Source organism: Mustelus asterias, chromosome 14, assembly GCF_964213995.1.
Source record: "Mustelus asterias chromosome 14, sMusAst1.hap1.1, whole genome shotgun sequence".
NCBI classification, from domain to species: domain Eukaryota; kingdom Metazoa; phylum Chordata; class Chondrichthyes; order Carcharhiniformes; family Triakidae; genus Mustelus; species Mustelus asterias.
Window position 1 is genome coordinate 44,674,673 of NC_135814.1, and position 1,153,433 is coordinate 45,828,105.

The 1,153,433-nt window shown below is 41.6% G+C and overlaps 9 protein-coding genes and 1 non-coding gene across 50 annotated transcripts in view; 7 read left to right on the plus strand and 3 right to left on the minus strand.

Annotated features, from left to right (window-relative positions):
- The first annotated feature begins 43,259 nt into the window (after positions 1 to 43,259).
- ly75 (lymphocyte antigen 75) lies at positions 43,260 to 177,448 on the plus strand. Its single transcript, XM_078228282.1, has 35 exons — positions 43,260 to 43,457; positions 46,329 to 46,706; positions 72,720 to 72,890; positions 84,145 to 84,309; positions 86,655 to 86,765; positions 89,774 to 89,920; positions 97,992 to 98,180; positions 99,173 to 99,330; positions 102,217 to 102,330; positions 103,048 to 103,139; positions 107,431 to 107,600; positions 108,900 to 109,096; positions 112,402 to 112,544; positions 116,667 to 116,748; positions 118,674 to 118,745; positions 125,935 to 126,052; positions 126,631 to 126,666; positions 129,757 to 129,932; positions 131,013 to 131,077; positions 132,436 to 132,530; positions 134,835 to 134,977; positions 138,031 to 138,136; positions 140,200 to 140,360; positions 146,139 to 146,262; positions 148,028 to 148,257; positions 151,763 to 151,931; positions 153,042 to 153,209; positions 153,502 to 153,618; positions 155,283 to 155,480; positions 157,536 to 157,753; positions 162,535 to 162,709; positions 168,612 to 168,776; positions 170,116 to 170,238; positions 172,248 to 172,421; positions 173,503 to 177,448. Exons 1-35 carry the CDS (start codon positions 43,370 to 43,372, stop codon positions 173,706 to 173,708), a joined length of 5,244 nt encoding a protein of 1,747 aa, XP_078084408.1. The 5' UTR covers positions 43,260 to 43,369; the 3' UTR covers positions 173,709 to 177,448.
- Positions 177,449 to 191,809: 14,361 nt separating this feature from the next.
- Positions 191,810 to 231,071, plus strand: LOC144503635 (CD302 antigen-like). Of its 4 annotated transcripts, none has more exons than XM_078228283.1 (6): positions 191,810 to 192,111; positions 201,352 to 201,471; positions 209,093 to 209,212; positions 216,463 to 216,645; positions 227,849 to 227,881; positions 230,214 to 231,071. In XM_078228283.1, exons 1-6 carry the CDS (start codon positions 192,027 to 192,029, stop codon positions 230,414 to 230,416), a joined length of 744 nt encoding a protein of 247 aa, XP_078084409.1. In that variant the 5' UTR covers positions 191,810 to 192,026; the 3' UTR covers positions 230,417 to 231,071. The 4 variants fall into 4 exon arrangements, with proteins under 4 accessions (XP_078084409.1, XP_078084411.1, XP_078084410.1 ...); XM_078228285.1 differs by having other exon boundaries at positions 209,093 to 209,191; XM_078228284.1 differs by having other exon boundaries at positions 191,858 to 192,111; positions 227,852 to 227,881.
- A 16,309-nt stretch (positions 231,072 to 247,380) lies between these two features.
- On the plus strand, positions 247,381 to 298,793 carry marchf7 (membrane-associated ring finger (C3HC4) 7). Of its 16 annotated transcripts, XR_013499528.1 has the most exons (14): positions 247,419 to 247,534; positions 257,144 to 257,323; positions 260,108 to 260,266; positions 260,374 to 260,560; positions 268,491 to 268,598; positions 269,632 to 270,844; positions 274,099 to 274,274; positions 275,125 to 275,234; positions 276,797 to 276,910; positions 277,478 to 277,526; positions 289,342 to 289,459; positions 292,013 to 292,242; positions 297,894 to 297,972; positions 298,214 to 298,793. XR_013499528.1 is itself a non-coding variant. In XM_078228309.1 (12 exons), the coding sequence occupies exons 2-11, from the start codon at positions 257,156 to 257,158 to the stop codon at positions 289,410 to 289,412; spliced, it is 2,355 nt and encodes a 784-aa protein (XP_078084435.1). In that variant the 5' UTR covers positions 247,381 to 247,483; positions 257,144 to 257,155; the 3' UTR covers positions 289,413 to 289,459; positions 298,214 to 298,793. The 16 variants fall into 16 exon arrangements, 9 of the variants coding, with proteins under 9 accessions (XP_078084435.1, XP_078084437.1, XP_078084440.1 ...); XR_013499527.1 differs by lacking the exon at positions 297,894 to 297,972 and having other exon boundaries at positions 247,381 to 247,483; XR_013499525.1 differs by lacking the exon at positions 292,013 to 292,242 and having other exon boundaries at positions 247,381 to 247,483.
- A 61,583-nt stretch (positions 298,794 to 360,376) lies between these two features.
- Positions 360,377 to 627,428, plus strand: baz2ba (bromodomain adjacent to zinc finger domain, 2Ba). 11 transcript variants are annotated; one of them, XM_078228288.1, is made up of 40 exons: positions 360,982 to 361,007; positions 401,046 to 401,255; positions 414,700 to 414,814; positions 453,558 to 453,672; positions 505,872 to 506,018; positions 511,841 to 512,032; positions 515,813 to 515,980; positions 517,465 to 517,649; positions 519,887 to 520,141; positions 523,518 to 523,913; positions 525,037 to 525,670; positions 535,597 to 535,869; positions 546,114 to 546,174; positions 552,031 to 552,139; positions 553,678 to 553,779; positions 555,732 to 555,942; positions 556,022 to 556,114; positions 556,231 to 556,292; positions 562,819 to 562,884; positions 571,641 to 571,706; positions 572,117 to 572,161; positions 572,428 to 572,460; positions 574,261 to 574,326; positions 576,348 to 576,488; positions 579,408 to 579,662; positions 581,629 to 581,843; positions 581,926 to 582,000; positions 582,368 to 582,611; positions 583,887 to 583,949; positions 590,279 to 590,423; positions 593,494 to 594,173; positions 600,311 to 600,563; positions 604,673 to 604,828; positions 605,003 to 605,166; positions 608,712 to 609,019; positions 609,407 to 609,542; positions 611,543 to 611,689; positions 618,893 to 619,164; positions 625,440 to 625,583; positions 625,702 to 627,428. In XM_078228288.1, exons 4-40 carry the CDS (start codon positions 453,621 to 453,623, stop codon positions 625,853 to 625,855), a joined length of 6,768 nt encoding a protein of 2,255 aa, XP_078084414.1. In that variant the 5' UTR covers positions 360,982 to 361,007; positions 401,046 to 401,255; positions 414,700 to 414,814; positions 453,558 to 453,620; the 3' UTR covers positions 625,856 to 627,428. The 11 variants fall into 11 exon arrangements, with proteins under 11 accessions (XP_078084415.1, XP_078084423.1, XP_078084416.1 ...); XM_078228289.1 differs by lacking the exon at positions 401,046 to 401,255 and having other exon boundaries at positions 360,377 to 361,007; positions 572,428 to 572,454; XM_078228297.1 differs by lacking the exon at positions 401,046 to 401,255 and having other exon boundaries at positions 360,377 to 361,007; positions 572,428 to 572,454; positions 608,712 to 608,914.
- Positions 627,429 to 639,975: 12,547 nt separating this feature from the next.
- wdsub1 (WD repeat, sterile alpha motif and U-box domain containing 1) lies at positions 639,976 to 704,604 on the plus strand. The gene is made up of 12 exons (XM_078228316.1): positions 639,976 to 640,062; positions 656,235 to 656,698; positions 668,511 to 668,698; positions 675,591 to 675,689; positions 679,166 to 679,259; positions 682,289 to 682,322; positions 682,744 to 682,784; positions 684,175 to 684,278; positions 684,745 to 684,924; positions 694,773 to 694,913; positions 696,415 to 696,617; positions 702,836 to 704,604. The coding sequence occupies exons 2-11, from the start codon at positions 656,301 to 656,303 to the stop codon at positions 696,600 to 696,602; spliced, it is 1,467 nt and encodes a 488-aa protein (XP_078084442.1). The 5' UTR covers positions 639,976 to 640,062; positions 656,235 to 656,300; the 3' UTR covers positions 696,603 to 696,617; positions 702,836 to 704,604.
- tanc1a (tetratricopeptide repeat, ankyrin repeat and coiled-coil containing 1a) lies at positions 697,018 to 853,611 on the minus strand. Of its 6 annotated transcripts, none has more exons than XM_078228303.1 (28): positions 853,476 to 853,572; positions 822,261 to 822,333; positions 819,044 to 819,131; positions 803,425 to 803,499; positions 799,210 to 799,395; positions 793,516 to 793,632; positions 787,354 to 787,484; positions 786,634 to 786,823; positions 772,703 to 772,963; positions 766,161 to 766,283; positions 759,359 to 759,640; positions 758,260 to 758,411; positions 751,738 to 751,969; positions 749,117 to 749,283; positions 741,114 to 741,721; positions 738,849 to 738,957; positions 735,359 to 735,481; positions 731,528 to 731,764; positions 727,858 to 728,043; positions 726,733 to 726,811; positions 724,962 to 725,095; positions 724,124 to 724,247; positions 723,861 to 724,036; positions 720,180 to 720,312; positions 712,337 to 712,428; positions 708,580 to 708,726; positions 699,303 to 699,403; positions 697,018 to 699,150 (listed from the first exon to the last, which is right to left on the minus strand). In XM_078228303.1, exons 3-28 carry the CDS (start codon positions 819,102 to 819,104, stop codon positions 697,833 to 697,835), a joined length of 5,544 nt encoding a protein of 1,847 aa, XP_078084429.1. In that variant the 5' UTR covers positions 819,105 to 819,131; positions 822,261 to 822,333; positions 853,476 to 853,572; the 3' UTR covers positions 697,018 to 697,832. The 6 variants fall into 6 exon arrangements, with proteins under 6 accessions (XP_078084429.1, XP_078084427.1, XP_078084428.1 ...); XM_078228301.1 differs by having other exon boundaries at positions 803,425 to 803,502; XM_078228302.1 differs by lacking the exon at positions 822,261 to 822,333 and having other exon boundaries at positions 853,476 to 853,611.
- LOC144504156 (U2 spliceosomal RNA) lies at positions 824,250 to 824,441 on the plus strand. The gene has a single exon (XR_013499582.1). It is a non-coding gene; the product is annotated as a U2 spliceosomal RNA (small nuclear RNA).
- A 6,811-nt stretch (positions 853,612 to 860,422) lies between the features above and the next one.
- On the minus strand, positions 860,423 to 886,546 carry LOC144504031 (death-associated protein-like 1.L). Of its 5 annotated transcripts, XM_078229189.1 has the most exons (5): positions 886,473 to 886,537; positions 885,837 to 886,034; positions 874,492 to 874,564; positions 864,948 to 865,002; positions 860,423 to 862,379 (listed from the first exon to the last, which is right to left on the minus strand). In XM_078229189.1, exons 3-5 carry the CDS (start codon positions 874,554 to 874,556, stop codon positions 862,269 to 862,271), a joined length of 231 nt encoding a protein of 76 aa, XP_078085315.1. In that variant the 5' UTR covers positions 874,557 to 874,564; positions 885,837 to 886,034; positions 886,473 to 886,537; the 3' UTR covers positions 860,423 to 862,268. The 5 variants fall into 5 exon arrangements, with proteins under 5 accessions (XP_078085315.1, XP_078085313.1, XP_078085310.1 ...); XM_078229187.1 differs by lacking the exon at positions 886,473 to 886,537 and having other exon boundaries at positions 885,837 to 886,374; XM_078229184.1 differs by lacking the exon at positions 885,837 to 886,034 and having other exon boundaries at positions 861,879 to 862,379; positions 886,473 to 886,546.
- An 11,874-nt stretch (positions 886,547 to 898,420) lies between these two features.
- Positions 898,421 to 1,051,928, minus strand: pkp4 (plakophilin 4). Of its 4 annotated transcripts, none has more exons than XM_078228320.1 (22): positions 1,051,750 to 1,051,928; positions 1,019,830 to 1,019,961; positions 1,006,541 to 1,006,653; positions 998,679 to 998,713; positions 980,053 to 980,178; positions 979,703 to 979,899; positions 976,732 to 977,296; positions 958,110 to 958,301; positions 950,899 to 951,115; positions 947,255 to 947,387; positions 940,397 to 940,610; positions 930,484 to 930,667; positions 929,978 to 930,095; positions 925,875 to 926,066; positions 924,430 to 924,603; positions 917,381 to 917,531; positions 915,365 to 915,560; positions 912,529 to 912,613; positions 912,318 to 912,444; positions 904,168 to 904,299; positions 902,860 to 902,933; positions 898,421 to 900,314 (listed from the first exon to the last, which is right to left on the minus strand). In XM_078228320.1, the coding sequence occupies exons 2-22, from the start codon at positions 1,019,878 to 1,019,880 to the stop codon at positions 900,066 to 900,068; spliced, it is 3,525 nt and encodes a 1,174-aa protein (XP_078084446.1). In that variant the 5' UTR covers positions 1,019,881 to 1,019,961; positions 1,051,750 to 1,051,928; the 3' UTR covers positions 898,421 to 900,065. The 4 variants fall into 4 exon arrangements, with proteins under 4 accessions (XP_078084446.1, XP_078084447.1, XP_078084443.1 ...); XM_078228321.1 differs by having other exon boundaries at positions 947,255 to 947,383; positions 950,895 to 951,115; XM_078228317.1 differs by having other exon boundaries at positions 980,047 to 980,178; positions 1,051,750 to 1,051,924.
- A 157-nt stretch (positions 1,051,929 to 1,052,085) lies between these two features.
- LOC144504032 (coiled-coil domain-containing protein 148-like) overlaps positions 1,052,086 to 1,153,433 on the plus strand; it is a 103,511-nt gene continuing 2,163 nt past the window's right edge. Inside the window, exons 1-14 of the mRNA XM_078229190.1 lie at positions 1,052,086 to 1,052,232; positions 1,056,417 to 1,056,476; positions 1,060,672 to 1,060,793; positions 1,081,114 to 1,081,217; positions 1,108,097 to 1,108,179; positions 1,119,192 to 1,119,355; positions 1,127,379 to 1,127,474; positions 1,129,829 to 1,129,992; positions 1,132,727 to 1,132,865; positions 1,134,422 to 1,134,628; positions 1,145,108 to 1,145,248; positions 1,149,673 to 1,149,791; positions 1,150,505 to 1,150,622; positions 1,153,272 to 1,153,412. Coding sequence (XP_078085316.1) covers positions 1,056,422 to 1,056,476; positions 1,060,672 to 1,060,793; positions 1,081,114 to 1,081,217; positions 1,108,097 to 1,108,179; positions 1,119,192 to 1,119,355; positions 1,127,379 to 1,127,474; positions 1,129,829 to 1,129,992; positions 1,132,727 to 1,132,865; positions 1,134,422 to 1,134,628; positions 1,145,108 to 1,145,248; positions 1,149,673 to 1,149,791; positions 1,150,505 to 1,150,622; positions 1,153,272 to 1,153,412 — 1,653 coding nt within the window. The 5' untranslated portion in view covers positions 1,052,086 to 1,052,232; positions 1,056,417 to 1,056,421. The remainder of the gene's footprint in view (positions 1,052,233 to 1,056,416; positions 1,056,477 to 1,060,671; positions 1,060,794 to 1,081,113; positions 1,081,218 to 1,108,096; positions 1,108,180 to 1,119,191; positions 1,119,356 to 1,127,378; positions 1,127,475 to 1,129,828; positions 1,129,993 to 1,132,726; positions 1,132,866 to 1,134,421; positions 1,134,629 to 1,145,107; positions 1,145,249 to 1,149,672; positions 1,149,792 to 1,150,504; positions 1,150,623 to 1,153,271; positions 1,153,413 to 1,153,433) is intronic.

Below are 1,153,433 nucleotides of genomic sequence, written 5' to 3' on the forward strand. Positions count from 1 at the left end.
CTACCTATGTAGGATGATGATCTGAATGTAGACAAGAGGCTCAGCATGGCAAGACAACAGTGAAGCTGCAGAGAACAAACTGTTAATCTGTTGTTTTGGTTATTTGACCATATTTTTAATAAAGACTCAAATTAGCAGCTAAGGAAGACTGAAGTTGCACAGTGTTCTGTAGCAGTCATCCTTTTACGTATGTTTATAATCATAGCTCAAGTAAATAAAGATTCATTTTAAAGCTATGCATAAATGAAGATGAACAAATCTTCCATCATCAATATACTGCGTCTCTTTATTTGAAAAGTATTTTATGTAATCTTTTCCAAGAGTTTTTCTGCAGTTTCTTACTCCTCTGGTTTTGACCTATATAATCATTAAGTGCAATTACCAGCGAAAATTGAATAGCTGGGTTCAAGACTAAATGCTTCTGTATCATTCCCTGAAACAGATTCCAACCTGTTGCTTCAGGCATTCTTAGTGTTAGACTTGGCATGTGGAACAGCAGCTAAATATGCTTGCTTTTCAAAATTCATGTATTTTTTTTTAAATGGTGAATATAATTCTGTTGTGCTGGAATTTCAACTTCCAAATTGATGTTGCTTCAGCTTGTGAATTGATAGTACCGGTGAAATATTGATGTTTCATAAGAACAAAAACTCATTGCAACAACCTTTCAGTTGAACAATTTATTCTGATTATGAATTATATGAAGAAAAACACTGATCACACAGGAAAGTTTCAATTGAGCCACTGAGACTTAATAGTTCAAATCCATCTTTACATTAGATCCTTCAAACCACACGAAAAGTGCTACAATATCTGTAAGAATTGTTACAAAGAGCGGTATTCAATGTAAGTCACAAGGATACCCCCCCGCCACCCCACCCTCCCCAGTGCTAGAGCACCAGCAAGAGCACTCCATTGGGGAAGGTATGCCAAATTATGTGCCAGTCAAGCATTTAACTGGTCAGCAGCGTGCTTTCTCCAGAATCAAGGACCCCCGAGGGCAGAAATTGTACTCCCCAAGAGCTGCCACTCAACACCCAGTGGGGAGGTAGTCGCTGCTGCCAGTAATGTTCTCACCCAAGGCCCAATGTTCCCACGCAGGCCACAGGCGATCAATGGCGAGATGCGGGTCACAGGGTAGAGGCCAGAGGTTTCAGTAACTTGGACCAGGGGGTGGCACTCAACAAGCCCCCTTCCTGATATCAGGTCCCTCAATCAGGCACTGGGTGCCTTTGAGCAAGCGACTCACCCTGAAAGTCCACAAGCAACCCTGATTGACTTTGCTTTTCTGGCTCCCCACATGACCAGTCTACTACTTGCCCCTTGGTGAATACCAGTGATGGCAGAATGAGATAAGATCTTGGCTGATCTGATTGTTGCCTCAACTCTACTTTCCTGCCTACCTCCTTGATCCCCTTGTAAATCATTGTCTTTCACTTAATGGAACAGCCATACAATTAAACAAAATATATATGAGAGAATATATTGTGTAAAAATATATATATTAGGTGTACCTTTGCACTAAGTTTCGCTAAATTGCTGATGTCATCAACATAAAGATAAAGTCCGTGGTTTCATTCTTTGTCTTGGAATAAGAGAAGCCATTTGATGTCTTGATCCTGTTCCGCCATTCTAATCGGTCATGGCTCATTTGTGCCCAACTCTATCTGCCGTTGTTCAAAATCCCTTGTTAATCTTGGCTAACAAAAACCTATCAATCTCAGTCTTTTCTGTTGACCCAGCAACCACAACTTTTTAGAGGAAGGAGTTCCAGATTTTTACTGCCTTCTTTACAGGGTAAAATTATTAAATCGCTGAAATCTTGCTGCCATTCATGCCGGAGTGATCTTACGGTCCTGCCGATGGCGCCCCCCCGCGCCCCCCCACCTTTGGATATCCCAGCAACGAGGGCTGTATTCAACGGGAAACCCCATTGACAACAGCGGGACCATAAGATCCCACCGCCAGCAAGCGGCATGCCAACTCCCGTCACCACCAAACATGCCGTGGAGAGGGAGAAAAAGCTGCCCCTTGTTTCATTCTTTATTGCTCCAGCTCACTTGTTAAGATTATGGATTCCCACCTCAAAGGAAATCATTGTACTGCACTAATCCTATTTGTAGTGATAGTAGGGTCTGTCTCCTTAAGACAGCACAGCAGAACTGTTTAGACGGACCAATGGGAACCGAGAGTGAATGATCACCCCAGAAGGTGCAGACCTCCCTCAGACAGCATACACCTGGAAGCCATCTAGTCGACATGTAAAAACTGGAGCAGCCAGGTGGACTGCCTAGGGCTGCAAACCTCTGTAGATAGTTTCACTTATTTAATAAATGCCTTTTGTCTCTAACAAAGCCCAAAGTGTCTTGATGATGCCTTGAGTGCCACTATATAACACTATTGAATTCCTTAAAAATGTTAAATACCTCAATTTGGTCATTCGTCAGCCTTCTAAACTCAAGGAAATACAAATAAAATTTAGGCAACCTGTCCCCACAGTTTAACCCTTGGAACGCAAAAATTAATTTTGATAAACCTGTACTGAAAATCCCCAAAAAGGCTATTATATATTTCCAAGTATCAGTGACCTCACCTAAAGGCAGTACTTTCAGATGGGCTCTGACCACAGCATCACTCCTTACTTTCAATTTTCAAATACTCTTAAGATAAAAGTCAATAATCCATTATCCTTTTGATTGCATTTTTAGCTAAGGATGAATGAAGGTATTGGAGGAGAAATTCATCTATGTAGTGTTGCTTGAAGAATGCTGCATAAACCTTGAAGGTAGCGGCCTGCAGCCTGTCCATAGGGGACCAATCGGCACTACATAAACTAATTTCTATCACAGTCTATGTAATGAAATGACCAATTGAGCAGACCAATCACAGTTGCTGTACAATCGCTGGGATTTACAGTAAAATAATAATATATGGAATGAACCATTGTAGCCTGATATATAATGTTTCCATTTTTGCGATGGTTTGTTGTATAGCACATTTTCTGAATTTTCATTTATATTTTCCATATGTGCAAAATATTTAGTCTCAATCATATAATAGTCATTAAAAAAACTTGCAGTGACCAGTTATCCTGCAGAGAAAGTGGTGAATCAAAATATTTAATGACGATTACAAATTGCAGTTAGTTTCTTTATTTGATTTACCTTATTCACACATTAAGTAGTTTCACTTTTTTTTACCAAGCTTCTGAAAACATGCTTCCTCAAATATGTTACAATTTTGTTTAGCTACATTTGCTTATACCCATTCACCAGTGGTGGTGATGTAGTTTACTTGTACTAACATCTATCCAGTGTGTGTGCGATGAACAATGAACATGTGATAAAAATTTAGGACAAGGTGAAACAGATTTTTTTAAAGTTATTCTGTTATTAACTAAATATAGCTAATGAACTTTTTCAAATGAGTGCTATTATCTAATGTTTATCTGGACTTATTTGGAATTATACCTGTTTGAAAAAGGAAAAATGTCTATGCATTTCTACAATGGACAATTTTATTGCTACTCTGTATGTGTAAAGTGCAAAATATCTCAATTTAAATCCCTGACATGGTTGTATATAACAGATGGCAAAATAATTCTGGCAAACATGTTACGTTTCACAGCAAGTGTTTTTAAACATTTTAAATACTGCACTGGTTGGGAACTAAATTGTGTGCTGGATCATTAGAATATGTTTCTGGTTTATTAATGAATAATGTAAGTCAGTTGCCTTTAATAAAGCATATTTCACACAAACGGATTTTCAATTTACTTGATTTTCACATGTAGAGGCCACGACAGCAGAAATCAGGAAGTCCAATGGAAGCAGAATTCTGAGCTGGACCCAAGGCTGCAGGATTCTCCACGTTGCAACTTGCTGGTGTCCAATTTTCACAGGGGACTGAAGAGGCTGAACTTCTGACCAGTGTAAATAGGGGTGGGGGTGTTTGCTAGTTATTATGCCAAGCATTTCCTCAGCATTAACCTCCATACTGCCAAGAGAGCAGAATGTTGGGATTAATCAAGTTTACAGGTCACCTCCTTGTTGCTGATGTGGCCCAATGGGGTGGTGGTGCGGTCGGGGCGGGGTGGTTCCAAGCCTGGCTGCAAACATTTCTCACTTCTACTTCTTTCCAACCTCCCATAAGGTAGGCGATTGCAACATTTTGTTTTTAAACCAGTTTGGCCAGTGGCGCTAATTATAGCAGTTGTGACTTGTCTGTGACACATTTCCTGCTCCCTCTACTTGTTTGTCTAAAGGGTAGATGGCAGGGAAAGGGAGGAACAGCTGGTGGTGTGGGGATGAATAAGGTTGGAGTAAAGCAAAACTTGCATTGATCATAGTACATTCAATGTTGTGTTTGAGTCTGGATAATTCTAGGATTTGTGTGTACTGTAAAAAAGTAGCCATTAACAAAATTATGAAAGAAGATAGAGGCCAGGGGATGAGAAAGCACTGATGGTCCACAAGCAATCTACCAATGAAAAGCAAATTAAATGAAAAATAAATAATTGCTTGAACAATGCACCATAAAACTCAGAATGCTGCACTTGCACAATGTAAAATATTGGTTTACGATAGTTTAAAGTACTGCATCCTATTTTGGTTTCTGTACATTAAAGGGTTTTCAAGACCCTAAAGAAGATGTAGCAAACAGAGGAGGTGTAGCCAAAAATGTGGATGATTGGATGCATTAATATTTCTGAGTATAAGATATTCAGGAAACAAATAGAAAATAAAAAAGAGGAGGGATAGCAATTTTGATTTAGGGAAATATTACAGTGCTAGAATGACCCTGAGAGATCAAGGACATAGAATCATAGAAATCATAGAAACCCTACAGTGCAGAAAGAGGCCATTTGGCCCATTGAGTCTGCACCGACCACAGTCCAACCCAGGCCCGACCCCCATATCCCTACATATTTACCCGCTAATCCCTCTAACCTACGCATCTCAGGACACTAAGGGGCAATTTTAGCATAGTCAATCAACCTAACCTGCACATCTTTGGACTGTGGGAGGAAACTGGAGCACCCGGAGGAAACCCACGCAGACACGTGGAGAATGTACAAACTCCACACTGACAGTGACCCAAGCTGGGAATCGAACCCAGGTCCCTGGAGCTGTGAAGCAGCAGTGCTAACCACTGTGCTACCGTGCCGCCCTTAAGACATAATCTTTTGGCTGGAATTAAGAAACAGTAGAGGAGCTATTATGCTACATGGTGTGTTTTATAGACCACTCGATATTGAAAAGGAGATAGGGGAACATATTCACAAGCAAATTACAAAGAGGTGCAGAAATGTTGTTCCAGGAACCAAACACACCCCTAAGGTTAGGTACTTCAGATTTGGTTAGTGGTCAGGGATAGGAGGCTATGATGACAAGTGAGGAATGTATGGGGATCCACAAGATAGCAAGGGGGGGGAGATTCCGCTCTTGGCACTCAGCCAAATCTGTGTTCACTGCAGCGAGACCAGAGAATCTCAGCTGCGAGCGAAGTTGAAGAATCCAGCCTGTTGTCTTTTATATTGTTCACGGCTGTCATTTTTTTGACAAGTAGCACTCTTGCCCAGGGCTTGGAAAGAAACCATGTGCCCTGGTGCTTCTATTCCTGGCCACTTAATTCACACCCTCTACCTCCGCATTCCACCCACCCTCACCCCAACCACCACCCACCCCTTTTACCCTTCCCCTCAATCATACATATTCAGTTTTTGAATTAATTTATATTTATGTTTGGCATCTTAACCTGAAGCAAATATATCCAGAAGGTAAGGTCATTAAGCCAATTTTGATAAGTTCAAGGATGTGCATTTTTAAACTACGACCAGTTTTACATGTCACTTATAGCACTCTGATGGAGCATATGTTGTCTGTTTCCTTAGAGACTTTATATCCTGAGGTGAGATATATTGGCATTCCACCTCCTTGACACCTTCCTGCATTTATTATTTTGATATGCTGATTAAATTCCAATATATTGTGATGAATATCTAATTCATTGCTCACATTAATGTTTTAGAAGTACTGTTTAGTTCTGGGAAGACTGTTGTTGTGAAGGTAACTAAAATGCTGGTGTTTAGAGATTGCCAGGAAACCTAGAAGAAAATGGCAGTTTAGAAACACATCTACATTAAACACATCTGCCCTTCACTCCCTCTGTCAGCATTCCGCAGAGACCGTGCCCTCCAGGATAACCTAGTCCACTCCTCCACCATATCCAACACCTCTCCCATCACCCATGGCACCTTCCCATGCAATCACAGAAGGTGTAACACCTGCCCCTTTACCTCTTCCATGCTTACCATCCAAGGTCCAAAACACTCATTCCAGGTTCAGCAGCGTTTCACTTGCACCTCTTTTAATTTGGTCTGCTGCTTTCGCTGCTCTCAATGTGATCTCCTCTATACCGGAGAGACCAAGCGTAGACTGGGTGATCGCTTTGCTGAGCACCTTCGGTCTGGGCGCAATCAGGAGCCTGACCTTCCAGTTGCTTGCCATCTTAACACATGATCCTGCTCCCATGCCCACATATTTGTCCTTGGCCTGCTGCAATGTTCCAGTGAAGCTCAATGCAAACTGGAGGAACAGAATCTCACCTTCTGGCTGGCTCATTACAACCTTCCGGTCTCAACATCGAATTCAAGAACTTCAGATGATTAGCTCGACCTCACCCAACCCCTTTGTTTTCATTTTATTTAATTTTTAACGGTTCTCTAAATTTTATTTCTTTATTGTCTTCCTTTATTTTTCTTCCCCCCCCCCACTCTTCCCCCTCATTTTGTCCACCCTTTTCTTACCTTTGTTTTCCTTTTTCCCCCTTTTTCTCGATTTTACCTCTCTCCCACACATCTCCCCCTCCCCCAACATCTTCATCTGTCACAGCTTAACCCTCTGATTTCAATTTCTCTGCCATTTGGCCGTTCACACCTTCTATTCTCTCTATGGACTGCCATTAGCAGCCTTTCCCCTTGTTTTTGTGGCTATGACTCATCGTTCGTTCCCTCACCCTCCAGTATAAATATCTCCCACTTTCTATGCCTTTTAGCTTTGACAAAGTGTCATCTGGATGTGAAATGTCAGCTCTTTCCTCTCCTTACAGATGCTGCCAGACCTGCTGAGATTTTCCAGCATTTTCTCTTTTGGTGGCACTTTAGAAGGTTACCTGTGGTTGCTTAATAGAATCAGAATAGAAGAGGTAGAGCTATAAAGCAGCAGATCATAGAATCATAGAATCCCTACAGTACAGAAAGAGGCCATTCGGCCCATCGAGTCTGCACCGACCACAATCCCACCCAGGCCCTACCCCCATATCCACCCATTAATCCCTCTAACCTACACATCTCAGGACACTAAGGGCAATTTTTTTTTTTAGCCTGGCCAATCAACCTAGCCCGCACATCTTTGGACTGTGGGAGGAAACCGGAGCACCCGGAGGAAACCCACGCAGAGACGAGGAGAATGTGCAAACTTCACACAGACAGTGACCCAAGCCGGGAATCGAACCCAGGTCCCTGGAGCTGTGAAGCAGCAGTGCTAACCACTGTGCTACCGTGCCGCCCAAGATGAGCTTACTTACCAGGAGAACTGAAGACATGATGGCGATGCTGCTTGCAAAGAAGAACAGTCCAGAGAGGTGTTTTAGGAGTTTGAGCTAAAATAGTTTAAAAGCATTCAGTGATCCCTGAAAGGCGGTGTTTGATTTGTGATTTGATTTGATTTGATTTATTATTGTCACATGTATTGGTATACAGTGAGAAGTATTGTTTCTTGCGCGCTATACAAACAAAACATGCCGTTCCTAGAGAAGGAAACGAGAGAGTGCAGAATGTAGTATCACTGTCATAGCTAGGATGTAGAGAAAGATCAACATAATGCGAGGTCGGTCCATTCAAAAGTCTGACAGCAGCAGGGAAGAAGCTGTTCTGAGTCAGTTGGTATGTGACCTCAGACTTTTTTATCTTTTTCCCGACGGAAGAAGGTGGAAGAGAGAATATCCGGGGTGCGTGGGGTCCTTAATTATGCTGGCTGCTTTGCCGAGGCAGCGGGAAGTGTAAACAGTGTCAATGGATGGAAGATTGGTTTGCATGATGAATTGGGCTACATTCACCACCTTTTGTAGTTTCTTGCGGTCTTGGGCAGAGCAGGAGCCATACCAAGCTGTGATACAACCAGAAAGAATGCTTTCTATGGTGCATCTGTAAAAGTTGGTGAGAGTCGTAGCGGACATGCCAAATTTCCTTATTCTTCTGAGAAAGTAGAGGCGTTGCTGGGTTTTCTTGACTACAGCATCGGCATAGAGAGACCAGGGACAGGTTCTTGGTGACCTGGACGATATCATTATGGAGATGGATGGGTCTTCAGAAGGTTCGCTGTTTTCAATTTATCTGTGCGTTTGCTGGGGTTGGGTGTAGTTTAGGTCTTGTGGTTTGTGGCTCACAGAGAAACCCTGGGTACTGTTAGCAGCCTCCAAGTTGTTAGGGCTTAGAGAAGTCCTGGGGAGCTGAGAAGGTAGTGAAATGTCACTAGTTCCATGTCAGACAGTCAGGCAAATCGACACATGTTGCCAAAACCCTTCATCTTTAATAATGGACTCTAAAATCTTGCCAATGACCGAAGTCAGGCTAACCGGCCTATAATTTCCCATCTGCTGCCTCCCTCACTTCTAAGACAGCGGTGTTACATTCGCTACTTTCCAGTCGTCTGGTACCCTCCCTGCCTCCAGTGATTCCTAAGAGATCACCCCAATTTGCCCCTCCAGTCTATAGGAAGTAAAATTGGCTCAGGATTTGCCCCTGATTTTTTTCTGGTGGAAAAATGTACGTGTGAACATCGTCTGGGATGATGTCAGAATATTAAGGTCGAGCTTGATTCATTAGTTTGGCAAAGAAAATGGATGAGGGAAAGACAGCTACTTCTTGGTTTCATTGATTTGCTGGACATTACTCCTTGAAAAATATGTCCAATATGAGAATGGTTGGAACCTAAAACATGAGAGTGCAAAGGCTGAGTTCACAATCTGAACCGGCAATATGTCCCCTGAAGGACAAATTCAGTTTAGTTTTACGGTTATCTCGCGAAGTGAGTGAAAAATAGCAAGGGTGGGAGTGATATTCTTATGGCCATTCAGTGGCCCATCTATGATGTCCAAACACTTTCTATGGGCTATGTATAAAGGATGTATATAGGGGATAGGAGGAAGAAATCAAGAAAAGGTAACATTACTTTGGAAATAGTACACAAGAGTTTTACTGGAATGGTTCCAGGGCTGAGAGATTATTATCACATGGACAGACTGGAGAAACTGGGAATGTTCCCCTTAGAGAAGGCTGAGGGGATTTTATAGAGGTGTTAACAAGGATTTCGATAGAGTAAATAAAGAGAAACTGTTTCCAATACTGCCGTTTAGTGCTGCTTAAAAATGTGTTGTGCTTTTAAAAAACAATGCACTTCTTTTGATGTTTACTTTTTAAAGAAAACAGCTAAGTCACAGACCTGCAGCAGATATGATTGATGTTGTACTTGCAAGCCAAAATACCACTTCAATTGACAACCACTAAATGGCAGTTGCTCTTAGAACTTTGCAGCTGTTGAACTGTAATAATAAAGATACACCAAAATTAAAATAAGTATTCTTTAGGGCAATAAACAATTTGATTGATATTAAGGAGGTTAAATGGTTAAATGTCAAAAGGTTAAAGCAACATATTACCTCTAATGCTTACAAAGCAATCAAATTGCAGATTATGTCATTGTGAATTTACAGTCTAAGGCAGTGGTTCCCAAAGGGTGTGGCGCGCCACACTGGTGAGGCGGGAGAGGATGGCAAGTGTGGCGGGAAGATTCAAGGACAATCAAAGAAACATTTAAACATGGTTTAAACAAGCATTGTTTTATACTTTCTGGATGTCCCATGATCATATTATAAAGTAGTTGTGTTCTATGTTATGAAACAAGCACTAGGAGTTGTTTTTTTTGCTTTTGAATGTATTTCTTATCAATAGAAAATTCGGTGTAGCGTGAGCAAATTTTTATTCCAAAAGTGCAGCCCAGTGAAAAAAGTTTGGGAACCACTGGTCTAAGGATTGAAGTTTCCCCTTTGAGCTCAATCAATAATCCAGGTGCAGGTCACACTCAAAGTTGCATTAGATTTCAGAAGCAATTCTTTTTCTTGCTCATTTTCATTCAAACTAAGTTGTCGTAAATAAAACTCTCCATGAACAATGCAATCAAGCATTGTTTGGGGTAATTCTCCCAGCCCACTGCGCTGTTTTAGCAGAGCTGAATAAATTATTTAAATCTTCATTTCCCTATCATTAGTGGGCCCGGGACTGAAACCTCCAGGCCCGCTAGCCTCTTCCCCTGCCAGGAGTGGTTCACTCCAGCGGGGTTTATAGCAGTTCCCCACTTGCGGGGAGCTGGCAGCCTGACTCAGCTGGAGTGAAGGGGGGCCATGGAGGCCCCCCAGGAGCTCAGAGGTAAGATAGGGGGTGCCCCCTGGGCACTACAAGCTTGATGTGGAGATGCCGGCGTTGGACTAAGCTTAGCTGTAAGTATTCGCATTCCAACCATTATTCGTGTAAATTGAGTCTCTGTCTTTATATGCCCTGTTTGTGAACAGAATTCCCACTCACCTGAAGAAGGGGCTTGGAGCTCCGAAAGCTTGTGTGGCTTTTGCTACCAAATAAACCTGTTGGACTTTAACCTGGTGTTGTTAAATTTCTCACTACAAGCTTGGCAGTGCCAGCCTGGCCCCTGGCACTGCCCAAGGGATAAAGTGGCAATGCCCAGGGGACACCTTGGCACTGCCCACCAGGAATCGGGCAGCACCAAGGGGGTGGAGCCTTAAGGGGGTTCGGCCCAGGGTTTAGGACTGCAGGTGGGGGGAGGGTCGGGACTGCGGGGTGGTGGAGTGGGAAGATGGGCTGTCGGTGGGCCAGTGGGGTGAGGATTGGGAGATCAGGACTTACTGGTGGAGGCCGGGTGGGGTGGGGAGGCCTGGCGATGCAGGGTTGCGGGGCTGACCAGCGATCGAGAGACAGTCAGTAGTGGGGCTACTGCGCATGCACCAATCTCAGCGCTGACAGATCGGTGCATACACAGTGGCCCACTCAGCACTATGCTGCCAGCCTGTCCAGCGGGAATAGGCCCGTTAATGAGATTCTCACAAACTGCACTCCACATTGCACAGAGTGTGGGAGATTCATTTTGAAAATCCCGCTGAGAAAACCAACAGGATTTACTCCAGTGTTTATACAAATTCGACACTTAGAATTTTTTTGGGAGAATCCCATCCATAGGATTTCACCATTTTTTTTCTAAGTGCTGGGCGGTAGCAGGGGTCTGACAGTCAAAGAGAGCTGTCAGGCCCTTGCTACTGCAGGCAGCCTGAAGCAGCCCCCCCCGCCCATGGCTCAAGATAAAGCCCCTGCCAACCCCCATGCTACCCAGACTGATCAGGGACCCCCTCCCCCACCAATCGCGGATCCGCCACCCTCCCCCCCCCCCCCCGATCGCTGCAGAATGGCAGCTGGCCTCCTCTCCCTCCCCCCCACCGATTCCTGCAGAGTGCCCCCTCCCTCTGTTAGCCCCTCCCCCACATTAGCCCCCCATTGGCCCTGCCCCACTGGGTCCCTTCTCATTAGCTCCACCCCTATTGTCCCTGCCCCCATTGGCCCCATCCCCAATACTGCCCAGTGAGCATTGCCCAGGTGCCAGGGTGCACTGCCAGCCTGGCACTGCCTAAGGGCACCCCCCCCTCCCCCATCCTCGGCTTCCCTGGGGGGCCTCAATGGCCTCCGGTTCCACTGGCGATGCCAAGTCAACTGCCCCCCCGTTCATGGGGAGCATGTCTATTCCTCGCCAGTGCGAACCTTTCCCGGTGATGTCATAAAGGGGGGAGCAGGCCTGGACGATTGAGTGCCGGGGAAACTAGAACAAAGAACAAAGAACAGTACAGCACAGGCCTTCGGCCCTCCAAGCCTGTGCCGCTCCTTGGTCCAACTAGACCAATCGTTTGTATCCTTCCATTCCCAGGCTGCTCATGTGACTATCCAGGTAAGTCTTAAACAATGTCAGCGTGTCTGCCTCCACCACCCTACTTGGCAGCACATTCCAAGCCCCCACCACCCTCTGTGTAAAAAACATCCCTCTAATATCTGAGTTATACTTCGCCCCTCTCACCTTGAGCCCGTGATCCATAGAACCATAGAACCATAGAAAATTACAGCTCAGAAACAGGCCTTTTGGCCCTTCTTGTCTGTGCCGAACCATTTTATGCCTAGTCCCACTGACCTGCACTTGGACCATATCCCTCCACACCCCCCTCATCCATGAACCCGTCCAAGTTTTTCTTAAATGTTAAAAGTGACCCTGCATTTACCACTTTATCCGGCAGCTCATTCCACACTCCCACCACTCTCTGCGTGAAGAAGTCCTCCCTAATATTCCCTTTAAACTTTTCTCCTTTCACCCTTAACCCATGCCCTCTGGTTTTTTTCTCCCCTAGCCTCAGCGGAAACAGCCTGCTTGCATTCACTCTATCTATACCCATCAAAATCTTATACACCTCTATCAAATCTCCCCTCAATCTTCTACGCTCCAGGGAATAAAGTCCCAACCTATTCAATCTCTCTCTGTAACTCAGCTTCTCAAGTCCCGGCAACATCCTTGTGAACCTTCTCTGCACTCTTTCAATCTTATTTACATCCTTCCTGTAACTAGGTGACCAAAACTGTACACAATACTCCAAATTTGGCCTCACCAATGCCTTATATAACCTTACCATAACACTCCAACTTTTATACTCGATACTCCGATTTATAAAGGCCAATGTACCAAAGGCACTCTTTACGACCCTATCCACCTGTGACGTCACTTTTAGGGAACTCTGTACCTGTATTCCCAGATCCCTCTGTTCAACTGCACTCTTCAGAGTCCTACCATTTACCCTGTACGTTCTTCTTTGGTTTGTCCTTCCAAAGTGCAATATCTCTCACTTGTCTGCGTTAAATTCCATTTGCCATTTTTCAGCCCATTTTTCTAGTTGGTCCAAATCCCTCTGCAAGCTTTGAAAACCTTCCTCACTGTCCACTACACCTCCAATCTTTGTATCATCAGCAAACTTGCTGATCCAATTTACCACATTATCATCCAGATCATTGATATAGATGACAAACAACAATGGACCCAACACCGATCCCTGCGGCACACCACTAGTCACAGGCCTCCACTCAGAGAAGCAATCCTCCACAACCACTCTCTGTCTTCTTCCATTGAACCAGTGTCTTATCCAATTTACTACCTCCCCATGTATACCCAGCGACTGAACCTTCCTAACTAACCTCCCATGAGGGACCTTGTCAAAGGGCTTGCTGAAATCCAGGTAGACAACATCCACCGCCTTCCCTTCATCCACTTTCCTGGTAACCTCCTCGAAAAACTCTAATAGATTGGTCAAACATGACCTACCACGCACAAAGCCATGTTGACTCTCCCTAATAAGTCCCTGTCTATCCAAATATTTGTAGGTCCTATCCCTTATCACACCTTCCAATAACTTGCCCACCACCGACGTCAAACTTACTGGCCGATAATTTCCCGGATTTCTTTTGGAACCTTTTTTAAACAACGGAACAACATGAGCCACCCTCCAATCATCCGGCACCTCCCCCGTGAATACTGACATTTTAAATATGTCTGCCAGGGCCCCTGCAAGTTCAACACTAGCTCCCTCAAGGTCCGTGGGAATACCCTGTCCGGTCCTGGGGATTTATCCACTCTGATTTGCCTCAAGGCAGCGAGCACCTCCTCCCCTTTAATCTGTAAAGGTTCCATGGCCTCCCTTGTGATCGTCACTTCCCACCGTTCACCCTATCTATCCCCTTCATAATCTTGTATACCTCTATTAGATCTCCCCTCATTCTCTGTCTTTCCAGGGAGAACAACCCCAGTTTACCCAATCTCTCCTCATAGCTAAGACCCTCCATACCAGGCAACATCCTGGTAAACCTTCTCTGCATTCTCTCTAACGCCTCCATGTCCTTCTGGTGGTGGGGCAACCAGAACTGGACACAGTACTCCAAATGTGGCCTAAACAGCGTTCTATACAGCTGCATCATCAGACTCCAGCATTTATATTCTATACCCCGTCCTATAAAGGCAAGCATACCATATGCCTACTTCACCACCTTCTCCACCTGTGTTGCCACCTTCAAGGATTTGTGAACTTGCACACCTAGGTCCCTCTGTGTTTCTATACTCTTGATGGCTCTGCCATTTATTGTATAACTCCTCCCTACATTATTTCTTCCAAAATGCATCACTTCGCATTTATCCGGATTAAATTCCATCTGCCACCTCTCCGCCCAATTTTCCAGCCTATCTATATCCTGCTGTATTGCCCGACGATGCTCATCGCTATCTGCAAGTCCAGCCATCTTCGTGTCATCCGCAAACTTGCTGATAACACCAGTTACACCTTCTTCCAAATCATTTATATATATATCACAAATAGCAGAGGTCCCAGTACAGAGCCCTGCGGAACACCACTGGTCACAGACCTCCAGCCAGAAAAAGACCCTTCGACCGCTACCCTCTGTCTCCTATGGCCAAGCCAGTTCTCCACCCATCTAGCCACTTCTCTTTGTATCCCATGAGCCTTAACTATCTTAACCAACCTGCCCTGTGGGACTTCGTCAAATGCCTTACTGAAATCCATATAGACGACATCCTCGGCCCTTCCTTCGTCAGATGTAAATTGCATTATCTTAAATTTCCATATATTAATCTGCCTCCTGCCCATTTCCGGTGAGAGGTTGACCACGCCGGACTTCCAGTGCTTTTAAAATAGCGCCGGTCATGTAAACTGGCACCAATCGCATGAAGCGCTTTACGCCCGACTTTACCACTGTGTCGTGCCCGAAAACAGACTCAACACGATGGTAAAATCACCCCCAGAGTTTTTTTTTAATATTTTGCTTCAAAAATATATTCCTTGATGAATATAAGAGTTGGTGGTGAGTTACACACCGCAGGATTTCTAGCTTCTGACCTGCTCTTGCAAACACTGTATTTATATGGCTGGCCCAATTGAGTTTCCAGGGCAATGGTAACCTCCAGAAGGTTGATCATCAAGGATTCAGCAATGGCAATGAAAGCGACAATGGTTAGATTCTCTCTTGTTGGAGATGGTCATTGCCTAGCACTTATGTGGCATGAATGTTCCTTACCATTTGTTTGCCCAAGCCTGGATATTGTCCAGATCTTGTCACATTTGGACATGAACTGTTTCAGTGTCTGAGGAGCTGCGAATGGTTCTGAACATTGTGCAGTCATCAGTGAACATCCCCACCTCTGACCTTATGATGGAAGGAAGGTCATCGATGAAGCAGCTGAATAGGGTTGAGCCTAGGACACTGCCCTGGGGAGCTCCTGCAGAGATGTATTCGGACTGAGATGGTTGACCTCCAACAACCACAACCATCTTCCTTTGTGCTAGTTTTGATTCCAACAAGTAGAGTTTCCTCCTGATTCCCATTGACTCCAGTTTTGCTAGGGCTCCTCTCAGTCAAATGCTGCCTTGATACCAAGGGCAGTCACCCTCACCTCAAGAGATGTTTGAACAAGGTTGTTATGAAGTCAGCAGTTGAGTGGTCCTGGCAGAAACCAAAATGTTAGCAGGTTTCAGCTAAGCAAATGTGGATAGCACTGTTGATAACCCCTTCCATCACTTTACTGATGATTGAGAATAGACTGATGGGGTAATTGGTAGAGTTGGATTTGTCCATTTTGTGTACAGGACATACCTGGACAATCTTCCACATTGCTGGGTAGATGCCTGTGTTGCAGCCATACTGGAACAGCTTGGCTAGGGCACAACAAGATCTGGAGCACAAGTCTTCAGTACTATTGCCAGAAAATTGTCAGAGCTCATACCCTTTTCAGTGTCCATTGCCTCGATATCCATGATAATCTTGATATCATGTGGAGTGAATCTAATTGGATGAAGACTGTGATGCTGGGGACTTCCAAAGGAGGCCAAGATGGATCATCCACTCGGCACTTCTGGCTGAAGGTTGTTGCAAATGTTTCTTTTGTATTGATGTGCTGAGCTCCCCCATCATTAAGGATGGGGATAATTGTAGAGCCTCTTCCTCCAGTTGTTTAATTGTCCACCACTATTCACGGCTGGGTGTGGCAGGATACCAGAGTTAATCCGTCAGTTATGGAATTACATTGCTCTATCGCTTGCTGCTGATGTTATTTGGCACGCAAGTAGTCCAATGTTGTAGCTTCACCAGGTTGCCATCTCATTTTTAGGTTTGCCTGGTGCTGCTCCAAGCATACCTTCCTGCACTCTTCACTGGACGAGGGTTGATTTCATCAGCTGAAAGGGACGATACGTGGTAATCAACAGGAGGTTTCCTTGCCCATTTTTGATCTGCTGCCATGAGATGTCATGGGGTCCAGGGTCAATGTTCAGGACTCCCTAAATATACACCACATCTGCTGGGTCTGTCCAGCCAGTGGGACAGATAAGTCTGGGAATAGTGATGGTGGTGTCTGGTATGATCCATGAGTATGACTATGTCAGGCTGTTGCTTGACTAGTGTGTGAAACAGCTGTCACAATTTTGCCACAATCCCTCAACTGGGCTAAGTTTGTCATTGTCATTTCTGGTGCCTAGGTCAATGCTGGTTGGGCAGTTTAATTAATGCAGCTGAAAATGGGTCTATTGTAAAAAGGAAGTTGTTTTACTTGGTGTGTCAAGTCCACTATCTGTGAGTAACCTGATAGTAAATAACTGAAAATAACTCTAAAGAACTATGCAGAATCTTTTACTGATTTCATTGCTGCACGATTGTCCGTTTCCTCGTAAATTAAGTATTGTTTAAAATTAATATATTTTTAAAAAATGAATATTGGTATCTTTGCACGTAAGAGAACCTTAGCTTTGTGCCCACAAATGGAAACAATTAGCGAAAACTGCAAATATGATTAATTCAACCTTGGCGCATTGTTTTGTGTGTGTGGCTGGATTCCAGCGTGATTTTTTTGTTTAAGCTTGTACAATAGATGCAGAAATTTGAGTTGCACTGGATGTAATTTGCACCTGGAATTCCTTGAGCTTTTGCCAATTTTGAATAAATGGCTCTGAAAAACCAGCACAATCTAGCAGAAATTCCAAGCATCTTATTTACAATTGGGCATACTGCACATGTAAAGTGAAACAAATGTAATTGTGTGGTTGGAAACAATAACAGCAGCCATAATATCGATGTTGTTATCATTGTTGATGACTAAAACTCTATAACACCTTTCCCTCTCAGGATTGATTGGGTCTCACGTAGAAACCTTTTGAGGTTTGAATGAATAGAGATTCAATGTAAGAATACTGAACTCGATTATATATTCTTCGGGAACTATTTTTCGTAAAGCTTTGGAAATGACTTCCAATCATCAGAATGTAATTTACAAAGAATCCAATGGCAAGGATTCTGAAGGAAGAAGATGGTTTTGCATAGCAAAATGGATTGCTTCCTGCAGAAGGTTAATTTTGCACTCTAATTGAACCTTCTGAGTCTATAATGGTGCCATTAGATTGAAGGTTTCATTTGTGAACATTCTCTGAAGCATCAAGTTATTATTCTGCTAAAGCCTTTATTGTATTGATTTCCAGATGAAAAACTACAGTTGGACTAATCAATAAGAGATGGGGGCACCGTGGCATAGTGGTTAGCACTGCTGCCTCACAGTGCCAGGGACCCGGGTTCAATTCCAGCCTTGGGTGACTGTCGGTGTGGAGTTTGCACGTTCTTCCCGTGTCTGCGTGGGTTTCTTCCAGCTTCGTCCCACGGTCCAAACACGTGCAGGTTAGGTTGATTGGCCATGGAAAATTGCCCCTTAGTGTCATGGGGACTAGCAGGGTAAATATGTGGGGTTATGGGGATAGGGTCTGGGTGGGAATGTGGTTGGTGCAGACTCAATGGGCCGAATGGCCTCCTTCTGCACTGTTGGGATTCTATGATAACACATGGTCCAAGGAATTATCATTACATCTGAACACCTTCTTGAATCCATGAATTGGGGGCTATGCTACTGTTGACCCCCTCCTGAAAGCTTACTGATACCTTTTTCCATGTTTGTTAACCAATTATTCACTTGAAATCTGAATTAAATGTCTCATTACCCTATTTTCCTTTCATTCTTCTCTCTCTTTCTCCCTGTCTTATTCTTTCTCTCTCCATTCCACACATCACTTTTATTTCCCCTGTTCATATTCCCTCTTTCTCTCTCACAGCTTTCTTACATTCCTTTCTTGGGATTCATCATTTCCCCATTCTTTTGTGATTCTTCTTTCTCTCTCCCTCTTATCCATTACCCTACTTCTTCCCCATCCCTTGTTCACTTCCTTCACAGTTACGAGTAGTGGTTCTTGGTTTCCTGGATATGTATCTTGGACTGATTTTTTTCATCCTCCATCATCCACACCAGACATTAAACAGTCAGTACAGTCTAAATCTGACACTCTTGTGCACGTTTAATGGGCCCATACCAGACACAACCATAACCAATTTAGCAACGGAGAAAGATGAGGAGTAGAACTTGGGCGCAAAATGGGAAAGTGGCTGGATCTGACTGAAAAGCGGCACGTTTCTCTCCAAAGAAACAAGCAGATTTTCTCTCCAGAGTTTATGGAACTTTGTCAAAAAAAGGAGGCATGTTTCACACCATCATTTTGAGAGATGGAGCCTAAAGACGTGGGCAAAGCCAGTTCCACAGAGCAAAAAGTAACCTTCCCTCCACCAGGGAGGTATCAGCCCCCCCTCAAACAGTCATCACCAGCATCTCCTTTTCTGCCTACCCCCCACACCCCCAACGATTATTGCCAGCATCTGCTCCCCCCAATCCCACCCAATCATTGCCAGCATCTCTCTCTCCCCTACCCTCCCCCGATCATCACTGGCATTTCCTTCCCCCTTCAGCGCAAATTCTCTCCCCACCCCTCTACCAATTACACTGTGCCAACCTGGCAGTGCCAACTTGTGCCGGGGCAATGCCCAAGCTTGTCCCTCTCCCCCTGGTGGATACTCATCTTTGTGTCCCAGAGGAATCCCCATGTCAGGCTCACATCTGGGCGAACCTGTTGTAAACCTCGCCAACATGACATCACGTCAGCAAGGTTTGAAAACACGAAAAATGGGGAAATATGGCGGATGGCCTGATAATTAAAGTTAACTTTATGTAAATACATTAAAATGAGGTTCTCGTCCATTGTGGGTGTGAACCTCATAATGCCACTGGCAAGCGGGGGGAAAATTGCAGAAAATCACGGAATGTGATCTCTTTGGAGGGGATTGTTATTCCTATTCTCTCTGGATTTTCAACCCACATTGCTGTTCTCTCTGATAGCGAACACGGGTTGAAAATCTCACCCCATGTTTCAAACCTCAGCTTTAACATTTCATTCAGCATTGTTGAAAAAAGAGATGTCGCCAAAACCTTTCACCTTACACTCATCAGAACAAACACAAGAATGCCAAATTTCAATCAATTACAAAAATTCATGCTGGAGGAAAAACGTTAGGCTGATTGGTTAGCAAGTTGACTCTGGCCAAGGCATTACCATGAAGAGCACAATAGGAAACTGTAGGTTTCCCATTCTGCTCGGTAATTCAAAAAAATCACGCCTGAAATCTGGGCCCGGTAAGATTGCAAGAAGTGAGAAATCAGGCGCAAACCTGATTTTTTACTTCTTGCGCAATCTTACCGGCTCACCCGCCCATCAACCGGTGGGATGAGCCGGTAAGATTGCCCCCACGCTGGTTTTCCTCACTGGAACCAAGACTCTGCCAAATTCTGGTAAGACACCCCCTTTGTATCATAAAATTTATTTTTGAATGTTCAAACCCATGGAATCCTGTGATTTTATGCGTATTCGATCTCAAACATTATTGATCCCTAACTGCATCTTACCAACAAATTGGGGATCTTGGATAGTAACACCATTTCTTACTATCACATGAAGTGAATCGAGTTGGCTGAAGATTGGCATCTATGATGATGAAGAAACCTCAGGAAGAAGCTAAGATGGACCATCCACTCAGCAATCCGGACTGAGGATGGTCGCAACTGCTTCAGCCTTGTCTTTTGCAGCGCTTTGATCTGATTGTTGATTGTGGAGTTGCTTAGCTCTATCTATTGCATGTTGCTTCTGCTATTTATCATGCGTGTAGTCCTGTGTTGCATCTTTACCAATGTGGCACCTCATTTTTAGGTATACCTGCTCTCATACACTCTTCAATGAAGTATTTAAAGGGAATCTGCACTCATAAGTCTCACAAGAATATTATGCATGCAGAAATATGGATGAAAATGTGTAACATTCTTTCAACTTTATATTCTCTTGTTGCAAAGGTAAATGTTTTTGCCTAATCAGCTGCAAAAATCTGCAACTGGTGAAAAATACCAAGCTTGAAAATGTTGGACGAAATCTTGTAGTTGCATTGAGTGTCCTGACAGCAGGACAGGAAGTCAGATATTCAGAGTTGAGGGACCAAGCCAATCCTGCAGCAGGCATAGGCAGGAGGCTAATGACCTCACTGTTACCACACGGATGTCAGAGGTCCAGATGCCATGGTTAAAAGACACCTTGACAGGTATACACTTCTTAAAAAAGCGTATACCTACCTCAGAAAAATCACATGAATCAAAAGAAAGGACATATTTTCCATAGAAAGGACACAGCGAAGGTTCACCAAACTGATTTCTGGGATGGCAGGATTGTTGTGTGAGGAAAGATTGGCTCAACTAGACCTGTATCCAATAGAGTTCAGAAGAACAAGAGGGGATCTCACTGAAACATATAAAATTCCAGCAGGGCTGGACATACTAGATGCAGGGATGTTGTTTCCTCTGGCTAAAGGATATAGTTTAAAGTTTATTTACTATTGTCACAAGTAGGCTTACATTAACATTGCAATGAAGTTACTGTGAAAAGGCTCTAGTCGCCACACTCCGGCACCTGTTCAGGTACACTGAGGGAGAATTTAGCATGGCCAATGCACCTAACCAGCACATGTTTCAGACTGTGGGAGGAAACCAGACACCCGGAGGAAACCCACGCAGACACGGGGAGAACATGCAAACTCCGCACAGACAGTAACCCAAGCCAGGAATCGAACCTGGGCCCCTGGCGCTGTGAGGCAGTAGTGCTAACCACTTGCCACCGTGCCACCCACACAAGGAGTCACAGTCTCAAGAAACAGGGTCTGGCTTTTTGGACTGAGATGAAGAGAAACTTCTGCACACGGACGGTGGAATTCTCTACCACAGAAGGCTTTAGAGACTAAGTCACTGAATATATTTATATTTAAGAAAGAAATAGATTTCTAGACTCTAAAGGCATGAAGGGGTCTGGGGAGAGTGTGGAGTATAGAGTTGAGATTCATAATCATATTGAAAGGTGGAGCAGGGACGAGAACCCAGATGATCTACTCCTGCTCCTATTTTCTATATTTTTTTGCAATCCAGCAGCAGCAGTCTGATTGTGTGAGTGGATGTTTTGAAAGTAAAACTGCTGATCTGATCACTCTCTCAGAAAAGTGAAACTGATGCTACAACCACGTACGGATCTCATACCACCCACTCCACACCCCTGTTCTCCCTGGAAAGCTGCATCTGAAACCACCTGCGGTTTCTGAATAATGTGGTCCCATGGTTTAGCAATGCCTCCCTGCAGGTTCTCCTCCAGGCCAGCTGAAAATGGCAGGAGGTCCTGTTTCTTTGTGCGGCAGCTGCAGGCTCTCCTGTCTGACTGAAGCAGCCTGGACAACGATCGCTGCAGAGGTTAGCAACCATGGGGCCAACAAGCGAAACTGGTCCCAATGCTGCAAAAGGTTCAAAGACCACCTGCAAGGATAAGTGACACAGTGTCGTCACTGCAAAGTGGCACTCTGAATGTAAATGTGCAAGTGGTAAGATATGCCTGGCAGGATTTTAGTTTCTGGGCCCCGATACCAGTTGCAATGTGTGCACTGCATGTGTGGGAGGCAGTTCATATCATGAAAGATGTACCAGTTACAGGAGAGTGTGTGTGTGTGTGTGTGAAACCCATACTGGAGAGGTGGCATTAGCTGTCATGGGCCTGTCTGTTCTTAAAAGGCTTTGCTATCCATTGAGATGACACTCAGTTCTTCTGTCTGCGTGCAGGACAAAAGAACACATAACTGCAAGCACTCAAAGACTGATGGCAGTGTCCCTGACCTCTGCTCAGGAGGAGGCAGTTGAACTGGTCAGCAGAGCAGGTTGGATGCTTAGTTGTGGACGGCAAGACCAGAGTATAAACATAAAAGAGCGACGATGTCTCCAACCTGGTATCAATAGCCAGTCATACAGGAGACATGCATGACACAGTGCTGGGAAAAGGGATTATACATAACCACAAGCTAATTTTTTCTGCTCTCTGCTACAGGACCTCACAGTCAGGATACACAGCCCACTGTCTGATGTAGGCCAGAACTCCACCTCTAAGGATGTTGACACAGACTTCTCACATCATTCTCCTGCACACTCCACCAATGCTAAGTCAGTCAACTCGCTGAGAACCCATTCACTGGGGGTCACAGTCTGGTGAACAGAGCACAGACACGTCGCAGCAGTTGTTGAAGGATGTGACAGTTGGAGGACTGCTGGAGGCCAGACCCATAATGAGCCCAATGCCGATGATGGGCCTCTGGGCGTGGCTGCAAGAAACGTACTGGAGATGCAGAGACTGACAGGGAACAAATGCAGAGGTGCCAGAGGCGACACATAGCTTCGAGTAAATGGTGGAGGAATCTATCTAAGTCGTAAATTCTTCCATGTCTCTGACAAATGAGCACATGGATTCCTCTGAAGGTCCTCTCCCAAACAGTCACAGAGCCATAGCCATTAGCTTATTGATGCCTACATACCAACCAAGAAAATGTGCAGTCACTGACCAGCAGTTTTAATGGAGCTGATACAGAACTTCAAGAAACTGACAACTCAAAACTGACTGTGGGTCTCAGCTGATGATATGAAAGCAAGTTGTTACACAAACTTTGTACTTAGCTGCAGGAATACCCAGCAGCCATTCAGGTCTGTGTGGAGGGCAATAAAGAAAAGTACAAAAAGGCCTATTAGTTTATGTGTGGCTGTATGCAGGAAACGCCCTTTGGAGAGGTGGATTGCCGCACTCAGCATGTTGAAACCTATGAATAGTTATTTTAACAGAGGTTTTCAAATGTAACTGTTGGTGCATGGGTTTCCAATGCTTCCTGGAATTCATCAGTGAAAGCAAGGCAGGCAGATAGCAGCAATTGGGAGAGTTAAAGAAATATCAAACAGAAAGTCTGATAAAAACTGAAACATCAGTAAAAGGCTTTTACTCACAGTACTGCTGCTGAGAGTGTGATTGCTCTACATTGGAAATGGCACTTCACATGTCTCATCTCCACTTTCCCATTCAACCTACATCTGATCAGCATGGGTGCCACTGCTGCTGCATCACCTTGACCTTCAGTTCAGGACCATATTCAGTAGAAGTAGGGACAGGGTAACCAACAGGGTGACCAACAGGGTGACCAGTCAGGCCATTTGGCATTAGGACAGGGAGAGGGTTGCCACTTGATGCCACTTGGTGCACATATGAGCAGCAGGGGCTGCCAGCGTGAGAGAAGGAGGGGAATTGATTGGAGGAGTTCTGGTGACCCTACGAGTAGGGGGAAGGGAGCTTTGTACGAACTTAAAACTTATCTTGTGGGGGTCACATCAAGGTCCCTCTATTGGCCAATTCACAGACCTTCTGCTCACATCACTCTTGAGATTCACAACTTAGTCTCCCATTGGCTGTCTCAGAAATAAGGGACAAAAGGCATGCCTTAGGGGACCTGGGACAAACTGCCAAAATAAGGAACAATCCCTTTCTTTATGGAACAGTTGGCCACCTTGACAGGGGGTCACTTCCAGACATATGCCATAGCGCCAGCAGGAAGGAGTAGCCCAGTCTTCTCCACACAGGCATGTCACTCCACAGGAGAGAGGCAATGATCACAGTGATGTAGGTTGCAAAAGGCAATACCCTCAACAAAGGCTATAGAGGCCATTATGTCTAAACAGCATTTTTTCTATACACTCCAGATATCAGGCTCACCCAGTAATGTAGGCATTGCTTCCTGAGCATGGTAAGTTGGTGGTATTGGACGGGGAGGGAAAAGGGAGCCCATGGGGGGATGGTAGGCAGGAGACAGTGATTTATGCAAAAATTCCAGGGGGTTGCCATGATTGATTCATCCTGTACCAGTCCACACACCCAGAGCTCTTTGGACCTCAGCTGTAGCCTTACAAGTTGTATCCTTGGGACAAAGGCTTGCTACTTAAAATCTGACTAAAGATTGGAGCTTGAAGAAGGCCAGTCTGATTTGTTTTAACTTTAATTGTGGATCCAGCAGGAATTGGGTCTTACAAGTAAAGTTTACAGTAAGAAGTCTCACACCAGGTTAAAGTTCAACAGGTTTATTTGGAATCACGAGCTTTCGGAGCGCCATTCCTTCATCAGGTAATCTGTAATTATCTTGCAATTGTGTCTTTGCCTATATATGCCGTGTTTGTGAACCTGCCTCCACTCATCTGATGAAGGAGCAGCACTCCAAAAGCTCGTGATTCCAAATAAACCTGTTGGACTTTAACCTGGTGTTCTGAGACTTCTTACTGTGCTTACCCCAGTCCAATGCCAGCATCTCCACATCAAGGAATGTTTAGGCCTCTCTACCATAGTTTTAATTTCTTTCCTGCTAGTTGCCCTGACAGTCAATCATGTCAGCTTTCTAATGCCTGGGTTGTACGACCTTCCATTGTTTACTGTCAACTTGTTACCAGGAACAGACTGGATTTGAATCTGGCCCAGGAGTTGAAATAGCCTGTCCTCAATTCTTGATTAACAGGTGAGTTTCTAACTCATGCCACAACTCATCTGCTCAGAGTTAAAATCAGGCCCATGTTACAGCTTTGTTCTAGATCTCATATATCAAGCAAAGAGAGGTCTATTATATGCCAAGGAGATCTGCACCATTTGATAGGGCAGAAACATTTAAAAAATAATAATCTATCAGAATTTGAGACCGATTAGTCATCTTGTGGAAACTTCTTCCCCTGACTTCTCTTCCCATTTACTACTCAAAAGGCAGCGCTAAAATTATGCAGAAGATTTGACACCATATGGCATGGTGCCAGTCTGTGTACCATGCCCATAGTCACGTTGATATTGCATAATTACATCTGATGAAAGTCAGGTGTGATCTTATTTGTGCAAACATACACAAAAATAACACGCTTGGAATTTTAGAACCGCCTCGCTTCAGTTGTAAGCTGGAGATTGTCCCTAAACCTACTCAAGCATTTAGAGGTTGTCATGTGAGAGCAATATTTGTTTCCATGCCTGGGAGTTAACTCAATTTAATATCCAATAGGTCAATTGGATCAAAATGAAGAAAGTATAAGGAAATTAAATTACTTCTGTAATGAGTACTTCACCCCCTGCTGTCAGAGACATTGCTGGAGGAAACACCAAACCTTTAAATTCTTAGCTTTGGTCTGACAGCTAAATGGATTTTTAAAAAGAAACTAAAGTTTGAGAAGATTATGCGTGACTAGATTATGCTTTTGTTTTACATGTTCACATGTCTATTTTTGTGCTCGTAATTTGACTAGCATTTGAATGACTGCTGTGATTTTGTTGATCATGGGAATAGAGTTTTTGCAGTATGTCAGGACTCATTTTAGACCCAGTGTGTAGAAAAAATCTAGTAATAGGAAGTAAACTCGGGCAGAGAAGAATGTGAGGCAAACTTTTTCCCAATGTGACCACATTTAATGCCTCATACTTTGTGTGATCTGAAGTGAAGATTTGGGCCGGGGGTGGGAGCGGTGCGGGGGGGGGGGGGGGGGGGAGGTTTGGAGTTGGGAGGTGGGTATGAGAGTTGTTGAGCAGGGCAGAGAAGGTAGTTTCAATTGTTAAGCAAGTGTACCCCATTCTCCGTCCTTCCCCTCCCTCATTTCCCCCTCCTTCCCCTATCCCATCTCCCTCAGGGAGAGGGGAGTTGACGAAAAGCCAGAGATTCTCCAAAAAAATCGAACACATACCTATTCACTATCTTTTTTCAGCAGAAGCCATCTGGCTTCAGCTAGCAAGCCATTAGGCCTCCAACAAAAAAAAAATCCCAGGATGCAAAGAGACCTCACTGCTCTTTGAACTCAGTCCATGATTCACGGCCTTGCAGCTCACCACCCACAAATCTCATCACAATGCCCAACTAGAGGCCCTGATCCACCGTTTGGGAAGCCCCGGTGCAGGAAAACATTTGAGCAACAGAATCAGAGCATAAAGGAGTTTAAAATAATGATTGAAAAGTCCCTGAGTGAGACAAGGACCAGACTAATAGATGGGCAAAAAAACACATTTTAAGGGGTTGAGAAGCTGAGAAGGTAAACAGAAAATAATTGACAAAGAGATAGAGCGGAAGTGGGAATTATTTAACAATGATCTGGAATTTAGTAGAAATACAATCCTCTGAAAACCAGTCAAGATTGAAACACCGTGGCCAGGATTTTACATTCTGGGATCAGGCATGCGATTGACCTCGCCAGACTTAAAATTTAATTTAACGAAGTTGGGTGTGTTTCCCAATTGCATCTGATTCACACCTACCCACTGACAATTAAAAGTCATTACCAGATCCATAACAATGTGGTCGACTCTTAAATTCCCTCAGGATGGGCAATAAATGTTTTCCCAGCCAGTGACACCCACATTCCATGATCGAATAAAAAAAAACATTTAAGACAGCAAGAGAGAAGAAAATTAATTAAGTTTGAAGGGCAGGATTTTGCAAGCAGTAGGGTTTCCTATCCCCTCATCATAAAACTTGCCCAACTCCAGCAGGCTGCCCCGCAGCCGTGTGACATTCTGATAATTGGCTTGAGAAGCACCTTCCAGTTGCATTTGGGGGGCAGGCCCCATCTTCAGGAGCCGCTAGTCAATCCAGAGGTGGAGGGGGGCGGGGATGTGCCTGACGTGAAAGGGACCCCTATAGGGAGACCTTCTCTGATTAAGTTCAAGGCCTGAGGAGGGTGAACTACTGGTCAACCCCTGCCCTGAGCCCCTCTGGCCAGCCTCAAAATCAAGGCTGGGTATGAAGTGGCTTTTAAGTGGCCAATAATTGTTCTCAAAAAGCTTCAATCGGGGAAAGGGTGAGTGGGCCTGCCCTAGGCCTTGCCCACCCAAGTAAAATTGCGTTCAAGTCAGGGTTGGATGGTAGGGAAGCGGGAAGGCTACCTGGAGATTTTTACAGGCCCGCCCATTTGCAAAATCACCAGCAGTTTATCATAAAACTCTATATTGGACTGCTGCGCCGAGTTCTAATCTCCATATTCTGGAAAGGATGTAGAGGCACTCGGGGAGGTGCAAACTTGATTCCCAAGGACGATACCAAAGATTATGTGAGTCCAGATGAGAGTTTATAGCAGTCAGGGTAAACTGAACAAGCCTCTAGGAAAGAGAAGGCTGGAGAAGACTTGATAGAGGTGTTGAGAAAACAAAAGGATTTGGTCGGGGTACTTGTACTCAGAATGCTGCTCCATGGGGGGAAGACCAAAACTAGAGGCCTTTAATATAATCTAGTCACTGATAGATCCAGTTGTAACCTTTAATATAATGAATAGATCCAGTCGTGATTTAATGCACCAAGGAATAGTAAGAATGTTGACAGCACTACCACAAGCAGTCCTTAGACAAATAGCATAGATGTATTTAAGGGAAAGCTAGGTAATTAATGAGAGTGATAAGGATAGAAGGGTATGTTGATAGGATTAGATGAGGGCATGGAAGGAGACTTATTTACCATATAAACATCATATAGCCAACTGGACAGAACAATTTGTTTATGTACCATCAACTCAATATAATATCCCATAAGATGCAATTTGTCAGATAAATTTATTTTTGTTCACCATTGTGGAAAATTGATAAATGCGATGTGAAATACTTCAATTATAACATAATAATTATATTTAATCGGGAACAAAAGCATTTCAAATTGACCGTTTGCTCTCCATAGGGTCATTTTTTAATGAAAGACAAAATACTTATTTGAGCAGCCATTAGAAAGGCAAGAATGCAAGTAATGTTATCAAGAAGTCTAAACAGACGTGCATTATTTGAATGAACAAAGTCAGCTTTGAATATTTAAATACAGTAAACAATAGGAGACACACAGCAAAAGCAACAAAATAGGGAATGTCACCAAATTACATTTCAACTTGATTGTTTAAAACTTTTTATCTACTATACGTTCCTTTTTGTAGCCATATTTCAATTCATCATCTGTCATTAAATTGTTCTTGATTGAACAAAGCAATCCCGTAGTCAGATCCAATCAAAGCTCTGGAGTCCAGCCACATCCAGTCATGAGTTGTGTTGAACAAATAAACAACTAACAAGAGGAGGCTCCATAAATATCCCCATCCTCAATGATGGGAGAGGCCAGCACATCAGTGCAAAAGACAAGGCTGAAGCATTGCAATCATCTTCAGCCTGGATTATCAAGCGGATGATTCATCTCAGCCTCCTCCTGAGGTCCCCAACATTCCAGTGCCAGTCTTTCAATCAATTCAATTCACTCAATGTGACATCAAGAAACAGCTGAAGGCACTGAATACAACAAAGGCTGAATTCAAGAGGTGAGGTGAAGTGAAAACCTTTGATTGACATCAAGGCAGCATTTGAAATCCAGCATTGAAACCAGAGCAAAATTGAAGTCAATGGGATTGGGCTGCAGTCATACCTAGCACAACGGAAATTGCTTGTAGTTGTTGCTGGCCAGTCAGCTCAGTCACCGGATATCACTGCAGGAGTTTCTCAGGTTTGTTTCTTCGGTCCAACCTGGTTCAGCTGCTAATCAATGACCTTCCCTCCATTATGAGAGCAGGAATGGAGATGTTTGCGAATGATTGCACAATGTTCAGCACCATTCACAACTCCTCAGATACTGAAGCTGTCTGTGTCCATATATCCAAGACCTAGACAGAATTACAGAATTGTTAGCGCGCACAAGAAGGTCATTTTGCCCATTGTGTCTGCATGGACTCACCAAACGAGCATCATAATTTAGTGCTATTCCTCTGTGTTTTCCCCATACTTCTCCGCATTGTTTCTATTCAAATAATCATCTAATGCCCTCTTGAATGCCTCAATTAAGGCTTGAGATGACAAGTGGCAAGTGACAATCATAATGACCATTTCCAACAAGAGAGAATCTTATCATCTCCCCTTGATATCAATGGCATTACCATCACTGAATTCTCCACCATCAACTTCCTTGGGGTTACTATTAACCAGAAACTGAACTGAACTAGCTATATTAATATCGTGGTTATAACAGCAGGTCAAAGGATGGAGTTCTGCAGAGGGTAACTCACCTTCTGGCTTCCCAAATCTTGTCCACCATCTACAAGGCACAAGTCAGGAGTGTGAGGAAATGCTCTCCACTTGCCTGGATGAATGTGGCTCCAACAGCACTCAAGATGCTCAACATCATCCAGGACAAAACAGCCCCCTTGATTAGTACCCCGTCCACCATCTTAAACATTTACTCCCTTAGCTACATGTAGTCTAAGTGAACGCGCGAAGGGTCTGGCAGATGGAGTACAATGTTGGAAAATGTGAAGTCATCCATTTTGGTAGGAATAACAGCAAAATGGACTATTATTTAACTGGTAAAAAATTGCAGCATGCTGCTGTGCAGAGGCACCTGGGCGTCCTTGTGCATGAATCACAAAAAGTTGGTTTGCAGATGCAGCAGGTAAGTAAGAAGATACATGGAATTTTGTCCTTCATTGCTAGAGGGATGGAGTTTAAAAACAGGGAGGTTATGTTGCAGCTGTATAAGGTGCTGGTGAGGCCACACCTGGAGTACTGTGTACAGTTTTGGTCTCCTTACTTGAGAAAGGATTTACTGGCACTGGGGGGGATGCATAGGAGATTCACTCGGTTGATTCCGGAGTTGAGAGGGTTGGCTTATGAGGAGGGACTGGGTAGACTGGGACTATACTCATTGGAATTCAGAAGAATGAGGGAAGATCTTATGGAAACATATAAGATTATGAAGGGAATAGATAAGATAGAAGCAAGGAGGTCGTTTCCACTGGTGGATGAAACTAGAACTAGGGAGCATGGCCTCAAAATAAGAGGGGGGGGGTAGATTTAGGACTGAGTTGAGGAGGAACTTCTTCACCCAAAGGGTTGTGAATCTGTGGAATTCCCTGCCCAGTGAAGCAGTTGAGGCTACCTCATTGAATATTTTTAAGGCAAGGATTGATAAATTTTTGAAAGTAAAGGAATTAAATTACCCCCTCCCAGTTGTAACCATATACACCACAAAGGATTCAGATTCCAGCATCCGCAGTATTTTGCTTTTACACCACACAGGATATAAATGAAAACACAACAGAGCAAACATTTCACATACATTATTTTCTCTTTTATTCCTTTTCTTTCACGTTCAGCCATTTTGTTGTACTTTTCTGTTTGTGACTCCACTGAATTTACTTTCTTCTCTGTTCATCCCTTATTATTTCTCACTTAATTTCTGTTTTATTTATTTGCATTTCGTAATTCCTATGGGTGAGATTTTCCATCATTTCCTGTTGTCAGGATCCTACAATCGTGTCGAAGGCGTCCCTCCCCACCCCCCCCCCCCCCCCCCCCCCCCGTGTCATGTTCCCTGGCAGTGGGACAGGTGAGCCACGCAAAACACTGTAGACATGGCAGGCCCAGAAGATCCCGCTGGTGGCCAATGGCAGGCCGCCTCTGCCACTGGAAAAGTCGCTGGAAAATCTCACCCGGAATTTCAGAACTGGAAGATATTGTAGATGAACTGTTTATAACATAAATATATCTGACAAATGACATCAATGTTTTGCCTAAGATTTTATTTCCTTTCCTGCCTGACCTGTTGAGCATTTCCTGCTCTTGTTTTAGATTTACAACATATCCAGTATTTATTTTTTGAATGAATAGGAAGTTAAATTTTCTATGTATTGATTATAAATATTTATTTTCTCTCCACATGACTATTAATGTCTCATCACGAATGTAGTTAACATGCATTTTGTCCACTTAAGACAATCACAAAAGCCAGCAGAGTGAGTATGGAAGGAAATTGTGGTGAACCATAGTTGGTTACCACTATGAGTGCTGAGCCATGGATGGTTAGTACTATGGGGTTTGTAGATATGTTACTGTAATTACTGTTGGTGTTAGGGTTGGGCTGTTCTACCTGTTGATATTGTTCTGTGGTACACTCCAGTTGGCTCCGCCTACCAGGGGAAGTATAAAGGTCACTGCACTGCCTGGAGACCCTTTAGTCTGGGATTGTATTGTATATAGTGTGCTCCATTCTTGTCAGTAATAAAAGCCTTTATTTCCCGGGTACAATCTAGCCTCCCGAGTGATTTAATCGCGCATCAATTTTATTACTGACAAAATTTTGAAAACCATGGAGCAAATGTTGAAACCCAATCGGCTTACACTAGATCCACGTGCGGCAGGAGCGTCGAACACTTTCGACCATTGGTTAAAGGGTTTTCAAGACTACATCGATGCCTCAACAGCCATTCAAAACGACGACGATAGACTGCGGGTCCTCCACGCAAGGGTAAGTGACACCGTATACTTAGCAATCCGCGATGCCCAAGACTACAAAGGGGCCATCGAACTACTTAAGAAGCAGTACAACAAACCGCCAAACGAGATCCATGCTCGACACCTTCTAGCCACTCGACGGCGGCAGCCCAGCAAAACGACAGAACAGTACCTGGGTGAACTCCAGCAGCTAGCCAGAGCCTGCAACTGCAAGCCAGTGTCGGTGGCCCAGTATACGAGCGACTTGATCCGCGATGCGTTCGTGGCGGGAATCGGCTCGTCGTACACTCGCCTCCGGCTGCTAGAGCAAGGTAATCTAGACCTCGCTAAGACAGTAGAATTGGCTGACGCTATGGAGACGGCCTCCAGAAGCCTAGAAACGTACCCCACCGACCACGTGGGAACATCGTGGCAAGTACAGCCACCGACTCTACTTTATTCAGCGGCTCCGGAAAACTGCGCGATTGTGTTCCCAACCTCGGACCTGACGACGGCGGCAGCTCCAGGAGGCCCGCGGTGTTACTTCTGTGGATTGGCAAAACACCCTCGGCAACGATGTCCAGCCAGAACGGTATTGTGCTCCGCGTGCGGAAAGAAAGGGCATTATGCCAAAGTCTGCAGGACCAAACCACCCTCCAAACATAGCAGTGCGGCGTGTGATTCTCCTGAGCCTGTCTCCTTGTCTCCAGCGTCTTCGAGGTCTTCCACCACATGCGATTCCAGAGCGCCGCCATTCCTGACAACGGAGACGCAAGACATGTGCGACCTGCAGGGGCCGCCACTTTTAGTGCCACCGACCACGTGCGATCCATGGGCGCAGCCATTTTGGTCGGCACCGATCGCGGACGACCAGCAGGGGTCATCATCATCAACCATCTCAGCTGCCTGCAGTGGTACCCAAGACCCAACGGTGGCGTCAATCATCCTGGACCAGGCCAAGCCTCACAGACTCGACAAGTCCATGATGGACATAGAGGTAAACGGACGCCAAATTCATTGTTTGGTAGACAGCGGGAGCACGGAGAGCTTCATTCACCCTGACACCGTGAAACGGTGCGGTCTCCGAGTACGGACTGTCAGACAAACAATTTCGATGGCGTCGAGGTCCCGGTCTGTTACCGTGCTAGGGAGCTGCGTGGTCAACCTGACGGTGCGGGGCACAGTTTACGAGAACTTCAGGCTCCTTGTGTTACCGCACCTTTGCACTCCGATGCTCCTGGGACTGGACTTTATGGTCCACCTGAGGAGTGTAACCCTGCAGTACGATGGGCCACTCCCTCCACTTTCAGTGGGAGCACAGCAGCCTCCAAATTGCCCCGCGCGCTCCACGTGTAGCCTCTCGACACTCAGAATCACCCCACCATCCTTATTCGAGAATCTAGTGCCAGGCTGCAAGCCCATCGCAACCAAGAGCAGGTGTTACAGCGCTGAGGATCGGATCTTTATTCGATCTGAAGTTCAGCGGCTCCTCAGGGAAGGGATCATCCAACCTAGCTCTAGTCCATGGAGAGCGCAAGTAGTGGTGGTTAAAACTGGACACAAACCCCGGATGGTCATAGACTATAGTCAGACCATTAATAGATACACGCAGCTGGATGCGTATCCTCTCCCGCGCATATCTGACATGGTCAACCAGATTGCGCAGTACCGGGTGTTCTCCACCATTGACTTGAAGTCAGCTTACCACCAGCTCCCCATTCGCCCAGAGGACCGAAAATACACGGCCTTTGAGGCGGATGGTCGTCTTTATCACTTTTTAAGGGTTCCCTTTGGCGTCACGAATGGGGTCTCGGTCTTCCAGCGTGCAATGGACCGAATGGTGGACCAAAACGGGCTGCGGGCTACCTTCCCGTACCTGGATAACGTCACTATCTGCGGCCATGACCAGCAGGACCACGATGCCAACCTCCTTAGATTTTTACGCACTGCGTCTCGCCTGAATCTGACCTACAACAGGGAGAAGTGCGTATTTCGCAAGCGCCGTTTAGCAATTCTCGGATACGTGGTGGAAAACGGGGTCCTTGGCCCTGATCCAGACCGTATGCATCCCCTCCTGGAACTTCCCCTGCCCACTAGCATCAAAGCACTGAGAAGATGCTTAGGCTTCTTCTCATACTATGCACAGTGGGTTCCCAATTATGCGGACAAAGCCCGTCCGCTCATCAAGTCTACCTCCTTTCTCCTAGCAACAGAGGCTTGCTTAGACTTTGAAGGGATAAAAGCCGACATCGCGAAAGCCACGATGCACGCTGTTGATGAGTCCATCCCCTTTCAGGTGGAGAGTGATGCATCGGATTTCGCCCTGGCAGCCACACTTAACCAGGCGGGCAGGCCCGTCGCCTTTTTCTCTCGCACCCTCCAAGGCCCCGAAATTCGACACTCTGCGGTGGAAAAGGAGGCCCAGGCCATTGTGGAGGCCATTCGGCATTGGCGCCATTACTTGGCGGGAAAACGATTCACCCTGCTCACAGACCAGCGGTCCGTGGCGTTCATGTTCAACAACACGTTACGGGGTAAGATCAAAAATGATAAAATCTTGAGGTGGAGAATCGAACTCTCCACCTACAATTATGATATCATGTACCGTCCAGGGAAGCTCAATGAGCCCTCAGACGCCCTGTCGCGTGGAACATGTGCAAGTGTGCAGGAGGATCGGTTACAGGCCCTCCACAATGATCTCTGCCATCCGGGGGTCACTCGGCTCTTCCATTTCGTAAAGGCCCGGAATCTACCCTACTCAGTGGAGGATGTCAGGTCCATAACCCGAAGCTGCCAGGTATGTGCTGAATGCAAACCGCACTTCTACCGACCTGACAGGGCACACCTCATTAAAGCCACTCGCCCTTTTGAAAGGCTGAGTGTGGACTTTAAGGGCCCCCTTCCCTCGATAGATCGGAACGTGTACTTCCTCAATGTGATTGACGAGTACTCACGATTCCCTTTTGTCATTCCCTGTTCTGATACGACCACTGCCACAGTCATTAAAGCATTACGGGATCTTTTTACCCTATTCGGTTACCCCAGCTATATCCACAGTGATAGGGGCTCGTCATTCATGAGTGACGACTTGAGGCAATACCTGCTCTCAAAAGGGATTGCCTCAAGTAGAACTACGAGTTACAACCCTAGGGGTAACGGACAGGTTGAATGAGAAAATGCTACAGTCTGGAAGGCTGTCTTACTGGCATTGAGGTCTAAAGGTCTTCCAGTCTCCCGTTGGCAAGAGGTACTCTCTGATGCGCTCCATTCTATCCGCTCACTCCTGTGTACGGCAACCAACGCTACTCCACATGAGAGGATGTTTTCCTTCCCTAGGAAGTCTTCCTCTGGGACCTCATTACCGTCTTGGTTGACGCACTCAGGACCTGTCCTCCTGCGGCGGCATGTTAGGACCCGCAAGTCCGACCCTTTTGTTGAACAGGTCCATCTCCTCCACGCCAACCCTCAATATGCCTATGTGGCATATCCTGACGGGCGAGAGGACACGGTCTCGATTAGAGATCTGGCGCCAGCAGGGGACTTGGACACCCCAGTCGCTCCCACACCCCAAGTTAGGGACCCCCCGACCATTATCTCCCCTCCTGACACGGCGCGGGCAGTATCGGGACCACCACTTAATCCTCTTACCCCCGTGTACAGCTTGCCTGAGTCCAGGAGATTGTCACCACCTCAAGGCGTGCTCGAGTCCAGCAGATTGTCGCCACCTCGTGGTCCACCTGTCTGTGAGGAACTGGAGGAGTCACTGGACACCGCCTTGGAGAGAAGGTCACCACGGTCACCAGAACCGGTGTTACCGCCAGTGTTGAGGAGGTCGCAGAGACGGTGCGGTCCTCCAATACGACTGAACTTGTGATTATATGAACAGTTGTTCTGCTTTTTTTTTGCCCCACCGGCCTTTGTTTTTAAAGGAGGGGTGAATGTGGTGAACCATAGTTGGTTACCACTATGAGTGCTGAGCCATGGATGGTCAGCACTATGGGGTTTGTAGATATGTTACTGTAATTACTGTTGGTGTTAGGGTTGGGCTGTTCTACCTGTTGATATTGTTCTGTGGTACACTCCAGTTGGCTCCGCCTACCAGGGGAAGTATAAAGGTCACTGCACTGCCTGGAGACCCTTTAGTCTGGGATTGTATTGTATATAGTGTGCTCCATTCTTGTCAGGAATAAAAGCCTTTATTTCCCGGGTACAATCTAGCCTCCCGAGTGATTTAATCGCGCATCAGAAATAAAAGGAATCCATGTTTTAACAGTACATGCAGTCCTGATTGTGAACACTGCTCCTTCTGAAGACTTTCACACTGCCTTGTCGGTGGCACAGTGGTTAGCACTGCTGCCTCACACCACCAGGGACCCGGGTTCAATTCCTGGCACGGACCACTGTCTGTGCAGAGTCTGCACGTTCTCCCTGTGTCTGTGTGGGTTTCCTCCGGGTGCTCCGGTTTTCTCCCACTGACTGAAAGACGTGTTGGTTAGGTGGATTGGCCATACTAAATTCTCCCTCAGTATACTCGAACAGACGCTGGAGTGTGGCAACTAGGGGATTTTCGCAGTAACTTCATTGCAGTGTTAATGTAAGCCTACTTGTGACAGTAATAAATAAACTTAGTCTGAACTAAGTAATCAGCTCATACCAATTCCCCAGATCCAGTCACAAGGGAAGAACAATATGAAATTTCTGAATTACCTCCATTCAGTGCAAAATTTAAAAAGATAATGGGTGGAATCTTCCCTTCCCACCTTAGGTTCTGGGTCAGAATTGTACGTAATTGTGCGCTCCACGCCTCATTAGTTATGCACATGCATGTTCTGCAATGGTTGTCATGGCAGGAGGCTGGGTGTCCTGCCATCATGCTTGGACACGCACACAGTATTCCAGATGTGGCCCCACCAAAACCCTGTGCAATTATAACACGACTTCTTGATTTCTATACTCCAATCCCTTTGCAATAAAGGTCAACATGCCATTTGCCTTCCCATGTAGCTGTGTACTTTTGTGTGAAAGGTTTATTAGATGCTAAATAGCATATGTATGACTTGAAAAAAAATTAACTCCCAGGATGTAATTTTAATCCTGTCAGGCCTAAGTATTAAATTGGCTTCAACCATCTTCTTGATCCTGTTGATTGGGCATTGCAAATTCAGTTCCCAACAGTGATAAAAGTTTTCAAACTATGGTTAACCTCACAATGTAAGGATGTACAAGGATTTCATAGAATCATAGAATTCCTACAGTACAGAAGGAGGCCATTTGGCCCATCAAGTCTGTACCACCCACAATCCCACCCAGGCCCTATTCCCGCAACCCCACGCATTTACCGTGCTAATCCCTGACACTAGGGTCAATTTAGTATGGCCAATCAACCTAACCCACACATCTTTGGACTGTGGGAGGAAACCAGAGCACCCGAAAAAACCCACGCAGACACGGGGAGAATGTGCAAACTCCACACAGACAGTGACCCAAGACTGGAATTGAACCTGGGACCCTGGCGCTGTGAGGCATCAATGGTAACCACTGTGCAACCGTGCTGCCCCACTTTGTTTATGGTTAGTCACCAATCTTTCCATAGTCAAGTCTCTCAGCTCTTTAACCATGGGAGGCATCACACCCACATAATCACATTAACTGGATAGCATTGTGCCTTCCCCGGGATCAAGGACACTTGGGTCCCACCTGTCCAGCGCTGTCGACCAATCAGGTAATCAGTTCTATTAAACTGAGCACAACAGGGGAGACAGTGGCTACTGCCACTGTGACACCCACCTGAGACTCAGTATTGTTTGTTGCTGGATTTAAGGTCATAGGTGAGTAATGACTGGAGGGGGTCGCAAGGTTGGGGTTGAGGGGAAGGGGAGGTGAGGATCAGCAGCAAAGGCAGGAGGTGGCTCTGAGCTGGTACCCGCTTCCTGAGGCCAGATCCCTCAATCAGGCACAGAGTGATTTTGAATGACGGACTCCACTGGGTAACCTGCAAGCAACCCCGCACTGGTTTAACAGGTTTGTTTGTCATGGTCCCTGCATAGAGAGTCTCCTCTTCTGCCACTGGGTTAATTTTGGTGGAGGACTAAGGTTCTTAATTGGGCAACAGTTGCTCACTTAAGGGGCTCAATTAGTGGTAGGCGGGCAGGCCTTCCTGCCTGATTAAATGATCCCCATCAAAACTGAAGTCCCTCCCACCTGAAGTGATTGCTGCCCAGTGGACCCCACTGTGCAGATCCATGCTCCACCCTTACCTCGGAGTTACATATAGTGCCATTCTCACAACCAGTGCCTACAACAGTGCTGTGCCTTTACCCTCACTATATTCCTCTTCTCTGGGGTCAGGGGTGTGGAAGTGAGGATCAGCTGGTATTCTTCCTCCACTTCCAGTTTCTCGGGGTCAGGGTGCAAGGCGGATCTTGCTGACAGCCTGCAATGATAAAGCTAGAAGGGATAGTGTGCAGTTTGTGTGCCACTTTGGGGGACGTGTGCCGACGCCAGAGTGTGCCACAAGCCCGTCTTTGCCTCTTTCAGGAAGGTTTGCCAAATGATCATTTAGGACTGAGATGAGGAGAAAGTATTTCACTCAAAGGGTAGTGAACCTTTGGAATTCTCTGCTTTCGTTCAAAATCAGCTCTCTTTCTCTTTCAGACGGATAACACAAAAAAGATAATAGCAGGACCTGATCAGGGGAAAGGAAGCATGACTCCATGAGAGCGGCACAGTGGCACAGTGGTTAGCACTGCTGCCTCATGGTGCCAGGGATCCAAGATTCAATTCTGGTCTCGGGTGACTATCTGTATGGAGTTTGCATGCTCTCCCCGTGTCTGCGTGGGTTTCCTCCGGGTGCTCCATTTTCCTCCCACACTCCAAAGATGTGCCATGATAAATTGCCCCTTAGTGTCAGAGGGACTAGCAGGATAGATATGTGGTGTTACGGGAATGGGGCCTGGGTGGGATTATTGTCGGTGCATGGCCTCCTTCTGCACTGTAGGGATTCTATGAGATCACTTCCCTTGAGGAGTTGTTGCTGGGGGTAATAAGGAGGGAAGTGACAGTTGGTGTGGTTAAGGCAGAGCAGGGAACATACCGTCTGGAAGTTTCTTTATTTTTTTTTATGGGATGTGGGCATCAATTGCAAATCCAACATTTGTTGCCCATCCCCAATTGCCCTCAAACTGAGTGGCATTTTAAGAGTCAGCCATGTTGCTGTGTGTCTGGAGTCACATGTAGGCCAGACCAGGTAAGGATGGCAGATTTCCTTCCCTAAAGAACTTTAGTGAACCCAATAGGTTTTTACAACAATCGACAATAATCATTATGAGGCTTTTAATTCCAGATTTTTAAGTATGCAGTCTTTTCAGATTCTTTACATATCCAGAACTATTCCTGAGTTCCATATCCCAAACATAGGGTGGAAGTTAATGCCCTCTCCATGGTGAGTTTGGTGGGGGGAGGGGTGCAGAGTGCATTTAATCAGACAAGAAGGCCTGCCTGCCTGCCATCAATTGAGGCCCTCAATTGATGCCCAATTAACGACCTTATCCCTCCACCAAGATTAATCCAGTGGCAGGAGGGAAGGCTCGCTATGCAGGTACCACAACAAACAAATTGGTGTGGGGCTTCTTGCAGGTTCCCCGGTGGAGTCTTTCATTCAAAGTCAGTGCCTGATCGAGGGATCTGGCATCAGGAAGGGGAGATCAGCTCACAGCCACTTCCTGCTGACTCTCACCTCTCTTCCCCCTCCAAACCCTTTTACCATGTCACCTTCTATTCTGCCCCAGCCCCTCTGTTCCTCTCTGCACAAGTGCTGTCATATCTACTGAGTTTTCTGTTTTTATATCAGGCGAAATATGTTCTTCAAGAAAAATCTTGCTAATCATTAAACCAGTTAATGCATGAGTAAAAAGATAAGGACAAAACAGAAATGAAAGCAAAAGTCAGACTCGCAGTACATAGTCAATAAAGGAGAGGTTGACAGAGGGAAGATGAAGGTCAAAAAGCAAAAATGGGAAAGCAGAGGAATTTCCAAACAAAATGATTAAGGAGGAACATAAATTACAAAAGAAAATCAGAATAAGATTTGGGGCACCAAGGACAAGTTTAACTCACAGCTAGTCCTCATTTGGCTCCTCTCTCGCAGCACTAGTATGTGACCTTTCCCTGGAAAGGTGCCACCTCTAGAGTCCCTCCCATCTAAAGTGGTTGTTGCCCAGTGTGTTCCATTTGGCAGGTCTGTGTTCCACCCAGGCCTCAGAAATACACATGGTACCATTCTCACAGCCAGTGCCTACGACAGTACTAACAATTGATGCTGTGTCTTTATTCTCGCTATCATCCTCTGGGGTCAGGTGTTGGGAGTGGTTGTGGTGGCGGTGGGGTGGAGGATCAGCCGGTTCTTCCTCATCCTCTTTCAGTTTCTTTGAGGTGGGGGAGTGGGGAGGTGGGTCTTGCAGTTTGTCTGCCACTTTGGAGATTTTAAAAAATTATTTTTAGGGGCCCAGCATTTATTGTCCATCCCTCTATTGCCCCCCCATTCCAGAAGGCATTTTAGCGTCAACCACATTGCTGTGGGTCTGGAGTCACATGTAGCCAAACCAGGTAAGGACGGCAGATTTCCTTCCTACAGGACATTTGTGAACCAGATGGGTTTTTATGACAAGCGACAATGATTTCATGGTCATCATTAGGCTTTTAATTGCAGATTATTATTGAATTCAAATTTCACCAATTGCCATGGTGGGATTTGAACCCCAGTGCCCAGATCTATCTCTGGGCCTCTGGATTACTACTCCAGTGACAACACCACTACATCACTGTCTCCCTTTAATGTGTGTGTGAGATGAGTCTATATGAGGCTTGTTAGCGATAGGTGCTGTTTAACGGAGGCAATGGTGATCTGGCCCACCAAGTAGAGACCTGGCAAGTGCCCTTCCGTGCCTCTTTGAGGAAGGTTTGCCAAATAAAGCATGCAGACATTTCACTGGATAGCGGCTTGCCTGCCCAGGGTCAAAGACACTGAGGTCAGAAATCCTCCTGCCCAGAGTTGCCGGCCAATCATTGAACCATAGAAATCATAGAATCCCTACAGTGCAGAAAGAGGCCATTTGGCCCATCAAGTCTGCACCGACCACAATCCCACCCAGGCCCTGTCCCAAAACGCTACATATTTACCCTGCTAATCCCTCTAACATACACACCTCGGGACACTAAAGAGCAATTTATCATGGCTAATCAATCTAACCTGTGTAGCGGGATCCCCATTTTAACTCCACTCGTGGGCTTATCTCAGGTTTGGTTCTCCGTTACCCAAACCCCACCAATGCCCGAGTGATTCTCTCTCTCGCCGATGGAACAACGGCCACCTTGCGCCTACTTCACTAGAGTAGCGCTCCCAAGAGAGAGAAAAGGAAACTGCTGCCTATCCACTACCTGGCAGCCTTTCCTGAGTGGGCGGTTTCGAAGCGCCCAGGGTACCCTCAGTTCTAGACTCCGGAATTATGGTAAGGGATATTTAATATTGTGACTTGGTCAGAGACCATTGGTGAGAAATTGAAAAGATCAAAACGGACTCCAATGGAAGTCAAAGATATATATATTTATTAAAACATCAAGGTCAATATCACCAAACACCAGGAAAACAACACACAATGCCTTATGCTCTATAAGACTATGGCTATGGAAGGAATATTAAAACGGACACAATGGAATGCTTACTTTACACAAGTTTACTAGTGCCTTAAACTATGAAAGGTGCATGCAAAAGGCCCCCCCTTTCCCCAAAGCCTCATCCACTATGATGATCTCGGGAACTTCGCGAATTACCGGAGGGTACTCACAATCCTAGTTTAAATTGCTCAGTGGGCTTCGGGCTACGTGCTGGAGACGAACGAGAGGCAGGAACAGGAGAAGAGAGTGGAGGGTGCTGCCATGCTGGTCCGAAGAGAAAAGAGAGAGACCAGAGCTTGCTTGTCCCTTTTTAAAACTTGAAGCTGTGATTCTCTCACACAAAACAGTTTCTGATCATTGATAGTTTCGATTGACTGGGACAAAAGGGCTGGAACTGTCGGGACCGCCCTTAATTGACATTTTAATGTCTTTTAAATGTTCTCTGAGTCATCCTGATTGGAATCCCATCAGCGAGCTGAGCCATTGATGTTGTCTGTGGATGGAATGATCTCTGTTTTCATTGTCTTGCTGCTGGGCTATTTACTTCTTGTCTGCTGGTCATGGTTTCTCCTTTGTTTCCTGTTGATTAGATTATCCCTGTCTCGACCTTCTCGTTATTCCCAGACTCTTGCATATTCATGTGGCCTGACAACCAGTCGGCCATTTTCCTTATCTCTGGGTTCTTTAATCATGGAGGATTTGCCCTAAAACTTACACCTGCACATTTTGGGAGGAAACCGGAGCACCCGGAGGAAACCCACGCAGACAATCAGAGGTCATCAGCTCTATAAAACTGAGCATGACAAGGGAGGCGATGGCTGATGCCACTTTGATACCCATCTGAGACCGAGTATTGTCTGTTGCTTAAAGTTTATTTATTAGTCACAAGTAGGCTTACATTAACACTGCAATGAAGTTACCATGAAAATCCCCTAGTCGCCACACTCTGGCGCCTGTTTGGGCACACTGAGGGAGAATTTAGCACGGCCAATGCACCTAACCAGCACATCTTTTGGATGGTGGGAGGAAACTGGAGTTCCCAGAGGAAACCCAGGCAACCACTGTGCCATCATGCTGGACCTCAAGTCAGAGGTGATTAATGACTGGAGGGGATTGCCAGGTTGGGGTTGGGAGGGAAATCATGTCGGAGGGTAGAGCAGTACTTCTTCAAGAAAGGCATTCTGGGAAGAGAAATGGCAGTGAATTAAACACTCAAATAAAAGCAAAATACTGGAAATCTGAACTAAAAACAGAAAATGTTGGATAAACTCAGCAGGTCTGGCAGCGTCTATGGAGAGAGGAACAGAGTTGCCCTTTCCATCAATTCTCCTGAACTCTTTGGATCACAGTTTAAACTATTGCTCAATGACCTTCTGTCAGAAAGATTGTGCTTTTGATTCTATCTGTTTATTTTTCAATCCGCCTGCCCTAGTTCCATTAACTTAATTTCTCGAGCATTTTAAATCTTCTTTGTTAGGATCGTTATTGTCTGGAATTAAAAAGCTGACACTGCGTGTATGTGAACAGACAGGACACCCACATCTGTTCCCAAAGAACACAGGAACTTAAGCATTCCCGGAAATCACTTGCTACGCGCACCATTCAAATATGATAGAACAAAATATAAAACAAAGATAGGAATCGCCCAAGCTAGGTCAGCTACCACATTTAATTGCCATGGAGGGGGAGGGGTAGGGGTAGAGGGGGGGATGTCAATTTATTTGTTCAAATAGACTGGTTTGATTTTCAAACCAACTGGGTTGCAAGAGCTTTCACTTTTGTTTCAATTCACTGTTGAGATATTGTGGGGAGCGGGAGCAGCCAATAAGAAATTGCTCACTGAAGGACCTTGTGCCTCCGCCAATCCGACTCTGCAGTTTGTGTCGAGCAGCAGCAGCAGCAGTGGGGGGAAGGACTGGCTCGCTTTATTTCACATTCTGTCGGCATCGCAGTGTGAGTACCCGACTCAGCCTGGAGAAACTGCGCAGGCATGAAGAGCTGGTGCAGCACACACATTCATCTCTGCTTCCTTCTGATCTTTGCCGAGTGCTGGGCAATAACATCTTCTCAGAGTACAGGTACGGCTAGGATTAGAACTGTATTAATATGTATGCGCATATATATATATATATACCTTTTAATAAGGATGTCGATATTTAATATTCTGTCAGTATGTTAATTGCCGTTCTTTTTTACACGAATTGTCGACTATCTATGAATAAGATGTCATTATATTGTTGGCTTTCATGAAAGAAAACAGTTGTTTCTGGAGTAAGGCTAGACAGTCGCTGGCTCAGCTCCAACTATCACTGGTGAAGAAGGAAGTCACCTGTTTGCTTATTTTGTTTTTGGGTCGGGGTGGACTGGTGATTTCAGCTAAAGACCGGGTTTCTAGAAAGACGTCCCTGTGTGTGTGTGTGTACTTTAAAGTCAGTTGAGAATAGAACCGTCCAATTTTCAACATCTCTCCCCCTCTCCCACCCAAATAAATCGCTTTCAGGATGCTCAGCCCACACGCAGCTGAGTGGGTCGGAACTCCAATCCTCCTCAGAATGGCTTGTCAGAAATGTTCACGGGATTGTGCAGAATACATTGGGAACTGGGCCATGTCACCCTCTGCAATGATACATTGGTATTTAGCATTCCATTGTGGCTTTCATTCCCACTGAGAACCTGCCCAATGTCAGCCGACACATTGGAGTTACAGGTGTCCTGTGGCTGAGTTAAGCTGCTGTTCAAAGTACAACATTCCAGAAACCTCTCTTTAGTTGATAAAATCAAATAGCATGGTGTCTGTCGCGGGGGCGGGCGGGCGGGTGGGGGTGCATTTAATCAGGGTTGCCATTTTCCTGAATTGATATAAATCTAGGTTTGTTTTCTTTATTCATGGGCTGTGGGTGTTGCTGGCTATACCAGCATTTATTGCCTATCCCTAATTGCTCTTGAGAAGGTGCTCCTTTTTTAAGTGTATCTTCACGCAGCTTTTTTCTGCAGTAGTAGCTATTGTTGTGCTGAATAGAAAATTCAGTTTAAAGTAATTTCATTGACAGGTGAAGAATAAAGCAGCAACCATAGTGTTCAAAAATGTACAATAGAATGAAGTACTGGATTATTAGTACAGAACCCACGTACATATAATTTGTATGCTTACCAATAACTTGAAAAACTAAATGACAGCATACTTTTTAAGTCAATATAGGCAAGGAAGCACTGACAAAATTACTTTTCCAAACACAGCACAAAGTAAGTTCATAGCAGCCTGTGTTCATATGCAGTATAGGAATACGCACGATGTTGTTAGGAAGGAGGTTCCAGAATCTTGATGCAATGCTGGTGAAGGAACAGCGATTATAGTTCCAAGGCATGGTGTGTAACTTGGAGAGGGAACTGGTGGTGTTCCCATGCAGCTGTTGCCCTTGTCTTTCTAGGTGGTAGAGGTTGCAAGTTTGGAAAGTGCTGTTGAAGTGTCCTGAGTGAGTTGCTGCAGTGGCTCTTGCTGCCATTGTGCATTGATGCTGGAGGGAATGAATGTTGAAGGTCATGGATCGGGTGCCAATCAAGTGGGCTGCTTTGTCCTGGATGGTGTTGAGCTTCTTGAGTGTTGCTGAAGTTTCACTCATTCAGGCACATGGAGAATATTCCATCACACTCCTGACTTGTGCCATGTAGATGGTGGACAAGCTTTGGGGAGTTGGTAGCTGAGTTACTCACCACAGAATTCCCAGCCTCTGACCTGCTCCTGCAGCCACTATATTTATATGGCTGGCCAGTTTGATTTTTGGTCAATGGCAACCTCCAGGATGTTGATAGTGGGGGATTCAGTGATGGTAATGCCATTGAATGTCAAAGGGAGATGGTTAGATTCTCTCCTGAAGATGATCAGTGCCTGGGACTTGTCTGGCATGAATGTTACTTATGATGTGGAGATGCCGGCATTGGAGGTCATGTCTTTCATATTACTTATATGAATGTTACTTGCCACTTGGCAGTCCAATCCTGAATGTTGCACAAATCCTTCATGCACAGGAATGTAGACTGCTATGAACCTGCTTTGTAATGTGTTAGGAAAAGTAATTTTGTCAGTGCTGCCTTACTTTATATTGGCTTAAAAAATAATTCTGTCGTTTAGTTTCTTTCATCAAATTATTGGTAAGCATACAAATCATGGTTACTGCTTTATTCTTCACTTGCAAAATGAAATTACTCTTCACTGACTTTTCCATTTAGCACAACAATAGCTTTTTATAAATCCTTTTGTATAACAACATGGTGTGAAATTTACTGATTCAGATAATTAATCTGAAACTATTTTTCACACTCCATGCTAATGGGAAATCACTTAAATGAAAACTCTTCAAATCGCCTGGCAACATTTTACTTTGTATTTTATGTCATTTGAATGTTGTGTTTTTTCTTTTACATAATCACAGTACTGCACCCATGACTCATCCATGAAAACTTTAATTTTAAAATTAGAGTTTCAGAATCGCTAAGGGGATTTTTAAGAGTGAAGTGCGTCATCTAGCAAAAAAGGGAAGTAAAATAGTGCCCTCCATGCTTGCAACACTTGGCATTAATTCTGAGGTTGGGGGGTGAGGTCTAACTAAATTTAATGGCCAGATATTAATCATCCTTTAGCATAACCCAGTGGTCAACAATGTAATGTAATGTTTAATTTGCTTGGTTTGTTCCTCCACTCCCATTACACTTTTTCTAATGTGCAATCCATCAATCTTAACTCATGAAAGACTGTATCAAGCACACCCTGCTGCGAATGAAAAACATATATTTAAAATTTGATCTTGTGGATGCCAGTTTGAAAGCTTGTGCCTTGGTCAGTTAGACTTTTGTATTAATTATTTGTATCTTTGCTCCTTGTGTATGAGGTGAGAAAGTGCTTAAATTATGTTGAGTTTCTCATGTCTTTTGTCCTTTATTTCATTCCTTAGGTGATGGCATCTTTGCCATCCAGCATCAAGCTACAAAGAAATGCCTCCAAGTAGGTTCTTCGAGAATGACTATGGAAAATTGCAATCCACAAGAACAATTTCAGCAATGGAAGTGGGTGTCTGCGCATCGGCTGTTCAATATTGGCAGTAAAACATGTCTTGGCCTTGATTCTTACAACAAGGAACAACCATTAAAAATGTTTGAGTGTGATGCAGAAGTTACAACTTTGTGGTGGCGCTGCAATAATAGCACACTGTATGGCTCCTCCTCCTATAAAGTGACTGTCAAAAATGGTTCTCCATCAGTGAGTATCAATGCAACTGATGCATGGAAACAAAGTGCTGGTGGCTATGATGTTTGTGAACAACCATTTCGTAGTAAGTAATATTTTGGTATACACTATAAATATTAATGTAGTTGTTGTAATGTATTGAACGTGTGCTTTGCTAAGCAAGTTATTTACATTGGGCATTAAACATGACATTACATTTCCTGGGGAAGTTTTGAACTAACCATATTTGGATATTTTTTAACGATAAATTAACTTGTTTTTCCAAAGTTGTTGAACATTTGACTTGTTCTTTTAAATGTTGTAAAATAAAAATGCATTGATGTATTTAGCAAGGAAGTGGCAGGATTGAGGTGCCCACATTTATCAAAACCATGTCATTGTTACAAGTTCAGGGACTTCCCTAAAAGGAAGGAGGTGAAATTTGAGAGGGAGTTTTTGCTTCAGTTAAGAAATTGTGCCAATGCCCTTGAATAAGTATCAAGGACAGTGTTGTTTGCAGTGGTGATGCCGTAGGAAACTTGGGGAATCGCCCTGGTTATGTTTCAGAATAATTCAGCAGCACTAGGAATGACATTAAAGCACTTGTGTGCACACTGAATTGATTCAAGTCTGACCATGAGGTTTTTGATTATCACGTAAAGGTCTGTTTGTGTCAGCAGTGAGCCATGTTGCTGGCCTGTACTCATCCCATTGTGTTGTATGTTCATATGCAGGTGGTAGACGTGAGTGGTGCTAATGGCAAAGCCAAACATGAGTAGGCGTTTGTTGCTGCTGTTGGTTGATTTGCATTACAGGGATACCTCAGGTGCTAAATTACCATAATAAAAGCTTCAGTGTTGCCCTTTTAAATGCTGAGATGAATGGAGAAATCTGTTACTAGCCCATCCGTACTGGGAGACTTGCACCTGTTCTGAGTTTTAATTTTATGGGATTTTTTAATGTTGGTTCAGAGCACTTTGTTTCAAGGACAGGAAAGGAGAGAGCAGAAATGATGCAATCTTGATTAAGTTAACTTTTTCCATGCTAAACACTTTTTTCTCCATCAAAGAGGTGGGAATAACTTCCTACAAAGCTTTTAGTGCAAAGCAGCAGGTCATAGAATCATAGAATCCCTACAGTGCGGCACGGTAGCACAGTGGTTAGCACTGCTGCTTCACAGCTCCAGGGTCCTGGGTTCGATTCCCGGCTCGGGTCACTGTCTGTGTGGAGTTTGCACATTCTCCTCGTGTCTGCGTGGGTTTCCTCGGGGTGCTCTGGTTTCCTCCCACAGTCCAAAGATGTGCGGGTTAGGTTGATTGGCCAGGTTAAAAATTGCCCCTTAGAGTCCTGAGATGCGTCGGTTAGAGGGATTAGCAGGTAAATATGTGGGGATAGGGCCTGGGTGGGATTGTGGTCGGTGCAGACACGATGGGCCGAATGGCCTCCTTCTGCACTCATAGAAATAGAAACCCTACAGAAGGAGGCCATTCGGCCCATCGTGTCTGCACTGCCCACAAACCACATGAAGGATCACATGCAGTAAAAAAAGATAATTTGGCTTGCGAGTTAATGAGTCTCCCAGCCTTTGTATTGGAAAGTACGCTATCTGTGCTGTTCATCCATTAGAATTTTCTCCTTGACTTCTCTTCCAGAAGGCAGGTCCAACCCACAGTGCCATGAGCTCCACCACTCTACAATGGGTAGGGCAAAGGAGAAGGTCTTGAATCCATCCCAGTTGGAATGTGGATTGAACCCCGTGCCACTGCCTCCCCCAACTTTCCTGCAGGAGTTCAAGTTGGCACATCCACCTTTATTGGAATGTTGCAATCCAGGGCTATGAATAGTGCTGGTAAAAGCTTAAATTTTCTTTTCATCACCGGCAGAATAGGAGCCTCTCCTGCTCTTACTGCCTGCCATTGTAGGTTAGAAGAATTTATAAGTTGAGTGTCGAATATGATGTTTGGCTATCAAGTCTTGGAATGAAACTTGAACCCATAGCTTCTGGCTCAGAGGCAGGAATGCTACCCACTGTACCACAAGACTTCCTATTTTCCAGATATTTCCATGCAATTGTGACCATCACTGAAATGAAATTTGGGATCTAAACAAGGATATTCTTAGGAGAAAAATTTACAAACATAATAATGTCTCATTTGGCCTATATATGAACATCCATACATCTGTGTAGAAAATCATGATGAGCTGTGTTTGCTGTCCTTTCATAACACATTTCTCCATCTGTTTCTTTCTCTGTTCTTGATGAGAATGTATGCTGTCGATCTCGGGTCCAATGTTAATCTCGTTGTGCCATTAGCAGCACACCTGCCCAGCACTTTGCAACACCCCCGGTTTTTTTGAACAGCCTGGACAAGAGGAGAAATATCTAATAAACTAGGCACACTCTGAGATGCCCTGCTCCAGCAAATTCTGGATACAATATTGATGCTGTATTCTGAAAGGGCGAGATCAAAGGGCCACGGGAAACTTTTCATGCCTAATCTATTGTTTTCAATTCCAGAAAGTGATTAGGGATGAAACCTTGATTTAATTACAACAAAATATCTTTATAGAATACAATGCAATTTTATGTCGGCCAGTGAACATTTAAATTTGTACTCGCCATTTGTGTTCAAAATATTTTCAAGTTTGAATATAAAGGCAAGGAGGAAGAGTACAGGCAAGATAATATAGAAACAGGAAGTCACAGTCTCTCTTGCATATATGAAATTTTCTAACAATCGTGAACTTCCTTATTTTGTGTTGGAAGAAATGCTGACTTTGATTCATGACAAGTTTAATTGATAATCCAAGTTGTTTCCACACTCTCTGCAAATCAACTTTGTCCCATGCCTCAGACTTAAATTTTGTACTGTCTGCTCTCTGTTCCCCATCAAAATATGTCTCTCTATGTTAACATCTAATGACCATTTGGTGAAAGAGGAGATCAGAAGTAAACCTTTACTCACTTTGTTATTTACAAAGTGAAATATTACAAGTGTAGGGCTCCTAATTCTACTCACTACCCAATGTCAATAAATGTCCCTTTATAGGTGCTCAAATACTGAAAGCCCTCCAGCTGTTTATCCTTGCTCTTAACTTATACAATTAGCAGATTTTAACAATTCATGCTTACAACAGTATTTTGAAGCTAATCAAAAAAAATAATTTTCATATTGTATGTACAGAAAGGATTCTTCTAGGATCCCCAATAGCCCCTTCATACAAACATTTTGATCAGATAATTGATGACTTTCACCAACCCATTTAACTTGGAGATTTCCTTCCTCACTAACATTTGTTTCACGCTAGTATGTCAATCTTTTCTATTCCTACTTTTTATAGCTTGTATGTTATCCATTAAGAACGATTATCTATTTAATGTTCAATGAGTAAAATGTTTTCAGTTTTAGAATTTTAGAATTTTCCCAAAAATATTCAACAAATTGAATCGCGTATCTACTGCTTTCACGAGTCAGTGTTTTAAAAAAAAATTTCTTAGCTTTCCAAGCTAAAGGGAAACATTTCCTGTTTTCATCCATCTAAAACTTTATGAAATCAGCTGCACTCATCAGGAAAATTGACATAAGGCATCACTAAAAATAATTTTTTTAAATCTTGTTGGGTGAACAAGGTTGGAACCTGTAAGTATGCATTTCTACACATGAAATTTTTTGATGTTTTATTTGCCCTTAAACATCTTATGGTGCTTCACCATAATGCTTGTTTCCAATATATCAAAACTATTATCCAGTCAGAGGGTGGCATAACGGTTAGCACTGCTGCCTCAGCACCAGGGATCCAGGTTCAATTTTGGTCTTGGGTGTGGAGTTTGCACATTCTCCCCTTGTCTAGGTGTGTTTCCTCTGGATGCTCCGGTTTCCTCCCACGGTTCAAAGATGTGCAGGTTAAGTGGATTAGTCATGGTAAAGGCATGGGGTTATGTGGAAGTCCTAGGTGGGTTGCTGTTTCAGAGAGTAGGTGCAGATTCAATCTTTTCTATACAAAACTATCTGTGCTTGAAAGCTGACTGCTCCTATCTGGTACTTAAGAATAAACTCCAAATTCCTTCTTACGATAAATTCCTTTTCCTTTTTTGTTTTGCCTCTTATCCGTTTGCATTCTGGTTTGTTGCCAGCCGCCAAAACGTCACAGTCATGAGCATTTCTGCATCTAGTCCTATCTCCAGACTATTCTATAGTCCTCCTTTTGTTGTGTAATCTATTCAGGTTGCAGCCGCTATTGGCACTACAGGACTACTACTGTAAGATCTTGCTTGTGTGTGATTGGAGACTTGCTCTAATACCTAATCATTTTCTATCACTTGTCGCTTTTAGACCCATTATTAGAATTCACGCTGTACTTTCTTAATTTCTATTCTTTTACCCCATTCTGCCAGTTCATGGACCTCACTTCTTGGCCATTATCTTGAACATTTAACCAATGTATAAACTTGAGTCGCTTTTCCTGCAAATCCCACAATGGTTGCAGCCCTTTATTCACTGAACCCTTTCTGGAACCCACGTCCTTCAGACAATTTGTCTTTGGATGTGATGGCCCTGTCCTGTGCATCATGTACACTCCACTTACCACCATCCAGCTGCTGATTTATTGTATTCCATTTCCCAGGCTATCGTTTGATTTGATTTATTATTGTCACATGTATTATCATACAGTGAAAAGTATTATTTCTTGCGTGCCATACAGACAAAACATACCGTTCAGAGAGAAGGAAACAAGAGAGTGCAGAATGTAGTACAATCATAGCTAGGGGTAGAGAAAGATCAAGGTAAGTCCATTCAAAAGTCTGACAGCAGCAGGGGAAGAAGCTGTTCTTGAGTCAGGTGGTACGTGATCTCAGACATTTGTATCTTTTGTATCTTTTTCTCGAAGGAAGAAGGTGGAAGAGAGAATGTCCAATGTGTGTGAGTCCTTAATTATGCTGGCTGGTAAAGGTGTTGGTGAGCTTTCTTAACTATAGTGTCAGCATGGGAGGACCAGGGGTGAACTAGACACCTAAAAACTTGAAGCTCTTGACCCTTTCTACTTCGTCCCCATTGATGTAGACAGGGGCATGTTCTTTACACTTCCTGAAGTCGATGACAATCTCCTTTGTTTTGTTGACATTGAGGGAGAGATTATTGTTGCCGCACCAGTTCACCAGATTCTCTCTCTCATTCCTGTACTCTGTCTTGTCATTGTTTGAGATCCGACCCACTACGGTGGTGTTGTCAGCAAATTTGAAAATCGAATTGGAGGGGAATTTGGCCACACAGTCATCGGTGTATAAAGAGTATAGTAGGCAGCTGAGAACACAGTTTTGTGGGGCACTGGTGTGGAGGATGATCATGGAGGAGGTGTTGTTGCCTATCCTTATTGACTGTGGTCTGTGAGTTAGGAAGTTCAGGATCCAGTCGCAGAGGGAGATGCTGAGGCCCAGGCCATGGAGTTTGGAGATGAGTTTCTTGGGAATAATAGTGTTGAAGGCTGAGCTGTAGTCAATAAATAGGAGTCTGACATAGGTGTCCTTGTTATCTAGGTGTTCCAGGGTTGAGTGCAGGGCCAGGGAAATGGTGACTGCCGTGGACCTGTTGCGGTGGTAGGCAAACTAGTGGATCCAGGTAGTCCGGGAGGCCGGAATTGATTTGTGCCATGACTAACCTTTCAAAGCACTTCATAATGATGGACGTCAGAACCACCGACTGATAGTCATTAAGGCACGCTGCTTGGTTTTTCTTGGGTACCGGGATGATGATTGTCTTCTTGAAGCAGATAGGGATCTCAGATTGTTGTAAAGAGAGGTTGAAGATGTCTGTGAATACCTCCGCCAGCTGATCCGCGCAGGATCTGAGTGCACATCCGGGTACTCCATCCAGGCCAGTTGCTTTCCGTGGGTTGACCTTCAAGAAAGCTGCTCTGACATCTGCAATGGAGACCCCAGATACAGGTTCTTCCAGGGCTTCCAGGATGGAGGGCATGCTCTCGCTGACCTCTTGCTCATAGAATGCATTGAGTTCATCAGGGAACGGTGTAATGGAGCCGGCGATTTTACATGCCTCCATCTTGTAGCCTGTTATGTCTTGCAGACCTTGCCATAATCGGTGGGGGTCGGTGTGGCTAGCCTGGGACTCTAGTTTGGTCCGGTATTGTCTACCCATTCATTGCAAAACACATTAGTATATGAGGTACAGGGAGCCTCATCGTGTTCCATCACCGCTCAAATCCTGAGAGTTTGTAATCAATCGCAATTAAACATGAAGAATGAACCAGGACCCCAACATGGATGTTAGTTTCTGGGATTTACTTGGGACCCTTGTTAATACTGGATCTCCTCAGAGCTGTGTACTTTTTGCTTTTAATCCTGTACACAAATGATTGTCAATCAGAATAGTCCTGAAGTATGCTGATTACTTGAGGAATAACAAAGGAAATTACAGGAACTCAGCAGAGAAGTTTGTAAAATAGTGTGATAATTCCCTGAAATTGATCAAAAACAAGATGAAAGAACTAGATATAGGCTTGCAAAAAAGCCAATTAATATTGTGCCTGTGAAGATTCATGATGTGGACATTGAAAATGCTACTAACTAATATCTAGGTATCAGAGTAGATAATATATTGATTGGGAGCAGGTGGGGAACACTGTACAGATGTGGTGGCCAAGGGATGTGTACGATTATACACCTTAAGAAAATGCAAATCCTTCTGAGTAGATCCCTAAATCATGAAAGTTTCCCATTCAGCTGTAGTGAGTGCTACCCTTTTTTTAAATGTCAATCCTGGGACTGTTGTTTTGGGAAAGTAGATTCTTCAAGGGTACCGAGATTATTGAACCAGGCTTGAAGGTTATCTGATGAGCAGATCTATCTTAATGAACTATGCTGTCAAAGAATTTTGAAAGTAAGTGTCATGTACAATGAGAATCACCCTTTGTTTCTGTATTACTACAGGATGTATCCGGGGAAAAGGGCAACAATCCTTTAGATGTAGGACAAATTAGTTGCTGAACTCACCTCCTCTCAAGAACTTTGTATATATGAAATATGCTCTTAAAGAGGGACTTGCTGATTTATTTTAATACACTAGGATAGTTTTTAATAGATACTTGTATTAAAGTTAGACCTCTGTGATAGGGCATTTTTCTTGTTATTCATTTGTAAGTAATATTTCAACAAATGAACAATGTACCCAAAATGAATTTCCATTTGGACAATAAAGTGAAATGCAATTAATAGTTTGATTATCATATTGATAATAACAGAAATCTTTGTCTCTTCACTGGACACAGGTGAGGTCCCAGAGGATTGGAGGATAGCAAATGTGGTCCCATTATTTAAGAAGGGTAGCAAGGATAACCCGGGTAATTATAGGCCGGTGAGCTTGACGTCCGTGGTAGGGAAATTGTTGGAGAAGATTCTTAGAGATAGGATATATGCGCATTAAGAACTGAATAATCTCATTAGCGATAGATAGCATGGTTTTGTACGAGAGAGGTCATGCCTCACAAATTTGGTTGAGTTTTTTGAGGAGGTGACAAAAACGACTGACGAGGGAAGGGCCATGGATGTCATCTATATGGATTTTAGTAAAGTGTTTGACAAGGTCCTTCATGGCAGGCTGGTGCAAAAGGTTAAATCTCACGGGATAAAAGGTGAACTAGCTAGATGGGTGGAGAACTGGCTTGGCCATAGAAGACAGAGGGTAGCAGTGGAGGGGTCTTTTTCTGGTTGGAGGTCTGTGACTAGTGGTGTTCCGCAGGGCTCTGTACTGGGACCTCTGCTGTTTGTGATAAATATAAATGATTTGGAGGAAGATGTAGCTGGTCTGATCAGTAAGTTTGCGGATGACACAAAGATTGCTGGAGTTGCGGATAGTGATGAACATTGTCAGAGAATACAGCAGGATGTTGATAGGCTGGAACATTGGGCGGAGAAATGGCAGATGGAATTTAATCCAGATAAATGCGAAGTGATGCATTTCGGTAGATCTAATGTAAGGGGGAGCTATACAATAAATGGCAGAACCATCAGGAGTATAGGCACACAGAGGGACCTGGGTGTACAAGTCCACAGATCGTTAAAGGTGGCAGCACAGGTGGAGAGGATGGTGAAGAAGGCATATGGCATGCTTGCCTTTATTGGACGGGGCATAGAATATAAAAGTTGGCATATGATGTTGCGGCTATATAGAACGTTGGTTAGGCCACATTTGGAATACTGCGACCAGTTCTGGTCGCCACACTACCAGAAGGACGTGGAGGCTTTGGAGAGAGTACAGAAAAGGTTTACCAGGATGTTGCCTGGTATGGAGAGTCTTAGCTATGAGGAGAGATTGGGTAAACTGGGGATGTTCTCCCTGGAAAGACGGAGGATGAGGGGCGACCTAATAGAGGTGTATAAAATTATGAAGGGCATAGATAGGGTGAACAGTGGGAAGCTTTTTCCCAGGTCGGAGGTGACGAACACAAGGGGTCACGGGTTCAAGGTGAGGGGGGGCAAGGTTCAACACAGATGTCAGGGGGACGTATTTTACACAGAGCGTGGTGGGGGCCTGGAATGCACTCCCAAGCAAGGTGATTGAGGCAGACACGCTGGGATCGTTTAAGACTTATCTTGATAGCCACATGAACAGACTGGGAATAGAGGGATACAAATGAATGGTCTAGTTTTGCACATGAGCGGCGCAGGCTTGGAGGGCCGAAGGGCCTGTTCCTGTGCTGTATTGTTCTTTGATAACCACTGTCTTGTATCACAGCCTATGACCTTATCAGACCTTTCTATTCCTTATTGTCCTCTCTTTTGCAACAGACTAACGTCCATCTTGGATGGACTCGAGGTGTCTGTTAGAGCTCTCTGCATTTTTCCTAGGTCTTGGTGAAAGCTCTTCTCCTTGCATATAAAGCATTCAGATGTTCAGAAAAGTGCAACTAATCATAGTCCCCTCTAGAGCAGGGACTGTTGCCTAAAACAGAAATATTTTGGGATTCTTCCCATAGAGCAATTGATGGGGGACTACACTCTCCAACTATCTGAAGTAGATTCTTTGCATAAACTACGTGTGCCAGTATAGTTCGTAGAATCGTAGGTTCTGCACTGTAGGGATTCTATCATTCAACCCATCAAGTTTGCACCGACTCTCCGAAAGGGCAGTTTCGTTGATCGTCTAAGATTTTATATCGCATTTCCTCTATTACCACGTGATTTCTTTCACAGGAAGAACTTGAATTGTGGTCAGGTCTCTAGACTCATCATTAGTAAATTCCTCTTCCTTTATTAGTTTGAAACTTAGCTGGTGCACCGGGTCTGGTTTTTATCCATTTCTCCACAACCTTGAAGTTGCATGTCAATGTAAGGCTTAGAAAAGGATGTAATGGTGCCCTCGCTTTTTACATCATTCATATTTTTCACAAATCTCTAAGCCTTGAATACTCATTATCAACCACACCTTCTTCCTTCAACAGGGTTTTTAATCTTTGACTAAAAAGAGTCAGCAAATTCTCTGTGCAGCTTTAAGACAATTTGCTTTTCTTATCATCTGATCCCATCAATACATTTTAACATTCTGATTTAAAACATCAGGTTTTGTTGAGGTGTACAATAATGCCCTGATTAGGTAAACTGTACATTAACTGACTTTCCAAAAACAATTGCTTTGTCATGCACCATGTCCAGTTTTGTTTGTGCTTTTTTCGTGGAAAGCTTAACCGTAAATGTTAAAATACATCTGTACTAATCAAGTGGCTTACTCCAGCTATTTTCCATGGACTCAACCCTGTTTGTGACCTCAGTGTTGTCATCCCTGAACCCTAAACAAGTAGAACTCTCATACTCCCTGACCTTGCCTCCTTGACCCTGATCCTCACTACTGAGTGAGTCTGGATAACATTTTAGCCAATCTGTTTCACAAACTCCACGTGTATAAGAACATAAGAAATAGGAGCAGGAGTAGGCCATCTAGCCCCTCGAGCCAGCCCCGCCATTCAATAAGATCATGGCTGATCTGAAGTGGATCAGGTCCACTTACCCTCCTGATCCCTATAACCCCTAATTCCCTTACCGATCAGGAATCCACCTATCCGTGATTTAAACACATTCAATGAGGTAGCCTCCACCACTTCAGTGGGCAGAGAATTCCAGAGATTCACCACCCTCTGAGAGAAGAAGTTCCTCCTCAACTCTGTCCTAAACTGACCCCCCTTTATTTTGAGGCTGTGCCCTCTAGTTCTAGCTTCCTTTCGAAGTGGAAAGAATCTCTCCACCTCTACCCTATCCAGCCCCTTCATTATCTTATAGGTCTCTATAAGATCCCCCCTCAGCCTTCTAAATTCCAACGAGTACAAACCCAATCTGCTCAGTTTCTCCTCATAATCAACACCCCTCATTTCTGGTATCAACCTGGTGAACCTTCTCTGCACTCCCTCCAAGGCCAATATATCCTTCCGCAAATAAGGGGACCAATACTGCACACAGTATTCCAGCTGCGGCCTCACCAATGCCCTGTACAGATGCAGCAAGACATCTCTGCTTTTATACTCTATCCCCCTTGCGATATAGGCCAACATCCCATTTGCCGCCTTGATCACCTGCAGACTGGGTTTTTGCGTCTCATGCACAAGGACCCCCAGGTCCCTTTGCACAGTAGCATGTTGTAATTTTTTTCCATTTAGATAATAATCCAATTTGCTATTATTTCCTCAAGTGAATAACCTCGCATTTGCCAGATCCTCGCCCACTCACTCAGCCTGTCCAAATCTCTCTGCAGACCTTCTACGCCCTCCACATGATTCACTTTTCCACTTATCTTTGTGTCGTCTGCAAACTTTGTTACCCTACACTCAGTCCCCTCCTCCAGATCGTCTATATAAATGGAAAATAGTTGAGGCCCCAGTACCGATCCCTGCGGCATGCCACTAGTTACCATCTGCCAACCAGAAAAGCACCCATTTATTCTGACTCTCTGCTTCATGTCGGATAGCCAATCCCCAATCCACACTAACACCCTACCCCCAACTCCGTGTGACCCAATCTTCTTCAGCAACCTTTTGTGAGGCACCTTATCAAATGCCTTTTGGAAATCCAAAAACACTGCATCCACCGGTTCCCCTCTGTCAACCGCACTAGTCACATCTTCATAAAAAATTCGTCAAGCACGGCTTTCCCCTCATGAATCCATGCTGCGTCTGCTTAATCGAACCATTCTTATCCAGATGGCCACCGTCAAACACCACACAGTTACACCAATCTGCGACTGATACATTCATCACTGACAAAAGCATCTTGCAACTCATACAATTCTTTTTTCTTCATCTTCAGCCTCCAAATACTGTGTCATGGTTCACTTAGGGAGCCTTACTTCTCAACCTTGAGCAGTCTCACATAATGATTCTGAGTCACACCTGAAGGAGCTGTAAAGTCTTCTCTGGACATTCCTGAGATTCATTTGCCTACTTCAATCATGTTGTCTGCTGTGGTATCCAGATCTGCTAAAAATGCTTTCATCTTCATGCCTTCTGTCTGTACTGGTGCCCAAGGCTAGTATCTAGACAATCACTGAGTGCCACAATCACTGAGTGCCCATCCTTTGTGACACCACAAAATGTCCCATTTGCGCCATCAAGGCTGCTGGAATTGACTACTCCCAACAGTTTTTTTAAAGGCAGCAGACACCTGCTCCAAAAGAAAATCCCTTCTAAGAACCAAACCCCAATTACTACCAGGAGCCTGCCCATGTGTGATCCTTAGCACAATTCAGAAACTTAAATGTGAGCACTGAACAAAGAGTCTCCAAATTGAATTCCTATAATCTTTTATATAGTCCGTTAAAGCCCATTATGGGTATTCCTCCTACAGAATGCTGTCTTTCGAAATCTGACTGTGTCTCAAATGTATCCAATAATTTATCTTTCTGGTAAACTACATTCATGACCCAAACCTTCCACTGTATCTAACTGGCATCCTGCTTCAGTTTTACCCAGGCCATACGTTGTGTCTTCTTTGGTAGGGGCGTAACCCATGTTCACGTATCCACATCATTCCTGCACTGGTAATAAGGTTTAGACTCTGAGGACATCAGGTAATCAAACCTTGTTAATTTACGCTTGCCTTCAGCTATTCTTTCACAAAAGCCACACAGATTGTAATCTTCCGCCTTTAAAAAAAAATCCTTGGTTTCAAGCTTTCATTTTTAGGCAACCATTCTCTACACTCATGTTAAACTTCTGACAATCATTTGGTGAAGGAGGAGACCAGAAATCAATACAAGTAGCTCTCAACTTTACTCAGCACACCAGTGTCAACTTATCTTTTATCTGTGGTCAAATAATGAATGCTCTCCATTTGCAATTAACATTTCATTCTCTCTGTCATACCTATGTAACTAACATTCTCTGTCTGTCCACAACTCCAACTTTGAATCCACTGGAATGAGTGCTCATTTATGTCTCATAGACTCATAGAGCCCCTACAGTGCAGCAGGAGGCCATTTGGACCATTGAGCCAGCACTGACAACAATTCCACCCAGTCCCTATCCCCATAACCGACGTATTTACCCTGCTAATCCACCTGACACTAATGGTCAATCAGCCCAACCTGCACATCTTTGGATTGTGGGAGGAAACCGGAGCACTCGGAGGAAACCCATGCAGACACTGGGAGAACATGCAGACTCCAGACAGACAGTCACCCGAGGCCAGAATTGAACCCGTGTCCTTGGTACAGTGAGGCAGCAGTGCTAACCACTGTGCCACCGTGCTGCCAATCTCTCTTCACATTCTCCAAAGAGACAATCAAGACATTTCACTCCATCTCTGAATTCACTGCTCTTCTACATTCTCTAAACTTCTCTCATACCCCTTTTCCTGGCTAACTCATTACCCTTTCCTTCAATGGCCCTCCTCTAGATCTCTGGAAAGATCTGCTGCATCCATTTCGTTGTATCCCTCTAAACCCCAAAACGCCTACCTTCATCCAACCTCACTTCCTTCTGTATTTGTCTCTGAAAGGGGAGGAGTGGGGAAACTCCCTCAAATCTATGCTTTCAAGCACAACTGCCTTTGACCTTCTATTTACCACAATTAGCCATCAATTCTCTTAACCACTTATAATGCCCTTTCACCCCCCCAGCCAAATCCACCATTTCCCATCTAAGTTCCCCCATCTTTGTTTCTTAAAGTCCAAGAGGCATAGACTTGAAAATATCTGCATAACTGACCTCACCATCCTTCGATCTAGTTGGATGAAATTAGTCCTAGTGACTCCACATGACCCCATAATCCTCTCCCAACATAAATGCTGCCATGCCTTCACTTCACCCCAGCTACGGCTGAAAGACTCATGAGCTATTCCAGTGCTCTCCTGGCCATCGTCCTTCTGTAAATTATAGTTCATTTAATAGTCTGCTCATGCCCGATCCCACATCAAGTTCTGATCCACTATCACCCCTGTCCTTGCTAAGATCCTGAGGGGTCTGGATAGGGTGAATGTAGAGAGGATGTTTCCTCTTGTGGGAGAATCTAGAGCCAGGAGTCACTGTTTAAAAATAAGAGGTCACCCATTTAAGACAGAAATGGGGAGTTTTTTTCCCTTGGGCGAGTGAGTCTTTGGCATTTCCTCAAAAAAACAATGAAAGTAGATTCTTTGAATTTTTTAAATGAGAACTGGAAAACGCTTGGTAAGCAAGGGGTGAAATATTATCGGAGAAGGTTGGAATGTAGAGTTGCAGAGCAGGCTCGAGAGGCCAAGTGGCTTACTCCTAGTCTTAAAATTTGTATGTATGTTCTGATTAGCACCGTGTCCTTTTAAGTCCAATAACTTAACATTTCTGATCTCATTCTAAAATGAATTAATTGCCTCACCTCTCCTAGCTCTGTAACCTCCTTCAGCCCAGCCATCTGAACATTCCTTTCCACTGTCTCTGACTTCGAGTATCACCTCCTTCCCTGAAGGCAAGGTGGGCCTTCAGCCATTTGAGTCTCCCACTAAGATTTGCTCTTTTTTAAGTCTAATATTAAAGCCCACTTCATTCCTTCTAATGTCCCCTACTTTGCCTGATGTCTATTTGATCTCCCCTCATTGTAGCAATTTGAGACTTATTTCAAGTTAAGGACATTGTATAAATGTTTGTTTCTGTAACTTACAATATGCTCTCAGAACCACTGATTTACGATGATTGTAATGAAACAGTATTTTGCGTATTCAATGTATTAGGGAAGTGTAAATGGTATTTTTAGATTGTTGTTAATTGAATGTGTCCATACATTGAGAGTAAATTGGTGATCTTGACGACAATTGTATGTTGAATCTTGTCCTTTTTGTATAATACTAGGGGAACAACCAGGAACTTGCTAGAACTTCTTTGAAGTTCTGGCTACACTCTTCATAAAAGCCAATTCCAGGACACAAGTGGGACAGCAGCAATTGGGGTTCTAAAGAGGAAATAACATGGATGCTTGCGGGTGGGGGTAGATGCAGTACAAGTGGGAGGAAGAGCAAAACCCATCAAAAATTCCCCTTATGAAGGAATTTTACTAAATATTTTCCATTTTTATGTTTAAAATGCAAGCTGTTTGAACTGGATTGGCATTTCCTCAGGAGGGGAATCCCAAAATTGTGTTCCTTGCCATGATCATGATTTGGAAAAAGTAAGTTTTTAAATATTTACTGGGTGACACGGTTGCACAGTGGTTAGCACTGCTGCCTCGCAGGGCCAGGGACCCGGGTTCGATTCCCAGTTTGGGTCACTGTCTGTGTGGAGTTTGCATGTTCTCCCTGTGTCTGCGTGGGTTTCCTCCAGGTTCTCCGGTTTCCTCCCACAATCTGAAAGACTTGCTGGTTAGGTGTATTGACCTGAACAAGCGCCGGAGTGTGACGACTCGGGGAATTTCACAGTAACTTCATTGCAGTGTTAATGTAAGCCTTATTCGTGACTAATAAATAAATTTTACCAATGAAAAAAAATGTAGATGCCAATTCCGAGGTACATTCCAGTGGGATTTCCTCAGCGTCATGTGGATAGGAAACAGGCAGGGCTTGGCGTGAGACAGGGGGTCTTAACAATCAATGGGGAAGACCCCCTTGGTGGAGTAGGGGAGGACAAGTCATTTCAAGATTAAAGCCAGCATGGGAATTATCAGTTCTGAAACTAGACCTGCCTAAAATTGTGCAGTGGAACCAACAAAATAGAAATTGCAGCTCCTCTCCAATAAGCCAACAGCAAATACCTTCCCCATGACTGGCCCAAAATGTTTTGATGCTATTCCTCTATTTTCTCCTCATTTCTTCCCGGCCTGTTCCTAATCTATGGGCCCCAGTGACTATGGGGATACTACAAAATATTTTTTCTCCTGCAAGTGTATCAGACTGGAATGCAACTGATGTTTCCGCAGTCGATCTACTCTTCCTGGCATTTTCATAGAATCCCTCTGGTGCAAAAGGAGGCCATTCAGCCCATCAAATGTCGAGCCTGCACCGCCAACACTCCCACCCAGGCCTCATCCCTGTAACCCCAGGCATTTACCCTGCTAATCTACTGACACTAAGGAACAATTTAGTATGGCCAGTACACCTAACCAGCGCGTCTTTCAGACTTTGGAAGGAAACCAAAGCACCCAGAGGAAACCGACACAGAGAACGAGCAAACTCCTCACAGTCACCCAAGGCTGGACTTGAACCTGGGTCGCTGGCATGTGAGGCAGTAGTGCTACCACTGTACCACCATGTCGCCCATTTTAAAAATGATTTTAAATCAGTCAGCCATAATGCTGCCTTTTTAGATTGGCTGAAGCTTTACTGGAATTGCCAGAAGTTTGATTCGTGTTTGCTAAAACCATAGCCTACTTACTGCTGCGTCTGTTGTGGTCTACACTCCAGGAGAGACAAACTTGCAATTGCAAAGCCAAGCATTCACCTTTAAATGCACTCGGCGTGTTCTGTTGATGGTCCTAATTAGTGACCTACAGTCCGGCTTTCCCAAAGCAACAATAAGAGGTACACCAGCTGTGAGCTCTTTCCCCACTTAGAATCAAAGTCTGAATGCTGCCAACTCTTCCACTGATTCACAGGCTCGGTTGTCAAAACACTGACCTCCATCTTACTGGATTAGTAACCTAGACTAATGCTTCAGAGTTATGGGCCTAAATTTTGCATTCCCACCTGGCGGTTCCTGCCCTCCCAAACTGGACATGATTTTACTGTAGGGTGTACAATACCTCGAATGTGAAGCCTACCCTTTCACCTATTAAGGCCCTTAGGCAGCCACTTAATGGCCACTTAAGGGCCTTTATAGCCCACCCTCAATTTTCAGCCTGGCAAGTGCCACCTAACTTTGAAGGTGGGAAACAGAAAAATTCACTAACTCAGGAGGGAAGAGGGAGGGGCTGCCTCCAATGGAAGCCCCATTCTGACTGGGATTGCGCTCCCTTGCACGTGACCCCTTGGGGCAGCCCCTACCACCTTGGGAACTCTTTCACTTACTGTCACACTGACTCCCTGCACTTAGTCCCAGGAAGAAGTCTCACAACACCAGGTTAAAGTCCAACAGGTTTATTTGGTAGCAAATACCATAAGCTTTCGGAGCAATGCTCCTTCACATCATTAGTCCCAGGCACAGCACTGCAATACCTTTTCCAGCCACTTCAGCACTATGCCTGGATGGTCTGGAGAGTTGTCAGACAATCTGGCCGTTAGTTTGGTCCCCAAGCCAGGACTTCCTTCCAAGCACAAACTGAAGTCCTGCTTGCTGCCAATCAATGCTCATTTGATTGAGCCCCCACCATCTAAAAAATTCAGGTCATGAGTTTAAAGCCCACAAATGGCAGCCGGGGCAATTTAAAATTTAATTAATACACTGGAATAAAAAGCTAGTCTCCATAGTGGTGATCATGAATCTACCATGTTGTTGTAAAAAGAAACCCATCTAGTTCACCAGTCTTTTTCACGGAAGGAAACCTGCTGCCTTACCCAGTCTGGCCTACAAGTGATTCCAAACCAGGGGTGGCACGGTGGCACCGTGGTTAGCACTGTTGCCTCACAGTGCCACAGACCTGGGTTCGATTCCCAGTTTGGGTCACTGTCTGAGTGGAGTTTGCGGGTTAGGTGGATTGGCCATGCTAAATTGTCCGTTAGTGTCAGAGGGATTAGCAGGGTAAATATGTGGGATTACGGGGATAGGGTCTGGGTGGGATCGTTGACGGTGCAGGCTCGATGGGCTGAATGGCCTCCTTCTGCACTGTAGATATTCTATGATTCTACAACAACATGATTGATGCTTATCTCCCCTAGAAATAACCGAGCAAGGTGCTCAATTGTATCAAATAACAACAGAAAGGTCAAGTTAGAATAAGACCAGATAAATTGCCTAAAATCGATAAAGGCACACCTTGTCCTCAACGCTATATAGAGATCTTTTCACTAATGCTTGGGGACTTGTACCAAAATTGGGAGTTCCACAAACTCGTCAAGTAACAGACTAACCTAATCATACTCGCGGAATCATAGACTGCTTCATCACCAGCCCTGGGAATGTCCTGCCCTATTGGCAGGACGGGACAACACGAGGTGTTGTTACAGTGGTATATAGTCAGGAGAGAGCTGCCCTGAGACACTTCAACATTGACTCCAGACCCTTTGATATCTCATGGCATTAGGTCAAACATGACCAAAAAGCATTTTGCTTTTTGCCGCCGCCTTCCTCCCCTCATTCAACTATGAATTAGTATTACTCCATATTGAACACCACTTGGAAGAAACACTTGCAGCAGGGGCAAAGAATGTACTCTGGGTGTGGGACTTCAATGTTCATCACAGAGTTGCTTGGTAGCGCCACTTTTTAAAATGTTTTATTCCATTCTTAAAGTTACAAAGCCAATGCTCAGAGTGGACCAGGCAAACCCGAATCCATTCCTTGCTTGCTCCAGAAGTTCAAATTCCAATTGAACCCAATTCATGGTCCCCACGAGAGACAAACAAGATCCAAACTGACAAGTTAAGGCAAGGCATCCCAAATTGGGCTTCACCTGACACTTGATCTTCACCAAAAGGCCGGTCACACAGCTATTGACTGAGCTCGCCCAAGTCCGAAAGGGCAAATCTGCCAGACTGCCTTTCCAGGCTATGTTAAATTAAAATATACACTCTGATCCAGTTCTACCAGCTTCAAGGATAGACTGGTTCAGTATGTTGATTAAAAACTGTTTCACAACTCATTGTTAATGATGTGTATGAGGCTTAATGATTGTTCAGGTAGGTGTTGTGAGTTCACCTGCCACATTGCAGCCGAAGCTTGTCGAATTTAGGTGGGGGACGTCAATTGGAAATAGAAAAACAGGAAATACTGGATACACTCAGCAAGTCAGGCAGCAACATGAAGAACACAAAAGCAGTCAACATGATGGGTGTGGGCTATTTGTGAAAATTGGAAAGAAGTGAACAGCATTTAACGTGGAACAAAGGGAAGAATGTGTGAAAAGACACATTCTTACTCCCATTTAATCGCACATAAAAATATTGAAGTGAAAAATAAGAAGTGGTTAAATGACATATATTAGGAATCAGACAATAGGAGGGATAAGGCTTTTCAGTAGGGAGTAATTGCATTTTCTTGTGTGATATTATATTGAATGTACAACATAAAAATAAGCCAGTCAACTCAACTATGTTATGCTTCATCCAAACTGTCTCCTTCCCTTAGATAAAAGCAAAATACTGTGGATGCTGGAATCTGAAATAAAAAGAGAAAATGCTGAAAAATCTCAGCAGGTCTGACAGCATCTGCGGGGAGAGAATAGAGCTAATGTTTCGAGTCGGGGTGATCCTTGGTCAGAGTTGGCTCTATTCTCTCTCCACAGATGTATCAGATCTGCTGAAATTTTCCAGCATTTTCTGTTTTTACCTCCTTCCCTTCATCATCTAGTCAACATTTATTCTTTTCTTCCTCGTGTTTTTCTAGCTTCTCCTTAATTGGGTCCATGCTATTCCTCTCAAAAAGGCACTTTGTATTCTAACCACAATCTGAATCAAGGAAAATTCTCCTGAATTTCCAAGTGACTATCTTTTATTTCAGGTTTTGGTCTCTCTCATGACACATTGCGCTGAGTAAAACGAATCATTTTTTTATTCCACTTACTTCCTGGTTTGACAGGAACATGATGTGGAGATGCCGGCGTTGGACTGGGGTGAACACAGTAAGAAGTCTCACAACACCAGGTTAAATTCCAACAGGTTTATTTGGTAGCAAATACCATAAGCTTTCGGAGCACTGCTCCTTCGTCAGATGGAGTGGAAATGTGCTCTGTGTCGATATGCGCGATCTTCTTGGAGATCCTGTCCGTTTCCATTTCCATTAAGATTAAAGCCAGCATGGGAATTATCAGTTCTGAAACTAGACCTGCCTAAAATTGTGCAGTGGAACCAACAAAATAGAAATTGCAGCTCCTCTCCAATAAGCCAACAGCAAATACCTTCCCCATGACTGGCCCAAAATGTTTTGATGCTATTCCTCTATTTTCTCCTCATTTCTTCCCGGCCTGTTCCTAATCTATGGGCCCCAGTGACTATGGGGATACTACAAAATATTTTTTCTCCTGCAAGTGTATCAGACTGGAATGCAACTGATGTTTCCGCAGTCGATCTACTCTTCCTGGCATTTTCATAGAATCCCTCTGGTGCAAAAGGAGGCCATTCAGCCCATCAAATGTCGAGCCTGCACCGCCAACACTCCCACCCAGGCCTCATCCCTGTAACCCCAGGCATTTACCCTGCTAATCTACTGACACTAAGGAACAATTTAGTATGGCCAGTACACCTAACCAGCGCGTCTTTCAGACTTTGGAAGGAAACCAAAGCACCCAGAGGAAACCGACACAGAGAACGAGCAAACTCCTCACAGTCACCCAAGGCTGGACTTGAACCTGGGTCGCTGGCATGTGAGGCAGTAGTGCTACCACTGTACCACCATGTCGCCCATTTTAAAAATGATTTTAAATCAGTCAGCCATAATGCTGCCTTTTTAGATTGGCTGAAGCTTTACTGGAATTGCCAGAAGTTTGATTCGTGTTTGCTAAAACCATAGCCTACTTACTGCTGCGTCTGTTGTGGTCTACACTCCAGGAGAGACAAACTTGCAATTGCAAAGCCAAGCATTCACCTTTAAATGCACTCGGCGTGTTCTGTTGATGGTCCTAATTAGTGACCTACAGTCCGGCTTTCCCAAAGCAACAATAAGAGGTACACCAGCTGTGAGCTCTTTCCCCACTTAGAATCAAAGTCTGAATGCTGCCAACTCTTCCACTGATTCACAGGCTCGGTTGTCAAAACACTGACCTCCATCTTACTGGATTAGTAACCTAGACTAATGCTTCAGAGTTATGGGCCTAAATTTTGCATTCCCACCTGGCGGTTCCTGCCCTCCCAAACTGGACATGATTTTACTGTAGGGTGTACAATACCTCGAATGTGAAGCCTACCCTTTCACCTATTAAGGCCCTTAGGCAGCCACTTAATGGCCACTTAAGGGCCTTTATAGCCCACCCTCAATTTTCAGCCTGGCAAGTGCCACCTAACTTTGAAGGTGGGAAACAGAAAAATTCACTAACTCAGGAGGGAAGAGGGAGGGGCTGCCTCCAATGGAAGCCCCATTCTGACTGGGATTGCACTCCCTTGCACGTGACCCCTTGGGGCAGCCCCTACCACCTTGGGAACTCTTTCACTTACTGTCACACTGACTCCCTGCACTTAGTCCCAGGAAGAAGTCTCACAACACCAGGTTAAAGTCCAACAGGTTTATTTGGTAGCAAATACCATAAGCTTTCGGAGCAATGCTCCTTCACATCATTAGTCCCAGGCACAGCACTGCAATACCTTTTCCAGCCACTTCAGCACTATGCCTGGATGGTCTGGAGAGTTGTCAGACAATCTGGCCGTTAGTTTGGTCCCCAAGCCAGGACTTCCTTCCAAGCACAAACTGAAGTCCTGCTTGCTGCCAATCAATGCTCATTTGATTGAGCCCCCACCATCTAAAAAATTCAGGTCATGAGTTTAAAGCCCACAAATGGCAGCCGGGGCAATTTAAAATTTAATTAATACACTGGAATAAAAAGCTAGTCTCCATAGTGGTGATCATGAATCTACCATGTTGTTGTAAAAAGAAACCCATCTAGTTCACCAGTCTTTTTCACGGAAGGAAACCTGCTGCCTTACCCAGTCTGGCCTACAAGTGATTCCAAACCAGGGGTGGCACGGTGGCACCGTGGTTAGCACTGTTGCCTCACAGTGCCACAGACCTGGGTTCGATTCCCAGTTTGGGTCACTGTCTGAGTGGAGTTTGCGGGTTAGGTGGATTGGCCATGCTAAATTGTCCGTTAGTGTCAGAGGGATTAGCAGGGTAAATATGTGGGATTACGGGGATAGGGTCTGGGTGGGATCGTTGACGGTGCAGGCTCGATGGGCTGAATGGCCTCCTTCTGCACTGTAGATATTCTATGATTCTACAACAACATGATTGATGCTTATCTCCCCTAGAAATAACCGAGCAAGGTGCTCAATTGTATCAAATAACAACAGAAAGGTCAAGTTAGAATAAGACCAGATAAATTGCCTAAAATCGATAAAGGCACACCTTGTCCTCAACGCTATATAGAGATCTTTTCACTAATGCTTGGGGACTTGTACCAAAATTGGGAGTTCCACAAACTCGTCAAGTAACAGACTAACCTAATCATACTCGCGGAATCATAGACTGCTTCATCACCAGCCCTGGGAATGTCCTGCCCTATTGGCAGGACGGGACAACACGAGGTGTTGTTACAGTGGTATATAGTCAGGAGAGAGCTGCCCTGAGACACTTCAACATTGACTCCAGACCCTTTGATATCTCATGGCATTAGGTCAAACATGACCAAAAAGCATTTTGCTTTTTGCCGCCGCCTTCCTCCCCTCATTCAACTATGAATTAGTATTACTCCATATTGAACACCACTTGGAAGAAACACTTGCAGCAGGGGCAAAGAATGTACTCTGGGTGTGGGACTTCAATGTTCATCACAGAGTTGCTTGGTAGCGCCACTTTTTAAAATGTTTTATTCCATTCTTAAAGTTACAAAGCCAATGCTCAGAGTGGACCAGGCAAACCCGAATCCATTCCTTGCTTGCTCCAGAAGTTCAAATTCCAATTGAACCCAATTCATGGTCCCCACGAGAGACAAACAAGATCCAAACTGACAAGTTAAGGCAAGGCATCCCAAATTGGGCTTCACCTGACACTTGATCTTCACCAAAAGGCCGGTCACACAGCTATTGACTGAGCTCGCCCAAGTCCGAAAGGGCAAATCTGCCAGACTGCCTTTCCAGGCTATGTTAAATTAAAATATACACTCTGATCCAGTTCTACCAGCTTCAAGGATAGACTGGTTCAGTATGTTGATTAAAAACTGTTTCACAACTCATTGTTAATGATGTGTATGAGGCTTAATGATTGTTCAGGTAGGTGTTGTGAGTTCACCTGCCACATTGCAGCCGAAGCTTGTCGAATTTAGGTGGGGGACGTCAATTGGAAATAGAAAAACAGGAAATACTGGATACACTCAGCAAGTCAGGCAGCAACATGAAGAACACAAAAGCAGTCAACATGATGGGTGTGGGCTATTTGTGAAAATTGGAAAGAAGTGAACAGCATTTAACGTGGAACAAAGGGAAGAATGTGTGAAAAGACACATTCTTACTCCCATTTAATCGCACATAAAAATATTGAAGTGAAAAATAAGAAGTGGTTAAATGACATATATTAGGAATCAGACAATAGGAGGGATAAGGCTTTTCAGTAGGGAGTAATTGCATTTTCTTGTGTGATATTATATTGAATGTACAACATAAAAATAAGCCAGTCAACTCAACTATGTTATGCTTCATCCAAACTGTCTCCTTCCCTTAGATAAAAGCAAAATACTGTGGATGCTGGAATCTGAAATAAAAAGAGAAAATGCTGAAAAATCTCAGCAGGTCTGACAGCATCTGCGGGGAGAGAATAGAGCTAATGTTTCGAGTCGGGGTGATCCTTGGTCAGAGTTGGCTCTATTCTCTCTCCACAGATGTATCAGATCTGCTGAAATTTTCCAGCATTTTCTGTTTTTACCTCCTTCCCTTCATCATCTAGTCAACATTTATTCTTTTCTTCCTCGTGTTTTTCTAGCTTCTCCTTAATTGGGTCCATGCTATTCCTCTCAAAAAGGCACTTTGTATTCTAACCACAATCTGAATCAAGGAAAATTCTCCTGAATTTCCAAGTGACTATCTTTTATTTCAGGTTTTGGTCTCTCTCATGACACATTGCGCTGAGTAAAACGAATCATTTTTTTATCCCACTTACTTCCTGGTTTGACAGGAACATGATGTGGAGATGCCGGCGTTGGACTGGGGTGAACACAGTAAGAAGTCTCACAACACCAGGTTAAATTCCAACAGGTTTATTTGGTAGCAAATACCATAAGCTTTCGGAGCACTGCTCCTTCGTCAGATGGAGTGGAAATGTGCTCTGTGTCGATATGCGCGATCTTCTTGGAGATCCTGTCCGTTTCCATTTCCACTCCGTCTGACGAAGGAGCAGTGCTCCGAAAGCTTATGGTATTTGCTACCAATTTAACCTGGTGTTGTGAGACTTCTTACTGTGTTGACAGGAACAGGCAGCCAAACTTCCCCAAAAATGTGGATTGGTAATTTACACACATTAATGGGGCAAGGAGACTCTGGCCTTTATATAGTTTGATTGTGGCTGACTGAGTTGTCAGGCCTTGGGGAAACTATCAGTTGATAGGATGGGAGGACAGCTTTGTGGTGGGGGAGGTGACTGTCTTTACAGCACTATCTGTGGCTCAGCAGGAGCAACTCCACATTCCAGCTTGCATCTTCTGCTCTGGCCTGCTGAATGTTTTTTACTTCCCCTTCATCGCCTAGCTTCCTGCCTAATCTCCTCTGCATTACCACATCTCAGTAAGAAGTCTCACAACACCAGGTTAAAGTCCAACAGGTTTATTTGGTAGCAAATACCATAAGCTTTCGGAGCACTGCTCCTTCGTCAGATGGAGTGGAAATGTGCGGAAATGTGTGGAAAATTACCACATCTCACCACTTCAAAAACCTGAGGAGTTGCGTGGGGGTACAATGTGTTTAGATAAAAACAAAATGCTTAAAAAACTGAACAGGTCTCGTTGCATCTGAATTAATGTTTTTGAGTCCAGTGTGTTCTGAAGAAGTGTCATATTAGGCTCAAAGTTAAATCCTTCTCTCTCCATAGAGGCTGCCTGACATGCTGGGCGGGATTTTCCGGCCAAGCTCACCCCAAAACCGGAAAATTCCACCTGAGGTCAACAGACCTTTGCATGGACCACCCATCCCTCCCTGCCCGCTATGATTCCCATGGCAGGTGGGACGGGAAAGTTCCCACCGCTGTGTTTTTCCAGCACTTTGTTTTAGATTCCCAGCATCAGCAGTATTTAAGGCAATGGGAGGGTTTATAAAGAAGGTTGACAATTTTTTTAAATCTGTGCGCTGAAGTGTCCCATTCTGCTACAGTCAAAGACCAAAAGCTCATCTCCAGCAAGTAGGTAGCAGTAGCAAAGCCTGGGCATCAAATTGCCCAGCCTCTCTGCTGGACATGGTATGTGGCAACAGAGAGAAAAGTTTTGCTGTTGTGTTTACAACAGATAAGATGTGGAAAAATAAATAAGGCAGGAATAAATGAATAGCTTTGTAATGTGAGTGAGCCTCCCTATTAGACATTGAATCTTCATTGGGGTACAGTTCCGCAGATGGACAGTACCTCTGCTGCATCCACTTCTGTATGTTGTTGGTCAGCGAGAAGGTTTCTTGGGATTGCAATTTTCAAAAGTGGCCACTTTTCATGCATGAGCCGAAAAGCAAATGTCAGTTAGCTATTCGACTACATGGGGCATTACAGATGAACTCATCTTTGTTGTCACTGAACATGCACATCAGCACCAGGAATCTGCTGAACAGCGACCGGGAGCAGAAAGCCTGCCAATTTTCCCTTCTCTCATCTAGGGGCACTGAGGCCAATAGTAACAGCCAGCACCATCTCCAGGATGATCAGCTAACTCGCTACAGACCAACGAACGAATCTGATGATGTATTTCCCTCCCCGTTTTGTTCACTTCCATTTTAAAATGCTGTTCATTTGTTCTCGCTTCCAATTCCGATGCAGGGCCCAGATCCGAAGCATTTTTGTTCTCTGGTCTGCTGGATGTTCCGCATCAACCTTTTTGTTTATGAAATAAAGGAGTCACTTTAAATAAATGGTAATAAGCAATTTGTGGTATGTAATGTTTATTATAATTTTAGGAATCATTGGAGTCATTTTAGTTATCTTAGCATTGGCTGAGGGTGAAATACCTTTAAGTTGGTGATCTGCTTTATGCAATTCTGATTTTTTAATCATGTCAAAATTGGGTCTTGTGATGGGCACATCAAGCAGCTGCTGCTTTCATTTTTAGAAGTTGCCACATGTCTTAACTAAGTTTCATGTCATGACAAAACAACGGAACACTTTGTTTGCTCAGTATTGGCAGTATTTTCAGCTTCCTGTGAGATTGAAGGGGTGTCCTGTCACTGCAGCTGCCGGTTAAAATAGGCAGTGCTGGGAATGGAGTTGCCATTCCTTTGTTTGAACGTATCCTGAGAAATTGGAAGGGCTTCTCTCAGGAGCTGTTCCTTGTTTTCTTTGTCTCTGCTGCATCCACTTCTGTATGTTGTTGGTCAGCGAGAAGGTTTCTTGGGATTGCAAAAACCTACGCTGCTGCTGCTTGTAAAAATGTGCAGTAAATTTTCAAGATTATTTTAGCAGCTGCTTAACACTAATTGTAGGAAAAGTGACATTTTGGAAATCGAAGTGACATTTTTGCCCCATCACGTACCGCAGCGAATTAATTGTTTTTATAGAATTTGGAGGTTTGCTGAAAACGTGAATCGCACTGTTGCAAAATGCAATGCAATTCCTTCATTTAAAAAGGCCTAAGCTATGAGCATTTTTGTAAAAAGCTCCTTTCAGCAAATGTATAACATGAAGATGATGCATTATAATACACTTCTGCCATTTATTCATTTAATGTTTCTTGCCGTAGACATTTACACAACCGATGGAAATGCGTTTGGAAAACCCTGTGTCTTTCCATTTAAGTACAGAAGAAAATGGTTTTATGAATGCACCACCGAGAGAAATGATGACCAGGAATGGTGTGCTACAACTGCTAACTACGAAAAAGACAGGAAGTGGGGGAATTGCTTAAAACCAGGCAAGTAAAGAAGTTTACGCCAGAGATTTAAAGAAATTAGATGGAAATGTTGTCACAATCTTATTAAAGAAATCACAGGAACAGATATAGGGCATTTAGTGCCTCAAGGCTATGACATAATTCATATACCCGACTTTGCCCTGTTTCTCCTTGCTATCTTTTAGATAGCAGAAACCTATCCATCTCGGTGTTAAAATTAAGAATTAATTCAACATCAATTGTTGTTTGCAGAACTTGCCTTCCTTTATATGTGGAAGCACTTCCTAATTTCAGTCCTTGAAAGGTTTAACTCTAACCTTTTTATGTCTTCGAGTCCTCGGCTCTCCAACCAGTGGAAATAGTTTCACTCAATTTGTTCTCTTTAATATCTGAAATTTCAATCAGATCTGTCATTAACTTTATAAATTCCAGGGACTAAAACCCAAGTTTGTGTCGTCTCTTTTTGTGATTCTACCCTCTGTTCAGCAATCACTCTGGTAAACCAACAGTGCACTCCTCCAAGGCCAACATATCTTAACTAAGGTGCTGAAAACCATTCCAAGTACTTCAGGTGATGTCGAACCTGGGCTTTCTGTAGTTGCAGCATGACTTCTACCCTCTTGTATTCTAGTCCTCTAGATATGAAGACCAGCGTTCAATTAGCCTTTTTGAGTTTTGCACATTCCTGTTTTTGACATGTTCTTGATGTACTTGACCATTCTACTGTTTCTAGCTTTCTGCTCTTTAGAAAATGCCATTGTCTATCCTTTAAGTCCACATTTCCTATATGGAAATCTATTTGCCACCATTTTGCCAATTCAATTAATCAGTCTATATCTCTTTGTAATTTTATACTTTCATCTACACTGTTTACCATCCTGCCTGTGCTACTGTCATAATTACATTTATAGTTTTCTATCCTGTCATCTAAGTTATTAATGAATATGGTGAATAGCTGAGGTTACAGTACAATCCCTGAGGGACACCCCTATTAACATCCTGCTAATAAGACTTACCCACTACTATTTTCCCTTTACTTTCTGTAGACATTTATAACTGAGTATATTCTGTTTCTCAACTTGTCACCATGTGTCATATCAAATGTGCCTTTATTTAATTTTAAAACCAATTTTCAAATTATATAAGTTTCTTTGCATTATGATATGTAATTCTATGTTTTATTCTGCAATTGCAGGGCCAAAATTGCAAACTAAATATGTAATAATAATTTTATTGTGTAACTTCTCACTATTAGGGAGGCTATTTAATGATTTGAATTATCCATGCAGAAATCTGTAGTACCTCATTAATTTCTTAAAGGATTCCATGACCTTTGTCTCGATTACACAATGTAATTGTTTATTCATTGTGCTCAACACATTGTCTGAACGAAGGTTTCCTGATAGTTTACCATCTTAAACCATGTTTCCTATGATTTTAAAGACTTAACTTAGTGCTGAGGACTATTTCCTGTGGTCACATGTTGGCATCCTGCCATCTGATTGTAACACCTGGCTGGCTGAGTCCTGACAACTTCCAGTATATTTTGGTTGGGAATTTTACCAGTGGCATGATAATGAGGCCCAACTATTAACATTGGCTGGACCTGAGCACTGGTGTTCCTTAATGGATCAGCTGCTCGCTAGGCCGTAATGTTGCTTGGGTTTAACTCAAAACACTGCGCTCCAGGTTTCAATGCCCAATTTCTTTAGCTCTTCCTTATAATTCAGACTCATCTCTTGCTCCCTCAATCCTGTTCCAGCCAAACTGTCGACCGCTCAATTTCGTTCTTGGATCCAATGTTAGCTAATCTTGCTGATGGCTGCCTTTCCTCTGGTGTTGTTTCCTCTCCCTCCTGCTTCAAATCTTCTGTCAACATCCTTCTCTTCAAACAAAACTACTCTTTATCATTACTGTAAACAATTATCCCATTCCTGACCTCCCTTTCCTTGGAAGTTCTTGAAAGTGTTGCCAAATCCTTCTCCATCTTGTCTGAATCCTTCCAATCATGTTTTCTGGCCAGAGACAATACTGAAATGATCCTTGTTAAAGTCACGAATTACATTCTTTGTGACTGATCATGATAAACTATTCCCTTTCATCTTTCTTGACCTGTCCATAGCTTTTGACAAAATTGACCACACTACCCTCCTCCAAGGTTGCTGCTCTGTCATCAAGTTGGGTGGAATTGCCTGAGCTTGGTCCCACTTTTATCTGTCTAATGGTAGCCAGACAATAACATGCAATTTCTCTTGACCCTTCAATTTTTCATCAATGTGCTAACCTTTGGTGTTGTTATCAAAAAATACATTTTTGCTTTTGATTTGATTTATTATTGTCATGTATTAACATACAGTGAAAAGTATTGTTTCTTGCGCGTCTTACAGACAAAACATACAGTTCATAGAGAAGGAAACAGAGTGCAGAATGTAGTGTTACAGTCACAGCTAGGATGTAGAGAAAGATCAACTTGATGAGAGGTAGGTCCATTCAAAAGTCTGACAGCAGCAGGGAAGAAGCTGTTCTTGAGTCGGTTGGTACGTGACCTCAGACTTTTGTATCTTTTTCCCGACGGAAGAAGGTGGAAGAGAGAATGTCCAGGATGCGTAGGGTCCTTAATTATGCTGGCTGCTTTGCCGAGGCAGCAGGAAGTGTAGACAGAGTCAGTGGATGGGAGGCTGGTTTGCGTGATGGATTGGGCTATGGTCATGACCTTTTGTAGTTCCTTGCGGTCTTGGGCAGAGCAGGACTCATACCAAGCTGTGATACAACCAGAAAGAATGCTTTCTATGATGCCCCCCCCCCCCCCCTTCGCCGTTAACAATCGCCTCTGTCCGGCCACCACCACCTTGAACCTCTCAACTGGTTTGGATTTGTTATGCTTACCTGTTCAACATCCAATATTGGACCAACAGAAATTTGCTACAATGAAATATTGAGAAGTTGTAGCTATTTTATTTGGTTCCTGTCCACTTTTTCCATCGTAAGAGTTTTAACAGCACCAGGTTAAAGTCCAACAGGTTTATTTGGTAGCAAATGCCATTAGCTTTCGGAGCGCTGCTCCTTCGTCAGATGGAGTGGATATCTGCTCTCAAACAGGGCATACAGAGACACAAAATCAAGTTACAGAATACTGATTAGAATGCGAATCTCTACAGCCAACCAGGTCTTAAAGATACAGACAATGTGAGTGGAGGGAGCATTAAGCACAGGTTAAAGAGATGTGTATTGTCTCCAGACAGGACAGCCAATGAGATTCTGCAAGTCCAGGAGGCAAGCTGTGGGGGTTACTGATAGTGTGACATAAACCCAACATCCCGGTTTAGGACGTCCTCATGTGTGCGGAAATTGGCTATCAGTTTCTGCTCAGCGACTCTGCGCTGTCGTGTGTCATGAAGGCCGCCTTGGAGAACGCTTACCCAAAGATCAGAGGCTGAATGCCCGTGACCGCTGAAGTGCTCCCCCACAGGAAGAGAACAGTCTTGCCTGGTGATTGTCGAGCGGTGTTCATTCATCTGTTGTCGTAGCGTCTGCATGGTTTCCCCAATGTACCATGCCTCGGGACATCCTTTCCTGCAGCGTATCAGGTAGACAACGTTGGCCGAGTTGCAAGAGTAGGTACCGTGTACCTGGTAGATGGTGTTCTCATGTGAGATGATGGCATCCGTGTCGATGATCCGGCACGTCTTCCAGAGGTTGCTGTGGCAGGGTTGTGTGGCGTCGTGGTCACTGTTCTCCTGAAGGCTGGGTAGTTTGTTGCGGACAATGGTCTGTTTGAGGTTGTGCGGTTGTTTGAAGGCAAGAAGTGGGGGTGTGGGGATGGCCTTGGCAAGATGTTCGTCTTCATCAATGACATGTTGAAGGCTCTGGAGGAGATGCCATAGCTTCTCCGCTCCGGGGAAGTACTGGACCACGAAGGTCACCTCAGCACCTCACTGTACCGCAAGCCCACGGATAACCTCATGATGCTCCATTTCTCCAGCTTCCACCCTAAACACGTTAAAGAAGCCATCCCCCACGGACAAGCCTCCGTATACACAGGATCTGCTCGGATGAGGAGGATCGCAACAAACGCCTCCAAACGCTGAAACTTGCCCTCATAAGAACAGGATATGGCGCTCGACTCATCGATCGACAGTTCTGATGCGCCACAGCGAAAAACCGCACCGACCTCCTCAGAAGACAAACACGGGACACGGTGGACAGAGTACCCTTCGTCGTCCAGTACTTCCCCGGAGCGGAGAAGCTACGGCATCTCCTCCAGAGACTTCAACATGTCATCGATGAAGACGAACATCTCACCAAGGCCATCCCCACACCCCCACTTCTTGCCTTCAAACAACCGCACAACCTCAGACCATTGTCCGCAACAAACTACCCAGCCTTCAGGAGAACAGTGACCACGACGCCACACAACCCTGCCACAGCAACCTCTGCAAGACATGCCGGATCATCGATACGGATGCCATCACCTCACGTGAGAACACCATCCACCAGGTACACGGTACCTACTCTTGCAACTCGGCCAACGTTGTCTACCTGATACGCTGCAGGAAAGGATGTCCTGAGGCATGGTACATTGAGGAGACCATGCAGACGCTACGACAACGGATGAATGAACACCGCTCGACAATCACCAGGCAAGACTGTTCTCTTCCTGTGAGAGAGCACTTCAGCGGTCACGGGCATTCAGCCTCTGATCTTTGGGTAAGCGTTCTCCAAAGTGGCCTTCGTGACACACGGCAGCGCAGAGTCGCTGAGCAGAAACTGATAGCCAAGTTCCGCACACATGAGGACGTCCTAAACCGGGATGTTGGGTTTATGTCACACTATCAGTAACCCCCACAGCTTGCCTCCTGGACTTGCAGAATCTCATTGGCTGTCCTGTCTGGAGACAATACACATCTCTTTAACCTGTGCTTAATGCTCCCTCCACTCACATTGTCTGTATCTTTAAGACCTGGTTGGCTGTAGAGATTCGCATTCTAATCAGTATTCTGTAACTTGATTTTGTCTCTGTATGCCCTGTTTGAGAGCAGATATCCACTCCATCTGACGAAGGAGCAGTGCTCCGAAAGCTAATGGCATTTGCTACCAAATAAACCTGTTGGACTTTAACCTGGTGTTGTTAAAACTCTTACTGTGTTTACCCCAGTCCAACGCCGGCATCTCCACATCATGACTTTTTCCATCCCCAGTGATTATCTTAAGCTGCATAAGACATCTTGCACTCTCAGTTGAGTTTCTGATCACAATCCCATTCCACCACCAAGACTATCTAGTTCCACCTCTTGCTCAACTCTGATCCTCCCTCAATTTGTCTACTGCTGAAACCGTCGTCTGTGCCTTCATTGTTTCTAGACCTGGCTATTCTGATGGTCTCTTGGCTGACTTCCCATTGTTCAGTTAACATAAACCTGTGCTTATCTAGAAATTATTAATTACGATCTAAAATCCATTATAGCGAAATGCCTGCTGGATGACATAGATTGGGACCTAAATATTGAAGGATATGTGACTCTTAGGAAGCTCGGAAAAGGTGGAAGGGTGGTTTTGTTTGTTAAAGACGATACTAGTAGAATAGAGGGGGATGAACCAAGTTTAGGAAACCAGAACAGTCCAAAGATATGCAGGTTAGGTGGATTGGCCATGCCAAATTGCCCCTTAGTGTCAGGGGAATTAGCTCGGGTAAATGGCATGGGGTTATAGGGATAGGGCCTGGGTGGGATTATATTCGGTGCAGACTTGATGGGTCAAATGGCTGCCTTCTGCACTGTAGCTTCTATGAATATAGAAGCAGTTTGGGTAGAGATGAGGAATGATACAGACTCTCTAACAGTAATCACACAGTAGGACAGCATATCAATGAAGAAATAGTGTGAGCTTTTCGGAAAGGTATGGCGGTTATCTTGGTGGCTTTTAATCTACATATAAACCAGAAAAATCTGATAGCAAAGGTAGAGTAGATGGCGGATTCAGATAATGTTTTTGGAATAGTTAATTAGATAAGCATGTTCTGGAGTGGATAGGCTAGATTAATCCAATCTCATATTGTGCAATGAAAAAGGATTAATTAATAACCCCATAGTGAAGGCGACCCTCGGTAGCAGTGATCAAAGTATGGTTGAATTTTACTCTGAGTTTGAGGCAGAGAAGAGTGACTTTAAGTATAGTATTTTAAATTTAAATTATGAGGGCTAGAAAATAGAGCGAGTGAAACTAGCAATTTAGGTTAAGGAATAGGTCAATGGAGATGCAGTGGCAGACATTTAAGGGGCTATTTTAGAATACGCAGAATAGATATGGCTCAAAGAGAAAGGAAAAATTCCAAGGGAGGACCCACCATCCATGGCTAACTTTAAAAAAAAAAGGTAAAGATGACTCTGGGAAATTAATACTAGAAAATAAGGAGGTGGCAGATGAATTGAATAGATATTTTGCATTGGTCTTCACCATAGAGGATATACGTAACATCCCAGAAATAGCTTAAATCAGGAATTCGAAGGGAGGGAGGAACTCAAGAAAATTACAGTCACCAGAGAAATGGTACCTGTCAACCCACAGTTCCAACTATTTGTTAAGTTCCCTGGTCCTGATGGACTTCATCCTCGGGTCTTAAAAGTAGTGACCAATGAGGTAGTTGATGCATTCGTTTCAATTTTCCAAAAATTCACGAGATTTGAGGAAGGTTCCATTAGATTGGAAAATAGCTGATGTAACTCCTTTATTCAAATTGGATGGAGGGTTGGAGATTCAAAGCAGGAAACTTCAGGCCAGTTAGCTTAACATCTGTCATCGGGAAAATGTTAGCTCTAAAGAGGTTATAACAGGGCACTTGGATAAATTCAAGCTAATCAGGCAGAGTCAGCATGGTTTTGTGAAAGAGAAATCCTGTTTAACAAATTTGATTGAGTTATTTGAAGAAGTAACAGTTGCTGTGGATAAAGGAGAACTGGTTGCTGTACTGTACTTGGATTTTCAGAAGGCATTTGAAAAGGTGCCACATCAAAGGTTATTGTGGAAAATAAAAGCTCATGGTGTTGGGAGGTAAAATATTGGCATGGATAGATTATCAGCTAAAAGGAAATAGAGTAGGCATAAAAGGGTAATTTTCTGTTTGTTAGCATGTGACAAGTAATTATCACCGGGATCAGTGCTGGGGCTGCATCCTTACAACTTGTGTAAATGCTTTGGATGAAGTGACAGATGGTCTGATTGCTAAATTTACTTATGACACACAAAAAAGGAAAGTAAATTGTGAAGAGGACGTGATTCTACAAAAGGATATAGGTAAGTTAGGAGAGTAGGCAAAGGTCTGGCAAATGGAGAATAATGTGGAAAAATGTGAAATTGTCCATTTTGGCAGGACAAATAAAAGAGAAGCATATTGTCTAAAGAGTGAGAGATTATGGAGCACTGAGATGCAGAAGGATCTGGGTGCTCTAATGCATGAATCACAAAAGGTTAGTTACAGGTGCAGCAAGTAATTAGCAAAGAATGTTATCATTTATTGCACGAGTAATTGAATATGAGACCAGGGAAGTTGTGCTTCAGTTATACAGGGCACATCTGGAGTACTATGTACACTATTCATCTCATTTAAGGAAAGATGGAAATGCATTGGAAGCAGTTCAGAGGTTTACTAGATTAAGACCTGCATTGGGTGGGTTGTCTTATGAGGAAATGTTGGACAGGCTAGATTTGTATTCACTGGAGTTTAGAAGAGTAAACGGTGTCTTGATTAAAATATATAACATCCTGAGGGGACTTGACAAGGTGGATGTGAAAAGAATGTTTCCTCTTGTGGGCGAATCTAGAACTCTGGGTCACTCTTTAACAATATGTGATTGCCCATTTAAGACAAATCAGTTTGAGACAAGAGTATTTTGAAGTCAGAACTGGACAGAACCTTTCACCCCCCTTGTTTATCAAGGCTAGGCATAAATGTGAAGTTGAAGTTAAAATTAGATCAACCATGATCTTATTGAATGACAGAGCAGGCTCAGGGGGCCTTGGCCTACTCCTGCTCTTAATTTATATGTTCATGTATAAAACGTCACTGTTATGTCTTGCTCCAACCTCATTCACTCACCTTGCTGACTTTTGCTGGTTCCCTGTCGATCAGCACCTTCATTTTAAAATCATCATGCTTCTTTTCAAATCCATCCATGAACTTATCCCTCCCTTTTTCCACAGCTTCCTCCACCCGTCCAAGCCTTTGATATCTCTGTGCTACTTTGGTTCTGGCCTTGTGTACTTCCCTGATTTTAGTTACCACGCCAATGGCAATCTTGCTTTCAGTTGCCATGGCCCTAAGCTCTGACGACCTCCTCAAAGCGTTGTACAGTGTAGAGAAAGGTCATTTTGAGCTTCAACAGCCCAATTATTCAACACTTCATGCCAAAGCACTTGTCCTGGATGTCTTGTAGATTGACGTACTGGACATCTCCAGCAATCCAACGCCACCCCACCCCACCCCCTGGCCTATCCACCAATAACCCAACTGCTCCCCTGGCAACCTCCCAAGGAGTCTCCTGCCCTTGCCTCTCTGCGCCCCCTGCCAATTACCTAGCCTCCATGTCCTGACACTTTGCCTCAAGCACAACATTGCAATGCCTTTTCTACCATGGCAGCACTGTGCCTGGGTGCGCTGGAGAGTTGCTGTCAGCCAGTCTGATTGGCCAACAGCTCTCCAAGATGGGACATCTGTCCAAATTGGAACAGTAGTCCTGCCTGCTGCCAATCAATGGGTTGAGCCCCCGCCATCCAAAAAATTCAAATTTGATGAGTGGGTGTGTATAATGTTGTGGCCCCATGGACACCAAATTTGAACACCTAGTGATTAACTGAAAGATCTGTGCCGTAAGACTTAACGTTCTTAAGCAATAACAAGCTTTACTGCATAGGAAGAGAAACCAAACAAAGCAAGCACCACCAAGCTATCACTAACTATATCTTCTAAAGATTTATGCTATAAACTCAATTCTACTTTTTACTTCCCCTTAAGCGTTGTTTTATTGTACAAAGTCTTAAAGGTTCAATCACTTTGCCTAGCACCATCCAAAAGATGCTGCATCCCTCTAAAATTCACTTTATTTTCTCCTTAGTACTGAACTATTCTTTTGAGGAATGAAATTTCCTCAAAACATCCTTCTATTGGCTTTTGGATATGTGATCCTCCAAATTCTGCAACACCTCACGACTGTGAACTTTTCAATTCAAACTTGGGTCGGAGAATGCAGTGAAGTCTTACTGTGGTTTTCACTGCGAGGGTTACTGTAGTTCTTGTAAGACAGATCCCCCCCCCCCCCCCCTCCCCACCCTACCCTACCCTCAAATTCTAAGCTCAAGCCCCCCACCCGCATTCTGCATGGTAAACGATAATTTAGTATCGTCCCACCCCCCACACACACAGCCACAGGATGAGCTACAGCCTACACAAGACCAAAACTGCAATTGTCTTCTCTGTGGAAAAATTAAAGAACTGTCTAAACTTCCACAGTGCATCTCCATGAAAATGTAACATATTTGAGGATTTTTCCAAACAAAACATTAATTAACTTTTAAAAAAACCCTTTGATTCTGTCACCCAAATGAATAATTTATGTTAATGGATATAATTGCCCCCTCTTTAGACTTGCTGACTCTATTAAGGAATTCCCTTGGTGACCAACTGCCTTTAGCATCTCTTCATCTGGGAACGACATAAACAATTTAGTCCTCTGGTTCCATTGCAAGTCCAGAGATGGACGATTCGTTGTTTGGGCTTTACACTTTTTTAACTCTGACCTTGTAAAATAAACATGGGTTAGCTTTTAACTGTAATTAACCCGAGTTTGTTTGATTTTCATGCACTTTAAGGTTGTTTGCGAGATTCTTAATTGAGGTTTCCATTTATCTTCCATTTAACACTTTAATCTCCAACCTAAAAGTTATATTCCTAAAATTAAAAGTTACACCTCTCAAATACATGAATTACAGAATCAGTTATGCACATTCCAGCAATGGAGCGTTACTATGAAAAAATAAGTGGTCTGTCTTCATTACTAACACTTGTTACTAATTTGTCTGTTAGGTGGATTGCACATGCTAAATTGACCCTTAATGTCTTGGGTTTAGTAGGGTAAATGCATGGGGTTAGGGGGATAGGATCTGGGTAGGATTGTTGTCGGTGCAGACTCAATGGGCTGAATGGCCTCCGTCTGCATTGTAGAGTTTCTAGGATTTCTATAATTCTACTTCTAACTTGTGGGGAAATTACAGTGTGTGATTTTTTTTTTACATTAGCACAGATGTGAATGTTTTATGTGGAAGAAGGTGAAAAGACTTTTCCCCAAAATTGGAACCGAATCTAACTTGGTACAGGCTTGCAATTTTCCACTCTGTGCAACCTAGCAATTTTTTTCCTTCTACGCTGCCTTTTCTTCCTCTTCCCATAACTCTCAGACATTTTAATAGATGGGAGTTACTGTATCAGTTGTGGCTCATTTGGTAGCAGACTCCTCTCTTGAGTCACAAACTTTTGGGCTCAAGTGCAGGGCTTGAGCATAAAAATCAAGGCTGACACTCCAGGGTAGTATTGAGGGAGAGTTGCTTAAACTCTCTGACCCATGGCACTATTTCAGAGAAGAACAGGGCAATTATTCCAGTTGTTCTAGTCAGTGTTTTATCTCTCAATCAATATCACAAGATTACCTGATCATTATCACTTTGCAGTTTGTGGATGTTTGTTGTGCTTAACTCGGCTGCCACATTCCCTCCATGGCAGCAGTGACTACATTTCAGAAGCACCTCACTGGCTCAAAAGGATTTTGATATGTCCGGTGGTGTGAAAAGTGCTCTATAATTGCTAGCCTTTTCTTTCTGCGAGTGAGTTGAGGAATGTAGTAACAGAAAATGCCAGCTTTCATTCCTGAGGCAATTTTCCATAATGCTGTCCATTACTTCAATCAAAAATGAGTTCTTCGTTCCTATATGGCTACTGTAATGTGGAACAAAATGTCCTCAGTCGCTGACAAGTTGGATGGGAAATTACTGGTAGTTTGTGAGACAGCCTACTGAGAAAGATGGTGCTTCGATTATCGTTATAGCTTTCTTTTTGGACTGAGCACAGCAGATCTGCAACTATTTTATTCTAACTGCATTTTAATAAATGATCAAGAATACAATTTTTTGCCTTTCCTTCCTCTTTCCCAAATTAACTATTAAACACTCATCACTATTTGCTGTATTTATTTAGCGCAGTAGAAGTGAATTTTGTTTCACTGTTTTACAGATACTGAATGCAAAACTTTCTGGGAAAAAGATAGCACAGAACAGACTTGCTACCAATTTAACTTTCAGTCTTTTCTCTCATGGAGTGATGCTCGTCTTTCCTGTCAGACTCAAGGAGGGGATTTACTGAGTATTGCTGATCTGAAAGAACAGAAGTACATTTCTGGTGAGTTAGTGTTTCTTATCCATGATGCACGTGAAATAATCTGTCAAAATACAAAAAGATTTCCTGTACTGTTCTGCCCATGACTTGGCCTCTATTAATACTGACAGCTTGTGAAAATATGGAACAAACTATGATTATAATGCTCCATAAAAATTGCCAAACTTATTCATAGAATCCCTACAGTGCAGAAGAGGCCTTCGGCCCATTGAGTCAACAACGAGTATCTTACCCAAGTCCTATGCCCCGCCCTGCCTATTTGGCCCCACACTGTTACCATGGTTAATCCAACTAACCTACACATCTTGGGGCACTAAGGGGCAATTTTTAGCATGCCCAATCCACATGGCCTGCACATCTTTGGAGTGTGGGAGGAAACTGGAGCATCCAGAGGAAACCCACACATAGGGAGAGTATGTAAACTCCACACACATAGTCACCCAAGGCCGGAATTGAACCCAGGTCCCTGGAGCTGTGAGGCAGCAGTGCTAACCACTGTGCCGCCCTGTGGTAAAGTGAAGTTAAGAATCTGCAGAATGTTTGGTCAGACTTTGCTGTAGAAGTCGATTATCCTGTAACTTATTTTTTTAAAAAGTTATGTTTTGTGTAAAGGCTGGCTAATATGAAAAAGGAGAGAAATTTGAAGGTTCACAAGACATTAAACGCAACACATCAAGTAGGATATGATGTAAAAAAAATGTTGAAATACTAGACTTTATGGCAAGAGGTACAAAACATGCAAGTAGAAATGCAAATATCAGTAATAAACTAGGCAGCGATGTACTTTTTTCCAGTGGTTCAAGAGTTTCTTTTAAAAGTGGAATACATAAAAGATTAAATTTGGGTCAGAGATCAGGATTTTTTTTCTTTTCACAGGGAAACCATGTCAATTTTTAAAAATGCATGACTAATGGTGCAATCGCAACAGAAACAACTTGGAGATAAGGAAATACAATGAACATATGAAATTAGGGCTACTGCTAATGTGTGTGAAAACACTAGCATTAATTTATTAGATTGAATAGCTTTTTTCCATGTGTAATTTCTACATAACTATCCTTGCCTGGATGAGTTCAGCTCCAACATTCAGGAAAAGTGACATCATCCAAGACAAAGCAGCCTCCCACTACCACTGACACTCAGTAGCAGCCGTGTGTACCATCTACAAGATGCATTGCAGGAACTCACCAAGGTCCCTTGGGCAACACCTTCCAAATCCACATCCACTACAATCTAGAGAAGGATAAGTGCAGCAGATACCTAGGAACACCGCCACCTGCAAGTTCCCATCCAAGTTACTCACCATGTTGACCTGTAAATACATAGCCACTGCTTCACCATCGTTATTCAGAATCCTTGAACACCCTTGCTAGCAGCACTGTGAGTGTACCTACACCACATGGACTGCAGCAGTTCAAGAAGGCAGCTCACCACCACCTCCTTAAGGGCAACTAGGGATGGGCAATAAATGGTGGCCTAGCCAGCAATGCCCACATCCTTTGAATGAATAAAAATAATTGCCTACTACGAAATGATTACACTGCAGCAGGAACTCTGACTCAGCAGGATCTTTTAAAATCTTTAGCTTTTGTATTGAAATATCATAAATAATTGATTTGTAACACTAGATGGCATCCAGACAACGGCAAATGGATTTTCCATACATAGGATAGTGGATGGCATTTATCTTTTTTAGCTCTTCCACTATAGTTCGGGCTACAGCCATGAATGTTAATTGGTCAACAAGCATTATCTAACTATAGGATCAGGCCAGTTCTCCTCTTGTCCTATGATGAATTGCTAGTTTACCCTGCAATTTGGAAGCTTATTTTAAATTTAACTGCTGCTAGTTGTACTTATCAGGACTTGGGGAAACCTGGCATATGAAAAGGAGTTGAGGGATGACGGCTCCGGAAAGCAAGAGCTTCCCTACCCCTTGAAAACCTTTGGTTTCTCGCTTTACCCCATCAGCCTGCCCAGACATCATTGCTACCCCAACTCCATCCTTCCAATTTACAAATCCCAAGGGCCTTGGCTGCCACCTCCTGCCACTGGAACTCTCAACTGGCAAACAGCCAGTAAAGATTATTATTGAGACCCTGCTGTTGAATTTGGGCAGGACCTCTGTATTCTCAGCCTTGACGGGTTTGCATCTTGCTAACTTACTCGCCTTGCACCTCCGGTCTGTCTGGTTTAAACTCCAACTTTAGGAGATTCTGTAACAGTTCCTCCAACATTAACCAAATCAACGTGATTGGCCTGAACAGTAGTTCCAAAGCTCTTTTAAATATTACCTGCATCAAATACTTCTACATGTTTCATTTAGAACTAATATGTTATTTTAATAGAGCAATCAAATGTTCCGAAGAAAATGTGGATTGGTCTGAATCAGCTGAACATGGCTGCTGGCTGGCAGTGGTCAGATGGAACACCTTTAGCGTTTGTTAATTGGGACGATGGTAAGTAAAAACCTTTCATTTCCAAGGCTGTGTTATCTTATTTTCAAACTGTGTGGTTAATAACCAAAAGCTACTGGAGATGAGATTTCAATGCAGATTGCAATAACTTGCAACTAAATTATGCTTTTGGATTTTTCTCGGTTTAGACGTAAAAATGGTTTTGGTAAGAAACAAAGAACAATACAGCACAGGAACAGGCCCTTCAGCCCTCCAAGCCTGCACCGATCATGTGTTCCTAACTAGACCATCCATTTGTATCCCTTTATTCCCAGTCTGTTCATGTGGCTATCTAGATAAGTCTTAAATGATCCTAGTGTGTCTGCCTCAACCACCTTGCTTGGTAGAGCATTCCAGGCCCCCACCACCCTCTGTGTAAAATACGTCCCCCGCATATCTGTATTGAACCTTGCCCCCCTTACCTTGAACTTGTGGCCCCTTGTGTTTGTCATTTCTGACCTGGGAAAGAGCTTCCAACTGTTCACCCTATCTATGCCCTTCATAATTTTGTAAACTTCTATTAGGTCACCCCTCAACCTCCGTCTTTCCAGGGAGAACAACCCTAGTTTACTCAATCTCTCCTCATAGCTAATACCCTCCATACCAGGCAACATCCTGGTAAACCTTTTCTGCGCTCTCTTCAAAGCCTCCACTTCCTTCTGGTAATGTGGCGACCAGAACTGGACGCGGTATTCCAAATGTGGCCTAACCAACGTTCTATATAACAGCAACATCATATGCCAACTTTTATACTCTGTGCCCCGTCCAATAAAGGCAAGCATGCCATATGCCTACTTCACCACCTTTTCCACCTGTGCTGCTACCTTTAAGGATCTGTGGACTTGGACACCCAGATTTCTCTGTGTGTCTATACTCCTGATGGTTCTGCCATTTATTGTATAGCTCCCCCCTGCATGAGATCTACCAAAATGCATCACTTCGCATTTATCTGGATTAAATTCCATCTGCCATTTCTCCGCCCAATTTTCTAGCCTATATATATGCTGCTTTATTCTCTGACAATGTTCATCACTATCCGCAACTCCTGCAATCTTTGTGTCGTCCGCAAACTTACTAATCAGGCCAGCTACATCTTCTTCCAAATCATTTATATATATCACAAACAATAGAGGTCCCAGTACAGAGCCCTGCAGAACACCACTAGTCACAGACCTCCAATCAGAAAAAGACCCCTCCACTGCTACCCTCTGTCTTCTATGGCCAAGCCAGTTCTGTACCCATCTAGCTAGTTCACCTCTGATCCCGTGAGATTCAACCTTTTGCACCAGCCTGCCATGAGGGAACTTGTCAAATGCTTTACTAAAATCCATGTAGACAACATCCACGGCCCTTCCCTCGTCAATCATTTTTGTCACCTCCTCAAAAAAGTCAACCAAATTCGTGAGGCATGACCTCCCTCGTACAAACCATGTTGTCTATCGCTAATGAGACTATTCAGTTCTAAATGTGTATAGATCCTATCTCTAAGAATCTTCTCCAACAATTTCCCTACCACGGACGTCAAGCTCACCGGCCTATAATTACCCAGGTTATCCTTGCTACCCTTCTTAAATAACGGGACCACATTTGCTATCCTCCAATCCTCTGGGACCTCACCTGTGTCCAATGAAGAAACAAAGATTTCTGCTAGAGGCCCAGCAATTCCATCTCTTGTCTCTCTCAGCAATCTAGGACAGATGCCATCTGGCCCTGGGTATTTGTCTACCTTAATGCTTCCTAAAACACCTAACACTTCCTCCCTTGTAATTGTGATTTGTTCTAACGGGCCTACACATCCCTCTGCGACACTACCAAACAACGTGTCCCTCTCCTTTGTGCATACTGATGCAAAGTATTCATTTAGGATCTCACCTACTTCCTTGGGTTCTAAGCATAATTCCCCTCCTTTTGTTCTTGAGAGGTCCGACTCTTTCTCTGACAACCCTCTTGTTCCTAACGTATGTATAAAATGCCTTGGGATTCTCCTTAATCCTGACAGCCAAGGACATTTTGTGACCCCTTTTTGCCCTTCTAACTCCCTGTTTGAGTTCTTTTGTACTTTCTCTGTATTCCTCCAGTGCTTCATCTGTTTTTAGCTGCCTGGACCTTATGTATGCCTCTTTTTTTTTTTCTTTTTGATTAGACCCACAATATCTCTGGTTATCCATAGCTCTCGAATCCTACCTTTCCTGTCCTTCCTATTTACAGGCACATGCCTATCCTGCACTCCTATCAACTGCTCCTTTAAAAGACTCCCACATGCCAGATGTGGATTTACCCTAGAACAGCCTCTCCCAATCAACAGCCACCAAATCTTGCCTAATCCGGCTGTAGTTAGCCTTCCCCCAATTCAGCACCTTACCCATAGGACAACACTCATCCTTTTCCATGACTATACAAAAGTTTACAGAATTGTGGTCACTGTTCGCCACATGTTCCCTCACTGAAACTTTGATGACCTGACCGGGCTCATTCCCCAGTACTAGGTCCAGTATAGCCCCCTCTCTAGTTGGACTATCAACATATTGTTCCAAAGAACCTTCCTGGACACATTTTACAAATTCCTCCCCGTCCAGACCCCCACTTCACATGATCACCGGTAGTGATCTCGTGGAGTCAACCAAAGCATTAGAGGAAGGGCCATTTCTCTTTTTTTTGGCTTTTCTCTTTTTGTTTCTTGTCTTGTCTTTTTTTTGTTCCTGCTCCTTCCTTGCTCTATCCCTCCATTTATTCAGATCATTCTGTTTCTGTTCTTCCTTCTGTTTATTGCTTTTCTTGATTGTGCTTTTCTCAGTAACTGGGGTCTTACTCTATCTCCATCATTCCTCTGAACTGCTTTTGTTTTGTTTTCTTCCCATCATCGTTTTATTTCTTTTCCAAACTGTCTGCTTCATTCAGTGCACGAAGCCGGTGGAATATTGCAGAATGTAATACGCACATTAACTTGCCTCGAGAGCCCCCTGAAGTTAAACCAACTACTCAACTGAAACTTTGCACTTTATTCCATTTAGGTAGATTTGGTTTATACCATCTTGAGGAATCTAGCTGTGCCGCGCTGAACTCTGATTCTGATGGTCGCTGGCAAACTGGCCCTTGTGAAGCTGCCCTACCATATGTGTGCAAGAAACCATTCAATCGGACAAGGACAGAGTCGAGTGGTGAGTGTAATTTTGATTTCCCTTTTTTTCTCCCCTCATGAAATCAATTCTTCCTGCTCTCTCACTGATTTTTGTTTTAAAAATGGTACTTCTTTCTCGAGAGTTAGAAAACCAATGCGTAGACTGGACAGGGCGTGCCCTTAATCCATTTCCTTGCTTGCTGCAAAAACCAATTCAAATTCAAATTGAGTTCAATTTATGATCCCCACAAAAGGGACATTCTAGATCCAAGCTGACAAGAAAGATCATTGCACCTAATGTCATGCTGGATCCTACGTTCAGTCATAACCAATCTCACTGATTCAACTCTTGCTCTTTATCAGTTGTTTCTTCTGTGGCTGGAGTACATTTGTTTGGATTATTTTAATCGCACTACCACTGTCAAAATGAAGACAAGACACGGAGGGTTGTTTAGACAGTAGAAAGATTTGAATTTATATAGCACCATTCACTCGCTACCTCAAGATGTCCCCAGGTACTTGCAGCCAGTGAGGCACTTTTGAAGCGTAGTCACAATTATAAACTGCTATAATGTATACCAAAATGCAAGCAGCTCAGTGGCCCCAGCTGCCAATTATACAATATAAATTAAACTGTCGTCGTCCTCAATAAAATGTGGCAAATGACTTCTTCTTGCATCCTATTTAGTAACGAATAATTAGGAAATCAATTGGAGCAGGAAAGTCAGGGAAGGGGAAAAATCCACTGTGAGGAGAAATTTGAGACTCCACAATCCGTTTAAGACACTCTGTGGCCCCTAAGCTCATTTCTGATTGATCTTTTGAGTGCATTATTCAACTGCATTGAGCAAAGGAACATCGCAGACAGCATGCTGATCAGGGCCCAGGAAGAAAAGTGACACCTTAAAATAGTATGCACACTGATCAGCTGTGTGGGGGAGTAGTGACGGTGGCAGAAAAAGCTAGCATTCACTGAAGGAAAATTATGGAGTTGAGCAGCGTGGTTCAATTTCAGAAAACATAGGAGGCACTTATTGTAACAATTTCCCTGTGATAATGTGCTGATTATACACTGGGCGCAGAATCCCCAGACTCCAGCCGAAATGTCAGGGCAAGTCCGCCTCCCATTTTGCAGGCTCGACCTGCTTTATTTTTCGGCTGACTACTCTTTAATTAGTACGAGGTGAGATTTCCATCCGTTTCCAGGGGAAATCCAGCCTCATAGAGCCAACCAGAGGCCAGCAACTCTGCAGCACACCAGGATCAATGGCCTTTGATAGTATTGCAGGAGGCATGGGAGGAAGAGGAACCATGGATGCCCCAAAATGCCAGTCTGTGATCTGGGTTGGTGGGCACTGGCAAGGGCGGGGGAGCATCATATTACAAACATACAAACATATGAAATCGGAGGAGAAGTTGGCCATTTGGCCCCTCGAGCCTGCTCCGCTATATGATAAGATTATGGCTGATCTGTCTGTTTGTGTTTCAAGTTCTATGTTCTCATCTCCCCTGATAACCTTTGATTCCCTTATCTAATCAGAATCTATCTACCTTTACAATATTCAGTGATCCCCACCTCCACTGCCTTCCGATGCAAAGTTCCAAAGTCACGCAACCTTCTCTTCATCTGTCTTAAAAAAATGTGATCCTTAATTTTAAAACAGTGCCCCCTAGTTCTGGACTCGCCTATGAGAGGAAATATCTTTTCCACATACACCTCAACACCATTCAGGATCTTGTATACATTAATCAAGTCACCCCTCACTCTTCTAAACCCCAGTGGAAACAAACCCAGTCTGTCTAACCTATTTTCATAAGATAACCCGCTCACTTCTGGTGTCCATCTAGTAAGCTTGGTCTGAACTCTCTCTCCAATGCATTTACATCCTTCCTTAAATAAGGAGACCAAAACTGAATGCAGTATCCAAGATGTGGTCTCACCAATGCCATGTTTAACATCCATAATTTTATGTTCAATTCCTCTTGGAATAAAGGATAGCATTCCATTAGTCTTCTTAATTACTCGCTATACCTGCATACTAAGTTTTTGTGACTGATGCACCAGAACACCTAGATCCCTCTGTGTCTCAGAATTCTGCAGCTGTTCACCATATAAACAATACTCTTTTGTTTTATACTTCCTGCCAAAGTGAACAACTTCACATTTTCCCAAATTATACTCCTTGTGCCAGATTTTTGCCTTCCTACTCTACCTATCTATATCCATCCGCAGCTTCCTCATGTCCACTTCATAACATACTTTCCTACCTATTGTGTCATCTGCAAATTTAGCGACCATGCCTTCATGCTCACATCAAAGTCATTGATACTAAATTGTAAAAATTTGAGGCCCAAACTTGTCATCAGAAAAGACCCATTTATGCAGATCCCCCTGTTTTCTGCCAGCCAGCCAGCCAATCTTCTATCCATGTTAATATCCACCCCTACACCATGAGCTTCACTTTCATAACCTTTGATGTGACATTTTATCAAATGTCTTCTGGAAATCCAAATGCAGTATGTTTACAGGTTCCCCTTCATCCAACATGCCTGTTACTCCTTCAGGTAAAACAAATAGATTGGTTAAGCTGCCTCTTCCTGATTATTGTGGAATTTCCAAGTGCAGTAAGAAGTCTCTCAACACCAGGTTAAAGTCCAACAGGTTTATTTGGCAGCACAAGCCACAAGCTTTTGGAGCACTGCCCCTTCATCAGGTGAGTGGGAATGATATTCACAAACAGGGCATATATAGACACAAACTCAATTTACAAGATAATGGTTGGAATGCGAGTCTTTACAGGTAATCAAGTCTTAAAGGTACAGACAATGTGAGTGGAGAGAGGGTTAAGCACAGATTAAAGAGATGTGTATTGTCTCCAGACAGGACAGTTAGTGAGATTTTGCAAGCTCAAGCAAGTCGTGGGGGTTACAGATAGTGTGACATGAACCCAGGATCCCGGTTGAGGCCGTCCTCGTGTGCGGAACTTGGCTATCGGTTTCTGCTGCAAAATCTCACTAACTGTTCTGTCTGGAGACGATACACATCTCTTTAACCTGTGCTTAACACTCTCTCCACTCACATTGTCTGTACCTTTAAGACTTGATTACCTATAAAGACTCGCATTCCAACCATTATCTTGTAAATTGAGTTTGTGTCTATATATGCCCTGTTTGTGAACACAAACTCCCACTCACCTGATGAAGAGGCAGTGCTCCGAAAGCTTGTGGCTTGTGCTACCAAATAAACCTGTTGGACTTTAACCTGGTGTTGAGACTTCTTACTGTGCTTACCCCAGTCCAACACTGGCATCTCCACATCAGAATTTACAAGTGCACAGCTATAGCCGCCTTAATGATCAATCCCAACATCTTCCCCATGACAGACATATTGCTAACTGGCCTATAGTTCCCTCTTTTCTGCTTCCCTTCCTCCTTGAATAGAGGGGTATATTTGTTACTTTCCAGTCTGATAGAACCTTTCCAGAATCCTGGGAATTCTTGGAAATTAACACCAACATATCTACTACCTCATTAGCCACTGACTCTAGGGTGAAGTCCATCAGGATGCAGAGACTTGTCAGTCCGCAGCTCCATTGGTTTACCCAGCACAGCTTCCCTAGTGATTGTGATTTCAGTAAGTTCCACTACCCTCCCCCCTCCTGATTTACAGCTATTACTGGAATATTTTTGTATCTTCCATAGTAAAGATAGAAGCAAAATATTTGTTCATTTCATCTGCCATTTCTTTTATTATGTACTATTAACATCCCATTCTCTCTCTCTCTCTCTCTAGAGGACTGACACTACTTTTTTTTACAATACCTGTAGAACTTTTGCCATCTGTCTTTACATTTCTAGCTAGCTTCCTCTCATACACTTAACCTTTTAGTTATTCTTTGCTGTTCTGAACCATCTGTGCCTCTCACCTTTGTGCAGTTGAATGCTTTTTCCTTAATTTGACAGTTTCCTTAACTCCTTTAGTTAACCATGGATAGTGGACCCTCCCCTTAAAACTTTTCTTTTCAATAGGAACATACTTATTCTGAAATATCCCCTTAAATGCCTGCCATTGCTTCTCAGTTGATGTGTCCCCTAGCCTAGTGTCCCAGTTCATGTCAGCTAGCTCAGCTTTCATGCTTACGTAGTTTCCCTTATTTAAGTTTAAAATACTAACTAGTCTTGGACCCATTATTTACCCTTTCAAGCTAGGTGTAAAATTCAGTCATACTGTGGTTGCTGCTACATAGGGGTGCCTTCACTCTGAGATCATTAATTATGTCACTTTGTCCCAGTTAAGACAGGAAGGAAAATAAATACATAGCTATGTCACACAGACGGCTCTGTAAAAGATATCATTTCTTTTCTTCAGTGGACAAGGCTTTACATGATTAGCCGTGAATCATAGCAGAGAAATTTAGAACTATCAGAGACTTAATTAGGGATGCTAATTGCCCTCTGTGACTGCTGATGTTAGAATTCCAGAGAAATACATCAAATGTTTTTACATTTCTAAGGCAGAATTCCAGCCCCAGAGACAGTGTACATGTCCCAGCCCAACTCCTACTATCCCAAGATAATGTTAATAGCCTAAACATTATCTGCTCCAAGACACAATGGGTTTCAACCAGGACCCTCATTTAGTCAACCTGAAACCAGTGTCACAAGTTACTCAGAGAGGATTGGAAAACACACCACCATTTTATAAAAGAGGGATATCAATTTTTAAAAAAAAACAAATCTTGCAAATGGATTATGCGAGTAGAAATTAGGGTTGTTTAAGTACAACCCTCTCCTGTTCATAACGGATTACACAATACCAACCTGCTCTCTGCTTGGTTCCAGAATATGCTGCTATAAGAAACTGTCTCAGAAGCATTCTATGAACTCCTCAACCAGGCTACTACTGGCAGTCTGATTTTTCCAGTTTAAACGTAGATTAAAATCATCCATGATTATTGCCATCCCTTTATCACAAGCACACAATATTTCTTCTTGTATAATTTGTCCTACATTGGTGAGCTGGACAGGCAGGGAGGGGGAGGGCAGATGTAGGGAGGCAAAACTGAGAGTGTGGGTGGGTTCTAGGTGACAGAGGAGACTCAGGATGGAAGCAAACTCCATCCCTCTCCCCATTCACAGACCAGCAGCCCGTAGGGCTAAACCTGCTGGGCTACACCTTGGGCGCAGGCCTCCACTGCTGCCTGTTAATATGATGGTGGGATGAGACCCCTAATTGGGAATTAGTTGCCCGCTTCAGCTGGAATTTTCCAGGCTACAATGGTGGATTTTCAACAGCGGAGCTGGCTTGCCATTGGCCGCCAGCAGGATTTTCCAGTTCCACCGAAGCCGATGGCAATTTGCAAGCCTCGTCTGTCCTGCCGCTGGGGAACCCACAGTGGGGCTCAACTTCAGCAGGACTGGAAGACCCTGCTACTGGGATGGGCCTGAACATCCCAACTGCCTGGTTTAAACATCTAGATAACAAAGACACCTATGTCAGACTCCTATTTATTGACTACAGCTCAGCCTTCAACACTATTATTCCCACGAAGCTCATCTCCAAACTCTGTTGCCTGGGCCTCGGCAGCTCCCTCTGCGACTGGATCCTGAACTTCCTAACTCACAGACCACAATCAGTAAAGATAGGCAACAACACCTCCTCGATACCAGTCCCCCACAAGGCTGTGCTCTCAGCCCTCTACACCTATAGCTTCCTATGCACCTATGACTTTGTGGCCAAATTCCCCTCCAATTCGATTTTCAAATTTGCTGACCACACCACCGTAGTGGGTCGGATCTCAAACAATGACGAGACGGAGTACAGGAATGAGATGGAGAATCTGGTGAACTGGTTCAGCAACAATAATCTCCCTCAATGTCAGCAAAATGAAGGAGATTGTCATCGACTTCAGGAAGCATAAAGGAGAACATACCCCTGTCTACATCAACGGGGACAAAGAAAGGGTTGAGAGCTTCAGGTTTTTAGGTGTCCAGATCACCAACAACCTGTCCTGGTCCCCCCCTATGCTGACACTATAGTTAAGAAAGCCCACCACCGCCTCTACTTTCTCAGAAGACTAAGGAAATTTGGCATGTCAGCTACGACTCTCACCAACTTTTACAGATGCACCATAGAAAGTATTCTTTCTGGTTGTATCACAGCTTGGTATGGCTCCTGCTCTGCCCAAGACCGTAAGGAACTACAAAAGGTTGTGAATGTAGCCCAATCCATCACGCAAACCGGCCTCCCATCCATTGACTCAGTCTACACTTCCTGCTGCCTTGGCAAAGCAGCCAGCATAATTAAGGACCCCACGCACCCTCGACATTCTCTCTTCCTCCTTCTTCCATCGTGAAAAAGATACAAAAGTCTGAGGTCACTTACCAACAGACTCAAGAACAGCTTCTTCCCTGCTGCTGTCAGAATTTTGAATGCACTTTCCTGGTATTAAGTTGATCTTTCTCTACACCCTAGCTATGATTGTAACACTACATTCTGCACTCTCTCGTTTCCTTCTCTATTTACAGTTTGCTTTGTATAGCGCGCAAGAAACAATACATTTCACTTGTGCCAATACATGTGACAATAATAAATCAAATCAAATAAACTGTGAAAATGTACTCTCTGGAAAAATGTAAGTTTGAAGCCACTCGAGAACATCTTGTCACAAATCCAGAGTTTTAACGTCAAATGACTTGCTCATTGTACGTATGGATGGATAAGTTATTTTAATTTATCAGTTATCTTGACAAATGTACATGTTAAAACTTCGTGGGTCAGCAGTCAGGAAATGATCTCTCATGTTTTCCAACCATCCAATTAATTGTGCACAATTGTTGCCACGGTAAATTGTTTTGCAATCTTTGCAAATGCTTTACTTTGACTTGGTACTTCTCCAAATGCTCCAGTGTTGGGTAATCTGCCTTGTGACACATCTCAAGTTGCAAAATCAGGTCAGCTGCTTCTGTGATGTTTCGACCAGCTGCATGACTGGCCTACTTTGTCACATGGTAATATCGATTCTTAATGATTCTTTGTTTAAGGGTTATGTCAAACCATGCACCACCAGTTACAGAATTATTTAAGAACAAAATGAAAAGACAGTAGGCTTTTAAAAATGCATTCTTTCATGGGATATGGATGTCACCTGGCAAGGCCAGCATTTGTTGCCCATCTTCAATTGCCCTTGAAATGAGTGGGTTGCTAGGCCATTTCAGAGGGCAATTAAGAGTCAACCACAATGCTCTGGAGCCACACGTAAGCCAGACCAGGTAGGGAAGGCAGATTTTCTTCCTCAAAGGGCATTCGTAAACTAGATGAGTTTTTGCAATATTAATGGTATTTGCCATGGTCATCATTACATGGAGACCTAAGGATCACAAAAAATTGGTCCTCAGGTCTTCGCTAAAATTCATGATGAGCTGTTTCAAGTAAATCCTCGGGGAGGGAAAGGACTACAGGAGAGGGGCTGATCACTGCTGCAGAAGCCAGTGAAATTATTCCAACTCCTGCTGGCTCTGAAGGTGTATATTTGCTCACTCCTTTTCAGTTGTGACCACTGGAAACTTGTGAAACAAATTCCCCCCTCCCCAAAGCCACAGGTGAGAGATGGTGGTAGGAGAGTCATGCGATTGAGGTCATGGGGGATTAGCAGTAAGGGCAGGCATGGTTTTCCCCCTTCCCAATGCCTGATCTCTTCTTCAAATGTTGGCAGGGTTAGAAAAGTCATCCGCAGGCCTTTGCGCCATGGATTTAATCAGAATAGAGGAGGCAAGTGGTGGGGTCCCCGCCTGCCAATGCCCCCCCAAAACGGGTTAAATGTCCCGCCACCTAGAAGACCACGGTGGAGGGTTTTAAATGCTGCCCTACATCCCAAATTAGCATATGCACAAAGCCAGACACACAGTGGACATCCAGGACATGCCTGAACCAATTTCAGGTAGGATATTTTCTGCATCCCAGAATTTATATCTGTAGCAACAGCTCTTCAAAAACAACAACTCTATGGTCTACTAATGCTGTGGGAAGGTAATATAAAAGGAGGAAATTGCAAAAAGAATGTGGAGGTTGCATGAAATTTACAAGCTGATTATGGCTGCTTTATTATCAGATCCTTGGAAGTACTTCAGTACAGAATGTGAAGCTGGCTGGTTGGAATTCAATGGCTTCTGCTTTTATATGAACACCAAAGAGTTGAAATGGGATGATGCAAACAATTCCTGTAAATCCAAAGAAAGTCAGCTCATCAGCATACATTCATTAGCAGATGTGGAGCTAATTGTCAGCAAGCTTCATGAAGGTAAGAGTCCATGTAAACTCTAATTTCTTTCTGAGCAGTGCAAATAGTGCAAGAGCCCTGGTTTAAATCTAAACAAACAAGTATAACCTTGGAAAACTATCAAAAGCTGGCCAACAGCATCACAAAAGCTGACAGTCCTCAAGGAACCGACCCCAATGAAATTTACCGGATTTACAAACCAAAGTTTGTGAAGATAATTACTGAGGTGGAAATTGCAGCACAAATTTTATTTGGGAAAATTATTCCGTTTCCAAAGGTACGGGCAGGTCCTTTGACCTCAGGCGGGATTTTACAGTTTCGGGATGAGCAAGACCGTAAAGTCCCGCCCGAAGTCAACAGACCTTCCCATGCTCCACCCCTCGCCAGCTCCGATTCCTGTGGCGGGAGGGCCGGTAAAATTCCAGCCACTGTTCTTTCCCCTTTCAAAACAAATCAAAATGCATCCATTTTCTGATCAGAGAACTCAGAAAGGAAGACCCCAATGTATGCAAGTTTTGAGGGTTAAGAATGTGGCATAGGTTCAGGAGAGAGAGAAACAATGCTAGAAAGGAAAGGCAGGAAACTACTAAGTGAGCATGGAAGGCAGATAAAAGGGTAGAAAATAAACAACAAAGGAGTTGTTTAGTGATCAGTGGGATATGGTTAAATGCAAGCAGCCCAGTGAATAAGGCCAAACATTGTCAGCAATGGGAGGATGAAATGCTGGAAGAGTAATTGAATGAAGAAATATGGGTTGAACTCAGGGATAAGAAAAGGAGTTATCGACGGCTGGGTGTATACTGTACACCCTGTTATGATCCCCGGACCCTAAATGGTGTTATAATATTTCTAGGTTTAAATCCTTGTAACTTCACCTGCCATCTGCAAATATCAAAATTCAATTATGCTATTTGTTGAACTGCCCTATAAATTATCCCAGGATTAATTTGGTAAATTTCTGTTGATCTCTTTTGATTTTCCTTAGCTATTGTTACTTAAGTTTTTTTTTCCAGATTACAGATCTGATATCTGGACTGGATTAAGAAGTAATCAGTTCCCAGCCTGGTTCAAGTGGTCAGATGGATCTTCCGTGACCTTCACTTACTGGGATCTGGCTCAACCTACTATTCCCCCTAACACTACAAAACACTGTGTATCCTATGCAGGCAAGGCAAGTCATGACTAATCCGTTATTTCTACATTCTCTCTTCTCGGAGTGTATTTCTTTAATTCATTAATAGACTTATTTTTAAAACTCTTGGTTGAAAATCAGACAACTGTCCTAACATTGGCTGCATGAAGCCTGGGATATTTGGACTCCCTCCCTGGTCCCTGCATGTCCATGGATGGTTTCTTGCCTGAGCCATCAAAAACAGTTTCTCTTCTTCCCTCCTCTGCTGCATTCCAAAGGGATTATTCTCTCCATGACAACCTAGCATAGACTCGGTTTGAGGCCTGGGTATAATAGATAGGGTAAATGTTATTTAGTTCAAGTTTCTTTCGTATGATTTGAGTCTATTTCTGCCCCCTCTTTATAAAAAAAAAAGAGGCATTTACACTGGAGCAACCCAATGCCCCTTCATCAGTCTACAGCAATAGAATAGTTCACACTTCCATTCTGCCCCAACACGCCCCCCCCCCCCCCCCCCCCCCCACCCCCAAACATTTGCTTCCCTTCCCTTTGCACATTCCCATGTTGGTGCAATGGATGTGACCAGATTGTGGGCCATTATGGCAACAGCTCATTTTCAACATCGAGGGGAGTAGCGCACACCCAATAATAGAGGAAACCTTGGCTGTTGCAGCCATCCTCTTATCAGGTGCTTATCCGAATCTGTGTTTAGCGATAGTTTCTTAGACTCAATGGGAGTTCAGCAGCGCTAATAAGCTGGACGAGAACAATTGTATTTATTTTGGTGCATTACCTTCCCAGGGGTTGTGCTTGCAGGTGGCAACATGGTTGGTTGTGTGTGGATATAATGTTCCTCTTTCTTTTCCAACTGTATCTAATCCCTTGTGGTTGAGTTTGTTATGGACAATACCAACCAGTTATTGCTCCATTTTTAGGGCTGGGACTTATTAAAGTTTATTTACTAGTCCAAGTAAGGCTTACATTAACACTGCAATGAAGTTATTGTGAAATTCCCCTAGTTGCCACAGTCCGGCGCCTATTCGGGTCAATGCACATAACCAGCACGTCTTTCAGACTGTGGCAGGAAACCAGAGCACCCAGAGGAAACCCGTGCAGACACGCGGAGAACGTACAAACTCCACACAGACAGTGACCCAAGCCAGGAATCGAACCCGGGTCCCTGGCGCTGTGAGGCAGCAGTGCTAACCACTGTGCTATTAGCATAACAATAGGCTGAAGTCCAAGTATGTTGAGGCATTCCCACAGCTCTCAACTGCCCCTTAGCGAGCAAAATGGATATTCTCCATGACACTGAGAAGGGCCCCAATGTCAGGGAAGGGAAAGTCACTAAGTGGCAATCTGGTTTCTGGTGCTTGGTGAAGAATTCCAGCTCCTCCTGGCCCTACAAAAGGAACTTGCCTTTGGGATTCTCTTCAGCCAGGCCGCCAACGAACACTGGTCAGAACATTCACAGTGCACGGTCCAACCAGTTCAGTCAAATGTCATAGGACCACAGTTAATATTTTAATTGAGCCGACTGTGACTCAAGGGGCCATCCAAGCCACCCGGGAGAAACTCCAAGAAATATTGCTGCGTTGGAATGATTGAGAAGTTGGTGGTTGATCCTTTGCCCAGTATTGTCGAGGCACCATTGTCCAATTCTGCTGGCTGGTCAGCCTGGAAATTCAACCTGTAGAATGTAAACAAAAATAATTAAGATGTGGCTAAAAAGTTTTAATTATGATAATGATGGTTATAAATGATTGATCAAGCTGTTCGTTATTTGACCTCCTTTTGCAAAAACTATGCTTATGCCACAGATGTTAATGCCACAGCCAGATTTAAGATACCCAGAAAAATTCCAGTCACTATGAACGCCCTCTAACTAATGTTTCAGTAGGCTGAGTGTAAAACAGACACAAAAAGGAACAGTATCGGAAATAGTTTTTGGTTGAAAACATCCAATGTCAAATTGAGTCACTGTTTATCAGGCATCCAGGTTGGACTACTTGTAAATGCTAATGAAGGCCTAACTGGTGGCTGACTGACTTACTGACTCTTTTAGGACCATCATCTTCTTTATTTGACCTCCCCAAAGTGTTAATACAACAATGAAAACCTTCAAAGGAAAATAACAAAAACAATTTAAGAACAATTCCTTCAAGTGTCAGACTTAATCCGTAATACCATAAATCTGTAAATTCTGAATTCTCACATGCTTCTTCTTCCTGAACATATTGCATCATTTTACTAGTTTAAGTTTTTAATATGAATTACTTTTTATGTTTTGTTGCTAATGTACTGGCTTTTAAGTCTGCCTGTTGAATGTGGCATCACTTGGAATTTCCACAACTGGCCATGGCACATTGGTTTCGAGTCAGACTCCAGATACTTGAACACAAGTGAGGGGAGTTTTCCCATCCTGCCCACCATGGCAATTGTAGCGGGTGGGTAGGCGGACCATGCAAAGGTCCGTTGACCACGGGTGGGATTTTCCAGTTTTGGAGCGAGCATGGCCGGAAAGTCCCGCCCCCCCCAAGGTCTACGCTAACACTCGAGTGCAGTATTAAGGGGAGTGCAGCACGTTAGGAAGTGCGGTCTCTTAGATGAACCATTAACATTTCGGGTGGATATAACATCTCCCATGACACCATTTGAAGATGACCACAGAAATTCTCCCTGGTGTCCTGGCCGATATTCATTCTTCAACAAACATCATTAGCAGCAATCATGATCACATGACTGTGGGACGTTGCTGTGGCTCCTACATTACAATAGCAACTATGAAGTATTTCATTGGCTGTAAAAAGTGATGTCCCGAAGTCATAAATATGTAATTGTAAGTTCTTCCTTTTATAAAGATTATTGTACTAGGAGAACGTGAACTTATTGGTGGTACAACTTGAAATTTTTCTTATCCCACAGTGGGGTCGGTGGAGCTTGGCAGACTGTGACCGCGAGCTACCATATGTATGTAAGAAACCAGGAAGAATTAGGAATGAAACAGGTCGGTCTGATGTAGGATGCCCTCAGAATGAGGTAATCTTTATGTTGTATGGTAACATGTGCACTGCATCGACTTGATTCTTTTAGGTTAGCCTTGAAATGTACAGGTTTCTGGTGGCTTTAAATATACACAGGCTAAATTGAAGTGAAGTATTTTTTCTGAAACACAACTGTAAGTATTATAAAGTTTGCTCATTGTAATTGTTATCTGAATTTAGTAACATTTCACCCAGGTATTATCAATTCATTTAAATATTAACTTGCCTTTATTTGAGTTTTAAGCCGTTCTTATTTCTCACGCTATTTAATTCCATGTATTTATGTACCAACATCCTATGTTATGGGCTGGCAAGACATTAATTTGTGCTTGTAACTCCATTCTTGTCAAACGTTTGATCTAATTTGAGATGTATTGTGTGAAGTCTTAGAACTCCCCATCGAGGGAGGTGAGTTACATTAATTTACTCTTACACAGGGCCTGGCAGATGGTTGCAGTGGAACATTGGCACAAGAATAGCAAGCAGATGAAGATGGGTCGGGGAGGGGGGGGGAGTTTACAAAAGTTGGAATTTTTTTTAGATTAATTTATTATAAATGTAAGGGTTCATAGTAAAAGTAATGTTTGCTAATGTATAGCATTTTCCTACATTATTCATCATAAATATAAACCAATAAGATAAAAAATAATTATTACATCCTTGGTTCTTGAAGTTTTAACACAACTCTAAATCTTACGTTTTCCCTTTTAAGCCCTGGGAAAGGCATGGAAATTACTGCTACAAGGTTGATTCATCAGCAACGGTGGAGTTTGAATCAAAATGTCATCTTACAATACAAAGCAGGTGCGTAAAATCTTATGATTTACTTTCTACTTTAGGAGATGGTGACAATTTAGAACCATTCTTGTTCAAACACTATTGCTGGAATTCTACCGCCTCGCCTGCCACGAAATCAGAGGAGGCAAGGAGTGGACAACAGAACTGTCCGTTGACCTCGGGCAGGAATTTCCAGTCTCGCTCAAGCAAGGCTGTAGAATCCCACCCAATGGGTGGGATTTTCTGGTTACTCCTGCCAAAGAGATTATCTGGTCCCGCTGACAGAGAGGCCCTACCGTAAGTTCTCCTGCATTGGAGGGGGCGAACTTCTGGTTCCGTTGCTGGTCTATGGCAGGCCGCCCTCGGCACTCAAAAGACACTTGTGTTTTTGGGGTAGTTGTGGGTGTGGGTGATCCCACCCAGTGCTTCTATATGCGAAAAGTGTGACTTTTATAACAACAGCATGAAATTGTTTTTCAGTTGGTAAATATCAAGGAATGCACTTTGTCATGATTCAGTTGCATTGTGACATCTCCCCCATGATTTTATATAAAAATCACGTTTTTTTTTCAAACATTAGCATGCAGTCTCCCTAGTTCTGCACTTCACCTTGTTGCACTAGCTGCAACGTAATTTGGGATGCTTTCAGATGCAGCTTTAGAGCAAACAAAAAAATTGTAGAAATGTAAAGTAGGGCATTGATTTTTCATTCTGTTTAGCTTTATTTTTTGTTTCCTAATGCAAAGTGAAGTCCAGTTCCATTGTTGTCAATTGAAAAGAGTCAGCATAATTACAGAATTTTAAAAACACGACATATTATTTCTACTCCTCTACCCCAACTACGAGCACAGGATGACATTGTCAAGTTCAACATGACCACTGGAACAGAGGATGGATCCCACTTCTGTCTGTCTATTAAATTAACATAATTAAAATTTCCTGCTGGCATCCAAGAGTGAAAGTTTTCTCCTATGGAATCAATATCCTTCCTCCACAAAAATGGAAAATTTTGCGCAGGAAGTTTTATGACATTTTAACAATTTATAGCAAAGTTTTTTTTATGTGCAGAAGGCATTGGAAAACCACTGCCGTCCTTTGCCACACATAATCATGGACCAATTGAATGAAAATCCATGGTCGCCAATGCTTCTTGGGACATGGTAACTGAAGGAGGAGCCCTGCTATTAGTTTCCCAGGCTTGCAAACTTGTGTGCCCAAAAAGATGCGGCAAATGCACTGCTGTGTGGGCACTGCCAATGCCAATGTTGGCCTTCTGCCAGAACATGGACAAGAGTAGACTGGTGAAATCTTCAAAATGCATAAAGACAAAGGATGGTGGTTTCTTTTTCTCTCTTTCCACACCATCTGTATGGAAAAGCCTGGTTAAGAAACTGATGATGTGGAGATGCCGGCATTGGACTGGGGTGAACACAGTAAGAAGTCTCACAACACCAGGTTAAAGTCCAACAGGTTTATTTGGTAGCAAATACCGAAAGCTTATGGTATTTGCTACCAAATAAACCTGTTGGACTTTAACCTGGTGTTGTGAGACCTCTTACTAAGAAACTGATGAGCAGCCCTCGTGCAAAGGGAAATCATAGAAGAAATCATAGAAACCCTACAGTGCAGAAGGAGGCCATTCGGCCCATCGAGTCCGCACCGACCACAATCCCACCCAGGCCCCACCCCCACATATTTTACCCACTAATCCCTCTAACCTACGCATCCCAGGACTCTAAGGGTCAATTTTTTTAACCTGGCCAATCAACCTAACCCGCACATCTTTGGACTGTGGGAGGAAACCGGAGCACCCAGAGGAAACCCACGCAGACACGAGGAGAATGTGCAAACTCCACACAGACAGTGACCCGAGCCGGGAATTGAACCCGGGACCCTGGAGCTGTGAAGCAGCAGTGCTAACCACTGTGCTACCGTGCCAGGGAAATAAAACAAGTCTAGGTTGAAAGATAAGGGGCGATTCTCCCAGCCAGCACAGCGGGCTAGGAGACTCAACTGGAGGCTGTGTAGCGGGCTTCCTGCTGGGCTCCACGCATCTCTGGCCGCCAGATTTCCGGTGCCATCAACTCCGTGCCAGAAATCAGCATGGAGCTGTTTAAAATATTCAAATGAAGATTTAAATCTCATTAACGGACCCGGGACTGAAGTCTCCAGGCTCGCTAGTCTCTCCACCTCTCCCACCCCACTCCTGCCCCCCCGACCAGGAATGTTTCACTCAAGCAGGGTTTACAACAGCTCCCCACTAATGGGCACTGATGGCCCAACCCTGCTGCAGTGAAAGGGGATCATGGAAGCCGCTCAGGAGGTGTGGTAAGAGAGGGTTCCCCCTGGGCATTGCTAGCATGGCATTGCCAGCCTGGCCCTCTAGCACTTTCCAAGGGACTAAGTGGCAATGCACAGGGGCAACCTTGACACTGCCCATCGGGCAACGGCAGTGCCGAGGGGGCGGGGGCTCTGGGGGAGGGGGACCTGCTGCCATTCTGCACGTGGGTTTGGTGACAGAAGGGGGGAGGCCAGCGATTGGGGCTGGTCATCGGGGTGGGTGGAAAGGGGGGGGGGGGGGGTCAGGGCTGCAGGGGGAGAATCGGGACTGCCAAGAGAGGGGATGCGGGGGGGGGGGGGGGGGGGTCAGGGCTGCAGGGGGAGAATCGGGACTGCCAAGGGGGGGGGGGGTGGAGGAGGGGGAGCGGGAGGTGGGTCAAGGCTGGCCTGGACATGTCCGGAAGGCCAGCGATCAGGGTGGGGGGTCGCATGGCCAGTGATCTGGGGGGATGGAGGTCACTGTGCTGGCCAGCGATCATGAGGCAGGCAGTGCAGAGCTACTGCCGATCTCCTGTTCTGGCAGATTGGCGCATGCACGGTGGCTCGCTCAGCACTATGCTGCTGGCCTCTCCAGCAGGAAAATGCTCTGCCCCTGATTTTTAATGAGATTCTCACTCGTGCACTCTGCAGTGCAGAGTGTGGGAGATTCATTTTGAAAATCCTGCTTGAAAAAAGCCAGTGGAATTTGTTCCAGTTTCTATGCGAATTCAGCACTTAGAATTGTTTTGAGAGAATCCCACCTAAACTGGTCTTATGATGCAAGATCTAAGCTGGAGATGGGGGTGAAAAATCTTAAACAATGGGTGACCCATCTCTGGATCTCTTAGTGGAATCAGGAAGTCTGGAGAGAGACCTATTATATCGAGGTGGCACGGTAGCACAGTGGTTAGCACTGTTGCTTCACAGCGCCAGGGATCTGGGTTCGATTCCTGGCTTGGGTGGAGCATACACGTTCTCCCCATGTCTGCCTGGGTTTCTGCTGGATGCTCTGGTTTCCCCCCACATTCTGAAAGACATGCTGGTTAGGTGAATTGGCCCGAACAGGCGCTGGACTGTGGTGACTAGGGGAATTTCACAGTAACTTCATTGCAATGTTACTGTTACATTAACATCGCAATGATGTTACTTGTGACTAATAAATAAACTTAACTTACTTACATCCATCAGAAATATTAATTATTCAGTTGGGTTACAGAATTAAAGAATTACGTTGAAGGAAAAATATTTTGTTTACATTTGAGATCGTCCCAAAAATATTGTGATCAAGGTGGGCTGTTGATCTCTGTTTAGTTTATCCGTCCATGTGTGTTTTCTGACAGAAACAAGTAGTTCATCCATCATCCTCGGGTATTGACTAAAAGTTTGAGTGTTGCCTAGTCAAAAGGCTTGTGGAAGAATCCCCATAAATTATCACCTCTGATAATAGCTGGAACATTGAGGAAAAATAAAGTGTATTGGGAGGGCTGTGGCGTTCTTTGGGTTGGCTGCCAATGAGGTGTATGAATCTTCAAGGTTGTTGTAAGGTATAAAGGAATTGGGGGGTAGTAAAAAGTAGAATTGAGCCTAGCATAAGTAATTCTAAACTGTAGTCTTTTAATAGTGCTTGCTTTTTTAATTCCTGCATACAGTCAAGTTTAGTTGTGAAATGGGAAATCCTGTGGCACAGAGTTCTGTCAGTCAATTGCTGGGTGTTCAGATTTTAAATGTTAATGGTCCTTAATTGGATCCTAACAAACTCCAGACTCTTGCCGGACCATTTCAAAGTGCAGCTAAGCCACTTAATTGTATTTCAAGAAGGTGACGCACCACCACCTTCTCAAAGGCAATTATGGACGAGCAATAAATGTTGGCCTTGTCCACAACTCCTGCATCCTGTGATGAATGAATTTAAAAAATCAACTTTGTGTGGCTTCTACTCAATAGAAAAGAGCTTTTGGTTTCATTTCTGAAAAGTAAATTAATATTTTCTCAACTGTAGGTTTGAGCAAGAATTTATTAATAGCCTGATTGCAAAACAGACCACAGAAAATGGCAAGTACTTCTGGACTAGCTTTCAGGATAAGAATGGAACTGGAGAGTATACATGGTTTACTACACACGAGGAGAAAGAGCCTGTGACGTATACAAACTGGAATGCATATCAGCCAGGTAGGTACTTAAGAGTAAATCTTATTTGTTGTCAAAACTAAAATTTCAGGTCCTTCCCATTAGCTCAGTTGGTGAACGCCCTGTCTAATTTAGAACTGAACCATGTAGATCAAGGAGATCCCAGGATTGATTTCCTGTAGGCAGTGAGTTAGATCATCTTAACTGGGAGTTGGGGAGTGTGGGGGGAGGTGGGAATGCATAGGGCTGCATTTAGCCTCGGCACCTTTCAAGCTATAATGGGTTAAAACCAGCTTTCGACCTCTGCTGTTTAACTTTCCAGATAATGGAAAATGTTGGCAAATGGTCATCAGACAAGGATACGATTGGATTTATTTACGATGCCAATGGAGTCAAAGAGCTTGATGGCAGCTACTGCCACAAACCCTTGTGATAGAAAGATGATGAACTTGATCTTGCACATGAATTAGATTTATGGGGAAGGAGATTTGCACGCGATCAGCCTCACTCTCTTGTCCTCACCTGTTTTGGTTCAGTAGCAAGGCGAGCCAAGACGAGATGGATCTGGGTGCCTTGGTTGACCAGGATCTTCTCTGTGTCTTGCCAAGCTCAATGTGATCCACAACACATTGCTAAACTGTCTTCAAGACTGTTGGACCACAAATTGGTCTCATCTCCTCACCCTGCTGGAATCGGTCTTCACATGCCAGTGTAGACAAATCCCAAAGTTGCAGAGTCAAAGTGGGCAGAGGATGGCCACTGTTGCATCATCACAGCTACTTGGAACCACAAGTGAGATCTGGGTGGTGATGAGGACCAATATAGGACAAAACCACTCCAAAGAGTACAGCAAGCCCACCTCCCATACACCCCTTGCATGTGACAACTTTGGTACAACCAGAATAAAATGGGATATGGCCTCCTTCAAAAGCAATTGCATATCAGGGGTGGAGAGAAAATGCAGGCAGAGGAAATCCCAAAAGAGAAACTTGCTTAGGACTCTATCCGCTCTGGTATCCAGTCCTAGTTTCAGCAGACCCTTTTGGTGACAGATCAGCCATAGCAGTCACTTGTGTACCCACCCAAACCCTAGCAAACACCCCAGATGATGGACATGGTCACCTTCACCTCAAAGGATGACTACACCCTTGGGAGCAATAGCAGCGAGAGTATGATTTAATCCATTCTAGGAAGAAGGCGATACCCCCTTTCTGCAATTATTGGGTAAATGGGAATGTATAAAGGCTTTGTTTTTAGACGGAGCTTTCAAAAGTGGCAATTTAAGTAAAACAGAAAACTACTGTGTCGAAACAAATGACTGAATTTCCTTGCTTGTTCCAGCGTCTCCGGGTGAATGTGTTGTTATGGCGACAGGAAAAGCTCTCGGACGGTGGGAGGTCAAAAACTGTAAAAGCTTCAAAGCAATGTCCATCTGTAAGAAGAGTATTGGCAATACCACAGAAACTGAGGAAACTCACCCAACAGGTTCTTGTCCTACTGGGTGGCAGACTAATGCAGACCTTGATCAATGCTACAAGGTGAGAGTAGCATCCATTTTATGTGATGTGTACATTTTCTTTTAAAGAACAATAATTTCATCTTCAGTTGTTGTTTTTCCCACATTTGAGCAGAATAAGGCAATATATTTGGTTTGTTGGTTAGTGAAATAGGCATATTTACCACCATTCTTCTAAGAGATCTGGCAGCATGTTCCTTTGGGGAAACTATCCCCACAGCAAAAAATTCTCAGGAACTGAGCATTGCATTTAGCATTGACCATTTTACCATATTTGAAGATAAAAAGTAGAACAGGAAAGTGAAAGTTGGATAGCATACAAAAATAATTGGATAACATCCATATTCCTGATTACTACTGGAAATATACATGGTGTGTGGACATGAGAAGCGGGCAGGATAAGGTTCAGTTGTGATAGCACCCACGGTCAAATAGTTTGCCAATAATTGCTGTCTGACACTTAGACATTCAAGAATATTATTGTCTATAGAATCGTACTCTTTCAGTAAAGGAAAGAAAGGGAGAATAGTGCTGGAAAGAGGGAGAAAACAAAGGGAGCATTTCGGGATATAAAGTTGGCTGAGCCCATGGCAATTGGGAGGACACTTTTTTCCCCTCTTGGGCATTGAGATGACTGGTAGTATCATTACTGTCCATATCACGATTTATTGTAGTGATACCTTGTTGCCATGTCTTAGAACTAATAAAGTTTATTTATTTATTAGTCACAAGTAGGCTTACATTAACACTGCAATGAAGTTACTATGAAAATCCCCTGGTTGCCACTCTCCGGCACCTGTTCGGGTACACTGAGGGAGAATTTAGCATGGCCAATGCACCCAACCTGGACTATGGGAGGAAACCGGAGCACCCGGAGGAAACCCACGCAGACATGGGGAGAACGTGCAAACTCCGCACAGACAATGACCAAAGCCGGGAATCGAACCCGATTCCTGGTGCTGTGAGGCAGCAGTGCCAGCCACTGTGCCACCATGCCACCCCATAGTTTAAGATTCTAACATTTAACCTGGCTGTGTAACCCAGGAATGCCAAGTCCCAAAGGCAGCCATTGCTTCCACTCCCAATAGTGACTTGAGTGCCATTAGCAGAAGACCTATGAATAGATGACATGAATAGTTGTCTGGGAACTCCATATTAATTTAAGTTCTTTCAAAACTGTTTGTATGACGCTTTATGTTTAGTACATCAATAGCGGCAACATGTTTGGGATTTGAACAGAGACTTGAATGTGCACTGTTCAGGTTGTCTCTGACATTCAGCCTCTGTTTGAGGTGCAGTGTGGCTACAAGTTAGGAAAGGTTTGAGATGGTGTGTTTAGAGGCCCAGGCTGTGTTGTTTGCAGGATATCATCCCTGGCCGTCTTCAGTGTGTGCCTCCTTCAGTTCTGAATCAATCAAAGTCAACGCACGGGCCTGATGGTGCCGCTGGTCTGACATTGATTTTTCACTGGCCTCAATTTTATAGATATAATGATCTGTCTCTGTGTCATAATATTCTGATTTATTTCTGTGCTTGGTGTTCAAATCCAACCCAGACTGCTGGCCATATTGTAGCTGTAAAATAATGAACAGCAATTGAAAACGAGTGAGGGTTGGAGGATATGGTAGTGGGAGTTTCTCACACAGTTCAGGGTAATAAGGGAACCAGCTTTGCTGTAAGTTGAGATAAGGGAGCAGAGTTTTTGATGACTCGGGCCAGAATTTTGAGGATCGGCCCTCGCCATCCAAGAGTCCCCATCGGCTCTGAGAGCCCACTGCCAATGAGTCGATTGGCTGTCGGCAGGACTCCACCCCTCATTCAGGAGGACGTCCTGCCTTGGAGAGCTGCCAGCCAATCTGATTGGCTGGTAGTTCTCCAGTCCTCCTAGAACAGTGCTGCAGTGGCTGGAACAAACACTGCAAGAAGCTTCCTGAGCCAGAGTCCAGGAAACCAAAGGAAAAAGCAAGTGTCAGGGGTCTCAGGGTGGAGAGGGAGGAAAGGTCTGGTGGGGTTGCCAGGGGAGTGATTGGCATTTTGGGGGTGGATGGGTTGAGAAATAGGCTAGATGGGGAGGGATGTCCACGAGTCACTGGGCCTTAAGGGGAGGGTGCTCCCAGGCAGAAGGGGGCTTCTGGTGGAGGCCCCCTTTCCTGGGCTGTATTTCATTCTCCAGGTAGGAAATGGCTCTTAAGTGGCCATTTACGATCCTTGATTGGGATGTGTTACCTATCCGAGTGCTTGCCCATCCCAGTGTAAAATCACTGAGATTGGGTTGGGCGGGAACCCAGAGGAATTCCCATCCACACAATTTCATGCTGCACCCACGTCAGAACCCAGCAAGGGGAAATGTAAAATTCAGGCCTTAAGGTGTACGTTGGATATAAGCCAAGTGTGTGTTGGAATAGTTGAATCTAGAGATACTGAAGGCATGAATGAGGCTTTCAGCAGCAAATGAGCTGAGATGGGTGAAGTTTAACGACATTAAGGAAGTTTTATTGATGGCACAAATACAAGGTCAGAAGTTCCTCTTGAGATCAGATTTGACACCAAGGTTATTAACAAACAGGCTCAATATTGACCTGTTGCCCGGGAGACAGATGGAGTTGATAGCTGGGAAACAAATTTGGAGTGGGGGCTGAAAACAATGGTTTCAGTCTTGTCAATATTTAATTGAGCAGAAATTTTCTCCAATCAAGACTGAATGCCAGATCAGCAGTTTCACAATTTAGCAAAAGTAGAAAGGTTGAGTGAAGTGGTGGTGGTGGTGAGGAAGAGCTGGGTGTCATAAGCATACATGTGAAAATTAAATCTGCACCGTCAGATGATGCTGCTGCTGAGGAGGAGCAGGTGGAGCCGGACTAGATCCTTGAGGTAAAAATTTGAGGGCAGGGAGTCATCGAGTCACAGAGTTATACAGTACAGGAAAAAGCCCTTCAGCCCGTTGTGTCTGTGCCATTCAAAGACAAACAACCTGACTATTCTAATCCCATTTTCCAACACTTGGCCCACGCCTTGTATGCCTTGGCAATGCAAGTACAGATCTAAATACTTCTTAAATGTTATGAGGGTCTCTGCCTCCACCACCCTTTCAGACAGCGAGTTCCAGATTCCGTTATTCCAGAAGCCATTGTAAATGATTCACTGGCTTTGATTAGATAAATAAGAATGGAACCATGTGAGAACAGCCCCACTGAGCTGGGTGACAATGGAGAGGTGTTGGAGGAGGAATGGTGTGGTGAACCAAGTTAAATGTTTTGTTCCATGTTGAACTATATATCAACTTATAAAGCATCAAAAGTACCATTGTTAACAAATTTACCCTTGTAGGTCTTTCATCATGAGAGAGTGGTACGAAAGAGAACATGGGAAGAGGCTGAACGATTCTGTGAGGCACTCGGAGCACACTTGCCAAGTTTCAGTCACAATGATGAGATATTATATCTTCATAACTTGCTGAGAAATACAATTAGGTAAGTAACGATGCAGAAAGAAATGCATGGTTTAACTTTATTGCTTCCATGCTTGGCTTTGTATAGTTTGCAAACTGTAATTTAATTCCTTGAATGCCAAATACTTAGTCTGTAGTTAAATGGTTTATTCTGTGTACATCCGAAGCTGTTTTGGGTTGTACAGAAGGTTGGATGTCAGCTGAAGACATTCAGCAGATCTTCATCATTTTTGCTTGCACATGACTTGGGGTGGCAAGCTCTTATTGAAAATGGGCAAGAATTTTATTTCAATATCATAATGCAAGTCAAATATTCAAAGTGCATTCATCTACTCCATGTAAAACAGACAATTTGGATTTCTTGATTTTTGTGTTAATGGAAAGTCGATGTTTAAAGGGAGAAAAAATGTATTATCTTGAATTTTTGGATGGAGAGGAATATTGTGTTTTTGCAGTATTTATTTTGGCCTGATTTAACATTGCTATTTTTAGGTATTGTTTCGTCCACTGATTTCCAGAGAGAACATACAATCTATTCCTGAATTCAGATCAGTTCAATTAAAATTATTTTTAGATGTTGAAATTTCAACTCTGACTGAAGCAAAATTATTCGATGCCTCGAACATTTTGTGGTGTAAAAGTTATGTCAAATTATCAGGGATAGGTTGTTCTTCAGAGAAAGCAGAGATGCAAAGGAACAGTAACAGACAGGTGAGGTGTAGCACCAAAGGCGGATACTTTGCACTCACTATTTGCCTGTAAAGCTGAGTTCTAAGATGAAGTGCATTTAACCTGGATTTTTCAAGAATTCCTGTCCTTGTGCACTGAAGACAGACTAGACAGTTGAACTAAATGTAGGAATGGCACAACCAGTGGTCATCAAGATTACCACAGCATTTTTCTGCATGAGATTCTTTGCAGGGCAAAGTTAACCTGCAGTCATTAGATGTGGCACACAGGTAGTGCTTTATTTGTCAGAGCAAGCAACTCAATTTCCCATGGACATCAGGCCATTGCATAAGACGTTATTGCTCCTTTTAAAATTGCTGGAAATCATTGGTTAAGGGCCACACAAAGCTGCCTAATACAAACTGCACTACAAACATGTTGGTGATGACCAGCACAGGATTATGCAGGTCAGTGCCTGTTTCCCAATCAGCAGCAGCATCATTACTTTAAGGCCCTCTTTCCCCCTGTCATTATTTAATGTGTAACGTGGAGCATGAAGCTGGCTCCTCAGAAATCAAAGCTACTCTTTTTGACCTTGGGTCATGATAGCTGTGTGAAAGCTTTGAAATGTTGTTGAGCATAAGCAAGATGAAGTGTGTGCAGCAAGGGGAATTGGTTTTGACCATGCCATTGATCATTTGGAATAGTGTTTCAGAATTTTGACCCATCTGGTGACAATGTACTGTACAGCTCATTCAAAAGTGCCAAGATGATCATCAGTCTGCTCTATGCTTTGTTTTCCATGCAATAATAAGATAGAATAATAATAGGCATAATAAAGTGTGTATAAAAAGAGGGCAATCATCTGGGAAAGAAGACGAAAAAGCGCCATACACAATCCGACAACCCTGATATTAAGGCTGCTAGAACCATACCTGGTTTCTATAGTAGCAATACATGCATGCAAAAGAGATGTCGTGTCTAGCCTGCCTCTGAGGGTCGGTGGGAGAATACTGCTGTGTATTATCCCGGGATTCCCAAATTTCTCCACTGTGATGCCATTATTAATTATTCTAGGAAGTGAATCTGAATAGTGTACTCCTTCATACTTGCCTTCATCTGTTGTAACCAGATTAACAATGTCTTGAATGAGTGGCATCAATATTCTGTATTCAAAGATAATTTTTCTTTCAAAACCTACATGTTTCATTACAGAATAAGGGAATGATTTTTTCAAGTGCATCATGATAGCTTTTCAATTTTAGCCAGTTTGACAATCCATCACATGTTATTGAGCTTAATTGTAAACTTTGATGCCAAATGCTGAGAGAGTCAGCATATAAATGAATTTGGTAAGAAAATGAGAAGCATTGTATGTTGCTTTGTGGAGAGACTTCTACTTCTGCATCCTTCACTTAAAGCCAAGGTTGTCAAATATTTGGAGAGTAGTTGATTCAAAATCTGTCTGTCCTTGGTAGTTTATGTGACACCACCTGCGTTTCTTCCCAACCATTATTTATCCTTTACAACCATGTATCCATATTAGCTAATTTTACATGTGCATATGATTCATAGTCACAAACTTACAGAATATTGAAAGGTCTGGATAGAGTGGACATGGGAAAGATGTTTCCATTAGAAGAAGAGATTAGGATCTGAGGGCACAGCCTCAGAGTAAAAGGATGACCTAGATGAGGAGGAATTTCTTCAGCCAGAGGATGATGAATCTGTGGAATTCATCGCTACAGAAGGCTGTGGAGGCCAAGTCATTGAGTGTATTTAAGACCGAAATAGATAGGTAAGACTATATAGACTGATAAGGGGGCAAAGGTTACGGGGAAAAGGCAGGAGAAACATATCAGCAATGACCGAATGACAAAGCAGACTCGATGGGCCGAATGGCCTAATTCTGCATCCTATATCTTATGATAAGAGTCCCATTAATGAATTGTATAGAATGACTTTACCTACAACACAAAAAATGGGAATTGGGCCCACCAGTGCATATGTTCACACAAGACTACTAATTGATTAGTGAGCGAAGGAGGGATGATACTGAAGATTCTTTCTCGCAGTTTCAAAAGCACTATCCTGCCACCTATGGCTATAAAGTATGTGTATGTATAGTGCTGAGATAGGACCCTCCTAAAACTTTATTGAAAAAGTATATTAAATTTAGAATAGTCACCTTTATTGGGTTCATTTTCAGCTGGTTATACAGCATAATATTGGTGTACTTTCAAGCTAGTATTGGAGTAACTTTGGGGTGCAAACGTACTTTAATTTTTAGAAACCTAGACATCGAGGGGAATTAGAGCATCAGTAGGCTGCAATAGGCATGAAATGCTGTCCTAGATGGTATAACAGCATATCAGGCAATGGTGTCTTTATGGAAAATGATTCATTGAAGCGTCTTGTTGACGTACATTCCTTATTTCTGCAATGGTACATACCCAGCTGTTTTAATGATCATGCCTTTTGTTCTGCTGAGTCGCTTATCTATTATACAAAGAAGCATTTTAAAAAATCAGATTGAACATTGTTTTGCCAAGTGGGAGCGTTACAATGGAGCTCTGTTGTTCTGTGTGGGATCTCTGCGCACATGTTCTCCTAAATTTCTTTGGCAGATCAGGTTAACACAAGTAAATACCACGTTTAATATGATTCATGATTCCTATTGTGCTGCAGTTTAAGAAAAATAAAGCCTGCAGACATCCTTTCAGGGTTTCTGCTTGTGGTTGGGAGGGAGAGCACGGCCGCATTGTGTAAAGGGGCCGGGTGCGCGTGATGCTAGGCTGCTCTTGCTGCGTTCTCTGTGCTTGCTGCAGTAGCATAACTGGTTTGTAATATGAATGGTTGATTGTACAGTATTTAAATGAAAGCAATGTAACTGTACCAGATAGAGTTCAATGTGGAGAAGTGTGACGTCATCAGCTTTGGATCTGAGAATGACAAATGATGAGGGACTAGGACCTTTGGAGGAGCAAAGCAGTTCAGGTATCCATGTACACATTTGTATAGTGGATAGTTACGAATGGTAACCAGAAATGCAAATTAACCAAGAGAATACCAAGGCATGAAGGATTCAAATACAAGGACAGGTTGCGTAAACCTGGTTTGTATTTTCCTGAATTTGGGTTTAAAATGATTAATTCAATAAGTTAGATACAAAGAACTATATCCTTGCATCTTAGCTTTAAAACTAGACCATTTGGAAATCAACTCAGGAAACATCATTTCACACAAGGGGTAGCCTGTCACTTGCTCCACATAAGATTGTGGTAGATGCTGGGTTAATTGACATTTTAAAGATGGAGGCTGAGAGATTTTTGTTAAATAACAATTTCGAGGCTTTTGGAACACAAGGGTGTAAATGTAGTTGAGGTACACATCAACCATGATCTGGACTTGTGGGGCTGAGTGGCCTAATCCTGTTTCCTAAACCTGTTGTTCTGTTAATTTTTCCCTTTTACAGTGATGAACGTTGGTTTTGGGTTGGATTGAACAAGAGAAATCCAGATTCCAAAGGCTCTTGGGAATGGAGTGACAGCAGGCCGGTAATTTTTTATTTTTCTTGCAGTTTAACAGATTTTGTTTATGTTAATAAAAGCTAATTAGAAGTCCAGTGTCGCACCAAATTTTCAGCTTCAGAGATTTCCCTTTGCAAATATGTTCTCGTGTTTTATTCCCATTGTGATTTGTTAAATTTGTCTTTGCATCCATCTCTCTCAAATTCAGAAGTATTTTTCAGTGTTGGTGTTACATTCAGACACCAAACTGGATGAAGTTAATCTCGCAATAGAGACCACAAATCATAGAATGATTGAATGTAACACCAACACCAACACACCATACATATCCACAATATTATGGACTGGTGCCCACATTGTAACAAAATAACTTCTGGTGTAAAATTACTACATTAGCAATGATGTTGATCATCCCAAAGCTGATTTTTTTAAATGCAGGGTATGCCTTGGGATATAAGGTTATAGAACAATAGAATCCCTGCAATGCAGAAGGAGGCCATTTGGCCCATCAGGTCTGCACCAACCACAATCCCACCCAGGCCCTCTCCCCGCATTTACCTCAGCTAGTCCCACTGACACTAAAGGGCAATTTAGCATGGCTATTCCACCTAACCCCCACATCTATGGACTGTGGAAGGAAACCCACACTGACACAGGGAGAATGTGCAAACTCCACACAGACAGCGACCCAAGCTGGGAATTGAACTCGTGTCCCTGGCGCTATGAGGCAGCAGTGCTAACCACTGTGCCACCATTGGATTAAGTCTTCAGCTCTTCTAAATTCCTTTTGTTGTCCAGTGTTCTTTTCTGGACTCAAACAGTTTATATCGAATTTGTACACTTCTGTTCTTCGTTGAATGGACATTTTGTTCATTTCTTTTAAAGATTTTTCATTAATTCACCATTTGATGCAAATGTCAATTTGTTCCAGTAGTTCACAACTTGAAATGTAAAATATACCACTGGTGTGCCTGTACATTGGTGTGCAGCATCTATATTAATGACTTAGATCATCTAAGTTTGCTGATGATATCAAGCTAGGTAGAAAGTTAAGCCATGGAGAGAACACAGGCTGCAAAGAGATATAGGCCACGATTCTCCAATGTCAAATGCCCCGAGAATGAGAATTTGGTGCTAAAGCAAAACTCCATTCACTGCAGTGGGACTGGAGAATCCCAGCCGTGGGCGAGGTCGGAGAATTCCAACCATAGACAGATTGGGTGAATGGGCAACAAGATATCAGATGGAGTATAATATAAGGAAGTGTGAAGTTCTTCACTTTGATCATAAGAATAAAAGAACAGAATACTTTTTTTAAAAAGGTGTGAAACTTAAGTGTTGATGTTCAAAGAGTCTTGGGTATGCTCATGTAAGGAGCACAAAGTTAGTATGCAGGTGCAGCAAGCAATTAGGAAAACAAATGGCATGTTGGCCGTCATTGCAAGAGGATTGGAGAAAAATAATAAATTGCTGTCATTGTACAGGGTTTTGGTGAGACCGCATCTGGAGTACTGTGTGCAGTTTTGGTCTCCTCATTTCAGAAGGGAGATTGGAGGCAGCACAGTGAAGGTTCACTAAATTGTCGTTTGATATTATAGAACTTGTATTGCTGACAAAACTCAAGATTACGAATCAGAGTCCACTTGCCAACCAATCAGCATTCTCTCTTCATGCAGTATAAATTGCCTTTCCCTTTACAATTTGCATTCTTGTGAACCTGTTCTGGCGAGTGCGCAATAAAATACTTCAACAGCATATCACTTTTTGCAGCAATTATTAACTATACTTAGTAGAGATCATTTGCAAATCCAACAGCAAGACACTCCCATGGTGAGCATGGATAATAGACTCTTGTCACTGATGTGGCCTGTGTATGATTGTTGATGCCCACTAAGAGCATATTATCTCAAACATTTATTGCCGGACATGTTCTAATCTTTTATTTTTGGTAGGTTTCCCTGGTGACGTTACCCTTTGACTTTAAAGAAGATGACTATGCTATCAGAGACTGCGGTGCATTTCAGGTGAGATTCTGATACTTTTTGGAACTAAATTGTTTAGTTTATTTGTTCAAGATGTATTGTGATGCCGGCAAAGCTACATTCGTTGCTCATCCCTGTTTGCGCTCAGAAAATGGTAGTGAGCCATTTGCTTCTATGAAATGGGCAGTACGGTGGCACAGTGGTTAGCACTGCGGCCTCACAGAGCCAGGGACCTGGGTTCAATTCCGGCCTCGGGTCACTGTCTGTGTGAAGCTTGTATATTCTCTTTGTGTCTGGGTTTCTTCCAGGTGCGGTTAGGTGGATTGGCCATGCTAAATTTCCTCTTAGTGTCAGGGAAATTAGCAGGGGTAAGGGGATAGGGCCTGGGCAGGTTTGTTGTCGGCGTAGGTGTGATCGGCCAAATGGCATTGTTCTGCACTGTAAGGATTCTATGATTCTACAAAATTCTCTTCCCCAGAAAGCAGTGGAGACTGGGGCACTCAGTATATTCAGGGTTGAGTTAGACAGATTTTGATAAACTAGAGAGTTGAGGGTTATGCTGGGCAGACAGGGAAGTGGAGTTGTGCCCACAATCCGATCAGCCATGATCTAATGAAATGGTGCAGCAGGCTTGAAGGATGAGGGGGCCACTCCCCCTGATTCTCATGTTTGCATGCTTCAACTGTTATACCCTTATGCTGCTGCTGACCCCATGATTATGTTAGGCAGGGAATTCCAGAGTTTTGACCAAGCAACAATGTAGGGACAGCATCTCCATTCACTTCAGCATGATGTGATTTGTGAGTAAATTTAGTTATGTTGACGTTCTTGTACACTTCTTGCTACTGTTCTGAAGATGCTCTTTAAGCTTGGTGGGTTGCTACAGTACATTCTGTAGTTAGTTCATTCTGTAGTAACCCTGGTTTCAGTGACAGGCACCAATCAAGCACACTGCTTTGTCCTTAATGGTGTTTTGTTTTTAAGCGTTGTTACAACTCATCCATCCGTTTTGAGTGGTGAATATTCCATTACACTCCTGACTTGATTATTTGAGGAGTCAGAAAGGTCAGGTTCGATATACTGATGATCACCCCACAATGACTGGCCCAATTCAACATCTGGTCAGCAGTGACCTCCTGGATATTTCTGAACAGTGTTTCAGCAATGACTGTGTCTTTTGACTGTCAGGAAGATGGGGCTAAGCCTTTGCTTGTTGGAGAAGATTATTGTCTGCTTCTGTGCAATGGAAAAATTACTGACTATTTTCAGCCCAAGCATGGTTGTTATCCAGATTTTGCTGGTAAAATAGTTTAGAGGAGTTGAAAATGTGTTGAATGTTGTAGAGCAGTTGACAAATAGCCCTATTTCTGACCTTAAGACAAAAGAAAGTCACTGAAGCTGCTGGAGATACTTCGGCCAAGAACACTGCAAAGGAGATTCCTGTAGAGATGTCATGGGTTCTGATAATTGTGACCATTTCCTGTGCTGCGTATTACTCCAGCCCCACAAATTATTCCTGTTGACCACAGATGACCTCAGTTTTGCTAGGGCTCTGTTACATCCTACCCGATTAAATGCTGACTTAATGTCTCTTGTTTTTGCCTTTTTGATTTCTTTTAGTTGCAATTTGAATGTTGTATTATTTCCTGCCGAATCTTTGCACTATGTTACATTTTTTCTCCACTCTTCACACAACAATCTTGCTGACAGCTACAGTGCGATGTGCGCAACAACAAATGCTGGCTGAAGTCCTTTGAGGGTTTTACTGACACACTGAATCAGAGGGAGAAATAAATGTGTGAAAAAAACAAAATATCAGCCAGAATGATTAGCATGTTGGTCTCTCTAACAACACATTTACAGAAGTTGCTAACCCAAGCCTTTTCCCAGTGGTTCTATACAAATGTGCATGGTATAGTGTCCCAATAATTATCAATGTCTCCATTGTCACATTTGATTTAACTTTGTGTATTTCTGCAAGCGAACTGTCACAGCAAGAAGTACGACCAATTTTGTTTTCCTTTTTGCTGTTTAGCCATTGTGGTACGATTGTTTTGCCTGCTTGTTAATTGTTACACCCCCAGCTTATTCCTGGCTAATATTACAACATCAGTTAATGTGCCGTCCAGACATGTTTCATACAGGTGACTGATGAATTAGTCATCATGACCAGCACTTCAATCATTTTCCCTAACAACAATATCATCTTACCCATTAACACACATTTAGAATTATGTAACACCTTTAGCACAGTAAAGCAAGGTTCTACATAGGCATACAGTTGTCGACAGGGCCTTCAACAGCATGCAGTCCATCTCCTGCACCACAACCCTCATCCTCTCCCCTCCCTCCCAGAACAAGGATAGAGTTCCCCTTGTTCTCACATTTCACCCCACCAGCCTCCGCATGCAAAGCATAATCCTCCGCCATTTTCGCCAACTCCGGCGTGATACCACCACCAAACACATCTTCCCTTCACTCCCTCTGTCAGCATTCCACAGAGACCATTCTCTCCAGGATAACCTAGTGCACTCCTCCACTATACCCAACACCTCTCCTGTCACTCATGGCACCTTCCTATGCAATCACAGAAGGTGTAACACCTGTCCCTTTACTTCTTCTATGCTCACCATCCAAGGTCCAAAACATTCATTCCAGGTTAAGCAGTGTTTCACTTGCACCTCTTTCAATTTGGTGCATTGCAATCGCTGCTCCCAATGTGGTCTCCTCTATATTGGAGAGACCAAGCACAGACTGGGTGATCGCTTTGCTGAGCACCTTCGGTCTGTGCGCAATCAGGACCCTGACCTTCCAGTTGCTTGCCATTTTAACACACGATCCTGCTCCCATGCCCACATGTCTGTCCTTGGCCTGCTGCAATGCAAGAAGTCTCACAACACCAGGTTAAAATCCAACAGGTTTACTTGGTAGCAAAAGCCACAAGCTTTCGGAGCGCTGCTCCTTCGTCAGGCTGCTCCTTCAAAGGAGCAGCGCTCCAAAGGCTAGTGGCTTTTGCTACCAAATAAACCTGTTGAACTTTAACCTGGTGTTGTGAGACTTCTTACTGTGTTTACCCCAGTCCAATGCCGGCATCTCCACATCATGACTGCTGCAATGTTCCAGTGAAGCTCAACGCAAACTGGAGGAACAACATCTCATCTTCCGGCTAGGCACTTTACAGCCTTCTGGCCTCAACATCGAATTCAACAACTTCAGATGATTTGCTCTACCTCACATCAACCCCTTTTGTTTTCATTCTATTTTATTTAATTTTTTTACTATTCTCTATCTTTTATTTCTTTATTGTCTGTCTTCATTTTTCTTCCCCCCCCCCCCCACTCTTTCCCCTTTCCCTTACCTTTTCTCCCCCTTTGCTTCCCCTTTTCTAAATTTTACCTCTGTCCCATCCATTTTCTCCCCCCCCCCCCCCCCCCCCACCTTCCTCCAACATCTTCATCTGTCACAGTTTAAACCTCTCATTTTAGCTTCTCTGCCGTTTGGTCATTCACATCCCTTATTCTCTCTCTGGACAGCTATTAGCAGTCTTTCCCCCTGGTATCTATGACTATGACTCATCTTTCATTCCCTCACCCTCCGGTATAAATATCTCCCACTTTCTATGCCTTTTAGCTTTGACAAAGGGTCATCTGGACTCGAAACGTCAGCTCTTTTCTCTCCTTACAGATGCTGCCAAACCTGCTGAGATTTTCCAGTATTTTCCCTTTTGGTTCTACATAGGCATATTGCCTAACAAAATGATGAGCTACTTAAGGAGGTATTAGGACATGTTCCCAAAAGCTTAGTCAGATAGGTTGGTTTTTAAGGAGCAACTTAAAGGGGATGAGGGAGGTAGAGAGACAGAGGTTGATGGAGGGATTGCAGAGCTTGGAGCTTTGGCAGCGAAAGGCACTGGTCCAGCAATGGCGTGATTTAAATTGGATGCACATGACATCAGAATTGGAGGAGCACAGATAGCATCTTAATGTGATGATACTGCTGCATTTTCCCAAGTGCAAAGTCATTAATGCCAGTTATCCAAACAACAACTTCCTGTCCATGTTTTCCATTAACAATTACCACTCTTCACCTGTGCACTGTGTCAAACAGTGCTCCGCACTCGAGGGTTAAACTCTCCAGGGTATGCTTTCCTGCATTAGTATTTGCAAACTTCAGTGAATGTAAGCGTGAGGGAGAATGTTGTGTGTTGTTGTCTTCCCCCTGAGGCACTGAACGTGATAGAATGCTGGCTGCAAGAAATATGAATGAGAAGGGAATGGAGAGCTATGATAGATTTAGATGAGGAAAGATGGGAGGGGGCTTAAGTTGAGCATAAATGCCAGCTGGACTGGTTGGGCCAAGTGGCCTGCTTCTGTGCTGTATAGCCTGTGTAAAAAAACTGTATTCATTTACTTGAAATGGCAACATGCTGCATATGAACCTTTTAATGTTATAGTGGTCCTGTATTGCTGTGTGGAGATGAGTGAGCAAAGAGATGACATCCAAGTAGGTTAGTATTAAGGCAAGATGTACTCTAGGTAGGTGCCTTGGAGATCCAAGCATTTGTCAGACTTTGTTTAGTTTAAAGTTTATTTATTAATGTCACAAGTAGGCTTACGTTAACACTGCAATGAAGTTACAGTGAAAATCCCCCAGTTGCCACACTCTGGCACCTGTTCGGGTACACTCGGGGAGAATTCAGCACAGCCAATCAACCTAACCTGCACGTCTTTCAGACTGTGGGAGGTAAACCGGAGCACTCGGAGGAAACCCAATCAGACATGGGCAGAAAGTGCAGACTCCACACAGACAGTGACCCAAGCCAGGAATCAAACCTGAGTCCCTGGCGCTGTGAGGCAGCAGTGCCAACCACTGTGCCACTCACAACGAATGCCCACAACGTGCAGCTTCACATTTGCTTTGTAAGCTATCAAACAGGAGTTTGATGCCGTGCCACTTGCCAGTGACAGCATTTCATGCATCCTTGTGAAGCTTTTTTCACATCAGTTTCTCACACACAAACACCAATATCCTTGTTAACAAAGACTGATAAATACTGAGAATGCAGTTGAACCTTTACACAGACTGAAACATTATTTGTTTCCTAAACCAGCTATTTGACTTGAAGTGACCACAAACCTTTAAATTTGAGATACTTGCTGCATTTTACATATTCTCATGAAGTTATCTTTCAGCTCAAGGTCAAAAGTAAAATGCTGAGCTAGCACTTCATGCAAATTGTTTAAATATTTGATGCTGGAAGACATGGGCTTTTTGTTAACTTTGTGCTAGCAACTGAGACATTTGCCAGGATTGCAAAATTTGCCCTTGATGTTTTGAGTGAGAAAATGGGTGCAAGTCAAAAATTTCCCCTGTATGAATTTGGTGGATTGGCCTTGCTGCCTGTCAGAAGAGAACATTTTGAGGCTGTTTTCAGATTTGGGTCCATTTAATGCAGCCAGGGAATTATAGGCACCCATGCTCTGCTGCAGCTTATCATAGAAATCATAGAAACCCTACAGTGCAGAAGGAGGCCATTCGGCCCATCGAGTCTGCACCGACCACAATCCCACCCAGGCCCTACCCCCACATATTATCCACTAATCCCTCTAACCTACGCATCCCAGGACTCTAAGGGGCAATTTTTGTAACCTGGCCAATTAACCTAACCCGCACATCTTTGGACTGTTCTTTGGAAATTTTTGACTTGCACCCATTTTCTCACTCAAAACATCAAGGGCAAATTTTGCAATCCTGGCAAATGTCTCAGTTGCTAGCACATCTTATGGTGAGTTCCAAACATTGCTCGGTTTTGACTCTGACCCGGTCATTAGCTTGGAACGTGGAAAATACACGGGGATGTCAGCAGCACATTGCAGTATTTTTCTACTTCTACGTTTGTGAAGCAGCTATGCTCTTACAGTTGTACTTCTAGATTGCAATCTGAACTCTACAAAGAATGGAGGACAATCTGCGTATCTAAACGGGTTTTCATTTGAAACTGATATGCTGTTAACATTTTTACATGCCAATCGAAAACTATACTTGGTGGAATCTAATGTCTTGGGACTGAGATCAGACAGAAGGGTGAAGGGTGGAGCTCCTGTCATCTTTCTGCCTCCTTCTGTCTAGGGCAGGAAGGCAGCCTTTCATCTCAGAGGCCAATTGAAATCCTTCAGTCGCCATTCAATCTGTGGCAGGCAGGCAGGATACTTCCATTATCCAGGGAGACCCAATTGTCCTCGGACTTTTTTGGGGGATGAGGAGGGGGTCTCATTCTCGTACAGTCTTCCAGATCAAGGAATCCAGCATTTGGAAGTAGGTGATCCTATTGGAAGCTGTCCTTGCAATCTCCATCCTGCTCATCTCTATCTGGAGATTCATGCATAAACCCCAGTGCAAAACAGCCACCTTGGGTCACTTTCTGTGTGGAGTTTGCACATTCTCCCTGTGTCTGCGTGGGTTTCCTCTGGGTGTTCCGGTTTCCTCCCACAGTCCAAAGATGTGCAGGTTAGGTTGATTGGCCATGCTAAATTGCCACTTATTGTCAGGGGGACTAGCAGGGTAAATATGTGGGGCTACGGAGATAGGGACTGGGTGGGATTGTGGTCGGTGCAGACTCGATGGCCGAATGGCCTCCTTCTGCACTGTAGGGATTCTATGAGCCTTTCCAGTGGGAGGCTAGACACTGTCCATGGAGTGTTTGATTGCCTCAGAATAGTGTTGGATCACCGGTGGAAAGGAGGTGCTGGGCTTCTTCAACTGGTGAGGTGGATCCATGTTACCACCGCTAAATTCTGTCATACATCAGCTGAGCCTTGGATATGCAGTGTCACCCTCAGCCCACCCCCATGCCAGCAGCTTCACCTGCAGGTGAAAAACAAGTGGGAATCAGTTAAAAATGTGGAAATGTTTGAAAATATTTGTTAAAAAGTTCATAATAATGGAAGTGGTGAGAGATTTTATAAATTAAATAACAAGAATATTTGCTTTGAAGGGCTATTGCAAGAATAAGCTGCAGTTGAGCAATAGCAAATTTAACTCCTTACTCGAGTAGGTTTACAAGCACAGACCTGCGAATGTTTAGTCAGCAGTTAAGTGCTCCAATTTTATAGCTCCTTTGTAGCTGAAATGTTCAGCTATTAATGGCATCCATTGGAAGCATTAAGTATGGAATGTAGGTATTTTGGATGATAAGCAGTGGGTTACCGATTTTTGTTTTGTACTTCCACAGACCCAGAGACCTCTTTGGCATCATTTTATGATGATTGACGTCAGAAAGAAATTTGACTATCACTTAATGCCCTTCCACTGTGATATTAAACTGGAGTGGGTGTGTCAAATACCTAAAGGTAAGTTGTTGTTTATTCAAATTAACTTCAATTGTTCATGGCGGGTTAGTCAACTTTGTTGCTGCAATTATCATTTGTTTAATTAAATATTTCATGTAGTGCCTTGGCATTGCTCAATTCATTACATTATCAGCGATGATGATGTTAGGAAATGGGCTCAGCTAGTAGCAGAAAGTTAACATGGAACAACTTTAAGATTTATTGTTCAATGATGCTTTGAACTTTTGGTTTGTTTGTTTATATATATATTTAACAAGAGCCTAAGTGGGGGGAAGTGAATCACAGCATGTTTGATTTGTGACTAGTAAAATAAGCTCGTTGTAGAAAAGCTGTGGGGAGAATTTCTACCGGTACCCTGTTTCTTGCTGTGACTTCAGGGAAGATGGGTGGAATCCCTGTAAAAACCGCACAAGTGTGCACTTGCGGCCATTTACACCATTTCTCTGGGATTGTAGTCGAGGTTACAAAAGGAGAGCAGGAGAGGTTCCATGGAAATTCCAGTTGACAATTCATTAGATGTTACTTTGTTGTTTTATCATTTGCCTGTAAATAATTATTTCACCCTTTGGATTTGGCAGGAGCTAAATTGAGGAGACCTGCCTGGTACATTCCTGGTAAGTCAATGCACAGAGACTAGCCTCCGCCTGAATTGCACTGAGGTTCAAGTGTCAAACATTATTTTAAAAAGTGTTGCATAGTATTTTGTTTCCCACGTTACTCCGAATAGGATAGATAAGTGCAGTGAGTCTACAAAATTGAACTATAGCCACCTGAGATCCTAAGAGCACATTGTTAATCTGTGTTCATGAAACACGGGCACCACACACTGCCAGAGCTTATCCATTTGAATCCATGCAGGAGCCTTGTCTGCTTCAGATAACTCCAATGCAGCATTACCCAAGAAGACTTTAATGTTCTGCAGTGCTGATACTTTATCAGCCCTGAGGGACCATTGGCAGTGACAGCAAGGTCAGAGCCCTCGGAAAGCTGGGGCAGGGAAAGGAAGCCAAATAGGTCAATTCTGGCCATGGAGCTTTTAATGAGTTGTCTCTGTATATAGTTGAGTTTGGAAAGCCTTGAAGATTTTGAAGCAATCCAGTCTAGAGATAATAAGAGTGGCTCAGGTGGAGTGGAAATGTGAAGTATTGCAGATGTGGAAGAACGCAGTTTATTGATGCTAACAGAAGGGCCAGGCGTTTCTGTTTAGCTACAATTGGTAATCCAAGCGCAAATTGTGGTAATTTTCTGTATTGAAGCTTTTGCTTAGCTTTCTGCTCAGGCTCATTTGCATATTATTGAAGATAAAATCATCCCCAAGTCAGCACAATCAGGCAGCATTTTAGAAGGATTTTAATTTGCATAAAAAACTTTCTGACTAACCTTGATACAGTTTCATTACTGTAACTGAAAATGGCTTTGGGACCAAAACAATACTGGTCAGTGCTTAGTCCACCACCTGCAAGTAACTGAGTTTTAAATAATTGAAAATTACATTATAAAAATATACAGGACTATTGTTCCATTTTTATATGGTAACCCGTTTGAGCAAATTACATTTTTAAAGCTTTTAGAGATACCTGTTAGTGTACTTGTGGCTTTAAAAGAAGTTTTACTTTAAGAATCACCTTCAAAGGCTCGCAAACAGATGTAACTTGTGGAAATTCTTCAAGGTGATTCATTCGATTTTTTTCTTTAGCCCTTTGAAAGCTTTTAAAACTAGCGCAAAAGATCATGGGACTTTAATTTGTGCTCGAAATGTTTGACCTTTTTATGCCAGTTTGGCCAATTTCAGGTGAACAGCAAAACTCTAAGCCACAGGTTTTGAAGTTCATTTCAATTTACCCAACGCAGTGCATTGAGTGATCAAATGGCAACCAAGGTGCTCCTCCCAGTGGCTATTCTGCACATTCCACAGGCAAATTAGTATGGACACACTTGCTGGCAAAGAAGTTATATTGTTTTTACTGCTTGCTATAAGGTGGCTGTCTGCATGAAATTTGAACTTGGTGCCAGGGTGCAGAGTAAGGAACTTAGTGTCAACAACCAGCAGAATCTCACTAGTACTGCTTATGAGTGCGCATAAATGTAGAATGAAGCAATTAATTTAAAGTTCTTGTTTTGTTATGGTGAATGAATGCTGTATCCCTCTTTGAATAAGTTAGCTGAGAGAGGAATCTATGAACATGTAAAGCATTTATCCACTAATGTTTCCAACAGCCGGTTCCAGAATGTGAAGGTTTAATTAGCTTGTAAAGCAGATTTGAGGAAGTGACAACCCAGACTAGTTGACAGATGTATCAATAGCCTTTTCAGTAAACAAAAATGTATTTTCAATTTGGGATGTATCAAGTGAGGAACAAAGTGCACTCCAATTTTAAAAGTTGCTTTTCTCCAGAGCTTCAGATATTCTGCTTTAACAAAATTAGGTGTTCACACTCTTCAAACCAACTTTGCCTGCAAGCTTGAAACAGAATCGGTATGTGAAATATCTTTGCTCTTCAAAGAATCTCTGATTTGATTAAGTTGGAATTAAATGTTACTACCTAGATACAGCATCTGCAGCAGCCAATGGAATTCTGAAAACAAGGGGTTAGACATCATCTTATGCTCACAATGACACTCGGGCAATGTACATTGAACAGAAATTATGGGGTGAAACTCAACTAGAATGGGAAAACAGTACAGTAGTTGTACATCAGTTATCCATTAAACACACACCTTACCTTCCTTATTGTTGTCTTTAGTTGAGAGGAAAATTGGGTAAAATGTACAGCGGACAGCTGATCCCCCTAATACCTGTTTTGTGACCTCAGTGAGGGTGAATTTGAGTCTCTGTGTCTAATGGGGCAAAATTCAACACTAAGCCATGGGCTTTGAAGTTCATTTCAACGTACCCAACGCAGTGCATTGAGTGATCAAACAGCAACCAAGGTGCTCCTCCCAGTGGCTATTCTGCACATTCCACAGGCAAATTAGTATGGACATTCTTGGTGTTGAAGTGTGAATGTTTGGGAAGAGGAAGGTGGGCAAACGTTCTGAAGAGAAGCCGCACCCCCCCCCCCACCCCCCCATCCCCGGGAATATATCTAGATTCCAACATTGTTAACACATTGACAAAGAAAAGTACATTTGATTATTTTCTTCATTAACATGCCAGTCTCAGCATCAACTATCTGCTCCAGAAGTTTGGGGTGGTTGGTGATAAATAGAACCATCCCCTGGCTGATGTCTCTTCCCTCACCGAATATCACTCAAAACTATGTGGCCAGGTCAGGCAAAATCTAGCTCACTGTCTCTCTTCACATTTAATTGTAATTTTTCAAGTTGTGTACAGCCAAATGGACCATGGCACAAACTGATGGAATCTAAATATATTCTCATACATATCCCCCCCTCTGTTGAGCTTCCAGTCGAAGCCAAGATGCACCAAAACTACACACTCTTGGATGGAGAGGAGACAAAAATCAATACATTATTCTCAACTTGCTTCTATTTGCATCCCTACAGGCAATTGAGAATGCCATTGGGAACATATCCAAGACTAAGCTCATGATAGATGGATCAAAGTTACCAGAAAAGAATTATTAGTTGAAAAATGCTCTTTTTCCACATCTTAGAAACTGTTAACTCTAATAACATTATGCACAAATTAACACACTTTCATTTTCTTAACTGTCAGCATTTTCCTGTGTACATTTCTTTAGATGGAGAGAGTATTCATGGGCCCACTGTTGTTATTGATGGCAGTGAGTATTGGTTTGTGAACAATACTTCACTAACATACCAAGAAGCTGAACTATATTGTACAAGGAATGAGAGCAAATTAGCTTCTATAACCTCCAGACCTGCAATAAAAATGATCAAAACTCATCTTCAAAAGGTGAGTCTTGTGTATCAGGTTGATGTAAAGTGTTTGTCTGTATGTTTGCAGTGTTAATGACTGAAGTATTTTTTCAGAGGATGCTCTGAGATAACATCAAGCGTATGCAGATAATTTAGTGACTTTGGGTGCACCCCATCAGCGGCACAATGTTCCCTTTCAAATTTGATTCTCAGTCGGGCAGTTTTTTTAACAATGCACAGCACCTTCAAATGTTTGTGTTGCCATGTATACATAGGTATCCAACACACGAGGCCTGCATGTTCCAGGCTGTTGCATACACTTCACAACCAAGAGCACAACAATCCAAGATCTCAGAGCATAAAGGAGAAAGGAAATGTCTTTCCCTTCCGCTTTCAGAGATACAATTAGGATAACATGTTTTATGAAGGATCTGCATGCAGGAACTTTCAAGCTCTATTAAAATATTGGCTATAAAACAGGTAGCCAAAGTCTTCGATCTTGCATGCGCAATACTGAGCCTTGAAGATGACATAAATTCTATATTTTGTGTTTCTTGAAACTCCCATCGATACCAACAGTCCTTGGTATTCTGATCCAGAATCTGCCTACCAATGACAGTGCTTTAAGAACATCTATTTTTAAGCCTCTAGAAAAGAAACCGTTCAAACAGTTCAAACTATTAAGCGCTAAAAAGATTTCATTTTCCAGATCTTGGGGGCTGTAGCTTGTACGCTGCTGATATAATAGTTAATGTTCAAAAAATATGTAGCCTAACTGCATCACCTGACAAGCCTGGAAAAACCACCCTCTCCAGACATTAGCACACAGGTTGTCCCTTGAGGTCACCAGGTTATAATGAATGACACAGAATTAAAGAAGGGGAACTTTTACATAACTCAACAATTACCCCAGCAACCAAGTCAGAGACAGTAATGATGATGACCAGAGATAGACCTGATCATCTAATCTGGAATTGGAGGAAGGCCTGAAGTTCTATTTGGCAGAGAGAACTAAAATTGGAAGATATTTAAAGTAACAGTTCACTAATTACATTTGAGCCTAATTTGAAACTGCATTTAATAAAAAATATAAATGGACTTTTCTTCCTCCTCACAGCAATTCCCTTCATCGCGTAAGTGGTGGGTAAAGGCGATCAATTACAATGTGCTGAGCAGTCCATTGTGAGTATAAAATATAATGGCGTAGAAGATATATTGTTCAAATTTTCTGATTAATTTCCCTTCATTCATTTTCTTGGTCTGCTTTCGCGATGTAATAGAAATTCAACAACGCTTGCCTTTGTAGTGCAGTCTTTTCCAAGCGTTTAGTGAAAACTTATTTTTATATAAATGCAGTTCATTTTTGTGCATATTCAATCCAAAAGCAATGCAAGTTATATTTCTTTGATTTTGTATTTGTATTAATTGTAGTAATATTATGTTCTACGAAATTTTGAACAGATGTGTGTGTGTGACCAACTTTCAGACAATGTCCTACTCAAATCTTTCCAGTTGTGTTTCTACCCCTCCTGCAGCACTGAAATTACTCCAACCAGTTACAAAATAAAATGTTTGGAATCTTGTGATGCATTATCTCTTCTTACCCTCCTCAACCTCTCTCCCAGTCTTTGACGCGATTGACCACGCCATTTTTATTCACAACTTCTTTGCTCGTGCACCCTTGCCCTTCCCAGCCTCTGACCTGTTCTTGTAGCCACAATATTAATTGGCCACTCCAGTTCAATTTCTGGACAATACATAACCCTAGGATGTTGATAGCGGGGAATTCACCGACGGTAATGCCACAAATATTAAGGGGAGGTGATTAACTTATCTCTTGTTGCAGATTATCATTGCCTGGCATTTGTGTGGCATGAAAGTTACTTGCCATTTATCAGTTCAAGCCTGAATGTTGCCAGGTCTTGCTGCATGTGGACACTGACTGTTTTAGCAGCTGGCATTCAACGTGGGTGAGGGGATACTTGCCTGCTAGATGGAGAACCAGTGGGAGCCCCATGTTGCTTTTTGCGAGGAAGCCTGATGCTATTCTGAGGTCATCAGGCACTTAGCTGGTCAGTACAAGGCCTCCTGTCAGATTAAGCTCACAGTTAGGTGAAAATCCTACCCCTGAGAACTGCCAGTCAACTGCACAATCTCCCCAAATGGCAAGTTGGAAAGCAAACGTGGCATTTGGTCTCTGGGCCAGAAGGCTTGCTGGTGGCCTTCCCTCTGTGAACTTAATGGGGGGGGGGAGGTTGGAGGTGGAGATCCCCACCCTGCACCCAATCTCACACCCACTTCCCTGCAATCCCCACCTATGGGGCTACGACAGGTATTAAATTCCACCCAGTATTCAAAGAATCGCAAATTGTGCTGAACATCTGGGTAATGATAAGCGACTGTCCCCACTTCTGTCTTTATGATGATGGGAATATTGTTGGGCTCAGGACACTAAGCTGAGGGTAAAGTTTAACTTCTGCTTAATTAAGCAATTGTATATTTGATTGCACTATGACTTGTGTTTATTTTTCCTTTTTTAGTTTTGGTTCCTCTTATCTTTATCCTCGATTTCACTTCTTCAATAACCGATATAGGGATTGTTGGTTTATAACTCCTTATTATGTCACATGGCGTGGTAAGTAACTTGAGTATTTGTAGATTTATTTTGTATTTCTATTGCAGATTCATTAATCTAATAGCTATAAAATTAATAAAACAGTGGCAGCATGGATACAAATTTGGCTAAGGAATAGTGAAATAGAGAATAACAGTTGATTTTCAGACTGAAGTGAGTAATATAGTGCTGTTCCCCAGGAGTCAATATTTGGACCACTGCTCTTTTTGATATATTAATGTCCCTGACATGGATATACCAGGCATAATTTCAAAGCTTGCTGATGATATGAAATTTGGGAATGTAATAAACAACGAGGAACATAGTTTCCGATGATTAAAAAATGCTATATAAATGGCAGATGATATTAAAGCAAATGTGACAATATGGATAAGATGTTAGCCGAAAGAGTGATGAGTGTTGACATGACAAGGAAGCTCTCCATCATTATGAAAATCTGGGCCAAATGTTTGTTTATTTTCCCTGTCATTTCCTTATTCTCCAATATAAATCCTCTCACCTCTGCCTGTAATGGGTCCACATTTGTCTCTCTAATCTTTTCCAGCATGGTTCCGGTGAAGACCATCTCAATGTTCCAGCTCCTACTTTCCCCAGCACTGATGCTAATGCTGCAGGAATCAAAACCCATTCCTCTTGCACCAATCCCTCAGCTTAGTGTCCTGAGCCAAGCATTTTAGTATAATCAGGTTTTCACTATGCTGAGTTGCTTGTCAATTAGGTAATGATCCAGAGATTATTACCTTTGTTGTTCCATTTTAAATTTAGCTCCTAGCTCTAATACTCCCTCAGCAGAACCTCTTTCTTAGTCCTGCATATCTACTTGGGCCACAACAACTGGATCTTCCTCCTCCTCCCACCCCCTGGTAAAATAGCCTTCTGGATTCTTGTTCTTGGCAATTGCAGTTTTAAAAATGTACAGACACCTAGCTAATCAATGTATTTGATTGAGTTCCAGCACATGTTATTTCCTACCCCCTAGAACTTGCGATCCTGCAGATGATGGGAGGGTCTAATAGTTACGTTTGTGAATAGAATCATTGATGAAAGGAATGACTTTTTATAATACAATGATATGTAGCCTTTTCTAGGGCAAATAAAAAATAGTTCTCATTTGACTTTCAGGATATCACAAAGCACTTCACAACCAACCTAATACATTAGAAGTTTAATCACTATGGAACTACAACAATAAATTGGACACCGCAGGATCCCACTAATCACAATGGCCGGAATTCTCCGGCCGCTCACGCCAGCGGAATTCTCCGGCCGCTCACGCCAGTGGGATTCTCCGGCCGCTCACGCCAGCGGGATTCTCCAGTCCCGCCAGCAGTGCACCCTCACCCGTGGGTTTTGCAGCAGCGTGGGGGTGACATCAATGGGAAATCCCATTGACAATGGCGGGACCAGAGAATTCCGCCACCAGCGAACAGCACACTGCCTTCCATCACCGGGAAGCACGTGGCTGGGAGGCCGGAGAATCTCGCCCAATAAGTATGTAATTTTTGGCAAGGTCTTAGGAAAATTCCTCTGTTCTTCTTTGAATTGAGTCATCTACTGGAGAGAACAGAAGGAATCTCAGTAACATCCCATGTAAACGACAGCACCTCCGACAACAGAGCACTGCACAGAAAATGTTGTTCTTGTGTCTGGAGTGGTGCTTCTGACTCCCGTAAGAGTTCTACCACTGATAAGTAATCAGTTTACAAAGTAATTTGTGTGTGGACATGCCATGTTATATTGCAGTTTCCATAATGTGTATGTTAGTGTGGCATGCTGCACTGGGGTGTGATGATTGTGAGCCTCAAAACTGGGAAACTCTGATTGCTTAACCTTAATGTGGGGCAAAGAGATGAAGTTCCTTTTTGATAAAAGTTAAACTAAAGTTTATTTATTAGTGTGACAAGTAGGCTTACATTAACATTGCATTGAAGTTACTGTGAAAATCCTCTAGTCACCACACTCCGACACCTGTTTGGGTACACTGAGGGAGAATTTAGCACGGTCAATGCACCTAACCAGCATGTCTCTTGGACTGTGGGAGGAAACCTGAGGAAACTCACGCAGAGACGGGGAGAAGGTGCAAACTCCGCACAGGCAGTGACCCAAGCCGGGAATCGAACCCGGGTCCCTGGGACTGTGAGGCAGCAGTGCTAACCACTGTGCCACCGAAGACAGCAGCATCGTATACAGGGCTGCGAATAAACGTAAATTAGACAACAAGCGGTGGTTGTCTAATTTTATAACGGTCATGATGCTCACCAATTTATGATGCCAGTGCTTCAATGTTTTATTTTTACCCCACAGAGTATAATGATCTTGTGGACTGCTCCAGATCTCTTCCCTTCATTTGTCAAAAGTTAAATATATCATCATTAGAAACATGGTCTCCAGAAACCAATGTGTCAAGTACCCCATGCACTGAGAGTTGGATCCCCTTTGGAGACAATGTAAGAATAAAGAAGCTTTCTATTTTTCTCTTTTATTTAAGAGCATAATAGATGCATAAGTTTTAGGAATATGATGTCAGCCATGGCATCACAGGGACAACAATAACAACTTGAATTTATTTAGCACCTTTAACATAAAACATCCATAGGTGCTCTGCAGGAAAGCTATAATGCAAAATATAACAAGTCACATGAGATATTAGGGCCAAAAGCTCAGTCATTGAGGTTTACAGCATGAAAACAGGCCCTTCATCCCATCTTGTCCTTGCCGCCCAGTTTTTAACCATTAAACTCGTCCCAATTGCCCGCGTTTGGCCCATATCCCTCTATACCAATCCTTAGCCATGTAACTGTCTAAATGCTTTTTAAAAGACAAAATTGTACCCGCCTCTATTACTACCTCTGGCAGCTTGTTCCAGACACTCACCACCCTCTGTTTGAAAAAATTGCCCCTCTGGATCCTTTTGTATCTCTCCCCTCTCAGCTTAAACCTATGGTCTCTAATTTCAGACTCCCTTACCTTTGGGAAAAGATATTGACTGTCTACCCTATTTATGCCCCTCATTTTTTTATACCCCTCTATAAGATCACCCCCAAAGTCTCCTACGCTCCAGGGAAAAAAATCCCAGTCTATCCAGCCTCTCCTTACAACTCAAACCATTAAGTCCTGGTAGCATCCTAATAAATCTTTTCTGCACTCTTTTTAGTTTAATAATACCCTTTCTATTATAGGGTAACCAGAACTGTACACAGTATTTCAAATCTGGCTGTACCAATGTCTTGGACAACTTCAACAAAGACGTCCCAATTCCTGTATTCAATGTTCTGACCAATGGAACTAAGCATGCCGAATGCCTTCTTCACCACCCTGTCCACCTGTGACTCCACTTTCAAGGTGCTATGAACCTGTACCCCTAGATCTTTGTTCTCCCCAATACCCTACCATTGACTGAATAAGTCCTGCCCTGTTTCGATCTACCAAAATGCATCACTTCACATTCATCTAAATTAAACTCCATCTGCCATTCATCAGCCCACTGGCCCAATTGATCAAGATCCCATTGCAATCCTAGATAACCTTCTTCACTGTCCAGTACGCCACCAATCTTGGTGTCATCTGCAAACTTACTAACCATGCCTCCTAAATTCTTGTCCAAATCATTAATATAAATGACAAATAACAGTGGACTCAGCACCGATCCCTGAATCAAAATGATAAAGTTTTAGTGAATGCCTTAAAGGCGGAAAGAGAGGTAGACTCAGACGCGGTATGGGTTAGGAAGGACATTCCAGAGCTTTGGGGCCTAGACAGCTGAAGACATGGTTACCAATGATAGGACAAAATCAAGGATACGCAAGAGGTCGGAGTTAGACCAGAACAGATATATTAGAGGGTTATAGGGCAGAAGGAGATTACAGAGATAGGGAGGGGTGAGGCCTTGGAAAAGCCATTGAAAATAATGATGAGAATTTTAAAATCGAGGACGATTCTCCCAAAAAAATTTTAAGTGTCAAGTTTGTGGGAAAACTGGAATAATTCGCGCTGGCTTTTTCAGTGTGAGTTCACACTAAAATTTCCCACACTCTGTGCAATGCGGAGGCCACCAGCGTGAATATCATTAAATTTCAGAAGGGCCTATTCTCCTCTGGGAGGCTGAAACCAGAGGGGCCTTTGCGCATGTGCAGCGGCCCCGATCTGACAACTTCCTGTTTACTGGCAGCTTGATCACTGGTCAGCCCGGGACCCTCGCTGTGCTATCCACCCCGCCCCCTGACTATCCCTTGGGCAGTGCCGGGGGGACAGGCTGGCACTGCCAGGGTGCACATATCAAGGGGGCAGCTTGATCACTGGTCAGCCCGGGACTCTCGCTGTGCTCTCCACCCCGCCCCCTGACTATTCCTGGGCATGGGCACTTTGCCCCTTGGGCAGTGCCGGGGGGACAGGCTGGCACTGCCAGGGTGCACATATCAAGGGGGCAACCCCCCCTGCCACCCAACCCCCTGGGGGACCCAGATTGCCCCTCCTCCCTCCATTGGGGTCATACTGATTGTTCCCCGAAAGTGGGGGCTTGCTGTAAATCCTGGTAGAGTGAAACACTCTGGCAGGATTGAAGAGGCTAGCTAGCAGGTCCAGAGAATTCAGTCTCGGGCCCACTAATCACATTGAAATTACATTAAAAATAGATGTAAGTTACTTGCTTGGTGTTCCTGCTGGTTTCCAGCGTGGATCTGATGGCATCAGAAATCCGGCGCTGGGAGATGCACGCATGGCAGGAACACATGTGCGAATCTCGCACATGCCTGGACACGAGATTCTCCCACCACGCCACGCTAGAAAACTAGTGCAGCGGCGTGAGAGAATCACCCCCAAAATGTTGCTTGACTGGGAGCAACTGATAGGTGATTGATGAATAGAACATGCTGTGATTAGGGACACAGACTTCAGCATTTCAGATGGCCTCAAGTTTACAGTGGGTTTGGCCCAATGGATTAGTGTAAGGGAGTGAAGCAGTGGGGGTTAATTGAATGGCCTTGATCTTAGTGACATGGAAGTCCACAAGCTTCTTGCACTTATTGTTGGAAGTCAGGGTGGAGGAGACTGAAGATTGATCTAGGAAGACTGTTTGCAGGAGCTTTCTTTGCAGAATGACATGTTAGGTTATACCTTGCCATCTTCAGGGGCCCAGTGTTCTTCCCTCTCGATGGTGAAAAATCTCTCCCATTGCGCTCTCAACAGGAAATCCGTATCCTTTCACAATTGAAAGGCATTTTATTATCCTATTAAATGTTGTTGTTTATATCTGCTTTACATCAATGAAATAAATGTTGCTTTAATCAAATTGCTCACAAATATTTATAATTTTATTAATTTTAAAGGTTTATTGTATAAAAGGACGATAGAATAAATGTTTCTTTTGTGAGCCAAGTCCTTTTCCAAAGCACAAACAACATTGAATTGGAATAAGAACTCCCTAAATGTGAAAAGGAACAGTTGCTATGTCAAGTATGGGTAGTAGAAAATGTAGTGACAAATCGTATTTCATCTGTTTTAGTGCTATAACTTTATAAAACCACAAGTTTCCACATTGGAAGCTGGAGCACGACTCTGTCAGAGCCTAGGTGGGAACTTGCCGTCTATCGCCAATTCTGTAGAACAAGGTATGTTGTTGGCTGAACCAGAGTGTACAATGAACGCAAACAAATGCCCTACTGTGTTTTGTGTGTTTAAGTTAATTGTTTTAATTTAAAGTCATTGTTTTGCCAGAATTTCCTAGAGATTCGATGACACCTATCCTTTTTTTTTGGCCGCTTAACAGACGTTTTGTTTCCAGTATAGTGGGCAGGAAGTGCACGTTGATCATGAGCCAGGAGTCTGCTGTGTGCCATATGTCTGAAACAGGTGTGAGATCCTTTGCGTATTCAGATAGGAAGCAGGGTGCCTGTTTGACGTCCTCTCCAAGATTGAGATGTCCTAAGCCAGTTCTAAATGCTGCCTAACGGGCGAGCAGCAAATTATACTTGCCCGAATGTAGCGCCAGGAAGGGCAAGAAATGCCCACTTGTGTCTGAAACCCACCAACTTGATGATGATGAGGAAGCTTAAGGCCTGACATTACATGCACCTTCGGCTTCTGCAGTTGGGTGCAAGGATTGCAAATTGCATACCAGTTTTTGGGCACATTTTGCATTTCTAGGCCTACATCTGTGGTTTCCCAAGACGTAATTAATATTAACACCGTTTTAATGCTCAATTAAATTTCCATTCAGCTTGCGCAGATTTGGGAGTGTGAGGTGGGTATGTTGTTACCATTTTAGCCAGACTAATGGCATGATGGACTCGTAGGGTCCACAGTGATCAAGTAAATGCAACTACATCCAGTTGGATTTGTCAAAAGTGAAAAAGTGTTCAACATCCTGTCATTAAAATCCCTCCTTTCAATCAATACTGAACATCCCCAGCAGGATGTTGGCATTCGGTATTTTCAAGTTAGTATAAAATAGGAAGTTTAGTACATTATGCTTGTTCTGCATAATGTTGTCAGCCTTGACTCAGTAGCAGCACTTTGTGAGGCTACTTCAAGGAAAGAACATGCTGAGAGGAGAAGCAGCAAGTGTTCAAATGGGGAAGTGCTGTGATCAGTGGCTGCAATTAGAAAAGACAGAAGTGAAAAGGCCTTCCAGTTGCAATCCAAATGAACCAGACTGCTGTTTACGACTTGTTGACTTGGAGGTGAGTTTGCAATTGTAACGAGAAGGAGAGCTGCATACGCTGACTCCTAATGAGTGTTGAAGAAATATACAGTAGATGTGTGGGGGATGGGAGGGGGAGAAGGAGAAAAGAAGGAGGCTTGCAGAGGGATATGGGGGAGGTTTTAAAAGAAATTGCTTTGGAAAGGTTGCAACTTTTACAAATGGAGACAGCGAGACATTTACCCTTGCTGTTCTAGTCTGGTCGTTAACTAAGCCTAAGTTAATGCTGTCAGCACTGACAGCCTTCTTTGAGACCTGCTGTTATGATTCCAAAAGCGAAAATGGTGCAAAATCTCAGCGGGGTCTGGCAGCATCTGTAAGGAGTGAAAAGAGCTGACATTTCGAGTCCAGATGACCCCCAAAGGGTCATCTGGACTCGAAAAATCAGCTCCTTTCTCTCCTTAAAGATGCTGCCAGACCTGCTGAGATTTTCCAGCATTTTCTCTTCTGGTTTCAGATTCCAGCATCCGCAGTAATTTGCTGTTATGATTGTTTGGCATCCTTATGCCATCTTCCTGTTTCAGTGCCTGTCCTATGGCATCACAATGTTCTGCATATACTACAAGCAATTGAAGAAACATTAGAAATTGCCCTTCACGGGACCACGGAACAAAAAGTTAATACCAAAAGAAATCTCACTTTTTTTTTAAAAAAGCAGAACTTGGAGGCCACTAAAATTATGATAGCAGGCAGAACTCTTGATAAGGTGCCTCATCACGTCTTAAGACATGTGTTGATCCTTTGTCAGCAAGTAATACTACCTCCTAGTTGGTGGGCTGTCGATCGATGATCCCAATGCCTGGACAATCTGTCAAATGCCATGTAAATAAGATTAAAATTCACCCCATTATTATCTTGATGAGAAATGGGTGGGACAAAGAAGGAAGAAAACTGCCAGTGCACATAATTATCTTGTTTCCATATAGATTTGAATTTTACTTCTTAAATCTGTTTGCACTTTCTGTTCAACAGATTTTATTGTATCCCATTTGTCATCGCTACCAGACAGAATTTGGCTTGGTATGCAGGCCTCGAGTAGAACTGGAACCAACAAATGGATAACCGGAAGACCGGTTAATTACACAAATTGGCAGCCGTCATTTGACTTGGATACGGGTATTCTAGATTTTGATGTAAGCTAAATGTTTATATGGTTCATTTTTAAATTGTGTAGAGTTAAACTGTTGTGTGTTTTATTGTTTTGCGTCCAGTTATGAGTACATGTGGATCACAAACCTTTGCCAATTCTTTATAAGTTGAGAGCTGTTTGACTTTTCCTCTAATATTCTATCTTTCTTGAGTAACTGAGTCTGATGGGTCCCAGAACCCATCTTTTAAGTCGAGACTGCGGATAGTTGGGAACCTGTCTCGGGGGCAGGGAATTCATATGGTGTTCATGGAAGTGGAAATGACTAGGGTTGGGAAGCATTTTCCGATCAGGGCCATTGTGATCTCCTGGACTCGTTTCGATCGCCTCAGGGGGTCGGAGAGGAATTTCCCAGATTTTTTTTTTCCCCATATTGGCCCTGGGGTTTTTCACTCTGGGTTTTCGCCTCTCCCTGGGGATCACATGGTCTGGAATAGGGGGGTGGGGGTGAGTTAATAGGTTGTAATGAACAAAGCATCGTAGCTGTGAGGGACAGCTCGGTGGATAGGATATTGGTATGTAGATAGGCTGGAAAATTGGGCGGGGATCCTGGATTCAGGATTCAATCCTGGACCGGGGAGCGGCGCGGGCTTGGAGGGCCGAAGGGCCTGTTCCTGTGCTGTATTGTTCTTTGTTCTTTGTTCTTTTGTACTGAGTTGATTGATCTTTTCCCCTTGGAAGCCTTTTGTCAAAAATCCTTCTACTTCTGATGTGCAATCATAACAATGTAGAAATTGGAGCAGGAATAGGTCCTCTGGCCCCTTAATGTTCTTCCATTCAGAAAGGCTGGATAGTTACATCAGTCTCCACCTTCCTGACCCATTACCAAATGCCAAGGTTCCGCAGTGTCTAAGTATCACTCTATCTTCAATATACTTATCAATTGAGTATATTCAGCCTCTGAGGTATCAAATTCCAAGTTTCACAACCTTTTGAGTGAAAATATTTCTCTTCATCTCAGTCTTAAATGGCTGATCCTTTATTCTGAGACTATGATGCCTAGTTATCGACTCTGGGCAGGGGTGACATCCTTTCAACATCTACCCTGTTAGGCCCCTTAAGAATGTTTTATGTGTCAATGATATTACTTCTCATTCTTCTAAACTCATAGGAATGCCCTATAAGGACCGAGTAACGACATAAAGTTGTTTTTGTAGTTTGGTTAGGGCGTCATGATCGGCACGGGCTTGGAGGGCCAAAGGGCCTGTTCCTGTGCTGTACTTTTCTTCTTTGTCCTTTTGAATGTAGACCCATTCCACTCGATCTCTCCTCATGAGTCAGACCACTGATCCCCATAATTAATCTAGTCAACATTTCTTAAATGCCCTCTAAGGGAAATGTAACCAACCTTCAGTATGGAGACCAAAACTATGCTCAGTAAACATAGACACTGCAACTTGGAGCAGAAGGAGGCCATTTGGCTCTTCAAGCCTGCTCCACCATTCAGTATGATCATGGCTGATCCTGTATCTCAATATCATACTCCTGTTTATCCCCATAACCCCTAGATACCATTAAAATCTAAAAATATATCTATCTCTTCACATTCAGTGACGTAACCTCCACAGCCTTCTGTGGTAAATAATTCCTCATCTCAGTCCTAAATAGTCTATCCCATATCCTGAGATTGTGTCCCCTGGTTCTGGATTCCCCAACTGGGGGGAAAGAAATCCTCCCTGCACCTAGTCTGTCCAGCCCTGTTAGCATTTTATACATTTCAATCTGATCTGTTCTCATCCTTCTAAATTCTAGTGAATACAAGCCCAGTTGAAACAATCTCTCCTCATTGGATAGTGTCACCAGTACAGGTAACTACCGAGTGAACCTCTGCTGCACTCCCTCTTTGGCAAGTATATCAATCCTTGGGTAGGGAGATCAAAACTGCACACACTACTCCAGATGTCTCATCAATGCCCTGTATAACTGCAGTAAGGCATCCCTATTTCTGAACTCAAATTCTCTAGCAATGAAAGCCAACATACCACATGCCTTATTAATTGCTTGCTGCACCTGCCTCTCCACTTTCACTGACTGGTTTCCAAGAACAGCCAGATCCCTTTGCACATCCACTTTTCCCAATATATCAGCATTTAAATAATACTCTTTTTTATACCTAAATCTATAACTTCCCACTTAGCCACGTTGTACTGCATCTGCCATGTGTTTACCCATCTCACTCAATTTGTCTAAATCACCTTGAAGCCTCTTTGCATCCTCCTCACAACACAGAATTCTGCCCAGTTTTGTGTTGTCAGCAAATTTGGAAATGTTACATTTGGTTCCTTCACCCAAGTACTAATCCCTGCGGTACCCCACTAGTCATTGCCTGTCACTTGGAAAATTACTCATTTATTCCCACTCGCTGTTTCCTGCCTTTCAACCAATTCTTGATCCATGCCAAAACATTACCTGCTATCCCATGTGCTTTAATTTTGCCCACTAACTTCTTATGATGTACTTTTTATTTTAAGCCTTCTGAAAGTCCTAATACATTACATCTACTGGTTTTCCCTTATCTATTCTAATAGTTACATACTCAAAAAACTCCAGTAGATTTGTTAAGCATGATTTGCCTTTCATAAAACCATGCTGACTTTGTCCAATCCCCTTAATGCTTTCCAAATGTTCTGTTATCACGTCTTTTATAACCGACTATAGCATCTTCCCCACTACTGATGTCAGGTTAACTGATCTGTAATTCTTCCTTTTTTCTCTCCCTTTCTTTTTAAATAGTGAGGTTATATTTACCACCTTCCAGTCTGTAGGGACTACTCTAGAGTCTATAGAAATTTGGAAGATGACCACCAATGTATCCAATATTTCCTCAGCTGCTTCCTTTAATACTCTGGGATATAGATTATCAGGCCTTAGTGATTTGTCAGCCTCTACCCCCATTAATTTCTCCAGCATCATTTTCTTATTAATACTGATTTCCTTCAATTCTGCCCTCTCACTGGCCCTTTTGTTCAGTAACATTTCTTGGAGGTGAGTTGTGTTCTCTGGTTTGTTCCCAATTATAACTTCCCTGGCTTCTGACTGTAAGGGACCTACATTTTGTCTTTACTAATCTTTCTCTCTTCACATATATTTACAGAAGCTTTTACAGTCAGTTTCTATGTCTCCTGCAATCTATTTTCCCTCAGGTTCTTGCCAAAATACCACATGAATCCAAGAGTTTCTTAGATGGCAATTGCTTGCAATAAAGGCTAGCATCTCAGGTATCTTCCTAATTGCTTGATGTGTCTCCATGTTATGTATAAGGATCCCAATACTTGTGTCTCACCTTTTTTTAAAACAAAGAAAATTCTACTTATTCTTCCACCCAGAGTAGGTAACTTCACATTTCCCCACGTTATACTCCATTGGCCACTTTCTTGCCTATTCACTCATTCATTGCCTATTCATCCAGCCTGGATCCTTTGCAGCCTCATTACATCTTCCTCCAGGTTTATTGTCTCACTTGGGTTTCATGATGTCACTCCATTACTTACACCCTGTTTTCTCAAAAATGATCCTTCTATTCTTAATCACTTTCTTTCCTTTAACCAATCCTCAATCTATGCTAATATATTACCCCTAATCCCATGCAATGCAGCTATAGTATATGGCAATCCTTGGTTTGCAGCAAGTTTTCTGGAAACTAGTAAAATGAATCTTTGGCAAAAAACATGATTCAACTCAAGTTCAACTCTGAATCGTTCAGGTTCTGCAACAGACCTCAGCAGCCCTGGGCTCGAGAGAGGGGAATATTGATGAGGGTTCCTGTTATTGGAAGAAAACAGGTGTAAATTTTGGTTGAAGAATAATGACTTTCTCAGTATTCCACTCTGAGTACCTGCTCCAGTTTGGCAAATCATGGATGAACTCAGTGACTGATGGTCAGCTGTCTGACTATAAGGATCTAAGCTCTAAGACCAACCCTGTCATCACCCAAGAAACACATGTACATTATAGCAGATGTTGCTGGATGACTCAAAAATGGAAAATACTACCTTCCTTTTTTTTAATGTAGCTTGGGGATAGTGAAACCACTTATAATGCTCCAAGTTTACTCCAACTAAAATATGCTAGTTCAGTACAGATAAGGTTCAAATCTGGGATTCTACTGGCCTGCTTTGTAGAGGGCCGTACAAGGATGGTGTCTATGTAACTAATCTTTAAAGTCGAAGAGGTAAATAGCAGAGGAACATCTGACTTTTAACATCGTACCCATTTTTCCCAGACAACACCGTTTCCTAGCTTGTGATTGGCAATAAAATAAGTGTTGCCACTGTTAGACAGCTGACAATTTTTATTTTAAATTTATCTATAAGTTATATCATAGATCTGGCATAAAGTTGTAGTGACCTACTTGAGCTGTGTCCAGTGTGGTACAATCTCCATTGCGCCCCACTTATAATATTGTAATAAGCATACAGGGGCACTGGAGAGGGTGAAGAGATTTAAAAGGATAACAACAGAAATATATTGGGAAAGGATTGATGTCTAGGTCTCTTCTCTCTCGGTGGGGACGGGAGTGGGGGGATGTGTGGAAGAGTGTGGTGGTGGGGCGGAAGGCTGAGGATTGATCTAATAGAGGTCTTCCCTCAGACCCTGCCTAATTTCAGAGTGGATTCAGGGTGATTTGTAAATATTGCATACACTGGACATTAATAAAAAGGAACCTGCTGGAAATGCATGGTTGTTCTTTTTATTCAGTGGCTGAGAAGAGAAAAGGCAGTTTAATGTCCTTATGTGGACACTTCATTTTTTCTTAAATCTCCAATTTCTACCATTTGTAATTCCCTTTTTATGCTGAATTTGCCAAAAAGCAGGTTTAAAAACATAAAGTTTATTTACTTGTCACAAGTAGGCTCACATTAATACTGCAATGAAGCCACTGTGAAAATCTCTTAGTTGCCACGCTCCGGCGCCTGCTTGAGCATACAGAGAGAAAATCTAGCGTGGCCAATGCACCTAACTTGCACATCTTTGGATTGTGGGAGGAAACCGGAGCACCCGGAGGAAGCCCACACAGACACAGGGATAATGTGCAAACTCCACACAAAAACAGTGACCCAAGCCGGCAATTGAACCCGGGTCCCTGGCACTGTAAGGCAGCAGTGCGAACCACTGGTTGTAAAAAGAATCCTGCGGGAGAATTCAAAAAGTCAAAGGGGCCGATCTTACCAAAACATTCAAGGTTCCAAACGAACGTGAAAATGGGAGAAATTCCTGCTGTTTTTTGGGGCAAGTTAAAAATTGAATCTTCTCTGTCAAAAAAATGAAGCCAAGCCTGTTTCGTGCCAGCAGGGGAAGGGAGCAGGGCCTAAACTCACCGAAAGCTGGTAGATAGCAGCAGATAGTGCAATTGTGCATGCTCAGGCAGAGATCTGAAAGTTACAGCCTCCTCCAGCTACTGTTGACCTCCACAGCTGATTTCTGATTTCCACCCCCCCCCCCGGCAACGATTCCGTCCCGGGCTCACTTGTAATATTTAAATTCTAATTTTAATACAATCTAAATATTGAGAACAGCCTTGCACCCTTTTTCGGTGTGAGGCTGAACTCGCCGGATATCTGATGCCGGTAAGCTCGCGAGAAGCGAGAAATTAGGCGCAAACCTGATTTCTCGGCGCGCTCACAATATTACCAGCTCGCCCCACCGATCGGCCGACAGGGTGAAAGGGTAAGAACGCGGTAAAATACTTTACAGCAAAAGATCGGAATTTGTATATTTCCCCAATAATGACGACTTACAATATTTTCCTGTTATCTATTTTTAGTTCTTTCATATAGAAAAACAGTGTGCTGTTCTGTTAAATGATCCAAGCACAGCATTTGTTGGAAAATGGGATATGACAGCATGTGATGATATGCAGCATGTTGCAGTGTGCCAGAAGCATCGAGGTAATACATTTTTATAAACTTTTATTTCTAATTTAGTTCCAACATTAATTATATATTAAACCTTATGGATTGTACTCTTATTCAACAGTGTGCTCTTCATTTCACTCAAAAAGACCCCACATGCAAATTTCCACTGATTCCTCCTAGTTTGTGGGTCAGTTGGGATTGATTTATTTCCAGATAAACTCAATGAGCATATTTAGGTACAGAGTTCTGAAAGGGCAAACAATGATTGGATACAAACTTGCTTAAATTTCTACATCTGTAATTCCTAGAATGATTATAGCACAGAAGAAGACTATTCAGCCCATCATACCCATGCCAGCTCTCTGCAAATACAATTCACCTAGATCCTCTGTGCCGCCTTTTCCCTGTAGCTCTGTAAATTTAGCTGCCATGCTTCCTACACACAATTTGGCTACACTTAAGGTACTTCATTGGCTGTATAGACTTTGAGACATCCTATAGTTGTGAAAAACACAGCATAAATGCAAATCTTTTTGTAAGTTATTTGAAATGCAGTTTTACCCATCAAAGTACTGGGAAGACTGGAGTCGTCATCATCAATCCCCACTACAGGTAGCATGCACTCATCACTGATATTATCCCTTCTCCTTAGCCACTCCAGGCTGCACCAGACTGTTTCCAATCTTGGACCTTTAGGACCACAAGCTGAATGTGTTTCCCCATATCCTCTCCAACACACACATTGTCTGCCTCTGCCCTTACCTCTGTCTTTCTGCCACTGAAACCTTCAGCCATATCTGTGTAACCTCCAATGCTTTCCAATCCAGTCCACCCATCTTCTATCCACTGCTAACTACAGATCATCCAAAACTCTGGCTGCATTCAATTCTGTGCCCACCCACATCTTTCCTTGCTAACGTGCATTGGCACCGTCTGCTGCCCCTCAGTTGCCTGAAATTACTTTCCCATCCCCATGTTCAAATCCCTCATTGTTCTTGCTCTCTGTAACCTCCCTCATGCCTGCTTTAAACCCACTCCTCCAGATTACCGCCCCAGACTGCTAAATTTCAATTGACACCATTGTCTCTTTTTTCAAAAAGTCAGATTCCAGACCTGAAAAGTAAATAGGAAAATGTAAATACTGGAAGAGCAGATCAGCATTTGTAAAGGTGATGATACAAAGCAATGGAGAGAGAGAATAAAGGATTGCGATTAGTTTTGGTTTGCTCTAGAAGAGTTGACATAGACACAATGGGTAAATGGCCTCTGCTGGAGAATTTTCTTCTTTTGTCCGAAATAATAGTGTATTCTGCTCATGAAGTACTCCTTTGTGTAAAGTGATGAGCCTCTTTAAGAACCAATTATTCTGTTTTTCTGCAGTTGAGAGGCTAATTTTCTTGATCAGATTTTAAACTGTTCAAAGCCAAAAAACCCACAGAAAATATCTTGTATGTTTTTAAAGGAAGATACCTAAAGATAAATTGAAAGATTTTATTCACTGAGGAAGTTTCTATATAAATTGGAAGCGATTGTCCAATTTTTCTTTCTTCATTTCAGAAAAGTATGACACAAAAATGTGGATGTTGCATCTTTATATTTGGTCAATATATCTTGAAACTATAATATCGATGAAGAAAGCCTCCAACTGGTGGAAATGATTGTTGAAATAGAATGCACCACCTTCAATATGTTGGAATTTATTTCTTCAGGGTCTAGGGCATAATATCTGAAAGCTAAAATGTATTAAATATTTATCTGAGCATTCACTTAACCGTTTTTTCCATTTTTTTTTCCTTAGAACATTCCATCCATGATAAGATCATGCCGCCTTTAAACGACACATTGAATTTTCTCAACCACACCTATACAATAATCAGGAAGAACCTAACCTGGGAAGAAGCACTCACTGAATGTCAGAAGAGTGGTTACCAGTTAGTTAGCGTCACTGAACCCTATCATCAGGCTTTCCTCACAGTTACTGTGAACACTCTGGGGTATCCAGTGTGGATCGGACTGTATAGTCAAGATGTATGTATATATGGTTTTTTTTAATGGGGAAGGTGGTTTATAGGAAGCCCTGTTTTAATAGAACTAATGATGAGTATAGCCAATGCTGTTCTGATCCCCGGAGGAACCATTAATATCCTGGGTATCACCTAAAAGAAATTACACCACAAGATTCCATGGTTTAAAACAAATGTATTTTACTATATGAGAAACAAGTAAAGCAAGCACTACTAAATAAACACTGACTTGGGTGAATAGTCAGGCTACTTTACATCAAAATGCACAATAAAACACTCACGTATACTTTAGATTAAAATTCTCAACCAGACTTCACCTTTTTCGTTATAACGTCCCACCGCCCAGAAAGTCTTTGGCTATTTGTTAAGTTCTTCCTTCACTTCCTGAGACCAAACCGAAGTGCCACAGCTCTCAGGAATTCATTTTGATTCTCCTCCATGTTCCTGCTATTCTCTATAAGTTTTCTTGGGGTCCTTCCACCTTCCTCCAGCTAAGTGACCCTTCACCGGCTCCTTAAGCATCTCACAATTCTGGATACACCAGTTGGACAATGGGCTTCACGGCACTCTGGCTTAGAACTTCCACCTCAGAAATTGGCTCTGATTTCTGATCTTTTTACTTAGAGCTGCTCTACAGTTCGTAGCCACCCTTCCACTGTTTCCAAGCTGAATTGCTTGTCTCTGTGTAAGCACAACATACAGATTAAAAAGAAAGGGACCTCCCTGATCTGTACAGCCCATCTCTGTGGCAAGATGACCTACTTGGGATGTTCCAAACAGCAATGTATATTAACTGTGTTTAGCCTTCTAAACAATCCCTTGTGATTCTGTGACCCACATGACTAATTTACTTGTTTAATGGATATAGTTGTCCTCTCCTGCAGACTTGCTGGCTCCACCATTCAATGCCTTATTTACAAAGGTGTTCTTAGCTTTTGACCCTGAGGTTTGCATGAATCATTGACCTCTCCCACAAAGACACAACAGAGCAGGTCAGGCACCCTGTTTCCAGCTTTCCAGCAAACCACCTGCCTTTCCTTTAGATTGCTCTCCCTTCTACTTTGTCTTCCTCTGACTTTCTTTTCCCCAAAACTAAAAATTACCTCAAAAATGTTAATATAAACCTGGAAACTGGATGATTGTGACACTCATTGCAATCTATTTCTTGTTGTATTGCTAAAGACCAAGGGGCTTAAAACCAATAGAGAAAAACAAACTTAATGCAGCAATAAATTTGTAATTGTAGCTGTGATGTCAGAACCACATTGCAAACCTAAAGTTACTCAAAATAGTATAGAATACACTTCTAAAGATATTTTTAGCTTTGCCGATATTAGAATACGTTGCTATATCTTGAAACATTTGGTTAGTTGTTTCTACATGTGTGTATAATTGACATCAGACCTGTTTGTATCCTAATAAAACATCCTTTTGCCATGATGCAGTACACACTGCCACTAATCACTGGAGCCCTTTACAACTAGCAGTGTTGTACAATCTGTAAGTAAGTAACAGGTGGCTGCATACAGCGTAAAATATGTCTTTTAATCCCCTTTGAAGATGTTAATAGGTGTATATAAAATGCAAGAAGTAATGCAATGTTATACATTGCAGTGTATCCAGTGTGGGAGGAGCATTGTTCATGCCTCCACATATCCACTCGTTTACAATTATTTTTAACACTGGCTGAAAGATATTAACCTAAAAGAAACATACATATTAACTTTTAATCTGTTAGCGCAAATGAAAGCATGATCAAAATGTAGTGGGGGGTGATTCTCCCAGCCCGCTGTGCTACAAAAGCAGTGCAGGGGCTGGGAGACTCAAGTGGAAGCCACTTTGTGGATTTCTCGTTGGGCGCCATGGCGTCTGCTCAAGTCTCCCGGCAGCTGGATTTCCGGCACCAATACTGTTCTGCCAGAAATCGGCGCGCAGCTGCATAATTAATTTAAATTCTAATTTCAATACAATTTAAATCCCATTGGCGGGTCTGGAACTGAAATCTCTGGGCCTGCAAGCATCTCCACTCCCCCACCGCCTCCTCCCCCGGCCAGAGTGATTTACTCCAGCAGGGTTTACTACAGCTCCCCACTTGTGGGGCGCTGACAGTGAAGGGGGGGGCTATCGAGGCCCTCCAGACACTGGGGGTGGGTGCCCCATAGGCATTGCCACCTTGGTAGTGCCAACCTGGGTCCCCTGGCACTGCCCAAGGGGCAAAGTGCCAATGCCCAGTGGACACCTTAGCACCCCCCACTGGGCATCAGACAGTGCCAAGGGGACGGGGTTGGGGGGGGGAGGCTGTGGGGGGGGGGGTGGATTGGAGCTGTGAGGTTGGGGGACGGAATTGGGGCTGCCAGTGCGGGGGAGGTGGAGATATATAAGTAGGCTGGGGGGGGAGCAGGAGGAGGTTGAGAGTGGGGGGAGCGGGAGGGGGTTGAGGCTGGGTGGGGGGAGTGGGAGGGGGTTGAGGCTGGGGGGGAGGGGCAGAGGGGAGCGGGAGGGGGTTAAGGCTGGGCGGAAATGTTTGGTGGGGGGCCAGTGATCGGGCCATGGGGGAGTCAGAGTGCCGGCCAGCGATCGGGAGGCTGGCAGTGCGGGGCCACTGTGCATGTCAGATCAGCGCGTGCGCAGTGGCCCACTCAGGGCTATGCTGCCGGCCTCTCCAGTGGGAATAGGCCCCGCCCACAGATTTTTCACGTGATTCACACTAGTGCACTCTGCAGTGCGAAGTGTGGGAGATTCATTTTGAAACTCCCACTGAAAAAAACAGCAGGATTTACTCCAGTTTTTACATGATTTCGACACCTTGAATTTTTTTGAGAGAATCCACTTGTAGTTTTTGATGCTAGCAAAATTTATTGCATGTCAATTATATGGCATGTGCAGTATGATTGAGGTTAATTGAATCCATTTAACCTACCACCCAGCTCAAAATAACTGGCTCGTTTTTTGTTGGAGTTTAACCTGGTGTTGCGAGACTTCTTATTGTTTTTTTTTAAAACACTTGAAGCTATTTAAAACAGATCTTCCCAATTCCCAAACCTCAACTGGATTGTTTGAGCAGATACCCAAAAGGCAAGCTCCTTGGTGAAATTGTGATGAAACTGAAGTATAGGTGAACCCCCAATACTTCGATACTGTATTCCCAGTTGAACATGGCAAACAGTTCCTGCTAAAACTGCAACAGCTGCCATCAAAGAGACGGTGTTTGGTTCTAAGGTGACAATGCTGTACCGCCAATTTTCCAATCCACATTCTGTTGAATTCAGGTGAAGGCCGAAGATTTGGTTAATCTATTCTGTACTGGTTAGTGAACTTTGAAGCCCAAATATTGATTTGCATTTCCAGGACTGAGGAAAATGACCAGCAAAATGCTGCTGATGTGTGAATTGTGTGTACATTCCTGATCTCTTTAGCTGTCTCTGGGTGCATGTGTAAACTGTGGACGTGTTTAATATCTGTGAGTTTGTGGTATGTAATGTAACATTTTGTTCTGCTTTCAAAATCAGGATGGGTTACACTTTCGGTGGTCAGATGGAAGACACACAATATTTAGTCACTGGAGCAGCGATGATTCTGCACCAACTGACAATTGTGTATACATGGATGTTGATGGGTTCTGGAGAACTTCGGACTGTGATTTAGTTTTAGGAGGAGCTATTTGCCATTCTCAACAAAGTAAGTATCTCATCTGATTCACAATATTTTCTATAATTGTATTTGATGGATTGCTAGAAGTCCTCGCTTTTTGATATGACATGAAACTTAATGCCCGGGTTATCCTCTTGGATGGATGCAAATGATTCTGTAACAGTAGAATCATAGAATCCTACCAATGCCGAAGGAGGCCATTCGGCCCATCGAGTTTGCACCAACCACAATCCCACCCAGGCCCTATCCTTGTAACCCCATGCATTTATCTAAGCTAGTCTCCCTGACACTAAGGGGCAATATAGCATGGCCAATCCACCCAACCGGCACATCTTTGGACTGTGGGAGGAAACTGGAGCACCCGGAGGAAACCCACACAGACACGGGGAGAGTGTGCAAACTCCACACAGACAGTGACCCAAGCTGGGAATCGAACCTGGGTCCCTGACACTGTGACGTACTGTGCCACCATGCCACCCTGTAGTCAAAGAATCGAAGGGGAGTTTTCATTCATAGCTAGGATTTATCCCCAAACAACATCCCTGAAATCGATTATCTGATCATTTCCTTCTAGGCTGTTTTGGGGATCTTACATATGCAGATAATGTCTGCCATTTGTCCTGACATTCCAACAATAAGTAGAGTACATTAGTGCTTAATAGTTCAAAGAACTTTGAAACAGCCTGAGGATATAAAGCTTGCTATATAGTTGTATGTTATTTTTCACTTTGATGGGACTAGCAACAATGAACAATTAACTGTCGCGAGACACATCACAATGTGGAAATAGACATTGAACAGAAAGTTAGGAAAGGTGACAAGGCCTCATCAAAAAGATTTTGAAGATGTAGACAAAAGTAATCGAGCAGGAGGATTTAGGGAGGGTGTTCCAGCCGGAATTTGAGATGTGTAGGAACCTGAATCAGAAGGTCAAAAGGCTTATGATGGGTCTTGGGGCTGCTGGAGGTTGCTGAAGTGGAAAGGTGGGGGAGGCTGCAGAAAGATTTGTAAAACAAGACAAGGATTTTGAATTCTGTGCTTGGGAGCAGCAGTATTTCTGCAATGATTGATTATGTTGTCTCTGCTTCTTGTCTGATCTAGATTGCATATTTTAAATTATATATTTCAATTTTTCAGAAGAATTAGCACCTGAACAGTCTGATGTTGAAACCGTGAGGTGCCCCCATAAGCTTCAAGGACCATTATGGATACCTTTCAGAAATAATTGTTATGCTTTTCTACTTAATTCTGAAAAGCCCAGATATTTTGAAGAGAGCACAGTCCACAGCATGTGCAAGAAATTGGGTGAGAAATATTCTGCATGTCTATTGCCAGTTTTAATTCTGTAGCTTACAAGTTCTAGCCGGTAAATTCGGCACACCGCACATATTTGAAGTAGTTCAGCATCTTCAAATCTTTTTTATGCCACATGCTTTAAAATATATTGGCGTATACAATTGCAGAGCTGAAAAATATAATGTAACCAGCTGTTTCTTTAATCCCTAGGTTTCCTTTTTAAATTTATTCAAATTGTGACATGCATGCATTTTAAACCAGGCGGAAAGTATAATTTATGTTTATATCTTTTGCCAAATAGACCCACGGTCCAATATTTTGACTATTAGAAATGAAGAAGAGAACAACTTTGTCACAGAACAACTTATAATTCGCAGTTATCTATATAAATGGGTGTGGCTAAGTGTTAGGCAGAATGGTAAGTGATGCATAATTTCTTACTCCTAGTTTATATAGTTTAACTTCCTTTCTTGGTGCCTGGAGTCATGTTATGGGTATGTTCCTCAAGATATCCTTGGACATGTAATATTGTCAATCTTTAGAAACATCAAAACATAGAAAATAGGAGTAGGCCATTCGGCCCTTCGAGCCTGCTCTGCCATGTATTATGATCATGTCTGATCAACCAACTCAGTATCCTATTCCCGCATTCCCCCCATATCCTTGGTCCCTTTAGCCCCAAGTGCTGTGTCTAATTACTTTTTGAAAACATGCAATGTTTTGGCCTCAACAGTTTTCTGTGGTAGAGAATTCCACAGGCTCACCACTCTGGGTGAAGAACTTCTCCTCGTGTCCATTCTAACTGATTTTCCCTGTATCCTCAGATTGTGGCCCCTGGTTCTGGACACCCTGCCATCAGGAACATACTTCCTGAATTTACCCTGTCTAGTCCTGTTACAATTTTATAGGTCTCTGAGATTCCACCCACTCCTCCCACTCCTCTAATTTGTCTAAACACCAGCGGATATAATCTTAACTGACTCCATCTCTCCTCATACACCAGACCCACCATCCCAGGAATCATACTGCGCATGCGCCGGGGGGGAAGGGGTGGGGTGGTGATGGGATAGTGGTTGGGTGGCAGTGACATAAAATGCAATTTGGGCCTCTGGCGAGATTTTTTGCTACCTTCACCAACCCGCCCAAGAAGAATGAGAGCAAAAAATCTTGGCCTTGGTTTCTCAGGGAATTAAGGGATGCAGAAGTGGGTGGGAAGATGGAATTGAGGCAGATCAGCCATGATTGTGTTGATCAACCGAGAGGCCGCCCAGTACTTCCCCCTCTGTTTTACGTTCTTTTATTTTGCATTGATTTTGCATTAGAAGATCAGAAGGACCTTGGGGTCCGGGTCCATAGGACTCTGAAATCGGCCCCGCAGGTGGAGGAGGTGGTTAAGAAGGCGTATGGAGTGCTGGCCTTTATCAGTCGAGGGATTGAGTTTAGGAGTCCGGGGATAATGATGCAGCTATATAAGACCCTCGTCAGACCCCACTTGGAGTACTGTGCTCAGTTCTGGTCGCCTCACTATAGGAAGGATATGGAACAGATTGAAAGGGTGCAGAGGAGATTTACAAAGATGTTGCCTGGATTGAGTGGCATGCCTTATGAGGATAGACTGAGGGAGCTCGGTCTTTTCTCCTTGGAGAGACGAAGGATGAGAGGAGACCTAATAGAGGTGTATAAGATGTTGAGAGGCATAGATCGGGTGGACTCTCAGAGGCTTTTTCCCAGGGTGGAAATGTCTGCTACGAGAGGACACAGGTTTAAGGTGCTGGGGGGTAGGTACAGGGGAGATGTTAGGGGTAAGTTTTTCACACAGAGGGTGGTGGGCGAGTGGAATCGGCTGCCGTCAGTGGTGGTGGAGGCGAACTCAATAGGGTCTTTTAAGAGACTGGGTGAGTACATGGAGCTTATTAGGATGGAGGGTTATAGGTAGGTCTACAAGGTAGGGATGTGTTCGGCACAACTTGTGGGCTGAAGGGCCTGTTTGTGCTGTAGTTTTTCTATGTTTCTACTGAAAACATTTTATAAATTTGCCATTTTTGTTATTCTAGAAACTATAATTTTTTTTCTTTGTTTTAGGTAATCACACAATGTGGTATGATGGGTCTTATGTGCAATATTCAAACTGGCACAGTGGAAGAGTCAAGTTACGGAATGGACGATATCATTTTCTAGCAGCTGGCCTTGATATGGGTGGTAATTGGCATCATTTTGACCATCCTTTGCAGCGGGTACAATTGATATTGCAAAGCATTTCTGCTTGTAAAATAGAAATGGGTAAGAAACCACCAAATTCTTTTTTGACCACAGTTAATTGTAGTTATTGCTAATATACACGACCAGATTGCAAAAGGCATTTTATTGAACGTGACGGTGTGACAATATTAGAGGCCCAGATCTTTTGGTCAGTAACGGGTGCAACTTAACTGTGTATGTACCATTTATGTTGGACCTTTGAATCTTCTGGCTCTGGCTCCAGTTTCAATCTGGCGATGAACAGAGTCAGGAGGCCAAGTGGCAAAGGGTAATCTCAGCAAAGCAATGCCCCTTTGAGTCATTAACTGAAGACGGGGCCTTTAAAATCCATCTTCAGTTCATTGACTTGCACAGCCTAATGGTCTCCAACCTCCTCAATCAAATGAGGAGCTTTTTGACTTAACTCTGCTCCCCTGCGCCAAAGTTTGGCCAGAATCTTCCAGGAACATAGCACAAATTATACACATCAAGATCAAATAATTATGGTTTATGCATCAGGATTTTAAAAAAAGATCAAAAGATGTGTAGCAGAAGAATTTGTGAAAACGCAGCCACTCACGTGCTTAAATCATATGACCCCCTTTAAATTTGATATTTATTTTTCATGGGTCGACAGCTTCCCAGTGACTGTCCCCCTGAGGAGGCACATTAGAAATACCCAGCTCACACTTTCCCTTTTCTCTGCTCCCACCCTCCCTGGCAGTGATTAGCCCTTCACAGAATGCATGCCATTAATTGACCAGTCAGTGTGATATTGCACTCCAGGACCATCCATGGCACTGAACATGTTTTGTGTCCACTTCCGGGTGCACACCCGATGGGCAAAAAAGCTAGGCCTATAATATGCAAGGTCTCTCTGGGATGTGCTATTTTAAGTCTCCTACAAATACTAAAGAATGGTTTCTGATAGTATTCGGAATTTGGTCGCTGTTAAAATGGATATTTTGTCATTTGAGGTATTAATGTCACCACTGCAAGCCCAAATAGTGATTTGCTTCTAGGGTTACACAAGCAGTGATTGCCGGTGTTATTGCATAGAAGAATATTCAACTGCAGAATCAGCCTGGCCGTCTGCTGTACGTGTTTAGAGACTTTGCAGGAATACACGTGTTTGATTCTCTACTAGCAGCGTTTTCATGGCAGGTTCTCTGAGATCATTCAAATGCTTTTCAGCTAAGAGCTGATATTTTAACCCCTCATTTCTGAGGCAATATGTGAGGCCTTGCACTCAAATTTGGTTTGTGCAGAATGACTCCTGGCATTTAAATTCCATTATTCCTGAACCTACTCCTTATGAGCAGAACCATCCAACAAATGTTATCGTTGCCAAGGTCAGAACAGTCAACGTTTTCCAAATCTTAAAGTGTCTTATTCAATTGTAAGTTTAAAATAATAAGTGTCAAGAAACAGCAAGCTTTGCCTGTCCCTTGGGCCAAAGAGAATAGTCTAGCTCTAATATAATCTTCTCTTTCAGACTCTTTTTCTTTTCATATTTGAGATTTCGTTGCTTCTGAGCATTCAAAAGAATCGAACCGAGCAAAGCCAATTCCATATTCTAGGCAGCAGAGCTTGCCGCTTACCCTCCAATAATGCCAACTCTAGGTTTGTGAGGGGTGGGTGGAGGGAGGTTCAAAAAATTGCAGCCAATTTTAGAACCACTTAAGAGAAACTGTATTAGGCAATTGAACAAGCTCCAAGGTTGCCTCTGAATTAACCTAATCTAAGCCCTACATAAATACTCTAACTTCTCTCTCACTCAGGAACTTATAAATTTCCTTATGAAAAATTTCCTTACGATTCCTTTGTGCCCATCCTTACCATGTCCTTGGGGAGCTTGTTCTAGAACTTCAACAATATAGAAGGGGAAAAAATCCAGGCATCTAACGTGACTTTTGACTATATTTTGTAACACTGCCTCACAGTCTGAACACAGTAAGTGAGAAGGGTTCTAGTTATCTTTAAAATGTTCCTGTTTATAAGTCCTATTCCAGTCATGTGAAGCTATTTTTAAATTAATATGCTTTGAATAGTGAATAAAGACTCATGCTTTAATCTTAACATCTTTTATATGTTTAGACCCGAACCCAAGTCATTTTGAGCCCCCGCCTACAGAATACGGAAACCACAAGTACATGGTAATTCAGAACCAAGTGAATTGGTATACAGCACTACAAAAATGTCAAATGTCTGGATACCAACTCGTCAGTGTCTATAATGAATCTCAGCATTTATTCCTGAAGAGCTTGGTGAAGTCGGATGGTTTTCCTCTTTGGATTGGCTTGTTCAGTCAAGATGTAAGTTTTTTTTTTAAAAGGCACATGACATCATCATAATATATTAATATCCTGCCCACAAGCAAAAATCAATTGCTGCTTAAAATTCTGTCAGGCCTATAAAGAGGTGTTGAATAGCTTTTGTTTCTGTTATTCTACGTCTTTGCTTGTATGATAACCCAGCAATAGGTCAAGTCTGAATTTTGAACTGGAAACCTGCACTGTCTCTCAAACAACAATCCTGCCCAGGCTCTATCCCCACCTATTTAAAATGCTAATCCCCTAACCTACACATCTTGGGAGCACTAAGGGGCAATTTAGCATGGTCAATCAACCTAGCTCGCACATCTTTGGAGCGTGGGAGGAAACCAGAGCACTCGGAGGAAACCCACGCAGACAGAGTAGAACATGCAAACTCCACACAGACAGTGACCCAAGGCCGGATTGAACCCGGGTCCCTGGTGCTGTGAGGCAGCAATGCTAACCACTGTGCTACCCATGATCATGATCATGGCCGATGAAACACTTCCATGCCTTTTGCACCTACTATCCCCATAATCCTTTACGTCATTGTTAATCAGAATTCTGTCAATCTCTGCTTTAAACATACACAAAAATAGAGTTTCCACAGCCCTCTGGGGTAGAGGATTCCAAAGTTTCACAACCCTCAAAGAAATTTCCTCTCATCTCAGTATTAAGTGGCATCCCCCTTATTTTGAAATTGCGCTCCCTGGTTCTAGATTCCCCAACCAAGGGAAGCATCTTACCTGTAGAAAGTATATAAGAGCAGTCTGGGAAAACTCAGTCTGATTAATTGTTTCCCCCTTGTGGAAAGTCCCTCAGTGTGGTCTGTCGGTTTGACATCCCACTTGGAGAAAGTCAAGTAGATCTTCACTTTGGGCAGTAATGTAAAATGGCAAGTCAGCAATCTGTTTTACATAGAAAGTGCGGCACAGTGATCAGGAAACATCATAAACTAAGTACTAAAGTCAGGAATTTGGTGCAAGTATACTAGTAAGTATTTCTCAAACTGTAATTCAAATAAACATTTTGAATTTGGCTTAGAAATTTAAAACTGCCAAAGTAACTGTAAGCTGGTTAAAATACATCGTTAACAAAAGATGACCATCAGTGATGGTTAACTGGACTCACCTGAGGAAGGAGCAGTGCTCCGAAAGCTCGTGATTCCAAATAAACCTGTTGGACTTTAACATGGTGTTGTGAGACTTCTTACTGTGCCTACCCCAGTCCAACGCCGGCATCTCCACATCATGGTTAACTGGCAATCAGCTGAAAGTGCTTACCTGAGTAAATATTACTGTAGCAGGAAGGTCATTTAGCAGGTGTAACATGGGTGAGAATATGTAAGTAGACAGTGTTTGCTACTAGCCAGAGTGCGGAGTGAGAGTGTGGTCAGGGAACAGAATGCTTTGTAAAGTGTGCGTTAAAGTGGAATTTGGTGCAGAGTAAAAGGTGGTGTCACTTTTTACTCATTTAATTTATTTTTGGTTTAGTTTTACCTCCAGCAGTTAGTGAGTGTTCCTCTTAGGACTGTAACCTGCTATTACTTTACTAAGCTAGTAATTGGTTAACCAATCAACTAAATAACTAATGATAGACAGATATGACAGGGCAGGTGGTCTTCTATGATTTCAGCAAGTGGGAGTTTGTGGAAAGCATTGCAATCCCAGACGATCATATCGGCAGTAACTTAAGCCCCCTTCAAGCTGAGTAACTTTGGTTTAAGAGTTGTTGAGCTGGAGTCTGAATTGCAAACTTTGCTGAGCATCAGGGAAGGGCGGGGAGTTGCCTTGATACTTTGTTTCATTACGTAGAACTTTAGAGCTAACCAGTGGTCAGGGATAGAAAGGTGTGATTGAGAGTCAGGCCAGTATGGGAGATCAGGGATGCAGTAATAGAGGAGCCGTAACCCCGGACTTTGACAACAGGTACAAGATACTTGTTACCTGTGTAGATGAGAACAGGGACCGCAGGGTGGATGGGAACACTGGCAATAGCACCGTCATACAGGAAGCCATTCATGTGGGGAAATTGAAAAGGAGAGCATGGTTAGGAGGATAGATACTGTTCTCTGCATGTATAAGTAGGATTTTCAGAAGTTGTGTTGTCTGCCCAGTGTCAGGGTTAGAGATCTCTCTCAGCTGGAGATGAACATGAAGTGGGCAAGAGTGAACTCTGTTGTTTTGGTCCATATAGGAATCAATGATGGGTAGAACTAGGAAGGATGTCCTACTGAGTATTTTGAGGACTTGAGAATTGATTTGAGGTCAAGCAGAATGGAGGATTAAACACCTGACTGAAAAGCATGGTGGGAAGAAGGGTGTTTTAAATAGTGATTCTTCCTTCAGCTTTTGGCTGAACAATCAGCCAAATTATCTTCAAAATCTCAATAAGAGGGGACTTCAACTTCCCCAATATTAATTGGGATAGGCAGAGTGTGAAAGGCATCTGGGAGAGCTTTTTTAGCCAGCATGTAGAAAGTCCTACAAAAGAGGGAGGCGGTACTTGACCTAATTTAAAAGAATAAAATCGGGCAGATGATAGAAGTGCATTTTGGTGTTGGTGAATTCTTGAAACAATACGCTCTTAAACATAGTGCCATTATCCGAAACAAACTAATCTGGATGTAGCTTCTCAGTTGTCATATGAGCTGTAATATTACTCATGATATGTGCTCTCAACCATTTTGAACGTGCATCTATGACAACCATAAACATGTGGTTCCTGAAAGGATCCACAAAGTCCATATACAATCTGGACTACGGCTTATCAGGCCACTCCCAAAGATGAATTGATGCTGATGGTGCCATCTCCTGGTTTATCTGACTGGCCAAACATGATTCCACCTTGTTCTCCAGGTCCAGATCCATATTAGGCACCTAAACATACGACCTGGCTGGATTTTAGATGCACCTGGATGAGCCTCATGAATTTCATCCATGACTTGTGAATGACCAGGGGGTAAAACAACCACTCTTAACTTCCCAAGGGATGCATCCATCCTGCATACTTATCCCTCGCTTCACATAAGGTTTCAACTCATCTTCTCTTAAAACTTGGCCATCCTTGCATCAGAAATCTTTTAACTTGCAACAGATTACGATCTCGGTCCATCCACTGCTTAATCTGCTTTGCACTTACTGGAGAATGTGCAAGTCTTTTAAGTAAGAAAATTCTTTTTAGCGTGGATCAGCATGCCGACTCTATCAGCCCTATTTGTCAGAGTGTGCAAACCACACCCACAAATTCTCTGAGCACAGAGTACCAGAAAATCTGGAGTGAAAACTCGGCTGTGCATCTGGAGAAATGCATGCAGGTTTTTAGTCTGAACCTGACACTCTGTCAGACTTTGGGAAAATACTGCCCATTAGCTTTTTTTTCTCTTGGGCAGTGCCAGGGGGCACTGATTTCCCCCCCCCCCTCTTCACTCCAGCGGGGGGGGGGGTCTCGATAATTCCCCGCAAGTGGGGTGCTACTCTTCAACCCCGCCGGAGTGAAATTGCACTGGCGGGGTGGGAGTTGCTATCGGGCCCGGAGAATTCAGTCCTGGGCCTGATAATGACATTTAAATTACATTACAAATGGATTAAAATCACTTACCTGGTCTTCCCGCCGGTTTCCTGCGTGGTCCTGGCTTTCCGGCAGTGGGAGACATGCATGCATCGGGAACGCATGCATCGGGAACACATGCAAATCCCACGAATCAGTACATGTGCGTATCTCCCATTCTGACCCACCAAAAAATTAGCGAGTCAGAATGGGAGAATCGCGCCCTAGATCTCCTATCCGCGTGTTTTATGAGCTGATCAATAAGGGGTAAGAACATGCACTCACTTGTTTCTAGCAGGCAATTCAGGAGGCTGCATTTCAGGAAGTGTCTAGCTTTTGCTGAATTAAATGCAGGCAGCAGGAAGAACAAGTGACTCAAAATGACACAATTATATTGATCAAGATCTAAAAATTTGATTGCCTTCTCGCTATCTGAAAGAATGCTTTGCAGAGGAATAAAAATATAAAATTAATTTAAAAATTGTGTTTTCCGTTTTTTAAAATAGTTGCAGCATAACCTAAGTTAGAACTGTATGAGAATACATTTCTCCCTCATCGGTAGCACAGTGGTTAGCACTGCTGCCTCACAGTGCCAGGGACTGTGGTTCAATTCCCGGCTTGGATGACTGTCTGTGTGGAGTTTGCACATTCTGCTCATTTCTGGGTGGGTTTCCACCGGGTGCTCCGGTTTCCTCCGGGTGCTCCAGTTTCCTCCCACCGTGCAGTGATGTGTGGATTGGCCATGCTAAATTGCCCCTTAGTGTCAGGGGGATTAACAGGGTAAATACATAGGGTTAAGGGGATATGATTTGGATGGGATTGTGGTCGGTGCAGGCTCAATAGCCGAATGGCTGCCTTCTGCACTGTAGGGATTCTATGATTAGAGAGGCTGTTTAGCACCGCTACTGTAACTCCTTGATGAATTTTCCAGAAATATTTATCAGATATTTTATCATGTGGTGGGATGTCCCATGGCCCTTTACAACCACTGGAAATGCAGCTACTTGTTGAGTAGGTCAACAGAGCTCACCAGTCCAAAAGGAGCAAATTAATGAATGGCCAATCAATTTAACTTTGTGGTTTTGGCCAGGTCCGAGGAGAATTTTTGGCACTTCTATAAATAATGCCATGAGATATTTTGCATCTTCTTCTGTTAAAAGCTCAGTTTAAGATCTCATTTTAGTGAGCTCACTGCAATTGACCCTTTATTTTAATTTACTTTTTTATTTTAGGGAGGATCAACATTTGAATGGGCAGATGGGAACAATCCAGAATACAAACCTTGGGAGTATGGACACCTTGATTCAATTGGCAGTTGTGTGTTTATGGACACAAAAGGCATCTGGAATCGTGCTAGTTGTTACAGCGCGAAAGAAGGAGCCATATGTTACGCTTCGCAGAATAAAAGTACGTATCAAAGTCCAACAAAATAATTTACTCCTTCCCAGAATCGTGGAAGCAAACTGTTTTCATCTAACAGAAAACTTATTCAGACCAACTTTTTAGTAAGTGTAACATAGCATTATTTATATTACATAAATATCAGAAAAGTAAGTAAAATTTCTAAAAGCAAGTCTCTTTCGTATTTGCTTACAATCCAGATTAATTCATTAAACAAGCAAAACGTCAATGAACTTAATTTGTCAAAACTAGTTGACAATTTTCAATTACTTTGAATTCATCATATTTTCACTGAAATATGTAGGGCTCATCAGCTTCAGTTCATTAATTTCATAATTAACATCACTGATGCCCTGACTACACAATGTAGTTCCCCGGTTCCACTGCAATTTGCGACTCGGAATGCTAAGCTTCCAGTTAACGATGAACACATTTTCCTGCTGTTTTATAACAAAATGGAGCACATTCTTGCAGACTGCTGGCGGTTGGTGTCTTGTGCTTAGATGATTGAAATTCCAATTATGATGGTATTCTCAACAGGGGCTTAAGAACATAGGACTTAGTAGCAGGAGTAGACCATTCAGCCCTTCGAGCCTCCTCTTCCATTTGAAAAGATCTTGGGTGATCTGATAAAAGCAAATTACTGTGGATGCTGGAATCTGAAACCAAAAGAGAAAACGCTGGAAAATCTCAGCAGATCTGACAGCATCTGCAAGGAGAGAAAAGAGATGACCTTTCCTGTATGCCCTCATAGCACTTGACTTGCTCGTCAATCATGAATCTATCTAACTCAGCCTTGAATAAATTCAATGACCCAGCTTCCACTGCTTTCTGTGGAAGAGAGTTCCACAGGCTAACTCATCTGAGGGAGAAAAAAAATCCTCATTTATATCTTGAAAGGGAGACTTGTTTTTAAATGATGTCACCTAGTTGTAGTCTCTGCCACAAGAGGAAATATGCCTTTTGTTAAGTCTCCTCAGGATCTTGTATGTTCTGATAAGATCATCTCTCACTCTTCTGAACTCAATTGAGCATAGGCCCAACCTTTCTTCGTACGATAAGCCTGACAGTTCAGGAAGGAGTCAAGCAAATCTTTGAACTACTCCAAATGCTATTATATCCTTTTTCAAATAGGGAATCCAAAGCTACGCACAGTACTCAAATGTGGTCTCACCAAAGCCCTATACAACTGTAGCAAAACTTCCCTACTTTTATATTCCATTCCCCTTGCAATAAACACCAACATTCCATTAGCCTTCTCAATACTTGCTGCACGAGTCCATTAACTTTTGTAATTCATGTATTTGGCCACCCAGCTCTCTCTGCACTACAGAGTTCTGCAATCTCTCCCCATTTAAATAGTATACTGCTTTTCTATTCTTCTTTCCAAAGTGAACAAGTTCACATTTACTGACATTTTATACATCTTCCAAATTTCTGTCCATTCACTTAACCTGTCTATATCCTTTGCAGACTCTTCACCTCCTTTTGACAACTTACTTTTTGTCCCTACTCTATTTCCTGTTGGTTAACCAGTCCTTTATCCATTCTAATATGTTCACCCCTGCACCATGAGCTCTTATTTTGTACAGTAACCTTTGTTGTGGCACCTCAACAATTCCTTTTGGAAATCCACATTAAAGTAAAAAAGTTTACACTGCAATGAAGTTACTGTGAAATTCCCGTAGTCGCCACACTCCAGTGCCTAGTTGGGTCAATGCACCTAACCAGCACATCTTTCAGATTGTGGGAGGAAACCAGAGCACCCGGAGGAAACCCATGCAGTCACGGGAAGAATGTGCAAATTCCACTCAGTGACCCAAGGCCAGAATTGAACCCGGGGCCCTGGCGCTGTGAGGCAGCAGTGCTAACCACTGTGCTGCCCAACTTTACTTAAACTGATCTATAGTGTCCTGTTTCCCTCCTTTCTTGAATAAAAGTGTTGCATTAGCTATTTTCCAATCTAAGGAATTTTGGAAGATTTTAATTAATGCCTCTACTATCTCAGCAACCGCCTTTTTCAGACTCGGATGTGTTTAAAAAATACCTTTTCTCTGGTGATGGTGGTTGTTTTTAAATTCCTTCCTTTCACTTACTGATTTTCAAGTGCCATTCAATGCGGAGCAGGCCCGAAGAGTCGAATAGCCTACTCCTGTTCCGAGTTTCTACGTTAAGACAGATGCAAAATACCTGTTCAATGCTTCCACCATTTCCTTGTTCTCCATTAATTCACCAGACTTTCTAAAGGACAAATTCTAGCTTTAGTTATTCTTTTCCTGTTTAAACACTTATAGAAACTCCAATGATCAGTTTTTATGGTTGCAATCCTCCCAAAAAAGTTCGAAGTGTCAAATTCAAAGAACAAAAAAAGCACAGGATTAGGCCTTTCGGCCCTCCAAACCTGTGCTGATCACGTTTACCTATCTAACCACTTATATCCCTCTATTCCCCGTTTGTTTATGTGCCTATCAAGATAAGTTTTAAATGTGGCTAAGTGCATTCCAGGTCCCCACCACCCTCTGTGTTAAAGAAACTTCCCCCGCACATCTCCACTGAACCTTTCCCCCCTGATGTTGAACTTGTGCCCCCTTGTAATTGTCATTTCTGCCCTGAGAAAAAGCTTCCAACTGTTCACCCTATCTATACCTCTCATAATTTTATAAACTTCTATCAGGTAGCCCCTCAGCCTCCGTCTTTCCAGGGAGAACAATCCCAGTTAATTCACTCTCTCTTCATAGCTAATACTCTCCATACCAGGCAACATCCTGATAAACTTTTTCTGCACTCTCTCTCCCTTCTGGGAGTGTGGTGACCAGATTTGGTCACAATATTCCAAATGTGGCTGAACCAACGTTTTATATAACTCTGATGTAATTTTCCAACTTGTATACTCGATGGCCCGTCCAATGAAGGCAAGCATGCCATATGCTTTCTTCACTACCTTTTCCACCTTTTCAGGATCTGTGGACCTCTACTCCCAGATCACCCTCTGTGTCTATGCTCCTGATTGTTCTGCCACTTATTTTATAGCTCCCACCTGAATTGGATTTACCAAAATGCATCACCTCGCATTTGTCCGGATTAAATTCCAACTGCCATTTCTCCACCCAATTTTCCAGCCTATCAATATCCTGCTGTATTCTCTGACAATCTTCATCGCTATCCACAACTCTGTCAATCTTAGTATTATCCTCAAACTTGCTAATCAGACCAGCTATGTTTTCTTCCAGGTCATTCATGTATATTACAAACAGCAGAAGTCCCAGCACTGATCCCTGTGGAACACCAGTAGTTACAGACCTCCATTCAGAAAAACACCCTTCTACCCTTACGCTCTGTCTTCTATGGCCAAGCCAGTTCTGAATCCATCTAACTAGTTCACCCCTGAGCCCATGAGATTTAATCTTTTGCACCAGCCTCCCATGACAGACCTTGTCGAATACCTTACTGAAGTCCATGTTGACAACATCCACAGCCTTTCCCTCATCAATCATTTTTGTTACCTCCTCAAAAATTAGTGAGACATGACTTTCCACGTACGAAACCATGCTGTCTCTCATTAACAAGACCATTCAGTTCCAAATGTGTATAGATCCTATTCCTAAGAATCTTCTCCAACAGTTCTCCTATCACTGACATCAAGCTCACTGGCCTATAATTACCCGGGTTATCCTTGCTACCCTTCTTAAATAACGGGATAACATTGGGATAGATGCCATCTGGCGCTGGGGATTTGTCTACCGTAATGTTTTTTAATTCGCTTAACACTTCTTCCCTCGTAATGATGACTTGTTCTAAAGGGTTTACACACCCCTCCAAGATACCATTAATCAACGTGTCCCTCTTCTTTGTGAATACCTTTGCAAAATAGTCATTAAGGATCTCACCCACTTTGGTTTTGCACATAATTTCCCTCCTTTGTCCTTCAGTGGACCAACTCCTTCTCTAATTTGTGAGTAAACTGGTGCAAATCACGCCAGTATTTTCAGTGCAACTTCACACTCAAATCTCCCACACTCTGTGCAATGCAGAGGTCAAAATCGTGAATATAATTAAAAGCTCCCGGGCGGTACTCATGCCGGAGGCTGACAGTTCCGGACTTCTGTGCATGCGCAATGGCCCCCATCTGTCATCCTCCTGATCGCTGGCCAGTTCAATCGCTGGCCAGTCCTGGACCCTTGCAGTGCTGCCCCTCTCAACACTCCCACAGCCCGATTGCGGCCCCCACGAGCAGTCCCAGATGGGAGAATCGCCATCTAGATAGCATTTTTTCGTACTCTAATTATCCTTTTTTTGTTTAGTCTTTACTAGTTCTTGAAATTTTCTGACCTACCACTACTCTTTGCAGATTTTTGTAGTGCTTTTTTTTCAACAATTTCTTTTGCTATTAATTTACAGGATATGGGCATCGCTGGCTAGGCCAGCATTTATTGCCCATTCCTATCTGCTCTTGAGAAAGTGGTGGTGAGTCGTTGCTTTGACCGCTGCAGTCCCTGTGTTCTAGGTACACCTACAATACTGTTCTGGCAGGGGTTCCCGGACTTTGACCCAGCGATACCGAAGGAACGGTGGTAAATTCCCAAGTCAGGATGGTGATTGACTTGGAGGGGAATCTCCAGATATTTTCAGGTGTCTGCCGCCCTTGTCCTAGATGGTAACAGTTGTGGGTTTGAAGGTGCAGCCATAGGAGACGTGGTGAGTTCCTGCAGTGCATCCTGTAAATGATACACACTGCTGCCACCTCAGTGGTGGAGAGAGTGAATGTTTGTGAAAGGTGTACCAATCAAGCAGGTCACTTTGTCCTAGATGATGTCAGTGTTGTTGGAGCTACATTTCTCTCAGCAAGTAAAGAACATTCCATCATGCTCCTGACTTGTGCCTTGTAGATGGTGGACAGACTTTGGGGGAGATCAGGAGGTGAGTTACTCACCGCAGGATTCCCAGCCTCTGATCTGCTCCTACAGTCACAGTATTTATGGCTAGTCCAGTTCAGTTTCTGGTCAATAGCAGCCCCCAGAATGTTGATAGTGGGGATTCTGTGCTGGTAATGGGAAGTACATATGGTGTACACTTGCAATTAGCAAATTCACACAATTGTGTCTTCAAAGATGTTTATATTTATGCTATTATATGTCATATAATGGGAGCATTTTGCATTCTGTGTTGGGAAAAATATTGGGTTTACTCTTAATTAGTCAAATTGGCTTGGGTGAGTGGATTTCAATTGAATTTCTCCCACAATGGCACAGTTCTGAATGTAATGAAAATATGATGTTGCCTAACTTAACTTTAATAGTTTAGTTTATTACTTCAATTGTTGTCTGTATAAATGTAGTCTTTTTTTGGGGGGTGAGGTGGTGACATTGCCACCATTGCCTTCAGTAGTTGGTCTCCAAGAGGTTCCAAAGCGTGACTTTGTTCTGTTATGTTTTTCCTTTTTCCAGGCTGGGAAATGCTATACTTGTTGAGCTCAGTGTGACTAACAGTGAGCACTGTTGCCATGCCCTGACACCCACATCCTTACAGGGAAGCTCATTTTCAGTCTATGGGTGGCATGGTGGCACAGTGGTTAGTACTGCTGCCTCACAACACCAGGGACCCAGGTTTGATTCCAGACTTGGGTGACTGTGCAGAGTTTGCACGTTCTCCCCGTGTCTGCGTGGGTTTCCTCCGGGTGCTCCGGTTTCCTCCCACAGTCTGAAAGACGTGCTGGCTAGGTGGATTGACCCAAACAGGCGCCGGAGTGTGGCGACTCGGGGAATTTCACAGTAACCTCATTGCAGTGTTAATGTAAGCCTTACTTGTGACTAATAAATAAGCTTTAAACTTTAAACTTATTACTAATCTAACTGGAGTCAACAAAAAGCATTTGTTCTAATCAATTAATGTACAAAATATATTTTTCCAGGAACATTACCTAAACAGCAGGAAAAAAGTTCAAGATTCTGCCCTCAGGAAAACGGAAAGTCACCGTGGATAAGATTCAGAGAACACTGCTATGCATTCGACATGGGTTTATATAACTGGTCTGTATTTACCATGGACGAGACCAAATCAGTTTGTCATAAGCTAGGTATGTTCTGCTTCTATGTTTGGTGCAACTTAGTGGAGCCCCTAGTAGTGCTGAAGAAAGCATTTGGGATGAGGCACTCTACACATTGTGTATTGGATTCACTATTAGTTTGAAACTATTGCTTTGACTTGTGCTATTTTTGCTGTATAATTTGGAATGTAATTCATTACTATTTCATATAGATCTATTCTTTAATCACCAAAATACCTGTTTATGGAGTCTAAAAGTAAAAGAAAATAAGTTAAGATGTTTAGAAATGAATTCAGTAAGATGTCTCATAACACCAGGTTAAAGTCCAACAGGTTTATTTGGAATCACAAGCTTTTCGGAGCGCTGCTCCTTCCTCAGGTGACCTGAGGAAGGAGCAGCACTCTGAAAGCTCGTGATTCCAAATAAACCTGTTGGACTTTAACGATGTTGTGAGACTTCTTACTGTGCCCACCCCTGACCCACGCCGGCATCTCCACATGCTAGAAATGAATTCTATATTGTATAACCCTTTTATTTACTGCCTGGGCATTATTATCTCACTTAAATCTTTAAGGGTCAAGAGTATAGCATTCAGATAGATTATGGATAATCTGTACCTCAACACCATTCATCTGCCTTTTCTCCATATCTCTTGCCTAACACAATTCTATCTATATTGTTGACCGTATCTGCAGCCTATTGAGAGGAGAAGTTGTCCAGATTTCTGCTGTCCTTTTTGAGGAAAAACACTTCCTGATTTTGCTTCTGCAAAAACTAGTCCTTATTTTAAGACGATGTCCCTGAGTTCTCAATTTGTTTTCAATTCCCCCCTTCCACCACCCCACCCCCAACTACAGGAATAATTACTTCATAACGACTCTATCAAATCATTTTTAATATTTTGAACACCTTGATTGGCTCACTTCTCGGTCTTCTATGCTGAAAAAAATACAGGTTTCTGCAACCTGTCCGCATATTTTAACCTTCTAAACCCTGGTATCATTCTGATGAACCTGGTGTTGTGAGACTTCTTACTGTGCCCCAGTCCAATGCCGGCGTCTCCACGTCATTCTGGTGAATCTGCATTGGACCCCCTCCCAGCCAATTTGTATTTTTCTGAGGTACAGTGAACAAAACCGAATGTAGTACTCCAGATGAGACTTGGCCAAGGTTTTGAACTTTAAAATGGAAGTATAAGTTTTTTATTTCTGTTCCACCTTCCCTAAAGGTCAACATTCCATTAAATGTTTAGATTGCTCTTTGTACCTATATGCAAACTTCCAAATGACTCTCACCTGTATGGTTCATGATATCTTAGGGACTTTCATTTTTATTGTTAATAGCAACTTATGAACTTTTTAATATCTAGATCCCTCTGCTACTACTTTGAGCATTAAAGACAGGGAAGAAAATGATTTTGTAACTAGACAAATACAAGAAGAGCATGGAATCACTGGACGGATCTGGCTGGGAATTGTTCAACATAGTAAAGGTAAGGGAACCTTTCTTCATGTAGATATCTATTTATAAACTGTTTATGTGTGTGAATAATGATTTTATTTTTTACATGTGACTCTGCATCTTCAAGTTATTTTCTTCCATTTTTCAACTGGAGCTTGAAACACCACCTCAGTGAAAGACAAATAGATTAGTGATCAGTTTTGTTCTGAGATTAGTTATTAAGGTGATGCTTCTCCCACTGTCTTTCTCCTTTACTTAACACCCATTCGCAAATCAGCTGAAGTTAACTGTTTAGTGGTGCAGGTGAAAATGGGTGCAAAGTACAACTTCCCACTAGGTGGCATTTTTAAACTGTTGCTCCAATATGCAATTGTACATTTAAAAAAACAAACACTTTTCATTTGTGCAGTTCATTATTATCTCCCTCAGAAATGTCCTGAAGCTGCTCTACATTGAATTAGCTTTTAAATTTTAATGTAAGCAAATTTGATCATTTTTCACAAAACACAAACAATAGGAAGAGTACAGCGCTGGATGTCAGCTTCAATTATATGCATGGGTTCGGAAGTAAGATATAAGCTATAAACATTTGATGAGATGGTGGGAATTCTACCAGCTGAGCAATGCTATTTTTATATAAGGCATATATAGGTGTAGGAGGAGAGAAAATAAAATAATTGTCAGGATGCTGGACATTGAGACTTCTGCCATATGCAATTTTAGAAAATGTGTGATTATTTACCTGTATTTTTCCAATCTTGGATGTGCTGAGCAGTTGTCAAGTGTGGGCCAGAGCCTTTAACTTATTTATAGAATCATAAAATCCCTCCAGTGCTGAAGGAGGCTATTTGGCCCATCAAGCCTACACCGACAACAATCCCACCCAGGCCCTAACTCCATAACCCCACGCATTTACCCTGCTAATCCCCCTGATGCTAAAGGGTAATTTAGCATGGCCAATCAACCTAACACACACATCTTTGGACTGAGAGGGGAAACCGGAGCATCTGGAGGAAACCCACAGAGACACGGGGAGAATGTGCAAACTCCACACAGAGTTACCCAAGGCCAGAATCAAACCCGGGTCCCTGGCGCTGTGAGGCAGCATTGTTAACCACTGTGCCACCAACATGGAGATGGTATTCACATTATACTTTCCCAATTTTAGTGCAACATTCTTATTGAATGGAAATCCACATTTTCATACTTAGTTAAATTTTACTTTTAATGACCAAGTAATTAAAATTCCCGCACTTCACATATGAAGTAAATATTAACAGACTTCTGCTGACTACTGATTCTTTTTCCCCATACAAAGTATTGCTTTTTGAGTTTTGCCAAAATTAATTTCCATGATTAATTCAAAGAAAGTTAAGATTACCCAGTAAACAAATAATGCATTTCTCAAGGAGCACCTTTTTTTGCATTGCCACATAAATTGCTCAGCATCAAAATTAAAGTGACAGTTTAACTCCAACAACTGATCACAATCTGAAACAGACAAATGTGAGAGTTTCACATTGGCTGTTTCAAATCAGCTGTGCTTGACACAATGTGTTGTGAGGCTGGTTTTAAAAAATGTTCAAGTAATATATTTTTTAAATGACTGTTGTGACAAACTGTGTTGCCATCTAACACCAGAAATGGAGCTCTGAATAGCTATCACTCTTGGTTGGTAGAATGAAATTTGCTGCAAGGGAAGCCCATAATATTATGAAGATGTTGCTGTCTGCAATTGCAATGTACTATAAATGATATTGCAATAAAGTTGCAATCCTCTCATCACAAATAGAGCTTCAAAGTCAAAGCACAGCACTGGAGTGCAGAAGGCTCAACTGAATTGCAAGAAAAATTCACGAACTGGCTCCTCTTGCTAATCTGCCATATCACCCACCTCACGCACATACACTTGCAAAGATGCTATAAAATACAAGTCTTTATAATCATAACCACACCCTTTTTAATCCTTTGTTAAAATGTAAATGTGCATGTTGCACTTGTTTGTTTTAATTTATTGAGCACTTTTGTCCTTGCATACAGATAAATCCTTACAGTGGTTGGATGGTTCAGACCTTACCTATGCTAACTGGATTAATAAAAATCTCTCCGTTCCAATTCATAATAAGTGTGCCATTATATCATCCAAAAATGGGACATGGATTCTGACCAGCTGTTCAAATAGTCATAGCAGACTTGTTTGCAAGGCTCCAATGCGTAAGTTTCACATGAATAGCCTCCAATGGTTCAACAATTCTTTTTTTTATTCTTGCCTTATATGTCAAACTAAATTTTACTGTATGTTTATTTTGGAGGAAAAGTGTTGTGAATTCAAAGGGGTGTCATGTTGATATAAAGTGCTAATTGACTGTCAGTCCATGTTTAGCAGTGATATATTACCACTCTTAAAAATAGATTCATGAACATGTGAGAAAGAAACGTATTTCAGTTTGTGACAACAAAAATCATGCAAAATTCTAAAGTTGGGCAGTTCAACCGTCCCTTGTTCCAAGTCAAGATTCATGTCATGGAATTCAGCAAATATGGAGATTTCCAAATAGTATTTTGGTGGTGAAATACACAGGTGTTTTCTAAATGACAACCTGACTGTATAGACATTTGGTGGGAAGGTTGTACTGGATATGAGAAGTAGAAGACTAAAGGACTAACATCAAGCAGCTGGCATGGCACAAATTCCTGGGCACAGTGAAGACACTGTGTCTTAGAAGGTTCGTGACTAAGTTGCAACATGCATTGTCATTGATCACGCAAATCCTCATGGAGCTTAACCTTTTTGTCGTAAGATTTTCTTGGTCTCCACAGAGAATGTCTAAAGTAATATATACTTGCTAAACTTTGGACAGCTGACCGTTTTGGACAGACGGTCAGTCTGCCAGCACATTTCCAATGACGTGGAACAGGGAGACACCAAAGGTGTACTCCAAGTGGTGCCTATGTTGAACTATAAACATGCAAAGTAGATGCCTTCACAATGTTTGAGGATAATTGGGTTATGCTACCAATACAACTGCGAGGATCACCAGCCATGGAATTTTAGGGCCTAGTTGTTCACATTCATTGTTGTCAAATAACTATTTCCAGCAGTTCAAATTTTCCATTTGTCAAACTGGTGAGTTATAGCCAAATTATAGAATTTGTACTCTTAAAACATTTTTGCATCATTTTATTATGATGCATTTTCATTTACTAGAAAAATACTTTTTCATTGATTTGTTTACATGTTTATGAAAAAAAACCTACAAACTTAAAAAAAAATTAAACATCTGTTGTTTTGCAGGATCCAGTCGCAAAGTTGCAGCTTTAGTGATAACAGTGATTTTGATCCTCCTGCTACTCGGTGGAATGGTGTGGTATTTGTACAAAAGGAATAAGTGGCGATGGGCTCATCCCTTTGGAACAGTGCACTATGAGCGTAGTTATAATGATCCCATAGATTCAGATAGTACGGTAATGATATCAGAACTTAAGGAATTCCGTGACTGAAGCTTACTGTTATCTCTGTTACCAAAATGCTGAAGTGGGATTTTCATAACATTGAGATCCTTGTCTTTAATTTGAAAGATTGCTAAATAATTTCACTTATAAATATTTCCTTACTTGCACTACTTACATTTTTGATGAACACTGCTACATAGTTACTACTCTAGCAGTTTACAGAGGTTGTGTTCTTTTGTGAAATATTTGCTTTAAAAACATATTTTTATACTATATTAAGTAAACATTCCAATGTTGCAAAGAATCATAATATATGCAATGTTTTAACTCCAAAAAAAAATTGTTGCCAATCATGTTGCGATATCATGCAGTTGCTTATGTGACAGACATTTAATGATGTCTCTGCATATCATAAAGCCATTGAAAATTTCACGTTAACAATGAAAAATCAAATGTGTGTGTATATTTTAAAGACATGTGTAGTGTAAGGTGTGTTAAAAGCCATAACATGTTTGGGTTTTAAATGACTTGTGTAAACTGGAGAAAATTGCTATTGTTTATGAAATCATTCTTTTTTTTAATGTCAGTGCCTTGTAACCTCACAGCGGAACCTCAAAGTTAAGAATTAGTTGTGAATTGATCTGTTATCCATAATATAAGTATTAATAAGTCACATTAAGGTACACATGATATGCTGCTTTACTATTTTTAAGGGTTGGGGTTATTAATTAATAGAAACTCAACTATTACGGCATGTTCAACAGATTGAAATTGCTGGTTATGGTAAAACCATCTCGAAAGCAAGGTTCATTTTAACTTGGAAAATCGGCATCTAATCTCTATGGATATTTTGGTAATCTCTAGTCTTGAGGTTCTGCTGTGCTTCTATTTGTGTGTATTTAGAGCTCGAACTGTTAGAAATTTAGGAGCAGAGATTAATTGTTGTACTGTTTTTAATTGGGGGATTTGACAGAAGCACTTCTAATTGATGAACATTCGTCTGCATATGACTACTACTGTTAATTTCAATTTAGTGAATACAACAATGGTCATGTTGTGTAAGGGAAGAGCAAAACTTATTGCTATGTACATATTTACAAAGTAGAAAGACCAAAAAGACATAGCATTACTGGTCTGTATTGCTAAATATCCTTATCTTGAATTATTTTTTTTAAATCATGTGAACCAAATTTAGTAATTGTAATATTGAAAATTAAATATCTGTAAATTAAATTTACATTTCATGCTTCTTTGAAATGTACATAAATTTCATTGCAAAAACTACCTAATAAAATCTCGACAGTTATCTGAGGTCAGAACAGCCAAATATTAAAATGTGAGTTAGGGAGAAGAGTGTGTGTTGAAATTTGATCAACTTGAACTGTTCATCTCTCTCAAATTAACTTGTAGAAATTGACAAAAATAATGAAAAGTATTCTCCTTCCTTGTGCAATATGAAGTGGTCTTTGTTTTTAAACTTAATTTTGATCGCACAAATCTTATAGCTTTAATGGGACAAAACAATTAGGTGACGACTTTGGAGCTATGCAATTGCACGTAAATGTTATTTTTCAGGGTTTTATTTTATATGCTAATATTATTGACATTCTTTTGATTTTAAAAAACTTTATGATATATAAGAGGTGGGGGCAGCTCAACATTAAATGCTTCATTCCTATTAAGTTGCTAGATTCTGATTCCTCCACGATTGGCTTGTTTCTGTGTATTTCATTTTTGGTGATCTTACTTCATTCTCAAGTTTGTGGTCCAGAAAAATGAATACAATGGATTAATGTACTATCTTTCATAGAAACATAGAAGATAGGAGCAGGAGGAGGCCATTTGGCCCTTCGAGCCTACTCCGCCATTCATTACGATCATGGCTGATCATCCAACTCGATAGCCGAATCCTGGTTTTTCCCCCATTACCTTTAATCCCATTCACCCCAAGTGCTATATATAGCCGCCTCTTGAATACATTCAATGTTTTGGCGTCAACTACTACCTGTGGTAATGAATTCCACAGGCTCACCACTCTTTGGGTGAAGAAATGTCTCCTCACCTCCGTCCTAAATGGTCTACCCTGAATCCTCAGACTGTGACCCCTGGTTCTGAACTCCCCCACCATTGGGAACATCCTCCCTGCACTCCCTTGAGAGAAAGAACATCATTCCTCAGAAAAGGAGACCAAAACTGCACACAATACTCTAGGTGTGGCCTCACCAAGGCCCTGTATAATTGCAACAACACATTCCTGCTCCTGTACTCAACCTCTCGCAATGGAGGCCAATATACCATTTGCCTTCTTTACCACCTGCTGCACCAGCATGCTTATCTTCAGTTACTGGTACACAAGGACACCCAGGTCCCACTGCACACTCCCCTCTCCCAATTTACAGCCATTCAGGTAGTAATCTGCCGCCTTGTTTTTGCTTCCAAAGTGAATAACCTCACATTTATCCAAATTATACTGCATCTGCCATTGATTTGCCCACTCGCTCAACTTGTCCAGATCATTGTGATGGACCTCTGCATCCACGTCACAGTTTACCCTCCCAGACAACTTGGTATCATCTGCAAACTTTGAGATGTTATATTTTGTTCCCTCATTCAAATCATTAATATATATTGTGAATAGCTGGGGTCCCAGCATCGATCCCTGTGGCACCCCACTAGTTACTGCCTGCCCATTTGAAAAGCACCCATTAATTCCTACTCTTTGTTTCCTCTCTGCCAACCAATTTCATTTCCAATAAAAGTCCCTTCTGCCCAGTAAGATTGTTATGCAAAATGGCTTTGGCTATTGTATCACAATTCCTGTAGTGAGTAGATGGAATAGCACAAAAATGCATTTCATTTGGTAATCTTACTGAGAGGCAGCAACAGTAGCTAGCAAACAAAATGTTAATCCACTACACAAGTGATTGCTCCTTTGAAATATGCATTGAGGTAAATTTATTATGCATTTGACCTGTGCTGCACATGAATGTGGAGTAGTAATAATGTCACTGGACTAGTAATCTGGAGGCCTAGGCCAATGTTGTGGAGTCCCAGCTGGCAGGTGGTGGAATTTAAATTCAATTAATAAAATCTGGAACTAAAAGCTGAGCTCAGTAATGGCGACCATGAAAACTTTGTCGATTGTTGTAAAAACCTGGTTCACTAATGTCCTTTTAGGGAAGAAAATCTGCTGTCCTTAACCAGTCTCGCCCATATTTGATTCCTAACTGTCCTCTGAAATGGCGTGATAAGCCATTCGGTTCAAAAGGCAATTAAGGATGGGCAATAAATGCTGGCCTTGGTAGTGATATCCAAATCCTGCAAAAAAAAATAAAAAACTAACACACTCGAGCACCAAGATTCGCCAAATAAGCTTTGCCCCTTGTACAGTGGTTGGGGAGCTGCATCACTGGTAATCATGGAAAAATCAGTGGTACAAATAATTCTACCTGTGTGGATTGGTGCACATACTGCACAAGGAGAAAATAGAGAACAAAGAGAAAATAAAGAACAAAATATGTCCTAAACTACGGATGGATGTAAATATAAATTTATCCTTGCTCTGCTAAGCAGACCTATTTGTCAATGGTGTTCTTGTAAAATATGTTTGTATGTATATATGGGTTCTAAATGTGCCTTTTGCTGTTTCTGGAAGCTGTGAAATTAACTGGGAGGAAAATAATCATTATTTGTGAAGATTATTTTAGTGTAAATTGCTCTGTTTCACATACTTATCATGTATGTTACTACAAACAAGAGTTATTAAAATCAGCACATGTTTAATTAATAGCATTCATCATGTCTTGCTTATCTTTTGTAATTAACTTAAGTAGCTGGGAATACTTGTCATTACTGATGATAAAATAGAGTGCAAAATGTTGTCATTACTATGCTTTGCACTTGGGTTGCTTAGATCAGGTGAGTTCCAGGTTTGACTACCAGATTGTATTCATGCATGCTTTCTTTAAATATCTGAAGTGGCAAAAATTAACGCTGCCCTTGCTTGGTTCATCAATGCCATTCCTCATGGGCACCACATGCCAACCGATATGAAATGCTATTCTGGATGAGGTATTGGTCAAGAAAATTACATATCACAAAATACCCACGTCCAGCAGCATTTCTACTGTGGAGGGAGGAAGAGTAGCTTGAGAGGGGAGAAGGAAGTGGGAGCAGAACGCAGCATGCTATTAATTGCCAGCATGCATCTGAGGAGAAGGGGAAGAGCCTGAAGCATGCCAGCATGAATTGCACAGGGCATAAATCATTGTGATCTGAGGTTGGGAAATTTTGGCACAAAGTCTTGGTTTGAGAGGGAGAAGGAAGCAATTTTAAAAGATGCAACAGAAGGAAGTGGATAAAAGGTGCCAGCATGAACATTGTGGGAAGATTGTCAATGAGGGGATGGAAAAAGATTAGAGGAAGATATTAGACACATTTTTGTTCAGCTAGAAAGGCAGAACCATAGGTGGGCGGACTGACAATTTCTTCCAAGTGGCTGACATGTTGGTGGGTTTGTTGGCCTGTTCCAGCCTCTGGGCCATTTTGGCGCAAGCTGATTCAGGAAATAGTTACCTGTCACTTGTGGGCAGCTACTTGCCCACAAGTGACAGGTAACTATTTCAGCCAATTGAAGGGCCTACAAAGGCCACTTTCCTGCAGGCGGGCCCCCTACTGGGGCAGTAACCCAGCAGATAAATGGAGACTGCCTCTTGGCAGCAGATTGAAGGGCCAGCACTCCATCATCAGTATTAAACCTAACCCCTGTCCTGCAGTCACTAACCATAGGACCACAGCTGCAGCCATAGTCTACCCTTTGGAGGGGTTCTTCCTCCACACTGATGGTCTGACAACTGTAGCAATGTATTTTAATATTTTAAAGGTTCTTCTGAAGGTCTCCTGTGCTAGAGGGCCTCCTATTGGCCCTGCAGCTGTTGTTGACTGAACGGAACTGCATTAATTGGACATCTTCAAAATTGTGTAAGGCACCCGCCTCAGTAGCAGGGTCAAGACTCGAAATGCCCAGACTTTGAGGTCTAAGCCAAAGCTGAAAATTCAGCCCATTGTCTCCAAAGGGGTGAGTGACCATTTCAATAGCTCTTGGGAAAGTTTTATGGCAAGGGTATCTATGTCAGCCTTAAACATACTCAGTGGTGGGGCATATATGAAACCAGAAACCAACCAAGCATCAACAAAACGTAATTCAAAAAAATCGTATGTCAACATCCCAGCTTTCCATCACCATGCTGTCCCATCCCAGTGGCAAGATAGACCCACTCAAGGCAGATGCTCTATGATGCAGGTGGGTCCATGGACCATGGAGCCTGTTCTGGATCCCGTCTATTGACACTACAACTGTCCTCAGAAATACAGAGGAGAATTTGTTCTGTAATCCCTGCTTGACCTGGATTTTCTTGTCCTGCCAACGGCGGGCACCCTCATGGGCAGGAACAGAAAATTTGGAAAGCGGTCTAGGCTGGTCTCTAAATTTTCACATCCCACCTGCGATGATGCCTGTCATTAGTGGGACTGGAAAATCATGGCCTAGGCGTGTGAATATATGGCCCTACAACCAAACAGCAGGCCAAAAATGCTCCTAAATTCAGCATGGCCGTTTGAGGCAGTTAACAATGAATTATACTCGAGCAAGACGTGAACACCTTTAGCAGAGCACAGGGGAGATTGACAAAAGGAACATCAATTTCCTGCATTTACATGTCTCATCGGCATCAAATTAAACTTTTGTACAATCAGACAATAAGTGGTGATGTAACAAGATTAATTATTTTTAATGCTGTGGCATTTTTTTAAAATCGCTAAATCTAGTGTAATTTGCTAACCTAGATTAATGATAACCTGCACTGAATGAGGAACTCTGTTTTTCTGGTGGGACGGGTCATTCCCGGGGATGGTGATGGAGGATTTCGGGGCACTGGCTGAAAGGTATGATTTGTGAATGTGATTACAGCAGGCTGTTGCTGGACTAGTCTGAGACGGCTCTCCCAGTTTTGGCACAAAGCCCAGATGAGGAGGACTTTGTAGGGTTGACTGGGCTGGATGCGCCTTTGTCTTTTTTGTTGCCTAATATGAATAATGCACCTATACACAAACACTGCAGTAGATTCGTTTGTTGTGTATTTTTGCATATTACAAAATAAGCAGCTAAAAACAAGAGACCTGGAAGATCTATTTTAACTGTGACCATAATTACTCTTGGAAAAGCAGATTTACATGGTTTCTCAAAATAAAGCCAAGATATAGAATGACAATTATGTAAATGATGCCCATGGTTGTTTATTAAACTGGAAAAGCACTGTTCACCCTAAAGGCACAATGCAATTATTTTCATGACACTTCATTAAAGCTTTTAAGTGAAATAAACCGCAGTAACCCATGCTCATTTCCCCAGACTCTTCTCCCACATCCTGGCAGACAGTTACAGATCATCACTGCCAGATCCCTGGGAGCATGCCACCTGTCACCAGTTCATCTGGTGAGTGATGTGTTTGTGGTCCAGGAAAATAAGAAAGAATGTAGCTGAAAAGCAAAATATGAGGGAAAGGAAATGTGTTTTTAAACTACAGTTCCCAAGCAAGGAAGAAACAAAGAACTTATCTTATTAACAAAGGAGAGCTAGGAACAGTAGAAACATGGTGCATATAGTTTATCCTTCCAAACCTCCCAAGTGGTTTATTGCCATAATTCTAGAACTCCTATCTCTCCAACCCCATTTTTTAAAAAAACCTACCCTAGTTTCCTGGTCTGCAGGTTTCACAATTCTGTAATTATGAAGAAATCAATTTCTAAATTTGCTATTTTCTTCCAATACCAATAATAGCTGTCGATTAAATTGAACTACATAGGAACAGGTGTAGGCCATTCAGTTTTTTTAAAGTCTGTCCACTATTCAATTAGATCATGTTTGATCTACACACTAATTGTACTTTCAAGCCTTTGGCCCATTTCCATGGATATCCTTAGCCAACACAAATCAACATTCTTAAGGTCCAGTACTCGTATTCTTATCGGAGAAAGTTTCAGACATTTGCAACTATTTGTGGGAAATGATATTTCCTTGTAAATGTCAGCTCATGTTCTTTTCTTCAGGATTCTGCCTGGTAAAGATCATCTGTATCTACCTTTCAGTGTGCAAAACTGAATACAGTGCTCAAATGGATTATGGATAAAGCCCTGTTTAATTGAAACATAACTTCCTCCCCTTTATGTTCCAGTCCCCTTGAGATTAGCACTTTTGATTACTTTTTGCATTTGTCTACTAATTTTTAGTAATTTGTGTTCATGGGCATTACTTTCCTCCTTTAAGATACTCCTAAAACCTACATCTTTGACCAAGCCTTTGGTCATCAGACCTAATATCAACTTATGTGACTTGGTGTCATATTTTGTTTTGTAACAAGAATTGCGAACTTCCCGATTAATGCGGGAACTATCCGATAATGCGGTTTAAATCACTAACTTCAGATGGTTCTGATGGCCTGATAGTTACTCTGAAAAAGTTAAAAAGGACAAAAACACTTGTAACTCCAGAGTAACTAATTTAAAGACCTATTCTGAGCCCTGCAGTGGACAACCTGCAAATCCATGACCCACCGGGGGCCTCTACCCACCGCCCCCCCTCCACCCACCCCCCTGCCCCAACCATCCACATTCATTTTACTTTCATCTTATCCTATTTCCTTTCACTTGTTCAAAATGCATTATATTTCTACCTTTCCTCAGTTCTGGTGAAGAGTAATCATCAACCCAAAACAGTAGCTCTGTTTCTACAAATACTGCCTGACCTTCAGATTATTACAGTAAGAAGTCTCACAGCACCAGGTTAAAGTCCAACAGGTTTATTTGGTAGCAAATACCATAAGCTTTCGGAGCACAGCTCCTTCGTCAGATGGAGTGGATATCCACAGATATCCACTCCATCTGACGAAGGAGCTGTGCTCCGAAAGCTTATGGTATTTGCTACCAAATAAACCTGTTGGACGTTAACCTGGTGTTGTGAGACTTCTTACTGTGCTTACCCCAGTCCAACGCCGGCATCTCCACTTCAGATTATTTCCAGCATTTTAATTTATTTAAAAACTAGGCTAGCTTCTATTTACTTTGGAGTTTATTGTATCAAAGGAAAATGCACACTTGCGTCATATTCTGTTATTCATTGAAAGTACCATCATACAAGGATGCATTATTTGATGCTGATTCCTTCAAATAGGTGTGATGTCGTGTTCAAAAATGGGTACTAGATTGAAGTTTCAGTCCACTATTTGAAAGGGAAGAGAAAGTTAGGCAAAGCTGATAAAGGTAGAAGAGAAGCATTCAATTACTTAAGTTACTAAGGAAATAAGGCACAGGAACAGGCTGTTTGGTCCAGCCAGTCCATGTTGACGCTTATGCTCCACTCAAGCCTCTCCCATCTTTCCTCATCTAAATCTATCATTGCAATTCTCCATTATAACCTCCCCCCCCTTCTTCATATGCCTGTCCTGTTTTTCTTTAAATGCATCTTTATTATTGACTTCAACCAGTCCCTGTGACAGAGAGTTCCACATTCTCACCATTCACTGGATAAAGAATTTCTTCTGAAAATCCACCTGAATTTATCTTTCAATAGCCTCTAGTTATGCTCCCCTCCTTAAAAAGAAACATTCTCACTGTATCCACTCTATCAAAATCTTCTCCAATTTTAAGGACCTCCATTAAATCACCCCTTGGCCATTTTTCAAGATAAGAGACCCAGCCTGTCAATCCTTTTCTGATATTTATGCCCATCCATTCTTAGTATTGCCCTTTTAAATCTTCTCTGCACCCTCCCTAGTGGCTCTGTATGTCCTTTTTATAATATGGCAGCCAGAACTGTACACAGTACTCTGTGTGGTCTAACCAAGGTTTGACACAGTCTTCCCTACTGGTCAGTTCTATCCATGTAGATATAAAACCTAGAGCTTGGTGTGCTATTTTATGGCTTTGCTAATCTGTGACACAACTTTTGGTGCATTTATATTCTTGAGATCTATATTCCGTGATCCCTTTGTTCCTCTACCTGCACCTTCCAAGTAATAAATAATCGCCATATTCTTCCTCCCAAAACATCCTTCCTCACATGTATCTGTGTTGAACTTCATTTTTCAATTATGTGCCCATTCTGCAGGATTATTAACGTCCTTCTGCAATTTGTTGCAGTTCTCCTCAGCATTGATTATACCCCCCCGCGCCCCCCCCAAGTTTGGTGTCATGTGCAAACATTGAAATTGTGTTTTTAATTTCAAAGCCCAAACCATTGATATAAATTGTGAACAATAGTAGTCCCAGCAGTGGTCATTGGAACACCACTCCCCCCACCCCATGCCATTCGAAATAATTACCATTTACTCTCATTATCTGCTTTGTCATAAAGCCAGTTAGCAATCCATTCTGTCTCCCAGCATTCTCTGACCTTATTCATGAATTTAAGGGGCACCTTTTCGAAAGTCATTGGAAAATCCCGATAAATTACATCTACTCCATTACCATTGTTTAATGTACCTATTATCTCCTCAAAAATTCAGTGAAATTGGTCAAGGAAAATTCCCTCAATTTTTGTTGAGTATTCATTAATCTATTTTATATTATATTATTCTGATAAAATATATTATCCTTTCTAGATGTTGCTCCTTTCAGGAGTCACTGAAGAATCCTAGATGACAGTTGTCCTGATAGTATTTTCTCTGTACATCTGACTCTCAAGGTTCAAGTTTTTAGTTTTCTGCATAAAACTGCCAGTTATGATGATATGGAGCAGACAATAGACCTACATATCCTGTGGAGGCTGTGGGGGCAGACTCCTTGTGAATATTTAAGGCTGATATAGATAGATTTTGGTCAGTAAGGGAATCAAGGGTTACGAGAAAAGTGCAGGAAAGTGGACGTGAGGAATGTTGGATCAGCCATGGTCCTATTGAATAACGGAGCAGGCTTGAGGGGCTGAGGGATCTACTGTTCCTATTTCTTATGGTCTTATGTTTAGTTATATGTTATTAACAAAGTTCATCATACAAGCCTTTAAACCTCTTCAGTGAGATAACATACAACATGATGGCAGCAGATGAAGGACCTCAAAACCACTAAGAATTAAGTAAAGAAACTGCATTCTGACCTGAGAGAAGTACACCTAACTTGAAGACCTCAAATACACAGCTGGAGATTACCTTAGAAGCTCCACTGCAGGTGTGGAGACTGAGGCCTGATTTTACCATCAAGTTGCGCCCATTTTCGGGTGTGAAAACTTGGTAAAGTCGGGCGTGAGGTGAGTAGCACGATCTGCGCCCGCCACTGCGCCAGTTCCCCCTTTACCAAGGCCCTAAAATCGCTGCAATCGGGACTGCGCCCAAAACAGGCATGCATTTAAATTGATTTAAAGGGATGCACACCCAACCTTACCGGTACTTCCCCCTTTACCACCACGTTTGCCCATCCAGAATCGGTGCGCAACAGACATGCTCTACAAAAGTCCGATTCGAGCGCTCCAGTTTGTGAGGAGGTAAGTGCCGAGATCGGCGGGGGCAGGGGTCAGACAGCTCTCTGCTCAAAATAACTGGGGTGGGGGGAAGGTGGGGTCTTCTGCCACTCTGCCTGAGATCAGTGAGGAGGAAGGGATGGTCTGCTGCCACTCTGCCTGAGATCATTGAGGGGAGGGGGTGGTCCACTGCTACTCTGCCTGAGATCAGTGAGAGGGTAAGGGGGGGGGGTCTCCTGCCACTCTGCCTGAGATCGGTGGGTGGGGGAATGTGGGGGAAGGGCCCATGATCGGTCTGGGTGGTGGAGGGGGTGGGGGGATAAGGAGGTCAGTAATGTTGTGGGGGTGGGGCAATGGCTGTAGGGGCCAGGGGGAGGCATTATTTGGCTCATAGTTGGAGGCACTGATCGGAGCTGCAGGGTTTCGGGTGAGTTAAGCCCCGTCCACAAGCTTCTGCAGCACGATTCAGAATTGCTGATATTTTTTCAGGCAAAGTGCATAAGGGGGCACCTGAGAACGGGTCTAAAAGTTGGATCTGAAACACTCCCAGTTTCAAGTCCGCCCAGCACTTAGAATCAAAATGGTAAAATGGCAGAAGAAAGATCCACTGTGCAGTGTAAGAGGATTCCACTAGTGTATATGTGGAGATCCATTGTGAGACCCAATTGAAAACAGAGTCCAAGGACCTAGCCTGAGTGAAAAATGGGTGAGCAAACACTTTTTTTTTAAAAGCTGAAATAAACTTTTTAAATTTGGTGCAATATTCAGGCAGTACTGCAAACTGATTGTTTTAATGAGGTTAGCTTGAAGGATCGGCATAACCCAGATACAGAATCAGTGCCATAATACATGACAAATGTGGGTATGCAAAAAGAGAAGCCAGAGCAAAAGATCAGCTTTGATTCTTCAACCTTAGGGAACCAAGTCACTGGCCAAAATAATTCCTTCAAATTATTTTTTTGAAAATCCTTTAAATTTAAAACAGTTCAGTAACCATGATGGGAGTTTGACAAATTAAGGAAGAGAAAAAATGATTACTGCAGTGTTATTTAGCAAAAGACTTAAAGCTGTATTTCCTTGAAAGCAGCCATGGATGATAAATCAACAGTTCCGGACCAATTAAGGCAGAGGGCAGAGCCAGACTAGGTGCAAAATTGGGCCATTATGGAGAAGATTTTTAACACCTGGCTTGAATAAGAAAACAGAGGCTGAATAAGTGAATACATTATTATATCCAGTAAGTCCAATAGTCCAATTGCCAGGCAAGGAATAAATGAATCTTATGGTAACTTTGAGAAATCATGAGTCCTTTGATATATACTGTAACCTCAGAAACAATAAAATTTTAGAGTGACCAAAACCTAAGAATCCAAAAGCCTGGAGAACCTGGAGATTCTCTCATAAATGAGATACACAAATTGGCTGGAGGCTCTGACTATAGTGACCTTGAGTCCGAGCTCATAAGAGACCAAATAGTAGTGTCAGTGGCTGGTGATACACTTTCAGGTGATCTATAGAAGATCTGACTTTGGAAAAAGCCATCAAAATTGTCAGACAATTGGAGGTCCACAGCAAAACCAAAAAACAATGGTGCAGAACAACCCCAGCATTCCAGCTAATAAAGCAACAAAAGATCGATGAGAGTCCAGAGCAAGGAAAGCAATACTCAATCAAAACACAAGATGGTGGGGGAGTCCAGAGTTAGGGGGTCATAGTTTGATGATAAGGGTAAACCTTTAAGAACTTAGGTGAGGAGAAATTTATTCACCCAGAGGGTGATGAATGTGTGAAATTCACTACCACAGAATGTAGTTGAGGCCAAAACATTGTCTGATTTCAAGAAGAAATTAGGTATAGCTGTAGAGACTAAAGGGATCAAAGGATTGGAGGAAGGGGAAATCAGGATATTGAATTTGATGATCAGCCACGATCAAAATGAATGGCGGAGTAGGCACAAAGGGCTGAATGGCCTATTCTTGCTTCTGGTTTCTATGTTTCAGTTCACATACATTCTCATAATAAAAATACAAATTGCTGTGATAACTTGACTATGTTTTCCTTTGGGATTTGGTCAGCCTGGCAATTACCATGACATTGGAATGAAGAAGAAATCTAACAATGCTTCTTGGGGAAAATTTAGGATCCAAGATTTACATTCTGGAATGCTGACATATCTGTAAATGGTCATCTCACAAATTTCAAATTAGACATAAGCACCAATGTGGCAGTCTTGTTGAATAAGGAACCCTGGCTCGTGAAGCAATGTTCCAACAACACAGTGACAAGGAAACCTCAAGCTCCAGGTCAAAGGTACATAGCAAGCAATGCTCTCATGTTATAAAAAATACAGTAATGTTATATGTGCTCCACAATTAAGAAATTTCTCTCCTGAATAGGAAAACCTGTGTCAACCTCAGCAACGCCAAAAGATTGATGAGATTAACCATGGTACTGGTTCCAATTTTTAAAAGGATTTTCCAAAACTATTTATAGGGCTGGGGTGACTGCCGACAGTCACTGTCTACAACATAACTCTGAGAAACAATGCCAATTGTGTGTGCTTGTTTACACCATGGAAAATACCACACCCGCTTATGAAGCAAACATTTGATGAGATGACCGGGGGGGGGGGGTTCCTCTCATCTATCACTCAGTTGACAGAATGACGTTCCAGGATGCTCCCAGTTACAAAGCCAAATAGATCCATCCACATCTGTGTTAACCTGACACAAGATAACAAAGCAGTGGGGAGAGAAGTCCATCTGATGTCCCCAGTGGAGGATAGTTTGATCAAACTCTTCCAAGGGCAGTATTCTCAAAACTTGAGAAAACCAGTTCTGTCAGACAAGAAATATAAATTGCTAACAACTTTTAGCACCCCATTTGGTAGATTCTGCTTCAATCATTTACCCTTCAGCATTTCCTTGGGACCTGAGATTTTTCAGTGCACAATTTTGGCCATCTTACAAGGCCTAAAAGGAGTCATCTGGCAAATAGATAATGTCCTTGTCCACAGTATGCCTATAGAGGAACATGAGAGTAGGCTCGTGGCTGTCTTGAAATGTTTGCAGGAAGCAGGATCGACGCTGAATAAGAAGTCCAAGTTCTCCTTTCCTTCTCTATGAACAGTATGCTTTGTCTGGATAGCGTGCAAGAAACAATACTTTTCACTGTATGTTAATACATGTGACAATGATAAATCAAATCAAAATCAAGTCAAATTCTCTCCAAGACCTCAGTTTGGTTCTTGGGTCATACTGTGAGCAGCAAAGGAATCAAAGAACAAAGAACAATACAGCACAGGAACAGGCCCTTCGGCCCTCCAAGCCCGTGCCGCTCTCTGGTCCAAACTAGACCATTCTTTTGTATCCCTCCATTCCCACTCCGTTCATATGGCTATCTAGATAAGTCTTAAACGTTCCCAGTGTGTCCGCCTCCACCACCTTGCCTGGCAGAGCATTCCAGGCCCCCACCACCCTCTGTGTAAAATATGTCCTTCTGATATCTGTGTTAAACCTCCCCCCCCCTTCACCTTGAACCTATGACCCCTTGTGAACGTCACCACCGATCTGGGAAAAAGCTTCCCACCGTTCACCCTATCAATGCCTTTCATAATTTTATACACCTCTATTAAGTCTCCCCTCATCCTCCGTCTTTCCAGGGAGAACAACCCCAGTTTACCCAATCTCTCCTCATAACTAAGCCCCTCCATACCAGGCAACATCCTGGTAAACCTCCTCTGTACTCTCAAAGCCTCCACGTCCTTCTGGTAGTGTGGCGACCAGAACTGGACACAGTATTCCAAATGCGGCCGAACCAACGTTCTATACATCTGCAACATCAGACCCCAACTTTTATACTCTATGCCCCGTCCTATAAAGGCAAGCATGCCATATGCCTTCTTCACCACCTTCTCCACCTGTGATGTCACCTTCAAGGATCTGTGGACTTGCACACCCAGGTCCCTCTGCGTATCTACACCCTTTATGGTTCTGCCATTTATCGTATAGCTCCTCCCTATATTATTTCTACCAAAATGCATCACTTCGCATTTATCAGGATTGAACTCCATCTGCCATTTCTTTGCCCAAATTTCCAGCCTATCTATATCCTTCTGTAGCCTCTGACAATGCTCCTCACTATCTGCAAGTCCTGCCAATTTTGTGTCGTCCGCAAACTTACTGATCACCCCAGTTACACCTTCTTCCAGATCGTTTATATAAATCACAAACAGCAGAGGTCCCAATACAGAGCCCTGCGGAACACCACTAGTCACAGGCCTCCAGCCGGAAAAAGACCCTTCCACTGCCACCCTCTGTCTTCTGTGACCAAGCCAGTTCTCCACCCATCTAGCCACCTCCCCCTTTATCCCATGAGATCCAACCTTTTTCACCAGCCTACCATGAGGAACTTTGTCAAACGCTTTACTAAAGTCCATATAGACGACATCCACGGCCCTTCCCTCGTCAACCATTCTGGTCACTTCTTCAAAAAACTCCACCAGGTTAGTGAGGCATGACCTCCCTCTCACAAAACCATGCTGACTATCGTTAATGAGTTTATTCCTTTCTAAATGCGCATACATCCTATCTCTAAGAATCTTCTCCAACAACTTCCCCACCACGGACGTCAAGCTCACCGACCTATAATTACCTGGGTTATCCTTCCTACCCTTCTTAAATAACGGGACCACATTCGCTATCCTCCAATCCTCTGGGACCTCGCCTGCGTCCAGTGACAAGACAAAGATTTGCGTCAGAGGCCCAGCGATTTAATCTCTCGTCTCCCTGAGCAGCCTTGGATAGATTCCATCAGGCCCTGGGGATTTGTCAGTCTTTATATTCTCTAACAAACCTAACACTTCCTCCTTTGTAATGGAGATTTTCTCCAACGGTTCAACACTCCCCTCTGAGACACTCCCAGTCAACACATCCCTCTCCTTTGTGAATACCGACGCAAAGTATTCATTTAGGATCTCCCCTACTTCTTTGGGCTCCAAGCATAATTGCCCACTTTTGTCCCTGAGAGGTCCGATTTTTTCCCTGACAACCCTTTTGTTCCTAACGTATGAATAAAATGCCTTGGGATTCTCCTTAATCCTGTCTGCCAAGGACATTTCGTGACCCCTCCATGGTGGACCCACATAAAGCAAGGGCAATTAGTGAGTTTCCAACACTGAAATCCATTTCTGCCCAACCTGGCGCAGGTCACAGAGCCTCTCCTCCTGAAAAAGGCTCAAGTGTGGTGTTTGAGATGCACACCAAGAGCAAGTATTCCATCAGATCATAGGCATGCTGCTCTCACGTGATATCCTGCCTCACTCTGACCCATCCCTGCCAAGTACAATGACAACAGATACCCCGTCAATAGGATTAGAGGCAGTTTTGTTCCAAAAGCAGCAGGATGAATTCCATTGACCAGTATATTGCACATCTAAGGGGTTGTCAGACACAGAGGTGCAATTTATTGAAAAGAGGCTCTCGCAGTGAGGTGAGCTTGTGAGAAGTTTTCTGCCTAATTGGTGGGCTGAAAGTAATCATCAAATAAGATCATGAACCATTGGTCTCACTGTTGGATGAGAAAGACCTCACCAGGATGCCCCTAGAATTCAGAGATTCTGCTTATGTCTCATGTGCTTTGCATCGAAAGGAAGCATCAAACAACTGTGGACATTTTGTCCAGCCTACAGTGCCCATCATGTGACACATGATATCAATCTGGTTGATGAGCTTGGGTTATGTTCCCAGTTCATGCCAACACAACTGTCAGCAAGCCCCAAAAAGCTTCAACATATATGCCAGGAACAGATGCAAGATGAAGAGCACATCCACATCCATCAGTACTGCCTACAAAGTTGTCTACTACAGTGTTCATGTAGCTATATTATGAAAAATTACTCTGAACTGCAGAAACACTTCACTGTTATTGATGACCTACTGATGCATGATGAGCGGTTGATCATTCCCATTCACTCTGGCTAGAGATCCTACAATGAATCCATCAAAGCCACATTGCATCGCAAAGTGCAGAGCATGAGCCCAGTATGCAGTGTGGTTGGCCAGGGATATCAAGAGCAATTTAAATGATGATTTTAAACTGCCAGGTGTACACGTTACACAAACCAGTTTTGAAGGAGCCCTTTATCTCACACACTTCCCTATCAGACCTTGGGAAAGTTTGGGAATGGATCTGTTCATATACAATGGCAAGTCTTTCCTCATCATTGTTGACTATTTCTCTTGGTGGATCCAAATGAAGGATACGCACAATGACCACAGAGTTGGTCATTAGGTCATTGAAAGAAATCTTTGTGATCCATGACATCCCGGACCAGGTAGTGTCCGACAAGGGGCCACAATTCACTAATGAATACTGCACTCATTTTGCGAGGAATTACTGATTTCAAAATCTCACCAGTTCCCCAAGATATCCACAATCTAACAGTGAGGCAGAAAGGGGTGTCCACGTTATTAAAACACTCTTGATGAAACATGATGACATTCCAACCGTGTTTTTGACATATAGGTTTACCATACTACAAAGTGGATTTGCCCCATCGGAGCTGCTGGTGGGCAGAAAACTTCACACTCAACTTCCCATGCTGCCAAAGAAATCAGTCAGTCCCTGACAACCGACCATGAGATAATTAGGAGGTTCAGGACCAAGGACAGTCCGATAGACAACGACAAGCTTCCACTTACAAGAAAGGTACAGTAGAAGAAATATGCCCAGGTTAAACAGAGGTAACGAGGTTTGGATCAGGGATCTTGACAGAGAAGGCATCATTGTCCTGAGGGATAAAAATCAACAAAGGCCTCACTTGATGCATACCCCAGAAGGCACCATCAGTGGGAACAGGAGAAGTCTGCTCCTCATTCCTTATGGCAAATCCTTATCATACATTTGAGTGAAGTGAATGTGGAAACACAAATAATTGCAACATTAAGTACTGCAGCTTCAACTCCAGACCAACAAAGTCTGCCAGAAACAGTTGAGACTGCCACTCCTTCAAAGTTGAAAAGAATCAGACTGGAAAGTCCTAAAGGCTCCAGATCTGGATCTGTAAAGTCAGAAATTTGGAGCAGAAGGGGTTGCAAGTAAATATGATTGTAAATATATTTGGGTAAAGACTTGGGGGCAGGTGTAGTATTAGGCTGTTCGGGACTATAAGGGTTAATGTGGGGTAGGGGAAACACTCCCACCCACATTATGATGTGGAGAGTCACATGGGAATAGTAGAGGTCGTGGTGAGTGCGGTGGAAGTAAGATTGAAGATAGCACCTGGTCAGGATTCTATCCTGTATATGGTTAGTTATGAATACAGTTATTCTTCAACCCTACAACATTCGAAACCTCTTCATGAGACATCATAAAGCACGGTGCATAGGATACTACATTGCAGAAGGAGGCCATTTGGCCCATTACATTTGTCACACAAGTTTATTTTTATGTAAACCCTTAATTTTGGAATATTTATATAAGGTTCGTTCCCATTTGCAACCAAATTTGGAGTGTTTCAGTTATTTTTTTTCTGGCGCTTGATAATCTGACAGCGCAGTGGTATAAAATCTCACCATTATTAGATGCCGTTAGACGGCATCTCCACATCATGTATAAAATTGAGGCAGGCTTTGTGTAGCTTGATAAGTGGATGTGTATTGAGGCGTGCTGGCTGTAGTTTGCATTGTCATGCGTCCACTTGCCGCTATCTGAGCTCGGCCGGCCGCTTCTGTTCTTGCCAGTTCGTTTTGCAACACAGCAACGCAAACATGACGCATTTGAAGTTCAAATGTTCACGAGGTTAGAGCTTATGGGCTCCTAACATCTGTTTTCAGACAGTGGGGGTGAGAGTTTTAAACATGGACGTTAGGAGAACTCGAGCTCTGTACTGTCTGTGTCTGGTCGCCTGCTGCCTTCCTCCGGTGTCTCCCTCAGCCCAAGCGGGTGAGTTTTAAACTGACTTTCTCCCCTTCGCTCGCTGTTTCTGATTTCTTCATAAAACTTCGGAAAGTTTCGAACTCGAAGCTTTCCCCCTCCTCCCCGTTAGACGGAAGAGTCAGAAAGTTAGGATGAAGCGATGTGTAAGTTTGGGGAGATATTCTCCAACAAATTCCCTTTACACTTCAATCCGGAGTTGCTCTGAACTGTTATCTTCTCAGAATCCCGGTAGGAAGCCTAGCACAGTTTTATTTCTTAGTGACTTCGCCAGATGGTCTTCACAGCCTCTTAAAAAGAACTAACACAAACATTTGTAATTTTTAAAAAAAACTTTAATGTAGGCAGGGCTATATTTGTCGCCCTCTAAAGGCCAAACAATTTTGCTTGGGGTAAGCATTTAATTCTCAACCAAGGATTGCATTGTATTGATTTAAATTTTGAAAGTTTTCCCAGATCCTGACAAGTCTTTTTAACCAAAATATTTTTGCATTCATTCACTATATTCAGAAGAATTTTGCCTTTTGCGAAAAGCGAAACAGAAACAACCAACGTCCCAGTTGCAAGTGCTGCTTTGTCAAAGTAACACTCTTATCTGTTCAGTATGTCGAAGGAAAAGCAGCTTATCTTCTATAGATAAAAATAATAAATTGTATTGCTTAGTAAGCCTGTGAAGTTGCTGATTGGCTGTGGTATATCACATGGTGACTATAAACCAATCAGTTCTTTACAAGAACAGAAAGGCAGCCATTTCTTTTTGATCTTGGCTTTTATTTAAATCACATCCCTTGTGTTTTTTTATTTATCCTGGTGCCAGTTTCCAACCCTCACCTCTGTTGTGCTTTAACCAATACTCTGTTCTCTCTTCCATCCAACCATGGCTACATGTCAAAATTAAAGTTGCCATCTCTGGTTGGAGGTATTCCTCAGAAATAGAGAGTAGTTAAGTGCCCTCGTTAGTGGTTTTGCACCAACAACTGTGGCGTGAGATGTTCTTCGAACTACAGGAAATCACCCCAAAACAGGCAATAATGCAGGAAACCAAGGCCGAGGAAGAGAGAATACTGAAGGAGAAGGTATCCCTTGCACTGTGTGTGGTCACGCTGCCAGTCACTGCTATTTTCAACAGGGCCCACCTCTCCCTGTATCTTTGGACTCTGAACTGAAGATGACATCCCAAAACTAGGAGCTTCACTCAGAGCAAGTCTGCATTTGGACTTGATGCATCAAAGCTGACTGGTACAGACTGTCCTGAACCAAAGAGAGAGATTGTGCAAAAGGTTCTGGGTACATTTCTGGGGAGGCAAAATTCTGCTCTGCATCAACATTTCTAAACCAGTAACTGGATTTGGTCATGGTAAAGGAGATTTTTCATGGCATGATATCACAGCCGTCATGCCTTTAACAATCTAAGCCTGTCTGCAAAAAATCATAAACATGTCTATGATGCATCTATCTCAGAAGGCAAATTTGGTATGTAACTAACTGCAATGATACTCCACCCACGGCCAATTCTCAAAGACATGTTGGGACAAACAGATTTCATGAGGATTCTGCAGACTACAAAGACCTTGCTTGATAATTCCATTGGGAAGAACCAAATTAGGAAACAAATTAGACTGACTCCCCAGTGTGTGAAGTTTAGAACAATTATAGTATTGTGTCTGACCCTAAGCTTTTCACTAAAGAGTTGTACAAGTGAAAATGATGGATGTTTGGCCCAAGGCGCAAGGTGACTGTGATTACAATATCTCATAAAGGGATGCATATCCTTTTACTGTTCCACATCTGTTCAATAAGGCTTTTAAACCACAACACCTGATTACCTTCTTTGTGAAACTGGCTGTCAAATTTATGCATCCCCACTTTGGTGATACTTTTGGATCTGGTCTGAACAACATAGCCAACTACTGTAATTTAGCATGATTTAGTAAGCTGGAATTCCTTATCCAAGATAGTGAAGAGGTTGTAGTTCTCTGTTTGGTATCTCTAAGGTCTCAGCTTTATTTTTCTGCCATGTAAATATAAAGATCTTCCTTGCCTGCCAGTTTGCTTTGAAGGCCTTGTGCTTGATTTTGTTTTAAAATGTGATTTATTATTGTCACATGTATTGGGATACAGTGAAAAGTATTGTTTCTTGATCACTATACAGAGAAAACATGTCGTTCACAGAGTACATAAGGGAGAAGAAAAGGAGAGGGTGCAGAATGTAGTGTTACAGTCATCGCTAGGGTATAGAGAAAGATCTATCTAATACGAGGTCGGTCCATTCAAGACTCTCATAGCAGCAGGGAAGAAGCTGTTCTTGAGTCAGTTGATGCGTGATTTCAGACTTTTATATCTTTTGCCCCGACGGAAGAAGTTGGAAGAGAGCATTTTTGGGGTGCGTGGGGTCCTTGATTATGCTGGCTGCTTTTCTGAGGCAGTGGGAAGTGTAGATGGAGTCAGTGGATGGGAGGCATGATGCACTGGCGTACGTTCACAATCCTTTGTAGTTTCTTGCAGTCTTGGTTAGAGCAGGAGCCATATCAAGCTGTGATACATCCAGAAGGGATGCTTTCTATGGTGCATCTGTAAAAGTTGGTGAGAGTCGTAGCAGACATGTCAAATTTCCTTAGCCTCCTGAGGTAGAGTCAGTCTCTGGCAATTATTTTTGTTTCAGAAAATAGATCAGAATTTACATCGTCAAATTAAGATTTTTTGACCCTTTTAATCAAATAGAAAATTAGGCCCCCCTGGGAAGATTTCCTTACTTTACAAACAGGTATACTGGAATATTGGAAAATTAGGCAGGTCAGAGAGTGTGCCTGTGAACAATCCATTTAATTTTCCTTCCTTACTGATTTAAGTCTGTCTTAAATCAGCTAAGAAAGTACATGCCCCTTCCTGATAGCCAAGTTACCTCTAAACATGAGCACAGAAATATGCTGCACACCTGCTTCCTCAAAGGCCAGCAGAATACCTGGAATCTGTTACTCTGAATTTAATAAAATTAATGAGTGTCAGTGCTGTGTTGAGACACCAAGAAGATCTGGTCCAATATCTTTTGCAGCAAATACCTTTTGGTGGAAAAAAAACAATGTTCATGAATTCATCCAATGTTTTGAAAATATTACCTACCCTTTGCTGTCTTGAGCTCTTTACAAAATAGAAGGTCCTCTACATTTTCCTTATACCACACATACTGAACATAGACAAGTGGTGCATCTTAGAAATCTTAGAATGGCTTCATCAAGTTGTGTAACAAAGCCATTGCCTCACAGTTGATCAATGCACAGCAAAACTGTCTTCTGACATTAAATCAATCCATCCTTTGACAATGTCATTTGACATTGTTTTTTTCCCCAGTTCCTTGGCCTTCTGATCTCCAAATGTTTTCCTTGCAATTTCAATGGCACACTATTATCAACCCCTTAGGAATGGTATGTGACTTTTTTTGTTTGCTTTAGCAATTTTCTGCACTGACATGCAGGATGAGACTGCAAGCTTTTATAAGCAATCATTGTGAATTTCATTGGGTCAAAAATGTTGCTTGTTTTTATTTATTACGGGGAGGGGGCGCCATCATTTGACTCACATGTATTAATATACAGTGAGAAGTATTGTTTCTTGGGTGCTATACAGACAACGCATACCGTTCATAGAGAAGGAAAGGAGAGAGTGCAGAATGTAGTGTTACAGTCATAGCTTGGGTATAGAGAAAGATCAACTGAATGCGAGGTAGGTCCATTCAAAAGTCTGGCAGCAGAGAAGAAGCTGTTCTTGAGTCGGTATGTGTCCTCAGACATTTGTATCTTTTTCTCAACAGAAGAAAGTGGAAGGGAGTATGTCCGGGATGTATGGGGTCCTTAGTTATGCTGCCTGCTTTTCCGAGGCAGTGGGAAGTGTAGTGGATGTCAATGGGTGGGAGGCTGGTTTGAATGATGGACTGGGCTTCGTTCACAGCTCTTTGTAGTTTCTTGTAGTCCTGGGCAGAGCAGGAGCCAAAGCAAGCTGTGATACAACCAGTGCATCTGTAAACGTTGGTGAGAGTCGTAGCGGACATGCCAAATTTCCTTTAGTTTTCTGAGAAAGTAGAGGCGTTGGTGGACTTTCTTAACTATAGTGTTGGCAAGGAGGTGGGACCAGGACAGGTTGTTGGTGATCTGGATACCTAAAAACTTGAAGCTCTCGACCATTTCAACTTTGTTCCCATTGATGTAGACGAGCATGTCCACCACTACGCTTCCTGAAGTCGATGACTATTTCCTTCCTTTTGTTGACATTGAGAGAGAGATTATTGTCGTTGCACCAGTTCACCAGATTCTCTCTCTCTCATTCCTGTACTCCGTCTCCTCATTGTTTGAGATCCGCCCCACTACGGTCATCAGCAAACTTGAAAATCGAGTTGGAGGGAATTTGGCCACACAATCATACCACACAAGGAGTATAGTAGGCGGCTGAGAACACAGCCCTGTGGGGCACCGATGTTGAGGATGATCGTGGAGGAGGTGTTGTTGCCTAGCCTTACTGATTGTGGCCTATGGGTTAGGAAGTTGTTCTTTGTTCTTTGTTCTGAAAAGTTCAGGATCCAGTCGCAGGGGGAGGAGCCGAGCCTCAGGCCATGGAGTTTGGAGATGAGTTTCATAGGAATATCAGTGTTGAAGGCTGAGCTTTAGTCGACATGGGTATCTTTGTTATCTAGGTGTTCCAGGGTTGAGTGCAGGGCCAGGGAGATGGTGTCGGCTGTGGATTTGTTGCGGCGGTAGTTCGTCCAGGCAATCTGGGAGGCCAGAATTGATTTGTGCCATGACTAACCTTTCGAAGCACTTCATAATGATGGATGTCAGAACCACCCCACCGGACAATAGTCATTAAGGCGTGCTGCTTGGCTTTTTTGTACCAAGATGATGGTCGTCTTCTTGAACCAGATTGAGACCTCAGATTGTTGTAAAGAGAGTTTGAAGGTGCCTGTGAATACCCCCGCCAGCTGGTCCGCGCAGGATCTGAGTGCTCGTCTGGGTACCCCATCCAGGCCAGTGGCTTTCCGTGGGTTGACCTTCGAGAAGGCTGCTCTGACATCTGAAATGGTGACCCCAGATACAGGTTCATCCAGGGTGGAGGGCGTGCTCTCATTGACCTCTTGGCAAAACAGGCATGTATTTATGATGTGCGTTTACAACAATTACCTTGGTGTTTTTGTCATTTTTCTTGCTCCTACTGAAGTAGCGCCATACATAATTTAATTTTAGGACTTAATACATTTTTATGTGCCTTTCACTGCCTAAGGTCTGCTCCACTCCACCAACCATTTGCTTACCAAAAAGTGAATCAGGAACAAAAAACACAGTGCTCACTCTGTCCCCTTTTATGTTGAACTGGACTAAAATTCCAAGTTCACATCCTCCATTTTGGAAACCGAACTTCTTTCTGAATTCTATCAAATCCCAACATGGCATAAAAGCCAGTGATTCAAATTAACCACATCAGAGAGAACCAGAAATAAATTAGACAGTGTGCCACCGTACTCGCCTAACATTGTCACCATCAATCTTTTCGTGACAAAGGCAGTTTTCCTCCTCTTGCTCCTTCACGAGTAGCCAGAGGTATCACTCGAAAAATATAGACAGCCAAACCACGTCCATCAGAGAAGAATGTGGCCATCAATATAAAGGTTGGAGTCTGGATATAAAGGAAACCCGTGATAATGCATTCTGCTATTGTATGAACGTAGACTGAAGACAAAGGAGAGAATCACACTATATCCTGACTGATTACTGCAGGATGTGGAGATGCCGGCGTTGGACTGGGGTAAACACAGTAAGAAGTTTAACAACACCAGGTTAAAGTCCAACAGGTTTATTTGGTAGCAAAAGCCACACAAGCTTTCGGACCCTTAAGCCCCTCCTTCAGGTGAGTGGGAATTCTGTTCACAAACAGGGCATATAAAGACACAGACTCAATTTACAGAATAATGGTTGGAATGCAAATACTTACAGTTAATCAAGTCTTTAAGATACAAAGTTTGTATCTTAAATTATATTATTCTGTAAATTGAGTCTGTGTCTTTATATGCCCTGTTTGTGAACAGAATTCCTACTCGCCTGAAGAAGGGGCTTAAGGGTCCGAAAGCTTGTGTGGCTTTTGCTACCAAATAAACCTGTTGGACTTTAACCTGGTGTTGTTAAACCTCTTGCTGTTATTACTGCAGGCCCAGAGACTGGTCAGTCTTTCTTTCCACGCCTTTTATTCCTGACTCATCTCAACCTCCCCCACCCCACCACCAACTAGGTCCCTTTTTCTCTGACCCTCCCCACTGAAGGTCACCTGGCACATGAGCGTGCCATTAATGGTGTCCCCTCCCCAACTCATCTGTCACTTAAATGTGGAAAAAGATCTCTCTTTTTCTAAATTAAGTAACTGACTTCAAACCTACATGGGCTGGTTCCTGTAAGAGAAGAAAGGAAAAAGGTTGAAAGGAAGCCTTGCTACCTTGGCTCCTGCAACACTAGACTATTCATTGATTTTCCTGCACTGAATTGTGGTTTCAAGAATCCCTAACTCCCACTGTTTTCTCTTATTAAAAGCAGCAAGTGGGCTGCAATGAATGTAGACATGTTCAAAAAAAGGTTGGCGAGATAAATCCATAGAAGCCAGTGCTACTTGTTGGAAGAACTTGTTCTGACCACATTGGAAATTACATCTAATGATGAGAGCTTACACATACACCGTTTTAGTATTGGACATTATTCTGATTGTCAATAGATAGGGGAGCACAGAAGACGACTGATGGGGAGAAACCAATTAGTGGGAGACTAATGGGACAAACCAACTTGAGAATCCTCTGAAATCTTCTCCCAATTCTCCCGATTGAGAACTCTGGTCTGGATTGACAATGCAGTTCAGCACCAAGTAAGCACTGTTCTGACAAAGGTGCCATCATATTGATGTCTGCCTACTTAAGTTGATGGAAAGGATTCCGTGGCACTTTCAGAAGAAAACTTAGAAGTTCTCCTTGTGCCGTAACCAAAAATCCTCCCTCAAGGAACATCAGCATAAACAGATCAGTTAGTCATTCTGTCACTCGTACTTTGTGGAACTTTTCAGTGCTCAAATTGACTGTCACTTAGCAGCGTCAGTGCATTTCAAATTGTGTAAACTAATTGGACATCTTTGGAGTGTGATGGTGGTTTTTAATTGCAATTCTTCTACATTGCAAAGTTAGAGTGAAATGCAAAAAGGCTTTAAATTAAAACTGCACAACTATGCTCAGAACACATCAGAACAATGATAAATCCATTCCCCCTCCCTCATCTGCACAGTGGTTAGCGCTGCTACCTCAGTGCCAGGAATGCAGGCTTGATTCTGATCATGTCTGCGTGGGTCTCCCCATGTCTGCGTGGGTTTCCTCTGCATGCTCCGGTTTCCTCCCACAGTCCGAAAAGACGTGCTGGTTAGGTGCATTGGCCATGCTAAATTCTTCCTCCGTGTACTCGAACAGGAATCTGAGTCTGGCAACTCGGGGATTTTCACAATAACTTCAGTGTTAATGTAAACCTACTTATGACACTAATAAATACATTTTAAAACATCTTGGGGGTTACCGTTAACCAGAAACAGAATTGGACCAGCACATACGTACTGTGGTTACAAGAGCAGGTCAAAGGCTGGGAATTCTGCAGTTAGTAACTCATTTCCAGACTCCCCATCTACAAGACAAAAGTCAAGAGTGTGATAGAATACTCTCCATTTGCCTGGATGGATATGGATCCAACAACATTTAAGAAGCTCAGTACAATCCAGGACAGAACAGCCCACTTGGTTGGCACTCCACCACCTTAAACATTCATTTCCCATCCAACAACGCATAGCGACAGCAATGTGTACTATCTACAAGATGCACTGCAGCAACACTCAGGGCCAGGAACCCAGGTTCAATTCCAACCTTGGGTGACTGTGTGGAGTTTGCACGTTCTCCCCGTGTCTGTGTGGATTTCCTCCTGTGTGCTCTGGTTTCCTCCCACAGTCCAAAGATGTGTATGTTAGGTAGATGAGCCATGGTAAATGTGCAGGGTTACAGGGATAGGACAGGGGTTTGGGCCTGGGTAAGATGTTTTTTCAGAGTCAGTGCAGTCCCAATGAGTTGAATGGCCTCCTGCACTGTAGGGATTCTGTGGTTCTAACTTAGCAATGCTCCTTCAATTGCACCTTCCAAACCCACAACCTATACACTGTGAAAGACAAGGGCTGCAGACACACATAGGAATAGCAATATCTGCAAGTTCCTCTCCAAGCCACACACCATCCTGATTTGAAATTATGCTGCCGTTCCTTCGTTGTCACTGGATCATAAACGTGGAACTCTCTAACCGCACCAGGAGTGTACCTACACCGGGGCATCTGTTCAAGAAGGCTGCTCACCACCACCTTGAGAGCAATTGGAAATGAGCAACAAAAATCTTGTCTTGCCAGTGTTACTCAGATCCCATGAAAGAAATAAAAAATAATCCATTAACGCTATTTATACTGTATGCACTTGCAGAATAGTTTTGTGCTGGCTATGTAGACAAATAGGAGGAATTCATATAATGGAGAGAGAGATGGTGTCCCTCCTAGGTGGGCACTCCATGCCCAGTGGAGGCACCTGCTGGTGAGGACACAAGGACCCAGACAGAGTAAGACACCCCTCCCATCCCAAACCTTCGAATCAATCCCCCCTCACCAGAAACACTCTGTCTGGCCCCAGCGAAGCCGCCACTCTCAGCTTACTCCTGGAGCACAATCATTGATCCTGTACTTAGTCATATTGTGACAAGAGGCATTGCTCCCAATGGCAGTGCCGGTGCTAAAAGCAGCCAGCTTCTGATTGACTGGCAGCTCTCTGTAATTGGGATATCTGCCCTGCAGTAGGATTTCTGGGAAGAAATTTCCTTCATAGGAGCTAGGAAATCCAAGAACGAACAGGTAAGTGCCTCCTGAAAATAGCTTGTCGCGGCCGGGGGGGGGGGGGGGGGGGGGGGTTGGATTCGGTTTTCCAGTCAGTGCATGGGACCCCCCACCACAATCATTAAATTCATCCCTGATGACCAATGGGGAGAAAATATGGAGTGGAAGATATAAGTAAGTTAGAATGAACACATCATGCAATCTTATAAAATTGGCTGATTGCTATCAAGTGTAGTGGGTTTCCTGAAACTATTGGGAATCTATGTTGAAAATCTGTGATTTTGAAAGCTGGATGTAACAAAGTTTTATTCCTTCTTTTGCAAGACTGTGATTTTGATTCTGGTGCCTCATGGATTCCATTTGAAAGCAAATGGTACACTTTCATTTCAACTCCTGGAAATGGCTACACAATGAACAAAGCTCAAGAAATATGCAAAGAAAGTGGTACTGTATCCCTTTTAAAATATTTCTTAAAATTGTTGAATGTACATTTCGTACAAGATACCATTGCAGCAAATGTTTCAGATTTGGTCACGGATAGGACAACTTGAATTTTTATAGCATCTTTAGCATAGAGCAACATTCCAACGCACTTCACAGAGGTATATGAAATCTATGAGTGACATTGTCAAAATGCATATCAAAGACATGAGTTTTGAGGATAGTATTGAAGGAAGTTGGGGAGTTAGAGAGGAGGAATGGTTAAGGGAGGGAATTGCGGAGGTTGGGACCTTGACACCTGAAGCGCATCCGCCTGTGGTAGGGTGAAGTGAGGAGTATTGCACAGAAGTCCAGAATCAAAGTTTAAGGGGGGGTTTTGAAAAGCAAGAGGAGGTTACAACAATAGGAAGGGATGAGGTTATGGAAGAATATCACACGAGGATGAGCAACTTAAATTGGAAACATTAGCATACTTGGTCAGTAAGGATAGGAGTGGTATACAAGTGAAATCTAATGTGAAATAGGTCATGGACAGCAGGTGAACTCAAACTTATAGAATGAGAAAGATGGAAAACTAACCAAGAAAGCAATGGAATGATCAAAGTTGGAAGTGATATAGGCATGGATGATGGTTTCAGCATCAGATGTGTTGACACAGGAATAGAGGTGTCAATGTTACAGAGGTAGAATCATACAATCTCTGCAGTGCAAGAGGCCATTTGACCCATCGAGCCTGCACCAATTCTCTAATAGAGCATCATACCCAGTCCCTATCCCCGTAACCCCACACGTTTACCCCACTAATCTCTCTAACCTGCACATCTTGGAACATTAAGGGGCAATTCAGCATGGTCAATCCGCCTAACCTACTCATCTTTAGACTGTGGGAGGAAACCGGAGCATCTGGAGGAAACCCACACAGATACGGGGAGAATGTGCAAACTCCATACAGACAGTCACCCAAAGCTGGAAATGAACCCTGGCACTGTGAGGCAGCAGTGCTAATGTAGAAATAGGTAATATTTGTTATGGAGAGTACATGGGGTGAGAAGCTAAACATGGACTCAAATAGCTGTCACAGTAGCTGGGGAGATGGTAGGATTGGCCCTGAGTATTGACGTCCATAGGGGCTGCAGATGACTTTTTCATTCTTCACATTGTTTGAATAGAGGAGACCATACCTTATTCAAGGCTGGGAATAGTGGAATTGCCAGGCTGATAACATAGAGACAGTGATCTGATTAAGCGAGATTTTGAAGAGATTGAGTTGTCTATTTATGGGTTTGTGTCTACGGATGATATTGCTAAAGGGCAGAAAGTAAATGAGGAAGAAGAGATGGGCAAGGAAAGATATTGGTGGATGCCAGAGGTATTGGTTTGGAAACACAGGGATCACTTTGCTGGAGAGACTGTGGCTATCATTGGATAAATAATGATGGAAACAAGCAAATGTTGCAGAGAGGTTAAAAGGGGGTAATACACTATTTTTACAGTCAGAGAAGATAACATTTGTGACTGTTGTTAGGACTGTTTTAATGATGTGGTATGGATGGAAACCTGAGTGGAAAGAGTCAAATATGAAATTGAGGGAAGAACAGGCACTGCAATTGAAAAGTAACAACATGTTCAAGAATTCTAGGTGAAAGGGAGAAGAATGAGGGGGTGTTTTTTAAGTATGTGGGAAATGAGGATATTGAAAAGAACAGGAAACATAGCAATTTGGTCAACAAGGGAAGAGGTGCGATAAAGTAGTCTAAGGAGTGAAGTACTAGAGTTGAGCAGTCAGTGAGAGACAGACAGAATGGTCTAAGGAGTGAAGTTGGCAAGCTGAGTGGTCAGAGAGACTCAGGTGGAGTGATGTCCAAGAATTGAGCAGTCAGAGTCGGGTGGAGTGGTCTAAGGAGTGAAATCTGATTGCGGAATGATTAGAGAGAGTCAGTGTGACCTTTAGTCAGTGAACTGATCGGGAGAAAATGTTTTTAAAAATATTGCACAATGATGTCTCAGCACAAGTCACATGGGGTAAGACTGCAATTAAATAATTTAATAAGCATCCGTGGTGAGCTAGATCAAATAATTGGCATAAAAAATGAAAATAAGACAATTTGATGAAATATATAAACTTATTCAAAGTCCAAATATTGTACATTTTATAATGTAGCTTAATTACAATCAGTGCTAAATTAATCAATCAGGTCGGGGATAAAGTTTGAATTAGGGGAATATAAATATTAACAAATGTTTCAGTAAATTAAAATCTGAGGTATATAGATAACTAAATAAAATATTTAAGTTAACCTATAAAAGTGTTACCTTGGCACAAGGGTAGGAGCTGACTAGTGAGGAGCTTGAGTGTTAAGTGTTAATTTAGTTAATAGTCTCATAAATCTTCATGAATCAATAAATTAATTTAGTTAATAGTCTCTGTGTGGAATTTGCATGTCCTCCCTATGTCTGCGTGGGTTTTCTCTCGGTGCTCTGGTTTCCTCCCACAGTCCAAAGATGTGCGAGTTAAGGTGGATTGGCCATACTAAATTGCCCCTTAGTGTCGGGGGGGGGGGATTAACGGTAAAATACATGGGGTTATGGGGATGGGGCCTGGTTGGGATTGTTTTTGGTGCAGTCTCGATGGGCTGAATGGCCTCCTTCTGTACTGTAGGGATTCTGTGAAATAGCTATGACAGGGAAGCTCCATGCCAAGCATTGCAAATCCTATCCTATGTGAGAATGCCAGGTACTTCCAGTCTCCTGGACAATGATGTGTGCAAGAAGTGTCGTCATTTGGAGAAGCTTGAACTTGGGTTTAAGCGGCAGCAGGAGTCACTGCAGTGCATCCATGAGACAAAGCTACATGGATAATATATTTCTCGAGGTGATCATGCTGTAGTTTAATGACGTGGAGGCAAAGAGGGAATGAGTGAATGCCAGATGGCAAAGGAATTCCCTTAGTGCAGCTCTTTGTCTGACCAGTATTCAGTTCTGATAACTGGTGAGAGTGATGGTTTCTCTGGTGAATGGGTGGCACAGCTATATGGGGAGGCAGAATAAAAATAGAGAAAATTTTTGAAAGGAGACTCTGTATATAAGGGACCAGGCAAATGCTTTTGTGGTTCCTGCCGTGATTCCAGGGTGAAATTTTGCCTCCATGGTGCCAGGGCGAAGAATGTCACTGAGCGGGTGCAAGAGCAGTCTGAGGGGGAGAGTGATGGATAGACGTTGTGAACCACATCAGTACCATTGACACAGCGAGAAAGAGGGATGAGATCTTGCAGGTAGATTTTAGGGAGTGAGGAAGGAGCTAAAAATCAGGACTTCAAAGATAATCTCTGGATTACTCCCGGTTACACGTGTGAGTGAGTATAGAAATAGGAGGACAGAGCAGATGAATGCATGGCTGGAGGGATGGTGCAGGAGGGAGAACCAGAAGATCCTGCCAGAGTTAACAGTTGGAAAATTCCGGCTCTGATTCCATAATGACCTGCCAGGGTGTACAGGGAGAGGAATTTCCCCCCCAAAAAAGTAAGTGCCCAACAGGTGGGAAAACAGGAGATTTTCCTGCCCATTTTTTGGGCGTACTTGTATGAATGAATCTCTGACACTGTGCATCACAGAGTGCTTCAGAGGGATTCACATCATTAACTGGGGTGGCAGTGGAGGGGGGGCCTCATCCTGCCCGAGAGGACAGCAGCATAGTGCTGAGCAGGCCACTGCACATGCACCGATCTGTCAGTGCGGAGATCAACTCATGCGCTCTGGCCCTGCCGTCGCCAGCCTCCTGATCACTGGCCCCGCTGTTGCCGACATCTTCCCAGGCTGCCAGATCCCCCACCATGGCCAGCCCCCCTCTTCCACCCCCCCCCCAAAATCCCATAGGCAGCGGGTCCCCTTCCCACCACTGATCGCCCTGCCCCACCACTGATCGCCCTGCCCCCCCTCTGGCCCCTCCCCCATCTGCACTGCCCTTGGGCAACCTCCCCCCTCACTTGCTCCCAACCTCCCGGAGTGGGCCTCAATGTCCTCTGGTGAGCATGCCTCTAAACCTTACTGGTGGGGATCTCTCCCCTGGGAGACTACTGTCCAGGCCTGCTAATCATATTGAAATTGTTTCTATTGGCTGGGGAATCTGAACCATGGGGGCACAGTCTCATGATAAGATATTGATCATTTAGGACTGAAATGAGGAGATATGTCATCAAAGAGTTGTGAATATTTGAAATGATCTGCCCCAGAGGGTTGAGGTGCTCCATTTTTGAGGCAAGGTGGACAAATTTTTGGTCTCTTAGTGAATCATGGGAGTGGACAGAAAAGTGCAGCTAAAGCCCAAGGTCAGCCATGATCATATTGAATGGCGGAGCAGGTTTGACAGGTGCATGGTCTGCTCCTGCCCCTACTTTCTGGTGTTCTTGACTTCCTGTGGAATATAAAATTGGCAGCAAAATTATAATGGAGCAGTGGTCTGCCTTCGAAGAGGAGATAGTGAAAGTACATCCCCATGAGGGTCAAAGATGAAGCAACCAAAGGCAGAGCTCCCTGGATGATGAAACAGAAAGAGGGCAAGATGAGGCAGTGAAAAGATGCAAATGATAATACAAGTGAGGAACAGGGTTAATGTAGAAAATTCAGAGAAGTGAGAAAAGAAATAATAGAGGCAAAGAGAGTGTATATGATTGATAGGTGACATAAAAGGGAATCCAAAAGTCTACTATCAATATATGAATAGAAAAAGGATAGTAAGAGGAGAGGTAGGGCCAAGTATGGACCAAAAAGGGGAACTACGCATGCAGGTGGAGGACATGGCTGATGAACTAAACATCTGTCTTTCTCGAGGAAGATGGTGTTGCCAAGCCCATAGTGTAAAAGGAAGTCGTTGCGATATTGGATAGGCAAAACATTGATTAACGGGAGATTTTCAAAAGGCTGGCTGTACTTAAAAGTTGATAAATCATCAGTTCTGGATGGGATGCAACTGAGGATGCTGAAGTAAATAAGGGTGAAATTTGCAGAGGCATTGACCATTATCTTCCTTAGATATATTGGCAGTGCCAGTGGACTGGCGTAGTGCAAACATTACATTCTTGTTTTAAAAAAGTTGTAAAGATAATCTCAGCAGTTAAAGGCCATTTGTTTAACCAGAGTGGTGGGAAATCCTTTAGAGATGATAATCCAGAACAAAATTAGCAGCCATTTGAACAAGTGTGGATTAACTAAGGAAGGCTATCTGTGTGGAGTTCGCACATTCTCCCTGTATCTTCGTGGGTTTCTTCCGGGTGCTCTGGTTTCCTCCCACACTACAATGAGGTTCGGTTGATTGGCCATGCTAAATTGCCCCTTAGTGTCAGGTGGACTAGCAGGGTAAATACATGGGGTTAAAGGGATAGGGCCTAGTACAGGCTCATGGGGCCAAATGATCTCTTTCTGCACTGTAGGGATTCTATGACTTCCAAAAGGCACTTTGATAAAGTTGAAGTCCATGGAATAAAAGGGACAGACGAAGACAAATTTCACTGAGTGATATAAAACAGAGTAATGATGAGCAGGGATTCTATGACTTCCAAAAGGCACTTTGATAAAGTTGAAGTCCATGGAATAAAAGGGACAGACGAAGACAAATTTCACTAAGTGATATAAAACAGAGTAATGATGAGCAATTGTATTTTAGATTGGGGGAAGACATATGATTGGCTTCCCAAACCAGGTGTACTGATTTTCTAATATATGTAATAGATTTGGGTGTGCAGGGCACAATTCCAAATTTTGTAGATGACTCAAAACTTTTAAGTATTGTGAACTTTGAGGAGAATAGTGAGATATGACAAGAGAAAATAGACAGGTTGATGGAATGGATGGATATGGGGCAGGTGGAATTTAATACAGAGAATTGATACATTTTGACAGGAAGAATAAGGTGCAATATTTAAAAAAATAATACAAGTCTAAAGAGGTACAGTAACAGTGTGATCTGGGGGCATATTGCACAAGTCATTGGAGTTGCAAGGATAAAGCATTCAGGATTCTGGGCTTTATAAATAAGAGCATAGAGTACAAAAGCAAGGAAGTTATGATAAACACTTATAAATACAGGTTCACCCTCAACTGGAGTATTGTGTCCAAATCTTGAGCATCACACTTTAGGAAGGATGTGAAAGGTTTAGAGGGGTGCAGAAAAGATTTGCAAGAATGGTCCCATGGTTCAAGGAACTAGGGATCAGTTACATGGACATTGGAAACCCTGGGATTTTTCTCTGAGAAAATAGAAGGGTGAGAGGAGATTTGATCGAGGTGTTGAAAGGCATGAGGGAACTAGACAGAGTAGATGGAAACAATCTGTTCCCCATTGAATAAGGGTCAAGAACCAGAGGGCACCAATTTAAGGTAATTGGCTAAAGAAGCAATGGTGACATGAGGGAAAACTTTTTTTCCCTGAAAATGTTAGAATCTGGAATGTGCTAGCTAAGGGTGTAGTGAAAGCAGATTCAATGGATACCCATGCCAGAAGGGAAGCAAATGGCCTGGATTTTGTTGTGGGCGACTTAACAACAGTGCTCACTGCTGACCTCAAAGAAAGCTGCCCACAAAGATCTAGCATTCTCTGTGGCATGGGCTTCTCTGAAGTTCACGTTAGCTTAAAAAAAAATTCCCATTGAGAGGGAGACCTCAACATTATACCTTCCAGAAAAGCAAGATAGAAACCTTAGCTTCTCTATTATTTGACACATGTGCAGTCCCAAAGTTGCTTTTGGCTTCAGTGGAATGTCAATGTCGAACGCTGATCATTTTGCCACCATTACCACCACAAAATCCTGCCCATCTTGTTTTTGCAGGACAGGCTATCAAGTGACTGAACTAACTCCTGGTAATGTGCTTCATATATGGTTCACATTTGGTCTGAAATTGTGCACTGAGAAACTTCAAATGCTATGCTGCCAGATCACTTCCTTTTGTAAAGACAAAATATTGCGGATGCTGATATCTGAAACAAAAGCAGAAAATGCTGAGGAAACTCAGCAGGTCTGACAGCATCTGTGGCGAGAGAATGGTTCTATTCTCTCTCCACAGATGCTGTCAGACCTGCTGAGTCTCCCCAGCATTTTCTGCTTTTGTTTCACTTCCTTTCGTGTTGTTTAAAATAATCTTGTCATGCTTTGCTGAAATGTTCTCAGATTTTTAATTGTTAAATCATTGCTTGTGCCAGAAAACTAACAAATGAAGAGATTTTACCGTTTCTATATTTTGGATGTTGTGTAGTATGCACATATTATTGAAGATAGCTGATGTCTTGAAGAATTAAAAAATACTGTATGCTGAATATTTTTAAACAGAAACACTACTTTAGTTAATATGTACTTGTTTTGAACCGTTAATTAACTTTTACAATACAGAATGTCATGAAACAAATATGGCTTTTCATATTTAACTTTTTAGTCTTAAGGTAATTTAACTACATGCATGATTCAAGTTAACAAACAAATTTACCATGATATTGAGGATTGCAGACAGCCTCATTCATTGCTCCCATTTTCAATATATGGGTTTGAAGGTATCTTTTGAAACAGTTAAATTTGCCAAATATTCAAACTTTAATTGTGATCCCTTCTTTTGTTTGTGACTATTACTTTTCCCTCAGCCCCAGGTGGTAATATTGTCAGCATTCTTAATGAACAGGAAAACCAGTTCATTGTTGACCAGTATAAAAGGACTGCACAATCTGGAACTATTTGGTTGGGTATGTTCTTTGACACAGATAGTAAGTATTAGCTGGTTTGTTCTATGCTGTGTAACACATTAAAAAGTAAAGTTGCAACAATTGTATTTTGCAAAGATTTTATTTCCATTTTAATTGTTCATATAATATGCTACAAGATATTTGGAATAACTGAATACTAAAAAGATAAAGTTGTCATATTCCTGATGACCAAATTGTTGCTTAAGAAAAATGCCCTTTCAGAGGGAAAGCTGACTGGTGTTGCTTTAACCCGAGGATCACCACACCTCAGGTGGGGGGGGCAAGGTTGAGAAGGCAGGCCTTTGTGAATAATAAAGTATAATCCTAGATTCATTCACCCAACTTAATGAATTATACCCTAAAATCTGTTGATTTGCTTGGATATTTTTGTATATTTAGCTCTTACTGTTTTTTTTGTGTAGGAAGCATATTATTTTAATGGCAGACACTTTAATATGATTTGTTTACATTGTCAAAGAAAGCATCTGATTGTTTCTGTATAAATTTAATAACTGAGGCATTTTTCACATCATCTCAAAATGCCATGCCAAAACTGATTATTTTTCCGTGTAACCTTTTTGGCATGTTCTGTTAAGTTATCATTCTGACAAGAAATTTGTAGGTTTGCCAACAATTTACCAAGTTAATTAATTTCCACGTGCTGATTGTTGTTGATTATCCAAGAATCCCTCAGGTTGATGTGTGGCAACTGCTGAATAGCACAGAGCAACGGAAACTAACTCATTGCATATTTTCAGAGCTAGACATTTTGATTAAAAATTCAACAAAGGTTTCATAGCCCAACATTAACAATGTGAAATACACTATTTACTAGAGTTTTGATTCAATAGAACTATAGATACCTACAGCACAGAAAGAGGTAATTAAAATCCATTGTGCTCGTGCTAGCTTTTAATTAACATAATCCAAAATGCATCCCACTGTCTAATGATGCACCTTCTGTGAGTTTTGAGATAGTGCTCAAAGTACAAATCATCTGCATGTACTGTGCTTAAAAGTGGATTCCGCATTGACTGGTAAAGTACATCATCCAATATACCAATGCCCATTTTCTTAAATGGCCAATGTTCCAGGGAGGACAAAATAAAAGTTTCATAAACACTCTTAAGCTCTTACTAAAGTGTGGCAGCATTGACATTAACGACTCAGTGAAGCTTGCTCCCAATCACTCAGAGTAGCGACAACTTGTCCATCAAGTTGCATCACAGTGTGAGTCATAACATCTTAATGATAAGGCAGACCAGAGGCAAGGGAAGGAAAGAAAAAATAAACAATTCTGGATCCCACTATCTCATGGGGTATCCTGCCGTAAGTGCCCAAAGATCTGTGGGTCAAGACCAAAGGTGGAAACTCACGACCCTGAGTAGATATCATCCTCGAAGCTAAGGACAGCTGACAATACCATGTTCAACCCATTTCTAAACCGAGCAACACTAATTTACCCTAACTCTTTATTTTCTATCTGTTAACATACTAATTTCCTCATACAATATATCTGAATTCTTCTAATGAGCCCTATGTGAGACAACTTATTGAGCACCTCCTGAACTCCATATGCACCTAATTTATTTTTCTTGTCCAATCAGTTAACTCAAGTTATGGATTTTAAAATGTGTTTACAATTGGCATTCGACTAACTTGTGTATAGATACTAGTTTATTCTTTACTTCTTGAACAATGGCATCACATTAGCTTTGAGCTAGTCCGGTGGCACAATTTCTACATAGTTGAGAATTGAAAATTTGAGCTCCTACTAAGAATAGTCTGTGGGGTAAGCCATGATACCATAACGTGCTTTATGCACCATGTATTTTACTAGCTTTGGCAGAATCAATTCCTTCTCTGCAGTTATCTCGGTAGTTTTTTGAGAAGGTGACAAAAATGATTGATGAGGAAAGGGCTGTGGATGTTGTCTACATGGACTTTAGTAAAACATTTGACAAGGTCCCTCATGGCAGGCTGGTGCTAGGACCTTTGCTGTTTGTAATATATATAAAAGACTTGGAAGAAAAAGTAGCTGGTCTGATCAGCAAGTTTGCGGATGATACTAAGATTGGTGGAATTGCGGATAGTGATGAAGATTGTCAGAGAATACACCAGGATATAGATAGGCTGGAAAATTGGGCGGAGAAATGGCAGATGGAATTTAATCCGGACAAATATGAGGTGATGCATTTTGGTAAATCCAATTCAGGTGAGAACTATAAAATAAATGGCAGAACCATTTGGAGCATAGACACACACAGAGACCTGGGAGTAAAGGTCCACAGATCCTTAAAAGTGGCAGCACAGGTAGAAAAGGTGGTGAAAAAAGCATATGGCATGCTTGCCTTCATCGAACGGGGCATCGATATAAAAGTTGGCAAATTATGTTACAGTTGTATAAAACGTTGGTTAGGCCACATTTGGAATACTGCATCCAATTCTGGTCACCACACTACCAGAAGGATGTGGAAGCTTTGGAGAAAGTACAGAAAAAGTTTACCAGGATGTTGCCTGGTATGGAGGGTATGAGCTATGAGGAGAGATTGAATAAACTGGGATTGTTCTCCCTGGAAAGATGGAGGCTGAGGGGCGACCTGATAGAAGTTTATAAAATTATGAGAGGGATGAGGTGAACAGTTGGAAGCTTTTTCCCAGGGCAGAAATGACCATTACAAGGGGGCACAAGTTCAGGATAAGGGGGGGGGAAGGTTCAGTGGAGATGTGCGGGAGAAGTTTATTACACAGAGGGTGGTGGGACCTGGAATGCACTGCCAAGTGAGGTGGTTGAAGCAGTTATGGTAGCCACATTTAAGACTTATCTCGATAGACATATGAACAAACGGGGAATAGAGGGATATAAGTGGTTGGTCTAGATAGGTAAACATGATCGGCACAGGCTTGGAGGGCCGAAGGGCCTGTTCCTGTGCTGTACTGTTCTTTGTTCTTGTTCTGCAATCTCACTCCTGCCATTATTTAAATAAACATTAGTAGCTCTGCCATAACCACATCCTCAAATTAGGCTCCACTCACCCTGACCAGTCCAAACTCTCATTAGGGATCCTGTCAGGCACTGTTAACATTAAAAAGAAACATCTGAACACCCAGTAACTAATGAACAGAACTAGGCCACATGATTTCTGAATTTTAAATAAAAACAAACCTCATTGTGTATATAAGGAAACTTTAACAAAGTAAGTACTACTAACATAACAGTATAGTTTATTAAGGACTTGAGCTATAAATTCAGTTCTACTATTTATTCCTCCCCCCTCGAGTTCCCTTATATGTTACAAATATTGGTATGTTCATTTCTTCTGGGACCAACGCAAAGGTATGCCACAGCCCTCCAGAATTTACTTTCATTCGCCTCAGTATTCCAGCTTTCTTCACAGTGCAAGTGTCCACTCTCCCCACCCTGGTCTGTTCGACATGCCCCCGTTCTCCTTGACGGGGCCTGTCAACCCAGCCCTGATGGAATCACAGACTTACCTGGATTTTGGGGTATGCATGGTTTCCTGTTCCTCCAAGGCCTCTACCAGCTCTGTGTCTTTTCAAACAATCGTTTTGAAGAATCCTGACTGAGACAGGCCGGAATGTTACCATCCCGCCTGCCGCAGGAATCCGAGCAGGCGAGGGGTGGAACATGGAAAGGTCCATTGACCTCGGGTGGGATTTTACAGTTCGGGATGAGCGAGGCTGTAAAGTCCCGCCTGAAAAGTCTAAACCAGGAAAAGTAAGATATTTAATTCAATGTAAATGCATTTTTCAAAAATAGATGGAAAGAAAAGTTCAAAATATTGTTTCCATTTTTATTTTTTATATAATCTCCAACAATAATTAAATCTATAGAAATGCTGAACAGCACTTATAAATTTTCAATGCAAGAGAGTTTGGCAGTAATTAGAAGTGTCAAACTGTTAAAAAATTCAGCCATGCTTGCATGAACAAACCCTCATCTTTTCTGTTTCAAGGTACAATAAAACTGCTCATATTGCTGGACAAATATTCATTATGGGACATGGGTGCCGCTGGCTGGCCAGCATTTATTGCCCATCCCTAGTTGCCCGAGGGCAGTTGAGAGTCAAGCACATTGCTGTGGCTCTGGAGTCACATGCAGGCCAGACCAGGTGAAGACGGCAGATTTCCTTCCCTAAAGGCCATTAGTGAACCAGATGGGTTTTTCCAACAATCGACAATAGTTTTATTGTCATCAGTAGATTCTTAATTCCAGATTTTTAAAATTGAATTCAAATTCCACCATCTGCCGTGGCAGGATTCAAACCCTTGTCCCCAGAATATTAGTTGAGTTTCTGGATTAATAGTCCCGTGATAAAACCACTAGGCCATCGCCTCCCATTTCCGACATGCTTTCAATATATTTTTCATCCATCTAGGGAAATAATCTGGGCCAAAAATCAATGACTTGAAGAACAAAGTACAGATTCTAATTTTGAGCCATTAATCTGCATTATAGTCAAAATTGAAATAGAAATTGATATTTTTTCCAGGTGATTTAAAACTGCTACATTTTTATAACTTGTTCTCTCAATCAGGGCACGCATTTGCAAGGTTGTATTTATTGCCTGCTCCTAGTTATCTGGAGAAGGTGGTGTTAAGTTATTAAATTGCAGGATATTGACTAACGATAAAGGAATGGCAATCCATCTCCAAAGCATGGCGTATAAATTGAATGGGAGCTTAAAGGCAGTGGTGTTGCTCTGCTACTGTTGTTCTTGTCTCTCTTGGTGACAGCTGAGGCTGCAGAATATGGAGGTGCTCCAATGCATTCTGTACACGATAAGACTACAAGTGTGCCAGTGGTGCAGGAAATGGATATTGAATTCAGTGGCAGGAGAAAGTCACCTACTCTGTGGTACTTGAGTGCTATTGCAGCTGCACCCTTCCATCATACTCTTAATTTGACTTATAGATGTTGGAAAGGTTTTGAAGCGCAAGCAGATTACAGCTTATCCCACTTCCGTCCCATTCTTGTTGGGTGTCTGACCATTTAAGCTTTTGGTAAATGGTGAGTGAAGGATTTGGCAATGATTGTGCCTTTGAAGGCCAATGGATGACGGCTGGCCTTTCTCCGCTTTGAGACTGTCATTGTGTGCCACTTATGTGATGTGACTGTTACCTGCCAGTTGTCAAACCCCCCCACCCCCCACCATTGATTACAGTTTTGCTCAGGTTTTTTGATGCACGTGCAAATAAAAACTGCAGGATATTTTCACTATATTAACAGCATAGGTTGAATTTGTTGATGCAAAAATAAATCTGCAGAATTTTATGATTGGAGTCTGTACATTATTCTCAGTCTCCGATTCAACCTAACAATATTTCTCGTTTAAGAAGGACCATTCAACAGTTTGGAAAACAAGAATAAATAGCACCCCTTAAATAGCAGACAAAACAGGTTCACTGTTTTTTGCCATATGGCATTGCTAGTGTTTAAACTTGCTTTTAACTCAAATCTCTAAATATGCATAATGAGAAGCTAATATGTGACACTGCTATCTTATCACTTTATCCACCCTCTCTGCAAGATTTTTAAAGTTTGCTAATCCATTGGCATTTCCACAATAAGCCAAAGTTAAATTTGCCACATCTAACAATGTATCATGAATAGTATAAAGTTAGATGCGTAACCTACTGATGTCGCAGTAAAGCTAGGTAATTTCATTCGCAAACAAATCTGTTCATGAAGTTGACAGTAACTTAGTAGCCCAAACCTAAAATAGTTGATCATCATCTAAATTAGGTTACTTAAAACTGGCCCTCCCCTCATACCAATGATCTAATGTCAAAGTCTACATTTTATCAGCAGCCTTTGAGATCATAGAAATCATAGAATCCCTACAGTGGGGAAGGAGGCCATTCGGCCCATAAGGTCTGCACTGACCACAATCCCACCCAGGCCCTATCCTCATAACCTCATGCATTTACCCTAGCTCGTCCCCCTGACACTAAGGGACAATTTAGCATGGCCAATCCACCTAACCTGCACATCTTGGACTGTGGGAGGAAACAGGAGCACCCAGAGGAAACCAATGCAGACACGGGGAGAACATGCAAACTCCGCACTGACAGTGACCCAAGCCGGGAATCGAACCCGGGTCCCTGGTGCTGTGAGGCAGCAGTGCTAACCACTATGCCAGTGTGCCGCCGAGATAAAATTGATCCACAACAACTGGCCCTTGAATTTAAAGTGCTGAAGTTTACTGCTGTTCACACAACTTGTGTTACAGTTAGTTACATGAAGCTTCTTGTCGGGAACTACATTGAAGGAAAAAGTCAGGAAAAAATTACTTGGTTTACTCATTCAACTTGCTCACACAATAGTATTTTGCAGTGGCCTTGGAGGAGCTTATGACTCTGAGTCTGCTCGCTACAGAGTCTGAGAAGTCAGGCTGTGAGATGAGAACAAGGGGAAGGAAGGAGAAAGCAATCTTATATCAGCATACAATTATTTAATTCTAATACTATTATAGCCCTTTTCTATACAAATCCCATCTAAACTAGTCAACCTGTGGCCACTGAAAATAATGAAGTATTGGCTTTTCATCTCCAGGACAGTGTTTTTGAATCCAGCCAACCAATAGGAAGATTATCTAGGATATACACCACAGAAACAGGTCATTTGGCCCAACCAGTCTGTGCTGGCATTTGTGCTCCACTTCAGTCTCCTCCCACTTTTTCTCATCTAAATCTATTATCATAATCATCTATTCTCTATTTTCATATCCCTCATATACTTGTCTGGCTTCCCCTTAGAGTGAAAGTTTCTGTCAACAAGTTGTAACAGTTCTATTCTAAGTTAATTTATGTGTTCTTAACTTATTTTCTAGTGATGGCAAAACCAGAGCATAAACCGTCTCCAAATTGACACTAATTGGCAGTAAATTTGCACTTTTACTCAACAAGAAGCCAAAAGGTTGCTGGCATGAGTAAAGGAAAATGTACGTCGCTTTAATACAGGTTACTCTTCTGAGGTTTGGTAGCCTGAAATAACCTTGAACTAACTAAGTGGAAATGATTTATTTCTATTCTCCATGCCAACAATCTTTTTTGGTCACTGTGTGAAAGTACAATTTAGCACTAGTTAGTGCTGATCGAGGTATATGCAGTACTTTATCTGGAGATCTTCACGCTAATGCTTTTTGGTGCTTAAAAACTGCATTGAAAATAGACTACTACTATTCCAATAGATCTCTATTCCATGAATTTCTTTGGTGCCCTATGAACTGACTTTAGTTGTTTTTCAGGCAATACCATGAAATGGTTTGATCAGTCTGAAATAAGTTACGCAAACTGGGCTCCAGGGGAACCATCTAGAGGGATACCTGATGCTGACGTATGTACTGTCATGGACGTAAAGTCAGGACAATGGAAAACAGTTAATTGTGATGAAGGCTTTGGAAGATCAGTTGCATGTGAAACAACAACAAGTGAGTTGATTTCAAGTTAATCTTTGCATAGTACCATGCTTTTGTTAACTATTGCCAAAAAGTTTAAGAAAGATTTCATTGAATTTATCATTTCAGTATATATTTGCATTCCTGAGAGATGCATCGTTAATTTCTGCTACATTCTGTTAACATCTCGTTCTATTCAATAGATAGTGAGATGCTTTATATAGATTCTTTTGTTGCCTTGTGTGTACTGATTCTAAATAGAACGATAAGTGATAGTATACTTAGAACTTTAATTGTTTGTCTGGATCATGGGTTGCAATAAATTCTGACATCGGTATGTATTGGCTACTTTCATTGTGACTTTGTTTTGAAAGCTGTTTCTATTTATAGTCTATATAGATTACTTAAATTGGAAATAAAATTTGATATTTTACGACTTCATGGAAAACTTTTAACTTGCAATGTAAGACCAGGATTTGATCCAAAAAGATGGAATGAATATAACCTGCTCTTTTTCTTTATAAGGTTGCAAAATGAGTTTGACTAATTTTAACAAAGTTCCCAATGATCACAAGGCTATCAGTCAAATTGATATTAATTTGCCCATCTCACTCTGATGCACATTTTACTTTGATAATTTTAGGGAAATAAACAACATTTGTAAACGGGAATAAAATTCTGTTAAGAAATGTTAATATACATTTCATCCTTCTCTTTTTTTTTGTCCTCTGCCAATATTTATTGTACATCCCCCATTGCACTTGAGAAGGTGGTGATGTGAAACCTCTTGAACTTTTGCAGTCCATGTGGTGTAGATACACCCGCAATGCTGTTGGCGAGGGAATGCCAGGAGTTTGACCCAGCAGCAGTGAAGTAGCAGCAATTTAGTTCTGAGTCAGGATGGTGGGTGGCTTGGAAGGGAATTAGCAAGTGGTGATGTTCCTTTGCATCTGCTGCCTTTATCCATCTAGGTGATAGATATCACAAGTTTGGAAGCTGCTGTCAAAGAAACCATGGTGAGTTGCTGCAGTGAATCCTGTAGATGGTACACATTGCTTCACCATAGCTCGAAATATGTTTTGAAAATTGACAATGTGAGGGAAACAGCAGATTTTTATTTGAGGGTCAACTATGCAGAAGAAAACTGAGAAGAGTTTTTTTAACTCCAAGTCAAACTGGATTTAATGAATTTGACAAAGACTGAAATTTCAGAATATAGACAACATGGCAGTAGCAGCCATTTCAGTACAGCCCCAGGAGAAAAGAGAAAACCGGGAGCATAGAGGGCAAAAGATGTGCCTGACTTGTAGGCCCTACATGAGTCAGTGGTAACCATCAGATGCTTGAGTATGGCAATGGATGTATAGGTTAAGGTTTAGCAGAAAGGGGTTTTCAGGTACAGTGCAGTTTATAGATGTTGATTCATTTTCAATTTCAGTTGCCATGAATCTTCTCAGTAGCTTCGATTTGTATGCCACAAGATATTTTGAATCACCCACAGGAAATATTTCTGGACTCTCGTCAAACACTGTTCTACTAAGGAAGTCCTCTATTGTAATGCATGTAGTTAGATAAACCTTTGCATTGGCAAGTAAGAGATATAAATAACATTTTGCCAAATTGACACCTTCCCTAAAGTTCAAGATATTACTGAATATATGTTAGCAGCTCTTTGTATATCCACCATTTGATCTAAGGATATATCTAATATCAAGGGTGTTATTACATGCAAATCATAAGCAACCCACACAAGAAAATATGACAACTAAGTATTTCACCTGGATGAAACTCTCTCCAACTAAATACCAAGTATTTATTTCCTTCACATTAGATGCAGTGATTGACACCTCTTCAGTAGAAATGTTCATATTAAGTGATGAACCACAAAAATATATCACCCTAGGCACTTACTTTCAGACATGAATTGAATATTCAATAATACTTCGCATGAAAAATATAAACTTATGCAGATTCTACATAAGAATTCATGAAATAGGAGCAGAAGTAGGCCACTCAGTTAATCAAGCCTGCTCTGCTCTTTAATAATGTCATGTTTGACCTCCTACCTCTGCTACATCTGTTCATTTAACTAATCTTAATATAAAACCACGTTGAATGCTTTTTGCACTACATCTGCAGTGGTTCCTCCTTATCCACCAAACTAACTACATCTACAAAAAGCTCTTTTAACAGTTTTGTCAAACATGACAATGTGTCGAAAATAATAGATTCTAGCATTTTCCCTGCGACTGATGTTAGACTAACTGTCTTCTCTTTCCTTCCATCCTTTCTTGAGCAGAGGAGTTAAATTTCCCACCTTCCATTGGTAGGGATTCTTCCTGAATTTCAGGAATTCTGGAAGATCCAAACCAATGTATCAATGCATCCAAAGTCATCACTTTTAAAACCATAGTACGTAGGCCATTGGGCCCAGGGAATCTTTTGACTTTTCGTCCCATTACTTTCTCTCGTTCGATTACGTAGGACAGGGTTACATGGGATATACAGCAATGACGGTCACATCAAGCACATAAAGATAATTGGGCAGTGGACTCTTTATTTTTAAAATGGAAGCAACATGGGAAAAATGGACACTGTACTTTCCCTAAATGGTTTCTGGAAAGTTTGGTCACTTCTGTTTGTGGGTTCTAGACAAAAAAAGACAAAATACAACTTTTTCTACAGTTTTTCTATTTGGGGGCAAATTGATTGCCCCCCATCATTTCAATAGAAGTGATTTAAAAGGCAATCGGTACTTTGAGGAATGTCAAATAAGGTCTTTCTGTGAGCTAATCACAACTGGTATGTGGAATGGACATCAATCATTCCACCCTCCACTCCCACCTCAATATGCATCAATCACCAATTACCTTGACCCCAACCCATTATGTGGATAATGGGACACGTCAAAACTGCCATCACATACTTAAAACTGACTGGAGAGGTGGTTGAGACCTTATTACATTTGAAGGGATCCAAGAAAGGTGATCTGGAGACTAGCAGGACAGTGAGACCATCAACCAGCAAGAAGGGAGAAAACCTATCTCAAACAGAAAAGTGCAAAGAGGGGCTTTTTTTTTTCAGCTGCAAGAATATATCTCCTCTCTGTAGAAACATGGCCACAGAGTTGCTTTGACAAAGGGTTTTCCAAACTTGAAAAGTTGGTCCTCTTCTCTCTCCACAAATGCTGAGATTTTCCGGCATTTTCTGCTTTTGTTTCAGATTCGAGCATCCGCAGTATTATGCCTTAACCACACAGTTAGTCATTTAGTCCGTCAGTAAGATCCCTCAAAGTGGAAGGAAAGTCTTTATGGGTGGATGGAATTCAAGGTCAGTGCAAGTGACCAACTAAAGATGGACCCTAATAATTGAGGCAACTGGATATCAAAGATGCTCATTTGTGTTCTCTTCTCCATGTTGATGCTGCATTGCAACAGGTTTGTCCGATTCATGGGCCTCATAACATCAAGTCCCTAGCAAGGTGTGGAGCTGCCATTCATTCTGTGCCATTTATCATTTGCTACTGTCAGAGGCAGGGATGAAGGGAGGGAGGAAGGTGGAATGCCTCCAAGGGCCAGGGCTGGTAAATGGTTGCCAACACACAGCTCCAAACCTCCAACATCCTGGGTAATGGTCGTGGCTGATAAGGGATCATGTGGTTAGTCTTTCTATGCTGCCAACAGAATTCCCTCTCTATATAGAGTTTCGAGGGTAGTGGAAAAGTATTGGCGTGAGTCATCTTACATATTCATCCCACTGGACAAAGAGCAATGACTCCATTCATGTAGGAACAGGAGGGACATCCATTTCTGAATGTCCTATACCTGGATGGGGATGCCATATCTAGACAGAGGCCAGAAAAATGGCTCAGCACTTGCCTGCTGGCTTTGAGATGGAAGGAAACCAGTGAAGGACAAGCTCACTTAATGTATCACTTCAATTCGTTCACACATCCACTGAGACGTCGATGATGCAGACCACAGACAACCCCGCTCTCATCCAAATTCAGAAAAGGATGGCCTGTTGCCAATTAGTACAGGGCCTTGAGGGGCAAGGGCCTGTGCAGCAAGAGGCAGCAGGAACTCTTTACAGTCAAGAGGCTAGAGAACATGGACCACTGACACAGTGAGCATAGGTCCAACCATGGGTGTATCACTGGTGGTTCTCTTACCTAGAGAATAGTGAAAGCCAATGCCTGAGGCACCCTCATATGTGGCTGTAAGGATTCTGGCAGAGTAACGCAGAGTTCCAGGACTGTATTGAGTGAATGTCAATCCAGGTGTCCTTCAAATATGGCAGCAGAACCTTCAACCCTATGAAGTAATGGTGGGGCAGGTGGCATTCTGCATGTCACGGTGCACAAGCTCCTTGCTGATACACAAGTTATCTAAAAGGAGGAAGATCATGCATATTCATTACCTTGCCACCTAGCATGAAGCAGACTAATTTTCCTTCCCGCCTCCAGACTCAGAACGGGATTCTCTGGCTTCCCCATGACATAGAGTCCATAGAATCCTACAGTGCAAAAGGAGGCCATTTGGCCCATTGAGTCTGCACCGATGACAATCCTATCCCCATAATCCCATGCATTTACCCTAGCTAGTCCTCCTGTCACTAAGGGGCAATTTAGTATGGCCAATCCACCTAACCCGCACATCTTTGGACTGTGGGGAGAACCCGGAGGAAACCCACGCAGACACGGAGAATGTGCAAACTCCACAAAGACAGTGACCCAAGCGGAAATCGAACCCGGGTCCCTGGTGCTGTGAGGCAGCAGTGCTAACGACTGTGCCACCATATAGCCCCATGTTTCTCTTATTCTCTTCAATCACTCCTTGTGGTAACAAATTCCACATTCTGACCACTCTTTGGCGAAACAAGTTTTCTGAATTCTCTATTGAATTTCTTGGTGGCTATCTTGTATTAATGACCTCGAGTTATATTCTTGCCCGCTTAAATCCCTAATTTTTGCTACATCCTTGGAGCCCTGTGACTTCTGGAATTTTTTTTCAGACAGATACAAATTGTTGATTTATGTCTCTACCATTTTCTTATTCCTGTCATAATTTCTCCTCTATCTTTGGTTCTAAAGAATCCACATTCGTGCTCTAATCTTTCCCTTTTTACACACCAATATAAATGTTTACAATCTGTTTTTGTGTCTATAGCTAGTTTACTCCTAGTTTCTCTTTCTTTGCCAGTTTCTTTGTCGTCTTTTGCTGAATCTTTAAATCCTCCCATTTTTCCAGCTTTACTACTGTTCTTGGCAACATTATAAACCTTTTCCTTTAATCTAATATTTTTAAACTTCACTTGTTAGTCACAGGAGAACCACTTTTTCTGATTTATTCTTTAAGAGAATGTATGCATGTTGCAAATTATGAATTCTTCAAATATTTGCCATTGCCTATCTTTGTGTATTTTAACCTAGTTTCCCCATCTACCTTAGTCACATTGCCCCTGAAACATATATTGTTAGTTGTCTTCTGATTTAAGATATGTGTTTCAGATTAACTAAATTCCTCTCAAACGCAACATCAAACTCTATTATACAATGATCACTCTCTGATGTAGCCTCCTTTACTGCAAGGTTATTAATTAACCATGCCTCATTGCACAAAACTACATCTAAAATAGTCTGTTCCCTTTTTGGTTCCTTGACATACTAATCTCAAAAACTATTTTGAATGTATTTCCTGAACTCGTGCTCTACACTGTTACAGCAAATTTTGTTTGCTCAGTCTATATGAATATGACAGTCCTCTATGATTACCATCTTACCCTTGTTATAAAGAACCTTTGATTTCCTGATTTATACTCTGTTAGACATAACTATTGTTAGGGGGCCTATAAACTGCTCCCCGTATTGTTTCTTTTGCCTCTTGCTGTTTCTTAGCTCCACCAACTGATTCCATATCCTAATATTTCAAGTTCTTTTCTTTCTACAGTCTTTACTTTATCCTTCATTGTCAGGGCAACCCCTCTTCCTTTTCTGGGCTCTGCCAATTCTGACCTGTTGAGCGTTCCCGATTTTAATTGCTCCATCCTTGGTAGTTATGTCTTCAGCTGCCAAGACTCTAAACTCATGAATTGCCTCCCTAAATTTCTCCACCTATCCACCTCCTTTTCCGCCTTCTTAAAACTTACCTCTTTGATCAAGCCTTTATCCATCTGCCCTAAATTTTCTTGGTCAGTGTCAAATTTAGTTTGATAACATTTGTAGAGCAGCTTGGGATGTTTAATTACAATAAAGGCACTATAGAAATGTAAATTGGTGTCATCATAATCAACAATATCACCCTAGTCACGAATGTCCCTTTATTAAGCGCTCTATCCCTTCCTGATCCATATTATTGTTATTTACACAAATTGCTACTCTGCTCTCCAGCCTTAACATTTCTCTTAGTGCCTATGAATTTACCCTTTCCTGAAACCTCTTGCCTATTGTCCCTTCATTATTTCAAAGTCCGAAGCAGCTACTTGATTTGCTGAGACATTAGTCCCAATTTGGTTTAGGTGCAGCCCATTAAAATGGACCAATTTCCTTTTTCTCCTGGTTCAGTTTCCTATGAATGAAAACCCAAGCCCCCCACACCACTCTTTCAGTAACATGTTTAACTTCCTAATCTGTTTATTCCTGTGCCAAATTATAGTGGCTCAGGTAATAATCCACAGATTGTTGTTACCTGTGAGGTTCTGCATTTTAATTTTGAGCCAGGATCCTCAAACTCTCTTAACAGAACCTCATTTCTAGTTCTGCTGATGTCATTTATTCCAATGTGGACCATGACAACTGGATCCTCTCTCCGCACCCCCCCCCCCCCCCCCCATTCCAAGTTCTTCTCTAGCCACAGAAGATGTCCTTAACCTTGGCACTGGATAGGCAATACAACCTTCAGAACACACGATCGCAGTTGCAGTGAACAATATCACCTCCAGGTCCCTCTGCACAAAAAGCATGTTGTAATTTTTCACCATTTAAATAATAGTCCATTTTACTATTATTCCTTCCAAAGTGGATAACCTCACACTTGTCAACATTATACTCCATCTGCCAGATGCTCGCCCACTCACTTAGCCTATCCAAATCTCTCTGCAGACTTTCCGCATCCCTGATGCAATTCGCTTTCCCACTCATCTTTGTATCATCCGCAAACTTTGTTAACCTACACTCGGTCCCCTCCTCCAGATCGTCTATGTATATGGTAAACAGTTGAGGCCCCAGCACCGATCCCTGCGGCACGCCACTAGTCACCAACTGCCAACCAGAAAAGCACCCATTTATTCCAACTCTCTGCTTCCTGTTAGATAGCCAATCCTCAATCCACGCTAACACTTTACCCCCAACTCCGTGTACCCTAATCTTCTGCAGCAACCTTTTGTGAGGCACCTTATCGAATGCCTTCTGGAAATCCAAAAACACCACATCCACCAGTTCCCCTCTGTCAACCGCACTCGTTACATCCTCATAAAAATCCAGTAAATTTGTCAAACACGACTTTCCCTTCATGAATCCATGCTGCGTCTGCTTGATCGAACCATTTTTTTCCAGGTGTCCTGCTATTTCTTCTTTAATGATGGATTCCAGCAATTTCCCAACTACGGACGTTAAGCTAACCGGCCTGTAGTTACCCGCCTTTTGTCTACCTCCTTTTTTAATTGTATAGGCATTTACTTTATCTATTGTCCTTTCCTGTTGTGGAAACATGTCATCATTGTACCTTACTGCAATAAGAGCCATATATTCCTCAATGATGATGCATTTCTGCATCACTGCATTTAAGCAACTTGCTGAAGATTTTAAGTAATGGAGCACTACAATCAAATCCTGAATCCACATTATTGGAAAGCTCTGGAACGCTTTGAAATTGAAATGCATCCAATACTGACTGTGTACCTACAGCGCAAGATTTAACTCAGAATTAAATCATCTGAGAAGGTTAAATATTTTGACAATTTAAGATCAGACTTTAAAGTCATTTTTGCTTGCTTTGTTTTTAGCTTTTGATGTAACCAAGAAAAAAGAAAAATTAATTTATAGTAACCTATTGAACGTAGACTAAGGAGATTTATGCACACTGATTTGTACAAAGGAAACATTGGATCATCAGATTATTAAAGGCAAATAAGAAAAATCTAATTTTGCAATAAGGTACTGTAAGTACTAGCCAACTTGGTAGTTGGCCTTTAATCAGTTTCTAGCTACCTTGAAGGAAAATTTTAGACAGGCAGCAAGAATTAAATTATTCCATCTGGATTTTGGTGTCCCTTTTCAGGTTATTCAAGAGACTAAAGTTCATACTAGGTGATGACTTTCAATAAAAGTATCATCCTAGCTCTTTGTTTCAAGACAAGCATACTTTGATTTGATTTATTATTGTCACATGTATTAGTACACAGTGAAAAGTATTGTTTCTTGCATGCAGACAAGGCATACCATTCATAGAGAAGGAAAGGAGGGAGTGCAGAATGTAGTGTTACAGTCTTAGCTAAGGTGTAGAGAAAGATCAACTTAGTGCGAGGTAAGTCCATTCAAAAGTCTGAAAGCAGCAGGGAAGAAGCTGTTCTTGAGTCGGTTGGTATGTGACCTCAGACTTTTGTATCTTTTTCCTGACGGAAGAAGATGGAAGAGAGAATGTCTGTCTGGGGTGCATAAGATCCTAAATTTGCTGGCTGTTTTTCTGAGGTAGCGGGAAGTGTAGACAGAGTCAGTGGATGGGAGGCTGGTTTGTGTGATGGATTGGGCTACATTCACGAAGTTCTGTAGTTTCTTGCAATCTTGGGCAGAGCAGGAGCCATACCAAGCTGTGATATAACCAGAAAGAATGCTTTCTATGGTGCATCTGTAAAGTTGGTGAGAGTCGTAGTTGATATGCCAAATTTCCTTAGTCTTTTGAGAAAGTAGAGGCATTGGTGGGCTTTCTTAACTATAGTGTTGGCATGGGGGGACCAGGACAGGTTGTTGGTGATCTGGACACCTAAAAACTTGAAGCTCTCGACCATTTCAACTTTGTTCCCATTGATGTAGACAGGGGCATGTTCTCCACTGTTTCCTGAAGTCGATGACAATCTCCTTCGTTTTGTTGACATTGAGGGAGAGATTATTGTCGTCGCACCAGTTCACCAGATTCTCTATTTCATTCCTGTACTCTGTCTCGTCATTGTTTGAGATCCGACCCATTACGGTGGTGTCGTCAGCAAACTTGAAAATTGAGTTGGAGGTGAATTTGGCCACACAGTCGTAGGTGTATGAAGAGAATACTAGGAGGCTGAGGACACAGCCTTGTGGGACACTGGTGTTGAGGATGATCGTGGATGAGATGTTGTTGCCTATCCTTAATGATTGTGGTATGTGGGTTAGGGAGTTCAGGATCCAGTCACAGAGGGAGGAGCCGAGACCTAGGGCATTGAGTTTGGAGATGCATTTTGTAGGAATAACGGTGTTGAAGGCTGAGCAGTAGTCAATAAATAGGAGTCTGACATAGATGTGTTTACATAACTAGGTGTTCCAGGGTTGAGTGCAGGACCAGGGAGATGGCGTCTGCTGTGGACCTGCTGCGGCAGTAGGTGAACTGTAGTGGGTCCAGGCAATCCGGGAAACTGGAATTGGTTTGAGCCATGACTAACCTTTCAAAGCACTTCACAATGATGGATGTCAGAGCCACCGGATGATAGTCATTAAGGCACGCTGCTTGGCTTTTCTTTGGTACCAGGATGATGGTCATCTTCTTGAAGCAGATAGGGACCTCAGATTGTTGTAAAGAGAGGTTGAAGATGTCTGCAAATACCCCCGTCAGCTGGTCCACGCAGGATCTGAGTGCTCATCCGGGTACCCCCATCCAGGCCAGTCACTTTCGGTGGGATGACCCTCGAGAAGGCTGCTCTGACATCTGCAATGGTGACCTCAGACACAGGTTCTTCCGGGGTGGAGGGCGTGCTCTTGCTGACTTCTTGCTCAAAATGGGCATAGAATCCATTGAGCTCATCAGGGAGGGGTGCGTTGGTGCTGACAATTTTAGATGGGGTCCGTGTGACTAGCCTGGGACTCTAGCTTGGTCTGGTACTGCCTTTTGGCATCTTTGAGGGATCTCCTTAGGGCATATCTGGCTTTTTTGTATAGGCCAGGGTCGCCTGACTTGAACACCTCAGACCTAGACTTCAGCAAGCAGTGGCTATCCCTGTTCATCCATGGTTTCCGGTTGGGAAACACGCTGATTTGCTTCTTTGGCAAATCAGCGTGTTTTCTACACACTTACTAATGAAGTCAGTTACTGTAGTGGCGTACTTGTTCAGGCTGGTCGCAGTTTTTAAATACTGATCAATCCACTGACTCTAAGCAGTCCCGCAGGACTGATTCTACTGATGGGGTGGGTGTGCTGATGTGCCTAGAGCAGAAGGAGGATGGAGATGCTGTAAAGCCTGAAAGTCAGTGTGGGGGAGCTGGTCAGTGAGAGAGTTGGAGGAGGGGAAATGGAGAGGGTGCTGATGTGCCTGTGAGAGTGGGGGTGAACTGCTGATGCATTTAAGCACAGAAATGGGGATGGGGCTCCTGACAGACCTGAAAGCTGGGGTGAGGCTCCTGGTGAGGGAGAGAGGGGGGGGTGGTGCCAAGTCTGAAATTGGGAGTGGTTGATTATGCTATTGAGCCTATAAGGGGTGCATGGGTGCTGGGGAGTCTGAGGGTGGGGTGGTTTTGGAGGTGGGGTGTCTTGTGGGGGGAGGGGGGGGATGCTGGGGGTGCTGGAGAGTCTTTGAATGTGGTGATAGGGTTGCTGGTAAGTCTGAGAGCAGAGGGTAGGCCTACTGGCAGGTTTGAGGGGGGAGGTAGAGTTAATATTGCTTCTAAGGGGGTGGGAGTGCCGGCGAGTGTGAGAGGCGGTGAGGGTGCCAGCGAAGGGGTGAGGGGCTGGTGAGTCTGAGAAAGTGTGGGAGAGGGTGAGCTCCAGGAGGAGAGTGCGTTTAAAAATAGAACTGTGCATGTGCGGAATTCGATAGCCAATAATATGGGACAAACAGTGCAATAAACCCGGGGCATGTGCCTCGAATTCGGACCTGTAAATTAGGGCACCAAGCCATCGGCAGCATGCCCCCCACCAGCCTGCACCATGACTTATTTCCCAGCTTTACAGGTTAGTTTGTGCCCATTGAGGGTCACTGATGAAAACTCAAAAATTACTGTACATCCAGCATGTAACTTTACTCTTTAAACTCATGTATGATTTTATATTTTTTCTAGTCGCTGTACCTGATGGAAAAAAATGCTCAAGAGGTGAGTATTTGAGCATTTTAAATCGCTACTAATTCGAAAATGTTCATTTTTCATGACACTTTAAAACAAATTAATTGTTGCTTTTTCCTCATGTCTAATATCAAAATACAAATGGGTGCAATGAGCCCCAATTTCAGGAACCACTCCCTTGAATGGATGGCAGGGCACATGTGTGAAATGAGGAATATTTTGATACATGAAGTATGTTTCATTCACATACCATCCATCCACCATAAGTGACAGCAGGGCTCCTCTTATACATCAGTTGTACTATTTTCATAGGAACAGAGAACAGTGGCATAAGAAATAAAGAATTTTTCACCTTCCACCATCCTAGGGAGGGGGGTTTACTGCATTGCTTTCTGAGATTAAAGTGTTAATCTATAAGGAGGGATAAGTAAAATGGGCCTACTCTTTCTGTGGGTTTAGGGGAATGAGAGGTGAAATCATTAAAACATATGGGATTTTGAGTGGGCTTGACCTGGTAGATGCTGAGAGGCTGTTATCCCATGCTGGGCATCTGGAACTAAGGGGCTACCCTCTGAGTAAAGATCCCAGTCTTAAACTAAGGAGCCAACCATCTAAGACAGATGTTTACTCTGAGGGTAGTGAATCTTTGCAATTCTCTACCCGAGAGGCCTATGGATGCTCAGTCCTTGGTCAATTCCAGGCTGAGATTGATAGATTTTTGGACTTTATATAAGGGAGCTGAGGGACATGGGAATTGGGTGGATCAGCCATGATTTTATTAAATGGTAGTTCAGGCTCGAGGGTCTGTATTCTATACTCCTATTCTTATGTTAAAATAATGGAATTGTTGACTAATCATAGCAACCATAGGGTAGAGGGGCACATGTCGAACTTGCTAATGAGATTAAAATCCAGTCAATCTCGTGCAAATCGGCCTTGTGCCCTTTCTGGGTGCAATCCGGTTCACGCCATTAGAAAAGGGCCGGGAGATTTGCAAATGGTTTGGCACCAGGTACAAAACCAGTTTTTAGGCCCACGCGCTATTCTCCGGGGATTGGCGCAATCTCCTTCAGGGGCAATGAGGTCGGAGAATCACCAATCCCCCATGTCTCCATTTACTTATGTGCTGTTTTGCAGTACATTATTGTTTGAAATAAAATCCATCAAACTGGCTTTTAAATGGGTCACCAGCTTCTGGTTGTCAATACAGCTTTGTACCCTGCACTTCAGCCATAATAGGTACACAGATGACAAGACTGACACAAAAATACAGGCAGCAACACGAATCATAGAATCCCTACAGTGCAGAAGGAGGCCACTCGGCCCATCGAGTCTGCACCGATCACATTCCCACCGAGGCTCTACTCCCATAACCCCACACATTTACCTGCTAATCTCCCTGACACTAGGGTCAATTTAGCATGGTCAATCCACCTAACCCGCACATCTTTGGACTGTGGGAGGAAACCGGAGCACCCGGAGGAAACCCACGCAGACACAGGGAAAACGTGCAAACTCCACACAGACAGTGACCTGAGGCCGGAATTGAACCCGAATCCCTGGTGCTGTGAGGCGGCAGTGCTAACCACTGTGCCACCCCACTACAAATACACTATTGAGTGAAGTGAAACTTCACAAGTTCATTGTACCTTTTCTGGGCCCCTAAAGTTGACTGACATGCCAGGATCACGAATCACCTCTTTGACAGGGTTCTCTCTGACATTCATTTCCAGCCCTGAGTGACACTGACAGGAAGTCATGATAACTTCATAAATCCAGTAATTTCACAATTGCCATTAAGTTCAATGCAGTTCATTTGATGTAAGTTCATTTCATGGTGCAAAGGGACTTTTTATTGCCTTCAGAAGTGCTAATGATGAAGCAGATCAAATGCATTCAGAGAAATGTGGAGAATCGGAAACATGTTTACTTTACAAATGCCTGGATTTTTTATGAATTGATCATGGTGACCATCATTATAATGAAGCAACTTCCCAGCAATTTCTGGCTCCATGTGATGTACTGTAAAATTGTGGTTTATCAGTACAGAACGCCCTGTTTTAGTATTAAAAACTTTTAATATTTAGTTTTTTATATTAAGGGTTTCTTGTTAGCTTACATCTAACCTTTGGCCCCTTTCAGAATATGGTTGCTTTCAGACTGGAAAGGCTGCCCATAGATAGAATACTACTCATAAGCGTATGTAAATAGCGCATCCATGTTATCAATGATACTTCATTACTTCAGATGATTAGTTAAGTGATCATACAATTTTGACCCCCGTGGGCCAGAAAGATTGTAATAATATATTGCTATATGAGGTCCAAACTATTTACAATGCGTTTCTTGTTTTTTTTTGCAGGCGGCAAAAATAACATATTACCAACAGCATTAATCATCACAGCTGCTGCAATTTTGGTGATACTATCAATAGTTACGTGGTATGCGTTCAAAAGAAAATGTCTCACTGCAAATGGATTTAATTCCATCCAGTATAATCCAACTGATCAAATTACGGATGACAGTGTTTTGGTAGAGAATGAAGAAAGGGAATATGTAGCATAGCCTTTTTAATCAGTACATGGTATTAAATGCGAATGTAATTGCACAATAAATGATGAAACAGAGCTACATTGCCATTTGCTATGTATAGTTTGACAGAATTTTTAATTTTGATTATATACAATCCATGTTTTTATTTTACAGTTACTAAAGGCAAAAGTTTAAAATGGACAAAAAAAGCACAGCTTGGAATGTAAAACCTGTTTTTTAAAAATATGTGTATATATATATATATATTATAAAACCAGTTGTGTAATCTGAATAATTTAGCAACCATCATCTTTTATCAAGATTTGATTTAAGTGAGTTCTTTAAGGTTACATACTTAAACGAAAACCTTCAGGAACAACTCCATACCAATTCAAAGGATTAAAACAACAGGAAAAAGAAAGCCTGTAAACTCATAATAGAGTTATCTATCTATCTCTTATTTTTGTGCATGAATAAGTTTCGCCTTTTCAGTCATTTCAATGGGTTTTGAAGAGAGGTTTTCTGTTTTTTTTACCAGTTTTGACCAGTGATTAACATTACAGGATTAAAATGTTTTGTCTTTTAAAATATGTAAATGTTGGAATAATTTTGCTTTTAATTGTATAAAGCAGCTCCTGTTACCATATATAGTATTTAACAGCTACATAAAGACAATGATTTGAATGTATTCATTGTTTATCACATATTCTTGTTGATGGAATGGCGGCAATAGTATTTCAGGCCTGCAAATTTGTTTGGGAGCAAATGATAGTGACTTCAGGCTCAAACTTCAAGATTTGCTCAGAAACCCTAAACCAATGTTCTTGCTTACCATTAAAAGTAAGTTTAGCAGTGTCGTCAATTTTATCTGTTAAGATTTTCAAAGCCAAAGATGCAGATGAAGATAGTTGGTCATTACCATTTGCTGCATTAAAAAACTTATTTCCACACATTTTCCCTGCACTTCTTCCCCAAAACCTTAAATCTGTGTCCCCTGACCTATATATCCTGTTACAGTAAATTTATATTATCTTCACTGTTTGCCATTCCTCCAAGTTTGATATCAATAGCAAATTTTTATTTTGCACTACATTCCATATTGATTCAAAAAAATGCACTGTCCCTTCGGGGAATACCACTATCTATCATCCGGCACTCTGAAAAAAACTATTTACCATGACTCACTGTTTTCTGTCCATAAGCCAATTTTTTATCCAAGCTGACATTGATCTTCCTGTTTCATGAGGCTCAATTTTGTCAACCGCCTTTTATGTGGTACTTTGTCACATGCTTTCTTAAGATCCATATCGACAACATCCATTCCATTTTTTCATTAACCTTCATGTGCTTTATTAAAAAAAAATTAGATTAGTCGCGCACAATCTGCCTTATACAAATCTGTGCTGATAAGCCTTAATTAACTAAAACTTTGCCATGTGCCTGTTGATTTATTTTTCCCCTGATCATTGTTTTAAAACTTTACCCATCATTGATGTTAAACTAACTATCCTATCGTTATGAAGACTGTCCTTGTAGATTTTCTTGAATAGAGGTGTCATATTTGCAATTCTCCAATCCTCTGGCTACCCTCTGTATCTAGGGAATATTAGAAGATCACCACAGTGCTTCTGCTATCTCCAGCCCCACTTCCTTTAGCAACCTGGGATGCAAGCTATTTGGATCAGGTGACTTAATCCACTGTAATCATAGCCAGCTGTCGAGTACACCTTGCCTCTCAATTTTCACCCCATCCATTATTGCATCTGCCATCTCAACTTTACTGATATTTTGTTACCTTTGGCGTAGTAAACAGCAATACAAAGTACTCATTAAATATTCCAGCCTTGAAGTTGCTGCTGGGTAGGCCACGTTTCTCGATTCTTCCTTTACTGCTTTCCAGTTTGTCTTACCTATGGAGTTGTTTGTTTTTTCTTTCTCTCCAGTTCAGCAAGCTGCTCGAGATTGCTCAGTGAAAATGATTTATGCGTCCATTGAATTAATCAGGCAGGAACTGACTGCATGCCCTTTAAGGTGAAAGTTCAAACCCTCCACCCCCTCCCCACTCTCCCAGTCTCTCTGACTCTCTTTTCCATCCTTTGAATTAAAATAGATATCTTTGAATTCCTGCTGCATCACAGTTCCCCACTGCTGCAACAGCCTACACTTCCAGTATCTTATTTGTAGTGTTTCTGTCATTTATAGATAAATCTTTTTGTTGTAGATTTGCCTCCTTTCACCCCCCCCCCCCCCCCCCCCCCCGGCAGTGTCTGACTACATCTGGTCTTCAATGCATGTATGTCTCTGAGTTGAAAGATGTTCGTTTTGTTACTCCCCTACCTTTCAACCACCTCCCTAATATAAATGATTTTCCGGTGTAGCTTCAATGTTCCTTTTAGGCGTATTGATTTAGTAATAGCTTGCCTCTCTTGTACCAGTCCTTTTTTATTCTGAAAACTTTCTTAGGGGTTAATGATGGTAGCCTTTTGTTTTGCCAGTGGTTTGCCAGCTACTCGCTTACATCTTCAATTAGATAAATGGTACCTGCTACCTTTAAATTTTATAACAATCCTCATGTTTGTGACGTCCAAGGCTTATATATTGATTTTTTTTTCAAATATTGCTTGCTTAGTAGCCTACCATCATTGGGCCTATCCTGTCCATATGAATATCTCTTCTCACTTTTCTTCGCTGTTTGCTGCTCCAGTTCTAGGCAGACAACCCATCATCCTGTGGAGCAGGTTTTTACCACATTCATGGCTCAATTTTGCTAAGCAAAGATTCCATTGCAACCATGTTCTCGATGAACTGCAAATTCTGTCCTTGTACAAACTGTCCGGTCGAGTGTAGTATTGCAGTTGACTTACTTTCAGGACATTTTATTCCTGATTTGTCCATGCGATCTGAGTATCAATGGCCAGATCATTTGTTGCCTTCCCCCTAATTGCCCTTGAGAAAGTGAGGTGAGCTGCTGCCTTGAATCACTGCAGTCCATGTGGTATTTGGAAGGGAATCCCAGGTTATTGACCTGACGACGGTGAAGTCGAGATTGACTTGGAGGAGAACTTAGGGTTTGTGGTGTGCCCATGTGATTGCTGTCCATGTCCTTCTAGGTAATAGACATCAAGTGTTTAGAAGGTGCTGTTGAAGGAGGCTTGGTGAGTTTCTGCAGTGCATCTTGCAGATGGGAGAACACATTGCTGCCATTTTCCACGCATGGTGGAGGTATGAATGTTTAAGATGGTGAATGGGTGCTGATCACTGCTTTGTTCTGGGTGGTATCGAACCTCTTGGGGTTGTTGGAGCTGCAGTCATCCAAGCAAATGGAAAGTATTCTGTCAGACTCCTGACTTGCATCTTGTAGATGGTGGACAAATTATTGGGCATCAGCAGGTGAAATAATTCTTGCAGAATTACCAGGAAGCAATTGGGAAGGCAAATGGAAGGTTGGACTTTGCTCATAAGGGAATTGGAATACAGGATAAGGAAGTCTTGCTACTGTTGAATAGGACTTTGGTGAGACCACACCTGGAATACTATGTACAGTATTAGTCTCTGTATCTCAGGAAGAATATCCTTGCCATGGAGGCAGAATAGTGAAGGTTCGCTAGATTAGTTCCTGGCATGAGAGGTCTCCAATGCTGAGAGGCTGAATGAATTATACTGTCTGACGTTTAGAAGAATGAGAAGTGATCTCCTTGAAACATATAAGATTCTGAAGGTGCTTGACAAGATAGATACTGAGAAATTGTTTCCTCTGGCTGGGGGATCTAGAACACAGGGACATAGTCTCAGGATAAGAGATCAATTATAGAGGACTGAGATGAAAATAATTTTCTTCCTTCAGAGGGTTGTGAATTTTTGAAATTCTCTATCCAGAGCAGTGTTTTTCTCCATTATTGAGGACATTTAGGTCTGAGGGGGACAGAATTTTAGTCCCTCAGGGAATCAGAGGATATGGTAAGTGGGCAGAAAAGTGGAGCTGAGGTGGTGGAGCAGGTATGAGAGGCTGGTTGGTCTACTATTTTGTGGGTTCAGTTTTGGATCTGCTCTTGCAGCTCCAATATTTGTATGGTTAGTCCAGTTAAGTTTCTGAACAACAGTAACCCCCAGGATTTTGATGGTGGGGGATTCAGCAATAGTAATGCTATTGAACATCAAGGAAAAATGATTAATTCTCTCGTCGGAGATATTCCTGACCATTTCTTGGCAGTTGTGTAACACAGATTTTACTTGCCACTTATTAACCCAAGGCTGAATGTTGTATTGGCCTTGTTGCATGTGGACTTGGGACTATTTCAGTACCTGAGGAGTTATGAATGGTTTTGGACACTGCTATTATCATTGTTGATCTTATGATGGAAGAAAGGCCATTGATGAAGCAGCTGAAGATGGTTGGGCCACTACCCTAAAAATTCCTGCAGAGGTGTCGTGGAATTAGATAATTAATCTCCAATTACCACAACCATCTTCCTTTGTGCTAGATATGACTCCAACCCATAATTCTCATTCACTTTTATTTCTTAATATAATCTCATGGTTAATTTTGCAAGTTTTTTTACTCTTCACTTTTGCAAATTTCAACCCATCCTGTATTCATTTGTTTTTAGTCAATACTTGCCTTCACATCATGGCTATATAGTCCCTAGTTATACTGATCTCCAGCTTTATTCTTAAATGATCTGCTCACAAGGTTCAAAGTTAATAAGGCTGTGTTATTGAGTTCTACACAGTAAGAAGTCTCACAACACCTCCTTCGTCAGGTAAGTGGGAGTTCTGTTCACAAACAGGGCATATAAAGACATAAACTCAATTTACAAAATAATGGTTGGAATGCGAGTCTTTACAGGTAATCAAGTCTTAAAGGTACAGACAATGTGAATGGAGAGAGCGTTAAGCACAGGTTAAAGAGATGTGTATTGTCTCCAGACAGAACAGTTTTTGAGATTTTGCAAGCCCAGGCAAGTCGTGGGGGTTACAGATAGTGTGACATGAACCCAAGATCCTGGTTGAGGCTGTCCTCGTGTGCGGAACTTGGCTATCAGTCTCGGCTCAGCGACTCTGTGTTGTCGTGTGTCGTGAAGGCTGCATTGGAGAATGCTTACCCAAAGATCAGCGGCTGAATGCCCGTGGCCACTGAAGTGTTCCCCAACAGGAAGAGAACACTCTTGCCTGGTGATTGTCGAGCGGTGTTCATTCATCCGTTGTTGTAGCGTCTGCATGGTCTCCCCACTGTACCATGCCTCGGGACATCCTTTCCTGCAGCGTATCAGGTAGACAACATTGGCCGAGTTGCAAGAGTATGTACCGTGTCTTTTGTAAATTGAGTTTGTGTCTTTATATGCCCTGTTTGTGAACAGAACTCCCACTTACCTGACGAAGGAGCAGCGCTTTGAAAGCTAGTGGCTTGTGCTACCATATAAACCTGTTGGACTTTAACCTGGTGTTGTGAGACTTCTTACTGTGTTTACCCCAGTCCAACGCCGGCATCTCCACATCATTACTGAGTTCTGACAGCTCATTTATCTAATACAGTCCAATTTCTTTCAAAATTTCCCCCACTTATGTCTACTTTTCTCCCTGTGGTCATAATTCTTCCTTTAAGCTTACTGGTTAGAGATATTACATCTCTTCATCCTTCTGTTGGAGATGGCAGTCTTGTGAACAACCGACAGTAAGCACTCTTGATAGCTTTCATAATTTTACATCTGTCAGATACTGCTGTTTAGTCGTCTTTCTCCTGTTTGCCCTCTTTTGGTTAATTTATTGTCTTCAGGGTTTTTTTTTAGTTTCACTGCTTTCTAGTGGTGATCTCATTGAATAATGTAAGATTCCAAAGGTGATTGACATGATAGATACTGAAAGATTGTTTCTCCTGGCTGGGGGATCTAGAACATGGGGATGGAGTCTCAGGATAAGGAGTCAATTAAATAGAACTGAGATTGAGAAATTTCTTCAGTCAGAGGAAGTGTACTCTCTTATGTTTTGCTTGTGTTTTTATTAAATATGTTTCCTTTTTTGATATTGGCTTGCTTCTTTGGCCCCTTTTTATTATTTGTTTCCTACGGTGAATGAAGGATTGCCAACCTCAGAAGTTCGAACCAACAAGTCCTCCCCCCCAACCCAACCCCACAGAAATCCCACCTCTACTAGTGTGATTGTGAGGTTTGCGGTAGACAATGTTTGTTGTTTTTTGCATTGCAGTCATCAAACATACATGTCTATCATAAACTTCTGCTATCTTCATTGTTGGCACTATCGTCCTCAAGTATGAGAGATACACAACTGCTATATTAGCACAAATTAAACTAAACTTTTGACTCTTAGATCCTTACAGCTCTGTTCAGCTCATCATTAAACCTCCATGCTGTTGCCTCAGTTTTACAGGGTGGAGATCTCTCATGCTTAAGTATGTAAATATTTTGCTGCAAATCTGGCTGAGTTCCTGGTCTAAAGCAGAGGGTTCCACACTGATGACCGGGTTGGGAATTCACTAAACTGGAAGTAAGCCTACTTTATGTGAATGAGAGACAGTGTAGCCCACTACCTTGCACTAACATAAGAATAGTCCAAGAGAAATAATGCCACAGAGAAGGAGGCCATTTGCATCTGTTCGCTGTTTGAAAGAACTATCAATTAAGGCTCTTTCCTCATAAAATGTGAAGGACAAGCTGGTATTGGTCTTGGCACTGAGAATGATAAAGGCAGAGTCCATTCTGCAAAGTCTTCCTTAAAAACACATAGGAACTTGTGCCAAAGGGAAAGTTCTCCCACAGACTAATCAAAGAAACAGCCTGACATGGTAATACTCTAAGAAGTTTAACAACACCAGGTTAAAGTCCAACAGGTTTATTTGGTAGCAAAAGCCACGCAAGCTTTCGGAGCTCCAAGCCCCTTCTTCAGGTGAGTGGGGTAATACTCTACAGGATTGTACCTTTCAGTCAATGTCCAGAGCCAAATAGCCATCCAGAAGATGGCAGCACAATGGGTACCGTCAAGAGTGACCCTGGTCCTCAATGTTGACTCCAGACACCCTGAAATATCATGACATTAGGTCAAATATGGCCAAAGAAACATGCATATTACCACCTATTGCCCTCCCTCAGCTGCTGAATCACCATGCTGAACATCATTTGGATAATGCACCAATGGTAGTATGGATGCAGAATATGTTGTGGGAGGGAGCCTTCAATGTCCGTCATAAAGAGTTGCTCGATAGCATCACTGATGACTGAGCTGACCAGGTTGTGAAGAACTTAGCTATCAAACAGTGGCAATGGCAGATGGTAAGGGGGCCGACATGAGGGGGCAGCATGGTGGCACAGTGGTTAGCACTGCTGCCTCACAGCGCCAGGGACCCGGGTTCAATTTCGGCCTCGGGTGACTGTGGAGTTTACACGTTCTCCCCTTGTTTGGGTGAGTTTCCTCCCACAGTCCAAAGATGTGCGGGTTAGGTTGATTGGCCATGATAAAATTGACCCTAGTGTCGGGGATTAAGAGGGTAAATTAATGGGGTTATGGGGATAGGACTTGGGTGGGATTGTTGTTGGTGCAGGCTCTTTGGGGTGAATGGCCTCCTTCTGTACTGTAGATTCTATGAGGGTAAAACTTATCTGACCCTGTCCTCACTAATCTATCTGTTGCCAATGCATCTATCCTTGAGAATATTGATAGATGTGATCACCATACAGTCCTTGTGGCCACAAAGACATTGGGTGGAATTTCATTGCCCTGTTGAGGCGGTGGCGGGTCCATGAAATGCAGTGAGTCATTCAAAGGTCCATTGACTTTGGCGGGACTGAAAAATGCTGCTGGCCCATTCTGTTATGTAGCACTGCCATCGTGCTAAATGGTTTGGATTCAGAACCGATCGAGCTGCTCAACAATGGTACCCCGTGAGGTTCTGTGGGCCATTAGCAGAAACAACTGTATTCCTCTGCAATCTAATCTCATGGTTGAGCATATCCCTCACTCGACCATTACCATCAAATCAGATTATCAACCCTGGTTCTTTGAGGAGTGTAAAAGAACAGTCCAGGAATATGCCTTATATTGCAACATAAGATTACATGCATGCTAAACGAGGGATGCCGCAAGTTATAGACAAAGCTAAGAACCAACCAAGCTGCCCCAGTCCCACAGTCAATAGGTCAGATGAAAACTCTGCAATCTTGTTGCATCCAACCTGGAATTGTGGTGGATGATTAAACAACTAACAGGAGGACAAGGTTCCATGAACATCCACATCCTCAATGATAGCAGAACAGCATAGGTGCCAAAGACAAGAGTTTGCAATTATCTTCAGCCAGAAGTGTTAAGTGAATGATGCATCTCAGCCTCTCCGTGAGATCCCCATTATCACGGACACCCATCTTCATCCAATTCAATTTGCTCCACAGATATTGAAACATTTGCATGCATTGGATACAACAAAGGCTTTGGGTCTTGACAATATCCCAACTGTAGTCCTGAAAACTTGTGCTCCAGAACCAACCAAGCTGCCCCAATAGAGATAAAACACTCGCATCTATCCAACCAAGTGAAAAATTGCCCCAGTGTGTCCTTTCCAAAATAAACAAGACAAATCCAAACTGGCCAATTACCACCACATTATTCTGCTTTCAATTAGCAGTAAAATTATGGAAGATGTCATTGATGGTGCTATCAAGTGGCATTTACCAACAAGTTCCCCTTCAATTTTGGTTCCACTAGGACTACTTGCCTCATTATAGTCTTAATCAAAACATGGACAAAAGAGCTGAATTCCAGAGATTAGGTGAGAGTGAATGCACTTGATATCAACGGTGGAATCAAGGAATCACAAAATTGAAGTCCGTGGGAATCAAGGAAAAGCTTCCACAGTCTGAAGTCATATTTACCACAAAAAAAGATAGTGCTATTTGTTGGAGACCACTTGTCTTATTCCCAGGACATCACTGCATATATTTCTCAGGGTATGTTCTTCCAATTATAAGATCAAAACTGGGAATGTTTGTTCATGATTGCATTGTTTAGGATGATTCACAACTCCTCAGGTAATGAAGCAGTCCATGCCCAAATGCAGCAAGACCAGGATAACATTCAGACTTGGGCTGCTAATTGGCAAATAATATTCACCCCACACAAGTGTTTTGCAATGACTGTCTCAAATAAAAGATAATTTAACCATCTGCACCATCTCTAAGGCTTTAACATCCTTCCTAAAGTGTGGTGCCATTGAACAGAGTATTCCAACTGGGGACTGAAGAATGTTTTAGGGAGAGTCTACCATCTTCATTGTTCCACAGGAGCAGGCTGAGGGTAAGGGAGCTTGTTTGTGCACTAATTTATTTAATTATTTTTCAGTTAAATTAGTGAAAAAAATCGGAGGTTTTTTTTCTAAACAGGAAATAGGCCCAGCAGCAGCCTGGGAAGATTTTGGAGGGTTTAAAAGTGCTTAACTTGGAGGTTTCAGCCTCATTGTTCCACAGGAGCAGGCTGAGGGTAAGGGAGCTTGTTTGTGCACTAATTTATTTAATTATTTTTCAGTTAAATTAGTGAAAAAAATCGGAGGTTTTTTTTTCTAAACAGGAAATAGGCCCAGCAGCAGCCTGGGAAGATTTTGGAGGGTTTAAAAGTAGGCTGCACCTTTGAGCGGGCAGCGCAGTGAGCAGGGGACAGAGTGAGAGCTAAAAGGGCTTTGGCTCACAGGGCTTTGGCGAGGAAGGTTGTTTGTTTGTTTTTCTTTGGTTACACCCCCTTTTTGTTTTATCCCCAAAACTAAAAAGGACATGGCTGGTATGAGTGGGAGGCCAGTATACTGCATTCGGTGTGGGATGTGGGAGTTCCTGGAGACAACTTGCCTCCCGGAAGTCCATATCTGTGCCAGATGTGTGGAACTGCATCTCCTGAAGGATCGTGTAAGGGAGCTGGAGCTGAGGCTCGATGAACTCAGTTTAGTTAGGGAAAATGAGAGAGTCATAGATAAAAGTTATAGTCAGGTAGTGACACCAGGGTCTCGGAAGGAAGACACGTGGGTCACGGTTAGGAGGGGTAATAGTCAGAAGGGTGATGTGCCAGAAAGCTCCCCAGTGGCAGTCTCCCATAAGAGAAAGGGATGGGCAACAGATGGGAGAAGGGAAGGGAGTGAGCAGTCTGTGGAGGGATCCCCTGTGGTTGTCCCCCTCCACAATAGGTATATTGTTTTGGATTCTGTGGAGGGGGATGACCCTCCAGGGGTAAGCCACGAGGACCAGATCGCCTCCACGGAGACAGGCTCAGGGGTCCGGAAGGGAAAGAAGGGGTTTAGGAGAGCGATACTTGTGGGGGACGCAATAGTTAGAGGCACGGACAGGCGCTTCTGTGGGACTGAACGAGAATCCAGGATGGTAGTCTGCCTCCCTGGTGCCGGGGTACTGGATGTCTCCGAGAGGGTAGGAAGCATATTTAAGAAGGAAGGTAGTCAAACGGATGTGATTGTACACATTGGGGGAAATGATGTAGGTAGGAAGAGCAGGGGGGTCATACGAGAGAAATTCAGGGAGTTGGGTGCTAGGCTAAAAAGTAAGACCTCCAGTGTAGCAATCTCTGGACTGCTCCCGGTGCCTAGTGCAAGTGAGGCTCGGAACAGGGAGATTCTACAGTTGAATGCGTGGCTAAAGGACTGGTGCAAGAGGGAGGGTTTTAAATTCATAGATAACTGGGAAATCTTCAAGTCAGGATGGCAACTGTACAGAAAGGATGGGTTACACCTTAACTGGAAGGGAGCAAATATCCTGGCTGGGAGTTTTGCTAGAGTGTTTCGGCAGGATTTAAACTAGTGTGGCAGGGGGGTGGGGAACAAAACAGGAGGTCAGTAAATACTGAGGCTGGGGTCGAGCTGGGGGCCAGGGCAAGGCTAGCTAAGAAGAGGAGCACTCTGGAGGAGGAGGACCTGACTGGGCCTGGAGGTCTGGAGTGCATCTGCTTCAATGCGAGGAGTGTAACGGGTAAAACAGACGAACTTAGGGCCTTAATGCTTGTGCGGAATTTGGATGTGGTTGCGGTGACGGAAACTTGGTTAAAAGAAGGACAGGACTGGCAGCTGAATATTCCGGGGTATCAGTGTTTTAGGCGAGACAGAGGAGGGGCTAAAAAAGGTGGGGGAGTAGCGATATTAGTTAAGGAGCATATTACCGCGGTGCAGAGGGTAGACAACTTAGAGGGGTCATGTACTGAGTCGCTGTGGGTGGAACTCAGAAACAGGAAGGGTGCAGTCACTATGCTGGGGGTGTACTACAGACCACCCAACAGCCCACGGGAAGTGGAGGAAAGGATATGTCAGGAGATTCTGGATAGGTGCAGAAAAAATAGGGTTGTTGTAGTGGGGGACTTTAATTTCCCTGGCACAGACTGGAAAGTGCTTAGAGCTGGGGGACCGGACGGGGAGGAATTTGTAAAATGCGTACTGGAAGGTTCTTTGGAACAGTATGTAGATAGCCCGACTAGAGAGGGGGCTATACTGGACCTAGTTCTGGGAAATGAGCCCAGTCAGGTCGTCAAAGTTTCGGTAGGGGAACATGTGGCAAATAGTGACCACAACTCTGTTAACTTTAGGATAGTAATGGACAAGGATGAGTGCTGTCCTACGGGCAGGGTGCTAAATTGGGGGAAGGCTGACTATAGCCGGATTAGGCAGGAATTGGTGGATGTTGATTGGGAGAGGATGTTCGAGGGTAAGTCCGCGTCTGGCATGTGGGAGTCTTTTAAGGAACTATTGATAAGGCGGCAAGATAGGCATGTGCCTGTAAAAAGGAAAGATAGGAAAGGTAGGATTCGAGAGCCGTGGATAACCAGGGAAATTGAGGATCTGATTAAAATGAAAAGGGAGGCGTACGTTAAGTCCAGGCAACTGAAAACAGATGGAGCTCTGGAGGAATACAGAGAGAGTAGGAAAGATCTCAAACGGGGAGTTAGAAGGGCAAAAAGAGGGCACGAGATGTTCTTGGCAGGCAGGATTAAGGAGAATCCTAAGGCATTCTATTCATACGTTAGGAACAAAAGAGTTGTCAGGGAGAAAATCGGACCTCTCAGGGACAAAGGAGGGGAATTATGCTTAGAACCCAAGGGAATAGGGGAGATCCTAAATGAATACTTTGCATCGGTATTCACGAAGGAGAGGGGCGTGTTAACCGGGAGTGTCTCGGAGGGAGGTGTTGACCCGTTAGAGAAAATCTCCATTACGAGAGAGGAAGTGTTAGGTTTTTTAGGGAACATTAAAACTGACAAAGCCCCAGGGCCTGATGGCATCTATCCTCGACTGCTCAGGGAGACGAGAGAGGAAATTGCTGGGCCTCTGACGGAAATCTTTGTCGCTTCTTTGGACACAGGTGAGGTCCCTGAGGATTGGAGGATAGCGAATGTGGTCCCGTTGTTTAAGAAGGGTAGCAGGGATAACCCAGGAAATTATAGGCCGGTGAGCTTGACGTCCGTGGTAGGGAAGTTGTTGGAGAGGATTCTTAGAGACAGGATGTATGTGCATTTAGAACGGAACAATCTCATTAGTGACAGACAGCATGGTTTTGTAAGAGGGAGGTCGTGCCTTACAAATTTGGTGGAGTTTTTTGAGGAAGTGACAAAAACGGTTGATGAAGGAAGGGCCGTGGATGTCGTCTATATGGATTTCAGTAAGGCATTTGACAAAGTCCCACATGGCAGGTTGGTTAAGAAGGTTAAGGCTCATGGGATACAAGGAGAAGTGGCTCGATGGGTGGAGAACTGGCTTGGCCATAGGAGACAGAGGGTAGTGGTCGAAGGGTCTTTTTCCGGCTGGAGGTCTGTGACCAGTGGTGTTCCGCAGGGCTCTGTACTGGGACCTCTGCTATTTGTGATATATATAAATGATTTGGAAGAAGGTGTAACTGGTGTAATCAGCAAGTTTGCGGATGACACAAAGATGGCTGGAATTGCGGATAGCGAAGAGCATTGTCGGGCAATACAGCAGGATATAGATAGGCTGGAAAATTGGGCGGAGAGGTGGCAGATGGAATTTAATCCGGATAAATGCGAAGTGATGCATTTTGGAAGAAATAATGTAGGGAGGAGTTATGCAATAAATGGCAGAGTCATCAGGAGTATAGAAACACAGAGGGACCTAGGTGTGCAAGTCCACAAATCCTTGAAGGTGGCAACACAGGTGGAGAAGGTGGTGAAGAAGGCATATGGTATGCTTGCCTTTATAGGACGGGGTATAGAGTATAAAAGCTGGAGTCTGATGATGCAGCTGTATAGAACGCTGGTTAGGCCGCATTTGGAGTACTGCGTCCAGTTCTGGTCGCCGCACTACCAGAAGGACGTGGAGGCATTGGAGAGAGTGCAGAGAAGGTTTACCAGGATGTTGCCTGGTATGGAGGGTCTTAGCTATGAGGAGAGATTGGGTAGACTGGGGTTGTTCTCCTTGGAAAGACGGAGAATGAGGGGAGATCTAATAGAGGTATACAAGATTATGAAGGGTATAGATAGGGTGAACAGTGGGAAGCTTTTTCCCAGGTCGGAGGTGACGATCACGAGGGGTCACGGGCTCAAGCTGAGAGGGGCGAAGTATAACTCAGACATCAGAGGGACGTTTTTTACACAGAGGGTGGTGGGGGCCTGGAATGCGCTGCCAAGTAGGGTGGTGGAGGCAGGCACGCTGACATCGTTTAAGACTTACCTGGATAGTCACATGAGCAGCCTGGGAATGGAGGGATACAAACCATTGGTCTAGTTGGACCAAGGAGCGGCACAGGCTTGGAGGGCCGAAGGGCCTGTTTCCTGTGCTGTACTGTTCTTTGTTCTTTGCTTATATTTCCTAGTTTAATGTCATCTGCAAATTTGGATATTATGCTCTGTAATCCAAGTCATAAATAAAAATATCAATCATTATGGGGGCAATATGGTGGTGTACTTGAAGATTAAATGTCCTGATATGAGATGTATTGTAGCTTGAACTGGCACCCAAGAAAGGCACTACAGCACAATCCATATTGTCCTCATGCTGAGTTTCCAATTGAGAGAGGTCTGCAATGGGAAATCATCAACGGTGACTTATATTTATTTATATGGCACTGTTAACATGATAAAATGTCCAAAGGCACTTCACAAGAGCGTTACACAACAAAGTGTGACACCCAGCCACATAAGGTATTAGATGAGATAACAAAGAGGTTTTAAGGAGTGGCTTAAAGGAAGAAAGCGAGGTAGGGAGGCAGAGAGGTTAGAGAAGGTAATTCCAGAACTTGGGTTAAAACAACTAAAGGTGTGGCCACCAATAGCAGGGATACCAACTGTTCTGTATCGTGGATTATGCTGTAATTTAGCTAATTATCCTGAATTATGTACTATTTCTTACGGAATTCCATTTATCCCATATTTCATTGACAGTAACGACAAGACTATTTTGGAGTCTCTTCATCACTGCCTTGGTATCGTTGGTGCTTGCACATGCAGTGTGCTGCTATGGCATCAGCCCACTTGGCCACCACCCAGGAGCGGCAGGGGTGGCTGGGGGCAGTCAGGGAGACTTGACTCTCGGGCAAGATATCAAGCAACCGAATCTCGGGAGGGAATCAGGCAGGCCTGACTCTCAGTCTGGGTGTCAAGCGGCCTGAATCTCAGGTGGGGATCAGGGAGACCTGAGTCTCAGGTGGATAGTCCAGCAGCAGCCCCAATAAAGGATTTAGTTAGAGGGCCTGTTGTGTGTTTTGGGGGGTTTGTGGAGAGGGGCGAATGAGTATGTGGGGAGAGCAGAGTTTGGAATAGGTACCTGTGCACTTGTATGGTGGGAGCAATGTATGGTGTGTCGTATGAAGCAGCTCATGGAGCATTGGGGTGTGGAGGATGTAATCTGGAATTGAAGAATATATGCAATGCCGTGAAGGGGTCTAAAAAAGACTTCAGCCATAGTCTGTGTCCTGCTTAACACTTGTTTATTAGTCCTACATCTCAGCAGGTTGGAGTAACCATATTCTTCCGAGGCATGATTCCAACCTCTATTGAGAAAATCTAATGACTGACTGATGTCAGTCGTACATCATAATTTACATCATATAAGAACATAAGAAATAGGAGCAGGAGTAGGCCATCTAGCCCCTCGAGCCTGCCCCGCCATTCAATAAGATCATGGCTGATCTGAAGTGGATCAGTTCCACTTACCTGCCTGATCCCTATAGCCCCTAATTCCCTTACCAATCAGGAATCCATCTATCCATGATTTAAACATATTCAACGAGGTAGCCTCCACCACTTCAGTGGGCAGAGAATTCCAGAGATTCACCACCCTCTGAGAGAAGAAGTTCCTCCTCAACTCTGTCCTAAACTGACCCCCCTTTATTTTGAGGCTGTGCCCTCTAGTTCTAGTTTCCTTTCTAAGTGGAAAGAATCTCTCCACCTCTACCCTATCCAGCCCCTTCATTATCTTATAGGTCTCTATAAGATCCCCCCTCAGCCTGCTAAATTCCAACGAGTACAAACCCAATCTGCTCAGTCTCTCCTCATAATCAACACCCCTCATCTCTGGTATCAACCTGGTGAACCTTCTCTGCACTCCCTCCAAGGCCAATATATCCTTCCACAAATAAGAGGACCAATACTGCACACAGTATTCCAGCTGCGACCTCACCAATGCCCTGTACAGATGCAGCAATGATGTGGAGATGCCGGCGTTGGACTGGGGTAAACACAGTAAGAAGTTTAACAACACCAGGTTAAAGTCCAACAGGTTTATTTGGTAGCAAAAGCCACACAAGCTTTCGGAGCTCTTAGCCCCTTCTTCAGGTGAGTGGGAATTCTGTTCACAAACAGAGCTTATAAAGACACACACTCAATTTACATGAATAACGTTATTCATGTAAATTGAGTCTGTGTCTTTATAAGCTCTGTTTGTGAACAGAATTCCCACTCACCTGAAGAAGGGGCTAAGAGCTCCGAAAGCTTGTGTGGCTTTTGCTACCAAATAAACCTGTTGGACTTTAACCTGGTGTTGTTAAACTTCTTACAGATGCAGCAAGACATCTCTGCTTTTATATTCTATCCCCCTTGCGATATAGGCCAACCTCCCATTTGCCTTCTTGATCACCTGTTACACCTGCAGACTTATCATATATTAGCATATTCCATCTGTTAACCCTTTATACTAGTCACCCTGACCAATGGTGGAGCAAGTATAATGAGGAGCAAGAGACCAGAATTATAGGAGCACAGATACCTTGGAGGGTTGTAGGAGATTAGAGACAGAGAGGAAGAAGGATATATGGAGGGAATTCAAAAAGGTGAGGGCTGGGATCCAATGTACGTCAGTGAGCACAGAGGGGATAAAATAACAGGATTTTGTGCAAATTAAGACAGGGACAGCAGAGTTTTGGAATGATAAAGGCAAAATACCGCGGATGCTGGAATCTGAAACAAAAACGACCAATGCTGGAGAAACTCAGCAGTCCTGACAGCATCTGTGGAGAGAGAATAGATGTGGAGATGCCGGCGTTGGACTGGGGTAAACACAGTAAGAAGTCTAACAACACCAGGTTAAAGTCCAACAGGTTTATTTGGTAGCAAAAGCCACTAGCTTTCAGAACAGGCTGTTCCTTCGTCAGCTGGGTGGGCCTGACAAAGGAACAGCCTGTTCCAAAAGCTGGTGGCTTTTGCTACCAAATGAACCTGTTGGACTTTAACCTGGTGTTGTTAGACTTCTTACAGAGAGAATAGAGCCAATGTTTCAAGTCTGGGTGACCTTTCCTCAGGGCCGAAGGGTTTTGGATGACCTCGGTGTGTGGGGGAGACTGACCAGGAGTTCAAAAATCACGGCTTTAAATATTGAATTGTGAAAATATGAATTTACCAACTTCTATGCTGCGACCCGAGAGTGTGAATAACACAAACCAGTGTTTGCTCAGGGCATCCAGGATGGAGACAGAAACATCTCAGATGCCCGGTCCGCCCTGAGAGCAATGACCCCGCCTCTCCAGGCCGCCCCACCTCCCGTGACCTCAGAATGGCCGCTGCCGGAACTGACGCGTGATCTGCTTCCTGTTGCACTGACCAGCCGCCCGCCCACATAAAGACGCCATTACAAGTGGTCGCTGCTATGTTCAGTTAGTGTTGAAAAAAAAGGTGAAAGAATCGTGTTCTCTTTAAACGTCCGTCCGTGCGCGTTCCGGTGGTGTAAGTGTCTGCTCAGTGGCTTGTGTTTCCTTTCAGAAGTGTTTGAACATTTTAAAAGTTTTTTTAAAGCACCTTTGGCGTTGTCGGATCCCAGACAGACAGAGAGAGAGATGCAATGTTGGGTTTGGGCCTACAGCAGGGTAGGAAGTAGCAGAGCAATAACTGCTGGGATGTTGTTCTATGAATTATACTAAAACAGGCTTGTGATTTATACAATGAAAACGTGAAGAGCTCTTATTTGATATTATACCTGCGGAACTACTTGCACTCGTAAGTTTCAACGATGTACAAATACATATAAACATTTTGATCTAATCTTAACTACCATTAGTAGTTTCGTAATAGTGCAATACGTCACAGCCGAAGTATGATTTTTTTTTTGAATTTGGAACAAATCTGACACTTAATGATTGATTTTACTGATCTGAGAGAAACTTGTTAATTCATGGTAACATTGACAAATAAGGACAATTAAGGCACAATCTGGTGCTTATGTTTTTGTTTGGGCTATTTCAGTTTAAAATGCTGATTATTAGTGGAAAAAGTCTGAGAAACTTGACGTCTGAGGGGTGGGGGAGGGGGCTGAATGCTATTGGTGTTAAAGCTCCAAAATGTCTGAGGCATATGTGCACGGTTGAAGTGAATTGTGCAGGATGCCATAGTGGTGGTGGTGGTTTTGTTGTGTAAGGTTTTTGCTGCAAGTATGCAAAGTAGGCAGATCATAGTGTGCAATACTAATTTGACATCAGTGGTGCCTTTTTGGAGATCATTGTCTCATCTAATACTATCTAAACCTAGCACGGCTGAATGTGGGTTATCTGACAGCAAGAGTCTCACCCCCATGCTCCCATTGACTAGTGTTACTTACAGGGACCATCAACTATTTGCAACATTGCTTCAAATTGTAAGTATTTACTTTCTCTAGTGGTTTAAAGTGAAGTCTACACGGAGTGATGTGTTATTGCTGAATTCAAGGCTTACACACGAGCAAGTTGCTCAGACATAAATGCATTAAATATGCACTGCCCTTGAAATATAGCATGACCATGCAGACAAGATGCTGAAAGAGGAAGGGGTGGGGGGGCACCTCATCAGGAGGCCATATCTGCCCAAAGTCCTCAAGGATCAATTCTCCATCCAAAACCTTGATGAAGAACAATGTACAAGATGCCTGAACTTCAATAAGGATGACTTCACTGGAATCTGCCACCTTGCTGTGGTGTCAACTGTAACCTCAGAGCAGGACAATGACTGTGGCAATGAACCTTTGTGTTGGCTCCTTCTAGGTTAGGCCTGGAGATATTGGCAACACTTTTGTAGTCTGCTGTTTGAGGGAGGTCACTGTTGCTCTCTTTGTTGAATAACTATATTTCATTCTCGAGAGAGAGAGAGAGAGGGGAACAAACACTTGGTGCAGGATGACATTGACTGCACCAGCATTGCTTCCCGGATGCCACATGTCATCTCTTCCTTACACCAGAAACAAAAAGAATTACACTCCTTCTTCATTCCACTTATGCAGGTCACTGCTCAGTACCCTGGCTATCTTCATTCTATTGTGTTGTGTTCTACTGTTGCATTTGAAGCATCATGGTGAACCAGAGGGTGGTTACTAGATGGCGAGAGCTAATTTCACCCAACATGGCAGATAACTTCAGTATACAACCCATGTACTTGTACATCGTACATACAAAGTAACTGAGCAAGCTATTGTGTGCTAGAGCAATACTTCAGTGGCTGGACCACTTTAGAAGGGCTCTGCAGTGTGGACGCCCAGTTTGTGGTAGTTTGCAATTATGAGGGAGCAGTGCCTGACATCAGCTACATGCTTAGCAGCTTTGGCATAGGAGTAAGAAGGGGGGGGGAAATCAGATAAGCTGGACAGTCCCTTTCTGGCAAACCACCCATGGAGGTCCCAGAGTCCATCCCCAGCTACACCAATTCCCCATTTACAAATGGCCTCACATTTTTTCTCTGCCACAGACCAACACTCTGTCTGCATGGCCACGGTGCAAAAATAAAAGCCATTTCAAGACGCACTTATAAATTTATGCCATATTGCAACTCACCTTTGTACATTCCCTTGATGCATGTCTTCCACAACACAAGGGCAGCAGTAGGTTATTTAGCCCCTCAAGCCTGCTTCACCCTTCAATAAGATCGTGGCTGATCCGATTGTAGCCTTAACTCCATTTTCCTGTTTGTCGCTAAAACCTTTGACTCCCTCATAATTTAACAATCTGTCTAACTGGGGCATGAATATATTGAATGATCTCACCACCACTACTCTTCAGGTAGTGACCTTAAAGAGATGAAATTCCTTCCCATCTCCATTTTAAATGGGAGATGCCTTACTTTGAAATTCTGCCCCTAGATTCCCCCATGAGGGGAAGTCATACACTCAATATCTATCCTGTCAAGCTCTCTCAGAAGCTCTCGTGTTTCAATTAGGAGACCAAAACCATATGCATTTGCACAGTGCTACCCCAGTGGCTAGTGGAAGACTTTCAGAAGACTGCAGATGGCCTTCAGGGATGACCTATCAGAGCAGCCCTGGGCCTAGAAGCTGTGAGTGAAACCATTTCTGCATGGATGGCAGCAGTCTGGATGGGCTGGGGCAGGTAACAGCAAAGGCACTGGTGGAGTAGCAGGAGTTTGAGAACAAATGCTGCCTTTGAAAAGATAACAGATTTGTGCTTTAAAGTGCTACTGCTACTCTTGAATCCTGGCATTTACTGTCTGCTTCAACTGCCTTTTGACTGTGTGCATAGTGCCTCCTAGCCCCAGATGAAACCAGAATATTTTTCTTCTATTTCCATCACCTCTGTCAAAGTTTTCAGTGCAGTGTCTGAAAACATTGGATCCTGCACTCTCCCATATAGTGCCATTCATCAGTGTTTTCCAGATCAGAAGCAGCATGATTGCCTGCACCTTCTGCAGCTATAGTGCATCTCCCCTGTAAGTGATGCTGGACATGCACTATATCCCCCCCATGCTCAATGTCTTACCTTTGTAATTGCCTTTATTTAAATTTATGAAGGCAGTTGGCTAAAGTGAACATGGAAAATAGATTAAAAAGCAAGATGGTAAGCTCCAAGTAGTAGCCATTTAAGGAGCTACTTCACAATTTTCAGCAAAGATCCTTTCTATTGAAAAAGGTTCTACCAGAAAGATGAGCCATTTGCAGTTAACTAAGGAAGTTAAGGATGGTAGCAAATTGAAACAAAATTCACAAATGAATGGTAAACTGGAAAATTTAGAAATCAAAGGATAACTAACAAAATAAGGAAGGAAAGAGAGTAAACCAGCAAAAAAACAAAACAGGCAACAAGGGTTTCTACAAGAATATTAACGAGGAAGAGAATGATTAAAGTAAATGTTGGTCTCTTACAGGATAAGACTAGGGAATTAATTATGAAAACAAATAACAGACTTTGAACAAATATTTTGTGCATCTTCATGGCAGAAGGCACTAAAAGCGTTCCAATAATAGAAAACTGAGTCAATAAAGAGGAACACATTATCACTAGAGAATGAAGCGCTAGGCAACTAATGCGACTAAAGGTTGACAAATTGCCTGGCCCTGATGGCTTGCATCCCACAGTCTTAAAATAAATGACTGGAGAGGTAGTGGAAGCATTGGTTGTAATCTTGCAAAATTCTTAGATGCTGGAAAGGATTGGAAAACCCCTTTTCCAGAAGGGAGGGAAGCAGGAAACTGTAGGCCTGATGGCCTATCATGTGAAATTGGAGAGAAAATGCTGCAATAAGGAAATAGGACATTTAGAAAATCTTAATAGTCAGGCTGATGAATCGTGGTAGCACAGTGGTTAGCACTGCTGCCTCATAGCACTATGGACCGGGGTTCAATTCCAGCCTCGGGTCACTATTTGTGTGGCGTTTGCATGTTTGCCCCATGTCTGCTTGGATTTCCTCCCACTTTCCAAAGATGTGCGAGTTAGGTTGATTGGCCATGCTAAATTGACCTTGAGTGTCAGGGGGTCTAGCTAGGGTAAATGCATGGGGTTATGGGGATGGGCCTGGATGGGGTTGTGGTTGGTGCAGACTCGATGGGCCAAATGGCCTCTTTCGGCACTAGGATTCTGTTTGACAAATTTGTTAGCATCTTTGGTGGATGTGATACATGAGTGAATAAAGGGGAACCAGTAGATATTATATATTTGGATTTCAAAAGACATTTAATACGATGCATATAAAAGGTTAGTGCACAAGTTTAAGAGCTCATGGTGATGTATTAACATGGATAGAGCATTGGCTAACTGACAGAAAACAGGTTTGGGATAAATGGATCATTCTCAGGATGACAAACTGTAACTATGGGAATGCCACAGGGAATATTACTGGGACTGTAACTATTTATAATCCATATTAATGACTTGGATGAAAAAACAGACTGTGCCATCAGCAAATTTGGCTACAAAACAGACTGGTGGGGCAGGTCAGTTGAGAACATTGAGTCTGCAGAAGGATGTCGCCAGGTCAAGTGAGTGGGAAAAATTTGGCAGATGGCATATAGTGGAAAATCTGAGGTAATCTACTTTTTGATTTGGAATAGCAAAATATTAAATTGGAAAGACTACAGAATGTTGTGGCACAGCTGTATCTTGGGGGTCCTTGTACATAAAACACACAATTGGTGTGCAGGTACAGCAAGTAACTTAGAAGGCAAAAGGAATGTTGGCCTTTATTGCAAGAGGTACGGGTATAAAAGTAAGGAAGTCTTGCTGGAACTATACAGGGCATTGGTGAGACACATCTGGAATACTGTACAATTTTGATCTCCTTGAATAAGGAAGTATATACTTGCCTTGGAAGCAGTTCACAGAAGGTTTGTTAGGTTGGTTCCTGCGATGATGGGCTTGGCGGTTGTACTCATTGGACTTTAGAAGAATGAGATGTCATCTTTTAGAAACATATATAAGATACTGAACAGGCTTGATGCTGAGAGGAAGTTTCCCCTTGCATGTGTGGTGGTGATGGGGAGAAGAAGAATCTAGAATTAAGGGCACAGTTTCTGAATAAGTGGTTATGACAAATGTTGAGAATTTTATTTTACCTGAGGGAGCTGTGGAAGATGAGATAGACAAGTTCTTGGAACTACACAGGAATTGAGAGGAACAGACAAGAAAGAAAAATGAGTAATCTTGGCATCGTCCGATTTGCAAACAGGAAGCTGGCTATTTGAACTTCTCAATTGAAGCAAGTTGTTTTTGTACACTTCCCTGGGCCTTTCATCACTTCCCTTCACATTTTATGCTGAGTTAAATTTCAGTTATCATCTTTAGATTAAACATCCATCATAGAGAGGAAAATTTAGGCAAGCAGCTTGCTTCCTGCTGCTAATGCTTGTCTTTTTTTCCCCCTGCCCCACTCTGCTTGTGGACAACACTTCTATTTTTCTAACCAATATATAAGTTAGACCAAAGAATAGTTGACCTGCCTATGTTTGCCCAACTGCAACCACTCGGAGAGAGTTCACAAACTTGAAGCATTTTTGAGACATCCTGAGGATGTGGTAATCAACTACATATTATAAATTTATTTGTTTACTGAATATTGAAAAGTGACCTGATGAGTAATCTAATTTGTCCATCTGTTCAGTGGTATACTGATAGATTAATTTTTCACTGTGGTTTCATAGCACATCTCATGAAGAGACATTGTCCCCATGATATGGGAACTTTTATACAATCTGCCCTTTAGCAATTTGTATAGAGTTAACAATCCCCTATTCCATATGCATCTAGTTCCAACAAAAATGATTTATTAGATTTTAAAACCAATACTTGTACTTTCATTTGTAATGAAGCTCATTGGTACGCATTTGCATTGGGGAATGTAAATACAAGTCTCACTTGCACGTACCCTTCAACTATGAATCTGAATCACCGTATAGCAATATCCAATAAACACTTTCATTTATTGATCACATTTAATATCGGAAAGTTCTGTATAGGAGTGTAATCAGACCCAAAATAGAGAAATTGGTGGTTAGAAGTAGATCTTAAGAGGGGCTGAAAGAGTGAGGTGGAGAGGCAGAGGTTTGTGGGAGGTCATTCCAGAGTTTTGAAGGATTTGAAGTACAAGGGGGAAAATTTTAAATTCTCCTGATTGGTGGACTGGGAGCACAGGGTTGAAGAATGATTAGGATGTGGTGCCACTTAAGATATGGAGAGCAGAATTTTCTTTAAGCACTAGCTCATAAGATAGGCTTTCCAGAAGAACACAGGGATAATTGAGTCTGGAAAGAACAAAAGCACAGATAAAGGTTTCAATAGCAGGTGGGTTGAAATAGACTCTTGGATGATGTTGGAGGTGGAAGGAGGCTTTTTTTTGTGATTGTGGGGGGTGGTGGATATTGACTCAGAAGTTCAGCTCACTGTTAAATAAGGCACTGAGGATTGCAAATAGCCTGGTTCAGTCTGAAATAAAAAAACAGAAGATGCTACACATGGCTAACAGGCCTGCCAGCATCTGTGGAGAGAAAAATAGAGTTAACATTTCACTTCAGTTAGCTTTCATCAGAACCTAATGAGGGAATAATAGTTTGTGGCTGTGCCCAAAAACAAAGGATTTCACTTTCTCTGTTTTAATTGTATGAAATTGTGGGTTATCCAGGACTGAGCTGTCTACCCAAACCAAGGCAGGCTAAGGTGAGGTGCGGCTGCATGTCATCAGTATACATATGGCACCCAATATCATATCTTTCAATGATGCTGCTGACTGGCAGTATGCAAGTAAGAAGTTGGTGGGGAGCGGGACAACAAGAAGATACCTTAAGGCAATGCTGTGAAGGGGTGGGAAGAAAAGCCATTGGAGGAGATTCAAATGTGGGGAAAGAAGTTGGGACTATCTTTGGTTTCCAGAATTGTATTCAAGCAGTTGGTACTTTTGGTAGAGGGCTGCGCTTGTGATCAAGCCAGATCTGGCAATGAATGGCTAAATTGCTGTATGTCACGTGTTCAAATCTACATCCCTTAGACTTGAGAGGGAAATGTTTGGGCAGTAAGGGGGAAATTCCATGTCCCGTTAAAGAGCCCCCCCCCATGGGGTTCATGCAGAAGGAAGTGAGTGGTGATCACAGATAATCTTGTCTGATAGGAGTATTCAAGCTACATGAGGTACAAGATCAAGGGTGGTGGCTATGAATATGGGTTGGGCAGTTTATGTAGCAAGGGAGGTGAGGGGAGTACATGAGACTAGTAAACTTGGAGGCAAAGTAATTTGAGACAGAAGTTAAAATAGCTAAGGTTTATCCAGTTTCTCCATGTAGAGTTGAGGGATGGAATAAGTGGACACTCTTTGTCTTGGTCACCGGGAGTCATCAGGTTGGCAGTGAGATGCTGACTGATCAGGGTCTTGAATGTCTGTGATATTCCTGTGGCATTATTTCTGTTGCAATTGCTGCTTTGGGGCTACAGTTGATGTAGATGAGATGGTCGTCCAGCAATCATCCACTCCTGTCATGGTACAGGTAATATGCACATCTTTGTGGTCTCTTGCTCGGATGTTAACATGGTCAAGCAGGTGCTGGTGTTTGGAGAGGGGGTGTTGCCCTGAGTACTTCTCACTCTGATGGAACAAGATGTTGGTTATGACAAGGCTGTGTTCTAGGCATTTGATCAGGGTATCATTGGTGTTGGATTTCCCTACCTACTCTCTGCCAATTACATCTCCCCAGGGGTCTCTGTCCTTTCCAACTCTGGCATCAAAGTCACCTGTTGAGACCCTGTCTAAGGATTGTTCAAGGTTGAAGTATAATCCCTCTTTGGACTCGTCTGTAGCTTCTGGTGTTGAGGTGTACAAACTGAGGACTGTAACACACTGGTTATGTACTCGGGTGAGCTGAAGGGTTTTGAGGCATTTGTTTATCCCATAAGGGAAGTCTGAGATGGCCAACTAGTTTATTTTTAATGGCAAAATGAAGGCGATCATCGTCTGGTTTATCTTTCCTGAAAAAGGTCCAACTGCCACTCTGTTCCTTGAGCTGACCTTTGCTGCCCTAAGTGCGACCAGGTGGGTAGCAATGTCCGTGTTAAAACACCTGAGCTTCCGGGCAATGATAGTAGTACGCCGTTTGGTCTGTTGCTGTTGGGATTGTCCATAAGTGTTAACGTTCCAGGTCCCAAGCTTAATTTTAAGGGGTGGAAGATACCTGTGCACGAGTTCTTTTAACATGGGGTGGCTGATACCCACCAGCTACTACATGGGCTTGACGGAGCAGGACCTTGGCCCAGTCACAAGGAGGTCCAAGATGACTGAAGATCAGATTCTGCTACATGGGCCTAGGACTTACAAGTGCACGCAACTCTCTCCTTTTTCTTAGGATATCTCTGCCTGGTATCCTTGTGTAGCAGCTTCATGAATACATTGGTGGCACTGGCCTCTCGCTGTGAATGGCCCCGCTGCTCCCCTCTCACTCTTCTAGGTGGTGGTTACTACCTCTGGCTTCTCTTCACCTGCTTGAAGTAATGGCTTGGATCTAGAGTGACAGCCAGAATGCTGATTAAGTAAATTCAGATTATTTAAGAGTAGGATAGACAGAATGCCCAGAATTTCAAGGCAGAATAGGGAGGTGACATTAAGACAAAATCTTAGTTAAAGCCAGTGGTGTAGTCAGTTTGTAGCTAGTTTGCTTATGACTGGATTTGGAGGCAGAAGTCTATATTTTGATTGCCACATTGGGTGAATTGTCTTAAGATTTGATCTTGCTTTATAAACTTAACCAAAGATACTATTTGAGCTTCAAATGTGAAATTGTGTGCTTTTGCGTAGATTTCTTTTAAGGTTTGCAATGAAGGGCCTGGCATGCTTGCAACCAGAGCTATCTGTTCATCGGTTGCTGATTTTTGTTTTTTTAGAAGGATATAGGGTGACATTATTTTAACTGCGTAACTTCCTTTTCAGCAATTGCTGAAATAGTGTATTTCTTAATTTCTCAGTGTAAATTATTTGTAGAGAAATGCATTGAGACAAGTGCATAAAATTCATCTTGAGGACTAAGCTTTTATTTAAGCCACTGAAGTCTATTGTTGTACATGATACCAGCTCAATGGCTGTCCACAGATGGAAACGAACACACTTGCATGTAGCTTTTTCACCATAAGTTATTTGAATGCTACACTGTTTGGTTTTCCTATTTTTGAATTTGCTTTGGTAGATAAACTATTCCGTTCTAATTGTTCATTGATTTAATACTGCTACATGATTTCACACAATGACTATGTCTGCTGCTGATATCACCAGTCTCAAGTTTACTTCTTTGTCCTGTTCTATTTTTTGTTGCTCCGATCTAACTGAGGAATATTTTTTCCATGGGTTTAAGTGTCATTAATGCCAAAAAAATGCCTCCTTGCAAGTGTTTTAACCAGAGTCAAGAAATCTATTTTGTGAAGCTTTTTTTTCTTGTGTTAATTAGTGACCTGTACTGGTCTATTGATCGTCAATATCCTGCTGGAAAGGAATTTTGTCATGTCACACCTGGGGACAATTTACACATTATTTGCTTTATCTACCTTTAACCAACCATGGTAATTAGTGAGCGATTAACAGTTGTGCAAATAACTTATCTAATTCTTTTTAATGCAGTGCCCTGTGGGGATGGAGCCCAAACCCTCAAGAATACCCACAAGATTGTCTGTTGAAGCACATAACGCTTTATCGACACCTTCATCAGGAACAAAGAAGTTGTATGAGGGTAGATCAAATGGCCTGGGTGACTCGTATGCAACAACAGAAACTCCAAAGAAAATGGAGAATGAAGTTCAGGTAATGGCTACTTCAATGGCAGTTATTGCTAAGAAATAAATGCTACAACTTGCAATTACCTTTTTAATGTCTAAAAATACTTAAAGTTGCTTTACAGGGTGAAGAAAGGATAACAGCTGTTGGAGATAGTTACTAGATCAAAAAGATGAATTTTATAAATGCTATTAAATATAAAAACAGAAGGAAAGAAATTTTGGAAATGGGAACCAAGGTGTTCTCTTTTTCACCAATGGTGAAATGCAGAGATGGTCAAAGTTGGAGGATTTAAGAATACAGGAGAGGGCACAGTTGGGTGAGGCTGCAGAGGTGCAAAGGCCATGATGGGATTTTAAAATGGACAGTTTTTACTTATATTCTAGAAGGCCAGTTGAAGGATAAGACCAGAACCAATCTTTAAGCATGAGTTATACATTACAAGTTTGCACCTTCTGCACTGTATGATTCTATGAACCCAACAGCTCGTTGTTTCAGTTGTGTCTATTTATAGAGGCACAAATGAATTTTCAGTTTCCATTACCTGCATGCAATTAATAGATTCCCTTCCCTCTGTACAATCAGTGTCAAAACAGAATTAATCAAGAGCTTTTATGTTCTGTGCAAAGCACAGGATACTGCAAAATATCTCTTCTCTAATCATTTCTTGTTATGTGTATTTCTTTGTAGAACAATTTGATAGTTGATGACTTGTATCTACGTATTTAATTCTGGAGATTTCCTTTTCTCTCCAGCTGTTTCATGCTGGTGATCTTTCTTCAGTTTTTGGGGAGTGCATATTATCTCTCAACTAAACATTCAATGAATATGCTCTTTTCAGTATGCCCATTGTGTAAAATTTCTCAAATTTGACAAGTTGTATCCCATATCCACTGTGGCTGCCAAAATACTGGCTCTTCCAGACAAAATACTTTTAACCTTTTTTTTATTTTCTTTGCCTCCCAAACTAAATGACGACATTTCTTATTTTCAACCATAATAATGAAACCTGCTACAGTAGAAAAACCATCAGGGAGATGTGTGAAACATGGCTAAAAATTATTAGTTTCGTGTTCATTGTGTAATTGAAACTATGCATTTCTCTGGAATTAATGTTTTATTTACTGTAAAACATTCTCAATTTTTAAGGTTTCAATGTAGTACTTAACAGTAACAGTAACCAGTGTCTGGTCTGCATATGCAATGTTCAGATCACAATTTGTTGAGGTGCATCATAATTTTCATCCTCTTCCTCAGAATCCTTTGTCAGGAGAGGACCCTACCTCTTCCACTATAGGCAGTTCACTGTTTAATGATACTTCAAGTCTGACCTGAAACACCCCCAGTAACTGTTCCTCGGGCATTCCTAGGATTCCTCCATCTTACAGTTGTTCCAATTCTGTCTTCTGCTGTAATAGCCAAATCTGCTAATGGTGTTTTCATTCTCATTTTCCTTGTCTTTGATGCTTCTGATGTCCGTGCCCAGCATTTGAACTAGTTTGAAATCCGGATGTCATAGAGTCTTCTCTTTGCATCATCATGGAATATGATATTTGTTCCATGAAGGCTGAAGGAAATGACTGTTTCCCAGGAATTACTTTCAAGGCAGCAGTCATGATCCAACAGGGTCCATGTCTACGAGAACCAAGTGCCAGTTAGAACCTGTCCACATGAGACACCTTGGTGCATCCAACAATTTAACCACTAGTACAGATTGAGGGATCTTCAAATTGAATTTTATTGATCTTTTTATACAACAGCTAAGTCCATGATATATTCCTCGATAGTCTGGCTGAACTGGTCTCATGTTCAACAACTTTTCTTTTAACTCCACACTTTCTCCAATTAAAAGGTGTTGCTATGGAAACCCACAATGCTCCCATTTTTATGCCTGCCTTTTTGTGGGACATGTAGAACATTTTTGTTCCAGTCCTTTCTTTCAATTTACTTTCTGGAATATAACATGGTAGCAGAGAACAGTATCCTTAAAGTCGGAAACTAGGACAAATTTCAAACAGAAAATTATAATGCCAATAACTATTGTGGAAAATAGTTGAAAGCAGGGATAGATTTTCAAGGCATGATTATGCTCGAGTAAGAACTATATGATCAGTGAAAAAACAAAATGGATGTGTTAAAATCTCCATCAAAAAGGAAGCAAATTTAGGTCTTGAGTTGTCACTTCCTACAGGTAGTAAAAATCAGAAGTATTTTGAGATGGATGCCAGTCATTTGGAATAGTGACAAAGGTTTGGACCTTCTACATGAGTTTTTCAATGAAACCTACATGAAAGATCTGTTAAATGCCTATACGCCATAGTCACTCCATCGAGGAATATATCATGGACTAAACTGTTCCTTGTGAATTAACAGCATTTCTAGGTGGTGTGGGTGGGAATTGGGAAGAAGTTCAAAGCTTTCAGACTGTCCTTATGGGAATAGAGGTGTGGATGGTTTGGATGTTTATGGTGAAAAGGAAACGGGGTTAGGAAACTGGAAAAACTCGACTTGCACTGGTATGTCAGGCCCTGCCATGGTTGAATATAGTCTGCTCAAGGAGTTTTTCTTTTCCCTTTAGTTGCCCAATGTCTGTTAGATCTATTAATGTGTTGGTCATGGGTCCAGGTAGCTCTGCTGCTTTTATGTACAGCGTGCAACCCTGCTGCACCTTTATTGGGTTGATTCTTTAGTCCAAGTTCTTTCTAATGCTGCTCTGTTTCCTTCTAGTCCTCATGGGATCATGGTTCTCCTTGTTCCTCTTCAGTCAACTCTTCCTATATATTGCCTTACATAGGCTATTATTTCTTGCAGGGATCTCGATTGCACCATATGTCCCGTAGAGACTTTCCTATATCTGAACCAGAGCACAATGAACATATGTTGAAATTATCGACCACTGTTTCAGGGCGCAGCTCACGAGGATGTGAAGGACCATGGTCTGTGGGTTTTTCGGGAAACAGAAATAGAATGGTATATTCAGTTTCAGATTCAGAAATTAACTTTAATTGTTACTTAACTGATTAAAGATGCATTAATTTTCCAACAGCATTAACACTTTTAAAACATTTTTCATACAGTTCTCCACATCTGAAGGATGCCACTTACCTGCGCCTTTGCAGTCAACGATATACAATGAAACAGAGAGACATCCAGGAGCAACTTCAAGATTTTTAACACAGACCCAGAACAGTGATTCCAAGAGGCCTAAACTAGCATCAACTTGTTCGCCTGGTAATAGTGCCAATTGCTTGAGCAACAATTCAGGTATTTTTCTGCTTGCTATCCCTTCCAACTGAGTTTCATTTATAATTAGCTCTTTGTGTAAGGTTTAGCGTGCTGCTCTGAGGCTTGTGCTATAATGGAATCAGAGTGACCAAAGAAACTCCTTGATACTGTTGTCTTCCTACTGTGGCACAGGGTTGCAACATGCATTGCTCTGACCTGACACTCAATTATATTGTCTAACTGAGCAGAAGTTTATACGAGGAATATCCAGTAGTAGCTTCACCATGTAATTGCATAATAGAAAGTTCTGCATGCGTAAGCAATGAAACATGAACTCTTAAGGCAACAGCTGATGTAACATCTGTAGCACAAAGCAATGGGAGGAACATTAAATGGTGATTTAGTGTAAATATTTGTTCAGGTTATGCTTGAATGCAATAAAATGGTGTGATATCAGTTTGTAGTGTATCTTGTTTGAAATATCAAACTGTCTTGACCTTTTTTATCCCTTGTGTACCTTGGCACTTGGAAAGCCAATTACTGTGTTTTAGACCATATTTACAGTGCAAGTACCAATGAAAACTGGTTTTGTTGTTGCAATAAATATGAATGCGAAGACCCATCTTTGTTTACCTATCCAGAAAAACCTTCATTTCTTCCATTTTCAACATCCAATTATTTTCTTCTTCACTGCTCTTCTGAAAGTGCATTCCATAGATTGATCACACTGAAGTTTTTTTGATTTATTTCATAAATTTGCCTTTCACTAGAATTACGACCCGGTCTTAGTCCAACATTTTTTTTAGCTTAAAAGTAATATTTGTCTTTTCCATTCCTTAACTATATTTGAAAGGTCACCACTCACAAGTCCTACTGTTCCAGACTGAAAGGCTCCATTTTCTCTAGTCTTTCCTGTTAACCTATGCCTCTGAATTTAGAATTCAGTTGTATGGCTCTTGTCTGCATTTCTTCCAGTGTTTGATGTCTCCCCTATGTTCTGCAGAACAACGTGAAGTCCAAGTTCATATCTGGCTCGACAGTTTTGTCACCACTTCTTTCTTGTGTGTTGCTGTTTTAGCGATGCAGTTCTCCATTTAAGATACTCCAGATTAGCTGACCTGTCAACATGAAGCCTCCATCCTTGATTATTTAGGCACATTAATTGACCTATGTTGCTTTTTTTCCCCCTTAAGCACAGTACTTAGCATTGTGTCACATTTCTTCTGCATAGCATATTTGCATTTTATTTCTATAAATTTGAGCTGCTTCCTCCAATTCCACTGTTCTTCCTAGTTTGATATCTACTGCAAATTTGACGACTTTTTTTTGAGTAAATGCATCCATTATTTATGTAAGGTAAAAGCAGAGTTGAAAACAACCCTCTCGGTTCTAACCGCTCACCTAAACAATGAATGTTAGTGGGCAGCTTAGTTTGGAGGGGAGGAGTGAGCAAGGGAAAAGGAAGCAGTTTGATCCTGTGCAGCTTGTGTATCTGCATGTATGCACAATGGTCAGCACAGTGGATACTGACTTTTCTTTTCCTTTTGGCATTACCTGAAAGCTTTGAGATGAATTCTTGAAGTTCAAATTGCTTCAGTTTGAGATTATTAAACACTCTGGAAATAAAGCTTTTTCACATCTTCCATGACACATTCAGATAGTCACTTAGGGAAAAGTCAGAATTCCATTTATTTTATGTCCTCTTAAATGTTTGTTATGATACAAATCGACATGAAAACCTAAAATGATTTTTCAAAGGTGTCTTTCAATTCTGGATTTGTTTTTTTTTTGTAAAGCTTAGTTGTATTGCCTTAGAGCCAGTGAAATGGTATGAGTGCTAAATCTGTTAGCTCCTAACTAATATTTGTAGTTGTCATGTCTCAGCATATAAAACCTCATTGCTGTCCCAACTTCTTTGTCATTTATATCTGTTTCCCTAGTTGAAATGCTGTCAACAAACTTAATTTGTCACTTTTTAAATGTAAAATGTACCCATTCATAATGGGCTTCCTATGTAATTGGTTGCAAATTATCAAGTAGTTACAGGCTTCCAATGACTTCACCATTTTATTTTGCGCGCTCTCTCTCTCATTGAGAATTTGGTTACAGGTTTTAATTTTTTCTGCTTCTGTCTCCACTCCTACATTGGCAATTGCACCCCATCATTATGGTTCACTGTTGGGCTGAGGCCAGCTACCTTCTTTTATGCTAGCTCAACACTTTTTCATTTTGCTTTCCATATACCATCCAACCCTAGGTCCGCTGTTGTGTCTTCATCTGACCTGTCTGTTGTTGTATATTAGCTTTATTGTGTGCTATATGGTCCCTTAAGGGTTTGGTTACTTGGTCTGTCCCATGATGTCATTAACTACTTTGTGGGCTTTGCAATCGAGATCCAACCACTGTGGAGTAAACCGGTTCTGTTACACCCAAAACCCACGTGCTATCGCTTTTTCTATTTTTATTCTGCAACAAGTTCTACAAGTATAACACTGGCATCCTGCTGGCTTCCTTGCTCCCACATTGCTCTTGGCCTCCTTTTTCTTCTTCTGCTGGTAAACCAGAACCATGGTTTGGAAAGCACATTGAGTGCTTGTATTCTACTCTTTGCAGGGGGTGCAGTTTTGGACAGAGCAGATAGTGAGGAATTGGCTCGAGAGTGGATGAGGGAATCATCCCTGTCACCCATGGAGAAAATAGATACGGCAGGTACATGGGAGTCATGGCCGTAACAGGTTAGAAAGTGTTTATAAATAAGAAAGACTGGTAGTGGGGGTGTTATTTTTAGTGCATTAGTATTACCTATTGAAAGCAGTTTTTATTTTAATGAGATGATAATGAATCCTAATAGTTTCTCAACTGTTTTGATATTGGATCAGTTTTAGAGAAATGTACTAATTTAGGCTTTCCTTAGAAAAGTGCAGTTTTTAACAACACTGGATGCTAAGAATGTAGAAATGGGTGAAGGAGGTAAATTAAATGCATTTAATTTGGTCCTCTTGTCTAGATATTCTTTATACATTAGTGTCCATATCAAATGTGGACACAAATTTTAAGTTTAGTTGCCTTCTCCATGATTTCAGGTGAAAGTTACTTGTATAAAATTATATATGGACTCTTGACTGTAATTTGGGGCAGACATGATGTTGTCCTAATGGTAATTTAAGGTTTTCATAAAAGCAAAAAGTTCAAAAGTTAATTTTTTTTTTAAGCACAAGAGTATTTCTAATCTTGTGTTCCATGTTTGAGGTAGGATTTGATTTTGGGATGGCCATCCAAGCACATCAAAGCAGTCAATGTTTTTAAATAGCACAACAAGTCAATGGGAATTTAAAAAGGACAAGATATGTTTATCTATCTTAAGCTTATAAATACGTGCATACAAATTAGGAATAGGTGTAGGCCACTTGCCCCATCTAGCCATTCAAATCGATTATGGTTAATCTGATTGTGACCTCGAACTCACATTTGTCTACCCCAATAACCTTTCACCCCCTTGTTTATCAAGAATCTATCTAGCTCTGCCTTAAAATGTTCAAAGACTCTGCTTCTGCCACCTTTTTGATAGTGAGTTCCAAAGACTCATGACTCTCAAAAAGATTATCCTCGTCTGTCTTCAATGTGTGACCCCTTATTTTAAACAGTGACCTTTAGTTCTAGATTCTCCCACAAGAGAAACCATCCTCTCCTCATCCTTCCTGTCAAAATTCCTCAGGATCTTATATGTTTCAATCAAGTTGCGTCTTATTCTTCTGAACTCCAATGGGCAAAAGCCCAACCTTTCCTCATCAGACAACCCACCCATTCCTGACATTATTCTAGTAAACCTTCTCTGACTTACTAATGCATTTATACCTTTCCTTAAATGAGACTGATACTAGACCCAGCACTCCAGATGCGGTCTCACCAGTACCATGTATAACTGAAGTCTAACCTCCTGTTTTTGTGATCCATTCCCCTGACAATCAATAGAATTCTATGAGCTTTCCTAATTACTTGTCCTACACATATACTAACCTTTTGTGATTCATGCATCAGGATATCCAGATCCGTCAAACTCATACCTATGCACTCTAAACCATTTGAATAATAAGTGTTATTTGCCCGCTCAATTTATCTATATCTCTTTGCGAAGAGGACCCAAGGAGGCAAGAATGTACTTTTGTACATATCTGTGCCATCAGCAAATTTAGCATCCATACCTTTGGTCCCTTCATCCAAGTCAAAGTCTGAGATTATCAGGTATTTGGTACGGTTGGAAAAATAGTAAAGGAAAAGGGAGGACTTGCACCTTTCACAACTTCCAGGATAGGCCAAAGCGGTTTACAGCCAATTGATTGATTGCTTTTTCAAGTGGCCCATTGTTGTGATGTTGAAAAGCAACATACATTTTGTGCAGGTCCCACAAACAGCTGTAACATAACCAGATTTTATTTTGGATGTTGGTTGAGACTTAATTATTGGTTGAGACTTAATTATTGGTCAAGGCACTGGGATAAATTTTCCCTGCAGCTTGCTCTTCAGATTAGGGATGTGGGATTTTTTACACTACCTGAGGGGGCAGGTGGGGTTTCTGTTTAATATCTCGTCTGAAAGGCAGTGTCTGTAACCATGCAGCACTTGCCCAGTAATGCACTGATGTGTCAGCCTAAATTTTGTGAAGTCTTGGAGTGGGACCTAAACGCACAACCTTCTAATTCAGAAGCAAGAGTATTACATAGGTATTTCAGCCAGAAAGGGAGTTTGTGTTTATTGACCTATCATTTGCTATTTTTTATCTGTAGAGTTAATACAGACATATGGAATGAACAAAAGTAGGGAAAAGAGTGGTAAAATGATGAGGCCCACATACAATGTGAATGCAACAGAAATTAAATGAAATGGAAAATGCAAATCTAAAAGTGTATCTACCAGTTGTAAGTAGACAAAGGAATGGTCCAGACCAAGAGCTTGGACTCTATTGTACTTTAATGAAAATCTGCGCCACATCGATTCACGTACGCACACCTAGCCTTCTGCCACAGGTGCATAAAACAAGAACTTGCTGCTTGGGAAAGAATCAAGGGTTTAGCTAAGACCTAATTGGCAAAGGTCCTTCGGAGGCTTTAAAAAAATATTTGTATGTATTTTGCAGGAGGTAAAATAGCAATGTTGATTCCTTGAACTAGGAAAAGGTTTGAAACTGGTGTACCTCTGAAAGCAGTATGGGGTTAACATTTTCAATCTTGAAATTTAGAAGCAGGAGGTTTTGCCTATAGTGAGTAGAGCTAGTAAAACAGCAGAGAAGTGGTAGATGCAACTTAATATTGATAAATGTGACTTAATACATTATAGGGTGGAAAAGCAAGGCATGGAAGTATACACTTACAGAAAACTACTGAATGATATGACTGCACTGAAAATTCTGGAGGTTTAATTGAATAGAAGTAGGTTAAGCCATAAAGTACAGTAGTGTTTGGGTTTTTATTAATAGAGACATGGAGCACATGATGAATTTATACAAATGGGAGTCTGTTCTTGGAGGATTGTTGGAGTGTAGAATGTTTTGCAACAGGGTGCCAGTTTTTCTTGCTGCAAAGAAAGATACAAGACTAAGGGAAAGAATGAAGGGTATTGCTCTAGCCAAGTGTCACGGATCTACATAGTAACAGCAGGAACAAGAATTTAACAAGAAATGATGGGATATGGTCTGCGCAGCAGCAGGTTAAAAACCTGCCAAGTGGCAGCAGTAGCCAGCATTCAAAGGGAATGATCCGATGTGACTTTTCCCAGTAACGGGATTAGCAGGCATCCAGACAGAATTGGGTGCAAATAGCCCTTTAACCAGGAAGCAGCTTAGCTAGACAACTGAGATCAGTGGAGGTATACAGATGTTAATTCTGAGAGTTGTGGAATGTGAGTGATGCAGACAGCCAAAATACACAGATGGGAGAATCAAAGAGGAATCAGGGTATAATTTCCAGCATCAACAGGCATCGTAACATCTAAGAGATGAGGCCAGTTTAATATCTGAAGTCTTAGAGCCTAGGTAGTGCAGAAGCCTTCGTAAAGGCAGTCTAAATATCTTCGCTGGACCAGGAAAAGACATTTCCTAGACTTGATGGTTCCCAGACTTGATCATCCACTTTGTATTTTGTGGTAAATATAAGCTGGATTTGACTTAGATTTATTTAATTTGAATGTTTGGGAACAGGAAAGTATTAAGGAGTTGAGGAATCTCAGATCTTGGAACAAGGGGTAATTTCCATATAAACTGAGTAATTCATGTTTAATTGTATATTGTAGTCCCTGTTCGTGTGCATTTGTCTTTAATAGTCTTTAGTAATTGTTGTACGATGACTGAGCTGGTTATTCTCTCCCTGAGGGTTGCATGTGACCGTCACAGCATTCCAAAAACAAAACGACTACACAAACCAATGTTTCAGGTTGAAGCGCCCTCAAAGATAACATCCATGTGGTTCATGACGAATCAACACAGGTGGTAGGTTAAACACTCCTTCAGGTGCCGTCTTCTTTCTGATCTGCAAACTGCCCTTTCATGTTGTGAAGTCAATTTTGACATGTGTACTGACCAGCTCTACCTCTCTGCCCTCTCTTCTTTGCCTCTATGCTAGCAGAATATTTGTACTGTAGCCAGTCTTGGAAAATTGAATGCATCATCTTCAGTCACCAGCACAAACTAAGTACTCTATCCCCTTGCATGGTTACTACCATACCGTTAAGAGTAGACACCAAGATTGCCGCCTTGTGCTGACTAACCCATTATTATCCATCACAAAAGCTGCCTATTTCCACCTGTAATATTGCCTGCCTCCTGCCATTGAACCACTTAACAATCGGAATAGGATTTGGTCATTTAGCCCCTTGAAGCAGTACTGCAGTTTAATGAGATCTGATCTGCCACCCAACACCTCACATTCCTTGTACAATATTCCTTTGTTTTTCATGCCAGGTTTAAAATGAACATTTAGGGCATTGGCAGTCATGTAGATAGGTAGAGAAGAAAGTCAAGATTTCAGTGAAATTCCAGACATAACTGAACGTCACCCACTTACAACACAAGCAGTGGCCACCAGTCTCGTGCAGAGCTGCTTTCCTCCAATTGACTGGCAGCTCAATGTGGAGGGACGTCTTTCTGGAGACAGATGGAGGTCCCCCCCAACTTACTAATTAGAGGCCTGTCACCTGAAAAAATTAAAGCAGTGTGAGTTGGCTAAGCGGAGGCAGGCTCACCCCCCTATATTTACCGTGGGGTGCAGGGAGCCTGCCCTCTGCATATAAGCCAACCCTAGGATGCTGCAGCAAAATGGGTGTTGCATGTTGCAAATCTATTGGCTTAAAAATTGCTGCACATCTATACATTTTTAATTTCCATAAAAGGAATGACAATTGAACTGAAAGTGGAGCCTTGAGTATTGCATTTTAACATAGATTGGAATAAAATTCAATGACCTTTCATTTCACTTTTTGAGCATTTTTCTAGTCTCTCTTTTCGATCTTGACTGCTCTATTATCCATTGGTCCTGAAGATCAAATACTGTGTAAGATGTGCATGAGTTTTGGTCAATCAAGTGGGTTGATTCATTGCTTTTCACGATGTTCCTTAATTTGAGTGGGTTGAATAACAACTGCTGAGAAGCTCTGTAGCCTGCATAGCCCAGTACACAGATGACTGTTTTCCACCACAAAGCCTATTGTGTCTACATATTAATTATTGCATTGCAGAAAACTGTCAGCTATTCATTGTAACTAAATATTTTTCATAGCTAAATCCATAACTTTGAGGTTGGGATAACAAGCACAAGTGTTTGTAGTTGGTATTCTTCTTCATTCCTTTAATTAGCAAATAGATTAGTTACTTGTGCGGTTCACCTTTAACTTTTAATATTCTTATAAGTAGTCTCATAACTTTTATTGGTTTGTATTTGTTTCAAAACTTGCTCATCAGACCACTTTTTTTGTTTCTCAGATTCGACGTGGAGGTATACTCAGTTTCCAAGGTCATCAGTGCAATTCAGTTCAACATCTAGAGCTGAAACTATCCTCGGTGAAACAGCAGAGTCCAATGCTGAAGAAGGTGACAACTGTTGTGATAGGAATATTAATTCATCGTGTATATACTCACTGCTTTTTACTCATTCAAAATATTTTTACATTTTTATTTTTGTGGTTGACCATTTCATGGCTATCCTAAACTTGGATGCGCAAGAGTCCAAAACTTACACAAAGATTAACAGTCAATGCAGTGGAATACCCACCTTGAAGTAGATAATATTTTCATTATAAAACGTTTGTACTTTTTAAACTTAAAGCAGTATATTATCTTGTACTCTTTCTTGCTTGCATAACCTTCAGAGTTCAATTATAATTCGCATCTAGATATTTTCTGTTACTGGTGAATTTGTTGCCAGGCTGCTGCCAGATTTAGCTCTACTAGAACAAATATTTTAAACAAAAATGAAATTCTCATTTTCAACTGAATCACATTTTGCACTAATAATGCAGGGATAAATGCGCCTATTACCTGCAAGTAGTAAAATGAGTGTGTGGTGCAAATTTGTAAGATTTGCTGAAGCAATACAGCAAATGTTTATGTATTTATCACTTGACTTGACGGCACATTTATTTCTCCATATAACTCATTCACATGGCTGGTATTTGTGTGTTGAGTATTGATGGTGAGTGTCAGCAACCCACATATTTCAATTCGGATTTTCTTCTCATCTGGTGTACATAAGTAGCCTCTTTCGAAGAATTTGTCTTTTACTCTGAATATTTTTTGTTTGTATTATAATGGGTAATCCAAAAGATTCCTGAACTCTAGAACAGGTCTTTATTTCAGAGACATAATACAGAGACAGAGCTTCGGATTTAAAAATACACATGGTGAGGTGCATGCTAGATGCACTTCACACGTGAAAATGCTTTATTTAACCCCACTAACAGTTGCTTTGCTACTGATGTATCTGGCATCGGTTGTCAACCAAATGAGTGTTCGTGGCTTATGTTACACAAAATCTGTTGCAAGGATCTAGTTAATATATGTAGAATATTGAGCAGATATTTTCAACTGAGGTTTATTTAACTAATATATATTTTTTCTACTTCAGATCTTGAAGATAGAGTTTTATCGTCTTATGCACAAGGTGCAAGACCGAGGGACAGATTACTTGGATCTTTGAGACGCACTACGTCAAACTTAACTCGAGCACTTTCCTTGCCTTCAGAGAGTCGACCTGTATTCACAAGAGATTCGAGCAGAAATTCATCCAGATCCTCTAACAGCAGTTCCTTTACAAACATTGCATCGATACCACAAAGAAATATAGATTGTGGTTTTATGCATAGTAGAACTGGATCAGGAACTTCAGAATCCATAACTTCAGAAAGGAGAAATATATCCGTGTTGCAACCAAGACCACTAAATGACTTTGCAGCAGAGTCTAGCAACAGGTGTAGACCTAGACAGCTGTTATCCCGTCTGGCATCCAGTATGTCTTCAACTTTCTCTGGCAACAGAAGATCCAACCAGGGGCATTCAAGTGTAAGGTCTTTTGGAACGACGCATTCCTTTGGGCATTCAGACAACATATCATTAGGTAGAAGACCCGAAAATTTTGTGCAGGCTAATAGCATGGGCAGACCCAATGCCGCTAATTTTTCAAACAATCAATCCTCGGAAGCATCTCAAGGATTTGGATTTTTGAGATGGAGGCGGCCAGGAGCACCAAACATTTCACAGTCTCAAAACATTAATGGAGGCGTAGAAAATTTGGTAAATTCAAGGCCAGGTTATTCCGAAAATAGAAATACTGCTTCATGGTTATCATCGTCATTACGAAACAGGTGCACCCCTCTCTTCAACAGAAGAAGACGAGAAGGAAGAGATGAAACTGCACGAATGGCTGCTGCATCTAACAGTACCTTAGATGAAGCTAGAATAGACCATTCACCAGTCCTCCAAAGAGAAGTTAGAACACATGAAAACTTGAGCAGGGAACAGCCACATGTTATCCAGGGTGCAACTGCAGCTTCTTCAGTGGCTTTGACCTCTACCACTCCAGGCAGCTCTACCTTTTGCACTCCAACATCTGTACCAGAGAGCCCTCGTGACAGTAGTAGTTCAGGAATTGCAGGGATGTTCCCTAATTCTGTCATACGCCTTACTATGCCATATGGCCTTGGGGATGAATACTCTGATGATATACTCATAGCAGTAGACTTTGCAAGTCCATCTAGAAGTCGTGTAGAAGCTCAAGAAAAGCAGAAAACTGAAAGTACATCTTCAAGGGATCCAGAAAAGCTCAGAAAATTACAAGAAAGGTATATTTTGTGCATTCTTCAAAAATCCCACGTCACCTTCTTAGCATCAATTTATTAAGCTACAGAAAACTTTCTTTGGGTGCAACTGATTTAGGTTTTCCTGCTTTGTGCTTGTGGAACAATCTAGATTTCCTACTGGAAGGGATGTTGTGTCTAACATGAGACTTTTTTTTCATGTAATGTTGATTTTATAGAGAAACGCTCCAGATTGCAACATCCAGCAGGAAAAGAAAATAATGAAAGAAATAAAATCACCTTTACATGTCATATACATGGATTTTAGTAAGGTGTTTGATAAGGTCCCCCATGGTCGGCTTATGATGAAAGTGAGGAAGTGTGGGATAGAAGGAAAGTTGGCCGATTGGATAGGTAACTGGCTGTCTGATCGAAGACAGAGGGTGGTGGTGGATGGAAAATTTTCGGATTGGAGGCAGGTTGCTAGCGGAGTGCCACAGGGATCGGTGCTTGGTCCTCTGCTCTTTGTGATTTTTATTAATGACTTAGAGGAGGGGGCTGAAGGGTGGATCAGTAAATTTGCTGATGACACCAAGATTGGTGGAGTAGTGGATGAGGTGGAGGGCTGCTGTAGGCTGCAAAGAGACATAGATAGGATGCAAAGCTGGGCTGAAAAATGGCAAATGGAGTTTAACCCTGATAAATGTGAGGTGATTCATTTTGGTAGGACTAATTTAAATGTGGATTACAGGGTCAAAGGTAGGGTTCTGAAGACTGTGGAGGAACAGAGAGATCTTGGGGTCCATATCCACAGATCTCTAAAGGTTGCCACTCAAGTGGATAGAGCTGTGAAGAAGGCCAATAGTGTGTTAGCTTTTATTGATGTGGAGATGCCGGCGTTGGACTGGGGTAAACACAGTAAGAAGTACTACTTACTTAGCTTTTATTAACAGGGGGTTGGAGTTTAAGAGCCGTGGGGTTATGCTGCAACTGTACAGGACCTTGGTGAGACCACATTTGGAATATTGTGTGCAGTTCTGGTCACCTCACTATAAGAAGGATGTGGAAGCGCTGGAAAGAGTGCAGAGGAGATTTACCAGGATGCTGCCTGGTTTGGAGGGTAGGTCTTATGAGGAAAGGTTGAGGGAGCTAGGGCTGTTCTCTCTGGAGCGGAGGAGGCTGAGGGGAGACTTAATAGAGGTGTATAAAATGATGAAGGGGATAGATAGAGTGAACGTTCAAAGACTATTTCCTCGGGTGGATGGAGCTATTACAAGGGGGCATAACTATAGGGTTCGTGGTGGGAGATATAGGAAGGCTATCAGAGGTAGGTTCTTTACGCAGAGAGTGGTTGGGGTGTGGAATGGACTGCCTGCAGTGATAGTGGAGTCAGACACTTTAGGAACATTTAAGCGGTTATTGGATAGGCACATGGAGCACACCAGGATGATAGGGATTGGGATAGCTTGATCTTGGTTTCAGATAAAGCTCGGCACAACATCATGGGCTGAAGGGCCTGTTCTGTGCTGTACTGTTCTATGTTCTTTATGGGATCTGGTTGAGTTTGGAGGGCGAGGGAAGAATAGAACTTGTTCTTCAGAAGATATCTGAACTTGAGTGGCTGGTTTGTTTTGGAAGCAAACAGCTTGAGGCTTGAATGACGACATGTGAGATGAGCAAGGGTTTTGTATGCATTTTTTTTGCCAATGTATTTTGCACATTGAAAAGATAAAATCATTCTAATGATTCAACAAAGTTTTTAAGGTCTTTTTTTTCCTCTTTTGCTGTAATGGATGTACAGTGATCATATAAAGTTGACTGTCCATTTGATATTCTGGTTGTCTATTGTGGACAGGTTCCCTTGGTTTGAAACACAAAAGGAAGTTCGTTCTTTTGCATCCTACAATAAATATTGGTCAGTTTTTGATCCTGTTTGCCTGCTTCGTGGCATTGAAACATGGACGAGAACTGTGTTTGATCATTACTTCTGACCACCTGAAATTGTTATTTTCCCAGCAATTTCATCAACTTTCCGAAACTTAAATGAGAGCTTTTTGGTGTGCGTTTGTTCATTTTCAAAGGAAATTAGCAGGTAGAGTTTTTAATATAGTTAATTGAATTGCCAAGGATCCACCTGCTGCTTTTCTTGTCACATGTTTGTAATTGGTGTTAATTTTGAGAAGAGCAACAAACCATTGTGTCCTTCAAATTGACCAAAAATCTTTCTCTTATGATTGCAGGCAATTTTAGGGGTGGTGGAAATATAACTTGTTAGATTGCTGGTATTTCTGGCTTCAGATTCTTTTTGTCTGTGCATTTAGGAGAGGAAGGGAATACACCTGATTATTGAAAACTTGAATCATTTTTGTTTATCTGTTGGATATGGAAGATAATTTACATTATCACAGCATGATGATTTTTCATCTTTTTTGCAACTCTTATGATTTATTCCAGTATTCTTGTATTGATCAATTCAGACTAAAGATAAAAGCAAGAGTTTCCTGCTGATGTGTGTATTTATTCCAAGTAAAGACTCCAAAGATAATGTGCTGTTCTTGCGATAGGATATTTTAGCCCAAGGATATCTATTCGGCAGGCATACCATGTTGTCTTAAGGTTCTACAGGTAAACTGCTGGAGTTCCTTAATTGTTTTTAGTTAAAAAGAAAACCTGCTTCATGGATTTTGAAGACTTATTTGATTTTTAAAGAAATCAAATATACTTTAGATGGGGTCATTTTTTCATGTGGAAGTCTAAAAGTAAGTGATGCTAGACTATTTGAAGACAAAAGCTGAACTCAGTCCCGTCCTTAATTAGATATCCACACATTTTCTACGCCAGCTAATTGGGTAAGCAATGGGATTTTGTGTGCATTTTGTTTCTCTAACCCAGGGATACTGATATTGGCACTCCAACTGAATCGGTGGAACTGCTTTTACAGTTCCCCTAGAGTGCTGCTGAGGAATCTCGGGAGGAGAGCAGGAACCCAAAATGGTGAACTTCCATTCAGTTCAAAGTACTATTTTCCCACCTTTATTCCTGAGCTTTCGTTCAATGCAGAATTAAAACCTACTTGCTCATTTATTTTTTCATAGTTACCTAAAAATTCTTAAAACCAGCCATGTTGTTTTCTGTAGGAAAAGTGTTTTTGAGCAGGAAATAAACTTCTGGCCAATGATGGTAATATGTCACTTGGATTCAAAATTCATTGCATTGCCACAGCAGCACTTCCTGTTTTTCATTGTTTCATGTTGCAACCATGCAAGATAATATACTTAATGTATGCTTGTTTATGACAGCCTACTTTTAGAGGATTCCGATGATGAAGATGATGATATCTGTCGGATTTGCCAAATAGGGGCTGGAGCTACAACCCCTCCAAATCCATTAATACAGCCATGTAATTGCACTGGTAGCTTGCAATATGTTCATCAGGAATGCATGAAGAAATGGTTGCAATCCAAAATAAATTCAGGTAATAGTGGCATATAGATAAGCGATGTGGTAGCCAGAATGATGCTTGGTTTTAATAATTTCTAGCTTTGAGTGGGACATGTTTAAGGTTTTGCATTGTATGCACTTTGTTTAATAACTTCAGTCCAAATTCATGATATTTGTCCGTAATTCCAAAAAGGTTTTTCTTGATCTTATTCTACGAGGGTTCGGGGTGTAACTACCCTTAAAAGTACATGTGTTCCCTGAGACGGAAGTTTCTGGGTCAAACAATGTTGGGATGTGGATTCTATGTAAGTCACAAGTTTGAAAAATTGCAGGGGAGCATCAGATTCTGACAGGAACTAAATCCTTCAGTTCAAGAAAGCATAATTGAAAAATCCCTATAGGTGATTTCAAATCTCAGTTGTATATTAAGGCCATAGAACATATTGCTTATCTGTCTGCCATTTCCCTAGATATGGTTTGGATTTGAACTTAGATTGACAATATAATGAAAAAATTTGATTTTTAACTTGTGCAAGAAAGGAAATTTTGATTTCTACTTAAGTCTATAAAATACCAAATATTGACTGTAAAGTTCTCATTTGATTTGGATGAACTGAATGAACTATGAGAACGGAATCAAAATTGGCATTCACCGCATGTTGATTTAGTCTTCTCTATGATTAAAAGTATGTAAACTTGTCCAGGATTGATTACTGGCCGACAGCATAAATGACCGGGGAGCAGCAGCATTAATTGACTTCATGCGAATACATGAATGAATAGGAAAGATGCGTGCAAGGCAGCCAATGATCTGGTATTAACAAACTAATAAATATATAACCAAACACACATTAAATAGATATTATGTACTAAACTTAATGCAGGTGCTGATTTGACTGCTGTAACCACCTGTGAATTGTGTAAGGAGAAGTTGCAGCTGGATTTTGAAGATTTTAATGTCCATGAATTGTATAGGACGCATGCAGATGAACAGGTGTGTATGGGTTTGTGAGCTTTTGTGATTGGTTGCCATATGTTTTTTTAAAAAAGTTAGTGTAAGTGTTACGTTAGACATTAATTTAAGTAATAATTTATCTTGGAAAAAATTCTTCAGGTTTCCACCAAATTTATGTTGCCATGTAATTCCAGAGACTTGTTTGTGAAAAACTTTACATTGCTCAATTGTTTGGAAGGATTGCTGGCACTCCATTTTAGGTATTATTTCCTGCCTAAAGACTGTTCTCTCTCCCACATTTGGTAGCATTTGTCTTTAGACCAATTTGCAATGAAATAGTAAAACTCTTTGCAGCTAAATAATGATGGCTGAAAGTTTTTAAACTATTGTTCTTTCACAGAAAATGGTAATATGTCTAAAATGCTGCAGTGGGATAGTGTTTTTTGTTACTTAGAGGGTGGGAGGAAAGAGGAGGAAAATATAATTGCTCAGCCACCACAGATGTTCTGATGACTCTTAAGTTTGTTCAGAGTATCTGAAGCATTGGGATCAAGTGTCCCAGGTTTGATGTTTGCTGAATTACATCATTTCTGCCAAAGTGAGGACATTACAGTAGATCTCCAAGCCCTTTTAGGATACTACAATTAATGGCAAATTAGGAAGGGGAAAATTGGCCCGAATTCCCATTTTTGTGTTCAGCAATTCCTGGAAAAGGCAGAATCGGGCTTTGTTGTGGCTTGCCATACTTGAATAGCCTGCTAACGTTCTTTGTAAAAGGCCATGCACCTAAGACCATTGCAAAAGGTTCTGGAGAGAAACCTTCATCCAACAAATAATGAATGGCATCAGCATTGAGCAAAGAAAATCAGAAGGAAGAACAGTGGTTTATTTTCATTTTGGCTTCCTATGACTTGATATTTGCAAACTTAATTGTGGCTCAGATTTTGTTGCCTTTTTTAAACAATGGTTAACTATTTTAATCTCCTGTGCAAAGAGGAACTCAGTGTAAATCGTGTACTTTTAATCTCACTTTCTTTGATTCATTTGTATCAGGGCAGTCAGGAAATCTACGATTCAGTTTGTCAGTGCAATTTTAAAAGAACCAAGTAAGATGTGGGCAGCAAAGTCACCTATTGCTGGAAAATTGTGTTCTTTCCATGTAACTTTAATCAGAGTTTTTGGGGGGGGTTTTTTCTCCATTGGAATGTGAGGATTATCTTGGATTTTTTTAAAAGTCTGATGTACCTTTCATGAACCTACTCTTATTTGAGTGACGTTCAGTTCATGCTGTTGTCTGGTTCATTACTGGTGTTAAATATTATAGAATGCACAGTAGTTAGTAGTTTACAGTAAGGACCGTATACCATCTCAATTCTAACTTGACATTTTTTTGTAACTGAAAAAACTTAAAATTGAACCTGCAGACTATAAAATCACTCCCATTCACAATGCAGGTTTACTGTATTGAAACATGCTTGTGCTATACAAGATCATTTAATTCACAACAGGTGGCGATTGTTGAACCACATAAATTGTATATTTATCAGTTTGTAGATCTTTTAATTTTTAGATTCTGTACCTAAATTTTTAACTTTCTTTAGGCACAATACGAATTCATCAGTTCTGGTCTGTACCTTGTTCTGTTACTTCATTTGTGCGAACAGAGATTTTCTGATATGATGGGTGGTACAAGTGAGACAAGGACTAGACTTCGGGTAAGCATATAATTAAAATGTGGAATACAAAAATAGCAGCTTGTAAACTAGATTATTAACATTATAGCACTTTTTTTAGCTTAACGCTTTTTCTACGTAAATTATTGCATAACTATTCTTAATTGTAAATAGAACATAAATAACCAAATCACTTCAATGCTTTATCACTGTAGCTAATAATGTTCTGAAATTGCCTGTAATGTTCGGAGGGCAGCTAGAACAAAATTTTATTTTAAGAACTGAGGGTTTCAAAAGTATGAATAAGGTGTTAATTGTGACTTGCAAATTCTTATTATCTTATTTATAAAGTTGTACGTTAGAGAATCAGTAACTTAGGCAAATTGTACCTCAAACCAGGATAATGAAAGAATAGATTACCTACATTTGATATTTATTCTATGATTGTATAGTTAGTTCAGTAATTCAGCACTGCAAAACAAGATTACCAGCTAGGTGGCATAATGTTTTGAGTTTACTGACTTTTCTTTCCTCCCCCCCCCCCCCCCCCCCGGTACATTGGGTGAAGCCAGATATGTTTTGATTGTTATCCACTTTTCTTGCTTTCAGTTCATCCACCTGGCAAGAACCCTTCAGCAGCACATACAAGATCTTGAAAGTAGGTTATTTGGATACCCTTTAGGGCCCTAAACTGTGGTTGAACCAATGGTCTTTGTTGCCCATTATGGGGACTACTGTATATTCAGTCTGTCTGTGAAAACTAAACATGTTGGCATGTTATTGTGGAAGTCCAAGCACAAGAAAATTTAAGTCATAATCCTGTATGCTGAAAATAGACACTAAATCATGTAAAGATGTATTTTTAAATCTAAGAGGTGTGTGCATCAGGACTCGACACCCAAGTTTTAAACTATTGGGCTATAAAACTAAATAATTCTCACTAAACATTTACATTTGCCCCCATCCCATTTCTGTTTTGCATTTATTGCATGAACTTTCATATGCCAGGAAAGTATGTTAGCATGACTCATGAGACATGTTAATACTTTCTCATATCTAAAGCATCAGGCAGTGATATTTAACAAGTAGGGGTTCATTAAAAAAATTGTTCTTATCACATGCAGTAACCATGGGGTCCCTGAAGATTACTAAGTCTATTGGTCTCTTTTTTGCCTCGAGATAATATCTCTTGTCCCCAAGATATTTGAGAATGCAGCCTTGTCTCGGGCAATGTTCAATCATAATGAAGTGGGTCAATCTTTTCCAGTGTCTACTATCCTGGTATGTCTTTTTAGTAATTACTTTGTTGCTTCATGCTGGTTTCAGTTCATGTTTTTTCTGCATTGAATGATCAAGCAAAGCTAATCTTTGTATGTCTGTGTGCTTCCAACATTGTTGAGATGTGCAATGGCCAACGGACTCTTCAAATCTTTCCATGGCCTTGCTCTTCTCTTCCTCCTTTAGCTATACAGTGCTCCGAGAACTCTGCATTTCGCCCATTTTTACCTTGTGTACATTCACCCCCCGCCCCCCACCAACTCTTGCATAAGCTGCACTCCTGTCTGACCATTTGAGGCCATGCATTCTAGAACCTAATTTCTAGATGTCTTTCTATAAACCTCTCCATCTCTCTCCTTTTTAAATTCCTCCTTAAAACCAACATTTTTGACCAAACTTTTGATTATATCTCCTTTGGAATGGTGTCCATTTGTCTAATATGGCTGTGAAGTACTTGGGATGTTTCCAACTTTAAAGATTGTTATATAAATGCAAATAGTGGTAGATGAATTGGATTCTTCAGTCAGTTCATTTTAGAATTGTCTTAATGCTTGCACATATTTGAGAAATGTCCCTTTTTGCAGGTGATTCTTTATATTGTTGTATACAGAAGTTCATCATGGATCCAAAAATAGGCAAGGCCTTTCCTTTCTGTAAAGTCATGTTGTGGCAGCCAAAATTGTTAGAATTGTTGGGAAATTTGAAAATGGCCTATTGTCATTCAGTGTGGTGATGGTTACTGGCTGATATACAGGAGAGCAATTAATGTCTGTGAACCTATACTCCAGAAAATAGTCAGTGCTTTCACAAGAAGGAAATTGAGTGAGTTAATTTGTAGGAAAGGTTGGAGGGGAAAGTCATAAACACGCAGCACACCAGTCCTTTAATATTTAAACAGGACTGAGTTCGTTTTTTTCAACATTCTAATTGTCACAATGCAGTTTTTATAAATGAGATATTTGACAGCAATAATAATGGCACGAATAATTTGTTCACCTGAAATTTAGCAACGAGTTTGATAGCACAATTGAATCCATCCTGTTGAGATCTACTAATCATTTTTGTAAATTGGGATTAATGCAACCTGCAGCAGCACTAATCAAACTCAGAAATTGAGATGACTCATTCCAGTGAACCACAGTCCACTGGTTCAATCTGTTAACCATGAGAGCTTGTGGCCAATAATCAAACAAAGAATAAGAGTAGTTACAGCACGGAGAAGGCCATTCAGTCCATTGTGTTGGCTGGCCCTCTGAAGGAGCAATTCACCGAGAGCCACTACCCTGCCTTTTCCCAGTAACCCAGCAAATTCACGCTTTTCTGATAGTAATCCAATTGAACCAACCTCCAGCACACTTAAGCAATGCATTCCAGATTCTAACCGTTTGTGTGAAAAGGTTTTTCCTCATGTTGCCATTGCTTATTTTGCCAATTAATTTAAATCCGTGCTCTCTTGTGCCTTCCACCAATCTGTCTATGTAACTGAAATTTCTCATCTCTGGAACTGTTGCTGCAAAACATTTCATAGTACAGCTCTGTTAAACCCGGAACCATTAACTTTCATTTATGATTTCCCTTTTAATGCCCCCATTCTCCTGAATACTGTTACTGTAATAATTTACGAACCCACAATAAATGGGGCATTTTCATTGCACGCCAACTTCCTATTCATGGGAATCGGTGCCTGGTTTGAGTGATTCGTGATTAAGCTTCAACCAAAGTCCTTCAATCAAACAAATACAAGAAGTTGGACAATAAGGAACTAGCTGGTGGCTTATCAATTTTAACTTTTTTTTTTCTACTGGAGAGCAACAAGTGCCTATGGACCTATATTCCAGCAAATGTCATATACCTGTAGTGAGTAAGAGGTCTAGTGGCATGGTCCCTTCCTCTGGGACCATGAGCTCAGAGTTCAAGTCCAACACCAGGACTTGTTGGTCAAGGGAAGGAGTGTTCATAATGCGGTTCAATGGGCTGATGATCAGCTCAGTAATACTTCTACCACTTCCCCACTATTCCCCAAAGGGAAAAAATGTGTGAAAATGCACTTTAGGAAACTGTTGGAGGCCAGAATCAAAAATGTTTTCTTGAGATTTTTAAGGGTGACTTTTTCGGGTGCTTTTTTTCCATTCTTGCTAGCTTTATTAGGTAGTGCAATTGCATGTAGATAACATTGTGTAGGGTGGGTGTACACATGGAATCTATAAGTAAGATGTTTTGATCAATTTTCAGTAAATCTCCCAAACTCTGAATCCAGAATAAAATACGTTGCCCATTTTGGTACTGACCTGGGGAGGATCACCCCACAATTGTTGAACTTTATAACAACACCAGGAACAATAAACAAGACCTTGTAATAAGAAAACCAAAAATGCTGGATAAACTCAGGAGGTCTGGCAGCATTTTGTGACGAGAGTTAATGTTTCGAGTACTCATGACTCCTCTTCAGAGCGCTCGGACTCTAGGTTAATTCTGTTTCTCTCTCTCTCCACAGATGGTATCAGACCTGTTGGGTTTTTCTAGCGCTTTTTTTTTCATTTCCGATTTCCAGCATCGGCAGCATTTTTGTTTATTGAGACCTTTCCTTTTGTTTATAAAATGTGAGCCTTAAATTGGAGGGAAATGAAGGAAAACTGCAAATTACAGTCAGTCAAGGATGGGGGTGCATTCATCAAAAGGACCTCAACTTCCCGAGACATTGCTCCCACAGCTAAGCTTTCCAGTTGATTATGGATTATAATTTTTTGCAAAAAAAAACTCCATCCTGGAAACTCAAGTGAGGGGAGATTAAAAATAAGATTAACTTCAAGCTGAGGTGAAGATAAAGTCAGCAGTATTCGTTAATATATGTATTTAAAAGTGGAATGGGAGAGGGGAACAAAGAAATTTGACTGTCTCGACAGTAAACATTGAGTGGAGGAGGCAGCCTGGAGAGGGGCGGACCATTCCCATCCTCAAGAGAGAGCATGGCACATCACACCAACCTGCAGGCGGTAGGGATGGTTTGACTGCTGATGAGACAAAAACACATCCTCTAATGTTGACCACTGCAGTTAGATAATTTGCATCATTCGGATTACTGCTCCTGTTTCAGTCAGACATTAGTGGTTTTACTTTTAATGTTGGTTTGGTGCTACACCCCACCCTTTCTGCACTGCAATGGGGAAATTGGTGTGCTCCAGTGGGTGGAGCAAAGGGAGTAGAGTGCCACAGCTATACTGGTGGTTAGGCTCATGCTGCTGCTACTCCTGCTCTATAGGATTGAGGTTGTCAGCAGCAAGCGTGGACGAGAATCTGCCTGTGATTTGAGGGGCAGCTTATCACATTCTATCACTTTCATGGATGGCAGTGACTTTCCTCCCATTGGTGATTGAATTTTTCCGCACATTTTGGGAGCTTTCCAGGGTGGGTTCACCTGCCACCATGTATTTTGAACCCTGGTTAGAGGAATCTGTTCTGGGAGATCCACCAAGTGCAATGGACATGTGGTAAGGGAAGCCTACGAAACAGCTCACTGGAGGACAAGCTTGCATCCTAAACTGCTGAGCAAAGCTATAGACAATTTGCTGCACACGCCTATAGCAGTACTACTTTGTGTAGATTCTGGACATTTGTAATATTAGGTTTAGCTTTCATGATCCTCTTGTCATGCCAGTAGGTGACAGTTTTGTTCTCGTGGATCCTTCAGAGGACAGTCTTGTTTGATCAACCCTTATTGGATTTTTTGAAGTGATAACAAAGTAGATATGGGTGATGCAGTAGGCATAAATATATCTAGATTTCTAAAAGGCCTTCAATAAGTTACCATTATAATAGACTAATAAATAAACTCAGCCTGTGGAGAAAGGGGGCAAGTAGCAGAATGGCTGGCTGAAAAGGAGTACAAGTAAACAATAGCTACACAGACTGGCAGCTGTTGTATAGTGCATTCCATAATGGAAATGAAGGAAAAATAAGCAAATTAGTGTCAGTCAAGGGGTGGGGCTGCATTCATTAAAAGGACTTCAACTGGTCAGCACTGAACACCATTTATGTTTGCGATTTAGACTTTAGGATTAAAAACGTTCTAAATTTGCAGATGACACCAAATCAGTTAACACTAAAGGATGTAACAAATTACAAGATGACATTAATGACATGGGAAATGATTTTCAACGTATATTTTGATAAGAAAAATGAGATGACTGAAGGAATTAATCTCAATGGGGTAAAGGAACAAAAGAAACGAAGTACAAATATGCAAATCACTTCTAATACAGGTCAAAAGACTATAACAAGCAAATCGGACAATAGGATTTTTTTGAAAGGATAGGATGAATTTAAGAAGGCAAAGTTATGCTAAACTTGCATTAAAGGGTGTAAAAATTGATTACAAGAAACCAGAATTGCAAGGTTATATCTTTCCGGAAAGGATGAACATGCTTGGTTTCTTTCCTCTGGAAAAGAGATGGCTGAAGGGTAACCCACGAGAGGTTTAAAAATATGACAAGTTTCAGTCTAATAAATGCAGAATGTGCATTTCTACATGTTTCTTACAAGTCCATCATTCTACATCATTTCTACAAGTCCAAAGATGTGCGGGTTAGGTTGATTGGCCATGCTAAATTTGCCCTTGGTGTCCTGAGATGTGTAGGTTAGAGGGATTAGTGGGTAAATATGTAGGGATATGGGGTAGGGCCTGGGTGGGATTGTGGCCGGTGCAGACTCGATGGGCCGAATGGCCTCTTTCTGTGCTGTAGGGTTTCTATGATTTCTATATTGGCAAGAGTGAATCTAGAGGTTATCAATACAAGGTCACCTAGAAAAAGTGGGGAATTTGAAGGACACTTAGTGATGAAAATGTGGAACTCTCCAATGCTGAATAGCTGAGTCAAGTAGAAGAGACGTTTACTGAACTTTCTCTTAAATGCACAAGGGAGAAGAGAGGGTTGTGCTGATAAAATTGGATCAAACCATTGATTGTACAGAACTTGAATATTACTGAAAAATGAGAAGTTGCTGAAGCTTTTCATCTTGCGCTCAAAAGGACAAATGCAAGAATACCAAATTTCAGGCCATCTCAATTTATACATTGAACTACATTGTTGATAATTCAAAACACAAGTTTATGATTAAATTTCTCCATAGTGTAAATTGTGACTCTTTGAAATTTGCAATACGTTTGTTTGTCATGATGAGTATAAGACCAGAAGCTTCAGCAACATTTTTTAAAAATCAGCAATATTGAAGTTAGATCAGGAATGATGAAGAGGTTCCGATGGAGCATAAACATCAAGTACTGATTAGACCAAATGGTTGCATTTTAAAGTTTTTTAATAATTGCCTTCCCTAACATCATGTTGCATTTGCACATGTTCTACCTCCTTACACACCTGGCTCAGTTAATTTTAGTAGCCTCTCCCAAATACTCTGGACCTGAGCCACTGTCCTGAAAATAAATTTAAACTCGAGGTCCACATGCCCACATTTTGCAGGCTGCCCCAAAATATGCCAAGCTCAGACCTGCTTCATTGATCTCCACCGCTGGATTTTTTTTGTTTTGCCACCAGTTTTAAATAAATGTTAATAAAATGCATCCCAACTGTTACCTGTTTCTTGATAAATTGCTCCAATCTGCATATCTAGGCGTTCGATTCCCAGGACCTGCATTTAATAAATAAATCACCCTGACAGCATCAAATAACGTTTGTATCTTTAATCTGCTCCAGCCTACCATGAACACCACTGTAGATATTCACTGGTTGCATAAATACATTGATGTATTTTATTCATTTTCCCTTCCATTTATTCACAAACCTCAATGATTAAGCAAACTTTACAATTCAAATACAATTTAATTTCTTCATTTATTAATTTTAACCAACATTCTCTTTATTCTGAGCATCTAGGCTATATCTACCCAGATTTGCATTTATTGACGCATTCAACATTCCCTGCCTTAATGAACAATACATCATGCACTTAATCAAAGAATTCAAACCTAAAATACATAAATTGAGATATAGCAATTAGGAACAGGATTTGTACATTTGCCGCTCAACTCTTCTCTGCCATTTGATAGATCATGGTTAATCTAATTGATCTGCTTTCCTGCCTACCCAAGGGAGTCAATCTAATGCAGCCTTAAAATATTCACTGCCCCTATCACCACTGTTCTCTGGGGAGGAGAATTCCCCAAACCAAAGACCCTCCGAGAAAAGATTCTCCATCTTCAATGGGAGACCTCTTACTCTTTGTTCTCAGTGCTCCAAATGTGGTCTATTGACAAGTGAACGCTGGTATTGCCATGGAGAATGAAGCACACTGACAGTTAAATGCCAAGGATTGTTTGAAATTTAATTCGGACAGCCTGACTCTGGTCAATGCACTTTTTAGCTGAAATGGGTAAAAAGTGTGTGTATGTTCTCTGTCTGCAAAGAATAGAGCCCTCTGTATTAATACATGTAGCTTCACAAATGTGCCATACTGTGGACCTAATTGACTATCTTAAATTGATTGTCCGTGTAATTCCTAACACAGGAATATCGTGGAATCACAATTAATAGTGGGTATGTTTGGAGTTTTGCAAGTATGGTCTGTACCTTGTCCATTACGAACAAATTGAATGTGTTATTTCATACAATCTGTTTGTCTTTAGGACATACGGCCTACATACTTAGCTTCACACTGACACTGAAATTCTTGTACCACATTATTCATTTGTGTAATGCGCCCACTTGCCAATCAATCTGCACTTCTCTCATACAGTATAAATGTTGTTGTTTTTCCTTGCATTGTATTCTTGCAAATTGTCCTGATGAGTGCAACAGAAAAGCTTGGACAAAATTTCTTTTTTCAGCAATGTAAATAGTTGTTTTCTAAACTGAAGTCTGCAGTGGTATCTCTGGGGTAGTTGTTGGGACGATTGCTGTTTTTTGATGTATATTAATGACCTGGATTTGGGAGCACAGGTCATAGATTCCAAGTTTGAAGATTACCCAAGACTGACAGAATAAACAGGACAAAGTAATAACAAGACTTCAGGAAACATTGACTGATGAAATGGGCAGAAATTTGCAAAGTGAAATTTAACACTGAGAAGTGAATTGATTTTTGGTAGCAAGGATGGGATGAAGTAAACTAAACTTGGGGACTGCAGGAACAGAGACCTGGGGGTGAATGTGCACAGGTATTTGAAGTTAGCAGGCATTGAGAAGGGTATCCTGGAATCCAAAATCCTTCTGTTTATTAACAGAAATATTATAGAAAAGCATAATTTCAAAGCTCTTAAGAACACAAATATGGTCCCTTGAACCTGCTCTGTCATTCAAAAAATCATGGATGATCTGTTTCAAATTCCACATTTCCACCTACCCTTGATTTAACCTTTGACTCCCTTGCCTCTAACAAGAATCAATCTACCTCTGCCTTAAGAATATTTAGTGACCTTGCCTCCACCTTCTGATGATGGGAGTTCCAAAGTTGCACAATCTTCAGAAAAATATTCCGATAATCTCTCCTATAAGGACAACAGCCTAAATTTTAAAATGGTACCCCTTAGTTCTGGACTCACCGACAAGAAGAAACATCCTTTCAATATCCACTTGCCAAGACTATTCAGGATCTTGTATACTTCAATCAAGTCACCCTTCACACACACACACTCCAATGGAAACGAGCCCAATCTGTCCAACCTTTCCTCATAAAACAATCCGTTCATTCCAGCTGTCAATCTAGTAAACCTCCTCTAACCCACCCCAAGACATTTCTACTATCCTTAAATAAGGCAACCAAAGCTGTGCACATCATTCGGGGTGTGGTCTCGCCAGAGCCCTGTATAATTGGTATGATAGGCATACCAATTTGAGTGTCCTGTCCCAGGCTGATATCTGCAGCATCAAAGTACTGGTCACACTCAACCAGCTGCAACACAAGACTCCCGAAACAAGTGCTCTGAGCTCCGCCGTGGCAAGCTGTCTCTCGGAGGGCAGAGGAAACACTGCAAGGACACTGAAAACCTCCCTAAATAAATGCAATATCCCCTTCGACGTGTGGAAATTACTTGCCTTAGAACACACAAACTGGAGTAGAAGCATCTGCGAAGGTGCCTATCACGAGGGTGGCATGGACAAGTTGGGCCGAAGGGCCTATTTCCATGCTGTAAACCTCTGACTCTATGACCAGTGTCACTGGGCGAAGGCCAAGCATAAATACCGAAAAGAGCACCAAATCCAGACCTGCCCACCATCAAACACCACCTGCCAAACCTGCAGCAGAGTCTGTGGCTCCAGAATTGGACTATTCAGCCACTGCAGAACCCACCTCCCCATAGTGGAAGCAAGTCATCCTTGACCCTGAGGGACTCCCGTAAAAGAAGTATAACTGAAGCTTAACATCCTTCCCTTTATGTTCAATTCCTCTTGATAATATTCCATTAGCTGCCTTAATTACTTGCTGTATCTGCAAACTAATTTTTGTGATTGCACATAGAATACCTAGATCCCTCGCACCTCGGATTTGTGCAGTCATTCTCAGTTCAAGTAATGCGCTGCTTCTTTATTTCTCCTGTCAAAGTGAGCAACTTTACATTTTCCCTACATTATATTCCATCTGCCAGATGTTTTCCCACTCAACCTATCTGTCCATCTGCAACCTCCTTTTGCCTCTTCACAACATAGTTTCTACCTACTTTTGTCATATGCAAATTTAACAACATGCCTTTTGCTTACTTCCTTGAAGTCATTGATATAAATTGTAAAAGGTTCAGGCCCCAGCACAGACCCCTTTGAGACTCCTCACTCATTGCATACCGCTAATCAGAAAACACCCATTTCTGCATACTCCTCTGTTTTCTGCCAGCCAATCTTCTATCCATGCTAATATGTTACCCCTGCCCCATGACCATAATAACTTCTGTGGCACCTTATCAAATATCTTCTGGGAATCCCTAAAACAGTGTTCACAGGCTTCCCTTTATCCATAGTGCATGTTACTCCTTCAAAGAACTCCAATAAATTGGTTAAACATGATTTCCCCTTTACAAAACCATGCTGCCTCTTCACAATTACCTTGATTTAGTACCTAGCTATAACTTCCTTCCTTAATGATTGATTTCCCCACAACAGACATCAGGTTAACTGGTTTGTAGTTTCCTGACTTCTGCTTCCCCTCTTAAATAGAGGGGTGATATTTGCTACATTCCACTCTGATGGAACCTTCTCAGAATCTAGCGAATTTTGGAACATTAACACCAACCCGTCTACTACACCTCATCAGCTATCTCTTTAAGACCCTAGCATGAAGTTCAGTTAGGACCTGGAGATTTGTCAGCCTGCAGCTCCCTCAGTTTGCTTAGTACCACTTCCCTCATGATTGTAATTTGACCAACTTCGCCTCTCCCTTGCACCTCTTCATTTACAGCTATTACTGGAATGTTTGTGTACCCTCTATAGTGAAGACAGAAGCAAAAGATTTCTTCATTTCATTCACCATTTCCTTTATTATCTGACTCCCCATTTGCACTCTCTAGAGGACGAAAACTCAGTACTTTTTTCCTTTTTAAATGCCTGTAGAAACTCTTGCCATCTGTTTTGCATTTCTAGCTAGCTTCCTCTTCTAATTTCTTTCTCCTGTTTAATCTTTTGGTCATTCTCTGTCATTCTTGAAACTCTCTGACCAATCATCTGACCAGCCACTCATCTTTGTGTAGTTATACACTTTGTCCTTGAGGGTGACACTTTCCTAACTTCAGTTAAACCATTGTGGGCCCTCCCCTTAGAATTTTTTTATTTAGGAAAATACTTATTCTAAGTAATCTGAAATATCTTAAATGTTTGCCACTGCTTCTCTATTCATCTATCCTCTATTCAGATATCCCAATTCACTTCAGTTAACTCTACTTTGATGCCCACATCATTGCCTTTAAGTTTTAAAATCATGATGGGCTGAATAGTCTCCTTATGTTTTGTATTCTATAATTCCGTGTAATAGTGGTATTAAGGTGATGAAACAGCTAGCCAAAGCCCCAGGTAACAGATCCCCTATGCTAGCACATGAATGTATTAACTGGGGTTCTAGAGCCAAAATTGCCAGATTGGTGCAAAACATGCTCCTTTTTTAGATTTTCCTGGTTTCTAACTAGTGATTTTAGAGGAACTGCTTGAAGCCACTGAAGAAATAAATTTCATAATTTTTAAACGTGCTTTGCTGGCACCAGGAGGAGCAACTCTTCCTGATTTGACACCATCATTGCCAGTTTATGACTGCACCATTCCTTCCACCAAAATCAGGATCTGGCCTGTGGATTGGCTTGGCATCTGAGCTAGCTTATTATATGAACAACATGACTAATGAACTGCATAAGGTCACCTAATTGATTCCTGCAGCTCACTGGCTTTATGGAAATGAGGCAGAACGGAGACTCAGTTGTGGATTACAATTTGACTTTAGTCCTGCGGCACAAAATGCAAACATGGGACAGTGGGGTGGCAAAGTGGTTAGCATTGCTGCCTCAAAACGTCAGAGACCCAGGTTAAATTCCGGCCTCGGATGACTGTGGAGTTTGTACATTCTCCCCATGACTGCGTGGTTTTCCTCCTGGTGCTCCGGTTTCCTCCCACAGTCCAAAGATGTGCTGGTTAGGTGAATTGGCCAAGCTAAATTGCCCCTTAGTGTCACAGGAATTAGTGGGTATGGGGATTCCTGGGTGGAATTGTCGTTGGTGCAGGCTCGATGGGCCAAATGGTCTCCTTCTGCACTGTAGAGATTCTATTTTATGAATTCTATGATTCAATGCCACCCACTACCAGGTGCCATTTCTCAGCCTTTGTATCTTTATTACTGAGGTCCATTTATTTTGCAGGGAACTAACATCATAAAACACCAACTTTATAGGCAAATGCAATGGGAGTGTAAACCTGCTTCAGCAATTTAGGAATTTTTGACATTTGTTTTCATCAGGTTGATTTGTTGCCTGCGCTGCAATGAGATTTGTGCCTTGACTTTTGGAATATTGAGGGATAAAAATATTTGCCATGTAGTTACTGCCTTGTCACAGCCACAGCATTGCAATGACTGTGACAAGCCTAGTCATCTTTTCATAGGCCATGGAGACCAGTATAACGTTTTAAATTTAGTACAACTAAAACTAGTTAATCTTAGCAGGCATTTGCAAGCGTTCTTAATTGAAAATTAATTTTTATATTAAATCTTCACAGCTACAGATGAAGATTCCGAAGATGAACAAGATAGCTTTGACAGGAGTAGAACATTGGGAGATTCTGCTTAATGGACTCGTGATGGGGCTTGTATAGCACAAATGGAATCAATGCAACAGTGAGAAAAGCCCCTGTAGTCTTTATTCAAATGGCGAAACATTGTATTCATATTTCGATTTGCATTTGCTAGAAATTGCTAGTGGAGCATCAAAGAATAATACTGAAACATTAGGTGCAGTCTCTCAGTTTTGTGACTACACTTAAAATGATAACATGCTTTATAATTTGATAAAATAACAATTAAGCAAAGCTTTTTATTTTATAAGTTAGCATTAGGAACTAAGCAGAAAGGCAACACATTGTATATGTGTATAATCTACTTCTCTCTTTAATATTTCTTGTCTTGGAGTGAATGTGGACGTCCACAGTTTTGCAGCAGATTACAAGTCTGACTTGGATGAAATTTGGGCCCAGAAACTCGACTCCAGAATTTGCAGGAGATGCAGGAATCACAGGTTATCGGATGTCATTAGAAACTTCTATATTTAAATGGCTAATTTTTGCCCAAGTTGTGTCTCCTTTCATGAGTACATAGAATCATACCTGTCAATAAGGCCTTTGCTGCAATTTTAAGACAAATTGATTGGGACTGAGTATTCCATTGACGAATGATGTTGAAATGCATTCAATCTTTTGAAATCCAGGTAAAATTGTCTGCCTTATCAAACATGGATGTGGTGATCAACGTAGTGGTTTTCTTTGTTCATAAAATTATTAAAGGCATTAAGTTTCAACAAAAAAAATTCTTGTTATGTTTTTGGCTTTTTACAACTGTTTTTGAGGAAGTGTAATCATAAATTGCTACTACATTTATAATCCAAATTATTTTACAGTAACATCCTAGTTCTCGGCCTTTTGGCCAAGATCAAGTGTAAGTGCTCAGGGTAGCCAGTGAGGTTAAACTGAGGCTTCACCTGATGCAATTTTTCAAAAGCTTCCTTGGCCCTTTGGCCAAGATGATGCTCAGATTGAGCCGGGGGGGGGGGGGGGGGGGAGTCCAAAGTGGGATGTATATCCTTGTCTTGTCAGCTTGGACCTGGTTTGTCCCTCGTGGGAACTCTGAATTTAATTGGCTTTTTAAATTTAAGAATAAAGTACCAAACGATACGTAATAACTTCAGCTCAATATCTTGTGCTCTGTTTCAAACAGTGCTTCAATATTTGAATTTATGAAGTAAGTGAGTTTTTTTTGGTGTGGAGAAGAATTTTTATTCATAGATAGCAAGATAATTATGGATGAAGAGAACCATTCAGCCCAGCTTGCTTCACCCAGGGGAAGAGTGAATTATTTGTGACTCTGGCCTCCTTTTTTAAAAATAATCTACGTTCATAAACGAATACAAAATTTCCTTAGGTACATGGTGTCAAAAGTAACATACAAGTACAAATGCAACTGTTTTACATTTTTGCTTTGTACTAGTTAGATGACTATAGTCTGTTGCTGGTTTACTGGGGGGGGGGATTCCAAGACTTTGGAAATCTGAAATACAAGGAGAAAATACTGGAAACTCCACAGGTCCAGCAGCACTAGTGCACAGAGCAAGGTGGTTTCTGACAACAGATCATTGACCTGAAGTGTTAGCCTTATTTTTTTCTCTTTATGGCTGTGAACAAACCTGCTGAGTGTTTCAAGTGTAGTCATTCTTCTCCTGTCTTGACTGAATTCAGTTTGGCATAAAATAAATCATTTCTACCTAGAGTATTTTTCATGGGATGATTTTCACCTTGATTTTTCAGGCATCGAAGCCCATTTCTCCATATCCCCCTCCCCCTCATGCTTACCAAATAAAGGCAGCAGGTGGGAGACAATGTCCAGGAAAGTCCCAAATTAACATGATGATTGCATTGCCCTTATCACCAACTTGGTCTCTCTTTATACCCTATTGTCATATTCAGTACCTTGCGCTTCTCCTTTTACATCCTTCTCCACCCCAAGGCATCCTCTCCCAGCCCATGGATTGAATGAATTAATCAAGGCTGAGAAGTTGGTCTCAATCTCAGATCCCCTTGTCCTGCTTTCTATCTGATATAGTTCTTCATGTTATCTGAAAGGAGGGGTTAATCATGTTGATCCCCTTTTCTTCCTTGCTATCTCCTTGTTCAGACATCCATCACCAAATCTTTCCAATAACAGTAAGTACCAGTGGATTTCAGTCTCCCTTGTCAGAACACCCATTATTCCAGGGATATCCTGGAAAGTAAAGGTGGGCTTAGATTCTTACCTCCACTATTGATAGTCTCCTTAATTCCTTTTCCTCTGTCCTCTCCAGCCACAATTTGGAGGAATCCATGGACTTGCTGATATTACCTTCCCTGTTCCAAGCATGTCAAAATATAATGACTGTTACGGGATAAACAATCCAGAGAGCGAGGGTTCAGATCTCATAACACTTTGATCATTTGCACTTTTTTATTTTATTCATTAATGGTGGATATCACAGACTAGGCCAGCATTTATTGCCCAACCCTTACTACCCTCCTTTCAGATTGCTGTGGATCTGGTGTCACGTGTAGGTCAGACCAAGTAAGGATATCAGATTCCATTAGTGAACCAGATGGGTTTTTCCAACAATCAACAATGGTTTCATGATTATTAGCCTTTTAATTCCAGATTTTTAAACTTCAAATTTCACCATCTGTCATTGCGGGATTTGAACCCAGGACTCCAGGTCCTGCAGTGGGTCTCCGGATTACAGATTTCTTGACATCATGGAGTGAATTAAATTGGTTGAAGTCTGACATCTGTGCTGCTGGGGACCTTAAGAGGAAGCTGAGATCATAGAATCCTACAGTGCAGAAGACAGCCATTCGGCCCATCGAGTCTGCACTAGCTCTCCGAAAGTGAGTCTTACCCACGACCTAACCTATCCCTGTAACTCCCATGTATTTACCCAACTAATCCACCTAACCTATACATCTTAGGACACCTAAGGGGCAATTTAGCATAGTCAATCCATCTAACCCGCAAATGTTTGGACTGTGGGAGGAAACCCACACAAACACCAGGAGAACATGCAAACTCCACACAGGCAGACACCCAAGGCCAGTATTGAACCTGGGTCCATGGCACTATGAGGCAGCAGTGCTCACCACCGTGCTGCCGTGATCATCCACTTGGCACTTCCAGGGAAAATGGCAGCAAATACATGTCTTTTGCAGTAATGTGCAGGGTTCACCCATCATTAAGGATGATACTTTTGTCGAGCCACTGCCTCTAGTTATTTGTCGAGAGCAGCAACCCTAGCGCACAACCTTGAGGAACACCATTGTCTTACAATGCTGCGGGGAGGCAGTGGGAAGATGTTACTGGATATTGGAATACAGAAATAAATTTACAAATGTGGCGATAACAGACTTGGAATGTCAAGCAATGAGGATGATGCAAATCAACTGCAACAGGACGTAGGCTAGACGAATGGAACTTGATATGTGGAAGTGTGAAGTAATGCATTGGCAGAACGGGTGTGGCAATATAGACTTCATGACGACATTCTGAAGTGTGTTCAGGAACAGTGAGATACAGGGTGCATGTGCATCGATCTTTGAAGGTGGCTGGATATACGTGTTTTGTTCACCACACTCTGGCTCTCTTGATGTGATCTTGGGTTTTATGTTGAGTGCAAAAACAGGGAAGCTATGCTGAGCCTTTCTAGAACCCTAGTTAGGCCACAGCTTGAGTATTCTGTCCAATTCTGATTGCCTCACTTTCGGAAGGGTTGCAAAGTCACATGGACCAGTATTTCTTACTATCCAAGAAAATGACATGATCCCTTTTACAGTCCTTTTCAAACACTCCTGAAAACAGTTACAGATTCCACAGATATTTAAAAGTAATTACAATTTTTCCTTTTACTCTTTCTGGTTCAAAGGTCATCATGCATTCAGTCCTTCTGTGGAGAAGTGAAGTGTTTATTGAAGGAAGTATAGTGGATGCTGTGTATATGTGGATTTTCAAAAGATGCATAAAGTGCCTGAGGAGGCTTCTTGATGAAATACGGGCAAAAATCATTAAAATAAATTTGTCAACATATATGTCAGTCAATTTCCAAGTCAAATAGAACTGGAAATACTGAAGAAAAAAAAATCAGAAGTGCATTTACATACTGGGCATCCACAATACTCTGAGGTAGAGAATGCTAAAGATTCAGAATCCTTAGAGTGACAACATTTCCCATCTTTGTGCCCCCCTGTATTTTAGGAGGGGAAACATCCTCTCAATCCTACTCTGTCAAACCCCTTCAATGTGATCACGTCTAATTTTTCTAAACTCCAGAGAGTATAGAACCAGTTTACTCAGCCTCTCATCCTAGGATAATCTTCTAATCTCGAACCATTGAGGTGGAAGGATTGTGAATCTTTGGAATTCTCTATTCCAGAAGGTTCTAGATGCTCTAGTGAAGTCTGTAATTAACAGATTTTGATGTCTTTGAATTGGGGAGCAGTCTACAAAATGCAGCTGAGGGTGAGGATCAGCCATGATTGCATTGAAAGATGGAGAGATCTGATGGGTCATAAGAACATAAGATATAGGAGTTGCTACAGTGCATCTTGGAGACTGTACTCGTTACAGCCATGATGTGCTGGTGATTGAGGGAATGAATGTTTAGGGTGTGGTAACAATCAAATGAGATGTATTTGTCTTGCATGGTGTCAATCTTCCAGACTGTTTTTGGTGCAATGGTCATCCAGGCAAATGGAAAGTATTCCAACAAAGTTGGACTTCTGCCATGTAAATGACGAAGCTTTGGAGAGTCAGTAGGTATTACTGCAGAATCGGGTCAGACTCTGACCTTCTCCTGTAACCACATTGTTTATATGCCTGGTCTAGTTAAGTCTCTGATCAATGGCGTCCACCTCCCTCAGGATGTTGAAGGTAAAGGGAGATCCAAAGACTCTCTTGTTGAAGATTATCATTACCTGGCATTAATGTTATTTCCGATTTATTGGCCAAAGTCTGAAAGTTGTCCAGGTCTTGCTGCATGCGAGCATGGATTGCTTTATCTGTGGAATTGTGAATAGAGCTGAATCATCATTCATCAATGAATATTCCCAACTCTGACCTTATGACAAAGTGAAAGGTCATTGGGGAATCTGAAAATGGTTGCGCCTAAGACACTACCCTGAATGCTCCTGCAGCAGTGTCCTAGGGCTGTGATAGCATCCCTACAGTTCAGAAGGAGGCCATTCAGCCCATCGAGTCTGCACTCCAACCACAATCATCATCTTTTGTGTTAGGTAGAATACCACCCAGTGGAGACTTCCCCTGATTCCCATTTGTTTCAAGTTTCCTAAGCTACTTACCATCTTTCTTGGTCAAATGTTACCTTGATGAGGGCAGTCCATTTCATCTCACCCCTGGAATTAAGATCCTTTGACCATGTTTGGCCCAAGACTGTGATTAGATCTGGGTCTGCGTGGTCCTGGCAGAACCCAACTGAGTATGAGTGAGCAGGTATTGGTAAGTGCCATTTGATGACACAAATGACAACACTTGATTTAGCTGATGGGGTGCAGTAACTGGGCTAATTGGATTTGTCCTGCATTTTTTGGGATGGATATACTTGGCTAATTTTCCACTTTGTCAGGTAGATGCTGGCGTTGTAACTAGCTAGTTCTGGAGCACAAAATTTCAGCAACGCAATCAGAATGTTATCAATGCTTTTGTTGTATCCAGCGTACGCATCCATTTCTTGATATCACGTGGAGTGAATCAAATTGGCTAAAATTAACATCTGTGAGGACCTTGGGAGAGGTCAAGGGCGACGCCACAAATGTCCCTGCTTCCCATCTCCTGCTTACTCGTGCAATGCACTTCACCTTATGCCACCCGTTCAATATTGAAGACCCATTGAGGTGAGCTTATCTGTGCTGTTGGAGGATGAACTTGAATGATGTGATGGTGCAGGCTCTGGTGCTTCATCTTTGCAGATAACAACCCTCCTGCAGCCATAGGCTCCGCCTCTACTGCTGGCCGTGTGGGAGATGGAGGAACAGTAGCGTGAGAACTTGCCTCCATCAGCAGATACTTTTGCAGTGCTGAATTGTGACATTATGGTTCATGTAATGGCATGGCATTGACAGGTTGAAGAATGCACACTCCACCTGCTTCCAGATGATATTTTGAGATCATTTCACTCTGCTTTTGATGAATTTAGATCTCCACCGTTCACTCCCTGATGCAATGTCATCCTCATCAAATCCAGTGCTGAGATGGTATGGGGTCAGGACCTGGAAGTTCACTCAACAATATGCAGCTTTACATACATTAATATGGATTCTTCACTGGTTAGAGATGTAGTTGCTTGGCCTGTTCGCACATGTTTTGGGTACCCTGTACAGGGCATTGTGTCAAAATGCATTTCTCATTGCCATAAGTTCCAGTGCAAAAGCTTATTTTTAAAAGTCCAGGAACAAGTGTAAGTGTAATGAATGGCTGACTTCATTCATTTGCCACTGACCACAAGATCCCACGCTATGTTGGCTTCCTGTATCATTCACAATTGTGGTTCAACATTATTTCCTCCATTCTACCCACAATTCTCCGATTTTTGAATGAATTTTATTTGGTGAATCACTCATCTTTGACTGACAAAATTCTCTCTATCTATAATTTCTCATTTTTAGAAATTAGTTCTTAATGCAAATTTTAGTTAAATTGCAATGGCAATATTTCGTATTTTCTCTATTGAAAGTTTGTATATTTGGTCGATTTCCCACCTGCAAACAAAACTTTGATCCACCCCCCGCCCCAGCAACCCCCATCAAAGTTTAACTCTTTTTAAGTAACACTTTTTTCAGCCTGCTAGCTAAGATCAAGCTTGGGATGCGATGCCTTTTGTCAGCTTGGATCTTCTCTTTTGTGGGGACCATGAATTGGATTCAATTTGAATTTATTTTTTGGAGCAAGCAAAGACGTGGATTCGGGCTTGCCCAGTCCACTGCACACTGGATTTGTAATTTTAAGAATTAAGTACATTTTTAAAAAATATTTTAGTACCTATTTAAGTTTGTGGTAAAATTGAGAAACTCCTATGTAGGCTATTATCACGTCCCACAATGCTCAAGCCTATTGCATCAGTTACCATAACATTTTTAGAGAATGCTGGGTTCAAGCCCTACCCCAGGACCTAAGCCCATAAAGTAAAACTAAGTGATCATTGTGGTATCTCTTGGATGAGACAAACATCCTGTACATATTTTAATGGATTGTAATGATCCTATGTCACCATTGAAAGAGGAGCAGGGATTTCTCCATTGTATTCAGGCAAAAGTTTTTCTTGTTAACCAACCTCACTCAAAGCAAATTACACAAGTGTTCATCTTGTGACTTCCTGTGCAAAAATGGGTGCCACATTTGCCTTCATAATGATATTTCAATGTAATTAATCGCATGTGGGAAAAAAATTATAATGTTTTTGAGATGTGATGCTGTAAAATACAGCAAACAAACGAAAGGCGACATGAGGATTTGTTTTAAACACTTGGACCTGGAATTCATAGCCTGTGTGTCTGATGGAGATGTATGCAATTATGACTTTCAAAAGGTATTGGATAATTATCTGAAGAAAAATATTGCAGGTCAACGAGGATAAGGCAGAAGAGTGGAACTTGCTGAGATGTTCTAGGAGAACCACCACAGACACAATGGGCTGAATGACTTCCATTTGTGCTGTTGCCATTCTATGTACACTGCCATCCCTTTCAACCTTTCCAGCTTCTAGTATTTTTGTAGTGTATAACACAAGCATAATTGTTGCCAGTAACAAGTTCCAGGACTTGAATCATAAGATATAAGCGATACAAACACAACCTTTTACTTAATCATGTTAAAACTAAGTTGTGCTATATCTTATGCCTATATGCTGTAAACAGTTCAAGGAATGAGTGATTCATGATCAACCTGTAGTAAATCATGTATTAAAGGGTACGAGCTTCTAGTATAGCTAGGTTACTTTTCCATTTCTGTCTCTGCTAATAATTTGCATTTGTGTGGTCCCTCCCCTCCCTCCCTCAATAAACATTACTCAGAACATGGTAAACTGGAAATGGGAAAATTATGGGGGAGGGAACCAAAAACGAGGAAATAGGAATATTTTTGAAAGAAGGAAGAGGGTATGTGGCAAAATGCTTTTGGAGAAGAACTTCAAGGAGCTGGGATATAGTACTAAAAGATTAATTTCCAGTTTTCTCAGAGTAAGCTAAAGGTTAAGAATTGGTTGATGTGAGTTGGAACTAATGGTTAGCATATCATTCAGACATCATGAGGCGATATGAAAATATTTGAAACCACTGGCTTGATGTACTAAGTAGCCTGGCGAAGATCATTGTGTTCGGGTTGGGGTGCATGATTTGCACAGGATATATGACACAGAATCAGGCCACTCAGCCCAACCAGTTCACATTTATGCCTCACTCGAGCCTCCTCCCATCTTTCTTCATGTAAATCTTTCATTGTAACCCTCTCTTCTCTTCCCTTCTTTATGCTTGTCCAGCTTCTCCTGAAATACATCTATACTATTTGCTTCAACCATTCCCTGTGGTAGCAAGTTCCACATTCTCGGCACTCTTTGGGTAAGTGGATTTCTTGGTAACTGTCTTACATTGGCCTTTAGTTTATGCACTTCCACACATAAGAAGAAACATTCTTTCTATCCACTCACTCAAAACCTTCAGTAATTTTTGAAACCTCCATTAGGTCACCCCTCCAATGCCTTTTTTCAAGAGAAAAGAGACATGGCCTGTTAATCCTTTCCTGATATTATCATGAGTGCTGAACCTTACCAGACTTGTGTTTTTAAATATCCTCTTTAAGGTGAAACAGAACGTGATCTGGTTGCCATGGGGAGAGGAACCAAAACAGAAATCCATTGAAGTGCTGGATGCCAGTTTGTACACCACCTTCACGATATCTCAGCAAAAGGACAGCTGCTGTGTGAGTTGCAGAGACAAATAAACTACTGCTGTGGGAAAGCAACTGGACTCTGTGTTACCACCCAAGCAGAATGCTGGTGAGAGTTGGTTCCTGCTTAGAAGAAAGGAAACTGAACATTTGGGGAATTGGGAGTCACTGAGACGTGCCTTGTTGGTGATGATCAGATTCAGAAAACTCGAACAAGGGAATGGAATAATTGTTAAAAGACACTGGAAGCTTTGACCTGGCAAGGAGGGGAGATGTGATCCTGCTGAGGCACTGAGAAAGACGAGGACAGTTCCTACAATGCTACATATCTACCAGCAGTGCAGCACATGGTGAAAGGGTTTCATAAGATATATTGAAGTTGTATTAGTTAATGCGAAAGTACCTTTTCTTTACTTAATAGGCAACTAATGCGTTGAATTAATGTTTGATTTGTGTTTACTTTAGTTTGTTCCAGTAAAAATCTTAAAATATGAAATCTTGTTCTTCAATTCATTTTCAACCACTGGGACATTTTTAAAAATCGTGTCTCTCCTGGGATCATAAATACATGTTTACCCATATATTTCTGATATCGCCCTCCAGCGCCTTGGTATCCTTTTGTAGTCACACACTACTTAAACGGGGGCCTGCAAAAGTGGGAAATATGATATGCAGGGTGACTGAAATAGACAGAATGCAAAATTAAATTTGCTGGCAGTGGATCGCGATACAGTTAAAATCTGTCAGGCTTCATGCTGACCTGCGGTGGGTTCATATTTGTAATATTGTTACATTCTATGGATACCCATTAGCATAAACCTTAAAAAAAAATGAAGTCCTATCTTCAAAATGAGATCAGCGCATGGGAATTTTGCCGCAACTGATTCACATTTGTTTCACGGTGTCAACAACTAGTTGACTTTATGCAGTTGTGTGTAATGTCAGCAATTTTCCTTGGCTCTACAACGCAAAGGGGTGGAGCAGGAGCTTTCAAGGAGGCATGGGACTGACGAGGATGAATCAGTAGGGGCAGCAGTTGTGTGGTCTGGGGCATGGAGTGAAATGGGAAAGGCCTGGTGGAGGGTGACGGGTTCAGTCTGTTGAAGTAAGAAAATGAGCGTGGTATCAGTATTGTCCAAATGTGAGCCCCTCTCTAGGTGGGTGGCAGAATCCCTGTGGGGCTTTGAGTTCATCTACAATGTTTTCATTATACCTGCTGCATGTAGTCTTCGACAATGTTCTTTGCAATGCATAGAAAGGATAGCCAGCTGAACTAGCAAGATCGGCCATGCCCCACAAAGCGGCAAGTAGAACATGAATATTCCATCAGAGTGAACAAAATAATAATACTATGTTTCTTCCATAATAAAGAAAATGTCCCGAACTCCCCTGTAATGAACAATGCATGCCACTCATGAGGCACGCCAGTAGATTTGGCTCTTATCTTGTCTCAAATAATGATGATGCGCACATGTACAAAGGCAACCACTGTAACATGAATTATGTGCAAGTGAAATTTGAATTGAAAAAAAAGTATCAGCTTTGTGCTCTCATTAAGGTCTATATTAATGGCAATGGAGTTGGGTGGGAAAGATTTTGGATTACGATGCAGAGCCTCCCTGTTTGACCAAAAGGATCTTTTGAAGCCTGCACACAGCTGCAGCATTGCCATTGATGACAGATTTCACCACTGAAAGCTTCCCCTGCCACAGAATCTCTCATGTCTCGCATACAGGAAAGATTTTAATTGGAATCACATGGGAAACAGGAGAATGGCAAACACTTCCGGTTCTATCCCAGGGAATGGCATGACACTGACAAAATTCTATCCAAAGTGTGATCTAAGCAAGGTTCGATACAGGTTTAGTATTAACTTTCCTACTTAACTTTATCTCTAGAAACACAACCTAGTGCTTGGTTTGCTTTATTTTAAAGGCCTGCTAAACTGTAGCACAATGTTTGGTCACTGGTGTATTTGTGCTCCAACACCTCTTTCTGTTCCTCTAACCATCGAGACTTGCACCTTCCAAGTAACCAGTCAACCTCATGTCTACACATTTTACTTACCAAAATGTACTACCTCAAATTTGTCCGTGGTGAATTCCATTTGCCAATTATTTGACAAATTTTGCAAGTTTATTCATGTCCTCCTGTAATCTTTGCAGTGCTCTTCAGTATTGACTATCCTTCACCAGCCTGACAAATTACATCTTCTGATTTACTATTATTTACGCTCTCTATTACCTCCTCAGAAAATGCAATAATTTGGTCAAACAAGATTTTCCCTTTGGAAAATGGTGCTGATGATTCCCTATTATATTTTTCACTTCCAAGTGTTCTACTCTTGGTAATAACTCCCTAATTTTCCAGTGGTGTTAAGCTAGCTGGTTTATAATTCCCTGGACATGTTCTGCCGCCTCCTTAAATATAGGAATTACATTAGCCATCCACCAGTCCTCTGGTGCTACACATTCTTCTAATTAATTGTTCAATATGTTTAGTAATGCATCTGTTTTTTTTCTAGATCCTATTTAAATATGTGGTGCAAACCATGGTTTGTATCTTCTTTTGAGTTTGATTAGTTTATTCATTATATCTTTGTTTAAATACATTTAGCAAATTGCTCACTTCATGTCATGTACCTGTTCTATCTCCCTGGTAAATACTGAAGCGAAATAATCATTTAATATTTCTGCCATCGTTCTAATGTTACCTGTGGCATTATCCTATCTATCCTGAACGGTGATATTCCTTCCTTCATTTAATGATTTGTCTGTAATGAGTTTACTATTTTGTTTTGTGACCTGATTTATTTTCATAGTTTTTCTTTGCCTTTCTAGTTTTATTTTTACTTCACTCCTAATCCTTTTGTATTTTTTCATTGTGCACTCCTCTGAGGTCTATATATTTAATGTATGCCTCTTTCCTGACCTTCAATTTTCCCTTTGTTGTTATTCTATGGCGTTCCACTAGGGTTTTGTTTGTTCTTTCCTCTTAGCAGAATGTATTGTTCCTGCACTCGGAACATGATTTTAACTTGTTTCCCATTACTCTACATCAATTTTTTATTAATATTGCTGCCCATTTTAGTTTCTCAAGTTTTATTGTCAGACCCCCTAAATCAGCTTCTCTCCAATCTATTGATTGTCAGCTTGTGTTCTTCTCTATCATCATCTTAAAGCAGATCACATTATTGTGATGGAATCTGTGGTTTTAAATCTTGTAGTTTTTGAGACAGACCCTCATCAAAAAAATAAACTAAGAAAGGAAAATAACACTTCCAGTTTCTAAGGAAAGTACGAATGAAATTGGAAACCAAAACTTCTTGGGGGATTGAAACTGGTTAAAAACCACAAAAGGGCACCGTGCCAACCAAGCACAAGAAACGATGCAGGTTGAAGAAGATGGAAGCTCGATCCAGAAGCTGAGGATGGGCAAATATATTGTTACTGCAACTGTTTTTGTTATTTTAAAGATAGCATTGGTGGATCTATGCCATCCAGACTGTTGTAAGTAGTGTTAGGAGATTCACCAGGTGCGTGCCATTTATGGTGAAGCCTGTGCCCATAGAATCAGAGTTGGTTGCGTGCTGTTGTCAGCTGCGGGTCAAGCTAAATCCTTCAAGAGTTCCAATTCTGCATCAAGAAGATGGTGTTGAAGGACTTTGACTGAGGTTGCTTTAAAAATACTGAGTGGACTGTCAAGCTAATTTGTAAATCTTAGCTGCCATTTAATGTGTGATATATTGCTTATAATTAATTGCAACTTTCCTGCCCATTCAAATTTAATTTATGCTGAATCTGGGTTTTTTTGCATAGGTGGTTACCTAAAATGATATTTAATGTTTGCTTTGTTTGACACTCTTCCAGTAATCTGTTTAAACCATGCAATTTTGTGACTTCATTCTTTCAGTAACTAACTGAGATTTCGGGGTTTTTTGACAAGTTACTAGTCTCAACATAGATCACAACAAAATTGGGGCACTTTGCAGGATTTTTTAAAAATATTCATTCGTGGGATGTGGTTTATTGCCCATACCTAACTGCCCTTGAACTGAAAGTCTTGCTTGGGCATTTAAGAGTCAATCGCATTGCTGTGGATCGAGTCACGTGTAGACCAGGCCAGGTGAAGATGGCAGATTTCAGTGATCCAGCTGGATTTTTGAGAATTGGCAATGGTTTCATGGTCATCATTAGACTTTAAGTCCAGATTTTATTGAATTCAAATTTCACCTTCTGCCATGGTGGAATTTGAACACGGGTCCCCAGAGAATTACCTTGGATCTCTGAATTACTAGCCCAGTGACAATATCAGTACCATGGGCAGCACAGTGTTTAGCACTGCTGCCTTACAGCGCCAGGGACCCGGGTTCGATTCCCGGCTTGGGTCACTGTCTGTGTGGAGCCTGCACGTTCTCCCCATGTCTGTGTGGGTTTCCTCTGGGTACTCCAGTTTTCTCCCACAGTCCAAAAAGATGTGCTGGTTAGGTGCGTTGGTCATGCTAAATTCTCCCTCTCTGTACCCGAACAGGTGCCGGAGTGTGGCGACTCGGGGATTTTCACAGTAACTTAATTGTAGTGTTAATGTAAGCCTACTTGTGACACTAATAAATAAACTTTAAAAACTTTAGACACCATCGCCTTTCCCAAGAAAGAGTGTGCTTAAAAAAAAATGCAGAAGCTTGAAACTGAATTCCAGAAAGAGAAGTTAACAAGAGAAGAAAGAGAATGAGGAAGGGTTTAAAAGCGGGAAAGAAATTATGCAGCATAAACTGAAAAAAGAACAGCTTAGGTTGTGTGTAGGAGGAACTAATAGTTTGGATAATGAGCCGTGCCACACTTCTGAGTTTTGATTTAGTTAGGAACATTAGCTGGGAAGGGGTGGCATGGTGGCACAGTGATTAGCACTACTGCCTCATGGTGCCAGGGACCCAAGTTCAAATCTAGCCTTGAGTAACTGTCTGTGTGAAGTTTGCACATTCTCCCCATGTCTGCGTAGGTTTCCTCCGGGTGCTTTGGTTTCCTCCCACACACCAAAAATGTGCAGGTTAGGTTGATTGGCCATGCTAAATTGCCCTTTCGTGTCCCAGATGTGTAAATTAGGGGATTAGTGGGGGAAATATGTAGTGTTATTGCCATCGTCACTGGACTTGTAATCCACCTTATCCCGAAAAAGTATAAATTAAAATTTTATACTATGAGGAAAAACAACGTAATTTGGACCATCTGCTCGGGGGAAAGAACTTCTGTTTGACCAATTGTTTTGATCTATGAAAATAGAAGAAACTCTTGAGAATATGAGGGAAATAATACTAATAGAATAATCTAAAAACTTTAGCTATTAGGTCTTTTGGAAATCTGTATGGTTTCAAAAATAAAGTAAGCTGCTATTCTAGCAAATGGGCATGATATACCACATATGCAGCTAGAGGCAGTAGAGCGTCATTTGTAACCCCGCAGGGAAACTGGAGGAAAAGAAAATTTAGGAATGGACAAGATTCTGGCTTTAGGGAAAAGATGGAAGCTCTTCCAGTCTGTAATAACAATAGTATTGATAAAAGCGATGAAAAGAAACTAGTATGTTTCACTGCCATAAGACAGGGCATGTAAAAGCAAACTGTTAGAAGCTGAAAATTAAATCTGGCAGTAATCAGGATGGCGAAGGAAGCTTTGGAAATGATTACACCACTGAAGGTAACAAAGTGATAAAACAGCGACAATAGTGCAATTGCAAAGTATTCCCACAGATCTGATTTATTGTGGTAGATTTGGCTCAGGATAGTCAAGGGGTTTCATCCCTGGGTACTGAAGGAGTGGAGTGCATCAGGTTACTGGAGATTAGAGGTTTTGGCTCTAAGGGAAATATTATTTTGTTCCTCCAACAAAACAAGTAACAAAATATTTTGAGAGGTATTGGTGCGGATGATTAGATTTGTCTTCCAGATAATTTGATTGAAAAAAAATATTGATTAGAGGGTATTCATGGAAGATAGGAACTTGTTTCCTTGTATAAAGTTAATTCACAAAGTGACTTAGTAAGCAGAGTTGTTGCTGTGGGAACTGTTAATTTACCTGTTGAAGAGGTAGATTTATACTGGGTAATGATTTGGCATGTTTGAGAACATTTGCATCTCCGAGAGTTTTGAGAGAACCGACTGACGTGTGAAATGGATTTTATAGGAAAATGTTCTGGATTGTTCCCAGATTGCTTGATTACTAGGGCTCAGGCTAAATGACAGACTGAAACAGAATCAATTAAGGAGGAGGATAATTCAGATGTTCACTTACAATTTTTGGGGGTGAATTTGAATCTGGTTAAAGCCCCTGAAAATAACTAGGCTGGATTATTTCACCAAGATTTCTGGATTTCAGCAGAAAGATCCTGGTTTGCGGGGACTACCTCAGACAACATATTCTGAGGAAGAATCAAAGTGTTCCTGAATATTATAACCTGAAAGATTGCATATTGATGGGGAAATGTAGAAAGCCTCAGAACAGCAGATGAGGAATTGGCAGTAGAAAAATCAAATTGCTGCCCCTCCTGGTTACTGCAGGAAATTTTATGGATTGCCCATGAGATTCTGATGGCAGGTCATCTAGAAATAAGAAAGACTCCGGCTCAGTTAATGAAGAACTTTTACTGGTTGGGATTGCAGGGAGATGCGGTTGAATTCTGCAAGACGTGTCAGCCAGGATTCTCCAAAAGCAAAACTAAGAGTCTAACGGGTGAGGAAATGGGAGAATGTTTTGGGTGTACTTACCTGAATGAATCTCTGACACACTGTGCAATGCAGAATGCCTTAGAGTGATTCACGCTGAAAAGTGGTGGGCGGGGCCTATTCCTGCCCAAGAGGCCGGCAGCATAGTGCCGAGCAGGCCACTGCGCATACGCTCATCTGTCAGTGCAGCGATTAGTTCCACTGGGGCAAGCTGAGAGGGAGTGATTGGAGGCAGCAGTGCTGGTGAGAGATTAATTGAATTGTTTATTTATTTAATTAGTCAGCTAGTGTGTGGTTTTTTTTTGGCCTTTACTTTTGTAGTAGTCTTTTAGGTTTAAAGTGAAAACTGGAAGTGGGCTGCTAAGGAGTCTGGGAAGGGTTTTTTAAGCACGTGAAGTATAAAAGGTAGGCTGCAATATACAGCGGGCAGTGTTGGGAGCGGGCAGTGGAGTGAGTGGGAAGCAGAGTGTGAGCTATAAGGCTTTGGCTTACAGGGTTTAGGCAGAAAGGGTGAGCAGGGGTGAGTTTAATTCATTTTTGCTGTTTCTACCTGGTACTGGCAAGGTATCTAGAGGGGATGGGTGTGCAGGCAGTGCTATGTTCCTCTTGCACTATGTTTGAGGTGAGGGACGACGACAGTGTCCCTGCTGATTACACCTGTGGGAAGTGCACCCATCTGCAGCTCCTCCAAAACCGTGTTAGGGAACTGGAGCTGGAGTTGGATGAACTTAGGATCATTAGGGACGCAGAGGTGGCCATAGACAGAAGCTTTAGGAATACAGTTACTCCGAGGAATGAAAACAGATGGGTGACGGTGAGAGGGGCTGGGAGGAAGCAGTCCGTGCAGGGATCCCCGGTGGTCGTTCCCCTTAGCAACAAGTATTCCGCTTTGGATACGGTTGAGGGGGATGACAGTGGTGAGCCGCAGTGAGAGGATCTCCAGCACTGTGTCCGTCTCTGTGGCTCGGGAGGGTAAGGGGCAGAGCGGGAGGGCAATAGTTATTGGGGACTCGTTAGTTAGAGGGATAGATAGGAGGTTCTGTGGCAGCAAAAGAGACTCACGGATGGTATGTTGCCTACCGGATGCCAAGGTCCGTGACGTCTCAGACCGTGTTTTCCGGATTCTGAAGGGGGAGGGGAAACAGTCGCAAGTCGTGGTACACATTGGTACCAATGACATAGGAAAGAGAAGGGACGGGGATTTAAAGCAGGAATTTCTGGAGCTGGGCTGGAAGCTGAGAGCCAAGACAAAACATGTGGTCATCTCTGGTACGTTGCCGGTGCCACGTGATAGCGAGTTGAGGAACAGGGAGAGAGTGCAGTTAAACATGTGGTTGCAGGGATGGTGTAGGAGGGAGGGTTTCAGATACGTGGATAATTGGAACACATTCTGGGGAAGGTGGGACCTGTACAAACAGGACGGGGTGCACCTGAACCAGAGGGGCATCAATATCCTGGGAGGGAAATTTGTTACGGCTCTTCAGGGGGGTTTAAACTAATTTGTCAGGGGAGTGGGAAAAGGAGTTGTAGTCCAGAAGTCAGTGAGGGTGGTGAGGTATTGGGGAAGGTATCAGGGTCAAGGGTGGGTACCGGTAGACAGGAAGGTGGGTTGAAGTGTGTCTACTTCAATGCAAGGAGCATCTGGAACAAGGTAGATGAACTTGGGGCGTGGATTGGTACTTGGGACTACGATGTTGTGGCCATTACGGAGATGTGGGTAGAACAAGGACAGGAATGGTTGTTGGACGTTCCGGGGTATAGATGTTTCACTAAGTGTAGGGAAGCTGGTAAAAGAGGTGGAGGAGTGGCATTGTTAATCAAGGATAGTTTAACGGCTGCGGAAAGGCACTTCGAGGGGGATCTGCACACTGAGGGAATATGGGCTGAGGTTAGAAATAGGAAAGGAGCAGTCACGTTGTTAGGAGTTTACTATAGGCCCCCAAATAGTAATAGAGATGTGGAGAAAGAAATTGCTAAGCAGATTATGGATCTGTGTGGGGGTCACAGGGTAGTTGTCATGGGGGACTTTAACTTTCCAAATATTGATTGGAGCCTTTGTAGGTCAAATAGTTCGGATGGGGCAGTTTTTGTGCAGTGTGCGCAGGAGGGTTTCCTGACACAATATGTGGATAGGCCGACAAGAGGTGAGGCCACATTGGATTTGGTACTGGGAAATGAACCGGGCCAAGTGTTAGATTTGGTTGTGGGAGAGCACTTTGGAGATGGTGACCACAATTCGGTGTCTTTTGTTATTGCAATGGAGAGGGATAGGGCCGTACGGCAGGGCAAGGTTTACAATTGGGGGAGAGGTAATTATGATGCGATTAGGCAAGAATTAGGGGGCATAAGTTGGGAACAGAAACTGTCAGAGAAAGGAACTAATGAAAAGTGGAACTTTTTCAAGGAACAAATACTGGATGTCCTTGATAGGTATATCCCTGTCAGGCAGGGAGGAAATGGCCGAGTGAGGGAACCATGGTTCACGAAAGAGGTGGAATGTCTTGTGAAAAGGAAGAGGGAAGCTTATGTAGGGATGAGGAAACAAGGTTCAGATGGCTTGATTGAGGGTTACAAGTTAGCAAGGAATGAGCTGAAAAAGGGGCTTAGGAGAACTAGGGGGGGACACGAGAAGTCCTTGGCGGGTCGGATCAAGGAAAACCCCAAGGCTTTTTACTCTTATGTGAGGAATAAAAGAATGACCAGGGTGAGGTTAGGGCTGGTCAAGGACAGTAGTGGGAACTTGTGTATGGAGTCAGTAGAGATAGGCGAGGTGATGAATGAATACTTTTCTTCAGTGTTCACCAAGGAGAGGGGCCATGTTTTTGAGGAAGAGAAGGTGTTACAGGCTAATAGGCTGGAGGAAATAGATGTTCGGTGGGAGGATGTCCTGGCAGTTTTGAATAAACTGAAGGTCGATAAGTCCCCTGGGCCTGATGAAATGTATCCTAGGATTCTTTGGGAGGCAAGGGATGAGATTGCAGAGCCTTTGGCTTTGATCTTTGGGTCCTCTCTGTCCACGGGGATGGTGCCAGAGGACTGGAGAATGGCGAATGTTGTTCCTCTGTTTAAGAAAGGGAATAGAAATGACCCTGGTAATTATAGACCGGTTAGTCTTACTTCGGTGGTTGGTAAATTGATGGAAAAGATCCTTCGAGATGGGATTTACAACCATTTAGAAAGATGCGGATTAATCCGGGATAGTCAGCACGGATTCGTGAAGGGCAAGTCGTGCCTCACAAATTTGATTGAATTTTTTGAGGAGGTAACTAAGTGTGTTGATGAAAGTAGGGCAGTTGATGTCATATACATGGATTTTAGTAAGGCGTTTGATAAGGTCTCCCATGGTCGGCTTATGATGAAAGTGAGGAGGTGTGGGATAGAGGGAAAGTTGGCCGATTGGATAGGTAACTGGCTGTCTGATCGAAGTCATGATGTGGAGATGCCGGCGTTGGACTGGGGTAAACACAGTAAGAAGTTTAACAACACCAGGTTAAAGTCCAACAGGTTTATTTGGTAGCAAAAGCCACACAAGCTTTCGGAGCTCTTAGCCCCTTCTTCAGGTGAGTGGGAATTCTGTTCACAAACAGAGCTTATAAAGACACAGACTCAATTTACATGAATAATGGTTGGAATGCGAATACTTACAACTAATCAAGTCTTTAAGAAACGAAACAATGTGAGTGGAGAGAGCATCAAGACAGGCTAAAAAGATGTGTATTGTCTCCAGACAAGACAGCCAGTGAAACTCTGCAGGTCCACGCAACTGTGGGAGTTACAAATAGTGTGACATGAACCCAATATCCCGGTTGAGGCCGTCCTCGTGTGTGTGGAACTTGGCTATCAGTTTCTGCTCAGCGACTCTGCGCTGTCGTGTGTCGCGAAGGCCGCCTTGGAGAACGCTTACCCGAATATCAGAGGCCGAATGCCTGTGACCGCTGAAGTGCTCCCCAACAGGAAGAGAACAGTCTTGCCTGGTGATTGTCGAGCGGTGTTCATTCATCCGTTGTCGCAGCGTCTGGTACCATCCACCAGGTACACGGTACATACTCTTGCAATTCGGCCAACGTTGTCTACCTGATACGCTGCAAGAAAGGATGTCCCGAGGCATGGTACATTGGGGAAACTATGCAGACGCTGCGACAACGGATGAATGAACACCGCTCGACAATCACCAGGCAAGACTGTTCTCTTCCTGTTGGGGAGCACTTCAGCGGTCACAGGCATTCGGCCTCTGATATTCGGGTAAGCGTTCTCCAAGGCGGCCTTCGCGACACACGACAGCGCAGAGTCGCTGAGCAGAAACTGATAGTCAAGTTCCACACACACGAGGACGGCCTCAACCGGGATATTGGGTTCATGTCACACTATTTGTAACTCCCACAGTTGCGTGGACCTGCAGAGTTTCACTGGCTGTCTTGTCTGGAGACAATACACATCTTTTTGGCCTGTCTTGATGCTCTCTCCACTCACATTGTTTCGTTTCTTAAAGACTTGATTAGTTGTAAGTATTCGCATTCCAACCATTATTCATGTAAATTGAGTCTGTGTCTTTATAAGCTCTGTTTGTGAACAGAATTCCCACTCACCTGAAGAAGGGGCTTAGAGCTCCGAAAGCTTGTGTGGCTTTTGCTACCAAATAAACCTGTTGGACTTTAACCTGGTGTTGTTAAACTTCTTACTGTCTGATCGAAGACAGAGGGTGGTGGTGGATGGAAAATTTTCGGATTGGAGGCAAGTTGCTAGCGGAGTGCCGCAGGGATCAGTGCTTGGTCCTCTGCTCTTTGTGATTTTTATTAATGACTTAGAGGAGGGGGCTGAAGGGTGGATCAGTAAATTTGCTGATGACACCAAGATTGGTGGAGTAGTGGATGAGGTGGAGGGCTGTTGTAGGCTGCAAAGAGACATAGATAGGATGCAAAGCTGGGCTGAAAAATGGCAAATGGAGTTTAACCCTGATAAATGTGAGGTGATTCATTTTGGTAGGACTAATTTAAATGTGGATTACAGGGTCAAAGGTAGGGTTCTGAAGACTGTGGAGGAACAGAGATCTTGGGGTTCATATCCACAGATCTCTAAAGGTTGCCACTCAAGTGGATAGAGCTGTGAAGAAGGCCAATAGCGTGTTAGCTTTTATTAACAGGGGGTTGGAGTTTAAGAGCCGTGGGGTTATGCTGCAACTGTACAGGACCTTGGTGAGACCACATTTGGAATATTGTGTGCAGTTCTGGTCACCTCACTATAAGAAGGATGTGGAAGCGCTGGAAAGAGTGCAGAGGAGATTTACCAGGATGCTGCCTGGTTTGGAGGGTAGGTCTTATGAGGAAAGGTTGAGGGAGCTAGGGCTGTTCTCTCTGGAGCAGAGGAGGCTGAGGGGAGACTTAATAGAGGTTTATAAAATGATGAAGGGGATAGATAGAGTGAACGTTCAAAGACTATTTCCTCGGGTGGATGGAGCTATTACAAGGGGGCATAACTATAGGGTTCGTGGTGGGAGATACAGGAAGGATATCAGAGGTAGGTTCTTTACGCAGAGAGTGGTTGGGGTGTGGAATGGACTGCCTGCAGTGATAGTGGAGTCAGACACTTCAGGAACATTTAAGCGGTTATTGGATAGGCACATGAAGCACACCAGGATGATAGGGAGTGGGATAGCTTGATCTTGGTTTCAGATAAAGCTCGGCACAACATCGTGGGCCGAAGGGCCTGTTCTGTGCTGTACTGTTCTATGTTCTATTAGCATATGTGCACTGGTCCCCCCCCGCCCCCCCCATCGCTGGCCTCTCAAACCCTAGCCTCCGATCGCTGGTCTTCCCTGGAACCCCCCTGATCGCTGGCCTTCCCGATTCCTCCCACTCCAAGTTATAATAATTCTTAATTGTTACATTTTCTTGCTTTTGCTTTCATTAAATTCTTATTATTTTGTAAATACATCATGTGTAATTGTGAAATATGAATGTATTACTTAAGACCATAAGACATAGGAGCAGAATTAGGCCACTCGGCCCATCGAGTCTGCTCCACCATTCAATCATGGCTGATTTTTTTTCTCATCCTCATTCTCCTGCCTTTTCCCCATAACCCCTGATCCCCTTATTAATCAAGAACCTATCTATCTATGTTTTAAAGACACTCAATGGCTAGGCCTCCACAGCCTTCTGTGGCAAAGACTTCCACAGATTCACCACTCTCTGGCTGAAGAAATTCCTCCTCATCTCTGTTTTAAAGGATCGTCCCTTTAGCCTGAGGTTGTGCCCTCTGGTTCTAGTTTTTCCTACTCGTGGAAACATCTTCACCACATCCACTCTATCCAGGCCTCGCAGTATCCTGTAAGCTTCAATAAAATCTTCCCCTCATCCTTCTAAACTCCAACAGGTACAGACCCAGAGTCCTCAATCGTTCCTCATATGGCAAGTTTTTCATTCCAGGGATCATTCTTGTGAACCACCTCTGGACCCTTTCCAAGGCCAGCACATCCTTCTTTAGATACGGGGCCCAAAACTGCTCACAATACTCCAAATGGGGTCTGACCAGAGTCTCATACAGCCTCCGAAGTACATCCCTGCTCTTGTATCCTAGTCCTCTCGATATGAATGCTAACATTGCATTTGCCTTCCTAACTGCCGACTGAACCTGCATGTTAACCTTAAGAGAATCTTGAACAATGACTCCCAAGTCCCTTTGTGTTTCTGATTTCCTAAGCATTTTCCCATTTAGAAAATAGTCTATGCCTCCATTCCTCCTTCCAAAGTGCATCACCCCACACTTTTCCACATTGTATTCCATCTGCCACTTCTTTGCCACTTTCCTAACCTTTCCAAGTCCTTCTGCAGCCCCCCCGGGTCCTCAATACTACCTGTCCCTCCACATATCTTTGTATCATCTGCAAACTTAGCAACAGTGCCTTCAGTTCCTTCCTCCAAATCGTTAATGTGTTACTTGGGAAGAGTGTACTCTGCAGACACCATCACTCTGAAGCAGTCTGGGAAGCAGTCCCTTAGTTCTGCAGGACTGGGAACCTTACTACAGCTGCAAGGTAAGAGGTTTTTTTTTACTTTTTAGAGTTTAGTCTGCTTGGTGACTGTTGTTAGTAGTTAGTAACTTTATAATTAGTAGTCAGTAATTCTGCTGGTTGGTGGGTAGAAAAGCTTCGGATTGGCGAGTACTGGTTACCTGACAATTAATTTTTCTTATCCTAACAGATTTAGAGGAGTGAGATTTTAGTTACAGTTAACCCTTTCATAGTCTTAGGGATACAGGGGTAGGAAGTCTCATAAATTAAGTCTACTAATTCTTGTCTAAGTCGTTAATTGTAAATTTAAGAGGTGTCAGGAGAGGCCAGCTGAGTGGAATGTGTAGATTGTGATGTGTGGGGTGTCCTGGATGCTGCTAGCGTCCTAGATGACCACATGTGCAGGAAGTGCTCCCAGCTGCTGAAGGTGGAGCTTCGAGTTTCAGAGCTTGAGCAGCGGCTGAAGACACTGGCGCATCCATGAGGCTGAGAGTTCCATGGATAGCATGTTTACAGAGATGGTCACACCGCAGCTCAAGGAACTAGAGGAAAGGAGGGAATGGGTGACTACTAGACAGTGCAGAAAGAACAGGCAGTCAGTGCAGGAGTCCCCTGCGGTCCTGCTAGCTAACCAGTATTCCATTTTGGAAGCTGATGAGGGCACTGGTACCTCAGAGGAGTGCAGTCGGAGCCAAGCTTCTGGCACCACAAGCGGCTTGACTGTACAGAGTGGGAGCAAGAAGAAAGGAAGAGCAATAGAAATAGGGGATTCTTTAGTCAGGGGTTTCTGTGCCTGAAGATGTGACTCCAAGGTGATATGTTGCCTCCTGAGTTTTCCCGGGAAGGGCACAAGCTGATTTTCACATGTAAATTCTTATTTTAATACAGTTAGTGAGTCCTGGACGCAATTGTCCGGGCTCACTTGCCTTGATGGCCTTGCCGGTTAAGGTCCTCACTGGAGAAGATCACAGCAATGGGGACCTGTCGCGATGGCCTCGTCAGTGGGACAGGTGATCATTGAGCCCCTCCAGGTGGTCACGGCAAGGGTGGGCAGTGCTCCTTGGGCAGTAGCAACGTGGCACTGCCAGCCTGGCATCCTGATAATGCCCAACAGGCACCAGGCAGTGCCATGGGGCATGGCCTAATGGGAGAGGGTGGGGCTCTCATGGGGGACAGGGCAATGACAGAGGCAGGAAGGTACTCCGCAATGGATATCAGGGCGGTAATCAGTGGGGATTATTGGGGAGGCCAGCGATTGGCCAGGGAGATCAGCAATGATTGTCTCCAGATGCCCTGTTTTATTATGGACACTGGGTGGATTCCTGTACAGACATTTTAATTCATTCTTTTTTATAGGAGTTCCTCTCAAATTATGTTTGACTATCTTTTTAGATTATGGTTCTGTAACTCCATTTATTCCCTTGCCACTAATATCTTTCCTTTATTCTTTACTATATTCTCCTTCCTTTGTTTACATTTAGGCTGTTTGCATTTCTTGCAGCACCCTCCCCCATCTTATTAATTTAAAGCCTTTGCCAGCTCCTTATTTAACTTTGCAATGAGGAATCATGCCCCATCCAGTGGAACCCATCCCATCAATACTGCCCATTCCTGTCCCAGAATCTGTATCTATAGTCCATGAAAAGGAACCAGCTCTTCAGCCACATGTTGCACTCTTGATCTGTCTCCTTCTATGGCAATTGGCATATAGTTTAGGTAATAATCCAGAGATTATTACTCTTGAAGTCTTGCTTTTTAATTTATAGCCTAACTCCTAGTACTCCATCAGCAGGACCTCCTCCCCATTCTTATTTCTGTTGTTTGTTCCAACATGGACCACAACAACTGACTTATCCCTTCCCAAGTTCCTCTCCGCCATTCTGCGATATCTTTACCCTGGCATCAGGTAGGCAACATGCCCTTCGGGATTCTTGTTCATGGCTGCAATGGAAGCTATCTATCCTCCCAATTATAGAGTCTGTCATTACTACTACATTTCTATTCTGCTCTTCCTCCTTTGGACAGCCTTCTGAGCCAGGGTGCCTAGGTCTACATTGTGGCTGTCCTCCCTGCAGTCTTTCTCTTTGTCCACACACATAGTGTGTATGTTGTGCCTGTTGGACTGTCACAGTAACTGTGCTACCTCTCTCAAAGTTTCCTTGAGTTGTCTAACTACAGCTTCAACAAATTCTCCAGAGAAGTTGTATTTTCTTGCCTTTGACAGCCCCATCAGTGTTGTGTAGTCAATTAAATCCCCATTGACTAGTTCACCATCAGTTACAGCTCCCTTTTCTGAATCAGTGAATTACTCTGGAGTTATGCCTGTATTGCCCAGAAATTCCTCCCCCTCCTTTGTGTTGGAGTCTTTCCAATTCATGCTCCTACTCAATAACACTGAGCCAGAAAAATTCAAGGTGGAGGCACCTCCAGCAGACATGTTTGCTCAGGACAGTCTCACCATCTATACTCCCAGACACACAAGCTGTTCTGCCATATTTTAGACTGGCCAAATTGTATTTAATCAATTCAACTCTTCACTCAACCATTATTTGTTTAGATTAAGTAATTTAACTAGCTAAGCTATAAATTTAATACTTACAAAAAAGTATAAAAGTATATCCTTTCCTGATTCTAGCTTAAACTACTGCCTGGTATAGAGAAAAATATATATAAACCTCCCTGCTTGCTTAATTAATGCCTCTGGACTTGCGCTCTTGGGTCTTGCTATCTCCTGTGTCCTTATTTGGATCACTCCGTGTCATATTAAACACTAGAATAGCACCTCTCTCCTCACTGTACTAAATTCCCTCACTCACCAAATTCCCTGAGTTAAGATAGGATAGGAATTGACTGCAGAATTTTGGTTTAACTGGAGTTCCTGAAGCATTAAAATGAGAAGGTCAGTAAGGAAAACATTAAAAATCAATTCATGAGGAATAAAAGTGGTATTATCAGGCCTTGGTAATTTCTAACAAGACAATATATTAAATAACAATCAACAATTTTATTGATGAATGTTTTGTGCTCATCCAGATGAGGAGTATTGGCACTGGAAAATAGAACTTTTCTGTTCCACACATTTGTTGTCAGCATCAAGCACAACTCGGCCAGATGCAGAGTAGAAGTGCTTTTATTTTTCCTCAAAAACATGTCTTAGCTCGTTTCCTTATGAACTTTCTGTGTGAGGGTTCTAATTAGCATCAATTTATACCGTGTGCCTACACCTGTTAATAACTATGCTGAGATCGTCAACATTTTTCATGTACAACCTTTATAATGAGCTAGCTCAAGAGACTTTAAACCCATTAGTCAGGATTGTATTCACACCCATGTCCCAGATTTGAAAGAAGATTGTGACACCTCAGCCCAGTTCAAAGATTTAAATGCTTTAATTGGTGTGTAAGATTTTAAGAAAGCATTTGATGCAATGGCTTACCTGAGATTGACATAAACATTTTTTCAGATATAATTTTATAAATTGGCTATAAATGACCAAAATAGTAGGAGAGAAAGGCTACCAATCAACAGCAGTTGTTAAGCTAGCAACCCTAAAGATTACTCAAAGACCTTTGTTCTTAATCCATAATAAAGATTTTGCAACTGCATCCATTCTCCTCTCCAAAACTTCACTGTTGTGATATTTTTATGTCAACTTTTTCCATTAGAAATTCTTTGTTCTTTTCATCCTTTCTCTTTCCAAGTGGGTAGTACATTAGGGAACATAATGGGCTGAATGTTATAGGGCATCATGGTTCCTGCCCCCCCCCCCCCCCCCCCCCCAGATTAAATGTTGGGGGGACCCCTGCCAAGATCCTAAGGGAGCCCTGGAAGCAAATAAACACTGAGAGCAGCATTCATTGCTTTAAGGTGCGACCCGCCTTAGAATGCTGCTGGTCTATCAGATTGGATGGCAGCTCTGTGGTCACAGCAACACTAGCCGGGAGCAATAGCCGCCATTGTGACTACAGGCAGTTTCCTGAGAAGCCTGGACTGACAGGTAATTCTGGGATTGAGGGTCTCAGTAAGGGGTTGAGTTGGATGATAGGAGCTGGCCGCTCGGTTCAAGAGGCCAGAGGGCAGAATGACCCTGTGGGGGTGCCTCCAGTGTGCTCAAGGAGGTCCTACCCTCCATAACTGGCAGAACACACAGCTAAAGCTGCTGGACTTCCTGTGTGGTTTGGGCCTCTCCCTATCACAAGTGAAATACTAGCGGTGGCAGGATGAGGCCCATGGCCACTTTAGGACCTCAACAGGCCGAAGGGTGAGCAGGTTGCTTAACAGGTCTCTTCCCCCATCCCCAATCACAGGTCAGGTGGTGGGGGCTACTGGAGTTTACATGCAACAGCCCGCCTTCATACCCACCAGCGGGGAATTGTAAAATCTGGCCTTACATCTTTTCCTCACTACCTTTTCGTCTCATAAGTTTTGGAAATTAGAATCTTTGTCTTGCTGATGCAAATAATCAGCATTGCCTTTCCCTAACTGTTAATACAGCACCGGTAAAACAATCAGTTGCCGTTAAAATTCAACTTGTGATTTTCTGTTAATTGATGTAATATTAAATGAAAAATGCAGCCTCTCCTTTATCCTCTAATTTTTCTCCGACTCCAATCCATGTATGTCTCTGATGTATAAGCAATAATTAGTCTTGACCTTTTCTAACTGTCAATGGAATATAATTAACTGCCCTTCAGCTTAATAGACTTTCTAAAGTTTACAGTACTCAAGTAAACAGCTATAACCAGTAGATATTCTATCTCATCTGGACAAATGCAGTTTCCTTGACTTTTTTTGAGCATAAATGTTATCTCATAGCTTTTAAAATTATTGTTGTTTTTATTATTTTTCATAAATTTACTGAGTTAAAAGGTGCTTGAAGAAAAAGCTTCTGAACTTATAATTGGCTATGGATACACCCTGCAGAATTAGGCACAGTGAACAGTTATAAATTACACAGTTCCAATTCTGCGCTCAATACTGGGCAAAAGAACATGTCAGCTTCAAACTCAGGAGAAATTGAAGTCTTCAAGTAAAACTTCATTAAAATATGCAAAGCCCCATCAATTGATTCATTTTATCTTGCTATTTGGAGTAATTTGCCAGATTTTTGTTAAGTGTATGTATTCATTCGGAGTGTGGCGATTGCTGGCTAGGTTAGCCTAATCCTAATTTCCCTTAGGGAAAGTGGTGGTGAGCCAACTTCTTGAACCATTGCAGCCTATGTGTTGTAGATATACCCACAGTGCTGTTAGGAACTGAGTTCAAGATTTGACCCAATGACCATGAAGGGATAGCAATATAGATCCAAGTTAGGAAATTGTGTGGCTTAAGAGGAGAACCGGTAGGTGTTGGTGTCCCCATACATCTGCTGCCTTTGTCCTTCTGGATGGTAGAGGTTTCAGGTTTGGAAGGTGCTATCAAGGGAACCTCAGAGTTGTTACAGTGCATCCTTTGGATGGTACACACTAATGCTACTGTGCATCGATGGTGGAGGGAGTGAAAGCTGGTGGCAGATGGGATGCCAATCAAGTGTCTTGCTTTGTTCTGAATTGTGTCAAGTGTCTTGAGTGTTGTTGGAGCTGCACTCATCCAGTTTAGTGGAAAATATTACTTCACGCTTCTGACTTCTGCTCTGGGCAAGCTTTGGGAAGTCAAGAAGTAAAATATCCGCCAGAGAATTCACAACTTCTGACTTACCCTTGTAGCCACAATATTAATATGGCAGGTCCAGTTCAGTTTTTGGACGATGGTAACTCCTATGATGTTGATAGTGGGGGATTCAGCACTGGTCATGCCATTGAATGACATGGGGCAATGCTTAGATTTTCTCCTGTTGGAGATCGTCAATGCCTGGCATTTATCAGCCCAAGCCTGAATATTATTCAAGTCTTGCTATATATGGATACAGGCTGCTTCAGAGTCTGAGGAGTCGTGAATGATGCTGAACATTGTGTGATCATCAGCAAACATCCCCACTCTGACCTTATGATGGAAGGCAGGTCATTGAAGAAGATGGTTGGTCCCAGAATACTACTTTGAGCAATTTCTTGGAGTTTGTCTTGGGGCTGGAATGACTGACCTCTAACAACCACAACCATCTTCCTTTGTGCTTGGTAGCGGAGAGTTTTCCCCTGATTCCCATTGATTCCAGTTTTGCTCGGGCTCCTTGATGCCATATTTTGTCAAATGCTGCCTTGATGTCAAGGCAGCACTCTCACTTCACGTCTTGAGTTCAGTTATTTTATTAATGTTTGGATCAATAACGTCAGGAGCTGAGTGGACCTGGCAAAACCCACACCGTCAGTGAAAAGACCAGCATAATGAGATGTGACCATCACTGGCAAGGCCCATGCCTAATTGCTCCTGAGAAGGTGGTGGTTACTCACTGCAGGATTCCTCGACCCTAACCTGCTCGGAAGCCAGGAAGAAGATTGCCAGTGTGAAAATTAAAAGTAGTTTAAGTGTTGAAGCATTGAAAGTGTTAAGACAGTGTAGTTGTGAAATAAAATATTACTGTGCACAAGTAGAACAAAGTTTTAGCTGAGATATAGTTTAAATAAATTAAATACATTAGTAAAAACAGAAAATTAAATGGATGTATTTAATAAGGTTAGAAATAAGCATGGAAGTTAATAAAATAGGTGTTAAAAAGACATTTTTAGGATAAAATATTTTAAGCCCAACATAATAGAATGTGAACATCACAGAGAAAAGCTTCAATATCCTAATGAAAGACCTTGATCAGATTAATATGTCAATATATTTTGATGGGAGCTTCCAATGCTCACCAAATCTTACAAGGAAATTGATTTTGACCCTGTTTACGTCTTTAAAGTCTTAACAATGATACATTTTGTTCCTATCGATCACCTAGGGCAGTAACTGAAGTCAGGCATTTGTTTCAAACAGAAAACAAGACTGAGTGCCACCTAGCTTAGGAATCCATTGAGTATATGACACACAAACAGACAATTGAAACCAGCCTGTCTATTCCGCTGTTCAGGTTCCACTGGAACCTCTTCCCATCCTTTCTTTATCTAAATCTACCATCATAGCCATCTATTCCTTTCTCCTGCAAATGCTTGTACAGCTTCCCCTTAAATGCACTCTTCATTATTCACTTCAATCATTCCCTATGGTCGCGAGTTCCACATTCTTGACCCGTTTCGAATAAAGAAGTTGCTGCTGAATTCCTTATTGGATTTCTTGGTGACTATTTTATATTGATGGCCTCTAGTTATGTTCTTTCCCATGAGAGGAAACATCCCCTCTATATGTACTCTGTCAAAATCTTTCAGAACTTTTAATTCATCTTTTAAGGCATCCCTGGTTTCCTTTTCTAAAGGGAAGAGAGGCCCAGCCTTTCAATCCTTTCCTTACACGTATACCCACATTTCTGGTTTCATCCTTAGAAAAAAGGACCCAGAGAAAATTTATATGTCCTTTAATGATATGGTGACCAGAATTGCACATAGCACTCCAAATGTGGTCTGACAAAGGTTTAATACTAGTTTAGCATAACTTCTGTATTTTTCAGTTCTGTCCCTCTAGAAATGAAGCCTAGTGCTTAGTGTGCTTTTGTATATGACCTTGCTGAACTGTGGCGCAATCTTTAGTGATTGGTGTATTTGTACTCTCTACCCTTGCACCAAGACTTGCACCTTCCATTCTTCCAACAAAGTATCCGACCTCACATTTATCAGTGTTGAACTTAATTTGCCAATTATTTGCCCATTCTGAAATGTTTTACACATCCCCTTGAAACTTGTTGTAGTCCATTTCAGTTTCGATTATCCGCCCCAATTTTGCATCATCTGCAAATTCAGAAATTGTGGGGAGCAAATTTGGCAAAGTATCATTTCTGGTGAGAAAACTGACATGAAATACTTCAGCTTCACTGGTCTGTTTTCTCTCCAGATCTTGACACATTAACATCTTTTTTAAAAAAGTGAATGGGCTTTGTGCTGTCACTCTGGCAGGGCAGAGCGTCTTAGAGCTGGGAACCGGTTCCTTAAAAAATGGTTCCCTGATCAAATGTAAATGGTGAACAGCAGTGGCTCCAGCACTGATCCTTGTGGAACATTACTTCCCACCTTCTGCCACCCTGAATAACTATCCTTTGTTCCCACTCTCTTGTTTTCTGTCTTGAAGTCAATTAGCAATCCATTCTGCCATTTGTCCTCTGAATCCGCATTCTTTAACTTTATTCATGAGTCAATGATGGGACCTTATCAAAGCCTTTAGAAAATTCAGGTAAATTATAGCTACTGCGTTACCATTGTCTACTCTGCTGTCGTCTCAAAATATTTAATAAGGTTGATCAAGCAAAAGTTTCCCTTTTGAAATCCATGCTGATTGTTCATTATTATATTCTCATTTCCAGATGTTCAGATATTCTTCTATTCTCTCCTTTAGTAGTGATCTCATTATTTTCCTACCACTGATGTTAAGTTGGCTGTTTTATTTTCTGTTCTGCCTCCTTAATTATAGGAATTACATTAGCTATTCTCCAATGCTTTGGCACTACACTTTTTTTTCTAACGAATTGTTAAATATATGTAGTAATGCCTCTTCATACTTCTGATCCTTTCAAAATATATGGATGCAATCCATCCAGAACAGGGTTTTCATCCTTTTTGCATTTTGTTAATTTAATTAATACATCCCCTATTTTATTTCAAATACATTTATCACATTGCTCATCTTCTCATTCGATATCATTTGTGTCTGCTCTGTCTCCCTGAAAAGTACCATAGTAAGATAATTATTTAATATTTCTGTCATCTCTCTATTGTTACACATGGTATTGTCATGTGTATCAGTTATCATAGCCTTCCTTCATTTATTTTATACTTTGTAACAGTGTGATACAACTGAATGAATTGTTAGGCTATTATGGAGGGCATTTAGGAGTAAATCACATTTCTGTGGGTCAGGAATCATGTAGGACAGACCAACTAAGTACAGCAGATTTCCTTCCCTAAGGAGCATGAGTGAAGCAGTTGGGTTTTTACAACAGTAGTTGTATAGTCACCATTACCGATGACTAATGTTTAATACCAGACTTTCAAAATTACTTGCATTTTAATTCCATCAGCCGCTGTGATGGGATTTAAGTCCTTGTCCCCAGTCTGGGCCTCTGGATTATTAGTCCAGTGACATTATCACTAACCACCCCCTCCCCCATACAAAACTGGAGTCAGCGAGAATCAGAGGAAACTCTCCACTGGTTGAAGTCATACCTACTGTAAAGGTTGTGGCTGTTGGAGGTCAGTCATCTCAGCCCTAGGACATCACTACAGGAGTTCCTCAGTGTCATGTCCTGGACCCAACCATCTTCAGCTGCTTCATCAATGACCTTCCCTCCATCATAAGGTCAGAGGTGGGATTTTCACTGATGACTCCACAGTTTTCAGCAACCTTCACTGTACCTCAGGTACTGAAGCAGTCCATGTCCATAAGGAGCAAGACCGAGACATCATTCAGGTTTGGACTGATAAGTGGCAAGTTACATTAATGCCACACAAATGGCGAACAATGACCATCTCCAATAAAAGAGGATCCAGCCACTTCCCTTTGACATTCAATGGCACTACCATTGCTGAATCCCCCATTATCAACATCCTAGGTGTTACCATTGACCAGAACCTGAACCGGACCAGCCATACAATTGCTGTGGCTACAAGCGCAGGTCAAAGACTGGGAATTCTGCAGTGAGTAACTCACCTCCTCACTCTCCAGAACCTGTCCTCCATCTACAAAGCTCAAGTCAGGAATGTGATGGAATAGTCTACACTTGCCAGGATGAGTGCAGCTCCAATAACACTCAAGAAGTTTGACAATAACCAGATCAACTTGATTGGCACCCTATCTACCACATTCACCATCCACTCCCCCCACCGCCATCGCACTTTGGCAGCAGTCTGTGCCATCTACAAGGAGCACTGTAACAACTCACCGAGGCTCCTTCAACAGAATGTTCCTCACTCAGAACCTATTCCACCTAGAAGAACAAGGGCAGCAAATACATGGAAACAGCACCATCCTGACTTGGAAATTTATCACTGTGTCTTCACTATCATTCCTGGAACACCCTTCCAAAAGGCACTGTGGGTGTACAGATACCACATGGATTGCAGCGGATCAAGAAAGCAGTTCACTACCACCATCACAAGGGTAATTAGGGATGGACAGTAAATGCTGGCCGAGCCAGCAATGCCCACATCCTATGAAATAATTTAAAACATTTATTGATGTACCTGTAAAAATGTTACTATTTTGTTTTATAAGATAATTTAATTTCATAGTTCCTTTATGCCTTCCTAATTTTTTTCTCTCCTAACACTTTGCATTTTCTCTCATCATGCACTCCCCTGCTCTCTATGTACTTAATGAATGCCTCTTTCCTAACCCTCAACCGTTTCTTTATGGTTTTATTCTGTCATGGAGTCCAAGAAGCAGTTAGTTTGTTCTTTCCTTTTAGTAGAATAGATTTTTCCTGCACTCTGCTGAACACTGTTTTAACTGTTTCCCATTGTTCCAAATTATTGTTTGCTTTTCTGGTTTTCCAAATTTGAGTCTTAGCTCCTCAATCAGCTTTTCTTTCCAATCTATTAAGTTGGTTTTCGGTATACATATCTCGTTCTCTGTCATAATCTTAATATGTTATGAACGCTATTGCCCAGATGTTCCCTACTTTTACTTCTCACATCTGCTCTGGTTCATTTACATTACAAGATCCAATAGTAAATATTTCCCTGTTGTGATTTCGCATAATAGGTTAGAAAGGAGACCTATACACCATGTAGAAACTCCCCCTTCTTGTCTGCATTATCCACGTCTTCTGTCCAATTAATGTCATCTTTTTGAGAGACTCATTCTATACCTGTTTATTACCTTGCCATTAATGTCCGGGGCGATTCTCCCAAAAAAAATTCTGTGTCGAATTTGCGTAAATACTGGAGTAAATCTCACTGTTTTTTCCAGCAGGAGTTTAAAAATGAATCTCCCACACTCTGTGCACTGCAGAGTGCACTAGCATGACTCTCTCAAAAAATCTGAGGGCAGGGCTTATTCCCGTTGGAGAGGACAGCAGCATAGCGCTGAGTGGGCCGTTGCGTATGCACCAATCTGTCAGCGCCGAGATCGGCACATGCACAATAGCCCTGCCCTGCACTGCTGGCCAGCATAGCAACCCCTGCCCCCATTAGGCCTCACCCCAATTAAGCACCTTGGCCCTTGCCTGATGCCCAGTGGTAGTGCCATGGTGCCCCTGGGCATTGCCACTTTGCCCCTTGGACAGTACTAGAGGGCCAGGCTGGCACTGCTAAGGTGGCAATGCCTAGGGGACACCCCTCCTTATCCCCGACCCTGGCCTGCTAATCCAATTAAATGGAGATGATGATCTGAACAAATTATGCAGTTCCACGTCAATTTCTGGTGCAGAGCTGACGGCACCAGAAATCCAGCGGCTGGAAACTCGCAGAGGCTGTGGAGCCCTGCAGGGAGCCCACTAAACAGCCTCTGCTCGAGTCTCCCGGCTGCTGTGCTGCCTGGGAGAATCGCCCCCGTCATCTTTGATTTATTCGTTCCTATGTTCTCTGATCCTGTTTTTGTTCACAATTGGACTGTTAATGTTTCATGTTGTTCCTTCCTAGTAATTTAAAGGTCTTCTTATTGACCCTTTTCACCAAGACAACTATTCCTTCCAAGTTCGGGTGGAGCCCATTCTAATGGTAAAGTTCCTTCTTGTCCCAGAGCTGGTACCCCCACGCTTCCACACCAGTCCTTTAGCATTAATTCCCCTGATCTGTCTACTCCTATTTAAGTTTGCAAGTGGTTCAGGCAATAATCTAGAGATTACTACCCTTGAGGTCTTGCTTTTTAATTCAGAGCTGGTACTCTTCACAGAATCGTTACAGCACAAAAGGAGGTCATTCAGTCTGCTGTATCTGTGCCAGTTCTTAGAGGAGCAATTTACCTAATACCACTACGTCACCTTCTGTCTGTCGTCCTGCATATTCTTCCTTTTCAGAAAGCAACTGATTCCCTCTTGAATGCTTTGAATTGAACCTGCCTCCACCACACTGTCAGCGCATTCCTGATCCAAACCACTCGCTGTGTGAAAAATATTTTCCTCATGTTGCCATTGTTTATTTTGCCAATTACCTTAAGTTTCAATCATAGAATCTCTACACAACAGAAGGAATCTGCAACAACTCTCTGACATCTTAACCAGGTACACTCCGCACCCTATCCCTGTAACCTCATGCATTTACTCCGCTAATCCCCCTAACCTACACATCTTTGGACACTAAGGGGCAATTTAGGTGGCCAATCCACCTAACCTGCATAGCTTTGGACTGTGGGAGGAAACTGGAGCACCCGGAGGAAACCTGCGCAGAGAGGAGGAGAATGTGCCTACTCCACACACAGTCACCCAAGGCTGGAATTGAACTTGGGTCTTGATGCGCGATTAAATCACTCGGGAGGCTGGATCGTACCCGGGAAATAAAGGCTTTTATTAGTAACAAGAATGGAGCATACTATATAACAATACAATCCCAGACTAAAGGGTCACCAGGCAGTGCAGTGACCTTTATACTCCTACAGGTAGGCGGAGCCAACCGGAGTGTACCACAGAACAATACCAACAGGTAGAACACCCCAACCCTAACCCCAACAGTGACAACAGTAACATATGTACAAGTACCCATAGTGCTAACCATCTATGGTTCAGTACCCATAGTGGTAACCATCTATGGTTCACCACATTCACCCCTCCTTTAAAAACAAAGGCCAGTGGGGCAAAAAAAACAGTACAAACTGTCCATATATTCACAAGTTCAGTCGTATCGGAGGGCCGCACCGTCTCTGCGACCTCCTCAACACTGGCGGTAGCGCCGGTTCTGGTGACCGTGATGACCCTCTCTCCAAGGCGGTGTCCAGTGACTCCTCCAGTTCCTCACGGACGGGTGGACCACGAGGTGGCGACAATCTCCTGGACTCAGGAACGCCCCGAGGTGGCGACAATCTCCCGGACTCAGGCAAGCTGTACACGGGAGTAAGAGGATTAAGTGGTGGTCCCGATACTGCCTGCGCCGTGTCAGGAGGGGAGATAAAGGTCAAGGGGTCCCTAACCAGGGGTGCGGGAGCGACGGGGGTTTCCAAGTCCCCTGCAGGCGCCAGATCTCGAATAGAGACCGTGTCCTCTCGCCCGTCAGGATATGCTACATAGGCATATTGAGGGTTGGCGTGGAGGAGATGGACCTGTTCAACCAAAGGGTCGGACTTGCGGGTCCTAACATGCCGCCGCAGGAGGACAGGTCCTGAGTACGTCAACCAAGACAGCAGTGAGGTCCCAGAGGAAGACTTCATTTTCCAGCCAAGTAATGGCGCCAATGCCAGACGGCCTCCACAATGGCCTGACCCTCTTTTTCCACAGTGGAGTGCCGAATTTCAGGGCCTTGGAGGGTGCGAGAGAAAAAGGCGACGGGCCTGCCCGCCTGGTTAAGTGTGGGGGCCAGGGCGAAATCAGATGCATCACTCTCCACCTGAAAGGGGATGGACTCATCGACAGCGTGAATCATGGCTTTCGCGATGTCAGCTTTTATCCCGTCAAAGGCTAAGCGAGCCTCTGCTGCCAGGGGAAAAGAGGTAGACTTTGAGCGGATGGGCTTTGTCCGCATAATTGGGAACCCACTGTGCGTAATACGAGAAGGAACCTAAGCATCTTCTCAGTGCTTTGATGCTAGTGGGTAGGGGAAGTTCAAGGAGGGGATGCATACGGTCTGGATCAGAGCCAAGGACCCCGTTTTCCACCACGTATCCGATAATTGCTAGGCGGCGCTTGCTAAATACACACTTCTCCCTGTTATAGGTCAGATTCAGGCGAGACGAAGTGCGTAAAAACTTTAGGAGATTGGCATCGTGGTCCTGCTGGTCATGGCCGCAGATAGTGACGTTGTCCAGGTACGGGAAGGTAGCCCGTAGCCCGTTTTGGTCCACCATTCGGTCCATTGCACGCTGGAAGACCGAGACCCCATTCGTGACGCCAAAGGGGACCCTTAAGAAGTGATAGAGACGACCATCCGCCTCAAAGGCCGTATATTTTCGGTCCTCTGTGCGAATGGGGAGCTGCTGATAAGCTGACTTCAAGTCGATGGTGGAGAACACCCGGTACTGCGCAATCTGGTTGACCATGTCAGATATGCGCGGGAGAGGGTACGCGTCCAGCTGCGTGTATCTATTAATGGTCAGACTATAGTCTATGACCATCCGGGGCTTGTCTCCAGTTTTAACCACCACGACTTGTGCTCTCCATGGGCTAGTGCTAGGTTGAATGATCCCTTCCCTGAGGAGCCGCTGAACCTCAGATCGAATAAAGATCCGATCCTCAGCGCTGTAACGCCTGCTCTTAGTTGCGATGGGCTTGCAGCCTGGCACGAGATTCTCGAATAAAGATGGTGGGGTGATTCTGAGTGTCGAGAGACTGCACGTGGAGCGCGCTGGGCAATTTGGAGGCTGCTGTTCTCCCACTGAAAGTGGAGGGAGTGGCCCATCGTACTGCAGGGTCACACTCCTCAGGTGGACCATAAAGTCTAGTCCCAGGAGTATCGGAGTGCAAAGGTGCGGTAACACGAGGAGCCTGAAGTTCTCATAAACTGTGCCCCGCACCGTTAGGTTTACCACGCAGCTCACAAGAACGGTAACAGATCGGGACCTCGACGTCATAGAAATTGTCTGTCTGACAGTCTGTACTCTGAGACCGCACCGTTTCACGGTGTCAGGATGAATGAAACTCTCCGTGCTCCCGCTGTCAAACAGACAATGTATCAGGCGTCCATTTACCTCTATGCCCATCATGGACTTGTCGAGTCTGTGAGGCTTGGCCTGGTCTAGGATGATTGATGCCACCGTTGAGTCTTGAGTGCAACTGCAGGCAGCTGAGATGGTTGATGATGATGACCCCTGCTGGTTGTCTGCGGTCGGTGCCGACCAAAATGGCTGCGCCCATGGATCGCACGTGGTCAATGGCGTTGAAAGTGGCGGCACTCGCAGGTCGCATGTGTCTTGCGTCGTCATCGTCAGGAATGGCGGCGCTCGTGAATCGCACGTGGTGGAAGACCTCGATGAAGCCGGAGACAAGGAGACAGATTCTGGAGAATCACACGCCGCACTGCTTGGCTTAGAGGGTGGTTTAGCTCTGCACACTTTGGCATAGTGCCCTTTCTTCCCACACGTGGAGCAAAATACCGTTCTGGCCGGACATCGCTGCCGAGGGTGTTTTGCCAATCCACAGAAACAGCACCGCGGGCCTCCTGGAGCTGCCGCCGTCGTCAGGTCCGAGGTTGAAAGCACGATCGCGCAGTTTCTCGGAGCTGCTGGGTAGAGTTGAGTCGGTGGCTGTACTTGCCACGATGTTCCCACGTGGTCGGTGGGGTAAGTTTCTAGACTTTTGGAGGCCGTTTCCATCGCATCAGCCAATTCCACCGTCTTAGCTAGGTCTAAGTTACCTTGCTCTAGCAGCCGCAGGCGAATATAGGATGAGCCGATTCCCGCCACGAACGCATCTCGGATCAAATCGTTAGTATACTGGGTCGCCGACACTGGCTTGCAATTGCAGGCTCTGGCTAGCTTCTGAACTTTGCGCAGGTACTGTCCCGTCGTTTCGCCGGGCTGCCGCCGTCGAGTGGCTAGTAGGTGTCGAGCATGAATCTCGTTTGGCGGTTTGTTGTACAGTTTCTTAAGTAGTTCGATGGCCCCTTTGTAGTCTTGGGCATCGCGGATTGTTGAATATACAGTGTCGCTTACCCTTGCGTGGAGGACCCGCAATCTATCCACGTCGTTTTGAATGGCTGTTGAGGCATCGATATAGTCTTGAAAACACTTCAACCAATGGTCGAAAGTGTTCGATGCTCCAGCTGCACACGGATCTAAGGTAAGTCGATCGGGTTTTAGCATTTGCTCCATGGATTTTTTTTTCAACCAAATTTGTTACTAATAAAATTGATGCGCGATTAAATCACTCGGGAGGCTGGATCGTACCCGGGAAATAAAGGCTTTTATTAGTAACAAGAATGAAGCATACTGCTTAACAATACAATCCCAGACTAAAGGGTCACCAGGCAGTGCAGTGACCTTTATACTCCTACAGGTAGGCAGAGCCAACCGGAGTGTACCACAGAACAATACCAACAGGTAGAACACCCCAACCCTAACCCCAACAGTGACAACAGTAACATATGTACAAGTACCCATAGTGCTAACCATCTATGGTTCAGTACCCATAGTGCTAACCATCTATGGTTCAGTACCCATAGTGGTAACCATCTATGGTTCACCACAGGTCTCTGGCGCTGTGAGACAGCCTAGCTAACCACTGTGCAATCGTGCCAGCCTGTCTGTGTCCTCTTGTTCTTGATCCTTCCACCAATGGGAATATTTTTCCCTTTTTACTTGACAGATCTCTCTTAATTATGAAGCCCTCTCAGATTCTCCTCTTAACTTTCTCACTCTAAAGAAAAAAGTTCCTAATTTTCCAATCAATCCATGTAACTGAAGTTCCTCATCTCTGAGGCCAATTCTCAGGAATCATTTCTAAACTCTGATTCCTTTATAACTTTCCTAAAGTGTGGCTCTTTGGTCTCTGGGAGGAAACCAAAGCATCCAGAGGAAACCCACACCTACATGGGTGGGTAAAACGTGCAAACTCCACACAGATAGTCATTGAAGGCCGGAATTGAACCCGAGTCCCTGGCGTTGTGAGGCAACAGTGCTAACTACTGTGCCGCCCAAATTATCTCCCCTTTCTACCGCCCAGCTCAGCATCTTGGTCCTTAGTAAAGAAAGAATCAAAGTATTCATTTTAATAGCTCAGCCATCCCCTGCCTCCCCACACAAATCCTTTTATCATCCCTAGTCAGCCCATTCCTCCATTTGCCACCCTTTTTGCTATTCATATGCAAACAGAACACTTTTATATTAGTTGATACTCTCTATACTTTTTCACTTCATCTCAGTACCTTCTACATTCAGCCTGTTTCTTAGTTGTATTGCCCATCTAACATCCGTCAGAGCGCATGTTTTCTTCTTCTTTATCTCTAGCTGTTTCGTCATCCAGAGAGACTGAGATTTATTTGCCTTGCCTTTCTATTCTGTAGGAACATACCTTGTCTGTGCCTATTTCTTCTCTAAAGGTAGCCCTTGTTCAGATGCTGTTTTGCCTTCCGCCATTTGATTCCACTTTATCTGGGCCAGATGCATTCTCATCCATTTGAACTTGGTATTCCCAACATTAATTAATCTTATGACAGATGTTGGGCTAACTGGCCTGTACTTTCCTGCTTTCTAGCTCCTCCTTCCTTGAAAAGAGGTGTTATATTTACGGTTATACGATGTGTTTGGACTTCTCCAGAAACTAGGGAATTTAGAAAAATTACAACCGATGCATTCACTTTATCTGCGGTCACTTCCTTTAAAACCCAGAGAACTTGTCAGCCTTCAGTCCCATTAGTTTCCCAAATACTTTTTTTCTCATAATCTTGATGGATTGTTTTAAGTTCTTCCCTCCCTTTTGCCCCCTGCTTTTTCTCTTATACTTAGCAGGACCTAATCCCTGTTCCTACTGCCATTGTTTATTCCAACATGAAGCACAACAATTGGATTTGCACTCTTTCCAAGTTCCTCTATAGCACTCGTGAGATATCCTTACCAGATGGGCAACACACCCTTCTGGATTCTTGTTCTTGGCTGCAGGGAATGCCATCTATCCTGTTAATCATAGATAATAACAGAAAATGCTGGAAAAATTCAGCAGGTGGACTCAAAATGTTGACTGTTTCTCTTCCACAGACGCTGCCAGTCCTGCTGAATCTTTTCAGCATTTTTGTTTTTAGATTTCCAGCATCCGCGGCACTTTTCTTTTATTTTCCTAATCAAAGAGTCTGCTACATCCACCACGTTTCTAGTCAGTTCGACCTTCCCTGGGGAGCCTTCTGAGCTATGGTGCCTTCGTATATATTGTGACTGTCCTCTTGCAGTCTTTCTCTTTGTCCTGTTGTACTTGTTTGACAGGAACAATGATTGAGGTACCTCCTTCTCAACTTCTCGTAAGTCCCCAGTGCCTGGTTTGTTATCAGTCATACACTCCCTCTCCTGATCCTGTGATTTCCCCTGGGGTGTGAATATCTGCTGGATAACTCGGGACAGAAATTTCTTACCCTCCCTTGTGCGTCGGAGTCTCATCAACTCACACTCCTGCTCAATGACTCTGAGCCCGAGAGATCTGAAGTGATGATACCTTCTGCAGACATGTTGCTCTGGATAGTCTTGCCATCTACAAGCTCCTACATTCAGTTGAGATACACAACCTGCTCTACCATAATTTAGCCTAGCCATATTTTATTTATTTAATTAAAGAATTCATTCAATTATTATTTGTAGCTACATCAACATTTTTAATTAACTCATTGCTTTTTGAATCTGTATATTTAATTTCCCTAGTAGTGCCCCTCTGTGATTTGCCTGTACAGTTACAGACTCGCAGGGTGCAGGGAGGTCAGCTCACTCAGTGAGTTATCCACTAGTTGGTCAACATCTATGCTCTTGCATAATCAATGACAAGCATGCACTTTTAAGGGGACAGCACGGTGGCACAGTGGTTAGCATTGCTGCCTCACAGCACCAGGGACCGGGTTCAATTCCGGCCTCAGGTCACTGTCTGTGCAGAGTTTGCATGTTCTCCCCTTGTCTGCGTGGGTTTCCTGTGGGTGCTCAGGTTTCCTCCCACAGTCCAACGATGTGCGGGTTAGGTGAATTGGTCATGCTAAATTTACCATTACTGACAAGGAGATTTGCAGGGTAAATATGTGGGGTTATGGGGAAAGGGCCTGGGTGGGATTGCGGTCTGTGCAGACTTGATGGGTTGAATGGCCTCCTTCTGCACTGTAGGGATTCTATGATTCTATGAAAATGATTAGTCCGCTTGGCAAGTTGACTCAAATCTGTGCCTTCCTGGTTAAGCAACCATATCCTTAAATCTTCTGAACCAGAAAATGATCACCTAACGGTAATTAATTAACAGTTCTTTATAAGTGGCTATATTTGCCTCTTCCAACTACAATTTCCATTCATCTTCCAGCTCTGTTGGCAATGCTTTCCTAGCTGGGTCTTTCCACAGCTTTTTAAATTTTTACCTGCAAGCTTCAAATAATATGTTGTGATATGTGTAAATTTTTTATACTGCACTGTCCACTAACCCACAAGTGAAAACATAGTAAATGGTGGCAAGATAATTTCTGTCCAAATTACTTAGTTCCTGAAGAATCCATCTATTTTATTCTTTCCTTTACAATTTGGTACAAGATTGAATTTAGTAAATTTATTCCACGCTCGGTTAGGCTAAGTGTGCTCTGTTACCTGACATTTTGTCATTAAATCTTCTGCTAGTTAAGTGCACATCAATGCTGCTGCTTTTTCTCTGCCTTGTGTTTGTGGTGTCTCTTTTTTGTTTGAACTTGCACTACTTTTTTTTTCCTCATGCTTGCACTGCCCATCCAATGTAGCCTGTAGTTTAAGCTGTTAATGTATAAAGGGCCTCTCCTGTCTTTTCAGTTTTTTTTCCCAATATGGAAAATTCCTTCATCCCTTTGCTGCATGTTGGCAGAGCTGGGGTTACAGGGGATAGAAGTTGTGGGGAGCAGTGTTTGGGATGCAGGAATGTTTTCATATTCCTGTTGATTTTGGGGGTTGTGCTATATTCCTGCTAGGAGCAGCTCCAAATAAGTTAACGCAAATTTTGGGGGTAAATGCAGGGCACTCAGCTACAAGTTTTCACGCTGACACGTCCCATTCAGGTGGAGCCCATTCAGGAGCACCCCAACTTTTGGGTTTGGAGGTACATATTCCAGAGGTTGTGGGAATAATAATAATAGGAAACAAAGCAATAGCAGAGGAACTGAATAGTTACTTTGCATCAGTCTTCTCAGTGGGATGTGCCAGAGCTCCAGGAGAGTCAGGGGGCACAGGTGAGTGTAGTGGCCATCACTAAGGAGAAGATTCTGGGGAAACTGAAAGGTCTGAAGGTGGATAAATCATCTGGACCAGAGGGACTACATCCCAGAATTCTAAAAGAGATAGCTGAGGAAATTGCGGAGGCATTGGTGGTGATCTTTCAGGAATCACTGGAGGCAGGGAGGATACCAGCAGACTGGAAAGTAGCTAATGTAACACCGCTGGTTAAAAAGGGAGGGAGGCAGCAGATTGGAAATTATAGGCCGATAAGCCTGACTTCGGTCATTGGCAAGATTTTAGAGCCCATTATTAAAGATGAGATAGAACATAGAACACAGAAAAGCTACAGCACAAACAGGCCCTTCGGCCCACAAGTTGCGCCGAACATGTCCCTACCTACTAGGCTTACCTATAACCCTCTATCTTACTAACTTCCATGAACTTATCCAAAAGTCTCTTAAAAGACCCTATCGAATCCGCCTCCACCACCACTACCGGCAGCCGACTCCACGCACCCACCAGCCTCTGAGTGAAAACTTACCCCTAACATCTCCTCTGTACCTACTCCCCAGCACCCTAAACCTGTGACCTCTTGTGGCACCATTTCAGCCCTGGGTAAAAGCCTCTGAGAATGCACTCTTATCAATACCTCTCAACATCTTATACACCTCTATCAGGTCACCTCTCATCCTTCGCCTCTCCAAGGAGAATGGACCTAGCCCTCTCAACCTATCCTCATAAGGCATGCCACCTAATCCAGGCAACATCCTTGTAAATCTCCTCTGCACCCTTTCTATGGCTTCCACATCCTTTCTGTAATGAGGCAACCAGAACTGGGCACAGTACTCCAGGTGGGGTCTGACCAGGGTCCTATACAACTGCAGCATTAACCTCCCGATTTCTAAACTCAATTCCTCTATTGATGAAGGCCAGTATTCCATACGCCTTCTTAACCACAGCCTCTACCTGCAACGCTGCTTTGAGCGTCCTATGAACCCGGACCCCAAGATCCTTCTGATCTTCCACACTGCCAAGCGTCTTACCCTTAATATTATATTCTTTCATCCTATTCGACCTGCCAAAATGAACCACCACACACTTATCTGGGTTGAAGTCCATCTGCCACTTCTCCGCCCAGTCTTGCATCTTATCTATGTCTCGTTGCAACTGCTGACATCCCTCTACACTATCCACAACCCCTCCAACCTTTGTGTCACCAGCAAACTTGCCAACCCATCCTTCCACTTCCTCATCCAGGTCATTTATAAAAATCACAAAGAGCAAGGGTCCCAGAACAGATCCCTGGGGCACTCCACTGGTGACCGACCTCCATGCTGAAAAAGACCCATCTGCAACCACTCTTTGCCTTCTCTGGGCAAGCCAGTTCTGAGTCCACAAAGCAATGTCCCCTTGTATCCCATGCCCCTTCACTTTATCAATAAGCCTTGCATGGGGCACCTTATCAAACGCCTTGCTGAAATCCATATAAACCACATCTTCTGCTCTTCCCTCATCTATGTGTCTAGTTACATCTTCAAAAAATTCAATTAGGCATGATCTGCCTTGGACAAAGCCGTGCTGGCTATTTCTGATCATACTATTCCTCTCCAGATGTTCATAAATCCTGCCTCTCAGGATCTTCTCCATCAACTTACCAACCACTGAGGTTAGACACACCAGTCTATAATTTCCCGGGCTATCTCTTCTCCCTTTCTTGAATAACGGAACCACATCCGCAATCCTCCAATCCTCCGGAACCTCTCCAGTCTCCATTGATGACGCAAAGATCATCGCCAGAGGCTCAGTAATCTCTTCCCTCACCTCCCACAGTAACCTGCGGTACATCCCATCTGGTCCCGGTGATTTATCTAACTTAATGCTTTTCAAAAGCTTCATAGAATCCTTCAGTGCAGAAAGAGGCCATTCGGCCCATCGAGTCTGCACCAACCACAATCCCACCCAGGCCCTCTCCACATATCCCTACATATTTACCCACTAACCCCTCTAACCTATGCATCCCGGGACACTAAGGGGCAATTTAGAATGGCCAATCAACCTAGCCCGCACATCTTTGGACTGTGGGAGAAAACCGGAGCACCCGGAGGAAACCCACGCAGACACGGGGAGAATGTGCAAACTCCACACAGACAGCGACCCGAGCCAGGATTCGAACCCAGGTCCCTGGAGCTGTAAGCAGCAGTGCTAACCACTGTGCTACCGTGCCGCCCATCCTCTTTCCTAATGTCCACATGCTCAATCTTCTCCGTCCACTGCAAGTCTGCACTGCAACTACCAAGATCCTTTTCCGCTGTGAATACTGAAGCAAAGTATTCATTGAGTACCTCTGCCATTTCTACCGGTTCTATACAGACTTTCCCACCGTCACATTTGATAGGTCCTACTCCTTCACATCTTATCCTCTTGCTCTTAACATACTTGTAGAATGCCTTGGAGTTCTCCTTTATCAAGGCCTTCTCATGACCCCTTCTTGCTCTTCTAATTTCCCTCTTAAGTTCCTTCCTACTAATCGTATACTCTTCTAGATTTCTAACTTTACCTAGCTCCCTGAACCTTTTGTAGGCTTTTCTTTTCTTCTTGACTAAATTCATTACAGCTTTCGTGCACCATGGTTCCTGTGACCTATCATAACTCCCCTGTCTCATTGGAACGTTGCTGTGTAGAGCTCCAGACAAATTTTCCTTGAAAATCTGCCACATTTCTTCTGTACATTTCCCTGAGAAAACCTCCTTCCAATTTATGCCTCTGATTTCCTGCCTAATAGCCTCATAATTGCCCTTACTCCAAATAAACACTTTCCTAGCTTGACTGATCCTATCTCTCTCCAATGCTAATGTAAAGGAGATAGAGTTATGATCACTATCCCCAAAATGCTCTCCCACTGAGAGATCGGACACCTGCCCAGGTTCATTCCCTAATACCATATCAGGTACAGGCTCTCCTCTTGTAGGGTTATCCACATACTGTGTCAGGAAGCCCTCCTGAACACGCCTAACAAACTACTCCCCATCTAAACCCCTTACCCTAGGGATATTCCAATCGATATTTGGGAAATTAAAATCTCCCATCACGACCACTCTGTTATTATCACATCTCTCCAGAATCTGCTTCCCAATCTGCTCCTCCACATCCCTGCCACTATTGGGCGGCCTATAGAAAACACCCAGTGAAGTTATTTACCCCTTCCTGTTGCAAACCTCCACCCACAGAGATTCCGTAGACATCCTCTGTGGCATCCATCTTTTCTACAGCCGTGACACTATCCCTGATCAACAGTGCCACTCCCCCACCTCTTTTGCCTCCTTCCCTGTCCCTCCTGAAACATCTGAAACCCGGTTTGTCGTGAAGGCCGCCTTCACGACAAACGACAAAGCAGAGTCGCTGAGCAGAGACTGATAGCCAAGTTCCGCACACATGAGGACTGCCTCAACCGGAATCTTGGGTTCATGTCACACTATCTGTAACCCCCCACGATTTGTCTGGACTTGCAAAATCTCACTAACTGTCCTGTCTGGAGACAATACACATCTCTTTAACCTGTGCTTAACGCTCTCTCCACTCACATTGTCTGTACCTTTAAGACTTGATTACCTGTAAAGACTTGCATTCCAACCATTATTTTGTAAATTGAGTTTGTGTCTTTATATGCCCTGTTTGTGAACAGAACTCCCATTTACCTGACTAAGGAGCAGTGCTCCAAAAGCTAATGGCTTTTGCTACCAAATAAACCTGTTGGACTTTAACCTGGTGTTGTGAGACTTCTTACTAGAATACAAGAGCAGGGATGTACTTCTGAGGCTGTATAAGGCTCTGGTCAGTTGGAGTATTGTGAGCAGGCCTTTTGGCTAAGATCAAGTGTGGTCTGCCAATGCTGCACTTGGTTGAGGTCATTGGGTTGCATTTAAGCTTCATTTTCATATGAAGCAATTTTTAAAAGCGGCATCTCGGCCTTTTGGCTAAGATGCAAATGAAATCAAGCCTTGGAGGTGGAGACGTCCGCCTACTCCAATCAGCTTGGCTCATGTAGATCAGACCCAAGACAGGGTAAAGGGTTGCATACCCTGTCTTGTCAGCTTGGATCGGAAATGTCTCAACTTGTTGAGACTCTGAATTGGACTTGATTTGATTGAATTGGAAAAGTGAAAAAAAAAAAATTGTGAGTAGTTTTGGGCCCCATATCTAAGGAAGGATGTGCTGGCCTTGAAAAGGGTCCAGAGAAGGTTCACAAGAATAATCACTGGAATGAAGACCTTGTCGTATGAGGAATGGTTGAGGACTCTGGTCTGTATTCGGAGTTTAGAAGAATGAGAGGGGATCTTATTGAAACTTACAGGATACTGCGAGGCCTGGATAGAGTGGACGTGGAGAGAATGTTTCCACTAGTAGGAAAAACTAGAACCAGAGGGCACAATCTCAGACTAAAGGGATGATCCTTTAAAACCGAGATGAGAACGAATTTCTTCAGCCAGAGAGTGGTGAATCTGTGGAACTCTTTGCCGCAGAAGGCTGTGGAAGCCAGGTCATTGAGCATCTTTAAGACGGAGATAGATAGGTTCTTAATTAATAAGGGGGTCAGGGGTTATAGGGAAAAGGCAGGAGAATGGGGATGAGAAAAATATCAGCCATGATTGAATGGCAGAGCAGACTCGATGGGCTGAGTGGCCTAATTCTGCTCCTATGTCTAATCGTCTTATTGTGTTGCTACCTTTAACAGTGGTAAACTTCTCAGCAATCACCACTATTGGGAGCACAAGGTCTGAGCCTAGACTTTGTATCATTTCAAAATTTTTAATGTAGGTCCACAGTGCTACTTTATCATACCTATCCTACCGTCAATTATTCGGACTGTTCAAACTCCATGTAAAATTTCTGATGCCCAATAGCAGTTAATTTCATCAGCAAACTCAGATTCCCTGGAAAGCAATATGTGAACTAATCCTGGATGGTGAGCTACTGGATGAACAATGAACTCTTATACTGATGAGGCAAACACTGCAAATAATATGATTACCACTACTCTTTATTTCTCAGACCAGTACTAATAGCACTCTGACCGATTAGAGAATGTGATATGTCCAAAGCCATAAAAATATCCATTTGGCATGTTTCATCATTCAAAACCGGATATATAGCTAATGTAATAACGATCATGTCAAGGTATTTAGAGGCGAATTCAGTTGATCTCTGATTCAGCATGGAATGCGAATTTAGTGTAAAAAGTGGAGGACAAATGGACAGATTGAATCCTGAAACTGAACTTACACAATGGAACAAGCAAAACATGCTGAATCATTTTCTTGTTACTGACTTTCTCGAGCCATATTGGTGAAGGTTTAACATGACCAATTGCACCCTCTTGATGTGGACGTTTTACTATTTAAGTTTCACTATGTAAATGGAAAATATTTTCTTCACTTTTTCTTTTCATTTTATTTGCTTTTCTACTTTTCTTTTCAAATCCCCACATCACACTCTGACTAACTATTTTTCGTTCATTCGTGGGACATGGCATCACTGGCTGACCATTTATTGCCCATCCCTATTCCTCTTTAGATGATGGTAGTGAGCTAGCGATTGATTGATCTGTACCCAAGCTGTTTTTGTGAGTCCTGCTCTGTAACTGGCTGTGGTCTGAAAAGTTATCCTGTGGTTGGTTTTCTCTGGTCTTTCTTCACTATCTTCGAAGAAGTAATTTTGTTTCTTTTCGGAACTGGCTGAAATATCCAATACTGTGAGTTAAATCCCCTTAGCTAAGACGTCACCGGCATAAACCATCCTATGACATGACGTCAACACGTTGTGCCAGCCCACAACCCAAGTGTTCATAACAGACAGGAAATGGTTAAATCACATGACACAATGGGCAGAATCAAGAGAAGCTCCCAAAAGTGAAAAACAAGGCACAACCGGGCGGCATAGTGACACAGTGGTTAGCACTGCTGCCTCACAGCACCAGGGCCTGGGTTCGATTCCCAGCTGGGGTCACTGTCTGTGTGGAGTTTGCACGTCCTCCCCGTGTCTTTGTGGGTTTCCTCCGGGTGCTCCGGTTCCCTCCCACAGTCTGAAAGACATGCTGGTTAGGTGCATTGACCCGAACAGACACCGGAGTGTGGCGACTCGGGGAATTTCACAGTAACTTCATTGCAGTGTTAATGTAAGCCTTACTTGTGACGAATAAATCGACTTTTTTTTAACTTAATTGTGCAGGAGGGGAAATATAGATTCCCAAAGGCAGGAGGAAAGTTGGGAAGTAAGTTGATGAAAGGCACGGATCGTGGTTCCCAATGGCAGGAACCTATTTTTAATGCATCAGCATACTCATTAACGCACATGGTTAAGCATATTAAGTTGTACCCTTGCAAGTCAGTCAGCAGCAAACATGTCTTCAGATTCCGAACTGGTTAAATGTGGCATGGAGCAGGTGAGATAGCCTTCCTGGTGGATTTGGAGTGTGTAGGAGCTGTTTCACTTGTGTGGGAATCTTTATGAGCCATGGGAGAGGAAGCTGAGCTGTTGCAATGAGCTTGGGTGGCAACTGTTGAGGGAGATTGGGGCATGGCTGTGTGAGGGAGGAAGGGTGGCTCGAGGGCATAGAGCAGGGCTAGGCTGATGGAGAGAGGGTTAGAGGTGATTGAGGGGAGGTCAAAAGTAAATGAGGGAGATTTCGGGTGATAGCTTAAATCTCGAGGGGTGAATTTTCCTGTTCCACTTGCCACAGGAATTGTAGCGGTGAGGGGCAGACCGCGGAAAGGTCTGTTGACCTCAGGCAGGATTTTCCAGTTTCAGCGCAAGCGTGACTGGGAAATCTGCCCTTAGTGTCAGAGTGGGAATGTCCAGGGAACAGCTGTGAGAGTTGGCTGAAGAGCAGGTCAAAGAAGGAGTTGGCTATGGTGAGGTGGATGGAGACCAGGGTGTGCAGGCCCAGTGCAAGAGTATACAGCATCCTAGGCAAACTCTCAGCTTTGCATCATCCCCATCCCACTCTTATAACTAACTTTCGAAAATGAATATTGTGTATTAGTGGGAATACAAATTCTGCATTTATAATTAGAGTTATTGTAAATGAAAAAGGGAACATTATAATATTGATTGTACTTCCTCATTGTACATTTTTGCAGGATATGTACTATAATGTGATTCAATTGTCGTAATACTGTGTTCCTGTAACAGTTACTAGATGATTTTATGCACAATTTACACAATCAATAACCGTTACAATAGAGTGGGCGAGACTAAATTACACTCTTTGATATTATTTGCTGGTTTGCGGTTTTGAAATAGCCAGGTAGATGTACAAGTTTGTAAACCTGTTGCATAAATAGAATGAGGGATACGGTATGAAATTTTGGGAAAGACAGCAATGTAAATACATAAAGTAAAATTTATTTATTAGTCGCAAGTAGTCTTGCATTCACACTGCAATGAAGTTACTGTGAAAATCCCTTAGTCGCCACACCCCGGCACCTGTTCGGGTACACTGAGGGAAAATTTAGCATGGCCAATTCACCTAACCTGCACATCTTTGGACTGTGGGAGGAAAGCGGAGCACCCGGAGGAAACACATGCAGACACAGGGAGAATGTACAGACTCCACACAGACAGTGGCCCAAGCTGGGAATCGAACCCAGGTCCCTGGTGCTGTGAGGCAGCAGTGTTAACCAAGGAAGGTAATTGCAGATGTTTCAGTCACACAAGTTCCAATCTAGACAAGGCCTGGTCATGAATTCTGCATATTCACTGCAAAATATGGAATGTCTCAGCTGCAGGTGCTGCTGAGACAACTTCAGAGGGGTGGTAATGTTCTGAGCAACATGTGTCAGCTTACCAACTCGGTTCCAATCCCCCATCATAGCAAAAGTTGATAACATATGCCAAGAGGTTCAGACAAGGCACCTTCACCTCCTGGCAGGTATCCTTTGGAGTAAGGGAGGTGCCATTGTGCACCAACAGGAAGGAGGGATGCCAGCAAACTACATTGGGGCATCATCTCATTTCAAGGTACTGGCCACACTCTAGTTTCTACTCCTTTCTTGCTGTGAAAGACCTCTGTTTTCTGCTTGCTTTATGTGGATGCTGACTCTACTTGTCCTCCTGAACTGCTTGGTTATCCTTCCTCAGGCTCCTATTTATTGAATCAAACTTTGAGTGCTCCTCACCTACAAATAGTTGTTCCTTAGATTTGCTTCTTCGGAACCTCAGAGTTTAACATTGGAATCTCTCATATTGTCTCCTATTTGTCTTGTGTTGACAACCAGCACAACTTTTTCCTAATCTTCACTCCATCTACGTAACATGAATTCTTTCTGTGTTTGTTGTCGTCATTTTGATAAGACATGAAAGAAATCATATAAACTGTTTAAATCAATCCTTACTTTCTGCTTATTTAAAAATGGACTTTGCTGGACCATAAACATGGCTGTTGCAGGTCATATGATTGAAAATTGGCTACAAATCTGGAAAACTCCAACAGTAATTACAGCACAAAGCTTAACCCTCATCTTGGTGGAATCTCACACCTATCTTTGTGTGGACCCATTACAATCAATGAAACAAGGGAGTCGCAGACAGTCTGTTTCCACAGCCTGGACTCATAATATAGAAAGTATAAAAATTCATTATACCTTCAGACGTGCTAATAGCCACTATCTATCTCCAAAGGAAAACAATGGATTTTGACCAGAGACATAGAAACTGATTGTTAATCTGAAACTGGTTCATCAATGGGCAACACCACAAGACCTAAGCTCCTTTGGCCTTGGAAAATTTCAATGTCAAATTCTTGGACTCCCAGGGCAGTCTGCTGTTAACATTTAGCCTGTCAACACCAATGCAGGACTCCAGACTAATAACAAAGCCTGCCTCAAGTCTAAACCTCCTCAGAACCTGATTTTCTGGAAGATTCCTACCATTATCTGTAAAGCAGTCCAAATTTCTGTATACCAACCTCATCTTGCTGCGTCATCACCAACTTTGTAAGAATTCAGCAACTCCTGCTTCCAGCACTTACTGGACTCTGACATTCTGGACTCTAATGTTTATGTAAACTAATATTCTTTTTATTTTGTTGTTCTAAGTTATTCCTAGTTGTAAAGTTATTTTCTTTCTTATCTCTCTCCTGTATGTGTATATGTAGTTGTGATGACCATCTCCCAGGTCTGAATGTATGAATAAACAATATTTCTGATTTAATCCTAAAGAGAGTTTGCTGCAAGCTACTTTAAAACTGACTTCACAAACAGTGGGGTTGGGGAAACATGCCATTGTTTATTTCAAAAATTAAGAAACATCTGCTTATGGAGAGATAGTGAAAAAGATATCGCTCAGTTTGCCTTTCTCTCCTGTCTGTAACAGTGTGCAAATGTTGCTGCCAACCTGGTCCTGAACCCGTTATTCCTACCTCCCTGTTTTCCCCTCTTGGACTTTCTTGGACCCTTCATGGCTTGTCCGTGCATTCTTATTGTCCAGTATTATCACCTTAAATATTGCAAATTTTTTCCCTCTTTGATACTTTTGATTTTTCATCCTCCCTTTATCCACAACTTATTATCCCAATCCATTCATTGCTACTCGATCTTTCTACTCTCCTACCACTGTCCCAGTCCTTGGATAAGACCACAACTCTCTAAATCCCTCTTCACCACCTTTATCCCTAGTAAGGTTTTTACTCCTTCCCATCCCAATCATACCCCTAGAATTAGTAAGTTGCATTTAGAGAGAGCCATGCTCAGCATTCTATGAGGTGCCCACCAAGGCCCCCATCTTTCTACTCTTAGGTCAGTTGACGTTGCTGCTCATATCTGTCTCTCATCAACTATCTTATTGAGTGTCCACATGAGAGCTGACCTTGCCGATCTCCTTCCTGTCCCTGTCCTGTCAACAAATCAACAATCACTGCCCCTCTCCATATATCCCTCCAGGATGTCAATTTCATCACAAGCAAGGCCCTTGGCATCCATGCGGATGATTGTATTGAAATAATGGCTTTGGTGAGAACTTACCTCACAGGTGATGACACAAAATGACAGAATCACAGAATTGTTGTAGTACAGAAGGAGGTCATTCAGCCCATTGTGTTTGCACTGGTTCTCAAAATAAGCAATTAACCTAAGGCCATTCCGCCACCGCCACCTTCTCCCTATTGCCCTGCATTCATCCTTTTCAGATAATAGTCTAATTCCTTTTTGAATACTTTGATTAAATCTGCCTCCACCATACTCTTAGACATTGCTTAAGTACTCACTGATTGCTTATAAACTCACGGCATGAAAAATATTTTTCTCAAGCACTGATTCTGTTGTGTGATACTATTCTAGCCAGTGAGACAGGCACCACGAGCCGACCACCACTGCAACTATATCTCAAAATGGGGGAATTCTGCCCAATGTGATTGCAGATGCTCTATCCAGAGTTTAACATCCACTTAGGAACAAGCCAACCAACATTTAAACAGAGCACAACCAACAGAGCCAAGGAGACATGTGTAGTCACTGGTAGCACAGAACTTGACTATTGCGGAACAAAGTGAAAAGCTTTGATATGTCCCTTTTTTAGCAAAACTGAAGATGTGAGTGTTGTGAATGTATGTGTATATATGGGCTGGAGTTCTCCAACGTCACCTGCGACTGGGATTCTCCGGTCCCGTTGCAGTGAATGGCGTTTTGGCTGAGTGCCAAATTCTCCGTTCTCGCTGGCAAACAAGATTGGAGAATCCTGGCCATGATTTTTAATTCTTGTAATGAAATGAGAGTGAATGTCATTTCATCCTGTGTGGTGTGGAGGTGTCAGGAGGATATGCCTTTTGAAGATATGGAGCTGAATCATCCAGGCCCACCTCAAATCAGAAGCTTAGCGTGTGTCAAACTGAATTTGGCAGGAGGCCAAAAATCAGTTTCCCAATGGTGAGATGAACCTTTGCAATTAAGCGCTTGGAAATTTAAAGCTCACTGATAGAGTTTCAGTAAGTAATTTTGCATGTATTTGCATATCATGCATACTCAATAAAAGGCCAGCTCACCAGAATTAAGTACACCTTCCAAATTAAGTTTTCCGCCAGTGAGAAATTTGTGCGTTCACGTTTATGACTGCATATAAGTAACATGATCCTGGACTTTGGAGTGAGCAATTGCTGCTTTGTCCATCTTGGGACTGCTGTGAATATCAGCATTTTGATCAAGGTCAGGTGTCAGAAGTCCAAGAGATGCAGGATCAGCAAGAAAGGACAAGAGGATATCTGGGGAGGGAAGCCAGATTGTCCAGAACTTGTTGGGAGTGTCGGGGGGAAGATAGCCAGACTGTCTGGAGCTTGTTGGATGGTGTCTGGGGAAGGATATCAGATTGTCTGGGTCTTGTTGGGAAGGTAAGCATGTCAATCTTGCCTTGGTCTCACTATAGGGTGGTGGATGGGCTCTCTGGCTCTCTGAACGTCATGGAAGGTCTAAAGAGCAGGATTGGTAATGTCCAGACTTTGGTCCTAAGGGTTTGAATGAGGGCACTGGGAGACAGTCAGAAGCAGCAATTGGATCAGGTAAGGTGGAAGCACTAGGGACATGGGCTGGTAGTGGATGGTCTCAGGGGGGTCACGGAGAGTCAGTGTACAGCTGGCCTCAAGAGCAGAAAGGGTCAGAGTCAGGAGGGGCATGGAAATGTCAACTGTTATGGGAACAGAGGAATGCCCATGTAGGTAATTAAAGGGTCGAGAATAATCCAGGGGTTCGGGAAGGTCAAAGAGTTACAGAAGGATGAGGAATGACAAGGTGATGATTGTGTAAGAGAATGAGGAAGGCAGATTGGTGAGTAACAGGGGAGGGTTAAAGGTGTTTGACTTGCTGTCAAATCTCACATGCACCATGCTGAAGCTGGCAAGATTATTGCACAGATCATAAGCTTGTATTCAATATGGGAGGAGTTTCTTTTTGGGTGGGATGAGTTGATGCTTTGTTTTTGGGCCAAGTAAAGGGGCACCCTATTAATTTTTAATCCATGGAGACCAAGCCCAGCTGAGATCTCCTCTCGAGGTTCCAAAATCCAATAAACCAGCATTGCTCCATGACTAATGCATCACATTCCAGAGAGAAGCCATCAAGGTCTGGAGCTGCCATATCACTATGTGCTGATTGGCATTTGCTGCTATCAGAGGCAGAGGGGGAAGGGAGTGGGCAAGGGAGGAAGGGAGATGGATGGCTCCAATTCCAAACCTCCATTCTCTCGAGTAAACGGTAATAGCTGATGGGCTTATATGGTAAGTCTTTCTCTGATGTTGAGACAATGGTGTCCCTATAGCATCTCAGGGACAATGGAGGAAAGCTGGAGAGTGTCTGAAAGTGGGTTCTCGCACATGGATGTAGTCACCCAGGTCAATGTGTAAAGTTTTTATGCACATTCTGGTATGAAAGAGAGAATTTTTCATCTATGGTCCTCCAGAATGTCCTTCACCATGAAGGGTGGGGTAGGGAGGCCATATCGAGATGGATGTCAGGCTTAGCATTGGTTGAAAGGCTCAGAACAGAGGAAAATCTACTAAGAATATGCTGACTAGATGGATTTCTGTCATTTGTTCACAGATAAACCAAGGCATATATGATGCTAGCTCCAGGCAACTCTGCTTGGCTCTGGTCCAGATAAAAAGGAACTGGCACAAATTACCTGAGGACCAGGAGGAGAAACAGGCAGAGCAAGGGGCAGCAGAGCCTCAAGAAGGTCAGGATACTGGTGCCCAGTGGCCTGAACTTGGGTATATCGCAGGAGGTGAAGCTACCTGCAGATGAGCTAAATGGTGAAGGTGTCTTAGGATGTTTCAGAATGTGGTTGCTCAAATATGCTCATTTCTCCATGAAGACCTGCATTCTTGGAGGCAATCCTGTGCCAGTGACATTAAAGGTGACATGGGAACATACAAATTGGGAACAGGAGTAGGATACTTGGCCCCTCAAGCCTGCTCTGCCATTCAATAAAGATCATGGCTGGTCTGACTGTAACCTTCATTCCTCATTCCTGCCTCCTTCCAAAAACCTTTCAGCCCCTTGTTAATCAATGATCTATTAGCTCTGCCTTAAAATATTTAGAAACTCTATTTCCAGCATCTTTTGAGTCAGAGTTCCAGAGACTCATGATGCTCGAAAAATAAAAATTCTCCTCATCTCTGTCTTAAACAAGAGACCTCTTTTATTTTTAAACCATGACCCCTGGTTCTAGATTTGCCCACAAGCAGAAGCATCCTCTCCACATCCACTTTGCTAAGATCCCTCAGGGTCTTAAATGTTTCAATCAAGCCGCCTCTTATTCTTCTAAACTCCAGTGGATACAAGCCTAACTTTTCCTCATAAGACAATCCAGCCATTCCTGGTATTAGTCTCGTAACATTCTATGAACTGTTTCTAATGCATTTACATCTTTCCCTGAATAAAGAAACCAATACTGTACACGTTACTCCATATATGGTCTCACCAGTGTCCTGTACAACTAAAGCATAACTCACAGACAACAATCAGTAAGGATAGGCAACAACACCTCCTCCACGATCATCCTCAACACGGGTGCCCCACAAGGCTGTGTTCTCAGCCTGACTGTGTGGTCAAATTCCCCTCCAATTCGATTTTCAAGTTTGCTGACGACACCACCGTAGTGGGTCAGATCTCAAACAATGACGAGACAGAGTACAGGAATGAGATAGAGAATCTGGAGAACTGGTGTGGCAACAATAATCTCTCCCTCAATGTCAACAAAATGAAGGAGATTGTCATCGACTTCAGGGAGTGTAAAGGAGAACATGCCCCTGTCTACATCAAAGGGGACAAAGTAGAAAGGGTCAAGAGCTTCAAGTTTTTAGATGTCCAGATCACCAACAACCTGTCCTGGTCCCCCCATGCCGACACTATAGTTAAGAAAGCCCACCAACGCCTCTACTTTCTCAAAAGACTAAGGAAATTTGGCATGTCAGCTATGGCTCTCACCAACTTTTACAGATGCACCATAGAAAGCATTCTTTCTGGTTGTATCACAGCTTGTTATGGCTCCTGCTCTGCCCAAGACTGCAAGGAACTACAAAAGGTCGTGAATGTAGTTCAATTCATCACGCAAACCAGCCTTCCAGCCATTGACTCTGTCTACACTTCCCGCTGCCTCGGCAAAGCAGTCAGCATAATTAAGGACCCCACGCACCCCAGACATTCTTCCACCTTCTTCCGTCGGGAAAAAGATACAAAAGTCTGAGTTCATGTACCAACCGACTCAAGAACAGCTTCTTCCCTGCTACTGTCAGACTTTTGAATGGACTTACTTTGCATTAAGTTGATCTTTCTCTACACCCTAGCTATGACATCCTAGCTACATTCTGCACTCTCTCGTTTCCTTCTCTATGAACGGTATGTTTTGTCTGTATAGTGCGCAAGAAACAATACTTTTCTTTGTATTAATATATGTGACAATAAATCAAATTTTAAAAAATTCAAATCAAATCAAAACAAAATAACCACGACTTTTGTTGTCAATTTACCTCAGAATGAGCGATAACATTCTATTAGCTTTCCTAGTTACTTGCTGTACCTGCATAATAGCCTTTTGTGATTCTTGCACTAGGATGCCCAGATCCCTTTGAATCTCAAAGCTCAGCAATCTCTCATTTAGATAATATGCTTTTTTATTCTTCTTGCCAAAATGGACAATGACACATTTGTCCACATTATACTCCAGTTATACTTCCACTTAGCCTATCTATGTCACTTTTTAGCCTCCATACGTCTTCTTCACAACTTATTTTCCTACCTATCTTTGTGTCAACCAAATTCAACAACCATACCATCTGTCCCTTCATCCAAGTCATTTATATAAATTGTAAAGAGCTGATGCCCCAGCACTGATCCCCGTGGCACAATACTTGTGATGTGGAGATGCCAGCGTTGGACTGGGGTAAACACAGTAAGAGTTTTAACAACATTTGTTGTTAAAACTTGTTGTTGTTGAGTTTTAACAATACTTGTGACATTCCACTAACTAGAAAAAGACCCATTTATGGCTACACTCTATTTCCTGTTAGTTAGCCAATCTTTTATCCATTACAATATGTATCCCCACTCCATGAGTTTTTATTTTCCACAATAGCCTTTGATGTGGCACTTTATCAAATTCTTCTGGAAATCTAAGTACAGTAAATCCACCATGTCCCCCTTTATCCACAGCACATTTGGCTCTTTCAAAGAACTCTAATAAATTTGTTAAACAAAACCATGTTGATTCTACCTGATTGCATTAAACTTTTCAAAGTGCCCTGCTATAACATCTGTAATAATAGCACCTAACATTTTCCCTAAGAGAGATGTTAGGCTAACTAACCTGTCATTTCCTGCTTTTTGTCTCCCTCAATTTTTGAACAAAAGAATTAGATTTGTTATTTTCCAATCTAATTAAACATTCCCCGAATCTAATGAATTTTGGAAAATTAGAACTAATACTTCAACTATTTCACTGGCCACTTCTTTCAAGACCCGAGGATGATGTCCATCAGGGCTCAAGGACTTGTCTGTTCGCAGTTCCAACAATTTGCTCAAACCACTTCTCTCATGATTGTAATTTTCCTGAGTTCCTCGCTCCTTCCATTTCCTGGTTTACAGCTATTTCTGGGATGATACTTGTATCCCCTTAAGTGAAGAGTGATGCAATATACCTGTTCAATTCATCTGAATTGAATTATTAATTCTCCAGACTCTCATTCCATAGAACCAACACCCACTTTGTTAACTCTTATTTAAAACTCTTATATTTCTTTATATTTCCAGGTACCTTTCTCTCATTCTGTAATTTTCCCCTCCTTATTAATCTTTTTGTCATTCTTTGGTGTTCTTTATATCCTGACCGATCCTTTGTCTTGCCACTCATTTTTGTGCAATTATATGCCTTTTCTTTAAGTTTGATACTGCTTTAAACTTCTTTAGATGGTGCATCCATCTTTTCATTTGAATGTATCTATTCTGTGCAATCTGAAATATCCCTTAAAAGTTTTTCACTGCATCTCTATGGATTTATCCCTTAATCTCATTTGCCAGTTCACTTTAGCTAGCTCTGCTTCCATGCCCTCATAATTGTTCTTACTTAAGTTTAAAATACGAGTCTTAAACACACTCTTCTCTTCCTCAAACTGAATGTAAAATAAAATCATATTAAGTTTGGCGTTACCTAGAGTACTTTCACTATGAGGTTATCAATTAATCCCATTATATTACACAGTACCAGGTCTAATATAGTCTGCTCTCTGGTTGGTTTCAGAACATGCCGTTCCAAGAAACTATTCCAAAAATGTTCTATGAACTCCTCAGCTATGTTACTTTGCACATCTGACTTTTGTTCGATCAATCTGTAGGTTAAAATCTCTCATGATTATTGCTGTACCCTTCTGACAACCTCCCATTATCTCTTCTTTTATATTCTGTTCCACTTTAGAGTTATAACTAGGGGGACCTGTACATCACTCCCACATTGTTTCTTATTTCAACCCAAACTGTTTCTACATTCTGGTTTCCTGATGTTAGGTTAATCTTCTCTAACGTGCTAATACTACAATTAATTAACAAAACCACCCATCCACCTTTTTCTAACTTCCTATCCTCTCTACATGTCACATACCCTTCAACATTTAGGTCCTAATCTATGTCATCCTGTAGCCATGTCTCTGTAATAGCTATCAGATTTATTTATTTCTATTTGTGTAATCAGTTTATCTGTTTGGTTTTAAATGGTGCGTGTATTTAGATATAGAGTCTTCAATTTTGCCCTTTTATTATTTTTGTAGGGTCTGGTTTTATCTGCTGATTTGCTCTTAGATTTCTACATTCTGGGTGGGATTTTATAGCCTCACTTGACCCGAGACCGAAAAATCCTGCCCGAGGTCATTGGACATTTGTATTGTCCTCCCCTTGCCCACTCTGATTCCATGGTGGCCGGGGCCTTAGAATTCCGGCATCTGTCTCTTCCTGTCTTGTTCTGTTTATCATTTCCCATATTACTACCTTTTCCTCTTGCCTTGTCTCTACTCTTTGGCTGACCACATCGTCCAAAATTTGATCCCTTGTCCCCAATATTTAGTTTAAAGCCCTCTTTACTTCCCCAGTTATACAGCTTGCTAGAACATCAGCTCCAGCATGGTTCAGATGTAAACCATCCCAATGGTACAGCCCCCACTATCCCCAGTACTGGTGCCAGTGCCCCACAAACCAGAACCTACTTTGACCAGACCAGTCTTCAAGCCATTTCTCTAATCTTATTTGCCTTCTGCCAATTTACACATGGCTGAGGTAATAATTTAGAGATGATTAGCTTTGAGGCTCTGTTTCTTAATTTAGTGCCCAGCTCCTCATACTGCCTATGCAGGACTTCCTTCCTCATCCCCTTCCACCCAAAATCTTTTTGTCAGTGGTTCCTTCCAGGGCTCTGCTGTGCAGCATTTCCCAGTCAGCAATGCACAAGTGTATCCGGAGGTGACAGATGCCCTCTTCAGGAGAGTGCACCAACTTGTCCAATTCTGCTTGGATCCCAAGAGCCAGGCTGTAAGAATGTTGAGTTTTGCAGCAATCACAGGATTCACGCAAGTGCATGGGGCAAATGGCTGCAAAAATATACCATTGAGGGCTCCCTGGGTTCAGTGAGTCACATACAGCAACAGGAAATGTTTTCACTCATTGAGCGCGCAGCTGTCGTGTGATCAGACAAATCCTGCATGTTTGTGCTCTGTTCCCAGTTCACTCTCACATTGCCTACATTCTAAAATACTCCCAGGTGCCACAGGTTTTTGAAGGACCATGGTGACCGCAGGCCTGGCTCCTTGGGGATGAGGGATACCCCCCCCCCCCCCCCCCCCCCGAAAACCTGAATGAGGATGCCAGTTCACTGTCGCAGAGTACCCCCGAGGAAAGGTGCAATATTGCACATGCCTCCACAAGATTTGAGTTTGATTTGATTTGATTTGATTTATTATTGTTGCATGTATTCGTATACAGTGAAAAGTATTGTTTCTTGCATGCTATACAGACAAAGCATATCATACTTAGAGAAGGAGAGAGTGCAGAATGTAGTGTTAAAGTCATAGCTAGGGTGTAGAGAAAGATCAACTTAATACGAGGTAGGTCCATTCAAAAGTCTGATGGCAGCAGGGAAGAAGCTATTCTTGAGTCAGTTGGTATGTGCCCTCAGACTTTTGTATCTTTTTCCTGACAGAAAAAGGTGGAAAAGAGTATGTCCAAGGTGCGTGGGGTCCTGAATTATGCTGGCTGCTTTTCCGAGGCAGCGGGAAGTGTAGCCAATGAGTGGGAGGCTGGTTTAAGTGATGGATTGGGCTTCGTTCATGACCCTTTGTAGTTTCTTGCGGTCTTGGACAGAGCAGGAGCCATACCAAGCTGTGATATAACCAGAAAGAATGCTTTCTATGGTGCATTGGTAAATGTTGGTGAGAGTCATAGTGGACATGCCAAATTTCCTTAGTTTTTTGAAAAAGTTGAGGCGTTGGTGGGCTTTCTTAACTAAAGTGTCAGCATGGAGGGACCAGGACAGGTTGTTGGTGATCTGGACACCTAAAAACTTGAAGCTCTCGACCATTTCTACTTCGTCCCCATTGATGTAGACAGTGGCATGTCCTCCACTATGCTTCCTGAGGTCGATCACTATCTCCTTCGTTTTGTTGACATTGAGGGAAAGATTATTGTTGTCATACCAGTTCACCAGATTCTCTAACATTTTCCTGTACTCTATCTTGTCATTGTTTGAGATCTGACCCACTACAGTGGTGTAATCAGCAAACTTGAAAATGAGTTGGAGGGGAATTTGACCACACAGTCATAGGTGTATAAGGACTATAGTAAGGGGCTGAGGACACAGCCTTGTGAGGCACTGGTGTTGAGGATGATCATTGGGGGGGGGGTGTATTACCTATCCTTACTGATTGCAGTCTGTGGGTTAGGAAGTTCAGGATCCAGTCGCAGAGGGAGGAGCCGAGCCCCAGGCCACGGAGTTTGGAGATGAGTTTTGGAGGAATAATGGTGTTGAAGGCTGAGCTATAGTTGTTAATAGGAGTCTGAGATAGGTGTCTTTGTTATCTAGGTGTTCCAGGGTTGAGTGCAGGGCCAGGGAGATGGCATCTGTTGTGGTAGTAGGCAAACTGTAGTGGATCCAGGCAATCTGGGAGGCCGGAATTGATTTGTGCCATGATTAACCTTTCGAGGCACTTCAGAATGATAGATGTCAGAACCACCGGACATAGTCATTAAGGCATGCTGCTTGATTTTTCTTTGGTACCGAGAGGATGGTCATCTTCTTGAAGCAGATAGGGATCTCAGATTATTGTAAAGAAAGGTTGAAAATGTCTGCAAATACACCCGCCAGTTGGTCAGCGCAGGACCTGAGTGCTCGTCCGGGTACCCCATCCGAGCCAGTTGCTTTCTGTGGGTTGACCTTCAAGAAGGCTGCTTTGACATCTGCAGTTGTGACGTCAGATACAGTTTGTTTGAGGCTCCCAGGGTGGAGGGCATGCTCTCGTGACCTCTTGCTCAAAACAGCATAGAATGCATTGAGCTAATCAGGCAAGGGTGCATTGGAGCCGGTGATTTTAGATGCCTTCATCTTGTAGCCTGTCTTGCAGATCTTGCCATAGTCAGTGGGGGTCCGTGTGGCTAGCCTGGGACAATAGCTTGGCCCAGTACTGGCTTTTGGCATCTTTGATGGATCTCCTTAGATCATACCTGGCTTTCTTATATAGGTTAGGGTCGCCTGACTTGAATGCCTCAGACCTGGACTTCAGCAAGCAGTGGATATCCCTGTTCAGCCATGGTTTCCGGTTGGGAAACACATGGATTTGCTTCTTTGGCATACAGTCTTTTACAGACTTACTAATGAAGTCAGTTACTATAGTGGTGTACTCATTCAGACTGGTTGCTAAGTTTTTAAATACTGACCAGTCTACTGACTCTAAGCAGTTCTGTAAGAGATCATCCGATTCCTCAGATCAACATTGCATGACTTTCTTTGGCGGATTCTCCCATTTCAGTTTTTGCTTGTAAGCCGGGAGCAAGAGCACAGCCTTGTGGTCTGATTTGCCAAAGTGTGAGCAGGTGATAGAGCGGTAGATATGTTTGTTACAAGGGACACCATTCAGGAGGCGATAGGTCTCCTAATGTTAAGATTTAGATGTTTGGACTGCTCAGATGGGGCATTCCAATATTCCACAGTGTCAGGATTGTTGTTGTCTGCTGCACCCTGCAGAGCCTTGTGCAACAAAGTAGGGATGCCTTTGCAGAGGGATCCATTGGGCAGAGGTTTCCTCTGACAATCAAGACGGGGAAGTGGATGGTGATGACAAAACGCAGGATGTTACAGAGACACATGCAGAGGCCATTGCAAGTGTATGATGTGGCAGACAGGCCCTTGACAATCTATCAGCTAAGAGATTCCAGGCAGAGTAAGCTGGCAATACTTCACTGTTACTATTTGGTTTTCAATCCTCTGTTGGCTGGCAGGTCAAAGTTCCTTATTTGCAACACACATTATAGCTTACTCTCATGTACCTTGTTTATGACAGTTGAATTAAATTGTATTACTTAGTGATAACCTTGCTGATGTTGTGATCCTTTGCATGCATATACAGACCACTTGCGACAAATGTATGCATCAGAACCAACACAATACTCCACTCTCCCACAACCTCAGGCACCTGCAAGTAGAAATTAAATTTTTCCTATGCGCTCATAAAGTCCATATGCATGGCACATTGAAAGCAATATGAGAAACTTAAATTATGAGAATAGATTGGAGAGTTCGGATTGTTCTCCTTAGAGAGAAGAAGGCTAAGAGGAGGTTTGATAAAGATGCTCAAAATCATGAGGGGGCTGGACAGAGTAGATAGGGAAAACTGTTCTCCCTCGGAAAAGGATCAAGAATGAATGGCACAAATTTAAAGTGATTTGCAAAAGAAGAAAATGTGGTGTCAGAAAAAACATTTGGACATGAGTGGTTCGGCTCTGGAATGCACTGCCTGGAAGTGTAGTGGAGGCATGTTCAATCAAGGCATTCAAAAGGGTACTAAATGATTACTTGAATAGAAACAATATGCAGGGAGACACGGGGTGCTTATATAGTTCTCAAATGCAATGAAGTAAATAAAATACTTTAGTATAGCATTATTGAAAAACCTAGAATTGAATGATGATGACCTAAATCATTGAGTGAATCATGCGTTCAATAGACTTGTAAAGTGAAGCAAACTTATTCAACTGACTATAATAAAAGCAAAATATTGCAGATGCTGTAAATCTGAAATAAGAACAGAAAATGCTGGAAAAACTCAGCAGGTCTGGCAACATCTGTTGAGAGAGAAACAGAATTAACATTTCAAGTCGGTATGACTCCTCTTCTGAGTTCTCTTAACTGATTGTTGTATCAACTTTGAATTCATTAAAAAAGACACACGACAACGCAGAATCGCCGAGCACTTCAAGATACACAACAAGGCAGAATCGCCGAGCAGAAACTGATAGCCAAGTTCCACACACATGAGGACGGCCTCAACCGGGATCTTGGGTTCATGTCACACTATCTGTAATCCCCACGACTGGCCTGGGCTTTCAAAATCCCACTAACTGTCCTGGCTGGAGACAATTCACATCTCTTTAACCTGTGCTTAACTCTTTCTCCACTCGCATTGTCTGCACCTGGAAAGACTTGATTACCTGTTAAGACTTGCATTCCAACCATTATCTTGTAATTGAGTTTGTGTCTTTATATGCCCTGTTTGTGAACCCAACTCTCCACTCACCTGATGAAGGGGCAGCACTCCGAAAACTCGTGCTACCAAATAAACCTGTTGGACTTTAACCTGGTGTTGTGAGACTTCTTACTGTGCCTACCCCAGTCCAACGCTGGCATCTCCACATCATTCAAAAAGGAACTCTTTAGGATAGACTCGGAAGCTAGTAATCCACAATAAGTTGTCCTGAACCAGCACAAATTATTTTTTCTAGAAGTGCAAATTCCAGGAAATAACTTGTGTTACATTTTAATTCTTCACAATTAGTGCCAATAGAGTACTGAAAAATAGCAAAAGTGCCTTTTCCAAACTCAATAAATCTGGAGATTGATGGCTGACTCCCAAAGGGGAAAAATTGTACTATAAAAAATAGTCATGTAGCTCAAGGGAAAGAAAGCAAGGCTTGGTGTAATTATTGGGATTTCACATGATCTCTTTTTTAGTTTATTTATTTGTCACAAGTAGGCTTATGTTAACACTGCAATGAAGTTATGGTGAAAATCCCCTAATTGCCACACTCTGGCGCCTGTTCAGGTACACTGATGGAGAATTTAGCATGGTTAATGCGCCTAAGCAGCATGTCTTTCAAACTGTGGGAAGAAACTGGAGCACCCGGAGGAAACTCACGCAGACATGAGGAGAATATTTAAACTCTGAACAGACAGTGACTCAAACCGGGAATTGAACCCGGGTCCTTGGTGCTGTGAGGCAGCAGTGCTAACCACTGTGCCGTTCCTGGAGTTTATAAAAAGAGAATATTTCTATAAAACATTAGCAAAGATGTATTGCTATGTAATAGATAAAACCATGATTGATAATAATCAAAATTAATTGAACTAAGTAACAGTATTATCCTTTTTCCAGTTCTCCCCTTCAAACACACATGCTTGCTGAAATGCATTCCAACAGTTGCTTGAATCCCTCCAGTACCTTGTGGTGAATGTTATCACAGATCACATCCAAATCTAATACTGTCCTTCTGTCTTCCAAACTGCAGACATTTTCTTGTCCTCTGAAACCCTGCATGCAGATGGACACTGAATAGCAAACATAGCTGCCTGATTTCTCTCTCCTCCTTAGCATCAAGGCAAGTTATATAGTCAAAGTAGTGTCCTGCCTGAGATCTGTTAGTACAATATAAGCTGGAATCCAAACTGAGATCTTTCCTTGAAAAGATATTAGGCATCTTTATGCTGAGTTACAAATCTAGGATTACAGAAAATCAGCACAGAAGTGAACCATTTGTCCAAACCAGTCTATGCCAGTTCACATTGCACACAAACTTCCTAACACTCTAATTGCCGCTTCCCAACATCCTGCTATATCCCACTATTCTATTTCCCTTTTCCTTATGTATGCACTACAAATACTTTAAACATGATTTACTCCAACCACTTCATCTGGCAGTGAGTTCCATGTATAAATACATTATGCCTAAAATCTTTACTTTATCTGTTAGTGGCTAACTTCATTTAAGTATCCTTGTCCTGGACTCCACCATATGGAAACAATTTCTCCACATTCACCTAATCAAACCCCCTCATAATTTTAAAGACTCCTATGAGTTCTCCTCTTAGGCTGTTTTTTTCCAGAAAAAATGAATGCAGCTTCCTCAATCTTTCCTGTTAGTAAAAACTGAATGATAGTTTCTAATCAGTAACTCTAACATTTCAGTATAATTTTTCTTTGAGGATATCTTACTTATTCTTTAGTGGCACTAATCATATTTTGTTACTTATGTCTCGATAGGATAGTTCACTATTTTTCAATTTTTAAAATATTTTCATTTCATATTTCCTCTTTGCCTACTTCCTTTCCCTTTTTTCACTTTCCATTTATTGTTTATTTATGTCTTTTTTTTAGATTCCATTTTATCACCCTTTTTAGTTATCCATGACATCTAATTTGTGACTTGTTTCTTCTTATTTTCAGTGGTTTATATTTTTCCTGCACTGCATCGATTTTACCCATTATTTTTCTACCTCTTTGTCAGTCAATATTTTTCTCCACTGTATCTTCCTTAACTCCATCCTCATTTCTACATTGAGCTTTTTAAACAAAATATTGCTTTGATATTTGTGCTATCTAGATCTCTTAGTCATTATATTGAACTTTATTATACTGTAAATACTACTCCCCAGATGTACTTCCACACTTACTGTCTTATCTCCTCCAGTTCATTTCCATTATTAGCTTTAGCAGTGTTTCTTCCCTTGCTGGGGTTCTTATGTATTGGATCAAATTGGAGTCTTGCACATGTTGCAAGAAATATGATCCCCTCCTCCCTTTTACTCCGTCGCTTGCCGTTTACTTGACAGGGAAGCAGGTTGGGAGTGGCAGATGGTTAAAATTCTGCATTTGTATGATTCTATTTTTTACTCATGTCATAGATTAGCCTCAATATTTCTCCCTTCCCTTCGTTTCCACTCTTTGGTGATGTGTTTTGCACACCTAATAGAGTGACCAAACCCCTCCTTGACTTTTATTTCCAACTATATGAAATTGATTTCTATCTTTTTAACTATGTCCTTTCTTGCTCCTGCCATGTTATTTCTGAGCAAAACAGCTATCCCACTATCCCTTCCTCCTTCCCAATTATTTCTATATTTAATACCCAACTATATTTAGTTGTCACTCTTTCCCTGTTTGGAGCCATATTTCTGTATTCCCTATTACATCTAATTACTTCCAGTTATTGCCTCCAATTTTCCTCTTTGTTGTTGGTGTTCTGTACATTACTGTGCGCACAATATAATATGTTCTTATTTTTAATTACTCTTGCTTTTTTCAACGGGCATTTTATTATTTATTAACCATTACTGTTCCCTAAGTATGTGTGCCTTTATTTCTTCAAGCATTCTGACAATTGTTGTCCCTTTTTTCTTAATCTTAGCTTATTATTATATTCATGGAATCATTGCCACCATAAGCAACCCCCCATTACTAATTTTGTATCACTTTTGCAGTCTATTTATTCTTTCCAATAGAGCATCTGTGTAAAAATGCTAAAATGCTGAATTTTGAAGCAGAAAATACAAAGGTGTATGAAACATGTACATGTCATCAGCAAAGGGAAAAAAGAACTCCAGTATGATTATTTACCATCAACATGAAGCTATTATCAATGGGGCTAATCAAATATGAGACTCTGTGGACTTTAACTCTGTATAACTCATTAGTAAATTTGCACTTAGAATATTGTCTACAATTTTAGGCATCTTATCATCAAAAGAAAATTGAAAATTGTTTGAGGAAGATTAAAGAGAGATTAAAGAGGGGCTTTTATTTTAAGTTTCGAAGAGTTGAACCTTGGCTTTCCTGGAGAAATAATTGAGGATAAGGGATGATGTATGCTTTTAAAATAAGAATATGGATAATGTAAATTTAAGCAGGTATTTAACATACTTTGACCCTAGGACAAAAGACCGCAAGTACAAGACTGGGATGGAGCAAATGCTGAACGGACCTCATGAAAAAAGTTAAGTCTGCATTAATTAAAAATTTTCAATGTACAAATTCAAATTTAAATTGAGGATTGAATGTTACAGTAAAGATGGGGCTGAAATTCTGCTCCAATGCACTTCTGGCGCAAATGCATACTGGGTAGAAAACTAGGTTCAAAGTCAATTTGATCTGATCTGTGCTTGCTTTAGATAAGATAGTGGGCATGCCCTGAAGACAATGGGGTCTGGCATTGCTCCATGCTGTAAGTCTTATTATAGCAATAATTTTGGGGCAAGTGTTTAGAGTGGGGCTTGGAAATTCTGATGACTTGTGCCTTTGACATGAGGCCAGGGCTGTATACCATTAAAGGTTGGAGCAAAACATCCCTCTGAAAATGAATTGTTACTGAAAATAGTTGGAAGACTGTCCAGAATGGCCTTTCAGTGACATTAGTCTTTTTTTGCTATTTTGGTTTCTTGGCAAAAAAATTATTGCTTGCTTCTTTAGATTTGATGTTTATTATTTGGTCCCAACTGTAGTGCAGTGTAGTGCATCCACCTCACAAAACATTTGCAATACAGAAAATATATTTCCTGTTAATTTCATCCTATCTTATTTCTAGTGCTGACACCTTGCTGGAATGTAGTTAATGGCCACCCGGCATCCTCATCCAAGAGGCCATTATTCAAGTGTGTATCTGTCAATGGGAAATCATGGTGCACTGATCCTGCTCTCCCATAACATCCATACGCATGCACTTCGACAAAGGGTTCCCTGGTCAATCTTTCTCACTGCATTGCAAGAGCATTGTTCACTGGATAAACTCAATGATGCATTGTGGGCGCCCAAGTTATATTTCCCTCCAACTTTGTATCAGATTATAATTTTTATGTACTCATTCAAAAACTGTAGAAAACCTACGTACATACAGAAGTTTGGAAAACAAGATATTATTATGATGACATACAATTAATAGTTGAATTGGGTGCTCTATTTTTCCTCTATTAGTGCCAGCCAAAAAAAATGTTACATGCTTCATTATATATTTTTGTTATATTAATTTGTAAACTTCAGCAAGCCAACAATAAGTAAAATATTAAGTAACTGAGTTTCTGAGGGATTGATCTGCGTTTCTAGGTTGAGTTAAACCATACAAAATTAAGTTGATATTTTCTATTTGTTATATTTTATGGGGTATAATAAAATAACCTTCACTTGATGAACACAAATTTGCTTTGGAATAAGACATCAATGATGTCCCAAAAAACTTGTACTCATTTATTTGAACTATAAATGCTACAACATTACTTATTTTTACAAAATAGAAATCTGCTATCTATGCTATAAATGAAATATATCATGGTTCTGGGTGATATCCAATAATTAAGATAAAGACTGAAAAGTTATATTGACTAAATCTTGCTATCAGATGAGCATATATTGTGATAATGCCAACCCAACACAATAAACTAACATTTTTTAAAAAGGTGATATCCATGATTTTTAAAGTTAAAATTCATTTGTAGTAAGTTTCATTCAATTCTGTTAACATTTATAAAATATGGCATTCCTTATTTATTTAAAGTTACATCCTGATTTGTGGAATTGTTGATTAATTCAAGCTACCGTCGCTGATTTCACTCCTAGTTTCCATGAGGGGACAATCTTCCATCTACATTGTTTCACTAACAAAAATAATTTTCCAACAAATATCTGAATCATCAAAATAAAAACTGGAGCAAACTATGTAATCAGTGTAACTCTGATATTTTCACTTAATGTAAATGAAAGGCATCCTTGGAAAGGATCAATATTATGGTAATAAGTCAAACTAGAGTGACAAACTATTGATTCTCACCTAAAGTATTGAGGGGAAAATATTGACTTATAGAATGGTTACGGCACACAGGGAGGCCATTCAGGCCATTGTGTCCGTGCCGGCTCCCTGCAAGAACAACTTCTTTTTCAGTACCAAATGAAGAGAAATTGTATCCCATTCAAATCAAATGTTTTTCAAAGTAGGCTTTTTTTTGCTTTATGATTTTAATGAAATTACTGAATTGTACGCTGAAGCGATCAAATTTGTATTCCCGGAATGTAGCAGTAAAAAATCAATAACTGCAAGCACAGCGCAGCTGTCTGATGTAGATCTTTGGGTCAGTTTATGATCAAAATAATTAATGCCATGTTACGAATTGAACACCGCTTATTTTACAGAACCGTCCGTCTTTGCTGCATCTTTGGGGGGTGGGGGAAGGAGCCCATGCACCTCAAAATGATTTCAGCACAAGATCTTTCCTTGTGAGAACGACTGACGGTTTGAATGGCTTAAAAACACTCCGCACCTTCCCCCTATAGATATGTATGTGCTTGGATTGCAATCATTGTACTTGCAGTTATTATGTTACAAATGACCGCGGCATAAAAAGGGGGGAGCTGACATTGCCAGATAGCGCAACAACAAAAAAGAAAGAAGGACGAGAAGCTTAAAAAATGAAATAATGAATTGCAATTCTCACGTGTCCGGATAGTTTATGATCCTTTTAAAAGAAAAATAGGGGAAGTTTATGTTTTAAAAGAAGAAAATCTCCAGTTGATTGTAGGGGAGAGGAGATGTATGTGTTTTTTGGGGGGGGGGGGGTGGAGTGAGGAGGGTGTGCTTTGGAGACTATAACCCAGTATGTTTTTCCCTGCCGCTGGATGATAAGCTGTTTAGTTTCATTTCGGTAAATGTTTCTTATGTTACAAATGACCACGGTTGTTAAAAGGGGGGAGCTGACATTGTCAGAGAGCGCAACAACAACAAAAAAGAGGGGCGAGAAGCTAAAAAATGAAATAATGAATTGCAATTCTCACGTGCCCGGATAGTTTATGATCCTTTTAAAAAAAAGAAAAAAAGGGAAGTTTATGTTTTAAAAGAAGAAAATCCCAGTTGATTGTAGGGGGGGGGGGGGGGAGAAAGGTGTATGTTGGGAAGGGGGAGTGAGAGGGGAGGAGGAGGGTGTGCTTTGGAGAGACTATAACCCAGTGTGTTTTTTCCCTGCCGCTAGATGATAAACTGGTTTCATTTAGGAAAATGTTTCATATGTTGCAAATGACCACGGTGTGTAAAAAAGGGGGAGAGGGGTGCTGACATTGCCAGAGAGCGCAACAGCAACAAAAATAATGAAAGAGGGCAGAGAAAAGATGAAATAATGAATTGCAATTCTCACGTACTCTGATAGTTTATGATCCTTTTTGAAAAGAAAAAAAATAGGAGAAGTTTGTGTTTTAAAAAGAAGAAAATCCCCAGTTGATGGTAGGGGGGGAGAGAGAAAGGTGTGTGTGTGCCGGGGGGGGGGGGGAAGAGGAGGGTGTGCTTTGGAGAGACTATAACCCAGTGTGTTTTTTCCCTGCCGCTAGATGATAAACTGTTTGGTTTCATTTAGGAAAATGTTTCTTGTAGCAGCAAGTTTCATTGTTTGAGCCTTGCCTGACGTCACCAGTTCGTGAACCACATGCATTGAGAAGCCGAAAAAAAGTCTCGGTCCCTATCTCTCTCCCCCCTCCCCTCCTCCTCCCCCCTTCACAGCTTCTGGCGAATTAACGAATTCTCCCCCTCTCTCCTCCCGCCTCAATTAAAAAAAAGTTTCGAAACGAAAACAAGAACGTTAAAAGATAATTCCACCATCTGTCCTCCAAACTCCCGACGTATCCGGAAGGGAAGTCGATGACATTTGCGAGCTAGGTGAGTTGCATTTTCTTTTTCGTGTGTTGATGGACATTTTCTTTTTTTTAAAAAAAGGATATTTATTATTTGGTGTGGTGATGGTTGGTGGGTGGGCGAGAGGAGGGAATGGTGGTTTGATGTAGGCGGCGAGAGGTTTGGGGGGGGGGGGCGGTTAGAGAGACAAATAATTGATAAATATGAGGAGTTGTTTGGGGGAGGAGGAGGAAGGAAAGCCAGAGAAAGAATTAGTAAAATATTTCTAGGGCCGGAGAAAGTGCTCGGTGAGGGTCCAGGCCGGTGAGGCTGAGTCTTATTTTCCTCCTTCACTTTGTGTCTCTAACCGTCTCTTGTCTTTTTACATGTCGCTTTGAATCGGATCCTTTTGTAGCAGAGAGCTCGGAGAGGGACTTTAAAAAAATAATCACCTCAACGGGCACATTGTGTGTGTTTTTGAGGGAGGGAGGGGGGCGCGGGGGAGAAAGTGATTTCCATTCGCACTAAAACTTGTGTTTTTTAGGTTTCTATTTTTTTCAAATTATTTTTTTCTGAGGGGAGTGTGTGTGTGAAGAGAGAGAGAGAAAAAAGACGCTTTTGTGTCCCGCTCGCAACCTCCTCTTGTTTACCATTTGATCCACTTTCTCTCCCTCTCTCGTAGTTTATTTTCAAAAAGACACAACAAACGGACGCAGCCTGAGGAAACGGCCCGCGGACGCGGGGGGGGGGGGGGGGGGCTGAGGGACAGAGATGTGTTGTTTAAATGTGGACAGGACTCTTGAGGCACGGGAGCCCCCGTGTCCCGTTGAGGGAGGTGGTGGTTTGTGGTGTGAAAGTGGGCCTCACACACCCCCCCCCCCCCCCCTGCCTCTCTCCTCTCCCTCCTTTTGACAGTCCGGCTGCCACAGGCTGGGCCGGGCCAGGCCAGGCCAGGCCGGCCTCAACAACACGGCCCCGGCGTCACCCGTCACATCTGCTGCGTCCCATCTCAATCCCTTCCCCGTCAGCACAAGAGACACCGACATGCTTCACTCAGATCAATTCTGCGATAACTCTTGTTTTTATTTTAAACCTCTCTCTCTCTCTTTCTATATATATATATATATATAAATCTGGTGACTCCCCAGGACTGTGTGAGGGGGTGCCCAGCCCGCTCTAGGTGCCTCCCCCTCTTCTTCCTCTCCATCCCTCTCCCTCCCCTCTTTGCTTTTGTATCTCCGCCGCTTCCTTATTCAAGCCGGCTGCAGGCGAGTTGTTGAAATTTATCCCTTTGTGTATATTACAATATCCTCCATTTTTCTTTTCTTCAAAACAACAACCCTTCGCCATCTTGGGTAATGTGTTTTATTTTGAAGCCTTTTGTTTAGAGGGCGGATTTGAACCCCCCCTCTCTCCTCCTGCTCCTCTGTAAGTTTAGGCATGGTTTCTGGGGACAGTGACGTCATGTAAAGTTTAGTCAGATTTTGCCCCTTCTTGGATTTATGGGCTTTTTTTGTATTCGTCCTGTTCTTGAAAGGACTTTGTTTCTTTCATCATCTGGTTGTTAGGTGCTTTAGTTGCAACAGTTTTTAAACATGAAAGAAATGAAACTATACAGGAACTTTAGATAAGCTTCATTGTGGGTTCAGAATGACTAATGCACTAATAAATTCCCAGTCGTAAAATTGAGCATTTTATTTAGAGCAAGACCACTGCTGTTTCTTTGTCGAGTAAAAATCTGTACATGTGTGCATTTTTTTTTTGAAAAAGGGAAATTGTTTCCATGTAGTACATTGTGAGATTGCTTAACATATGAAAATTTGCTTATGAAACAAACCATTGGTAACATTCCAGTGCTTCACAATGAATGTGCATTAATGTGGTTAATAAACTATGTATTCAATAATAATCTCAAAGTGTAGATAGTAGAATGGTAATAAATACAAAGCATGTTTTTGAAGAGATTTTCAAACTTCCATGATTAACACTTTTTCTAGAGGCTTTTTATGGTTCTTTCAAAAAGCAAGATCTTTTAGAAAAGACTTGCTTACAAAGTATACATGAAATGGTAAGCCCACAGCATATTTCCAGTGACATCTGCAGCTTTATGTATTATTTTTAAAAGACTAAACATATGCACTGCCTCATTTTAACTAAAGAGTTGATTTCAACTCGGCTGCATAACCATAGATGGCAATAAGAGCAAAGTTGTAAACATTCTAAGGTTTGAATTTGTTTAAATAAGATCCTTGTATTTCCTCTGGCTATATTCTCTTGTGTCAGATTAGTATGAATTTAAACAAAGTGGCACTGTTCAATTTTTATACCTGTGAACAATAGAATTCTCTTTTCATTGTGCAAAGTTCTGAATCCCTTGGCAGAAAATAATAAAAAGAAAATCAAGTTGGAATGCCAGGCAGAATCGGCCACATTTTAGCTTAAAAATATCATTCAAGCTTTTAAGTGGTTTTGTGGTTTTATGAGCTACCATATTTTTAAAAGTCTTTGTAGTGGGGAAATTTAAAGACATGTAGAAAAACTGCTTTGTCGTTTTTATATGTAACTACTATTTTCACAAGGGAATGCACTGTAACAGGATACTTGAATATTAGTAACAAACCCATTCTGTTAGTAACTCTGATCTTAAGTTTTTTTTTAAAATGTAAAAGCCCAAACAGCAGATGGCTTTAAATTATACATGCAACAAAAGCCTGCAAGATTTGGCAGATTAAGCAGGGGAAATAAGCAGATCAAAGGAACACAAAATATTGCTTGCATCGTAGTTGAATTTCTTAAGAGTTGCTTGAAATGCTGCATTTCATATTGTATATGGGTATTACTTTATGTTGGTGATAGTAAGTAAAGTAGGTCTTGGGATTGATGAATGGACTTTCTATAATTGTTTGATATAGTGTTTATGTGATGCAAGGATTTTCTTTATCAAGGTCAATTGATAAATAGTCTAAAGTTTCTAATTGTACTTGAATCAGAGCCACATTTTGAGAAAGAAACATATATGTATTTTTATTGCAAGTTAGATTAATAATTAGGTGAACTTTGCAGCTGAAATGTAATGTGTGCACTCTTTGCGACATCTCTGAGAAAAATATCAATAGCTCACCTTCCTTTCCACCAAGTAATACCAGTTAGTCAATCATCAGTTTAATGCAAGAATAAATATGGATTTTGAAATATTGCATCTTAAACTGAAAAAGAAAAAATATTTTGCTGGTGCCTGTAGTATTCACCCTTTATTATTTAAACCTGAGAATTCAAGTACAGTGTTTTAGTCACCCAGTATTACAGTTGAGACCTGATCTCATTTTCAGCAATAGCACACTATTAATATGCATTGAGGTTCTGTGAATATTTGTCCATAATAATTTTATGTTATCTATCAGAAATGTTTGTGTGAAAATTGCACACAGTATTAATAGTGATATAGGTAAATAATTGTTTTTTTTTGTTAAGGTGCTATGCTTCGTTTAAAAAAAGATACAAGGTATTTCTTTGTTTAGCTGTTTTTGTTTTGTCAGATGAAATGTGAAGGAGCAGATGTTTTGCCAAACATCCTGATGTGCTCGTTTCCTTATGGGAGTGTATGACTTTTTCTTCTGATGCATTGAGTTGACAGCTGCTTGATTTCATGGAGCTGCTAAGAACCCATTAGTGGTGTCATTGAATTGAAACAGAACAGTCACTCCCAGCTTGAATTGTAATTCCAAATGTCTTCAATTGTTCTATATTTGCAACATGAGATTTTAATATCATATATTGATGAAGTCTGTTCCCTACATACTTGTTTGCAGTAGAGATGGAAAGAATAAGTACAAGCTTATGTTTCAATTTGAAAATATTATAGAAATGTGGTTTTATGTAAATTGTACAGTGGCAAATGTCATTATGGAAAATAATCCTTGTGAAGCTAGTAATTCAGGTGTTAATAAGTCTCTTGCAGTTTATTAATCAAAGCATCCAAGCAGAGTGTCACTAGTATTCCTGTGTCTTTTATACCAGAAATAATTGCGTTTGTTCCTTTTACCAATTCCTACTTGTTCCTAATGGGGAAGATCTGCAGGCCAACTCATTATGATGGGTAACAGTTGATACTGTTTGATCAGAATGTAGGGTGTTTGGGTTGTATGCATGAGTGGGTCGCCAGTATATTTAAATTGTTTCAAAATTATCTGCATGCTTAATATCAGAAAATAGTTTCAACTTGGGATACTTTGAATATATTGGCAAAGCAGAACTAACTAAACTAAATCAGCAATTTTCTTGGTGGAATCCTTAAAGGTGTGTTCTCGGGTTAACAGATTGAAAGCAGCTGGCTGATGTTTCTTTTTAAATGTATTTGTTTTTTTTCAAAATCTTGATTTCAAAGTGCAATTTATGAAATATTTCTATGAACAAAAATGTGTTTCATGGTCTCTTGCCATTATTTATGCAACCAACTCAGTTGTTGTTTAAATATTTCTGCTTTCAAAAACATGAACCTGCTCTGGCATTCAAGAAATCACGACAGATCTGACTGTGGCCTTAATTCCACTTCCTGCTTGTCCCCCATAACCCTTAACTCCCATGTCAATCAAAAATCTGTAACTTGGCCTTGAATATATTCGGTGACCTAGCCTCCACTGCTCTCTTGTGGAAGAGAATTACAAAGACTAACAACCTTCTTGAGAGAAGAAATTTCTCCTCATCTTGGTCTTAGATGGGAGACTCCTTATTTTTAAACTGTGCCCCCTAGTTCTAGAACCCCCCACGAAAAGGAACACTGTCTCAGCATCTACCCTGTCAAACTCCCAGAACCTTGTGTTTTAATAAGATCGCCTCATTCTTTTAAACTCTAATGATTATAGGCCCAGGCTGTTTAATCTTTCCTCACAAGACAACCCCCATCCCAGGAATCAGCCTAGTGAACCTTTTCTGATCTGTTTTCAATGCAAGTATATCCTTTCTTAAATAAGGAGATCAAAGCTGTGCACGGTACTGCATGTGCTCTGTTTATGCACTCTGGAATTTGCCATGGACCTCAGACCTTTGCGTATTAGCATGCACACCCTGCCTTCCCGCTTACACTTTTTTCTGTCTCCTGCTATAGGTATATGAGATGATCATACTTTTTTAAAAAGTATGATTTCTGTGTTGCTTTGAGCAAGTTGCACTGATGTGTAGATTACATTTCATGGATGTACGATTTATTTATTTTACAGAAAAAAGTACATTTGCAGCTTGTTGAAAAGTTGGGATTAATCTTTTATGAGTTTCAGCCTGGGTGTCTGTTGCACATTTGGTTGTTGAGGTATTCTATCAGAATTAATTTAGTAAACAAGTTGATATTGGCTGAAAAAGAATAAAATATTGTCAAAATGAAAATGTGTTGTATCTTTTTGTTGGATCTAAATCAAAATATGTTTTTAAAAACTTTCCAGTTCAATTGCAAGAACTCCTCTAACAAAACTATAAATGTAGAATTATTAAAAATAACCAGAAACTGGTGAGTTTGTCTTGATTAGCCAAAATATGCACAATCTTTGGTATTCTTACTGTAGGCCATGTAATTTTACTTTGAGGAAGATTCTTGGGTTTATTTTTGATTGGGAGGTGTAAAGGGTAGATTAATTTGCTTTAGTTTAGTTTGAATGGCTGAATTTTAAAGCAAGATAGGGGTGGGATTTTCCGGCCACGCTCATCCAAAAAACGAAAAATCCCACCCGAGGTCAATGCACCTTTGCATGGTCCACTCCCGCCTGCTACAATTCCTGTGGCGAGCAGAATGGGAAAATTCCCCCCCCTCCTAGATTTTATTCTGTTGATAAACTACTGGTAAATAAATAAAATCAATGACTGAGAACCATTTGCTTACCTGCTGAAATGTGTTCCAAACTGGGAAAATCAGAGTTTGGTGGGATAGAGATAATCTTTACTTAATGTAGGCAATGGTTAATGTAGACACTGCTTCTCAGTAGGTAATAGCTTGAATAGCAGGCATCTTGTATATTGCGTTTGTCTCTTGCTACATATATTCAGTGGCCTGTAACTGTCCTTGGATCTTCTGCAGAGAAATGAAAAATCAAACAGGTCAGCAGTTCTTGTGGGTAGTTTCACTGATCAGAATTTTGAAACAAAAGAAGAAACAGCCTGAAAGCAGCTGCTGTAATAATGTACCAGTTTGATCACTGTCAGAACTGGCAAATGAAAAAGTGTATCTTCAGTGTGATTTTTCTAATGCTAAGCTTGAAATTGATACATAGCACAAAACATTGAGTTGTCCTGATTTGTGGGTGCTGGGAATGTGAAACTGCTTAGCTGCAGTGTAAAATGCTGATGAAAGAGTCCAATGTCTAGGACCAGTGTGCTGATCATAAATAGGACATCAAGTACATCACCCCTCAAGAGAGGCATCAGGTTAATTATTGCTGTGGCATTTTTGTGCAGGGGATAATTGTGTTTTTACCTTGTTTTTTTTGTTCTTACCTTTTCCACAAGCACATACTCATTAATCAAACAAGCATGACTCCTGCTGAGGGCAGAGAGGTTCATCAAATTGGCAGTTGGTTTGGTGTTAAAAACAGTGCTGAGGCTCTTAAAGGATGGGCATAAATAAATCTGAGGTCTTTGTATGCAAACCCTGGAGGTTAATACTGTATAATTCAATGTCCTTTCCCTGTTTTGTATGATTGATGTTTTTTTTAAGGATTTGAAACAAGATGCAAGTCTTCCAGTAGGTCATGAATGACACCTTCTGATTGGTCAAATTGCAAAGTAAAGGGGGGTGGGGGGAGGCCTTGGAATATTCTGCAGAGATTGCTGATTTTCCCTGAGATCATTGTCATATTGCCTGTGCTGTTATAAGAACATCTGAGTGATTGACGTCTCCTGCTGTGATAATGGGGCCTGGTGTTTCAAATGCCAGTAGTTTTGCCTGTTAGTGCTGCAGATTAATGCTGTTTGCACTCTTAACATAGCTAACATGTATTACATGAATAAACTACTGAGATTTTCCTACAAAAATAATATTGAGATTTGGCTGTGGGAGGAATGGTCTCTTAATAATTTAACAGCAGTTATGGAAAGTGTACTTCCATTTGCAGATTTCATAAAGGCTTGCACATCAAAACTGCATTGGGTAGCAATAGTTTTTATTGATCATCTTCATTTAAGAATCTGGTCACTTCTGTCACATAAGGCTTTCTTTTCTGCTGTGCTGGCAACATGACTTCAATTTTGAATTAGTAATGTAGATTAAATGCACAAGTAGCGAGACAAATTGAGGCGTATAGTGGAGCAGAGCACAATCTATTGTAGTTAGTGGTCTAAAAAAAATACAAAATTATGGTTATTTAAGAATTTCAGAATCTTTAATCTTCGGCTGGGTCAGTGGTTAAGAATTTCTCTGTCCCTTGTTCAATAATGCTTTTGTTACCTTTCTGCCTGAAGTTAGCTGATTTAATTTACATACATAAAAATAGACAAATTGTGCTGAGTGGTTCCATTTTATCAACAAGCAGGAAACGTTACTTTGACACCAATAGATTAATTAATTATTATTTATCAAATAGCTACTATGGATTGTGGTGTTTAAGTTGACCGTTGAAGCCTCCAAAAAGAGGAATCGACTGATATGCCGAGTGTAAAATGTGAGCCACTGGTGTGGGTGATTGTTATTTTGAAATGTGAAAAGAAAGCATAACATCAGTAATTCATATATCAGATTAATGTGGTGCGGTTTATTGAATTAATTAATTCTACAAAGATATATCTTTAACCACAGTCAGTGTTTTAAAACCCATCAAATTCATTGTCTTTGGTATCCACAAGAACACAAGAAAATAGGAACAGGAGCAGACTAGGGTGGCACAGTGGTTAGCACTGCTGCCTCACAGCGCCAGGGACCCGGGGTTTGATTCCCGGCTTGGGTCACTGTGTGTGTTGAGTTTGCACGTTCTCTTTGTGTCTGCGTGGGTTTCCTCTGAATGCTTTGGTTTCCTCCCATAGTCCGAAAGACATGCTGGTTAGGTGCAATGACCATGCTAAATTCTCCCTCGGTGTACCCAAACAGACGCCAGACTGTGGTGATTAGGGGATTTTCACAGTAGCTTCATTGCATTGTTAATGTATGCCTACTTGTGACACTAATACATTTTTAAAAACCATGTGGTGTGTCAGGCCTACTGTGCCATTCAGTATGATCGTGGCTGAAATTGGACTTGAATTCCATTTTCCTTCCAGCTTCCCATAACCCTTATTTGCTTGAGAGACCAAAAATCTGTCTATAGCAGCCTTAAATGTATTCAGAAATGGAGCATTCACAATCCTCTGGTGTAGAGAATTCCAAAGAGTCGCAACCTTTTGAGTGAAGTAATTTCTCCTCATCTGGGTCATAAATGATTGGTCCCTTATCTTGAGACTCTGCCCCTGTGTTTTAAGCTCCCTGACAAGTGGAAACAATCCCTAGATGTTGAACCTATCAAGCCCTTTCAGCGTTTTGTTGGTCTGAATGCAATTGTCTTTAATTCTTCTAAGATCTAGAAAATATGAGCCCAGTTTACTTAGCTGTCATCATAGGACAACTCCTGCATCCCATGGACCAATTTAGTGAAGCTATATATGAACATGCAGATGAGCTGGAAACAGAAGTAGTACACTTGGCCCTTTCAGCCTTTTCCGCCTTCCAATCAGATCATAGCTGATCTGACTGCAACCTCCCATCTACCCCTGGTAACCTTTCACCCCTTGTTTATTTACTTCTGCCTTGAAAACATTCAAAGACTCTGCTTATACTACCTTTTGAGAAAGGGAGTTCTAAAGATTTATTACCCTCTGAAAGGAAAATGTCTTAGATGGGCGACCCCTTATTTTTAAACAGTGACCCATGGTTCTAGATTCTCCCACCATAGGAATCATCCTCTCCATATCTACCTTGTTAGGATCTTATTCAGTCAAGTAGCTTTTTAATCTGAACTGGAGTGTGTGTAAGCCTACCCTGTTCAATTTTTCCTCATAAGATAACCTGTCCATTGCTGGTATTAATTTAATGAAATAAAATCAAAATACTGCAGATGCTGGAATTCTGAAATAAAAACAGAAACTGTTGGAAAGGTTCAGTAGATCTGGCAACATCTGTTGAGAGACAAACAGTCAACATTTCGTGTCTGTATGACTCTTCTTCAGAGCTCAAATTGTACGGTCTCAACGTTAACTCTGTTTCTCTCTCCAGAAATACTGCCAGACTTGCTGAGTCTTTGCAGCATTTTCTGTTTTTAGGTAAGTGTGGTAAATCTTCCCTGAATTGCTTCTAATGCATTTACTTTCTCCTTTAAATAAGGAGCCCAGTACTGTACACAATATTCCAGATGTGGTCTCACCAGTGTCTTTGTACAACTTGAGCATAACTTTACTTTTGTATTCAATTCGCCTCACAATAAACAATAACATTCTATTAGCTTTCCTAATTACTTGCTGTACCTGCGTACTAACCTTTTGTGATTCATGTACTCGGGCACCCAGATTCCACTGAATCTTGGAACTTTGCAATCTCTCACCATTTAGATCATATGCTTTTTTAAAATTCTTCCTGACAAAATGAACAATTTCACATTTTTTCACATCATAGTCCATTTGCCAGATCTTTGTATCCTCCTTATCCTCTTCGTAACTTACTTTCCTATCTATCTTTTTATCATCAGCAAATTTCACAACCATACCTTCAAATCCTTCATTCAAGTCATTTGTATAAATTGTAAAATGTAGAAGGCCTAGCGCTGATTCCTGTGGCACACCACTTTTACATCCTGCCAACCAAAAAAAATACCCATTTATGGTTACCCACTGTTTCCTGTTGGCTAGCCAATGTTCTATCCATTCCAATGTTACCCCCTATGTTATGGACTTTTATTTTCCGCAATAACCTTTGATGTTACACCATATCATATGTCCTGGGGAAATCTAAGTACAGGTCATCCACCAGATTCCCTTTATCCACAACACAGGTAAATCCTTCAAAGAACTCCAATAAACTGGTTAAACATGATTTGCTTTCACACAACCAAATTGACTCATAGATATCATCGTAGAATTCTAAAGTGCAGAAGGAGGCCATTTGACCCATTGAGTCTGCACCGACCACAATCCTACTTGGGCCCTATCCCCATAATCCCATGTATTTACCCTGCTAATCCTCCCGACACTAAGGAGCAATTTAGCATGGCCAATCCACCTAACCTGCACATCTTTGGACTGTGGGAGGAAACCGGAGCACCCGGAGGAAACCCACGCAGACACAAGGAGAATGTGCAAACTCCACACAGATAGTGACCCAAGCTGGGAATCGAACCCGGGTCCCTGGCACTGTGAGGCAGCAGTGCTTGCCACCGTGCCGCCCTTTATGCCTGCCTAATTATCTGGAGGTTTTCTAAGTGCCCTGCCATGACATATATTTAATAATAGCTTCTAACATTTGCCCTATGACAGAAGTGAGTTGCCCACTCCCAAATCAGTGGGTAAAGAAATCTGGAATCACAGCAGTCTGGAGAGTTTTGGCACTCCATTGTGCTGCAACACAGCATTTGGGAACCACTAGTATAAAGAATAGGAGAGAAGTAGTGTACGATGTGGCAGTTACATACATTAATTAAAAGTGGACAGGCTAATCCAGACTAACAGTACTGGTGAAGAACTCTGTCTATTTTTTGATGGAGATATCTGCCTAAATCTGCGTAATGTAGTTTTCCTGAAGTTGCAGCACTTCAATCAGTAATTCCTTTTGTTCAGGGCTCTGAGTTATTTCAGTACAAAAATGCATTGCATAATGCAACTTTAATGATATCCTCATCAAGTCTTGTCTAGGTACTATTGTGATCTATAAATTGTAGGAAAGTTTGAACAAAGGAAAGTTTGACCAAACTTTCTTTGTTATAGCAGACATGAAATAGTAGTCATATGAATTCATATTTCAATACTATTCCTTGGTGCCATGTTTAACAATTTGCCCAATCAGTTCCCTCTCTTTTAACATTGTTCCTTTTTCAGTTTTCCTTTTTCTACTGGAATGTTCAGATATTCTCCAGTGGGAATTTTAAAAACTCATTATTCATTCGGGTTGGACAGTGAATTTTATTCCTTGAAGTAGTTAAATACTGTAAACTTCATAGACTGTATAAAGGGACAATTTACACAAATTACATCCCATCATGAACATCATTGTTTTTTGCCAAGCTGTGGAAACACAGCTGAGGCTTGCTGATTAAATTGTTACTACATTTAGATGTCATTGAAATGGGAAATTCTTTTTTTCTTGGATCAGGATGTAAAAGTTACTATATTTACTGATTCATTTTTCTTTAACCACTTTGCTTTAAAAAGTACTAGAAACAGAATATATTGAGGAATTTCACTGAGGGCACAATGCATATCTGATCACAATATATCCGCTCTTCATTCTGATTGTGCCTTAACTCTAACACATGTAATGTGTGATATTTTTCAGCTCATGTTGTGGATATTGCCTAATAACATGTAACATTATTCAGCTACCTATTCAGCTAATTAAAAATAAGGTTAAATGGGACAATTGTGCCTTTTAAGTTAACTTAGTTTTGATTACCTGTGTATCTGCTCACACTCGCTCTTGTAGAATTTGATTTGTACGTAATGTTGACTAATTTGTTGATTCATTAGCATTTGAAAAAGTTACAGTTTTTCATAAGTAAATTCAGTTTCAGAAGTACTCCTCCAGCTTTACAACGGTGGGAACGTTATCTTGTTTGCCATTTCTTTGTGCCTGGATTAGGCCGATTGACATAGGGAAAAAGGAGAGGAATAATGGAAACAGTTCAGGAGTTTTATACTTTTTGAGTCATTTGATCTTGTTCCATTTTTGCATTGCAAACAAGTTACTACAGAACAGTCCTCAATTCCATGTTTTCCCTATTTAAAAGCATATTTCTGAACAAACTTTGTTTTCGTATCTTCTACCTTAAATTTGTAAGATTCAGCCATTGTTATTTCCATTTTGAAATGACAAAAAACACTGAGCAAGGATCAAATGTTTTGTGCTGCATATCCGCAAGGAGGTTTAAATCGTCCATCCTGGTATTTCTTTTCAGACACTTAGTGTTATCTAAAATATTTCTGTTTGCTATTGAAATGCACTTTTGATCAATGTGTTGTTTGCAACCATCTCCTTAGACTCAACAGCATTGAAAGACTGGAAAGTTATCTTTGAAGATTTGGCTCAATGTATTAATCTGTCTTTGAAATTGCCTGTAGTCCAAAATTTAAAGCGGAACTAGTGCTGTAGGTCACAGAACAACACATGCACGTGAAAAACAAACTTGCAGCCTATTAAGGCAGGTTCTATATCACTTTGTCTAAATTGAAGCTATAGTGTCAGCCTAGGCTTGATAGTAGTGCTTTTACCTCTTGAGTCAGATGACTGGGTTCACGTCCCATTATTCCAGGTGAGCACATAATCAAGGCTGGCGTTTCAGTGCAGTACCAAAAGAGTGATGCATTGCTGGGAGGTGCAATCTTTCAAATGTAATAATAACCAAGTCTTTGTTTTTTCTCTTTGGTACTCTGGGATCTTTTACGTGTATTTTTCATAGAAGTCGGGAGTTTTCCTGGCAGTCTGGCCAAAGGTTTACCCTAAAGCAGCACCATTAAAATAGATTGCCTGATCATTTCAAGCATGGCGGCACAGTGATTAGCACTGCTGCCTCAGCGCCAGGAACCCGGGTTCAATTCCTGACTTGGGTCACTGTCTGTGCGGAGTCTGCCCATTCTCCCCGTGTCTGCGTGGGTTTCCTCCGGGTGCTTTGATTTTCTCCCACAGTCCGAAAGGCATGCTGGTTAAGTGCACTGGCCATGCTAAATTCCCTCTCAGTGTACCCAAACAGGCACAGGAGTGTGGCGACGAAGTGATTTTCACTAACTTCATTACAGTGTTAATGTAAGCCTACTTGTGACACTAATAAATAAACTTTAAAAATTCTTGTCTCTGGGACAATGCTGTGTGCAAATTGACTTGTGTTTTTGAGCATTATAACACTGATTATATTTTAGAACGAATTAATGACTTTTGAAGTGCTACAAGATGATCTGAGGTTGTGAAAGGAAGGATACAAAGGCAAATTTGTAGTTCTTAGGCAGATATTGTTAGCCTTTTACTTTTTAAAAAAAAAAAATGTGGGAAGGATTACAGCTATTGTCACAGGCCACTTGAGCATTGTGCTAACCTACTGCAATATACAATAGAAAGCTGATGCAGAAAATCTGAAGTTTATAATTACAATTATAATTATGAACAGAATTTGTGTTTCCCTCCAGTTTGTAATTGATGTTTCTATATAAGGTGTGTATTTCCTACCCTCAGTGATATTTTCCAATTTAAAATAAATTCCAGTAGCAAGTTTTTTGGCAGTTTTAAAAATAAAGAAGGTTATTTGTTATCATGTGCTTGCCCTGGATGTCTCAATCACTTGTCTCACATTACCACACACACAGATTAGATACAGATGAAGTTAAGGCCATAATTATAAAAATAGAATTTATAACTCAGTCCTTATGTCAGTGCAGGCCTGATGTCATCTTAGTTGATTCTTAGTTGATGCTTAGTTGGTGCTTCAGATGGTGTGAAGGTTTTCTAGAAACAAAGGATTCTCATGAAACTGCTAAACCTCTTGTAGACGAAAGCCAGGCGATTGGTTCTTGGGTAGACTTGGAAGTTAGAACAAGTACAGCACTTTTGCTTCATTTGAAGACTTTTAGCTATGATGATTCAGCTGTTTCAGATATTTCTGGAGTTTTAGATGTTTCTCTGCAAGATTTGCTTTGTTCAGGATATTTTAAACTGCAGTCACTGAAAGTTAGTTTCAGTCACTACAAAGTTAACACTTCTGAGGTCCAGACAACCATGCTACGATAACAGTTGATATTGATCATTCACTGTTATCTCTGCCCCAACTTGAGCTCAAATATTCTCCTTTGATCAATATGTCTTTTGGAGACCAATCGTGTAGAGATCCCGTATTCCTCAAATGCTTGTTCATCATTGGACAACGAGATGTTTAAACTTCACAGCTGACTGCAGAGTACCCTTACTCAGGTCCATGTTCAACTAAATATTGACCACAGATTTGAATACTGTCCCAAGGTTTAAATGCCCATCGTCACATGCTAGGTTGCTATTTTAACAGGTTGTGTGGCTACTTCCGCGAGGTATAATCATACAATCCGAAAATCCGATACCCTCGTGCTTGTATTGAACGTGTCATGGAATATGACGTTTTTCCACGATTCTCTTGTGAAGCAATGAAAAAAAGCACACATTAATTCTGCACATTCACACAGGAATCTATCATTGTTACAAATTTCCCTATTGGTTGCATCCTCTGGGTAGCTTATGCTATGGATAGCGCATTAGCAACGGGGACAATCTTTAATTAAAAGACTAAGAGTAAATTCCATTGGAAGAATCTAGCACTGGTCACTTTAAATTTCTTAAGGATCTTCAAAGGGTTATGGTCCACGTATATAGGGTCTCTTGGTTTCCATTATTAATGTAGACCTCAAAATGCTGGCCAGTGAATGTTTCTTTCTTGACTAGAGTGCTGATATTTATTTAGATTTTTGAGGATTAGCCAATCAGGTGTTCAAGTCTATAGTCTTTTTCCTGGAATGGGACAGCTGAAATGTGGGAGAGCTAGCATGGGCTCGTTTGTGAAAATAGCTTTTGATTTCTCAAAAGCCTTTTGGAACATCTCTGTCCACACTACCTTTGTGATTTTCTATAGCAAATCTGTTATGGATGGCAAGGGGGGTTAAAGTTGGGATAAACATTTGGTAGAACCCATGCATGTTCAGAAATCACAGGATTTTTCTCCTTATTTTGGGAATAGGAAAGTTGACCTGGGTGTATATGTTTGTCGTTTTCTTTCTACCTTGATTAATCTGTCTTTCTAAATGAAGGTTTACGCTGTCCCTCAATTGTTTCCAATAATTTGCCCACAACTAAGTGGCCTATGGTTACTCCTTAACTGACCTATGCTTACTCTGATTACTCCTTTTTTAAACAATAGACATTGGCAGCCCTCCAAACCTATGATGGTCAGAGCTTCCACAATTTTCTCTCATGTTTTAACAAATTGGGATATATTTCACCTGAAACTAGTGGTTTATGTACTTTTAAGGATGTCAAACCCTTTAATACTTCCTCTTGCATGTTTTTCCAATCTAATATTTCACACTTCCTCCTTAACTATGATATTATCATTGGCTCCGTCTTTTGTGAAGATGCCCACAAAGTATTCATTAAGAACCTTATTCCACTTCCATACACACTTTTTTTGGTCCCGAATATGCCCTACTCTTTCTTTAGTTATCCTCTTGCTTTTTATATACTCATAAAACATCTTTGAATTTTCCTTGATTTTGCTTGCCTGTATTTTTTTTCATGCACTCTCTTTGCTTTCCTATTTTCTCTTTTAATTTCATCCCTACACTTCCTGTACTCTTCTAGGCTTTCTGCAGTATTTAGCTCTTGATGTTTGTCATCAGTTTCCCTTTTCTTTTGCCTCATTTTATGCCCCTGCACATCTTGTCACCCAGGGTCCTCTGCCCAGCTTTTTGTTGAACCCCCTAAATTTATTCTTAAATGTTTGCCATTGTTCTGATATTGATTTATCTTTAAGTAGCTATTTCTAGTCCAGTTTTGCTAAATCTCGTTTGAGCCAAGTAAAATTAGGTGTCCCTTAATTTAGAACCTTTTCTCCTATCTTATAGAAATCATAGAAACCCTACAGTGCAGAAAGAGGCCATTCGGCCCATCGAGTCTGCACCGACCACGATCCCACCCAGGCCCTATCCCCATATCCACCCGCTAATCCCTCTAACCTACGCATCCCGGGACACTAAGGGGCAATTTAGCATGGCCAATTAACCTACCCACACATCTTTGGACTGTGGGAAGAAACCGGAGCACCCGGAGGAAACCCACGCAGACACAGGAAGAATGTGCAAACTCCACACAGACAGTGACCCAAGCCGGGAATCAAACCCAGGTCCCTGGAGCTGTGAAGCAGCAGTGCTAACCACTGTGCTACCGTGCCGCCCTTAACCTTATGCTTATCTTAACCTTATGCTTTGCCATCACTAGGCTAAACCCAACTGAATATGATTACAACTCAACAAGTGTTTTCCCACTCATATTCGTTCCATATTCTCAGTTTTGTTCCCTAAAGCTAGATTTAGAATTGCACTCCTCCCCCGCCACCTCTGCCCCATGTTGGGTCTGCCACATACTGGCTAGTAAGGTTCTCAAGATTGCAATTTAGAAATTCTGTACTCTCTGTACCTTTGACAATTGTCCATTCATCACTTCAGTGGTCCATCACTAACTTGGGTTGTAGTAATAATAAGTAAATCTCATACTCTAGTAAGGTAAAGTTGCCATAGTCCCAGCTGACCTTCCCTTTGAGGGGGAGAGTTGACTGGTGGTGATTTTAACCTGAGGATCGCCAAATCCCAGGCAAGGGATCAAGTTGAGAAGACAGTCCTTCATGAATAACCTCAGCTGGTACTGGAATTGAACCTGCTCTGTTGGCATCGCGCTACATCACGAACCAGCTGTTCAGCCAACTGATTTGATTTGACCTAAGCCGATCCCCATATTCTAGTATACCAGGAAATCTCTCACCCCGACACTCCACATCATTGAACTAATAATATGCTAAAATACCACATACTGTTCAGTGAAAAACTTAGCTCAGAGATACAATAACTCAGAGATATCTGTGGTACAGAAGGAGGCCATCCGGCCCATTGACTCTTTGCTAGCTCCCTGTGAAACAGTCCAGTCAGTTCCACTCCCCAATTTCATCTCCATAGCACTGCAGATTTATTTCCATAGAAACCATAGAAAATTACAGCTCAGAAACAGGCTTTTTGGCCCTTCTTGTCTGTGCTGAACCATTTTTTGCCTAGTCCCACTGACCTGCACTTGGACCATATCCCTCCACACCCCTCTCATCCATGAACCCGTCCAAGTTTTTCTTAAATGTTAAAAGTTTTACCACTTTATCCGGCAGCTCATTCCACACTCCCACCACTCTCTGCGTGAAGAAGCCCCCCCTAATATTCCCTTTAAACTTTTCTCCTTTCACCCTTAACCCATGCTCTCTGGGTTTTTTTTCTCCCCTAGCCTCAGCGGAAAAAGCCTGCTTGCATTCACTCTATACCCATCAAAATCTTATACACCTCTATCAAATCTCCCCTCAATCTTCTACGCTCCAGGGAATAAAGTCCCAACCTATTCAATCTCTCTCTGTAACTCAGCTTCTCAAGTCCCGGCAACATCCTTGTGAACCTTCTCTGCACTCTTTCAACCTTATTTACATCCTTCCTGTAACTAGGTGACCAAAACTGTGCACAATACTCCAAATTCGGCCTCACCAAGGCCTTATATAACCTTACCATAACACTCCAACTTTTATACTCGATACTCCGATTTATAAAGGCCAATGTACCAAAGGCACTCTTTATGACCCTATCCACCTGTGACGTCACTATTAGGGAATTCTGTACCTGTATTCCCAGATCCCTCTGTTCAACTGCACTCTTCAGAGTCCTACCATTTACCTTGTACGTTCTACTTTGGTTTGTCCTTCCAATGTGCAATATCTCACACTTGTCTGCGTTAAATTCCATTTGCCATTTTTCAGCCCATTTTTCTAGTTGGTCCAAATCCCTCTGCAAGCTTTGAAAACCTTCCTCACTGTCCACTACACCTCCAATCTTTGTATCATCAGCAAACTTGCTGATCCAATTGACCACATTATCATCCAGATCATTGATATTTCCTTAGTGTGCATCCAATTTTCTTTTGAAATTATTGATTGTTTCCAATTCCATAATCCTTGTCGGGCAGCAGGTTCCAGATTGTTACCATTCACTCCATTTAAAAAAAGGTTCTACCTCGTATTCTCCCTTGAGATGGGCAGTCTTAAATCTGTGTCTGTGTGCCATCGACTACTCAGAAGAGTATTTCCTTGTCTACCTTATTTAGGTCTGTAATAACTTTGTACATTTCTATCAAATTTCCGCTCAATCTTTTTCAATCCAAGGAGAACAACCCCAGCCTTTCCAATCTAACCTTGTACGTAAAACTCTCCATCCATGGAACTATTCTGGTAAATCTCCTCGGCACTTTGTCAAGGACCTCCATATCTTCCCTGAAGTGAGGTGACCAGAATTTTGTGTAATACTCAGTTGGGACCTAATCACCGCTTTATAAAGGTTCAGCATAACTTGCCCGCTTTTGTACTTAATACTTCTATTTGTGAAGCTCCAGATCCCACATGCTTTGCCACTATCTCAGTATCTCCTGCCATCTTGAAAGATCGATTCCCATGTACCCCAAGTCCCTTTGTTCCTACATCCCCTTTAGAGTTGTGCCATTAAGTCTGTTGTCTCTTCCTATCCCTTTGGCGAAACTGCATCACCACACACTTCTTTGTATTGAATTTTATCAGCTACTTGTCTGCTCATTCCAGTAGCTTATCTATGTCCTGTTGATAGGTGATTCTTATTGACCTCATTGCTTGTCACTCCTCCAGGTTTGGGATCATAGGCCATTTTTGAGATTTTACTCATGTTCCAGGTTCCAAGTCATTTATTTACAGCAAAAGAAAACAATGGTCCTCGTACCGATCCTTGGTGAATGCTACTGTCTATTACCCGCCAATCTGAAAAACAATAATCTACCATGACTTGCTGCTTTCCATTCTTAAGACAGTTTTCTATTCAGTTAGATACTGACTCTTGAAGTGGTGTATCATGGGATCGCCCAGGCTTGTCCAAGATGCTGGTTTAAATTTTATGGAGTGGATGTAGTAGTGAATGTGACCTTTTGGTCAGGCAAGGAAGCTGATGATTGGCGTATGGGCCAGTCTATGATAAGCTAAGGAGTGTGACCTTGGGTCAGGATAGAATAAGTTGATGAATGATCAATGAGCTATACTGTAATAAACTGATTGCCTGACCTCAGCTAAAATATGCAGAGCCCACAAGGGTGGTAGAATTCCATTGTTTAAGGAGGGCAGCAGGGATAATCCAGGAAATTATAGGCTGATGAGCCTTACGTTAGTGGTAGGGAAATTATTGGAAAAGATTCTTAGGGACAGGATTTACTCACATTTGGAAACAAATGGACTTATTAGTGATAGACACCATGCTTTTGTGAAGGGGAGGTCGTGCCTCACTAACTTGATCGAGTTTTATGAGGAAGTGACAAAGATGATAGATGAAGGAAAGGCAGTGGATGTTGTATGCATGGACTTCAGTAAAGCCTTTGACAAGGTACCTTATGGTAGACTGGTACGAAAGATGAAGTCACATGGGATCAGAGGAGAGCTGGCAAGGTGGATACAGAAATGGCTTGGGCATAGAAGACAGAGGATAGCAGAAGAGGGGTGCTTTTCTGAATAGTAGGATGTGACCAGTGGTGTTCCTCAGGGATCAGTTCTGGAATCTTTGTAGTATAGATAAATGATATGGAGGAAAATGTAGCTAGTCTGATTAGTAAGTTCGCAGACGACACAAAAATTGGTGGAATTGCAAATAATGAAGAGGATTGTCAGAGGATATAGCAAGATATAGACTGGTTGGAGACTTGGGCAGAGAAATGGCAGATAGAGTTTAATGCGGACAAATGTGAGGTAATGCATTTTGGAAGGTCCAATGCATGTAGGAATTATACAGTAAATGGTAGAACCCTTGGGAGTATTGACAGGTAAAGAGTTCTGGGTTCACATGTCCACTGATCACTGAAAGTCACAATGCAGGTGGATAATGTAGTCAAGAAGGCATGCGGCATGCTTGCCTTCATCAGTCAGGGCATTGAGTATAAAAATTGGCAGATCATGCTGCAGTTGTACAGAACCTTAGTTAGGCCTCATTTGGAACTTTGTGTACAATTCTGGTCGCCACACTACCAGAAGGATGTGCATGCTCTGGAGAGGGTACAGAAGAGATTTACCAGGATGTTGCCTGGTCTGGAGGGTATTAGCTACGAGGAGAGTTTGGATAAACTCTGTTTGTTCTCACTGGAACGATGGAGGTTGAGGGGTAACCTGATAGAGGTTTACAAGATTGAGTGGCATGGACAGAGTGGGTAGAAAAGTCAAGTACTAGGGGACATATGTTTAAGGTGCGTGGAGAAAAGTTTGGAGGAGATGTGCGAGGCAAGGTTTTTACACAGAGGGTGGTGAATGTCTGGAACACGCTGCCTGGGAAGGTGGTGGTAGCAGGTACGATAATGGCATTTAAGGGGCATCTAGATTAATATATGAATAGGATGGGAATGGAAGGATACGGACTCTGTAACTGCGTACAGTTTTAGTTTAGGCAGGCAGGCATGATCGGCGCAGGCTTGAAGGGCCTGTTCTTGTGCTGTACTGTTCTTTATTCTTTGACTGAGCAAGGCAGTAAAGTATCTGGTTAGATAAGTTTGTGTTTTGGAATAAACTGTGGGCATTGTGTGTGCTAAAGCTCAGGTCATTTTGTGATTATTTTGTAAACTGATCTGTAATTGCGGATCTACCGAACTAGACGTACAAAAGCACTGTGGGTTCATAACCCTCCACTCTCCAAACCTCTGGCACCTACCTTACATCTGGAAAAGATTGTAAGATTTAAGGCAAGCCCTTCTGCGATCATCACTCTGACTTCCTTCAGTAACCTGTGATGCAAGCCATCTGGACCAGATGACTTTTCTATTGTTGATACTTCCTGTTTTCCACCCTCTCCACTTCCACCGCCATGTTTCCATCCTAACAAATCTATCCTCCCTTTTCCTGTAGCGGTTGACAGGTCCTTGGTATAACTCTGCAAGCCTTAGGAGCCTCTCAAATTTGCATAAGTTTCCGTTCTTCGTATCTGCAAGATTGTTTTGGGTGGAAAAGGGCATTGTAACTGAGTACAGTCTTGCATTCGCCCACGATTCATCTGCCGGAGACCCTGGAGAGTATTTGGGAGTGAGGATTTTTGGCCACTTTTTTTTCCTCTGTGACACAGAAACCTGAGACCAATTCTAGTACTTCTATAAATATCTCAGCTAGAATTGAGTAGTGAATTGTCTTCATGTGTGGTTCAGTGCTCCATTGTGATATTGGAAAGGGTAGTTTCTGACTAATGCCATTTTTAAATGACTGCAAGCAAAGTTGTATATTGCTTAAAAAAGAGACATGTTGTTGCAGCCTTTCATTTTGCACTGATCAGGACAAACACAAGTGTCAAATTTCAAACAATTGCAACAGTTTTATATTACAGGAGAAAAGGGTGCTGGTTGGTTTGCAAACACACTTTTCTCTAGTATAAATTGTTGTGATCATTTGAAATTTGGCATTGTTGTGTTTGGTCTGATGAATGCAAGATGTGAAACTTCCAACAATATGTTTCTTTTTTCAGCAATATTTAAGTTCTGTACTGCCCAGAAACAAAATTTGTAGAGTCTTTTCAACATTAAAATTGATATGTAGTCCTGTGATGCATCTATCATTTAAAATAGATTAGCTAGTATAATCACGTGAGAATGTTGTTTCATGGAATGTTACAGCATAGAAGCAGGCCATGGTGTTCCACATGAATCGCCTAATATCATCCCACTCCCTTGTCTATTTTTCAGTATTCCTCTTTTGCATGCATCTAATTTCCTTTTAATATTGTAGGATCTGTTGTGTTTTGTGGCAAATAATTGCATTTTCAGTGTTTCAAAACTTTTTTCTATTCTCTCCTCCTGATCCTTTTGAAAATTATTTTACATTTATCCCCTCTTATACTTCCTCTGTGAGCGATGGAAAAATCTATCAGTGCATTACTTGATCATAATCCCTCATATCTTGAGACACTCATTTGGCTTCCTATTTGTAGTACATTGTGCCATCACCAAGATTGCTTATTTCCACCTCTGTAACGTTGCCCGACTTCTCTTTGTCTCGGCTCATTTGCTGCTGAAATCCACATTTGTGCCTTGGTTACCTTCACACTTGATCATTCCAATACATTCCAGGCTGGTCTCCCACATTATATCCAATGGAAATTGAGGTAATCTAAAACTTTGTTATCTGTGTCTTAATCCGCACCAGTCAGGGCACTGTGGGCTTTGAAGTTAGGCTTTTATAAAGCGCTAGCTAAGCCAGAACTAGAGTATTGTGTCCTGTTTTGGTTACCATACTTTAAGAAGGATGTGAAGGCCCTTGAGGGTGCAGAGGAGATTAACGAGAATTGGTTCCAGGGATGAGGAAATTTAGATACACGGTTAGGTTGGAGATTCTGGATTTGTTCTCCTTGGAGCAAAGGAGGTTGAGTGGAGATCTGCTAGAGGTGCACAAGACTATGGTGGGTGTAGATAATGTAGACAAATAAAAGCTGTTCCCAACAACTGATGGTGCAAAGTCCCAGTGACATTGATTTAAGGTTAGCATAAGTGATTTGGGAGATGTGAGGTGGAACTTTCTTATGCAGCAAATGATAATGACCTGGAACTTTGAGGGTGTTGGAAATGCAGGTGATCAATGATTTCAAAAGGAAGTTGGATGAGCAACTTGAAGGAAATGAACCTGTAGAGCTATAGGGACAGAGCAGGGGAATAGGGTTGATTGGATTGGTCTGGCATGGACTTGATGGGAAAACTGGCTTCCTTCTCTGATTCTGACAAGGTTCTGTCCCTCTATCATAGAGTAATAGAGATTTACAGTATAGAAACAGGCGCTTTGGCCCAACTTGTCCATGCCGCCCAAATTTTATCACTATTCGGAGAAGAATAGCAAGTTAATTGGGTACCATTGTTTCTTCGATCAACAGTATAAAAAAAATTAACTAGTCATTCATCTGATTTCTATCCCTTTGGATGTTCAGGTCAATGACTAACAGCAAAAACTTGCAGTAATATAGCACCTCACATAGCAAAACATCCATAGGTGCTTCTCAGGAATTTGACCAAACTGAAATGGACACTGAACCACATCAGGATCCAGGAGTTCAGCCTCAAGTGTCTTAAAGTAGAAGCCAGAATGGTTTCGGGAGAAACCATTCTGTGTTCGCTGACCTACATTGGTTCAAGCAACATATTGATTTTAAAATTTTCATCCTTTTTAAATCCTCCAAGGCTTTGCCCCTCTGTAACCATCTTAAGCCTTTCAACTCTGAGTGATTGGCATTTACCTAATTCTGACCTCTTGTGTATCCCTGATTTTAATTGCTCCATATTCGGCTGAGCCTTAAATTATCTATGTACTCTGTCCTGGAATTTCCTCCCAACACCACCACCTTTAAGATGCTACTACCTCTTTGATCAAATTTTTGGTCATCTGACTTAATGGGTAGAATTTAGGCATGGTGGCACAATGGTTAGCACTGTCGCCTCACAGTGCCAGGGATCCGGGTTCGATTCCCAGCTTGAATCACTGTCTGTCGCGGAGTTTGCACGTTCTCTCCATGTCTGCGTGGATTTCCTCCGGGTGCTCCGGTTTCCTCCCACAGTCCTGGTTAGGTGCATTGGCCATGCTAAATTCTCCCTCCGTGTATGCAAGCAGGTGCCGTATTGTGGCAACTAGGGGATTTTCGCAGTAACTTCATTGCAGTGTTAATTTACTTGTGACTCTGATAAATAAACTTTAAAGATGCAGATGGAATGAGAGGAAAGTGGTGAGAAATATAAATACCAGCACCAACTAGTTGGGCTGAATGGCCTGTTTCTTTATATGGGCGGCACGGTAGCACAGTGGTTAGCACTGCTGCTTCACAGCTCCAGGGACCTGGGTTCGATTCCTGGCTTGGGTCACTGTCTGTGTGGAATTTTGCTACCAAATAAACCTGTTGGACTTTAACCTGGTGTTGTTAAACTTCTTACTGTGTTTACCCCAGTCCAACGCCGGCATCTCCACATCATGTGTGGAATTTGCACATTCTCCTCGTGTCTGCGTGGGTTTCCACCGGGTGCTCCGGCTTCCTCCCACAGTTCAAAGATGTGCGGGTTAGGTTGATTGGCCATACTAAAATTGCCCCTTTAGTCTCCTGAGATGCGTAGGTTAGAAGGATTAGCAGGGATATGGGAGTAGGGCGTGGGTGGGATTCTGGTCGGTGCAGCCTCGATGGGCCAGATGGCCTCTTTCTGCACTGTAGGGTTTCTATGATATGTCTTCTATTCTAATTTACCATAGTTGTCGCTGGTTCAGCCCACCAGTTGAAGATCTGGTGGGAAACCTGCATTGTTCCTGAGTGGGAGGCTTGACCAGTTAAATGACCGTACTGGCCAGCAACGCACCTTCCTTGGGATTCAGGGTATCAGGGGTGGAAATCCTGCTTTCTGAAAGCTGCCAACCAATTTGAGGCTGACAGTTTTTCATTCCATGTAGTGCCCTTGTCCTTCTAAATGGGTTTGGAAAGTGATGTTCAAGAAGCCTTGGTGAGTTCCTGCAGTGCATATTGTAGATGGTACACACAGCTGCTACTCATAGAAATCATAGAAACCCTACAGTACAGAAAGAGGCCATTCGGCCCATCGAGTCTGCACCGACCACAATCCCACCCAGGCCCTACCCCCATATCCCTACATATTCTACCCGCTAATCCCTCTAATCTACGCATCCCAGGACACTAAGGGGCAATTTTAACATGGCCAATCAACCTAGCCCGCACATTTTTGGACTGTGGGAGGAAACCGGAGCACCCGGAGGAAACCCACGCAGACACGAGGAGAATGTGCAAACTCCACACAGACAGTGACCCAAGCCGGGAATCGAACCCAGGTCCCTGGAGCTGTGAAGCAGCAGTGCTAACCACTGTGCTACCGTGCCGCCCCACTGTGTGCTGATGGTGAGGGGAGTTAATGATTGTGGAAACGTTGCCAATCAAGTGAGCTATATTGTCCCTGATGATGTCAAGCTTCTTTGTTAGAGCTTCATTCATCCGGGCAAATGGAGAGTAGTCCATCACACTCCTGACTTGTGCTTTGTAGATGGTGGACAGGCTTTGGGGAGTCAAGAGGTGAGTTACGTGCTGCTGAATTCCCAGCTTCTGACCTGCTCTTGTAGCCACAGTATTTATATGGCTAATCCAGTTCAGCGATGGCAATGCAATTGAATGTCAAGGGGCGATTGTTAGATTCTCTCTTGTTGGAGATGGTCATTGCCCAGCACTTATGTGACGTATATGTTACTTGCCACGGTCGGCTCGGTCTGAATTTCATCTATGTCTTGCTGCATTTGGACATGGATTGAAATCATAGAAACCCTACAGTGCAGAAAGAGGCCATCTGGCCCATCGAGTCTGCACCGACCACAATCTCACCCAGGCCCTACCCCCATATCCCTACATATTAACCCGCTAATCCACCTAGGAGTCTAAGGGGCAATTTTAGCATGGCCAATCAACCTAACCCGCACATCTTTGGACTGTGGGAGGAAACTGGAGCACCCGGAGGAAACCCACGCAGACACGAGGAGAATGTGCAAACTCCACACAGACAGTGACCCAAGCCGGGAATCGAACCCAGGTCCCTGGAGCTGTGAAGCAGCAGTGCTAACCACTCTGCTACCGTGCCGCTTCAGTATCTGCTTCAGTATCTGCGGAGTTGTGAATGGTGCAATCATCAGCAAACATCTCCACTTCTGACTTTGATGGAAGGAAGGTCATTGATGAAGCAGCTGAAGATAGTTGGGCTGAGGACACTACTCAGTGGAACTCCTGCATTGATGGTCCTGGAACTGAGATGATTGGCCAACCAATAGAGTGTTTTCCTCCTGATTCCCATGGATTCCAGTTTTGCTAGGATTCCTTGATGCCACCTTTTGTAAAATGTGGCCTTGATGTCAAGGGCAGTCATTCTAACCTCACCTTTCTGAGTTTGGCTCTTTTGTCCACATTTGAATCAGAGCTGTAATGAAGTCAGGAGCTGAGAGACTCTGGCGGAACTCAAACTGAATGTCAGTGAGCAGGTTATTGCTAAGCAAGTGCCGCTTGATCGTGCTGTTGATGACCCCTTCCATCACTATTGATGGGGCAGTAATTGGCCAGGTTGGATTTGTCCTGCCAACATATCATTCACCTTCCTTGCTGCCTGCTGCACCTGCATGTTTACCCTCAGCACACCTAGGTCTTGTTGCACATTCCCTTCTCTTAATTTAGAGCCACTTAGATAATTTGTCTTCCTGCTTTTGCTACTAAAGTGGATAACCTCACATTCATCCACATAATACTGCATCTGCCATGCATTTGCTCACTCACTCGGCTTGCCCAAATCACATTGAAACATCTCTGCATTCTTCTCGCAGCTCAGCCTCCCACCCAGCTTTGTGTTATCTGCAAATTTGAAGATATTATATTTAGTTCCCTCATCTAAATCATTAAGAAGTATTGTGAATAGCTGGGGTCCTAGCACCGACCCCTGTGGTACCCCACTCGTCACTGCCTGCCATTCGGAAAAAGACCCGTTTGTTCCTATTCTGTTTCTTGTCTACCAACCGTGGGACCCATATGGCCATTTGCTCATAACTCAGTTTGTACTCTGTCGTTGCCATCAACCAAAATAGTGGAATTGGTTTCTATATGCATGTTGATGACTCCCATCTCTACTTTTTTGATTCCATGTCTGTTACCATTTTGTATGGTTGAATTGCTGCTTTATACAGCTGAACATTAGCAAGACTGATCCTGTTAAGTTTCCTGTGAAATCTTAATGCTTGAGGTACCACTTTCTTCTACTCTGACTGCTTGTCCAGGTTAAAACTGCAGCATTGCAATTTTGTTATTATGGCTGACTGAGTTGAGTTTCGATACAAACATTCAGTTCATGCTAAAGGTGATGGTAATTTTCATTTATGTAGCACCTTTAATGTACAAGCTATCTCCATTCTTTGTTGATTTGTTCATGTGATGTGGGTGTTGCTGGCTTAGTGTGTGGCTTGGAAGGGATCTTGCAGGTGGTAGTGTTTCCATATTTCTTTTGCCATTGTCCTTCTTGGGAGTAGAGGTCACAGGTTGGGAAGGTGCTGTTGGAAGGAACCTTGGTGAATTGCTACAGTGCATCTTGTAGATGGTGCACACCTCTGCCACTGTACATCGATGTGGAGGGCATGAATGTTGATAGTGGTGGACGGGATGCCAATCAAGTGGGCTGCTTTGTCCTGATGGTGTCGAACTTCTTGAGTGTCATTGGAGCTACAGTCATTCAGGAAAATGTAGAATATTCCATCATACTCCTGTGGACACTGGGCAGGCTTTGGGGAGTCAAGAGATGAGTTACTCGCCATCAAATTTCTAGTCTCTGACCTGATATTCTAGGTGCGGTACTTATATTTGGCTAATCCAGTTTCTGGTCAGTGGTAACCCTCAGGATATTGACAGTAGGGATTCAGGGATGGTACTGCTATTGAATGTCTACATTAGATGGTTAGATTCTTTCTTGTTGGAGCTGTTCACTGCCCGGCATGTGTGGCATGCATGTTACTTGCGAGTTGTGCAGAGTGGTAGTAAGAGGAACAGGATGCCGAACCAAGGAGTTAAAAAAATTTATTATTTTGTGGGCTATGAGCGTCGCTGACAAGGCTAGCGTTTGTTGCCCATCCCTAACTTCCCATGAGCTGAGTGGCTCACTAGGCCATTTTAGAGGGCAATTAAGAGTCAACCGTGTTGGTTTGGGGTCGGGAATCGCGTGCATGATGGCAAATTTCCTTCCTTAAAGGACATTAGTGAACCAGATGTTTTTTTTCCCGATCATTAATTCCAGATTTTACTAATTGAATTTAAATTGCACCACCTGTCATGATGGGATTTGAACTCCTGTCCCCAGAGAATTAGTCTGGGCCTCTGGATTATTGCTCCAATGACAAAACCACTATGCCACCACCTCCCCTTAAGGAGAGTGGATTGATAGTTTGAGACCTCAGTTTAATAGAAAGTGAATAAGACGCCTCTTTACAGTGCTGTATTCCTTCAGTAGGTAATACATAGAAGTGTCAACTTATATGCTTAAGTCTCACAACCTTCAGACTCTGGTGGACGCACGCACAAGACATAATGCGGTACAGGATGTAGAGAGCTGCATTTTGGACAAGTTATAGTTTATGAAGTATGAATGAAGGCTAGCTAGCAGGCCAGTGGAATAATTGAGTCCAGAAGTGACTTGGATTTGATTTGATTTATTATTGTCACATGTATTTAACATGCAGTGAAAAGTATTTTTTCTTGTGCACTATATAGACAAAACACACCGTTCATAGAGAAGGAAATGAGAGAGTGCAGAATGTAGTGTTACAGTCATAGCTGGGTGTAGAGAAAGATCAACTTAATGCAAAGTAAGTCCATTCAAAAGTCTGATAGCAGCAGGGAAGAAGCTGTTCTTGGGTCAGTTGGTACATGACCTCAGACTTTTGTATCTTTTTCCCGAAGGAAGAAAGTGGAAGAGAGAATGTCTGGGGTGCGTGGGGTCCTTAATCATGCTCGCTGCTTTGCTGAGGTAGTGGGAAGTGTAGACAGAGTCAATGGATGGGAGGCTGGTTTGCGTGATGGATTGGGCTACATTTACGACCTTTTGTAGTTCCTTGCGGTCTTGGGCAGAGCAGGAGCCATACCAAGCTGTGATGCAACCAGAAAGAATGCTTTCTATGGTGCATCTGTAAAAGTTGGAGAGAATCGTAGTTGACATGCCAAATTTCCTTAGTTTTCTGAGAAAGTAGAGACGTTGGTGGGCTTTCTTAACTATCGTGTTGGCATGGTTGTTGGTGATCTGGACACCTAAAAACTTGAAATTCTCATCCCTTTCTACTTCGTCCTCGTTGATGGAGGCAGGGGCATTTACACTTCCTGAAGTCGATGACAATTTCCTTTGTTTTGTTGACATTGAGGGAGAGATTATTGTTGCCGCACCAGTTCACCAGATTCTCTATTTCATTCCTGTACTCTCTCTCCTCATTGTTTGATATCTGACCCACTACGGTGGTGTCGTCAGCAAACTTGAAAATCGAATTGGAGAGGAATTTGGCCGCACAGTCATAGGTGTATAAGGATTATAGTAGGGGGTTGAGAACACAGCCTTGTGGGGCACCGGTGTTGAGGATGATCGTGGAGGAGGTGTCGTTGCCTATCCCTACTGATTGTGGCCTGTGAGTTAGGAAATTCAGGATCCCAGTCACAGAGGGAGGTGCTGAGGCACAGGCATAGTTTGGAGATGAGTTTCGTGGGAATAATAGTGTTGAAGGCTGAGCTGTAGTCAATAAATAGGAGTCTGACATAGATGCTCTTGTTATCTAGGTGTTCCAGGGTTGAGTGCAGGGCTAGGGAAATGGTGTCTGCTGTGGACCTGTTGCGGCGGTAGGCAAACTATAGTGGATCCAGGTAGTTCGGGAGGCTGGAATTGATTCGTGCCATGACTAACCTTTCGAAGCACTTCATAATGATGGATGTCAGAGCCACCGGCCGACAGTCATTAAGGCACGCTCTTGGTTTTTCTTAGGTATGATGGTCGTCTTGTTGAAGCAGATAGGGACCTCAGATTGTTGTAAAGAGAGGTTGAAGATGTCTGAATACCCCTGCCAGCTGATCAGCGCAGGATCTGAGTGCACGTCCGGGTACCCCATCCGGGCCGTGGGTTGAAAGTGTTCCATTGTGCAGGGATGCAGGTGGACAGTATTACATATATTTAAATAAACAATGTGGTGTTTCAGCTTACTTCTGAGTTGAATAAAATGACAAGGTTGCAGACAGTGTCCTTCAGCCTCAATAAGAAGACATAGAGAGGGTTGAAATCTGTCAGTGAAACAGAATTTTTGGTGGGACCAGAGAATGATCAATTTGATAATGTTCAGTTGAAGGAAGTTTTGGTTCATCTAAGACTTGATGTCAGACAGGCAGTTTGAAAGCATGGTGGTAGTCGTGGTTCAAAAGAAGTTGTGGAGAGGTAGGGGTAGGTGTTGTCAGCAAATATATGGAAGGTGACCTTGTGCCCATAGATGATATCAGAGAGGGGGTGCATTTTAACAAGGACAGCTGAGATTGGATTCTTTGGGCATTCCTGATGTGTTGATGCTGGTTGAATTTTGAAAGGAATGAGTGGAATTGTAATTTGTGGGGAAGCTGGACACCTTTAACCATGCTAAATTCAACAAATAGATCAAGGATAATGAGCATGGTGAGTCACTTCATGATCACTGTTGTTCCATTTTGTCAATGGAACAACACACGCAGCTCAACACCATCCATAATTGATTGGCATCTCATGCACCCCATCCACCATCAGTGCATAGTGACTGTTGTATGTACCATCTCCAAGTCACATGGGTAATTTGCCAAGGTGTCTTCAACAGCACCTCTGACCTTTTATTGTCTGAAAGGACAAGGGCAAATAGTATATGGGAACATCACCATCTGCAAGTTTCCCTCCAAGCCACACTATCCAACTATAGCTCAGTTCCTTCATCAGCACTATGTCAAAATCCCAGAACTCCCTACTTAACAGTATGTACACTACATAGACTGTGGAGTTTCAAGAAGGAGGCTCCACCTTGAAGGCAATTAGGGATGGGCAATAAATGCTGACTTTGCCAGCAAGGCCCTCATTTCTATGTACAGAAAAAAAATTTCAATAGCAGTATGAGCGAGAGTGGATGATTGTAAGAGGGACTTTCTGGAGAGATGGACAAGTTGGGAGGTGACTAAAAATGTTAAAGGGGAAAGGAAAGTTTTCGAGGATGAGAGGATGGAAGCACCAGGGGTAGGTTTTTAGAGTGGAAGAGTGCTGGTGGTTGGTATGAAGGTGCTGTGGAAAGAGAACATTTAATGATCAGAAATTAAATGAGGTTAATCATGTGAAGGGGATGCCACATGGACACAAATTTGGAGCGAAGTGAAGAGAAAATTCAAAATGGGCAGGGATCGAGGCTGGAGGGATTTAAGATGGGAGGAAGTGGGAGATGTGGGACAGTGTGGAAGGAAATGGAGACAGGTGTCTGGGTGGCCTTACTCGTAGACAAAACATCCCAGAGCTCATTACATTATTGTATTGGGTGTGGGAGTGGAGGGAGATGGTGAAGGGTGTTTGATGGGGTTGTTAGCTGTGACAAACCAAAACTGAGTGTTGGCCTTCGTCTCCAGGATGATTTTGGATTAGTGTATGTTTTGCCTCCAGTGAATGAGCCATGGTAAAGCTTGATGTGATCAAACCAGAAATAGCAATTGAAGATCAAGCCAATTTGGACCCAGTTATGTTTAAATATATTTCCTTCTGAAATGAGACTGGGAAATGGTTGCATTACAAGGGTGTGTGACAGAAATGGGAGACCAATGGATTAACTTGCTGGAAACAACGGAATTGAAAGTAGAAGCGAGAGGACAGGTTAGTCAGCTGATATTAAAAGTGTTGCAATACAGAGGTAGTAATAGAATTAAAGGAAAGGGAGTTATGAGCTAGAGAGAAATATTGAGGCAGTTAGTGGAAAGCTTTTCCCATTGACAAGTAATAGAAACATAGAAAAACTACAGCACAAAACAGGCCCTTCGGCCCCACAAGTTGTGCCGAACATATCCCTACCTATTTTTAGGCCTACCTATAACCCTCCATCCTATTAAGTCCCATGTACTCATCCAGGAGTCTCTTAAAAGACCCTATTGAGTTTGCCTCCACCACCACTGACGGCAGCCGATTCCACTCTCCCACCACCCTTTGTGTGAAAAACTTCCCCCTAACATTTCCCTTGTACCTACCCCCCAGCACCTTAAACCTGTGTCCTCTCGTAGCAGCCATTTCCACCCTGGGAAAAAGCCTCTGAGAGTCCACCCGATCTATGCCTCTCAACATCTTATATACCTCTATTAGGTCTCCTCTCATCCTACGTCTCTCCAAGGAGAAAAGACCGAGCTCCCTCAGCCTATCCTCATAAGGCATGCCACTCAATCCAGGCAACATCCTTGTAAATCGCCTCTGCACCCTGGCCTGGACTTTGCAGCTATAATGACAGTGAACCACTTGGTGCTTGCTGTTATTATCATGTGAAACTGACAGCGACTTCTGGTGTCCACACATGCACAGTTAAACCAGGAAATTCCCACGTTACTATCGATGACTGCACTGCAGGCTGTGCTGATGAAGTCCTAGTAGTTGGCAATCTTTAGAAATCACAGAACTGTCAAGAACTTCCCATTTTGTAATGTTGCTGTTAAAAGCTCCTGAAAAGTTACACTTGTTTAATGAGGTGTATCGGGGATTTTAATTACATACTAAATCATAACTACTGCTGAACAACCTTCTTGGCCCTGGAAAACTAATTTTATATTTGTTTAATGCCAAATGTTTCCATTATGATAATTCCTTAGTTTTTAAATATAATTTTAGAAAATGATATTTCAGCCTCTAATGTGTACGTCTCAATCGTTTTTCACTCATAAGTTATTAAGAAGTGAAGTAAGATAATTATGGAAAAGTACAAAGATAAAACAGGAGTTTGGGCAAGGCCAATTTTACTAAGCTGAAGAGTGATTTATCAAAAGTGGACCGGAACGAACTACTTGAAGGTAAATCAGTGTCAGAGCAGTAGGAGGCATTCAAGGGTTTCTGAGTAAACATATTCTCACAAAGGAAAAGGGTGAATGGCCTAATCTAGAGCTCCCTGGATGTTAAGGAGCTCGGTAAGAAGTCTCACAACACCAGGTTAAAGTCCAACAGGTTTATTTGGTAGCAAATACCATAAGCTTTCGGAGCACTGCTCCTTTGTCAGATGGAGTGGAAATGTGCAGAATACTGATTAGTATACATACGATCAGTATTCTGCAACTTGATTTTGTCTGTTTGCACTGTTTGAGAGCACATTTCCACTCCATCTGACGAAGGAGCAGTGCTCCGAAAGCTTATGGTATTTGCTACCAAATAAACCTGTTGGACTTTAACCTGGTGTTGTGAGACTTCTTACCGTGTTCACCGCAGTCCAACGCCGGCATCTCCACATCATGACTGTTAAGGAGCTTACAGGGCAAAAATAAATCTTATGCCAAACAGAGAGCTCAATACTCAAAGCGGAGAGGGGTATAGGAAGAGAAGGTGAAATCAAAAAGAAAATTAGGAAAGCAAAGATGGGGCATGTAAGAAGAATATTGACAAGCAAATTAAAGGAGAACCCAAAGATGTTTTTATCAATATATTAAGAATAAGAGGGTAACTAAGCAAAGAGTAGAGCCCATAAAAGACCAAAAGGTAATCTACGTGTGGAAGCAGAAGATATGGATATGGTTCTTAAGGAGCATCTTGCATTTGTCTTCACAAAAGGTGGGGGACAATGCAAACATTGTAGTTAAGGAGGAGGAGTATGAAGTATTGGATGTGATACATATGGGTGGGTAGAAAAGAATTAATAAGGGGATTAGCATCCTTGAAAGTGGATAAATAACCAGGGCCAGATGAAATGTACCCCAGGCTGTTAAAAGAAGCCAGGGCAGAAATTAGGGAGGGTCCAACCATCATTTTCCATTCCTCGCTGGATACAGGTGAAGTGCCAGAGTTTAAAAAGGGCGTGAGGGATAGACCAAATAGTTAAAAGGCCAGTCAGTCTGACCTCGGACGTGGACAAATTATAGGAATTGATTCTGAGGGGTAGGGTAACCTGTCACTTAGAAAAGCACGGATTAAGCAAGGACAATCAGCATTTATTTGTTAAGAGAAGGTCATGTCTGACTAATTTGAATTTTTCAAGGCAGTAACCAGAAGAATTGATGAGGGTAGTGCAGTTGTCATGGTCTACATGAAGTAGAACAACGTTTCTGACAAGGTCTCATATGGTATACTGGTTAAAAAAATAAAAGCCCACGGGATCCAGGGGCATGTAACAAGCTGGATTCAAAATTGGCTCTGGCAGGAAACAAAGGGTAATTGTTGATGGATGTTTTTGTAACTGGAAGGCTGTTTCCAGTGGAGTTCTGCAGGGCTCAATACTAGGTGCCCTGTTTTTGTGGCATACATTAATGATTTGCTATAAATTAAGGACAAATAATCAAGAAGTTCGCAGACGACACAAAAATTAGCCTTGTGGTAGACAGTGAGGACGATTGCTGTAGACTGCAGGAAGATCTCAATGGACTGGTGAGGTGAGTAAAAATGGCAAATGTAATTCAACCCAGAGAAGTGTGAGATAATACGTTTTGGGGAGGTCAAATAAGGCAAAGGATTACACAATAAATGGGAGGATATTGAGAGGTGTAGAGGAAATGAGAATCCTTGGCATGAATGTCCACAGATTCCTGAAGATAGCAGGACAGGTTGATAAATTAGTTAAGAAGGCATATGGAATCCTTATATTTTATGCCTCGGCCAATAAATTAAAGAGTATGGAGGTTATGCTGGAACTCTATAGAACACTAGTTATGCCATAAATTGAGTAATGTGTGCAGCTGTGGTCACCTCCTTGCAGAGAGAGGATGTAATTGCATTGGAGAGTGTACAGAGAAGATTTACAAGGATTTTGCCTGGACAGGAAATTGCAGCTATGAAGAATGATTGGATGGGCTGAGGTTGTTCTCCTTGAAATAGAAGAGGCTGAGGGGAGATTTGATTAAAATGTACAAAATTGGAAAGAGTGGGTGGGAAGGCCCTATTTATTTTAGCAGCGAGGCCAGTGACAAGGGGGCATAGATTTAAAGTGATGTTTCACCTAAAGGGTTGTGGGGGACTGGACCTCACTGCCCAAAAGGATAGGAGAGGCAGAAAACTCATTTAAAATCTGTCTGGATATGTACCTCAAGTGCTATGGACTAAATGCTGGAAAGTGGGATTAGGCTAGGTGGCTTGTTTTTCAGTTGGCGCAGACATGATGGACCAAGTGGCCTCTTTCTTTGCCGTAAACTTTCTATGATTCTATGAAGGCTAATAAGTACAATTTGATGTCGTAAGAATTGTTTGTGATTGGATGCTTAGGCTGCTTGGTGACATCACTATTGCTGGAGGTCTAGGAAAAAAGCCCTGGAGCTTCATACTAGAATCACTTGTGGGCAGCGGTCTTTCAGGCGAGTAGCAAGCCCCGTTGTTTCGCTGCTGGGGAATGTGGGTGATCAGAGAAGAAAGCAGTCAAAGATTGTCATATTTGTGATTGGAACTTCGTTTTCAGAGAGGATACGAGCTGGTGATCGAGGGATGAGTTGATGAGTATCTAGAGAATAAAATGGAGGACAAGGGGGGAAAATAAATTGGAGGTGGGGTTCAGGTGAAGTGAGTAAAATGGGAAAGAGAAAGGTTGACTCCAAGTAAGCCTGATGGATGAGTTGGTTATGGAGTGAAAATGAAGCACTTGAAGCTGGTCTTCTGATTGTCAGCACTGTATCAAAGTGGGGTGCAATGGAGATACTGGGTGGAGGTGCAAAGAAAGACATGGACTCACGCATGAAAAACGTACTTGGACAGCAACAGGAGAGAATATAAGATGGAGAATAATTCCAGGTGGCATTGTGCTTGGGAAAGAAGAAGAGCATAATATCAGATGAAATTAAACTTAAAGGTAGAGACAGCCATGCACAGAGAAAATAGAAGATGGGAATCTTTGTTTGAAATGGCAACCAAAATCTGTAGGTGAGAGATGGAAAAGGAATTTAAATTATATGGCCCAATGGGAGAGTTCTAGGCACAGTAAGAAAAGGAGCTGATAAGAGATAAAGTAATTAGATCTTGTATAAGGGGAAAATAGGCTTCAGATAATATTGGAATGTTGCTTGGGAAAATGATGAAGGAGCAAGCTACGGTAGCAATGATGACAACGAGACATGTTGACCAGCTGAGGAGTAGTGGAATTAGGTTGATTAAACCCTAGTGAAGTTGGGGTTGATCTGGGAGATCAGTGAAACCCAGAAGCAGTTACAAACTAGATAGAGTGGTGCTGAGTACAGAGGACATAGAAAGAGACTCGGACTAGTGGCAAATACAGGGACTATCTTTGTTATCAGTGGGGGACATCATTCGCCTCGGAGTAAGGCCCAAACCAGTGAGTAGTGAAAGTAGACCAAAGAAACCAAGAGTCAACAGAGCAGCAAGCTTTAATCGGAGGCCAGAGCAATCGAAGTATGGATTATTTATAATTTCCATTTCCTCTTCATTTCTTTCCTTCTCTTTCCCCCTCTTTTCCTTTCCCTACCAGTGTAATGGGAGCTTCTTGTGGCAGAAATGTTGGAAGCTGCAGGGGTCTAGGTATGCTGGAAATCAACTGCTGGGGCCAAACAGCAAGTAACCAAGTTTCCACACAATAAATGCAAAAATGAGTGATCCATCTCTGTTTGTGGACAAATGGTATTCATGGAGTCATTCAAAATAAGTCGCAGGGGCTATCATATGTGATACTGATGTAAATCCACTTACCTCCCCTTCTGACATATTACCTGCACAACCCAACTCATATTCTATGTGTGGTTTAGAACCACACCATAGGGAGGCTATTGAGACAATAGAAAAGGTACACTGAAGATTTAGTAGGTTGTTGTCTGATATGAGGAAGTACAAAAATGAAGAAAGACTGGAATAGATGAAATTGCAGAGTGATTTAACAGAGTTATTTAACATTATTAGGGAATGGGACATAAGGTAGAAACAGATTGTTTTTAGTAGTTGAGGGGCTCAGAATGAATGAACGTAAAATGTAATATAAAGAGATTTACAGCAGCAGGAGACACTTCTCATTCCTCAGTAAGTTGTAAGGCTATAGGGAGATTGAAGACGAGAGCTTGTCATCTTTTAAGACTATCTTATCTGGGTGGTGGAAGGAAAGTGGGACAAAAGGACAACAGGAAGGCACATTGTACCACTGACAAAGAAGCACTGGGAAAAAAATACATGAACAATTTATAAGAATGGTACCAGAACTGAGAGAGTACTCCGGTTTGGGCATTTTCTTTAGAAAATTGAAGATGTTGAGGTGACCTGATAGATTTCCTTAAAAATCTAGATGGGTTGAACAAAGTAGACATGAAGAGAATGCTTCCACTTGTGAAAGAATCCAATGCAAAATAAGGGAGCATAAACACAAAATAGTTAAGAATTAATACAATAGAGAAATGAGGAGAGATTTCTTTACCGAAAGATTGGTTAGAATCTGGAACTTGATACTATAGGAAGTAGTTCAGGCAAATAGCTCAAATGCTTTCAAAATCTAACTGGATCAATACATGAGAAACGAAGGAAGTAGAAAGATGTCTTGAAAGGCTGAGTTGAGATGGATAGAATGGGAGGCGGTATGAACACCGGCATAGACTACTTGAGTCAAATGGCCTGTTTCTGTGCTGTTCAATTTGTCTAATGGACTGGCTGAACTGAATGGCTTGTTTGTGTTACAATTTCTGTTTAATTTTAATTAATTCCATGTTATGCACATCCTTCTTAATAAGTTTGGATGGTTCCCTGTTCTCTCATAGCACCAACCTCAAAATCATCATTTCATCTTCAATTCCCTATATAGCCTATCTCAATTTAACTTCCATCCTAATTTCCAGTCCCATGCCTTCTGCTTTAATGTGTTTTTTTCCCCTTTCCTTCTCTCTCAATGCTTAGCAAACAGCTGCACCACCTATGGCCATAATGCCCCATGCTATTATTCACTTTTTCTAAACTTTTATATTCTCCTATATCTCCCTCCTTCAAAAGCCTCTTCATAACATAACTCTGACTGCTTTTGTCCTTTGTGTTTGATCTACTACTGCTCTTTTAAAACATACGGGATATTTTATCACACAAAAGGTACCACATTAAAAGTAAAGTACTTCGAATGATTTTGAGTTGTCTATATCTTTTTACAGGGAAGACCTATTATTTCCTTTCTGGACACTTTGTTTACTATTTAAACCTATAAAATCGAGGGTTTGAGTACAGACCTATTGTTGCTACAGCAGACTGTGTTTCTATGTATGTTAATGGCTCTAGTAAATTAAATGCAATAAGAATTTTAAAATCAACTGGTTTTTTAAAACTTTGATTTGTTATTTTCTAGTAAATAACAGAATATCCCCGACAACTAAGGGAATAGATGCTGAGCTGAAATTTTGAATATCTGCAGGTTTTTCCCATCTTCATTTATATTATAAATCATTATTTTGCAATGTCCGAAAGCATTTCTCACCATGAATTTTGAAGCGCAGAGACCTGAAATGTAGAAACAAATTGTCTCATCAGGACCTTCCTTAACCAAATAAAGTAACTTTATGCATTCAAATATTAAATATGAAGTACAAAGTTATTGAGTCAATGTTATGGAATCCTGAAGTTAAATCCTAATTTTTGGAAAAGTGATATCAAACATTGCTCTTCAATATTTATATTTTTTGTTGTCCATGTAGTCCTGTGTGCACATGCTAAAGATGGCCTCTCTCATTTTCTATGTCTGCTCCTAAATATGCCTGTAAAACAACAAATAAATGTGTGCGCACACATTATTTGATTCTTTCCCTTGAGCTTTAAGAAAAAATCTGGAATGCAGGTTTGGAAGGGACACTGACCTGATGCCTTTATGCTGATGCATTGAATGATTACAACCAATTTGAAAGGCCGCCTTGGGAAGCAGTAGTTGTTGTTTATTGGACGGGAGGGAAATATACAGTATTGTCCCCTCGTAGTTGGTATTGGGGACCACTGCTCTTTTTGATGTGTACTAATGACCTGGACTTAGATACTGTGGGCATAATGTTTTCAGATGGCACAAAGCTTGAAGATTTAGATAAGTGAGGAGGATTGTAACGAGGGTATAGACATTGTGAAGTTTAAAAAAAATTGTTTCATAAGATGTGAACATCGCTGGCTAGGTAAGCATTTAGTGCCGATCCCTAATTGCCCTTGAGAAGGTGGTGGTGAACAGCCTTCTTGCACTGTTGCAGCCCCTGTGGTGTAGGTATACCCACAATGCTGTTAGGGAGGGAGTTCCAAGATTTTGACTCAGCCATAGTAAAGAAACGACAGGTCAGGATGACGTGTGGCCAATGTCAATGTTGCTGCCGGGTGATCCATCCGGTTTCATTGCTTTTTGTACTTCATTGCAGTTTTGATGCAACTGAATGTCCTATAGGCCATTTAAAAGGCAACCACATTGCTGTGGGTCTGGAGTCACATGTCACAGGTAAGGACAGCAGATCTCCTCCCCTCAAAGGACATTAGTGAACTAAGTGTGTTCTTACAGTAATCAATAATGGTTACTATTACCGAGACTAGCTGTTTTTAAATTCCAGATTTATTAACTGAATTTAAATTGCATCAGCTGCTGTGGTGGGGTCCTATGTCATGACCCCAGAGCATTAGCCTCTGGATTACTAGTCCAGTAAGAAGTCTCACAACACCAGGTTAAAGTCCAACAGGTTTATTTGGTAGCAAATACCATAAGCTTTCGGAGCGCTTGCTGCCCCTTCGTCAGATGGAGTGGAAATGTGCTCTCAAACAGTGCACAGAGACACAAAATCAAGTTACAGAATACTGATTAGAATGCGAAACCCTACAGCCAGCCAGGTCTTAAAGATACAGACAATGTGGGTGGGGGGAGCATTAAGCACAGGTTAAAGAGATGTGTATTGTCTCCAGACAGGACAGCCTGGATTCGCATTCTAATCAGTATTCTGTAACTTGATTTTGTGTCTCTGTGCACTGTTTGAGAGCACATTTCCACTCCATCTGACGAAGGGACAGCAAGCGCTCCGAAAGCTAATGGTATTTGCTACCAAATAAACCTGTTGGACTTTAACTTGGTGTTGTGAGACTTCTTACTGTGTTCACCCCAGTCCAACGCCGGCATCTCCACAGCATGGCTACTAGTCCAGTGACATTACCATTACACCACCCCTTTTCATTTTGGAAGGAAAAACAAGTGGCACTGTAAACTAAGTGAAAGAGAATAGAGCCAACGTTTCGAGCTGGATGACCCTTCGTCAGAGCTGAAAGCAAAGAAAATCAGACAAGATTTATACTATTGGTGTGTATGTGTGGTGGGCGGGGGGGAGGGCGGGAAGTTGGATGGGCTGCAATAGGACAAAGGAAATGTAAATGGTGATGATAAAGGCTGAGAACAGCATTTTCTGTTTTTGTTTCAGATTCTAGTATCTGCAGAATGTTGCCTTTATTTTAGAGATGTATAAAGATTGACAACCATTTGAATGAAGAAACTTCTCATCTTAGTCCTAAATGATCGGCCTTCTGAGATTGTGTCCCTGTGTTCTACATTTGTCAGTGAGGGAAATCAACCTTTCTGAGCCTACCCTTCAAAATCCTGTATATTTCAAAAGGATCAGCTCATTCATCAGGTACACAGTCTTTGAAGATGGCAGGAAAAGTTGTTAAGGCTGTTTTTAAAAAAAAAATCCATTTGCGATCCATGACTTCAAAAATTGAGTCACAGGGCTGAATTTCGTGGGTGTCAGACGTGTACGGTGGGCAGAAGCCCGTGAAACCCACTTTCGCCCAATGTTTCTGGAGAGAAACACATGTTGGAGTGCCAATTAAAGGCCACCCAGCATGGAAAGCACATGGTGTTAATACTTCAGCCTTTTGGCCATGAATGATCCTGACTGAAACCTTCACTGATTCAATGCTTTTGGATATAGTAGCTCTGAAACAAGTCTTGAAGATCTGCAGGTGCAGCATCTGCCACTGATTCAACTAAACTTTGTGGTGGCAGTGAGAGAGCTGTGGGTAGAGGGAGGGGGAAGAAATTGGGGAGGGCGTCCCGTCATCTACTCTCATCAGTGGAAAAGAAAAAATAATGAAAAAACATTTCTCCAGCAACTTTCGTGACTTCAGGATGTCCCAGATTGCCTCACTGCTTTTTGAAATGTGATCACTGCTATAATGTGGAAAATGTGCTGGCCACAGCAAGCTCACATAAACAGCAATTTGGGATCTTTTTTGCATCCATCTGAGGGTAGATGTGGGGCAGGATTCTCCAGCCCTTCACACCAGCAAGATTCTCCTGTCCCGCTGCAGTGAACGGAAGCTTGGCTGAGCATTAAATTCACTGTCTGCTCTGGCAGTGGTGGTGGGGCATGAACAGCTGGAGAATTCCAGTTGTGGTCTCATTAATATGTCACCTGAACACTGACATCACAGACTGTGCAGCACTCTCTCATGGCTGCCCTGGGATTGCCTGCCGAAGTGCTCAACTCTCTGGAATGGGATTTGGACCCAGAACTTACTGAACTCCAGAGAGCAGAAATGCCCCAATGTGGTAGACATCCATGCCATCAAGGGTGTATCTGGTCTACCTGCTATTGCAGCAGCTCTGCACTGCCAGAGTGTTGTCTAATTCTGGGTGTGACACCTTTTAGGAAGAATGCCCAGGCCTTTGAGAGGGGGCAGAGGACTTCACATATGTGGAGACTAGAGAAACTGGGATTGTTCTGAGAGGAGAGATGTTTAAGGAGAGATTAGCATGGTTGGTGTACCTATGCCACATAGGCTGCAGTAATTTAAAAAAAAACGGTTCACCACCACCTTCTCAAAGGTAATTGGGGGTGGGCAACTTCCCCAATCCCATGAACTAATGAAAGGTAATTAATAGAGGAATTCAAAATTGGGGAGTTTTGATAGAGTAGTTTGAGTAGCCAAGAGTATTGATAACCAGAAGACATAGATTTAAGCTAATGGGGCAAGAATTCAAAGGGGAAATTAGTTTTTTTTGGAACACATTTGAGTTGCTGCGATTGGGAATGCACAACCTGAAAGGTGATGGAGTTGGATTCAGTAGCAACTTTCAAAAGAAAATTGAATTTATACTTGAAAAGAAGAAATTTGCTAGGCAATGGGCAAACAGCATGGTAGTGGGGCTAATTCGATAGCTCTTTCAAGCATCTGACATGGACACAATAGGCCAAATGGGCTGCTTCTGTACTCTATAATTCTATATGATAGTCCAGAGAGCTGACATAGTGCAAGGTGCCAAATATCATCCTCTGTGCTGAATGGTTTTAATGCTCTACTTATAGATAGTGAAATTGTCATGAAGGAGAGGCGTAATTTGAATGATGAATGCTATCTGAAGGCTAGTTGACAAGCAGTGGGTTTCTTGTCGGGGTATAATCAAGGAAAGCAAAGTGATTTCTAGATGGGCAAAACAAAATTAGTGAAGGAACAGTTGAACAGCCTTTTGTAGACTGACATACAGCCTGCATGTTTCTGAGAAACTGTGCTTCCTGGATAATGGAAAATGCTTGAAGCTAAATAAATGTTTAATTCTGCAAGGTACAAAGGGTGGAAACCAGATGCTATTTTTAAGTCGGACTAGTTTGTTGAAGGCTGTACTTTGGACATCTGAAAGCAGGACTGTCTCAAGTTAGATATCCTGCCCTTGGGTGCTACAGCACTTAAAGTGCTAAAGTACGCTGTTGTTTGTAGCACTTTGAACCAAGTGAGCTATCCCCTATAGATTACAGTTGCATAAATTCTGCTGCAAGAGATTAAATATATATTAATTTTAAAACTTCTACTTCAGTGTCATTGGAAATGCAACTGCAGGCTGACTTGAGTAGCAGTTTTGCTGTACGTATTTGAAAACTGAATCCAGTTTTTATTAGGAATGTTTTCAATATGGTACTAGTTAGTTTCAGACAGACGTTGTAGATCATGTTCCTTGTCAAACAACAAAAACACATATTTTTGCATTTTGGACTGGACATGTGACAGTGTTATTGTAGTTTAATACAGTATAAGTACATTTCAGATGAATTTGTTGGCTTGACTAGATTTTTATGAATGTAAACATTAGAGGATGAAAGCATTGCAAAACTGATAATGCTGAAGCATCCATCATTCAATTGTTTAATGCTGGAAATTTGCATGAAGATCAGTGCAAGATGGATATGCTTATTCTAGAAGTTACCAGGTGCAATTTATGTCCTTTTGTAAGCTGTTTTCCAATATTTTATGTGAAAAACATTCCTTTATTTTCTAATTGACATATTTCTAGTAAGTGAAAATAACAGTTTAAGTCCGTTATCTATTGAGCAATTTTAAGTCAGTTTATATAATTGCCCTGGAACAGGCCAATCCGTGTTCTGCTTAAGTCTTCTCTTGCCATTCCTCATCTAACTCGATCACCATGACCCTCTAGATTTTCTTCTCCCTCATAAGCTTATCTTCAAGTGTATCGACACTATTCACTTAAACCACTGTGTTTACCTGATAAAAGCAAAATACTGCGGATGCTGGAATCGGAAACAAAAACAGAAAATGCTGGAAAATCTCAGCCTTCTGTATCCTCATTTATATTCCCTTTGTCCAACCCCCCTGCCCGTCCCAATAGTATACATCTCTGCTGATTCTCTTTGCTGTCAGCTCTGACAAAGGGTCATCTAGACTTGAAATGTTGGCTCTATTCTCTCCCCACAGATGCTGTCAGACCTGCTGAGATTTTCCAGCATTTTCTGTGTCTGTGTTTATATGACTTTTAAAGTACAATTTAAACTAATGAACGTCATTCTTCCTTATTTTTTTTCCGGGGTAAATAAGATAATAGCAAACAGAAGATTTATTGTATTTTGATGTGTCAAAAATAGCTCAATGGTACAAAATTCTGTAGTTTGGTTACAGTTTAGCAGTATGCAGATTACAGTATAATTAAGGTGAAATTGACTATTTACTGAATGCTCTTGATAGAATAGAAGTAGCCTTTCAATAATTCACCTCCAGAAAATGAAATCCTTTCAATGTATTAGTAAAATTCTGTGCCCATCAGAGACCTGGATATTGCAGAAATGCTTGCATTGACGTGCTTTTAGCTACTTTTATCCAAACTTACAATTAACATTCAAGTTGAGTTCTAGCCATCAGATATGATACAACATATTAGAAATGTGGAGCAAAGCTTTTTACTCTGCTAGAACCTCTGACATTTACCTGCTGATATCAACCATTCTGCTGTTTTGACATTTTAATTTTTTAATTTTAATTTGTTCTTGAGATGTGCACCAGCATTTATCGACCATTCCTCATTGCACTTGACCACCACTTTGAACCGTTGCAGTCCAGGTAGTATAGGTATAACCATAGTGCTATTATTTAGGGAGTTTCAGGAGTTCGATGCAGTGACATTGTTCCAAGTCAGGATGGTGTGTGACTAGGGAGGAGCTTGCAGATGATGTTGGTGCTTCTTTGTTACTGTAACCCTTGTCCTTCCAGATGGTAGAGGTTGTGGGTTTGTAAGGTACTCTTGAAGGAACCTTGGTGAGATGCTGCTTTGCATTTTGTACATGATGCATACTCTGCCATTGTCTGCTGGTGGTGGAGTGAATGTTTAAGATGGTGGATGGGGCGCCAGCCAACATTCCAACAGTGACCAGACTTCAAAAATACTTCATTTGCTATAAATCACTTTGTGACATCCTGAGGTCATAACAGTCGCAATACAAATGCAAGTCTTTCTTTATTGAAGCCAGTGAAAGGATGGTACATGAAAAGCAGAAAATGAACTGCTGCAGCATTAGTTGCTTTTCTGAGATTGGAGCTGATGCATGATTTGCAGACAGAATATAGAAAGTTTTATTTGGCATCTAGGGAGTGTGATATATAACTTGGGAGTGGCAGCCAATTTGAGAACACTTGTGAAAATGATCAGATCATCTGCTTTAGTAAAGTAAGCAAAATACTGTGGATGCTGGAATCTGAAACAACCAAGGATGCTGGAAAAATTGTCCTGGATGGTATCTTGCTTCTTCAGTGTTGTTGGAACTGCACTCATTCAGGCAGGTGGAGAGTATTCTGTCATCCCCAGAAAATGAAATCCTTTCAATGTGTTGATAGATTTTTGCCTTGTAGTTGGTGGGTAGGCTTTTGGGAGGCAGGTGGTGAGTTACTTGCTATAGAATTTGCAGTCTATCACCTGTCCTTGCAGTCACAAGAGCTGAAGCCATTTTTAATGCCCTTACTGCAACCTTGCAATACCTCGGTTATTAGCTCAGAGTGAACCTGGGAACTCCCTGGCTCCGATACTGAATAAATTTGAATTGCTTCTGGGGAGTACTTCCAATGACTGCCAAAGGAAAATCAGAAGTTCAATAAAACATGCAATTTTTTTTAAAGAAGTGATTGATGAAAAGATACTGGTCGCTGCTTGAGCAATTTTAATTTTAAACAATATTTTCTTTCAAATTTCTGTACTCATCGAGGTGAGGATATTAATGATGGAAAATAGAATGCTTCCCATATCAAGCATCTACTGTCTGCGTCAAGAACTCTCAAGTTATATATCACACTCCCTAGATGCCGAATAAAACTTCCTCTATTCTGTCTGCAAATCATGCGTCAGCTCCAATCTCAGAAAAGCAATTAATGCTGCAGCATTTTCCATTTTTCATGTACCATCCTTTCATTGGCTTCAATAAAGAAAGACTTGCATTTATATTGTGACTGTCATGACCTCAGGATGGCACAAAGTGTTTTATAGCGAATGAAGTACTTTTGAAGTCTGGTCACTGTTGGAATGTTGGAAATGTGGCAGCCAATTTGAGAAGACTTGTGATAATGATCAGATCGTCTGCTTAAGTAAAGTAAGCAAAATACTGTGGATACTGGAATCTGAAACAACCAAGGATGCTGGAAAAGCTCAGCAGGTCTGGCGGCATCTGTAAGAAGGGAAAACGGTTAACGTTTTGCTTGCATTTGGTTCTTCCTGTTGCTGCCATGTCTGTGCCATTTTGCTGTGTCCTTACACTGGCTCTTTTTGTAAGATTCAAAACATTTGAACTTTAGGTAGCCCAATTTGGAGGGGCAGAAATTGAAAAACCCTTAAAAACAATTACTGAGAACGAGAAGGGAATTGTTGACTTTGAGCAACAAATAGTGGTTTGTTGAACAGTGGCAGTTTTTTATGAAGCCATATAAACTTTGGGATAAATCTCATTGACACAAGAGAAAAGAAAGCTTGCTGCAAAAAAATGTTGTTCAACATCAGTAATTCGAGTTTCCACTGTTTCAAGCGATACATGTTTTTATTTTCCATCTACATGGACTGCACTGGCAGAGCTGCACTTGTTTCCATGAGAAGGCCCCTCAAGTCTGCTCCACAGTGGCACAATGGTTAGAACTGCTGCCTCACAGCACCAGGGACCTGTGTTCGATTCCCGACTTGAGTGACTGTCTCTGTGGAGTCTGCATGTTCTCTTCGTGTCTGCGTGGGTTTCCTCTGGGTGCTCTGGTTTCCTCCCACAGTCCGAAAGATGTGCTAGTTAGGTGCATTGGCCATAACTTCATTGCAGTGTTAATGTAAGCCTACTTTAACGTTTTTAACTTTAACTTTTTTTTCAATGAAAGCATGGCTGATCCATGACTTAATTCCACATACCTGCCTTTGCTCAATATCCCTTGGTATCTTTGGTTCACAAAAATATACCAATCTCTGATTTAAAATTAGCAATTGATCTAGCATTAATTGCTGTTTGTGGAAGAGAATTTCAAACTTCAATCACCCATTGTGTGTGTAGAAGTGTTTCCTAATTTCACTTCTTTAATTTTTGGACCAGCCCTAAACTCCTCAATCAGCAAAAATAGTTTCTCCTATTTCTATACTCGTTAGCACGTGGCACTGGGAGTAATCCAGAGATTACAATCACTGAGGTGCTGCTTTATAATCTACTGCCTCGCTCCCTGAATTCTTGATTAAAATACCTCATTCCTCACTTTGCCCATATCATTGGTACCAACATGTACCACTACCTCAAACGCATCACCATTTCAGGATGCCCTGGAGCCATTCAGTGACACCAGCGAGGTAACCCACCATCCTGGAGTCATGTCATGTCTTCGGCTGCAGAAACACCTGTCTGCTCCCCTGACTAAAGAATCCCTTATTTCTATTGCTCTTCCTTTCTTCTTGCTCCAACTCTGTACAGTCAAGCCGCTTGTGGTACCAGAAGCTTGGCTCTGACTGCACTCCTCTGAGGTACCAGTGCCCTCATCAGCTTCCAAAATGGAATATTGGTTAGCTAGCAGGACCCCAAGGGACTCCTGCACTGACTGCCTGTTCTTTCTGAACTGTCTGGTGATTATCATTTCCTTCTTTTCTCTAGCCTGGCACTTGTGTGGTGTGAATGTTACCTGCTACTTGTCAGCCCAAGTCTAGATATTGTCCAGGTCTTATTACATTTGGACATGGTTTGCTTCAGTATCTGAGGAGTTGCGAATGGTACTGGACATTATGCAATCATCAGAGAACGTCCCCACTTCAGACCTTATGATGGAAGGAAGGTCATGGATGAAGCAGCTGAAGATGGTTGGGCCTAGGACGCTACCCTGGAGGACTCTTGCAGCGATGCCCTGGAGCTGAGATGGTTGACCTCCAACCACCACAGCCATCTTCCTTTGTGCCAGGTATGACTCCAACCAGCAGAGGATTTGCCCCAATTCCCATTGACTCCCATTTTGCAAGGGCTCCTTGATGCCATAGTTAGTCAAATGCTGCCTTGATGTCAAGGGCAGTCACTCTCACCTCACCTATGGCATTCAGCTCTTTTGTCCATTTTTGAACCAAGGCTGTAATGAGGTCAGGAACCGAGTGACCGTGGCAGAACCTAAACTAAGCATCTGTGAGCAAGTTATTGCTAAGTGCCATTTGATAGCACTGTTGATTACCCCTTCCATCACTTCACAGATGATCATGAGTAGGGGGCAATTTTCCACACTGCTGGATGTATGCTAATATTGTAGCTGTATTGAAACAGCTTGGCTAGGGACGTGGCAAGTCTGGAACAAAGGTCTTCAGTATTGTCAGGGCCTGTCGTCTTTTCAGTATCCAGAGCCTTCAGCCATTTTTTGATATCACGTGGAGTGAATTGAATTGGCTGAAGACTGACATTTGTGAGGTTGGGGACCTCCGGAGGAGACTTAGATGGATCATCCACTCGGCACTTCTGGCTGAAGATTATTGCAAATGCTTCAGCTTTATCTTTTGCATTGATGTGCTGGACTCCTCCATCATTGAGAATGGGGATCTATGTGGAACCCCCTCCTCCAGTTAATTGTTTAATTGTCCACCATCATTCAGGGCTGGATGTGACCGGACTGCAGAGCTTAGATCTGATCCGTAGTTGTGGGATTGCTTGGCTCTATCTTACTTGTTGCTAATGCTGTTTGGCACTCAAGTAGTCCTATGTTGTAGCTTCATGAGGTTGATATCTCATTTTTAAAGTATGTCTTGTGTTACTACTGGCATGCCCTCCTGCATTCTTCATAGAACAAGAGTTGATCCCTGGCTTGGTGGTGATGATAGAGTGGGGGATATAATGGGCCATGAACTTACAGATTGTGGTTGAGTACAGTTCTGCTGCTGATGGTGGCCCACAGCGCTTCTTGGATGCCTAATTTTGTTTTGTTCGATCTGTTTGAAGTCTATACCATTTAGCACAATAGTAGTGCCAATGATATTGATGATGTTGTTCCAAGTCAGGATGGGGAATTTGCAGGTGATGGTGTTCATAAGCATCTGCTGACCTTGTCCTCCTAGATGATGAGGTCACGGGTTTGGAAAGTGCTGTTGGAGGAGTTTTAGCAAGTTGCTGCTGTGTATCTTGTTATGGTTCAGGTCAGAAACTCCAAAGTGTTTTATGGAGCCCAACTAGATCATAAGTTCTGCATCTTGAATATGGCTTAGGATATATTTCACTTCAGGTATGATTCAAATGGCCCTCTGGGGAGCTTTTATCAAACAAAGTTTATTTAAGGATGTAGTTAACATGTATGGAAAGAAAAGTAGCAATAACTTTTATTAATTACAAACAACAACAAAACCACAATAATATAAATCCTTAACAAATATATCGAAGATGTTCCAATCTATCTAAAACCTTCAAACAAGTTCAACACAGCAAAGTCTAATGCTCACGTGATACTGGAATTGAGTCCTTTGGTTGGAGAATTGAAAACTCAGTTTTATAAGTTCTAGTCATCCTCTTGACACACCCAGAACAGCTTAAAGTCAGAACAGCTTCCCAGAACCCCAGGTAAACTCTGGTCAAGCCACCAACAGCAGATTCTCCCCGTTAGAAAGGCAGGACCTTGTTTTCAGATAACCAGCAAAATTTCCAAATGAAACAGGGAGAGAGAAATACTACTTTTCAGCTTGCTGTCCCTTCTTGAACTGAACTCAGAACAGCAGCTCAAACTGAAAACAAAAGAGCTCCTGTCACCTGACCTGCAAACCAATTTTTCTCCTAATGCAGATTCATAAACATCTCAGTAAAAATGAACAAACCCACCTTTAAGCCACAATAAAAAGACTCCTCCAGACAAACCGGTGCCATAATGAGAAAACAACTGAAAGGCCTGCTTACAACTGCAGAAAATATGATTAAGAGAAAAAACTCTTAAAGGTACACTAATGTCACACTAGTAGATAGTAGACACTTGGTGTCACTGTGTGTCAGTGGTAGAAGGAATGAAAGTTTACGTTCGTGGTTGGGTGCTGATGAAGTGGGGTGCTTTGTCCTAGATGGTGTTGAGCTTCTGGAGTGGTGTTGGAGCCATGCTCATCTCCAGGCAAGTTGCTATTATGCATTTTGTATATGATGCACACTGAAGTCATGGTGAGCTGGTAGTGGAGGGAATGAATGATGACAATGATGGATAGGATGCCAGTAAAACAGGCTGCTCTGGCCTGGATGGCATTGATTATTGTTGGAGCTGCACTCATCCATAGAATCCCTACAGTGCAGAAGGAGACCATTTGGCCCATCGAGTCTGCACCAACTACAATCCCACCCAGGCTCTATCCCTATGACCCCATACATTTGACCTAGCTAATCCCCCTGACACTAAGGGGCAATTTAGCATGACCAATCCACCTAACCCGCACATCTTTGAACTGTGGGAGAAAACCAGAGCACCTGGAGCAAACCCACGCAGACATGGGGAGAATGTGCAAACTCCACATAGACAGTGGAACCCGGGTCCCTGGTGCTTTGAAGCAGCAGTGCTAACCACTGTGCCACCGTGCCGCCTCCAGGCAAGTGAGGAGCATTCCATTACACTCCTGGCTTGAGTGCCTTACAGAAATTGGGCAGGCTTTGGGAGGTCAGGTGGTGAGTTAGACCTAAGATGTAGGAACAGAAGTAGGCCATTCGGCCTAATACTCATCACAGAATTCATAGTCCCTGATCTGATCTGTGACTGGTCCAATTAAGTTTCTGGTCAATGGTAATCTCCAGGATTTTTATGGTGTGGAACTCAGCAATGTTAATGCCATTGAATGTAAAGGGGAGTGATTAGTTCCTTCCTGTTGTAGATGGTAATTGCCTAGCACTTGTGCAGCCTTAATGCTACTTGTCACTTATCAGCCCAAGCTTGAATGTTGTCCATCTCTTGCTGTGTATGGGCTGAAGAAGTGTGAATTTGAATTGGACACTACAATCAACAGCAACATGCCAACCTCCTGATATGATGAAGGAAAGGTAGCATATAAAACAGCTGAAGATGGCTGTGCCGAGGACACTGCACTGAGAATCGTCTGCAGCAATCCCCAAGGGTTGAGTTGAATTTATCTTCAAAGACCACACCTATCTTCCTTTGTGATAATGGATAGTTTTCCCCCTAAATCCCATTGATTTCATTTTTAATGCCACACTTGGTCAAATGCTGCCAAGAGCAGTCACTGTCACGTCGCCTACGGACCTAGACTATCATAAAATCAGAGCTGACAGAGCCCAAACTGGTAAGTTAATTGCTGCTTGATAGCACTGATGCTGACACTGTCGATCAATTTACTGATAATTGAGTGTAATCTGATGCAGTGGTTATTTGCAAGATCACGTTTGTCCTGCATTTTGTGGACAGAATATACCTGGGCAAGTTTACTCTTTGTTGGGTAGATGCCAGTGTTGTAGCTGTATTGGAAAACCTTGCTAAGAATGTGGCTAGTTCTGGAATACAAATCTTCAGCACTACAGCTGCAGTGTTGCCAGGCTCATATCCTTTGCAGTCTCCATTGCAATCAGTTGATATGACATTTGCTGCCAACTCCATGCATGCGCAGTTCCATTTCTCCAACTGTCTGCTTTCATTTCAATCCCAGTTTCTATTCCAGTCCCCCACAACCCCTCTCCCAGACATGTTGAGAATTTTACTAACACCTCTTCCTGCTGAGGAGAAAGTGTTCATGAAGCTTTATGCTGTCATTAGTTTAATTGTCCATCACAATTCACAACTGGATGTGGCAGGACTGCTGAGCTTTGATATGACCTGTTCATTGCAGGATCACTTGGCTCTGTCTATTGCATGCTGCTTTGGCTGTTGTAGTGTGAATGTATCTTCACCAGGTTGGCATCTTATTTTTAGGTGTGCCTGGTGCTGCTCCTGGCATGCTTTTCTACACTCACGATTGTATCAGGGGTCTTCCCTTTGCATGATGCTAATGCTAGAATGCGAAATATGCAGTGCCATGAGGTTACGGATTATGCTGGAATACAATTCTTCTACTGCTGATGACACATAGCATTTTATGGATGGCCAGCTTTGATTTGCTACTGCTCTGGATCTTTCCCACTTGGCATGGCTGCATGACATGATGGAGGATTTGATTTGACTGTAACACTATATTTACACCCTCGCCTTTCCTTCCTCCCAATGTATTCTATGAATTATATGTTTTGTCTGTACAACGTGCAAGAAACAATACCTTTCACTATCCCAATACATGTGACAATAATAAATCAAATCAAAAAGGATGTCCTCAGTCCAAATACAGGACTTTGTATGCACAAGGACTGTGTAGTGATCACTCGTTGTGATAGGTTGGTGAGGACAAGGTCAAGTAGATTTTCCCCCTGGCGTTAGTTCTCGCAATGTGCCTCGGGTATAATTTGGCAAATATGTTTTTCAGATCTGATCAGCAGTGGTGCTACTGAAACACTCTTGTAGCTTACCTTTCGCCTAGGTTCTGCAGTGTGTAAACCAGCTTCAGTTTTTGCTTGAGTTTTTCGTAACAATTTTGTACAGCTGAGTGGCTTACTTATACCATTTCACAGAGTCGAAAAAGCAGAGAATGCTGGAAAATGTCAACAGATCTGACAGCATCTGTGGAGAGAGAATAGAGCCAATGTTTTGAGTCTAGATGACCCTTCATCAGAGCTATGATGAAGGGTCGCACAGCTGTGTGCTCTGACAAAGGGTCATCCAGACTTGAAATGTTGGCTCTATTCTCTCTCCCCAGATACTGTCAGACCTCCTGAGATTTTCCAGCATTTTCTGTTTTCGTTTCAGATTCCAGCATCGCAGCTTTTATCTAAGAGTCGAGCATATTGCTGTGAGTTTGGAGTCACATGTAGGTCAGGATGTCAAGTTTCCTTCCTCAAGAATGTTAGTTAATGAGGTGAATTTTCATGCCAATCTTGTAGTTTCATGGTCACCTTTACTGAGGCTAGCCTTTTCCATATTCTACCTTTTTATTTACTTATTTGAATTCAAATTCCTCAATTGCTCAGGGTGGCATGGTGGCACAATGGTTAGCAGTGCTGCCTCACAGCACCAGGGACCCAGGTTCAATTCCGGCCTCGGTCACTGTCTGTGTGGAGTTTGCACATTCTCCCTGTGTCTGTGTGGGTTTCCTCCGGGTGCTCCCTTTTCCTCCCACAGTCTAGAGATGTGCGGATTAGGTTGATTGGCCATGCTAAATTGCCCCTAGTGTCAGGGGGATTAGTAGGGTAAATGTGCGGAAGTTACGGGAATAGGGCCCGGATGGGATTGTGGTTGGTACAGACTTGATGGGTCAAATGGCCTCCTTGTGTATTGTAGGAATTCTATGATTCTGTGCTGTGGTGGGATTCGAACTTGCATCTCCAAAGTCTTCGTGCAGATCTCTGGATTCCTAGTTGAGTAACACAACCCCTATGCTATCGTACCCTCTAACCAAGGTCACAGAAAACACTATTTCAAATAGATTTTCAGTCATTAACTGCTCCTTTTCATGCTTGTGTTGCTGTAAGTTATCTTGGATCTATCACACTGACACTTCAGTGCTGCGCTGGTCACATTTTGAAGGTATGCTTTGTAACTATTTGTAAAGATTTGCTTCAAAAAAGCCAAAACTGTCTGTACGTTTTGATAGCAGAACTATAGAATGGAAGTTGACAGTGCGCTCCTTTGATTTTAGTTCATTTCCAAGTGTGAAAGCTATTGGTCACATCATAATTATTGAGAAAGTTACCTATATCATATCTATCTATTGTATATAGAGCTAAATGTTTATAAAGGCCACTTTAATTTTTAGTGCCTCTGGCATCTTGCAGATTTCTGCTTCTGAAGTGCTTTTTTATGGGGGAAATGTCTTTATAGAACTTCCATTTTGCATTATGACATCTAGCTGTGTTTCAATGATGACAAAAATTAAGACGATTGTGAGTAACATTCCCAATTGTGTTGAACTTTATGAAGTGCAATTGTGTAGTGTTCGATGAAGTATCTGTTAGTCATTCTGAAACATGAAAGTTCAGCTATCTTCTTTTTATTTTGGGTTATGAGACTTTTCAGTTGAATATGCTAATTTAAGTTTTGTTGTGATTTTAGAAAATGGGCTTGATTATAGTAACACATTTTTATAGTGAATGTAAGCATATATGTGTTCCACTACACAAAGTGGATAGTTCATCTTCAAATCACACAAAGTAATTAGCAATTTTAAGGTAGTGTTTTTTTGTCTGGGAAGCAGACAATGTTTTAATTAATTGATTAAAAACAAGCATCAGTTGTTAATTATTTTTGGATTTCTTCTAGGTGAAGCCGCCACCTATAAGGTGACCATCCTGCAGTCCAAATGAGAGCTGACAATTCAATTGCGATTGGTATGATGTGTGTTATGCTGCACTGAGACTTTGCCCCTTGAAAAGTGGTGAGTTACTGAACTTTAAAACAATTCTTTCATGGGATCTGAGCATTGCCGGCACGACCAGCATTTGTTGCCCATCCTAATTGCCATTCAGAAGAAGGCAGTGGTCCATCTGGTTATAGGTATACCCGCAGTGTTCTTTGGAAGAGTGTTTCAGGGTTTTGACTCAGTGACAGTAAAGGAATGGCTAAGTCAGGATGATGTGTTGCAGGTGGTCGTGTTCCTATGTGTTAGCTTCTGTTGCTCTTCTAGGTAATTGAGAATGTGGGTTCGAAGATGTTGTCAAAGGAGGGTTGGCAAGTTTATGCTGTGCATTTTGTATATGGTACTACCATTGTGTGCCGGTGTTGGAGTGAGTGAATGTTTAAAGTAGTGGATGAGGTGCTGATCAAGCAGGGTGCTTTGCCCTGGATGGTGTTGAGCCGCTTGAGTGTTGTTTGAGCTGCGCTCGTTCAGGAAAATGGAGAGTATTTCATCATGCTCCTGATTTGTGCCTTATAGATGGTGGACAGGCTTTGGGGGAGTCAGGGGGTGAAGTTACTTGCTGCAGAATTTCCAGCCTCTGACTTGCTCTTGTAGTTATAGTACTTGTATAGCTGGCCCAATTCAGTTTCTGGTCAATGGTAACTCCTGGAATGTTGATAGTAGGGAATTCAATTATGGTACTGTCATTGAATATCAATGGGAGATGGTTGGATTCTCTCATTTTGAAGATGGCGATTGCCTGGCACTTGTATGGCATGAATATTAATTTTGACTTATCAACTGAAGCTCGAATGCTGTCCAGATCTTTCTGCAAGTGGACAGGGATTGCTCCAACATTTGAAGAGTTTCCAATGGTGTTTAACACAATGCAATCATCAGTGAACATTGCCATTTCTGACATCATGATGGAGGGAAGAAGATTGATGTAGCAGCTGAAGGTGGTTGGGCCTAGAACACTACCCAGGAACTCCTGAAGTGATGACCTATTTGGCTGCCAACAGCCATAACCATCTTTTTTTGTGCTAGGTATGATTCGAACCCGTGTAGAGTTTCTCCCAGTTACTCATAGATCTATTTTTGTTGGGGCTTCTTCACCATGCTTGGTCAAATGCTGCATTGATGTCTAGTGCAGTCACTCACCTCGCTGCTTGAATTCAGCTCTTTGTCCACATTTGGACCAAGGCTGCAATGGAGCCTGGAGTTGATTGGCTCTGACAGAACCCAAACTGAGTGTTGGTGAGCAGGTTATTGCAATGCAAGTGTCACTTGGTAGCACTGTTGATATCTTCCATCATTGTGCTGATCATTGAGAGTAGACTGGAGTGGGAATTGGCCAGATTAAATTTGTCTTAATTTTTGTGGACAGGACATATTGTACTAAAGTAACCTTGCTTAGGGGCATTCCAGCTCTGGAGCACAAGTCTTTAGTACTATCTCCTGATATTTTCCATGCCCATGGCCATTGCTACATACAGTCTTGTTATTCAGTGGAGTTAATCACGTAAACTTAAGTCTGGCATCTGTGACACTGGGAACCTTAGTCCGTGGGCCAAGATGGATCATCCACTTGACACTTCTGGCTGAAGATGGTTGCAAACGCTGTGTCTCTCTCTTTCTCTCTCTCTCTCTTCCACACACACACACACACACACACACACACACACACACACACACACACACACACACACACACCCCCCCCCCCCAGCTATGTTGCTGTGGAACTCTGTCGGCCAGACGGAAAGGGATGGCAGATTTACTTCCCTAAAGGGCATTAGTGAACCTGATGAGTTTGTATAATAATCTACAACAAAAACAAAAAATGCTGGAAAATCTCAGCAGGTCTGACAGCATCTGTGGGGAGAGAATAGAGCCAACATTTCGAGTCTAGATGACCCTTCGTCAGAGCTGCTTTTAATTTCTATAACAATCTGGTAGTTTCATTGTCACCATTACTGAGACTAGCTTTTAAGTTCAGATTTATTAATTAACTGAATTTAAATTCCATCTCCCCACGGTGTGATTTAAACTTGTGTTCCCAGAGCATTAGTAGTAGCACTTTGAATTGGTAGTCCAGTAATATTGCCACTATCCCATTAATGCAATGGCCCATTTGTGTTTTGTGTTTTATAATCCATGTCTCAGTTCAATTAAAGCCAATATCGTTTAATCGTTTAATGGTTTACCTGTTCAAATAGAAAGCTAGATTTTCAATTTTTTTCCCACCCAAAAGTGTTCAAAAGCTAAATTTTCATACTGAACTGAAATTATTCCAGAATTTTCACATTAAAATCTCATCATAGTTTTAACATTTTGAGAGTTTTCTTGATCCTTGGCTTGTATGATCATGAATCATATGGCGTGGGTGCTTGTCTTTTTTGAATGTAATGGAATGCTGTAAGTTGCTTCTTATATCTTTTGACACATTATTCATCTACTTTTGTTAATGACCTCGGTTATATTTTCACCATACGACCCAACCATCTTCTGTAATTAAAAAAAACAAGTTCAGCTGAGTCTTCGCTTGCAGCTTCAAAGTAATTTTTCCCTATGTATTCGTATCCTTCTGTGGGAAGGGGAACCAAAATTACATGTATGATAGCTCAATGGTTATAGACTAGTTCAAATATCATCATAGTAAAGTTGTAAAACAAATTTAGGAACTCTGGCGAGTATGAGCCAGCACCAGAAGATGGCCGTAAATGCTACAATATTTATTTTTCACTGGAAACCCAGCTGGTTTTACTAATGGAACTTGCCACCCATACCTGATCTGGCCTACACATGACTCAGACCCACACTACTTGTTTGACTATTGATGCCTTCAAGGCAACAAGGGAGGGGCATAAATACTGCTTTCCCAATGTTTACCCACATCCCTAGAACAAACATAAAACAAAATGTAAATGTGATCTTTCCGCCAATTCAGGCAAAGCTAGAGTTCTGTGCCTCGACATAGGTAAATGGCCTTAAGAACGTTTTAAATATGTGATGAATCTGCTTGACGACCATTTCATACTGACTTAAAAATTTAGAACAAATAATCAATAATCTTTGAATTCTTTTCACTTCTAAATTGACTAATTGACAATTGAATTTTGGATAACATCAATTTTGTATGCATTTCATTCTTGGTGTTGCAATATACATGGGCTTATATGTGTGTACACATTAAAATCTGTCTGCTCATCCTGAACATAAAAAGTAACTAATAAGGGAGTTTCTACTTTCATCAAAGGAATGTAAAGCTGCAGGAGAAATTAAGTGTGTAGTTGAGCACAGGAATTTCATTCAAAGGACCTTAATGTGAAATGCAAGCATGGCTGGGCAGATATTTGCTGCTTCAATTTCAAACCACTAGATGGAGCGCGCCTTAGTAGTAGTTGCAGTTAAGAAATGGTTCAGTAATATTTTGTCAGGATGGATGCACGCAGAATCATTTAAATTCACATTATTGGACCATCTGCACAACACTGGAAAACTATGTACCAAAACACGTACAGTAGTTTGCTACTTAATTTCTAGTTATAGAATCTTCTATGTTGCACAACTCATGTTCAAGAAGGTCAACCAGTGCAAAATCAGATCACTGATGTAACCTGAGCTACCAATATCCAAAAATATTGGCAGCTTTCTTTATACCAATGCAAACGGAACTGCTTTATCTGATAACGCCAGTGAAAATGAACTGGTTAAATGTTTCTTGGAGTCACGGGAAGAAGCAGTGCCTCCTGATTCATTTACTGCACAAGTCTGGATATCTTTCGACAGTCGCTGTAAAGTGAATAGCAAACAATACTTTCATGTTTTGATTTATTTGTAAATAGCTATGTGTTGAAGGTTAAAATTGCTACCAAAGGAGGAAAATTATTGGACTTAGTTTTTGAAATTTGGCATTTGATTGAAATAGAGGGAGTGCCTAAATTTTAGGCTCAAGTATAATAGCTATGTCTGAAAAGAGTTTAGATTTTCGCTACTTTGTGTGTAGTCTACCTGTGCCTTGAAAGCACTACCTTTGTATCTTTTGTCCAGGAAGATATTTTATGTTGTAATTCTGAAATTGTACTCAGTGGCGAGTAAGGTAGTGGTAAAATATCCCAAGTTTCAGATTTGTCTTCTAACACTAAATTGAATGCATAACATTCTCAGCCCTCACTTGTCTCTGTTCTTAAAATAAAAGTCTTGGGAGTAATATAGATGGGGAGCATGATATATGCCAATACTATCTAGAAATGTGACCTTGATTTCCATATTTTAAATTCATAATTTGTAATTTATTGAACAAACACTTTGAATTGCATGATTTGGCATCTGGTGTCAGACGTGGGTGGTTGTGTTGCTACTAAACTGGTAGTTGTTTATACACGTGGATGGTAAGCTAACCTTTTATACAAAATACCAATTAAGATTCAACATGCCTTCTTTTTATGGTATACGAATTACCAGAAATTCTGTCTCTTGCATGCAAAAAGTTGACCAGTAAGCAGTAAAGCACTGAACCGAGGTAGCTGGAGCATTAAATTTTGTGTTGTGTATGACTTGGCTCTTGGTATACCACACAATTTCTCCTGTTTTAGCGTTCCAAGTAACCATTAGGCTAAAATTCATGTGTTTGCCTCTTCCCCCTATTAAAAAGTCAAATGTACAAAAATAAATGTGAAGATGGATATTTTAATTCTGAGTGCAACATCGTGAATAGAAAATAAATGTAATTTTGCTTTGAACCTGTAGAGTGAATGCATTTCAGCTCACCTTGCATTTCAAATATCCATTTTAAAATGCTGAAATACTATGACATGACTTTGGTTTGAAATATGTAAAAGCATTATTAAAAAATATACATGGATGTCTTTTTAAAATCCGGGCTTAAATTGATTCAGGATATATATGATTGTGATTTCTGCCAAAGAATGGGTGCTAAGCATAAATTGGATGAGATTGTTGATCGAAGTTGTGCCAAAGAGGAAGTCAAGAAAAGAGTGCTGAAATTCCTTGATTATAAGGTGTGTTTGTTTTAATTTTGCCAAATGTGCTGGCTTGGGATGTTTAGAGAGATTCGTATTTATAAAAGCTACTATTATGTAAATCAAAACATTCTCAAAACAAATATTAGATTTTATCTATGGTGACTGTGGAACCTTCTGCTCTCAGCTACCTGCGTGATAAACTTGTTGAGCTATTAAAGGAGTTAGTTTTAACAGGTTTAAACAGGTAATGTTTATAAACAGTAAATGGGAAGACCAAGAAGCCAGAGGCCAGTTTTAGCATAATTTAAAATGAATCATTTGAAAACTAAGGAGAAGGAAAATCTTTGAAATTTGAAACCAAAATAATTTTACAGTTGGAAAGCATTTGAATGAGAAAGAAAAGTTAATGGATTTCAGCTGTAATGTCAACCTCTCTGTTTGAGATCCCGACCAGCTATGCATTTTCACTGATCTTTCTATTTCATATATCCAACATTGAAGGCGTTTTTGTTTTAAGTTTCCGTTTTCACAAAGATTGTTAATACAAATAAATACATTTTAAGCTAGTGCCTGGCTAAAATATTTGAATTTAGACTAAGACAAACGTTACCATGATTGAAGCTGATTTATTAAATACCCTCCACTCTTGGTACTGATGTTTTTCCCCCTGTGTCGAAGCAGTGCATTTTTTTCTTCATTAGTAAGAATGCCACAATCTCATTGTTTTCTATTGTCACGCTCCTGATCAATGATCTTATTTCATTTGTAAGCACCTTACTGTTGACCAATTTTAAGACAGTGAAGAGCTTGAAATAGAAACAAAGTTCTTGAAAAACATAGCAGGTTTGGCAGCATCTGTGGAGAGAGAAACAGTTAATGTTTCAAGTTCGTACAGTTTTTTGGAACTTCTTCGGAAGGGCTTTAAAAAACTGAAATTAAAGATTTAATTTTCTTATTAAGTACTGGCTCTCCAATGACATTGTTCATTTTCTTGGGGATAACAATTGCAGTCAAGTGGTGACTAAATAATGGAGTAGCCTTCAATATATTTAGAATGGAATTGAAAATGTCAAACATAACTCACAGTAAAGTGGATTGTGGTGGGGCTGGGAATTTGAATAGCCGGCCATTGCAGAAAATTCTAATCTCACCACTTTCTTATAATCTATGGATCGGCAGATAGAAAACAAATACAGGAATGGCTGTATGTAACAGGAAAACTGTGGGAATATTTTGGGAGCAAGAGCAAGGCAGTGTGTGATTATGGGACTGACTTCGAAGGGGTATATAGGAGCTTGCTTGGAATGGGTAAGTGAGTTGGGTGTACGATGATAGCAGGTAATATTTTGGTGTTGATATCCATTCTAAAAATATATTGATTTCAGTGTGTAATTTATACAAAATTAAATAGTTATTATTCCTATTTAACAGAGGGTTAGGATTTAGGTAACTATTATGGAAGTTGCTCAAAACATTTTGGTATTGCACAAATGAATCAATCAGAAATAACACGTCGGCACCAATTTGCTAAACCAGTCGCAAAGATCAGATATGAACAATAACAGAAATCACCTGCGTGGAACTTCAGATGGTTGGACAGAAGAAAATAACTGTACAAGTAAATTGATGAAAGGAAGGAGATGAACTAGACACCATGAAGTAGTTAGTCTCTTTTAGATGGTGTTTTTAGAAGATCATTTCTGATTCTTATCAGCATCTCTGATTTAACAATGTCTTGAACATGTATAAAGGGTGGCACAGTGGTTGGCACTGCTGCCAGGTTCGATTCTGGCCTTGGGTGACTGTCTGTGTTGAGTTTGCATGTTCTCCCTGTGTCTGCGTGGGTTTCCTCCGAGTGCTCCAGTTTCCTCCCACAGTCCAAAGATGTGTAGGTTAGGTGGATTAGCCATGGCAAATGCGCAGGGTTACGGGGATAGGGCAGGGAGGCAGGCTTGGGTAAGATGCTCTTTCTGGGAGTCAGTGCACACTCAAAGGGCCAAATGGCCGCCTTCTGCATTTTAAGGATTCTATGCTACTGTTAGAAATATATATATACTAGTTCTTTCTGAGGACTGAAAAACAAATTTGAAGTGAAAGAGAATTTCAGATGGATGACCGAAAATGTTGTCAAAGTGGTGGATTTTAAAGAAGAACTTGAAGGAGGAGAGAGCTACGCAGATGCATGAGAGTTTAGGCACAATATTGCAGAGCAAAGGACCTAGACAGTTGAATGTATTGCTACCATTGGTGAGACAAAGTGATTAAGGAAATGCACACGAGACAAGAATGGAAGGAATGAGTGGAGTTTGTAGGCCTTCACAAAGTTTAAAAAAAAAATGAGGGAGTAAAGGTCATTATTTAAATCCAAGGATAAATCACTTTTGAGCTGTTGTGGGATCAAGAATATGGCAATGATGGACTAATATGGCTTGTAGCAACTGTCTTGAATGGCAGAAGGTTATGGAGTCCAGCTATGATAGCATTGAAGTAATAGTTTAGAGGCAACAAAGGTATGGATGAAACATTTATTTGCAGATAGGCAGATACAAAGACAATATAATGTACATGGTTCTGTTAGAGGCAGGATAATGGCTCAGAGGCTCAGCTTTGGTCAAATAGGGGCTTTGAGATTGTAAATGGTCTAACGGCCTAAAGCAGTGGCTGGTGGGGGTGGGAGGATGGGCTTGGGAGATGAGGTGGTGAAGGGGAAAAGGGGAGGGTGGTGGATACTCCAAAGGATCCAGCTTTTGTCTGCTCCTTTCCCTCATCTACATGTTAGATGTCCTGGACCTAATCCCTAAAACTGCGTGAGATGTAAACTTGCCCAGGCGATAGTGTATGTAAAAGGCTTCCTTATATCCTTGAGAACCAACTGGGATTAGATAAAAAATAGACAAGGAAATAAAATGCAAAGAAGAACAAAGAAAAGTACAGCACAGGAACAGGTTTTCGGCCCTCCAAGCCCATGCGATCATGATGCCCTGACTAAACTTAAAAAAAAAAACCTTCTGCCCTTACTCGGATCGTATCCCTCTATTCACTCCCTATTCATGTACCCTCTTAAATGTGGCCTGCTTCCACCACCTGGGAGCATGTTCCAAACATCCACTACTATGAAATATGAAACACAACTTTGGAAGAAGGTAATAAGCATGAGAAGAGAAAAGAGATTGAGAAAAATTGAAGTTTAAATAATTTTCTCATTGGAATGAAAACACTCAGTTTAATCATGACATCAGCTAGGCAACTTCAATGACAACACTGATCAAAGGTGCCACAGAATGGCTTGTAGTCTGTGATAATGTATCTTCTGACTGGCCTGAGCTTCTCTGGGTCCTAGAAAACTATATTAGGGGTTGGAGATGCTAAAATAGCTGTAGCAGCACTTCATTGCTTCTTGGAAGTACAGCAGAGAGGGAGAGATTCGCGAGAGGAGTGCTGCGGGTAAGCGCTTTTATTTTTTAACTTACTTTTTCGCGGGTTTTTAAAAAGAATATCTAAACCCGGAAGTGGTCGCGCAGGGAGGTCTGGGAGAGAGAGATTTTTTTTTTCCCCAATAAATTGGAACAGAGAGGAATCCCGATACTCTACACTTGTAGAGTATCCCACCCTCCCTCCTCCTCTAACCTAAAAAAAAAGACCCAGTGAGAGCAGGGCTTTGGAGAAAACAGGAGGAGGAAAGGTAAGTTTAAAATTTTCATTCACTTTTTTTTTCCCTGTGTGTTTAAAAGGGCAATTATGAGTGTGAGGCCAGTATGTTGTTCCCAATGTAGGATGTGGGAGGTCCTGGAGGCTCCTAGCCTCCCGGACGACCATATCTGTGCTGGGTGTGTTGAGCTGCGGTTCCTAAGGGACCATGTTAGGGAACTGGAATTGCAGCTCGAGGACCTTCGCCGGGTTAGGGATAGTGAGGAGGTCATTGACAGGAGCTATCAGCAGGTGGTCACACCGGGACCACGGGAGGAGGGTAACTGGGTAACAGTGAGGAAGGAGAAAGCTCGGTTGATGGTGAGCACCCCGGTGGATGTGCCCCTTAATAATAAGTACTCCTGTCTGAGTACTACTGGGGAGGACAGCCCACCTGGGGGAAGCAGCAGTGGCAGTGTCTCTGGAGCTGAGCCTGGCCCAGTAGTGCAAAAGGGTAAGGAAAGGAGGGTAGTGCTAATTGGGGACTCTACGGTGAGGGGGTCAGATAGGCGTTTTTGCGGACACAGACGGGACTCTCGGATGGTGGTTTGCCTCCCTGGTGCAGGGGTCCGGGATGTCTCTGGTCGAGTCCCAGAAATTCTGAAGGGGGAGGGAGAGGAGCCGAAGGTCGTGATGCATATAGGTACTGCTGACATAGGTAGGAAGAGGGAAGGGGTCATGAAAAGAGAATATAGGGAGTTAGGTAGACAGCTGAGAAAGAAGAATGCAAAGGTAGTAATCTCGGGATTGCTGCCTGTGCCGCGGGAGAGTGAGAACAGGAATCGGTGGAGAATGAATGCGTGGCTGAGGGACTGGAGCAAGGGACAAGGATTTGGGTACTTGGATCATTGGGACCTCTTTAGGGGCAGGTGTGACCTGTTTAAAAAAGACGGGTGGCACTTGAATCCCAGGGGGACCAATATCCTGGCGGGAAGGTTGGCTAAGGCTACTGGAGAGACTTTAAACTAGAAAGGTTGGGGGGAGGGAATCGAAATGAGGGGACTGAGAGCGAGGAGGTTAGCTCGCAAATAGATAAGGAATGTAGACAGGGTAAGAGGGAGGTTAGACGAGTGATGGAGAAGGGAAGTGCTCAGGCTGAAGGTCTGAGATGTGTCTATTTTAATGCCAGGAGTGTAGTGAATAAAGTGGATGAGCTTAGAGCGTGGATTGCTGCTTCGAATTGTGATGTGGTGGCCATTACGGAGACTTGGATGTCTCAGGGACAGGACTGGGTGCTTCAGGTGCCGGGTTTTAGATGTTTCAGGAAGGACAGGGAGGGAGGCAAGAGAGGGGGGGGGGAGTGGCACTGTTGATCAGGGATAGTGTCACGGCTGTAGAGAAGGTGGACGCCGTGGAGGGATTGACTACGGAGTCTCTGTGGGTGGAGGTTAGGAACAGGAAGGGGTCGGTAACTTTGCTGGGTGTTTTCTATAGGCCGCCCAATAGTAACAGAGATGTTGAGGAGCAGATGGGGAAACAGATCCTGGAGAGATGTAGGAATAACAGAGTTGTCGTGATAGGAGATTTTAATTTCCCAAACATAGATTGGAATATCCCTAGGGCTAGGGGTTTGGATGGAGAGGAGTTTGTTAGGTGTGTCCAGGAGAGTTTCCTGACACAGTATGTGGATAAGCCTACTAGAGGAGAGGCTGTACTTGATCTGCTGCTGGCTAATGAACCTGGACAGGTGGAGGATCTCTCGGTGGGTGAGCATCTTGGGGATAGCGATCATAATTCTATCTCCTTCACGATAGCATTGGAAAGAGATAGGATCAGGCAGGCTAGGAAAGTGTTTCTCTGGAGTAAAGGGAAATACAGTGTCATCAGGGAGGAAATTAGACGGGTAAATTGGAAGGAGGCATTCTTGGGGAAAAGTACCGAAGGAAAGTGGAGGATTTTCAAGGAATGTTTGTCTGGAGCTCTGCATGACAACGTTCCGATGAGACAGGGGGGTGTTGGTAGGGTACGGGAACCGTGGTGCACGAAGGTTGTGATGAACCTGGTGAATAAGAAAAGAGAGGCGGACAGAAGGTTCAGAGAGCTAGGAGGTGTTAAGGATTTAGAGGAGTATACGGGATGTAGGAAGGAGCTTAAGAAGGAAATTAGGAGAGCGAGAAGGGGTCATGAGAAGACCTTGGCGGGTAAGATTAAGGAGAATCCTAAGGCTTTCTACAAATATGTCAAGAGTAAAAGGATGAGATGTGAAGGCATAGGACCCTTAAAAGGTGAAGGGGGAAAAGTTTGTGCGGAACCGTTAGAAATGGCGGAGGTGCTTAATGAATACTTTACCTCGGTATTCACGGTGGAAAGGGATCTGGGTGGTTGTACTGCTGGTTTGCGGTGGACAGAAAGGATCGAGCATGTGGACATAAAGAAAGAGGATGTGTTGGAACTATTGAATGGCATCAAGGTTGGTAAGTCGCCGGGACCGGATGGGATGTACCCCAGGTTACTGTGGGAGGCGAGGGAGGAGATTGCGGAGCCTTTGGCGATGATCTTTGCATCGTCGATGGGGACGGGAGAGGTTCCGGAGGATTGGAGGATTGCAGATGTGGTCCCTATATTCAAGAAAGGGAACAGGGACAGCCCGGGAAATTACCGACCGGTGAGTCTAACCTCAGTGGTTGGTAAGTTGATGGAGAGGATCCTGAGAGACAGGATTTATGATCATCTAGAGAAGTTTAGTATGATCAAAAGTAGTCAGCACGGCTTTGTCAAGGGCAGGTCGTGCCTTACGAGCCTGGTTGAGTTCTTTGAAAATGTGACCAAACACATTGACGAAGGAAGAGCGGTGGATGTGGTCTATATGGACTTCAGCAAGGCGTTCGATAAGGTCCCCCATGCAAGACTTCTTGAGAAAGTGAGAGGGCATGGGATCCAAGGGGCTGTTGCCTTGTGGATCCAGAACTGGCTTGCCTGCAGAAGGCAGAGAGTGGCTGTGGAGGGGTCTTTCTCTGCATGGAGGTCAGTGACCAGTGGAGTGCCTCAGGGATCTGTTCTGGGACCCTTGCTGTTTGTCATTTTCATAAATGACCTGGATGAGGAAGTGGAGGGATGGGTTGGTAAGTTTGCTGACGACACCAAGGTAGGTGGTGTTGTGGATAGTTTGGAAGGATGTCAGAAGTTGCAGCGAGACATAGATAGAATGCAAGACTGGGCGGAGAAGTGGCAGATGGACTTCAACCCGGATAAGTGTGTAGTGATCCATTTTGGCAGATCCAATGGGATGAAGCAGCAGTATAATATGAAGGGTACCATTCTTAGCAGTGTAGAGGATCAGAAGGACCTTGGGGTCCGGGTCCATAGGACTCTTAAATCGGCCTCGCAGGTGGAGGATGCGGTCAAGAAGGCGTACGGCGTACTAGCCTTCATTAATCGAGGGATTGAGTTTAGGAGTCGGGAGATAATGCTGCAGCTTTATAGGACCCTGGTTAGACCCCACTTGGAGTACTGCGCGCAGTTCTGGTCACCTCCTTACAGGAAAGATGTTGAAGCCATTGAAAGGGTGCAGAGGAGATTTACAAGGATGTTGCCTGGATTGGGGGGCATGCCTTATGAGGATAGGTTGAGGGAGCTTGGTCTCTTCTCCCTGGAGAGACGAAGGATGAGAGGTGACCTGATAGAGGTTTACAAGATGTTGAGAGGTCTGGATAGGGTAGACTCTCAGAGGCTATTTCCAAGGGCTGAAATGGTTGCTACGAGAGGACACAGGTTTAAGGTGCTGGGGGGTAGGTACAGAGGAGATGTCAGGGGTAAGTTTTTCACTCAGAGGGTGGTGGGTGAGTGGAATCGGCTGACGTCGGTGGTGGTGGAGGCAAACTCGTTGGGGTCTTTTAAGAGACTTCTGGATGAGTACATGGGATTTAATGGGATTGAGGGCTATAGATAGGCCTAGAGGTAGGGATGTGATCAGCGCAACTTGTGGGCCGAAGGGCCTGTTTGTGCTGTGGCTTTCTATGTTCTATTGGGTGAAAATCGTGTTGTTTCCAAAGATCCACTCCACAGACCTCACCACTGTTATTACCACGTGGCATGGCAGGGAGTGAGACCAGAATTAATGGATTTCCTGGAAAAAATGGTTATTACTTTAAATAAAAATTCAAATCAAAATTCTTCTCAGGCTGACTTTGTCTTGTATACAATCACTGCAGTGCAGAAGGACGCCATTCGACCCATCAAGTCTGCACCGACTCTCTAGCAGAGCATCTTACCAGGCCCTATCCGTAACCCCATACATTTACCTCACTAATCCCCCTTACCTCCACATCTTGGTACACTAAGGGGCCATTTATCACAGCCAATCCACCTAACCTGCACATTGTTGGACTGCAGGAGAAAACTGGAGCACCCCGAGGAAACCCATGCAGACACGGGGAGAACATGCAAACTCCACTCAGACTGTGTAACAAGGGGAGGGCATATGTTTTATTTGTTCATGAGATGTGGACATCATTAGCAACGGCATTATTTAGCGTCCAACTCTAATTGCGTTTGGAAAGGTGGTGGTGTGCCACCTTCTTGAAATGTGGCAGTCTTTGCACTGTAGGTACACTCCCTGTGCTGTTAGGGAAGGAAGTCCAGGATTTTGACCCATCAATTTTCAAAAGAGAATCTTGCTAGATTTTCTATTCCTTTTGACAAGAGTTCAAAGCTTTTTAAAAATAATTTTTTTGCCTTGCTGTATAGTTTGTCACCGTTTCTTGAAAGTGCTGACTTTATTATGAAGAACGTACCTTTCTGAGGCATTATATTGTATATCAGTGCCATAGTTTTTATTGATGATGCATCTAACCAATCAATCATTTTTTAATCACAAGAAACATTAATATTTCATAGGAGCCAGTTTTCTGCTTGTTCCCAGAGTGGGTGAGAAACGGACTTTTCACTTTTTAAAGTGTGAAGCCTTTATTTTGGGAAAAGATTAAATGTTTGTTTTATTATCTAATGTGCAATTTTAATTGGCAAATAATTCTAATGCTAGCAAAGGGCGGCATGGTGACACAGTGGTTAGCTCTGCTGCCTCAAGGCCGGAGATCCGGGTTCAATTCCGGCCTCAGGTGACTGTGTGAAGTTTGCACCTTCTCCCCAAGTCTGTGTGGGTTTCCTCCCACACTCCAAAGATGTGTGTGGATTAGGTTGATTGGCCATGATGAATTGCCTCTTAATGTTGGGGATTAGCAGGGTAAATACATGAGGTGACAGGGGTACGGCCTGGGTGGAATTGTTGTCGGTGTGGGCTCAATGGGCTGAATGGCCTCCTTCTGCACAGTCGGAATTCTATGATTTTGACGCTGTTTGAAGATGACAATGTCTGCTTGCTCATTATTTTATAAATTATGCACTAAATATATTAATGGAAGTAAAAATTGAAGCTTTCTAAGGTCACATGATTAGCATTATACACTTTGCCTTTCCATGATTTGTCTTCTCTGACCTAATGCATGATGGGTTCTATCATTCATTGACAGATCTGGATGACCCTAATAAGATCTAATGTGTCTCTTTTTATTCGGTTTATAATTTCAGGATTATTTTGGAAGGCAAATCATCATAACCTTTTCTTCATTTTGGGGTACTTCATCAAATCTTTTGTGACTCTTTGCTGTGTGAGTGCTGCGCTGTCTGATGTGTTGTTTTTCAGATGAGACGTTTAATCAGTCGATATAAGAGTTCGAAGTAAAGCGGGCATTATCCTCCATGTCCTTGCCCAATATTTTCTGTAAGAAGTCTCACAACACCAGGTTAAAGTCCAACAGATTTATTTGGTAGCAAAAGCCACAAGCTTTCGGAGCGCTGCTCCTTCGTCAGGTAAGTGGGAGTTCTGTTCACAAACAGGGCATATAAAGACACAAACTCAATTTACAAAATAATGGTTGGAATGCGAGTCTTCACAGGTAATCAAGTCTTAAAGGTACAGACAATGTGAGTGGAGAGAGCGTTAAGCACAGGTTAAAGAGATGTGTATTGTCTCCAGACAGGACAGTTAGTGAGATTTTGCAAGCCCAGGCAAGTCGTGGGGATTACAGATAGTGTGACATGAACCCAAGATCCTGGTTGAGGCCGTCCTCGTGTGCGGAACTTGGCTATCAGTCTCAGCTCAGCGACTCTGCGTTGTCGTGTGTTGTGAGGGCCACCTTGGAGAATGCTTACCCGAAGGTCAGAGGCCGAATGCCCGTGACCGCTGAAGTGTTCCCCAACAGGAAGAGAACACTCTTGCCTGGTGATTGTCGAGCGGTGTTCATTCATCCGTTGTCGTAGCGTCTGCATGGTCTGCCCAATGTACCGTGCCTCGGGACATCCTTTCCTGCAGCGTATCAGGTAGACAACGTTGGCCGAGTTGCAAGAGTATGTACCATGGACCTGGTAGATGGTGTTCTCACGTGAGATGATGGCATCCGTGTCGATGATCCGGCATGTCTTGCAGAGGTTGCTGTGGAAGGGTTGTGTGGTGTTGTGGTCACTGTTCTGCTCAGATGAGGAGGATCGCAACAGGCACCTCCAGACGCTGAAAGATGCCCTCATAAGAACAGGATATGGCGCTCGACTCATCGATCGACAGTTCCGACGCGCCACAGTGAAAAACCACACTGACCCCCTCAGAAGACAAACACGGGACATGGCGGACAGAGCACCCTTCGTTGTCCAGTACTTCCCCGGAGCAGAGAAGCTACGACATCTTCTCCGGAGCCTTCAACATGTCATTTGATGAAGACGAACATCTCACCAAGGCCATCCCCACACCCCCACTTCTTGCCTTCAAACAACCGCACAATCTCAAACAGACCATTGTCCGCAGCAAACTACCCAGCCTTCAAGAGAACAGTGACCACGACACCACACAACCCTGCCACAGCAACCTCTGCAAGACATGCCGGATCATCGACACGGATGCCATCATCTCACGTGAGAACATCATCCACAGTACATACTCTTGCAACTTGGCCAACGTTGTCTACCTGATACGCTGCAGGAAAGGATGTCCCGAGGCATGGTACATTGGGGAGACCATGCAGACGCTACGGCAACGGATGAATGAACACCGCTCGACAGTCACCAGGCAAGAGTGTTCTCTTCCTGTTGGGGAACACTTCAGCGGTCACGGGCATTCGGCCTCTTGATCTTTGGGTAAGCGTTCTCCAAGGTGGCCTTCACGACACACGACAATGCAGAGTTGCTGAGCAGAGACTGATAGTCAAGTTCCGCACACATGAGGATGGCCTCAACCGGGATCTTGGGTTCATGTCACACTATCTGTAATCCCCATGACTTGCCTGGGCTTGCAAAATCTCAAAAACTGTCCTGTCTGGAGACAATACACATCTCTTTAACCTGTGCTTAACGCTCTCTCCACTCACATTGTCTGTACCTTTAAGACTTGATTACCTGTAAAGACTCGCATTCCAACCATTATTTTGTAAATTGAGTTTGTGTCTTTATATGCCCTGTTTGTGAACAGAACTCCCACTTACCTGACGAAGGAGCAGCGCTCTGAAAGCTAGTGGCGTTTGCTACCAAATAAACCTGTTGCACTTTAATCTGGTGTTGTGAGACTTCTTACTGTTTACCCCAGTCCAACGCCGGCATCTCCACACCAATATTTTCTGGCAGCTTTTTTCCTCATGAAATGATGGTGTGCATCTTGGTGATCAATTCTGCGTTCGACTGGAGCCCTACTTTGGCATGCAGTTGCTGTAGTTAATGGCAATGAGTTGATGTGGTCCAGGATTTGCTGGCCTCGGTTTGCTTTGGGCTCTCTTTTCAGCCAGTTGAGGTTTCTGTTTCTCCTTGTCTCTTCCCAATACGCTTCCAAATTGTCAGCCTCCAGGGGTCCTGGCTGTCGGTGTCAGTCTCCCAGTTATCTGTGTCGGTGTTAAACATCTTCGTACCTTAGCTGCAGGTGTCCTTGGATTGGCGATATGGATGCCAATAAGACAGTTCATTGCCCAGTGGCCGTTTCACAATACAGAAGATACATCCGTACGTATGAATTAGGAGCAAGAGAGGGCCATTCAGCCCCTTGAGCCTGCTCTGCCATTCAGTAGGCTAATCTGATTACTCCCTCAACTTCACATTCCCCCTACCCCTGATAATTTTAGATTCTTGACTGACAAGGGAGTCAGTGTGTCTCTGCCTTTAAAAATATTCAATGACCATGATATTGCTGTCGGTGAATGTGAGTTCCAAAGACACACAGCCCACTGAGAGAATAAATTTCTTCTCATCTGCATCTTAAATGGGGACCCCTTATTTTTAAACTGAGTCCCCTAGTTATATTCTCTCCTGGAAAGGAAAACAACTTTTCAGTACCCACTCAGGATTTTGTATGTTTTGATAAGGTCGTCTTTCATTCATCTGAACTCCAATGGATACAAGCCCAGCCAGTTCACATAAAATAAACCCCCTCTCAGGCATCAGTCCAGTGCATCCTCTTTGAATTGCTTCTAGCATATTTGTACCTTTCTAAATAAGGAGACCAAAACTGTACATAGTGCTCCAGGTGTTGTCCCACCAATGCCCTATGGAACTGAAGGAAAAGATCCCTACTTTTGTATTCCAGTCCCTTTGCAAATGGACAACATTCCATTTGCCTCCCTAATCACTTGCTAATCACCTGTATACTAACTTTTTGTTATGTTCTCTTCACAACTTACTTTCTTTCATATCTTTGTGCTATCAGCAAATTTAGCTACCATACATTTGGTTCTTTCATCCAAGTTATTGATATAAATTGTAAATAAATAGTTGAGGTCCAAGTACTGATCTCTGTGGCATTGCACTCATTGCATCTTGCCAACCTGAAAATGACCCATTTATGCCGATTCTCTCTCTGTTCCCTGTTCTCTTGTTTTGTGTAGTAACCTTGGATGTGGCACCTTGTCAAATGCTTTCTGGAAATCCAAATACAGGGCATACACAGGTTCCCCTTTATCCATGCTGTTTGTTACTTCTTCAAAGAACTCCAGTAAATAAGTCAAACATGCTTTCCCTTTCACAAAACTGCCCTGTTTGAGTTGAGAGCCAGAAAAAGGATGTTGAGAACAAATTTGTTAGTCAAGTTTATGCCCTGCTCTTCTCACATTTCCTCAGAATTCCTTCCTTGTCAGATGAACGCATTTCTTTCGGTGATTGACTCTGACCAAGTCTTGACTCTTGTTACGTTGAACATTGACATAGCATCCCTCTCAAGTTCCATGTCGATCTCAGCTGAGTAGTGAGTGTTATTGACCAGATACAAGTTGTGTGTTAACCCCATGCATGTGATCCTGATGTTCCAGCTTGACAATTGGAAAACTGATATCTTTTTTTCTTTTCATTTGTCTAATGTGATGAATTTTGTTCACTTGTTGAGCAAAGACTGTAAGTTGCAAGCACAACTGAAGCACATGGACGATGGCATATCAGTGTTTTATTAGTTGAAGCTGCCAAGGTTAAAGCCAGGAGGAGCTGAGCAGTTGAATGTGATGGTCCCTCCCATTGTTGGAGATAACCTATAGCACCGGTCTCTGTGCCAGTTTAGTTGGACTTAACTTGTAACTGCTGTCCCCAGAGTTATGTTAATATTCTGCAGCAAACTGGAGAGACATCTCCAGGGCACAAGCTTGGGCAAAATTTAGAGAGACCCGGGGCTGTCCAAACAGCAAACAACTTTTCAGCACCCGTCCAGTAGATCATCAACAGCCCCTGAAGGGGATTTAGGGATGGGCAGCACTGAATTTACCAGTGATGCCCACATCCTGTGAGTGAACTTAAAAATAAATATCTGGAGGAAATGAGCTGAATGATATCTTCATTTCCTACCCTGACCAAGCAGATCCAGTCAACCGTCAACTGAGACTGATGCAAATTCAGTTGTTCCTTTCGCTTTCCACTTCCTCCCTCCCTTACTTTTAACGATGCTGTGCCTGCAACAAAGTACTACAAAGTGCTGACTGCATCTTTCAAAGACTCATAAACAGACTCCTGTTGTGAAGTGTGGGATTGGGGATATGATGGGACAATACCATGTAATTGTCGCTATAGTCCCTACAGAGACCACCCTGAAACCTATCCTATCCACCTCACAAACAGTGATACTGCACCATATATAAGGCGAAAGGCTAACCAAGAGGAAGGAGATGGAGACTTTGAGGAAATCTGATCTGTTTGCTGAGTGGAGATTAGGAGGCGACTGCAGAATTAGGTGATCGTAATGCCAAGGACATTGCAACAATATGTGCAGAGTCATCCATGGCTCAGCAGAAACTGTCATTCCTGAGTGAAAAGGTTCAAGTTCCCCTCCAGAGACTTAATCACATCATCTGTACTAATATTTATTTCTTTCCTTCTTTTCCATTCCACTTTTTTTCTCCCTTTTCCTGTTTCCCTCCTTCCCTCTGAAAAATAATGTTATTTTAGAATTTGAGCACATAACTGGCAAGCAAAAAAAACTTGATGACCTATGCAAGAACGAAGGGGAGAAAATTGTGCTTCCACAGACCATCACTTGCAGATTGCTGAACTGAGATAAGTCAAATTTCTGACTGGAGGAATCATCGATCCTTTTTGACATACTGCTGGCACCTTGCCACAAGACAAACTTGTAAGGATTGTAATGTGTAAAGGAAGTCCCTTCACCCCATCTCAAGCCGGCAACAGCTCGTGACACAACATCAGGCAAAATCAGGATACTTATATTTAATGTACAGTATAAGGAGATGTGCAACAAAAATAATTTAAATATATTGGTACTGCTGTATTGACTTCCTCCATCCCTGCTCATGGAACCATCCCGTTATAGGCTCCAAAATCACCTGACTAAGATTGAGCTAGCTCTCAATTCTAGAATGATATATCATTGTATGTGACCTCAATTGCCTCTACATGCTTTTATTTGGATCCTATTTGTCAATATGTATACGGAGTCCTCACTTAAGTTTGTGTTGCATTCCTGAAAATCGTGACTTTAAATGAAATGACTTGAAGTGAATCTCAGGGTTCCCACAGGAATCAATGTTAAAACTGGAGTTCAGCTCCTTTGGACATTTCTCACCCAGGACAAACATGTGTAAATTGAAATACTAGTGCAACACTGGGCATTCCTAGCTGAAATAATTTGCAAAATTAAATACATCACAAAATAAATGCAATACAATGCAAAATGCTTAAAAGAATTGCAGTGCGGATTCACCAGGCTCTTTCTGGTGGCAGGGGTTAGTTGGTGCAGCTAGCAGCTGAAGCCCAAGGACTACCTGCACCAACCAGCCTTTTCCACCAGATGGATGCCAGTCCTTAATGCAAGATCAGCAGGAGAGCCATGAATGAGGAGCAAAGCCAGCAATGAGAGTGGAGCGGCAAGAACAGACCCTGGGGACTAAGGTTTAATAGAGGCTGGGGAGTGGCACCAGGAGACAATGCCAGGCTGGGTGGAGGCAAGGTTGGAAATTAATGCTGGGAGGCAAGGCTGGCAGCAGGAGGAAGAAGAATTGACGACGAGCTCGGAAGTGCTGCGGGAAATGTCATGTGAACATGTAGAAAAGGGTGTCTATGGCAAATTGTTAATGAAACGGGCAACCTTAATTGGATATATTAATACTAATCTATTAACAATGTTAAAGTGAAACAATGTTAAGTGAGTTAACATTAAGTGGGGACTTAGTGTATTCACTGTTTGAAAGTATTCAACTGCTTAAAATAAATAAAACTGCACTTAAAATATCTACTGTTGTGCTCAGCAGGTCCTTGGCCCTGAATCAACAATTTAAATGATATTTGTGTATGCTACATCTGATTAATCATAATATCAATACTTGTAGAAATTGTGAACAAACTGAAAAATGTGTTCAGCTTATTGAAATGCGCTGCAATTGGATCTTGTTCAGTATTTTAGCAGTTCCAAGTCTTGGCCAAACACTCTGATAAACATTTTATGATGGAATTTCTCAGTTTGCAAATTAATTTTTAATAAGGGACACTTGCAAATTCATTTACACCATTACTTACTCACAGGTGTCCATTAAAATTCACCACAATGTTAACACTAATAAATTTGTTGCGATTTTCACAGATAAACAATACTGCTTGAAATTGGCTAAGCTAAATGCTGAATTAGCATGTCTTTTTAGGTTGATTTCAGCTATAAACTAGCATATTGATTTAATTAACATGTCTTTTAAGAAGATTAAATTTTATTTATTTTCACGGTATGCAATCCTTTCCCTCCAACCAAGTGTCACAGTGCAATGAGCCTTCAATGAACTGGTTTCTTTTTATTTTTTAGCTTTTGCATCATGATTCTGAAATACAGACTCATGTTACAACAACAAAACTTCTCAAATGTCAGAAGTTTTTTCTTACTGTAATATAATCGCAGCCTACAAAATAAGATCGTAGATTTTAATTAAAATTTTAATTTGAGGCTTACTTGATGCTACTTGTATCAAACTGAATTTCAATTCAAGCTTCTGTGGAGAAAATATTTGCACCTTCAGCTGCACACGTTTACAGAGGTGATGTCAAGGTGAAAGCAGAAATGCAGAATGGTTGGAAGTCATTGATATTCTGACTCTGAAGCTACAAATGGCTCTGTGGCAGATGGAGTCTTTGTCAAGAAAGAAAAATGGCAGCTCAGTAGCATCAGAGCTGTTTCTGCTATCAACTCGGCTCACAGGCTGTGACCTTCTAGTATTCAGTGACCTTTGGTTTCCTCTGATCAATTGTTCTCATTTTATTGCTAGGCAAGAGATGTAAAAAGTCTTCTGATTGCAGAAATCCACTACATTGTAACAAGGTTTTTCGCTTTGGCAAACTGTTCTGTAATTGTACGGGGTAAATGGAATGAAGTAAGAAAATTGTTTCAGAAGTGAGTAAAATGTTGTAGCTTGTATGTTAATATTTCTTCTCATTAATTCACGCTGATTTGGCATTGGTGAACGGCAATATTATCAAATATTTGTTGTGATACACAGTGATGTGAATTAAATGATTTATCTTTGGGTTCGATTATTTTCAGCTATATTTCTGTCATTGCTATCAAATTCGAAATAACAACATCTGTTGTAGCACAAGTCATTTTCCAGGAATCCTGTGATATATGAACAGTTTAAAGAAATATGAAAATTGATTTGCTTCCAGAAAGAACATGTTATTCAATTTAGTGGTTTTCCTCTCCAGCGGGAAGAGACCAGAACATTAACGTGTGTGTCTATATGTACGTTTGCAAGTAGATATATATTCTTTGAGCTCCAAATTATTTGATTCTTCCATATCTTGTTTACAGATTTATATCACCAATTGTCATTTGTCTTATTTGAAATTGATAGAAATGTGAAATTAACAAATTCCATAGTATGGTATTTACATTTGTAATTTCAATTTCAGATTTGGTAATCATTTTTAGCAAACTTTTTTTTGTGTTTTACAAAGTTCATCTTTGTGCTTCGAGGGTGGGGGACCCTCTGTCCTCAATCGGGGGTAGAGAAGGCAGAGGTTGCAAGCACTGGATGGGCATCAGACATGTTTGTTTGAATTCTTTTGAGAAATGAAGGATAAAACATAGAACAGCACAGGAACAGGCCCTTTGGCCCATGATGTTGTGCTGAACGTGACACCAAATTAATCTTTTCTGCCTGCCCTTGGTTCATATCCCTTCATTCCTTGCATATTCATGTGCTTATCTAAAAGCCCCTCAAACATCCCTACCATGCCTGCATGACCAGCCCTGGCACTGTGTTCTAGACACCTACCGCAATGTGTTTAAAAAAAAAACTAGCCCCTCAAATCTCCTTTGAGGGTGTGAGAGGCTTGTTAGTCTTAAAGCTTTGTTCCGGTAAGCAGGTGTTGGCCACTTGGAGAGATGACGACTTTTGCTTAGCGTTGTTGGAGCAGTGACCTAATTGTTAAGTGAAGGCAGAATAGAGTGTTGGTGCATGTATATCAGCTTGGAGAGTGGCTACCTTTCTGCTTGGTTGGGGTGGGTGATGAGATTTCTATGTTGTTGGGGTGATCATAGAATCATAAAATGGTTACAACACAGAAGGAAGGAGTTTGTCTCCTTGAGTCCATTCCTGCTCTCTGCAAGTGCAACTCAGCAAGTTCTACCCCTGCCCTTTCCTCACAGTCCTGCAAATTATTTCTCTTCAGGTGTTTATTCAATTCCCCATTGAAAGCCACAATTGAATCTGCCTGTAGCGCTCTTTCAGGCAGTGCCTTTCAAATCATAACCACTTAATTGCTGAATAAAAGTGTTTTTCCTCATGTTGCCTTCAGCTCTTTTGCCAGTCACTTTAAGCCAGTGGTTCTCACCCCTGCTCACAGTAGGAAGTTTCTATCTACTTTGTCTAGCCCTCATGACTTTGAATACTTGAATCAAATTTCCTCTCAACCTCCTCTTCTCTAAAGAGAACAACCCCAGTCTTTCCATGAAACTCAACTCCTACGTTCCTGGAACCATGCTTGTAAATTGTTTCTACACCCTTTAAAGCCTTCACATCCTTCCAAAAGTGTAGCTTCCAGAATTGGAGACAGTATTCCAGTTGAGGTTGATGCATTGTTTAATGAATGTTCATCATACCTTCCTTTCTTTAGTACTATATTTATAAAGTTCAGGACCCTGTATGTCTTTTCAACCTACCCAGCTATTTCAACAATTTCAACAATTTGAGCATATTTATACCCAGATCCCCCTTTGAACTGCACTCTTTATTTTATATTTCCTCATTCTTACCAAAATGTATCACTTGCACTTCTCTGCATTAAATGTTAATGGCCATGTATTCCCCATTCCACCAGCCTGCCTCAGTCAACTTGAAGTCTGTCTACACCCTCCTCACAGTTCACTATACTTCCAAGTTTTGTGTCATCTGCAAATTTGAAAATTGTCTTCTGTTTCCTTCCATCTATGTCATGAATACAGATCAACAGAAATGGTGGTCTCAATAACAAACCCCGGGGTACCCTACTATATACTTTTCTCCATTCTGAAAAACAGCTGTTCATTACTACTCCCTGTTTTCTGTCACTCAGCCAACTTTGTATCTATGCTGCCACTTTCCCCTTTGTTCCATGGCCTTCAGCTTTGCTGACAAGCATATAATGTGGCAGTTTATCAAATCAGGTTTAGCTCAGATGGTATTGCTACCTGCAAGATTACTTATGAGATGATTTCTGTTCAGGCTTGGAAGTTGGGATGGCTAGATGCTGATTTCACGTCAGTGGAGATAGAGGTGGCATAATTTCAAGTTAATGGAGGTACATGCAATTTGGAGGCAGGGTGTGGTGTCCTGAGTGCCTGCTCAGTGGGGTGAGAAATTGTATCTTGAAGGATTATGGAGATTGCACTGCATGTTCAGAACTAAGGATAATATTTCTTTCAATGTAATTGCTCAAGCCATTCAGTTTCTTATCTTTCTTTTGAAGAGCAGACCAAACAGCTATTGCTTCAGTTTTTCTTTTCAAAGATTGATTGCTTTATTGTGTCCTTTGACATTTTTCAGTTTTCATCTCTGGCTTTTGGGGTATGGGAGTGCCTGGATGTCTGCTCAGTTTTGGTGCAAGGATTAGTCCCAACCTGTACTAGGTAAGGATAGATATAGCTCTTGGGGCTAAAGAGATCAAGGGATATGGGGGGAAGGGGGGAATCGGGATATTGAATTTGATGATCAGCCAAAATGGATGGCGGAGCAGGCGCAAAGCGTCAAATGGCCTACTCCAGTTTCTAGTTTCTATGGTGGAGTGGTGGTACTTAAAGAACTCAGGATATTGAGGTGGGTGGGTGTGGAAACAATATCTGCACAACGATGAAAGGAATTTTGGAGTTTAAATGGTTCTGAGCTGGAGTCAGTAACTGTTCAGTTAGTGGGAACAGTACCTTAGTGGAGAGAAGAAATTTTTTCTAGAGTTTATTTATGTTCATTATGGGGGGCGAGGAGTGTGTTGGGGTTGACCACAATATTTGCTGTGTGGGGATCCTGCTTTGTTGAATGCAGAAGGAGGGGAAATTCTGCTGGCCCGTTACATGTACATTTTGGGGAGAAGAGGTCTGATTGGGGGGGAGATGTGGTAACTATTTTCTATGTTTGGCTGTGTTGGTGGTTCTGGGCAGATTGTGATTCTTTCTCAGAGGGGAAACTTCTATATCTTAATCGGCGCAGATGAGCGGGGGACGTGTACAGGCTATAAGCTTTCACTTTACTCTTGTCACCACTCACTACAGGCAGCTCTTCAGGTAGCTGATGACCCTCCTGGTTTATTCATTTTTGCTCCTATGCTGCCTGCATTGGCATATGCACTTTGTGTTCTGAGAAGTGTGTTGGCAACTTTCCAGTTTGCTGGTTCCGGCTACTTTTTCATGTTTCATCTTTTGAAAAATGGTTTGATGACAGATATTTTTCTCTTTCAGTTTAGTTTTTCAAATGGTTCTTTTACCATCCTTACCTTATCTCCGTGATTGGCTAATTAAGTATTTTTTCCCTGGTGGTGGCTTGAATGAATGCTGCTTCCATACTTTGTACAAGTAAATGCCCTCATCACTTTCATATTTTACAATTATTTTCAATAACTTATGGGTCCAAGAATGTAATTTTCTTCCCTTGAACAAATGAATCTGGATCTTTGAGGTATAAAATGATAGAAAAGAGGAGTTAATGTGGAAAGTTAATGTTCAGGTTGGTGGCCTTCCATGCAAACTAGAAAATAAACTTATGGCTGCTTTAATTAGTTTTTTACTCTCAACCAGAAAAGTTCAGTTGGCAATTTTTGTAGCTCGATGGCACTAACATCCTGTTTGGTCAATTTTGGATTTAAACATTGCTGGAAATTACACCTGAAAACAGTATCCTTGTATTAGATGGGGATAAAAATTTAATGACAACTAGCTGGTTTATGTTGTGTCATCAGGTTGAGAGACAAAAATAACTTGCATTACTTTTGGGATTTTTTTTTACTCATCAGCAAATAATTACTGTATTTACTCTATTTATTTTCAGATTATTAATCTAGACAAAAAAATTCTCTCAACCTCACAATAGCCGGTATTTAAAAAATCAATTAATTGTCCAATTTTTAATCTGATTCATCACCCAATCTGAAATCTGAGACCATTCGCTGTTAAATTATTACAGGCTGTAGATAGAGGGGAAATAAAGCAATATTATTAAGACAGATTTCTAGGTAACTTTCACAGCCTGAACATGCCTCAAAGCGTTTCATAGTCCAGGAATTACTTTGTTGTTTTGTAGACAAAAAAGACAATTTGCACACACCAAGGTCCCACAGAAAGCAGTCAAATAAATTACTAGTTAATCTGTTGATTCATGTTGATTTGAAGAAGAATGATTGGCCAGGATACTGGAAGAACTTTGAGTCATGCTGTGAGATATTTTATGTCTGTTTGAACAGGCAAATTCACATTTCATTGGAAAGCTGGCTCCTTTTACAATGAAGGAGTGCTGCATTGTAACAGTGAAAGTCCTGGAATGAAACTTTAACCCATAGCTTTCTGACTCCAAGACAGAAGTGCTATATTTCTCAAAGATGTATAATATCTAATGTAAAATTGCATGGCCTTTGATTAGAATTACTTCCCCTGCTTTACGTAGGTAAACTTCAAATGGGCAGCATCATTTTAAAAAAATGCTCAGCAGATCCTTACTCGTTTTGAAATGATGTATGCTGTGAAATCAGTCATGGTATCTTATTGCGTCATTTCCAGAGCATAATTTTCCTCTAAGCAAAGCTTGCTTCTGCAAAACGATACTTCTTTGAAATAACATTGCCCATAGTTTTGATATTTTCTACAATATACAAAAAAATACAAACTTTCCAATTCTCTGAGTGTTTTTGCTGTCTCTCTAGGCTATGTTTACACATGATGTGGAGATGCCGGTGTTGGACAAGAGGCATGTTACCCTCTGAAAGGCTGCTTAAGTGACCATTGTATCTGCTTGACCTCACTCTCACCAATCTACCTGTCACAGATGTCCATGACATTATTGGTAGGAGTGACCATGACACAGTCTTTGTGGAGATGAAGTCATGTCTTAACACTGAGGATACCCTCCATCAAGTTGTCTGGCGCTACCACTGTACTAAATAAGATAGATTCAAAATAGATCAAGCAACACAAAATTGGGCATTCAAGAGGTTTTGTAGGCTATCAGCAGCAGTAAAATTATATTCAATCACAATCTGTGCTCTCATGGCCCAGCACAACCCACACTCCACCATTTCCAGCAAGCCAAAACCTTGGTTCGGTGGAGAGTTTTTAAAATAAAATTAGGATGTGCGTGCCGCTGGCTAGGGCAGCATTTGTTGCCCATCCTAATTGCCCTTGAGAAGATGATGTTGAGCTGCCTTCTTGACTTGCTGAAGTTTTTCTGATTATAGGCACACCCACAGTGCTGTTAGGAATGGAGTTCCAGGATTTTGACCCAGTGACAGTGAAGGAAGATGACATAGTTCCAAGTCAGGATGATGTGTGCTTGGAGGGGAACTTGCACTTGGTGGTGGTGCATTTGCTGCCCTTGTCCTTCTAGGTGGTAGAGGTTGTGTGCTTGAAAGGTTCCATTCCCCTTGCAATGAATGACAACATTCAATTTGCCTTCCTAATCATTTGCTGACGTTTTGCTGACACTATTGTAGTGTCAATACTACAAGATTTTGTAATTCATGTTCCAGGACACCTAGATCCCTCTGTGCTGCAGTTCTTAATTTAAATTAATGTTGCTTCTCCATTCTTCCTGCCAAATTGGCAAGTTTATGTTTTCCCACATACTCCATCTGGGCGGCACTGCTCACCATGCCAGGGACCCGGGTTCACTTCTGGCCTTGGATCACTATCTGTGTGGAGTTTGCACATTCTCCTCGTGTCTGCATGGGTTTCCTCTAGGTGCTCTGGTTTCTTCACACGCTCCAAAGATGTGTGGGTTAGGTTGATTGGCCACGCTAAATTGCCCCTTAGTGTCAGGAAGACTAGCAGGGTAAATATGTGGGGTTAAGGGGCTAGGGCTTGGATGGGATTGTTGTCTGTGCAGGCTTGATAGGCCAAATGGTCTCCTTCTGCACTGTGGGGATTCTATGATCTGCTAAGTTTTTGCCCACTGACTTGACGTAACTATGTCCCTTTACAAATTTATTCCTGTCCTCTTCACAACTTGCTCTACTGCCTATCTTCATGCCATCATATTCAGCAACCATATATTCGGTCTTTTCTTCCAAGTCATTGACATCGATTGTAAATAGTTAAGGCCTCAGCACCGATCCCTGTGGCACTTCACAGGTTACATCTTGCCAACCCTGGAATGACCTATTTATCCTTGCTCTCTGTTCCTATTAGGTAATCAATCATCTATCCGTGCTAATATAGTGCCTCCTACATCATGAGCTTTTGTTTAGTGTAATAACATTTGATGTGACATCTTGTCTGATGTCACCTGGAAATCCAAATATGCCAACCACATCCACAGGTTCTCCTTTATCCACGTTGCTTGTTACTTCCTCAAAGAACTGTAGTAAATTAGTTAAACATGATTTCCTTTTCACAAAACCATTTGACTCTGCCTGATTACTTTAAGATTTCATTGCCCTGCAATAACCTCATCAGTAATGGATTCTAGAATTTCCCTATGATAGATTCCAACTGGTCTATACTTGCTGCTTTCTGTCTCTTTCTTGAATAAAGGTGCTACATTTGCTAATTTCCAATCTCTTGGAATCTTTTCAGAATCTAGAGAATTTTGGAACATTAAAATCAATGCATCTTCTATCCTGCAGCCACTTCTCTTAAGACCCAAGGATGAAGTACATCAGGATCTGGAGACTTGTCAGCCTTTAGTTCTAATAATTTTTTCAGTACCCTTTCCTGGTGATTGTTTTAAGTTCCCTCCCTTTCACCACCTTAATTTACAAGTATTCTGGGATGTTATTTGTGTCTTCTGAAATGAAGACAGACACAAATTATCTGTTTATTGCATCTGCTATTTCCTTATTTCTCTTTTTAAGAAATAAACTTACTTTCCAGAGGACCAATGCTCACTTTGGTACCATTTTCCTTTTTTAAATACCTGTAGAAACTCTTGCTGTGTGTTTTTATTTTCAGCAAGCTTTCTCTCATACTCTAATTTCTCCCTCTTTGCTGGTTTTTATATTCTGTCCAATCTTCTGACCTGTCATTAATTGTATTCTCTCTCTTTGAATTAATCACTAATGATGCATCCTTTTACTTTCTTTGTTGCTGGAATGTACCTTTACTGAGTGTTATGAAATACCTGTTTAAACACTGACCTAAGTCTGAACCTAATTTCCCAGTTCACTTTAGTCAGCTCTGTCTTCATACCCTAATCATTCCCTTTATATAAACCTTGAACACTAGTCTTTGACCCACCCTTCTCCTCCTCAAACTGAATGCCATGCTAATGACGCTGGAGATTTCAGGGGGAGACCGTAATTGACCATCCATTTGGCATTTCTGGCTGAAGGTTGTTGCAAATGCTTTAGTCTTGTCTTTTTCACCGATGTGCTATGCTCCCCATTATTGGTGATGGGGGTAATTATGGAGCCGCCACCTCCCATTAATTGTTTAATTGTCTACCACCATTCATTGCCAAACACAGGCAATTGGGACCAGCTGGGAGGGCACTATGGTCGGCTGGACCAGTTGGGCCGAAGGGCCTATTTGCATATTGTATTGCTCCATGACTCTGACTCTATGACTGGATGTGGCAGGACTGCAGAACTTTGATTTGACCCATTGGTTGTGGGATCGCTTAGCTCTAACAATCGCATGATGCTACCACTGTTTGGCATGCAAGTTGTTCTGTGTTGTAGCTTCACCAGGTTGATATCCCATTTTTAGGTATGCCTGGCGTCACTCATGACATGATCTCTTGTACTCTACATTGAACTAGAGTTGATCAACTGAATTGATGGTAATGGTGGAATGAGGGGGTAGATCAGGTGAGAGTTTAAAAGCAGTGCCTGAGGGAAAGAGTGGACCTCGTGAGAGTTCAGAAGTGGTATGCAAGGGAGAAAGAGGGAGAGTAGACCTGGCGAGTGTTCGAAAATGGCATGATAAGGAGAGTGGACCTGGCAAGAGTTCAGAAGTGGGGCAAGAGGGAGTGTGGTCCCTGGCGAGAGTGCGTAAGTGGCACGCGAGGAAGTAAGAGGGAGAGTGGACCCGATGAGAGTTCCAAATTGGCGTGAGAAGGAGAGTGGATCGGGCGAGAGTTCAAGAGTGCATAGACTCTGTCAATAGACCTGAGAAAAAAATCAAAGTATGATGTCACAGGCAAATAGATAAGTGATTTGTTGATGAGTATTTTACTTATTTATCCTTCAGAAATTCAGGTAATTTATTTGTAATTTCAACATTTTATTAATAGTAAGGTTTGCTAGCACTTGTAAAGCTTCTTAGGAGTACTAGAGTTTATTAATTATAAATTGGGGAAAATAAATTAATGAACACGTAATAAAAATGGCAGGGCAGGTGATGTGTTATGGCTACAGTATGTGGAGTTGATGGACACCAGTGTAAGACCATAAGATGAAGGAGCAGAAGTATACCATTTGGCCCATCGAGTCCACTCTGCCACTCAATGAGATCAAGACTGATCTGATGTGATAATCCTCAACTATACTCTCCTGCCTTATCCCTATAACCCTTGATTCCCTTACTGATTAAAAATCTGTCTATCTCTGCCTTTGGCATACGTAATGACCCAGAAACCAATCACCCCCTTAAGATAGAGCTGTCTGATTTAGTCAGTGGCTCAAGTGAGGACTGAGATGTCGAATGGTAGAATCTACGCCCTTGCAATTGTCCAACAGGTTCCAGGTTCTTGCTGCTTGGATGGATGAGAGCAGGGCTGCAAGGTGGATGAGCGAACTGACCATGGCACTCTGTAACATGAAGCTATTCACGTGAGCTCTGACGAAGGGTCATCCTGATTTGAAACGTTGGCTCTATTCTCTCTTCACAGATGCTGTCAGACATGCTAAGATTTTCCATATTTTCTGTTTTTGAGTAAATAGAAATGTTGTGTTAGCAGAGGACAGTGTGGTCAGGGGGATAGACACAATTTTCTGCAGTTAAGAGCATGAGTCCAGAAGGCCGTGTTGCATGCCCTGTTTCAGTGTTTGAGCTATCTCTTCTGGGCTGGAGAGGAACTTGCAGTGGGAGAGATCATGACCTATGTTGGTACCATTGACATAGATAGGACTAAAAAATGAGGTTCTGCTTGGGAAGTATGAGCAGCTAGGGGCTAAATTAAAAAGCAGAACCTCGAATGTAATCATCTCTGGATTATTCCTGAGGCACGAGCATACAGACGTTGGGTAAATAAGATTAGAGAAGTGAATACCCGGCTCAAAGACTAGTATGGGAGAAATGGGTTGCGAATCATGGGTCACCACACTAGCACTGGGAAAGTGGGAGCTGAGCTGTGTTAGGTCCAGTGTTCTTTCAAGTTGTATAATTGGGGTGGTAGAGAGGGTTTTGAACTAAATAGCGGGGGGGGGAGAGAGAGAGAGAGATGGAGGGATTATGTGAGATGACATGTGGTAAGTCAAAAGAAAGCAATGAGGTAATAGCGCAGGGTTGTGATTTGGATAATGATAACCAGAGTGTGGCAGGAAGGGACAGGAGTACAAGCAGATATGACCAGATATTTCAAAAATGGTAAAAGATGAGTCTGTATCTGAATGCATGCAGCATTTGTAACAAAATGGATGAATTGTTAGCCCAAATACATAGATGTATATGACCTATTAACCATTGCAGTCATGAAGCAGAATAGGATAACTGACCCTGATAATATGCTGCCCACATCATAAAACAGTTATGGTCAGTCAAGTGGGAGTGGGCAGCCCCATTTGTTTTTTAAATTTCAATGGGTGGGAAGAAAGGGGCGGGGGGGTACTATCTTCAGGGATTGCTGCTTACAGATTGGGGGCAACCCACCTAAGTTAGAACTCCCTCTTTCTTCCTCACCGCCTGTTGCATTAAAGGTGATGGCCTAGTGGTATCATCACTAGATTATTAATTCGGAAATTCAGTGACCCAGGTTCAAATCCCACCACAGCAGATGTTGGAATTTGAATTCAATTTTTTAAAAATCTGGAAATTAAGAATCTACTGATGACCATGAAACCATTGTCAACAATCAAGATAGTACCCACCCCCTTTCTTCCCACCATTGAAATTTTTTAAAAAGGGGCTGCCCACTCTCACTTGACTAACCATGCCAACTGTTTTATAATGTGGGCAGCGTATTATCAGGGTCAATTATCTGTTTAAATATGGCGAGCAGTCTGCCGATTTTGGCACCCACCCACCCCCTGTCTATTGGGGGTGAACTCGGGAGTTGGGAAGGTGTGGGTGGGGTGGGGCGCACCTGCCCTATTTTACGTGCCAAAAACGTGTGCAGCAGGTACATGTAAAATGCAGCCATGGTTGCAGGGTGGTCCAAGGCTGTTAGGTATTTGAACTTTTGAAAAGATAAGTAAGAAAAGGTGGTGGGGTAGTTCTGTTAATTAAGGATGTCATTAGTACAGACGACATTGGGAGATGACATTTGTGAAAGAGCAAGTGGAATCAGTTTGGGTAAAAATAAGGAATAGAAAAGATAAGAAGTCTCTTGAAGGAATAGTTTATAGGCCCTCTAACAATTGTCAGACTGGATGACAGAGTATACAGGAAGAAATAAAAGATCATGTAAGAAAGATACTGCAATAATCATGGGTCGTTTCAGCCTACATGTAGATTAGGTGAATCAGATAAGTGAATGTAAACTGGAAAATGAGTTCACAGTCTGTTTTTGGGACAATGTCTTAGAAATGTTTGTTCTAGAGCCAACCAGGGAGCAGGCTTCTCTAGGTTGGTAATGAGCAATGAGACAGGATTAATCATTAACCTTGTGGTTAAAAAAAGCTCTGGGTGGCAGCAATCATAACATGATAGAATTTTGTGTTCAGTTTGAAGGGGAGAAGTATGGGTCTAAGACAATGTTTTAAACCTGAATAAACCTAATTATAAGGGTGTGAAGGCAGACCAGCTAAAGTGAATTGGAAAATTAGGTGAAATGGTCGGACAGTAGAGATTCACCGGCAGACATTTAAGGAGATAAACTCTCAGCTGAGACCTATACCAGTGAGAAAGAAAGATTTTTTTCTCACCAGCATTTACTAAAACAGATTGTCTGGCCATTAATCTTCTGGCTGTTTTGTGGGAACTTGATGTGTGAAAATTGGCTGTCACCTCCTGAAGACATGAAAGGCGCTTTATAAATGCAAGTTTTTTTTATTAATGCATTATACATGTATGATGCTTTTAACTAACCATTCTTGTCTGCTCCAGTGATATTGGAAAATTTATCCAGGCATGTATTTTTGTGATTTACATATTGGGATGGTCCTTTATTTGTTAAAGGTCGTATCTTTCTTGCATATATTTGTGATCATTGCATTACTGCATTGCCTTTTTTGTAATCTATCTCTTGTGCATTTGAGCAATCTGACATGATTTCCATAAGAGGTCATCATTTGTTTCTGGCACTTGTGGATGAAGCTGTATAAGAGGGTCAGACACCAAAATGCTGTTGCATTTTTCTGCCATATTTTCACTGGTATTAAGTGACGATTATGATAAAGAAAAATGAAGTGATTTTTAAATTTTTCACTGTTATTGGAAACTGGGGGAAAAAATCTAAAAATATAAAGTGTAGCTGAGGAAGTTGATCTGCACCAAACCTTTGATCAAAGTTCTGTAAGCAACGTTGTCTGTAATTTGTATAATGACTTTCCCCAATCTGTGATGTACCTTGCATATGTGTCAGTTGAACTGCTGTTGCTCTGTAGCCTTAATTTTCTCTTAGCTTCTCATCTTGTCTGGTTTCCCTAGTGCTTGTACCATTCTTAACTAGGATCATGTTTCTTCAGTTTCAGATGCTATAAATGAAATGAAGCACCATCTATAAAGTTTTGGTCACATTGTTTCCTGTGTATATAAAATTTTGGTGCGGTGGTACAATTAGGAACTAGCGATAGATAGTACTTTGACAAAATCACTGGAAAATTGTGTGTGCGCGTGCATGTAGGGTTAAAATGTATAAATAGAAAGAGGTAGACTATATTGCACATGATTTCATTAAAACCATTATAAAATGATTTATAAAGCTTTTAATGAAAAGTGAAACACAATAATGTACTGGTCTATTGTATAAATATGTTGATGGCATTATAATGTCTCAGAGATGCTGTAATATATTGTTGTATCAGGAAAAATGCATTTTTGATATAAATAATAAAAAAACTGAACAGTTACAGTGTAATTGAAAATGAAGCTGAATTTCCTACTTGCAAAACACGATGCATTTGTGTAATACTGATCTTGATTATACAGTCTAATTTCATTTTGGATGCAAATCTAAAACTTCAGATTGAAACAAACAGATTTGAATTGTTATGAAAATGACGCATCAAAGAAAGAAAGTTAGCAAAGGGAAATTAAGAAGGCTTCAATATGATACATATGTAGGTGCAGGATGATAGTTGATTTCATTAGTGTTTCTCATTTATATGCACTGCCTGTCATTCTGCAGTAAAATGAATATTCTGATGCCTTCTTTGAAAAGGATGATGCATTTCAATATGTCATACATTTACAGGATATGAAAGTGTGCCTTTTTTAGTTTCTCTTTATTTTCTGGATGCAAAGGTTTAAATAAGGAGGTTTGGAAGTGTCCAAGTTTTTCTATAAAGGTAAATGGATATATTTGCTCTTTGCAGACATTCTAATCTTAAAATCACCATTACAGCATCCAAAATATTTCATACAAGGGTATGAAGGGATTTGTATATAGGTGAAACATTAGCATTAAAAGCTACTTGTATATGGGACAGCATTTAATTTCTTTGTGTCTATGCTTGTTATTTTTAACTAAGGTGAAGCCAGAAAGGCACCGTAAACAAAATGGTTCTGGAAACTCCTGGTATTGGGTGGGTGGGGAACAGACAGAAATTTTCAGTATCCTCTGGTGCTGCTGTCATTTTCAGGGCATATTGATAAATGAAAAGTGAGCAAAGATTTGCTGGTTAAGACTTTATCATGGAAAATCTTTGCCTAGAAGTATATGTATGGTTTGTTTTCTAATTCTCTTGCTGCTATATCCATTGCACCATTGTCAGTCAGTCATGCCATTCAAAACCCCTCCGTTACATTGGCAGTAATTAATACCTTGGGAGTATGTAAGACAATTTTTAGTAATCTTGGGCTTTGCACTTTCAACAACTGTAACAGAAGCTTCTTTTCCTGTGAAGACCTCTAACAGTAGAAAGGTCAATTCACTATTTTAATGTAAGATATTTCCTCCGCTGGTGTAGTTTCTAATTAGATGGTCTACAAGGAAGAAGGTGAATTTTATTCCTCTTTGCAATAAATGGAATCCAGAACTACAGATGAGGAGTAACATGAATGCTCAGAATTCAACTGTTGAGAAACTTTATTCCTGAACAGCCTGCTTGATCTTTGTTGCATAAACTTCAATTTTAGTGTTTTTGTTTTAGCAGCTAGCCCCTTCCCTTTGTTTTACTCGTGTTAGTTTATGACTCCTTGTTTTCTCATTAAACTTGTGTCATTGTTATTTTCTTTACAGAAACATGCTAAAACTACATGCTAGTGATAATGGGATATTCAATTTTCCTTATGTAGATTGAAATAGTTAGTGTATAGGGGAAATTGGGAGGAATTCTTAAAGTACAAAAGAGGACTTTCTTGACTTCTATGTTTCCAACCCAATGAGGAAAGAAGCAGTGCTAGATTTAGTTGTGGGAATCAACATGAAATTGAACAAAGAGGACATGATTTTGGTAAAGGGCAGGAACATTCCTATGAGGGGTAACGTTAGGGCATCCAACATTAGAAATCTATGGCTGACTAAAGATGTAGAGGTTAAAATGAGACTGAAAAAGAAGACTTATGTCCATTGAAAGATTAATACAATAGCGAACCAACCTGAAAATGGAAGTACAAAGGAAATTCAAGAAAAGAATAAGAGAGGCAAAGATTGAGTATGAGTATAGATTATCGGCTAACAAAAGTATTTTATCAATGCAAATGGTAAGTGAATAGTCAAAGGTGGGCTGATTAAAAACCTAAAAGGAGATCTTCTTGTGGAAACAGAAGACATAATGGCTGAGGTACTGAATGAGTACCTTGCATCTGTGTTCACCAAAAAAAAGGATGCTGCCAATGTAGTGATAAAGGAGGATTCAATAGGGACATTGGATAGGATAAAAGTACACTTTAAAGGGTTGACAAACTTCAAAGTGGAAAAGTCAACAGGTTTGCACCTGTGAAGGAAGTGAGTGTGGAAATTACAGAGGATTCGTCCACAGGGAGAACATCAACCCCACAATTTCATCAATCCCACCTGTTTAATCAAAGACTGAATCAAATTAGTCAAAAATGATTTGCTTTTAACAAATCAGGGCTTTCATTTAATAATCCATTTATTTTCCAAATGGCAATGAATTGTATCCTGAATAATTATTTCTAAAAGTTTCTCCACTACTGATGTTAAAGTGACTGGTCTCTTGTTGCCAGGTTTATCCTTTGCCCCTTTCTTCAGCAAAGGTGAAGGAAGTATGGAAATTATAGATGCTTTGTTCACAATCTTTCAAACCTTCTTGGATAGGAGGATGATGGCAGATGACTTGAAGATAGCAAAGGTTTTTTGGGGGTTGGGTGAAGGATAGTTCGAGCAAAGGATCGGCTGACATGGGCACAGTGGGCAGAATGGCCTTCTGTGCTGTATCCTAAAATTTTAAAGTAGATCACTGAATACCTATTGGGTGGTATTTATATGGTTTAATGAGAAAAATTTAGAACTTCAAGTCAGAAATGTTAAATTCCCTGTAATGGCTAATATTTCCCTGTTGAACAGTGATGTTAAACCAAAATGTTAGGGTTAACGAGCAATGTCACGTTCCTCACCCAACCCCCAAAAAACCTTTGCTATCTTCAAGTCATCTGGCATCATCCTCCTATCCAAGAAGGTTTGAAAGATTGTGAACAAAGCATCTATAATTTCCATACTTCCTTCACCACATGCAAACCTGGTGACTTTTCCACTCTGAGGAATGTCAACCCTTTGAAGTGTATCCATCTTTATTTTTATCTAATGTCCTTACTACATTCTACATTACTCCTACAGTGGCAGATTAAACTTAATACCAAGAAGTGACATAATGCATTTTGGTAGGAAGAATGAGAAGTGGCAATATGAACTGAATTGCACAATTTTAAAGGGAGTATAGGAACAACGAAACCTGGATATCTTTGAAGGTCATGATGTGGAGTATCTTTGAAGGTGTCAGGATAAGTTGTGAAGACAATTTAAAACATATGGAATTCTTAGCTTCGATAATAAAGAGGCATGGAATACAAAGCAAGGATGATTTTGCATAACCTTTATAAAACACTGAATAGGCCTCAGCTGGAGTATTGTGACAATTCTCGGCACCACATTTTAGGAAGGAAGAGATTTACTAGCAAGGTTACCAGGGATGATGGATTTGAAACCTCTCCTTTCCTAAAATGTGGTGCTCTGATTTGGACACAATACTCCATCTGAAGGATTTCGGTTATGTGCAGAGTCTGGAGAAGCTGAAAGGAGTGTTCTCCTGAAGCAAGAAAGTTAAGAAGAGATTTGTTCAAATGAGGAGAAACTTTCAGTGACAGGGCAGTAACCAGAGGGCAAGTTTTAAGTTGAATGGCAGAAGAACCAGAAACAACATATGAGGAAACATTGTTTACATGCCAAATTCCTGTGATCTGGAATGCACTACCAAGGGATGGTGGAAGTTGATTCAATACCAACATTCAAAAGAGAATTGGATGCATATTTAAAGGGAAAAAATATAATGTTAAGGGATAAGAACAGGGGAGTGAGATTAATTGGATAGTTCGAGCAAAGGATCGGCTGACATGGGCACAGTGGGCAGAATGGCCTTCTGCTGTGCTGTATCCTAAAATTTTAAAGTAGATCACTGAATACCTATTGGGCGGTATTTATATGGTTTAATGAGGAAAATTTAGAACTTCAAGTCAGAAATGTTAAATTCTCTGTAATGGCTAATATTATTTCCCTGTTGAACAGTGATGTTAAACCAAAATGTTAGGGTTAACGAGCAATGTCACCTTCTTCACCCAACCCCCAAAAAACAAGGAACCCATGTATAGCAGTACTACAATAAAGATCATGACTTGAAAAATATTAGTTATACAATTGCCTTTCAGTTGATTTTGTTTGGAATAATGGCTCTAAAATCTACAGAAAGTCAGTGAGCTGTGGCGCAGGTGTTCCCTTCCACTGGAGGAGCAGATGATACTATCTGCATCTTAACAGAATCTTTATTTGATACTTTATTTAATTTTCACCTTGTTTCTCCTCTCTGTCCCCCTCCCCCCTGCTCTCCCACCACTGCCCAAAGCAAACTGAAACAAAAATGTTTGCTTTAATAGGGGCTCACTGACATTATGTACAATGCTTCCAAAGGGATGAACCCTTCAATAATACCTAAAGTTGTGAATTGAAGCGCTATAAAACAGTTATCCGTGTTTTACAATGCACTTTTATTTATATTTAACAAATTAGGATTCGCATATACTGGCACAGGTTGACAGTTAATTAAACAAGAAAAATGTTTGAATCTAATTTGCCCATGTTGGCCGGGATTCACCTGAGTGCACTCTGTCAGAGCTTCTGCCAGTGGGGAAAACCGGAGTCTTTCCTGCTGGTGTTAGCAGCGCCTGTCAGGTGAGATTCTCCTACCTTTAGCATGTGAAAATATTCAAAACGTAAAACACACTAGCCAGCTTGGCCTTACAGAGATTGGGGCTCCATTTTTAATGGCCACCGCAATCTAAGTGCTGAGAAACAGACCCCCCTCACACCCACAATGGACATGGCAAGCCCTGCGGACAAGGGGAGCACCCCAGCTCCTCAGCACAGAGGGGTATCCTACCCCTCCCCCACCACTGAAAGAGTCGGTCAACACCCCCCGCCCCCCACTCAAATGCATCCCAGTGCTGCCTTTGTTCCTAACTGCAATGTTTATAAACTTCTATCTTTGATTGACAGGTTGGATCATTTACGAGGTTTCACTCCCTCTTTTCTAACCGCAATGTTTACAAAGCACTCCAGATGCATTCAACCGTGAAGGGAAAGAAAAACAAACATAGCTCCTGGCTAGTGGGTAAGTGATCCAATCTGCCTATTAAAGCATTTCAAAGGAGCCAGACACCAGATGCTGCTCTTTCTATGTTAAAAGCAAGCTCCCCAGTGAAACTCAATCCTGCTGTCCATCAAATCACTTCACAGGTTTCAGAGCAGTTCTGTCTTATGAGAGAAAGCAAGGGGATATCCCTAGTAAAGCTGTCAGGCCTTTTCTATAAGAGCACTTTAAAGAGGTCAATTAAAACCTGGAGCTTATGACATTAACCTCAGCCAATCCCTAATTGGAATGGAGCGCTACGATGATTTTGAAGTTCTCCAGGTGTCCATGGGGCACGGATATCAAAGTGACCAGGGCACTTCAAAGGTTTTAAAGGACAGAGGTAGTAACAAACATCTTTCCCAGGATGGTGTCTGAAATCACCATCCCGAGAGTGAACACCACCAATCCCAGGGCATCAATGACAAGTGCAGCCAAGAAATCCACATCCGTGGGGAGGGTGCCAAGTTCAACCACTTCCCCCAGTTCCCTTGGGGAAATCCTCCCTCTGCAGCCTGGCAGTGGCAGAGGGGCACAAGGGCACAGCACTTCCTGTGCAGTTTCTCTCTCTCTCTCTCTCTCTCTCCACCCCCCCCCCCCCCCCCCCCCCGTCAGAATCTGCACCAAAGCAGGGTAGCGTGCATTGTGGAAGGGCTTTGTTTATGGCTTCTAGCTGGATAATTAAATGCATATTAGCATTTCTTGAATATTCATCGGGTGGGAACCTCATTGGGGCCTGTGCGGTGGGCTGGGAGCATCGCGACGAGTTTGCTGCCCAGTGGGAATTTGGGCGTTGGGCCTAAATTGTCATTTTGGCACTGACAACTTTATGCTAACTGGCATTAATTGGTGGTTGTATTGCAAAAATGTAAACTGTGTCAGATAAATACCACAATAATTGACTGCGAAACCTAAATTTAAATAACTTGGCGGTTTGTGAAAAGTTCTGAAAAAGTATTTGCAGATGATGTGTGGTATGCTGTATTAAAATCTAAGTTTTGGATTAAAATTATTTTAATAACAGGACTCTATATTTAGCAGCAGCATTATAAATGCTGGTGTTGTGCTGAGATTTGCAATATTTTTGTGAAAAATGGGTGCTGTAAAATTATAGATTTTTTTTAAATACAGCACATTTGATTTGCAAATTGGGAAGAGCTTCATATTTACACTTGCACAGCCTTAAAGTCTGAAAACTACTTGCTTTATTGTTTGTTTCAATGTTATTAGTAGACATTTAGAACCACAGAGGCATCGATCTTCCATGAAACTATGAAGTCTAGCTATTGAAATGAGATAAATTGGTAGCTGTGTGATGGCATAGCATTGATTTTGCTGTGAATCACCAACGTTTGTTTTTTTAAAATTTGATTTATTATTGTCACATGTATTAACATACAGTGAAAAGTATTGGTTCTTGCGCGCTACACAGACAAAGCATACTGCTCATAGAGAAAGAAACGAGAGAGTGCAGAATGTAGTGTTACAGTCATAGCTAGGGTGAAGAGAAAGATCAACTTAATGCAAGGTAGGTCCATTCAAAAGTCTGACAGCAGCAGGGAAGAAGTTGTTCTTGAGTCGGTTGGTACGTGACCTCAGATCTCCCAAAATGCACTTGTGTGACAATGACTTATTTATTACATAATTATTACAATTTGGTATATTTTTGAAGACAATTTGAGATACTGGTTGCCTGCAAAACATACTTTTTTTCATAAAGCGGTTCATAATCAGAACAATTTCAATTTATTCCAAAACTTTTAACAATGCTCGAAGGAGGAATTTCCTAAACATATTGCCCTTTTTTATAGAGTTTGTGTGCAGACTGCCTTAGAATTGCCCTGTGAATATTTGAATATGTTTATAGACAGTCAGTTCTTTTTAGTGCAGCTACTGTTAAGTCAGTGAGTGAAATTTGCATAGATAATTTCTCACAACTTGGCAATACATCTCCCAAGGTACATTGTCCTAAATTCAGCGTCAACATTTTTAACAAACTGGACTCAAGAGTTTTCATGGAATGCATAACTTACTGCTGTGAAGGAGGACATTTTGTGCTATTTGTAATGATGTTGGCATTCTCTTATGTACCTCATTTTCATTGGATCATTTTATATTCTTTTCACCTGCTCATTCTCTTTACTTTTTAAATTATATTTTAGTATTTGCCTCAATAGCACTTGTAGTGAAGCACAGGGAGACAGTAACGTATTGAATCATAGATTCATAGAATCCCTATAGTGCAGCAAGAGGCCATTTGGCCCATCGAGTGTGCGCCAACCACAATCGCACGCAGGCCCTATCCCCGTAACCCCACATATTTACCCTGCAAATCCCCTGGCACTAGGACCAATTTAGCATGGCCAATCACCCTAACCCATAAATCTTTTGGACTGTGGGAGGAAACCAGAGCACCCGGAGGAAACCCATGCAGACATGGGGAGAACGTGCAAACTCCACACAGATTGTGACGCGAGGCCGGAATTGAACCCGGGTTTCTGGCGCTGTGAGACAGCAGTGCTAGCCACTGTGCTGCCCTCATTGTTTTGCGGGTGACACAGTTACACAATGGTTAACACTGCTGCCTCAACGCCAGGCACCTGGATTTGATTCCAGCCTTGGGTGATTGTATGGAGATTGCACTTTCTCCCCATGTCTATGTGGGTTTCCTCTGGGTGCTCAGGTTTCCTCCCACAGTTCAAAGATGTGCAGGTTAAGTTGATTGGCCAGGCTAAGTTGTCCCTTAGTATCCAAAAGATGTGTAGGTTCGGTGTCTTAGCCAAGGAGATGCATGCCCTATCCAGAAGTCACCGAAAATCCAAGAGTGGTGGTGGGAGGTGTGTGTTGGAAACCCTAGAATGTTCACAGAGATTTAACCTAGTAGGTGGTTCATTCTAAATCTTTCCAGAAACGTGCGGGGTTATGGGGATAGGACAGAGGGAAGGGCCGGGAATGCTCTTTTGGAGAGTTGGTGAAGACTCGATTGGCTGAATGGCCTCTTTCTGTACTGTAGAGATTCTGTGGTTCTATGGTATTGTCACTGGACTTGTAGTCCAGAGACCCAGGGTAATGCCCTGGGGACTTGAGTTCAAATCTCACATGGCAGATGGTGAAATTTGAATTCAAAGTCTGATGATGACCATGAAACCATTATCGATAGTTGTATAAGCCCAATTAGTTCCCTAATGGTCTTTCGGGAAGAAAATCTGCTCTCCTTACTTGGTTGCGCCTATATGTGAATCCAGATCCACACCAATGTGGTTGATTCTTAAATGGCCTCGCAAGTAATTTTAAGGGCAATTAGGGATGGGCAATAAATGTTGGTCCAGTCAGTGACACCCGTCATCCCTTGAATTAATAGAAAAAAAACAGTCCTTAGTTCAAAAATCTTCCTGCTCCCTTTAATTTCAGTTCTTCCATGAGAATTTGGAATTTTCATTCCCTTGTTCTCCATTTGCCTACCTTTGGAAATTATCTTTCACCTATTTCACAACCCTTTATTAGCTGTTCCTCTCTTGGCACAACTCCCACTTACCTTTTTCTCCCAGCTGTGCAGGAAATACCCATTCCCCACTCATTCTTCCCATCTCCCTGATCCTCTGCACCCTTAACCCACCTCCTGAGGTCTCTTTTCCCCTAACTTCTAGATCTCGGTTACACATTTTTATCCCTTGCATACCCAAATCGCATATTCCTTAGATCCTTTTCACCTTTTTCCAACTCAGTCCAGCACCTCTCCTCACTCCACGTTTCTCACTCTTTCTCGCTCTTTCTTTCCTTAACTGCAGATGGATCTCTGCTGAGAAAGGGAAATGCAGGAGAAAGGTGATGGTTCTGAGTTGTAAACTTTATGGCAGCAGCTGAAGATCTTGTCATGTTTTGTTAGAGGGAAGTGCCGATTGTGCCGAGAAACTGAATGGGTGGTGTTTTCACTGCCTGCTAGCAGTAGTGCCTAGGAGATGCATGTCCTATCCAGAAGTCACCGAAAATCCAAGAGTGATGGTGGGGTGTGTATGTTGGAAACCGTAGAATGTTCACAGAGATTTAACCTGTATGTGGTGTAAAGCTAAATTGTTCCAGAAATGTTTCTCATCAGCATTTTGTGGTGTATGGTCCTTAGGCCATGATGACAATGATTAAAATGTAGATGGTAGAATCCTTTCTTTGGCACATGGTTAGCACTGCTGCCTCACAGCGCCAGGGCCCCAGATTCAATTCAGCCTTGGGTGACTGTGTGGAGTTTGCACGTTCTCCCCATGTCTGCGTGGGTTTCCACCGGGTGCTCCGGTTTCCACCCACAGTCCAAAGATGTGCAGGTTAGGTGGATTGACCGCACTAAATTGCCCCTTAATGTCCAAAGAGATTTAGATTAGGTGGATTAGCCATGGTAGATGCGCATAGTTAAGGTGATAGGATTGGGCCTTGGTAAGATGCTCTTTTAGAGAGTTGGTGCAGACTTGATGGACCGAATGACCTCCTCCTGCACTCTAGAGATTCTATGAATTATTGATCTGTGGAATAGGTTGTCAGTATATGCAATGAATGTGGATTCACTATGTTTCTTCTTCAGTTGTGCACTTTGTAGCAAGCAAAAACCTTGGGATTTGTGGAATGATGTAGCTCCTCAGAGCTTTATAGGCAGACTTTGAACATCTCTCAATCACGAGGAACTACAAAATAACACATGGATCATTCTCTGTGCTTTCATTAAGTATTGCTGTAAAGTCCATTGTGTGCAGACCATTTATATTTTGGCACTATAATCTGATTTAGAGATGATGCCTTTATGGAACTCCCCTGCTCTTTGGAATACAGTGGTGTCATGAGATCTTTCATGCCTAATGGAGAGGACTGCAGGGACTTTGGTTTAATGTCTCATCCAAAAGATTCCACCTCCAACAATGCAACATTCCTTCAGTACTGTGCTCAAATGTAAGCCTAGATTGTGCACTCACGTCTCAAGAGTATTGCAGCGAGCCAAGTTTAAAAACTAGGTTCACTTCCAGACAATTGTCCATAAACATGTTTAAAACAAGAATAGCCAGCATATAATACATTTCATTAGATTTTTGTTTGAGAACAGAAATTTCCTGTAGTTAAAATATTGGGAAGAATGAAGCCATTGTTTTTCATCCCAAAACTCTATTTCCTTGCAACTGACTACACCTGTTTCTGGCAACAGTCTGAGATTAACTGAGCCTGCTTGCAACTTTGGTGTTGTATTTGACCCTGAGATGAGCTTCCAACCTCATATTCGTGCCATTACTAAGGCTGCCTATTTCCATCTCTGTAGCATTACCCAGTTTCACCCCTGTCTTGGCTCATCTCTGCTGAAACCCCATTCTTACATCTGTTCTCTAGACATGACTACATCAGTGCACTTCTGGCTGGTCTTAAACATTCTACCCTTCATAAACTTGAGGTCGATCTAAAACTCTGTGTCTTGCATCATTTTCTATTGTCCAATCATTCTTGTGTCGCTAACTTGCATTAGATCAAGCAAAGTCTTGATTTTAAAATTCTCATCCTTGTTTTCAAATTCCTCCATGACCTCGTCCCACCCTATTCTGGAATCTCCTTCAGTCCCACAACCCACCAAGATATTTGTGCTCCTCTAATACTGGGCTTTTGTGCACTCCCAATTTTAATTGCTCCACCATTTGTGGCTGTGCCTTCAATTGCCTCAAGCTCAAGCTCTGGCATAACCTCTCCACTTCGTTAAATCACTTTTCTCCTTTAAGATATTTGTTAAACCTTCGGCTCTGCAGGAGGTTTCTTTCCTCACACACAATGCACAAATTAAAACAAGTTATTGTTGTTTCTGCCATCTAGGTGTCAAAGAACAAAGAAAAGTACAGCACAGGAACAGGCCCTTCGACCCTCAAGCCTGTGCTGATCATGATGCCCCAATTAAACTAAAAAAAAACCTTCTGCCCTTACTTGGTCCTTATCCCTCTATTCCCTCCCTATTCATGTATCCATCCCGATGCCTCTTAAATGTTGCTAAAGTGCCTGCTTCCACCACCTCTTCTGGCAACGCGTTCCAGGCACCTTCCATTCTCTGCGTGAAAAACTTTCCCCGCACATCTCCCTTAAACTTTCCCCCTCCCACCTTGAACCTGTGCTCCTTGTAATTGACACTTCAACCCTAGGAAAAAGCCCCTGACTATCCACCCTGTCTCTGCTTCTCAATTTTGTAGACCTCTAGTTACCCCTCAGCCTCTGTCTTTGCAGTGAAAACAATCCTAGTTTATTCTACCTCTCCTCATAGCCAACATCCTTGAGACCAGGCAACATCCCAGTGAACCTTCTTTGCACTCTCTCCAAAACTTCCACGTCCTTCTGGTAGTGTGGTGACCAGAACTGCGCGCAATACTCCAAATGTGGCCCAACCAAGGTTTTATATAGCTGCAACATTATTTCCCAACTCTTGTAGTCAGTGCCCTGGCTGATGAAGGCAAGCATGCCATATGCTTTCTTAATCACCTTGGCCACCTGTGTTGCCACTTTTAGGGAACTGTGGGCCTTCACACCCAGATCCCTCTGTATGTTAATGTTCCTAAAGGATTCTGCCATTTACAGTATATTTCGCACCTAAATTTGATCCTCCAAAATGCATTTTTCTGGATTAAACTCCATCTGCCATTTCTGTCCCCAAGTTTCCAATCTATCTATATACCCTGTTGTATCCTCTGATAATCCCTGGCACTGTCAGCAACTCCACCAACCTTCATGTCATCTGCAAATGTACTAATCAGACCACCAACATTTTCCTCCAGATCATTTGCATATACTACAAACAACAGAGGTCCCATCATAGAATCCTTATAGTGCAGAAGGAGGCTATTCAGCCCATAGAGTCTGCACCGACCACAACCCACCCAAGCCATAACCCCATGCATTTACCCCACTAGTCCCCGATACTAAGTGGCAATTTAGCATGGCCAATCTACCTAACCTGCACATCTTTGGACTGTGGGAGGAAACTGGAGCACCTGGAGGAAACCCACGCAGATACGGGGAGAACATGCAGACTCCACACAGACAGTGACCCGAGGCCAGAATTGAACCCGGGTCCTTGGTGCTGTGAGGCAGCAGTACTAACCACTGTGCCACCGTGTCTCCCCCCACCCCCCCAATCACTGATTCCTGCAGAACACCACCAACTATAGATCTCCATTCTTCCACCACTACTCTCTGTCTTCTATAACCAAGCCAGTTCTGTATCCATCTAGCTAGCCAGCCCACCCCGAATCCCATGTGATTTTAGTTTTTGTACTCGTCTTACTAAAGTCCATATTCACAGCCCTTCCTTCATCAATTATCTTTGTCACCTCTTCAAAAAACAATCAAGTTGGTGAGACATGACCTTCCCCGTACAAAACCATGCTGCCGTCACTAACCAGTTCATTTTCTTCCAAATGTGCATATATCCTGTCCCTCAGTATCTTCGCCACCACTGACGTCAGGCTCACTGGCCTATAATTTGCTGGGTTATCCCTGCTTCCTTCCTTAAACAAGGGAACAACGTTGGCTATTCTCCAGTCTGGTAACTCAATTCCAATGCATGAATTTTTTGCTTTCCATTGGCATCTATGCTTGACCGCTCTTGGTTTGAGACCATCCTTTACTCCAGTTATATTATTTGAAAAAATTTACGAGACTAACACCAGCAATAGGTGGGTTGTCTTATGAGAAAAGGTTGGAGAGGTTAGGATAGGTTTGTATCCACCGGAGTTTTGAAGAGTACGTAGCAACTTGATAGAAATCTTTAAGATCTTGAGTGGTATTGACAGGGTGATTGTGAAGAGGATGTTTCGTCTTGTCAAAGAATTTAGAATTAGGGATCACTATTTAAAAATAAGGGATCGTTCGTTTAAGACACAGATGAGGAGAAATCTTTTCTCTGAGGGTGGTGGAACTCTTCTTCAGAAGGCAGTGGAAGCAGAGCCTTTGAATATTTTTAAGGCTGAGCTAGATAGATTTGTGATTAACAAAGGGTCAAAAAACTCTTGGGGGTAGGCAGGAATGTGGGATTGAAGTTGCAATCAAATCACCCATGATCTTATTGAGTGGCCTACTGCTCCTAATATGTATGTTCGTATGTAAAATTATTTCTTGCTCAACCTTGGTAAAATTGCGTGGCCTATCCTTCTCTCCAATGGTTTTTGCTTGACTGGATGATCTCCAAACTCTCACAAAGGTTAATGTTTGGGCACCTAGTGTTCCATCCAGTCTACATTTCAGCCTAGTGTAGCCAATATGACTTTATCATTCCTTAGGAAATAGAAAGTAAAGTTAAGCTTGTGGCTTTTATAAACCTTCTGTGCACCATTGCTTCTATTTGTTTATCCATCTACTGTTTGATGCATTTGTTTCACAGTATCGCAAAGTGTTTATTGTACCATCTTTTGAAATCAAGGAAGATCATTTGAGGGTATGTGATATAATCAGCAAGCTCAATTAGATATGAAGGTTTCCTGTTTAACCTAAACTGGCTGGTCATATGCTGCACAGGTTCGCCTACAGGATTTATCTGTGAGGCTGAAATAGAAAAATATTAAGTCTGAAAAACCCCCCAAAAAGTAATACTATTTTGAATTGAAGAATCCTCCACACATCAGCCCTTGACTTGGGTTTTAGTTTTTCATGATGCCTTCTGTCACATCTGGCTAAAATCATCTTAGGCTCTGCTCTTATTGCATGGTTTAAACCACATCATACATATCAAAAGGCATCTTAAAGAGAGATTGTAACTCACAATTTTCATTGAATGTTACAAACATTCCACATCTTTTCCTATCATGTGTGAAGAAAGACTGTGAATTAAACGTTCTATCCCTTTTGCAATATTGTTATTTCATCGATAATGCCTGTATGCTCGTGGATTACTTTGACCAAAATAAATAAGTTATATAAACTCTTGCAAATCAGACTAATTACACTTTTTACATATTTAGTATTTTAAACCATTTAATATTAAATAAAAACTGTATTTCAACTTCCTAAATCAGGTTTTCTTGTTTGCAAACATTCGCCTTATTTTGACCTTTTCACTTAATGCAGCTTATAATTGTTCCCCATAATTTCTCCTAATATGTGAATGACAAAAGATATTTATAAACCTTATCATTGAAAATGTAAAGGTCTTTATAACTTAGAAAATATAATTTAAAATATAATTAAAACCTCTAAGAAATAATTGTTTTATTTATGCCCATATCATGTGCACAAAATTGTAAATAGGTTGTCTAAATCTGGGTTGCTATCTATTATAGGAAGTCAGTCAAAGTTATTTTGCAGAGGATTTTGTGTGGTATCAGGTGGAGCTCCATGTTGTGACGTGCATGTGGTTTACCTGCTTGAGTTCCTATTCAGATGCACAAGCTCATCAGTGTGTTGACTGCTCCACCTGCTTTTTAGTTGTTTCCAGGAAATCATGATGTGTGAACAGCAGGAAGTATTGCTTTGACCCCACAGACAGTATCTCATTACAATAATTGCTAATCTCTGAATAAGACAGCCATGTTTTGCGTGTGAGGCAAGATGGTGTGGTGGAGACCAGCTGCTCTAGAAATCTTTAAAATATACAAGGAAGCTTTGGCTTGTGGTTCATTTTGAACTGCCTTTTTTTCTAATAACAGAGTTGCCTCTTGTGTGCTCGTGACCTCAAAAGGTCAGTAGCTGTTGGCAATACAGTATGTATTCGTTCCTTCATTCATACAAACTGAAAAACAACACGGTCTGTTACGCGAGCTGTCACTACTGTGCAGTGGAAGGATAATGGCTACTTCCTGATTAAACCACCGTTTATGCAGCTGATATTTAATAACTGCTTGTTCCTCAAGAGACTATACTCAGTATATGGATGTCTTCCTGTCTTTTTTATCGAAGCAAAGAAGTTATTTCTACATATACCTTTAAAAATTGTGGGGCAACATTATTTAAGAAGAACTAAAAGACTGAAATGCCAAAACCAGCAATGAAGTGAAGAAAAAGTCATTTTTTAAAAAAACCTTGATTAAATTGGGAAAGTTTCAAAAATATGCAATGAAACTACAGCAAACTACCTAGATATATTGTGAAAACATTTTCTCCAAGAGTCACTGGTGTGGTTGACAGGTACTGTACTTTGTAAAGATTTGCCCAAATTTTTGAAAATGTGTTTTCAAACTGATGTAGCTAACTGTATTTATTAACTTGTGTGCATGATCTGTTTATATGTTCTTAGAAGAAGGATGTTTCAGAAATAGGTTTTATAATTGAAAATAATTATCAGTGGCAACACTAGGAATAATGGTGTTTACAGTAAACAGTTTTTTCCTGTTTTTTTTTTAGTAGTCTTTTACATCTTTTACCCCTGCCATTACACACAATCTTTCTGCTTCCTCTTAAGGTAATGACTCATGTCCATGCAAGGGTACCTGAAGTCCTCTAGTGTTTTGCTCAAGCACAGATGTGAGTCTAAATAGTGTTGACGATATTCAACAGTAGGGGCATCACCGCAGAGCCTGACCCTGTCCTCATTGATGTAGCTGATTTCCCACCCCAAAAAGTGGAGGGTTGTTAGGAAGCTGCAGTACAAATACTCTTGCCATTGTTGTGATCAACAAACTCAACATATAGAAGAGGCAATGAATTTATCAGTGAGCCATTAGCAAACAATTAAAATTTAATTTTAATCTGTAAATATAACTTCTCTGGACAAAATATTGCCAAACTAATTATTTGATTGTTTAGCAGAAAATGTTTGTGGGTGAAAATATTCCTAAAATGAATGGGAGAACATAGGATATTACAGTGTGTAACTTGGCAACACTAGTCTCTAGTTATAAATGTAACTAAACAGTAGTAAAATAAAACGAGTAACTTCTCTCTCGCTTGTGGCAGATCTTCTGCATGATGGTACTATACCTGGATAATGTCACAAAATCTGTTCCCCACCCCACACTTGAGGCCTACTTTTGTTGATGAGACTAGCATTGTGAGATGGCAGATGGTGTCATTATGTTTTGTGAAGCTAAATGTGTGTTACAACATGAGTTCGGCCTTGTTTAGTGCTTTTGTATATTGAGGTCTGAGTTTGTCTCACAGCCCTACAGCCAGTAGCAAAGTAAACATTGGTAATAAGATTATAACAAATTCCACATTTTCTAACTTTAAACATGCCTTTGTTTAAGAGATTTCTTTTTTGTAACATGAATGAAATTTGACCTGTTAACTTTGATCAGTTGGCAAGCATTTCTGTTTTGCAAACATATTTAAACAGCACTGTAAATTTTGCATCCTGAGTAAATGTGTAACTACTCCATGGCATCTAGGGATTTTATGCATTAGGTTTTCTATTTAGGATTTTTATTAAAACTCGGATAGTGCTTGTTTACATTCAGTAAAGTTTATTTATCAGTCACAAGTAGGCTTACATTAACACTGCAATGAAGTTACTGTGAAAATCCCCACCTGTTTGGATACACTGAGGGAGATTTTAGCATTGCCAATGCATCTAACCAGCACGTCTTTCGGACTGTGGGAGGAAACCGGGGCACTTGGAGGAAACCCACGCAGACATGGGGAGAATGTGCAGACTCCACACACACAGTGACCTAAGCCAGGAATTGAACCTGGGTCCCTGGCACTGTGAGACAGCAGTGCTAACTACTGTGCCACCATGCCGCCCTGTAGGTTAAGTTGATTTCACTTTTTTGACCTTGCTTTATGTAGTTTTAGACTTTTGTTTTTATTTGATATTTCAACAAGAAGCTTGTACTTAAGCTCCAAGAAGCAATGACTTTGAACCAAGGCCGACAACTATGGTTAAGGTGTCAGTTTCCTTTATTTATTTATTATTGCTCCTCCCAAAGTTGGACTAAGTTTAAGACAAGACAGAATTCTATCAGAAATCTGCATTTGTGTAAAAATGCTATACTAAGGAGAAGCAAATTAAAAACACCAGTTTTCTGATTATTAAATACAATAGGGATGAAATTGGTCAGTAAACAGAACTTTCTGAATGGTAGAAACATAACTTCGGCCAAAATGAGACAGACAGGATGCTGTGCACGATTTTAGGTGTGGAATTTTGTTGAGCAGTTTAGTCTCTTTAGGCCTCTAAGCATTTTGTTGATTAAAATGTCTCTACCATCTGAAGATCCATACATACCTTAGCTAGGTTGACCTGTGTTGGAGACCAGAGGATCAAGTTCAGGAGCGACATGCAGGCAAACCAATGCAGGAGTCTACATTTAATACCTTTCCTCAACTCAGTGCAACAGATGCTGACAGCTTGGTAGAGTCAATGATTGAACCTGTGCCTAGTACCACTGTATTGTGTTATGAGCTTCAATAAAATAGTAGATATATGCAAGCCTTATTTGTATAACATTTTGGCAAGGGATTATAATCAATGAGGTAATCTAAAATAATGTGTCAGAGCAAGATAATTATATGGGGAAGCTATATTCTAATGGTTCCTCTATAATCAGTGCTTTATCTGGTTCACAAGAGCTCAGACCTTGATATAGCAACTTCCAGCAAGAATTGCAGTACTTTTGCTTCCTTCCATGAGCCTGTAACAAATTTTGCCTGTTTTCTTTCTAGAACTAATAGTTGTTGATGAGTTTTATTTTTAAAAATTGTACAGCATTGTGTTCAACTGTATAATTAGGTTTAAGAAATAGATCTGAGTGCTTATTTGAAGTCTTTGAGTGATTAGCGAAAGTGGATAGGGTGGGGGAGATGTAGAATATAAAATTTTGCCCAATAAAACAAACATCTTCCTCCTTTTTCCGTGCTCTGCACCTTTTTACTGTTGCACTTAACCACAATTATTATCAGCAAAAGGATTCAGTTTACTGTTTTTTAATATTTTGACTCCATAGTTTTGCAGGATGTATAAAAAGTATATCTATTTCAAATTTGAAGTGTGTCCCAAAAAATGTTAAAATGCGGTGTAAATTAAGTATAACATTCTAGGCAATGTAATGATTTATTTAGCCAGATCTCACCGTTCTCTCAATTGCAGTTACTGAAGTTACTTGGTTTGTTCTCTGTTCAATGGTATATTCTTTCCTTTCACCATTGTTTCTTAGCAGGCATCACAATGTTTCATAAATTTGTGCAATAATTTAGTTGGACTACAATTGAATTGATGTGCCCTGCTATAAAATCAATTTTAGCTTTAACTTTCATTGTAATTTGCTAATGAACAACATTTGCAGGTATTGTGGAAACATAAGAAATTCTGCACAGCCAAGCAGACTGGCGTAAAAATAATTTTAGGGCTGCAAAGTTCAGTTCCACAATGTGCAGGTGTTACAGAAGCCTGGATTTCATTAAATGGCGGCCATACAGTTTCTGGCCACTTCAAGTGCAGTTTGCAGTGATTGAGGTTGCTAGTGCATACCATTAGCTGGGATCATCCAGAGAAAGCAAATTCACCCATATTATGCATTCCCTGGTGCCGGTTTTACTGGTGTCTTTGTCAAGCTTGGTTTTGCTCTGCAGAAAAACCTGTGCTCGCTCTACCTAGAAATAGAAATCATAGAAACCCTACAGTACAGAAAGAGGCCATTCGGCCCATCTGTGAAGCAGCAGTGCTAACCACCGTGCTACCGTGCTGCCCCTGTTAAGGTGTCAGTTTCCTTTATTTATTTATTATTGCTCCTCCCAAAGTTGGACTAAGTTTAAGACAAGACAGAATTCTATCAGAAATCTGCATTTGTGTAAAATGTTCCATCCTTTACCCTAGCCTTCCTGCAGCCCAGCACTCACCATGTATTAATCAGGACTCTGTATGACTTTCCAAAGCAAATGCAGTTCCCTTTTCTGAGCTAATGTCTGTGAGTGCAAGATCAAGTGATGGTGCTTATTCATCAGTCATCTGTTACTTTCACCTTGTATAATGAAGCTGCTGCACTGCTTGACCAGGTGACAAACAATGGGTATTTGAAAGCAAAAATGCAGAAGGGGAGGATTGGCATGAGGGAACAGAAAGGGAGCTTAGGACTTGGGGGCATAGTTGAGTGGTGGTATTGTCACTGGACTAGTAATCCAGAGATCCAGTGTAATGCTCTGAGTCCTGGGTTCAAATCCCACCACGGTAGATGGTGAAATTTGAATTCACTGGAATTAAAACTCTAATAATGACCATGAAACTATTGTTGATTATCGTAAAAACCCATCTGGTTCACTAATATCCTTTAGGAAAAAAAAATCTGGCATCCTTACCTGATCTGGCATACATGTAACTTCAGATCCACAGCAATGTGGTTGATTCTTTAAAGCCCTCTGAAATGGCCTTGCAAGCCCCACTCAGCTGAAGGGCAATTTGAGCTGGGCAATATATGCTGGTCTAGTAAGCGACACCTGCATCATTTGAAAAAGTTTAAAAATTAGAGTCAGAATCTTCAGGAGTGAAATTAGGAAGCACTTCATGGGAAGTGAGGCACAGCTTTGGAACTTCATTCTGCAAAATCAAATTGACACTAGATCAATTGTTAATTTTAAAACTCTGAAAACCGTCATTTTAAAATTGAGACTGTTAGATTTTTGTTAACCAAACTTATTAAGAGATATGAGGCAAAGGTTGATATGTGGAGTTAAGGCACGAGGGCCTCCGAGCCTCTTTTGGAAACTTTACCCCTCCTCCTCAATGCTCTGCTCTAAAATGTCCAGCACCACGTGGTCTGAGGACTTCTCTGTGGCCTTTTGTTCCAGTTGACCATCTTCTTCCTTCCCTCAAAAATTTTTTTGACCGTTCCAGCACCTGCAGTAGCAGGGATGCAACCTTCCACTTAAGAGGACAGATTGCTTTTAAGAAGTGCAGGCCAACGGTATATCATGCTAGCCGTATACATTGCAACCCAACGCAATGGTTGCATTGGGGTGCACACCACAATTATTAAAATGAACAGGCAGTACAGAGTTTGCATGCTGCCTGCTTCAACTCAACTGATTATGGGGCAATCAACATTAAGACGCCATGCCTAATAATGAGCCTAACCCTCTTAGTCTGTTTGAGACTCTTATTTCTGAGATTTACTATAGAAATACTGGCTCGAATTCTCCGGTCTCACATGCCTTGCCACTGCTGCCAGCGAGAAAGTAGAAGCTGGCACTCAAGACAAATCTCCATTCACTGCAGTGGGACCAGAGAATCCCAGCTGCAGGCGAGGTCGGAGAATTCCAGCCACTAAATTAAAAAGTGCCTGTGTAAGAACAGTTGATGCATCAATGAAGATTCAATCACACATCTGTTGTAACTGTACTTCATAATAAATACAAATATTTTATGGATTTGTTAGTATAGGTTTGAAGCAGAGATATACGCTTTGATACTTTTATTGGGGAGCGTTGTGTGGTTAATGGATTAGTTTAAAGCCGCCTTAAAGATAATTCATTGATTTATTCTCCAAGTGCATTGAACTCCTGCAATATCTTGCGGCTCTGACTATTTTCACAAGATACCATAAAGTGTGTGCTATAGTGAATGTCAAGTGTATATCAGGATATTTTGGGGAAATGGGTGGGGTGGAGAATCTATATCAAGGCATAATTTTATACCCAAATGTTGTAATAATCTTTGAATTTAGCAGGGAGGGGGGTTTGTCTTGCACAGTCTGATACAAAGCCATGTAACAACAAAAACAACTGTTTGCCTTTATATAGCACCTTTAATGTAGTAAAATGTTCCATGACACCTGACAATAGTGTTATCAAGCAAAATTTGGTTTTGAGCCACAGATATTTAGTGACTAAAAGCTTTGTCAAAGTGTCAGTTTTGAAAAGTCAAAAGTAGTCTAGGGAGGAAGCCCTGAAACAGGAAAATCACAGTACTCTGGAACATTGTTTATGGGTTGACCAACCAGTCTGTCTCAACAATAGTATCTACAAGGATAAAGCTGTCACTGATAACCTTAAGTTCTTTCTACTCGGCTATGGATAATTTGCAAATTCTGCTGTGTAAAGTAGTCCTGGGTAGTCAAGTAGTGGGAAAATTTTCAGTGGTCTTTGCTGATGGATTGAGTGATCAGTTCTGCAGTGTTCTTGTAGATGGTTTGGGTTCCCTTAGCTATGGCTCATTGCAAGCTGCAAGGCACCCAAGTAAGTGGGGTGTAGAAAATGTAGATTCCATAGTTGGGGATTCTTAACCCTGGTGAAAGGTTACTTGCAAATTGGACAACTGGATGATAAAATAAAATGATGTATGAAGTGGAGAATATAGGACTTGGGAAAAGTGCCTTAATGGTAAATTACAGAAGGCTTTCAAATAAATTACTGCTTGGCTGTTGAAAAATGTCTAAGTATGACACCAACTATAACACACTGCTAAGATTGTAGATCATCCCGCATAATCAAAGGAGCATAATTAGAGGATTAAAAATTTGACAATGAGCTCAACAATAACAACTTCTATTTATACAGTGCCTTTAACCTACTAAACCCTGCAAGATTTTTGCAGTCCTCCAAATCTGGCCTCTTGTGCACCCTGGATTTTTATCATTTGCTTTCAGCTGTTTAGGCGCTAAGCTCTGGAATCCCCTCCCCAAACCTCAGCTTCTCTCTACTTGTTTAAAGTTTTCCTTAGAACCTTCCTCTTTGAATTAAGATTTTGGTCAATTGTCCTAATTTCTCATTATTTGGATGAGTGTCAAATTTTTTGTTTGAAAACATTCCTGTGAAGAGCCTTGGGAAGATTTACTATATTGCTAGCACCATACAAATGCAATCTACTTTTGTTGAGAGAGAGAGAGAGATGGAGGCAGAAATTTGGGGAAAGAATTCCAGAGCTTGTGCCCTAGATGGCTGAAGGCATGACCACCAGTTGTATGTTTGGGGGCGGAGGCAGTCCACAAAAGGCCAGAGTGGAGAAACACCAGTTCTCGGGCCAGAGGATATTAGAAGTATAAAGAAGTGAGCTGCTGCTTCGATTGCTTTGAAGGAACCCTGCAGTGGCAGAGTGAGGGTGAAGGTTCATAGTGGTCTGCTGCATGCTTGAAGCATGGTGGTCTGTAGCAAGCTAGAATCTTGCTTTTGCGAAGCCCTGCTATCAGCTATGTGATGAGGAGTAGGGAGAACAAGAGAAAGGTAAGAAGTAAGCAACACACCACTTTCTGGCCAAACTGTTGGTGATGCCAGTAAATGCAACCTCAGTTCCCCAATCATCAACAGTCCAACTTCTCACCATCACTATATCCCCTTTGCCAAAGTGCAAAGATAAAAGCCAGCACAATGGTAATAATTCCAAATAACTATGACTGCAACATGACATGATTCAATTCAATTTCAACCAATCACCCTTGTGCATTCCCTTAGTCCCTGTCTTTTTCATGTCCTAATGCTCCTATAATGTGTCACCCAAGTGGCTGCATAGTGGTGAAAGGCTTTCCATGAAGGGGACTTCGGTGACCTCAAACTGCTCTGAGTCTCGTCGTCTGTCTTTGGACAGCACCACTGTGGTAGGGGTGGCAGCAGTCAGGGCTGGCAGTCTGACAGGCAAGGTCACTGGTAGTGTAACAGTGGTAGGATGACAATTGCTGTCATCCTGAGAGAGGACAGAAGGCTTGTGCTCCACAAAGTCATTGTCACTTTGAGGTGATGCTTCAGCAATACTGGTAATTTGGATAATAGGAGGATACATTGCTGGACTATTGTGGCACCCTGTAACAAGCCCTGGTATCCACAGTTATGATGGGAGAAGTCTTGGCTTCATGACAGCAAACTGGGCTTGTATGTCAGATGTTTGAGCTTCTGTTGCAGCATCCAAACATTGGGAAATCTCTACTTGTGCTACAATAGAAGCTTGACAGATTCTGCATCACGCTTGCTTATTTTCAGTGTGCAGGGAGAGGGGTTGTACGTGAGCTGCCAATGTCACGCGATGGACCAAATTGCCTACTTCTATGTTTTATGGCCTTACGGTCTAAAATATCAATCATTCAAGACTGGCTGCCAGGCAAGCAGTCTGACTTGAGATTGTGAAGGAATTGAGAGATGCGATGGTGAGGTCAAGCATTCATATGCAACCTGAAATAATGTGTTTGATTTCTTCCTCATACTCAATTACGACATATTCCATTGATACTTGGGAACTCTAGAGGTAATGGAGATGCCATTGAATGGATTTATCTGGCTATGAGCAATGAGTAAGGGTGGAACCAGATGACAACAATCTCATTCCAGTGCATAACAGGTGAGAGGCATTGGAGGAGGATGGTGTAGTTAACTGTGTGAAAGGTGTCTGATAGGTTGAGAAGGATAGGGTTATATTTGTGATTTTGGCTCAAGCTGTTTCGTTCTTGTGGCAGGAATGGAAACCAGATTCGAGAGACCCAAACATGAGTTGAATGATAAGCATGGATTTGGGAATAGATAATTTGTTAAGGACTGTGGAGAGTAAAGAAATGTTGGAGACGGGATGGTAGTTTGCAAGGACACAAGAGTCGTGTGTTATTTTTTGAAACTGGCGATGGAAACTGCTTTGAAAGTGAAGTGGCGCATTATGCGAGGATAGGGAACCATTTACAATATCATCCAGCCAGGAAGGCAAGTTAGGTGGTAACCATTGAGTGAAAATAGATTCAAAAGAGTAGGTGGTGGATTTCATAGACAAAATAAACGTGGAAATGACATGAACTGAGTTAAGAGAGAAACTAGATTGTGTATCAAGTGTAGAAGATTGGTTGTTGAAGGTGAGGGAGGGATAAAGTGACTGAAAACTATAAATTTGAATAAACGGATTGGAATTGTTGTAGGAAGACGTTTTTCATGTTTTAAGACTATTTCCTGAAAACTAAACTATAATATCTAGAGCTGAGAAGGTGATCTGATAAATATCTTGAGGAATAAGAAGGGGTATGTAATGGTATTATTTGTTTTGATCAACAAGGTTCTTGTAAGCAGGCACAAATTGCCGCTAATTGCAAAAATAATGAAGTAATAATTATTTCTGTTTTTATGAATGGTGGTTCGAATGCTATCGATGTTTAAGTAGTGTCCAAAAATTATTTTCGAAGGAAATTACTTCCTTGAAAAGGAGGAATATTGAAAAGTAATTGGAAGAAGCAGAAAAGCAGAATTGGCCTTGGGAGTTCATGGAGAAAAATGGCTGCATTGACTTAATGTTTCTGTTTGGTGATGATTCTATGATATTGCCATTCAAATTGTGATAAAGTATCATTATCAAAGGCAGCTGTAGGATTGCAGGGACCTGCTATTCATTGCTGAGATCTGTCATCTTTTTTAAAAAAAACAAGCAAACAAGATCATGTCATGAGGTTGATTTGTTTCTTTTTGTGTGGGTTAACTTGCAGGCTGGAGTGTGTTATAAGATAGGTGCATCTCAAGCTTTGGATAACCATGGCACACTGCAAACACTTTGTGGTTTGATGTCTCTCTTGATCTCAGTCTGTTGCTACCTTGCAACATAGTCACTTATCTCTTAATCTATATATAATAGGATTTTTTTATTGTACCTTTTTAACCTAATTTTTTAAACAAAGTGTGCTGAAATACAAAATGGAATGCTCCTTGTTTGTCTGTTTCCTTTAAAGGAATCGGAACTTTTTTTTAAAAAAAGTATATATTTTTGGAACTTATGAAAAGTTTAGCATTTTGCAAACATGAGCTGCATAGTGTATTGTTTTTAGCAGGGTAACAGAATCACTGAGCTCAAAGACAAAGCAGTGCATGAAACCCAGTTCAGTGGAAGACTTGTAACCAGTTAATAGATTTAATTGCCACTGCATGTTGCAAAGAGTACCAGAAAATTAGGGGTGCGTAGGGCAAATCATGTAATTCCCAAATTTGTTTTTTTTAAAAATCTGAGGGTATATCAATAATCTGTACTGCTGGTATCCGAAGCAGAATTCCCTTATTAAAAAAAAAAGCCTCTGATAAATATATTGTTTAAATAGAGAATGATTGCCTAAAATTTAAGCAGTTTTCTTCGCACCTACGGTCAACCTTATAGACGCTGAGCATTGAGTTCCTGTTACCTAACAACCGATAAATGCCTTGTGTATGTACATAATAGAATGAAAAAAAAACTTTCAAAATGTGCCCAATGTATTTTCATGATTTGCTATGTGTTCTCAAAACAGAATGCTAATTTTATTCTTCTCACACTCCAGGCTGCAATGCGTTGCTGAATTTATTTATATTGCAGCAATTTCTGCAGTATATCTATATACTTATAGATATAAAATAGATGCAAATATGCATATCAGTATATTTTAAAGGCAGTTGGAAATATTTAAGTACGTTTGTTTCTTAGTTGTAAAATGTCTTTTTGAAATTTTTGAATTCAATTACTTATTTTGCTTTTTGTATTTTTCCAAAGATTTATCTTCATACAGAATGTTATAAATTGTAATGAGAAGGAAGTTTTATGTTAAATCTTGTAGTTGTAGCACATATTGTGAACATAATCACTTTAATTGCCAATTTATATTGAAACAAGGTAGAGGCTTATTTACTTTTGATTTGTTGGTGCAACCCAATTTGAGACTATTGAACGTAGTTGAAAAATATGACTTTCCCAATTGCTGCACAGTGCCTACAGTGGTGATGCCACATCACAAAATTGTTAAATGATGCAGAAGTAAAGCTCAGCTAAACACCTGCCAGACTTGTTTGTCATGTGGATGATTGGCAAACAATAGCTACTGCTTCAGACAAAGCCAGCTCAAGCAAAACTAACGTCTTAAGACCCTTGGCTAACTATGCATTTTAATTAATAGTTGATTGGTAGGAAGTAACTAAGAATCAATTCAAATGTTAATTGAACCCAATACACTTTTGCTTAATTTAATCTTAATTCTTTCAAAAGAAATTCTTCATTTTTCCAACAGTACACCTATACTCAAATATATAGTTTTATAATTATGCTCACCACCATAGCTATGATTTGTGTATTGGTTTCAATCCTGGTCCAAACTCATTAAGGATTAAAGTTTGTGGATCCTGAACTATAACATAATAATGAAATAATACTAATCTGCCTTATGTGCGTGGTAAATTATGCTCTAAAAGCACTGCCTTCAGTTGCAGTGCTGCCTTACTTGCCTTTTATGCCTGTTAAGCAACATTTGATCGTGCATTGATTTCTAAATAAATTTGCATTTTCTGATCGAGGTATGTTGATAAGTTCTGAGTGATTGCTAATAAAAAAGGTGTGCATTTATTTAGCACATTTTACAAAAACAGATGTCCCAGAAGAACCAGCGAGTACTTTTGAAATGTAGTCACAGTTATGATGTAGGAAAGATGGCAACCAGTTCACAAACTGTAGGGACCACAAACGGCAGCATGATAAAGATCAAATAATTTGTTTTTGAGATTTTGATTGAGGGATAGATATTTGCTCGGACACTGGAGACAACTTCCCTTACTCTTCTTTGAAATAATGTTTGGAAGCGGACGTGGCCTCTGGATAGTTGGTACAGCAGTCCCCCAGTACTTTGGTGTTTTTGCTCAAGTGTCTGGAGTGGGACTTGAATCCAAACCTTCTGACTCAGTGATAAGGATGCTACCAACTTCTAATGCACAATTTCCATACTTCATCTATTGTTCATCCATTCTGACTGCTCACATTTCTGCACAAATATGATGCTTACGATGTTGAGCTATTTGTAGTAAGAAGTTTAACAACACCAGGTTAAAGTCCAACAGGTTTATTTGGTACCAAATAAACCTGTTGGACTTTAACCTGGTGTTCATAGAAATCATAGAAACCCTACAGTACAGAAAGAGGCCATTCGGCCCATCGAGTCTGCACTGACCACAACCCCACCCAGGCCCTACCCCCATATCCCTACATATTCTACCCACTAATCCCTCTAACCTACGCATCTCAGGACACTAAGGGCAATTTTTTAGCATGGCCAATCAACCTAAACCGCACATCTTTGGACTGTGGGAGGAAACCGGAGCACCCGGAGGAAACCCATGACGACACGAGGAGAATGTGCAAACTCCACACAGACAGTGACCCAAGCCGGGAATCGAACCCAGGTCCCTGGAGCTGTGAAGTAGCAGTGCTAACCACTGTGCTACCGTGCCGCCCATGTTGTTAAACTTCTTACTGTGCTAACCACTGTGCTACCGTGCCGCCCGTGTTGTTAAACTTCTTACTGTGTTTACCCCAGTCCAACGCCGGCATCTCCACATCATGAGCTATTTGTAAAACAGGCTAAATGTAATCAGGGATAGAAATCATAGAAACCCTACAGTACAGAAAGAGGCCATTCGGTCCATCGAGTCTGGAGCGACCACAATCCCACCCAGGCCCTATCCCCATATCCCTTCATATTTACCCGCTAATACAAGATGTGAATGACTAGCATGCATTCATGTAAAAGACAATTTTTCTGCCCAAGCTTGTGTTGCAGCTACATTTTTAAACTTCAGTTCCGTTGGAATATTAAAGGGTTCCCAAACTGCAAAATATATTATTAAAGGGAGATTATTAAATATTTTGGAATGGAAATGAAGTTCAAACTTCTACCTATTAAATAGCACTTTTCAGATTTTTGTAATGTAACCATTTTTGTCAAAAGGCTGTCACGATGTACTCCATCACACTAGCTTAGTCATATTGGAGCGAATCCCCCACAATGCACAGCACAGCATGCAAAAACAGATGCTTTTGTTGTTTCTCAGTTGGTTCCCTTCATTTTCAAAATAATTTGCAGGAATTTTTAAATATAGTTTAACATTTCTACATCTATTCTGCAACTGGATTGAAATACAAAACAACACATCTGAGTCAAGATCATTTCAAATGTGCTTTTTGAGCAATTTTCACAGAACATGTAAGTGTAAACTGACATTTGCAACTAATCTTAATGTTGTCAAATATATTTTCCGTAAGTTCTAGTACCTGCTCAGTATATGTATTGTGCATATACATGAAAGGTGAAAGTGCAGAGCTCTGTAGAAACCAAAAGAATTAAATGGAATGGCTACTGATGAAGGAACGGCAACTGTATTCCATCATAGTGCTGTGTGCCAGTGAGGTTTTAGGAAATCAGGAAGTGAGCTGCTGGTCACAGAATAATGACAACAGTTTATGCTTAAATATTGGCATTTGTGTATTAAAATGGTAAAGATGTGTTATCAAACAAAATTTGACACTGATCCACAAAAGGAACCATTAGGCCAGATGACCATGATCAGAGGTAAGCTTTAAGGAGAGCCTTAAAGGAGAAAAAAGTAGAGACTGTGAGATTTAGCGAGGGAATTCCAGAGCTTTGTGCCCTGCCAGCTGAAGGCATGGCTGCCAATGATGACATGATTAAAATCAGGAATGCTCAACAAATCAGAACTGGTGGAACACAAAAGTCTCTTAGGGGGCTATAGGAGTGGTAGGTGGCTGAAAGAGTGCAACAAATTACAGCAATTAAAAAAGGTTGAGGCCATGAAGGAATATAAAAATAAGAACGTAAGAACTAGGAGCAAGAGTAGGCCATCTGGCCCCTTGAACCTGCTCTGCCATTCAATAAGATTATGCCGCCCCACCTCCCCACCATAACCCTTAATTCCTTGACTGTTCAAAAATCCATCCATCTTTGCCTTAAAAACATTCAATGAGATCGACTCAACCGCTTCACTGGGCAGGGAATTCCACAGATTCACAACCCTCTGGGTGAAGAAGTTCCTCCTCAACTCAGTTCTAAATTTGCTCTCCTTATTTTTAGTTCTAGTTTCACCTGCCAGTGGAAACAACCTCCCTGCTTCTATCTTATCTATTCCCTTCATAATTTTATATGTTTCTATAAGATCCCCCTCATTCTTCTGAATTCCAATGCGTATAGCCCCAGTCTACTCAGTCTCTCCTCATAAGCCAACCCTCTTAACTCTGGAATCAACCTAGTGAATCTCCTCTGCACCCCCTCCAGTGCTAGTACATCCTTTCTCAAGTAAGGAGACCAAAACTGTACACAGTACTCCAGGTATGACCTCACCAGCATCTTATACAGCTGCAACATAACCTTCCGAGAGGATCCTTTCCGAGAGGATCCCTAACTATGAGATCATTAATTATTCCTGTCTCATTACACAGAACCAGATTGAGGATAGCTTACTCCTTTGTAGGTTCTATCACACACTCTTCGAGGAAACTATTGCTGATACATTCTATGAACTCCTCCCTCAAGGCTGCCTTGACCGACCTGGTTTGACCAATCGACGTATAGATTAAAATCCCCCATGATAATTGCCATACCATTGTTACATGCATCAGTTATTTCTTTGTTCTTGCCCGTCCCACCATGAAATATACCACTGTAGGTATGCGAACACAGGGGAGATGAGTGAATGGGATTTTGTGCGAGACATGGGTAACAGAGTTTCAAATGACCTCATGTTTGTGGAGATTAAGGTAGGGAGCCCAGCCAGATGTGTACTGTAATAGTCAAATCTGGAACCTACCAAGATGAGGGCTTGATTGCAGATAATCTAAGACCAGGATGGTGTCGGGTAGTGTTACGGTGGTGGAAATAGATATTCTCAGTGGTCGTGCAGGTATGTGGTAGAAAGCTCATCCTGGGTCAAATATAACAAGATTGTGAAGAGATTGATTCAGCCTTAGAGTCAGTGATGGGGGACGAGGTTTCTGATGAGGACTTCTCAACATTTGGAGGAAGTTTTTGCTTATTCAATACTGGATATCGAACAAGCAGTTTGACAGTTTAAGAGATAGTGGACATATCAAAATAAGTAGAGGTGAGGAGATGAAGCTAGACATCATCAAAATAGATGCTGTTTCAATGCTGTTTGGATGATGACCTTATATAAAAGATGCATGCACAAATACACATTCTGTGACATGCTCTAGCAGCCACAGCAGGGGAGATTCTCCGGCCTCCAAATGGCATGTTTCCCGGTGGCAGCGTGTCATTTGCTGGCGGCAAGATCTTCAGGTCCCGCCGCTGATAATGGGATTTCCCATTGACTCTACCCAACGCTGCCAGGAAACCCGTGGTGGGAGTGTACCGTCACCGGGACTAGAAGGTCTCATTGGCTTGAACAGCCAGAGAATTCTGGCCAGTATTTATGTGGTTGGTCTAGTTGAATTTCCTGGTTAATCATGATCCTTAGGTTAGGATGATTCTTGTGGGAAATGATCATTGTCCTGTACTTCAGTGGTGCGGATGTTACTTGTCACTTATCAGCTGAATGCTGCAGTCATCAGCAAACGACCACCTAATGATAGAGGGAAGGCCCTTAAGCAGCTAAAGATAGCTAGGCCCAGGATGCTGGCCCGAGGACCTCCTGTAGCTGTCCTGCTGCTGAGATGATGGGTCTACACCATCTTCCTCTATGTCAGGTGTGAATTCAGTGACTGGAGTGCTTTCCCACTTTTAGTTTTACCAGGAATCCTTGATGTCAGGGCTAATTGCACTCAATTCATCCCTGGAATTTATCTCTTCTATCTATGATGGGGTGCCAATCAAGTGGGCTGCTTTATCACAGATGGTATCGAGCTTCTTAGAATCCGAGAAACCCTACAGTGCAGAAGGAGGCAATTTGGCCCATCGAGTCTGCATCGACTCCCTGACGATTATCACACCCAGCTCCTTTCCCTCGCCCTATCCCCGTAACTCCACATATTTACTATGGCTAACCCATCTGAACTACACATCTTTAGACACTAAGGGGCAATTTAGCATGGCCAATCCACCTAACCTGCAGATCTTTGGAATGTGGGAGGAAACTGAAGCACCCAGAGGATGCTTGCACATGGGGCAAATGTGCAAACCCCACACACAGTCACCCAAGGCTGGAATTAAATCCGGGTCCCTGGTGTTGAGAGACAGCAGTGTGAACCACTCTGCCCTCCTTGAGTATTGCTGGAGCTGTATTCATCCAAGTAAGAGGAGAGTATTTCATCACACTCCTGACTTGTGCCTTGTAGATGGTCGACAGGCCATGTGGTATAATCATCAGTGAACATCCCCACTCCCGACCTTCATGATGGAGGGAAGGCCATTAAAGTACCTGGATGTTTAGGCCTAGGACGTTACCTTAAGGAACTCGTATACTAATGTCAGGGGCGGAGATGTTTGGGCTCCAACAACCACAACTGTAATTTTGTTAGGACTCCTTGATGCTACACTCAGTCAAATGCTGTCTTGATGTTAAGGGCAATCCCTTTCACCTCACCTGTGGAATCCAAATCTCTTGTCCGTGTTTGGACCAAGACTGTAATTAATGAGGTCTGGGACTGAGTGGCTGAACCCAAACTGAACATTTGTGAGCAGGTTGTTGCTGTCTAAGTTGCTTGTCAGGACTATCCGTGACATCAGCCAACGCTTTGTTGATGATCGAGAGTAAACTAATAGGGCAGTAATTGGCTGAATTTCCAGCCTAAATGTCGGTTTCTATCAGATCCGATAGTTTTGTGATCACCTTTACTGAAACTAGCTTTTTAATTTCAGGTTTAATTTCAGATTGAATTTAAATTCCACCAGCTCCTATGGTGAGATTTGAGCTCATGACCCCAAATTGCTTGTTTGGGCCTCTGGATTATTGTACTAGACCAGTAACATTTCCAATATACCACTAGCTCCCTGAACCTCTCTGGTTGTAATTTGACTGGTCTTTGAGGCAGCTCTCCCAACTTTGATATCAGTCCCCAGATGTTACTGAGGACTATTTTGAAGCTCAAACCTGGCTGATATGTCTTTTCATAATCTCATTTTATGCCGAGCTCAGCAGGGTGATCCATTTTTTAAAAAATTCTTATTCTTTGTAGCAGTGCGATAAATGGTGTGCTAGACATTTTCACATTTTCCCTTTGCACTTCTGAAGATGCTGTTTTTTTTCCTGGATGAGAAACATTGGCAGTAATGTTCCCAACCCTATGGTGATGGCTGTGAGGGTGTGAAAATTTGGAAAGAAATGTGTTGAACTGGATTCCTGACATGTTTCCGAATCCTAGTGCTTTGTCTGAAGGTGAGCTCCCAAAGGCAAATTAAAGCCATTGAAAGTTCAATTATCCACTATTTTGGCAGTTCCATGTTATTTTCCAAATGTCACGTTGGGGCCCCCTGCTGTGATTGCAGCTGGTCATAAAACTGGAAGCAAGAGCAGACTGGAAGTTGGAGCGACATGATAGGCACGTCCTGAGGTTTTGTAAAGAAGTCGAATTGTTCTTCGCATCACATCTGGCAACAAAAGCTTTCATTTGGAGACATTTTTCCTGCAGCTGGATCGAAGGTGTTTGCTGGGTGACCGGTTATGGCTGCTGGTTCTAGCATCAGTATTGTTTCTCTATTTTGTGCTGACCTTGCCATTTCTGTACACCTGAGCAATGCATGGTTCTCGGTGGGACTGCTGGCTGCGCTTTGCTTCAATCACGCTGATTGGCTCACCTGGGACTGTCCCACCCTCCCTAATTGGATAGTGAATGTGGATGCAACCTTTTAATTGGCTGCCTTCTGTGAGGCTGAGCCAGAGGATGAGCCCCTGACATGAACAGGGTTAGGACCCAGAAATGGTTCCGACATTAGGTTCCCGATGCTCGTGGGGTAAACCTGAGTTCGCAGGTTTGCAACTACCTAAAGTCATAGTTATTTATGGCATAAAAAGATGCTTTTCAGCTTATCCTGGTCTCACAGTTGATCCCAATTGAGCTTCTGACCTCACATTCGTGCCATCACAAAGACTGCCTATTTCTACTACCCAACTTCATCCCTGTTTCAGCCCATCTCTTGCTAAAACCCCCCTTATTCATGCATACGTCATCACTATACTCAACTATTCCTATGCGCTACTGGTTGGTGTCCCACATTCTATCCTCTGTAAACTTTAGGTCATCTAAAATGCCACTGTCAGTGTCTTGTCTTGCACCAGGTTTTCTTCACCTGTCACCTTGTGGTTGCTGACCTTCATGGGCTCCTGGTCAAGTAATGTCTTGACTTTAAAATTCCATTGTTGTTTTCAAATTTCTCCAAGGCCTAGCCCCTCCCTATCTCTCTACCGTCCTCCAATCCTGCACCCCGCCGAAATATTTATGCTTCTCTAATTCTGGCCTCTTTTGCATTTCCAATTTTAATTGCTCCACCATTGGTGGCTGTGCCTTCCTACACCTGTCTGTCTCCTTCCCTCTTTAAGGTACTCCTTAAAACCTCTGACCAAGCTTTTGTCCATCTGACCTAATTCTTCTTATGTGGCTCGCTGCCACACTTGCATTCTAATACTCCTGTGAAGCGCTGTGAGACAGTTCGTTACATTTAAGGCTTTATACTCAACTATTTGCCAGCTTAAAATAGTGTTGTTAGGTCATTCTACGAAGAACTGAATATGGATAATTTTCTTTCTTGTAATAAAATATATTTTCCAGGAGGGATTACTGGTTTGCTCTGGGACCTTGGAACCTTGGTTTCCTTTCCCCCTTTATAACTTAAATAAAAGATATTCCGATTCATTTGGAGAACCTAAAATATTACCTTGGCTGAGATCAGTTATTCAGGTGATTGCCAGAAACATACCAGGGACCTTCTGGTCTGTGTTTCACCAGGTTGTTCTTGCATCACTGGTTTCAGCTTTACTTGTGAAATATCATTTATATTTATGCAGCCAATAGAAAAATGATTCTGTAAACAACCTTGCATATTGTTACATACTGTGGAATTTTCTTAACTGTAGAATGTCTTGTTAGTTTTTGTGACATTGACATTGAGTTAAACTTTCATGATTATTGTATTTAATTTTTCAAAGAGGTTATCTTTTTCTTTTAACCTAAAAATGGTAAATTAATGAGGCTGAGAATTTGCACATCTGTTGCAAAGAGTTACATATCTGAGCCCTCGGGTTCCTAGCATTAAAGTATATCCTTTCTAAATGAATCTCAGGAGAGTAAATAAGTGAATGGAGGGCACATGAATTTTGTGAAATTGTCTTCACTGATGTTTGTAAGGAGTAGCCTTTTTCCTTTGTCTTGCTTTTCAGATGCACGCCTACTGCATTATGCATATTGTGTGTGACTGGAGCTGTAAATCCCTACACAGCTGACACTTAGCTACAGTGCACTCCAAGTAGCTTCTTGATTTGCTGTTCATTAAATTGGCAGACATAATGGAGTTTTTTTTGGTTAAATAAAGAGGCAGGCATTTTCTTTTGTAGAATTGTTTTACTTTGATTTGATTTTATGTCATACAGATTTAGCATTATAAAAAGTGTACTGTAGTTACATGTTTAAGAAAGTCTGGCACTCAGATGTATTGACATCAGGCTGAAGGGTTGCATGATTTAGTTTACACACTTTCCGTTTAGCACATGTGTACTGCTTAAATAATGAAGATCAATAAAATAGGTATTCTGTGGTGCTACGTTTATATATACTCTGAATTGCAAAAACACGAGTCTAACTGATTATTTGGTTGATCAGTTTGCTTCATTCCATTTTTTTAAAGCAATGTAATTCATTATAAGCAAAGATTTTTTTCTACAATTTACACTGGAGAATTTAAAGATCAAAATTGCAATACAGTTTTGTGCTTTAAGTTCAAAATTATATTGGCTGGATTGTGGCAAGATTATAATGTGTTCTTCCACTTTAAAGAACATTACAAAGGCAATAATGAATTTGTTCAAACAATATTATAACATCGTATTTTTATAACGTCATATGTTATGTTCATGGGGTAAATGTGTGTGCTCTTTAGGTGAGGGATATCAGCAAAAGACTGCAAATGTTGAACGTCTGAAGCATATGAAGAGTTAAAACCTGCAATATTAATTTATTTGTCCTGAGTTTTTCAGCATTTTCTATTTTTGCGCACTTTCCTAATTTTGGTATCCACAATCAAGGCGTTGTATGCTCCAGCAGGTATTGCATGGGCCAGCAACATAAAAATATCCCTTAGCCTCAATCTCAAGAGAAGCACTCCACTTGATAGAACTTTTCCATTTCCCAAGCCAGTTATATAGATTGCCCATTTTCTTCATTCAATCCACACTCAGACATTGGGTTTGCACTTCACAAACTAGTATTGTGCGTGCCTTGTAGCTACCAGTCAAACCATTTCATCCTGAAATTAGATCATATGAAAAATACGTAAAACTTGTATGTAACAGCTAATTGGTAGCTAATGTTGCTTGTTTAAGGCTTGTATAGTCCTACATTGGAAAGTATATGTTGCATGCTAAAATTCCAATCAGTAATTCATTTTACTGGTTATCTAGTTTTATTGTAGAAATCCAATTAGAGTGCCCTCAATTCCTAACGGGTTAAATTATCACGCGTCTCAATTATATACATACTGTAGCTGGTTAGGTTTCAAATTAATAGACAGTAAAACAAGCATGTTACAAAATGATGCATTTAATTCTCCTCCTTGTTGTGTTCTGCTTCTGCTGTTTGTGTTAGTAATGTTTATTTGTCATGATGTTTTAATATTTAAGAAACCAATACATCTTGTGCAGTAACTACCTGTTGGTTTGGAAGTAGTGCTGCTTCACTCCAGTCTTAGACTAAGTCTCTTCATTTGTGCTGTGCAAAGAATGAGCCCAACCATTTGCTAAAACTATTAGCTATTTTAGGATCTATTCAGTCCTATGCTGAACTTCTGATCCCTTATTCCCAGTTTCCTTAAAGGGCCACATGCTTCCACCTCCATCATATCATCTGTCTTTGCTCTTGCCTCATATCTTTTGCTATTAAAATTTTCATTCACGCCTTTGTCCCTCTAGACTTGATGATGTCAATGCTTGCCCCCTCCATCCTGCATTCTTCATAACGTTCAGGCAATCCAAAACTCTACTGGCTATATCCTTCTCAGTACCAATTCTACTGACCCATTACAGCCATCCTTGCTAATCTATATGGTTAATCACAAGGAAGAGAATTTTAAATTTGCAAGGGCTTCCTCAATAGCTTTACTCCACCACAATTTTTAATTTCCTAATTCCTACAATCCTGAAGCGCTGACCTCTCTATTCTTTGACTCTGGCCTGTTACACATCTCTCCCTTCTTCTTGCCCCTTATTGATGGCTGTGCCTTCAGCCAATCAGCCGTATAGAATTCCCTCCCGATTGTCACCGAACCTAATTTCTTGTTCCTCGATTTAGCCTCCATTTTCGTCGTGACTCTGTTCAATGTCTTAGGACATTAAAGGCATTAAATCAATGCTTTTTCAGGTGATTTACAAATTTAGTGTGTGATTTTAGTCATTAGTTCCTGTCTTTTCTTTACAAATAGTAATTTCTTCGAATCTTAATTACAATAGGTGACATAGAACGTAAGAACTAGGGGCAGGAGTAGGCCATCTGGTCTCTCGTGCCTGCTCCACTATTCACTAAGATCATGGCTGATCTTTTTGAGCATTTAGCTCCACTTACCTGCCTGCTCACCGTAACCCTCAATTCCTTACTGTTCAAAAAATTATCTATCCTTGCCTTAAAAACATTCAATGAGGTAGCCTCAACTGCTTCACTGGGCAAATACAAATGATGCATAACAAAATAAAAATGAATTTTATCTTTTTTAATTAATCAAAAATATGGAAAATTCCTTTTATGTTTACATTAATAATTGGACAGTTGGGACCTAATAGATTGATATTTTCAATATTTTGTCTATTGGCTATTCTTTTGAATGACTGATTAGTCATACTCTCTTCCACCTTCTTTCGTTGGGAAAGATACAAAAATCTGAGATCATGTACCAACCAACTTAAAACCAGCTTCTTCCTTGTTGCCATCAGACTTTGAATGGACTTACCAGATATTCAATTGATATTTCTCTGCACCCTAACTATGACTGTAACACTACCCTCCCCTATGTACTCTATGAACAGTATGTTTTGTCTGAATCGCACACAAGAAACAATACTTTTCACTGTATCCCAATACATGTGACAATAAATCAAATTAAAGGGAGGGACAAATGTCTGGGCAGCTTGGAACTTCATTGAGACAGGTCATATGGATGACGGTTTTGTGGATCGTCACTTCTGTGGCGTCCACTGACCTCACTGTCACTTACAGCTCACCTGGGCACCTCCCCTGAGAGCACCATTGCACATTCCTCGAAAGGGGTCAGGAGATGCAACTTGAACTCCCGCCAGTCTTCTGCTTCCTCCTCTTATGGGCCATCTTCGTCTGCAGAAACAAAAGGGGATGATTGAGAGTCTGACAGGCCTGGGGGGTGGGTGGGGCTGTGTATGTCAATACCATGCCTGGCCAGGACGAGACAGACGGGCATTCACCCTTGCAGCCCAGATGAGGTTGTTCATTTTCTTTCAGCATTGGGCGCCAGTGCTCATTATCAGGCCGCAGGGACTGACTGCTGCAGCCCCCACATCCCAGACTGCATTCGAATCCCTGTTCCTGGGTTGTCTGCCCTCTCGGGGGTACAGGATGGCATGCCTCTCCAGAGTGTCCAGCAGCCAAGCTGGGTCTCCCTCCATGAAATGTGGGTCAACGCACTGCCATCTTCCTGGTGTGACTGGCTGTGGGTGCAGTGGGCACGTTTATATGTAGCTCCCCATGGTTAATGGCATACAGCTGCAGCCAATTTGGGTGTGTCACATGCCTGGGGACTCCATAACAGCATGTTTCAAGTGGAGGCTCTTTCAGTGCACTAAATGTGGGATGATTGCCTGAGAGACCGGCGTGGATCACTCCGTTATTCTCACCGTTATTCTCACACTTAGTTTTTTGGGGAAAATTCCATCCAATGTCTCTGGGATTTGTTGTTTATAATTTGGTCCCATAGGTACTAAGAAGACCAATTTTGCTGGTAGAATGACTACCTGCTCTGATTTACAGAACATCCTGTGCAGATTTGAAGAAATTATATTGTATTGGAACGAAATGATGCAGAATATTTACAGCAATAGTTTTTTTTCAAATCTGGTACACATGCATGTATCAGTAGATTGAACGGGATTATGTGTCTGAATTTTAATGACTGGATAATTTGGACATGCCTTAATTTGATGATTTACTTGTATTCTAAAAGCTATTTATAATGGAGTAAACAGCTTGTATAGCAGAAATTATAACATTTATATGAGGCTTTATGTAACAGTTTAACTTTGCTACTGTTTCTATATTTGTTCTGGAAGGAAGTAGGTCACCATGATGGTTGATTAAATTAATTTTGGGGAGCAGGGTGGCAAAAAGAGCAAAGGATTGTGACCACATGGTTAATAAGACAACAAGACAATTAAAACTTGACATAAAACCCCTTATACATTTACATAAAGTAATCCATATGCAGTATGAAGATAGTAGTTTCATTTTATGAAGAATTTTGGGACAAATGATTTGGGTTTTCTTTTTTAAAAATTGAGTTAAGCCTGTTGTATTGTGCTTGCATGTTGAATGCAAATAAATGTGTTGACGCAGTTGTGCAGGAATGGTGGTGCCTTAAAATTTACTTGTCTAGGATTAAGTGTGCACAAAAATCTAATTATGATCCGGTCATCAAAAGGTGAAATGGATTTAAAGTTTTGAAAATTAGAAGTGCCAGTCAAGTGTCTTTACTGATGCTTTTTGGTTACAGTACTGTTATTATATTGAGAAGCATTGCGTTGGACTTTTTTTTACATTGCCTGGTAATTTGATGACGATAATCAAGGATAGGTGTGCAGTATGTGTGAATGACTATTGTGGTTTCTGGTCAATAGAATTTATTCATGTATGACCTAATTTTGCTTTGCCTTGTTTCGGTCATCAAGCATATCTGCTTTGTACAAGAAATGTAAGCCCCTATGCAAAGAAGTTGCTTTCATCTGTGAAACTGAACATCAGGTTCTCGAGTGTTAATCGCAGTAGTTCATGAAAGTAGATGGACACCCAGGCTTCAGCACTCCAGTAGCACTCTGGAGGTAGTCAAAGAGACTGACATAATGGCACAAAAGGAATTCTTGCTCGTCTCAAAGGAAGGCAAATAAGAAATAAATACATCGTTGGTTTAATTTGGCTAGCTATTGTAATGCTTGCAGTATCGAGTGAATACTGGCCTTGTTTTGACACAGACTTTTTGCTTTAACAGTTGTATGGCGATAAATAAATAAATAAACAGCAGCGGGAGAATAGAAAATGCACTGAAACCAACCAACCCTGACTTTGAAAAAGGGTCGATGCATTTGAGAAAAAAAAATCTCTTTCCCAGCCTGCACCTTTCATTAGCGGAAAGACATTGTGTCCAGCAGCATGATTATTGCTGATCCATGCTGATGACTCTGTTGCAGGGATTATCTCTTGTAGCATCAGCCATCTGTTATGGCACTGTCTAAAAAGGAATTGGACAGAAATGCTCAGTGATGTCTTAGTGCTTTTATTGTTTACAGCTATAAAATTGTATTGATAACTGTGCTAATATTACAGCAAGTGGTTTTATAATTTAACTATTTTAGAATTATGGAAGAAATTTTAATTGTGCTTTTAAAAAATCTAATGTTAGTTGCTTTATGAATAATTGAGATTAGTTCTTATTAGCAGCAGGAAAGAATCTTGGATTAGCCAGCGTTCAGATTACAATATGCCTGGTATATTAGGTTTCAAGTGACAGCTGTGGGCTTGATTTTATAATTGTTTACAGAAGAAGTGATATTGAAACAATTAACATATAGTTCTCCAAAACTTAAACAATAATTTCTGGTTGTAAATGTACAGTAGATTACAAAACTTGCCAAAGATGTGAAGACAGTTACATCAAAATGATCAAATCTGTTAAAACAAATGAGAAATAAGATTTTGTAAAGTATTTGGTCATAAGAATGAACGAGTAAGACAAATGGAAACTAATATGCAAAGAGTACTGTCAAATTGGAATATATAAAGTATTCTATATTTCTTAAATGTGATCTTGTAAATCTATAAAGTGAGATTACATTTTGAAGGCACAAAGCATATATTTCTGTCATTTCTGTAAACACATCGTGGCAGTCTACATCTGTGCAGTGACCTGGTGACAACATTTTGACCCATGTCTGCCTTTATTCATTGTTTATGTGAATGTGAACTAGTTTTAATGAATAACTAGGGTGGAGGACAAAAATCTGTTCCCTCCTCTTCCCTTCAAAGATCTTCCCAACGTGCCTAATCCAGTACAACAAAATGGCTCATGTGCACCATAAACTTGAGGTCATTCAAAACTCTGCTGCCTGTGTCTTAGTTTGCAGCAAAGTTGTGCTTGCTGACCTACATTGACTCCTGGTCTTGATTTCAAAATTCTCATTTTGTCCCCCTCTGTCATTTCCTCCAGTCTCTAGAAACATTTGCAGTCCTCTCATTCTACTCTGTTGTTTATCTCTAATTTTAGCTGCTCCTCTATTGGTGGCCATGCCTTCAGTTGCCTATGCCCCAATTTCTGGAATACCTCTGACATCTCATCTCTTCTCTTCTCTACCTTGCTTTCCTCCTTTAAGATGTTATTAAAACCCACTTCTTTGTCCAAGTTTTTGGTCAACTGATATTTCCTTACATGGTTCAGTGTTATACTTTGTTTTATAATGTTCTTATGAAGTACTTTAGGATGTTTCTTTACATTAAATGTGCTATATAAATATAAATCGGTGTTGTAAACTTCAATATAGACATATCCTTGTGCCCAGCCCATTGACTTGAGGGACACAAGGGGGCATTCCCTTTCCATGTGCACTTAAGCTTGATTTCTCTTCCTCCACCTCGCATTAGTCGGAGGAAAGGACAGTAACTTGACTAAACAATTTCTTAGAAAATAATATGCTCAAGTACAAAGAAAGCAACTGTACTGTAGGGTGTTAAGATATTGGATTGTGGAATGCTGTGATCTGCTTTCAGATCTGAAGTGAAATAATCTTATTTAGTATCCTGATTATGATTGTGGGCGGAATCACCTGAAGGCCTTGCTTGCTTTCAATTTGTGGCTCCTAACATTGCAAATGAAGTCTGCTCTGGAAAAACTAGAATTCTGAACATACATATTAAAGTTTATTTTCACTTTTGTATTGGATTTCTATTTTATTATGATTTCAATTACATACAGTGCTCTGCAATTATAATTGTTAAAAGCTCCTTTTACCAAATTTGGAATGGAGCAAACATGGCTATTGCCTATATACAGCCAGTATAATTCTGCCCTCTGCTATATGATTGTCTTCAATTGGCATTCTTTTAACATGAAAATGTTAGTATAAGCTCAAAAATCTGTTAGTATATATGCAACAGTTGGTTCAATAGAAAGTACCAAATAAAATGTCATTTATTTTGATTAATTCCATTTCATGCATTCTTGTATTTATTAAATTGTAAGTAGTATAAAGGAGGTATTTCCCTAATGAGCTGAGGTCTAATTTGGTCTTGAGTTCCCAGCATGAATATCATAAAGTATGCCTGGCTCATTCATCTGCAGTCATTTTTATTTCTTCTGTGAATATATTTCCATTAGAAGAATATGTAAAAGTAGCTTCAGTATTTCCATTTCCTTGTGGGTAATTTATGTTCATTAAGATTGCTGGGGAATGGGGGTCCTTTATCACCCCCTGCCCGCCCCACCTCTTCACCCCACTTCAGTCATCCAGTGTTACAGCTAAGTAATCGCATGACGTGACCAACTGTAGACCTCAGCCCCTCCTCCTCTAACAATGTGTCTTACCTTATCCCCTGAGCACCCTCTGCTGCACATTTTCATTTTCTGCACAAGTCAGTTTTCAGTCTCTTCTGAGTGACTTTGCTAATTTGGTAGCAGTTATTGAGTTTTTGGTTAAGGGTGCCTGTGTTTATTTCACTCTGTACCATCATAGACGAGATACTTATTTCAGAAATAAAAGGTTTGGGTGCAAACCCATTCAATCCTTTCAAACAATTACTGACAGAGGCCTCAAAAAAAAGCTATTTCAACTTGAACATTCATATTTGAAGTTATACATAAACCAGCAATAGAGATTTAGCATGAAGAATGCTAATAACAAATTTTGTTATGTTAAGCTCGTAATTTTGGTGTACTAAATTTTAAGTAATTAATGTAAGTATAATGGTTTTGAATATTTACTGTCACCCTATCATCTGTGCTACCTAATCTGCTTTCCTGAATGGCAGGAAAGATTAAGCATAGTACAGTAGCATATTGGTAATGTTACTGGAGTAGTCATCCGGAGGCCTGGATGAATGCTCTAGAGACATAAGTTCAAATCCCATCTCTGCAGCTTGGAGAATTTAAATTCAATTAATTAAATATTTAATATTAAACAATGTGAGGAAAAAAATTCACCAAGAGGATGGTTGGCGTCTGGAACAAACTTCCTGAGAGGGTGGTAGAGGTAGGTTTGATCGAGGTGTTCAAAAAGGAACTAGATTGCTATCTTTTTTAAAAAGTCCAAGATTATTTATCCTATTGTATTTCAGTGATAGCTTTTCAAATTTGGATCCCCCGGGGGTTCACAAATGCATCAAATTTTGTTGACTTTCTATTTCTGCCCATCTGTTAAGTTTGGCCTTTTTGTATCACAGTATATTCCAGATGATGCAATTTGTCATGGATGCCAAACAATCTGTTTTTAAAAAGTGAAAGAAAGTAATATAATTGTTGAGTTATTCTGACTTGGAGTTTCAAATATACAAACAATTTGCTCATTTCTACTTAGCCCCAGCCTTCCAAACCTACATTCTCATAGGGTGCAGTTGAGCTGTGGCTTTCAAGAGTTTTGAATACTCCTAAATGAACAACACAAATATTCTTTGGATCTGAGGCTGCTTCTGAGATCTGCTAATACCAAGAAACATCATTTTGAACTGAGAATAGTGCAACCTTTAGAGTCACTGATATTGCCTTTTAAAATTTAAGTCAGTGGCTCCCGTGGTCATATCTTGGCATTGGCAAGAATTGGCTGTGGGGATGGGTGGGATATTAATATTTACACAGGATTTTCCCATTCGGCAGTTCGGAGAATACTGGTTTGAGGTTCTATTTCTCAAAAGGGAAAGTTGGCATAAACAATTTGTGAGGTTGTGGCTTTTTTTTTGAAGCCCCGAGAGCCTTTATTTGATTTTAGTAATAACACGGCCATTGCATTTCTACATTTATGGACACTTAGGAAAGAAAGTTCTACAAGGGCATCAAGGGATTATTTTGTGCCCAGAAAATATCATAAATGTGCGTGAGAATCTGAGGAAACACCTTTATATACTTAAGATGAAAGTGAAGCATAGCGCCAGAGTATCAAAGAATTGTTGAGAATGACATTCAGAAAATGAAAAGTGCTATGGAAAGCAGCACACATGGCAAGAAGTTGGTATATGAAAATGTTACAGATATGATGCGGGGGTGGGGGGTTAAATTTAAACAGCATGACTTTCTTCACTCACCACGGAAAAGCATTTTTGATTTGCTTCTTCCGTTATCAATGGTGGTGTATTTCCCAACTCCTTGGTTCAGGTGTGATTTTTTTCTCTTAATAATCCCACAGCAATCTCAAAATGGGATGAACTCAAAGGGTTAGTTTATTTGCGTTCACAAAATGTGGACGGACGGATGCAAAGTTGCCTCCTTGGCATTCATACAACAAAAGAGGGATAGCAAAAAGAAAGATTTACAGTGCAGATGCCACAGAGACAAGAAACATTGTTTCACGTGGATTTCAGAGCCTAGAATCATGGTTCAAAGAGGTATTCCTTCATGGAGGTTGGTGAGCTGAAAATTAATGCTGGATAATTCACTTTTCCGGTGATATAGCCTTGCAACGATGAATTAGTCTTGTAAGCAATGGTACAGAATTCCCAGCCAAAGCATTGTTTATGGGGCTAAATGTCCAACTTGAGCCAGATCTCCTTGTCTGTGATTCTGCTAGTTAGATGGTAAAATGGCAGACTGAGACTTTGCAATTCAGTATGGCAATATTACTGGTTCCACCAGCCAGTGGCCCATTTCACATGACTTCCACCTTTCCACCCTGTCTTTAACAAGGGATGCAGATCCCTTGTCTGGGTCCCTAAAATTGTTGCATGTCTCAACCATTAAGAATTGAAAGGAAGTTTTTTTTGTTGATTTATGGGATGCAGATGTCATTGACTAGGCTAGCATTTATTGCACTTGAGAAGGTGGTGGTGAGCTGCCTTCTTGAACTACTGCAATTCCTGTGGTATAGGTACACCCACAGTGCTGTTGCAGGGCTCTTTGTTTCAGCAGACAAGCAAACTCCTGTTGACCAGCCTGGATTATGAAATGCAGATGGTCTTTGTATAGCTCTTGTTGAATTTGGTCTGCGTAATTCGCAAGTGAATCATTAGCGGCTCTTAAGGGATAATGAGATGCAAGTTTCTCGGACACTGCCAGGTAGTTCTTTTTGTTTGGTGTCACAGACTGACAGAGATTCAGCCATTTTAGGTCTTTGTCCAGTTTGGAAGTTTTTGAGATGGCATGAGCATTTCACATATGCATAATATATACTATGATGTGGAGATGCCGGCGTTGGACTGGGGTCCAACTGTTGGACTTTAAACCTGGTGTTGTTAAACTTCTTACTGTAATATATATTATACAGGATGCTGTGTTAGTCACTCAGAGTAGGAAAGCAAAACTATAGTTATGTTGATTTATCTATGTTTCGAGGCGCACAGAAGTTGAAGCACCAAGAAAAAGCTGGTAACCGTCTCATTTCTATGATTGTTGTATATAGAGTGCAACTGAACGCAGTACTGATGGTGCTTTTGGCCATGGGGACATTACAATAGACTGGTTGTTGGTGACCACAAGTTAAATGCACGAGTCCATTAGGATTCAGATATTTTTCTTTTAGGTGCAGGAACTGTTATCTCTGGCAGTGTTCCTCAGTTATATCATCAAATGTCCACTCTGCTGATATTTCCAGTCCAGTTTCTAAAGCAGTTGGTATCCTAAAGCTTGTTGTTTTAGGTTGAATTCTGGAAGATAACCACTATAAGTAACTCCTCATGTTCATAAATTACTGAATCTGATTCTCATGGGCACTTTTAAAAAAATAATTCTACATTTTTCCACTTGAATAATGGATCTCATAATCTGTATATGAAAATTTGTTCCACGGGTGATTGTCTCTCAGGGTTCAACTTGAATGAGTAGCTGTACAAAAGCACCTTTTGTTTATCTAATCCTTTTCAATCAAACTCTTTACTTATGTCTGTGAGTCATATGAACCAAATAAGTTTGTCTTAAAACTTATAGGGACAATATGTTCTTAACATGAGTTTTTATAATGTATGAAGTTTGGAAGATGATTAAATAGCACAATTCAAACCTGTATACTGACATGAATTTGTCAATTGAACCTCATTGATTTCTAAAGCACTGAGATTAAATGAGTTTGAAATACTTTATTCTCACCTGTTTAAAACTATATAAGTTTTGCTCTGGTTGAAGGTGAATTATCATTAGTACTTCCATTGATTATTTATTAATCACTATTTAGTACAGGCAGTCCTCAATTTTACAATGTTCGCGTTACAATGAACATTTGTAAATTGTCATGGTGTTTCGACACAATTTTGACTTTGACACCATGCCAGTAAACTGTTGGTCTTTACCAACTGTTATGTCCTTTATAATCCACTTTTCACAACCTGAAGAGGACAAAATGCTTCTCGTATACAGTATGGAAGTGTTTTTGAAAATGTAGGCACTATTACATCCTGGGAAATACACTGCTGTAATGCAACTATACTAAAGCAAGATCTCAAAAATTTTTCACTACTTGGTGAAAATATGGCATTGCCCCTTGGTTCTGGAACCAATCCCTCACTTATATCATTGTTCTTGTGGGAAAACCAGTTCTGACTGATGACGTTTTGACTTGCATCGCGGTTTTTGGGAACCAATTGGGTTGCAAGTCCAAGGACTGCCTGTAGTCTGGAATTGTGTAACAAAAGTGGCAAGTCTAACTGGCTGAAACATATTATGGTGTACTTAAAATTCACTCCACTGATGTTGCTCTCACTCCAGGTCTTGCAATGTAAAAGACTAAACACCTCAGAAATAAGTCAAAGTGAGCATCTATGTTGGTGAGACATTAGTTGAAGTATGGTTTGAAATCTACAGTCAGGGATTTTAATGATGCTGAGAATTTTCAGGAAATTCACTATTTCCATATTGATTGTGGGGATGCTAGCACGAAAGCAAAGAAATATCCAAGCAGCCAGAGTTCAGCATCTGAAATTTGTTTTTGACATTTATCAGCTAAAGTGAATCTGTGTTCATGCCACACACCCACCAATGTTTGTATTAAGTAGGATATAGAAGGACTGTGGTGTTGTCAGAGAGGTGAGAATAAAGATTAAGCCATTGATGCATTTGAGTTCATTGGAAAATGGCCAGGATCATTGAGAAATCTGGTCAGTGGGTAAGTTTGGCATCCCTGAAGTAACACTAGTTGCAGCACCATTTAATTGCACAGTGCTGCATTGCCAAATAATACTGGATTTGCCTTCTGTTGTGTTGAATTCAGTTAAAAGAGTGGTGTGCCACAGAAATCAATGCTGGGGACTCAACCTTTTGCAAATTGTATAAATGATTTGGATGAAGAGGTCAAATATATAGTTGCTAAGTTTGCTGATGATACAAAGATAGGAAGGAAAGTAAGTTGTAAAGAGAGCATAATAATGCTTCAAAGGGATATGGATAGCTTAAGTGAGTGGGCAAAAATCTGAGAGCGTAATGTGGGCAAATGTAAAATTGTCCATCTGGCAGGAAGAATAATACAAGAAGCATATAACCTAAATGATGAGAGATTGTAGAGCCCTGAGATGCAGAGGGATCTGGGTATCCTAATGCATGAATCACAAAGGCTAGAATACAGTTACAGCAAGTAATTAGGATCGCTAATAGAATATTATCATTTATTGTGAGGGAAATTGAATGTAAAAGTAGGGAGATTATGCTTAATTGTACAAAACACTGGTGAGACCACATCTGGAATACTGTGTACAGGATTGGTCTACTTATTTAAGGAAGGATGCACATGCATTAGAAGGAGAACAGAGAAGGTTTACTAGACTAATACCAAATTGGGCAAATTTCAGGAAAGGAAAGGCTAGGCTTTAATGCACTGGAGTTTAAAAGAGTAAGAGGTGACTTGATTGAAACACTTAAGATCCTGAGGGGTCTTGACAGGGTGAATGTGGAGAGACTGTTTCCTCTTGTGGGAGATTTATGAATGAGGGTCACTGTTTAAAAAAAAAGGGGGTTCCCAATTAAGACAGAGATGAGAAGATTTTCTTTTCTCTGAGGAGTGAGTCTTTGGATTCACTCCCTCAAAAGACAGTGGAGGGCAGCCTTTGAATATTTTTAAGGCATAGTAGATAGATCCTTGATAAACAAGGATAGGCGGGAGTTTACAACTGGGTTAGCCATGATCTTATTGAATGGCAGAGCAGACGTGAAGGGCCGAATGGCATACTCAGAGTTCATTTTTAATTGTTTAGCATTTGAATTGGGTCATTCAGTGTATACTGCAGCATGTTGCAGACCTCAGTTCCTGTTGATGGAAGGTTCCTCAGCCCGCACATCAGTATATGTTCTTCGCAATGGTACTAAAGGCTTACAAATGCATCTGATTTTTAAGGGAAAGTGGGAAGGACAGGGTGGAAAGAAAACAACTCTTGAAGTGCAATATGGTCTTGTTCTTCAGGCCCAATTTCCAAAACATCTCCTGAACTGGAAGGGCACTCTGCATTGAAACTGACTCACTCCTTCTACAAAAATGAATGTCCTTTACAACCTGTTTTCTCTTTCATCTATTCAGTGAAAAGTTTGGAATTATTGTATGTGATTAGGAGAGATCATCCAAATTAATTCTGGAATAAAATGATGCAGTATATTTTTTTGAAGTTTTGTGTCTTGCCAAAAATCTGTATTTTACAATTCACCTTTGTTTGATGGACATCATTTTGTTTTTATTCAGTCATGGTATGTGGATGTCACAAACAAGGTCAGCATTTATTCCCATAGCTAATTACCCTTGCGAAAGTGATGGTGAGCTGCCACCTTCAACCGCTGTAGCCTATGTGATGAAGGTTACTTTGTCGTAATGGTTTGGTACAGAGTGGTTTGCTCAACCACTTTAAAAGGACAGTTAAGAGTCACGTATACTGTGGGCCTGGAGCCCCATACAGATCAAAATAGATAAGGGTGGCAGATTTTCTTCCATAAATGAATTGGAGGTTTTTATAGCCACCATTACTGATGCTAACTCTTATTAAATTCCAGATTTATTTAATTGACTGATTTTAAATGGCCTAGCTGTCATGGTGGAATTTGAATGTGTATCTCCAGACAGTCCAAGCCTCATGATTACTGTCTAGGAAAATAATCCTGATGCTAGCACTCCGGTGAATATTTTAGTTACTTCTGAAATTAAACATATATAATACTTTAAATGTACAAGAGAATGTCTTTTTTTAAAAAAGGCAATTTGTTGCTCACTTTGGATAAATTCCAAAATACTCTCGACAATCAGAACATCCATTGTGTTTTCAACAAGCAGTGTTTTCCTTCTTGGGCAGTAGACCTTGAAAAATACTGGACAAACTGGTCTATTTTCCAAAGAATTGATTTTTTTTCTCCCTTATTTAGTTCTGTGGTAGACCTTAGCAATGAACTAACAAGTGTAGGTGTAAACATGAAAAATGCCTGGTCAAGTTCAATTAGTACGACAATTGGTTGCAGTAAGTTTTCAAGCACTTTTATACAATACCATACTAACGTGCCACATTAATGTTTACCATGAATAGTTTTGACAAACTGCTGACTCTGCAAAAATATTTCTTGGTTTTGGAAGCTTGCCTATGTCATTTTTTTTAAATAACCTGTGGGAAAGTGAGTTTTAAAAGAAAAGGTTTTCTCAGTTTTGTAGGCAGTAGGGAGGAAAAGCACTTCCACTAGTTTAAGGTTAAAATACTGCCGATGCTGGAAATTGAGATAAGAACAGAAAATGCTGAAGGCGGTCAGCGGATCCAGTATCATCTGTGAAGAAAGAGTTAATGCTTTGGGTCTGTGCCCTTTCATGCCATCACTGTAACTGGGATGTTACTCGGGCCCGTGGCCATTGGTGAAAGGCCACAGACCAGAGATGTTTCTCCCAGCACATGATGTCAGACATGCTGAACATTTCTAAGATTTTCATAAGTTGGACAGTTTTCACGTGAAATGGGCATGTGAAGGAGAGGGAAAACCAGTCAAATGGAAATCCAATTTGTAGTTTTCACTGTTCCTTTAGCAATATAAACATGCAATGGATTTACGATTCAAATTAGTTCAGACTGACTTTGGGAATGCATGTTCAAAATTTCTATTTTAAAGTTAGATGTTAAAGTACATACATTGAAGAATGCAATTTATTGCTTTAGAATGATGATCAATAGCTGTATAAACTTGATCAAATGAAGTGGGTTTTATTTGCTTACGTGATGGGTTTTATGTCGATCTAAGTTCAGAGTGATGTTGCAATGCAAGCATTGCTGGTAGCTGATGTCACAACCTGGATTAAAAGACAGAAGTTTTTGATGAGTCAAGTGGTCTAATCTTTTCATATCTGTTATGGTGCTAAAATCCAAAGTCATTACTGCCATAGCTTGTTTTGGGCAGTTTAATAGGTGTGGTCATATTTAATGGGTGTGATACCTGTAAGGTTTTAAAACCTGGGTTTTGCAGAAGGAGTTTTTAGATTTCTATTTATAATTGCAGTTGGACATGGAAATAGCATTTAAAAAAGCAAAATGAAATTCAGTGTGCTTGACATTTAGGAGACTGCTTATGTTTATTCCCAAAGCTCCAACAAAATATAATTTTCTGTCTCTGCATACTGAAATAGAAGACAATAGTGCCAAAAATACAATTGCTGTCATTCTCTGCTGGTGTGACAATCTTACACTCACTTATGATATAATAGCTCTGTAATGTTAAGAACTGGGTGATGGTGGGGTAGGTGGAGTGATGTATAAAAATGGCACAGCATGTGAACAAAGAACAAAGAACAGTACAGCACAGGAAACAGGCCCTTCGGCCCTCCAAGCCTGTGCCGCTCCTTGGTCCAACTAGACCAATGGTTTGTATCCCTCCATTCCCAGGCTGCTCATGTGACTATCCAGGTAAGTCTTAAACGATGTCAGCGTGCCTGCCTCCACCACCCTACTTGGCAGCGCATTCCAGGCCCCCACCACCCTCTGTGTAAAAAACGTCCCTCTGATGTCTGAGTTATACTTCGCCCCTTTCAGCTTGAGCCCGTGACCCCTCGTGATCGTCACCTCCGACCTGGGAAAAAGCTTCCCACTGTTCACCCTATCTATACCCTTCATAATCTTGTATACCTCTATTAGATCTCCCCTCATTCTCCGTCTTTCCAAGGAGAACAACCCCAGTCTACCCAATCTCTCCTCATAGCTAAGACCCTCCATACCAGGCAACATCCTGGTAAACCTTCTCTGCACTCTCTCCAATGCCTCCACGTCCTTCTGGTAGTGCGGCGACCAGAACTGGACGCAGTACTCCAAATGCGGCCTAACCAGCGTTCTATACAGCTGCATCATCAGACTCCAGCTTTTATACTCTATACCCCGTCCTATAAAGGCAAGCATACCATATGCCTTCTTCACCACCTTCTCCACCTGTGTTGCCACCTTCAAGGATTTGTGGACTTGCACACCTAGGTCCCTCTGTGTTTCTATACTCCTGATGACTCTGCCATTTATTGCATAACTCCTCCCTACATTATTTCTTCCAAAATGCATCACTTCGCATTTATCCGGATTAAATTCCATCTGCCACCTCTCCGCCCAATTTTCCAGCCTATCTATATCCTGCTGTATTGCCCGACAATGCTCTTCGCTATCCGCAATTCCAGCCATCTTTGTGTCATCCGCAAACTTGCTGATTACACCAGTTACACCTTCTTCCAAATCATTTATATATATCACAAATAGCAGAGGTCCCAGTACAGAGCCCTGCGGAACACCACTGGTCACAGACCTCCAGCCGGAAAAAGACCCTTCGACCACTACCCTCTGTCTCCTATGGCCAAGCCAGTTCTCCACCCATCGAGCCACTTCTCCTTGTATCCCATGAGCCTTAACCTTCTTAACCAACCTGCCATGTGGGACTTTGTCAAATGCCTTACTGAAATCCATATAGACGACATCCATGGCCCTTCCTTCATCAACCGTTTTTGTCACTTCCTCAAAAAACTCCACCAAATTTGTAAGGCACGACCTCCCTCTTACAAATGTGTGTACACATTTTACTGAAACAAAACTGCTGGAAGGATTTGGAGACAAGAATTTAAAAAATAAAATTGAGCAAGGGTTTTTGCAACCCTTGCAGGTCTGACAGCATCTATGGAGAGAGAAAATAGAGTTAACGTCTGAAGCCCTCTTCGGAGTTAAAGAGAGGGAGAAATGTGATGGATTATATACTGTGCAAGTGGGAAGGGAACAGCTGGAATAGAGTAGAAGGTTTGTGATTGGTGGGAGATAGGATAGATTGCAAAAAGATATGTAGGTCATATGGCAGAAGAAGGTGCTAGTAATTGTATAAAGATGAGATATAAGGATGCGTTAATGAGAGAATAAAGTTCAGTGCTCAATGAAAGCAAAACTTAAGAACATGTGGCAGATGGTGGGGGAGAAGTTTTTTTGCGAAAAAATGTCTGGAAGATAAGAAAAGTCACACATTTTTCCTCCTATTTAGTTCTAAAGAAGAGTCATACGAACTTTGAATGTTAACTCTATTTTCTCTCTCCACAGATGCTGCCTGACCTGCTGAGTTTTTCCAGGATTTTCTGTTTTTGTCTCAATCGAGTATCTGCAGTATTTTGCTTCTCTTTGGTTTGAGTGTGTTTTCAATATTTCCATTGTGTGGAATAAAGTGATGACATATCAGAATACTGCAACTTTATTTTGTTTTATAGGCATCAAATGCTAGTTTCCTTTAAGTTGTATTACGCTGCTATGTTTTAAGAAAATGTTGCGTTTTGTACAGTGATTCCGGATGTCATTTGTGCTCCTCATGCCAGATACCTATCATTAGTTTGCTGTCAGGAAGGGGGCTGCTAAGTTTATGCCTGTTACTATGGTGCCAATAGGGTGAGTGATAGTTCTGAGAGTAGCATTGCTCAGATTATTTTACATAGTTTGGATCAGAGAATAATTGCAATTATGCAGCTGTGGTTACAAAACTATGAAGGAAGATGAATGCAATGAACTACAGTAGAGAGCTCGAGGAGTAGACTAGGGAACGTTATGCAATTCAATTAAAAGTTCAGTTGAAACACAGCATGTGGCAACATAAAGTTGAAATGATGTTTCTGTTAAAATGATTTGACATTGAACTGGCCCAAAACAGTTAATAAATTAAAAACCATGTTTTACAGGTTCAAGGTAATAGGTATTTATAAAATTGTGATAACCATTTATCTGTTGATATTAACATTTACAAACACGCATTCCTGTTGGGTTTTCTGCTTGACTTTCTGAATTTTATTCCAGCCAGACTTGCAACAAATTTTATCCCTCTAAAGTATTTAACTACCTATGCTGCCACCTCAGTCTAAAATACCAGAGCAGTTTTTGTATTCATTCAAAAAACTTATCACAAACCTATTGGTTAATGCAAGAGGAGGGCATCAATACCTCAGAGAGTGTAAAGTGTCATTCACGCAATGTTCTGTCCGATTACTTCTTAAAAATTATGCACTTTGATGTTTTTAGATATATCTTTACAGGCAACATTTCTCACGTGGACAACATAAACTGGTTTCTGGTACGACTTGTGTTGGATTAACTATTTGTACTCTACTTATATCTACTTATGTCCAAACTAATTCATTAGACTCATTTAATTCCTCCAAACTTCCTTTATCCTTGTGAACCTCAAGGTAAAACCTGATTCGTGCGTACAAACCTAACCTTTCCACTAACAAACACTGTGACCAAATCTGTCCATGGATCACATATTTTCACTTTGTGGTAACCACTTATAATCATGAATCTTCACTCTAACCTTCTTGTTTAATTTCAGACTTTTTTCATCACTCTGCCTGGACTATTTCTCTTCTTCTGACTGCTAAATGCGACTTTAGCAATAAAAACCTTGTTCTGGGCTGTCCTCTAAGAAACAATCCAGCTGGCATTCTGCCAGTAGCAGTATGAAGTGTGTTATGATAAATAAGCAGAAAGGTTGCCAGTCTGTGATCCAATAAAAAATTAAATTTCTTCAGATTTGTACCTAGCATTTGTTTAACAAGTGCATGCTTAATTATTTGTACTGTGTGCTCTGCTGCTCCTTTGGAAGCAGGATGATATGGTGAAACTTTATCGCATTTGTTCTCATGAATTGTGCAAATTCTTGAACAAAACTCCGGTTTGTTGTTGAACATAGTTTCCTCTTGGAACAATTAAACAGCAAACAAACTACACAAAATATCTAGAAGTTTGCCAGTTTTTGTTTGATTCATTGGAAACCCCTCAACCCATTTTGAGTGGCTGTTTGTTACATAAATAATTGTTGCCCATCAAACTTGCCCTCTAGTTGGCCATTTCCATGGTTGCAAAGATACTTACGGCAATTTCTCCCCCAACTTCCCCTGACCAGACCTGACTACCCCACTAACTAGACCCAACTCTCTTCCACTGTGTCCAACCGCACAACTACCCTCTTGACCTATTTATTCCTTCACTTCACTCATTCATTTATAAAATTGGACCTTTAAAAACATTCGAATATGGGAGCAATTGTCTTAAAATGGGAGGGGGCTGATGTCCTCCCCTTTTGTTTCTCTTGCACTTGCTGGACTTACCCTGTCGAGGGAGAGGCTATGCTGCCAATTTCTGTTTCAGCCGGGATTGAAGTCCTGACTGAAAATGGGCTGTGTCATTAGTCCAGAGAAAACTTTGCGCCCAGCAATGTGGCTTGCATTGAACTGGTCTGGCCTTCTTCTAAACCCAGATGTTAGCCTTGCATCTTTGAATTCATTTTCTGGTTTCACTAATTAGCTTAGGGAATTTGTCGATCACGTTGTCTTGCAAAATGAATTTCGTTTGTGTGAAAAAGTTTGCTCCAGTTTAACTTAAGTGCAGCCAATCAGTTGCTTCCTGACAAGTATTAGGGTAGCAGATCAGAAAACCCAAGGTATATTATTGAGCCAGATTAGACCCCAGCAATTTTTCTATTTTGGCATTAATGTGAGGATAGGCTGTTTCACTTCAGGCATGATTCTACTGACAAGCCAGGGAGTTTTTAATCAAAATAAATTTTATTTTACAACACAGTTTAACTATAATAAATCAATTAGCATGACTGTTAACAATTAAACAATACTTAAACATGACCAGGTATAATTCTTAACTGTTAATCTATCACTGAGTTTCAATCAAGTAATTTTTTTCTTATAGACTTAAAACCCTCTTTATAATTAGTTAGCAAAGTACATGCATACTTGCTTGTGACTGGGTTAACAATCCTGGAGCTTTCAGAAAGCCTTTGGCGAGAGAGAGACTTGTCTTTTTCTTGCAGGTCTAGGCAGCAACTGCTTGTATTTTTAACTGAAAATGAAACTGCTTGTTATTGCAAGCTTAGCTCCTCCCATTAAACATGACCCTGTCTCTGTCAATCAACCTAATACAAACTCTCATGACTCTGCATACCTAGTCTAAAATCCCGGGAGAACCTAAATAAGCAAAAGGTCCAATAACTCTACAAAGTAATACATTGCCAGCCAAAATTAGCCAGCAGTCTTAGCATCTGTTGCATGTTTACCAGACAAATCCAATCTTGTAACCAAACATTGCCTCTTAAAGCAACCCCACCTTACACGTAAAATATATCAAAATCATCACACAAAGCTGGTTTTTCATCTCTCGTTACATTGGTGGACAATTTTGTATCTTGCTCATTGTATGTGACTGGAACCAACACACTTATGGGAATTTTCTCTCGTTCACAACTGCCTCAGAATATTCACAAATTTCCAGCCGATGTTGACTCAACTTTTCATGATAGTGACTCAGGGGTTACACTAACTGATGCCTGCGTCAACCTCTGTGTCTACCGGAGTTATATCCAATTCTATTTGGACAGTGATGCCCTGAGTGTTTGTGTTGGACATCCTTGTGTTTCTGAACTCAACCAATTCCTCTTTGACCTGCTGATGTTCAACCATATGCATTGTCATTTTTTGCAGCCTGTGTTCTCTTCATTTATCTTACTGTGACTAGCCTTAAGATGACGTCCATTCTTGCAGCTGTCGTACTCTGTTTTCCCAAATGGACAACTGTTTTTTTTTACTTCAGCAGACACCTTTTGGTTGTTAACTCTAAACTTTCCTTGAGTCATGTTCCACCAGGTCCATGGACAATGCTGTTTGGAAAACTATTACTGTGGCAATGACATCAACCCACTGTCAATGCACTCACTTTTTAAACTGCAAACAAATCTGTCCTGCAATGCACTCTTTCCAAACTCCAAAATTGCAATGAATGGGCAGCTTTTTCAAAGCTCCGATAAAATCTTTCGTGTCCTTACTGGGCAGCTGATTCCCAATCCCAAAATGTTAGCTTTCTGTAATCTCTGAAGGCTTGGGGTTGTAATACTGCTCAAACATAGTCAAAATGTCTGACTGCGGCGAGTTTTCCTTTGCTGAGGTGATCAAATTCTTCAGCACCTCATACACCTCCGAGCCTGCTTAAGTCAATAAGATCACCCTTTTCCTTTTCCACACTGGTTGACAGTTGGATCATCAGGTTCTTCAAGGATATTGTTGGCAGCGAAAAACATCTCTACCCATTCCACATAAACACCAAAAGGCTCTTGGTGATAGTCATATACTATAGGTGCAAGCATCCTGGTCAGACCACCCACATGTATAATGAAAATTGTTTAAATCAGATTTTAAACCTGTTTCTCAACAAAGAAAACTCATGTTCCTCGGTCAGTTAGCTCCAACACAAAAGTTATATCTAGAGAATCCATTGATCCGATCCTCGCCTCCAAATTTGTCATGTCTTTATAGACAAAAATTACTGCTGTGGACAATATGGCTCATAAGAAGTCTCACAACACCAGGTTAAAGTCCAACAGGTTTATTTGGCAGCACTAGCTTTCGGAGTCTTGGGCTCCTTCATCAGGTGGATGAGGACTTGTGTTCTCAAACAGGTCAGGTACAGACACACACTCAATTTACAAGATAATGGTTGGAATGCGAGTCTTTACAGGTAATCAAGTCTTAAAGGTACAGACAATGTGAGTGGAGAGAGGGCCAAGCAGTGGTTAAAGAGGTGTGTATTGTCTCCAGCCAGGACAGTTAGTGAGATTTTGCAAGCCCAGGCAAGTTGCGGGGATTGCAGATAGTGTGACATGAACCCAAGATCCCGGTTGAAGCTGTCCTCGTGTGCGGAACTTGGCTATGAGTTTCTAGTTAGTGATTCTGTGTTGTGTGTCGTGAAGGCTGCCTTGGAGAACCCCGACCCGAAGATCAGAGGCTGAATGCCCTCCTAAATATTGACACCAATGATCCAAATACACTTCTGAAGTGTTCCCCGACTGGAAGGGAACACTCCTGCCTGGTGATTGTCGAGCAGTGTTCATTCATTCGTTGTCATAGCGTCTGACAATATGGCTGTCAGTAAAGGGGAACGAGTTTAACCCAGTTTTACTGTGTATACATAAATACATGAATTGCCACAAGAGGGCGCCATTACACTAGGGCACTGCTATTGTTATTGCTTGATTTTGAAATGGCTGAAATATATGGAGGTATACAACTGAAAAATAAAGTGTGCATTTGAAATCAAAAGTTATCCAAAGGAATTTATTGTGAGATGGTGTTCATATATGGATTTGGTTTTGTTTAACTTCAAATGTGATATTACAGCAAACATTTAATAATGAATCTAAATTTATTTGGAAGGAAGAGTCATGCCCCCTGATCTTCCGAGAAATAGATTTTACAGCATCAGAACTTGCTTTCCTTTTCTGAGCTCACCATTAGTCATCCAAAATTGCACTTGTGTGGATTTCAACTTTTTTCAGGTGGGGAATATACCACTGAGGAACTGTACTCTTTTGATATCATCATTTTCCTGAGCCATTTAATTAAATGTATCTTTTGATGGCAATCTATAGAAAACAATGTTAGAAATCACTAGTAACTCAGATGGAGATCATCTGCATTCTCTAAATTAGCTTTGTTTTGCTTTTATTTTTGATAATGTTTGATTTCCTTTTCAGATATGGAGTCTGGAGAGTGGTTGGCATCTACTTCCTCCACCCCTTCTTCTACATCTTCGGCATCCTGTACAGCTACAGCATCAGCTGCTTCCAAAGGCAGCCTTTCCACAGGGGCTGCAGGGTTTGGCTCCACACTGTCGACCTGCGGTAAGGACAATTATTTGCTTCTAGAGCTCATCATCACATTATAAGCTAACTGGTGAAACATTAAGACTAAATATGGGGCACACAGGAGTCTTGCAGCATATGCCCTTTATTTGCAGCTGTCTTTATTTCTGAAAATAGTCATTGTATGTGCGGTAAATTGGATGAAACAGATAACCTGAGATTGAGTAGATCTCCTGAAGCATTCATTTCTATTACTTCTCACCTGGAAACGTGTTTACTTTTGGAATCCTGCGAGTGGAATTTTATGTTCCTTGGGTTTCCCAGTTCATTGCTGTCCTGGAACACTTTTCCATTGAGGGCAGAAGGTATGCTGGCAGCCTCCACAGGGCAAGGCAGTTGTTGTAGGTCTAGTGCAGTGGGTTCCCAAACTTTTTTCACTGGGCCGCACTTTCGGAATAACAATTTGCTCGCGCCACACGGAATTTTTTATTGATAAGAAATACATTCAAAAACAAAAAAAACCAACTCCTAGCAGTGCTTGATTCATAACATAGAACACAACTACTTTATGATCATGGGACATCCAGAAAGTATAAAACAATGCTTGTTTAAACCATGTTTAAATGTTTCTATGATTGTCCTTGAATCTTCCCGCCACACTTGCCATCCTCTCTCGCTGCACCAGAGGGAGGTATTACTGTTGTGCTGTCCCTCCCTCCCTGTGTTACAGTTGCTGTTTGAAGTGCTCTGGGGTGGGTGGGCAGGGGGCTACTTGCAGCTCATCAGTACCTGACATACTGGTTGAATGAAATGTGATCTTTGAATTGCAGCATTACTTCTTTCCACTTGTTCTTGGCTTGTTTTGAGTTGGGTTTTCAGCTTGTTGATAGAAGTCTAACCTGAGTTTTTCTCTTGAGTGTCACCTGCTCTGCATAGCTTTAATACCTGATAATGTTCGACGAGAATGGAAACAATCGATTTCACTGTCTGAAGTTGAAATCTTGCACAAATTGCTAGACTGGCGTTTGAAGGGCTACTGTGTTAGAGTTGTCAGCTCTTACTGCATTTACCTTTATAAAAGTTGAGTTACCCCTGTAGTTGACTATATTTGCTCATGGTTCCTTATACACAAACTATCTGGTGAGAGGTTCAAAGAACCTAGAGGTCGCCATAAGCAGACAGAGGGGAAACCAAGTAATTGCAGCACATGGGCGGCACGGTAGCACAGTGGTTAGCACTGCTGCTTCACAGCTCCAGGGACCCGGGTTCGATTCCCGGCTTGGGTCACTGTCTGTGTGGAGTTTGCACATTCTCCTTGTGTCTGCGTGGGTTTCCTCCAGGTGCTCCGGTTTCCTCCCACAGTCCAAAGATGTGCGGGTTAGGTTGATTGGCCATGCTAAAATTGCCCCTTAGTGTCCTGGGATGCGTAGATTAGAGGGATTAGTGGGTAAAATATGTAGGGATATGGGGGTAGGGCCTGGGTGGGATTGTGGTCGGTGCAGACTCGATGAGCCGAATGGCCTCTTTCTGTACTGTAGGGTTTCTATGATATGAGGAGGCCTTCAATCACTGGGGCTGGCACTCTCCTCTCTACTCCCCAACTCCATATATATATTTCTTCTTTTCAGATATTATTCCCCTTCTTTCATATTAGATATTTGTCTTTGGGGTAGCCACTTGTGATGAAGGACCCCGTGGTCTCAGTTTAACAGCCTTCACCTTTCGGTTCTCCACTCTACTAGCTACTCCTCAAAACTGTTGCCACGGTATGTTGCTGCTGTTCCTTGCTCTGCAAGTAGTAATGGTGCTCATCCCCATCCCCACCCTTTCCTTTAAACTTAGGTGTTCCATTCCCCTCCTCATCTTCAGAACCCTTTGTTTTCCACAGAGTCCTTCTCTTCCTTTTCTCCTTCACTCCCATAATCCATTCCTCAGCCTCCATCTGTTCCTAAGCCCCCATTGCTCTCATGTTCCAATTTTAGAACTCCGAATACAGAGATTCCTTGAAATGCTGAGACTTTCCTGACCCTGGGCGCCCTCCTAAATATTAACACCAATGATCCAAATCACTGGCCGCTTTCTGAGAATACTCTATATGGTCGCAGCTCTCTGCAGTGGTGGTCAGATGATGTTATGCCGCAGATGTACTGTAGTCAGGATTTTAATGCCATGACCGCTACGTAAATAATCTCCATAAAAGATCCCATTATCTCTTTGGCTACTGGAGGCAACACTTTGGAGACTCTGGCCCATTTCATGAGTGTACTCGTTATTCTGATGTTGTTCCCAGCATATGTTTTGTGTTAAACATCCATTTTGGCAGAGAAACCCCACTGTCCCTGAAACAAAAGTCATTTTTTTCACCTGTAGTTGCCTTGCACTTGGCCACACGTCCAGTATTTTAAATTTCAATGAAATTTGTTGCATTTGAGGGCTGTCTATAGTTTGCAGTTTCAAGATTCAGTGTGCATCACTTATAATACAAGTTATTTGGGACAGCCAATTAGTGAATTTTTTTTTGCATTTGTTTGTAGGAGTTTTACTCTGTGATGATTCTGTGCTATTGATATATTTTATATTTGAGGGGGTCTGCTTTAAGATGCAGTGTTTTGTTACAAGCAGTTGGTTAGGCTGGCAGGAATACAGCAGTTGCTGGAAAGCAGGATAATTACTTCTTTCAGCCAGGTACATATTTATTTTGCAGAAGGATTAATGAGCTTTTGTTTGCCCAAGTAAAGGACCTGAGGGGTAACGGAGTTAGGTAGATAGGATGATATAGTAATGTGATGCTAGAAATGGGACGAGTTAGGTTTGTAGCTGAGATAAACAGCTTTCTAAGTTCAGTGGCTGGGGAGGGCTGTTTAAAGATAGCAGCCTACAAGCAGCTCTCCCTCTCTCTCTCTACAAAATCTCCCTGGAAACTCCAAAGCTATTAACAAAGGTTAAAGTAAGTATGCCTGGAATTGCTAACTATTAAAGTGGGGTTTAAGTCTATAAGATAAATATTGCTTAATTGGAACTAAATTTCCAACATGAGTTTTTCATGTTTAAAGATTGTTCAACAGTTATGAATTAAACTGTTTCATTTTACTGGAGTTGTACTTAAACTGTGTTATAAATAAAGCTTGCTTTGACAAAAAGATCCCTAATTTGTCAGTGGAATCACTCCTGATGTGAAGCATCCTTTCCTCACATTTATGCCAAAATAAAAAAATTGTTGGGTCTAGTCTGGCTTCATAATATTTCTTGGGATTTCTAACCTGGCACTCTAACAACCCTCTAGAATCGCATAGAAATTGGTCATTTGGCCCATTTGATCTATACTGGTGTGTATACTTCATATGAGCCTCCTCCCACCCTACTTTTTCAATCCTTATCTGCATGTCCTTCTATTCCTTTCTTCTCTCATGTACACATCCGCCATTCATTTTTCACCTCATTCAACTTGTCCTAATCTCACTGAAGGATCTCTGCATCATCCTCACAGCTCACCCTCCCACCTAGCTTTGTGTCATTTGCAAATCGCCAGAAAGGCATTTATATTATTTGCCTCAACGATATAAAGTGAGCAAGGTTATACCTGCTGAGTTCTGATATCATCCATACAAATCTTATTTGAAACATATAAAATAAGAGCAGGAGAAGGCGATTTGGCCCTTCAAGTCTGTTCGGCCATTCATTATGATCATCGCTGATCATCCAACTCAATAGCCTGATCACATCTTCCTCCCATACCCCCCCCCCCCCCCATTCTTTTGAACAATCAACTCAATCGCTCGTCATACATCAGTCCTGTCTTGCACTCTCTCTGGAGCAAGAACATCCTTCTTCAGATAAGGAGACCAAAACTGCACACAATATTCAAATATAGCCTCACCAAGGGCCCTGTATAACTGCAGCAAGATATCCCTGCATCTGTACTCGAATCCTCTCACTATGAAGACCAACATACAATCGCTTTTTTATTGCCTACTGCACCCGCATGCTTACCTTCAGTGACTAATGTACGAGGATATGCAGGTCTCGTTGCACATTCCCCCCTCCTAATTAATGACCATTTGGATGGTAATCTGCCTTCCCATTTTGCTACTGAAGTTGATAACCTCACATTTATCCAAATTATACTGCATCTACCATTCATTTTCCCATTAATTCAACTTGTCCAAATCACACTGAAGGATCTCTGCATCATCCTCATAGCTCACCTAGCTTTGTGTCATTTGCAAATTTGGAGATATTACATTTAGTTCCCTCATAAATCATGAATATGATATATAGTGAATAGTAAGATTACTAAACACGCCCACATAGTTTAAGTAGGAATTACCCTTATGATCCAAAGTACATTTACAAGATCTGAAACATTTTAGGACTTCCTTCTTCCCAAACAACATCCAATCCAATAGATCTATAAGTTAAGGCCATTGTATAGTTATCATACTGTATTCGATTGAGTAGTTATTTTGGGGTTTATTGGTTCAGTGAAGATAGGGGTTTTAACTGCCTCCATGAATGGTACTCTTCACTGTGGTTTCTGGTCTGCTAACCAGCACCAGTTTACAAGCTGCTATCTAGACTCTACGCATCAGGCTGCTAGATTGATACTGTCTCTCCCCTTGCACAAAATGGCTGCCAATTAGACCATTGTTTCCTTTTGAAGAAACTCTTTTTGTATTTGGCTTTCTGTCTCCTTGGCTTCTGTAGTTCTAACATTAGCATATGCATGTCTTTCCTGAATGGTACCATCGTCTACCCCAAAGTATTTCCTATTAGCAGGATGATGTATTTCTTTTTTGGTCTGTCTACATCTGCTGATCTCATTATTGGGATTCACATCCTGTGAAATACGTTTTGAACTGCTGGTGGCTTTGGACCTGCTGGCACATTCATGACACTAGCCTTCTGGCTATTGCTTTCAAACATCTCTGTCCCAGTGGATGATATGATGTTCAGTAAATTATGATTAGGTAGTTGAATCTACACCATTGGTGATGAAGTGTAAATGGTCGAGAGCTTCAAATTTCTGGGTGTACACATCACCAACCATCTGTCCTGGTCCCTCCACGCTGATGCTATAGTTAAGAGAGCCCACCGACACCTCTATTTTGTCAGAAGACTAAGAAAGTTCAGCATGTCCACTCCGACTAACCAATTTCTACAGTTGCACCATTCAAACCATCCTTTCCGGTTGCATCACAGCTTGGTATGGCTTATGGTCTGACCAAGACCGCAAGAAGCTACAAAGGGTTGTGTACATAGCCCAGTCTATCACGCAAACCAGCCTCCCGTCCATTGACTCCATCTGCACTTCCCGCTGCTTTGGGAAAGCAGCCAGCATGATCAAGGACCCCACACACCCCAGAAATCTCTTCCAGCTTCTTCCATCAGGAAAAATATACAGAATTCTGAAACGTGAACCAACCAACTCAAGAACAGCTTCTTCCCTGCCGCCATTAGACTTTTGAATGGTCTTATCACACAATAAGCTGATCTTTCTCTTCAGCCTATTGGTAACTGCAGCACTATATTTTGCACCCTATCCTTTCTTTCTCCCCTATGCACTCTGTGAGATGTTTTGTCTGTAACAGCTCGTAGGGAACAATACTTTTCACTGTATCCCAATACATGAGACAATAATAAACCAATTGAATTCAAAGATTTTCACATATCTATCATGGAAAATGTTTGAAATGTAATTGGTAACAATTTACAAAATGAGTGAAACACTTAAATATATACACTTAAACATGATGTTGGTATTGGACTTTTCCAAACTTGCTTCAAACTATATTAAATGTAAGTTTTTCACTCCCCAATACAATTTTTATATACTATAGCATTTACCTTTTTTTCAATTTCAGGGCAAATGTTTAGAGCAGCAGCTGGAGATCAGCCTTTTAACTTGTCTGCAGTATCGAGTGCCTTCCCAATGGTTAACCACGCAGCCTTTGGACTGCACACTACAAGCTCAGGGCGTTCGGAGTTTGGCGGTCTGGGAACAATTGGTGCATCTACAGCCTTAGTGGGACACACACAGCTATCATCTTTTCCAGGTATTATAAGGTTTTTAATTAATTTCATCACATTTGTAGAAGCCTCCTCTAACTTTGCCTCTAAAGCACACATGCTGCTATTATTTGAATTGGTGCTCGAGTCAGATTGAATGACATAGACTTTCCTGAAGGCTTGTCTCCCCTTCCTTGGCACAGGGGCTTCCAAACTCTGCTTCAGTAAAGGAGAGGGATAAGGGTTAGTATTTTTGGTGCGAAGAGTGAGCTGTGGTATAGCCTGTTTTATCTGTGTAAACACTCAAAACAATTTGAACCTGGGCTATTATAGATTGGATTCCCACAATTTTCCCTCAAGACATTGTGTGAAATTGTTTTCCACCTGGCTATTTTTCATCAGTAACTAAAATTTCTAATGCCCAACAATAAGGCTTTAAACATATAATAAAAAATAAAGCATGTATTTCACAATGACATGATTAAATACATCCACTTTGTTGTTTCACCCATGTTTCAATGCCTTTCATGAAGATTTTAATCCCTCTGCCTCCCCTAAATGTCTGAACTTGGATTTAATATACTTATCTAAAGCTGCGACTGCACTAAATTTAGTTGTCAGTTTGAACAAGTGCAGTGTGCCCATTTCCCCTGGATACATCCATACCATTCAGTCAGCAATTTCCTTTCATAAGCTTCTAGCAGTTCCTGCTCAAAGGTTTTCAAAATTACTTGAAAAGCTGGAGGATTAATGCAAAATTATTATTCAGGTATAATTTATTCAGATTTATTTAGACATGGAAATATATCACCATTCCTCCTTCATCCCTAGGTCGAAATTCTGGTACCTCCCTCTTAATATCATTCCTCACAGATTGCAGAGGTTAAGAAGGTGGTTCATCACCACCTTCGACGGCAATACGGATGATTAGTAAATGCTGGCCTTTCCAGTGATGTTCACATCCCAGACATGAATAAAATAAATTTAATTAAAAGACAGTGCGTTCAGCCTAAAATCTGTTATTTATGCATCTTAAGCTGGTTTTGTTACCTACAGAGTTGAATATTCAATGAAATACAAGGTATTAAGAACTCATGGTTGAACACTAGCCCCCTCCCTCCACTTCAACCTCTCTCCTTCCACTTCACCTTCCACTCTGCCCCTTCCTTACTCACTCCCTCTTCCTGCTTTGCCCTTCCTTAATCCTGTTACCCCTTTCCCCTCTTCCACCCTTCCCCTGCGGGACTGGGGACCCAGAGGAGAATAGCTAACAAGGATAGAAGTTGGAAACTGTTTAATTGTAATAATGATCTTGAAATTTTGAATAAATGCATATTTTGTATTTTTTTTCAAGTTACTTGGTTGAACGTGGCATTAATTCCCTTCGTCACGATTAGCAAGAAAATAAGTTGGCAGCCAAGCTGCCACATTAAGCTGAATATTCTTTTAAGCCATCCCAATGCATAATAATCATGAAAAGTTTACATAGGCAATTTTTATTCTAAATGCTGATGGACAAATTGATAAAAGGAAAAAATTATCACAAATTGTGACAGCAGGAAGGGAAATCATTTTGACAGAAACTGCATTTAGATTTAATGGGCTAAAAATTCATCTGTTCCTGTTTTCGGGCACAGGGGTCATGATCCTCAGTCTGTCTAAACCCAGTCCTGTTGAGGCAGGCAGTATCCAAACTTAGTGCTGCCTCCTCATTTCGTTATAAGCATTCAACCAAGTGAGACCCATGCTGCCGGCCGGCTGAATGCTCAACAGGGGGCCTCACAGCATGCAAAGCTAGCATGTTTCAGTATGCTCCTCTTAAAACTGAACTGCTGCTCACTGTCAGTACTACAACTGAAAACAAAGCAAATCAACACTGGGCAAAGAGAGATCGCCATTCACAGACATTATTATTACATTAGCATCATGTATGCTTCTGATATTAACTCTATACAGCGACCATTGTAGAAATGGCGCAGGTGGCTTAGTTCATCTCTTCAATACTCCAAAGGGCATCACTGAATAGCTTGAAGTACAGTCACTTATTATGTTGGTGCACATAACATTTTACATGCAAAATGGTCCTACAAACAGATCAGTGAACAATTAATCCATTTTGGTTGTTGTTGTGGTAATGATGTTAAAATGAAACCAGGAAATCTCTCTGGTGTTTTTCAGATAGTGCAATGGCATTTTTAACATTCACTTGAACCACCAGAACAGGCAAAAGGAATCTTGATTTAATACATCCAAGATGGCATCTTTGGTAATGCATTTAAGTATCAGTCTAGATTGCAAGTTAAAGATCTGGAATTGGCTTGTTACCCAGACTTTGCAGCAGTCACCAACATTGCAAGGCTCCAGATCTTGATACATTTATGGTCATGAATGGGAAATTTCTACATGCCATCTTTCACTTCGCTCCCAGCAGGGATCATTCTCAAGTTTTAAGCACTTAAACATATTATTTAAATTACTTCCTGATCTGAGTGCGAGTCTTTCAGCATTGATTATCACATCACAATGAAATACAGACAGAATTGTTTGCCTGAGATTGAGTGTCAGATGGCACTGTGATCTAAGCTTATTGGAAGACAATGGGGGGAACTTTCCTGTCCTGCCCACCTCAGGAATCGTAGCGGGCAGGGAGCGGACCATGCAAAGATCTGTTGACCGCTGGTGGGATTTTCCGATTTTAAGGCGAGCGCAGCCAGAAAATTCCACTCTACAACAGTAGCTCGTTAAAGAGTGATTAGTTTTTTAATTGATGGGGCCAGCTACGTTGCTTTAGCTCAGTGAGAGTTTATGTTGATGTTATCTACGAAGGCATGATAATTCAAGAATGAACCCTACTCAGGTTTGTGAAGATTAACAGGTTTTTTATTTGACAGCCCCTGTTTGATGACAGTTACTTAAATCTGTAAGTTTTTGAGAAAAAAAGTATTTATTTTCAGTCCTTATTTCAGAGCACAGGGTTGGTGATTGCATATTTTGGTGATTAATCCATTTTTTTCAGTGAATTGTTTTGTGAAATTTTGGCAAATATTTTAGCAGATTTTTTTCCTTAGATCACAGCGATGAAGCCTTATCTCCCAACTCACCTTTCTTACATTGAAAGGAGTTAACACTTTTTTGATGTGCACAGAATTTGTGTTTAGGAAGGACAAAATACTTGTGCGAAGGACAAATCTTCTATTAAGTATCAGACTTCACTCTGAGTAATCAAAGACTAAAATTTGGGTAATGAAATGCATTTGTGTGTCCTTGGTGAGGCAGGGCTTACCGAAGGATGGAAACCTGTTAATTATGCGCAAGTGCCACATTCTAGGCAAAGACGAAGGATTGGATTCAACATTATCTAGAAAGTATTCCATGGTATTTGAAGTGGCACTATCAATTTATCTAGTGTTTTGGTATACAGCTTCACCCAATCTATTGAACTGAAATGCTCATTCTCTTTTTACCTCCACAGATGCAGCCTGTCCAGCTGCATATATCGCAGTGTTTTGTTTTTATGTGCATTCTGTCTTTGATCTGGTTATAATTTGAACTCTTTGAATTTGTTATTGTTCTGGAAGGTGAATGGGAAGGGAGAAAATAAATGCATCAGCAGTAGGAAGGCTATTTTCCCCACAGTGTACCAAACATGGTGGGAGATTAGAAAATTTGTGAGGGAATTCTATTCAAGACTAGCAGATGTGGATTACGTAACCACTGATATTTGAGAAGATGTATTTTCCATGTTTGATTTAAGTCCTTAATTCAGTATTACACAATTATCTAAAAATCTGAACCCTCTATAAACATGTTGTTTTGCTTTTGTAAAGGTACAGAATGGTGGCGAGCTACAGAGACACAGACTCGTGCAGGGACAGCTTTTTTCCCATCAGGCATGCTACGAATTCCACCAGTGTTTGCTGCTTCAACTCCAAATCATGATTCCAATCCATTCCATTCCCGAAACACAAACAAATTTGGTCGAGGGATGCAAAAAGGTGAGTGTTAGCAAACTATACTTATGAGCAGTCTAAAGAGTTTCACAAACCCAAAACAGTTAGAAGTTCTTTAAATATGTGGTTTTGATTTCATTAAATTAATAAAATGCACTCCCCACTTCTGAGCATCTGAATATATGGCGACAGTATTATATCTTGGCTGTAACCCATTGCCAACTGATAAAAGCTGAAGTATAAGGTGAGATGAAAGTGACGGCCCTTGACATCAAAGCACCAGTCGAACACGTGTGGCACTGAGAAGTCGCAGTAAAATTGGTTGTTCTGATTTGCAGGGAAACTCTCCAGTGGCTGGAGTAACACCTTTTCATCTTAGTTCCAGGATTTAGCTGCCTCAAAGGCACACCCATCTTCAGCTGCTTCATCAATTACCTTCCTGCCATTATAAGAACAGAGCCGGGGATGTTTGTTAATGATTGTACAATCTTTAATTCCTCAGCTAATGAAACAGTCAATGCTTGCTTGCAGCAAGAACTAGAAAACATCCAGGCTTGGGTTAATATGTGGCTAGAAATATGCATGTCACGTTAGTGCCAGACAATGGAGATCACCAACAGAAGAGAGCACAACTAGCTGTCCTTTATATTCAGGAAGTTACCATTGACCAGAAACTCAACTGTACCTGCCATATGCATGCTGTGGACACCATCCAGGAAACAGCAATGAGCACCTCATCTTCTAACCTAAACATCATTCCCACCACCATGTGACTGTGACTGCAGTGTATACTATCTACAAGATGCACTGCAGCCACTTGACAAAGGTTTTTTCAGAAGGATATCCAAAGCCTGTGACTTTAAAGGACAAATTATGCAGATGCATGGCAGCACAATCAAGTTTCCCTTTAAGAAAGCATTTCCTAGTGCGGTAAGACTCGGTGAGGCTGTCCATGTTGGTATTATTCCTTTTTAACCCCAAATAACCTATGGAAACTAGGCCACCACGTTTATTGATTATGAGGTTGGGTGGCCAGTTTTCTTTCTTGTGTGTGCTGCAGACAAGTTGCCATGCTACTGCTGCTTTGCAGAAGTGGGGTTGTAGTGCACAATAGTTTACCTAGTTCAATCCTACAATTATTAGTATAAAATTAATATTAGCATAAAATGTGTTGTTTTCCCCCTCAGCTGTGCCACAGTAAACTGCATTCTGCTGTCACTTGTGAATAAATAAGCAACTTTTACAAATGTTTTCTCTCTGGCAAATGCATACACACACATCTGAAAATTAGTTTAAGGCCCTTAATTCTTGGAAACATTTTAATTTTGTACCTGAAATTATTAAAAATATTCAAAAAGCTCATATAATAGAGACAAAATGTTTCTGATTAGTATTTCACGCAAAATCTTTTTTTCTCCACAAGTACTGCAGCCAAGAATAAATAAAATGTTTGGACATCCTTGCTTCACTTATACAAATGGTTGTTTGACATTGGAGTACCTTTTCACAGTATGCATTTTCTTTTGAAGGTATGAATGGGTCACTGAATGGTAACAGCATTACAACAGTGTCAGGAGTCAGCACGTCGGGACTTGCTACCATTGGAATGATTTCGTCAGGGCAAGCTAAGATGACAGTTTCTGGAAAGGGACGCAAGTGCATTCTTGAACAGAATAAGCATCCAGAAACCCGAGCAGACAAGCTAAAAGAAAAAGTATGCAGTGTTTCATTTTTATGTCCTGTAAAATTCTGTTTAAACTGAATTTTCTTTCAGTAATAGCAAAAGCTCACTCCTATGGCCAAGCTAGTAATTTTTGGCTTAATAATTCACTTCTGTGCCTACTTCTGTAGGTTTGGCACTCTGGGTACAGTTTTGCTACCATAATGGTATATGTTCTGGGTGTCATTTTGATGAGGGCATTAGTGCAGACATTTGGAATGTATACCTGAACTATGTGGAATTATCAGATTACCAGTCAGTGTATAATGGTGTTTTGAGGTAAGTGTGACCATTTTGACCTTGGCACTTTAGCTAACTCCCTCTTAAAAAGCATGCACAATCATTGAATATATTCAAGGCTGAGTTAGACAGGTTTTGATTGACAAGGGACTTGAGCGTTATGGGTGCAAGCAAAGCCTCAACCTTACCTGCCATGATCTTGTTGAATGGCAATGCAATCTCAAGGGTTGAAATGGCCTATTCCTGCTCCTATTTTTTATGTCCAAATGGTACCAGTCATGAACCTGACTGACAAGTGACCATATCGAGGGGCATAGACAGGATGGATAGGGAGCAGCTGTTCCCCTTAGTTGAAGGGTCAGTCACTGGGGAGGGGGGGGCCCTGCCAATTGGTAAAAGACCCATTGATTCCAATTCTTTCCTGTCTGCTAACCAGCTTTCTATCCATCTCAAGACACTATCTGCAATCTCATGCGCTTTAACTTTACATCATAATCTGCTATGTGAGACCTTGTCGAAAGCTTTATGAAAGTCTTCTTCCTGCATTGCATCTAGATTCTGGGTGTTAGATTGCTTGCATTGACAGTGATGGCTATCTGATCCCATTACTTTCTCAATGTCTATCTGGAGGGCCTCCTGACTCTGTGGGTAAAGGACCTCTGTTATCCTGTCCACTTCCTGCACTAAGGCCTCCAGCACTGTGTCAGACAATCGTGGAGCATTCTTTTTCTCTGTTGTGCCACTTTTACTCTTGCAGGTCAATGTCTTTCCTAACCACATCCAGCAACAGCTGCAGCCAGAATGAATCTCCCCTTAGAGGTGCAGGCTGGTCTCAGGAGATACTAGTCTCGCACAAGTTTGGCAGTGTGTGGACTGCATGCTAGTAACATTCAAATTAGCAGACAGCTTGAAGTTTGCACTGCATTGTAAATAACTCATGGGAACTGCGATGCTCCTTTTTTTGGGGATTTTTTCCGGTGTTTGCCAGTCTTTTGAAATGTGCACCAGCATAGTTACATTCTGGCTACGTCTTTATTTTAGCAGAAGTATTTAAAGGGTTGCATGACTTTTTCTAGTTTCATAATTTTCAGATAGGCCAGAACTTTGACAATGTATTTTTTTTAAAATCTCACAGTTTTATCCCAGAGGTAGTGAAGATGGTTTACTTAATAACACAGTTCAAATCCTTGTTTAGCTTTTAAAACCAATAGTGACAACTGATTTATTGAATCACTGTTTTTGTTTTCCAAGTAATGACTTATCATAGTTCAATGAGAAAATGGAGCTATATTTAACGAGAAACTCACAATGTTAAACATGTTTTAGGTTAGTTATATTGGTCACTAAGTGACACTAATTCTGGATAAGTTATCTCATTTGTTGTGAAAATAATTCTCTGGCAGATAATTTAGCCTTGATGGTATTTCTTTTCCGGTTTCATTTGGAGGCTTCAAAAAGATTGATGTGAAATGTGAAAAATTCTTACTCAGCAAAAAGATACACATTTGGCATTGGCTACAACTAAATACATTTTGGAAAAAAACAGCTTTTCTATGCATCTTGTTGTGCTGTTGATATTGGTTGTTAAGAATAGATCAGTCTGCAATTCCTGGCTGCTGCCCCTCATCTTCATAAGATCTAGAAATCTTGAGGGCTTTTTTCTGGGTGCTGTTCTCAAATGTCTTAATCTGTTTTGCCATGAAGTAGAAGTAATTTTGCATCCGTAATACTTGCTACAGTGCATGTGTCCTGTGTGTTCATTTGGAGCTGCTACTCCCCAGGCAGGAGCGATAATTTGAAAAATATTTCGGTCAAAAATGATAATGCTTGAGCTCTCGAGCAGATTGTGTCCACTTTATGTTCAGCTGCAACTGTGCCATGGTATGTGGGGAGATAAAGAATGGGGTAGTTTTATATTTTTAGCATCAAGTATTTGGATTGCTGAAGGGAAATTTCTTGTACAATTCCTCTAATTGCAAAACTTTTAATAGAAACCCAGAAAGAAAGCAATTGAAAGCTCCAGCAATAGTGAAAGCGAATCCGGCACGTCATCAGACTCTTCCAGCGAGGGTTTGAGCAGCAGTGATTCTGACGACTTTGATGATGATGATGATGACGATGATGATGATGACGACGATGATGACGATGAGGAGGAGGATGATGATGATCATAGTATTGGTGAAGAAGATAGTGAAGAGGGTGATTCAGATTCCGAAACTGAAGCTCCACTGATGAAAAAGACAAAGGTAAAATTAAAGACCCAACAAATTGTTGAGCCCTTAAGTAGGTGCGCAATATTTTATTCTGATGTTTATTCTTTGATCAACTTTGTACTTAGTTATGTAATTAGCATTTTTGTTCATCTGTACTGGATTTACATGTGTGCATTGACTTACATCCTTTCCACCCCTCCCCTCCAACAGTGGCTGCTTTTCAAAAGGCAGTCAATGCATTTCATTAATTATTTGCTTAAGCTTGCTAATGTTCTTTTTGATATGTTGTGCTCAACTGACTAACAATTTTTAAAGAAAATTATTTTTTGCTACAGTTTTCTGTTTCTCATTTCACCTTTTGTGGTTTCATTTTGTTTGGTTCAGTTTTACACAAAAATGTGTCTTAACATAAATTCCATATGACAACCTGCTGAAAGTTTGTGAAGATCAATTGAAATAGCTGTATGTCATAAGATACATAAATCATGAATTAGATAAAGGACTTATAGGTATTGGTCAAACAATTTGGTTATACATTGCAGCAAGGCTACTGTAGTGTAATCAGTATGTTATAAAAGCATAACCATTAATTTTAATACACGTGGAAGGTCAAAGATAAGAAATGCAAATATGTGGCAGCATACATTTTAACAGAACTGAAGATAAAACATTCAAATCATGTCGTACAAATATAATCTACCTGACACTTTGTACCTGTTGTCATTTCTGCCTGTAGGCTGCTGCAATGCATATTTAATCTATGCACACACCAGTCTGCTGCTCTTTCTTTACATGGTCTGAGTGTAGTCTTAAAATATAGTGTAAAATCCTGAGCCCGTCAAATAATGGCAAAAAAGACTTTGGGCACAATTTTACCTGCCAATCACACCACGCTCCCACTGCAGTGAAGTCGGAGATTTTGGCAGCCAGCCAAATCTCCATTCACTGCGGCGGGATAGGAAAATCTTGCCAGCCGGATGGGAAAATCCCACCAGCTTAAATGGTGGTAAAATTCTGGCATTAATTTGTTTACCTGGATTATCAAAACTTATGATTCAGAGGTAGCTTTAATAGCACAGGGTAAATGTTTGACACTCATGCCTGAGTTTGGATTGCTTTAATATTTTGTTTTCCTCCTGATGAGATGTAGCTACTCTGAAGGATTCAGATTGCTACCTTGAATCTTAATTAACTGTGCAGAATTCAGATTATTGCAGGGGAAAGGAATATTTTATTACTACATTCTTGCTTTTTGCAAAGAATATAAGCCTGGAGGGTGTGGTCTCAAAATGTTCACATAGAATCATAGAAAGGCGCAGCACAGAACGCCATTCAGTCCAGTGTGCCTGTGCCAGCTTTGCGAAAGACCTGTCCCCACTCCTGCCCATAGCCCTGCAGATTTTTCCTCTAAGTATTTAGCCAACTTCCTTCTCCAGGTTATGTTTGAATGTGCTTCCATCACCCTTTCAAGCAGTGCAGTCCATATCATTAGAACTGATGTCCCTCAGATTGCTTATGGACCTTATTTAAAGTTTATTATTGTCACAAGTAAGCTTACATTAACACTACAATGAAGTTACTGTGAAAATTCCCTAGTCGCCACACTCCAGTGCCTGTGGTTCACTGATGGAGAATTTACGTCTTTTGGACTGTGGGAGGAAACCGCAGTACCCAGAGGAAATCCATGCATACACGGGGAGAACGTGCAGACTCTGCACAGACAGTGACCCAAGCCAGGAATGGAACCCAGGTCAACTGAGGCAGCAGTGCTAACCACTGTGCCACGATGCCACCATGCCAGTTACCTTAAATTGTGTCCTCTTATTGACACTTCTGCCACTATTTACTCCATTCAAATCCTTCATGGTTTGGAACAACTTTTAGTAAATCTCTTCTTAACCTTCTTTGCTCTAAAGAGAACAGTCACAGCTCCTTAAGTCTTTCCAAATAACTGATGTCCTTCATCCCTAGTACCATTCTGATAAATCTGCTCTATGCCAATTCCAAGGCCTGAAGTGTGGTGTTCAGAATTTGCACAGTACTCCTTCTGGGACCTAATCAGATGACAAAAAAACAAATGGAATGTATAATTCAGGAAATGGACTGGAAGGGAGATGAGTAGAATATTTTTATGCAGTTTGATCTGGAGTGCACTGCCTGAAAGAGTGGTGTAAATAGATTCATTAGTAACTTTCAAATTTAATAAATATTTGAAAGGGAAAGATTTGCAGGACTATAGGGAAAGAGCACGGCAGAGGGACTACTCTCTTTCAGAGGGATGATGACATTCTGTGCTTAGAAATATTGAAAAGATGGGTAATGGACTAAAAAGTGACAAATGGAACGCCATATCAATAGGTGTGTGATGATACATTTTGGTAAAAGAACCAACTCTCGTAATTATCTTCTATATTGAAGTATCCTTGTCGATTTAAGGATAAAGGTTCGTGGGACTGAAACGAAGGTGCTTCAATTTGATAAGACTGTAAAAGAAAAGCTAGTGGAGTTCTAGGTTTTGCTACAAGAGGTATTGATGTTAAAGCCAAGAAATGATGGGTCAATATCTAACTTATTAAGAATAATTAGGATCGAGTTAGGCTGCATGCTGTTGGGAGACTAGAGGAAAGAGGCTTTAGCGAGGGTACAGTGCAAACTCAGTAGGATGTTCCATGATCTCTCCAACACATTTATACTTGCATGTAAGTGAATATAAAATCACTCTCCATTTGGCCCAATCTTGCTCTCTCATCTATTCTACTTATTCATGTTGTCCACTCTCTCTTTTTAACTGGAAAATAGATTTTCTATTACAAACACTTATTTGCAACAAAAATACTCTGATGGTTTAGTTCCTTGCAAGAACGACTAATTCTCTTAACTATCTAAGCCATTTAAAACAGATTTGATTCTCTTCGCTAGCCTGAGGAATGTTAGTGGGAGCGCCATAAGCTGCATTCATATTTCTCAGGAAATGATAAACCAGCCAGGATTTTTACATATGCACCTTTTGAGAGCTCATTCTTAATATGTGAACCCAGCTGGTTGCTGTTAGCAAGGATTCAACTGTGCAGAGCATCACAACCAAACCAAATTGTTTTCTCTTCTCAGCTTCTAGTTGCTTGATTTTCTAAAAAATTAACTAGATAAAGGCAGGAGCAAGAACCCAATCTCATCCTTTCCTTGGACCTTCATCTCTTTCTATATTACTGGCTCCAACACAAGTGCTGATGCAATTACTTATTTTCTGTGTGGAAATGTCCTAATTTTCCCCAAAAAATTAAAGATAACATTTTTTAAAGTTAATCTTAGCATTGCCAAGTATGGTATAAAAAAGCTGAAGAAAGGACCTAAACTTTAATTGTTTAAAAATCCTGTGGTCTTGCCTCATGAATTTAAATTTTGTTTGCAGAGCTTGATGCACATTGCGAAGGAGCCAAAAGAGACGAGCCAGACTCTTCGTGACCTTATGCATTCACATGACAAAAGAATGAACCAGCATCTACATCTTGCCACAGAATCTCAAACTTCACATTCATTCCAATCCCAGCAAAAACAGCCTCCGGTTTTGTCACAACTTTCCCTCATTTTCCAGACCTCTCACACAAATGATGAGTCTGGTAAAAAACATCAGAGTGTCATTCAGTCCACAGGACTAACAGTTGGGATGAAACCTGTGCCTTTGGTCCATCAGGGAAGAAAGGAATCTTCTCCAAAACTAACTGGTGCTTTGCCTGAACTTCTCAAGGCAGGGAATATATCTGCTTCTGAAGAACTGGGGTCACCACATGATCTTCGTTTGAAGCAGGCAAGTTGACTTAATAATTTCAGTTATCGTATTTTGAGTGTATAAAACTGAAAAATTTCGGCACCACGGCAAAACTCATAATTCAGGTCACCACCGACGTTGAAGGAGTAAGAGGGTAAATGCGATAATTTGAGATATAGTTGATCAGGCAATGCAAAGCTTGAAGTTTAAATGCCAGTGATTGTAAATTCAGAGCCTGCTTTAGGTTTAGGTTTTTTATTATGTTTTGAATTGTTTTCTAAGTGTAGTGTTACTGGTAACCAATCCTTTTCACTTGCCATAAAGTAAATCCTTCGCAGCTGTTTTTGAAAGAGCTTAAACCATTACACCAGAACTAATCTACATAGTTTTGTAAGTTTACCCTTACAAAGAGAGGACTTTGAAAATGCTTTTCTTTAACACAGCCAAATCTGCCTTCCTCCCTCCCACAAAGTCTTGGGGGTCTGTCAAAGACCATCTTTATGATTCAGACATACTGATAACAGTTCTTGTAATGCTTTACATAAATTTGCACCATCTGATATTTTCTTTAATTCATATTGTCTGTACTTGGTGATTTGCAATATCAGGCTGTGACCAGTAAGTTGACGTCTTGAAGACATATGTAAATATATTATTTTAATAGCAATGAGCACTGATCTTTTGACTGACTATTGAGTTGTATGGTTTAGGCTCCTGCCTTGGCTTTATATCTGTTTTAAAAACCTGACCTTAATGTAGCTCTGGTCTTTATAAAATGTACAGCTGTGCTTCTACACTGGATCCTAATGAAAATTTATTGTATTTGTTTGGGCTAATTTTACAAATGCTTATCTATAGGTCCTAGGACTATGTAGAAATCACACCTGTAATCTCCAGCATGGGTTCATTGTGAGCAATGTACTTCACCAGTAGTGTGCTTTCAGAAAAGTAGCATTATAGTTTCTATTTTGAAATTATTGCAAATGCACTAGGTAGTGAAGTGAAACCAGAAAGATAATATAGCTACTCACTAAAATGACAAGCAAATAAAATTCACCATTGTTGTCATAAGTGTTTGTATATTGTTTTTGGCTTGCATTGTTTTTATTCTATTGAACATTTTACTCCTGCTTGTTAATTCACTATTCCGTTCTATTTACAGGAACTATTTAAGCAGTCATTTCCAGCACAATTAAAGAAACAACAAGAACAGTACAAGGCCCAGAAGAAGGCAGCAGCAGGTGGTAACAAGAGCTTCCAGACCCCATTGTCTAGTCCGAAATCTGCTGCTAGTTCACCAGCACACCAGAAGCTGCCTCCAGTTGATGGTAACCAGTCTAACCCCTTGATAATAAGTGCACTTGTAGCACAGCAGCAACCTAACGGGGTAATTCAGAGTGTCATTCAGGAAGCCCCTTTGGCACTTACGACCAAATCTAGAATCCAAATTAAGAATACTGACAAAGTAGTTACAAACTCTGGTAGCACTACATCCATTTCACCACTTTCCCTGGGTTCTAATTTGAAGAATCATTCCAGCAATCATGTGACACCAGTTCGACATTCTACCTCTCCTGTATTATCCCAGAATTCTCCGAAAGACAAATCAATGAGCGTTAAGATCACTGCACCTGTCCAGCATCAACATCATTCTACCCAATCTTTGGCTGATCATTTTAGAGGGAATGACTCTGATGTTCCAAGTAGCAAAGATTCTGATGAGTCCAATGAAGAGGAAGAAGAAGATGAAGATGATGATGATGATGATGATGAGGAAGATTCTGATAGTCAATCAGGTTGGATTTTATATGAATGTACTTTATTAATATATTTTGAATGGAGGTTTTCTATGAGATGTAGAGGTTGAAGTTCATGTTAGATAAGAGAGCAAAACAGATGCTAATGAATCCGAAACCTGTTTTGCACTTTGGCTAACCTTCCTTTCTATTGAAGTTAATGGAAGGGAAGTCAGGTGGTGAATAAAACAAGCTGCTGATTTGTTCTCATATGTTTCATGCTATTGTTCCAGACAACTTTTGCTTATCATTTTTCCACACATGTTCTATTTGTATCAACAGGAATTTCAAGCTTGTATCAATTTTATAACTGTAGATCCTATTACAGATCACTTAAATTCTCTCCATCCAGTGTTTACCACTGAATGTAAATTTCTTTTATCAAGCCACTGCAAACTCTTGATTGCTATAATTTATTTTCATAAACATTAGGAAGCCAATTGAATATTGTGCTAATTATCTGGAAACAATAAAAAAAAGAAGCATTCTCGAAGCAAGATAGTTGAATTAATAACATCAATAGGGATAAATGGATTTGACCGAATAGCCACCATTGAGATATGGCTGAGAACTAAATATTCCAGGATATTTAACTTTTAGAAAAGAATGGAAAATAAGCTAGGGTAATCCTGATAAGGATGAAATAAAAGTAGTAGAGAGAGAGGATCTTAGTCTAGAAAATCAGAATGTAGAATCAATACGGGTGGATCTAAGGAATAGCAAAGAGCTGAAAACACTGGGAGTAGTTTATAAGTCCCTTGATATCAATGAAGCATTGTACAGAGTATATATCAGGGAATTAAAGGAGCATATAATGAAGATAATACAATACTATGGGACTTCAATATTTCTCTAAACTGAGCAAAGTAAATTGGCAAAGGTAGCTTGGAGACAAGTTTATATGGAATGCATTTAATTTCCTGGGATATGTAAAGGGACCAAACTAGGGAATAGACTATCAATATGAGGGGATTTTTTCTAATGGTTACTGACGACAAATTATTGAAGGAAGGCTTCTATTGCTGGTCAGAAGCATTTGTTTTCCCTTTTTTGTTCTTGCATCGATTCCATGCTGAGAGTAGTTCCACGCAGTTGTCTCCCTCTGGTATCTGACTAAAGTGCTCATTATTTGTTTTAGCCAAGATGATAAGTATTGGTGCAGCCAAGTCCAGTCCTGTTCTCGCCCAATGCCTGTCCATCTGTTTTTCCAGCATTGATATTAAATAACAAGCAGCGGCAGAACTCTGATGAAACAACTCGCCCACAATTTGGACGCATTGTTGCCGATCAGGGAGCAATTATTGCAGCTCCAATAATGTTTTAACTGAAAAATTATACTATCTAACAGAAGCAATCTTGTCAGCTATGGGATTCTGTTGGCACTTATATTTCTTGTTCATGTATCAGGAATATTTGACTCTCAGTGCAAAGCTATCCTACACCTGACTGCAATTTTACGAGGGTTAAGACATGAGTAATTAACATAAATTCCCAGCACAGCATTGACTTTGTGCTGGCAATTCACAGAGTATTTGTGAAAAATATGGGGGGGAGTTTTGAACACCAACTATCTGTGCGCAGAATCAGCAGTGCGGCCACAAAACCTGGAGAGAATTGGGAAAACCCGAATTTCACCAGCGAGATCGCGATTTCTGATTTTCAGCATCCCTCGCCGGCAGAGTAATTTCAAATGCCGCAGGAGCCTGGGAATCTCATTTTAATACATTAGCATATCATTATCAAGCACTCACCCATCTCTCCCCCCCCCCCCCCCCCCCCCACACACACACACACACACACACTGAATACTCAGTGGATGCCGCCATGACTGGATCTGTATTAACGTGAAGCTGCTGGGCTAACCTCCGATGGAGATTTCAGAGGTGAGTGCTCATGCAGCCATCACCCTTCAGAGTGTCCAATGCTCAGGGGACACAGGTAAGTTCACCTTGGGGTGGGCGTCACTGTGGCGATCTTGTGGGGAGAGGGTACCTTGCAGGCTTGATCTTTCCTTTCTGCTGGGTCGCCTCTTGCTCTAAGGGGGCCTTGTGGTTGGCAGACAGGCAACACTTCCCATGCCCTCCATGCAGGGCTTGTGTCCAAACTGTTGCTCGGTGGGTGCCCTTCCTTGGAGGGATCCTGAAAGTAGTTGGGAGGAGGTTACAACAGAGGGGCAGTACTGGGGGCAACTATGAAGTCCTTGGTTTCAGATTTGTAAGAAGCTAGGCTACAAGGGCAGAGTGGGGGTCTCAATAATGGGCTGCTTTCCTGCCTCATGAGGCATGAAGATCCTCTCACTTGTGGAAGGGCAACTACTGTGTGCCTGGAACCCACATTCGGGCAAGAGTGTCAGTCCAAATGGGTTTAGTAGCATGGAAGTACAAATCCACTTCTCAGTCAAGTGTGACTGTCAGGAAGAGCTGTTCATAAGTACAGATTTGTCTCATGAAAGGGAGATTAACTGTCCTGCTCTTATGACCTGGGAGAATGAGGCTGCCGTTTAGAGAACTGCTGGTCATACTAATTGCAATCTTCTCGAGAATCAGCTGTGCCTCGTCAACCAAAAGGGGAAGCCAGTTGCCAGAGCAACAATCTTACCCTCCCATGACTAGTCAATCCTGCCAATTAAATCTCCAGAGCTAAACATTAATGGCACAGATTGGAGCCAGGGCGTAACCCTTTGGAACCCAAGGCGCCCTGGGTTGGAGGTGTTGCTTGCAGCAGTTCCATATAACCACAGGATGCATTGGTTAACGGACTCCCAAGATAGCTATTCTTTTTGCAGTCCATGGACCATGTTTACATAGGTTTAGAAGGAGGAGGATCTCCTCGTGGACCTGTTCCAGGGCCTGGCCAAACTTGCCATTAACAAGTCCAGGCAGCCGGGGCGATCGAGGCGCTCGTCCGACCTGACTCTGCTCTTCCACCGCAGCTACATTGGCAATTGGGTATCCCTGGAGAGGAAGCATGCGGTGTCCACGGGCAGCACAGCAAGTGCTTTATCAACCCCATTAATCACATTTTCATTTGACATTTTAAGTTTCATTTATGATTTATTTTTGTTTAGGGCAGTACCCCTTTAAGGGGCAGTCCGTTTTTACTTTATCCCTCGGGTTGTTTAATTTGGTTTAATAGTTTTTCAGCAAAAGTGTTGAAATCCAAGGTGCCAAGCATTTTGATGCTTAGCTCATACAAGCCTCAACGTTACAGAGATTGCACTGATGTGTACTCGTATAGTGATGTCTATCACCACACCTCACTCAACGTCATGACCAGGGCCATCTTTGAGGTTTCCAGTCATGATGTTGTCATGCATTCACTCAGCTGCCCTTTTAGCGTGATGCAATGTTGGGCGGTGGAGGTGGAATGCAGGGCTTAGATGCAATGAAGGGTCCTCAAGGTTCATCCTGGTGGAGTTGAGAAGAACCACAGTATGGACGTGCGTATAGTGGCAGAAGGGAGCAGCACCACAGATGGTGAAGCCTTGTAGGTGACACTACTGGCCAAGCGCCTTCTGACATCAGTCATCCTACCTGCGGATGTTGGAGCTTTAGTGCCATCGAGGACTACATCTGTCCGAGGGGATGGTGGATCACCGTTTCCACTTACTGCAAGAGCTGGCATCTTGGGGAGTGGGAGGACATGCAAAGCCTGTGACCCTTAAAGCCACTACCGTTCTCAACCTTAAAGCAAGCGGCTCATTTCTGGGCAGCACAAGAGACTTTTGTGGCACCTCCCAATCAGCCGCACACAAATGCATCAGGGCTCGCATGTATATTAACTCGGACTGGGGTGAGACCAGCAAGGACACCAGGGTCACTTAACAGGCATGCGCTAGTTGCAGGGCTTGATTGACTGCACCTAACTGGCCCTGCCTCACCATTGCGCAAAGCGACACCATTCATGAACCGGGAAGGATTCCACTCCCTCAATGTCCAACTCATTTGCGACCACACGATATGCATAATGCAAGTAAGTGTGTGCCTGCTTCCCGGGGGCATGTGGACAAATACATGAATAGGCTGGGAATAGAGGGATATGGTCCCTGGAAGGGTCGGGGGTTTTAGTTGTTGGGCAGCTTGTCGGTGCAGGCTTGGAGGGCCGAAGGGCCTGTTCCTGTGCTGTAATTTTCTTTGTTCTTTGAATCATCCATGGCAGTTACATTTTGGGACACTCAGATCCCAGCTGTTTTTGAGCGAAACCAGCTCCTTAGGGACAGGGTACCCACTCAGGAAGTGGCTGATGATGCCAGTGCTGAGGCTCCATGCACTGGTAGAGTTTTGCTATAATGAGGCTCATGCATCAACGCACTGGGTGAGCAGGCAGTTGGGCTGCTTAAGATGCGGTTCCAGTGCCTGGGCCAGTCGAGGGGTTCCCTCCAGTACAACCCTGTACAGACTCGTGCAGACTTGATGGGCCGAATGGCCTCTTTCTGTACTGTAGGGTTTCTATGAACCCTCAGGGCATCCCACATTATTGTGGTCTGCTGTGCTGTACACAACTTGCCACTGCAAAGGGGAGACCACCAGGTCCAGGAGATGTGCGAGTGCCAAATCTCCCTGGATGATGAGGGTGGCGGGGCTGACCACACTGAGGAGGAGAAATGCCAGGCAATGGGCCGGTTGCAAGGGATGCCCTCATAGCCTCTCAGTTTGGGGACAAGCAGGACTAGGGAGTGAACAGCTCTCCTACCATGGTGTCTAACATCTAATCAGTTATCTGTCCGTGTTATGTTTTCGTGATGTTGCCTGAATTCATGGGCAGGGACCTGAAGCCATTGGGGTGTGTCGCTCACAGGGAGGGGGAATGTCAGATGGGCTGGCCACACCCAGGGCCTCGTGGATGGAAGATCCGGAGTGCGGTCCTGTTGATCTTCTCCCCTTTGGTTGCCCGGCGGCCACTATGCCCCTCCATGGAATAGAGGCGCAGCAGGAGAGATCCAGAAGGTCCATGGCTTCTGGCACTCGACTCATGAATTCCCACTGGTGCCTGCACCATGGAACTCAGCCATGGAGGTCATGAAGTGAACCATGGAGTGGACATCCCATGCCATAAAGTTCACGTCCTGCACCGAGGTCTCCACTGGAGACATCACTCTCGCAGTGTTGGCCTTTTTGTATCGGAGTGACAGCAGCACCTCCTCAGACAGAAGGCGATGGCACTCCTCCAGCAGTCTGAGGTAGGAAGCTGCCATCCCTTCCTGATGCTCGTGGCTTTGCCTTTGTAGCTCCATCAGCTTTAGAACGACCGGATCCAGGGGCATGTCATCGGCCAGTGGCGCAGCAGAGTCCAGGGCCCTGGCATCCCTCTGAGTGCCGGTTCCCTGGGATGTCCCTGCCACCGCCTGCTGTGGATCTTCAGCCGTGTGGTGCTCACCAGTGAGTTACCCAGACACCTGTCTACTAGGTAATCCTACCAAAGTGCGAGTATCTGCACTAGTAGCAGGTATGGATAACAGCTGGGATGCCACTCCAGTGGTGGGGTCCGGAGACATCTCCCTTGGAGCTGCTCGTGTCTGTAGGCCTGGCTGCTTGAATGAGTTGCTTACAAGGGAAGGGAGTTGGCATTAGTGCATTATGAGTGAGGTATGAAAGGACACTTACTCATTTGAAGCTTGAAGAATGACTGCATGTCTTGAGGATTCTTGCTTTCGTTTGATGCCCCCACCGCCATCGGCACAGGTGCGGTCTTCCTCCTCACCAGCCAACTGAATTGCTCTCTCCTCAAAGGGCTTGATGATACCGAGCTCTGGCATGACTCCACCAATTTGCACCTTTATGGTGGAGTTTGCCCTGCAATGAGACAGACGGGGAGACTGTAGGTGCGAGTGCTGCCAGTTCTCCCATCAGCTGGTGATGAGATGTGGTATGTTTGGCACTTGAATGGGTGCCGGAGTGTGAGGAGCATAGTAGCTAATGTGGGGGGAATATGGGGATTGGGGGGACCATAGGAATTTGTGGGGGAGCGAGGGGTGTACCTCGTGAGAGGTGTAGCCAACCCACAAGGTGGTTGGGTAAGAGATCAACCAGGAGGTGTGAGGGGGTTCAGCAGGAGACTGGAGGAGGCAGACTTACCCTGACCATGCAAAGAAGACCATTCACCTTCTTGTGACACTGCTGGCCTGCCCTCCTCCTGCAGTGAGCTGCACTGACTAAGGCTGTCACAGCCTCCCAGGCTGGAAGGATGTTGCATGACTGTGGGTAGAGGACATCCCGCCTCTGCTGCACACCATCCAGGAATCTGGCCAAGACTCCTTCTGAGAAATGGCTTCCGGCAGTCATCCCGTCAAAGGGATCTGGAGCGAATGCTGCAGAGACATTTATAAGGAGTTCCCAACTGATTGCAGAGATTAGGTTGACCCAGGGTGAGCGATTCAGAGGGAGGCCATCATGAGAGCAGCATAAATCTCAAGGGAATATAAAATTATGTTAATTAGACTCAATTCCTGTGAGAAATCTCACCAGCGGGTTTAGCACAGTTCTTCATCCGGAACTGACATTAAATTCTTCTCAGATTTACCCCGTGGTTAACATGAATTTAAACTGATGAGCCATATAAGAAAGAGTAAGTGGCTGCATATATAAATATTTGTTTCAGCATTTATAAAGTTTCAAAAATAGTTTTAAATTTTTGTCAGCTTTTGCCATTGCTATTAAAGGTGAGGGGAAGAAAGAATTAAATGGAAAAATGTTCAATATATAGGCACTTTCTGACTCACCAGATGCTGACTGGCCAAGTGGATTTGCAGCTTTATGAGTTAAGTATAAAGTTGTATAACATGCGAATGGCTTCAGTAATGCTTCGTACTCTTGAAAACTTGCTAACTGTGAAAGATTTTGAGGTGATGTCACCTTTACACAAATGTAAGTGTTTCCGCTTACAACTAAAGCATCTTGTTACTTTCTTGATGTGACCATTGACAGCAGTTGCATTTTTGGTGTCGGTGCGACTCACATCCGGTTCAAGTGATGATGAGATGTGGTATGTTTGGCGCTTGAATGGGAGCCGGCGTGTGAGGAGCATAGTAGCTGATTGTTTGCACATTCTCCCCGTGTCTGCGTGGGTTTCCTCCGGGCGCTCCGGTTTCCTCCCACAGTCCAAAGATGTGTGGGTTAGGTGGATTGGCCATGCTAAATTAGCCCTTTGTGTCAGGGGGACTAGCTAGATGTATGGGATTATGGGGATAGGGTCTGGGTGGGATAGTGGTCGGTGCAGACTCGATGGGCTGAATGGTCTCTTTCTGCACTGTAGGATTCTGTGATTCTTGTTAATGGACCTCCTCTTCCTTATGACCAGAATATGCTTTTTCCTGCCCAGTATCTATTTAAATGGGGTCAAAGAGAGAAAATGTTGTCTTCTCCACTCCAGGATAATTAAATATATTGCATGTTACCATGTGATCTCCTCAAATTCAAGAGGGTAGAAGAATTCATACTACCAGGTCACAGTTCATACTATAAACGAACAGTATTGAATGTTAAACCAACCAGTGAATGAATAGTAGTCAGCACAAGCCATTTATTAACAGTAATAAAGTTTACAATGTTCTGTGTTAAAATGGCAGACACTTTTCTAGCACTAATGTTTAACCTTAAATTGACCCAAAGATTTAGCTACCATCATTACCAGAGTCCCCGTACTATTGAGCTCAAACAGCCAAAGTCTGCTTTCTGTAGTTCATTGTTACAGACTTGTCTGTTCAACAGGCTGCACAGAATTGGAACCATGTCCCTCTCTCAAGTCTGTCTTAAAAACAGATTTAGCTGTCAATCAAACCTATTAGATTAACAAGATTTCCAGGACATTAATCATATTAGATGTTTGCATTTAATGGTTTAACCTGTTGAATAATTTGAGATGGGTCCCAATCCAAGCACAATGGGAGCAATCAATTTATGCAAATAAATAAGAAGTCTCAAAACACCAGGTTAAAGTCCAACAAGTTTATTTGGAATCACGAGTTTTCGGAGCGCTGCTTCTTCCCCACCTGAGGAAGAATCACTCGTGATTCCAAATAAACCTGTTGGACTTTAACCTGGTGTTGTGAGACTTTCTACTATGCCCATCCCAATCCAACAACCGGCATCTCCACATTATGCAAATAAGGCGATACAAAAAAAAGTGTGCTAATTAGGAAGCTTGGGATGTGTGTTTTCTGAAGCCTGAGAAATAGTTAGCAGTGACCAACTTTAGCAATGTTCTCTGGCCAGCAAAAGAAACCCAGTAAATAATTTATCATAAAATGTTTCAATGTATTCATTCATCAATTCTAGTTGTGGATCGATGAAAGATTTGATTTTCATTGGTTCAGGATAAACATTTCATAGAATAGAATCATGGAATGGTACAGCATTGAAGGAGGCCATTTGGCCCATTGAATCTGTGCTGGCACTCTGGAAGGGAAACTCAGCTAGTCCAACTTCCCCACCCTTTTGTCGTCCAGCAATTTTTTTCACTTTTGATGGTTATTCAGTTCACTTTTGAAAGCTGTGATTGAATCTATCTCCACCACACTTTCAGGCAGTGCACTCCAGATCTTAACTCGCATAAAATTTTTTACCTCATGTTGCCTTTTGTTTTTCTGCATTTCAACTTAAATCAGTGTCGGCTGGTTCTCCACCTTTCCACCAATGGGAACAGCTTCTCTGTATCTACTCTGTCTAGACCCCTCGAGTTTGTGTACCTTCACTCAAATCTACTCGCAATCTTCTTTTTCCTGAGGGGAACAGCCCCAGCTTCTCCAATCTACCCATGTAACTGAAGTTCCCCACTCCTGAAACCATTTTGGCGAATCTTTTCTGTATCCTTTCCAATACCTTCACATCCTTCCTAAAGTATATGGTGCCCAGAATTGGACGTAAGACTGCAGTTGAGACCAAACCCAGTATTTTAATATTGTTTTAATCCTAATATAACTTTCCAAACAACCGTTATTGCACATAAGATTTGATCATGTGTTCTCAAATTTACTGAGGACCCAATGAATCAATTTTACATTAAAAGCAGTAACATTTAGATATTTTTTTTGTGAATGTTTTTGTAAATTCTGGCTGAAGTGGATTTTTGTTTATATTAAGGGAGGATGTACTTGCCTTGCAGGGAATGCAAAAATCACAAAACTGATCCCTGAGATGAAACGATTGCTCAAGATGAGAGATCGAGTAGGCTAGACGTATATTCCCAGAGTCAATCTCATTGAACCATATAAAAGCCTTACAGGGCTTGGGAGGGATATGCTTGAAAGTTGAATTCCTGGCTGAAGAGTAGAATTAAGGAGGGCACAGCCTCAGAAATCACAGTCTCGGTTGACCATTTAGAATGGAGATGAGAATAAATTCCTTTACTCAGAGGATTATGGTTCTTTGGAATTACTTACCTAAGAGGACTTTGGATGCTCAGTTGTTGAGTATATCCAAGGCAGGGATCGATAGATTTTTAGATACAAAGGTGATTTGAGTAATATGGGGATTGTGCAAGAAGGTGGAGTGGAAGCTAGCGATAAGCCATGATTGTATTAAGTAGCAGAGAAGATTCAAAGGGCAAAATAGCGTACTCCTATTTCTTATATTATGTTTTCAAACCAAAATAGCACAGATTGTATGTCACAACTTCTTCTCAGCTGAAGCATGTATATGTTTCTCTAATGCAGTGTAGCGAAAATGTGAAGGAATTTAACATAACATTTTACTTGCATTTTCTTAGTCGATTTAAAACAATTTAATGGCTTCAGAAATGCAATTGTGATTTCTATTTTACCTATTTGCAATGATGTGAAGTTATTTGGAAGTTAAAAGTTCAAATGAAAGGTGGCACTATTTATGTGTAGTGTCATGACTAATGTAACCATAGATCTTCTTTTGCACATGTTTTTAGGCAGGGCTAATTATAGAATTTCTAAAATATTTAATTTATTATTTTCCAATTAGAGGCTGATAGTGACTCAGAGACAGAAACAGATGGATCAGATGAAGAAGTTAAGGAGCAAGATAAGACCGAAACAGAGAATGAAGGAGAAGAAATTCCTCATAAATTAAACAAAGCTGCTCATTCAAGTCACACTTCTTCCAATCAGTCAGCCCACTCAACGCCCATTAGTCTCCATGTATTGAAGACTCCAAAGTCAGCACCTGGCTCTTTGGCATCAGAATCTACAACGCTGGCCTACACAGGGACCCCGTCGTCTTCATTTGCACCATCTGGTAATATTTGCTTTTTCCATTCCATTCTCCTTCCCTCTTTTCCTGAAGACAACAATTTCTTGTTAGAATAGATTTTTGAGGGGTGCCAAGCCTCCTGCGGAACCTTTCGATTCTTTTTTTTTTGTTTTCTTACAAAATGTCTACTGATGAGCAGTTCAACCACTTGTAAGTGGTGAGGGCAGGGGGAGCAGCAGCATCACTGTGAAAATCTCCTCCTGTCCTTCCTTATTTCCATATTATGTGCACTTACTATGGGGGCTGTTGGACAATGACCAGGGAAAAACTGGTCAATTGTTCACTTTTTAAGCAGGGCAGTTAAGATCTGTTATAGTGTCCCTACTGCTGCCAGGGCTGAAATCTTAATGCAGCACATAGTAGGTATGGGTGAAACCTAGGCTCTTCTTTGTCAGCACGCCTTAGCTGGTTAAAGCATTGAGGAGCTGTGTTGTTCGAGGAATGATTCAGTTTCTTTATGTTGGGAGTACTTTCATTGTGCAGTGATTACTATAGTATTTGTATCAAATTATTTTTTTAACTTTGCTGTAGTTACATTGCAAAGTGCTAAAGTGCTCAAGTCTTCAATTTTTCAAAATATTTTGGATTTGCTGTTACATACATGGATGAATATTTGGAAAATAGTCTTTTTTTCATAGGTGCTGTGGCAGAAACTTGGTTATCTGTAATATTTTGGGCACATATGTTGATTTGGTTTTTCTTGCAGGGAATATTGGGGATTGGAAAGCAGGATGTCTGTATGATGGCACATCACAATGGCGCATGCCAGTGTGATGCTGTTTCAAGCAAGACATTATTGGGCAAGATTTAACTCGTTCAAAATCCATCCACTGAGAGTTAAAATTAGGCCCCTTGTGCTTTCACCTTGGAATGGAAGGAAATCTGGGCACGTGTTAATGGACTTGTGTCCTTCCTAGCTCATGAAGTAACATTGATAGGGACCTTCAATTTAAAGTTGTGTTACAATCAGTTTACAGACTAGACTGTTAACTTTTAAAAATAAATTGGAGGTTTCAGTGACTGACTGCAAGGATTACACAACAAGATTTCAAGTTTTAAGACTTCATAGAATCGTAGAATCACTACAGTGCAGAAGGAGGCTATTCGGCCCGTCGATTCTGCACCGACAACAATCCCACCTAGGCCCTACCCCGTAACCCCACACATTTGACCCGCTAATCCCTCTAACCTACGCGTCCTGGGACACCAAGGGGCAATTTAGCACAGCTAATGCATCTACCCCGCATATCTTTGGACTGTGGTAGGAAACCAGTGCACCCAGAGGAAACCCCGCAGACATTGGGCAAACGTGCAAACTCCTCACAGACAGTGACCCAAGCCGGGAATTGAGCCCAGGTCCCTGGAACTGTGAGGCAGCAGTGCTAGTCACTGTGCCACCGTGCCGCCCCTACCACTTCCTGAAACAAATTTAAAAACAACACAACTAAAAACTACTTTTGTTGGCAAGTGATGCTTTAAACTACAGAAAAGAACCACCTCCATTTACCTGATTACACAGCCGAGAAGTCCACATAATGGTTGTACTTTACTTTGTTTCTTAAGTAGACACTTTATGTTCCAGGAACCAGACCAAAGTGATTCTTAGTTCCTGAAAGCTCGCATCGTGTATTTTCTGTTCCCATACGGGCAATTTTTAATCCACTTGACTTTTACAGTGAGGCACAAATTGGGGACTCTTCCCTTTAGCCAAGTTGGATGAATCTTCCAGTCTTGTTTAAATCCTCTCAAACTCAGTCTCTTCAATCTGAGAACAGGCTCCTGCCCATGTTTTATATGATGACTGACAGGTGACAGGGCTAGCATTTTCTCTGCTTAAGATTTCGGACTAGCTGTCTCTGTCTTTTAGTTCTCTCTCTTGCAGTCTGCCTTGATCTGTCAGGTTCATCGATAGCTTAGAAAACTTTGTAAGCTGACACTGCAATGGCTTGCTATTGACTTTTCCTTCCTAAAGCCCATCCCCATGACATGAATCACATGTGCCTTCAAGTAGAAATACTAATTAGCAATCCCCTCCCCGTACTCTGTTCTGTCTTGAAATTAAATGGATTATTTGAAGTATAACTATTTATAAAACCTGAACCAGAGGACATTGGTAGGGAGTTGAATGAATACTTCACATCCGTCTTCACCCAAGAGAATGAGGACAATGGTAAGGAATTCAGGGAGTGAGGTTCTTGAGCAAATTGACATAGGGAAGGACAAGGTATTGGTGTTGGCAGCCTTAAAAGCGGATAAACCTCCGGGTCCAGATTAATTGTGCCCTCGGTTGCTGTGGGAAACGAGGAAGGAGATTGCAGGGGCTCTGGCCCAAATTTTCAATTCCTCTCTGGCCACGGGGAAGGTGCCAGATGACTGGAGAACAGCTAATGTGGTTCTGCTATTTAAGAAGGGTTACAGAAATAAACCAGGCAACTACAGACCAGTGAGTAAAGTATTAGAGAAACTTCTGAAGGAAAGCATCTATCTCTACTTGGAGAGGCAAATCTTGATCAGGGATAGTTCAACGTGGCTTCATCAAAGAAAGGTCATGCCTAACAAATTCGATTGAACTTCTGAGAAGGTGACCGGGTGTGTAGACAAGGGTAGTGCAGTCGATGTAGTTTATATGGATTTCAGCAAAACCTTTGACGAGATCCCACATGGGATTCTTGTAAAGAAGGTAAATTCACATGGGATCCAGGGTAATTTGATAAAGTGGATTCAAAATTGGCTCAGTTGTAGGAGACAGAGGGTGATGACATGAGGCTGCTTTAATGACTGGAAGCCAGTTTCCAATGGCATACCACAGGGATCTGTGCTGGACTCCCTATTATTCGTCATTTATACAAATGATATTGATGACTATGTAGGGGGCAGGATTAGTAAGTTTGCGGATGACACCAAGATTGGACAGGTGGTTAACAGTGAGGCAGAGTGGCTTGAGCTAGATATAGATGGAATGGTCAAATGGGCAGATAAGTGGCAGATGAAATTTAACCCTGAAAAGTGTGAGGTGATACACTTTGGAAGGAGTAATTTGACAAGGAAGTACTCAATGAGTGGTAGGACACTAGGAAGTTCTGTGGAACAAAGGAACCTTGGTGTGTTTGTCCACAGAACTCTGAAAGCAGAAGGGCATGTTAGTAGGGTGGTGAAAAAGGCATAGGGACCGTTGCCTTTATCAATCGAGGCATAGATTACAAAAGCAAGGGAGTCATGTTGAAATTATATAGAATTTTGGTGAAGCCACAGCTAGAGTATTGTGTACAGTTCTGGATGCCACATTATAGGAAGAATGTGATTGCACTGGAGAGGGTGCAGAGGAGATTCACCACAATGCTGCTTGGGATGGAAAATTTAAGGTACGAGGAGAGCTTGCATAAGCTTGGGTTGTTTTTGTTTTTGTTGGAGCGGGGGCGGCGGCGGCGTCCTGATCAAAGTGTACAAGATTATGAGAGACATGGACAGAGTGGATAAGGAGCAGCTGTTCCCCTTAATTGAAGGGTCAGTCACGAGGAAACATAGGTTCAAGGTGAGGGGCAGAAGTTTTAGGGGGAAATGTTAGGAAAAATCTTTTTACCCAGAGGATGGTGAAAGTCTGGAATGTGCTGCCTGGGAGGGTGGTAGAGGCGGGTTGTCTCACATCCTTTAAAAAGTATCTGCATGAGCATTTGGCACATCATAACATTCAGGGCTATGGGCCAAGTGCTGGCAGGTGGGATTAGGTGGGAGTTCAGGTGTTTCTAATGTGTTGGTGCAGACTCAATGGGCTGAAGGGCCTCTTCTGCACTGTATGATTCTATGATATTCATCACACCTGAGACCTGAAGACCAATTGTTTACCAACAGCCAACACAGATGTACTTGCCACCGACTACAGATGTGAATATCTTGCATCTTCTTTCCAGCAGTAGAACAACCTGGGCCCCCCCCTTAACAACCAAGCCACCCAGGCTAGTTGTCTGGCAGAATTCAGAACGGGCACAAACCCCTTCATTCCTCCATTTTGCCCTAAATTAAGGAGACAGTTTTAAAACGTACAATTGTTGCAAATACAAAGTTTATAAGAATGTTATGTTCTCCTTCTAAATTCTAGCACCCACATTCTGCATGCTCGTGGACATTTGTTTGAAAATGGGCATCGTCCTCTCCTCCACCCTATGTTTTTTAAACAAAAATTTGTTTACCTTTAAAATAGCTTTACAGTTTTCACCCCAAATAATATTATGAAACAAATCAGTTGAGGTTGGCAGCTTAGTGCCGTAGATTGGCAGCTTAGTGCCGTATATTGGCAGCTTAGTACCCCAGGTGTGGTCGGTTGGCAACTCGTGTCCCAAGTGCGGTTGGCGGCTCGTGTTCCAAGTGCGGTTGGCGGCTCGTGTTCCAAGTGCGGTTGGCGGCTCGTGTTCCAAGTGCGGTTGGCGGCTCGTGTTCCAAGTGCGGTTGGCGGTTCGTGTCGCAGGTGCAGTTGGCGGCTATTGTAGCTTTGAATTGATTATGCAAGTTTAAAAGGACTGGGGGGATTTTGTCAAATTGACCATAAGAGTACAGTATATTGTGAACATAAATAATAAGGAATTTAAGACCGAATTCATTGCAAGATGCTTATGTTTCATTTATCAAGATAACCTTATTAAAAGTTCTGGGTTCTTTTCAGTTGTTTAAGAGGAAAAATGGATTATCAACTACATTTGTTCTTCAAGACTTGTTAACTTATGTAATGGTACTGGGCTAGCAACCCAAATATCACAAACTCAGAACTGGCAAGTTGTGAAAATGAATTTGGTTAATCTGGTAATTTGTTGGCTGAGGGCAGGAAAAGAAATTACATAGAAAGTTGTTGGATTTTCACCGTAAGCACAACTGGTTTGAAGAATGCAACCAGGTATACTAACCACCCCTGGCCCTTCACTATGTGGCTGATTCTTACATACACTGAACCCAAGTAACGAAAGTGACAATAGCTGCCAGCATCGTCTGCAGTGCAAGAGGATAAAAAAGCCTTCCACCAAAAATCACAAATTTCAGTTTTCAATCTGAATCCTCCAGTTGATAACTCAGTTGCTAATTTTAATGCAGGACGGAAATCAGACCTTCAAACAGTTTTTCAAACAATACAGTTCCTAACCTGTGAGTTGCACATCTTTGTAATTGCAAAAACAATTAAAGAACACTCCTACTTAAATGAAGAGCACATGTGCAACAAAAGAAAATTAGAGGGAGTGTTGCTGGGAAGGCCAGCATTTACTGCTCATCCCTAATTGCCCTTGAGAATCTGATGGCAAATCATGTCAGTTCATGTGGTATAGGTATACCCACTGTACTGCTGGGCGGTTGGTTGGGGGGAGGGGGGGGTGTAGCTTCGTGGGGGCAGGACAATTCCAATACTTTTGCGACAGTGGAAGAATGCCAATGTATTTCGCTGTGCAATTTCAAGGGGAACTTGCAAGTTGTGGTGTTCCCATGTGCCTGCTTCCCTTGTCCTTCTAGATGGTGGTGGTCAGAGATTTAGTAGTGCTGTCAAAAGAGCTTTGATGAGTTGCTGCAGTGCATCTTGGAAATGGTACATACTACAGCCACAGTGTGCCTCTGCTGACTGAAGTGGATGTTGGATTGGATGCCAGTCAAACAGACTGCTTTATTCTGGATGGTGTCTAGTTTTTTGAGTGCATTGCACTTCTGACTTTTGGCTTGTAGATGGTGGACAGGCTTTCAAGGGTTAGGAGATAAGTTACTTAATACTCAGCCCATAATCTGCTCGTAGTCACAATGTTTATTTGGCTGGTCCAGTTCAGTTTCTGGTGAATGGTAACTCTTAATTAATGAACTCTTAATGCCCTTCTGGAGGATGTTGATGTGGGGATTCAGCCATTGTAATGCCATTGAGTATCTAGGGGAGATTTTTAAATTCCGTTTAGTTGGACATGGTCATTGTCTGGCACTTTTATGGTGCGAATATTACTTGCCACTTAGCCCAAGTCTGATTGTTGTCCAAGTCTTGCATGGGCATAGATTGCTGCTTCATCTGAGCAGTTGCAGATGAAAATGAACACTGTGATCATCAATAAAAATCCTCACTTTAATGACTTTCCTTCCATCTTAAGATCAGATGGATCAGCTGAAGGGGTTGGGCAGAGGACACTTCCTTGAGGAACTCCTCCAGTGATGCCTTTGGGCTGAGAGGATTGACCTCAAACAACCACAACCATCTTCCTTGTGCAAGATCTGATTCCAGCTGGGGAGCGCTTCCCCTGATTTCCATTAGCTTCAATTTTACCAAGACTGTTTGATGCCACGTTAGGTGCCTAGATGTTAAGGGTACCCTAAGTCTCATCTCCCCTCTGGAATTCAGCACTCTTGTCCATGTTTGACCCAAGGTTGTAAAGAAGCCTGTTACTGGTCCTAGTGGAACCCCAACTGAGCGTTGGTGAGCAGGTTTTGAGTAAGTAAGTGTCACTTGATGGTACTTTTGACAACACCTTCTATTACTCTGTTGATGATTGAGAGTAGACAGATGGAGGAGTTCTTGGTCGGATTTGATTTGTTCTGCCTTTTGTGCATAGGCTGTATCTGGTCAATTTCCAATTTGTCAGGTCAGTGCCATTGTTGCAGCTGTCTTGGAACAGCTTGGCTAAGGGTGTGGCTAGTTCTGGACTGCATGTTTCCAGCACTGGGCTGGAAATTGTAAGGGCCCATAGCTTTTGCTGTATCCAGTGTGCTCATTTCTTGATATGACATGAATTCACTCAAATTGGCTCAAGCCTGACATCTGTGGTGCGAGGACCTCCTGAGGAGACCAACTTGGAACATTCACCTGCACTTCTGGCTGAAGGTGGTTGCCAATGCTTCAACCTTGTCTTTTGTACAGACCTGTTGGGCTTTCCCTTAATTTAGGATGGGGCTGTTTTTGAAACATTGTCCTCCATATTTGTTTAATTGACCCCATCATTCATGACTGGATGTGACAGGACTGCAGAGCTTTGATCTGACCTGTTAGTTTGGGATTGCTTAGTTCGTATCAAACAGCTCCTGCTATTTAACATTCAGGTTGACACTTATTTTAGGTATATCTGATGCAGCTCTTGGCACGCTCTGCTACACTCCTCACTGAACCAAAGTTGGCCCTCTGACTTGATGCTAATGGTGGAGTGAGGGACATGTTGGTTACATCTATTATTTTAAACAGTAAGATTTCCATTTAAGGGTCAGAGGAAAGAATGCAGCAAAATATATCCTATTGACTAAATGTGAAGCAATCAGAAATCATTGTCACTCAATATGTAAGTTTCCAATCAGCAGTTAACCTATGTCGCATACTTAGAAGAAGAAATCCTACAGTGCAGAAGGAGGCCATTCGGCCCATCGAGTCTGCACCGACCACAATTGCACCCAGGCCCTACCCCCACATATTTTACCCGCTAATCCCTCTAACCTACGCATCCCAGGACTCTAAGGGGCAATTTTTTTAACCTGGCCAATCAACATAACCCGCACATCTTTGGACTGTGGGAGGAAACCGGAGCACCCGGAGGAAACCCACGCAGACACGAGGAGAATGTGCAAACTCCACACAGACAATGACCCGAGCCGGGAATCGAACCCGGGACCCTGGAGCTGTGAAGCAGCAGTGCTAACCACTGTGCTATCGTGCCGCCCAAGCATATTGTTCACATTTTTCTAATCGAGCATCTATCTCAGATAAAGAATCATTCTTGAATTAAACTCTGCATACAGTCTTTGCCCAACATTTTCCCTATTAAGCTTGCAGTATATAACTAAATTATATTTTTATGACTGTTTATTTCATACGGATGTGGGGCCTGAATTTTATTTTAAATCCAAATTGGAAATTCTATCTGCACCTTCGATGCTGGTGATCTGTAGATTTAGATCGTAGCTGTGAGGGACAGCTCAGTGGATAGGACATTGGTATGTAGATAGGCCGGAAAATTGGGCGGGGATCCTGGATTCAGGATTCAATCCTGGACCGGGGAGCGGCGCGGGCTTGGAGGGCCGAAGGGCCTGTTCCTGTGCTGTATTGTTCTTTGTTCTTTCTTTGATCTCCAGCGAGTGTTGACAAATTTCTTGTGTATGTTTTGATGCCCAATAAAAGCTGTTGCTTACATTGCTTCTGTAGAAATACACTTTCCTCAGTGTGATGTGGTAACATGGCAACCAGCCAGTTCATTTACAAAGAACAGAGGCTTGAATAAAACATATCAAGATTGTTTTATTTCAGTTTGAGCTATTGTAAAAGTGTATAGATGATGATTTTGAGATGTAAAATTTTGAGTTGTGTAGTAGAACTGTTTACACCAGGCCTAAAGGTGGATGATGAGGCAGTGATTTTAAACGTGTACGTCTTGGTTGGACTAGGCTGTATAAATTTGGTAACTGACTAATTGGTCATTGATGACTCAAATGTGGGAGGGTGGGGGTTCCTGTCAGGTTACTGTAGCACCAAAATCTTCAGGAACAAGTCAATGTTGATAAATAAGAGAGAAAAGCGTATGTTTTATCGTTGTTTGTTTCAATCTTTAATCACTGATCATGCTCGCTTGTTCCTGGCTGAGTGGGTGTGACTTCAGATTTGGTGTGATTTTCTTTTCTGAATGAACCTCTTGCTTGTGAGAAGGAAAAGGTTTGGGAAAGCAAAGTGAGAAAAAGAATTGGGAAAAAACAATCTTGAGGAAGCAAAAAGGAAGATTGAATAAAGTGTTTTAAACAAAGAAGAACAGTACAGCACAGGAAACAGGCCCTTCGACCCTCCAAGCCTGTGCCGCTCCTTGGTCCAACTAGACCAATCGTTTGTATCCCTCCATTCCCAGGCTGCTCATGTGACTATCCAGGTAAGACTTAAACGATGTCAGCGTGCCTGCCTCCACCACCCTACTTGGCAGCGCATTCCAGGCCCCCACCACCCTCTGTGTAAAAAACGTCCCTCTGATATCTGAGTTATACTTCGCCCCTCTCACCTTGAGCCCGTGACCCCTCGTGATCGTCACCTCCGACCTGGGAAAAAGCTTCCCACTGTTCACCCTATCTATCCCCTTCATAATCTTGTACACCTCTATTAGATCTCCCCTCATTCTCCGTCTTTCCAGGGAGAACAACCCCAGTTTACCCAATCTCTCCTCATAGCTAAGACCCTCCATACCAGGCAACATCCTGGTAAACCTTCTCTGCACTCTCTCTACCGCCTCCACGTCCTTCTGGTAGTGCGGCGACCAGAACTGGACGCAGTACTCCAAATGTGGCCTAACCAGCGTTCTATACAGCTGCATCATCAGACTCCAGCTTTTATACTCTATACCCCGTCCTATAAAGGCAAGCATACCATATGCCTTCTTCACCACCTTCTCCACCTGTGTTGCCACCTTCAAGGATTTGTGGACTTGCACACCTAGGTCCCTCTGTGTTTCTATACTCTTGATGACTCTGCCATTTATTGTATAACTCCTCCCTACATTATTTCTTCCAAAATGCATCACTTCGCATTTATCCGGATTAAACTCCATCTGCCACCTCTCCGCCCAATTTTCCAGCCTATCTATATCCTGCTGTATTGCCCGACAATGCTCTTCGCTATCCGCAAGTCAAATAGTAGGAGGTGGAGCAAAAGGTGCTTATTAATGTTAATTACAGGATTTTCAGAGAGAACAAAGGAAGTTTCACATTTCTTCAGGTTTTGATATGCCTAAATAGTATTACAAATATTATGTCTGAGGCTATCAGTAAATTGTTTAATACGTGATATATTGCTTATGTTTACCTATGTTGCAATGATGAACAATGTGCTTGTTGCATTTAGGCTGCAGTTGGGATCACATTAAACATCAGAAACCATACTCTAGATTGCAGGTTATTAATGAACAATGGCATAGGAGATCTAGTTGTCCTCAATTAGTTTACAGTGCATTTTGTCTAACTATATATAATTGCTAATAATTCACTTGATATCAAAACATGCTTTCTGATGTATACATTAAATTAAACCTTTATCTTCTGAAATGCTGAGAGGGTAGGTTTTGAAAAAAAGACATTAAAATTGTGGAATCGATTTAGAAACATTGGCTTCTAGAAGTGTGATTTACAGTTGCATCTGCTTACCATGATCATCTTCAGGATTTGTGTAGCCATTTCATTTCTTGCAGAATCGCTTTGTATATATGTAAAGTTTATTAGTCCATCAATTACATTTTTATAACACCTGAGTTTTGATTTTATAGGTTCGGGTAAAAGAAGAAGAGTCACGGATGAAAGAGAACTGCGTATTCCCTTGGAATATGGGTAATCGTTTTATATAATATGAGTTCTATATATTTTATTTGTATTACAGTTGAATATTTGGTTTGTAACTCAAGTCTGACTTGAAATACAAATGTCACAGTAGAAACTTGGTGGAGAAAGTCATTTAGGAAGGTGGTTTTGTTGTAAAGTTCTTTAATTGCAAGAGAGAGTAGTTTTCCTGGCATGTATTTCTACCGTAGATTATAACATTTGATAAAAGGATTGATTTTGGGATTGACTGGCTAGTTTGTGTGTGCTTACAAATCAGTGCTATACTCTGGTACTATTTAAAGGCAGAAGGTTCTGCTTAAGAAGTCCATAATTTGTTCTGAAATGCTTTGGAAACCTCTAGAGAATGTGAAAAGTACGATATAAATGCGTCCCTCCACTGCCCTGCTGCAATCTTGTGAGCTGCAGTCAATCTGGGGCATTTCCCAGGCATGATCTTTGTTGCAGTACGACAGGTCATGTTTCAACTCTCACCTTCCCATCACGTATAATTCCTCTACATGTTGCTTTCAAGGATTTGCTTTCAAAGGAGTCACTAATGCTTATGAATTGGTTATGAGAGAGTTCTGCTTTACTTGACCTCCCATCCCATTTATCTTCCATCTGTCTAGTGTTTAATCTTTGTAACAGATTTTAGAACCAAATAAATATTCAAACAAGAAGTGATTCAGATACAGAAAGCAGCAAAGGTGATGCACCACAAGCCAGAGTGACTTGGATGAATAAAGAGATTAAAATGAAATTTCAAATGATTATGTAGATAGAAATCAGATGTCAATTAAAGTGGAGCAATATGAGGTAATGTATTTTGGGAGGAAGAATAAGGAAGGGACATATGCATTAAATTGTAAAATTTTAACAGGGGTAACTGTGCAGAATACTGGAGACTTCAGTTGCACATATCTTGAAAGTGGAAGGGTGTTAATCAGGGGACGGCTATGGAGAGAGGAATGGTCGAATGGGGCATAGAGTACAAAAGCAAAGAAGTAGTGCTAAATCAATACAAATAATTGGTTTGGCTGCAGGTAGAATGTTATCATAGAATGGTACACCACAGAAAGCAGACACTTGGCCCATCGTGGCTATGCTATATCTCTCTGAACAACTTAGCTAGTCCCTTTTCCTGCAGCCCTGGAATTCTTTTCTCTTCAGGTGCTTATCCAATTCACTTTTGAGGCCATGATTGAATCCACCTCTTCTTCACTCTCATAGGCAGTGCATTCTCCATCTAACTGCTAGCTGTGTAAAATAGGTTTTCTTCATATCACTGTCAGTTCTTAAGCCAATCTTCTCTGAAGTATTTCAATCATTCCTGCAATTGAGTACAAGATTCTGAAGGAGCTTGTCAGGGGAGACACAGAGGTGGTTTCCCCTGGCTGGGGAATCTAGGACATAAGGGCAGTAGTCTCAGGACCAAGGTGAAAAATCTCTTCCCTCAAAGGGTTGGGAACCTTTTTAGCTCTTTATTGCAGAGAGTTGTGAACACTTTATCATTGACCATATGTCAGGCTGAGATAGACTTTTGATCTCAGGGAATTGAGGGATATCGGGAACAATTGAGAAAGTGGAGTTTAGGCTGAAGATCAGCCATGATTTTGTTGAAGGATGGAGCTGGCTTTAAGGGTTGTATGGTCTATTCCTGCTATTTGTTATGTTCTTATTCTTGTAAATCTTCTCTGTACCCACGCTAATGTCTTCACATCATTTCTTAACTGCTTGTCTAAAATTGGGTGCAGTTGAGGCTGAAACTGTTTTCTCTAAAAGTTCATCATAACCTCCTTGCTTTAGGATTCTTTTCCTCTATTTATCCCGTATACATTTTTAACCACTTTTAAAACCTGTTCTGCCGCTAACAGTTTGTGCGCATACACTCCAAATTCTCTCTGTTTCTGCAGTCCCTTTAGAATTGTACCCTTTATTTTATATTAACACTCCTCCTTCCTACCAAAATAATACTTCTCTGCATTACATTTCATCTGCCATGTGCTGTCCATTCCACCAGCCTGTCTATGTCCCCTTGAAGTCTATAACTATCCTCCTTACACTTGAGAATACTTACAAATTTCAGAATCGTGCTCTATTCACCCAAGTTTAGTCATTAATATGAATCACGAAAAACAACTGTAGTACCTCCTAGAGTTCTAAAGGAGATAGCTGAAGAAATAGTGGAGGCGTTAGTTATGATCTTTCAAAAGTCACTGGAGTCAGGGAAAGTCCCAGAGGATTGGAAAATCGCTGTTGTAACCCCACTGTTCAAGAAGGGAACAAGAAAAAAGATGGAAAATTATAGGCCAATTAGCCTAACCTCAGTTGTTGGCAAAATTCTAGAATCCATCGTTAAGGATGAGATTTCTAAATTCTTGGAAGTGCAGGGTCGGATTAAGACAAGTCAGCATGGATTTAGTAAGGGGAGGTCGTGCCTGACAAACCTGTTAGAGTTCTTTGAAGAGATAACAAATAGGTTAGACCAAGGAGAGCCAATGGATGTTATCTATCTTGACTTCCAAAAGGCCTTTGACAAGGTGCCTCACGGGAGACTGCTGAGTAAAATAAGGGCCCATGGTATTCGAGGCAAGGTACTAACATGGATTGACGATTGGCTGTCAGACAGAAGGCAGAGAGTTGGGATAAAAGGTTCTTTCTCAGAATGGCAACCGGTGACAAGTGGTGTCCCGCAGGGTTCAGTGTTGGGGCCACAGCTGTTCTCTTTATATATTAACGATCTAGATGACGGGACTGGGAGCATTCTGGCCAAGTTTGCCGATGATACAAAGATAGGTGGAGGGGCAGGTAGTATTGAGGAGGTGGGGAGGCTGCAGAAAGATTTAGACAGTTTAGGAGAGTGGTCCAAGAAGTGGCTGATGAAATTCAACGTGGGCAAGTGCGAGGTCGTACACTTTGGAAAAAAGAATAGAGGCATGGACTAAACGGTGACAAAATTCATAATGCTAAAGTGCAAAGGGACTTGGGAGTCCTAGTCCAGGATTCTCTAAAGGTAAACTTGCAGGTTGAGTCCGTAATTAAGAAAGCAAATGTAATGTTGTCATTTATCTCAAGAGGCTTGGAATACAAAAGCAGGGATGTACTTCTGAGGCTTTATAAAGCACTGGTTAGGCCCCATTTGGAGTACTGTGAGCAATTTTGGGCCCCACACCTCAGGAAGGACATACTGGCACTGGAGCGGGTCCAGCGGAGATTCACACGGATGATCCCAGGAATGGTAGGCCTGACATACGATGAACGTCTGAGGATCGTGGGATTATATTCATTGGAGTTTAGGAGGTTGAGGGGAGATCTGATAGAAACTTACAAGATAATGAACGGCTTAGATAGGATGGACGTAGGGAAGTTGTTTCCATTAACAGGGGAGACTAGGACGCGGGGGCACAGCCTTAGAATAAAAGGGAGTCACTTTAGAACAGAGATGAGGAGAAATTTCTTCAGCCAGAGAGTGGTGGGTCTGTGGAATTCATTGCCACAGAGGGCTGTGGAGGCCGAGACGTTGAGCGTCTTCAAGACAGAAATTGATAAATTCTTGATTTCTCGAGGAATTAAGGGCTATGGGGAGAGAGCGGGTAAATGGAGTTGAAATCAACCATGATTGAATGGTGGAGTGGACTCGATGGGCCGAATGGCCTTACTTCCGCTCCTATGTCTTATGGTCTTATGGTCTTATGGTCTTTCTCCAGTCTTGATACAACTGTAAACTGCTGCACTCTGTTTCCTGTTACTTAGCCAACTTCAGGTCCATATTTCCATTGTCCCTTTTATTCCATGGGCTTCAGTTTTGATGACAAACCTATTATTTGGCACTTTATCAAACACCTTTTGGAAGTTAACGTACATCATATCAACGGCGTTATCCTCATGATCCCTTCTGTTACGTCATCAAAAAAGTGAAATCAACTGAGTTAAACATGATTTGCTTTTGACAAATCTGTGCTGGCTTTTCTAGATTAATCCACACTTGTCCAAGTGACTGTTAATTTTGTCCCGGATTATCGGTCCTAAAAGCTTTCCCATCACTGAGATTATTATGTCCACAGTTTTGAGTTCATTACTACAGAACAGATGTCAGCAATATGGAGAGGGTGCAGAAGAGACATAGAATTATAGAATCATAGAACCATACAGTGCAGAAGAGGCCCTTCGGCCCATCGAATCCACACTGACACATTAGAAACCCCTGAACTCCCACCTAATCCCATCTGCCAGCACTAGGCCCATGGCCCTGAATGTTTTGATGTGCCCAAGTATTCACCAGATATTTTTTAAAGTATGTGAGACAACCTGCCTCTACCATCCTCCCAGGCAACGCATTCCAGATCGTCATCACCCTCTGGGTAAAAATGTTTTTCCTCACATCCCACCTAAACCTCCTGCCCCTCACCTTGAACTTATGTCCCCTCGTGACTGACCCTTCAACTAAGGGGCACAGCTGCTCCATATCTATTCTGTCCATGTCTCTCATAATCTTATGCACCTCGATCAGGTCGCCCCTCAGTCTTCTCTGCTCCAACGAAAACAACCCAAGCTTACGCAAGCTCTCTTCTTAACTTAAATTTTCCATCCCAGGCAGCATCGTCGTGAATCTCCTCTGCACCCTCTCCAGTGCAACCACATCCTTCCAATAATATTGCGACCAGAACTGCACACAGTATTCTAGCTGTGGCCTCACCAAAGTTCTATACAATTCCAACATAACTTCCCTGCTTTTGTAATCTATGCCTCAATTGATAAAGGCAAATATCCAATCTGCCTTTTTCACCACCCTACTAACATGCCCTTCTGCTTTCAGAAATCTGTGGACAAACATGCCAAGGTCCCTTTGTTCCACAGAACTTCCTAGTGTCATAACATTCATTGAGTACTTTCTTTTCAAATTACTCCTTCCAAAATGTATCACCTCTCACTTTTCAGGGTTAAATTCCATCTGCCACTTATGTGCCCATTTGACCATTCTATCTATATCTTCATGTAGCCCAAGAAACTGCCTCACTGTTAACCACCCGTCTGATCTTTGTGTCAACTGCAAACTTACTAATCCTACCCCTCCCATAGTCATCAATGTCATTTATATAAATGATGAATAATAGGGAGTCTAGCACAGATCTCCTGTGATAAGCCACTGGACACTGGCTTCCAGTCACTAAAGCAGCCTTCTGTCATCACCCTCTGTCTCCTACAACTGAGCCAATTTTGAATCCACTTCATCAAATTACCCTGTATGCCATGTGAATTTACCTTCTTTACAGGTCTCCCACGTCGGATCTTGTCAAAGGCTTTGCTGAAATCCATATGAACTACATCGACTGCGCTACCCTCGTCTACACCCTGGTCACGCCTCAAAAAATTCAATCAAATTTGTTCGGCATGACTTCTCTTTGGCGAAGCCATGCTGACTATCCGTGATCAAGCTTTGCCTTATTCAGGAGCTTTTCTTTGTGCCAAAAATTGAGATTTGCTAGATTTGAATAAAAAAGTCTTACAGAAGCTGTCAGCGTGCATTAGAAGAATACAGCAGCATTGATTCTATAGATGAAGATGATGATGGTCTATACCCTTCAGAGCTTTAACAGTCTAATTCCAATGGCCATGCCACTGCACAAAATTCGACTCAAGGAAGGAGCAGTTATCATGTAGCTATGAAGCTTTGACTTGTTTATTTCAAAAAGTACTGTTGCAATAAAGATACTGACGTGACCACAAATGTCTTGCTGGTTTCTGCTGGTATTAAATATTACTGTCGCAAACACTAATTATGCTAATTAAAATTAAAACACAGTAGGGAATCTGATTAATGTTGTTCTTTATCACTTGAAATTAATGGGATTCTTTGTTGATTAGGTGGCAGAGAGAGACCAGAATTAAGACTGTTGGTGGCCGTCTCCAGGGCGAGGTGATTTATTATGCTCCTTGTGGGAAGAAACTTCGTCAGTACCCTGAAGTAATCAAGGTAATTGCTGAGTCGTAATTTCACAAAATTACGTTTTCCCAAATCTTGTTGAATCTGAAATATACTTAAGAAGAATTGTAACTTGCAGGTAAAATTAATTACTTTTCAATTACTTGTGATATATTGTTGGGATTTAATGAGTTGTATTAATTTTAATATTTTATTTGTTTTTGCTTTAGTATTCAATATTTTGTATGACATCCACCTTCTTTCCATGAACTCATATTTCCTACATCATGATTTACCAATTCTAAAGGGATTCCGATGTTAAAATTTGCACACTAACTTGTAACAATTGCTTGTAATGCAAGTAGGCAGTGGTCTAATTGGATTGCAATGTTAAGTGATAACATTGGCCAATTTTGCCGCTAAACTGGTACTATGAATCACTCTCACACAATGCCTTATCTCAGCATTGATAACTTTTCTACAGCAATGGCACAGGCAGATTAAATGTGACATATGTACATTGCCCTGACACTTGTACCCTCATACTACTCCACTCTTCCCTCATTACAGGTCAAGAATATGGGCAAAATCTTCACTTGGTCAAAACGAACTCACTTATACTGTTAAAATTGAGCCCTAGATATCTACTGCTGCTCTGAAATTTACATTCCCTTTTATATTAAAATTCAGGGCTCTCTTCCATAGTTACAGACCAATAGATCTCTCTCTCTCTCTCTCTCTCTCTCTTCCCCCCCCCCCCCCCCAATGCCGTCAAATATCAGTAACAGTATATAGTCAACTCCAGGTTTAATGTTTTATTTTTAATCAAAGTGCAGTTACTGCAATCTGTGACTACCCATATTGCTCCCAAAACTTAAGATACCCCCAGATGTGTGAAACCCTATTTTCTCCAGTAATGGTAAATATCAGCCACCTGTAACTTGAGGGTTTTTCTTTTATGGTTTTCACAGAATAATGGACATTGTTGTGGAATTACATTCCTGCAACATCATTAAACATTCAGAATACTATTTAATGCAATGGAATTTCTTTATTTAGGCACTGTAAGTTAGTGGGAAACATTCTGTTCTATAAATGGCATGAAAAATTAGATTGTCATAAAATGATATCTTCTCTGATTCATTCTAAACACGATGTGGAGATGCCGGCGTTGGACTGGGGTAAACACAGTAAGAGTTTTAACAACGCCAGGTTAAAGTCCAGGTTAATAAACCTGTTGGACTTTAACCTGGTGTTGTTAAAACTCTTACTCATTCTAAACACGACAGTGAGAGATCTACTGTTACATATAAAAGATTTTTTTTTTATTGAGCATCTCCTGTACATATAGCATGTAACTATCACATTTATTTCCTGTAAGTTCCATGCTTAGTCCCTGAACACTTTCCCTGTCACACTTAATGGATAATGCCCCATTGTTTAAAAAAATGTACCATGTGCAATCCCATTAAAAGATTTGTTAGTATCACTTCAGATACTAATATTTATGTAATATTGTAAATATTTAAACAATCAGTAAAAATACTTGCTGCTGATTTATATTCTTTCACTTATTTTCTTTCCTATAGTACCTTACTAGGAATGGAATAACAGACATCACTAGAGATAATTTTAGCTTCAGTTCAAAAATGAAGGTTGGTGACTTCTATGAAGCCAGAGATGGGCCTGAGGTAATGCTGGTTTTAATTACAGATAATTACTGTTGACATTTATCATGAATTTGGTTTTCATTAATTGTAAATCTTAGATGGTCTCCTCCCTAGACCAGAGGGCCAATGGACTTCATGGCGGGGGACTGAGAAATACAAACCAGGATTATCTCTGTTTCAGTCTCTGGTTTATGCTATTTGCCAATGTCAACCAGAGCGGGATAGTCAAGCATACTCACCACCTGTTAGTTATAGATAGAGAAAAATGTCCAAGCTTTCCTGCTCTTTGATATCCACTGACTCCTGCTCATGGAGCTATGCATGTCTGGACGGAGAGGGTTATGTTGAGGCCTCCAACTGGCTAGTATGTATTGAAGTTGCTTGCTTGAGCAAGGTAAGTGAGCATGGCTAGTGCCTATAAACCCTTCCCAGCATGAAATCAGTGCCTTAAGGACATATTGTGGGAAAGAGGAAACTTAGACAATGCAGTATCATCTTTGTTGACATGTGACTTGCAAAGGCCAAATTAAATAGTTGTAATACTTGTATCATTAATTCTATATAAACGAGATTTATAACTCCAAATTTCATTTGAAGCAATAACTTTTTGACCATTATTTTGGATTAGGATGGCAATCACTGAGGAATGCATCATAGCTGAATTTCCTTTTTTTTTACTCCAGGCTTTCATCGTTTGAAATGTTACTGAGAATATTCATCAAATTGATGTGCCCATACTAGATAGAAAATCTTTTCCTGTTTGTTTTTAATTGCCTACCATATTTGTTATGATCCACAACCCCTAATATTACCCCTCTAATTTTAGGTTAGTTGTCCAGCTAAGAGTGGGCAGGTATTTTCAATATAAACTTATTATTGTAAACGCTTAATGTTAATGAGTATCAGCTTGTCTCAATGGTAACCCTTGAGATTCTGATTCCAAAGTCATATGTGCAAGCCCCACATAGTACTGCTTAGAGTTAACCTAGACTAAGGGAATGGCACATTGTTGGTAGTGTTATCTTCTAGATAAGTGTTGATTTGGGGCTTGTCTATTAAAAATTTTATGAAGTGCATGATGGATTCTCGAAGTTCCCAGGCCGACAATTATCCCTTCATTAACACCAAAAGGTGAAGTAATTTGCTATTATCTTACTGCTGGTTGTGGGATCTTGCTGTGAATGTATTTGCTGCTCTTTATGCATACATCACAATGGTGTTTGCACTTCTGAAATGATTAATTGGTTGTAAAGTTTCTTTAGATTTCCTAAAAGGTACTGCGTAAATGCAGGTTCTTTGTTTTTCTTGAATCCTTGTACTTTTACCAAGTGCCAATTGAAGTAGGGTGCAAACAGGTGCATTTTAGCATGACGCTTTGAGCATTATCTTCAGCTGTGAGACATATACAATCCCTCCTTAGTGATACTAATTTGACTGTTTTTTCATTCCCAGTAATATTGCCTTGCATAACCTCTAGAGATTGGTTTAGTATAAATCAATTTTGTACTTGGCAATCCCTTTAAATTTATTGGAAAACCTGTATAAGGCGGATTCACTTTTCTTCATAGAATTAGTTATTATGGAAATAATTTTTAATAAAGGGGTAGAGAATACCTTTCACCATGAAGATATCATAATTATCCTGAGTTAATGCAAAATGTCACGAAGTATTCTATTTGGAACAAAAGAAATTCAAATTAATCACATAGCATTACATATGTGAGAAATAAGTTCTGCGGTTTCAGGATTTAAACTGCCTATAGAGGTAGTCACCCCAAATAATTTTGCTTGTGATACAAATCAACCTATGAATGACTTATGAAGTATTACGTAATTGAAAGAGTGAAGAATACTGCATTAATAACAGTGAACAATTTAGCTATGTTGTACATGAGCTTTAATTGAAAACCATTTATTATTAAAAATATTTCAGTTTAGACTAACGTAAAAAATTCTGCGAAACATCATTTCAGGGTATGCAGTGGTGCCATTTAAAAAACGAGGAAATATTGCCAAAAATAAAGGCAATGGAAGGACGGAGAGGTCGTCCACCGAATCCAGAAAAGCAACGCGCTAGAGACGAATCTAAAATGAGACGTCGTAAAGGCAGGCCACCAAATATTGCAAGACCAGATTTCCAAAAGAACAGTGATGCAAAACTGTTAAGAAAATTGGAAGCTCAAGGTAAGCATATATAAATTGGATGCATTACATTTCATTATCAAAAGCCAATTACTTGAATTTTATTTTGAAATGTTTTCAGCATATGCAAGGAAAGCAGCAGAATTAAAGATGATGCAGAAACTTGAAAAGCAAGCATTGGCTCAGAAAGCTAAAGAAGCTAGAAAACAACAAGGTAAGTACTTGAAAACAATTGTTCATTGGGATTGGCACCAATTGCACAAAAAGGTTACAGATTTTTGGATTGTTTGTTTAGACCTGCTGAATTTACTGGGCAAATATTCTTTCCAGCAATAATGGCAGCAGAAGAAAAACGGAAACAAAAGGAGCAACTGAAGATGATGAGACAACAGGTACAACTATCTGTTTAATTTGCTGCTTTTAACATTTACCAAGTTATCGTATTTGTGTCTTTGAGCAACATTTTTACATGTTTACTCATTCATAGTGAGCACAGTTTTATTCCACCCTTTTGGTGGTAAGTCAGTTATAATGAACTTAAGTGTGCCAAGAAAGTAGGAGGTTTGGGTTTATGCAACTGTTGCAACCTCGGTTATGAACTGTGATTGAAATGTACAATGTATTGATCTGTCAGTTAAACACAGCCATGTGATTTCTGGGAGCTGCCTTTGGATTACAGAATGGCATTTCACATATTTGGGCCTTTTTTGTATTTTTCAGTGTTGCGTTCATTCATGTAAATGGAACAATCTTTTTCACGGATGGCATAATTGTTCTCCAAAGTCCTTTGGTAGCTTTACTGCAGGAATTTGAGCTGTTTCTTTCAGTGCCTTATGCTTTATCTATAAGAGCTTTTGGTATCGATTTTGTGTCTGACAATTCACTAAAAATATATTTTAAATTAAATAATACCATGTGCAGCACAGTGAGACTACATATGCACAAATCTCAATGCATGTTAGCTTTTATGGAATTTTTATCAGTGTTGTTTTATTTGCTATGCACATTTGGCTAACAGTTACGATTGTATCGGTAGCTCCCAGAATAGGTAGCTAGATTTTTTTAATGTTACATTTTATTCACATCCATGTTTATTAGATAAGAATTCAGCAATAGATCTCAAGGCTATCAGATTTTAAGCCAAACATTATTTGAATCTGTATAATTGAAGTGTGACAAAATATTTTAAATGTTGTGAAATCTCCCCATATATCATTGCGGTGTTAATGTAAGCCTACTTGTGACTAATAAATAAACGATTTTGGAGGAAAGAAAAGACAAATGTTTCAAGATTTAAGAAGTTAAGATTGGGGACATACCAAATTAAACTTTTGTGTGAAACATTATGAGGAACCTGAGCTAATTTTAAAAAATGCTGGAAAGGCTTAATGTCAACTGAAAATTATTGTAGAAAGTTCAAGAGTTTGTCTACTTCTACAGTGTAATAGATATATGGGGAGATTTCAAATCAAAAATAGAAGATGTCTTTTCACTTCGGACCTTTCTCGTTGCATAGTGGAACCCAAATTGCCTCAAACTGCAAGAAAAGGTTATCCATTTTTCTCTTCCTTTCCAAGAGTTTTCATAGATAATAGGTAGGCAGGTGTCAGGCTGTTGCTCTTGTTTGGTGCTGGTACTAGTAATATCAGATGGCACCTCAATAAGTCACAGGTTAATGTGTGTAAGAGCACAGTAGTTAATGATTTGGGTGCTGTTGGAGAGGATTAAGGTAGACCGAAGTGGAGAAACCAACCAATCCATCGTGTACAGTAATTTGAGGACTCCTGATTTTTTGCTAATTTTGGTTGATCACCAGGTGAACCGTCTATGCTATGAATAGATGAGGAGTGAACCTAAATTGTGCAGAGGACATAAGGATGCTACAAGGGGACATAGATAGGTTAAGTGAGTGGACAAAGATCTGGCAAATGAAGTATAATGTGGGAAATTGTGAATTTGGCCATCTTAGTAGGAAAAATAAAAAAGAAGCATATTATCCAAATGGTAAGAGATTGCAGAACTCCGAGATTCAAAAGGATCTGGGTGTCCGAGTGCATGAACCACAAAAGGTTAGTATGCAGGTATAGCAAGTAATTAGGAAAGCTGATAGGATGTTATTGTTCATTATGAGGGGAATTGAATATACAAGTAGGAAGTATACAAGTATGCTTCAGTTGTATCGGACACTGGTGAGATCACACCTGGAATGCTGTTGGTCTCCTTATTTATGGAAGGATGTAAATGCATTAGAAGTCATTCAGAGAATGTTTACTAAACTAATACCAGGAATGGGCGGATTGTCTTGCACACAAAGATTGGACAGACTAGGCTTGTATCTGCTGGAGTTTAGAAGAGTTAAGTGGTGATTTGATTGAAACATGTAAGATCCAGAGGGCTCTTGACAGGGTGGATGCAGAGAACATGTTTCCTCTTCTGGGAGAATATAGAACTGGGGGCCACTGTTTAAAAATAGGGGGTCTCCCATTTAAGACCGAGATACGAAAAAAAATAATTTTTCTGAGTTTTTAGAACTCCCTTCCTCAAACGCTAGTGGAAGCAGAGTCTTTGAATGTTCTCAAGGTAGTGATAGATAGATTCTTGATTAGAAAGAGAGCGAAAGGTTATTGAGGTAGATAGATGCATGCAGTCAGATCAGCTGTGCCCTTATTGAATGACAACACAGGTTCAAAGGGCCAGGTGGCCTGCTCCTAACTGTGTGCTCATATGTATGTATGTTAATGGCTGTGAAAAGTAGCTAGATATATTTATGGTTAAGAAATGGGTTCAAAGTTATGAATAGATAGGTGGATAATTGAGAGTATTGCAAGGCTCAGAGGTTCATGTTCATTTGGGTTTATGGAACTATCCTTTGTAGAACAGAGCAGTTCATGTTTGAAAGTTTTTAAACTTGCCCAAGAGTTAATAGGTTGGACTGTCCATCACTTTGCATGTTGAACATTACCTATTTTTAAGCCTTAAAAGCCAAAGAGCAATTTCTTGTTACATTATTTTTGCCTTGTATCTATATTCCTTCATACTGCTCTTTTTTGATAGCTGCTTTATCTCCATAATTTGGGTTATTGGTATTTTCTATCATCACTGATCTTTATGTGCAGTATCACATGTTGCGGTGAAAGAATGACCTCGGAGCTCAGGTTTTCTGACTACCAGTAACTCAAAATAATCATGAGCTGTTTGAAAATTGGGCTAAACATATAGCACTTTCAACTGCTTAATCTTATTTTATTGAAGCCCCATGTATTAAACTGTGGATTGGAGTCGATGCATGGGAAGTCCTTGCTGTTGGCCAGAGTGCCTAGAGACAAGCAGGCAGGAGAGACAGGGCAAAAGGGGAGAGAGAATATATGACCAGATGGTGGAAAAGAGAGCCCGCCAGAAGTAACAAAACATCAGTTGATGTCAGGCCAACTATTCACCTGTGCCAGCTGCAGAAGAGAATGCAATTCATAAATCGGCCTCTACAACCACAACCGACTCAGTTAAATCTAGAAGTGACATTCACCCTGGGTGCCGTCCATCCTGGGGCTGACGCGTACAATCACTTGATTTTAATTTAGTATGTGCTGATGTCTATACGCAGTAGTGAAGGTCCTAAAGGAAATTAATCTGCCAGCTTTAACCAGTTTTATAATGCATGCAAATCCACAGCATAAAGCTGTCCATAGTTTGTCAGGTGAGTGGGAATTCTGTTCACAAACAGAACTTATAAAGACACAGACTCAATTTACATGAATAATGGTTGGAATGCGAATACTTACAACTAATCCAGTCTTTAAGAAACAACGGCCTCAGTGCTCCGCGCCAACAACTGCCAGTTTCCAGATGCAATTTTACATCTCATCCGCTTCATCCTGGACCACAATATCTTCACCTTCAACAACCAGTTCTTCATCCAGACACACGGAACAGCCATGGGGACCAAATTTGCACCTCAATATGCCAACATCTTCATGCACAGGTTCGAACAAGACTTCTTCACCGCACGGGACCTTCAACCGATGCTATACACTAGATACATCGATGACATTTTCTTCCTTTGGACTCATGGTGAACAATCACTGAAACAACTCTATGATGACATCAACAAGTTCCATCCCACCATCAGGCTCACCATAGACTACTCTCCGGAATCGGTTGCATTCTTGGACACGCGCATCTCCATTAAGGACGGTCACCTCAGCACCTCACTGTACCGCAAGCCCACGGATAACCTCACGATGCTCCACTTCTCCAGCTTCCACCCTAAACACGTTAAAGAAGCCATCCCCTACGGACAAGCCCTCCGTATACACAGGATCTGCTCGGATGAGGAGGATCGCAACAGACACCTCCAGACGCTGAAAGATGCCCTCATAAGAACAGGATATGGCGTTAGACTCATTGATCAACAGTTCCAACGCGCCACAGCGAAAAACCGCACCGACCTCCTCAGAAGACAAACACGGGACACAGTGGACAGAGTACCCTTCATTGTCCAGTACTTCCCCGGAGCGGAGAAGCTATGGCATCTCCTCCGGAGCCTTCAACATGTCATTGATGAAGACGAACATCTCGCCAAGGCCATCCCCACACCCCCACTTCTTGCCTTCAAACAACCGCACAACCTCAAACAGACCATTGTCCGCAGCAAACTACCCAGCCTTCAGGAGAACAGTGACCAAGACACCACACAACCCTGCCACAGCAACCTCTGCAAGACGTGCCGGATCATCGACACAGATGCCATTATCTCACGTGAGAACACCATCCACCAAGTACACGGTACATACTCTTGCAACTCGGCCAACGTTGTCTACCTGATACGCTGCAAGAAAGGATGTCCCGAGGCATGGTACATTGGGGAAACTATGCAGACGCTGCGACAACGGATGAATGAACACCGCTCGACAATCACCAGGCAAGACTGTTCTCTTCCTGTTGGGGAGCACTTCAGCGGTCACGGGCATTCGGCCTCTGATATTCGGGTAAGCGTTCTCCAAGGCGGCCTTCGCGACACACGACAGCGCAGAGTCGCTGAGCAGAAACTGATAGCCAAGTTCCGCACACACAAGGACGGCCTCAACCGGGATATTGGGTTTATGTCACACTATTTGTAACTCCCACAGTTGCGTGGACCTGCAGAGTTTCACTGGCTGTCTTGTCTGGAGACAATACACATCTTTTTAGCCTGTCTTGATGCTCTCTCCACTCCCATTGTTTTGTTTCTTAAAGACTGGATTAGTTGTAAGTATTCGCATTCCAACCATTATTCATGTAAATTGAGTCTGTGTCTTTATAAGTTCTGTTTGTGAACAGAATTCCCACTCACCTGAAGAAGGGGCTCAGAGCCTCGAAAGCTTGTGTGGCTTTTGCTACCAAATAAACCTGTTGGACTTTAACCTGGTGTTGTTAAACTTCTTACTGTGTTTACCCCATTCCAACGCCGGCATCTCCACATCATAGTTTGTCACTCATTGCTTGCTGGCAAAGAACATCGAATATAGGAAATGTGAAGTTCACAATAGTGCATCTTGTGAGCTATTTTGTTTTGTTTGAGTGGAATTACATTAGCAGAGTATAGAGTTTTCCTGCCTCTCTGGAAGGAACGATGTGGTGGCGTTCGTTGAACGGATACAACGGGTATCCACTTTGATATATTGCCACCAGCATTTTTTAAAAGGGGCACCACAATTATTTTGCAGCTGATGGGGGATAGAATTAGGATCTCTCCAAACAAATATTAATGGATACATGATAATATTCTTAGAATCATAGAAACCCTACAGTGCAGAAGGAGGCCATTCGGCCCATCGAGTCTGCACGACAACAATCCTACATGGCCTTACCCCCACTCCCCCACACATTTACCCCACTAATCCCTCAAACCTACACATCCCAGGACACTAAGGGGCAATTTAGCATGGCCAATCAACCTAACCCGCACATCTTTGGACTGATTGCTAAACTAAAGTAAGTGGCCCAAAAGTCACTGCCTAGCCAATACCAAAGTCATAAGACAAATCACTGCAAATTTAACCAAGCCCAGGAGCTCTTCCATGATATGTTGATGGTCGATATTTATGACTTTCTCTGGTGAAACAGGCATGCAGCAGAGAAATCCACAAAATGACAAGGAACAAGTAGGTCAATGTTGCATACAGTAGTCTTGATCACATGTCACATTCTTCTGGGGGGAAACATCTCCTGACCTACTAAAATGGTGTTTAGCCAGTGTTGCTTTTTGTTGGTTTGTTATATTGTCACAATTCTTTGAGTCATTCACTGGAAGTTCAAATTTCTTTTCAAAATTTTTAGTCTGTATGGGGTTGTAACATTGGTCAGCTCCTTAATCTACAGAGGCATTTTCTGTTCGTATCCAGCATTTTAAAGAGGCCCCTTTGTGGACTGGCGAAGAGAAAGCTTATTCCATTCCCTTACAAGTGATAGATAATTATTGTTAGTATTATTGTTGGTTTATTGAAAATAATTCACTACTGGTATATTGAATAATTTTATAACTAGTAAATGTACAATAAGGTAGATTATTCCTTTTGATGAAATCAGCAGAAAAATAGTCGCCTTTCCATTTTGCCCTTCACCTTAATACTGCATGGGTGCCATAACTATTTAATTTACACAAAAATACAAAGTTAGATGCTGCACATAAAATTAAGCAGCTCTGATAGGATCTAAGTAATGGTTACGTGAGTGCAGCTCTCAATAATGGCATTTTATGTTACATAGATTAACATCTGCAAAAGATTATAGTCTGCAGGTATCGAAAGAAGCAAATAGAGTTGTCAATTTATTTTTACAATATAAATACTCGACCTGCTTAACCAAAATATTTTGTTTATTTAATTTTAAGAATAGTTATGCACTTTTTAAAATGCTGATACTGTGAATGTTTTTCTACAGGAAAAAATCAAAAGAATTCAGCAAATAAGAATGGAAAAGGAACTGAGAGCTCAGCAAATTCTAGAGGTAGAATCTCCCATGGATTTCTTTTGTGTATGTTGAGACTTAAAATAAGTAATTTGATGTGATATGCAGATTGTAGAGTTTTGATTTTGTGTTTTGCAATGCATATGTAAGGGCTATTCCAGAATCTAACACATATGCAGGTGATAGTGTCATTTTAATTTGACACTAAACCCTGCTGAGTGTAATGGTAGCTAATGGAGGCCTGTCTCCTCACCTTGCCCCACACTTGCGGAATGGTGCCCCTCAAGCTTTATATAACCAATTGTCTCTCTCGAAAGAAGAAAGCTGCCTGTGGTTCTTTATGGACTATGGCTAATTACTGATTTACTTAGTGACTAAGATCTTCTAAAACCTCTTGTTTACAGTACCTATTGTGAAGTAGTTTTGTTATGGACCATGGGGAAAAGATGGGCATGTGACACTGGGTGAATTACTCTTGCAGAGAGTGGGCACAGGCACATTTGGCCAAATGGCCTCCTGTGTTGTAACCAATCTTTGGTTCTGCCTTGTGTTGTGTGGATTTGCTGTAGTTGCTTAAAATGTAGGTATTTAATTTTCTCCTTCCCCAATTTAAAACAAAATGGTATGTACATTATTTGAAATATACTTTCTCTTGTTTTCTTCCAAATGGTAGATTTGGTCATTCTTGCTGAGACAGTTCTTTAAAAGTTACTGTTTCTAATAGTAAAGTCTTCCAAGGACCCACACCACGGGCCCGATTCTCCCATCGCGACGTGCTAATTTTTTGGAGCGTCGGGTTGGGAGATGCGCATGTCGGCCATTTTGCGGGATTCATGCATGCGTTCCCAACGTATGTGCGTCTCCCACCACCAGAGAGCAGGCGCGGTCAAGACCATGCTGGAAACTGGTGGGAAGATCAGGTAAGTGGTTTTAATCTATTTTTCATGCAATTCATATTCATATCAGGCCCAGAACTGAATTCTCCAGGCCTAATAGCATCTCCCACCCCGCCAGGAGTGTTTCACTCCAACTGGGTTTAGAGTAGCTGCCCACATTCGGAGAACTAGTGGGAGACCCTGCTGGAGTGAAGGGGGAGGCAATCGGGGCCCGCCAGGGGGTTGGGCAGTGGAAGGTTGGTGCCCCCTGAGCATGGGCACTTTGGCAGTGCCAGCCTGTGCCCCCGGCACTGCCCAAGGGACAAAGTGCCCATGCCCAGTGGGCACCTTGGCACCACCCACTGGGCATCGGGTACTGCCAAGGGGGGCCCCTATTGTGGGCGGGCTTAGGGGCGATCAGTGGGGTTGGGGGGCCCCACTGCCATTCTGCATGGGGATCGGTTGGGCTGGAGGGAGGCCAGCGATTGGTGTGGGGGGGGGGGGGGGTGGAGGAGAGAATTGTCACCGCTAAGGGGGGGGGGGGTGCTGGAGATCAGGGCGCTCTGGGGGCGGAGTTTAGGGGCAGCATTGCCAGGGTCCTGGGCTGGCCAGCAATGAAGCAGGCCAGCAAACAGGATCGGGGCCACTGCGCATGTGCAGAGGCCCGGAACTGTCAGACTCTGGCGTGAATAGGCCCTGCCCTGAACTCCCACTGAAACAACAATGGTGATTTGCACCATTTTTCCTGCCAATTCAGCAGTTAGAATTTTTTTGGGAGACTCACCCCCACATTTATGTGGTCATTCTAAATGGATCCGGCTAGCTGATTAATGCTTGTGGCAGCATTTAAGCTGAACATCCAAATGCCTCAAGCATTACAAACTCATAGCTAAGAAGATTTATTTAAAGGTTATCCAGAATATTGGAAGGAAATCCTCTACAAAGGCCAAAATTGCTTTTTTTGAATGCTTATTTGTCATGTGATGGTTTGTTTAGGTGTGTACTGGGCACAGTACTTCCACCTGAACAGGCTGAAAACTCCCATAGAATATTTCTATCTTGCAGAATTTGATCATTATAGTGGGAAATTCTCAGTGCCCTGTTCGAATGAAAGCAAGTTGTATTTGTATGGCACCTTTATCACAAAATGCCCCAAGTTGTAGTTACAGGAACATTGTAAAGTAGCAATTTGACACCAAGCTGCATGAGGCAAATGACCAAACACAACCAAAAAGGTAGATTTTTAGAAGTACCCGAAAGGAGAAAAAAGGTAGAGAGTCAAAGTTAGGGAAGGAATTCCAGAGCTTAGGACCTAGGTAGCAGAAGATACAGCAACCAATTGTACAGCAGTTAAAATCCGGGATATCCCAAGGCAAGACTTACTTGAGTGTAGATATCCCAGAGGGTTGTAGGGCTGAAGAAAATTACTGATAAAAGGAGAGGTGAAGCCAAGAAGGGACTTGAAAACCAGGATTAAAATAAGGACACAAGCAGCAGAGGTTTGGATAACCTTGAGTTTACAGAGGGTAGGTTTTTAAAAAAAATAATTAATGGACTGTGAGCATCACTGACAAGAGCCGCACTTATAGCCCATCACTAATTGCTGTTGAGAAGGTGATCATGAGCCACTTATTTGAACTGCTGCAGTTCATGTGATGTAGGCACAGGCGCAGTGCTGTTCGAGATGGAGTTCCAGTATTTTAACTCTGACAGTGAAGGAATGGCATCCTGGTTGGGATGGTGTGTTATTCGGAGGGGAACTTGCAGATGATGATGTTCCCAGTCTGGGACTGTATACCTTGGAGTTTAGAAGAGTGAAGGGTAACCTTATTCAAACATACAAGATCCTGAGGGGGCTTGACAGGGTAGATGGTGAGATGTTTTCACTAATGGGAGAGTCTCGAACAAGGAGACATAGCTACAAGATAAAGGGACAGTCTTTTAAAATTGAGGTGCGTAGAAATTTCTTGCAGAGGGTAGTGAATCTCTGGAATTCTCTACCCCAAAGGGCGGTAGAGGCTGGATCATTAGAAGTATTTAAAGTGGAGGTGGACAAATATTTGATAGATTGAGGAATAGAGGGCTATAGGGAATGGCACAGAAAAGGAGTTGAGACCGGCATTGATCAGCCTTGATCATATTGAATGGCGGGGCAGGCTTGAACGGCCTGGTGGCTTACTGCTTCTATTTCTTGTGTTCTGCTGCTCTTGTTCTCCTACTTTGTAGAGGTCAAAGATTTGGAAGGTGCTGCTGGTGAGTGGTTACAGTATATGTTACAGACGGTGCACACTGTTGCCATTGTGTACCAGTGTAGGAGGAAATTAGTGTTTAAGATGATGGATGAGTTGTTGATCAAGTGGGTGTTTTTGCCTCAATGTGTTAAGCTTCCTGAGTGGTGTTGAAGCTGTGCTCCAGGCAAATGGAGAGTATTTCATCACACTCCTAATGTGCCTTGTAGATGGTAGGGGGCAGCTGGGATTGAGTTGGAGTAGTCAAGTCTAGAAGTGACAGGGGCATGAATGAGTGTTTCAGCTGAGCTGAGGCAGGGGTGAAGTTTGGTGATGTTATTGAGGTGGAACTAGGAAGTCTTTGGTGGTCAGAGGTCTTTGAGTTGCAAACAGCCTTGTCCAGCTTCAAACAGTTGCCATTGTACTGCCATCCAGCTGGACATCAGTGGAAATGTGGTCAGATGTGTCAAAGGCTGTAGACACCTCGAGAAGGACAAAGAGGCATCATTTATTTTGGTTACCATCGCATAGGATGTCTTTGATAAGAGCTGCTTTGGTATTGTGGCAGAGACTTGATTGGTCGGATTCAAGCATGTAGTTTTTGGGAAGGTGGGCACAGATCTGGGAGGTGACAGTACTTTCAGGGACTTTGGAGAGAAAAGAAAGTTTGGAGATGGGTGGTAGCTTGCATGAATGATGTGGTTATTTTTGAGGAGAAGGGTGATAATGGCAATTTTGAGGGAGAGGGGGACTGGAGGGAAGAAGCAGAGGCAGCTGATCGGATTACCTTAGTCTTGATGACAAAGAAGTTCATAAGACAGGGGAGAGGGGTATAAGAAACCTGCTTGCAGTAGAAAAGGGAAACCTATTTGCAGCAAAAGGAAAAAAAGAATCTGGCGGTTTGCTTTGCATCCTTGGGTTATCCTGGAATAGTAAGCATGTTTAGAGGATGAGAACTGAACTCGATAGTTGTTCGTGACAGAGCTCTGGCGAAGGGTCATCCAGACTTGAAACGTTGGCTCTATTCTCTCTCCACAGATGCTGTCAGACCCGTTGAGATTTTCCAGCATTTTCTGCTTTTGTTTCGGATTCCAGCATCCCCAATAATTTGCTTTCATCGATAGTTGTTCAGGTGTTCTAGCCAGATATGCCAATAAGTGGCTAAAGCAAGTATCCTGCATATCTTTCAAGTCTATATTCCCTTGCACTTAAAGAAGCAGAGATAAGCACCTCACTGGGGAATGGTTAGTTTGAGAAAGTGTTATGATTTTAGTGGGAATTATGGTATCAAAGAAGGAAAATTAGTAGCTGCAGAAATGTCATGATGAACAGATGACTGACGGCTAGACAGTTGGGATTTTAGAAGTGTGGTTACAATTGGGGAGTAGTTTTTTTTTCCATGGACGGCGCAAAAGGCAGGAGGGAAATTTTGAGTTTAGGTCCAGGTTTCAGGTTAAAAGACAGAGCTTTGTAAAAGTTCTTGGAGGTATTTCTGACATTTTATTGCCAGTTTTAGAACTAACTTTCATGATTTTATTTCAATCTTTTTTTACATTTATTTGTTTCAAGTTCTATACACTTATTTAAGTAAAGAAATGGTCAGAAACCATGGTGAGACTTATTTGAGCAGGTTTGGTCATATTTGTCACTATATGTATTACTGGATGGTTGATTTGGAGAAAAGTGAGATGTGAATTGCTTGGATTTCTGCTGTTTGCTTGTTTCTCATTCATCATTCCAGGTACTTTTTACTTCAGTCATGTTTAGTGAATTGGACTATTAATTTATCATTCAACAGATTTGTTTTTTGTGCAGCAGATTTTGATGTTTGGAGATTCCCTTAGGCCACAGACAGATGTGAAGCCTTTGAAAGATGTGATGCTATTGAAGTGTGCAAGGCATAGCGTGCAGCTTAGGTGATATAAAATACTTTGCTCTTGTGATGTTGAGACCTAATTGTTCTGTCCATCGGATCTCTTTTTTTTGAAAATTGTGAATCACCCAATATTTGAACAGACCTGTCATGCTCTTTTGTTCCAAGGAAGATTTTCTTACAAGTGATGGCATTGCTAGTGATGCTATTGTTATATCACTTGTCTAATTTCTTTTTGAAGAGTAACCTGAACAAGCTGCATTGATTTTGCTTCCCTTTTGTGAACACATTCCTTTCGGGCCATTTCTCATTAGAGCACTGCCAGAAGCATCATTATTCAAAAATGCTATTCAAACTGAATAAAAATACTTAATGGGTAATAACAGTTAGGTTTTCCTGGCGCATAGTCCCTAATTTGGAGTCGTGGTCCCTATGATGCCTATGTTAAGGTACACCCTATTTCAGAAAGAAATTTGTGACTTACATATTTAAAGTATTATTTAACAAGTGCAGTTTTGACATTTTTAAAGTATTGTTTTAATTAGTGCAGTTTAATATAAAAAATGTCTTCAAATCTTAGGGCTTCCTGACTTGCTGAAAGTTTGGCCGTAATATTAACACATCTATGGGGTACATCATTATTATGATATAGAAATTCCAGGAAATTATGGCATCCCTCTCTTAAAATAGCTGGGTTTGCTCAATTAACGCCATGTGATTGTCATAATCACGGTATTTCAGAAAGGCATTGCAGGGCTCAGAAAGAGTATTCAACCACTTGGTATGTTTCGACACATTTTGCTTGAAATGCCCACTAAATATAGTTCTCTGGGTCTAAAATCTTGAAGGAGTGTTATATTAAAATGTGACTATTTTGAAATTTGATTACTTGTTGAAGAATGATGTTGCTTTATTTAAAAATACAACTCTGGTAATGGGAGATGCAAGGACTTGCTGATATTGTTCACTGTGAGTAAGAGAAATTTTTCACATCTGGCTGATTTATCAGGAAAGGAAGTGTAAACAATTTTACCCAAACTTTTGTTAGAAAGTAAGTTTAGAGAAACCGAGAACAGAACCCAGGGCAGCACGGTAGCACAGTGGTTAGCACTGCTGCCTCACAGCGCCAGCGACCCGGGTTCGATTCCCGACTTGGGTCACTGTCTGTGTGGAGTTTGCACATTCTCCCCATGTCTGTGTGGGTTTCTTCCGGGTGCTCTGGTTTCCTCCCACAGTCCAAAGATGTATGGGTTAGGTGGATTGGCCATGCTAAATTACCCCTTAGTGTCAGGAAGACTTGGGGTTACGGGGATAGGGCCTGGGTGGAATTGTGGTTGATGCAGACTTGATGGGCTGAATGGCCTCCTCCTGCGCTGTAGGATTCTATGATTCTAACCCCATCGCAAAACATAGTTGGCCAACAAAATGTCTGACACATTATGCACTTCTTAAATGGAGGCTTGCAAGGAGACAAACTTCAGTCTTTATCAAACTGTCAGTGTATTCTGTTAAAATAAAGCTACCGCCACCTACTTTCAAGATGGGCTGTTTGAAGTGAAGTACCATTTTTCGCCAGCCTGATAAGCCATAAAAATTGTTTGCAAAATAAGAAAAATGCTTCTATATGTACCATTGTTTTAATATGAAAAGAAGAAACCCTGGAGAAATGATTCAGCTGTTTTTTGTACTGAAATATTAAGTATTTATTGCTCCAATCTGTAGAGTGTTCCTGTGTCTTGGATGTGTATTGGATATTGGCTGTGTTGGTTGTAATTGGCTACTGTGTGTGTTTGCTGCGGCGTACTCTATTTTTCTAGAAAATTCTGGTGTGAATACGGCAGTGGAGGGTTGAAGTGAACTAAGGTTTAAGTTATGTTCACTGCTGTTCCTGCAAAATTCTGGATCTTAAACTTGTTTTAATAGAATGAAAAAGATAATCAGTTCTTCGTAACTAGATGACTTGATGGTGTTACTGGCATTATTTTGGTGATCAATCCAGCTTTGCAAACATTTTCCTGCTGTGACCCCATTTTGATACTTGAAGATTGGTGCAACCCCAGATTAATAGCAGGGGGTTTGGGGGTTGTTGAGTGGGGCCATGGGTTTTGTTCGTAATTGTTTTGGAGACTCTGGGGCTTTGGAGCAAAGAACCGTGCATGGGCATGTAATGAAGTCTCAGTACCGTTTCCAATTCTTTGCCACCAGAGTCTGCGATGATGATTCTGTGACCCCCCCCAATGCGTGTTGCGAGTGACAATTTAGGAAATCCTGGTGATCCTAGCAGGTTCTTCCTTTCTGGTGGTAACCTATTGAAAAAGCTTTGGTTAGCTTTTGGATGTGATTGACATAAAATAAATAATTGGTAGGGGCTATAATAAAAACAGAAAGTGCTGGAAATACTTAGCAGGTTTGAAGCATCTGTGAAGAGAGTGACAAAGTTAGTATTTCAAGTTGATGATCTTTCATCAGGTAATCGATTTGAAACACCAGCAGTTGTCTTTTCACATTTGCTGCTAGACCTGCTGAGCATTTTCTGTTTTTATTTCATATTTCCTAAATCTGCAGAACATTGCTTTTAGATTGGTAGGGACTATTGTTTTTGTTTATTTTTCTAATTATAGGTGCAGTTAATAGTTCTAGGATTATGATGGATGAATAAGAGAATTTGACTGGAAGTGTAGACCTGCATAGAAGAGTATTGTGAAATGATAGGTTTTCTTTTTGCAATTCCAAAGATCAACAAGCAGTGTTGCACAAAATTGACTTTTTTATTCTTCGTTCAGAATCTCTAATCCAGTGGTTCCCAAACTTTTTTCACTGGGCCGCACTTTCAGAGTAAAAATTTGCTCGCGCCACACCAAATTTTTTATTGATAAGAAATACATTCAAAAACAAAAAAAAAACAACTCCTAGCAGTGCTTGATTCATAGCATAGAACACAACTATATAATATGATCATGGGACATCCAGAAAGTATAAAACAATGCTTGTTTAAACCATGTTTAAATGTTTCTTTGATTGTCCTTGAATCTTCCCGCCACACTTGCCATCCTCTCTCGCCTCACCAGTGTGGCGCGCCGCACCCTTTGGGAACCACTGCTCTAATCTGTTTTTCAGTGCGTTGATTTTAGCACAGAATAGCAGCTCCCATTCATTTAGTCTGTACCTGAAAGTCTGTGTTTATGCCCATGTAGTTTTGAATCATAAGTAGTAGGTTTTCTTGGATGAGTGGCATTTTTTTTGCTTCTCATAATAGATATTATTAATGAAAATATCTGAGATAGTTGAGTACGTAAATGTGTGTACATGCAAGTGTTTGTTCAGTCTGTTTGTTGTTTTAAAAACAATTGCTTAATTGCTACACACATTTTTAGATATATTCATCTATCTCCATAGTCTCAGAAGGCTTTTCTTCGGGCATGTTTAGTTATGAATTTAAATGAAGTTGACAATTTTGCTGAACACAATCTCTTCTGATGGTGGTCCTTGTCCTGTATTGTTTTAAGAAATCTCATACTTCTGACAGTATATAATTGTAAGTATTTTGGATTTGACGTAGGGAGTTCTTGAATAGCCCTTAAAATCTTTTCTTTATCTCTTCAAACGTTTAAGTTATTTGTAATGATGTTTTTTTTGTGTGTTCAATTTTAAGCTGTTAGAAATATTTGTGATGTACAAATCCTAGCTGAAGTTCTGTAGAAACTCTAGCTCATTGGCACTTTGCTGTGTTGTATAGCATGTAATTCTTAAAAGCTTGAGATTGTTTCAAGTTTTAGTAGTGCTTTTTGCGTGACCTCCAGACCTGTTTTGCATGCACAGGCTAAGAGGAAAAAGAAGGAAGAAGCAGCAAATGCAAAATTATTGGAAGCCGAGAAACGGATGCAGGTTAGTTTAGATGGATCTCTAGACCAATGAACTTCAATGGGCAATTGTGCAGGGAGCTTATTTAATTATTAAGAATATTCAGATAGGTGATGATATTCAATGTATTATATAGGGACCTTAACCAAAATAGAGGAAGTAATTTAGACAGCGATATGATAGGACCTTGTTCATGGCACCGTGCCATTTGATTGTATTGTTTAATGTGGAAAGTTTTGTGTTTGGTTGTTTCTCTTTGCAAGTAATTCAAAACAAAGTTACTTTTACCTTTTACTAATTTCAGAATCTTGCACTTCATGCCAGTCAGAGACCATTGGTTGGCATATTATTGGATTGTAATCGCCATCCGATTAGTCTCTTTCTTGTGTATAAATGCTGTATTGAAAAATTTATCTATTCTATTCCTTTTTAAGGAGAAGGAATTGAGAAGGCAACAAGCTGTCCTCCTCAAACATCAGGTTGGTAATTTATCTATACTGTACATTACTTAGTGAGTTTTTGCTCTACTGTCTGGATTCTTCTTTAGTTATGGGTAATATGTTGAAGTAAACATTTGTTCAAACTACAAAAAATTTATCTTTCCTCATTGTAATTATACATAATTTTTTCCTCAAGTTAAGTTGTCTTGCTTTGGTATTGGGAAAGTAATTTTTCTTATAATATGAACTGGTTTTATCATTTTGTGATTACTGTTTCATAATGATGTGCCAACTCTTTCTACCAGGAGTTGGAGAGGCATAGACTAGATATGGTATGGGTATGTTTTTTGTACATCTAACACCGCATCGTGATTTGGTTGTGATATGGTTGTCATAGTAATGCATAAAGTGTAGCACTGGCTGCTGTCATACTACATACTTCTGCATGGCTTTTACAGCACAGTGCATTGCATACATCTGCTATAACTTCAAAAGAAAAAAAAACGTTTAAAATCAACAACTGTAGCTTCCATGTTCAACAGTCTCCTTAAAAGATAGCTTCACCTCTTTGCAGGAGACAACAAAAGGATAAATATATAAGCCCTAAAATTGGATCAATTTCTTCTGAAATGATTAGAATACTATTAAATGTTTGATTTTTAGCACAATTCATTTCCTTGCCCCACATTATATTAAAGTTTATTCTTTACATCTCAGTACAATGCCATTCCAGCAAACCAAATTTCACATAATTAATCACAGTTGCTTTGAGTTCTATCTAGCTGTTACTAAATTGACAAAGGCATCCATGTGTCATTGTGAATGATGAAAATTGCACAATCCATTATTTCTATTCATAGTATCAATTAAGTGGATGTCATGATATTACATCAATGAATTTATTCAGAATGTATCTTATGATGAACTTTCTCTAACCAGCAAATCTAAAACATAAAACAAAAATGCTATGAAACACCTGTTTCTGTGCAGATATCTTGCATTGTAACATTTCAAGTTTATGGAGAATTGCATATCTTTTATTCACTGATGCGGGCCCAATTGGTTTGTTAGTTCATTGCCGTGCCATTGCGCATGGGCAAGACCAAGATGTTTAGATAAAGTGGGGTTTAAGAGCGTGGGATAATTAGAGCTGAACATGCTAATGTATTTAAAATATGCTTTTATACAATATCCTGTTATTTATAGTTAAATAGCAAACAATTTGACTAGCTTAAAACTGGAGTTGATTCGGGCTCAGGAGTTTGTCTGCAGTGCAGAAACTGGGAGATGAGCGTCTGTGACCTCAGGTTTCTGTTATAAGTGTGGACATGCAGAAATATATAAAGGAGATTCTACGATTCTTCATGTATTGTAAAGATTGTGAAATTGCTGTTAAGTGAAGAATTAAAATTAAAGAGAGAGGGAGTGAGAGAAAAAGCAAGAGTGACATAGAATAAGCTTCCAGTGACCCTGCAGCTCCACTCCGTGAAAAAGCTTGTCTTCTAGATTTGAGATTTCTCATTCTGGTTTGAGATTAGTAAAATAAATAATTTTGTTTGCTGGAATTTGAGCATAACATGCTAAATAATAAATTCTTCCTGAATAAAATTGATGTGGGATAGCTCAATATTTTTCCTCTAGTTGATGTTTTGGAATGCTAATTCTAATCTTGCATTTAAAACTTAGATATGCAGGTAATAAATGTTACAAAATTGGCTAATTACAACAGCTATTTATACTAATTGGCCTTTTACAAAATGTTTTGCGTCTGAAGCAGATGTAAGGTAATTAGCCTGTTGAAGCCGACCATTGCGCTTTATACCTGACAGCTATGGAGAAGCATCGCACTGATTTGCTCTGCTTTTCCAAGAACTACGTACATAACTTAAAGCATACGCTTTCGTTTTACACTGTCTTTACATCTGTTGCTTTTTTTGTTTTGCTTTTGATTGTCCATGTTACTTCCTAATCCTCAACTAAAATGTACACAAACTTGGCCATTGTCCGTTTTTATTGTAAACTGTTCACTATTGTCTAACTTTGCTAAATATAGTAAAACTAAATTTTCACAACTTAAATGTTGTTATTAATGTATAGTTTAACCACTTAAAGCTGAAATTTGTCTTGTGCACTGTCAGGAAAAAGAGAGGAGAAGACAACATATGATGCTTATGAAAGCAATGGAAGCCCGAAAAAAGGCTGAAGTAAGTAAAGAAAACACAGACTGGTTGGGCATGTTGGTATGTTTCTGTTCTGCATGTTCTATGTAATCTATAGAGTTATAGAAATTTACAGCTTAGGTGGTGGAGACCATTCAGCCCATCATACATGAGGTGGGCGTTTGAAAGAGCAGTTCTGTTTTATCCAACATAACCCTGTAAGTCTCGCATCCTGAAATATTTGTTCAACTCCCTTTTAAAATTACTTATGGAATCAGCTTCCACCGCCTTTTCAGCGAGACCTTTCCAGGCCCCGACAACTTTTTAAGTAATGGGATTTCTGCTCAATTTTCCTCTATATTACTTTCTCGTGATTTAGAATCTGTGACTTCTAGTTAGGTCACCTCTTAACCTTCTCTGCTCCAAGAAGAATAGTCCTAACTTTTTCAACCTTTCCTCATAATTGAAGTCCCTCATCCATGGCAGCATACTGGTGAGCTTCCTCGCTACCCTCTCTAGGGCATCTAGACATCTTTCCTGACGTGTGAAGCTTACAATTGTCTATAATACTTGAGCTGAGGCTAACCAGTGATTTATAACATTCTTGCATCATCTATTTGCTTTGATTTCCTTTGCCTCTATTTATAAACTCAAGTGACCCAGATGTCTCGGAGCTTTTCCTCCTATCTGTTTTCCTGGACTCAATATTCCCACTAGTTTTCAGGATCCCAAGAACACTCCCATCCAGTGACATGAATATCATGTTTTAATCTGTCATGTACATCCTGCCTACCCTAGTAATCTGTATCTGAGCTTTAAAACATTTCAAATAAATATTGAGCACATAGTTCAAGAGTAAGTTTGAATCACACACACAAAGGTGAAAACAGTGAATAAAGTAACAAGAAATAGGCCAATAAAATTAAAGCACAGCACACCTGCGCAAGCCATGCAGCTGATAGCTGCACTTGCACAACAGGTGAGACTAACAAATATCAAGTTTGAGTGTTGATTGTATTAATTTCTCAGTACTGTTGAACATGAGTCCTGATGTGTATCTGTTAACTTTGTAGTCCACAATTAGGTCCCTATTGCCAATGATTCCTATGCCTTGAATGAATAATGAACTGACCTCTGAATAGTCTTAAGCAGCTAAGTTTACATTGATTTGACTATTTAGAGCACTAGCTTTGAAGACAAACGGCAAAATCCTGTTGCCGTTCACGCTGGCAGGATCTTATGGTCCCGCTGATAGTGCACACCTGTTGCAGGTATCCGGCGGCAAGTGGTGCGTTCAATAGGAAACCCTGTTTATAATGGCGAGACCATAAAATCCCACCACTGCAAAACATGCCATGGAGAGGGAATAAAATCCAGCCCATAGGCTAGATTGGCAGATAAATATCAACAACAGCAAGTTATATTTTAATAGTGCTTTTAACATAATGACACGATCTAAGGCACATCAAGGAGCATTATGAAGCAAAGTACGACAACAAGCCACATAGGGAGATAGTGGGTTAGATGACTAAAAAACCTGGTCGAGATGAAGGTTTTAAGGTTTGCCTGAAAGGTGGGAAACCAGGTGGGGTTGGGTGTGATGGTGGCGGTGTGATTCCAGGGCCGGCAACTGAAGGCACTGACACCAGTGGTGGAGCATTTAAAATTCAGGATATACAGGAGACCAGAATTTGAGGTGCGCAGATATCTGGTTATGGGGCTGGAGGGGATTGCAGAGACAGGGAGATACAAGGCTATGAAGTAATTTGAAAATAAGGATGAGCATTTCAGAATCAAGACGTTGCTTGACCTGACCGAAACTAATGTAGGTCAGTAGCACAAGGGTGATAGGGGAATATGTCTTGCTGCGAGTTAGCACAAAATGCGCCAAATCCATTTGCAATGCCACGGAGATCTGCAGTACATATTGCTTTTAAAGTTAATTTATAATTATAGAGTATAGCAGTGCTAATGTTCTAAATTTTAATGATCATTGTAACTGAATGAATTTCTGAATGAAGTACATGTTAAAAAGGAAGAAAAGTTATAACCTGTATTATTCAAAGGAAAAGGAGCGGCTAAAGCAGGAGAAGAAAGTTGAAAAACGTTTAAATAAAGAGCGAAAATTAGAGCAGAAGAAATTGGAGCTGCAAATGGCAAAGGAGCTAAAGAAACCCAATGAAGATATGTGTTTGTCAGATCATAAGGTAAGCTTATTACAAGCATTAATCAATTTGTTTCAAATTTTTAAAAAAGTATTAATTATCCAGAAGTCTTTCTATCAAGTCTTCTGCAACGAATGTGTCAATTCAGTTGAGTATTTTGACCAGATAATAGCAACCCATGAAACAAGATACTCTGAGATACAACTAGTCTGAAATAGTAAAAGGAAGTATTATATAAATCAAGATTTTGTTTTTTATTTGTTCTCAGGATGTGGGCATAGCTGGCTGGTCCAGCATTTATTGCCCATCCCTAACTGTCTTTCATTTTAGAGGGCATTTGAAAATCAAACACATTGCTGTGAGTCTGGAGTCACATGTAGGCCAGAATATGAAAGGTGATCTTGGATTTAGAAACTAAAATATTTGTAGGTGCAAAGGAAAAGCAGAAGAGTTTTGAGATTTTTGGAAATTAACTAAAAGAAAGAGGAGGAAAATGTATGGAGCTGATTATTTGCAGCTTATGAAAAATAAGTGATGAAAGTTCAGTGTGCTGCTAATCAAAGTACTATTGATAAAAATGGTGATACAAGAAGTAGTGGAAGAGGTTAGAAATTAGATGAGCATTATACATATGTTGACAAGTTTATCTTGTCCCAAGTGTGCAAGAAAATTGTTTGGAAGTAACTTGCCAGCTATTGGTGTTATTTAATTCTTGGATGCGTTTTGCCTTCGTGGAAAGTTAAAAGATGTTGAGACGAAATATATATTTGGGATGAGATAACAAGCTCCATGACAGTATCTTCAGCTACTTCAGCCTTTGAGTGGTGGGGAAGGTTTCTAGTTCAGTCATGGGATGTAAGCATTGCTGGCAATGCCACATTTAATGACCTTTCCGAATTGTCCTTGAAAAGGTGGTGGTGAGCCAAGCAATTGTCAGTAGATTAAAAACTTAAAGGTGCAGCCATCAAGGAGAAACATTAAGAAACATGAAGAATTGTAGGGAGGGAAAAAAAAACTAGATTTTCATTGCCCTGTCAAGTGTACAGAGCATATGAGCATGTGATATCTAGCACATTCTGCTAGTGGCGCAGATAAAATAATGGTTCGAAGAGTGCAATGATAAGGAAACAGATTTAGTCTAAGAATTTATTGGAGTGAGGAAAGACAAAGATTTGCAGAATTATAAGGTTAATTAGGGATACAAAAAGGCAGATTGACAATTTGTTCAATTAATTCAGACTAGCCAAGGGAATCTACATTGCTGCTAATCTGGTGTGGAGTTAAGTGAAAAACATTGATTTATTGAAGTTGATAAAAATGGTGGTTTTCAACAGAGCGAAAGCGAGAGAAGTTAAATTTAGTTTTCTTGTTTTAAATAAAAGGTTGAGTAATCAAAATGAGGGGAAGGGTAGGATGGAATTTAATGTAGGTGACAAAGCTCTTGCCTATTGCATTAAATGTCAATCTGGTAAGCCTCCTGCAGGATCAGAGACCGACAGCTCTTCATTGTTTGGCATTGCCACCATGGAGGTGGTGGCTGCTGCTGGTAATGCACCTGCCACTGTCCCATCTGATTATGCTGCCCCACCATCAAACTCACCGTAGGGGGGAGGCATTAAATTGCGCGCGCACACACACACACAGACAACATGCATCTAGTGAAATATACAGAAGATAAAAAAAGTCAGGTGATTCAAGAGAGCCAAGGCAAATAGTGACAATATCACCAGGAACATGCCTGAGTACCACTCTTAGTTTGAAAATTGAGTCGGAAATACAAGAGGGAAAAAATCATTAGAGTTTGAAACTTGGATTTCAGTAGAAGTAACAAGATAGGTTGGGCTGACTTGAGCTGGAAGTAGATAGAATTTAGGATTAAATGGAATCCCATGAATATTAGTAAAATGATGGGCAAAGCAAGTGGAAGAAATCATGGATGTAGTGTGATCTATTCTAGTGTGTTTAATGGTTTGCATAGACCAAATAGCAAATTTGCTGGTTCACTATGCTGTTAAATCTTGCCATCTTATTGAGTTCCAGACACACAAGTCATACTTAGATCGATAATTGTTTCATCAAATTAGACTTGCCAGTCTTCGTTTTCTTCACAAGTTAAGTGTATTTTCTGATATCAGGTCTTTTGAACAATTGGTCAAAGCACTATGAATCTGTGACGCAGATTCTCATCCTTATTGAGTTTCTTCCCTGAGAGAAAAACCCATGAATACTTGTTTATTTTGCTCTTTTATTTTTTCACATTCTTCCTTGGAAACGTTTTAAAATATGCTCTGGGAGATCACAAATTTTATGGCTTTATGCGTTTACTTTTTATTCCTTATTTTTCACTCAATTTGCTGGTTATTTAAGTCATTATGGTTATGTTCCATTTGAATGAGCAGGGAAGGAAACTTCATTTTTCTGTTTGGAGAGTCAGAAAAGCGAGACTAATTGCTGGTATGGTTCAATGGCGGCATTAATTGCAAATGATCATATGAGAGAGAAATTCTAGTTAGGCCATCTGATTAAAACTTTTGTTTGAGGAGATGAACTCTCCAGGGAGCTAAGGAGAATACTATAGAAATGATGATACAAGAGAAAGGAAATGTCCAAGTTTATTGGAATTCTTCATCAGCTTGGGTTTTGATGTTCAGAAGCGCATTTTGCACTTTTAAAATAACGTGAAATGTTAGTTTGACATCCGTGTTTAGCTAACTGGAGACACAATTCAACTTGACTTTCAGTAACCTATTGAGTTATTTCCATTTTTTTTCCAATTTTATCTTTTATTAAGAACTCACGCTGAGATAAAATCTTCGTTTTTTTTTTAAAGAGGACTTTGCCAAATCTGCTATCATTTCTTGGAGAATGGTATCATTATGGTCTAATAAATTATAAAGAATGGCTGGTTAATCTTCAATGAAATATGACTATGCACTAAAACTTTTTTTTATCTGTTGCTAGGCTCTACCAGAGTTCTACCCCATTCCTGGCCTTGTACTGCCTGGGGGTGCCTTTGCTGATTGCCTTATGGTCATACAGTTTCTCCACAACTTTGGTAAGGTTCTAGGCTTTGATTTGAGCATTGATGTCCCAACTTTAAGCGTACTCCAAGAAGGGCTGCTTAATGTGGGTGACAGCATGGGCGAAGTTCAGGATTTGTTGGTGAGACTATTGGCTGCTGCTGTTCATGATCCAGGACTACCATCAGGCCATAAGGTATGACATCCACTTTATTTTTATTGACTAGAATGTTAAAATAAACAAAGCAAACCAGATTATTGCTTGTGTAACTGATTTTGTTTAATGACATTCTTCAAAAGTTTCTTTATATTAGGTATTTTGTTTCACCATTGTTTTATTGTCAGTGCACTTGCTCACTGATTAAGATAGAGGTTAATTCATCTGTCATTATCAATTCAACTTGCATCATCATCATCTAAGGAACCAGTTCGCATACAAAGATCTCAAGATAATTTTAAAAACAAAACCTAAAAATTATTTTGCACTTTTAAATGCTGAAATTAATGATTAATTAACTCTGAGCAGATAGATAAAATTTACTTTAAACAGTTGCTGTCATTGTTTTCTAAGAACACACAAATGTGTGTCTGTGTATGAGAAATTCTAAACTCAAATAGAAGCTGCAGAACGTGGCCCAGCCTCAGTATACAATTATAGATAATTGAGCTAAATCTGTTTGAGGATTATAATAGATATTGTTATAATGTGAAATACTGAGTGGGATTTTCCAGTTGCACTCACCCAGAGACTGGAAATTCCCACCAGAAGTCAATGGACCTTCAAATGGTCCGCCTAATTTTCTGTCCCGCCTAGCGGAACTGGAAAATTTACCCCAATGTTTGAGTTTACTTTTTCCTTCGACTTGAGCAATTCTTTTGAAATAATGTTGGAATAATAGCAATGAATTGTGGCACATTAATGATACAGCTGTGTAAGTACATTCAGCTTGCTTTATGTCTCCAATTAAAACCATTGTTAAGCATTGTCAAATTGTATCCTAATCAATTGACTAGGAAGCCAACTATTTTTGTTACTTCCAACCTCCACCTTTAACTTTTCTAACGGTTTGTTGTCAATGGAAAATGCACTACCTTTCAATGTTTATTTTAACACACTGTGTTACTGTCATGAACCTATAGGATGCCAGTTGGAAAAATTACAACCCATTTTTTCTGTCCATTTACAAAACATATTGAAGGTATTACGGGTATTCAATTTGACAGAGAATTTTAATTGGATAGTTTCATGTATTACTAATTTGACTTGAGATGTATACCAGTATCACAGCTCATCCTATCCTGGGTATCGAAATAGAAGCCTTTTTAATTTACAAAAATAAAAAAATTCTTTTCAAATTATTTTTAATGTCATGGTGAATTATTCTGAAAGAAGAACTACCACATGATCCTTAGATTGTGCCTTTATATAGTGAAAGAAGAGAGGGTAATGCAAGCAATGTCACTAATCTCAAAATAATGCCTTGAAAGAATGTCTGTCACGTGTTTTGGTATGAGCATTCTATGTTTGCTTGAATTGACCCTCAGTTGTCATTTCTGTCAGCAGATGTCACTAGAGTGCACCCTTTTCTGCCCACTGTCTCGACTAATGATGATGGGACCACGGGTTGCAACAGAGAATCCCTACGATCTAATCCAATTTCTAGAATGTATAATATGTAACTGTGATTTTGCTCTTTTCAAAAGATTTTCTTGTTAGATCAAGGCTAGACTTTGGATCAACGCGTTGTTTTATTTACTTAATGCAGAATTGAACAATGTAACACGGTTGATCTAACAAGAAAGCCTTTTAAAAGGAGCAGAATCACACACTGGCATATTATACATTCTAGAAATTGGATTACATTGTAGGAACTCTCTGTTGCAATCCCTGGTCTCATCATCATTTAGTCTAGACAGTGGGCAGAAAAGGGTGGACTCCAGTGACAGAAATCATAACTGAGGCTCAATCCAAGCAAATATAGAATGCTTATATATCTAAAAATGTGTTTCTCCTGCTTTCTTTGTACAAAAAGTAATAAAGATACTACTTTATTGCTCTAGATGTATGCATTTGACTTGGATACTTCTGCAAAACACACGGAATTCTGCATTTCAAGGCAGAGATGTTACCACGTAATTAATTTAAAAAAATTGTTCCACAGGCACGGACTTTTCTTGGAGACCATGTGACCAATGTCAGGATCAACAAGGACACCGTTTCAGAGATTTTGCAAATCTACCTGGAGGCCCACAATGGACAAACTGAACTTACAGAAAGTTTAAATACAAAACCTTTCCAGGCGCACACTCCAGCTCAGAAAGCTTCTGTACTTGCATTCTTGGTTAATGAACTTGCATGCAGCAAGGTTGTAGTAAAGTAAGTGCTTTTCCTTGAAATTTCATACAAAATGTGCCTTTTAGAATGGGGCCACTATTAATTTGCAATGCATTTCTTCTAGTGAAATCGATAAAAACATTGACCACATGTCCAATCTGAGAAGAGACAAATGGATTGTGGAAGGCAAACTTCGGAAGTAAGTTATTATGTTCTTCCTTGGACTTCACAAATTGAACTAATTTATCACTATTTACATTTTAATTTGAAATATTCCTGGATCTTAAACTTTTTTTAAGTGTTAAGTTGGGAAGCTTCCACCCCCCCCATAAATTATTCAGTATTACTACTGTCCCTTCCCCTGTTTCAATCAAATGGCATCACTGAATAATGAGATTTGTGTAAATTGTCTTGACTGGATGAAATTTATCAGAAGGGAGACTATGAAATTCTTATATTTTCTTTTCCCATAAGTCTTTGATTGAACGCGCTTCTTGTGAACTGCCAGAGATCATGATACAGTGCTTTGGTTTAAAAGACTGCTGACATACTTTAATTATTCCCAGGCTTAAAATCATTCATGCTAAACGAACTGGTAAGAAAGAGACTATTGGCAATGCTGATAGCAATGGAGAGCACCGTTTTTTAGGAACTCCCACTCCTGGCCGGAAGAGAAAAAGAAAATGTGGGGATAGTGATGATGACGATGACGACGATGATGACAGTGATGATCAGGGAGATGATGAGGATGATGATGAAGATAAAGATGAAGAGAAGAAAGCAAAAAAATTGGAAATTGCTGAAGATGAGGTAATTTGAGCAGTGCCTATTTTGAAACATAGTTAAAATTGAGCCTGTGTTTTGTAACACTGAGTCCAGAATTCAGGTCTTGTTGATTGCTAATGGAGACAGTGGAGGTATCAGTTTGATTAGTACTTCCTTGGCGATATGGAATTGGCAGATCCAAGTTATATTGTTGGCTTTGCACTATTTTCTGGTCAGCTAAAAATGAATTCTGCAGATGCATGCAGGCCTGATTATGTGTATGCATACCTCTAATACTACTCCCTTGTTTGATTTTGGTACAATTCTAATTGGACACATGATCCAGGGCAACGTGGCAATGCGATAATGAGTAAAACCACATCACATTGTAACTAGCACATTCACTCAATTCATTTGTGCATTTGCACATTCGTGAATATGGCTTACTGTTCAAACTTTTAGTCATTCCTCCTAATCTCTACCTGGTTTGACATCAGTCAGCATCAAGCTGCTGTTTGTCAAAAAAGAAATTGGACAGTTCTAAAATAAATCCTTGTAAATGCAAGCCAGTATGATTGGGCATTGCACTATTTAAGTTGAGGCACATTCATGACATATGGTGCATCACAGACTCGCTTCATTACGCTTTCTCTTGGGGTACTTTGTATATAATGGAAGTGATACTGCTTAGATGTAGAGCACATAAAATGGCTCTTTCTGGCACTTAAAATGTTCAATATTATGCAAATTAACTCTAAGCTATTAGTGTGATTTATCAATATTATCAATATCAAATGCCAATCTACTATTCTGTTGCATCAAAATCAAATTTCAACTGATGAAAATCACAGGAAATAGCATTTAAGTCAATGGTGTTCATTGCCAATCATTTTGACTGTGATAACTTGGCGTGGCCAGGTGACTGGACGTGGAGCCCACTTTACAATTGTTTGCAATACGAGAGAGAAGACGTAGATTCAAAATCCTTTTTCTAAAAAAAAAAATCAGCCCTTGTCTGTGTTTTTAATTTTAACATGTTGCCTACAGTATATACTACTTTAAAGATTAAATATGCATTCAACAAGATTTCAATCAGTAACTGTGAAGTGCAGACAAGACACTATAATAAATGATGGTGTTTGATACTATGTACTGATCTAACTAATAAGTGCATTTTGAAAAGCTCTGCCCTATAGGATTATCAGAGTTGAACTTGATCGCAGTTGACCTTAGGTGAACTTCACTGCATCTAATTTTGGACATCTCTAAAATGTCACAAGTACCTGTTCGTAATTATAGCTGTCTGTGTTTTCTTTTTAGGATGATGGAGAACAGTCGACTAGTGTGGAGGAATTGGAGAAACAGATTGAAAAGTTGAGCAAGGTATAGATTCTCTTGCTTCCAAAATGTAATTTGTATCAACCTGCAATGAGTATTTTAGATAATTATTTTTCTTGTTTTTTGGATTCAGAAATTTCTGACTTGTTGCCTTTGTTGTGTCATTCTTCAATCAGGATTAAGTTATTTGAGTTGGGGGGGGGCTCAAATCCCCATTTTCGATTTAAACCTTGGTGCCCTACATCATTGTTCTCAATTAAACTCTTCTTTCCTACCACCTCCCCCTTTTATTCCCTGTGAATGATAAGTAAGTGCAAGGACTGACATGCTGTAGAGAGGGCAGGGGTGCTGTGCTTGATCGACATGATGTTTCAGTTTTCCACTGGTCTGTGGTGCTGTCCATCAGTTGAACGCTTAACAAAATTAGTTGGCCTGATGTGAGTGGGTAGGGACATGTGCACGGCAGGCAGAGGTGTTAGAGAGCTAGATACAACATGAGGCACTGGGAAGACAAAATGTAACCATGAGTCTATAAATTTGGATTCTTCGTTCGGACTTTAAATTAACTGCTTCGCTTTGCGTATGGCAAGAATTCAAGTAAATTCTAGAATTTTAAAAGGGAACCTCTTTGATTCACTGTTATATCATTAAAACTCCTCACCTATTTTGGCCTATAAATGTCAGTATTCAAAGCAATTCAAATGATATATTGAGGTGATGGGAATTGTTTTATATTAATTGGATAACACTCTGCAGTGCATTTTAAGTCATCCTGAACACTAACTCTGGTAGGTAAGCATTGATTTGACTGTATGGACTTTAATCCAAAAACTACAACTTCGAAAGCCTCACTGAAACAGTTCCCAAAACAATATAAAAACAGTTCTCTATTTTAGAGGGGACAAATAACTGATCCTCAGGTGATTACATTTATACATGCGGTGGTGTATGCTATGAGAGTGTCTCTGTTCAAATAATCATCTAATACCCCTTCAAGGCTTCGAATGAACCTGTTTCCACCTCACTTCCAGGTAGTACATTCCAGAGACCTGAGCCACTTGTATAAAAAAGTACTTTCTCGCATTTCATTTGCTTCTTTTGCAAATCACTTTAAATCTGTGCCCTCTTGTTCTTGATCCATTTATGAGTGGGAACAATTTCTCCCTATCTACTCTGTCCCGCCCCCTCATAATTTTAAACATCTTTATCATATCTCTTCTTAGCCTTCTTCCCTCCAAGGCGAACAGCCCCACCTCTCCAACGTATCTTCATAACTGAAGTTTTACATCCCTGGAACCATTCTTGTAAACCTTTCTGCACTCTCTCCAATGCATTCATATCCTTCCTATGATGTTGCGCTCAGAACTGTATAAATACTCCAGCTGAGATAGTGTGTTTTATAAGTTCAGCATAATCTCCTGGTTGTTGTACTCTATGCCCCTATTAATAAATCCCAACATACCATATGCTTTATTAACTGCTCTCTCTACCTGTCCTGCTACCTTTAATAACTTATGCACATAAACACCCAGGTCCCTCAGCTGCTGCACCCCCCCTAAAAAATTTACCCCTTATTTTATATTGTCTCTCCATGTTCTTCCTACCAAAATGAATCACTTCACACCTCTCCGCATTTGAATGTCATTGGCTACCTATCTGTCCATGCCACCAACTTGTCTATGTCCTTTTGAACTTCTACACTGTCCTCTTCACATCTTACACTTCCATGTTTTGTATTTGTAATTCAGGCTTGCACTTTGGATGGAATGTTTGACAAAGTGAATTTTGCATTTTGTCTCTCCAGTGAGGAGACTACACATTAAGTAGGGGGTACAGTGGATTAGATTGGGGAATCACACCAGATTTTCTGTTTCACAGGACTATCTGGGGTTCTGGATAGTGCTATGAGAATTTGTGAATTGACAGGTGTTCACATTTCCTTTGTCGACTGCACTTGAATGGGAAAGAAGTTTAATGTTCAGTGGTGGAATGAAGCAGGGCATCAAGAGGGAATGGGCTTTCTAAAAAGATGGAGGGGAAGGTAAAATGGAATCATATGAAAAGAAATGTCAAAATTGGTGACTAGAAAGACTCCGGATGGATGAGGACAATGATAATCTTGTTATCTGTGTGAGAGGAGGGGAAGGGAGTGAGGGGAGAGTATTAAGACGAACATGGTCAAGGACCTTATTAACATATTTGGAGAAAGCGTCATCTGAGAATAAAGGAGAATATTTTTTAAAGTTTTAATGTGTAAGTGGAGTAACTCAATGGAAATGTGATGCAGATAGAGAAACTGAAAAATAGGATTTTGATTTACATGAAGCAGAGCACAAAGAAGTCAGGTAAATTTGGGAATTATTCGACTTCTAATATCTTTGGAAAGTCTGTTGCTGAGATTGAATAGAGCTGAGGTAGTTCCTGGGCTTGCCCTTCATCTTCCCCTGATTTCATTGCATAATTGAGCCATGATTAGCAACTCTCAGACAATGAGGATGTTGCATGAAGTGAGCGAAGGAATAGAGATAGACCATGCAAAGATGAGAGATGGGGTGAAATCAGAAGGGTAGTCAAGAAATTCTTCTGACCAGAACAAAAGTAGGAAATGCTGCTTGTAACAAAGAAAGAGCTCAGAATGGTGTCTGTGTAGGATTAGAGCTGAAAGTGTTCTGTGTCGAGGATATGTTTGGCTCTGATCCATGAAAGTTCTCATAGTGACAATTTTCTTGAGTGTTTTTTTAAATATTTGTCCTTGGGGTATATGAGGGTTGCTGGCAAAGCCAGCATTTATTGCGCATCCCTATTTGCCCATGAGCAGGTGGTGGTGAGCTGGCTACTACCAAGTGGCTTTTTAGGCCATTTCAGGGCAGTTAAGTCGACCACATTGCTATGGGTCTGGAGTCGCATGTAAGCTAGACCAGGTAAGGATGGTAGATTTCCTTAAAGGATGTTAGAGAACCAGATAGACTTTTACAACAATCTGGTAATTTCATAAACATTATTAATGAGACTAGCATTTTATTCCAAATTAATTAATTAAATTGTGTATTAAACTCTGGTTTGACCTCAGCTGGAGTGTTGCAACCAGTTCTGGGCACCACACTTGAAGGCATTAGAGCGTAGAAAAGATTCACAAGAATGGCTCCAGGGATGAAGCACTTTTACAGAGGTAGATTGTAGAAGCTGGAGCTGTTCTCTTTGGGGAAGGAAAGGTTAAAGGAAATTTGATAGAGGTATTTAGAATTATGAAGGGTCTGGACACAGTAGATAGGGAGAAACTGCTCCTATTGGTGCAAGCATCAAGAATCAGGACTCGAATTTAAGGTGGTTGCGAAAAGAAACAACGATGATGTGATGAACATTTTTAAAGCAGGGGATGGTTAGGGTCTGCAATGCACTACCTGAGAGTGTGGTGGAGGCATATTCAATCGGGCTCTGCAAAAGAGTCACAGGGACTTGAAATGTTACTCTCTCCAAAGATGTTTCCAGACCTGCTGAATCTTTCCAGCATTTTCTGTTTTGATGTTCAATTGTGGCTTTCAAAAGGAAATTGAATCATTATATGAAGAGGCAACATTTGCAGGGCTACAGTGATAAGACAGGAGAGTGGCATTAAGTGAATTGCTTTTGCAGGGAACCAGCACTGACATAACAGCCTCCTGTGCTGTAACTGTTCTATGATTTTAGACTCCCCCACTGTTGTAGTGAGATTTGAACTCGTGTCTCCAGAGCATTAGTCCAGGCCTCTGGGCCGTTAGTCTTGAGTTACGAGTCCAGTAGCATTACTAATATGCTGCCATTCCCTTGAATTGAGTGGATTTTAAAGAAAACTCGTTCGAAATCAACAGCAGTGAGAAAGGTACTGATGTGGCCTTGCTGTTCAAGAAAGAAGCCAAACAAAAGGACAGAGGTATAGATAGGCTGTATACTCTTGGTGGATAAGAAGGGATGCAGAAGAGTTATAAATGTAGGTGACTAGAGATTAGATAAGGGAAGAATAATCGTCAAGAAAACGTGAAACCAGTTTAGTGGGATAGGCTACAATAATTAGATTGTCAGGGACACTCCTATTGATGCATCTAGGAAGGGGATAGAAACCAAACTTCGCTACGTTTGCTACTCCTGTTCAATGACTATTTTTGTATTATTCATAATAATAGCTGATAGTTTACACAAATGCCCAATGTAACTTCGTATTCAGTGAACATCTAATTAACTCTAGGCAAAGCAGGACAGTTTATGGTCTGCAGTCTATATTATTGTTTAATCTATCACCAAGTTAAGCCAAATGGGCAGCGACAAATAGCTGCATAGCTACAAGTAATAGTGAATGTGATTTATACTTTTAGGACATGGCATCAGTTTATAATATTCTGAGCTTTGACTGTTACTGAATAAATGTTTATTTGACAGAATACTGCTCTGTATTTTTGGTATAACTGTGATTTATCATTTCAGTATTTCTATGGAATTACTCTCAAAGAAACCTTAACTTATAATTGCTTGGCTACTATTTCAGCTTGATTTTGCTGCAAATTCTATCAAAAAGGAATGATACCAATTTGAATCACATTTAAATAATTCAAGATATTGGTTGTTTGCCCTTCTGTTTTAACAGTATATGAAAATTGAAGCAGCTGACCAAATGTAATATGAGGATGGACAAGAGTGTCTCAAATTGTTTTTTAGGTTGGACTGTCTCCTGAGTCAGGATGTTTATTTTCCCATAGTGTTTCCTGAACTCCTGCCTTTCACACAAAATAAACTATTGGAGTCACTGGTGGAGTTTTACTCCTGAGACTTCCATATCTTGTGCAATTCTTTGCAATTCAATTTCTCCAACACCATGTCCCCAAGCCATAACCATCTGCAAGCTCTGTGGTTCTGAGTTTGACCTCTTGGGTATCTCTCCTTCCCTTTGCATTATGGTTGTCGCCTGTAACTTCAGTTGTTCAAGTCTCGTAGCTTGGTATTACTTCCTTAATACCTCCACCTCCCTCTCGTATTTTGAGATCTTCCTTAAAACCCTTCTCTTTAGTCAGGATTTTAGTCACCTACTACAAACGAACAAAGAACAGTACAGCACAGGAAACAGGCCCTTCGGCCCTCCAAGCCTGTGCCGCTCCTTGGTCCAACTAGACCAATCCCTCCATTCCCAGGCTGCTCATGTGACTATCCAGGTAAGTCTTAAACGATGTCAGCGTGCCTGCCTCCACCACCCTACTTGGCAGCGCATTCCAGGCCCCCACCACCCTCTGTGTAAAAAACATCCCTCTAATATCTGAGTTATACTTCGCCCCTCTCACCTTGAGCCCGTGACCCCTCGTGAACGTCACTTCTGATCTGGGAAAAAGCTTCCCACCGTTCACCCTATCTATCCCCTTCATAATCTTGTACACCTCTATTAGATCTCCCCTCATTCTCCGTCTTTCCGGGGAGAACAACCCCAGTTTACCCAATCTCTCTTCGTAGCTAAGACCCTCCATACCAGGCAACATCCTGGTAAACCTTCTCTGCACTCTCTCTAACGCCTCCACGTCCTTCTGGTAGTGCGGCGACCAGAACTGGACGCAGTACTCCAAATGTGGCCTAACCAGTGTTCTATACAGCTGCATCATCAGACTCCAGCTTTTATACTCTATACCCCGTCCTATAAAGGCAAGCATACCATATGCCTTCTTCACCACCTTCTCCACCTGTGTTGCCACCTTCAAGGATTTGTGGACTTGCACACCTAGGTCCCTCTGTGTTTCTATACTCCTGATGACTCTGCCATTTATTGTATAACTCCTCCCTACATTATTTCTTCCAAAATGCATCACTTCGCATTGCATCACTTCGCATTTATCCGGATTAAAATTACTACTTTGGATCAGTATCTATTTCTCCCCTTTCGATCTCATTGTCCTTGGATATTTTTGTGTTAGAGATACCATAGAAATTCAAATAGTGGTGGTGCATACCTATTGCTGTACAGAGACCTAACTAATCAGGACAGTATATTTTAAAACTTTGTTTCACTATAGCATTTTGTTACTCTTTTTGTTCTGGTCAGAATATCCTTGATTTGGAGATGCCGGCGTTGGACTGGGGTAAACACAGTAAGAGTTTTAACAACACCAGGTTAAAGTCCAACAGGTTTATTTGGTAGCAAATACCATTTGCTACCAAATAAACCTGTTGGACTTTAACCTGGTGTTAAAACTCTTACAGAATATCCTTGCCATGTTCCAGCACTTCTGTTAACTCAAAAACATGCTTGTAATTAAACTAAACAGTGAAATATATCTTTTTGCAAGTCGTGTTCAATATTGTAGAAATATTTTTGTAAAAATGAATATCATTGTCTGACTATAAATGTTTTGTTTGAACAGCAACAAAGCCAGTACCGTAAGAAGCTGTTTGAAGCCTCTCATTCATTGCGTGCCATGACGTTTGGCCAGGATCGCTATAAACGACGCTACTGGGTACTTCCTCAATGTGGAGGCGTGTTTGTTGAAGGCATGGAAAGTGCAGAAGGTAAAGTGATGCTGGCTTTTTTTACTGCATGTGATCTTATTGCTGTGGCATCTGAAATCCTTGTAAATAAGTATGTTACAATCAAACTAACATGATAAATTAGAGAACCTATAATCTTGTTCCAGTTGAAAGTGGATAACTCAATGGTATATTTTTAAAAATTAAGATAATTTTGCTTTGATAAAAGGCATGTGCTTTTGGCTTTTTCTGCCTGTTTTTCTATTAATAGATCCTTCTCAGCATAAATATCATCAGAGAATGGCTAGATCCTTCTCAGTACACCTATTTGGCCAGGTGCCAAGAGATAGGCAACATGACGTGGTATGGGCAGCTTGTCTCTTTTTTCTTTTGACTTTCTACCTATTTTGTTGGAAAATCGTTCTATTTTTTATTACTTAAACAATTTAGAACAAGAAAATTTATGACATTTATTCAACCACTTTCTGAATTATTGAAACATGGCTATAGGAAATGTACTTTGTAGCTTTAAACTGAGGTTGTTGATGCTCAGTCCATTTTAAATCATTTATATAGTAATCCCAATTTAAACATGCCAATATAGATGCTGCTTTAGAAAATAGTAAATTTGATTTTGTTGAATTGTTTAGTATCTTGCAAACAAAAAGCTTAACAAACTTATTTCTTTCAACAAGATTGTATACAACCATATCACATCTCTGAACCAGCTCAAAGTACTTCAAATACTGTGAATCATTTTCAAATGCACCATCTGTTGTGTAAGAACATGCAACAATAATATTGCACAGAGCAAGATGCCACAAACAACATAATGGAATTAATAACTAGTTAACTGTAATTAGTCAAGGGAGAGATATTGGCCAGGAGACCAGGAAGGTTTATGCTTCCATTAACATCCCCCTGGATCATTGTGTCAGGCATATGGGGTATTGCTTCAGAATCTCATGGAAGGATGGTACCTCTAACATTATTACATTTTATACGCTCAAGTTGAGGAGCAAGGCTGAAATCCAGCATCTTCCAACTCCATTATTCTATACCCTGGGAGAGGCTGCCACTTTTCAATGTCATTAAATTCAAAAATTATTAAATTAATCTGGAGTAATGTTCTTAAAATCATTTTTGGTTCAAGATGCCAGCGGGGAATTTTTGCATCTCCTGGAAATTTTCAAAATGCGATCACATTTTTTCAAGTCTACCTAAGTGAATGCAACAGCCTGCGCACAGCAGGATCCCACAGACAAACATCAATCAATGTGGAACCCATCTTTATTTTGATGATTGTTGGGAATGGACAGGCAAAGCCCTTGGTTTTAAAGCGGTATCATGACATGGATCGTCTGAGCAACTACATATAAATGCAAATGTTTGCCATGCATCCGTAATGTGTCAACCACGGGTTAAGTTGATAGTACTCAGCTTTGAGTCACAAGGTTGTGGGTTCAGAAGCTGGAGCACAAAAATCCAGCTTGACCCTCCAATGCGATGTTAATCAAGTGTTGCACTGCCTGAGGTCCCATCTGTCAGATGTGACATTAAACCATAGCTCTGTCTGCCCCCTCAGGTGAACGTGAAAAATCCCACAGCACTATTTCGAAGAATTAAATGCTGGCCTAGCCAGCGAAGCCCATAACCTGTAAAGTGATTTTTGAAAAAGAGAAGAGGAATTATCCCCAGTGTCCTGGCTAATATTTATCTTTCAGTTAACTTCACCAAAAACAGATGATCTGGTCATTATCACATTACTGTTTGTGAGAGCTTGTGCACAAATCAGATTAAATCATAGAATAATTACATTACAGAAGGAGGTCAGTTGGCCCATCGCTGTTGTGCTGGAATAGGAAACGTGGTCATGTTTGCTACAACTTCAGAAGTACTTGATTGGCTGTAACGCACTTTGGAATGTCCTGTGATTGTGAAAGTTGCTATATAAATGCATCCTGTTCTAGCAGATGTTGCACTTAGCTGCATGCACAGTTCTGCCCTGTTCATCAGGAAAGGGGGGATGTTCTAACCCATAGGAAACAGAGGTGGTAAATTAATTAGCAAGAGCTTCATTAACTATGAAAAATTAGATCCTTGGATGTACACTGAATTGACAATTTTAGTTGCTTATTGGATGGGCATCTGCCATGGTAGAACAGGGAGTAAAAAAATAAACATTTTGGGACCAGGAGGAGCTGGAATACTATTTGTGGAGAACCATTTTTGGACATTGTAGAGAACAGTTCCCAGCAACAGAAAATATAATCATCTTAATTGCAGGATGTTGCTAAGAACAATATATTTCCGGTTGACCCATGAAACTACTTGTTTACAGATAGCGGACTAAGAAATAATTACAATGGTTATCTTGATTTCATTTGGCTCTCTTCTCTAGTCAAGTAACTAAAGTTATGGTAAGGAACAAAGTCATGTATAAAGTGTAGTGGAAGATCACTTCTGGGAGGTATGCAAGTGTATGAAATTTGCTAAAAGGGAAGAGCTTGGGTTTTATTCTTTGGATTTTGTATTTGGAAAAGTTATTGGCTTGACTATTGCATTGCTTAATCCTGTTGAGACCACTTTGATCACCTTATTGCTATCTTCTGTAAGTGATCATGTTGGCATGACCACCAGCAGACCATGTGGCATATTTATGGATGACTCTTAACATGAGGCAGCGAATTGTCCAGTGCTGGAAACCTCTGACCTCATTCGCGGCTGGGATTCTCCGGTGCCACTGCAATGAATGGAGTTTTGGTTGAGCACCAAATACTCCATTCTCACTGGCAGCAAGACGGGAATGAATGAGATCAGAGAATCCACACCAGGTTTGTGAGGCCTATAAAGTAATTGAGTCAAATTATTATGTTCACAGTCTTAGCTTTGTCTTGTGAAAATTTATGGATATGGCTGTTGGTTTTCATCTTTTAATTCCACTTTGTTTATTGTAAATGTTTCATAGTTTAAAAAAAATGTAATTTGGGTGTATGTTATCCAGAATAGCTGGACTTCAAAAGATAGTGTTGCACACAATGCCATTTAACCATATACTTAATGTAAAATGTTAATATGTTGGATTTTAATTAAAACTAATTTATTATTTCAGGTTCTGAAGAGATGACAAAAGAAAGAGAAAAACTAAAAAATGCTAACAGTTTGCAGATTAAGGAAGAGCCTTCTGAGCCACCTGAAGAGAAATTAAACAGCTCTTGTTCAGCAACTAACTGTGATGATTTGTGCAAAAGTGACTCAAAAGGAAAAAGTAGCACCAACCTTTTCTTGCAAAAGCCAGGTTCTTTTTCTAAACTGAGTAAGCTCTTAGAGGTAGCAAAAATGCCTCCTGAATCAGACTTTGTGACTCAGAAACAAAATGTGAACCAAGTAATTGCCACTCCATCATCATCTCCTAGTCGTTGTAACTCTCAGAACTCCATCTCAAGTTCCCAGCTTACAATTCCATCTGGTAACTCAGAAAAAATAGACTCGTGTGCAAACCTCTTTAACCCACTGATAGCTGGCACAGGGAAACTCTACAATTCTCCTTTGCTCCAAAATGACCAGTTGCTGAAAGTACTTACAGAGAAAGGTGGACAGTGGTTCAGCCTTTTACCAAGAATGCCTTGTGATGAATCTTCCATCACCTGTACAAATGTGCCTCCAGCCTCCTCACAACAAATGGCACAATCTCAATTTAACTCCCAGTCTTTGTCCTCATCTTCACTTTTGGGTTCAGGATCCCTGCCGAATGCACTGGGACTCAATCCTTTTGCATTATCAGCACTACAGGTGTGTATTCTTTGTTTCTGTTTATGTAACTAATATCTTACCTAACCAGTTCAGTTACACAAAAGCAAACTGTTGAAGATTCAAAATTGAAATATTTTATTACCCAGAACAATTGGAAAGGGTTGATCAATTTCTTTCACATGTCTCCAATATCATTTACGGTTTTTTAAATAAAATGTTTTGAATGCAATGTTTTGTCAATATTCCTCTGACAGACATAATAGGAAGAGTTATTTTCTTTTTGTGTGTTCCTCTTTGTGTTTAAGGGAAAGTAGCTCAATTCTGGTTACCGTTTTTCTCTTCATTCCTTGGCTGTTATCTGGAGCTCACTATTTGGAGAGTAATTCTCTTTCCTGAGCGTACTGCTTCACAAGGCCATTGGGAACATGTTATTCTTTGTTAATATTCAGTTCCCAAAGCAGAGTTAGCATGAAATTAAATTTCATGTATCACGTTAGCAAATCACAAGATGCAGGTCTGAAAATTTCACTAACTATACCTTCCTAACATTAATTGAAAGAAACATGCATCTTGATCAGAAAGAACATGCCAGTTAAAGTTTGTGTTACATTTTTGAAAATCCACAGAATACTTAGCCGTGATCTTGTTGAACAGTGGACAGCCCAAAGGGCATGTCCCTTACTTTTGCTTCTTGTGTTCTTATATTCCTTCAGTCTTTGCTATTAATGCCATTTGATGGGATCGGGAGGAAGAAATTGAAGATAGATGAACACTTCGACATTAATACTATTTTGAAGTCATTTTGATCAAGTATACGTTTTAATTTTCCAATCTTTTTAGCCACAGCCAAGTTTTGACAACATTATCAATTTCCAATTTTTTCACAGGATGTTGGCATTGCTGGTTAGGCCAGCATTTATTGCCCATCCCTAATTGCCTTTGACAAAGTTGGTGGTAGCGATCTGTTGTCTCGAACCACTGCAGTCCGTGTTGTGTAGATACACTCAGTGCTGTAAGGGAGGGAATTCCATGATTTTGACCCAACAACAGTGAAGGAATGCTGATTAGTTCTAAGGCAGGATGGTGTGTGGTTTAGGTGGGAATTTGCAGGTGATGGTATTCCCATGCACGTGCTGCTCATCCCCTTCTGGTGCTGTACGTCATGGGTTTGGATGGTGCTGTCAGAGCTTTCGTGAGTTGCTGCAATGCATCTTGTATATGATACACATTGCTGCCACTCTGCGTTGGTGGTGGAGGGAGTGGATGGGGTGCAAATCGAGCAGGCTGCTTTGACCTGGATGGTGTCAAGCATTTTGAGTGTTGTTGGATAGGCACTGCCTATGGCTGGCTCAGTTCAGTTTTTGGTCAATGGTAAAACCCCCCCCCGCTGATTGTTCGATTGTCTCTTGTTGGAAATTGTCGTTGCCTGGCAGTTGTATGGCATAAATGTTACTTGCATTTGATATTTTGTTTTTCTACTTCACACAAAAGGGACTGAAGTCCATTTTGGACAAATCTAGTTTGATCAAATATACTTTAGGTCCAGTTGATACTGTCATTTGGTTCTAAAATATGCAGCAAATTGTGTTGATTCTTCCTATGGCTACTAACTATTGTGGAGACCAGATTACGGTTTGTCTCCATTGCTCCTCATATTCCCTTTTCAACCTAAGGCAGGAAAGGGGATCAGGCTAATGAGTTGGATGATCAGTCACGATCATTATGAATGGCAGAGCAGGTTTGAAGGATCAAATGGCCTCGTCCTTCTCCTATTTTTATGCTTCTAAGTCATCCACAAGAGCCACTTGCTGCTCCCTTGGTCCTATTCCCACTCACAGCTAACCGTCTTCCTTCCTTAGCTGACTCATATGCTGGTTGTAAATGATTTCACCTTCAGACGCAGTGCTCCCCTTCCCTTGCAAAACTGTTTTTATCAGCCCTCTTCAAAAAATCCAGCCTCAAAATGTTCAGCCTTCCTGTCCTTGCAAACTGCTGCTTCATCTCCAAGCTGCTTTTCTTTTTTAAGTCCTTGAATATGTTATTGCTTCACAAATCTCTCTCTCATCCATTTGTGGAGCATTCATTTGGGTTTTGGCTCGATGCCAAGGCATTGAAATGACCCTAATCCAAAGACACGAAGGATATACTCTCCTACAATGACCATGGTGCATTATTCCTCCTTGTCCTTTCTACTGGCTTTGAAACAGTGAACTGCACAAGTATTGTTCAGATTTAACTTCTGGCTATCCACAGCTGTGGCTACAGTGACACCATTTTAACCCCAAACACTAATTTTAATGGAAAACACCTTCCATATACTCACATGACACTGTTAAATGTACTTCCTGTATATTTAGTAACAAGGAAGTAAAGTAGTCAACAACCAAGAAACACTTGTATATTATGCTTTTTGTCTTATATTTTACAAACAAATACAGATTAAAAGGTTAACACATATGTTGTTATAAATATTGAGGTCATATGCTCAATGGCGGTGTCTTTTGTTCATCTTTTATGTATTAATCAAACTGCAGTTAGCCATATATGTACTTCTCACTAAATATATATGGATAATGACCAACACATTGATTCACTGGATTACATCATCCTTCTCCAAAACCTTTTCTCCATTATATTGAAAACAACATACTGCGTGTGGATGCTGGAAATCTGAAATAAAAACAGAAAATGCTAGAAAAACTCAGCAGGTCTTGCAGCATCTATGGAGAGAGAAACAGAGTTAATATTTCGAGTTTGTGTGATTCAGGGCTGAAGAGAAGGAGAAATGTGATGGATTTTGCACTGTTGAAGAGGGGGTAGAGCAGAGTAGAAGGTAGATGGGAGAAATCTGACAAAGAAGCCACGGCCACAAGATAAAGGGAATGTTAATGGTCATGTTAAAAACTAAAGAAAGTGCTGATAGTGGAATAAGATAGCCGAGAATTCCACAGACTAACAACCCTCTGAGAGAAAACAAATTCTTCTTGCCGCCCACTTAAATGGGAGGCTCCTAATTTTTAAAACTGTCCCTCACACGAGGAAACCATCCTTTCAGCATTCACCCTCTCAAATCCCCTCAGAATCTTGCATGTTTCAATAAAATCACTTCTCATTATTCTAAACTCCAACGGATACAGATCCAATTTATCTAACCTTTTCTTATAAGGTAACAGTTTCATCCTGGGAATCAGTTGAGTGAGTCTTCTCTAAACTGTTTCGAAAGCAATTATATCCTATCTTAAATAAGGAGATCAAAACTGTATGCTTCAGATTGTGATCTCACCAATACTTTATACAAATGCAGTAAAAAGCCTCTACTTTTATATTCCATTCTCTTTGCAATAAACGGCAATCCATTTGCCTTCTGAAATAATCCTTGGTCAGACCTCGGGTTATGGGAGAGATCTGGTGAAGACCAATAACGTTTTGTTTAAAGTAGATAAAGTTTGAAATTCAAAGACACTTGCTAAGTGAATAAAGCCACAAGGTTCCATGGGATTGGAACAAACAAAAATAAACTTTATTATACATGTTCAGAAAGATAAAACAACTTACAAAATCAAGGTAAGTATAAGATGCATGTGAATTAATATGCGAACTGTGGTTTAACACGTCACATTGTGCAATAAATGACCAATGTGACCGAAGGCGATTCCATGGATTTCTCAACAACCCACCCAGATATTAGTCATAATGTGAGCCAACCAATCTCACTGAAACTTGTCGTTTTCATAAGGGTTTCCAATCTCCACCTTTAAAGATCTCAGCTTGAAATTCCCTCTAAAAGTCACTCCCACATGGACAACTTCAACAATGACCCAACTTGTCAGGTTTCAATCTCATCTTCCAAGATTCCTTGACTCTAGATCTCTGAGTACACAAGCTGCACCCTCCAAGCACAGTTTCAGATCTTCAGGCATGTCAAGCAGAACATTATTGCTCCAAAGGGGTACTTTTACCCAACGGCCCCCAGCATGGAGTCAGTACCCTTCGGCTGCCGCCTTGGATCTTCAGGGCTTCTCAATGCCCACTTCACTTAAAGTCTGCTCCCTGCAACTCTTTCTTTAATTTGGAGCCCATGCCTCTGCTCCTTTATTTTAACTTAACGGCACTCATTTCTGTCCCCTGCCTTTTATCCCATGCTTGGGACTTCCTTTTGGGACCTTTTCCTGCCTCCCTCTCTGGTTTGGAACCTCTCCCGTGTCCTGCTCCCTACTTGACACCTTCTTGATAATGGTGATCCGCTCCAGGTTACCTGACCTTCCTTTTTTAGCAGTTCCTCTTTCTGCAGGGCTGGTCCTTGGCCTGAAGAATGTGATTGGACATTTGCTAAATAATCCGCAGTGTGCTAAGAATCATGCTGACCAATTTAAGATTGTCTGTTGGGCTCGGTGTGGCAGATGTGCGTGTACTGGAAGCTGCAAATATTCATACACTGGTTCCTGTTCTTTGCAGACAGAAAGAACATGTAGAGTCATTAGCTGACTTCCTCGGGGAAATTCCTTGACTAATCAGGGTCAAATTGTTTGGTTTAAATTTCAAACAATGCTTGGCAGTTAAATGTCAGTCACCGGGTGCATTCTCCATGGTAATGCCTCTACCAATCAGAGTCTACTTGCCACCAATCGGCACTTTTGCTCATGCAGTATAAGTTGTTGTTGCCCTTTATATCAGCATTCTTGCAGTGCTCCGATGAGATATCTCAGTTCACGCTGGCATCCTTAATTCTTTTCCCCTTTCAATTCAACCTGGAACTTTTTTTCTACCTCACCCTGACTGTAGTTAACACTGTACTTCCTCTCTTCCACTCATTCCACTTCGTCACTCAGTTCAAGTTTGTAGTCTACAACCAGCCTTCGTTCAGTTCACACTGACAGCCTCTCTACCATTCTTCCCAAATTTTCTTCCTTCTCTGAACTAAAACATGACTCTCGGCTTGTTCCCTTTTATGGCCACTTCCCATATCTCTTAATTGCTGTATATTTCTTCTCTTCCTGCCTCCATTTGGCTGCTAAGTCATCCTGCAAGTGCTTCTGTGTACTGTGGATTTGAGCACCAATTCAGAGAATTTCCATCAATAGTATGCATTGGCAGCAATCATTTCCATTAATATTAGGAGCAACACTGAAGAATGAGGAGCCCATCTTGTGAGGTTTTTGTCAGAGAGCACTGAGCTGGGGACCAGAACCCCAAACACAGAAATAAGGATTTTCCCTGGAACTTGCAGGGATCCAGACCAGATGTGCCATTTTCTTGGAGATGGCCACTTAATTGACTGCTGCTATGCTCGTTGTCCTATTAAGGAAGGTAGGCTGGCACTACTGCCAGTCCAAGCACAGGGTTCAGAGCTCTAGAGCCTCAGCATCCCCAATGGGAAAGAAGGACATTGTGGAGGCAGATGGAAGGGCGCATGGAGCCTCCAACTCCAGTGGGCATTAAGCTGGTAGCCTCTGCAAACGACAGGGGCCAATGGCAAAATAAAGTGAACCTCTAAATCATCCCTAATCAGGGCCTTAATGTTGCTGAGAAACTTCCTTGGAAGCAAGAATGCTTTGTGAAACCATCCCGATGTGGCTTCCCAATGTTTTCCTGCTCCCTCCCAGCCCATCGCCAAGGGACTGGGACAATCCAGCCTTGAATGCCAGTTAGAAATGTCGATTGCCCATGTACAACGATCTAATAAATTAATCTAGTTCATTTTCTTGTTGAGTATCTCTTCTTATGTTAAAGATGAAATAAACTTTCCTAATCATATTATTGGCATAGACTTTACAGTTTTTTACAGTAATTATAATTATTGCTTTTATTTATGGATTTTATAAATTCACTCTACCTCGTTTGTTTAATAAGATCAGGATATGCCCTGTAGCTCAGTGACCTGCCTCTGGAGCCCTAACAGCGATAGTTTTTAATCTTGCCTATGGGATGCATGTAGCAATAGCCACCTATCTGTTTTCGCTCTCATGCTCCTACGCTCGCTGGGCACTGTAATATTTTTACATTGCTTGCTTAGTAACTTTTCATAAGGATACGTAGTGATCAGCTGCACATTGTTAACCAGCTTCTGATGAAGCACCCAATATGCTTTTTCAACATAAGCCATAAATTTTTCCTGTCAACACAATCTTCATGTGTAACAAATGCAAATAAAATCATTTTAAACCTTTTTTTTTCAGATGAAACCAGGGTTACCTCTAATAGGACTTCCATTCTGTGGATGGCCAACTGGAGTACTCAATCCAAGTATTGCCTTTTCCTCACCTGGCCTTGGATTAACTGAAGGAAATGCTAATCCTTTCCTGTTACCTAGCATTCCTACGAATGAATCACCAGCAGCGCAAAATGAGAAACTGCAAAACAATGCACCTTCTTCAATAGCTGAAGTAGCAAAACCAGTGGATTATTCTAGTCCAAGGCCCATTGCAGAAGGTAAATGGAAAAACTCTTGAGTTGTGCTATATTCAAACAGGGAACAATGAGGCCAAGGCTATGATAGAAATTGCAGCCATAACCACAGCAAAAATCTTTTTTGGCCTACTCAAACATCATAGTTCTCATTATCATTCACCGTATTTTGACCCTTGTTATTGAGCTTGTAGATTATAGTGTCAGCAGAGCAGCAAAATTGTGTTTTTATGATTAGAATGTTTAGAGGATGCACTTTTAAAAGCGGGGAAGAGAATTCCATAATCCAACAACCCACTGAGAGGAAGATTTTCTCCTCATCATCTTAAACGGGAAACCCCTCATTTTTCAATCGTGTACCTTACCTTTAGTCTCTCTCTCAAAGGAAAACTTCTCATCTTTTCAATTCCCCTCAGGGCTGGGATTCCACCCCCCCCCCCCCCCCCAACCAAAAGCTAGTGGCCATTTCTGTGGCTTGCCAGCCCTGCCGTTGGGAATCCCATCATAGTGAGTCAACCTCGGTTGGATCAGAAGGCTGGAAAATCCCATCCAGGATTTTGTGTGTTACAATAAATTTACCAGTCATTCTTCTAAATTCCAATGGCTATGGGCCCAACCTTTCCTCATAAGATAGCCCTTTCACCCCAGGAATCGGTCAAGTGTACCTTCTCTGAACTGCTTCTAATTGCTATCATGTTCTTTCTCAAATAAGGAGATCAAAACTCCGGACGTGGTTTCTGTAACACCCTCTAATTGAAGCAAAACTTCCCTACTTTTATATTCTTTCTCTTTGCAATAGACAACAGAAATCCGTTTGCCTTCCTAATCACTTGCTAACTGTTTATGGTTCATATACCAGGACATCCATATCCTTCGGTACCGCAGAGTTTTGCAATTTTGCTCCATTTAAATAATATACTGTTTTTCCATTCTCCCTGCCAAAGTGGACAAGTTCACATATTCCCACGTTTGTTCCATCTGCCGATTTTTTTTTTTTGCCCATTCACTGAACTGATCTAAACCCCTTTTTAGACTTTGTGTCCTCCTCACAAATTACTTCCCTACAGACCTTTGTGTCATCAGCAAATTTATCAACTATACATTCTGTCCCTTCATCCACGTTATTGATACAGATTGTAAATAGTTAAAGCTCCAATGGCACTTCGCTAGTTACAGTTTGCCACTCCAAAAAAGACCCATTTATCCTTACTCTCTGCTTCCTGTTAACCAACCAATCCTCTATCCATGATAACATGTTACCTCTACTCAATGTGCTCTTATTTTATGTAGTGACCTTTGATGTGGCACCTTATCAAACCCCATTTGGAAATCCAAGTGCACCACATTTACAGGTTCCCCTTTATTCACGTTGCTTGTTACTTACTAAATTAACTCTGAGAAGTTAGTCAAATGTGATTTCCTTTTCACAAAACCATGTTGACTCTGCCTAATTACATTAAGATGTTCTAAGTTCCCTGCTATAAGCTCCGCACAAAAGGTTAATTCACAAGGTTAGATCACATGGGATTAGGGGTAATTTATTAGCTTGGATAGGTGACTGGCTCATGGACAGAAGACAGAGAGTTGGGATAAATGGCAAGAAATAACCAGTGGGGTGCCGCAGGATTCAGTCCTTGGGCCCCCAGCTATTTACAATCTATATTAATGACTTGGATACAGGGATAGAAGGCTGTCCAGCCAAATTTGCAGATGACACAAAAATAGGCAGGACAGTAAGTTGCAATGAGGAAATGAGAACCTTACAAATGGATATAGATAGGTTAGGAGAGTGGGCCAAAATGTGGCAGATGGGGTTTAACGTGAATAAGTGTGAGGTCATGCGTTTTGGTCGGAAAAATGGGAAGGCGACTTATTATTTAAATGGAGAGAAAATTTGTGGTGCTACGGTGCAGAAGGATCTGGATGTCTTCGTTCACGAGTCACGGAAAACTAGCATGCAGGTACAGCAGATAATAAAGAAAGCAAATGGAATGTTGGCATTTATAGCTAAAGGAATAGAATGTAAAGGTAAGGAAGTATTGTTACAGCTATAGACGGCATTGGTGAGGCCACACTTGGAGTATTGTGCACAGTTTTGGTCCCCTTATTTGAGGAAAGATGTAGTGGCATTGGTGGCAGTTCAGAGGAGATTCACTAGATTGTTTCCAGAGATGAGGGGTTTGTCATATAAAAAGAGATTGAATTGTTTAGGCCTATACTCTCTGGAATTTAGGAGAATGAGGAAAGATCTAATTGAGGTATACAAGATGATAAAAGGTATGGATAAAGTAGACGTGGAGCAGATGCTTCCCCTGATGGGGCATTCTAGGAGGGAGGTCATAGTCTTAGGATAAAGGGTAGCAAATTTAAAACAGAGTTGAGGAGAAACTACTTCTCCCAAAGAGTTGTGAATCTGTGGAATTCACTACCCCAAAGTGCGATGGATGCTGGAACAGTGAGTAAATTTAAGGAGGAGTTAGGTGGATTTTTAATTGGTAATGAGTTGAAGGGTTATGGGGAGATGGTAAGAAAATGGGGATGAGGAGCAAATCAACAATGATTGAATGGCAGAGCAGACTCGATGGGCCAAATAACCTAATTCTGCTCCTATATCTTATGAACTTAATAATATATTCCAGCTTTTTTCCTGATGACAGAAGTTACGCTAACTGACCTGTAGTTGTCTGCGTTCTGTCTCCCTCGCCCTCTCTTGAATAGAGGTGCTACATTTGCTATTTTCAAATCTAATGGGACCTTTCCAGAATTTAGGGAAAATTACAACCGACTATCTCCACAATCCTGTAGGTCCGGTGACTTGTCCACCTTTAATTCTAATAGTTTTCTCAATATCCTTTCTCTGGTGATTATAATTGTTTGATATTCTTCCCTCCCTTTCACCTCTTGATTTACAAGTATTTCTGGGATATTATTTGTGTTTTCTATTGCAAAAGCAGATACAAAATATCTGTTCAATTCCTTTGCCATTTCCTTATTTCCCATTATTAATTCCCCAGACCCATTCTCCAAGGAACCCTCGCTCACTTGAGTTCTTTTCAAACACTTGTAAAATCTCTTATTATCTGTTTCTAGCTAGCTTTCTCCTTTTTCACAATAACATGGAAATAATAGGAGCAGGAGTATGTCATATGTCCCCTAGAGTTAACTCCACTATTCAATAAGATCACAGCTGATCTTTGACCTCAAATTTCCGGTCACAATATCCTTTGATTCCCTTAGCATTGAAGTTTCAGCTTTGAATATATTCGAGTGAGAGAATTTCAAAATTTCATAACCCTCTTGAGTGCAGAAATTCTTGTCTCGGTCTGGCTAGGGAGAACTACTTCTCAGCAACTATCCTGTCAAACCCTCTCTGAATCTTATATGTTCTAATAATCACCTCAGATTCTTCTAAATTGTAAAGCGTATGGGGCTCATTCTACTCCAAAAAGAACAAGTCCTGACTGTAAAGTGATTTGAGACATCCAGTGGTCTGCTGTTAAGTAGCAACAGAAACACCCGATTTCTGCCATGACCAGGCTGGTTGCATGCTTGACTCTCAGTAAGCTCACACATAACGAATACATGCTGCCTGGGACAACACTAATGGGTAGATTAAATGTGTGACACGTTCCTTGTGCGCCGATTTTCTGATGCAATGGAATTTCTTGGTCATTATCTTTAATCCCTCCAGGTGGAATTTATTATTGTACGCTGAGCAGATGGGGTATTTTCCTTGAAGTAATTTTCCTCTTGTTCTATTTTTGTTCATGGTCATGTGTTATTCTTGGCACAATTTACTCTATCCTTTGCTAGCAAATCGGTTAGATTATTTTGCATGGCGCATTTAGTATATTTTCTACCTCTGATTATAATGACCGTGGTGAGTGATTTTTGATTTCACTGTGAAGGAGGTGCTAGCCACCTTGTAGTGTAACTATATTTATGACATTTAGCCACCAGCGTTAAAATGAAATCTGAGCTGTTGAGTTCTGCTTGATTGCCACTCGGGCAGTCAAGTTCCTGGAATCCTCACAGCGATGGAAATGTAAAGAAAGCTTTTTGGAAGAATTTACGGTCACTCTTTTAAAAAAAATTATAGTTGTGTGTCAGTATGTATTTCTTTCTTTCATAAGAAATGCAACAAGGCTGGTGGAGAATAATTGATCCAGAAGAGCTGAAGACTCTGTCTAAAGTACTTCATCTCAGGGGAATAAGAGAAAAGGCTTTGCAGAAACAACTTCAAAAGCACATGGATTACATCAGTCAGGCCTGCATCAAAAGCAAAGATGGTATGTAGTTTTAAAAAGTTTACTTGTATAAACGGAGTTCTTGCTTATCAGATGTATTGTCTTTATTAAATGCTGAAAGACTAGGATGTAATCTTTGCAGCATCCTACGTCTATATTTGGAGACATAATAGCAACAGAAAGATTTTCAGCAATTCAAAATTATTTCCCACTTAGTTGCAATATTTGAAATAAGTGAAGATGATGAAGAAAACCAGGTTACTGATGAAGCTGTGCATAACTGGTCAGTTGAAGATCAAGCATTCGAAATTGATGTAGCCATACTTCAGCAAGTTGAAGAGCTGGAAAGGAAGGTGGCCTCAGCAAGTCTGCAGATCAAGGTATGGGACCCATTTCAGGCATTCATTTTGTCAAAATGGTATAAAAGCTTGCATAAACTGATGAAAGCACATGCTATGTAAAGTTAGGGACACATGAAATAGTGGTTAAAATTAAAGATGATTAGGATGATACCTATAATTAAATCCAGGTATGGTTGCAGAGTTGTTATTTTACTGGACGAGTAATCCAGAGTGCTGGATTGGTAATCTGAGTTTAAATCCCACAATAACTGTTTAGAAAGTGTGATTCATTTATAAAAACCCGGAAACAAGAAGTTGGTACCAATAAATCTAGCTGTCGGAATGCCAAACTGATTCACTGATATCTTTTAGGCAAGGAAACCTCCCCAGTCCAGCTGAATGGGCAGGCAAATGAAATTTAATACAGAGAAGTGTAAAATGAAGTATTTTGGCAGAAGGGATAGGGAGAGGCAATATAGACTTAATGGCACAGTTCTAAAAATTGTGCAGGAACAGAGGGACCTGGGGGGGGTGTGCATCAGTCTTTGAAGGCAAGATATAGTGGTGAGCAAAGCATGTGGAATCTTGGGCTTTATAAATAGAAGCTTTGAGTACAAAAACAGGGAAATTATGCTGAAGTTTTATAAAGCTCTAGTTAGGCTCCAACTATAGTCCTGCATCCAGTTCTGGTCACATCACTTAGGAAGGATGTGAGAATCCTTGAGAAGGTACAGAGGAGGTATACCTGAATGGTTCCAGGGTTGAGAAATTTTAGCTAGATTACATTGTTTGCCTTGTAGCAAAGGAGTTTGAGGGGAGATTTGACAGAGGTGTACAAGATGATGACCATTTTGGATTACTTAGATAAGGAAGTGTTCTCATTAGCTACTGGCACAGAGACACAGATTTAAGGATTTGGGCAAGAAATGCAGGGGGAATGTGATGAGGACCTTTTTTATGCAGTGAGTGGTCATGACCTGGAACTTGTTGCCCATGATGGTGGTGGAAGTGAAAACAGTCATTGTTTTCAAAAGGAAATTGGATTGTCATTTGAAGATAATAAACCTGCAGGACTAAGAGGATCGAGTTGTAGAGTGGGACTGACTGGATTGTTATGCGGAGAACTAGCATGGACCCAATGGGCCGAATGGCCTTTTCAGTGCTATGTGACTCTATGACTTTAATGTCTAACACCATAAGAGGCTTTACTATATCACCTCTGACCTAACTAGCTGAGACTTGAATGACTCATGGCTGTTGGGCTGGGATTGTGATTAGAATCACCACGAGGGAATAACCCTTTTGACTTCACCATCAGTAACCTATCACAGATACATCTGTCCATGACAACATTGGAAGTGTAGCCACTGCACCATCCATGTGGAATCAAAGTCTTAACACCTGAGGGCACCCTCCATTGTGTCATGTGGACATACTAAGTGGAATAGATGAATGACAGATATGCCAGCTCTGAACTGGTCATCTATGAGGCATTGTGGGTTATCAACAGTAACTGAATTGCCTACCATTGCGATCAGTAACCTCTCATGGCCTGGAATTTCCCTCACTTCTCTATCACCATCAAGCTAGGTGACTAACACTCTTTATTGGAAAGTCTAGCAGTACATACCAGGAGGAGCTTCAGTTGTAACTAGTGAAGCTACATTACAGTACTATCTGCACATAAACATTGAAAGCAGCACAGGCAGGCTGTTTTGGACAGTGGGGTTTTCCACCCGTCAAGTGAAGAGTTGACAGGGAATGCATCCCTGCTGATACTGGCTGCCCCACAGCCATTGTATGCTCGGTGGATATTAATTGGCCAAGAGCAAGATCCCTGCCTCCATCTGGGGAGGAAGTCTTACCTTGAAGAGTTGCCAGCCAATTTGGCAGCACTCTGTAGCATCACCAGGTTCAAGTGTTGGCTATGGGAGGAGCAAATTGAGGCCAGACTTCCAGGGGGTGGGAGGGGGAGGGAGAGAGTGGAGGGGGTGTGCGGCTGTGTGAGATCTTGTGGAGAGTGCCTCTAATAGGCACAGGGGTACTTGATGCTGAGTTTGGATTCCAGCTCCAGGGTTCTTGACAGCCTTGGTCCAAACATGGATGCTAGTTAAATTCCAGAGGTGAGGTGAATGTAATGACCCTTGACATTAAGGCAGCATTCAACAGTTTGGCACTAAGGAAATCTAGTCAATGGGAATCAGGGGAAACTGCAGTAGATTGGGGTCATGACTTAAATATAGGAAGCTGGTTATAGTTCTTGCAGGCCAATCATCTCACTCTTTAGAGATCATTGGCAGAGTTCTTTAGTACAGTGCCCCAGACCAACTCTCCTAAGCTAAAAATTTGAATCGCTATGGGAAAAGACTGAAGGAATTAGATTAATTTGATAGTTCTTTCAAAGCACTGGCACAGGCATGAAGAATTGAATGGTTTCTTTTGTGGTTCTATGATTCCTTCCATTTTCGATGGGTAGTGTCCATTAACTAACTACAGGATGCAATGCAGCAAATCACCAAGGCACCTTTGCAAACATTACCCAAACCCATGACTTCCACCACCACAAACTGCTGTTGTAATAGAAGAAGGCCCATCACATCCTTCTTAAATTCAGCTATTTTTAAGTAATAAGTGCTGGACCTATTATCCAAAGATTAAATGTATTATAAAAAAAAGAGCGTTGCTTGCCTTTTGTGAGGATTTTATTTAAACTTTTTACAGCTGTCTTGTAGTTTGCTTTCGTTATTGGTGCTTATTAAGTCTAATAACCCTGTTCCTGGATGGATTGTGATAGATCATGTCCAGTAGTTTTTGAATTATTCAGCTCTAGCTGTTTTATTAAAATAGAAGTTACGCTTTGGAGACTAATCTGCAAGAGGAAACCAAGTGTGGATGTCTTTACATGTTAAGATGCCCGTGCCACATTTTTAAAAATATAAACTGCTGGATCCCAATATGCTTTCTGTTTATCTAATACATAATTTTTTTAACATCTTAGGAAATTCAGGAGGTTTTTAGTGCCTGCAATAACAGATCCTACATCTTTCTCATAAGTGTCTATAACAAATGACTATACAATGTGAAAAATATTTCCCTAAATTATGCTGCCTGCAAGATTAACAGTGGGTAGATCTAGATATGATGTGGAGATAGTGTTGTTAAACTTCTTACTAGATCTAGATATGTCAGGCGTTGCTTGCTTAATTATAAGTATAGTCATCCCCAAAAGCTCAGTGATCTCTGGTCTGTGCAGAATTATCTTACCTCAGTCAGTACAGTAGTAAGATAATTACAGTGTGCAGTTGCATTGTAACCCAAGGGAAAAATTAGCAGGGAATACCCTTGAAACCTTAATGCATGCATGTGATGTCAAAGAATGGAAAGGATCGGTGATTCTTCCTTTTCCCTTCCCCTTAGTTATGTAACCTACCTACACTAATTTTCCAGGCTTTCACATGACTGCACCCAAGAGCTGCCAGCACCTGTAGAATTGTACCTCCCTATATGATTGCATACAGGAGAGCCAATTCAAAAGAAAAAAATATTTGGAGAACAATGAAGCAAACTTTTTTATCCTTATACAGGGCTGGATTTGTCCAGAGCCTGCTTCAGACCGAGATGATCTAGTCTACTATGAACATAAACCTTTTGAAATGGAACAGACTGATGGAGAACACACTGGGGAAGAGGACGAGGAAAATTACAGCAATATAGAACGGCGAGATGGCAACCCTCTAGATATAGCTGTAACGAGGCTGGCTGATTTGGAGAAGAACATAGAGAGAAGGTATCTGAAGAGCCCCTTAAGTACCACCATTCAGATCAAACTGGATAATGTGGGCACAGTTACAGTTCCTGCTCCTGCACCATCCAATACTGGTGATGGTGATGGGTAGGTTATCGAGATTAACTTGGAAAATTATTGTGCTTTTCTGCTAATTGGAGCCTTTTTTCTTGCCTGTTTCCCCCTTGTTTCTTGTGTGTGTGTGATCCATGTGGATCATCCTTATCTGCATGGTGCTTTGTAGAGACTTCTTTTACTGTGGATGTTTTTGTCTGCAGGAATGTCCTACGTCATATTGGTCCTTTATTAGCTTTAAGGCATGTTGCCACAATGCTATTGGGGAGTTCAAATGCCTAAACATTATATCAACTCTTTACTGGCTGTGCACACTGCTATTTTAAAAACTGGTTGGCTTTATGTAATGTTTATATACTTGGCAATATGATCCAAACTGAATTAACTTTTTAATCTCTAGTTTCTTATTGTTTTCAACAGAAGTGATGAAGACATTGCCCCTGGATTGAAAATGTGGCGTAAAGCCCTGTCACAAGCTCACAATGCTGCTCAGGTAGCAATGTGCCTTCAACAGTTGGAGAAGGCAATAGCATGGGAGAAATCAATTATGAAAGTTGTGAGTGCTGTTTTTTCTTTCTGTTATCATTAATTAATGTAATTATATTATCATCATTTCTCCCATTACATCTATAAACACCTGCAGCACACTTCTTCATGAGACAATTTAGCACAGAGGGTGTCACTTTGATCAGCTTGCCAGAGTGCTCTGTTGTGTGAAACTGCAAGCCTTTACCCCTCTTTCAAAATATTCATATAATAATCTAGCAAGGAGCTAGAAAAAACTTACCCTTTTCAGGATAGATAGTTTGAATGATTCCTGTATGTGGTATTCCAAATGGACATCACAAATAGGAGTCAGAGCACAGATGCACAGACCAGGCCACAGATGATTATTTTATATAAAAACAGAAAATTCTCAAAATTCGGCAGGTCTGGCAACATCTATGAAGAGAGAAACAAGTTAACGTTTCAAGTCCATTGTCTCTTCAGAGCTAAAGAGAAGGAGAAATGTAGAATCATAGAATCCCTACAGTACAGAAGGAGACCCTTCGGCCGATGGAGTCTGTACCGACCACAATCCCACCCAGGCCCTATCCCCATAACCCCACACACTTACCCTGCTAATCCCCCTGACAGTAGGGTCAATTTAGCATAGCCAATCAACCTAACTCACTTCTTTGGAATGTGAGAGGAACCGGAGCACCGAGAGGAAACCCACGCAGACACAGGGAGAACGTGCAAACTCCACACAGACAGTGACCTGAGGCTGGAATTGAACCTGTGACCCTGGAGCTGTGAGGCAGCAGTGCTAACCACTGTGCCGCCCCATCACCATGTGATGGAATTTATACTCTTTACGAGGAGAAAGTGGAGTAAAATAGGTTTAAAGTTTATTTATTAGTGTCACGAGTAGACTTACATTAACACTGCAGTGAAGTTACTGTGAAAATCAGCACTGCGAAAATCCCCTAGTTGTCACACTCCAGCACCTGTTTGGGTACACTGAGGGAGAATTTAGCATGGCCAGTGCACTGAACCAGCACATCATTTGGGCCGTAGGAGGAAACCAAAGCACCCGAAAGAAGCCCACACAGACACGGAGAACATGCAGACTCCGCAGACAGTTGAGCCAAGCCGGGATTCAAACCCGGCTCCCTGGTGCTTGAGGTAGCAGTGCTAACCACTGTGCCACCCAGGGCGGGGATAGGTGCAGGCTCAGGAGAGATTTAACAAACTATTTGATTTGATTTGATTTGAAATTTATCATGGGCACAAGGCAAAGAGAATGGTAGTGGTAAAGACTAAAGAAGGTGCTGATAGTGGCATAAAGGTAGCAGAATATGTCACTAGCAGAACAAGGGTCAGCCCTCTGCGAAAGCAAGACTCAAGAACAAGAGACGGGTGGTCCTGTGGGGAGCAAAGGTGGGTTGGGACAAAGGAAAAAATGATGATTAAATGGGGTCAAGGTGGAAGAGAGAGTTCATAGTCTGTTCAAGATGGAGGAGAGAGTTCACTGGTCTTAATTTTTACTTTCATGGACCGCTGCTCCTTGTTCTCCTATTGACACAGTTTGCTTTCTTTATGCTGCCAACAGCACCTTTTTCAGTCTTTAACCCTGCCATTGACACCCCGTTTGTTTCATGCCCATGATATTTTGCCAAATCTCCCCTGAACTGCCACCTATCCTTAACCTTCTGTTTTGCTCTACCCCACTCAAAAAGTATAAAACCAGTCATTTTTTCCCTCTCTTTAGCTCTGAAGATGTTATACAGACTCAGAACATTAACCCTGATTCTCTCTTTAGACCTGTGCTGCTAGACTTGTGTTTTTCCATCTTCTGTCTTTATTTCCTTTCCTGCCCCCACGGTATTTTGCTTTTATTTTGATGACTGGTTCTGTGTTGTTATGATATACCTGTTTTTAAAATTTTGTAGCAAGAAGCTCTAACTGCTGACAGCTGTCTGCTCAATAATGACCTACTCTAGTGATACTTAACAATAGCCACGTGATTTCTTGATCCAGTTTAACCATACCTTTTTCTGTCATTTTGATCAGTACTGCCAGATATGTCGAAAAGGAGATAATGAAGAATTGCTTCTACTTTGTGATGGTTGTGACAAGGGATGTCATACTTACTGCCACAGACCCAAGATTACCACAATTCCAGATGGTGACTGGTTTTGTCCTGCCTGCATTGCTAAGGTAATATAATTTGAAAATTCAAATCTTGTGCAATTCACGATAGGTGTTTGTATAATATTTTATGCTATTCGTGACATTTGTCAACTGTTAAGTTTGTGCTTGCAAGTTGAATGGCGTAGCATAACAGGTTGTCTATAGAGGCGAATTGTGAATATAGTGACTAGATTTGAGGGTGCTGTATAACAAAGAACAGTACAGCACAGGAACAGGCCCTTCGGTCCACCAAGCCTGCGCTGATCACATTGTCTTTTCTAGACCAACCACCTGTATCCCTCTATTCCCTGCCTGTTCATGTGTCTATCCAGATAAGTCTTAAATGTCACTAACATGTCTGCCCCAACAACCTCACTTGGCAGTGCATTCCGGGCACCAACCACCCTCTGTATAAAAAAAAACTTCTCCCGCACATCTCTACTGAACTTTTCCTCTCTTACCTTGAACTTGTGCCCCCTTGTAATTGCCATTTCTGCCCTGGGAAAAAGCTTCCAACTGTTCATCTTACCTATGCCCTTCATAATTTTATAAACTTCTATCAGGTTGCCCCTCAGTCTCTGTCTTTCCAGGGAGAACAATCCCAATTTATTCAATCTCTCTTCATAACTAATACCAGACAACATTCTGGTAACCCTTTTCTGTACTCTCTCCAAAGCCTCCACGTCCTTCTGGTAATGTGGCGACCAGAATTGGACATAGTATTCCAGATGTCGTCTAATCAACGTTTTATATAACTAACATGACTTGTCAACTTTTACACTCGATGCCCCATCCGATGAAGGCAAGCATGCCATATGCTTTCTTCACCACTTTTCCACGTGTGCTGTCACTTTTAAGGATCTATGGACCTGTACTCCCTGATCTCTGTGTGTCTATGCTCCAAATGGTTCTGCCATTTATTTTATAGCTCCCACCTGAATGGATCTACCAAAATGAATCACCTCGCATTTGTCCGGATTGAATTCCATCTGCCATTTTTCTGCCCAATTTTCCAGCCTATCTATATCCTGCTGTATTCTCTGACAATCTTCATCACAATCCGCAACTCCACCAATCATCCGCAAACTTGCTAATCAGACCAGCTACGTTTTCTTCCAAGTTATTTAGATACATTACAAACAACAGAGATCTCAGCACTGATCCCTGCAGAACACCACTAGTTACAGACCTCCATTCTGAAAAACACCCTTCCACCGCTACTCCCTGCCTTCTATGGCCAAGCCAGTTCTGAATCCATCTAGCTAGTTCACCCTTGATCCCGTGTAATTTAATCTTTTGCACCAGCCTGCCATGAGGGACCTTGTCAAATGCTTTATTAAAGTTCATGTAGACAACATCCACAGCCCTCCCCTTATTAATCATTTTTGTCACCACCTCAAAAAACTCAAATTAGTGAGACATTACATCTCTTGTACAAAACCATGCTGTCTACCGCTAATAAGACCATTCAGGTCCAAGTGTATAGATCCTATTCCTAAGAATCTTCTCCAACAATTTCACTATTACTGACATCAAGCTCACTGGCCTATAATCACCCGGGTTATCCTTGCTACCCTCCTTAAATAACTGTTACCTTTATGCCACTATCAGCACATTGGCTATCCTCCACTCCTCTGGGACCTCACCTGTGACCAACAAGGAACAAAGATTTCTGTTGGAGGCCCAGCAATTTCCTGTCTTGACTCCTTCAGATAGATGCCATCTGGCTCTGGGGATTTGTCTACCGTAGTGCTTTTTAATACACCTAACACTTCCTCCCTCATAATGATGACTTGCTCTAGAGGGTTTACATACCCCTCTGAGACACCATCAATCAACGTATCCCTCTCCTTTGTGAATACCAATGCAAAGTACTCATTAGGGATCTCACCCACTTCCTTTGATTCTACGCATAATTCCCTTCCTTTGTCCTTGAGTGGACCAACTCTTTCTCCAGCTACCCTCTTGTATAAAATGCCTTGGGATTCTCCTTAATCCTGTCTGCCAAGGACATTTTGTGATCCTTTTTTGCCCTCCTAACTCCCTGTTTGAGTTATTTCTACTTTTCCTGCACTATTCAAGTGCTTCATCTGTTTTTAGTTGCCTAGACCTCATGTATGCATCCTTTTTTTTTGACTAGACTCGCAATTTCCCTGGTCATCCACAGTTCCTGAATCCTGCCTTTCCTGTCCTTCCTTTTCACAGGCACAAGGTTATCCTGCACTCTGATCAATTGCTCCTTAAAAGACTTACACATGCCAAATGTGAATTTACCCTCAAACAGCCTCTCCCAAACAACAGCCTCCAAATCCTGCCTAACCCGGTTGTAGTTAATTTAGCAAATTTACTTAATTTAGCACCTTAACCCTAGGACAACACTTGTCCTTTTCCATGAGTATCTGAAAACTTGCAGAATTGTGGCCACTGTTCGCCACATGTTCCCCCACTGCAACTTTGATGAGTTGGGCTCATTCCCTAGTACCAGATTCAGTATAGCCCCTCTCTAGTCGGGCTATCTACATATTGTTCCAAAAAACCTTCCTGGACACACTTAACAAATTCCTCACCATCCGGACCCCTAACCCTAAGAGATTTCCAGTCAATACAAGGAAAATTGAAGTCTCCCACTACAACAACCCTATTATTTCTACATCTGTCCAAAATCTGCTTACATTTCCATTCTTCAACTTCCCACGGGCTGTTGGGAGGCCTGTAGTACACACCCATCAGAGTGACTGCCCCCTTCCTGCCCACAGTGTCTTGTTACATGATTCTTCCAAGATGTCTTCCCTCTTTGCAGCTGTAATAAGTTCCCTAACCAGTATTGCAACTCCCCCACCTTTTTTGCCTTCCCCTCTGTCTCGCCTAAAATACCTATACCTCAGAACATTCAGCTGCCAGTCCTGTCGCACTTTTAACCAAGTCACCGTTACCGCAATCACATTCAAGTTCCACGCATGAATTAAGGCTCTAAGTTCATCTGTCTTGCATGTTATACTCCTTGCATTGAAGCAGATGCACTTCAGACCTCCAGGCCCACAGAGTTCGACCTCTCCCAGTCTGCTCCTCTTCTTAGCTAGCCTGACCTTGATCGCATGCTCATCCCCAGTCTCTACACTTGCTGACCTACTGTCCTGATTCCCACCCCCCGCCACACTCATTTAAACCCACCCAAACCACAGTAGCAAACTTCCCAGCCAGGATATTGGTGCCCCTCCAGTTCAGGTGTAACCCGTCCTCCTTCTACAGGCTCCACCTTTCCTGGAAAACATCCCAATGATCCACAAAGCTGAAGCCCATCCTCCTGCACCAGTTCTTCAGCCATGTGTTCAGCTGCATTATCTCCCTGTTCTGAGCCTCACTAGCACGTGGCATGGGGAGTAATCCTGAGATTACTACCCTGGAGGTCCTGCTTTTTAATCTTCGACCTAACTCCATAAATTGCCATTGCAGGACGTCACTACTCCTTCTATCTATGTCATTCATGCCAATGTGGACAATGACATCCCTCTGATTTCCCTCGCATTTTAGGATGCTTTGAACCCGCTCAAAGACATCCAGGACCCTGCCACCAGGGAGGCAAACTACCATCCTGGAGCCCCTTTCGCGGCCACAGAAGTGCCTATCTGTGCTCCTGTACCTAGTGGCAGTGAATCCCCACCACTATTGCTTTGCTATGCTTTGTGTCCCCCTCCGTGCAGCAGGGCTAGCCGTGGTGCCTTGGCTCTGGCCCCTGCTACTGCTGTCCCAGATGGATCTTCCTCCTCATCAGTATCCAAAATGGCATACTTGTTAGATAGGGGGGCAGCCATAGGGAACCCCTGCACTGGCTGCCTACCCGTCTGGTGGTCACCCATCTATCTTCCTACACCTTGGGTGTCACCACATCTCAGTAGCTATTATCTATAACGATTTCAGCTAATTGTGTGCTCCTCAGTTCTTCCAGCTGCTTCTCTAACTGATCCATGCATTCGGTGAGCATTTGCAACTGGATGCACTTCTCACAGATGTAGTCCTCAGGGACACTTGAAGTGGCCATGATATCCCACATCTCACAGGAGTGGCACACAACCCCGCCAATTGACGTGTCTCTCCCTCTATTGGTTGCAGATTAAAAACTAAATACTAGTTAGGCACTTAAAAATTACTGCTGCAATTCTCCCCCTAATAAATATCAAGTCTTGCTTGCTACCCTCTAGTAAGTATGGGGAAAAAAACTCTTATCTTACAAAATGTAGCTCAGATTCTACTCCTGTGAACCTGGGAACGAATGGGTTAAGGACTCAGGGTCACCTGATTTATAAAGAACCAATCAGGAGCCTCTCTTTTGAAAGTCTGTCATCCGCAGGAAGTAATCCTGAAGGTTCTCCTGGTGCTGCTGAAAATGGGGTTCCGATTCGGGTCTCGTGCGCTGTTCCTCTCAACTAGACCTGCTGGAAAAGATTAGGCCGCGAGCCCGCCTCGAGTTCTATTTATACACTTACCGTCCTCAGTTTCCGCCTCCCGGGTGCCGATTCGGGTCTCGCGGGCTGCTCCTCTCAGCTAGGCCTCCTTGTTTTTACTTTGCTTGTCCTCCTTATTTGGTTGGAGGAGGGAGGGAAATACTAATGTAGTGTCTCGGGTTTAACCGCTCCTTGACACGAGTTCTTCGGCTACTCACAGTACAGTCAAGGTGACTGTACAACATACGTTTAAATCTAAAACACAGAATGGCTGCCTTCTGTATCAAAAGGACGCATCGCTATTGGACAGAGAAATTCCCTTGCCTTGTCTGGTAAAAGATCTGCAAATTTGAAATGATTTACTGGATTATCTTTGGTTTGGTTAATCCTAAATTAGTCTGTTTGCTTCCCAACTGCTTTGATAAACAATACTAGTTGGGCTTTTCAAAATAAGAACATTCTACGTAGATTGGGCAACTTAGGCAGTTAAACGATCGCATTGAGATATTACTTGTGAGATATTGAGCAAAACTAAATCACCTCTTCGTGTAGTACTGAATAGATACTTAGTATTTTTGATAATCTTTTGATTCTGCTTCTGGTGGTCATGAGATGCTAGAGGAACAAATTAGTTGGGCCCTTTTGTTGATCTTTATAGTTTACACAAAGAGGTTGTGCAATTCAGTTAAATTAATAGTCAAAGCCAACAATTGCTAACCTGGAATACGAGTTCAGTCCGAAGTGAACTTTCAGTAGATTATATTGACTGCTTCAAGTTTTTTAATACCTGTTGTAAACCTTGCTGACATTTGTTATTTTGGTGAGGTATGAATATTTGGTGAGGGAGGAGCATATTGCAGGGAAGCCCTATAATAATGTAGGGCATGGAAAATCAGGAAATGAGAGATTGCCAGTGAGAATCTTGTTTCCCAACTCCTCTTGTTTTTTGTGCTGATGGCTAACATCAGTTGAGCCAGTTGAACTGAAAATCTCATTATTAATGCACCAGTTGACTTGCAATTTGTAGTGAGGAAAAGCTACCCTGTGAATTGTGGATTCCATGGCCTGTTGCATCATTATTTTGTGTAAATGGCATCTTGTGCTTAAACCTCCCATTAAGTTACTGTATTTGCACATTAACTGTGCATTAAACTTGCTACAGAAAGTTAAATCTAGTAACTACCGGTGTAAGTACCCTTTTAATAACATGATCATTAGTAATGTCTGTTAATCGACCTCATGCCTAGAAAGTGAACAAGAATGAGTGTGGAGTCTCATTCCTTCAGCTTGCGAATTGCTTTAGGAGATTTAAAAATGTACTTTTTTTCTAACTCTTTCCTTGTTTCTCTTTGTTTCCCTCACAATCCAGTCTATGGTTCCCTCTATTTCTCTTTCTGCATTGAATTAATTGATTGAATGAATCCATTCTAATTCACCCTCGTTCTCATTCCTTAGTTTATTTCTGAGGAAGAAGATACACTATATTTGTGCTGTTGCTCACCAAGGTCTCAGGTTCCCCATTGCCCCTGTTGCACTGCTTCAAATGCATTTCTCACAACTTTGTGGACAATGCTTTTAAAGCCTAAATGTACAGAAACAAGTCTAACTGTAAATTCTGGCCCAGTAGCGTGTCATTTTTCTCAAGGCAACTATGCCCTTGTTCTTGTGATGCCCTTGTTCTTGTGGTGCCCTTATTCATGACCTTGAGCTACCCCACATGATGCCACCAGGAAATACCCTGTAAATGCCATTATTAATGCAAGTATTTTTGCATTTTTAAATTGCTGTCTTCATATCATGAAATTTTGGACATTTGGACAGAATTTATAATTTTACTACAGTGTGTTCAGTCTTAAGAACATAAGAAATAAGAGCAGGAGAAGACTATATAGTCTGTTGAGCCTGCTCCACCATGCAATATGTTCCCCTGCCCCCATTGTGGTAGATAGATAGTGTCCTTGACTTTGCCTGTCCCATTTTCTGCAGCTTTACCCTTACCCCTTCCTCCCAAAAACATGATAAGGGTTCCCACACTACTCATCAATCATCCTCCAGGACCAGCATTCAACAGATCATCCACCATTATTTCCAATGCCTCCAACATGATTCTACCAAACACATCCTCCTCCCTGCACTCCCTTTCATAATTTGGCAGGGACCCTTGTTGATTTTGGGCTTCAACTCCACTTTTCTGCCCACTCACCATGTCCCTTGATTCCCTGAGAGACCAAAAGTCTGTCTATCTCACCCTTAAATATATTCAGTGATGGCAAATCCACAATCCTCTGGGCTAGAGAATTCCAAAGATTCACAATCCTTTGAATGAATACACTTCTCTTCATCGCAATCTTTCCTCGTAAAACAACCCCATGTTATTATTGTTGTACCTTATCAAGTGTCTTACTGAAGTCCAAGTATGTTACATTTACTATTTGATTTATCTCACTAAGTTCTCCACTAACTTATCCTTGATTAAATGAATCTAGAGGTTTCATTGGTACCAGTGAAGTAACAGTCCCTGAACACTGATATTAAATATGGTGACATTGAGTATTGGTAAATTTTTGACTCCTGCGTTACTGAATGCAGTGCAGGTAATTTTCAGAATACATACTTAAATGGATGGAATTTCCATTATGTGCTGGCAGAGGGCAAGCTTCCTCATTGATTGTATGTAGTCTGATTCTTAAAAGTTTGATCACAAAATTATGCATTGTAAAATTCTAGGGTGAAAATTTGTGATTTTTACTAATCTAATTTCTCTCTGTCCAATATTTCCTTTTGGTAGGCAAGTGGTCAGTCTCCACGGAGTAAAAAATTCCTAAATCGTCCAAGGAAAAATTTTGAACAGAAGAAGGGCAGGAGATTATCTGGAGCTGGTGTTAGTGATGAAGAGGAGACAGCTAGTACAAGTAGTACCCCAAAGAAGGGAGGTAAAGAGTCCAAAAAACGAAAAGTGGATGACAGCCCATCTGTGAACTCACCCAGGCTAGAGGGACCGTCACCTACCAAGAAGTGGAAAACTATAAAAGATAGTAGCAAGGATTTGTCTATGTGCAGGTATGAATTGAACTTTCAAATCTTTAGATATGTTTAATATGAATAGCAAACTTCATCTGTTATTAACTGAAGCAATTCTCTGACAAAGCAGAGGTGCTGCAATCACTGGGGTGTATGATGGAAGAGAAAAGGCATCAGTGATGCAGACCATCTGTCAGCCAATTGCGGATTCCCATCCCAAACTCCATTCTCCGATGTGCTGATATTCCCATCCTACATGACCAGCCCAGCTGAGAAAAAATGGTTAGAATCTGAATTTGTTAATGTCTGTGTGAAGGTCAGAAGGCTATAAAGTGCCTAGTGAAACCAAGAGGTGCTATTCCTCCATATTTTGTTGTTCCAATGAAGCCAATGTGGAAGGCCAAGGAAAGAAAGGTGAGAGAGGGAATTAAAGTGTCAGGTAGTCTGAAGCTCAAAGTCATACTTTTGGGAGGAATGAAGCTGTTCAGCTAAGTAATTATTTACTCTACATTTGATCTCCCCAGTGTACAGCAGGCCACTTCATGAACACAACAAATACAGTATATTCGTTTGAAAGAAATTCAAGTAAATCTCCATTTAACATGGAATCAGTTTTTCTAAATTTATTATTAGTGTCACAAGTAGGCTTACATTAACACAGTAATTAAGTTACTGTGAAAATCTCCTAGTTGCCACACTCCGGCACCTGTTCGGTACAATGAAGGTGAATTTAGCATGGCCAGTCCACCTAACATTAGCACATCTTTCGGACTATGGGAGGAAACAGGAGCACCCGGAGGAAACCCACACAGGGAGAAGGTGCAGACTCCGTACTGACCGTGACCCAAGCTGGGAATTGAGCCCAGGTCCCTGGCGCTGTGAGGTAGCAGTGCTAACCACTGTGGCACGGTAGCACAGTGGTTAGCACAGTTGCCTCGCAGCGTCAGAGACCTGGATTCAATTCCCAGTTTGGGCCACTGTCTGTGCAGAGTCTGCACGTTCTCCCATGTCTGCTTGTTTCCTCCAGGTACTACGGTTTCCTCCCATAGTCCGGAAGATGTGCTGGTGTTAGGTGGACTGGCCATGCTAAATTCACCTTCATTGTACCCGAACAGGCGCCGGAGTGTGGCAACTAGGGGATTTTCACAGTAACTTCATTGCAGTGTTAATGTAAGCCTACTTGTGACACTAATAAATTAACTTTAACAGTATTTTGGGTGCCAAGTGATGCTATTGAAGCAGCGGAAACAGCAGATGTAGCAGCTCCTGTTGTGGACCAGTATTCACTGGAGCAAGGAATGGTCCCTGCCAAATTATGAAATGAGTGCAGGGGGCAGGATGTGTTTGGTAGAGTTATGTTGGAGGTAGTGGAAGTGATGGTGGATGATCTGTTGAATGTGAAGACTGATTTTGGAGGATGGTTGATGGGTAGTGTGGGAACCCTTATTATGGTTCTGGGAGGAAGGAGTAAAGGTAAAGCTACAGAAAATGGGACAGACACAGTCAAGGACTCTATCTATCTATCTATCTGTCACAGTGGAGGCAGTGGAACAGGTGGGGAGAATACTCATTTCAGAAGCACCGATGTGGAGGTGGCACCTTTAGAGCAGGTTACTGGAGAAACTGAAAGAAGAGAATGGAACACTCTCAGGAGGTTGGGTGGGAAGAAATATAATCAAGGTTGCTGTGGAAGTTGGTCGGTTTTGTGGAGCACAGTGAAGAGTCTGTGACTGACCCTATTAAAGTAAGGGAGAGGAATGGAAGTTGGAAGTTTTAAAAAAATCTTCATTAGCTTACGTAATAACAAAATGCAGCTCAGATGCAGTCATCATTGTATTGGAAGGAGAGATCAAGGAAGGGGATCTGAGCTTCACTGGAACAAAGAATTTGCAAATGAACAGCACGGTGATCTTGGAGGGTGATTTAGGTTTAGACGGTTTGAAATTGCTTATTTAAAAGGAGCTGGTTGGGGCCAAACAATTGGAATTGATTAAAGTGACAACATCAGAAGGTTTGTCGATGTATGTGGATAGGGGTTGGACAACAAAGAAAAAATAGAGTGAGGTAAGCAAAAATAAGATCTGTGGGGTAGGAGTGCTGACATGATAAGTCTTCCGGAACAGTATTGTGTTTGTATCTGGGGGAAGACTTAGAATTTAAGAACAACAGTAGGCTATTCAACTCCTCGAGCAAGTGGGCTTGTCCATCCTTTTCACTGCAGGGGGAGGGCGGGACACACATTTCCATTATTTTCTCATTCAAGGGGCAGATGATGAAATTTCTGAAAGATAAGGTTTGACAAAACATTAAACATGAATTTTTAAAAAAGGTTGAGCTATAAGGAAAATAATGAACTTGCTCAGCAAAAATAAAACAATGTCAAAGCAGTAAATTGATAAGTTTTCAAAACATGACCATTGGAATGTGAAAGTATCAGTGTGCATGTGTCCGACACAGACCCAGGCTCGGTGAGCTCAGTCACTCACCCAGAGGATAAAGATATGTGTTGGTGTGTTTTTTTATTCATTATACGGGACGTGAGCATCGCTGGCTGGGCCAGCATTTATTTCCCGTCCCCAATTGCCCTCCATTTCAGAGGGCATTTGAGAGTCAACCACATTGCTGGGATCTGGAGTCACATGTAGGCCAGACCAGGTAAGGACAGCAGATTTCCTTCCCTAAAGGGCATTAGTGGGTTTTTATGATAATTGGCAATGATTTTATGGTTATCATTAGACTTCTAAGTCTGTTTTTAGTGAATTCAAATTTCACCATCTGCCGTGGTGAACTCAACTCACTGCCTAACAGCAGCAAACACAGGTATGGAACGGCCTGTTGGAGGAACAGCTCCGTTCAGAATTTTCCACTCCACTTGCACGTCTTACTGGCATGTTGAAAACTGGATCTGTGGGCCGCAGTAGAAAAGCTTCTCAAGCTGCAGGTTGGACAAACCTGTGCTCGAGCCTATTTCACTGTTCATTTGGATTGTGCTTGATCTGTACCTCAAGTTCATTTACCTGTCTTTGTTCCATATTCCTTTGACATCCTTATCTATCAAAGATATTAACATTGAAAATTTCAGTTGGCCCAAAATGCATTTGTTTAGCACCTAAAATGTAGCAAAACATCTTGAGGTGCTTCACACGAGTGTTGAACAAAATTGACACCAGCCCACAAAAGGGGACATTAGGGCAAGTGCCCAAAAATTTGGTCAAAGAGCCAAGTTTTACCGGATGACTTAAAGGAGGAAGAAGAGCTAGGGAGGTGGAGCTGTTTAGGGAGGGAATTCCAGAGCTTGGGGTCTAGGATGCAGTCTTCAGGGAAGCAGTTTCCAGAGCTACACTTTTTAAGTGATAAAGTGTTTTTTGATTTCAGTCCTAAATGATCTAGCTCTAATTTTAAGATTGTTTCCTTTTGTTCTGGAATCCTGATCTGGAGGAAATAATTTCTCTGTATTGCTGAAATGATGTGGAGATGCCGGCATTGGACTGGGGTAAACACAATAAGAAGTCTCACAACACCAGGTTAAAGTCCAACAGGTTTATTTGGTAGCAAAAGCCACTAGCTTTCGGAACGCTGCTCCTTCATCAGGTGAGTGGAATTTCAGTTCACAAACAGGGCATATAAAGACACAAACTCAATTTACAAAATAATGGTTGGAATGCGAGTGATCTTCAGGTAAGCGTTCTCCAAGGCGGCCTTCACGATACACGACAAAGCAGAGTCACTGAGCAGAGACTGATAGCCAAGTTCCGCACACATGAGGACGGCCTTAAACGGGATCTTGGGTTCATGTCACACCATCTGTAACCCCCACGACTTGCCTGGGCTTGCAATATCTCACTAACTGTCCTGGCTGGAGACAATACACATCTCTTTAACCTGTGCTTAACCCTCTCTCCACTCACATTGTCTGTACCTTTAACACTTGATTACCTGTAAAGACTCGCATTCCAACCATTATTTTGTAAATTGAGTTTGTGTCTCTGTATGCCCTGTTTGTGGACAGAACTCCCACTCACCTGACGAAGGGGCAGCAAAGCAAGCGCTCCGAAAGCTAGTGGCTTTTGCTACCAAATAAACCTGTTGGACTTTAACCTGGTGTTAAACTTCTTACTGTGTATTGCTGAATCCATTCATAATTTTAAAACACTTTGTATCATTCTAGAACTTTCTAAACTCTTGGTAATACAAGCCAATTTATGCAGTGCGTCTTTCTAAGCCCTGCAATCATTCTGATGAATCTGTACTGTACCCTTTCCTGTGGTTCAGTGCCCTAAATTGAATGCAGTATTTCAGATACAATTTAACCAAGTCCAGGAAATATTACTTTTTCACTTTGGAATTTAAGTCCCTTTGTGATAAAAGCTAACATGCCGTTAGACTTTCTGACCACTTTTTGTACCTATTTACTAGCTATAGTGATTCGTGTACATGGACGTCAAATCCCTTTATTCCCCCACAGCTCTTAGGCTAGAATTTTATGTTCCCCCCATCGGCGGGTTTTTGGGGATGGGTGCTGAAATTGTAGGGACGGGATTCCCTCTGGGTTCCTACCTGCCCCGGCCTTACAGTGATTTAATGTTCGGGCAGGCAAGGCCACGGCTGGGAAGCCTATCCTTGCGCCAATTGAGGGCATAAGTGGCCACTTAAGGGCCGTTTCCTGCCCAACCTCAATTTTTAGGCTGGCAGGTGCATTGAAATTCCATGGGAAAACCAGAAAATAAAGAAAGGTGGAGCTTGGGCTGGAAGAATGAGGGTGCTTCCATCAGAAGCCCCCCTCTCACACCCTTCCTTAAGATCTGGTGACCTGGAGCTCCCTTCATCCCTGGCGCAACCACCTCACCCCCGGCCTGCCCTATCCTTACACTTCTGGGTCTCCAGTTCCCAGGACTTGGTCTTGGGCAGCTAAATTTCAGCCAATCAGATTAGCTGGCAGCTCTCCAAGGCGTGCTTCCTGCCGAGTGAGGGATATAAATCCAGTCAACATAAATTTGAATTTGCAGTGGGGCAGCCAGAGTTTCCACCATCCTAAGAATTCAGGCCCTTGTCCAGTGGTTCCCAACCCAGTGTGTCATGGAGATGCCATGGGAAAGGACAGGCAACTGGAACTACTGGAGAGATGTTTCAAAGGGATGATGTTAAATGATCGACCTCTATGCTTTCTGATTCTATGATTACCTGATCTTCACAAATCCACACAGATACTTCTGCCATACTCCGTCAGATTGTATCTGACAGGTTCATATAACCTCCCAATAGTTGATAATTTTTTGCTTTTTGTCTCAAGATATGAAGCAACATATGCAATTTTCCAAAACAAATGCAAGATTATTGAATCTAAAGAGCATTTAGAAAATTATGATGAATGCATCTGTAATCTCATCACCTATTTCTTTTAATATCCTAAGGTGGAAAGCAGCAGGTCCTGGAGATTTGTATATCTTAAATCCTGTTATTTTCTGTACTTTTTTTAAAAACTTGTTGAATCTATTATGTTTATACCCTTGTCCTATTTATACCGCTGCTGCTTTGTCCTCTTCCTCCGTGGTGGAAATATTGTACAAAGTAAACTGAATAAGCCTTTGATTTTCTTATTATCTATTTAAATCACCAGCATCCACCTTTAATTGATTCACATTCGCTTGACCACTTTTTCTCAATATATTTGTAAAAGCTTTTGCTGTTAGCTTTGATATCTCTTGCAAGATTTCCACAGTTCCTTTTTGCATCACTTATTTTCTTTGTATCTTGTTTTGTATTTCTAGCTTTTCCCAGTTATTCCATTTTTTCTTGTATTTGTCTGAGCCTTTTTGACGTAATATTATCTTTTATATTATTTGTTGACCATGGTTTAATTAACTACATAAGTGGAACTTTCAGGGATTGGAACTGATTTGGCATCATACCAGATGTTTTGTGAATACTTCTCACTGTTTGCAAATTTATTTATAACAGCTAATCACAGTTTGCTGCATTATTTATTGCTCATCTCTGAGAAGGTTCCCTCAAATTTAAAACCTTGGGTTCTAACTCTCCCTGCTGCCTCTCAAATGTAATATCAAATTCGATTTGGAAGATGCTGCCTTTACTGTCAGATTGCGAACTAGTTATGTTTTATTACTCATCACTGGCACCAATATGGTCTTTTCCCTTGCTAATTCTAAACACATTGGTGCAGAAAACGGTCTTGAATATATTCTCAACATTCATTGCATTTATCACTTGACTGCATTTCCCAGTCTGACATAATTCTAGGCTTTGTTGTGTCAACTCCTTATTGAAGTTAAGGAACATTACTTTCTTTTAAACAGCATTATGTTATCAGAGCTGGAAACTCATGAGGACGCTTGGCCCTTCTTGCTCCCTGTGAACTCCAAACTGGTACCGGGATACAGAAAGGTTATAAAGAAACCCATGGACTTTTCTACTATCAGAGAAAAACTCAGCAATGGACTGTAAGTGTCTATATTTTTTCATCAACTTTTTCATCATTATCTTTAAAATATTCTAAGTAATATAGAATTATCTTCCTTTGGCGATAATACTAATTCCTAAATACACTTTCTTTCCTAGATACCCTAATACTGAAATATTTGCTGTGGATGCAAGACTAGTTTTTGACAACTGTGAAACATTTAATGAAGATGATTCAGATATAGGCAGAGCTGGTCACAACATGAGGAGATTTTTTGAGAAGCGATGGGCTGAGCTTTTTAAGGGAAGCTAAAGCAATCAAAATACAAATGAAAGTATAAAGACATTGGGACCAGCAGCCTGAAATACTGGTATCTTCATATCAATGGGGAAGTGCAAGATAATTTGCACAAAACAACAGATACTTCACATCACTTCTTAAAATGTGGAAATGCCAGCCAAGGATTATTCTAGAAAAGAAGGTTCGCTCCTTTGGAAACCGTAGTTCTTGAACTATGGAAATGTTTTACGGACAGCTTCGGTAGAACAGGGAAGCACACCCAAAGAGTTCAGTGGCATGGGGTGGTCCTAGTGCAATAGCAACCAATATTTCAAAACGCACTGAATTAATATACAACCACCAGAGCTGTAATGGGGGACTGGAAATCCTCTCCCCTTTGTAAAAAAAAATACATGGAAGTAAATGGAAAAAATCTTGAATTTTTTTTGTAGCTTATATTTTAGTGAATGTATTTAATTTTTGTTAATTTATGAATAAAATGTCAAGTCTTCATTTTCTATGAAAAGGAAGAGGCAGCAAAATTGCTTTAAATCTTCAAGGAAATAAAACAACGAATGTTTTTGAATAATAAAACAAAGCCAATTGATAACTGTTTACACTGTTCTGTCCAAGAAGGGCACTGGAGAACCTGATGTTACTGTAGACAATAAATTTATAGATCTGCTTATCAATGCACCACCTACTTAGTCTCAAAATGAATTCGCGAACAGTGGATCAACAAAGAAACATCTGTATATAATTGTTCATTAATGTTAATATTAATTAAGTCTTGTTCAAATATGTATGATGTGTACATATTGTTTGCAGGCATTGAATATTGTTATGCCTTAGAATAACCGTAGCATTTTATTTTAGTCTTAAAATGATTATACGTATATGGCTTGTACATATCCTCTACAAACACTGTGGAGTCTCCTAAAGTTGGGTAGTGCCTGCCTTTAAAACAGGGTGTAGGGGATATTAGGTTTTCCATTTTCTATTTTGTTATATAATTTTTGAGCCACTGTGGTCTCAAATTCCAATATAATCATTTGTATCCATACAATAAATTACAATTTCCTATACACAGTATTTTTCATAATGCATTTCCCTCCATCTGCCTTGCCACGGAACCTGGTACACAATGGCTCTTTGTGACCGCTGTGTTTAACCATTGTGTTTAACTACTGTGAGTTGCAGTGGCCTGTTGGAGGCAGCTCAGATCAGAAATTTTTGTACCTGAGTCAAAGTACTTGAAGTTATTTTATTTAAATATGTTGTGAAAAAAGGGTAGTTTTCTTTCTTAGGAATATTATTTTTCACTAGTATGTGTGGCACGGACATAATAAAAGGGTGTTTTCCAATTCTATTTTCTATTTGTTTTGATTTCTACAATCTATATACATTTGAGCTGTTCTATTTTCCATTACTGTGTCAGTTGTGAATAATTCTGTAAATTTAACGTTCCATTTGGATCTGGTATTCTAAGTTGTATATGAAAATGTTTTTAGTCTGTTTTAGCTGCTAAGGAATTATACCATGGATTATTAGAATGGTTTGCTCAAACTGATACTTGCTAAAGTAAAATTGAACTATTTTAACAGCTGTTAAATGAGCTTTATTGAATGTGGTCCACTTTGACAGACGGTCACTAACTTTTTTTTGACATTAGAAATTTATCACTAAAATTTGGGATAATTACTGAAAACATTGAAATTCTAATCAATGCTTAAATATTGGAAGAACCCAGAAAAGAAATGTGTTAAAGCTGGGAATAATGGCATACATGCACATATAGTAATGCATTTTACTGTAGTTTTTCAAAATACTAGTAGATCTTGAGTGATGCTCATTCATTTTCTAAGACAAGGATGGGGAATGAAGCAGAAGAAGAGGAATATCTGGGCCAAATGGAAGTTGGAGTGGAAAGTCAAAGTAAGAGCTTGTATTTGTGAAGTGTTTTGCATGACCTTCAGACATTCCAAGGTGCTTTATAGCCAATGAACTATGTTTTGAACTCATTAAGAACTAGAGGCCATAATAAAATTAGAGTTAGGTCATTTAGGAGTGAAATCAGCAAACACTTTTTCAGACAAAGGATAGTAAATATTTGGACTTTTTCCCCCCCAAGAGGCTGTGGATGCTAGGGCAATTGGTGCTTTCAAGACTGAGAGAGATATAAAGCAAAGCTAGATAAATAGTTTTGAAGTACATATCACCCAATATCAAATTTAATAGTGGATGCAGGATGTAAGAAGGTCTGAACAGTCTATTCCTGCATTAAACCTTCCTATGAATTACAGCAGCCAATTTCTGCTCAGCGAGATTTTGGAGTGAGCAACCTCAACAATGAGATATTGCTAGCAAACTTGAAGAACTGTCCTGCTGTTCTTTGAATAATGTCATAGGATCTTTTATGTCCACCTGATAATGCAGGCGGAGCCTCAGTTTAATGTGTCATCAGCAAGATGGCACCCTTAGTACAGTATTCCATCAGTAATGATTATTTACTTAAGTCTACTCAAGAAAGGAGGGAGACATAAAGTAGAAAGCTCGAGGCCATTTAACCTAACATACAACAGTGGGAAAATGCTATAATTCATCATTAAGAAAGTAGTAGCAGGACATTTAGAAAATCATAATACAGTCAGGTAGAGTCAATCTGGTTCTGTAAAAGGTCAATTGTGTTTGACAAATTTATTAGAGTTCTTTGAGGATGTAACAAACTGGATAGATAAAGGGGAACCGGTAGGTATAATGTATTTGGATTTAGAAAACGGATTTACGAAGGTGTCACACATAAGGTTACTGCACAAGAAAAGAGCTCATGTTGGCAGTGAATGCGAAAAGAGGATTGATTGACCAACAGGAAACACAAGGTCAGGATAAGTGGGTTATTTTCAGCTCGGCAAACTAACTAGTGAAGTGTACTGAGGCTTCAACTGTTTATGATCTGTATTAATGACTTGGATGCAGGGACTGACTATTATAGACAAATTTGCTGATGATACAAAGATAGGAAAGTTAGCTGTGTGGAAGATACAAAGGGCGGGATTTTTCAGACGCGCTCACCCCAAAACCAGAAAACCCCACCTGAGGTCAATGGACCATTGCATGGTCCACATCCCGTACTCTACAATTCCCTTGGTGGGCGGGACGGGAAAATTCCCCCCCAAAAAATCTGCAAAGGTATTTCGATAGTTTAAGTGGGCAAAAATTTGGCTGATGGAATATAATGTGGAAAAATGTGAACTTGTGTACTTTGGTAGGAAGAATAGAAAACAACATATTTAAATGAAGATGGACTCCAGAATGCTGTCGTAGAGGGAGTTCTGGGTGTCTGTGTACATGAATCACAAAAGATTATCATGCAGGTACTGCAAATAATTAGGAAGGCAAATGGAATATTGGCATTTATTGCAAAGGGAATGGAATATAAAGATAGCAAAGTCTTACTACAACTGTTTAGGGCATTGTTGAGACCACACTTGCGGGGTGGGGGGAGAGAAATTTCCATCCCCGTTTTTGACAGATGGGAAAGCTGGTGGGGGCGGAGAATCCAACAGGAACAGGGGGGGGTCATGTCCAGGCAAAGCCTGGGGAGTTCCATTGGGGAGGTTCTGGGTGGGGGGGCAGGATGCGGTGTTTTCTGGGGTAGGCTTCTGTTTGGGAGGGTTGAGTTGGGCACAATGTCCCCTGGGGTGGGGGGGGGAGTAGTATCAGTTTCCATGGGGAGGATTTTTTTTTATTTTTCAGTTCAGGGGCATGTCTCTCTGTCAGGGGGCGAGGATGTTGGTGGGGTGGGGTCATTCGGAGCCCTTCCCACCAGTATGATGATGTGCGCCCCACCCCTTTTTTTTTCTAAAGTGCTTGAAAATGTGGCAGGAAAAGCAGGCAAGGACTGCCCTCCGTTTATCACCCCTAAGACACTACTTGGAAAAAAAATGATAAAATTCTGCTCCTAGAATGTTGTGTACAATTTTGGTCTCCTTACAGGAGGGATATTTGCAGTTCAAAGATTCATTAGGCTGATTCTTGGAATGAAGGAGTTAGAATCCTACAGTGCAGAAGGAGGCCATTCGGTCCATCGAGTCTGCACTGACCACAAACCCACCCAGGCCCGATCCCCGTAACCCCATGCATTTAACCTAGCTAGTCCCCTTGACACTAGGGTCAATTTAGCATGGCCAATTCACCTAACCCGCACATCTTTGGACTGTGGGAGGAACACGGAGCACCTGAAGGAAACCCACGCAGACACGGGGAGAATGTGCAAACTCCACACAGTGTCCCAAGCTGGGAATCAAACCCGAATGCCTGGCGTTGTGAGGCAGCAGTGCTAACCACTGTGCCACCATGCTGCCTCATTGTCTAATGAGGAAAGGTTAAGCACATTGGGCCAACATACATTGTGTTCAGAAGATTATGAGGTGATCTTATTGAAATATATAAGATCCTGAAGGGGGCTTGATTTATATTGTAAGGATGTTTTCCTTCATCAGGAAATCTAGAACTAGAGAACAGTTTCAAAATAAAGGTCTCCCATTTAACACAGACGGGGAATTTCTTCTCTCATAGGGATGTTAGTTTTGGAATTCTCTTTCCTCAGCGAACAGTGGAGGCAACATCATTGAATATATTCAAGGCTTAGTTTGACAGATTTTTGTTCGACAAGGGAGCCAAGAATTGTGGCGAGCAGGCAGGCAATGATTTTATTGAATGTCAGAGAAGGCTTGAGGCACGGAATGGATTACTCATGCAGCTATTTCTTATGAAGTCCTGGAGTGGGGCTTAAACGCATGACTCAACCTGAGGGAATGGAGTGTCTTGGAGTTCTTGCTTGAGGAGCTGTTTAATGAAGGAAGCTGGAAGGGAGAGCGTTTTGATAGTGGTGATCATAGTTCAATTAGATTTAGCGTGGTTATGGAACAGGATGGATCAAAAATAAAAGATTCAACTTGCAGAAAAGCCCATTTTAGTTAGCTGAGATGTAATTTGGCAAAAGTGAACTGGAAACAGCTCTTGAAAGTAAATCAGTGTTGGAACAGTGGATGATATTCAAGGCGGAGATAGAGAATTCATATTCCTACAAAGCAAAATAGTGGGACTAATACATTTTTCCCCTTACCTCCTCGATGTTAAATAGGACAAAAGGGAGATATGGCAACAAAATACTGAAAGCTCAGGATTGCAGAGGAGCATAGAATGCACATGACGAAATTAAAGGGAAATTAGGAAAACAAAGATACGGCATGAAAAAATATTGGCAAATTAAGTCAAGGAAAACCCAAAAATGTTTTATAAATGCAGAAAGACCATGAGTATAACTTGGAAGAGTGGGGCCAATTAGGGACTAAAAATGCAACTTGTGTGTTGGGGAGCAAGACATGAGCATGGTTCTTGATGAATACTTGCATCTGTCTCCACAGAAGAGAGGGGTGCTGCAGACGTTGTAGTTGAGGAGGGGCGCGAAATGTTGCAATGGAAACAACTTGGTGAGAGAGGAAATATTAAAGGGTTTAGCATCTTTGAAAGTGGATAAATCACCAGGCCTGATTGGATTGAGAACCAGATGACGTGAATTTAAAGAGAAGGATGGGGAGGGAGAGGTGGTTAGTGAGTGTTGGTAATGGAGGAAAATCATTTTCACCCACAAGGTGAAAGACTGAAAACCCCTTATTTAAACTGAATTGTGGCCATAACCCTAGCTAGCTGGGTTTCTCAAGCTTAAGGGAGGCGAGGACAGCTTTGGGGAGAAAAGTGTTTCCACCTTCCCGTGAACCTCCCCCGCTGGGTTGCCCCTTCGGTGCACCCTCAACTCCCCCACCATCCTCCACCAGGATCAACAATTGGATAGACCCCACTACCAGCAACAGTTGACTTTACTATAGTTATAGTCTGCTCTGGGGCACTCCCTGCATGATTGGAAAACAGGGTGAGGATACTATCTTAAACTACTGAATTTGTGGAGTTACAAGTCCACACTAAGTCAGGTTTTGTTGGAGTTAAACAGGACACAAAGATTTCGCAAAATTACCTATTTTTGCCAATAGTACTGACCTTTGAGTCAAAGTTCTGTGTTTAACCCAGAATGTCACAAGTCTAGGTTCACTGTTCACTGTTATGTTGGCCGATAGAAAGTCAGCATTGATTTGTTTAAGGGCAAATCATGTTTAACTAATTTGTTCGAGTTTTGATAAGCTAACAGAGGGGTGATGAGGGTGATGTGGTTGATGTGGTGTATGTGGACTTCCAAAAGATATTTGATAAAATGCCACATAACTAGCTAGTCAACAAAATTGAAGCCTATGGAAAAAAGGGACAATGAAGCATGACAAGAGAGGTATTTTAGTGACTGGAAACAGTAGTGATGAATGATTTATTTATTGATTTATTATTGTCACATATATTAGTATACAGTGAAAAGTATTGTTTTCTGCATGCTACAAAGACAAAGCATATCATACTTAGAGAAGGAGAGAGTGCAGAATGTAGTGTTATAGTCATAGCTAGGGTGTAGAGCAAGATCAACTTAATACGAGATAGGTCCATTCAAACGTCTGATGGTAGCAGGGTAGAAGCTGTTCCTGAGTCGGTTGGTACATGTCCTCAAACCTTTGTATCTTTTTCTAGACAGAAAAAGGTGGAAGAGAGTACGTACAGGGTGCATGGGGTCCTTGATTATGATGGCTGCTTTTCCGAGGCAGCGGGAAGTATAGATAAAGTCAATGGATGAGAGACTGGTTTGAGTGATAGACTGGGCTTCGTTCACGACACTTTGCAGTTTTTTGCGGTCTTAAACAGAGCAGGAGCCATACCAAGCTGTGATACAACCAGAAAGAATGCTTTCCATGGTGCATCTGTAAAAGTTGGTGAGAGTCGTAGCAGACATTCCAAATTTCCTTAGCCTCCTGAGAAAATGGAGGTGTTGATGGGCTTTCTTAACTATGGCGCCGGCATGGAGGGACCAGGGCGGTTGTTAGTGATCTGGACACCTCGAAACCTGAAGCTCTCGACCATTTTCACTTCGTCCCCATTGACGTGTTATGGAACAGGATGGATGGAACAGGGCATGTCCTCCACCTTGCTTCCTGAAGTCTATGACTATCTCCTTCGTTTTGTTGACATTGAGGGAGAGATTATTGTCGTTGCACCAGTTCACCAGATTCTCTATCTCATTCCTGTACTCTGTCTCATCATTGTTTGAGATCCAACCCACAACGGTGGTGTCGTCAGCAAACTTGAAAATCGAGTTGGAGGGGAATTTGGCCACACAGTCATGGGTATATAAGGAGCATAGTAAGGGGCTGAGGACACAACCTTATGAAGCACCGGTGTTGTGATGATCGTGGAGGAGGTGTCATTGCCTATCCTTGCTGATCGCAGTCTATGGATTGGGAAGTCTAGGATCCAGTCACAGAGGGAGGAGCCGAGCCCCAGGACATGGAGTTTGGAGATGAGTTTTGTAGGAATAATGGGTGTTGAAGGCCGAGCTGTAGTCAATAAATAGGAGTCTGACATAGGTGTCTTTGTTATCTAGGTGTTCCAGGGTTGAGTGTGGGGTCAGGGAGATGGCATCTGCTGTGGCCCTGTTGCAGGGATAGGTGAACTGAAGTGGATCTAGGCAATCTGGTAGGCTGAAATTGATTCATGCCATGATTAACTTTTCGAAGCACTTCATAATGGTGGTTGTTGGACTGGTGGACTATATATATATTATATTAGGGCCACTGCTTTTCTTGAATTTCAAAATTTGTGCTTGACACAAAACTTGGAAGTATTGTGAACCGTGAGGAGGATAGTGGCAAACTTAAAGAGAACATGTGTTGGTGAAATGAGTGGAGATATGACTGATGAAATTTAGGGCACAATTCTAAAGGGAGTGGAAGAGCAGAAGGCCTTGAGGGGGTATATGTGTACAAATCATTTTAGATCACAGGGCAGGTCAAGAAAATGTTTAATAATGCATACAGGCCTTTATAACTAGAGATGTAGAGTACAAAAGCAAGGATGCTATGCTGAACCTTTACAGGTTAGACATTAGCTGGAGCAGTGTTACCCAGATCTATAGTTCTGGGCACTGCACTTTAGAAAGTACAGAAAAGATTTATAAGAATGGTTCCAGGGATAAGTCACTTCAGTTACGAGGACAGATTTGCAAGAAGAGAACGTTGAGAGGAGATTTAACAGAGGTATTCAAAATCATTAGGGGTCCAGATGGAGCAGATAGGGAGAAAATGTTTTGTTTTGAACAGGGGAGGGCGGAAACCCTGACTTTATTTTCTCACTGTCTGTCCATAGTGGAGTTGTTTTAATTTTTGAATAGGTTGTGGTGTGTTTCCCCAAATCTTCTGTTTGTGTGGTCATTATTTGAAAATGACGCAGCGTATTCTTTAAGGTTGAATCAAAATTATAGTTTATTCGCACATTCAAACCCAGAGAATGGTCACAGACACGCATATATACACACACATGCAAACAAGTATACAATAAGAAAGTGGGAAAGAGGAGTTATTACAACTATAAATAACTTAAAAGTTTGGTTTGTGAGATTGCAAGAGTTAAGAAAGTCAAGAGTCCAGAGAAGCTACCTTCAGGGAGGAGCTACAGTTCAGGTGGGTTCAGAATTGTTTTAAAGTTGATGGTGATACAGCACGATGAGGTAAGTGTACAGAGACTTGGTCTGCTTGGCAGGAATCTTCTAGAGGAATAAGCTCCAAGGAGGCTTCAATGTGATGCTGGCTGTTGGTCAGCCTGGAGTCCCATTTTAATGTTTGCGGCTGGAGTTTAAACTGCAAACTGAGTTGTGTGTCTAGAAATGTAATAAAACTTTCCAAAGGCCAGAAGCTTGGATCATATGATACTGCCCATAATTGAGTCAGTTACAGGCAGTTTCTATACCTCTGGTTCAAATCCATTGTTCACCCTAAAAGATAGATATTAGCTTTTAGAGGCTCTGCAGGTTTAATGAGTTTTGATGGTGCTCCCTTTGTTATAGGACGACGCTGAGGAGACGGATTGACTGCTGGTCCTTGGTTTCATTCATTGTAATGTGTCTGCATAATGATAAATTTGAGATTCCACAAGGATGAGGGTTGAGGTTTGGTCCTGTAATTGTTGGGAATTTCCAGAAATTAGCCAAGTTGTGATTCATGTGACCTATAGCAACCATCTTTAGGTTCAGCAAGGTTCATTTTTAAATAATCAAAAATATGTTTGATTTAAACAGTTTATGATCTCTTTCATGTCTTAGAGACATGGTGGTTTCCATTGGCAGAAAGGTTAAGAACCAGAGGACACCAATTTAGTGATTGGCAAAAGAACCTGTGGCAACAGGAGGAAATTATTTTATGCAGAAAATGGATAGGATCAGGAATGTACTGTCTGAGTATCTGGTGGAGGCAGATTCAATCATGGCTTTCAAAAGGGAAGTGGATAAAAGGAAGAGAAAATATTTTTGGGGAAAAAGGCGGAGTAGTGGGACGAGCTGCATTGCTCTTGTTGACAGCCAGCATGGACTCAATATGTTGAAAGATTTCCTTCTTTACTGTAACCATTCTATGATTGTATGTGCCATCTACAGATGGACATCAAAGATATGGAATTTCTTCAGGAAACAAGAAATTATCCAAGTGTCCTGTTCATTCTCTCAACCTATACCATCAGAATAGGTTAACTGGTCCCTTATCTCATTTGTGCGACCATTCCTGCTTTTGCTTACAAAGCACATAGGTAATAGCTTGCATTTATGTAGCACCTTTAATATAACACATCCCAATGTGATTTACAACTCTCGTGAAACAAAATTTGACACCAAGGCATTTAAGTTAGTAGGCCAGCTGACCAAAAGTGTGGTCAGAATTGGGTTTTAAGGAGCACTTTAAGAGAAATAGAGGCAGATATATAGAAAGGGAATTCCAGAGATTAGGACTTAGGCAGCTGAAGGCATAGTTTCCAATAGTGAAGCAATTAAAATCAGGAATGCTTAGTGGCTGTGAAGTGCTTTCAAATATCCTGTGGATTTGAAAGACGCTATATAAATGCAAGCTTCTCTTTTTTTTTTAGCAGATTCTGGTATTCGTACTGTCAACTATGTAGGCTAAATTCATTGGCCTCATCATCAGTTTGCTCAGTCTAAATCAAAGATAGGTACAGCACTGACCCAAAGTGACTTTAGTTTTACCAATGTTCTACTGAAATATTAATTTTGTCATGGACGAGATATCAGTGAGATAGTTGGAGAATGTAGTAATGTAGTTGATGTGTAAAGGTGAAGCTGAATATCATTGGTATGCATGTGGAAATTGACTCAATCATTGCAGACTATATTAACAACAGACATTGTATAAGTTGTGGAGATGGGGACAACTACAGTAGGGAAAACCATTGGAGGAGATGTTTTTTAAAAATTCATTCGTGGGATATGGGTGTCACTGGCTGCCCAGCTCTAGTTGCCCTTGTTCAACGAGGGCAGTTGAGAGTCAATCACATTGCTCTCTGGAGTCACATGTAGGACAGACCAGGTAAGACGGCAGATTTCCTTCCCTAAAGGGCATTAGTGAACCAGATGGGTTTTTCCAACAATTGACACTGGTTTCATGATCATCAGTAAATTCTAAATTCCAGATATTTTTTATAGAATTCAAATTCCACCATTGGCGGGATTCAAACCCAGGTCCCCAGAACATTAACTGAGTTTCTGGATTAATAGTCTAGCGATAATACCACTCGGCCATCAGCTACCCAGTGTAGTGGGTCTGAGTGGAACAGATTTTAAGACAAGTGTTGGTGACAGTGATTTACTTTAAACACTTTTGTTCTGTCTCAACTCCTTCATGACCTCAATCTTTGGCTATAGAGCATCTACTTGAAAATCTACCATATGGAACTGTACGAATTCAATAGTTTGCCATTGATTCTGTGAATATAATTGCAAATGCCAAATGGATCTGATTCAGATTACCTTCCACAGACGCCTTAATTGCTGATATTGTGGTGCCTCTGCCACCCAAACCATCACAAAGTTAACAGCAGCACTGTAGTATTGGGATCTTTGCCCAGACCATCTTCTAACCAACAACTTGGCACAGGTCTTCCTGGTGAGGACATCCATTATCAATTAGTGGACAAAATAAGTACACCAAATTTGTTACCAATAGACTTAACCTCACTGGATTTGGAGAAGGAAATGTTAGTCGGGGCTATCTCCATGGGCTGGATTTTACGGGTGCAAATCAGGTGGGTATCTCCCCCCCCCCCCCCCCCCCCCCAACTTTGCTTGTAAATGCAAAATACAGCATAATGACATCAGGTCAGCAATACAATGTGATCTGTCACCATTCCTTCACTGTGGCTGGGTCAGAATCCTGGAACTTCCTAAAAGCACTGTGGGTGTACCTACACTACAAAGAAAGCAGGAGTTCAGGAAGTGGCTCACTGAGAGTGGGCAATTATATTGGCCCAGCAAGCAGCACCCACATGTTTAGTGGACATTTTTGTGTAAAATGTTAGTCTCCAAAATTACAGATAGTGATTGAGTATCAAAATCAGAAGCCCGCCCACCATTTTGAAATTAGCAAATTGATAAGTTTTGATTTGATTTATTATTGTCACATGTATTAACATAGAATGAAAAGTATTGTTTCTTGCGTGCTGTACAGACAAAACATACCATTCATAGAGAAGGAAACGAGAGTGCAGAATGTAGTGTTAGAGTCATAACTAGGGTGTAGAGAAAGATCAACTTAATGCAAGGTAAGTCCATTCAAAAGTCTGACAGCAGCAGGGAAGAAGCCGATCTTGAATCGGTTGGTACATGACCTCAGACTTTTGTATCTTTTTCCTGAAGGAAGAAGGTGGAAGAGAGAATGTCCAGGGTGCGTGGGGACCTTTATTCTGCTGGCTGCTTTGCCGAGGCAGTGGGAAGTGTAGACAGAATCAATGGATGGGAGGCTGCTTTGTGGATTGGGCTACATTTACGACCTTTTATAGTTCCTTGCGGTCTTGGGCAGAGCAGGAGCCATACCAAGTTGTGATAGAACCAGAAAGAATGCTTTCTATGGTGCATCTGTAAAGGTTGTTGAGAGTCGTAGCTGACATGCCAAATTTCCTTAGTCTCCTGAGAAAGTAGAGGCGTTGGTGGGCTTTCTTAACTATAGTGTTGGCATGGGGGGACCAGGACAGGTTGTTTGTGATCTGGACACCTAAAAACTTGAAGCTCTTGACCCTTTCTACTTTGTTCCCATTGATGTAGACAGGGGCATGTTCTCCTTTACGCTTCCTGAAGTTGATGACAATCTCCTTCGTTTTGTTGACATTGAGGGAGAGATTATTGTTGCCACACCAGTTCACCAGATTCTCTATCTCATTCCTGTACTCTGTCTCCTCATTTGAGATTTGACCCACTATGGTGGTGTCGTCAGCAAACTTGAAAATCGAATTGGAGGGGAATTTGGCCGCACAGTCATAGGTGTACAAGGATTATAGTAGGGGGCTGAAAACACAGCCTTGTGGGGCACCGGTGTTGAGGATTATCGTGGAGGAGGTGTTGTTGCCTATCCTTACGGATTGTGTTCTGTGAGTTAGGAAGTTCAGGATCCAGTCGCAGAGGGAGGTGCCGAGGCCCAGGCCACGGAGTTTGGAGATGAGTTTCTTGGGAATAATAGTGTTGAAGATTGAGCTTTAGTCAATAAATAGGAGTCTGACATCGATGTCCTTGTTATCTTGGTGTTCCACGATTGAGTGCAGGGCCAGGGAAATGGCGTATGCTGTGGACCTGTTGCGGCAGTAGGCAAATTGTAGTGGATCCAGGTAGTCCGGGAGGCTGGAATTGATTTGTGCCATGACTAACCAAAGATGGCTTGTTAAAGAACCACTTGTATGTGATTTTTTGTCACCTGTGCATTTCTCAGATATCAGTGGGAAAACATTTGGAAGTGCTTTATGGCAGATATGATGAGGCAGCATAAGGGTGGAAGAAAATCCCTGCCACTAGGACCATGGCTGCATGCAGCAGCAGTTTCTGCTGGCGAAGGTGACAGAGTCTGTATGATTTTTGAGCTCATTTATTGACTTTCTGAGCCTGCCATAAGAAATAAAGACATTCAGAGATCAGGTCTCTTTAAATTTGCAGTGGTGAGTGACTTGCTGTTTGCGCCATAACTCTTCTGCCATGTGGCATCCTGGCCTAGACTTCTAATTGGGCATGGAGCTCCCCCATTGCTCCTGATCTGAGATGCAGCGAGTGGTGGAGGACTCACTTTCTGTTCCACCTTCCTCACCCTGCCGAGGAATGTTTTTCTATCGCTGTTTGAAAGTGTGGGAATGGTAAGTGTTCACTAATATTACATTTCCTTCCTCTCGAAGCACTGACTGCTATTGGGACACATGAGGTCAGTGCAGTACTATTTGCCCAACTCAGCCAAAATGAGCAAACTACTCAACTGCAGATGCATCATTTTTGAAACGTTTCATTCCTTTCTCAGTTAGAAAGCCGGTGGGCAGCGGATGGGGCAAACCCCCAATCCATCCCCTTGCTCACTCCGAAAAACAGTTTGGATCGAATTCAATTCATAGTCTCCAACCAAGGGACATTTCAGGTCCAAGCTGACAGGAACAGGCATTACACCTGCCCTTATGCTAAATCCTAGACAAAAGGCTGACCAGTGATCAGAGCTATGGTGCCCGCCCCCATCACAAAGTCTGACTTGAACAGTTTCAAGGTTGAGATCGATAGGTTTTTAATCAATTGGGAATTAAGGGTTATGGAGAGAAGGCAGGAAAGTGGACAGTGTGTGTTGGATCAGCCATGATTTTACTATATCAAGGAGCATGCTCCAAGGGCTGAATGACCCACGGTTGCTCCTATTTCTCATGGTCATATGGTCTAGTAATAGGTTAAATAGGTTAAATCTAACAGGTTTGTTTGGCAGCACAAGCCTTCAGAGCGTTCGCTGCTCCTTCACATGGTCTAGGGCACTGCAACTGATCTGACTCCCTTCATGGTTCTTGTCTGGGAATAGGGGCGGGGCCAGTGCAGAGGGGGCGGGGTCCGTGCAGAGGGCGGGTCAAGGGCAGAGGGGGCGGAGTCCGTGCAGAGGGCGGGTCAAGGGCAGAGGGGGGCGGGGTCCGTGCCGAGGGGGCGGGGTCCGTGCAGAGTGGGCGGGGTCGGGGGCGGGGTCAGTGCCGGGCTTGCTCCCCTCTTCCTCACGGTGCAGCTGTGTGGTTGTTGATGACACTGGGTGAGTAGCTGCAGGTTCCCATTCCCCGGCCCTCCTCATGTTGTTAAAGGTGTCGGTTTACCGAGCGGTTGATTGGAGTAATGGCGGTTGTGATTGTCAGCTGCCCTCAGTCCCGGTGACAGCAGGTGCGGCCCCGGCACCGTGCGGCCTCCCTCCTGGATTGTTTTTACCCAGGCCGCAATCTGTGTTTATTCGCGCTGTGGTGAATGGGCGGGGAAGCGTTTCCCTGTTTGTGAATATACTGGTTGCAGGAAAAGTTTGTTTTTGTAATGCGTTCTCTTCCGGGAGGGAACATTCTGGATCTTGGTCTCCCTCTGATGGGAGCGTTCCCACCTCGGGCCATTTCAAACCAGTTTGTAGGGAAACATGACATTAAGTGTGCAATGCAGTGCAAAAGAAGACATAAAATGTTATTAAATTCCATGAGATCCTGGTGAATGTTCTTATCTGTTTCTGGACGCATTGTCTATGGGTTAGAGAATCACAGAATTGTTTAGAGGCTGAAGACAGTCATTCAGCCCATCGTCTCTGTACCTGTTCTCCGAATGAGCAACTTTACCTCATGCCATTCCTCCTCTCCACCGGCCGACAGATGCCAGTTCAGCCGTGATATCAATGATAGGCTGAAGGCACTGGGTACTGCAAAGGCCCTGAAAATATCACAGCAAAGGTGCTCCAGAAAAACTGCATCCTTGGCCAAGGATGACTGATCTCATATAATCTCTACATTCCTGCCTTATTCCCATAACCCTTAAAAATCTGGCTATATCAACCTTGAACATTATGACCCAGCCTCGATAGTTCAACTTGGTGAACCTTCGCTGAACTGCCTCCAATGCCTGTATATCTTTTCTTAGATAAGGGAACCAAAACTGTTTATAGTATTCTAGGTGTGGTCTAACTAGTGTGTTGTACAGTTTTAGCAAGACTTCTCTATTTAGCAAGACTCCACAGTTTGGAGTCATATTAAGCACGGTGAAGATGGTCGCAGTTGTTGGAGGTTAAACATCTCAGTTGCAGGGCATTAGAGTTCCTCAGGGTAGTTTCATTGGCCCAACCATCTTCAGCTGCTTCATAAGTGGCCTTCCTTCCAGCATAAGGTCAGAAGTGGGAATGTCCGTTCATTGGACAGTTTTCTGCAACATTCGCTACTCCTTAGATACTGAAGCGGTCACAGCCCATATGCAGCAAGACCAGGACAATACTCAGTCTTGTGCTGATAAGTGCCAAGTAACATTTGTGCCACACAAGTGCCAGGCAATGACCCGATCTCCAACATAAGAGAATTCAACCATTTCCCCATGACTTTCAATGGCATTGCCATTGCTGAATCCCCCATTTTCAACATCCTAGGTATTACCATTAACAAGAAACAGAACACAGACCAGTCATATATATATATTGTGGTTACGAGAGCAGGTGAGAGGCTAGGAATTCTGCGGAGAGTAACTCACTTCCTGATTCCCCAAAGCCTGTCCACCATTTACAAGTACAAGTCAGGAGTGTGATGGAATACCCTCCACTTCCCTGGATGAGTGCAACTCCAACAATATGCTTGACACCATCAATTCAAGAATCAGCTCACCACCACCTTCTCAAGTGCAATTTGAATGGGCAATAAATGTTGGCCTCGCGACACTCATCCCAGGAAAGAAAAAAATGTAACTAACAGTATTGCATTCGAGTGCTTTGGAACACAAATTGCTATATGTTTTCTTATTTCAAGTAAATGTGATGTAAGCATTTCTTAGGCTCACACTTGCACTTTACTGAAGTTTAATTGGGGAAAGCTACAGTTTATGGAGTAGCAGTATGAGACCTTGCTTAGCTGTTAAGGGTGATGACTGAACAGGACTTTGTGTAAGATAGGCTATGGGCAACAGAGTTTTGGATGCTCTTAAGTGTATGGAGTGTGACTGATGAGAGATGAGCTAGAAAGGGGTGCATTGAAATAGTCAAGCTGGAGATAACAAAGATATAAGTGAGTGTTTCAGCAGCAGTTGAGCTGAGGTAGATGCAGAGGCAGGTAGTGTTACAGAGCGGGAAACAGGTACTGATGTTGGTGTCTAAGGAACAGAGTTTGTGATGGAGTTTGAAGGCAACGGCTCCAGTGGTCCTAATGTTTAGTTGGAAGAAATTTCTGTTCATCCTGTAGTGGAAGTCAGAAAAGAAGTCTGGCAATGTAGAGACAGTGGAGGAGCCGAGCGATGGAGGTGAAATGGAGCTAGTACCTGGAAGGTAGATACAGTTCAGGTCATTTACAAACCTCGGGTATAACAGTGAATGTAAGGATTTCACACTGTGTCTCTGCTTCCCCACAACAGTAAGTAAACATGTCACGGCTTTAATGAAATTCACTTTTGACTTCCAACTAAAAGTGCCAGCAATTTTCATATCTTTGTAAGCAATTGTCAAGCACACACGCAATAACACAAGATGTAGGAACAGGAATAGACTATTTGGCCCATGAGCCTACTCTGCCATTTAATACGATCATGGCTAATTTTGAGCTTCAACTCCACTTTCCCATCTGCTTTCCACATCCCTTGATTCACTGAGAGACCAAAAATTTGTCTATCCCAGCCTTAAATATATAACCCTCTGATTCCAAAGATTCACAATCCTTTGAGTGAAGAAATTTCTCCTCATCTCTGTCCTAAATGATTGGCCCCTTATCCTGAGAATATAAAAACTTGAAGCAGGAGTAGGCCATTTGAGCCTGCTCCGCCATTCATTTTGATCATGGTTGATCATCGAATTCAATATCCTGGTTCCCCCACCCCCCTATCCCTTGATCCCTTTAGCCCCCAAGAGCTATTTCAAATTAAAGTTAAAGTTTATTTATTAGTCGCAAGTAAGGCTTATATTAACACTGCAATGAAGTTACTGTGAAATTCCCCTAATTTCTAATTCCTACTTCTAATTTCTTGTTGAAATCAAACAGTGTTTTGGCCTCAACTACATTCTGCGGTAGTGAATTCTGCACACTCGCCATCCTCTGGATGAAGAAATTTCTCCTCACCTCAGTTCTAAAAGGTTTACCCCCTTACCCTCAAACTATGACCCCTAGTTCTGGACTCCCCCACCATTTGGAACATTCTTTCTGAACCTACCCTGTTAGAATTTTATAAATTTCTATGAGATCCTCTCACTCTTTTTTAAATTCCAGTGAATATAACCCTATCCGACTTAGTCTCTGCTCATATGACAGACCTGTCATCCCCGGAGTCAGCCTGATGAACCTTTGGGATACTCTCTCTACAGCAAGGACATCCTTCCTCAGATAACGACACCAAAACTGCACACAATGCTCCAGGTGTGGCCTCACCAGCACCCTATAGAAATGCAAGAAAACACTCTATCCCTATACTCAAATCATCTCGCAATGAAAGTCAACATACCATTTGCCTTCTTTACTGCCTGCTGTACCTGCGCACTTACTTTCAGCGACTGATGCACGAGAACTCCAAGGTCTCGTTGAGTATCCACCTCTCTCAATTTACACCCTTTCAAGTAATCTAACAAAAACAAAAAATGCTTGAAAATCTCAGTAGATCTGACAGCATCTGTAGGGAGAGAATAGAGCCAACGTTTCAAGACTAGATGACCCTTCATCAGAAGCAATAATCTGTCTTCCTATTATTGCTACCAAAGTGGATAACCTCGCATTTATCCACATTATGCTGCATCTGCCATGCACATGCCCATGCATTCAGCCTGTCCAAATCACGCTGAAGCATCTCTGCATCCTCCTCACAGCTCACCCTCCCACCCAACTTTGTACCACCTGCAAATGTGGAGATAATACATTCAGTTCCCTCTTCCAAATCATTAATATATAATGTGAACAGGTGGGATCCTAGCACAGACCCCTGCGAAACCCCACTAGTCACTGACTGCTAATCAGAAAAAGACCCATTTATGCCAACTCTTTGCTTCCAATCTGCTAACCAGCTTTCTACACATCTCAAGACATTACCTGCAATTCCATGTGCTTTAACTTTACATAATAGTCTTATGTGAGACCTTGTAAAAAGCCTTCTGAAAGTCTAAATAAACCACATCCACTGGTTCTCCTCGGTCAACTCTACTACTTACATCCTCAAAGAATTCCAATAGATTCATCAAGCATGATTTCCTTTTGTAAATCCATGCTGACTTTGTCTGATTATATCACTGCCTTTCAAACGCCGAGTTATGAAATCCTTGATAATAGACTCTAGCAACTTCCCCAGTACCGATGTTCGGCTCACTCGTCTATAGTTCCCTGTTTTCTCTCTACCGCACTTTTTGAATAGCGGGCTTACATGAACTACCCTCCAGTCTGTAGAAACCAGTCCAGTGTCCAAAGAATTTTGGAAAATAACCACCAATACATCACTATTTCCAGGACCACTCCCTGGAAGAGGTCCCAATGCCCTAGGAATCTGAAACCCTCACGATCTTTTCAGCCGCATAATCATCCTATGTATCCTGTTGTTTCTACTCTGACTAGCATGTGGCACAAGTAATAATCCTGAGATCACTACCTTTGAGGTCCTCCTTTTCAGTTTGCTGCCTAGCTCCCTATATTCTCTGGAATGAAGATTATCAAGACCTAGAGATTTATCTACCTTCATTCCCATCAATTTCCCCAAAACCATTTCTCTACCAATGCTGATTTCCTTCAGCTCCTCACTAAAACTTGTTTCTCTCAGCACTTCTGGCACATTATTCATGTCTTCCTTTGTGAAGACTGAAGCAAAGTACGAATTTAATTCCTCAACCATTTCTTTATTCCCCGTTATGAATCTTCCTGTTTCTGACTGTAAGGGGCCTGCATTCATTTTTGTCAGTCTTTTTCTCTTTACATACCAATAGAAACTTTCAGTCAGTTTTTATGTTCCTTGCAACTTACTTTCATACTCTATTTTTCCCTTCTTAATCCCTTGGTCCTCCTTTGCTGAATTTTAAGCTGCTCCAAATCCTCAGGCCTATTGCCCTTTCTTGCCAATTTGTATGCTTCTCCCTTGAATCTGATGCTATCTCTAATTTCCCTTGTAAACCATGGTTGGGCCACAATTTCCTTGCCACTCTTGCGCCAAATGGAATAAACAACATGTGGAGTTCATAATTCGTTCTTTAAATGCCTGCCATTGCTTGTCCAGTGTTGTTCCTTTCAGTAATATTTCCCAGTCCAACATTGCCAATTCATGCCTCATATCATCATAATTACTTTTATTGAGATTCAGGACCCTGGTCTCAGGATTAACTACATCATTATCCACCTTGACAAATAATTTTACCATATTCTGGTCACTCGTCCCCAAGGGTTCTCTCACAATTGGATTGCCAGCTAATCCTTTCTCATTGCACGACACCAAGTCCAAGATGGCCTGCTCCCTTGTTGGTTCCTCAAAGTATTGCTCCAGAAAACCATCCCATATGCACTCCAGAAATTCCTCCTCTATTGTACTGTGACTAATTTGACTCTCCCAATCTATATGCAGATTAAAGTTGCCCATGATCACAGATGTTCCTTTAACACATGCATCTCTGATTTCCTATCTAATGCTTTTCCCAACATTACCACTACATTTTGATGGTCTGTATACCATCCCCACAAATGTATTTTGACCCTTGTTGTTTCTTAACACGACCCATACAGATTTCACATCATCTATGCTAATAGCTTTCCTCAATATCGTATCAATATCATTTTTAATCAACAATGCAATTCCACCACCTTTTCCTTTCCATCCGTCCTTCCTAAACACTGAATAGTCCTCGATGTTTAGTTCCCATCCTTGGTCACCTTGGAGCCACGTCTCCATAATGCCAACTATATCATACCCCTTTACATCTATCTGTGCAACTAATTCATCCATTTTGTTTTGAATGCTCTGAGCATTCAGGTACAATACCTTAAGGTGGGCACTTTTAACATTTCTTTTCCCTTTCCTACTATTTTTTACTCTCCTTATCAGTCTCTGGCCCTTGATGTCTCTGCCTATCACTTTCCTTATTCTCCTTACTGTCTTTTCCTCTTGTTCTTAATTCCCCTTGCTCTGAATCCTTGCAAAGGTTCCCATTCCCTCTGCCATATTCGTTTAAACCCTCTGCAACCACTAGCAAGTACCCTCTCCAAGGACATCAGTCCCGGCCCTGCCCAGGTGTACCTCTTCCAGTTTGTACAGGTCCCACCTCCCCCAGAACTGGTCCCAAAGCCATAAGAATCTGAACACCCCCCCCCCCCCCCCCCCCCACACACACACACCATCTTTTCAGCATATTCAACATATGTATTCTGCGGTTTCTACTCTGACTAGCACGTGGCACAGGTAATAATTCTGAGACCACCACCTTTGAGGTCCTACTTTTCAGTTTGCTTCCTAGCTCCCTATATTCTGCTTTTAGGACCGCACCCCTTTTTTTTTACCCTATGTTGTTTGTACCAAAATGTACTGCGACCACTGGCTGTTCCCCCTTCAGAATGTCCTGCAGCCACTCAGACATCCTTGACGAGGGTTTTCGCCTCTCCCTGGAGATCACATGGTCTGGAATGGGGGGGTGGGGGTGAGCTAATAAGTTATGATGAACAAAGCATCGTAGCTGTGAGGGACAGCTCGGTGGATAGGATATTAGTATGTAGATAGGCTGGAAAATTGGGCGGGGATCCTGGATTCAGGATTCAATCCTGGACCGGGGAGCGGCGTGGGCTTGGAGGGCCGAAGGGCCTGTTCCTGTGCTGTATTGTTCTTTGTTCTTTGTACCACCAGGGAGGCAACGTACCATCCTGGAGTGTCAATTGTGGCCTCAGAAACGCCTATCTATTCTACAATTGAATCCCCTATAACTAAAAAGTACACTTTTTACTCTTCGCCTCTGCAGCAGAACCAACCGTGGTACAATGGATTTGGCTGTTGCTGATTTCCCCTGAAAGGCCATTCCTCTCAACAGTATCCAAAACGGTATATCTGTTTTGCAGGGGAATCGCCACAGGAAATTCCTGCATTGCCTGCTAGCTTTCTTGCTCTGCCTGGTGGTCACCCATTCCCTTCCCCGAGTCTGTGGAGTCTGAGCCTGCAGTGTGACCACCTCTCTATACACGCTATCCACGATACTCTGCACCTCACGGATGCTCCACAGTGTCCCCAGGTGCTGCTCCAGCTCCTAAACACGAGCTTCCAGGAGCTGCAGCTGGAGACACTTCCTGCACACATGCTGGCCCCAGGCACTGGAAATGTTCCCGGCCTCCCATATGGAGCACAAAGAACAGATCACAGCTTGGAGCTCTCCTGTGTTGGCTTACCCCTTTAAATTAAGATAAATAAACAATAATTATCTTAGTTCAGAGCCCAAATGTGCTTATGGATAAAAGATCGTAAAACAAAATTGTTTTATTTACCCCGTTCAAAATATTTCAGAATAAGGAAAGTGATGGGCAGAGAAATCAAGGGCCAGAAATTGATAAGACAGAGTAAAAAATAGTAGGAAAGGGAAAAGAAATGTTAAAAGTGCTCATTTAAAGGTTTTGTACCTGAATGCTCGGATCATTGGAAACAAAATGGATGAAAGATGTTTTGTTTCAGACTATATCCCATTCTCTAGGGCCTTCTGTGTTCTAGATTCCCCAACGGAAACAAACTCTGTGTCTCCCCTGTTGCGTCCTTTCATAATCTATGTTTCAATGCGATCATCTCTCATTCTTTGAACTTCAGAGAATTCCAGCAAGGCTGTTGCAAACAGTAATCCATTTGAAGGGCTAATATTTTTGTCAATCATAAATGTTTTCTGAAAACACTTAAAGGCAATATTTATCTTATTTCGGAGCCCCAAATGTGTTGGTGGATTAAAGATCGTAAAACAAAATTGTTTTATTTACCCTGTTCAAAATATATCAGAATGTGTTATATGTTTCCACTCAAAGTAAAACACCCAATGCAGCTGTAAGCAAATCTATGGGAACTGTAGTTTTGAGGTGTACGGCTATTTATTTATTAGCATCACAAGTAGGCTTACATTAACACTGCAATGAAGTTACTGTGAAAATCCCCTAATTGCCACACTCCGGTGCCTGTTCGGGTACACCAAGGGAGAATTTAGCATGGCCAATGCACCTAACCAGCACGTCTTTTGGACTGTGGGTGGAAACCGGAGCACCCAGAGGAAACCCACGCAGACACGGAGAGAACGTACAGAATCCGCACAGACAGTGACCCAAGTCAGGAATTGATCCCAGGTCTCTACTGCTCTGAGACAGCAGTGCTAAGCACTGTGCCACCTTGCCACCCCAAAGTGGAAATAATTGAACTATATCTTTCACCCTTTCTGTTGAAGACGTATTCCGAAGTAATTTTCTATTTTTCAAACTTCATCAGAAAGCTTCCTGAAAGTTGTCATCTAGTTTGCGTTCAAATTATTTTCAAAATAATGCAAAGTGAAATGTTATTAACAAAATAATTTGACTTTACTGCTGAGGAAAATGCATATTTTAACGAAATTAAATAAAAACAGCTAAATGCGCGCAATTATTACCACCCTACAAAATTTTAAATCGTTTCTCCTCTTTACTTTCATGAACAAAAATCACAATCTATTTCGGGGAATGCTCAGTAAATTTCTTAAATTCACCTGGCTTTTCTTCAAACAATTTCAAAAAGCAATCAAAATACTTGCAGCGACTCCAGGGAAACATTTTTCCATCTGAAGCGAAGAAATGTTGCTGATATATGCTGAACAAGCTCAGATTGCAAAATCTGTCTTCAGCTGTGTACAACACTTACAAACAAACATGAGAGGCCATAGCTGTAGCACTCTCGCCTCTGAGTCTGAAAGTTCTGGAATTATGCCCCAACTGGAGAGTCTTGAGCAATTCTGATGGAATTTTTGAATGACAGGGGTGCAGTCTTCTAAAGCAGACATTGAATCAAGGCCTTTCCTACCCTCTCTGATGAATATAAAGGATCATGTGACACTATTTCACACAGCTCATGTGTTCTTCATGTTGTGCTAACCAATATTTGTCCAACAACCAAGATCTTTTAAAAAAGTCATTACTGTTTGTGGATGTTTCCTCTGTGCAAATTGAACACCACATTTCTGACTCTACAACACTTCAAAATTACCTAATTGGTTGTAAAAATGCTTGGTGACATCCTGAGTTGTGAAAAGTACGAGATAAGTATAAGTCTTTTCAAATCAAAACATTTCTAGTGGTGATCAACAACATAAAACAAGGATATAAAGTAGTGATTGCCTTAGTGACCAAGAACGCAGGAGTAGAGGTGTCATGAGAGATGGTAATTTGAGGCTTTGGCTGTAAATATGGGTAGGAGAGTTTAGGCAGAACAGAACTGTGGTGAATCCAGCGAGAAAGTAAGGGGATTGAGATAAAGATTGAAATTATAGTGAATGTAGGGTCATGGTATTGCGATTGAGGGAGTTTGTCTCTGAAAGAAACCTGTGATGGGGCTTGTGGTGGTAGGTGGCATTTTAAAGGGGAGACAAATGGAGTGGAACAGTGGAAGTTCTTGAAGGGAGAAACATACCAAAGGAATAAGGGAAACAATCAAAATGTGACTTGGTAATGAGGGTCACACCACTCCCAAGACTCGGGCAGGGCAGATGGAAAGTATAATCATGCAGGAAGCCTTTGGTAAGGGGCAAGGTATCACACCATGTGTCAGAAAAAGTACTATCTCACATTTATTGATGTTCATTTTGTCAATCATGTGCCATTCTGAGAATTTATTGAAGACTTGATTCATTTCAGCCCTGCTCTGTATTAATTGCAACAGCCCTTCCCCCAAAATTTGTCATCATCTGTAAATTTTGACATTGTATTTCTGATTCCCAAGTCCAAGTAATTTATGTAATTGACGAACACAGTTGCCCCAGCACTGATCATTCCTCACCGATCATTGCCAATCTGATTAAATGGATCAAGAGCAGCAAAGAATGCAGAACCAGGGAAGAGTGAAGGTTAAATCTAAAGGGATCACAGAAGTTGAGAAAGAAGCTCCAAGTACAGCTGTATAGCAGCAGGATCGCTAGATTGGGAAAAAGTGCAATAATTCGGTTCAGTCCAGTAAACAGAGTAGAGAAAGACGAGAGGATTAATGGAGTGGAATTAGTCACCGTGAGAAGTGATTAAGTTGACCTTTCTCTACACCCTAGCTATGACTGTAATACTACATTCTGCACTCTCTCCTTTCCTTCTCTATGAATGGTATACTTTGTTTAGCGTGTGAGAAACAATACTTTTCACTGTATACTAATACATGTGACAATAATAAATCAAATCAAGTGAGAGGATAGAAGCACCACAGGGGACAATTCAGCGGCATAGCAGTAATATAAGGACAGTAAAAGGAGATGTTGGGCCGACTAGGACCTTAAAAGGGGATTTATAGATGGAGGCAAGGAATGTTTGAAGTATTAAATGAGCACTATGTATCTATCTTTATCTAGGAAGAGAATGCTGACCAAGTCATAGTGAAAGCGAGGTGATTGAGGTACTGAATGGGTTAGAAATAATGAAGTAGAGATATTAGCTGGTTGTACTTAAAAGTTGATAAATCACCAGCACCAGAGGAAATGCACTTGAGGATACTGCAGTGTAAATTGCAGAGACACTGACCCTGATCTTCCTTCTAGAGGTGAGAAGTTTCCGCTGTTAGTTGAATTATGACATTTGGAAAATGGAATTCTGCCCTTTTAGTTTTTTGGCCGACCTCTGCCAGTACTGAGGTTGGAAGTGCCAAAGTTCAAAGGGTCCAATGAAATTGACAGGCTAGGGAGAAGGTAAGTGTCTATGGTAAATGGATAGGATTTGGGTGGTCAGAGGTCAGGAGGTGTGTAGGGCTCCAGATGCAGGTCAGATGGGTGGGATGTCGGAGGTCAGAGTGGTCAGGGGCTGAGGGGACAGAGGTGGGGAGGCGTTCAGGTCAGGTCCATGGGGGTGGGTGAATCGGATCGGTTGCTCAGTGGTGTTGAGTTCAGTCATGAGGAGTTGGTTTGGGGTTGGGGGAATTCTTGAGGAGTCGGGATGGTGGGAAAAACTGTCGGGGATGGGGCTGTGGGGAGTCTCTTGGGGGTCAGGGGTGGGGAGAGCACTTTGAGGGGGATTGTTCTGGGTCTTTTCAATACTATCCAGATGTTAAAAGCAATTTCAGTTCTTCTCATGTTTTTGCAGTAACTACTGCCGTAACCGAGGTGGAACCATCTGTAGTTAGTGATTTAAATCACGTTTTTGGGTGGTTCTTCAGTGCAGCACTATTGCACAGAGGAAGGTAGGCAATTATTGTGCAAACCCTTACCTGTAAAGTTCCAAGAGGAATTATCCAGCACATCTTTGGGGTACCTCACAAATTGGACATGGGAGTTCAGAGGTTACTGCGCAATTAGTTTACATTTTTGTTTGGAACATCCCAAGCGTGTCATGATGTCATCGAGAAGGGCTGTTGGAGTTATGGAGGTTCTGTGTTAATTTTATGTGTTTTTGCTCACTGAAGCAGATGGAGGCAGGTGCAGCTTTGGAATTATGTAGCCTACAGCTCAGAGTCAAGGGAGCAAAAGCGATGAATGTCGGCTGGGCCTGCACCTATGGCCGAGAAAATACTACCTTTATCATTCACTGCGCTATTGCAGGTGAGAGCTCATGCTCAATTTGGAGGCAGAGTTTGTTAGTGAAAAAGTGGCTGGCAGGTTTGCTTAGCTTAGAGGTGGAAGCAGAAATCTACGGTAACCTTCAAAATGAAAACAAAGAGTTTGGTTTGGAATCAGGTAGAGAGAGAGGAAGTCTGCCAGGAGCGGTAAAATATCTGTAACGAGGGGAATAGAGCTCTTGGAAATCAAAGTTGTTTCGAGCTTTTTGTTGAAGATTCTGTGTATAAATTGCAAGAGAAACTCGGGCTTCAGTTGAAAACTCCCGGACCTTACAAAGAAGTTGGAGTTTGTCCCAAGAAAGTGAATAACCTTTAGGAACCTGATGAGTAATCAAAGTTTTTGGAAGGAACTTGTAGCAGAAAAAGAAAGGTTCAATTGAGAATTTTATTCTAAGGTATCTGTGCTGTTTCTTCTTGTGTTCATCTGTATACTACAATTAATTACCTAAGGCAGTGTTTCTTTTGTAGTTTTTGCTTTACTTGATGCTTGCAGAATAAAATGCATTTGTTTTGATTGGTGGAATATTGTGGCTTCAATATTTCAATAATAACTGGAACTTCGAATGTCATTTTAAACATTTAGTCCCGAAGGAGATTGTAACACTGTTACTTTGTTAATTGCATCATCCATCCAGACAGTGAAATCCTCTGATATTTACATAATCATAGAGGTTTTCCTGTCACTCTGTGTAGTGCACTGTATAACTACAGTCCCTATTGGTGACATGTGTTGGGCAGGTCCTCAGAAAGCTGTCCAGGCATGGTAGCCCTCTGGTGTTTTCATATACTACTGCCAGAGCCAGGTGTAAATTTGCTTGTTTATTGTCTCACTGTCCTTGTCCATGAGGGAAACAATCATTTTCATCCTTGTCTGGCTGCAGGGACAATTATAGACAACAGCATGGTACAGGAGCACCACGCATTGTGGCCACAGGCAGCAAGCTACCAGCCAGGGTTGAGCTGAAATCAGTGGTCAGAGGTTATGCAAGTGAGCCAGCTAGGGAGGGTCTGGGCTGAGCCGCAGTCAAGTTTGAATATGGTCACCTTAATTTCTCATGCACAAAAACTAATGAAAGCACGACAAAACTCTGGTGTCAGCTACCAGGGTATAAATCACTGGTTCCAGACAGCTAGCAAACACCTGAGATTTAGGTTTGTGACTTGGAATTGCTAATTGATAGATTATAGTCAGTAACACAGGAAGGGGAAAGGAAAAGTACAGAATCAATCTAAACAATGCAAAGAAGCACCAGTGTGTATTTCGATTAGATATTTCCCCTGCAAACTGAGTGGTGATTGTTGACACCACCTATTACAGTGGGAGCCATATCTAAAGAGGTCAAGATGTCATGATTAGATGAGTATCGGTTATGCCTCCTGTATCCAGAGGTTTCCTCTTTTTTAAGTATTGCTGAGACATATCCTGACATGGTGTTTGTCCCCCTCAGCAACATCATGTTGGGGGTCATCCTAGCAATGCAAGGAAAGACCTGCCGACAGAATGGGCGTGTGCCTCCTCCTACTGTAATTTATGCCATGAGGATTCGCTGTGTTTCTCTGTGCATGTTGGGTGAAGTTTGAGCTGCTGCTCTTAAGTGGAACCGTCCTGGAAAGGGTCAAAATAGAAAGCTGAGAAAATGGAGACGTAGCTAGTGGCAAATTAACAGTGGATAAGAGGACAAGCCTGACTCATCCTATCCATGATGTGGAGATGCTGGCGTTGGACTGGGGTAAACACAGTAAGAAGTCTCACAACACCAGGTTAAAGTCCAACAGGTTTATTTGGTAGCAAAAGCCACAAGCTTTTGGAGCGCTGCCCCTTCGTCAGGTGAGTGGGAATTCTATTCACAAACAAGGCATATAAAGACACAAACTCAATTTACAAAATAATGGTTGGAATGCGAGTCTTTACAGGTAATCAATTCTTAAAGGTACAGACAATGTGAGTGGAGAGAGCGTTAAGCACAGGTTAAAGAGATGTGTATTGTCTCCAGACAGGACAGTTAGTGAGATTTTGCAAGCCCAGGCAAGTCGTGGGGGTTACAGACAGTGTGACATGAACCCAAGATCTCGGTTGAGGCCATCCTCATGTGTGCAGAACCTGGCTATCAGTCTCTGCCCAGCGACTCTGCGTTGTCGTGTGTCGTGAAGGCCACCTTGGAGAACGCTTACCCGAAGATCAGAGGCTGAATGCCCATGACTGCTGAAGTGTTCCCCAACAGGAAGAGAACACTCTTGCCTGGTGATTGTCGAGCGGTGTTCCACGGATGCCATCATCTCGCGTGAGAACACCATCCACCAGGTACACGGTACATATTCTTGCAACTCGGCGAACGTTGTCTACCTGATATGCTGCAGAAAAGGATGTCCCGAGGCATGGTACATTGGGGAGACCATGCAGACGCTACGACAACGGATGAATGAACACCGCTCGACAATCACCAGGCAAGACTGTTCTATTCCCTGTTGGGGAACACTTCAGCGGTCACAGGCATTCGGCCTCTGATCTTCGGGTAAGCGTTCTCCAAGGCGGCCTTCACGACACACGACAATGCAGAGTTGCTGAGCAGAGACTGATAGCCAAGTTCCGCACACATGAGGACGGCCTCAACCGGGATCTTGGGTTCATTTCACACTATCTGTAATCCCCACGACTTGCCTGGGCTTGCAAAATCTCACTAACTGTCCTGTCTGGAGACAATACACATCTCTTTAACCTGTGCTTAATGCTCTCTCCACTCACATTGTCTGTACCTTTAAGACTTGATTACCTGTAAAGACTCACATTCCAACCATTATTTTGTAAATTGAGTTTGTGTCTTTATATGCCCTGTTTGTGAATATAATTCCCACTCACCTGACGAAGGAGCAGCACTCCAAAAGCTGGTGTCTTTTGCTACCAAATAAACCTGTTGGACTTTAACCTGGTGTTGTGAGACTTCTTACTGTGTTCATCCTATCCAACCAGGCTTCTATTCAAGAGAGATGGTTTGATCCAAGGAAGTGTTTTTCAGGATCTTCAACACAGCAGTAGTCATAATGGCCTGGCTCCAGGATAACTTGGTGTTGCTCTAAGGCTGTTCGAAAGACTGAGTGATGGAGGGAATGGGGAGGGAGTTTGAGGGGGAGCTACTGAATGAGGTGGAGACGGTTTGAAAAGAGCAGCTACTGAGTGTGTGTAGCGTAGGAGTAAGAGGGATGGGGTGAGGGACTGATTTCAATGTGTTTGTGGGGGAAGAGGTGCCTCATTGCGTCTTCTGCTCCAAGGAACATGCAGAGCTTGGCTCAAATCTACATAAATGCTTTGCCATTTAGCATGATCGTGACTGATCTAATCCTGGTCTCAACTGCACTTTCCTGCCTTGCTCCCCATAGCCTTTTATCCTTCTTTTCATCAGAAACATATCTATCTCTTTTTTGAATCTGTTGATTGACTCTGCCTCTAGTGGAACTCACAACCTTTTGTTTCTCCTCATCTTGGTTTTGAACCTGTGGCAGCAGCATTCAGAATACAGAAGTTTAAAAACTGACCTAATAGAGGCTTTCAAGATGGCACGAGATTTTAGAATCATAAAATCCCTACAGTGCAAAAGGGACCATTCGCCCCTCGAGTCTGCACTGACAAAGCATCTTAACCAGGCCCACCCCCTGCCCCATCTCCATAACCCCATGCATTTACCCAGGCTGATCCACCTAACCTACACATCTTTGGATCCTAAGGGGCAAATTAGCCTGGCTAATCCACCTAATTTGAACATCTTTGAACTGTGGGAGGAAACCGGAGCACCCGGAGGAAACCCATGCAGTCATGGAGAGAATGTGCAAACTCTACACAGGAAGCTATCCAAGGTCAGAATTGAACCCAGGTTCCTGGTGCTGAGAGCAGCCTTGCTAACCACTGTGTCACCGTGCTGTAAAATAAATATAGAAAAGCCACTCCCTCTGCTGAGTAATTCAAAACTCAATAACCAGAAGTCATGGGTTTTAAGTCACTGACTGAAGATCTAGAGGAAGGATGAGGAGAACCTCTTTTGTTCAGAGTTGTTAGGATCTGGAAAACTCTGCATGAAGTAGTGGTGGAAGCTGACCCCATGAATAATTTTAAAAAAGGAATTAGATTGTATTTACGTATGTTGACCTTCGAGGTTTATGTCCAAAAGCAGGAAATGGGACTAAACAAGACTGCTCTTTCAAATAGCCTGCACAGGTATAATGGACTGAAGGACCATTGCAGTGCTGTACATTTCTATGATTCTGTCAGTTACTTTGAAAAATAAAATTTTGTAAGGCATTGACATTTTGTACTTTTCAAGGGATGAGTTTGTATGTTTTAATATTGGCAGTTAAATTAATATTTGGTAACAATTCACAATGTACTTTGAATCAAGAATGTTTTGAAAATGTATTTATTTTATTTTCCATATCTGTTTACGTGAAAACAGCTATTTTTAGTGACATGCATCATAATTGTTGCAGATAACAGCGCTGATATTAATCTCTGCTTTTCTCTGGACTTTGTTACAGGTTCGTTATTTTGAGAGAGAGAAAGAATCCTGGTTCTTGCATAAGCAAGAACCAAAATTGCTGACCATGGTAACACTCGTCCAGACTCTTACAGATCATACTGATGATGTTAACTGCTGTGCTTTCTCTTCCATTTACCTGGCTTCCTGTTCACTGGACAAAACAATACGCCTCTATTTATTGAAGGACTTCTCAGAGCTCCCTTTCTCACCACTAAAAGGTCATAGCTATGGTGTACATTCCTGTTGTTTTAGCTCTTGTGAGAGATTTCTAGCTTCAAGTTCAACTGATGGGATTACTGTGCTATGGAACCCCCAGTCTGGGGAGAAGTTGGCATCATTGAAGCAGCCTAGTGAAAGTCCAGTAAGGGTTTGCAAGTTCTCTCATGATTCCAATTACTTGATATCTGGTGCAGCTGATGGTACCGTGGCATTATGGGATGTTCGCCTGAAGAAACTTCGCAGGTTAGTTAGGTCGAGAGCATGCAACGTTTTCATCGCTAATATTTCAATACATATTTTGATTTAAGCTTTACACTAGTGAATTTATATATTTTTCATTTAAATGAACACTGAAGCAAATGTAGATACGAGATTGAATTGAAGAAACTAAATCTCACTATTGAATTACTTCAGTACTTTTTTAGTCATCTTTCAATCATCAGCGGAATGGTTTTTCTGTAATTTCAACATAAAAGTCAAATAACCCCATTTTAAAAAAAGCTATCATCAACCCCTGTGTCCACTTGAACTACTACCTTATCTCTAACCTTGCTTTTATCTCCAAGGTCCTCGAATGTGTTGCTTTGCACCCACCATTTCCTCTTTGACGCACCCCTTCTAGTCAGTCAGCAATGGCATCAATATAACCTCTTTGCCTTTGTGGTGTGCTCTGGGGCATTATATCTAGTTGATTCTTTCTTGATCCATATTGTGACACCTCCCTTTCTTGTTTCACCCCTACCTATCGAAAAGCTGCCACTCCTTGACTGTCAGTGATTTCTCCTCCCTCTTCATGTGATTTCCACCATGGCTTAAGGCTCTTTACTTGGCCCTGTCCCTTTCCTCAGCGATATGCTGTCAGGCAGCATATTTAAGCATTGGAGCAGCTTCCACACACATGCCTGTGAATATACTTGAACTTGCCACTCCAGTCCTATGCTTAACCCGTGATTGCAACTTTTGTTGTTTGTCTGATATCAAGCCCTGGATGAGCCAGAATTTTCCACTATCCTGTTTAGCTCTTGTTAGAAGTTTTCAATCTCCAGGACCAATACTGAGCCCAGTTTTGGCTGCTTGGTCAAAATGAATGCAACAATGCACTATCTTAATGCTCTCTTTGACCATTAATTTTTTCCCATTTTTGCAGGCTCTCATGGCAGTTTGATCTATTTTAGGTCTGTGTTGGAGAGTTTGAACTGCCACACCTCTGCATGCTCTCTCTATCTTACAACTTCTCCGCACCATCACATTTCCTCAAAAACATTCTTCCGCTAGGTTTTCATTCGTCACAACTAATTTCTCTCTTCCTGCTCAGTGTCCATTGTGCTCCCAATAGAGTATCTGTGAAATAAGATTGTCCAGGATTAAATACTATGTTTAATTTATTGTTTTGCAATAGGTCAGAATTTTTGTTGCATTTTTATGGCCCTAATCTACAGCTCATTGGCTTTACATGTTAAATGAAATTTATATTTGGTACCATAATAAGATGCACAAAGTTAGTTTACAGCCCTGTTGGTATAGTAACCTGTTGGTTTGAGACAATAATCTGAGACAAAATTAATTGGCACAGAAAAAATATAGGTTAATAAATGAAAGCCAGTATGCATTTGTTCCTAAGCATGTTTTGCTAACTTAATGGAGCTCTTTGAGAGGGCTGATGAGGGTAGCACAATTGATGTAGTGTGTAATAATGTTGTTGATATGTGCTTGATGATGTACCAAATAATGAGGGAAAGAACTAGAACCTCGAGGAGCAACAGCTGCCTATAAGTGAAGGATCCTTTGGGAAGAGGGCTTGTGCATTCTTTAAGAAAACATAGAAGGCGATAGAAAACCACCTCATGTATTCTTTTCCCTAGCCATATTGCTCATTGAAATTTAAAATGGGAGACTCTTGCAGACAACTGAAGAGGAAAGTGCAAGGTGCAGAGAATGATAAAATGGTTAATGCACAGGAGGGCACCACTCAACCAGCTGTGCCTATGCTGGCCCTCTGCAGAAGCAATTCATGTGGTGCTATTACCCTACCCTACCAGGGAAGTTGTTTCCACTGGCAGGTGAAACCAGAACTAGGGGGCATGATCTCAAAATAAGGGGAAGCAGATTTAGGACTGAGTTGAGGAGGAACTTCTTCATACAAAGGGTTGTGAATCTGTGGAATTCCCTGCCCAGTGAAGCAGTTGAGGTTATCTCATTGAATGTTTTTAAGGCAAGAATAGATACATTTTTGAACAGTAAAGGAATTAAGGGTTATGGTGAGCGGGCGGGTAAGCAGAGCTGAGTCCACGAAAAGATCAGCCATGATCTTATTGAATGGCAGAACAGGCTCGAGGGGCCAGATGGCCTATTCCTGCTCCTAGTTCTTATGTTCTTTTCCCTGTAGTCCTGCACATTTTTTGTTTTTGATAATGATCCCTCTTGAGTGAGGCAGGAAGTGGGATCCAGAAGGTAGAGTTGCAAGAGCCTCAGTCCCTGAATCTGTACAACAGGTTTGAAATTCTTGCTCCCAGTGTGGACGGGAACGGGGACTGCAAGGAGGACGAGCAAACTGCCCACGGTACAGGGAGCCATTCAGGTGGAGGAAGAAAAAAGAAATGTAGTGGTAATTGGGGATAGTGCAGTTAGGGGCATTGACACTGTTCTTTGTGACCAGGATCGAGAATCCCTGGCTGCCTGCCTGGTGCTCGGGTCCAGGATATCTCATCTGGGCTGCAGAGGAACTTGGAGTGGGAGGGTAAGAATCCAGTTGTAGTGGTCCACGTAGGTGCCAATGATATAGGCAGAACAGGAAAAAAGGTTCTGCAGAGGGAGTATGAAAAGCTAGGAGCTAAATTAAAAAACAGAACCAACAAGGTGGTAATCTCTGGATTACTACCTGAGCCACAAGCAAATTGGCGCAGGGTCAATAAGATTAAGGAGGTAAATGCGTGGCTCAAAGATTGGTGTGGGAGGAATGGGTTTGAATTCATGGGACATTGGCACCAGTATTGGGGAAGATGGGACCAGTTCAGATGGGATGGTCTTTGTCTGAATCGTGCTGGGACCAGAGTCCTGGCGAATCGTATAACCAGGGTTGTAAATAGGGCTTTGAACTAAATAGTGGGGGGGAGGGTTCAGGGGTATGGGGAGTTACAAAATGAAAGGTAAAGGAGAGGATACGAGTGCAGGTTAATGATGAGGACATTCATCTAGTTAAAGGAGTCAAGGGCTCAGGCAGAGTAAAAAAGGTGACAAACACAAGAAGGGAGGTGGTCAACGCAGTGCAAGGAGATGGTCTGGGGAAGGATAACCAGTTTGTGACAGGTAGGGACAGAGCGTGCAATCAAAAGAATGCACGAACAAATCGGGTCCATATAAAGGCTAGCATAAAGACACTTTACCTGAATGCATGTAGCATTCGAAACAAAGTGAATGAGTTGATAGCACAAATCAGTACAAATGGGTATGATCTAGTGGCCATTACAGAAACGTGGTTGCAGGGTGACCAGGACTGGGAACTGAATATCCAGGGGTATCAGACATTTCGGAAGGATAGACAGGAAGGAAAAGGAGGTGGGTAGCTCTGTTAATTAAAGATAACATCAGGGTGGTAATGAGAGACAATATAGGCTCTGAGGAGCAGAATGTGGAATCGTTGTGGGTGGAGATAAGGAATAGTAAGGGGAGAAAGTCACTGGTGGGCGTGGTCTATAGGCCTCCAAATAATAACTTTGAGGTGGGTTGGGCTATAAACAAGCAAATAATGGATGCGTGCAAAAACGGAACAGCAATAATCGTGGGGGATTTTAACCTGCATATTGATTGGTTGACTCAAGTCGGACGCGGTGGACTTGAGGAAGAGTTCTTAGAATGCTGTTGGGATAGTTTCCTCGAACAGTATGTTACAGAACCTACGAGGGAGCGAGTTATCTTGGATCTGGTCCTGTGTAATGAGACAGGTAAAATTAATGATCTTCTTATGAGGGATCCTCTTGGAATGAGTGATCACAATATGGTTGAATTTCTAATACAAATGGAGGATGAGAAAGTAGGGTCCCAAACCAGTGTCCTCTGCTTGAACAGAGGGGAGTACAATAGGATGAGGGCAGAATTGGCTAATGTAGACTGGGAGCGCAGACTAGTTGGTAGGATAGCTGAGCAACAGTGGCGGATTTTTAAGGAGATTTTTCTCAGTACTCAGTAAAAATATATTCCTGTGATAAAGAAGGAATGTAAGAAAAGGGATAACCAGCCGTGGATAACTAAGGAAATAAAGGAGAGTATTAAATAAAAACTGATGCGTACAGAGTGGCCAAAGCTAGTGGGGAATTAGAAGATTGGGAAAGCTTTAAAAAACAACAAAGTACTAAGAAAGCGATAAAGAAAGGAAAGATAGATTATGAAACTAAACTAGCACAAAATATAAAAACTGATAGTAAAAGTTTTTACAAATATATAAAAAGGAAAAGAGTAGCTAAAGTAAATGTTGGACCCTTGGAAGACGAGAAGGGGGATTTCATAATGGGAAACGAGGAAATGGCCGAGGCCTTAAACAAGTTTTTTGTGTCGGTCTTCACAGTAGAGGACACAAATAGCTGACCGAAAATTGACGGTCGTGGGACTGTAGGGGATGAGGTCCTTAAAACGATTACTATTACTAAAGAGGTAGTGCTTGATAGGCTAATGGGACTAAAGGTAGACAAGTCCCCCGGCCCGGATGGAATGCATCCCAGGGTACTGAAAGAAATGCAGAAGTAATAGCAGATGCATTGGTTGTAATTCATCAAAATTCGCTGGACTCTGGGGAAGTGCCGGCTGATTGGAAAACAGCTAATGTGACCCCACTGTTTAAAAAAGGAGGTAGACAAAAGGTGGGTAACTACAGGCTGGTTAGCTTAACGTCCATAGTTGGGAAATTGCTGGAATCCATCATTAAAGAAGAAATAGCAGGACACCTGGAAAAAAATGGTTTGATCAAGCAGACGCAGCATAGATTCATGAAGGGAAAGTCGTGTTTGACGAATTTACTGGATTTTTATGAAGATGTAACGAGTGCAGTTGACAGAGGGGAACCGGTGGATGTGGTGTTTTTGGATTTCCAGAAGGCGTTCGATAAGGTGCCTCACAAAAGGTTGCTGCAGAAGATTAAGGTACACGGAGTTGGGGGTAAAGTGTTAGCATGGATTGAGGATTGGCTATCTAACAGGAAGCAGAGAGTTGGAATAAATGGGTGCTTTTCTGGTTGGCAGTTGGTGCCGAGTGGCATGCCGCAGGGATCGGTGCTGGGGCCTCAACTGTTTACCATATACATAGACGATCTGGAGGAGGGGACCGAGTGTAGGTTAACAAAGTTCGCGGATGACACAAAGATGAGTGGGAAAGCGAATTGCGTGGAGGATGCGGAAAGTCTGCAGAGAGATTTGGATAGGCTAAGTGAGTGGGCGAGCATCTGGCAGATGGGGTATATAACGTTGACAAGTGTGAGGTTATCCACTTTGGAAGGAATAATAGTAAAATGGACTATTATTTAAATGGTGAAAAATTACAACATGCTTCTGTGCAGAGGGACCTGGGGGTCCTTGTGCATGAATCGCAAAAACTCAGTTTGCAGGTGGAGCAGGTGATCAAGAAGGCAAATGGAATGTTGGCCTTTATCACGAAGGGGATGGAGTATAAAAGCAGGGAGGTCTTGCTGCAATTGTACAAGGGACTGGTGAGGCCGCAACTGGAGTACGGTGTGCAATTTTGGTCCCCTTATTTGCGGAAGGATATATCGGCCTTGGAGGGAGTACAGAGAAGGTTCACCAGGTTGATACCGGAGATGAGGGGGTTAGCATATGAGGAGAGATTGAGTAGATTGGGCCTGTACTCGGAGTTTAGAAGGCTGAGTGACATCTTATAGTGACATATAAGATAATGAAGGGGCTAGACAGGGTAGAGGCAGAGAGATTCTTTCCACTTAGAAAGGAAACAAGAACTAGAGGACACAGCCTCAAAATAAGGGGGAGTCAGTTTAGAATAGAGTTGAGAAGGAACTTCTTCTCTCAGAGGGTAGTGAATCTCTGGAATTCTCTGCCCATTGAAGCAGTGGAGGCTACCTCGTTAAATATGTTTAAGTCACAGGTAGATAGATTTCTGATCAATAAGGGAATTAAGGGTTATGGGGAGCGGGCGGGTAAGTGGAACTAAACCACTATCAGATCAGCCATGATCTTATTGAATGGCGGGGCAGGCTCGAGGGGCTAGATGGCCTACTCCTGCTCCTATTTCTTATGTTCTTATGTTCTTATGAATGCCTCTATTGAACTTGCTTCCACCACTCGCTGAGTAAAAGATGTTTTACCAAAAGTCACCGTTGTTTATTTTGCCAATTACCTTAAATTTGTGCCTTCTGCACATTGCATCCACCAATGAAAACAGGTTCTCCCTGTCGACTGTCTAGATCTATCAAGATGTTGAATATCTCTATTATATCTCAAAAGCTCACAATACTTCCAAGTGTCATATTGTCTGCAAATATTGAAATTGTGCCCTGTGTACCAAGGTCTGGATCATTAATACGTAGTCATGATGTGGAGATGCCGGCGTTGGACTGGGGTAAACACAGTAAGAAGTTTAACAACACCAGGTTAAAGTCCAACAGGTTTATTTGGTAGCAAAAGCCACACAAGCTTTCGAGGCTCTAAGCCCCTTCTTCAGGTGAGTGGGAATTCTGTTCACAAACAGAACTTATAAAGACACAGACTCAATTTACATGAATAATGGTTGGAATGCGAATACTTACAACTAATCCAGTCTTTAAGAAACAAAACAATGGGAGTGGAGAGAGCATCAAGACAGGCTAAAAAGATGTGTATTGTCTCCAGACAAGACAGCCAGTGAAACTCTGCAGGTCCACGCAACTGTGGGAGTTACAAATAGTGTGACATGAACCCAATATCCCGGTTGAGGCCGTCCTTGTGTGTGCGGAACTTGGCTATCAGTTTCTGCTCAGCGACTCTGCGCTGTCGTGTGTCGCGAAGGCCGCCTTGGAGAACGCTTACCCGAATATCAGAGGCCGAATGCCCGTGACCGCTGAAGTGTTCCCCAACAGGAAGAGAACAGTCTTGCCTGGTGATTGTCGAGCGGTGTTCATTCATCATCTCACGTGAGAACACCATCCACCAGGTACAGGGTACATACTCTTGCACATCATCTCACGTGAGAACACCATCCATCAGGTACAGGTACTCTTGCAACTTGGCCAACGTTGTCTACCTGATACGCTGCAAGAAAGGATGTCCCGAGGCATGGTACATTGGGGAAACTATGCAAACGCTGCGACAACGGATGAATGAACACCGCTCGACAATCACCAGGCAAGACTGTTCTCTTCCTGTTGGGGAGCACTTCAGCGGTCACGGGCATTCGGCCTCTGATATTCGGGTAAGCGTTCTCCAAGGCGGCCTTCGCGACACACGACAGCGCAGAGTCGCTGAGCAGAAACTGATAGCCAAGTTCCGCACACACAAGGACGGCCTCAACCGGGATATTGGGTTCATGTCACACTATCTGTAACCCCCACAGTTGCGTGGACCTGCAGAGTTTCACTGGCTGTCTTGTCTGGAGACAATACACATCTTTTTAACCTGTCTTGATGCTCTCTCCACTCCCATTGTTTTGTTTCTTAAAGACTGGATTAGTTGTAAGTATTCGCATTCCAACCATTATTCATGTAAATTGAGTCTGTGTCTTTATAAGTTCTGTTTGTGAACAGAATTCCCACTCACCTGAAGAAGGGGCTTAGAGCCTCGAAAGCTTGTGTGGCTTTTGCTACCAAATAAACCTGTTGGACTTTAACCTGGTGTTGTTAAACTTCTTACTGTCATTAATACGTATCAGGAAGAGCATTGACCCTTGGCAAATTCCACGATAAAACTTCCTCTGGGCCAAAAATCAACCATTTGGCACTACTCTCTGTCTCCTGTCACTCAGACAATGTCCTACCTTTATGTTGCTACTGTCCCTTTTATTCCATGACTCTAACTTTGCTCATATGTCTGTTACATGACACTTTTTCAATTGACTTTTGCAAATTCATGTACACCACAACAACACATTACCCTCATTGACCCTCTCTGTTACCTCAGCAAAATGTTCCGGGAGCCAGGTAATGTTAGAAATCTAGAAGAGTATATGACTAGTAGGAAGGAACTTAAGAGGGAAATTAGAAGAGTAAGAAGGGGTCATGAGAAGGCCTTGGCAGACAGGACAAAGGAAAACCCCAAGGCATTCTACAAGTATGTTAAGAGCAAGAAGATAAGGTGTGAAGGAGTAGGACCAATCAAATGTGACGGTGGGAAAGTCTGTATAGAATCGGTAGAAATAGCAGAGCTACTCAATGAATACTTTACTTCAGTATTCACAGTGGAAAGGGATGTTGGTAGTTGCAGTGCAGACTTGCAGTGGACTGAGAAGATTGAGCATGTGGACATTAGGAAAGAGGATGTGTTGGAGCTTTAAGTTAGAGAAATCACCGGGACCGGATGGGATGTACCCCAGGTTACTGTGGGAGGCGAGGGAAGAGATTGCTGAGCCTCTGGCGATGATCTTTATGACATCAATGGAGACGGGAGAGCTTCTGGAGGATTGCGGATGTGGTTCCGTTATTCAAGAAGGGGAGAAGAGATAGCCTGGGAAATTATAGACCAGTGAGTCTAACCTCAGTGGTTGGTAAGTTGATGGAGAAGATCCTGAGAGGCAGGATTTATGAACATCTGGAGAGGAATAGTATGATCAGAAATAACCAGCACGGCTTTGTCCAAGGCAGATCATGCCTTATGAGCCTAATTGAATTTTTTGAAGATGTAACTTGACACATAGACGAGGAAAGAGTGGTAGATGTAGTTTATATGGATTTCAGCAAGGCGTTTGATAAGGTGCCCCATGCAAGGCTTATTGAGAAAGTGAAGGGGCATGGGATACAAGGGGACATTGCTTTGTGGATTCAGAACTGGCTTGCCCAGAGAAGGCAAAGAGTGGTTGTAGATGGGTCTTTTTCAGCATGGAGGTCGGTCACCAGTGTAGTGCCCCAGGGATCTGTTCTGGGACCCTTGCTCTTTGTGATTTTTATAAATGACCTGGATGAGGAAGTGGAAGGATGGGTTGGCAAGTTTGCTGATGACACAAAGGTTGGTGGTGCTGTGAATAATGTAGAGGGATGTCGGCAGTTGCAACGAGACATAGATAAGATGCAAGACTGGGCGGAGAAGTGGCAGATGGACTTCAACCCAGATAAGTGTGTGGTGGTTCATTTTGGCAGGTCGAATAGGATGAAAGAATATAATATTAAGGGTAAGACGCTTGGCAGTATGGAAGATCAGAAGGATCTTGGAGTCCGGGTTCATAGGACACTCAAAGCAGCGTCACAGGTAGAGGCTGTGGTTAAGAAGGCGTATGGAATACTGGCCTTCATCAATAGAGGAATTGAGTTTAGAAATCGGGAGATAATGCTGCAGCTGTATAGGACCCTGATCAGACCCCACCTGGAGTACTGTGCCCAGTTCTGGTTGTCTCATTACAGAAAGGATGTGGAAGTCATAGAAAGGGTGCAGAGGAGATTTACAAGGATGTTGCCTGGATTAGGTGGCGTGCCTTATGAGGATAGGTTGAGAGAGCTAGGTCTTTTCTCCTTGGAGAGGCGAAGGATGAGAGGTGACCTGATAGAGGTGTATAAGATGTTGCAAGGTATTGTTAGAGTGGATTCTCAGAGGCTTTTACCCAGGTCTGGAATGGTTGCCACAAGAGGTCACAGGTTTAGGGTGCTGGGGAGTAGGTACAGAGGAGATGTTAGGGGTAAGTTTTTCACTCAGAGGGTGGTGGGTGCGTGGAATCGGCTGCCGGTAGTGGTGATGGAGGCGGATTCGATAGGGTCTTTTAAGAGACTTTTGGATAAGTTCATGGAAGTTAGTAAGATAGAGAGTTATAGGTAAGCCTAATAGGTAGGGACATGTTCGGCGCAACTTGTGGGCCGAAGGGCCTGTTTGTGCCGTAGCTTTTCTATGTTCTATGTTCTAAAATCTCCAAGTTAGTTAAACACCATTTGCTTAACAAATTTGTGCTGATTTTCCTTAATTAAACATATTTTCCCCAGTGACTATTAATTTTGTCTTGAGAAATTAACGGAGGATATGCCCGTAAACAGATCACTACTACTTGGATACACAGGCCATAATTTCAACGTTTGCAGATGACCCAAAACTTGGAAATATAGGAGACAATGTGGAGGAAAGTAGCAGACGTCTGGAGGACATTTGTGGTATCAATATTTGTATTTGGCACAAAATTGGGAGGTACAGTTAATACTGAGGGAGATTGCAACTAAATGGCAAATGAATTTCTGTATAGATAAATTTGAGGTGGTGCATAATGATATGAGGAATAAGAAACCCAGATACTGCTTGGATAACAGACTGTTAGAGACTGAGATGTGACCTGATGGAGGGTTTCAAAATTATGAAGAAGTCTGATAAGGTAGATGGAAAAGATGTTTTCACTTGTGGATAAACCCAAAATCAAGGGCTATGAATATAAGATAATCATTAATCCAATAAGAAATTCAGGAAAAACCACTCAGTGGTCAGAATGTGGAACCCGCAAACAGAATTGTCCGGGTAAATAGCATATATGCATTTAAGGGAAAACTAGATAATTAAATAAGGGAGAAAGGAGTAGAAAGATGTGTTAATGGGATGAGATGAAGGTAGGTAGGCAAAAGTTCATGTGGAAAATAAATACCTGCATAAAATTATTGGGATGAATGGCCTGTTTCTGTGCAGTAAATTTCATGTAATTTATTTAAAGTTTATTTTATTAGTGTCACAAGTAGGCTTACATTAACACTGCAATGAAGTTACTGTGAAAATCTCCTAGTCGACACACTCCGATGCCTGTTCGGGTACACTGAGGGAGAATTTCGTATGGCCAAACGAGCACGTCTTTCAGACTGTGGGAGGAAACCGGAGCACCCGGAGGAAACCCACGCAGGGGAGAATGTGCAAATTCTGCACAGACAGTGACCCAAGCCAAGAATTGAATCCAGGTCCCTGGCGCTGTGAGGTAGCAGTGCTAACCATCGTGCATAATTCTGTCATATTGCATCATTATGACTTACTAACTATATGCTAATGTTACATCTGTGTACATATCCTGTCAACTTTTTCCATTTAAAATTTTTATGACCGCACCTAGACTGGAAAGTTAAAAGATGACCAGTGAGAACACTTCATTGTCAGTGTGGATGTAAACATAGTGGAAGTACTGATGGAAAGCCCTCCTGTTTATGGACTGTCTATAGAGATTGGATAAAAATGCAAGTTTTTTTTAAAAATAGATAAAATCAAATATATGACACTAAAATGAGAACCAAATTAGATCAGCCTGGATCAATGATCCCTGTCCTTAACTTTTTCTCACCAAAAGTTTACATGTTCTTCACTTCATGTGTACAATGCAACTAGTGAAGATAGCTGATATCTTTATTAAAAGCTTCTGTAGGCCAGATACTTCCTGTCCAAAAACCTTGCTACCTGTTATCACTACTTTGTTTGTAATATATTGGTATTAATATTTTCTTGTCAACATTTAACAGTAAATTCAGATCTGTTAATGTCACAATTGCTTAGGATTCCGCCATTTGGTTATGTGATGATTTTGTGTCAAATTTCTGATATGTTTCTTGCAGGTTGATTGTCATTTTTGTTTTCTGTTTCTGAATATGCATCTCATCCCTCCCTATTCTGCTCTGTCTGGGCTTCCACTATCCTTTCCACTAGCCTATGTCCTTACTATTCATATCATTACTCTTACTCTACCTTCAAACCATCCTCCAACCATTCCAGGACACTACCCCACCCCCAATCACCAAATATGCCCTAACTGTATCCCTAATGATCAATATTGCTCTATTTGAGTATAATGTTTGTGTAAAATATTTTCTGTTCAATTTTTTGTACAGATTATTTAGATAAGGATGGGTTATGTGTGACATTCGAGTGTAACATTTGTGGCTTATCTGAATGTTACTTAACTTCAGGACAGGCTCTGTTGAGGATGGATCAGTAATTGCCTGTGACTTTTCTCCTGGTGGTAACTACTTTGTAACTGGCTCAACATCCGGAGAGCTGACTGTTTGGGACTGCCAAATGAAGTGCCTTCTTAATTTGAAAACCGCTCATGACCTGGGAGTCACCTGCTGCGAATTTTCATCTCAGCCAACCAGTGGTATGTTTTACCTTGAGTAGTTCAGCAAACACTATTTCAAATATTTGAATATTTATGCAATGACATTTTGAGGAAATTATTGACATTTCATCACATTTTGGTTCTATATCTTTTGAAGAGAAGTATCAAAGGGGCACTACCAATTTGAAAAGGTATTTTGTTAGTTTTAAAATGAAAGGAAGGTCATTTTGAACATGAGTTCAAAAAACCCACCTCAACAGAAAAGTTGCCCATTTAACTGGAAACTTGATACCAACAGATATTTTAAAAATTAGCAGGCAGAATTTTAAATAAATAATTAATTAAATGACCGCTGAATTGTTGTTAATACAAATTCAACATAGTAAGGAAGTAACCAAGCATTTAAAAAAGATGAATTGCACTAAATTTAATATACATTGATCTTTTATTTTAAAATTGTCTATTTAAAATCAGGCTCTGATTCACCCTTGCCCCCAACTGGGACCCAAGATTTAAAAAAATTATCCACAACTGTCTTAGCGGATGTGTTAAAGTGGCCTTGGTCATGATTAAGCATAGAAATTTATGTTGCCATTTTATTTTTAAAAAGAAGTGCACCATTTTTGATGCAGTTCATAGGCAAAACAGTAATTTCAAAAAATTCAGAATTTTTCTGTGCATTCAAGGATAGAAAGAACAACAGCTTTAGGCCCATAGGAAAAGATTTTCTCATGAATTAACTTTTTTGTCTCTTTCAACTTGGGTACAAGTTCCAAGTTCAGGGAGTCATCTGACAATTAGCCATGGGGGGACGGGGCAGGCAATCGCAGACTGTGTCTTCATGGGAACCATATTTTCCAGCATGTGTCACTAGATATCATAGGGGCAGGAACTGGAGCCCAAGCCTGCGCTGACAATCTTACCCACCCTATCCCCATAACTCCACGTATTTACCTTGCTAATCCCCCGACACTAAGGGGCAATTTACCATGGCCAATCAACCTAACGCGCACATTTTTAGATTGTGGGAGGAAACCCGAGCACCTGGGGGAAACCCACGCAGACACGAGGAGAGCATGCAAATTCCACACAGATAGACACCCGAGGCCGGAATTGAACCCAGGTCTCTGGTGCTCTGGCAGAAGTGCAGAGGCAGAAGACTGTTCCACTGAGTCGGTCTTGATGAATTCTTCCCAGACTAGGGTTCAAATCTGGGACTTTCACAGTCATTATGACACATTCTCACTAGGCAGTGCATTTACTTTTAATTAATTTGGGCAGTTTAATAATTAATAACAAGCATTGATTTGATTTGATTTATTATTGTCACATGTATTAGTATACAGTGAAAAGTATTGTTCCTTGCGCGCTATATAGACAAAGCATGCTGTACATAGAGAATGATAGAAGAGGGTGTAGAATGTAGTGTTACAGTTGTGGTAAACCACTGTTAGCTTATTACATGTGACATGCCTGGACACATCCCTGCTGGCCCTACCTGAGACTCTACCCTACCCCCCCCCCCCCCCCCCCCCCCGGTCCAGGTATAAAGGCGACTGCTCCCCACCCCCCTGCCTCAGTCTGGACCAGTTCATCGACATGGGTGTGCTCCAAGTCTTTTGCTAATAAAAGCCTATTTGTTCTTGCATACAAACTAGTCTTTGCTCGATTGATGGTGCATCAATTTTATTAGCAAAAGTTTTGGGATGGAGCAGATACTAAAACCCGACAAACTCGAACTGGACCCTTGAGCTGTAGGAGCCTCTAACAGCTTTGATCACTGGCTGCGCTGTTTCGAAACTTTCCTCACCTCCTCCTCCGTCGTCCAGACCGAAACCGACAAGCTACACGTGCTCCACGCCTGGGTAAGCGATCAAGTATTCTTGATGATTAGAGACACTGAAACTTACAAGGATGCGATCGAACTTTTAAAAGGCCAGTACAACAAACAGTCTAATGAAATCTACGCCAGACATCTTCTGGCTACTCGCAGATAACAGCCAGGAGAATCGGGTGACCAATTCCTGCGTGCGTTGCGAGCACTTGCCAGGGCCTGCAACTGCAAGACCGTAACAGCCGCCCAAAACACTGAGGACTTAATCAGAGATGCCTATGTCACGGGCATCAGGTCAAACTATATCCGACAACGACTGCTGGAACAGGGTGGGCTGGACCTACAAAAGACTGTGGCGCTTGCCAACTCGTTAGAGGTGGCCTTCCGTAATCTCGAGGCCTACACCTCCGACCACAGGGGCGCATCGTGGACACCGCGGCCGCCGCCACCTCTGTACTCGGGAGGGCTGCAGGCCTACGCCACGCCACGTCCCACCAATGACCCGACCGCTGCGGCAGTCTCCGGAGGCTCGAAGTGCTACTTCTGCGGCCTGGGGAAGCACCCCCGACAACGCTGCCCGGCGAAGGATGCGATCTGCTCCGGGTGTGGAAAGAAGGGCCATTACGTGAAGGTATGCAGAGCGAAATCGACCTCCAAGCCTAGTAGCGCCGCGTGCGACCCGCGGGGGCCGCCATCTTGGGCCCCAGTAGCCCGTGTGAGCCGTGCGGGCCGCCATCTTGGACACCATCAGCCGCGTGTGGGCCATGCAGGCCACCATCTTGGACGCCATCAGCCCCGTGCGGGCTGCCATCAGCTGTGTGCGACTGCTCGCAAGATCCAACGGTGGCTTCGGTTACGCTGGACCAATACAAGCCTCACCAACTCGCCAGGTCCATGATGGACATCGAGGTAAACGGTCGCATTACAAACTGTTTGTTTGACTGTGGGAGTACGGAGAACTTTATTCACCCTAACACAGTGAGTCGCTACGCCCTTTCAGTACTGCCAGTGAAGCAAACAATCTCCATGGCTTCAAAGTCCCACTCAGTGGATGTCCTCTGGTACTGTGTGGCGACCCTGACTGTACGGGGCACAGTGTACAAAAATTTCAGGCTCCTCGTGCTGCCACAACTCTGCGCTGCCGTACTCCTGGGGCTAGATTTCCTGAGCCACCTTAAGAGCGTCACCATGGAGTATAATGGACCTTTTCCCCCGCTCTCCGTTTGCAATTAGCAGTTCTTAGATCGCCCACCACGCACCATCTGCAGCCCCTCGACCCTTAAAGTCGCCCCTCCCTCACTGTTTGAAAATCTCACCCCCGATTGCAAGCCCATCGCCACCAAGAGCAGACGGTACAGTGCTGGAGACAGAGCTTTTATCAGGTCCGAACGGCTCTTAGGGGAGGGGATCATCGAGGCCAGTAGTAGTTGTTAAAACTGGGGAGAAACATGGCATGGTAGTTGTTGTTAAAACTGGGGAGAAACATGGCATGGTCATTGACTACAGTCAGACCATTAACCGATACATGCAGCTGGACGCGTACCCCCTTCCCCGCATATCTGACATGGTTAATCAGATTGCGCAATATCGGGTGTTCTCCACCATCGACTTAAAATCTGCATACCACCAGCTCCCTATCCGCCCGGAGGACCACCAATATACTGCCTTCGAGGCGGATGGCAGCCTCTATCACTTCCTTAGGGTCCCCTTCGGCGTCACCAACGGGGTCTCGGTTTTCCAGCGTGAGATGGACCGAATGGTAGACCAGAACGGGCTGTGGGCCACCTTCCCGTACCTGGATAACGTCACCATCTGTGGCCATGATCAGCAGGACCACGACGCCAACCTCCACAAATTCCTCCACACCGCCACACTCCTAAATCTGACCTATAATAAGGAGAAGTGCGTATTCCGCACACACCGCCTCGCCATCCTTGGTTGTGTTGTGGAAAACAGGGTCATCGGTCCCGATCCCGACTGCATGCGTCCCCTCCTGGAACTCCGCCTCCCCACCAGCCTCAAAGTACTGAGGAAATGCCTGGGCTTCTTCTCGTATTACGCCCAGTGGGTCCCCAATTATGCGGATAAAGCCCGTCCGCTCATCAAATCCACCTCCTTTCCCCTGACGGCAGAGGCCCGCCTGGCCTTCGACCGCATCAAAGCAGACATCGCGAAGGCCACGATGCACGCTGTAGACGAATCCATCCCATTCCAGGTGGAGAGCGATGCGTCTGACTTCGCCCTAGCCGCCACCCTTAACCAGGCGGGCAGACCCATGGCCTTCTTCTCACAAACCCTCCAAGGCTCTGAAATTCGACATTCCTCTATTGTAAAGGAGGCCCAAGCCACAGTGGAAGCTGAATGGCACTGGCGCCACTACTTAGCTGGTAAACGATTCACCCTACTCACGGACCAACGGTCAGTTGCATTCATGTTTAATAACACGCAGCGGGGCAAGATCAAAAACGATAAAATATTGAGATGGAGAATCGAGCTCTCCACCTACAATTACAACATGTTATACCGGCCCAGGAAGCTCAATGAGCCCCCAGACGCCCAGTCCCGGGGAATATGTGCCAGCGCACAAATAGACCAATTGCAGACTCTCCACAACGACCTCTGCCACCCGGGGGGTTACCAGGTTTGTTCATTTCATTAAAGCCCGTAATCTGCCCTACTCCATTGAGGAAGTCAGGTCTATAACCAGACACTGCCAGGTCTGCGCAGAGTGCAAACCGCACTTCTATCGGCCAGACAGAGCACACCTCATAAAAGCCACCCGCCCTTTCGAACGCCTAAGCGTCGACTTCAAAGGCCCCCTCCCCTCTTCTGACCGCAACATATACTTCCTCAACGTCATTGGCGAATATTCACGTTTCCCCTTCGCTACTCCCTGCCCGGATATGACCTCGGCCACGGTCGTCAGGGCCCTGCACAGCCTCTTCACCCTGTTCGGTTTCCCTCGTTATATCCATAGCGACCGGGGATCCTCCTTTATGAGTGATGAGCTGCGACAGTACCTGCTCTCCAAAGGCATAGCCTCGAGTAGGACCACCAGCTACAGCCCCAGGGGGAACGGACAGGTAGAGAGGGAAAACGCGACAGTCTGGAAGGCTGTTTTACTAGCTCTGAGATCTAAAGGTCTTCCAGTCACCCGCTGGCAAGAGGTCCTCCCTGATGCACTACACTCAATTAGATCACTCCTTTTGCACAGCTACCAATGCTACCCCTCATGAAAGAATGTTTGTTTTCCCCAGAAAGTCCTCCTCGGGGACCTCACTACCGTCGTGGCTGACGTCCCCAGGCCCTGTCCTGCTCCGGAAGCACGTGAGGACCCATAAGTCGGACCCCCTGGTCAAAAGGGTCCAACTCCTCCACGCCAACCCCCAATACGCCTATGTGGCGTACCCCAACAGGTGGGAGGACACGGTCTCTATTCGAGACCTGGCACCCGCAGGTGCCCCAGGGACCACTACGACCCACAACCCCACACCCCCAACGTTGTCCATACAGCATCAGGGCCACAGCACGCTCCCCTAGCCCCCGTATACAGCACGCCTGAGCCCCAGGAGCCGCCACCACGCACCCGACAATCTGAAGGGACTACAGATGACTCGAGCGACTACGACCTGGCGCCTGAACCAACACCGCGGCCACCTAAACCGACACCACAACCGGCGGTTGCAGCGGCAGATCAAGCCCCCAGAGAGACTAAATTTGTAATTCTGTAAATATCGTTCCACCCACCTCACCCCCGCCGGACTCTTTTTTTAAACAGGGGGTAAATGTGGCAAACCACTGTTAGCTTATTACCTGTATATGTGACATGCCTGGACACATCCCTGCCGGCCCTACCCAAGACTCCTCCCCCCCACCCTGGTCCAGGTATAAAGGCGACTGCTACCCACCCCCCTGCCTCAGTCTGGACCAGTTCATCGGCATGGGTGTGCTCCAAGTCTTTTGCTAATAAAAGCCTATTTGTTCTTGCATACAAACTAGTCTTTGCTCGATTGATGGTGCATCAACAGTTATTGTTACAGAACCTAAAATAGTTAGAATAGAGTTTTAAAAGCATAGAAAGAGAGTAAAAGATAGAATTAGAGGGAAGTTGCCACGCTCCAGCGCCATTTTGGAAATAGATCTCTGAACCTATCACATACGTGGAGCTAACCAATGTTAAAGAGAGCAAACTGTTTGATCTATATAGTTTGAACATTATTGCTTTTGGTTTACAAAAATGTATCTTTTTATAATCAGAATTGTACTAACCTTGTAGACAAGTGCACTGATGATCCTACTAGAATGCATCTGATCCGCACCTGATGCTTCCGCTGGGTCAAAGTCCTGGAATTCTCTAATAGCACTGTAGGTTTACCTGTGCCACATGGAATGTAGTTGTTCAAAAATGCAGCTTACCGTCACCATCTCAAAGAAAGTTAGGGACAGTCAGTAAATACAGGCCTAGCCAGTGATGCCCAAATTCCATGAAAAGCAGCATTCACAACACACGCAGCTATCAGAAGGTTGACTCCTTGCTTGCACCAGGCTGAGAATGCAAACCTTCAAGGTTTTCTTTTTGTTCAAAGCAGAATACCATTCTGTTATCAAAGTCAGGGTTACTGCCGACCCAAACTAAAACCAACAGTTCCTTAACTTAATTGAACAGGAGCTCTCAGCATTCCTAAACAGTCACTAACAGCTGTGACCTCTGGAGGCTGGCTGTTTGGAAGGGCTTTGGGATAAATGAGCTGAAATAAAAAACTCAAGTGACCAAGAAGACTTATTGAAAACTGAGCCCAATGAAACCTTCACTTTCTCGGCCACTATCTTTCTCTGTAGCAAATGTGGCAGAGGTTGCATGTCAGAGTGGGGCCTCTTGAGCCAAACAAAGCAGTGCTTGACAAAGTTGATCAACCCTCCTCCATCTGTCGTAGGAGGCAGAAGGCTGCCGCAGATAGATTGCGATGCCTATATACATAATCGCCTTTTGCCTCTTCCTGGAAGCTTTTAGCAGGCCATGTAATCAGTTTCTAAGATTTTTGTGAGCTTTTTTTGCAGGCAGTGCTGCATTTATTTATAATCTTTTTGCTTTGTTAGGTGGCATGAATAATCCAGGCTCCCGGTGTTTTCTGATGGCTTCCTGTGGTCAGGATAACAAAATAAATCTTTGGATTATGTCACATAAAGACACAGCAGGTGAGTTGAATATGAACTATTTCAGATAGCAGACCCGTATGCTCCAATGGCCTGTATAGATGTCACTCCGAATCAATTAGCAAGAGGCATGCTGTCCCAATCATAGCTAACTGTTGCTATGTATGGAAATTTTCATGCCTTTGTTTAATGTCTTCAGGTAACTGACAGGCTGCGAGCAAAGGGATTGGGAACAGGAAGCAGCAAGCATGGGGATGGGGTGGAGGAAACAGTGAGTGGGAGAGTCAGGAGAAGGAAGCTGCAAACAACGGGGTCAATGGGAAGAAGCAGTGTGCGAGAGTGGGTAGAGGTGGCGAGCGGCAATTTGTTTTCAAAAAAGTGAGCATTTGGAATATCTGCGCCAAAACAATATTGGAGGCAGGGCTATGAGAGGAAATTCCCTAATTTACAAACTGCACTAAAATTAAAACACATTATTAGAACGTGCTTTAAACAATGAATATCTTTGTTAATCATAAAGGAGTCCATTAAAATACCATTTTTTGAGAATCAATCCAATATTCCTTCTTTTAAAATTCTGCATGTATCTATTAGGACAGGACTTTTTTAAAAACAAATTTAACATTGGCTGGTTGATCCTGGTGGGATGCTGCAAGGATCAATGCTGGGGACCTGGCTATTGACAACCTTTGTGAATGATTTGGATGATGGGATCGAGTGTTATGTATCCAAATTTGCTGCCCATACAAAGCTACGTGGGAAAGTAAAATATGATGAAGACAAAGAATCTACTAAGTGATAGAGATAGGTTTTGTGCATGGGCAAGATGGTGGCGGATTCTAATGTGAGGTTATTCTGTCCTTGTCCATAAGTAGTTAACATGCGGATGGATACAACAAGCAATTAGGAAGGCAAATGGTGTATCATCCTTTATCGCTAGCGGATTGGAGTGCAAGCGTACAGTCCTGCAGCAGTTAATTATATAGAACATGGTGGGACTATGCCTGTATCCAGTTTTTGTCTCTATAACCAAGGAAGATGGTGTGCTTTAAATGGGGTGCGATAAAGGTTTACTAGCTTGATTGCTGGGTTGAAAATATTGTCTTGGAAGAGTGAAAGATGGTACCATTGAAAGGAGCATGATCTTGGTAGAGTTTGACAGCAGAGATGCTGAGTGTTTGTTTCCCCTGGCTGGAGAGTCTAGGACTAGGGGGCATTGTCTCAGGATAAGAAGACAACCATTTTAAAATGAAATGAAGAGAAATTTATTTCCTCAAATGATTGTGAACCTTTGGCATTCTCTACCTCGGAGTACTGTGGAGTTATTAAATAACACGATAAATGGAAGAACCATAAAGGGTGTAGAGACGCAGAGGGACCTGGGTGTGCAAGTCCACAGATCTTTGAAGGTGACGTCACAGGTGGAGAAGGTGGTGAAGAAGGCATATGGCATGCTTGCCTTTATAGGACGGGGCATAGAGTATAAAAGTTGGGGTCTGATGTTGCAGATGTATAGAACGTTGGTTCGGCCGCATTTGGAATACTGCGTCCAGTTCTGGTCGCCACACTACCAGAAGGACGTGGAGGCTTTGGAGAGAGTACAGAGGAGGTTTACCAGGATGTTGCCTGGTATGGAGGGGCTTGGTTATGAGGAGAGATTGGGGAAACTGGGGTTGTTCTCCTTGGAAAGACGGAGGATGAGGGGAGACTTAATAGAGGTGTATAAAATTATGAAAGGCATAGATAGGGTGAACGGTGGGAAGCTTTTCCCCGGGTCGGTGGTGACGTTCACGAGGGGTCATAGGTTCAAGGTGAAGGGGGGGAGGTTTAACACAGATATCAGAAGGACATATTTCACACAGAGGGTCGTGGGGGCCTGGAATGTGTTGCCGGGCAAGGTGGTGGAGGCGGACACACTGGGAACATTTAAGACTTATCTAGACAGCTATATGAACGGAGTGGGAATGGAGGGATACAAAAGAGTGGTCTAGTTTGGACCAGGGAGTGGCGCGGGCTAATTGTTCCTTGTTTCTCGTTTCATGGCTTCATTCTATGATCATCTTGCTGGTGCCAGTACAGAGCGAGACTGCGGATAGTTGGGAACCTGTCTCGGGGGCAGGGAATTCATATGGTGTTCGTGGAAGTGGAAATGACTAGGGTTGGGAAGCATTTTCCGATCAGGGCCATTGTGATCTCCTGGACTCGTTTCGATCGCCTCAGGGGGTCGGAGAGGAATTTCCCAGATTTTTTTTTTCCCCATTTGGCCCTGGGGTTTTTCACTCTGGGTTTTCGCCTCTCCCTGGAGATCACATGGTCTGGAATGGGGGGGTGGGGGTGAGTTAATAGGTTGTAATGAACAAAGCATCGTAGCTGTGAGGGACAGCTCGGTGGATAGGATATTGGTATGTAGATAGGCTGGAAAATTGGGCGGGGATCCTGGATTCAGGATTCAATCCTGGACCGGGGAGCGGCGCGGGCTTGGAGGGCCGAAGGGCCTGTTCCTGTGCTGTATTGTTCTTTGTTCTTTGTTCTTTGTAACATATATTCAAGGCTGATTTTTGGACTCTTAATAATGAAGGAATATTGGAATCAGAAAGGATAATGGAGTTGCAGTTGAGGATCATTCATGGTCCTGGTGATGGTGGAGTAAACTCAAGGGGCTGTATACTTCACTCTTGTTACAATTTTTTACCATTAGTTTGTTAGTCTGTAGTGTTATCCGTGGTTCAGCTAGTAGCAGTAGCTGTCTCATCACAGTCAGATGATTGTTGATTCACATCCCACTCCAGGACAAAATACAAGGCTGGCACTCTAGTGCAGTACAGAGTTACCTTTCTTTTGGGTGAGTTGGTAAAATGAAGCCTGTCCATCCTTGGTTGGGTGTGAAAGATCTAATGATACTATTTTGAATAAGAGTTATGCCAGTGTTCTGTCCAATATTTTTCCTTCAATCAGGATCACTAAAAAAGATTGTGTGGCCATTAACCCATTGCTCTTGTTTGGAGCTGGCAGTGTGCCAACTGATCCCTGCATTTTCTACATTGCAAAAGTAAATAAATTTCAAAAGTACTTCCAATAACTGTAAAGCACTTCCCACATTAAAAATAAAACCTGCAAATCAGAAAATATTACTACTAGTAAAGATAGTATATATATTCATTGTGATAATCTCTATTGATTGTGAGACATTGAAGTCTCCTTCATTTCAAATGTAGAATTATGCATTTGAGGGGATGCTAGGTAAACACGGGAGAAATGAGTAAATGGTTCTCCTGTTATTTACATGAAGATGGTTGGGAGGAGGCTAGTGTGGAGCATAAACCAGTTTGAGTGAGTGGCTGTCTCCAACCTGTGTCCATTCTATGTAAAATTGACCTTCACTGCTGTCAATCATCCTTTATGTTAATTTGGTTGAAAATATTGGAATTATGAGTATCTACTGGGACAAAATATGTAGTAATATCTTCTGCATTGTTACCTACTACATTTTTTAGTGATAGTCCTTTTTATATTTGTAGGCTGTGACCTTAGAATGCGATGTTCATTAAACCGTCACACAGCACCTGTTTTGTGCTGTTGCTTTTCACCAGATGGGCAGATCTTAGTCTCTGGGTAAGTGCAGTATCTTTCCTGATACTTTCTAATTTGGTTATATTATGTTAAAGTTCTAACTTCATTGAAAGAGTCATACTTGCCCCAGTTTTTCTAAAAAAAATTATAAGAATTACATGCCTGTTAAATATTAAGAAAAGATGTGAATTGATGCTTTGGTTCCTTGGATTTTTAAAGATTTTTGCAAGTAAACTTCATTTTATGTGAAATTTTGCTCTGCCTCCATACACTGAGTTGGTAGTTTCACATTGGCAACTTGTGTCCCATCTTACTCATCTCATACTGCCACAATTATATCATAAGTCAAATAGCTGAAATGCTTGTGTATTGACACTTCTGAAATTTTTCATTGCTCTTTCTGGATATCACAGAAAATTGTGCAATCATGTAGTGCATAGTGTATAGAACAAGCACACCAGACAATTAAGATAAAGGCAAAATACTGCAGGTGCTGGAATCTGAAACAAAAACAGAAAATGCTGGAGGAGCTCAGCAGGTCTGACAGCATCTGTGGAGAGAGAATAGAGCCAACATTTTGAGTCAGGCAGACCCTTCATCAGAGCTCAAATCTGGTATTTTTGTACATCAGATAATTATACTGACTGACTTCATGTTCATGTGGACTTCCTGGCTTCGAATTCACAGAAGTTCTGGTGAACTCTCCTGGTATATGTAGAAACCAGACCAAGACCTAGATACATGGGACCCAGCATTGGAGATGTTTCTCTAATAATGTTTCTCTTGTGATTGCAGAGCTTCTGCCTGTTAGGCCTTTACATGGGGATCAACATATAGAGATGGGGTGGTGGAACGGACTTAGCAAGGTGCAGTGGGCGTCCATAAAACATCATACAAGGCTGTCCTTTCCAAAATGAAAAGTTATAAGAGAACACCAAACACCCATCATATGTTCCTTTGAGAAGGCCAGAGTAGACAAAATGGCAAAGTGCCTTAGGATTCTTACATTTGGTCTACAATTTGGTCATATAGTTTTGCCCTTTTTGACCATGCATTGATCAAAAATAAAATATCCCTATAAGTTAGTCTGTGTGCCACAGTAACACCTTCCGAAAAGGTTAAATACTGTGCAAAATGCAATCATTCACTAATGTTCACAATCATTGTATAAAATATTTTTCACCCAAGACTGCAAATTTGTCTCGGATTTGGAACTTTGTCAAGCTTTTCCACTACACTTGAAACCCGGTGAGCCCAGCGACTCCAATCAGTTATCTCTGAATGCTGGCACTTGATAGTCCTGAGGAAGCTACAGCTGAAAGTTTGTCAGAATCAAATTCTGTCAAACTAAAGGATGATCATACCTCATCCCTCTAAAGAGGTAACTTTTGGTTTCATAACCAGAGTTCCATCATACAATTGACCCTGACGGTATGCGTCCATCCTTGCTAATTTTGTGTATTTTGCTCAAAAAAGATCCAATAATTTAAAATAAACTAAGTAAAATAGCACAGCAAGTATTTGCAGTGCATCAATTGATTTGAATTCAGCAGCTTGAAGTTAAAAGTAGCAGACTAATATGAAAGTGTTTCACTTTGAGGTCCAAAGCAGCTGGGCACACAGTTTGGATTTTAGTGGTAGTATGAGCATCTTGAATTTATTTTGGTGAAAAGTCATAAAGTGACTGCTGGACGAATAGGGCATGCTAAATGCAAAATGTCTTATTTTTGGCTTACAGTTTTAGCTTCCGTCCTCTTCCACCGCCCCCCCCCCCCCCCCCCCCCCCCTATCCTGCAGCAGCTCAAGCATTCTACTTGACCTCAATATCTTCCCATTTCACTTCCAAACCAAGGGGGATCACAAACAACATACTCTTTGCCAACCACTGGCTTTCTCCTGGTGACTCCTATGAGATAGAGTAACAAAGCACTCAGTACTTTTCAGCGAATTTAGAGAATTGCTGGCATCAATGTCGGGAAATGAGACAATATAAAATAGAAATGAAAACGCTTCAATTAGGGAGAGAAAGGGAAATTGGAAATTAGAAAGGGAGCCATAAGAGAGAGAGGAAGGCAATAAGAAAAGAGAATTGGAAAAGGAAAGGCTCAGAGTAAACAAACTAGAATTAGTGATGAAAGATGGGGATGACTTCGAGCAAACTACTCCTAGTTTTGATTTAGCAAGGAATATTCACTTGGTATCTAAGTTTAATGAGGCAGAGTAAATGTACTTTGTAGGAAGGACAAAATGTTGTTTGAGAAAATTCAATGAACCTGAAGTGGCCTAAGCTATCTTGGACTAAGTCCCAGAGAGTATTTTCAGAACAAAAGGTGTTGAGGGATGCTCATCTTTCAGAGAAGCGCTTGCGTAATAATGATTTGGGAAAGAGAAGCACTTTTAGTTTAAGTATCAATTGCAGGCCAGTTGTGTAATCAATGACACAAGCACGAAATGTGGCAGAATTAGGAAATCCTCTATTAACTTTAAGGGGACAAAAAAGGCCATGTCTAAACAATGTAGGTGGGAATTGAGGTTGAGTTGAGATGGGTGTGGGATGACTGCTGACAGGACATTTTTAAAAACGTAATTGTTAGGTTGAAAGGTTTCCAAAATGTAATTTTCAGGCTTTAATTGTGTGGCTAGCAGAAGGAGGGGGACTTGAAGACTTGATGGAGAGGTATTATTAAAAATCTTGTGGAATGGCACCATTCAGTGTACCCTCCAGACAAGAAAACATTTGTATTCACATTTATCTATCTTGCCCCTTTTTGTCTTCAAGCCACCTCCCCTATTTGCTCATACATCTATCCAATCTAATCTTGAATGTTGACAATCTCCGCCTCAGCTATTATTCCTAGAATTAAATTCCATATCTTCACAATTCTGTTTAAATTTAAACATTGAAGGTGTTTTGCCCATGTATGATTAAAAGAAACTAATTAAACAAAAACAATATCTCATTTATGGAACAATGCAACTCATGAGGTAAATGCAGTCATCAGTGAAACTAATAGAAATTTGTTTTTACAAAATATGATTAAGCAGTTCAAACATTTTGTCTTTCTTTAAAGGTCTGTTGACAAATCTATAATAATTTGGAATTCGGTAAGTATGTTCCAGCTGCCTTGATCTAGTTGAAAATGTTACAATGGAGTATTCCAAAGTGTGCAAGCTAGTATAATGTAATACTATTTTCATACTAAACAATAGAGCTTGTAAACTCATGTTAAGTGTATGCCATTGATATCTTCTATTTTTAAGTCCAGTCTGGTCAACTGCAATATCTGAAAGCTAATGAGATAATGCTTGTTTAAGGCTGGTTGCATAATGTTTTTTACAATGCAGCACTTGTTAGCACTAAATGTTGCAATTTTATTTAAGGTCCAAGCTTAAATAAATTATTTAACAAGCTATTTAAGACTCAGTTTTGGTTGACGACACATTTTTAAGTTAAATGATTGTATATTTGTTTCAAAAAAGAAGGTATCAAATTATTCCATTTTACTGTTGCTCTTTTGTAACGCAGAGCAGTGGAGCACCACTTTACACACTGACCCAGCACGAAAGGTATGTACTTAACATTTAGAGTCATAAGAACAATGTTGTTTCCTGTTGTCGTTGCTGCACTATTCATGGCTGCCTATTTTATGAAGTAGTCTTTCATGTGTCTGATGGTGAGGGGTGGCAATGACTTATTTTTCCCTTCTTTGCTCCCAAAACTTCATTAGCTAATACAAATCGGGATCTTATGGTATACATAAGATCCAACTGCAATTTTGGTCTTTCACTGGGCAGAGTAAGCTATGCAAGCCAGATCCAGTCAAACTGTACGTAGAACTGTCTGTGAAAGGGACTGCTGGAGCCACTACGAAAATGGAAAGGGAAAGGTTTTTTTTGTGGGATCAGGAGAAACCAGGTCACTCTTCGACATGCCCTCCCATCCCTCACTGGAATTCAGCTGACCTGGCTTTACAGAGAAGCTGATGGATTTCCTCCCTACTCTGTCTGACCCACAAACAGCAAGCTGCCATTGGCACCAAATGCAGTCAGTCAACAACAGCACTTAATGAGATCTGGGGATGAAAATTAGTCAGTGACATCAGCCGGGTTCACTTCTCTCATTGCCCAATGCCTAAATAAACGCAGAATTGCCTCTGGTAATATTTTGCAATTTTATTTAATAAGTAAACTAATGGAAAAAATGGAGCTAGAGCTTTTACATACTGACTTTATTTATGCTAAATATTTCTTGATTTTAGGTTAATGCCCTGCAAGGAAGTGAATGTGCCACTCCGATTTGATCTGATCTCTATGTGACTTGTTCACATTACATGTTTGACTCTTAATATCCTCCAAAGTGGTCTCAGAAGTTACTCAGTTTGATGGTAGCCATTGTCTCCTTTATGGCTTATGTAGAGCAGCAACTATAATTTTACGTTGCATCAGGAATAGTATGTGTAATGCTGTGGTGCCTCCTTTGTATTTGTGAGCCAGGCATGGTCCATGGTCTGTTCTGGGTGACTAAAGTTGTACACTGGAGAGTTTTTAATTTTCCATTTGGGCACCAAATATCTGTATTTACCCTGATTTCCAAAAATGTAGTTTGGGCTTACCCATGAACTTTGTGGAAGGGATCTAATGGGTCAAGACTTTCACAGGGTATTTATTTGTGACTTCTTGTGAACTTCACTTGGCTTTCCAAGCTTGTTGACCTTTCAAATAATTACTGGAGTCTGAGGTAGCAGGAATATGCTACCAGTACAGGGCACTGTTATTTAGTTTGGCAGCATCCAAACTTCATGAAAGCTGTTCCAGTTAAACTCCCTGCTGTGCATCTAATTTGAATAACTTGGCTTATGAAGATATTCTCCTACATAGTACTATATGTTCTTCAACTTTGTATGTTTTTTGTCCTCTGGGTTTATTATCTTAAGTTGTTTTTTGATAACATTTTCAGGTATGTGACAGCTTGTGCATTTGCACGCAATCTCCCCTTAATAGCAACTGGCTCTATGGATAAAACTGTGAATATTTGGAGAATTGGATCAGAAAACAACTCTGGTTAGTATTTAACTTTGAAATTTCATGAACATGCAGGATGTATTATATCAATTTTTTCACACAGAGGGTGGTGTGTGTCTGGAACAAGCTGCCAGACGTAGTAGTAGAGGCGGGTACAATTTTGTCTTTTAAAAAGCATTTAGACAGTTACATGGGTAAAATGGGTATAGAGGGATATGGGCCAAATGTGGGCAATTGGGATTAGCTTTGGGGTTTTAAGAAAAAAAAGGTGGCATGGACAAGTTGGGCCGAAGGGCCTGTTTCCGTGCTGTAAACCTCTATGACTCTATGAATTAACTGAAGAGTCAGTTCAGTCAGTTTGTCCGGTAATAATTTCTCAAACCCAAGTATTGTTAAGACTTAATAAAATTATATAGAGATTGTAATGGGAAAAGTGAAAAATGTATAAGTATAATCTATGAATATTGACAAACCTATTTCAAATGACTTATAATTTTTTTTCAAGATAATGATTTGAACGGGAAGCTTAGATGCTCTGTTCAGCACTGGTCGGAAGATGAGGTCTGTTCTTGGCTTTCAGCAGAAGGGCTGCAGGAATTAATAGTTGTTTTCAAATCTAACAACATTGATGGCCAGGAATTGTTGAACCTTACTAAAGAAAACCTTGAAAACGATCTGAAAGTTGGTAAGATCAGTAAAATAGTAATGCTTAGAATAATGTTATGATTTAAATCAGATTTTTAAAAATATTAAATGTGAATGGTTATACTTAGATATGTATTCAGTACTATATCACAAAATAATTCAGTTAGCAATTAGCTTTTATCAGTGCCCACGGGACTAAACCCCATATTTCAGCTAAAGCTAGGTTCCTAATTGGGGAAAAAAGACAGATTGTGAAATTTGCAATTGAAGCTAACCTGCTGTTTTAATGAACAAGGTTCAAGTGCTTAACTACTTTGAAAAGGTTGCAAACCAAATTTAGTTTCTATTATAAAGTCAAATCCGGGTCCCTGGCACTGTGAGGCAGCAGTGCTAGCCACCGTACCACCCCACGTACTAGAAAGAGGCTCAAACTTTCAAATACTAGTAGGAGGGAATTAATCATAGTGAGATTTGTAAAGTTGGTTCTTAGGGAAGTAACAGATCCAGAGACCAAGTCATCCAGGTCTGATGGTTAATTTAATTTTAAACTACTGTCCTAGTTTGCAAACCCTACCATGGCCTATCTCTCTCCTCCGCAAACCTTGCCATGCTCCTGCAAAAATATATGCATATGCTTATCAATCAGTTTGTAAAAGGCCTCTTCGTTCCTGCAGGTTGTGGGGTGGGATATTGTTCTTGGTGACACCAGGATTGTCAGGCCACTGGTAACTATGTGCATGTGCTGAGGACGAGAGCATGTTTGGCTAGTTTATCTGGTGGATTGGTTTGTTTATGTTTGTGTGACCTATTGGGAAAGAATTGCGTAATGCATATTTCCCGAGAGAGTGGGTCACACACCAAAGTCTGGTTCAACAAATGCCAGTGAGTGCTGGTGGTGCATAATCCACAATTTTGTGTACAGTGTCTTAAATTGCTGTAAAGTCGGTATTCAGCAGGTGCAACAGATGTTGAAGATACAGGAGAGAGCAATCAGAAAAATGGAGTAATTGGATCATGAGGATTTTGTGAATTTGGAATGCTGTCACTAGTTCAGTCGTGATGTGATTGCTGTTTTCAGGATCCTAAGGAACTATGTAATATAAGGCGTTTACATTGGCAAGAATGAGGCCATAGTCTGTGTTTAAAGTGGGAAGTAAATTGAAAACAAATCTGCAGAAACAATTTTTCAGTAAGCGAATGGTCAGTCTGCAGTGGAAACAGTATTGACTAGTTCAAATGTGAATTAGATTTATTTCAGAAAATATCATTTTGGATACATTTTAGGGGGAATTTATGGCATGATGTGTTAAGTGTAGCATATTTAAGAGGAAGAGGTGACTTTGGACCCATTGTTCCCAGAGCTGTCTGCTACCAGGGTGTTCTTCAACTCTGACGAAGGGTCATCTATGATAGAATGGAAGATAGAAACTAGAAGCAGGAGTAGATCATTCGGCCCTTTGAGTGTGCTCTGCCATTCATTTTCATCAAATTCAATATCCTGATCCCCCATCTTTCCCCCATATCCCTTTAGCCCCAAGAACTATATCTAATTTCTTCTTGAAATCACAATGTTTTGGCCTCAATTACATTCTGTGGTAGTGAATTCCACATATTCACCACCCTCTGGGTGAAGAAATTTCTCCTCACCTCAGTTCTATCCTCAAACTATGACCCCTAGTTCTGGACTCCCCCACCATTGGGAACATTCTTTCTGAATCTACCCTGTCTAACCCTGTTAGAATTCTATAAGTTTCTATCTAGACTCAAAGTTGGCTCTATTCTCTCCCCACAGATGCTGTCAGACCTGCTGAGATTTTCCAGCATTTTCTGTTTTTGTTTCAAATTCCAGCATCCGCAGTATTTTGCTTTTTTTCTTCATATCCTCTCTGTTATACAGTAATTCATGGAAATTGATTGCTATTATGCAGCTAACAGGGTGGAGGTGATGAACTAGATGACCCATAGTCATCTAACATGCTTTTGGTGGAGCAAGGTTTAAGTTGGCCATAGACAAGAGTAGGTCTGGAAAATAAGAGTAGACTGAGCAGCAATTTGTGTTTGAGAGTCAAGGAGTGAGAGATACACCATTCCACTTAAAGAGCCAGTGCAGGAATATGCTCTTAAAACCCAGATTCAAAAGCAAGCTGGGTCCAAAGTCATGTTGTGAATGAGAATTGGGAGAGACAGAAGAATAAGCTTAAACGGTAAGCTTGGGGTGGGTTACAAACAAGGACAACTGTGTGTTTGAGCTAGAAAGGAGTTCAGATAGGCATTGCCATCATAGGTTATGTATTGGACAATTCTTAATGCATATCTGAAAAATTTTCAACAGAAGGATAAGCTAGATTAAATTTGTCCATATGCTTTCGAGCAATGTTTTGCTGTTTACTCATGAAACACAATTGCTATACAGTTGCATGAAGAATTTGCAACAAAATGAGTTGATTGCAACACGAGTGGGATATATTCGCTGTTACAGAAATGTGGTTGCAGGGTGACCAGGACTGGGTGCTTAACATTCCAGGGTATACGATATTCCAAAAAAACAGGGGAAAGGAGGTGGGATAGCATTGTTAATCAAGGAAGGTTTCGGAGCAGTGCTGAGTCCTGATATAAAGGCAGTAGATAATGATATAGAATCAGTTTGGGTTGAAATCATGAATAGCAGGGGAAAGAAGACATGGGTAGGAGTAGTCTGTAAACCATCAGAATGTGACCTCTCAAAAAGCCAAAGTATAAATGAGAAAATATCAAGGGCATGTTTGAAGGGAACTGCAATTATCATGAGAGATTTTAATCTGTATATTGATTGGAGAAACAAGCTATCAAGGGTGGCATAGATGAAGAATTTGTGGAGTGCATCAGGGATTGCTTTTTAGAGCAGTACGTTGTGGAACCTACCCAGGAATGAGCTATTTTAGATTTGGTTTTGTGTAATGAAGAAAGATTAATAATGGATCTTGTGATTAATGTTCACCTAGGGGGTGGTGACCACAATATGATAGAATTCCAGATAAGTTTGAGGGTGAACGCCATAGGTCCATAACCAGTGTCTTCAACTTAAATAAGGGAAGTTTTAATGGTATGAAGGAGGAGTTGTCTAGGGTGAATGAGTAAACAAGTTAAGACACAGGTCAGTAGATGAGCAGTGGCAGATATTCAAACAGCTGGTCCAAAATGCTCAGCAGGACTTATACAAATCAAAAAGAGGGATTCCATAAGAAAGGGGCAAAATCCATGGTTAAGACAGGGGATCAAGGATAATATTAAATTGAAAAGCAGGATATACAAAGTGGCAAGGGATAGTGCTAGACCAGAGGACTGGGAAGTTTTTAGATTTTTAGAATCCAGGAGCAGAAGAAGGGAGAAAATAAATCTTGAGGAAAAACTTGCATGCAAGCTTAAAAACAAACAGTAAGAGTTTCTGTGGATTTATAAATAGCAATTAGGCAACTAAGGTAAATGTGGGAGCTCTACTGAATAGGACAAGTGAATTGATAACAGCAAACAAAGAAATGGCGCATATGCAAAATAAATTCTTTGCATCAGTCTTCATGGTGGAAGACATTAGATGGGCTGAATTCAGATATGGTTGAACTTAAAAAATCCCAATCACAGGCATTAAAGTATTAGAGAAACTCAAGGGGCTAAAGACAGATAAGTCACCAGGACAGGGTTTTGAATTGAGGAAGTGAGGTCAGCTGAAGGGGATTCTGGGAGGTTGAGTCTTTGTATAAAAGGCAGTTACTTGGGGGGTTCGCCGGGAGCATAAAAAGCCGTCTGCACTATACAGCGGGCAGCGTCGGGAGCGGGCAGTGTAGTGAGGGGGAAGCAGAGTGTGAACTATAAGGGCTTTGGCTCACAGGGCTTAGGCTGAAAGGGCGAGGCAAGGCTAGTTATTTTTTACACAACCCTATAAAGGATAAGGGCAGGTATGAGTGATCGGCCAGTTCAGTGCTTCCGATGTGGGATGTGGGAGTTCCTGCAAACACCTAGCTTCCCAGAGGTTCACATATGTGCCAGGTGCGTGGAACTGCAGCTCTTGAGGGACCATGTTAGGGAACTGGAGCTGCAGATCGCTGACCTTAGCCTAGTCAGGGAAAATGGGAGAAAAATTGACAGCAGTTATAGGCAACTAGTTACACCGGGGCATCGGGAGAATGACACGTGGGTCACAGTTAGGAGGAGTAAAGGGCAGAAGGGTAAAGTACAAGGGAGGACTCCAGTGGTGGTCTCTCAAAATAGGAAGGGCTTGGTGACAGGTGTGAGAGGGGAGGGGAGTGGACAGTTAGAAGAGGGGTCACCTGTGGTTGTCCCACTCCAAAACAGGTATATTGTTTTAGATAGTGTGGAGGAGTGTGCCTCTCCAGGGGTAAGACACAGTGACCAGGTCACTGGCACACAGTCAGGCTCTGTGGCCCGGAAAGGGAAGAGAGGGGTTAGGAGAGCGATAGTGGTGGGGGATGCATCTGTTAGAGGCACAGACAGGCGATTCTGTGGGGGCGAACGGGACTCCAGGATGGTAGTCTGCCTACCTGGTGCTGGGGTCACGGATGTCTCCGAGCGGATAGGAGGCATATTAAAAGGGGAAGATAAAGAAACGGATGTCATTATACACATTGGTGGAAATGACGTAGATAGGAAGAGTAGGGGGGTCCTAAGAGAGCAATTCAGGGAGTTGGGAAATAGGCTAAAAAGTAGGGTCACTAGGGTGGCCATCTCTGGGCTGCTCCCAATGCCTCGTGCCAGTGAGGCTAAGAATAGGGAGTTGGTTCAAATGAATGCCTGGCTAAAGGACTGGTCCAGGAGGGAGGGCTTTATTTTCATAGACCAATGGGAGGTTTTCAGGAGAGGATGGCACCTGTACAAGAGGGAGGGGTCACAACTAAGTTGGAAGGGCACAAATATCCTGGCTGGGAGCTTTGCTAGTGCAGTTCGGGGGGGTTTAAACTAGTATGGCAGGGGGGTGGGGATCAAACTATTAGGTCTATAAGTGTGGTGGCTGGGGACGAGCTTGGGGCTGGGACAAGGCTGGCAAAGAAGAAGAGCACTCTGGGGGAGGACGACCTCACTGAGCCTGGAGGTCTGGAATGCTTATACTTCAATGCAAGGAACGTAGCAGGTAAAACAGACGAACTTGGGGCCTTAATGCGCACAAGGAATTTGGATGTGGTTGCGGTAACAGAGACTTGGTTGAAAGAGGGACAGGACTGGCAGCTGAATATTCCAGGGGAGACAGAGGAGGGGCCAAAAGAGGTGGGGGAGTAGCGGTATTGGTTGGAGAGCATATTACAGCGGTGCAGAGGGAGGACAATTCGGAGGAGTCGTGTAGCGAGTCACTCTGGGTGGAGCTTAGAAACAGGAAAGGCGCAGTCACTATGTTGGGGGTGTACTACAGGCCCCCCAACAGCCCAAGGGAAGTGGAAGAATGGATATGTCAGGAGATACTGGATAGGTGCAGGAAATATAGGGTTGTTGTAGTGGGAGACTTCAATTTCCCTGGTATAGACTGGAAATCGCTGAGGGCAGGGACTCTGGATGGGGAGGAATTTGTAAAATGTGTACAGGAGGGTTCGTTGGAACAATATGTAGACAGCCTGACTAGAGAGGGGGCTATACTGGACCTGGTACTGGGGAATGAGCCCGGTCAGGTCTTCAAAGTTTTGATTGGGGAACATGTGGCAAATAGTGACCACAATTCTGTTAGCTTTAGGATAGTGATGGAAAAGGATGAGTGGTGTCCCAAGGGTAAGGTGTTGGATTGGGGGAAGGCTAACTTTATTGGGATCAGGTAGAAATTGGCAACTCTTGATTGGGAGAGGCTGTTTGAGGGTAAATCCACATCTGGTATGTGGCAGTCTTTTAAGGAACGGTTGTTAGGGCTACAGGACAAGCATGTGCCTGTAAAAAAGGATAGGAAGGGTAGGATTAGAGAACCGTGGATAACCAGGGAAATTGAGGGACTGGTCAAAAGGAAAAGAGAGGCGTATGTTAGGTCCAAGCAGTTAAAAACGGAGGGAGCTCTGGAGGAGTACAATGAAAGTAGGAAAGTACTCAAACGGGGAATTAGAAGAACAAAAAGGGGTCACGAAATGTTCTTGGCAGACAGGATTAAGGAGAATCCCAAGGCATTTTATTCATACGTTAGGAACAAAAGGGTTGTTAGGGAAAAAATCGGACCTCTCAGGGACAAAAGTGGGGACTTATGCTTGGAGCCCAAAGAATTAGGGGAGATCCTAAATGAATACTTTGCGTCGGTATTCACAAAGGAGAGGGATGTGTTGACTGGGAGTGTCTCGGAGGGGAGTGTTGAACCGTTGGAGAAAATCTCCATTACAAAGGAGGAAGTGTTAGGTTTGTTAGAGAATATAAAGACTGACAAATCCCCAGGGCCTGATGGAATCTATCCAAGGCTGCTCAGGGAGACGAGAGGTGAAATCGCTGGGCCTCTGACGCAAATCTTTGTCTCGTCACTGGACACAGGTGAGGTCCCAGAGGATTGGAGGATAGCCAATGTGGTCCCATTATTTAAGAAGGGTAGGAAGGATAACCCGGGTAATTATAGGTCAGTGAGCTTGACGTCCGTGGTGGGGAAGTTGTTGGAGAAGATTCTTAGAGATAGGATGTATGCGCATTTAGAAAGGAATAAACTCATTAACGATAGTCAACATGGTTTTGTGAGAGGGAGGTCATGCCTCACTAACCTGGTGGTGTTTTTTGAAGAAGTGACCAAAATGGTTGACGAAGGAAGGGCCGTGGATGTTGTCTATATGGACTTTAGTAAAGCGTTTGACAAAGTCCCTCATGGTAGGCTAGTGAAAAAGGTTGGATCCCATGGGATAAAGGGGGAGGTGGCTAGATGGGTGGAGAACTGGCTTGGTCATAGAAGACAGAGGGTGGTAGTGGAAGGGTCTTTTTCCGGCTGGAGGCCTGTGACTAGTGGTGTACCGCAGGGCTCTGTATTGGGACCTCTGCTGTTTGTGATTTATATAAATGATCTGGAAGAAGGAGTAACTGGGGTGATCAGTAAGTTTGCGGACGACACAAAACTGGCAGGACTTGCAGATAGTGAGGAACATTGTCAGAGGCTACAGAAGGATATAGATAGGCTGGAAATTTGGGCAAGGAAATGGCAGATGGAGTTCAATCCTGATAAATGCGAAGTGATGCATTTTGGTGGGAATAATGTAGGGAGGAGCTACACGATAAATGGAAGAACCATAAAGGGTGTAGAGACGCAGAGGGACCTGGGTGTGCAAGTCCACAGATCTTTGAAGGTGACGTCACAGGTGGAGAAGGTGGTGAAGAAGGCATATGGCATGCTTGCCTTTATAGGACGGGGCATAGAGTATAAAAGTTGGAGTCTGATGTTGCAGATGTATAGAACGTTGGTTCGGCCGCATTTGGAATACTGCGTCCAGTTCTGGTCGCCACACTACCAGAAGGACGTGGAGGCTTTGGAGAGAGTACAGAGGAGGTTTACCAGGATGTTGCCTGGTATGGAGGGGCTTGGTTATGAGGAGAGATTGGGGAAACTGGGGTTGTTCTCCTTGGAAAGACGGAGGATGAGGGGAGACTTAATAGAGGTGTATAAAATTATGAAAGGCATAGATAGGGTGAACGGTGGGAAGCTTTTCCCCAGGTCGGTGGTGACGTTCACGAGGGGTCATAGGTTCAAGGTGAAGGGGGGGAGGTTTAACACAGATATCAGAAGGACATATTTCACACAGAGGGTCGTGGGGGCCTGGAATGTGTTGCCGGGCAAGGTGGTGGAGGCGGACACACTGGGAACGTTTAAGACTTATCTAGACAGCTATATGAACGGAGTGGGAATGGAGGGATACAAAAGAGTGATCTAGTTTGGACCAGGGAGCGGCGCGGGCTAATTGTTCCTTGTTTCTCGTTTCAAGGCTTCATTCTATGATCATCTTGCTGGTGCCAGTACAGAGCGAGACTGCGGATAGTTGGGAACCTGTCTCGGGGGCAGGGAATTCATATGGTGTTCGTGGAAGTGGAAATGACTAGGGTTGGGAAGCATTTTCCGATCAGGGCCATTGTGATCTCCTGGACTCGTTTCGATCGCCTCAGGGGGTCGGAGAGGAATTTCCCAGATTTTTTTTCCCCATATTGGCCCTGGGGTTTTTCACTCTGGGTTTTCGCCTCTCCCTGGAGATCACATGGTCTGGAATGGGGGGGTGGGGGTGAGTTAATAGGTTGTAATGAACAAAGCATCGTAGCTGTGAGGGACAGCTCGGTGGATAGGATATTGGTATGTAGATAGGCTGGAAAATTGGGCGGGGATCCTGGATTCAGGATTCAATCCTGGACCGGGGAGCGGCGCGGGCTTGGAGGGCCGAAGGGCCTGTTCCTGTGCTGTATTGTTCTTTGTTCTTTGACATGATGAACTGCATGATAGTGGGCCCATTGGTTGAAATTTTTTTGTAACTCGCTAAATTCCGGGAGGATACCGTTGGATTGGAAAACAGCCAATGTGACACCCTTGTTCAAAAAGGGAGAAAGGCAGGGAACTATAGGCCAGTTAGTTTGACATCTATTATTGGTAAGATGCTGGAGTCAATAATCAAAGAGGAAATAGCTAATCACTTAGGAAAGCTGTATATAATCAAACCTAATCAACATAGTTTTATGAAAAGTAAATCATGTTTGACAAATTTGCTCGAATTCTTTGAGGATGTAACAGGGGGAGTAGATAGAGGGGAACCTGTAGATATAGTGTATTTAGATTTCCAATAGGCATTCGGCAAGGTGTCGCATTAGAGGCTGGTGTACAAAATAAAAGCCCATGGAATTGGAGGAAGTGTGTTAGCATGGATTGAAAACAGAAAGTTGGAATAAATGTGTCCTTTACAGAATGGAACAATGTAACTAGTAGAGTACTGCAGAGATCAGTTCTAGGTCCGCAATTGTTTACTATTTACATGAATGACCTGGAGGAAGGAACAGAATATAAGGTTTTTCAGATTTGCTGTGATAACGAAGCTAGATGGAAGGGCAGGTTGTGATTCTACAACGGGATATACACAGTTTAGGTGACTGGGTGAAAACTTGGCAAATGGAGTTTGTGAGGAAGCGTGAGGTCATGCATTTTGGTAGAAGGAAAACGCAGAATATTATCTAAAGGGAGAGAGACTGCAGGTGAGTGAAGTACAGAGGTGTTCTCGTGCATGAATCCCAAAAGCTAGCATGCAGTTCCCACAAGTAGTTAAGGCGGCAAACAGCATTTTGGCCTTTATTGCAAAGGATTTGGAGTTTAAAAGTAGGGAGGTTTTATTGCAATTGTACAGAGTGTTGATAACCTCATATGGAATACTGCTTACACTTTTTGTCCCCCTTACCGAAGAAAGGATATGGTAACATTGAAGGCAGTCCAAAGGAGATTCACCAGGCTAATTCCTGGGATGAGAGGATTGTCCTACCAAGAGAGACTAAATAGTCTGGGTCCGTATTCCTTGGAGTTTAGAAGAGTGAGGGGACCTGACAGTGTAGGGGTGATATGTTTTCCACCAGTGGGAGAGTCTTGAACAAGGGCTCATAGCTACAAGATAAAGGGCTGGTCATTTAAAACGGAGGTTTGTAGAAATTTCTTCTTGCAGAGGGTGGCGAATCTCTTGAATTCTTTGCCCCAAAGGGGCTGGATCATTATAAGTAGTGACGGATAGATATTTGATAGATCGAGGAATAGAGGGCTATGGGGAAATGGCACAGAAAGGGAGTTGAGTCTGGCATAGATGAGCCATGATCATATTGAATGGCGGGATAGGCTTGAAGGACCTGGTGGCCTACTCCTATTGCTTGTGTTCTTCATTCCATCAAATAACATTCATGTTGTTGTTTCATGTACACTTTGGCTTGGAAATCATGTTGCAGGGTCACTTGGACTGCGTAATAAAGCACTGCGCAAAATTGAAGAGCTAAAAGCCAAACTGGAATCCATTTGTATTGGTGTACCAGATGAATTCCTCTGCCCAATATCCAGAGAGATCATGACTGATCCCGTGATTGCTTCAGGTATTTAGATTAAATCAAGTATATAATTGTCAAAGTTGGATCATATTGTGTATAGGTTAAGCGTATGAAAATTTGTTTGTTATTTCTTTCCTATGCCCAGCACTTGCTGGATGGATTCTCAGTTTCAAGGAGCTAAACTGAAACCTAGCTCTTTCACAATTTGGGGAAAAAAATTGGATATTAATTATTTGCTTAATACCTCTGAACTGGGAAAAAATAATACGCCAGATACACCTGTAAAAAGATGAAGTTTGCCTACAAAAATGCAGTATTGGAGCATTGATGCAGCCACATCACTGGTTTAAGCCAGAAGCAAGTGTTGTCTCCTCCATTAAGGTTTGGAGTGGCAGGTTCCCTATTGGAGCATATTCCATTGTTGAATAGGGGAGATAATGTTCATGTAGCACTCTTAAATAACTAAGTCTCACAACACCAGGTTAAAGTTCAACAGGTTTATTTGGTAGCACGAGCTTTCGAAGCGCTGCATTCACCTGATGAAGGAGCAGAGTTGGGTTCACAAACAGGGCCTATATAGACACAGACTCAATTTGCAAGGTTGGAATGTGAGTCTTAACAGGTAATCAAGTCATCAATGAAGACGAACTTTTCACCAAGGTTATCCCCACACTCTCACTACTTGCCTTCAAACAATCACGCAACCTCAAGCAGACCATTGTTTGCAGCAAACTACCCAGTCTTCAGGAGAACAGTAACCACAAGACCACACAACCCTGCCACAGCAACCTTTGCAAGATGTGCTGGATATCGACACAGATGCCACCATCTCACGAGAACACCATCCACCAGGTACACGGTACATACTCATGTGACTGGGCCAATGTTGCCTACCTCATACGCTGCAGGGAAGGATGTCCTGAGGCATGTTACATTACGAGACCATGCAGACGCTACAACAGATGAATGGATACCACTCGACAGTCACCAGGCAGGAGTGTTCCCTCCTTGTCAGGGAACACTTGAAAGCAGCCTTGGAGGCTGAATGCTGAAGACACATGACAATGCAGAATCGCCGAGCAGAAACTGATAGCCAAGTTCCACACGCATGAAGATGGCCTCAACCGGGATCTTGGGTTCATGTCACACTACCTGTAACCCCCACGATTTGCCTGGACTTGCAAAATCTTACTAACTGTCCTGGCTAGAGACAATTCACACCTCTTTAACCTGTGCTTAACCCTCTCTTCACTCACATTGTCTGTACCTTTCAGACTTGATTCCCTGTAGAGACTCGCATTCCAACCATTATCTTGCAAATTGAGTTTGCACTCACCTGATGAAGGAGCAGCACTCCAAAAGCTCACGCTACCAAATAAATCTGTTGGACTTTAACCTGGTGTTGTGAAACTGCTTACTGTGTCCGCCCCATTCCAACGCCGACATCTCCACATCTTAAATAACTGTCAAGCCGACGGGTTGGTCTGTGGTACGAGCTCCTTTTTGCATGCAACACTTACTTTCAAAATGTTTTTTCCTGTGATAGATGGCTATTCATATGAGAGGGAAGCCATTGAGAGCTGGATTAATACTAAAAAACGTACAAGTCCTATGACAAATAAGCCATTGGAGTCATCTTTAATAACACCCAACAGAACACTTAAAATGGCAATTGACCGCTGGATAGAAGCCCAGCAAGTACTCCAACTGCCAGCAAACCAAGGCTGCAATTAAATTGTGAAATATTGGGTTAGTAACATTTCTCTTAATACTGTATCAATTAATGAGTAATACAAAAAAATCCAAAATGTTGAATTTAATTTGTTCCTAATTTAAGTGTTAGCATTTACAACTGGACAAATAATATCATGGGCTTCAGGTCTAGCAGATGTCTGAGACAGGAGTTGAATCACAGGTCTTTAGCTGCTACAATACACAATGATAGCTTGCATTTCCTGGGGAATACAGGATCAATAAGGTTTAAAGAAAATTTGTCAATACAACTCATTCTATATAGCAATTGACAGAAACACATGCCAAGGCCAGATCACTGTTAGTTACAGGTTATTGGTGCAACTAAAGCTGTGGGAAGAACCTTCTTCCAAAGTTTTGCATGCCAGGATGAATTTAGTCTCCAGGGAATGAGTATTGGCGAATGAGATATCCACATTTATTGGTGCTCATGGTTTAAGCAGAAATACAATCTGGTACAAGTAAAGACAGTTCACAACCCAAATATTAGAATATATTTTTGTATTTTATTTTGAATTAATATGCCATATATATTCCAAGAAAGAAAATTAGTCAAAATAGAATGCTATAAGAAATAAATTATTACAAGTTTATATTGAAAATAGTTGGTGCTCCTAAACATAAAGACATAGCTTATGTAACTAACAAAAGTCTTGATTTTACAAATTAAAAGCATAAGCAAATAAATAGTATTGGAAAATTGATAGAACCATTGTATTTATATAATTTTTAATTTGATTAGTGTGCAACATAATCCTTGATTACAGATGAGTACTTCATTAAGCTTTTAAAGATTACATAAGTTATTCTACAAGTGAAGGAATGGAATTTGTCCAAGAAATTGCAACTTAATGTGGCTGTTCAACAACTCCCTTTTTACTGATAACAATGCATGTTCTCTGTTCCTTAACTGAATCTATACAAGATAATTTAAATTACAGCAAAAGCACTTCAGGACATTTTATAATTTGTACTTTTAATAAAGTGCAGTTATTGGTTTGTGTTAAATGCCATATTACAATACTCAGTGCAATAGCCAGGTGGATTAAAGCTTACTTTTTATAACCAACATGCAATGCTGTAGCATAGTCAAATTTTACTGATAAGCACCATACTGACAATTACAATACAAGTGGCTACAAATTCTACAATTAGATTACAACATACAAAGTAGTAATTTTCAACTGATGCTTACAGGTAGAATAATCCAATTTACACATTAGATTCTATAAAAGAACGCTTTGGTTTTACAGAAGTAATATTACTTGAATGTGCATGAGATTGCAGTTTAGAAACACTCTGTGGAACCATCAAGGGTGAATTGGGTTCTTGAAAGTTTGTAGCTGTCTGACATGTCTTGGAATGCATTCCATTGGGAAGATTCCCAGCAGAGCCCTGAATTGGAAGTTTTATATGGTCATGATAGGTACTAACAGATTTGGCGAATTGTGTATCACAGTGAATGCTTTGACCACCACCAATTGAAGTTGCATTTGTAATTATTCCATCTGTTGATTGATCATGCCATATGCGAATCTGTTGACTGTTGGACTGATGCTGCTGGGTTCTTGCTGTTTTGTCTATTATTCCCATAAATGGTGTAGTCCTTGGTCTGCATTCAGCCCCACTCAAGTTTTTGTTGGACTTCTCCATCTTGTATTCCAGGCTGTTTTTGATTTGAGCTTCTGAAATTTGCCCAATGTCAGAGACACTGCTGTTGGAGGCTAGACTGCTAGTAGAACCAGAAACTTTCATGAATGTTTGATGCACAGAAACATTTGTTATTGATCCATCCTGGTTTATATCTGAAGATTTTGCTTGAGTTACATTTTCTGATAAATCCATAGTTAGCTGGGACTGTGTAAGTGGACTTTCTGCTGGTATTGTCATACTTGTAAAAGTGTCAGTTGTAGTAAGTTCACTGTTCTGCAAAGACTGAGCAGAAGCCACCCTTTCTCCAGAACATGCTCTACTCTTGACTGCAGATTCTGTTTGTTGCACATTTCTATTGCTTGGCAAGGGAATTGGAGTTTTACCGCTGTGTTGATAACTTGTAGCTCTTCCCCCAGGTTGTAATAAATTCATATGCTGGTTTGTTTTCACAATTTGAGCTTGTTTGGGAGGTTGTGTAACTAGTCCTTGCTGTGTGAGTGGTTCTCGAAGGTACTTGTGTTTAGATTTATTCTGAGGAGAGACAGGCCTTGGATTCTGTTGAGAACCTGCATCATTTTGAAGTCCCTTTTTAAATGGAACTAAACTTGGAGAATGTCTTGCTGGGACAGATTGAATTTCAGTCGGTGACCCAGCACTAGGCTCATCGGTGCCAAATAATGAACTCTCAAGATCTTGATGTAGTAATTCCTCTTCTTCATTATCAGATTCATTGTTTTGCTGTGGTTGCTGCTTCTGTTGCACTCGATGCAGCTGTTTGTATTCCTCTTCAATCCGAGCCAGAAGCCGCTTAATTTCTCGGTTGTTAGGACAAAGCTTAGCAGCTTCTTGTAGATCTGAAAGAGCTGCAGAAAATTGCCTGTGGAAGAAAAATAAGATTCAACTAATGGATTGGAATTCTGTAGCTATTTTCCTACTTTAGTAACAAGATGTCAAGAAACAGCACTTTTTTGTATAATTTATCAAGTGGGTTGCAAAGATATTTTGGGAGGTGTGGGTGGAACGTCTCACCTGCTGCTCCTTTTAGCCCTTCCTCTGGCATAGTAAGCTTCATGTGATTTTGGCTTTAATTCCAATGCCTTAGAAGCAAATTCCTCTGCCATTCCAAAGTCCTGCCAGCAAACAAAAGGAAAACAATGTGACATTTTGTCCCTGATCAGTTTTTCTTAGGTGTATAAATATTGTACTGAAAGAGGAATGAGAAGGCTAAGTTGTGTTTGGAGTGCACAGAACATGGGAAATAAGGTTTGAGCTGCAGGCACTCTAAGATCATGAAGAGCAAGTGACAATATTGAAAGAAACACACTTGAAAGGTGAGGGTGGTCAAAACCATGTGTATATAGTATCATAGGCCACCAAATTGTGGAAAGGAGATAGAGGGAGCAATTTCTGAAATATACACAAGTTTTATGGTGAGTGAGTTTTCAGCCCAGCAGAGTAGTTCTGGAAAAGGACAAGAAACAATCAAGTGTAAAAAGAAACTTGACTGCAGGACTAAATTCAATGAATTGAAGAGAAATGAATTTAAAAATGATAGGCAAAACAATAATTGTACATTGCCTTCAAAAAGGCAATGGTTTGGGTGATAGTCCATGTTAGGGTAAACAACTGAAAAAAATTGAATTGCCCTGAAGCTCAAATATGTAAGATTGAAAACTCAGGGTTGCAAAATAAATTTTGAGTTTGGGGAAGGAAGTTCAGATATTGAAGCAGCATCAAGACCTTTTTTCTGATAAGTGGCAACTAACATCTGTGGAAACATGACATTCATTGGTATTATTATAGATTCCCCACTCTCAACATCCTGGAGGTTAGTATTCATCAGAAACTGAACCAGCCCTATAAATACTGTGGTTCCAAGGGCAGATCAAAGGTTGTAAAGTCTGCAGAGACGGTGGTTCCCAAATCTTTTTCACTGGGCTGCACTTTCGGAATAAAAATTTGCTCGCGCCACACGGAATTTTTTATTGGTAAGAAATTAAGAAATACAAAAAAAAACAACTCCTAGCAGTGCTTGATTCATAACATAGAACACAACTACTTTATAATATCATGGAACATCCAGAAAGTATAAAACAATCACTTTGGAAAAATATCTAATCCATGTTTAAAATGTTTCTTTGATTGTCCTTGAATCTTGCCGCACCCTTTGGGAACCACTGGATTAGATCATCTCCTGACTCCTCAAAGCCTGTCCACACCATATGAAAGTATGCTGGGTCAGTGCTGTACCAACAACACGAAGTTTAGCAGCCCATCAACTGCTTCCACCTGAGAGAAGCTCAAGCCCTTGAAATATTTTTTATATTATTTATTCATTCAAAAGCAGAAAGTTAAGTCAGGAACCAGATGTGAACTAAAGGAAATATTTTTTGAATGCTGCTCTGAAAGGGTGGTGGAAGAAAATTCAAAAGTAGCTTTCAAAAGGGAATAGGATAAAATGAGGAAGGAAAGAAAAAGCATGTGGGATTAATTGGATAACTCCACCAAAGAGCCAACAATGGCATAATGGGCTGAATGGCCTTGGCCCAAGATGAATCTAATTGATACAGCAAAGTAAGTCAAACCAAAAGCTGGTAAGTGAGAGAAGTTCAGTTTAAAGGGCAAAAGCAGGGAATGACCTATAGAGGATGTTTATGAACAAGGGAGCCAGGATTAACAGAAGAGTGATAAGTTGCGATAACTGTCTAGACAAACGAGAAAAAAAATATTTTAAAAATGCCTTTCACAACCACATGTCCAATTTTACTTCTGAAGTGTACACATTGTGGTAATGTAGGAAACATGACAACCAATTTGCAAACAAACAATGTGAAAATGATCAGATAATCTGTTTTTGTGATGTCATTTGTGTGATAGATATTGGCCAGGACACTAGTGATAATTCCCCTACATTTTAAAATAGTACTTTGGGATCTTTCGACAATCAACTTTAGTTTAAACCTCGACTGAACTGTGAGCCTTGATTTCTGTATTGAAGTCCTGAAATGGAACTTGAACCCATAACATTCTGACTCCAGCAAGAGTGCCTACCAAAATGAGGTACAACTGCCACAACAGAAAATGAAGCAGAAAGGTTCAGGAACATGCATTAGTCTTAGTAAATGTGGCATCATTGGTCTCTGAAATGGCGGAATAAGAACAGGGTTCTTGAAATAGAGGCAAGAAACTGAGGGGAACGAAGGCGGTGGAAATAATGTCCAGATTGAGACGTATTAACAAAGCCTGCAAAGGTACTCAAGGTTACATCAATGAATAGATACAAAGCTCTGTTTTATCAAAATAACAGTAAAGGTAGTCTCAAAAGTGGTAGTATGCAGAAGAGAAGACATTTGGACTGAGATATAGTTTGCAAGTCGCAAGGAGACTACACTCAAAAGGGCTCTACTAAGGAATATGACCAACCCCATGTGCAGTAATGGCAATTCCACTAGGATGGTTTATTTACAGAGAGAGCAGAACATATCAAAGAAAGCACTACAGAGATGAAGAGGTACAGTAGTCCATATAGGGATAAACAACAGAAACTTAGGAATGCAAAATAAAGTTTTACAATAAACTTTAGGAGTTCGGGCAAGTGAAATCACAGGGTAAATTGAGGATGTAAAACAAATGCCTGACAACTTGGTGCTTAAATAACAACATTTCATAAGTAACTCAGAACACATTCAGATAAAAGAAGAATGGTATAAGATAAGGCAGCACCTAAAACATAAGAAAAACAGAATTTAGAAGACCGATGTAGCAATCAGAGTCATAGTCAGAGTTTTACAGCACAGAAAAGCGCCCTTCACCCATCTTGCCTGTACTGGTCAAATACCTATCCGTTCTAATCCCATTTTCCAGCACTAGGTACATAATATATGCCATGAAGAATCATTTAAACTAGACAATGTAATGGTTAAGGGCAGGGACTAAACCATATTCCAGACAAGCAGCTTACTGAGTAGAAACTGGCTATGGACAACAATATATAGAGTGACATACAAGAATTGGAACCAAGGAATTGATAGATACTAAGGGACAGGAAATGAAGTTATCCACAAAATGCATCTGTAGGATACTAAAAGCATTAGAGACAAAGTGCCAGAACTGGAAACTGATGACAATAGGGAACAGAAACAAGGCTGAGGCCAGAGCATGGAAATGAATTTAACGCTCAGTAGATTTGTGTGTTCAGAAAACAAAAGTGCACAGACAACAAGCATACACCTGTATGTCAGGAACACACTGCAGAGGTAAATGAAATCAATTTGAGGGAATAAGCTATAAAATGAACTACTCTGGTCAGAGACTTAAATCTATGAAATATAAGCTTACGCCCGGGGTATATCACAGACCTTCCAGCCAGCATCAGGAGAAGGGCAATTTGGTCTGGAGATTAGGAAAGGGTTAAATGCAAATGAATGTGGGAACAATGAAACAAAATGAATTGGAGTAGGTTGCTGTATGGCACATCAGTTGGCAAGTAGAACCTTCAGATTTAGTTTAATCTGACATTTTTGGGATTATAAAGGAAAAATAAATCTCTTTTCTCCCTGCAGGATTTGTAAAGTGAAAGAAAATGCAGAAAAATGCTGAACAGATAATAGGAACTAGAAAACCATAGCAACAGAGGATAAATACAACAGACGAAAATCCTGAAAATTGCAAATGGCCTTAAAGGCCAAGTCCTCACGTGTCTTATGAAGAAAAAAAAGTTACTTGAACATTTCAACTTGCAAAATTGGCTAAGGAGATATTGGTAAGTAGATAGGGGAGTGAAATAAAAATAAATCTGAATATTTTACATTAAATTGAGTGTAGAACAAGTTGGGACATTGATTTAAACTAGTAAAATTTACAACTGATGTCAGGAGAATTACTTACACATCAATATATGGAAAAAAACTATAAAAACAGGGCCAATGGTAGACATAAAAGCTCTGGAAATTGATGAGAAATAACTTGGACACTGAGACAAGGAACATGAGGTTATTTTTGCATGAGTGGTTTAAGATTGGCTGCCAGGCCTGCTTCATCTGTAACTATCTTACGAAATGGGCCATACACACTTGTCCAAAATCTATTTTAATTTTCACGTACAACTAGCAGATTTATTCCATTCTTTGGATCCTAAACTTAAATTGCTATCAGATGCTTAGTTTTTAATTTATTAATACTTTCCTTGCACGAGTATGCACAATTATTATTGAAAATAACAAAAAAATCAATGGTACCAAATTTGGGAAAACGCTGGAATTCTTAGAAAGCTAGGTTTCCAGGCAGGTTGTTAACAAAAGAACTCGCACAACAAACAGCTAGTAAATTGCTGGTTGATAATTGAGTCACAAGTGCCATAAACCTGCAAGATAGCAAACTTAAAGTCAAATTGATGATGCAGCACTCAAAATAAGCATTCAGTAGTACTCTTGAGGAGACTGGTTTGGATTATAGACTGACCATGCTGGTGTTAAATGCAAGAGAATGTTAAATATGTATATTAGCCTAAAATGGGGTGGTTCTCAACCATTTTAGCCAATACTGATATCTAGGAAAGATCTTGGTGACTAGGATTACCATTTTCATTATAGGTTGAGGTTTAAGCTCACAACAGATTGGTTTCAGTCATTTCTGAGATAAAATCAGCAATGCTTTTCTCAAGTGTGAAAAAGGCAAGAAGGGAGAGATAAGGAGAAGCAAAAAAAAAGCTACTTTTTCCAGAGTGCGGTGTTTAAGTACATAATTGCTTGAACAAGACTTGCTACTATTCTACAGAAACCGAAGTGGTGGGAGCAGGGCAGAGAGCACAAGCAGTTATAAGTGAAACTGTAAGGTTAAAAGTTTATACTGATAGAAGTAACATGTAAATACTATGGTATTGCATTTTGTAAGGTTGTAGTTCTAAATTAAAGGAGTTTATTGACAATCTCGAGAAACATGTCAGGTTAGCTCAAGCACATGACGACAATTGAAGAAACATGAGATTTCAAAGAGGACCATTTGAGAGTTGAACAAAGCATGCTTCAAATTCAGTCAACTTGAAAGACCATGCATGTCCAGACCCAATGTAACCTATATGCTAAAGCTTATGACTTAACATGAAATACAAACTGTAAATCTGGCTTTGCTAATCCATATACCTTAAACATTATATTTAACAATGTTATGGCAAATTGAGAGAACTCAGCTGCAATGGAGGATGTTTTAATACACTTAAATTACATTTGTGCCTGTAATGATCCACTTTGTTGGATTAACACCTGTTGTAATTCCCAGCCATGAGGTGCTGAATATGTAAACACAAATAAAACAGTTTTGACTTCATCTTTAATGACCGTCAAAGTTCATTTTACTCAAACGTTGTACAGGAATCAGTTGGCTTGGGATGAAATTATTAAGTAAACTTAACATCGGAACGGTAGATGGGTATAGGAGAAATCCAGCTCTACGTTTGCATGCATCTGTTACGAAGGGCAAGGCTTGGTTCCTAAATTGACCCCCCCATTCCCCCCCCAATCCCATATTCACTGACACCCATTTGACCATGCCATCTCATGATGCCTTGCTAGTCCCACAATGTCAATTCTAGACAAGGCCATCTCTCTCATCACTTCTTGCATCACTTCCCATCCACATGCCCATTACTTGCTCCGATCCCACCTCCTGTGTTAGTCCTTGGCATAAACTATCCCCCAGGTAACCTCGAATTCAAAAGGGCCCAATTATCAAGCTTTTAGCCCTCCATTCGCCACAACATTTCTGCAGTTATTGATTTTCTTGAACATACCCTCACTTCTATCCTTGATGTCTTAGGACCCAATAAAACTAACTCCCTCACCTTAGCACTGCCCTCATTTCAACTTCCTTAAATCCAAAGGATGCAGATTTGAAATGATGTGGCAGATATTCTGGTTTAGCCACCCACTGCCAGATCTGTAAAGTTGATTTAAAGAACCATTATATCCTGCTCTCATCTGCAAAAACTACTCCGTATTCCAGGATCATCCTGGAATGCAAAAATAACCCCAACTTTCTTTTCTCTACTGCAAACCATCTCCTTAAATCCCTGCCTCCTCACAAAAAAGTGATTTGTTTCATATTAAAGGGGACATAATAAGTACAAGTTGTTGTCTGATTTTTTACAGATATCAAACTTACATCGTGAATATTGGAAATGTCAATAATCAGCATTAATAGGCATGTTCTACCATCCATAGGTTACCTTAGTCCACTCCTTTTCTTATGCCAAGTAATGTGTAGCTAGACCAAGTTTTGTCTCACCACAATTTAGGTTGATTGGCCAGGTTAAAAATTGCCCCTTAGAGTCCTGGGATGTGTAGGTTAGAGGGATTAGCGGGTAAAATATGTGGGGGTAGGGCCTGGGTGGGATTGTGATCGGTGCAGACTCGATGGGCCGAATGGCCTCCTTCTGCACTGTAGGGTTTCTATGAATTCTAAAAAAAAAACAATGTGGCTTACAAAGCCCCCATATAGCCCCTAGAATGTTTGTTGAAAATGCCAGTAGGACAAGTTAGTGAGTTTGAAATTTCTGCAGAAGACGACTGCTCCAATCACAGCTCATTTCTCTCCTGCATTTGCTGCTGATATTGAACCCATCAGCAGCAAACAAGCAAAAGGAACAGGCTATGACTGGAGGAACAGAAAACACTTGTGCACTTGGGGCTGCCATGCTCCTTTCTCACTCCACCCCATGGCTTACAATGCTTTGGTCTGGCTCCAGGCCACATTCCCCCAGTTCTTTCTCTGTTTCCCTGGCTTAGGACCACATTCCCCTATTTCCACACTGCAATCTACTGGCTCCCAGCGCTTCCCTTGGCAGGCACCCGTATTTGGTGTCACTAGACCTGCCTTGCTCCAGGCCTCACATCCATTCTCATTGCACCTCCCTGGCTCTTGCAGCCAATTTGATGAGTGAGGAAAGGAGGGTGGGTGGGTGAATGTGTATGCCAGAAAGAGCATATGTGTGTGTGTCTGAGGGAGAAGGGTGTGTGTGTGTCTAGTTCACATTCAGTCTCAAGATTCTTATTCACCCTCACTCCTCACACACCAACAGGCATTCTCACAGTGGTGAGATTGGGAGTGTGAGCTGCATTCACACTGTCCCCTTTTACACTTGAATGGTTGTTCTAATTTCAAAAATAGAGTAATAAATAAATGAGTCATAAATAATCAATGTGTTATGTATTTTTTGTTCCGCAAGCTATTTATTTTCATATGCATGCCTTTATTTTTTGAAAGCCAGTGGATGTTATTTACTTGGATTTCCAAAAGACGTTTGACAAGATGCCGCATAGGAGGTTGTTGAGTAAGATAAGAACTCATGGTGTCAGAGGCAAGGTACTAGCATGGATAGAAGATTGGCTGACTGGTAGAAGGCAGAGAGTGGGGATAAAGGGGTCCTTTTCAGGATGGCAGTCGGCAACTAATGGAGTTCTGTATGGGTCAGTGTTGGGACCACAACTTTTCACTCTCTACACAAATGTTCTAGATTAAGGAATCAAGGGCACTGTGGCCAAGTTTTCAGATGATACAAAGATAGGCAGAGGGACAGGTAGTATTGAAGAGGCGGAGAGACTGCAGAACGTCTTCGACAGGCAGGTTAGGAGAGCAGGCAAAGTGGTGGCAGATGGAATACAACGTGGGCAAGTGAGAGGTTATGCACTTTGGTAGGAAGAATAGTGGCATAGACTATTTTCTAAATGAGGAAAGAATTCAGAAATCGAAAGCGCAAAGGGACTTGGGAGTCTTAGTTCAGGATTCTCTTAAGGTTGACTTGGTGTTTGGGAAAGCAAATGCAATGTTAGTATTCATTTCGAGAGGACTAGAACACAAAAGTATGGATGTATTGCTGAGGATTTATAAGGCTCTGGTGAGACCAGAGCACAGTGGTTAGCACTGCTGCTTCACAGCTCTAGGGACCTGGGTTCGATTCCCGGCTTGGGTCACTGTCTGTGTGGAGTTTGCATATTCTCCTCGTGTCTGCATGGGTTTCCTCAGGGTGCTCCCGGAGGAAGTCCAAAGATGGGCATGTTAGGTTGATTGGCCATGCTGAAATTGCCCCTTAGGTGTCCTGAGATGCATAGGTTAGAGGGGTTAACGGGTAAATATGTAGGGGTATGGGGGTAGGGCCTGGGTGGGATTATGGTCGGTGCAGACTCGATGGACCAAATGGCCTCTTTCTGCACTGTAGGGTTTCTATGATCGGACCACATTTAGAATATTGCGAGCAATTTTGGGCCTTATATCTAAGAAAGGATGCAATGGCCTTGAAGAGGTTCACGAGAATGATCACGGGAATGAAAAACTTCTCATACAAGGAGTGTTTCAGGACTCTAGGTCTGTACTTGATGGGAGTAGAGAAGGATGAGGGGGGATCTTACTGAAACTTACAGAATAATGAAAGGCCTGGATAGAGTGGACATGGGAAAGTTGTAGGAGACACCAGGACCCCGAGGGCAGAGTAAGAACTGAGATGAGGAGGAATTTCTTCAGCCAGAGGGTGGTGAATCTATGGAATTCATTGCCATAGAAGGCTGTGGAGGCCAGGTCATTGAGTGCATTTAAGATAGAGATAGATTGGTTATTGATTGGTCAAGAGACCAAGGGTCACGTGGAAAAAGCGGGAAACTAATCAACCTTGATTGAATGGTGGAGCTGACTCGACGGGCCGAATGGCCTAATTCTGCTTCTGTATCCTATGGTCTTATCAATTCATGTTTGTTGTCATGCCAACTTTATCTTTATTAAATTTACTTTCTCTACTCCCCCCTACTCCAACTGAGAAAAATTGAAACGTGTCCCACTCTTGCCATGCAAAAAGTTTGGATGATCCCGAGATAGACACTGCAGTTTGTTTTGATGTTACTAGTTGATGCGCTCCAGAGTTCTCAACGTTTAAACATCTCTTATGAGGAATCACACCACTGGGAATTCAGCAAACATTCCATCCTGAATAATCTGTCAAGGCAGGATTAGGTTTCCAAGTAGTAGTGTGGAACACATCACCTTCTGACCCAGAGGTCAAAATTGTAACAGCTGTGCCAAGTTGACACTCAATTGAAGATTAGTAATGCCATTTCTGATTGGTATTACTTAATGACCTGTGGAATTGCAAAAGTAATAAGTAAAACTTTCAGAACCCTAGGTGCATCTTCACCAGAACAACAGAAAATAAAAAAACATTGAGATAAATACGACCAATCACCTTTTAAAATGAAGAATTTTCAATAAGTCAGGCTCTAAAAAAACAAACAAGTCTCTAACTAAATCAAACAGAACAGCTTACGTTAGTTTTCCTCCGACATCGGGATAGGTTTAAATAAAGAGAAACTCTCAGATCTCTAAAAGATTTCATCTCATCCCCAAAGCCTTCTCGTGGAAATTTTCTTAATGCATACTGATATCTCTGGGCTGCTTCTTTCATCTTTCCTTTCTGCAGGGGTTGAGAGGATAAAACACATCATGAGTATTATAAATATCACCTCACTTTTGACATATTCTGCCAAGACGACATCTCTTCAGTCATGTCTAAGATTATTCATACTGTTAAGACACCAGTTTGTTTTTACCCAAAGGATATCAGGGGAAAAAAAAGGATAAACTCAATGTATCCAATGTCTGCAATGGACTTGTGTATTAATAAATTGAGGATGCAATATATTGTTGGTTCAAAGAAATAAAACTCCTAAATTAGATAATCTTGAATTCTCGATTCCTTCACGCCTTCATGAAAACTGACAATACCATGGTATTAGGAAGAGGAGGGTCCATAGATAGAAACAGATACCAAAATCAAAACACCAAAATGTGAATCATCACAGTTCCTAAGCTTAACCAGTAATCTCTCCATATTAGTTTCACAGATGGTTTTGATGATATTTATTTTACTAACTGCCCACAAGGTGACTGGGGATCTAGTTGAATATCAAAGTAAAATGATTAGTTTTTCTACAATCACTTGGGAATGAACGGGGCATAAAATCCGATCCTGTCAACATCATCTTCCTTGATAAAGTCCAATGCAATGTAGTCATTTAATATCTCACCCACACCCTCTGCTTCCATTCATTAAACCCCTTAGTCTATCAGCCCTATACCCACTTATTTAAAAATAAATCCATTTTATGTTAGCTCTCAGTTTCTTCTCATACTTTTTGCTTCTCATTTACATTTTCACTTCTCCTTGGAACTTCCAATATTCAGCTTGATTCACTTTTTTAAAAAAAATCAACTTCACATCTGGCATACACTTTTTCAGCTTCTTCTCGCACTCAATCGCTATCCAGGGAGCTCTGGCTTTGTTTGTCTAAACTTTCCCTTATGGAAATATTCTTTGACTATCTCCTCTTTAAACTCAGCTCATTGTTAAATTGTAGTTTTGCTTGCTAATCTTTGATTCCAATTTACTTGGGCCAGTTCCATTCACACCCCACTGAAATTGTCCTTTCCACAATTTTATTTTTACTTGGGATTGCTCTTTACCTTTTTTATAGTATCATCTGATCGGTGTCCCCCAAATGATTTCCTTCTGACACTTGATCCACTAGTCCCATCTCATTCCCAAAAACCAAATCCAGCGATGTCTCCTTTCTTGTTGGATTGGAAACATACCGATGTAGAAAATTCTCTTGAAACTCTTCCCCCTCTCTGCCCTCTATAGCAATACTATTCCAATTTATATTAGGATTGTTGAAGCCCCTCTTAGGGATGCCAGAAAATTCTAATGTCTTGTTTATAAATTTGTGAACAAACAAACTGAAGGCTGCACCTCACCGGAGTTTGGAGAGGATTACATTTACAGATAGATCCTTCTCATGAATCATGAAACAAGATGGAACCTCGGAACACAAAGGAAGACTATTAAGGAACAGCTGATTGAACCTTATTGTACTGGGTTTCAGCAACAAATTGACAATTCAAGTATTAATTAAACTATGATCGGAAGATCACAAAATAACCTCCTACATCTGACTTTGTAAACTCCTACCGGTAAAACGTTTCCTACATTCTAACAGACATTGAAAAATGGATCGCCTACATATGAGCTAGGTTATATTTTAATTTTTAAGTACAGCTGTAGGCCATCTACATTCTTGATGCAGCCTAACCATTATTTAATGCATAGTGACCTCTGCTTTTCTACTCAATCTTTGCCCTCATAAAATCATATTTAAGCTCATCCACCTCTAAGAATTTATTCACCTGCATATCTAAATTGCTTTTTGGTTTTACTGTGATTTGGTCTGTGTTCTGGCTCAATGAGTTTATGACTATACAATAAGTATGTTACAGGTGGAAGCCCTGGTCTGCAAGTGATAGCAATGCTGAAACTGCCCAGTTGCTACAAATGGCCTTATCACCCATGTTTGGAAAGGTAAAAAATCATCCCGCATTCCCACACATTCTGATGTCCAGAATCTTTGAAATGTTAGGACTGGGTTTGACTGTAATGATCTTCATGGTAAAACAGCTTACTGTCTCTAATTGTGAAGGATCATACATGAATAACAGATTTGGACATAGTACTGTTAGGGCAGCTAGATCTCTCAGAATACACTTAAGAATCAACATCTTGAAGCAGGCAGAAAAATGCAATAATCTGGAACTATGGTCACAATGATCAATATGGAGATGGCAAGCGCTTACCCTTCTACTTTGCCTCATGAATTTTGGAAACTAAGGGGCAAAATGCAGCTTGACCTTTCTTTGTAAGCATAGCCTTTGTAGCCTCCACCCAAATTTGTTCAAGATTCTGACCAGAAGAGAGAGATTTGGCATTTGTCAAGTGAGCTATCGGTAGATAAGCTCCAAGAACAGGAAGTGTTCTCAACTACTTACGAATAAATCCATTCATGAGCTGGGTTATGCCTCACTAATTACATCAACAGTTGTGTCCGCCAGCCTGGCCAGACATCTTTCAATAAAAAATACTCCATGCTTTGAGCAGTAACAAGTCTTGGCATTAGCCTCTGATAGAAGATATCGTTGTTCTCTCTTCTGATTAGATGAATTCTTGGTACTGGTTCTAGGAAGGTGCCCCTTCTCAACCAACCATTCCCCTCCCAATAGATCTTACTGGGTAATGACGGAAATTGCAAATCACTAAATTTGAACACCTTTCAATATAAGCTGGAAGTAAATGGCTAACATACACTGGGTTATCTTCAGGGTTAGTACCATCAAGCCAGATCATTACCACTCTTCAGGGTTCTGAGATGGAGTTAGTTTATGTCAATGCAGTGTTGTCTTGGACATGTTAGAGGATAACATCTGAAGTTTGTGGCATCAGACAATACAGAAAAGATTCATGCCAATCAAATAGCAAGACTAATTTTCGATTTATGTTTAAGTTGATGGTGCCTATACATTTGATTCAGGTAGAAAACCTGGGACAAACTTAACTTGCTATTGATATGTAACACCTCAGCAAGTGTCAAAGACTATGGTAACACATGGCCATGCCTGGAATAGCGTTTAATTAATCCACAATGAACATAGCAAGTAAAATGTTTCAACTTTACTAAAATTGGATGAAAAAATACTAATGATTTATTTGTCTTCCAGTATTATGTGGAAGGTGCCAAGATTAGAACTACTTCCATGCTAATATGAGTTACATGTAGCTGCTTTTTCTAAACTTATGCATTATAACTATACTCTTCAGTAAAAATAAAAATCACAAATGTTGTGGGAATTGCAATTCTAAGAGGCCATTACTTTGAATTCTATTTATTGCTTTTTTTTAATATTGAGAAACTTAATTGAAGGGCCAATACCTTTATTCCAAGACATCAAGCTGAACAATGGGAGGAAGAAAAACAGTGCATCAGGTCTCTTTGGTGCAGGGAGGAGGGAAAGATTGAATAAGGTACAGTAAAAGCTCCATAATTTTGAGGTCCTGGGAAAGAGTGGATTAGAGTACTATCACAGCAGAATATGTCAAACAAATAATGCCTTCTGAAATGTAATTAACTTTATAAATAGTATAAAGATATGTGCATTGTCCCAAGTTATATACATTTCAAAAGCTAATTGGACCATACCTTATAAAGTAGATTTCCCTCTTCCATTAGTTTCTGTAATAAAATGATCAAGATGTCTGGTTTGGATGTGGCCATTGCCCAAGCTGCATTACCTACACAAGTAACAATAAGAATTTACTTTAGAAAAGCACACGGTCATATCCTTACACAGAAAATTTGTAAAGTTGCCCTAGCAAATTATGTCGAAAAGCAAATTCCGTTTAAAACCAATACCTGAACAGTCATAAGAACTTCTGAAGCCTTTGTAACGTATTAATGGAAGCATTTAAGGAAAGGAAAAATGAAAGGGTTGAAAGGTTAAAGGACTTTAGTCAATACAATTGACTTTAACTTCCATATAGAAAGCTAATTTATTTTACAACTTTGATAATTTATTTTAATTTTAAAGCCAGGTGTCCTACTGAAAATTATATTGGCAATATGGTTAATTTGACAAATTTTCCATTGCTATAACAAAAGCTATTTCCACTTTGCATTTGTTTTCAAATGAAGTATTCTGTTTGAAATTAATCACAGTCATCTGTAAATAGGTATGGTAAAGTCAGCATAGTCCCAGATGACCATTGCTTGCTCTACCCTTTGAGAGGAAGAGCTGACTGGTGGTGATTTAACCTGAGGATTCCCACACCTCAGGCGAGGGGCAAGGTTGAGAAGGCGAGGTCTTCAAGGATAACCTCGGCCGGTACGGGAACTGAACCTGTGCTGTTGGTGTCGCTCTACATCACTAACCAGCTTTCCAGCCAACTGAGCTAACTGAGCTGTGTGTGTTAATGTTCATAGCTTAAACAGGAAATTTAAAATTCCAACATAAACATTTAAAGCCTGTGCTGCCACAGATGAGGTACTATTTTGGATATATTTTATTAAAAATAAATTACCATGGCACTGGGCAACATTATTGGTAATAGTATTAAATAGCAGATCAATGCAGCTTTAAGAAAATTCTTCCATAATGTATACTGTCATATTGTTGTCCAGGTGAGGTGTTTAAGGGAGGCAGTAGTGCAGTGATATTGTCACTTAGCTAGTAATCCAGAGACCCACATAATGCTCTGGGGACCTGGGTTCAAATCCCACCATAGCAGATAGTGGTGGAATTTAAATTTAGTAAAAAAAACAACTGATTCACTAATGCCCTTTGAGGAAGGAAACCTGACATCCTCAGAAATGTGGCTCACTCATACGCCCTCTGAAATAGCCAAGCAAACCATTCAATTGTATTCAACCGTTACAAAGTCAATAAAAAGGAATGAAACCAGACGCACTGGAAACAACAATGGCAAATCCTGGCAACCTTGCAAAGTCCGCCTTACTAACATCTGGGGGATTGTGCCAAAATTGGGAGTGTTGTCTTGCAAACTAGTAAAGCAACAGCCTTATGCAGTAGCACTCAATCATACCATATAGATAATGCCCCAGACACCATCACCATTCCTGGGGATGCCCTGTCCCACTAGCAGGACAGACCTAGCAGAGGCAATGGGCACAGTGGCCTGGGAGTCCTAAACATTGACACCGGATCCCGTGAAGTCTCATGGCATCAGGTCAAACATGGGCAAGGAAACCTGCTGCTGATTATCACGTACTGTCCACCCTCAGCTGATGAATTGGTACTCCTCCATGTTGACCACCACGGGTCCTAAAGGACATAGCTGCTAGACTGGGACTGTGGCAGGTGGTGAAGGAACCAAGAAGGAAATACATACTTGACTTCATCCTCACCAACCTGCCTGCCACAGATGCATCCGTCTATGACAGTATCAGGAGGAGTGACCACTACACAGTCCTTGTGGAGACAAAACCCCATCTTCACACTGAGGATACCATCCGTTGTGTTCTGTGCACCACCACCATGCTAAATAGGATGGACTTCAATCAGATCTAGCAACTCAAGACTGGGCACCCACGAAATGCTGTGGGCCATCAGCAACAGAATTGTACTCAACCACAATCTGTAACCTAATGGCCCTGCACATCACCCACTCTAACATTACCATGAAGCCAGGGGATCAATCCTGGTTCAATGAAGAGTGCAGGAAGGCATGTCAGGAGCAGCACCATGCGTACCTAAAGAGGTGGCAACCTGGTGAAGTTATAACAAAGGACTATTTGCGTGACAAACAGCATAAGCAGCTAGTAATAAAGCTAAGTGATCTTACAACTAATGGATCAGATCCAAGCTCTACAGTCCTGCCACATCCAACTGTGAATGGTGGTGGACAATTAAACAATGGGTTCAATTCCGGCCTTGGGAGACTGTGTGCAATTTTCCCCATGTCTGCGTGGGTTTCCTCTGGCTACTCCGGTTTCCTCCCACACTTCAAAGATGTGCGGGCTAGGTTGATTGGCCATGTTAAATTGTCCCCAAGTGTCAGGGGATTAGCAGGGTAAATATGTGGGGTTACAGGGATAGGGCCTGGGTGTGACTGTTGGCGGTACAGGCTCAAAGTACCCTCACTGGTACATTGAGCCTGTACCCTCACTGTAGGGATTCTATGAACTCACTGGAGGAGGCAACCCCACATTTATCCCCATGCTCAATTATGGAGGAGCCCAGCACATCTGTGCAAAAGACAAGGCTGAAGCATTCGCAAAAATCTTCAGCCGGAAGTGCCGAGTGGATGATCCATCTCAGCCTCCTCTGGAGGTCTCCAACATCACAGATGTCAATCTTTAGCAAATTCGATTCACTCCACACAATATCAAGAAATAACTGAAGGTAATGGATACTGCAATATCAGCCCTGACAATATTCTGACAATAGTACTCCAGAACTGCCTCGCCTCTAGTCACACTGTTCCAGTACTGCTACAACACTGGTATCCACTCTATAATGTGGAAAATTGCCTAGTCATGCTCTGTACACAAGAAACAGGACAAATCCAACTTGGCCAATTTCGGTCCCATCAGTTTCCTCTCGATCATCAATAAAGTGAGGGAAGCGGTCATCAACAGCACTATCAAGTGGCATTTGCTCAGCAACAACCTGCTCACAGACACTCAGTTTAGATTCCATCAGGGTCACTCAGCTCCTGACCTCATTACAGCCTTGACTCAAATATGGACAAAAGAGCAGAATGCCTGAGGTGAGATGGCTGCCCTTGACATCAAGGCAGCAATTGACCGATTATGGCATCAAGGAGCCTGGGCAAAACTGGGATCAATGGGAATCGGGGGAAACCCTCGCTGGTTGGAGTCATACCTAGCACAAAAGGAAGATGGTGGTGATGATTGGAGGTCAATCATCTCAGCTCCAGGGGCCCAACCATCTTCAGCTGCTTCAATGACCTTCCCTCCATCATAAGGTCAGAAGTGGGTAGGTTCGCTGATGACTGCTCAATGTTCAGTACCATTCACAACTTCTCAGATTACATTTGGACATAGACTGCTTCAGTACAAGACCTGGACAAATCCAGGCTTGGTTGACAAGTAGCAAGTAACATTCACGCCACACAAGTGCCTGGCAATGACTATCTCCAAAAAGAGAGGATCTAGCCCCATGACATTTGATGACATTACCATTGCTAATTCCCCACTTTCAACATCCTGGGGGTTACCATTGACCAGAAACTGAACTGGAAATATTGTGGCTACCAGAGCAGGTCAAAGGCTAGGAATCCTGCAGTGAGCAACTCATCTCCTCACCCCCCGCAAAGCCTGTCTACCATCTACAGGGCACAAGTCAGAAGTGTAATGGAATACTCTCCACTTGTCTGGACGAGTGCAACTCTTGCAACACTCGAAGCTTGACACCATGCAGGACGAATCAGCCTGCTTAATTGCTACCCCTTCAACAAACATTCAATCCCTCCACCACCCATGAACAGTGGCAGCTATGTACGCCATCCATGAGATGCACTGCAGGAACTTACTAAGTTTCCTGAGGCAACACCTTTCAAACCCTAGACCACTAGTATCTAGGAGGACAGAAGCGGCAGATGCCTGGGAACACCACCACTGGGATGTTCCCCTCCGAGCCACTCACTGTCCTGACTTGGAAATATATCGCCATTCCTTCATTGTTGCTGGGTCAAAATCCTGGAACTCTCTCCCTAACCAGCACTGTGGGTGTATGAAATCTCAGGGATTGCAGCAATTTAAGGTAGCAGCTCACCTCCATCTTCTCAGTAACTTTTTCACAGATTTTCACAGTAACTTCATTACAGTGTTAATGTAAACCTACTTGTGACACTAATAAATAAACTCTAAACTTCAAGGGCTACTAGGGATGGGCAAAAATTGCTGGTCTGGCCACATCCCGAAAATGAATTTTTAAAAACCACTTGGCAGAAAAAAATGCGGACAATGATGGCTAAGGTGAAGTAGCACCAAGGGTGTGGGAAGCAATGAAACCATTTCCAACCTACTTGCAAAAGCAAGCCACACCTTTGAGGAGTAGCTTTATTACAGTGGAAAGAGTGAATTAAAACCAGAATTATCAAGAACTGAGGGGCACTTCACAAAAAGGTTAGCTACAAATGATACACGGGATTTTGGTCTCTAGAACCAACTGCTGCATTTTATTTACAAGATAATTTACACAAAATCCCCACAATTAAAGAAAGCGTAAAACTATCACTTTTACAGCCTAAATTTTTCAATCTGTGATATCTCATGACTCCATCAATCCATTTATAATTCAAGAAAAATTGCAGATTGGAAAATCTTGACTTGTTATGCCTGACCAAAGCTGTGGTATGTGTACATTCACAATGGATATATTTGACAATTTACAAACTCAAAATTACGACGCTTGTCAATGAAAACATAGCTCTTCAGCTGAAGTCCCAAATTGAATTAAAATTCTCACAAGAATTGTATGTCAAAAGAAATTATGATGTGGAGATGCTGGAGACGGCATCTCCACATCATGACTACCATCGACACCGCAAACTGCTGGCTCCAAGTGGAGAGGATCTCCAACAAGATCGCGCATATCAACACAGACAAAAGAAATTATATCAGGAGAGAGAAACAGAATCAGCAACCTGAAACATAACTCTGTTTCTCTTTCCACGGATGCTGCCAAACCTGCTGAGTATCTCCATCATTATCTATTTCTCTTTCAGATTTCCAACATCAGTACTTGCAACATTTTGCTTTTGAAATTAAATTAGGCCTTAGTATGTAGTGGTCCATTCATTCACAGGTTAAAAGCTCATGCAAGCTAGTAAACTGCTTTGTGTCGATACTAAACTAAAGACTGTAAATCAGACGTGAAGCTTCAAACTCTTTGAACTGGAGTGGAATGTGATTTGCTTTTTCAAGATCTCACCAGATGTAGGTGAAATGCTGGCATCTCAACACTAAAGTTGAAAAGGCAAGGTACTGGCTTTGTTGGCTAAGTAAACTGTTCCAAGGCTATCATCAAATAGGTTTACAACAAAAACAAAGTATCTTCACATTTTCAGAAGTCAGGTCATGTTGCTCTAGTCATTTGCAATCTTGCAAAATCTAACTCTGGTCTGGAATTGGAGCTTGATCAATACTATAAGACTACAAGACATAGGAGCAGAATTAGGCCACTTGGCCCATCGCGTCTGCGCCACCATTCAATCATGACTGATATTTTTCTCATCCCCATTACTCCTGATCCCCTTATTAATCAAGAACCTATCTATTTCTGTCTTAAAGACATTCAATGACCTGGCCTCCACAGCCTTCTGCAGCAAAGAGTTCCACAGATTCACCACTCTCTGGCTGAAGAAATTCCTCCTCATCTCTGTTTTAAAGGATCGTCCCTTTACCCTGAGGTTGTGCCCTCTGGTTCTAGTTCTTCCTACTAGTGGAAACATCCTCTCCACGTCCACTCTATCCAAGCCTCGCAGTATCCTGTACGTTTCAATAAAATCCCCTCTCATCCTTCTAAACTTCAACGAGTACAGACCCAGAGTCCTCAACCGTTCCTCATACGACAAGCTCTTCATTCCAGGGATCATTCTTGTGAAATTCCTCTGGATCCTTTCCAAGGCCAGCACATCCTTCCTTAGATATAGGGCCCAAAACTGCTCACAATACTCCAAATGGGGTCTGACCAGAGCCTTATACAGCTTCAGAAGTACATCCCTGCTCTTGTATTCTAGCCCTCTTGACATGAATGCTAACATTGCATTTGCCTTCCTAACCTGCACGTTAACCGTAAGAGTATCTTGAACAATGACTCCCAAATCCCTTTGTGTTTCTGATTTCCTAAGAATTTTCCCATTTAGAAAATAGTCTATGTCTCCATTCCTCCTTCCAAAGTGCATAACCTCATACTTTTTCACGTTGTATTCCATCTGCCACTTCTTTGCCCACTCTCCTAACCTGCCCAAGTCCTTCTGCAGCCCCCCTGGTTCCTCAATACTACCTGTCCCTCTACATATCTTTGTATCATCTGCAAACTTAGCAACAGTGCCTTTAGTTCCTTCTTCCAAATACTGAATCATTGGTAGCTGTATGGCAACATATTGCTTGCTGCAAATGAAGTGTAGATCGAGGACACCTGCAGTGTTTATTTTCCCTTTTGGTAAGCCAAGATGGGAATCATCATCTATATCTATCACGTGATTAACTGGAGGTCCAACTGCTCAAATCATTTATCTTGTGTCAGTGTTAGTTGGCATGAAATGCAATTTTATGTCAAAGAATTATATAGCTTGACAATGATGCCATTGGAACATCGATATGCAATTCAGCCACTTGAGCCTGCTCCACCATTCAGTTATGCCAATGGATGATTTATACCTCATCTCTATTTAGCCGTCTTACCTCCATTATCTCTTGAGATCCTCATTTAATAAAAATTGTTGGGCAAGATGTCAGAGTCTATGAAACTAATAATTAAGCAACATCAAAGTGCTTGTTTTCCTCTTGCATGCATACAGTGCCATCCAGCGCACATCTGATAATCAATCCACACAAATGTATGGCAATTAGTAGTCCTTCTCTACTGACGATTAAAAATCCCTATTCGGGGCTGTCCAGGAGACACATTGTTTCTGCCAATTAATTGAAGTAACACACTGTTCAAAACTTTAGTGTTCAGTAAGAATTTGTTAATTAACCAATAAACAGCTGTGTTGTGTGTTTAAAATGGTCTTAATTTAGGTTGAATAACTGGTTATTAACACATTATTGCAGTAAAATGTAAATACAAGGAAATGTTCGGCACAAAATATTTGTATTATAAACAAATGACATCTAAAGGTGAAAATACATCTGACTTTTTTTCTTGAAAATAAATTACATGGCATTTGAATAGGGAACAATTAGGATTTTCATATGAATATTTACAGGACCTCTGTGAATTTAAAGTTAAAAGTTAAAGTTTATTTATTAGTCATAAGTAAGGCTTACATTCACACTGCAATTAAGTTACTGTGAAATTCCCCTAGTCGCCACAGTCCGGCACCTGTTCGGGTCAATGCACCTAACCAGCACGTCTTTCAGAATGTGGGAGGAAACCGGAGCGCCCGGAGGAAACCCACGCAGACATGGGGAGAACGGGCAAACTCCACACAGACAGTGATCCAAGCCAGGAATCGAACCCGGGTCCCTGGCACTGTGAGGCAGCAGTGCTAACCACTGTGCTACCGTGCGGGGACCAGACAAATAACAAAATTTACACTGAGCACCAAATTTCACAGATTTTTCTTGAAGGAAAATCACAGATTTTCAATCGATTGTAACAACGAAAGAGGTCTACAGAAAAGTTGGCTGCATACTTTATAACACTATGTCGAGGACAAATCTATTCCCCTTTTTGTCAGTCAAAATTATGAACAAAATTGGCACCATACCTTATGAACAAAGCTACAATTCATTTCTGTAGTCTTGTTTTCTATCAGTCATAAAGCCATACCTAATTTTGCACCTTTCTTGAGCAGCATCACCACCACTGAAGTATTGCAACATCCAATTGCTCTGTCTAATGGACGCATTCCACTGTAGTCAACATGCTCAATCATTGCACCTTTTTCCACGAGATACTGAACCTGAAACAGTAAATATGAAAATTAAACACGTTTATTACACCTGATGATAAAAGATTTTCTCACTGTTTTGACAAATCACCTCTGGTTTTCCAGGATTATTATTTTCAAGTGAAATGTCTGAAACAGCTTGATTATTCATCAATCCTTCCTCTTTGTTTAGAGGTGACTGAAAATGTGTTCACGTGGAACTAACATTCAGTTACATTGAGACGGTGATGGTGAGCTGCCTTTTTGAACCTCTGCAGTCAGTCTGGAGTAGGTCTATAGTGCTGTTCGGAAGTCAGTGCCAGCATTCTAACTCATGAACAATGAAGGAATAGTAACATATTTCCAAGTTAGAGTGGTGTATGATTTGGAGGGGAAGTCACAGGTTGAGTTCCATTTATCTGCTGTCCTTGTCCTTTTAGGTGGTAGAGGTCATGGGCTTGGGAGGTGCTGCTGAAAATAACCTTGGAGAGTTGCTGCAGTGCATTGTGTAGATGGTACACACTGTTGTCACTGTTCGTCAGTAGTAGAGTGAATGTTTAAGTTGGTGAATGGGGTGCCAATCAAGTAGGTTGCTATGTCCTGGATGGCGTTAAGCTTCTGAGTGTTGTTGGAGTCGCACTCATCACAGCAAGTGGAGAGCGTGCAAAACACAATCCTGACTTGGGCTTGGTACATAGTAGACAGAGTTTGGGGAGTCAGGTGGAGAGATACTCACCACAGAATTCCCAGCCCGTGACCTGCTCTTGTACCCAAAGTATTTAAATAGCTGGTCCAGTCAAGTGTCTAACTGATGGTAACCTTTCTCTCTCCCCCCGGCACCTCCGCCCAGATGTTGGAGGATATAGCGCTGATAATGCTGTTCAATGTCAAGGGGACATTATGAGATTCTCTCTTATTAGAAACAGTCAGTGAGTACCTGGTACTTATGCGGCACAAATTTTACTGGCCACATATCAGTCCAAGACTGAATGTTGTCCAAGTCTTGCTGTACACAGACACGAACTGCATCAATATCGGAGGAGCCACAAATAGTACTTCATGCTGTTCAATCATCTACAAACATCCCGACTTCTGAATTTAAGAAGAAGGGAAAGCCCTTGATGATGTAAGGACCTTTGAAAAAGTTATTTTTAAAGGATTGGTAAGGGACTTGCATAGGACTAGCCAACACAGCATTTAATTCTCTCTAGAAAAAAAAGACAAAATTCTAAGGAGTGAGAGACCAAAACAAGGTAGAGAAAAAGGTCACAAAGATTGCACTCCCCACATCGAGGTCACTAGACTCTATAAACATTCCTAAGTTGATGGTAGGAAGCCTTCATTCACCCTGCCTTTATCTAACGAATAAAAGGTAACCTCAAGCCAGGGTGATGGACTGGCAGTGTGATCACTCAGACATCTTGGATACTTCTCATAGCCATTGGTCAGAAGGGTTTGAACAGGTGATTGACACTGGGTAAGCCCCAAAAATAGGATACATCAATGGGTGCTTACAGCAGTAAAGACCGGTTATCGCTTGAAAGAAGACATAGTACTCTCCGACATTGCAGCCAGCACAAGGAGGAAAAGAGACAAAGAAGATGACTGCAACAGTGAACCTCTGAGAGTCTGATACCATCACTTTGGGCTGCAGAAATCAGCAGTGTTCATTTGTTCGTCATCTGGGAGCAGAATGCTGCTAATACAAGCCACTGAGATCAACACACACACTCCACTGTCACCGGTTACATACTTTTCTTGTCTAGTTAGTTAGTGCTTTTTATCTAAACTGGTATTTCTTAATAAACTACCTTAAAATTACTTACGAATACACAACTACCTTTCTTAGGTATCTGGGGTTCAGAATCCAAAACCTTACATGCAGCTGAAGCTGTCTGGTCCTAGGACACTTCCCTGCAGAACTCCTGCAGTGTTGTCCTAGGGCTGAGATGATCAGCCTCCTACAAGCACAACCATTATCCTTTGTACTAGGAATGACTCCAACTAGCAGAAAGCTTCCCCGCCCCCCCTCTCCATATTCTCACTGACTTTAATTTTATGCAACACTCTTTCACATGCTGCCTTGATGTCAAGGGCAAGCACTCTCACCTCACCTCTTGAATTCAGTTCTTTTGTTTAATTTTTGACCAAGGCCGCAATGAAATCAAGAGCCATGGCCTTGGCAGAACAACAAAGTGGCACTGGTGAGCAGATTGCAAGTATAGCTTTATAGCACAGTCAACATATTCCACCACTTCACTGATGATTGAGGGTAGACTGATGGGGTGGCAATTGGCTAGATTTGTTCTGCTTTTTGTGGGACAGGACATACATGGGTAATCTTCTATATTGTTGGATAGGTGCCAGTGTTTCAGCTGTACTGATAATATGTGGATAGCAAATAGAATTGGTTGAAGTAGTTGAAATTTGGGTCAAATAGTGAGATTGAGAAGAAGTTATTTTAAATATAGGAATGAATAGAGGCAAAGTGATTTAGGGACAAATCTCCAGAGAACAGGAATGAAGCAACTTTTCCAATAATGGTTGGGCAAAGTGCATGTTTGGAAGCACAAAAGGCTAGATATGGTGGACCAAAACATACTAGAAAAGACACAAAGCAACTTCATAAGGGTATCACAGTTGAGTCCAATCCTCTCCTCATTCAATGTTCATACAACAGTACATGATGTGGAGATGCCAGCGTTGGACTGGAGTGGGCACGGTAAGAAGTCTCACAACACCAGGTTAAAGTCCAACAGGTTTATTTGGTATCACGCGCTTTCGGAGCACTGCTTCATCAGGTGAGTGGAGAGATGGGTTCACAAACAGGGCATATATAGACAAAGATTCAATTGCAAGATAATGGTTGAAATGAGACTCTTTACAGGTAATCAAGTTTTACAGGTACAGACAATGCAAGTGGAGAGAGGGATAATCACAGGTTAAAGAGGTGTGAATTGTCTCAAGCCAGGGCAGTCACTAGGATTTTGCAAGCACAGGCCAAATGGTGGGGGTTACACGTAGTGTGACATGAACCCAAGATCCAGGTTGAGGCAGTGCACAGAACTTGGCTATCCATCAAGAAGGGGAACTCCAGCCAAATTCAGACACTCACTCACACACCTTATACTGGTGTTTGGAAGCCAGATACACTGCATGAGTTGAATTCATCACCAATCAGGGATCAAATCTGAACCTTCCCCAATCTTTATGGCTCAGTTATGGACTGCTTACAACCACTGACCCTCTGGAGAAGTTGTCAATTTCATTCATGAACTGGAAATAAAGAACTCTTTCTATTTGCAAATAATAAGTTCCTTAGGTCAAGAGGTACCTGATTAGGTAAACATTTTTATCCACTGAATAATATAGATTACAGAGGTCCCAGGTTCAATCCCTGGTACATGAACCATAAGCCATCTCACTGTCCCCGATTAGTGAGAAAGTCAAAGATGGATTCTGCTCCTGAATTCAATGCAGTGATTTGAATACCTATTTATAAGCATTGATCAACGCTTTGTTACCGAACTCAACACAATGCATACATCTATGTACCATATGCAAAGGTTGGTAATACTCACAATGTCAGAATCTCCATAAAAAGCTGCTAAATCTAGAGGTGTGCGACCATTCTTATCTGTGTGGTCAATAACTGCACCCCTCTCCACCAAAGTCTGAACCAAAGGTTTTTGACCCTTCAGACAGGACCAGCTCAAGGGAGTTAATCCTTCCTTATCCACTGAAGATATGGAAGCACCTAAAGATCAAAATGAAATAGAATATTGAAACTTAGCAGAAAAATATAAATGCACAACTTAACAAAAAAAGTGTGACAATAGTTTACCTTTTGAAAGCAGAAATTCAACAGTGCTCACATGCCCTTCACAAGAAGCCACCATAAGTGGTGTACGTCCCTGCTTATCTGTTGTGTTCATATCAGCACCATGCTGAAATAATAGGTCAGCAATCTAAATTTCAACAAAATTAAAAATGAGTACGGCACTACATTGGTAGATATTACAGTGCTCACCACTTAAACTGCTCATATTTTGATGGGTAATCATTTAAATCAGCTAATCATTTTCCATTATAGTCAATTACAATATGTTGAGTGGCTTGGATATTTTAGGCAGAAACATATCTATCGAGTAGTTTGTACTTTTGGTTATGCATACAAGGTAATTGTGCTATAATCACTTGCAAGTGTGGTCAGGTTATAGCTTACACTACACAGGACAGACTTCAATAACATTCCATCAACAAAGCAAACAGCGTTTTGTGAAGGTCCAAAGTACAAGACTGATAATTGTTTTTTAACTTTATTGTTCAGATTTCTGACTACACCTACTTAATAAATATTTGTGAATATTTCTTAACACATTTATTAAAGTCTATTTCTACAAAAATGTAGCTAAATTTTAATAAATATGCTTTATACATCTGTTGACATATTAGCATTAATTATTTCACTGAATTTAGTTCCCTGTGCAAAACATCACAAAAGCTGCACATACGTATAGTCAAATGTGTAGGATCAGAATTGCAGCGGCACAAAAATGCCTTTTATAAGCAGTGGAGACTTCACTAGTTATTTTAAACCTACATTTTATGTTGTTCCGGTAACAAAGAATACGTTTTCCAAGCATTAAAAGGTAATTTCAACAAAACGGTATTTACAGTACCTGCCAATGTCCTTGCCTTGCTGCACAAAATACTGGAGCAATTCCCCTTCGATTGGGATGGGATACCACAGCTCCTCTTTGGAGCAGCAGTTCACAAACTTCCAGTTTGCCCCTGCCTGCTGCTGCCGTGAGAGCTGAAAAGGGCAAACAAGGCACAAAACACAAGAGAATAAGATTCAGCCCATTTTGCCTGTGTTGGCTCCTTGAATGATGTATTCAATTAGGTCCAGTCCCAATTTTTCCCTATTGCCCTTGCAAATACATATTCAATTCCCTTTTGAAATTACTGCTGAATCTGCTTCGCCATTTCAGGTAGTGCGTTACAGGTCATAACTTGCCATGCAGAATAAATTCTCATCTCCCCGCACTAGTGGAAAATGTATTCCTATCTATTTTAACAGAACGCCACTGAATTTTGAATACATCCACTGAATTTTCCTTGAACTTTCCCTTCAATTTCAGTTTATCTGCAAGTCTTTTCATTTAACCGTCTCCCATTTTTGGAGGTGTGTAACATTTGCAACCCTCCCACATCCAGGAAGAATAAAATTTGTGGCCAGAGTGCTGCTATTTCCACTCTTCCTGCCCTCTGTAACTTTGGCACCTCATCTGGACCAGGTGTCCTTTCTACTTTTGAGCGCTAGCAATATTTTAGCACATTTTTGACTCATTTTATTCCTATCCATCTTCCTTTACTGTTATTGGCAGTATCGTCTTCTTTTAGGAAGACAGATGGAAAGTACTCACTCAGTATCTCAGCCATGTATTCTGCCTCCACAAAATTTCCTTTTAGGTCCGTAACTCAGCCCAAATGTCTTCTGGGTATCCATTTACTTTTATTCTTCTATTTTATGATACATATAGTCTGCATCTATTCTCCTTCACACTTCATTATTCGGCTTGATTCTTTAATTTTTTTTATAAGCTTAGCATTTATCACAAGCCTCCTTTCCCTTGCTTTGGAACATAAGAAAAGTAGGCCATTCAGAACTTCATAGCCTGCTCCGAAAATCAACAAGATAATGACTAATCTGGTTGAATTATTTTATGCATCAAAGTTCTAGCTTGGAATGCTCTTCCTTTACCCCTCATGGGAAGGTATTTTATCTATATCCAAACTATCATCTTCTTCGATCTTCTCATCAACTGTTTTACCTGCTAATCCTCGATTCCAATCCACATGGACCAGAACTCATTTCAGCTCAATGAAACTTGTTCTCTTCCAGTCAAGTATCTTCATATTTGATTGTTCCTTCTCCTTTTCTACAATAACTCTAAACCTAATGATATTGTGATCAAACACTTTTTTCACTTATTTCAAGAGCCAACTCAATACAACCCATGAATGTTTCCAATTTATTCTGAAATGGATCAGCTGATGAAATCAGTTATAAAATTAAACAAATCATCTCCTAGACAAAAGGGTGGCATTGCTAAGTATTATTAAAACAGACGGCAAATTCAACCAAAATTCAAAGTAATGAGGTTATACTGAGTTGGCTCTTGAAGTAGGTGTGTGAAAAAATATGTTGATCACAATATCATTAGGTTTAGAATCATTGCAGAAAAGGACAAGGAACAAACAGGGACAGTAAAGTACATTAAATCGTATTGTATGTTCCACAATATTAGTGCTCATTGCTAACAATTAACTGCAATATGACAGTTAAAATGTAATCATAACGAAATAATAAGAGTACATAGAATCCTCCTTTATACTGTAGGACTTGATTTATACTGCAAACGAAAAACTCTCAAAAACGTCAATTACCTGTTTCACCCCAAAGAGTGTCAAAGCTATTGACCTCTATTTCATGTTCATTGTCAAGTTCTTGTAGATTCCTCACAATCTGTAAGTGGTATAGACGCAAATAAAGAAAAATTGAAAAGGATGCAAGTCAAACAGGAATCAAACATGCTTTTTTTTTTGCTGACAAGCTTCAAAACCCAGACAGGAGATGCAAGGTAATGTTCTCCAATATTTGTCGATAAAATTAAGAACTTAAATGTATGGCTGGCAAACTGTAATATAAATTATTGTTTTGACATCAATAAAATGGATTGGTACAGAAGAGATAGGTTGCCCACAGATTCAAACTTACAAAACGTAGCATTTGGACTTATATTAGGGGATTCTTCTTCACGCAGTCATCAATACTTGGAATGGACCTTTGAGCAGAGAGGTAGTGATGAAAACCCTAGAATCTTTTAAAATCAATTTGATACAGCAATGGAGCATAATGCTGCTCTGGATGGATGAATTGAAATGCACAGAAAGCTCTCTCCCATCTGATTATGTTACGAATAAACCGATTAAACATAGTTGAACTTTAATTTTTTAGGGGTTAAAATCTTCTGCAATATACATTTAGAAAGAATGAGGTATTATTCCCTGCCTTTGGATCTTTCTGCTCTTTATACATTTTCCACCACGGGGCAACGTGGGAGAGCCACCTACAGTGACTCTTCCACTTACTTCCAATATGAGGAACTGCTTGTTGGCAATTCACAGGTTGAGGGTTATGGGCACAAACAATTGGGTTCCAAAATAAAGCGTGTGATAAAAACATTTTGCTTACAAACATTTGCAAAGAATATTCCAGAAAATAAATCTCGATTGCCACAATACAATAACCACTCAGCAAATATTTCATTTCAAACAAAGAATTGATGAGAGATGCCATAGAAAGGCAAGAAGCTACTCAAAAGCAAACTTGCGCACACTCCATTACAGGCCCAGTTAATTGCATGTCCAATAGAGAATCACATGCAAAACATTATGATGCGTTTGCTCTATTAAATGCTGTAGAAATGTAAAGGATATATATTCCTCAAAATATTTGTGGAAAACTCCATAATTATAACCAGGTTGATGCATTACTTTCTTGGAACTCACTTCAGTATGTCCCATGCTTGCTGCTGCAACCAGAGCTTGTTGAAGAGCCTGACTTTTCCTGAAAGAATGCTGGCGCTGTGTGGTTAATGTCCAATCTGCTTGGAGTAAATATTCAATAACTTCACAATGACCTCGTAAAGCAGCATGAACCAATGCACACTGGCCATTTTTATCTGTGCAATCAACCTGGAAGTTAAAACATTTAAATTACTTCAGAGTAACTGCACATTTCATTGTTTTCAAACAGTAACATGGGATTATCTTTTAAACTCAAAATACTATGATTCCTTGGTAGTACACAGGGTCTGACAGCTTTGAATTTTAAATTTCTGCAACATGATCAAAGGTTTTTCAATCAAGTAGTTATTGAAAATATTTACATCTGAAGATTTATCATCCATAAACAAGAGTATTATAAGAGATTGTTTCATTATGTGTTACTTTTGCTAATTATACCAAATTATTTGAAATAGCTCACTACATATGATTCACTAATTCAATAAACTGGGATAAAATATATTTTAAAACACAATAATAAGGCAGATGGCCCTAGATTACAACATGAAACTTAAAAGTTTCTCTGGCTCACAAAATAGTAGAGATATGATAATTTACTAACCCACCTATCACTGTACAGGAGTTGCTGCCTATTACATAAAAACATGTGTAAATGACATTAAGTCTATGCTATCAAACTTCCACTCATTCAATTTCACATCAACAGAATAGGAAGACAGAGCAGATTCTCTTTAGAAGTACAATTATCCAGCTACCCTCTCAAAAGATCAAAGGTGGCTGATAAATTAATAGTACATAATGAACAAATCTAGTAAATTACAATGAAACAAATTTAGTAAATTAAAACAACTCCTGAACCCCACTAAAATGTTTCTCAAATATTTTGCTTTCGTTCAGTGCCTAAGGCCATTCATGTTATTAGCCCTGGTTCCAAAGAACTGGTGCAACTTTGTACCCAAGAATCTCAATGCAGCTTTATAGAGATTGAACAGAAACCCAAACTTACTACAAATTAGCTCACTGAATGGACATAAGTATTGTTGCATTACCCCATAGAATATTACCAAAATAGAGTTTCAAAATTTTCAACTGATCCAGTCACAACAGCTACACTACCTAAGGCCCCACTAACGCGAGTTGTACACTATCAAACAGGAGTATGTGCAATTTCAAACCTATGCATCATAGGGTAGATGGTATGTTTTTTATGCTGCACATTGTCACATCAAGAAGTTTAACAACACTGGATTAAAGTCCAACAGGTTTATTTGGTAGCAAAAGCCACACAAGCTTTCGGAGCCTTAAGCCCCTTCTTCAGGTGAGTGGGAATTCTGTTCACAAACAGGGCATATAAAGACAAACTCAATTTACATGAATCATGGTTGGAATGCGAATACTTCCAGCTAATCAAGTCTTTAAGATACAAACAATGTGAGTGGAGAGAGCATCAAGACAGGCTAAAGAGATGTGTATCGTCTCCAGACAGAACAGCCAGTGAGACTCTGCAGGTCCAGAACTCCCCAGGTCAGTGGACCTGCAGACTCTCACTGGAGACAATACACATCTCTTTAGCCTGTCTTGATGCTCTCTCCACTCGCATTGTTTGTATCTTAAAGACTTGATTAGCTGGAAGTATTCGCATTCCAACCATGATTCATGTAAATTGAGTTTATGTCTTTATATGCCCTGTTTGTGAACAGAATTCCCACTCACCTGAAGGGGCTTAAGGCTCCGAAAGCTTGTGTGGCTTTTGCTACCAAATAAATCTGTTGGACTTTAATCCGGTGTTGTTAAACGTCTTACTGTGTTTACCCCAGTCCAACGCCGGCATCTCCACATCATCATTGTCACATCAGCAATGCAGTGACCGAAAAGTTGGTGGAAGACTCAGTCGTGACTTTTGATTCAGATATACTCACTGATTATTGTATTATATAACAATGGTCCAGAATTTACTAGAGATTTAAGAATTGAAAAATAAACAGAAAAAGGATGGAGAAGATAACTGAATTAGGTTGGGTGAATTCAATATCAAATCAAGTACAGAAAATGAATTAAAGAGAAAGAAAATAAAGATTGCATCAGGAAAAAAACAACTGAATATTTTAATTTGACATTATAAAATTTCTAACAATTTGTACAAGGAATGAGATTCCACACTTTTAATTGTTCATTTTCTGACAGGTTGAATGGTAACTATTACAATCATTCTGTTGAAAGGCTGCTTATGCTATTAATTACTAGACTTAACTTTGTGGCAATTTTAATGGGTAATTGATCTAGATGAAGTTTTTGCAGTTTCATAAAGCGCATGAGGTGTTTAATGGTGAGATGCCATTTCCTCAAAACTAATGGTGAAATGGCATAAATCGCCCAGCAACTTGTGCTGATTCACAATTCATAGTACATCCCTTCCTTTCCACAAGTTGCTAGATGATTTGCACATTTATAAATGAGTACATCATTCAGATACCAATATCAATGTGCAAATTCCAGCACATAATCATTATCAGTCCTTTGTTTGAAGGATGCCTACTCAATGTTACAACTTTCCGCCATGGGCCAGCATGTGACAGAACTGGATGATTCTCGATCCACAGATCTTTAGGCACATGGGACAGGACATTGCACGAGGCAGTGGGATCCAGAGTGCAAGATTTGCTTCCTTTTCTTTCTTTCTCTGCCTCATTATTAAGGTGTTTGGACTCAAAACATGATGCAGCTTGACATACAAGCGATCACCATTTTGAACGATTGGTAGCAAGCTCCTTCCAATCATTAGTGTCAATGCTGCACACTTCAATGAGAGCTTCAAAGCACCTTTCTAACTTTTTCTTTGTCCTCTCGTAGAATGCTGGTCATTTAAGATAATATATACATGTATGCATACATGCACTTAGAAACATTTAAATTCTTTCATTAAAGTCACATGAATATTGATAACTACAGGCCAATTCCTTGACTGTAGCTGGGAACCCCACTTAGTACACTTAATTGCAATCGTAAACAATTTAGCTTATAAAGAGCTCAAAACATGATGACCCTTTTCTTTGCATTCACTCTGAGGGAGCTGCTTACCTGAAACCCTGGTTCACAGAATGCCTCTTACAATGAAATACAAGGCAAAGACAGTTGTATCAGTTTGGTTCGATTAGCAGCACTCCCCATATAATCTATGCTGGCACTTCAATGCAGTATTGGTGGAATTGCCACATTTTCCTTTTTACTGGATGTAAAAAAATCCATGAATTTGAGCAGTGATTCTGCTCAGTGCCCTAAAGAACATTCCTTTTTCACCATCACCATTAGCTGGTCATTTCCTTTTGTGGAAATCTTGCTGAAAAATGTTTCAATAAAACAGGAATCTATTTGAAGTGTTTCAATAACCTTGCTCAATCATTTTCTCTAATTTGCAGTCACAAGATGTAATAGATTGTTCTGTATGGCTTCTGCAATTTTCAACTTCAGCTGTATATCACTTGGTTTCTCAAATACTGTGTTTTCTGATGGTATTGGAACAGCAACCCGCTGCAGAATATCACCAATGAAACTAAAAGACATACAAACTTGGGGAATACTTTCAGTACTCAAATACTCAAATTTATTTTATGAATCTTCAACAAAACCAGTTGAAAGGTAAGCACCCTCTTACCTTTGCTCCTTTCTTGTACAGAAGAGGTACAATATTAAGGTGTCCTGCCGCTGCAGCATGACAGAAAGGGGTCATACCACTTTCAGAAATATTGTCAACTTCAGCTCCAAATTCAAGCAGCAGATTTACCATTTCCTGATGACCAAGATGCGATTGAACACATAGAATGGGTGCATTGTTCAAGGCCTCAGTTCGGTAGTTCACACTGGCTCCTCCCAAAATCAACAATCGACTTACCTACAATGTGTTACAGGAATAGAATGTTACTCCAAAGCCTGCCTTAAATATCCTGCATTTACTTATTCCAGTGGACTAAGATTACACACAAGGAAAACAAATCTGAAAATATTGCTGCAAGATCTCCAAAACTGGTCTGTGTACAATGGGATCAGCAGCAAACTGGACAATTTTGCTAACAATATTTTTTATATACAAGATGACACAAGTGATCTTATTCTTGCCCTGTAGCATCACTCCACTTTCTTGCAGATATAGTTATGAAATTGAAGTTTATACTGAAAGTGCTTTAACAGATATAAACTAGAATGCATCTGCACCAAATGAACCATTTCACCATTTAACTGAACTCAGCCAACATGGATTAATACTAATGTTCATCTTTCGTCTATTAGGTGCACACATGACCACTATCTTCAAGATAATCTTCTGAGTGCTGACAGCAGTACTGAGGACATTATGAGAGATTCTGTTTTTCGATGAGTTGTTAAACCAAGGTCCCATCTATCTGCTCATGTGAACATAAAAGATTTTACGCTAGGAAAGGCCAATCAATGCCAGGGAAGGTGGGAGCTAAGGAAAGGGAGGGCGCGGACTGGCGCTTCTAATGTGTTCCCTCAGGGGAACGGCCGCTGTGGAGCTGTCTCAGGGAGCTGCAGAGCTGTAAAAAATAAACTGCAACTGAAAAACTATGCAAAGAGTTCTAGGCAACACATTCAAACACAAAACTCAGTCCCTGGACAACTTTTTAAATTTTACTTCAGCTCTGACATTCAATCCAGGGCGGGATGAAAGTTGAAACAAAGGCCATGTAGCCAATTGACCTGCCTGCCAAATTTAAAAGCAGACAGGCCACGTAAAACTGGCCCCTTAATAGGCTAACTTGCCTGCTTGCCCGCCGACTAAAATACAGCTCGAGTGAGCGATGGCGTCAAAACACGCACCAACATCTCCTTGTGTATTTTCGTGTGCTCTGGGTCAGGCACTCACCACAGTAACATAAAATTCTGGCCATAGTGTTATGGCAGTAGTGCTTGCTTTGTTTATTTTTTTTTTAAACACAGCAACAGTGGTCTTGTTTAAAAATGTGAAAACTTGTGGCATAATTTTTCAGTTACACTACAAATTGGGAATGCATGGTAATAACATGGGTACTTGAATCCTCAAGTTCTGAAGACTGATTTGAGAGGCAAGACTGATGGTGTGATTACCGAGGTTCAAAAGGGCAGATTTTTCCCACTTCTTTGTTCAACCATCCATGCGACTAATTTATTCCACAACTTATCAGCAATCATGCCAAAGACATTAATAGCAGCTTACTTGAATACCAAATATGGAAGGTCATTGCATAGACTGGGCATACGTATTGAAAATCAGTGATACTTGCATCACACAAATCTCGCCATGAAGTGCTGTGAGACATTCAAATGTTTTGTGAGTTGGATGCCAGTCAGTTGGATACTGATGACGGTTTGGAAGTTCTTAGGTGAAATATACAAGGATGATGTACTAATTCAGATGGTTACTCAACGCAGGAATACATCGTGAACTTTAATGGAATTGAATAAAAGATTGGGGAAATTTAATTTAAAGATCTTTGGTTCAGTGTTAGCATTTAAATTGCTGGATTATGTCAAGGTATCGCATATGGAAAGGATCCTGGTTCTACTGATGTTCGGTCTTCACGGACACTTCCTGTTGGAATAGATTTCCGTTGCCTTGAAAAGGTTTCTCAGAAAACTGTCATTCCTACAGTTTTGGTGGAACAAATGGAACTTAAGGCTAACATGTGGCTAGTTACTTTGGATTTCGGAGGGAAACTGGGTACAGATGTTGGCCACAACTGGAAAACTAATTTTGAAAATTCTTTTAACTCTGTAGATTAAATGAGATAAAAGCTGCATTTCTGCAGAATGATATACTGCTCATATTATGAAATCAACCACCCTTGAATACCCATTAGGAAGATTTGCATACAAAATATCACCAAAATTATGTTTCACATTTTTAGGATCACTAAAAGGTGGCAGCTTAAGTATGCTTTCCTCCATATTTAATTTTTCTTGTTGCTTTAAAAAAGCGAAGTGTTTCTCAAACCATCCAAAAAGGCAGATGCAGAAGGGCAACTTTGGAAACCAAATAAATGCTTCTATGGCATCCAGCTCACAAAACGCTTGAATGATGCTTCCAGGGCGTGATTTTCTTTAGCGAGAACTGTTTTGTTGAAAATAGGTTGTCTTCAACTAAAAAGCAAATCCTCCAATGCTTTACTGGAATCATAAAGGAAAACTTCCAGGCATCTTCATGATGCATATTGATTTTTTTTTTTAAATGAGCTGGAACCGTGGAATTAAAATTAGAGTAGGATTGAAAATTGAGAGTCAGGCTTCTGGGGCTTTTAAATATATTGGTTTAGATACTAAGCAGAGTAAGTCTTGAATAACTTTAAATCAACAATTGTATTTAGACAGTGTTACTCCCATCCTGGTAAATTATGCTTGGTCATCACAAAAGGTAATGTTATATCTAAAAGAAGAAACAAAGCAATTGCAAAACTTGATTGTCCAACCAGTTCAACTGACCAGACTACACAAAATGCTGGTTTTGATGTGTTGGAATAAACTATGATGAAACATCTTAAAATGGTGAATGTTTTAGGCTAAATAAAGCATCAAGAAAATTAAACACGGAAAAAAGCATAGTTAAGCTCCTATCCTTAAATTACATAAAATCATGAAATTCTTAATTTTTAGTGATGCTTTGCATGTGAATCTTCCTAATAGGTAATCAAGCACAGTTGCTGATGGGGTTAAAAAAGGAAATTTTGCCTCGAGCTTGAAAAGTTAAAAAAAAGTTGTTAAAAAATACCTTATGGAAACATGGTCTCTTGCAGAGGCAATGGATACGGGATTCTATTTATCAAATTTTTAGACGCGATTCCACACAAGGTAGAGAGCATACCCATTTAATATTATGTAGATAATCATTCCCATTCACAACCAATCGTACATGCTACAAAAATTGAGAGAAAGGGTCAGAATTTATTGTCCATCCCTAATTAAGCTAAAATAAATGCTGGAAACAAATGGAGTCTTTAAAATTACATGGGTAGATGCAATTCATCAGTTGTCCGATTGTGTTACAAAAATAAACCCTGGTATGAAGAAATTGTTAGGAGGAAGGATGTCTCACGATATAATGTTCTGTATGGAATTTGAAGATTTTTTAAAAATTTGTTTTGAAATCCCATTCATGCATGTTAACCACAAGTTTTATTTAAAAAGGAATATGTTAACTGCATATCAATTGTGTTTAATAATATGCAAGTAGAGGACATTAATTGAGTTACACTTGAGCACATAGAAAAAGACATTTTTTGGAAAACGTGTGGGGTTGAGTTAAGAGGTTTCTGCTTGTAATGTTTCACTCTGCAAATAAATGCAAGGCTGAATAAAAATTAGGTAGAGTACCCCATATTTCACCTGCTGGCTTTCTGAAGAATAGCAAAGTGAAAATGTTAATTTTGCCCAAAAGCAATGCTTACAATGTAGAAAAAAAATCAAAATGTTACTCCAGCTACATAAATCTTCTTACCTTCACATTGGGAGTGTAAAGATTTCGTAAGGATGTGAGGGCAGCAGACAATCCATCACTGCCATAGCTTATCCAAAGAGCTTGAAGGACACTAGAAGAGATTCCTGTCCTTTTGCTTTGGCCCTATGAATAAATTAAAAGCATGAATTATTGCATTTCAAATTGAAATCCATTACATATTATTTTCTAACTCCTTAAACATCCTGGTTAACATTCAAATATTATGTGAAAGCCGTGTTTTCTCTCTCTGAACCAACCCACTCCGTTGTACTTTTAGCTTGGGTCAAGGTGGTTCTACTGCACAGACTAAAAAGGTGAATGTCGCATGAGAAGTTAAGTTTGTGGAGGCTAGACAATTTTTGTGAAACACAAATCTTCTATAGAACAAATGCATCATTAAACCTAGAGATAAAATCATGAGCTTCCAACATATATCCTGAACTTTCTTCCCAACAGCACAGTGGTGTATCTAACATACATGGACTTCAGCAATTCAAGAAAGCAGCTCACCACCACCTTCTCATGGGCAATCAGGGATAGACTATAAATGCTCGTCTAGTCAGCACCGTCCACATCCCATGAATTAAGATTTTTTTTAAAGGCCGCAATCAATGTTTCTGGAGTCCTGTTCACATGCCGACATTTTCTGCCACTTAAGGGGGCTGGAGTTCAATCACCCCTCATAGTTGCTTAAGTCTTGGTGTTAATGAGTGAATCTAGCCCTTGTCCTCTATAGTTGGAATTTCTAGCAAAGGGAGAGGGACAGAGCCACAGATGGCACTGAAGGAGAGAGATCTAAAGCTGAGATGTGGAAAGCAGAAACTGTCAGCTTAAACTGGAAAATGAAAAGCACCAACTCAAACAGGAAATTAGAGAGAAAAATTGTAGATTGAAATTGCATGTCTAAGCTAAGTGAGAACTAGGTTTAAAGGAAACAAGGATGCTAGGATAAATTGATGAGAAACAACAATATGTCCCATTGAAATGGGATGCAGGTGGATGGAGAGGCAGAAGAGTGCCAAGATGAACAGGAATTGGAAGAGGAGAGGGCATCTCTCCAAAGATGTGTGGGTTAGGTTGATTGGCCATGCTAAATTGCCCCTTAGTGTCCCAGGATGCGTAGGTTAGAGGGATTAGCGAGGTAAATATGTGGGGTTATGGGGATAGGGCCTGGGTGGGATTGTTGTCAGTGCAGACTCGATGGCTGAATGGCCTCCTTCTGCACTGTACAGATCCTATGTAGGGATTCTTCTCTTTGAAAGTTGAGAGTGGAAGACGCAAGGGTGTTTCTGTGAACTGAGGCAGAAGAGTAGAGGTTTCAATGTGGGAAAATGGCCCCGTGTATCACAAGCAGGCCATGGTACACATTGCAGCAACTTATCAAGGATGTTTTGGCAGTACCTCTAAATCCATTCCTTTATTAACTCTGGACCAAAATGCTAGAACTCCTTAAGCAGCGATATGAGAACAGATTCACAATACAAACTGCAGTAACCCATGAAACCAGCTCACAACTTCCCAATTTACCTTGGGATGGAGTGTAAATGCTAGTCTTGCCCATATATTCCAAGACAAGCAAGCATTGAGGAAGTGGTGGTCTGCTAAAAATCCATCTAATAACTGCGAAGTATAAAAATGCCCTTGGCTGGAGAATGATGTTAAGTAATCTACAGTAATGTCTCAACCACAGCCATTTTCGATAGAGCCCATGAAGTGATGCTGGATGTTGCTCAGAAACAACCCAAAAGAGATTAACTTCCATTTTGTGAGGAAGAGGGTCAAAAGTACTCCAATGTCACTGCAACTTCCACACCATTGCATGGTGTACTGGCTCTGACTTCTAGCCAGATCCAAAAAGCGAGTTCAGTTCTTGCATTCCTCAACCAGTGAACTATAAAATGACGGTCAGCATGCAGAGCTTGCAGGATACCTACGTGAAGCCCAGGCTTCAAAATGCCTCTAGCCTCACAGCAATTACAACACATCAACATAGGATCTCAGTTTCAGTTTGGTAGTTGTCACCTCTGCAAATCTGCAAGATTACAAGTTACATCAGAGTTTATAGTTCTGATGCTGCAGGATATTGCACAATTTCATATTGGTTCTGACGAAAGGTCACACACCTGAAACAGTGACCATAACCTCCAAGCTCCAGGGATTCATATTGATTGTGTTAAGTGGTAACCCAAAGATATGCTGGGTAAACCTCACCTCATCCAGAAGTTCACAGGTAAGTGAAGTGCAAACATCCCCATGGCAATTATCCTGTGCTGGGAATCATCTGAAAATGTGACTTAAAATGGCAAACTTTAGATATTCCTGTTGCAAATGATGCCACTGCTGAGTACCATGTTGCAATATGGCTTTGTTTGTGCTATAAACTGTTTATTATTAATCTTTAGCTATTTATAGATCCCAGTTACTATAAAGGCATGGTGCTACTTTTCCATGCAGGCTGCTTCTTGGAGAGTTCTCGCAAGATTACCATGAGATTCTATATGAATGGTCTTTTCTAGTCACACGTTAACACCTTTTCATTATAATGGCATGCAGGCACATATTACAACAGTACTGCCTTGGTTAAATCAATAGTTACCTTGAAAAAGTTGGAAGAATTAAAACCACTTTCAACTTCTAGGTAACTACTGCACAGGCCCACACCAACCCCCACTGGTCTCCTCTTACCTTCTGACTATTTCTCCCCACCTCCCTGATACTCCCAGGGGTGTCTCACCTTCCTGCCACCCCAGGCAGAACTGGACTGCACCCAATGCTGTAAAAAGGGGGCATGGACTCCTTGCATTCAAACTGCACTTGACACTAGACCCAAGGACACGCTGCACTGCCTGGATCTTACCCAGCCTGAGTTGGGAGGTCAGGCGAGACGGAATCAAAAAGATTTTTTTTTAAACTAGGAGAGCTGTGGCAATCAGACTCTGATGTTCAGGCCAATTAATTCTGTTTTTCTCTGCACTGATGTTGCCAGGTGTACAGAGCACTTCCAGCATTTTTGTTTTGGATCTGTTAATCTAAAAAAAATGAAAAGCAAATACAGGAAATGGCATGACACAACAAAGCAAACAATAAAGCTGTGTTCATTGTGCTTTACCTGACTATGTTATTCAGTCCAAATTGCAGGTTCTCAATTATTTGCTAATTATAGCTATCCACATGAAGGGAGATCATTCTCCAGTACGGAGGGGGAAAAAAATGAGGATTTTGTCAATATCTAGATACTGCTAGTCACACTACATTGCTGTGGAACGTTTGCTGAGCAGACTGGCCCCATGTCTAACAGTTTCTTTTGATTTGACTTGCGTATCTTTTGAATTCCCCAACAGATAGAATAAACAAGTTCCTTAAACATGAAACTAAAAATTGTGGTCTTCTCTAAACTTAAATATGCATCTGGTATATAATGTAACCTTTACACTATATAGATGACGTTACTTTTCATTTCATAAGATGATTTAATTGGATCTGCGCTTACCTTGAAAATATGCGCTTTCAATATGTGATGGCCAAATTCTACTGTCTGTTGTCGGTTTAGTTTTCCTTCTTGGCGAGAGAACATGAATGCCATAAGAGCATGCCCACTCCTGAGAAAGAACATGAATTAAGAAGGCAGAGTTTTAATTGATTATCTAATGCTATAACACTTAATAGCTGCCTGGAAAAACTATCACTTCAGCATATTCTATTCTACCTCAGACAATACTATAATATCTATGCAGTCACTGTAGTTGCCTTTGCTAAGGACTTAAAATTCTGAACTGATGAGGATAAGAGTATGGTGGGAACATTTTTTTTTATAGATACAAAGTTGCAGGCTACTTCAGTAGGACATATGGAATCCCCACAGTGCAGGAGGAGGCCATCCGGCCCATCGAGTCTGCACCGACTCTCCAAAAGTAAAGCATGTTTTATTACATTAACAGGAATATATAAATATAAGTTCCTGTTGTATGGAAAACCTTGCGGCTTCATCCCAAACTTCAGACTAACAAAGTAAAATAAGATCCATTTGGCTGCTGGAAATAAACAATGTTAAAAACTCTTATCCCGGCCCATCCCACTGCCCTACCCCATACTTACCATGGCTAACCCACCTAACTTACACATCTTTGGACACTAAGGGGAAATTTAGCATGGCCAATGCACCTAACCTGCACATTTTTGGACTTTATATAACACTACGGTTTCATGAACATTTCCTTTTCAAAAGATTGCAGAAATTATCGGTTCATTTTTTTCAAGAGATTTAACCTTAGATAGAGGTTTCTCCTGATTGGCTGTTTTCCATGCCAATTAGCAACCTTTCACATTTTGGTTGCAAATTCAGGTGAAAAAATATTGCTGAAGTATATTTGGAGCATTAAGGTCATTTCTGGAGCATGGAGATTATTTCTTTTATGTAAATACCAGATTTTCTTTTAATTTTTGAAGCATAGTTTGTTTGTCTATAGACATTTATGCCAAATAAAAGCCAGTTGTCACAAACTCATGAATTGTGCACTAGGTGCTTTAGGGTACAATGGCAAGACAGTGAAAGCAATGGATGGGGTTGCTTGGTGGCAATAGAATTAGGGCTAATGAGTGGGGGCACTTGACATTCCAAAAATGGGAAAGAACTGCTTATATACAATTTGCCTGAGCTTCATTCTCCCATAACTCTGGCTGGGCCGGTCTCCTCAATAGTGCCATCTCTCAGCAAACCATCCAACATTGCCAGTCACAACTCCCATTCTTTTCTTCATGAGGCCCCAAGGACTAGAATTTCACTCTTTTCTCCCAGATCCTGGTGTTCCATCTCAAGAGTTCACAAACAAAAAACACATAGAACTTAAAGCGGAAAGTGCAGGCATCAAATGCTCTGACGAAAGATTTGTAATGTTAACTGCTTCCCTCTCTACAGATACTGCCGACCTGCTGAGTCTTTCTACCATTTTACATTTTTATTTCAGATTTCTAATATCTACAGTATTGTTTTTGCATAATTTTATGGGCAGAGTTCAATGGACCCAGTGGTTCAAGTTCCCTGATGTCAATGAAGTCGCAAATTGTTGTTCATTTGCTAATTTTTTTTTAATGGTCAACCAGCATAGTAACACACGTAATTCACTAAAAGCTTTTAGCACCCTTATTTCGGGCAACCAAATAGATTTCATTTTAGTTTATGTTAGTTTGAAGTTTGGGATGAAGCCACAAGGTTTTCCACACAAGAACTTGTATATTCCCATTAACGTAATAAAACATGCTTTACAGTAGCACCGAAAGCAATAACAATAAGACATTAGGTCTTGTAGCCTTGGCTACAAGTTGGGTCAAAAAAGTGTGGCTCTTAAATGAAAAAAGGGGTTTAGAGACAGAGTGTTTTAGGGAGGGAATTCCAGGGCATAGAGCCAACGCAGCCCATTTTGTGCGGGTAGAGCAATCAAAATCAGGGATTCTCAAGAGGTCAGAAGTAAATAAATACAAATATGTCAGAGGGCTGTGGAGCTGAAGAAGATTGTAGAAATAGATGGGATGAGGCTATGGACGAGAATTCTAAAACTGATGTGTTGCTTGATTGGGGGCCAATGTTTGTCAGTGAGCGCAGGAGTGATGGGCGAATAACACTGAAGCAGGGACAGACAACAAGATTCAAGAAGAGCAAATTTGTCCAAAATAAATGCACAAAAAAATACGTAAAGTAAATCTTCAGTTGTAAATTAAAATGCGTGCAAGAGTTGTTTTAAAATCCAAATACACCAACCTGGGGTCACAAAGAAAGTCCATGTTTTCACCATCTGCTCTCCAAACAAGCCACTCCCTAAAGGATGGGTGGCAAAACATTCGGGTTTTGTCCCTTCTTTTGATCAGAAAACATGAAAGGCTCTCCATTCTCTGCTGGAAGTCCTCCCACTCCAAGTCACCCTTCACACAGCCAGCATTTATTGCTTGGTAAATCTGTTCATCTGTCAGTGGATGAAGGGAAGCCAAGGCTACATTCAACACAGGAAGAGACTTTTCAAAGGAAGTGTGTGTTAGAAACTTCATGTTGCATTGTAACAGATACAATTCAGACAAAGACACTGGAACGACCTTGTAACTTGCACTCTTAATAACCAAATGGCCCTTTTCAAACAAATCCAAGGTCAGCTTCAAATACAGATAAGATCCCTGGCTGCGCATGATGAGATGATTGCTGACTTTGCTCACGGTAATGGTGTCAGTTTTTCCACTCAAAAAGATATTACTGAGTATTCCATCACTACTGTTAATTCTGTGATGGATGTATGCATTCAGATCCCGGTTAATATCTTCGTTTGCTGGAAAATCATCTAGAGAAAGTTTGACGAATGGAAGTAGACTTGTGATCTCCTATATGAAACAAAGAACAAAAGATGTAAATATTGCAAATCTAAGCTCAAATATTTATAGAATCCCATAGAATTCCTACAGCGCAGAAGGAAGCCATTTGGCCCACCGAGCCTGCACCAACAACAATCCCACCCAGGCCCCATCCTCATAACCCCACAGATTTACCATGCTAATCCCCCAACACTAAGGGGCAATTTAGCATGGCCAATCAACCTAACCCGCACATCTTTGGACTGTGAGAAGAAACCAGAGCACCCGGAGGAAACCCACACAGACACTGGGAGAATGTGCAAACTCCACACAGCCAGACAGTCACCCAAGGCCAGTATTGAATCCAGGTCCCTCGTGCTGTGAGGCAGTACTGCTGACCACTGTGTCACCCTTTTATTACAGCAGAAGCACTTCTGCATACCATTTCATTTTGTTTTTTCACCATTCTATAATTTGGCAACTTATTCTACTGCAATAATTCAAGGAACTAATATCAGCTAAGCAGTTTAGATTAGTGATGTTTGATACACTTAAATTTTTGTTTTGGAGATCTGAGGATTATTTTGTAAATGTCAAAATATACTCTACGGCCCATTACTCCAAGTCATTTCAGATCATAGAAAATCACTCCCCACACCTTCCTTCCCCCCACTGAGACAACCTTACTTTGAAAATTAAAAATTCGAACTGAATTATAATATTTTTTCTGTTATATAATTTTCTGTTATATTAATTTGGAGTGACACACACTTGATGGATTTTTCCTAAATGAATTTGCATTGCATCTTTAACTTCTCAAATCTCTTCACAGCCAATGAAGTTCTTTTGAAGTGGTGCCACTGTTGTTAAGTTGGCAAAAGGTGGCAATCAAATATCTCACAGCCTGGTCCTATAACAGCAATGAGATAAATTCCATTACAATTCTCTAAGACAGACTTTCTTCTGTTTCTATAGTTAGTAATTCCTGGAACAGGTCGCCTATCTGTTGCCAGAGGCTTTCAGCTCGAGGGGCACCACTCCACATTGAGCATGGCTGACCAGGAGTCTCTCCCGCTCTTACCACCAGCTATTGGCATGTTGGAAGGATTCACAGGTTGAAACTCAATCCATTTGGCCGCGATATGAATTCACTTTCGTTGGCCACCCCGTTGGGGTGGGACTTGAACCTGGAGATTCCAGCTCAGAGGCAGGAACGTTAGTCACTGTGCCACAAGACCTCCAATGAGATAAATAGCTAGTTTTATTTCAACGGTGTTGGTCGAGGGCAAGTGTTAGCCAGGACACCAGCAGAACGTCCCTGCTTCCCCCACCCTCCACAGTGCTATAGCATATGTTACAACCACCTGAAGAGATGAAATATAGAGTCCAAGCTCAACATCTTTTGTAAAAATGCAGTATTTTTCAATGCCATACTGATGTGTTCAACTCCCTGGAGTTCGTACCCACAAACTCAAATTTATACAAATGTTTGAATTTTTTAATGGCCATGTTCATTTTCTTATGTCAGTATTGTCAGTGTGCAACAATTCATATTTGCACTAATATGGCAAAGTAAACACTAGAGCAGTACTTTGAAGAGGCATATTGATAAGTCTTGCAAACCCTTTCCGGAATCATCTCGTTGGTGCCGACACAGGTTACCCTGGGTCTGCCTGACAAATAAGTCGGCACTGGCCACCTGCTGAAAGCAAGTGCAAACCGGAAACTAACATTACAAAATGAGCCAGTGTCCCCTGGTTGTGTTTAGTTTCTTAGCGAATCACAGCAGTTCTAACAGTTGATGTATGCTACAGGACAGTTCTTTCAGGACTTTCCAGCTGAATTTTAGCCTCCTCATAAATATCTCCTGACTGATGTTTTAAGGGACAACAGGATTTAATGTTCCAATAGGGGTGTGACAATGTAGGGAGGAACTAATTTGCCTTTGTTGCTGGCATATTTGGTGGGTTTCCCTTCTCTTGAAACCTCACTTCTTTTTCTATCAGATAATAGAATTGCTAAGACAAAGTTAATGTTGCTGCTTCTGCAATTTTTTCTATTAAGTCCCTGGCTTTGGTCATCGGGGTGTGGAAACAGGTTAGTTAGTGGTGGTGGTTGGGGTGGATAGTTAGACAGAGTTTGCCGGGAGTGGGTGGGGGTGTTAAAATTTCTCATCTGTCTTAAATGGATGATTATTTTTAAAAAGTGACACCTAGTTCCAGATTCTCCCACAATAATATATTTTCCACATCCACACTGTCAAGACCTCTTAGGATCTTAAATATCTCAATCAAGTCATCTTATATTCTTCTAAACATCAGCAGATACATGCTTAGCCAGTCTAACCTTTCCTCATAAGACAACCCTCGCATTCGAGCTATTAGTCTAGTAAACATTTTCTGAACCGTTTCGAATGCGGTTACATCCTTCCTTAAATTAGGAAACCAATACAGTACACCATACTCCAGATGTGGTTTCACCAACGTCCTGTATAACTAAAGCATAACCTCTCAACTTGTATATTCAATTCTTCTTGCAATGCACAATATTCTATTTTCATTGCCAATTACTTGCTGTACCTGCAATTCATACGCTAGGGCACCCAGGTCCCTCTGCATTTCAGAGCTCCACAATCTCTCATCATTAAGATAATATGCTTCATTTTTATTCGGCCTGCTAAAATGGACAATCTCACATTTTTCCCATATGATACTTCATTTGCCAGATCTTTGCCCAAGTACTTAACCTATTATATCCCTTCGTAGATTCCTTCTGTCCTCTGTATGACTTTCTCTCCTACCTATTTTTATGCCATCAGCAAATTTAGTTGTAATACTTCTGGTCCTTTCATCCAAAAAATGTATATAAATTGTAAAAGATAGAGGCCTCAGCATTGTGCTACAACACTTTTACATCTTGGGGCAATATGGTGGCGAGCATTACTGCCTCACAGAGCCAGTGGCATGGGTTTGATTCCCGGCTTGGGTCACTGTCTGTGCGGAGTCTGCATGTTTTCCTGTGTCTGCGTGGGTTTCCTCCGGGTGCTCCAGTTTCCTCCCACAGTGCAAAGATGTTCTGGTTAGGTGGATTGGCCATGTTAAATTCTCCCTGTGTACCTGAACAGGTGCCAGAGTGTGGCAACTAGGGGATTTTCACAGTAACTTCATTGCAGTGTTAACATAAGCTTACTTGTGACACTAATAAAAAGGGAAATTACCCATTTTCTAAATTTCTGAAACCAGTCTGTTAGGTCAATTTTAGTCTTTACTATGCTGAGGTTTATTTTGGGTAGGGGGTAGCAGTAGTATTCCAGGAGTGGAGAGAAAAATGGGGTATTGGGGTGGAGGGACAGTAGGAATTATTATTTGGTTCCAAAAATATTAACTTTACAATGAATTAAATCACAGATGAACTAAACGTTTTCTGTAATTTTCTCAAAAGTATTGACAGAATATTTTTTAAAGATGGAATTATTTATTTTGTTCTGGAAGGATGCACATTAAAGACTTCAAATGGAACACTTTTAAAATCAGCTCATCTTTTTGAATGCTTTTAAACTACAGATGAGCAATCTCCAGGAGTCAATTATTTTTCAGACTACTGGGCGATTTGTTTACTGGTGAGCCAGTGAGTTATTCTTTTGAATTTGTTCAGACTATGAAATGAAGAAGCAAGAATCTGCAAAATTTCCCAGTACCTTCCACTTTTTGCAATTTGAATTTACACTTGGGTGGTGCTAGAAAAGTTACAAAGGACCCCAAACCAGATAAAGCCCATGAACAAAAATCATAAAGGACACAAGAAAACAGTTGTCATTGTCATTACTACTACAAAATTTCATATAAATCAAACGAGCATCAAATTGAAAACAATTCCTGCGCCCATTGCCAGGTCTTCTCTTATGCTTTGAGAAATCTATTTGCACTTGTTCTGATATCATGGCACACTTTTGTGCAGGAGTAATATTAACACATTGAGCAATACCATTTTTTTTTGGGGGGGGGGGTTGGGGGAGAGAACTATTAAAAACTAGAATGTATAAAATAAGCATCTAGAGTACAAATGTCAGCAATCGGGGACCTCAATGCAATGCAGTGTACGTTTTTAAAGCTATTAAGGAAACTTTCTTTACCCAAAAGTATATATAGACAGCAGTGTAAATATGAAACAATTTATAGGTGTTCTGAAGATAGCGGGAGGAGGACGCAGCTACTTAGCCTGGATGCTAACAAAAAAGTTTTTGTTAGCATCCAGATTGGTGAAGAAGTTTCACAGGGTCGGCTGAACAGGGCAAACAGAATGAACATCATTCTTCATTTTTCAGTGTAGCAAATTTAATTGGAAGCATTAAATAACTTACTCGACTGTTTAATGACAGAAAGAACAATAATTCAATGAAATTGTTTCACTTTCCCTCCTTAGACAACCAAAGCAACATGAAAAGCTTGTTTGGGTAAGGCTTTGCAATAAGAACAAGGATTTGCCACTTGAGTCTTGATAGCGTGATCAAAAAGGCTGGGAGGAGAAAATGCAAAGGGAACCATCGTAAGAAAGGTGATCCCCACTCCCCCATACACAGTTCAGTGCAGTTTACTCACTTTTTTCAGTTAATATGATAAATAAGGCAGGTAAATTGCATGTACTGTGTATGGGGAAGTGGGGATAATCTTTCACTTCAAACAGTTCCCTTTGCAGTTAAAATCTTCTCCCATCCTTCTTGATCACACTATCAGGATAATCTTTATGTTCTTTCTTCCTCATGTGCTTACAATGTGCTATGATCCTTGAATACATCATCTATACCAGAATCAGTGAATAGTTACAGCACAGGAAAAGGCCATTCAGCTCATCGTCTTGGTGTCAGTTCCGTGCAACAATTCTGCTAGCCCCACTCCTCCACCTTTTTCCAGTAGCCCTGTAAAATCTTCTCTTCAATTATCCAGTCCCCTTTTGAAAGCCGCAATTGAATCCATCCTCACCACATGCTCAGGCAGTGCATTTCAGATCCAAACTACTTGTTGATTAGTAGTTTTTCCCTGTGTCACCTCTAGTTAATCACCTTAGGATTTTCAACCTTTTGCCAATGGGAAAAGTTTATCTCCAATTCACTATCTAGATCCCTCATGAGCAAATCTCCTCTCAACTTTTTCCAAGAAGAACAGCCCCAACTTTGCCAGTTTATCCACATAACTGAGGTCTCTTATCCTCTGAGCCATTCTCGTAAGCCTTTACTAAAACTTTCACATCCCTGCCATTGAAGCTGGACCAGTGTTTTATGGAGGTTCATAATTTACTTGCTTTTGTATTTTGTGCCCCTATTTATAAAATCCAGGATACAGTATAATTTAACAGCTTTCTCAACATGCCCTGTCACTTTCAATGATTTATGCACATATGCATCCAGGTCTCTCCTCTCCAGAATTTCCTCTAGAATTGTACCCTTTATTTTATGTCACTTCTCTTCCTCCTCCTCCTTCTGACCAAAATGTATCACTTTGCACTTCTCTAGATTAAATTCCATCTGTCACGTTTCTGCCCATTCCACCAGCCTCTGATGTTTGTCACTATCCTGCAGTTCACAACACTTCCAAATCTTGCATCATCTTCAAATTTTGATATTGTGCCCTGTCCGTCCAGGTCTAGATTATATTAATATAAATCAAGAAAAGCAGTGTTTGCTCTCTATACAATCCCCCAGTCAGAAGTAAAATTTTCTGTAATTCATGTTTTAAATAGGCTTGAATTAAATAAAGTGTTGCATAATGAAATTCTAGCTATGTTAAAAATTAATGATTCAAAATACCACAATTCAAAATAAAATGTCAACCTGAACTAATATTTTTCACTTAAAAAGCATAGATTGACTAATGTTTGGGGATTCAAATGATTATTACATAGGAATACAATATATTAGATTTAGATGTGATATGGCGAAAACACTTTCTTAGAGCTCTGGCACCTCAAAATTAGGTACCCCTGATCTCAAGATCATAAAACGTAATAAAAGATCATAAAATGGTAAAAAGTAAACATCAAGGTAACTCTAAGTTGACTGCTGTTTCAACATGAACATTTAATTATATATGGACCATACTGAAATTCAATACTTTTGTCTGTATTCTGATATAGCTAGTGTATGTTGAGTGTCCACAATTATGATGGAAATAGTCAATGCAAACTGTCAAACTGTATTTACATCCTCTGACCAGTGGTGGTACTGCAGTATCTTCACAAGAGTGGGGAATATAGAGGATGCAAGACACAATTAAAATATGGCAACTTTACATACAGCTTATACCATCTCTATGCACATCAGAAGCTAAAATGGAAAAGTTGTCAGGAAACGCATGCTGAAGTAATGTTTTATTATAGATTTATACATATTACATAATTAGGATTCAAAATTAATAATTTTTCTTGTGACATATAAATGAGAAAGAATTGTCCAATTTAGATTTAAAGCAAGCAATGGATTGAATACCTCAATTAGGTTTAATTAAAAGGCCCCTTAAACTGTGCATTCAAATAATTCTCTGTGCTGGTATCTGCCTGCGAGAAATGTTGTTTATTGACAGTGTGTTGCATTGTTCTGAAGGATCAAACTTACTCAAAAATCACTAATGTTTAAGTGATGAGAACATATTTTAGCTTTCAACGGCTAAACTTGATTTGACATTTTGCCAGCTTCTGCTGACTATATCACCTCATGCTCTGTTAATGAGGATCACATACTGAATGACAACTATTCCCGAGCAACACTGTTAAAATCAATTTGCTGTACATCAATAAACAACTGAAATCCTTTCAACAAAATGCCTACAAGTGCAATTAAGGAAATTTAACCAGCCAAATGAATGTAATAAACATTCAGCCATTTTAATTGCTCTGGTGTCCAGCCACATGGCCAACAGCCAATAAATCCATTTTCATGCTAGAAAAACAATGCAATGTGGAACTGTTTCCTCTTCATTGTTGTCCCTAGTTAGATTACAGGGCTGGTGTTTAAATATTTTGTTAACTTTACCTGTGCAATCTTTGCAGCAAATTAATGCGGTTGTTGTTGGGCCTAACATGGTGTTGCAATGGAGATTGATATCTTTTTCTGTATTCTTTACAATTCTGCTGTCTACGTGAATTAAGTATATACAGGAGAATATGAGGAATAAATTGTTTAATTGTTGGAATTCATAGGGACATTTGCCAAATCAAAATATTTTATTTTGGTAACATGAATGACAAATCTACAAATGCTAGCGCATAAGAAAAAAATGGTATAAGTAAATATCAATTTGAATAGTGTAGTACCAATAAAATTAACTAGCATAAAGTACACATTTAATTACAGCGAAATATCAGTGTTAATTTTAAAAATATATAAAGTGCTAATTTCAGCCAATGCAACCAAAATGTACATGGATGTTTTACCTGTAGATTGGTTCGAACAGTAACAACCAGCTTTAGCCAAGATGGAAACTTGGAAATTATTTTAGTGATAAAGGAAGCAATTGTGTCACCATAATCAGGCTTGTGGAATTCAGCTTCATTTAAGCCATCTACTAAAATAATATAGTTATCCACAGGGATCTTCTTTTCTGCAGGACAAAATTAAAAATTACAGTTTGTTACTATACAGAATCTATATTACAACAGGTCCCGAATGTTTGTTCTATGCCACATTGTTCTATTGCTGGAAAGATGATTGAATTATAAAATGGTTACAGCACAGGAGGTTGCAATTTGGCCTGTCAAGTCCATGCCAGCTCTTTATGAAAGTAGTATAGATAGTCCTACCCCCAGCCCTCTCTCCATTGCCCTGCAAATTCTTACATTTCGGACACACCCGAATCATGATTGAAATTGCCTCTACTACTCCTTCAGGCTGTGCATACCAGATCCTATCCACACACTGCATAAAAATATTTTTTCTCATGTCACCTTTTCTTGTTTTGCAAATCACTAAGACTGTGTCCCCTTTTTTAACGCCCATCCTGCCAATGGGAACAGTTTTGCTCTTGTTTAGGCCGCTCATGATTTCGAGCAGCTCTTAAATCTCCTCTCAATCGTCTCTTCTTAAAGAACAATCCCAGATTCTCCATTCTATCCACTAAACTGAGCGCAACTGAAGTTCTTCAACCCTGGAACCATTCTCAAATCATTTTAGAACCTTCTCTACAGCCTTCACGTGTTTCAAGTGTAGTGATGAGTATTGTACACACTACTCCAGTTGAGGCCAAATTAGTGTTTTATTTGGGTTTATAATACCATACTTGTATTATTTGTAAAGCTCAGGATTCCATATATTTTTAACCACTTTCTCAGCATGTCCTGCCACCTTCAATGATGATTTGTGCTCATACACCCCTACGTCCCTGCATGCCCTTTAGAATTCTACCCTTTATATTTTGTCGTCTCATTCTTCCCACCAAAATGTATCATTTCACACTTCTCTGCATTAAATTCTATCTGCCATGTGCCCACAATTTCACTAGCCTGTGTGTTGTTGAATTCTATCACTAGTCTTCTCAAACTTCACAATATTTCCAAATTCTGTGCCATTTTCACATTTTGAAATTGTACCCTCAACTCCAAGTCATTAACACAGATCAAGACAAACAATAGCTCTATTAACATCCTGGAGAAATATCACTGTATCCCTTCCTCCAGTTTGAAAAGTAACTGTTCACCATTACCTCTTATTTTCTGTCATTCAGCCAACTTTCCCTTTTATTCCATGGGTTTCAACTAGGCTGACAAGTCTATTATGTGGCGCTTTATCAAACACTGCTTTGATGCCTAGCACATGGTGTTTCTACCCACAAGAGTTTGTGTTTAACCTCAACTTGGTGAACTCTGCTACTTTGTAAGTTAAATCAATTCATTTCACATGTTAGAGATGAAAGAATAAAGTACATTACACTACAATGTTCCCCCCCTGCACATATCCACACATGCCTGCAAGCACAACATCAACCCAGGTGCCTAAGAAGAGATCATCAATCCACATGCTTGTGCACTTTGGATTTAACCTATCCCCAATTTAGTCAACGATTTCAATTGTGGAAAGAAAAATGCAGTATTAATCATACAGAATTTAGCAAAGAAGTCAATATGAACATAATTGCTTTTTCTTTTAAGAAGCTAGAGTTTGTAAATGAAAAATTACAAAAATATGAGAACTTATCAACATTACAGGCCATACTTTACATGCATTTATTAACATACAAACAGGCCAGTAATTGGTAATGGAAAAGAAATCTCACAAAGTGCAAATCTGCACGGTTTGTTGCCAATTGGCAATGCTTCACCATGAGCTTTGTAAAAACAGGATCTCATGCTTAACTTAACATTTTTAGATTTTCACTTTTGATTTTCATAAAATTTCTGAATTTGCACATTATGCCCATTAAAAATTTTAAGGAAAGTTAACCCTTGTAATTAATAGCAAACAGACCCCTTTAACAATTAACACCTCTAGCCCTGGAAGTAGACAATTATAAACATGGACATTCATTCCTCCTGGCCATGAATTGTTTCAGTACATTTTTAAAGTGTTTTAAAATCTTTTCTTACTTTTCCTCTCTCACCATCTATCCAATCTTTCTTTATTTCTCTATTTCTCCTTTGATATCTAATTTGACATTGAATACACCCCCTCTAATTCATCCTCCTCCTCAGACCTGTTTTTTCTCAATCCATTCATTTCATTAGTTAAGGACACAACATTAGTCGCATTGTTCATTAAGGTTGCAGCAGCCTATTGCCCCTGCTGTGCAAGTGCTAGCTCTCAATTCCAAAAGCTTTGTTGACAAAAAAAACTTAAAGTTCCCAAACAAGTCTAAATAATAGGGTACATCATAAAATATCCTGCATCAACAAAATCTGACCATACATGATCATTTCAAGGATTTTATATACTTTATTTTTAAAAAATTAATGTCATATTTAAAGCATGTCCTATGCTGGAACATGCCTCCAGCAGGCATTAATTCTAGTTACATTCACATGAGACATCCAAGGCAAACCATTTACATCTATTAGAATCTTACCTTTTATCAGGTTTGCAAGAGGTTCCAAAATACCTCTCTTAAAGGCAGCCATAGGATCCTGGACACAGGAGCGTAGACTGAGTATGCTCTGTATGTGCGATTCCTTCAGCAGAAAATCTCTGAATGCTGCTAGCTGAGGTGCTCGACAAAGCAAAGCTGCTACACTGTGGACAAATTCTGGTACAAGGCAGGTGTAGGTGTTATCAGCCTGGCAGTAATGATAGGCAACAACCTGTTTTTAAAAAAAACCAGATTTTTATTTCTGTATTTTACTCTTTATAAAGCAAGAGATTTCCTGCGGTGCAACAGCAAAATACTGCAGATGCTACAACTTTGAAGTACAATCAAAGTGTGTTAGAAACATACAGATCAGACAGCATCTATGGAGTGAGAAACAGAGTTAATGGTTAAGGTCAATGACCTTTCCTGCATCTCTCCACAGATACTGCCTGATCTGCTGAGTATCACCTACATTTTCACTTTTGTTTCAGATTTCCTGTGGTATTAGCCTACATTGGATTGAACAGAATGCTACTGCAAAGGATGTTTGGATTCGCAATTGCTCCTTCTCTTATGCTTGCTTTTTAATTCTCATTCTCACTCCTTGCTTTCTTTAGTTTTCCTACTTCTACTCTCATTTTCTGTCACTACTTAATTATTCGCTCTCCTTGTTCAGCTTTTGTTGTGGGGGAAGCGCTATGCATGGGTGAGTGAATCAGCAAGAGCAGTAGTTGATTCAACAAACAAACAAGCAGGGATTGCTCGGGAGTGATTGTTCTAACAAGTAGGCCAGCCAGAAGACGCCCAGAGGATAATGAGCGAGCCGAGAAGCACTCAAATTGGACAAGCTAGAGGCCCAGGAAAGTTTCAGAATGAGAGAAAAAAAACAAATGGGCCAGAAAATATTCAAAACGAGGAGACACAAAGTGATCTGCCAAGAAGTGTTTTTCCTTGGCCAACCACTATAGCAGGTCAGCAAAACTGAAGACAAACTATCTTATATTGTTGAAAAGGTCACCGCAAAATGTGGGGGAGATCTATTCAAAGTATAGTTCTACCTCCAATAGTGAATCACAATCAACTCTGCATCTGTCCCGTTCTAACTTCAGAGCAAGGACAGTCAAAGCAAAAAGACAAAAATGTACAAACTTAAGTAATTAATTAAAAAATTCCCAACTATCCTGATAAAACAATTTTCAACCTGTGTGATGCTGCTATCTGACCTGTCCCCTCAAGTACTCACTATAGCCACACAAGGCCTTCATAGTCATATTTTAGACATACGTCAGCAGAGTATAAGAAAAATCAATTTTATTTTAATGCCACAGGACATTTTATCCATATTTATTAAAGCTATTACTGTGAAACAGTTAAACGTTTTGCTGAAGTACACTGTTTGCAAATCCCAAATGTATCTGCATGTAGCACCAAATGGACCAAACAATCCAAGTAATTCCTCATTTTGTTTTCTGCCACCATTTTACATGGTCTAACCAGCTTAAAATGCATAACAATCTGGAGAAAACGCTGATCGTATACTGCAGCAAAATTAATTTGTTTTTTTATAGCTTGCATTCTTGTATTAAATTCAGTGTGCAATGGGTTAACTCCCAAAATTGAACACAGTTTTCTAAACCAGTTTATTCAATTTTCCTCATGATCGTATTCAATCTGGTTTACACAATGAAGGTCTAGGGTGTTAGCTATTCATCCTGAGTGGGAACATGATTTACTCCTTCATACACCTTGCAATTTGTTAGATACTGCTCCATTGATCACAGGATGATCAAATAACACCCGATTCTTTCCCAGGTGGTAACTTGATTTGACAGATATTTCTAAGCCCATTGAAAATAGAGGTAATCACTCAATTAGCTGGTGTCCATTATGTGTTCAGTTTTTCAGTTCCATGAGTGAGTACAGGACAGTCAACACTTTGGTAACTTGAAGTAACAAGCCGTGTTTCAGTCCCAAAAGAGCTTAACCAGCAAATATCAAGCTGGTTTGATGTTATATTAAGTAATCATATGGTTAGTGATGATACCTGGGAGAGTATGTTCCACCTATTGAGCACAGGGAAAATATATAGTCTCAGTATGTACTGTTCATTCATATCTCTCATAAAAAAACTATCTGCTGTTCCACAGCCTGTTTCAATACAGTGAAATGTTTTTTTTGCCATCAATAACATTCTAGAAGCTGTTGTATAAGGGCTCTACGACTGTTGGGTCATGCTCATTTATCTAGATGGAAAAAGGTGTGCCATGGATCACAGAGGGCACAAAAGGTTTCTCACAGTAGTGATACTGAATCTGCAAAAATATCTGGTACTTAAACCTCAAAGTTTTGACACTAGGCTATAAAATTGAGTGCTTAATTTTGAGGTTGTTAATAAAAGATTTTCACTGCACAAATTTGCTGTTCTAACCGCAGTGAGAGTATTCCATTTTAGCTGGTCCATCACATGCTCTTAATGACCTTCCCTCCATCATAAGGTCAGAAGTAGGGATGTTCGCTGATGATTGCGCCATGTACAGTTCTACTGGTGACTCCTCAGGTGTTAAAGCAGTTCATGCCTACAAGTAAAGCCTGAACAAAATTCAGGCTTAGGCTGTTAAATGGCAAGTAACATTCAGGCCACACAAATTAGGCAAGACCATCTCCAACAAATGAAATGATAACCGTCTTACCTAGACAATTCAATGCCATTACAATCACTGAATCCATCATCATCAACATCCTAGGAGTTACCATTGACCATAAACATAACTGGACCAGCCATGTACTGTGGCTACAAGGGCAGGAAGAATTCTGTGACATCTAACTCACCTCCCAACTCACCAAAGCCTACAAAGCACAGGTCTGGGGTGTGATAAAATACTTTCCACTTGTCCGGATGAGTGCAGCTCAACTTAATCTGAGAAATAGCAGCCCACTTGAACAGCATCCCATTTGCCTCCCAAGGCATTCACTCCCTCTGCCGCCAGTAAACAGCATCCCATTTGCCACCTAAAATATTCATTCCCTCTGCAAAGTAGTGCATTCCATCTATAAGATGTATTGCGGCAACTCATCAATGTTCCTTCGACAGGACCTTCCAAATCTGTGGCCTCTACCACTTAGAAGGAGGAGGACAACAGACACATGGGAACATCACGAGCTGCAAGTTCCCCTCCAAGCCACATAACCATCCTGACGTGGAACTACATCAGTGTTCTCTACATTGTCACCGAGTCAAAATCCTGGCACTCCCTAACAGCACTGTGGGCATATCTACACCAGATGATCTGCAGCAGTCCAAAAAGGCACCTCATCACCACCTTCAAGGGCAATTAGGGTTGGACAATAAATGCTGGCCTTACCTGCAAGCTCATTTCACAAGAACAAATTAAAAAATATTTTTTTATGACTGGCAGCTCAGCAGTCAAATGGGGGACGTTTTTTTTAAATATCTTAAATGTTTTTGCATTAAGCATCAGTGTAAATTATTTCATCAGATCTACTCCTGGCTTCAGAATCTCTGCCTATTCACAAACCTTTTTGTTACAATTCAAACAGAAGAGAATTTTTGGATGAGTTAATTTAAAATGCTAGAATCTGGTTGTATTGCTTATTTACTTGTCGTCCAATGATTAAAGGATAAGGGTTCTTTAAAAATGAATTTCTAATTTCTTGTAAATGGGTTTGCCTCGAAGGAATAGGTTGTGACTCATTATAATTGAGGGAAGGCTCAGATTTAGTAACTTGGGAACTTTTTTTAAGCAACTGGGCTGGTTAAGAAGAACCAGATAAAACTACTGGCTGGAGGCATGTATTCAGAAATATTGTAGGCTCAAGAGATATTGCTAGTTCCCATCCACTCTGGATGCCAATTAGTCACTCCAAAAACAAATACTGGATTACAGTCATGGAACCATGCATCAACATTTGGGCTGCAGGACTGTACAGCTACTGAGAGCAGCTATATGACATAATTCAACCATTGTAACTTGTGATTTAAAAAAATTCTATTGCTTTCATCTGATTGTCCTTTCCGCACTGGTACAGTTTTGATCAAAAATACGTCACTTTTTTTTACAGCAAGTGCTACATTCTTACAAAGATTGGTTAATATGTATTTCAAATCACATTGACAAGAGCTAACAAAAGGCTCCAAACACTTGTATTGCTTATTTACTTGTCGTGCAATGATTAAAGGATAAGGGTTCTTTAAAAATGAATTTCTAATTTCTTGTAAATGGGTTTGCCTCTAAGGAATAGGTTGTGACTCATCATAATTGACATTCTATGAAATATCGTTGGCAATTCTTTTGAGGGAAGGCTCAGATTTAGTAACTTGGGAACTTTTTTTAAGCAACTGGGCTAACATGAGTAACATATTTTCAAGGGAAATGATGGACTGGTAAATAAATAAATACTGGCTTGACTAGTCCAAACCCGGAGAAGGAATTTTTAAAAACAGAGATGCAGGTTTCTTCATTTATGTGTGTGTGGAAGATGGGTTAAGCAAAGTTTAATAACCTGTCAAATTGCATGCCCTTCCCTTTCTACATGTAAAACAAAATGCATCTTACAGTGCAATAAACAACCCTCAAAGCTTTGGGTGGGCAACAACCAGTGCCGCAAGCACAGAAATAGGAGTGTTATGAAGTAATTTCCAGCACAGAAAGAGGCAACTCGACCCATCAAGCTATGCACGTTCTCAGTAAATAATCCACTCAGTCCCATTCCTTACACATTTATTTCTTACAAGTGCCCATCCAACTTCCTTTTCAAACCATCGACTTGCACCAAACTCTTAGGCAGCAAGTGAAAACATTCTTCCTCACAAAGAGGCTACATATACTGACTGGTAATAAATGCAATACTAGGTAATGAATTATTGGTCAATGCGAATGTTTTTTTTAAAACAAATAATTGTTCGCATTTTTAACCTGGTTACAAAGTTAACTTATTTAAAAAGGAAAAAAAAGCAGCTTATCAACTTACTTGCAGTATTTTAATGGAAAGTAGCTTACTATTAAGAACATAAGAAATAGGAGCAGGAGTAGGCTATCTAGCCCCTCAAGCCTGCTCCGCCATTCAATAAAATCATGGCTGATCTGATAGTGGGTTCAGTTCCACTTACCCGCCCGCTCCCCATAATCCTTAATTCCCTAATGGTTAAAAATCTATCTATCTATCTGTGACTTAAACACACTTAACGAGGTAGCCTCTACTGCTTCATTGGGCAGAGAATTCCAAAGATTCACTACCCTCTGGGAGTAGAAGTTCCTCCTCAACTCTGTTCTAAATTGACTCCCCTGTATTTTGAGGCTATGCCCCCTAGTTCTTGTTTCCATTGTAAGTGGAAATAACCTCACTGCTTCTACCCTGACTAGCCCCTTCATTATCTTATATGTCTCTATAAGATCTCCCCTCAACCTTCTAAACTCCAATGAGTACAGCCCAGTCTACTCAATCTCTCCTCATAAGCTAACCCCCTCATCTCTGGAATCAAGGGGTGAATAAAGGGGAATTAAAGGGGTGAATAAGCATAGAAAGCGTTTTCGTGTGCTCTATGCTGCTTGGTAAAAGGATTTCCAGTGTGATTTGTCAAATATTGAAATCATTTTGTAAAATTACATAATGAACAGGTTCTGCTGTTTTTCAAGTAGAGTTCTTGCCTCACTGACATACTTCCTTTAATAACTACTTTCCCCTGTTCCTATACCTCCTGAAAATTCATTGATTACAGGGCAACATTGGTAGGATTTTGATATTCCCCTTCTCAGCTAATGAATGTATAAAGCTAAAGTTTATTTATTAGTCACAAGTAGGCTTACATTAACACTGCAACGAAGTTACTGTGAAAATCCCCTAGGTCGCCACACTCCAGCGCCTGTTGGGGTACACAGAGGGAGAATTTAGCATGGCCAATGCACCTAACCAGCATGTATTTTGGACTGTGGGAGGAAACCAGAGCACCCGGAGGAAACCCACACAGACATGGGGAGAATGTGCAAACTCCACACACAGTGACCCAAGCCAGGAATTGAACCCGGGTCCTTGGTGCTGTGAGGCAGCAGTGCTAACCACTGTGCCACCATACCGTATACATTAAACAAAGTAAAAAGAACCCATGACTATGTATATTTTAATAAAAACAAAAATAGACAAAATTTTGCTCAAACAATGAAATAAAGCTTTGAATCATTCCATAGATTTGGAAATCTTAAGAGAACTTCTGATTTTTGGATCAGAAAAATAGAATAGGTTCCTATAAAATGAAGAACTTAACTTATTTAATCATTGCAAACCTGTAACTGGAGAACCATTGTACCTTAGCATGTTATGAGCAAGCCCTTTCCTCCTCCTTTCTCGAAACAAAAGCAGACACAATTGCGCAAAGCCACTTCCAAAATATTATGAGCATTGAAATCACATGCATTCTCCATAAATCAGTGTCCCTATAGAGAAAATCTGCCAGAAAATACAGATGCGTGTGTCAAAATGCTACTGCATTGCAAAGATGCAGTTTACCTGTGCTGCGAGTCTCTTCAAAGCTTCCTCCCTTCGTCTTTGTAGCTCAGGAGTTCCAGGAAAACTCCCATCATTCAGGGTATTGGTACTGCGAAAGGGAGAAGAGATTTGGGGCAGCTGGCTCAATGGAAGTTCCTGGTGTAGGTTAGTATCTGTTGATAGTAATTGTTAAAGAAAATGAGAATGTTAAACAACATCCATCTTGTCCCACTTCCACCCCAAAGAAACATTGTTGAAAATAATGATTAACTCATTCACAAATCAAAGTATATACAGGTAAAGAAGCGTCATTGGTTAAAGAGGCCCCCTGTTTCTAAAAGCTTACCACCAGTGAGAAGATATTCGAGTTTAAAGTAAGAGGATTGGATCTTGCTGGAAAAATGAAAGCTCACTAACAACCCATATTGTCATTAATGTGCAAATCAGCCAACAAGTGCAAGGGATTAATAGCTAAACTAAGAATTACAAATCTCCAGAATTTATGGCACTTCATTATTTACTTTGCACAATTGTCACGCTTCCTGTTTTTCTGGAAACTTGCTGAATTTGCACACATTAATTCCCCAATAAACTCGCCACCAAAAGTTAACCTAATAATTAGTGCAAGCACCCTTTTAACATAATAGTTGTCAATACATTGCCAACCATCCTTGCCAAGAAATCAAATGTGGCTGTTTTAGGCAATATTTAAAATGCTGAATTTTACATGTTTTTTCTTACTTTTCCTTTTTTCTCTCCTCTTAATCCATTTTTCCTTTCCCTTTCATTGCATGATTTGACTCCAGTTCAGTTATTCGAATTCATCTTCCTCCGCCATTGCTCCTGTTCTTTCCTCAATCCTTACTCATGTTGTTTATGATAAGTTGTTGGTCATATCACTAACTAATATCCCAGATGTCCATTGCCCTTGCGCAAATTCGAGGTGAAAGGCGCAGAAAGAATATCTTGCAAATGGGGCTTGCCATTAGTGCCCTTTATAGCTTACATTTTTATGTAGAAAATTTAATGCAAATATTGACAGTATTAAGAACCACTAAATCATGTACAGCAGGAATGCCTGGGTTCAGCATAATTCAAATACTGTGTACAGGAAACTCACTTTTTGAGAACACACTGGAGCTGTTTGATGCAATTTGTCTCATTCGACCTCCATGACAGCTCAGTGCCACCAGCCTGGAAATAATGGCTGTTTTTCCAAATCCAACATTTCCAACAATTATTGTTCCTTTGTTCTCCAGACTCACTCCATCGTTCAGGTTTTCATCTATCTTCTGGAACAGCCAATCCCGACCAATAAATATTGAATCTGTAGTAATGCTTGGCACCTCAAACAATAATGGCTTTAATACAATATCAACTGGCTTGTAGGGAGTAAATCGCACTAAATAAAAAAATAAAAAAATATACTGGATTAATTTTCATCACTGAGGTCTCTTACAAATATGCTCAGAACAGCACTACAATGTTTATGAAGCTAAATCTATGGACAAAAAAATCAAGTGTATGTACTGTATCAGAAAATGTGAAATAAAGCAAAAACATTTCAGATTGTGTCACTGCTCAGAAATATTAACTTCATATAAATTTTAATTTAGCTTGTTTCATTTCAATGTTGTTTTGAATAGAATATTAATTTGGTATTTAAGTGTTATCACAACACATTTCATACAATATAATTTAATTGAAATTGATTGTACTTGTACTTTGTCACAATGTTTTATACCGTCACGGCAAAAAGGGTCAATTCTGACTATGTCAATAAATAAATTTACTTAGCAATGCTGGGATAAATAAATCCCAGCATAAATGGAATCCTTAAACGGAATTATTTAACCTTTTTCCACTAAATTTTAAGTAAAAGAATTACCATGTTATTATTATTATTAGACCATTTTCTATTACAGGTAATATTGTAATCACAAAGTTAGCCAAAAGTTTAATTCTCGTATCCATTTGTGACCGAGAAGAACCTCATAACTGCCGGAAATCAATCACTTTGACAGGGTTACATGGGTTAAAAATAAGTTCATCATCCCTTTAAGCTAAGTTACATTATTCATGCCACTATAATATTTCAAATAAGTAGCTAAAAACTTTAAAGAATAGTCTTCAATTTACACTTGAATAGAGTCATATTTGGATCGGTTTTTACAATGATCATTGCCATTTCTTTCAATCATACCAAATTGGGCACTCAAAACCTCAAACCCCGTTATCCCATTCAAATGTGACACAATCTGGCATGAAGATATAAAAAAAGTAACAACACTAGCGAACCTTGCAATAGCATAGTTATATAGTGCCTTTAACACAAGCCTATTCAGCTCATGGCACTTGAGCCGGGTTGCGGGCTCGGTTGGCTTACAAAACTTATTGGACATGCAACTTTAAAATGGTTTTAAAATAAAAGTCAGCTGAAAGAACAAATAAGGGAAGGCAGGCGGGACAAAACAGAGTGCGTGTGAGTGCAAGCATGAGAACACACAAAAAGGTACAGCAACTGAAAACCTATTTAGTATCACAGGTGGGACTGGCAAGGGGGAAGTTGTGAGCGAGGGAGGGGCAAGTGTGTGCACAGATCTGGCTCACCCCCAACACAGGTTCTCATTTACCCTCACCCACTAACACTCGCACAGTGGACGAGGGGGAGTGTGTGCGCACCCTGCAACTGGAAGGGAGACACACTCTCACTCTAATATCCAATTCATTCTTCTGTCATGCTGTGACATTGTTTCTTCTCGTACCTTTTTGAAATTCATATTGGATTTTGTGTCAAATCTTATTTTTCCAAAATTTATTCTCACTTGAGTGAGAAAAATAAGTTTGAAATGGGTGTCCATATCTCCTTGTATCGATATTTGGACACCTAGGACATTGTGACCCATCGGGCAGTTCACCATACAGAAGGTCCAGAAGGTCCCTCCCCCTGTGCTGGTCGAGCCAGCACAGATGTTGTTGGCTTAGTAGAGTGCATGCTCGTGGAATTAGCATATTCCAGGACCTTGGAGATGGTGGCCTTGCCCTGCCAAGATTTGCTGAGAATACATCCGAGATAGCAAAGGTGGAAACTATTCAGCCTTTTCTCCTGCCTAGTATATTTTGTTCAGGTCTCACGACTGTAGAGCAGTGTGCTGAGGATGCAGGTTTGATGGATTCACAGTTAGGTGTTTGCATTCTGGCTGCTGCTGTTCCACACTGATTTACTCAGCTTGGACATAGCTGCAGATTTTTGCGATGCATATGTTGGTTTAAGCAAGTGACAGATAGTGGGTTCTAAATGCATGAAGCTAGGAACAATCTCCAGCATTTCAGTGTCAATACTGATGTTTGGCAGTTTAGCAAAATTCTGGACCATGATATTTGTCTTTTTGATGCTCATGGTCAAACTAAACTCTCTACAGGCATGGAGTATGTCTATCCATTTGTGGCTGAAGGTATTCCTTGGTGTGGAATACTAGTGTGACATTGTCAGCATCAAGGAACTCTCTGATGAGGACTTGGTGCACTTGTATCTTAAATTTCAAGTGAACATGGCTCAACAGCTTTCTGTCAGTTCTGGTATTTCAGTAGATGCCCTCAGTGGATGACCTGAAGGAATATGACAACAGCAAAGAGAAGAATACTATGGGGTGTTGGTGGCAGAAGACAACCCTGTCTGACCCCATTGCAGTTCTCTATTGCATATCATAGTTGGCCATACTCAGTGTTGTTAAGGAAGGGGATTACATTGAGCAGATTTGGCACACAGCCAATTTTCTCCTGCAGCTTAAAAAGACTACCTCTGCTCACATGGTCAAATGCCTTGGTGAGATCGGTGAAGGCAATATAAGGTGATGTCCTTTGTTCACAGCATTTCTCTTGCAGCTGCCAGAATGAGAAGATCATCTAGTTCCGAAACCACACTGCAATTTAGGGTAGATGCGTTCAGTCAGGTTCTGCAGTCTGGCAAGGTCAATGTAGGCGAATACTTTTCCCATGTTGCTCAGCAAGGAGATGCCTCGATAACTGTTGCAATCCTGCAGTCATCTTTGTTCTTGTACAAGGTCACAATCTTTGCATCTCGCATATCATGGGACACCGCCCCCTTCCTCCAATGAGACATAGAAGTTTGTGCACACGCTGCAGGAGTGCCAGTTTCCGGTGCTCAGGTTCAGGCGACATAGCTTCAGCACCTGAAGTATCACCCATGGCAAACAAGTCAATAGCTTTCCTGAGCTCCTGCACTGAGTTTGATATCCTGCTCTGCCATGACAAGCAGGCTTTCAACGGAGGTTTTTCCTTGGGGAGATCGAGAGTACACCTCAAGATAGCATTCCACCCATCGCTCCAGTTATTTATTGGAGTCAATGATGACCACCCCATGCCTCTGTTTCCAATGGAGTTGCTTTTTTTGCTGATGGATCTGTTGCCTTTTATAATCCCTTCATGCATGCCCCTGACATGTTGAAGGACATCTGGATATTCTGGCATAGTTGTAGTCAGTAGTCACTGGCGCACTGCCAAGCAATCTGTTGGACTTTGAGTGGCTCTTAGTGCATTCAGAGTCTTCTTACTTGGATTTCTCTTGCAATTAATAAGAACAGACCATTTGGCTTCAATGAGAGGTTCAATGACAGTGATGTTAGCCTTGAACTAGCCTGTATTTTTCCACTCTTGCTTCCCATATGATGAGAGTACAGAATGATGTCTCCAAGTATAGAAACATGGAAAACTACAGCACAAAACAGGCCCTCGGCCCCACAAGTTGTGCCGAACATATCCCTACCTTTTAGGCCTACCTATAACCCTCCATCCTATTAAGCCCCATGTACTCATCCAGGAGTCTCTTAAAAGCCCCTATTGAGTTTGCCTCCACCACCACTGACGGCAGCCGATTCCACTCACCCACCACCCTTTGTGTGAAAAACTTCCCCCTAACATTTCCCCTGTACCTACCCCTCAGCACCTTAAACCTGTGTCCTCTCATAGCAGCCATTTCCACCCTGGGAAAAAGCCTCTGAGAGTCCACCCGATCTATGCCTCTCAACGTCTTATATACCTCTATTAGGTCTCCTCTCATCCTACGTCTCTCCGAGAAAAGACCGAGCTCCCTCAGCTCATCCTCATAAGGCATGCCACTCAATCCAGGCAACATCCTTGTAAATCTCCTCTGCACCCTTTCAATCTTTTCCACATCCTTCCTGTAATGAGGCGACCAGAACTGAGCACAGTACTCCAAGTGGGGTCTGACGAGGGTCTTATATAGCTGCATCATTATCCCCGGACTCCTAAACTCAATCCCTCGATCGATAAAGGCCAGCACACCATACGCCTTCTTAACCACCTCCTCCACCTGCGGGGTCGATTTTAGAGTCCTATGGACCTGGACCCTAAGGTCCTTCTGATCCTCTACCGTACTAAGAGTCTTTCCCTTAATATTGTACTCTTTCATCCCATTTGACCTGCCAAAATGGACCACTACGTATTTATCTGGGTTGAAGTCCATCTGCCACTTCTCCGCCCAGTCTTGCATCCTATCTATGTCCCTCTGTAACTTCTGACATCCCTCCAGACTATCCACAACCCCACCAACCTTCGTGTCATCGGCAAACTTACCAACCCATCCCTCCACTTCCTCATCCAGGTCATTTATGAAAATGACAAACAGCAAGGGTCCCAGAACAGATCCCTGGGCCACACCACTGGTGACTGACCTCCAATTAGAAATATGTCACCTATTTCAAATATAGAATATGTTCCACTTTACTTCTATACTCCATGTGGGAATGCAAAGAACACCTGTTCAACTGAGTAAAATAATTTAAAAATCTGGATAGGCAGTATTGCTGACGTTGACACAAGGATGCCACTTCTGCTTTGAGAATGGAAAAACTTTACAGGTTGCATCCTAACCCTGGCACATACCAGGAGTGATCTGCATCTTAGTTAATGCTGTGAAGTTGCGCGTGTTGAGAAAGCTATTCACTAGGTTGCTTCTGGGATAAAGCGATTGTTTTATGTGGAAAAGTTGGGTCTACATTCATTGGTGTTTATAAGAATAACTCTTATTGAAACATAGAAATTTCTGAGGGGGCTTGACAAGGTGAATGCTGAGAGGATGTTTCCCCTTGTTCGCTAATCTAGAACTAAGAGGGAAAGTTGTAGAATCGGGGATGCCTTATTTAAGATAGAAATGATTAGTAATTTCTTCTCTTAGAGGGTCATTAATCTTTGGAATTCACTACCATAATACCTGTGGAGGCGGTCATTGAATATATATGGGCGGCACGGTAGCACAGTGGTTAGCACTGCTGCTTCACAGCTCCAGGGTCCCGGGTTCGATTCCCGGCTCGGGTCACTGTCTGTGTGGAGTTTGCACATTCTCCTCGTGTCTGCGTGGGTTTACTCCGGGTGCTCCGGTTTCCTCCCACAGTCCAAAGATGTGCGGGTTAGGTTGATTGGCCAGGTTAAAAATTGCCCCTTAGAGTCCTGGGATGCGTAGGTTAGAGGGATTAGCGGGTAAATATGTGGGGGTAGGGCCTGGGTGGGATTGTGGTCGGTGCAGACTCGATGGGCCGAATGGCCTCCTTCTGCACTGTAGGGTTTCTATGATTTCTATGATATTCCAAGCTGAGGTAGGCAAATTTTTGAAATATAGGGGAGTCAAGGGTTATGCGGAACAGGCAGGAAACAGAAAGTTGAAGCCTGGATCAGTCAGCCATGATCTCACTGATGAAGGGCCCCATGCCTATTCCTGCTCCAATTTATGTTTTTATTGTACCGATTAATAATGCAGAATACAAATTTAATTAGGTTAACAATCCTAATCGGTTGTAATTTTATACATTTATGGCCATAATTTGAAATTGAAAATCAACAAGTAATCCAGACAGGCATTGAAGTGTTTAGAAAATAGAGCACAAAATGATTTTATATAAACAGACACACTGGGTGAGAGGGAGGGTTTAAACCTATTTGTATATTTAGATACAGGGAAAAGTATCACATGGAAAGTAGTCATGTAGAATGTAAAATTATGGCAGAGTAGGGCCGAACGGCCACACCTCCTTCTAGTTACTATAGTCCCCTTTCTTCCCATCAACCTGCATTACTTATTTTTAAATCATTGTCACCTATTTATATTCTTTCAACTTTCATTTACACCACTATGCATTATCCACTTTCTCAATGTTCCATTATTGTCCAACTTTCTTCTCATTTTTCTTGTGATTTTGTTTCTGCCCAGTTTTACTTTTATTTTGAAGATTGTTGTATTGAAAAAATACAACAGCTTTAATGTAAAACAGATTCATAAAATAGCAGCCCAGTTGGTAAAAAAGTTAGTTGATCTCTCATTACATTCAAAATTGAAAAATGGAAGATGCATCTTTCCCTTCCCTCCAACTGTCTCTGCTTTATCTGTCTTCCATTTTCTTTTTGCCTAACGCAGATGCAAGACTTTTAACTTTAGTGCTGATTATTCCATTTGCCTATTTCCATGGTTCAAAGTATCCCAAAATCAACATTAATACTGAATAGGTTTCAGAAAATTTGACTCATGAGTCACGGGCATCACAAAAATACTACAGGATGACCAGGACTTAAAAGAATTACAATCTTGAAAAAAATAGTTCAGTTGATTCTTTTCGCTTACAGAAAATTAAAATAGTTCCTAGTCTCAATCAATGGTATTCAACTATAGATGGAAGAAATGTATTTAAAGAAGTAGGACAATGTGCACAAGTTTGGTTTCTATTCAAAGCTTATATACCATAACTTTCAGGTTTTACAGCAATTTGTTTTTTTAAATGGGAATATTGTTTGATTATGCAATGAACCATAATGTAGCATTTCTAACCTTTAAACACAGTTTTGTAATTTGCTTCAAAAACATAAATAGCATATATATTGCAATACAACACCTTTCACATTTTGCTGCACTCTTCCTCCAGCTGTGTTATGCCAAGGCATCCTAATAGAGGTACGCAGTGGTGTACTCCTTTCATCCAAATAACTTAAATCTTCCAGCTTTGCTGAACTAGTTGCTGTGACAACAAAGGGTCAAACCATGCAATATTAATATCAGTCAAAACCTTATCCAGGCATCTTTCAAGGTATATTGTGCCAATCAAACTAAAAATGATAGACTAATTATTAACATTGCAAATTAATACCCTAAATGTGAGTGCTCTTCTGTATCATTAACACAGCATATGTCAATAATTTCAATTCTGTAATGTCACATTTTACTCAGATATTTATATCTTCACTAAAATGAAATTCCATACTTACACATTTAATAATGAAGAGTAACAGATGGGAAAGCAATGGGTATGATAATTCAAGCCATTTTCCTTGATAGGGTCCAGCAGTCATGAATACTTTAGTGAAACCCTGAACATTTTTAGCACAGAATTACGGTACAACTAAATAGTTCTTCTGCACCAGTGATTTAATCCAGACATTGACAGTTCTCAACTTGTAATTACACTTGGCACATTCTCTGCAATGATGCCACTTCCCCAGAACAAAACACGGTATAGAGGATTAATGTATTTCTTCATAGAGTTCATTAGTCAAGGCTACAGAATAACAATGCCTCTAAGTTCCGAAAGCTCCTTAAAAGAACTCGTACTCTGCTGGTTAAGCATGGTTTACGTCGGTATTGAACCATCCATCTGAAATTAATCTGTAGCACAACAGCAGGCAGACATTCTTTTTTCACTAGTGCAATGAATGAGAAGAGTAAAGACATGCAGGGAAGATGGCCATACATACAAGTTACACAGCCCTGTTGGATACAGTGTGCGCATCAGACTGCTCTCAACCATAGCTTACATTGAATGGTTTTCACAGACAGACCTCTTCAGCATACAAAACTGATATTTTATTCCATTGTTCCAGACATTAGGAGTGCTTTTAACTCTTGGAGGGCTTTGATAATAAGTAACAAACTACATCCTAAAGCTCCATCAGAAGTTATATTAACTAGAATTTATACGACCATAGCAAGAAATATATACTGAAATAAAGTAAAAATGTTATTTTAGTAACAACTTTATCATGAAAAAAATCAATTAATCAAATAAAATCGATATTCTGTTAAAACAAGGATTACCATGAGGGGATTACAATTTCAATCCTACCTTTAAGTTTTACATAGCAGGACTCCCTTAAGATATTTCATACTACATACGAGTCATTAGTGAAATTGGTACTGTAGGGTTGATTATCTTTTTTAATTTAAAAAAAAGCATTTGATTATTCTACAACAAAAACCCAGATTTCCCACATGCATTTGGTTGAAGTCAAATGCTGTCTTTTAGCTTCCCAAAATGTCACACTTTTTCTTCCCGCTTTGCATTCCAATTAACTTAAGTCACAGGATAATACTTTTATGTTTTGCAAACTCACACAGAGAATATGCTGAGAATGGAATACAGATTGTGTGCACGCAACTTCATAGGCAGCATGGTGGCACAGTGGTGTTGGCGGAGGGGGTTTGTGGTGATGGGCAAGATTCTCTGTTAGAGTTAGTGCAGACTTGGCGGGCCAAATTATCTCTTCTCCACTGCAGAGATTCTATGAACTTCTACAACTAAACAAGTTTATATTTTCTACCACTTACTTATTACACAATTTTAAGAGTCAAAGTATTTCACAAAATATACTTTTTCCTAAAATGAAAACACCGAACACATTACATGCAGCATCTCATTAAATTGGTACTAATTGTGAATACAGATGATAAATCATTCACTTTCAGTTAGTTGGCTTAATCTCTTCGCTGCTCTTTTTAATATCCTTTATATCTTTCTACATCAATCATTGGAGTAAAAAGAAAATAACATTCTGCTCTCCATATTTAGAATTTTGAAATATTTTGTCCAAATACTTTCAGCAAGCTAGGTGAAAATTCCTCACTTTGATATCACTATTCAAAAGAACAAAAAAAGTTAATAAAAGAATATACTAACGAACACCACTTCCATGTCCAGCATAATTTGTTCAGCAGAAAACCATAAATAAAGCAACTAGGTAGGGAGATTTCTTCATGGCCTCCCAAGTATTATATCTGATAGGCATAGAGTCAATCAAGTTTTATGGAAGATTTCCTATCATTCCACAAGAATTTTTCATGTGCCATCAGCAATAGCTCATCTTTTACTTCAGTGTTGAGCAAAAACTTAAAATGTGCTGAATTCAATTGCTTAAAACCAAATCATTCACCATTATCATTGTAGTCCAAGTGTTACACTTCTTTCATAATACTGGCTCACTATATAATTTCAGCAATTGACATGCATCAATTTAGCAGGAAAAGAAAACCTGATTATGCAAGTCCCAATTCTCTGAAATATTACATCTTTAAATATCTGAACCAACTGAGGTCAACCTCAAAGGCAGGGGGTTTGGAGGCCGAGGACCTGAGGAATATTGTATCACACACCTAATGACCAATTTAAATCCAAAAATAAGGCCCATGGCATCCAACGTATGAAACATGCAGTAGGATGATTGCAGGCTTGGAGAAATAAAACAACTCATCATAGGCATGAAGTGAGATTTTACCTCCCAGCTGAAGACCAAAGTAATAAGATGAGTAGCCTACTGTAAAGGATCATAAACAATAGAAGATCAGTCCATTTGCAAAATTATAAAATATGGTGAATATAGGAGTAATTAATTTGCTTTTCTGCCATGAGTTAATATGGATCGAGAAGCATTTGAAATTTATTTTCCCAATATAGAGTAGCAAAATGTCCATCGCCAATCATACATATATTCAAATTCAAAGAAAATTCATTCATGCATCACATGCAGGATTTCAGAAGACAACAGTGTGCATACAAAGAAAAAGAATCAGCAGGGCAAGACACTTTTTTTCTCATTTGATGGCAATCTACAAGTTTATATGTGGAACAAATTGATGACCTATTCATTTGGCAATCCTGTAAATGTGGAACAATCAGTATTAGAATAAATTAAAATAATGAATGGCAACTGGATAGGAAAAAATGATCAGCAATTTTCCTTTTTTTTGTTTTGTGAAATGCAACTTCCAGCCTTCAACTGTCAGGCAAGTGTAAGAATGTCTTTGCCACATATTCTGCAGTCTAATAATGTCAAAAGGCTACAATTAGTTTTCACAAACCAAAATAAAACTGTAAATATTTAATTTGGTAAAAAGTATATATTAAGATATATCACAATCAGTACAAGTTTAATTTAAATGTATAAAGAAAATTCTAATGAACTGAAGATTTCATCCATGAATGTTGGACCGAAAATACTTCTACATTGAACAGCATGTAAATAAGCCTACTGACAGTGAAGTAACCTCTGGAGAAAAATCCCAGCTGCTGTGAGCAGTTTCTAACCTTGAAACTGAGCTACTCCTAATTTCTATTATAAAAATTCTAACTGGAATAAGTCATAAAGCCATACCTTTGGGAACTGAGTTCAATAAGCCAATTTGAACAAAGCACTCTAACATGAATCATGTTTCTGCACTCAAACATGATATAGAAAACAACAAGAATCTGAACTATAAATAAAAAAATTATGTTCAGCTCTTCCATCCCATCCAGTTACATTTTCTGTAATATTTCACTGAAAGCTCAGTACATACCAAAGCTCAAAAGGCACACACCTGCAGCCTTGCTAAGGCATCTCAAAATGATAGGATATTTCGGATTGCTTCAATACACATTTGAAAGTTTGACAGATATTTTTCTTCACCTTTTCAAATGATTCTAATGCTCCCCTCACCAGAATCTCATCCTTCCTTCCATAAACTTCAATTCATCTGAAACTCTGCTATTTACATCCTAGCTCATACGTCCTGCTCTCCCATCATCCCTTTACTCACTGATATGTTCAGGTTTCCCGTGCCCCAATACCTCAAATTGAAAATTCTTTGAATGTAATTTTGACTTTGGCCAACAGTTTCAAATCTGCAATAATCAGGTTGGCCAGCCGTGAAACATCTCTCCAGATTTTCATTTAGGGAGTTATTTAATGGATGGCTGAACCGATATCAGGCATTTTACACCATCATCCAAAGTCAAAATGACCCTGCATGTGTTTAAAGCTCTTCATTTCGTCACCTTGCCTCAACTCTATAATTTCACCTCACATAACAACCATTCCCCCACAAACTAAATTCCTCCGATTCCAGTCGCCTTATGTCCTCATTTTACCCACTGTCAGTAGCTACATCCCTGGTTGTCCAAAGAACCACACTCTAGATCCTCTTTCTTTAAGCACCCCTTCTCTCTATATCCCTCCCCTTCTTTAAGGCTCATCACAGAAAGCCATGTGCGTGGCTAAAACTTTTGGGCATCACTCTTAATATCTTCCCCATGGTTCAGTGGCAGCTTTTCTTATGTCTCTGTGGAGCAACTGGCAACTTTATTCAGCAAAAATGGTGTTATATAAACACTGCTGTTGTTGTTGCCGCCAAGCTACGCCACTGACAGGACAAGGGAAGCAAGGTGTATTAGAACACCATCAGCTCCAAGGCTACACCCTGACCACCAAAGTCATTCAACATTCCAATTTTAATATAGATCACCTTGCTGGATCAAAATCCTGGAATTCCTTCCTAATAGAATTATAGGAGCACCTTTGCCACATGGACTGCTGCTGTTAAAGAAAAATTCCAACTACTCATACATTACAACTGCTGCTTGTAGCTACTCCTGCTAGGAGATCCGTAGCTGGGACACGCCACGCTCAAAAGTCTTACACCATCCTCACATATCCACTGCAGCGCATCTGCAACCACTCTCTGACATCCGTCATCAAATTACACCTAGGTTGGCCCCACTTCCTGATGCCCTCAAGAAGATATCTCTAGTTTTTTTTAGTTTCGATCAAATGTGTTACCAAGAGTGGGCACAATGCAATGTAAAATAAAGTGGATCAGGAGCAAAGGAGCTGCTTTAAAAAGCAGTGCAAGGATGAGAATTAAGGAGGCGTCAAGTTTAGTGACCAACAAACCCTCGAGACAGAGAGCACCTGTTCCACACTAAAGAAAGAAGGATTCTTACTGACCAACTAACGAGGTTAAATGTAAAATGACTATTTTATCAATGAAAAATGAATTTTGTTACATTGTTGATATTAACTACGGTAGGAAACTTACTCAAAAGATTATAAGCTTAAAACAATTATTTGCAGTCAACCAACCATCACACCTGGTTTTCCGCAGGAGTGTTTGCAAAGCCCAGAATGAAATTACATTCGAAACTAAAAAAAAATCATATTCTTCATGTAAAAGATTAAACTAATAAGCCTCCAGAACTATTTAAAATGACCACAAATAACTATTTTGGAGATTGCGACAAGATGAGCCAATTAGAATGAAATACATTTGACTCTAAATCCACAGCTTCAGTACAATTTCTGTCATTTTTGTTGCACAATAGAACATTTGATGATCACTTTGAACAATGGCAGTTTTTGACTGGAACAAACCATAGGAACAATGAATGAAATGTCACATGTATCACTTAATCTGTGGTCACTTATGATCATTGGACCCTGATAACTACATCACAATTTTTCTGCTAACCATTGCTCTTTCAACCTAACCACCACAGAAACAATAAAAGGTGAAATCATGGAGTAGTTTCAATGATTTTCATACTTCTAAAACAATGGTCGGGAACCATCCAAAAAATCACAAGCTTTGGGTGGTTCTGACCGTCTTACGGTAATAATCACTCAGAAAAAGTTAGAAGAATTAAAACTACTTCTATCTTCTGGGTAACTATTCTACCGACACATCCTGACCCCTTGACCACCAGGTTGAGTGAAGATTTACAGTGTATATGAGTTTGGGGCTGCTGCAAAACGTTGAAAACAAATGACAATCTGATTCAAAACAGTTCAAAAGGTTACTCCAGGTGTACAAAATTATGAGGGGCATAGACAGGATAGATGGAAAGAAACTTTTCCCCTTAATAGAGGGTCAATAATTTAAGCTAAGAGGCAGGAGATTTAGAGAGGATTTGAGGTAAACCTTTTCACCCAGAGGGTGGTGGGAATTTGGAAAATTGCCTGAAAGGGCGGTAGAGGTGGGATCTCTCTCAATATTTAAGCAGCATTTAGATGAGCACTTGAAATGCTATAGCATACACGATAACAGACCAGTACTGGAAAATAGGCCTCTTTCTGTGTTGTATGACTCCATGACTGTGCATTATGGCAAAATGGGAAATTAAATACATCACTACTATTAATGCAATATTTATCGCCTTTAAACATCCAAGGTCATAACCGAGCACTTTAATTTTAGTTGGAGTAAAGGTTTCTGTGGGAGAGATACATTTACACAAAGATAGCTTTAGGCTCCTGTTATTCAGCCTCTCTCTTCTCAGTTTCCATTTCAATAATATTTTCACTATTGAAACTTATAAAGAATCTTGCTCTTTCATACAAACAATATTAAACATACCTGCAACAGAATTCGGTCGTGGCATCAGGTATGGTGACACACTCTGGTGCACACAAGCAGTAGGACCATCAAAGGTGGCTTCTGATTTTGAAAGGCTAGTGGCAGAGTCATGTGGTTCTTCCTCTGCTACAGGCAAGCAACTCTCAAGTCTTAAACTCTTTGTGATACCACGTGGTAGACAGTCCCGCATGCTGCCATTTTTGCTCAATTCGAGACTTGAACCACTTTTTTCTTCATTTTCAGATGAGCTGGTTACTGTAGCTGAAAATAAAAGCAACCCAAGTTAAATTCACTCTAGATAAAAAGGTAAATTCACTCACATTGAAAAGTATTGTCCAATGCTGCTGCAGCAAAAAATTGAAACCAGTTTCATATTGGATCGTGCACAACTCCATTTCTTCAAGTTCTCTGATTAAAGGCAGATTCTTGGCAATTTTTCGCCGGTTTTCTTTTAAACAGAGAGGATGAGGAGGCAGGCCCCGAGTCCACATCAACTAGAACGGGGATCAAACCCTGTGCTGTTTGTGTTAATTTGATCCACATAGTAGCTGCCTAGCCAACTGGACCCCAGTTTGGAACAGTGGAGCAGGAGTAGGCCATTCAGCCCTCTGAGCCTGCTCCGCCATTCAGTAAAACCGTGTTTGAACTGGTTTGTGGTCTGCACTCCACTTCCTGCCTTCCACCATAACACGTCATAGAATCCCTATAGTGCAGAAAGGATTCGGCCCATCGAGCCTGCACCGACAACAATCTCACCCAGGCCCTATCCCCGTAACCCCATGTATTTGCCCTACTAGTCCCTGACACTAAGGAACAACTTAGCATGGCCATCAACCTAATCCGCACATCTTTGGCATGTGGAAGGAAACCAGAGCACCCGGAGGAAACCCATGCATACACAGGGAGAATGTTCACACACTGAGGCTGGAATTGAACCCGGGGTCACTGACGCTGTGAAGCAAATGGTGCTAACCGCTGTGCCATCGTGCCACCCCTGCCTTGTCTATCAAAAATCTATCTAACTTGACTTTGAAAATATTAAACTACCCCAGCCTCCGCTACTTTCTGGGAAGAGAATTCCACATACTAACAACATTAGAAAATAATTTCTCCTCAACTCCATCTTAAAAAGGAGACCTCTTGCTTGTCTCTTAGTTCTAGTCTCCCCACACAGGAGGAAACACCCTATTGGCATCCATCCTATCAAGTTATCTCAGGATCTTGTAAGTTTCAATAAGATCACCTCTCATTGTTCTAAATTCTAATGGGTATTGGCCAACCTGTTCAATTATTCCTCACAAGATAAACTCTTTATCCCAAGTATGAATCGTATACAACTAAGTGGTCAAAATCCAGATTATGACAATATCAACATTTAGTTCATTTAATTTTCCTGTAATATTTAAGCAACAGTACTTTCCCCAGCACTTAGAAGAGCATAGAAGACAACTGGAAGAGAAGAAATGGGCATCCCAATGTCAATAGTGAAAAAAAGGACGAGGGCATTTTATAGAATAAGTGAGCACCTAACGAACAGAGATATTGTGGGGAGCAGTCAGCTCGATTTTGGAAGTAATAGGTCATGCCTTACAAACTGACTAGAATTCTTTGATGATGTAACTAAGTCAGTGCACAAGTGGAGTCAAGTGGATGTAATTCAGCTTTTTAAAAGGTATTTGTTAAAAGTTCCTTATGCTGGAGGGTGAGAGAGAGTGAGGCTCATTAAACAGGTAACAAGTTCTCCAGATTGATTGAGAAATTACTACAGAAGACACGGTGACAATAAATGAAAAAAGTTCTACCCAGGAAAAGGTAAACAGTTGTAGTCCACATGGCTACTCTGTGACTTCTAAAACACGATGGTCAGATTCTGTGGTGATAATGAAGGAAGATTGTCAACGGTCACTATCATTATTTCTCTGAAACTGACAACTACAGGGTCCAAATTCTTAAACAGTGGCAGAGGTGGGACCAGAGGTGGCAGGCCCACAATTCCCACCAGACTTGTTGGTGTGTCCCTGCTTCTGGGCCATTTTTAAAACATGCCATTTGCAGGGATGACAGCAACTTGCCCACAAACAGCAAATAGCCAATTATGCCCTGTGCATTCTGAAGTGATAAATTTTAATAAGAATGAAAAGCTATATAAAATGAAGGATGCAATTCTAAAGAAGGAGTACAGAAACAGAGATCTGGCAGGTAAATGTGCACAAATCATTGAAGATGGCAAAGCAGGCTGAGAAAAGGGGTTAAAAGGGCATTTTGGATCCTAGACGCTCTAACAAAGGGTCATCCAGACTCAAAACGTTGCCTCTATTCTCTCTCCACAGATGCTGTCAGACCTGTTGAGATTTTCCAGCATTTTCTGTTTTTGTTTCGGATCCTAGGTTTTGTAAATAGAGGCATGGAGTACAATAAGGATGTTTTGAACCACTTTTATAGAACAATGGTTCGGCCTCAACTTGAGTAGCGTCCAATTCTAGGCACACTTTAGGAAGGATGCAAGGAAATGCAGAAGATCTACAAGAATACTTCCAAGCATGAAGGACTTCAGTTATGTGAAGAGATTAGAGACGGTTGAGAGGATATTTGATAAAACAGTCTAGACAGAGTAGATAGGGGGAAACTGTCCCAGTGGTGGAAGGGTCAAGAAACAGAGGACACTGACCCAAGGTGAATGGCAAAAGAATTAAAGGTGACGTGTGGAAGAATATTTTAAATGAGCAGGTAGTTAGGATCTGGAATGTAATGCCTGAGAGTGTGACAGAGGCAGATTCCATTCTAGCTTTCATAAGCAGGGGGTTGGAGTTTAAGAGCCGTGGGGCTATGCTGCAACTGTACAGGACCTTGGTGAGACCACATTTGGAATAGTGTGTGCAGTTCTGGTCACCTCACTATAAGAAGGATGTGGAAGCGCTGGAAAGAGTGCAGAGGAGATTTACCAGGATGCTGCCTGGTTTGGAGGGTAGGTCTTATGAGGAAAGGTTGAGGGAGCTAGGGCAGTTCTCTCTGGAGCGGAGGAGGCTGAGGGGAGACTTAATAGAGGTTTATAAAATGATGAAGGGGATAGATAGAGTGAACGTTCAAAGACTATTTCCTCGGGTGGATGGAGCTATTACAAGAGGGCATAACTATAGGGTTCATGGTGGGAGATACAGAACGGATATCAGAGGTAGGTTCTTTACGCAGGGAGTGGTTGGGGTGTGGAATGGACTGCCTGCAGTGATAGTGGAATCAGACACTTTAGGAACATTTAAGCGGTTATTGGATAGGCACATGGAGCACACCAGGATGATAGGGAGTGGGATAGCTTGATCTTGGTTTCAGATAAAGCTTGGCACAACATCGTGGGCCGAAGGGCCTGTTCTGTGCTGTACTGTTCTATAAGGGATTTGGATAAGTACCTGAAGAGAAAAAAATTGCAAGGCTACGGAGAAAGGGCTGAGGATTACTCTTGGAGAGCTGCCACAGACACAACAGGGCAAATAGCTCCTTCTGTGTTATAACAATTCTATGTGTCTAACATGCACTTAAAGATGCGATAAGGAAGCTCATTAGGAAACATTCATACATTGACTCTGGATGGAGTGGGTTCAATAGACCAAATGGCTTTTGCGGACTTTGTAATTGTACTATTGTTAATTCACATAAGTTAAATAGTTTCCTAGACTATGTGCTCAAGTTTAGCAATTCAAACTTCCCCGATCAGGAAAATTGAAAAAAAAAATCAGCATTTTTTTGGTAAATTTAGACCATCATAAAAGTAGCCATCAGGTTTGGGCACATACAAAATACTTTCTTCTGTTGGAACATTTGAGTAAGAGAAAATCAAAGTAGGCATTATGATGAAAATTGTCGAAGCAATAGTGGTGAGTGGGCATAACCAGATCAGACCAGGATGGGAAGCAGAGTACAAAAGTTTGAAGTAGGAATACAAGCAATGGAGAACATTAGCCAATCAAACCAGTAATAAGTGTATAATATCAGTCTATCTACTTGGGGAGGTGGTGGCATTGTGATAATGGACCATAACTTCCTTGGAGTGTCAATCCAATACCATTGCCATTCCGTGCCCAATTATTTGCATTTTTTTCCTTCCATTCTTTCTGGCCCAAACTTTGTACTCGGGTCAGGCGATAGCCAGACAGTGCGGCTCATTCCCAAGGTCTAGCTCCATCAAACTGAAGGAGGACATGCTCCCTTTATTCATAGCACTAGCTGCCATAAACCAGACAAGTTGAAAGTCACATAAAATTTAAAGGCCCTTGACAGACTAGGAAGAAGTGAGTGTCTAAGGTATGTGGATAGATTTTAGTAAGAAGTTTAACACCACCAGGTTAAAGTCCAACAGGTTTATTTGGTAGCAAAAGCCACACAAGCTTTCGGAGCTCTAAGCCCCTTCTTCAGGTGAGTGGGAATTCTGTTCACAAACAGAGCTTATAAAGACACAGACTCAATTTACATGAATAATGGTTGGAATGCGAATACTTACAACTAATCAAGTCTTTAAGAAACAAAACAATGGGAGTGGAGAGAGCATCAAGACAGGCTAAAAAGATGTGTATTGTCTCCAGACAAGACAGCCAGCGAAACTCTGCAGGTCCACGCAACTGTGGGAGTTACAAATAGTGTGACATGAACCCAATATCCCGGTTGAGGCCGTCCTCGTGTGTGCGGAACTTGGCTATCAGTTTCTGCTCAGCGACTCTGCGCCGTCGTGTGTCGCGAAGGCCGCCTTGGAGAACGCTTACCCGAATATCAGAGGCCGAATGCCCGTGACCGCTGAAGTGCTCCCCAACAGGAAGAGAACAGTCTTGCCTGGTGATTGTCGAGCGGTGTTCATTCATCCGTTGTCGCAGCGTCTGCATAGTTTCCCGCGACACACGACGGCGCAGAGTCGCTGAGCAGAAACTGATAGCCAAGTTCCGCACACACGAGGACGGCCTCAACCGGGATACTGGGTTCATGTCACACTATTTGTAACTCCCACAGTTGCGTGGACCTGCAGAGTTTCACTGGCTGTCTTGTCTGGAGACAATACACATCTTTTTAGCCTGTCTTGATGCTCTCTCCACTCACATTGTTTTGTTTCTTAAAGATTTGATTAGTTGTAAGTATTCGCATTCCAACCATTATTCATGTAAATTGAGTCTGTGTCTTTATAAGCTCTGTTTGTGAACAGAATTCCCACTCACCTGAAGAAGGGGCTTAGAGCTCCGAAAGCTTGTGTGGCTTTTGCTACCAAATAAACCTGTTGGATTTAACCTGGTGTTGTTAAACTTCTTACTGTGTTTACCCCAGTCCAACGCCGGCATCTCCACATCATGGCTATGATAGATTTTAGTGCAGGGAGAGGGGAGGGGGGGGGGGGGGTGGAAGAAGCAGACCTGGGCAGGTTGAGGGTAGGGAGATGGGACAGGATGATGGGGGTGAGAAGTGGGGCTGTGTGGGTTCCTTAGTACAGGGTAATTGCCCAGGCAAAGTTTGCACTTCTGAGAAGTTCCAAAAGGAACATATCCTTGGGGAACCCACCAATCCAATGGTGGGGAGTTCAGAAGTTATGGCCCAGTGTCACTGGACTAGTAATGCAGAAGCCCAGGCTAATGCTGTGCGCGCAATTTCAAATCTCACCATGGCACCTGGTTTCATTTAAATTCAATTAAATCTTGAATTAAAAGCTATCTTAGTTTTAGTGATCATGAAACAATTGTTGATTGTGCATCAGGTACGAATATCCTTTGGAAAGGAAATTTGCCATCCTTCCCTGGCCCTACTTGATCTAGCCCATATGTGAATCTGCACCCACAGCATTGTGGTTGATGCTTAAAAATATCCTCTGCATTGGCCTAGCATCAAATTGACAGTTGCATCAAACTATTGGCAGTTCAAGGCAGCAGTTCACCATTGCTTTCTCAAGGGCAATTAGGGATTGGTAATAAATACTGGCCTAGCCAGAGATGCCCACATTCTTTGAAAGAATACAAAATGTTGCTTGGTAGTACACAATATCAGCATGGTATACCAGCACAATGTGGTTAGCACTGCTGCCTCACAGTGCCAGGGGCTTGTGTTCAATTTTGACCTTGGGCGATTGTCTTTGTGGAGGTCATAGATTGTCCCCAAGTCTACCTGTGTCTCCCCAGGTGGACTTGCTATGTTAACATTCCCTCTTAGTGTCCAAAGATGTGAAGGTTAGGGGGAATTAGCCGTGGTAAATGCGCAGGATTACAGGGATGGGGCAGGGGTGGACCTGGATAAGATGCTCCTTTGGAGAGTCGGTGTAGACTCGATGGGCTGCATGGCCTCCTGCTGCACTGTACGAGTTCTATGGTTCCAACAGGGAATATTGCTGAAAAGAAGCCTGATCATAGAATCCCTACAATGTCGACGGTGGCCATTCAGCCCATCAAATCTGCACCAACTCAGCATCTTACCCAGGTCCACCATGCCAGCCTATTACTATAACCCCACGCATTTTTTTTCTTGCTGGTAATGGCTTCAGGGATGGCAGTTCAGGCAGTATGCTGCATCTCCTGTGGGATGTATGTGGTGAGGAAATCCAGTAGTGTTTCAGGAGATTTTAGTTGTAAGAAGTGCATTAGATTGCAGCTTCTGGAGGAGCGTGTAAAGGAGCTGGAGGGGGAGGTAGAGGAACTCCGCATAATTCGGGAGGCGGAGGTGGAAGTTGATAGGAGTTATAGAGAAATAGTAACTCCTAGAAATGAGGCTTGGGTCAATGCCAGGAGGAGGGGTAAGAAGCAATCGGGAAGACAATCCCCTGGGGCGGTTCCCCTCCATAATAGGTTTTCGGTGCTGGAGGCTACAGTTGAGGAGGAATCAACTGAGCATAGAGAGCAGATCTCTGGGGGTGAGCCGAGTGAGAAAGCTCAGGTGGTTAGGGGCTGTAAAAGACTGGGCCTTGTGATTGGGGACTCCACAATTAAGGGGACAGATAGGAGGGTCGGAACTAAAGGTAGGGACTCAGGGTTGGTGTGTTGCCTACCAGGGGCTGGGGTCCGGGATGTGTCTGACAGGGTATTCAGGACTCTTAGGGGGGAGGGAGATAAACCACAAGTTATTGTACATGTGGGGACACACGACATAGGGAGGATAGGGGAAGGGGATATTAGGCAGGGATTTATGGAGTTGGGGTGGAAACTAAAGGCCAAGACTGACAGAGTGGTTATCTCTGGACTCTTGCCTGTACCACGGGATAGTTTAGAGAGGAATAGGGAGAGGGAAGGTTTGAATTCATGGCTGAGGGGATGGTGCAGGAGGGAGGGGTTCAGGTACTTAAGCAATTGGGGCTCGTACTGGGGAAGGTGTGACCTCTATGAGAAGGATGGTCTACACCTTAATCAGAAGGGGACCAATATCCTGGGGGGTAAATTTGCTAAGGCCATGCAGGGAGGTTTAAACTGATTCGGGGGGGGGGAGGGATCCTGAGTAGTGGGGCTGAAAGTGAGGGATGCATGGATGGGGACTGCAATGCACGGCATTGCAGAGGTGGGGTGGAGCAGGGTTTGAAATGTGTATACTTCAATGCCAGGAGTATTCGCAATAAATTGGGTGAACTTGCAGCGTGGATCAGTACCTGGGACTTCGATGTTGTGGCTATTTCAGAGACATGGATAGAGCAGGGGCAGGAATGGATGCTGCAGGTCCCGGGGTTCAAATGTTTTAGTCGAAGTAGGGAAGGAGGTAGAAGAGGGGGAGGGGTAGCATTATTGGTCAGAGATTGTATCACAGTGTCAGAGAGGAGGTTTGATGAGGACTTATCTGTTGAGGTAGTATGGGCGGAGATTAGAAATAGGAGAGGAGAGGTCACCCTGTTGGGAGTCTTTTATAGACCTCCTAAAAGTTCTAGAGAGGTTGAGGAAAGGATTGCGGAGTCAATCCTGCTTAGGAGTGAAAGTAATAGGGCAATTGTTATGGGGGATTTTAACTTGACTAATATTGACTGGAATTGTTATAGCTCTAGCTCGTTAGAGGGGTCAGTTTTTGTTCAAAGCGTGCAGGAAGGTTTTTTGACTCAGTATGTAGACAGGCCAACTAGAGGTGAGGCTATATTGGATCTGGTGCTGGGAAATGAGCCAGACCAGGTGCTAGACTTGGAAGTTGGTGTGCATTTTGGTGATAGTGACCACAATTCGGTTACGTTCACCTTAGTGATGGAAAGGGATAGGCATGAACCTCGGGCCAGTGGTTTTAGCTGGGGGAAGGGTAATTATGAGGCTATTAGGAGAGAATTAGGAAACATAGGTTGGACTAGGAGATTACAGGGACTGGGAACGTCCGACATGTGGAGTTTTTTCAAGGAGCAGCTACTGCGAGTCTGTGATAGGTATGTCCCTGTCAGGCAAGGAGGAATTGGTAGGGCTAGGGAACCGTGGTGCACCAAAAAAGTTTCTTTGTTGGTTAAAAAGAAAAAGGAGGCTTATGTTCGGATGAGACGTGAGCACTCGGGTAGTGCACTAGAAAGCTTTAGATTGGCTAAGAGGGAGTTGAAGAGCGAGCTTAGAAGGGCTAAAAGGGGACATGAGAAGACTTTGGCGGATAGGGTTAAAGAGAATCCTAAGGCGTTCTATAGGTATGTCAAGAACAGAAGGTTGGTTAGGGCAAGTTTAGGGCCAGTTATAGATGGCAGAGGGAAGTTATGTGTGGAACCGGAGGAGATTGGTGAAGCATTGAACCAATATTTCTCTTCGGTGTTCACGCAAGGGGACATGAATATAGCTGAGGAGGACACTGGGTTGCAGGGGAGTAGAATAGACAGTATTACAGTTGATAAGGAGGATGTGCAGGATATTCTGGAGGGTCTGAAAATAGATAAATCCCCTGGTCCGGATGGGATTTATCCAAGGATTCTCTGGGAGGCAAGAGAAGTGATTGCAGAGCCTCTGGCTCTGATCTTCAGGTCGTCGTTGGCCTCTGGTATAGTACCAGAAGATTGGAGGTTAGCGAATGTTGTCCCATTGTTTAAGAAGGGGAACAGAGACTTCCCCGGGAATTATAGACCGGTGAGTCTCACTTCTGTTGTCGGCAAGATGTTGGAAAAAATTATAAGGGATAGGATTTATAGTTATTTGGAGAGTAATGAATTGATAGGTGATAGTCAGCATGGTTTTGTGGCAGGTAGGTCGTGCCTTACTAACCTTATTGAGTTTTTTGAGAAAGTGACCAAGGAGGTGGATGGGGGCAAGGCAGTGGACGTGGTATATATGGATTTTAGTAAGGCGTTTGATAAGGTTCACCATGGTAGGCTTCTGCAGAAAATGCAGATGTATGGGATTGGGGGTGATCTAGGAAATTGGATCAGGAATTGGCTAGCGGATAGGAAACAGAGGGTGGTGGTTGATAGTAAATATTCATCATGGAGTGCGGTTACAAGTGGTGTACCTCAGGGATCTGTTTTGGGGCCACTGCTGTTTGTAATATTTATTAATGATCTGGATGAGGGTATAGTTGGGTGGATTAGCAAATTTGCTGATGACACCAAAGTCGGTGGTGTGGTAGACAGTGAGGAAGGGTGTCGTAGTTTGCAGGAAGACTTAGACAGGTTGCAAAGTTGGGCCGAGAGGTGGCGGATGGAGTTTAATGCGGAGAAGTGTGAGGTAATTCACTTTGGTAGGAATAACGGATGTGTTGAGTATAGGGCTAACGGGAGGACTTTGAATAGTGTGGAGGAGCAGAGGGATCTAGGTGTATGTGTGCATAGATCCCTGAAAGTTGGGAATCAAGTAGATAAGGTTGTTAAGAAGGCATATGGTGTCTTGGCGTTTATTGGTAGGGGGATTGAATTTAGGAGTCGTAGCGTTATGTTGCAACTGTACACAACTCTGGTGCGGCCGCACTTGGAGTACTGTGTGCAGTTCTGGTCCCCACATTACAGGAAGGATGTGGAGGCTTTGGAGAGGGTGCAGAGGAGGTTTACCAGGATGTTGCCTGGTATGGAGGGGAGATCCTATGAGGAGAGGCTGAGGGATTTGGGATTGTTTTCGCTGGAAAGGCGGCGGCTAAGAGGGGATCTTATTGAAACATATAAGATGATTAGAGGTTTAGATAGGGTGGATAGCCTTTTTCCTCTGATGGAGAAATCCAGCACGAGGGGGCATGGCTTTAAATTGAGGGGGGGTAGTTATAGAACCGATGTCAGGGGTAGGTTCTTTACCCAGAGGGTGGTGAGGGATTGGAATGCCCTGCCAGCATCAGTAGTAAATGCGCCTAGTTTGGGGGCGTTTAAGAGATCCGTAGATAGGTTCATGGACGAAAAGAAATTGGTTTAGGTTGGAGGGTCACAGTTTTTTTTTAACTGGTCGGTGCAACATCGTGGGCCGAAGGGCCTGTTCTGCGCTGTAATGTTCTATGTTCTATGTTCTATGTTCTATACCATGGCTAATAAATCTAACCTGGACCCTAAGGGCAACAATGCTGAAACTTTTCATCTTGCACCACTCAGGACAAATGCATGAATGCCAAATTTTTAAATGATCACAACTTACACTACAGAAGAAAAAGGAGCGGATTGGTTGACAAAGCAACTCTCGAGTCTTTGCCATGGAGAAAGCAATGGGAAACTATAGACTCCCCAACTTTCTAGGTAATTAAAAAGGTGCAAAGCTTGAACCTATTCTTTTTGTATGCAAAGAACAGGTCCCTGCATATGAATGTATGTTCCTCCTAGCAAGTGTAAGTCAGCCACATTATGAACTTGATTATCTTAAATTGGTTGTTCATCTAGCTATTAGCATACTCAGGATTGTTTGGCAAGTGCTGCTCAATCACAGAAGCCCAATTGCAAGCGTAGGCTGCACTTGCTGAAAACTATTCTCCAAAGTTTAAAATTAGATACAGCAGCTGGGGTTTCTGATTTTTCAGATGAAGTCAAACAGTTCAAACAGATTACATTACAAGACTCATCTATTAACTTTAAAAGTCAAAGGTCAAATTCATGGCAAAGCTGAAATATGAAGAAATCATCATTGAACCCTCATTCAAAGTCAAGAGTGCTCTCTACTAAGCAAGGAGGCATGCCAGACGCAAAATTAATCCATAAAGTGGACAAAGTTACCAGTGATAACTTACAGCAATACATTTTGAAATGAATTTCTAAGATTGTTTTTAGGCCTAAGGAAGCTAAAGACCAAGTACCAAATCTCTCTGAGCTGATGCTAAACCAATTTGCTTCTTTACACCAAGGATAATTCCTTACCCACTCTTGGCCTCTTTTAAGGTGTTACCCACTCGGAGTCAGGGTGAAATTGAACTGATGCAGTAGCAAGGGGTTATCTCACCAGTCCCAATGCCAACAAAATGGTGTTCAAGACTGTTTACAATTCCAAAGTCAAACAACTCTAAGAATATGCGTGGATTGAACTCAACAAATCAGTGGATGGCCTCAGGTGGATGACAGCCTTGCCAAACTAGCCATAAATACTTTATTTGCCAAATTGATGTGAATGATCAATTTTGGCATTTGTCTCTGGAGAAAGAATCCAAATTGCTGACAACTTTTATAACAGCATTAGGTCATTACTGTTTCAATAGATTGCCATTTGGAATAAGGTCCACTCCAGAATTTTTCCAGAGAACACATCTCACAATAAAAGGCTTGGGAGGAGTAACATGCTACATGAACGACATACATGGCTCCACAAAAGAAGAGCATGATCACAGAATCAAATCAGTTCCAAGAGTCTTACAGGATACAGACCTAACTGTGATACAGAAAAACACTGCATGAAAACTGTGGGTTTGCCAAACCAAGATCAAGTTTCTCGGTCACATGGCACCAGTCACTTATGGTCTTACGGTGACAGTCAGTTGATGCACATAAATAAAAGTAATCAACACAAAAAAGGAACTGAGCTTCAAAGATTCCTTGGGATTGTCAACCAAGTGGTAAATTCCTACCAAACCTAGCAGAGGTTAATGAACCCTTGAGCTGTTGAGACAGTCAACAGTGGTGCTGCAATGTGGACAAGCAAAATACTTTCAATGGGATTTAACAATTTTTAATCTCTTCTGAAATCCTGGCATGTTGCGACCAACCATAGTAGCAGCAGATAGGGATAGTTTTATATCAAGTACAGAGAGGTGAAAAGCATAGACCAGTCTACTATGCCTCCAGGTCACTAACAGAAACAGAACAACGATACGCCATTATAAAAAAAGCATTAGCAACAATTTGGTAGTGTGAAAAAATTTCAAACATTATGGGATTTCATTTTGAAATCAAAACAGACCATAAGCCACCAGGCACACTTCTGAACATAAAAGAAATTGCAAAGATGCTGCCCGGAATCCAGCAGTTCAGAGTAAGATTGAAGAGCTATGACTCCATCACAGTGTATGTTCAAGGGAAAGATCAAATAATAATAATCACACCATCATGAATACCATCAGAAACTACTAAGCAATAGGATTTACACGTCATCAAGGTGGTTTTAATTCATTTCATAGAATCCCTACAGTACAGGAAGCGGCCACTCGGCCCATCGAATCTATACCAATCACCATAAGACCATAAGGCATAGGAGCAGAATTAGGCCACTTGGCCCATCGAGCCTGCTCTGCCATTCAATCATGGCTGATATTTTTCTCATCCCCATTCTCCTGCCTTTTCCTTTAATCAAGAACCTAGCACTGTCTTAAAGACACTCAATGACCTGGCTTCCACAGCCTTCTGCAGCAAAGAGTTCCACAGATTCACCACTCTCTGGCTGAAGAAATTCCTCCTCATCTCTGTTTTAAAAGGATCGTCCCTTTAGCCTGAGGTTGTGCCCTCTGGTTCTAGTTTTTCCTACTAGTGGAAACATCCTCTATCCAGGTTTCGCTGTATCCTGCAAGTTTCAACAAGATCCCCTCTCATCCTTCTAAACTCCAACGAGTACAGACCCAGAGTCCTCAACCGTCCTTCATACGACAAGCTCTTCATTCCAGGGATCATTCTTGTGAATGTCCTTAGATATGGGGCCCAAAACTGCCCAATACTCCAAATGGGGTCTGACCAGAGCCTTATACAGCCTCAGAAGTACATCCCTGCTCTTGTATTCTAGCCCTCTCAACATGAATGCTAACATTGCATTTGCCTTCCTAACTGCCGACTGAACCTGCACGTTAACCTTCACAATCCCACTCAAGCCCTATTCCCGTAGCCCCACACATTACCCTGCTAATCCCCCTGACACCAGGGTCAATTTAGCATGGTCAATCAACCTAACCCACACATCTTTGGACTCTTTATGGGATGTGGGCATTGCTGGCTAGGCCAGCATTTATTACCCATCCCTAGTTGCCCTTCAGAAGTTGGTGGTGAGCTGCCTTCATGAATTGCTGCAGCCCATGAGGTTTAAGTACACCCACAGTACTGCTAGGGAGGGAGTTCCAGGATTTTGACCCAGTGACAGTGAGGGAACAGCAATATATTTACAAGTCAGAATGGTGAATGACATGCTGGGGAACCTCCAGGTAGTAGTGTCCCCAGGTATCTGTTGCTCGTCCTTCTAGATGGTAGTGGTCATGGGTTTGGAATGTGCTGCCTAAGGAACCTGGGTGAGTTACTACAGTGCATTTTGTAGATGGTACACACTGCTGCCGCTGTTTGTCAGTGGCAGAGGAATTGAATATGGTACATCATCAATTTCAAAATAATTATAACTGATTAAAATACAATAATTGCTGTTTTCGTACATCTGGATTATACCATACGAACTAGTTTTAAGAATAATTAATACACTTTCAAGTAACAAAGTGATAATCGAAGATTGAATTTTACTGCCTCGCCTGCCCCGGAATTGGGGCAGGTGAGACTCGCAGAATGAATTCTCTGTTGGCCTCGGGCGGGATTTTACGAGCCTCGCCCGAGCGAGGTTGTAAAATCCCATCCAGTGTGTGGGCATTACATACTTTCAGGAACACAAATCTCTTACCTATAATGCCACTATCCTTGCTTTCCAGTGTGGAGCTTAAGCTGGCAATAGTTCCACAGGGACTGGGTTTTTTTGGTGGTGGTTTGCTGATGCAGCTATTCAGGGTTGAGCATGGGCTGTCAGTGCCTGGGGACGCAGTGCTGCTCGTGAGTGTCGAAGACGGACTGATTCCCTGAACAGCAGTTGAAAACTGTGAAAGACACAAAATAAAACATTTAGTTGTAGAAATCAAATATTTACAGAATAATGATTTGATAACTAGTAAGTAAGGTCCAGCATTGTGCAGGTCAAACAGGGTTAGAGGGCAAAAGATGATTGAACCTGGGTGGAGAGAGAGAGAGCAGGGTGGAATGCAAGTTGAAAAAAGGGGGCAGATCATATGGGTAGGAGGGGGAGAGGGAAGAAAATTCTAATAAGAGTATGGGCAAGCACAGGAAAGTGAGGTGGTGAGTAAAATTGTAATTTAAAAATGTTTCCAAGTGAACATTAAATATCCAAAATCAAGTAATATTGGAAGTACTAAATTGCTACCAAACATTATGATAAATCAACTTATTTCGTACAGTTCAGGTAAATCTTAACCAATAAATAACTTTGTAACTTGTGCAAAATCAAATTATTTCACCTAAATGGCATTATAATGCCAAATTATATACCAAGCAGCATCTTTCCTGTTAAAAAATAAATGCATGTGGATTCTTTTCCTTATGGTAATCATACCATTTTTTCATTTTTCTCTTCCAAAGGCATTCGAGTAGAACTTGGAATCCCTTCTCCTAACAGAAAGCCCAATCTAGTCATCAGTTCCTGAGCAGCTGGGGAGGAACTTCGTTCATGACTCTTCTGTGGCTCTGGAAGAGAAATATCTGCAGTTATTCAATTTACTACCATCTTAATTGTAGATTTTTGTTTACACAGCTAATTTATATATTACCATTATATATACTAGCTGGTCATATATTACCAATATATATTTTCATCTTACTTTTTGATGCTAATTTACTACAAATCAATAATGTAAAATTAATTGTGTTGCTGCACAAGTTTATGCCATTTATGAACATAAAGCAAAATAAAGCAGATGCAAATTTTTAAAAATATACAAAAAATGCTGAAGGTACTCAATACATCAGGTTAAATGCACAAATAAAGCATTCAATGCTTCCCCAGAACTGGGAAAGGTTTTTTTCCTCCCAACAGTTGTCTGCCCTGCTGAGTGTTTCCTGCATTTTGTTTTTGTTCTCATACCCTTTATGCTTGTGTTAAGTACTATCTACCCTAGTTCTCCAATGCATTTATTTGTCATTGAAATTCTGCATACAAAACATTTTCTGCTCTATTACCTGCTGTTCATTCAAGTAAATTCAGATTTAAAACAATATGCTTACTTTGTAGAAAAACTTAGTACTCCTGAATATAATGACCCAGTTCACAATTTTATCAGATGATCAGCAACTATTAGTATTTTTACATTAAGATCAACTAAGATTTTTTACCTAGCATATGATTGGCAATCTAGAAACTGCTTCCATAAGTTATTGATAATCTATCACAAAATTGTAGGAACAAGTTCAATGTTTCATAAGGGCAGACAGGAAGGAAAGGGTGGCGGGGTAGCTTTGTCAGTATGAAGTAAATAAATACGATAGCAAGAAATGATCTTGGATTGGATGATGTAGAATCCATATGGGTAGAAGTATGAAATGACAAAGGGAAGCAGTAGTCTATAGGCCCCCTAACAGTAGCTATACTGTAGGATTAGTGGTAAGCACAGCAAGAAGTCTCACAACACCAGGTTAAAGTCCAACAGGTTTATTTGGCAGCACAGCCACAAGCTTTCGGAGCGCTGCCCCTTCATCAGGTGAGTGGGAGTTCTGTTCACAAACAGGGCATATAAAGACACAAACTCAATTTACAAAATAATGGTTGGAATGCAAGTCTTTACAGGTAATCAAGTCTTCAAGGTACAGACAATGTGAGTGGAGAGAGCGTTAAGCACAGGTTAAAGAGATGTGTATTGTCTCCAGACAGGGCAGTTAGTGAGATTTTGCAAGCCCAGGCCAGTCGTGGGGATTACAGATAGTGAGACATGAACCCAAGATTCCGGTTGAGGCCATCCTCATGTATGCGGAAACCGCACTCTTTAACCTGTGCTTAACCCTCTCTCCACTCACATTGTCTGCACCTTTAAGACTTGATTACCTGTAAAGACTCGCAATCCAACCATTATTTTGTAAATTGAGTTTGTGTCTTTATATGCCCTGTTTGTGAACATAACTCCCACTCACCTGATGAAGGGCAGCGCTCCGAAAGCTTGTGGCTTGTGCTACCAAATAAACCTGTTGGACTTTAACCTGGTGTTGTGAGACTTCTTACTGTGCTTACCCCAGTCCGACACCGGCATCTCCACATCAGGATCAGTGGTAAACTAGAGGATTGGGAAGTTTTAAAAACCAACAAGAGATGACCAAAAATAAAAAAGAGGGAGAAGGAGGGAGAAAGAGGGAGAGCATAGTGGCACAGTGGCTAGCACTGCTGCCTCACAGCGCCAGGGACCCAAGTTCAATTCTGGCCTTGGGTCACTATCTGTGTGGAGTTTACACATTTTTCCAGTGTCTGCATGGGTTTCCTCTGGATGCTCTGGTTTCCTCCCACACTCCAAAGATGTGCGGGTTAGAGAGAGAGGGAGACACACATGTAGAAGTGAAGAAATAGAGAAAGGAGAGAAGTTGAGCGATGCACACAAAGAGAGACAGACAAAAATGCTCACAGGTATGAGACACACTAACATGCTCTGGAAGTGCATAGGTGAGACATGTGCAGAATAAATGCACAGAGGAAGAGACATATAAACAGAAGAGAATAATAAGTGAGCAAGTCAATAACTAAAGCAGTAACCCAGATATTAATCTTGCAATTTCCTCCTTTTTTTCCTAATTACTGACTGGAAGTTTTCAAGTCCACAACTTTGTTGTTCTGAAATTTTGCCTCCTAGCTTAAATTGCTTGAGCCTACTCCTGCCAAACTGGGTTTACGCAACTGTTATTTATTCTACACTTTGTGAAATATGTAATTTTTAAAATAATAAACATATGTAGTTGTACTTCCTAGGAAAATAAATGATGCCTTTTCTCTCCAGAAAACATTTTGAACGATGTGGAGAAAAAGATATGCATCATCGCATAGCAGTGTTATGGCAAACAATTACATGCTTATGATAAGACTTGGAAATCCTGAAAGCACTTGCCACAAGGAAGCATCACAGAAAAACCTTAAGAGTCACAAACACCTTCATAGGATAACAATAACTTCCACAGGGATATTTTCATGCTACATGTGACCCATGAACAAATTGTAATAAAAATCACTCCTTGTAGCATTGCATGTGGGCCGTGCAAATGAACAGTAATGTTTTGAGTGTAAAATTAGGAAGCGAGATATAATTGAACAACAATAAAATCGTGCTTTTACAATTGATTAGAAATACAGGTATCTTTTGCACCTTACACCAAAGCAGGGGAAGGGGGAAAGAGGCCACCATAAAAATGCAAGTGCAAAAAAAGTTCCTAAAATGACTTTAATAAGCATGCTTCTATTTTCAGTATTATTTCTACCACTTAATTCTATATTCTTGCAAAATAATTCAATTACTGGTGCAAAATGTCATTTTAACAAATTATTGCACCTGCGTTTCATGAATATAATCCCTACACTTAAGCCACTCATTTCAATCAGGTAATCACATAAATTGGGAAATAGTGCAAACCATCTGTTATTACCATTATCACCAATTACACAGTTACCATATACAATATGTTAAGCCTGCTGCTTTTTTGGATAATAACAGGTGTTCCAACTGAGCAGTTCACATCTTGTTCTGCTGCAATATTACATTTCTTCTTTAAGCACACCGGCTATTTTAGCCATAGAGCATTTCAAGAAATTTAGCTAAAGAGATCCTGAACAAAATTGTGATCGGCACTTGAGCATGGAAGCATAAATGAGGTGGCCATGGTTCTTTGCCATCACATCGTGTGAAAACAACACAGAACATTACATAATCATTGAGTTATATAGAATACAGTGTTCTTACAGAGCCTTCCATTAACAAATTGCTATGGGTAGAGTGAACGATGAGCAAGCTTAACTAGCTCTGAACGAAATTATTGGAAATGATCAAGAAAATTATTCCAGTCAGTTATGGACAAACAACATAGATTCAGGTAAGCCATCTGTCAAATATACCGGGCAAATAACATTTGGATCAATAAGCTTACTATAATGGTGGGCAGACTGCAAATTATCACAGCTTCAATGCCATGAAACACTTGTTCATCATCAATAGATTCTTGTCAAGTCTTCTGGATAAGGACTTATTATTAAACTACATGCAAAATAAATGCGTCAGTGTTCAGACTGGAAAATAAATTGCTTGTGAGCAACAGATCAGGGCTGGAATAAATGACTTATGATATCAGTGATAAATACATCACAGGTAATAATCTTGACAGAACATGTCTCTATATCGAAACAAAATCATTGACACATTTCTAGATATCATGTGAAGTGGGGAAAAACAAAGATGGTACATAACACAAAATGGCTGCCTGGCACATAAAAAGGTTACCTGGGAGACAGACATTAAGCAGGCACTGACTTTTAGTGCAGACAGCTACTTGAAATTGAAACATACAGGACAGACAGTTATTTAAAGTTAAACATGCAGGGAACAAATACTACAGGAAACAGCCAGAGCTTGAGGCACTTTTAAGATAAGGACAGATCTAGGATAATAAGGACTGATAAAGAGGTTAGCCACAAACGGGAACGGGAATACATAAATGCAGGAAAATCAATTACTGTATGTATAGAGCGAAACTAAGTAATTGATAGGGAAAACGTACCCATTCTATGAAACAATGCGATGTTAAAAGCCAATGTCTATATATGTCTGGCTATAACGATGTGTTAACTATCGATCCTACTCAACTGTAACGATGTGTTAAATGGCTAATGTCCAGACTATCCATTGTCTGAAAAGTATAAAAATGAACCACTCCTATTGTATCATTGAGAGAAGGTAGCTGCCTAAAGTACTGCGGAGTGCCAGTGCCTTTTCTCCACAAAGCTTCATCAAATAAAACTGCATGTTGAAACCTCCAAGTCTGACTCCCAAGTGGCAATTTTCCCACAACACATGCAATATTTTGACTTACAAGGGCCAGATAAGACTTTATAAGCAAACCAATTATTACTCAGCCTTTTGTTGTTTTCAACTGTTCAAGACACACCTTTAAAGATCCAATATAATAGTTATTTTTTTCCATAAATATGTATACTAAGCTTAATATTGGATAATCCCTTTGCAAATACACACAGCATGCCCTCTGGAAATGGGCATCCGAAGAGACTTAGGAAAACAAAGGTAGTTTTAAGGGATTTATACTGAAGAATAGTTTTAATTGCGATTAATTTAATGTTTCTGTGCCTGGAGACGTAAAACAAGTTAGGCTCATGGTGACGTGTTTGCATGTGTGGGGGTCAGTTTCAATTCCAACTGTAATTCTATTGTGCTTAGAGAGGATTACAGTGTGAAGAATAAATAATAGTAGCTGTGATTTTTTAGCAAGTGGGGGCCTTGTAAGATAGAACGGTTTTAACTCTTAGTTTTAGCTAGATATATTGCAGTTGTGGACATCTCTCAATTCTGCCAGGAAAAGCTGGATACATCAAGAGGAGTTGCAAAGAAGCAGGCTTTCGAAGGAACAAGATACAGTCCAGTTAACCAGGGAATCAAGAGAGAAAGAATTTCTCAAGAGGACTAAAGCTAAGAGAACAGAGATCAACGTATTACCAGATTTGAAGTGGGACAGCAGACTTCAGAGGTAAATCACACGTTTGATGCTATTTTACTAGAGCCTGGGAATTGAGTTAAACCAATTGTGAACAGTCTGTGCAGCAGTCAAGACAAAGAAATCCTAAAGGGTGATGGCATAAATCCTAGACTGGATTCGCTGTTAAAAGTGGAGCAGAAGCTTTGTTTAAAAGTATTTGGAAAACCTAGACTGGTTTTCGGAATGCAAACCAATAATGGAAAGCATTGTTGTGAACAAAGATTTTAAAACATGTTTTTGAGAGTGCACTTTGGAAACTCTCACATGACAATCTAGGGGAATTTCTGAGGAGAAATCCACAGATACTAACTTGCATTCAGAGCGGAGTGTGTATTTGACCACAGTCAATCTGTGCGCTTAAAGGAACAATGTGTTAATGAGATCATTATAGTTTAAGATGTACTTTGTAATCTGTGTTAATTTAAAATCTGGGTGTAATGTTAAACTAAGGGGGAAGTAAAGGAGTATTGTATCATAATCCAATCTTTTCATGTTTAATTTTCTTTTGCTGTTAAAACTAATTAGCGGTCCTATGATCAGTTCCTCCACATTTAAAAAAAATTCCAATCTTGAGCCAGGGTCCAATTTAGAATTTTCCCATTCGGTTATAACTGGGATCATAAGACAATTACTGGATTTGATTTCACTTGCTTATCAAGCAAGCAGACTTGAAGGGAAAATGTGTCTGAGATAGGGCTACAACATAATTGGCCAAATTCTGCGATCCATGTTCCCATTATGTGCAGCTCCTTGTTAAAGGAATGAAATAGCTGAATTAACCACACAACACCAAGAACATTCCAGACTCTCTAATGATTTTATATAAACTTTGTGGGAACTTTTCCTTGTCAAAATTGCACACAAAGGTAACAAAATGCTGAAGGCCTTTAAATGGACTAACTTTTTCCTCCACTTTAATAACTTTTAGCTACAGCGGATTCAAACATTTACTCTTAACACTATTAAAAATAAGAACCAAGAAACTCACCATTTTGTGCTAATTGGGAAGGGTCTGTTTTCTGTGCCAGCTTAGTCAATGCCGAAGCAATTACATCATCTCCTGGCACCTTTGGGCTTTCCACATACTTCAGCTTCCTGATTGGGCCTGCATGAAGAAAAAAATTCTTTTCCTGTTAACTTCTTCGAGACACAATCTTTTTGAAGATAAACATGCATACGATTCTTCTGAAATTTAGTGCAATCACTGAAAACAGACAACAAAACACAATGCTCTTTTCTTCAATCGAGGAGTAATTCACAAAGGAAAATTTCAACCAAATAAGCACTAGGAATATAAACTACACCACAAAATCAAAGTCATTACTTAAAACCATAAGACATAGGAGCAAAATTAGGCCACGCGGCCCGTCGAGTCTGCTCTGCCATTCAATCATGGCTAATATTTTTCTCATCCCTGTTCTCCTGCCTTTTCCCCATAACCCCTGATCCCCTTATCAATCAAGAACCTATCTATCTCTGTCTTAAAGACACTCAATGACCTTACTTGTGAAACTGCTGCAATATAGCCCTTTAAAACACATTTTACTTTAAATGCACAAAGATACAAAACATATTGTTGATTAAAAGATTAGATTCTGCATTACCAAAAACAGAATTCTGCACATACTAAACAAACAAGAAAAATTCAAAAATGCCCAGAAAACATCAATGATCCCACATTATCCAGATGACATACTCTGAATACAGACATTTTTCCGGAGTTGGTACCAGCAGATTTATAAACAATGGAATAATTTGATTAATAAGATACACAGCACAATATTATATACTCTCATGAAGAAATATTTTTGAAGTGAAATGACCATTTGCCCTGGACGTAGATATTACATAGAGGATTTCTTTCTTTTATTGTTTCATGAGATGTGAGCATCACTGGCAGGGCCAGCATTTGTTGCACATTCCTCATTGCCCTCAAGAAGGTTACAATGCTAAAATATGTTATGGACAGAGAAGAGATGGTAGGATGGTTCCCCCTTTTCCACATCTCAGCTAACTGAAGACGTGTATTTTAAAAAATGTTTTAACCTAGTGTGTGTGATAACCATTAAGAACAAGTAAATGATTGGTCATACTTCTCTCTCAGGAGTAAACCTTTCATATACTGTGGTATCTTACCACTCAGGGATATGTCTTCCTTCACCAGAAAAGTTGGAGCAATTGACACTACCCTGCTTTTCAATAACTACAGTAAAATTCATTGCAAAATCTTGTTAGCCTTAACTTTACAAAGTCCCAGCACCTGTATCTATGAATTCAAGATCCCACCAACAACCCCCAATTGTGTTAAGATCTCGGGAGAGACCAATATTTTTTTTAAATGAGAGGAAATCCAAAATCCCAGTCAGTTACTAAACAATGATGCCACAGATTCCACATTCAAAAAAGAAGAAATTTTACCACACAAGTTGAACAAAGTCAACACTAAATACTATCTTAGGTAACCATCTATTGTAACAACCAAAATCAAGTTTAAAAACTCCACACTGTGTGGAGTTTGCACATTCTCCCTGTGTCTGCGTGGGTTTTCTCTGGGTGCTCCGATTTCCTCCCACAGTCCAAACTTGTGCAGGTTAGGTGGACTGGCCATGTTAAATTGATCCTCGTCAGGGGGGACTAGCAGGGTAAATACGTGGGGTTACGGGGATGGGGCCTGAGTGGGATTGTTGTCAGTGCAGGCTTGGTGAGCCAAATGGCCTCCTTCTGCACTGCAGGGATTGTATGATTCTATAAATTAACAGGCAAATGGCAGATAAATACAAATTGTACATTAAATGGCAGAAGCAGCTATGGGTCATCGTATGAATTGGTTCAGCAGTCCATTCAGATTTTGGTGATCACACTTAGTCACAAAGTCTTTCAAAACTCTTGCCTTCCTCATGGACAATTTCAATTCCTTTCCCAGGATATAATCTGATCCCCAACCGACAGCAGCCCACAACCAACCCAAGTTCCATGGTCATAGTCTTCACCACAAATGGTATATATCTGTACAGCCTGATTCATTTACTCTGGATCTAATGTTACCATTAATTTACAAACAGCTCATCAACTTATTCTCAGTTTCTGGATCTGGACACGGTCTTCTTCAGCCTGCCTATTTTTCACCACCGGACTCATCAAATACTACTGCTCTGCCTGGGGCTGATCTGGCCTTTTGCATATTTAACCAAGTTCAGTCTGGCCAGAAGTTTTGGTTTCCAAATAGAGAATCAATTTCCTTTTCCAGTTTAATTTCTGTTTTCATTTAAGCCTCAAGAATACAAATTTTAAAAGCACTGATTCCCTCACAAATGCATCAGTATCATGGATAGATCATTTGGCTCAACAAGTCTATGCGAGTGTTTATATACCAAGCAAGTAAATAGTTTTAAGCACGTTTACTCAGTGCTCCAAGATTCTTTTTACCCCTTTGAATCCCATTGTGGTCCAATGGTAACACTCTCATCTCAAAAGTTAGAAACGTGCGAGTTCGTGTCCCACTTTAGGAAGTTACAATCACAAAGAATGCAGCACAGAAGGACATACTCATGCTGGTCCTTAAAGCAATTCAATTATTGCCACTCCCCAGCTCTTTGTCATTTATTCAATTCCCTTTTACTAGTCAATCTACTTCCATCACCCTTTGAGGCAGTGCATTCCAGATCATAATAACTCGGTGCAAAAACTTATCCTGTCAACCCTGATTCGCTTACCAATTACCATAAATCTGGTTAAAGAACCTCCTGCCACAGTTAACAGTTTCTCCTTATTTAACCCATGATCAATTTGATCATCAATCTATGATTCTTAACACCGCTATCATAAATTTTCCTTTAACCTTCATTGCCCCAAGGCGAACAACCCCAGTCTCTCTAGTTTCTCCAATTCCTTCTACCATTCTCGTAAGTCTCCTCTACACCTTCTCTAAGACGTCGACATATTTCCAAAGTGTGATACCCAAAACTGGGCAAAAATACTTCAGCTGGAACCTAACACTGCTAGGAATCAGCAGGAGCAGGCCATTTGATCTTTTGAGCATCGTTACGGTCTCCATAGAGACTGCCAACTTTTAAAGAGAAATTCAAACTTCCAGTTAATAGCTGAAAGGACGACAATAAGATTTCACTTTTTAAGATCCTTATTGTAACAACCAGTCTAAACGTAGGCCATTCAACCCATCAAGTCTGCACCGACCAAAATCCCACCCATGCCCTATTCCTGTAACCCCATATATTTACCTTACTAATCTCCCTCCAGTAGGGTCAATTTAGGATGGCCAATCAACCTAATCCGCACATCTTTGGACTGTGGGAGGAAACTGGAGCACCCGGAGGAAACCCTCGCAGACATGGAGAGAACATGCAAATTCCTCACAGACGGTGACCAGAGGCCGGAATTGAACTCGGGTCCCTGGCGCTGTGAGGCAGCAGTGCTAACCACTGTTAACTACTATTGACTAAACATTATTTTTTGTAGCTAACATACTTTAAATGACAGTAAAGAACTTTCTCCTTTTACTTCCAACATAACTCCAAAAAACACCCAGGTTACAGATGTACTTTACAGTATCTCTCAAGTAGTTATTTGATTGTGCCTCAAATGGGAAAATCTGATTCTTAGCTCCTAAGGGTTCACTTCTATTTGTTTCCTTTCCCAGCCTGGTAACATTTAACCACATAACTATCTTTTAAGGTGATGGTTTTTCATGGTGATACTCACTCTAGCACAAGTGAATATGAATCTTCCAGCCTTGTTGCAAATCCTCATGAATTTGGTCTTTTCAATTTCTCACCCATATTTCTGTGCGATGATCCATAAAGACCTCTCGCTGCTCCCTCTCTGATCTTGCAGACTGCCTGTGCCCATGAGTTTTCAGGGATCTCATGGAAACCCTTCCTTTCTCAAAACCCATGACAATGTGAATTACATTAGCTTTGTATTCCGGTAGAGATACCGATTAGCTATTCTCAAGAACCCAACTCCCTTACCTGCATAACTGTTTACAATTTGACAGTCAATGCCTTTCCAGGGTTTTGGAGACTAGTAGTCTAACCACCATAAACGTAAAGGCTGCTGCCATTGTCTCAAAGTGTGAACACATTCCACCTTCTTTCCTGCAAAACAACCAGGGCCTCCCTTTAATCTCGAATAACCAAGTCACCCAGGCCTATTATCAGGCAGACTTTTGAACAGATCACAAGGTCCCCTTCATTTTCTCCCAAATTAAAGAGTGCCAAAACATATATCAATAATGTTTATACGATTGTTAACAGCCTGTAGATCATGGATGATGATCTTATTGTAGCTTTCATTCCACTTTCCTGCCTGTTCCTCCAATAACATGAGTGCCCTATAGATCAAAAATCCATGAAACTCAGCATTTAATATATTCAATGACCCAGCCTCCAATGCACTCTGGAGTAGAGAATTCCAAACATTAATGAGCCTCAAAGAATACATTTCTCCTCATCTTCATCTCAAATGGAAGGTCACTTATTTTAAAACCGTGCCCCCTATTTCTGGATGAGTACAGCTCCAGCAACACTCAAGAGGTTTGACACCATCCAGACAAAGCAAATAGTTTGAATGGCGTCAACAGAAAATGCTGGAAAATCTCAGCAGGTCTGACAACATCTTTGGAGAGAGAACAGAGTTAATGTTTGAAGTCTGGATGATCTTCCCAGAGCTAAAGACAAAGAAAATAGGGTGAGATTTATACTGTTATGGTGGGGTGTTATGTAATTGACTAAGATGTCATTGACAAAAGGACAAAGGGAATAAAACGGTGCTGATAGTGTGTGTAAGAGATTGGAATGTGTAAATGGCAAAACAAAGGTGCAGTGTCAAAAGACAACCTGAGGAATGTGGCAGATGGTCCTAACGAGGTGGCCAGTGGGGGGTTGCGAAGAGGATAAGGTGGAAAGCAAGGTTTAGAAGTAGACCTCTGTAGGACCAACTGCTACATTCCTCAGGTTGTCCTTTGACATTCTGCATCTTTGTTCTGCCATTTGCACATTCCAATCTCTTAATGGACACTATTAGCAACAGTCTCAGCTTTTACAACCACTATTTACATTCCCTTTCTCTTTTTGCCAATTACACAACCGCCCCACAACACCCTCACTCTTGCAATATAAATCCCATCCTATTTTCTTTGTCTTTAGCTTCGACAAAGAATCATCCAGGTTCATTACGACGGCTCTATTCTCTCTCCACAGATGCTGTCAGACCTGAGATTTTCCAGCATTTTCTGTTTTTGTTTCAAATTCCAGCATCTACAGTGTTTTGCTTTTAATCTGAATGGCATCCTATCCACAATCATTCACTCCCTCCACCGACAGTGGCAGCTGTGTGCACCATCTACAAGATGCACTGCAAGAATTCACCAAGGCTCCTTAGCACCTTGAAAAACCACGACACTACCATCTAGAAGGACAAGGATAAGAAAAGATGGGAACACTGCCAGTCACTTGTCCATCCAGACTTCAAATATATTATTGTTCCTTCACATTAGCAAGGTACCAGAGAGAGCCAACTATTCCAACAAGGAATCAATGCTTGGAAAGCTGACCAGAAAAAGTTAAAGCAGAACGTATTGTTAAAACATTAATGTAAAGTTTTGCTAAAGAAAAACTCCACAACTACTAAGGCATACTTTTGGGCTCTGATTAAAAATTTATACCTGGGGACCTTTTCCCTGTCCATGCATGCATCGTAAATGGCTGGCGAGGCAAGAGTGGCGAGGATGGAAGCGACATGGACACCCCTTTAGACAAATTCATTTTGTATATATCCTCTTGCATGGAAAATTGGCTAGAACCATGATCTGAAATGCCAAGTTGTCCAGAACGGTCAGAGTAGGAGTCACCTGTTGAAACCAAACAGTGTACAGTAAATATTTGCTAAAAGGATAGGAGACTGATAGCAGAATAGATGTAAAAATTTTCAATATCATGTCAAAAAATAAACTAGAATTGAAGGAAGAGGAGGATGAAATAGGTAGATGAGGAAGGAAAAGGAGGATAGGAATAAATAGGAGACATGGGGGGAGGGGGGGAGAGAAACAGTGAAAGAGAAGATGGAAAAGGAGGTTGGAGAGCAACAGGAACACTTAACGAGCTAAGTAAAGAGAGATGGGGAGAAGAGGACGATAATGGTACAAGAGAAAGAATATGCTAATGAAAGGAAGAGAAACAGGAGTAGGCCAGTCTTGACCTTGTTCTGCCATTCAATTAGAATATGGCTGACCTGTAGTTCAGCTTTGCAAATCTCGCTTCTATTCTCCAACCATGTTGCCAGTTGCAGAAACAATTTCTTTGGTCAGGTCAAGTCTCTTTCTAGTTACATCCTCTGCACTGTGCAAGAGCCCACCAGCAGCACAACTCAAATCACATAACTGGTTGTCTGGTGCATTGAAGCTCATCGACACGGATGCCATCATCTCACGCGAGAACACCATCCACCAGGTACTCTTGCAATTCGGCCAACGTTGTCTACCTGATACGCTGCAGGAAAGGATGTCCCGGGGCATGGTACATTGAGGAGACCATGCAGACGCTACGACAATGGATGAATGATCACCGCTCGACCATCACCAGGCAAAACTGTTTTCTTCCTGTTGGGGAACACTTCATCGGTCACGAGCATTCGGCCTCTGATCTTCGGGTAAGCGTTCTCCAAGACGGTCTTCACAACACACGACAACGCAGGAGACAGATAGCCAAGCTCCGCACATATGAGGATGGCCTCAACAGGGATCTTGGGTTCATGTCACACTATCTGTAACCTCCACGACTGGCCTGGGCTTGCAAAATCTCACTAACTGTCCTGTCTGGAGACAATACACATCTCTTTAACCTATGCTTAACGCTCTCTCCACTCACATTGTCTGCACCTTTAAGACTTGATTACCTGTAAAGACTCGCATTCCAACCATTATTTTGTAAATTGAGTTTGTGTCTTTATATGCCCGGTTTGTGAACAGAACTCCCACTTACCTGACGAAGGAGCAGCACTCCGAAAGCTAGTGGCTTTTGCTACCAAATAAACCTGTTGGACTTTAACCTGGTGTTGTGAGACTTCTTACTGCATTGAAACTCTGCATACCCCCCCCATCCATTCATCCCTTTCTCATCAGATAGCGTGGTTTCAGTTTGTTTGTATCCCTTAGATTCTGAGAAACAGCCAGTAGTGGCACTAAAGGCCAGCTCAGTGCTGCAGCCAGAGGAACCACCTCCATGTGTGAGAACAAAGGAGCAGGGCTGTGTAGTTCCTACTGCAGAGCCAGTTGGGATATATGGATAGGCAACATCATGAGATCTGGGCAGAATGGCACTGCAGCACTTGTCAAGGTCAAACTCATTCTGGTATCTTTCATAACACATTGTATTTCTCAAGTCTGCAATAGAAGGCCTTTCTATCTGCCCTGCTAAACTTCTTTGGCAACTGAATCTTTGAGATTCCCTCCTTGTCACACAGCACCAAGCACACTGAATACTTTCGCGACATTTTTTTTTCACCTCACTTTCGGAAACAGTTATACGAAAGAGTGTCCCATCTAATGAGGTACACAATTGTTGCTATTTTTCCTATAGATCCCCTGCAGTACTCTTGTGGACCGCTGATTTAATCCACTGGTTGTGGGATCAGTTAGTTAGCTCTGTAACGTGCTGCTTGATATGAAGTCCTTGCTGTAGCTTCACCGGGTTTATTTCATTTAAGATACAGCTGGTATAGCTCCAAACATGCTCTCCTACAATTTTCACTGAAGCAGGAGACCAACATTGGTTAGGGTAGACTGAAGAACATGCCAGACCATGAGATTGCAGATAAAATCCTGCTGATTCCACAGTATCTCATGGATGCTTCAAGCTGCTGGATTTAGTCTGAGGCTATCCAGTTTAGTTCAGTGGTAGTGCCACATGTCATAATGGAGGGTGTGCTCACCAGGAAGATGAGGTTCCATCTCTACTAGGACGATGTGGTAGTCACTCCTATAAACTGTCATGGACAGATGCATCTGCGATGGATAAATTGCTGAAGGTCCGATCAATTTAGCTTTTCCACATCGGTTAGGCCCAGACTGACAGATATGCCTTTCAAGATTTGGCCAATAAGCCTTGGTGGTATCAGTGAATCTGGCACCCAGAGCACAATCAGTGTCCTTGCTATCCTTAGTGATTCTTCTGCTGATTTCACGGGGTCTATTGTCAATGTGGAGAATTCCCAGCACCACCCTGTCCCAACTGTACATCACTGCGCTACCATCTGTGATAGATCTGCCCTGCCAGTAGGACAGGATAGTGATAGAAAGATCCAGGGCACTAGCTGTAAGGAATGATTTGGTGACTATGGCTATGTCAGGTTGCTGCTAGACTAGTCTGTGGGACAGCTCTCCGAACTTTGGCACGAGTCCTCAGATGTTAATGAGGGGTCTATGGTCCAAAAGGCATGGTGGACATTCCCAGTGCCAAAGTCAATGTCAGTTGGACCAAAGTGTTTTTTCCATTCTTTATTTTCTTCCATCTCGGATTGATACAACTGAGTGACTTGTACTGCCATCTCAGGGGGCAGTCAAGAGTCAACTCTGGAGTGACATGTAGACCAGACTGGATCAAGGTGAAAGTTTTCCTTCTGCGAAAGATATTAGTAAATCAGATGCTTTTTTACGACAATCCAGTAACTTCATGGTCATTAATGAGACTCTTTAGTTTCAATTTTTAAAAAAATTATTTTGAATTTAAATTCCACCAGCTGCCATAATGGGATTCGAACTCATCGTCTCCTGAGCTTTAGTCCAGGTCTCTGGATTATTGGTCCAGTAATATCACCACTTTGGTATTATTCCTGTAAAACTGCATTACTTATTTTGTATTTCTAATTTATTACACAAGTTTATGGACAATGTTTTATTGATTTTTGTTATTATTTTTGCATCAATATTTATGATAATGGCAAAAAATTGACTTGGTTGAAGTAGGAAAATAGCAAGGAAAATATTTTTCCAGTTAATATCGAGGCACCAGCTCCAAGGGAAAAATCTGATTTGATTGCGTAGTTTGCTCACTACTAACTGGTGCAAAGCCGTTGCTCCCATTGTGACCGAGTGCAATCCCCAATGTGAGATTTATTCAAATACCGCTCCATCTGAGTGCACCAGAGGAAGACAGGAATACTCAGCCTGCCTAATTTAGAAACAGTACGCAAAGAATTCCAAGACAGTGATGTTAGTGTGAAGACTTGACAAATTGAGTTACTGCCCACAGTTAAATTTCAATATTCCTAGGGATATGCATTCCCAGGAGCCATAAAAAGGAAGGCATGCCTTAATCAGTGTACTCTTAATAATTTGAAGTCATCTTCCATGCTGAAAGAACTGAATTATCAATAATTTGAATTAACGAAACTAACCCAGCGAAGTAAGAATATAGCTGAAATTATCAGATTTGGTTTTTTATTTAGCAGCTTCAAACCAAGTAGACAATAATCAGAAAAAATAACCGATCTACAGGTTTGTTTTGAAAAGGGGCCTATGTATGCAGGTCTCATCTAAAATTTGCTCAAACTTTGAATAACCCATTTCTATGTTACTAAGGTGACACTTAGCTGCTCACAACCAAATTAAATACCCAATAATTTAAAAATACATATATACCCAAAATGATAGTTAACCAAGTTACATTTTAACCAATTAGAGAGACTGAAAGTATGAAGATAGGACAAATATTTTGCAAATTTGTCTATGATCAATTAGAATAGCAAAAACCAAGCAAGTCATTAAGTTTTGCTAAATTGATAAATTAGATCCATTTTGTAAGTTTCCAAATCGAAGTAACATACATAACAGAGTTTTATTTTTAGGTTGGTTGGTTGAATGAATATGTACTGCAGTATTTACCCTTCTTCTGCCTCTGCTGTCCACAGTCAACACTGAGGTGTGGTTTGTCTTTCTGTTGCTCCATTTTGTACGCATCTGCTTTTTGAGAAAATGAAATAAAGAAAAGTACGTCAGAAAAGTGCAGACAATTACTGCATAGAATTTAAATCAAGGCCAACATTATCAAAGCTTTAGTACTATTTTCTGGATAAAAAATCAGATCACTGACACACAATTTGCATCCCAGTACAACTCAGAATCGATGAGAGTTCTTAAAACAGATAGCCTTTGCAACACAAGAGGAAAATAGCTGTAAAAACTGGTAGAGGGGTAATATTACACCACATGAATCTGCTAGAAAATACAAAAAGTGTTAATCATATTAAAAGGACATCTAATGTGTATATTTAGAGAATATATATATTTTGACTTTTATATGCAAAATAGCCCTAAAAGTTTCTGGAACAATGAAATCTCTACAAAATCTTTTCAACAGGATTATCCATTGCTACACTTGATTAAGGCAGAAAATGCACGGTTTTAAAAGGATAGTGTTCTTGATAAACAAACAGATATAACCGTGAATAATCTAGCCTGCTCATTTAAAGCCACAAACTCTAAAAACGGATTTGCTTTGAGTTTTATTGTTCAGGAGACACTTGTCTACACTCAATTGCTCCCTCCTACCTTCACCATCTGCAAACATTTGACAATTACACATTTAGTTACACATTAGGAGTGGGGCTTCAACACATCTCTGGAGCAGTTCACTTGTACTTCTTCCACCTTATTACTTGTAAATTTTTGGCACCAAGCTAAAAGGAACCAGAGTTTAATGAAGGCCTTCCTCTCTTTTTCAAAAAGTACTGAGTATTTTCAATACTTCTAATACTTCAGTTTATTAAATAAAAAAAGTATGACCAATGCATCTCTCAAAATTTAACATAAAAATCTTAGATCCTATGCATGATCCAATAACTTAGATATAAAAGAGAAATCCTAAACATTTTAAAAAGGGCTAAAAACAAATCACCCCAGGAGTAGATGATATTTATCCTATTGTACTTAAATGTAGGAGGAGATTCAGACATTGTTGCAACTTTAAAAAAGCATTAATTAGAATAGTAACAAGTCGGGGGCATGGAAATCACGATGGCACTGAGATGGGGTAACTCAAGTTTCAAGTGTAGAGATGACCAAAATTTCTGATTTGCAATGATCTGGATTAGCAAATTCAATGCAGAGATTAAATTTGTTAATGATACCATGCTAGAAGGGGCATTAGAATCACAGCAACAGCTCAAAAACAACAGGAAAGGTGCTAAGAAAAATGGCAGATGAAATTTAATACAGGCAAAAATAAGTAATTCATATGCTCTTTGAATGGTGCCGAAATAGTTATGGACAAAGTCAAGTGATTTAATAGACTCGACACTCAACATGTTCAATCAGATTAACACTGCCTGTTGTGATATTTCTTTCAGAGAGGTTAGGCTAATGAGCAAGTAGTTACAATATAAACCATGTGATCAGCAGACATTATTCAAAGGTACTTTCAGTTTAACTGGCTGCATGTGGTGTAAAGGACTGGCAGCTGTACTTTCCCACAAACAATAACTGTTGAATCTTCATAGTTACTCTGTCTGCTGACCAATCATGTACTACAACTTCAAATAAACTAAACCTGTTGACCCTGCAAAGTCCCCCTCACTAACATCTGGGGACTAGTGCCAAAATTGAGAGACTGTCTCAGACTAGTCAAGCAACAACCTGACAGTTATTTTCACGGAATCAAACCTTACAGATAACATCCCAGGCACCCCATTACCATCCCTATATATGTTCTGTCCCACCGGCGGGACAGATCCAGCAGAGGTGGCAGCACAGTGGTATGTAATCGGGAGGGAGTTGCCCTGGATGTCCTCAACATTAAGAAGTCTCACAACACCAGGTTAAAGTCCAACAGGTTTATTTGGTAGCAAATACCATAAGCTTTCGGAGCAATGCTCCTTCGTCAGATGGAGTGGTCTCTGTTCTCAAACAGGGCACAGACACAGAAATCAAATTACAGAATACTGATTAGAATGCAAATCTCTACAGCCAGCCAGGTCTTAAATGCACAGACAATGTGGGTGGAGGGAGCATTCAACACAGGTTAAAGAGATGTGTATTGTCTCCAGACAGTAGAGCTTGTGAAATTGTGCAAGTCCAGGAGTCAAGCTGTGGGGGTTACTGATAATGTGACATAAATCCAACATCCCGGTTTTGACCGTCCTCATGTGTGCAAAACTTGGCTATCAGTTTCTGCTCAGTGACTCTGCGCCTCAACATTCCAGACCCCATGAAATCTCATGACTTCAGGTTAAACATGGGCAATGAAACCCTTTACTGATTATCATGTACCATCCTCCTTCGGTTAATAATTCTGTACTCCATATTGAATAACACCTGGAGGAAGTACTTAGGGTGGCAAGGGCACAAAATGCACTCGGTGAGGGATTTCAATGGCTCGGCAACAGCACTACTGGTCGGGTCCTAAAGGACATAACTGTTAGACTGGGCCTGCGGCAAGTGGTAAGAGAACCAAGAGGGAAAAACATACTTGACCTCATCCTTACCAATCTGCTGGCTGCAGATGCATCTGTCCACAATAGTGTCGGTAAGAGTGACCACTGCACACAGTCCTTGTGGAGATGAAGTCCCGCCTCCAAATTGAGAATAACCTCCATCGTGTTGTGTGGCACTTTCACCATGCTAAATGGGACTGGCTAGCAACTCGAGACTGAGCATTCATAAGGCACTGTGGGCCATCAACAGTAGCGAACTGGCAGCACAGTGGCAAGCACTGCTGCCTCACTGCTCCAGGGACCCAGGTTCGATTCCCAGCTTGGGTCGCTGTTAGTGCGGAGCCTGCACTTTCTCCCTGTGTCTACGTGGGTTTCCGCCGGGTGCTTTGGTTTCCTCCCACCGTCCGAAAGACGTGCTGGGTAGATGGATTAGCCATGCTAAATTCTCCCTCAGCGTACCCAAAAAGTGTGGCGACTAGGGGATTTTCACAGTAATGTCATTGCCGTGTTAATGTAAGCCTACTTGTGAAACTGACAAATAAACTTTTTAAAAAAATTGTACTTCAGTATAACTGCAACCTCATGGCCCGCATATCACCCCACTCAACCATTACCATCAAGCCAGGGGATCAATTCTGGTTTAATGGAGAGTGCAGGAGGACATGCCAGGAGCAGCATCAGGCATACCTAAAAATGAGATGTCGACCTGGTGAAACTACCAAACAGGACTACATGCACCCCAACAGCAAGTGATAGAACTAAGTGATCCTATAACCAACGGATTAGATCTTAGCTCTGCAGTCCTACCACATCCAGTCGTGAATAGTGGACAATTAAACAACTCACTAGTGGAGAAGGCTCCACAAACATCCCCATCCTCAGTGATGGAGGAGCCCAGCCCATCAGTGCAAAAGATAAGGCATTTGCAGCAATTTGGCTGAAGACTGCATTTGCAGCAATCTTCAGCCAGAAGTGCCGAGTGGATGATCCATCTCGGCCTCCTCCATTCAGTGGTCCCCAGCATCACAGATGCCAGTCTCCAGCCAATTCGATTCACTCCACATGATATCAAGAAACAGCTGGAGACACTGGATACTACAAAGGCAATGGGCCCTGACAACATTCCAGCAATAGTACTGAAGACTTGTGCTCCAGAACTTACCGCTCCCGTAGCCAAGCTCTTCCAGTACAGTTACAACACTGGCATCCAACTGGCAAAGTGGAAAATTGCCCAGGTATGTTCTGTACACAAAAAGCAGGACAAATCCAACCTGGCCAATTACTACCCAGTCCACTCTTGATCATTAGTGAAGTGATGGAAGGTGTCATCAACAGTGATATCAAGCAGCACCTACTCAACAATAACCTGCTCAGTGACGCCCAGTTTGGGTTTTGCCAGGGTTACTCAGCTCCTAACCTCATTACAGCCTTGGTTCAAATATGGACAAAAGAGATGAACTCCAGAGTTGAGGTGAGAGTGACAGCTCTTGACATCAAGGCTGCATTCAACTGAGTGTGGCATCAAGGGGCCCTAGCAAGACTGAAATCAATAAGTATCAGGGGGCAAACTCTCCGCTGGTCGGAGTCATACCTGGTACATAGGAAGATGGTTGAGGTTGTGGGGGTCAGTCATCTCAGTTCCAGGACATCTCTGCAGGAGTTCCTCAGGGTAGTATCATAGGCTCAACCATTTTCAGCTGCTTTATCAATGACCTTCCCTCCTTCATAAGGTCAGAAGTGGGAATGTTTGCTGATGATTGCACAATGTTCATTACTATTCACAACTCCTCAGACTGAAGCAGTTCATTTTTAAAGGAAACAAGATCTGGATAATATCCAAGCGTGGGCTGACAAGTGGGAAGTAACATTCATATCACATAAATTTGGGGGGGGGGGGGGGGTGGTGGTGGCAGCACGGCACAAAGAGGAGAAGAGCTGCAATGGAGAAGTGAAAAATGGAAGTGAGAAAGGAGGACAACAAAAATGGATGAATGAGATGAAAAGAAGAAATTAAATAAAATAAAATAAAAACGGAAATGGAGTGAAGGTGGAGGAGAGAGTTACAAAGAATACAGCACAGGAACAGGCCCTTCGGCCCTCCAAGTCCGCACCGCTCCCTGGTCCATACTAGACCATTCTTTTGTATCCCTCCATTCCCACTCCGTTCATGTGGCTATCTAGACAAGTCTTAAACGTTCCCAGTGTGTCCGCCTCCACCACCTTGCCCGGCAGCGCATTCCAGGCCCCCATCACCCTCTGCGTAAAATACATCCTTCTGATATCTGTGTTAAACCATCCCCCCCCTCACCTTGAACCTATGACCCCTCGTGAACGTCACCACCAACCTGGGAAAAAGCTTCCCAGCGTTCACCCTATCTATGCCTTTCATAATTTTATACACCTCTACTAGGTCACCCCTCATCCTCCGTCTTTCCAGTGAGAACAACCCCAGTTTACCCAATCTCTCCTCATAACTAAGCCCTTCCATACCAGGCAACATCCTGGTAAACCTCCTCTGTACTCTCTCTAAAGCCTCCACGTCCTTCCGGTAGTGTGGCGACCAGAACTGAGTTCATGCTCTGAAGTTGTTGAACTGAATGTTCAGTCCAGAAGGCTGCAAGGTGCCCAAGCGGAAGGTGAGGTGCTGTTTCTCCAGTTTGCATAGAACCCCGCCTCCTTTCAGGGCTACTGCCACAATCCTCAGGCAGTCCTTTAACAATCTGTGCCTCTGTTCTGCCATTCACACATTCTGATCACTTAATGGATACTTAGCACCTTTCTCAGCCATCTGTATTCGCATTTACATTCCCTTTGTCCAAATACAGCCACCGCCCCCCAACCCTCATAGTATAAATCTCTGATTTTCTTTACTCTTAGCTCTGACAAACGGTCATCTAGACTCAAAACGTTGGCTCTATTCTGTCTCCACAGATGCTGTCAGACATGCTGAGATTTTCCAGCATTTTCTGTTTTTGTTTGATTCCTGAAGTATTTTGCTTTTATCAGAGGATACGGTAGCACAGTGGTTAGCACTGCTGCTTCACAGCTCCAGGGTCCCAGGTTCGATTCCCGGCTTGGGTCACTGTCTGTGTGGAGTTTGCACATTCTCCTCGTGTCTGCGTGGGTTTCCTCCGGGTGCTCCGGTTTCCTCCCACAGTCCAAAGATGTGCGGGTTAGGTTGATTGGCCAGGTTAAAAATTGTCCCTTAGAGTCCGGAGATGTGTAGGTTAGAGGGATTAGCGGGTAAATAGGTGGGGGTAGGGCCTGGGTAGGATTGTGGTCGGTGCAGACTCGATGGGCCGAATGGCCTCCTTCTGCACTGTAGGGTTTCTATGATTCTATGAATACTGCGGTGAGTAGCTCACCTCCTGACTCTCCAAAGTCTGTCCAAGGCACAAGTCAGGAGTGTGATGGAATACTCCACTTGCCTGAATGGACCCAGCTCCAACAACACTAAAGACGTTTGACACCATCCAGGACAAAGAATCGTACTTGACTGGCACCACGTCCACTCCATCCACCATCAGCACTCAGTGCACACTGCAGCTTCTATCTACAAGATGCTCCGCAGAAATTCAAAGATCCTTAAAACAGCAAGTTTTTAAAAAAAGTTTATTTATTAGTGTCACAAGTAAGCTTACATTAAACACTGCAATGAAGTTACTGTGAAAATCCCCAAGTCGCCACACTGTTCAGGTACACCAAGGGAGAATGTAGCACGGCCAATGCACCTAATTGGCATGTCCTTTGGATTGTGGGAGCAGCAGGAGGAAACCCATGCACCTTCCAAACTCACGACCACTCCCATCTAGGACAAAGGCAGCAGATACATGGGAACACACCTCCTGCAAGTTTCCCTCAAAGCCACTCACAATTAATGCAAGAGTTAGTGAGAGGGAAGAACTGAGGGAGATCAACATTAGCAGAGAAATGGTGCTGGGAAAGTTGATGGTATTGAAGGCGGATAAATCCCCAGGGCCTGATAATCTACATCCCAGAGTACTTGAGAAAGCAGCTCTAGAAATAATGGATGCATTGGTGGTCATCTTCCAGGATTCTATAGACTCTAGAACAATCCCTGCTGATTGGAGGGTAGCGAATGTCACTCCAATATTCAAAAAGGGAGGTAGAGAGAAAACAGGGAATTATAGACCAGGAAGCTTATCAGTAGTGGGGAAAATTCTCGAATCCATTATCAAGGACTTTATAACAGAGCATTTAGAAAGCAGTGGCAGGATCAAAGAGTCAGCATGGATTTATAAAGGGGAAAATCATGCTTGACAAATCTGTTGGAATTCTTTGAAGATGTAATCAGCAGAGTTGACAAGGGGGAACCAGTAGATGTGGTATATTTGGACTTTCAGATAGCGTTTGACAAAGTCCCGCACAAGAGATTATCGTGCAAGATTAAAGCGCATGGGATTGGAGGAAGTGTATTGAGATGGATAGAAAACTGGCTGGCAGAGAGGAAACAAAGAGTAGAAATTAATGGGTGCTTTTCAAATTGGCAGGCAGTAACTAGTAGGGTGCCACAGGGATCAGTGCTGGGACCCCAGTAATTCACAATATATATTAGTGATTTGGATGAGGGAACAAGTTGTAACGTCTCGAAGTTTGCAGATGATAGCAAGTTGGGTGGGAGGGTGGACTGTGACAAGGATGCAGAGATGCTTCAGAATGATCTGGACAGGTTGGGTGAGTAGGCTAATCAATGGCAGATGCAGTATAATTTGGATAAGTGTGAGGTTATTCACTTTGGAAGCAAAAACAAGGAGGCAGATTACTACCTGAATGGTTGTAAATTGGGAGAGTGGAGTGTGCAGCGGGGCCTGGGTGACCTTGTGCACCAGTCACTGAAGGTAAGCATGCAGGTGGAGCAGGCGGTAAAGGCGGCAAATGGCATGTTGGCCTTCATTGCGAGAGGTTTCGAGTACAGGAGCAGGGATGTGTTGTTGCAACTATACAGGGCCTTGGTGAGGCCACACCTAGAGTATGGTGTGCAGTTTTGGTCTCCTTTTCTGAGGAAGGATGTTCTTGCCCTCGAGGGAGTGCAGTGAAGGTTTACCAGACTGATTCCAGGGATCGTGGAACTGCTGTGCGAGGAGAGGTTGACTAGGTTAAGATTGTTTTCGCTGGAGTTCAGACGAATAAGGGGGGAATCTCAGAGACTTATAAAATTCTAACAGGTCTAGACAGGATAAATACAGAGAGGATGTTCCTGATGGTGGGGGAGTCCAGAACCAGGGGTCACAGTCTGAGGGTTCAGGGTAGACCATTTAGGACGAAGGGGAGGAGACATTTCTTCACCCAAAGAGTGGTGAGCCTGTGGAATTCATTACACATATATTGCTGTTGCTTCACAGGCGCTGGGTCAAAATCCTGGAATTCCCTCCTGAATGGCACTGTGGGTAAAACCACAGCACGTGGACTGCAGTGTTTCAAGGCAGCAGCTCACCACCACCTTCTCAACGGCAACAAAGAATGGGCAATAAATGCTGGCCTGCCAGCAATAACCATGTCCCACGATTGAATAAAAAGCATCTAGCTAACCAGTCCTATTTGAGATTGGTAAATTTCATAGAATCCATACTGTGCAGAAGGCGGCCATTTGGCCCATCAAGTCTGCACCAACTCTCAGAGCATCTTATCCAAGCCCTATTCGCATAGCCTCCTGTATTTACCCCACTAATCCCCCTAACTTACAGATCTTAGGACACTAAGGGGCAATTTAGCCTGGCCAATCAACCTAACCTGCACATTTTTGGCATGTGGGAGGAAACCGGATCACCAGGAGGAAACCCACACAGACAAGAGGGGAACGTGCAAACTTCACACGTCACCCAAGGCTGGAATCAAACCCAGATCCCTAGAGCTGTGAGGCAGCAGTGCTAACCACTGTGCCACCACAAACATAAAAATACAACACAGCTTCCTGATTACACCACGTTATGAAACTAGGAAATTAATTTGCCAAGCCTGTCCTATACTAATTGCATTTTCACAATTTACATTTGGGTAATTAAGATGTCCCTTTCAAATTACATTCCTGCTCTATGTTAAATGTCTCAATATTCAATTAAGTTGAGGATTTGAGCAGCCTACCAACAATGAATCATTGTAAAGGTAAGGCAGGATTAGATTTCAGTCCTAACTGTCAAAATACATATGCTGTGATTGTGGGTCCTTTAGACAATAAAGCAACCTCCATCAGACTATACCATTAAAACAGTGAGCAAAGACTGCTTCTCTAATGACTATTCCAAAGATATAAAGCTATTAGTATTCAATCCTGAAGCAAAAACAATGTTTTTTCCTTTGCTATTTTCTGTTCAGATCTGAAATCACCAACTCTGACAGCCTTGACATGAATGAGAACTGATAAAGTAAATCATCTAGTGAATAATTTTCAGCTCTATTAATCTAGAAACTGAGCAGAGAACCTGCACTCCAGGAAATAGGATTGCAGGATTTGCTTCTAGACGCTCAGGTGATATTGACCCCAAGGACATGTTTATTGTAAAAATTCCAAACGATGACACTCCCTCAATGAATACCAAAGCATACTAGCTGGTCATTTCTCTCATATGCTGTTAGTAGATCCTTGCTTTGCAGAATTTAATTGTCAACATATAAACACCACCCCAAGTAATGAATTGGTCGTTAAGTTGGCTTGATGACATGAAGTTGGCTTGATGACAAAATTGACTTGATGACAGAAGCCAGAGGGTGGTTGTAGAGGGTTGTTTTTCAAACTGGGGGCCTGTGACCAGCAGTATGCCTCAGGGATCGGAGCTGGATCCACTGTTATTTGTCATTTATATTAATGATTTGGATGATCGGGGCGGCACGGTAGCACAATGGTTAGCACTGCTGCTTCACAGCTCCAGGGACCTGGGTTCAATCCCCGGCTTAGGTCACTGTCTGTGTGGAGTTAGCACATTCTCCTCGTGTCTGCGTGGGTTTCCTCCAGATGCTCCGGTTTCCTCCCACAGTCTAAAAATGTGCGGGTTAGGTGGATTGGCCATGCTAAAATTGCCCCTTAGTGTCCTGAGATGCGTAGGTTAGAGGGATTAGCGGGTAAATGTGTAGGGATAAGGGGGTAGGGCCTGGGTGGGATTGTGGTCAGTGCAGACTCGATGGGCCAGATGGCCTCTTTCTGCACTGTAGGGTTTCTCTGATTCTCTGAGAATATAGGAGGCATGGTTAGTAAGTTTACAGATGATACCAAGATTGGTGCCAGAGTGAACAGTGAAGAAGGTTATCTCGGATTGCAACGGGCTCTTGATCAATTGGGCCAGTGGGCTGACGAATGGCAGATGGGAGTTTAATTTAGATAAATGTGAGGTGATGCATTTTGGTAGATTGAACTAGGACAGGATTTACTCAGTTAATGGTTGGGCGTTGGGGAGAGTTATAGAACAAAGAGATCTAGGGGTACAAGCTCATAGCTCCTTGAAAGTGGAGTCACACACGACAGAGTGGTGAAGAAGGCATTCAGCATGCTTGGTTTTATTGGTCAGAACACTGAATACAGGAGTTGGGACATCTTGTTGAAGTTGTACAAGACATTGCTACGGCCACACTTGGAATACTGTGTGCAGTTCTGGTCACCCTTTAATAGAAAGGATATTATTAAACTAGAAAGAGTGCAGAAAAGATTTACTAGGATGCTACCGGGACTTGATGAATTGAGTTATAAGGAGAGGCTGGATAGACTGATACTTTTTTCTCTGCAGCGTAGGGGGCAAAGAGGCGATCTTATAGAGGTCTATTAAATAATAAGGGGCATAGATCAGCTAGATAATCAATATCTTTTCCCAAAGGAAGGGGAGTCTAAAACTAGTGGGCATAGGTTTAAGGTGAGAGGGGAGAGATACAAAACGGTCCAGAGGGGCAATTTTTGCACACAGGTGGTGAGTGTCTGGAACAAGCGGCCAAAGGTAGTAGTAGAGGCGGGTATAATTTTGTATTTTAAAAATCATTTAGACAGTTACATGGGTAAGATGGGTATAGAGGGATATGGGCCAAATGTGGGCAACTGGGACTAGCTTAGGGGTTTAAAAAAGGCATGAACAAGTTGGACCGAAGGGCCTGTTTCCATGCTGTAAACCTCCAAGTTCTTCAGACATACTGAAGACATGATATATGCATCATACATCAAGTTTATTCCTTGATGGTCTTACAACTATAGAATTGTCTTCCTAAAAATCTAGAGAGAGGCAAATTACAATAAAGGTCATTTTTTTAAATCCAGTAAATCACAAGAGAAAACTTGAAGCAACAAATATAGAATTCTGCATATTACACAACTGACTGAGAATTATGGATTTCAGGCATTCGGGCATTTCCTATATCAAACCAAACTGAAATATTTAAGAAATCGGAAGGTATACACTAAAAATAAGCATGTTAAGGAGTGGACAATGAAAATATTACCAATAAGTTTACTGTACAATACAAAGGCCCCTTTTTCTTCCCATGGAATATTCCCTGTTCATGTGATCATTACACATAGCAGAAGACGAGTGCCAAGAACTACACTGGCTTTTAGAATAATAGTAACGAGTCCCAGAAAATATTTTTGGCAGCTTTTTCTGTTTTATATTGAGCAAAGCACTGTGTTTTGCAACATTTTTGCAAAAAATACATTACTACAACAACAAAAAAGGGTTTAACTCTATGATGCCCTCAATGAAACTAACTTTTTTTTCACATTGGGGCAGCACGGTGGCACAGTGGTTAGCACTGCTGCCTCAGCGATAGAGACCCTGGTTCAATTCCCGGCTTGGGTCACTATCTGTGTGGAGTTTGCACACACTCCCCGTGTCTGCGTGGGTTTCCTCCGGGTGGCCCGGTTTCCTCCCACAGTCCAAAGATGTGCAGGTTAGGTGAATTGGCCATGATAAATTCTCCCTCAGTGTACCCAAACAGGCGCCGGAGTGTGGTGACTAGGGGATTTTCACTAACTTCATTGCATTGCTAATGTAAGCCTACTTGTGACTAAAACTTTTACCATAAAACTGGTTAAATAGGCTGAGATATGAATGGTTTCAATTTCCCTCCCTTTCAGCATTCCAGAAGATCTGTTACCTCTGCCGACCCTGGCTCACTCTTTCATCCCCAACACTTCCCATGCAAGCACAGGAGATGTAACACCCATGTTGAAGAATGAATCAGTCTTCACAGGAAATCTCCCATGAACATCCATGTGTGCAGGATCTGTTGACTTATGATATTTAATATTGTGCTAGCCTGCATTACTACTCTGAAAGAGAAAGTTGAGAACTATGTTTAATTTATTACCTCCAAAAACTTCAGAGACAGAAGAGTGTCAACAACAATCTCAAGTTGCTAGATGAGAAGTGAGGGCAAAACAATGCCCATTTCAACAAGCAGATCAAGTGTTAGCGTGTAACTATGACACGAGTGAGAAATGGGTACCAGTCATAGTTGGACCAGTCAAAGGTCCAATTTCTTACATGGTTCAAACCGAAAATGAACTGGTCAGCATGGCAACGCCATGCTGACCAGTTGTTGTCACTCAAAATGATTTCTCAAAATAATCTCCGTAAGTACCAACTTCTTTAGTTCCTGGTGTTGTGAATATGACTATGGAAAACTTAGTGAATCAGAGTTGCCTGATTATTGTGTCTTGGCTGCTATACCACATGAGAATGATGCAGAATTAGTTTCGAAAAGAAATGTCTACTAAAGTTTCAAATCATACTTCTAGAGTCAAGGACAGCCCAATTCCAGAATGTCGTATACAAACAAAGAGCAATAAATATCCTCCTGATCAACTTTCTTCTTGACTGTGTATGATGATTAATAATGCATAGTACGGTGTCTAAAGTATTATTGATCCTATGTTTAAAATAATATTTTGTCGTCATAACCACATAAGTAAAGTGGGGAGATGTTATATATTTAAAAGGGTTGCATGCTTGCTTTAAGAGCTGATCACATAATTTGATGGGGATATCATTAGTGTTGCAGAAGTGCTGTTTTACTTTGAATTTGTACTCTGCAGTGCAGAGAACATCTCTTTCAATAAAACTTGTGTGTTAGTTTGAATCTACATGTGCAAACCACGTTCTTTTCTTTTTGTTAAAGCTGACAACCCCCAAGAGTTAGGACATTACATCCAATATCTAACGTTTACTAATACAAATATAAATCCTTTAAAACTATCTTTGTTTTCTTAACATAAGAAACGTAAATAAAGTTATTAGGACTTAAAAAGAATACAGCTCAAAACAAAAGCCTTCTGTTTATTCTTCCTCACATGTAGGCATTCCTGGCAAGGCTAGTCTATCCCTAACTTTCCTCAAGAAGATAGGGGTGAGGTGCATTTGTAAACTGAAGTTTGAGGGGTGAAAACTATGCCCACAGTGCTAGAAGGTTGAGAGTTCCAGCTTTTTCACAGGGATGATGAAGAAAGGCAAAATGTTTGGCAGATGAGATGTTCCCAAATATCTGCTGCATTTGTCCTGCCAGGTTAGAGTTCACAGGTTCATAGAATCATAGAATCCCTACAGTACAGGAGGCCATTTGGCCCATCAAGACTGCACCGAAAAGAATCCCAACCAGGCCCTATCCCCGTAATCCCATGTATTTACCCTGCTAATCCCCCAACACTAAGGGGCAATTTATCATGGCCAATTAACCTAACCTGCACATTTTTGGACTGTGCGAGGAAGCCCACGCAGACACGGGGAGAACATGCAAACTCCACACAGACCATGACCTGAGGTTGGAATTGAACCCGGGTCCTGGTGCTGTGAGGCAGCAGTGCTAACCACTTTCGTGCCACCATGCCATCCAAAGTAGTGGTATTGAAGAATCCTTGCCAAATTGTTGCAATGCATCTTACAGATGGTATATCTTGCTGCTCTGTGACTGTGTTAAGGTAGTGGATGGAGTGCCAGTCAAGCAGATTGTATTGTCCTGAATGGTGTTGAGCTTACTGACTAGTTTTAGCACGACACACATTCAGCCAAGTGGAGAGCATTCCATCACATGTCTGATTGCCGGAAGGATGTTGATGCATTGGAAAGGGTGCAGAAGAGATTTACCAGAATGTTGCCTGGTTTGGAGGATATGGACTACAAAGAAAAGTTGAACAAACATGGATTGTTTTCCTTGGAGCGTTGGAGGATGAGGGAGGGGGATCTGATAGAGGTTTTCAAGATTATGACAGGGGTGGATAGAGTGAATGGTCAGTCTTTTTCCCAGGGTCAAAGGGTCAATGACTCAGGGCATAGGTTGAAAGTGAGGGGGGGAAAGTTTGAGAGAGATGTAAAGGGCAAGTTTTTCCACACAGAGGGTGGTGAATGCCCGGAATGTGCTGCCGGAGGTGGTGGTGGTGGTGGAAGCAGATTCTATAAATTCAAGAGGCATCTAGATAGATACATGAATTGGCAGGGAATAGAGGGATATGGACCACGTAGAGGCAAGGAAATATTAGATGAGAGAGGCATCTGTGTCAGCACAGATTTGGTGGGCCGAAGGTACCGTTCCTGTGCTGTACTGTTCTTTGACTTTTAGCCTTGCAGATGGTGGACAAGCTTTGGGAAGACAGGAGATTATACGCTGTAGAATTCCCAGCCTCTGACCTGCTTTTGCTCCCACAGCATTTATATGGCTGGTCCATATACAGTTCATGTTACACCATTTTATTTTATTCCATCTCAAATGCCTGTTCCGTAAAACAATTGAAAAAGAACAATGACAGATGCAATTAGCAGTGAAATAACACGAGGATATTTCCTCCACAGAATCAAACATTAGTGCAAGTTTTTCCTCAAACATTTAGGAATATTCAGGTTACTGTACTTTCAATGGACTGAAAAAATAATGCTTCTATGATTAAATTACCATTATTATACCAGTCATTGGTTAGGCTGCCTCTGGAGTACTGTAGCCAATTTTGGTCCCTTTAAATGATGTACAACATACTGGCTTGGGAAAAGATTCCAATGAGAACATGAAGGAAGCCAAAGCTTAAAGAACCATATTTACTCAAATTGGCCAAAAGAGCTATATCTATTTACTTCACAACTGATTGAGGTTAAAAGAGCTAGATTGCCTGCCTCGCAATAAATTATTACACTTTGACAGATTGGGGAAAGTATTTAAACAATGAAGTAGGCTAAATGTTAGGTAGCTGTTTTTCCAGAGTATTGAGCCTCTGAATATGTTACTAGCTTATGTAATATATGCTGATTATTTGGTGAACGTCAAGAGATAGCTGGACTTCTTGTTGGCTGAGGACATGGAGACTGTATTGCATAATAAGTGGATTTTGTATTTAATAGTCAATATGCTCTCCTGGATTGGCTTTGATTATCCGAGAGGATTGGAGAAGAGTTTTCCAAACTTTTCCAAATCATTATTGCTGGGTTTTCTACATCTCCTAGAATATTATATACCTATAGCACTGAGGCTCTAGTCATGGTGGCCTTGGGCCAACTGACATCTATTGTATTTTTCTTTTGTGGGCCAAGCAAGACCACTCCTGACCACACAAAACTAAAGCATATTCATTTCCTTAAACATTTTCAAACAGAGAGTTAGATCATACAACGCCTGTTGTAATTAAGCACAACAAAATGTCCACCCATTTTTACAAGAAAATGGCACTTGATGCCTTACAACTGAAACAAAACTCAGATTTGCTTTTTAAAGTAATTCTGTACCTGTGTTAAACATGCAAATTGCTTGACCAAAGAACTGTCTCAAAATTACATCATGTGGACCTGGAGCATTAATATAGTTGGCATGGAACCCCCACCCCAATCAGGTTTGCAACAGCTGACCACTATTTTTCAGGCAGGAAACTACCAGCTGGAAGTTGAAAATTGTCCTTACGAGCATTTGTATCAACTGTGTATTACTGCAACTGTTACTTGCTTTTAAGTTAAAACCACTATCATACTAATACATTTAGAATTATTTTCCACTTGGCCGTATATTTAAACAGGAAGTAGATTTTAAATAGCTTTTCTCTCCCATTTCCTATTTAAAACATCACAAAGTTTGTTTTACAAAGTAACAAAATTCCCGTTACATACCAAAATCTTTCTTGCTCCCTTTTCCACCTTCACGACTTTTCTTCAGAACGGCTTTAAACATTGTACAAGCTTTCTGAATTTCCTTTATCTGTAACAGTAAAGAAAACATTACCTGCACAGGCATCGCAATTTGTTCTCATATTCACGAACACTTCCTAAAAACTGAGATACCACAGAAAATGAGCTCTTGCAAAATTCAGTACTTTTAACAGTAAAATTATATTTCTGAAATAATTCAAAAGTAAAAAATCCTATATCGTTTAGCAACATAGGAAAGTGGTGGAATTGGCCATTCGGCCCCTTGAGCTTGATCCACTATTCAATGGCTGATCTTCTACCTCAATGCCATTTTCTTCACACTATCTCTATATCTCTTGATGTCTTTACCTTGAACGTACTCAGAGATTGAGCCATCACAGTCCTCGGGGGTAAAGAATTTTAAAGATTTATCACACGCTGAGTACGCCTCAGTCCTCAGTAGCTCACTCCTTATTCTGAGATTGTGTCCCTTGGTTCTAGGTTTCCACACCCGCCCCCCACCCCCCCAGATATTGCAAAGATAACAAAAAGACAAAATTAAAGGCTATTTAAATGCATGCAACATTCATAACAAAGTAAATGAATTGATAGCACACACTGAAGTATGAAGCCATTACAGAGACATGGCTATAGTATGACAAGGACTGGGTCCTGAATATTGAAGGGTATATGACGTTCAAGAAAAATGGGAAGCTTGGTAAAGGTGGAAGGGCAGCACTGTGAATGAAGTATTGCATTGGTGCAATTGTTAGAGTGATGACTTTGGCTCAGGAAATCAAGATGTAGAATCAGTTTTGGGTGGAGATGAGAAATAGCAGAAGAAAGAAGTCACTAATGGGAGTGGTCTACAGGTCCCATAACATTCGCCACAATGAAGGACAAAGTGTGCAAGAAACATTGGATGCTTTTGATAAAGGGACAGCAATAATCATGGGTGATTTTAATCTACATATAAACTGGAAAATTCAGATTGACAGTATTAGCCTGGAGAAGATCATACAATGCTTTGCTTATAGCAGCACTTTCTGGAGCCAACCAGGGAACAGGTTATATTAGACCTAATGTTGTGCAATATGGCAAGATTAATTAATGACCTCAAAGTAAAGGCACCTCTAGACAGCAGCGACGACAATATGATTGAGCTTTACATCATGGTTGAAAGGGATAAGAGTGGATCTAAGACTAGTAACCAAAACTTAAAAATAAAGGCAAATATGTGGACACAAAAACAGAGCTAGCTGAAATTAACTGGGATAATAGGGTATCAGTAGAGGTGCAGTGGCAGACATTTAAGTGTATATTTCAGAATACTCAAGTATAGCCCTATGATAAAGAAACATTCTAAGGAGAGGACCCACCATTTGTGGTTAATGACTGAAGTTAAGTTGGTGAGGCGGAAACAAGAGCAGTAGGTCAGCAAGTGAAATGACCAAGGAGGAGTTAGAAACTAAGACCAGTAAGGCTAAGAGGAAGAACAGACAGGGACAGGTTACTGAACACTGCAGGACTGGTGGTCTGAAATGTATTTGTTTAAATGTGAGGAGTATGACAGCTAAAGCACGTGAACTTAGAGCTTGGATTAGTACATGTACCTATTACAGAGACTTGGTTGAGAGAGGGACAAGCTTAACATTCCAGGATTTACATGTTTCAAGGCATGATAGAGAGGGATGCAGAAAAGGTAGGGGAGTTGCGTTACTGCTTAGGGAGAATATCACAGCTGTACTGAGGGAGGACACCTTGGAGGGCTCATCCAACAAGATGTGGAGATGCCGGCATTGGACTGGGGTAAGCACAGTAATAAGTCGCACAACACAAGGTTAAAGTCCAACAGGTTTATTTGGTAGCACAAGCCACAAGCTTTCGGAGCAGTGCTCCAAAAGCTCGTGCTACCAAATAAACCTGTTGGACTTTAACCTGGTGTTGTGAGGTTCCTTACTCATCCAACAAGGCCATATCGGTAGAACTCAGGAATAGGAAGGGTGATGGGGTTGTACAACAGGCCTCCCAACAGCCAGCAGGAGATAGAAGAACATATATGTGGACAGACTGTGGAAAAATGTCACAACAACCTTCTTGTTTTTGTGGGTGATTTGAACTTTCCTTATATTGACTGGGACTCCCTTAGTACAAAAGATTCTAGCATTTTCCAACTACAGATATCAGGCCAACACGTCAGTGATTCCTTTTTTCTCTTTTCCCCGTTCTTAAATAGTGGAGATGCATGTACTGCCTTCCAAGCTGCAGGAACCTTTCCAGAACACAAAGAATTTGGATAAATGTCCACCAATGCATGCAGAATTACAGAATTATTACAGTGCAGAAGGCTGCCATTCAGTTCGTGTCTGCACCAGCTCTTCAAATGAGCAATTCACTTAATGCCATCCTTTGCCTTCCCAACCTAATGCTTCACATTAACAGTCTAATCTCCTTTGAATGTTTTAACTGAACCTGCCATTGAAGCTGCCATCATTACACTCAGGCACTGCATTTCTGACTTTAAAACTTTCTCTCATATCTCTGTTGCCAATATCTTTAAACCATGCTCTTTTGTTCTTGATCCTTTCATGAGTAGGAACAGTTTCTCCCTTTTCACTCTGTCCATACGCCTAATGATTTTGAATACCTCTATCAAATCTCCCTCAGTCTTTTTTTTCCTCCAAGGAAAGCAGTTCTATCTTTTCCAATCTATCTTCATAACTGAAGTTCCTCATCCCTGGAACCATTCATGTGAATATTTTCTGCATGCTCGCCAATATCTTCACATTCTTCCCAAATGGGGCATCCAGAACTGGACACACCGCTCTAATTGAAGCTGAACTAGTGTCGTATACAAATTCAACATAATCTCCTTGCCATTGTATGCAATGTCCCCATTAATAAAGCCTAGAATACTGTACAATTTATTATAATACTTGCACAATATTTCAAACTGTTGGGTGGTTGCCAGTAATAAAGCTACAGTAGATTAACTTGGCAAATGGCACAGCTAGGTCTGGAGCAGAGGTCTTTAAGCACTGTAGCTGTGATGTGGTCAGGGCCCATAGTCTTTGCTGTATCCAGTAGCTCCACAGGTACCTCATTCAGCACTCTGGAATGTAGATAATCAGGTCCAGGAGAATTACCAAATTTCAGTTCCATTAGTTTCTCCACTGCTATTTTTATTAATAATACTAACTTCTTTCAGTTCCTCATTCCTGCTGGTTTTGAGTTTCTAGTATTTGTGGGAGGTATTTTTTCCGTATTTTCCACTGTGAAGACAGACACAAAGCATTTGTTCAGTTTCTCTGGCATTTCCTGATTCCATTATAAATTCTCCTCTTCTGCCTGTAATGGGCCCACATTTGTCTTGGCTAATGTTTCCTTTTTAACTATGTTTTTATTTTGTCACTTTTCAATCGTTCAATTTTAGTTTATTAGTTTCGTGGTTCTCCTCTGTGGAATTCGAAAAAATTCTCGATCCTCAGACAAACTACTTCTTTTGGCAAGGGTGTCTGTGTGGAGTTTTTCTAAATCTTTAACTTTTCTTCTTAACCACACTTGGTTGGATCAATTTTCCTGGTACGATTTTGTGCCTTAAAGGAATGTAAATTTGTCGTAACCCATGTATTAATTATTTATTTGTCTACCATCATACCTTTAAATGTAGTTTCTCAATCTACCACAGCTAACTTGCTCCTCATATCTTCATAGTTTCCTTTGTTTAGATTTAAGACCTTAGCTTTGGATTGAACGACATCGCTTTCAAACTCAATGTAAAATTCTATCTTATTATGGTCACTCATTCTTAAAGGCTCCTTGGCAATAAGAGCATTAATTTATCCTCTCGCTAAAATAACACATTCCCAAGTTGGTTCCTCAATATACTCTTCCAGAAAACCATCTTGTATACAGAAATTTGTCCGCTACAGCATTAGTACTAATTTGGCTCCCCCAGTTTATATGCATATAGAAGTCCCCCATAATTACTGTCATCTCTCCAGCAGAGCACCTTACCCAGACCCACCCCTCCCCCCACCCTTAACCTGTAACCCCAAGTTATCTGCTTAACCTATACATCTTGGGACATTAAGGGATAGCACGGTGGCACAGTGGTTAGCACTGCTGCCTCACAGCGCCAGGAACCCGGGTTCGATTTCCGACTTGGGTCACTGTCTGTGTGGAGTTTGTATGTTCTCCCCGTGTCTGCGTGGGTTTCCTCCGGGTGCTCCGGTTTCCTCCCACCATTTAATAGAATGACACTTGAAACAATGACTGCTCAGCTTCCTGGTACTTGTAACTACAGCTGCAACCACTTTTGGAAGAGTTCCAAATTTATAGCCTTGTTTTTAATAGCATAAATTTAAAATAGTTAGCATGGGAGTTCTGAATACAGCTGGATGAGAGTACAGATGTTTTGTGCAACCTTGTTAGTTTATGTTAGATATGTTTGGCACAAGGAATTTTTGGGGGATATGCTGTGCTGTTTGACATTACCAACCAACACGACTGGCGTACAGATCCCTGAAGTGTTGAATAGTTACGTGGTTGGAAAAAGTGTGGCTCGACTGGATTAATTGCAGAGGAATCACAAGTGATGGGGCAGCCAACATGATTGGGAAACAGAGTGGAGTTATAAAGCAGCAGCTGGTCAAGAGACTGTCTGGAATCATTGCTTCATTCACCACGAGGCATTGGCATTGAAAGGAATTCCATCCAATCTTGATATGGTATTGAATGGAACTGTGAAAGTCGTGAATTTCATAAACTGCAGTGCCCTCAATACCAGGCTTTTGAGTCTCGGTGTTCTGAAATGGGGGCAGAGCACACACGTTACTGTTCCACTATGAGGTATGTTGGCTGTCAAGGGATCAGATGCTTGGCAGAGTTTGTGAACAGAGGTATGAAATCCATGCTTTCCTCCTTGAGAAATCATTCCCTCTGGCTGATTAGTTTGGTGATGAAAGTTAGATGCTAACTCTGCCTTACCTTGCAGGCATCTTTTCAATTTTGAACAAACTGAACATAAAATTGCAAGGAAAGGATGATGACTGTTTTTGGCACTGGGATCAAATAGATGCCAAACTTTCAATGACTTTGGAAAGCAAGTCTGAGTAAAAAGCCTCAAAGAAAACAGTGTTAGTAAGGGAATTGTCAATAGACTGACAAGCCATATTCAGTCGCATCTGTCTGCTCTCGGCCTTTTGGCTAAGATCAAGTGTAGTATCGACATGCTGTACTTGGTTGAAGTCATAAGGTTACATTGTGGCTTCATTTGAAGCAATTTTTTAAAGCGACATCTAGGCCTTTTGGCTAAGATGCAAATGAGATCAAGCCTTGGAGGAGGTGCAATGCCTACTCCAATCAGCTTGGACCATGTAGACCAAGACAGGAAGTGAGAGCCCCGTCTTGTCAGCTTGGATCTGGAATGTCTCACTTGATGACACTCTGAATTGGACTTTGATTGGATTGAATATATAAACAAAAATAAATTTGTTTGCACTGATGTACAGTGTTTGTCACTACTTTCCAGAGGAGAAGTTTCAGATTCTTAAAAAGAGGGGGTGAAAAATACCTTAGAGTTTGAGAGTCCAGAGTCTGTTATTAACTGACAGCTGACTCCGAAGGAGGAGACTGAGCTGGTGCACCTGACCTGCAACAGCGCATTCAAAACACATCACAAGTTTTTAAGTTCAAGTTCTTTTTTAAAGTTTATTTATTAGTGTCACAAGTAGGCTTACATTAACACTGCAATGAAGTTAGAGTCAGAGTTTTACAGCATGGAAACAGGCCCTTCGGCCCAACTTGGCCATGCCGCCCTTTTTTTTAAAAAAACCCTTAAGCCCATATCCCTCTATACCCATTTTACCCATGTAATTATCCAAATGCTTTTTAAAATACAAAATTATACCCGCCTCTACTACTGCCTCTGGCAGCTTGTTCCAGACACTCACCATCCTCTGTTTGAAAAGATTGCCCCTCTGGACACTTTTGTATCTCTCCCCTCTCACCTTAAACCTATGCCCTCGAGTTTTAGATTCCTCTACCTTTGGGAAAAGATATTGACTCTCTACCTTTTCTATGCCAAAGATGTTCAAAGATGTGCGGGCTAGGTTGATTGGCCATTCTAAATTGCCCCTTAGTGTCCTGGGATGCATAGGTTAGAGGGGTTAGTGGATAAATATGTAGGGATATGTGGATAGGGCCTGGGTGGGATTGTGATTGGTGCAGACTCGAATGGCCTCTTTCTGCACTGTAGGATTCTATGATGCCCCTCATTATTTTATAGACCTCTATAAGATCACCCCTCAGCCTCCTACGCTCCTGAGAAAAAAGTCCCAGTCTATTCAGCCTCTCCTTATAACTCAAACCATCAAGTCCCGGTAGCATCCTAGTAAATCTTTTCTGCACTTTTTCTAGTTTAATGATATCCTTTCTATAATAGGGTGACCAGAACTGGACACAGCATTCCAACTGTGGCCTTACCAATGTCTTGTACAACTTCAACAAGATGTCCCAACTCCTGTATTCAATGTTCTGATCGATGAAACCAAGCATGCCGAATGCCTTCTTCACCACTCTGTCCACCTGTGACTCCACTTTCAAGGAGCTATGAACATGTACCCCAGGATCTCTTTGTTCTGTAACTCTCCCCAACGCCCTACCATTAATTGAGTAAGTCCTGCCCTGGTTCAGTCTATCAAAATGCATCACCTCACATTTATCTAATTTAAACTCCATCTGCCACTCGTCAGCCCACTGGCCCAATTGATCAAGATCCCGTTGCAATCAGAGATAACCTTCTTCACTGTCCACTATGCCACCAATCTTGGTTTCATCTGCAAACTAACCATGCCTCCTATATTCTCATCCAAATCATTAATATAAATGACAAATAACAGTGGACCCAGCACTGATCATTGAGGCACATTGCTGGTCACAGGCCTCCAGTTTGAAAAACAACCTTCTACAACCACTCTCTGGCTTTGGTCAAGAAGCCAATTTTGTATCCATTTAGATACCTCACCCTGGATCCCTGAGATTTAACCTGATGCAACAACCTACCATGCGGCACCTTGTCAAAGGCATTGCTAAAATCCATGTAGACAACATCAACTGCACTGCCCTCATTTACCTTCTTGGTTACCCCTTCAAAAAACTCAATCAAATTTGTGAGACATGATTTTCCACTCAAAGCCATGCTGAGTGTCCCTAATCAGTCCTTGCATCTCTAAATGCCTGTAGATCCTGTCTCTCAAAATATCTTCCAACAACTTACCCACCACAGATGTGAGGCTCACTGGCCTGTAGTTCCCAGAATTTTCCCTGCAGCCCTGTTTAAACAAAGGCACAACATTTGCCACTCTCCAATCTTCAGGTACCTCACCCGTGACAATTGATGATTCAAATATCTCGCCTCGGGGACCTGCAATTTCCTCCCTGGCCTCCCACAATGTCCTGGGATACACTTCATCAGATCCCGGGGATTTATCTACCTTGATGCGCTTTAAGACTTCCAGCACCTCCTTCTCTGTAATATGTACACTCCTCAAAACATCACTATTTATTTCCCCAAGCTCCCTAACATCCATACTTTTCTCAACAGTAAATATGGATGAGAAATATTCATTCAAGTTACTGTGCAAATCCCCTAGCCACCACACTCCGGCGCCTGTTCAGGTACACAGAGGGAGAATTTAGCATGGCCAATGCACCTAACCAGCATGTCTTTCAGACTGTGGGAGGAAACCGGAGCACATGGAGGAAACCCACACAGACACGGGGGGGAGAATGTGCAAACTCCGCACAGTGACCCAAGCTGGGAATTGAAAGTAGGTCCCTGGCGCTGTGAGGCAGCAGTGCTGACCACTGTGCCACTGACAAGTCCATGAGGTCATCGTTCTGGATTAGCATTTCCCAGGAGTATCCAATGCTGAGTAAAACAAGTATCTTGTTGCTATTACTCTTCAGGACAACCTACATGCGAGAGGTGGCATTTTTCCATTCTCAAAAAGGTGAAGACTGCACAAAGGAACTGGCTGAACTCTGCACTTTATGTATGCATTGCCCTCTCATCCCGTGAACCTGATTAGAATGAGATCGTGAGGACCAAGCAGGTTCACCTGTCACATTAAAAGGTAGGTAAACATGGCATTGGTCCCAAAGGTTGACAAAAGTGGGTCCAGAGAAAAAAAGTTTGAAAAATACTGCTGTAAGTTATAGGGCAATTAATGCTCAGTTTTTGTACTCTTACATTTGTTAAAAAATGTTAATATTTAATGTAGAAATGCAATTCATAACCACTGATTTTTAAAAGTCACATTTGTGACTGTTCTAGGCACAGTCCAAAGCACAGGTTCTAATGTTTATCAGTTGCATTGCATTTGCTGTAATATAGCCAAATGTACTGAAGAAACAAACCACAGTTGAAAAATACTTCAAAGTATATCAAATGATAATTACTATTTATTTTTAAGTAACTTCCCATCTCAAAACTGTTGCTCCAGTTATTTATATTAAATAACTTTATTTAACCATCTACTACGGTAACCTTGATTATCATTTATTTGAGATAAATTAAAATTGTTAATCAGGATATTGCAGCAAGCCTAACTGATTCTCAATACATGTTGGTGTAATATTGTTGCAATTGTGAAATATTAGCTTCTCATCTCAAAAAGGCAAAACAGTTTACATAGCTTTAAACCATAATATTTTGAAATAGTTAATCAATGTATGGCATGTTTTGTCAAGGGGGGGGGGGGGGGGGGGGAGAGAGGAGGAGGAGAGAAAGAGAGATTTGGAAAGAGATCAGATAGCAGATAGATGCCTGCCTGGAAAATGCTGGGGAGATGTATGAAAGAAGTCTGAACATGTAACTGGGATGGCTTCTAAAGTTGAATTGCCTTGAGAAAGGGAAATAAAATGCTAAGTGAAAGGTAGCTGATGTTTATCACTGCTAATTGCAAGAACACTGACAAACATACAGGATCTGTTCAGACAAGTGTGATAAAGTTCATGAGAAAGCTGAAAAAACAAAGGAAAGTTACAACAGAATTGTCATTTGGTAGCAATTAAAAAAGGCCATGAAAAGAAAGGAAAAACGCCTAGATGGGAAGCTATGACAAATCCCCCACAGAAAACCAAGACCATTACTGGCTTAGCTCCCAGAACAGAGATAATCACTGTTTGTAGCTTGCCTCATAGCAGAAATGCAAATTCTTCAAAAAACATACTTGTATATTTGTATCTGATTCAGCAGGGCTATCAAATTTTAATTCTCTAATGAAAACTACTTCAACAGCAGTTTTTAGCCATGAATTCCACATTCTAACCATTCTTTTGTGGTGAAACAATACAATATACATTTTCTGAACATAATGCATTTCAAAACTGACTTTCCACAAAGATTTCCACAGAAACCATCACACACTTAAGCTCCAGCTGCAAAGCCCATCAAGTTACCAAAGATCATTTTCAGAGAATCAAAGGAGCCTAAATATTTATGCATTTTTTAAAAGGTTGCTACAAAAGCTAAATGTCACTAATCAAAACCAACAGAATATTAAGACAGCTGAAAAACCTTCCTTGCAATTTGCAAGTATTTCCAGAACTTACTTAAAATGAATCACATGCCAAAACATATTCCCAATGGAAAAGCAGGAATTACCTTCATGAGCATCACCTGCCATCAATTGCAAATTGAACATTTATCAGCATTCATCATGGACAAGATCCATAAATTGAGTTTTTGACATCTCTACCTATTGGGCCACAGCTTGAGCAAGAAAAAACCTCCCTGCTCCTCAGATCAGCATGTGTCTCGACTAGGTGCAGCAACATATAGTTCAGCTGTATTTATTTTTACTTACAATCCTGAATATCATCTGCTCATCTATTGGTCCAGTTCCAAAACACCACATCCCTGCAGAATTTTCAATCCCTGTGGAAGTGTTTTCATAAAACCTGATGAGCTCTGAAGTGTCAATTTGGCTCAGGTGCTAACAATCTTGCCCATGTCATAATTTTAAATCCCATTACATAATCTATGCTGAACTACAATGCAAAGGATACGACATTGCCGAAGGCATCATCATTTGGATGAGACAAACCTGAACCCTAATCACCTTCCCAAATAGCTGAAGAGGAACTCTTCAAAAAAGCGGAAGTCCTCACAGTTCTGACCAACATTCTTCCATTAACCAACACCACCTCATTTGCTGTTTGTGGAACCATGCTATGTGCAAATTGTTGCCTTCATAGCACTGTCCATTTCAAAAATTAATTGGTTATAAAACATTGGGACATCCTAGGATATGATCAGGCTATATACAAATGAAAATGATCTGTTATTCAGCTGAATCAAGAAACAATAATTCCTTTATAAACATTTAATCAAACTAATTATTTTTCTGTGCAATCCTGATCAAGAAGTCACAAAAACAGTCTTGAGAATGTTTGTTCACAGGCAACAGATTAAGTTGTCAAAAGTATGAAAGCACCGCTGGCTCAAAATCATAAGTCAAACTTGAACATTCACAAACTTAATTACTCTAAAGTCTGAATCATTGATGTGAATGAGGAACAACTGGGATTAGATTAAGTAATGACTGGAGCACCTCATTCAGCAATTACTTCCATTCAGACATATCTAACAAGTAACTGCTGTTTTCTACCTTTCAGCCAATTTCTTATCCATTCCTAAGCCCTTGTCTAATTATTTTCTTATTCTTTCATGATGTGGGTATCAATGGCAATTTCAGCAATTGTTACCCATACCCAATTGCTCTTTAGGTAATCAGCCATCTTGCAATTGATATGATGTAGGTACACCAACAGTGCTGTTGGGAAAGAATTCCAGGACTTTGATCCAGCAACAATGAAGGAATGGCAATATAATTCCATGTAAGAATGGTGTGTGGCTTAAAGGGCAGCTTGCAGGTGATGGTGTTCACAAGTACCTGCTGCCTTTTTTGGTTAAATAACCGTTATACAAGAATTTGATAAATGCTTTTTGAAACTTCAGGTACATTGCAGATGGATTGACAACTCCTCAAAAAAAAGTCAGGGAGATTGGTCAGATTAGGTCTTCCTGTTCCAAATCAAAATTGGTTGCAGGCTAGTATTATTCTGATAAACTGCTAATTTACTCCTGATTCCATTATTTTACCCTGCTGTAAAGCAAGACCAGCTGGTCTGTCATTGCACGTAACTGCATTAACAACGTTGCAGAATACTGCACCATGCTTGCCTGGTTCGTTTTTAATCACAGCAGTGTAATTTCATCCACTACCATTGGGCAACATGTAACACATGCACCTTTGTCGCTAAGTCAAAACCGTTAGTTTGTTCCTCACCTTTGAGCAAATATTTCATATGTTTGACTACCTGATTTATTATGCATTGTTCATTCGTAGTATGGAATATGCATTGTTCATTTGCAGTATAACGTATAGCTAGGACATGTACGGACTAACCTGGTTTGTGCCTTTAAGGCCACTATTTTAAATACTTCCTGTGATATGGAAAACTGCTGTAAGAAGTTTCTGATTGATGGGCAATTCTTAGTTCCTTATAAATAGAAATCTACGACGACACAAAGTATTTCTGCGAAAAACTTGGTGTTCTTTAAAGACAATAATGCACGTTGGGAATTGAAACCTTGTTCCTTGACAAATAGCTTCAGCTGACCGACAGCTCGGAGAACTTTTACTTTTGCCAAGTATTAAATGCAATGGCTAATTTTTTTTTTTACACGGAAGGTCCCATAAAAAGTATAAAAAAGTAGTGAAAAAATTATCTGGTCTTCAATTTTGATTTAAGGGAAAATATTATTCAGGCTATCCGAACAACTTTCCTGTTCTTCTTCCAAAAATGTACATAAAATAACCCATGGTACTAGAGAGGGCAGGTGGGGCCTCTGTTTAACATTTCATCAAAAGACAGTGCTCCATAGTACTACATGCTAAACCTGGAGAGGTACTTAAACTCCACAACTTTCCAACCGAGGCTTGGGTGCCATCTATGAGCCAAGATTGCAGCAATCTATATTCCTCACATTTGATATAGGTTTCCTACATTCCAGTTTGATTTATTGCAGTTTCATAAATACCATATCTGAGCCAAAAGACAAAATCTATACTTAAATAAGCACAATGCTGAAATGGGCCAAGACAAAATGCAAGGTTGAAAAGACTTCCCATATGGAATCCTTCTGAATTGTAGGATTTTGTTAAATTGTATTAAAATGTGAAATAATGCCTATTTAGTACAGTTTGTTTCCTTTTTATATTAGTGATGTCCAGTAGAAATTGCGGACTAGAGTGTTAATCACATGTACATATGATTTTACAAGACATCTCTTACACAATTATATTTTGGATGTACATTTACTCAATACCTAGTCTTTCTGTACCAAAGATTGGAATACAGCAATGAATTTATCAGACACACATCTTAATGATGATTTTAATTTTTTGCTCAGCAGTCACAAGCAGTTCTTGAGCAGTTCGACACAAAACGAAACATGTTAGACTTGTGTCAACTCATCCAGATGCAGCTTGCTCTTTGCCATGACATGTTCTATTGGACTGGTCTTCAGCCTTTTTGAGATTGGTTGAACTGATTTTATGGCGGTTCTCCATACAATGCTGATGTTTCCATGAGGCTGAAGGTTCACATCTTCACCCATATAATGCACAATTTTAGCAGATAACTATAAATCGCAGCTCAGTCAACCCCATTTTTTTTATACTTAGCATATAAATCAGTCTGCCTCATCAGCCACATTAGTAGTCAGCCTGAATTTTTCACCCACAAATGCATTTTTTACTTACCAGCAGCTCATAATTGGACACAAGGGATCAAGTAAGTGATAAAGGTTGTGCTTGGGAGTTCAAGACACTCCCACTGTTTGCGTTGGAAGCGGATTACATTTCAAACTGGTGACCACCCACAATGGCAGTTCACTCTTACACTTGCCATTTAAGTTGACCCCCAATTTGAGGGATTTTGAGGCTTCAACGGTCAACTTATACACCAACATCTATAGCAAAAAGCAGTAACCAAGACTCCCTCTACTTTTTAACTTGCCCTTTTACCAACAAATACTCTTAACGGAATTTTCACTGTCATCAAAGGTGGAATATCTGTTACGAGTTTCATCTACTGGCATTACAGGAAAATACAATAGCTAATTTTTTTTTAAAAAGTCATTCATGGGATTTGGGCATCATTGGCTAGGCCACCATTTATTGCCCAAGCGTAACTGAATTTGAGAAGGTGGTGGTGAGCTGCCTTCTTGAATTGCGGCAGTCCATGTGGTGTAGGTACACTCAGTGCTATTAGGGATGGAGTTCCAGGATTACAACCCAGCAACAGTGAAAGAATTGCAATACATTTCCCAGTAAGAATAGTGAGTGGCTCCCAGGTTATCTGTTGCCCTTGTCCTTCCAGATGGTAATGGGTTAGAAAGATGCTGACTAACGAGTCTTGGCGAGTTCCTGTTGTGCATCTTCTAGATGGTACACACTGCTGTTACTGTGTCGGTGGAGGCTGTGGTGTCAATTAAGCAGGCTGTTTTGTTCTAGATGGTGTCAAACTTCTTTAAAGGGGCAGCACAGTGGTTAGCACTGATACCTCATAGTGCCAAGGATCCAGGTTCGATTCTGGCCTTGGGTGACTGACTGTGGGGGGTTTGCACATTCCTCAGTGTCTGCATGGGTTTCCTCAGGGTGCTCCAGTTTCCTCCCACAGTCCAAAGATGGGCAGGTTAGGTGAATTGGCCATGCTAAATTGCCCCTTAGTGTCCTAAGATGTGTAGGTTAGGGGGATTAGCAGGATAAATGTGTGGGGATAGGACAGGAGTTGGCCTGGGCAGGATGCTTTGTTGGAGATGGTGCGGAGACTCGATGGGCCGAATGGCCTCCTGTACTGTAGGTATCCTATGAAAAGTTGTTGGGAGTTGCACTCATCCAGACAAGTGAACAGTATTCCATCACACCCCTGACTTGTGCCTTATAGATGGTGGACAGGCTTTGGAGAGTCAAGAGGTGAGTCACTCACTGCAGGACACCTAGCCTGAGACCTGCTTTTGTAGCCACAATATTTATATGGCTCATCCAGTGGTTTCTTGTCAGTGGTAACCCCCAGAATGGCAATGCCATTGAATGTCAAGGGGAAATGTTTGGATTCTCTTTTAATTGGGATGGTCATCACCTTGCACTTAGAATAGAATACAGTCATAGCATCCCTACAGTGCAGTAAGAAGCCATTCGACCCATCTAGTCTGCAATGACATCTTAACCAGGCCCATCCTGCACCCCATGCATTTTACCCCACTAATCTACACACTAAGGGGCAATTTAGCATGGCCAATCCACCTGATTGTGGGAGGAAACCAGAGCACCTGGAGGAAACCAACACAGACACAGGGAGAATGTACAAACTCCACACAGTCACCCAAGGCCAAAATTGAACCTGGTGCTGTGAGGCAGCAATGCTGAGCATTGTGCCACCATGTTACTTGTGTGGTGTGAATGTTAATTGCCACTTACCAGCCCAGGTCTAGCTGCATTGGGATATGGATTACTTCAATATCTGAGTCAGTGAACATCCTCATAATGGAAGAATAGTAATTGATGGGGCAACTAGGCTTAGGATACTATCCTGAGGAACTCCTGCACTAATGACCTGCAGCTGAAATGAGCAACCTCCAAAAACCACAACCATCTTTGTTTGTGACAGGTATGACTCCAACCAGAGTATCCTGCCTGAATCCCATTGACTTCAGTTTTGGTAGGGTTACTGATGCCACTTGGTCAAATATTGCCTTGATGTCAAGGACAGTCACTCGCATCTCACTTCTGGAGTTCAGTTCCTTTGCCCATGTCTGAACCAAGACTGTAATGAAGTTAGGAGCTTGAGTGGTCCTGGCAGAACCCAAACTGAGCACCAGTGAGGTTATTGCAAAGCAAAGCAAATGTCACTTGGTCGCACTGCTGAAGACCCCTTCCATTACTTTACTGACGATTGAGCTCAAAAATGCAAAGATAAGCTACAAAATTACATTATCAAGCAACATAAATATTCTTCAGAAATATAAATTGGGCCACCGATGGATGCACAAGATAAACTCAGATAATGGCCATGAAATGGCAGAAAATATTGAATTTAACTGAGTATTTATAAGGAACATCAAAATGGATACGATATTTGAAAAGGAGAACAAAAGTGAAGTTAAGACATTTAAGTTTGAAAGGGGAGAGATAATTGATAAAGCAATCAAACTTAGAAGATAAGTTAGTAAAGCATTACCAGATGCGTAAAATACAGCTGCGTAAAGTACTAGAAAAGAGAATGGTGCCACTGGACTGCTGATGGGATTCCATATATTTAAAAGAATAAAAGTCCAGGAAATGATAGACCAGTTACCATAACTCTTAAAAAACATTTAAAAGTCAGAAATATAAGAGTAGTCAGCACAGATTTCAAAAGGGAATATCATTTTTGAAAAACCTATAGAATACTTGGTATCATCCTTGCTCACTTCATTACTTCAAAGATGAAATATATTTGGATTTTCAAAACATAAACCCAATGTTGATAGGCCAGATGCTTTTGTGAATGCTCATAGTGCTGAACGCACACTCTGCTCGCACTGCGTCTATAGGTGCATGTGCAATTTTTCCCACCGCTGACATCGTTAGTGTGCACCTCTCAATTAGTGACAGTGCTGGTTTGCACATTGTCATGACATCATTACACACCAAGAACTGTCAGCTGCTTGCTAAGCCACTTTCTCCAGCTCTGGCTGACAGTGTGCCAGTCATTACACCTCAGCCTCTCACTGCCTGCAGCCATTCTATCCGTCTCTTGGCCACATCCCGCACACCATGCCATGCAGAGCTCTGGTCTTCTTCCGTTTTCAGCCACAGTTTATCAGGCTCCATCTTGCTCCTCCAAGGGCTCAGCACCTCATCCTTCACCAGACACATCTGCCATGGGCTAAAATCCTGGCTTTGAATTGAAAATCCAATTTCATGCAGCTGGCCTAAATCTACTATTGATGGTTGTTGTAGGAAAGGTGATAGATTAGGTCGGTGCCTCCTCCTACAGTAAAGTCCTGATGAGTTGAATCCCAGAATCCACCCACAAATTCCATGTAATCTGATATGCCTACAAATGTGGTTCATGTCAAAAAGTTCAAATGCCAAGTGAAAGCACAGTAAAGCAGTAAATGTGTGAAAAAGCCTTTATTCAATTTGTTCACACCTTACAATGACTTGACCTTGTAAAAGGCTTTGCATTGTAAAATGTTGTGTGTTTGTTCCCGAAAAGCTCCGCAATCTTTTCCTTCATAGCGTACTGTCTTCGGACATGCATGATATAGTCCACCATGTCATCAATGCAGTCAAACGTGTTTCTGGTGTTTTCATCCTACAGTGCAAAATCCCAGAGCATCTCCATGGCCTTTACAGCATCAGCTAGGGAAACGGGGACGGGTGGACTCTTTAGGGCCATTAGTCTAGTCAGGCTCCTTGGTTGAATAATGTACTGTGTCTATGATTGTATCATTTGTCAAGGTGTTGGCAAGACCATTTTGGAGCCAATAAAGTCACTGCTGCTGTAACCGCCGCATCCTCAACACTTGCCACACGCTAGACGATGCTGTGCCTTAAACCATCAAGCCATCAGTCGCCGCAGGTGGAGTCCAAGCGTGGCCCAGCTTTATTGCAAAGGCTTTCCTGCAGAATTGGAATGGGAATGTTTACTGCTCAGGCTACCGTGGACCAATAGCAGAGTTTCTTCAAAGTCAGGATAGGTAGCTGCTTGCATCCTCTTTCTTGCTGGAGAAAATGGCTTGTCAAATTATTCCAAGATGTCTACCTTATGTTTCATAATGGTGGTTAAACCCAATGGTGGAATCTCCCATTCCTCCACGATGTATGCTTTCCACTCCATGCCATAGTGTCCACTTGCTGCATCAACTTTACTTTCTCTCAGATAGACAACACTTAACTTGCTCCCAGGTTTAGCCGAACCCATGCTTGCATGTCCTGTCAGAATGACCTCTGTCAAATGATGGCTTGCCCAGCACTATGATTTCATGCTCTTGTGTTGTCTAACTCTACTCAAGCTTAGACAAGTTCAGCTGATGCAGAGTCACCAGTGAAGAATTTCAGTTCATCACTGACATCATTCTATGGGATTTGCTATTTTGCCAGCAGGAATGATTGACAGCTTCCACATAACTGGAATTTTGCATCAGAGTTTAATTCACTGTGATTTCACTGTATCCCATGCCAGAGGATTACTTGCAAACCTATTCAACTAAATATTCTAAATGTGATGGAACTGTAACTTTTTCCAAGGATAATAACCAGCACAATTTAGGCATCACATTAAATGACAACTGGCAAAACTGTCAGGGCAGATTTCATTTTGAAATGTATAGGTATTATTTTACAGCTGTGTTATCTCCTTTGGTGGAATTAAATTTCCAGTTCAGGTTTAATTTTTTTCCATTGTGACTCAGTTAGTAGACTGCAAAATAGAGCATTTAATGCAAGAACATCCAAATAAGCGATGAATAAAGTCACTGCGTTCCAGGTTGTGCAGTGCTCCAGTCGTTGCCAGTCATGATCTACTGCGTTCCGTTTTGCAGACCCACTCATGTTAGATGGGCAGCATCTTTGATGCAAACAGCTGCCTGGGATATCGCTAGCTTTGACTGCGTGGGCAGGATGTGTGCCCTGTGCAACTGCAGCATCACCCAATTTAGTCTTTTCAAACTGCCTTGAATAATATACTGCATGGTAGGCTCAAGACTATGAACATAGCACGTGCAGTCAGGGGACAAGAAGCAGATTGGATAGCAAATTAGCCACAGATGAGGAAACCGAGTAAGGCTTAAAGATACTTTGTCTGGCAAATAGTGGGAAGTGGTTTCCACAAGGATTGTTGCCAGGATCATTTTTGTTCTTAATTTACATAAATGATTTTGGACTTGAGAATTGCTGTCTGCAATTTCAAAATTTGCAGACAGCACTGAATTGGGGCATTTCATAACTAACAAAGACTGAAATAAAATACAAGACAGCACTGATAAACTTGCAGAATGGGCATGTAATTAGTAAATTAATTTCAAAAGATAAATGAGGTGTTACATACTAGCATAAGAAGAATCTAAATGGGGTAGAGGAGCAAAGTGATCTAAATCATGAAGTAGCAGCATTAGTAAGTCCAATTAAAAAAAAAGGTAAACCCAGCACTGGGTTTCATTTCTAGATGGATGGAATTAAAAAATGCATGCTTAACTTATAGAAGAACCTTGGGTTAGACCACATGGAGTACAATATACAGTTCTGATCCCCATATTATAAAATGGGCATGGAGGCACGAGAGGAAGTGCAATAAAAATTCATTAAAAAGTGGTACCAGTCCATCAGCAAAGGCTGGGGCTCTTTCCTTTACAAAATAGAAGGCTAAGGGGTCTTCCAAATTATAAAAAGGTTTGATAGGAGAACATGGAGATGATGTTTTCACTTGGGGAGACAACCAAAATTAGGGGTTGTAAATAAGTGGTCACAAAAAAAATTCCCATAGGAAGTCAGTCAAACCTCTTTACCACAGAGTGGTGAGGAGGTAGAATTTGCTGCCCCAAGAAGTATTTGAAGTGAATAGCATAGATAAATTTATAGGACAGTTAGCCAAGCACAAAGAAGAAATAAATTTAAGGATATGCTGAAAGGGCCAGATGAAGAGGAGACTTGGGTGGAGCATAAATGCACATACATATGGGTCTTTTGGACTGTGGCCCCTTTTGTGCGGCACACTGTTTATAAAGAAAAAGATCAATGAGTTGGCAGAGTGGGAAGAAGTACAGGAAAGGGGTAAAGGACAGGGAAGTTTAAAAAAGAGTAATGTATAGCGGAAGACACATGTAATGAATAGATAGGTTACCTTCATCACCTACTATCCATAACTGTAAAGGAAAGAAGAAAGGATTGTGAGGATAACATGGACAGAGCAGAAAGTATTGTGGTACTTCACAATTAGAAGTCCAGAGTACTTGGGCCATCCCTGGAGGCAAAAGTCCTTCATACATTCTCACTGAATACCAGCTTCAGTACTTTGAATTTTGGGCAAGACCGCAGAGCATGTACAGGTCCCTCACCGATCACATTTTTGAGAACCACTATCCTATTGTTAGGGGGTCTACAGACTACTCCCACAAGTGACTTATTTCTCATCTCCACCCAAACTGATTCTACACCTTGATCTGCTCAGCCAAGATCACCTCCACCCCTAAACCCCTTTATCTTCATGCCTATTGTTCCTAAATGTGTCCCTGATGTTTAGTCCCCAGTCGTGATCACTTTGCAACTATGTCTCTGTATGGCTCAGTTCATCCATTTATTTCTATTTGTTCCAACAATTCATCTGTCATAATACAAACACTGCGTGCATTCAGAGAAACGGTCTTTCATTTTGTCTTTTTGCCATGTTACCCCAGTCTGATCCTATTTTCTGTTGTGCTCTTGTTTCTATGCTCTGTCCCTTCCTGTCACACACTGATGCGATCATATCACTACCCGTTACTATTGCCTTGTCTTTTCTCCAAGTTCCTAAATTTCCCTTCACTTGTACCCCTCCTCCCATAACTATTTTATTTCAAGCCCTCTCCAAAACCCTAATAATAAAATTTGCTGGTCTCAGCATATTTGAAGTGAAGCCCATCCCAACCGTAGAGCACCCTCTTTCCCCAGTACTGATGCCAATGCCCAAGAATTAAAATCAATTATTCTCACACCAATCTTTGAGCCACACATTCAAATCTGATCTTATTGAGCCTACATCAATTGCTCATGGCTCAGTCAGGAATGCAGTGTTTATTACCTTCATGATTTTTTTTTTTAAATGTAGGCCCTAGCTGCTCATACTCCCTCAACAGAACCCTCTTATCCTACTGATATTATTAGTACCTCAGGATCCATGACAGCTGGATCTTTTCCCTCTACTCCAAATTTCTCTCCAGCCCAGGGGCAGCCTTAAACCTGGCACCAAGCATGTAGCAGAGTCTACATAATGTGTGTTCCTGGCTGGACAGAACAGTAACCCTCTCCTCCTTCCCACCCACTCACCTCTCGTCCACACAGGCCGCAAGAAACTTTGAACAACTGCCAGAGCTGATGTTCCTCCAGTGCTATCTTCTGGATTCCCATATCTGCCGCACTCAGTCATACCTCCCAGTCCCTGACTACGGATCAAATCTGAAGTACTTAATCTGAGAGGTGTGACTATCTCCTGAAACCAGTGCCTAGGTAACCTTCTCCTGATGCACCACAAAGCTCAGATTCCAGCTCATCAACTCAAGAGTACAGGTTCCTCAAACCGAAGGCACTTATGTCTGCTATAGGTCACACTGGTTTCCACCAGCTTCCATATGTTACAGCTGCAACATCAACTGTCCTATCTTCTCCATTGTATGTTAAGTACAGGTAATAAGATTTTTAAGTTTTGAAATATCATTCAGTTTTCTATTTCTAGATTTTAATTTAGGCAAAAAATCTTGTTTGATTAATTAAATTTAGCAATATGCTTTCAGGTCTTCACAGCAACTCAGCCCACAGTATTAATTGTATTCAATTTCTATGGCAAAATCACCAAATTCCCACACTTGTGGAATTCTCTTGTAGTATGATAAAATCTGCACATAGATGAAACCTCTCTGTTATAATATTCTTTTCAATTCACTCGTGGACACGAAGTCGAACAAGGTTGAGCAGATTAGATCTATACTCACTGCATGTCAGAAGAATGGGAGACAGTGATCTTATTGAACCATAGAAGATTTTGAGAGGACTTACAAGGGTAGGTGCTGAAAGGATGTTTTACCTTGTGGAGGAATTTAGAACTAAGGGACACAGTTTAAAAATAAGGGGGCCCATAGCAAGACAGAGATAAGGGGGAATTTCTTCTCACAGAGGGCTTTGGTTAGTCATCGGAATTCCCTTCCAGAGAGTAGGGGAACTGGGTCATTGAAAATATTCAAGGCTGAGTTAGACAGATGTTTGATCTGCAAAGGACATGAGGGGACAGACAGGAAAGGGGAAATAAGGCCACAAAAGTCATAATCTTAATGAATCGTAGAGTAGGCTCAATGGGCTGAGTGGTCTACTCCTGCTCCTACTCTTATGATCCTTGTGATCAGTACATAATTTGAAACTATCAATATTGTTATTGGTCCTGTGAATGTTTTGTAATAAATACATCTATAAACTCCTCTAGCATGACAAGAACTCTAGTCTTTTGTGCATATCCACCTGATTTTCCTTGACCATTGGTGACTGTGCTTTCAGCTTGTTCAAGTCTTCAGCTCCACAATTCTCTTTCCTTCCACGTCTCCCTCCTTCTTTAAGGCACTCCATAACACCCTACCTATTTAACCAAGCTTTGGTCACCTAACTTAATCCTTTGTGTCCGTGCTATTTCTGCCCAATTATGATCCTGTAAAGTGCCTTAGGACATTTTTACTATGTCAAATACACTATGTTGCTGCTGTAAAGTTAGCATAGCATAAAATATCATACACTTCAACATTACATTTGGACCAAGCATATATTAAAATATTGTGTTTAAGGCACATTTTCTTTAAGTGTAATAATTATTTTGCTTTCCATAATTCAGATGTGCTGAAACACCAAAAATATTACAAACATCTGTTCACATTTTACTAAACTTTATCAATGCTTAATATGGAATGTAACTAATTATAAAGGAAACGTTTTCTAAGCTGAAGGCTGTGTTTGCATCAGTTTTCAGTTATTCAATCTGTTTATAGGCAAACCCATAAAGGTTATTTTAATTTTATGCAATGCATACAAGGACACAGACCTGAACTGATGGATCTTGCTTTGCATGCAAGTCCTATTACAATATCTAAACTACATTTAATACCATACTTTGCAAAATACTCCTCTGTTTTGACTGTCCACATAGCAACTGAAGCCCAATGTATAACTATAATCATCATGGAGTTCACCATTTTGGCAACAAAATCATGTGTCAATTGATGAAAAACATGTTTCCCAAAGCGTTCGCTGGCCAAGTCCTCATGTTCATAAATTACACTTCATAAACAACACTGCACAACACAAAATTGCTTAAAATCATAACACTTAAACCATACGGTGAAATTAATCTGATCATTTTCACAACGGCTGCCATCATGCATTTTATAAAAAATGCCTCATCTCAGCCTGAAAAGGGAGTCCCCTTATTTTTAAACCATGTCCCAGGTTTTAGTCTCTCTCCAAGAGGAAACATCCATTCAGCATCCACCCTGTTAAGTCCCCTCAGGATATTAAAGGATTCAATAAGATCACCTCAAACTCCACTGGCTACAGACCCAAACTGTCCAATCTTTCCTCAAGATAACCACCCCTATCCTCCCATTCCAGCTATCAGTTGAGTGAAACTTCTGAACTGCTTGAGCACATTTATAATCAGGAAAAGCAAAAGTGCCAATCTGACCCCTGGGGAACTCTACTACAGTCCTTCCTCCAGCCTTATATTAATGATCTAGATGTTGGTGTGCAGAAGACAATTTTAAACTGTGAAAAGGACAGTGCAGAACTTCAAACGGCATAGACAAGTTGGTGGACTGGGCATATAGATGTCAGATGAAGTTCAATACAGAGAATTGTGAGGTGATTTGATTTATTGTCACATGTATTAATATACAGTGAAAAGTATTGTTTCTTGCACGCTATACAGACAAAACATACCGTTCATAGAGAAGGAAACGAGAGAGTGCAGAATGTAGTGTTATAGTCATAGCTAGGGTGTAGAGAAAGATCAACTTAACGCAAGGCAAGTCCATTCAAAAGTCTGACAGCAGCAGGGAAGAAGCTGTTCTTGAGTCGGTTGGTACGTAACCTCAGACTTTTGTATCTTTTCCCCCGAAGAAGGTAGAAGAGAGAATGTCCGGGGTGCGTGGGGTCCTTAATTATGCTGGCTGCTTTGACGAGACAGCGGGAAGTGTAGAATATGGGGTAAAATTGTTAAGGGGAGCAGGAGCAGAGGGACCTGACTGTATATCTGCATAGATCATTGAAGGTAGCAGAATAGATGGAGATAGCAGTTAATAAAGGGCATAGTATCCTGGCCTTTACTAATAGTGGCAGAGAGTACATGAGTAAGGAGGTTATGCTGAACTGGAATGTGTCTGGAATGCATTGCCTGGAAGTATAGAGGAGGCAGGTGAAATTGAGGTAATCAATGGGGCATCAGATGGTTATTTGAATCGAAACAATGTGCAAGAGTACAGGGATTACTACTTAATGCTCATTTGGAGGCTAGTGCAGACACGATGGGCTAAATGGCCTCCTTCTGCTACATAACAATTCTGTGATTAATATCTTATGTTTAATATATGCTTGTAACATTTTATTAAAGATGTAACATTTAAATGTCAGTAGTCAGTTTAGAACCTGAAATTTATAAGCAGTTATAATTCCTCTACAATTTTACCCAGTGCCATGTAAAACTTTTAATTCACATCATCACCTAAACATCATTACCAAGCTCCAGTCCCAAACTATGGCATAAAATAGAATGCACCGCAGAGGATATATATAATGCATTATCAGGGCCACTGGTTAACAATTATCAAAAGAGATTTGCATTTGTATAGCTCCTTTCATGGTCCCTTTACCTCTCAAAATATTTTATTACCAATCAAGTATTTTTGAAGTATGGTCACTGTTCTAATGTGGGAAACACAGAAGCCTATTTGCACACAAGCTCAAATTGCAGTGATGTGAAAATGACCAGTTGTGTTGCTGAGGTTGATTAAGTGATAAATATTGGTCAGGACACCAGGGATAACTGCTGTTTGAAATAGTGCCATGGGATCTTTTTAAGTCTACTTGAAGGGGTAGACAAAGCCTCAGTCTAACAGCTCATCCAAAAAACAGCATCAAATAAAACCTCATTTTTCATTCAAGTTTCAAGTACTTCCAGATTCAAATTACGGTCTGTCAAGATTTTGTGAAAATTGCAAATCAGTGGCCTTGATAATTATATTTGTTATCCAACATACTTGATTTTATAACTGTATTTTTAAATGTTGGAACTGGAAGCTGACATTCCACATACATAGGTGTGTAGCATGAGAGAGCATGGGAAAGAACACTGATGAATTATTTCAGGAAACAGCACTCAAAATATCTAGGAACAGTACATAAGGAGCGCTCGGGAATGGGAGGAGCACACAGATGTTGAGGTATGGGAATATTGGGAAGGGTGCCGAATAGAATTTGGATAGAAAAGCTGGGAGAACAAAGTAGAGTCTGAGGGTGCTAGAGGTGGTGTACTGGGAATGTAAAAAAATGTTAGAATGACAGAAATGTGATGTGGGTACACTGGGATAGGTGGGTTACAGATCTGGGAACATTGACAGCAGTGTCAGCTGATTGAGAACAATAGAGTCAGGAATGGAGTTTGCCCAACAGCTTCCAAAGTGTTGGGTTCTGAAAGAATTCAGGGAATAGGCTATTTAAGGTGTCTGGATACTGGCGAATGCTTCTGCAGTCTGGGATCATTGGTGGGGATCTACAGAACAGATATGGAAGCAAGAGTTTGGTCGCTCTGTTGAAGTATGAAAGGGGTTTAAAAATGAAATGATTGAGAGAATCTTTGGTCCAGGAGAACTGTGGAACTAATGGAGAGACCCCTATAGCCAAAAGATTTTATTTGAGAAGGGGTGAGGGTGAAATAGAACAACACAAAATCGCCCTCATAAAAATTGCACCAAGCCCTTCAATTTGCTTACTTCAAGCAGTTTGAACATTTACAAATTCAAAATAAAGTTTAAATAACTACTTGTTTAAGTCAACCATGCTTCCAAGTATAAAATGTGAACTGCCAGTATTGGTGGAGGTGGTTGCCATTTGAAATGTATAAAAAACTTATCAGTTATTCAAATTAAATCAATGAGACATGTTTTATTGAATTAATTAATTCTATAGGGATACCTTTAGCCACATCAAAATGTTTTTAAAACTGTCAAATTAATCATCTTTGGCATCTGACACAGAGTTTATCAAATTTATTCCGAGTCACTTTGGCTATGGCATCATGTAAGGATCTCACTTTGGATCAGACTTGGTGCTTTTAGTTTCAGAATCATCCCTCCACATAAGTCATCTTCCTCTCCATCCATTGAATTAGATATTCCACATTTTTTTGAATGATCTGATGACAGTTTGTACATGAATAGCATCCCAAAATTTGATGATAAAATCACATAAAACATCAAGCAGAACAGTTTGCATATTTCCTTTCTTTTGTGAAGCTCTATCCTATCTACCTATCCCATTCTGCACGAAAGTGGAGCCATTTCGGTTCGTCTGCCATGCGTAGTCTAATCTAAGTGGGCATGTCTTAAAGCCCCATTCATCTTTTTGATGAATCCCATGCCCTCACTTAAGGTGACTAAAACATGCATTTGAGATGAAAAAATTGGTGGGTGTAGCATTTCTGAGCAGAAATGGGGAGATTGATTTATATGCTGTAAAATGGGGCTAAATATGATTTCTGACATCAAACAAATGTGGTCATCTAATATGCCGGGTCAAATTATATGCCGCAATCCTTGCCAAGCCAGAGCTACCAAGTAAGCCGTTTATAAAAATACAAAAAAAAAGATACTTCCTTGACCATTACTAACAATAACTTTTAAGCTCTTTAAAGCATACTTTACAAGGCTGTGTTCTCTGCCCCCTACTATGCCCCTTATACACCTATGACTGTGTGGCCAAATTTCCCTCCAATTTGATTTTCAAGTTTGCTGATGACACCACCGTAGTGGGTTGGATCTCAAATAATGAGGAGACAGAGTACAGGAATGAGATAGAGAATCTGGTGAACTGGTGCGACGACAATAATCTCTCCCTCAATGTCAACAAAACAAAGGAGATTGTCATCGACTTCAGGAAGCGTAAAGGAGAACATGCCCCTGTCTACATCAACGGGGACGAAGTAGAAAGGATCGAGAGCTTCACGATTTTAGGTATCCAGATCACCAACAACATGTCCTGGTCCTCCCCATGCCGACACTATAGTTAAGAAAGCCCACCAACACCTCTACTTTCTCAGAAGACTGAGTAAATTTGGCATGTCAGCTATGACTCTCACCAACTTTTACAGATGCACCATAGAAAGCATTCTTTCTGGTTGTATCACAGCTTGGTATGGCTCCTGCTCTGCACAAGACCGCAAGGAACTACAAAAGGTCGTGAATGTAGCCCAATCCATCATGCAAACCAGCTTCCCAGCCATTGACTCTGTCTACACTTCCCGCTGCCTCGACAAAGCAGCCAGCATAATTAAGGACCCCATGCACCCCAGACATTCTCTCTTCCACCTTCTTCCGTTGGGAAAAAGATACAAAAGTCTGAGGTCACGTTCCAACCGACTCAAGAACAGCTTTTTCCCTGCTGCTGTCAGACTTCTGAATTGGCCTACCTTGCATTAAGTTGATCTTTCTCTACACCCTCCCTAGCTATGACTGTAACACTACACTCTGCACTCTCTCCTTTCCTTCTCTATGAACGGTATGCTTTGTCTATATAGCATGCAAGAAACAGTACATGTGACAATAAATCAAATCAAATAGGAGAGTATTACACATACAAAGTCAACACTATACTCAAAACTTATATAACTCCTTTGTGCAACTCATTAAGAGTCTGAGTTTACACTGTTTTATACTATATAACTTATTAGTGATTAATAATTTACCTTAGAGTAATTGAAATGTCAGTGATAATTATGTGCATATTTAAACAGAAGCTATAAATCAGTAACCTTGATTGTTTAAAGTTTATTTATTGTCACAAGTAACAGTGCAATGAAGTTACTATTAAAATACCCTAGTCGCCACAGTCTGGCACCTGTTCGGGTACACTGAGGGGGAATTTAGCATGGCCAATGCACCTGACCAGCACGTCTTTCGGACTGTGGGAGGAAACCAGAGCACCCGGAGGAAACCCACGCATACACAGGGAAACCGTGCAGACTCCGCACAGACAGTGACCCAAGCCAGGAATCGAACCCGTGTCCCCAGCGCTGTGAGGCAGCAGTGCTGACCATTGTGCCATCCTACTTAAAAATTAGCTTAACTACATTCCCGCCATCCATTTTATCTCACCTTTTAATTTTCAGCAAATGCTCCAGCTCTGGCAGACATGATGGACCAAGTGCCGTAAACTTTCAATGATTCTAAGTAGGAAGAAGACAGGTTTTCAAGCTGTGTAGTAGCTTTGCAGAGTTGGGGAATTATTTAGGTTGATTGTTCTGGGAGGGTAATCTTGGGGAATTATGCATAGAAAGGGATAAGAGTTTCAAAAAGCTGGAGTGCAGCTGCAAAATGTTGGAGAATTGGAAGGAAGGTTCATCACTGGAAAAGGATCACTTGATGAGAGGGCAATGTCAGGGTATGGAATGGTTTGATAGAGAAAGTGTATTGGCAGAGAGGCAGAGTTCAAGATGCCAAAGCTGGGCCATTGACATTGGGTGTGGTATTGATGGGAAAGTTCAATATTCATAAGAAAACAATTACGGAAGGGTGTGGAGATATAAATTTTCCTCAGGATCACAAGTGGAAGAATGTGGGCATCCAAAAGATAAATGAGCTAGTTAGAGAAAATGGAGAGGGGTGGGGGGCAAGTTTCTCAAAATTATTTCCTCACCAATGACTTCCCACTTGTTGGGAACCTGAATAAAATTGATGCTCTCTCAACTACCCCACCCCATTTCTGGTGCCGATTCCTCAATATCGACAATGTCAAAAAACCATACTTTTGGCATTGCTAGGAACCAATTATAAGTTTGCCACGATGTACTAGTTTCAAAATAGTGAACAGCATACATACAGTTTCCAGCAATATAATTTAACATCCAGCAAAAGATTTAAACCAGACAAACATGAAAATAACATAACAGAAGTGGATTACAAACGTAATTACACGTGCCATGTTTTGATGTTCAATTATTAGGATTCTTTCATTGTAGCTAGTGTGTTAATCAGGACCATTGATTTACATTGAGTTAATAAGTCAAATTCTATTTGTTACATGTATCCTGAAATCTAACTAATGTTCTTCACAGTGAATAACTTAGTGGAGACAGTGGCGTAACAACAATCAAGAAGCTCGACACCATTCAGGACAAAGCAGCCCGCTTAATTGCTACCCCTTCCACAAACATTCAATCCCTCTACCACCAATGAACAATGGCATCTTGTGTGATGCACTGCAAGAACTCAGCAAGGTTCCTTACACAGCACCTTACAACCCCATGACCTCTACCATCCAGACAGCACCTTACAACCGCATGACCATTACCATCCAGAAGGCCAAGAGCAGCAGATATCTGGGAACACCACAACCTGGAAGTTGCCCTCCAAGCCACGCACCATCCTGATTTGGAAATACATTGCATTCCTTTACCATCAATGGGTCAAAATCCTGAAAATCCCTCCCTAACAGCACCATAGGTGTACCTACACCTCAGGGACTGCAGCAGTTCAGGGAGACAGCTCACCACCACCTTCTCAAGGGCAACTAGAAATGGGCAATAAACACTGACCTAACCAGTGACATCCATATCCTGCAAATGAATAAAAGAGGCAATGTCATTGGAGTAGTAATCCAGAGGTCCAGGCTAATGGTCTGGAGACTGGGGTTTCCATGGTGGAATTTAAATTTATTACATCTGGGACTGAAAAGCTAGTCTCAGCAATGGTGACCATGAAACTATCATTGATTGTCATAAAAACCCATCAGGTTTCCTCCTTATCTGGTCTAGCCTACGTGACTCCAGACCAACAACAATGTGATTGACTTTTAACTGCCCTCTGGAATGGCTTAACAAGCCTCTCAATTCAATGGCAATTAGGGATGGATAACAAATGCTGGCCTCACCAGTGATGCCCACATCCATGAAAGAATTTTAAGTCACTTTAATTGCATTAACTGTTGTACAGTACTGTACAAACAGAATACAATAATTAATTAGTGCATAAAATTAACGTGATCTGATTTAGTGATGGTTAAAGGGTAAAATGTTAACCAAGACACCAAGAGAACTCCCCTGCTCTTTGAGCATATACCTTAGGATGTCAATTCAATATAGTACTACAGTGAGAGTTGTAGGCTTCTGCTCTTACCTATAAAAACATTCATTATGAAGCACAATGGATTTTTCTGACATTATAGAAAGAGAAGTCTCCCTTTATTCATAGAATCCCCACAGTGCAGAAGGTTGTCCATTGAGTCTACACCGACCCTCCGGCAGAGCATCTTACTCAGGCCCACCCTATCTCCTTAACCCCACTAATCCTACACATCTTTGGACACTATGGGGCAATTTAACATGGCCAATCCACCTGCACATCTTTGGACTGCGGGAGGAAACCGCAGCACCCGGGAAGAAATCCATGAAGACATGGGGAGAATGCGCAAACTTCACATATTCACCCAAAGCTGAAATCGTCCCGGCGCTGTGAGGCAGCAGTGCTAACCTTTGTGTCACCATGCCGCCATTGTTTATATTGAACACAATTTAAGAGTAATGAATTTGAAACGTTAACTGTTTCCCTCTCCACAAATGCTGCCACACCTGCTGAATTTATCCAACATTTTTTATTTTCATTTCAGATTTCCAGCATCTGCAGTATTTTGCTTTTAAATCATTTTGCTCATTCTACTAATACGTGGGTAAGGAGCTACAAATAACAGGGAACAAGGAGGAGATTTGTTTCAAATTCATTTAAGGAAGGGAATTCCAGAAAACGTGACTGTATTGGTTGAAGGAACTACTGAAAACTGTGGATTCAGAGGTTTACAGGACAGAGAAAAGCAAAGCTGGGAGGTTTTTTTTTTAAAAATGAGAATTTTAAGTTTGAAATATTATGGTTTAGAACTCAATGTCACAGCAAGTGATGGGTAAGAGGGATTTGGTGTAGAATGGAATATAGTCAGCTGAGTTTTGGATGAATTTATGAAGGCTGGTAGACGAGAGGCCAGCCAAGACAGCACTGATACAAACAAGACTAAAGGTTACAGAAGATCTGAAGATTTCAACTGTAAATAGGCTGGGACATGCAACAGGTATTTTTGGAAGTTCTCAGAATGTGTGCAGCACTATCAAGGCTGAATTACTTATTCATCCTTTGTTTCCACGTGGAAGGTCTTCTCCTTAAAGCAGTGAGGCCCTTGCAATATAATGTTCCCAGAAAGGGTAGGAAATTACAGGAAATGCTTCAGTAGCAATAAAGAACAGCAATGATCTATTTCCAAGTCAGAATAGTACATGGTCTTCTGTGATTGGAATCAAAAGCTGAACACCAAATGAAACAGGACAGAGAAATAATAAACAACCTGGCTCATCCCGAGAAGCTCATGGCAAAGGCATAGTTTGTGCAGGGGCAAAAGACAACTGCCAACATTTAACTAGCGAAAACTAAGATTGACACAAGACCGGATACCAAGCAAGCTGTCCAATAAGACAGAGGCAGAGAAAGAGATTAAATAGAAAAGGTAGAACTAGTTGTTATTGGCATACAAGTGAATGCTGATCACATGACTATAAAACCATCACTGAATTGCTGCATATAACTGAGGAGTGCAGGGATACATCACTGATTCTAAAGCTGACAATGTAGGCTGGATGTAGAGATCATAACTAACAATATTAGAAATGCTGTAGCTACAATTACATAATTAAGATTGGAACCGAAGAAGGACATGCCCACAGAAACCTTGGGGTGCAATTGCACAAATACTGGGAAGAGATGGAAAAAGAATGCTGTGGCTGGCCATATCAAAGGCAGTAAGAAGTTTAACAAGAAGTTAAACTTCTTACTGTGTTTACCCCAGTCCAACGCCGGCATCTCCACATCATATCAAAGGCTGCAGAGACATACAAGAGGGATAATGCATCAGTCACAATTACAAAATAAGGAGCCAGATGGCCCTTTGATGCAAAAAGGGTAATTTTTAGACTTTTCAGTTGGCAAACTTAACCGCAACGGTCTTCTCAGGTCCTGTATATTCCTATGCTGTAATTTCATTATATGTTCAAAATGGTGAAATATATTCAGTAGTATAAAATTATGTATTTGCGATTTGATATTCAATTTTAGTCTTTACAGAAAAAGTAAATTTGGTAACACCCATTCAAATACTAAGTATTTTTGGAAGGCTGAATAGTATACACAATAGTTGCACAGCACTTCTGGTTCTGAACTATAATCATGATAAATATAGAAAGTTCAGAGAGGGAGTGAAAAAGCGAGGCAAAGAGAGTATGAGAAGAGACTGGCAGCTAACACACGAGATGCCAAAAGTCTTCTATAGGCATATGCATTGTAAAAGTAGAGTAAAAAGGAGCAGTGAGCAGATTAGGGACCGAACAGGGGAATCTACATGCAAGAGATCCTGGCTGATGTACTAAATGAGTGCTTTACATTTGTTTTTACCAAGAAAGATGCTGTCATAGTCATAGTGAAAGGAGGTTATGAGACACTGGATGGGCTAAAAATAAATAAGGATGCATCAGAAAGGCTGGCTATACACACTGATAAGTCACCAGGATCACTCGGGAAGCATTTGAGCATACTGTGTGAAGTAAGTGAGGAAAGGGTGGAGGCACTGGCCATAATCCTCTAATCCTCCTTAGATACAGGGATGATGTCAGAGGTTTGGAAAACTACAAATCTTACACCGTCATTCAAAAAGAGGTATTAGATAAACCAAACAACTACAGGCCAGTCAGTGGGGATGGGAAAACTTTTTAAAATAACCAGGGACAAATCAACAGTCACTTAGACAGGTATGAATTAATTATGATCCAGCAGGGATTTGTTAAAGGCAAATAGCATTCAACCAATTTGCTTGAGCTCTTTGAGAAGACAGCACAGCAGAACAATGAGGATAGTGCAGTTGCGATGTACATGAAATTCCCAAAGGCGTTTGTTAAAATGCCATGTAATAGCCTTGCCAGCAAAGTTAAAACTCATTGAATTAAAGGCGCAGTGGCAACACGAATACAAAGTTGGCCGAGTGACAAAAAACAGAGTAGTGGTGAAATGTTGTTTTTCTGGAGTGGAGGACGTCCCCTCGGGATCAGTATTTGGACCACCATTTATTTTGATAAATATTAACGATTTAGATGTGGGCAAGCAGGGCACAATTTCAAAATCTGCAGATGTCACAAAGTTTGGAAATTCTGAGGAAGACAGATAAATTTCAAGAGGGAATGGAGGAACAGGCAGATAAAAATGGGAGAACAAATTTAAAGAGAAATGCAAAGTGATACATTTTGGGAGGAAGAACAAGTGAAGACAATACAAAATAAAGGGTGTAGTTCTAAAGGGGGTGCAGGAACGGAGAAATCTTGGGGTATAATTGCACAAGTCATTGATGGTTGGCAGGCCTGGTTGAGAAAGGTTTAAAAAGGCATACAGGATCCTGGGTTTTATAAATGAAGCTGCAGAATAAAAAACGGAAGTTATGATGAACCTTGATAAAACACCAATTTGGCCTCTGTATCCTGCACACAAAAAAAATTACAAGAATGGCTGCGCAACTTGAGGGGCTTTGGTTACACGGATAGAATCCCCACAGTGCAGGAGGAGGCCATTTGGCCCATTGAGCCTGCATCGTCAACAATCCCACCCTGGCCCTATCCCATAACCCCATGTATTTATCCTACTAATCCCCCTGACACTAAGGGGTAATTTAGCATGGCCAATCAACCTAACCCGCACATCTTTGGGAGTGGTTGGATAGGTTGAGTCTGTTCTCCTTACAGAAGCTTGAAAAGAGATTTGATAGAGATGTTCACAATCATTAGGGATGAAATTGTTCCAATTGGCACAAGGATCAGGAACCAGAGAACACAGATTTAAGGTGATTGGCTAAAAATCCAATGGTGACACGGGGGCAAAAGTTTGTTATGCAATGTGTACTGGAATGCACTGTCAGTGTGTGCTGGCGGCAGATTCATAAGTAGCTTTCAAAAAGAAGTTGAAGGGACAATAAAAAAATAGGGCTACCTGGAAGGGGGGGTGGGGAGGCGGTGGAATTAACCAATTTGATCTTGCAGAGCTCTGACAAAGAGTCATCCAGATTCGAAACATTAGCTCTATGATCTCGACAGATTCTGTCAGACCTGTTCAGTTTTTGTTTCAGATTCCAGCATCCACGGTATTTTGCCTTGATCTTGCACAGAACCGACAGGAGCATAATGGACCGAATGGTCTCAATCTTTGCTGTCACCATTCCAGGATTTTGATCTATTATTGTCACATGTATTAGTATACAGTGAAAAGTATTGTTTCTTGCACACTACTATGGCCAAAGCAGCTTTGACAAAGGGTCATCTGGACTCAAAACGTCAGCTCTTTTCTCTCCTTACAGATGCTGCCAGACCTGCTGAGATTTTCCAGCATTTTCTCTTTTAGTTTCAGATTCCAGCATCCGCAGTAATTTGCTTTTATACAGACAAAGCATACCATACATAGAGAAGGAAAGGAGAGGGTGCAGAATTTGTTACGGTCATAGCTAGAGTGTAGAGGACTTAATATTAAAGTATTCTAATGATCTGAATGGTTCACATTTAGGATCTGCTTGCTATTTATTTCAACTCTTCACTTTCCTCATTTTAAAGTATGCTTTAAAAAAAATCATGCTCACCTCCAAATTCGAATTACCGACTTTAAACAAAAAAAAACCCAATGTACAGCGAAATCAGCACAACTTTTAATTGACCGCTAAAAGAAGTGAAACGAAGGGGGAAAAAAAAAGTGGAGGAGCAACAGAAGTGCTCGTGGAACATACAGCTGCTGAAGTGATTGGGATCGTCTGCTTCACACCCGCCCGCCGACATCCACATCAAAAGAAAACTTGTTCTCTCGGTGGTCAGGGCGTTCCCCTCGGCTCGGGAACAAGTCCTCGCAATTCCAGTTCTCAACCGGTCCGCACCCTGCCAGTCAGTCAGTCAGTCCCCAGCCACTGGCAACGGAAAAGCCAACTTCTCCTCCTTCCCCCCCCCCAAAAACAACAACAAAACACACACAACACGGCAACCTAACAAACCCCAGCTCCCTGCGGCAACCCGTGCCGCCCGCCACCTCAACTTTTTTTTCAGAACTTTCCTGCACATCAATCAGTGCCGCCGCCCGCCGCCGTAACGGGATTTTCGGCCCAACATTAATCACCGGGGTGGGGGGGCGGGAGTGCGAGCTCGCGCGACTAACATTTTTTAAAAAACCGTCCACCCATCCCGGAGGCCAGCGGGCAACCATGGCGGTCGCCTCCTCGACCTGACTTTCCAAACTTACCGACTCTCGGCAAAACTTTCCTCAGGTTGCGGCCGCCCTCGCTGGCAATCAGCAGCGAGTAGTCTCCGCTCACTCACTCTCTTCCCCTCCACCCGCACCAATGCAGTCATTGGAAGGAACTCCCGCCTCCTTCCCCACCCCCATTGGCTGGTCCCCCCGCTGCCCTACTGGTCAAGGGCACGTCAATCACACCCAAGCCTCCTCCTTGCCCCCTCCCCCCCCCCATACGCCGAGGGGACCCACTGTACATTAAACAGGACAGGGGAATGTTGCTGAGATTGGAGATGCATGTACAGGAATTGTTGCTCCTCCTGTTGGGGGGTGGTGCAAAGTTTCCTTTCACCTCTACACAAGTCTCATTATTGAAATGGCAAGTTGTCTAAGGGAATAGGCAATAAGTGACCAATAATTTAAGATTTAAAACTGGAAGATGGGTGGAAGTGGAGTTCTGATGTGGAGATGCCGGCTTTGGACTGGGGTAAAGACAGTAAGAAGTCTGACAACACCAGGTTAAAGTCCAACAGGTTTATTTGGTAGCAAATGCCACTAGCTTTCGGAGCACTGCCCTGTGTCAGGTGGAGTGGGAGATGTCATATCTCATGGTAGTGGAGTTCAGCAAGAATCAGTAAATAGGACCGGTGCTTCTGGAAATTGTTAGAATCCATTTTAAAGGAAGTAATAACAGGACATTTAGAAAGTCAAAATGCAATCTATCCAAGTCAGCATGGTTTTGTGAAGGGTAAAACATGTTTGACTAATTTGCTTGAGTTCTTTAAAGATGTAACAAGCAAGGTGGATAATGGTGATCCTGTAGATCTAGTATATCCAGATTTCCAGAAGACATTTGATAAGGTACCAAACACAAGGTTAATACACAAGGTTAGTTCACATGGGATTAGGGGTAATTTATCAGCTTGGATAGAGGATTGGCTAACTAACAGAAAGCGGAGAGTCGGGATAAATGAGTCTTTTTCAGGTTGGTGAGATGTAACCAGTGGTGTGCCAGAGTTCAGTCCTTGGCCCCCAACTATTTACAATCTGTATTAATAATGTGTGTAGGGATAGAAGGCGCCTTAGCCAAATTTGCAGATGACACTAAAATAGGTGGGATAGTAAGTTGCAATAATGAAATAAGTTACAAATGGATATAGATTAAGTGTAAGTGTCAAAATTTGGTAGATGGAATTTGACGTGGATTAGTTATCCATTTTGGTAGGAAAAATACAAAGGCAAATTATTATCTAAATGGAGAGAAACATCAGTGTTTTAGTGCAGAGAGATCTGGGTGCATGAATTGCAGAAAACTGGTACACAGGTACAGCAGGTAATGAGGAAGGGAAATGGAATCTTGGCATTTATTGCTAAATGAATAGAAAATGCTATTGCTGCTACTGTACGAGGCACTAGTGAGATTGCACTTACAATATTGTGTCCAGTTTTGGTCCCCTTACTTGAGGGATGTAGTTGCTTTGGAAGTGGTTCAGAGGAGGTTCATTAGATTGATTCCAGAGATGAGGGATTTATGTTATGAAGAGAGATTGGACAGTTTAGGCTTATAATCCCTGGAATTTAGAAGAATGAGATGAGATCTAATTGAAGTGTACAAGATAATCAGGAGGATTGACAAAGTAGACATGAAGAGGATGTTTCCTCTTGTAGAGCAATCTAGAACAAGAGGTCATGGATCATTGTGGGACATAAGTTGATAAGGAGGATGTGCAGGATGTGCAGGATATTCTGGAGGGTCTGAAAATAGATAAATCCCCTGGTCCGGATGGGATTTATCCAAGGATTCTCTGGGAGGCAAGAGAAGTGATTGCAGAGCCTCTGGCTCTGATCTTCAGGTCGTCGTTGGCCTCTGGTATAGTACCAGAAGATTGGAGGTTAGCGAATGTTGTCCCATTGTTTAAGAAGGGGAACAGAGACTTCCCCGGGAATTATAGACCGGTGAGTCTCACTTCTGTTGTCGGCAAGATGTTGGAAAAAATTATAAGGGATAGGATTTATAGTTATTTGGAGAGTAATGAATTGATAGGTGATAGTCAGCATGGTTTTGTGGCAGGTAGGTCGTGCCTTACTAACCTTATTGAGTTTTTTGAGAAAGTGACCAAGGAGGTGGATGGGGGCAAGGCAGTGGACGTGGTATATATGGATTTTAGTAAGGCGTTTGATAAGGTTCACCATGGTAGGCTTCTGCAGAAAATGCAGATGTATGGGATTGGGGGTGATCTAGGAAATTGGATCAGGAATTGGCTAGCGGATAGGAAACAGAGGGTGGTGGTTGATAGTAAATATTCATCATGGAGTGCGGTTACAAGTGGTGTACCTCAGGGATCTGTTTTGGGGCCACTGCTGTTTGTAATATTTATTAATGATCTGGATGAGGGTATAGTTGGGTGGATTAGCAAATTTGCTGATGACACCAAAGTCGGTGGTGTGGTAGACAGTGAGGAAGGGTGTCGTAGTTTGCAGGAAGACTTAGACAGGTTGCAAAGTTGGGCCGAGAGGTGGCGGATGGAGTTTAATGCGGAGAAGTGTGAGGTAATTCACTTTGGTAGGAATAACAGATGTGTTGAGTATAGGGCTAACGGGAGGACTTTGAATAGTGTGGAGGAGCAGAGGGATCTAGGTGTATGTGTGCATAGATCCCTGAAAGTTGGGAATCAAGTAGATAAGGTTGTTAAGAAGGCATATGGTGTCTTGGCGTTTATTGGTAGGGGGATTGAATTTAGGAGTCGTAGCGTTATGTTGCAACTGTACACAACTCTGGTGCGGCCGCACTTGGAGTACTGTGTGCAGTTCTGGTCCCCACATTACAGGAAGGATGTGGAGGCTTTGGAGAGGGTGCAGAGGAGGTTTACCAGGATGTTGCCTGGTATGGAGGGGAGATCCTATGAGGAGAGGCTGAGGGATTTGGGATTGTTTTCGCTGGAAAGGCGGCGGCTAAGAGGGGATCTTATTGAAACATATAAGATGATTAGAGGTTTAGATAGGGTGGATAGTGATAGCCTTTTTCCTCTGATGGAGAAATCCAGCACGAGGGGGCATGGCTTTAAATTGAGGGGGGGTAGTTATAGAACCGATGTCAGGGGTAGGTTCTTTACCCAGAGGGTGGTGAGGGATTGGAATGCCCTGCCAGCATCAGTAGTAAATGCGCCTAGTTTGGGGGCGTTTAAGAGATCCGTAGATAGGTTCATGGACGAAAAGAAATTGGTTTAGGTTGGAGGGTCACAGTTTTTTTTTTTAACTGGTCGGTGCAACATCGTGGGCCGAAGGGCCTGTTCTGCGCTGTAATGTTCTATGTTCTATGTTCTATAAATACTAATGCACTGATTGATGAGCTGGCTTTTTATTCACCTATTCTGAATTCTATATAGCTTTTAGATTGTAGCATTCCAGTTTTGGGTCACAGATGGTCTGTCTGGTGTTTTGATAAGGGGCGATTTAAAACAGAGTTAAGGAAAAATTACTTCTCTCAAATTCCACAGTGAATCTGTGGAATTCACTACACCAGATTGTGGTGGATGCCTAGACATTGAGTAAATTTAAGGAATAGGTGGACAGATTTTTAATTAGTAAGGGTTTGAAGAACTATGGTGAATGGGCAGGTAAGTGAAGTTGACGCCGATGAGATCAGCAATAAATGAATTAAATGGCAGAGCAGGTTCAAGGAACTAAATTGCCTACTCCTGTTCCTATTTTTTATGATTCCTACAATCTGGAAAGCACAACTTGAGAATGCGGTGGGAGTAGATTCAATCATGATTTTCAAAATGGTATTGGATTTGAGAAAATATTCACAGGCCTACACATGAAAAAAAAAGTGCAGTAGCACTAGCTGTGTTGCTCTTCTAGTAAGTGGCCCCAACATGACATCCTCCTCCTCGGCTGTAAACATTCCATGAAAGGAGTGACAATATCTTAAATTAATGAGGGATCATCATGGGACATAAATACTAATGCACTGATTAATGAGCTTCTGGCTTTTTATTCACCCATTCTGAATTCTATATACCTTTCAGATTGAAGCATTGCAGCTTTGAGTCACAGATGGTCTATTTTGTGGTTTGTACTAAACTCCTCGTCACAAAACATTGTTGCTCATTAGCTAAAATTACGTGAGACAATATTAGTTCAGAAAATGAATTTTAACCTACAAAGTAACAATGATCCAGGAAATGATTGGCACCTTTACATGGTCAGCCTTTGGAATTGCCACGAGTAGCTCAAATTGGTTATACAAAAGCAGTGTACTGCCCTTACATTACTCTTTATTGGTGAGATAACATTTTGAAATTTACTCTAATGAACACCTAGGAAAAAGAATAGACCATTTACCCTGCAAGCTGTTCCCTCCATTCAATGAGATCATGCAACTCAACTCCCATATACTGGTATAAAAGCAAAATATCGCTGATACTGGAATCTGAAACAAAAACAGAAAATACTGGAAAATCTCAGCAGGTCTGACAGCATTTGTGGAGAGAGAATAAAGCCAAAGTAGACTTTAAATGTTAGCTCTATTCTCTATCCTCTATCACATTTTGATCCCCCCCCCCCCCGATGAAGGGTCATTCAGACTTGAAATGTTAGCTCTATTCTCTCTCCACAGATGCTATCAGACCTGCTGAGATTTTCAAGCAGTTTCTGTTTTTGTCCCTTATACCGGACTTTGCCCCATATCCCTTAACACCTTTCCATCAATCACCTTTAAAATTAACCATTTTAGCATTAATTGCCACTTTCATCGTGTCTGTGTGAAGTGGTTCCTAGTTTGACTCCTGAAATGTCCAGATCTAAGTTTTGACAGTGCTCCCTTGTCCTCGGCTCAAACAGAAATGGTTTCTCTCTCTACCCTATCTGTTCCCCTTAACATCTTAAACTTCAATCAAGTCACCAGTTACCCTTCTAAATTCCAAAGAATATAAACCTAGCTCGTTTAAATCTCTCCTCGTAATTTAACCCCTGGGAGCCCAGGTATCACTCTGGTAAACCAAGACTGCACTGTCTCCAACATATCGTCAGGTGTAGTGCCGAAAACTGTAATCAAAGCTTTTTATAGCTGTGGCATAACTTCCACCCTTTTAGGCAAAATTCCATTAGCATTTCTTGTACCAACCACAACATTTTAATGATCTATGTGAATGTACTGCCACCATCCACCACATCCGGCTCTATAATCTCTTTGGATCTTCACTCTTCTTAGCTTTTCACCATTTAGAACATACTCTGTTCTATTCTGTTTTAGGTCCAAAGTGGGCGACCTCACATTTGCCTGCATTGAAATCCATTTCCAACCAAAAGAGAAAACGCTGGAAAATCTCAGCAGGTCTGGCAGCACCTGTAAGGAGAGAAAAGAGCTGATGTTTCGAGTCCAGCTGACCCTTTGTCAAAGCTCCAAAGTTCAACTTTGACAAAGGGTCATTTGGACTCGAAACATCAGCTCTTTTCTCTCCGAACAGGTGCTGCCAGGCCTGCTGAGATTTTCCAGCGTTTTCTTTTTTGGTTTCAGATTCCAGCATCTGCAGTAATTTGCTTTTATCCAGTGTTGAAACCTATTTGCCGCAGTCTTCCATTCATTTAATCCATAATTTATTACAATTTTCTGTTGCCATCTTTGTATCATTGGCTTTCTATCCCATCATCCAAGTCCTCAATGAGGTCCCAACACAAATTCTCATAGGATACCGCTTAACATCCTACGAAATAACGTACATGCCCATTGTCCCTTCTGTCTGTTCCACTCAGCCAATTTCCGAATAGGTCAATAATTTGTGCACGAATTTTCAATGCTGTAAAGGTCACTTTTCTAAGAATATATTTAAATAATATCTATATACATTCCCCAATCTACTTTAATCACTGCAGCCAAAGGGAAAAAAATATCAGGCTGGTCAGGCATGGTTTACCTTTTACAAATTCATGCCAACTCTCTGGGCATCTTAAAATTTAAGGTGTTCAGTCACTATCCTCTGATCAAAGACTTGGACAAAAGATGTTAGGCTACTTTATTTACAATGAAAGCAAATACTCCAAATCCTGAAATTTGAAATAGAAAATCAGAAGATATTGGAAAACACCAGGTCTCGCAGCTTCAGAGGAGAGGGAGAGGAAAACAGTTAACTGTTTCGCTCCACAGATTTAGCTTCTCTTTTTAATAATTTGTCGATAAATCTTTTTTGACCTTTCATAAATGGAGTGATATGCACAATTTTCTAGTCAAAAATGAGCAGTGCTCAAATCAAGAGAATCTTGGATGATGATTAGGACATGTGACATACTTCCCTACTTTTAAAACCCAAGATGGAAATCATCTGGTCCCGAGGATGTGACTCTTTAGCACCAATGTACCATTATTTTTTTTAAACATTAATTTTGGTATACAAATGTACACTTTAAAAATAAATGCAAATCATTATGGGGATTCGGTGTCATTAGTAAAACTCCAACTGACTTCAAAGAAGATGCCTGTGCAGTAAATGTTCTCCCATAGTGCTGTTAGGCAAGTAGTTCCAGGATTTGGGGTAATGAGTGCATGAGTCAGAATGTTGTGGGACTTGTGGACATGGGCAGCTGACATATGCTCACACCATCACTTAAATTCCCTTCCAGGTAGGCAAGAGTTTGGGAAGGGCTGACAAAGTTTTGGTTGGTGCTGCAGTGCATCCTGCAGATTGAACACTGCAGCTGCAGTATGTTGGTGGGAGAAAGTGGACGGACTGCCAAACAAGCAAAAAGTGCTTTCTCCTGAATGCTGTCAGAAAGCATTGCTAATTGGAGTTCTGTTAACTTACTCAAAGATAACGGAGATGCATGTTACTTTTCTAAACTTGATTTATGGGTCAGACCTCATGCACCATCCTGCAATGTAAAGCTGTTGAGGACTACAGCCAAAGTTGCTCTGATCTGGCTTCATGGCATAATAAGAGTTTTAACAACACCAGGTTAAAGTCCAACAGGTTTATTTGGTAGCAAATGCCATTAGCTTTCAGAGCGCTGCTCCTTCGTCAGATGGAGTGGATATCTGCTCTCAAACAGGGTACAGAGACACAAAATCAAGTGTAGTCCATGTAGTCCACTTCATGGCATAAATCAGTCACTAACTAAGCAATTCCTTCAATTTTCCAAATGGCAATATGGAAGCATGTCTCATCAGCACAGACAAGGTCAGATAGTGCATCATAGCTCTCCCATTAATGTCCATGCATTTCCACCCAACTATAAATATCTGCACAATGTATTCAAGTAAACTGTATGAGAATCTTAAATGAAAAATTGCTTCAACATCCAAAATATTTACAACTTTCAGCCAAAGGGGCTACATCCGTCATTTAATATGCATGAGACAATTCATGTGATGTGCGCATCATTGGCAAGGTAGTAGTTGCCCATTCCTTGAACAGGGAGCTTGCTGGCTTATTTCAGGGGACGGTTAAGAATAAACCACATTATTGTGGGTCTGGAGTCCCATGTAGTCCAGATTAGGTAAGGATGTCCAATTTCCTTCCCTAAAGGGTTGTGGCCAAGGGTCCAAGTAACAAAGCCCAATATAAAATTGGATACTTTAATACACAGCTAAACTGCTTCTACAAGCAAGGCCTGATGGAATACAGACAAGGTTACCACAGGTCAAAGCCAACAGGGACCAGCCTAGACTTGTTTTGTCTATTGAACTGAGGTGTTCGAACTTAACAGTGGGAAGAGGTACTCAGCCAACAGAAAAATACATGTTTGCGTTTCCCTAGTTTCAGCCAGACGCCTTGATACTAACCATATCTTGAAAAGGGAATATGTGCACCAGGTCACCAGGACCACCTGCCTTAACTTAATTGGGTGCTATGACCCCTGCCCTGTGACCCTATTGGCTGAAAGCCAGACAACATTCCAGAAAGGCTTGGAGAGGGAGAGGGATAAAGACAGGAGACATTCTCCAATGAAGACTCAACCATCTTGCTGTGACCTGCGACCCATGATGACGGAAGAGGACATGCGAGATCCAATTTCGGGCGTGTTGACGTGAGCTTAGCTAATTGAATCCAACAGTTCAGTCAAGATCATCAGAGCAGGTAGTATAGGTGTTTTTCAGGCAGTCAGCCTAGTTTGGGGAAAAGTTAATCTTTGTTGTTTCTTTAGCTTGCAAAATGTTTTAATAAATCTAAGTTTGAACCACAATCCTTTGTCTCAAAGTAAGAGCACCCGAGTAAAGACATTTGAGTAATCAAAGTGTCTGTATGGAATATTCCACAGGCAACAGGTTATTGGTGAACCAGTGTATCGACTATGTTTCATGGTCACTATTGAGAGAATGCATCCAATTTGAATACCATCTTGTACCACTAAATTAATATTTTTGAAGGGTGGAGGAATTAAGATACAAAATAGAAATGAGAAACAAGCACCATTGTGAATGCATTAAAAAAGGTCGTTTATTACCAATATGTGGGTGAAAAGATAAACAATTAATCATTTTGGTCCCAATCACCCCATGTACAAACAAAACTAGAAATGGAATTGTCCTATGAAACATGCTACTTACACACTAACAACTTTACTTCCATTTGTAAAAGCACTCTTATTGAAGATCATTTAGCTCAGAAGATAACTCTGACATACATTTTGGACCATGTCTCATTTGATCAGGAAGATTTCTAGCTGTTTAAGAATACATGCAAGGAGCTGTAGCATTGTGCAGCTTTGAAAGAGACTAGCATTTACATTTTATCACCACTGATTTTTTAAACCTGCATGGTGGTTGTCGCACGTTGTACAATTAATCACTTTTAATTGCACTTTTTAACATTTGCGTGGCTGATGAATGGTGTGAAGTTGTCTCGGTAGTGGAATCTTCTCCAAAGAAGGCTGAGACTTTTGTGATGTAATTTCAGGTGGAAATTTACGACTCAGCTAAGAGGGAATAAAAATAAGTAATCAGTCTGTGAGGAATTGCAGAAGAATTTCTTTGAAGAGTTTGCTTAGGGATACAGGATCAAAAAGCAATTTCTTTTCCAGGCATGTGCCCTGGAATGCTGTGCATATTGTGGAAACAAATGAAACCAGAGCCAGATTGCCAAGGAATTTTAAAAGCAGCAAAAAAAAAATGCTACATGCACAATCCAGTGACTGTGCTGTGATTGCATCGGAATAAATGGCATTTTCAGGATCACTGGAAAGACCGCACTTGCATGGTTTTTGACAAGTTAGACTTTGTGACATCCATATGGCCCATGCCAGCAGAATCTCAGCTAACTATCCACCCACAAGAGGGGGTTTTGTTTGCCTATTTCTCAGTAACTTCCTTCTCCTCCCTCCTTTGTTACCCCAAGTAATAATTAAATTGTTTCTGCTGGAGTTATGACTTGAGATTTAGAAAAAAAAAGCAAATCTGTCAACATCTGAGAACAAGTTAATGTTCTAGTCCGTATGACTCTTCCAAGCCAAGATGGAGTTGTTGCTCTATCCACAGATACTGCCAGACCTGCTGAGTTTTTCCAGCATTTGGGTTTTATTTCAAATTTCCAGTAGTTGCAGTATTTTGCTTTTACTTCGGTTCTGTTTTGATGCCTCATTATTTAAAATTATCACCAGACTAACTTTTTAAGACTCAGGCCTGGTTAGTACTTGGATGACTGCCTGGAAATACCATGTGCAGTAGACTTTCAATCGTAGATGGCGCAACACTTGCCCTTCTACCTGTCCAAGGTCCTAAACACCCCTTTCAATCTGGTCTATTGCATTTGGTGCTCCCAATGCAGTCTACTCTACATCGGAGACTAAACGCAGACTGGGTGACCGCTTTGCTGAACACCTTCGGTCCGTCTGCCAGCAGGTCCAAGACCTTCCTGTTGCTTGCCACTTCAACATACCACCCTGCTCTCCTGTCTACATGTCCGTCCTTGGCCTGTTGCAATATCCTAATGAACCTCAATGCAAACTGGAGGAACAGCACCTCATATTCCAATTAGGCACTGAACATTGGGTTCAGCCACTTCAGGGAATGAACTCTCTCCTCCACCCCATTTATTTTATTCCACCCCCCCCCCCCCCCACCCAAACTGCCACATTCCTCAGGCAGTCCTTTACTAAGCTGTACCTTTGTTTTGCCATTCATGCATTCTGATTACTTAATAGACACTTTCAACACCTCAGCCTTCTGCATGCTCATTTACATTCCCTTTGTCCAATTCCACCACCCCTCCCTACCCTCATAGTATCTCTGCTGACTTTCCTCTCATCTCTGATGAAGGGTCATCTAAGACTCGAAACGTTGGCTCTATTCTCACTCCACAGATGCTGTCAGACTTAGATTTTCCAGCATTTTTTCAAAAATTTAGTTGCAAGTGTGATGGACAAAATATGCTAATAATCACATATTTAAATTGAAATTTGGTCCATGATGCAATGCTTAAATACAGTGCTAAAAATCTTGGACACAGTGGGACAAGATTAAAGTTTTTGAATATTGAGCTAAAAGTCAGCCCCAACTACAAAACTGACCACATTCCCAGGAATTACCTCGGAGTTCCTGCTACTAATGTGTAGAACCCAAAAGCGAGTTGGATCTTTTATGTGCAAGCACACAAGTTTGAATATAATTCTATAAACAATTAGTTTCCTGGTGTTCCCCAATATATTGGATGGGTTTTATATTTTTGAAAAGTCGTTTGAAAATTGGGTTACTTGCAGATTGTGGATTGACAGACTTAAAATGCTTGTCGATAAACTCCGTTTCAACTGTAATTAAACTTCAAGTCAACACTTGAATACATGAAGGGTTTTTAAAAAAATAAAAGCAACATTTTTTAAGCTGCCCAATGTACAGTGTTGGTTCATGGCAGCTGGTGTTCTACGATATCCACATTCAGTAGAAACTCGGGCATTTCAGCTGTCGTGATTTGCACCTTAATTGTCAACTACAGTCAAAAGTGCAAACTCTATCTTGTTCTTCCTGTTCCATGTGTTGACTAGCAGTTCAGCAAAGTCATGAACCAACACACTGTAATGGAGTGGCGGTATTAATATAAAATTTGGAAAAGTCACCAATCTGGTTGGAAAGGACGGGAGACAAAAAAAAAGACAATAGCAAATTTATACTATTGACCAGGCAGTCCAAATACTCAAAACATGGTTCCTCAAAAGATAAATTTGCCATCAGCAAATATAAATACCAGATAAATCTTACCCTCCAGTGGATTGATATCAAGACTCAAGTCATAAATAGTTGCTTTAGGAGTACCCAGTGAGTAGCAATAAGGCGAGGACAAAAGGGAAATGAGGAAAAAAAATTAAGATCAATCCTGGCCTGATCCATTATCTACTTAGTCATAAGAGTTATTTGACTCAAATGGGAAGCCTGGAAAATGTGTATTTCTAAAAAAGCTTTACAAAAATTGGAAATGCACATTTGTATAGATTCAACTTTGTTTTGAATTTAAAGTATCTGTAAAATAGCTTCAATAGAATCCAATTACTCACCTTATCAATTGTTCTAGCCAAGATAAAACTCTTCCTTGATAAGTTGATAGCAGTACTGCAAACAAAAAAACTTAAATACTTCAGTCACATGGCTGATTGGATATGATTCATGATAGATGATGAGAAGCTAAGAAAATAGAATAAGACAAGACTTACACCAAGTCTGGTTCAGCCATTACCGAGGTCCTTATTGACCAATATCGGTTCCGGATTAAGCAACAGTTCCATGTCAAAGTCCTAGTTTTCAATGTTTCATGTTTTCAAAGCCCTCCATGGCTTTGCTTCCTGCTATCTCTAATCTCTTCCAGCTGCACAAACTTCATTATCCGTGCTCCTCCAATTTGGACATCTATAATCTACAAATGGGATATTGACAGGCTATGGGAATGGGCTAGGAACTGGCAGAAAATGTGGGCAAATGTGAGGTTATCCATTTTGGCCAGAAAAATAAAAGGGCAATTTACTATTTAAATGGGAAACAGATTCAAAGTGTCTGTGCAGAGGGATCTGGGTGTCCTTGTGCACGAGTCTCAGGAAGTGGGTTTGCAGGTGCAGAATGTTACAAGGAAGGTAAATGGAATCTTGGCATTTATTGCAAAGGGCCTAAACTGTAAAAGTAGAGAAGTGTTGTTACAATTGTATAAGGCATTGGTGAGAACGCACTTGGGAGTATGGTGTTCAGTTTTGATCACCTTTGAGGAAGGATGTGGTGGCACTTGGAGGCGAGTTCAGAGGAGATTCACTAGATTGATTCCAGGTTTGAAAGGGCTGTCGTATGAGGGGCAGTTGAGTAGCTTGGGCTTGTACTCACTGAAGTACAGAAGAATGAGGGGGGAATTTGATTGAGATATAAAATACTCAACTGTACTGATAAAGTAAATGTTAACCAAATGTCCCTCCTTCTAAAACAGTCCAGGACAAGAGGTCATAGTTATAGAGTAGGGGGGGGGGGGGGGGGGGGCTACTTCTCAGAGGGTTGTGAATCTATGGAACCCACAGCTGCAGAGTGCAATGGATGCAGAATCAAATCAATGGATTCAAGAGGAGGTAGATAAATATTTGATCAAAAGCAGGATAAAGGACGATGGGAAAAAGCCAGGGAAGTGGAGTTAGAATGAGATGGAGATCAGCCATGTTCATATAGAATGGCAGAGCGGGCTTGATGGGCTGAATTGCCTTCTCTCACTCCTAATTCCTATGTTCCTATGATTTTAATTGTGCCGCCTTCATATGTTTAGCTGGAAAGGTCATAAACTTTGGAATATCCTCCCTAACCCCCTCCACTTTTCTTTTTGGCCCTCTTTCAATGGGCCAAATGGCTGCTGTCTGTGCTGTAAAACTCTACCCATTTGAGCAAGGTGTTGGTCATCTGCCCCAATATCTCAAATGTTAAATGCTGCTGTATAAAACACTCCTGAAAAGTACCTTGGGTTGTTTCACCATGTTAAAAGTACTACATAAATACTAGCTTTTTTGAGGAGGCACTGAAGATTGGGCTACTAATGCTCAGGTTGTGGCAGCTGAGGTTCCTAGATTTTGAATACTTTTTTTTGGGAAAATAAATTTAACTTAACCTTTGTATAGGACTGGATTAGGTCACCTATCTGCCTAGTGGCAACAAAGTTCAGGAGATTTATGAAATGGTCATGGATTTTGCAATAATGATGATGGCAAAACTGCCAGTATGTTATTACTCAGTAGAAACTGCTGAAACTTATAGAAATCTAGAACTTTTCATGTTTCTCCTTAGTATGTACTGTTGACTGCAATCAAATAGAAATTGCTGAACAGATCAAAACTTGCCCCATTAAACTCTTGGAAAAAAGACTATGGTGTAATTTGTTGAATGGGCTTTTAAATGGTAGCATATCAAGTTCATAACTTCTGCTGAACAGCTTGACTGGCCTTTAACTAAATGCTGAGCCAATTGATTGTCTAATTTCTCCATGATGAAATTTCACATTCCTTAAAATGACAGCCCAGATCTTCCTGTAAGCTTAGAGTCCAAGGCACCCTCCACTGAATATGATAAAAATCTGCATCTTTACCTTTTTATGCTGGAGCTATAGGGATTTCCTGTCCCAGCTGTAGGATACAAACAGGAAAGGCAGTCATGAGGTATAGTGATGAGGCCATGCACCCTTTGCTGTCAACAGCACGAGGAATGCCCCTTGAAGTTTAACATCTTGTTATGTTACAGAGTGTTTTTTTGAGGTTCTTAGGCTTTTTAAAATATAATTTTTAACCTTTCACAGAAATTTGCTCTCAAGAGTTTTTGTAACTTAAAGAAATGCAAGTAAAGATGAATGCCTTTAAATGAATTTAAGTACTTAAATTAAATAACTGGTAAAGTATATTTTACAGTATTGCAAGTGCAGCCTTGAAGGCATGTAGCAATTTTTAATTGCTTGAATGTTTTCTTAATTTAGATAGCTGTTGAGATCAGCAGTTCTGTTGTCAAATTGTTTATTTGGGGACTCGAGTACATTCCAGCTTTTATAATACCAGGTTCATATGTTTATAAATGCACAATGGGGGTGGAGAGGACATTAATTGTTTAGCAACTTTACTTTTAAAAGAAGAGTTTCTGTTGTTAATTTCAACGCAGGTCCTAAGTCTGTGATCAGCAGGCATAAGTACCAGAAGAAAGAAGAGCAGACTATATGGCCATCCAGAGCCTGTTCCACATTAAAGTAGATAATGGTTGAATCAATTGTGACTTTAACTCCACTTTCCTGCCTGCCCTCCCTTGGGAACAGTGACCATAATTCCATAAGTTTTAAGTTACTTACGGACAAGGATAGGAATAGTCCTCGGGTGAAAGTGCTAAATTGGGGACAGCTAAATCACAACAGTATTGGACAGGAAGTGGGAAATGCAGATTTTGGGGTGGGGGGCAGTGGCTGTTTGAGGATAAATCTACACCCGTTATGTGGGAATCTTTTAAAGGCCAGTTGGTTAGAGTTCAGGACCAGCATGTTCCTGTGAAAATGAAGGATAAGGATGGTAAGATTCAGGAATCTTGGATGACAAGAGAAATTGTGAGCTTAGGCAAAAAAAGGGAGACACATGTAAGGATTAGGAAACTGACAGACAGAGCCCTCAAAAGATTATTTTTAAAAAAGCAGGAAAGAACTTAAACAAGGATGGCTAAAAAGGGGCCACGAAATGCCCATGGCAAACAGGATTTAGGAAAATCCCAAGGCATATTGTATGTTTCTGAGGGGCAAGAAGGTAGCTAGGGAAATGGTAGGTCCATTCAAGGATAAAAGAGGAAATGTGTGTGGAGCCGGAGGAAGTGGGTGAGGTCCTTAATGAATACTTGTTTTGGTATTCACAAAGGAGAAGGACATGGTGGAAGGCGAGTACAGAGATGGATGGGTATGTTGATACAAAAAGGTTTTGAGTTTTTCAACATGTCCCCAGGACTTCATGGGTCTATCCCAGAAAGAAGTCTCACAACACCAGGTTAAAGTCCAACAGGTTTATTTGGTAGCAAAAGCCACTAGCTTTCGGAACACTGCCCCTTTGTCAGGTGAGTGGGGAGTTCTATTTGCAAACAGGGCATATAAAGACACAAACTCAATTTACAAAATAATGGTTGGAATGCGAGTCTTTACAGGTAATCAAGTCTTAAAGGTACAGACAATGTGAGTGGGGAGAGCATTAAGCACAGGTTAAAGAGATGTGTATTGTCTCCAGACAGAACAGTTAATGAGATTTTGCAAGCCCAGGCCAGTCATGGGGATTACAGATAGTGTGACATGAACGCAAGATCCCGGTTGAGGCCATCCTCATGTGTGCGGAACTTGGCTATCAGTCTCTGCTCAGCGACTCTGCGCTGTCGTGTGTCGTGAAGGCCGCCTTGGAGAACGCTTACCCGAAGATCAGAGGCCGAATGCCCGTGACCGCTGAAGTGTTCCCCAACAGGAAGAGAACATTCTTGCCTGGTGATTGTCGAGCGGTGTTCATTCATCCGTTGTCGTAGCGTCTGCATGGTCTCCTCAATGTACCGTGCCTCGGGACATCCTTTCCTGCAGCGTATCAGGTAGACAATGTTGGCCGAGTTGCAAGAGGAGGTACCGTGTACCTGGTAGATGGTGTTCTCACGTGAGACGATGGCATCCGTGTCGATGATCCGGCACGTCTTGCAGAGGTTGCTGTGGCAGGGTTGTGTGGTGTCGTGGTCACTGTTCTCCTGAAGGCTGGGTGGTTTGCTGCGGACAATGGTCTGTTTGAGGTCGTGCGGTTGTTTGAAGGCAAGAAGTGGGGGTGTGGGGATGGCCTTGGCGAGATGTTCATCTTCATCATTGACACGGATGCCATCATCTTGCGTGAGAACACCAGCCACCAGGTATACGGTACCTACTCTTGCGACTCGGCCAACGTTGTCTACCTGATACGCTGCAGGAAAGGATGTCCCGAGGCATGGTACATTGGGGAGACCATGCAGACGCTACGACAACGGATGAATGAACACTGCTCGACAATCACCAGACAGCAGTGTTCTCTTCCTGTTGGGGAACACTTCAGCGGTCACGGGCATTCGGCCTCTGATCTTCGGGTAAGCGTTCTCCAAGGCGGCCTTCACGACACATGACAGCGCAGAGTCGCTGAGCAGAGACGGATAGCCAAGTTCCGCACTCATGAGGACGGCCTCAACCGGGATCGTGGGTTCATGTCACACTATCTGTAATCCCCACGACTTGCCTGGGCTTGCAAAATCTCACTAACTGTCCTGTCTGGAGACAATACACATCTCTTTAACCTGTGCTTAATGCTCTCTCCACTCACATTGTCTGTACCTTTAAGACTTGATTACCTGTAAAGACTCGCATTCCAATCATTATTTTGTAAATTGAGTTTGTGTCTTTATATGCCCTGTTTGCGAATAGAACTCCCCACTCACATGACGAAGGAGCAACGCTCCGAAAGCTAGTGGCTTGTGCTACCAAATAAACCCGTTGGACTTTAACCTGGTGTTGAGACACCCAACTGTGTTTACCCCAGTCCAACACCGGCATCTCCACATCTATCCCAGAATACAGAGGGAGGAAATTGCTGGGGCCTTGTGCAAAATCTTTGTATCCTCTTTAGTCACAGGAGAAGTCCCAGAGGACTGGAGAATAGCCAATGTTGTTCCTTTGTTTAAGAAGGGCAACAGGGATAAATCGGGAAATTACAGGCCGGTGAGCCTTAGGTCAGTGGTGGCGAAGGTTTACTCATTTGGAAAAATATGGACTTATTAGCAATAGGCGGGATGGCTTTGTGCGGTGGAGGTCTCACAAACTTGATTGAGTTTTTTGAGGATGTGACAAAGGTGATTGATGAGGGCAGGGTGGAGACACTGTAGCAAGGTTCCTCATATCAGGCTGATACAGAAGGTGAAGTCACACAGATGAGCTGTTGAGATCAGCAGTTCTGTTGTCAAATTGTTTATTGGGGACTCGAGTGCATTCCAGAACTGGTTTGGTCATAGAAGACAGTAGCAGTGGAAGGGTGCTTTTCTGACTGAAGCTCTCTGACCACTGGTGTTGTGCAGGGATCAGTGCTGTGACCCCAAATAATTTGGAGCAGAATGTAGGGGGTCGGATTAGGAAGTTTGTGCTCGACACAAAGATTGGGAGAGTTGCAGATAGTGAGGAGGATTGCCAGAGGATACAGCAGAATATAGATAGGCTGGGAGACATGGCAGATGGAATTTAATCTGGACAAATGTGAGGCGATGCATTTTGGAAGGAAATATGCAGTAAATGGCAGAACCCTTAGAAGTATTAGCGTAGAGGGATCCAGGCATATAGGTCTACAGTTCCCTGAAAGTGGCAATACAAGTGGATAAGGCAGTCAAGAAGGCGTATGGCATGCTTGCCTTCACCGATCATTGCATAGAGTATAAAAATTGGCAAGTCATGTTTCAACCATATTTGGATAATTGTGTACAGTTCTGGTTGCCACACTACCAAAAGGATGTGAAGACTCGAGAGGGTACAGAAAAGATCAACCAGGATGTTGTCTGGTTTGGAGGGTATTAGCTAGGAGGAGAGATTGGACAAACTTGGTTTGATTTCACCTGAATGTTGTAGGCTGAGGGGCTGACCTGAAAGAAGTTCACAAAATGATGAGAGGCATGGGTAGTCGGAGTTTTTTTCCCCCCAGGGTAGAGATGTCAATTGCCATGGGAAATGCATTTAAAGGTAAAATGGGGAAAGTTTAAAAGGAGATGAAGGGCAAGTTTTTTGTTTTTACATGAGTGGTAAGTGACTGGAATGCACTGTCAGAGAAGGTGGTAGAAGCAGATACAATAGCAACATACAAGAGACATCTTGACAGATGTATGAAGAGGCAGGAAAATAGGAGGATAGGGACTGCTTTGAGGCAAAAGGTCATTAATTTAGAAAAGGTGTCATGACCCAGTTTTGGTGGGCTGAAGGGTCTGTTCCTGTGCTGTACTGTTTTGTTCTAAGCTTGGACTCCCTTAACTGAAGCTTAGGATGTATTCCATGACCCAGCCCTCGCTGTTCTCTGTGGGAGAGAATTCCAAAAACTAAATTTTCTTGAGAAGAAATCTCCCCCCGACGCCGAGGAGGAGGAGGAAACAAGAGATCACAACTTCTCAGCTCTACCATGTCAGAATCTCTCAGGAACTTGTGTTTCATAAAATGGGTTGGGCCTCAACTCCAAGGCCCCACCTGCTCAGCCTTTCATAAGGCAAACCACACATCCCAGGAATCAGTGAACTTTCTTTGTACACAATACTCCAGATATGGTCCCATCAATGTTCTGTACAATTGTGATAAGACTTCCCTATTTATATACTCCATCCTCCTTGCAATAAAAGGGCAACTTTCAATTTGCCTTCTGAATTACTGCTGTACCTGAATGCATGTACAAGAACACCCAGATCCCTCCATACTACAGCATTCAGCAGTCTCGCCATGTAATATTCTGCTTTTCTATGCTTTTGCCCACTCACTTGACTCTTCTAGATGTCATTGCAGACTCTTGGTATCCTCCTCACAAACTTGTTTTCCTGCCTATCTTTGTATCATCAGCAAATTGTTACCGTTCACTCAGTCCTTTCATCCAAGTCATTAACGTAGCTTGCAAATAGTTGAGGCTTCAGCATGGGCCCCCGCGACAACCTGCCAACAATCCATTTATCTCTACTTTCCTGTTAATTCACTAATCCTTTGTCCATGCTGAAATATCACTCAATCAACACCATTAACTTCTATCAGAACCTTTTATGTGGCACCTTGTTGAATGTCCTTAAACAATTCAAATACAACACATCTACTGGCATCCTGGAGTAAATCTGACAGGTTCAGGGGCATCCAAGCCCAAGTCTACAACTGCAAGTCTAAGAGAGGCATCCAATGAGGGATATAGGCAGTGTATCTCTCTGCCCATTGGAAGTTTGAAAGCCCCAGGTAAATATGTGGGCACATCAGGACACCCTATGGGTCCCAGCACCTCCCAAGTTTGCCACCAACTCCATCAGAAGATCGAGGCAATGGCTTTTCAGAGCCTGATATTTCAGTTCATCTACATCCCCTTTTTTTACACTCAGTTTTTACCACTCGGTTTGCTGTCCGAGATTGGATGCCTGGAGAACTATTGGGAAGGAGGAAATTCACGCCCAACAGATTGCCACTGACCATGAAACCTGGGCCAAGCACTTAGATGCACACAAAGGCTTAATCCAGTGGCCAAGCATTCAAATGTACCTCAACAAGAAATATAACGACTGTGGATGCTGGAGATCCAAAACAAAAATTGCTGAAACTCAGGTCAAGCAGTATCTCTAATAGAAACAGAGTTTCAGGTGGATGGCCTATATAATAGTTTGAGAAAGTAGCAGGAGCCAGGAACATAAAAAAGGCGATTGGGTGGTGGGGAGGGCAGGAAGGTTTCATGATGCAAAAGCCAAAGAAAGTGGTAAATGATTATGGTGAAGAAACAAAAATTGCTTCCAGATAAGGAATGAATAGCTACACAGCAGCCATCTTAATGCAACATTAAGAAAGGGCCAGCAGCCTCCTCCCTGTTCAGCAAAAATGTTGGACTAAGTGGCTTGCAATGTTTCTTACCATTTCATTACACAAAGTTAATCATAGCCAAGCTGTATACAAGTTACAAGTTCACATGGATTGAAAAGGAAAACCTGCGCTACAGTTAACAAAAGGTGAATCAGAAAAACCTTCCTTAGGAGTACCTATGTCATTATGCTATTGCCTATAATGGAGGAAATGTATAAACATTCATGCTCAGACATCAGTGTTCATCTGCCAAATACATGAACTGCAGCCAAGCGCAAAAAAATTGCTCCATTTGGCAATTTTACATGTCATAATTTGAAAGAGGATCAAGCATAAAATAATGAAATGTTCCTCAAATTCCTCCAAGCAGTTACATCATATGTTTCAATAAGATCACCTATATAAAAGAGAGTAACATCCCAATTCTGATTAGTCGTATTTAAAAAGCAATTCCACCTCAGGTCAGCAAAGTGCTGGTAACTCCATCTTAGTCAGGAAAAGTGCAATCAGATGACTTTCGGTCTTAACTCCAAGCAAGTCCGAATCAATAATGAATCAAATACGACTAATCTACTGCAAAGTGAGCGAACTGCTGGATGAAGCCAACTATGGAAAATTATAAACTTTCAAAGCTAATTACATTTCATAGGGATATCAAATCACAAAATGTTAAATTCTAATTCAAAACCAGTAAGATACAGTTCCATGTCAACTACCAACAGATATTCCAGTGACGGTCAAAGTACCAATAGCCTAAAGTCAAGGCAGCATAGGACATAATGGTAACCATACAATAGAGGCAATGTTGAAACAACTTTCTATTGTGTTAGATGTATGGTGGATACCTTTTGAGAAATAATTGGTGGAATTTTACCAGCACATCTGCCCGACGTTCGTATGGTCCCGCCCGAGGCTAACGGAGAATGCTGTTCTCTGAGCCTCGTGGGTGTGCCGGTAAAATTCCAGCCAATGAGTGTATTGTCACGAATAGGAATGAACCAATAGCCATGTCATAAATATAAATGCTGTCATCCTCAGATGAATTAATTGAGAAATTGCCTCAGACAAATGAAGGGCCTGGAGAGGGTAGGCTGAAGGGTCAATGACCAGGTGGCATAAATTTAAGGTGATTAGTAGAGGGGACATGATCATGCTGGTGCCTGGAATTCACTGCCCAAGTTAGTGCTCGAAACACTCACATTTAAAAAAAAGTCCCCGATCTGCATGCAGAGTGCTGCAACCTGCAAGTCTACAGACCAGGTGCTGGAAAATGGGATTAAAACAAATGGCTTTTTTTTGGCCAGTGCAGACATGGGCCGAATGGCCTCTTTCTGCATCGTAATGTTTTTCATGGTTATTTTCAACAAGACCCTGCCTCAGTTCATGTCCCAATTAATTATTTTTTGCAGGACTAAATGGCTACAAGTGTAATATTTTTAAATAGCCACCTGCCATGCCTATTTACTTAAGCACAACAATCAGAAACAGGTGCAAGTATCATTTACCTCGGAACACATTTCTTGGTTTTTCCATTACTTCCATTTTCTTCTTCTTTTGTGGCAACCTTCATACTAGTCACTTTTTGGGAATAAAAAATAAATCAGTCGTTCAATGCATAATTTCAGTTTACAGTGGTTAAAATACAAACACGTTAGGTCAAAACCCAAAACCAATAAAATTTGTTTTATAATAGTTAACCAACACTTTAATTGTCAATGCTACTAATCTTGCCATGTGGCAATTTCAACGAACCTTTGTTCATGAAATCATAGAGTGATGTGGTATATACTAGACATAAAAAGAAACGCAAAATTCTGGAAATAGTCACGTCCAGTAACATTGGTAAAGAGAGAAATAGTTAACATTTCAGGTCCATGATCTTTCATCAGAATTAAGAAAAGTTAGAGATTTTAACCCAATGAGAGGGGAGGGCAAGGGCAGGTCCGTGATAGGGTGGAAGGCAAGAAACACCAAGTTACAAAAGATTAATGGTGCAAGGCATGGGGAGTGGTAAGTGTGTGTGTGTTTGTATAAAAAGTGAAGGATTTGTAATGAAAACATGTTCAATCATGATTCAAATGCACATAATGTACACAAGCTGAACTTTTGATTTCAAATCTGACAGTTGCCAATTGGAGCAAGAACTCAAACCAAATTGCTGTCACATTATTGGGTAACCCTGCCTCACAATGGCATCCTTTTCCTATGATGTGGAGATGCCGGCGTTGGACTGGGGTAAACACAGCAAGAAGTCTCACACCAGGTTAAAGTCCAACAGGTTTATTTGGTAGCACAAGCCACTAGCTTTCGGAGCGCTGCTCCTTCATCAGGTAAGTGGGAGTTCTGTTCACAAACAGGGCATATAAAGACACAAACTCAATTTAATCAAATAATGGTTGGAATGCGAGTCTTTACAGGTAATCAAGTCTTAATGGTACAGACAATGTGAATGGCGAGGGGGTTAAGCACAGGTTAAAGAGATGTGTATTGTCTCCAGCCAGGACAATTAGTGAGATTTTGCAAGCCCAGGCAAGTCATGGGGGTTACAGATAGTGTGACATGAACCTAAGATCCCGGTTGAGGCCGTCCTCATGTGTGCAGAAACTGCACTCTTTAACCTGTGCTTAACCCTCTCTCCACTCACATTGTCTGCACCTTTAAGACTTGATTACCTGTAAAGACTCACATTCCAACCATTATTTTGTAAATTGAGTTTGTGTCTTTATATGCCCTGTTTGTGAACAGAACTCCCACTCACCTGATGAAGGAGCAGTGCTCCGAAAGCTAGTGGCTTGTGCTATCAAATAAACCTGTTGGACTTTAACCTGGTGTTGAGACTTCTTACATCCTTTTTCTAGGCAGCAAGAAAGGAAACACTAAATCCCAATTTGTCAACAAATGGTCAGGTCAGGCATAAATGGAAACCTGGGACTGTAACAACACATTAGCCAAGGGTTATCCATGATAGGAGACAGTTTTAAAGCGTCCACATGTTGAGTTACAAGTACACATTTGACCCAGTAGCACATTCATATGTCCTGGGTTCAAGCCCTTCTCTAGAACTTTAGTGTATAATTTAGTATTCCAACCACCCTTCAATTATCAAAAGGTGTTGCTTTCAACCCAAAGCAACCCTGCAATTATCAGATCTCACAAGCAACATTGGCCAAAGCCCTTATCACGTGGCACCATTTGAAGATTAGGAGAACTTTCCTGGTGTCTCATTCAATCCCTCAGCTATCATCATAAAAACAGACTAGCTGGGTGCGGTTTGGAATTTTGTACACAGGCTGATTAGTGTTGGCCTACAAAGTGAATACATTTCACAAAGTATGGGAACTCTATGACTTAAGACTTGCCACATGTAGGAGGCAGACAGAAATGCTGTTTTCCATAGCTAGCTTTTCCAGGAATAGGTCGTTAGCCTGAAGCCAGAGGTCATGGCTTGAGGGGTACTATTCTACTAAGCATGGCTGATCAGGAGTCACTTTTGTTCTTGTCACCTGTCATAGGGGAAGGATTTGCAGGTTGAGCATCCTGTTTAGCCACTTCTTTGAGTACACCTTCTGTGCCTGGAGTGGGACTGAACCAGAACTTCATAGAAACCCTACAGTGCAGAAAGGGGCCATTCGGCCCATCGAGTCTGCACCGACCACAATCCCACCCAGGCCCTACCCCCATATCACTACATATTTTACCTGTTAATCCCTCTAATCTACGCATTTCAGGACACTAAGGGGCAATTTTAGCATGGCCAATCAACTTAATCCGCACATCTTTGGACTGTGGGAGGAAACCGGAGCACCCGGAGGAAACCCATGCAGACACGAGGAGAATGTGCAAACTCCACACACAGTGTGGAATTGAACCCAGGTCCCTGGAGCTGTGAAGCAACAGTGCTAACCACTGTGCTAACGTGCCGCCCTTCTAACTATGCTACAAGACTGCCATCAGATTGCATGCATCTGTGGAAAAGATAAACATTTCTGGTACACCCTTCAGAAAGGTAAATTAAAAAAGAAAAAAGAGAAAAGGACATGAAAAGCACTTGAGTAGGAAACAGGAAGTATCAGATGTATTAGTTTGAGAAATAAAAGGAGATTGAAAACATGACATTATCCAAAAAAAGCAAATATTGGTGTTGGAGAGAGGATGAGGCAGTGGGAAATGGTACTGCGAAAGAAAAGCAGTTTCACAGGACGTTTTAATTCAGAGCCCCAACATGTTCCACGTCTCCAAATTCATAAAGACTGGCACTCCCATCCCATAACACTAACACAAAGTGAAAGTGAAAGCATCAGTTAAGGTTAGAAGTTGAGGGGCATAAAACTAAAGATGCCCAATCAAAACTGTACCCCCTGAATCACATTGACCTTCTTCTACACAGTGCCAAAGACAGGCAAGAGAAAGGGAATTGACTTGACAAGCAGGGAGCTCAGATTCACACTTAGAACAAAGCAGCAACATAATGTGCATCCGGTCTTAATACAGAATAGACTGCACCAAATATGGGGGCAATTCTCCCAGCCTGCTGTGCTGCTTCAGCTGTGCAGTGGGCTGGGAGATATCAACAGAGGTAGTGTAGCGGGCTTCCTGCTGGGTGTCATGGCCTCCAGCATTGTCAGCTCCGTACTAGAAATCGGCACGGAGTCTCCAGGTCCACTTGTCTCTCCCACCCCGGCAGAAGTGTTTCACTCCAGCAGGGTTTACAACAGCTCCTCACTCATGGGGGATGAGTGAAGGGGATGGAGTGAAGGGGGCAATGGAAGCACCCCAGGAGGTTGGGGGTAAGGGGGTGCCCCCTGGGCATTACCAACCTGGCCCCCTGGCATCACCCAAGGGGCAAAGCACAGAGGACACCTTGGCACTGCCCAGCAAGGTTGGGGATGCAGGGGGGGAAATTGTGGGGGGGTCCCGTTGCCACTCTGCACTTGGGATCAGTGACAGAGGGAGGGTGGACAGTGATCAAAGCGGGTGGGGAGAAATTGGGGCTGGCCTGGACACCTCTGGGAGGCCAGTGATGCGGGGTTGCTGTGCTAGCCAGTGATCGGGAGGCCGACAGTGCAGGGCTACTGCGCATGCACCGATCTTCACTGTGACAGGCCGGCACATGCACAGTGGCCTGCTCAGTGCTATGCTGCCAGCCTCTCCAGCGGGAATAGGCCCCACCCCAGCTTTTCAGTGCAATTCATGCTAGGGCACTCCATAAAGGCACAAAGTGTTGGAGATTCATTTTGAAACTACTTTTGAAAAAAGCAGCAGGATTTACTCCAGTTTTTACGCAAATTCTGCACATAATATTTTTTTTGGGAGAACCCCCCCCATAGTATTTATTGTTGTAGCACATTTAATTGCTCCCTCATCGAGGAGGAGTACTTGGGGCCCCTAGACAGTGCTGTGGAAAAAGATGGTGAATGGTAAAGGGCAGCCATCTCAGTGGGAAGGTGCTGGGGAGAGAGGCTCGTCAAAGTGAATTGAAATGAAAGAAGTGCCCCTTCAGAAAGCGGGTAGGCGAAGAAATGTTATGATGGCAAATTACCCGTCAAGCTTTTGATGAAAAAGAATTCCTATCATTCTTTGTGAGGTTGAGGAAGTGTAGGTTAGAAGCACAAAAAACAGAATGGAATGGTCTGGTCGTATAATTCAGAAAGTGGCAATCAAGACATTCTGACAGGAAGAGATGTTGTTAGAACAGATGCAAAACAAAAAAGGCAAAAACTAGAAAGGCACGTAGTTGCAGGAAGCAGGGTGAAATAGTTGTGGATGTCAGCAAGTTTATATTGTCAGTTATGATCAGTGTGGAAAAAGACATATGTCGTCCAAAGCAGGCTGGAAGTTAGTTATATACAGCTCTGCCTAGATTCTGGGCATTGCATCTCAGGAAGATCTTGACCTTGGGAGTGCGGTATAATATTGGGAAAAATAAAAATTGAATTACAAGCACAGCTTGCAATGACAAAGCCTGTACTCCCCTTACATATAGAAGATTAAGAGGTGATCTATTAAAGTGTGGTAAAAGGATTTAATAGCTTCACGTTACAACTTTAAAATTAGAGCTAGGTGGTTAATAGAAATTTGAAACTGTTCCCAAAAGGGTTAGGTTAATTAAAAGTTGAAGAAAACCGATTAATAATGTTTTTGAACAAGGGCATCGGGAATTACAGGACCAAGACAGGTAAATTGAGTTATGCTACATATCAGCCTTGATCTAACTGAATGACAGAACAGGCTTGTGGAAATGAATGATTTACTCTTTCTTGTGTTCCAACTTAATGGATGAAGCCAGATGAACCATGTAAAGGGAAGGTTAGACAGTGGAAGTAAAGTTTAATTAAATTTCATAGACCAGGTCAAAAGCTTGAAGCTGTCATCTATATAAACACAACATAAAAGCTATTCACGCAATGAGTTACTGCTTAAGGATAAGGAAGGTGTTAATTTTACCAAAATAAAAGGTAGCCTCAAGTAATACAAGATCAGAATCTCAAGAAATACATTGTTAGACTAAAGGTGTTTTTAATTCAACTTCCAAAGCAACCTGCATCTTCTAGCTGCGGTTTTATGTAACTAGGGCAGCACAGTAGCATTGCTGTCTCACAGCGCCAGGGACCCAGGTTCGATTCCCGACTTGGGTCACTGTCTGTGCAGAGTCTGCACGTTCTCCCCGTGACTGTGTGGGTTTCCTCTCAGTCCGAAAGACATGCTGGTTAGGTAGATTGGCCATGCTAAATTCTCCCTTGGCGTACCTGAACAGGTGCCGGAATGTGGCAACTGGGGATTTTCACAGTAACTTCATTGCAGTGTTAATGTAAGCCTACTTGTGACACTAATAAATAAACTAAATAATGGCTCCCAACAAGTGATTTTAATCTCACCTACAAATTTATAGTCCAAATTTTAGCAGGCTGGACAAACCAGCTTAGATACTGGGTCCAAGAAGCATTTTGAAAAACAGCATAAAATCAATTTTTATAAATGAAACCCAATTCAGCTTTTACCCCAGTGTAAACTCCGACAGCTTAAAGTTAAAAGGGGAAATTCATATAGTCCTTGGGGGAATTAACTCGACTTTTGGAATTCAGATACTCTTATGTGGAAGGCAAGGCGATTCTGGTAGTACAGTTAGTGAAGGAGAGGCTGTGAATGAGAAGATGGAAGGAAAATTGCAGACTTATCTATACCTTACATGCAAGTATAATCTCAGGCATTTCTTCATGTGAGGAAGTGAAAGATGATGCCTCCTATTGTGATCGAAGAGAAAACAAGGAGTAAACAAAAGCAGAGATGCCTTGTGCCACCTTAGCGTGCCTTCAGAATTGACTCTCAAACAGGAAGCCACCTACCTATCAGCTCAAAGACACACTACACTAGCAAATTTGCTGTCAATTGCCCCTCAAATAATCAGAATGTCTCAATAGTTGATTTTACATGAGAAAGGTGTATATAACTACTCAACATTCTACAAAATGTTTAGAACTCAGATGTACAATATTTTTTCACTTCAATTTTTAAAAATTGGATTGTGCCCTTGTTTCCCGTATTAATAAAGGAAAATCATACACTTTTTTCCCCCCTCACTACTGGTCCTGTACTATTTTACACCAATTCTGTTTCATCCCCAACCATATTTACCCTCTAATATTTAGAGCAAGTTAGTTTCCATAACAGGATCATCAACCATCAATAGAAAGTTCATTATACATTATGCAAGCTGCAGGAATTTCATGCTGGAAATGCCACAGTAGGGCACGAAATTTCTCTGCAAGTGCATATCTAGTACTCGTAACCTTTTGCCACCCACCCCCACCAGCAACATAGATTTCATCAATACTATACCCAATAGTGCAGGTTCTTCCAGAACCACTCCATTTCAAATTTAAATTACAACCTTCATAGAAATCCTACAGTGCAGAAAGAGGCCATTTGACCCATCAAGTCTGCACCAACCACAATCCCACCCAGGCCCTACCCTCATATCTTACCCGCTAATCCCTCTAACCACACATCTCAGGACACTAAGGGGAAATTTTAGCATGGCCAATCAACCTAACCCGCACATCTTTGGACTGTGGGAGGAAACCCACGCAGACACGAGGAGAATGTGCAAACTCCACACAGACAGTGACCCAAGTCAGAAATCGAACCCAGGTCCCTGGAGCTGTGAAGCAGCAGTGTTAACCACTGTGCTACCGTGCCTTGATCCAGACATGGAGAACCCAGTGGCAGAGAGAAGAGTTACTGCTCTCTAGTGCAGAACCAGGGAGTCTTAGTAAGAAACAATTTATGAGAGTGTAAGGAGTTCAAATGAAAACCCTCCAGTATACCCAATAAAAAGGGAAGTGGTCAGAGATTAATTACACCCCAGAGCATTGCTACAAGAATAAAATGAGTGTTCTTCAGCTACTTCAAAGAACCAAGCTGGAGTTCAGGAGTTATTCAGTGACAATCTAGTTAGTGTTCACATCATTCACAAATCTAACAATATAACAAATTAAAAATCTGGGAAATGTCTGGTGCATAAAAAGGAATATGTTCAAGGCTTGACCTTTGAATTCCTCAGAAGTACTGTTCCTCCTTTCTTTTCCATGGCAATGCCTTAGCCAAAGCCAGCCAATCAGTACCCTTTCCTCCTTTATTATAAATGACTGTGATGGTTAAAATTCAGTAAGAGTTTTAACAACACCAGGTTAAAGTCCAACAGGTTTATTTGGTAGCAAACGCCATTAGCTTTCGGAGCACTGCTCCTTCGTCAGATGGAGTGGATATCTGCTCTCAAACAGGGCATACAGAGACACAAAATCAAGTTACAGAATACTGATTAGAATGCGAATCTCTACAGCCAACCAGGTCTTAAAGATACAGACAAAGTGAGTGGAGGGAGCATTAGGCACAGGTTAAAGAAATGTGTATTGTCTCCAGACAGGGCAGCCAGTGAGATTCTGCAAGTCCAGGAGGCAAGCTGTGGGGGTTACCGATAGTGTGACATGAACCCAAGATCCCAGTTTAGGCAGACCTCATGTGTGCGGAACTTGGCTATCAGTTTCTGCTCAGCGACTCTGCGCTGTCGTGTGTTGTGAAGGCCGCCTTGGAGAACGCTTACCCGAAGATCAGAGGCCGAATGCCCGTGACCACTGAAGTGCTCCCCACAGGAAGAGAGCAGATATCCACTCCATCTGACGAAGGAGCAGCGCTCCAAAAGCTAATGCATTTGCTACCAAATAAACCTGTTGGACTTTAACCTGGTGTTGTTAAAACTCTTACTGTGTTCACCCCAGTCCAACACCAGCATCTCCACATCATGGTTAAAATTCAGCATGCTTGTGTTTGTCCTGAGTGCAAGGTGAAAAACTTCAGTAACCTGTCTCAGCAATATTCAAATTCTGTACTACCGAACAACTGTTTACATTGGAGTGATAATTTCTTGTTTAATAGTCTGTCCAGTGATATAACTACTGTCATGGGGGTCTAGAAAATACTCTTACCAGCATTTCTGCCTCTGGAGTTTCTAATCTTCACCCTTGTGAATTCTACCCAGTTTTCTGAGCCAAGATCCTTTCTCACCTATGTCCATTTGTCATCTTTTATAATCAGGGGTACCCTTCCTTCTGTTTTATTTGACCCATCTTTCTGAAATTGTTCTGTAGCCTGGAATATTTCTCAAGCTTGGTCTCCTTGTAACCATGCCTTTGTAATGGCCATTAGATCCAAACCATTTATCTCATTGTGCCACTTGTACAGACCTTTCTTTCTGATACAATATTAAACTCATGTCCCCCTCCACCTGCTTTTACCCACAACAATTTACTTTGCTATTGCTTAAACATTCCTTTCCCTGTTAGTTTAAATCCATTTGTTAATAAATTGACCATATTTGCTGATGCACTCATGTTTGTATCCTATGTCCCTCCCGTAACACCCTGGTTCCCATTACCCACATGGTCTTTAACTTTCCGGATCTCCCATCAAAATTTAGTCCAAGGCCCTCGCTGCAGCCCCAGTTTTGACACACCAGGATACCGTTCCCAGTGCAGGTCAGACGAATGCCATCCCAATGGCACAATTCCCTCTTTCTCCAGTCCTGATGTCAGGGCTCCATGATTTAAAACCAATCTCTCCCACACCAATCTTTGAGCCACACATTCAGCTCGATCTTATTTATCCTCTGCCATTTGCTCATGGCTTAGATAATATTGCTTTGTAGTTGTACGTTGTGTGTTTTCCACTTTTCAATTTAGCCTCAGCTGCTCATACTCCATCAGAATCTCCAAGGGGAAAACGAGAAAACCATATACAATTATGGCTAACTTGGAAGCCAAGGAGTTGGGGAAGTTAGGTCATCAGCGGTTCAGTGGAATAGGATCGGGGACCAGGAGGCGAGGCTCATGGGCAAGGAAAGTTAGGGACTTAAGGACAGTGTTGAATCTAATGCTCAAACAACAAGTGCAATGCCCACCTCCTGCACCAACCATGCACTGGAGCTACAGTACACACCACAGCAACTTACAAAAGGCATCTGTCACCAAGGGGAACACCAGCAATATTACCGGAATGCAATTATCTTTAAAATCAGAACATAGTGGTTTGGACTTTTTGTCCATTGCTATTTAGGTCAATATCCCCTATTCATAATCACAATAATTCAATGGAAAGGAAATGCCATCTCAAGACATCTAGACTTGGCAATAAATAAAGACTTGCTACTATGGTATTCATCCCAACAAAATTGGAGAAATCTTAAAGATCAAAAAGACAGTAGGTAGAAAGGATATGCGCCAACTTTTGGACAGTATAAGAATTTTTGTTTATCAGTTAAGGAAAAAAAAACACATTTATTTACAGGTAAAGACTGTATAGAGGCTTGCTGCCTCATGTCTGCAGCCAGCTCAAGTAGATTCTGAATCAGAAACCCGAGCTCACGAGGGTGATTTCCCCACCCTACTCCCCGATTGGTTCCCAGGTCACGTGTCCTGCACAGTGGTTAGCACTGCTGCCTCACAGCGCTAGGGACCCGGGTTCAATTCCCAGCTTGGGTCACCGTATGGAGTCTGCACGTTCTCCCTGTGACTGCGTGGGTTTCCTCCGGGTGCTCCAGTTTCCTCCCACAGTCTGGAAGACGTGCTGGTTAGGTGCATTGGTCATGTTAAATTCTCCCTCAGGTGTACCCGAACAGGTGCTGGAGTGTGGCGACCAGGAAACTTTCACAGTAACTTCATTGCAGGTGTTAATGTAAGCCTACTTGGGACACTAATAAATAAATTTTAAACTCTGCAGATTAGGACAATTACCATAGGGATTGTGTACATGAAGAAGTTCTAGCTCAGCACTCCCAAAACAAAACCAAACTTGAATAAAACTAGTTTATCAGGTCTCATTTTTTCACCCTGGTAAATAATTGCAGGCACAAGCAACTCTAGTGCGTCACCCAAATTATTATTCACATAAGTTCTAGTGTCAGTGGCTATTTACCCTGGGGGTGGGTGAATGTGGAAAAGGAAGCATTATAAATCAAGCTGAATCCCACCTCCAGCTGGCCACAAAATAGTTACCTAGTCATCTTCCTAGGAACTAACAGTTAAATAGATACTTTGAAAAAAAAATCTGTTTATGGTTAAAGCCAAGCATAACTAATTGAGTACAGACATCAGATCAAATTGCCTCCTTTGTGGTTTAAGGAGTCAACCATATCACATGGTATAAATAGTCAAAAAACTTAAGGCTTGGGTCCCATCTAATGGAAAAACACTTTTACATTGCTGTAAACAGAATGCATTAATTGCTTCACCTCAAATTCTCTTCCTTCAAGTACCCAAGTATAAAAATACCTTCACAATTGCACACAAACCAGGAATACACAATCATAGAAACCCTACAGTACAGGAGGCCATTCGGCTCATCGAGTCTGCACTGACAACAATCCCACCCCAGGTCCTATCCCCACACATTTACCCCCTAATCTACACACCCCAGGACCTTAAGGGCCAATTTAGCATGGCCAATCAACCTATCCTGCACATTTTGGACTGTGGGAGGAATCCGGAGCAAACCCACGCAGACACAGGGAGAATGTGCAAACTCCACATAGACCCAAGCTAGGAATTGAACCCACGTCCCTGGCACTGAGGCAGCAGTGCTAACCACTGTGCCAGAAATTGTGCCTATTAGTGTTAAACCTACAGTGGTATGTATGCAAAGATTTCCTAAAGGCATTGGATACATTTCACATTGAAGATTAGCACCTTGATAAATTGTGCTCAAAATCCAACCTCGAGCAAGTCCCTGACCCACTCCCTTCACATAATCCTTCCCATCCCTTCTCCCCCCCCCCCCCAAAAACAAAATAGTAAAGCAGGTATCAACGTTCAATAACGCTAAAAGTTGAAGACCATAGTTGCAGGCGGTCAATGTCATCAAGGAAGTATGCAGAAAAATTAACTTTTTAAACAAATACTTCATCAAAACGTTCTTGCACCACTTTACAAGTTATGTAATCGTCAATATCAATTTTCAGTCCTTTCTCTCCGACCCCACCCCGAGAACCTACGTCATGAATTTCGCAATTCAGTAAAATTTCGAATTAGAACACCTTAAAAGAGTGGGAAATCTAACAAAAAGCAACTTTAAAATATGATAATGTAGAGAAAAGAATAAGAATTGCTCCCATTAAGTAGGGTATTTGCACTCCTACGTAAAGTACCCAACACTTCCGTGTTTATACATGAAAGTTGCCTGGCTGAGCAATGGAAGCTGGAGTTCTCTCTCCGGAAAAACAGACCCAGGAGTTATAGAAAAAAAACCTGGAACTGAAACAAGGATAGTGCGCTTGTATTTTAATGAATAAGGAAGTTCTCACCTATCCGCTTTACACCAGCCAAACTCTCAACTCTAATTCCAAGGAACTACTTGCGGCCAATTCCCCTCACGTTTAAGCTGTTTTATTCTGGCTGGCAGCAGCTGTTTCTGTGCGTTGTAGTTTGAGTTTACTGCTACACAATGGAGGGAGTCATTATCATTGATTCGCGTCTCCGAACAGCAATGAACCTCGATTGAACTTCAGACAAAATAGTTCAAAATGACAATTACATTAAAATCGTAACATAGTGGAAACTCATGATATGCTTAGTTCCCATTGGGAATTTGTAAAGATTGGAGATATAAACCCCTCTTCAATTGGTTTCGTCCCAATTAGAATGACATGAGAGTATTTTCTCACCAAGTGGAGAGATGCCTCTTTTGCGGACTGGAGCTAATAATTACTTATTTTCTGAAGTTTAAATATTAAAGTCTTAAAAGATAATCCTGTCCCCTTGAATGGATTATCACCAAGTCACACACGAACCTTTGTCCGTACACCTTTAAAACAATCGTGCGTTCCACTCATCTCTATCCCCATCTCATCTCACTTTAATTTTACCTCTGAAATATCCCGCTCAGTCGCTGCATCAATTTCTTATCCTTAGTGAATTTAATCATGGTTATAGATACAAACCTCTGCAGGGGTTGGCTCCTTCAGGTCCATCATTACCGTTCCAGACTTCTTGTCTAAAGTTCTGCATGCAAAATATATTCTTGTTAGGGGAGGTGGTGTCACAAATTGTAAGCCCCCGAGTTAGTGACTCCCTCAGGACAGTATGAAAGGTTATGTTAAAAGTTATGCATTTTAGTGAATATGGTGTCCAAGAGTAAAGGGACAGTAGTCAGTGCTTTACCTTGTTTGCTCTTCAACTTCTTTCTACACTGGTGTACAATTCTGAGGATGAGAGAAGCAGTCGATCAGTGCCATGGCCACTTCTTTCTACTTGGCACTGACAACGTTTTTCTATGGTTTCCTCCCATTGATATTCAGTAGCCTTCTTTCTGATGTTGCCCTTGTCTCGGCTCATTTGTTGCTGAAACCCTGGTTCCTGCCTCTGTTGCCTCACTGAGTGACCCCACTCACCTGATGAAGGAGCAGCACTCCAAAAGCTCGTGATTCCAAATAAACCTGTTGGATTTTAACCTGGTGTTGTGAGACTTCTTACTGTGCCCACCCCAGTCCAACGCTGGCATCTCCACGTTACCTCTACACATGACTATTCCAACAAACTCCTGGCTGATCTACCCTCTGTAAACTTGAAGTCATCCCAAACTCTGCTGCCATGTCTCAATTCTTAGCAAGCCCTCTTCCCCTATCACCCTTGTGCTTGCTAATCTACATTGACACCCAGTCAAGCAATATCTTGATTTAAAAATTCTCGGTCTTGTCTCCATGGCCTTGCCCCTTCCCTATCTCTGAAGGCTCCACCAGCCCCACAGCCATCTGAGATATCTATGCCTCTCTAATTCTGGCTTCCTGTGCATCGCCGATCTCAATTACTCCACCATTGGTGGTCTTTTGTTGCATCAGCCCCAAGTTCAGGAATTTCCTCCCCACACATCTCTGCATCATTTTCCCCTTTTAAGACCTCCTTAAAATCTACCCCTTTGACAAAGCTTATGGTTATCTGACTTAATATCTCCCTACGTGTCTTGGTATCATACTTGATTTTATAATCATAGAATCATAGAAACCCTACAGTGCAGAAGGAGGCCATTCGGCCCATCGAGTCTGCACCGACCACAATCCCACCCAGCCCTACCCCCACATATTTACCTGCTAATCCCTCTAACCTACGCATTTTAGGATTCTAAGGGGCAATTTTTAACCTGGCCAATCAACCTAACCCGCACATCTTTGGACTGTGGGAGGAAACCGGAGCACCCGGAGGAAACCCACGCAGACACGAGGAGAATGTGCAAACTCCACACAGACAGTGACCCGAGCCGGGAATCGAACCCGGGACCCTGGAGCTGTGAAGCAGCAGTGCTAACCACTGTGCTACCGTGCCGCCCCACGAAGAATAATATTCTTCTGCTTTGCTGCAGTCATCTGAAATTTAGTCTGTTGAAATTCTGTATTGTTCTTTGCCATCTTGTAATGCCAGGATCCTCCATTTGTCGATGTGTTTTCAAAATGGCATAAGATCAGACATAAATCAGCCACTGCAAATACAGGATAATCAATTCATTTCCTACTCATTTAATGTTACCCTGCTACCTGCAGCAATCTTTAGCCATCCATAGCTTTTAAACAATTACCCTCTGAATATCCGAGTAACCTGGTTTACCCAGGAGTTAGTCTACTGAAATGCAAATAGCAATTTACAATGGGGCTAGTGCTGGACAGCATTGTTGGCCAGAAGTCCTGGGTTATGGGCACAAGAATAGGATTAATGACACCATGGAATTTTTAAGCCCATTATTTTTTTGTATCTATACACCATTAATATTCTACAAATCCAACAAAACGCTATTAATTCAAGTGTCTCACAAAGCATTAATAAAAAACAGCCCTTATCAAAAAACTATTGCATTATATTATAGGTCAATGAAATCGAGCAATTAACAGTATAACAAAGATATAATGTTCTCTAAGTTTTGATTTAGTACTGTCTCTTTAAAATTCAGTCACTGTTCTTAGTATTCCAAAATAATCTAGGATAAGAAGACTTAAAAATATTAAAAAGAATTACGATTAATCTTAATTAAGTATCATATAGCAAGTTAGTGGTGTAACTTCATTAAACTATATTAGGGTGTGATTTATCAGGGTAGTGCTTGATCTATCCCTTAATGGCAATTCTGGAATTAACCTTGTAGGCATTTCACTCATTATTAAATGCAACAATTTGTATAGAAATTAAAATTATTGAATGCCTGCAGTTAATTGCATAAAATGATCCGGACATCCTTTAAAATTCAATGCACAACACAAATAGTGTGAGACACATTCCTGAATGTTATCATTTGAATGCTGCAACTAATTTTATTGATATATAGTAAAACATTAGCTGCTGGAAATAGGGGTTGAGAACATTAAATAAGTAATATGGCAATTAAATATGAAACAGTTGTATTTTTCTTTATCAAAGTAAATTGACTTTGCTGTTATAATTAACCCCCAGCCTTCATTATTTTTGGGCAGCTAAAAATGGTTTGCTTGTGAAAACCAGTGGTCAAGTAATGAAATAAGGTGAGAGCAACTGCTGAGGACCTATGCCTGGAATTTTCAATGTCAGTAGGGCATAAACTGGCATTATTGGATCTGATGTCTGTTACCCACTTTGCTGAACCTTCCTTTGCATGTACATCAGGAAAACAGAAACAGGATGGGGTACATGTAAGCCATACTCCTGCCAAAGTTGAAAGTTCCTTCACATATCTCTTGGGTGGAATTCTCCCAAGTCCGCACTGACAGGTTCGATGGTGGGTGTGTGGGGAGAATTTGGCAGGAAATCCAGAAATCGGTTTCACATTGGCATGATTTTACAGGGGGATCTTTTGCTGGTGCCTGCCATGGCAGGTCGGAAAACCTGTTAGAGGCTGATGTGAATCTCATTTGGAGATGGGATGCAGACGAAGGCCCGACCCTCCACGCCAGATTCTCCGTGATGCAGATGGGAAAATATGCCAGCAAGAAACACGTTCGGAACAGCATGGCATGCAGGTGTCATGACCCATCTGAAGAATATCTGGGGATGCCTCCGGAGTTCAAGATGGAGGCTGCCCATAACCCTGAACTCTGGAACACCACAGCAGTGGGTCAGGGATCTGCGGTGTCCAGAGGGGATTCATCTTCCAGTCTCAGAATGTTGCTGGAAATCCATCTTCATTCTCAGGATCCATTTTTCAGCCTTAGAATGCTTCTGGAGATCTATCTTCATTTTCAGTGTGTCCACCTTCTCTCTTCATTAGTGGGTCAGTGATGCTGGACGCATTTTCAATATGACACCCAGACACGACAGTGGACTATGCGTTTCCAGGCCTGCCCTGCCACTGAATACCACGTAAACCACCCGGGTGCATAAGTAATGGGGTCGGGGCCGGAAGATTTGGTGTGTTTTCCCACCGGCCGCCATAACACTTTGTCTCAAATTGGGAGTTTTCCCCCATGTCTTTCTATTGGTCATAGTTGTTGCAGCAGGGACAACCACTTTTATCACAATTATTAGGATTGCAAAAGTTCTTAATAAATTCTTAACAGATTGTGTGTATTTTACAACCATGATGCAATTTCTGGTATTTGTATTTTATGATGGCAAGATTCAGCACTAGCATTATTTACCACTTTATATGAACACATTTCAAAATAGTTGAAAAGTTGTTTTAAAAAATCCAAAACATTGGAAATATCTGTTGCTTCTAGAGCAGGTCAAAGATCTGTGGTGAGTAATTTACCTCCTGATTCTCAAAGCCTGTCCACCATCTACATAAAAGGCACAAGTCAGGAGTAATATGGAATATTCTCCGCTTGCCTGGATGAGTGCAGCTCCAATAACACTCAACAAGCTCAACACCATTCAGGACAAAGCAACCTGCTTGATCAGCACCCCATCCACAACCCTAAATATTTAGTCCTTCCACCACCAATGTACAGTGGCAGCAGCATGTACCATCTATGTGATGCACAGCAGAAACTCACCAAGGATCATTTCATAGCACCTTCCAAACCTGCACTTTCTATTACCTACGATAAGGGATGCAAGGCAACACCACTGCCTGCAGATTCCCTTCCAAGTCACTCACCATCCTGACTTGGAACCATATTGCTGTTCCTTCAATATCACTGGGTTAGAATCCTGGAAATCCCTTCCTAACAACACTGTAGGTGTCACCACATAGTCTGCAGCAGTTCAAGGAGATGCCTTGTCATCATTTGCTCACAGGAAAGTAGGGATGAGCTTAGCCAGCAACAGTCACATCGCATGAGAAATCTAAAAAAGTTTGAACACACCTTTTGCTCTGTTCTATTCCTCCTCTGGATTGCATGGATCAATAATGCAGTTGGATTGTTGATCCTCAGCTGTGAAGTCATCATCTGATTGCATGGAACAGTGTGGGTGGAGCTGTTATGATGTCAGGCATGGTTTTCAGAGAGTCTGAAATCTGGGAGCACGGGATTACAGTTTCCATATTGGATCTCACAATTTCTGAGCTGCTCGGACAGACCCACAACCCAAGACAGGACCCTGACTCTATCCTCCAACACGAAGTGAATGCTCAGATTTGTTGCTTGATGAGCTGGGAGCTGAGGCTTGATGATTCCTACAGTCACTTGCTTGGAGAGTTTGGACCACTGAGTGAGACATACACACATTGGGTGTCCAGGTCAGATCCAATGGGCCATAGGTTTAAAAAAATAAGGTGGCTGAGACTTGCTATTAATATTACCTGTGTTCCAATCCTCACCATTGGCTCAAGATGCCCATTGTCGTTGCATTTGAAAGGAGATAAAAGTTGAATTCACAGCAGTTGTTGGTAGGAGTTACGTTGGGGTAATTGCTAATATGAATCTAGGTTGTCCATGGTTGTGTCCCTGTGTTGGAGTCTGAGTGATGCACTGGTTAGAGGAGATACATACCAATAAACCAATGTATATTTTGTTGTAATGACTGATGAAAGAATCGGAGGCTACATAATGAAACATTTTTTTGAGATGCATTGAGTTATGATTTGGAATGCCTCTTGTTGAAGAAGAAATGTTGGCGAGGCTCTGCTATTCATTTTAATAGAGGGTGAAGAGTAGGAGTAGGTGAATTTTATCTACGTTGTAAGAAGTTATTTGCTGAAGTACAGGAATTAGAAAACCTTAATTCTCCTCAAAAGCCTTTTCTTTCTCTAGTGCTATAAGGCAGATGTATTTACTTGGTTGTAGCAGAGTGTGATGTCGTGTAGAGGAGCCTCCATCCAGGTTGGGCACCAGCATTTTTGCAAGTATTTGTAGGTTAGGGCCAATATGGCCCTATAGATTCCACACACACTGGGTCATCACTATTTTTGTGTACATCTCCAATATTTGGTGAAATAGCTTTATCAGCTTGGTGCAAGAACTTAGCAGCTTTGCAGAACTTGACAGACCATATACCTGGCTCTGGGGTAAGGCCAAGCCTGTGGCTGTCTTTTGAACATCTTATTGTGTATCTTACTCCTCAGTGGTATAGAGAGAGGCATAGTCCTTGCAAAATTCTTTGTTCAGTGCAATACCTGCTTCTCTAATTCTGGCCTGAGGACCCCTACATTTAATTGTTATGCCATTGGTTGCCATGCCTTCAGCTATGGCTCGACCTCTGAAATTGTCTCTCCAAACCTCTATCTTGCTACTACCCTGTCTTTCTTAAAACCTACGGCCAGAATTTTACATGGCTGGGCTGGGCCTGTGCCCAACCTGGAAGTATGTTAAATCATGTGAGAAGATGCGCACACATGCTTGAGGTCAGCGAGCACATGGTTGCCTGCTGACAATTAAATGGCCAATTGAGGCCATTTAAAGTCTAATTGACAGAGGTTTCAAGCTGCCAGTGTGATTTCTAGCATGTTCTATGGGCAAAATGGGTGGGCATTACATTTTCTTCATTTCCTGATCCAAGGGCGGGATAAAAGACTCCCAGAGCAGTAGTAGTTTCTCTGGGTTGGAGTTCGTAGGTGAGTGAGCATAGAGTTTATCTCGAGTTTCCTTGTGACTGTTCAGCATTCCCTAAGGATTGGAGGACAGTGTTCCATCATTTGCATCTACTCCAATGGGGATAGTGTATTCTGCTGGTGGGACCTTCTTTGAAGAAAGGGGCAGGAGAGAGAGAGGAGGCCAGCTGAGCACAGTGTCCCAGGCAGAGACCTGTAAGAGGGGAGGCATGAACTCAGTTGGTACAGGGCCAGCAGGGCAACCAAGGTGGGTGAGGACACCAAAGACGCCACTACCTAGTGGCGAGAGTATACAGGCAGTGCATCAACTACCTACAAATGTCTGAGGTTCAGTGCTGCGGGAGGCTACGCCTCTCCAGGGACACAATGACATCCCTTTGCAACATAATAGGTCCTGAAATTGCCTCCAACTGCATCAATGCCACGCCACTAGCATTGAAGTTCATAGTGCCCCTCAACTACTAGCTCTCAGGTTCATTTCAGGACTCAGAGGGGGATCTGTGTGGTGTCCCACAATCAATTGCACACAGTTGAGTCAAGCTAGTGATTAATGCCATCTTCAGCCACCCGCACTTTCATCAACCAATGGACAGACGAGGGCAGTGAGTTGGAGAGACTCTGAGGGTTTGTGGCAATGTCTGCGTTCTTCCACATCTAGGTTGCTATAGACTGCATGCATGTGACCATCAGGGCACCAGCAGGAGAGCTGGGAGCTTTCATCAACAGGAAGGAGTATAATTTGATGTTCAGATTATCTGTGACCATAGGACACAGATTCTATATGTCTGTGCCAGTTATCCAGGGAGGTCACATGATTCATATATCTTGTGACACTCCCCGGTACCAAGGCTGTTCGTGGTTTCTGCAAGATTGGATGGATGCTCCGAGTGACAAAGCTATCCTCTGTGTAGGAAGGTAATCAAGAATACATCATAGGTGACTTTAACTCTCCCAAAAATGGAAGAGACCTCAAGTTTTACTTCACTAACACTCCAACTCCATGGCATAATTCAAATAAAATTAGAATATTGTGGATGCTGGAAATATGAAATAAAAAGGTAACATTCTGGAAAAACTCAACAGTTCTTGCAGCATCTGTGGAGAGAGAAAGAATTGACATCGAGTCCAATATGGCTTTTCTTTGGAACTAGGGAGAAGTAGAAATGTGATGAGTTCATGCTGTTGAAAAAGGGAAGGGGTGGAATACAAGTGGAGCAAAATAGAAGGTCAGTGTTAGGTTAGAGGCAGGGATATTAAATGACAAAGATATCATGGAACACAAGACAAAGTGAGTGGTAATGATAGTATTAAAGGCTAAAGATTGGATCTTCTGGTTCTGCTGAAGTTGACCACGCGGTAGGACGGGCAAGTCATGCAAAACACCGTAGACTTTGGTGGGACTGGAAGATTCTTGGTGGCCAATGGTAAGCCGCCTCTGCCGCAGGAAAACCCGCTGTGACGAGGCTTAAAAATTCCAGTCTAATGCTTTGGTCCAGAGTAGGTGTTAGTAGCAGAATAAAGATCAGCATTGTCTAAAAGCACAATAGAAGAATGTATTAATAGCAGAAAAATGGTTGGTAATGTCTGAAAACAAAAACATGAGAACAAGATACAGACTGGAACTTTGGGGAAAATTCAAAATGGAGGACAAAGTTCATGGTTTGTTGTTGTTGAACTCAATGTTGAGTCCAGAAGGCTCTAAGGTTTCCTATTGGAGATGAGGGCTGGGCTGGCTACCACTATACATTACTAGCCCACCAACTCCCACTGCTGTCATGACCACACCCCCTCACACCGTCTCCTGTAAGAACTCCATTCCATTCTCCCAGTGTTTCTGTCACATCTGTTTTGATGGTGCTACCTCCCATATGATGCTTGAGATATCTATTTTTCTCAGCTGAGGATTCAGCCTCACTATTGTTGACAGGGCCCTTGAACATGTCTGACCCATTTCTCATACTTCTGCCTTCCCTACCTTCCTGAATCACAATAGGGTTCCCCTTGTCCTCATTTTCCTGTGCACTAGCCTCCATTTTCCAAGGACCATCCTTACAATTTCCACCAACTCCAGTATGATGCTATTGCAAAACACATCTTCCTCTCACTTACCCCATCGGTATTCCATGACACCCTGGTCCACTGCTCTAGCACTCTCAACACCTCATTCTTCCCCACCCTCCCATGGCACCTTCCTGTGTGATTGCAGGTAATGTAACATCTGCCTCTTCACTGTCCAAGGCCCCAAACACTTCTTCCAGGTGAAGTATTTCTTTCAGCATAGTCTACTGTATTCACTGCTCACAATGCTGTCTCTCCTACATTGAAACGACTGAATGCAGACTGGATGTCTACCACTATACATTACTAGCCCACCAACTCCCATTGCTGTCATGACCACACCCCCTCACACCATCTCCTGTAAGAACTCCATTCCATTCTCCCAGTTTTTCTGTCACATCTGTTTTGATGGTGCTACCAGTTCACTCCAACTTTCCTGTTGCTTGCCATTTTATCTTACTCTTGCGCTCACATTTCATAATGGAGTCAATGGGTATCGGGGGGAAACTCTCCGCTGGTTGGAGTCATACCTGGTACAAAGGAAGATATTTGTGGTGGTTCATCTCAGTTCCAGAACATCACTGCAGGAATTCCACAGGGCAGTGTTCTAGGCCCAACCATCTTCAGCTGCCTCATCAATGACCTTCCTTCTGTTATAAGGTCAGAAGTGGGGATACTCCCACTTGTCTGGATGAGTGCAGTTCCAACAACACTCAAGAAGCTCCACACCATCCAAGACAAGAAAGCCCGCTTGATTGCTACCCCTTTTACATTCAATCCCTCCACCACCAACAAATTATGGCAGCAGTGTATACCATCTACAAGATGCACTGTAGGAACTCAGGGTCTTAGACACACTTTCCAATCCCATGCCCACAGCCATCTAGAAGGACAAGAGCAGCAGATACCTGGGAACACGACCATCTGGAGGTTCCCCTCCAAATCACTCCCTATCCTGACTTGGAATTATATAATTGTTGCTTCACCGTCGCTGGGTCAAAAACCTGGAATTCCCTCTAACAGTACTGTGGGTGTAGCTACACCTCGGGGACGGCAGCATTCAAGAAGGCAGCTCACTACCACCTTCCGATGGGCAACTAGGGATGGACAATAAAAACTGATCTAGCCAGCAATATCCACATCCTTCAAATGAACAAATAAATTTAAAACATTTTCTGTGCTTAGCCTGTTTCGATGTTCCATTGAAACCCAATGCAAGCTGGAGGAACAGCAGCTCTTTTTCGATTAGGCACTTTACAGCTTTCTGGACTGAACACGGTGTTCAAAAACTTCGGACCATGAACTCTGTCTTCTGTTTTGAAATCACCCACCCACCCCAGCCCAAAGTGCCAGTCCATGTCTTATTCTCAGGTTTTTGTTTTTAGAAAGCACTGATCCTTTTTCTGCTATTAATACATTCTGCTATTTTGCTTTCAGACAATGCTGATTTTTATTCTATTAAAACCTACCCTAGATTAAAGCTTTAGTCTTTAATATGATCATTATCACTCCCTTTCTCTTGTGTTCCATGACATCTTTGTCATTTAATTCCCCCGCCCCAACCTATTGCTGATTTATTTTGCTCCCCCTGTCCCTCCCCCATTTTTCAACAGCATAAAACCCATCACATTTTGACTTCTCTCCAGTTCCAAAGAATCATCATATTGGACTCAAAACATTTACCCTGTTTCCCGCTCCACCGATATTGCCAATCCTGCATTTTTCCAGCATTTTCTGTTTTTAATCCATGGTATCATTCAATGGAGTAATATATCCTTCCCCAAAACATTCAGCTTACCCTGGAAATGAACCTCCAAGGCAACTTTCTGCACACTGTGAATGATGTTGTAAATTGTTTCATCTTTCTGAACTTACATAGTAGGTTATTTTTGTTCCAAACCGATGGAATCTTGTGGCCTTTATTCATTTAGAATGCATCTTGAATCTCAAACTTTGCTGGTTCTGAACAGGATCTTCCCCCACGACACGAGGTCTGGCCAAGGATCACGACATAAATTGGGAACTCATCTGGGATCCGGCATGTTGAATCCACACACAAATATGAATGCTGATACTTACTGAGGTTAATGTTTGAAAGATTCCCATGGTGAATTTTACGATACTGGTTGAAAAGCAGAATGGCCGTGTAAATTTCTAAATCCTTTTCTGGAAAAGGAAGACTTATCCCTGACGGATTTGGAACAAATAACCAAGGCTATGTTAATGGCAGAAGAATTAAAGTTAAAGTTAAAAGCAGGAGCTAAGAAAGCAGAAACGAATTAGGTAATAGCACATCAGCTGGAATTGGAAGGAGGAGTGAATCCAGATAGCACTTCAGTTGAATTAGCTAGATTTCAGTTGCAAATCAGCTTTGAAATAGAAAAAGAAATTTAAATGTGAAAGCTTTAACTTGAACTCCAGAGAGAGAGGTTAGCAGGAGAAAGAAAAGGAACGGACAGAGTTTCAAAGAGAGAAAGAAATTAGGCAGCATGAATTGGCTAGAGAAAAAACCTAAGTTACAGAGCAAAAGATAATCTAGTAGCTCAGATGAAGAATCAAGCCCCATTCAGAGGCTTGATAGGAGTCTTTGTCTAATGCTCAACTTCACTGAAGATGGAGTTGAGACTGCTTTATTCTCGAAACAATCTTCTCATTTTTCTCTGCACAACAAAGCATTTTGCTTATAGTGGCAGAGTACTTCTCATCTCATGTAGCAGGGTTGTTTCATTCTTAACTGTCACACCAAGAATATTACTCAAAGTCAATTAACTCTCTTGTAATTTAGTATCTTTCTCAGGAAAGAAATGCATCAACTGCATTCGCAAATAAAGAGATATGAAAAACACATCATAAATGTAAGTCATAAGATAGTGTGGTTAAACAAAGTCACCACAATATTAATTTTGTTGGTAAGTGAAAGCAGCAACTGCTACATTTGGAGGAATACGACTGCAGAACCTAATTTTCCACTTGAACATTCCCAGAAACTTAACACACTGGTAAATTCTTGCCCAAACCTACATGTTTTAGCAATTGAAGGTTCTGCCATCAGTGATGATGAGGCAAAAAGGATAGATATACTAAAGGCCAGAACTGGAGATTAAGGGGCACAACTGGAGATTGTTGCAGATGTAGTATTATAGGGGGAGGTCATGGAGGGTTTTGAAAACAAATGAGAATTTTAAATTCTAGATGTGGGCACGAGGAACTAGTGCAGTTTAATGATGGGGATGATGGCTGTGCAAGATGGAGAACAGTGATTGAATTCTTAAATTAGTTGGAGGTTATTGAAAATGAGATATAGAAATAAAATGTGGAGTTGACAAAAGAGGTTGCAGTTGGACTGAAGGAGGAATGATGAAGATTCTAAGCAATCTTGGTGATTGACAGTGTGATTTGAAGCTTGATTTTGGGTTGAACAGAGTACCAAAGGTTCCACTCAGCCCGGGTGGAGGGGGGGTTGCAGTGGAGAATGGTGGCTGAGGCAGGGAGGTGCAGGAGAGAGAAGAGCCATGGAATCAGAGGGCAAAGTTTATATTAAATGCCGAAACGGTGACATTGATGATCAGTTGGATGTAATTATGGTTTGTCTATGATTTGAAGTCAGCCAAGCAATCCAATAGCATAGAGATATTTGTGGGGTTAATGGAGGTGGATGGTGTTTTCTCTATTCAAATTGAAACTGTCCCTGCATTTGCAGATTGTGAACGAGAAGTAGTATACATGCTCTTTAGAAGCAGTTATTGTGGCCAACAGGTTATCCGAAGGAGGTTTTAGTTTTAATTTATTATCCACGCTGAATCTACATTTTAAATCAGCTATAAAAAAACCATCAAAAATTGATTAACAATTTACGTCAGTTATGTGACACCAACACAATTTGCCATAAAGTTGTACTGTTTTAATAAAATCTTTTGAAAAAAAGGGTAAGTACATATTTGACACTAATCATTTCTGCCCTAGCATCAAGTTGATCTTGCTATGTAGCAGCATGTAAGGGTATCTTGAGCATTGAAAGTCATGAATTTGGTCATGTAAATGCAAACTTGATTAACAGGGAGCTCTTTTAATCTTGACTAACTCATAAACATCTATTGAAAGCCAATGTGGACACTACAGACCTCAAAAGACGTATGCTGCAAATAAAAGTACTGCACCGGATTTCCAAAAAGTCATGGAGATATTGAACTGACTCACAATCCCAAGCTGCATTTAGAACTAAAAGATCCTGCTACTGCAGTCTTAGTTAATTGCTTCCTTAAGAAGAATACAAAAAAAGTCCTTAGGTTTGAATTGGAATCATATTCATAGTTGTGCATATTAATTACCCATGGTGAAAAGTATAATAATGTCTGGTAGAAATAGCAGTGATAGGAGAAAAAGAACTCAAACATCCTCACTGTACGCTTTATATAGGGTGTCAACTTCTGCCATGTGTATCACTGAGGAAGGTGAATATATGCTTTTAAAATCAGTATGTGTAATCAGAAAGATCTGTGTAATGAAAAGAAAATTTACCAAGTATATGCAAGCCAACATTTGGAAATTACTGTCTTGACCCAAACTTGCCACTAGTTGTTTTAGGGATATAAAATTAGAAGTAAAAAACCATAAACCAAAATTAGGAGGCCAAGAAAAGAAAAGTTAAAGACGAATGCAGAATTATAGTGAAAGAAGCAAAAGGCTGTTTAAAATAGAATCTTACAATCTGGAAGCACCAAATTAATAAAAAACACAAGCATCTAGATACCAAAAACATCATTTGTACCTTGAATGCTAAAAAACAAACTTGAGCAAAAAACTTCAGTGAATGCAATGATCACATTTATTTATAAATGCATATAGCAAATGGCAGTGAAACTAGCCACAGAATGGGAATGGAAAAATAAGTATCCAGTTTACTGAGAAATGCATATTCTTTGAAATTACAAAACTTCTTTTAAAACAAAATGTGACTTATTTTCATTTAGAATTATTCATCTATTGTATGACACCTGGATTTTAAACAATTTCAATACAGGACACTGCTTTCAGAAATGACAGCAATCCTTGCTCATATGGCATTTCCATATTTACACCAATGAAAGCAAATTTACAAGGGGAAATGGAATACATAATTTGAAGGCTCATTATTTTAGTTAACCAAAAAGGGTATATATTTAAAATGTCTGTACAAACCAAGAGTAGGACTTTATTCACAAAAGTTTCACATTTCATTGGCCCACTCATTCTCCAATTATTTTCTTCCACCTCAAACCTTTCATCACATGGCCCACACCTCCACCAAGTTACAAGAGCTACACATAAGAAATCTAACATCTAGACAGAGTTAAAAGACTCTCCCCATCGAATTTCCTTTGCAGTTCCTTCTACGATTTTCTTGTTAAAAAGCACATTCCGAATTCCTTCCTTAAGATTACATTCACATTGTCTCCACTAGATATCTTTTACATCGATGATCACTTACAATCAATCTCTCAGAAAGAGAGTAAAAAGAAGTTTTTTTTAAAATTTTGCCTTCCAAGTGTTAAACCCAGGAGTCTGGGGATCCTGGGTACTGGTCTGCTCTGTAAGGCGGCCGTGTAGTGGAATACAAGTCTACATAGTTGGTTGACGTTTTAAGTCCATGTTGTGATGTATAATCAGTGGCTGTTGGATAATGCATTTGGTCATCAAAATAGGGGTCTTCATAACTGTGCGGAGACTGCATATACATTCTATATGCATCGTAATTTCTCCTGCTTGATTCTTCTGGGGCATAGTACATCTGTGGATGCTGTAATAAAATATTAAAATTAATAAAGCAGAGTTAACAGACTGCCATGATTTAGGTGCTAGTATATCATCAATATATATTTAATGTTGCCAAATAAGATACAAATCTTTTTAAAAAATGGAATAAATGCCGATGTTGGTTTCATAATATGCCTGTTATATATGAAGTTTGTTATATGGGGTGAATCATCCAGCAACTGTGATTTTCTGTTTTTACTTGTTGATCTAAACTACATTTTGTTTTTAGTAAATGATGTCCAGTTAGTAAACAACTTTTGTGACCAAAGCAATTTACAAATTTGTTGCCAGGAATACTCATGGTCAATACAATATTTGATTAGGGTTGCGAAAGAAATTTCATTCATTTAATAGATTTAAGATGCATTCCTGTGTTTAATACACAAAATCTAATTCCCACTTAATCCCGACTTTGTTGCTCATTGCTTGATTCTACAGGTGTTAATTGCCAAGTAGTTGTCCACAAAATGTAGGATAAGCCCAACCCGCCTAATTATCCACCCATCAGTCTACTCTTGATCAAAGGCAAAGTGAATTGAAGGAGTCATCGACGGTGCTATCAAGAGACACTTACACAACCTGCTCACTGATGCTCAGTTTGGGTTCCACCAGACCCACTCAGTTCCTGACTTCATTACAGCCTTAGTGCCAACATCATCAGAAGAGCTGAATTCTAGAGGTGAGGTGAGAGTGACTGCCCTTGACATCAAGGAGCATTTGACCGAATGCGGCATAAAGAAGCCCTAGCACATAAAGTCAATGGGAATTAGGGGAAAAGTCTTCACTGCTTGCAGTTAAACCTAGCACAAATGAAAATGATTGTGGTTGTTGGAGGCCAATCATGTCAGTCCCAGGACACTGCTGCAAGAATTCCTCAGGGTGGTGTCCTAGGCCATCTTCAGCTGCTTCATTAATGACCCTCCCTCCAACAAAAGGTCAGAAGTGGGGATGTTCGCACCATGTTCAGCATCATTTGCGACTCCTCAGATACTGTAAACAGTTTGTGTCAATGTGCAGCAATGCCTGGATGATATTCAGTCTTGGGCTGAGGTAACATTTGCACCACACAAGAGCCAGATAATGACCACCTCCAACAAGAGAGAATCTAACCATCTACCCTTGTTGGTGTTGGACCCGAGGGAATGGACTACAGTAAGTTCAGAAGGAGACAGGTTGGAGTGGGAGAGTGGAGCAGAGAAATTAAGACAACCAATGTCATGCAGACAATTCTCAGTGAAACAATCAATAGCAGACAAAAGGCCCGAGGACATGTGCAGTTAGAGGAATTGTGGAGATGGGTGGAAGAATCCATTGAATTGGGGTGGTGGGTGAGTGAGGAACACATATTCCCCTTACCTCCACCTCCCCTGTCAGCATGCCGCAGGGAATATTCCCTCCGTGACACCCTGGTCCACCCTGTGTGGACTATCCTGCCAGTGGGACAGGACATTGTGTTGGCGGTGTCTGGGACATTATCGGTTAGGTATGATTCCATAAGTATGACTATGTCAGACTGTTGCTGGGCTCGCCTGCAAGACAGCTCTCGCAGTTTTGACACTCGCCGCCAGATGTTAGTAAGGAAGACTTTGCTGGGTTGACAGGGCTGGGTTTGCTGTTGTCGTTTCTGGTGTCTCGGTTGATGCTGGGTGGTCTATTCAGTTGTTACATCATTATGTAAAGATGCCTTATGCTGACTTGATTTAATCTGTTCCTAGTTGTTGCTTTGTGTTTTTACTTGCTGTGGAATAAAGCACTTGAACAACTGTTATGTCTCACCTCACCAAATGTTTCTTGCTCCACATTTGAAAAGACTGACCAAGAACGTGAAAGATAGAAATGTTTCAGGTCCCAAAGGGTATTTTTGCTATATGGCTCTAAGCCCAATTTACACTACCATACAAATATAAAGGGATTCTGACTGCTTACAGGAGTAAGCAGTGCCAGTAAGTTCAAAAAAGTACACAAGGAAGACCTGAATTTGTAACAACTGCATAAATTAAAATTTTAACTAATTTACAAGGGAGAGTGAAGCTGCAGAAGCAGTTATATTTGATTGCAGATGCTAAATTAAATTAAGACTAAACAATGGGCAGTCTCAATTATTTTCATTCACCAAACCAGAGGAAAACAAAGCTATGTAGAAAAAAATGTTGAAATTAAGGCACTTGACTGTTGGAAAATGAAGCTTGCATTCAACATCTTGTCACAAATTTCGAGATTAGATGTACAAAACTTAAGTCCGATATTGTGATAACGAATACTTTCCAGCAAATTTACTCCTGAACCTAACCTCCTACTGCAGGAATAGAATATTTACATTTCTTGCAATTCTGAACATTAATTGTTTCCATTGATCAATTCATTTCAAATATTTACTGAGATATGAACTGAAACTGCATAATCTCATTTCGTAAAAGACTCATTTGTATCAGTTGACCCCAAATTAACAGGTGCAAAGGTCAGTGTGCTCTCAAGGTTTATGAAATGTTCAGGCATAACTTTTTCTCTTCGAGGTATTCAATACTTACATGAAGTCGTCTAGATTCCTCTCTTGCTGGTGAAGAATAGGAACCAATGTAAATAGGTGAAGGCTTACTGGAACCTACAAAAAAAAATTGCAATTAACATGGATAAGGGATACATTACACTTGCAATTACTCCGCTCAGAATATGGGTTAAAAAAATAAACCACGGAAATGTAAGGCACTAGAAAAGAAAAGATGCAATGCCATATTAAATTTCAATTAAGAATTTGTCATTTCAGGTGCAAGTAGTTTAATAATGGTAAGTCTAATAATGATTGGACAGTAATAATGTTATTACTTGAATTAGGGCCACAAGTTCAGTAGTGTTGTACATCGAAGTTGAAACGGTGCAGGAAAGAGAGTGTAAATCTGAATACAAAATGCTGGAGAAAATTGAATTATGTAGGATTTTGTACATGTGACAAAGCCTAATAAAAGGTTTCCTGCCAAGTGCTGTCAAAATAAACACTCCAGTAAAATACCACCTATACACGAGTTTTAATTTTCTGAATCATGGATGCCTAACTAAAATATAGGTCTTCAACACACAGTTTACTTGGAAAATCCTTTTGCAAAACAAATAGCAGAGATACATCTACATCACAATGTTAGCATCGGTGTGAAGTGGTTTTGGTTTGCATCAAAGCTAAAATGTAGTGTATATCTGAAGTCAAGGAAGTGAGTCTCAGGTTGGTAACACACAATGGGGCTCTAAGGTGCAGGACTATGTGCTGAGGGATGAACTAAAACTTGGGGCAGCTGCTGAAAAGCCACTATAAGGGACAGTCTAGGGCCATCCTGCCATAGTAGGCAGATAGGCTCGAACATATATAAAACCCCTTGGGCTATATGTCTGACATGAAATATATATTGTAAATATAACCTGTAATCGTAAGAGTAGAAAGGCACCTCAGAGGGCCACATGCCAAAACAAGAAATGCCAAACAATCATAGGCTAGTTAGTCTTACATAAGTGATGGGCAAATTAGTAGAATCAATTCTGAGAGATAGGATTAGCTACCACGTAGAAAGGCATGCACTGGTCAGGTTTTCCAAGCCGGGAATTGAACCCAGGTCCCTGGAGCTTTGAAACAGCAGTGCTAACCGCTGTGCTACCGTGCCGCCCCATTATATTGCAACTACTCTAATTTGCAGAAAACAGTACAAAACATAAAAGTAAACTTTGATTTTTAAAGTTTGCTGACCAAATGCTGACCTGTTGAGAAAAGTTCCAATTTAAAAAATGACACATTTAATACTTCAAAAAATACCTTGACTTCAGAAATAAACTGTCATTGCTTCATTTCTTACCTATAGTTAAATCTGTATGTGTCATATTGTCTCCTTGGCTGTTGTAATATTGCATAGGTGTCTTTGTCTTCTCATAGTTAGAGCGTTGATCCTTGATTCCCAAGAGCGCTGGTGAAGAGGTTGTGCTCGCCACTGTGAACAAGAAATTGTGTTCACACCAAATCAAAAATTAAAATTCAAAGAAAGTCTTGCATTTACTCAGCACCTTTTACAACCTCAAGGCACCTTGAGTACTTTACAATCAATGAACTTTTTTTGTAGTAAGTACAGTAGCCAAATTGCTCACAGCAAAATTCCACAAACAGAAATGTGATGATAATCAGATAACCCATTTTTAAAAATCAAAAACATTTGTTGAGGGATAACTTTGGCAGGTACTGTAGGAGCTGGAAAAGATTCTGGAAATGCTCAGGTCAGACAGTTTCTGTGGAGAGAAGGTAGGGTTAATGCTTCATCTTCCTTGATGTTACAGATGAACAGAAAAGACAATCGTAAAGGGTGGGAAGAAAACAAAAGGTATGAGATTAAGGTGAAGGGCCCTCCATTAATTAGAGCAACTCTGCCATTGTTGGGACTAATGAAGCTGCTGGCCAGGCAGATTGGCTGGCAGTTCCAGAGGGCAGGGCTTCCTAATCAATGAGGGATGGAAATCCCACTCAGCCCTCTTTAGTTTGCCCTGCAGCACCTAATGGCTGCAGAGCAGATCAAAGTGGACCATGGTCAACCAGCCAAGGTGGCTTTCTGTGGTGGCATGCTGTCTACCCCTTTCCTGGCCCCACCTTCTGCGTACTGTTTACATCCCTGCACATAACCTTGCCTTCTACGCACTGTTTATATTCCCGTTCCTGGACTCGCCTTCACCATGCTGTTTATATTCCCATTCCTGGACTCGCCTTCACCGTGCTGTTTATATTCCCGTTCCTGGTTTAGCCTTCTCCGCAATTTTTATAGTTCCACTCCTGTTCTTCGTATTCTCCGCTGTTGATATCCCTGCTCTTGGTCTCCTCTTCTATGTGCTGTTTATATTCCCTGTTCCTGATCTCACCTTTTCTGCACTTTTAATATCTTCGCACTTGGTCCCGCCTTCCCTGCACTGCTTATATTCCTGTTCCTGGTCTTGTCTTCGCCGTGCTGTTTACATTCCCGTTCCTGGTTTAGCCTTTTCCACAATGTTTATAGTTCCACTTCTGTTCTTTGTATTCTCCACACTGTTTATATTCCCTGTTCCTGGTCTCGCCTTCTCTGCACTGCTTATATTCTCTACTGCTGATCTCATCATCGCTGAGCTGTATAATCCCTGCTCCATGGCCTTGCCCTTCCCCATCTGTCATCTTTGCCGGACCTACAACCTTCCAAGATATCAGTGCTCATCTTATTCTGGGCTCTTCAGGAATCCTGTTTTTAAATCGCATAATACTAGCAGCTGTGCCTTCAACTACCAAGGCTTTGAGTTCTGAATTCTCTCACTAAAATACTCTCTTCTCTCTCCTTCATTAAGAAGCTCTGTAAAACCTCTCTCTGACCAGGTTTTTGGCCATCAGCCCCAATGTCTTACGCGGTTTAGTGCCAGATTTTGTTCATAACGCTCCTGTAAAATCCCTTGGGGCATGTTAAAAGTGTTTTCTGAATGCAACTTGATCTGCTGAGTGTTTCCAGCAGTTTGCTTGTATCATTCTGATACATGATGTATCAAGTATCATGATGTATCATGCATGAGGAGAGATTGACTAGGTTAGGATTGTTTTCGCTGGAGTTTAGACGAATGAGGGGGGATCTCACAGAGACTAATAAAATTCTAACAGGACTAAACAGGGTGGATGCAAGGAAGATGTTCCCGCTGGTGGGGGAGTCCAGAACCAGGGGTCACAGTCTGAGGATTCTGGGCAGACCATTTAAGACGGAGATGAGAAGACATTTCTTCACCCAGAGTGGTGAACCTGTGGAATTCATTACCACAGGAAGTAGTTGATGCCAAAACATTGAATGTATTCGAGAGATGGCTAGATATAGCTCTTGGGGCGAATGGGATCAAAGGTTATGTGGAGAAAACAGGATTAGGCTATTGAGTTGGACGATCAGCCATGATCGTGATGAATGGCGGAGCAGACTCGAAGGGCCAAATGGCCTCTTCCTGCTCCTATCTTCTATGTTTCTATCCATATATATTATTAATATATTGCATTAATGATGGGTATCTTGAGCATGAACAGTAATGGAAGAGATATTTAATAATAGAGATTGAAAAGAAGTTGAAGGTAGATAAATCCCTGGGACCTGATGAAGTGTATCCCAGGACATTGTGGGAGGCTATGGAGGAAATTACGGGTCCCCTAGCCGAGATATTTGAATCATCGATAGTCACGGGTGAGGTGCCTGAAGATCGGAGAGTGGCAAATGTTGTGCCTTTGTTTAAAAAGGGCTGCAGGGAAAAGTCTAGGAACTACAGGCCAGTGAGCCTCACATCTGTGGTGGGTAAGTGTTGGAAGGTATTTTGAGAGACAGGATCTACAGGCATTTAGAGATGCAAGGACTGATTAGGGACAGTTAGCATGGCTTTGAGTGGAAAATCATGTCTCACAAATTTGATTGAGTTTTTCGAAGGGGAACCAAGAAGGTAAATGAGGGCAGTGCAGTTGATGTTGTCTACATGGATTTTAGCAAGGCCTTTGACAAGGTACTGCATGAAAGGTTGTTGCATAAGGTTAAATCTCACGGGAACCAGGGTGAGGTATCTAAATGGGTACAAAACTGGCTTCTTGACAGAATGTGCAGATGCCGGCGTTGGACTGGGGTAAGCACAGTAAGAAATCTCACAACACCAGGTTAAAGTCCAACAGGTTTATTTGGCAGCGCTAGCTTTCGGAGCCTCAAGCTCCTTCTTCGGGTGAGTGAGGACTTGTGTTCACAAACAGGGCATATAAAGACACCAACTCAATTTACAAGATAATAGTTGGAATGCGAGTCTTTACAGGTAATCAAGTCTTAAAGATACAGACAATGTGAGTGGAGAGAGGGTTAAGCACAGCTTAAAGAGATGTGTATTGTCTCCAGCCAGGGCAGTGAGTGAGATTTTGCAAGTCCAGGCAAGTCGTGGGGGTTACAAATAGTGTGACATGAACCCAAGATCCTGGTTGAGGTCCTCATGTGTGCGGAACTTGGCTATCAGTCTCTGCTCAGCGATTCTGCGTTGTTGTGTGTCGTGAAGGCAGCCTTGGAGAACGCTTACCCGAAGATCAGAGGCTGAATGCCCGTGACTGCTGAAGTGTTCCCCGACTGGAAAGGAACACTTCTGCCTGGTGATTGCTGAGCGGTGTTCATTCATTCGTTGTCATAGCATCTGCATGGTCTCCCCAATGTACCATGCCTCGGGACATCCTTTCCTACAGCGTATCAGGTAGACAACATTGGCTGAGTCGCAAGAGTATGTACCGTGTACCTGGTGGATGGTGTTCTCACATGAGATGATGGCATCTGTGTCGACGATCCGGCACGTCTTGCAGAGGTTGCTGTGGCAGGGTTGTGTGATGTCATGGTCACTGGTTTGAAGGCTGGGTAGTTTGCTGCGGACAATGGTCTGTTTGAGGTTGTGCAGTTGTTTGAAGGCAAGAAGTGGGGGTGTGGGGATGGCCTTGGTGAGATGTTCGTCTTCATCGATGACATGTTGAAGGCTCCGGTGAAGATGTCGTAGCCTCTCTGCTCCGGGGAAGTACTGGACGACGAAGGGTACTCTGTCTGCCGTGTCCCGTGTTTGTCTTCTGAGAAGGTCAGTGCGGTTTTGCACTGTGGCACTTCGGAACTGTCGATCGATTAGTCCAACGCCATATCCTGTTCTTATGAGGGCATCTTTCAGCGTCTGTAGGTGTCTGTTGCGATCCTCCTCATCTGAGCAGATCCTGTGTATATGGAGGGCTTGTCCATAGGGGTTGGCTTCTTTAATGTGTTTAGGGTGGAAGCCGGCGAAGTGGAGCATCGTGAGGTTATCTGTGGGCTTGCGGTAAAGTGAAGTGCTGAGGTGACTGTCCTTGATGGAGATGCGTGTGTCCAAGAATGCAACCGATTCCGGAGAGTAGTCCATGGTGAGTCTGATGGTGGCATGGAACTTGTTGATGTCATCATATAGTTGTTTCAGACTCGCATTCCAACCATTTATATGCCCTGTTTGTGAACACAAGTCCTCACTCACCTGAAGGAGGAGCTTGAGGCTCTGAAAGCTGGTGCTGTCAAATAAACCTGTTGGACTTTAACCTAGTGTTGTGAGACTTTTTACTGTTCTTGACAGAAGCCAGAGGGTGGTTGTAGACAGTTGAGGCCTGTGACCAGCGGTGTGCCTCAGGGATCAGTGCTGGGTGCACTGTTATTTGTCATTTATATTAATGATTTGGATGAGAATATAGAAGGCATGGTTAGTAAGTTTGCAGATGACACCAAGATTGGTGGCATAGTGGACAGTGAAGAAAGTTATCTCTGATTGTAACGGGATCTTGATCAATTGGGCCAGTGGGCTGACAAATGGCAGATGGAGTTTAATTTAGACAAATGCGAGGTGATGCATTTTGGTAGATTGAACCAGGGCAGGACTTACTCAGTTAATGGTAGGGCACTGGGGAGAGTTACAGAACAAAGAGATCTAGGGGTACATGTTCATAGCTCCTTGAAAGTGGAGTCACAGGTGGGCAGAGTGGTGAAGAAGGCATTTGGCATGGTTTCATCGGTCAGAACATTGAATACAGGAGTTGGGACGTCTTGTTGAAGTTGTACAAGACATTGGTAAGGCCACATTTGGAATACTGTGTGCAGTTCTGGTCACCCTTTAATAGAAAGGATATTATTAAACTAGAAAGAGTGCAGAAAAGATTTACCGAGACTTGATGGTTTGAGTTATAAGGAGAGGCATGATAGACTGGGACTTTTTTCTCTGGAGCGTAGGAGGCTGAGGGGTGATCTTAGAGGTCTATAAAATAATGAGGGGCACAGATCAGCTAGATAATCAATATCTTTCCCAAAGGTAGGGGAGTCTAAAACTAGACGGCATAGGTTTAAGGTGAGAGGGGAGAGATACAAAAGTGTCCAGTGGGGCAATGTTTTCACACAGAGGGTGGTATCTAGAACAAGCTGTCAGAGGTAGTAGTAGAAGCAGGTATAATTTTGTCTTTTAAAAAGCATTTAGATAGTTACGTGGATAAGATGGGTATAGAGGGATTTGGGCCAAATGTGGGCAATTGGGATTAGCTTAGGGGTTTAAAAAAAGGGTGGCATGGACAAGTTGGGCCAAAGGGGCTGTTTCCATGCTGTAAACCTCTATGACTCTGTAACAAGCTTGGATTTTCTCAGTTCAATTTACCCTAAAACGTACACCTGCTTCAATGTTTATATCGGTGGCAACTTGCTTTGAATTTTCCTGACAATTTCTTCAGAATATACGTGAACATAAAAATTGATGCAAGAAAGAAAAGTAGAAATCAGCATGAATAATCAGAAGTTGAGGGAAATGCATAATATTAAAAGGCATTTCATAAGAAAAACTCTCTCTTAAATGCAACAGATGTTGATACCACCATAAATACAATATCAAAATATAGAAAATACAGTGTAAACCTCAGCGAGGGAAAGAAATACCAAAAAGAATGCCTTTGGGTTTTGCTGTGCCTTAAATTTAAGCAAATTCTAATGGACACAAATGCAGGAAGCTGATGTCACTATTGTTTTGCACAATGATGCAGTCATGAACTAAGAGGCAGTTTGACAGATGTAACTACGGAGTGGTGCAAATGAGGGAGCAAATTTGTACATACTGGTGCTTTGGCACAATAGCAACATAAAGTTACATGCAAATTTCCTCAGAAAAAAAATTCTACTCTGGCATCGTTAACACCAAGAATTGCCAGAAAATTTCTGCCTGATTGTATTCCAGGCATTGTTAACTTGTATATAGATTTGAACATTATTACTGCACTAAATTGAAATGCAAAAGTTTAACAATGAATGGACAGTTATTGGACAAAATCAAATTGAAAAAAAAAAATCAGCATTAGCACAGATAAACCAGGGGACTATTAAGCAAAATTTGCATTACATTCTGTAGTTTAGACCCACATTTAAACATTTATGTTCCAGCACACTAATGATAAATATTCACATGGAATTTACAGTTCTTGTCCAAGGTAACACAAATATTTACAAGGAAGAAAAGGTTTCTTGAACAAAATAAAACCACTTAATAATTGTATAATTATGCACTACTAAAACTTGCATTGCTAAAACTATTTCTCCGAGCATTAACATATGCTGTAATAGCAAGATCAGAAACAGTACAATCACAATAATAATGCACCTTTAACCCAAAAAGTCAATTGACTTCTTTGTTCTTTTTGAAGTGTTAGTTAACAAAATTAATACACAGTATGTACAGAATACAATACTGGATTCCTTACTTGTAATCACATATATTGCATAGAATATATGTCACAGAAACTGGGCCCAACTGTTTCACTCCAGCCACCTCCCATCTTTTCTCATCTAAATTGATCACCGTAATCATCTATTCCTTTCTCCTTCATAAGCTTGACTTCTCCTTAAATGCATCAATGCTATTCACTTCAACTACTTATGGTATTGAGCTCCCCATCCCACTTTTTGGATAAAGAAGTTTCTTTTAAACTCCCCCATTTGGATTTCTTGGTGACTACCATACATTGATAGCCTCTAGTTATGCTCTTCCAACAAAAAGAAAGATTCTCTCTCTTTTATCTATCAAACCTTCCATAATTTTAAAGACCTCTATTAGGTCACCCCTCAGCCATTTTATTTCCAAAAAAGCCAGCAATATTTCCCTGATATGTGCGCTCATGTACTTCTGGTACCATCCTTGCAAATCTCCTCTGCACCCTCTCTATAGGGACATAATGGTAATGTCACTGGACTGGTAATCCAGCGGCCCTGACTATTCCTCTGTGGACAGAGGTTCAAATCCCACCACGGTAGCTGGTGGAACTTAAAATAAATTAATAAAATCTGGAATTGAAAGCTAGTCTCAGTAATAGTGACCATTAAAATGATCATTTATTGTCATAAAACCCACTTGGTTCACTAATGCCCTAATATAGGAAATCTACCATCTTTACCTCATCTGGCCCACATGCAACTCTAGATCTGCAACATATGGTTAAACCTTAACTTTCCTCTGAAATGGCTTAGTAATGATGTGGAGATGCTGGCGTTGGACTGGGGTAAACACAGTAAGTCGTCTCACAACACCAGGTTAAAGTCCAACAGGTTTACTGGGTAGCAAACGCCACTAGCTTTTGGAGCGTGCTTTCGGATGCTCTCTCCACTCACATTGTCTGTACCTTTAAGACTTGATTAGCTGTAAAGACTCGCATTCCAATCATTGTTCTGTAAATTGAGTTTGTGTCTCCGTATGCCCTGTTTGTGAGCAGATCTCCCACTCCACCTGACGAAGGAGCAGCACGCTCCGAAAGCTAGTGGCGTTTGCTACCAAATAAACCTGTTGGACTTTAATCTGGTGTTGTTAGACTTCTTACATAGCTTAGTAAGCCATTTAGTTCAAGTGCAATTTGCCAGCGACACCCACATCCCCTGAAATAAATACATTCTCTTTATATTATATGGCGAGAAGAAGAGCAGGCAGTACTCCAAGGGTGGTCTGACCAAGGTTTGATACCAGTTTAGCACAACATCTCCATTTTCAATTCTATCCTTCTAAAAATATAGTCCAGTGCTTTGCTTGCACTAAACAAATGGCCTTGCAAACGTGTGGCACATCTTTTTGTGATTAATGCACCTGTATTATGAGATCTCTTTGTTCCCCTCTCCTCCTAGACTTGCACCCTCCTAGTGATAAGAGACCTCCCTATTCTTCCAACCAAAGTGTAATGCCTGCAAGTTTTATTAATATCCTCTTGTATTTTGTTACGGTCCGTAATAACTGCCACTCTCTCCACCCCAAAATTTAGTGTTGATTCCGAAGTCGGAATCATTAGTGTAAATATAAATTGCACATAGTTGTTGTGTGATGTAGCTTCACTAGGTTAACACATCTATTATAAAATACATCCATTACTTTTAGAGCTAATGGAGCATCAATTGGAATTACAACATTTAATTTATTTAGATAGCTATAAATGGCTCACCAGATTGAAGAACAGGTGACATATTCTGATTGGTTGTTGATAAGGATGGGTGGGATGTGGAGAATTTATGTCTGTCACGTTCCAGAGTAGAAATTGGTGTAATGAAATGGCTCTGATTCCAACCATCCTGCAAACATAAAAAATAATGTGAGGAGAAGTACAAGGATTAGAATATTGATTTCCTATAAAACAACTGTGCATTGGGACTTACCTTTTTATAAATGCTGCGAAGATCACGATATTGCCACAGTGTGTTTAATACTTGAGCTGCTGCTTTAACTACTTTCAGCGAATACCTTAATGAAATACAAAACTAAGCATAAATATTAAAATCAGTCAATTCAGCCTATCAAACAGTACAATATTAATCCAATTCAGTCAAGTGTCATTCCAGAGTAAAAATTCAGTACGGTAACGCAGTATGTGACTATCAGAAAATTGCTTCAGGGACCATACAGTCCATTCTGTTCCTATTTCCAGTTCAATATTTTACTTCTGTCTTGCCATTTTAAGTCTCTGCCTCACCTCTCTGATGGTCCTACCCCTGGTCTCCTACACTTTCCAATGAAGTTTAACAGAGTGGTGACCATTCCTTCGCTGTAACTGGGTCAAAATCTTGTCACTTTTTCCCCTAACAGAACTGTGGGTGTACCTACACCATGGGGACTGCAGTAGTTCGAGAAGGCAGCTCACCATCACCTTCTCAAGAGTAATTGGGGATGGGCAATAAAATGCTGGCCTGAGCAGTGGGACTCACATCTTGTGAAGGAAGAAAAAAAAAGTGGCAACTCTTTGAAAGTCACCCCAGGTGCAAATCCAAATGGCCTCCTTCTGTGCTATATATTTCTAAGAGAGAGATTATTAAAAATTGAATCGTAGCATCTGGTAATTTATGGGTCACTAATGTGAATTTCCTATCTTAGCTCCTTTGTTCTGCTCTTTCCCTGTCCCACACACTCACATTTTTCTCTTTTATTCATATATTAATCCACTTCCCTTTCAAAATCTTACTAGTTTTAGTTTTGCCACTATTTCTGGTAGAACCTTAACATCCTTCTCTACATATAACAATTTCTGCCAACCTCCAAGTTATAAAAAATACAGTGAAGCACAAAAAGTACAGTGAAGCACTGGAAAGTTTCAGAAAAGACATACATAGATGTTATGAGAACGGAAAAGATGCATATGGAACAATGGGATCTGGGGCCAGAGTGGGAAGAGGTTGGCACAGACCAAATGCATCAAATGGCTTGTGCATCTATAATGTAGAGGTTCAGCATCAACATGGTGAATACATATTTGCTTTGACAGGTTCAGTTAGGATGATGATGTCTCATGAGGAAACTGCATTCAAAAATGCATTGCTTCTGGAACTCAAAGGAATTGCCATCCTTGCAGGAGACTATAGAAAACAAAAACTAATTTGAATTCTTAATCTGACTCGATAGCAAAGAAATGCAGGGAACAATTGTTATAAAGTTTAGTATATTTCCTCCAGAAATCTAGCTTTAATAAAGCAATTTGAATAATCATAGAAATCATAGAAACCCTACAGTACAGAAAGAGGCCATTCGGCCCATCGAGTCTGCACCGACCACAATCCCACGCAGGCCCTACCCCCATATCCCTACATATTTTACCCACTAATCCCTCTAACCTACGCATCCCAGGACACTAAGGGGCAATTTTAGCATGGCCAATCAACCTAACCCACACATCTTTGGACTGTGGGAGGAAACCGGAGCACCCAGAGGAAACCCACGCAGACACGAGGAGAATGTGCAAACTCCACACAGACAGTGACCCAAGCCGGGAATCGAACCCAGGTCCCTGGAGCTGTGAAGCAGCAGTGCTAACCACTGTGCTACCGTGCCGCCCCCTCTGGCAGATTAGTCGTATTTATAATAGTAGGATGAGCACATGGAGGGCTGAAATAACCAGAGAAAAGTGAATTTCAGTGTGGTGCAATAAGATGAAGCTTGTGCTAGTTAAGAGAAGAGCCTCCCCCTGCTAATTTTCTTCAATACAAAATATTCCCAGTCAGTGGAGCTATGCACCATTGGGGACACATTAGCCATTCACATCAGTTGAGAAAGAAATGATTGCATGACAAATGTAGCGATATGTTCAGCTGCAGGATGTAGAGACATCCACACATACCAAGTGACTGCAGCTAATAGCTCCATTAACCCCAGGTAAATCTGCAATTCTACATTCTTTTGAAAGACAGACCAGGTCAAGGATGGGCTAAAGAATTATGTTCATGTGAAGATGTTCCTTAACTATTTCTGAAAACAGTAAATGCCTGGACAGTTTTCCTGATTTTTTTCTTGGATCACATCATCTGCCTGTCCACTAATAAATGGTAGCCCCTGAACCAAGTACTCAATCAACGACACCCAAATTTGTGAAAACCCCAAAACTAATATGTCATCCTAAATTAAAGACATTTTTTGCTGCATTCTTGATAGCTATTTTCTTTGTCCAGTACACCGGGTGGGCTGGCAAAGATTTTGAGACGACTGTGTTAATTTTAAGCCTTTCGTGACAAACAAACCTGTCTAACACCAGAGTGTTGGCTTTTGGATGATAGGGAACTCATTTATAACCTTGAAACTTTTCGATTTGTGTTTTGCTACTCCTTTGCCTTAGGGCCGACAGCCCTAAAAATCACCTGTCCTGGTTGCTGGGTCATGTGTGTTTGGCAAGAGCTCCACTGTAGGATTTGGTACCATCATTCCAAAGATGACAATGGAAATGGTCAGGGCTATCTTCACCTTTTTGCAGCAGAATCGTATCAAGTGCTCGCAGGCCAATAGGTTAAAAACAGACAGGGTACTAAACAACTTTGACCAAAAGACATTGAAAAAGGGGGCAAAAAAATCTCGGGCCACATGAAGGCATTTCCTATTAATGATAGAAGACCAAGAACAGTGCCTAATTTCTAGCACTGATTTGCAACACACAGCCTTGATGTGCAAAACATACATTGAGAATGATGCAAAATACAATATTTATCACATTATGTTTCCCAGTTGAATACTTGCCTTTCGCCCTTTCCCCTTGTAATATTTACAAGTTTCTCGACTCCTCCAACATCAGCTAATGCTTTGGCATTCTCCATGTTCTTAATGGTAACCTCATGTAAAGCACAACAAACAGCAGCAACTGTGTCATCAGAAAGCATCATCAGCGTTGAACCCCCTGGAAGACGATGTACAAGATCTCGCATTGCATACTTGCCTGGAGAATAAGTTAATACAGAATCATTATACAATATTGGTGCTATGTGGTTCTTTCCATTGTAGACATGTCACCCTTCAGAACAAACAAAAGCAAACTAAAGTGTTAAAGAAGCTACAGACCAGTGAGTCTCACGTCAGTGGTAGGGAAACTATTAGAGAACCTCTGAAGGAGAGCATCTATCTCCACTTGGAGAGGCAAAGCTTGATCAGGGATAGTCAGCATGGCTTCATCAGACGGAGGTAATGTCTAATAAATTTGATCGAATTTTTGAGGAGGTGGGTAGACGAGGGTAGTGCAGTTGATGTAGCTTAAATGGATTTCAGCAAAGCCTTTGATAAGGTCCCACATGGGAGGCTTGTAAAGAAGGTAAATTCTCATGGGATACAGGGTAATTTGATGAAGTGGATTCAAAATTGGCTCAGTTGTAGGAGACAGAGGGTGATGACATGAGACTGCTTTAGTGACTGGAGGCCAGTGTTCAGTGGCGTACCACAGGGATCTGGATTGGGTCCCCTATTATTCGTCATTTATATAAATGATATTGATGACTATGTGGAGATAGGATTAGTAAGTTTGCAGATGACACCAGTACTCAGCAGGTCAGGCATCAGTGGAGCGAAGCACAGTCAATGTTTCAGTTTTTTGATCCTTTATCAGAACAGATCTGTAACAAATGTGTGGTCATCCAGAATAGATCCAAGTATAGAGCAAGGTGCTTTTGAAATGCTGAAAAGCTAGGAACAGTGGAGGCCCAGATACACATTGTTAAAATGCCATGAACAGGTGCAGAAAATAATCAACAGGACAATGGAATGCCAATCTTTATATCTACAGGAATGGAATACAAGGGAGTAGAAGCTATCCTACAGCTATACAGAGCCAATGGTTACTTCACACTTGGAGTACTGAAAGTAGTTCTGAACACAGTCTTTAGGAAGGTTATTTGGCCTCTGAGAGAGTGCAGTGTAGGTTTATCGGAATGACACATGAACTCAGGGTTAAATTGAGAGGACAGATTACAGAAACAGGGGCGAAATTCCCCACAATTTAGAAACTTCAACCAAATCACCCTTTAAGCCTAAGCTATTCAAAGGGAATTGATAGTATATGTAGAGAGAAATTATTTTCACTAGTTGGGGAATCTAGGACTTCTGTGGAAATTATTCTGATAAAGCAGTTAAGGTACAGGGATTAGGATTTGTGATGCCGTAAATGAATATTCTTGTCAAAGTACCCACTGTTCTTGCATATTATGCGAGAAGAACTTAAGAGTTATAAAGAAGTAAAGTCAAACTACTGGAAAAGGCATATAATTTTTGTTATCAACTAGCAACACCATGGGAAGTAATTATTTACAAAAAAAAAGCCATTTACTTCATGTGAAAAGATTTTGGTCATCTCCCAATGCGATTTCAGAGATTTTAAATCTAATCCTAAGAATTAATTAAAAAACAATTAAGGGTATGCATTTGAAACAGTAATCTCCTTACAAATCCTGACTGACCTATCGTATATTTTCTGCGGTTTTGTTTTTACTAAGAATTTAACGTTCATTAAATAAACAATCTTGAGGTGTAGTGTAAAAACCACAGCTGGAAATTTGTTCTCAGAGGTTCACAATTCACCTCGTTGTCCGATCCAGTGTGAGGCCCTCTACAGGGCATCAGTGAGCAGGACAAGAAATAGTGAGGTTCTTCAATCAATCAGACTGAAAAACACTCAGATGTAGATACAGCAGAACTCTCACCACTATTCTTTTTGCAAACTCTGGACCCAAGCCTTTTTGACTTGCGAAACATTGTTTAATTGTCACATACCTATAAGCTCTTTATTTCGTACATCAAGGGCCATGTTCCGCAAGGCAGTTGCAACAGAGCAAACAACCCGATCATTGTCCATCCTCAGAAGTTCCACAAGGATTGGAAGGCCTTTCTCTTTTCTGACTGCGGCGCGTATATATGCTGCCCACTGACATCAGGAGGGGGAAAAAAATAAAAGTTACTTGATTCAGAACTTGAGAACTTCGGACTGAAGCATTATTAAAAAATCCGTCCATCCACGTGTCTTTAAGCATCAAAGCTTTTTTCGCCCACCACAGCCACTTTTAAGTACAAAATATCTAAGGTGTCAGAGCCACTTTCTAATCTCCCATTTAGCTTTCTGAAAAAAACCCTCCAATTATTATGCATTGTTGTACAGAATCATAGAATCCTACAGTGCAGGAGGCCATCCGGCCCATCGAGTCTGTACCGACCACAGTCACACCCAGGTCCTTTCCCCATAACCCCATGCATTTACCCTAGCTAGTTCTCCTGACACTAAGGGGCAATTTAGCATGGCCAATCCACCTAACCCGCACATCTTTGGACTGTGGAAGGAAACCGGAGCACCCAGAGGAAACCCACGCAGACACGGGGGGAATATGCAAACTCCAGAGTCAGTGACCCCAAGCCAGGAATCGAACCCGGGTCCCTGGTGCTGTGAGGCAGCAGTGTTAACCATGTGCCACTGTTCTGCCCACAGTGTTGTGATATGCTTCAAGATATTGGGTCAAAAACATTAATGCAAGAGAAGTTCTTGCTCACCTCAGCTCATGAAGCAGAGTTAATCAATGAAGGTTCTTATTCAACTCAGATCCCACGGTAATTTTGGTATTAGTAGTTGGATAATCAAAAATCAAGGGATGGAGCAAGATTTTTGAGAACAGGTTGGTAGCTCAGGACCATAAGTAGTTCCTCAACTCTTAATGGAGCATACTAATTACATGCAATTTTTGCTCATCTTCAAAAATCTAATCAAATTGTTAATTTTACTCTTACTTAATCCTTTCATTTGTAGCTCTATGGAATGGCAAGCTTTCACAAAGTACTGTTTAGCAGTTCTACACAATAGGTGATACTCCTGGTTTAAATAACATGTGCGGTTGTGCGCATTAGAAGCCAGCAAAAGGCACAGGGTCCAACAATCTCAGGTCTCTATCCTTGCAAGGTGTGAAATATATTTGCAGTACAATTTTAACAGCTGTTGTAGCCTTTCCTGTATCCTTTCTGGCCTTTACTTGGTAGTCTGCTTCCAAAAGTAATCCATATGAAAGGGTTTATAGAGTTCCTACCTGTTGACGAGCATATGGATAACTTTAAAGGATCAGAAAGATGACCAAACCAATGGTTTTGACAGAATAGCTGACATTCTGTCCCCTTTTGAGCACTTCAGACCCTCATGAAGATCAGCTCATCCAAAGTGCCAAGAAGTTATGCTGTTAATCGTTGGACTGATGACATAGATTCATATCAAGTTCTGACTGACTATTATATTGAATCATTATATTTGCCCTCTGCAGGCAAAAGGAACATGTCCACACATTGGCCCTTCTTTAAATTAAACAAAGGCACGGGGGGACAATAGTTCCCTAGTGCATTCTCCAGCAATGTCTCAAATAGAACCCGTTTCTCATTTAGTATGAACTGTCACTCCCTTTGAAATTTGATATTCTTATGTTTGTCCCAATAAGTGCAAGATGGCATGTCTCTTTTTTCAGCAATACTTATACTGAATTGTTATCTACAAGCACCACAATCAGCTCATTGCATCACTTTGTGAAACTTAATGAGAGAAGGTGTAATTGTAGGAAATGAGCCTTTTTATACCTTTTGTATTTTTTTTATACTTGTGCTTGTTGCAACTTTCTTTTTATGAGCATTTTGTGTGAATTCCTGGTACGTGATGGGCTGATTCTGAATACATGCCCAGGACATAGGACATGTTTGGACACCTCTCTCGGCCGTCTTTATCCTCATTTACATTCTCTTTGTCCTTTTACAGCCCCCCTCCCACTCTCACAGTATAAATCTTGTCTGATTTTCTTTGCCCTTAGCTCGGACAAAGGGTCATCCAGACTCAAAACGTTGGCTCTTTTCTCTCTCCACAGATGCTGTCAGACCTGCTGAGATTTTCCAGCATTTTCTGTTTTTGTATCCTGTTCAAGTGTCCATTACCATTGACAAATGGAACAACAAGATCAAAGTACAACAGCAATATTAGAAAACTGCCTGGCTACAGAGGATAAAAAAGGTAGTGAAGAGAGGTTCAGCAGGCAGATATGAAGAAGCCATAGAGAGATAAAGAAGAACAGAAGTTATGAGCCATCTGCAGCTATTGGGAGTTAGCGAGAAGTAAAAACTACCTGAACGAGGATATCAACTGCCTTTTTTCATGAAGTGCATCTTTTGTTGCTGAATAAATTGCCCTAATACCACTAACCTAATATAACATATCAAATGTCTCCCTGGCTGAAATGTACTTTCTGGTCCCTGAACCTCTTGCATAATGAGGTGATGGTCAGTCAATGCTCACAATACCAAAAACCATATTTGTAGGAACTGTCATTCCTACCCGATAACAGTCAGGTGGAACAGTCTTCACAAGGTTTAGGGTAGCAGGAAGCCAGATGTCAAGCTATGCCACCTGGTGATAATGTCCATATAGTTTTGGTACAGCCAATGATGGTGCCAGTTGGCTCTAGCCCTAACCCTGCGTGTGGGGTTCCTTCCCTTTCATTTGTATCCAATACTACTTAATTTCTTACTCAATGGGCTTTGGCCAGGTTTCCAATGGGCTGAAATGATTTTTGAGCCGTCCAAAGGATTGAAATAATTTGAGCCTTTCTAAAGGCTTTTTGAATTACATTCCCCAATTGTGACACTTCCCATTAATTTTGCCCATCTCATTAAGTTTTAAATATACTTTCAAATTGCTACTTCTACCACAAGTGTGCTACCTACATCTGTCCGATTTGGAACCTGGATCAGTGAAAGGTTATGCAAATACTAACATTCTGCCATTCCAGTGATATCATTAACAGTGCATAACCACTTAGAATTGACTGACAGAAGAAAATCTATTCCAATGTTTCAGATTATAGAAAAGTTGCAGCTAGAAGAGATACTCTAAATATATTTTTGATGCAATTTGACATTGCTATTAACTTTTATATTTATGTAATGTTGCAAGTGTAGACTATGAACGAAATAAATATTTTCTGCATTTTCATTGACACATCAGCATCATAACATTATCAGCAGCAAAAAGCTTATTTTTGTGAAAAAATAAACTTCAAATTCTAACAATGCAAATTTATATCTGACACATTAAGTGGTGCACAAATGTGATGGAATTTGCTAATATTAATGTAATAACAGCTCAATGAAGGATGCCTACAGAGATTGGTTTGGTCAAAATTTCAATAAATGGCTCGAGTCAATTCTGGTGTTTTTAAGCTGAAGATGAAATATATGTAGCTTTAGTGAATATCCATGTCAAACAGACCAGGTTAAGTTCTTTGGTTACCTTATCTCAAATGAAACAGGGTAAGAATACTGTAATTGGCATCATGAGTTAGGAAGCAAAGAACAAATGGCCAAAATTCCCATTCAAAATCATTTTCCAGGAACTCCCCTTAGTCTGTTTCAAAATTAAGAGAGTTGGGGGTGTAATGTCAGGCAAGAAGAGGATCTAGCTTTTATAAAGCTAGTGGTAGTATCATAGAATCTTTCAGCATGGGAGGAAGATATTTAATCCATTGTGTCTGTGTAGCATCTCTAATTCTTCACTTTTCCTCATGCCCTTTCAGATTGAACTGTTCATCCGCTTTCCTTTCAAAATATATCACAAATTTTGCTTCCACCAGTGTTACTGGTAAAGCGTTACAAGTCCTAACAACCTTCTGCAGAGAAGAAAAATTCACCTAACCTTTCCTTTCATTCATTCTTCTGGTATCAATGTTCCCTGCTCAGTTTGCATTGCTTCCACATAACGTCTGCCTCTCCCAGCTTCAGCCTTTCCTGATGCCTAGATGCACTATATAGGTGGAAGATACAGAACTTAATATATAATAGCTGGACTGAATAGCCATAATATGGAATACAAAGAATGGTGCTGTATTTATAAGTCACATTCAATTTTATGAAATGTTGACTGGAATGGTGGGATCTGGTGATTTCTGGTGGCTTTATGCAGGTGACTTTAAGTACGGTTTCCATGCCACATGCATGTTTTCTAATTCTGTTCTTGACCTGAAGTTGAGCGACTGGGCATTCCAAGATGACAGTCAACAATACAGACAGACTAAATGGAGGACATAAACTAATAAGATTTAAACAGGATACACCCCAATAATCTGCTTTATTGTAAAAACGTAATATAGTAAAGGTTACCAATTGAGTGTTCTGAAATTTACTTTAAATCAATAGATAACTCACTCATGAATACACAATATAAATCTGAGCTGTGCCAAGTACCAACAGGGAAAGAGGAAGCAAAGTACAAAATGAAGCTGCAACGAAGTTCACTACGCTACAGACATACAAACCTGATACTGCTAGGTTCAGACAGCATTGAAATTAAAAACATGGAAACATGTTCATACATCCTAAATAATAGCTTCGCACGATGGTGCAATACTCAATTTTAGTTGCTAGGTAATATTGTTCGGAAACAAGGCAGAATGTTTCAACAGTATAGATTTTAAGGAGGAAAGTCACATCAATTCCACACAGATATGGGATTAGGGTACTACAAGGCAACGTGTTACTCAAATTAATTGGCCAGATTTTACAGTGCTATAAGTAATGACACGTTCAACGATTGCCACTACTACATATCAGTGAGGCTCCACAACGTCTGAGTGTATCCGTGGTGGAGTGTATCGATCATAAAGCTGTCACGGATCAACCAATCCTACTCGAGGTTTTGTTACTCCAAATGGCAAAATGAGTGCATATTTAGCTAAACTGCCCACAAATTCCATATTAATTACAGTTAAAAATTTCACATCAGTATTCTCAGGTATGAGGTCTCCTCTCAATTTACAAGCAATTAACGCTGAAGCTTTAAAAAGTTAAAATAAATTGTTTTAATATTTTTCAACCTGAAAGCTTTTAAACATCTGTTTAAAATGTTATAGATTTTACTTTTTAAGCATGATTTGTCAGATTTAAAAAATATCACTGTTTAGGATTATAGTCATAGAGGTTTACAGCATGGAAACAGGCCCTTCGGCCCAACTTGTCCATACCGCCCTTTTTAAAAAAAAAAAACCCTAAGCTAATTCCAATTGCCCGCATTTGGCCCATATCCCTTTATACCCATCGTAGCCATGTAACTATCTAAATGCTTTTTAAAAGATAAAATTGTACCCACCTCTACTACTACCTCTGGCAGCTTGTTCCAGACACTCACCACCCTCTGAGAAAAAATTGCCCCTCTGGACACTTTTGTATCTCTCCCCTTAAACCTATGCCCTCTAGTTTTAGACTCCCCTACCTTTGGGAAAAGATATTGACTATCTACCTTGTCTATGCCCCTCAATTACTTATTTGATCAAAATTATTGTACATTTACAAAGTGAAGTGGTTATACTTTTAATTTTGTAAAATTAATGTTCACTAATGTGATTTTTAAATGCTTATTTTCCTCAGTGTTTTTTCACTGTAGCAGCTTTTTTTTTTGCAAGTCACACCTTCAGCTGCCTGTCTTTTTTGACTGAACTGCGCTGCTGATCATTGTTGTAACCTACAATGGGAGGGAATCTGACTGCAGGGTTCCCAAAATTCTTGCCATTGAGATCGCAGTAGGTTAATGCAGAGATTTATTCACGTCAGCAGCCAGTGTTGCCACTCACTGTAAAAGCCAGACCATTAATGTTTTCTACAAGACAAATGACACGCATAAACTGATCAAATGATCAGACCAATATTTTACTTTTTTACTTAGAATGCTCAAACCTCTCTTTTGGAAGCTTGTACTTTTCATAAAACTTGGGAAATGCAGTGGATTGTCACATCACACTTTCACGTTAAATTCAGCTCAGCCCAAAGAGCTAAAAGTTCTGACATTAAAAGGAGAATAAGTTGAAAAACTATTAAAACATGTGGGATTCTAGGTTCTATAAATAGGAATACAGGATGGAGAGAGATAATAGTAATGTGAAATTTATACCATTCATTGTTTATGTTCCAGTTTGAATAGTTCGTTTTATGTTAGTATAGGAGGGATGTTGAGAGCATCAAGAGGGTACGAAGTAATGCACAAAGGTGATGGGGTGGCGGGATGACAGGCTTCAGTTACGAGAATAGACTTATTTTGTCATTAAAACAAAAATGCAACAGATATTCAAGAAATTTTGATGGGTGACTGGGGGACAACTATGGCCATTGAAAGGGGGAGTTGGTAACTAGGTTGTTAAATTTATCAACTGAATGAACATAGTTTCTTTGATACAGAGCCTTGGAATGCTCTACCAGAGCATGCTGGAAATGCAGTCTTGAATTATTTTTAAAAAGAACAACTATACAGAATATAAAGTTAAATTTAACACGTAAAGTGGAACAGACTGTTTGTTTATACTTCATGAAGATTCCATATTTAAGTTCAGGTAGTAATGGGGAAAGGGCAAGGGAATGGAACCAAGTGAACGACACCTTTTGCTGTATAGCCAGCAAAGACATAATGGACCAAATGATCATCGTTGCGATGTAAAATTCTATGGTAAGCTGTAACCCTATGCAGCGGGCATGAACTTGAAAACGTTTGTAACTTTATTTTAGTTAGTTGAGAAATGCCAGTGTGAAAAAATGGAAAAAAGCATTAATACAGTAGTTGTGCTTGTCAGAGGTTGTGGCAAAATGCAAAGAAGCTTCAGCCTGTTTCTGAACCAACACAAATGGATTTAGGACTGCAAGTGTTGAAACAGTGGGTTTCAAAGATGGCTAAAAAGTGTGGTAATTCCTAAGGGCGTTACTTTGATGGAACAGAAAAGTGCTCAAATTTTTATTTATAAATAGTTATATGTTATATATTTTGGACATACCTTCCAGTTTCCTGCTGATAGGTTCTGTAGAGATCCAGCAGATCCTTCCAACGTAGCTGGGTTTGAACTTTCAGCAAGAAGAGTGAGATATGGTTTCACTATTGATGGATGCCACAACATTTCAACTCCTTTAGGAGATTTAGAAAATCCAGGGATAGGACCTACACCATCCCACTGCAAATAAAAATACTGGCTTAAAAGCAGCAGGATCTCTCAAATTGCATTCTGCTTGCAATTGAAAGTTAATAATTCAGTTGCCCAAGATTATACCACTTGGCTATGCATTGCTTAATTCACATTATGGTTACGGTTCCAGTCGATCTTACTACTGAACAGGAGATCCCAGAGTGGAACCCTGCCTCAAAAAGCCTTAACTTTTACTTGTTTTAAGAAAATGTGGATGAATAGAGTCACAGAGCAACCAATTAACTTTCAACAACAAAAAATATTAAACCTAAAAAGTTTGACTATAATACAATACATCTTAAATCCCACGTATCTTCACAAATGTACACAGATTTTATGGACAACACAAATTACAAAACATATCTTATGCTATAATGTTCTCGGTAAGCACACACTCCCTTTAAACCCACAGGCTAACTATGGTCAGACACACTCCACTCTGAAACCAAATGGCCAATGCCACCCGATTGAACATCTGTGGATTTCTCCTCAAATCCACCCAGATATGAGCATCAGCCTGTTCAGTCTTTCCTAATAAATGTATCCTCTCAATTCTGCTATTATCCTTGTAAATCTTGTTTTGCACTTGAAAATGCTAGTGTCTCTATATCCTTTTCATAATAATGGAGATCAGAACGATGCATAGTACTCCAAGTGTGATCTAACCAGGGTATGATGTATATTTAACATAACTTCTCTGCTTTTCAATTCTGCCCTTCCAGAAATTAACTCGTGTTCTGCTTGTTTTTTCTGAATAGCCTTATTATTCCGCCCCACTAATTTGTGATTTATGATTCTTTACCTCGAGATCCCTTTGTCCTCTACTCCATTATTAGCATAGCAGGATGTGGCCTCTTTATTCTTTCCACTAAAAAGCATCGTCAATTATACACCTAATCTGCAAGTTTATTACTTTGTTGCATTCCCCCTTCATGTTCCATCCACCTCAAATTTGACACCTTCTGCAAATTTTGAAAATTCCCAAGTCCTCCACCTGTTGATGTTCAAACTTGGATTAACTTTGATCATGACTGGTGTGTTCAGCAGAGAATATATGATCAGAATATTAAGGAAGGCTTGCAAACTCTAGATTTTTTAGTGAAGACTTTAGTCACACATTGCGGTGACTGTTTTGTGTTCACAGTCAATTCGACCTTCTTGCCATTTTTAACACTATCATGGTGCCCCACAATTTATTTCAATACCCATTAGTTTGTTTTTGGTGCTTATCATAGTTTCAGTGAGGGGCAAACTTTTACCTGATCTTCCTGGGGTTCTTTTTTTTTCTTTTTCTTCTTCTTACCCCAACAACCAGTCTCAGCGTCTTTATTTGGAGAATCACTACCAAGTAATCCATCAAGCTCACTTGTTCCCATCAGACGAGCTTGTGGAACCTCTAGTTCTAAGCGATAGGACAGGTTTCTCAAGATGCAAACGCAGTTTTCAACAGTCTAAAACAACAAACATAGTTAGAATGCCACTTAGATCAGTTATATTTAAATGAACATTGTCATTTTCATCAATATTTGCCTCAGTAAGGCACAGAACCACTTTAGATTCCTGACATCAAAACTTAGCTACACTTCTTGGACAAGTTCTTCTGTTTTCGTTGGAGCTTTCCATGAAAACGCAAGATTCCAAAATAGTAAAAGGGACCTTTCATTAGATCATAAAAAAATAGCAGCAGGAGGTCATTTGGCAACTCAATCTTGCCCTGATATTTAATAAACTCATGGTCGATCTGATTGTGGCCTCAACTCCACTTTCTTGCCTGCTCCTCAATAACCCTCGACTCCCTCATAGATCAAAGATTCCGCTCAGCCTTGAATACATTCAATAACCCAGCCTCCAAAGCTCCCCAGGGTAGAGAATTTATAAGACTAATAACCCTCGAGAGGAAATTTCTCCTCATTTCAAACAGGAGATCCCATATTTTGAAACTGTGCACCTAGTTGCAGATTCTTCCACAAGGGAAAACATTCTCTCAGCATCTATATCAGTTCAGCTTCCTTGGAATCTAATATCCCTTGTGCAGAAATCTCAAGGAGTTGGTTTGCAGGTGCAGCAGGTAATTAAGGTGGCAAATGGAATTTTGTCCTTTATTGCTAGAGGGATGGAGTTTAAAAACAGCGAGGTTATGTTGCAGCTGTATAAGGTGCTGGTGAGGCCACACCTGGAGTACTGTGTACAGTTTTGGTCTCCTTACTTGAGAAAGGATATACTGGCACTGGAGGGGGTGCAGAGATTTACAAGGTTGATTCCGGAGTTGAGAGGGTTGGCTTATGAGGAGAGACCGAGTAGACTGGGGCTATACTCATTGGAATTCAGAAGAATGAGGGGAGATCTTATAGAAACATATAAAATTATGAAGGGAATAGATAAGATAGAAGCAGGGAAGTTGTTTCCACCGGTGGGTGAAACTAGAACTAAGGTGCATAGCCTCAAAATAAGGGGAAGCAGATTTAGGACTGAATTGAGGAGGAACTTCTTCATACAAAGGGTTGTGAATCTGTAGAATTCCCTGCCCAGTGAAGCAGTTGAGGCTACCTCATTGAATGTTTTTAAGGCAAGGATAGATAAATCTTTGAACAGTAAAGGAATTAAGGGTTATGGTGAGCAGGCGGGTAAGTGAAGCTGAGCCCATGAAAAGATCAGCCATGATCTTATTGAATGGCGGACCAGGCTCGAGGGGCCAGATGGCCTACTCCTGTTCCTAGTTCTTATGTTATTATTTCAATAAAACCACCTCATCCATCTAAACTCCAATGAGTACAAGCCTAAGAATTCATTATAAGACAACCTCTTCATTCCTGGAATCAGTCAAGTGAATCTTCTCTGAACTCCTTCTAGTGCAAGCATATCCCTCCTGTATAATGTATTCTAGGTATGATGTCATCATTGCCCTGCACAGTTGTAGCAAGGCTTCCATATTTTTATATTCCCTTCCCCTTGTAATAAAGGCCAACATTCCATCTGCCTTCCCAACTGCTAATTCTACCTGTATGCTAACTTTTCATGATTCATACGGCCAATCAGATCTTTCTGTACTGCAGCATTTTGCAGTCTATATACACTTACTGCAAAATGCTGCAGTACTTAAACATCATTCTTCCCACCATAGTGAGCAACCTCATTTTCAGATGTTATACTCCATATGCCAAATTTTTACCTAACCACTTAACCTATGCCAACTCCTTGGTACCTACTCACAACTTGTTTATCTGTATTTTCAGCAAATCTGGCTACAATATACTTTGCTAATTCATCCAAGTCATTAATATAGATTGTAAACTGTTGATGCTCCAGCACTGTTCCCTGTATTACTTAGTTTGCCAACTTGAAAATTACCCCTGCAAACCAACTTGGTCTCCTATCAGTATCCAGCTAATCCTCGATCCGCACTAATCATTATTCCCAATACCATGAACTCAGATTACACAGTCACCTTTTGTTTGTCACCTTATTGAAAACGTCTGGCAATCAAAAAACACTACATCTACTGGCTCTCCTTTATCCACTCTCTGTCACTCAAATAAATTTGCTTAATAATCAATCCATCAATTTCCCCAAGACAGATATTAGGCAACCAGCCCATAGTTCCCTGCTTTCAATCTCCTCCTCTTGTGAAGAGGGGTGTTACATTTGTAGTCTTCCAATGTGTTGAAACCTTCTCAGAGTCTAGGGAATTTTGCAAGATCACAAGTGCATCCATTCTCTACTTTTTATAAGACCCTCAGGTGCAGGGAACTTGTCTGCCTTTGGTCCAATAAAATTCCCTAAACATTTTCTCCAGTGATAGTGATTGCTTTAATTTCTCCCTCAGTCCCTCTTGCCCTTTGATTTACTATTCTTGGGATGCTCGTGTCCTCTGCTGTGATGACAGAAACAAAATATTTGTTCAAAGTCTCTGATATTATTAATTCCCCAGACTCATCCTTTAGGGACTTTAGGTACTCTACCTTTTTATATACATTCGTAGAAGCTCTCACTGTCTGTTGTTTTATTTCTTGCCAATTTACTCAGTCTAATTTCTCCTATTTTTCATCATTGTTTGCTGATTACCAAATTTTCCCAATTTTCTGGAATACCACAAATCTTCGCAGCAATTCTTTCAATTTGATACCATCCTTAAGATTCCTTAGTTATGAAAGTGGATCCTTCCTCCAGAGTCTTTCTTGATGAAATTATACAATATCTCCTGAAATGACTCCTATTGCTCATTTACTGTCTTATCTTTTAACCTATTTTCCTAGTCTACTGTTGCTAACTCTGTCTTCATACCTTTGTAATTGCCTCAAGACAATAGTTATGCACCCACAGTTCTCTCCCTCAAACGGAATGTTTGGAATGACATTAGCAGATCCTTAACTATAAGATCATGAATTAATGTCAACTCATTAGATATCATCTCTAAAATAGCTTGTTACCTGGTTGGTACGAGAAAGTATTGTTTTAAGAAACTGTCCTGAGTACACTCTATGAACTCATCCTCCAGGCTACCTTTGTCAATTTGATTCGTCCAATCTAAAGGATTAAAATCAACTATAATTATTGCAGTACCTTTCTTATAAGCCTCCATTTTTGTTTATGTATACCCTGTTCTACATTGTAGCGACTGCTAGGGGACCTATAAATGACTACCACTGGTGACTTCTTTCCTTTATTATTTCTTATTTCTACTCAAACTGGTTGCACATTTCCATCTTCTGAGCCAAGATCCTTTTCCACCCATGTATTGATCTCATCCTTTATTAACAAGAGTTACCCTACCTCTTCCTGAATGTCAATAGCCTTGAATATTGCATCTCTGCCTTGGCCACTTTGCAAGCACATTTCTGGAACGGTTATCGTATCATATTGATTTCTAGTTGTGCTATTCCACCTTGCAAAGTGGATCTTGCATCTGCCATTATGGAGCAGTGCTGGTGATATTTGATAAAGTCAAGGCTACATCCCTTCAGTGAGGAGATCAACAAGGATCTTCATCACTATATCAGTTGAGGACTCTACAATGAGTTCCTACTGCATTACCGATTGAGATATAGTTAGAAAATAATTTTACATGAAAAATACTTTGTTATATCTAATCCATGAGATTATTTTTGTAATTATAAAAACCTAAATTTGAAAGACTATAAAAAAGATTGAAGATATGATTACTCTGAAGTGCTGCTGATGTCTGGATGTCATATCAACAAAACTCAGTGCCTTTAAGAGAGAAATTGACACCAGGTGGGAAAACTAGGAACTTAAAAAAGATCAAATGCTTTAAACTAAATTGAATGACTGTTTACAAGAATTATGCAGTATATACAGAATCAAATTACATAAGTAAAATTATTAAATGGAGCAAATCACAAACCTTGCTATCATAATCTGCAGTGTTAACGCACATCTGGATTACATATAGTAATGAATCCACCAACCCCTCACAAGATCGGATCTTCTTCCTAGCCTCTTCACCTGCAGAGCTAAGATTTCTGCAAAATAGCAATCTTATTAAAACATAGCTCACTAACACACCCAAATAATTATAAACATTTCATTGAATTAAAGATGAAGAAACGAAACATTTTTCAAAAATGAAGAATAACCACTTGCACAAGGCATTGTGGAATTAAACTCTAGGAAAGTTGACATCTTGTTGAGTGGTGATAAAAAGGGGAAAATTGGACAGAAAATGAGTGAGAAAACAAACCAAAAACAATTTAAACTAAAAATATTTCATCTTACCTAGCAAAATCAATTCTTTGAAAACACTAAATTTTTGTACTCGAATACATAGAACTTAAAATTACTTTTAGTTCTAGCTTCAATTCTTCAATAGTCTTCTATAGTTGGGCTGAGGAGGATAATTTACTTACTTACCTCAGACATCCAGTAGTATTTCGTAGTACTAAAGATGTATGAAATTTCACTTTTCTGTCTTCATCAAAAGAGGAGCTGCTCCACCCAGAATGAGGTATCACCACACTATTTGTGAGAGTTGTTAGAGCATCACGAATAATTGGCATCTTCACTGCATCACATGAAGACAAATTCCAGAGGACTCCTAAAACATATTGCAATGTATATTAATTTCCCAGCACTTACTAGCTTAATGACTGCAGAGCATTGTTTCCCTTCTCTGTCGAGTAAACAACTCATAAATCTTCAAAATTGATTCTGAATGGGGTGGCGGGTCTATGCATTGAGATACATGAAGTAACACAATTTGTGGGACAGGTTGAATGGATCAGAGGTTCTTTTTCTGTTCATCTGAAACAATTCACAACTGACTTAGGGAAACTGGAGTATAAGTTCAACAGGATTTGCCTGATTGTCCACTGTAATTTGGGTATATGTGCTGGAGAAATGGCTTAATCATTAGTTGTGCTGTTGCTCCAAGTTTTCTGACAAATCTCTGCTGCAGTTATGGTGGACAATTAGGAGAACCCCATATAAATATCTTGAAGTAAAATTTCAACATATAAATTTGTTATCGTTTTCTTTACGATGCTGACAATAACAGGGATAAGAGTTAATTTCCATTTACTTTTTGGGAATGAAAGTTGGCATTGCAGATATTCATTTCAGTTGCTCAATGTATACAACCCCAAGAAAATTTAGAAGGCATTCTTAAAGTTCTTAGCACATGGTAGAGGTGAAATATCTGTTGTTGATAACTGCCAGAATAGCCAGGATTAGTAAAATAGAAAATCCAAATTTGCACTCAAATCTTAAATTTTGTAAGTATTTTTTAGGATGCTTTTTGTATTCTCTACATTGAACACAGACACAAATGATCTCTTCAATGCTCCCACCATTTCCTTGTTTACCATGATTAATTCCTCTGTCTCACTCTCTAAAGAATCAACTCTCACTTTAGTTACTTTTTTCCTTTTTATATACATGTAGAAGCTGTTACCAGGTCTAAAACAACCTGTTCCTGGTTGGTGCTAGAACATAATGTATTGTCCTGAATACACTATGAATTCATCTTTCTGATTCATTTAATCTATATGAAAATCACCCATGATTATTGTAGTACCTTTCTTACAAGCCCCCATTATTACTTCCTGTACACTCTGTCCTACAGTGTAGCTAAAAGCCCACGGCTATTTTAGCATGGATAGAAAATTGGCGAACTGATAATAAGAAAAGCATTTTCAGGATGGCAATCTGTAACAAAAGGAATGCCACAGGGATTATATAATTAGATATATATATATAATATATATATATTAATGACTTGGATGAGGGCAGTGAATGTACTATTATGAATTTGCGGATGACACAAAAATAGGTGTGGGAAGGCAAGTGGTGAGGATGGAGAATCAGTAGAATTTTTTTAACCACAGAGGGTGTAGAGGTTGGGTCGTTAAGTGTATTCAAGGCAGAGATAAACAAATTTTTAATCAGTAAGGGAATCAAGAGTTATGAAGATAAGATGGGAAGTGCAGTTGAAGATCATCACATCAGGTCAGACATAATCTCATTGAATATCAGAGCAGACTCAATGGGGATGGTCTTTCTTATGGGGCGATAACCTACTCACACAAGTGACTTCTTAGCTTTGCTATTATTTCTATCCAAACTGATAGGGCAACACAGTGGCAGTGGTTGGCACTGCTGCCTCACAGGACCAGAATTCAAATCCGGCCTCGGGTCATTGTCTGTGTAGAGTTTGCACATTCTCATGTCTGCATGGGTTCCCTCCGGGTGCTCTGGTTACCTCCCACAGTCCAAAGATGTGCAGGTTAGGTGAATTGGTCACAGTAAATTGCCCCTTAGTGTCAGAGGGACTAGCAGGGTAAATATGTGGGGTTATGGGGATAGGACCTGGGTGGAAATGTGGTCGGTACAGACTCGGTGGGCCAAATGGCCTCCTTCTGTACTGTAGGGATTCTATGATTTTACATCTTGATCTTTTGAATGAAGGTGATCTCTCACCACTGTACGGTCATCCTTAAGTTACAGAGCTACGCCACCATCTTTTCCTAGCTTCCTGTCCTGCTGAAATGCCAAATACCCTTGAATAGTTAGGTCCCAGCCTTAGAAAACTTACAATCATATCTCTGAAATGGCTGTTAGGTGTCATTCTATTTAAGCTTTCAATTCATCCATTTGTTACAAATGCTGTGCAAATTCAGATAGTCTTTAATTCTGTCTTTTTATCATTCTTGCAAACTCTGGTCTTATCAGCTGGTGCATTCAAGTTTATTTACTCTGTTCGTTCTTGCCAAATTTTGGTTACCATTGTCCATGTCGCTACCCTGCTTTATTTCCTTGCCCTTTTTCTTTATTTTACCATATCTCCCCTCATATGATCCCTCACTCCACACTATTTGTTTAAAGCCCTTTCTACCACCCTGGTTACACAACCTACCAGAACACTGGTCATAGCATGGTTCAGGTGAAGACCATCCGAACAGTAGAGCACCCACTTACCCCAGTATTGGTGCTGGTGCCCCATGAATTAAAACCCATTTCCACACCAATCTTTGTGCCATGTATTCAACTCACTAATCTTACTTACCCTTTGCCAATTCATGAATGAGATAAATTACCACCTTTGTGGTTCTGCTTTTTAACTGACCACCGACCAAATCAGAAAACCACATTCTAAGGGATGCAACTCCTGGAGCCAAGTGCCTAAGTAATGTTCCCCCTCCCTAATGCATTGCAAAGTAGGAGGTTCAGCCTCCAGCTCATCAACTCCGAGCTGAAGTACCTCAAGCCACAGATACATAACATATTCGTGGATCAAACTTGCATTCACCAACTCCCACATATTACAGCTGCAACACATCATTTGCCTTGTGATCCATTTTGCATATAATTAATTGTTTTCTGGATTAAATTTTAATCAATGCTACTAGTCCTGCTTGTGCTTATATTATTTCAATTAATGTTATACTTCTCCCAATTAAAAATCCCCCAGTTTAAATAAGAGAAATCACCAACCAATCACTTTCTTTCTTTCCTGTTACACATACTTTGATTTTCTTCAGAATGCCCTGAATCCTGAGACTCAAACCCCACCCTCCCATCCCAGTTCTTCAAATTCTCGCCGCTCTCTCTAGGCAACTCTATTTCTGGTATGCAACTTATGTCTTCTATAGCTACTGGGGGTTGAAAAAAGATAGAAAAAGGAGTACCCTCTTTCTCCATTGTATCAAATTCTCACATGGACCGAATTCCCAACTTCACACTTGGTTTGATTTGTTATTGTCACATGTATTAGTATACAGTGAAAAATACTGCTTGTGTGTCATGCAGACAAAGAGTACCAAACATAGAGAAGGAAAGGAGACAGTGCAGAATGTAATGGTACAGTCATAGCTAGGGTTTAGAGAAAGATCAACTTAATACAAGGTACGTCCATTTAAAAGTCTGATGGCAGCAGGGAAGAAGCTGTTCTTGAGTCGGCTGATATGTGTCCTCAGACTTTTGCATCTTTTTCCCCAACAGAATAAGGTGGAAGAGTAGGTCCGGGGAGCGTGGGGTTCTTGATTATGTTGGCTGCTCTTCCTAGGCAGTGGGAAGTGTAGACAGAGTCAATGGATGGGAGGTTGGTTTGTGAGATGGACTGGGCTTCGTTCATGACCTTTGTAGCTTTTTGCAGTCTTAGACAGAGCAGGAGCCATACCAAGCTGTGACACAACCAGAAAGAATGCTTTCTATGGTGCATCTGTAAAAGTTGGAGAGAGTCATAGCAGATGTGCCAAATTTCCTTAGTCTTCTGAAAAAGTAGAGGCAATGGTGGGCTTTCTTAACTATAGCGTCAGCATGGAGGGACCAGAACAGGTTGTTGGCCATGTGGACACCGAGAAACTTGAAGCTCTTGACCATTTCTACTTTGTCCCCATTGATGTAGATGGAGCATGTCCTCCACTGTCCTTCCTGAAGTCGATGACTATCTCCTTCGTTTTGTTGACATTGAGGGAGAGATTGTCATCACACCAGTTCATCAGATTCTCTACCTCTTTCCTGTACTCCGTCTCATTGTTTGAGAGCTGACCCACTTCAGTGGCGTCATCAGCAAACTTGAAAATCAAGTTGGAGGGGAATTTGGCCACACAGTCATAGATGTACAAGGAGTAAAGGCCTGAGGACACAGCCCGAGGACACACTAGAGCACTGGTGTTGAGGATGATGGAGGAGGTGGTGTTGTTGCCTATTCTTACTGATTGGGATCTGTGGGTTAGGAAGTTTAGGATCCAGTTGCAGAGGGAGGAGCTGAACCCCAGGCCACAGAGTTTGGAGATGAGTTTTGTAGGAATAATGGTGTTGAAGACTGAGCTGTAGTCAATAAACAGGAGTCTGAATAAAGTGTCTTTGTTATCCAAGTGTTCCAGGGTTGAGTGCAAGGCCAGGGAGATGGCGTCTGCTGTGGACCTGTTGCAGCGATAGGCAAACTGTAGTGGATATAGGCAATCTGGGAGGCCGGACTCGATTTGTGCCATGACTAACCTTTCAAAGCACTTCATAATGATGGATGTCAGAGCCATCGGACGATAGTCATTAAGGCACGCTGCCTGGCTTTTCTTGGGTACCAGGATGATGGTTGTCTTCTTGAAGTAGATAGGGACCTCAGATTGGTATAAAGAGAGGTTAAAGATGTCTGTGAATACTCCCGCCAGCAGGTCCGCGCAGGATCTGAGTGCTCGTCTGGGTATCCCACTTGGGCCAGTCGCTTTCCGTGGGTTGACTTTGTAATCTGCTCTCTCTATGTCCGTGCAGTTTGAAATCTTTCTCCATGACCTCAAATTGCACTGACCGATTACTTTAGTCTCTGGGACATTTTTGTAGTTTCAGCATAGAACTTGAAAAGTTTACAGCAACATTTGGCTTATTATGTCTGTAGTAATAATACAGGAATCATAATATGGTTCCAGAGACTATGCAATGAGTCTTGATTGCAACACAATGAAGATGCAGAAGACATCATTAAAGATAATATATTTCCAGTATAAGAAGAAAAAGTTCAGAAAAACTGAACTTTGGTAGCTTTGGTAAAATAAAGAAAAATGAAAAAAGTTACATGAAAGATAAAAACAGTAAACATATGAAGCTGAGGATAGCAAAAGGGTCATGAATCAATCATTTTCTTGTATTAGATCCAGGAATATGAGACGTTGGAATGTGGCCAGAGCAGTATTTATATATTAGACAGAGTTGGGCTATATAAACAGTTACTGAGAGGAAAATGACTTGGCACGATGGAGGAAACAGAATTTCCTGGAGCCAGCTTTAATGATGGGAGCTGCATTTGAGCCAGGGGATTAATGAGCCAAGAATCTCAGAGAGGAAGGACTAAAGCTGAAACAGGACTAAAGCTGAAACAATACAAAGACAAGAGACAGTCATTGTTGGTTGGATTAGGGGGAAGCAGACTTCAAGAAATTGTGTCTTTGAAAAGTCCTAAAAAAAAATTTTGGGTTCAATTTGCAAAATCTATGAAGGAATAAACTGGTTCGAACAGGATGGAGATAAGAATACACTGAGGGCATGGCATCTGAAAAAAGATAAATGTCTAGAGAATAAATCAGCAAAGGATGGTCACTTATATCTACACTATCTGCATTCTAGCACACTTTTGAAATATAGCATGTCCATAACTATGCCTAAATATTCCAAAATGTTGCATATTTCATATTAACCAATAGTGTGATTATTACCTATTCTAAAAAAATGATCACTTTCTTTTTTAGCTTTACTAATTAAGATCAATTTACACACAGATTCATGTTGGAATACGCTTATTCTTTATTTAACCACGTTAAACGTTGGGTATTATTCCTCAGCCCAGTGTCTTAGTGCCTCTCCATTAAAACACTTCCAACCTTTTATACGAGTCACCCAGCTGCAATACATTTTGAAAGGCAGTATTTTTTAAAAATTCATTCATGTTGGTGTCACTGGCTGGGCCAGTATTTATTGCACATCTCTGAGGGATCCACACTACTGTGGATCTGGAATCACATATAGGCCAGATCAGATAAGGATGACAGATTGCCTTCCCTAAAAGGACATTGGTGAACCAGATGGGTTTTTACAACAATTGACAATGGCCTCAAGGTCATCATTAGACTTTTTTTACTGAATTAAAATTTCACATCTGCCATAGTGAGATTCAAACCCGGTTCCAGAGCATTACCCATGGTCTCTGAATTACTAGTCCAACGACAATGCCACTATGCCATAGCCTCTCCGCTATAGTATCCTGGTTCTGAAACCATACTGACCAACTATTTTGTGGTCTCTCAAAGGAAAGTAACATTATGAACAATAATTTAACATGTTTCATTCCTTTTGTTAATACTGGGGCTACATTTTGAGTGCAGCTACTGTATTTGTCAACTTCTTAATAATCTTGATTTTCTTGCTCATTTTCTCAAGAACTCTCGGCTGATCAAAACATAACATGGTAATTGAGGGTTAAAATTATGAGGCCACACCTGATGCCAGAGCACATCACAAAATCTCAGCCTTGAGATTTTCTCAAGGCACACCCTTCCCCATCATGTCTCAAAGTATCCTTTAATTCTTTTCATAATACATGCTTTACTAATTTCTATGGTCCAGATTCAGGAACAAGAAATAAAAACAATAAATTCCAGATTTTTGTTTATAAACACTGATTTAATAATGTATTAAATAGAGGTCATTCCTGCAGCCCTTAAAATGGACCAATGTGTTTTTTTTTACCTTTCATCCTCTCCATATTCAGCAAAAACATTGGTGGCTTCCTTTAGTTGCCATCAGCGCCCTTTACTTGCCATCTACAAACTACCTTTCTAACAGCCCCATATATTATCTAATATACATTATCAAATATTGCTTTTAACTGTTATTCTCAATCTTACCTTTGTGTGACTCCTGGTCTCATTACATTTTGATTGATGTAATTTTAAAACTTTTTCTGCTAGGCAATATCACCTGTGCTGGCTTCCGTTTTGCTCTTAAAAATGTTTACTCCTACTGGTCTTGTGTTGCAATAAAATATTTAAGATAATTCATTACGTTCCATTCTTATTTATTCCTTATACATCATTATTTCTTTCTCTGCCCAGATCATTTCCTCCTACCTCTTGATAAACTACATTAAGAATATTAGCTCTTTACAGTACACTTCTTGTCTCACTCACAATAACCTTTCAAACTTTTCACATTTGCAGATCATCTATTGTCAGGTATTTGAGGAAGCATCTTAAATGTTCTGTATGCTGCCAGTACAAAGATTTTGAATGCTACGGTTTGATGCATTTTCAGACCCTCTTAAATCAAAATACAGCATACTCCTCATTTAATGTTGCAGTTGTGTTCCTGAAAACACAACTTTAAATGAAATAACATTAGACGAATCAGATTTTCTCATTACAACCAAAGTAAAAGCTGTAGTTAAGTTCTGCACTACCTTTCCCATCCAAAAAAAAATACAAATGTAGGACTTACAGGGTATAACATTTTAAAAATAAAATAATTTTAAAAATTTTATTTAAAGTCAAGAAATATTCAAATTTTTTCTACTTGCCAACCCTCCCACTCGCCACTTCTGTCTCTCAAATCCTCAGTGTGAGCAAGGACTTGGGAGAGGGGTGACAAGGAGGTGGAAGCAAGCCAGGAAGTGAGAGGAGCTATTAGTTGGGAGGGCTGAGGGAGCTGGATGGGTAGCAAGTAGGAGGATCGGTGAACAAGATGGGCAAAGAGCAGGAGAGAAGGGCAGAGTGGGAGAGGCATCCCAAAGTGGCATTGATCGGGTCACATGTGCTACTTTGGCCAGATGTGAAACAATGCTGCAGCGGAAATCCTGACACTGTGCACATGCTGGCCCTATTATAACTGTGATTTGAAGTGGAGCAACTTATAACCGGGCAACCTGGAGCAGGGCCTTTCTGTACTGCAAAGATTTCTGTTTCCAGCAGAGGAGTCTTTGAATTTATCACCAAGATTAAAGATACATGCACTTGATGCCAAGAACTGCAAGAACTTCTAAAATGAGTAAAATTGCTAGAGGTTTGCTACTTCTGAGAGGCTTCATAATCATGCTTCCTTTAAAATTCCCTTTCAAAGATCAGCCATCTACATGACAAGATTAAATTAAAACTTTGTGATCAGATTGTTCTCAAAACAGTCCAATTCCTACTTCACAATCCTTTTCATCCCTCTTTATTTGGCAGGTAACTCACTCCAGGCTAATATCTGAAAACATGTTTGGCAATTTTAGAAGAGCATAATTGGTAGTGTTTTGCTGGATGATTATTCTGAATTCCATTAAATATGTTACCAGCAGATTTCCTGTGACATTGTTCAGAGTCCGTCACCCCTAAACTGATCTTTCCCTCTCCCCCTCAGACTCCCACCTTCAGTACTTCTCCCTTTCTCACTCTGATTACGCTCTCCATCCAGATTTATTTTTGTCCAATTCACTAGTAGGCCTGTAGCATTGCAATGAATGCATACTGAGCAGGAAAGCAGTGGGCTTAGACCAAGATAAGGGCTAAAAACAAATTAAATATCCACTAAGGGTGCTAGAGGTCAGCAGGGACAAGAGCATTAGCGTACTGGGAAGGAGCGCTGTAAGGTTGAGGACAGTAACAAAAGCAGGGAGAGAACACAGGTCTTGCAGAGTGCCAAAGGTAATGGCAGAAAGGTGTCAGATCATAAATGAAATTTAAAATAAGGAAAAACAGATAAAATTTAAAACAAAACTTACCAGTTTAAAAGGTTGATAAAGAAAATGTCAGATGGACTATGTGGGAGAACTGAAAAGCATGTATAACAGCAAGAAGGTGTAACAGTATTACCTATTAAAAGTAATGCAGGCATATGTTATTTCAGATAGTACCAAGTCAGAACAAAATCATTACACAGGATGTGAGACAACAGAAATAATGTACAGTTATAAGAAAGTGATGTGGGGATGCAGCAAAACAAAAATACTGAAAACAAATCTCCTGTGATATACTGAATAGCAGTGACATGGTCTGTAAACAGTGGGCCTGAATTAAAGGTAGCGGATGTCACCTGAAGTGTCTGAACATGTATTTTCCTGAATTGGTCCCTCTTTTGCAGCACTACTGGAATACCAAAGATAGATTCCTGTCCTCCCATTTTGTTAGCTGCTAACTGTACTGTATAGCAACTGGCAAGACTCCAGGAGTGTCCACCATAGCAAGTTGAAAGCTTCAACAAAAAGGCAAAATTGCAAGAAGAGAAACGCTTCCTGTTCAAAAAGAACTAGAACTAACATTCAATGAAACAACAGAAAGAGATAATATAAAGGAGGCCAGGCATATTTACTCCTTGGACTATAGAATTACAGGAGCTTATTAGATGTGGGTGAGTTTTTAATAAAAAGTTACATCATCACAATCAGAATGTTATTGCACTGAAACACACAAGACAAAATATGGTTAAAAGCAAAAGCAATAAAATAACTGGATTGATTTATACTGATTTTCTTCAATGATGCTACCATGTCTTGGACGGTGGAATATCTTGAGCTGTAAGCACCTCCATAGCAGTCAATAAGTGTACTTCACAATTACAAGTAATGATATTACTGCCCATGTTACTAGATGTATTGACTGAAAGCTGCCTCCAGATGGCTCATTGACTACATGGACTATATGCTGTGGTACAGAGGTACATACATCATTCAGAAAGGATGTAGATTTGAGCCCCTGTCCACAATGTGCAGGAATATCAGCTGGGGCAAAATCACTTCACAAATAATAATTCGTCACATATTTATTAATTTAGTCAAATAAATTGTAATTATGTCAACACTCACCAGTAATGAGCTCCCTCATTTCAGCATCCACGGTTTTCCGCAACAAACGTAGTAAAGCTGGGATTCCACCGGCATTTTTTACGGCTATTTTATTTTCATCAGTTGTTCTTCCATAAACCAGGTTCCGAAGTGCACCACATGCATTTTTATGAACTTCAAGGACTTTATGATCCAGTAGATCAACTAAGTGTTTAATTCCACCCAATATGCACACCTTGAGTAAATAAGATACACGGCTCAGAATACTTAAGTTTATTTTACTGTAGATAGAAATATGCAATTTTTAAAATATGCACTATTAATCCCATAAACACAAAAGATATAGCTCTCTTGAATTCATGTCTCAAATTAATGGAGGTGAGGCATAATTCTCACCCTGCCACCACCAAAGCTTTTCACTAAATAGATTTATGTGCAACAAAAGTACAAAATATGGAAGTCAGATGACTATTTGCAAAAACCCACAATTTGCATTGTCCAATTCTCTCCAGGTTATTTAGATCTGAGGGAGATAAAAAAAGGGGGCAAATTTAACATTTAAATTTCTCTCACCCCAACAATCTGTAAAGTGCCATATTAACAATCTAGCATACAAATTACACTATTTCACATGTTGCGGGTGCGCAATCTGCAAGGTATCGGACAGGCACTCAAGATGGAATCGCCTCCAGGCATTACCATAGGTACATGGATCAGGACTAAGTGCCCATGCCAGCAGGATAACTCAAGTGTTTCCCGCTGGAGCTGGGATCCTCCCACCTGAAAGTTACAAATTTATGCATCCCCCAAATCATGCCGGCCAGCCGTTTTTCAGAGATCAGGGTGCCATCTGTAAAGGGTACCCCGATCTCCGTGGTCACAGACAGGTTCCCCCCCCCCCACACAAAAAATGGAAATGGTGATCCCCGCTGACCAGGGTAGCACCACCTATTCCTCAGCAAGGAGGGGCTTCTCTGCCACACCCCTCCCCAACTACTCAAGTAACAGGTCAACCCCCCTCCCACCACATCACGCAGGCATGGGGGTGACCAGACCACTCAGCACCCCCTGCCCTGGCAGTGCCAATGGTTCTCTGGCCCCTGACACTGACACCCTGGACCCCCATCGGGGTTCAGGAGGTTAGTCCAATGCACATGTGCCCTCTGCTACTGCAAGGGTGCAGAGGAAGGGTTCCCAAAGAGCCCGGGTTGGCTTGGACGGGTGTAAGGGATTGATTTCAGCACTATCCCCTGGGATTGGGGTTCCATGGCTGGACTGCCTGCTTAGTCCTGGCAAACCGGAATATCACTCCTGACTGGTAAGACTCTGGTGATTTCAGGCAACTCTCTGTTCAATATATTAATTCCTGCCTGTCATCTGTGAATTTTGATCTGGCCATGTGATTTTAGTCTCCATGTGCCCTGATCACCTGTCAGGCTTTTAAATCATAGCGGCACTCCATTTTGCATCAGGGATTTCTCTTTCTCTCTCCCAGAAGCTACGGGTGTGAGCAGATCCCTTTGAAGTTCTCTGATTGTCAGAAGACAGTCACTTTAACTAGGGGGGTGGAAATTCCCATCTCCACAGCTGTTCACTCAGCCTCACTGTTTTAATACTGCATTTATTTCAAGTCTCTGAGCCTTCATAGAAAGTGCAGAGTCATTGAAATACCTTTCAACCCTTCCCTCAGTCCTGTCCTTCTATCTCTCATTTGATTGACAGCTTAATGGTTTTTACTCAGCATGTCGATCAAGAGGCTGGCAACGTGGGGCTACTGTGCATGCGCCAATCTGAGTGCTGAAAGATAGGCGCATGCGCAGTAGCCCACTCTGGACTATGCTGCCAGCCTCTCCAGTGGGAATAGCCCACTGATATTTGGGCTGATTTACGCCAGTGTACCCTGCAGTGCACAGAGTGTGGGAGATTCATTTTGAAACTCCTGCTGAAAAAGGCAGCGTGATTTACTCCAGTTTTTACATGAATTTGACACTCAGAATTTTTTTGGTTGTGTTAGCTATTTCCCCATATAAAGTTCACAGAAACACATGGAAGTTTGTCTGCTGGATCCTAGCAGTTTTCTAGCAATGTGGGTGTTAATAAAATCACAAAATAGGCTACATCCAGCAGAAGTCAAGGGGGTAATCTTCGTGACTGTATTTTCAATATTGCTTATTCCCCATGTCATCAAGGCTATAATGCAACCATATAACTTCAGAACAATACTCAAGTGTTGCCCAAGAACTTAAAAATATTTTGTTCATAAGATCAGTCTATATTATTGACATGTTACATGACTGAAAATAACAGTGAATATCCATAAATTTTCGACCCACTAGCAGATGCCTCCAATTAAGATGGACAGTAGCGTGAAATTAACACATTTATGCAAGCTTTGTGAGAAGTCTGGCAGTTAATTAAAGAAAGCCAGCATGGATCTGTTAAGAGCAAATCGCATTTTACCAACTTGCTTGATGAGGCAACAGAGAGGATGGTGAAGGTAATGCTGTTGATGTGGATGGACTCCAAAAAGGCATTTGATAAATTGCTGCACAACACACGTGCAATTGGTCTGAAGTTTCCAGAATAATACTGCGAACATCTCAGGAGCAAAATCTGAGCAGCATTAAATAAAAGTGTGCATTTCCTGTATTTTCAGTGAATACTTCTGGTTTATTAGTTATGAAAAGAGGAGAAAAGGCTATTTTGACTGACTCTCAAACTGTCCATGCCCTGGGCTGATCATTTTGACTGACTCTTAGGGCGGCACGGTAGCACAGTGGTTAGCACTGCTGCTTCACAGCTCCAGGGACCTGGGTTCGATTCCCGGCTTGGGTCACTGTCTGTGTGGAGTTTGCACATTCTCCGCGTGTCTGCGTGGGTTTCCTCCGGGTGCTCCGGTTTCCTCCCACAGTCCAAAGATGTGCGGGTTAGGTTGATTGGCCATGCTAAAATTGCCCCTTAGTGTCCTGAGATGCATAGATTAGCGGTAAAATATGTAGGGAGATGGGGGAAGGGCCTGGGTGGGATTGTGGTCGGTGCAGACTCGATGGGCCGGATGGCCTCTTTCTGTACTGTAGGGTTTCTATGATTTCAACAATTGAGCAATCAGCTAATGAAGAATCTTTACATTTCCAATTGGTTTGGGAAAGCAGCACAAAACGTTGGTTGTGCTATAACGACCAATGGTGGGAGCAGGAGGTCATACGATAAAACCAACAAAAATCCATGCAATCCGACTTACAGCAAAGTAAAGTTTATTTATTAGTCACAAGTAGGCTTACATCAATGAAGTTACTGCAAAAATCCCCTAGTTGCCACACTCTGGCGCCTGTTTGGGTATGATGTAGAGATGCTATCGGTGGGCTTGCGGTACAGTGAGGTGCTGACAGTGTACCCTGTTTGGGTACACAGAGAATTTAGCATGGCCAATGCACCTAACCAACACATCTTTGGAGTGTGGAAGGACACCAAAGCACCCGGAGGAAACCCACACAGGCACGAGGAGAACGTGCAAACTCCGCACAGACAGTGACCCAAGCCGAGAATCGAACCTGGGTCCCTGGTGCTGTGAGGTAGCAGTGCTAACCACTGTGCACCGTGCCGACTTGGCAAACTGACTTGTAAGCAAAGTTTTAATATATGGAATAAAAGGGCAGTAGCAACAAGAACACAAAATTGGCCGAGTGACAAGAAACAGCAGTGGTGAATGTTTATATTTTGGACTGGAGAAAGATTCACAGTGGAGTTCCCTGGAGTTAGTATTGGACTTCTGCAGATGAGGGGCAGATGAAATTTAATGCAGAAAAGTGTGAAGTGATTCATTTTGTTAGGAAGAACAAGGAGGCAACATAAACTGTAAGGCACAATTTTAAAGGTGCTGGAGGAGCAGAGGGAGCTGTGGGGAAATGTGCATAAATCATAACGTGGCAGGACAGGTTAAGAGAGCCATTAATAAAACATATGGCATGCTGGGGTTTATCAAAAGGGGCACAAGAATATGAAAGCAAGGTTATGTTAACCCTGCATAAAACACTGTTTTATCCTCAAGTGGAGTATTGTCTCTAGTTCTGGGTGCCACACTTTAGGAAGAATGTGAAGGTATTAGGGAGGATATAGAATGTATTCCAGGGTGAGGAACTTCAGTTACGCAGATAAAATGGGAGAATCTGGAACTGCTTAGAGAAGAGATATCTGAGAGGAGATTTAATAACGGTATTCAAAATTGCGGGGGAATCTAGACAAATTGGATTGGGAGAAACTGCTCCCACTGGTGGAAGAATCAAGAACCTGTAGGCACATATTGAAGATAATTGATAGAGCAATGACAATACAAGGAAAACAGTTGTTTTTAAACCACAGCAAGTGGTTAGGATCTGGATGCACTGCCTGAGTGCATGGTGGGGGCAGGGTCAATACAATTATTCAAAAAGAACTGGATCATTATCTAAAAAATAAAAATGTGCAGCGATCAAGGGAAATGGCAGAGAAATAGCACTCTGTGAATTGCACCTGCAGAAGACCAGCACAAACAAAACGTGCCAAAAGGCCTCCTTCCATGTAATCATTCTATGATCTTTTTGAACATAACATACTTCCAATTCTTCCAAAAGAACCAGTAGGGAAGGACAGAAAATATGCAAAGCACTTTACCTGCCATGGCTAGGCATTAATCTTTCAACCAGGTAGGAAATCCTCCTCAATCAATGTTCCTGCTCTCGCTAAGGATTCTCATCACCTAGAAAGGTCTCTCTTGCAGGCATGGTGGCACAATAGTTAGCACTGCTGCCTCACAGCACCGGGGACCCGGGTTCGACTGCGGCCTTGGGTCACTCTGTGGAGTATGCACGCTCTCCTTGTGTCTGTGTGGATTTCTTCCAAGTGATCTGGTTTCCTCCCACGGTCCAAAATGTGTAGGTTAGGTGGATTGGCCATACTAAATTACCCCTAAGTGCCCAGAGATGTGTAAGTTAGGTGAATTAGTCATACTAAAATGCCCAGGGCATGGAGATAAGGAGTGGGGTGGGGGCCTGGGTTGGACAGTCAGTGCAGACTCAATGAGCTGAATGGCCTCCTTCTGCACTGTGGGGATTCAATAGTTCTTCTATGTAACCCCAGTAAATTGAGTTGTTTTGAGGCTACCAATATTGGAAAGAACAAAGTTACCATCTTTGGCATCTGCCAAAAGCACTGTACCCTCGGAAATAACCAGACTTGAGCCCAAGTCCTGTCTTCAGCCTTAGGATAACCTCCATGTTATTCTGATGATAGTCATCGACCTGAAACATCAGCTCTGTTTCTTTCTCCACAAATGCTGCAGATTTACGGAAACTATAGTATTTGCTTTGGGGTCATATCAAAGCTTGGTAATTCTACCACATCTAGGAAACCTGGACATCAAATAAGTAGGCTAACAGCATATGGGTAGTGAAGGAGTCAAGAGGATCTAGATGCTGTCAAAGTTTGCATGGAACCTGATGCATGCCTTCAGCTGATGGTGCTGAAGGATAGTATGTAGATGAGGAAAAGGATAGATCTTTAGGGGACTCCAGAAGCGTTTGTGTTGGGAAGAGAAGCCATTCCTGCAGATGCTCTGGTTATGACTGGATAAGCAAGAGTGGACTGAAGCAAAGAAAGTCCCAACTCAGCTAGACAATGGGGAGGAGTACTGAAGAGGATTATGTGGCTGACTGCATCAAATGCAGCAAGAGATTGAGGAGACGTAATGCACCATGATCAGATAGGAGTTATCATTTGAGACTTTGATCATGGCTGTTTCAGTGACACTGAACAATTCCTTTAAATCTATCCCCTTAAGTATTTGGTAACCCCTCAAAATTTGCTTTTTCTGAGTGGGGGATTTCAACATCCACAACCAAGAGTGGCTCGACAGCAGCACTACTGATCGAGCTGGTTGGGTCCTAAGGAGTATAACTGCTAGACGGGGTCTGCAGCAGGCGGTGAAGGAACCAACAACCTCATCCTTACCAATCTGCCAGTTGCAGATGCAACTGTCCATGACGGTATTGGTAAGAGTGAGCACTGCACAGTCCTTGTGGAGACGAAGCCCCGCCTTCACACTGAGAATAACCTCCATTGGGTTGTGTGGCAATATCACTGTGCTAAATGGGACAGACTTCGAACAGACCTAACTGCTCAAGACTCGCCAGCCATGAGGCACTGTGGGCCATCAACAGCAGCAGAATTGTACTCCTGCACAATCTGCAATCTCATGGCCTGGCATCTCCCCCACTCAACCATTACCATCAAGTCAGGGGATCAACCCTGGGTCAATGGAGAGCGCAGGAAGGTATACCAGGAATAGCACCTGGCACACCTAAAAATGATACAACTACAAAAGCTACAAAACAAGACTACTTGCATGCCAAACAGCATAAACAGCAAGTGATAGAGCTAAGCGATCCCACAACCAACGGATCAGATCTAAGCTCTGTAGTCCTGCCACATCCCGTCGTGAATGGTGGTGGACTTACCTAGATGGAAAAAAGTTATTGTGCATCTGTTTGAGATCAGAAATGAGCTGGGACAGAAGTTAATTCTTTTACAGTTACGTTTTTTCCAATGCTAATTCAGGAGTGGATCAAGTAATCAGCACTGTGAAGTTAAGTAGGCATGTATCAGGAAGATTCTCAATTTACGATGTGTATTGTTGAAATGTAAGAACAATCAACAGTAAACATAGTGATTTTAGCTCATAAATGCCACACTAAAATACCTGCATATTTCAAGATGATTTCAGTTGCATCAAAGAATTCAATGTGCAAGTTAGCAGAAATGCTGTACTTTTCAATTTGGAGGGCATGCTTCTGCACTCTTTTATTGGTCTCCCCGAAAATGAAATACAAATGCTATATACCATACCTCGATTTTCACTTTATTATCGCCAAAGCAGAGGTGTTGCAAGTAGGCTGCTGCATTCGCCTGAACTGAAGGAAACTGATGTTGAAGCATGTGAATCACTTCTGGCAACTCTGGGTCACGCCAAGCAAACTCCCTAACGAAGAGAGAAAATCCCTCATTAGTAAATCTCTTCGATAAGAATTTTCAGATTTTAAACTAAAATATGTGGGGCAAAATCAAACCACAATTTCAGCAAAATGGAATCATCTTTCTTGTTGCTCATTGGTCTATTAGCACTTTTACAAAATATTACGATTTTAGTTTTTAAATTTGCAAAGGGAATGCATCTCTGGTTTTTAATAATGACCTACTTTTTCAAGGCAAATTGTATCCATCTGCAGAAAGTCAGTTATTGGACATTAAAGTATCCCTCAACAAATGTAGAAACGTGGTAATTTTAACTGCTTCTGGGGAATCACATTTTTTGTCAAAGGTCCCGATTTGACACTCCCTGGTATAAAAGGTACATATAATGCTCAAGTTTGTTTCTTCCTCAGATTTTAGAAAATTGCCTCATCTCTCAGCATTCATTTTTTTGCATTTCTGATTTTGGACCTGCAATTTTCAGCAACTCTATTTTCAATTTTTCCTCTAAATTGATTTAAAATGAAAGCTCAGGAATACCTACTTGTTGCATCTTTTTTGGACACAAAATTCATTGCGGTTTTACTAATCCTTGCTTGAAATTGATTTTGATACTTAAGATTTACTCTTTGGTTTCATAGGAATCCATCAAGCTTGGAACTCTGTACTTTGGCAACACCAATGCAGCAAGCGTTAATCATGATGGCAGGTTGCATTAATTTGCTTTATGTTCCTTAGTGTTAATTTAGGTAATTTAGATAGAAGGATACAAACATACGAATTTGAAGCAAGATTAGGAAATTTGGCCCCTTGAGCCTGCCCTGCCATTTGATAAGATCATGGCGGATCTGATTGCAGCGTCTACTTCCTTGCCTAGCTTCCATACCTTTTGACTCTGCTGTCAGTTAAGAATCTAATTCAGCCTTAAAAATATTCAATAACACTGCTGCCATTTCTCTCATGGAAACATGCCGTCTCATCTTCACTTATCTTTTTGAGATGTGCAGAGTTTATATCAGGTTTAGTAGAAGGATAGATACTAATCAATCTTCCTGTTTATTGGCTATAGTTTACTATAATAAAGCCAACATAAAAGTAATTTCAGTTAGTAAGATAAACAGTATCCTACAACACAATTCTACAAGCCAACGCCACACACTAATGATCCTCGTGGAGAAAATAATTCTCATCTCTGTCTTAAATGGGAGTCCCTTTATTTTTAATCTGTGTTCCCTAGCTCTAATCTCCAGTAAGTGCAAACATCCTTTTCACCCTGTCAAGTCCCTTTAGGTTTTTGTAAGTTTCAACAAGATCACCTCTCATTTTCTGAAATTCCAGTGGGCCTAACCTTTTCTCATAAAATAATCTCCCCCTCATCCCAGGAATCAGTCGAGTTAATTTTCTCTGCATTACTTCTAACGTGATTGATGTCCTCCAGATGTGGTTACACCAATTGTACAACTGAAACCAAACTTCCCTACTTTTATATTCCATGCCCCTTGCAATAAACGCCATTCTATTTGCCTTCCTAACCACTTTCTGTACTTGCATACTAACTTTGTGAGAACCATGTATGAAAACATCCAGATCTCTCTGTACCTCAGTGTTCTGCAATCTTTCTCCACTTAAATAATGGGCTGCTTTTTTATTCCACCAGCCAGAGGACAAGTTCACATTTCCTACAGTATACTCCATCTGCTTAAATCACGTATCCTATCTATATCCCTTTGCAGACTCCTTTAGTCCCTTACACAACTTACAATTCAATTAGATAAAATAGGAAAGCCAGGAACAAAGGAAAAGAATCTTGGCATTGGATTTGGACTCAGGAGCAAAATCAGGATGCAATTCTTTCCCCTCCCACAGTGTGGAATTCCCCCCACAGCTCCCTGAAAGGCTTTTAATGCTTGGTCAGTGGACGTTTACAATTGATAGATTTTTGTTAGATAAAGTTAGCTAAGAATATGGGGCAAAAGCGGATAACTGGAGTTGAGATACAGATCAGCCATGATCTAAATGAATAGCAGAATAAGGTTTGAGAAACTGGATAGCTTAAACTAGCTCCTTTGTTCATAATTAAAGCAGCAGACCTCTGCTGACTTTGCTTCGGGTGTACCCAAGATATTTAACATTATTTGAGCAAAATATGATCATCTTTCAGGCACAGTACAGGTCTTATTCTACACTGGCTTCCTTTCAGCCTCCTGATCTCTGGTTCCAAGTTGCTTTGAGGCTTTCACCCAACCAACCAAGTTTCTCTATCGAATGGGTGATTGAATAAAGTGAACAAAACTACATAATATTGCTTTGCACAAAGACTGAGACATTAATAACTAATATTAAAATACAGTGGTGTATTCAATTGATTTTATTCAAATTCATTTGTGGGGGTTTGGGACTTTTGATTTTATTTCTGGTTGGGAATGAGCTTTGTTCAAATATATTTTAAAACGCAGTGATTTCAGTTTAAAAAGCCAAAGGCGGCATGACAGAGATTGTGCAGCTAGTAACACACAGGACCCTACAACCGATACTCATTGTAAGAAGTCTCACAACACCAGGTTAAAGTCCAAAAGGTTTATTTGGAATCACGAGCTTTCGGAGTGCTGCTCCTTCATCACGGATAGGTTTCACAAACACAGCATATATAAACAAAGACACAGTAGCAAGATAATGGTTGGATTGCGAGTCTTTTCGCCAAGCAGAAACTGTTAGCCAAGTTCCACACGCATGAGGATGACCTCAACTGGGATCTTGGGTTGTCATATAACCCCCACCATTTGGCCTGGGCTTGCAAAAACTGTCCTAGCTTGAGACCATTCACACCTCTTTAACCTGTGATTATCCCTCTCTCCACTCACATTATCTGTATCTGTAAAGACTTGATTACCTGAAAAGACTCGCATTCCAAGCATTATCTTGCTATTGTGTCTTTGTCTATATATGTCGTGTTTGTGAAACCTACCTACCTCTTCATTCATTTGATAAAGGAGCAGTGCTCTGAAAGCTTGTGATTTCAAATAAACCTGTTGGACTTTAGCCTGGTGTTGAGAGACTTCTTACTGTGCCCATCCCAGTCCAACACTGGCATCTCCACATCATGGATACTCATCAGCTTATGAGTCAAATTGCACTCTCCTCGCTTGGAGACAAGGAAGAAAACACAACAAACTACTGGAGACTGAAAATGGTAGAAAAAGAAGCACTTCCTTCCCCCCTTCACCGAACTCCCTCATTCACCAAGCTTCACAAAATGTACCCAAGCCACACCCCTTGTTTGATCGAAAGTGGGATATGTTTAATAGACAAACTAAGATAGGTCAAATGAGCCGTCTCATCTTCACTTATCTTTTTGAGATGTGCAGAGTTTATATCAGGTTATAAAAGGATAGATACTAATCAATCTTCCTGTTTATTGGCTATAGTTTACTATAATAAAGCCAACATAAAAGTAATTTCAGTTAGTAAGATAAACAGTATCCTACAACACAATTCTACAAGCCAACGCCAATTACACTTGCCTTGGATCCTTCTGAATGCTGTCAATTGATGGAGACCTTGTTGTAGTTTCATCAGCTGGAATGGTATAATGAAGTCTGGAATAATTAGATTCAGATGGTCGGTATTGAACTGCCCTGTATGGATCACCATAATTACCCACTGAATTTAGAGCAAAATTATTTCTTTGGTAAGTCATGGTGCTGCGTTGACTTGCTGATCTCTGCAGGTTTCCAATGGCTAGAAATAAAAAAATGTTATTCTCAAAACTGCATTAAACTTGTGAATGTACATCTAAAGTGCTGTAACAAAGGATTTTAAGCACATTTTCTATAAAATAGATCCAAGCAACAACATTGACTCATTTATTCTGAACAAATTGATCAGGACGCATTTAACAGAACCAGGTTCAAAATTATGATCATCACATACGACAGGGGCTATGTTATTTAAATTTAAGAATATGTACAATTTTAGTTATATTCCGGAAAGTACATCATTACATACTTAGGAACCTATAAACAGAGTATCAAATGACAATTACTGTTACACTCTATCGATGCACAGATTTCATAAGATCTCTAAGTTCCACAAATTTAATTTATCAACGTATATGAAAACAGTTTTCCGAACCCCCCCAACCCCCAAAAATACTTTACCCATGTTATTTAAACTCCCAATCTGGTTGACTCTTAAATGGCCGAACAAACCATTCAGCTGAAGGGCAATTAGGGATGGGCAATAAATGTTGGTCCAGCCAGCAACGCTCTCATTCCATGGATAAGTGCAGATTAATTCTCAGTGCAACAGAATTTATAACAATTATAGATTCAATCACATTCATAGAAACCCTACAGTACAGAAAGAGGCCATTCGGCCCATCGAGTCTGCACCGACCACAATCCCACCCAGGCCCTACCCCCATATCCCTATATATTTTACCCAATAATCCCTCTAACCTAAGCGTCTCAGGACATCTAAGGGGCAATTTTAGCATTGCCAATCAACCTAACCCGCACATCTTTGGACTGTGGGAGGAAACCGGAGCACCTGGAGGAAACCCACGCAGACACGAGGAGAATGTACAAACTCCACACAGACAGTGCCCCAAGCCGGGAATCGAACCCAGGTCCCTGGAGCTGTGATGCAGCAGTGCTAACCACTGTGCTACCATGCCCTACATTAAAGGAGGGGAGATGGTAATGCAGTGGCAATGTCATTAGACTAGTAATAGAGAGGTCCAGGCTAATGCTCTGGAGATAAGGGTTCAAATCCCACCATAGCAGCTAGTAGAATTCAAATTCAATTAATAAAATCTGGAATTGAAAGCTAGTCTCACTAATAGTGATCATGAAACTGTTGTAAAAACTAACCTAGTTCACTAATATCCCTTTTAAGAAAGCAAAGTTGCACCCTTATCTAGTCTAACTTGCACGCAATTCCAGACCCTCTTAAATGCCCTCCGACATGGCAATGCAAGACATCCAAATCAAGGGCAATAGGGATTAGCAACAAATGCTGGCCTTGCCAGTGGCGCCCGCATCCCAAGAGAGAATAAGTTAAAAACAAATAATTATTTTCTTTTAATCCCTTTTAATCGTTTTATTATTTCGCTGTAATCATTGTCACCTGTCCTCAGCCTTTGCTATACTTGAAATTTTGTTAAATTTCAATTGTTTACTCAACATCATCTGCTGTGCAACGCACAATTTCAGCTAGAATCATGTGTGTGAATAATCACTTTTTTCTGGGTACTATTCCTGAGAAATGTTATAATCTCACATGGCCTGTAGCTTTGCTGGGACAAGATTCCACTGTTTGCTTTAAAACAAGATATAAATTACAACTAGTAGCCAATTTCAGTAAAAAAGCAAACCAAATTTCTGCATACAAAAAGTGTCGGTGTTCTTTTTTGAAGCACTTGAAATTGTTAATAAAATCAAAGACATTTGGTGCTCATCTCAAATTCTGTTCGCTTTCGCAAAGACTTGTTCACGTCTTGGCTCTATATTCATGGGACTGACCCCTAACAAATGCCCAATTTTAATTGAAAATATAACTTCTAAAATTAATTCTTGGGAAATGGACATCAATGGCAAGGTCAGCATTTATTGTATATCCATAGCTTTCCAAAATAATGATGGTAATTCATGCAATAGAGTGGCTTACTTGCATATGTCAGATGGACATTAAAAATGAAACACATTTAAGTGTTTATAAGCTAGATAGGGGAAGGGAGGCAGGTTTAATTTCCAAAACATATAGAGTGAGCAAGTTGGATTTTTACAACATGACAACGTGGGAAATCATGGCTGATCTTCCACCTCAACACCATTGCAGCAAGACATCTTTACTCCCACAATCAAATCCTCTTGCAATAAAGGCCAACATGCCATCAGCTTTTATAATTGCTTGGTGTACCTGCAAGTTAGTTCTCAGTGACTCAAGAACTAAGACACTTTTGGATGTCAATATTTTCCAATCTCGCACCATTCAATAAATACTCAGCATTTCTGTTTTTCCCACCAAAGTGGATAACTTTACATTTTTCCACTTTACGTTCCATCCACTTGTTCTTGCACATTCACAGAGCCTGTCTAAATCCCCTTGAAACCTCTTTACACACATTTGCAACTCGTTTTGTGTCATTAGCAAACTTGGAATGACTACATTTAATCCCTTTTACTGATACCAGCTTTTCAATTTCCGAGGTTTAAATAGAATTCACATTCTATTGATTTTACATCCAGGCCACTGGATTTCTGGCTATGTACCATACTCTCTAAACTACTGTGTATTTTGCCAACTAACAGATTAAACAAAATAAAGGAGGGGAATCAGATGGTGGAATATGTTGGATGGAGTTTCACCTCTGAAACCTGGGTTCAAATCGATCTTGCATTGATGGGACAGATGGTTGTAGGGGATACAATGCAAAAATGAATTGGGGCAGGCCGAATTCAGTTCTTCTGCACATGGGCTAACAGCACAAAAGTATCTCTAATTTGGATCCAGAGCCGAGACACAAGCCCAAGAATGATTAACTATGGAAAATGTTTCATACAGTTAGGGTTCAGCTGCTTTTTTGGAGGCTAGTAAAGAATATTCAAGTCTGCATCCAGATGGTGTTCACCTTTTCGAGCAGAGAGCAAAAAATGAAGTGACAGTGAAGAAATCAAAACATGGAGTAGTCGACAAAGACCACAAATGCAAGAGGTTGTGCGAGGGCTGGGAGGCATATTGCAATAGAGTTACCAATGTCAAATGTGTGTGGACAAATAAACTCTTCCTAATGATATTGCCCTGTTTCTAATTCAAAAATAAGCAAGTGTTTTTTTTTTAAGTGTTCATCGGATGTAGCGTTGCTGACTGGACCAGCATTTATTGCCCTTCCCAGAGGTCATTGCTGTGGATCTGGAGTCACATGTAGGCCAGACAAGGTAAGGAAGACAAATTTCCTTCTCTAAAGGACATTGGTGAACCAGATGAGTTTTTACAACAATCGACAATGGTTTCATGGTTATCTTTAGACTTAATTCTAGATTTTTATTGAATTCAAATTTCACTATCTGCCTCACAGCACTAGGGACCTGGGGTTCGATTCCCAGCCTTGGGTCACTGTCTGTGCGGAGTCTGCACATTCTCTCCATGTCTGCATGGGTTTCCTCCAGGTGCAAAAGGTAGAGGCAAAAATAGACATTGGACCACTGGAAAATGAGGCTGGAGAAATAATAATAGGAAACAAAAAAATGGCAGAGGAACTGAATAGTTACTTTGCATCAGTCTTCACGGTGGAAGACACCAGTGGAATGCCAGAGCTCCAGGAGAATCAGGGGGCACAGGTGAGTCAGGATACAACAGGAGTTGGGCCATCACTAAGGAGAAGGTTCTGGGGAAACTGAAAGGTCTGAAGGTGGATAAGTCACCTGGACCAGATGGAATACACCCCAGGGTTCTAAAAGAGATAGCTGAAGAAATTGTGGAGGCATTGGTGGTGATCTTTCAGCAATCACTGGAGACACGGAGGGTCCCAGAGGATTGGAAAGTATCTAATGTAACACCACTGTTTAAGAAGGGAGAGAGGCAGCAGATGGGAAATTATAGGTCAGTTAGCCTGACTTCGGTCATTGGCAAGATTTTAGTGTCCATTATTAAAGATGGGATTGCGGAGTACTTGGAAGTACATGATAAAGTAGGACTGAGTCAGCACGGCTTCATTAAAGGGAGGTCATGTTTGACAAATCTGTTAGTGTTCTTTGAGGAGGTAACAAGGAAGTTAGATAAAGAAGAACCAGTGGACGTGATTTATTTAGATTTCCAAAAGGCCTTTAACAAGGTGCCGCATAGGAGACTATTAAATAAGTTAAGAGCCCATAGTGTCAAGGGTAAAATCCTGGCATGGATACAACAGGCTGACTGGCAGAATTGATGGATACAATTGGCTGACTGGCAGAAGGCAGAGAGTGGGGATAAAAGGGTCTTTTTCAGGATGGAAGCCAGTGACTAGTGGTGTGCCTCAGGGGTCGGTGCTGGGACCACAACTTTTCACGATATACATTAACGATTTGGAAGGAGGAACTGAAGGCACTGTTGCTAAGTTTGCAGATGATACAAAGATATGTAGAGAGACAGATATGTTGAGGAAGCAGGGGGGCTGCAGAAGGACTGGACAGGTTAGGAGACTAGGCAAAGAAGTGGTAGATGGAATACAATGTAGAAAAGTGTAAGGTTATGCACTTTGGAAGGAGGAATGGAGGCATAGACTATTTTCTAAAAGGGGAAATGCTTAGGAAATCAGAAACACAAAGGGACTTGGGAGTCATTGTTCAAGATTCTCTTAAGGTTAATGTGCAGGTTCAGTCGGCAGTTAGGAAGGCAAATGCAATGTTAGCATTCATGTCGAGAGGGCTAGACTACAAGAGCAGGGATGTATTTCTGAGGCTGTATAAGGCTCTAGTCAGACCCCATTTGGAGTATTGTGAGCAGTTTTGGGCCCCGTAACTAAGGAAGCATGTGCTGGCCTTGGAAAGGGTCCAGAGAAGGTTCACAGCAATGATCCCTGGAATGAAGAGTTTGATGTATGAGGAACGGTTGAGGACTCTGGGTCTGTACTCCGAGTTTTAGAAAGATGAGGGGTCATCTTATTGAAACTTACAGGATACTGCGAGGCCTGGATAGAGTGGACATGGAGAGGATGTTTCCACTAGTACGAAAAACTAGAACCAGAGGGCACAACCTCAGGCTAAAGAGCGGTGGATCTATGGGAATCTTTGCCGCAGAAAGCTATGGAGGCCAGGTCATTGAGTGTCTTTCAGACAGCGATTATAAGGGGATCAGGGGTTATGGGGAAAAGGCAGGAGAATGGGGATAAGAAAAATATCAGTCATGATTGAATGGTGGAGCAGACTTGATGGGCCAAGTGGCCTAATTCTGCTCCTATGTTTTATGGTCTTATGCTCCGGTTTCCTCCGAAAGACGTGCTGGTTAGGTGCATTGGTCAGGCTAAATTCTCCCTCAGTGTAGCTGAACAGGTGCCGGAGTAGGCAACTAGGGGATTTTCACAGTAACTTCATTGCAGTGCTAATGTAAGCCTACTTGTGACACTAATAAACGTTTTAAACTAAATGTGTAACCACTTATTTCTAAACAGTGGCCCCTGGTTATGGACTCTTCCACAAGAGGAAGCATCCTCTTCACATCCACCTTGTCAATATCCTGCAGGATCATATGTTCAATCAAGTCACTGCCTACTCTTCTAAACTCCAGCGGACACAAACCTAGCTCGTCTAACCTTTCCTCTTAAGATAACCCATCCATTCCAGGTATTAGTCTGGCAAATCTTCTCTTCTATTTATATCCCTTCCTTAAACAAGGAGACAAATAATGTACACAGTACTCCAGATGCGGTCTCACCAATGCCTGATATAACTGAAGCGTAACCTCCTTATTTTTGTACTTAATTCCCCTCACAATAAATTATAACTTTTATTAGCTTTCCTAAATACTTGCTGTACCTGCATACTAATCTTCTGCGGTTCATGCACTTGGACACATAGATCCTTCTACATCTAAGAGTCCTGCAATCTCTCATGATTTAGATAAAATGTTTCTTTTTTATTTTTCCTGCCAAAATGGACCATCTCATCTTCCCACATTATATTCTATTTGTCAGATCTTTGTCCAGTCACTTAACCTATGCCCTCTTTATATGTTATTTTCCCACCGTCCTATCTTTGTGTCCTCAGAAAGCTGAGCAGCCAATTAATCAGTCTCTTCATCCATCACTTTATATGAATTGTAAAAGGTTGAGGCCCCAACACTGATCCCTGTGGCACACCACTTGTCATATCTTACCAACCAGAAAATTACCCATTTTTGCCTTATGTTTCCTGTTCGCTATCCAATTTTCTATTCATGCCAATATGTTACCCCCATACCATGAGCTTTTATTTTTCACAATAACCTTTGATATGGCATCAAATGCCTTCTGTAACTCTTAGTATAGTACATCTACTGGTTCCCCTTTATTCACAGCAGATGTTACTTTTTCAAAGAACTCCAAAAAAATGGTTAACTCTTTCATAAAACGATGTTGACTCTGCCTGATTATACTGATTTTTTTCCTATTTTGACTTCTCAAAGTATCATAAAATAAAAACCTGGAGGAAATGAGGCAATAGTAGTGATATGTTTTTCCAGCACCGTGCCCCCAAACTTCCTCCCCTAACTGCACTTCACAATGTACACTAATTTCCTGAAAAAAATGGGTTAGAATTGGAGGACTTGGATTGTGAATAGGGTGGCTAAATGCTCAAGCTCTTAAATAGAGTTGAGGTTCAATTTAATTCTGCAAATACTTTCCCATTTTGCAGTTTTACACTGCAAAATCATCATGTATTAACTTTATAAAGGCAAATCATTCCTTGCATTCACTCAGTGCTTAGATTTGAATTCACCAAATTGGAAAGGAAAAACAAAACACTTTCGTAACAAAACACGTTATACATCAAATATTTTAAGGATCAATCCTAGCTTACAATCTACAATTTTACTATTAAGCTCTTTTTATTTAATTATTGTAATTCATCAGTAAACCATTATTTTTGCTCCTACTTCTTATTAAAAACATATTCAAAGAGCTGGCTCCTAAATAATTCAGTGTAAAACTGTTTTCTTCAGGAGTGTGGCTTTTCTTGATGCTCTCAAGAGAAAAGAAACCTCACAAAACCATTACCTGATCCCGTACGAAACACTGCGGTTTGAGTGCCATGAAGAAGTTCAACGCCTGCATGACTGGGACTGCGATAAACTGGGCTTTGAAGTGTTCTTCCTTCATAGATTGGAGTAATATGCAAATCAGGAGACATGGCAGAACGCAATTCATGTCCCAGTTGACTGTGCTGACTGGCATATGAACTACGTAATCCTGAAAAACAACAGGATCCATGGTTGATTGAATCAAAGCAGATTTCGGTGTAAACAATTGTTTAAAAATAAAGATGCGCTGGTCCCCACATCAAACAGCACTTTTATAATGTCATAAGAATATGCAATTTAATAAAATACTGTAAATAAAATGCACCTAATAATAATTGCTGCCCAGTAGTTCAGTTTCTTATTTTGTCAATTTAAAATATTATTTGATATGGGATATACTGATACATGATAATAATATGATTTTAAAAAATTCATTCGTGGGACATAGGCATTGCTGGCCGGCCAGCATTTATTGTCCAACCCTAGTTGCCTGAGGGTAGTTGAGAGTCAATCACAGTGCTTTGGCTCTGGAGTCACATGTAGGTCAGACCTGGTAAGGACAGCAGATTTCCTTCCCTAAAGGACATTAGTGAACCAGGTGGGTTTTTCTGACAATCGACAATGGTTTCATGGTCATCAGTAGATTCTTAAGACCAGATATTTTTTATTGAATTCAAATTCCACCACCTGCCATGGCGGGATTCGAACCCGGGTCCCTAGTACATTAGCGGAGTTTCTGGATTAATAGTCAAGTGATAATACCAATAGGCCATCGCCTCCCCATAATATATAATATATAATAATATACTGATATATAATCTGATCTATGCAATAAATGTGGTACATTTTGTCTTGGAAAATACAAATGTGAATTGTAGGGGGAGTCCAAAAGTAAAATCGTAAATATTGGTTAGTTATTAATAATTAATAGGAGATCAGGAGAAGCTTCTTTGTCCAAACAGTGTGAATGTGGAACTCTCAACCACAAAGATTAGTTGAGAGAGTAGCATTAAGAGGAAGTTCGATAAGTGCGAGGGAGAAAGAGGGAGGAAGAACGTACTTGAGAGGAATAGAATCAGAATCATAGAATTCCTACAGTGCAGAAGGAGGCCATTCGGCCCACCGAGCCTGCACCAACAACAATCCCACCCAGGCCCTATCCCCGTAACCCCATGCATTTACCCTACTAGTCCCCCTGACACTAAGGGGCAATTTAGAATGGCCAATCAACCGTTCCCACACATCTTTGGACCGAGAGGGGAAACCGGAGCACCTGGAGGAAACCTACGCAGGCACGGGGAAAACATCCAAACTCCACACAGGCAGTCACCCGAGGCTGGAATCGGACTCAGGTCCCTGGCGCTGTGAGGCAGCAGTGCTAAGCACTGTGCCGTCGTGCCGCCCCTGGAGGAGGTTTGGGTGGAGCATAAATCAGTTGAGTCTAATGCTTTATTTCTATGCTGTTAACATTATATGAATTTGTATGAGCTGTAGAAGTAAATAAACTGCCTACATTGCATGTACTTTCCAATCAATACTCTAGATTTAAAACATTCTACTTATACTTCCATTATGAGTTTGGACACTTGGAACAGGAGTATACACTCAATGGACAGACACATCATATCATAAAAATATAATTACGAAACAACAAGTTAGTTGCTTCTTCCCCCCGTCTTAAGTTCAATGATAAACATATGTCAGTGTGATGAAATGTCAGGGCTTTTCCTTACACTCTATACAGATACTTGTATAGATTTTACTGGCTGGTTATGTCAGTTTTCTGCACATTCATTGTAAAGCTCAGAGATTCATTGATGTGTATTTCCACTTACAGTCCCTCCTAGTCACCAAATGAAATCTGGACAGAGGATTTTAAATAGTGCAGGGGTGGGGTGAAGATAAAAAAAATCAGATTGCTGGCAAGAGTGAAGCGAATGAGGGAAGAATTGCAAACGGCATTGATATACATGACAGATGGAGGAGTGGTGGAGCCACAGAAATAAAGCCAAGTTCAACTATTTAGTCACAAAATTTTAAACTGGGCAATGGAACTACAAGATATCAAATTAAATCAATTTGCTAATTATAATTTATTAAAGTGAATTAATTAGCACTTAAAATGCAGTAATAACTGCTGTATACAGTAATTAAGCATATAAAGTAGATGATGGTAGCACTCACATTATGTTGGCATGGTAGAAAATGGACATTTATGCACAGTATCACTACCTTAAATGACCACAGCTTTGAGACGTGTCAGAATAAGGTGAGGCAAATGGTGTTCACTGTTAATTATATGCAGGTGGTACAAAAATTTAGAAAGAGCAGCTGAATTCCTAAATGCCAACATCCAAAAAATATACAGTGAATTGTGCTGTTTTGCCATTAAATAATGAAATCGGCATTTCATTCTCTGCCGCACTATTGACATCCATTGAATGTTATGAAGCTGTCATTTGTGCATGTCGATACAAACTGAACTTGCAAAAGTGAAATCAAGTTATTGCAAATATCCTTTTAACAATAGGGTAACTGATATATTACCAATTAACTGTGGCACTGAAGATTAATCAGTACAAATGTAGAATCTAATTCCTTCACATAATAATTGATAGGTATTTTAAGAGTACCAAATTTAAACAAAGGTTACTTTTATTTGTTTCTTTTTTTCTCTCTGGATCCATCTTTCTTTTCTTCTCTAATTCTGTAGCTGCATTGGCTCTGAATTCACCCACACTAACTTATACAACTTACAGAACAAAGTGCATTTTCCAATGCATCAGCTGATTTATTAAGATGAGAAAGTAATCAATAAGGAAGGCACAAAGAGGCTGAGGATAGATAGGATGGGTGAGTAGGCAAGAACATGGCAGATGGAATACACTATGACTAAGTGTGAAGCCATACATTCAGATCTGAAAAATCAAAAAGTATAATGTGTTTTGAATGGTGAGAGATTGGGAAATATATATTTCCTTGTATATGAATCACAAAGTTAACATGCATGCACAGCAAGCAATTAGGGAGGCATATGGTATGTTAGCTTTTGTTGTAAAGGGACTAGAGTATAAGGTTAAGAGGTTTTACTACAATTATATTGGTGAGGCAACACTTGGTTGCCTTACCCAAGGAAGGATATATTTGTCCCAGAGGGAACATAAGAAATAGGAGTAGGCCATCTAGCCCCTCAAGCCTGCCCTGCCATTCAATAAGATCATGGCTGATCTGATAGTGGTTTAGTTCCACTTACCCGCCCGCTCCCCATAACCCTTAATTCCCTTATTGATCAGAAATCTATCTACCTGTGACTTAAACATATTTAACGAGGTAGCCTCCATTGCTTCAATGGGCAGAGAATTCCAGAGATTCACTGCCCTCAGAGAAGAAGTTCCTCCTCAACTTTGTTCTAAACTGACTCTCCCTTATTTTGAGGCTGTGTCCTCTAGTTCTTGTTTCCTTTCTAAGTGAAAATAATCTCTCTGCCTCTACCCTGTCTAGCCCCTTCATTATCTTCTATGTCTCTATAAGATCTCCCCTCAGCCTTCTAAACTCCAACGAGTACAGGCCCAATCTACTCAATCTCTCCTCATAAGCTAACCCCCTCATCTCCGGTATCAACCTGGTGAACCTTCTCTGTACTCCCTCCAAGGCCAATATATCCTTCCGCAAATAAGGGGACCAAAATTGCACACAGTACTCTAGTTGCGGCCTCACCAGTACCTTGTACAATTTCAGCAAGACCTCCCTGCTTTTATACTCCATCCCCTTCGTGATAAAGGCCAACATTCCATTTGCCTTCTTGATCACCTGCTGCACCTGCAAACTGAGTTTTTGCGATTCATGCACAAGGACACCCAGGTCCCTTTGCACAGAGGCATGTTGTAATTTTTCACCATTTAAATAATAGTCCATTTTACTATTATTCCTTCCGAAGTGGATAACCTCACACTTGTCAACGTTATACTCCATCTGCCAGATCCTCGCCCACTCACTTAGCCTATCCAAATCTCTCTGCAAACTTTCCGCAATTCGCTTTCCCACTCATCTTTGTGTCATCCGCAAACTTTGTTACCCTACACTCGGTCCCCTCCTCCAGATCGTCTATGTATATGGTAAAGAGTTGAGGCCCCAGCACCGATCCCTGCGGCACTCCACTAGTCACCAACTCCCAACCAGAAAAGCACCCATTTATTTCAACTCTCTGCTTCCTGTTAGATAGCCAATCCTCAATCCACGCTAACACTTTACCCCCAACTCCGTGTACCTTAATCTCCTGCAGCAACCTTTTGTGAGGCACCTTATCGAACGCACAACTAAGTTTATGGGGATTGTCCTATGAAGAGTAATCGAGCATGTTAGGCCTATATTCCTGGGAGTTTCAAAGAATGAGGTGTGATCTAATTGAAATATATAAAATTATAAAGAGCTTGAGATTATAGATGCTAAGAAACTGTATCCTGAGCGTCAGTCTCAAAATAAGAAGGTGGACCAAAGGAGAACACAAGAACAAAATAAATAGGTGCTGGAGTCTGCTCTGCCATTCAACAAAATCATTGCTGATCCTCCATGACAATTTCATCTATCCCCAATTCCCTTAGTATTCAAAAATCAACCTCAATCTTGAACGTACTCAATGAAACAACTATCACTGGGATGTAGAATTTCAAAGATGCACAACATTTTGAGCGAAGAAAGTTCCCATTTCAGTCCAAGATGTTCAAATCCTCTTTTAAAGCTGAGCTCTTGTTCTTAATGGAGGCTACACAGCTGGTTGCCCTTAAACTTGGGACCTGAGTGCCCAAGTTACCCTTGCCGCATTGTTATCAGCATGCAGTTTTGGCAACTTAATGAGAACATTAAGCTGAAGGGTTCAGGAGAAAGTCTAACAAATAGTAGATGGCCTGTATTACTCTGGCTCAGTACGTGTGAAATGAAAATACTCTTGAGGCAGGTGGAATATCAAGATAGTTTCCTTCAGAACACAGGCAGACCAGAGAGATAGATACTGGAGAGAGAAAAGATAGAACTTGCGTTTATATAGCATGTTCCACAATCTCAGGATGTCCCCAAGTGCTCGCAATCAATTACATATTTTGAAGCATAGTCACTATTATAAAGTAGTAAAATGTGGCAGTCAATTTGCACTTAGCAAGGCTGCACAAATGGTAATTTAATAATGACCAGTTTTTAAAAAAATTGATGTTGATTGAGAGTTCAGTTTGCAGATGACACCAAGATTGGTGGCATAGTGGACAGTTAAGGTTATTTGATTTGATACATGTATTAGTGTACAATGAAAAGTACACTATGCACTGCAGACAAAGCATGCTGTACATAGAGAAGGAAAGGAGAGAGTGCAGAATGTAATGTTACAGTCATAGCTAAGGGTAGAGAAAGATCAACTTAATGTGAGGTAGGTCCAATAAAAAGTCTGATGGCAGCAGGGAAGAAGCTGTTCGAGTCGGTTGGTACGTGTCCTCAGACTTCTGTATCTTTTTCCCGACGGAAGAAGGTGGAAGAGAGTACGTTCGGGTGCGTGGAGTCCTTAATTATGCTGGCTGCTTTTCCGAGGCAGCGGGAAGCGTGGACAATGTCAATGGATGGGAGGCTGGTTTGTGAGATGGACTGGGCTTCGCTCACAACCCTTTGAAGTTTCTTGCAGTCTTGGACAGAGCAGGAGCCATACCAAGCTGTGACACAACCGGAAAGACTGCTTTCTAAGGTGCATCTGTCAAAGTTGGGGAGAGTGGTAGCAGACATGCCAAATTTCCTTAGCCTCCTGAGAAAGTAGAGGCGTTGATGGGCTTTCTTAACCATAGTGTTGGCATGGAGGGACCACGGCAGGTCAATGGTGACCTGGACACCTAAACGTTTGAAGCTTTCAACCATTTCTACTTTGTCCCCATTGATGTAGACAGGGGCATGTCCTCCATTACACTTCCTGAAGTCGACAACAATCTCCTTCGTTTTGTTGACATTGAGGGAGAGATTATTGCTGTCGCACCAGTTCACCAGATTCTCTATTTCTTTCCTGTACTCCGTCTCATCATTGTTTGAGATCCGACCTACTACGGTGGTGTCATCAGCAAACTTGAAAATTGAGTTGGAGGGGAATTTGGCCACACAGTCATCGGTGTATAAGGAGTATAGTAAGAGGACGATCGTGGAGGAGGTGTTGTTGCCTATCCTTACTGATATCTAGGATTGCAGCGGGATCTTGATCAATTGGGTCAGTGGGCTGATTAATGGCAGATGGAGTTCAATTTAGATAAATGTGAGGTACTGCATTTTGGTAGATTGATCCAGAGCAGGACTTACTCAGTTAATAGTAGAGCGTTGGGGAGAGTTATAGAACAAAGAGATCTAGGGTGTATAGCTCCTTGAAAGTGGAGTCACAGGTGGACAGGGTAGTGAGGAAGGCAATCGGCATGCTTGGTTTCATTGGTCAGAACATTGAGTACAGGAGTTGGGATGTCTTGTTGAAGTTGTACAAGACATTGGTAAGGCCACACTTGAAATACTGTGCAACAGTTCTGGTCATCCTATTACAGAAAGGATATTAAACCAGAAAGAGTGCAGAAAACAATTACTAGGATGCTACTGGGACCTGATGGTTTGGGTTATAAGGAGAGGCTGGATAGACTGAAATTTTTTTCCCCTGGAAAGTAGGAGGCTGAAGAGTGATCTTATAGAGGTCTATAAAATAATGAGGGGCATTGCTAAGATAGACAGTTAACATCTTTTCCCAAAGGTAGGGGAGTCTAAAACTAGAGGACATAGGATTAAGATGAGAGGGGAGAGATACAAAAGGGTCCAGAGAGGCAATTTTTTCAAACAGACGGTGGTGAGTGTCTGGAACGAGCTGCCAGAGGTAGTAGCAGAGGCGGGTACAATTTTGTCTTTTACAAACCATTTAGACAGTTACATGGGCAAAATTGGTATGGAGGGATATGTGCCAAATGCAGGCAATTGGGACTAGCTTAATGGTAAAAACTGGGCGACAGGGACGAGTTGGACTGAAGGGCCTGATTCCATGCTGTAAACCTCTGACTCTATGAGAGATAAACATTTGCTAGATATCAGCAAGAACTGCCCTGCTTTACTTTGAATACATCCATAGGATCTTTACATTCAGCTAAAAGACAGACATGCCTCTCTATAGCATTCCATCTGAGAGATGGCACCTCCAGCAAATCATCTCATTTAATGCCCTCAAGTCCCTGAAGTGGGAGATGAACTTGCATTTTCTTACTCTCGCAGACAACAGTGGTATTACCAAGTCAAGGCTGACATCTGATAGTGACTGACGATCAGAAAGCTACAGAGAACCAACCTGGTCATGACAGATAAGGAGGAACTGCAGAAGCTGATCCTATCCAACTGCTTATGGAGATGAGATGGAAGACTGAGGAACATGGTCAGAATTCTAATCAGGATGTCATGAAATAGGAGGTAATTCAAGGTGGGTAGGGAAAAGGGGGAATAAATAAATAAAGTCCTCAGGGTTTCAATTATTTGCGGGAATTAAGGGTATCCTCTGCAGTTGTGATGAGTTTAGTGGAGAGTGTTGTCTATCCAATGCCAGGAAAAAGGATATTTTAAAGTGGTTGGAAAGAAACTTGAAAAGGGAGAGGAGTCTGAGGCAAGAACTATTTGCTGTAATTATCATTGGAACCAACGACATAGTAAAAAACAGGGAGGATGTCCTGCTAACGGAGTATCAGGAGATCTGAGCCACATACTAATTGGGATATAACAGCCAGGAAAGTAAATGCAAGAGTGAAGAGAGTGGTGTAGGAAAGAGGGTCACAAATTCATGGAGCACTGGAACCAGTTCTAGGACAAGAATGAGCTAACCCTGAATAAAACTGGGACCAAAGTTCTAGCATAAAGGATAAATAGAACTCCAAACTAGCATTGGACTGGGTCAAAAATAGAAAATGCTGGAAAATCTCAGCAGATCTACAGCATCTGTGGAGAGAGAATAGAGCTAACCCGAGTTGGGATGATCCTTCGTCAGAGCTGGACAGGTTCAGTTTGGGGGAAGATGGGTGCTCGCTGGTTTGAATGCCTCGTGTTCCAAAATAGATCAAATGTTCAGAAAACCAAAGAGGTTATGGGAAGTAGTAATAAAATACTTACTGAAGTACAAATTTTGAAAAATAACCATTGCTCACTGTGTATCGCACACATTCACAAATGGGCCTTCAGCCACCTTTTTTAGACCTAGAAAGTGTCCATTCCACCTCAAATTATCCTGGTAGGGCAAGATATCTCAAAAATTTGAGTAACAGGTGAAGCTAGCAGTTTCATGCTGCTACTATGCATAGCAACACAAGTAGTTATTTCTCAGTGACAGGATGCTGCCGTCAAGCCAAAAAGATGTTTTACTTGCCACGTAGATGAGTAATGTGGTATATATCTATTAACTTTGGTGCTTGTGCAAGTCCAGTTATATAAGCAGTATGTCCCAATCATTGGCAGGTCGTACCGAACACCATATCCCTTCGGGTCGTTCACTCTGGCATGGGTACTGATTATAATGAGCCAGCCCCTGCTTACAAAACTCAGAACATAATATTATAAATGAATCTGTAATTTCAGAGCACTTGCTGAACAATCCCAAGTGCGTCAGAATTACACTAACAATTCAGGACCTGTCGGGCTCACAATGTGGCTCGCTTATGCTTGCATGAAGCTACATATATTCATATGCAGGCATCTGCCCGCTGCAAGCAAAAGGAATATATCCAGGCACTGTGCCATTTTTGAATTAAACAAAAGTGTGTGGGACAATTGTTCCCTGGTGCATTCACCATGGCAATGCTATCAGATTCGACTAGTCAACTCCTTTTCTCATGCAATATAAATCGTTGCTTCCTGTGAAATTTGGTACTCTTGCATCTGTCTTGACGAGTGCAAGATGAAAAAGTTTTGAAAGCTTGTCTTTCTTTTCCAGTAATCCTCAGGTTCTGTGCTACCCAAGCGACTAGAAATCAGAGTGCACAAGTTCAGGATTGATGGAAAGCTACAGTACTGAGGAGATAGAACAAAGAACAAAACAGCACAGGAACAGACCCTTCGGCCCTCCAAGCCCGCGCCGCTCCCCGGTCCAGGATTGAATCCTGAATCCAGGATCCCCGCCCAATTTTCCAGCCTATCTACATCCTAATGTAGATTGTAAGATGGAGATGTAAGATGTACTGAGACTATTTTCAATGTAACAGAGGAGGGCAAGAGATTAAAAGTTTTAAAGACTATTTCAACTGGTTGGAGAGTTATGACCACATAAAAAATAGGAGCAATAGACCATTTGGCTCCTTCAGCCTGCTCTGCCATTTAATAAGATCATGGTTAATTTCATTGTGGCCATAACTCCAATTTCCTGTCATAACCTTTGTAGATCAAAAATGTCTAACTTAGCCTTGAATATATTCAATGACACCAGTCTCCGTTGCTCATTGGGGTAGAGAATTCCAGTCACTAATAACCCTCCAAAGAAATTTGTCCCTTTCTCTGTCTTAAATGGGAGACTCCTATATTTTGAAATGAGGCTCCCTACTTACAGATCCTCTCCCCCTCCAGATCATCATCTAACTGCTGACTACCATAATCTGCTGCTCTTTGTGCCTAGCAGACAGATGCATCTTGGTGATGACAGCACTTTATCCTGAGGTTAACCACAATCTTTGTATTAAATAAAAAGCTGACTTTTAAAAAAGGTGAGCTGTCTTTTCAGAAAAGTACTTGAGCATGATACTGTAAGGTCTCACAGCACTACCAAAGCCATTCCATGTACAATTTTTAAAAAACATTAAATTAATTCAACTTAGAAATGAAAGAAATATCAAATCTACTGCAAAGTCACGGTTAGAAATCAGACTGCAGTTTGATAGCAATATGACCACATCTTCGTGCTTTTTGATATTCGCAAAACTAAACAGGTAAAACAATGTTGGAATTTGAGTAGGCAGGTGTGAAATTTATCAAGAGGCAATTTACACACTGACTGACTGAAAAACACTCCCCTGGGGATGGCAGGTTACCTTGTTCTTCCATACATGTGACAGAACTGCACCACATGGGGCAGTTATCATTTGATTGTTATTTTCCACGAAGAAAGAATAATGGTGTTGTTCCCTTCAATATTCAATTACTTTTAAAGACAGGAAAAAACTCAATTATTCAGACAATAACTCAATTACTTTAGAATATAACGTCCATGAAATAAACGACACTCCCATGGCATTTATATACACTCTACTGCTTCTGCAAAGTTGCAGTATTTGAATAACTATGGAATTCATTTTTTTAAAAACACAAAACACAAGCTGGAATAGTGGGATTAGCAACATGGAGCAAAGGGTACAGAAGAGTCAATCACAGGAATGTGGAACATGGGATTGGTTAGGAATGAGGAGTAGTTGGGGCAAAGAAGGCTGGAGAAAAACAGTTTTCAGGGCATTTATGAGGCAAGGTGAAGCAAATTAAAGACAAGGATTTTAAACGTGGCACGGATGGGGACCCAAAGTGGGGCCCATCTATGATGTCAGGTCAGACAAGTTGATGCATTGTGAGAAGTGGTGGATCAGTAGACTTGGGCATCCACCATGTATGCAGAAACTGACCTTATATCTGTAATGTCATTGCAATCTGTAATGTCATTGCAGGATAATGCAGATGGGATGATTATGGGTGGTGGGGGATAGAGAAGCAAGGATCAATCCATAGGAACTCGAGGTGAGTCGCCAGGGTCAAGAGAATAAGATTTTGCTAATCTGCTCTGGTTAATTTCAGCTATTTCTCAAAGTCAGTGGAAATAGAAGGTAAAATCCTTGGGAAGAATTTGCTTCAAAGTCTGCAACTGATCTTTATATCAGAGATTCGTTGTTTCCATTTCCCGCACAATTTATGCGATGAACGTCCACTGCCAAAACTCCTATCCAAACTGATCCAGATAACTTAGTCCTTTGAACACATTCAAATTCCCACATTTATGACTATATACTGTTTCTGTTCAGCCGCTAAGGCCTCACTTTATAGCTAGCAAAAGACATGCTGTCATATTATCCTCCGTAAGAAGTCTCACAACACCAGGTTAAAGTCCAACAGGTTTATTTGGTAGCAAATACCAGAAGCTTTCGGAGCGCTGCCCCTTCAACCAAGGGGCAGCGCTCCGAAAGCTTATGGTATTTGCTACCAAATAAACCTGTTGGACTTTAACCTGGTGTTGTGAGACTTCTTACTGTGCTTACTTACCCCAGTCCAACACCGGCATCTCCACATCATATTATCCTCCTGCAGGCTTTGCATGATGTCCGATAACAACAGTTGGTGTAACTTAAGTTTTGATTATGTTTACCAGGTTTAAGTTTTTTTTGACACCTAATCTTTTGGAGTGACAGATTCCTTGCGCAAGGAATTTCTGAGAATGCAAAATTCCTCAAATGTTTCACATTTATTCCTCTGTTAATTTTTGTCTAATTCCTCCCATAAATTCCTGCTCAAATTCCTCAAGTTGAATTTACACACACCATGCCAGACTATCCTTGGGAACAAAATCCTCTATGACCATTGCATTTCTTGACTTATTTTATGGAGCTTTTTATGTTAGCTTCCTCCACCCCATCAATACAGTTCTTGAGTAGCGTCTACTCTTATTTGTTCCAATATAAAAAGCGCGTCATAGTTTTTTTTACACAGCTCTTCAGGGTCATTGCTGGGATGCCCCGGGGGATCCATTCTTGGTCTCGCCCCCTCACGTAAACGCTACCCCTTCCACAAACTTTCAGTCCCTCTACCACCGACGAACAGTGGCAACCTTGTGTATCACCTACAAGATGCACTGCAGGAATTCACCAAGCTTCGTTAGGCAGCACCTTCCAAACCCACAGCCACTACCAGCTAGAAGGACAAGAACATAAGAACATAAGAAATAGGAGCAGGAGTAGGCCATCTAGCCCCTCGAGCCTGCCCCGCCATTCAATAAGATCATGGCTGATCTGACGTGGATCAGTACCACTTACCCGCCTGATCCCCATAACCCTTAATTCCCTTACCGATCAGGAATCCATCCATCCGCGCTTTAAACATATTCAGCGAGGTAGCCTCCACCACCTCAGTGGGCAGAGAATTCCAGAGATTCACCACCCTCTGGTAGAAGAAGTTCCTCCTCAACTCTGTCTTAAACCGACCCCCCTTTATTTTGAGGCTGTGTCCTCTAGTTTTATCTTCCTTACTAAGTGGAAAGAATCTCTCCGCCTCCACCCTATCCAGCCCCCGCATTATCTTATAAGTCTCCATAAGATCCCCCCTCATCCTTCTAAACTCCAACGAGTACAAACCCAATCTCCTCAGCCTCTCCTCATAATCCAAACCCCTCATCTCCGGTATCAACCTGGTGAACCTTCTCTGCACTCCCTCCAATGCCAATATATCCTTCCTCATATAAGGGGACCAATACTGCACACAGTATTCCAGCTGCGGCCTCACCAATGCCCTGTACAGGTGCATCAAGACATCCCTGCTTTTATATTCTATCCCCCTCGCAATATAGGCCAACATCCCATTTGCCTTCTTGATCACCTGTTGTACCTGCAGACTGGGCTTTTGCGTCTCATGCACAAGGACCCCCAGGTCCCTTTGCACGGTAGCATGTTTTAATTTGTTTCCATTGAGATAGTAATCCCATTTGTTATTATTTCCTCCAAAGTGTATAACCTCGCATTTCTCAACGATATACTCCATTTGCCATATCCTCGCCCACTCACTCAGCCTGTCCAAATCTCTCTGCAGATCTTCTCCGTCCTCCACACGATTCACTTTTCCACTTATCTTTGTGTCGTCTGCAAACTTCGTTACCCTACACTCCGTCCCCTCCTCCAGATCATCTATATAAATGGTAAATAGTTGCGGCCCGAGTACCGATCCCTGCGGCACGCCACTAGTTACCTTCCTCCAACCGGAAAAACACCCATTTATTCCGACTCTTTGCTTCCTGTCGGATAGCCAGTCCCCAATCCACTTTAACACACTACCCCCAACTCCGTGTGCCCTAATCTTCTTCAGCAGCCTTTTATGGGGCACCTTATCAAATGCCTTTTGGAAATCCAAAAACACCGCATCCACCGGTTCTCCTCCATCAACCGCCCTAGTCACATCTTCATAAAAATCCAACATGTTCGTCAAGCACGACTTTCCCCTCATGAATCCATGCTGCGTCTGATTGATCGAACCATTTCTATCCAGATGCCCTGCTATCTCCTCTTTAATAATGGATTCCAGCATTTTCCCTACTACAGACGTTAAGCTGACCGGCCTATAGTTACCCGCCTTTTGTCTCCTTCCTTTTTTAAACAGCGGCGTAACATTAGCCGTTTTCCAATCAACCGGCACTACCCCAGAATGCAACGAGTTTTGATAAATAATCACTAACGCATCCACTATTACCTCTGACATTTCTTTCAATACCCTGGGATGCATTCCATCCGGACCCGGGGACTTGTCCACCTTCAGTCCCATTAGTCTACCCAGCACTGCCTCTCTGGTAACATTAATTGTATTAAGTATTTCTCCTGCTGCCAACCCTCTATCGTTAATATTTGGCAAACTATTTGTGTCCTCCACCGTGAAGACCGACACAAAAAACTTATTTAAAGACTCAGCCATATCCTCATTTCCCACTATTAACTCCCCCCTCTCGTCCTCCAAGGGTCCAACATTCACTCTCGCCACTCTATTCCTTTTTATATATTTATAAAAACTTTTACTATCATTTTTTATATTAGTTGCTAGCCTAGCTTCATAGTCTATCCTTCCTTTCTTTATCGCTTTCTTAGTCTCTCTTTGTTGTTTCTTAAATTTTTCCCAATCACTTGTTTCTCCACTATTTTTGGCCACTCTGTATGCAGCTGTTTTTATTTTAATACTCTCCTTTATTTCCTTCGTTATCCACGGCTGGTTCTCCCTTTTCTTACAATCCTTGTTTTTTGCTGGAATATATTTTTGCTGAGAACTGAAAAGGATCTCCTTAAAAATCCTCCACTGTTCCTCAGCTATCCTACCTGCCAGCCTGCTCTCCCAGTCTACCTTAGCCAATTCATCCCTCATCCTATCATATTTCCCTCTGTTCAAACAGAGGACACTGGTTTGGGACCAAACTTTCTCCTCTTCCATCTGAATCAGAAATTCGACCATATTGTGGTCACTAGACCCAAGAGGGTCCTTCACAATAAGTTCCTTAATTCTACCTACCTCGTTACACAATACCAGATCCAAAATAGCTCGTTCCCTCGTCGGTTCCGTAACATGCTGTTCAAGGAAACTATCCCGACAGCATTCTAAGAACTCTTCCTCCATTCCACCCTTACCGACTTGAGTCTGCCAGTCAATGTGCATGTTGAAGTCCCCCATGATTATTGCCGTTCCGTTTTTACACGCATCCCTTATCTGCTTGTTTATAGCCCTCCCTACCTCAACATTATTATTTGGGGGCCTATATACCACACCTACTAGTGTCTTTCTCCCTCTACTATTCCTCATCTCTACCCATAATGATTCCACGTTTTGTTCCTCAGAGCCTATGTCATCCCTCAGTACTACCCTGATATTATCTCTTATTAATAGCGCGACCCCACCACCTTTTCCTTCCTGTCTATTCTTCCTAAACGCCTGATACCCCTGGATATTCATCTCCCAGTCCTGGTCACCTTTCAGCCACGTTTCTGTAATGGCCACTAGATCGTACCCACTTGTGCTGATTTGCACCATCAACTCATTCACCTTGTTCCGAATGCTTCGTGCATTCAGGCAAAGTGTCCTTATTCCAGCTTTTATCTGGACCCGCTTTGATGAGTCGCGAACACCCTCTCCCTCTACTCCCTTATCTAAATTACCGCCTTCATTCACTTGCACCCTCTCCTCTACCATTAATTTTGTAATTCCCCTTACCCCCACATCCTCCCCCCCCATCAATTAGTTCCTTGATCCTAGTCAACTCTTCTAGCTCCCCTCCCCCCAACCTATCTAGTTTAAATTCTCTCCAGTAGCCTTAGCCAACCTACCGGCCAGGATATTGGTCCCCCTGTGATTCAAGTTCCACCCGTTTTTTGTATACAGATCACCCCTGCCCCTAAAGAGGTCCCAATGGTCCAGGAACCTGAATCCCTGCCCCCTGCACCAGTCCCTCAGCCACACATTCATCTTCCACCTCACTCCATTCCTGCCCTCACCTTCCCGTGGCACAGGCAGTAATCCTGAGATTACTACCTTTGCTTTCCTCTTTCTCAGCTGTCTCCCTAATTCCCTGTACTCCCTTTTCATGACCCCTTCTCCCTTCCTACCCACATCAGCGGTACCAATATGTACCGCTACCTCAGGCTCCTCTCCCTCCCACCTCAGGATTTCCGGGACGCGACTAGCGACATCCTGGATCCCGGCCCCAGGGAGGCAGACCACCATGCGAGACTCCCGCCTACCTCCGCAGAAACGCCTGTCTGTCCCCTTCACCATCGAGTCCCCGATTAATACCGCCTTCCTCCTCTTTTCCTTAGCCCTCTGAGTTACAGGGCTGGACTCCACTCCGGAGACACGGCCACTGCTGCTTCCCCCAGGCGGGCTGTCCCCCCCAGCAGTACTCAAGCAGGAGTACTTGTTGTGCAGGGGCAAATCCACTGGGGTGCTCTCAACCACCCTAGCCTTACCCTTCCTGGCCGTCACCCACTTGGCCTCCTCCCGTGGCCCTGGTGTGACCACCTGATGATAGCTCTTGTCTATCACCTCCTCATTCTCCCTCATTAGCCCAAGATCCTCGAGCTGCAGTTCCAGCTCCCTAACACGGTCCCTCAGGAACCGCAGCTCGACACACCCCTCACAGATGTGGATGTCCGGGAGGCCAGATGCCTCCAGGACCTCCCACATCCTACACTGGGAACAACACACTGGTTTCACACTCATACTGGACACTTTATGTCAAGTAAGACAGTGAAAAGTTAATAAGAGTGTAAGGAAACAAAAACTCACCCCTGCTCGTCCAAGCCCTGTGAGCCAAAGCCCTGACAGCTCACTCAACTTCCCACTCACTCTGCTGCCCGCTACGATGCTGCCCGCTGTATACTTTGGTGCGCTTTTAAACCCTCCAAAAACTTCCCCAGGCCTCTCCTGGCCCTACTTCCGGTTTTGAAAAAAACCTCCGATTTTAAACCCAAAATTAACTGAAAAAATAAATAATTAATTCAAGTCAGAAAACCAACTCTCTTACCCTCAGCCTGCTCCTTGAGAACATCACCACATAGAAGTTCCATTTACCATCCTGACTTGGAAATATATTGCTGTTCCTTCACTGTCGCTGGATCAAAATCCTGGAACACTCTCCCTAACAGCACTGTGGGTGTAACTAAACCTCAGGGACTGCAGTGGTTCAAGAAGGCAACGCACCACCACCTTCTGAACGGAAACTAGGGATAGGAAATAAATGCTGGCCTAGCCAGTGACACCCACATCCCATAAATGAATTTTTAAAAAGTTACTAATACACATAGTAGGGTGCACTTCCATGTGTATGTCTTTGGTACTCAGTTCTACTCCATCACTTCCCTTGACCATAAAATCATCTCGTGCCTTCAGACACGCTTTTGAAATCTCAACAGTTGAACAATTCTATTAGAAGAGGAGTTTGAGGTGGAATTTGAGAGTTATTAAAAATTGTGATGGGATGTGGCAGTGTCGATAGAACCAAACCACTTCCAGTGTTGAAGGATCTAAAACAAGAGAGCATTGATAAAACAACAAGCGCAAAAGATTTAGGATAGAGAATAAAAATTCTTTTTCTTTCAAAAGATTTTGGAAAGTTAAGGAATTCACAATCCAAGTAAATGATAAGTACAGGTTGATAACTGAAGGCAAGGGAATAAAGGAGATATTAGGACTGAGCAGGTACATGGGATTAGGACTACTCATGTGAAGGATGACCATCAGCATAGCCCATTTGAGCTAAGTGAGTTGCTTTTCTGTTGTAATTCTTTGTAATTAAATTGTGAATGAGCCAGAATTCAACAACATAATGAAGCTAATGTTTTGCACATATTCCAAAATCTTTGCACTTCTACAACAGACAAGATACCCTTTTTTTTGCTACACACTCAGGTCAAATCAGACTGCACACAACCTCAGCATTGTTTGACCCACAGCTCAAATTACATACCCATTGCCCAAGACTACTTACTTCCATCTCTGCTCTATTGCTTGGCTCCTCGTGTCAAAATCACCCATGTCTGTTGCCTCTAAATTCAAGTTTTGGAGACTACAAAGAAGCAGTTACTAGGCATAATGCCAAAAATCATCCAAAGCTTTGTCACTAGCATTTTCTTCTGCACTAAGCTCCACATAATCATCACATCAATCTTCACTGGTCTATGTCAACTCCCCAAATGGACTGATTTTAGAACATTCAATCAAAATTATTTCACTTAATTTGTACGGGCACAAAAAGCAAACAAGACAAAACAAAAATTCTACAGTGACACAAGCACCACATAATTATGTGACGGCCTGTAGATGATAGTAAGGGCTGAATCTAAACAAACTGGAGACAACTGGAAAGAAAATAAAACATTTGTTCCATTAAATGAAAGTGATAGTCTGAGAGTAAAAAACAGACTATTTTAAGATCTCTACTTCTATGTTTGGCAAATGGAGGACAAAGTATTTGCAGATTCTTTTCCCTAATGATCTCTAAAGCATTTGAGAGATTATTAAAAAGGCCAAAGATTATTCATAGGCCAATTTTCTTTTGGTCTCTGCTACCCATCATCCCATTAGCAATTATGAACTCACTATGAGGAAGAAAGGCACAAATCCAATGGTGGGAGAATAAAGGATTTTATCGGTGAAGAGAGCAACGGCAGAGGTGAAGATAATTCAGTAGATTGACAGCTGCAGATGCACCATGGTGATCAGAGGGCCAAAAGGTAAGAGAGTTTAAAAGTCCTTAAAAGTGATTTGGGCTTAAAAAGTGTTGCTGCAAGTGATTTGGGGGAAAATGCTTTTTCAGTGCTGAATGCAGAGGGAAGTGGGAGGAGGTAGAGGATGCAAATGGTGAGGGTTATAAGGGAATGATCAGAGTTATCCTTATTGGTGATCGAGGCAGTGGATAAAGAGAGACCAACATGCGATGGCAAGGTTGAGAGGGTGACCATAAATAATTTTTAAGCATGTTTTTCTTTTCCTTGCCTTACTTTGTGTCATCACACTCTTGAAAGAAAAGCACTGCTATTTAAGGAGCTACAATTTATAATGGTTATCAGAGTGCTGCTAATTAAATAGAAAAGTGAGCACAAGTACAAATTGGGGAGACTTCAATTTTTTTGTTGGGATTACTTTTAATTGGCTGAATACTGTAGCATATAAAGGCAAATAGTAGCATATTCCTAGAATTTTATTAGTTTTTCACCTTTGTGGGAAACATTAGGAAATTTGAGATGTTAACTGCAGAAGGCAAATTAAATGCCAACAGAAGCAATTCATATTATACACCATTTACCCCACAAAATAAACTTTTGCCTGAAAAGTGTTGAAGTTTTTGTTATCACAAAACAGACCTGCAAGGCTGTCTGGTCGTGGTGGAACCATCCTCTCATAGATTTCTGGTGACTGGAGACAATAAAAATCAGCATCAATGGCATGGGATCTTTGTAGTGGTGCTGTCATACGTTGAGGAACAGCAGTCATAGTGGACCGTGCAGGGGATGATGATCCGGTTTGAGCTAGGGGCGGAGAGTTTACTCTCGTTTGTGCAGCTGCTAAAGTGAGAGGCGAACCCAGTCTCAATGAAGAACCCAAAGTCTGGTATGGAGAGGTGGCTCTGCTGGAATTAGTGGACTGTCTTGTAACTGAACCAATTCGTCTAACTGTAGCTGGTGATGTAGACCTCTGTGCAGTATGTGGAGAACCTGCTCTCTGGGCTGGCAATGTTGAAGACAAATACACTGTGGAGTTACTGGACCGAGGTTCAGTTAATGCTGGTGATCCATAAGCACTTCCTAGAGATGTTCTCAGTGATCCCCTCGATGGTGACATTCCAGTGCCATAAGCTGGCGATTGCGTTCTAGATGGAACCGAACTAACTCTTCTCATTGCCCTATTGGTTGTAACAGCAACATTCACCTGTTTTTACCAAAAAACAATGCCAAATGAATTAACAATGTTTCAAAAAGATAAAGATGAGTGCATACACATTAAACCTGGCTAAAAATGCATTTTTATTTTACAAAAAAACTCTACTCCTTTAATATAATCCTTATCCTTTCTATCTGCATCGTCTTCTTGACAAATCTTTGGACAAATCTATAGATGCCATCAATCCCACACTGTGCAAACTTTTCTCCAATCAAGTGAACCAATATAGGAATGTGCTCTTTTGTCATCAGTCTCCCGTATTATACATCCAAGACATCTAGTCAAGATTGGCAATTCATCTGAGTTTGTCTATATTTAATTAGCAAACTTGAAATTGGCATTAGATAGTCAGCATTATTACACAAATCTTCATGAACTATGTTGGACATATAGATTATCATCCACAAAAACATGGAGCACATATTATGGTCAGCTGCTGCAAATGGAAACATTAATAAAATAAACTTCAAAAAAGACATATGAATTTAAAGAACAAAGTTGTACGGCATAAGGAAGCAGTGCCATGGAGTGACAGAAGGGAGCAAGGTCAACTCCCAAAGCTACAAAATTTCTAATCTCATTAGCACTGCTGTAGGGAGGAGATACCTACTGGAGGTGAAGCACCTCATCATAGGGTGAGAAAGACCAGAAATGTGGGTTGGCATTCCTAATAACAGGTTTGCAGCAACAATGATGCGCAGCTTGGAAGCAGGTCTGCCCTCGCTCAGAAGCAGAGAGGCTGAAAGTTAAAGATTGAATATCTAAATACACTAGTGATCTTAGAATAGAAATCCTCAATTTTGCAATTGCACTTCAGAAGGTTTGTGCAACGTTTTAGTAACTCTTCAGTATTAGGGCAGCTAAGTGTACTACTACAAATGTGTATACATTATTTTAGGTTTGGAAATTGTAAATTTTAAATGGATAAATGAAAGAGTACCTGGTCTGAGGGATGGCAGATGGATCAAAATTTATGTTAGCGAAGCCATGATGAATTGCTAGAAGTTAAGCAATAGAAACCTCATTAAATATCTTGAGGTTTGTCTGAGGGCTTATCTTATTCATGTAATTTCCCCAGAACAGAGAAGGTTGAAGGCCATTGATAAATAAGAGTAGTTTCAAAGTATCTTTAGACTTTTAAGATAAAAGGACAGGTTTAAATTAAAGATAATTAATTAGCATTTTATATCTGGGAACAGGCAAACATTGCCATGGAGATGAGCTATAGGGGTTAGGAATTTTTAATAAAGCGTAGATAGACCAAACAATAATCAGTCGCTAAGGTGGTCAACCTAGGAGCAGCTTAAAGAAAGCAGAAAGGGAATCTGCCAACAGCCAGAACGTGGAGCAGAGGCGAATCTGATTTGGAGTCACAATGCAAGGATGCAAGTGAGGCCCATGCTCAAACCGGGGAAATCCAATTTGGTGAGATGTTGAAGAAGGGCTAAAATCTTGTTATGTGGTCTTTTTCAGTGAATAACCAGAAATTTGAATTTCTTTCTGAAAGTTGCCAATCTACTGTGACCGGAACAATGCTCTCTTATAAAAATCACAGCATTCAGTTGCAATTTCTCATGACAATTTCCAAAATTTGCAATACTTTACTGTCAGTTGAATTGTAAAGTCCATTTCATATAGAGTTTATTATTTCCTTTGGCATTTAATACAGAAAATTTAGCTGGAGATACAGTTTTAGTAAACTGGAAACTTTAATTTTTTTTAGAAACAAAAAATCCACAGGCTTTCCAGAACTTTCCCACTATTAGGTTGGTTGGAAGCAAGGCAGAATGCATGCAAATTTGTTCAGGACCTGGATGTACCAGGGTTTTCCCCAGGCTGTCACTTTCTGTTGGGGCCTGAGGTCACCATGTCTGTTCTAGAATGACCTCTTACGTCAGACATTGGATATTAGGGAAGGGAACTCCCAGGCCTGGCCTATGATGTGCTAGGTAACTGTTATTCCTACTCAGACACGCCCCTACTCCTAATTACTAGTCTATTCTGTGGACTGGAATAAGAAAAGCCCATATCTTGGTCAGTCCTGGACCTGAGAAACAAAAGATAGGAATCAATGGTTAAAACTCAACCCAAAGGCGGCTAGGTCTGGGATTTTGGGACACTAGGGATATGTTTTAATTTTCACCCTTTGTTATGGCAGGTACCCAATGTGCCAATAGTGGAGTGGGCACCTATCAGAAATATTTAAAGTGGAATTGCTCTGTAACCTTACATATTCTGGTCGGGAATGTGGTAGAAGTTTATGATGAACAGGTCCCAGTGTATACTCAGAATCAATGATTTGTGGATGGCCTGTTTAAATTACCAGAAAAGACTGAGGAAATGTTTTCTGAAGAAGTCTTAAGTTAAGCCATCAGCTTCCTTAAAACATAGTACCTGGCCAACAGTCTGACCCTCTGGCCTAGAATTTCGCACTAGGTGATTACTGTTGGTGCTGCTCTGAACAGGTTCTTGTAGGTTTCTTGGGTTAGTCTTGATCAAGTTCTGGCTGCTGTAGTAACTGCCTGCTTCCTGGTAACCACTATCAGAATAGGAGTTCATTTGTGTTGAGCTTCGCGAGTTTCCAATAGATCCTGCAGAGTTGAAGTAGAAAAGTATAGCTGGTCATAAGACAAATGAATTGAGAAGACAAAGTCACTTTTTCTCTCCATAAAAGACTTTTTAAAACAGGATCTGAAAAGGTTGGTATTTGTTCTACTAAAAATTCATATACAACAGACCCTCACTTTCATGAAGAGAAGTTTGTTCGGGTGCGAGAGTTGGCAGCTGTTCACGACCTGCTTCGATATTAAAGGACTGGGGATGAGCGTTTTCAGAAACTCTGCGTCTATTAATTCCTCCTATTGGTTCATCTGTAAGAAGAGTTATGTGTTTTAGAACTCATTTTAAGCTAAAAACTTTCAATAAGATTAGTGCCTTTCTACAAAAAGTTAATTCAATTGCATTACTTTTCGTGATCAGAAATTCTTCATTTGGAATTTGTTAATTACATTTCATACTGTGTCCATGGAATTCCCTACAGTGCAGAAGGAGGCCATTCAGCTCATCGAGTCTGCACCGACCACAATCCCACCCACCCTATCCCCATAACCCCATGCATTTACCCTAAGCGGCAAATTAGCATGGCCAATCCATCTAACCTGCACATCTTTGGACTGCGGGAAGAAACCGGAGCACCCAGAGGAAACCCACGCAGACACAGGGAGAACGTACAAACTCCACACAGACAGTGACCCAAGCCGGAAATCAAACCCAGGTTCCTGGCGCTGTGAGGTAGCAGTGCTAACCACTGTGCCGCCCAACATAGATCTAATGATATGAACGGTTTGTTCCTATGCTGTATATTCTAATATTCAAATGAATATGCTATAATTTAAACTAGGAAATCATTGAAACCATGTCCTCTCTCCTTGGCAAACCCACCTCAGATGAAGGGGAGCGTGTTCGGAGATCCCTCACGTGCTCAAAACAGCCGGTGTAGGCGGGAGAGTTTCAGATATCTGGACCATTGGGATCTCTTCCGGGTAGATGGGACCTACAAGAAGGATGGGTTGCATCTAAACTGGAAGGACATAAATATTCTGGCCAGGATGTTTACTAGTGTCACATGGGAGGATTTAAACTAGTTTGGCAGGGGGGTGGGAACCAAAGCAAAGGTGAATTAACAGAAGGGGAACTAGAGAGTAGGGCCATTAAGAGAAAGAGCAGGCAGGGTGTGGTTGCTGATCAAAGAGGGTCTGATGGACTGAAGTGCATTTATTTCAATGCAAGAAGTGTAACAGGTAAGGCAGATGAACTTAGAGCTTGGATTAGTACTTGGAACTATGATGTTGTTGCCAGTACAGAGACTTGATTAAGGGAAGGACAGGATTGGCAGCTTAACGTTCCAGGATACGGATGTTTCAGGCGGGATAGAGGGGGATGTAAAAAGGGATGGGGGAGTTGCACTACTGGTTAAGGAGAATATCACAGCTGTCCTACAGGAGGACACCTCAGAGGGCTCGTACAGCGAGGCAATATGGGTAGAGCTCAGGAATAGGAAGGGTGTAGTCACAATGTTGGGGGTTTACGATAGGCTGCCCAACAGCCAGCGGGAGATAGAGGAACAGATATGTAGGCAGATTTTGACAAGGGGTAAAAATAACAAGGTTGTTGTGGTGGGAGATTTTAACTTCCCCTATATTGACTGGGACTCACCTAGTGCTAGGGTCGTGGAGGGGGCAGAGTTTGTAAGGAGCATCCAGGAGGGCTTCTTGAAGCAGTATGTAGATAGTCCAACTAGGGAAGGGGCTGTACTGGACCTGGTATTGGGAAATGAGCCCAGTCAGGCAGTCGACGTTTCAGTAGGGGAGCTTTTTTGGAACAGTGACCACAATTCGGCACGGTAGCACAGTGGTTAGCACTGCTGCTTCACAGCTCCAGGGTCCCGGGTTCGAATCCCGGCTCGGGTCACTGTCTGTGTGGAGTTTGCACATTCTCCTCGTGTCTGCGTGGGTTTCCTCCGGGTGCTCCGGTTTCCTCCCACAGTCCAAAGATGTGCGGGTTAGGTTGATTGGCCAGGTTAAAAATTGCCCCTTAGAGTCCTGAGATGCATAGGTTAGAGGGATTAGCGGGTAAAATATATGGGGGTAGGGCCTGGGTGGGATTGTGGTCGGTGCAGACTCAATGGGCCGAATGGCCTCCTTCTGCACTGTAGGGTTTCTATGATTCTTCTATGAATTCAGTAAGCTTTAAGGTACTGATGGATAAAGATAAGTGTAGTCCTCAAGTTAAGGTGCTAAATTGGGGGAAGCCAAATTACAACAAATTAGGCAGAAACTGAAGAATGTAGATTGGGGGCAGATGTTTGAGGGCAAATCCATATCCGGCATGTGGGAGGCTTTCAAGTGCAAGTTGATAGGAATTCAGGAATGCAAGGATGAAGGATAAGTATGGCAAGTTTTGGGAACCTTGGATAACGAGAGATATTGTGAGCCTAGGCAAAGGGAAAAAGGAAGCATTTGTCAAAACTAGGAGGCTGGGAACACACAAAGCAAGTGTGGAATACAAGGAAAGTAGAAACTTAAGCAAGGAGTAAGAAGGGCTAAAAGGGGTCATGAAAAGTCATTGGCCAGCAGGATTAAGGAAAATCCCAAGGCTTTTTATACATATATAAAGAGCAAGAGGATAGCCAGGGAGAGGGTTGGCCTACTCAAGGGCAGGGGAGGGAATCTATGCATGGAGCCAGAGGAAATGGGCGAGGTATTAAATGAGTACTTTGTGTCAATATTCACCAAAGAGAAGGACTTGGTGATTGATGAGTCTGGGAAAGGGTGTGTAGATAGTTTGAGTCATGTTGAGATCAAAAAGGAGGAGGGCCTGATGCAATATACCCCAGAATACTGAAAGAAGCAAGGGGGGAAATTGCTGGGGCCTTGAGAGAAATCTTTGTATCCTCACTGGTTACAGGGGAGGTCCCAGAGGATTGGAGAATAGCCAATGTTGTTCCTTTGTTTAAGAAGGGTAGCAAGAATAATCTAGGTAATTACAGGCCGGTGAGCCTTACATCAGTAGTTGGGAAATTATTGGAGAGGATTCTTTGAGACAGGATTTACTTCCACTTGGAAATAAGTGGACGTATTAACGAGGGGCAACATGGTTTTGTGAAGGGGAGGTCGTGTCTCACGAACTTGATCGTGTTTTTCGAGGAAGTGACGAAGATGATTGATGAAGGTAGGGCAGTGGATGTTGTCTACATGGACCTCAGTAAGGCCCTTGACAAGGTCCCTCTTGGCAGACTGGTGCAGAAGGTGAAGTCGCTTGGGATTAGAGGTGAGCTGGCAAGGTGGATACAGAACTGGCTCGATCATAGAAGACAGAGGGTAGCAGTGGAAGGGTGCATTTCTGAATAGAGGGCTGTGACAAGTGGCGTTCCTCAGGGGTCAGTGTTGGGACCTTTGCTGTTTGTATATAAATAAATGATGAGGAAAATGTAACTGGTTTGATTGGTAGGTTTGCTGACAACAAAGGTTGGTGGATTTGCGGATAGCGATGAGGACCATCAGAGGATACAGCAGCAGGACACAGATAGGTTGGAGACTTGGACGGAGAGATGGCAGATGGAGTTTAATCCGGATTCATGTGAAGCAATGCATTTTGGAATGTCTAATACAGATAGGAAATATACAGTAAATGGCAGAACCCTTCAGAATATTGATAGGCAGAGAGATCTGGCAATGCAGGTGGAGAAGATAGTCAAGAAGGCATACGCATGCTTTTCTTCAATGGCCGGGGCATTGAGTTTTAAAATTGGCAACTTTATAGAACCTTAGTTAGGCTGCATTTGGAATATAATGTTCAATTCTGGTCGCCACACTATCTGAAGGATGTGGAGGCTTTGGAGAGGGTACAGAAAAGATTTACCAGGATGTTGCTGGTATGGAGGGCATTAACTATGAGGAGAGGTTGGAGAAACTTGGTTTGTTCTCACTGGAACGTTGGAGGTTGAGGGGCGACCTGATAGAAGTCTACAAGATTATGAGGGGCATGGACAGAGTGGATATTCAGAAGCTTTTCCCCAGGGTGGAAGAGTCAATTACATGGGGGCATAGGTTTAAGGTGCGAGGGGCAAGATTTAAAGGAGATACACGAGGCAGATTTTTTTTTTTTACAGAGGGTGGTGGACGCCTGGAACATGCTGCTGGGGGAGGTCGTGGAAGCAGATACGATAGTGACTTTTTTGGGGCGTCTTGACAAATACATGAATAGGATGGGAATAGAGGGATATGGTCCCCAGAAGGGTAGGGGGTTTTAGTTAAGTCGGGCAGCGTGGTCGGTGCAGGCTTAGAGGGCCGAAGAACCTGTTCCTGTGCTGTAATGTTCTTTGTTCCCGATGGGTTTTCTGAATGGCCTCGAGCAGTTCCTTTGAGGACCACTGAATGGCTACTTAAAATAATTCTTATTTTAAGAATAAGAATTCCAATAATCAAAGCACATGTATATTGCAGACAGAAATTAATTCCAACACATGACATAGGACTCCATTTCAATTATTTTACTGAGAGTCCTGCCAGGTTCAGGTAGGAATGCTGTTTGTCAAAGGGCTTTTCTCAAGAGCAATTAGGGATGAGCAACTAATGTTGGCTTTGCAAACGATGCTCACATCCCATGAAAGAATAAAAAAGGCCAACTCAAAAAAAAAAATTGGATAGGCCTCAGGCATAAGGCAATAGAATCTTACAGCACAGAGAGACAATTTGACCCATCGTGTCTGCACTGGCTCTCAAAAGAGCTACCCAGCTAGTCCCATTCTCCAGCCCTCTCTCTGTAGCCCTCTACATTCATCACTTTCAAATTTGTATCCAGCTCTCTCCCTATGGAATTCACCTCCACCAGTGTCCCAGGCAGCACATTCCAAATCCCAACAACTCTCTAGAAGTTTCTCCTCATCACACTCCTAGCTCTCTTGCTGACCATCTTGAAATTGTGATCCCCCGCTAGTAACTGACATACCAACTAGTGCAAACAGAATATCCTTCTTTACCCTGAAAAAATTGTTCATAATGTTGAACACCTCAATAAGGTCACCTCTTAATCTTCTCTGCTCCAAGGAGAATAAGTCCAATTTCTCGAATCTTCCCTTGTGAAAGGGTTAATAGTCAGACAAGTTTAAAAATCACATAAGCTGCTATGAAAAACAAAGGTCTTCTTATAAGCACCTTCACAGACAGACACCAAGGCCATTAGTCTGGCAAAGCTCATAAATCAGACATCTGTAAGTGGAAAATGGGAGTGAACCACAGATACAGAAACGAGCTGTGCTATGATAATTTGTAGCCATGATGTATAAGTTTTCATGCTGATTGGATATTATAATAAAGCAAGCATAGAGTGATTGTGACTGGTTTATGCTAATTATTTGTAATTGATTTTGAAAACTATAATTGCCTTGGTATTTTTGAATACGCCACTCTGGCTAGCTACAGGAATGTGAACTGTAGCTTTCCAGCATCCTCGCTATAGCTTGCACACAAGTACCAGGCAATCATTGAGTGTCGAGAGGAGATGGATGAATAAATTGTTTATTGTTGGTGATTACCTGGTACTTACGTGGCATGACTGTTACTTGCCACTAAGCCCAAGCTGAATATTGTCCAAGTTGTGCAGCAGATGGTTGGGCCTAGGCCCTGATGAATTCCTGCAGTGATGTCCTAGGTTAAGATTGACCTCCAATCTTCCTTTGTGCTCCGCGTGACTTCTGCTAGATGTGTGTGTCCCTCATTCCCATTCTTTGGGGCTCCTAATTGCTGCCTTGATGTCAAGAGCAGTCACTCTCATCTTGAGGTCAGTTATGTAGCCTATGTTTGGACCAAGGCTGTAATGAGCTCAGGAGTTGAGTGGCCCTGGCAAAACTCGAAACGAGCAGCCGTGAGCAGATTATTGCTGAATAAGTGCTGCTTGATAGCAAGGCCTGGAATCCAGAGATCAGGGCTCCACTTAGAGGGCAGCCTTATCTCCGACAAATAAAAGCCCACCACACTCATCCCAAATTTTCAGGCATCTCCCTTCTCTCCTCCACCTCCTGTTCCCTCCTCCGGCATTGGGCGTCTTCTTCTCCTGTCCGCCCCCTCCCTCAGTAGGTATTGGGCTGTCCCCTGCCCTATCCTCCCTCTCTCTCTCTCTTCACCCCCCACCCCCTAGGCATGGGGGCTGTCTTTTCTCGTGCTACTCTCCCCCTAAATTTGGCCCCCTAGAGGACTCACCCTGGCAGTGCCAACCTGGCTAGCACAGCCGCTTGACGGTGGCCCGAGATAGCAGACTTCAGAAGGACAGATAGGTGAAATAGACAGAGATATGGAAGATGCAACTTAATGAGGATAAATGTAAAATGATGCACTTACTCCTTCCAAAAAGGGAGATGTAGTATATTCTAAAATTGTACAATTGATGGGAAGTAACAGGAAAGGGAGCTCAGAGTTCATGTTCATAAATCTGTTGAAGGTGGCAGGGCAAGTGGTGCGTGGGATACCTGGTTTTGTAAACAGGAGCATCAAATACCATGAAAAGGAAGTCATGCAAGACCTGTATAAAAGATCTGGATAGGCCTCAATTGTGATGTTGCCTAGCAACAGGGGATCAGAGACAAGAAAAGCCATTTTAGTTTCAGTTGGTATAGATATATCGAGTGAAGAAAAGTCTCAGACTCTCCAGCTGAAACGGACGCCAGACTGTTGAAATTAGTTTTAGGAATTCATGTACTACTCTAAAATAATAATGCATTTAGAGTGAGTTTTTTGGATCTCAGAGGGGACATCAGTTGTGGAAGGACTTCTAGAGAATGTTCAGATGTCTACTGGAAAAGAAATCTCTGCAACTGAACCAGTTTTATCTTTGGTGCGGAGCTCGTGGCTCCCCTTCAAAGAACAAAGAATACAGCACAGGAACAGGCCCTTCGGCCCTCCAAGCCCATGCCGCTCCCTGGTCCAAACTAGACCATTCTTTTGTATCCCTCCATTCCCACTCCGTTCATATGGCTATCTAGATAAGTCTTAAACGTTCCCAGTGTGTCCGCCTCCACCACCTTGCCTGGCAGCGCATTCCAGGCCCCCACCACCCTGTGTGTAAAATATGTCCTTCTGATATCTGTGTTAAACCTCCCCCCCTTCACCTTGAACCTATGACCCCTCGTAAACGTCACCACCGACCTGGGGAAAAGCTTCCCATCGTTCACCCTATCTATGCCTTTCATAATTTTATACACCTCTATTAAGTCTCCCCTCATCCTCCGTCTTTCCAGGGAGAACAACCCCAGTTTACCCAATCTCTCCTCATAACTAAGCCCCTCCATACCAGGCAACATCCTGGTAAACCTCCTCTGTACTCTCTCCAAAGCCTCCACTGGCGTGTTGGGTCTGTAAGAGTATTGCTGGGATAAAAGGGATAGCAGGAGTTTGATTTTTTTTTTCTTGGTGCCGGTGTTGAAATTTAACTTTTTGTTGCATAGAAAAATAGGCCATTTGACCCTTTGAGTTTGCTCTGCCTTTCATTATCATGGCTGATCATCCAACTCAGCAGCCTGCTGCCCCCACCCCCCAATATCCCCTTTGGCCCAAGAGCTATACTCAACTCCTTCTTGAAAATATAATGTTTTGGCCTCAACTGCTTTGTGGTAGAGAATTCCACAGGCTCACCATTCTCTGGGTGACGACATTTCTCCTCATCTCTGTCCTAAATGGTCTACCCTATATCCTCAGACTGTGGCCCCTGGTTCTGGACACCCCCCACCATCAGGAACATCCTTCTTTCATCCACCCTGTCAGAATTTTATAGTGTCCCACCACCACCACCGCCGCCCCACCCCCCCAACATTCTTCTAACCTCCAGCGAATATAGGTGCCAGACTGTGGCGACTAGGGGAATTTCACAATAACTTCATTGCAGTGTTAATGTAAGCCTTACTTGTGACTAATAAATAAATTTTAACTTTATAATCTTAACCGATTCAATCTCTCCTCATACGTCAGTCCTGCCATCCCAGGAATCTGGTAAACCTTCTCTGCATTCCCTCTGGAGCAAGAACATTCCTCCTCAGATAAGGAGACCAAAACTGCACACAAAATTCTAGGTGTGGCCTCACCTGAATAATTGGAGCAAGAATCTCTACTCCTGTACTTGAATCCTCTTGCTATAAAGGCCAACATCCCGTTTGCCTTCTTTACAGCCCACTGCACCTGCATGCTTACCTTTAGCAACTGGTGTAGGGGGACACCCATTGCACATTCCCCGCTCTCAATTTACACTCAGAACATAATCTGCCATCCTATTTTTGGTACCAAAGTGGATAACTTCATTTATCCACATTATACTGCATCTGCCATGCATTCGTCCACTCAACTCAGCTTGTCCAAATCACACTGAAGCATCTCTTGTTGTCTAGTGTAATACAACGTTTCTTGTTTAATAAATGTTTTATCCTTTCATTTTAAAAAAATCAACAGCAGACTCCTGTGAATTTATTTAGTAAATACCCTTCACTGTTCCATTCTGGGATTTGACTTGTCCAGTAATATCAGCTGTGTTCATATCAGATTATATCATCACGAATTTGATTTATGAGCTTGCAGCTCTGGATGCACATTGATTTGTGTGGTCGAAAAATCTTGAATGGATCAGAAAATATGGGAATTTTCAGGGTTTTGATTTAACATTCAAAAGGTGAAATTATAAAGAGACTGCATATAAACTTTGATACCACAGTTGAAACAGGTAATCCAATAATATTAGTTTATTCCAAGTGTTGTAAACTGTCCAAGAAATTGCACAACGATACAGAAATGTCAAATGCACGAAAGGCAGATTCAATCCACATTCTGCACACAAAAGTGCCATTATTCTCTTTGCTAAAGATTGATCAAGAGAACATTTCATTTTTTCTCTGCAAGAGTTCAATTCGCTTAAAGCCCTTCAGCTGAACTGGAACACACTTGCCAGAACAGGCCTTTGTTAACATATAACCATGGGCAGGGTGGAAGGCCAGGAGAACTGCGATTTTCAATTACATAGAGGGCAAACCAAAAGATATTGAATTAACTCCTGCATAGGCAGCGTGCACTTCTAAAAATCAGGATGGCTAATTATGCCAAACAAATCTGAATTTTTATAAAGGCCTAATTTTTATGGACAAACTCAATACAAAAATTCAGGCGCAGATATTTAGCAGATCACACTGTGGCAGAATTATTTAAAGTGCACAAAAACAAGTTTTCAAATGTAATCAATTTCATGTAATATTTAATGTGACCACTACGGCTTTTTGCCAATTATCTTCCATCCCTGAAGACATTGCCCTTCATTGTGGAATTACTTGTGGGCAAGGTATCTGAGACTGTTGATGACCAAGGCCAGAATTAAATGTGAAACTTGGTTGATTAGCTGTAAAGAATCGCATTCCAATAATTATTCTGTAAATTGAGTGTGTGTCTCTATATGCCCTGTAAGCAGACCTCCCACTCCACCTCCACTCCGTTTGCTACCAAGTAAACCTGTTGGACTTTAACCTGGTGTTGTTAGACTTCTTACTACTTTTTTCCAGGACAGGATGAAAGGTCAGGGCTCAAATAAAATTTTAAAATATGTCTGAGGACTGAGATCGGTGTATGATTGTGCTGCTTAGATACTCATGGTATATCTTAACATATTTATTTTCACAGGTCAGCAGCTGTCCCCTTGAGGGAGTACATTGGAAAAGCCAGCCCACACCCTCCTTTTTATTGGTGCCTGCCCTCCCTGGCAGCACTCCACCTTTCACAGAGCACATTTCAAATTGGCTTCCCATTAATTGGCCAGCCGGTGTGAAATTGTGCTCCCGGGCTGACCATAGCCAGGAACACATTTCACACCAGCTTCTGGACTTCCTGATGTGTGTAAAATTCAGGCCCAAGTATCCATTCTTAATGTATAAACAAAAACTGATCATCAGCAGCCTCATCATCTAGATTGATATTTATCTTGTAATCATTTGATTCCCATACACATGTTTTTACATGAGGGATCACTGGAAAGTAAGCAAAAAGTGAGAATTATTAATCCAGAGGAATTGAGGGCACTTCCATAGTCTAAAGTGTTGCCACAGTTGGGATCACCTAGCACCATATAGGCCAGGAATCAAAACATGGACTTTTTAGTCAGTAAGATTTTGCGCTACAACAGGCAGCAGGATCCTTGCCCAAAGAATCGGGCATTAGCAGCTTAATTAAACTAGTTATAATCTAAGCCATAACCTTTATTCCACATAGTTTCAAATTTAAAATGGCTGGATAGCAATTTTAAATCCATTTAGAGTCCATGGGGGTAAAATGCCAATTACAATGCCACAGGTCATTGTCTCAAAGGGCTGAATTTAGTGCAGAAGACAGGACTCCTATTGGCATCTCTGAAAGTCAATGGGATTCTCAAGTATGTGGGAAAGGGCTGTCTGAATGCAATCATGTGGCTGCTGGACAACTAGAAAAAGTGACATGCTAGGATGGGCCCTTTTGCTCATCTCACTGATAATATTGCTTCTGTTGCCTCCCTTGACTGCTTAGCTCATAAGCCCAACATTGTGATTTATATTAAAGGTAAATCATATCATAGAATCATAGAAACCCCACAGTGCAGAAAGAGGCCATCTGGCCCATCGAGTCTGCACCGACCACAATCCCACCCAGGCCCTACCCCCTTATCCCTAAACATTTACCTGCTAATCCCTTTAACCTATGCATCTCAGGACACTAAGGGGCAATTTTAGCATGGCCAATCAACCTAACCCGCACATCTTTAGATGTGAACTGTTTTTCACAGAACAGCTTTAATTGTGTCCCATGCCAGAGGGTTGCAAGATTACACATAATAAAATGGTAGGTGATTATATTCTATAATTCCAAGTTCTGCTGTTATTGGATCATTTTTGTGCCATCATACATTTCACATAATCCAGGATCCAATGTCAAAAAGGTTGTGCTGTACTGAGCTTAAGTTGACAAAAGTTTCACTGGCTGCTGGCCCACATTCTGAACCGTGCTCCGCAGACAGTTCCATTACAAACTCCTCTTTTCCTTCTGTAGGAGGCAGCTGCAAAATGCCTGACTTTGCACCTTTCTGCTTCAGCACCACCAGCTTTCAGTTGTTGGGGATGGAGTTGCTGACCACTCACTTAAATCACCAAAACCTATTCACAGGCATGTAAATTATCCTCAACAGCCGTGACCATCTCTCAATTGGCTTCACACCATTTTGATGTGGGTTCACTGTCTCGTTGCCTTCCTGCTACAAAACCCACGTTAGTGGGTTGCACTAAGTTCTGCCCAATGTTTCCCAACCATTGACTTGGCTAGGTTTAGTCCTCTCCTGTTATCAAACTATAAGTATAACATTTGTAATTCTCAAGTCCACTGGCAACAACCCCATTTTGAGGAAAGTTTGAAAGACTGCACCTGCAGTCTCAAATTATGGTCCATAATGGCTTGACACCTTCTTATAGCTATCCATTTTTCTCTTTGTCTGTCATTTCTTGATTCCCTTGTAGGTTAGCCAGTAATCTATTTCCCCTGCTCTTTGCCTCTCAATCATTTTTTACATATCTTCTGCAGCTTCTATACTCGGCTTGTCTCGCTACTGTATTTTAAAATCTTACAATTGTCATTCCCTTTTTCCTTCTCCTCTCCCGCCACCCCAACCACCCCCTCCCCCATCCAAGGAGCTCAAGCTTTAGATGCCCTTCCCATTTCCCCCCTTGAGCAAATTGAATGTACCCTTTTAAAGGCATACCACTGTTCAATTACTGTTTGGTTCGATTCTAATTCACCTGGACTAAATACCTTTCCAAAGGACTGAAGTTAGTCCTTTATCAGTTAAGTAATCTTACGTTTGATTGTATATTGTCTTTTTCCAGAACCAGTCTAAAACCGAGCACCTTTCATTTAATGAAACACCCCAGGGCACTTCACAGGAATGTTATCAAATAAAATTTGAACTGACCCAAAGTTTGGTTAAAGATGTTGGTTTTAAAGAAAACATTTTTAAAAAGATGGAAATTGAGATAGGGAAGGTGGAGAGGTGCAAGAAGGGTATTCCTAAACTTGGGGCCCAGGCAACCGGAGGCATGATCACCAATAGTGGAGCAACTAAATGAGGAGGCACAAGCCCAGAATTAGAGAGAAGTAAGGCTGAAGTTTAATACCAAGATGGAGAGATATTTGAAAACAAGAATGAGAATTCTAAAATCGAGACAGTGCTTCACCATGTGTCAACATAGAAATCCTATTCAAGACATTCCTGGAGATTGGTCAACTATTCCTTTCTTGCCAATTGATCACCCACTTATTATCCTTCTGAATTCTCTGATTGTGGAGTAAACAAGTCCTAGAATGTACAATCCAAGAATTTATTTTTCTTTATTTATGGAATGTGGGTGTCATTGGCTGGGCCGGAATTTATTGCCCATCCCTGCTTGCTGGGCCATTTCAGAGAGCATTCAGAGTCAACCACATTTCTATGGGTCTGGAGTCACATGTAGGTCAGACCTGGTAAAGATGGCAGATTTTCTTCCCTCAAGTACATTAATGAATCAGATGGGTTTTTACAGAAATCGACAATGACCCCATGGTCATCATTAGACTTTTAATTCCAGATTTTTATTGAATTCTAATTTCACCATCTACCATGGTGGATTTGAACCTGGGTCCCACAGCTTTCCTCTGGATTGCAAATCCAGGGACTACACAACAGCTTCCCCAGCTCCCATATGCCCTGCAGTGATTCCATCGAGCTCGAGCAACTGGAGACACTGCCTACATGTCTTACTTTGAGCTTCCAGTCACTTGTCATTTCAATTCTCTGCCCCACTCAACATGACCCCTTTCCTCAACCTCCTACACTGTTCTAGTGAAGCAGAATTGAAGCCTGAGGAATAGCACAACGCATCCTTCAAGCACTTTTTGAATTAAACATAGATTTCAATAATTTAGATCATAACCAATGTCCCAATTTTTCAGTCAACAGGTGCCATTAATGGTTCTGCTGTTGCCATTTACAACATATCTAGATCCATGATATTTCTTTACTTATCTCAATCACTTTTTTGCCTTGTACCATTATTTTTGTTATCAAAACAATCCACCCTTTCATTTGCACCTCCCCCTACTTTCACTGCCTCACTACTTGCTTACAAACTGTTAGATAAGAACTGGAAAAGCTCACCATTTTTTAATAACTGATTTTAATATTAGACATGGAAATTTAATACATGCCTTAAAACAAAGGGCGGCATGGTGGCACAGTGGTTAGCATTACTGCCTCAGTGCCAAGGACCCAGATTCAATTCCTGGCTTGGGTCACTGTCTGTGTGGAGTTTGCACATTCTCCCCGTGCCTGCGTGGGTTTCCTCCGGGTGCTCTGGTTTCCTCCCACAGTCCGAAAGATGCGCTAGTTAGGTGATTTGACCATGCTAAATTCTCCCTCCGTGTACCCGAACAGGCACCAGAGTGTGGCGACTAGGGGATTTTCACAGAACCTCATTGCAGTGTTAATGTAAGCCTACTTATGACACTAAAACTAAAATCTGAGGTAAAGGAAAATTATTTGGCCTAGGGCTAACATGCAGAATCGTCAAGTCAATATAAACAGATACAGAAATAGACCATTCAGTTCTAAGCCCAATCTGTCTTTCAAATCATGGCTGATCTGTACCCGAACTCCTTTAACTTTGTTCCATACCCCTCCCCCCTCCTTTCAAATCAAAAACAACTTTGGTCTTGAAAATATCTATTGACTCAGTGTCCACAACTTTTGGGCCACCATACTGTGCAGTCCAAAATTAAATTGCAAATGGCTGGATAGGAGAACATAATTTAATTCCCTATATCAAGAATTGCTCATTTGTACAGCAAGTTTTCTTCAATTTTTTTTCAAGCATGCATCAGAAGAATGAAATTCAAGGGTCCCAGAAAATCCTGATTTCCTGGTGGTGATTATGGGGCAAGTCCCAGAAAAGACTGTTTAAGCACAGTCAATTGTTTAACAATTTTTTAAAAAATACACATCCGACCTCCCAATTTCTCCAACATTAACATTTTAAATAATCGGAACTGCAAACCTAAAATTTGTGATGTGGAGATGCCGGCGTTGGACTGGGGTAAACACAGTAAGAAGTCTCAACACCAGGTTAAAGTCCAACGGGTTTATTTGGTAGCAAAAGCCACACAAGCTTTCGGAGCGCTTGCTGCTCCTTCGTCAGGTGAGTAGAAGTTCTGTTCACAAACAGGGCATATAAAGACACAAACTCAATTTACAAAATAATGGTTGGAATGCGAGTCTTTACAGGTAATCAAGTCTCAAAGGTACAGACAATGTGAGTGTAGAGAGCATTAAGTCCAGTTTAAAGAGATCTCTTTAACCTGTGCTTAATGCTCTCTCCACTCACATTGCCTGTACCGTTGAGACTTGATTACCTGTAAAGACTTGCATTCCAACCATTATTTTGTAAATTGAGTTTGTGTCTTTATATGCCGTTTGTGAACAGAACGCCCACTCACCTGACGAAGGAGCAGCAAGCGCTCCGAAAGCTAGTGGCTTTTGCTACCAAATAAACCTGTTGGACTTTAACCTGGTGTTGAGACTTCTTACAACCTAAAATTTGACAGGAAATTAACAACCTCGCTCGAATGGAGGGATGCAATTTCCACTCCTCTGCAGTGGAATTTACTTTAAAACATAAATGTCAAGTTGACTTGTATGTTAATGCCTAGTGTTATATACACGCAAAACTATTGTGTAACTATTAATTTGGACTCTCCGCAGAAAGGAAAAGGCATTGGTAAATTTTGCCATGGGCAAAAAGAATAGACTGCCAAATTTACAGACCCACAGATATTGAATATATAATAAAACTTATGTCATTCTGAATGTTCAGCTTACATTTACAAGTATTGCGTACAGAATACAAATACATTTATTTATTACAGGCTAAAGGATGAGAATACAATTCGTTACAGGAGACAGAATTGGGTTTAACTGCTACAGAAGGCAAATATGTTCAGGTCAATCGCCATACTATTGGCATGACAAACTATTTGGGCAATTTCAATTCAACCCCATTTACGTCATTTATCTTTGCTCGTTCCTGCTGGAATTCTGGAACTAACAAGAAAAACTCTGCATGGAATTACCTAACCTCATACTAAACTGGGTACTATTGATGTCAGTGTCCTCAAACTAGGGAGGTGAAAATATACAAAAATGTCATTTTAAAATATGGTACATCTGCCTTTGATTAAACATTTCCCTAGCAAAGCTTACTGTTCTCAACCCTGATCATTCCCCTGATGAACTTGGAGAACTGCAAGGGGCAGAAACTTGAAATTATCTGGCACCCAACCTTTAGTCAACTTTCTTCAACTCTGGCTGGAATAACATCTAGCACCATTAGACCTGGTGTTCAACTATCAAAGCCACACCCTAATCCAGGATAATTCTGGAATATAAAGACAACCTCAAGCTTCTTTCCTTTATAACCTGCCATTACATTAAGCCCTTCTCCTGCCTTGTGCGAGGGGTTTTGGACTTGACAGGATGATTGAGACCATTTGATTGGAAGTTTGAAAACATCCGATTAGCAATCTCTGCTGCACCCCTCTCTTTCCATTCCCAAAAGGTTCAATCTCTCCCAAGGTTTCCTTGCCAGTCAGACCAGCACATGTTTTTCTGCGGTTTCTTTGCCATCTCTTATCGGTTTTCATCCATAAGAATCACCATGTTCTCTCTTGATCCCATTCTCACCACTGCTGACCTCCCAACCACCCTTCCTAACCTGCAAGCTAGTTGGCACTTTAAATAGTCACCTCTCCTCAGTTGCTGTCCATTGCCCCAAATCTGTCATCACCATCCTGCTCCAAAAAGCTACCATCAACCACTCTTGCTCACTACCTCACCATCTCTAACCTGCCTTTCCACTCCAGTGTTTTGCCACATGTGGACAAATTTGTATCCATTTTCTCCACAAGATGTTGTTGGAATTTCTCCCAATCAAGTTTCCATCTCCAAACTTGAATTCAAATGCACTCCTGGTCAATGAGAATAGGGTCAAGGATCAGGAGGTAGGTCTCATTGACAAGGTGAGCTCAAAGAGAATATACTGCCCAAAATGTTCTCCTCCAAGATGCTCCTTAAGAAAGATTTAATCTCCCCATAATCTCAGTATTTGGTTCAATGTCAATTTCTGCTTAATTATACTTTTGATAAGCTTCTTGAGATTTTTATATTATGCAAATTATGCAAGGGATTAGGGAACTCTAACTTAAGCAAGCAAATCAAAATTCGCAGCAAATTCTAAAGTTTCAATACAAACTGCTGTGGGTCTCTTGAACCTATAATAATCTTCCCTAGCTCAGTGTTTTCATCTTTTTTTAAAATCAGTAATGCCTATGAATTGGTTGTGCTCCGATTTTCCTAGTCACTTGCTATCAACATCACTCAGCTGGTTACTGCATCAGTAAGTTTTTGATGTGGAGATGCCGGCGTTGGACTGGGTTAAGCACAGTAAGAAGTCTCACAACACCAGGTTAAAGTCCAACAGGTTTATTTGGTAGATATTTGCTACCAAATAAACCTGTTGGACTTTAACCTGGTGTTGTGAGACTTCTTACTGTCAGTAAGTTTTTGCCAGCATTTCAGGGGAGAAATGATGCAAAAAGTGCTCATTTTGCATGTTTTTCCCCCTCTTAGAATCAATACAAGAACAAAAACAGATTACAAGTTTGACCTATTTTACAGTATAATTTAGCACTCCTGCCCTAGAATACTACTTCATAATTGCCACTCATCAACAGCAAAGCACTAGTGCTCAGTGTATACAAAATATATCTTGTTGCTTTACATGTGGTTAGCACTGCTGCTGCACAGCTCCAGGGACCTGGGTTCGATTCCCAGCTTGAGTCACTGGTTGTGTGGAGTTTGCACATTCTCCTCATGTCTGCGTGGGTTTCCTCCGGGTGCTCCGGTTTCCTCCCACAGTCCAAAGATGTGCGGGTTAGGTTGATTGGCCATGTTTTACAAAATTGCCCTTAGTGTCCCGAGATGCGTAGGTTAGAGGTATTAGTGGGTAAATATGTAGGGATATGGGGGTAGGACCTGGGTGGGATTGTGGTCGATGCAGACTCGATGGGCCGAATGGCCTCTTTCTGTACTGTAGGGTTTCTATGTGGGAATGGTAAAGGGAGAATGGAACGTATAGGATGCTGAATAGGAGGGAAAATGAAAACAGAGGAGGAGGAAAGCTGAAAAGCTGGTTAAAACACATGGGTTGCGAAAACTTCCTAAATTCCAAGAGACATGTGGATGCATTTAGGGAGGCAGCCCCAGAGTGCAGGGACAAAACCACATAAAGAGCATCTGGAGGAGAGGATGGCACAAAGCAAGGCTTTAAACTTTCTGAAAGCAAAGTGAAATTGCAAATCTTAGTCCATTTGATGAGTAATGGAGAGGCAGAGGAACCGGACACGAGGTTGCACCATTTTGAATGACTTGTAATTTGTTGGCAGGGGGCAAGATAGCAAGGCTTAAGGTTTTTGAGCTTCATGTTGAGTCATATCTGATTAAAAAAATCACCACTCAGAATGAATCACCTTAAGAGGAATGTCTACTGCCAAATGGTCATTTACCAGAATGTCAGTAATCAAGTCTTGCATTGTATATTATGACAGGGTTTGGTAGATCAGGAAATGCTTTCACTTGTGGTGGAGACACAAAAATTAGGGACTATAAATAAAAGATAGTCACTAAAAAATCCAACTGCAAATTCAGAAACTTTAAAGAATAGCAAGAATGCAAACCTTTCTACCAGGAGTAGTAGTTGAAGCAAATAACATTGATGCATTTAAGCAAAAGTATGATAGGGTTACATGAAGTGAGGTGGGACAAAGCTTGTGGGTCTTAGGCACTTGCATTGATTAGTTGGGCTGAATGATCATTTGTACTGTAGATTTTGTGTAATGGAATTCTATGCACGTATCCTATAATTAAAATTTGCAAGATACTAACTGAATACATTTGGTAATTAAAGCGAATCCATCCTTGCATTTACATTTTTCCCCATTAGAGATAAAATCTATAAGATGGATCTATCAAATGTTTTCAGTTAACAATATCCTGCAAGTAAAAATGGCAAACAACATTGAGGACAAAGCAGATTTCATGACCCTTGACAAACTAGCCATTTCATAAGCTCCATCCTCCACCCAGAATTCACTGTTCTTTTCTCGTGCCCTCCCAGGAAAACTGGGAAGACAAGAGAATATTATGAGGCAAAAATATCCGAAAGGGCAATATTGAAATGACGACATCTTTCCTTCAACGTGCATTTAAGGTAGAGCATTTGAGAGTGGTTATCAAAATAAAGACATTGCTTGGAAGTTTACATCAAAGTTATTATTAGTTTTAAGACTTTGCTGACAATCATATGGATGCAGCACTGAGTGAAAAGAACTGAATAAATTCCTCTTTCCAATTTTAAGAGAACAAGTGCATGCATCAGAACTTTAGCTTTCTTAATGATGGAGCAAAAAAAGTACGATCAACTTCCAACCGGAAATGACAAAAGACTGCTTCAAAGAACCCTTCGCCCCACATCACCTAAACTCCCATCACCAATCAGGTCTAAGATATCACACAAAAGAGTTGAAGCCTAGATTGTTTAACTAAGTTACACAATGAATGAATGCATGTTACAAATACAGAATTATAAATTAAATTTTGAATTGGAAATTAGTTACCTATATTTATATACAGACAAGAGGAAGTACAAATAAAATGGTAACTACAAATCACGTAGTTCTAATACCTGCTGGTCTCCAGTGGAAGGATTTTTCAGTTGAGCTGCAGGCAGAAAAAGGAAAATGTTATTTCATCCAATTTATACATTCCCAATATTTGTAACACAACAGGTAAACTTGCATTCTCGTGCACTAGACATGCATATTTTTCATGACACTAAAAACATTTGCAGAAAGTTTTCTATTGAAGCTTATTGGAAGCCTGTTTTTGGAGAACTCCAGGTTCTTACATTTTGGCGTTATTAGACACTTCATAAAAAATACTTTACCAATGCACAAATTATAAATAACCGAGAATAATTCTAACTCTAGACTAGACAATGGACAGTTCCATTATGACAATTGCTTACATTTATATAGCATTATTGATATAGTAAAATGATTCAGAGTGGTGGGCAAGGCAAGAATGGAATAACTTGGGGACTTTAAGAAGAAAGGAAGAGAGCATGAGGAAAATGAGGTGTAGTTGTCACTCGGTGAATGATGGGCCAATGAGAGAATTGTATGGTTGGAGCTGGGCAAGAAGGGTGCAGGTAGTGGATACCTGAGCAGATGAGCTGAATAAATGGGCTACAAGGACAGAGATGGATTACAGGGTAAAACTACAAATAACAAAACTTGCAAGGAGGTTAGCAGTAGGCTTCAAATGGGCATGGACAGGTTAGTAGAATGGGCAGGCACATGCTGACGAGTAGTGCAATGCAATACACATTGGTAGGAACAATTGTAAAAAGGTGAAACCTTAAATACAATTCAAGAGCAAGAAAGCTTGGAGTGGTAGTATAATTCAGAACAGGTTAACAAAGGAACCAATTGAAGCATATGGGATCCTGGGTTTTATAAATACAGGCAGAGTTCAAAAGCCAGAAAATTATGCTAAACCCTTATATAAAAAAAAACTAGTTCAGCTCCAGATGAAGTACTGTGCCCAATTCTGGGCACCACACTTAAGCACAGCAAGACTTTGGAGAGGAACAGAGATTTAACATAAGGTTTCCAGCAACATGCAGTTACAATTATGTTGAGAGACTGAAGCAGCTGGGGTTATTTTCATTACAGTAAAAGAAATAAGAAAAGATTTGATGAAGATGTTTAAACCATGAAAGGTTTGGAGGTAAAATAAAAATGAGACGACCCTGGATGGCAGGTAGATATGTCAGCAACTGGGAAGGAGATGAACACAATCTGGAGGCAGCAGCAAAGGAAGTCAGAAGGTGGTTGGGGGACCTTGGCCAGTTCAGCCATGGCTCCTGGGAAGAGCAGAGGCCTGTAGAGGCACAAGAGGGGAGAGTGAGATCAGCTGACCAGAGTGGGTGGAGGGGGGAAAATGGGTGTGGATGGGTGCTCCCATTAAGGTAACAAAAAAAGACTTGAAAATATTTGTTGAACATAAAAAATCTTGTCTTTACACGTTTGTACCCGTTGCACAATATAATCACTTTTTTGTGGTTTAATTCTTCAATTTAATAAGAATGTGTCCCAGGGGTTTCATCTGTACTCTTGGGAGGTCAAAAGGTCTCTGCAGCTGGGAAAGTTTGGGAAACCCTGCACTAAGAAATCAGTTTTCATAATAGGCATTGCACAAAAGGGAACAGAAGGATGATAAGAAGCTGGCCAAAAGTAAGAGAAAAGGTTGGGTGTATGGTGGCAGTCAAAAACCTACATGCAAAAATCTACATGCAGTGATCAGTGAAGTGGTTTAGAATAAAACGTTCAACATTAACCTATCCTGCCACCTACCATGGCTGTGATAAAGCTCATTGGGAGGTCAAGGTATAGCAAACAGTTGGAAAGTTTCAGGAAACTAGCAGTTAATTGCTTCAAGTGGGCATTAAGAGCGGTTTCCATTGAGGTTTTCCTTTTCTTCTGCTATTTGAGACTATTTGTGAATGCACCAAACACGAAATCTGATTTGAAGAGTGCCAATGCTCCTCAGCTTGGGAACAAGAAGTTTCCAAAGCAAATGAAGCAACTTTCATAGATATGAAAAGTAGCTGTTGCACTATTACAACTGTCCAGACATCTGCGCAAGTAGGATTCAACAGCTCCAACCTTAATGTATACAAATAGTGCACATTTGTCAATTAGTAGCCCTTACCAATTTTACAACATGTTTAGATTCTAGAAAACTATTCAGGGCAGCAAATTTAATTTGCTGGCTTGTAAACCTGCTATGTTACAGAATTAATTTATAAGCATTTCTTCTCCAACTTTGTACTCAAGAGCCAATGCTGTATTTAAGTGACTAAAAAACTGCCTGGAACTAGCAGGAGATCAAGGTCACAAAACTAAAGCATATATGGCCACTGTCAACACCAGTCCTCTGTAACGAAGTGATGGGTGTGTGACTGTGCTCATCAATTAAGAAGCACCATCTCTGACCCAAGGTGTATTCCATACAACAAACAGCCAGAAAAGAGTGAATTACAACAATATGGACTTCAGAATGCAAAAAGAGTGTCCTAGCACACTGTGCTAGGAAAGGGTGAACAGGCTAAAGAGAGAAAAAAAAGTAACGGAATATTGTAAATGGGGAGAAAATGACAAATGAAATGGAATATGAAACACAAGGAAAAACAAAAACAATGACTGACACAATCAATGGAGTTAACGTTAAAACCACAAGAGTAATTTTTAGATTCAATATATTCAACTATTGTATAGCAGAATTCAGAAGTCCAAAAAAAGTGCTGAGTAGAATACCAAAACAACAGAATTAAAGTCAGGAGGTCATCAAGCTATACAGTACTTGTCATTATGCACAGTACCATGTCTAATTCTGAGCAGCAGGATGTAAGGCAGATATTCTAATGCTGGAGGCTATGCAGAGAAGAACACAGCAATTCTGCAATGTCAGGTGTCTCAGTAATGAGACAAGCCTACAGAAAGTAGGGCTTTTTGAAAAAAAAAGATTTCCAAAGGTGATCTTAAGAGATATACAATCTAGTAAACAACTTGGCTATCTAGAAAATTATTTTTTTAAAAGTATAGGTTAAAACCAATAAAATCACAAATTTAAGATTAATGTCAGGAAATCCCTTTTCCCTTTTACTGGGAAAAGTTTCCTGGTCAGCACACGAGGCAAAAAAAGTGACGTGCTTCTAAAGAAACAACCGGATGCTACATACCTTATAGCCCTTCTGAATGAACAAACAAATGTGGACCTAATGGCTTTGTGATCTTGTGATCAGTTGAAAAATCACAAGTTATAGGCAGTGATATATCAGCTGATGATGAGCAGTGTGTAGTTTACTGAAGGGAAATTGGCAAGTGTAAACATCTGCCGAAATCCTGTGTCCTCATTCGTGGCTGGGATTCTCTGGTGCCATTGGAACGCCAAATATTCTGTTCTTACTTGCAGTGGGATGAGGTCGGAGAATCCCACCCTCTATGCCAAAATCGGGCAGGTTGTGTGTGTCAGTAAAGTACACAATAGAATTTCACTTTCATTTTGGTCTTAATAGTCATTAGCATACAGATTATCTTTCCAACAAAAACTTGTCATAGTTGAGTGTGAAAGACTACCACCAGTTTACTTACAAGCATGAAAGTTCATAAAAAATGATTTCTGGGAAGATTAGAGGTCTATTTGGCACACTATCACCATGCCTTTCCTAACCAGAGGAGCAGAGACTATGAGCCATAACTTTCAACTAGTGATGGAATGCAATGGCCCACTGGAATAACAAGAATTTAAAGTGCACTTGTAAACTTTGGGGTACCTTCGAAATCTGACACTGGGGAGCCAGGAAATTACTGACCCACGTTTCATTAATGTTGAATACAAACTGATTAAAACCAGAAATAGAATTCTGAAGCATTCAAAACAAAACATAGTAAACAACAAATAACATTTTAATATAGCAAGTTTTGTTTAGATATTAAAAGCATCTGCCTAAAAATGTCGTCCCAAGTATAACAATTACAATGTGCAAATCGGTGTATCAATTTTGCTTAATTAAAATCTAGCTCCAAGGCTGGTACTTCAATATCTCAATGGTTGCATAAATAAGATTGTATTTGAAACCGACAGGTTTAGATCAAAATTAAAAATAAATTTCACTTGGGTTTCAACTCCTATTTTGCAACACCATTTCAAAAAAGTACAGCTCCTTTTAATATTGAAACCACAGCAATAAATGACATATTTTAGAAATTATGAACCAAAAGAATATGGGAAGAGTATCTAGAAACAATAAATAATGCATAATCGGTATACATTGTAAATGGTCAAATCTTACATGAGCAATCTTATTGAATACTTTGAAGGAGGCAACAAGAGAGTTGATAATGGTAATGCAGTGGATGCAATTTTAAGTGTCCCTTAGTGGACTAATGAATAATGTCAGAATGTGGAGTCACGGGAGAAGTGACAAAATGGATTGCTAGCTGGTTTCATTACAAAGCCAAGCATGTGATTAAAGAGTCGTTTATTCAGAGAATGACAGAAAATGGAAAGTGTCCCAAAAGGATCAATGCTGGGACCATTGCTATTTACAATGTACATCAACAATTTGGATTTTGTACAATTTCCAAATTTGCAGATGACACCAAATGAAGGGGTGAGAAAGACTTCACCAAATTACTCAAAGGCATTAATAGATTTGCAGAATGGATAAAGGAGAAAGGGCTGGGTAAGATACTCCGTCAGAGGGTCGGTAAAGATACAATGGGCTGAATTGCCTCCTTCTGCAATGTAGGGATTCTATGATTAACAGTTCCACAGGTTAGTATAACCATAAAGTAAACCAAGCACTATATTCTATTTCCAAAAGGAAAGGATTGAAATGCAGCCAAGTTATGCTAAACCTGTATCAAAGCTTTGCCGGCACCTTGTGCACAATTCTGATTGCCCTATTACAAAAAAGGATATGGAGACCAGTGCAGAGAAGATTTTCAAGGATGTATACACATCAAGAAAGAACCGACGGGTTATGCCTCTTTTCTCTTGAAAAAAGGCTGGGGGTGACCTAATAGAGGTCTCCAAATTATGAAAAAATAACTACAGAGAAGTGGGAATGAGCATAACTAGAGGCAACAATACAGGATAGTCACCAAGAAATGCAATAGGAATTAAGAAACAGTACCCAGAGAGTGGTGAGAACCTGCTACCACGGAGTGATTGAAGTGAATGGTATAGATGCATTCGAGAAGATAGGCAAACATTTGAGAGTGAAACAAATAAGATAAATAACAAGAGTAGATTTTGTTGATGAAAGAAGATCAGAGGCCAGAGTGGAGCATAAATTCCATTTAATTTTGAAATACATGTTGCTTCATTTTGTATTTGGTACACAGCTCAGTTGTTTCTTTGGTCTTCAGATATTATATTACCAAGTCATTATAGAATAGTCACCTTCTGTGCTGTAACCGTTAGGTCAATATGTCATGTCAACTCCCAGCAAGAGAAATGTAGCTAGTCCAACTCCATGATTTCAATGTAGTCCTCCAAATAATCTTTCAGTGTTTGGCCAATGCATTTTCAAAAGCCCAGAATTTACCTGCCTATACCACCTTTAGGTTGCGCATTCCAGATCCTATCTAGTTTCTTACAATTATTCCTTGAAAACAAAAGTATCAAATTTGGAACATTATAAAGACCCACCTTTGAGGCATTCTGAAGGAGTATCTTTTTCGCGCAAAAAGTTGATATTGCTGGTTTATGAAATTTTCCCGTCATACAACTTAGCAAACCAGATGTTAAACCAATTGTTAGTTAATACCCAAAATCAGCTTGGGCCAGAATTAGCTGCATCCCCCTTTTTCTTTTGGTAAAAGAGTGAAGGTAATTTGAACCAGCATGCATGGCATGTGTACAATTTTATTCTATGCAGAAAGAAATCAGGCAAAGTAAATGTTTAAAACAAAAGAAACTAATTGAAACTATGTCAGAGAAAGGACAGGATTAGAGTAAGGAATGGCCATTTTAGCATTTGCAACAAGTACAATTTTTGTAAAATGTTATATTAAAACATGGGAGTTTTACTGTGATAGTAAAAATATATAACTTTTAATATTACATACATATTTTACAGATTCAAATTTTAGCCTAAATATATACTTTGTTAGTATAGAAGTTGAATACTAACATCTACAGAGAAGAATGTAAACAGAGGGTTTTTTAAAAAAAAGCATTTTGGAACTAAAAACTGAATAAGTAGGAATATGATTTTCAAACACAAGTAGTTTTTAAGTGATTAACATTTTTCATTTTGCTCTGAAATTGTCCTGGTTTTCATTCAAGTACTGAGACGCAAAAAAAATTCTGGGCATCAAGAACTTAAATTATGAGCTCATTCGATTATGCTGGGTTTGTTTATTGAAATATAGATAGATGGCATCTATGAAAATGAATAGCTGTAATCAGTTCCTGAAAATTATGCTGTCATGCGGCTGAGCACAATAAGCATGCTCTGTGCTTTCAGATTGACATTTAAGATGGGTGCTGCCAGCTTTAATTTAGGACCAAATTTACAAGTGGAGGAAGAAGAGATGCTGTTCATGTGGAAGATAGTCCAATGTTAGGAAGCTCTACCCAAAGTGCGTCACCCAAGATACAGGTTTGCCTCTCTCTCTCATTTGTAACAATTAATAAATTAGTATTAAAAATAGACAACATATTGACAGCAATCAAAAAATCTAAGTTGTGTGTTAAAGTAGGAATCTCATTAGCAATTCTACTGTTAAATCCTAATGATTCAATTACTAGTTAACAAAAAAGTTATTAACCAAAAAAATGCAAAATTCCCCACATTTTCCCAGACTCTGGAGAAGGTGGAAGCTAGCTGAATCTGTAATAGCATTCTTTCACTCCGTTTGAAATTATGTAGTATTTCTCCTTTAAGTTTCTGAATTACATCGACAGATGTAAACGTAAAGGCATAGCTTGCCATCTAGCAGAACTAACTGGATCTTGGGTTGCTGCTATTGTAAACACCCTTCAGTATTTTTGCTATTCAAGAGTCAGAAATGATCACAAGCTACTCATTCAATACTTTGTCAGTGCCATCCTAATCATCAAAACAATTTAATCCTGCATAAGCAAGTCTTGTGTATAATACTGTACCAGGATACCAGAGATGGCTAGGCTAGCGGGTTTCTGAGTTGACATGGTTACAAGAACTACTGCTGTTTTTCTCACAATGCTCCTATTGTCAATCATATTCCATCCTCAAAGCACCACTAGTTCCAAGAAGCGTTAGTTGTAACTATCCATTCATTCTTATAGTCCTATTATACATCATGTTTATTGTTTTGCACTTCAAGTTTTTAAAAAATGGATTTAATACGTAGACTTTACTATACTTTTGGATACATTATGCTTCATCCCAACTTTGTGGTTAAGATTTTCTTCTTTAGAACAATATTGACTATAACAATAATTTGCCAGTTAACAATTGCTCAGAATGATCTGGCGAAAAAGTACCCATGCAAGCAATTTGTTAGAACACCAGGCCCATGTTTAACCATGTGCCCCTTTTCAATAATTTGAATTAAAAAGGCAAAAATCTGCACTCAATTTGTTTTGTAGTTAGGAAACCAAAATTTAAAAAGCAAATTAATTGTTCAAAACTCTTCAACAATTTATTGCATTAATGGTGGGTAGCATATCATTTGATGATGAACATTTGATCCATTAGAAGAAAAACCTATTCTAACAGCTTAAAACTGATTTTAATGCACAGAATACACCATCTTACCATTGATACCAAGTGATAGTCGTACAAAATTATTTTACACAAAAGGAAAAATGAACCACAAATAGAAAATAATTTTTTAATTTGAGTATTCTATTTGCAATGGAAAGAGTGCAACCAAAGTTGATATATTCAGGTAATTAGTAGCAATAGATAAAAACGCAGGCCTCTACCTGATACTGGCGACACTTGGCGATTCTGTTCCCAGCTTGCATCTTTCTAGCTGATTTGCAACAATCTGCCGTTCCAACTCAAGCTCTCTTGTAAGCCTTTCAAACTGGAGCTCCTGCAAAGAACAGAACAGTAAGCGCATAAGGTTAGAAAACTGTATTATATACAAGATTCAAGTCTATTCCATATCAAAATCAGTTTTATTTTACTTTAAATGACTGCAATCTACTTTATTCGATACAAAAACAGTTCTCTTCCATCTTGCCCCTCCCACTCAGACATCAAGAAACAGCCTGTAGCCAAAAAAAAACCTTTACTCTTAGGAGATCATTCAGCAAGAATGCTATGCCCCTTTTCAATTCACGTCTTAACATCTTAGTTTCTTGCACTCATCTTCAGAGACCTTTGCAAAAGATCTACAGCCATCTATTTATGCTCCTGTACACGTATATTTCAGCAATCCTTCCCACAGTTCCATCAATTACTAGTACTGCAGCATGCAGTATATGACATGGTGGTTTGAGCACAAAACTCCTTCCATTCTGTCTTTTGCTGAGGAAGATGTAATACATCGTTTATCATTGCCTAATGTTTTCCTCAGCATTTTCCAGCAATTTATTTTTCTTTTCAATGCACAAATTAGCTAACATACCTGCACTCATGCCACTGTGGCAAGCACTGCCTGTTATTTTTTTTTTTACTTCAGGCTACAGAGGATTTTCTCTCGGCTCTATTGGCCAGATTCAGCAGCATAGCTTTACATCATAATAGCACCCTTCCCCAGCAAAGCTGATCACATGTAAACTGCTTGGGAGAGAGAGAGCGAGCGAGAGAGATGAATACACAGAAAACTCTGCTTTACCAATCGGAAGACACTGTTAATATAGGATCCCATAATTAGTATGTATAAGAAAGCAATGTGCATCATTTCAGGTCTTTTCAGGAAATCTAGCCATATTTAATTAAAATTAGTGGTTGCCTAGCAGTTTAACAACACCACCTACCGACACTCCTTATGTACGATATAGTTGTTTTCAGACATGCTGGATAAAGACATACATTAGATGCAAAATGCTTTTAAACACAACCAATTTAAGGCAATTAAGATTAAAGTTCACAGAATATATAAAATTTATTTTCTTTCTACTGTAGATTTAACTCCGTTTTGCTAGATCAAATCAGTTCTGGACTATCGAAGTTTTACACTCAAGCCAAGCTAGCACGCAGCTTACTTAAATGTGATTTGTTATTTGGTGCTTGAAGATGAGCTCAATTCTTCACAGTAAGATGACCATAACAACAGTATTCTGCAGAATGAAATTCTACGCTTGGAAAAAGATTTCACACAACCCTTTGAATGTGATAACTCTTTCCTAAACTATTTCCTCTTAATCAGTTCCATCACTAATCAGATTCATAGCTAATGAATAACTTCTATTTCTCAACTCTAGTCTGACTAATTAGTTCAATTACCTGGTAAAATTCACCCACAATTTAAGAATAAGTTTGGATGCATCAAAATTAGATCAATAAAAAGGGTGAAAACAGTAATAATGCTTCATGTCCATTTAAAAGAAAATAAAGCACCAACTCAAATTGCAGAAATATAACTTTATTTAACTTTAAACTTTAGTTTTAAAAATTAAGTTTATTTATTAGTCACAAGTAAGGCTTAGCACTGCAATGAAGTTACTGTGAAATTCCCCTGGTCGCCACACTCCGGCGCCTGTTCGGGTCACTGCACCTAACCAGCACATCTTTCAGACTGTGGGAGGAAACGCACACAGACACGGGGAGAATGTGCAAAGTCCACACAGACAGTAACCCAAGCTGGGAATCGAACCTGGGTCCTTGACTGTGCCCACCGTGCCGTCCTGTCAGCATTTACACCATGTGTGTTGGATAGGTGTCCATAGGCTTTTGGTACTTAAATGTTTGGATATTGTACAAATTCAATTTTCACAGCTACTTTAAGGGCTAGGTCAACGTGAGGAACTAAGGTACACGCCTACTGCTGTGACAAGAAAGCCAATGTCTCAACAAATCAACCACGTTTTTATCCAATTCAGTACTCAAATGTAGTATGTAGTGCTAAACCAAACATTCTGAATCTATAGTAATATTTGTGCTTACAAATTTATTTATACAATTCTGCTGCCAACACAAGCTACTCAAATTGCAACTAATTTTAGAGAAATGCTAACATCGACATTTTGTTCACTTGTTTATTTTAGGCAAACAGCAGGAATCAGCTGATAAAGACAGTTTCAAACAACAGCGAAGGTGTGCCCCTATTGAATAAATTCAGTATTATCAAAGAGGAAATAAGCTGATATTACTTATAAATAAACCACATTGTTTAAAGCATACTCAGTTAAACAGAAAAATACATTATTCAAAATCCAAAAATCATAGATCTTAAGTAATTTATGCTTTTCTTCCCTTTCCAAACACATCAAAATTAGTGATCAATATAATTATAATACAGTAGGCACGACAACTGGACTGGTCCAACTGAAATCCTGCCACATGCTGAATGGACTTCTTTTCACAAGATTAAGTCCTTCTTGCACATTAATTTTCACAGCAATGCTCACATAACTATAGAATAACAAGGAATTTGTCTCAAATAAATTGGAATTTGAAAAGTAGCAGTAATCACAGAATCGTTAGTGCTGGAGGCAGCCATTTGACCCATTACATCTGCACCAGCTCCCCAATTAAGCATCATGATTTAGTAGCCCTGCACATTTCTTTTCAAAGTAATCACCTAATGTCTCGATTAAATCAGTCTCCATTACACTTCCAGACAGAGCATTCCAGGTCCGAACCACTCGCTGTGTTGTTTCTCACGTCATATTTGCTTCTTTTGCAAATCACTTTAAATCTCTGTCCTTTCGTTCTTGATCCTTTTATAATCGAGAACAGTTCCTTTCTATCTACTGTCAAATCCCCTCATGATTTTGAACATCTCTCAATCGCCTTTTAGCCTTCTTCTTGCCAAGGAGAACAGTCCCAACCTCTCCAACCTATTCCCATAATTTATTTATTTGTCAGTCACAAGTAGGGTTACATTAACACTGCAATAAAGTTGTGAAAATTCCCTAGTCGCCACACTCCAGTGCCTGTTTGGATATACTGAGGGACAATTTAGCATGGCCAATTCACCTAACCTGCCCAACTTTGACTGGGAGGAAACCAGAGCACCTGGAGGAAACCCACGCAGACATGAGGAGAATGTGCAAATCCCACACAGACAGTGACCCAAGCCGGGAATCAAACCCGAGTCCCTGGCACTATGAGGCAGCAGCGCTAACCACTGTGCTACCGTGCCACCCCTAAGTGAATTTTCCCATCAATGGAACCATTCTTATAAACCTCTTCTGCACACTGTCTAATGCATTCACATCCTTCCTATATAGTGTGGCACCCAGAACAGTACACAATACTGTAGCATAACCTCCATGCTCTTGTACTCTTATGTCCCCATTAGTAAAGCCCAGGATATTGTATGCTTTTGGTTTTCCTCCGGGTGCTCCAGTTTCCTCCCACAGTCCAAAGATGTGCGGGTTAGGTGGATTGGCCATGCTAAATTGCCCCTTAATGACAGGAGGTTAGCAAGGTAAATACGTGGGGTTATGGGGATAGGGTCTGGGTGGGACTGTTGTCGGTGCAGGCTCGCTGGGCCAAATGGCCTCCTCCCGCACTGTAGAGATTCTATGATTAACTGCTCTCTCCACCTGCCCGCACATACACCCAGGTTCCTCTGCTCATACATCTTCACGAATTGTACTCATTTTACATTGCTTCTCCAGGTTCCTGTCAAAATACATCAAACTACACTTCTCTGCATTGAACTTCATCCATCACCTATCCACCCACTCTACCAACTTGTCTATGTCCAAAAATGTTTTTCAGTTTACAACTTGCAAGTTATATCTACAAATGCTTAGTCATTACTGCTTTATAATTCTATCATATAATGAGATGTTAAATTCAAAAAGTTTTGCTGAATCAAATATTTTCATAGAAATATGAATTTTCATGTGACAACTATAAGAATTTTAGACACTAACAGATTGATTAAACATTTGTGAATCATTACAAATATCTGGGCAAATGGGGCTTGTTCACTGCACTATAATTATTCTGCAAGAGTTGCTAAAAAGTAACTCCTGTTTCTCAGTAATGCTAATGTTCTAGACTTTGTGCATTTCTGAACTTGAGCTTCCAAGTTCATTCTGCAGCATGCCATCAACTGGGTTTTATATTACATGGAATACAAGTCCAATATAGTGTTAAAACAATTTTTTAAAAAAACATTCAGGGGACCTTTAGCCAACGTAAAAACTTCTCCAGAACATGCATAAATATGTTGAATGCAGGGAGCACAGCCCCAGTGGAATTTTCAAAACAACTCACATAATAGACAGGAGTGGAATTCCGCAAGTCAAGAAGCATAAACAAGGCAGTGTCAGCTGCAAGCGAGCACTTACTATCAGTCGCAGATTTGTAACCAACATTTATTTCCTTAAGTACTGTTGGGAAATTGCACATTTGTCAGAGACTGAATGACAGCTAAGCACACTTTAAACAGGTACAGCATTGCTGATGCAGAGAAAATCACACTTTACTAGTGCCCCAAACTCAATTTACCCAGCACACCATCAACAATTTTCCCATTTCCCTAAACAAGATTGCCAATTAATTCCAAATAGGAATAGGTATGTTCTGTAAACTATTATAACCTGTACCATCTTATTAAAAATACCAAGAAACAGTAATAAGCTTGTTCTGGTTTTATAACCCAAATCAATGTCCAATAAATGGCATGTTTGCTCGACATATTGGATACCACAAGGGACTCATTATATCTCAAAAAACTATAGACAATGACTAGGTTTCTGATTGACCATGCACCTTAAAACCAGATATACAGTGGATAAAGATGCACTTCACCTTGGAAAAGGCTCACTTCTGCAGCTGGTATAGTAAGGAGCTCTTTAAGTGTGATGGGCATGAATTCACAGTAGATGATTTTTAAAATAACTTTAAATTGCACTTAGATAATAGCACAAATACTCAGAGGAAGCAATTATTCAGAATATTTACTATTTTGTGCTCATGTTAAATGTTAAGCCCATTTATATTGTTCATGGCTCTTTCCACTTCTTGAAATCATACTTAGTTCGGTAGCACTGCAAATATTGTTATGTTTTGTGTTAGAGCTGAGCCCAGAACAATCTTACTACTCAGGTTCTCGAGTACATCTTGTCCACTAAGTCCACCACCTGCTCCCTCAACTACATTTCCATAAACAAGCACCCAAGTTTTACTACTTCAGGTATGTTTTTTCCTTAGACATCTCTTTGCCACTCTGATCACTCAACTTGTTTCTGCATGCTTCTATACACCCTAGTGGTATTCTTCTCCCAGCAGGATTCTTAGATTATATTATTTTTAATTTAAATTCCATATTTAATGTGATTATTTAGCTTGAACTTGATTATAGGTTATATACTTCAACAGCATTGAGAACAATGCTGCTTTATAAAAAATTCTAAACTTGTCCTTTACTCAGGTGTTGAATATCTCCCCCAGATAACTTTTAAAATTTATTTACTAGTGTCACAAGTAGGCTTACATTAGCACTGTAATTCAGTTACTGTGAAAATCCCCTGGTCGCCATACTCCGGCGCCTGTTCGGGTACACTGAGGGAGAATTTAGCACAGCCAATGCACCTAATCAGCACATCTTTCAGACTGAGGGAGGAAACCAGAGCACCCAGAGGAAACCCACACAGACACAGGGAGAACGTGCAGGCTCCGCACAGACAGCGTTCAGAACCAGGAATTGAACCCGGATCCCTGGCACTGAGAGGCAGCAGTGCTAACCATTGTACCACCGTGCTGCCTCTTGCTTTAATTGTTCACTTATTTCATTGTATTAAATTCTTTTAAAGTTGTATACCTGGCATTAAACCTTTGGTATATCCGAATGTAGCATTTCATTAAACATGATCATTCTATGACTACTGTTTCTCAGGATATTATAACTTACATTTCCTGTACAGAGTCCTTACCTAATGCCAGGTCAAAATGAACATTATCTATAATGGTTCCTTGGCACACAAGGTCATAAAGTATTACATTTAACAATGATTAATTCTCTCTGATTTTTCTTGTCTAAGTTGGGTTTTTCTATTAAAATAATTTTCCTGTTACTCCATACCCATTTCACCTCTTCATTTAGTTATCTGCCCCAAACTTCGGTGCTGTCAGTAGCAAATCTCGTGTTTGAAATTTTATTTGAGTGTTCATTTGTAGCTTTCCGCTACCACAGAATCAATTTTACTTACTTCCAAGTGCTTCTGCCTTCACTTTGTTCCTTAACTCAGCATACTCCTGAAAGTTGTATTCAGTTCCATCATCTGGGTTGGATTTTGATATTCCAACCACATAGCTCCCTACTGCCACAGCAGCACCCAATTCCAGTATTTTATTTTTCAAGCTCTGGTCTTGGTCTACATACACCTGATTGTAGGTGTATTCCTTCTACTCTTTACGTATTGAGCAAAATCCTAACTTTAGGTGATTAGATCACTATTTACTAATCTTTAAAAAAATCAATACACAACGATTCACTTTCCCAAGTAAAGAATCCCCCAAGATTACATTTTCTCCGTGAAGTGGCAATGCCGGTGTTGGACTGGGGTAAGTACAGTAAGAAGTCTCACAACACCAGGTTAACGTCCAACAGGTTTATTTGGCAGCACAAGCTTTCGGAATCTTGCTCCTTCATCACCTGATGAAGGAGCGAGATTCCGAAAGCTTGTGCGGCCAAATAAACCTGTTGGACTTTAGCCTGGTGTTGTGAGGCTTCTTACTGTACATTTTCTCCAACATACAAACTGAATGTGAAGATCACACTGCTCATGTTTTCTTGAACATTTTTACTTTTGGAATGTTACGACAATGGTGTGTGAATTATTTTAATCTTTTTGCTACCTTCACAGTGTTCATACATTTCTTACTACTTTTACCAACCACAATCCAACTTCCTTTTAGCCCTGCTCTCTGCATTGCAACAATCTGTCCATTTTTACTGACTTTCAGCTCTGGTTGTTGGTGGTTTACTCTTGGGGACTACTATTTCACCCGGTCATTTCACTGACCAATTATGACCGTGCTGCCCCTGGGCTGTTGGCTTGTTCAATCAATTCCATCTCGTGGATGTTCTTATACCCAACATAAGCATTTTACAGTCTCCAACCCTTCCTAGCTGTTGCCTCATATGACCTCCCTCACCATAAAATCCAACAGGCTAGAGTACCATTGGCTTAGTCATTCACTGCCATATAAAGTTCTACCCTGCCTCATTTTCCTTTCCAAAACAGCTACCTTTTTGGAGACCAGTAACTCCTGGCTTCCTTCCTCCATTAATAATCCTGCCTTAAAAGCTTCTCTCCCCTATTTCTCCAACTTCATCTCTCAGGCATAAGGGGTGCATGATCTTGTCACCAATTCATTCAGCTGCTTGTTGCTTTGTCACCCAATCAAATTCCTCAGGAAGTCACCCTACTACCACCACCCTCCCCCGAAAAAAGGGGACCCATGATCAGAGCTCCAGCTTTCTTCCAGGTCATTTCAAATACATCTTGTTCATTAGACCAATCTTATTTTCCCTTCATGCCATTTCTATTAAACTGCTGAGCAGTCAACTTTTCTACCCAGCCCTAACAAATTTAAATGTCTCTTTCCTCCAGCATCAAAGGGCATCACCTCATTCCTCAAAATAATCCTTTTGCTAATGGAAAATATTACCGAATCTCCATTTGCCTTAATCCTCAAACTTCTTGAATAGAACATAGAACATAGAACATAGAATGTATGATCATATCTCAGATTTGTGCCCAACTCTCCTAGAATGCCTTCAATGAATTTCTTCATTTGGCTTTCTACTTTTCCACAGGACCAAAATTACCCGAAATCATAAATAATATCCTTGGTGATTGTGCCCTTCTTTCAGAGACAATTATACCACAAGCTACACCATTCTCTTTTTCTCTTCAGCTCCCTAATTAAACTGCCCTCACTTGTGGTTTCACATGAATCCAACTGTAGCCACAGAATTTCCACCACTTATTTCTCTTTCCACCAGTCCCTTCATCGTCTCCAACATTGATCCCAATTTCTTGCTTGAACACATGCTGTCTTTTGGCAACACGATTTACGCCCAGGGATCAGCTTCCAAAACTACACTGATCTCCAATCACCTCTATTGTTTGATATCGCCTTGGGTGAGCTGCAATTTCCTCTGAATGCTGGGAAGACCAAAGCCATTCTTTGGCCCTCAGAAACATTTTATATCACACCGTCTCCATCACAAAAGCCATCCACTTCCATCTCTGGAACATCAAGTGCCTGCATCCTCACTTCAGGCCATGTGCTGCTGAAACCCTCATCAACCTATTAGACATTGCTAGGCCATTAAAGCAGTGTGTTTCAAGTCCATTCTTAGATCCCTCCAATCAGGTCTCTGCCCATGCAACAGTATTGAAACTGCTCTGATCAGTCACAAATGATATCCCATGTGACTGTGACAAATACAAACTCATCCCCTTTGTCTTTCTCAAGCTGTTTGCTGCCTTTGACAGTTTCTCTTCCAGTGCCTCTCCGCTATCATTCAGGTTTATCTAAATCATAGCCAGAGAATCATTTGCAATGGCTTCTCTTTCTGCTCAGTTACCTCTAGCACTAGTGCTACCTCTAGTGCAGTCCAAAAATCTATCATTGGCTCCCTCATATTTCTCACCCTGACGAGGTCCCTAGATATGGACTTCCAACCTCGCATTTGGGCCATCATTAAAATTGCTCATCTCCACCTTGAACACTGCCTGACATCACGCATCTCAGCTCATCTGTTGCTAAAAACGTATTACTTTGTTAGCTCTATATTCAACTATTCCAATACATACCTGGCTGGTATCTCACATGCTACCCTCAGTAAACTGGAGGTCATACAAAACTCTGTCTGTGTCTCAACTCACAAGAAGTCCTGTTCCCCTATCATTGCAGTACTTGCCGACCAACAGCAGCTCCCAGTCAAACATCATTTTGAGTTGGAAATTCTCATGCTGTTTTCAAATTGTTCCCAGCCTCACCTCCATCTCTGTAAATCGCCTCCAGCCTTATAACCTCACCCAAGATACCTGCATTCCTCCAAGTCTGGCTTCCTTTGCATTCCCAATTATAATTGCCCCAACATTAATACAAAGAACAAAGAAAATTACAGCACAGGAACAGGCCCTTCGGCCCTCCAAGCCCGCACCAACCATGCTGCCCGACTTAACTAAAACCCCCTACCCTTCCGGGGACGATATCCCTCTATTCCCATCCTATTCATGTACTTGTCAAGACGCCCCTTAAAAGTCACTACCGTATCCGCTTCCACTACCTCCCCCGACAACGAGTTCCAGGCACCCACTACTCTGTGTAAAAAATCTGCCTCGTACATCTCCTTTAAACCTTGCCCCTCGCACCTTAAACCTATGCCCCCTAGTAATTGACTCTTCCACTCTGGGAAAAAGCTTCTGACTATCCACTCTGTCCGTGCCTCTCGTAATCTTGTAGACTTCTATCAGAGTACCCCTCAACCTCCGTCACTCCAGTGAGAACAAACCAAGTTTCTCCAACCTCTCCTCATAGCTAATGCCCTCCATACCAGGCAACATCCTGGTAAATCTTTTCTGTACCTTCTCCAAAGCCTCCACATCTTTCTGGTAGTGTGGCGACCAGAATTGGACACTATATTCCAAGTGCGGCCTAACTAAGGTTCTATAAGGCTGCAACATGACTTGCCAATTTTTAAACTCAATAACCTGGCCAATGAAGGCAAGCATGCTGTATGCCTTCTTGACTACCTTCTCCACCTGCACTGCCACTTTGTGACCTGTGTACCAGCACACTCAGATCCCTTTGCCTATCAATACTCTTAAGGATTCTGCCATTTACTGTATATTTCCTATCTGTATTAGACCTTCCAAAATGCATTACCTCACATTTGTCCAGATTAAACACCATCTGCCATCTCTCCGCCCAAGTCTCCAACTGATGGTCCTCATCGCTATCCGCAAATCCACCAACCTTAGTGTCGTCCGCAAACTTACTAATCAATCCAGTTACATTTTCCTCCAAATCATTTATATATACAGCAAAGGTCCCAGCACTGATCCCTGAGGAACACCACTTGTCACAGCCCTCCATTCAGAAACACACCCTTCCACTGCTACCCTCTGTCTTCTTTAACTGAGCCATTTTTGTATCCACCTTGCCAGCTCACCTCTGATCCCATGCGACTTCACCTTCTGCACCAGTCTGCCATGAGGGACCTTGTCAAAGGCCTTACTGAAGCCCACGTAGACAACATCCACTGCCCTACCCTCACCAATCATCTTCGTCACTTCCTCGAAAAACTCGATCAAGTTCGTGAGACACGACCTCCCCTTCACAAAACCATGTTGCCTCTCACTAATACGTCCATTTATTTCCAAGTGGGAATAAATCCTGTCTTGAAGAATCCTCTCCAATAACTTCCCTACCACTGATGTAAGGCTCACCGGCCTGTAATTACCTGGGATTATTCTTGCTACCCTTCTTAAACAAAGGAACAACATTGGCTATTCTCCAATCCTCTGGGACCTCTCCTGTAGCCAGTGAGGATACAAAGATTTCTCTCAAGGCCCCAGCAATTTCCTCCCTTGCTTCTTTCAGTATTCTGGGGTATATATCCCATCAGGCCCTGGAGACTTGTCTACTTTAATGTTTCTCAAAAACCCCAATACCACCTCCTTTTTGATCTCAACATGACTCAAACTATCTACACACCCTTTCCCAGACTCATCATCCGCCAAGTCCTTCTCTTTGGTGAATATTGGCACAAAGTATTCATTTAATACCTCATCCATTTCCTCTGGCTCCTTGCATAGATTCCCTCCCCTGCCCTTGAGTGGGCCAACCCTCTTGCTCTTTATATATGTATAAAAAGTCTTGGGATTTTCCTTAATCCTGCTGGCCAATGCTTTTTCATGACCCCTTTTAGCCCTTCTTACTCCTTGCTTAAGTTTCTTTCTACTTTCTTTGTATTCCACACTTGTTTTGTGTATTCCCAGCCTCCTAGCTTTGACAAATGCTCTCTTTTTCTCTTTGACTAGGCTCACAATATCCCTCGTTATCCAAGATTCCCAAAACTTGCCATACTTATCCTTCATCCTTACAGTAGTCATGCCATCAGTTGCCTGGAGCCCCAAGGTTTGAAATATCCTCCCTATACCACTTTTTCATCAACAGACTCCTTAAAATCTACCGTGACCAAGATTTTGGTCATTGATCTAATGCGGTTCAGCATCATGTTGATTCCTGTGAAGTTCTTTGAGATATTTCATTGTTAAAAGGTGATACAAGTTGTTCATTGTTGTTAACATCCCATCCTCTAGAGTTTGCAAACTTCAGTTGATCATATCTTAACCCATACCAAATACCAAATTTAGCTTACCCACCATCACACTTAGCTGACTTACAATGGCTCCCAGACGTTTCATAGAATCCCTACTATGCAGAAATGGCCAGTCTGTCCATCAAGTCTGCACCCACTCTCCGATAGAGAATTTTACCTCGGTCCTCTTCCCTGCCCTATAATTCCACACATTCACCATGGCTAATCCCATCTAACCTACACATCTTGGGACAATAAGGGGCAATTTAGCATGTGCAGGATTGCACATATTTAGGCTATGGGAGGAAACCGGAGCACCCAGAAGAAACTCACACAGACCGTCACCCAAGGCCAAATTGAGCCTGGGTCCTTGGAGCTGTGAGGCAATTGTGCTAACCACCATGCTGCCTCTTGAGTTTTAAATTTTCATATTTGTGTAAAATTATTTTACCTGCCCTCAATATATCTAGCTTCCTGCAGTCCTACCTTCCTCCCACATAAAAACTTCCCTCTTATTCTGGCCACTCATGCATCAACCCTGCCCCCTCAGTTATCTTATCCTCAAAATAGGTTGCTCCCCAAAACCCTCTTTAAATTTCCTCTCCTCCTTTAAGGCCATCTTTGTCCAGGCATGTGGTCACTTCTTACAATAGCTTCATGGTTAGGTATCTATTTTGGTGGATTATTTCTTTGAAGTGCCTTGGGGCATATTTCTGCGTTAAAAGGTATTTAATAAATTCAAGTATTCCATGTCGAGTCCAACTATCAAACCTGATGCGTAGCCTGCTCCCAAAGAAATTTGAGCAGTTCTCTTCAAAACCACTAAGAGAAAAAATACGATGCAAATGCAAACATAAAAATACTCTAAATTTTAGCTATAGATGGTGAGCTAAGTCTTGAAACAGTTATGTATCGTTACAACTGTGTCATCATTTGTTGATTGGGAAAGGGAGGACAACAATTTTCCAGCAATTGCTGGCTGCCCATTCATTACTGGTAGAATAGCAAATTTACTTACATTGAATAAATAAAGCCTGCTGGTACTCAGCAGGTAGGCTCACATATGAAGGATTATTTTACTGAAGTATCAAAATTGCTAGCAGCCACAGAAACCTACTGCAAGCATAAAACATGCATTTCAGACAAGATCATCAAAGAACAAAAAGAAAGTAAGAGTAGAAACATTTCACATATGCCCAAAAATGATGTTTTGTGCAAGTAAAAAGTAATAGAAACAGAAAATGCCATCAGGCAGAGCCATATTTTAAGGATTTAGGTGCAATCTTGCCTCGGATGCTGACTGACATGCTGCAAATTTTCAGTTCTATCACATTATTTAATTATGTTCAAGTATATAGCACCTATGAGCCAACAGCCTGCATGGCAGCTAACTGTTCTTAAAGCTTCCAGTCTTCTGAATACATATTTTCATAAGTATAAACTTGCTTCACTGTACTTCTAACAACAAACATTATATGAACATGGCAAAAAACTTCACACGAGGAAGAAGCTTGAATAAGAACAATGAAAGAAAGCCAGTTCAACAAGTGCATGTTACAGCTCAGTCCCTGTAAAGTACAAAATAACGACAGAGAGATATTGCACATCGACATACAGCCATGATTTAAAAACATCCTACAGGTTAACTTTGATCATTTACAAATGAACTGTAAATTTGAATGATTAAAAATGGTACAGTACTATTAAGTTTCTCAGCTCTCCAATCTACAAAATTATCCAGAATAATGCACACACAGCATAAAATATTAAAATGATTGAGCAGAATTCTAACTATACCTGTTCTTTCACTGAAGCCAAAATGGTGGTTGCTGTGGTCTCAGACTCCATGGCTGGATCAGTGGGAGGTTTCCCACGTGGGCAGCAGCCACTATTCCATCAATAGGAACTTGTAAGTAGTTGACATGTTACCTAAACACACCAAAAAAAAACTTTGTAATAGTCTTAGTTACCATCTTTCTCACAATCATGCCTGGATAAGCATGCACAGTTTTAGAAACAGAAATCCACTCAACACACTTTTTGCTTGCTTGTCTCTCAATGCAGCTTCCTGGCAGCAGGAACAATAGAAAATACCTTTAAATATCCATGAAAATAATTAAGAAAGAGAAAAGCATTTAACCCATCATTGACCCAGTGCATTTGACCTATCATTTTTGTACCAGTGGTGGTGCCACTTCTCTTGCACTTATCCCATATCTTTTCATTCCTCCTTTTTCCACAATATCTAACCAATGTTGTCAATAACAACCAGTGGCAAAACAGTGAACTTCTGATAACCAAAACCATAGAGGTGTTGCAAACCAGTCAGGTCAGCAAGCATCTGTACCACAGCACAAAACTCTTCTTCACACCCATATCATTAACTCTTTTTTTCACTGCAGATGCTAACTGACCCAAGTGTTTCTAACATTTGCAATTTCTGTTCTAGTAATGGGGGGTGGAAATTTGAAGATTTGCCACTAGGTCCCTGCCTCAACTTTTGACCCAGTGCAAATATTTCCAATTTTTCAATTCTTTCAACATCCATGAACAGCAATGATTTGATTTTTCCTTTCTCCAAATGCTCCTGAGCTAATATTTTGAGTACAAGGCCCTTTTGCACTACAAGTGTGCAGCTAATGGAGAGAAATGCCATAATATCTTACCCAGCCAGCTTTCATCAAGCACACTAAATTCTATTAATTTACCCCAATGCTATTGTGGACCCATTTGTGATGCAGAATATAGCCACGGAGAATACATTGTGTGCGAGAAGAAATTGAAAAACGTTGCAGAAGCAAAGAGAAAAAAGATTAGCGATCATGAAAGGAACCCAGTTTTTAATTTTTTTAACCTCGAAATTCAGCCACTCCTTTTCTGTCCGACCTTCCCTCAGGCTGGGCAGGACTGTGTAGCGCAGCGTGGTCCTGAGGCCTCGTGTTGAGGTAAGGAAGCCGTGCCCCTTTTTTAAAACTTGAGTCGTGGAGTGAAAAATTATAACTGCTGCTCTCAGGTTCAAAAAGGGGAGAAATCTGGTAATGGTAAGTTAGTTAGTCCAATATCATTGATGGGAACAGTATTATAGACCATTGCAGAGGAAAAAATTATTAGAATTATTAGAAAGATGGGTGAATAAGAGACAGTCAGTATGAATTTAAGGCAGATTGAATTATTTGACAAAGTAGCAGAAGATCGAATAAGGTAGCGCAGATGTTTATCTGGACTTTCAGAAAACATTGGATAAAGTAGCAGAAAACTGAAACAAATGGGATTAAAAGGACACTGTAAACTTGGGTACATAACACTCAACTGTGGATCCTATAGTCAGAATGTAGGATCAAGGTAGGAAATTAGCAAGCTGAACCTTGAAGATGATAATCTCCAATTAGTGTAGAAATAGAAAATGCAGCAGGATTTCCCAGAATCAGTATTAGAATCATTGCTGAATTTGATAGGGGAGCACAACTTAAGTCTGCAAATAATACAAAACTGGGCAACAAAGCAGTGGGATAGTAGACTTGAGATAAACAAACTGAGGGAATGGACAGACATGGCAGTACAATCTAATGTAGGCAAGTGTGAGGAACAAAATGCAGATGGTATCATCTAAATGATTAATACATAACATACAGTGGATGCTGGAAATCTGAATTAAAAAAATAGTGGAAATCCTCAGTAGATCTGGCAGCACCTGTGGTGATAGAAAGAAAGTTAACCCTTTCAGGTCCATGACCTTTCACTAGAAATTTTTTTTTTAAAAAATAAATAAGTTTTGGGAAAGGGAAAAAGGAGAATTAAAGGGAAGGTCTGTGACAAGTTGGACAGCAGGAGAAATGAAATGACCAACGGTTTCATGGTACAAGACCAAAGGAAGTGGCAACAGGACAAGCAAAGAAACAGGAGGAGGTACGAATGGCACCTTTGGTATCGTTTAAACACAAGCAAACAAATGAGGGTGGGAGAGAATGCAAATCAGCAAAAAAAAAAACAAGAAACAAATTGGGACGGAGGTTATGATCTAAATCGAATCCAGAAGGCTGTAAAATGCCCAATTTATATTTATATAGTATCTTTAATGTAATGAAACATCCCAAGGTGCTTCAGAGGAACATTGCAAAACAATGGAAGACGCTAAACCACATTAGAAGGCATGACCAAAACAGGTAGATTTAGGGATAAAAACAGAAAATGCTGGAAAAACTCAGCAGGTCTGGCTGCATCTGTGGAGAGAGAACCAAAATTAATGTATCATGTCCACATGAAGAGTCATATGGACTTGAAATGTTAACTCTGCTGAGCTCTTCCAGCTGATTGGGAATGCATGCAAGCTCAGAATTAGAGGCAAGCACATATTGGATGATGTCACCGAGTGACAACTTGCAAATCAGAGAGGGTCAACAATTGATCCTTTGAAGGAGACCAGATGTGATGGTGTGGGAGCAGGAGGCGAAACCATTGGTAAATCATTCTTTCGCTAGAAACAGATAAAAATGGGATTACAGTAAAGCAATTCCACCCAGCTGGATAATGAGGAGAACATTGAAGAAGGACGAGGGAATAAATTGTGGGCTGCAGACTGATGAAGAAGAATGAGGAAGTTTACTTGTCACTATTCACATTCGATGCAACTTGAGATCTCAAGGGCAGCATTTTGGTACTGCGGCAGCAGCAGAATCCTGATTTGAGAAATTCAGAGTTCTGGGGAAGACAGGAACAGGTTTGGGAGATGACAACATGTTCAAGGATTTGAGAGGAAAGGGAGGTTAGAGATGGGAGGGCAGAGGGGTCAAGGGCATTTTTTTTCCTGAGGTGAAAAATGATGGCAGATTTAAAGGAAAGAGGAACACCAACCGAAGAGAGAGGACTGTTATCATATAATATGGGGGCCTGCAGGGGAGGTTGGGAGATCCGGAGTTTAGTGGGAATAGGATCAAGGGAAATGATGGGCACATGTACAAGAACTCAGAGAGAACATGATGGGAGGTAGGATAAAACTCGAGAAAGAAGTGTGTTCAGGGCTAGGGTGAAGGGAAACATTAAAGGAAATTTGGCCATGCAGGCTAGTTGATGGGTGGGACAGCAGGTGCAGCTGAATGGATTGAAAGCTGAAAAAGTGTAGTTGGAATTGACTTGGGGGAATAGGTAGAGGATAAAAATGACAGGTGATGAAGTTCTAGGTCATACTTGCAAACTGAATGGAGGAGTTCCACAAAATGACCACTCAGTCTTAGGGTTTGGTCTCCCAAATGTAGTGGACACCACATCGTAAGCAGTAAACATAGTATAGTGAATTGAAAGCACAAGTAAATTGCTAACTTGAAAGGACAGTTTGGGGCCAAAGGGCATCTCCTGAGTTTACATGGAAAGGGAGATGGTGCTGTGGTGACTTAAGAGCAGACCAGAGTGTTGTGGATTGAACAGTCCCTTTGGAATGATGAAAAAGGGAGGGAAAAGGGAAAATGTTGAATACAGAGGCCAGTGGGCTAGATGGTGAGGACAGGGAAAATCCCTGTGGAAATGTAAAGAAGAAGAAAGTGCAAGCTCCCTGTATTCTGGAAAGGTCCAATCAGGTTGGAAAATTGCAAATAATGCTCCACTATTCAAGAAAGGAGGGAAACTACAGGCCAGTTAGCTTATCAGTCACAGGGAAAATGCTGGAATCGATCATGAAGGAGGTTATAATGGGTCACTCAGAAAATCTCAATACAATCAGGCAGAGTCAACGTGGATTTGTGACAGGGAAATCATGTTTGGAAAATTTATAAAAGGGAACCTGTAGATGTGCGATACTTAGATTTCCAGAAGACATTTGAAAAGGTGCCTCAAAGGGCACTCGACAAACTAAGATCTTATTGAGTTAGGGTTAACATATTAGCATGGAGAGATGATTAGTTAGCTAACAGGAAGATGAGAGTAGGCCTAAATGAGTCATTTTCAGGTTGGCAAGCTGTTACTAGAAGAGTGCAGAGGGATTGACTTGCAGATAGTGAAGAACATTGTCAGAGGCTACAGAAGGATATAGATAGGCTGGAAATTTGGGCAAAGAAATGGCAGATGGAGTTCAATCCTGATAAATGCGAAGTGATGCATTTTGGTGGGAATAATGTAGGGAGGAGCTACACGATAAATGGAAGAACCATAAAGGGTGTAGAGACGCAGAGGGACCTGGGTGTGCAAGTCCACAGATCTTTGAAGGTGACGTCACAGGTGGAGAAGGTGGTGAAGGCGGCATATGGCATGCTTGCCTTTATAGGACGGGGCATAGAGTATAAAAGTTGGGGTCTGATGTTGCAGATGTATAGAACGTTGGTTCGGCCGCATTTGGAATACTGCGTCCAGTTCTGGTCGCCACACTACCAGAAGGACGTGGAGGCTTTGGAGAGAGTACAGAGGAGGTTTACCAGGATGTTGCCTAGTATGGAGGGGCTTGGTTATGAGGAGAGATTGGGGAAACTGGGGTTGTTCTCCTTGGAAAGACGGAGGATGAGGGGAGACTTAATAGAGGTGTATAAAATTATGAAAGGCATAGATAGGGTGAACGGTGGGAAGCTTTTCCCCGGGTCGGTGGTGACGTTCACGAGGGGTCATAGGTTCAAGGTGAAGGGGGGTGGGGGGGAGGTTTAACACAGATATCAGAAGGACATATTTTACACAGAGGGTCGTGGGGGCCTGGAATGTGTTGCCGGGCAAGGTGGTGGAGGCGGACACACTGGGAACATTTAAGACTTATCTAGACAGCTATATGAACGGAGTGGGAATGGAGGGATACAAAAGAGTGGTCTAGTTTGGACCAGGGAGCGGCGCGGGCTAATTGTTCTTTGTTTTTCGTTTCAAGGCTTCATTCTATGATCATCTTGCTGGTGCCAGTACAGAGCGAGACTGCGGATAGTTGGGAACCTGTCTCGGGGACAGGGAATTCAGATGGTGTTCGTAAAGCAGAAGTGGAAATGAATAGGGTTGGGAAGCATTTTTTGATCAGGGCCAGTGTGATCTCCTGGACTCGTTTCGATCGCCTCAGGGGGTCGGAGAGGAATTTCCCAGATTTTTTTTTCCCCATATTGGCCCTGGGGTTTTCACTCTGGGTTTTCGCCTCTCCCTGGAGATCACATGGTCTGGAATGGGGGGGTGGGGGTGAGTTAATAGGTTGTGATGAACAAAGCATCGTAGCTGTGAGGGACAGCTCGGTGGATAGGATATTAGGATGTAGATAGGCTGGAAAATTGGGCAGGGATCCTGGATTCAGGATTCAATCCTGGACCGGGGAGCGGCGCGGGCTTGGAGGGCCGAAGGGCCTGTTCCTGTGCTGTATTGTTCTTTGTTCTTTGATTGGTGCTGGAGCCTCAGCTACATGCAATCTATATCAATGACTTGTATGAAGGAACTGAATTTGAGGTTGCTACATTTGCTGATGACACAAAGATATGTAGGATAGTAAGCTGTGAAAAGGGTACAAGAAGGAAGGTTATGAGGAAAGGTTGCACAGGCTGGACTTCTATCCATTGCAGTTCAGAAGAATGAATGGTGATCTTATCGAAACACAAGATCCTGAGGGGACTTGACCGGGTAAATACTGAAAGGATGTTTCCCCTTGTGGTAGAGACTAGAACTAGCAGACACAGTATAAAAATGAGGGGTCTCCCTCAAGACAGATGAGATGACTTTTTTTCCAAGGATTTGTTAGTCTTTGGAACTCTTCCCCCAAGAATGGTAGAGGCAGGGTCATTGAATATTTTTAAGGCAGAGGTAGATTGACACTTATTAGTCAAGAATCTAAGGTTACTGAAGGATAGGCAGAAAATGGAGTTGAGACCACAACTGTATCAGTGATGATCTTATCAAATGACAGAGTAGGCTCTAAGGCAGTGTTTTTCAAATGTTTTTCCAGTGACTCACTTTTACCAAATGGACACCTTTCATGACCCGTGCCATATTCACTTTTACTCGTCCCTGGCTCTCTCTTTCACGTAACAAAACTATCCATGTTTACAATGGACTTACTAGAAAATGAATTGGTGCCAAGTGCGCATATGCACAGGATGTCTGGTGCCAAGTGCACGTACAGGACACACTGACCTGTTTCTCCTTGCTTCATATGGTCATACACTGTACTGCAGCAAGAAGTTACCCAGAGAGAAAACAGGAAAAGGGGTCAGGCAATCTTTGGGATCATTTTTCAACATCCCACAGTCATAACCCTCACTTAAAAAAAACACTGCTCTAAGAGCCCAATGGCCTACTCCTAATTCACATGCAAAGCAGTTAATAGACACAGAGAAGTTGAGAACAAAAGGTAAAAATTGGAGCTGAACCACATTTTCTTTGAGAGAATGGTGGAAATTGGAAGCAAAGTAAATAACATTTTCCAGGTCCAGACAACAGCAGGAAATAGCACCAATACAAAGTACCCGAAAGGGAGAATTGAGGGAGGAGGTTAGAGTTGAACAGAAATTGGTTAGCACTGCTGACTCTCAGTGCCAGGAGCCCAGGTCAATTCCGGCACTGGATAACTGTCTTGTCTGTGCTGAGTTTGCATATTCTCCCAGTATGTGAGTGGGTTTCCTCCGGGTGCTCCAGTTTCCTCCCACAGTCCAAAGATGTCTGGGTTCAGTTGACTGGCCATGTTAAATTGCCCTTCAGTGTCAGGGAGACTAGCATGGTAAATATGTGTATGGGGATAGAGTCTGGGTGGAATGGTTGTTGGTGTGAACTTGATGGGCTGAATGGCCTCTTTGGCACTGTAGGGATTTTATGACAACAGAATATTTCACAAAAAGGCAGACTCAGTGAGCAGCCATGCTGGTACACATAACAACACCTTTTAATGGAGAATTAGTTCAATGTGAGAACAAGTTCAGTTAGGTGAGGAGAATGGTTAGGTCTCCGTTCAAGCAGCAGAGACCGCGAGACCGTCTTGATGGAGAACGGATTGGAAGACTGGATGCCCTTGGGAGAAAAGGAGCTGGTTAGGATGCAGCAAATTAAAAATCCAAGGGCATGGAAGCACCACATAAGTGGAAAGAGACTGAACAAGGGAAGCAAAAAAATACAGTCATGAAAGTAGGAAATCAGTTACTGGGAGAGAAACAGGTGAAATACTGGCTCCAGCAGGCAGTCCAGTTACCAGATTGGGGGGGGGGGGGGGGGGGGGGAATGCAGAAATGGGCTGTTTGAGGTTGGGCTAAGGAAGTAAGAATTCCAGAGGCGAGGAGGTCCTGATTCAGGGTAGAAATGAGATGGTGTTATGGAAGTTGAAGTTCGGCCTTTATTAGGTAAAGGTTGGTATGCCAGACAACAACACACTCGTTAACAGATTTGATGACAATATTCAGGTTGGACCTGAGATAATAGAGTGCTGGAAGTTCCGAGAGAGAGAAGTCAGTGTGAATGAGGACAGCAGAAAAATTGAGATGCCAATGGCGTGTTACTTCTCAATAATTCAGAGCAGGCAAGAGGCCAGAGGGAGGGGTTCCAGGTAGAGAGAAAGTACGAGACCCTAGTTCTCAACATCAAGTTCAACAACTTTGGATCATAACCTCTGCTTCCCATTTGATTTTGTGTTGTTTTGCTAGTTTATTTTTCCTCTATCTTGTGTTTGGGCAGCAGCTATCCGGCTAAACCTCGTGACACAGCTTTTGGTTCTTTGCTTATCCCATCACTCTATCCTTTGGCCTTGTATTCTGAAAACTTGTGTCATTTTATCTCTCTTGCCCTCCACCTATCAAAGATATTCCCCTTTTGTTGTTCTTCTCACTCTCCCCTTTCACTTACTCAAAATCGATCACATTTCTAACTTCTCAGTTCCAGTTACAGGTCAGACCCGAAACGTTAACTCTGTTCTCCTCTCCCCAGATGTTGCCAGACTCTCTGATTGATATCAGCATTTAGTCTTTTATAATCAAATGTCACCAATTGAGACTCTGTTGTCTCTTTGTCCGTTCTTCTTTTCTGGGTTTTTCCATCATGTAAAATTGACCAGGAGGACTTCCTTTATCCTGATCCAATTAACTCCTCCCTTTCCCCAATCATTTTCAGCTTCGTGGAGATCATAGTTTATGTGCTTATTGCTAACCTCACATTTTTGTCATGGGATTTGTATTTACCACTATCTCAAAGCTTGTGTGTTCTGTGCTTTATCTCGTAGAGAAAAATCCACATTCCATTCTTACAGTAGCAGTTTTGCACAGACGGCCTTCAAGGTCTCAGCTTTTTGCTACAGTAAGCAGAAGAACTTGACAAACTTGCAGAGTCCAACTATTTTAGCATCTTTTCCAAACTGTACCTTTCTTCCAAGTCTCCATTTTACTACCAAGATTAAGTTCTTAAAGTTAGATTTCAATAATTAGTATTCGGGTTGTAACCAAATAATCTTATAAACTTTGAATGGTTCTTTCTGAAAACACCATAAAATGACATTCCAAGTTTTTGGGAGGGGAGGGGAGGGGGGTGAAAACGAAGAGATGACATAACTTGCATCAATTGTAGCACAAGAGACTTCAAGAGCCAAAGGAAATGCATTATAAAGGAAGACTTAGCTTATTACTAATATATATTTAGAAGTAAACAAAAATAGTGTAGTCAAAAGGGGGAGAAAAGTTAAAAAGTTAAGAGGAGAAAAAGTGGTATCAGACAAGTGTGGATTAAAGCAAGCCAGCGTGGATTGTTTAGAGACAGACTTTTAGCCTACACCACTGACCTCCAAACAATTACTCCTATGCCTTCAGCACCAATGTCTCATTTAAACCACCCTGAACATCACTTATGTACTTTCAAGTTGTGCACATCTGTGCTTGTGAGCAAACCACTAATGAAGCATGGCCATGCCAAAATTATCAAAACTGCTAGCTGTTTGTGCCCTATAACTACATCCCGCTTGGAGTCAACACATTGGAGGAACAGGCAGGGGAAGAACTGGAAATAAAAACTGAAACATGGTTGGAGTTTAACGACAAACGAAATAACTAAACATGATCAGATTGTAGCACTCACTTCAACCTATTAGCTATATAGGAACATAGGAATTAGGAATGGAATTTGGAACAGAAGTAGGCAAATTCAGTCCTTCAAGTCTGCTCCGCCATTCAATATATATTATTGACGGCAAGAACATTTAAATAAGGCCAAGTTTTAATCCTACACAGATATGCAATCCTAAGAGCTTTATGAAACCTACAAGGTTTGTTAATAGCAGTTTTCATGCTCATTAAGAGTTTGTTGATTACATAGCTCACTGAAATCTGCATGATATACGAGTGTGGATAAAGGAAAATAAGTTGAGAAAATTATTTGGACTTCACTGCGCAATTGCCTAATAATGTAAATCATGCTTAGAACATCTGACTTTATTGCATTGGGTCAAAATCCTGGAATTCCCTCCCCGACAGCATCGTGGATCAACCCACGGCACATGGATGGCAACGATTCAAGGCGGCAGCTCACCACCACATTCTCAAAGGCAACGAGGGATAGGCAATAAATGCTGGCCAGCCAGTGATGCCCATGTCCCACGAATGAATAAAACACTTAAAATTGTCTCTTCACAATGTTCTGTCAGTGCTTTCCAAATTCTGGAATATAAACAAAATCTTTGGTCATCTTATTAAGATCTGATTGCATTTTAAGTTGTACTGATTTTATAACAAAATGGTCTACATTCCTATTAAAAAAGTCAGATAATAGAACTTCCCCCGACTTTGACCACAAGGGGTAAGAGTGGTGAAGACAAGCATGATTCTGAATTTAGAAATAAATTTCACATTCTCCATTTCCTATATTAAAGAACAAAGAAAATTACAGCACAGGAACGGACCCTTCAGCCCTCCAAGCCTGCACCGACCATGCTGCCCGTCCGAACTAAAACCCCTACCCTTCCAGGGACCATATCCCTTTATTCCCATCCTATTCATGTATTTCTCAAGACGCTCTTTAAAAGTCACTATCATATCGGCTTCCACTACCTCTCCTGGCAGTACGTTCCAGGCACCCACCACCCTCTAAAAAAAACTTGCCTCGTACATCTCCTTTAAACCTTGCCCCGTAAACTTGTGTCCCATAGTAATTGACTCTTCCACCCTGGGAAACAGCTTCTGACTATCCGCTCTGTCCATGCCCCTTGAAATCTTGTAAACTTCTATCAGGTCGCCCTCAAGCTCCATTATTCCAGTGAGAACAAACCAAGTTTCTCTTCATAGCTAATGCCCTCCATACCAGGAAACATCCTGGTAAATCTTTTCTGTACCCTCTCCAAGGCCTCCACATCCTTCTGGTAGTGTGAATGTAGGAGCAGCAACTGTGAATTACCTTTCTTGGCTAGAATGTACAAATCACCCATACCCAAGACACCATTACAGATAGTTTAAGGTTCCAATTATACAGTAATATATTTTGAAATGCACAAGTTTGTTTGCAATTGATTAATTAAATTCAACTAATTTTCACTTTGCTGCTTAAAAATTCTGTTGGAGGTAATGTGACAAGAATTTTGATGTATCAAGTATCAATTTGGAAAAAAAAGCATGAGATTAAGTACTCAGATGCTTGGAGAGATACAAAATAGTTGCACTTTGACTCAAGTATTGATTATTATTTTTCACATCCTACTAATATCTACATTTAAATGAAATTACACTGCATTAGTCACAGCAATCCATATCCTGCAATTATAAAGAACTATGGTCTTAACAACGGCCACTACATGTTTTGGGAGTGGCTAAAGAGGGAAGGACTGTAGAAAAATATTGCAACTCAGAAGCAGCTGCTTGAGCAATGTGGCAACATGTTAAGGCATTTTCTTCCAGATGTACTCCTTTCATTAGGTCATTACTACTTACTCATTTCAGAACACAATTCCTGTTTAATCTCAATCTTGGTTCATAGTGAACTTTATTATACTTCTAATTATGAGAAGGGTGTTTTTCAGAATGTTGTAGGGTGTGAAAACAGTATCAGAGGCATTTAAGGGGTAGGGGGACACATTAAGTCACACAGTTGCTGAGTTTAAACCATTATTCATTTATCTTCTGTAAAATTGCAGCCAATTTGGTTTCATATATGGTATAATGTTAACCAGAGTGACAGAAGAACTTCCACCATATCTAATATCGTAGTTTGCTCAGCCAGTAGCTGGAAGAAAAGGTCAGAGTTGGATGGGAGTCCCAAGCCCTACAACATTTTGAGACGGACTTGCTAAGTTACCCGCTGCAATTATTTTCTCCATCTACTCCCTGTTGAGTCTTATTAACATTACGTGATGCTACTGAAATGTTGGTGGGTCACCATCATGACAAGATTTAGCTAGGTAACTTATGCTATGGAGACTCCCTGCTCCATTCTTGCCACTCTGGCTGCAGCAGCTGTAACCACTGGTTGCTTTCTGCCTTTGATCTCAGTATGCCTACATACATAGCCTCTTTCTCCAATTTAATATCAGCCTTATAAACACCCCTTCTCCTTGTTACCCCTGACTAACTACCTTCTCCCTTACTTGTTCATTTTGTGCTAATCCTCTGTCCCCCACTTTGATATTGACACCCTGGAATTTGTTAAAGTCCTTTCCAGATTTGTTCCTTAGTTGTTCCTCATTTCTTGCCTCATGCTCAGGATCAAATAACCTTCATCTGATGCTCCGAAGTTGGGTCACCATCCTTCCACTTGGCACTCAGCCTTCGCCCCAAATTAACATTCTTGTCCAGACCACTGCTGCAGTCAGTCCAAACTGACTTGGTCGGCAGTAATTCTTGTTTGTATGCCAGGCTCATCCTCTTTCAGCTCAAGCCTGCACACACTTACATTCTTGGTGCTAAAAGGCTGCTTTTGTGCCAATTCCCTTCCAGGTTCTGGCTTATGCTTCTGCCCTTTAGTATTACTCATCATATCCTCTTGTACAAATTTCCAGGAATCTCTCACAACTGGCTCAGCTACTGAAAATCAAGTGTGCATTCATTTACTGAAAGCTTGTCAACGCAAAAGGTTAAAATTGCTTTAACACCAAATTAGGCTCAGAGATCTGAAGTAACTCTAAAGAGGAATGGAGAAATTCTCATTTAACTTCATCCTGTGCTGGCATGGGCTGCATTCTAACACAAGAGGCTTGACACCATCCGAGGCAAAACAGTTCGTTTGATTGGTACCTCACCCTCACCTTGCTCCACCACTGGCACATAGTAGCAGCAGTGTATCATCCACAAGATACACTGCAGCAATTAACCAAGGCTCCTTTAACAACACTTTCCAAACCCATGACCTCTACTACTTCGAAGGGGAAGGGCAAGAGCAGCAGATAAAAAGGAACACCACCACCACCACCTACAAGTTCTCCTCCAAGCCATGCACCATCTGACTTGGAATTTTATTGCTGTGCCTTCACAATCACTGGATCAAAATCTGGTATCTCCACTACCACTTCCCCAAAACAAACAGCAATGTGGATGCACCTCCACCAGATGGACTACAGCAGTTCATGAAGGCAGTTCACCACCATCTTCAAGGGAAATTAGCATTGACCTTTATAATGACATCTACATCGAGAATGAATTAAAGAATTGCAGGATCAGTCCTTGGTCAGAACCTATGTTACAGCTGCCACCCGAAAACAATACCATTTTACTTTTGAGAAAGAGATCGGAGGTTGGCTCAAATAGGTTGATTGAAAGGTCTCCTGTGCTGTAACCATCCTGTGTCATACCCATGCTGACTCCTTGCAAGAGCAACACAGTTTTTCCCACTTCCCTGCCCTATCCCAAAAACCCTGTATGCCCTTGTGGGCTAAGGGTGTATAAAGAATCACGAGGTAGGTTTGAAGTTTGTGTTCATTCACAATCAGGTCCAAGACTGCCCAACAGAGTCCCCACTGGGAGGAACTGCTTGTTACCCAGGAGTTACCTGATCCACACTTAAAAGATGCAATCTGTACCCCAAACCCCAACATACAAGTATACATGCGTCACACCCCTTCCTCTTAAGTCAAAACTTTCCCAACTGAGGACATATATACAAACAAGGAAGAACATATTTACATATAATGACCACTATTTTATATACAGCATTGCAAACTACCGCAGTCCCAACATAAATCCCTTCAGACAGTTCACATGACAGTTCACATACATAGGTTTACAAGCGAATTGGTCTTTCCACCAATTTTAGAGATGGTCACAGAGCTGGGTTTACTGTCACTTTAAAAGTCCCACCAATCCATCAGATTTCATGACTGGACTTTGGGGTGGCCCCTTCATTGATGGTCACTGGTTCCAATGCCCCAGGATCCACCTTCCATTCCAATTCAGCCTCCACCAGTACAGGATGTGCCTTTAAACTCGTTGGACAACCATCTGGCTTCAGCCATAATTTAACCTCAACACCCTTCATTCCTCCAAGCCTTCCTTGAAAGGCATCCTTGTGTTTTTCTAACGTGTCTTCTAACCTTGTGTTTGAGTCTGCCAGCCTATTTAGCATAACCTAGTTTAATTTCAACTTCTGTAATCAGGAGTGTCCAAATAATGCAGGGTCGTTACCCTGCACCACATATCATGGTAATTCTGCACATTGATCCCTCAGCTGTATATTTACTATCACTTAACTCTGGAGGGGAACCACTTGCACTGTATATGCTCGTATTGTGATCTTTGCAGGCTCTAATGGCAGGGCGTTTAACTTCTCCCTGTATACTGATTCAGGTATCTAAGACAAAACTGCCCCCAAATCAACTTCCATTTTCAGTTTTCCCCTCCAGTTTATGGAGAACCCAGAACTGATTGGTTTCACCTTGTACCAACAAAATTTTCAGCCTGAGCTCTTGCTTCTCTGGACTGCCTGTTTCCACTGCAGACCCTGCTGACTCCCTATCCTCCACAGCTGGCAACATGGAGCCTTTTCTTCCCCATTCTCTCTAGACTTATTTGCGTCTAGTAATTCCAGGCGATGTGATAAACTCACTTGCACTTGGGCCTCTTCCATCCAGTCTCGCCACATTGGCGGCATCTCACTTGCAGTGCCAAAACCTACGGGGCTTCCGCTACCTTGTGTACCTGCGTACTGACACATAACTGTGCTGCTAATTCAATGGACATTGTGATCTCTAACACAGACTTAAACTGCAAATTCTTTTCAGCCATTAACTTCTGTTGAATGGCTTCGTGCTGGCCACAAACCAGCTGGTCTTGTAAAGCACCCTGGAGTACATTTCTGAACTCAGTGCTCAGCCAGGCTCTTCAGAGTTGCCATGAATTGCAAAATGGACTCCCTTTCGAGTTGCTCACACTTGTAGAGTCGAAAAAGGGTATGACTGGGGAATTAATAATGGGAAACAAAGATTGAACAAATACTTTGTTATTTGCCTTCCAAGGTGATAAAAATATCCATGAATAGTAGAAAAGCAGGGGGCAAAAGGGAAGGATGAACTTAAAACAATGACCACTACTGCAGTGCTAGCCAAACTAATGAGAGAAAAAAAACTGACAAGTCCTCTGCAAACAGCATTTGAACTTCCTAAATAACTTGGTATTTCAGTAATGTGTAATGAGGGCCACAAGCAATCATCATTCAAAATCGACCTGAGCAAGGTTAGACATGCCATAGGGTGGCCCACATAATTCTCTTTGGGAGTGGGTATTTCAGGGCAAAATATTTTATACACAAGGGTGCCTGCATAGCTGCCAGAAGATTTTTGCTGTCCCTTCAGCCAAGCCTCGTTTGTGACACCCAGCAACCAAACAATGCACCATACTAACACTACACTCATTCATATGGACACTCGCCCAGGAAATGGAGAGATTGGAGATCACTTGCCCAGAATAAAAGGAAACTAGGAAAGGGGAACAAAAGACAAAATTTGATAAAATGATATAGCCCTTATGGAAATATTTCTGACAATGGGTGTATACCCAAAATCATTTAACTTGTTTGCTTTCACCACAGATGCTGCCCAACTTGGGAGTTTTTCTAGCAATTTTATTTATCTTCGATATTAACAATCTACGATATTTTGTTTTTTGACTAATGAATCCATGTCCAGTTCCTTCTCAAATGAAAAAAACAATTAATTTCACTTGTCACATGGAGTTGATGGCAAACTACATGTACTTCCTCTGTGGGTGCAAGTTCATAAGAAATTGCAAGCTAATGTCACCAAGATAATGACCAAAAACCCAAAATTTTTAAAAAATCATAATAAGTTCAATGCTTTCAAATAACTAAGACTATTTAGCTACTTTTGAAATTGGGATGTCAGAAGCATTCCACAGGAAATAATATACACTATGCTGGTCTCAGGAAAGCTGGGAGAGTTTAATGTCACTCTCAGCAACAGTATTCATGAACTGAATTCCTCAGATAAATGACATTAGTGCAATGATATATTGCGGAAAACCCAAATTTATTTTGCTCGAGCAAGAAATCCTGGAACTTGTTTTGTTGGATTGCTGTTGCTTCACTGTCACAAGACACCAATGGTCATGGCAGATGGCACAGCGATCTGCGACACGGTAGCACGGCGGTTATCACTGCTACCTCACAGTGCCAGGGACCCAAGTTTGATTCCTGGTTTGGGTCACTGTCTGTGTGGAGTTTGCACATTCTTCCCATGTCTGCGTGGGTTTTCTCCACATGCTCCGGTTTCCTCCCACAATCCGAAAAACATGCTAGTTAGGTGGATTGGCCATGCTAAATTCTCCCTGAAGTGAGTTTGGCAAGCCACATCTGTCCATTTGGGCTTTCGGAATCCTGGATAAGCACCATTGATCTTGATGGTCTTTCCAGTCTTGGTGGCCGTCAGCGTTATATCAGCTCTGATGGTGTGCAGGAGCTTAAAAAGCTTTGTCTTTGATGCTGATGGTTAACTTCGAGTTGGGAGGGAGTTAAGTTTATTTATTTGTTAGCCACAAGCAGGCTTACATTAACATTGCAATGAAGTTACTGTGAAAATCCCCTTGTCGCCACACTCCAGCATCTGTTCGGGTACACTGAGGGAGAATTTAGCCTAAGCAGTACATCTTTTGGACTGTGGGAGGAAACTGGAACATCTGGAGAAAACCCATGCAGACATGGGGAGAACATGCAAACCCCTCAGATAGTGACCCAAGCCATGACCCAAATTATGAGCAACATTCTCATTCGTGAAGACCTGAAAAATTTACTGCACTAGTGCTTATAATTGAACTGGCTGTTTCAAGGGAACAGCAGGGATGCATATGGTATAAATAACCAACAACACCTCATGATTGACCCAAGAGTGAAGATTATGTGTTTCAATCTCTCTCAAAGATAGTATTCAATCAAATCCACAGAGTGAATTGTGATGCAACTACAAATGGAAGGGGAGGGATGATCAGAAGAAAGACTGTGGTCACGAGTCCACATTCAAACCAGCCTGCCTGCGAAGGTCTGGTTGCAAGTAGCAACTCGTGCTTCCAAACAGCAAGCAATCAAATGACCAAAATCGACATCTCACTATTAGCTTTACCAGCCATGAAAATAGTACATTTTCAAATTAAGTTAAAGAAAGTTTTTAGAGTTTCTGCATAAATTATAGCATAAGAATTCTGAAGTTAATGCACCACATTTTTTCTTCACAGGGGTTCTCAAACACACGGCTTGGCAATCCCTACTCCTTCAAATTCTCAGTCTACTTTAAACTTTGATGCAAGTAGTCAATAATTTCACCACGGAGGGTGAGGGGAGTCTCAAAATGACAGACATGTCCCAATACAATAGTTATTCATCATAATTCCTGAACCCTGTCATTTACTTTATTCATTGGTACAGTTGTTCATTGACAATTATTTCAGTTCATTAACTTAAATTAGTAAGCTGACATTTATAACTAAAAGAGAAAATGCTGGAAAATCTCAGCAGGTCTGGCAGCATCTGGTTTCAGATTCCAGCGTCCACAGTCATTTGCTTTTATTTTGACATTTATAACTGTTGATCTGAAAGAATACATTTCTGAGTCACCTGAATTACTTGTATAACAAAAATTTTATGCATAGCATAGCGTGTGGAGGGATGTGACTGAAGATGATCAGGCAAATAGTATGACACAGCAATGTGTTTTTACAAGTTCATAAAACATACTTTGGATAACCAAAAAGATTACACTGTATCTATCTCTGCCTTGCAATAGAATAGCAGATACATCTTTGCGTTGATGTATATTTTTTAACCTGCCAACTAGTAACATTTGTATCCTTTGGAAGTGAATGAAAGGGATGAAACTTCATGCAGGTAAGTAATTAATAATCAAACAAAATGAAAATTAAGGGCAGCACGGTGGCAAGCTCTGCTGCCTCCCAGTGCCAGGGATCCAGGTTCAATTCCAGTCTTGGGTGATTGTGTGGAGTTTGCATGTTTTCCCTGTGTAGTCCAAAAATGTGCAGGTTAGGTGGATTGGCCATGCTAAATTGCCCCTTAGTGTCCTGTAGGTTAGGTAGTGTCTTTGTAGGTTAGATAGATTAGCTATATTAAATGTGTGGGGTTATGGGGATAGAGCGGAGAGGTGGACCTGGGTAAGATGGTCTTTTGGGCAGTTAGTGCAGATCTGATGGGCTGAATGGCCTCTTTCTGCATTATAGGGATTCTATGACAAGGGTTCTGACCCTGAATGGAAGATTCAGACTTGTCTTTTCACACCAAAATGGCTATGAAAGCTGGGTTGGAAGGTAACAAACACCCTACCAGGTCAAACCTACATGTAACTAGAGTTCCACAATATAGTTTCATGCATCTCAAGTTTGAAAGATGACACCAGTGAATTTAGATACTAACCCAAAATGTTTCTTCCTGATGCATGGCTTTTGTAACAATGTGTGTACAGTCTACATATTCCACTTTCACTCAGTTTATTTAAACCTCCATTTCTAGTAGAGCATATTCAAGTCTGACAAATAAGTGGTCTGGTAATTCAAGCAAATAAAGATCTAATTCTCAACCAATCACCATAAAATTGGGACAGAAAGTGCTAGAGGTTACTTAAAATGTGGAAATAATTCATCTTTCAGATAGTAAGAGGGAGAAAGGCTGCATTTGCTGCAAATGCAATGCATGCACATCTGTACTCAGAATCATCATAGAAACTCTACAGTGCAGAAAGAGGCCACTTGTCCCATCGAGTCTGCACCAATAACAATCCCACTTAGGCCCTATCCCTGCAACCCCACATATTTACCCTGCTAATCCCTCCAACCTACACAACCCAGGACATTAAGGGGCAATTTAGCATGGCCAATCAACCTAACCTGCACATCTTTGGACTGTGGTAGGAAACCGGAGCACCTGGAGGAAACCTACACAGACACAAGGAGGGCATGCAAACGCCACACAGACAGTGACCCAAGTGGGGAATCAAACCCAGGTCCCTGGAGCTGTGAGGCAGCAGTGCTAACCACTGTGCCGCCCCGTACTGCTCAACTCTGACGTCATTGGGAGTGCAGAGATCAGAACCTCAGTATGACGCTTATCCTCTCCATTTGGTTCCTTTTTAAAAGAGATTTGGGAACCAGAAATGGCAATTTGATTCAGATCATACAATACTCATTTTTGCCCAGATAATTTTCTTTAGCTTTATCTTTTTCTATGACATGCACCCAGCGATTTCAATCTTGCGAACTATCCAGAAACCTCAAACTTCCTTTAAAATGCAATAGAGCAGATTTTCACATTCCTGCTTCTGGAACTACTGAAACAGCTGGATACAGCCACAATTGTTAAAAATGGGTTGGCTCCTTTATTAGGTATTTCAAAAAATTCTGAGAATACTAAATACATAGATCATAGCACCTCAAATTCAGATGGGAACTTAAATGTGTGCATCTATTTTCCATTATCCAAGTGCACATGACCATTGTGCATTGGCAGATGACACGGGGGAGAAACTGAAGAATAAAGTATGCAGCCCAGGTAACCCCAATAGTAATGTGTCTTTAGCTTGTCTATTGCAGTATGGCGCCAATGTAAAGGATGACTATGCCCATTTTCAAAAGGAGAACCCAACTTTTTTCCCCTCTCGTTGTTGCATCAGTTTTGCTCCTATGTAATTTATCTTTCATTTTAAAACATCTCAACCAATTGTGGCAGGTTTCACATTCTAACCATTGAGTTAATACACTTTTCATTTCTTCAATGGATCTTAGTAACTATCTTAATTCACCTTTTGCTTTCTCTCCACAGTTACCTTACCCAGCCATTTTATTAATTGAAAGGCCCCCCATCAGGCAGTCTATGACTCCAAGTCTTTTTTTCTAAAGAAAGTCATCCCAACACATTCAATCTTCAACAGTAGCTGCAACCTTAGTTCTGATGCCACTATTTCTGCACTGCCACCATCTTTGTAATTTTTCTCTGCACACTCTCCATTGCTTTGTGCCCTTTTTGTTGCATGGAGATCAGAACTGTATGCAATATTTGAAGTGACCGGGTAACTATACAAGTTTAACATAATTACTTGTTAATTCCATACCTCTAAAAATAAACTCTTTACTCCACTCTCTGCTTTCTACTTCTTAACCAATTTGCCATTCATACAGCTATTGTCCCAACTCTGCACGTAGCCTTTGTTGAGAGTCTATTGTGCTGTACCTTAAAAGGTTTCTTTCTTTTATATATTATGAAGTTTGCAAAACAACTGCCAATTCAATTAACAGTCAAAGCTTTCACATTAAAAATATCTTCCGGCATTGCTTAAGATATAATATACAGCTTTCTGATTTACTGTGAAAAAATGCTAATTCGATTTTTATTACAATTCTATAACTCGTGAATCAGGTCATTGTTAATTTTTCCCAGAAAATTGTGCGTTTTTATTTTACCTTGGTTACAGCCTAGTATACTCAATTGTGTAGACTTTTATAGAGGTGGATTACTGACAATCAGTAAAGCTTTGCATTGACATACGATACAACAGACAAGCTGGAATTCCAAGTTAGGAAAATTGATGAAAAGGTAATAAGTAGCTGCATTAAATAAGTGGCTGATTAGCTAACATGACAACTTGAAAAGACTCCCTGTGCCTGAAGAAACGAAGCAACAGAAATACACTAAACCAAAGTTGTAAACAGCTTCAACAAAAACAGAAATTATCTGCAGGTCTGACAGCATCTGTGGAGAGAGAATAGAGCTTCAGATCATCCAGACTTGAAACGTTAGCTCTATTCTTTCTCCACAGATGCCGTCAAATGTGCTGAGATTTTCCAGCATTTACTGTTTTTGTTTTAGATTCTATCATCCACAGTAACTTGCTTTTATATTACTGTAAAGAATTTCCTCTCTTCTTGTACCACCCCCCTTCTTTTCATATCTGCCAACACCTCATCATTTAAAAAAACGCACCTTGGATTTTATGTCCTTGCAAATTATCATCCCATGTCTAACCCCCTTTTCCAATACAAAGTCACATTTTAAATCTGCACCAATCTATCCAATAATTCCAGTTTGAACCTCTCCAGCTGGGTGGGCATCTGCCCTTTTCAATACTATTGACTGCAGAGCACAACACTCCTCATTCTTTTTGATCAGTCTGCAGCTAAACCGTTCTTCTAGTCCATTTGGTTCCATTTTCATCTATCCAGTCATAACCAGACAATCTCCTGCTTTGCTTTCTACTCCCAGTCTATCACCACAGCAGTTGCCCAAGCATCTCTCCTTAGCCTCCCATTTCCTCTTGCAACATAATCCAAAAACTTAACAGATTCTACACCGAGTTCTACTTTACCAATCTCCATTGCCTATGATTTTTCATGCTGCTTGCACACTGGATGATTACAAATTTTCAAATGAAATCTGCAGCCTATGTAAATTTCCCCACAATAAACCATTCGCAGTAGAAAGATAAAGACTTTCCACTCTGCATTTTCTCACTTCATAGCAGCTCCTTGGCCACATCTGCAAATAAAAAGTGCACATACCTGCGGCATCTCCTCTTCCCCTTCCCCCACAAATCTGAACCAGAGTGGGAAAATTAAAAGCACATTACCCAGATACATTGCTGTAGGTGGGTCCTCCCTGTGTGCTTAATTGGTCGCTACATCAAGTGTAGTTCACACTCGACAAAAAATACTTCATCCAAAACTCTGCGGACAAGTCACAATAATCTATCACTCGTGCTGCTGGCCTACACTAACTGCTGGTCCAGCAACACATCAATTTTCAAATTCTCATCCAAGCCACAGACAGCCCTCCCTTTCTGCAACCAACTCCAACCCTATAACCGACTTCCAAACGTATCCTTGTGACATCTATGATTTTAATTGCACCAGTATTGACACTAAATTGCACCACCTCTTTATTTCACTCTTCTCCATTAAGGTGCTCTGCCAAATCCATATCTTTGCCGATATCAGCGGTCGCAGGCATTCGACCTCTGATCTTCGGGTAAGCGTTCTCCAAGGCGGCCTTCACGACACATGACAATGCAGTGTCGCTGAGCAGAGACTGATAGCCAAGTTCTGCACACGAGGACGGCCTCAACCGGGATCTTGGGTTCATGTCACACTATCTGTAACCCCCACGACTTGCCTGGGCTTGCAAAATCTCACTAACTGTCCTGTCTGGAGACAATATTGATGTATGGGGCTGGGTATGCAATTTGATTTCATAATTCTCCAGTGAAATACCTTCAGACCCTTTATGACATTAAAGGTGTTAGATAATTGCAGGTTGTCAGAGAAGGTGAGTGTTTTTGGACATCTGAGGTTGTGAAAGCTTACTTTAACAAAAAAACTGTGTGGTGACACCATAAATCCATCTAAAATTTGTAGCAAGTTTAGTGATCTCATTCTTTGGAAAAGGTGTTCATTGCTAGAGAAGGCAAGTATTCTAAGAATGCCTCAATAAAACTCTACAAGCAGAACAACTAGCAACATTTACTCACCTGGTGTGTGTGTGTGTGGCAAGTGCTGTGTGCGTGTGGTGCGGGAAATGTGAGAACAAACCAAACTGTGGTGACAAACTGCACTACAGGCTCCCGAAATTGTGGGAATTGGTTTTCCCTGCATTTTCCATCTTCACTTCTAGCCTCCTGGAATAGCGGCAAGCAGGAACTTGAGCATTTTAATATGCTCTTAGCGTGCTAATACTTGCAGTCACATTCCAAACAGGGAAGTATAGGTTACTAGTAAGGATGTAATACAGATGTACCCAATCCTAAATTGATTTATGTCTGATACTCAAAATTAGTAAACTAATACACACTCATACTTAGAACAAAAGATGAGGTGATAACTTGCATTGATTCATACTTCCAAAAGGTAATGCTTACGCAAATAGAGAAAAGTGCAAGAAGAAACATGCGAAGTGAGAAAGAGATACAAGTCACATCAAAATGGCTCATGACAATGGCCCCGATAATAATGGTGAAAATATCAGGCAACTAACAGCACTTCCATAATTCACAGTTAAAAATGCAGAAATCTAGAAGTTACTGTCAGTGATTTGATGCTTCGCCAGAGGTCATGCTGTTGAGGTTCTTCCCCCTCCCCACCAACTCCCAAAGTGCTATCCCAAGGCAACGATTTAATGAAAACTTTCATTAACAGCTTTGCCGTTATCCCTTGTAGAATAAGGTGTAACAAGGTTTTGAACGGTTCACAATGTCTGCCAAACACCCTGACAATCCCTGAAAAAAAATTGGCTTTAATTACAGAATATCTAATTTCTTAATTAGAATCTCTACAATGCAGAAGGAGGCCATTCAGCCCATTGAGCCTGCGATCCCACCCAGCCCATCCCTGTAACACCATATATTTACCCTGCTAATCCCCTGACACTAAGACAATTTATCATGGCCAAGCCACCTAATTCGCACATCTTTGGACTGTGGGAGGAAACCGGAGCACCCGGAGGAAACCCACGCAAACATTTGGAGAACGTGCAAACTCCAGACAGTGACCCAAGCTGGATCCCTGGAACTATGAGGCAGCAGTGCTAACCACTGTGCCACCATGCTGCCCTTAATTGTAAACATGATGTGGAGATGCCGGCGTTGGACTGGGGTAAACACAGTAAGAAGTTTAACAACACCAGGTTAAAGTATGTAATAAACCTGTTGGACTTTAACCTGGTGTTGTTAAACTTCTTACTTAATTGTAAAAACAAACTTAAAACATTGTTTTTATTGATTTTAATTCAATTGAATATTAATCCAATTACTTATTTTGCTGTGAAAATTTAGATTAAGGATAAATTACTTAACTTCCTGACTCTTCCCCTAAATACTTCAATGTGATTGACTGCTTATTCTGCTTGTTGACATCACTGCTGTTGCATACCTGAAGACCCCCTTGACATGGCACCAGATTTAAACTATTAAGCATGGGGAAGTCCACAACAAAGACTGCTAGAACTTTGTGGGCAGCTCTCAGGGGTCAGCGGCAAGTGCTGTGACATCACTGCTGATTATAAAGTCTACTCATTATCACAAGCAGTTATTCCGATATGAAATAAATCTTGAATTGATACATTTGCTACAACATTAAAGGTAGCATTTCAAAGTTTAGAATCAAATTAGCCCTTGAAAGATTTAGCTCAGAGATAGGGGAAGAGCAAGAAGAAATCTATGGGTAAGAAACAATAAAGCTGCATTTATATAATGCATTTTTCAACCCAATGTCCCAGAGCACATTAAAGTCCATATATGGTATTTGCAAAGTGCTTACATGACAAAAACAGCAGCCAATATGCACAGCAAAGTCCCACAAACAGGGACAGAGTCAAAGGTATAATGCTCAAGATGGGGCCAAAGCTGGCTTTGGTCTCCCTGATGTTTAATTATAGAAAATTGCAGCACAGTCAGGAACGCACAACGGACAAGCAGTTTAACAGCACATTATTGGAGGCATTGAGAAAGATGGTAAAGTGGAGCTGGATATCATCTTACATATGGAATCTGACCTTGTGTCAGAAGCACCATGTGGATGAGGGAGAGAGCTTGGCAGAAATGCCATTGTTGGAATGCTCAGCTCTAATCTGACAGGGAAAAGTTTTTTAAAAACTACAGCGAGCAAAAGGAGGGAATGATACACCATGATAACAATCAGTGTTTTAGTGACTTTGGTGAGAGAACTTGAGTGCAAAAAAAAAATCAGGTAGAAACTGGATTGGAGCAGAGTGCATGAATTTGGTAGGCAACATGTTCAAAAATTTGAGGGGGGGGGAGGCTAATGGAACAATAGAGTCAAGTGTCTTATCCAAAGGTGAAGCCAGCAGTTCTCAATGGGAATCACAGAATCCCTACAGTGCAGAAAGAGGCCATTTGGCCCATCAAGATTATACCAACAATCCCCATAATCACCCTGCTGGTCCCCACTGACACTTGGGCAATTTAGCATGGCCAATCAACCTAACCTGCACATCTTTGGACTGCAGGAGGAAACTGGATCACGCAGACATCAGGAGAATGTGTAAACTCCACACACAGTCACCCGAGGCCGGAATTGAACCCAGGTCTCTGGAGCTGAGGCAGCAGTGCTAACCACTGTGCCACCATGCTGCCCATGGAAAGAATATCAGAAGAGAGTACAAGAAAGGAGATTGTTTTGTTGGGGACATAGGTGAAGGTGGAGCTGAGGTTAAGAAAATCAATGTCTCTGCTGCATACCTCTATGACTTTGACTCTACATGTTGAGTTGAGTTCAATACTGCGGATACACCCCCATACCTCCTGATGGCACCAAAACGGTCTCCCTCACCCACCAAAACTGATGACACCTCCAGACGCTGAAAGATGCCCTCATAAGAACAGGATATGGCGCTCGACTCATCCATCGACTGTTCCAACGTGCCACAGCAAAAAACCGCACCGACTTCCTCAGAAGACAAACACGGGACACGGCGGACAGAGTATCCTTCGACGTCCAGTACTTCCCCGGAGTGGAGAAGCTACGACATCTTCTCCAGAGCCTTCAACATGTCATTGATGAAGACGAACATCTTGCCAAGGCCATCCCCACACCCCCACTTCTTGCCTTCAAACAACCGCACAACCTCAAACAGACCATTGTCTGCAGCAAACTACCCAGCCTTCAGGAGAACAGTGACCACGACACTACACAACACTGCCACAGCAACCTCTGCAAGGCGTGCCGGATCATCGACACTGATGCCATCATCTCACGCGAGAACACCATCCACCAGGTACACAGTACATACTCTTGCAACTCGGCCAACGTTGTCTACCTGATACGCTGCAGGAAAGGATGTCCCGAGGCATGGTACATTGGGGAGACCGTGCAGATGCTATGACAACGGATGAATGAACACGGCTCGACAATCATCAGGCAAGAGTGTTCTCTCCCTGTTGGGAACACTTCAGCAGTCACAGGCATTCGGCCTCTGATCTTCGGGTAAGCATTCTCCAAGGCGGCCTTCACGACACACGACAGCGCAGTGTCGCTGAGCAGAGTCTGATAGCCAAGTTCCGCACACGAGGACGGCCTCAACCGGGATCTTGGGTTCATGTCACACTATCTGTAACCCCCACGACTTGCCTGGGCTTGCAAAATCTCACTGACTGTCCTGTCTGGAGACAATACACATCTCTTTAACCTGTGCTTAACACTCTCTCCACTCACATTGTCTGTACCATTAAGACTTGATTACCTATAAAGATTCGCATTCCAACCAGTATTTTGTAAGTTGAGTCTTTATATGCCCCGTTTGTGAACGGAACTCCCACTTACCTGACGAAGGAGCAGCGTTCCGAAAGCTAGTGGATTTTGCTACCAAATAAACCTGTTGGACTTTGATAACCTGGTGTTGTGAGACTTCTTACGGCACCAAAACAGCAGAGACAGCAGGAAACTGTAGGTCAGTTATTTTGAGTGTTGGGAAATATATTAGAAACTTTGCTAGAGGATCAGAAGCCAGAAATGGAGAATTTAAAACAATAGCCGTAATGGAGCCTTAAAAAGTCACGTTTAACCAACTTTTTTGTATTCCTTAAGTAGCAGTCACACATTAATAGAATGCCTCAGCACTCACCACCAAGCCAGAAAGTTGTTTTTATATTTTACTTATATTTGTCCAAAACAAGGGGCATGAAGATAGACACAAGAATTAGGGGGAGTAGACCATGGCTTGTCGAGCTGCTTCGCCATTCAATACAATCATGGCTGATCTTGGACTTCACCTCCACTTTTCTGCCCTTTATCCATATCTCACGATTCCCTCAGACCAAACATTTGTCCTTCCCAGTCTTAAATGTATTAAATTATGGAGCACTCACAACCCTATGGGGTAGTGAATTCCAGTGATTCACAATCCTTTGAATGGTGATTTCCCCTCATCTCAGTTCTAGGTGATCAGCCTCTTATCCTGAGACTGTGTGTTTTAGATTCTCAGATCAGCGGAAACAATTTTCCCATGTCCACCCTATCAAGCCCTTTCAAAATCTTGTAAGTTTCAATGAGATCGCCTTTCATTCTTCGAAGAGTCAGAGAAAGTAAACTCAATTTGCTCAACCTCTCATCACAAAAATCCCTCACTCCAGGGACAAATTTAGTGAACCTTCATTATATCACTTTGGATGAAAGTAGATCTTTTCATAAATGTGACAATCAAAACAGCGCGCACACTACGCCAGATGGGGTTTCATCAAAACCCTGTACAACTGTAATAAGACTTTTTTTATTCCTGCACTCCAATTTACTAGCAATAATGGTCAACATACCATTCGCCTTCCCAATTGCTTGCCATACGTGTTCATTGTACAAATATACCCAAGTTCCTCTGAGCATCCAAACTTACAAGTTTTTCACTTTTTAATAAAACCAACTCTTCTATTCTTTTAACCAAAATGAATAACTTCACACATCCCTGCATTATAATCCATCTGCCAGCTTGTTATCCACGCACTTAAACTTGTCGATATCTCTTTGCAACTCAAGCCCTTACCACAGTCTAGATGGGACAACATGATCGGTACAGGCCTGGAGGGCCGAACGGCCTGTTCCTGTGCTGTTCTTGGTTCTATACTACACCTACCAACTCCCCTTTATCTACTTGACTAAATACATCCGCAAAAAAAAAATTTGCAAAACAGGATTTTTGATTTGATTTATTATTGTCACATGTATTAACATAGTGAAAAGTATTGTTTCTTGCGTGCTATACAGACAAAGCATACCGTTCATAGATAAGGAAACAAGAGAGCGCAGAATGTGTTACAGTCATAGCTGGGGTGCAGAGAAAGATCAACTTAATGCAAGATAAGTCCATTCAAAAGACTGACAGCAGCAAGGAAGAAGCATTCTTGAGTCGATTGGTACGTGACCTCAGACTTTTGTATATTTTTCCTGAAGGAAGAAGGTGGAAGAGAGAATTAATTATGCTGGCTGCTTTGCCGAGGCAGCAGGAAGTGTAGACAGAGTCAATGGATGGGAAGCTGGTTTGCGTGATGGATTGGGCTACATTCACGACCGTTTGTAGTTCCTTGCAATCTTGGGCAGAGCAGGAGCCATATCAAGCTGTGATACAACCAGAAAGAATGCTTTCTATGGTCCATCTGTAAAAGTTGGTGAGAGTCATAGCTGACATGCCAAATTTCCTTAGTCTTCTGAGAAAGTAGAGACATTGGTGGGCTCTTAACTATAGTGTTGGCATGGGGGGACCTGGACAGGTTGTTGGTGATCTGGACACCTAAAAACCTAAAGCTCTCGACCCTTTCAACTTCGTCCCTGTTGATGTAGACAGGGGCATGTTCTCCTTTATGCTTCCTGAAGTCAATGACAATCTCCTTCATTTTGTTGACATTGAGGGAGAGATTATTGTTGTAAAGCCATGTTGGTTTGTTCTAATCATACTATGCTTTTCTAAGTGCAGTGTTAACACTTCCCCCTTTCACACTCCCTCTTTTCTTGAAAAATTGAGTAATTTTAGGATCAAATCCAATTTGATGGGACCACTCCCTGCTCCAATGATGCTGGAAAATCACAACCAGTGAATCTATTATATCTGCAGCTAGCCCCTTTAGAACCCCAAGGTGTAGGCCATCAAGCGCCAAAGATTTGTCACACTTAATTCCATAAATTTCTCCAACACTTTTTCTCTGTTGATATTAATTTCTTCATTTGTTTAGTGCCTATTTACTGTTCAGTTCTGGAACAAAACTGGTGTCTTCCGTGAACACAGTAAGAAGTTTAACAACACCAGGTTAAAGTCCAACAGGTTTATTTGGTAGCAAAAGCCACACAAGCTTTCGGAGCTCTTAGCCCCTTCTTCAGGTGAGTCTCACCTGAAGAAGGGGCTAAGAGCTCCGAAAGCTTGTGTGGCTTTTGCTACCAAGTAAACCTGTTGGACTTTAACCTGGTGTTGTTAAACTTCTTACTGTGTTTACCCCAGTCCAACGCCGGCATCTCCGCATCATGTCTTCCGTGAAGACAGACCAAACTTTTGTTCAATGCATTCGCCATTTCCTTATTCCCCATGGTAATTTCTCCTGTCTGATTCTAATAGACCAAACTGGCTAGTTTACTCATTCTATATTTTCTCCTCATCAACCTCAAAGGTTTCCCTTTGCTAGTTTATAAAACACTCCTAATCCTTAGACTCGATGCTTTTTTTTGCAATATTCTAGGCCTCTTTTAGTCTCAATGACCAGCAAATCATTTGAAACAGCATGCTGCTTCAATTGCTCACAACTGACTGACTTTTATAAGCACAGGCTGGTTGGGTACAAAGTTGTGTCCAACATTTGACGTGGTTCCGTGATTGGACAACATTTGCTGAACAATCGTGAATGTGCTCAGATTGCACTGACAACCAATATTATTGGGCACACTCGCAGTGTGGCACATTTCCTCAAGCTAGGAGATACATTAATACACAAGGCCCTGTACTTTGCAAACCGGAAGAACATGGACACACATTGTACCACTTTGAATTAAACAAAATAGGTAATAGCCATTCTCTGCTTCATTCCCCAGGGCAACACCTCAACCAGAGTCAACTTTCCTGCTTCAAATTTAAATCAAGCTTGGCAGATAACTATCAGTTAACTGATGCACTTTCCATGCCAATGCCTCTACCAGAGTGAACTACCCAACCAATCAGCAATCCCTTCTCATGCATTATCAATTGTTGTTCCCTGTATATTTGATGTTCCTGTGAATTGTCCTGATGCGTGCAAGACAAAGTTAACGCCGTCTTTTGAGATACGCAAGTAATTGGCTTTGTCTAAGTTTAAGATTTTTTTATGTGATCGATATGTCACTGTCAAATTTAAACTGGAATTCAATGGTTTTATGATCATTATTCCTTAGTGGATTGTTTACTATGACATTATTAATTAACCCCCTGATTTATCACAACAACAAATCCAACATAGCTTCATCCCAAATTGGTTCCAAAAATTACTGACCCAAGAAACTATCAAAAACATAGCACAAATGTATCTTCTAGATCACTCTTGCCAATTTGATTGTCCCAGTCAACAAGATTAACCCCCCCCTCCATTATTACATTGTCTTTGTTACAAGCTCCAATTATTTCTTGTTTATGGTATAACTACTGTTAGACTTAAACTACTTCAACCAGAGTTTTCTGATTCTCGCTATTTTAAATATTTTACCCATATTGATTTTACTTCTTGATCTTGAAGTCAGATCTCTTCGCTCAAGTCTTTATGGCATCCTTTACCACCAAAGTTATCGCTCTTCCTCCATCATTGTGCCTGTCTATCCAAAATATTGCGTACCCTGGAATATTTATTTCCCACCTTGCAACCGTGTCACTGTAATGGTGTTTAGATTCAAATCATTTACTTCTTTGTAGCATTAGTTCAACTACTTTATTGCAGATGCTTCATGTATTCAGATAAAATAACTTTTAATTACTTTTTTCCTTCTATTCCCTGCAATGACCTTATCCATTGATGTACAATTTTTGTTAAACTCTGTCCCTTCTTAGCTGTTCAAAACTATAGGTTGAATATTTAGACAGATAGTGGTGAAATGTGCAACTCTGCCACATGGAGTGATTGAAGCTCAACGAATACACAAGTGAGAAGAAAAGACAGAAATCTCATCCAACTCATTGAATAGTTGAACCAGTTTGAGGGATTAAACGGTCTACTCCTATACCTATTTATATTAGGGTAGGGTGTGAAGTAGTAATTAGTGCGAGGCAGCACTATAATCACTGGCATAACCAGTTGGGTCACATGGGTTGTTTCTGTGCTGTAGATTCTATGTATATCATCTTATTTGCTTGTGGGATCCCCTTTAAATAATATCTGGCTAGGTATGTTAAGCACAAACACTAGTACTCTGTAAAATCTGTCTTCATTTTCTTTGCTTTGCTCTCAGTAACATTTTCAACACTTCTCTAATCAGACAGTATTGAAATATTTGTTTGAAGAGCAAGTTAAATTTAGTAAGCAATTAACATTGTTCCTGCTCTCTCCCGATGCCAATGCAAATCTGCAATCTACCAAATGGCCCCTTATCCTATATACTCTGCTTATCTCTTCAGTTCCTGCAGTTTTTCACCTTTTTTGAATCACAATAGAGGCATGCAATATCTGATTTGTTTCCATTTGGGGCCAGACTTTATTCAGGTGATCCAAACAATTTGAGCTCTCTGCAGAAAAATCTAAGTACCTTGCGAGAGCAGGACAAATACAACGAGTGCAGTGAATGGGTTAAATTAACAAATGCAGCATGTTATGTCCAAACAGGCAATGATCTTCCGAAGCTCACACCTTTCTGTAAAATTCTTGTATGAATATACTCCTGTTCCACGAAATAATTTTGTGCACTTTTGACAAGTAAACAAGATGCGTGAAGATCGAGTCTGTTCCGAGTCGGGATACACCGTGAAACACTTTCATTTAAATGATCGAATTTGAATCATGCCTCCAAAATGCCTTTTGATAAGTCAATTTCAGAGGATTGTCAGGGTCAAGCTGCTCATCTAAATATATTTAATGCTATACTTTTGTTTCAAAAGATCTTTATTCCGTAGTATCAGAAATTGCTCAAATTAAAAAATAAAGATGTTTTTAGCAATTAAGAATTGTTTGTTAAACAACTAGAAGTACAACCCAGTAAAAAGTTAAACAGAAAGCACAGTCATACACAGATTTGGTAACGCCCAATTACCGCACAAGGACTGGTTTATCACCATTCACAATCAGGGATCGTATTCGACAGGCCAGTGCAGCCAATGCAGCACACACTGGCGCAAAGGCGTATTTTTTTCTTCCATAATGATGCAAAACAAATGCTCAAACCCTTCAATTGTTTTGTAATTAGTGGTCGCATTCCACGATTCCCGGACCGAAAAAAAAATACACTGAACGGGGGGGGGGGGGGAAGAGAAGAAAAGACTTTGCAAAGGGACAGGGAATCAAAACGCTGTTTATTGAAACGCAAAGCTTCGCTCTATTGTCGCCACACCTTCACTGCAGGAAATACTTATCCAAGTGAAACACTCCACACAGTTGAGGAGCACCGCGGAAAGCCATTTCAAATTAAAATTCAATGTTTGAGGGGAGGGCTCGCCTGGGCTTTTCACCCTCAAGAACAATAGAGGAGCAAATGGTCATGGAGGTCGTTTCGCCCCCCCCGTCCACCCCAAAACATGACTATGGACGTGGGAGTGAATAAAGCAGCTCCGGATCCCACTCAGCCCAAAAGCATTGCCCACCTTCCCGCTGGGTTTATGAACACCTGTGTGTTTAGCCCGAAGAAGCCTCCCTCACTCTCTCCACACACACTCACTCATACTTAAAACACTTACTGCTCCGGCTGATGGCGCCTGGATTTCGAAAAGGGGACCCATGGAAGATTTAGAGGGGGACGGGATCCCCGTTCAGGCAGCACATTTTTTTTCCTTCCTCTCACATCTTCCCCCTGACTTCGGCGTGAAGGGAAAATCGGAGCCCGATCGCCCGCTGCGTCACCGCCCTGCTCCCGGGCAACGGTTGGCTCGCCCATTGGTCAAGCCCGGCAACTAGCCTCGCCGCCATTGCCGAAACGAGCCAATCGGGAAGCGCGTACTTGGTTGCCAACACGGCGTCGCCTGTCAACAATCCTGTTCCCCCCGCCCCCAGCCCCCTCCCCCTTCCAGCGCCTCAGGAAGATGGGGAGGTGAATACAGCCACCATTGCAGCCACTTGCTCACTCACCTGTCCCTGTTTCCCTCCCCCTCCATCTCAGGCAACTGGAAACCACTTTTGGAAAAGGGTTCACCCGCAGACCGTGATCACAGCCTTCATAAGATGTGAGTTAAAAGTGTAGCAATTTAGACATTCAAGGAGGAAACATTGTAAAGTAGTTCTCCAGTGAACTGGATTTTTTTTTCTCTCTCCAAAATTTATTTCTTAACGTGGATTACTCATGTCAGCATTGTGAAACCTTGACTAAATCTTTCCGCCAAGATGTCCCATTGTGAACTTTGCCATTGATCATTTCTCTGCCATTTCTAGTGAATGGATATATACTCATTCAGCTGCAGGTATAAATTTAAAGTGAGTTTTTTCAATTCAATTCTCTGAATATTTGATAGTACTTGATAATAGGTATTAAGCAAAACTCTCAGTCTTAATTATTAGAGTGTCGATTACTCAGACAACAAAGCAGTAGTTCAACTCATTTGGATCATCAAATGAACTTCCAATTACCATATATATGGATGATGGGGAGTTGCCGGCGTTGGACTGGGGGTAGGCACACTAAGTAGTCTCACAACACCAGGTTAAAGTCCAACAGGTTTATTTGGTAGCATGAGCTTTTGGAGTGCCGCTCCTTCATCAGGTGAGCGATCGGCTCTGATTTTCCCTTCACGCCGAAGTCAGGGGTGATGTGGGAGGAATATATATGGATGACAGGCTCCTCAACTGTGTCCATTCCATTTCCTGCAATTCTAGTATCATCCCGTCCCCTCCCTCCTAGAACCACAACAGGTTTTCATTCATTCTCACCCCCTGCCCCCCAATTCAATGAATTATCATTTGCCATTTCCACCTCCTCTAGTATAATGTCACCACCAAACATATCTTTCCAACCCCTCCCCTTTCAGCATTCCAAAGGAACTATTCCCTGTGTAATATTCTGGTCTGCTCCTCAATCATACCACAGCAATGACTCATCTCACTACACGTTTTGATGCAAGCATAAGAGAAGCAACACCTGCCCTTTTACCTCCACCCTTCTCGCTGTCCAAAGCCTCACCTATTCCATCCTAGATCACACTGTGATTTATTAGTAACTCTTTCTATGTTGGGGAGACCAAATGAGATTCAATAACCACATTGCGGAACATTTCCATTCATGACAGCCTACTCCCACTCTGGTCTTTTTGTTTAAACTTTTTCAATGAAGCATAAGGTCAATTTGAGGAACAACACTTCACTTTTGGGTTTAACGCTTTACAACCATTGGGGTTCAACACAAAATTCAACAATTTCATAGCATAACTTCTGCCCCCATTTTTCTGATTGCAGATGTTAGTGATGATTCTGCTGGTCCAATTTACACCTCCTCTAAACACACCTTTTATTTTTTGTCCTATTACCACCTCCTTTTGCCTCACACAATCATCTAATTTGTCATATAATCTCTCCAACCTTCTACCTAATACAGCCTTTCCCCTTCATTCCTATCACCACTTCTCCTTTCCTTGCCTCTGTACTTGCTTCATTGGTTAGCTCAGTTGGCTGGATGGTTGATTTGTGATGAAGAGCGATGCTAACAGCGTGGGTTCAATTTCTGTACTGGCTGAGGTTATTCTCAACCTTGCCCCATACCTGAAGTGTGGTAATCCTCAGGTTAAATCACCAACCTATGGCCACCTGGGACTATAGTTTCTTTGCTTTTACTTGCTTGAAACCTGTTATATCTCTAAATTTTTCAGGTTTTGATGGAAGGTTATCAACTTGAAATGTTAACTCTATTTCTCCCACCATGATGCTGCCTGATCTGCTCAGTATTTTCTGTTTTTTCATTCAGATTCACAATATTTGCAGCATTTTGCTTTTGTCAGAGTGTTCACCTTGTGCATTTTTCTCTTATTAACTTCTGCCCTTCTTTTCCTCCTCTTGTAAAAATGCTAACTCATTGCTCAGGTGATGGTCACTTTGCAATACCTTGCTACTAGTTCAAAATGTTCCATGATAGTTTCAGGGTTAGATGGTAAATTTATTGTCACACCAACCTGCCAGGACAGCACTGTTGTACAATTGCACAAACAACCTATCAAATATCGTAAGTGTCAAATGTACTATTCTGTCAATGTTCACAAACATAATCATGTAAACTCCAAAATCTTTTCTGCAGTCCTCATGTCATTATTTAATCCTAACCAGCTGTGTTCCATTGACAACATTCCTTTCACCTCCCTGTCAGTGTCGGCATTAATTCATTCTGAAGCCAAATGGTGAAGTATGAAACCAGACACCAATCTTTTCACCTAATGCTAGATTTATTTACAGAAGGCAACATTACATATGCCTGCCTCCTCTCTAACCAACACCCAGGATCACAGCAGCCTTTTTTATATGTGCTCAAGGCACTTAAACAATGCTTGTCACCCGGTATTCTTAATCTTGCTCATGCGACTAACATCCATTAACAGATTCCCCTCTTTTAAAGTAAGACTTTTTAACATACAAACAATATTTCAAAACAAATTGAAAAAAATGAGAAAGAGAAAAAATGATTTTTCCATCTTCTATGTATCACATCATAATACAAGACATCCCTCTTCCAGGACATTCAATAATTTCTTTGTGCAAGCATTCCTTTTTGTAAATCAATCTGACAATTGCTAATTTGCTCAACCAATTTTATCTTGATGATCTATTTTCTCTCTACCATCTTTATTTTACTAGCAAGGTCATCCTTAATCTTTTTTCAGTTACCATCTTTGTTGAATGCACATTACCCCACAGGGAGTGGTCACCTACATAGCATTCGATGGGCCAAATACTCTCAAAATGCCTCTTGCATTATACTTGTTATGATCCCAGCTGATGTTAGGACTGGACAAGTTTGATCCCAGGGTGGAATCTGGCTTGATTGATCCAAACTTTTTATTTTTGTTTAGAAACATGGAGGGTGACCACTGAACAGAGTCACAGGAGTTAATTGATGAACTTTTAGCAAAAGAATAAAACATTCAATAAAGAAAAAAAGATGAACTGCACCTTCATCCCAACTATATCCTTTATAGGTATAAACCAATTCGTAAGGATAAAGCAGGTTACAAAATCTATACTCAAATGTTCACAGTCAGTACTCCAGGAGGTTGGGCTGGGAAGCAATGAGGAGGATCCTCCATTGGGAGGATTTCCCTTGTGTGTGGGAGATTTCCTGTGCCTATGGGGAGAGTATTCCCTGTTTCCATGGGGTGGGGAGGGTGGCCACTGCATCCCCGGAGGTTGGGTGTGTGGGGGGAAGTCTCTATCTGCATGTGGAAGAGATTCGTGTGTTGCCCATTGGAGATCTCAGGATTCCTGGCTGCCAGTTGTTTTCCCAGCCCCGCCCCACCAGCGTGACAGTATGGGCCACACCTCCAGATTTTTTCTGCACAGAGTGCTGGATTATCTGGAGAGAAAAGCTGGTTGTGCAGCCTGAGAGCTACATGTTGGTTTTCTTGCCTCAGCTAACACTCTGTACAGAGAATGGGAATTCTGCCCTTGGTGTCAATTTTTGTCTAATTACTCTCCTGTAAAACACTGTAGAACATTTACTGCATTAAATGCAATTTGATGTTGAGGTTGTAGCTGTTAACCCATCAAAGTTCAAGGACTTAACTGGAAATGCTCTTCGGTTGTAAGATTCACCTGTTCATTGGAGAAAATTGTTAAACCAAGTAGTTTGTCTCTGATCCCTCTCCAATATCTTTTGAAAACCTGTTTGACAAAACAGATTTCTCAATTGACTGCATAACTTGGCATTATTGGTCAAAGTTTTCAAATTACAAGTAAAGTAATGTGAACAGTAAGAGCAACAGAGCTCATTTTAACTAACAAAGACATTGTGAGTGAAAGGACAAGAAAACTATCAATATGATTGTGTTAAATGAAACAAAGAAACGGTAAATGATGTTAACATTTAGCATGTCTGTTAATTTCTGCAACAAAAACAGATAAGTTAATTAAAAGAGAAAATGCTGGAAATACTCAACAGATCTGGCAACATCTGTGGAGGGAAACAGAGTAAGATCTGAATTTAACTTTCTGCAAGTGGGTGACATTGAATAAGTTAAAATCTCAGTGTTTCAAGTCAATGACCCTTTGTCAGATTTTGAATTGTGACTTTACATGTCAAAGAATTAGTTACTTGATTTCAAAACTGAATATATTTTGTGAACTTTTCCATCAACTTTCCTCATATAGAGTATTCTAGTTAACTAAAATGATTCTTAATAATGTCTAAAACTGGTGTGAACCATTTTTCCTGCAGGAACAATGAGCGGAAGAGATCTTCGAAGGTTCATCACAAATCACAGAGCAGAAGATGCAGGTATAGTACAATAAATCTTGCTTATAATAACCCAGCCAGTTACTCAGCTTGTTAATGCTGTAACTCATGCAATTCAGATTGTGCAGTTAGGTGATCTGAGGTGGGCAATGCTCTACCATTGGTCAACAGAAATATTCAGGAAGGGAAAATCTTCCAGCCTTTCCAATTCTAACTCTGATATTTCAGTTGGTGGAGGTAGTGTGCTGCTGAGCTACACAGACAATAGGTTTCAGGTTTGAATCATAACTTGCTCTGAGTTCGCTGATCTTGAGCCAGTGACAATAAGGTGATTACAACTGGCATTAACTAGGGGAAAAGTAAGCCAAAGCTCCGAATTGCTATCAATTGAAAGGTTTGTTTTCATAGCGCATGTTGGCTGTTTCCAGGGATGCACACCGAGACAAATATCAACTGCTGCTGGAGGGTCATCAACTCAGTGAAGGACGCACTTTGGTCCACCCGAAACTTGCTGATCTTCCAGTTGAAAGATTTGTCCTCGACCGAGTGCTGCAGACTGGCACATTCCAAGGTCCAGGACTACGTGCTGAGGGACACGCTCAAGCTTGGGGCAGCCGCCGCAAAGGCACAATGGGGAAAGGCCACTGTGTAAAGCCTTTCAACCGAGGCAGACCGAGGTGCCGGTAACTGTAGAACACCCTCGGCCTGCGTAACTGTGTGCTAATCTGAAAAACAGCAGCACACAGTAAAATCTGATGTATGTACATAGTTATAAGTTTTGAAATGTAATGAATGTAATGTGTAAATAAGCATTGTATAGTACTGTAAAAACGACTTTTTTTTGCACTGTCTGTAATTATTGGATATGTCGTTTTGCAATGGCTTATTTGAGAGTTTGTTTTTAATGAGTAAAGTATATTTTTGAAATTTAAAAAAAGTATGTCGAAAAGCTTTCTAAGGTTTATTCAGATTATAAATTCTTATTTGCCTGAACTTTTAAGCCAACCTGCTAAAGATGTAGTGTAAAATTTAGTGTTGGTTTGTTGAAGTCAGTTTTAAGTAAACATAGGTGAATAAAAAGAAAAACAAAATTAGTGAACATACAAATAAGTTGCAGCCATTACTCTTGTCAAACCTAAAGCTGGCTGAATATAAGACAATTTTATACTCAGATTTTAAATTCAAAAGTAAACAACTATAAAATTGCATTTATAATAGACTAGTATTAATGGTCCTGGTTTTAATATTCATTAAGTGAACACAGTACTCATTGCCTAAGGTAAACTACTTCCTGCTTGAATAGTTTGCATTTATGTTGACCATTATGCACTGGGATTTAGCACAAAACAAATAGAAAACATGGGTAATAAAGATAGAATTGGATTCAGGAAATACTGAAATAATTTAAACACCACAGGGTAGAGAACAATTCATCAATTAGGTTGTACGTTACCATGATGCATTGTGCGCACCAACTGTTGATTTAAAGTACTATTAAATATCTGTTTTTAAAATTAATTTCTGTAGTTTTTTCTTATGATGTTATTTGCTATATTATTTGTTATGTTAACAAAAAATGTTTTCTGGTACTTACTGGTAGTTTCTCACTTAGTGAGAATCAGGAATTATTAAAGAAAACATAGAAAATTAAATTTGTTTGTAATGTCACTGCCTACATTGCAAAGTATTATGAGTCTTAATCTGAATTAATATTAGTATTTTACACAGTGTTATTTTTATTCTATCTTGACAGTAGGATTTTATGAATTTTGTTAATAACTAATAAAAGTTCAATGGATTTAAAATATATCATGTAAATCGAATAGGATAGTCCATTAAGTAGTTTAGTAGCAGCGATGCAGAGGTGCATATTTTATTAAAAGCAAAACAACATGTAATTAACATAAATCCTCACATCAGTCTGTCTGGTAAAAGGAGGAGTAAGGTTGATTAGGGATCAAAAATGAACCTATTCAGGGAGACAGAGGGCATGACTAAATGAGCACGTTGCATCCACTTTATTAAGGAAGATGCTGCTGCCAAAGCTGGAGTATAAGAGGAAGCATTTCATTCACTTGATGGGCTAAACATTAATTTTTTAAAAAAGAGGTGAATAGAAACATTGATTGGCAGAGTGTCAGGGGTTCACCTGCTGTCTAGTGAGCCAGCCAGAGACCCATGCTGCCTCTTTTCATGAAGGCCCAAGCAACCACAAACTAATTAGGCAGAGGCGAAGACAATGTAGGCCTTGCCCTGGACTCAGGACCCCAGGAGGAAGTCTCACCTACCAAAAATTGTAGGCCAATAAGAAGCCACTGGTTCTTGTGCTCAGCAGTGCCACTGAGGAGTTTGTGGCTGCTGCTGGAAGGCTAAACACTGGAGTCACTGGATTGACAGACCTGCCCACCACTAAGTTAATACCAGTGGTGGCAGGATGATACCTTTAGGCCACTTAACCAATGGCTTAATTTGCCTCTTAAGGGCCTCAGTGTGTAACGGGGAAGGGAGGTCTATCATGGGCTTCCCCACCTAGGACTTAATTCTGGTGGAGGTGGGAAGGCAGCAGCTTTCTGGCACACCTGCCTAAGTACGTGTCTTTCTCACTTCCAAGCTCGCTACCAGCGAGAACACAATATTTTGCCCAAAACGTCACCAGGATCAGATCAGATGGAGCAAGGATAATGAGGGAAGTACATGTGGAAATTGTGGAGGCATTGGCCAAAATCTTCCATTCCACCTTCGGTACATGGGTGGTGCCAGAATATTGTAGAATTGTAGATGTTATACCTTTGTTCAAAAAAGTGTACGAAAATGAACCCAGCAACTACAGTTTGACCTTGTTTGGTGGGAAAGCTGAAGAAATGATAATCTGAAACAAAGGTCACTTCAACAAATGTGGGTTAATTAAGGCAAAATGTGTTTAATTAATTTGATTGAGTTTTTTAAAATAAAGCTATGTTAATGAGATAACAGAGGATTGATGGTAATCGATGTGCTGTACATGAACTTCCAAAGACTAAATAAAGCCAAATAACAGACTTGTCAGCAAACTTAAAGCCCATGTGATAAAGGAGACAGTGGCAGCATGGATACAACGTTGGCTGAGTGACAGGATCCAGGGAGTCATGGTGAACTGTTGTTCTCCAACTGGAAGAAGGGATATAGTAGGGTTGTCTTGAGGTCAGTATTAGGATCACATAGTTTGCTGATCTATGTTAAGGCTTAGGTATGCAGGACACAAATTGATAATTTGCAGATGACAAAATTTGGAATTATTATGAACTGTGGGAAGGATAATGATAAACTCCAAGAAGACAGACTGCTAGTGGAATGGGTTGACAAAATTTAATGTGGAGAAGAGTGAAGTGGTACAAGCTGGTAGGAAGAATGAAGAGAGCAATCTAAAATAAAGGATACGATTCTAAAAGGCATACAGGACCAGGCAGACCTTGGTGTATGTGTGTATAAATCATTGAAAGGGGCATGGCAGGTCGAGAATGCATATGAGAGCCTGAGCCTTATAAATAGAGGTATAAAAGCAAGGACGTTCTTGGGAACTTTTATAAAATACTTACTTAGCATCAACTGGAGTATTGTGTTCAATTCTGGGCAACACACTTTAAGAAGTATGTGAACGCACTAGGGAGGGTGCAGAAAAGATCTACCAAAAATATTCCAGGATAAGAGACCTCAGTTGCATAGCTTTATTGGTGAAGGTGGGACTGTTCTCCTTAAAGAAGAGAAAGTTGAGAGAAAATTTGATAAGAGTGCTCAAAATGATGAGTCCAGACAGAGTAGGTAGGGTGAAACCATTCCTGTTGGTGGAAGGATCGAGAACTAGAGGACACCAATGTAAATTGATTTTCTAGAGGTAACAGGAGGAATTTTACTTTTTCGGCATAGCGAGTGGTTAGGGTCTGTAATGTATTGCCTGAGAATGTTGTGGAGGTGGATTCTGTTGTGAATTTCAAAATGAAATTAGATAACTATCTTCAGAAAAAAAATTGCAGGCCTATGACAAAAAGACAGGGGAGTGGGACTAGCTGAGTTGCTCCTGAAGAGATGGATGTGGCAGGCTGAATGGTCTCTGTATGTGCTGTAACTGTCCTAAGATGCTATATAAGGCTAAGTATTAATTGAAGAATTAAGATGTTAACCACAACATTTTATTTTGTCTTGTACAATGAATCCTGAGCATGCATTGATAGTTCTTATGTTTTTATAATTTTTTTATTAGAGAAGCTGGTAATAAGAATGATGAATGGCCTTGGAAGTCAGAAATACAAACCAATTGACTATGAACAACTTCAGGCTCTGGCTGAAGCTAAAAAGATGGCATGCCTTGATACTGATCTTAAGGTAAATCATTTTTGTGCAAAGTTAATAACAAATAATCTATATCATAGCTGGTTATTAACAAAAGATTTTTAAAAGTGTATCAGAAAATTCCTCTATTTTCTCATTGCTTAGTTCCCTATGTGGCAAGGCCTCAATTTTATCTCTTTCATCGCAGAATTACAGGACAGGCATCAATTTGTGTACCTCAGGTGACCATTTCTACACATCTCTCCACATTGACTTGCAGAAAGCAGGTCACCACCTTGCCCTTACAGCTGGGGAATTTTGCAGAATGCAGTGTTTTGGTATAGGAACTCAAACAGAAAGGGAAAAAATATCACTAAGATTGCACACCAGCTATGAAAATGTTAATTTCAAAATATATACGCTTAATCTTTGATCTGGTGGTAGCTTGCTGATTGGATTTTCTTTAAGATGCTTCTTCATCTATTATGACTGAGACGACTGTAAGAATAAAGATATATGAATATCAGAATACCAACCCTATGTAGGAAAAAAATAAATTTTATAAGTAGCATTTTAAAGAGTTTATTCTATTCACTGTTCTTCCCTTTTCTTTCTTCATCCCCATTCTCCTTTTGTATAGACAGAGGATCGAAAACACCATCAGTACCTCATGTATCACCATCCCATATTTCTAGTAAACCCTAACACCTGGGGGAGGCAATAGCACGAAAAAATGCTGTGACAAATTTTAGGGACAACTGATACGTTCCTCCCTGACTCCATAAGGCAATCAAATAAACTCCATTTGGACATGGTTAATCAAGATGCATGATGATATATAAGGAAACGAACTATTCAACCCACTTGATCCAATTCCCTTGTCGAACATTAGGGGTGATGTGGTGAAGCACAGTAAGAAGTCTCACAACACCAGGTTAAAGTCCAACAGGTTTATTTGGTAGCACAAGCCACAAGCTTTTGGATCACGGTCCCTTCATCAGGTGAGTGGGAGTTGTGTTCACAAACAGGGCATATATAGATACAAACTCAATTTACAAGATAATGGTTGGAATGCGAGTCTTTACAGGTAATCAAGTCTTAAAGGTACAGACAATGTGAGTGGAGAGAGGGTTAAGCACAGGTTTAAGAGATGTGTATTGTCTCCAGCCAGGACAGTTAGTGAGATTTTACAAGCCCAGGCAAGTCGTGGCGGTTACAGATAGTGTGACATGAACCCAAGATCCCGGTTGAGACCGTCCTCATGAGTGCGGAACTTGGCTATCAGTTTTTAAAGAGATGTGTATTGTGCAGGAGAGGATGTCCTGAGGCATGGTACATTGGGGAGACCATGCAGACGCTACGACAACGGATGAATGAACACCGCTCAACAATCACCAGGCAGGAGTGTTCTCTTCCTGTTGGGGAACACTTCAGCAGTCACAGCATTCAGCCTCTGATCTTCGGGTAAGTGTTCTCCAAGGCGGCCTTCACGACACACGACAACGCAGAATCGCTGACCAAAAACTGATAGCCAAGTTCCGCACACATGAGGACGGTCTCAACCGGGAAGTTGGGTTCATGTCACACTATCTGTAACCCCCACGACTTGCCTGGGCTTGTAAAATCTCACTAACTGTCCTGGCTGGAGACAATACACATCTCTTTAACCTGCGCTTAACCCTCTCTCCACTCACATTGTCTGTACTTTTAAGACTTGATTACCTGTAAAGACTCACATTCCAACCATTATCTTGTAAATTGAGTTTGTATCTATATATGACCTGTTTGTGAACAGAACTCCCACTCAACTGATGAAGGGGCCGTGCACCGAAAGCTTGTGGCTTGTGCTACCAAATAAACCTGTTGGACTTTAACCTGGTGTTGTGAGATTTCTTACTGAACATTAGGGGACCAGAGACAATTATTTTGATCCAACTAGCTGGCTTCAAAGGATCAAACTTTTCATTCCACTTTACTTCTAATCTTCCACAGCCACTTGCCTCTCTCTTAAAGCATAAAACATCTCAGTATCCAACTCCTCGACAACTGGGAAGGGTATTCTGCATTTATATCTTTACAGCACATTTCGCATTTAAGGATGAATTCATGTCCAGTTATCATAAAGCGTGATTGGCCACAGTTTAATTATTTCCAAACCATTTTTGAGTGCTTCTATAAGCACTCAAAAATGCACCTTTTTCCACTAACGTGAATATCCGTACCACCTTTTATCTTTCCTCAAAGCACAGGTGCCAAGTCCGACCTATCAACATAGTTGTCCTTTTTCATACTCTTCAATTCCAGGATAGCTCCAACATAGCATGGTGCTCAGATGCTGCTTACTGAATTTGTTGCCGATTTTGAGAGTTCTAGTCTGATCTGGTCCCTTCATTCACTTATATTCACCAAAACATCATAACCTCAAAACTGATTTCTCTGAATTGTGAAGGATATATATGAATAAATAGGTGGAATTTATACATATTTAGGCTATTGTGCTTTAGAATTGAGAAAGTGGACACATATTCTTTTTTTACCATTTTTTCCCAAAAGCCTTAAACTATATACATGGCCAGCACTTGCTGACGGTTTTGGTTTCGACAGGTGTTAAACAGACTCTCGTCTGTACGATACATAAAGTAACACCAGTTCTCTTCACACTAAGCAAAGATAAGAAAAAAACTCTAAAGTCATTTTTCAAAGGAACTTAAAAGCTTTTATGATGGTATCTGTCTTTATTTATTCAGGAGTCTTACCTCAGCAGATTAGAAAAACAAACTTAAAAAATGTCTTATTCTATAAAATGCTTAAAATCATTTCTATAGAAATAAAAACAATTGGAGGTAAACAGGAAGTAGATTAAGGGCATATTTCAGAACATGATGATTATATACCGGCTCAGTGTGAATAATAAAACCACTTTAGCAAATAAATAATAGAGAATAATAAGGACACATCTAAGTGGAAGAGTTAAACAAAGAAGTAATACCTATTGCTGCTAAATAATTATTTATTCCTTTCAGAACAACAGAAACATTGTAGAAGGGTACTGGGAGAACCCCTTTAATGTTTCTGCAGTTGTCGAGGAGTTGGATACTGTAAAGCAGACAGCTTTTCTGTCCAACTGCCCTAATTCAGGACTTAGGTGAAGCATTCGTTTGAATGTTGATGGATATTCTTAAATTTGTGTCAGCTGTAGCATTTTATTTTTAAAGTTTTATTGGATTCTGTATTAGAACAATGTCTATGTTTTTAATCTTTATAGTCATAGTTGTGATGTACTTATTCACTTTAAAGTGTATTGCATGTGAAATAGTTCTGCAACAAACTTGTAAATAAGTTGGGTAAAGTATAACATCTCTTTCAGTCTTCCACATGCAGTTTAAGAACCCATCTCTCTTGTATTTTCTGAAAGTGGGAAGATACAGGGCGATTCTCCCAAAAAAATTCTAAGTGCTGAAATTGTCGGAAAACTGGTGTAAATCACGATTGTTTTGTCAGTGGGAGTTCAGACAAGAATCTCCCCACTCTGTGCAATGCAGAGGTCCCAACCGTGAATATCATTAAAAGCTTGGGGGGCGGGGCCTATTCATGCCAGAGTCTGACAGTTCCGGGCCTCTGTGCATGCGCAGTGGCCCCAAACTGTCAGCCTGAACTTTGCTGGCCAGCTTGATCGCTGGCCAGCGTGCAACCCCCACAATGCTGCCCCTCCACCCCCCCATGGCCCCATCGCGGCCTCCATGACCATTCCCGGGCCAGCCCCAAACCCCCTCCTGTCCTAGAGCTCCCCGATCTCTGCGCGCCCCCACCAGCAGTGATGATCCCCCCCCCCCCCACCCCCTCCATCCAGCCACACCCCTTCCCGGAAGGCAGACCCCCCCCCAGCGGACCCTCCCATCCTGCCCTGAGAACTGGCCCCCCTCCAGTCCTCACCAATCCCCATGCAGAGGGGCAGTGGGACCCTCCCACCCCCACTGATCACTCCTAAACCCTGCCCCCTAGGCCCCAACCCAGCTGGCCCCGCCCCCTTGGCACTGCCTGATGCCTGGGCATGGGCACTTTGCTGCTTGGGCAGTGCCAGGGAGCACAGGCTGGCACTGTCAGGGTGCCCATGCCCAGGGGACACCCCCCCCACCGTTTTGACACCCTAGGGGGCCCCCATTGTGCCCCGCTTCACTCCAGCGGGGTCTCCTGCTAGTTCCCTGAAAGTGGAGAGCTACTCTAAACCCGCCGGAATGAAATTGTACTGGAGGGGTGGGAAAATTCAGTCCCAGGCCTGATAATCACACTTAAAATAGATCCAAATAAGATTAAAATCACCTACCTGCTGTTCCCGCTGGTTTCCAGTGTGGTCCCAACCGCCAGATATCTGTCGCTGGGAGATGTGCGCGCGTCGGGAATGCATGCATGAATCCCGCAAATCGGCGTACATATGAATCTCCCGGCCCGACCCGCCAAAAAATTAGTGGGTCGGAATGGGAGAATCTTTGAAGGGAGACCCCTGGACCCTTATAATATCTGGGCAGTTGTAACCTGGGCACCAAATTATTTAAGATGATATCTGGGAAAATATAATACCTGCTAATAGTTGCTTTCCTTAGAGGAGACGTGGTTCACTTTCTCTGACCCAAAATAAATATCTGTGAGAAGTTGCTACCTTGAACTCTGGTGAGGATGATTGTTGAGAGAGTGCTCCCGATCTAAGGAAGTCTGTATTTGGGGCTAGAGTTGGTCGTCATATTGTTCCATTGGATGCTTCTTTACTTTTGCTTTCTCTGAATGGGGTAAAGTTTAACCTCCAATGAGGTAGGTTGAGTGCAGGTGGGAAGTAAAAAACAAGAGTTCTCAAACCTGACCCCCAGCCCGCTTCCTTCCAGGTTGGATGGAACTGGATAAGTAAAAGGTGGCGAGAGTGGATGGGTCTACGATCTAAGTGCATTTACAGCACCGTTTGTGGGCAATGAGCAGTACAAATGTTTCCTCAGACACTCCAGAAACTAACCTGTTTACAAATTCTGCAGCTGGACCCCACAATCTCCGACTCCCCCATTACCACTACTCATGCTCTACAACCTGTGACCACAGGCTACTCATCAGCACCTTGATCTCTGTGCTCACTGAGTTATCCAGCAGCTCACCCTACCACCTCCATGATCTCTAGTTGTTTATTGCTCCCCATAAACTCCAAATTCTCCCAACCCCCTCTCACATACCCCTTCCTCCACACACCCACACCCCAGTAAATTCCAAATGTCCCACCACAATGTTGGACACCACCACCATTAGCCCATGATTGGTCCCACTTTATCTTCTCTAAAATCTGCTCGCCAGCTGCTTTCTAATTCCCCACTTGCCAATTAAGCTGGCTCTAGGATGGGAAACCTTTTGAAGACGTAGAAAATAGGTTCTACCATTAAATTCAACAAGACCTGCAAAAATCCATATTACCTTGTTTTCAATCCGCTAAACTGCCACCTCTGATCTCTTCCCAGCTCTAAGTAGATATCGGGGCCAGTTAGTAACTCATGAGAGAAGATACACTCCCATATCATTGCAAGATGTACCGCATTGTAACATCATTTCGCAAGATATACTACATTGTAACATCAGTTCCTATATAAATCAAAAGCTTTGCTATGGTCTAATAAGTTTCCTTTGTCAACTAACTCAAAAAATGCTAGATTTGTTAAGAAGGACCTGCCACATGTAACTTTATATTAATTATATTTAATCATTCCGTGATCATTAACTATTCTGCATTATTTTCCCAACTATCAATATCAGGTTCGTATATTTATAGTTCTCTGGATTATTCTACCATTCTTTATAAATTGACACCACATTTTTCTCTGAGGTCTATGACACAACTGCTTTATTTTATGATTCACTTAAGATATGCATCATCAATGACCAATTTCCTTTGCCACCTCCTGCAATACTTTGGCCTGAAGTACATTAAGATCAGAATCTTTACTCGCTTTCATTTTTGATCAGTCTTATCACATTTTTGTAGATAATTTCTAAATCAAATAGTTTTTCTTCCTCTGCCCTTTAATTTCCAACCTTATGGAAAAGGTCTAATTTGTAAATTCTATTACATATAATAAATAATTAAGGATACCTATTAGGCATTCCTTGGTTATAACTGGGAACTCATTTTTTCCTCAAAAATATTGAAAACTAGCAAATTCTATTTTATATTTTCTAAAACCATTTTCTTATTATCTTTTTTGGCTCTTCTGATCAATTTCTTCACCTCTTTTACTTTTTAAAAAAAATACTCATCTCAGCTTTAATCATACCTGCAATTTTATACTTAATGAAATCCATATTTTTATTTCTAACACATATATTGGATTCCTTATTGACCACATCTTTTAATGTTGCAATTTTTGTCTGACAAAATATATTTATTTCACAGTCCCTTAATTGAGTTTCTGAACATGATCCATTTACGCTTTGTGCTTGCCCTATCTAACAATATATAAGATTCCATCAGCTTTGGCTCAGTGATTGTACTCTCAAGAGTTCGTGTCCTACTCCAGAAACATAGACCGAGACGTTCTGCTCCCATTTGCATCAGGCATGTTCAGTAACAGGAGGGAAAATATTACAAGGCCAAAGTTGTGTTTCACGATAATGTCAAAGCAAGAAGCGATTGTCCATTCTCTCCGTCAGTGACAGACCATGTTTCCTGATGTTGAACACCAGCAACCTCATTATAATAAAATAATTATTGGGCCCATACGCTAGAATCATTCCCCATGCCAAAAAATCCATCTGCGGCGGCATGTTGTCAGAACAGCCTGAAGCACGACTGGTCTCAGAAGGCATGCACCTAGTGAGCAGTACTCCGAGGGGAGCTTGAAGATGAGTGCAACATTCAGGAGGGAGAGGATACTGCCAGGATAGTGCCAGCTTGATACAGAGGGTGTACCTGGATTTTTTTCCTAGTTTGTTAGTTGTCCGCTGGGGCAGTCTGTAAAAATGCGCTCAGATCATTAAGTGTTTGATTTGATGGCAGGGCAGGCAAATCAAAGGTTGCCCGCCCACGATACATTCTGAAACCCGTGTCTACAAGTGTTTTTTCTATGTTTCGATTTATATGGCGAGAAAAGCCACCATTGCCATCGGCGGCCTCAATGCGGCTTTTTCTGCCTGACATCGGACTTTGCCATCATCAGAGAAAATCCCGGCCATAGGACTGAATTTTGATGTCCCACTCTTATCTGGTTGCTATACTTACTATACATTCCTCCCAGGCGTGAACCTGATCACGTCATCGGAACAGGCCAAGGAAGATCATGTTCAGAAATCTGATGCAAGTATCATTTTTTGCCTCTTGTGAGATTTAGCGGCCATTACGGGATTTGCATCTGTGGCTAGAGGAGCACTAAATCGCAGCAATTGTTTTGAGTCAGATGCGATTCTTTTCAGAATGTACTAAGGTGCTTCAGATTCTCATGAGCTGCTGCTCCAGTTCCTGATCAGTCATATATCTAATTTTTCAGCCAACTAAATAATGCTACCATCATTGGTTGTTGTAAAGAAATTGTGAAGGATGTTATGATAGTGAGCATAAAAATATGTGACTCCGTATCTGTGATGACAAATCAACTGCAGGCTCTTGCAGTGAAACCACTTTCTGATTATGAAAATGCTCTCGAGAGTCTGGATTAGTGCAGCCCGTCATAGCATCAATAATTTGAAGAATCCAGTCAGTCAGTATAAGTGATTATGGCTGCTTCTTCTGAAGAAATAAATGGAATTACAGGCATGGAGGAATATTTTCCACTGCACAATGCAGCAATGCCCTTCCGTTTGTGAGATTTAACCTGCATCTTAAGATTTCGATTAAAAAGAGCTCATCGCAGAAAATCCAAGGCAGTACTTTATATGATAGACATTGATAACGCTGCTCCAATCATGAAAGTTGTTTCAAGGTCTGACTCCAGGAGATTGCACAGTTTCAGCATTACTGTCCTCATGAATTGTAATTTTTGTATACAATTTTCTTTTGGCACATCCAGGTTTTTGTGGGAGACACTTCTCTGCTTCTACCACCTTTTGCATGAATCCTAGCTTCCCTTCTGAATGCTCAGCTTTGATTGTTGTCCTGGACAAACAGGAAATGTTTATCTCTCTCTCTACCCTATCAATTCCTTACAAAATTCTAAAAGCCTCAACTTACTCCTAAAATATTCCAGAGCCCTCGCATATGTAATATCTTTTCATTATGCCTCTGCCTCTGAAGGTAGGTGGAGGTATGTTTTCATCCATGCTTGTTAGTCTGTAAGCAATATAACTCAAAATTGATGGATTTCTTGGTACACTGATAGGGTATGGCCCAAGGAAGCGAGCTGTCTTTAAAATGTGTGAATTGTTTTAGCTGCTGTTGGAATTTGTCACAGATGTCAAAACATGAACAGAGATTTCTGAGTAGGTTGTTGGATGTGGATTGGCCTGAAATCTCCTCAGTGAGTTGGAACCTCTGAATAAAAAGATTTATTTTTTCAGCTTTGTAGTTACAGAGCATCATCCAGGCAGAGCAAAAGCTCAAGGAAGAGCTGTGTAATTGTAGTTATATTGGGTTAACATGGCTAAGGTGTGTGCTCTACTGAGTGCACTCGTCACTTGTTCAACCCTTATACCCCTGGTAATATTCTAGTGAATATACATTATACTCGAAATGTGATCTAATCAAGGCTTTCTATAGATATAGCAAAACTTCCTCCTTTTTATATTCTATCTGCTCAAATTATCCCTGACCATTAATTTAGTATCTGTATACATAGGCCTTGAAATCTCTTTTAAACTTCACTGTTCCGATTTCGCCATTTAAAAAAATATTCCGACTTTTTCATTTTGGTCCAAAAGTGGTGACCTCTCAGTGACGTACATTGATATCCATTATTTTTAAATTCTTTCTCAGGATGTGGGTGTCACTTTCTAGGCCAGCATTTTTATTGCTTATCTCTAATTGCTCTTGAGAAGGTAGTGGTGAGCCATCTTTTGAGCCACTGCAGTCCATGTGGTGTTGGTACACACACACTGCTGTTAGGGAGGGAGTTTTGAAATTTTAACCTAGTGATATAGTTCCAAGTCAGGATGGTGTGTGGTTTGGTGGTGTTCTCATAAATCAAGTGCCCTTGATCTTCTAGATATCAGAGGTTGTGGGTTTCAAAGGTGTTACGTCTGCTATATTTTTCCCCATTCGCTTGATCTATCACCATCTCTTTGTAATTTTATGCTATCTACACTACTTACCACACCAATCCTTCTGTCACTGCAAACTTAGATATATTGCTCTCTATTCAAGTATTATTCAAGTCATTAATAAATATACTTACTGATGGCCAGCAAAGATCATTATGGGATGGCACTAGTCACTTGCTTCCAATTCAAATTTATGCCCATTGTCTCCATTGGTCTTCTACCTTCCAACCAGTTTTCTAACCAGGTCAATAATTTGCCTTCATTTCCATAAAATTTAATATTAGCTAAAACTCCCTAAAGTGGAACTTTATCAAATACCTACTGGAAGTCCAGAAAAGCGACCCAGAAACATAGAAAGGTTACAGTTATGATGACTACGGGGGATCAGGAACAGATCTCCCCATGAACCTCATTGAATATGAGCTTCCCTATTAGATGAGTGAAGGCTCACCCATCAGGGAAGGAGCAGCGGGGGGTTTAAAACCACTCGGGCTCCACTCAGGCTGGTATTGATATTCTCAGGACCGATCTGCACTCTGTAGCCGTTGAACAATGCTCATATATCACTGTCAGTAAAAGTGTGATTGGTGACAGAATACTAGCCTCAGTAAGGTTATTACATTGGTGATGAGCAGTAAAATTAGTTTTTTTCTTCCTTCTGGACCATCTTTACTATCGAGACGTAATCCTCCGGTAAAAAACATATCTCTTTTTGGGAAACTTGAAGCCTATGATGCAAGCATTGAAGACTCAGCACACAGAGTGCATGCGTTACTTTTTTCACGCCAACAGTGTTGAGGGGGATGAGAAGCAGAAAGTGAACCTGTTTATGGTATGTGCGGTCCTGACCTTCGGTGTAATCAAAAACCTGACCGACCCAGATGCCTCTGACTCCAAACCTTTAATGAATTGGTGGACTTGGTTAAAAGCTATTATAACTCTAAATCTTCTATAATACTCCAGCAATACCACTTTAACATGGTAGGGCAGACCCCTGGGGTATCTGTCACTGAATTTCTGATCTGGCTGCAAAAAGTGGCAGAGCACTATGAATTCATGCCAACCCTGAATGGCATGTTGCGAGATAGACTGATCTGTGGAATTAATGAGGTGATAGTCAAAAAAAGTTATTGGTGGAGTCGAATTTGGATCTAAAGAAGGCAATTGATATAGCTCTAATGTTGGAGAATACAGAGAAAGGAGCTCAGGAACTACAGGGAACGTCAGATAGTAGTGTTCTCCGATTGAGGGGAGGGGCTTTATGCAACATCCATTGCTCGACTGAGAACGATGATATCAGTAAACTATCCTAACATCCCTGGCAGCAGTGGAGCCAGGCAATCAATGGAAGTCAGGGACAGCCTTCAGATTCCTAGGAAGTATATTCCAGAAGGTTGTCGATGCCAGCTGGCAGACTATTGCAAGTGCTGCAGAAGAGATAGGGACAGTCAAAATGCATGCTATCTCGAGAAAAAGACAATACCAGTACTGGACCATACCTTGCAGCTAGGTCCACAAACAGGAACACTGCAATTAAATTGCATCTCCATGGCAAAGGCTGCCCCATAATGGTGGAATTGTTAGTAAATGGCCACCCAATAAAAATTGAAATGGGTGCTGGAGCTGCAATCTCCATTATTGGGGGGTAGACTTATAACCGTTTGTGGGCTGGTATTCAATTCTTGAACTTAGAAAGCACGAAGGCCAGGCTGGTCACCTACATAGGGGAACCATTGGAGATAAAGGGCACCATGTTGACCCTAGTGACTTACAAACAGCAGTAGGTGCAACTTACGCTCATCATTGTATGGGGACAAGGACCTAGCCTCATGGTGTGACATTAGTCTCCCTTTAAGAAATGTTTTTGTTAAAAACGTGATTTCTGCAGCTCACAGCGTCAGTGATGTCATTATTGCTGGCTTTGCTACCAGATGCCCTTTTATTTCCACTTCAATGGGGTTTGTTTTTATGTTGGGTTCTTTTTATGACTCTGTATTGTTCGGAGAGGAAAAAACACTGGTTGGCTGTTCAGGTTACAGGAAGGTTTTTTTTTCACTTTCAATTCTGAGCTGCAGGTTTGAGTTTAGTTTAAGGTAGTGGACCTCAGACTGAAAGCAGTGTCTCTTCTCTCTCTCCCTGGTTTTGGGAAATTCTGCTGTTTAGCTGAAAGCCTTCCTGGAGTAGAAACTCTGCTGTTGGGGGCTGGACTAAGAGTCTCTCTGGTTCTTTGGGAAGCTGTCTTGTCTTCAGACTGTTCTGAGTCTCAAGAGCATTGGACTGCAGAATTCAACTAACGGCCTTGATCTCAATATCAAGTGAGCATTAATCTGTGCTGTGTTAAATCTGTGAAAAGGATTTTTTTATTGTCTATGGGTTTTGGTTTTAATTGGAACATATTAGAGATATTCATTAAGGGATATATATTATAGTGGTTGTTTTGTTTCTTGTTTGTAATTGATAAAAGTTCTTGCTAATTTTCTTATGGGTTTTGTTTGTGGGGTTTGCTTGGTTGGAACGGTATTCAGCATTAAGGTTGATACAATATCATGGTTGGTTTTTTTTCTTGTTTGTAATTGGTAAAAGTTATTGCTAATTTTCTTTCTATACATGTTACCTATATTCTTAAATAAGCTTTGTTTGATAAAAGCTCCCTACTGGGTCATTTGAATCACACCTGAAGTGAAGCATCTCATGCTTATCCTAGTCAAATTCAAGATGCAAAACTTATGGTTCAGACAGGCTTCATAAAATGCTTTGGAGTTTCTGCCCTGAGCCATAACAGTGGGGAGAAATTGGCTCCAATGTATCAGACTGAACAAGCTGAAGATCTTTAGGCGAGGCATGGGGGAATTATAGAAAGTCATCAATAAGTATCCTGAAGTCTTCCAAGAAGAGCCTGGGAAAATAAAGGGATCCAAAGCTAAGATTTATGTTGACCCCAATGCTACGCCTGAGTATTTTAGAGCAAGACCAGTTCCATACTCCCCATTGCAAAAAGTAGAGTCAGAACTGGAATGCCTGGAATAGCTGTACAAAATAAGACTCATACATTTTGCAGAGCGGGCCGCACCTGTTCATGTCCTTAAGATGGATAAGTCGGTCTGACTTTGTGGAGAATTTCTAAACTTGGCAGATACACCATGTTCTGGATCGAAAACCTACACCCGGTTAACTGGGGAGGGCCAAAAATTTTCAAAGTTGGACATGAGCCAGGCGGATCATCAATTTGAATTGGATGAGCCTTTCTGAAAGTATGTAACAATAAATATGTATAAAGTTCTATACGAGTACACTCATCTGGCCTTTGGGGTCTCATCTGCATGCAACATTTTACAAGGGTTATGGAGAAAATACTCTGAGAGTTACCTCAGGTAGCGGTGTACTTGGATAATGTCTTGGTCACAGGAACTTCAGAATGTGAGCACCTAGTGAACCTGCAAGAGGTCTTAGGGCGATTTTCAAAGTATGCCTGAAAAGAGAAAAATGTGTCTTCCAAACAAGTGCCGTGACCTATTTAGGCTATCGGGTGAATGCCAAGGGCCTTCATCCAGTGGAAGACAAGATGAGGGCCAATAAGGAGGCGCCAATTCCAAAGAACCCCACAGAATTGAAATCTTTCTTTGAGTTATTGAATTATGGGAAGTTTATTCCTAATTTAGCTTCTTTGCTGCCCCCGCACCCGCGTGCCCTACAATGAAATTTCAAAGGTGACCTTGGGGGGGCACCGCAGCTGGAGGCCTTCAACAGAGTTAAACAACAACTTTTGCCCTCTAATTTATTGACTCACTTTGACCCCAAAAAGGACCTTAATTTGACATGTGATGCCTCCCCTTACAGGATTGGGGCAGTGGTCGGTGCAGACTCGATGGGCCGAATGGCCTCCTTCTGCACTGTAGGGTTTCTATGATTTCTATGAGTACTGGCACATCACTGGAGAGATGGGACAGAGAAACTTATTAGAAATGCATCCATGACCCTCTCAGACTCTGAGCAGAGATATTCCCAGATTGAGAAAAAGGGATTGGCAGTTGTCTTCGGTATTAAAACGTTCCATCAATATATCGATAGTTGACATTTTTTCATAGTGACTGATCATAAACCACTGCTGGGATTTTTTTAAAGAAGACAAGGCAAAACCCCCCTTTGCCTCCACCCTGATACAATGTTGGGCCTTGTAACTGACAGCTTATGAATACCTCCTAGAGCACCGCCCCAGGACCTGGATAGCTAACGCTAACACTGAGTCATCTGCTGTTGCCCACAAGTCCAACTTCACCACCAATCTATATGAAAATTAAACTCTCCATTAAAACAATTCTGCTTTTGCTAAAAGCCTATCTAATCTCTGAATAAATATCTTTGATCACTTGACCACTGCTAGCAAGAGGCCTGTAGACAACTCCTTTGCAGTTTGAGTCCTCTGATATTACTCGGTTCTACTCATTGAGTCTCTGCTGATTGCTTTCCTTTATTATATCTCTTTCAGATTTAACCAATTACATTTGTTTATCAATTTAATATGTTTTGAATGCATCATTCTTTTCCTTTCATATATTCCCTCTTACAATTGTTGTAATAGTATCTTCTACTAGTTTCCCTATCTTTTAACAGCCAATTTGAAAGACTGAGATAAACTCAATTAAACAAGTGTCCCTTTTTAAAGGGTCGCAAATAACCAATTCCAAATTATAAATAAAACCAAAGGAAACTTAATAAGCCAAATCACGTCATCTTGTCATTACTCATGTCAACTATGCACTCCAATTCCCACTATCCAGGGAAAAACTACCCTTTCTAAAGACCTGATGACATAGCCATGTTTCAGTAATGACTATTTTAAGTTATTTCTATTTTCTTTCTAATGGATTTACCCCAGACCAATTGTTCAACATTTTCTCTTTGAAGTTTTTAATTTATAAAATAAAATCAATTAGTTGTTCTACTCTTTCATCTAATCCCATCATCCATTTTTGGATGCAAGCCCAACATTGAAAGTAATTTAAAACTGACAAAATTGATATGAGCAGGTCAACTTTTGATATGATTATTTTGATGTTGAGCATAGATTGCGATAGTGTACAAATCATCTTGTCCACAGTGCCAACCTTCAGGCATAAGCATATAACATTTTTAATGCTTTCATGATCTTATTCAATAATCTGTTCTATTAACGTAATGCACTTTTTCAAAATTAACTAATTTAGAAGAATAATCTCCTGATAACTGTGATGATACATAGAAGTATTAATTGGAAAATACATCCTGTCATAGAGTGACTGAATTTGAGTTTGTTCTTCCAGTCACCTGTCCAAGCCTACATGTCAGGACAATCTGCCAACCAAATGCTTCCCCAGAGGGAGGGAGGGAGGGAAGATCCAAAGGGCTAATCAAACAATGCTGAACTTATGCACCTTCTATAATTGGTTCAAAATTAATATTTGTAGAGCTATAATAATAGGTCATTCCTGCACCTTCTCAATTCACATAGAGTGGGGGGGAAAATTCAAAAGAAAAACAAAGCCATTATAAAGTAGGTAACACAGGCCTATGCACACTTAGTGGGCCCAGAAGCAATTTCATTCAGCTCCTTAATGGGCTAAATTGTCTGTTGATTGTCGGCAGGGGCGATTCTGACTTTTGCTCGGGCCTGCTGACCAAAATATCACGAGTGTGTGACGAGATCAGGATGTGTGCCCGATATCCTCTTGTACAATTCCACATGCTTCCATCTGAGCCACACAAAATTCTGGCCATAAGTTTGATTTTTTGGTTTTTTAAATAAAATTGCAAATTTAATTACTGATTAATTTACAGTAACTGTATCATTCAATTTTGCAGACCCAGTCTGTTAGTGTGGGCATATTGTTGCACATAATGCTGAGTAGTTATTTTCAGGGATTAATAGAACCTTCTACACATGGTTTACTTTTGACAATATGTCTATGTACAATGCAGTGACCCATACCAATTCCCTATGCAATGCCAACTAATTATCAATGTTTTGTGTGGCATTTGACTCTGATAAGCAAAGTCTACTGGCACTTTAAATAATGATTCTGAAACATTTTGATGTTAAAATATATATTGAATAAAATATTACATTTTGCATTTTTTATAATAAGGTTTTAAAAAACTCAATTTACAGTAATGAGGGTGAGGGGGGTGGGGGGTGGTGTGGTGGTAGTGCTGAGGATAAGCTTCCCAAGAAAGGTAGGCAGGAAAGAATGACAGGAGAGTTATCCTGTCCAACTCTCATATTTTCTCCTGTGCTCAGACTACCATTGATGGAAGCCTAGGGGCAAATCATCAACCTTTTTGCTTGACTAGAGATAACAGCAGAAAGTAGACATAGCAGAGGTGAATGGTAGAAAATGTCTTGACTTCAGATAGGAATGACTAAATTCCCAGACGTCTTTCCAATTACATTGTCAGATCTGGACATGTGCTATATCTGTTCAAATCTAGTAGCTACTTGTAACCAGTTGAGTTTGCAACCCTCTCTGCAGCTTGCAAATTTTGGCTTTGTAAATGTTGAATAAAAACAATTTTACAACAGCTTACATTTATATGGAAAGTTTAACATTAAAAATCCCATTAAAGAAGGTATTAGGACAGATGAACAGAAGCATGGTTGAAGAACCAGGCTTTAAGGAACTTCTGAAGGGAGGTGAGAGAGTTGGCGTGGCAGAGAAGTTAGGAAGGAATTACAAATCTTAAGGATATAAAAGATATAACCACCAATGGTGAAAGCGAACAAAGTCGGTTGAAGGAAAACATTGCAAGGCTGAAGAAATTTACAGAGATAGGGAAGAAAGAAATGCAAATGGTTCACTATTTTAATTTTCTTCTCGTGAAGGCTTTGAATAATACTAGTGCATAGTTTCTCGGGTGTTTCACTTTATTATTATGGACAGAGGACAGAGGTAGACTGAAACCCCCAATTTCCTTTCCCATAATCAGTGTAGTTTAATTTTGATAAGGCTGATATGAGTTCCCAATCCTCTGTTAGTGTGCAGTCAATTTAAAAACCACCAGCAGCAAAATCTCATGGATTTAAAAAAGGAATATTATTTATTCACCCAGAATGGCCTATCACCATGTCAACCACACAACACACACCCAAGAAAGATAATAGTGCACTTTTACAAATATTAAAACCAAACAAAATAGTTAGTAGTTCACATGTCTTGGAGAATTCAGTAAGGGAGTTTTTCCCATTCTGGAATTGATGTTCAGGTAAGTTCAGATGGCTGGGTGCAAAGACAGATTGACTCAGGGTTCCTTGAAAGTAAAGACTTTCAGCAAAGTGTGTAGACAGGTGCTAACTGGTGTGATCAGTACGGTGTATAGACAGACCCTGATAGCTGGTGTGACTGGAGGTCCAATTCCTTGCAGGTGAATTCAAAGCTGTTCAAAATACCCTGAGCGATGCGCTCACCAGAAATCTTTTGACAGTTTCTGCTCACCAGGTGCATGCCTTGGGAGACCTGTCGTAATTCACATCACGTCATGGTTTATGGTGGGGGTTGGCGGGGGGGCGCGGGATTATCAGTGTGGAGGCCTGATAATTAGATGTCAGGTTATTGTCTCATAAAAATTTCATAGAATCCCTACAGAGGCCATTTGGCCCATTGAGCCTACACTAACAACAATTCCACTCAGGCCCTATCCCCGTAACCCCATGTATTTACCCAGTTTATCCCCCTGACACTAGGATGAATTTATCATGGCCAGTTTACCTAAACTGCACATCTTTGGACTATGGGAGGAAATCTGAGCACCTGGAGAAAACCCACACAGACATGGGGAGAACAGTGAACCATTTGCAAACTCCACACAGACAGTGACCCGAGGCCGGAATTGAACCCAGCGCTGTGAGGCAGCAGTGTTAACCACTCTGCCACCCCACTGTAATCGGCTTCCCAATGTTGAAAGTTAGGATTTTCGCTACATCACAGGTGGGAATAATTGCATCATGCTTTTATGTCAACGTGAAACGTTATTTGGGCCTCCCACCGGATTTTCCACTCCCAAGGCTGATCTTCCCAACCAAATCAGGAGCAGAAAATCCCTCCCAATATCTCCATGTCTGCACTGGCATGACACTATTCTCCATGTCCGAATGCTTTGACATTAAAAATCGATAAGCCATTTCGCAATGTTAGAGTATCATAGCCATGCATGATCCTGGCCTCAGATATTGCCCACACAAAGTTTCATAAGTGGATGATTAAGGACAAAAGCCTGGCTGACACCTTTTCTCATCTTCCCTTGCCAATTGTAGAGTTTTTACTGTTGCTTGAGGTCAAATAATTTAGTATCTATCAGTAATTCTTGATTTGTGTGATTCAGTACCACAGTACCCAGTGTGCCTTAATGAGAGAATTTTACTGTTTTAATAGGGATAGACAGGAGGGAAAAGGAGGTGGGGTAGCTCTGTTAATTAAAGATAACATCAGGGCGGTAGTGAGAGACGATATAGGCTCTAAGGAGCATAATGTGGAATCATTGTGGGTGAAGATAAGGAATAGTAAGGGGAGAAAGTCACTGGTGGGCATGGTCTATAGGCCCCCAAGTAATAACTTTGAGGTGGGTTGGGCTATAAATAAGTAAATAATGGATGCGTGCAAAAACGGAACAGCAATAATCATGGGGGATTTTAACCTGCATATTGATTGGTTGACTCAAGTCGGACGCGGTGGACTTGAGGAAGAATTCTTAGAATGCTGTCGGGATAGTTTCCTCGAACAGTATGTTACAGAACCTACGAGAGAGCGAGTTATCTTGGATCTGGTCCTGTGTAATGAGACAGGTAAAATTAATGATCTTCTTGTGAGGGATCCTCTTGGAATGAGTGATCACAATATTGTTGAATTTCTAATACAAATGGAGGGTGAGAAAGTAGGGTCCCAAACCAGTGTCCTCTGCTTGAACAGAGGGGAGTACAATAGGATGAGGGCAGAATTGGCTAATGTAGACTGGGAGCGCAGACTAGTTGGTAGGACAGCTGAGCAACAGTGGCGGATTTTTAAGGAGATTTTTCTCAGTACTCAGCAAAAATATATTCCTGTGATAAAGAAGGAATGTAAGAAAAGGGATAACCAGCCGTGGATAACTAAGGAAATAAAGGAGAGTATTAAATTAAAAACCGATCCATACAGAGTGGCCAAAACTAGTGGGGAATTAGAAGATTGGGAAAGCTTTAAAAAACAACAAAGTACTAAGAAAGCGATAAAGAAAGGAAAGATAGATTATGAAACTAAACTAGCACAAAATATAAAAACTGATCGTAAAAGTTTTTACAAATATATAAAAAGGAAAAGAGTAGGTAAAGTAAATGTTGGACCCTTAGAAGACGAGAAGGGGGATTTAATAATGGGAAATGAGGAAATGGCCGAGGCCTTAAACAAGTTTTTTTGTGTCGGTCTTCACGGTAGAGGACACAAATAGCTTACCGAAAATTGACGGTCGTGGGACTGTAGGGGGTGAGGTCCTTAAAACGATTACTATTACTAAAGAGGTAGTGCTTGGTAGGCTAATGGGACTAAAGGTAGACAAGTCCCCCGGCCCGGATGGAATGCATCCCAGGGTAATGAAAGAAATGGCAGAAGTAATAGCAGATGCGTTGATTGTAATTTATCAAAATTCGCTGGACTCTGGGGAAGTGCCGGCTGATTGGGAAAACAGCTAATGTGACGCCACTGTTTAAAAAAGGAGGTAGACAAAAGGTGGGTAACTACAGGCTGGTTAGCTTAATGTCCGTAGTTGGGAAATTGCTGGAATCCATCTTTAAAGAAGAAATAGCAGGATACCTGGAAAAAAATGGTTTGATCAAGCAGACGCAGCATGGATTCATGAAGGGAAAGTCGTGTTTGACGAATTTACTGGATTTTTATGAAGATGTAACGAGTGCAGTTGACAGAGGGGAGCCGGTGGATGTGGTGTTTTTAGATTTCCAGAAGGCGTTCGATAAGGTGCCTCACAAAAGGTTGCTGCAGAAGATTAAGGTACACGGAGTTGGGGATAAAGTGTTAGCGTGGATTGAGGATTGGCTATCTAACAGGAAGCAGAGAGTTGGAATAAATGGGTGCTTTTCTGGTTGGCAGTTGGTGACTAGTGGAGTGCTGCAGGGATCGGTGCTGGGGCCTCAACTGTTTACCATATACATAGACGATCTGGAGGAGGGGACCGAGTGTAGGGTAACAAAGTTTGCGGATGACACAAAGATGAGTGGGAAAGCGAATTGCGTGGAGGATGCGGAAAGTCTGCAGAGAGTTTTGGATAGGCTAAGTGAGTGGGCGAGGATCTGGCAGATGGAGTATAACATTGACAAGTGTGAGGTTATCCACTTTGGAAGGAATAATAGTAAAATGGACTATTATTTAAATGGTGAAAAACTGCAACATGCTACTGTGCAGAGGGACCTGGGGGTCCTTGTGCATGAATCGCAAAAACTCAGTTTGCAGGTGCAGCAGGTGACCAAGAAGGCAAATGGAATGTTGGCCTTTATGACGAAGGGGATGGAGTATAAAAGCAGGGAGGTCTTGCTGCAATTGTACAAGGTACTGGTGAGGCCGCAACTGGAGTACTGTGTGCAATTTTGGTCCCCTTATTTGTGAAAGGATATATTGGCCTTGGAGGGAGTACAGAGAAGGTTCACCAGGTTGATACCGGAGATGAGGGGGTTAATTTATGAGGACAGATTGAGTAGATTGGGCCTGTACTCATTGGAGTTTAGAAGGCTGAGGGGAGATCTTATAGAGACATAGAAGATAATGAAGGGGCTAGACAGGGTAGAGGCAGAGAGATTCTTTCCACTTAGAAAGGAAACAAGAACAAGAGGACACAGCCTCAAAATAAGGGGGAGTCAGTTTAGAACAGAGTTGAGGAGGAACTTCTGTCAGAGGGTAGTGAGTCTCTGAAATTCCCTGCCCATTGAAGCAGTGGAGGCTACCTCGTTAAATATGTTTAAGTCACAGGTAGATAGATTTCTGATCAATAAGGGAATTAAGGGTTATGGGGAGCGGGCGGGTAAGTGGAACTAAACCACTATCAGATCAGCCATGATCTTATTGAATGGCGGGGCAGGCTCGAGGGGCTAGATGGCCTACTGTTGCTCCTATTTCTTATGTTCTTAATCTTTCTATTATACATATAGATTCAGAAAATCTTGCAAGCAGCAAAGTTTAACAAGGAACATACTCTGATTAAGCAACATCAACGGGTATGGTGGCAGGAGCAACCAAAACTGATGGAAGTAAGGTAAGAATTAACAACTGAAATGTTCCTTTAAAATAAATTTATCAATGACTCTCACAAACATATTTTAATAATCATGTGTATTTCCATTAATGAAACACCATGGGTGGAACTTTCCACTCCTGTCAGTGATGGGAATTGTGGCAGGCAGGGGCAATAAATTTGGCATGATTGAAAAAGTTAGTTTCCTGTTGGGAAATTAGTTTAGAATTTTGTTCCCCCTGACTTTGATGGCGGGTTAAAGGTGGGTCGAGTTTCATGCAGACCTATGTTGGAAACCATATTTGCATTGCATGGAGGCCAACTCATCAGAGTTATGTTCCCCCTCAAGATTAAGTGCCCCGCCAGTAGATAATTAGAATGGTGTGTTTCCCTATTGTACCTAAGTGGTGCACACTTGGCAAGCTTCACTTCATCAACAACTTCAAGGTACGTAGATGCTGCTTTTGGCTACCTTTGATAGCGTTGCTGCAAGATTTAGGATGCTGAGCTAAGGGTGGGCATGAGAAGCAATACTAGTGGGAGGAATCGAGGAAAGGCATGTGGCCTCAAGAATGGGAGGGTCACGTTGACCAAAGAATATGGGAACATCGACATTAAATGGACACTTGGTGCGACCAAAGGTCTACAGAAGACTTAGCTCATACATGAAGATGAGTGAAAGACAGTGTGACAGACGCCTCTCTAGTCTAAGGATGTGATAGTCCATTGCTGCCACATTCTCCATGAGCACTTGGAAGGCATCTGATGCCAGTCGCTGAGAAGGTTACTGCCACACTCAACTTTTTTGTCTGCAATTCTTCCAGGGATCCACTGAGGGCCTTTGAGGAATCTCACAATTGGGTAAACATTATGTTCCCCCTCAAGATTAAGTGCCCTGCCAGTAGGAAGGTGATGGATGCCTTTTTCAAGAAAGTTCACCATTCTGTACAGTTCCGCACGGATGAAGCAAGTCAGGCAGTCAGAGCTGTGGAATTTGCTTTGACCTCAGGCTTTCTGCAAGTGCAGGCAGCATCAGATGAACACATGTGGCCTTGAAAGCGCCCTGGCAGCAGCCTGTGAGATTCATTAATGAAAAATGATTTCACTATCTAAATATCCAGCTAAATTGTGATCATGGAAAAAAGATCTGGCATTTAATGAAAAGGTTGCAGAGAGTTCCCATGACTCATATGTTTCAAGTCATTCGCAGGTACCAGTGATATTTGAGGGAGCTCTGTGCTTAGAGGATTGAGGGTTGGTAAGGGATTCCCCTCTGAAAACATGACTAATAACGCCCGTTTGTTCTCCACAAAGTTGGATCTGAAGGAAGATACAGTGCTACACATTCAGCCATAAGGTTTATAAATGGAGCAGACTATTGGCCTCTTTAAGATACATTTTGGAGGTTCCAACCGCACAGGTGGAACTCTCCACAACTCACTGCGGAGATTGTTGTTCCACATCATCGTTGTTTGCTGTGCCCTGAACAACTTGGTGCTGCAAAGGGCTATGTGTTGCCAAAGGGAAACATAGAGGAGCTAGATGTCTCCTCAAGTGAGAAAGACGAAGGGGAAGATTCTGATGAGTGCGAGGATTCACACAATGCATATGAGGATGCCATTGCATGGCACAACACAGATGTGCTTGTGACAACCTCAAGGCTATAAGATATATGTGAAACCACATCTGGATTACTGTGTACAATACTGGGTTCCTTATTTAAGGAAGGATGTAAATAAATTGCAAGCAGTTCTGAGAAGATTTATTGGATTAGAACCTGGAATAGGCAGGTTATCTTCTGAGGAATGGTTGGACAGATTACGCTCTGAACCGCTGGAGTTTAGAGGGGTAAGAAGTGATTTGATTGAAACATATAAGATCTTAAGGAGTCTTGACAGGGTGAATGTGGAGAGGATGTTTCCTCTTGTGGAAGAACCAAGAACTAGGGATTACTGTTTAAAAATATGGGGTTGCCCATTTAAGACAGAGATGAAAATTTTTTTCTCTCAGGATCATGATCTTTTCAACTTGCTTCCTCAAATACAGTGGAAGTAGATAAAGTCTTTGGCGATTAAGGCAGAATTAGATAGATTCTTGGTAAGCCAAGGAGATGAAAGGTTATCAGGGATATGTGAGAATATGGAGCTGAAGTTGCAATCAGATCAGCCATGATCTTATTGAATGACAGAGCAGGCTCGAAGGGCTGATCAGCCCACTACCACTCTAGCTCCTAATTCATATGTTTGCATGCATGTATCTTCAACATGTCATAAAAGGGTCAATGATCATTGAGGAAGCATAAGTCAGTCACCTTCAACTCTAACGATGGGGTCACCCTTGGACGGTGCCTCGACACCATGAGGTCACTGTGGAATGTAATTAATACTCCACAAACACACATCGTTAAGCAACTACACATGGTGCAGTCCTTTCCACCATGGTGTCATCAAATCAGTGGCTATGGCATCCTTCAAGAGGTTGTAATTCTATTGCACCTATGGATGAACTCAAGTTTGCATGATAGCAGCTTAGCAAGTTGGCTCTAAGCCAAAATCATTTGTCAATGGTTAGCACTTGGCTGTCTCATATGGGTGCTAAATCTGGACAGCGCCCTCTTGGAACACCAGCTCTCATGCCTGATTAATGCAGAGGCCACAACTTGACAGGATACACTCATTCCCATCTAGCAGACATTTCAATTATCCCTGAGCGGAACCAACTTCCATCACTCTGTGTCATGCATGGGAAAAATAGGGGACTAATAAAGGAATAACATTCAGCCTTAAACACAGAAATTAAATTACACTGCAGAGAGGCATGTATGGCTATGGTGCTCAATGATAAATATTACTTAACCAAAACCTCTCAGTCATAAAATAAACACCATTGCAAAATGTATTTGGGTGATAAGATTTCAATGTTGGTCATGACAAATACTTCTAAAATCCACAAACTGTAAATTTCAGTGCGACATCATCAGGATAAGCGCTAATCTTGATGAACAATTCTCTTGAAGTCACATGATGTCTGCCTAAGATCCAAAGGTTACATGTGTCATATCCAGCCATCATTATTTTTTAAGTTTATTTATTAGTGTCACAAGTTGATTTACATTAACACTGCAATGAAGTTACCTAGCCGCCACATTCCGGCACGCCTGTTCAGGTACACTGAGGAGAATTTAGCATGGCCAATGCACCTAACCAGCACACCTTTCAGCCTTTGGGAGGAAACTGGAACACCCAGAGGAAACCCACGCAGATGCGGAAGAATGTGCAGACTCCACACAGACAGTGACCCAAGCTGGGAATTGAACCTGGGTCCCTGGCGCTGTGAGGCAGCAGTGCTAACCACTATGCCACCATGCCTCCCCTATATATAGGAAGTACCTTTCTTAATTTAGGATGTGCCTTTGTTCATTTCAGTGATGTGACAAGATTGTGTGAGATTTAATGAAACTGAGGGATAAGATGGGAGATAGTTGGGAGCAAGGTTCGGTTTGTAACCTTGAATGAACGCAGGACCTTGCACTACATCAATTATCCATTCAATACCTTTGATTTGGAGAGGAATGAATGCAAAATATATTTGCAATAGTGCAGATTATGTACAGCGAACGAAAATCTGTGCCATCATCGTGCTTTCAAACCTTCCTAATTTTCCTAACTCTACTGGCATATCTAGGTTGTAGCCCTGAAATTCACAGCAGAGGTCGAGGCTGATTGCTGCACCCTGTTGTCATGTGTGGAGAGAGTTGGGGACTAATAAAGGAATAACGTTCAACCTTTAACGCGAAGATTAAATGAGATTGTGGGGAGGCAGGAAAGGCTATGGTGTTCGACAGTGTATACTACTTTAACCTTACTGTCCTTACTGTAATGAAATTAATGGCACAGCAGGCATCCTCTGGAGGCCCGAGGCCTGGATGGCTCTGGCCTGCTAGGGGTCACCTGTTCTGCGGCAGGTACACCCTTCTTGGCCTGACCAGATGGAGTTGATGGAGGTCACAGGCAGAGGGGATTTGGAGTGGCAGGATATCCTGATTGATGCATAATTAATGATCTGGAAAGCAGAAAATCGGGCCTGAAAATCCCCCCACTGCCTAGTGGGAATCAAACCGACTTTGTTGCCTGCCACCGCACTTAGTTTCCAGAATGGAAAATTTCGCCCCATGATACTAACTTGTTGAGTTATATTTTATAATATACTTGGATGATCCCAATTGTCTTGAATCCTGGAGCTATTCAATTATTCAAAATTAAAAAAGAGTTATCTAAGTCACAAAGGCCCTTACCAAATGTCTGATCTTTGAAGTTTTGTTGATTCTTCAAATAATTAGAAACAACAGAATCTAGTGTTATGATTTGGGCTTTCAAAGTAATACTTCCTTACTCAGCAGTTGTGCAGTGCCATTCATGAGCACATTTTATGCTCCAGTGAAAGGGAAGCCTACATTATATATAATCTGTTCCTTTCAAAGTTTGGAGCTTGAGCATAATAATTAGCTCAGCTGTGGAAAATAGTCAACTGCACTTTACATAGACTGAACATTACGAGCTGAACTCCCGCATTGGGGTGTGAAATTGAACTCAAAACTGTTTTAAAGTCCCAAACCTACCCCAGTGTGAAAGAGAAATGGATCATGAGTTTCACAGGACTGCCTTCCTTAACTCATAAGCAGATAGGTTTGGTGGCCAATTGACAGATGTGGTTGGGGGTGGGAGCCTTGGTAGTGAAGACAAGCTGACTAAAGTGTAGGCCCAATTTAAAATCAACATGGCAGCAGTAAGTGTGGCTGCTCTTCGAGTGGTGGAAGTGGACAGTGAAGATTCACAGTGATCTTCAAGCTAGATTTCTCATTTCCATGATGATTCAGGAGTCAGAGGTCAGGGCAGGGCAGCCCCTTGCTTTTCTGATGCCAACCTAGCGGTGGTTCTGGAGGCCAAGAGGAAAAGAAGGGAGGTCCTCTCCCTTGAAGGTGACAGGATGAGGCCATCCACACAGACCAAGCAGACTTAAAAGGAAGTCACAGTCACTATTATGGGACTATTATGAGAGAAACTTGGATCCAGGGAAGAAAAATGTTAATTGAACTAATTTCTCTGGTAAGGCGAGTGCTCTCCGTAATCCTCAGGACAGACATCTGTGTGTTAACCCTCTAGCAGTCGCACCAGCTGAGAAACCTCCGGATGTATATTGCTCCTGAACATGGTGTATGCACAGGTGACTCACTGACCCCTCAGAATGCCTTTGAGCCATAGTATTGCTGAGGACCTGTCACCACAGAAACATGCACCCTCCAATGAATTAGGCAGCTAATAGGTCATAGAGGACAGCAATGCCTTATAACACACTCTTTTCGAGAATCAGATACATAATGCCCGTGAGAAGGCTCAAACAGGCAGAGGGGGACCCTTCTTACAGAACATTATGGCAATGGAAGTAACCAATATCAAAAATAAGTCATTCCTGGTTGAGTTGGTGATTGCAAAGCACAATGCGCTCAAGAAGCAGGTGCATTTAACTCCACTGTATCTGAAGGCATACCAAACACTGAAGAATATTGAAAAGTCTCAGCATTGCAGAGGCTTCTGCTCTCCAAGGCTAGCTCTCATGGTGTCTTCTTGTTTCTCCTACAAGTGCAGACATCCACAGATATGAATTTTCTCCCACTCAATCAGTAGTCCAGATGGCTAGTAAGGAACTGAAGATGCACTGTCACAACTTATAAGTGCACCAGTCCAGAAACTTTCACCTGAGTGGGTCCCTGTACACATTCAGACAGGTGGCATTGGATAAGGAACTTAGCATTGGTTTATAGAAGGAGGTGACAGAAACAGTCAGCTATGGTCAGTTCTCCCTGGCGAAGGAAGCCAGACACAGCCTTGCTCAGTTCTGCACAAATGTAAGTCCTCAATAGCCACTGGAAAGGAGGGTCTGCTAGACCACCAGCAACAGAGGTGCTCCTACATGTTGAAGTTCCCTGGGCATTGAGATCAATGGCTGAAACTAGAGGAGGCAATTCAACAAACACCATTATGGCTTAGGGATTTGAACATATGAGCTCCACCATGGAAACCTCTGGGAGAGCCATATGCAGCCGTACTTGAGAAGCATGCAGGAACCTTCCACTGATTTATACAAGATGCATACTACATTGTGTAGCCAGAGTGCTCAGTTGTGCGAGTGGCACAGAAATGTTTGAGGAGGTGCCAATTACATCCTAGATTCCCCCTAGCCATCCAAAGCCCCTATCAAATGCTGAGGATGTCACTGAGGAGGATGAAGATGTCACCGCTCATGGGGCACCTTCATCATCCTCAGCCTTCTTGGCCTCTCTGACAGTGGGAGCATCTGTATAGCAGGGCAAAGTTATGGAGGCAGCCTTGCAAAGATGTACATCTGTGACCATCCACCTGGAGCATCTCAGACTCCTATGACACTGGTTCTCAGTCATTTCCTTGTAGCTCCCTCCTCAATGGTAGATTCTATAATGAGGGTACGGCCTCTGTTGCCTTCCTGCCCCTCATCCCTCTCCTCTGCCCTTCTGATGCCCAGGGCTGTACTCTTCCTGTAGAGGATATTGCTTATCACCACGGGACTCAAAATCTGAGAATCTTATTCCCAATACTAGCTGTGGCCTTTCTTGTCGTCAGGTGATCATCAAGTATCCATGGCAGCCTTGCACCGTGATCTTCCACACCCACAATGCCAGAAGGGTGACAATCATCTACACTTTCTGATGTCTTACTGACCACTCCCTTCACTAACTGTGCGGCTCCAAGGCTGCCCCCCCCCCCCCTCCCTCCCTTCACTAACTGTGCGGCTCCAAGGCCCTACCACCACAATGACCTTAATCAGGGATGAGACAGGATCTTGATGCTGCCCTCCCCTTCACCCTGGTGAACATGGCCGGTGCTGGATACGGTGTTGGGAAAACTGTGCTGGCCGCCACCGGTATTTTCGGCCCCCATTCCCACTCCCAGCAGAAACTGAAGATTCAGCCCTACATCTTTATTCTCCCCATAATGATGAAAGACGGACCAGAACTAGAATTAAACAGAGTTAAATGGTTGCTGTATTGACTTACAAATTGAATAAATAGCACAATAAATTATAAAGTTAAGAAACAACGACTGAGTCCAAAAAAATTGAAAGAATAGATTTTCATAAGAGGTCAGTTTACCACTGTCAAAAATCATTGGGCTAAAAACCTTTCTGATCTTACCACAAATCCAGAAACTTACTGGTTTCTTCCAGATGTTTATAGTTAATAAGCCTTTCCCACACTTAGCTTTCTCTTTAGCTCAGAGTTCTTTCATAGTATTATTTCTTTTGAAGTTAGGGCTGTTAAGCAAGCTGATGCCAGATTAACTACCAAACTATATACCTACAGTACAGATCAAAAGGTCCTACAAAAGTTGTCACAATTGCTTTTACAGAAAATACTTAAACAACAGCTATGCAACTTTCCAGTAAAACAACAGTTTCAAACCACATTCTTCTCTGGAACAACATGATATGATGCAGTTTGACATGCAGACAGATTTTCCAACGAGTGTTAAGATAGCGCTGATTAAAAGAATCTGGGCAACAGTTCCAATTAGAATGTCAAATCCACATACTTAATTAAAGCCAATTTCAAAGAATAATCCCTCTGTTTCCCACGGATAATTAGGTGTATATCAGCCATTTTAAAATTGAAAATAAAACAGAACCAATAAAGTAAATAATAAAATCGGAAAATGCTTAAATCTGGCAGCATCTGGAGGGAGAGGTAAGTGCAGTTAACCTTTTGATGACCCTTTCTTAGAACTCAGTTCTTAAACATGTAACAGATTTTAAGAAAGGAAGAGGAGGTGTCCTCGATGGTGTCAAGTTTCTTGAGTGTTGTTATAGCTGCACTCATCTAGGAAAGTGGAGAGTATTCCATCACAGTCCTGATTTGTGCCTTGGAGAGATGGTGGGCAAACTTTGGGGAGTCAGGAGGTGAGTTACTCGCTGCAGGATACCGAGCCTCTGACCTTCTCTTGTGGCCACACTATTTATATAGCTAGTCCAGTTGGGTTTCTGGTTAGTGGTAACCCCCAGATGTTAATCATGGGGGATTAAGTGATCATAATGCTATTCAACGTCAAGGGCCAATAGTTAAATTATTTCTTGTTGGAGATGGTCATTTCCTGGTATTGTGTGGCATGAATGTTACTTGGCACTTGTAAGCCCAAGCCTGGATATTGTCCAGGTCTTGCTGCATTTGGACATAGGCTGCCTCAGTATCTGAGGAGTTGTGAATGGTGCTGAACATTGTGCCAACATCAGTAACATCCCCACTTCTGACCCCTTATGATGGAAGGATGGTCATTGATGAAGCAGCTGAAGATAGTTGAGCCTTGGACACTATCCAGATGAACTCCTGCAGTGATGGTCTGGTGCTGAGATGATTGACTTCCAACAACTACAACCACTTTCATTTTTTCTAGGTATGATTTCAACCAGTGGAGAGGTTTCCTCCTGATTCCCAATGATTCCAGTTTTGTGAGGAGTCCTTCTTGCCAAACTTGGTCAAACAATGCCTTGATGTCAAGGGCAGTCACTCTCACCTTACTTCTGGAGTTTCAAACATGGACAAAAGAGCTGAACAAGGCTGTAATGAGTCAGGGTAGAACCCAAACTGAGTGTCAGTGGGCAGCTTATTGCTAAGCAAGTGCTGCTTGATAGCACTGTTGATTACCTCTTACATCACTTTACTGATTATCGAGAGTAGACTGATGAGGTGATATTTGGCTGCGTTGGATTTGTTCTGCTTTTTGTGTATGATATATCTGGGAAAATTTCCACATTGCTGGAAAGATGCCAGTGTTGTATCTCTATTGGAACAACTTGGCTAGATGATGACAAGTTCTAGAGTATAAGCCTTCAGTACTATTGCTGCAATATTGTCAGTCCATTGTCTTTTCAGTATACACTGTCTTCAGCCATTTATTGATATCACATGGAATGAATCAAATTGGCTGAAGACTGGCATCTGTTATGATGAGGACCTCCAGAGGATGCTGAGATGGATCATCCACTTGGCACTTCTGGCTAAAGATTGTTCTGCTTGATCTTTTGCACTGATGTGCTGCACTCCCCTATCACTGAAGATGAGGATATTTGTGGAGCCCCCTCCTCCGGTGAGTTGTTTAATTTTCCACCACCATTCACATCTGGATGTGGCAGGACTCAAGAGGTTAAATCTCACCTGTTTGCTGTGGATTGCTTAACTCTATCACTTGTTGCTTGGGTTTGGCATATAAATAGTCCTGTGTTGTAACTTCATCAGGTTGCTACCTATTTTTTAGATATGCCTGGTGCTGCTCCCTGCATGCCCCCCTGCACTCTTCACTGAACCAAGGTTAATCCCCTGGCTTGGTGATGATGATAGACCAGGGATATGACGGGCCATGCGGTTACAGATTGTGGTTGAGTACAATTCTGCTGCTACTGATAGCCCACAGCATATCATACTGAAGAAGCTGGCATCATTTTGGAGGAAGTGGAAATAGCAAAATCTATTGAATGTGCAGGCCGGTGGAGTGGAAAGTGAGAACAAGAGAAACCCTGTCTTGGAGGAGAAAGTGGTGAGAGCAGACTTGCAGGAAAAAATTGAACTTCTGAAAGGTACAAATAAAACAACATAGAGTATGATTAGGCAATTATTTTGGATAGTCAGTAGATCTTCCTAGTTTAACCAGTCAGAACATTATTGTATCCCCCTATCAAAATCTGATGTTTCTCATCTGAGTATGAAACAAGTATTTATGGCATCAAGTGATGAGAATCAAAGATAAAGTTACAAAGACACTTTGCTCAACACAAAAGTAAAATACCGTGGGTGCTGAAATAAAAACAGAAACTGTTATGATGATCACAAAGGAGATCGCCAATAGATTTCCCCGTGGGCTTCATAGAGTACGAACTCCCTTACTGAGCGAGCACAAGGAATTGAGCAAGGGGGTGTTAAAATCCATTTCCTCAACCTGGACTAGTATCCTGTAGGTCCCCAGCTATTGACTTGCTGTAAGCCGTGGGTGCAGCTCTTGTATTATTTTTAAAGGGGTTTTGGTCATGGAAGACCAAAGTCTTGGTAGAATTATTACATTGGTGACGAAGAGTAAAAACAACCTCCATAGTCAAGAACAAGCAACTCTTCTCTGGTAAGATAAAGCAATTATGCTTCTTTCTGGGAAACTTGAACCCTGTGATACCAGTGGGGAAGACTGGGCCTAATATACAGAACGCATGTGTTACTTCTTTCATGTGAACAACTTTGAAGGAGACAAAAAACGAAAAGTAATTTTGTTGATGGCATGCAGACTTGGTAAAAAAACCCCACAAAAACCCAAAACCCTCTGTTATACTCCAGAGATAGCATTTTAACGTGGCAGGAAGAACCCTTGGGGAACCTGTCACCAAATTTCTGGCGAGGTTACAGAAATTAGCAGAATCTGGCCTTTGTGTCTTCTAAGCTCAGAATTTGGATGCCTATCTAGAGATGATTGTATGTCTGCTCCCCAATAACGGAGACCATAGCCCAAATGAAATGTTGCGAGACAGATTGGTAGGCGGCATAAATAACCTGACTATTCAAAAGAAGCTATTAGCAGAACCCAACCAGGGCTTTTTATCACTGGAAAATGCTGAAAAAGGGGCTTAGGAGCTACAGGGGATATCAGGCAGCAATGTCCTCCAGTTAGGGAGAGGGGCCTCATGTAATCAGTTCTCAATGAAGATAAACAAGATGTTAGAGGGTTCCTTTATAATATTGAAGCTGTAATAACACCACCAGGCAGTCAAGGAAAGGCAGTGATGGTGCCAAGAGTATGAGGGAATATATTCTAGAAGGGTACGATGCCAGACAATGTACTATTTCAAACACTGCCAAAGGGCACAGTATAGCAAAATTTTAAGAATAGGAAAAATGCATGCTGTTCACTGAAGAAGCCAAAGCAAGTACCTGACCAAACAACGCAGGAATACCTACTTCCAGAAAAAGGGACGTTACAACTCAATCGCACCATCACAACAAAGGTTACCCCAGTAGTAGTAGAACTATTATGACCGGATATCCCTTGAAAATGGAGGTGGACACTTGGGCTATGGTCTCCATTATTGGGGATCAGACATACAGTCATCTCTGAGCTTAGAAGATTAGCCACCTACACTGAAGAACTGTTACAAATCAATGGCCCCAGTGACTTGCAGGCAGCAATCAGCTTGTCTCCTGCTCACTGTTGTATGGGGCAATGACCAAGCCTTATGGAGAGAAATTAGCTCCAGCATATCAGGTTGAACTGGTTGAAGATCTTTAGGCTAGGCGTGGGGGAACTGTACAAAGTTATCAATAGATGTCCTGGAGTTTTCTGGGAAAAATAAAAGGGGCCAAAGCCAAGATCTACATTGACCCTGATGTTACACCTAAATATTTCAGAGCAAGACCAGTCCCTTACTCCCTGTGGGAGAAAATGGAAACTGAACTAAGGTGCCTTGAAAGTTTAGACATAATAAGGCCCATGTAATTTGCAGAATGGGGCTGCGCCTGTAGTTCCTAATCTTAAGCTGGACAAGTCAGTCCGTCTCTGTGGGGACTATAAACTAACAGTCAATCTGGTTTCCAAACTTGATAGGTAAACCATGCCCCAAATTGAAGACATGTATGCTATGTATCCACCCCATCTGACGAAGGAGCTGTGCTCCGAAAGCTTATGGTATTTGCTACCAAATAAACCTGTTGGACTTTAACCTGGTGTTGTGAGACTTCTTACTGTGTTTACCCCAGTCCAACGCCGGCATCTCCACATCATGTTAGCAGGTTGCCAGACGTTCACCAAGTTGGACTTGAATCACATCTAACTTCAGCTTGAATTGGACGAGTCCTCTCAAATATGTGATGATCAACATGCACAAGGAACAAGGCCCCAGCTCTGACGAAGGGTCATCTAGACTCGAAATGTTGGCTCTATTCTCTCCCCACAGATGCTGTTAGACCTGCTGAGATTTTCCAGTATTTTCTGTTTTTGTTGCGCAAGGGACTATATGAGTATATTCATTTGCCCTTCAGGGACTTGACAGTGTGTGCCATGTTCCAACGAGTTAAGGAGAGCATACTCCAAGGGCTATGCACAGTGGCAGTGTATTTGGAGGATGTCCTGATCACAGGGACTTCAGAACAAGAGCACCTGGCAAACTTAGAAGAGGTCTTGCAGAAATTCTCAAGAGCCAGACTATGCTTGAAGAGGGAAAAATGTGTCTTTCAAGTGACCTGCTTAGGCTATCAGGGAGATAGCAAAGGTTTACACCAGTCGAGGATAAGGTGAAGGCCACTAAGGAAGCACCAACTCCAAGGAACAGGAATCCTTCCTGGGATTAATAAATTGTCATGGAAAATTGATTCCAAAATTGGCTTCCATGCTGACCTTGCATACTCTACTACAAAAATACCAAAGATGGTCTTGGGAGATGGCACAGGTGGAGACTTTCGGCAAAGTTAAATCACAACTACTGTCATTTACCTTATTGGCCTATTTTAACACCAAGAAAGAACTTATTTTGACATGTGAAGCTTCTCCATACAGTGTTGGGGTGGTACTTTCACATCTCTGGAAACCACCCCCCACCCCCATTGCTTCCACCCTGATATACAGCATTGGACTCCATTACTTGTGGCCTATGAATACCTTCTGACGTACCCACAAGCCTGGCTCCTCTACCAGCGTTAGAAAAAGTCATGATGACCTTAAATTTTTTGGAGACTCTGCCGATGTCCGCAAGGCAAATTAAGGCCTGGACTCATAAGGATCCAATCTTGTCTAAAATAAGGCATATGGTCCTACATGGTTGATTCGAAGGAGAACCCTCAGAAGAAATGAAACCCTATCCGTCTAGAAAGATAAGCTCTGTGTTGAGACCGGGATAATTCTCTGGAGGTCCTGAGTAGTTGTTCTTCTCTCAGGGCGGCATCTGATATTAACAGAACTCCATAATGGCCATCCTGGAGTCTCAAAAATGAAAATGCTGGCTGGGAGTTACATCTGATGGCCCTGCCTCATCTTGGACATCACAGACTTGGTGAAATGGTGCAACTTATGCCAAGAGAATCAAAAACTCCCTCCCTCAGCCTCCTACCTTCTTGGAAGCAGGCCTGGCAGACTATGAGTACATGTGCACGTGGATTTTGATGGGCCCTTTATGAGTACTATGTTTTTAATCATGATATATGCACACTCCAAGTGGTTGATGGTACACTGCATGGGCTCCACGACCTCTCATGCTATGATTGAGAAATTACGACAGGGTTTCTGCACGCATGGAATACCAGAAGTCCTGGTTTCTGATAATAGCACGGCCTTTACGAGCAGTGACTTCCAGAACTTGGTGCTCCCTAATGATATCCAGTACATCTGAACAACACCTTATCAACCATAATTAAATGGACTGGCTGAATGGGCAGTGCAAACTTTCAAAAATGACATGACGAAACAACGGGCTTTGTACAAGACTGAACCTACTATTCCCAAACTGGGATGGGAGGGTGGAGTCCCAACAAGGAAACCAGAAGAAAAATCACAAATCTGCCAGGGCAGAAAAAATATTTAAAACAGGTGATCTGGTTCATGTAAGGAACTTCAGGGATGGTCCCAGTTGTGTCCTTGGGGGAAAAAACAGGGCCAGTAACTTACAAAGTTAAAGTCCAGGGTAAAATCATAAAGAAACACTGGGATCATCTCGGGGCAGGTGTTTTCAAGCAGGTCTTGCTACTGGCTTTGCAGGCGGCGGTTGCCAGTGTCTGTCCATAACTCAAAGCCATCCCTGCGTTAGCCCCTCCAGATCATGAAGACACAGACTCTGAGATGGAAGCAGAGGAAATTGGAGTGCTGCCTGAAGCAGAACCTCAGGAGGAATCTGCATTAGTCGCCCTATGAGGTCCCCTCTGGAAACGAAGGTCCCCTATTCGGCTCACACCCCCCCAGATTGACCCCTGCCTTCAACAAACTTCAGACTGACCACCAAGTGGTGAAAGGACCTTCTTGTAGCGGGAGTACTGGGGAAGAAAGTGACCTAATGGGGGAGAGTTGTTATGATGGCCATGAACAGGCACCTTGGATCATCAATAGATCTCCCTGTGGGCTTCGTGGAGTACGAACTCCCTCAATGAGCGAACAAAGCCTTGCCCAATGGGAAGTCAGCAGCAGGGGATTAAAACCCATTGCTTCACCCCAGACTGGTATCCTCTAGGTCCCCAGCTATTGATTGCATGCTGTAAGCCATGAGTGTGGCTTTTTATATTATAACTAAAGGGTTTTTGATGATGGAAGACCAGCCTTGGTGGAATTATTGCAGAAACTGTTACATCTCTAAGTACCCTCAATTCTGTTTTGGGTTTTTGACCTGAAACATTAGGAGAAATTTTACACTTGGTGCTGGGTTGATGACATCAGCGGGCAGCGTGCCTGCTTCCACCCAGTCCTATGATATCTCTGCAATAATGCGCTGAGGATGAGTGGCAGGATTGTTAGCAAATTGGAGGCTTGTGGTGGGATGTAAGGTAGTTAATGGGATGGGCGATAGCCAGGGAGGTGCTGTTGTCGGGTTTGTTGCCAGTGAGCAACAAGTCCACAGAGGGGCAGTGTTAAGAAGACAGCAAGCTGTGCAGGGCATGAGTGAGTAACTGCTGCAGACAGAGGGGCCAACACCATCCTTGACAACCCAAGTCCTCCTGAGATGCTCACCATGTTTACTGACTGTCTCCACTTCCTCATCAACGGGTACAGATTGTAAAAGGCCATATATGTGAAGACAGAGAAAGGGGCATGAGCAGCCCAACGTTTGGTGATGAGTCCCTGTGTACCCTCCTCCAGGCTGTAACTGAACAATGGGAGGTTCACCTCCCACAGCATTGTAAAAGGAGATACGCTTATCGTACCAAGCAAGCTTAGAGGGAGGCTGCAGAGGGGGTCAGTAGACAAGGGGTTGCCCATCAGCCCTATAATGCCACAAAAAGCTGGGACACTTTCTCCGTGCTGCAAGGGTACTTGAGCATTCTCCATGTTGAAGTGGTCACAACATATGGTAGAGTTTGCGTGCTGTGGAAAGAGCTTGGCAGAAGAGTTGGGGAGGTGAAATGGTATGGCAATTCAAGAACCCTTGGCACCCTGAAAAGTTTTTGGGGGACTGGTACATAGGCGCTGGAAAGGTTAAATATTACACGACATGAAGTGGTAAGGCACAAGAACTTGTGGGAAGCAACCTGAGGAGTTGACCCTTCACATATGGAACTCAGCGTTGTCCAGTTATCTTTGCAGGAGAATAGGATCCATAATATGCATTAAAGAATGTGGTTCAGTGCTAGAATAACAAATCTGGCCATCCAAACAAAGATGGAGTAAAACATCCTGGATCTGGCCATTCAAAGGGAGCAAATCAGTTGGATGAGAAGAGGCTGCTGTTAGTGCCAAGGATGGTGGGCATCTGGGGGGAAAATATTCAGCCCTAAGAGGTGATGGAGTTTCTGGGAAAGAGAAAGAGATAGATCTGTGTGTGGCTTTGGCTGGAGATGAACACTTAAATGATTAGCATCATTGTTGGAACTTAGCTCTCCCAGAGACAACAATAGCTGCAATCTGAGAATATGCAATGTTGAGTGGTACTCATCATTCTACCTTCTTCAATAAGTCAATCATTGGCCCTAGAAACCATTAGCCATGAGGGACCGGTGTTAATCTCTGAGGACGAAGAGAGGGCCCCAGAGTGTGCACTCTCCTATCATTGCTCCATATCTTCCGCCATCCCAGATACTTGCACCTTGGTGGATATCCCCATGTCAACCAAAGTGGCACCAAATGGACTGAGTACCAACTGTGATAGGTTGCGATAGTCCAGGCCTTTGATAGACCTCTGATAGTCCAGGTCTTGGTAAAGTGTGGGAGATGAGGAAGATGCTGAAGTCCAGGCAGATGATAAGTCTCTGAAGTCATCTTTGAGATGACAGATGTTGGATGTCCAATGGGAGGTGAGTGAATATCTAATAGAAATTCCAGCGGGTATGTGCGCCCTGGAAAGGACGATGGAGGAATTCATCCAGATCACGAATGCTGCAATCTTCCTCTCATCTCCGTGCATGGTTTCCTCCATTGAGGGAATAGTGACTCTCAGAGAAAACCAGAACCAGCAGCCCATTCAGGGGTGCTGGCTTTACACGCAAACCTGCAAGCCACTGCATTGACGCTCAACAGTGTTGACACTCAGGCAGTGCATAGCAAGAGGCAGATGAGGTACCTGGTGTATCTTCTAGGCCCCTATTCCTCTCAGGTGAGCAAGAAGGGGCAAATTAGGTCTCACAACAGCGCATTGGCAACAGTTGTATGCATTCGGTGCTTGTGATAGTGACAATGCCTCCTCTGCTCTTCTACCAGTGACACCAATGCCTCAGGATGCCATGGTGACAGAGGAGACATCTTCCACTGAGCAGGACTCATTCAGAATGCCAGGGTAGTCATGGCTTCAGGTAGCCAGAGGATACCTGCAGAGTTCAAACAGGTCACCGAAGCATAATTGTCAGCATGCTATCTCCAGTCAAGGGGGCAATTCTCCTATCCCGCTACGCTCTTCACTGTGGAGCCCATGCAATCAGTGTAAAACCAGCTGCATGGGCAGTGAAAAATCACAATCAATTGGGTCATTCATTGCCTCATTCACTCTTAAATTGGCCCTCTACAAGAGGTGGGCAAGACTGTGACTTTGTGTCCTGTTTGCCTTCTGTATTCTAATTGGGCACAATGACATCGGGAACTGGACACAAAAGTGTAAAATTCTGACCATTAACTCCAATTCTCTCTCAGTAGATGCCACCAGACGTCAAAAATTTCTGGCATTTTCTGTTTTTATTTCAGATTTCCAGCATCCAAGGTATTTTGCTCTTGTATTAGAACAAATTTGACTCTTGTTAAATCGTATTTAAACATAGATAATCCAGATTGGGAGAAAGCTGTTCAGCCCATCCAGAGTCCCTTTATAATTATTTCATCATGGCCTTCCCTCTTAATTTCATCCTCAATAATCCCCTATGTTAGGAAACATAGCGGGCTGACTCTCCCGTGGAGTGGCAATCTCTGTCGAATTGCCACTTTATTCCTATTTTCTTAAAGCATTTTCACTAAAACATGGCGGAGGAGCATTATTGCTGCAATACACGACTCATTTCCCTTATCTGGAAGATGGAGAATATGCCAGGAGATCTCAGAAATGCTATAATTGTGACTATCTTCAAGAAAGGTGACAAGCCCGACTACAAAGGAATTTCCCTGCTGCGACCATAGGGAAGGTCATCACAAGAGTCCTCCTTAATTGCCATCTCCCTACAGCTAATGAGTTTCTCCCAAAGTCACAATGTGGATTTCGCCCACTAAGGGGCACAACAGACATGATCTCACCACACAGGAACTACAAGAGAAATGCGGGGAACAGCACCAACCCTTGTACATGGCTTCCTTTGACTTCGCAAAGGCCTTTGAAGCTGCGAGGGATTATGGAGCATCCTCCTGCATTTTGGCTGCTCATCCTCTGCCTGCTCCACAATGACATGCAAGCCATGATCTTGACCAACAGATCCACTATAGACTCAATTCACATTCGGACTGGGGTTAAGCAAAGCTGTGCCATCGTTTAAACACTCTTCTCAATATTTCTTGCTGCAATGCTCCATCTCACCCTCAGAAAGCTCCCTGCTGGAATGGAACTAAACTACAGAATAAATGGGAATTTGTTCAACCTCCACTGCCTGCAGGCCCAGATTCAAGATCGTCCCATCCTCTGTTGTTGAACTAAAAGGTATACGAGAGCATGGGCCTTAGACTAAACATCTGTAAGGCAAAGGTCCTCTACCAACCTGCCCCCACCACACAGCACTGCCCCCTAGTTATCAAAATCCATGACGAGACCTTGGATTATGTGGACCACTTTCCATACCTTGGGAGCTGACTGTTAACAAGGGCAGCAGACATTGACAATAAGGTTCAACACTGCCTTCAATGCTCCAGTGCAGCATTTGGTTGCTTGAGGAAGAGAGTGTTTGAAGATCAGGACCTCAGACCTAGAACCGAGTTCATGGTCTATAGAGCATATATGGTGCAGAGACATGGCATATATTACTGACTAACCAGTCTGTCTCACTAATTGAACCTAAGGGATAAATCTGGGAGTTAGAATAGATCTAATTTTGTTCTAGATGACTGTAAACCCGCTGTTGTAATGTGTAGGATAGCCTTATAGCTGGACAAGCTATCTCTCTGTAGTGGTAAGCTGTTTAGCAGATCAAACTTCAACAATATCTTGTGCACATCTGGGGTCCCTAAAATTTGGCTTTGTCAACCTATTTTTAAGTTTTCTGAACTTTATGATGTTTCCCCTCTTAATGCTCAATGCCATTTTTAATCTTCTGTGCCATTTGCCTCCACACACCTGCTGACCTCTTATCCTGCTGCTGCCCGCAGCTTGATGTCCTCCTGAATCAACCACTAGTTTCCCTCTGTTCCAACCTAATCAGTGTTTATCACTGCTTGCTGTGTTGAGTTCACAGAACAGCAATGGCATTTTACTTTCTGAAAGAAATCTTCCATCATTACTTTCATCTCCTCCAACAACTCAGTGGGTCCCCTACAGCTGATCCAATCAAACTATTCTGCAAAATATTCACTACTATGCAAACAAGAATCTCCACAAGTTCCTCTTGAATTAACAAATTGGTATCATTGCCTTGAGCAAAATCCATCTCACTGTTCTTGACTCTTTTCACTGAGAGGACCCTGTTTGATGACATGTCCTACCATGTTACACCAAATTACTGTTATCTCCAGGCTCTATTGTATTCTGACTCTTTATTTTTCTGGTTCCATTCCTCATTTGAGCACTGTGTACAGTTCTGGTCACTTTATTATAGAAAGGATATTATTAAACTCGGAAGAGTACAGAAAAGATTTATAGGATGCTACCGGGGCTTGATGGTTTGAGTTATAAGGAGAGGCTGGACAAACTGGGACATTTTTCTCTGGAGCGTAGAAGGCTGAAGGGTGATCTTATAGAGGTCTATAAAATAATGAGGGGCATAGAATCAGCTAGATAATCAATATATTTTCCCAAAAGTAGGGGAGTCTAAAACTAGAGGGCATAGGTTTAAGGTGAGAGGGGAGAGATACAAAAGTGTCCAGAGGGGCAATTTTTTCACAGAGGGTGGTGAGTGTCTGGAACAAGCTGCCAAAGGTAGTCGTAGAGGAGGGTAGAATTTTGTCTTTTGAAAAGCATTTAGACAGTTACATGGGTAAGATGGGTATAGAGGGATATGGGCCAAATTTGAGCAATTGGGACTTCGGGGTTTTAAAAAAAAATGAGTGGCATGGACAAGTTGGGCGAAAGGGCCTATTTCCATGCTGTAAATCTCTATGACTCTATGACCTCTGTTTTTCTATACTTTCTTTACAGACCTTACTGTTTGCTACATCTCTAAATCCCAGTTGACTTATTTGTTGTAAATTCTGCCATATTTTCTAAGCTCATTGTTATGGACAGGAAGGGGTGGGGGGGTGGGGGGGGGGGGGGGGGGAAGTAATTTAAACAGCACTACTTTCTCTTCTCGCCACCTGTCCATAAATAGAAAGGTGTTTTTGATTTTCTTCCCCCTTGAGAAGCAGTGACATATTCCCCAATCCTTTGGTTTTGGGATGATACAATTTCTATTGATAATCCCACAGCAAACTCGAAATAGGGTGAACTCAAAAGGTTAGTTTATTTGCACATACTTAAAAACACGTGGAGGGTCACAGTCTTGCCTCCTTTGTATTCATACAGAAAAAGAGGGATGGAGAAAAGAAAGATTTACAGTGCAGAGACAACAGAGAAAAGAATTATTGTTTCACATGGGTTCCAGAGTTCAGAATCAAAGTGCAATGAAGTATTTCTTCATGGAGGTTGGTGAGCTGAGAACTGATGCTGGATAATTCACTCTTCTAGTGGCGTTGACTTCACACAATGAGATAGACATGCAAAGATTATTCAGTCTTGAGGGCAATGGCACAGGCTTTCCAGCAGATGTAGTGTAGATGGGGCCAGGCGAGCTCCTTGTTTGTGATGCTGCTAGTTATATGGTAAAATGGCAGACTGACTTTGCAGTTTCACAAGACAATATTACTGGTTCCACATACTAGAGGCCATGTCACATGACTCCCATCTCTCCACGCTGCCTTTGACAAAGGACATGTATCCCTCGTCTAGGTCCCCAAGATTGTTGAATGTCTCAGCCACTAAGAGTTGAAAGGAAAGTTGCGGGGCCCTTTGTCTTAGCAGCCTAGCAGACTCCTGTTGGCCAGCCTGGGTTATAAATTGCAGATGGCCTTTCTGTAGGTCTCTTTGAATTTGTTCTATGCAGCCCACAATGTGTGTCATTTGTGAGAGATAATGAAGTGTGGATTTTCCTGATCATATCAAGAAACTTTGTTTATTCAAGGCTCACCAACAGACATAGATTCAGCCATTTTAGGAATTTGTGCAGTTTTAATTTTTTTTTAGAGATAGCAGTGGGCATATCTGTATATATTTTAAACTAATATTACACAGGGTGAGGTTTTAGTCCCTCATCCTTTACAATTTCAGTCTATACCTTACATTTTCTCTCCCCTCCCCTTTAGTTTTTATGCCAACTTATAGTCATTCAATCTTAATTTACATATGGGGGAAATTTTCCTGCCCCACCCACCACGGGAATCGTAGCGGGTGGGGCAGGAACCATGAAAGGTCCGTTGACCTCAGATGGGATTTTCTGGTTTTGGGGCAAGCGCGGCCAGAAAACGCTGCCCATCTACTCTCCCGACTACAGGCCATTACAGGCGGGTCTGAGGTTTAAATATGTTAAACGGCTGTTTAAACCCAGGATTCTTTTAACTCTGAGCACATGTGTTTCCTGGACTTCCTGAAATTTACCAGGTAAAACAAGGTGAGAGGACAGCAGAGATTGACAGGCTGTGTAATCGACAAGCGAGAAAAGCTTTAAGTACTAAGATATATTACAGCTGCTTCCAGGCTTAAGTTAAAGGCTTTTAGTCACAGGACTTGTACGAAGAATGTGCTTTAACTGCTTTGAAGATGAGTTTCATTATTTTGGATAAAGGCAAAATACTGAGGATGCAAATTTTCCAGCATTTTCTGTTTTTGTTTCAAAATTTTGTAGATCATTTCTGCCATTCTGAGTTTTCACCGTTGATCTGCATTTCCCAGCTGTCACCCAGCTGTTAGCTCTCTCAGCAACATGGGAACTGCTTAGTTAACTCTATCTGGATCTCTGATGAGGAGCAAGAGCAGCACCAGAAATACCTGCAGCAACAGGAGCAGCAGCAGTCTTTTCGCCTCTGACCTGCTGCTCCAGCAAACAGATGAAATGAGGCACAGAGCTCCAGCTCACAGGAATGATACCCTTAACACAGAGCTTTCTGGATATGGCTGAATACCAGTGTCCCCAGAGGCTCAGCCTTCTCCATCAGGTGGTTGCTGACATTTGCAGCCTCTTGAAAGATGGCATCCTTCCAAGTGAACCAGGTGGGCATGCATAGTTTGTGGCAGTTAAGGGTACCACAGCAGTTAATTTCTTCACCTCCAGCTCCTCTGGCTCCTTCTGGGGGTCTGCTAATAACATTTGTGGAATCTCACAATCTTCAAAGTGCTGGATGGATGCCATGTTTGGCAGGGCAGCACTTGAGTGCACTTTGCTTCTCATGATGCTGGTCAGAATAAGAGGGCCTTTAGATCTTCTGCACTGACTGGATTCCCACGTCCAGGAACACATAGGTTTCGCATATGTTGCAATCAAGGTTCTGTTAGGTCACAAATCAGTATTTATTGACTGAAAGGAATTCCACTCCATCAATGTTCAACCTCAGAAAGATCACCACGCATGTTTGTGCAAGGTAACCAGGGAGCTGCCATAATGCCATCACCCTCTTCCAGTCAAATGCCTCACAGATATTCATACCTCCAAGCAGAGTCAGCAGATGGCTACTTGGAAACAAGGGCTACCCTCTAAGGAATCCTTCCATTGACGATAGAGTTGTCACTGAACAAACCAGCAGGATACTGAAGATGTGATTCATAGTTCTGGACAATTCTGGGGCTACTCTTCGGTCATGATGTGACAGATATCCACTCCATCTGACGAAGGAGCAGGGCTCCGAAAGCTAATGGCATTTGCTACCAAATATACCTGTTAGACTTTAACCTGGTGTTGTTAAAACTCTTACTGTGGCTACTCTTCGGTATGCAGCAGTAAGGGTTTCTAGAAGATAGTGGTGTTGGAGTTCGGGATACCAGAGTCAATTAATGCTTTTATTTTTCATTCTCAAGTACCCTGATGATTCAAAGTGATAATCCTTATTGGTGACAGTGGTTATATTTCATTAAATGCAACTAAGGGCCGGATTCTCTGATCTCACCTGCAGATAGGATTCTCCGGTCCCACTGCAGTGAACGGAGATTTGGCTGAGCACCAAATTCTCTGTTCTCGCTGGCAGCGGTGACAGTCACATTAGGACAGTATCCTATTCCCCGTCATTGAATAGGTGGCTGAATGAGCAGTGCAGACTTTTAAGCTCACCATGAAAAAACAATCTGCAGTATCCATAGAGACCAAACTGGCATGATTTTTATTTGACTACCCCTCACACAATGACAGGAATTTCCCCAGCAGAATTGTTAATGGGCTGGAGGCTTCCGACAAGGCCTCCATCCCATTAACTTACTGTTCCCAAATGTGGCAGGGAGGGTGGAGTCCCAACAAGAACCAGACCAGAAGAAAAATTATGATTCTGCAAAGACAGAAAAAAATGTTCAAAACCGGCAACTCAGTCACATGAGGAATTTCGAAGACCGCGTCAGTTGGGTCCCTGGGATCATAACGGAAGAAACAGGGCTTGTGCCTTATAAAGTAAAAGTGTAGGGGCAAAGTTCTGAGGAAGCACCTGAAGCATCTCAGGAAAAGGGAGCCCGTGCCAGTACAGGCATCATTACAGGCCATGGGAATGACTACTGCCAGCACCGAGCCATGACTAGGAGCCGACCCTACGCCTGTCCCTCCGGGTGATGAGGTCATGGATGCCAAGATGGAAGTGGAAGAGACTGGCGCCCCAATTGAAGTAGGGCCCAAGGAAGAACCTACGTCGATGACTATACAGCGCTCCCTTTGAAAGCAAAGATCTCCAATTTGGTTCACATCCCCAGATTTGGTTCCGTCTTCAACCAACACCAGGCCGATCATCAAGCGGCGTAAAAGGCTCTCCTGCGACGTAAGTGCTGGGGAAAAAATGGAGAGATGTTATGATGGCCAAGGAAGAGTACCAATAGACCTCCTGGTGGACCTCGTGGAGTATAAGCTCCCCTATTAAGCAATTGGAGGCTCGTCTAATAGGAAAGGAGAAGTGGGAGTTTAAAATCAGCTGTCTCAGGCCAGCAATCAGAGGACTCTTGGGCTTGACCTGTGTACTTTAGCTGCAGAAGCAGTGTTTTATTCACTATGAAAGTAAAGTATGTTAGTGACAGAAGGCTGGCCTCGGCGAGATTATTACACTTTCACACGGCCCACCCAAACTTCCCTGCTAGCCAAGAACTGGAGAGCGCTTTGCTACACTTCACGAGGTGCCAAATGGTTAAGACAAGGCTTTCCTCCTGCTTCTGGTGGCAGTCTGGGTGTGTAGGCCACTGGTGAGGATTAGCATGCACTTTGTTGCTCGCTCGATCTGATGCTCTATACAGGTGGCCACTCTTTCCTCAGACACGTACATCAGAATGAATGTCTGAGATATTATAGCAGCAGGCTGGAGATGGGCGCCTCCAATCATTCTCCAAATCATGTGCAGTGTTCCAAGAAATGCTGACAGAACCTCATGCATTTTCTTCTGCTGTTCCAGAATAGGCTGAGCAGAGCTTGAAGGCTCCTGTACTATATCTGTCTCTCTTATTGCAGCCTCTATCTCCAAGAACCGACTTCTGCTCATTTTCACCATTCGATAATCCAACTGCCTGAATTGGTGGCCCCGCTGTGGTGTGTATCTGAACTGGTGAAGGGTACACATGAGTCATCTGATGGCTCTTCTTCAGATTGAGTGGCTTCTCTGATTTGCCCCTCCTCCCGCATCAGTACTTGAGGGGCACTTGCAGCACCCGAGGGTAATGAAGGATATAAGTTAGAGCTGACAAAGTGAGGGAGTTCTAAGAGAGCATTTTGCAGATCATATATTTCAGTGCTGCTGACATCAAGTCAGCATGAGTGAGTGTTATCTGCATTTGGCAGTATTGTATTTAATTTAAGTCGCTGGGAGACCACCATCTCTCTTTTGTCAATGGCCAGGCATGCTGAGACGTGGCTCAACTCCAGTGCCGACTCCTCTGCAGCTGTCAAGGTGGTGATGACTGATGACCACCTCCAGTTCTCTGCTTCTCCCTATGCTTCTTTCTCCTAAAAGGAGAGGAGATAGATCAATATAAGTGTAGAGACAGAGTGTTTTAAGTGGATGGAAATGTGTGTGACATTGCTTTAAGATGAGGTTGAGTAACACAGGTCAGTGAGGAGATGCCTCGACAGAGAGGGGCGAGTGCATCTGCAAGAGTAATGTGCAGGAGAAGGCTGTGGAACACTGGGAGAGAATTTACAATTGAACGTGGCATGTGACTCATCTTTCCTCTTCTCATTGAACCATAGCACTGTACCCAGGTGTAAAGTGCCACACTCCTGCTGCTGATCTCTGCATTCAATTCCAACCGTACCTGCTTGTTCTCTGAGGCTGCTGCCTTCCTCCTGTCTTTTTAAAAATTAATTTACAGGATGTGGGCATCAGTGACTAGGCCAGCATTTATTGCCCATTCCTGACTGTCCTTGAGAAGGTGATGGTGAGCTGCCTTCTTGAACTGCTGCAGTCCCTATGGTGTAGGTACTCCCACAATGCTATTAAGGAGGGAGTTCCAGGAAAGTGACCCGGCGACCTTGAAGGAACGGCAATATATTTTCAAGTCAGTGTGGTGAGTGACTTGGAGGGGAACCTCCAGATGATGGTGTTCCCAAGTAGCTGCTGACCTTGCCCTTCTAGATGGTGGTGGTTGTTGGTTTGGAAGGTACTGCCTTAGGAGCTTTGGTGAGTTCCTGCAATGCATCTTGTAGATGGTACACACTGCTGCTACTGTGTAGGTGGGGGAGCAAGTGAATATTTGTGGAAAGGGTACCAATCAAGTGGGCAGCTTTGTCCTAGATCAGTGATGAACAACCTTGGCTAGTGAGTGGGCCACATGAGTAGCTCCCACTTCATCTCAGTCGGCCGCAAGATTGAAATCAGATTTGTTCACTAAACATGACCCCATAAGTAAGAGTAAATACATTTCTTACATGCTGAATATTTCATAATAAGTTATAAAAAATGCTTAATCATTTATACATTAATAGAGCTATCATCAACTTCAAATGGTAAAAACAAAATAAATATTTACACTTGGAAGCAGAGGGAGTGCACAGCTCTCACAGTCAATGTGTGCAAACAGCATGCATCTCACTTCCATTTGCCCTTGTTTTACATGCATATTAGTTACGTAATACTGGTAGGGAAAAAAACTACATGGATGGAAATCAGTGGAATGTGGAAACCCTGCAGTGGGCAGTGGTCAAAAAGGTATCTCCGGGGCCTCATTCAAAACCTAGGTGGGCCGCATGTGGTCCCAGGGCCGCAGGTTGCCCACCACAGTCCTAGGTGATGTCAAACTTCTTGAATACTGTTGAAGCTGCACTTATCCAGGCAAGAGGAGAGTATTCCATTACACTCCTGACTTGTGCCTTGTAGATGGTGGACAGCCTTTGGAGAGTCAGGAGGTGAGTTACCCTCTGCGGAATTCCCAGTCCCTGACCTGTCTCTGATCAGGAAACTCAGAAATCAGGTGCAAATGCCATGGCTAAGTTTAAAAAACCGAATGTACTGTTGACATTTCCAGGTTCTCAACATGTTGCCAAGCACCTCCACTGTGGGCAGGTCTGACAATTAAAAATCCAGCTTAAAGACTCTCCATCTTTATACAATATAGAAATAGACAGTGCTATTTATATTTCAGATTTCCAGCATCAACAGTATTTGGATTTTACTTTCCATCTTTATTATGCGTAACCTCACTCCATTCTGATCCACCACTGACCACAATATTGCCCTTCTTCATTAATTTACTCAATAATTGCTTGCTTCTGCTTGAAGCTCTTCAGGGACAAGCTAACTTGCCCATTGGGAAACTGCAGGATTGGGTGCAACACTTCTTTATTCACCATATAATGTTTTTCTCCATTGAAGTCAATGGAGAGCGAATCTGGGCGGGTGTGTAAAAGTCAGTGATCCACCAAACCCATTGTTTTCGATGAGCAGGCTGGGTAAAAATTAACTCATTCATATCCCTGCTCAGACCCTCTTGTCTTCAGTTATTCCATTTGTCTACCCATCCATCTACTTCAACCAAACAAAGAACAAACAAACCACTTTGGGTTTTTCACCTCAAATTGTCCTTATGCATCTCCAAACTCCTTTTCTACACCAGAATCTCCTTTTTTGACTTCTTTTCCCTTTACCTTTAATAAATAAATGTGAGAAACCTACAAATTTCCTTATATCCTAAGCTCAGGATATCTACTAAACAGCTCCTCCCTCTAACATCCCTTTTCATGGTCCTGAAGTTCCCTCTCCTATTCAGCAACCTTTACTGACACTGCAGGTACCATAAATGATTATTGTATGATAGTAATATGCCTGATAAAATGAATAATTACTGCCAAAACACAAAATAATTTAGTGATTTTTCTTTTAAAGGCAAAAGGTAGAATCACAGCTTCAGAAATTACTTGAAGATGGAAGCCCTGAAAATGTATTCTATTTTGAAATGAAAGAATATGGTACGTGTAATCCATACTCTGCTCTCATTGTTTGCTGAAATATCTGAGTGTTCTTATCAAAATATGGTCTTGAAATTCCAGGGAACTTCTACTTCTGCCCATTGTACTGAAACAAAGCACTGGTTGAAGTCCCAAGAAAAATGGCAGAAGACCAGTAGTATTCCCAAACTTTGAGTGCCCATTCCCTTTCTTGGGTGCATTTTTTGAAACATTAAATTAAGTTTATCCCCTGATGGCTCAGCAAGTTTATGTATTGATAGCTGAGCTAAACCCGTAACCTCTACTACCTCAAAGGCCAAAGGCAGCAGATACATGGGAACAGCACCACCTGCAAGTTCTGTACCGAGCCTGACTTGGAACTATACTGCCATTCTTTCACTGTTACTGGGTCAAAATCCTGGAACTTCCTTACTAACAGCACCATGGATGTATCCACACCACATGGCCTGAAGCGATTCACGAAGACAGCTCACCACCACCTTCTCAAAGACAATTAGAGATGGGCAATAAATACTGGTCTAGCCAGCGATACCCACATCCCATGAACAAATTATTAAAACACCCCAGGGTTGCCGTCTAATGCTTGCATCCCTTCAGTTGATCCTGGCCATGATAAAGTAAAGGTCCATTTGTCCTAATTACTCCTGAGATAAGTTTGTGATTTGTTGGCTCAGTCCAGAAAAATGATTGTAAGGGCTTTTGGATTTTTGCACAGATTTGGTTCAATATTGTTCTTCAAGGAGTGGAACCTGCCACCTCCCCTGGTCTGGCTTCCATGTGATGCCAGTCAATCAAGTTATGATATCTTAATGTAAGCAATTATTACTGTCCTACAGCTATACCCACACTCAAGAGAAAATAACAACATTGTGTGTATGCAAAGGTCTGATGAAAACTAGATGAGCCTTGGTTGAAGTGAAATATTAAGTCAATACTGTCAAACCTCAGTTATGAAAAATGACCACTTGGATGAAGCACTAAAAGGCAACTAGTAACCATGGGCTCTTTCTCTAACAAAGAGACAGGAGAGGAGCAGAAAGGGAAGAAAAGCAGCAACTTCTTAATGTGATTTTCTCTTCACCTCATTTTTGCAGTTGTCGCTCTTACATCTTCAAAATAGAAATATGGTGAGATAAATTAAGTGGTATTAACATTGCAGTTACAATTCTGAAGTCAGTGCTCTTGTCAATGAAGGGCCTATTCCACTAAAAGAATGATAAAAGACCCAAAGGTTATTGCGTAGAAGGCACAGATATTACATGGAGCAAGGAAAAAGTTTGAAGAACTCATATTGTTACCACTCAGGACAGCTAAAGAATTTTTGCTATTCTGGACCTTGGATTGTGCAATAATTGGGAAGATATCCACAGAATAGGTACCTAAGCATCCAATAAGGCAGGTGGGATGCACCCACTCATTGTGCGCTGGAAATATATCATCTAGCATTTTAGTTTACATTGCTCCCTAGGTGCCCAGGCTGCACAATTTAAAACAATGAACTGAATATTCAATTTAAGGTTCCAAACTTGGAGGACTCCCCTGGAATTGGTCAGCATCAGTGCTGGACATGCCGGTTTCCACAAGGCAGACATAGGCCTGGACCCAAAAAGATCCAACCTTATGTGAAGTAAGGCACAGATCCTACATGGTGTATTCCAAGGGTGACCCTCCCAAGAAATGAAACCTTACCTGATTAAGAATGGTGAATTAGTGTTGAGGTCACATTCATTCTTTGAGGATCCCGAGTAATTGTTCCGCCACCAGCATGACATCCAATATTAGCAGAACTACACATTGGCCACCCTGGGGTATCAAAAATGAAAATGCTGGCCAGGAGTTACGTCTGGTGGCCCTGTCTTGACTCAGACATCACAGACTTGGTGAAGCGATGTGGCCTGTGCCAGGGAAATCAAAAACTTCCTCCCTCAGCCTCCCTGCACCCAGGGTAGTGGCCTGGCATGCCATGGCTGTGTACATGTGGACTTTGCGGATTCCATGTTTTTAACCATGGTAGATGCACGCTCCAAATAGTTGGAGGTGCACCGCGTGGGTTCCACGACTACTCAGGCTATGATTGCAAGATTACGAAAAAGCTTTAGTATACATGTGTGCTGGAATTCTACCGCCCTGCCTGCCCTGGAATTAGAGCAGGCAAGAGGCGGACCATGGAAATGTCCGTTGACCTCAACGGGATTTTCCCGGGTCGAGCGAGGCTGTAAAATCCCACCCGTTATACCGGAAGTCTTGGTTTCCAATAATGGCATGGTCTTTACTAGTGGTGATTTCCAGAATATTGGTATTTGGCACATCTGACCAGCGCCTTATCACTTATCGTCAAATGGGCTGGCAAAACAGGCAGCTCAAATCTTCAGAAATTGTATTAAGAAAAAACTAGCAGCATCCGTGGAGACCAAACTGGCACAATTTTTGTTTGATTGTAGGACCACACCGCAAATAACAACAGGTGTTGCACCATCAGAGCTGTTAATCGGACAACGGCTTCATACCAGGTTAAGACTATTATCCCCAAACTTGGTGGTAGGATGGAGTCCCAACAAGAAAACTAAAAAAGATCTGGTTCACATAAAAAACTTTGAGGATGGTCCCAGTTGGGTTCCTGGGATCATATGGAGAAAATGGGGCCAGTATCATACAAGGTCAAAGTCCAGGGTTAAACCTTAAAGAAAGAGGGAGCATTGCAGGGTTTAAGTTTAAGTTTATTTATTAGTATCACAAGTAGGCTTACATTAACACTGCAATAAAGTTACTGTGAAAATCCCCTAGTCGCCACACTTTGGCGTCTGTTTGGGTACACTGAGGGAGAATTTATCATGGCAAATGCACCTAAACAGCACGTCTTTCGGACTGTGGGAGGAAACCCACGCAGACACGGGGAGAACGTGCAAACTCCGCATAGACAATGACCCAAGCCAGGAATCAAACCTGGGTCCCTGGCGTTGTGAGGCAGCAGTGCTAGTCACTGTGCCACCATGCCGCTGCCCACTTCTTCAGCCCCCATCTCCGAAGCCATACCTTCACCATCGGGAGGGGCTAATGCGGAGTCAGTTCTGAGCTGACGGCTGACACTGGAAGTAGCCATCTGCTTCCAGACTGAAGAAGTGGGCCTCTGGGCTGAAATAGAACCTGAGGGGGAGCCCACTTTGGTAACCCTGTGACACCCTCCTCTGGAAATGAAGATCCTTTGTTTGGTTCATGCCATTTGACCCAGCCCCACCTTTGATGGACCTCAGACCAGCTGCTAAGTGGTAAAAAGGATCTTCTCACAATGGGGGTGCTGGGGGAAACACAGATCTAAGGGGGGAGGGATGTGATGGCCGTGAAGACACAGGGATAGATCTCCCCATGTGTTTTGTAGAATATGGGTTTCCTTGTTGAGCAAGCGGAGGCTCGCCCACTGAAAAGAGGACAGCAGAGGCTTAGAAACCTGCTGCTCGACCTGGACTGGCTTTGTAGGACTCGAGGTGTAGACTGTCTAGCTGTAAGCTGCAGGTGTGGCCCTTCTCTTTGGTGCACAATAAAGGGCCTTTGATGACGGGAAACTGGCGTCTGGTTGAATTACTACAACACCCTAGCTGTCAGTGCTCTGAAAGAGCAGCTACTCACAGAGCACTTCAAGTGAAGCATTCCTCTCACCCTTAATACACCAACTGACCCTCAATTTTTACAACCACCACCATTCATTTCCTTCATTCAGTACAGCCGTATGAATCTTGCCCTCACTTCATTACAAATAGAACCACCAACACCAAATCTATAACAGGCAAAAACCATCTAATAACTCAATTCATTCTGTATTAATCATTTATGGGGACTAATTAAGTATCAGCCTTGTTACACCCCCGTTGTGCTTGTGGACTTGTCCTTGTGTTCCTCTAGGATACATTCTCAGTGGCTTCAGCTCGGCAGGTGTTATTGAGGATATTTCAGATGGCTGTGGTGGGCAAGATCAAGGAACTGTGTGCAGTGAGGGTCCAGCTGGAAATTGTGGTATCGTAACATGTCCCTGCTGGTTCTGTGGCGTATAAAATGCAACCGACAGAATGGCTGGCACTGAAATATAGACCATAGAATCCCTACAGTGCAGAAAGAGGCCATTCGGCGCATAAAGTCTGCACTGACTCTCCGAAAGAGCATCCCACCCAGGCCCATCCCTCCACCCTATCTTCGTAACTCCACGCATTTACTATGGCTAATCCACCTCACCTACACATCTTTGGACATTAAGGCTCAATTTAGCATGGCCAATCCTCCTAACCTGCATATCTTTGGACTGAGAGGAAACTGGAGCACCCGGAGGAAACCCACACAGACATGGGGAGAATGTGCAAACTCTACATAGACAATCACCCAAGACCAGAATCAAACCTGGGCCCCTGGCATTGTTGAGGCAGCAGTGCTAACCACTCTGCCACTGTGCCGCCCCACTACTGTGCCACCATGCAGCCCAATGGAGCCAGAGACATGCTGCTGAGATTGCACCTCATCACTTACAGTTCTGTGTGAGACCAATATGCAGGAGCAATGTGGCGCTCTGAAAGACCCTGTCAACACTGGCAGCCATCTGAGTTTTCATGGCAGCAGTATGACCTGCTGTAGAGCCTTGGCAACTCCACTTTGGGAAGTGGCCTCTGCTGGGGCAGTTGGAGGGCATTGAGGGCATTGATTCATATTATTGCTCACCCTGGGAAACTTCCCTGTTAGCAGAGAGGATGAGGGAGCAGTCCCAATGGGACTTCCTCCTATTTTCTGTACCTTCCTCTCCTCCAAGCTCTTCAGCTGGGGGCCAGGAAAATGCAGTCAAATATTTCCTTATGTGTCTTGATATCATATTTGGTTTCAACTTGAGATGTTTTGTTGCATTAAAGGTGCTATAAATGTTATTGTTGTTGCTCTTGCCATTGAACCTTTTCCTGCATTGTGGCAATGTCCTGACAATCACTATCTCTGTCACCTTTTCTCATTGGCAGCATGGGAGTTGCCTTGATGACTTTTTGTCCCCTGGGCAGAAGAGGATCTCTTTCCTCTATTCATCACAGGCACCAGGACCTCCATAGTGGCAGCACAGAATCTAGTTGCTCTGCCAATGCTTCTTCCAACCATCTGATTGTTCTGAAATGTTATTTCTTGCCTGAAGTCAGAGCTTCCCTTCTTTTTTAGAGGTGCTGGCTGCCTTTAAATGGCAGCAATCAAGTTGGATTTCGAGACCTGTAAATAGGCCTGCAGCCAAAGATTGGATTGGATCTCACTGGCTGCATGCCTGCCACATTATACTGAGGATCCAGCAACAATTTTAGGTGTTTGGAGCAAAACAAACAGGAACATAAATTACAAACCTCACTCACTGCTTGCCCATTTTTGGGCACAATTGAATTTCTAGGCCCATGTTTGGGAATTATTTTGTGGTAATTGTATTCCCTCTTCAAAATGCTGGATTTCCAATCAATCTGTTGCCTTTGTGTACCTTGCCAAAGTGATGGAAAATAACTTTTTGTTGGGAGTATTAACATCTTATTTGCCTGTGGGAATATCCAACCAAGCCTGATTTTGGCATCTCCAAATACCGCATACTTATAATTCCAGCAAAATTCACTTGTTAGGGATCTGAAGTGGAAATCTGAGCTAAATTGGACAGCCAGAATCCAGGACATTGAGCCTGTTGTAATGACCTCGGCTCAATCCCCAGACCATTCTGAATGAGAGAGAATCTAAACTACCACAGATTAGGAACTGAATCTTGGACCTTTCTAGTCTATGTTACTGAGCCTTTTCAAGTTTCAACCTTTGTAGCTGAGATCTTGTGAAACATTTGGATGAAATGTTCACACTGCAAGTGTATCCAAACTTTGCAGAAAAACAATTTGTTTTGCTTTGTTCTAAATCAGCAGATCTCAATTGGAATGATTCCAGGGACACGGGGAGGGTGATCTTACCAGTGCGCCCTGCCAGCCGATGGGCAGGGCGAGCTGTTAAGATCATATGAGAGCCGAGAACTCAGGTTCACACCTGAGTTCTGGCCTCTCGGAATCTTACTGGCACCCGATATCCGGTGCGATCAGCCTCGTGCTCATTTCCGATGCAAGGCGGAATAATTTATTTACATAATATTCAAATGTGTTTTACATTTATTTAATGAGCCCAGGATGGAATTGTCCTGGCTCATTTGCTTGTGTGACCCTTGCCGGGAGATGTTCTCTCTGGTGAGAATTACAGCTGGCCCCCAGCAACGGGAAGCAGTCATGATGGCCTTGCCGGTAGAACTGGAGGCAATTGAGGCTCCCTGGGGAGGTCGGGGGCAAGGGGCAATGTACCTTGGGCAGTGTCAGCCTGGCATCCTGGCAGTGTCCACAGGGCACCCTGGCAGTGCCCACCAGGCACTCTTGCATTGCCCACCGGGCAGTGCTAAGGGATGGGGCCAGAGGGGGCAGGGCTTTACCATGGGCAACCGGTTGGTGATGGGGTGCGGGCCGCTGCAAAGTCTACATTAGGGATCAGTGATGGGGAGGAAGAGGGGTGACCGGGCCTGGCCACGGGGGGACGGGTTGGGCCGGACGCCGATCATTGGGGGGAGGGGTGGGTCGGGCAGCTGACTGCGGGTGGTGGGGGGGCGGGCAGCCAATCACGGGGGACCGTGCAGCCAATCACGGGGGTGGGTAGAGGGAGGGGTTGATCGCTCCAGGCGGGTGGGGGGGTCATGATAGGCTGCAGGTCTCCACGGTAGTTGGGGGGTGGGGGGGGGGGTGGTGCTTTGTTTAGGCTGGGAGGCAAGCTGAAAACAGCAGAGGCTGAATTGCTGCGAGAGACCCACGCATGCGCAATGGCGCCCTCTGCTGTTCTCAGCCAGCATTCAAGTGACTTAAGCCCTACCCCCTCCCCCTACAGGCAAGGAACCGTTTGCGCTGTTTTTTCATGCATTGCGTGCAAAAGATAGCAGATTTGAACTCGCCTAAAAAACGGATCTGACACTCTTCCATTTTCACGCCCATCCTGGACTTAGAATTTTTTTGGTAAGATCGCCCCCTACATTTCCAAGAGAGGAGAAGTTGAGAGGAAGTGTGGAACATTTGAAAGGATAATTACAAATTATTTTGTAAGGAAATGTACTTTGTTTTCCTTTATGCAGTCACAGGATGTGGGTATCACTGCCAAGCCCTGCATTTATTGTCCATCCCGAATTGCCCTTGAAATTGTGTGGCTTGTTAAGCCATTTCAGAAGGCTGTTAAATGTCAATCACATTGCTGTGTGCCTGGAGTCACACGTAGGCCAGACCAAGTAACGATAGTAGATTGTGCATAGTGGAGTTCCCCAGGGGTCAGTATTAGGCTTTCTTGATCTATATTAATGATCTAGAGTTGGGTCTGCAGGATAGAATTTTAAAATTTGTAAATGACACAAAACTTGGAATATTGTGAGGACAGAGGCAGGTTAGTGGACTGGGCAGACACACGGTAGATGAAATTTAATGCAAGAAGTGTGAAATGTTAAATTTTGGGAGTGCCGTGTTGAGAAGACATGAAGAAGTAAATTCTTTAAAAATTTGTTTCTCTTTCATATTCTCTTAGAATCATAGAATGCAAAAGATGCCCTTTGACCTGTCGAGTCTGCACTGACATAGAAACCCTACAGTGCAGAAGGAGGCCATTCGGCCCATCAAGTCTGCACCGACCACCCAGGCCCTACCCCCACATATTTTACCCACTAATCCCTCTAACCTACGCATCCCAGGACTCGAAGGGACAATTTTTAACCTGGCCAATCAACCTAACCCGCACATCTTTGGACTGTGGGAGGAAACCGGAGCACCCGGAGGAAACCCACGCAGACACGAGGAGAATGTGCAAACTCCACACAGACAGTGACCCGAGCCGGGAATCGAACCCGGGACCCTGGAGCTGTGAAGCAGCAGTGCTAACCACTGTGCTACCGTGCCGCCCCGACCTGACACATGAGAAACACCTGAACTTGTTTAAGTTCTTTCTTTTTAAAAAAATGGACAAGTGCTGGGCTGAGAAAATGGCCTCAGCTGGTCACATGTTGGTAGTGCTGGAAGATTCTAATTCATTTCACTGGACAAAGGCTAATTTATTAACCTCCTGGAATGTGACTTCTATTGTATGAATATTCCAGCCAAGCCAACACAAAGGACTAGTAGACGAGATGTTTGTACCAGCCAACTCTGGACAAAGGCACAGCTATTGGGTCCCCTCATCTCCAACGTTGTGTTAATGGTTACCCACTCAGAATACAATTTATTCTAATGAAGGTTCTTAAAGTACATTGTTAGCTGAATGGCTCGACCGGAAACCACCCTGTCACATGATCGAGACTTGAGCTTTTTGAATTACTTTAACTATACAGCTTTGAATTCTATCTTCAGTTGTGGTTTAACCACAAAAGAGAAAACCGGACTGCAGGCTAGCAGTCTACCTTTGACCTCCATCTCTCTCAATGTCGGGTCCCCTGAAAGAGTCTGTATTTCACTTACAGAGTGAACTAATTCCCAAAATACAAGAATACTTTGCTGCATCTTCAACCCGCAACTGAGTTGTCAGGACCAAGACCAGGAATTCTGCCAGACAAGACCACCCAGAAAAAACCATCATTGGACATTTACTTACTGGACTCTTTTCATGTGAATTAATGCCAATAACTAATGATTTTTTTAAAGGAACTTGTACTTGTAATTTGTAAATTCTTTCCCCTTCTTTCTCTGCCTTTTTACCTTGTGTGCTTGTGAGTGTGAATGTGAATTGCGATCCATCTCTTGGGTTTTGAATGTGTTAATAAACCCTAGTTTCGTTTCATCTTAAATAATTTTCTGTGGGGTTATTTTTAACATTGGACCTCATAAATTGGAGTTTGGGAAACACACTGCGGCCCATTTCAACAAGGGAGAGGATACTGAGGGAAACAAATTAAATTAGAAATTAAGACTATCACTCTCACGGACAGAAGAATGGAACTATAATAATAATTCAATCCAACTCACCCAGATGTCTGTAAGAGGAGGAAGAATGAGGAAGGCAATCAAAATATAGAATACAATTCTAAAGTAGTGGAGGAGCTGAAGGACCTGGGAATATTTGTGCACAAATCATTGAAGTGGCAGGGCAGGTTGACAAAGACATAGGATCTTGGGTGCTTTATAAATAGAGTATAAAATGAGTACATTGAGTACAAAATCAAGCAAGTTATGGTAAACTATTATAAAAAACTGATTCAGATTCAACTGGAGTATTATGTACAAATCTGGAAAACACACTTCAGGAAGTATGTGAAGTTGTGGGAAAGATTTAAAGAATTATTCTGGGGATAAGTGATTTCGGCTACATGGATAGATTGGTAAAACTGGGGCTGATAGAGATGTTCAAAATCATGAGGGGTCTGGACAGAGTAGACAGAGAAATTCCCATTGGTGGAATGGTTGAGAATCAGTGGGCATCAATTTAGGGTGCAAAGGAACCAATGTCATGAGGATTTTTTAAAAATGTAACGTGTTTAGGATTGGCAATGTATTGCCTAAGATTGTGATGGAAACAGAGTCACTTGTGACTTAAAGAGAATTGGATACTTATCTGAAGAGAAAGGATCGGGAGGGCTCTGGTAGAGCAGAGGACTGGGACTAGCTGAGTAGTTCATGGAGAGGCTGCATGGACATGATGGACTGATTAGCCCCTTTCTGTGCTATTACTTTTCTATGGGTGGTTTTTAATGTCCTATCCGATGGCAAGTTTGGAAACAGGGAGAAATTTTAATTGGGAGGGATGGTGGACAGTTATGGACCTTGTCTCCTTCCTGCCTCCACCCGATTAAGTCTGAGGCAAGAATGCCCAGGAATGGCTTTTCCACACTGCCACCAGTTGAACCCCTTAAGGGAGAACTAATGCAGTGCCACCTGGGGAATAAGACATGCAGAGCTATGTGAGTTGATATTCATTGCTCCCCTCATTTTGCATACAAATGCTTGGCCAAAAAACAAAACAAGTCTATCCAGATGGGCACTGGAGAGAATTCAGCAGACAAGTTCTGAAGAAAAAGTATACATGATACAACAGGTTGGTTCAGTCATGTCCATCGGCAACAAATAGTTTGTGACTGTTACAATAAGGACCGCAGAGGGAAAGTATCAAGCAAACAAGTGGTGTCTAATAGACACACGTGCATCATGCAACATAACGACCTTCCCAGATCTGCGTAAAGTGGTTCAACATGGTGATGAAAAAATGAAGCCCTCAGAGTAAGATTAGGACCCTATGATGGCGCAGTACTCATACTAAAAGGACAGATTAGTCTGACAGTCCAATGCAGTGGCAAGAAGAAAGATCTCAAGTTCCAGATAGCAGATGGGACGCAACAACCACTCATCCCAGTTGGAGCAAATCCAATGCTTAGGCTGATAATCCTGAATGTGCCAACAAAGAAAGGGCAGAAGAAAACCCCATAAAGAGGGAAAAAAAGACTGCAGAGGGAGACAGACTCCAGCGAGAAGGAGACGATATTCAAGTAAACTACAAGATGGTTGCTGACCATTTACGTGCAATGAAATGCAAAAGCCAAAGGTAACTTCTGAAGGTAAGTTCTACAGAAAAAATGTTCATATCAGAGCTGAACTGGAAGAGTTGAAGGGCAAGATTTCAGCTGAGTCTACATCTTTGGAAACACACGCTAAACTGAAGTCTCCAATGAACGAAGCTATGCAAGACCTGACCAAACAAATTTCAATAATACCCACTTTCCATGAAACAATAAAAAAAGGTCTGAAAACTGCAGATCAGAACATCGTATGTTTCTTAGTTTTAATCATAATTAAATAGCTTCTTGTATACACAATTTGTTGATGTCTTCATATGAGTGTGGTACAATATAACTTGAGGAATTTAAAACAAAATAACTTATGTATTTTATTTACTTTTCAGTTGTAAACTGCAATTGTTTGAACTCGTATCTTTTTATAAATAATCAATATCCTTTGGGAATTTCTCTCTAACTTAAGGTGCAATGTTGCAGGAAGACCAGGAAGCTTTTAGATTAGCTACAGTAGAGCCAATCTTGCAATTGAAAAACGACTTGAAACAAAGACTGATTGAAATGCAGCATTGCCCCTTGCAGCAACTCAACCAGGGGGATGAATTTAATTCTATCCAGATACTGCAGCAGGTATGACATTCCTTAATTTAACCTGTTCTATTTTAAGCTTCATGTCATTTGCAGTTTATTAACAAATCATTGAACAATTTTCACCTACAAAATCACAAAGGGATGTAGACAGAATAAGTGAGTGGGCAAAATTATAGCAGACAGAATTCAAGCAAGTATGATGTCACTCATTTTGGAACTGAAAAATACAAAAATAGTTTGTTAGTGGTGGGAAACTAGGAGCAATGGGACAAAGAGATTTAAGTGCCTGTGCACACAAATCAGGTGGTACAAAATATAATCAAAAAAGCAAATGGAATGTTGACCTTCATCTCGAGGGGATTGAAATTCACAGTAAGGAAGTGGTGCTTCAGTTATACAAAACCTTGTTCAGATTCCATCTGGAGTGCTGTGTTCAGTTTTGGGAAAGATATTTTGGCCAAGGAGGGATAACAGTCTAGATTCACCGAAATGATGTCACGTGATAGCGAGTTGAGGAACAGGGAGAGAGTGCAGTTAAACATGTGGTTGCAGGGATGGTGTAGGAGGAAGAGTTTCAGATACGTGGATAATTGGAACACATTCTGGGGAAGGTGGGACCTGTACAAACAGGACGGGGTGCACCTGAACCAGAGGGGCACCAATATCCTGGGAGGGAAATTTGATACGGCTCTTCAGGGGGGTTTAAACTAATTTGTCAGGGGAGTGGGAAAAGGAGTTGTAGTCCGGAAGTCAGTGTTGAGGGTGGTGAGGTATTGGAGAAGGTACCAGGGTCAAGGGTGGGTACCGGTAGACAGGAAGGTGGGTTGAAGTGTGTCTACTTCAATGCAAGGAGCATCCGGAACAAGGTAGATGAACTTGGGGCGTGGATTGGTACTTGGGACTACGATGTTGTGGCCATTACGGAGACGTAGGTAGAACAAGGACAGGAATGGTTGTTGGACGTTCCGGGGTATAGATGTTTCAGTAAGTGTAGGGAAGCTGGTAAAAGAGGTGGAGGAGTAACATTGTTAATCAAGGATAGTTTAACGGCTGCGGAAAGGCACTTCGAGGGGGATCTGCACACTGAGGTAATATGGGCTGAGGTTAGAAATAGGAAAGGAGCGGTCACGTTGTTAGGAGTTTACTATAGGCCCCCAAATAGTAATAGAGATGTGGAGGAAAAAATTGCTAAGCAGATTATGGATATGTGTTGGGGTCACAGGGTAGTTGTCATGGGAGACTTTAACTTTCCAAATATTGATTGGAACCTTTGTAGGTCAAATAGTTCGGATGGGGCAGTTTTTGTGCAGTGTGTGCAGGAGGGTTTCCTGACACAATATGTGGATAGGCCGACAAGAGGTGAGGCCACATTGGATTTGGTACTGGGAAATGAACCGGGCCAAGTGTTAGATTTGGTTGTGGGAGAGCACTTTGGAGATAGTGACCACAATTCGGTGTCTTTTGTTATTGCAATGGAGAGGGATAGGGCCGTACGGCAGGGCAAGGTTTACAATTGGGGGAGAGGTAATTATGATGCGATTAGGCAAGAATTAGGGGGCATAAGTTGGGAACAGAAACTGTCAGGGAAAGGCACTAATGAAAAGTGGAACTTTTTTAAGGAACAAATACTGGGTGTCCTTAATAGGTATGTCCCTGTCAGGCAGGGTGGAAATGGCCGAGTGAGGGAACCATGGTTCACGAAAGAGGTGGAATGTCTTGTGACAAGGAAGAGGGAAGCTTATGTAGGGATGAGGAAACAAGGTTCAGATGGCTCGATTGAGGGTTACAAGTTAGCAAGGAATGAGCTGAAAAAGGGGCTTAGGAGAGCGAGGAGGGGACACGAGAAGTCCTTGGCGGGTCGGATCAAGGAAAACCCCAAGGCTTTTTACTCTTATGTGAGGAATAAAAGAATGACCAGGGTGAGGTTAGGGCCGGTCAAGGACAGTAGTGGGAACTTGTGTATGGAGTCAGTAGAGATAGGCGAGGTGATAATGAATACTTTTCTTCAGTGTTCACCAAGGAGAGGGGCCATGTTTTTGAGGAAGAGAAGGTGTTACAGGCTAATAGGCTGGAGGAAATAGATGTTCGGAGGGAGGATGTCCTGGCAGTTTTGAATAAACTGAAGGTCGATAAGTCCCCTGGGCCTGATGAAATATATCCTAGGATTCTTTGGGAGGCAAGGGATGAGATTGCACAGCCTTTGGCTTTGATCTTTGGGTCCTCGCTGTCCACGGGGATGGTGCCAGAGGACTGGAGAATGGCGAATGTTGTTCCTCTGTTTAAGAAAGGGAATAGAAATGACCCTGGTAATTATAGACCGGTTAGTCTTACTTCGGTGGTTGGTAAATTGATGGAAAAGCTCCTTAGGGATGGGATTTACGACCATTTAGAAAGATGCGGATTAATCCGGGATAGTCAGCACGGATTCGTGAAGGGCAAGTCGTGCCTCACAAATTTGATTGAATTTTTTGAGGAGGTAACTAAGTGTGTTGATGAAGGTAGGGCAGTTGATGTCATATACATGGATTTTAGTAAGGCGTTTGATAAGGTCCCCCATGGTCGGCTTATGATGAAAGTGAGGCAGTGTGGGATAGAGGGAAAGTTGGCCGATAGAATAGGTAACTGGCTGTCTGATCGAAGACAGAGGGTGGTGGTGGATGGAAAATTTTCGGATTGGAGGCAGGTTGCTAGCGGAATGCCACAGGGATCAGTGCTTGGTCCTCTGCTCTTTGTGAATTTTATTAATGACTTAGAGGAGGGGGCTGAAGGGTGGATCAGTAAATTTGTTGATGACACCAAGATTGGTGGAGTAGTGGATGAGGTGGAGGGCTGTTGTCGGCTGCAAAGAGACATAGATAGGATGCAAAGCTGGGCTGAAAAATGGCAAATGGAGTTTAACCCTGATAAATGTGAGGTGATTCATTTTGGTAGGACTAATTTAAATGTGGATTACAGGGTCAAAGGTAGGGTTCTGAAGACTGTGGAGGAACAGAGAGATCTTGGGGTCCATATCCACAGATCTCTGAAGGTTGCCACTCAAGTGGATAGAGCTGTGAAGAAGGCCTATAGTGTGTTAGCTTTTATTAACAGGGGGTTGGAGTTTAAGAGCCGTGGGGTTATGCTGCAACTGTACAGGACCTTGGTGAGACCACATTTGGAATATTGTGTGCAGTTCTGGTCACCTCACTATAAGAAGGGTGTGGAAGCGCTGGAAAGAGTGCAAAGGAGATTTACCAGGATGCTGCCTGGTTTGGAGGGTAGATCTTATGAGGAAAGGTTCAGGGAGCTCGGGCTGTTCTCTCTGGAGCAGAGGAGGCTGAGGGGAGACTTAATAGAGGTTTATAAAATGATGAAGGGCATAGATAGAGTGAACGTTCAAAGACTATTTCCTCGGGTGGATGGAGCTATTACAAGGGGGCATAACTATAGGGTTCGTGGTGGGAGATACAGGAAGGATATCAGAGGGAGGTTCTTTACGCAGAGAGTGGTTGGGGTGTGGAATGGACTGCCTGCAGTGATAGTGGAGTCAGACACTTTAGGAACATTTAAGCGGTTATTGGATAGGCACATGGAGCACACCAGGATGATAGGGAGTGGGATAGCTTGATCTTGGTTTCAGATAAAGCTCGGCACAACATCGTGGGCCAAAGGGCCTGTTCTGTGCTGTACTGTTCTATGTTCTATCTATGTTCTATGTTTAAGAAATTTCATTTTGTGTGGAATTCAGAACAAGAAAGCATAATCTTAAAATTAGAACTAGGCCATTACACAAACAGCCATGGGAATGTGGAGTTCACTAAAAAAGTGATGTGTCTAAGTCATTTGAAATTTTCAAAACTGAAATTGAGAGATTTTTGTATTCTAAGGATGTTTAGAAATATCGTACAAAGGCAGGTAAATGGAGTTGAAGTAGGAATCAGCCATGTTTTAATTGAATGGCCGCACTTGCCCCAAGGCCAGAAAATCCCACCCGAGGTCAACGGACCTTGGTATGATCCGCTTCCCCGGTTGCTATGATTCCCGTGGCAGGCGGGATGGGAAATTCAGATTTATATTCAAGTGCAGGTGATTGAAAGTAATCTGACTCCTTGGGTGTTGCTTATTTTAAATCTCGGAGCTTTGTAGAGATGACACCAGTTTCCATGGATGCAACAGGAATTTATTAACAGTCATTAGCTTGTGAAAACATCATCTCACTGTTTACCTCAACATTGAAATGCATTAAATGGCTTTGAATTTGCTGGGCCCGATTCTCCCATTTTGAGATTAAGTGCTTCCACCAGCGGGAAAGTAGGAGAGATTTGCTCTTCCACTGGCAGCAGTGTTCACGAGCCACTCTGCCTATTCAAATGGATTAGCCCATTCCCCAAGTGAAACACACGGATTCTCTGATTCCAGCGGCGGCTGATTCGCTGAAATCGGGAATCACCTGAATGAGCAACAAGTAGGAGCAGCTTATAAACGCTCCTTGCTCACCTCACAGTCACATCACCAGGGAAGATGAACAGAAGGAGACCAACCCCGTGCTTTCTGGATAAAACGTTGTCCATCTTATGCCCGAGTGCCTTTCACTTTGTGTGGTCAATCTCACCAGTGGGGGATGTTGGGATGGGGACAAATGGTTCTTCTGTTTCCAGCGCAGAACTCATAGTCACACAGGCTGTACAGACCTACCCTCCGGTAGAAGGCCATGTGAGCCAGAGTGAGACATGCAGAGACCACTCTCTCTGCAGGAATCCCTCACCCTCGGAGACAGCCTCCGATCTTCGGGTAAGCATTCTCCAAGGCGGCCTTCAAGACACATGACAATGCAGAATTTCCGAGCACAAACTGATAGCCAAGTTCCGCAAGCATGAGGAGCCAAGTGTTCGTTTTAAAAAAATTTTTAAAGAGCGTGATGGAATCTTGGATTCATGTCACACTATATGTAACTCTCACCATTTGGCCTGGGCTTGCAAAATCCTACTAACTGTCCTGGTTTGAGACATTTCACACCTCTTTAACCTGTGATTATCCCTGTCTCCACTCGCACTGTCTGTACCTGTAAAGACTTGATTACCTGTAAAGACTAGCACTATCATTATCATAACTATTATCTTGCAATTGTGTCTCTGCCTATATATATGCCGTATTTGTGAAACATACCTCTCCACTCACCTGAGGAAGGAGCAGCGTTCCGAAAGCTCATGATTTCAGATAAACCTGTTAGACTTTAACCTGGTGTTGTGAGACTTCTTACTGAACCCTATGCGGTGCAACGGCTGGAGGGTGGCCAACTCTCAACATATCTCCCATGCAGCGAAGCATTACAGCAACTGCTGTCCACACCATCCAGCTTGCACGGTGAGGCCCTTTGCCACTTGTCCCCTCTTCGTGCTTCATGGCCTCCTGTCTCCATCAGCCCTTCCTTCACAGCACCTGTGCAAAGATTTTGGATGTGCTGAAAGTGGTGAAGACTGAAGGTTCCCTTCAGTAGGACATGTGAACCTCTGGGGGAAGCTGTGCTGCACTGAGGGACACTGCTTCGAATCTGAATTTCCATCGTGCTCTTTGGTGAGACCCAGCAAGTTTCCAGGAGTGCTAATGTCATCCAATGGGATAAGGATGAGACATGAGGGGGCAACTGGCATGCAGGGACAGTGAGCATCATCCTTTATGGAGCATCCGCTGTGTGTCTCAGCGCTGCAGCTGTTTCTGTAATATGGGTCGCCTGACAGTACTTCTTTCAGCTGTTACTGGGGCGCCTGACCCCTGCGTGCATTAACCTTTCCGATTCCTCTCCCTGATCTGGTGTGGGAGTGTGAATGAAGTGGGTTCCATGAGGTGTGCCATTATCCAGCACTCATGTAGGGTTTGAAGGGAGAGATCTCCTGGGTCAGTGACACTTGCCATGTGTGAAGGGAGTTAGGACAGGGCTGGCCGGAGTTGGGGGTTTCAGCATGAGGACAGGACTATGCCAGACTGTTAGAGGTTAACGGGTCCAGGTATGCAAGGCTCCATATGTACTCGGTGCATGGTTCCCACAGAACCAGAAGGTCAAAGCTGAAATCGGACACAGAGGAGAACCAATACTTTTGACATACAAGTGTCCGATACTGATATGGATTGGGTTAGCTGCTTCAAAGTGACAATGAAAGCAGTCAGGTAAGGCTTCCCCGACCCAGCTCCCGCTCCCCCTGAGGTCACCCCTTTCCCTCCAGCTCGAACCGCAGTTGCCCCGATGAGTCAGACATGCCCCACAAGCAAGACAAAAATTTTTAAAAACGAACACTTAGCTCCTAGCTCCCCCTCAGATGTCATGCTGCCAGGTCCCCACTTGTCAAGAGTAACACCAAACTGTGCCTGGGTGACTTCCAGTACTGAGGGTGGGTGATTATCACATGGCCGCTACATCCAGGGTCAGTCTCTCTAATGACATGGAGATGAAGATGTTTTACATAATTATTGGGTTGCCTCCCACCCTCAGTAGGACTGGTTGGGGCCGGCGGGCTGGGTTGGGTGAATCCCAAGGGCCCTCACGCCCGTTGGGAATCCTGATTTTTGGCCAACACCTCATTCACCGGGGCATCGGGATTCCCGCGAGCCATCTGAAGAAGTCAAAGAATCAGGCCCACTGTATTTTTGCAGTTGATACAAACACCAGGCTGGTAATAGAAAGTTAAATCTTGTATTATTTTAAGCATAAGTTCCATTTTACTGAAGTAATGACTTTTTTTTTCATTGATGGGATGTGGGTGTCACTGACATGGTCAATATTTATTGCCTACCCTAATTACCCTTTAATTGAATGGCTTTCTGGACCATTTCAAAAGACAAATTAAGAGTCAACTGCATTGCAGTAGATCTGGAGTCAGGTCGATGCCCTAAAGGGACATTACTGAACTAGATGGGTTTTGACTACAATCAATGCTTTTTGTTATTGTCACTATTACAGAGACCAGCTTTCTATACCAGCTGTTGTCATAGATCATAGAATCATAGAAACCCTACAGTGCAGAAGGAGGCTATTCGGCCCATCAAGTCTGCACCGACCACAATCCCACCCAGGCCCTACCCCCACATATTTACCCGCTAATCCCTCTAACCTACGCATCCCAGGACTCTAAGGGGCAATTTTTAACCTGGCCAATCAACCTAACCCGCACATCTTTGGACTGTGGGAGGAAACCGGAGCACCCGGAGTAAACCCATGCAGACACGAGGAGAATGTGCAAACTCCACACAGACAGTGACCCGAGCCGGGAATCGAACCCGGGACCCTGGAGCTGTGAAGCAGCAGTGCTAACCACTGTGCTACCGTGCCGGTGGGATTTGTACCCTGATCCCTAGAGTTTAAGCCAGGGCCACTGGATTACTAGTCCAGTGACATTACCATTACACCACTGTTTCCTCTCGAATGATTATCAAATTAATTACTGCCATTCAACTTCTCTGGCAATGAAACTTAAATATTTGAAGTGTGGAATCTAATTTCTTTAGGTACTAATTGATGTTGAGGATTTTTTTAAAGTCAAAGCTAAGCATTTTAATGTTTTTACCTTTTGATTCTGTTTCCTTTTTCTCTCTTGCTCCAATATTTATTTCCCTTTTATTGCTCTTTCTGTGCACGATTTGACACTGAACCAACCCCTCTAATTTATACTCTTTTTTTCAGTCCTTGCATGGTTAATTTCACAACCCTTCAATTTGACTGATTCAGAAGATAAGCAATTGCTTGCCTTGTTCAATCAGGTCCCAGCTGCCCTGTTTTCTTCATTGCACCATTATCGTCTTGGGTTTTTTTGCAATTTGCCTTGCAAAGAAATTTAAAACCTAAACATATAAGGGCAAGTTTGACGAACAGAAAATTTTGGCCCATTATGTTTGCCTTAAGATCTACCCAAGAATGAAGAAAACATTAAAGCCAGGCAACATCTTACAATATTTCCAATGAAGTATTACTATTTATATTATTGTGAAGGGAAAGTAATTTAATTGTGATTTTTTAACATTTGCTGTTCTTATATTTTTTGCACAAGCAACTCATGAAGCACCTTTATTTCTGAATCTTTTATGAAATTAGGTGGAATTTGTAAGAAACCAACAGAAGGTCATTACAGACAAGCTTGAACGAGAGAGAAGCATCTTGGAAGAACAGATCAATAATATTGTATTTGAGGTAAATGTTTTTTATAAAGAACATGAGAGTACATTTTCTAGTCTTCTAGTGCTGAAGCATTGGAAGTGGAGTGTGTCTGCTTTTGGGTTCATTCAAATTGTGAAAAGCCAAATCTTCTTTGCTCAGCCATCGGTTAAAATTCTGAATTAGCTCCTTTCATTATTGGAAAGGTATTAGAGAATTTGCAGCAGAATTGTATTTCTATGTTGCAGGTTAGTTACAGCTTTCTTTGCAGTGGATGTCGCAGCTTTGCAGTTGGCACTATGATGATCCATGATGCATGGAGGCAATTATTACTGGCATCAGGCCCCCCACAATCCCCTGTACCAGCAGCCCCCCCCCCCCCCCCCCTCCCTTGGCTCCCTAACAATTCCAACCTGGCACTGCCAGGTTGACACTACCAGGGGTAGTGCCAGGGCACATTCAGCCGAGGGCTACAATGGCCTCCGGGCCCCCCAGCGTGGTCATTACGTCTATCCAGAAAATGCAACAGTGGCTGTGAGAAGGTACTCATTGTGGTCTGAGTAGTGCCAGTTGCTTGTATGGTGGAAACCAGCCTTCTGTGAAGACGTGTTGTTCAGGCATAAGAGATAGAAAAAACCCTTCTTTGAAAAAATGAGCTCAATCTGAACAGCTGATTTGATTTGATTTGATTTATTAAAGTCACTATTATTATACAATGAAAAGTATTGTTTTTTGTGCACTGTTATAGGGGGTTTAGGATATCCTGGGAGTAAAAGACTAATAGACTAGAATAGATTAATTTAGAGTGAATATAGTATAGAAAAATTACAAAGTACCTGGAGTTACAAAGGTACTGTTTGCATAGAAACACATATAACCACTGTTAGAGAACTTAAACATGTATTTTTGAAAACATATTATATTCTTTATTAAAGGCATACACCTTGGCTAATTACACACTGCTCTAAGCATGATGGGATACAGCTAAGTAAGAAGAACACATTCCTGAAAAACAATACAGCCACTGAGTGAAGCAACAAAACCCTCTTATCAGCATGGGTCCCAGACAGTCCAAGTTATCCCAGGCATTTGAATGAATAGAACATACAGTTTCCTGATAAGGAGTTGCTAGGAGACAGAGGGAAAATTTTTTACCTATGTATTCCTATGCTATTGGAGAGTAGAATGTTATTGCCCAAGGTAAATGATCTATACTAATAATGATTGGTTCACGTCCGGCAGGGGTGAGGAAAGGGGGTGGGTACATGATTTTTCAAATTGTATAATTGTAATACTGAAAGTAATGCAATTTAGAGTAATTTGGGCTGCCTCAAATTGCTCTCCCACATGTGTGGACCAAGCTTGGGCAATAAAGAACATCTTCAACCAGAATTACTGTCTCTGTGCGTCCCTTGTATTAGCTGAGCTGCAAATGAGTGAAAGCCAACATAATACATGGTCCCTGAAAAAACTCCTACATGCGTTATACAGACGAAGCATATGCTTTCTAGAAAACACTTCAGAGTTAATGGACTGTGAAGAATGTAATATTAAGGGTAAGACGCTTGGCAGTGTGGAAGATCAGAAGGATCTTGGGGTCCGGGTTCATAGGACGCTCAAAGCAGCATCGCAGGTGGAGGCTGTGGTAAGAAGGCGGATGGAATACTGGCCTTCATCAATAGAGGAATTGAGTTTAGAAATCAGGAGATAATGCTGCAGCTGTATAGGACCCTGATCAGACCCCACCTGGAGTACTGTGCCCAGTTCTGGTTGCCTCATTACAGAAAGGATATGGAAGCCATAGAAAGGGTGCAGAGGAGATTTACAAGGATGTTGCCTGGATTAGGTGGCATGCCTTATGAGGATAGGTTGAGAGAGGTAGGTCTTTTCTCCTTGGAGAAAGGATGAGGGGTGACCTGAAAGAGGTGTATAACTTGTTGAGGGGTATTGATAGAGTGGATTCTCAGAGGCTTTTACCCAGGGCTGAAATGATTGCCACAAGAGGTCACAGGTTTAGGGTGCTGGGGAGTAGGTACAGAGGAGATGTTAGGGGTAAGTCTTTCACTCAGAGGGTGGTGGGTGCGTGGAATCGGCTGCCGGTAGTGGTGGTGGAGGTGGATTCGATAGGGTCTTTTAAGAGACTTTTGGATAAGTTCATGGGAGTTAGTAAGATAGAGGGTTATAGGTAAGCCTAGTAGGTAGGGACATGCTTGGCGCAACTTGTGGGCCGAAGGGCCTGTTTGTGCTGTAGCTTTTCTATGTTCTATTTACAAGTTTAACACTCACTGCAGAATTAGCATCATTGATACAATTTCAAATATTATTAGTGATAGAGATAATTATATAGAGGAATATCAGTATTCATGATTTTCTCTCTTTTTTACGATTAGGAAGAAATTGCCCCACATCTTGATGAAATTCCAGAAGATATATATTACTTGGAATGCCCATATCCTGACCTGAAGGCCTCTGTTCTGCAAGAGTTCCAGAATTTGAATGCAAAATACAAATCTCAGCTGGAGGATATCAACCATCAACTTAAATTAACAGACAGGTAAAATAACAATTCTGCAAGAATGAATTATGAAGTAAATGTACAAACTATCTTCCTGCAATATAGGTGGAAACACTTTTGATGCTGCAATTGGTGTGCTTACATAACCGTATGAAACCACTCCATTCATCCTGAAAATCAGGGTGGTTAGCAGTTTATTTTTTTAAATCTCCTACCCATCGATCCAAGGTTGCTGTTACGTGTGATTTTAGGCAAGAACTCATCAAATGGATTAGTTCTGCACTGATTTTTTGATTTGATTTTTTATTACCACATGTGTTGGTTTCCAGTGAAAAGTATTGTCTCTTGCACACTATACAGCCAAAGCATCATAGAATACATAGGGGAGAAGGAAAGGAGTGTGCAGAATATAGTATAAAGGTAAAATACCGCGGATGCTGGAATCTGAAACAAAAACAGAAAAGTGGGGGCAGGGGGTTGGGAGCAATATGGAGAGTGAGATTTCAGAAGTGGAAAAATAGAAGTAAGAAGGAAAAGTGATTTTAAAAATGGATGAATGAGATGAAAACAAGAAATAAAATAAAATAAGTGGAAATGGGGTGATGGTGGAGGGGAGAGTTCATGCTCTGAAGTTGTTGAACTCAGTGTTCAGTCCAGAAGGCTTTCATCTTCTGTTGAGCACCTTACAGTCTTCCGGACCAAACATTGAGTTCAACAACTTCAGAGCATGGACTCTCCCTTCCACCTTCATCCCATTTCCATTTATTTTATTTCATTTGATCATTAGTTGATTAGTTGGGTGACACGATGGCACAGTGGTTAGCACGGCTGCCTTACAGCACCAGGGACCCAAGTTCGATTTCCTGGCTTGGGTCATTGTCTGTGTGGAGATTGTACGTTCTCCTCATATCCCATGTGGGTTTACTCTAGATGCTCCCTCCCACAGTCTGAAAGATGTGCTGGTTAGGTGAATTGGCTATGCTAAATTCTCCCTCGGTGTACCCGAACAGGTGCTAGAGTGTGGTGACTAGGGGATTTTCACAGTAAATTTATCACAGTGTTAATGTAAGCCTAATTGTGACACTAATAAATAAACTTAAACTTAAACCCTGCAATGCTCCCTTTTTCTTTAAGGTTTTACCCTGGACTTTGACCTTGCATGATGCTGGCCCCATTTTCTCCAGAATGACCTAAGGGACCATCCCCGAAGTTCTTTATGTGAACCAGATCTTTTCTTGTTGAAACTCCCGCTCACACCCCATGGACATTGGGGACCCCCCCCCCCCCCCGCCCCCGCATCAGTGGCATGTTCTTCTATCCCCTCCCTGACATGGGTCACCTGCATCAGGCCCCTCCTGGTGAGTCCCTTTGCTTGACCCCCGACATGCCCACCCTATCGTGACTGCCTTCATGATCCACCCCCACGCACCCCCCCCCCGCCCCTGTCAGAACCCCTCCCCCCTGTCAGAACCCTTCTCCTTCCCCCCCCCCCCACGTAGGCCTTCCCCTCCCATCATGGCCCCACTCAGGCCCCACACACAGCACTGCCCGGCACACTGCCAGTACCCAACTGGCACCGCTGGGCTCTCCTGTTGCCATTGCCAGGCACTGCTATTGTGCTAGTTTGTCCCCGATGGGCACTGCTTGGCCATACCCCCAACCACCCTGGGATTTCAGTGACCTCTGAGCCTCCCGGCGTGACATCGCGCCAGGCCTCCACAGGTGGAGACCAGTAGTGATTCATGCCGTTATCATGCCATGCCCAAATACCGGTGAATTCCATGCGCTGGGCTTTGAACGGGCATATTTAAATGTAACTTTATATATTCTAATCGAACTCGTGCACTTTCTGGGCAATTCGATTTGTGCCTTCTCGAAGGGGCTAGGAGACTCGCAAGCTGTTTGGCATCAGGTGTGAAATGGATTTTTAGACTTGCACACTATTCTGAGGCTGGCAGGACCTACTGATGGTCCGATGAGATCGGAGAATTCCTCCCAGTGTTTTTTTGCATCCTGGTTTGCTTTCTGTGAGAATTCTTCAGCTTGATTGGCTACTTAGCCTGCTTGATGACTTCATTGTTCCTGTTTGGGTAACTCTGACATTACCCAGAGATGGTGCCAGAATAAAATTGATGTAATAGTGGAAATTGATGCTACAGTGCCAGCTAAAACCTTGTGGGTTTCTTCAAGGTCAGTCTCAAGTAATTACAAAAAGTGACCACTGACCACAAAACGTGGGTCATTGCAAGAGGGGGCATCTCATTCCCCACCTCATTTTTCTCCTGCATTTCTGGTGGAGTATCCATATTAAGGAGAGTTTGTAGTAGGTGGACCTTAGGCATCACTCCCAGACAACTTCTGGTCTGAGAATTGGGCAGTGGAAAGGCAGTAGCAACAAAGCCAGTTATGGCACGGAACGAGGCCATTCAGCCCATTAAGTTCTTCCCCCTCCATAACCTTACAAGTTCATTTCTTTCTAGTGCTCAACCTTTAAGTCGGATCTCCATCTCTTTTTCCTCAGGGGCTGCCTGTTCCAGCAGTGGCAACTGTTCAATCCTGGCTCATAATCCTGAGGCAACCCACAAGAAGCCTTTTAGAGATGCACAGCCATGAGAATTGGCTTCCTGGGCACATTTCCTTTATTGTTAAGGCATTCTATATGCACCAAAAACAGTGTGAAAAATGCAATCCAATTAAGCTTTCCTTTCTTATATTTCAATGATTTTTTTTTATATGTTTAGGCTTGCAGTTAAGGGCTTTTCTCCTTTTTCAGGAATTGTGGATGGACGGAAGAAGAACATTGGACATTTCAAGTTATTGTAAATCTGTACTCTCATGAGACACAGAATCGAAACATGCTCTACATAGACATGCTGTTGAGACTGCTGCCACACAAATCCAAGCAGGAATTGGTAAGTCCCTTATTTTGAATGTTGAGGAATGTGTATGTGGGATTTCAAAATGTTATCATTTCTCATTGTTAGGATAAGCAACATATAACAATTCGAGGTCCTTGAAATGTTCAGTGAACTTATTCAGAAAACTGACAAATATGCAACAAATACCTGACTGAGAAAGTATTTGAATCTGAAGTGAGTCAGTCAAAGACCTATAAAACCAGTCAGCTAAAACCTGGCAGAATAATATTCAATATGGATAATTGTATGGAATATTTTAAGTAATGAAGAAGAACTGTGCAACTTTCTCCAAGAATGATATTGAAGTGGTTCGGGAACGGCATGGTAGCACAGTGGTTAGCATTGCTGATTCACAGCTCCAGGGACCTGGGTTCGATTCCCGGCTCGGGTCACTGTCTGTGCGGAGTTTGCACATTCACCCCGTGTCTGTGTGGGTTTCCTCCGGGTGCTCCGGTTTCCTCCCACAGTCCAAAGATGTGCGGGTTAGGTTGATTGGCTGAGCTAAATTGCCCCTTAGTGTCCCGGGATGCGTAGATTAGAGGGATTAGTGGGTAAATATGAGGGTTAGAGGGATTAGCAGGTAAATATGTAGGGATACGGGGATAGGGCCTGGGTGGGATTGTTGTCGGTGCAGACTCGATGGGCCGAATGGTCTCTTTCTGCACTATGGTTACAGTTGTAGTAGAAAGACGTGGAGATACTTGTAGACTGAGTGCCTAACATTTCCACTTACAGTCATGCTGCTGAAATATATTGCCAAAACAGTAGATCTGTGCTAAAATCATTCAGTTCTCAGGTCAGCATGAATCTTGAGCGTTGAGTCCAGTTTATAGGCATAGAGGTATTTAAGATGGCATACAAAATATAAACTGGGTACTGCTCTGATAGCAAAATAAAAGGCCACAGGTTCAAATTAACAGAAGTAAAATTTGGTATTGATATCAGGAGACATTGTCCTTACACAGAGTGATCAATGTATGAAAACTCATTTAAAAAGGGATGGATTTCCAGGATATGAGTTAGACTTAGTATTATGCTAGAAAATCTTATGCGAGACCTCCATTGCCCCTGCCCACTTCTGACTACCCAATTGGAACTCTGACCTACTTTGGCTGGGAGCTTTCACTATAGATTGTAGACTTGACAGGGAAATCTGTAGAATGAGTAGAAATCAGCTCCAATGAGTTTGAGCATTAGTCTAGTAAACCGTTGTCAATAGCATAAAATTTTTATAATTTTCATTATACGAACAGTCCGAATATTCCATGCTGTAGTAACACGTTACTCTTTTGAAACTAGGATGAATGCATATTATCGATTTTGTGTGAAGAATGCTTTATATATCTTGAGTTGGGAGTACCTTGCATTATATTGGAAAATTAATTAAGTATTCCATCCTTCAACTGACTGAGCAAAATAATGTCCAAAATAATTAAATATCATGAGCATATATTCCTTTTACGATTTTTGATACAGAATTCAGAACGACACATATAGATAAGAAAAATGTCCCCAAAGGTGTTGAAAAAGTAACAAAATCTTTGTTCTAGATTGACCATTGGAGATTATGGGATGGATTTCAATTTAAGAAAGAACACCAGAAGGTTCTGATTCAGAGCTGGACCCGTGACAAGAAAGACTTGCTGATGAAGACAGTGATGATATTTGCTGAAGCCTGTGTAGCTCATGAGGCTGACGTGTTGCTGGCAAATGACAGACGGAAGCAGCAGGAAATCTGTGCTGAATTAAACCACAAGGTCAGCAGAAACATTGATTTATACAGACATCACAATCTGGCTGCAGACTAGACTGGAATTTTTCTGTACATTACTTTACATAAACATTTAAAATAATTTGATTCTCCTTATCCTCCCATAAGCTGGCCTCCTTATTCATCATTCCTTTCACATTGGCTGATTTAGTGATGTTTGGTGGCATGTGACTATTTACAGATTTTAATCTTCAGTGTTGAGATGAATTTCTGACAATGGATAAATCAAGATGAAGTTGTGTGAAGGTATTTTATATTTTCAATTTTTACTAAATTTGAGTCCTTATTCCTCACAACCTGATATGGTGAGAATTATTGTACCCAGAACAGAATCACATTTGGATTTCTACATGTTGCTTGTAATTCATTTGCAGAAAACAGATTGAAGATCATTTTCAAGGAAATAAAATGAATAAACAGTAGAAATGTTACTTTAGGTTTGCAATTAAGAAGTTAGCATCAGATGAAGCAAATTTAATTTGAAGCAAGCATTTCATAAAACCATTACATAGAACATAGAACAGTACAGCACAGAACAGGCCCTTTGGCCCACGATGTTGTGCCGAGCTTTATCTGAAACCAAGATCAAGCTATCCCACTCCCTATCATCCTGGTGTGCTCCATGTGCCTATCCAATAACCGCTTAAATGTTCCTAAAGTGTCTGACTCCACTATCACTGCAGGCAGTCCATTCCACACCCCAACCACTCTCTGCGTAAAGAACCTCCCTCTGATATCCTTCCTGTATCTCCCACCACGAACACACTTAGTTACCTCCTCAAAAAATTCAATCAAATTTGTGAGGCACGACTTGCCCTTCACGAATCCGTGCTGACTATCCCGGATTAATCCGCATCTTTCTAAATGGTCGTAAATCCCATCCCTAAGGAGCTTTTCCATCAATTTACCAACCACCGAAGTAAGACTAACCGGTCTATAATTACCAGGGTCATTTCTATTCCCTTTCTTAAACAGAGGAACAACATTCGCCATTCTCCAGTCCTCTGGCACCATCCCCGTGGACAGCGAGGACCCAAAGATCAAAGCCAAAGGCTGTGCAATCTCATCCCTTGCCTCCCAAAGAATCCTAGGATATATTTCATCAGGCCCAGGGGACTTATCGACCTTCAGTTTATTCAAAACTGCCAGGACATCCTCCCTCCGAACATCTATTTCCTCCAGCCTATTAGCCTGTAACACCTTCTCTTCCTCAAAAACATGGCCCCTCTCCTTGGTGAACACTGAAGAAAAGTATTCATTATCACCTCGCCTATCTCTACTGACTCCATACACAAGTTCCCACTACTGTCCTTGACCGGCCCTAACCTCACCCTGGTCATTCTTTTATTCCTCACATAAGAGTAAAAAGCCTTGGGGTTTTCCTTGATCCGACCCGCCAAGGACTTCTCGTGTCCCCTCCTCGCTCTCCTAAGCCCCTTTTTCAGCTCATTCCTTGCTAACTTGTAACCCTCAATCGAGCCATCTGAACCTTGTTTCCTCATCCCTACATAAGCTTCCCTCTTCCCTCTTCCTTGTCACAAGACATTCCACCTCTTTCGTGAACCATGGTTCCCTCACTCGGCCATTTCCACCCTGCCTGACAGGGACATACCTATTAAGGACACCCAGTATTTGTTCCTTAAAAAAGTTCCACTTTTCATTAGTGCCTTTCTCTGACAGTTTCTGTTCCCAACTTATGCCCCCTAATTCTTGCCTAATCGCATCATAATTACCTCTCCCCCAATTGTAAACCTTGCCCTGCCGTACGGCCCTATCCCTCTCCATTGCAATAACAAAAGACACCGAATTGTGGTCACTATCTCCAAAGTGCTCTCCCACAACCAAATCTAACACTTGGCCCGGTTCATTTCCCAGTACCAAATCCAATGTGGCCTCACCTCTTGTCGGCCTATCCACATATTGTGTCAGGAAACCCTCCTGCACACACTGCACAAAAACTGCCCCATCCGAACTATTTGACCTACAAAGGTTCCAATCAATATTTGGAAAGTTAAAGTCTCCCATGACAACTACCCTGTGACCCCAACACATATCCATAATCTGCTTAGCAATTTCTTCCTCCACATCTCTATTACTATTTGGGGGCCTATAGTAAACTCCTAACAACGTGACCGCTCCTTTCCTATTTCTAACCTCAGCCCATATTACCTCAGTGTGCAGATCCCCCTCGAAGTGCCTTTCCGCAGCCGTTAAACTATCCTTGATTAACAATGTTACTCCTCCACCTCTTTTACCAGCTTCCCTACACTTACTGAAACATCTATACCCCGGAACGTCCAACAACCATTCCTGTCCTTGTTCTACCTACGTCTCCGTAATGGCCACAACATCGTAGTCCCAAGTACCAATCCACGCCCCAAGTTCATCTACCTTGTTCCGGATGCTCCTTGCATTGAAGTAGACACACTTCAACCCACCTTCCTGTCTACCGGTACCCACCCTTGACCCTGGTACCTTCTCCAATACCTCACCACCCTCAACACTGACTTCCGGACTACAACTCCTTTTCCCACTCCCCTGACAAATTAGTTTAAACCCCCCTGAAGAGCCGTATCAAATTTCCCTCCCAGGATATTGGTGCCCCTCTGGTTCAGGTGCACCCCGTCCTGTTTGTACAGGTCCCACCTTCCCCAGAATGTGTTCCAATTATCCACGTATCTGAAACCCTTCCTCCTACACCATCCCTGCAACCACATGTTTAACTGCACTCTCTCCCTGTTCCTCAACTCGCTATCACGTGACATCATTTCGGTGAATCTAGACTGTTATCCCTCCTTGGCCAAAATATCTTTCCCAAAACTGAACACAGCACTCCAGATGGAATCTGAACAAGGTTTTGTATAACTGAAGCACCACTTCCTTACTGTGAATTTCAATCCCCTCGAGATGAATTACGTTCAGTGTCAGAAAGAAAAACATGTTTAGATGCCAACCAAATTAATGCCAAGTTAATGTTTTCACTCTATGATTGATGTTTTCAAATTATATAGTAAGGGATTAAAACGATGGGTATTCAGTTTCATAGAGCATGATTTTAGAATTTTTCAACAACCTTTTAGAATGCAATATAGATCAGTACATGCAATTAGGACCAACTCTTGAGATTGGAGTCTCGGGGCAGGGCAGGATTTTGCCTCGAGGGCAAAAGAGTAGGGTCATGGGTTGAGAATGGAAGCGATCGTTCAGTTCATTTGCGCTACTATGTTTTAGAGCTTTTGAATGCATGAGCTCGTCCATTGAGAATGTGGCCAACCTCATTAAAAGTCATATGTGTCAGCGCTCTCTAGAGAAAGCAGGAGCAGCAGACTGATATGCACAGAATCCATGCAATGTTCTGTAGCACGGACTGGTCAGTGACACTGGTGACACAAAGTTGCATGAAGTGGATACTGTTATGTATGTTGGGGCTGCTCCTTTCAGAGAATAGGTCAGGTGACCCAGGGCACAAGTTCCACCCTGGTTGGAACTTGCCAATCCAGTCTTGTGCTAACTGTGCTAAAGATACGATGTGTTAATATTCCAATTAGTTTACTCCCACTTAGCTTGTGGTTTTTATTAGTCCATATTCGACCTCATACATAATAACTGGCGATGAGGCTGAGTCACGGCCCACAGACTGTGTGCCGCCACCAAGTCTTCGGAAGAAGGGAGGAAGAATGATGTTGACCTGGGTTCCAAAAATGGTGTGAATGGCTGAGGTACCAGGTTAGACTCGTGGGAACAGGTGTAGGTGTCGAGGGAAGCAGTTGTGGAGGGACTCAGGCCGCATTCAATGTCACAAAGGGGTACTCATCGGGAAAAGGGCTGAAGGCAGTGGTCACAAGGCCAGGAATAGGTGAGGGAATTCTCCATTGGGAGCACCAAGGGGGAAGCAGTCGCAAGGGGACTCAGGCTGCATTCGATGGGCAGAGTAGGAGCACAGTTGGTGAGAGAGCTGTGGTGTGAAGATACAAAAAGCAGCTACAGAACGCAAAGGCGGGGGAAGCTCCTACCAGTGGGAACAGAAAATGGTGGGCCAGTTTTGGGCAAAAGGGCTATTCAATGAAGACATGGAGAGCAGAACATTATGCACAAAGCGTTTTCACTCATACTTAAAAGCCAGTAAGGTAGGTGAAGAATTCATGGTAGCAGTTTTCCTGAGTACTATAGGGAGTAAGACGTTCGCTATGTTAAGAAGTCTCATACAACCTGAAAAGCCTGCAGAGAAACCCCTAATGCAGTTGTGTGTGATAATAAGGAATCATTATGTCCCAAAGTTACTTATGATAGCAGAACATTTCCAATTTTATAAAAGAATACAGTTGGTAGGATAATCAATCGCGCAATTTGTGGCCATGTTAAAAAGGCAGGCAGAGCACTGTGAATTTGGTGGGTTCATGCAAAATGCTTTGTGGGACCGTTTGGTTTGTGGGCTCCAAAACAAAGCCATCCAATGAAACTCCTGACAAAAAAAGTCTTAGACTTTAAAGTGGCTTTTGAAATAGCTACTTTTTTGGAGTTGGCTGTAAATGCAGCAACGCAGTTGGGTGTCGATGCCTGAGTACACAAAGTAGCCAAAGCGCAGCAGAACACAGTGTTAACCACAGAATTCCACCGCTGTGGCAGGTCTGGCCACAAAGAGTCAACATGCTGGACTTGTGAAGCCCAATGCCACAGGTGTAAGTGAGTGGGGCAGAATGCCCGAAATTGTAGGACGTAACTGAAAGAGGAGAAGGGGAGTCGGAGAGAGACGAACCTGAGGACTCGGCACAAGGTCCATGCCAGCAGCAAAGAAGGGGACAGGGAGTCCGTCGAATCTGCGGGGGAAGCAGAAGAACCTAAATCTAGAAAATTCCAGTTTAATATTTTATTGGTTCAAGGAGAAGCCAATTGATTCTGGGTCCTTCCCAAGGTGGAAGGGAAGGTAATTAAAATGGAAGTGGATATGGCGGCAATGATATCACTGATTTCTGACTCAGTGTACAGAGACAAATTGAAAACACTGCCACTGAAGCCTTCCAAAATCACCTTACGTACTGGTACAGAGCAAGTGGTGCCACTGCAAATTCTTTAAAGATTCGATTGAATACCTGGGCCACGTCATTGATAGTGAGGGACTACACGAGGCACCAAAGAAATGGATGTCATTATGAAAGCTCCAAGACCAGAGAACATGTCGAAATTGCGATCACAATTTTCAATTATTATGGCAAGTTCATGCTGGATCTGGCCACCGTGCTTAAACTGTTACACTGACTGCTTGGTAAAGGCCAACCATGTGAAGAAGCACACCAGGGAGGTAAAACAAGCCTTACGCAGGTCAGAAGTACTAACCCATTTTGACCCGAATTTGCCACTGTAATTAGCCTGTGATGCCTTGCCTAATGGGGTTGATGCTGTATTGTTACACATATTGCCTTTGCATTAAGGTCTTTGACAAAAACAGGAAAAATATGCCCAGGTCGAGAAAGAAGGTTTGAGCATTGTATTTGGGGTGAAAAAATTCTCACATGTCCTATACGGCTGACATTTTGTTCCATTAACTGATCACGGGCCCCTCAACCCCATTTTCAGGCCATATAATGGAATAGCATCCATGGCAGCAGCACTTACAAAGATGGGTACTACTTTTACCAGTGCACTCCTATGACATACAGCATCGACAATCAGAAAAGCATGGCAACGTTGATGCTCTTTCAAGTCTGCCTCTCCCTGGAGGAATGGATGTTCCTGATTGGCATTTGAAAATTATGTATTGTCACCGAGATGATAAGGCACCAGTGCCACAGCCTAGGTACGAAATGCCACAAGAAACGACCCAGTCTAAAGCCATGCAATGGATTTAGTCTTACAAGGGAAGATTATTCAGAGAAATCAGCCTAATTTGTGTCCCTACCTGTCCGCGAGGTGGGAGTTGTTCGTAATGGACGGATGTCTATTGTGGGGAGTAACAGTCATTCCTCGCACGTTAAGAGGGAAGGTGCTGAAACAAGTGCACCGAGGGCACCCGGCGGTGGTGCAAATGAGGGAGATTGCCAGGCGCTATTTTTGGTGGCCGAGTATAAACTCCCAGATCGAGGAGAAGGCAGCTTCTTGTGAATCATATACTGTAGTGCAGAAGGCGCCGCTGTTGTCACCCCTCCACCAATGGGAATGGCCTGAGACTCCTTGGCAAAGGATCTATGTAGACTTTGCAGGTCCGGTGGAAGGGAAAATGCTGTTGGAGTGCTTGATATCCACTCAAAATGGCCAGAGGTAGCAATTATGAATTTGGTGTCTGCAGAGGCGACAATAGATCGACTCAACGAATTGTTTGCTCGATTTGGGAGTCCCGAATAAGAGGTGAGTGACAACAGGCCACAGTTTGTGTAGAAGTAGTTCGAGGAATACTTGTACCACCGAGGATTCCGACAGGTGAGATCAGCTCCATACCACCCTGCAACAAATGGCCAGGCGGAAAGGTTTGCCCAGTCCTTAAAACTGAAGGTTTCCCAGGGGGAAGGTTCCTTGGAAGGTGAGTGAATCGATCCCCGGCGTCTTTGATGTTTGGTCACAGATTGAGGACTATCTTTGACCTGATGCAGCCAGAAGAGCCGAGAAAAGTGGTGGCAAAGAACCAGAAGGTCAGATGGCACAAAGGGAGGTGTACTCCAAGCCAAGGAATTTCAGGAAGGGAGAAACTGTGTTGGTGAGGAACTATATGTCAGGTGAGAAATGGGTTCCAGCGACAGTGGTGGCCCAGGCGGGGTCATTGTCATATACTGTACAGACCCAGGATGAGAGGGTCTGGAGGAGGCGCATGGATCAGCTGGTGGCTGCTCCACATCAAAGGAGGGACGTCCTCCCCAATCCAGAATCCTCAGGCAGAGCCAGAGGAACCGACTGATTCTAGTGTTCCTGAAGCAGAGGTAGTTTTCCCCAGAGACAAAGCATTGGCAGAGTTTACTGGAGACAGTAACTGAGTGAGAGAGAAAGCTCGTGAGAATTCTGAGAAGAACGACCGAGAAGACCTCTGAGGCAAGAAGACATTCGTCCAGGAACTGTCATCATCCAGAAAGACTGATTATGTCCATGTAGACATTTAAGTGGATGTTGATATTGTAATTCATAGTTTATGTTCATGTTCTTGCATATAGTTGAATTGTGTATATATATGTTTGGTTCAATCATTATGTAATTGTCTTAAAAATGTATATATGTTATATATGTAAAACATGTCATTTTTGGCTTCGCGCCCAGATCACGCTGCCAAAATAGGACAGGTTGATTTTTGACCTCTCACTCAATCTTACTGGCTCGCCGTGCCGTTTGACCAGCAGAACTGTTTTAAGGCAATAACAATTTTCATAATATATTATGAAAATTGTTATTGCCTTCTTGGCTTTAGATGAGGTCAAACATAAAATTTATGCAGACGTTGTTTAGTGGTTTAGTCATGGATATGACAACCACTTTTATACGAAGCTGACAGCTACAAATTTCTAACAAGCCTTGACAACCTGTCAAAGTGTTTGAAATGATCAAAATTAAAACAGTTCTGCGAATGGAAAACAAATAACAAATTAAATAGTGTCAGGACACTCAAATCAGCACCCCAATAGATATTTATCAAAACATCAGACAAATTTTAACCCCTTTACCTTACTTAACAGCTTGTCAAGGAATGGTTTGGGGTTACCGCCCAGCATGAATAAACAATGGACAGATTCTGATGTAGATCAACCAATTTGTGCTACATTCAGGTTTACCTTCCCAAATACCAATCTGGATTCACACAAACTGCTGAATGATTGAATGAACTTTTCTTGCCAAATCATCAAAGAAATGTCATCTACTTAGAAATTGTTTATTAACTTTAGAATCCTCATTAGTAGCATTTGAACCTAAAGATTGAGAATGTCAATAATTAGTGGATGGGGTTAACCATCAGGATGAACAACAGAGACCACAAAAGACAGGCCAGTAATATCGCAGTGAATTCAACATTAACTAGCTGCTGATTTCAATTTATAGTTGGAATTAGTATCTGAGATGCATATAAATTGGTGAGTTTAAATTAGAATTAGGTTTCTTAAATAGCTGACAAGTAACAGCTTAGGTACAGAAAACAGTTTAGATAGCAAATCTGTTGGATAGATTAGAGTTTACATGCTGTTAGTTAGCAACATTTGCAGAATTTATAGCGCTGTATCTTTAGGAGCTGTATAGTTGAGTTAAATTCTCTCATCTTTCCCTGATCCATGATGTTAGCTTCAGGGGTGGTGGGTGATGAATTACTTTCTGAGTAGGTGTTATCTGTGGCTCTGTGCCGCTGGGCAGATCTATTTTACTGTATCTGGACAAGCTGGCATAAATCATGCCTTGCTTGATCAGAGGAAAACCTCTAAACTTGTACATGTAAGTGACTTTGAAAGTAGCTAGTATAGTCTTATAAGCATGTGAATGATAGAATGGTTATAGGACAGAAGGAGGCAATTAGGTCCATCATGCCAGTATCAACTCTCTACGAGCGCAGTTCATCTGGCCTCATTCCCCTGCCTTTTCCCTGTGGCCCTGCAAATTCATCTGCAAATCTTCTGGAAATGTCAGAAGAGTTCACCTCTGTTTGATTTCATTCACCTCAAACAGCCATGTTATTGGCTCTGATGATTTCAGGTTACTGGAAATGAAAAATCCAAAAGCAGCAGGCAGCAGATTCACTCCCTTTATTCCTCAGTTACCTTGTAACAAGTGCTTTGGTACTTTTTTCCAGTTAAGGTGTTGCAGGCTTACAAATATTTGGGTCTATGGCCTTGATGGTCTGTTCTCTATTTGGATGAGAATTATCCCCCAATACATCTAGCTCTTTGCATCCATCTTGTTTCCAGCTTTCACACACACACATACACACACACAAAATACAGGTGATTACTGATGTTGTAGAAATGTTTTAGTGGTAGGATTAAGGAATGAGCCGAGTAATTACAGGCCAGTTAGCCTTACCTTGATGGTGGGCAAATTATTGGTAGAAATTCTGAGTGACAGTAAAAAAGATCACCGTTTAGAATGATACAGAATAATTAAGGATGATTAGCATGTATTTAATAATAATGTTAAATTGTACCTGACTAACTTGATTGAACTTGCTTCTTTTTTTATTCGATCTTGGGATGAGGGAATCACTGGCTCGACCAGCATTTATTGCCCATCTCTACCTCTCTGAGAAGATCCCTTCATGAACTGCTGCAGTCCATGTGTAGGCACAAGCACAGTGCAATTAGGGAGGGAATTCCAGATTTTGACCCAGTGATGTGAAGGATGCTGAGTAATCTGGAGGGGAACTTGGTGTGTTCCCATGCAGTTGCTGCCATTGTCCTTCTAGGTGGTAGAGGTTGCAAGTTTGGATGATGCTGTCGAAGGAACCATCATGATGTGCTGCAGTGCGTCTTGTAGATGGTGCGCACTGCTGCCACTGCGTGCCAATGGTGGACCGAGTGAATGTTTAAGGTGTTGAATGGAATGCCAATCAAGCAGGCTGTTTTGCCTTGTATTACAATAAGCTTCTAGAGTATTGTTGGAACTGGACTCCTCTAGGCAAGTAGAGAGTATTCTGTCATTCTCATGACTTCTGCTTTGGGGGATTAGGAGGTGAGTTATTCACCACAGGATTCCCAGCCTCTGGCCAGCTCTACAGCCAATGTATTTATATGTCTTGTCCATAGTTTTTGGTCAATGGTAACCCGCAGGATATTGGTGGTGAGGGCTTCAGCAATGGTAATGTTGTTGAATGTCATGAGGCAATGGTTAGATTCTTTCTTGGTGTAGATGGCCATTGCCTTACACTTTTGGGATGTAAATTTAACTTGCCATTAATCAGCCCAAGCCTGAATGTTGTTCAGACATGTGCAGACTCTTCGTCAGAACTCCTGACTTGAAATGTTGGGTCTATTCTCTCTCCACAGATTCTGACAGACCTGCTGAGATATTCCAGCTTTTTTTCTGTTTTTGTTTCCGATTTCAGCATCCACAGTATTTTGCCTTTAAGAAATCAATGAACTGGTCATGTGGGTACAAAAATGGCAAATGGAATTCAGTCTGGAGAAGTGTGAGGATATACATTGAGAAAGACAAACTAGACAAGGGCACACAAAATAAGGGATAGGATACTGAGAAGTGTAGAGGAATAGAGAAACCTTGGAATGCATGTCCATAGGTCCCTGAGGGTGATTCTCCGACCTCACCGTGCCTGGCGCAGATCACGCCAATTCCGGAGAATAGCGTGTGGCCTATGCAGGAGATGTATCTGTGATGTGATGATTTTAGCTTTACTGGGCTCTGGATACAGCAAAATCTAAAATTGTTTTCAATTATTGAGATTCATAGATTTGTTTAGCTATTCAATATTGTTCCATAGGATGTGTATTGTGTTGCCTAAGGTGTTGGGCTCACTTTATAATGTAAATAACAGAACTGTACTTTTCACTAGGTTCAGCAAATGCGTGCACATCAAGATGAAATGGCTCGACTGGAAGCAGTTATTGCTGCACAGAAGAGGGAAAGAGAAATAGAGCAAGAGAGAAAGGAAAGGGAAAAGGAAATGTGCCGTAGAGCCATGGATAAAGAAAAAGTAAGGAGATTTCTCAAATGTAAAAAGTTGAGTTTGGCAGTCCACCCATTTCTCCTACTCTTGTAATTAATGGCAGTAAAATTATTTTTTAAAAGACTGATTTAAATGTACCCTTCTCATAGCTCTTGATGCAGCAACTCCGAAGGACTCACACTATTACACCACTATTAGCCTTTGAAGACTAACATCGAACAAAATTATGCTGCAAGAATTAAAATGGCTGAAACATAATTTTCAATTAATACCATTTTAGCAGCTTGTTGTGCACAATGACATCCCATAATCTGCTACCATGGATTGTTAAATTTAAAACAATGGAACTACTGCTGTACCTTTATTGAAGGTCTCTTTTACTGGCATATCAATTGCAACAGTGTGACTGATTGATTTTAATGGCTTCAAAATTGTTACTGTGCATTGGACAAGGTTTTGCTATTGCAGGACATTTGCTGGCATCAGTTGTTAGACTTGTCCTTTTATGTTTAGGTTCTTACATTTTTTGCATAGGAAGTTGCTGAAAGCCTGAGCTGATAACATCATAGTGAAACATTTCATTTGAGACTAACGTGAACAGAGCAAGCAATTGTGTATGTTCTGGAATAAAGGATTGTGAAATCAACTGTGCACGGATTATGAAGGAGGTATGAATTCAATGTAGAATCAATTACAGAGACAGAAATAAAGGGAAAGAAAGATTGGAATGCGAGAGAGAGAACAAAAAGTGACAGAAAGAAAGAAGTTAAAAAGGTAAAACAATTGAAACCTAAAAAATGAGTCACTGCACTTGTAATAATTAATATAACCCTTGCCTATTGCTTACTTTCACTCCCAGCTTTCAGGCACTCTACACAAGTAACAGTTTTATAATTGTAAGCCTCGACACCTGGGCTGGATTTTCAAAAGCCCCTGAAGGCATGTTTGGGGACAGACACACACTGAAAATCATGTCCCCTGTCTTCAGATCACATTACTGGATCGCAATACCTCTGCAATGCAACATGATTTTCAAAAGGAGGGCTGAGGGGGGTGGGTTTGTGACAACCAGCACACTTCCAATGAACAGAATGTTGAACTTATTCTGGAGATCATTAACAGCCTTTGGAGCAGTAGTATGCTATTTTCAATTGAGGGGCGCAGCAGGGATCCATAAGACATAGCAGCAGAAGTAGGCCATTTAGCCCATCGAGGCTGTCATTCTGTAAGATCATGCTAAATATTCGAAATACTATTTTTAGCATATTTAGCATGCTAAATACTATTTAAATTCTGACCCTGCCTCGCAGTCGACCCTGGGAGACGCAAACGCCGCACAAATGCTCACGGGAACCCCGCGAATCAGCCGACGTGTGATTCTCTCAGCCCGCTGTGCTAAAAGACTAGTGCAGCAGGTGGGAGAATCGGGGCCATTGTGTCATCTTCACCACTTGCCTTGCCACCTAGAACCATAGAATCCCTATACTGCAGAAGGTGGCCATTTGGCCCATCAAGTCTGCACCAATTCTCCGAAAGAGCATTTTACCCAGGCCCACCACCCAATCTTCTATCCATGCTAACAGAGTACCCCCAACACCGTGGGTTTTTATCTTATTAAGTAGCCTTTTGTGTGGTACCTTATTGAACACTTTTTGGAAATCCAAATATATTATGTCCACTGGTTCCCCCTTATCTAACCTGCTTGCTGTCACCTCAAAGAATTCTAACAAATTTGTCAGGCATGATATCCCCTTCATGAAGCCACGCTGACTCTGTTTGATTATGTTATCTATTTCTAAATGCTCAGCTCTTACATCCTTTATAATGGACTCTAACATTTTCCCAATGATAGATGTTAAGCTAACTGGCCCATAGTAATCTATTTTTTGTCTCCCTCCCTTTTTAAATAAAGGTGTTGCATTGGCAGTTTTCCAATCCCCTGGGACTTACCAGAATTTAAAGATTCTTGGAAGATTACTACCAGTGCATCCACTATCTGTGTAGCTACTTCCTTTAATATCCCATCAGTCGCATGGATCTTATCGGCCTTTAGCCCCATTAATTTCCCCAGTACTTTTTCTCTGGTGATAGTTATTCTACTTATTTTTCTTCCTTTTGACCCTTGGTTTTTTAGTTTTGGAATGCTATTAGTATCTTCCACTGTGAAAACTGATGTAAGGTATTTGTTTAACTCCTTTGTGATTTCCTGATTTCCCATTGTTATTTCCCCAGTCTCATTCTCTAAAGGGCCTATGTTCACTTTGGCTGGTCACTTCCTTTTTATGTATTTAAAGAAGCTGTTGCTAGTTTACCCGAATAGTTTATCTTCTCCCTCTTCATTATTTTTTGATCATATTTTGTTGGTCTTTAAAACTTTTCCAATCCTCTGGCTTACCACTAATCTTTGCCGCATTGTATGTTTTTTACTTTTCCTTTAATACCATCCTTAATTTCCTTGGTTAACCATGTTTGATTTACCCCCTTCCTAGAATCCTTCTTCCTCACTGGTATATATCTTTGTATGGGGTTATGAATTATTTTCAGAAATGTCTGCCATTGCTGATCTTTCCTGCTAAGCACCTTTCCCAGTTCACTCCACCAACTCTGCTCTCATTCCTTTATAATTTCCCTTATTTAAATGTAGCACAGCTGTTTCTGACCCAAGCTTCTCACTCTCAAACTGAATGCTAAATTCTACCATGTTATGGTCACTGTTTCCTAGGGGATCTTTTACTCTGAGATTTTTATTAAATCAGCCCCATTACACATTTGCCAGATCCAAAATAGCCTGATCCCTAGTTGGATTCACAACATATTGTTCGAAGAAATTGTTCTGAATACGCTCTATGAATTCTTCCTCACGGCTACCTCTTCCAAGAGGTAGCCATGTAGAATAAAACCACCCATGATTAAAGTACTGCCTGTTTTACATGCCCTCATTATCTCCTGTTTTATTCTCTGTCCTACTGTATAGCTACTGTTAGGGGGCCTACAGACTCCCCTTACCAGTTTCTTCTTCCCCTGTTATTTCTTATCCCCACCCATATGGATTTCTAATCCAAGATCATTTCTTGCTATTGTACTTATTCCATTTCGTACTAAAAAGCTACTCCACCATCCTTTCCTTCCCGTCTGCCCTTATGAAAAGTCACATACCACTTAATATTTAGTTCCCAGTTTCGATCTCCTTGTAACCACATCTCTGCAATGGCTAAAAGATCACACCCATTAACTTCAATTTGTGCTGTTAATTCATTTATTTTGTGCCAGATATTACTTGCATTTAAGTAAAGAACCATTAATCTCACCTTGTTACAATTATTTTCCCATTTTGACCCTATTGTGATCAGACACATCTCATTTCATTGAACAGTAAATGCTAATTTAAAATGATGATTGGGGCAATCTTGAGCCTACGTTTGCCATCCGTGCGAATGCTGGTGGGGTCTCAAGTTCCGGTGATGATCTTTAACTAATTGCTTGATTATTTTTTTCAAATATTTATTTCATTTTAGATATTAATTAATCTCAGCAGTAACTAACTGCAGGACAAATTTAAACCTTCAGAAAATAGACTTTGACCTACTGGATATTCTCCAGATATTCACCGATAGCTCACCTCCTCCCCAATTCCTACAGGTTAAATAAAGTTAGAAAAGCAAAGGAATACCGACCACCCTCTCCTCCTTCCTGAACTTCCTCTTCTCACCAAACTTCCACACTCTGTCCAAAACCGCACTCAGTGCTGATTGCAGAAAGAATGTCTGTATTTATATGTTTTGAACAAAGGGACTAGCTGAACCCAGGTACAGCAACAGACCAGATCGAGCCAGCTTCCTTAATTAATTGATTCTTCCGGCTGCTGCCAGTAGATAGCTTCTCACCACAGGTGCTTTTAGTGGGCCCTATTAGTGAGAAATGGAAATTTAAACTTAACTGCACAACCAGTGGCAGAGAGTTGCCTTTGGTGGTACTGAGAGGCTTACATATGTGAACAGTGATTGGTTGGATGCTGTAGAAGAATGTGAGGTTCTTGGCATCACTTGGGTATCAGAGGTGGGTAGGAGGAAGCCCTGGTGAATCAACGTTTGGCAGATAAGAGAGACCACATGAGAACAGGATACTCTGACATCAGATAGAGTAGTGAGAAGGAGTTTCAGCAAATGCATCTTCCTGGTCAGGAGGAGGCCAGATGAGTACTGTGAGAGGGTGCAAGGGAAGAAGACACTACATAAGACATCGATTATATTGTACCAACAAATGATAAAGCACCAGGGCTGTAGGAGGCTGTGCCCATCCACGTGCTTGTACATTTGTGTTTTGACTAACACTGAACTGATGACTCCATGGCTGTCTCCTAGCAATCGTCAAGGTCACTGTGACACTGAAGTTTTATGCATGAAAGTTATTTTACTTCACTAAACCTGAAAGGTTCATCTGTCTGTCTTTAGATAAAGCAATTTTATACTGAGAAGCGACAGAAGAGGGAAGAGTTAGAACAAAGACATCAGCAGCGACTCGGAGAATTGAAAAATGAAATGGCAGAGCAAGCTGAAAGGGACAGAGAGAGGTAAAGATGATTTGGCAGCTCTTGAGTTAAATGCTCCCTTCTTTCATCTACTGCCTTTGTTTTTCAAGACTATTGATTTTACCTTTGTTGTGAAGAACAACATACCAAAATGTAGATATATCTGTAGCACTGTGGAGCTGCGCATACACTGTGTTTCTCAATGTGAATGTGATCGGCATTTTCTCTCTAGTGATCGATGAAACAAAAGATTTTTCTCACCAATTTTCAGTACAGTGTGTTTCTCAGTTGGATGTAATTGGCTTTTTCAAGTGGAGAAGAAGATTATTGGTTTGGACAAAAAATTGTGTGTGCATTGCATTGAGCATACATCTGAGTATGCAATGAGAGCAGTTTCAAGGAGTACTGAATATCTTGGAGAGATCTGCAATCATTTGTGAACCTGAAACAGGTTTATTGAGACACCTTACTGCAATGTAACCAAAGCCATTAAATTAAATAACAGAAAAACTCCTTGGGATTTGTTTCAAAACTACTTCTCCATTAACCACTATCATCCACACAGAAGGAATGTAAAGAAAAGGTAGTTGATTACTGACAGGAGAACCATACCGAATACCTGGGCAGGAGGTTAATAACTGTTTGAATGGTTGACATCCATTTCACTGGCTGACACCATAACTGACTTATAGTCATTGGATTTATGAGCAGAAGATTGTATAAGTGGTGACTATATATTGTATTGTTAATGATAGAGTGAAACACAGACACGAGTTGTTGCAGAAACGTTGTCAAGAAAAGGAAGCATTAATTTTGCAGCAAATGCAAGAGGAAGAAAAACGACAAAAGCAGCTTGATGCTTACTGGCAAAAGGTACTGATTTTTTTTTTACTTGAAGGTCTTGACCTCATCATGAAGTCTAGTGCTTTCTAATTTTTGTTTCATTCATTTTATTTCATGTAAATGCATGCTGGTGATACATGTGCATTAACTAGTCAGCCAGCTAAGATGCTGAATTTGAATTGTGTATCAGAACAACAACCCAATGCTTCATGCAGGCATTAAGATGCCTAGTTTGATGTTCCTTTTTTAACAAGGACCGTGCTTCTCCGCCACAGTTTTTGGCAGGTTGGAAAGCCCGTGGGTACAGAGAATACAAAGCGAGTCCTCAAATGGCTTTTACATTGCGGGATTTTCCATTCCCTTGCCCCCTCCCCCTGCCAATGGTATAATGGAGTTCCCACCATGAAAGGCGGGAACCACATTGCCAAACATGAATATATCATTAGTGGGCTTCCCTGCTGTATCCTCTCACCACGTTAAGGTTTTAACCCCGTTGATGTGATGTTATGTTAGCGGGGTTTACAACAGCTTTTCTCAAATGAAGATCTGCCAAATGGTCCCCGCCAGGAATGCATAGGTAAGTATAGCTCCCAGGGCTATACCTGTATAGGGAGAGGGTGTCAAACCCAGGCAGTATCCCAATAGTGCCTTGGCAGAGTCCCTTTGGAATTTCCCTCTAGCATTGCCAGGGGGCAGTGCCATGAGGCAGTTGCTGGGAGCAGTGCCAGGGACAGTGTTTGGGTATTGCCAAGGGAGAGTATTCAGGAAGTGTCAGGGGACACTGCCAGGGAGAGGGAGTCAATGGGGTTTGTTCCTGCATGTCCATGGAGGATCCTTTTTTAGATTGGGTGCCCATCTCTTGAAAGCCCGCCAGTGTGATATCGTGGGACCTGCCTGCTTGATTTTTTTGCGTAACTGCCAAAATATATGGTAGGAAAAGCTGGCAGTGGAACTGGCAGGTTACACGTCGCTTTTCCCACCTGAGTTGACAATTAAAAAATGATAAAATCCTGCCCAAGATCTTTGTAACAATCAGTTTATCCAAGAAGTACTATAAGAGTATGGTTTTAAACTAACCAATAAGACATTGGCAAACCATTGAGAATCTGATGTCCTTTTGTCGTTAAAATCATAATGATATTCACTCTGTTCCCTCCTTTTAATTCTAATAACTGGCCTTCTGTTTATGTTGCTCAATGGCAAACCAATTTGTGTGGAGATCAAAGCAAAGCCTAATCTGTCTCACTTCCTTTCATAAACTAAGGAGGGGAAAGGAAATGGCTCATTGCAATGACCTCATTACCAAGTAAACTGAGATCAGGTGAAGGTACACAGACAGAAATAATGATCCTGAATATCTCTATGTTGATCTTAGCTTGCCAAAACAGCAGTAATGTCTTCAAAATGGCGTTTAACGACTCAATGCCCTGTTACCACTGACACTTTGCCTCCTGTCACTTTTACCAGGGTCTGCCACAGGGCAGCTAAAGTGCTTGCCTGTTTTAGGTGGGAATCCCCATTTAATATCAAGCACCTATGACATTCATAGGAATCAACTTGCACTCCTCCTCACTCTGCGATTGCCACCGCTCCCCTGGTTTACTTTCAATCAGCTTGAATTCAGTGAGCTACGTTGGCACATTTGTTTGGTACCTACCTGCTGACACCTCCATTTAAATGATACCTGGCGACTCAAAATATCTCTACCTGTTCACTGCTGTAACAGGTTGGCTACCAGTGTGTTCTGCCAGTTGATTACCCAGAAGTCAAAATTGATCTTAATATGTAAATTTGGTGGTTGAACAAAATTCAGAAGCATGGGTCTAGAAATTGGTTTGCATGTAAATTTTGGTGTGATTTGGGTGCAGTGTCTACTGCAGGGTCTAAAGAAACCGGTAACAGGGCCACAAGAAATTGGTCCACTGACCTCATTTGCATGCTACCAGTGAGCTGCAGGTGAGAGTTGTGACACCAGCGGCAACTTGCCAGTCGAGAAGCGAATCAAGATTGATCAATGGCTGAGGGCAGCAGGTAAGTCTTGGGGGTGCGGGGGCTGTAGTTGAGATGATCAGAGAGGAGAACATGCATAAATCAGCAGCTGTTCACAGTTTTAATATGGAACCAGGAAAAGCATCTTGCTTCTCCTAGCTCTGCAATCAGGTAAGTGTAAAATTTTGTACTTAACACTAGTTTGGCTGCTTTGTACCCAGGAAATCTGATGGCACACACGTGGCACATGCTACAGAGTTGAAATCCAATTTGTCAGAGGCCTGAAACAAGCATTAAGCCTCCAATTTGCATAAGCCATGAACCGAACGTGTATTCTGGTGGGCACCCTGGATGAGCACAAGGCACTTTAACCAGTAAAGCATATGGTCTTGCGTGCCATATTGAACTCTTCAGCCCCCATTTCTCATATTCTCATGATAAACAGGTGCGGTGCAATCTGTTTTCTCAACCTTTCTATTTTGAATAGATTTGTTCTGTAGTGCATTACATTATTTTAGAAAGTACTTAATTTAAATAAAATCTAATATTTAAGAGATGAAATTTATTTACCGTAAAGATCATATTCACTTATGATTCTAATACATTTCTGGAAAAGCCTATTTATATATTACATAGCAAGTAACTATCATAGTCTCTGAACTGAAACCCATGAATTAATTGTTTTCACAGTTTGCTGTCACTGCTCAGTTTGATCCTGTCAGGATGATGAGTGACACAGAAGCATCAAAAGCTCGAATTGGAATTGGGACACAAGAAGAATTTTTCCTCCAAAAGCCACTATTTTATTTGTCTACATACACTGATAAAGAGGTATTGTACAATCGCATTTCC

What these genes read in the sequence shown, in the direction of transcription:
- pkp4 (XM_078228317.1), bottom strand. Translation starts at nt 1,019,880, where the DNA reads ATGGAGTCTGAGACCACAGCAACCACCATTTTGGCTTCAGTGAAAGAA. An exon ending in AGGGTCAGACTGTTGGCCAG is followed by an intron (nt 977,297 to 979,702) that starts GTACTATGTTTT and finishes TGGTAAAAACAG; the next exon opens with GTGAATGTTGCTGTTACAAC. An exon ending in AGCATTCAGAAGGATCCAAG is followed by an intron (nt 947,388 to 950,898) that starts GCAAGTGTAATT and finishes TCTCTTCGTTAG; the next exon opens with GGAGTTTGCTTGGCGTGACC.
- marchf7 (XM_078228309.1), top strand. Translation starts at nt 257,156, where the DNA reads ATGGAGCCCAAACCCTCAAGAATACCCACAAGATTGTCTGTTGAAGCA. An exon ending in CTCAGAAAATTACAAGAAAG is followed by an intron (nt 270,845 to 274,098) that starts GTATATTTTGTG and finishes TGTTTATGACAG; the next exon opens with CCTACTTTTAGAGGATTCCG. An exon ending in GCAATCCAAAATAAATTCAG is followed by an intron (nt 274,275 to 275,124) that starts GTAATAGTGGCA and finishes AACTTAATGCAG; the next exon opens with GTGCTGATTTGACTGCTGTA.
- wdsub1 (XM_078228316.1), top strand. Translation starts at nt 656,301, where the DNA reads ATGGTAACACTCGTCCAGACTCTTACAGATCATACTGATGATGTTAAC. An exon ending in CTATAATAATTTGGAATTCG is followed by an intron (nt 682,323 to 682,743) that starts GTAAGTATGTTC and finishes TTTGTAACGCAG; the next exon opens with AGCAGTGGAGCACCACTTTA. An exon ending in TGGATCAGAAAACAACTCTG is followed by an intron (nt 684,279 to 684,744) that starts GTTAGTATTTAA and finishes TTTTTTTTCAAG; the next exon opens with ATAATGATTTGAACGGGAAG.
- tanc1a (XM_078228300.1), bottom strand. Translation starts at nt 819,104, where the DNA reads ATGTTTAAAGCCGTTCTGAAGAAAAGTCGTGAAGGTGGAAAAGGGAGC. An exon ending in AGTGCAGCAAAATGTGAAAG is followed by an intron (nt 759,641 to 766,160) that starts GTGTTGTATTGC and finishes TTTTTTATTTAG; the next exon opens with TGCGATTTACTCCCTACAAG. An exon ending in GACTTTCTTTGTGACCCCAG is followed by an intron (nt 738,958 to 741,113) that starts GTTGGTGTATTT and finishes GTTCTTTCTCAG; the next exon opens with GAGTGGGCATGCTCTTATGG.
- ly75 (XM_078228282.1), top strand. Translation starts at nt 43,370, where the DNA reads ATGAAGAGCTGGTGCAGCACACACATTCATCTCTGCTTCCTTCTGATC. An exon ending in AGAACAGAAGTACATTTCTG is followed by an intron (nt 84,310 to 86,654) that starts GTGAGTTAGTGT and finishes TTATTTTAATAG; the next exon opens with AGCAATCAAATGTTCCGAAG. An exon ending in GTTTGTTAATTGGGACGATG is followed by an intron (nt 86,766 to 89,773) that starts GTAAGTAAAAAC and finishes TATTCCATTTAG; the next exon opens with GTAGATTTGGTTTATACCAT.
- baz2ba (XM_078228288.1), top strand. Translation starts at nt 453,621, where the DNA reads ATGCATTCAACCGTGAAGGGAAAGAAAAACAAACATAGCTCCTGGCTA. An exon ending in TTGCATTATCAGCACTACAG is followed by an intron (nt 594,174 to 600,310) that starts GTGTGTATTCTT and finishes TTTTTTTTTCAG; the next exon opens with ATGAAACCAGGGTTACCTCT. An exon ending in AATACTGGTGATGGTGATGG is followed by an intron (nt 609,020 to 609,406) that starts GTAGGTTATCGA and finishes TGTTTTCAACAG; the next exon opens with AAGTGATGAAGACATTGCCC.
- LOC144503635 (XM_078228283.1), top strand. Translation starts at nt 192,027, where the DNA reads ATGGACGTTAGGAGAACTCGAGCTCTGTACTGTCTGTGTCTGGTCGCC. An exon ending in TATGTTCTTTGACACAGATA is followed by an intron (nt 209,213 to 216,462) that starts GTAAGTATTAGC and finishes GTTGTTTTTCAG; the next exon opens with GCAATACCATGAAATGGTTT. An exon ending in TGGAAAAAAATGCTCAAGAG is followed by an intron (nt 227,882 to 230,213) that starts GTGAGTATTTGA and finishes TTTTTTTTGCAG; the next exon opens with GCGGCAAAAATAACATATTA.
- LOC144504031 (XM_078229184.1), bottom strand. Translation starts at nt 886,539, where the DNA reads ATGCAGAACTTTAGACAAGAAGTCTGGAACGGTAATGATGGACCTGAA. An exon ending in AGGAGCCAACCCCTGCAGAG is followed by an intron (nt 874,565 to 886,472) that starts GTTTGTATCTAT and finishes ATTCCCAAAAAG; the next exon opens with TGACTAGTATGAAGGTTGCC. An exon ending in ACCAAGAAATGTGTTCCGAG is followed by an intron (nt 865,003 to 874,491) that starts GTAAATGATACT and finishes TTTTGTTTGCAG; the next exon opens with TACTGCTATCAACTTATCAA.